At 39.0% G+C, this 1,095,949-nt stretch overlaps 4 protein-coding genes, 6 long non-coding RNA genes and 6 pseudogenes across 21 annotated transcripts, besides 29 other annotated features; 9 read left to right on the top strand and 7 right to left on the bottom strand.

Moving 5' to 3' along the window:
• Positions 1-10,284: 10,284 nt before the first annotated feature.
• LOC105376460 (uncharacterized) lies at positions 10,285-16,384 on the bottom strand. The gene is made up of 3 exons (XR_930761.2): positions 16,111-16,384; positions 14,950-15,159; positions 10,285-10,571 (listed from the first exon to the last, which is right to left on the bottom strand). It is a non-coding gene; the product is annotated as an uncharacterized LOC105376460 (long non-coding RNA).
• A 4,007-nt stretch (positions 16,385-20,391) lies between these two features.
• Positions 20,392-26,714, bottom strand: LOC124902397 (uncharacterized). Its single transcript, XR_007062092.1, has 2 exons — positions 26,642-26,714; positions 20,392-21,047 (listed from the first exon to the last, which is right to left on the bottom strand). It is a non-coding gene; the product is annotated as an uncharacterized LOC124902397 (long non-coding RNA).
• Positions 20,680-20,789: an enhancer, noted in NCBI's record as "active region_3163". NCBI's record gives its function as "activates an Ori minimal core promoter by ATAC-STARR-seq in GM12878 lymphoblastoid cells {active_cell/tissue: GM12878}" and the evidence as "EXISTENCE:reporter gene assay evidence [ECO:0000049][PMID:35858748]".
• Positions 24,954-39,613, top strand: LOC124902396 (uncharacterized). Its single transcript, XR_007062091.1, has 5 exons — positions 24,954-25,196; positions 28,898-29,047; positions 32,085-32,175; positions 38,086-38,347; positions 39,248-39,613. It is a non-coding gene; the product is annotated as an uncharacterized LOC124902396 (long non-coding RNA).
• Positions 46,473-46,652: a silencer, noted in NCBI's record as "silent region_2234". NCBI's record gives its function as "represses an Ori minimal core promoter by ATAC-STARR-seq in GM12878 lymphoblastoid cells {active_cell/tissue: GM12878}" and the evidence as "EXISTENCE:reporter gene assay evidence [ECO:0000049][PMID:35858748]".
• Positions 102,891-102,954, top strand: RNU6-632P (RNA, U6 small nuclear 632, pseudogene; annotated as a pseudogene).
• Positions 108,400-108,506, top strand: RNA5SP306 (RNA, 5S ribosomal pseudogene 306; annotated as a pseudogene).
• Positions 147,330-147,874: an enhancer, noted in NCBI's record as "OCT4-NANOG hESC enhancer chr10:26063372-26063916 (GRCh37/hg19 assembly coordinates)". NCBI's record gives its function as "activates a minimal SCP1, AML or CMV promoter by ChIP-STARR-seq in primed H9 embryonic stem cells {active_cell/tissue: H9 hESC(primed)}" and the evidence as "EXISTENCE:reporter gene assay evidence [ECO:0000049][PMID:30033119]".
• Positions 155,471-156,086: an enhancer, noted in NCBI's record as "OCT4-NANOG-H3K27ac hESC enhancer chr10:26055160-26055775 (GRCh37/hg19 assembly coordinates)". NCBI's record gives its function as "activates a minimal SCP1, AML or CMV promoter by ChIP-STARR-seq in naive H9 embryonic stem cells {active_cell/tissue: H9 hESC(naive)}" and the evidence as "EXISTENCE:reporter gene assay evidence [ECO:0000049][PMID:30033119]".
• Positions 183,556-183,727: a silencer, noted in NCBI's record as "fragment chr10:26027519-26027690 (GRCh37/hg19 assembly coordinates)". NCBI's record gives its function as "represses an EF-1alpha promoter that drives an FKBP-Casp9 reporter gene in an ReSE screen in K562 erythroleukemia cells {active_cell/tissue: K562}" and the evidence as "EXISTENCE:reporter gene assay evidence [ECO:0000049][PMID:32094911]".
• On the bottom strand, positions 189,382-270,605 carry LINC00836 (long intergenic non-protein coding RNA 836). Of its 3 annotated transcripts, NR_108067.1 has the most exons (5): positions 270,518-270,605; positions 269,275-269,448; positions 226,364-226,450; positions 205,336-205,572; positions 189,382-190,696 (listed from the first exon to the last, which is right to left on the bottom strand). It is a non-coding gene; the product is annotated as a long intergenic non-protein coding RNA 836 (long non-coding RNA). The 3 variants fall into 3 exon arrangements; NR_108069.1 differs by lacking the exons at positions 189,382-190,696; positions 205,336-205,572; positions 226,364-226,450 and adding exons at positions 238,932-239,796; positions 253,987-254,101; NR_108068.1 differs by lacking the exons at positions 226,364-226,450; positions 269,275-269,448.
• Positions 205,536-206,037: an enhancer, noted in NCBI's record as "NANOG hESC enhancer chr10:26005209-26005710 (GRCh37/hg19 assembly coordinates)". NCBI's record gives its function as "activates a minimal SCP1, AML or CMV promoter by ChIP-STARR-seq in naive H9 embryonic stem cells {active_cell/tissue: H9 hESC(naive)}" and the evidence as "EXISTENCE:reporter gene assay evidence [ECO:0000049][PMID:30033119]".
• Positions 227,726-228,226: an enhancer, noted in NCBI's record as "H3K4me1 hESC enhancer chr10:25983020-25983520 (GRCh37/hg19 assembly coordinates)". NCBI's record gives its function as "activates a minimal SCP1, AML or CMV promoter by ChIP-STARR-seq in primed H9 embryonic stem cells {active_cell/tissue: H9 hESC(primed)}" and the evidence as "EXISTENCE:reporter gene assay evidence [ECO:0000049][PMID:30033119]".
• On the bottom strand, positions 229,989-230,778 carry HIRAP1 (histone cell cycle regulator pseudogene 1; annotated as a pseudogene).
• On the top strand, positions 274,213-275,240 carry GPN3P1 (GPN-loop GTPase 3 pseudogene 1; annotated as a pseudogene).
• GPR158 (G protein-coupled receptor 158) lies at positions 320,088-747,316 on the bottom strand. Of its 3 annotated transcripts, XR_930512.4 has the most exons (12): positions 745,995-747,316; positions 701,160-701,265; positions 526,304-526,406; positions 509,844-510,067; positions 455,598-455,666; positions 371,232-371,341; positions 349,430-349,668; positions 333,172-333,310; positions 327,920-328,025; positions 325,528-325,674; positions 322,673-324,545; positions 320,088-320,334 (listed from the first exon to the last, which is right to left on the bottom strand). XR_930512.4 is itself a non-coding variant. In NM_020752.3 (11 exons), the coding sequence occupies exons 1-11, from the start codon at positions 746,894-746,896 to the stop codon at positions 323,043-323,045; spliced, it is 3,648 nt and encodes a 1,215-aa protein (NP_065803.2). In that variant the 5' UTR covers positions 746,897-747,316; the 3' UTR covers positions 320,088-323,042. The 3 variants fall into 3 exon arrangements, 2 of the variants coding, with proteins under 2 accessions (NP_065803.2, XP_016871941.1); NM_020752.3 differs by having other exon boundaries at positions 320,088-324,545; XM_017016452.3 differs by lacking the exons at positions 509,844-510,067; positions 526,304-526,406; positions 701,160-701,265; positions 745,995-747,316 and adding an exon at positions 455,959-456,132 and having other exon boundaries at positions 320,088-324,545.
• Positions 391,591-391,791: a silencer, noted in NCBI's record as "peak912 fragment used in MPRA reporter construct". NCBI's record gives its function as "represses an SCP1 promoter by STARR-seq MPRAs in K562 erythroleukemia cells {active_cell/tissue: K562}" and the evidence as "EXISTENCE:reporter gene assay evidence [ECO:0000049][PMID:32103011]".
• Positions 413,523-413,817: an enhancer, noted in NCBI's record as "tiled region #12818; K562 Activating DNase matched - State 8:EnhW". NCBI's record gives its function as "activates a minimal TATA promoter and a strong SV40 promoter by Sharpr-MPRA in K562 cells {active_cell/tissue: K562}" and the evidence as "EXISTENCE:reporter gene assay evidence [ECO:0000049][PMID:27701403]".
• Positions 528,473-528,760, top strand: RN7SKP220 (RN7SK pseudogene 220; annotated as a pseudogene).
• Positions 668,609-669,210: an enhancer, noted in NCBI's record as "H3K27ac-H3K4me1 hESC enhancer chr10:25542036-25542637 (GRCh37/hg19 assembly coordinates)". NCBI's record gives its function as "activates a minimal SCP1, AML or CMV promoter by ChIP-STARR-seq in primed H9 embryonic stem cells {active_cell/tissue: H9 hESC(primed)}" and the evidence as "EXISTENCE:reporter gene assay evidence [ECO:0000049][PMID:30033119]".
• GPR158-AS1 (GPR158 antisense RNA 1) lies at positions 746,041-764,245 on the top strand. Its single transcript, NR_027333.2, has 2 exons — positions 746,041-746,641; positions 762,414-764,245. It is a non-coding gene; the product is annotated as a GPR158 antisense RNA 1 (long non-coding RNA).
• Positions 761,084-809,259, bottom strand: LINC01516 (long intergenic non-protein coding RNA 1516). The gene is made up of 8 exons (NR_120649.1): positions 808,631-809,259; positions 805,612-805,705; positions 804,904-805,025; positions 797,926-798,016; positions 796,412-796,491; positions 795,819-796,066; positions 763,819-763,948; positions 761,084-762,666 (listed from the first exon to the last, which is right to left on the bottom strand). It is a non-coding gene; the product is annotated as a long intergenic non-protein coding RNA 1516 (long non-coding RNA).
• Positions 808,893-808,942: a silencer, noted in NCBI's record as "silent region_2233". NCBI's record gives its function as "represses an Ori minimal core promoter by ATAC-STARR-seq in GM12878 lymphoblastoid cells {active_cell/tissue: GM12878}" and the evidence as "EXISTENCE:reporter gene assay evidence [ECO:0000049][PMID:35858748]".
• Positions 815,916-816,519: an enhancer, noted in NCBI's record as "NANOG hESC enhancer chr10:25394727-25395330 (GRCh37/hg19 assembly coordinates)". NCBI's record gives its function as "activates a minimal SCP1, AML or CMV promoter by ChIP-STARR-seq in naive H9 embryonic stem cells {active_cell/tissue: H9 hESC(naive)}" and the evidence as "EXISTENCE:reporter gene assay evidence [ECO:0000049][PMID:30033119]".
• Positions 853,188-854,387: an enhancer, noted in NCBI's record as "MED14-independent group 3 enhancer chr10:25356859-25358058 (GRCh37/hg19 assembly coordinates)". NCBI's record gives its function as "activates an origin of replication core promoter dependent on BRD2, BRD4, P300/CBP and CDK7 cofactors, and independent of MED14, by STARR-seq in HCT116 cells {active_cell/tissue: HCT116}" and the evidence as "EXISTENCE:reporter gene assay evidence [ECO:0000049][PMID:35650434]".
• Positions 853,188-854,564: a biological region, named in NCBI's record as "MED14-independent group 3 enhancer GRCh37_chr10:25356859-25358058".
• Positions 853,446-854,004: an enhancer, noted in NCBI's record as "NANOG-H3K27ac hESC enhancer chr10:25357242-25357800 (GRCh37/hg19 assembly coordinates)". NCBI's record gives its function as "activates a minimal SCP1, AML or CMV promoter by ChIP-STARR-seq in naive H9 embryonic stem cells {active_cell/tissue: H9 hESC(naive)}" and the evidence as "EXISTENCE:reporter gene assay evidence [ECO:0000049][PMID:30033119]".
• Positions 854,005-854,564: an enhancer, noted in NCBI's record as "NANOG-H3K27ac hESC enhancer chr10:25356682-25357241 (GRCh37/hg19 assembly coordinates)". NCBI's record gives its function as "activates a minimal SCP1, AML or CMV promoter by ChIP-STARR-seq in naive and primed H9 embryonic stem cells {active_cell/tissue: H9 hESC(naive and primed)}" and the evidence as "EXISTENCE:reporter gene assay evidence [ECO:0000049][PMID:30033119]".
• Positions 859,401-860,600: an enhancer, noted in NCBI's record as "P300/CBP strongly-dependent group 1 enhancer chr10:25350646-25351845 (GRCh37/hg19 assembly coordinates)". NCBI's record gives its function as "activates an origin of replication core promoter dependent on BRD2, BRD4, P300/CBP, MED14 and CDK7 cofactors, with strong dependence on P300/CBP, by STARR-seq in HCT116 cells {active_cell/tissue: HCT116}" and the evidence as "EXISTENCE:reporter gene assay evidence [ECO:0000049][PMID:35650434]".
• Positions 859,990-940,332, top strand: ENKUR (enkurin, TRPC channel interacting protein). Of its 4 annotated transcripts, NR_072992.2 has the most exons (7): positions 906,159-906,457; positions 922,771-922,916; positions 926,448-926,671; positions 931,708-931,854; positions 937,412-937,581; positions 937,941-938,107; positions 939,547-940,332. NR_072992.2 is itself a non-coding variant. In NM_001270383.2 (6 exons), exons 2-6 carry the CDS (start codon positions 861,169-861,171, stop codon positions 937,945-937,947), a joined length of 585 nt encoding a protein of 194 aa, NP_001257312.1. In that variant the 5' UTR covers positions 859,990-860,135; positions 860,948-861,168; the 3' UTR covers positions 937,948-940,332. The 4 variants fall into 4 exon arrangements, 2 of the variants coding, with proteins under 2 accessions (NP_001257312.1, NP_659447.1); NM_001270383.2 differs by lacking the exons at positions 906,159-906,457; positions 922,771-922,916 and adding exons at positions 859,990-860,135; positions 860,948-861,205 and having other exon boundaries at positions 937,941-940,332; NM_145010.4 differs by having other exon boundaries at positions 937,941-940,332.
• Positions 861,192-862,391: an enhancer, noted in NCBI's record as "BRD4-independent group 4 enhancer chr10:25348855-25350054 (GRCh37/hg19 assembly coordinates)". NCBI's record gives its function as "activates an origin of replication core promoter dependent on BRD2, P300/CBP, MED14 and CDK7 cofactors, and independent of BRD4, by STARR-seq in HCT116 cells {active_cell/tissue: HCT116}" and the evidence as "EXISTENCE:reporter gene assay evidence [ECO:0000049][PMID:35650434]".
• Positions 885,760-885,909: an enhancer, noted in NCBI's record as "active region_3162". NCBI's record gives its function as "activates an Ori minimal core promoter by ATAC-STARR-seq in GM12878 lymphoblastoid cells {active_cell/tissue: GM12878}" and the evidence as "EXISTENCE:reporter gene assay evidence [ECO:0000049][PMID:35858748]".
• THNSL1 (threonine synthase like 1) lies at positions 895,653-969,953 on the bottom strand. Of its 4 annotated transcripts, none has more exons than XM_017016665.2 (4): positions 969,869-969,953; positions 960,442-960,511; positions 900,409-900,575; positions 895,653-899,141 (listed from the first exon to the last, which is right to left on the bottom strand). In XM_017016665.2, the coding sequence occupies exon 4, from the start codon at positions 899,091-899,093 to the stop codon at positions 896,862-896,864; it is 2,232 nt and encodes a 743-aa protein (XP_016872154.1). In that variant the 5' UTR covers positions 899,094-899,141; positions 900,409-900,575; positions 960,442-960,511; positions 969,869-969,953; the 3' UTR covers positions 895,653-896,861. The 4 variants fall into 4 exon arrangements, with proteins under 4 accessions (XP_016872154.1, XP_047281720.1, XP_005252654.1 ...); XM_047425764.1 differs by lacking the exon at positions 969,869-969,953 and adding an exon at positions 962,829-967,029; XM_005252597.4 differs by lacking the exons at positions 960,442-960,511; positions 969,869-969,953 and adding an exon at positions 905,528-905,705.
• Positions 904,984-905,063: an enhancer, noted in NCBI's record as "active region_3161". NCBI's record gives its function as "activates an Ori minimal core promoter by ATAC-STARR-seq in GM12878 lymphoblastoid cells {active_cell/tissue: GM12878}" and the evidence as "EXISTENCE:reporter gene assay evidence [ECO:0000049][PMID:35858748]".
• Positions 905,268-906,030: an enhancer, noted in NCBI's record as "NANOG-H3K27ac-H3K4me1 hESC enhancer chr10:25305216-25305978 (GRCh37/hg19 assembly coordinates)". NCBI's record gives its function as "activates a minimal SCP1, AML or CMV promoter by ChIP-STARR-seq in naive H9 embryonic stem cells {active_cell/tissue: H9 hESC(naive)}" and the evidence as "EXISTENCE:reporter gene assay evidence [ECO:0000049][PMID:30033119]".
• Positions 905,314-905,393: a silencer, noted in NCBI's record as "silent region_2232". NCBI's record gives its function as "represses an Ori minimal core promoter by ATAC-STARR-seq in GM12878 lymphoblastoid cells {active_cell/tissue: GM12878}" and the evidence as "EXISTENCE:reporter gene assay evidence [ECO:0000049][PMID:35858748]".
• Positions 905,574-905,773: a silencer, noted in NCBI's record as "silent region_2231". NCBI's record gives its function as "represses an Ori minimal core promoter by ATAC-STARR-seq in GM12878 lymphoblastoid cells {active_cell/tissue: GM12878}" and the evidence as "EXISTENCE:reporter gene assay evidence [ECO:0000049][PMID:35858748]".
• Positions 905,663-905,957: an enhancer, noted in NCBI's record as "tiled region #97; K562 Activating DNase unmatched - State 1:Tss, and HepG2 Activating DNase unmatched - State 1:Tss". NCBI's record gives its function as "activates a minimal TATA promoter and a strong SV40 promoter by Sharpr-MPRA in K562 cells, with weaker activation in HepG2 cells {active_cell/tissue: HepG2 | K562}" and the evidence as "EXISTENCE:reporter gene assay evidence [ECO:0000049][PMID:27701403]".
• Positions 906,104-906,153: a silencer, noted in NCBI's record as "silent region_2230". NCBI's record gives its function as "represses an Ori minimal core promoter by ATAC-STARR-seq in GM12878 lymphoblastoid cells {active_cell/tissue: GM12878}" and the evidence as "EXISTENCE:reporter gene assay evidence [ECO:0000049][PMID:35858748]".
• Positions 969,361-969,550: a silencer, noted in NCBI's record as "silent region_2229". NCBI's record gives its function as "represses an Ori minimal core promoter by ATAC-STARR-seq in GM12878 lymphoblastoid cells {active_cell/tissue: GM12878}" and the evidence as "EXISTENCE:reporter gene assay evidence [ECO:0000049][PMID:35858748]".
• PRTFDC1 (phosphoribosyl transferase domain containing 1) lies at positions 969,711-1,073,703 on the top strand. 2 transcript variants are annotated; one of them, NM_020200.7, is made up of 9 exons: positions 969,711-969,789; positions 979,881-979,987; positions 984,950-985,133; positions 1,050,254-1,050,319; positions 1,063,908-1,063,925; positions 1,065,322-1,065,404; positions 1,066,953-1,066,999; positions 1,070,853-1,070,929; positions 1,072,426-1,073,703. In NM_020200.7, exons 1-9 carry the CDS (start codon positions 969,742-969,744, stop codon positions 1,072,471-1,072,473), a joined length of 678 nt encoding a protein of 225 aa, NP_064585.1. In that variant the 5' UTR covers positions 969,711-969,741; the 3' UTR covers positions 1,072,474-1,073,703. The 2 variants fall into 2 exon arrangements, with proteins under 2 accessions (NP_064585.1, NP_001269715.1); NM_001282786.2 differs by lacking the exon at positions 1,070,853-1,070,929.
• Positions 1,000,713-1,000,857: an enhancer, noted in NCBI's record as "145 bp enhancer 245 fragment used in the MPRA reporter construct; PK_construct_3316". NCBI's record gives its function as "activates an SV40 promoter by MPRA in K562 cells {active_cell/tissue: K562}" and the evidence as "EXISTENCE:reporter gene assay evidence [ECO:0000049][PMID:23512712]".
• Positions 1,000,780-1,000,790: a transcriptional cis regulatory region, noted in NCBI's record as "NFE2L2 motif; enhancer activity is reduced when this motif is scrambled". NCBI's record gives its function as "necessary for full MPRA enhancer 245 activity {active_cell/tissue: K562}" and the evidence as "EXISTENCE:site-directed mutagenesis evidence [ECO:0005528][PMID:23512712]".
• RN7SKP241 (RN7SK pseudogene 241) lies at positions 1,013,505-1,013,795 on the top strand (annotated as a pseudogene).
• Positions 1,034,479-1,034,688: an enhancer, noted in NCBI's record as "active region_3160". NCBI's record gives its function as "activates an Ori minimal core promoter by ATAC-STARR-seq in GM12878 lymphoblastoid cells {active_cell/tissue: GM12878}" and the evidence as "EXISTENCE:reporter gene assay evidence [ECO:0000049][PMID:35858748]".
• Positions 1,073,704-1,095,949: the final 22,246 nt, after the last annotated feature.

The following is a 1,095,949-nucleotide window of genomic DNA, read 5'->3' as shown; positions in this document are numbered from 1 at the left end:
TCCGCCTCCCAGGTTCACACCATTCTCCTGCCTCAGCCTCCCGAGTAGCTGGGACTACAGGCACCCGCCACCACGCCCGGCTAATATTTGTATTTTTTTAGTAGAGACGGGGTTTCACTTTGTTAGCCAGGATGGTCTCCATCTCCTGACATCGTGATCTGCCCGCCTCGGCCTCCCAAAGTGCTGGGATTACAGGCGAGAGCCACCACACCCGGCCGAGACCTGGTCTTAAAAAAAACAAAAACGATAAAGGGTAGAAAAAAATTGGCATTTCCATTTTACAGATGACTAAAGTAAGGCTAAGAGGGCTTAAGTAACTAACTCAAGGTAGCACTGTTTATAAGAGGTGGACCCAAGCAGTGAGAAGCAATTTTTATGCAGTTATACTTTATAGAGCATGGCATGTGTAGAAGACTTGCCTTATCATAAAAGCTGCCTAAAATAATACATTCTAATCACATAACTTTGGTGTTTAGATACTTTGTTTACAGACAGGTAAGAAATGGAGTACATTGATATGCCAGCTTGGTTGATTGTCTTTTAAAGATGTGGTAAAATATGTATGACATAAAATTTACCATCTCAACTATTTGTAAGTTTACAGTTTAGTGTTATTAAGTACATTCATATTGTGCTACCATCACCGCCATACATCCACAGAACTCTTTTCATTTTTGCAAAACTGAAACTCTGTACTCATTAAACACTAACTCCCATTCCATTCTACTCTTGAGCCCCTAGCAACCCCATTCTACTTTCTGTCTGTATGAATTTTACTGCTCTAACCTTATATTAGTGGAATCACACTGTATTTGTCGTTTTTTGACTGGTTTATTTCATTTAGCATAATGTCCTCAAGGTTCATCAATGTTGTAGCATTTATCAGAACTTCCCTCCTTTTCAAGGCTGAGTAATATTCCATTGTAGGTATGCATTCAAACACAAACTCACATTTTGTGTATGTATTCATTTGTCAGTGGACACATGGGTTGCTTTTTTTACCATTTGGCTATTGCGATCAATGCTGCTGTGAGCCTGGGTGTACCAATATCTCTTCAAGTCCCTGCTTTCGGTCCTTTTTGATATATTCCCAGGAGTAGAATTGCTGGAGCAAATGGTAATTCTATTTGTAATATTTTGGGGAACCACCACAATATTTTCCATAGTGGCTGTATCACTTCACATTCCCACCAATAATGCACAAGAGTTCCAATTGCTCTACATTTTCACCAACACTTGTTATTTTTTTATTTATATTTTGTTTGCTTTTTTTTATAGTAGCCATCCTAAGGATGTGGGGTTGGTTGTCTTTTTTTTTTTTTTTTTTTTGACTGAGTCTTGCTCCGTCGTGCAGGTTGGCGTGCAGTGGCGTGATCTTGGCTCACTGAAACATCTGCCTCCTGGGTTCAAGCAATTCTCCTGCCTCAGCCTCCCGAGTAGCTGGGACTACGGGTGCATGCCACCATGCCTGGCTAATTTTTTGTGTTTTTAGTAGAGAAGGGGTTTCACCGTGTTAGCCAGGATGGCCTTGATCTCCTGACCTCGTGATCCGCCCATCTCAGCCTCCCAAAGTGCTGGGATTACAGGTGTGAGCCACTGCGCCCAGCCGGTTGTCTTTTAATGCACAGGTTTGCTTCTGCATAAAAAGGTAGGAGACTTTGTAGATATCCAAAAATATCTTCCCATTTACTTATCACTGAACCTGAAATTCTCTGCAATGTATGAGTCATTAAAGGCCCTCAAGAGAATGCAGATTAATTATTAATTATTCATAGCATTTGTATAATTCTTTTCATATATGTTTAATCCTTACAACGTCTCTTTGAGGTCAATATTATTATCCCCATGTTAGACATAAGGAAACTGATGCCTGTCTTATTCATGAACTAGAAGATTCAAACCTAGATCCCTGGCTCTAAATTCTGGATTGTTCCACACCTAGGGGATGAAGGTAGTTGGGAAGCATGTTACAAGAAGAAGCTATTGTCACTGGTAAAAATTATTGGATTGTAGGTAGTTGGGGTTTGAGGTTACAGTGAGCTGTGGTAGCTATGGTAGTGCCACTGCACTCCAGCCTGGGTGAAAGAGTGAGACCCTGTCTCTAAAAATAAAACATAAATTTATTGGATTGATAGAAGAGCGCAGACCCTGAGGGAATGGGAGGCATGATTATTGCTAATTGAAAACTTTTCCAAATACCTTGCCCTGATGACTTGCAATACAATCACGTTGGTAATTGTTGTCAGTCTCTATAAAGATTGAAAAAAAGACAAAAAAGTGAAGCCTTTAGTAATGTTTGACATTCTAGTAATGTGATTTAAAAAAATACCTTCAAAGCTAGTATTCTGAGATTCGCTAGCCAGGAAGAAATGAAATGACCAGAAATTATCACCCCCGTCATTTGCTTCTTATCTGATCAATTGACAGTAAGAGAACTTAAATATTGACAACCATTTAGTAACCCAACAATTCTGTTAATAAAATAATTTGGAAGAATAGAATAGTCACACGTTAAATAATTCAGACATGAGACTAAACTAGGAACATGAATAAATAGAAAAATATAAAAAAGAGTATGGAAATAAGCTTTAGAATGATCTAACACAACCAGACATCTCTAATAAAATTTTCTTCATGTACCTTACCCATTTCAAAACATTTCTTAGTTGACGTGGTAGAAGTGCAAGTGGTGACTGTAATTCATACATTCAACATGACTTCTAAATAAAAGTTTAAAACCAAATAAACTACCAAGATCATGCTCTATCTGTAGGGATAGCACATTAGCCGTTATAGTTTGTTATAAAAAATATTGCGAATTAGGTATTACACAATATCAAGAATGGAACCTAATTTAAAAGTCTTCAAATTAGGGCGAGGCACAGTAGCTCACGCCTGTAATCCTAGCACTTTGGGCGGCCGAGGCTTGTGGATCATCTGAGGTCAGGAGTTTGAGACCAGCCTGGCTAACATGGTGAAACCCCATCTCTACTAAAAATACAAAAAAAAAAAAAAAAAAAAGAAAATTAGCACAAAGGCTGCAGTGAGCCGAGATCACACCACTGCACTCCAGCCTGGGCGACAGCGAGACTCCGTCTCAAAATAAATAAATAAATAAATAAATAAATAAATGTCTTCAAATTAAAAAGAGATAGTATTGCTTTTGATGAGTGTGATATGGAAGATTATTTCCATGGTTCATTATACTCACCTGGAGAACTACCTAAGCAAATGTTACCTGACTCTCTGGCTCATAGAGGGAAACCCAATTCCAGGACAGTCCTGGAAATTCAGATACAAACTCTGCTCACCCCCACCAAGGGATTGACTCTGGTTAATGGTGACCCTGGAGAGTCTGACAACTCTAAAAGTGATCCTTGATCACACAGATCCTAAAAGGATCAAATTTGATTAAAGTGCTTCTGAAATGCAGGTCTTGAAAAGCCTCAGAATACAAGAACAGGAATGTTTTCTTGCTGTTCTCACGAAATATCTCCAAAATTACACATACATACATACATACATACACAGAAATATAGGCAATCCAGAAGATTTTATTTATAAAATGAATTTCATTGTGTGTATATACACATATAGAGAGAGGTATATATAGGTGTATATATATGTATATATAGGTATGTGTACCTCTATATACCTATATATACATACTGAGATGATTCCTATTTCACTCAATGTCACAGATATTTTTAGAATAAATGAATGATCAAGGAGAAAGATTAGCCAAGGAAGACTTTCAAACAGTCTGATGATAAAGGAAATAAGTGAGGCCAGGTGTGGTGGCTCATGCTTGTAATCTCAGCACTTTGGGAGGCCTAGGTGGGTGGGTCACCTGAGGCCAGGAGTTCAATACAAGCCTGCCCAAGATGGTGAAACCCCATATCTACTAAAAAATACAAAAATTAGCCGTGTGTGGTGGCACACACCTGTAATCCCAGCTACTCGAGAGGCTGAGGCAGGAAGAATGGTTTGAACCTGGGATGTGGAGGTTGCAGTGAGCCAAGATTGCGCCACTGCACTCCAGCCTGGGCAACAGAGGGAGACTCTGCCTCCAAAAAGAAAAAAAAAAAAAAAGTGAGAGGTAGCAACAAAGTGAGAGGTAGCAACATCAGAAAGGCTTTTTTTGTGGGGCTTGTAGATATCAGAGCAAGAGAAAGGCATCTAGAAGAGAAGCAACTGCAGATCAAGCACTGATCTATCTTTGAAAAAAATAGTGTCTATTAAGCACGCATATTATGCCCTGTGCTACTAGTTTTTCATGTTTTTTTAGAACAACACATGAGGCACATGAACTTTCTTACTTCCTTCACTGGTACCTTTCAAACAGCTCTAGTCCCATTGAATTAGAATTTTACTTTTATTTGTGTGTCTCCTCAAAGGCAGATCTCATCATTTATTCATTTTTGTGTCCTTGGTACTTTAATACAGGATAGAAGTTCTGATTGGTGAATGAATAAGTGACTGGATAAAGAGAAAGGGAGAAGAGGAAGAAGCAATGAAGCGAATCCAGGGGAAGGCAAACAGAGCAAGCTCATGAACACATAGGCGCTGATAGCCTGGAAAGGTAGTATTCATCTTCAGTGACACAGATGTAAGACCTAGAGAGTAAATATATGGGAAAACTTTGAAATGGGGAGATGAACATAAAGCGAAGGCAGGCCAGTGCAGCACAGTGCCATTCAGTACAGTAAGTGGGTACACACTGAGAGAGTGTGTATATATGCACAGATGTGGGCAGGGCCAGGGTCTCCTGGCAAAGAGGAGTTAGTAACAAGGGAAGAGTGAAGACAATGTGGCTGCCCGTGAAGAAAGTGTGATGGGCAGTAACCGGAGTAATCTCAATCACTGGGGCTCAAATCTTTTCTCCCACTATAATTGGCAATTCAAGAATTGGAATAGAAATGCCATAAAGAGGATATTACACGTGATTAGAAATTGGCAAAGTGAAAAGTGCAGACACCAAGGAAGGGACCAAGTGGAGGTTGGAGACGAGTGTACTGGGGAATGGCAGGCTGTGGAGACCAGTCTGGGGAGATGGGGGGCCAAAACATCAACCAACGCTAACCCAGATTTCCTTCCATCCTTTCTAATTTGGTTCTTTTGTGTGCCTGTGTGATTGGCCAGTGCTAGAAACTCTCAGGTGTGTGCTCTTTCCTAAAAGCAGCCAGATCCGCTTTCATAACCTAGCTGATTAATTTCCAGATGGTGTTTTATCCTAAGGAGTCAACATTCATTGCAGAAACTGCTATCCTTAACCCAAACCACAGGCTATGCAGAGGCAGAACAAATCTAGCAGCAGGAGGGAGGCTGACTCCCAGGATGTGTGTGTGGCCAAGCACTATCCCTTCATCAAATCACCACCATCTGGCTCTCAAGATTGATCTGTGGTCCCCAGGTTTCCTTAGCAATAGGAAAAACCAACAGCGAGGAGATTTCTGGTCTCCCTTCTGGAGTGAAGTACACAGAAAAACATAACAAATATAAAGTTCAACTAAATCCACTCAGTGAAAACTATTATAGTTCCCACTAGAGACTGTGAACCGTCCACTTACAATACTAATACATCCACAGAGAAGGCACTGCAAATCGTGACCAGCCAGCATGAGTGGCTCACATATATTGACATTAATATGCAATATATATTTGTCTTGTAAGAGTTAAAGAAAAAAGAGGGAAACACAAAAAACAGCTCAACAGTCAAAGACAGGTTTATTTTGGAGAATAAACCTGAGAGGGGCTTCTGGCCAGTTTCAGTTAGGTGTGCTGTCTCTTACAGACAAGAGTAGTTAAGGGTTTTAGGGTGAGAGAGCTCATCACAGGCTTGGAATGTTTCTGTGTGGGGGAGAAATTTATTGCGGGGTTGGAATGTCTCTGTTTGGAGGGGAGGTTATCTTGAGGCTGACATCTCTCTGGCCAGAAGGGAGGTTATCTCAGGGTGGGTATGTCTCTGGTCGGGGAGGGGTTTATTTTAGGGTTGGAATGTTTCTGGTTGGAGATGTCATTTGTGGTTTATGGTCATGCTGGCCTTAACCATTAGGCTGATGCCCTTTGGATTTAGGCGGTTTTTGATCAAGGGTAACTTTAAAATGGCCGTGCTTGTCCAAGGTGGTGATGCTCCTGTTCTGTTATGTCTGAGGTGACATATTATTTCTTCCACTTCTGCGATTGAAAACTGTCTTCCAGGTTCTTAAACACTTTGCACATTTAATATCTGACATCTGAGTCTTTCTGGAAGTAAATATAAGAAATTACTGCACTTGGCACCTTGATCCAGGATACTATAGCTTACTTTTTTCTAAACCGTTTTTCTTTTCTTTCTTTTCTCTTTTTTTTTTTCAAGACAGGGTCTGGCTCTGTTGCCTAGGCTGGAGGGCAGTAGCAGGATCATAGCTCACTGCAGGCTCAACCTCCGAGGCTCAAGCGATCCTCCCACCTCAACCTCCCTAGTAGCTGGGACTACAGGTGCATGCAAAACCATTTTTGTGCTGACAGTTGCCTGACTCAAATACATTTGATACCACTGCTAGCAATGCATGAGCAACTGAGCAAAGCAAAATGCATCTGATCAGAGGCCATTTTCCGTTAGCAATTCACCTTGCACAACTCTCAATGTCTCATTTTCTTTTCCCTTTTCTTTAGGTTTTATTCATATTTTTCTTTAAAATGTTTTGGCACCTTAGTAACCCCATAATTGTTCTCAAACAGCATATATTTATTTATCTCTTATTAATATGACTCGTGTCTTCAGCACTGTGTTAGTTTCTGTGATGAACAGAAACGAAGTAGATGAAACGGCTCTTGCCTTCAAGTAGTTAATATTTATCTGTTATATTTTGAAGAGCGTGATAGAAGAACTTAATAACTGCCATTTCAGTGATTTATAGTTAAGTGCTTTCTTGTACATTTTTTTTTTCCTTCTAACAGTCTTATGGGGAGCTCTTGATGGAACCAAGTTTCAAATGCAGTTGTTTGGATTCTAAATCCTTTAATCTTTTTAGTATACCACAGATAAATTGGGAAAAAATCATGCAATTTCCAGACTCAGGTTTCACTCTGGGTTTAGCACTTATTGTTGATCATGGGTACACAAATTCTGTTTCTTTGTTTGAAAAATGAAAAGAATAAATCCAGTCCTAACATTTTTTTTTGCTTTTTTCTTTTATTGTGAAGACCCAATAAAAGAGCATTTATAAAACCATTCTGACAGTCACAATATAAACAGGAAACATCATTATATACCATGGTTTTCTTATTTTATATAGAGGGAACACCGAATGTTTGTTTACATACCAAGAAATAAAATGGAAACTTGGCAGATACTCTCCCCAAGAGACTTCTGCATCATTTCCTTGTTTTTTGCTTCTGGAATAGAAGGGCACAACATTTTCTTCTCCAAGACCTCATACTTATACCAGAAATAGGAGACTTGCTTGGTGGCAGGTATGGTTGCTTCCTGCTAATATGCCATTAGGGCAAAAGACATTGCATAACACATACGTGCACATCCCAGACATACAGTGTCAAGGAATATTCAGGAAGAAAATACATGTAAGTGCTGCATTCTCATTATTGAGTGAAGAATAGAGTTTTAGCTCAATTCTTAGTTTTTTTGAGTGACAGGTTTGTAAGTCACACGCTTACCAAATTGAAAGGAAAGGGAGTTATTTTTAAACTACAGTAGTAAGATATTCTGAAGCCACTGTTGGGCTCTATAATTCTTGCAAAATATTTCATTTAAAACATTTTCTTTTCAAAAGGCCGATTTTCTGAAAATACAATTACCCATAAGTACAGGAATGCATCAGTTTATTGTGCTTTGCTTTTCTGTACTTTGCAGAGGTTGCATTTATTACAAATTGAAGGTTTGTGGCAACCCAGTGTCAAGCAAGTCTATTGGCACCATATTTTCAACAGCATGTGCTCACATCTTGTCTCTGTGTCACATTTTGGTAATTCTCAAGATATTTCAAGCTTTTTCATTATTATTATGCCTCTTATGGTCATGTATAATCAGTTTCCTTTGATGTTACTGTCGCAGTTGTTTTGGGGTTTGCCCACATAAGACAGCAAACTTAATCAATAAATGTTGTGTGTGTTCTGACTGCTCTACCAACCAGCTGTTCCCCCATCTTTCTCCTTCTCATTGGGTTTCCTTATTTTCTGAGACAAAACAACACTGACAGTTTGCTGCTTATGTCTGCTCCCTGTGCCCAGGGTTCAGCCACCTACAGAGAGGACTGGAGCAGGAATTTGTAAGCAATTATAATCTAAGTCCAATTAGCTATAAACTACATTTATTTGTATTATTTTACTTCATTTTATTTATATATGTATATCATTTTACTTTATATATACATATATTACATATTTACACATATATTTACATATATGTACATATAAAGTTAAATAACATACATATGCAAATATGCAAATGTATATATTTACATATAAATATGTAAATGTATGTGTGTACATGTATTTATACATATATGTGTATGTATATTTATAGCCCAGGCTGGTCTCAAACTCCTAGGCTAAAGCAATCCTTCCACCTCAACTTCCCAAAGTGCTGGGATTACAGGTGTGAGCCACTGTGTCTGAATTTTCTTTTAATATAAAGTCCCAATTACAGTTTTATTTATCAGTTAGCAGCTTGTTTTTGTCATTTACCATAAAGTTTTGCTCCTAATTTTAAGAGAAATAAACCTGAAAGTCTGTTATATACCAGTTACCCTCCATTAGGGTCTTTTATTACCATGTGCCAAGCAGCATCCTAGGAATTTTACATGAATAGACATCTTGAAATAACATTTAAAGCTCAGAGAGATTATGCAATTTGCAGAGTTGAGCGAAGATTCAAACCTAGGACTTGTTTAACCATTGTACGAGGCCACCTCTCAATGTTAAGGGTAATAGACCACTGCTCCCTTATATGCTGTCTTCTACAGCCTCTGCTGTTTAAATACATTTACATCCTACTATAACTTTCATTTTTGTTGTAAAAAGAAGATTGTGCTACCTGTTTTTGGAAACATGCTGCCACTGTTTGGAATGTTGGGAAACTTTGCCACATTGCCAGACTTAAATTCCTTTGACACCCAGGAAGATTTGCTTTTACAAAGCTTCCACTATCAGACTCTGTCATGCATCAAAGATTCATCATGACCTTTGACATCTAGCTAGTAGATTGGACATCTAGCTTGGAAATGAGCTGGCATCCACTACAAAGCCTGGTTCTGCAGCCTTCACAGAAACACGAAATGGGGGTCCCCTCTTGCACTGTCGCTAGTTCCTCTGCTGGGAAACATCTCATGAGTAGAATCACAGCAGGGAGCCTGCTCTGGAACTGCAGCATCAGCCATAGCACAGCAGCCTGTGATAGAAAGACATGGTAGTTGGAAATGATGTGATCCTTGTCCCATATAAAATGGGAGGGCAGATTATGTGGACAAGAATTTAGAACATATTCAGTTTAAATGAAACCATAATTGACATAGGCTACTGAAAAATATAATGTACTTGCACAATTTATTTTTGGAGGAATCTGTAAAAATTGCACACACACACACTCTCATGCAGCGATTTCTTTTCAAAGTGCTCTAGCGACAATAATTGCAAACGGAGGCTGGGCATGGTGGCTTATGCCTATAATCCCAGCACTTTGGGAAGCCGAGGTGGTTGGATCACTTGAGGTTAGGAGTTCAAGACCAGCCTGGCCAACATGGCAAAACCCTGTCTCTACTAAAAATACAAAAATTAGCCGAGCGTGGTGACACACTCCTGCAGTCCCAGCTACTCAGGAAGCTGAGGCAGGAGAATCGCTTGAACATGGGACGGGAAGGTTGCAGTGAGCCAAGATTGTACCACTGCACTCCAGCCTGGATGATAGAGTGAGACTCTGTCTGAAAAAAAAAAAAAAGAATTGCAAATGGAAGAATGAGAATTTAAAACTGAGGTAGGTGGCTGGGCATTGTGGCTTGCCTGTAGTCCCAGCTCAAGAGGCTGAGGAAGAAGAATCCCTTGAGCCCAGAGTTCAAGGCTGCAGTGAGCTGTGATTGCACGACTGCACTCCAGCCTTGGTGACAGAGTGAAACTCCATCTCTTAAATACATAAATACATAAAGTTATGGAGGTGAGCTTAGAATAACCACAGAGATAGAATGCAGACAGTTTGAATTAGTGAGAATTTTTTTCTTGTTCATTTTATTGTTTTCAGCCATCAGTATGTTATTTGCACTCATGTGTGAAGACTTGTACACGGTATTTCTTGGGTGCAGACATTGAAGCTGGAGGTAGAGGTTCTGCAGAGTGCATAGGCGAGCCTCTTTCCCCAGAGCTTTACTGGGTTTGCATTTCCCTATGTCCTCTAGCTCTACCTTTAGCTCTCATGTTTAACTTTGATCTCAGGAAGGGCTCAATACTCAGGGTTATTTGTATACTGCAGAGAAAAAGCCTCCAAAGAATCCCGGATTGGGATTCTGTCAAAGAATCCTTGGGCAGCAGCTCCTGGGTCTGTCCCCTGAGCATTCTCCAACACCACGTCACATGCACATCTGGATGGGATGACAGCACAGTGAAAAATCAAGGGCCATTGTTTCACATTCATGGAATCAACTCTTTTCTACCTCTCTTGCTTTCCACTTTTGCTAAATCTTTTAGAAAGCTATATTTACATATGATTTTCCATATGGAAAAATTAGCCAACAAACAAACAAAAACTTCATTACACATTAGCTCTAAACTATTGTTTTAATAGCAGCAGCATTTCACATTTACATACCAGTAAAAAATAGAAAACATCATTATCTCAAGGAATATTGTATTGAACAAAGTCATTTCTGGTCAGCAGATGATCCCAAGTTACATATTTGAAGGATTCAGTGATGACAAACACTTGAACAATCCTGTACAACATTACTGTCTGTGTTAGTCTGTTCTCACACTGCTGATAAAGACATACCCAAGACTGGGAAATTTATAAGGAAAAAGAGGTTTAATGGATTCACAGTTCCACATGGCTGGGGAGGCTTCACAGCCATGGCAGAAGGTGAAGGAGGAGCAAAGGTACATCTTACATGGCAGCAGGCAAGAAACTGTGTGCAGGGTAACTCCCATTTATAAAACCATCAGATCTCATGAGACTTATTTGCTATCACAAAAATAGCATGGGAAAAATCCATGATTCAATTACCTCCCATCAGGTCCCTTCCACGATATGTGGGGATTATAGGAGCTAAAATTTCAAGATGATATTTGGGTGGGGACACAGCCAAATCATATCATTCCAACCCTGGCCCCTCCCAAACCTCATATCTTCACATTTCAAAACCAATCATGCCTTCCCAACAGTCCCTCAAAGTCTTAACTCATTTCAGCATTAACTCAAAAGTCCACAGTCCTAAGTCACGTCTGAGACAAGGCAAGACCTTTCCATCTATGGGCCTGTAAAATGAAAACCAAGTTAGTTACTTCCTAGATACAATGAGGATACAGGAATATATCTGTTCCAAATGGGAGAATCTGACCAAAATGAGGGAGCTACAAGCCCCAAGCAAGTCCTAAATCTGGCAGGGCAGTCAAATCGTGAAGCCCCAAAATAATATCCTTTGACTTCATGTCTCACATCCAGGTCATGCTGATGTAAGAGGTGGGTTCCCATGGTCTTGGGCAGCCCTGCCCCTGTGGCCTTGCAGGGTACAGCCCCCACTCCTGGCTGCTTTCATGGGCTGGTGTTGAGTGTCTGTTGCTTTTCCATGTGCATAGTGCAAGCTGTCAGTGGATCTACCATTCTGGGGTCTGGAGGATGGTGGCTCTTTTCTCACAGCTCCACTAGGCAGTGCCCCAGTGATGACTCTGTGTGGGGGCTCCCACCCCACGTTTCCTTTCTGCACTTCCCTAGCAGAGGTTCTCTGTGAGGACTTTGCCCCGCAGCACACTTCTGCCTGGACATCCAGGCATTTCCATACATCATCTGAAATCTAGGCAGAGGTTCCCAAACCTCAATTCTTGACTTCTGTGCACCTACAGGCCCAGCACCATGTGTAAGCCGCAAAGGCTTAGGGCTCGCACCCTCTGAAGCAATGGCCTGAGCTGCATGTTGGCCCCTTTTAGCCATGGCTGCAGTGGCTGGGACACAGGGCACCAAGTCCTAAGGCTGCATACAGCAGCGAGGCCCTGGCCCAAGTAACCATTTTTTCCTCCTAGGCCTATGAACCTGTGATGAAAGGAGATGCTGTGAAGGTCTGTGACATGCCCTGAAGACATTTCTGTGATTGTCTTGGTGATTAACATTCTGCAGCTTGTTACTTATGCAAATTTCTGCAGCCTGCTTGAATTTTTCCCAGAAAATGGGGTTTTCTTTTCTATCACATCATCAGGCTGCCAATTTTCCAAACTTTTGTGCTCTGCTTTCTCTTCAATGCTTTGCTGCTTAGAAATCTCTTCTGTTGGCTACCCTAAATCATCTCTCTCAAGTTCAAAGTTCCACAGATCTCTGGGGCAAAGGCAAAATGCCACTAGTCTCTTTGCATAGCAAGAGTAACCTTTACTGCTGTTTCCAACAGGTTCCTCATCTCCATCTGAGACTTCCTCAACCTGGACTTTATTGTCCATATCACTATCAGCATTTTGGTCAAAGCCATTCAACAAGTCTCCAGGAATTCCAAACTTTCCTACATCTTCCTGTCTTCTGAACTCTCCAAGTCTCTAGGAAGTTCCAAACTTTCCCACATCTTCCTGTCTTCTTCTGAGCCCTCCAGACTGTTCCAATCTTTGCCCTTACACAGTTCCAAAGCTGCTTCCATGTTTTTGGGTATCCTTATACCAGCACACCATTCTACCAGTACCAATTTACTGCATTAGTCCATTCTCACGCTGCTAATAAAGACATAGCTGAGACTAGGTAGTTTATAAAGAAAAAGAGATTTAATGGACTCACAGTTAGTTCTACATGGCTGGGGAGGCCTCCCAATCATGGCAGAAGGTGAAGGAGGAGCAAAGGTACATCTTACATGGGAGCAAACAAGAGAGTATATGTAGCGAAACTGCCCTTTCTAAAACTATCAGATCTCATGAGACTTACTCAATATCATGAGAACAGCACAGGAAAAACTCGCTCCCATGATTCAATTACCTCCCACGGGGTCCCTCCCATGACACATGGGGATTATGGGAGCTATAATTCAAGATGAGATTTGGGTGGGAACACAGCCAAACCATATCACTGTCTCTCCAGTCCAAAATATAATGTCATCATATACATCATTTTAAAAAATCCATTTCCACATCAAATTAGACATGGGATTTTTTAAACTAAAACATCCATGAGTGTTTATCTTTCATCTGGACTCCACACAGAAAGAAACTATTATTTTTACTGAAAAAGCTCTCAAACTCCTCCCATGATCAAGGGAGGAGGTGCACTGAGTAAATTCAGGAGCCAGCCAGAACAGAGTGCTGATCTTCCAACAAAGACTAGGCTGACAGGAAATCTACAAAGACAAAGATCTTCGGTGACAGATTTTGGATGTATCGTCATCACTCTCTAGTAAACAAGCGTGAAACTAAAATAAAATTCTAGGCCTCCTCAACAGAATAAATGGGCCCCCTCTTGACCAAGAGGACCCCAAAGAAACCTGAAAAACTGGTTCAGGCCATGACAGGAAGGAGGAGCAAAACATGCCTCATTCTGGCCTCTGCCCTTTGGAGTTCAGGAACAACTGACCAACATTAGAATCAAAACAGAGATCTTAAGACTAACAAAACAGACTTTTTGTAACAATAGGACACCAAATTCCAATCTGACTCTGGTATAGCATCATATGACAGATAGCAGGCAAAATATTTACCCTCAAAATGTATTTCTTTGACATACTTTGAAAGGGCTCTGCAAAAACATCTCTTATGGGGGAAATGTCTGTTCTGTAGAGAATATCCTTCCCTTACTAGGTCTTTTCTGGGGAGTCTGAAATTTTTTAGAGTCTGATAAGAGATATTTCCCATCTATTTTCCCTGAAGCCTGCTACCTAGAGTCTTCCACAGTCACCCTTATCTAAATTACTCAAGCCTTTTTTTTTTTTTTTTCCCAAATTCAACTCTTTAGGCAGAGCTTAACTCTTTTGACCAATTGCCAATTAGGAAATCTTTGAATCTACCTATGACCTGAAAGATGTCCCCTACCTCCCTTCAAGATGTCCTGCCCTTCTGGGCTGAACCAATGTATAACTTCCGTGTATTGATTTATGTCTTTGCCTGTAACTTCTGTCTCCCTAAAATGTATGAAACCATGCTGTAACTTAACCACCTTAGACACATGCTCTCAGGACCTCCTCAGGCTGTGCCATGGGCCATGGCCCTTAACCTTGGGAAAAGAGACCTCTAAATTGATTTAGACCTGTCTCAGATACTTTTTGGTTTACACAAGTAAGGGCACTAGAACCATCTGTGATAATAAGTCAAAGGTTGAATATCCTAACTCAGACCAGACAATAGGGACAAGAGCAAAGTAGAATATCCAGAGAAAATAAAGCCAGCATTTGAACTTCTCCCTCAAGAAGCAATGGTATCTTCTCTACTTTTTGTCTATAACTCCCACCCTATAAACATATTTAAGGGAAGTCTTGGAGAGAGTTACTAGAGGCAGGAAGTCCCTGGCGTGTCCTAGAAGTGACTATTCAGCTCTCCCGGGCATATTGGAAAGCCAGCAGGACAGCTTACCAGAAGCCTCTTTGCATGAGGCACTGAGAAATATGCTAGTAGAGAGCTTCTCCTAAGGGAAAAATGAGTCGTGACAAGCTTGACCCAGAAACAAAGCCTTAGTCATCACTATGGAGCACAGAGCAGAACCTGTCACTCAAATGTGTCCCTGCACCTTGACTGAATCCAAGGACAGGAGAGGGGGCTGTATGTGAAGCAATTAAACAGCTGTTGTACCAGAAGCTGAGCATTTCCATGAGGGCAGCGCAGATCTGATGCTCTTTAACTGTACTTGCATGAGATTGAGGTGCCTGTTGTGCCACAGAACACTATACAGTCCAGGCCCCTTGAGAGCTCCTGAGTGTCTGTGGTGGTGCAGGAACAAGACGGCAGAAGCACGATGGTGCCATGAGACAATCATCAGGGATGATTTGATCGGCAGTGTGCCTGGGAAGACAGAATGTAGGCCCCAAAGAGTCACATAAAGGATTCCTGGGGGACAATGGGAATTGTCACTTACAATGATGTTCTTTTCTGAAATATATATATTTATATATTTATTTACATATTATTTATAATATCTATCTATCTATCTATCTATCTATCTATCTATCTATCTATCTATCTATCTTCCAGAGGGTCAGGAAGGGACAAGACATTTGTGCAGAATTGAAAGACACTAAGGAATAGAGAAAGGAAGCAGATGGTAGTTTCAGTTTCAAGATGGGTCAGGGGTCAGCAGGACATTGTGCCATTATCATTTCAAACCTTTCAAATCTATATATTTACTAATTTTTTTCTTTCCCTTAATTAAATTTGGTCAATACATTATAGTCAGATGCCTTAAATCTAGGAAGCACCAGGCTGTCCAATAAGATGTATTTGCTAAATTTTTAGGTAGGGGATCAGAATAAAATCAATATTATGATTCCCTAGTTAGTAACTTGGGTCTTCTAAGCTGTGTGCAGCTCTCGAAATTTCCAGTCCATTTCCTCTTTCAGGAAGAGCTAGATTAGTAGAAACTTGGTCAGGATCGCTTCCTGGAGCTTGGGGTGCAGGATACAACAGCAACAGCATAAAAGCAGAGGAAGGCGTGTACAGGAATTCAAGGTGTGACTGGAGGAAACACTCTAAAACCAAATGACCAATTCACAATACCCTCACCAAGCAGAAATAAAGGATGGGTCAGAGAAACCAGGTTAAGGTGCAAAGAAGTCAGACAGCCTAGAGACTTTCTGGAGCCCCTCTGTGGGGGCTTTTAGCTGTGCTCAGGGCATTTAAAGGACATGAAACAAAATCCATGACTCTTATGATTCCATGTTGCATTACTTCCCGGGGGCTGCCATAACAAAGTGCCACAGACTGCGTGGCTTAAACAACAGAAATTTATTTTCTCACTGTGCTGGAAGTTTGAAGCCTGAGATCAGGGTGTTTGGCAAGGTTGGTTTCTTCTAAGGCCTCTCTCTTTGGCTTCTAGATGGCTGTCTTTTCTCTTGCGTGTCTTCACATGGTCTTCCCTCTGTGTGTGGCTGTGTCCCAATCTCCTCTTTTTATAAGCACACAATTTGTATTAGATTAGGGCCCACATCTATGACCTCCTTTTAACTTTACCTCTTTAAAGATTCTATTTCCAAATACAATCCCATTCTGAAGTTAGGATGGCAACATCTGATTTTGGGGATTGGGGCCCAATTCAGCTCATAACACATGTTTTTAAAATACAGTTGTCTCACCTTATCCATGGAGGATACATTCCAAGACCCCCCAGTGAATGCCTGAAACCACAGATAGTACTGAACCCTATATATACTGTGATTTTTCCTATATATGCATACCTATGATAAAGTTTAATGTATAAATTAGGCACAGTAAGAGAAAAACAACAATAACTACTAATAAAATAGAACAATTATAGCAACATACTGTAACAAAAGTCAAGTGCATGTGATCTCTGTCTCGCTCTCAACGTATGTTACTATATGTAGTATTCTTGCACTGAAGTTGACCATGGGGAAGCTTTGGAGTGCAAAACCACAGTCAGGAGGGCAACTGTAATTATATCAAAGTATGTATCTATGATTAGTCTCTTCCTAATTAATTAGAATGAAGTGGTCCGTCTTACCTTTTTATCTGTACTGGGAAGAAGCCATGGAGTGTAGAAAGGAGATAGATGATAGTTTCGGTTTCAAGATGGGTCAGCAGGAGACTGTGCCATCCACATTTTCAAAACTGCCACCTATGGTTAGGGGAGAGCTGGACAGTAGACTCCCTTGTTCACCCTTTCCCCAAAGGACTCCTTTCAAGCCAAGGAAAAGGGGAATGGTAGAAAAAAAGTGGCACCAAATCACTTTAATCAATGTCTTAAGAAGGAGACTGTATTAGTCTGTTTTCATGCTGCTGATAAAGACATACCTGAGATTGTATAATTTATAAAGAAAAAGAGGTTTAATGGACTCACAGTTCCCCATGGCTGGGGAGGCCTCACAATCAAGAGCAAGGGACATCTTACATGGCAACAGGAAAGAGAGAAATGAGAGCCAACAGAAAGGGGAAACCCCTTATAAAACCATCAGATCTTGTGAGACGTATTCACTACCATGAGAACAGTATGGGGAAAACCACCCCCATGATTCAATTATCTCCCACTGGGTCCCTCCCATAATACTAATACATAGGAATTATGGAAACTACAATTCAAGATGAGATTTACATGGGGACACAGCCAGACCATATTAGAGACATTATCTTTTCCACCTTAAGATGGAGATCTGGCTGCAGGAATATTACTGGCAGTGATCTTGGGAACAACATCTGTAGGGAAGTAAAGAAAGTAGGATTGGATAGAGGCAGGAGCTGAACCCAATGCAGTCAATGTAAATGCAACATAGGCCTTAATTGTCCAACAGATCTCCGGAGCTGGAATGGCCCTTTGGATTTGTGCTGTCACCTTATGCAAGAGGCTGGATTTCCTCCACCCCCAACATGCCCAGGGCAGCTCTTGAATACGGACCATCCCCTGAGCTGGGACAAGACCTTAGCTCTCTTCAACAGTGCTCTAGCTGCTGGGGGTTGAGGGCCTCAGTTCCAAAGAGGGGGATCTGAGAGATACAGCATGGCATTCACTGCAGTCAACTTCTAATCTAAATTATACAGAAAAAAAGCAGCTGGGGCCCATGAGAAGTCAGGCCCTCAGATGACAATTACATACTTGAAATTAATCTTTGCCCATGATCAATAAAGAACAAGTCCTATGAAACATGCTGCTGTAATGTTGGTTTCAAACCACTGTATCCTCTAAAATAGGAGAAAGATTTTTAAAAAGTGACTCATGTGATCCATTGGCCCTGAAAGTGTCAATTAACTGCAATGAGCAAAATTCCTGCATTTACATTTGCCTCTTTCACATGACCTCTTTCTAGGCAACAGATAATTCTTCAACAATTGATCCATAAAAGATCAAATACTTCTAACCCTTTAAGCATACATATAAACATACAAAAATGTGTTGTCTTTTTTCATCTCTGACTTTTCAGTAATGAGTGAAAATAAATTATTATATATCTAGGGCATTTTAACGATGGAAATTTACAAGATTGTTTTATCCAATGACCCAATTTCTTACATCAAATATTTACTGAACATCTTCTCTATGCCCAGCACAGTGCATTGTATTGAGCACTGCAAGTGAAAAAATGGAAAAGACAGATATGGCCCCAGCCTTCAAGTTATTTACAACCTTTGGGAGAGACAGACACACGAAAAAAATGAAAAACTAATAAAATACAAGTTATTTTATGTGCTGTTAAGACACAATGTGGATCTAGAGAATGACTGAGGTGAGGAGGTCATCTGCTTCAGTTGGTGTACTGGGAAGGCCTCTCTGAGCAATTGACCTTGAAATTCTGGCTTGAAGGTCAGAAAGGAATCAGACATTTATGCCAAAATGGAAGAGTGTTCCAGGCAGAGAGAACAATTTGTGCACAGGCTGTGAGGTGGAAAGGAGCTTGGCTTGTTCAAGGGACTGAAATATAGTCAGGGAGGGTGTAGGAGGTGGTGTTAGGGAGTATTGGGAACCCAATTGTGCAGGGGTTTGGAGGCCCTGGAAAGGTGTTTGCATCTTACTTGAAGTACAATGAGAAGTCACCGAAGGGTTTCCAGTTGGGAAGAGAGATGTGATCTAATTTCTATTTTAAGAAGGAAGTTCTGGTTTTGTGTGGTTAGAGGGGACTCTGAATGAAAGCAGGGAGAAGATTTAGGAAGACGAAGCTAAATAAAAATATAAAATCCAGGGAGAGATGATGATGAGATTATAATGACTGAAATTAGATAGACAGTGGCCAGCCAGTAAGGGAAAGGGAAATATTTACATTGACTCTGAAATATTTGGCTTGAGCAACTGGGTGGATGGTATTCCATTTATGGAGATGGGGAAGACTGGGCATAGAATAAAAGGTTTGAGTAGCAGGATTGGGAGGGTGAATCAGGCGTATATTTTTCTGATTCTTTCTCTTCCTCTTTTCTCTTACCATCTCCATCTGTATGCCTATACATACTTTCACAGAAGGTAGACGTGAATTATATGTAACACAACAAATGTATTCATAATATAAAAACAATCATGACAATGATAATCTTATCAAGCGTTTTCCACATAGACCAGAGACTAGGCTAGTTGCTGTATATACACTATTTCTTTTCATTTTCACTATAATCCCAAGGGTCTATTCCCTCTTTTCTATGAGGAAACCAAAGCTCCAGAGTTTAAGTCACTTGCACAAAGTCACATTACTTATCTGCCTGGGTATTGTCAGGCCTCTGAGCCCAAGCTAAGCCATCATATCCCCTGTGACCTGCACATACACATCCAGATGGCCGGTTCCTGCCTTAACTGATGACATTCCACCACAAACGAAGTGAAAATGGCCTGTTCCTGCCTTAACTGATGACATTATCTTGTGAAATTCCTTCTCCTGGCTCATCCTGGCTCAAAAGCTCCCCTACTGAGCATCTTGTGACCCCTACTCCTGCCCGCCAGAGAACAACCCCCCCTTTGACTATAATTTTCCTTTACCTACCCAAATCTTATAAAATGGACCCACCCCTATCTCCCTTCGTTGACTCTCTTTTCGGACTCACCCCACCCACACCCAGGTGATTAAAAGCTTTATTGCTCACACAAAGCCTGTTTAGTGGTCTCTTCACATGGACGCGAGTGAAAGTTATCATCTATCTGCTGAGATTTTAATGAAAGCAGCCTGACTCCAAAGTTGACACAGTTTCTGTACATACTGAATTTAAGCCTTTTGAGCTGTTAAATGTTTTTACTGTTTTTATGACACTTTCAAGTATTTCTCTGGAGAGAAACATTTCCTTCACACCGCCATATGGCAGTTTCAGTTCATACTTCTTTACCACCTGCTGCAGGACTAGATCAGTCTACAAATACTGTATTTTGTATCAACAGAAGCCTCCTAGCTGATTTCAAATATGCTGAAGCCGAGCCTAGAATAGAGCATGATGAATTGTCAACTCCATGGTGTATGATGTTGTTCTAGAGGATTTCTATATGCAGTTTCTATTAATGAAAAACGCAGTTAGATGAATTTTTTTTTCTAATCGTGAACAGATCCTTTTGATTCAAGAATATGAATGATTCTACGTCTGCCAGGAAACTGAATATTTGGATTTGTGGATTACTGACCCTTCTTTATTGCAATCTGAGCCCTGCCAGATTGAGTAAGGAAGGGAGTGGGTAAGGAAGGGGGTTTCTTGTGGGTAAAGTACAGGTCATGGATAAGGAAAGGGTTCTTTTGTGGGTGAGTGAGGAAGGGGATAAGGAAGGGAGTCTTTTGTGGGAAAAGTACAGGTGATGGGGACCAGCTTCCAGTAGAACTGGTCTGTCCACCTCGGGTTGCCCAGGTTTCCCTGCACCAGCAGAGGTGTGGCCCAAGCAGGGCATGGGTCTCCAGGTGCCAGCTACTATCTCTGGGGGCTCCATGCACCATCTCTGAGCTTCACACCAAACTGCAGAGGAAGAAACTGAGGCCAACAGCCAAAGTCTGTGCTCTCACCTCTCCATCGCGCTGGTGCTCACCTTTAGGGTACTCCAGGGTTAAAGCTACATTTCAGCAAAGCCACAGAGATCAGGTGCAGAGTCACAGCTGAGGGTCTGTCCCTTGGGCAAAATGGTTGGTTTTCAGTCTTACTGTAATACTTTCTTTACCATGATGATTTCTATCATATATCCACCAATGTTTCACTTCCTCGGAGACGTCTTCTGCAGGGGTGAAGGGAAAGTGTCCCCTTTGCTCTTGGAAGGTTTGCTGAAAAATCAACTAACAAGAAGATTAATAAGAGAAAAGGCATGCAGATTTATTACTACCATGTACACAGGGAGAATCACAGAGTGACTGCCTAATGTCCCAGTGGGATACAGCCTCTTACATACCCTACTTCTTAGGGAAAAGTGTGGATCATTTTATGGAGATAGTAAATAATTTTTAGGGGAATTCAGTGGGCTTGAAGAACATACAATGGTTTAGGGCAAAGTCTGTTGGGCCCTCAGAGCGGATAAAGGTTGTGACAAAAATTTATCCAGGTTTGTTGTCAGACTTTAGTCTTCCTTCCTGTGATATGGGTTCAGCAAATGAAAACTTAAGAGAAAGGACCTGAGGTTATTGTTTTCTTCTCTGTTAGGTCTAGATTTTAGGTAGATAAGACAACTTTATCTGTGCTTTGGGATAGGGAGAGGATTTGGGGGTGTGGGGGTTGAGATGGATTGTTCTCCATTGTTCTTGGTGGGTCTGTCTGATCTTTAATTCAAAACACTCAGTATACCATATACCATATTTTCAGGTGAAGTTCCCTGTGCTCTTTCATTCTTTAATCAACAGTTTTTTCTTATTCCTCTTCATATCACTTTATGTTAATTGCTATTGCAATTTCAATGTTTTTTTTACAAATGAATGGTCATTATAGGAAATTGAGACATAATGCCAAAACAAAAATGAAAATGAATCACCTATATTCACACTACCAAGATATAACCTTGGTTGAAGTGCATATTTCCTTTTAGGTTGTAAAAGTATTTTCAGAATCACATTAATTTTTTAAATACTATTTTACTTTACTCTCATTTTAAAACAATAGAACACCAAGAGAATCTTCCCATGTTGTTACCTATTTGTCAAAACAAAAACACTTAAAAATATTTATAATATTCTAGGATATGGCTATGGCATAATAATTTCCCTGTTGCTTGACATTTAAATTTGTGCAAGGGAAGATTAAACTGTGGTAACAGATATACCAAAAATATATTATGATACAAACACAATATTTAGATGTACCTAACTAGCAGAAGGGAAAAGAGAATTTGGAACAGATACACTTGTTCTTTGGTTAAGGTTATTATTATTTTGAAACAATCTCAAACTTATAAAGAATTGCAAGAATGTTTTTATTCATGAAACATTTGAGACTAAGCTGCCTACAGGAGGCCTCGCCACCTCTGAATGCTTTAGTGCATCTCCTATAAACAAAGATATTCTTCTACATAATTACAATACCACCATGGAAAATTGGTGGAAGTTAACATGCTACATCATCGTTATCTAATCTTTGGACCCCATTCCAGTTTCACCAGTAGTCCCAACAATGTATTTTAGTAAAATGATTAATTGAGAATCGCATTACATATTATTGTCACGTCTCTTTGGTGTCCACAAATCTAGAGCAGTTCCTCAGTATTTCCTTGATTTTCACAGCCTTGGTACTTTTGAAGATTACACATCAATTATTTTTTGGGATGTCCTTCATGAGTTTCTTTGAGGTTTCCTCATGATTAAATTCAGGTTATGCACCTTTGTCAGGGATATCACAGAGGGCAGGCTCTAGTCTTCTCATCATCTCTTACCAGGCAGAACACTACCTAGATTTGTCCTATTACTAGTGATTGGCACATTAAACATTTGATTAAGGTGATATCTGTCAGGATCCTTCACTGTAAAGTTTATCTTTTCCCTTTTGTCTTTAGTGAGTATAGTATTGAGATGGAGGAGTGATGCCTCTCAGGGGCCCGCCAGCCCAACGCCCCATCCCCCACAAGCATGGAAAGAAAGGGAAATCTTGAGTTATTTCAAAGGAAATTCCAGGCACCTAGCTAGCCTGGAGAAGTAAATGAGCAATTTGATAAGCAAGAAGGTAATAGTAGCTTAAAACAACAGACAAGGAAGTTAGAGTCACAAGATGTTTGGTTTCCTATAGAAACAAAAGATAACAGCTTAACATATATCCCCGAGTTGTTTTTCAGAAACCCCATTTCCCATGAGATGGAAAATGCCATCCACTGGCACATAGAGGGAACCGAGGATTGAACTGTGACCACCTTTCTTTCTTCTAAATTTCTTCCTGAGGGGCCTGGAGGGGGTAAAACCCACGGGCCACAGCTAACATTATTTTCTGCTGACCTCAAATTTTTAGACAAATCTTTTTGTCCTTAACCAATCACAAGTCAGAAAATCTTTGAATCCACCCAGGACCTGTAGGCCCCCGCTTCAAAATGTCCGTTTTTCTTTTTTTTTAAGTCGAATCAATATATAACCTCCATGTATAGATTTATGAGTTTGCCTGGAACCCCTGCCTCACTGCCTTTAAAAACCCTTACATGTAACTCATTGGGGAGTTCAGGTCTTAAGCATGAGCGCCCTGCAATAAATGCCTCACTTTTCTCTTGCTGCAAATCCTGATATTAGCGTTTGGCTTTGTTTCATTGGGTGGGCAGACCTAAGTTTGGTTCAGTAACGGTGTTTTGAAGGAAAGGATTTTGAAGCTGTGTTATCCTACTGAAGCAGCATCATTCGTCTTTATCTGGGGTAAATACCCCAGGTTTGTCATCTCAGGCCAGGGAAATCGAGGACTCAGACACACAAGAAGTGAGTTTAAGAGAGGAGCCACTGCACTCCAGCCTGGGCAACAGAGCAAGATTCTGTCTCAAAAAAAAAAGAAAAAGAAAAAGAGTAGAGGTTTAATAGCTGAAAGAAAAACAGAATCGCTTGCGGGAGAGGGAAGGGTGGAGGTTTTATAGACTAGCTTGAGGAGGCTGTGTCTGATTTACACAGGGTCCAAAGATTGGTTGGACCAGATGTGCCATTTACATAGCACGTGAAGAAGCTGGCCACCCCACCCTAATCTTTTATTTTGCAGATCAGTTCTCTACCTGTCCAGGGCCATGTTGTCTGTTCCTTATTGTACACGTGGTTGACGAAAGAAAGGGAAGATGGAGCCGCCATGTTACACATGCCTGGCCCCCAGGTAGCCTTTCCCTGTTCGCACAGCTGCCAGCATTCACCTGTGCAAGCTTCGAGCTTGCTTATCTATGCTTGCAGCTCTATTTTGCAGGCTGCTTTTTTTTGATAGAAAAGAAATGATTTGGAGGCTGCTTTTTATTAAAAAGAAAGCAGTACTGTGGGCTGTCTTACCCTCACTATCTGCCTAAATAATTTCTTCTTAACTCCTATATCACTACATTATCCTACTTTCCCTCAAAATTTTAATTATTCATTATTAATTTATATCAATATAGACTCATGGATACCTAATTGATTCGATAGGGTATAATCTATTATTATCATTTATATTTATGTTCAAATAATCCCAGACTTGGCCAGTGGAAGTTCCTATATCATTTGGACGTATCTTCATATTCTTTAAGCTCTTATTTTCTGGCACAATGAGATGTTCTAGACCCATCTTGTACTTTCTTACCCCAGCCCTCGAATCTGCCATTTTTCCAAAGAGTCCTAGTTTCTTTTAGTGGATACTGGTTTATGTAAACCTGTCATCATTTAAACATTTATAGTGTCTTCCATTATGTTTATATCAGAAAGTCCTTGCCCCACTAAACTAATTATTTATTTCACATTTTCTTCTAGTTTTCTACCGGCTTCCTTTATTATGTTTAGTTCCTCATTTGGAATTTAATTGGGGCATGTTATAAGCTGAAGCTCTTGTTTATTGTTTCAAGTAATTAGCCAATTTCCCATATAATTTATGAAATAAATGCATCCCTTCCCTATGTACATTCTATTTTCAAATAAATTTCAGGGCTGTTCATTCTGTCTGCTGATTACTTTGCCACAGCCATGCAGTTTTCATTATTGTAGCATTCTATTACATCATAATGTCTGTTAGGGTAATTTCCCAACACAAAAAATCTTACATGTCAATGGACTAGTATTTTCTGCTGCCAGAACACTTGGAAGAATGGTCCAATGACCTAGGAAACTATTTGGAGTTTGAGGATTTTGTGTCATTTCCCAAATGTTGTTACGTATGAATCTGTTTCTTTTGCGTGCCCTGGATTTTTAAGAGGGAAGAATATATGTTGTACACAATATACTGGCAGGATACAGACATGCTGGTGGCTTCTTACTGATGAGACAGTTCATCAGAGCATCTGCAGGAGAGTGTAACTAACCAGGAAGGTAGATTTTGATTCTTCCATACAAAGAGAATCGCTCAGTTGTATTTCAACAACTTTCTTACCCCCTTGTTTCCTAATTATCAGGTGTCATTTGTGCAGAACAATTTGCACTTCAAAGCAAAGCTAGGGAACCACCCCAGACAGCATAGAATTAAAATCTAAATTAACCTAAGAATCAAACCACAAAAACATGAAAACAAAGCATTAGAAAATAAACAGGTTTTCATTTTCATACTATAAAATCCAGAAAATTTATTTCATTGTATCCTAATCTGGTTATCACTGTGCCTCATTTATTCCTCCTGGTGACTGAGATAACTGTGCTCATTTGGAGGAGTGATGTTTTAGTTGGGTGTATGGTAGGCAGCAATAAGGCAGCAAAGCAACTCTACACCTTTGTCTTTATTGGTATTCCACAGGCAGGGCTGCTAGTGTGTCCTTAATTTCTTGCTTCACTGATTTACAAATGGTAACTGTATAGCTGGGAATGAACACAGTGGTAGACTAAGGAGGGAAAAAAAAAGCCCCTAATCTCTTAAATGGCCAGCAGGCAAGTGTCCAGACGGCATTGTTATCTGAAACAGCAGATCGACAATGGAAACATTGATGTTGCATGATAACGAATCACAAAGCTAGATGAGGCTACTAGGTCATTGGTGCTTAAATGTTTCATATTGTTTTCAAAGGTGCAACTTTTATTACTCAATTCTGCAATGGCACGTTTGCATAGAAAATACTAAGTAGCTTTTAGATACTATTACTTTAAGCATGACCAAATAGAAAAGGCCTTAAAGAGAAACAGTGACATCAATATTTCGGATAGAAAGAGATCTTCCTAGATGTCTGCATATTCACATTACACAACTAAGTCTATTTTTTCTTTTTGTTTAAAAAATAGTCACATTTATATAGCACTTAGGGCTTATAGAAGTTTTCATATATATTACCTGTTTTTTTTAAACACACACACATTTAATGAGGCCTTGTTCAGCACCACACACCGTACGGAGAACACATAAGCATTATCTCATCAAATCCTTACAAGAGCTCCACAGGGTGACTTTCAGGGTAGCCTTTTTACATAGATGGAAGAACAGAGGTTAAAGAGCTTAGGTAATTTCCCCATGGTTACTCTCCGCTTCTAGCGAGTGCTAAGAAAAGAGACAGCTCTTCCTTCTGCATTTGGTTATCCTGGTACAACATCTGAGTATTTCCAAGGATATTTTGGGAGCGTTTCTTGATAAGCTGATTTTTCCAGTATTAGATATCCTTTTATGTCTCCTTCTGTATTTTTCCTCCCCATCTTCCAATCTCTTATGGAAGCAACCACAAAGGGAAGGTTAGTTTGAACACACAGAGGGAGTACCCATTATCTCAATCAATTGAAAGGTTGAGAAGATGAGACAAAATTCAGACTATCGGGGTCTGACAAAGTATCTAAAGTACCTTAGATTCTGAGGGATGCAGACTAATGAAGTTCTCCTCTAGTAGCATTGGGGTGTAAAGTCATACATCTTGCTTTTGCCAGGTAAAATAAGACAATTCATTCTTTTAAACAATTAATTGATTAATTAATTGTGACAGAGTCTGCTCTGTCACCCAGGCTGGAGTGTAGGGGCACGATCTCAGCTCACTGCAATCTCTGCCTCCTGGGTTCAAGAGATTCTTGTGCCTCAGCCTCCTGAGTAGCTGGGATTACAGGTATGCACCACCATGCCTAGCTAATTTTTATATTTTTAATAGAAACAGGATTTTACCATGTTGGCCAGGATGGTTTCAAACTTCTGGCCTCAGGTGATCCTCCCACCTTGGCCTCCCAAACTGCTGGGATTACAGGTGTGAGCCACTGTGCCTGGCTGGGAATTTCATTCTACCCTTTCACACCAGGAATTTAAGAAAGGAAAAGTCATTTTATTCCTCCTCCTCTTGATCTGTAGTCCTTAAAGCTCAGGCCCGAGTTTGAATCTTTAATCCTGGATACAGCCTTTATAGAGATGGGACTTAGGGAAGTTACTTACCTTTCCTGAACTTAAATTTTCTTGGTGTTACATTGGGGATCTAATAACAGTGATTTCTTTATGGTGTTGTAAAGAGAACTAAACTAGATTGTATCCAGGCACAATAGACACAGGTAATTTTAGCTATTGTTGTTATTTAAAGAGAAGAATTGTGAAATTTTTGAGTGATTCTTAGTTTCAGATACCAGATGCTGCTACCAACTTTGGTTTTTACCCTCCATGACCTCTCCTTCCCCACCACTACCACATGGGCAGCCCTAGACATGGACACAGACTGAAGATCATATCTGGGGGAGCTCTGAGACCCTTCTTGCATTGTATGCAGCTTGGCTGTGTACAAAGTGGTTCTCCAGGGCTCACAACAGCATCTCTTTCCCTTGCTTCTGGTACCTGGCCTGTATCTTTGGTTGTTTAGTGGATAATTCTTGGATGTTTCAAATTCACCTTGAATTTACCATCATAAATCCATCTCAGCACATTTTTCCCCTTCCTGCAAATTGCCCTACTCCCTGATTTTCCTATCCTCATTCTTCTAACCTTTACAATACCTTTTATTATATTTTTTTAGAGAGATGAGGTGTCGCTATATTGCCTAAGCTAGTTTTGAACTCCTGGCCTCAAGCAGACTTCCTGCCTCAGCTCTCTGAGTAGCTGAGATTACAGATGGGTGTACTTCAGAATTATTTCAATTCCTTCCTTTTGCTTAAATATGACAGTTACCAAAACAGAAGTGTTACCTCTGTTGATGGTAGCCTCACCTGGTACCTCTATTTTCAACGCTTTGTAAAGTTTATACTTACTTGTAGGTTTGTTTGTTTGTTTGTTAAATCACTATGGTTGTAGTGTAGGAATGTTCTTTCCCTGTAAGGCTATGAGCCCCATGAAGTCTGGATCACATCTGGTTTCTCAGTGACAGTATTCCTAGTACCTAGCACAATCTCTGGTAATGACTGGCACCCAACAAATACTGGTTGACTATTGATCTGTTCTGTGTGATACTTTCTTTTTGCTCCACTTCTATCTCACTGTTGCCAATGACACCTTCCCTAGTGAAAACATCAACGCCTCTCACTTGGACTTTGAAAGACCTTTTACTGTACGAATATTTGGGCCATCAGACACAGATTGAATCCTGGTTCTGCCACTTACCAGCTATGTAATCTTGGGAAATTTTTTGAGCCTCAATATTTCCATTTCTAAAGTAAAAATGATAAAATGTACCAATAGGATTGGAAGGTTACATCAATTAATCTATTTAAAGTGCTTTGGACGTGCCTAGCACATAGTAAATTCTCAAGGCATGTTGGCTTAGAAGGAAATGCACAACGAGGAACATAAAGGACAACTTTCTCCCTGATTTGTAACATGTATTAGATTACCTGCTCTGGAACTCTATTCCCTTTAAATCTCCTTTAAATCTAAATGTCTGAATTTTATTCCCTCAGGCCTTTACTTTCTCTGTTGGAAACTAATGGCTAATCTGGTAAACTAATACATGCTAATGACTGATCTCTTAGGGGCTTAGTATGTCACCTCTCTGGTAGCATATTTCACATTAACAGATCCTCTAAAAGACTCCCTAAAAGTTATTCTAAAGATAAGACATTTGAGCACATGGCAGGAAGGCTGGTGGTTTCATCTCCTGCCAGGGTTCTCATGCAGTATCGTCTTTTTCTTCCCATAGCTCTGCTTCTGGACTCCTTCTACTGGACTCAGCTTCACAAAAGCCTAAAAGGTCAAATCAACCTTTACAGGGGATGGAAGGACGAGTTCTTGCCCGACACTCTGAGACCCTGAATGGATCCTTCTGTGGCTGATTCAACTCAAATCTGAGGTTTTCTGCCTTGTCCCTGTTGTAGTACCATCGTCCTTCTAGATATATGGAATGCATTCCTCTTTCTAGTCTTGTTTCAAGAGACTGGCTCTCTTGCTCTGAATCCTAGAGTCCTTGCCGGTTTCTTGCTGTGATAGATTTTCCTGCATGCAAGCTCTCTCTGCTTACCTGATCCTAAATAGCATCCACTTTGGAATTACATGTGCTTCTTTTCTGTTAGCTGTGTAGAATCCCCCTTCCCCACCACAGGGTGCCTTATGTCTGTTTTCCTAGGCTCTGGATTCCCAGCTCTCTCTGCTTGACTGACATCCCTCCTAGAACCTGTATCTGCAGCGTTTGTCCAATCCAGGAAATTATGTCTAGAAAACAGCACCTTCCAGCCTGCCTTCTTCACCTGGTGGAATTAACTGATCTCTCTTAGGTGTGATCCCAAGATAAGAGAGATGGAGAAGAGATGTTGTGCAAGCCAGTCTTTTTGCTACTGATCGAATCATTCTGTGCACAGTTATTTCTTCTACATGAGAGCTAACATCTTCAATTCCTTGAGCTAGGCAAAACTAGAGAGCTGGTTAAAAGCACTTTGAGTGGTCAACAAAACACAAACAAAAACAAAAACAAAAGCACAACCACAAAAGAATTCTGTATGAAACATTATAATTTACCCTAAATTACCATAATTGTATTTATTATTAAAATATCTTTAATATGATTATAAAAGTTACTGCAGTTGATACAGACAGGAAGCAAGGAAATACTGGGTAGAAGAGGGTGGTTGCCTGGCAAATAACCCATCCTCAAGCCTGGAAACCTGCAGCCCTAAATGGGAACAGGCATTCCTGTTTTTGAACCCAAATTTTGCCTTTTTGGCCCACCATACCCCTGTATCCTGTACTCACATAAACCCCAAACAACAGGCTCCACCAGCAGATGAGGAGAAAAGCAGATGAGCAAAAGAGCAGAGGAACAGAAAAGTGGCATGGCAGAGCAGGAGAGAAGAGAAGGAGCATCTGAACATTGAGAGGAGTTCAGCTGAGGATGGTTGTAGAGGAGAGAAGATAAGGAGCATCTGAACATTGAGAGGAGTTCAGCTGAGGATGGTTGTAGAGGAGAGAAGATAAGGAGCATCTGAACATTGAGAGGAGTTCAGCTGAGGATGGTTATAGAGGAGTTCAGCTGTGGGATGGACAAACTCCAGGGGAAGAGCATCTGAACGTTGATAGGAGTTCAGCTGGGGATGGTTGGAGAGGAGTTCGGCTGTGGGATGGCCATACTCCAGGGGAAGAGCATCTTCCCACTCCATCCCCTTTCCAGCTCCCCATCCATCCTGCCAAAGCCACCTCCACCACTCAGTAAAATCCCTGCATTCACCATCCTTCAAGTCCATATGTGACCTGATTTTTCCTGGATGCCAGACAAGGACCCGAGTACCAAGAGGGCACTGAACTGGTTAACACTTAAAGTTTGCAGATGGCAGAGCTAAAGGAGCACAGTAACAGATCCACTGGGGCTTTGGGAGTCACAGACACCCATCCCTAGATGCTACCATGGTGCTAGAGCCCAAAAGTGTGCACCTCAGCTCCTGCATCTGCCCGTCTGCCTGCTCCCCCTCTTGTAAGGGGTTTGAGAGTGTGGTGGCCAAACAGATGAGCCACACCCTGTTGCGTGTTCTGTGATGGAGGTCAGGGAATTCTCCCATTTCACAGTCTATCTGGCATGAAGTAGTTTTACTTACAGCAGGATTTGGGAATCCTAGTCACATGGCATTCCTCTTCAGGCCTATTATAAAATTATCTGTAAAGCTCTCAAAAGTAGTAACCTATTCCTTAATGTTAAAAAGCAAATATTTAATAGCACATTTATTATGAGATGTGATATATTTACATAATCGTAACTTTAAAGTGATAAATAATAATCGTTTTCCAAAGACTGTGAACTATTGGAGTTTGTTTATGGAAGCCTGGTCTCTTTTATAGCAGAGGATTAATGACTTATAGATCATATACCACATTTAGGAGGTATCTGGAATTCTTCAGGAATTTTTCTACTAACTCAGTATGACACCTGGGACAAGGGAAATGAGTTGCATGAGGCCTCAGTTGCTTCAGATGATTGACAGGAAGGATTTCAGAACTGTATCATAAGAAGGGGAAACCCAAGCAGAATGTCACAGTGTCCCTGAGTTGAGTTGTCAGAGATTGGAGTACATGGAGGTTGAAAAGGCTAGAATTTTCCAGAAAAGGTCCTGGAGTGGAGGGAGCTACCCAGAAAAAAAGAAAAAAAAAAAGCCCTTTAGGATGAAATTTCCAGGGAGTTGTAAACTGAACATTTCCAAGCAGCTGAGTCCTGACTAGCCAAAGTGAGAATGCTCATTGTTGAACACACAGAGTACACAAAGGGCCATACCTTAGTAAGAGGACAAACTAGCTCTAGAGCAAAGGCTATTCTAGACCTGCCTCAATAATCTTTCTTTACTCTTAGATTCTGATTTTCATCAGAGTGGCAATATACTCAGTCACAGACCTATCTTTTTTTCTTTCTTTCTTTCTTTTTTTGGAGATGAGTCTCACCCTGTCACCCAGACTAGGGTGCAGTGGTGCGATCTTGTCTTACTGCAACCTCTATCTCCTGGGTTCAAGTGATTCTCCTGCCCCAGCCTCCTGAGTAGTTGGGATTACAGGTGCATGCCACCATGCCTGGCAAAGTTTTTTGTATCTTTAGTAGAGACGGGGTTTCACCATGTTGGCCAGGCTGGCCTCGAACACCTGACCTCATGATCCACCTGCCTCGGCTTCCCAAAGTGCTGGGATTACAGGCATGAGCCATTGCGCCTGGCCCTTTTTTTTTTTTTAATCAGCTTTCTTTGCTACTCAGTTTGTTCATACAAAAGTTTTAGGTAACTGCAGTGTCTAAAATCACTGTGAGGGCTTTCTGAAAAAGTTCTTTAAAGGGGAGCAACTCACCTGGCTTATATCTTTTTCTCATTTGTCTTCTTCTTCTTGCTTACTGGAATCCAAAATTGATGTTGGATCAAGTGCAGCCCTCTTGTCACCATGAAGTAATAAGCTTGATAAGGCACTCACTGAGGATGACTAAGAAGAAATTCAAGAGGAAATCATTGTCTCTTGAAGGTATTGTAGAACCACTGTACTGGTCCTTAACTGCCTACTTTTAGGTTCCTTGTTAAGTAAATTGTTGAGAAAAGCTAGTCTCACACTCCTGGCCTCAAGTGATCCTTCAGCCTCAGCCTCCCAAAGTGCTGGGATTTCAGGTGTGAGACACTGCACCTGGCCTCAAGGTGTTTTTTAATTCTGAAGAAATAATCTTATGTAAATTTTCATTGTAATCCCCTCAATTTAGAGGCTAATTTAGGCTTCGGAACCAGACTACCTGGATTTGAAACCTGATTATACCAGTACTAGTTATATAACTTTTAGCAAGTATGAATGTCTCTGTGTATTAGTTTCTCATTAGTAAAATGGAGATAATTGGTAAAATAGAGTCACTGTGAGGATTAAATGATTTAATATCTACAAAGTATTGAAAACAGAACCAGGCACATAGAAAGTGATTAGGAAGTGTTAGCTATTATTATTATTTTGAGATGGAGTCTCACTCTGTTGCCCACACTGGAGTGCAGTGGCACGATCTTGGCTCACGGCAAGCTCCACCTCCAGGGTTCACGCTATTATTATTTTAAATAGATATATTTGAAAAGTATTGACTCTCATATTGAGCCTTATTATCCACAAACAAATGTGCTTTTCCTAATATTTAAATTTTCTTTTACAAGACTGAAGATTTTAAACATTTTCTTTCTTAAAGACTTAAAGGTTTCCTTTTTTTAGATACTCTCCCATTTAAATGCAAATGATTATATTTCAATAAAAATACATTTGTTCTTTCTATCTACAAATCAAATACTTTCTGGACATAAAAAGATAGCAATGTATGTTGACAAATGGAATAATTATGTTATCCCACTTCAATACACGTTTAAAACATAATTAGATATTGAGGTAAAAGAGAACACGATAAATCAGTAATCAACCTTTTAGTTTTGACAGTTGGAGATATTTTTAGCAATCTCAGTGATTTATATTTTCAAATGATTTTGTTGCATAGCACTTTTTAAGCACAAAGTATCATTTTCTGGAAAGAAATGTAATGAAGAAAAACGGTGAATTTTATTAAACTTGGTTACATTGGCTGCTTTTGTCCAATAAACAAACATAATCCAAATGGAAACATGTATGTATGCCAAGGGAAAGATACTATTAATAAAGATTGCATCCAAATGTCAAAACCAAGTAGAATTGGTAGTTTTGTAAATGTGCTCCAAAATCCAAATGTCATAAACCTTCAAGTGACCTTTGTGTTCCAAGCCATAACCAAATGGCCAAATCTGGCTTGTGTTACCATGGAGACACACTCTGATGGAAAGACCTGTGATGAGGTTGAGCAGCGTGAATGATTAGGGGGCAGTGTTGTCATAAATAAGGATTCGCCTCAGCGTAGCACTCCCTGCACGAGATTAAGGGTGTGTGTGCTGCGTAGATAGCATTGTTTAAGAAAATACTTGATAGCAGCTAATGTCTATAAGTAATGAGCAAAGAAGAAATATTCTAATATTTTAATATTCTTCTTGGGGTTCTTCATATGAAAATGCCGGGGGGAGGGGTGACAAAGATGTCAATTCAATTTAAGGACAAAAGTTAATCACCAGCGTAATTTATTTTCTTATGCTTCACTATGCTTTTCAACAAATATTTGATGTTATAAAAAATACTACATAATACAATAAATAAACAATGATCATAGAACTGTTCAGTCCAAGCACACTATATAGAAGAATTTTCTGTTATTGATAGGAGCTGGTCATAAATTCAAATTAATTCAATTTTAGTCACAAATGTTTCGCCCGCTATAAGGATGGCATTGTTATGTGCAATGGGAATCCAAAGAGAGGAAAGATAACATACTCTGTTCTCAAGAGGTAATAAGTTCACAAATATTTAATTCTTTTTTTTTTTTTTTTTGAGATGGGGTCTCACTTTGTCACTCAGGCTGGAGTCCAGTGCTGTGATCTCGGCTCACTGCAACCTCCACCTCCCAGGCTCAAGCGATCCTCCAACCTCAACCTCCTGAGTAGCTGAGACACAGGTGCACGCCACCACAGCCAGCTTTTTTTTTTTGTACTTTAGTTAGAGATGGGGTTTTGCCATGTTTCCCGGGCTTGTCTTGAACTCCTGAGCTCAAGTGATTCTCTCACCTTGGCCTCCCAAAGTGTTGGGATTACAGGTGTGAGCCCCTGTGCCTGGCCCGCAAATATTAAATTCTTATTTATGCTACAACTTGCTCATAACAGAGATTCAAATTTAGGACCATAAGAATTGAGTGGAGGAAAATATTAACATTTAAATGTGAGGAAAAGCTAAACCTTCAAGGAACAGAAAGCGCTTAAGATAAACAAAGAATAATACAAGAAATATGTAGCAAGCGTCTCACTAGAATAAGCAAGGCTTGGAGGAAGAAAAGCAAAGCATATGTGCCCATAGGGTCATTATTAGACGAATGTGGCTGGTACAGAGTAAAAAAGAACATAGAGGGAAATAAGAATGGGTCAAAATGACAGTCTAAGTACATATGCTTCCATCACCACAATTATCCCATGATAATTATGGGATAATGTTAGAACAAAGCAAAAAAAAAAAAAATCCGTAATCGTATGGGAAAAAAAAAGTCTAATCAATGCACCAGAAATTTTGAAGAATCCTTGGTATAAAATCAATCAGGAGCAGCTCTATGGAGAAAAGTAAAAGGGGGAAATCTTAGCTCGTTAAACATGCTGTCCAGCCAGGATATGTTCCAGGGAGCTCCAGCCCCAGAGACAAAAAGCCCAAGGAACAGGAGAGAGCGTTATGGCAGTCTTCAGGATAATTATTGGACAATTGCATCTTGAACTGCAAGATGAATGCAGTTCATCTTGCACTCAACACAGACAACAGAGCCATTTGCTCACAACCTGTGGGGGCTGAGCTCCAAGTACAGGTAGGGCCTTAGAAAGGTACCAACATAGGGCAGAGACAGGCAGCCTAAGCAAGCTACACCTGGAGGGAGGCAAAAGTGTGCAAATGTTCTTGCCCTGTACGTTGAGATCACAATAATACTGTAAATTTTGAAGATAAAATATATGTTAGAAAAGTATGTATGCTAGGAAACTAAAGATTCATCTTAGCATACATCTTTTTTGGTCACAAAGGTAAGGATTTAGAAGGAACAACTTCCCAACAGAGGAAAGATAAATAGAACAAACAATGATCCATCAATGTAGCAAAAGGCAGAAAAGGAAACAAAAAGGAAACCAGAAAGTATGGAAAAAGAAAACATACAATAAAATGACATTAATATGTCTAAACGTATCAGTGATAACAGTAGCATTAATTGATTGATAAGCTTTGCTAATAAAACACAGAGGTATTCCGATATGTAAGTAGAGTCTAGCTATAGGTTTCATTCAAGAGACACACCAGAAAATGTGACCAAAAATATACAATGAAAAGGGGTGGATACAATATATCAGATAAACACTAACAGAAAGGCAAAAGTAGCAATAATAACCCTGTACCAGACATCATTCAACGTAAAATATATTATATGGGACAAACATTGATTTCTTTAATGGGGGAAAGCCAGTCAAGAATATATCCACTATAAATATGTAACTAACAACACACAAATAAGGCAAAAATTAATATAAAAAATAGACACATCCACAATTATGTTGGGAAACTTATGACATGTTTCAAGAAATGACAAAATAAAGAAAGGAAAAATGAAATAAGACTATAGAGAACTTGAGTAACGCAATTAACAAGATTTATCTTTTAGATCTAAATAGAATTTTAAACCAATATATAAGAAATATTTTTTTCAGACACATAGAACATTAAAAAACAAAGTGAAATAGGCCACACATAAAATTGCAGTAAGTTCCTAAAAATAAATTTCCTACAGACTCATAATAGACTATAATTCAATGCTATTAATAACAAAAAGATAATTAGGCAAGAAGATATGCACAAGAGGAAAAGATGAGAATTTTTAATGGCTGAAGAATAAATAAGGATGAGAAAATACATATCAACCCTTGAGATAATAAGAATAAAAGAAAATTTAGTGAACACAGAACAAATACAAATCAGTATATTTATTCAATTAAAGAATACAACATTTTGTAAAGCCTAATAAAAGCCTAATAAAATAGTCATAACTGATATACTTGATCAAGAATAAAAAAGGTAGTAAACAACCTAGTTCATTGCAGTTTTGGTAGAATGTGCCCAAGAGTTCTTATCATAAAAATATGGAAAACATCTCTATAATGGTATGGATTCCCCAGGGAAATGAAACTAACAGGATATATATAGTACTGAGATGGAATTGATTCATGAGACTGTGGAGGCTTGGGAAGACCAAAGTACGCAGTGTAGGCCGGCAGGGAAGAGTTTCTTTGGTATGAGTCCAAAAGAAGTCTGCTGACAGCCTTTCTTCTTCTTGGGGAGGTCAGTCTTTTACTATTAAATTTACTATTAAAGCTTCCAACTGATTGGATGGGGCCCACCCACATTATGGATGATAATCAGATTTACTCAGTGAACTGATTTAAATATTAGTTTCATCTTAAAAATACCTCCACAAAACATCTAGAATAACGTTTGATCAAATATCTGGTTATCTTGACCTACCTAAATTGACACATAAAATAACCCATCACAAATTTATCCTGTGTCAACTTGGCACCCATACGCAGCTCCTTAAACCATACTTACTTTCCAAATAAAGACAATAACAAGGTCATGCTTCCGCCTAAAATGATGCAACTGTGTACAACTGAAAATGCACTGACCCCTTCCCCAGAAGAGGATGCAAAATCCTTGGGTGATGTTTACTCTTCTCCTTGATAGCCTTTCTTATCTCCTTGACAACAAATACTATGATGTAAAGTTAGCATTTTAATACTATGAAATCAAGTCAATGAATCTTATATTGCGTAAGAAGAGAATAAGAAAAGGAAGAAAACAGGCCAGGCACAGTGGCTCAAGCCTGTAATCCCAGCACTTTGGGAGGCCGAGGAGGGCAGATCATGAGGTCAGGAGATCGAGACCATCCTACCTAACACGGTGAAACCCCATCTCTACTAAAAATACAAAAAATTAGCCGGGTGTGGTGGCGGGCACCTGTAGTCCCAGCTACTCAGGAGGCTGAGGCAGGAGAATGGCATGAACCTGGGAGGCAGAGCTTGCAGTGAGCCGAAATCACGCCACTGCACTCCAGACTGGGCGACAGAGCAAGACTCCATCTCAAAAAAAAAAAAAAAAAAGAAAAGGAAGAAAACAGATATTTGCAAACACACACACACAAGCACACACACAGAGTCACAAACACATTCATAACAAAATAAGGAAGAAATACTCTTGACAATTATAATGCTCATTTCTGTAACCGGTCGTGTTTATGTGGCTCGTATTTATAAATACCTTCTTCCACTACCCATTCTGTATTCCCTTTGCCTTTAGCTGTGCATTTGTTTTACCTGGTGGGGTAACCCAGGTCTTCATTCCTGAAGGATCTGGGCCATTAATAGTCCTGCCCGGATGGGGTTGCGGCTTTTCTTTAACTTTAATAACAGAGCTTGGTAATATTAAGAGATATGTTAAGCAGTCTCCTGTATTCCAGACACATTCTTCCTTACCTCTATTGTGGAGCAGCTGTCCAATTTCCCCTTGTAGTCTGGATCAATCAACCCACCCAGCACAGTAACTTCCTTGCTTGCCAGTAGATTCAGAGGCATCAGGTGGCAGTCTTAACTTGCAGTTCAGTATAATCATTGTTGTGTCTCCTGGTGGAACCATTCCTTCCTTTGGAACAAAGACTTTTAGGACAACAGAACATAAGTCTTTGGGAAAAGAAAGGAAACATTTTGCTGGTAAGTTGCTAGAGATAATTGTAAGTGATGCCCCTTTCATTTCCATCCCTAGATTCCTGGACCTGTGAATCTTGGTTATGGGAGGAAAAGCATCACATACTGGACTTTGATGAAGAGAATGCACAGCCTTCCAGAGAAGGCAATACCTTGCCCCAGCCCTGCAAGGTATTCCTACCCATCTGGAACTGTGATGGAGTCTTCAAAATGCCATTGCATTGTTCTACCAAGCCAGCGGCTTCAGGATGATGGCTAATATAGTAAGACCAGTAAAATCCACGACCAAGGGCCCATTGCTGCACTTCTTTCACTCTGAAGTGAGTTCCTTGTTCAGAATCAATCCTGTGCAGAATATCACGATGGTAGACATTCTGTGAGCTCATAGGTAGTAGTTTGGCAGAAGCACTACATACAGGAATTGCAAATTTGCATCCAGAGCAAGTGTCTATTCCATTGATAACAAAATGCTGTCCCTTCCATAATGAAAATGGTCCATTATAATCAACTTTCCACCCATCCGACTGATCACCCTGGGAATGCTGCCATATTGGGGACTTAAGTGTTAATCTCTGCCACAGGCAGACTGGGTACTCAGCAACTGTAGCCAGCTCAACCTTGGTGAGTGGAAGTCCATGCTGCTGAGTCCATGCATCCTCCTTCTCTGACCCCATCCCTGGCACCTCCATCCCTGGCACCACGGCCACTTTGTTCATGAGCCTACTGGGTGATGATAGGGGTGACTGGGGAAAGAGACTGGCTGGTATCTACAGAATAGGCCATCCTATCCAGTTGATTATTTAACTCCTCCTCTGCTGAGGTCAGCCTTTTTGAGCATTCACATGGGACACAAATACCTTATGTATTTGTCTGTTCTGAGAGGTTTATCCTCTGACCTCTTCCTATGACTTCCTTGTTACCAATTTTCTAATAATAATCCTTTCAATTCCCTAATTATCCTGCCTAACTATTGGCCACAGTCTGTGAATTGGTATGTAATCTCACATTTGGTAATTTCTCCTTCTAAGCAAATTGAACAACAGTTACACTGCTCAGAATTGTCCCCACTGGGTGGATTTCCCTTCACCCTTTCCTTCAGGAATGTCCTAGAGAGGGGCTACAGTGCTGCAGCTGTCCACTTCCTGGAAGTATCTGTATATCATGAAAAAACATTTTAAAATTAAGCCTGAAATCTTTCATGTTTTTTCAACTGATTGCAGGGAACTCTTCATGAGGCCATAGACACTGGCTGGGAGAAAGAAGGTGGGTAGCGAGAGTGAAGACGACGTTCGTGCCACTTTTTCATGTCATTTATGCACATGCCTTCAGGTCCTGATGAAGCCCAATCTTGAATATAACACCACTCCCATTCGATAATGGAATGTGGCTGTGCATGCCCAACATTATAGCATGTAAGAGACACACCTGAAAATAGGACCCCCAAAAGATAAAGAGATGGATAAAATGTATCAGTTGAGTCTGACAAAAAGAAAGGCAATTGTAGCAATAACACCAGAAAACACAAAATTCAATGTCAAATATATTATATGGGATACAAATGTAGGTTTCCCAATTCAGTGACAGCAGCTCCCACTATAAGTTCTTGCCTAGTGAGAGAGTGACCCCAGAACTCTTCAAGGTTGGTAGGGCTCTCCTCACACATTTATTTCTCACAGATATGGAAAAAAGTGTTCCAGGGTGGATGCGCAGATCTGAAATGATAAATTCACGCCAACTCTTCTTTCTCCATAAGCTTGTCAATCCCTTCCTCTAGAGTAACCAGGGTAGTTCTGGCATTTCAAGTTCGTTTACTGTGGGTAACCTTTTTGGTCCATGTTTCAGCCATCCAAGCAAACAAATGAGCTTCTTCTGACTCCCCAAACTGCAACATTAAATGAAGAATCTCTGCTTAGTGGTCCCATATCAATAAATTTGGCCTGATCCAATCTTATATTCTTCCACCATTATCCCACATCCTTAACGACCATTCCTACACGTATTTCCCAGATTTGGCTGTATAAATTGGAAAAATCAAGTAGTCCTTTTGGAGTATAGTATATCTCTTCATAGGTCACATCTTGTGCCTTACCTTCAGGGGCCTGCTAGGACTTGAGTCTAGTATAAGTCCAGAAGCAAAGAGGAACGGTGGGATTGTGGATTTGTAGGAAAAAGAAAGAGCGATCAGACTGTTACTGTGTCTATGTAGAAAGGGAAGACATAAGAGACTCCATTTTGAAAAAGACCTGTACTTTAAACAATTGCTTTGCTGAGATGTTGTTAATTTGTAGCTTTGCCCCAGCCACTTTGACCCAACCACTTTGATCCAACCTGGAGCTCACAAAAACATGTGTTGTATGAAATCAAGGTTTAAGGGATCTAGGGCTGTGCAGGACAGGCCTCGTTAACAAAATGTTTACAAGCAGTATACTTGGTAAAAGTCATCGTTATTCTCTAGTCTCAATAAACCAGGGGCACAATGCACTGTGGAAAGCCGCAAGGACCTCTGCCCTTGAAAGCTGGGTATTGTCCAAGGTTTCTCCCCATGTGATAGTCTGAAATACGGCCTCGTGGGATGAGAAAGACCTGACCGTCCCCCAGCCTGACACCCGTAAAGGGTCTGTGCTGAGGTGGATTAGTAAAAGAGGAAAGCCTCTTGCAGTTGAGATAGAGGAAGGCCACTGTCTCCTGCCTGCCTCTGGGAACTAAATGTCTTGGTATAAAACCCGATTGTACATTTGTTCAATTCTGAGATAGGAGAAAAACCGCCCTATGGTGGGAGGTGAGACATGTTTACAGCAATGCTGCCTTGTTATTCTTTACTCCACTGAGATGTTTGGGTGGAGAGAAACATAAATCTGGCCTACGTGCACATCCAGGCATAGTACCTTCCCTTAAACTTAATTATGACATAGATTCTATTGCTCACATGTTTGTTGCTGACCTTCTCATTATCACCCTGCCCTCCTACTACATTCCTTTTTGCTAAAATAATGAAAATAATAATCAATAAAAGCTGAGGGAACTCAGAGACCAGTGCTGGTGCAGGTCCTTGGTATGCTGAGCGCTGGTCCCCTGGGCCCACTGTTGTTTCTCTATACTTTGTCTCTGTGTCTTATTACTTTTCTCAGTCTCTCGTCCCACCTGACTAGAAATACCCGCAGGTGTGAAGGGGCAGGCCACCCCTTCATGTATTAGTTTGTTCTCACACTGCTATAAAGATACTACCTGAGACAGGGTAATTTTTGGAAGGAAAGAGGTTTAATTGACTCATAGTTCTGCATGGCTGGAGGGGCTTTAGGAAACTTACAATCATGGCAGAAGGTGAAAGGGAAGCAAGGTCCGTCTTCACAAGGTGACAGGAGAGAGAGAGAGCGCGGGGCAACTGCCACTTTAAAACCATCAGATCTCGTGAGAACTCCCTCACTGTCACGAGAATAGTATGGGGGAAACTGCCCCCATGAGCCAATCACCTCCCACCAGGTCCCTCCCTCGGCACATGCGGATTACAGTTCGAGGTGAGATTTGGGTGGGAACACAGAGCCAAACCATATCAGGCTGGGCCCTGAGAAGAATCAGCATGGTCTTGAAAGATTGCCTTTAGGGAGGCCATTGTAGTTTCAAAACACACGATGAAACAAACAAATAATGATTGTAGAAAGGACAGATACATCCTGCTATAGTCAATAGAATATATACAGCCATGAGAATGGATAAACCATTACTACATGCATGAGCATGGATGAATTGCCCAGGCATAATATTAAGCAAAAGGTGAGACACTAAAGAGTATATGCTTTTATGATTCCTTTTTATAAAGTTTAAAATAGGCAAAACAAATGCATAGTCACAGAATTCAAAAGAGTGCTTCCCTTTGGGATGGGGAAGTTCCTGGGAAAGCTCTGATCCCACCTACTAAAATATACCCAAACATGTTTTCAGATAAGACCTTCATGGGGTGAGATCTATCCCTCTAAACCCTGAGGGCTTCCAAGTATCTCAGAATCAGTCTCGTTGGCATTCCTATTTTCATTCTTGTCTTTCACAACAAAACCAACCGTCATCCTGAGCATACCGACACGGGCAGCAGCTCCTTCCTCTGGTTCACCCCAAATCCTAAACGCCACACGGATTTCCTGTTCTCAGCTCCATGTCTTCAGATGTGGGCAGGCTGCTGGGCTCTCCTGCCTTCTGGTTCTCACTGAACTTTGCTCTTCCTCTTCCAATTCCTCAGTGCACTCATTTCCATTTGGCTGTTGGACTCACCCTTCCTCCAGCTGATGCTGCTCTCTGGCCTGGTCAAGACTTAACTGCCAATACCTCTCCCTCTCCCAGAACTGCACCCCCCTTTCTTCAGGGATCTGCCTCTCATTCCTAGTATTGTCTGGCTTATCCTTTGTTAAAAATAACAAGGGTTTTCCAGGAGGCAGAGGTTGCAGTGAGCCGAGATCATGCCACTGTACTCCAGCCTGGGTGACGGAGACAGACCGTCTCTCCAAAACAATAAATAAATAAATAAATACTAGGGTTTTCATGCAATTTCTGCTAATTGTCAGAGTTAGGACAAAGGAATGAGATATCCAGAGGAGGTGTGGAGGAGAGGAAAGGCAGAGGGAGAAAGAATGCAGAGAGGACTGAAAGTGAGGTCCGAGAAGTCTGTCATTAGAATAAAGAGGAATTCAGTTTTCTAGTTCCTCAGTGAAATGAAGGATTATAAACTATCAAAACTGGATGAATTGGCCGGGAATGGTGGCTCATGCCTATTATCCCAGCACTTTGGGAGGCCAAGACAGGCAGATCACCTGAGGTCAGGAGTTTGAGGCCAGCCTGGCCAACATGGTGAAACCTGTCTCTACTAAAAATACAAAAAATTAGCTGGGTGTGGAGAAGCGTCCTCTTGGGAGCCTGAGGCAGGAGAATCGCTTGAAACCGGGAGGCAAAAGTTGCAGTGAGCTGTGATCTTGCCACTGCACTCCAGCCTGGGCAACAGAGACTCCATCTCAAAAACAAACAAACAAGCAAAACAACGACAACAACAACAAAAAACAGAGTGAATTACTACATGACATAGATTCCTTTAACCTTACTTAATAATATATATGTGATTCAAAATGATACAAGTTAGCATAAAAAAGCTCAAAATTTAGCTGTAAAAACTTAACTAAATTTGAAATGCATGAAATTACATGTTACCGTGGGACCCAAGGGATTACACGTTAACTATTGCATTTTGATCAGTTTTGACCACCATCCCTGGTTCAAACAAGGTATCATAATAAGGCAGTTGTGGAATTTAATCCTTTGAGCAGAGCTGCTTGTTCCTCTAAAGAGAGAGTGATAAAAAAGATTCTTCCCCTCTCAGAATGATTTTGAGACCCACGGCAGAAACCAAAGGGAGAATGTGTTCCCCACTTCCTCAATCTAATCAGTGCATGCTCCAAGAAATGAATGAAAACATAAAAGATTTATAGCAAAGAGCATCAAGCATCAAGCCAAGACTCCACAAAAATTAAGTGTAAAGAATCAAGGATTTCATGGAATTTTATATTTCCCTTTGTGTTCACTCTGGAGATAAGAGTGGTTTAGATTGTTATTAGAATTGTTGACATTTCAGTGATCATTTTCTAGGAAAATAACTTTTTCTGAAAGGCACATTCTATAGCACAGCAGTCCTCAACCTTTTTGGCACCAGGGACTGGGTTCATGGAAGACAATTTTTCCAGACAAGGGTGGGTGGTGGGGGGATGGTTTGGGGATGATCGAAGTGCATTACATTTATTGTACACTTTATTTCTATTATTATTACATTGTAGCATATAATACAATAATTATATAATTCACCGTAATGTAGAATCAGTGGGAACCCTGAACTTGTTTTCCTGCAACTAGACTATCCCATCTGGAGGTGATAGGGTCAGTGACAGATCATCAGGCATTAGATTCCCTTAAAGATTGTACAAACTAAATCCCTTGCACACATGGTTCTCAACAGGGTTCACGCTCCTATGAGACTCTAATGCTGCTGCTGATCTGACAGGAGGTAGGGCTCAGGTGGTACTGTGAGTGATGGGAAGCATCTCTAAATATAGAGGAAGTTTTGCTCACTTGCCCACCCTAACCTCCTGCTGTGCAGCCTGGTTCCTAATATGCCACAGATCAGGACGGATCTGTGCCCTGGGGGTTGGGGAGCCCTGCCACAGCAGACACTAAAAATAGAAACTTTTCTTCATATATATGTATATATCTCTATTATTGGCTCTGGCTCATATTCTTATGTATTTATTTATTTTAGACACAGGGTCTCACTGTTGTCCGGGCTGGAGTGCAGTGGTGTGATCATGGCTCACTGCAATCTTGAGCTCCTGGGCTCAAGGGACTCTTATGCTTCAGCCTCCCGAGCAGCCAAGACTATAGGCATGAGCCTCCAAGCCTGGTCTACATATTCTAACTGGTTTAAAAAAAAATGTTGCACTTAACTAGTTACTTTGAAATGACAGTTTACAATAATGGAATTTAATTTAGCATACAGTTATTTTAGCAGATACTGAGATAATAATTCATGACCTGGGAGATGTCCCTAAAACTAAACATTCCTTCAGAGCAGTTAACTATTCTATTGAAAAGACTAATTTTTAAAAAAGAACCTTGTGGCTAAGCAACACAAAGATTTAAACTCTATTGACTGTCTTAGTGTAAATTTTCACTTGCTCTTCATGTGGAATCATGAGAGTTTGTCAGATGGAGCTGAGACAGAAATAAAGGCTCATGTGGGAGGCTGAGGCTGCCAGTCAAAGGGCTCACTATTGACTCACTCCCACTGGGAGACTGGGATGCCAGGACCTTCCACAATTTGATTGTTCACTGGGTTCTAACACCAAACCCAAGTCCACTCTGTCCACCTTGGGGATCTCATTATTAGAACCATCTATCAGCTGCCTCACTTTGCCAACATTAACTAGAAATGTGATTTCAATTCTGTATATCAGAAATGCAATTAAAATACATTGATTTTATTAATGAGTTTCATATTTCACAAAAGATTTGATGGAAAACAGATTTTTTTGAGACATTTCAAGGACTTTTCATAAGATATAAGTCTTCCCCCAAATCTTTGAGATGTGTTTTTTATCCCCATTTTACAGTTGAGGAATTTAAAACTTGGGATATGATGATAGTTTGTATCTAACTCCAGATTTATTTATTTATTTATTTATTTATTTATTTATTTATTTATTTATTTATTTATTTTTGAGACGGAGTCTCGCTCTGTCGCCCAGGCTGGAGTGCAGTGGCGCGATCTCGGCTCACTGCAAGCTCCGCCTCCTGGGTTCACGCCATTCTCCTGCCTCAGCCTCTCGAGTAGCTGGGGCTACAGGCACCCGTCACCACGCCCAGCTAATTTTCTGTATTTTTATTAGAGACAGGGTTTCATCGTGTTAGCCAGGATCGTCTCGATTTCCTGACCTCGTGATCCGCCCACCTCGGCCTCCCAAAGTGCTGGCATTACAGGCGTGAGCCACCGCACCCGGCCAACTCCAGATTTATTTGACTCCAAAGTTTGTGTTCTTTCATTTATCCTTACTTTTCCTCAAAAGAAAGGAGGCTAAAGCTATTGACTAAAAGAATGTTTAGAGATTAACAAATGCATTTCAACCCTGTATCCAATTCCTGTTACTATTACCAAAGATCTGAACAACCACAGAAACAGCTTATAACCTACCAAAACTCCAGAAGCAGTAAGTAGCATTAACCTCAAACAGGGAATCCGAACAACAAAATTCCTCTATAAAATATTTAATGACATTTTAACTTAGCATATGAGTAGTAATTCTCCTGAGAATAAAGCTGTTGTCTTGGATGAATATCATACCAGATTTAACTTATTATATGAGTAGTAATTCTCCTGAGAATAAAGCTGTTGTCTTGGATGAATATCATACAGGAGGTTGCTTATGAAACTGACACCTGGAATCCACTCCCACACTTACCCATGTTGTTCCCTTTTATGTTGATGTTACAGCCAGTTAAAAACAATTCTATCTGGACAGGTAGGTATGGTTAATAGCTAAGGTATTGTTAGCCATTAACATTTTGTTTCAAATTAGATAACCAGATTAACAAACTGGCCACTTAATAAGCCCCTCCTAGGAAATAGAAGCTAGGACATGTTAATTTTGAGGGAAGAGGTCAGAAAATTAGCAGAACATTGAATAAGTTTGGGTGGAATTCTGCATTGAAAAATAATTCCTGATGTGAAGAAAGACTCCATAAACCTCCATTAAGATGCTCTTCAATTCTAACATTTTATAATAAAATAATGTTACAGACAAGTGAACATTTTTATAACCTCATTTTTCTTAGGGTCAATTTTGCATAAAAAGAAAGTAAATCAATACCAGTTTCTGAAATTTCGAATATAGGAAATCATGCAAACAAAAACTCCCGCCATAATCCCTTGACAATATCTCTTCTCAGTGTACCCAAGAAGGCCAAAGGGTACCGTGACTGTCGAGCACACCAAGCTCCACGCGCCCTCTAGTGCATCCCTCTGGAAATGCAGCTACTAGTCCTAAGCTTAGGTATTTTCTCTGTTAAGAAAACAATTTCCAGAGCAGCTGTACTTAAAATCTGTTTATCCTGCATAGCCAACTCACCCTGAGGTGTTTCTCCAGGGTTCACATAAATTCGTTAAGTTAACTTAATCATTTCCCATCTATTCTCAAAGTTGACTTACAAGAACTCATAAAATATGACAAAATTGAAAACATTAGGCTGCATTGGATGAGAAAAGATAACAAGGGTGAGGCAAAGTGATCAAGAAATTAAATCAAAATACATGTAAAATAACAACTGACCATCCTCCCATCGATGATATATTTAGCTGTGTATTAATCAGGATGCACCAGGTTCTACTATGGTAAAGACAGCTCCCAAATCTCAGGAGTTTTTGACAACAGTGCTTTAATTTCTCTTTCGTTACAGATCTCAGGCTTATTTTTGGTTTCTAAGCGAATGGAGCAGCCATTGTCACTCACACTGCCTGCCACCATGGCAGAGGGGAAGAGCTTTGAAAAATCTTGCATTAGCAATTAAATGCTCTGATCACATCATTTCTACTCACTCTCATTGGCCAGAACTTGCCTCATGTCTCTACCCACAAGAGAGGGGAAAAGTCAGGTCTTCCATGTGTAAGGAGAGGAGGCAGAAATTTGTGGACAGCTGAAAGCCCACTACAGCGTTCCCAGGCAGGGTCAAAAAGGAAACCAGAACAGATCTGACTCAGAGTGTTCATGAAATTAAAAGCAAATACAACAGCTCAGTAAAATTCCAAGTCTTTTTGATTCTAGGGTCAGACAAGAATTTCTCCAGGATTCCTCATAGGACAAGGTATAACATAAATCATGTCATCATAATGCATTTGTGGCCTTTTCTTATAAGGCTCTTGTATAGGTTTATGACATTACAATAATCTACAGTTTGTCTAAACAATACTCTCTGGAAGAGTCGAATTATAGGTATCTTCCTCTTTGCTAAACTTCTGCATCAGAGACATATGTAAGCATTCCACCTTGCACACTGTGTTTAGTTATTTGAAGGGCAGTGAACACTAGGTTGTGTTCTCGAGGAAGCTTCTGGACAAGAGCTAGTTCTTTGCTTATAGGTGAGAACCAACTCACCTTCCTTCTCCCTTCCCTTCCCATCCCTTCCCTTCCCTTCCCTTCCCTATCCTTCCCCTCCCTTCCCCCTTCCCTTCCCTTCCCTTCCCTTCCCTTCCCTTCCCTTCCCTTCCCTTCCCTTCCCTTCCCTTCCCTTCCCTTCCCTTCCCTTCCCTTCCCTTCCCTTCCCTTCCCTTCCCTTCCCTTCCCTTCCCTTCCCTTCCCTTCCCTTCCCTTCCCTTCCCTTCCCTTCCCTTCCCTTCCCTTCCCTTCCTTTCCTTTCCTTTCCTTTCCTTTCCCTCCTCTCTTCTTCTCTTCTCTTTTTCTTTTTCTTGACAGGGTCTTGGTCTGTCTGCCAGGCTGAAGTGTGCCATCATAGCTCACTGCCAGCAACGTCAAACTCCTAGGCTCAAGTGAACCTCTCACCTCAGCCTCCCAAGTAGTTAGGACTACAGGCTCATGCCTGGCTAATTTTTTAATTCTTTTTTTTTTGTAGAGACTGGGTCTCACTATGTTGCCCAGGCTGTTCTCAAGCAATCCTCCCTCCTTGGCCTTCCAAAGCACTGGGATTACAGGCATGACCCACTGCATCTGGTTCCAAATTATCTTTCTTAATCATGATCAACTAAGGGTTGGTTAAGATCCAAATATGGAAACTGAGGAGCCAAGAGGGGCTCTTTCGTAACCAGAATCCATGCTAGTGTTCTGAGGTGAGCTGAGAGAGGAACCAAAATTTGGGCCAAGATCGTTTCCAGACAGTTCTGAATTTTTCTAATTGTACAGATAAGTGGTCAATTAATAGATTTTCCATGGTTCTATTTCATTGCCAGGGGCAAAATAGTTTTAGCCTGAAATTTGTAAGACAAGGCATAACTAGACCTTCATTTCAGCCACCTTAAACTACCATCCGAATGCCCAGGTTTGAACAATTCTACTTCTAGAAGAATCCACAATAAAACAAATGTTTGAGAAGGCTTTCCATCCTGAACTTTTATAATAAAATAATGTCACAAATTTTATAATAAAATAATACTATTTTATTAATAATAATTTTGCCTAGGAATTCTATGTATTACCAATTTAAAAGCTGGAGACTTGTCTTCTAAAACAATAATAATAATAAACTTTAATTGACTGTTTGCTGTGGCCAAGCAGTGTGGTAAGTAAGCACTTCAAATGTAGTATCTCATTTAATTTTACGGGCAAAATCTGTTACTACTCCTAATCTACAGATGAGGTAGAGTGAGGTCATATAATTTGTCTAAGGTCAAACAGGCTAACAAATGATAGAGCTAAGGGTTTTGACAAGACATCTAAATCTAGAACACATGTGCTTAGCAACTACATTTTCACCTTTCATGAATAATATCTTCATTTTTAGGAAAATATAGCTATGGTTCTTATGCAGAGAGATAATTTACTAGCAGGGTCAGTACTTGTCAGCTTTAGATAGTAAAAGCATCAACTGCATATGGAGGCAAACTGGTTTTCCTACTTTTGGTACACCAGCTGCACCCAAAATTGGTAATTGATTGACTACTAGAAAACAAGTTTGGGTTTTTTTTGTTTGTTTTTTTTGTTTTTTGTTTTTTTTTAAAGGGACTCAGCAAAACTGCTGTGTTTTCCTTTGCAGGAAGATTTATTTTATTTTATTTTATTTTTCAACTTTTATTTTATGTTCCAGGGCACACGTGCAGGAGATGCAGGTCTGTTACATAGGTAAACGTGTGCCATGGTGGTTTGCATTTTTTTAGGTACAATGTCTTGCTCTGCTGCCCAGGCTGGAGTGCAGTGGTGTGCTTATGGTTCACTGTAGCCTCGACCCCCCTGGGCTTAGGTGATCCTCCTGCCTCAGCCTCCCAAGTTACTGGACTACAGGCAAGTGCTACCATGTCCAGCTATTTTTTTTAATTTTAATTTTTGTAGATATGGGCATCTTGCCATGTTGCCAAGCTTGGTCTTGAACTCCAGGCCTCAAGCAATCCTCTCGTCTCAGCCTCCCAAAGTGCTGGGATTATAGCCATAAGCCACTGTGCCCGGCCTGCAGGAAATTTTAACTACTGTCAGAAAGCCACTCCCACCGTCTCTTGTTCATATTAATATGGTTTAGTTCTCCATGAGCACCAAAACCCAAGGATCTATAACATTCTCCTACAACTTAGTCCCAAAACAACTTTTGTTCTGGAATTAAAGGCAAAAAAAAAAAAATCCTATTTAGTGTTGCAGACTTTGACCTACATCTGATGGCTTAAACAGCTGTCCACACTGCACTTTGTTCAGGAAACTAGCTTCAAGTAGCTCATTTTCAACAAACTTATCCTGGGTAAAGAGCACAACATCAAGTGGCAGTACTGCTGAGTTGTCATCGTCATCATCCACACAGGCAGCCCAAAGTCTCTTTGTCTGAAATGTTCTGGTTCTCTTGAAAGAGGTCATTCCTAATGTGTGAAGTACTTTTGAAGGATGATCTTCCATGCTAGTCATTGTGTTTTGATACTTATTGATTGAGAAAATATGTGATGACAAATACTACTGTAAATTCAGCCTCATCTTTGAGTGCATTTATGTAACTCTACTAGTAATCACATCCCTACCTATATATATTTTATTTATATTCGTACATATACAGCATTTATTCAGTCTATAAACAAAGTTTAACCCATATATGAACTCAAAGACACCTTATAGTAGCTCCAAGACATCCAGGACTTATTACAAATAAGTTGAATATACCTATTTTCTACTTTCATGAACTCTCTAAAGCTACTAACAGTTCTCTTCACACCCCAACCCCTCCATCCCCACCCCACTGGAACTCCATGAAAATTTTATAACTTTGAAGCCAAAACAAAATCTGAAGTAGATAGAACTTTCCTTAAAACTTACATGCAAGCTGGACACTGTGGTGCATGCCTGTAATCCCAGCTACTTGGGAGGCTGAGGCAGGAGGATCACTTGAGGCCAAGAGTTTGAGGCTGCAATAAACTATGGTCATAGCACTGCACTCTAGCCTGGCAGCAACATAGTAAGATCCCATCTCTAAACAACAACAATGACAACAACAAAATACTACATGTATATGGCTGAAATGCTTAGGGGTGAAATGTACTGATGTGTACTTCAGAAAATGAAATGGATAGAAAAGTGGATCGATGAAAACATAATAAAGCAATCTGGCAAAATGTTAACAATTATCGAATCTAGGTTGGTTGGATATATGTGTGTGTATTAGTCTGTTCTCATGCTGCTAATAAAGACATACCCAAAATTGGGTAATTTGTAAAGGAAAGAGGTTTAACGGACTCACAGTTCCACGTGGCTAGGGAGGCCTCACAATCATGGTGGAAAGCAAGGAGGAGCAAAACCACATCTTACATGTTGGCAGGCAAGAGAGAGCTTGTGCAGGGAAACTCCCATTTATAAAGCCATCTTGTGAGACTATCAGACCATCAGACTATCATAAGAATGGTATGGGGGAAACTGTCCCCATGATTCAATTATCTCCACCTGGCCTCATCCTTGACACATGGGGATCATTACAATTCAAGGTGAGATTTGGGTGAGGACACAGCCAAACCATATCAGTGTGCTTACTGTAAAATTCTTTCAATTTTTCTCTGTATTTGAACTTTCACATAAAAAGGGAGGAATACATGCATGATTCTTATAATTATTTCATACATAGAGACTATATGTATAATATTTGGATACAATTATCATACAAATTTACAACATAAAATTCTGTTAATTAATTAATTAATTAATTTTATTTTTAAACAGAGTCTTGCTTTGTCTCCCAGGCTGGAGGGCAATGGTGCGATCTTGGTTCACTGCAACCTCTGCCTCCCAGGTTCAAGTGATTCTCCTGCCTCAGCCTTGGAGTACCTGGGATTACAGGCACCTGCCACCACACCCAGCTAATTTTTGTATTTTTAGTAGAGGCGGGGTTTCACCATGCTGGCCAGGCCGGTCTTGAATTCCTGACCTCAGGTGATCCATCTGCCTCGGCCTCCCAAAGTGTTGGGATTACAGACATGAACCACTACACCAGGCCTAGTTAATTTTCAGTATTAAAATCAGCTCCTTTCAGACTAGGGAAATACTCTTCTCATGTCTCTTGGCCTCCTTCCCTCTCCTGACCCTAATCCCCAGTTGGAAAAACCTGCAGAACATCTGCCATAGGCTAGGACCTCAAGAATGGGAGGGAGGAGAAGAGTCGTCTCTGAGCTGGTCTCTGGGCAGAGCTGTGCTGTAGGGCTGGCCCCAAAATAGGTAGACAGAAATCCAAATTACAGGTTTTGTTTGTTTGTTTTTTGTTTTTGTTTTTGAGACGGAGTCTCACTCTGTCGCCCAGGCTGGAGTGCAGTGGCGTGATCTCGGCTCACTGCAAGCTCCGTCTCCCGAGTTCATGCCAGTCTCCTGCCTCAGCCTCCTGAGTAGCTGGGACTACAGGCGCTCGCCACCACGGCCGGCTAATTTTTTTGTATTTTTAGTAGAGACAGGGTTTCACCGTGTTAGCCAGGATGCTCTCGATTTCCTGACCTCATGATCTGCCCTCCTCGGCCTCCCAAAGTGCTGGGATTACAGGTGTGAGCCACCGCGCCCGGCCCCAAATTACAGTTTTAAAGGGAGAATGACATGTAGGTCTGATGTGGGCTGTTGCTGGCATTCCACAAGGTGCTGGGCTTAATAAGGCATCAAGAGCAAGTCCAGATCTTAAAAATTAGGGAGATTGGAACCTCGAATGCCCTATTAAACTTGCTTTCATTCGCTTAAAGACTGGGAAGGGCTGAACCCCTAGGTTGAAGGCTCTTGGTACCTGGAGCTGAGCAGGATAAAATAGAGAATATCCTGGCACCCCAGGCAGGAAACACTTCAGGGGCCACCCAAGGGCCTCTGTTGACACGGGTTCTGGGCACCCAAGGGAGTTAAGGGGAGCCACCTTAGAGATAGGGCCTCCTTAGTTCATTAGTGTGTCTCAGAACAGCCTTTTGGAGTTTGTTCCACTTTTTATTATAAAAGGAATTAGGCTTTTCTTTAAACATTTTCTTAAATATTTAATGGACTTTTTGGAGCGCCAAATTTCCATTGAGGCCTGAGGTTGGGAAGAGGATGCTACAAGTTTATTATCTTAAACTCCACTTTGATACAGTGCTGTGCAAGATCAAAACCTGAGAATTTTATTGCCTTTCTGAAAAAGGGAGGGGTAATGTCAATAAGGACACTTATGTCAAATATATTATCCTGTGACAGTTTAATAGGAATGAGTTCCCGCGCTTATGTCGTTTGGCAAGGACTTGAATGTCAACTTAATTTTTCTGCCTCCCTTCTCTCTCAACTAACCACGTGCTCACAAAATCAAATACATGTGATCCACATTCGTGTTGTTCACTTATGATCAATGACAATTTATCACGGGAATTCTGAATATATAGGTGAACAAACAGAGAACCCAGTTTTCCCCAAATGATCACTCTTGTGAATGGTTATCTATCTTTAGCTGATGTTTGTTCTCATAAATCCTCAGCATATAATCCCATCCATAGATCTGCCAGAACCAAAGTGCACTGGGAATTATAATCACATACATGAAAGATTTTCTAGCATATAAAGAAGAGTGACTTTATGGTCCTATTCACCTGTATTCTATACTCTGATGTTAGAACCACCTAGAAATATTCTATCTTTGATGTTATCAGACACCTGTATTTTGCCTCAGCATTTAGTCATCCATAAACACAATTTGTTACTGTATGTACCATTTGCTTATAAAGATCAGCACTGAATTTCATAGTGATATACTGATGACAGGACAAGTCACTTTATTGTTCAGAATGTCAGGGATTTCCAGTGGAGAGGTATGTCCATGTCCTAACTCCAGAGCCTGTGAACGTGACCACATATGGAAAAAGGGTCTCTGCAGATGCAACTAAATTAAGGATCTTGATAGGAAATCACCCTGCATTATCAGGGAGGGCTCTAAATCCTTCAATCCAATCAACTGACACCTAATATTAACCATCACATTAGATAATAGAATAGGGGAGCAAAGGAAGATCAAAAGTACAAAATACACTGGGGGAAAATATATATACCCAAATCATTTTAGTCACAAATATCAAATGCTGCTACCATGATTTTTACCATTTATGCTTCCAGCATTTTATATGGTACAAAACAAAGTAAAACAACACAACACAATACATGTAAAGTAAATCAAAACTGGTAGTGTAATGACTTCAACTCAGAGGATTACAAAACACTTTGTTAAAATATATATATTTTAGGGTCTCACTTGTCACCCAGACTGGAGTGCACATGATCTCAGCTCTCTGCAACCTTGATCTCCTGGGCTCAGGTAATCCTCCCACCTTAGCCTCCCAGGTAGCTGAGACTGCAGGTGTGTGTTAGCACACCCAGCTAATTTTTTATTTTGTTTTGTAGAGACAGGGTTTCACCGTGTTGCCCGGGTTGGCCTTGAATTTCTGGGCTTAAGCCATCTGCTAGGCTGGTCTTGAACTCCTGGGCTCAAGTGATCGGCCTGCCTTGGCCTTCCAAAGTGCTGGGATTTCAGGTGTGAGCCACTGCAACTGACCTAAAAACATATATCATTTGGTCAACAAAGAGTTCAACCTAGAATAAGGGCCCAACCAAAAATGGAAACCTTTTTATTTGGAAAAGAGAAAAATGAATTTCAACATAAGTGAATTTAGTTATATGTAAGATTAAAATATCAACGATAATTTCTTACTCCTTTTAGTGTAAGTTGCCTCAAATCCTCAGTGGAATAAAACTGATATATAGCATTCAATCAATTCATCAAGATAAAACAAAAGGTAAAATTTCAACTGTGTCATGCATGCTTCTATTTCTAAAATCTTATTTTCCATTTTTTAATTTTCTCAATACTGTTGCAGTATTTTAAAATGTTTACCAAACTTTGTCTTTAGATTTTCAAAGCTGAATTTATCCTCGCCTCCTGCCCACTAATTTACTCATTTGTTTATTTCCCACTCCCTGTCAATGGCACCTTCATTTTCTGCATTACAAAAGCTTAATTTTTTGAGTCATCGTTGACTCATTCTTCTTATCTTTTGATTTTAGTCACCATGAAATCCTATATAATTGTTTTGCAAGATATCTCTGGATTGCATCCATTTGCTTATAATTGCATAACCTCATGGCCTTGTCCTCGTGTAGCCTAAATACTCCTTGTGTACCTGAATCTCTGTGCTATGTCAGTTCAGAGAAATAAAAAATAAAATTGATTACTACTCAAGACTTTACTCAGTCTCTTAAGAACTTTGCAGTCTAAGTAGTTAAGAACCAAGGTCTGAAGCCAGATTGCCTGAGTTAAAAACGGACTCTGACAATTCCTAGTAGTGCCTCAGTTACTTCATCTGTAAAATGGGAGTAATAATGGTACTTTAAACATCGTAGGATTATAGTGACAACAAAATGACTTAACACATGTAAAGCATTTATAACGCGGCCTGGTATATGAAAAGCTATTATTATTATTAGTTTTCTTATTGTTAAAAAACCATTATTAGTCTTTGTCACTAGCAAAGGAGATAGCAGTTGTTTTCTCTAATTTATTTCTCATCTCCACTCTCTACTGCCCACCCAAATCCTCCTCCAGAAGCCAGCCTACACTGCTCCCACTGTCTCTGGCAATTTTTTCAACTTGGTGGATCCTTTTCTTGCCTTTTCCAAGGCAAAATTCGCTAGCCCATCTCTGATTCTTTCAGATTTTTCAAACTTTCTACCAAAAGGAAGATGGCGAAACGAGTCTATCAGGCACAGGTGATAAAGGATGCATCCACTACAGAGAATTTCAAAAACAACAATGGAGGCCGGGTGCAGTAGCTCACGCCTGTAATCCCAGCACTTTGGGAGGCCGAGGCAGGTGGATTATGAGGTCAGGAGATCAAGACTATCCTGGCTAACACGGTGAAACCCCATCTCTACTAAAAATACAAAAAAATTAGCCGGGCGTGGTGGTGGGCACCTGCAGTCCCAGTTACTCGGGAGGCTGAGGCAGGAGAATGGTGTGAACCTGGGAGATGGAGCTTGCAGCGCGCTGAGATCACGCCACTGCACTCCAGCCTGGGCGATAGAACAAGACTCTGTATCAAAAAAAAAAAAAATCAATGGAATTGATAAAAAGTCTGTTTGACTCTAATCTTTACCATATGCTGGCAACTACTGAAAATATCTGTAAAAGTCAAGGCACAGTGGCATGTGCCTGTAGGCTCAGCTGCTCTGGAAGCTGAGGCAGCAAGAGGATTGCACCCAGGAGTTCAAATCCATTCTGGGCAACATAGTAAGAGCTGGTCTCTTAAAAAAAAAAAAAAAAAAAGAGCAATAAGTGATAAACTGCTCTTTCCTTCTCCCTTCCAAATATGTTATTGATCTAATTTCTGTAGTTGCTGTTGAGTTTTAACAGCATAAATATATATATATATATATAAAATGTACACATATATACATTTTACATGAATATATGTATAAGCTTTATATTATTTCATTTTTATTACTTATCCTCTAGTCAACATTAGATTCTACCTGTAAATTAATTCTGAGAGCTCCCAGTTAACATAGTTGTCCCTGACACATGTGAACTAAAATTCCCATATTGTTTTGACAATACGTTTATGAGTGTTTAGAGCCATTCCAGCAGGTACAAGCACAATCTCTGTTCAACTCTTGTGGTATTGCATATTCTTGCACTTAGACAGTAGTTTTAAAATAAGCAGTGGTATCACAGTGACTGTAAAGACAAAGAAACTGAACTTAAATTTCTTCAATTTTGACATTTTATGTGACCAATCAGAGTTTTGCTTTGAGTTTGAAGTTTAAAACAGCGAAACAAAGAATGTAAAATTGAAATGTATAATTTACTGAATTCGAATAGCCTGAAAACTTCTTCTTTTTAAATTGTTGTTTCAAACCTAAGGAATACATCAAGAAAATAATGATTAATACTAGATAACTGCATGATTATTACTGAAAATAATTATTTCATCCACAGCAGGGGCTGTTAAAAGTGATTTGTCTCTGTGTATCAAATATCCTCATAGTAGCTTTCTTTCAATATCCTTGGTCTGCATGACACAAGACACAAAGCCTGATTGTTCTGACTTGGCATCCTTCTCAGAAAAGGGCTTGTGAAGGCTGGGAAAACTCATATGCATTAGTAACTCTTGTACAGTTCATGGATTACTGAATTGGCCTTTTAGATAACCTTACTGCACCAGGTTGTGACTTTCTGTTAAACTTTACTTTCAAACTCTAACTCTTTTGCTCAATCCCACACCAGCACAAAAAATCTAAACTTCTCTGCCTGGTTCTCAAAGTCTCCCACAGTGACTCTGTCCCCATCTCACCATTCATGTGTACCTCTTTCTATCTCCCGTTTCACTGAAAATGTAAGAATTACAATTTACCATCTATGCAGCCTCTTGGTTTGAACAAACAACAATGATAGTAATTATACTGAATCAATTACTGAACATTGTGATGATCTGCTATTATCCATCATTGATAGTTGTTCACAAGAAGAATGTAAGCTTCTATTGGATGAGGAGGGGATTATAGAAATGTTACATATTCATCACAATGCTTAATCTGGGGCCAAGGACAGGTTATTCCTTGAAGTTACTCTTTCAGTCCCTCATATGGTTTGGCTGTGTCCCCACCCAAATCTTGTCTTGAATTACAGCTCCCACAATTCCCATGTGTTGTGGGATGGACCTAGTGGGAGGTAATTGAATCATGGGGTCGGGTCTTTCCCATGCTGTTCTCATGATAGTGAATACGTCTCATGAGATCTGATGGTTTTATAAAGGGGAGTTCCTCTACACACGCTCTCTTGCCTGCTGCCATGTAAGACATGCCTTGGCTCCTCCTTCACCTTCCGCCATGATTGTGAGGCCTCCCCAGCCATGTAGAACTAACTGTGAGTCCATTAAACCTCTTTCCTTTATAAATTATGCAGTCTCAGGTATACCTTTATTAGAAGCATGAGAACAGACTAATACAGTCCCTAAAGTGCTGTGAAATGCCGTCTGAACTTGCCCTGTCCTCTACATTTTCACTTGAAGGCATGCTTTAGTCAGTGAGCTAAAACTACTCTCCCCATACCATGTTCCCATTGTTATATTATTCTACTGCTGAAACAAGTAATGTGATTTCACCCTTAAAGAAAAGAAGTGTGTTAAGGGAGAATGTTCCCTGTGTCATGTTCATACCAATTTTAATTTCTGACCCTACCTCAGTTGTTCAGCTCATGTTTTCCTTTCCTCTGGTTTGGATCATGTCTTTCTTGTGTAGCTATTGTTTTTCTTGCATCCTATTTTATTTTCCATTTTTCAAATCTTCTTCTTATATGCCTATACCATATCAACATGATCCATTCACTTAATCATATTTACTTCAGTAAGTCTACTTCCTCCTTGGAAACACTCCTTCCGTAGCCCTCAAACTTTCTGTTTCCATGGAATTAGTTGCTCTCTAGAACTCTGACAGCCATCTTTTTTTTTTTTTTTATTTTTTGTTGACACGAAATCTTGCTCTGTTGCCCAGGCTGGAATGCAGGGCTGTGATCTTGGCTCACTGCAACTTCTGCCTCCTAGGTTCAAGTGAGTCTCGTGCCTCAGCCTCCCGAGTAGCTGGGATTACAGGCATGTGCTAACATGCTTGGCTAATTTTTGCATTTTTAGTAGAGACAGGGTTTCACCATGTTGCCCAGGCTGGTCTTAAACTCCTGACCTCAAGTGATCTTCCCGTCTCAGGCTCTCAAAGTGCTGGGATTATAGAAGTGAGCCACTGTGGCCAGCAGCCATCATTGTATAAGTGTGCTTTTTAGTTTTAAAAATCACTGAAATAATTTTGTTAAAGTAATATTTGATATGAGGCTTAAGAAAAATAGCATAAACATTTATAATGATAATTTTAAAAAACAGTGTCCTGTACCATCTTTCCCCAACCTCATTATTATACTCCCCAGAAGCAATTCTTTTATTATTTTAGCTATCCCTTTTGATAGTTACCCTCAATATCCTAAATACTTTCTTAATTTATTCATTTGAGGCATTATTTCCTTTCATGAAGGAAATTTTGTAATGACACATCTAGGGCTGGACATCCTTTCATTACCTATAATGAATACTCCCTCTATTCTTTCAGTCTGAAAGTTTATGTCCTTCATTTGGGGAAATTTTCTTCAATTATTTCTTCGATTATTTTTCTTTGTTTTTTTGAGATGGAGTCTCACTCTTGTCGCCCAGGCTGGAGTACAATGGTGGGATCTTGGCTCACTGCAGCCTCTGCCTCCTGGGTTCAAGCAATTCTCCTGCCTCAGCCTTTGAGTAGGTGGGATTACAGGCACCTGTCCCCACATCTGGCTAATTTTTGTAGGGGAATAGAGATGAGGTTTCACCATGTTGGCCAGGCTGGTCTCGAACTCCTGATCTCAGGTGATCTGCCTGCTTTGGCCTCCCAAAGTGCTGGGATTACAGGCATGAGCCACTGTACCCAGCAGTCATCATTTTATAAATTTTTTTTTAGTTTTAAAAATCACTGAAATCATTTTGTTAAAGTAATATTTGATATGAGGCTTAAGAAAAATAGCATAAATATTTATAATGATAATTTTAAGAGACAGTGTCACCATGTTGGCCAGGCTGGTCTCGAACTCCTGACCTCAGGTAATCTGCCCACCTTTGCCTCCCAAAGTGCTGGGATTACAGGCATGAGCCACCACACCTGGCCTCTTTGATTATTTTTTTAAATTTTTGTTCTTTTCTCTCTTTTTGAAATACCTATTAGAGAGATGTTGAACTTTCTGGATTGAGTGTCTTTGCCTCTTCTTCCCCTCTTACATTATCCATTCTTTGTCTTTTTAGGATATTTTCTTAACTTTGTATCCTTTTTATTTGAAAACATATAATGTGATCTTCTCAAAAACTTCTGAGGGTTATCAAATAGAGATTTAAAAAGTTCAAATGCTTCTATCTCTTTCCTCACTGACCATTTTTTCTCTCATTCTGCAGTTTCTTTAAAATTGGTCTTTTCCTTTATGTTGAAAAGTCTCAACAAGTATCTGGTGATATTAAAGAACAAGGCATTGAAAAGCTGAATGAGAATTCTGCATGTTGGTGATGGTGAAGCCTTCTGTGGACTGACGTGTATCATTTCTAATGGCTGCTTACCTGAGTTAGGGACCCAGGTGACCTCTGACCTCCTGCATGGAGGCAGACACTTAGTCGCCTGTGTCCTCCTCACACGGACAGTTGGGGAATAAAGTCTTCTACCCACACATTTGCTGTTCCCCTGTTTCCAGCCCCATGTTTGACTCTTCTCCATTAGTCTCCTGGGATCAGACTCCCAGTCTACTTCCGTAACCTCTTCAGGGAGGGGCAGGTGCCTTGTCTTCATTGTTTGGCTTTATTGTTTCCCATGTCCCCTGGAAGGCATCCCTTGTCCTGTAATTTCTTCTGCCCTGCTACATCAGTTTTACTTTCTTCATCAATTTTCTTCTGCCAGTAATATTTTAAATCTATGGCCTATTGATAATCTCTTACCTATTCTCATCATCATTGTGAGTTTGTACATTTAAAATATCTGCACTAACTTTTTAATTGATCCTGGCAGGAAGAAGAGGTATACAATAGGCATCTTTAGCCCAAAGTCTTATAATTTATTTTCATTGTATCCCTGGGTACAGTGGAGGTGAACTTTTTCAAAGTTGACCTGTCAGAAAATGTCTGTATTTGGCCCTCTCACTTGGTTACAAGTGACTCATAGTCACTTTCACTTAGAAGACTGAAGCCATTCTCCATCATCCTCCAGCCCCATTCTTGGTAATGAGAATCATGAAGTCAGATGATGCTTGTTTCTGGCTGAGATTTCTTTATTTTATCCTGGAACTTTTAGCAATCTCTTATCCAGGATGATTCTGGGTATAGGTATTAAAAAAAAAAACAAAACTCTACTCAGCATTTGGTGAGACTTTTCAACCTGAAAATGTGTGTCTTTCTTCAAATCTAAAAATTTTTTACTATATATTTATTTTCTTTCATCCAGTTTTTAATGTTTTCTCTGAAATTTAATAAATCTACATAAAAAATTTAAGTAAAAAAATTTTAAAAATCAGTAGAATCTAGATGAAAGAAATAACTAATAGGCAAATTTATTTGGAAAAAAAAATTCCAATGGCAATAACCTATAAAATGCTTAGAAACAAACCTAACAAGAAATGAGTAGAATTATGTGAAGAAAAATATGATTTTAGGAATAATATTTTAAAGACCACTTGACTATGTCCTTAAATGGGAAGACTCATTATTGTAAAGATATTTACACTAATTTAACAATAAATGTAATACATTCCTTAAGTTTTTTCTTCTTTTGCATATTATCAGTCATCTGAAATTGTATTTACATAAGGACAGCCAAGTATAACAAAGACTATCTTGATATAACAGCTAGAAACTCTTTATAAAGCTCTAGTGTAGTAAAAATATATAAAAAGTTCCATAGAATAGAATCATGAGTCAAAAAATAGACTGAAACATACCTGTGATATAGTTCAATTTATCTATTTTTACTTTGTTGTCTGTGCTTTTGCATCATATCCAAAAAGTCTTTTCAGGCTGCTCTGTCTATAGAGTGGCCATTCTTTATTCCTTTACTTAATAAACTTGCTTTCACTTAGAAAAAAAAAAAGTCATTGCAAACCCAACTTTAAAAAAAAGTCATTGCAAACCCAACTTCATAAACTTTTATCCTGTGTTTTCTTCTAAGAGTTTATAGTTTTAGCTCTTGTATATGCTTTTGACTTATTTTGAGTAAATTTTTGTATATGGTGTAAGGTAAGGGTCCAATTTCATTCTCTTGCATGTGAATATCTGGTTTTCCCAGCACTATTTGTTTAAAACACTCCCCTTTCCCCCCATTTAATAGTATTGGTACCCTGGTCAAAAATTATTTGATCATATATGTGAAGGTTGGCTTCTGAGCTCTTTATTCTATTCTTTTGGTCTAAATGTCTTCCTTTACACTAGTATGACACTGCTTTGATTGCTGTAGCATTGTAATAAGTTTTGAAACCAGGAGATTGAGATCTCACACAACATTTTTTTCAAGGATATTTTGGCTATTTAGGATCTTCTGAGATTCCATATAAACTTTAAAATGGATTTTTTCATTTCTGCAAAAAATGCGATTAGTATTGTGATGGTGATTACATTAAATTGGTAGATTACTCTGGGTAGTATTGACAGCTTAATATTAAGCCTACAGCCCATAAGCACATAATATCTTCCCATTTATTTGTGTCTTCTTTAATTTCTTTCAGTAATGTTTGGTCTCAAACTCCCGAACTCAAGCGATTCTCTTGCTGTGGCCTCCCAAAGTACTGGGATTACAGGTATAGACCACCATGCTTGGCCTCAGCAATGTTTAGTAGTTTTCAGTGTACAAGACTTTTCTTCTCCTTGGTTAAGTTTATTCCTAGTATTTCATTATTTCTAACGCTATTGTAAATTGAATTATTTTCTTAATTTCCTTTTCAAATTTTTTCACTGTTAATGTACAGAAATGTAACCAATTTTTGCAAGTAGAGTTTGTATACTCTACTGACGTTATTTATTCTTTCAAACAGTTTCTTTTTTGGTGGAATTTTTATGGTTTCCTACATGTGAGATCATGTCAGCTTTGAACGGAGATAATTTTACTTCTTTATTTTCAATTTTTATTACTTTTATGTCCTTTTCTTGTCTAATTGCTCTGGCTAGGACTTCCAGTATCATATTAAATAGAAGTGGCAGGTAGACATCCTTGTTTTACACCTAATCTTAAAGGAAAAGCCTTGTCTTTGGCTGTTGTATATGATGTTAGATGTGGGCTTTTCATAGCTGGCCCTCTATAGCTAATTTGTTTAGTGTTTTTGTCATAGAAGAGTGTTGAATTTCATCAAATGCTTTTCTGTATCTATTGAAATAATCATGTGATTTTTATCCTTTCTTTTTTTAAAGTGCTGTATTATACTGATTGCTTTTCATATATTGAACTTGTATTTCAAGAATAAATCCCACTTGGTCATGGTGTATAACACTTTCAATATGCTGTTGATTTTGGTTTGGTAGTATTTTGTTGAGGATTTCTGTGTCAATATTTATAAAGAATATTGGTCTGTAGTTTTCTTTTCTTGCAGTGCCTTTCTCTAGCTTTGGTATCAGGGTAATGCTGGTTTCATAGAATACAATTGGAAATGTTTCCTCCTTTTTCATTTTTTTGGAAGAGATTGAAGAGGATTGTTGTTAATTCTTTATATTTTCCATAGACTTCACCAATGAAGCCATCTGGTCCTGAGCTTTTCTTTGTTGGGAGGTTTTTGATTGCTGATTCAATCTCCTAGCTAATTATACATCTGCTCAGATTTTCTGTTTGTTTATGATTCAGTCTTGGTTGGTTGTGTGTTTCTAGGAATAGCCATTTCATTTAGGTTATCCCTGTGCAACAATTTTCAACCTTACAATATTAAAACACCAAATACATTTACAATGGAATAGCAATTTTTTTTTAAATAGAGGGGTAAAGTTAAGATGTTTGGTAACATCCATTCTGGCAAGAAACTAAGAAAATAGGAAATATTTTGCACAATTGCTAGGGTGTTAGTACAATAACAGAGTATTTTGTCTATGGAATATGAAATGCTCACAATCACGGATTCACCCATTAGAACGAGCACATACCCTACAAGATATACTAAGAGAAGTGTGCATTGTTAAATGTACAAGAAAGAAAGTTGCAGCATGGTATGTAAAAGGTAAAAATTAGAAAACACCTAACATGCCATTGTCAAGAAAAAAGCTTCAATTCTGCATTGTTTTAAAAATGCTTATGTTACAGTTCTTGTTTATTTTTAATTGAATTATAATAGGAAGTTTTGAACTTATAGCTCCTATTTCATATACAAAATCGCCTCCAGTTGATATCTGTATAATATTTTGTCCTATATGTATTAGATCATCAATTCATTTATTCATATTCCCTTCCACAAACACTTATTGAGCATCTTCTAGAGGCCAAGTACTGTGTATATTAGATATAGAATAGTGTGTGAAACGAAGCCCTAGATAGCATTGATCTCTTCACTTACTTAAGTCTTCCTTAACGTCTTGAAATACAATTTTATCATTTCTTTTGTTTATTTGCTTTTTGTTTTCCTTATTTCATTTTCTTTTCTTCACACTGGTTTGAAAGAGCTATATTCTTTGAGTGACTACCCTTGGAATTTTAGCCTTCGTATTTACCAAAGACTCATGTATTCAGTATCTCTTCTCATATAACGTAAGTGCTCTTGGAATGTTATAACTTCAACCATATTCCTCCCAGTTAATATTTGTGGTTGTTCTGTATCTTATCTCTATCTTGTTTTAATTATCTGTAACCTCACAGATTAAGTTATTATTGTTGTTTTATCATTCCAGTGTTTGTTTAGATTTATCTACATACACACCTCAAAATATATCCTATTTAAATTATTTGGGGTATATGTAGTTTGGAAACTCTGTTTCCATTTATCTTTTTTTTTTTTTTTTTTTCTGAGACAGAGTCACACTCTGTCTCCCAGGCTGAAGTGCAGAGGCACGATCTCAACTCACTGCAACCTCCACCTCCCTGGTTCAAGCAATTCCTCTGCCTCAGCCTCCCAAGTAGCTGGGATTACAGACACATGCCACCATACCTGACTAATTTTTCTGCATTTTTAGTAGAGACCAGGTTTCACCATGTTGGTCAGGCTGGTCTCGAACTCCTGACCTCGTAATCCACCCACCTTGGCCTCCCAAAGTGCTGGGATTACAGGCATGACCCACCGCAGCCGGCCTGTTTCTATTTATCTTAAAAATATTTTTATTTTAACTTTGTTGTTAAAAAGATATTTTTATGGAGAATACAATTCTTGATTAATTGTTTTCTGTTTGCTTTGGTTTGGTGTGGTAAGTAATTTGAGGATAATTTTTATTTGCTGAATTCTGCCATCCAGTGTTGCTTTGGAGAAGTCAGCTATCAATCTAATTTTTGTATTACCTTGAAGTTGATATTTTTACTCCGTGATCCCTTTATGATCTTTCTCTGTCTTTGGTGTTTAGCAGTTCCATTATAATGATTCTTCCTGAATCTATATATTGATATTTTCCCTCAGTTCTGAAGCATTTATGCAGCCAAGAATATTATTAGTTTGAATCTATATCTTTGCACTACATAGATGTTATATTCTTTCTATTCATTTTCACTCTTGTCTTTTTCCTATCCCTTTTGAACAAACTGTCAAAGTTTGTACTGTATTATTGATGAAAATTCCTGTTTAAATGTTCTGTTTTCACTTTTACACTGTTGGTGAGACTGTAAACTAGTGCAAAGATTGGGCAAGACAGGGTGGCGATTCCTCAAGGATCTAGAACTAGAAATACCATTTGACCCAGCCATCCCATTACTGGGTATATACCCAAAGGATTATAAATCATGCTGCTATAAAGACATATGCACATGTATGTTTATTGCGGCACTATTCACAATAGCAAAGACTTGGAACCAACCCAAATGTCCATCAATGATAGACTGGATTAAGAAAATGTGGCACATATACACCATGGAATACTATGCAGCCATAAGAAAGGATGACATAATATCTTTTGTAGGGACATGGATGAAGCTGGAAAGCATCATTCTCAGCAAACGATCGCAAGTACAGGAAACCAAACACCGCATGTTCTCACTCATAGGTGGGAACTGAACAATGAGAACACTTGGACAGAGGGTGGGGAACATCACACACTGGGGCCTGTCATGGGGTGGGGGGAGGGGGGAGGGATAGCATTAGGAGATATACCTAATGTAAATGACGAGTTAACGGGTGCAGCACACCAACATGGCACATGTATACATATGTAACAAACCTGCACATTGTGCACATGTACCCTAGAACTTAAAGTATAATAAAAAAAAGAAAATGTAACATAAAACACTTAAAAAATAAAAATGGCAATATACCTAAAAAAAAAATAAAATAAATGTTCTGTTTTAAAATTTAAATGTGGCCAGGTGCAGTGACTCATGCCTGTAATCCCAGCCCTTTAGGAGGTGGAGGCAGGGAGGTCTCTTGGGCCCAGGAGGTTGAGGCTGCAGTGAGCCGAGATTGCACCACTGCACTCCAGCCTGGATGACAGAGCAAGACCCTGCCTCATAACAACAACAACAACAATAATAGTATTAAAATCCAAATGTAAAATTCTATTCCTTAACCTATTTTTCTTTTTCATTTATTTTTATTTTAATATTTATTTATTTACTTATTTTTGAGATGGGAACCTGCTCTGTTGCCCAGGCTGGAGTGCAGTGGTGGGATCCTGGCTCACTACAACCTCCGCCTCCCAGGTTCAAGAGATTCTGGTGCCTCAGCCTTTCCAGTTGCTGGGATTACAGGCTTGTGCCACCACAGCTGGCTAATTTTTTTTGTATTTTTAGTAGAGATGGGGTTTTGTCATGTTGTCCATGGCTGGTCTCGAACTCCTGACCTCAGGTCATCCGCCCGCCTCGGCCTCCCAAAGTGCTGGGATTACAGGCGTGACCACCATGCCTGGCCTCGTTTATTTTTTAAACTTCAGACTGCTCTCTTTTTATCTCCACTTTGGTTTTAGCCACTCTGTCTTCCAGTTTCTTGTTCATGTTTCCTCTTCTGAAAACTTTTTGAGGAGAGCAAGATCTGACTTCTAAAGTTTTCTGTAGAACTATTACAGAGAAATGCTTTGTCTCTGAGTCTTCTTCATAATCATAATTCATGATGTATATTAGCTGAGGATTTGCCAAAGGGGGACAACAGAAAGGAGGAGAGTGTTCTAAACATCTCCTTTTGTATATATGAGTGTTGACTGGTTCCTGTTTTTAGCTGGAGATCTGATACACAAGCTTATGTGATTAGCAAACATTCCTTCAATACTTGCTAAACTTCTCCAAGGAGATTCTGCTTTGCCCATTATACTCTAACACGACTAGAGTAAGATACAGGCTATATTTTTTTTATTGGCTTAGGTATGGGCTCTGAAAGCCTTTCCCCATAAGTAACCCCACTGCCAGAGCCCCTGCTGTCTCTGGCTCATCAGCAATGTTTCTTTGTTGGTTACTATGCATTTCATAGCATACTATGCTTTCCACTAAGAAGTTAATAAAAGGAATTGAAGGGGTTATAGTGAAGGAGAAAGGTGCAGCTTTAAAAACACCTAGTTAAAAACAATCCCTGTATCGTTGAGGATTGCTATGCCAACTGTACATCCTTCTATCCCTATCTTGGAGCTAACAGGGAATTAATTTAAGACTTGCCTTCTTTAATGCTGTCTGTTATATTCTGCTTCTGAAGGCAGAATGCATGATGTTAAGGAACACATTTCTCTTTTATCCTCCATAATTTGCATTTAATGGGAATATCTCCAAGTGTGTTATTAGTTTTAGTTTTAAATGATATAATTGGGTTTTGTGATTATTTGGCTGTTGACATAGTGCTTTTCATGGGAAATTGGGAGAAGTCTCTGCTGGTATTCTGAACTGAAAGCCAGTAGTCCTATATTTGCATGTTTCCCTATATTAGCTTCCTTCTTGATTTTAAGGACATTTGTATCATTTATGTAACACAGACCACCTCTTTTTAATATGCTGATTTTCTTCATTTCATAAAATTGATCTATTCAGAAAAGAAAAAAGTTCCCATGATTTCTACTTCTATTTTCCCTTAGAGGAGTCTGGTTATTTTATGAAACTATATGAGCTAGACTCTAAGAAAGTCGTCTAATTGGCTGACTAGTAAGATGATGGATCAATTGCCTATATCTCTTTTGTGGGATTGGAGAATTAGATGTTCTGAATCTACAGCAGCTACATTACTCATACTATGACTTCCTTGGTAATCTCAGCCACCTTCCATCTGGTTTTCTGACTTCATAAATGTATTAAAATAGAATATTTCCCAATGTTTTATCATGAAAATGTAAAAAAAAAAACCTCTAGAAAAGTTGAAAGGCTATTACAACAAACATCCATCTATCCCTAACCTAGATTTACCAGTTATTAACATACCCTCTGTGGGTATGTGTGTCACTGTTGTTTTGTTTTTGCTGAACCATTTCAAAGAAGCATATGAGTTGTACACTTCATGACACTACTTTTAAATGTTTTAGAATGTACCTACCCAAACCAAGCTTATTCTCAAATAGAACAATAATAACATTATTATGATAAAACATTTAGTCACATTGATACAATAATACCTGATAATTTTATTTAATACACAGTCCCAAGTCAAATTTATACAATTGTCCCAATAATATACTTTATAATTATTTTTTTTCCAATCAGGATCTAATCAAGATCAGCTATTGCAGTTAGTTGTTATTTTTCTTTTCTTTTCTTTTCTTTCTTTATTTTTTGAGACAGGATCTCACTCTGTCACCCAGGCTGGAATGCAGTGGTGCTATCTCGGCTCACTGCAACCTCTTCCTCCCAGATTCAAACAATTCTCATGCCTCAGCCATGTGCCTGACTAGTTTTTTATTTTTAGTAGAGACAGAGTTTTGCCATGTTGGCTAGACTGGTCTCGAACTCCTGGGCTCAGATGATCTGCCCCATCTTGGTTTCCCAAAATTCTGGGACTACAGGTGTGAGCCACTGGGCCTGGCCAGTTGTTATTTTTCTTTACTTTCTTTTAATCTAGAATAGTCACTCTGCTGTTATATTTCAAATCCAGACAGCAGTGCAGCTGTAGACAGAATTATGTTTTAGGTTTATATAAAACTTAATTTTATCTGACTTAGAAGATTAATAAAACGATTTATTTTTGAATCAGTTATGTTCCCGTAAAAAATTAATTATCCATTTGTTAATCTGCAAAGGATCTCTGAATGGCTAACATCATGTCTTTATTCTATTAATATAAATTGAAGAAATTATACTCATTATAAACATTTACAGCTTACAAATTGTTGTTTAAATTATAAAGACCGTAATCATAATAAGGTTCATTTTACCCGTCACTAAGATGCATAAATATAATGTCTTTCATCACTAACCATTCCATCCTTCTGTCCATATTTGACACTCACTTTACTATTTCTTCTCATCATTTTCCCTCTAATTATATCTCTTTTCTCCTCATCATTTTTAGTATCTGTTACTTTCCCTCCCTGTTTTCTCTGTTCCTTATCCCCCTCTCCTGCAATACCATTTCCCATAGCAGAAACGAGTAATTTATTCTTGTTAAAAGCGTTTTGTGTGCCAGGCATGGTGGCTCACACCTGTAATCTCAGCACTTTGTGAGGCCGAGGTGGGCAGATCATGAGGTTGGGAGATCGAGACCATCCTGGCCAACATAGTGAAACCCCGTCTCTACTAAAATAACAAAAAATTAGCCAGGCACAGTGGCAGGTGCCTATAGTCCCAGCTACTCAGGAGGCTGAGGCAGGGGACTCTCTTGAACCTGGGAGCTGGAGGGTGCAGTGAGCCGAGATTGTGCCACTGCACTCCAGCCTGGGCGACAGAGAAAGACTCCGTCTCTCAAAAAAAAAAAAAACCGTTTTGTGGTATGGAATAAACATCCAACCGTTTAGTTAAATCAGCTAACATTAATTATTGTTTCTATCAAATGTTGGGTGACTTTTAAGGTTAATCTCAGCATAAAAAGGAAGCAAATGAAATAAAAGCAACCTCAGAAAGCGAATACCGCGAAGTGAGCATGGAGAAGTCCGTGATCTTGCCCCAGTTTACACAGCTGCTCAGTGATGAATCTGGGAAGTGAATGCAAGCAGTTGCGGCCAGAGTCCCTGACCCCAATCACTCTACTGCCTCCGCAAGGCAGACACCTGACAGCATTTGAGTTTGTGATTCCTACCTTGTCTTTCAGGATGTGCTCTGTGGTCCTTGATCTCCCTTTTGGTAGAAAGCTTTCCAATAGCTTTCCTTGGGACCTTATCTCTTCACCCCTCTCTGATGGCATGTTGGCTCCTTGCATCCCCTGGCTGCCTCCTGGGATCCACCTCTCTTTGTTCTCTGCAGGGAAGGAGGTAGAGTAATTGTGGTTATGGGCTGTGGCCACTTAGTTCCATTCAGTCCAGCTTCTTCTATCTGGGGATAGGGGAAGGAGGCTTCTCATCACACAGGTTGACGATGGTGAGAGAAATAGTCCTTTACTGTGCAGGGGTGTGCATCTACTCTACCGAGGTGAACCTGTTTGTCCGCTCTGGATTCATTTCCAAAAGGCCTCTCTCAGTTGTCTTTGACTTAGTACCTGTCAGACCCAAAAGCGGATGAATGTGGGATAGAAAACACCAGCAGAAGTTACTCAATTAGCTGAGCTCCTTTACTGCTCTAGGCCTGAGACAACACCCGCCTAAAATAAGGATACTAATGCCAACCTTGCATTTTCTAGTAAGTACAGAAGTCCCCCTTAACCTGCAGTGTTGCTTTCTGGGGTTTTTGTTACCTGTAGTGAACCGAGGTCCAAAAATATTTCAGAAAATAAACAATTCATAAGTTTAAGTTGCGTGCCATTCTGAGTAGTGTGATGAAATCTCCTGCTGTCCTGCTCCATCCTGCCTGAACTGTGAAGCATCCCTTTGTCCAGAGAATCCTGTATGTGCTACTCACTCTTTAGTCACTTAGGAGCCGTCTTGGTTATCAGATTGAAAAAACAGCGTATTCAGGGTTAGATACTGTGAAAGGAAATTATCCTGGGCCCTCAAAATCACTGAGCTAAAGCGAAAATTCAAGCTGGGAGCTGCTCAGGGCAAATCTGCTTCCCATTTTATTCAAAGTCGTCCCTCTGCTCACTCAGATAGATGCATATTCTGATTGCCTCCTTTGAAAAGGCTTATCCAAAACTCAAAAGAATGCAACCACTTGTCTCTCACCTGTCTGTGACCTGAAAGCCCTCTCCCTGCTTCGCGTTGTCCTCGCCTTTCTGGAAGGAACCAATGTACTTCTTACACATATTGATTGATGTCTCATGTCTCCCTAAAATGTATAAAACCAAGCTGTGCCCGACCACCTTGGGCACATGTCATCAGGACCTCCTTAGGCTGTGACACAGGCACATGGACTTAACCTTGGCAAAAAAACCTCCTAAAATGATTGAGGCTTGTCTCATCATTTTTCTCAATTAACAGTACTATCTATAGGGGGAACTACCGTATTTGATAAAACTAATCACATGAAACACTGAGGAGATAAACTAGTAAAAAAAAAAAGCAAACTCTTCAACAGTGGTAGCTATTCTTATTTATCTTGACAAAGAGTCTTATGTGAATTGAAGCAATTTTCTCGGAGACTCTGACAGTATTTCTATGTAGTTATTAGTATTCACAGGATCCTGATAAATGTTTATTTCACTGAGACCTCATATACATAGAAGATTGTCATAAATAATCCCGGTATATGGATGTGATGATTTTGATGTGTTTTGCTGTGTTGCTTTATGTTGCCTTTCAGGGGGAGTGGTAACTTACTGCAGGATACATTATTATAATTTTGCTTAAATGTAATTGCATAGTTTCTCAGAAAATTACATGAGACAAATAGCAGTAACATGTGACTTGATTTAGAGGAGTGACTATATTTTTCATCAATTTTCAAGAAATAGACATGGCAGGTTTTGATTACCCACATGTTGAGGTTTCCATTTTGGTGTTGAAAGTCATTACAAATATGACTCACCTGGACAATTTAGAAAACAAAAGCCAGGATTTACCTTAAACCAGGATTTTTCAACCTCCCCACTACTGACATTTGGGGTTGTATAATTCTTTGTTGTGGGGACAAGGACAGTCCTGCACATTGTAGGTTGCTTAACAGCATCTTGATATCTACCCCCTAGATGCTTATAGCATCCTCTCAATGGTGACAACCAAAAATGTTTCTAGACATCGCCAGATGTCTCCTGGGAGTGATGATGGTGCAAAATCACTCTAGTTGAAAAATCATAGCCTTCAGCTCACACTATATTTAATTTTCCTGAGCAAGTCTTCAAAGAATTGAGAAAACAATTTCCAGTAGGAAAAAAGATAAAAAGAAGAAAGAGGCTTCAGAAAATCCATTCCTATGGATTTTGCATTCAGGCCATTTTTTTGGTCAAGATATTTTCCTAAAAGAGAAAAGAATCCACCCACTATTCTCACAAATGCACTTTCAGCTCCTTCTTGCTTGACAGATCATTCGCAGGCAAAGCAAAGAGCTCCTGATGGCTGTAATTTATTTCGGCGTCCAATACACCAATTTCCTCTTCACATCTTGAGCTATTGTTCTTCCTCCAGTATCATGTGATAACATTTACCTCCCACCACTTCACAGAGACTATTTCTCCCAGACACTATAAAGTGAAGGAATCAGTATTATGCAATTAAATGGTCCTTTTTAAGACTTTACAAAGCTCCATGGATTCATTTAAATAGTGACTCATCACATTATCCTTCTCAGAAGCAAAACCCACTTTCCATTCCCCCATTTATGGCCTCCCTACATCGTGTGCTTGAGGTTTAAAATCTTAAGAGTCTGCTAAGACACAAACTCAACATATCTTTAAACTAGAACAGTGTGAAATACAAGGGGTCATGAAGATACCAGAACTTGCAACTGATCTTTCCTGGTGAAAAATTTGCTTTGTTTTACAAAGCAATTTCCTGCATTTTCTCTTTTTATTATCCCAATAACCCTTAGAACCATGCATCAAACTGCCACTCCTATTTGAATAAAGCCCCTGTCAATCTGGTAAGTGACTAAAACACATAATTTTTCAGGGTGTGAGGAAACAATAGATTTGATCTCACAAGATAGTGGCTGGGATGAATGGATCAAATTCCCCCCTCTGCCTCTTCCCATCCCAGCCTTTGATGTCTACTCTCCATGAGAGACTGAGAGAGAGATGGTGAGGTTTGGGGTTTATTTGTTTGGAAGAGGTAAAATGTCAATAAAGGCTGTCTTCAGATACAATAATCTGATGATCATTTCTGGCTGTGCTGGGGAACATAGAGAAACTCTAGCAGGGGGGATTTTGGAAGCAGTTTCTTTTCCTCCCTCACTACCCCATGCCTCCAGTCCTTCACCTAGATGGGAGAAGAATGACGTCAGTCTGTCTGACAACCTAATTGTCTCTGAAAGGGCCAAGATGTGGTATCTAAACTCCACACACTGTCATCTTACCAGGCCTGGCTCAAATGGCCCCTTTTCGGACAATTGTCCGTGTTCCATCACTTAATCAATCACAGACCAGTCTTTTCCAAGAGAGCCCCTCTAAAGTCTCTTATCCCTTTATACCAGTGTTGCATTTACTTAGGTATGAGCCTTTGATCTCTTTTTAGATGGTGCAGTCCTTCAGGGCAGGGCTATGTGGTTGTGTGTCTGCAGGCATCCAGCTCTGAGCTACAGCATGTGTCTTCCCTGAATGAAAAGAGGAGAGGAAACCTGTGCCTGATGTCCACTCAGCGTGACCTTCACTTCAGAGCATCCCTAGAATTTAAGTCCTCACACCCCCAATCCGAAACAAAAACACTCTGCACAGTAGTGATAAATATCCTCTCTTCTTTGCTTCTCTTTATATACAGTGTTTGCGTCAGCAAATGTTATTCAAGCAATAGTTATAATTACACTCATCAGTGCAGGAAATCTGAATCCACCAATAGATTTCTCTTTTCCTCTCCCTGTCTTTCTTCCCCCTTTCCCTTGTGACATGGTTTGGCTGTGTCCCCACCCAAATCTCACCTCAAAGTACAATAATCCCCATATGTCAACGGTGGGAACAGGTGGAGATAACTGAATCATGGGGTGGGCCTTTCCTGTGCTATTCTCATGATAGTGACTACATCTCATGAGATCTGATGGTTTTATAAATGGGAGTTCCCCTACACAAGCTCTCTTGCCTGCTGCCATGTAAGACATGCCTTTGCTTTTCCTTTGATTTCTGTCATAATTGTGAGGCCTCCCCAGCCATGTGGAACTGTGAGTCCATTATACCTCTTTCCTTTAGAAATTACCCAGTCTAGGGTATGTATTTATTAGCAGCCTGAGAACAGACTAACACACCTTCCTTCCTTCCTTCCATCCTCCCTCCTTCCCACTCTCCCTTTCTTCCTCCCTCCCTTTTTTCCTCCCTTTTCCCTCCCTTCCTCCCTCCCCTCCTTCCTTCCTTCCTTCCTTCCTTCCTTCCTTCCTTCCTTCCTTCCTTCCTTCCTTCCTTCCCTTCCCTTCCCTTCCTTCCTTCCCTCCTTCCTTCCTCCCATCACTACGTATTTTAGCATCTACTCTGTGGCAGTTTCTCTTCCAGGCACTGGGATTCATTGGTGAATAAGATCAAGTCCTTATCCTCATTGAACTTACATCTTAGTGTAAATCTCACTCTTATCCTGAAGGTCTCAAAAGTGATTTGGCCACCTTCCTCCACCCAGGTGCGGTTGTTGGAGGCCTGACAAGCGGAGAGCAGAGCCTGCCATCACAGCAGCATGGGGTGCCTTGGGTCCCTTCCATGAAGGACCCATGAGCATCATACTCCTGGTTTCTGCCCAGGCCAGTACCCCTCATTCCTCATCACTTCAGGGAACTGGAGACCAGGAAACAGCCTCTCACAGGACGATGAAGCCTCCTGGAATAGCTTACTTTGTTTACAAAATGATTTCTTGCATTTCTTCTTTTTCATTATTCCAATAACCATAAGAAAGATGCATCAAATTGCCATCCTTATTTGGAAAAAGTTCCCTTCAATTTGATAAATGGTCAAAACACAGCATTTTTCAGGCCATAAGGAAATCACAAGGTATTAGTTTGGTGCAAAAATAACTGCAGTTTTTGCTATTACTTTAAAAAAGAAATGCACTGGGCGCGGTGGCTCATGCCTGTAATCCCAGCACTTTGGGAGGCTGAGGCAGGTGGATTACCTGAGGTCAGGTTCGAGACCAGACTGGCCAACATGGTGAAACCCTGTCTCTACTAAAAATACAAACATTAGCTGGGCATGGTGGCACACACCTGTAATCCCAGCTACTCAGGAGGCTGAGACAGGAGAATTGCTTGAACCCAGGAAGCAGAGGTTGCAATGAGCCAAGATCCCACCACTGCACTCCAGCCTGGTGACAGAGTGAGACTGGGTATCAAAAAAAAAAAAAAAGACAAAAACCACAATTATTTTCGCACTGATGTAGTACTTGCTGATTTGCTATCTGACATAAATCTTTACCGATACTATGAAAAGCTGTTGCTTTAAGAAAGGATGCCCAGGAAAACTCTTTATACCCAACATAGAAATAAGGGCTTGTAGAACCCTGACATGGAGGGATTTTTTTTTTTTAAAAGGCATTTCCTAATAAGAATTTCTAGTCTATCAATAGAAATGTCAATTGCTGCATATGTAATGTCTTACTTACATTGGGACTTTCCACTAGGAGCAAAATTATTTCTATTTTGTGAGCAGAAAAAACAACAAACATTTAAAAACTGGCTTCTTGGAAACCCAGGGAAGAGAAACGTGACAAGATAAAGGTAGAATGATTGCATGTCATTAGAAGGAAAGAGAATGAGTTTCTGCAAAGGCACATTTGATTTTCTGTTTGAGAAACAAATTCTCCCAAATAAGGGGTATTTTTTGAATTATTGAGAAATATATTTCAATTGGACATATTGTTCCTTCTCGGTGACAGCATGTCCTTTATAATGATGTTATATGATAAAACTCTGGTGAAGGAATTGGCTTTTGTGCCCCATTTAAACTAATTTTATCAAGCATGTGTAAGGAACCAATATTATAAATCAAGGCACTAAACATACTCATGTCACTCATCATATTTTCTTAACAGTTTTCCAGGCTATTGTCCTTATTTCCTTTCTGGGAAACCTATTTAGTTTCCGTTTGTGTATGTTCGTTTTTGTTGTATGTCCCAGAAGAGCATTTCTACGGTCACTACATCAAGAGAAACTTACTCCAGTGGACCAAGTGAAGTCACTGTTCACATCTGTTGTTTCAAAGCAGTGTTTAATGCTACAGTCGCCACCAGCCACTTTCTCTGTTGGCTCCACACTTCCACAAATGCTTTGTGAATATATGTTACCACGTATCCAAAATATAGAAAAGGCCAGGATTTGGGGTACAGTTTCCAACATGAAGCATTATCATTCTGTGTCAAATTTGCCAGTTTGCCGGGGCGCACTAGGACACTGCTAATGGTTGGTCAGAACTGTGCTTCTCAAACCACCTGAAGAATAACTAACAACAATATTTGATTCCATCATTGGCTAATATTTTACAAATTAGAATAAATCATGAATTACTAGAAAAAACATTTTTAAAAAATCAAAGGCATACACAATAAAATACCATTTAAAAAAATTATTAGAGTCTAGTTGGGCATGGTGATGTGTGCTTGTAATCTCAGCTACTTGGGAGGTTGAGGAAGGAGGATCTCTTGAGCCCAGAAGATTAAGGCTGCAGTGAGCCATGATTGTGCCAGTGCACTCCAGTCTGAGAGACCAAGCAAGAATATAAATATGATTCAATAGACATAAAGTTGTATAGGAGAAAGAAAAAGTAATACCTTTTCCTCAACCACTGCAAGTTTCATGGCCAAAATCCCTGTAACAAAAGACAGACTAAAGGAGAAAAGCATAACCAAATTCATTTACCACAAGTTTTACGTAATATGAGAGCCCTCAAGATGAAGACCCAAGGACCCAGGGAAAATTATTTTTATAGTTAAATTTGATGAACAGGGATCAGTCATGCAGAAGTATGATTAGATGAAAAGGAGATATGACCTAATGGCAGTAAACTGGTGGTAACTTAGCAAAGTCTGTTTTTTCAGATTTTTCTGGGCTTTTCTATGTAACATTCCTTTCATCGGGGTATAGGGCAGGACACATGTCACATGAGTGTCTTCAAGAGAGAAGGTCAGAGAGAACTTTCTGCTTCCATGGTTTTTTCAATTTCTTTCAGCTTAAAATACTCAGCATGCAAAGATGCCACATTTTAGGGCAGTGTTTCCTGCAGGCCATCAATTGCTTTAAAGTTTCTAAATGCTTATTTTCAGTTTCTAATCCTACCTTGTAGGGAGCACACATGGAGTAACACTGCCTTAGCAAGTACCTGGCTAGAGGTAAGCAGGTCAAACTGAAACAAATTAACAAGAGGTAGATGTAGCAAACCTTGAGGGTTCAGCTCTATTCAGCCAACAGAAATACTACTAATGGAACAGCCTTCACGGCCTCTGTACTAGGGTAATGTAAACCAAAATGTATCTGAGACAGGTCTCAATCAATTTTGAAGTTTATTTTGCCAAGGTTAAGGACATCTCTGGAAGAAAATAATAGGGAATCACAGAAACAGTCTGTGATCTGTGTCTTTCTCCAAAGAAGAGTTTGAGGGCATCAATATTGAAAGGGGAAAAGTGGGCTGGAGGAGAAAGAGGATGGGTATAGTCATTCACATGTAACAGGAGAAAAGAAGCAGGGAGGGGAAGAATCAATTACACTTTCATCTGTGGCTCAGAATGGACACTTTACATAATATAAGGGGAGCATAGAGTAGCTACCTGTGGAGATATTTAACCTATTTTTTTTTTGAAACAGGGTCTTGCTCTGTTGCCCGGGCTATACTGCAGTGGCATGATCATGACTCACTGCAGCCTCAACCTCCTGGACTCAACCTCCTGGTCTTCCTGAATAGCTGGAACCACAGGCATGTGCCACCACGCCCAGCTAATTTTTGTATTTTTTGTAGAGACAAGGTTTTGCCATGTTGCCCAGGCTGGTCTTGAACTCCTGAGCTCAAGTGATCCTGCCTTCTCAGCCTCCCAAAGTGCTGGGATTACAGGTGTAAGCCACTGCACCCAGCCTTTAAACTTTCATCTGCAGCTGCCTGATTAGCAACAAAAGGAAAGGCAGTGTTTTGCATGATTCAGCTTTTGACTTAATTTTTTCGTTTTGGCACAGTGAATTGGGGTCCCAAGTTTTATTTTCCTTTCACTGTAAGTAATGGCCAAGAAAGTTTACCATGGGATGGTATAAGGACCTGTAATTTTATCATTTAGCTGTTGCTCTGTGTATTTATATCCTTATTTTTCTACGTACTTATATTTTCTTTTAGCACAATGTGGTAGACGTGAAATCAGACCACTAGTTTGGTCCACTGGAGAGACTCCCCAGATTTCTGCTTAGGAGCTAGAACTGCAAAATTGTATCACTCTTAGAATATCACCCAAACTTCCCAACCACTAGCATCTCTGACACAAAGCATTTCAAGGAAATAACACGTCTATGCTTATATTTTAGTTGTATGCTACAAATAGATGATTTCCTGGCCAAAACAACTTTTCTATCATGTGCTGCATTCAATCCTGAAATATCTGCAAGAAATCCAAGATGAGCAATCATTGCCAAAGTGGGATTTGGTTGGCGAAATCAAAAGCCAGGGTGGGGACAAGGTGGGAGTGAGAGGTATTTGTTAGAAACAGAGCACAACGCATATTTGGGGGTAAACAAGAAGGCAGCTGTAAAGATAAAGAAGATTTATAGAAGGCCAGGAGATGAATAGCCAATAATTTTTCCTTGGATAAGCCTTTATTACTCAAGGCAGTGTGCATTATAAAATATGAGAAACTGAAAAAGAAGAGGAGTCAAAGACAAACTCATGCAGGTCATTAATCATTGATAAAGAAGGGAGACAAGACCCATGCGAAGGCTCGGAGTAATGGCCTTGAGGATTCTTTATCACAAATGCCTGGGTAGATTGTAAATATGAGATTGAGTAAGAACACGAAAATCACTGAAGTCTGTCTGAGAAAATCTGAGCAATGTACCTGCAATCCTGTTTTCAGTGAACACCGATCGGGCCGTGGGAAGAGAAATCCAAAAGCAGTCTCATTTGTTCCTACGTCAAGTTGAGAATGAGTTGGATTGATTTAGGAGATGAGAATGCTGAGGGTTCGACAAGCCATAATTATGGATGCTCAGGTTTTTACAGTGACTTTTTCATTTCATGGAAATATAACCTTAAAGTTGCATAACCTGCAGTTTAAAAATACTGGAACAGCTTGGTGAGTGGGAAGGGGATCTGACCTTGACTTTAGGAGACCTGGTTGCAGACTCAAGTCCTTCAGTAACTGCCCACCTGACATCGAGCAGGTCTCCAAACCTCTTCTTGTCTCAATTTCATTATCTGAGATACGGAAATAAGTATTTCTGCAGAGGCCGGCACTGTGGCTCATGCCTGTAATTCAAACACTTTGGGAGGCCTAGGTGGGAGAATCACTTGAGCTCATGAGTTTAAGACCAGCCTGGGCAACATGGCAAAACCCCATTCCTACAAAAAATATGAAAAATTAGCCAGGTGTGGTGGTGCACGCCTGTGGTCCCAGCTACTTGGGAGGCTGAGGCATGAGAATCACCTGAGCCCAGGAGGCGGAGGTTGCAGTGAGCTGAGATCGTGCCACTGCATTCCAACCTGGGTGACAAAGCAAGACTCTGTCTCAAAAAAAATAAAGCAAAATGAAATCTGCAGGGTTTGATTGATTGACCAGGTTGCTGAGTGAAAAAAAGGAAAATGACTGAGATGTATAAAATCTGGGAAATACAATTATACACTTAAAAATAGCTTCGCTTAGCTTGGTCTTGATTCTAGAGAGGAAGGAGCTTCATTCACAGTATGTAAATAAATTTAAGATATGTATTTATTTCTATATTTAACTTATTCCAGATATTTTTAGGTAACTATTTAGGCTGTATTAACTTCATGTCAATGACTTATGAGATAGACTTTTTTTTCTCACAGTGTAATGTTGAAGAACTAAAAACTAAAATATGGTGTATTTCTGTTTTTATTGTTGTTTCTGCTGTTGCTATTTTATTATTTTACTCTCTTCTTCAACATCAAATGTTTCTTAATGGAAGCGAACTAGAATCAAACAACTAATCTGGACATTCGTCATATCTCTATTGCTTATTGTGTGGTGTTTCCAAATCAATTCCTTGTGGCTTAGGGCAGAAAACTGACCCAACCCCAAGGTGATTTTACCGCTTTGCGGGTATCCAGAGCTTTTGATGGGTCAGGAGGGGAAAGGGGGTTGTCATCTGACTGTGGGGTCCAGAACTCCCGTTTGTTCTTTGCAACTGTAGGCTGATACTCAGGGGAGCTGTAAGAATAAGCTCAACCCCTCGGAGTCCATGCCCCTGAGCCCAGTCTGCTGGCCAGCAGCCAGTCTCATTTTCCCAAAACCCGCCAGTATGTAAATGTCCACAGCTAGTCAGCTACATAGGAGCAGCTGTTAACCTCGAAATGCTTTAATTGTTGGGGCCCTATTTCCATTAAACATGTGTTCCTTTGTCTTCATCTCTCCAATAATGGCATACAAATTAGCACAATTTATGTATTACTTGGGAAATCCTATAATGGTGCCCAGTGAATTTTAGGAATAAGGATCTCCCAGGATACTATTGTACACATTCTAGAAGGAGGGAACAGCCTCCAGGGAGCATTTTTCATTTCCCAAAGACATATTTTATCTGATTTAAATGAATTCATATTGCTTTTCAATATTTTTTATTATACTTTAAGTTCTAGGGTACATGTGCACAACGTGCAGGTTTGCTACATAGGTGTACATGTACCATGTTGGTTTGCTGCACCCATTAACTCGTCATTTACATGGTACAATGGTACAAAGAGGAGCTGGTACCATTCCTTGCTTTTCAATATTTAAAGGGAGGCAAGGGGAATAAAATTTGAGCGTCTGAATTCCAAGCAGTTTTTGGTGAAAAGGCCAAATTCTAAACTTTGCTACTTAATCTTTACATTATTACTATAGGAGGTCAGCAGACCTAAAGATGTCAATTGAGCTTAATCTCTCAACTTGGAAGATATAATGCTGAAAGAATGCAGCTTTTAAATATTCCTGTCTTGAAGCATACAGCTTGATGGACTAGACGAGAGGTATGAAGGGTCTTTAAAGTGCCCAAAAGAAATAGAAACAAAATACATTTCACAAATGAGTTTTTAAAACATTCATTGCGAGGCGCCTATGATCATAAAAGGCACAGATAGCTACTTATCCATTTAAAACTTGTAAAAGCGGATGTAATCTTGCTAACAGTTTTTTGTGTGTTTGTTTCTTATTTGTATAATTTTTTATTGTACTTTAAGTTCTGGGATACATGTGCAGAATGTGCAGGTTTGTTACATAGGTATACACATGCCATGGTGGTTTGCTGCACCCATCACCCATCACTACATTAGGCATTTCTCCTAATGCTATCCCTCCCCTAGCCCGCCACCCCCTGACAGGGCCTGGTGTGTGGTTGTGTGATGTTCCCCTCCCTGTGTCCATGTGTTCTCATTGTTCAATTCCCACTTATGAGTGAGAACATGCGGTGTTTGGTTTTCTGTTCCTGTGTTAGTTAGCTGAGAATGATAGTTTCCAGCTTCATCCATGTCCCTGCAAAGGACATGAACTCATCCTTTTTTATGGCTGCATAGTATTCCATGGTATATATGTGCCACATTTTCTTTATCCAGTCTATCACTGATGGGCATTTAAGTTGGTTTCAAGTCTTTGCTATTGTGAACAGTGCCGCAATAAACATATGTGTGCGTGATCTTTATAGTAGAATGATTTATAATCCTTTGGGTATATACCCAGCAATGGGATTGCTGGGTCAAATGGTATTTCTGGTTCTAGATCCTTGAGGAATCACCACACTGTCTTCCACAATGGTTGAACTAATTTACACTCCAACCAAGAGTGTAAAAGCGTTCCTATTTCTCCACACCCTCTCCAGCATGTTGTTTCCTGACTTTTTAACGATTGCCATTCTAACTGGTGTGAGATGGTATCTCATTGTGGTTTTGATTTGCATTTCTCTAATGACCAGTGATGATGAGCTTTTTTTCATCTGTTTGTTGGCCGCATAAATGTCTTCTTTGGAGAAGCTTCTGTTCCTATCCATCGCCCACTTTTTGATGGGGTTGTTTTTTCTTGTAAATTTGTTTAAGTTCTTTGTAGATTCTAGACATTAGCCCTTTGTCAGTGGATAGATTGCAAAAATTTTCTCCCACTGCTCACAGTTTTTTAAAAATTCAGTATTTCCCTCGTTTCTTCACTTTTACGGTTATGTAAAAGACTTGATCAATGTTTAGCTAGAATGTATGTAAATGACAGAGAATTTCAGAAATTTGACTATCAGAAGACATTTACATATATCACACTAAATATTAAACAAAGTATAGCAGTTCAATATAAAGTACAGAAGAGATAAAGGATGTTATAATTAAACATGAGCCGATTAATAGGAATTTCACTTCACGTAACTTAGAGAAAAAGGTGGCTGTTTCAATAAATGAAACTAAAATTTCTCCTGGATCCCAGAATTCAAATTGTATTTATAAATATATCATGTATTCATCTACTATTTGGTTTAAATGAACTTGTTGGGCTAGCCTGGGAAATGTTATCATTTTTACTATTTTGTACAGAGAAAATATTTTCTAATTTAAGTTGGAGCTATCTGTGCAGTGGTTTCTCTATAGTTGTACATAAAATAAAATAAAATAAAATGTTTTTACTATGAGCTAATATCCAAAAATAGATGAGCTGAGTAACATGAAGCATAAATAGATTACAAAAAAAAAGCATTTCACGGGGTTGCTATGAGCATCCAATGAGGTCATATATAAAGTGTTCTCAATAGTGATTGTCCATAGTGAGCTTTCAGTGGAGATTTACTATGACTACTGCTATTACTAATGCTCTCTTTATTAGTTTTCATAGACTTTTTCCAGAGAAAAATACATTCCAAACTCGTACATCTTCATCCGGAAAAATATTATTGAGACTCTCTGAAGACAGAATTTCCAGTAATTGGGCCATGGATTTAGTTGCATACTGTTAACAAAAATTGTAAAATTTGGAAAATGTCAGAGACACTTCTTAAATTTTTTAGAAGTATTCCTCCTGTGCAGTAGCTTTTGAAGAAGCATTTAAAATTTAGGGGAGCAAAATTCTAGCCCCACTTGGAGTGAGAGAGTGGGAAGAAGGGACAATGATGAAGAAATGCTGGTTACTACCCAAATGATTGTTGAATGGACTGTGAATGTTTTACCAGCCTATTTTAGAGGGAAGTGCTTTTCTTTTTCTTTCTTTCCCTTCGTTCTTCCTTCCTTTCTTCCCTTCTCTTTTTCTTTCTCTCTCTTTTTTTTTTTGAGACGGAGTTTCACCTGTCGTCAGGCTAGAGTGCAGTGGTGCAATCTCAGCTCACTGCAACCTCCGCCTGCTGGGTTCAATTGACTCTCCTGCCTCAGCCTCCCGAGTAGCTGAGACTAAAGGCGCGTGCCACCACGCCCAGCTAATTTTTGTATTTTTAGTAGAGACGGGGTTTCACCATGTTGCCCAGGATGGTCTTGATCTCCTCACCTCATGATCTGCCCGCCTCAACCTCCCAAAGTGCTGGGATTACAGGCGTGAGCCACCGCGCCAGGCCGTGGAAGTGCTTTTCTAACCAAAGATATACCCAGTATCTTGTTACCACTATTGGGGTGATTCACTTTCTGCAGCTTCCTTCATATTCTTCTTTCCTCATCTGTTGGATTTAAGAGACTTAAAGCTGCTGGAAACGTAATTAGCTCAAAAGTGATAACATATGTGTGGCCAACATTTGAGCATATTTGCTGAGCTAAGTGCATAAGCAGGGCTGGTTATTTAATTTGAGTAGCTTATCAGCTTCATTTAGAGTGACTAGAGAGTCGCTACTGCCCATTATTTAAAAAGTATATTTCTTTTACCACTTTTACATTTTCGGATGAGAGACAGGCCCATGAGGAAGACTACAGACAATTAAAAAAATTCTAATGTACACAGCATTTCATGGCTCTTTGACAGAATTAATGAGAAAAGTATAATCATGGATAAATTTATAATAAAATAAATTTACTTGTTTAGATCATAATTTGCACAGATTAAGCCAAAGGTAGTATAAAATAGGATCTTCCTCTTTGACTTTAGAACATATACACATACCAAAATCCTCAAAAAGTTAATTTAGTATTCCTGGTGATGATAGAAATATACCACCTAATTTTTAAAAATGCCTCTTCTTATACATACTATTGGAGAAACATAAGGCTACATCCATCTCCATAGAGCCATTTGCCTGAAGTCTGCAGCTTGAGGGGCCCCACATTTTGGCCATTCTTCTGTTGCCTGGTTGTGGCAAGGGGAACAAGAGAAACCTAACATGAACTTTGATCAGAATTGATATTGATCTTTCCCTGGTACTAGATCAATTTAAGAATGAGGGATAAATCCACTTGTGAAGGTTTTGGAATACCTCTGACCCCTTCTCTACACTTCAAAATTCAGTACATATACAAAAGGATGGATCGGGTGAGTTTAAAGGCAAAATTACGAATTGTGAATAGCGGTTAAGTACCCTAGCTTTTTCCTCTCCCCAGTTTATGCCACTGTATTTTGTACTATCAATGATTATTTATAAGTAGACAAAGTTCTGAATTAGTTAGAAACTGTTGTCCCAATGACTGTGATACTATTGGTACCACATTTGTTTAAATATCTATTTTAAATGGAAGGATTTTATGATATTAAGTGACTTACCACGTGATTTCTCATTTATCAGTAGAAGTTTACAAGTTCTGGGATGAGCTCTGCAAATAAATTTAATCAGATATATTCCTTGTTCTTTAGCAATTTGTAGTTGGTAACTGACATAGCCATCTACAACAAATCAAAGTGTAGTTTTTTATGAAAGGGGGGATAAAGTTTGCCTTTATGATCATATGATTTCATTCATAGGTGTATCATGAATCATGCAGGATTTGGGCATTTGAACCACACTTCCTTCTTCATTGATCTGGAATCCTAGCATCAACCATTCCCATACTTGCTATGTTCTATACTCAGTTACACTTTTAATCCCAACTTTGTTGATCAAATATTCAGTGTAATGTGCATCACTATAATCTGAGACTATATAAATTTATGTTCAAAATTCAGTCTAAAATGACTCTCTCCTTGTAGGTATAGTAGCTAATGCCTCCTCCGACTCCTGTACCTTCTGCTCTGGGCTGAGGGATGAGGGAAACAGCCTCTTTCTTTTTCACATTAGCTGGGTGACCGAAGAGCTAAGAATCTGTCACTCTTTTTATCAATCTTTACTATAATAAGCCATCATTAAAAAGTCCCTTTTCCCCTCCAACAGTATCAGATATTTCACTTGGGGGACAGTGGAGTTAAACTATTTAAAGTTCAAAGCACACACATCATACTTTCCACCCAAAGTTAAACTTGATTCTATTTAGTTCTTGTTCTGTTAATGATGTTAAATCCCCAGCCACCCATTACATATTCATTATATTATGCTTACATTCTTATTATTCCAAGGAGTCCCCAAGTCTTCCAGACTCTTCCTATAGGAATATTTCTTGCATTGATTGTGTTCTCTTCATTCCTTCTGGTTTAACCCTAGTGCGAGTCTTCATTGCATAGACAATTTACTTTTCTGGATGGTATGATCTTTGGAGGCTTAGGTTATACTTTGTACTTGTTTATATCTCCCAGCATGTAGGATGGTATCCGCTATGGAAGACCTTCAAAATGTTTCTTAGAGGGTTTTTATTTATTCTGCATCGTCACAAATGACTGCGCAAAAATGGCTTGACTCTCAAATCCAAATGTCCTTCTATGTCTTTTAAAGCATCTATTAAAATTCCTGAGTTAATATTTTCAGTTTGCTAAAAAATAGATGCATACATATTACAAATCCCTGATTTATGAGTTGTTTGGTTATACACTTACTGGTGACTGACACTGAAATGGGCATAGTACAGTACTAGAACAACTACAGTTTAGAAAAATGGGAGCTGTTAGTTTAAACTAATGAAAGAGAGTGGCATATTTTGGTCTTGGTTAATAATGTCCCCAGATTTATCCCTCAGCTGTTCATATGCCAAAAGCTAGCACCAGTCAAGCATAATAGTGCCAGATGTATGTACTTTTCCATCTGAAATGAGGGCGTAAACAATTTTCGCAAGCCCTTTGGCTAGTTGACATGGTATGTCTGTGGGGAAGTCAGAGTCCCAGATTCGTGTGTGAACAGGTTCCCTTTGTGCATTCATGGGTAAGTCACAGCCGACGAGCTACCATGAAGGGCTACTCTTTCTTTGAGGGCATTCCCTTTGGTTTCATATGATCTTTAAAAATTTCAAGCTGCTTATTGACAGAATCAGTTTTAATCTATTACTCGTTTACACTGCTCACATAAGTCAAATAATAGTTCTCACTGATATTGACACACTGGATGTTTGTTAGCCAGAAGAGCTTTGATGGAAAAAGAAAAACAGCTAAAATAGAAAATTAAAGGAAATAAAACAAAGTGATCTTTAATCATCTCTCTTCTATGAATCTTGGCATAAGTTAAGAACACTAGTGACATTATTTTCATATATGTATAGAGTTTTCATTTATAAAAGACATTATTACACACACACACACACACAGACACACACAGACACACACACACACACACACAGACACACACACACACATGCTCCAGAAGCCTTCAGGCCTAGCTTTTAATGAGATAACCAGATTCTATTGAAAGGAGTCCAAAGTTAAATAGCCACATAATGATTTCTGCTGCATGGCGAATGGTATTATATAAAAGGGAGGGTATGTTCACAAACATGGTATTATAATAATATCTAAACGTTTTCTAAGGAACTGGCTGATTTTTAACTACTTGGTATATGGTCAATCAGAAGAATAAAACCCCTCTCCTATTTTGTTTCTTGTCTCTCTTCAAATAAGAGTGATTGAGTTTACCAAATTTCATGAAAGATTTCCTGATGAAATTAAAATTGTATTCATGCTAGTCACTGTATTTGTGAAAATCAGTATATATTTCCATTTAGTCATTGCTTTCGTGCTGTATGTAAATATGTTGAACTATTATTTTTATCATTCCTATACCTCTGTTAAATGAAAAAGTGAATGAATAAATAAGTAGACAAATCAACATTAGCCCAGAAATAAATCTCAGAATATAAAAAAAGTGTGTGATAAAGGTGATACCATAAATCAATGAATAACAAAAGGAATAGTCAATAAATGCTGTTGAGTAAGCTGTTTGGTCATACTTTAGATTAGATACTCTTTGCTCATCTTACACTAAAAAGATCCAGATGTATTTAAGAGATAAATATAGAATAAATAACATAAGGCTCAAACTCTTTTAGATATTGGTGTGTGGAGAAACTTTCTAAGTATAAAACAATTAGAGAAGTCACAAAGGACAAACATATTAAAACTAATAACATGAGGTATAAAATCATGTATATAGACATTCATAAAAAGTAAAAGGCAAATGTCAAATGAGAATAAAATAATTGCAATAACTATGACCAGCCAAAGAATAATATTCTTACTAGAAAGTGCCTTAGGGTAAGGACAACACAATCAGATGGCAAAAAATGAACAGTTATGACCAGACAATTCACAAAGGGGAAAGATGTGCAAATAATAAATAATGTTACAAGGACTATTCAGCTGTGCCAATAATACAGGAAATGAATATTGAAGTGCCAGTTAGAAATCATTTTTAAAAAGTCAAACAGTAAAAATGTTAACATGATGCTATTCATTGCTAGTGAAGATGGGGTGAGGGAGCACTCATAAACTGTTGGTGGGAGTGGAAATTATCATAACATCCCCATAAATGAATAAAGCAAGATCATACACATGACTATAACAAGAGTCTCCACAATATTCTTTGTTTTGATACTTTAATACCATTTCTTATAATTTTTATTAAGGAATGAATTAGGGATGTGACCAGATATTTATTAACAAGGATGCTCACTAAAAGCATTTGTTTACAGTAAGTAAGAACCTGAGAATTAAAAATTTTTAAAAATGGATAATCATTAAATTATGGCACAACAAAACTTTGGAATATTATACAGCCATTAAAAATATCTTAGAAAAAGATTAATAACTTGAGTAAATGCTTACACTATTAAGGAGAAAAGTGGATAGCAATCATGTATATAGTAATTGTTCATTGTGTTTGTGTATGTGTGGATAAAATTTTAAAGAAAATACACCTTGTGTTAGCAGTAGTGATTTCTGAGTGATGTGATAGTAGATAATTATTTTTAGAGGTGGTGTCTTGCTCAGGCTGGTCTTGAACTCCTGAGATCAAGTCCAGGAACATCCTGAGCACTTGGAACTACAGTGTGCATCACTATGCCCAGCTCGTAGATAATTTTTAATGTTTATTTTTTACTTTTTAACCATTTTCCAAATATTCTATCATAGGTGCTTAAATAGACAAAAACAATAAAAGTAGCGAAAATGTCACATGTCCTCACTTGTATGTGGGAGCTAAGAAAGTTGATCTCATGGAGATAGAGAACAGAAGGATAGTCGCCTGATGCTGGAAATGTGATGAGCATGAAGAGAGGTTGGTTAGGTTGATTAATGGGTACAAACATACAGTTAGATAGAAGGAGTAAGTTCTAGTGTTTGATTGCACAGTAGGATGACTATAGCTAACAATGGCATATTGTGAATTTCAAAAAACCTAGAAAAGAAGATTTGAAATATCCCTGACAAAAAGGAATAATAAATGTTCTGGGTGATGGATATCATAATACCACCTAAATACCTTGATTTGATCATTACACTTTCTATGCATATATCCAAATATCACATGTGCCCCATAAATATGCACAAAAATTAGGTGTCAATAAAAATGTTTAAAAATTAATGAAAATAGTCTCAAAAACATTGCAAAAACTGTCCCAAGCAGAAGAGCAAACCATTTTCACCATCCTGTGTTTCGTTGGGAAAGGTCACTTTCAGGTGTACGCACTTGACAGGAACATGTACCAACTGGCCTTTATCACAGCAGAAAATCCTTCAATTTATATTTCACAAATAAACCTGAACTTATGGTGCATTCTATGTGATTTCATCAAAAGTGCTAAAAAGACTGCAGATCTCAAAATGAATAGGTTGTGTGTGCTGTTAAGAGACTCTACACGCTCTCAAGGGAAATCTTGATTGGAAGAGTTGTGTGATCTTAGCACTCAAAGGGCATGAGCCACTGCGATGAGAAGCACATGTTCTGCAAAGCCTGAGGAGTTCTCAGCTGGCGTGATGGGCCGAGGGGGAGGAAATCATATTTTCTTGAATAAGTCAGGGATACACACCATAATGCCAAATCTAAAAATAACAGCATGGTAGCCTTATGAATGTAATAGTAACAACTAAAGCCAAGGGCAGCCTCTATTCCTAACAGATTAACGTACTTTCCTGAAGTAACAATATCTGTCTTTTGTTAGGCCTGGAATAGATACCAGGACTGCAGGGTCTTTTATACGTGTTATCTCGCTTAGTCTCTCGTAAGACTCTACAATACAAGGTCATCTGAGGATGAAGTAATGGAGACATGGCTCTAGATCTTTAAAAAAAAATCCAATTCAGATAAAGTGTCATGGAGCCCCATTTTTTTGTAATAAAATTCATAGGAAGGAAACTAACATGTATACACATATGCCATATGCCAAGGTTAGGACTGAGTATTCTACCATGTAGATATCAATCAACTCTTTTAAATTTAATGTATGTAATTCATTTCAGAAGAGCTTTTGTTTGCCAATAGGAACTTTATAATTTATCATTAAAAAAATAACCATTTTAATGCTAATATAGGTAAGTTGGGAGACAGTTTGTGAACCATTCCCAAACTAGCATGGCTGACTAATCAGGTATATAATCACTCTCCATAACGTGTAGTCACAGGAAACATTACAAACCAAAAGTAGCAAAATTAAAAGGCAGAATTGTAAAATCCAACGAAATTTAATTCTCAGATAGTCAATGATGAAAATTACCACTCAATCAGCACAGGCATATAACTCATGTTGAACTTTTCTCCCTCATCTCCAACATGATATTCTGGTAGAGTAATATCTAGAAAATTTGAATATCAAAATTATTGTGTGCATTCATTGTACATAAAATGCATCAAGAAGTAAATAGCATAATTGGGGTCTGATAATACCAGAAATAAACAAGACAATATTATCAATAAAACATTTTGGGCATTTGTGAAAAATCTCAGTTTCTCAATTATTGATAATTTATATTAAATTAAAAGAAATTAAGGAAAAAGTAACATTTACCTTAAACCCACATTCTTTTGAAACTTATTCTCTTATATGTGTATTATATAACCATGATTGTTCTGATATATCTGATGGTGTATGCTAAGGCTCTGAATTTATCTTCTGTGGGCAGAAAACACAGCCCTTTAATAGAGAGCTGTACATAGCTGATCCTGTTTTAAAATATAAACTAAAATCATATAGAATGAATTAAACACCTGCTTTTACATCAAAACAGCTGAAAATGATGTGACTTGTCTAAGGGCCCTTGAACTCTGGCCTTCACTGCTGCTCACAAAATTTCAGAAGGAAATTGACTGAATTTTATGTTTCTATGTTACCTGAGATTTGCTAAATCACTCATAGGCTCATAATTTCTATATACAAAGGCAAAGTTCCTCAAGACACAAGACTTGCCTTTCCTCTTGGTGTCAATTCTTGCATATCGAGCTCTCTGAGTGATCTCTTGAGCTTCTTTTGTGGTCCTGCTTGTAAGGATTCTCTATGTCTTTGCTTTCCTTAATAGCATTGTTTCCCGTATTTCATTTGTGCTGGACAATATATGGAGTAGTGGCTTTTTCTCTTAATAAACCCAGTAAACAAACTTTGCAGAAACCTGAAGCAGTGATTAACTTTAGGTAAAGCAATATTAGTCCCTCATTATGATTTCTCAATGCCCAGACAACTTCCAGAGGTAATAAGAAAATTCCGAGACTCTTTGTGGGCAGGAACCATTTTTCCCTCACATCCTTCTTGGATGAATATCCTAATAAAAAAAAAAAATTCTAGGGAGATCACTTGGGTAAACAGTCTTTCTAATAGTTCTCAAAAGACTAGCCTGGATTGGAAAGCAATTTCAATTTTCTCTCAACTTTCCTTTTCTGCTCACATTTAGAATAAGAATATGTCTTTCTTTTGTAGCCAAAAAATAACTGTCAGCAGTGACATTGTGCAAGAGACTCCAGGCTTGTTCTTTTTCCTTGTGTTCTCTGAAGAGAAAATGATTACACTGTGACTTGCCATTGATTAACTAAAATCATCCAACTATAGAGAGAGGAGAAAGTGCAGCCCAGAAACCATAGCAACCTCTGCAAAAATGATTCCTGTAATGACACTCTTTCAGAATGTCCAGGCTTCCAGGTGGGCGACTGCTTGTCATTTTTGCCTGTAGTACTGGATCATCCACAGTGGAGCTGACTGGGGTTTACTTGTAAGGGCCATTCTAATTATGCAAGGAGAGCTCATGCTTGCTGCTGAGAAGGAGCAACAGAAACATTAGCTTTTGCTACACTGTACCATCAAGGAGGGATTACCTATACTCACCTCACTGCATTGGGAATCTATCTGCTCCCACTAATCTTTTCATTTCACCTGATAAACAAGAAGTTAGTCTCATTTCAGAGTCTAAAGAGGCATTTCCATTTTGTGGGACACAGCTCTCACATCAGGGACTCCTATTATTATTCAAGAGCGAGAATATTGAAATTTATCAGTGGTATTTTGACAATTTATATTATGAGGACATCTATTTGATTGCCAGCTGTAAGTTCAATAGATGAGAGAGTGGAACTCTGGACATGAAAGAGCAGTGTTATCACCTGGAAATCAGTGGGAAGGTTGGAAGTAATAACCTTTTTTCACTAGATTTTTATTTTCACCATTTGGAATAATTTTCCTTACTACATTTTCAAACATTTTTAATACCCACATTTATACACAAAAAGCCAAAAGAACACAGCAGTCTGCTATCATTGTTGCTCTGGTATTTAGCCATTTGCTTATATAGAGTGTAGCCAGCTGTCAAAGGCAAATATTGGAAATAACTTATAGATTGTTTTAAATGCAGGCTTTTGCTTATTTAGAGGAATCAGAAGATACTTTATCCAAACTAGTACTGTGCTGATTCGTCTTGTATTTTAACACTGTTAAGAAGACACATTCATTCATTCTTTTTAAAAAAAAAATCAAGCAAATAGGGAATATTGAAAGTCTAGTATGTACTATGTAAGTGAGCACTGGGCCAATCAAGATAAAAATTATCTTTCTTCAAGGGAGCTACAGTCTAGAAATCCTCAAGTTCCTACTTGTTAAGAAATCAACAGATATTTAAAGATTTTAGAGTTTTTCCAGAGGGTAATTTGCTACCAATGGAAATGGCTCCAAGACACTTTCCTTGTTTTGACTGAAGCTCTTCTTTCACACAGGCTGCTTAAGGCTTATGTGATAATCTTTTATGAAAACTACTCTCCAATTACGGGATAACGGTAATCTCCCATTTGGTAAAGAGAAAGTATTCCATCTAAGGCTTCTATGGGCTGCAGTTAGAGTGGAAAGAAGTAGGCTTCAGGCTATAACTGGAGAGCAGAGGCCAGCAAGTAACTGATAAACTGTAGGACATAGCACAGCCTTTGTAAACCACGAATCTTATATCATTTCCATACAATTCTTATTTATCTATGACTGTTTCCATGTATCTAAGTCTTTTTTCCTCAGCAAGACTTTCCTTTCTGGGTAGACAGACTGTATCTCACGCTCCTTTTCTATGCCCATAGTATATGAGATGCTTAATAAATATTTATTGACTTGACTGAATTTCTCTCTCATAATTTAAATTATAAGTGCAGAAAGCAAACTGAAACATTGAATGCCACCTATGACTATAGAAAATCTCTTAAAAGGTTTGAAGCTGAGTTTTAGTCATCATTTAAATCCACTGTGGGGTTATGTAAGGTTATTTCTTGAAGCTAAATATAACGATGAATACATAAGTTTGCATTTCACATTCTCCTTTTAAAGAACTCATTTAGCTTATCTCTCAAAAACAGGTTTGATTAATTTAAAATATGCCCTTGGATATTGACTTTTCTGAATGAAAACCTACAAGAGGCTTGGTGCATATATAAGCTGTGTACTGATCATGGAAAATACAAACAAATGGCGGATTCAGCAGAATCCATGCCACGTTTCAAGGACTTGACCTCTAACGTTGAATAGTTAATGTCTCATTCTTTATCATCAGTAATTATTGCCTTTAACGCAATTAGTAAAACTTGCAGGATGTTCATCAGGGAGTGAATTTATAGGTTGTTATGTGAAGGTTTTTTTTTTTTCTAAAAAACAAATATATCATGAGGCAAGAATTCATGTGGCAAGTCCTATGGCTAATTGCTTCCTTTGGGGCAGGCAGTTATTTGAGGGGGCTGAGGGAGAAAGTGCTTAGTTAATATTCACTTGGCTGGCCGATTATCATAGTTGAAATTATACTCGTGATAATTTTGCTTATATAAGTAAAGTGAGTATTACTGGCAAAATGTCATGAAAAATGTAAAAGTTACTGTCAATTTATACTGAAATGCAGTTAGTTAGAGAGAGAGGATTTTGAAGGAGATGATGAGTCAGAAAATATTCAAGAAGGCTTCGGTGTGCATCCATTTTCATGATGGTAAAAATACATTGTTTTTCCCTCTCCCGTCAGTAATGTGCAAATAGCTGGTTAAGTAGTTGGTATTTCCTAAACCTTGTGGTTGCTGCAGAAGTTTGAATAGCAAGTACAAAATATTTAGTTCAATTTACATAGCACGTATGTTTGTTTACTTGACTAGATATGTCATTCACTAGACATCGTGCTCTAGAGAGCAGGTGCTGGGGTCTGATTCAAAGTTTAAGGGAGGGCTGGGCACGGTGGCTCATGCCTGTAATCCCAGCACTTCGGGAGACTGAGGTGGGAGGATTGCTTGAAACCAGCCTGGGAAGCATAATAATGAGATCTCATCTCTACAAACACTAGGATCACTTGAGCTCAGGAGTTTTACTAACACTGAGTGAGACCTTGTTTCCACTAAAATTCAAACAACATAGTGAGACTTTGTTTCTACTAAAAAAAAAAAAAAAATAGCCAGGTGCTGTGGCACATCCCTGTAGTCCCAGCTACTTGGGGGGCTAAGGTGGGAGGATTGCTTGAGCCCAGGAAGTCGAGGCTTTAGTGAGCTCTGATCGTGTCTCTGCACTCTAGCCTGGGTGACAGAGCAAGACCCTATCTCAGAGTCTAAGGGAGGCTTCCAATCATTCTAGTTTAAAGTGCTGGTGAGAGTCAGCTTGATCTGGTTTTTAATCTGGGCTCGGCCATCTGCTTGCCTTGTATTGTTGTATATTTAACCTCTATAAAGTCAAGAACATGTACTTTGTAAATGGCAGTCATTGTATGTATGGTTTTATTAACATGATGAAATGTTTAATTTTTAGTATGTTCTGGAGGATAGAGAGAGAGGGTGGTGGAGAGGAGAAGGGGAAAGAGTTTAATTTGTTGGTTTGCTTCAGCTAAGAGGTATTAGTTTAGTACAATGGTTGTTAAATATCTATCTGCAGTTCCATTATATTAAAGACTCTTGGAGATTTTTTAAAATGTAGATTTCTAACTCCATTCCTTAAGTCTCTCTGGAAAATTATTTTCTCCACTGACTCATTAGCTTACAAATGGAGAAAATGACTGCTCAGTGTCAACTCCACGTGGTGTTTCAGTAACAGTTTTCAATACACTTTGACCACTTGGGATAAAACAAAACAAAATGCTCACCTACATCACTCAAGGTCAAAACACATCTAAGCATAATTGTGGAGTATTAAGAAAGTGACAAGAACTCTACAAATCAAGCCCATAGCATGAGGCTAAAGCTGTACTCAGGGACAAGTGCTTAGTATCAAATATTATACACTATTAAAGGGTAATTTTAAAAAATGAAGCATTTAAATGAAAAAGCCAACAAAAACAACAACGAAAACTATTTAAGGGAGGAAGCTTTAAAAAGTGAGATAAAAGCAGAGATTATTCAATAGGAAAACAGACAATAAAGCCCTATAAATAAGGATTTTTGTTTTGTTTTCAGTTGTGGGACATGTCAGTTTCATTAAAGAAAGAACATAAATATAGCAAATGTGAAACCAAAATAATGTCATATCAGATAGAATGCCAATTATGACACTAACACATTTTGTAGAATATTATGCTTTATAATAAATTGAAAATATCAGTGTTAAAATTTTCCTTAAAAAAATAAACTGCCATCATTAACTCAAAAAATAGGTAACCTTAATAGACCAACAGTAAGGGAGGAAATTAAAAGTATTGTAAAAATAATTATCTCGCAAAAGGCGCCGGCTCCACATAATTCTACCAGTGCGCTCTTAAGATATTTTCAAGAACAGTAACTATTTACTATACAAAATGATCCAGAACATGAAAAGAAAGAGAAGGGAATTAAAAGAAAAACTCATTTATGATTCTGCCAGAATAGTGAATTACAAATCTGATACAGCCAGTGCAAACATATTTAAAGTTCAATCAGGCCAGGCATGGTGGCTCACACCTGTAATCCCAGGATTTTGGGAGTTCAAGACCAGCCTGGCCAACAGGGTAAAACCTCGTCTCTACAAAAATATAAAAATTAGCTGGGAGTGATGATGGGTGCCTGTAATCCCAGCTACTTGGGAAGCTGAGGCCAGAGAATCACTTGAACCCGGGAGGTGGAGGTTGCAGTGAGCCAAGATTGCACCATTGCACTCCAGCCCGGGTGACAGAGCAAGACTTCATCTCAAAAAAATAAATAAATAAAAATAAAGTTCAATCATACATGTTATTACAAATGCAAAAATTTCCAAGTTAAACATTAATTAATGTTGTTTATTCTTAGATATTCTCAGAATGCCAGGATCATTTAATGTAAAAGAAAATATTATATTTCATAAATCAGTAAAAGGAGAAAATTATCAGAAAGTGAAAAGGCATTTGAAAATGTAACCTCTGTATTTGATTTAAAAATTGTATTATTAAGCTAAGTTTTAAGAAATATTTTTATCAAATAGCTTACTAAATGCATCTCAGTGCAAACCTAATACCCTTAACAGTAAAAAAACGCAGGCACATAATTGTTCAAGTCTGGAAAAAAAGCTGTTGGGGAGTTATTACTATTATTTAACATTGCTCTATAAATTCTAGCATTCACTAGTCAAGAATAAGAGGAGTATATAAGCTGGAATTCAGACAGTGGAATTTTCATTATTTATAGGTGATATGATTATCTTAAAAGCTCAATAAAGTAAATTCAAGGAGAAAAACATGCTAAAACTAAAAAAAGACAAAGCCATGTATTTAAAAAACTAACTATATAACATTAATGGACAATAGATATATATGGATAATGACCAGTTAGAACATGTATATACCAGGGAGGAAGTACCAATTTACTCTAATGATAAAACAAATCATCAATTTAACAATAAAGATAAAAGAGTCATTATAAGAACACTTAAAACCTACTGAGATAATTAAAGGAACACTTGGACCATCAACATATCATTTTCCTGGAATATAGTAAAGATATCAAATATCATTTAAATAATTTTACATTAGAAAAATAATAAAACCTGATAGGTATTTACTATTATTTAAGCTTTTTACTTCGTTACATGTAATTGGAATTGGTTTGTAGTTTCCTTTTCACATTATCAGAAGAAAAGGGCAAATTACCCAAACAATTTACAATAAGTAAGTTGCTTGTGAGGGAGATATTGTACAAGTTATTAAAACGTTTTAAAAATATGATTTAAACAGTATGTTGCTGGTTCAAGAATAGACTTTCTAATACAGGTGACAGAATAGAAAGGAAGGAGTCTGATATTTAGAATGTGGTAAAGCTCATTATTTCAAATAAGTCAGAAAATAAACCATTATTTAATAAAGTGTGCTGAAACAAATGATCATTTCATTTGAGAAAAAAAGTTAGACCCCTGACTTATACCTTATATTTCTGGAACTAGTTAATAATGGGGATAATTATGGCACCCATTAATTACGGTACCTACCTGATCGGATTGTTTGTGGATTAAATTAGTTAATGTGTATGAAGGCCCTGGGCACATGGCGACTTAGCTTTTGTTTGTTAATAAAATAAAATAATAAACAATAGGCAAAATAAAAGCTAAGTTGCCATGTGCCAGGCCCTTCATACACATTAACTAATTTCATCCACACAACCATTTGATCAGGTAGGTACTATAATTATCCTCATTTTACAGATAAGAAAATAGAGGCACAGAAAGGTTTAGTAATTTGCCCAAGATCATCCAGCTATTAAATGGCAGAGACAGCATTTACACAGGGCTCAATCTCTATGCTAAACCCTATTTGTCCTAGGATATGATTCTGTTAGCTTACGACTGATCAGTTCTATTTAGTGTTATTTCATTTAAACTTTTCCCTTTGATATTTATTCAAAAGTGAGAGGGCTTTCAGGTTTTCTTTTTGCATACCTTCATCTGATTTTTATATTACTGTTATTCTGGCTTTACCACAAAGAATTTGAGAGCTTTCCAACATCCTTATATTCTAGAACACGTTAAATGGCAGTCAAAGAATCTTTTTGTTGCATGTATCAAAGGACCCAGTCTTCTTTCTTCATCTTAATATCCTAAGAGACATTTCTATGAACACAGTTCATTTTCCAAAGGAAATGGGCACATGCGTGGGAGTGGCTATACAGAATTCTCTTTGCAGTGGCCATACTGTTGGGACACCTGATTGAACATAGCATCTGACAACGGTGCAGAGAACATAAAATCAGAGAAGTCTCTTCACTGCGCTGTTTCCTGACGCCGGGATGCAGCCGATGATCAACCCTGCAGCTCCCTGTGCTCTCTCCTGCCTAAGTCACATCTCTGAAGTCAAGGGGAGGGGTCCTGTCAGGGTGCAGGCACGACCAGACCTTTATTTAGCAGGAGGCACAGCTGACTCAACCCCTGCTCGTGACACCCAGGGTGATAATCAAAAGTCTATTGTGAGATGCTGAGGCTGAGCCATCACTCCAGCAACTCTGACTTACCTGCAAAATGATGCCTGTTTCGGGAAGTTTCTTCCTGAGAAATGATCCATAGGGTGGGCAAAAAAGTTCTCAAATGGGCCAGTGTGCTGCCCCAAAAAACGATTTTCACAGACACAGTGATCTCTCCCTGATACAGATTAGATATTTGTCCCTGCCCAAATCTCATGCTGAATTGTAGTTCCCAATGCTGGAGGTATTTGGGTCCTGGGGGCAGATTCCTCATGACTTGGTTCTGTCTTCACAGTAGGGGGAGTTCTTGCACGATCTGGTCATTTAAAAGTGGGTGACCCCGGCTCTCCATTCTCTCTCTCTTGCTCTTGCTTTCACCATGTGACATGCAAGCTCCGGGTTTGCCTTCCACCATGAGTAAAAGCTTCCTGAGCCCTAACCAGAAGCTGAGCAGATGCCAGTGCCATGCCTGTACAGCCTGCAGAACTGTGAGCCAATTAAACCTCTTTTCTTTATAAATGACCCAGTCTTAGGTATTTCTTTATAGCAGTGCGAGAATGGACTAATACACTCCCTCTACAATAGCAAAAGGTGTGGATTGGTGCAACCAGTCATATAATTTTAACTACTGAGAATGTATGACTTCATTTAAGACATCCATTTTATAGGTGAGAAAACTGAGCCCCAGAAAGTTGATATAATGTACTTAAGGTTTCTCAGCTATTAATGACTGAGTCAAGTTTTATCCTTTTCCCATCCGTTAATGTCTCCTAGTTCACCAGTGAGAATAACTTTATATCCTAGCCAGGCACAGTGGATCACACCTGTAATCCCAACACTTTGGGAGGCTGAGGCAGGAGGATAGCTTTAGGCCAGGAGTCCGAGAACAGCCTGGGTAACATAACAAAACCCCGTCTCTAAAAAAAAAACTTTTTTTTAGTATACTCCAAACAAAGACCTCTGCACCTGGCTGCACAGGTTGTGCACTGCACAACTTCAAGTGGTGGTGTTCATATAGACTGAGTAAGAAACAGAAAATGGGGTAGTGCTACCTCCTACCCATAACCTTTGGCTTATATCACTCCAGTGACACCCTGGGTTAAGGCGGGGAGACATCTATTCCCTGATTTTTGCTCCTAAGTAAATTCTTATGAGAATACAGTTGCCTCCCTCAACTCAAGAATGAATCAATAAAGATTGAATTGAAAGATGAATGCTGACTGACGAAAAATCGCCTTTCTCCTTTGAACATAAGACATTCTTATTAGCCCTATTGCGGAGCCTTAATTCACTCCTGCTTAGGATGAGTTATTTTGCAAAATTTGAGATTCTTTGTTCAAAGAAATTCTTGGCTGGCTCATGTTACCAACCCTAGGGACATGGCCAGGTTTGTGAGTCTCTCAGCAGTGAGCACAGCTCATACTCAAGCTGAGAGCCCCCAGTGCATGATGATAAAGTTGGTTCTTGGCTGGGCATGGTGGCTCACGCCTATAATCCTAGCACTTTGGGAGGCCGAGGTGGGCAGATCACCTGGGGTCAGGAGTTTGAGACCAGCCTGGCCAACATGGAGAAACCCCGTCTCTACTGAAAATACAAAAATTAGCCAGGCATGGTGGTGCATGTCTGTAGTCCCAGCTTCTCAGGAGGCTGAGGCACGAGAATCGCTCAAACTCAGGAGGTGGAGGTTTCAGTGAGCCGAGGTGTTGCCACTGCACTCCAGCCTGGGCAACAGAGCAAGACACCATCTCAAAAAAATAAATGAATAAAAAATATGTTGGTTCTCTAAAAAGATAGTACATGTTAAAGGTTCTCATGATTCATTGAAAAGAAAACAGAACAGAGGGTTCAGGGATCTGGGCTCCCACCTGACTCTAATACACAAGGCCTGAGTGGCTGGGAAAGTTATTTTGTTTTTCCAAGCCTCATTTTCTCAACTCACAATCTATAGCACTGGATTAGCCCTTCATTATTTCCTTCCTACAATAAGTGCTATATGATGTGAGTATCTTTTTATTGTTGTATCTCATTCTCCAGAGACAAAGCAGCTCTAGAAACCTTCCTCACCTGAAGTTGTGAGACCATCCAGGGACCTAATTTTCCTATCACTTTGAGTTAATAACTTTTGCAATAGTTTTGTCTGTTGTCCCAGAATCCATCATTGTGGGGTGTCAGTGCCTGGGGTTAAGGTGATTTGATTAGATACTGGGGTAGTAAATGGAAATAGAAAGCACCAATACAGATTTGAAGTATGATGGGACAGCTTGGGCAACAGAGCGAGACTCCGCCTCTACAAAAAATGTTTAAAAAATTAGCCTGGCCTGGTGGCGTTCACCTGTAGTCCCAGCTACTCAGGAGGCTGAGGTGGGAGGATCACCGGAGCCTAGGAACTTGAGGCTGCAGTGATCACCAGCCTGGGTGACAGAGCAAGACCCCTGTCTCTAAAAAATAGAAATAAAATTTAAAATGAAACGTGATGGGAAACTTTGTGTAGTAACAGACTCACTTGGAGCTTTGTTTATGGCTCCAGGGGTAGCACAAAGAAGCCACAGCCTACTGTAGTGACCCGAGAGGCATCATACAGGCCTTCTTCACCCACAACATCCTCACTATGCCCTGCAGTGGTTCAAGGAGAGATTGGGCTTTGAAAGCTGATTTTAGTCACTAAGAATACCCCGAAGAAGGCCAGGTGTGGTGGCTCACGCCTGTAATCCCAGCACTTTGGGAGGCCGAGGTAGGTGGATTGCTTGAGGTCAGGAGTTCGAGAGCAGCCTGACCAACATGGTGAAACCCCGTCTCTACTAAAAATACAAAAATTAGCTGGGTGTGGTGGCGGGCCCCTGTAATCCCAGCTACTCGGGAGGCTGAGGTAGGAGAATCGTTTGAACCCAGGAGGCTGAGGTTGCAGTGAGCCGAGATTGTGCCACTGCACTCCAGCCTGGGCAACAGAGACTCTGTCTAATACACACACACACACACACACACACACACACACACACACACACACATATACACACACATACATATACCCTGAAGAGGAACAGAGGTAGACATGTAAAACCTTTACAACCTCATTTTTAAGTAGGGTCCAGTCTCAACGCAATAAAGGTCACAGCCTGGCACAAAATGAGCAGCCCTAATGATGAGGCTGGGGGCTCCGAAAGGGGAAGTAAGATAACACCCAAACTCAGCCTCACCCCCATTGCATAACTGCCCCAGAACTGGAAAGACTTCCAGATGCCCCTTGATGCACAGGAAGAGCTGGTCCCAATTACTTCCTCCCATCTGCACGTATTAATTTACAAATTTCAGGTTCACTTGGCAATCTGAATAGTCGGTTCTCGCCTCCCCTCATGCTGAGGCAACAGCTGAAGGCACTCATTGCTCACTTCTGTGCCAGAGTTTGAGAGAAATGCCGTATGACCTCTGCCTCCTTATTATTTCTGCCCACTCGGCTGTTCTGAGTTAAGCAGGAACCAGAACCTTCCAGGGGCCATTGTTCGGATAATGCTAGCTCATCTTCCTGTTTCAGTTTCAATTCTCATCGCCTTAATAAAAAGAGTGTTTTCTTTCTCTTCATCCTTCCCTGCCATGCCCCGAATGGCCACTTCCATCAAATTACATGAAGGATGAAAGAAATGGGCAAATACAGCTATATCAAAGGGGAAAAAACCCTGCAAACTAAAAAGTCAATGCTTTGTAACTGCACATAATTTTCTTCTCTCCCCAGCTATCCACATATAAGTAGGAAGGGGCAAGATGAAAGCTTTGTAATTTCTCTAAAAGGTTATTCCATAATGTGTCAAACCTGGGGAGCAAAAAGAATGTGTGTACTCAAAGCTACATATCTTTCACTGCAATTTTCCCCTCTATTACTCAGATTGCTAAGATGGGCTGATAGGACAGCTTTTTCCTCCTAAAACCACATATTGAAATTGGAAAACCCCGCTAAGAGCCAATTCGAGTTTCTGACATCATTGTATTTCCTGAAGATGAGCTCTCATCCTGATGATGGAAAAATGAAAAAAATAAACAAAACAAAAAGCTCAAGCCTTTGTTTTCCTGAGAGGACAGATTTTGCTGCTTTGAACCAGGGGTTTCTGTGGAGCAACGTTCTCGAGACGAATGTGAGTCAGATGCAGGAGGTGAGGCAAAAGCCATTAATTCAATTATAGGAAATTAGGTTGAATACTTAGATTTCTCTACCTCCGTAACATTTTTTCATTTGGATTGAAATCAGGCTAAGAAATAAATCTTCTGATAGGAATTTTGCCCAGTAAATAATGTTGAATTGAATCTACTTCCCTACTAATGGTTCCACTCATCAGTCATTAGTTCTACTGTCCCTACTAAGAGTTAAAAGATTTCTGTTTAAGGAAAGCTTCTCTCTCCCTCAAAGAACAAGATCTAAGATATAAAACAGACTATAATTAAGCCAAGGGGATATCATGGAATACCTTCCAAAGTCATAGAGCTAAAACTTTGCTTCTGTAGGGAGTAGTTCAATTTAGATTTTCCTCAATCTGTACGTCAGCAATAAAACAGCAAAAGCAGAATTAGAGTGGCTGTGTTCGCAGCAACCTGGATGGGATTGGAGACTATTATTCTCAGTGAAGTAACTCAGGAATGGAAAACCAAATATCATATGTTTTCTTTCATAAGCAGGAGCTAAGCTGTGAGAATGCAAAGGCATAAGAATGACACACTGGACTGTGGGGACTCGGGGACAAAGAGTGGGAAGGGGGTGAGGGATAAAAGACCACAAATTGGGTTCAATGTATACTGCTTGAGAGATGTGTGCACCAAAATCTCACAAATCACCACTGAAGAATTAATTCATGTAACCAAACACCACCTGTTCCCTAAAAACCTGTGGAAGTATAAAATTTAATAAATAAATAAATAATTTCCCATTCAAAATAAAAACAATTACAGTGGCTGTGGGCTAGGATTCGTCCTTAACTTTTCCCTACCAGGCCTAGACAATAGGTAGCTACTAGGCTAGAAAGCAGAAGTCTGGAATGCTAAAATAATTACAGGGCAGGCCCTGGGCCTTATCCAGGGAATCCAGCAGGACTTGAGTATTGGAAGTCCAGACAGGCATTTCATTCATTCATGCAGCAATGATGCAGTGCTTGCCTTGGCAGCACATATACTAAAATGGGAACAATACGGAGAAGATGAGCATGACCCCTAAAAAGTAAAAAATAAACCAATAATGATGCACTAATTGGGTACATGTAGCAGGTGCTTTTCCAGACAGTTGGGATATATCGGTGGAACAGACAAAGATCCTTGTCTTTGTGGAATATACATTCTGAAGCAATTAATCATAAACATGATAATGGGGTAAATTCTACAGTGTGTTCAAAGCTGAGAAATGCTATAGGAAAAAAAAATGAAATAGAAAGATAGGCATCAAGAATGCCACGGAGGCAAGTAGAATGTGGGTTTCAAGTTTTAAATAGGCAGTCAGGTTTTATTTCAACGGTGCCACTTGAAGAAAAGACTGGAAGAGCACGAGGGCCTTAGCCAGTTAGGTGTCTAAGGCAGCGCATTCCAGGAGGAGGGGATGGTTGTAATACAAACGTCAGAGGCAGGAGCGCATCTGGCAGGCTGGCGAGAGGAGGGAGGTGGGTTGGCTGTAGCAGAGGCAAACAAGGTAGAGAGGAGAGGAGCTGACATCAGAGCGATAAAGGGAGGAGGTTGTAGTTACTGTGGGCCATTGTAGGAGTCTTGGCTTTTACCCTGTACGAGATGGGAGACATTGGGGTTTTGAGGGCTTTGTATATTGAATTAAGACTTTCATACATCAGTTGAGAGAGCAGAATTTTAGGTGATTACTGTTCAGGTCAACAGTTTCATTTCAGCAGTGCTGCTATCTGTAAGGAATGCTTTGCAATGAATTTTTTTTTTAATTGTGATATCATTTTTTTCATAAAAATTAGGTGCTGGCCCTAATGCAATTGAGACAAAGCTGGAAATCGTTATATCTGTGATTCTTAACCCTGGTCATAAATTAGAAGCCTATGGGGAGCTTTTACAGCCTATGAATGCCAGCACCCATGCCCAGTGATTTGGATTTAAATGGCCCAGGCAACAGCCTGGGAATCTACATTTAAAATAAAACCAAAACAAATAGAGCAAAGAAAAAGACTTTCTAGGTGATTTTAATGTGCCTCTGAGATTGGCCAATTCTGCATTAGATGCTTTGAAGGTAAAAATCTTTAGCTCATTGAACTAAAACTAATAGATCCTCTATTTTGATTAAAAACAATAAAATCTCAAAAATATGCATGAAATCCTCAAACACTACCATGAGATAGCATGCCTAAAAGGAATGATGTAGTCAGAGATTTTAGAATATTTTCAATGTAAATGAAGCCTCTGCTTACAACATGTCAGCCTGTAGGAATTTCCTTCACTTTATTTTGCTTAGAGTTTCGAAGAGTAGTTTTTAAGAGTGGGGATATGGGAGTCTATGAAAATGTACTTCTCTTTGATGGTGACTGAGCCCACTTGCACGGTGAACTGGATGTCCCTAAATGCATGACTGGCTCTGCAGTGTCCTCTCTGCTCAGCAACAAACTCCACTTTGGGGCACAGGCCTCCTTGCCCAATCTGTAGAAATGAGGCAGCCACTCACCTGAACAAGCATTTAAATTAGCCACATTAAAATGTGAAGGATAAAACATAAAACATAAGGATAAAACATAAAAACCCTCCTGACGCCCCAGGAACAATGCTGCATGCGCAAGGGTAAAGGAAAAAGCAAAATAGTTGATAAAGAGAAGGAGGGCTAATAACTGGAATTTCTATGTAGCACTCTGCTTTCCTGTCTTTTTGGACAACAAGTAAGAGGAAACCTGCCTGCTACCCTCAAAGATGTTGCATCGTAGTAAGTAAAATCATCTTTGATCATTTCAAAGTGGGGTATGCGTCTTTTAAATCATTGTCATCACAGCTTTATATTCTTGATCTTATGCCGTTCTCACAATCCTGACATTTAGATGTTATATTCACCCCCTTTTACATAGAGAGAAACCCAATTTTAGAAATCTGAGGAAACTTTCCTATTCTAACAACTGGTGCATGGCAATAGCTGGCTTTGAGCCCCTGCAGTCTGGCTTCAAGGCTGTGACACACAGCTACCCTGCTCTCCCCTACTCCATTGGAATAGAAATGCTGGATCCTATGCCCCAATGCAGCTCCTGTAACTGCTGAATAAATAGGATGGAGTTTGTGGCTGATTTGCTCAATACTTTCTCTAAATAAAATATTCTTAGAATGTACATATCTATTATTCATTCTGCAAATGTATATAGGCACTCCTATATTTCTCCTGGCATTAAATGACTTAGATGGCATTTACTGTGCTATGATATCAAAGATAAAATAAAATATTTTGTGAACATCACTAGGTAAATCTCATCTTCTTCCTTGAAAACTGCTGTCTGCCTACTCATTGTGACTTTATTTCATCACTGCCTTCAAAATGTGGCAGCCAAAATTCTACTCATGTTAGGGTGAGGAAAAGTCCATTCTCAAAAAGCCGGATTACCCAGATGGAACAGAGAAATCTGTTACCGGCCTCCAAATAACAACAGTGTATAATTAGCAGCTGCTAAAAGAATAGAAGTCAATTGGACAAAAATATGGTATGATCCACATTCATTTATTAAATACCTTATGTTTCCAAACACTGCTTTTCACAGTGGCTGAAAAGTCTTCTTGGGGGCATTTCAGCATGTGTCCCTGGGCACCAAACACAGGGAAGTGACAGATTTTTTTAAACTTCTAAAAGGAGCTATTACTACGTCCAACAGCCAGGCACAGACATGCCTCTTTTACATCTGCAGGATGAAAAAATACATTTGTCAAAAGCAACCTTCAAGTAGGCTGCCATTATCAAAGACGTCAGCAGCCCATCTCCCTAGGAGACAGCGAAACCCCGCATTTATCTAAATTATCTCAGTAATATGACAGAGTGATTGCTCACTAATGGTCAGTAACAGTTTTCTTTGTCATTTTCTTAGTCATTACCTCCTCGGAATGAACTCCAGAATAAACTGCTTGCAGTCCGTGACTAGAATGCTAATTTCCTCCTTACATTTGTGACAATTTCTCTTAAACATATGAACATGGCTATCATATTTCTGACATTTTCATTTTGTGAAAAAGAACACCCTGCCTTAGAAAATCTGATGAACACAGAGATACTTTGCATGCAAAAAAAAAAAAAAAAAAGCAAGAACAATACTGTTAGCATTTCCTCCCATGTGAATTCTTTCATCTGACAAAGCTTGTAGTGAGTGACTACAAGCTCAGAAAAGGCCAGAGGAGGTTATTTGCAGGTGTGGGCTCTGTTTTTGTGGCTTTACCAAACTATGCCTCACGTTTTCATTTCTCAAACCATCCTCCTTTGAAGATACCAGTGATACAGTCGAACCAAGTGCTCTTGACAGCAGATTCTGTGAATATTTTGCTGCAACAGCATGAGTCCCCAAACCCTTGGTCCTTTCTGAGAAGGAAGGAAGAGGTGGCCAACTGTTTGTTGTACATGATTTTCTGCCCAATAAAAGCTAGATTGGACTTTATAAGAACTAAAAAGCCCAAAGCCAAAAGGAAAATAGTGAGAAAGCAGAAGGTTTTCTTTCAATAAATAGAGCTGGAGAAGTTGTAAAAAAGAAAAAAGTGAAGTTTAAAAAATGTTGAAGAGCGAGCTGTACCGGGAAACTAGGTCACAGTAGTGCAAGGTGGTCACTTGGCTGGGCAGTCCAAATACAGGAGCCAAAACAATCAGCTGGGGAATCAGAATGGCAGCTACAGTGGCCATTACAGGTAGGAAAGGCTGGGTCAGCTGTGCTCCTATCCTATGCAGAACCTCCAACTTACAAAAGATGAAATGAAGTAAATGCAGACACTATGGAAATAAATGTATATCACTGTCCATTCATTCATGTGCAAAAGGAGTCATGAACAATTCAGTAGTCTCCTTTGCAACCCAGTGCAATTTCAACTGCATTGTTTCTCTAGCAATTTTGACCATTTTGTTTATTCACTTAAAAACCAACCATATGACTCATATTTTCTGGGACAGTCCTGACTTAAAGGAATTTGTTCCATTTCTACTTGGAAGTACATACACGCTTACTGGAATAAGTATACTGATTATGGGGTTGGGAAAATATGACCACTAACAAACACACATCAGACCTACACTGAGTTCCAGTACAGATGTACTCCCTGTCATCCACTGTAATCTTTCCCTATTTGACCTGATGCATGTGATCAGTCACACCTTTCTCCCCAGACTACCCATATGTCCAAGTGACAATTAGAACTGGCAGCCTACATGCCCTACAGGCATTTCAAAGGTATCTTATCAGAATACTAAGCTCCACATTTTCCCTTTCCAACTTGTGGTTTAATCTAGTAAGTTTCATAAACCAGAACACTGTGGTTATCCTAAAATTTATCTTCTCCTTCACTTCCAAGCCAAATCCAATTCTACTTTTGTTTGCTACCCGGAGTACATTTGCACCTCTGTAGGCCTAACACTACTGCGTATCAGGCCCTCCCCATCCATTGCTTGAACTAGTGCAGCAAACTTCTCTTTTTTTTTTGAGACAGTCTTACTTTGTTGCCCAGGCTGGAGTGTAGTGGTGTGATTATAACTCACTGTAGCCTTGAACTCTTAGACTCAAGAGATCCTCCTGCCTCAGCCTCCTGAGTAGCTGGGAATACAGGCATGCACCACCATGCCCAGTTAATTTTGTTAAAAGGTTTTTTGTGGAGATAAGGTCTTGCCATGTTGCTCAGGCTGATCTCAAACTCCTGGGCTCAAGCGATCCTCCCACCTTGGCCTCCCAAAGAGCTGGGATTGCAGGCATGAGCCACTGAGCTTGGCCCCAGCTAACTCTTAATTGGTCTCTCCATTTCTAGTTTCTGCATTTCCAGGCCATTTTCATACTGCTTTCACTTTTTTTCTTAATTAAAAAAAATCTTGTCTATTCTCCTAATTTAAAATATAAAATCGTCCCCCAAATTCTTCAAATCATGGCATCCGATTTAACCCTAATTCAGTCTCTGCCACTCAGTCTCTAAACCCCACTCCAAACATGTTATGAGCCCATCAAAACTGGGCTTTATGTGGCCACTTTCATCAACATCGCATTGTCCTTCTCTCCATGTTTACACATCTTTTGAGACCAACCTTAAATCCCATCTTCCTTCTTTAAATTTCATTCCATCCCTTAAGTAAATTAACCCTACTTCACACTTTCTCTATTTGATTTTTCTTTTCTCTATGCTTTCCTAGCTCAATTTCGATGTCTAATATAGGACTTAACACACTGAATTGTAGTTGCTGCTTTATATGTTTGGTCTCCTTTCCAATCTATTAGCCCCTGGAGGGCAGACGCTGTTATCCATTCACCTGTGTGTCCAAGTACCTGGCATATAACAAACCCTTAATGCATACATGCTGAATTGAATGACTATAGATGGTCATATTTGACATTCTAACATCTATATTATTAAAAAACAAGGCATAAATTTTAAAAAATACTACTTTTCTCATGCAATAGTACTTCAAATCCTAAGACTTCTTCTGTGTTAATGATAATAACCTATCTTTTGTCTGTGGCCATATGAACGTGTCTAACCTTGTCTGATCTTGGAAGCTAAGCAGGGTCTGGCCTGCTTAGTACTTGGATGGGAGACCAACTAACAGGTGCTGTAGTCTTTAATATAAAACAAAACCCCATCTTGTGTCTAGCAGCCAAATGTTGTCTGGTTTAATCACTCAAATAGCAGAAATCCCACGTTAAGGGTAAAAGTCTTTGAATAGCAGAATCATGGGTAAGGAAAGAAAAATAACACTGTGGTTTGCTGGGCTGTACACAGCAAGCCTGTGGACTGCAACTAGTGTGAGGTGGGGGTTGGGGGATTTAGAAACATAGGGACAATATTCCAGTCCATAGGCACTTCTCAGACTTCATGCTATCCTTTTAAAATATTCTTTCCCTACCAGATATTTTTCCCGGAATCCAGAGTCCCTTGATGTTAGTTTGAATGTGATATAAAATTTGGAGATGATTTGCTAAGAACTATCATATAACTCTTCTCCTTATGAAGGAGAGTTCTTGGCCATGTCAGCATCCATAAACATTGTTTTGAGAAGACGCAGAGGTATCTCATTTCAGAAGAGGGGGCTGAGAATATCGAACATTAAACTGTACTGAATCAGTAAACTTGAGGTCACAATATAAAGCCAAAAGCTGAACCCCTGAAAAGCATAAGCCCAAGTATAACACGGACAGTTACACTTACCCCAGTGGGCCTTGACAGCGTTGCTGTATTATCACTCAGTACAAAGGCTGATGTTCAGAATGTTGATATTGGGCCGGGCATGGTGGCTCATGCCTATAATCCCAGCACTTCAGGAGGCCAAGGCTGGCAGATCACTTGAGCCCAAGAGGAGAGATCAGCCTGAGCAATGTAGCAAAACTCTGTCTCTACAAAAAAAATACAAAAATTAGCCTGGCATGGTGGCCTACCCCTGTAGTCCCAGCTACTCAGGAGGCTGAGGCAGGAGGATTGCTTGAGCCCAGGGTTCGAGGCTGTGGTGAGCCATGATCATACTGCTGCACTCCAGCCTGGGTGACAAAATGAGACTCCATCTCTAAAAAATGTATGAGAATGTTGACAATGAGTCATCAACGAAAGGTTAAATTATGCTCAGTTCATCTATTTATGAAGTCAGATGAATATAGAATATGTTTGAGGAGGAATTCCTCTCAAACAGCATAATTTTAAGGATCTTGTGTTTCAGGGAGTAAAATTCCATTGCCTGGTGATTTGCTTTTTGACAATTAGCTCTTTTCCTACCCATGCAAAGTCAACTGAAGTATTTATCATACCAATAGACTAACTCCATGACAGTGATACATCTGAAATGTATTTTTAGGTGTAAATGGTTTTAAAGAGCATTTTGTACCCTTGTGAGAGATAAACAGCAGATATGGACTACAATATATACTCAAAAACAAACTCTGAAAAAAAAGTAAAACATTTAAGATAATTCCATGGTTTGCAGCTTTTGATTTTGCCTTATTACAACTATGTACTCTGTTTATTTCTTTGCCTTCCGTCTAAAATAAATGGTAAGTTATTTGAAGCACGATTGTGTCTCGCTCATCTTCCATGTTATGCAGTACCTAAAGGAAATGGCTAACACTATTAACATTCTCAACATTAGCATTGATAAGGGACCACTAGCATGAAACTATGGCCTGGTCATCATAGACAGATTCTAAGTTGAAGACCAAGAAGGTATCTCTCTACCTGGACTACCAGGTGTCACAAATAGATGAGTCCTTCATGCTTCATGAGATACAAGAGGAGGAACCGAGTTTGAGTTCAGACATGACTGAAGACCTACAGAATCTCAGTTTGATTTAATAGGGTAGTTGTAACTGATAGTCACTTTTAGTATCAATACAATTTTTGTGTTAAATCTCTAAATATCTTAAAATAACATCCATTAAATAAAGATGTCCTTCTCTCACTAGGGTGTATCTAGAGAAAACTGATTGAGATGGCAAAGTCATGAAACCAAGCTATAAAGGGAAGTATTTTAGCCAGAAGAAAATAAATCCAAATGCCATGATATTTGAAGAACTATTAAATGCAAAAAAAGAGCAAAATGTTTCTTTTTGTTATTTAAGCTGGTTAAAGTAGAAACAGTTAGTGAAACACATTACAGAGGGGCAGAGAAATGTGTGTGTGTGTGTGTGTGTGTGTGTGTGAGAGAGAGAGAGAGAGAGGGAAACTAAGCAGGAAAATAAAAAGAGAGGAGAGATTGAGAAAGATAATTATATGTTCAGATTTTCTGTGATTCTTCCAATTAGTGAGAAATAATTCTTGATGACATCGAAGTTCCTTTCCAACTCCAGATTACATGATTCCATGTCTGGAAGTTTATTTTACTTAGAAGGGAGTGAATGATTGGCAGAAATAATGACTCAGCTTCAAATGGAATCTTATTAGCAATTTTTTTGTTGTTGTTGTCATAGCTTTTCAACCTCCAGCTCCTTAAAAAAAATATTCAGTGGAAACACATAAAGTCTCCCTGAATGTCCCTCAATCAAACAGCAGCGGTAGTCTATGCTACCCCACAGACACAAACAAGTCTTGTATTTCCCTACAGACGTCACTGCGGAGAGTATGTTGGCTGACTGCTACATACACACAAATTCATTCAAACACCAGTGACACAATCTGGATCTTGCAGACAGGACAGATTCACATCACCTTCTGTGCTGCATGTCTGTGCTTCCAGATTCCATTGCACTGTTGCCTGCATCTGTTATTGAAGAAACAGCTTGGTTTAAATGTCTGCCTGTTGTACAGAGAAACATTCCCTAGGATTTGAGCTGACAGTGATTTTACCAGCTTGGAGAATGAGAATACGAATGATAGGTTACTCCTGGAATATAAATCATGGCTGGGAGATAGGAATCTATTTAGTTTAGTATGAGCTACGAGTCTCCCTTGTGAGATAGTCCTACCATTCCAGTGATATCCAACCTCTACAGGCAACAATATTGCATCTCCATCAGGAGGCACTGGCTAGAACATGGGGCAGTGTGGCATGCCTGGAATCTGCCTGCAAACTTCTTGCTCCTAGTCCCATCATTTCTGTGTAACACTGACATTATTCTTCTCTTTGTTTTAAAGATTTGGAGGTCAGAAACCATTATATGGTAAAAATAGACCCCATATATGTAGACATCCAGATCTTATTTATCTATTTACTGTTATTCTGAGCAGAACAGGCAGTTTGTAAGAAGATGGCAATTCCACTATTATAGAATTGTCTATGGCTGAGAGGGGATATAGAGTCAATAACACCAGCACTGCACTCCCATAACCATCAGAGCCAAAAGACCTGCCTGTCATTATCCAAATAACCAAGCCTCAGTCTTTCTAAAACAGGCCTGTGTCCTGCATCAATACTTTACTCATTCATCAGCCACATTAGATAGTCTCCTAGGGTCATTTTTCTCTAGTGGTTTATGTTCTAATGGGAAAGGCAAGACTCCCTCCTCAAAGGAAGGCTCAGTAGATTGCCTTGAATGGGTAAAAGACACACATCATATAGGAATAGAATAGGTAGCAAGTGTTGGACGGTTTTATGGCATGGCAAGACTGTATTGATGATTTAGAATAGCAGTATTTTCTCCTTCATAGAATAAAAAAAAAGTAGATGAACTATGTTGCAGTGACCCTTTTGGTTAATACAGAGCTTGTGGACTAGGGAATGAGAATGTTGAAATAATTACGTAAAAAGTTAGATGCTTGTATGTCACAGAAAATGATAGGCCATTGTAACTCCTAGACATTAGAAATTTTAAGGAGCTAAATCATAAGGGAAGGCCGGGCGCGGTGGCTCACGCTTGTAATCCTAGCACTTTGGGAGGCGGAGGCAGGTGGATCACCTGAGGTCAGGAGTTTGAGACCAGCCTAGCTAACATGGTGAAACCCCGTTTCTACTAAAAATACAAAAAATTAGCAAGGCGTGGTGGTGCATGCCTGTAATCCCAGCTACTTGGGAGGCTGAGGCAGAAGAATGGCTTGAACCTAGGAGGCGGAGGTTGCAATGAGCCGAGTTGGTGCCATTGTACTCCAACTTGGGCAACAAGAGCAAAACTCCCTCTCAAAACAAACAAACAAACAAACAAATTATAGAGGAAGTGATTGTAGAATTGTCTCAGATCTATAAATATACTGTACAATATGTAAACCTTCTGCTTTTAACCTGTGAGTAAATGAAATCGCATTCTAATACCTTTCTACTGCTTGTACGAGATGTTTTCTTTTATTAATTGGAGTTATGGGAGAGCCACTGAAAAAATACACACATCAATAAGATAGAGGGTAGGAAATCCTATGCCTTCCAATTTTTTTTTTTTTTTTTGAGACGGAGTCTCGCTCTTTCGCCCAGGCGGGAGTGCAGTGGCGCTATCTCAGCTCAGTGCAAGCTCCGCCTCCTGGGTTCACGCCATTCTCCTGCCTCAGCCTCCCGAGTAGCTGGGACTACAGGCGCCCGCCACCGCGCCTGGTTAATTTTTTTGTATTTTTAGTAGAGACAGGGTTTCACTTTGTTAGCCAGGATGGTCTCAATCTCCTGACCTCGTGATCTGCCTGCCTCGGCCTCCCAAAGTGCTGGGATTACAGGCGTGAGCCACCGTGCCCGGCCCAAAATTTTTAAAGTATCTCCTGCAGGAGCAAATTCTCCAGAAACCCAAATGGTAAAATACCATTGATTCAATTGGGTTTAATCAATTCCTTGCTGTATTTCAGTTTATGGAGAACCTTGCAGAATTATTTAAAGAATTGCTTATTTCAATTCAATTAAATTATTAAACTGAAGTTTCAAATCAATGTATAATACATATTTTATTTTCTATTTTAAATTGCAAAATATTAAGCACATACAGCTAATACATAGAACAGACACTTACAGACTCCCTCCACCAAGATTAAATGAATGTAAATATTTTGCCATATTTTTTTCACATCCTTCATTTAAAGCAACAATATTTATACTCAAATCCCAACAGCCTCATAGGTCTCTTCTTTTCCAGAGGATATCCTTATTCTCTAGAAGTAAATATCATTTTCATACGAATATCATTTTATGCCTTTTTGCATATGCATTTATCTTGTAAAAATAAAAGGAAAACATATAAACCTTCTGCTTTTACCCTGTGAATAAACGGTATTGCATTCTAATACGTTTCTCCTACTTGCCACTTCATTCATTCATTTTCAGATTGATTGATAAATTATTTTAGGTACCTGTGGCTCCACGTCATTCATATTCCTTGCTATTCAATGTCCCAGTTAGATGTGCCAATCCTCTAGGTCTGAACAAGCTAGTTTATCCACAGGCTGCCTGACTCCACCGTGCGTAAGAGCTGCTGGAGCGTGTCTGTGGGTGGTGCTGTCAGTTGCAGGGAAACATATCACCTCCTTCTGCAATCTTACATCTCCTAGTTTTCACAAGCCTTTCTCCAATTGCCTGGGGGATTGAGTGTGTTGATCATTCTGATTTCCTTGTTAGTCAATTGCATTTTCACACTTTTTGCTCTTTAGTTGGGGTGGGCAGAGTTGGGTAGGGTGGGGTTGCTTGTCCTTTTCTTATTGATGGGTAATTCTTTATATAGACTGGAAAACTCTCCTTTATCTTTCAAGGGTGCGGCTTATAACTTTCCCAGTTCACTGCTTGACCTTGAAACTTTCTTTAGGTGCCATTTGTCTAATACACATTTTAAATTGTAATAAAGTCTGATTTATCAAGCTTTTACTTTGTGGTTTCTCCTTTTTTCTCTCTTATTACCTAAATCTTATTATACTCCAATATTAAAATTGTTATTCTATGTTTCCCCCATAAAGTTTTAAAGTTTTTTTATCCAAATTTTGGTCCACCACTTGCTACTAATTCTATGGCCTTGGTTAAGTCACTTTGACCTCCTTATCTCAGTTTCCTCATTTGTAAAAGGAGATAGTAACAGTAGAGACCTCACAGGGTCATTGTAAGGAGTAACTGAGTCAATGTATGTGAAACACTTCAAAAGTCCCTGGAACATAATAAAGGCCACATAAGTGTTGGTTATTATTAATAACATTAGAAGCAATCGTATTACAAGAATTTAAGTAAATAGTAGTTAAAAAATTCTAAGGTCTGAGGTATGTTTAAAAGGAGTACAGGAATACTAAATAATTATAGACTGTGTTAAAAATATTGATAGTATATATGCCAAAAAAACCCACAAAATAAAATGGTAGTTATAAATTTTAAAATATCATAATTATAATACAAGTAAATTGAAAGAATAGTCTTTGGAAAAATATTATTAGCTTAGATAAAAACATAAACAGATGCTAGCCAAATCCTCCTGACAAGTGATAATAGCTTAAAGTAAATGGATGGAAAAAGCTAAGTATGAAAATGTTAGTCTAAAGAAACTTGCCTAGAAATAGTTATATCAAGCAAAGTACAATTTAACCCAAAATGTGTTAATAAGGATAAATAGAGATACTACATAAAAATAAAAGGAAAATCTACCAAGAAGATATAATAATCATGAACATGATTACCCTAACCACTTAGCTTTAAAATATATAAAATAAATCCTGACAATATTATTAGGAAAAAAATTAACAAAACTATAATTACAGTGTGAAATGTTAATATATTTCTATCAGAAGCCAACAGACAAAGCACAATAACTTTAAAAATCCTTTTTGAAGCTTTAAGAAACAGAATTAGCCAGACTGTCTAATTCTCTCTCTCTCTAAAGAAGATAGATCTATCGGTCTGCATCCTTTAAATAGAAAATATTTATAGGTTTGAGTACACAAAGAATGTTTACAAAAACTGATCATGTATATGTCACAATTTCAGTAAATTTCAGAGAATAGCTATTACATAAACACATTCTCTGACTACAATATTAGATACTTTTAAAAAATATAGGTTTAGAAACCCCAAAACACACTCCTAAGTAGTTCATGTTTAATTAAAAAAACAAAACATTTAGGAGAACTACCACAAAGCATTACATTTTTTTAAAATGTGAGATACACCTAAAGTAGTATGTAAAGGTAAATGTATAGTCTTAAATGCATTTGTTTAAAAAAAGTCTAAAGAAACTAACTAAACAGTAAACTTATAAACTAGGTAAGATCATAGTAAATCTGAATAGGTAGAAGGAAGAAAGCAATAAAGAAAGAAGCAGAAATCCATCAATTAAAAAAAGAAAACCAGAAACAACAAAATTAACTTTATTCTGCCACCACTTGTTCTAAGTTAAACCTGAACTTCCTTGTGAGGAGACTTTATTTCTCCAATTTCCTTGGCTAGTGTACTTAAATGTAGTCAGTGGAAGTGAGGTGGATAGAGGGAGAGAAACAACTAGGTTGGCTGGGCGTGGTGACTCATGCCTGTAATCCCAGCGCTTTGGGAGGCTGAGGTGGGCAGATCACTTGAGGTCTGGAGTTCGAGACCAGCCTGGCCAACATGGTGAAACCCCATCTCTACTAAAAATACAAAAATTAGCATGGCGTGGTGGCAGGCGCCTGTAATCCCAGCTACTCGGGAGGCTGAGGCAGGAGAATTGCTTGAACCCGGGAGGCGGAGGTTGCAGTGAGCAGAGATCCGCCACTGCAATACAGCCTGGGCGATGGATCCAGACTCCGTCACAAAACTTAACTACTAATAGTCTAATGGTGACTGGAAGACTTGCTGTCAGAGGCGTTCAAACCAGAGCGACTTCATCTTGAGTGAGGGCTAAGAAAATGATGCTGAGACTTGCGTGGCTGCATTCCCAGAAAGTTAGGTATTCCTAGCCTCGAGGTGTTTACAGTTAAGGGAACAGATTGATAATGTTTACTAAACAGACCTAGACTTGGGAGTGTCCTAATATCCTGATATCTTGAGAACAAAAGCATTCCTAATTTTGCTTTAAAGACAATATCAATTCTTGCAAAATAAAGTAATTAAGAAAATTAATCCTTTATCACAAACTCTTAGCAGAGCACATCTCCCCATAATCTTTTTTTATCCTATACATAGGAGCATTTTACTTAAGGTGGACGCCTTCCTCCTCTTACTTTCGGAAACCCCCTACTCTGTCTATGAAGTAGCTGTATATTAGTCCGATTTCATGCTGTTGATAAAGACATACCCAAGGCTGGGCAATTTACAAAAGAAAGATGTTTAATTGGATTTACAGTTCCATGTGGCTGGAGAAGCCTCACAATCATGGCAGAAGGCAGGAAGGAGCAAATCACATCTTATGTGGTTGGCAGCAGGCAAAGAGAGGATGAGCTTGTGCAAGGAAACTCTTCTTTTTAAAACCATCAGATCTTGTGAGTCTTATTCACTATCAGGAGAACAGCACGGCAAAGACTTGCCTCCATGATTCAGTCACCTTCCACTGGGTCCCTCCTACAACATGTGGGAATGCAAGGTGAGATTTGGGTGGGGACACAGCCAAACCATATCACCCTACTTTCACCACTTTACTTTCTTAATAAAGTTGCTTTTGCTTTGTACTGCGGACTTGCCCTGAGTTCTTTCTTGCAAGATCCAAGAACCCTCTCTTGGGATCTGGACCTGGACCCCTTTCCTGTAACATTGCCAATAAGATAAACAGTCAATTAGCACACATTTTGTATGTTATACATATTATATACTACATTCTTACAATATAGTAAGCTAGAGAAAAGAAAATGTTATTAAGAAAATCATAAGGAAGAGAAAATATATTTACTATTCATTAAGTGGAAGTGGATCATCATAAAGGTCTTCATCCTCATTCTCATCGCCTTCACGTTGAGTAGGCTGAGGAGGAGGAGGAGGAAGAGGAGGGATAGTCTTGCTGTCTCAGAGGTGGCAGAGGCAGAAGATAATCTATATATAAAAGGAACTGTGTGGTTCAAACACATGTTGTTCAAGGGTCAACTGTAGTGGTGAACAGGCAATTGGCTTTTAAAAAGAGCTTTCAAATGGCAAATGACCTTTATCACTTATGAGAATATGCTTGCTAATCTCTCTAACAGAAAGATAAAATGCAGCTCAGATGTGGGCCTCTGTAAATCCCTCTATATTTGGCCTTTCATGGGTCAGACCCCCTTCTCAGCTGAGCACAACAGTCTCATCCTAACTCACTGTTTGTGCTTCTGGGGCGTGTCCCTGTTGTGTCTCTGCCAGCTGTGAGGTGGCCCAGGTGCATTGGCAACAACCTCAATTTTCCAGAATTGGCAAAGAGGAGAGGGTGTAGCCCCTGCTGGCAGATTGGGGTCAGCAGTGCCTGTCGGCTAGGAGCTTGCTGATGTATCTGCATGGCTTGCCCTTTCCCCTGCAAGTATTTACAGCTCTAAGCAAAATCTCAGTGAACTGAAACTCTTTTCTCATTTGGCAGATGTTTGGGCAAATTATTTTTCTGCTGATAATCTGAAGAAAATTGGCAATAGCAGTTAGTGGCTACCTGACACATTGAGTTCCCTACAGGAGAAACAAATCAAATGCAATTAGGGATTTCTTTTTTAAGACCGGGATTTGTTCGGTCTTTCAAGATTATTGTTCAAGTGCATAGCATTACATGACCACTTCTATCTTTGGCTCAATCTAAATGAATGACATATTATAATAAAGCATGCAATGCATGTTCTCTTGAATAAATATGATCCCTATTTTGTTTTAAAATAACATTTTAATTAATATTTGCTATGACAAATATACCGTGATGAACTTTATCTTTGGTGGCAACTATCATAAAGAATAATCTGGCTTTTGAAAAGCTGAATTTGAATATTTTATTAAGCAATTATTAAGACTAAATCTAAAAGGTTACTAAATATAGCATATAATTACAGCTTGAGAAAACCAATATTAATTAAATACAGTTGTGCATTAAATGAGAATTTTGCGTTTAAGAGTCCAAAAGCGAACTCATACATAGTCGGTAATAGGTATTAGGTATTGGTATTGACAATATATGCCTATAGTTTCAGACTACGGATTATAAATATTAGACAACAAAATTAACACACTTAAATATTTTCAGACCACTCAGTAGAATTCAATAGTAATAATAATCAATAGAAATAAAAATTATTTTCCATAGTCGGGGTCTAGAAATCCAACAGTCTTTTCAAAAATAGAAGTTTTCTAACCCCTTAGTGCTTTCCTGGGAAATCTGTTTATTTCCCCCACTTTGCTACTACACTTGAGTTTCTTCAGTTATTTTCTCTAGAGGAAAACCTTCTGCTCTCCTGTTTCTCAGGCTTTGTACAAGAACAAAACAAAATGAAAAGAAAAATTCACAACAGACTTTCAGAATCTCCAAAAGAATTCACATGAAACTTCCCATAGCCATACACTGTTGCTTAGGAGATTATATTTATTTCCAAGTCAAAACAGTTACTCGGTGGAATTGATTATGGTGGGTTTGTTAGCCACCATGATGAGAATCGTTAATTGTGTGACCGATAGCAAATCCATGAGACAATTTGTGTTTTATTCCACTTAAGCAACAAGCTAAGCAGATTTCCATGTATCCACCAGGACTCTGACTTTCCCGTTTCATTATTTACTCTCTCCATGTATGTCAGAGGTTTTGTTATAATCATGAGACTAGTTTAACATCCTCCAGCTCATGGCCTCCAGCAACCAAACTCCTCTCCCCAGGAGTTTTTTCTCTATCTTTCCAGAAATATTATATGCATTCCCAAGTAGCTCGTGTGTATGGATATACCTAATCTTTTTTCATACAAAACAGAAAAATAAAATTAACAACAAAAATCTCCACACTATTCTCAGCCTTGCTTTGCTTGCTTAATAATACACTTTAGAGTGCTTTCCACATTAGTGCTTACAGATCTGCTCCATTCTACGTTGTATTATTTCATTCTACAGTTATACCATAATTTATTCAACATTCTTACTAAAGAATGTTTAGGTCAGTAGCTCTCAATCAGAAATTTGGCCTCCCCAGGGAATATTTGTCCATGTCTAGAGACATTTTTTTTATCATTGTTTACTTGGGAGAAGGTGTGTTTACAGTCTCTTTTATAATTGTGAATTTTTATCAATTATTTATTCTGATTGGTATTGTTTTCACACAGTGAAGCCTCTTGATTACCATATAATAATTCCCAGTCATCTTGCTTATTTCTCTTAATGTTTTAACATTTCAAAGTTGATGATTCTGGAATTTTTAGGTATATAATAATGTAATTGTCACCTACAGATACTTTTAACCCTCTTTCTAAATTTTACTCCTTTTTGTTTTCTCTTTATGTTTACATTAGCCCGTACCACCGGAATAATGATAAATAACAGTGATACTAGATACTTTGTACTGTTGCTGACTCTGATGGAGATATTTTCATCATTAAATATGATCCTGGGGTTTGTATCTGTGTGTTTATGCAGGTATGTGTGTATACCAACTCATATTAAGGACATCAATATCCATCATTGTATTGAGTTTTTATTATGAATGGATGTTGAATCATATTGAATGCCTTTTTGAAGTATATAGGAATGATCGTATTGATCCATTAATGTGTTGGATTTAATACTGAAGATTTTCTAATGTTGACTCATTCTTGGATTTCTGGAATAAACTTTACTTGCTCATATTGTGTGTTTTTTTTATAGACTGCTGAATTCTGTTTACAAATATTTTTAGGAGATTTACATAAATATTTTCATATATGAGGATGATTAGTAAATATTTTTATCATTAGTTATCTGTTTATACATAATAAATATAAAATTATATATTATATAAAATTATATATGTATTATATATATTTACTATGTATAAATATATAAAATATACATATATATGTTAATGCCTCCACAAGAAAAAAATTTGTAAATCTTTTTTCTGTGTTCCAGAAAATTATAAATAGCATCAAATTTATCTGTTTCTTACTGCTATAGAATTTCCTGAGAATCTCCCAGAGAATGATGTGCTTGTTTTGAGGATGTCATGATTGGGTAGATTTTTTACAAATTTTACATATTCTTTTATGGTATTTGTTCCTTTAAGATTTTCTATCTCTTTAGTTCTCAGTATTAATAATTTATGGTTTCCACAAAAAATCATGCATTACATCCAGTTTTTCAAATTTATTTACATGGTATTGACAGAGTAGTCCCATAATATTCTTAATTTCTCCTGTATCTATAGATGTCTTTCTATTTTCATTTAATTTGCATAATTAAATTTTGCCCACTTTTTCTTGTTATTAATTTTTGTTGCCATCACCATTAATTTTTACTTTCTGCCTTCTTTAAACATGTATTAAACTTTTTTTCAAGCATTTTGGATTGGAAACAACTGTTAATGTTTATTCTTTCTTTTAAAAAATATGACTATTTAATACCACATATTTTTCAAGTATTGAAGAGTATGTATTTTCCTCCGATATATAGAGATATATTTACTTTTATTTTTCTAAGAATGCTCAATCTTCAATACTCATTTCCTTGGTTATACAAGAGTGAAGAAAATTATTACTCCAAGTAGAAGTGAATTCGGTATGGTTGTTGCTGGTTTTCTTTTTCTTGTTGTTGTTGTTTGTTTGTTTGTTGTTTCTTTTGATTTTTTTTTGCTTTGTTTTGGGGTTTGTTTTTGCCAATTTCTATGCTGTTTTCATTGCATTACAGTCAAAGAATGTTGTCTATGTAATTTCTACATTTTGTAAATTAGTTATGGTTTGTGGACAACATGTAGTCATTTTTTGTCATCATTCAATGGAAAAATAAAAGTATATTTTGTCTTTTGAGAGTATAGTGTTTGATTTACACCAATTAAATCTACTTTACTGGATATATTTTTCATGTTAGTATATTAATTATATTATTTATGTCAATTTTCAGATTACTTTCTTAAATTTAATTTGTTCTTACTTTTCTCCATGTTATTTTTTACAGCCTAAGAAGAGTGAAGTCTCACATGTCTCTTATTTTTCTATTTTTTCCTATAGATTTCTTGTATTTTGGCTTACTGAATATTGATGCCATTTTAAGTGGTGCTTAGTCATAAATATTAAATATTTGCTATTGATAGTAACATTTGTCATTTTAAAGAGCACTTCTTTGATTCATATAATGCCTATTTGACCTGATTCAGCCCCGTTTCTTAAGATTGCAACTCTTGCTTTCCTTTTGTTTGAATTTTCCTAATATGTCTTTGGTGGACTTTATTTTCAAACATTCTGAATTCTGATTTTTATTTACTTATATTATTATACTTTAAGTTCTAAGGTACATGTGCACAATGTGCAGGTTTGTTACATATGTAACATGTGTTTGTATATGTATGTATATTATTTATGTATATGTATACATGTGCCATGTTGGTGTGCTGCACCCATTAACTTGTCATTTACATTAGGTATATCTCCTAATGCTATCCCTCCCCCCTCCCCCCACCCACAACAGGCCCCGGTGTGTGATGTTCCCTATCCTGTGTCCAAGTGTTATTACATTGTTCATCTGAATTCTGATTTTTAAAAGCTATGTTTCTTGTTTCCATCATTTTGTTAAATGTTGCTTTGGGATCCAAACTTAGAATTCTTTGTTTTCTTTTATTGAAAGTTTATTTGTATTTCTTAATATAATTGATACCTCTAGAGGCCCATCCTGACATTTGAGAGCTCTTGGGCAAGAGTACAAATGCAGGTCTGTATATAATAGGTCATGAATGTATTTTTTTTCATCTTCTAATGGGGAGGCCAGAGTCGCTCTTCGTTGTTTTTGAACCAAGATTTTTATAGGAATAATTCTTTCTTATTCTCATTGTTTTGATCAGAAATTAAATATTCATTTAATAAAGCAGATGAAGTTTCAAGGATTTGACTTGTTTGAATTCTGGATTCAATAAGATTAATTGTCTTGCTCTTTTTCATTTTTTTTTTATTTCTCCTCTCAGCTCATAACTAATTTCATTGTTTTAATCAGTAATTAAATCTTCCTAAATAAAGAATTTGTAAGGTTCTATTTTAGAATTATTTGTGAATTATACTTTAAAGACATCTGTTCACTTTTACTGTTTAGAGTTTTCAAAAATGTAAACAAATTTATTTCTCAAAATTTTGATTTTTTTCTTTCAGCTCTTCTCTATTATGATCTGAACTGTTACATGTTGTTATCAAGATTGCTCCTTGTACGCCTTCTAAAATTAAAAAAATAAAATGCAATTATCTTCAAAGTGTATGCAGTTTGAAATTTTTCATCACAAACTCATAAATGAAAGTAAAAGTTAGAAATTGAAAAAGTAAAAATTATTTGTGTACATGTTTCCCAAAAAAGTTCTTTTTTTCAAAAATACTAAAATTACTTTTTAATATTAAAAACCAAAAATACAAATTTTGCACATTAAAATAGCATAAAGGCTGGACATGGTGTCTCACCCCTGTAATCTCAGCACTTTGGGAGGGTGAGGCAAAAGGATTGCTTAAGCCTAGGAGTTTGAGATCACCCTGGGTTGACAAACGTAAGGAGACCCTGTCTCTACAAAAAAGTTTTAAAAAATTAGCCAGGTATGTTGGTGTGTGCCTGCAGATCCTGCTACTTGGAAGGCTGAGATGGGAGAATCTCTTGAGCCCCAGAGGACAAGGCTGCAGTGAGCTGTGATCATGTCACTTGCACTTCAGCCTGAGTGACAGAGTGAGACCCTGTCTTAACAACAACAATAACAAAATAAAAACCTAAAAATAAAATAAAATAAATATTAAAAAGCACATAAAATTCTCAATAAAGTTTTAAAAATAAAGTGGAATTTTAAATTTATATTTTAAATTTCACTACTTTCATTAAGAAATATTATAAACGTACAACTATTAGCAATTTTGTGTGTTTGGGGTCTATTTAGCTACCAATCATAAAGAGGTATGACTTGTTAATAATTTGCTGATATGTTTAAAGTGCTTAAAACAATGCAGAGCTCATATTAAAATCTCAATATTTCCCTCATTATTATTATTGCTAATATTATTTTCTATTCAGCTTTTTAAGTTATATCACTTTAAACTGTTAGGATTTAAAAATTTCCAATCTGTTCAGTGATTGTAATACCTTGATTAAGCACTTCTATCTTGTCTCTGAGTTAAATATTTTCATGCTCACTGCCACTGTTTCTGTCATAGTTTCCACATTCATCCTTTGATTGGCTGACGCTTTTCCGCAGGTAACCTAAGAAAGGCTGAAGACAATATGTTTTGTGAGTTCTCGAATGTTTAAAACTAATTTTTGTTGCCTTTATGCTTAAATAATAAGTTGGCTGGGTATAAATACTATCATGTTTCCTTTAGAAAACAAATTATCTATTCTCTAATTATTTTTATAGCACTGGATATTGCTAAGGAAAAAGATAAGCCCACTGTGTGTGTGTGTGTGTGTGTGTGTGTGGGTGTGTGTGTATCCTACCTGGATTCTAAGGATTCAACCCAATAATTTTATTGGATTATTCTCATTGTTGATCTTTGTGGATCAGTTTTCCCCTGGATATAGTAGGCCCTTTAATATTAGATTCAAATACAATTTTACTTATGAGAAGTTTTCTTAAATTAGATTTTGAAGTGTTTTGTAGTAGTCTTTGGAGATGTTCACAAATTTTGCCGTTCTTATCAAACAAAAGCCACGCAACACCATTTAAAAAATGGGCAAAAGACATGAACAGACACTTCTCAAAAGAAGACATATATGTGGTCAACAAGCATATGAAAAAAAATGCTCAATATTACTAATGATTAAAGAAATGCAAGTCAAAACCACAATGAGATACCATCTCACACCAGTCAGAATGCTTATTATTAAGAAGAAGAAGAAAAAAAAAACAGTTGCTGGAGAGGTTGCAGAGAAAAGGGAATGCTTGTACTGCTTGCACAATGCTGGATGGAATGTAAATTAGATCAGCCGTGTGGAAAGCAGTTTGGAGATTTCTCAAAGAACTTAAAATAGAACTACCATTTGGCCCAGCAATCCCATTACTGGGATGTACCCAAAGGAATATGAATTTTTTTACCATAAAAACACATGCATGTATTTGCTCATTGCAGCACTATTCACAATAGCAAAGACATGGAATCAACCTAGATGCCCATCAATGCTGGACTAGATAAAGAAAATATGGTAGGTACACATTGTGGAATAAAAAAGAAATGAGATCATGTCCTTTGCAGCAACATGGATGCAACTGGAGATCATTATCCTAGGTGAATTAATGCAGGAACAGAAAACCAAATACCACAGGTTCTTACTTATAAGTAGAAGCTAAACATTGAGTACACATGGACACAAAAAGGGAACAGTAGACACAGGGGCCTACTTGAGGGTGGAGGGTGGGAGGACAGTAAGTATCAAAAAACTACCTATTGGGTACTATGCTCATTACCAGAGTGATGAAATAATTTGTACACAAAACTCCCATGGCACACACTTTACCCACGTAACCAAACTGCACACATAGCCCCTGAACCTAAAATAAAAGTTGAAAGGAAAACAAAAATACAAAAAAACCCAAACAAATATTGTAGTTATTTTTCTGGGCATATGGAAGCATTGAACTTCCCTCCCTATTTGAAATGAACTGTGGCTCAATGAGCAGCTTATGGCCAGGGAAATGTTTGTGGAAGTCACATGTGTTATTTCCACTAGAAACTTTAAGAGCCAGTGCATGATATGACTTCTTCATTTCTCCAGGTCACAGAGATTTTAGGACATTGCAGATAATGGTGGCTTTTTTAGCCCAGATTCCTAAGTAGGAATGTCATGAAGCATGGCTCAGTCAACCCAAGAAAGACACATAGCCTGAGTGAAAAATAAAAATTGGCTGTTTTTAGCCACTGAGATTTAGAGGTTTTGTGTTGCTGCAGAATAACTCAGTTCAATCTGATAAATAGTTTTGTTTTGCTTCGCTTTGTTTTGCTCTGCTGTTTCTTTGACTTAGGTTTGCTTTCTTTTCCGACAACGTTTTTTCTGATCAGTGTATTTCATCTTCTATTTCTCTTTCATTCTTTTCTTCAATTCTCATTTTTTGTTAAGTAGGATCTCTGTATGGATTCTGAGCTGGTTTTTCCAGATTAGTATTCAATTCTCAACAAGGTGAGTTTTTTCTAGAGAAGGTCTTTGCTGGAGAGGGGTCAGAACCATTTTCTAGCTGTACCAAGATTATCTCTGATTCACACTGTTGTCCTTTATAATATAGGGTTCTGTGTGCAATTGAAACTTTTAGTCTTTTCTTCTCCCAAGTGAACCAAGATCAGCAACTTCAGGGCTACTCACCTTACACAGTCTCTTTTTCCCCCAAAATAATGTGAAGACAGTTTTGTAAAATATAATTATAGAAAACAATTACACAGCCTGTACATTGTGCTAGACAGTGTTCTAAGTGCTTCAAAAACATTGATTCATGTAATCATCATGAATTCTCTATGGTGTAGGTATTACATCGATTTCCACTTTATAGATAATGAAATGGAGATACTGAAGTTTATTGATTCACCAAAGTTCACACATCTGGTAAACAGCTGAGCCAGGCCTCAAACCCAGACAAGCAGCCCTTGGGGTCCTCATTGTTTGTTACCATAGCACACTCCACCTCTCTGATTTCATGGTGACAAAGAATCTCTCCTGGATCAAGCTCTAGCCAGGCTCCTCTGAGCCCTCGTCTTGAATAGGCCTCAACCTTGGCCTATAAAGACTTGAATGAACACTGACATACTTTCTTTTTCTAAATTTTAATTTAATTGAATTTCTAAAAATTTTAAGTTCCAGGGTACATGTGCAGGATGTGCAGGTTTGTTACATGGGTAAATGTGTGCCATAGTGGTGTGCTGCACTTATCAACCCATCACCTAGGTATTAAGCCTGGCATGCGTTAGCTATTTTTTCTGATGCTCTCCCCAACTCCCCACCCTCCCCCAATAGGCCCCAGTATGTGTTGTTTCCCTCCCTGTGTCCATGTGTTCTCATTGTTCAGCTCCCACTTGTAAGTGAGAACGGTGTGGCGTTTGATTATAAATATAGTGCTTGGTTCTCTGTTCCTGCATTAGTTTGCTGAGGATAATGGTTTCCAGCTTCAACCATGTCCCTGCAAAGGACACAATCTCATTCTTTTTATGTCTGCGTAGTATTCCATGGTGTATACGTACCACATTTTTTAAAAAATCCAGTCTATCATTGATGGGCATTTGGGTTGATTCCATTGCAGCACTATTCACGATAGCACTGACATACTTTCTAACTGCTCAAAGCCACATCCCTAGGATGACCCTAGCATCCCCCCACTCCTCAAGGTGCCTGCTTGAAAAAACTCAAGCCTGACAAATGAATTTACTGTTTGTTCTGGCCACACTTGAAGATAGGGCCCCTGTCTCCCAGCCTCTGTGGGAGGGCAGGAGCTTAACCTCCTTAAGTGCCCAATAGCAAACCCAGATGGGTTTCACACTGACCAACCCTCTTTCTGCTTTTTTGTAATTTTTCATTTCCCTGACTCTACTGAGCTTCTGCTAGCCCCTTTTCCTATTCCCTCATTATCCCTTTAAATTGCCAAGATATCTGTCACCTGTGTACGGTTCACACTGGACTCTTTTTCCTATTTAAATAGTTATTACTAATTAAATCTGCCCTTAACCACTTCAAATAGTGTCCAGCTTTGTGTATCTTGGACAGCGGTCAGTGGTTCTTCATTCGATGTCAATTCCTTTGCTTCTCCTTGGTGCCAAACCCAACCCAGAGAAGCCACCATCCCTTGTACTCTGTTCCTGTGTCTTGTATCTTGGTTCAGACAGTGGGCTGTGGTCTTGTCTCACCAGATATGCCAGTTCTCTGGAGCTCTATCCCCTTTGCCTGAGAGATACCCCTGTGGGCATGTTTTCCTTGGTTTCCCCATATCTGAATTTGACTTCACCTCATAAAGAAGACCATCCTTACAGATCATGGTTTGAAGTGAGGGCTGTCTCCTAATTTTGTCATAGATGAAATGTATGCTTATAGTCAATCCCCTGTGATTTTAAACATGATTTAGAAGAGGAGAGAAGGTGGGAACATTTTTAGTCTGCCATTTTAAAAATGAAATTTAGGATTTATTTTTAAGATTAAACTCACTAATGACACAGAGCCAATATCAACTCTAAATACTCAATAACCTTGGATGTAGGGAAATTAAAATGTTGGCCAGTAATGCCTAATCTTATAAGCATTCGATAGGACTAAGTCTTGTGCTTCAGTGACCTTAGGCAGATCAGGTGGTACCACACATAGTGGCCACATGTTTTCAATTTGTTCAATAGAAGATACCAATAAAGTTTGCAGTGGGGGAATCTTTCCCAGCGTGGGCTACTTGCAAGATATTACTTTTCCCACTGTAAAGGGTTTAAAATGATGCATGACAGAAAATGGAAGAAGCTAGAGAAAAAGCAGCCAACAGGTCCATGCCTCTCTCCTTGGTGTTAACAATTGAGGTGGGGGTTGGGGCAGGAAATATTGGAGCTATCACTGCCCAATAATTTAATTTTCCTAAATCTGAGGTTATTGAGTATTTGGAGTTGATATGGGCTCTATATCATTAGTGAGTTTAATCTGGGGGTTGGGGCAGGGACAGAAGTTTTTGAAACACACTGGAGGGAAGCGAGGTTTCCTTTTAATTAATTCTCTAGCATTGTTCAAGGGTATAGGGGAAAATAAAGAAGAAAAGAAGCTTTTTACCTGAAGAATGCTAGCTCCTTTAAATGATCAGGCCCAGAAAGGCACGGAATGTGACAACAGTCACGTAATCACATCACTCTCCCTTGAGCTAGATAATTACCTCCTGAAGCTACTTGCTATGAGGGGTCTAAACTAAGTGAGGAGTCATAAAATGCCATATGCTGGACATCATAACTCATACCCTAAAATCCAAAAAGGAATAGCCAATCACTAATCAATGTTATCTCTGTAAACCAAGGAGAATTGCTGTCAAACAACTTTGTGTGCACCCCCTCCTTGTTCCCTTTGCCTTTAAAACCTGGCTTGTAACAAATGCTGAGGGAGCACTCCCCAAGGCAACTTGGACGTGTGTCCAGGCAGCAGGCCTCACTTTGACTCAAGTAAGCTCTAACTTGTATTTTATGTCTCATCTTCTCCTAAAAAGGTCAACAAGGGGATGAAAGCAGTAGTCCCAATTTAGTATATGTTACTATAAAGGGTATTTTGAGCACTTAGACAAGAAACATAAGTGAGAAAAAAAATTATATTCAAGATTTTTTTTTTTTGAGACTGGGTCTCGCTCTGTCACCCAGGCTGGAGTGCAGTGGCACGATCTCAGCTCACTGCAACCTCCGCCTCCCAGGTTCAAGCAAGTCTCGTGCCTCAGCCTCCTGAGTAGCTGGGATTACAGGCATGCACCATCATGCCCAGCTAATTTTTGTATTTTTAGTAGAGACAGGGTTTTCCCATGTTGGCCATGGTGGTCTCAAACTCCTGACCTCAGGTAATCTGCCCACCTCTGCCTCCCAAAGTGCTGGGATTACAGGTGTGAGCCACTGTGCCTGGCCTATACTCAAGATTTTGATGCTCCAAGTAAGCATCAGATAAAAACAAACAAACCAACCAAAAAAAAACCACAATTATTTAGTCACACCAAGGCTAGGTGTTGCCCTGAGTGTACCAGATTTCAGGTGTGAAACTTTTCAATTTATAATCTTACCAGTTCATTACTTCATCTATTCACTCATTCACTAATTTATTCATTTGTTTTGTGCAAGGCGTGGTAGCTACCAAGATCAAAAGACCAGAGGAGAATTTTCATCCAAGTCGACTTTCTCTAACAGATTATGGATCTCCAGACGTGAAAGGAAACTTAATTCTCCAAACCAGCTTCCTTTGGAAAAAGCACAATGTGCCTATGTTTTAGAAGAACATTTTATAAAATTAATCATCAATCTGTCATTAAAAATAATATTAAGAACAGGGATGACGTCCTATGTATACTTGTCCCCAAGCAACACCTAATGCCATTATGTTCACAGTAGACACTTAGCAAATATTTGTTAAAAGAAAAAAATGTACATGTGTACATATGTCTATATGTCTGTGTATATATATGTCATAGCTAAACAATGGTTTATCATGCGGCATATTAACTACATTGATTTGAATAAGAAATTACCATGTAGGGAACATTGCTATGAAAAATCATAGTTGTATTGGCAATAAAGAAAATTGTATATCTAAAAGGCTAAGCGAGGTAATCATTCATCCATATAGGTGTCAGAGTAACAGTATCCATTTGTTGGCAAATTAGTAATTTATCATGTTCAAAGAAACCAAATATTTTCTCATTCTCCCAGAGATTGTACAATAAACTTTCTTCCATAAAGGCTTTGAACCTGTTAAAATACTCATTAGTTCAAAGTGCCAGATTCTCTGGAAACCAATTCAAATAGCCTGTCGGCAAGGTGATAAAACACATTTACTTGCTCAAATGCCCTAGATAACAATGTCAGCTAGCAATGGCACTGCTAAACCAATGGCACAAAATTCCTAATTGAGAGTCCTACTAAAAGAAAATTGATGATTATAAGGCTTTTCTTATTCAGGTTTATTAAAATTTTTCCTTTTGTAACATTGAAATATGATGTTCTAGTGAAAGTTCTTGGTTGCAAAAAATCCAGAAAAGGATGCAATAAAATATAATAAGGACAGGAAGGCAATTGGATCAATATAAGGAAGTCTCAAGGAAATGAAATAAAGTTGGGCTTCATGAAAATGCTAGTTACTTGCAGCAACATGGGTAGAACTGAAGATCATTATGTTAAGTGAAAGAAATCAAGCACAGAAAGACACTCATATGTGGGAACTTAAATAGTGGATGTCATTAAGATGGAGAGTAGATTGGTGGGTACCAGAGGCCAGGAAGGGTGGGGGCAGAGGGGAATGAAGAGAGATTGATTAGTGAGTGCAAATATACAGTTAGATAGAAGAAGAAATAAGACCTAGTGGTCAACAGATCAGTAGGCAGACTATAGGTAATAATAACCTATTGTACATTTCAAAATAACCTGAAGAGAATAATTCAAATGTTATTGGCATAAAGAAATGATAAATGTTTAAGGTGATGCATAGACCATTACTCTAATTTGATCATTTTTTGTTTGTTTAAAGAGGCAGGGTCTCTCTCCGGCACCCAGGCTGGAGTGCAGTGGCATGGCCATAGCTGACTGTAACCTGGAACTCCTGGCTCAAGTGATCCCCTCCCACCTCAGCTTTCCAAGTAGCTGGGACTACTGGTGTGTGCCACCATGCCCAGCTAATTTTTTAATTTTTTTGTAGAGACAAGATTTCACCATGTTGCTCAGGCTGGTCTCAAACTCCTGACCTCAAGCAATCCTTCCACCTCAGCCTCCCAAAGCACTGGGATTACAGGAGTGAGCCCTGATTTGACCTTTACACATTATATGAATGTATCAAAATATCATGTGTACCCAGAAAACATGCACATCTATTATATATTAATATCAATAATAAATGAATGAAACAATTAATGAATGAAAAAATTAAAAAAAAAACAAGTTCAGTGGTTTTTCTCTTTCTCTTTCCCTTTCTGCCCTCTTTTCTTTCTTCTCTCTTTTCCTCCCTTCTCTCTTCCCTCCTTCTGCTTCTCTCCCTCTGCTTCTCTGTGTGTACGTTTCTCTGGCCACATGGTTTCTCAACTTTCTTTTTCCCTGTACCGCTACTACAATTTCGTCTCTGCAACTTGACTTCTGCTGTTTTCTCTTATTTGACTCCCTTGTACTATAAGTAGTTGTGGCTTGCTTTGGTAGCTTTTAATTTCTGATTATGACTTCTGGCCTCTTAGTTCAAACTGTTGACAGGGATAATCTGATGGTCTCTGGCCATTCAAACAAATTGGCTTTTGGGAGGTCAGGTACCCACCCCTGATCCAACTGGTTAAAACTACAAATAGTATAAAATATGGGTCCTTTTGCATGGGGTGGAGTGGAGTGGGGTGTGGTTAACAGAGAAGGCAACATGAGGTGGCTACACATTTAGCTCTTTCTACTATATACAACAATGACCAGTGCGAGGCATAGTTGCTCATACCTGTAATCTCAGCACTTTGGAAGGCCAAGCCAGAAGGATTACTTGAGCCCCGGAATTCAAGACCAGCCTGGGCAACATAGTAGACTCTGCCTCTACCAAAAAAAAAAAAAAAAAAAAATTAAATTACAAGTGTGCATCTGTAATCCCAGTTACTTGGAAGGCTGTGGCAGGAGGATTGCTTGAGCTCAAGAGTTGAGGCTGCAGTGAGCTATGATCACACCACTGTACTTCAGCCTGGGCAACAGAGCAAGACCCTGTCTCAAAACAAACAAACAAACAAACAAAACAAAACAAAACAAAACAAAACAAAAAACAGAACTCTTGGAAGTAAAACTCCCTTCTAATACACAGTCCATGTGTTTCAGAAAATGGAAACTATGCATGGAATTCAGCCTTGCTCTTTTGTCCCATCATTTATTTGTTCATTTTTAGTAAATACTTTTGAGGATCAACTACTAGCCAGACACAACTGTGGGGAAAAAGATATTTTTATTTTCTTTATTCTCGGTAGGAGATCGTGTTTTGATTCTGACATATTAAGTCATCTGTAAATGTCAAAGAAAAGAAACCAAAGGAAATAATTACATTAAGAACGTCTTCTTTCAATCTATGTATGTTTATTTGCCATTAGATGTGACTACACTGTGGAAGAGAGTCTTGGCATCTCAGGAAATCAGGCCACCCACCCCCACCCCAGGCTGGCCCTTCATTGAACTAAACATAAAAATGTAGGCAAGTCAGTTCAATACACTTTCTCCGTTTTATCATCTCTAAGTTGGGAGAAACGATATCTATTGTACATGCATCACAGAGAGTTCTTGTAAAAGGGTAAAAACTTAGATGTTCTGTATGGGCAATGACACGAGATTTATTCCTAGGGCAAAATTACTTCTCAAAAAGGATCCAAGGAAAGCAGTTTTGAATTTGAGGAAAACTTAAACGATCCACCTTCATTATATTGCTTGTAAAACATAGTTAGAAATCATGGTTTTTTCGGTTTAATTTTTTTCAGGCATCTAACTTTCAGGCTTCTGATGCCTAACAGTGAATTCATAAATATTTATATTACTTGATATTTTAAAAATCATTGAAGAAGAAAAAATAAAAGGGTGTCTTAAATAGATGTAAAATTAGCTCAATTTTCCCTTTTTTCTTCAAGTGTGTAGATTCATATAAGCAGAATTGCCTTGGATAAAACCTTATAGAAACCTCCAGGATCTATGCAGCACTGCTGCATAGCTACACTGGGACCCTTTCAAAACCACAGAAGCACGTAGCTCATTGCACATGGAAACTTCATCATTTTCAAGGCCAGACAAAAGAAAATGAATTTCAATTGAGGCCAAAGACATTCAAATAAGACCTCAGGTACTTATTTATCTCTAATGGTAGAATTATTTGGAAATCAGATACTGAGAAACAGAGAATGGGTTCCAAGAATTACTCTAACACTTGGTTTTAATCAGACAAATCAGTATGTTCTATCTTTCTATCTTTCTGTTCCTATTCTGTCTAGAATGTTCTCCCCCAGCCTCTGTGCCTCTTTCCCCCTTACCATTCATTGCCTCAGGACAGGTGTCCCACCCAGTCAGAGTCAGTCTCCTCTTATGCCTTTTCATAGCATCATTTATCAATACTGCCATCATTCCTTGTTAACAGACAATCTTCCCATGGAACCGGCACCTCATGAAGATCTCAGCTGCCCAGCTGCACCCCCAAAGTCTGTTGGAATGCCCCACACATACCTGGTGCAGCGCTTGTATGGAAAACACTCAGGAGCTAATTTCAGCTTCTCAGGAGGAGAAGGAAATGCCAGCTGAGTGAGGGGGATTTCGCATGAAATATTTTTTGTGAATCTTTTCCCTTTGGGAAAAAAAATTATTAGGCCGGGCGTGGTGGCTCATGCCTGTAATCCTAGCACTTTGGGAGGCTGATGCGGGCAGATCACTTGAGGTCAGGAATTCAAGACCAGCTTGGTCAACGTGGTGAAACCCTGTCTCTTCTAAAAACACAAAAATCAGCTGGGCATGGTGATGGGCTCCTGTAATCCCAGCTACTTGGGAGGCTGGACAGGAGAATTGCTTGAACCCGAGAGGCAGAGGTTGCAGTAAGCCGAGATCACACCATTGAACTCCAGCCTGGGGGACAAGAGTGGGATTCCATCTCAAAAAAAAAAAAAAAAAAAAAAGAAAGAAAAAAAGGGAATTAAATGCATACCTACTGTATTTAAAGTATACAATGAATCAAAGACAATTGGCCAGGAAAAGTGTTTTAATTCTATAGGACTAGAGCCTGCTGATGAAGGCTGACTCTAGAGGCAAACTTCCCAAGTTTGAATCTTACTAATTCATGTACTTTGTGAACCTGGGCAAATTCCTTAACCTTCGAGTCTCAGGTCTTCATCTATAAAATGGGGAAATTATTGAATCCATCTTCCACACTTTGATCAAAGAGATCTTGCTAAAACACAGATTTGATAGTTTCTTTTCTTTTTAAATAAAAATGTAAGTTCCTCTGGAAGGCAAAAATTGCTCTTCCAGAGCTGTTCCCTGGGTTCACCCCAGCATATTCTGACCCTCCCCCAACTCTCTGCCTTACTCACAGCAAACTATTTATGGTTTCCCAAATATTCATTCATTGGCGAGAGGGCCAAGCCCATTGCCTCAAATCTCCTAGGGATAAGGTGGTATTTGATTAGAAATAAAAATCTTTTTGTGAAGCAATGAAATTGAGGCAGGTGAATATATTTCTCCCTATGTCTGTTACCTTAAACCCATGAAGTCTCTACCTGGGCATTATTTAAGTAGCTATTTCTCCTTAAAATGTAAAGTATGTTTTTAGCATGCTGCACATAGAACTTTAAGCTTTATTTGTGTTTCTCAAAGCGAGGCTCTAATTCTGCCATCATAAGCACCACCTGGTACCTCCTAAATGCAGATTCCTGCACCCCACTCTACATGAATGAATCAGTCTCTGGGGTGGAGTCTGAGAATATGCAATTTTATTAGCTATAACTTATTCATGCAGCCTGAAGGTGTTTTCAAAAAGCTGCCCTCCCCTCAATAAATTGTCTTTATTTTTAATGGTATAGGTGGGAGGCATCAGGAGATGGTCTATCTTCCTTAAAGTACCAACAAAAATGCAAGCTATTTGCTGTAGAACTCCTGGTGCTTGAGCAATGTGGTGGCCTGGTGCAGGCAGCAGTGCAGACATAGACTCAACACAATCCATATATGAAAGGAGGCTCCTCCTGCTCCTATAATTTGCTATTTAATAGCCACCAGCCTTTTCTTCCAGAGAGTGCTACTGTTTCAAAAAGAACAGAGACTCTGTGCTGCATGGCTTAGTCCCACTTTAATATCGAATAATTTGAGTTTGACTTAGGGAGACCTGTAGGTGTTCTCTGGGAGGGCTTCAGAAATCAATACAGCCAAAAAGAGAAGTAAAGTCACGTTTAAAAGGCCAACTTGATAGACAGGTGTGTAGACAACAGCCTAGTGAAGTGATTCGAGGCTGCAAAGCCATTTTCTCTTACCCAGGAATAAGTCAGAAATTGCACTGTCAAGATCTTCCTTTTACCTAGAAAATATCTGATGGTCCCATGAACTCGCCCTGCTCTGAAGAAGCCAGGCAGCAGAAGTGGTGAAAGGGTTTAGGGGTCACTGCTGACCACTCCTTCACCAAGCAGCAAGGACGTTTCTTTCTTTCTTTTCTTTTTCTTTCTTTCTTTCTTCTTCCTTCCTTTTCTTTTTTCTCTTTTCTTTCTTTCTTTCTTCTTTCTCTCTCTCTTTCCTTCCTTCCTCCCTTCTTTCTTTTTCTTCCTTCCTTTCTTTCTCTTCCTTCCTTCCTTCCCTCCCTCCCTTCCTTCTTTCCTTTCTTTCTTTTCACCAAGTTTCACTCTGTTCACCCAGGCTGGAGAGCAATGGTGTGATCTCGGCTCACTGGCTCACTGCAATCTCTGCCTGCCAGTTTCAAGCAATTCTCCTGTCTCAGCATCCCACGTAGCTGGGATTACAGGTGCCCACCACCACGCCTGCTAATTTTCATATTTTTATTAGAGACAGGGTTTCACCATGTTGGCCAGGCTGGTCTCAAACTCCTGACCTCAGGTGATCTGCCCGCCTCAGCCTCCCAAAGTGCTGGGATTACAGGTGTGAGCCAGGAACCAGACATTTCTTTAAGAACATGAATAAGAGGCATTTCTTTTCCTAGAAATGACACATGAATTCACTTAGTTTGGGTTTGTAAGACTTCAGATTGGTGAGTAGGGGTTATTAGGATAACAATGGTTTACTTAGAGTGAGTGGAGAGGACTGGGACATTGAAACACAACCCTAGTGCTGTCACCGGTCACCTTAGGCTACCTCCAGAGGCTGGGAGGACCAGTAACTCCACCAGCCGCGAAAATCACACAAAATCCCAGGAAAATTGGAAGCACAGGTGTCACATTTTAAATGTTTCAGATTGCAAGTATTGAGCAAGCACTTACTGAATACTTGCTTATCTGACTGGTGTGGCAATTGGCAATGAGACAGCTTTCCCTTCTCAGCCAGCCAGCTGCTGTCTATTTTTCACAGACTGTTTGTCAGGATCTGTTCTGTGATAGACACAACCTCACAATATCTGGTGCCAAGACTTGATTTGAAAACAAATGGAAAAGAACCAAACAGGTGGTAAACATCCAGGTGTTTCTGGAGTTACATTGATATCACGCTTGTTATCAACAGGACGAAGGAAACTTGAGATCAAACAGTAAGTTGTTGATATAAAGATCAGATGCTGGACCAGAAAACAGGAGCAGTCTGTAAAAATTAATCCAATTTGAGGAATTTAAATAGACTTCTAAAAATTACACACAGAGGCTGGGCACGGTGGCTCACGCCTGTAATCCCAGCACTTTGGGAGGCCAAGGCAGGCAGATCACAAGGTCAGGAGATCAAGACCATCCTGGCTAACATGGTGAAACCCCATCTCTACTAAAAGTACAAAAATTGCTGGGCGTGGTGGCAGGTGCCTGGAGTCCCAGCTACTCGGGAGGCTGAGGCAGGAGAATGGCGTGAACCCGGGAGGCTGAACTTGCAGTGAGCCGAGATCACGCCACTGCACTTCAGCCTGGGTGACAGAGCAAGGCTCTGTCTCAACAACAACAACAAAAAACCACACACAAAAAAATTACACACAGAAAGTCATGTGGGGATAGACTAGTGTAACTTTTATTGGTAGTTTATTGCAATTGTTTAATTTGTGTAACTCTTCCTTTAAGGTGAAATGCACTAAAGGATAAACAGATGGCTGTCATGTCAATAAACTGGCATACTACTGCTTACTGTTAGCCACATAAGCAGAATGCCTGCTTGTTTAATTAATCCTATTGTTTTTATGCCTTATATAATACATGACTGATAACTGAGAGTTGATTCTGAAAACATCCAATTCACACACTGCTGCTGGCCTGTTACGGCATTGATGTTTATTGTAAACCCATATTTTGTTACAGGTGAATGTAATTATGCTTTATTATGCTGATATCAAGTATCAAGACCCACATCATCAGAAACAGCTTTATTCAGAATACAATATTAGGAATACACACACATAAACTCAAATTGCAAACTGAAGAACAGCAATTTCAGCATGAGTCAAAGCATTTATATGAACAGCTAAGTAAAACAAAATCGCAAAAGCAAAATAAGCTCTGATCCACTCTGGCTTCTCTTTCATCAGGCCAGTTACCTGATCTCTGGTCCAATCTTTCCTATGTTGCCCAGCGAAAGGAGCAGAGAGCTGACCTTGGTAACAGGAGAAAGAAAGAAGCACCCTGGGAGAGCAAGGTGAATTTGTGATCTAAGCAGAGAATGGAGGTGTCCAAAATAAAAAAGGCAGAGACTTCTAATCATAGTAACAAGATGAATCATGGAACTTGGAAATAATGACATATAGCATGGCAAAAATATATAGACTAGAGTAAGAAGATATTTTCTTATAAAATTAATTTTCCAAACATGCGAATATGAGTTACTCTTTAAAGGAAGGTTAGGAAAGATTAAATGAGACTCAGACCAGACTTATAAAGTAGTACCCTCTCTTAAGGACAAAGACTAGTGAATAATGATGTTTTATGATCAGTTCTAGCCTCTGATTATAGCATAGGCAAAATAAGTAATAATTAAGTAATGCATAAAAGTAGAATGAAGGCCAGGTGCGGTGGCTCACACCTGTAATCCCAGCACTTTGAGAGGCCGAGGTGGGTGGATCACCTGAGGTCAAGAGTTTGAGACCAGCCTGGCCAACATGGTGAAACCTCATCTCTCTACTAAAAATACAAAAATTAGCCAGTGTGGTGGTGCACGTCTGTAATCCCAGCTACTGGGAAGGCTGAGGCAGGAGAATCACTTGAATCTGGGAGACAGAAGTTGCAAGTGAGCCGAGATCGTGCCACGGCATTCCAGCCTGGGCGACAAAGTGAGACTCCATCTAAACAAATAAAAAAGAAAAGAAAGAAAGAAAATATCTTCGAAAGCATAGTAGAAAGAAACTAGAAGGTGATTTAAGAGAAATGTCAATTTACTTCATATAAATGTAGATTATGTCTAGACAGATTAACACAGGGAAGTTATTCAAACAAAGGAAAAAATGCCAATGGCAAATCTGTGATAGATAAACTAGGGTAAAACTGAAAGAAAACATCTAGACATGGTTTAAATTAAAGAAATAAAGAACAAAAGTGATACTGACCATGGCTTGACAGTTTTAAATGAAAAATAAATCAAGAAAATCATTCTTGCCTGCTTCCTTTTTTTGTTGAACAGTTATGCTCTTTTAAGAAATTAGTTCATTAAGATCATAACATTGCAGAATTTAGTCATATACTTAAAATGAAACTTAATAAGTCAAAATGTTGGCTTTGGCAATAGATTAAAGTATAGGAAACAACCTAACAGGTGTTTTGAACGATTTTTTATTGATACCCATGTATATTTTTCCTCAGGAACGTCAGTTAGGGCTGCTGTACCAAGAAGCATGTCTTTAGTTTGTAGATGTAGGGTGAAATATGCAAGCAGTTGACAAGTGCTGGAAGTCTGATATCTTTCCAATTAGTGGATCCACTGCCATATGGAAAGTGTGTTCCATTCCCTTGGACTCACACATCTCTGGATGCCACTGATGTTTCAAGGAGGGCAGAATGTGGACCCAGGCATTCCCAGTGAACACCACCATGCCTGTCTTCCTGCTATTCACTGCAGTTGCTTTTTATCCTGAATCTCTTTCTCCTTCTACCATTTCTCTATATTATATTTACTCACATTCAAGGACTGCCTCTTCCCCCGGTAGGGAATCCATCAAGAACCAAAAGGAACAGATCAAGACCCAGGCAAAGCCATGGGGCACTATGGAACATTTCTTCGTTGACCACATAATGTAGCTGCAACATGAACTTTATCCAGCAGCGTAATCTTCTCTTTGAGTGTTTTGGTTTAATAATTAAGTAAAATAAGAAGTCCTCTTACCTCAAAATGCAATGTCCCTAAGTGATTCAGAACATTAAATTGAGGCCTGTGCTATACATATTTGAAAAAAAAAAAAAAAAAAACTTGAATCTGAAAAGCAACACAGGTGCATTTCAAAAGAATTTGATTTAAAAAAAAAAGTAGAGGTGTTATCTAGTTGAAAGGAAAGAGAGATGACCCTGTAGGATAACTTTGTGAATGAATCGAACAAAAGTTTGCTCACTAAGGTAAATGGTTGAGCCAGCTGCTTGAGCTGAAAAGGCAAACTGAATTGTTTTTTAAAATCAAACAACCCTATTACTGTGAAATTGGGAAGTTGAAAGTCCTGTGTTTGATATTGTCTGAAATACCAAAGTCTGGAGGCACCTGATCCCTGTGGTATTTTCTTGGATTTCCTCGAACGCCTGTCTCTTACTTAGTGCCTGTCATGTAGTACCTATCATTGAAATGTCAGAGTGTCTCCCACAATTTCATGCCACACTGGAAAAGGTCCTAAATACTATGCAGGCTTTGACATTCAAGAAGTTTTTTAAAGAAATTGTGTTACCAAAATAGATGACCAGGGTCAAAGAGCTCAACATTTTTTTAAAGTTGACTTTCTAGTTTTGCATTTAAATACAACACTGAAATTTTTCGATATCAAGAACAACAAACAACGTGTCTCAGCAGCTAGGAAACATATCCACTGCCTGGTTGCATATATTGTCCTTTGCGAGGCTGGTGATGTGAGTTTGCTGTAGGAATTTCTCAAGACTGGAACTTTCTCATGGAGCCAGAACTTAGCACTTACACAATGACTACTACATGTGGCAACCCATGGGTACTCTGAGGTTCTTTATTAGTTTTGCTGTGAACACAAAATGGACCCACATAGATGATTCACATATCAAAGGAACAAAAAGGCCCATGCACACATGATAAAAATTACTATGCTAGTAAAATCACATAAAAGTAAATGATCGTTTTCCTCTCATCAAATTGACAGATATTTTTTAAATGATAACTTGAAGTACTGGTGAGCATGCAATAAAACAGGTCCCTCCCAAGTAGCTGCTGGAGGGCAGGAAAATCATCCTTTGACCTGGCAACTCCATTGATATGAAATTACTCTAAGGATATCATCACAGATGTGTACAATAATTTATGCACAATGATATACACACCATGGTTTTCTTTATAAACACAAAAATAGAAATAACCTAAGTATTTAATAATGGAAGGCTAATTAAATGAATTATAATAAATTCTTATCATGGAATATTATGCCACTGTTAGTGCTCAGAAGACAGTATCCCAAAATATGACACTTTGGCATGCTGCATACTTTAACCTGAAGGACAATGGAACAGACTCAGAAGCAAAGTCTCTTTCTGATCTTTTCCCTTCTTTCTCCTGCTTCTTTTCCTCCTCCAAGGTAGGCCATAGAAACTGGAATCCTTCTTCCTCAAGGCAAGTCATGGAAACCATAACCCCTTTTCCCCAAAGTGAGCCATAAAACCTAGAAATATTTCTCTAACTTTCCCCTGCCTTACTATGTATGAGCTGGCCATAAAGAAGTTCTCTGACCTACCTTGTCTGAAAGTAGATCATAAGACCCTCATTACAGAGGGGTCCTGCTCTATACCCCAGAAGAAGGAACACTACACAGAGAGCCCAAGAAGAATGTAAACAGACAGGACTTCTTGGGTTTTCCTACTGAGTCTATTACTATTAGATCATTCTCTTTGCATCCAATCATAATTTCTACACAGCTGTTCACTCTTCATTGAATCTAAGCATACACATGGACAGTTTTCTTTTGGGTCTTTGGGTCTTCGTTTCTGAAGTCTCCCATGCCATGTAAAACTTTGATTAAATAAGCTTGTTATGCTTTTCTCCTGTTAACCTGTCTTTTGTTACAGAAGTGTCAGCCATGACCCTTATGATGTGGTGAGAAAAGGTATCATATCTGTTTGGACCCTACGCCATTAATAAAGACATCAAAAAGTGCCTTTATTAATACTTACAGCTGTTGGAAAATATAATCTGTTTATTTTTAGATAAAAAGTCAGGTCAGAAAATAGTATATCCAGCTGTCTATCGTGATCCTCATTTTGTTTTAAAAACACACGAGACCGGGCATGGTGGTTCATGCCCGTAATCCCAGAACTTTGGAAGGCCAAGGCAAGAGGATCACCTGAGGTCAGGAGTTCCAGACCAGCCTGGCCAACATGGTGAAACCCTGTCTCTACTAAAAATACAAAAATTAGCTGGACACGGTGGCATGAAACTGTAATCCCAGCTACTTGGGAGGCTGAGGCAGGAGAATCGCTTGAACCCAGGAGGCAGAGGTTGCAGTGAGCCAAGGTCGTGCCACTGCACTCCAGCCTGGGTGACAGAGCAAGACTCCGTCTCAAAAAAAAACAAAAAACAAAAAACAAAACAAAAAAAACAAACAAACCAAAAACACCCCATGAATTTGGGTGCAGTGCCTCTTGCCTGTAATCCCAATACTTTGGGAGGCCTAGACAGGAGGATTGCTTGAGCCCAGGAGTTTGAGAACAGCCTGGACAACATAGTGAGACCGTGTCTCTACAAATAATCAAAACAGTAGCCTGATGTGGTGGGTGCACACCTCTAGTCCCAGCTACTTGGGAGGCTGAGGTGGGAGGATCACTTGAGCGCAGGAGGTTAAGGTTGGGGCTGCAGTGAGCCATGATTGGGCCACTACAGGCCAGCCTGGGTGACAGAGTGAGATCTTGTCTCAAACAAAACAAAACAAACCAAAACAAAAACCACACATGTGCACACATGCATGTACAAATGAATATAGAAAAACACGGTAAACTGGGACAAAATGTACCACAATATTAATGCTAGTCATCTCTAATTGGTGGGGTTCCAAGTAATTTTGGTACTTCTTATTACTTACAAATACTTTTTAAAGTTTCTATAGTAACCAGGTATTATTTTATAATCAGAAACAAATATTATTTAAAATAGTTTTCTAACCAGAAGGAAAGTATGTACCATTTTTAAAGAGCTGAAGTAAGAAGCTATCCCTTCACAGTGTCTACATATGTGGAGGATACATAGAGGATAACAGAGAAATGTTGAAGTTGCCTAATCTGGTTTGCATCTGTGTCCCTGCCCAAATCCCATGTCGATTGTAATCCCTAATGTTGGAGGTGGGGCCTGGTGGGCGGTGACCGGATCATGGCGGTGGATTTCTCATGAATGGTTTACCACCATCCCCTTGGTGCTGTTCTTGTGTTAGTGAGTGACTTCTTGGGAGATCTGGTTGTTTAAAAGTGTGTACCGTCTTCCCCCAACCCCTTGCTCCTGCTTCTGCCATGCAAGATATACCTGCTCCCAATTTGCCTTCAGCCATGACTGTAAGTTCCCTGAGGCCTTCCCAGGAATGCTTCCTGTATAACCTGCAGAACTGTGAGCCAATTAAACCGCTTTTCTTTATAAATCATCCAGTCTTGGGTATTTCTTTATGGCAATGTGAGAGCAGACTAATACAGTGCCCTTCTTCTCCAGGGATCTCACAAAAACTACTGTTATCTACTTAAATGGGGGCAGAGCATTAAGCAATAAAAGCCAATACTTTGCTACTTACATTGAATTTGTTGAGAACTGGGCGTTTTAGTCCTTGCAACTTTATCAAATGTCAGTACCATTACCATTTACAGATGTAAATAAGTAAGTTATGAATGAAATGTTCATCTCAGAATGAGAATGCTCCGTCTTATCTCAAAAACAGAAACCTACAGCACCAGGAAACTAAACAAGGTCCGCTCAGTTGTTGTGACCTATTAATGTGCAGAGCCAGAAGACGGGCTTTAAAATAATCCATTAGAAGTAAGTAATGAAAAACATGTTCATTTGACTTAAAAATATCTCTTCTAATATATCTGATCTTGAATTCATGAGACCAATAGAAGGCACCACAGAAGGTTTTTTTTATTACATTAGATAAGTCAGTTAGAGACAGAAAGAGAAAAATAAACCCCGAACACATTATCAACTAATAAAAAATCAGGCTGGGCACAGTGGCGCATGCCTGTAATTCCAATGCTTTGGGAAGCTGAGGTGGTGGGAGGATAACTTGAGGCCAGGAGTTTGAGACCAGCCTGAGCAAAATAATGAGAACTCATCTCTACAAAAAAATTTTTTAAATTAGCTGGGCATGGTGGTATGCTCCTGTAGTCCCAGCTACTCAGGAGGCTGAGGTGGGAGGCTTTCATGAGACCAGGAGCTCAAGGCTACAGTGCACTATGATTGAATCACTGTGCTTCAGCCTGGGCAACAGAACAAAAATCTGTCTCACACACACAAAAAAAATCAGTTTGTCCTGCCTTCCTGGTTTCATTAAATCCAGGTATTTCTGAGGCTGATGATGATGTTGAATAGGATCGCATCATAAAACTAGAAAGACTTCACAAACTGTCTCATCAAATCATCATCTTTTATGGATGAAGAAGACAACCCCCCACAGAGGTGAAAAGCCTTGCACAAGATCACACAACGTTTAATAGCAGTCAAGATGAGGATTCCAGTCTGACTTCCAGGCCACTCTCATTTCACTACAACACACTTTTTCAGTGTGAAATGTCTCATTTGATCCGTTTCATTTATGTATCTACTCAGAGAATGTCCCCATCGACCATAGCAAATGAGGCTGGGTGACAGCTATAGTAAGTAACACATTCTCAAAAGATGCCATCTATCTGTGCGATGTATTTTTATCTGTCTTGATAGATCATTTGCACTTCAAGCATTATAAAACACCTTTTAGAGTTAATTCTAAAGGACGTAAAGATCTTCATTTTCAAGCATGACCTGTGCTACCAAAGTCCAGATATATTTCAAATAACATTTTACAGAAGGACAGTGACTTTTTCCAGCTAAAACCCACAAGCCTTTAACAGACATCAAACGTTGGTTAAATAGGATGTATATAGCCTAACATGGAAGATCACAAATATACACAAAAGCTAAGACACGTCCAGGTAATAAATCAATCATATCTCAAAAAATTTTAAGATGGGAGGGGAGTGGTTTTTGTTTGTTTTTTTGAGACAAGGTCTCACTTTGTAACCCAGGCTGGAGTGCAGTGGTGCAATGTAGACTTACTGTAGCCTCTACCTCCTGGGCTCGAGCAATCCTCCCACCTCAGTCCCCCAAGTAGCTGGGACTACAGGCATATGCCACCAAGCCCAACTAATTCTTATATATATATATATATTTTTTTTTTAATACAGATGGAATTTCACTATATTTCCCAGGCTGGTCTCGAACCCCTGGGCTCAAGCAATCTTCCTGCCTCAGCCTCCCAAATTTCTGAGATTACAGGCATGAGCCACTGAGCCCAGCCTGTGTTAGCACTTTGTATACATCACAACATTTAATCTTCACAATAGCCCGAGGAAGTAGATATAATTATTTCTCTCATTTTACCAATAAGAAAACAGAGACACAGAGAGGTTAAATAAGTTGACCAAGGCAGAACCAGGACTTTCACTGAGACAGTCTGGCTTTGTAGTCCCTATTCTGAACAAGGAGGAGAAATATGACTTGCGAAGTGAGAAAAAGTAGCTGAGAATTTTTAGAGTAAAGCCCAGGGTATGGCTGTTTGTAGGACCTCCCATTTTAACTATAAAGCTGTAGGACATATAAATCACAGTTAAATGCACTTATAACAATCAGATACCTAAATGTTGATGTTGTTGGCTATTTCCTAAACAGTGTGAGGCCATTTGCCTTGATGACACAGTACAGTCAATTTACTATGAGGAGATACATTTCATGAGAAAATATGTTTAATATGGGGGCTTATTGTGGGAACCACATGGAAAAAGCATATGAGAGAACACACAGATAAATCGTCACAGTTTTTTTTCCCCTAGAGCCTCATAATCCAATGGAGGAGATGGGCGCATATGCTGATGACAGTAATGAGGACAATAATAATGATTGTAAGTAATCAATAGTAGGCAGTGCTCTGGCTGCTGTCTTGGGTGTCTTATGTCATTTTTTCTAATCCTCTACATACTAAATATGAAGAGAGGGTGGTAGAGTCTCCAACCAAGATCCTTGCTAAGTTCTTTGGAACTATGCTGGCTGAGTCAATGAAATTTAAGAGTAGTAAATCAAACATTATCATTTGCAATGACTAAGCCCTAATAAATACAGCATGTTAGCTTTTTCCTGAAGGACATAAAGCATAGCTGTATTTTACTCATCCCCTCTCAGCCATATTTCCTGAGAAGATCATACACAATGGTGAGTGTTTGGGCAACAACTGTGTAAATGAGGTTGTGACGATGAGCTCCTGGAGAGGACTTGTAACTCCCTGCGTTCCTTTGCAGCTTTCCCCAGCCCCAGACTGTTAGCATCGAGAAGATACGGAGTACAATTTCCTGACCAATTACAAGATCACAATGTTGAGAAACCGAACTGAGTTCTGCTTATCTGGTGTAATAAGGCCAAACATCCACATTGAGATGGTGCAGTTTGAAAAGGAGACATTTCTTTGCAAAGCACTAAGCAAGGAGAATCAAGAATAGGGCAGCTTACACTTCAGACCCAATCTCCTCAATGGCTTGCAAACAAGCATGTTTAAAGGAAGTGGAAATTTTCAGGAAAGCAGGAAATCAGTGAGAGGCAAAAGTGTAAATCAATACATTAAGGTTACACATTGGTTTGGCCTGAAAGAGTAGGATATCTTGAAGCAGGGGGCTTACAGGTCATAGGTGGTTTTCAATTTGCAATTGGTTAAGGAAAGGAAGCTTTGTCTAAAAGATTGGAGGCATCAGAAAAGAATGTGAGCTCTGGCTTGTGGACATGACTTCCTCCAGGCCCCTCAGGAAGAAATTTAGAACAAAGAAGGACAGTTGGAGTTCAGTCCTTAGTTCCCCCTTATCTGAGGTCTATGTGCTGGCAGATCTATTTGCTGGGGGTCCAGGTTTCTGAAGAACAACTCAGGGACATATATTAATATGTTATCTTTAGTTCCTATAGGGAATCAGACATCCAGTAACTCTAACTTCCTTAACTGTTGTTTTAGTATACTATTACTGATATAGGAGATAGAAATTATTTAGTCAGATAGGGCAAAAGAGTCCTCGGCAGAACTTCCCTTCTAACAAAGAGCAGCTCCCAAAAACATTTCTTTTCTAACAAAGAGGAGCCTGAAAGATTGAGCTGCAAACATTGATAAAAAAGCTGGAAGCTTGCATGGGGGAATGCCAGCAGCTGTGCCAACAGAAAAGGGGTACCTAGGGGCCAGGCATGTCTACCCTGGGAGCTCCATCTTCCCTTTTTTGTTAGCATGTGTACAGTAAGAAAGAAATGGGCAACATGGCGCAGCTCAGGCTGAAAACCTGCCTGCATAATAAAAGCCTGGGGTGGGGGCTGCCAGAGATTCATGCCCTATGCAAATGGCACACCTGGTCCTAACCAGTTTTTCATGCCCTATGTAGATCAGACACCACCTCCTGCCAGCTCATCTATAAAATCCTCTGCCTTTCACTGCAGATTGGCAATCCATTTTTCTGGGACCCCCCAGTCTCCAGCAGAGAGCTATTCGCTTTCTTTCACCCATTAAACTTCTGTTCTTAACCTCACTCTTTGTGTGTCTGTGTCCTTGATCTCTGTAGCCATGAGACAACAAACCTTGGGTGTCACCCCAGACAATGAGGCAGCTTCATTACCTTCTCGCTTAGGAAGTTGCTCATCTACTTCTCAGGCCTAGCTAGGTGTCCAGAATTTCCCTTGAAAGAATTCAAGATTTCCCTTTATTTCCATGATTGGGATGGAGGGCCCACAGGCCCCTAAGAGGGGCCCCCGCTTCGTCTCAACAAAGGAAACATGAATTTCTAGAAACTTCAACTTGAAAAGAATAGCCATTCATTCAACAGAAATGTTGAGCATCTACCAAGTGCCAGTGCTGGAGATTTTACAGTGATAACTAACATGGTCCCTGCCAGCCCTTTGCTGCCACAGGATGCCTACTTGGCTTGCAAGAATCTATTGTTATTTGCAGGAATTTTACCAGCCTGTAGCCGGCATGTTGGTACTTTCAGGAGACAGCAAACTGAAGAGACAGCAAACCTGGACAGCTGGTTGTTAAACATTTACTAGCACATTACTGCTTCTTGCCCCCCTAGGACTTACACTCTAGTGGGGAAGGAACTTAAAACATAATTACAAGTGTGATAAGTAGTAGCAAGTGGACGACCTGGGTGCTATGGGAGGGCTTTGCCTGAGGGTACTCAGAAGTAAAAATTGACTTACATTCCTTCTTGTTTTTTGTTTGGTTTTTAGACAGTCTCACTCTGTCTCCCAGGCTGGAGTGCAGGGGTGCAATCTGGGCTCCCTGCAAGCTCCGCCTCCTGGGTTCATGCCATTCTCCTGCCTCTGCCTCCCGAGTAGCTGAGACTACAGTAGCTGAGACTACAGGTGCCCGCTGTCAGGCCTCTGAGCCCAAGCCAAGCCATCGCATCCCCTGTGACCTGCACATATACGCCAAGATGGCCTGAAGTAACTAAAGAATCACAAAATAAGTGAATATGCCCTACCCCACCTTAACTGATGACATTCCACCACAAAAGAAGTGTAAATGGCCGGTCCTTGCCTTAACTGATGATATTACCTTGTGAAAGTCCTTTTCCTGGCTCATCCTGGCTCAAAAAGCACCCCCACTGAGCACCTTGCGACCCCCACTCCTGCCCACTGAGCACCTTGCGACCCCCACTCCTACCCACCAGAGAACAAACCCCCTTTGACTGTAATTTTCGTTTACCTACCCAAATCCTATGAAACAGCCCCACCCTTATCTCCCTTCGCTGACTCTCTTTTCGGACTCAGCCCGCCTGCACCCAGGTGAAATAAACAGCCATGTTGCTCACACAAAGCCTGTTTGGTGGTCTCTTCACATGGACTCGAGTGAAATTTGGTGCCATGACTTGGATCGGGGGACCTCCCTTGGGAGATCAATCCCCTGTCCTCCTGCTCTTTGCTCCATGAGAAAGATCCACCTACGACCTCAGGTCCTCAGACCGACCAGCCCAAGAAACATCTCACCAATTTCAAATCTGGTAAGCGGCCTCTTTTTACTCTCTTCTCCAACCTCCCTCACTATCCCTCAACCTCTTTCTCCTTTCAATCTTGGCGCCACACTTCAATCTCTCCCTTCTCTTAATTTCAATTCCTTTCATTTTCTGGCAGAGACAAAAGAGACATGTTTTATCCATGAACTCAAAACTCCAGCGCAGGTCACAGACTGGGAATGCAGCCTTCCCTTGGTGTTTAATCATTGCAGGGACGCCTCTCTGATTATACACTCACCTTTCAAGGGTGTCAGACCATGCAGGGACACCTGCCTTGGTCCTTCACCCTTAGCGGCAAGTCCCGCTTTCCTGGGGCAGGGGCAAGTACCCCTCAACCCCTTCTCCTTCACCCTTAGCGGCAAGTCCCGCTTTCCTAGGGGGCAAGAACCCCCCAATTGCTTATTTCCACACCCCAACCTCTTATCTCTGTGCCCCAATCCCTTATTTCTGCACCCTGACCTCTTATCTCTGTGCCCCAATCCCTTATTTCCGTGTCCCAACCCCCTCTCTGCTTTTCTGGAGGGCAAGAACCCCACTCCCCTCCTCCATGTCTCTACGCTCTCTTTTCTCAGGGTTTGTCTCCTTCACTATGGGCAACCTTCCACCCTCCATTCCTCCTTCTTCTCCTTTAGCCTGTGTCCTTAAGAACTTAAAACCTCTTCAACTCACACCTGACCTAAAACCTAAATGCCTTATTTTCTTCTGCAACACCACTTGGCCCCAGTACAAACTCGACAATGGCTCTAAATGGCCAGAAAACGGCACTTTCGATTTCTCCATCCTACAAGACCTAAATAATTTTTGTCGAAAAATGGGCAAATGGTCTGAGGTGCCTTACGTCCAGGCATTTTTCACACTTTGTTCCCTCCCTAGCCTCTGTTCCCAATGCGATTCCTCCCAAATCCTCCTTCTTTCCCTCCCGCCTGTCCCCTCAGTCCCAACCCCAAGCGTCGCTGAGTCTTTCCAGTCTTCCTTTTCTACAGACCCATCTGACCTCTCCCCTCCTCCCCAGGCTGCTCGTCGCCAGGCCAAGCTAAGTCCCAATTCTTCCTCAGCCTCCGCTCCTCCACCTTATAATCCTTCTACCACCCCCCCTCCTCACACCCGGTCCGGCTTACAGTTTAGTTCCGCGACTAGCTCCTCCCCACCTGCCCAACAATTTCCTCTTAGAGAGGTGGCTGGAGCTGAAGGCATAGTCAGGGTACATGTACCTTTTTCTCTATCAGACCTCTCTCAGATCAGTCAACGTTAAGGCTCTTTCTCATCAGACCGCACTAAATATATACAGGAATTCCAATATCTAACTCTGTCCTACAACTTAACCTGGAGTGACTTAAGTGTCATCCTGACTTCTACCCTCTCCCCAGATGAACGGGAAAGAGTTTTTTCTCTAGCCCAATCTCATGCTGATAACTGCCGGCTTCATGAGCCAGACCTCCAGGAAGGCATTAGAGCAGTTCCCCAAAAGGATCCCCAATGGAACTACCAGGCAAATTCCCCAGGTATAGCTAGGCAAGATTACATGGTTTCCTGCCTAGTTGAAGGGCTTAAAAAAGCAGCTTACAAAGCTGTTAATTACAACAAACTTAAAGAAACCACCCAAGGTAAAGATGAAAATCCAGCCCAGTTCATGGCCTGCTTAGCAGCAACCTTTAGACGCTATACCGCCCTAGACCCAGAGGGGCCAGAAGGCCACCTTATTCTTAATATGCATTTTATCACCCAATCCACTCAGGTTCGACTCCTGGCTGGCTCGTTTGACAGCAACCCTGAGACACTTTACAGTCCTAGCCCCTAAAAGGTCAAAAGGCCGTCTTATTCTCAATATACATTTTATTACCCAGTCTGCTCCCGACATTAAATAAAACTCCAAAAACTGGAATCTGGCCCTCAAACCCCACAACAGGACTTAATTAACCTCACCTTCAAGGTGTGCAATAACAGAAAAAAGTTGCAATTCCTTACCTCCACTGTGAGACAAACCCCAGCCACATCTCCAGCACACAAGAACTTCCAAACGCCTGAACTGTAGCAGTCAGGCATTCCTCCAGAACCTCCTCCCCCAGGAACTTGCTACACATGCCGGAAATCTGGCCACTGGGCCAAGGAACGCCCGCAGCCCGGGATTCCTCCTAAGCCGCGTCCCATCTGTGTGGGACCCCACTGAAAATCGGACTGTTCAACTCACCTGGCAGCCACTCCCAGAGCTCCTGGAACTCTGGCCCTAGGCTCTCTGACTCCTTCTTGGCTTACCGGCTGAAGACTGACACTGCCCGATCACCTCGGAAGCCCCCTAGACCATCACGGATGGCAAGCTTCGGGTAACTCTCACAGAGGAAGGTAAGCCTGTCCCCTTCTTAATCAATACGGAGGCTACTCACTCCACATTACCTTCTTTTCCAGGGCCTGTTTCCCTTGCCTCCATAACTGTTGTGGGTATTGACGGCCAGGCTTCTAAACCTCTTAAAACTCCCCAACTCTGGTGCCAACTTAGACAATACTCTTTTAAGCACTCCTTTTTAGTTATCCCCACCTGCCCAGTTCCCTTATTAGGCTGAGACACTTTAACTAAATTATCTGCTTCCCTGACTATTCCTGGACTACAGCTATATCTCATTGCCGCTCTTCTTCCCAATCCAAAGCCTCCTTTGCATCATCCTCTTGTATCCCCCCACCTTAACCCACAAGTATAAGACACCTCTACTCCCTCCTTGGCGGCCAATCATGCACCCCTTACCATCTCATTAAAACCTAATCACTCTTACCCCACTCAACGCCAATATCCCATCCCACAGCACACTTTAAAAAGATTAAAGCCTGTTATCACTCGCCTGCTACAGCATGGCCTTTTAAAGCCTATAAACTCTCCTTACAATTCCCCCATTTCACCTGTCCTAAAACCAGACAAGCCTTACAAGTTAGTTCAGGATCTGCGCCTTATCAACCAAATTGTTTTGCCTATCCACCCTGTGGTGCCAAACCCATATACTCTCCTATCCTTAATACCTGCCTCTACAACCCATTATTCTGTTCTAGATCTCAAACATGCTTTCTTTACTATTCCTTTGCACCCTTAATCCCAGCCTTTCTTCGCTTTCACTTGGACTGACCCTGACACCCATCAAGCTCAGCAAATTACCTAGGCTGTACTGCCGCAAAGCTTCACAGACAGCCCCCATTACTTGAATCAAGCCCAAATTTCTTCCTCAACTGTTACCTATCTCAGCATAATTCTCATAAAAACACATGTGCTCTCCCTGCCAATCGTGTCCGACTGATCTCTCAAACCCAAGCACCTTCTACAAAACAACAACTCCTTTCCTTCCTAGGCATGGTTAGCGTGGTCAGAATTCTTACACAAGAGCCAGGACCACACCCTGTAGCCTTTCTGTCCAAACAACTTGACCTTACTGTTTTAGCCTAGCCCTCATGTCTGCATGCAGCGGCTGCCGCTGCTTCAATACTTTTAGAGGCCCTAAAAATCACAAACTATGCTCAACTCACTCTCTACAGTTCTCATAACTTCCAAAATCTATTTTCTTCCTCATACCTGACGCATATACTTTCTGCTTCCCGGCTCCTTCAGCTGTACTCACTCTTTGTTGAGTCTCCCACAATTACCATTGTTCCTGGCCCAGACTTCAATCCAGCCTCCCACATTATTCCTGATACCACAACTGACCCCCACGACTGTATCTCTCTGATCCACCTGATATTCACCCCATTTCCCCATATTTCCTTCTTTCCTGTTCCTCACCCTGATCACGCTTGATTTATTGATGGCAGTTCCACCAGGCCTAATCGCCACATACCAGCAAAGGCAGGCTGTGCTATAGTACAAGCCACTAGCCCGCCTCTCAGAACCTCTCATTTCCTTTCCATCGTGGAAATCTATCCTCAAGGAAATAACTTAGTGTTCCATCTGCTATTCTACTACTCCTCAGGGATTATTCAGGCCCCCTCCCTTCCCTACACATCAAGCTCGAGGATTTGCCCCACCCAGGACTGGCAAATTAGCTTTACTCAACATGCCCTGAAGTCAGATAACTAAAATACCTCTTAGTCTAGGTAGATACTTTCACTGGATAGGTAGAGGCCTTTCCTACAGGGTCTGAGAAGGCCACCGCAGTCATTTCTTCCGTTCTGTCAGACATAATTCCTCAGTTTAGTCTTCCCACCTCAATACAGTCTGATAACAGATGAGCCTTTATTAGTCAAATCAGCCAAGCAGTTTTTCAGGCTCTTAGTATTCAGTGAAACCTTTATATCCCTTACAGTCCTCCATCTTCAAGAAAGGTAGAATGGACTGAAGGTCTTTTAAAAACACACCTCACCAAGCTCAGCCACCAAAAAGGACTGGACAATACTTTTATCACTTTCCCTTCTCAGAATTCAGGCCTGTCCTCGGAATGCTACAAGGTACAGCCCATTTAAGCTCCTGTATAGTTGGTCCTTTTTATTAGGCCCCAGTCTCATTCCAGACACCGGACCAACTTAGACTGTGCCCACAAAAAAACTTGTCATCCCTACTATTTTCTGTCTAGTCCTACTCCTCTGTTCTCAACTACTCATACATGCCCTGTTCTTGTTTACACTGCCGGTTTACACTGTTTCTCCAAGCCGTCACAGCTGATATCTCCTCGTGCTATCCCCAAACCGCCACTCTTAACCCTTGAAGTAAATAAATAATCTTTGCTGGCAGGACTATGCTGAATCTCCTTAGGCACTCTCTAATCAGATGTCCTAGGTCCTCCCAATTCTTAGACCTTTTATACCTGTTTTTCTCCTTCTTATTCCATTTAGTTTTTCAGTTCATACACAACCATATCCAGGCCATCACCAATCATTCTATACAACAAATGTTTCTTCTAACAACCCCACAATATCATCCCTTACCACAAGATCTCCTTTCAGCTTAATTTCTCCCACTCTAGGTTCCCATGCCGCCCCTAATCCCGCTTGAAGCAGCTTATGCCCTGCGCCACCTTAACTGATGACGTTCCACCACAAAAGAAGTGTAAATGGCCGGTCCTTGCCTTAACTGATGACATTACCTTGTGAAAGTCCTTTTCCTGGCTCATCCTGGCTCAGAAAGCACCCCCACTGAGCACCTTGTGACCCCCACTCCTACCCACCAGAGAACAAACCCCCTTTGACTGTAATTTTCCTTTACCTACCCAAATCCTATAAAACGGCCCCACCCTTATCTCCCTTCGCTGACTCTCTTTTCGGACTCAGCCCGCCTGCACCCAGGTGAAATAAACAGCCATGTTGCTCACACAAAGCCTGTTTGGTGGTCTCTTCACATGGACTCGAGTGAAACCCGCCACCACGCCTGGCTCATTTTTGTGTGTGTGTGTGTATTTTTTTAGTAGGGACGGGGTTTCACCATGTTAGCCAGGATGGTCTCAATCTCCTGACCTCGAGATCCACCCGCCTCGGCCTCCGAAAGTGCTGGGATTACAGGCATGAGCCACCGCACCCGGCCGATTTACATAGCTTCTTAAAGTCAACTACATTCCTCCTTAAAATGTTTTCAGCACCGATTTATTTTTATTTATTTTTATTTTTGAGATGGAGTTTCACTTGATTGACCAGGTGATCTCAGCTCACTGCAAGCTCTGGCCTCCCAGGGTCAAGTGATTCTTGTGCCTCAGCCTCCTGAGTAGCTGGAACTACAGGCATAAACCACCACACCCCATTAATTTTTTGTAGAGATGGGGCTTCACCATGTTAGTCAGGCTGGTCTTGAACTCCTGACCTCAAGTGATCCGCCTGCCTCGGCTCCCAAGTGTTGGGATTACAGGTGTGAGCCACCACACCTGGCCAGCACTGATCTTTACCACATCTCTGAACTCCATTTTATATCTCTCCTATAAAAATAATAATGTATTACCTAGTGTTATAGATAGGGTGCAGTGTAGAGAGATCTGAACTCAAAGTGAAGCCCTGACATTGCCAGCCTGTTTGGCTTTGGACAAGCCACCTAACCTCACTGAACTCAATGTTTTCTTGTGTAAAACAGAATAATCGTGATGCTTTGCAGGGTTATTTTGAACATCAGTATATTAGATGTATAACAATTAAATGCATTTTTAAATCATTTTTAGTCATGCAATTGTTTTTATTCTAACTCCTACTAGATTTTAAATACCTTAAGGAAAGACAGAATATTTTATTTCCAGCATATGCTAGAAGTTGACATATGATAAAAGTTTGTTGAATTAATTCATTCTTAATTGAATTAAATTGCCCCTAAGTGTCTGTTTGAAAAGATAAACTGGTTATTTCAATTCAGATCTAGAATATGCACTGCTTTGCTATGCTGGAGTTGAGGATACATTTGTTTTAAAACTAAAATAAAGGAAAACATTAACAAAAATTGTATTTAATTTTAACAAGTTAGTAATGACAGCACCAACTACATCAAAATTACTAAAGCTATTGATGCCTCTCAGTACGACCTTGGTAATAATGATTTTTGTTATTCCATCAGAGAAATTTCCAAAAAAGGAGTGCTACGTTTGATAATGCAACACATAATCCTTTTAGCGATTCTGCTTTCCGTATCTCCCTTATTTCCATATTCCAGATATCTTGTCTAAGTCATTTCTAAATACCTTTGGAAACTGATTTTTAGAGTCTTGCATTTTAAGAGCTGGAAGAGATCTTGGCAATCATTTTTAGCTTCATTTTGCAGGTAACTGAAATTTTAAAAAATAAAGGAGTAAAGGTCACACTATGAGGAAAAATCATCCCTTGTTAAACTGTTTGGCTTAGACAGATTGGAATCAGAACTACTATTTTCTGTTTTTTTTTTTTTTTTTAAACAACCCTGTAAGGGAAACAAGAAAATATGAATTATAAAAATAGTCCCATACAACCATTGTGGAAAACAGAACAAAGTCTCCCTGCTGGCACCAAAAAATATGGCAAATGAAATAAATGAAGAATGAATAAAGCCATATAAATTAAATGTGAAATTGCACTAGCAAAAAATAAAAAAGAGAGAAAACAAATTTTCTGTTTTCTTCATAACACATGTGAATGACCCAATCTGAAGCAATGGGCATTATTGCTTCTTGTGAATTGCCTTTTCTTTTTCTTCCCAGACATTTCTAGTTCTAATCCTGCTGTCCTTCCTGTATTTGAAAACCAAATCAAACGCTGAGTACGTCAGACTCTTAGATAGGCCGACGTTGATAAGGTTCTCTGGCACAGCACGGCTTCTTCCCCTCGCTTAACCTTTTTTCTCCTAATCCTTTCCGATCTGAGTCCACCGATTTTATATTTCTAAGCAATTAATTTTTTGGCTGGGCTGCGCGATCCACAGGTGGGGGATGATTGACAGCGCGCAGATAGGCTCCATCTGTTGGCGGCTGATAATGGCATCCTGGGGGCTTCTGGGTAATGTCTTTGCACACATAAAAGGGAGCAGCCTAATCTATTTGCAGCTCAGGCAGAAAAAGCCCCTCAGCTCGCATTGTTATTCAACAGGAACAATTGGTTACAGGCAGCACGTTTATGGGCACAGTGGGGTGGCTTGGGGAGGGGGCAAGGTTCCCACAGTGAGCGATGATTCCTCTAAAGCCCATGGTATTTTTCCCTCTTTGGGAAGAAAAGAAAACAAACAAAAAATAGATGCGATGGGGAGAGGGGGAATTTTGTGACAATCCCAGGAGAGAGAGAACTTGGGGTTCCTGCCTATCCTTGGCTTCACACATTATCAAAGAAAGATGAGGAAAAGGGAAATAAATAATGATAATAATTAGAATTCAGTTGTGATGTAAACAAATAAATGAATACAGAAATGGTAGGGCTGGCTTCAGAGCCTCCGCGAAGGCTTGGTTAAATTCCTGGGTTCCTCATGGAATGTAAATGACAGCACTGGTGTTCTGGTAAGAGCATCCATGTGCAGGGGACTACACTTTAACAGAAAGATGATCAGGCATTCATCTAGGGTGAGTAGGGTGGGGGTAAAATTGCTTTACTTGTGAAACAGATATTTCAAAGGCTCTGGACAAGCAGGACAAAGATATTCAAAATCAGAAAGATTTTTAAACATTGTCTTAAAGTATTTATAATTAGCAAATATTTCAGATTTAGGTAAACAATTGACGTGGCAATATTTGAGAAGAATATTTAAGGCTTTTAATCTAAAGCCTTAAAAAGGATGAAGTTTTTTTGCTTGTCTGATTATCTTATTCCCTCATCAGACACCAGTTGGAGACAATTCAGCCTCATCGTCCCTTGCCAAAGGATGCAATGATTCTTAAGGTCAGTTCTTCTACTTTGATGTATCAAGTTGGATTTTTTTACAAGCAGTCTTTGATGTATTAAGTTGGATTTTTTTTCCCTCCCTTCTATTTTCTCTCTCTCATGTTCTCTCTCGCTCTCACCCCACACTCATTTCTCTTTTGGAACTCAGTAAATAAAAGTCCTTTTACACAAGACAAGCATATCCAGGTCCATTTTAAAACCATGCTTGCCATAGTAGTCGGTCCTTATGGCCCCCTAGCATCACTCAGACCCACTAAAACACATCCAGCCTCCTTGTCTCTGGGTGTTTTTATCTACTCGGAAAGACAATCTATATGGTGATTTGAGAATCCTTAATGGGTAAGGAAATTAAATGCGTATTTGCTTACAAGCATATAAAATGACTTGTTATCTCCTTTCACAGCTGATGTTTAGAAGATGAACCTATGTCAATAAGCATTTCTTTCCTCCACACTTAAACTCAGAATTATCATCTACCAGAAAGAATCAGAGGTGATATAAATGCAGTAGACAATGAAGTCGGTGTCTAAACAGCACTAACATCAATGCTCTTTAAGTGATTGAAAATAGAGTCAATATTCCATCAACCTCATTCATACTAGGGGGGCAGGAAGCTGGAGGCATTATTTTGACTAATATGACACTAAATAGTTTACAATGGATTATGTAATATTTTGGGGAATATGACACTAAATAGCTTACAATGGATTATATGTGTGAGTGACATATACATTCTCATGGTCATGATAATTGACAAGACTCAGGTTTCTGGAGATACTGCTTTCTTTATCTCTGTAACTCAAGTTGACTTTTGATTCTCAGTGGCTAATTCTACTCTTGGTGTAAAGTGTAACTTAGTCACTTCTGAGATTTTTCTTCTATCTAGTCCAACAATTTCTCAGTCAATCTGTCTCTGCATCATATTTTGTTCTCTATTTTACACTCCGATCAAGGTCTAATTCCACAATTCTCAAATTCAGTCAAGTGAAGACTGTCCCTTCTTGACTTTTTGGAAAGCATCTCCTAGGGTTCAGGGGGAATTTATCTGTTAGTGCACAGGAACTATCCACAGTCACGTGTCTTTCACAATAGATGTAGTTTCTTTGGCTAGGATTCTGCCCTAACTTTACCTCTGAGCCTTTGGGAAACCCAAGGCTGTCAGCCTCACAGCAGATACACACACATGCACACACACATGCACACGCACTGCCCTATGACCCCTCACCAACATTTCTGTGAAATGCCAACTACCAGAGAACATATCAAACAAGCACTAATCCTCACTAGTTTCCTCAACTTGTTGAGCAGTTTCCCTCCTGTCTCCTGTCTCCACCACAATTTGAGAAAGATGAGTGGAAGAAATACATTTTTTTCTTCCAAAATATCTCCCTCCCTTGTTTCAGGTTTTATTGACTCATGCCCAAGATATCTCCTTACAACCAAAGAGTATGGACCAGTCGTTACAATCGTGGGTGTTCCTTGGTTTAGCTGCCAGTGGGAAGATGTCATATACCAGGCAGGCAGGAAAGAGCACATGGACATCAGAATATGTGGGGTTGTTAATACATGCTGTTAAGGATTAAAAGTGAAGCGGCGTCACTGTCTGGGATAATACTGGAGATTTGTCATCTAACGACAAGGAAATCGAGTAAGCGTACACAAGAAGTGGGTTTAGGAGCAGAGGTGTAATAGGCAAAAGAAAGAGAAAGGAGAGTAGCTCTCTGTCTTGCAAGAGAGAGGGGTGCTCAAATGGGACTTCTGGCTTGTGGTGGAGTGCACCGGATTTTATAGACAAGCTTGAGGAGGCGGTGTCTGATTTACACAGAGCCCAAAGATAGGTTGGACCAGGTGCGATGTTTACATAACGCGCAGGGAAGCTGGCCACTCCACCCTAATCTTATTATGCAAATGGGGTATTGCCTGGTGGGGGCCATGTTGCCTGCCCCTTTCTGTACACGTGACTGGCAAAGAGAAGAGAAGATGGAGCCACCATTTTGAACAAGCCTAGTCCCAGGTAGCCTTTTCCTATTGGCATAGCTGCCGGCATTCACCTATGCAGCCTTCTAACCTGCCTTTCTGTCTTCAGCTCAATTTTACTGGCTACTCTTTGTTAGAAAAGAACATGATTTGGGACTGCTTTTCTTTAAAAGGAAAACCTCACTGAGGACTTCTTTACCCTATCTGCCTAAATAATTTCTTCTTCTATTTCAAAAGCATGAGGACACACATTACCATAAAATCCACTAATATGTATTCTAGGTAATAAAATACACTTCAGAATCTAAATTCAAAAAACAGAATTAAAAATATAAGGACAATGAAAAAATCAGGCAGCTCTGTTTAGAGATGCAATTTAAAGGTAATATAAACATTTAAATTTGTGTAGAGTTATAATGTAAAGGAAGCATAGGAGTCAGGGCATATCTTTGAACAGAGTGCATGTATGGTTTTTGGAAGACAGTCAGCCTGTTGAGGATTACTATCAGACATGGTCATGCAGAAACCCACCATGTTACAGCCACAGGAAAGGAGAGGTCCAGAAAGTGCAGCCCTGATGCAGTCTTGCGTAGAGGGCACTGTTAGACAAATACCCTGCAGCAGAGGGGACCCTGGAAAGGGCCAGGTAAGGATGTAAATGAAGGTTTCTCTGGTCTTGAGTAAACATCTAAGTCCAAGCTCAATGTTTGAGAACTTTAGGGATTGTCACTTTCGGGCTAACTCCGGTTGGGCTGGTGATGGCAATAAAGCCTGTTGCTAAAGAATCTCCCCTGGAAAAAGGCAGAGGCTCCTTCTCCTGGACATTGATAACCCAGCTGCGATTGGATCCATTAGATCAGACTGAGGTGCAGATCATTTTCCTTGCTGTTTCTGACACAGGAATAATACAGGGTGGTCACAGGAGAATAAAAAATTCCAGGCAGCAGTTTCACATGACTAGAGGCTATGGGCTGATAAGACTCTGAAACACCAGAGTGTGGACCAAGCTGGCTAAGACTGACTGGACCCAACATGGCGTTGGATTTGACCTAGGTTTCACCTAGGACCTCATTAAATGCTCATTAGCATACTAATCACACATCCACCAGCGCTGTGACAGTCCTGAGACCACCCATATTTAGTGTAAAAATGGGTGGCACCACAATTCTGAGAAATTGCCATCTTTTTTTCTGGGAATTTTCATGAATATTCCACCCCTTGGTTTAAAAAACCCATAAAGGTAGCAGCCCCAAACACTGCATGACTCTCTCTTGAGTCCACCCGCACTCACTCTTCTTGAGTGTGCACTATTTTCCGACTCATCCTTGAATTCCTTCTCTCAACAGTATCGAGAGCCTGGTCACCAGCTGGCGTCAAGGTCCCACCAGCATTTGGGGACCTCCCCTAGCCCACCAGTATCATTTTCACAGCCCCAGAGTTGGAATTGGGAAGGAGAACAGGGGATTGATATTTGCATGATGTTCTATAGAACAAATATCTTAGTGTCAATTCTTTTCCTTTCGATGTCCCTTGAGATCCTTTTCTAAAATTCCAAATTCGTAGGAACGCAGAAAAGTATTCTCAATAAATACCCATTGTCCTAGTCAACTCTGGCTGATTATAACAAATTATCAAGGAGTGGGAGGTTTAAACAACAGACATCTATTTCACACAGTGCTGGAGGCTGGAAGTCAAGATCAAGGTGCCAGCAAATTCGGCTCTGTGGAGGGCCTGCTTCCTGGTTTGCCGTTGTCCTCATGTGGAAGAGACAGAACAAGCTTTCTGGGTTCTTTTTATAAGGGCACTAATCCCATGATGAGGGCTTCAGTCCCCTGGCCTAGCCATTTCCCAAAGGTCCCACCTGTTTTCATCATGCCAGAGGTGTATGAACCACAGCAACTCCATCTTGAATAGGGGCTGGGTAAAATGAAGCTGAGACCTACTGGGTTGCATTCCCAGACAGTTAAGGCATTCTAAGTCACAGGATGAGATAGGAAGTCTGCCTAAGTCCGCATAAGACACAGGTCATAAAGACCTTGCTGATAAAACAGGTCGCAGTAAAGAGGCCAGCCAAAATCCACCAAAACCAAGACGGTGATGAGAGTGACCTCTAGTTGTCCTCACTGCTACACTCCCACCAGCGCCATGACAGTTTACAAATGCCATGATAACGTCAGGAAGTTACTGTATATGGTCTAAAAAGGGGAGGCATGAATAATCCACCCCTTGTTTAGCATATCATCAAGAAATAACCATAAAAATGGGCAATCAGCAGCCCTTGGGGCTGCTCTGTCTATGGAGTAGCCATTCTTTTCTCCTTTACTTTCCTAATAAACTTGCATTCACTTTACTCTATGGACTCACACTGACTTCTTTCTTGCACAAGATCGAAGAACCCTCTCTTGGAGTCTGTATAGGGACCACTTTCCTGTAACAATCACATTGGGAGTTAGGACTTCAGCATAGGGATTTGGAGGGTGCATAAACACCCATTGGCTGACTGGCTGAGCAAACATGTAAATAAATTTGCTGCTCAAACATTGCGTCTCTACCCTCAAGTCTTTCTCACTATCCCTTTTGCTGTTCTTCTCTTTGCCTCTTGAATTTCAACACTGTAGCCCGGTCTGATTAGCTAAAGCTGCAGATTCAAACCCTTGAGGCATCTGTTGGTTTTTAGAGTCCAGCCTCCATCTGTAATTTCAGCCAGCACTTTCTCGATTGTTTTCACACAAAGGGTATCAGCGATACCTGTATGTCAAAACAATAATAATTATCAGGTGAGTGTAGTTAGTTGCCTCCTTTCTCTTATATCTTCATTAATTTCATAAGTTAAATCTTTTCCCATAAAAAAAATGCAGCTTGCTATCAGCATTCATTTAATTTTACGTAAACGCCCTCTTTGAGGCTGAAGCAAATCTGACTCATTTTCAATGTGAAAATGAAATATAAAAACTGTTCTTGGAGTTATTTCTAAACAGAACTAACATCAGAATCATCTGAATCATTAGAATCATCTATTTTGGAAAAATCGGATTCATCAAATGAATCTTCAGCCAACTGTTAGAGAATGATGTTAACATCATGTGTAGGAATGCTACATTTTCTAGGATTTGACATTTTCAGTGGTTGAGAATTACTGTGTTTTGTAAATGGAAATACTACTACTAAAAACAGAATGCTATAAATAGAATGATGTCTTTTGCTTCTCAAGTCGATATACCAGAGTGATGCAAAAATAATAATAAAAGTGAGATATTTTGTGGCAAAGTTATCTTGGGGTAAACACTGCAGCTGAAAGCCCGCCGGCAAGTATTCCCAGAGCAAACAGGAAAAGGGTTAATTTAGTTTAATAACTGATTCTCCCCCTATATTCCTACCAAGTTCAAAATCTGTCTTACAATCAGGCCTATTGCTGATTGCACTTACCAACCCTACAAGCCGAACCTAGCAGTCTCTCATATAGCTAAGCAATGACAAGAGCGTCAGGCAGCAGAAGTGAGGACAGATCACTGCTGAGTCTTCATGTTGAGAGCAGTGGGGCAGTTGTTAGCTGGAGCTGGCTTGCACTGATTAGTGAGAGCAGATTGTGTATATTTCTTCTCTGTGCTGAGTTCAGTATGCACTGATACATTGGTAGGATGAAATTTACCATGGTGAAAGTATTTACACCATGGAAATTGGCAAATGCTATTTATCAGGCCTTTTTTTCCTCTCCTAGATCTATTATTAAATATTTTCCAGCATACTACTAGATATGCAGAAGCACAAACTACCCAACAGGCTTTTTGTGATTTGGCCTTAAATGTTAAATCCCCAGAATATAAATAGAGAGATCTTGTTGGTTGGAAGTAGGTGGAAAAGTATGAAAGGTAATGCAAGGTCGAATTCAGATGCACTCATATGTGAATGCCCATTATTAGCCTGTCCTCAATCAATTCCCAAGGCCAAGCCTTGGGAAATTGAGCATTAGTGAAAGGAAAATGTCTGCTTTGGTCAACTGAGAATAATCTCAAAGACTAAACAATTTAAAAGTTAGCTGCCTTATGAAAGCTTTCATAATGGTGAGATTTATATCTGGACAGATGACAGCAGGAGAGATATTAAAGTCAATAAATAAATGTTTATTAAAGATTTCTACTAGAGACTTCGAAAATACAAGGACATACAAGCTATAATGCCTTATCTCAACAATCTCACATGCAGGGGTATATTAGTCTGTTCTCATGCTGCTAATAAAGACATACCTGAGACTGGGTAATTTATAAAGGAATGAGTTTTAATTGACTCAGAGTTCCACATGGCTGGGGAGGCCTCACAATCATGGCGGAAAGCAAAGGAGGAGCAAAGGCACATCTTTACATGGTGGCAGGCAAAAGAACGTGTGTAGAGGAACTCTCCTTTATAAAAACATCAGATCTTGTGAGACTTATTCACTATCACGAGACTCTCCCCCATTATTCAATTACCTCCCACCAGGTCCCTCCCTCAACATGGGCATTATGGGATCTACAATTCAAGATGAGATTTGGGTAGACACAGCCAAACCATATAAAAGGGTAATAATATTATGTGGTGGAAACACATCGGTTGGGAGTCAACAAGTTCCTTTATTGGCTTTGCACTAACTGGCTGGTTGGTCATGTCCTTTACTGTCTGTGGACTTCACTTTCCTCTTCCATAAAGTAGAGATTTATGTTCTTTGAGATTACACTCTGAGATGTTATTTTGTTTAGCTATGAAAAGAATAAGAGATTCCAGGCCCAAAAGAAATCAGTGTGATTGCAATTATTTGCAGATGTGTGTATGTCTGTATGTTCATTTCTCCTAGACTGAACTTTTTAAAAACATAGATAATGTGTTATTCATCCTTATATTCCCAGTACTGGACACATATTGGATGTTCAGTGAATGTTGAATGAACAAATAAAGAATAAATACCTCTGTAACTAATCAGGGAATAGGTATAACACAAATTAGGTTGTGGACCTGTGAAGAAACTGGTGTATCCTATTGTACTTTTCCATTTGGTTTTCATAGGAACCCTGTTGGTACAAAAATATATGCAATTTCTTCAGATTCTGGTGAGAGGTAGAGACAGGGCCAAGTTGCTAAAAAAAAAAAAAAAAAAGTGTCTTCTATGAGTTTTTTTTGTACCATTACAAAAATTTTTTTTGGAAACAACCAAGTGTACTTTGTTTTATCAGATAATTGGCACACTAGTTTTATTATAACTGGTAAGAATCTTGCAGTACCTAGAGGCAAAGATTCTGAACATTGATAGATTATCTAAGCATATATTTGTAGTGATGTAATTGTGGCTATAGGAGACTGGATAACATCTGTGCAGGGCATAGGACGTTTTAAAAAGTTGCTTAACCAAATGAACCTCTGCTATCAACTTGCTGTGCTACTACATTTACCTTTCTTCTCTTTAGTGTTGTAGGGCAAAAAATCTGGCTAATGGAAAATTTTAATTCACTGTTTTGTTTAACTGACTTAATGGACTGCAATTACTGATGTAGTATTTAAACAACCAGAGCAGTAGCTGTGCTTTTTCACATCATAAATGCATGCTAAATTTATCTTCCTTTATAATGTAGCTTGTAGGTTTGCTCCATTTTGCTGTGTGAGTAAATGGTTAAACATCTTACAGTTTGTATTGCCCCCCAGGGTTAGAGAGAAAACAAGTCATTTATCCTCAAGAGCTCCCCTGAGATCTGCAGAAGGGTGTGCTGCTTTTAAATAGATTTCTGTAGCAAAGTGCACAGTCATTTTAAAGCTACTGATGTATTTGGAGACATTCATTTCCTATCTGTCAGCCCCTACCTTTGGATTTCATATTTCCTTCTAGTTCACAACAGGGGAAGTGCAGACTGACTCAATGCTGCCCCCAAGTGTTATCTCAAAACATAGGCTCAGGACAAAAGCAAGACAAAGAGCCACTAATCACAAGAAAAGAAATTCATTATCAAAATCTACAGTTTATTTTGAATTGTGCTTCTGGTTGCTATTTAAAGAGAACACATTATGAAATGAAATCAACTCAACAAATATTTTTGGAAAACCTGTGCTATGTGTAAGAGGATACAAAGGAACAAAACACGATCCAAGCTTTAAAGGCTTTCAAACAAGTCAGAGAGACAAGAGTGGCTGAAAGGCTAAATAAAAAACAACTAATAGATGTCACAAGAATGAATTAGACGAACTGTTAAAATAATGGTAATCTAACTTGTATAGCTGACATTTAAAAAATATAACCTAATACACATTTTTAAGGCATGTGCTAAATCCTTTGTATTCGTTATCTCATTCAATCTGCACAATAACCCTATGAAGAAAGAAACAGTGTAATGTCTCCTTTTTTCTTGAATGAAACAGAGGCTTTCAGTCTGGTGCAAAAGTAATTGCAGTTCTTGCCATTAAAAGTAATGGCACCAACCTAATAGCTAAGAGCTAGGTCACCTACCTATGACATGACAGAGCTGGGACTCACCTCAAGTCTTCCTGGCCAGAAAGCCTGTGCTCTTACCTGAAATGCTTTGTAACCACAAGATGCTAGAGAAGACAACCATCATGAGAGTAGAAGTGATCCCATGGGGTTTTCCAAGGATGTGTGGTTTGAGGATGTTCACACTTAAAAAAAGAAAGTTTTTAAGTTTTGTTTTGTTTTGTTTTTGAGAAAGAGTCTTGCTGTGTCACCCAGGCTGGAGTGCAGTGGCTCGATATTGGCTCACTGCAACTTCTGCCTCCCAGGCTCAAGCAATTCTCCTACCTCAGCCTCCCGAGTAACTGGGATTACAGGTGCCTGTCACCACGCCCGGCTAATTTTGTATTTTTAGTAGAGACGGGACGGGGTTTTACCATGTGGGCCAGGCTGGTCTCGAACTACCGACCTGAAGTGATCAGCCCGCCTCGGACTCCGAAAGTACTGGGATTATAGGTGTGAGCCACCGCACCCGGCTGGAAAGCTTTCAAAGTGAAGCAATCAGCATTGCTTGTGTATCCGGAATTGGTGGGTTCTTGGTCTCAGACTTCAAGAATGAAGCCGCGGACCCCGGCGGTGGGTGTTACAGCTCTTAAGGTGGCGCGTCTGGAGTTTCTTCCTTCTGGTGGGTTCGTCGTCTCGCTGGCTCAGGAGTGAAGCTGCAGATCTTCTCAGTGAGTGTTACAGCTCTTAAGGCGGTGCGTCTGGAGTTGTTCGTTCCTCCTGGTGGGTTCGTGGTCTCGCTGTCTTCAGGAGTGAAGCTGCAGACCTTTGCGGTGAGTGTTACAGCTCATAAAGGCAGTGTGGACCCAAAGAGTGAGCAGTAGCAAGATTTATTGCAAAGAGCGAAAAAACAAAGCTTCCACAGTGTGGAAGGAGACCCGAGCGGGTTGCCACTGCGGGCTCAGGCAGCCTGCTTTTATTCTCTTATCTGGCCCCACCCACATCCTGCGGATTGGTAGAGCAGGGTGGGGTGGGGGGGGGGGGGGGTGGTCTGTTTTGACAGGGCGCTGATTGGTGCGTTTACAATCCCTGAGCTAGACATAAAGGTTCTCCACTTCCCCACCAGACTCAGAAGCCCAGCTGGCTTCACCCAGTGGATCCCGTACCGGGGCTGCAGGTGGAGCTGCCTGCCAGTCCTGTGCCGTGCGCCCACACTCCTCAGCCCTTGGGTGGTCGATGGGACTGGGCGCCCTGGAGCAGGGGGTGGCGCTCGTCGGGGAGGCTCTGTCCGCACAGGAGCCCACGGAGTTGGGGGAGGCTCAGGCATGGTGGGCTGCAGGTCCTGAGCCCTGCCCGGCGGGAAGGCAGCTAAGGCCCGGCAAGAAATCCAGCGTAGCACCAGTGGGCCGGCACTGCTGGGGGACCCAGTACACCCTCCGCAGCCACTGGCCTGGGTGCTAAGCCCCTCATTGCCCGGGGTCGGCAGGGCCGGCCGGCTGCTCCGAGTGCGCGGACCGCCAAGCCCACGCCCACCTGGAACTCCAGCTGGCCCGCAAGCGCTGCGCGGCCCTGGTTCCCGCTCGCGCCTCTCCCTCCACACCTCCCCGCAAGCTGAAGGAGCTGGCTCTGGTGTTGGCCAGCCCAGAAAGGGGCTCCCACAGTGCAGTGGTGGGCCAAAGGGCTCCTCAAGTGCCGCCAAAGTGGGAGCCCAGGCAGAGGAGGTGCCGAGAGCGAGGGAGGGTTGTGAGGACTGCCAGCACGCTGTCACCTCTCACTTGGTTTGGTAAGAGCAGCAAGATTTTTTCTTTTCTTTTCTTTTTTTTTTTTGAGGCAGAGTGTCACTCTGTCACTCAGGCTGGAGTGCAGTGGTACCATCTCGGCTCACTGCAACCTCTGCCTTGTGCCTCAGCCTCCCTAGTAGCTGGGACTACAGGTGTCCACCATCATGCCCAGCTAGTTTTTTTTTTTGTATTTTTGGTGGAGAGGGGATTTCTCCATGTTGCCCAGAATGGTCTCAAACTCCTGAGCTCAGGCAATCCACCCACCTCGGCCTCCCAAAGTGCTGGGATTACAGGCATGAGTCATGGCGCCTGGCTGCAAGAGATTTTTTTAGTCAGTCAGATTTATAAGCCTGAGTTTGAATCCCAACTCAGGCACTTGGTTGATCAGTGACTTGGGCAAACATCTTACACCCAGTTTCCTGTCCTGTCAAATGAAGATAGAATAACACATACCTCTGCTGTGTATCAGACATATATGAGAAGTATCTTGTCCATGGTGGGGTGACTCATGTCACAGCTCCCTTCTTCTTCATGGAAGGGAGGAGTAGAAAGGTTGGGAGTCTTGGACCCAATGTTCACAGCCTTGAGGGACAGACGAAAGTGTGATTTCAGAACACAGAAACTTTCTAAGGAGAGAGTTTTTAAGACTCATACAGGCTACTGGCGATGGCACAATTTTATAGCTTATGCAATTTATACTTTTTTTTTTTTTTTTTGAGACGGAGTTTTGCTGTTGTTGTCCAAGCTGGAGTGCAATGGTGCAATCTCAGTTCACTGCAACCTCTGCCTCCCGGGTTCAAGCGGTGGCTCATGCCTGTGATCCCAGCACTTTGGGAGGCCAAGGCGGGTGGATCACCTGAAGTCAGGAGTTCGAGACCAGCCTGACTAACATAGTGAAACCCAGTCTTTACTAAAAATACAAAATTAGGCCAGGTGCGGTGGCTCACGCGTGTAATCCCAGCACTTTGGGAGGCCGAGGCGGGTGGATCACGAGGTCAGGAGTTCAAGACCAGCCTGGCCAATATGGTGAAACCCCATCTCTACTAAAAAAAATACAAAAATTAGTTGGGCGTGGTGGCATTCGCCTGTAGTCCCAGCTACTAGGGAGGCTGAGGCAGGAGAATCGCTTGAACCTGGGAGGCAGAGGTTGCAGTGAGCTGAGATCGCGCCACTGCACTCCAGTCTGGGCGACAGAGTGAGACTTCATCTCAAAAAAAAAAAAAAAAAAAAAATTAACTAGGTGTGGTGGCGCACGCTTGTAATCCCAGCTACTTGGGAGGCTGAGGCAGGAGAATTACAATTTAAACTTTCAAATACCAGCCTAGAATATATAAGTTTCCTTCCATAAATGTCTCTGATCTAATCCTTATGCTCCAGGGAATGTAGCTCAGAGAAGCGTAAATAAAAGAGATTTTAAAAAATTACCGAGGTCTTTCTAGATCAGATTTGTAGCTTATAGTTATGATCTCTAAGCCCCTCCTCACCATGTAAAAAATTAGGTCATCTTGGGGGAACTCAAATGATCACTTTGTTCTGCTTGGTTCAAATATTTTCTAAGATGCTGTTGACTTCATGGGGTGCCGTGAGCCACTGAGCCCTCTTCCACATCATAGCAGATTCCTTCTGGCTTGGAAAGCCTATTGTCAATGCAAGTCGATTTTAGCACTTTTAAAATCATTGTTGCTATGTGTGCAATGGTACCCTGCTGACCTGAAATGGTTAATTTGCCTTTCTAAGTACTTAACTCAGGACTGAGCTGTGACTCAGGCTGTGCCTGCATGGGGAGATGGAAATGAACTTGAGCAATGTGGTCATCTGCTCTTGACTTCATGGGGCTCTTTCTGCCTGAGTGAAACTTTCCCTGTGCTGAAAATTGCAGCAACCAATAGGATTGCATCATTGCATCATTGCATCATTCCAGTGCGATTTTCTTCAATTTACATGATTTGTAATTTCCTCTTTTAGTATAATTTTTTTGAAAGATAACCCAATTAAGAGGTCTTCATATTCTAGATGAAACAGTGGGTGTTTAGGTCCCTTTACTAGAGGCAGTCAATTCACAGGATTTATGCCTTTTCGTTAGTGAATAGTTGATTTCACTTTTTGGCATATGTGAAATTGCTAAAAGAAAAGAAGGAGGTGGAAAAAGAGGAAGAAGAGTAGGAGAAAAAGAAATTTTTCCAATGTCATGCTCTTATCTCCCCAAAATAAGCAATTTTGATCCTTTCTATTGCATTAAGAATTCCTTGAGTAATTCATGAAATTCCAATAGAAGATTTCTTTTTCTTTTTTCTTTTTCTCTCTTCTTCTTCTCCTTCTTCTTCTTCTTCTTCTTCTTCTTCTTCTTCTTCTTCTTCTTCTTCTTCTTCTTCTTCTTCTTCTTCTTCTTTTCTTCTTCTTCTTCTTCTTCTTCTTCTTCTTCTTCTTCTTCTTCTTCTTCTTCTTCTTCTTTTCTTCTTCTTCTTTTTTTGAGATGGAGTCTCACTCTGTTGTCCAGGCTGGAGTGCAGTGGCACGATCTTGGCTCACTGCAACTTCCACCTCCCAGATTCAAACAATTCTTGCACCCCAGCCTCCTGAGTAGCTGGGACTACAGGCACATGACACCATGAGCAGGTAATTCTTGAATTTCTAGTAGAGACGTGGTTTCACCATGTCGGCCAGGCTGGTCTCAAAGTCCTAACCTCAAGTGATTTGCCACCTTGGCCTCCCAAAGTGCTAGGATTACAGGCTTGAGCCACCGCGCCCGGCCCCAATAGAAGATTTCCAGCCCACTCATGCTACCCTTCCAATGTTTTTAATCTCCCTTGAGTGTTCATTTCTCTTCTTCTGCAGATTAGAGTCCATGGCCCATCATTATGATTCCCTTGCATTATGACAAAATCTCTTGTACTTCTCTCCCTCTGCCCTGGCACATGTGACAAAACCTCTGTGGATTCATCCCACTTCTATGCCCAGTCTACTTTTGTATCCAAAGAACTGAAAACAGTTGGAGAAAAACATGATCCTCCTTGCTGTATGGTTGTGAATTTATGAACTCAAAGTTCAAGGGGACCTCAGCATTGTCTGTTGACCTTGATCACGTCACTCCCAGAAGACTATTCTCTCCTCTCTCTCAAGACTCTTCCTTCCCCCTTGTATTAGTCCATTTTCCCAAATTATAAAACATATCCAGGGCTGGGTAATTTATAAAGGAAGGAGGTTTAATTGACTCACAGTTCCACGTGGCTAGGGAGACCTCACAATCATGGCAGAAGATGAAGGAAGAGCAAAGGGATGTTTTACATGGTGGTAGACAAGAGAATAACCAAGCAAAAGAGGAAACCCCTTATAAAAACATATATCTCTTGAGACTTACTCACTACCATGAGAACAGTATGGGGGAAACCGCCCCCGTGATTCAATTATCTCCCACTGGGTCCCTCCCATAACATGTGGGAATTATGGAAGCTACAATTCAAGATGAGATGTGGGTGGGGACACAGCCAAACCATATCACCCCTCCTTACTCCCAGCTGGTTCCTGTTTATCAGTTTTCTAAGATGATGGAAGTGATTAGAAAAGAACTTTCAATTCTCGCTACCTTTAAATTGGCAGATACATCTGCATCTTGGCCCATAACCCTGCCTTCCTTCCTATGACAATGGATAAATTGTCCGTAGCTTTATCTAAGGTCAGTCTCTCCACCATGTACTGAATCCCAGGTCTTCTCACCTCTTCAAAGATGACGTTCCTGCCAAGAAGTTAAACAAAGCCTTCCTTCTTCTCATCTCCTTTTAAAGCGACTGTTTCATTTCTTTCTTTACTTATATAGTGAAATTTTCTAAAAGATTTGTCTTTGTCTGCCCTTAACACTTTCTCACTTCCAATGCTCTCTTGAATACATGCCAATGGTCTTCATCCACATCTTGCCAAGTAATCACTCTTATGAAGGATACAAGGACATCCGCAGTACAAAGCCAATACTTAATTCTCTGCCCTCTCCTTCTTTGGTGTCTCAGGTCCATTTGGCAGAATCTGCCTTTCGTTCTGAAGCAGAGCACTGTCTTGTTTATCTACTACCTCCATAGTTGTTTCTTCTCCATCTTTTTAAAAATATTTTTTGCTAGATTCTCCTACTTTTCCCAAATTATAAAACACTGGAGTGCTCCAGGGCTCAGGCCTCACATTTCTTCTCATCTCTATCTACATTCATTCCACAGACGTTCTCTTCCTGTTACTATAAATCATATCTATATGTTGGTGATTCTCAAATTTAAATCCCAGCTCAGACCCTCTCCTAACCCCAGTGTCACGGATCCTCCCGTCTGATCACTCTCTTCTCTGAGGCATCTAAAAGGCATCTCCAACCAAACCTGTTCGAAACCAGAATCATGATCCTTTCCCACCCCAATCTGCTCCATTCCCTTGAGTGCCACTCGTCTATTTCACCACAGTGAATCAGATTCATTTTGGAGTTAGCTTTTGAATTCTCTTTATTTCCTCCAACTCCTACATTCACCCTATCAATAAATCCTGTTGACACCACCTTCAACATATATGGAAAAAATAGCACCTCTCAGTGTCTCTCCTGCTACTATCCTAGTCTGTGTCATTAACATCTCTCATGTGGAGTATTCCCAACAGCCTCCAAATTGGCCTCTCTTCTTCCAAACTTGCCACCCTATAGTAACAAGTCTCAATATTGCCCATACAGTGATTCTTCAAACACCAGTCAGATCATGTCACACCTTTGCTCTCAAATTCCCAGCTTCCATGCTGTCTGTCTCCTTCAGAGTGAAAGCCCAAGTCCTTACCATTGTCTAGAGGTGCTACATCTTCATATCACTGGCTGTTTTTTCTTGCTCCGGCTGTGCCACATTAGCTCTCTTGGTTGTCTTCTTTAATTGTACCCCAGTCATTTTCTCAGGGCATGTAGAACTGCTATTCCTTCTTCCAGGCACACACTCCCTCTTAAACATTCACATGGCTTGCACTGTCACTTTATTCAGATGTCAGTCAAAATGACTCCTTTAGGAGGTCTGCCCTGACCACCCTACCTGAGGTAGCACCTCTGTCACTCTCTGTCTCCTTACCCCATTTAATTTTCTTTATTATACTTCTCACCATCTGACATCATGTTATATGCTTATCAACTCATGTATTGTATTAGTCCATTTTCATGCTGCTGATAAAGACATACCTGAGACTAGGTAATTTATAAAGAAAAAGAGGTTTAATGAACTCACAGTTCCACGTGGCTGGGGAGGCCTCACAATCATGGTGGAAGGTAAAAGGCACGTCTTACATGGTGGCAGACAAGAGAGAATGAGAGCCAAATGAAAGGGGGAACCCCTTATCAAACCATCAGATCTCATGAGGCTTATTCACTTATTCCCCCACAAGAACAGTATGGGGGACACTGCCCCCATGATTCAATTTTCTCCCACCAGGTCCCTCCCATAACCTGTGGGAATTATGGGAGCTACAATTCAAGATAAGATTTGAGTGGGGACATAGCCAAATCATATCAATTGTTTTCCATAATATAGGCTTTGTGAGGGTAGGAACTTTGTCCTAGGTGCCTAAAATGGTCCTAAGCACATGGTAACTGTTCAGTAAGTATTTAATAGTTGTTCAGTCAATAAATGAATGGAAATCATGATGAATATGAATGAAAAGCAATCTCTAGGTTACAGTCTTTGCACTGGCTTTCTCTATCCTTGGAAAGTTCTTCCCGAGATATTTTCAAGGCATCTTCCCACACCTCCTTCAAGTCTTTCTTAACCCCATTACCTTCTCAAGTAAGCCTGCCTCACCCTTATTCAAAACTTCAACTTTTCCCCTAATACTGCTGACCCCTCTTTACCTACTTCACTATCTCTTTTTTATATAGCCTGTCCCCCTTGTAACATATTATATCATGTCCTTATTTTTTTAAATAGATTTTTGTTTATTGTCAGTGTGTTCCCCTCTCTCCATTCAAATGTGAATCCCATCTTTGCCCAGTTTGTTCACTGATGTATCTCAAAAAAGTTCCTTGGCTGGTCGTGGTGGCTCACGCCTGTAATCCCAGCACTTTGGGAGGCCAAGGTGGGTGGATCACCTGAGGTCAGGAGTTTGAGACCAGCCTGGCCAACATGGTGAAACCCCATCTCTACTAAAAATACAAAAAATTAGCCAGGCGTGGTGGCACACGCCTGTAGTCCCAGCTACTTGGGAGGCTGAGGCAGGAGAATTGCTTGAACCTGGGAGGTGAAGGTTGCAGTGAGCCACAATTGCACCAATGCACTCCAGCCTGGTCACCAAGAGTGAAACTCTGTTTCAAAAAATAATAATAATAATAATAAATAAAATAAAATAAAAAAGTTCCAAGAGCTGTTTGTTAAATGAGGAGATACTATGGTGGGAATGATGTTTTACCTATTATCTTTTGAATTCAGCTCAAAGGGTCTCTGTTGCTGGAGAGGACAGTAGATGGTATAGAAGACATGCTGCAATTATTGTATTTGTACTTACAAGCAGTTTTTCAGTTGCATGATCATAGCCCAGAGGTCGACCACCTGGAATACTACAGGTGCAGTGTGCTCAGTGGTGCCCCCTTGACACCTGGAGTTAATGTGCCTTCCTTAAGGACATTAATTAACAAATCATGGGCTCATGACTTCCAGACACCATTCTGGTTAAAATCAATAAGTTTATCTTATTGGTCCATTTTCAACTAATTCAAACTTTTCATAATTCTGCATGTACAAATGTTTTTTTATTTAAACAGTAACAGAAAGACTTCTTTCAATGTAGCTAACCAAAAATGTTAAATCACAGGAAGTGGTCTGATGAGCTTTGGTGACCAGGAGTAGGAACAAGCAGCCTTTGAAGTATTGAGAATCAGAACTCAGAGGTAGACTTACCACAGATATTGAAGGGATTCGATTCTGACAAGTAGAACATGGCCAATGTATAGTGACTGCGGTGGTTAATTTTTTGTGTCAAACTAACTGGGCCAGCTATTTGGTGAAACATTATTCTGGGTGTGTCTGTGAGTGTGTTTCTGGATAGGACTAACCATCCAGTCCTATCTACACTGGGGAGGGCAATTTGAATTGAGTAAGCTGAGTAAGGAAGAATTTGCTCTCTCTGTCTGACTGTCACTGAGCTGGGAAATCACTCCTCTTCTGCCTTTGGACTTGAACTCAGGCTGGAACTTACATCACCGGCTCTCCCGGTTCTCAGGACTTTGAGCTTGGACTGGAACTAGACCATCATCTCTCTAGGGTCTTCACAGTGCTGCATTGCTGACTGCAGATCTTGGGACCTCTCAGCCTCCGTAATTTCATGAGCCAATTCCTTAAACTTAATAAATAAATATTCTGATGACTATTAATGTGAGCACAATGTGCAAACATAGGGATGCAACAAATCTCTACTGATAAATGAACTGGCTACTGTTGAGGGTATATTCTCTCACCCTATCAATGCAAAGCTTCTTCTACTCATATGTATTCAATACACACTTAATTAGTAGTAATTATTTTATTTATGACATCCTTTGATGGTTTCGAAGATAGTTTTCATCTACTGACCCACATATTCAGCTGCTTGTCTGTCTATTTCAAGGTCACCTTAAACTTACAGGTTGAGGAATTGGGTTTAAGAGTATTCTAGGCCGGGTGTGGTGGTTCACTCCTGTAATCCCAGTGCTTTGGGAGGCTGAGGCGAGTGGATCACTTGAGGCCAAGAGTTTGAGACCAGCCTGGCAAATGTGGTGAAACCCTGTCTCTACTAAAAGTACAAAAATTAGCTGGACATGGTGATACATGCCTGTAATCCCAGCTACTCAGGATGCTGAGGCAGGAGAGTTGCTTGAACCTGGGAGGTGGAGGTTGCAGTGAGCTGCCAGCCTGGGTGACAGAGCAAGGCTCTGTCTCAAAAAAAAAAAAAAAAAAAAAAAAGTATTCTAGTCAATAAGCATTATTTTCTAACAGAATTAATGGTCTTATATTATGCAAGTGATCATCTTGTTTGAGGAGAAAAACTCACTTTTTCTTATTTTAGCAGACAAATGTGGGAATCTTTCTAGAGAATCTATTATTCTAAAATATTTGTCTTTATTTTTAACCTTACGAAATTATCAACTGTTTTATGGATTATTCTCCTTATTACCATTAACTTTGACTTTATTTAATTAACTAAAAATAATTTTAAATAAGAAAATTTAAATGAAGTCTCAGTACATTTGAGAGAAAACAATCAAATATCAAGATCTCTAATGTGATCTGAAACTGACAACTGAAGCAAAAATTCCATAAGAATAGACCATTTGTGAGCCGTTCTCAGATACAGAAACATCCAATTCTGGGCCTGGGAAAGAAGCAATCTCCCCTGGGGTTTGCTAATATTTCCCTTAGCTTTTGCCTCTGAAACCTGAACAGGGCATCTTCTTCCCTTGGCCTCCTCTTTCTCCTTTCCCAGAAACGGGTTCAATGAATGACAGAAATGGGCTCTTGTTATTTGAGTCAGCTGGTCATCTGTAATCACAAAATGCCAGCTCAGACAGTGGCAATCATGCAGAATAACTAACTTTCTTTGGCACCATTAGTCACTGAGAACAAAATAAACATAAAAATAGGAGAAACAATTATTTGGTTAAGGAGTTTCCTGTGAAAGATGAGTGGGCAACCCAGCCCTCACATTACTCATGAAACGTGGGCTTAAGTTTACATACAAATTGGTTGCTTGGAACTCAAACACAGTTTTTCCACCAGGTTTGTTGTTTATGGTCTCAGGTAAGGGAACAACCATTTATTTCCTCTATAAGAGTATTGGTTGAGTTGATATCAAAGAATATTGCAAAGAATATTTCATCATTTTTTCTTGAATACAGGACGAGCCTAAATTAAAATATTTGGTATTTGGTATTGGTCTTTCTCACCTTGTTTTCTGAACCCTTCCTCATGCTGTCCTTGATCCTTTTTCCAAAGGGACCCAGACTCCAAAATCATTTCCCACACTGCCTCTTATCAAAATGCTCATTCCTTTTGCACATTTTGATCTCTATTAGGTAATAGAAGCCATGCGCATTAATTCTCAACTAATTACTTTCACAGTAATAGCTCTTCAACATCCCAGAAATAGCTCAATTTTTTTAAGAGGATGAATTTTTTTTTCTGAATGCATTTCTAAAGTAGTAGAAGAATATCAGAGTCTCTTAAAGTAAAATGAAAAGGGAAATTTTAGAGGGTCTGTTTTGCCTGTGCCATTTCTGCCTGTTGTAGTTTCATTCTTTCCTTCACTTCTGAAATCTATAAAATTTTCAGTCATCTTTCCAATTCAGCAGCAGGGGGTGAAGGTGGGACAGGAGGTGGGAGCAGCCTTCATGTACGGACCAAGGATTCCAACCCGAAATGCTGATTGTTTAGGTTTCTCTTCACATCCTTCCCACAGCTTCATTAGACAGCTACTGTCAGAATGCGTGAAGGAAACGCAGGGGAAAACTAGCTTACTTAGTGATTAATTGGGACTGGCTGGTCCATACTTAATCACAGCTCTCAACTCAGACTTCACAATTTAAACTTCACTAATAGTCTTCTTCATTTGCCAGCCACTTCTACAGGCTGTCTTTGAACTAAGAGCCTAGCTTATCTTTGGAATGAAGCGTGCACATTACTTTTAGGTCTCCAATTTGGTGTGAGTCATTCAATCCCTAAATCAAACAATGTGGCAGGAAGCAAATTGGTTTCCCTGGACCTCAGTCACTGATAATAATAACCCAGAAAATTCTAACTTCTTTGGGATAATTCCCTAGTACCTGTGACAAGCTAATTTCCATAAATATCTCTAGGGCCTAAAAGTACCCAAATCACTTTGCGTATTACTATAGAAGGATATGATTGACATTTTATACTCTTTGTGGAAATAAATATGTAACTAAAAAGATAATAATTCAGGTAGGCTCCCCCAAATCACATATCTTTGGTGACTCTGCTACCAACTGTTCATTAGAGAACATATATTTATCCATGATCTTCAGCAGAGTTGGAATGGCAATTTTATATTAAAATTCAATTATAATTTGTGCCAATTACAGTTTTACTTTGAAGATATATCTTAAATTTCTAGGCTCCGAATAAAGGTCTCTCAGTTAAAAAGAAGTTGTGTTTGCTTAAACATTAATAGAAAGGCAAGTCACCAAATTTCTGATTTTGATAGATTTCTTACAGACACCTAACTAGCATTTAGCTATTCAGACTAATGAAATTTAGATGGAAAGAATGTACTCACAGTTCTGAAATAGGCTTATAGTACCACCACATCTTTTTGAAAAATCCTAATGCAAATGTTCATGGAATATAGATCCAATAAGATCTGAAGTGCCAGGAGTGATTTGAAATTATATCACTGCTTATAATTCAATATCATACTCATCCGTATCAATAACAACATGTTTGAGTTTTCATTGCTTCTTTGTCCAACTGACTTTAACACCATTGTCTCAATTCTGCATCAGAAGTTATTGAGACACAGAAAAATTCTATGCTGAAGGCTACCTATAAAATAAGAAAATATCAACCCATTGTGTATGCATGGGTGGAGGGGAGTGAAGAAATTAGACATTCATGCTTAATATGGTGCCTTGCATAATGGACAAACTTTGAATAATTATTAATCATGATGGTGAAAAAATAATTGAATCTGTTATCACTCCATTTTTTAACAGTGCCAAAGTTATTAGCATTTAAATAGAAAAGAGGAAGAATTTAAGTTATTCCTAAGGAGAAATATATTGAAAGAAAGTGTCATCTGGATTTAGCTTGAGGATTAAAGGCTGGAGAATAGCCTGTGAAAATAGTGAAATTCACAGAGACACAAACTACACAAACCAGTAGCTTTTTATGCTTTTTATACATACATATTGAAAATCTCTCATCTTTGAAAAATTTTCTCCTGCCTTTGATCTTTTCTCCTGGCAGAGCAATGAAATTTCTACTGCATGTGCTTACAACTACACTGAATAGCAAAGTTTCAACTCTAGAAATGGATGTACATTACTGTCAGGGAGGTAAAGGGAGCATTACATATCACTGCATTTTTACAGATTTCTTATTCCTCAAAATGAGGTTCATGATTTGTGAAAATTGTCCACATATTTTTATCTTTTTCTTGTTTTTCCTTCCTTCCTTCCTTCCTTCCTTCCTTCCTTCCTTCCTTCCTTCCTTCCTTCCTTCCCTCCCTCCCTCCCTCTTTCCTTCCTTCCTTTCTCTCCTTTTCTCTCTTTCTCTCTCTTTCTTTTTCTTTCTTTCTTTCTCAAGATTTTGCTCTTATCCAGGCTAGAGTGCGATGGCACAATCATGGTTCACTGCAGTCTCTACCTCCTGGGCTCAAACAATCCTCCCACCTCAGCCTCCTTGAGTAGCTAGGACTACAGGTTCACGCCACCAAGACTGGCTATTATTATTATTATTATTATTATTATTATTATTATTATTATTATTTTGTAGAGACAGGGTCTTCCTATGTTGCCCAGGCTCCCAGGCTTGTCTTGAACTCCTGGGCTTAAAGTGATCCTCCCATCTCAGCCTCCTATAGTGCTGGAATTACAGGCATGAGCTGCCATGTCCAGTTTTGTCCAAGTATTTTTCTAGAGTGAAAGGTTTGAGATGATGCTCTCTTATAAACTCTCCAACTTACCAACTCCATACGTGATGTTATATATAGTCATTTTCATCTCTTGGTAACAAGTGCGTCTCAATTGTGAAGAGTTAGCTCCATGTTATAAATTCATCTTTTATGATCTCCAGCTGAGCCATGGAATCTTGAGTAGAGCTTCCCCGCAATTTCACATTCAATCAAGTCAGTTATGTAGAAAATCAGTTAATCTGGCAACATGACTAAAGGATATGGTTGCCATGTTCCATATGCTTTTAAAAAGAAAAAAACTTTTCATTTTAGAAAGGCTTTAGATTTATGAAGATAGTGCACAGTTCCCATGTACCCCATACCTTATAATTAACATCTTATATTACTATGGAACATTTGCCACAATTAAAGAACCAATATTGATACATTATTATCATCTCAAGTCCGTACCTTATTCAGATTTCCAGTTTTTTTTTTTTTTTTTTTTTTTGAGACAGAGTCTCACTCTGTCGCTCAGGCTGGAGTGCAGTGGTGCAATCTCGGCTCACTGCAAGCTCCACCTCCCAGATTCACACCATTGTCCTGCCTCAGCCTCCCGAGTAGCTGGGACTACAGGCGCTCGCCACAACGTCCGGCTAATTTTTTGTATTTTTAGTGGAGACGAGGTTTCACCATCTTAGCCAGGATGGTCTCGATCTCCTGACCTCATGATCCACCCGCCTCGGCCTCCCAAAGTGCTGGGATTACAGGCGTGAGCCACTGCGCCCGGCCTCAGATTTCCAGTTTTTACCTAATGTCCTTTTTCTGTTCCAAGGATACCATGTTACATTTAGTCATCATATTTCCTTCAACTTCTCTGGACTGTGACCGTTTCCTGGACTTTCTTTGTTTTCAATGACCTGGACAGTTTTGAGGAGCACTTAATGGCCAGATATTTTGCTTACTGTTATTTTATTTGAGTATATCTGATGTTACTCTTATAATTAAACAGGTGATATCTTTGGATAATACTGGTCTTGTAGAATGAGTTGGGAAAATGTTCCCTGTGCTCCTATATGTACCTATATGTATACATTTTTTTGAAAAGTTTATAAAGGATTCATGTTAATTCATCTTTAAATATTTGGTGGAATTCATCAATGATGCTATCTGGGACTGGACTTTTTTGGTAAGAAGTTTTGTTATTAACAGTATAATCACTTTGCTTTTTATACATTTATTCAGAGGTTGTAATTCTTCCTGAGTCAGTTCGGGTGGTTTTTATATTTGTAGAAATCTGTCTGTTTCACCTATATTAATATGTTGAAGTACAATTGTCCATAGCAATCTCTTATAATTCTTTTTGTTTCAGTAATGTCAGTAGTAATGTCCTCTTTTCATTCCTGATTTAGTAATTTGAGTTTTCTCTCTTTTTTTCTTATTCAGTCTAGTGAAACTTTTGAGAATGTTATCAATGCTTTCAAATAAAAAAATTTTGGCTTTGTTGATTTTCTCTATTTTTCTATTCTCAGTCTCATTTATTTACACTCTGATCTTAATAATTTCCTTTTTTTCTGCTGTTTCACCTTAAATTTGCTCTTCTTTTCTAGTTTTTTAAGGTAGAAGAATAAGTTTTTAATTTGAAATCTTTCTTCATTTTAGGTAGGTGTTTATAGCTAGAAGTATTCATTTAAGCATTGGCTTAGCTGCTTCCCATATGTTTTGGTATGCTGTATTTTTGTTTCCCTTCATCTCCAATTATTTTCTAATTTCCCTTGGGGATTTCATCTTTGGCCCATTGGTCATTTATTAGCGTTGTGTTTAATTTCCACATATTTGTGAATTTTCCAAAATTCCTCTTGTCATTGATTTCTGTTTATATTCCATTTTGTTCTGAGAACATACTCTGTATAATTTTATTTCATTTAAATGTATTGAAGTTTGTTTTAGTGGCCTGACATGTAGTCTTTCCCAGAGAATGTTCCTGTGTACATTAGGAAGAATGCATATTTTGCTGTTTTCTCAAATGGTCTACAGGTATCTGTAAGGTGTAGTTGGTTTAGTGTTGTTCAAGTTTTCCATTTCTTTGTTCATCTTTGGTGTAGTTCTGTACATTTTTTAAATTAGGGTATTAAAGTCTCTGTTATTGTTAAACTTTCTATTTTTCTCCTTAATTCTGTTAGTTTCAGCTTCATGTATTTTGGGGTTCTGTTGCATGGTACATATATCTGTTTATAATTGGTATGTCTTCCTGATGGGTTTCCCCTGTTATTATAAAATGTCCTCAGTGTCTTTAGTAATAATTTTTGTCTTAATGTCTACATTTTCTGAGGTTAGTATAGCCACTTAAGGTGTCATTTGGTTGCTATGTGCATGGTATACTTTTTTTCATTCTTTTATTTTCAAGTCAATTGTGTCTTAATTTGAACTGTTTTTTTTTTTTTTTAGAGAGAGAATATAGAGTTGGATCATTTAAAAAAAATCTATTCTGCCAATCTCTCCCTTTTGATTCAAGTGCTTAGTTCATTTGCATTTGATGAATTTACTGATGAGATACTATTTCCATCTATTTTCCTATTTGTTTACTGTATATCTCATTGTGATGGTTAATACCGAGTGTCAACTTGATTGGATGGAAAGATACAAAGTGTTGATGCTGGGTGTGTCTGTGAGGGTGTTGCAAAGGAGATTAACATTTGAGTCAGTGGGCTGGGGAAGGCAGATCCACACTTAATCTAGTGGGCACAATCTAATCAGCTGCCAGCAAATATAAAGCAGGCAGAACAACTTGAAAAAGAGAGGCTGGCCTAGCATCCCAGCCTACATCTTTCTCCCGTGCTGGGTGCTTCCTGTCCTCGAACATCGAACTCCAAGTTCTTTAGTTTTGGGACTTGGACTGGCTCTCCTTGCTCCTCAGCTTGCAGACAGCCTATTGTGGGACCTTGTAATCATGTAAATTAATACTTAATAAACACCCCTTTATATATATATATTAAAAATATAACATATAAGTAATATATATTATATATATTACTAATATATATTACTTATATATACTATATTATATTATATAGTAATATATATTAGTAATATATATTATATACAATGTATATTATATAAAGTTGGATATAAAGTTCTGGCTAACAGTTTATATATAAGTAATATATATAGTTTTTTATATATATATAAAATATACGTATATATTAGTTCTGTCCCTCTAGAGAACCCTAATACACTCATGTGCTTTTTTTCTCTATTCTGCCTTAGCTGCCTTTTCTGTGTTAAATACATATTTTGTAGTATACCATTTTAATTACTTTTTACCTCCTTTTGCTAATTTTTGAGATTTCCTTAATGATTCCTTTGGTGATTATAATTTACATCTTAATTTAAAATACAACAACCTAATTCAGATTAATACCAACTTAATTTCAATAGTAAAAACTTTGCTTCAATTCAACTGAGTTTCCTCTACTCTCCTTTGCACTATTGCTGTACAAATTATAGCTTTGTGCTTTATTAGCTGATCAACATCGTTTTATAGTTATTACTTTATGCAGTTGTCTTTTACATCAGATAGAAGAATAAAAGAGTTACAAACAAAAATATATTTATATTGTCTTTTATATTAACTTATGTAGTTACTTTTACCAGTGCTTTTTATTTAGTTTTGTGGATTCAAGTTACTGCTTAATGTCCTTTCATTTAAACCCTAAGTACTTCTTTTAGTATTTCTTCTAGGGTAGGTCTCATAATAAGAAATTCTCTCAGCTTTTGATTATCTGGGAATTTTTAAATTTTTCCCTTGTTTTTGAAGAATAGTATTGTTGGATATAAAGTTCTGTTTAACAGGATTTTTTTGTTGTTGTTGTTCATCAAATTGAATATGTTATCTCACAGTCTTCTGGCCTTCATGGTTTCTGATGACAAGTAAGCTATTCATATTATTTAGGACTCCTTGTATGTAATAAACTGCTTTTCTCTTGCAACTTTCAAGATATTCTCACTTTTTTTTGGCTTTTGACATTTCAACTACAACGTGTCTAGGTGTGGATCTCTTTGAGTTTATCCTGCTTGCATGTGCAAATTAATTTTTTTTTTTTTTTTTTACCAAATTTGGGACATTTTTGCGCTATCATTTCTTCAATTTTTTCCTTTTTCTTTTTTATCTTTTTCATTGTATATTTTCTTGTGCATGAACCATTTTTTCATGTTTTTTTATGTGTGTTAATCTCTTGTTAAAAATTGGGTATTTAAAATAATATAATGTGGCAAATCTGGAAATTAGATCCCCCTCCCCTAACTCAGGGTTTATTGCTTTTGTTGCAGTAGTTGTTGCTGCTGTTTCCTGAAAGAATTCTGGAAAGTTTGTATTCTTCATCATGTGTGGCCACTGCAGTAACTGCAGTTAGATTAAGGGTCAGCTAATAATCAGACAGAAATTTCTTAAAATGCCTTGAATCGATATGTCCCTCAGCTTTTGCCAGGGACAATATTCTGTATGTGGCATATCTTCAATTCCCTGTTATGCTTTCACTTTCTTCTTGCAGAAAACCCCTCTTCTACTTGCTCAGGGCCTCAAAGTCAATCAGAGGTGAAAACTGAACCTTTCTTGAGCATCTATACAGCCCTGCAAATGCAGGTCATCTTCTAGATTCTCAGGAATATGACAAAACTTTTTGAAATTCCCTAAGGACATCTCAATTCCTTTTAATTTTTTTTTTTTTTTTTTTTTTGGTCAGCTTTTTGTTAGTCTCGAGTGCCAACACTGATTCAGGAAGCTGCAACGTTAAACAGTTACCACTATTTTTTTGAGACAGAGTCTCACTCTGTCGCCCAGGCTGGAGTGCAGTGGTGCGATCTCGGCTCACTGCAACCTCCGCCTCCTGGGGTCAAGCAATTCTCCTGCCTCAGCCTCCCGAGTAGCTGGGACTACAGGTGTGTGCACCAAGCCCAGCTAACTTTTTGTATTTTTAGTAGAGACGAGGTTTCACCACATTGGCCAGAATGGTCTTGATCTCCTGACCTCATGATTCGCCCGCCTTGGCCTCCCAAAGTGCTGGGATTACAAGCATGAGCCACCGCGCCCGGCCACCACTGATTGTTTTCGATGAATGCCCTGGAGATAAGGCTGCTCAGACAGAGCAAGCCCTAAGTCATATCAAATAGAGAAAAACTCTGATAATTGACTTTTTCATTGAGATTCCAGACAGTCTAACTATAAGCATGCCTCAGAGATATTGTGGGTTTGGTTTCAGATCATTGTAATGAAGTGAATATCACATAAATATTTTTGTTTCCCAAGGCATATAAAAGTTATGTTTACAGGCTGAGTGTAACATAACAATCATGCCTATAATTCCAGCACTTGGGAGGCCACAGATGGTTCATGCCTGTAATTCCAGCACTTTGGGAGGTCAAGGCAGAAGGATCACTTGAGCCCAGGAGTTCAAGACCAGCCTGAGCAATATTGTGAGACCTCATCACTACAAAAAATAAAAAAGTTATCCAGGTGTGGTGGCACACGCCTGTGGTCCCACCTAATCAGTGAGGTGAGGTGGGAAGATCACTTCAGCCCAGGAATTGGAGGCTGCAGTGAGCTGTAATCATGCCAGTTCACTCCAGCCTGGGTGACAGAGTGAGAGCCTATCTCAAAAAATAAAAATAAAAGTTAAGTTTCTAATACATTGAAGTCTTTTAAATGTGCAGTATCATTATGTCTAAAAAAGCAATCTGCATGCCATAATAAAAAAACTTTATTGCTGAAAAATGCTAACAATCATCTGAGCCTTCAGTGAGTTTGTAATCTTTTTGCTGGTGAAAGGTCTTGCCTCGATGTTAATGGCTGATGAAAGTGGTGGTTGCTGAAACTTGGGGTGGCTGTGGCACTTTCTTAAAATAAGACAACAGTGAAGTTTGCCACATCAATTGACTTTTCCTTTCACTAAAAATTTCTCTGTAGCGTATGATGCTGTTTACTCACAGTAGAACATCTTTCCAAATTGGAGTCAATCGTCTCAAACCCTGCTGCTGCTTTGCCAACTAGTTTATGCAATATTCTAAATCTTTTGTTGTCATTTTAACAATGTTCACAGCATCTTTATCAGAAGTAGATTCCATATTAAAAAACCATAGTCTTTGCTCATCCATGAGAAGCAACTCCTTACTCATTCAAGCTTTATCCTGAGATTGCAGCAATTCAGTGTCATCTTCAGGCTCCACTTCTAATTCTAGTTCTCTTCCTATATCTACCACATCTACAGTTTCTACACTGAAGTCCTAAGCCCTTTGAAGTCTTCCGTAAAGTTGGAACCAGCTTCTTCCAAACTCCTGTGAATGTTGATATTTTGACTTTCCACAATGAAACATAAATGTCCTTAATGGCATCTAGAATGGTGAATCCTTTTCAGAAGATTTTCAATTTATTTTGCCCAGATCCATCAGAGGAATCATTTTCTATGGCAGCTATAGCTTTAGGAAATGTATTTCTTAAATAAGACTGAAAGTTGAAATTACCTTGGTCCATGGGCTGCAGAATGGATGCTGTGTTAGCAGGCATGAAAACATTAATCTCCTTGTACATCTCCATCAGAGCTGTTGGATGACCAGGTGCACTGTCAATGAGCACTAATATTTTGAAGGAAACCTTTCCATCTGAGAAGTAGGACTCAACAGTGAGCTTAACATATTCAGTAAACCATGCCCATCCAGGCTTTGTTCTTTCATTTATAAAGCACAGGCAGTTGATTTAGCATAATTCTTAAGGGCCCTGGGATTTTCAGAATGGTAAGTGAGCACTGGCTTCAACTTAAAGTTACCAGCTGCATTAGCCCCTAACATGAGAGTCAGCCTGTCCTTTGAAGCTTTTCTGGCTTTTCTTCTCTAGCTATGAAAATCCGGTATGGCATCTTCTTCCAATGGAAGGCTGTTTCATCAACACTGAAAATCTTTTATTTAGTGTGGCCACTTTCATTAATTACCTTAGCTAGATCTTCCGGATAATTTGCTGTAGCTTCTACATCAGCACTTGCTGCTTCACCTTGCACTTTTATGTTACAGACATGGCTTCTTTTTTTAAACTTCATGAACCAACCTCTGTTAGCTTCCAACCCTTCTTCTGCAGCTTCCTCACCTCTCTCAGCCTTCACAGAATTGAAGAGAGTCAGGGTCTTGCTCTGGGTTAGGCTTTGGCTTAAGTGAATGTTGTGGCTGGTTGATCTTCTATCCAGAACACTCAAGCTTTCTCCATGTCAGTAATAAGGCTGTTTTGCTTTCTTATCATTTGTATTTTCACTGGAGTAGCACTTTAAATTTCCATCAGTAAGTTTTCCTTTGCATTCACGACTTGACTGTTTGGCACAGGGGCCTAGCTTTTGGCCTGTCTCAACTTTTGATACATCTTCCTCACTAAGGTTAATCATTTCTAGCTTTTGATTTTAAGTGAAAGACATGTGACTCTTCCTTTCACTTGAACATCTGGAGGCCATTGTAGGATTATTAATTGGCCTCATTACAATATTATGGTATACCAGGGAATAGGGAGGCCCATGGAGAGGGAAAGAGATGGAGTAATGGCTTATTGATGCAGCAGTCAGAACACACACGACATTTATTGATTAAGCTTGCCATCTAATATGGGTGCAGTTCATCGCGCCCCAAAACAATTAAAATACTAACATCAAAGATCACCGATCACAGATCACCATAACAGATATAATAATGAAAAAGTTTGAAATATCATGATAATTACCAAATGTTACGTAGAGACACTGATTGAGCACATACTGTTGGAAAGTAATGTCCATAGACTTGTTCATTGCAGGGTTACCACAAATCTTAACATTTGTAAAAAATGCAGTATTGAGGAAATGCAATAGAGTTAAGCACAATAAAATGTGGTATGTCTGTAATAATAATCTCTAAAGAAGGGATTTTTGGGAGATCCAAATCTCTTCTGTCCCTTACAGTGGCTGCTAGGCTGTCAGTGTTTTTCACAACCACTGTAGTTGTGAGGCTGTTGTTTTCCATGGCTACTGTGAAGCTGGACAGAGGAGGATGGGATTAGGGCAAGTCATAATGCCCCAAAGTTCATTCTTCTTTTCAAGATTCAGTTGGTTTTCTTGAATAAAAGCTCCTAGAGTTTTTTCAAATCTTATTCAATTTCTAGAGTTCTGAAAATGTTGATTTGGACAACTTTTGGGGTCAGGGTACTAATTATTTTTGTGGAAGAGCAGATTTCTGGAGGTTCTCAGCCATTCTGGATGTTGTCCCATTTTTAATTGGGTCATTTGTTTTCTTCTATTTGGTTTTAAGCATTCTTTGTGTATTTTAAAAACAAGTCATTTATCATAGATCTGTTTTGCAATTTTTGGTCTGCACCTGTGTCTTGTATTTTCATTCTCTTAACAGTTTTTTTCACAAAGCAAGGGACTTTATTTTGTTAAGGTGAAATTTATATAACATGCAATTAACCATTTTAAAGTGTACAATTCATGGATATTTAGTGCATTCAGAATGTTGTGCAGCCACCATCTCTCTCTAGTTTTGAAACTTTCTCCTCACATAAGAAGAAACCCCAAACCTCTTAAGTAATTACTTATTCTATTCTCTCACTATCACCTGGCAACCATTAATCTACTTTCTGTCTCTATGTATTTGCCTATTGTGGATATTTCATATAAAAATTATACAATTTATGACCTTTTGTGTACGGCTTCTTACTTAGCATACTGTTTTTGAGATTCATCCTAGTTGTAGCATGTATTGATATTTATTTCCTTTTCATGTCTGAGTAATATGCCATTGCATGTATATACCACAATTCGTTTATCCCTTCATTCATTGATGGATATTTGGGTTGTCTCCACCTTTTGGTTACTATGCTTAATGCTGCTATAAACATTCATGTACAAGTTTCTGTGATGATTTATATTTTCGTTTCTCTTGGGTATAAATCTGAATGAAATTGTGGGGTCATATGTTAATTTTATGTTTCACTTTTTGAGGATCTATCAAACTGTTTTTCAAAGTAGCTGCACCATTTTAGATTCCCAATGTAAGAGGGTTTCTATTTCTCCATATCCTTACCAACACTTGTTATGTTCAGTTTTTTTTTTTCTTAAACATTGTTGTCCTCATGCATGTAAAGTGGGATCTTGTGATCTTGATTTACATTACCTTAATGACCAACGATGTCGAACATATTTTTATGTGGTCGTTGGCTATTTTCATATCTTCTTTTGAGAAATGTTTATTCAAGTCCTTTAACCACTTTTAAATTTGTTTGTTTGTCTTTCTGTTGCTAGGTTGCGAGAGTTTTTTATATAGTCCACGTATGACACCATTATCAGATATAAGATTTGCAGATATGTTCTCTCATTCAGTAGGCAGTGTTTTTACTCTTTTGATAGTGTCATTTAATGCACAATAGTTTTTAATTTTGGTAAAGTCTAATTTATCAATTTTTTCTTTTATTACCATGTTTTTGGTGTCAGATATAGAAATCTACTGTTTTCTTCTAAGAGTTTTATTGTTTTAGTGGTTATATTTATGTAATTAATCTATTCTGTATTAATTTTTGTATATGAAGTAAAGTAGGAGTCCAAATTTATTCTTTAGCATGTGGATGTCCAGTTGTCCCAACATCATTTGTTGAAAATACTTTTCTTTCCCCATTAAATGATCTTTGCACGCTTGTTGAAAGTCAGTTGTCCATAGATATTTGGGTTTATTTCTAGACTCTCAATTTTATTCCATTGTTGTGTGTGTAGAATTTTATATTACCATAGAGTTGAAATAAGTGTTAAAATTGAGAAGTTTTAGTCTTTCAACTTTGTTTTGCTTTTTTCAATATTGTTGTAGCTATTTGAGATCCTCTTCAATTCCATAGAAGTTTGAGGACTGTCTGTCCCATTTCTGAATAAAAGGTTGTTGGAATTTTTATAGGAATTACATTTGATCTGTAGATCACTAATGCTGCTAAAACTAATGCTGCTAAAATATCTTAATATTAAGTCTTTTAATCTATAGATGAATAATGTCTTTCTTTTTATTTAGGTCTTCTTTATTTTTTTCAATGTTTTGTAGTTTTAGGTGTATGAGTCTTTCACCTCCTTGGTTACATTTACTCTTAGGTATTTTATTCTTTTGGATGCTACTGTAAATAGAATTATGTTCTTAATTTTGAAAAGTTCAACTTACCTATTTTTCTTTCTTTTTTTTTTTTTTTTTTTTTGAGATGGAGTCTTACTCTGTTGGAAAGGCTGGAGTGCAGTGATACAATCTTGGCTCACTACAACCTCTGTCTCCCGGGTTCAAGTGATTCTCCTGCCTCAGCCTCCTGAGTAGCTGGGATTACAGGCATGCACCACCACATCCAGCTAATTTTTGTATTTTTAGTAGAGACAGGGTTTCATCATGTTGGCTTGGCTGGTCTTGAACTCCTGAGCTCAGGTGATCCACCCGCCTCGGCCTCCCAAAGTGCTGGGATTATAGGCGTGAGCCACTGCGCCCAGCCCCTTACCAATTTTTCTTTCATGGATTTTCCTTTTGATATTATCTCTAAAACCTCTCTATTAGTCCATTCTCATGTTGCTAATAAAGACATACCCGAGACTGGGTAATTTATAATGGAAAGAGTTTATTTATTTGTTTATTTATTTATTTTTAGTAGAAACAGGGTCTCACCATGTTGGCCAGGCTGGTCTCGAACTCCTGGCCTCAAGTGATCTGCCCCGCCTCGGCCTCCCAAAGTGCTTGGATTACAAGCATGAGCCACCATGCCTGGCCAGGAAAGAGTTCTAATTGACTCGCAGTTCCTCAGGGCTGGAGAAGCCTCAGGAAACTTACAATCATGGCAGAAGGAAAAGCAAACGTGTCCTTCTTCACATGATGGCATGAAGGAGAGGTGCCAAGAAGAAGGGAGAAATGCCCCTTATAAAACCATCAGATCTCATGAGAACTTACTATCATGAGAACAGCAGCATAGGGTAACACTAACATTTTCCTACAGAATTGCATATGGATGTCCAGCTGTTCCAGGACTTGATCTTGAAAAGACTACCCTTTCTGCATTGAATTTCTTCAGTATCTTTATTAGAAATCCGTTGACTATCTTCATAATTGGTGCTGGGAAAAACACATATTCACATGCAAAACAATGACCTTGGATCTTTATCTTATATTGCATATAATAATTGACTCGAAATGGATCAGAAACCTAAGTAGAAATGTAGAAATTATAAAACACCTCCTAGAAGAAAACACAGAGCAAAAGCTTCATAACATTAGATCTGGCAGTGATTTATTGAAAATGCCAACAAAATCACAGGCAACAAAAGAAAAAAGTAGATACACTGGACTTCATCAAAATTAAAAGATTTTACACATTAAAGGACACTGTTGAGAAAGCAAAAAAAAAAAAAAAATCAAAACAACCCATAGAATAGGAGAGAGATTTTGAAAATCAATATATGATAAGGAACTTTTATGCAGAATATATAAAGAACTCCTGCAACTCAACAATAACAGAAGAATAATACCCAGCCCAATTAAAAAATGGACAAAGGACTTGATTAGACATATCTCAAAAGAAGATATACAAATGGTCAACAAGCACGTGAAAAGATGCTCAACATCAGTTATCATTAGGGAAATGCAAATCAAATGCACAATGAAATATTACTTTATACTATTAGTATGGCTATTATATATTTTTAAAAAGAAAAATAAATGTTGGTAAAGATTTTGAGAAACTGAAGCTCTTATGCATTGTGGTGGGAATGTAAAATTATGCAGCTGCTGTGAAAGACAGCTCGACAGTTCCTCAAAAATTAAACATAGAATTGACATATGATCCAGTAATTCCGCTCCTAAGTATATACCCCAAACAATTCAAAGCAGTGCTCAAACAGACATTATACACCATTGTTCATAACATCATCATTTACAATAGCCAAAAGATAGAAACAACCCCCAAATATCCATCAGCTGATGAATGGATAAACAATGTGGTATAGACATACCATGGACTATTATTCATGCTTGAAAAGAAATAAAATTCTGATCCATATTATAACATGGATGAACCTTGAAAACATTACAGTAAGTGAAATAAACTAGGCACAAAGGACCCATATTGTATTATTCCACTCATATTAGGCACTGAGAAGGGGCAAATTCATAGAAACAGAAAGTTCAATAGTGGTTACCAGAGACTGAGGGCAAGGGGGGAATGAAAATTTATTGTTGATAATAGGTACAGAGTTTCTGTGTGAGGTGATGAAAAATTCTGGAACTGGATAATGGTGATGGTTATACAACATTGTTTATTCTTAATGCTTCTGAACTGTGCACTTAAAAATGGTTAAAATGGTAAATATTATATACACTTTAGCACACAAAAAACCTCTTGACTATATTTGTGTGAATTTATTTCTGGAAGATGTATTCTGTTTCATTCATTGATGTGTCTATTCTTACATCAATGCCACGTCTTGATTGCTGTAGCTTTACTTGAAATCAGGAAGTGTGAGTCCTTTCACTTAGTTCTTGAGTCTTGTGCTCCACATGCTTTTTCAGTCATTCATGTCATTTTGCTTGAATAAAATGATAGAAATAGAGTATTTGTTACCTGCAGGTTATTACTGAAAAAGTACACACTACACGTTTCTATTTCCATGGCATTCTACAATAGCCCAAACCAATCTACAGTAGGAAAATATCAGAACAGTGATTGCCCGGACAGTAGGGGCAGGGCTGGACTGGCGATTGCATGGTGTAAATAAAGAGCTGATAACAGAATCTTCCTTACCCCAAATTCTGCAACCTTACTGGAAACAATGGTTCGTATAGCAAATTGAGAAACAGTGATGCAGGAGATGGAAAAAAATTATTTAGGCAGATAGTGAAGATAAAAGAGTCCTCGGCAAGGCTTCCCTGTTAACAAAAAGCAGCCCAAGAAATTATTTTTTTCCAACAAAGAGCAGCCTGAAAAATCAAGCTGCAAACATAGATAAGCAAGCTGGAAGCCTGCACGGGAGAATGCCGGCAGCTGTGCCAATAGAAGAGGGCTACCTGGTGGCCAGGCATATCCAACATGGAGGTTCCATCTTCCCTTTTTTGTTACCACATGTGCAATAAAGAGATGGGCAACATGGCGCTGGCCAGATAGAGAACCCATCTGCATAGTAAAAGATTAGGGTGAGCGCAGACAGCTTTTCATGCCCTCTGCTAATGACACACCCAGCCCTAACCAGTTTTTCTCACCCTATGCAAATGGCATACCTGGTCCAACCAATCTTTTGTGCCCTATCTAAATCAGACATCGCCTCTACAGGCTCATCTATAAAACCCTTTTCACCTTGGAACTGGCAACCCATTTTCTTGGGACCCTTCTCTGCAGCAGAGAGCTCTTCTGTTTTTTTCGCCTATTAAATTTCTACTCTGAAGCTCACTCTTTGTGTGTTCACGTGCTAGTTTTCCGTGGCCTTGAGACAACGAATCTCGGGTATCACCCCAGACAAGGAAGCCGCTTCAGCAGCACCTTAAAAGAAGTTGTAAAAAAACTAGAAGAATGTGGTCTCAAAAAAGTCAAAACAAGCTTTCTTTTTTGTTGCTTGTTTTTGTTGTTGTTTGTTTTGTTTTTCTTTTCTTTTTTTTTTAAAAGAGGTGACTCTTAGTGTCAAAATCTTTGGACACGTTGTGTATGTTCAGGAGCGTGCACTCTCCAGGAGATTTAAGAAGAAGTTGTTGCAAACCTGGGAGAGCCATTAATGAAGTCCTCAGGCTTTAGGAGCATAGCAGGACATCTTAGAGAAACTTAAGTCTGTGATTTCTGAAAGTCTGACAAGAAAGCCTTAAGCAAGGAAAGTAATTTTCAGAAATAATAAAGTGTGGCTGCCTGGAATATTAGTTCTGATTTCTGAACAGGTTTCTTACGTGATAAAAACAACCCAAACTGTCTCCCTTTCTGTGCCTGTACTCCTACATCTTACAAAAAAATCTCTCATAATAATCGGGAATGCTACTTAAGAAGCTCTATGTATAACCACAGCTGATGACAAAGTAAGGTGTCACATGGTTAAAATATTTTAAGTTTACCTTTCTTCTTGATCTGGAAGGTAACAAGGCCATGACTTCCTTTTTAAAAACATTTTATTTTATTTTAAGTTCCAGGACACATGTGCAGGATGTCCAGGTTTGTTTCATAGGTAAATGTGTGTCATGGTGGTTTGCTAAACCTATCAACCCATCCCCTAAGTATTAAGCCCAGCATGCATTAGCTGTTTATCCTGATGCTCTCCATCCTCCCACCTCACCACCAGGCCCTGGTGTGTGTTGTTCCCCTCCCTGTGTCCATGTGTTCTCATTTTTCAGCTCCCGTTTATGAGTGAGAACATGTGGTGTTGGTTTTCTGTTCCTGTGTTAGTTTGCTGAGGATAATGGCTTCCCATTTCATCCATGTCCCTGCAAAGGACATGATCTCATTCCTTTCTATGGCTGCATAGTATTCCGTGGTGTATATGTACCACATGATTTCTTTATTTGCTGTAACTCCTCCTTCCAGAAAGAAGAGCCATTTCCTCCCACCTGAGTAGGATATCTTTCCATGATGAAAAATTATTCTTATTTTCGAACAATTACATATCATCTGGGAGCAAGACGGCAGGATCTTTACTGTTTTAGATGTGACATTCTGAAATAAAACAAAGGGTAGACTACTCTGCTGGTCTCTAAACACCCTCTATGGCACAGCCCTGTTCCTCCACGGCACGGGTTTAATTTTTGGATGCCTCAATCTGTTATTTTTATGAGATTAAAGCCTCAAACTCTAAATGCATCTCTCTCTAGGTAACAATCCTGAATTTATTTACTAGTCTCTAAGAATCCTGCAAATATTTATGGTATGTATCTTTCTGGGTCCCCTTTCCTCATCCACAGCCCAAGGAAGATTGCTAGGAGTCATTAAGAATGTCTGGATGCTGCTTTCAGTCTGTGTTTTGACCTGGTAAAGGCAGGGCAACAATTGATACATAATATTTTTACGTATGTACGGAGTACATGTGATATTTGCTTCATGCATAGAATGTGAAATGATGAGGTCACGGTATTTGGGGTACCCATCACCTTGAGTATTTATCATTCATATGTGTGGGGGGACATTTCAAGTTCTCTCTTCTAGCTACTCTGAAATATACAATACACCGTTGCTAACTACAGCCATCCTACTCTGTTACCAAACATTTGGACTTTCAACCATGGAAAAGCCCTACTTCTCAGTCCAAAGAGATTTTTAAGGTAAAGCTTCGAAATAAAAAAAACAACTAGCCAGGTGCAGTGGCTCATGCCTGTGATTCCAGCACTTTGTGGGGCCAAGATGGGTGGATCCCTTGAGCTCAGGAGTTAGAGACCAGCCTGGGAAACAGAGTGAAGCCCCATCTCTACAAAAAATACAAAAATTAACAGGCATAGCAGCATGCGCTTGTAGTCCCAGCTACTCAGGAGGCTGAGCTGGGAGTATCACTTTAGCCCAGGAGGTTGAGGCTGCAGTGAGCTATGATTGTGCCACTGCACTCCAGCCTGGGCAACAGAGCAAAATTTTGTCTGAAAAACAAAACAAAACCACCACCACAACAATAAGCAACTATCAGTCATTTCATCTGCTCCTTGGTAATCTTAACTCTCTTTTAACTTTATGTTTGCTGTGTTTATAATAGTAATAATCATCAGTGTTATTAGCACTAACATTCATTGACCACATACCATGTCTCAGGTATTGTTTTAAGTACTTTATCCATTTTATATTAAAAAAATGAGGTAGGTAAAATTATTATCCTCTTTTATAGATAAAGAAACTGAGACCTAGAGTTTGTTAGGTAATGTACTTGTTGGGTGATAGAGTACCACCCAGAGGGTGGGGACGCTCAGTCCTGGATTCCCTTTGTCTTAACTACAGCTGGCCCCTGATTTTGCTCTCTTCCCATGTGCAAGTGACTGGGGGAATGATCCTTGCACCCCCGGACAACATCAAGGAGCAAGAGGTCAGGGACCAAGGAAGAAGCAGCCTCCTGTTCTGTAGGCTATGCAAAACTAAGCCAGGTGAAGGCCAGGTGCAGTGGCTCATGCCTGTAATCCCAGCACTTTAGGAGGCCGAGGTGGGCGGATCACCTGAGGACAGGAGTTCGAGACTGGCCAACATGGTGAAATCCCATCTCTATTATGGTGGCACGTGCCTGTAATCCCAGCCACTTGGGAGGCTGAGGCATGAGAATTGCTTGAATCCAGGAGGTGGAGGTTGCAGTGAGCCTAGATCACGCCACTGCACTCCAGCCTGGGTGACAGAAGGAGACTTCATCTCAAACAAAACAAAACAAAACAAAACAAAACAAAACAAAAAAACTTAGCCAGGTGAAGAAGATTACTAGAGGTGCCAGGCCAGAAACTGCATGGCAGCGTCATTTCTCCCAGAGTGCCAACCTCTGGTTTCATGTATTTGTGTATACTGTTGGGGCTCAGAAAACTTGCTAGAAATGGAACCAAAGAAGCAGTGTCAAGATCTCTCTAACCTCCCCTCCAATCCGTTCAATCTCTCTCTCCCAAACACAAGATGAGGCTGTTCTCTGAAGTCCCCTTGTTAACCTAGAAACTAGGCTTCAAAAGAGAACACAATTGGAACCCTTGCATCTGTCCCCTGAAATTTCATTAACCAGGGAAGATTAAAACTCATCACAGAGGAAGAGATGGGAAGTTAAACACCATACCTGGAATGCAAATGAACTTTGTCTCAAACTGTTATCTGTTCTCTGTTACCTCTCAGTTCTAAAGAGCATCATTTACAAGATAAATATCTGCCTCCTGGGTCCCTTCAGACCTCCCTAAAAATCATTTTCTCCTACAGACTCTCACCTCCTCTTCCCCTCTGAAGAAGAGTATATAAGAATCTGGACCTCATTGGGTTATTGGGAATTCATTCTCCTGGGATTCCCCAGTGCTATGCATGTTAAAATAAATTTGTATGCTGTTTTTTCCTATTAATTGGCCTCTTGTCAGTTCATTTTCAGTGGACCTTCAGAGGGAGAAGGGGGAAGCTTTCCCTCTTCACCTCTACAACACTCCAGAGGCTGAAACCAGCACGGAAGATGCCAGAGAAGTGAGGAAACAAAAAATAAACAAAGTGAAGGAAGGAAGGGAGGGAGGGTGAGAGGGAAGAAAGAGAGAGAGTGAAGGAGGAAGACAGAAAGGGAGGGAGGGAGAGAAGAAAGAGTGGGACAAGGTGTGTATTAGTCCATTTTCATGGTGCTAATAAAGACATACCTGAGACTGTGTAATTTATAACAAAAGAGCTTTAATGGACTCACAGATCCACATGGCTGAGGAGGCCTCATAATCATGGCAAAATGTGAAGGAGGAGCAAAGGCACGTCTTACATGGCAGCAGGCAAGAAGGCATGTGCAGAGAAACTGCCGTTTATAAAACCATCAGATTTCATAAGACTTATTCACTATCACAGGAACAGCATGGGAAGACCCACCCCCATCATTCAATTACCTCCCACTGGGTTCCTCCCACAACATGTGAGAATTATGGGAGCTATAATTCAAGATGAGACTTGGGTGGGGACACAGCCAAACCATATTAAGGAAGTGGGGAGAGAGGAAAGAAGGAAGGAAGAGAGAGAGAGAGAGAGAGGAAAGAAAGAAAGAAAGAGAAAAAGAAAGAGGGGAGGGAGTGGGAAAATAAAGGGAGGGAGGGAAGAAAGAAAAAAGAAAGAGGGAGGAAGGAAGACGGGAAGAAAGAAAGAAAGAGAGAAAGAAGGAGAGTTAAAGGGAGAGAGACAGAGGGAGAGATGTTGTACCTTTTAGTGAACTCATGGCTGGGACCCTTTCTCTGTCTAACTCCAGTGAATTCCTGTTGTGACAAATGTTTCCTTTGTTGAAAATAGCAAAAACTTTTTGTTCAGGTATTAGGTACTCAGGATAACTACTTTTGTTCTTAGCAAACTCATGAAAACTTGGGTTTGCTAGGTTTTGGAGGGAGAGAACAGGTCAAATGCTAACATAATTCCTTAGCCTTGTGGAAAGAAAAAGGAGCAAGCCGTGTTTTTGAGTAGACTGCCATCTAGTGGCCTCGAATGGATACATTTACATGTCAAAAGCTATCACGCCGGAGTGAAAGATGAAAACCAGTGGGACAAGAAGTATCCAACAGAGAGGCCTTGGCAATTCCATCTCAGTCTCTTTTGGTTCATTTTCTCGGATATATTTTTGTAACTGTAGCTGGAAATTTATCATTCAAAATGCAAAATGTTGTTTTCGTAAATGCCACGTTTAGAAATTATGATTAATGACACATTATTTTCTATCACAGATCACATATATGTTAGAAAGAAAGTAACAATTTAAATATATGTATAGAGGTCGGGCACAGTGGCTCACTCCTGTAATCCCAGCACTTTGGGAGGCCAAGGCAGGCAGATCACTTGAGGTCAGGAGTTCAAGACCTGCCTGGCTAACATGGTGAAACCCCGTCTCTATTAAAAATACAAAAATTAACTGGGTATGGTGGTACGTGCCTGTAATCCCAGCTACTTGGGAGGCTGAGGCACGAGAATTGCTTGAACCGTGAGGCGGAGGTTGTAGTGAGCCGAGATCGTGCCACTGCACTCCAGCCTGCGCGACAGAGCAAGATTCTGTCTCAAAATAAATAAATAAATAAATAAAAATAAATAAGTAAATAAAAATTAAAATATATACAGAGAGTATCATCAATGAAGTTAGGGACTTTTTTGTCCCTAACTTCAGTGGGCCACAGATTCCAACAAATTTCTGTAAGGTAGAGCACAAATAGACAGACGGTCATTCAGATAGAGAGCATTGATGCCATCACGCTCTTCATTCGATGGCATATTATTATCGCAGGGCCACGGGAAACTTCCCCTTCACTCTCTGATGGTTCACTGAAAGTCAACTGACAAAAGGCAGATTAATGAGAGAAAAGGCATACAAATTTATTAGATCATAGTTTTATGTGACATGGGAGCCTTCAGAATGAAGATCCAAAGATATAGAGGAAATTGTTCGTTTTTATGCTTAGGTCCATCACAATATGCACAGCCCTGTAGAAACAGGATTGGGCCATAGGTTCTGGTCTAATGCTGACAGACTGAGTGAGGAAACCCAGCAAGGCCAGTCTGCGTAGATTCTTCTTGGCCTCTCTGTGCCACGTTTCTTCCTTCTGGGTGTGGGGCAGGACCCTCTCTGGAATGGGGCTATTATGACCTACCATCAAACAAGGTAGGTCAGACAATTTATTTATGGTCAGTTTTTGCATAGAAAGTCATTGAGCCTGGGGAGTGGTGGCTCACACCTGTAATCCTACCACTTTGGGAGGCTGAGGCAGGAGAATCCCTTGAGCCCAGGAATTCAAGGCCAGCCTGGGCAGCATAGTGAGACCCTGTCTCTTTTTTTTTTTTTTTAAAGAAAAATTTAAAAAAAAAAGATGTGGGGGGAGGCAGAGTAATAATTTTCAGTTTTATTGTTGGTGTCAGGGAAAAGAGGTTCTGGTTTCTATAACCCACGCTGGGAAAGGGATAATCTTTCTTTCTTTCTTTCTTTTCTTTCTTTCTTTTCTTTCTTTCTCTTTGCTTCCTTTCTTTCTTTTTTCTTTCCTTCCTTCCTTCCCTCCTTCCTTCCTTCCCTCCCTCCTTCCTTCCCTCCTTTCTCTTTCTTTCCTTCCTTCCTTTCTCTCCTTCCTTCCCTCCTTCCTTCCTTCCCTCCTTCCTTCCTTCCCTCCTTCCTCTTCCTTCCTTCCTCTCTTTCTTTCCTTCCTTCCTTTCTCTTTCTTTCATTCCTTCCTTTCTTTCCTTCCATTTTTCTTTCTTTGTTTCTTTCTTTCTTCTCTCTCTCTCTCTCTCTCTCTCTGTCTCCCCTTTCCTCCCTCTCTCTCTCTCTACCACGCTGCACTAACTTTTGCATTCTTAGTAGATAGGGGGTTTCGCTATGTTAGCCAGTCTGGTCTCAAACATCTGACCTCAGGAGATCTGCCCGCCCTGGCCTCCCAAAGTGTTGGGATTGCAGGCGTGGGCCACTGCGCCTGGCCAGAGATAGTCTGGGTCCTATTAGTAGCCCCAGGGAGAATGAGAGGTCAGAGTCAGGAGGCAGCAGAAAGTCAGAGAGAAACTTTTGTTTCTGAGGCCTGGATTCTGGATTATCCTTTCCTGAGCTCCTGCGTGATCACACCCACGTAAAGCTCCTTGCTCTTTTGTTTCCTTTTATCCCCATTCCCCATGCCCTCTCCTCTCTTTCTCAAAGAGGCTTAAGGACCTCACTCTTGAAAATGAATGAATAACCAAACATCATGAGATCATCCTTATGGAGTTAGACTGTGGGATGCATTACAAGAGTCCCAGCTATTCTTGCCTCCCTCCTGTATTATACTTAAAACGAGTTTTTTTACACTTTGCCTATAATAGTGTTGCTTCTAAGATGTAGTATAATCTATATCATCTCTACTTTTCGATTTGCTTGTGCTAGACCTCTGAGCTCGACCATAATCTTCTTTTGCCCTTTATCTCTTCCTTTGCCTGAAGAATGTTGTCAGGTACTTTAATATGTTAGAAAAACATGAATCTGTTTGTATTTGTATTTTTCATATATATATCACCAAACCAAGAGTAGTCAGTGCATTTATTAATCAAAAATTAATAGAATGCATATGTGTGGGTCTATTTCTGGACTCTGAGTCACTGATCTGACTCTCTTTTTCTATGAAAATACCACCTCATCTTGATTACTTTGGCTTTAAGTCTTGAAATTTGGTGCAGAGTCTTTTTAATTTGTTGTTTTTTTAAAGGTTGCTTTAATGATTTTAGGTCCTTTGCATTGCTATATAGATTTTAGAAACAGCTTGTTAATTTCTATGTAAGGAAAAGTCTTCTAGGAACGTGTTGAGACTGCATTGAAGACACAGATTAATTAGGGAAGAATTTCACATTTTAGGAATATTTAGTTTTCTAATTCATGCACATGGCTCTCCATTTATTGATGTCTGCTTTGATTTCTCTGGGGAATCTTTGTAATTGTCTAGTATAAAGATATTTCAAGACTAAACATTTTTCTAAGTATTTTATATACTTGTCTCTATGGTAAATAGCATAATCTTAGATTTTATTTTTTGAGTTGTCTCATGCTAGCCTATAGAAAAACGATTGTTGTATTTTGACTATGTACTTTGTGATCTTGCTAAATTCACTGAATTCTGGTAAGTTATTTGTAGATTCCTTAGGATTCTTTTCATGCGCAACTGTGTGAAGAGACCACCAAACAGGCTTTGTGTGAGCAACAAGGCTGTTTATTTCACCTGGGTGCAGGCAGGCTGAGTCTGAAAAGACAGTCAGTGAAGGGAGATAGGGGTGGGGCCGTTTTATAGGATTTGGGTAGGCAAAAGAAAATTACAGTCAAAGGGGGGGTTCTCTGGCGGGCAGGGTTGGGGGTCACAAGGTGCTCAGTAGAGGAGCTTTTGAGCCAGGATGAGCCAGGAGAAGGAATTTCAAAAGATAATGTCATCAGTTAAGGCAGGAACAGGCCATTTTCATTTCTTTTGTGGTGGAATGTCATCAGTTAAGGCAGGAACCGGCCATCTGGATGTGTATGTGCAGGTCACAGGGGATATGATGGCTTAGCTTGGGCTCAGAGGCCTGACATTCCTGTCTTCTTAAATTAATAAGAAAAATAAAACGAAATAGTGGTAAAGTGTTGGTATGGCGAAAATTTGGGGGGATGGTATGGAGAGATAATGGGCGATGTTTCTCAGGGCTGCTTCGAGCGGGATTAGGGGTGGCGTGGGAACCTAGAGTGGGAGAGATTAAGATGAAGGAAGATTTTGTGGTAAGGGGTGATATTGTGGATTGTTAGAAGAAACATTTGTCATTTAGAATTATTGGTGATGGCATGGATATGGTTTTGTATGAATTGAAAAACTAAATAGAATAAGAGAAGGAGAAAAACAGGTATTAAAGGTCTAAGAATTGGGAGGACCTAGGACATCTAATTAGAGAGTGCCTAAGGAGATTCAGCATAGTCCTGCCAGCAAAGATTATTTATTTACTTCAAGAGTTAACAGTGGCAGTTTGGGGATAGCACCAGGAGATATCCGCTGTGATGGCTTGGAAGAACAGTGTAAACTGGCAGTGTAAACAAGATCAGGGCATGTATGAGTAGTTGAGAATGGTGAATAGGAGTATGACTAGACAGAAGATAGTAGGGATGACAAGTTTTTTGGGGCACAGTCCAAGTTGGTCTGGTGTCTGGAATGAGACTGGGGCTTAATAAAAAGGAGCATCTATACAGGACCTTAAATGGGCTGTACCTTGTAGCATTCCGAGGACAGGCCTGAATTCTGAGAAGGGAAAGTGGTAAAAGTATTGTCCAGTTCTTTTTAAGTTGGTGGCTGAGCTTGGTGAGGTGTGTTTTTAAAAGATTATTAGTCCGTTCTACCTTTCCTGAAGAGTGAGGACTGTAAGGGATATAAAGGTTTCACTGAATACCAAGAGCCCGTAAAAATGCTTGGCTGATTTGATAATAAAGGCTGGTCTGTTATCAGACTGTATAGAAGTGGGAAGGCCAAACCGAGGAATTATGTCTGACAGAAGGGAAGAAATGACTGCGGTGGCCTTCTCAGACCTTGTGGGAAAGGCCTCTACCTATCTAGTGAAAGTGTCCACCTAGACTAAGAGATATTTTAGGTTTCTGACTCGGGGCATGTGAGTAAAGTCAACTTGCCAGTCCTGGGCAGGGACAAATCCTTGCGCTTGATGTGTAGGAAAGGGAGGGGGCCTGAACAATCCCTGAGGGGTAGTAGAATAGCAGATGGAACACTGAGAAGTGATCTTCTTGAGGATAGATTTCCATGATGGAAAGGAAATGAGAGGTTCTAAGAGACGGGCTAACGGCTTGTAACCTACATGGAAGAGGTTATGAAATGACAACAGAATAGAATGGGCCTGTGAGGCTGGAAGGATGTATTTTCCTTGGTCTAAGAACTATTTGCCTTGTGTGGGAAGAGATTGATAGGTGGAAGTTTCAGTGGGGGAGTAGGTGGGAGTGACTGATGTGAAGGGGAAAAACTGGCCATGAGGGACAGGAGTTGGAAAGCTAGCTGCTTGTCTAGCCACCTTATCAGCATAAGCGTTGCCTAGAGCAATGGGATCTGACGCCTTTTGATGGCCTTTGCAGTGAATGACTCCAGCTTCCTTTGGAAGTAAAGCGGCCTTGAGCAGAGTTTTTATGAAAGAGGCATTGATGATGGAGGACCTTTGTGTAGTGAGGAAACTTCTTTCAGTCTATATAACAGCATGATGGTGCAGAATATGAAAGGCATATTTAGAGTCAGTATAAATATTGACGCGTATTCTTTTTGCAAGAGTGAGGGCTTGAGTTAAGGCAACTAATTCGGCTTGCTGAGAGGTAGTGGAGGGGGGCAGAGCGGTAGCCTCAATGATAGATGTGGAAGATACTATAGCATAGTCTGCCTTTGCTGGTGAGTGGCAATTAGGTCTGGTGGAACTGCCATCAATAAACTAAATGTGATCAGGGTGAGGAACAGGAAAGAAGGAAATATTGGGAAATGGGGTGAATGTCAGGTGGATCAGAGAGATACAGTCATGAGGGTCAGGTGTGGTATCCAGAATAATGTGGCAGGCCAGATTGAAGTCCGTGCCAGGAAAAATGGTAACTGTGGGAGACTTAACAAAGAGTGAGTACAGCTGAAGGAGCCCGGGAGCAGAAAGTATATGCGTCAGGTATGAGGAAGAAAACAGATTTTGGAAGTTATGAGAACTGTAGAGAGTGAGTTGAGCATAGTCTGTGATTTTTAGGGCCTCTAAAAGTATTAGGGTGGCAGCGGCTGCCGCACACAGACTTGAGGGCTCGGCAAAACAACAGTAAGGTCAAGTTGTTTGGATAAAAAGGCTATAGGGCGCGGTCCCAGTTCTTGTGTAAGAATTCTGACTGCACAGCCCTGCACTTCAGCTGTGGGTAATGAAAAGGGTTGGGATGAGTCAGGGAGAGCTAGAGTGGGGGCAGTCTCTAAAGCTGTCTTCAAGGAATGGAAAGAGGAGTGGGGAAAGGATTTAGGATTTATGGGGTCAACTAGGTTTCCTTTTGTGAGTTTATATAATGGTTTTGTTAGGATGGCAAAACCAGGTATCTGAAGTCGAAAGTATCTAACCACACCTAGGAAGGAAAAGAGTTGTCATTTTGTAGAAGGTGCTGGGGTTTGAGAGATCAGTCGAACACTATCAGCAGGGAGAGCATGTGTGTTTTCATGAGAATTATGCTGAGATAGGTAACAGATGAAGAAGAAATTTGGGCTTGGCTGAAGTAATGGGGGCTGTCTGTGAAGCCTTGCAGCAGTACAGCCCAGGTAATTTGTTGAGCCTAATGGGTGTCAGGGTCAGTCCAAGTGAAAGCGAAGGGAGGCTGGGATGAAGGGTGCAAAGGAATAGTAAAGAAAGCATGCTTGAGATCCAGAACAGAATAATGGGTTGTAGAGGGAGGTATTGAGGATAGGAGAGTATATGGGTTTGGCATCACGGGGTGGATAGGCAAAACAATTCGGTTGATAAGGCGCAGATCCTGAACGAATCTGTAAGTCTTGTCTGGTTTTAGGACAGGTAAAATGGGGGAATTGTAAGGAGAGTTTATAGGCTTTAAAAGGCCATGCTGTAACAAGGGAGTGATAAAAGGCTTTAATCCTTTTAAAGCGTGCTGCGGGATGGGATATTGGCATTGAGCAGGTTAAGAGTGATTAGGTTTTAATGGGATGGTAAGGGGTGCATGATCGGTCACTAAGGAGGGAGTAGAGGTGTCTTTTACTTGTGGGTTAAGGTGGGGAGATGCAAGGGGAGGATGTGAAGGAGGCTTTGAACTGGGGGAAAAGGTGGCAATGAGGTGTGGCTGTAGCCTAGGAATAGTCAGGGAAGCAGATAATTTAGTTAAAGTGTCTCCGCCTAATAAGGGAGCTGGGCAGGTGGGGATAACTAAAAAGGAGTGCTTAAAAGAGTATTGTCTAAGTTGGCACCAGAGTTGGGGAGTTTTAAGAGGTTTAGAAGACTGGCTGTCAATACCCACAACAGTTATGGAGGCAAGGGAAACAGGCCCTTGAAAAGAAGGTAATGTGGAGTCAGTAGCCTCTGTATTGATTAAGAAGGGGACAGACTTACTTTCCACTGTGAGAGTTACTTAAAGCTCAGCATCTGTGATGGTCTAGGGGGCTTCCGAGGCGATGGGGCAGTGTCAGTCTTCAGCCACGAAGCTGAGAAGATCTGGGAAGGAGTCAGTCAGAGAGCCTTGGGCCAGAGCTCCAGGGGCTCTGGGAGTGGCTGCCAGGTGAGTTGAACAGTCTGATTTTCAGTGGGGTCCCACACAGACGGGATATGGCTTAGGAGGAATCCTGGGCTGTGGGCATCCCTTGGCCCAGTGACCAGATTTCCGGCACTTGTAGCAAGCTCCTGGGGGAGGAGGTTCTGGAGGAACCCCTGGCAGCTGTGGTTCAGGTGTTTGGAGTTCTTGTGTGCTGGAGATGTGGCTGGGGTTTGTCTTACAGTGGAGGCAAGGAATTGCAACTCAGAAATACACTGCTATTTAGCTGCCTCTACTCTAACTCTATTATTATACACCTTGAAGGTGAGGTTAATTAATTCCTGTTGTGGGGTTTGAGGGCTGGAATTTAATTTTTGGAGTTTTATTTAATGTCAGGAGCAGATTGGGTAATAAAATGTATATTGAGAATAAGACGGCCTTTTGACTTTTTAGGGTCTAAGGGCTGTAAAGCGTCTCAGGGTTGCTGCCGAACGAGCCATGAACTGGGCTGGGTTTTTCATATTTGATGAAAGAGCCTAAATGCTCACTGATTTGGGAGAGGTCAGATAAAGAAAAACGAGCATTAACTTTGACTATGCCTTTAGCTTCAACCACCTTTTTAAGAGGAAATTGCTGGGCGGGTTGGGGAGGGCTACTCACAGAATGAAACTGTAAACTGGACCGGGTGTGAGGAGGGGAGGTGATAAAAAGATTATAGGGTGGAGGAGTGGAGGCTGAGGAAGAATTGGGACTTAGCTCAGCCTGGCGAGGAGCAGCCTGGGGAGAAGGGAAGAGGTCAGATGGGTCTGTAGAAAAGGAAGATTAGAAAGACTCAGTGATGCTTGGGGTTGGGACTGAGGGGACAGGCAGGAGGGAAAGAAGGAAGATTTGGGACGAGTTGCACTGGGCACAGAGACTAGGGAGGGACCGATGTGTAAAAGAATGCCTGGGTGTCAGGCACCTCAGACCGTTTGCCTATTTTACAACAGGAATTATTTAGATCTTGCAGGATGGAAAAATTGAAAGTGCCGTTTTCTGGCTATTTGGAACTACTGCCGAGTTTGTACTGGGGTCAAGTGGCATCGCAGAAGAAAATAAGGCATTTAGGTTTTAGGTCAGGTGTGAGTTGAAGAGGTTTTATGTTCTTGAGAGCACAGGCTAAGGGAGACAGAGGAATGGAGGGTGGAAGGTTGCTTATAGTGAAGGAAGCAAGCCTAGAGAAGAGAGAGAGTAGAGACACGGAGGGAAGGGTTTCAGGGGTTCTAACCCTCCAGAAAAGCGGGAAAGGGGTCGGGGCATGGAAATAAGGTTGGGGCGCAGAGATAAGAGGTCAGGGTGTGGAAATAAGGGATTGGGGCACGGAGATAAGAGGTCGGGGAGCGGAAATAAGGGATCGGGGCACAGAGATAAGAGGTTGGGGTGCGGAAATAAGAGATCGGGGGTTCTTGCCCCCAGAAAAGCAGAGAAGGGGTAGAGACACAGAGAGAAGGGGTTGGGGGGTTCTTGCCCTCTAGAAAAGGGGGAAGTGGTAGAGACACGGAGAGAAGGGGTTGGGGAGTTCTTGCCCCCTAGAAAAGCGGTACTTGCCGCTAAGGGTGAAGGACCAAGGCAGGCGTCCCCACGTGGTCAGACACCTCTGAAACGTGGGTGAATAATCAGAGAGGCGTCCCTGCAATGATTAAACACCAAGGGAAGGCTGCCTTCCTGAGTCTGTGACCGGCGCCAGAGTTTTGAGTCCACAGATAAAACATGTCTCCTTTGTCTCTATTGAAATTAAGAGAAGGGAGAGATTGAAGGGTGGTGCCAAGATTGAAAGGAGAAAGCAGTTGAGGGATAGTGAGAGAGGTTGGAGAAGAGAGTAAGAAGAGGCCGCTTACCTGATTTAAAATTGGTGAGATGTTCCTTGGGCTGGTGGGTCTGAGGACTTGAGGTCGTAGGTGGATCTTTTTCACGGAGCAAAGAGCAGGAGGACAGGGGATTTTATCTCCCAAGGGAGGTCTCCGGATCCGAGTCACAGCACCAAATTTCATGCGCATCCATGTGAAGAGACCACCAAACAGGCTATGTGTGAGCAAAAATGCTGTTTATTTCACCTGGGTGCAGGCAGGCTGAGTCTGAAAAGACAGTCAGTGAAGGGAGATAGGGGTGGGGCCGTTTTATAGGATTTGGGTACGTAAAGGAAAATTACAGTCAAAAGGGGGTTGTTCTCTGGCGGGCAGGGTTGGGGGTCACAAGGTGCTCAGTAGGGGAGCTTTTGAGCCAGGATGAGCCAGGAGAAGGAATTTCACAAGATAATGTCATCAGTTAAGGCAGGAACGGGCCATTTTCATTTCTTTTGTGGTGGAATGTCATCAGTTAAGGCAGGAACCGGCCATCTGGATGTGTACGTGCAGGTCACAAAGGATATGATGGCTTAGCTTAGGCTCAGAGGTCTGATAATTCTCTACATAAATATCACATCATCTGCAAACAAACACAGTTTTACTTCCTTCTTTCCAAACTTTCTTCCTGCCTCCCTTTCTTCCTTCTGTCTCTTTTAAAATTGTTTATTTGTTTAAGTTTACCTTATTTTAGTAGCTCTAACCTCTTGTATAATGTTGAATTGAAGTGGTGAGAGCAGATATTCTTGATTTTTTTCCTCCAAATTAAGAAGGAAATAGTTCAATATTTCATCATGTATGTTAACAGTAGTGGTTTTCGTACTGACCATTATGACGTTGAGGAAGTTCACTTCTATTCCTACTTTGCTATGAGTTTTTGTCATGAATGACGTTAATTTAGTCAAATGTTTTTGTTCATATATTAAGATAATCGTGTTGTTTTTCCTCCCTCATCTGTCAATGTAGTGAACTATCTGAGTGGTTTTCTATTGTTAAATCAGCTTTGCATTCCATGGATAAACTCTCCTTGGTCATGATGTAATATTATTTTTATATACTGCTGGATTTGATTTTCTAATATTGTTAAGAACTTTTGCATCTATGTTCATGAGAGACATTTTCTGAAATTTTCTTTTCTGATTTGTCAGATTTTGGTATCAGAGTGATGCTGGCCTCATAAAATGAGTTGGGAAGTGTTCCTTTTTCTATTTTGTGAGGGTTTTGGTAAGATTGATTCTTTTGTCATTTCAGTGTTTGATAGAATTCACCATCTGTAACTGCCTAGGACTGTATCCTTTATGGGAATGTTAGTTATTGTAAATTAAATTTCTTTGGTAGATACAGGGTATTCTGATTCAATATTACTTCCTGGATCAATTTTGAAATATGTCATTTAATTTAAATTGACATATTTATTAGCATATAATTGTCCATTATATTTTTTATTATCCTTTTCATGTTTGTAGGATAAGCAGTTATATTTCCTCTTTCATTCCTAATTCTAGATATTTTGTATGTGTGTGACTGGTTTTTTATGAGTTTATTAATGCAATTACTTTTTTCAAAGGAATAATTTTTGGCTTTATTATTTTTTCTTTATTTCTTATTTCATTGCTTTCTGCGTTTATCTTTATTATTTTCTTTCTACTACTTAATTTGGTTCAATTTGAATTTTTCAGCATCCTGAGAAGAAATATAACTGATATAAATTTTTTCTTTTCTAAATATTTAAAGTGATAAACTTCCCTCTAAGCATTGCACCTCAGATTTTGCTATGTTGTATTTTCTATTGTCATTCAGTTCAAAATATTTTCTAATTTCACCTGTAATTTTTTTAACATCAGTTAGCTTTTTAAAAAATGAAACGTGGACATTTTCTAGATGTTCTTTTCTTATTGGTTTCTGATTTAGGGCCATTATTGGAGAATATAGTCTGTAAAATTGTAATCTTTTAAAATGTATTAAGACTTTTAAAGTCTGATATATGGTCAATAGTGGTTCCATGTACAGCTAAAAGTATTTATATTCTGAACTTGTGTATTAGCTCAGGCTGCCATAAAAATACAATAGACTAGGTGGCTTAAATAAAAGAAATTGGCCGGGTGCAGTGGCTCATGCCTGTAATCCCCACACTTTCAGAGGCCAAGGAGGGCAGATCACCTGAGGTTGGGGGTTTGAGACCAGCCTGGACAACATGGTGAAACCCTGTCTCTACTAAAATACAAAACTTAGCCAGGTGTGGTGGTGCATGCCTGTAATCCCAGCTACTCGTGAGGCTGAGGCAGGAGAATTGCTTCAACCCAGGGAGTGAAGGTTGCAGTGAGCCAAGATTGCGCCATTGCACTCCAGCCTGGCCAACAGAGTGAGACTCCGTCAAAAAAAAAAAAAAAAAAAAAAAAAAAGGAATACATGGATTAGATAGACCTGGAGCCAAAGGAGTTGACCAGCAGTCCCACCTTAACACATGGACAGAGTGTGTGCTGGTTGGTCTCTAAAGTAAAACTGAGGCGCGGGTACTAAGGAATGCAGGCTGTATGGAAAACAGGTGAAAGCCACAGGTGTTCATGACATCTGTACTTTTAACTGTTTTTTTTTTGAAAGAAGATACCTGGATTTCTTCTGTATAAGTAAATAAAATGAGGTTTGGCCATATTAAATAGCTTAGGCTCTTTCTATTCTGATTGCTTCCTCAAAAAACAGCTTGTGTTTTATCTTTATTCTCCTTGCATATAGCACAATTATACTAACCTACTGTAAGCATTCCCTATATTTGTTCAGTCAAAATACAGTCATCCTCTGGTGTCTGTGGGGGGTTCTAGGACCTCCCACGAATACCCAAATCCACAGATGCTCAAGTCCCTTAAATGTAAATTCTACACCATTGTAAAATGTTGTCTTTTTAAGTGTTTATTTGTGGGTGTGTAGACAAAAGGGAAAATAGTAATGTTTGCAAATATGTAGTGTTGCACATAACCTACGCATATCCTCCCAAATCCTCTAAGTCATCTCTAGATTACTTATAATACCTAACACAATGTAAATGCGATGTAAGTAATGGTTATACTTATTGTTTAGGGAATAATGACAAGAAGAAAAAGTCTATATGTAAACAGTACAGGCGAATTTTTTTTTCAAATATTTTTGACCCATGTTTGGTTGAATCCACGGAGGCAGGATGCACCCACATGGAGGAGGATCAACTGTTATCTCATTAAAAAGAATCTTGGCTGGACACAGTGACTCACGCCTATAATCACAGCACTGTGGGAGGCCAAAGTGGGTGGATTACTGGAGGTCAGGAGTTCAAGAACAGCCTGGACAACATGGTGAAACCCCATCTCTACTAAAAATACAAAATCAGCCGGGCATGGTGGCATGTACCTGTAATCCCAGCTACTTGGGAGGCTGAGGCAGGAGAATCGCTTGAACCTGGGAGGCAGAGGTTGCAGTGAGCTGAGATTGTGCCACTGCACTCCAGCCTGGGCAACAAGAGTTAGACTCCGTCTCAATAAATAAATAAATAAATAAATAAATAAATAAATAAATAAATAAAATAATAAAAAAACTTTAATAAAATTGGCCACAAGATGTCCCCACAGCTTTAAAAGATACTTTTTCCATCTAGACAGGCCTTTTCATATTTCAATTGATTGTATGCCCGTAAGAAATCAGTTATTAAACATTCAGAATAGTAGACATCTTCAAACTAGACTTCAAGTAATAGTCCCAAATGCTAAATGTATATTTCTCCTTTAAAGGTTCATATTAAACTATGGTTTCCCTAAATTGCAGGGATTCTTTGAGGCCACCTTGAATTATTATTTATTTATTTATTTATTTATTTATTTTTGAGACAGAATCTCGCTCTTGTTGCACTGGCTGGCGTGCAATGCAATGGCGCGATCTGGACTTACTGCAACCTCTGCCTCCTGGGTTCAAGCGATTCTCCTGCCTCAGCCTCCCCAGTAGCTGGATTTCAGGCACGTGCCACCATGCCCAGCTAATTTTTGTATTTTTAGTGGAGACGGGGTTTCACCATGTTGTCCAGGCTGGTCTAGAACTCCTGACCTCAGGTGATCCACTCGCCTTGGCCTCCCAAAGTGCTGGGATTACAGGCGTGAGCCACCATGCCTGGCCTTGAATTCTTAAGTGAGTGGAAAATGCTACTGCTGTCACATGGTGTTTACAGCTCTATTATGGTCTGTAAAAGCTAATTAAAACTGAAGAAGGGTGAAAGAAAAGTATGTCCTGTCAATGTTTACTGCAAGATAAAAGAGGAATATAAAAATATTGTATTTGTTTTGTTATAAACATGTGCTCTGGAGACTGCTGAGTGAGTCTAGACTGCAATTTTGGAGACTTCCATCACATTTACCAAACACATTGAAATTGGGGTTACTCTGAGCTACCAACAAGGACTGGTTCTCTTCCCTGCGGGTACATTGCAGACACCCAAATCATTACAGGCAGTCTAACTTGTTGCTTCAAGGATCTCTTAAGTGGAAAACATTCTGGAAATAACCTCTAAACATCACGTATACTTGAGTTGGAGGGGCAAAAACAGATAGGCTAGAAGGACTGGAAAGGTTCTAGAGGCAAATTTTTATGATGACATATAGAAGAAGACATACAGGAGAACAAGAGTTTTTCTTTAGTTGACTTAGAAAGTTTTCTTTTTAAAAAATGCTTTTGATTTAATTACTGATTAAGAGTAACATTACAGAAAATATAGTAATCCCCCCTTATCTGACGGTGGTATGTGCCAAGCCCACTAGTGGATGCCTGAAACCATGGATAATGCTGAATGCCATATACATGACTATAGTATGCTATATATACTACTGTATGTTTTTCTCTTATACATGCATACTTATGATAAAGTTTAATTTACAAATTAGGCACAATAAGAAATTAACAACCATAGCTAATAATAAAATAGAACGATTATAACAATATACTGTGATAACATGTATATGAATGTGTTGTCTCTCTCAAAATATCATATTGTACTCTACTTATATATTTTTGGACCGCAGTTGACTGTGGGTAACAGAAACCATGAACAGTGAAACTGTGGACAGAGGAGGAGGCTACTGTGTAGGTACATGTTGACTGAGTCTCTATTTTAAAATGGACAGGATGAGTGATGTGGTTTGGATCTGTGTCCCCACAAAATCTCATGTCAAATTGTAATCCCCAGTGTCGGAGGTGGGTCCCGGTGGGAGGTGATTGGATCAGGGGGGTGAATTTCTCATGAATACTTTAGTACCGTCCCCTTGGTGCTATTCTCATGATGGTGAGTTCTCAGGATACCTTGTTGTTGAAACGTGTGCGGCACCTTCCCCCCACTCTGTCTCGCCCTGCTCCTGCCATGTAAGACGTGACTGCTTCCCTTTGACCTTCTGCTGTGATCATAAGTTTCCTGAGGCCTCCTCAGAAGCTAAGCAGATGCCAGCACCATGCTTCCTGTACAGCCTGTGGAACTGGGAGCCAATGAAACCTCTTTTCTTTATAAATTACCCAGTTTCAGGTATTTCTTTAGAGCAATGTGAGAACAGACTGATACAGTGAGAGACTTAAATGTTCTCATTATTTTTTTTAATCCACTGACAGGTGGTGTTATAGGTTTATATGTGTCCCCTGCTAAATTCATATGTTGAGGTCCTAACTTCCAGTACCTCAAATGGTGACCTTATTTGGAAATAGGGTCATTGCAGATGTAATTAGTTAGATGAGGTCATGCTGGAGTAGGGTGGGCTCTTAATCCAATGTGACTGGTGTTCTTATAAAAAGGGGAAATTTGGACACAGAAATGCACCCAGGGAGAATGACATGTTATTCAGCCGCAAGCCAGGGAACTACCAGAAGCTAGGAGAGAGGTCGAAAACAGATTCTTTCCTAACATCTTCAGAAGGAACCAACCCTGCCAATGCCTTGATCTCCAGGACTATGAGACAATGCATTTCTGCTGTTAAGCATACAGTTTGCAGTGCTTTGTTATGGCAGCCCTAGCAAAATAATGCAGGCAGTAATTGACTTAAGGAACTGGTTCATGTTCATAATAAAACATAAACAGTATGTCGATTGATTATGTTGCTAATTGCCTTTCTTTTTATTGATAGATATCCTCATTTGGTATTTAGTCATTATGTAGCCATGATTTTAATTTAATATTTCCCTGGGAAGCATATGTTAAATAATTTTCTCTAGAGTCATAAGTAGATTTGAGTTTCCAATCCTACTAATTAATACAATTTTAGAATCATCCAGGATATCCACTCTTTTTATAGATGAGGAAATTAAGGTGGAGAGGTTTTAGGACAACACTTATCTACGTCAGAGTTTTCTGTCCCTAAGGAAGTAAAGTGGGAAACTTTGCGTATCTCCTTCATTTTGACTGTTTGCCTCACAATGGAAGGTTAGAGTTTTTAGTCATGGAGGGAAACAGACATAGTCTGGGTACTATTGAAATGTGAGTGATATGGTTTTGCTCTACATCCCCACTCAAATCTCACCTTGAATTGTAGTAATCCCCACGTGTTGTGGGAGAGACCAGGTGGGAGGTAATTGAATCACCAGGACAGGTTTTTCCCATGCTGCTCTTGTAATAGTGAATAAATCTCACGAGATCTGATGATTTTATAAAGGGGAGTTCCCCCGCATAAGCGCTCTCTTTCCTGCTGCCATGCAAGACGTCCCTTGCTCTTCCACCATGATTGTGAGGCCTCCCCAGCCACATGGAACTGTGAGTCAATTAAACTTCTTTTCTTTGTAAATTACTCAGTCTTGGGTATGTCTTTATTAGCAGTGTGAGACCAGACTAATACAGTGAGTGCACTATGAGTGCTATGACAAGCAGAGTGTAGATGAAAGAAGACCTAGAAACCCTGAAACCAAGCTTTTATCAGTGACTTATCTAGAGGCAGCACAGAGCCTCCTTATTGTCATCCAGTCTGTCTGTGTTTGGTGTCTTTCCCTTACCTAAGAGTAGATTGAACTATATTTGGGCTGGGCACGGTGGCTTATGCCTATAATCTCAGCACTTCGGGAGGCTGATGTTGGTGGATCGCAAGGTCAAGAGATCAAGACCATCCTGGCCAACGTGGTGAAACCCTGTGTCTACTAAAAATAGAAAAATTAGCCAGCAGTGGTGGCTGGCGCCTGTAGTCCCAGCTACTCGGGGTACTGAGGCAGGAGAATTGCTTGAACCCAGGAGGCAGAGATTGCAGTGAGCCGAGATTGTACCACTGCACTCCAGCCTGGGTAGCAGAGCAAGACTCCGTCTCAAGGAAGAAAAAAAAAAAAAGAAAACACACACAAAAACCCAAAAACAAAATCTCTTTGCCCAAATTCCAGCCCCTTTCAAGCCTTCTCTGCCATATATCTGTGCATTCCACTCTACTCCACCTCTGCTGCCTCCTCGTCTTTGCTTTGCTCAGTCCTACATTTCTGTTACCAATTGAATTGTGCCCTCCAAAATTCATACGTTGAAGTGCTAACCCCAGTCCCTCAGAGTGTGACTGTATTTGGAAAAGTTATTCAAAGAGGTAATCAAGGTAAAAGGAGACCACCAGGGTCGGCCCTGATCCCATATGACTGGTGTCTTTATAATAAGACACAGACACTCAGAGGGAGGCCCACGTGATGACACAGGGAGAAGACGGCTGTCTGCAAGCCCCCACAAGACACTTCCGAAGGAATTTCCCCTTCCACACCTTGATTAGGCTTCTACTCTCCAGGACTGCAAGACCATTAATTTCTGTTGTTTTATGCCACTCAATTTCTGGCACTTTGTTATGACCCCCCAAATGCACTAATACAACTTCCTTGAAGACCCAGTCAGCTTTTAACAGCCACATTATTTCCCACTCACTCAGGACATAGCATATATTAGACGATTTTTATTTTTACCCTTAGACTGTATCCCCAGTTCCAAGCCTTGGACTTTTGCAGTGCACTGTTGTTGGTAGAGGTAAATCATAAGAAAAACACAAGATTTTACACATACACACACACACACACACACACACACACACACACACACACACACACATTCAATATAGCTGAGTTTGTTACTGGATTCTATCTCCAGCTAACATGTTTCATGGAAGAAGTAACCATTGTGAGTTCAATGCTTTTCATCTTTTCTGGAGTCCGGAGCTGGGCCTCCAGTCCCAAGTTCAAAGCATCATCACCTTGTCCCTTCCCAACAGGTAATTAATTATGGCACCTCTTAATCACAGGAAATGTGATAAACCCGCCTATCGTTCCCTAATGATAGGCAATAAGCGTTGTTGGAAGCATGCTATTTATCCACCCAGGTTATATATTTCCATGATAGCAGAAGTTTTCTGGAAGCCAGGTTTTAATGCAGGCAGACTACTTTAATTTTAAGAGCTGTGGCAGAACCAGCAGTGTGTGGTTGTATCCCATGAGGCCTTTCAGTGTCTCCAAGCACAGGGGTGTATTGAAGGGACCAGGCAGGCCATCTTGGTTTCTGAAAACCTGGTGATGGCCTTGGATTGTTGTAAGAAGTCGAATAACGGTCCTCCAAAGATGTCTGCATCCTGATCTGGAACCTGTGGATATGTTACTTTACGTGGCAAAAGGAACTTTGCAGGGAGGTTAAGCTAAGGTTCTTGAGATGAGAGATGATTTTGAATTATCTGGATGGACCCAGTGTGAACCAAGCATCCCTAAAAGTGAAGGAGGGAGGCAGGAGGCGGGGAGCGAGAGATGTGACTGATGGCAGAGCAAAGATCAGAGTGATGAGCCGAAGAATGCAGGTGGCCTCTGGAAGCTGGAAAAGGGAAGGAATGGGTTTTCCCCTGGAATCTCTAGAAGGAATGCAGTTCTGTCCACACCTTGATTTAAGCCCGTAAAACCCATTTTTGACTTCTGACCTCTGGAACCATGAGATAATAAATCTGTGTTGTTTTAAACCACTAAGGTTATGGTAGTTTGTTACTGAAGCCACAGGAAACTAACACAGATGTCCGGTAACTGGGTTGCTCAGCTGTGCCTCTGCAATGCGGGACTTGTAAAACCTGAGCAAAGTGGGAGCCTAGAACCCCAAGCAGCTCCTCTCCAGAGCCCAGTCCCCCAGCACACTCGGTTTAGCTCATGATGTCCTGGGAAGACCTTTTCTGTTCTGTGGATGCTCGTAAAAAGCATTTGATTAATCTGATCTAATCGTCTGATCTTTCTAGTCATCTAATAAATCAAACCAGAGCAAACTGGTCTGCTGCCTGCTTGATCTGATTATTGGACTAAATTGATTGATTAATTTGGTAAATGAATTCACAGTGATGCATGAATGGCTGTCAGTGCCTAAATGAATTACCTCATTTAGAAATTATCAGGTTCTTTTCTTTTTCTTTTCAAAACTTTAGGATAAAATGTTAGACACAAAACCAGCTGGGGAGCTGTGTGGTCATTTCGTTTTTGCTGTTGAGGAGGGGTGAGGATGTGGAGGCAGCATCAAGAGGAGAGGGGAGGATTAAGCGACCACTGGCCCCAGCTCACTTGTAAGACTACAATAGAGGAAACAGGTGGTGGAAGAAGACATAATGCTGAGACTCAGGGTGACCAGCCCTAAGGTCCTGGATTTCATTCACTTCAGTGCATTTCTAAGACTCTTGTTTGAATTCTATTCCTGGGCAGAGATGCATCATAACTCCATGTATATGATAAATACACTGTGGCCTTCAAGTGAGATTTCTACCTAGGCCCGCCCAACACATCTGAGTCTATACATTTCAATGCCAGTGGGGCCTGGCTGGTACCTACATGAGGGACGTGAGGTCAGTGGGAACTACTGTGAGGTAGTCACTGCCTGCCCTGGTATGCTTACTCCACCCTCGGGCCACCAGTGTTTGACCTCTGGGCATGTGATTAGAGATGACGCATGCAAAATGGTAGTGATGAAGGTGATGGTGATGATATTAATCTCATTGGTGCCAGTGAGACAGCCACATCCCTGAACAGATGTTAAGTGGTTCCCCTCCCATTTTTAAATTCTTTTCTTCCCCCTCTTTTTTTTTATTTTTAATTTAGAGACAGGGTCTTGCTCTGTCGCCCAGGCTAGAGTGCAGAGGCACCACCCTAGCTCACTGTAACTTAAAGTCTTGGGCTCAAAGGATTTTCCGGCCTCAGCCTCCCAAGTAGCTAGGTCTACAGGAGAGTGCCACCATGCCTGGTTAATATTATAATTTTTTTTTGTTAGAGATGGGGTCTAATATTTTTTTTTTTTTTTGGTTAGAAATGGGGTCTTGCTGTGTTGTCCAGGCTGGTCTCAAACTCCTGGGCTTAAGAGACAGTCCTTCTTTGGCCTCCCAAAGTGCTGGAATTCAGGCATGAGCCACCACACCTGACCTCTGCTCCCTCTTCTTTGGCTCATTCTTTCTTCATTTTCTTGTCTCTTTTCAAGCAAACCATTGCCTTCCCAAGCCTTTCAGGTTTAACTATCTCCAGAGTACCCAGTAACTTCAGGCTAAAATCCAAACTGACAAATCTTACAGCAAAACATCTTTGAACCACACTCAAGCCTGTATTTGTCTCACATAAAACCTTAGAGAGGGGCTTTATGGTGCAGCCCTGTTTGTTATAGGTGTGTAAATGGGAATCCAGGAAAAGACAGGGCCTCTCTCAGCATATCTGGGTTTCAAGGGTGTGGGCAGCAGCAATAAAAACACGTAGGGCTATGATCCTGGCTGCTACATGAGTGCCCCCTTGATCCCATCCAACCTCTTCCATCAGGTCAAGTGAGGATGGTGAGATAAGGTCTTGGAAGTCCTGTTCCCTGAGGTCCCCTTCCCGTGGAAAGCCGAGGATGCAGAGCTAGAGTAAACATGAGTAGATCTGTGCATAAGTGGAGTTAGGAGGAGATGGTCTTGCAGAGTCTCCCAAACACCAGCCCTTGGGGTTGACTGGTGTTTCTCAAGCACCCAAAAGATTTTGGGTGAAGTCAGGCAGGAGTGCCATCTGTAGGAACAACGTGGCAACAACTTTCATGGTTTGATGGGCTGAGGACCAGATTCCTCATCCGGATCCCAAAGCACTGTTTATATTCCCAACTAACTCAGTCATGACCCTAGGAAACATGGGTCACGCCGGACACCATGGCTTTCGACTGAGATTAAGTTTCTGCAATCTAGTGGAGTGCGGGCTTGCAATTCAATGAGATGGCATTTTAGAAAAACATCCCGGAGAACCTGTCTCCTCTAGTGAATAAGAATGCAGATTCTGTTCACAGACTACCAAATTTAGTACCTCAGCTCTGCCTCTTTACCTGTGTGTTGTTGAGCAAGTGACTTGAAATCCTTGTGCCTTCATTGTTTTAATTCAGAAAGTGAGTCTAATAGTACCTACCTTATACGGTTTTTCAGTTACTACTCTTGAAATCTTCAATAAATATTTGCAACAAGCCACTGCCAATAGCAGCAAAAACCTGAATTTGAGACCTGCAATTGACACATAATATGTTAGGATTTATTAGCTCGTGAGGGAGGTGTGTTAGGCCATTCTTGCATTGCTATAAAGAAATACCTGAGGCCGGGCACGGTGGCTCACGCCTGTAATCCCAGCACTTTGGGAGGCTGAGGCGGGTGGATCACGAGGTCAAGAGATTCAGACCATCCTGGCCAACATGGGGAAACTCTGTCTTTACTAAAAAATACAAAAATTAGCTTGGTGCGGTGGCGTGTGCCTGTGGTCCCAGCTATTCAGGAGCCTGAGGCAGGAGAATCGCTTGAACCAGGAGGCAGATGTTGCAGTGAGCCGAGATTACACCACTGTACTTCAGCCTGCTGGTGACAGAGAGAGACTCCATCTCAAAAAAAAAAAAAAAAAAAAAAAAAAGAAAAAAGAAAAAAAAAAAAGAAAAAAGAAATACCTGAGACTGAGTAATTTATAAGAAAAGGGGTTTAATTTTTAATTGGCTCACACTTCTACTGTGTGTACAGGAAGCACAGGACCAGCATCAGTTTCTGAAGAGGCCTCAGGAAGTTTACAATCAAGGTGGAAGGCAAAGGAGTAGTAGGAATGTCACATGGTGAAAGCAGGAACAAGAAAGAGAGAAGGGGGAGGTGCCAGACTTTTAAACAACCAGATCTCCCAAGAACACACTATCGTGAGGGCAGCAACAAGCCATGAGAGATCTGGCCCCGTGATCCAATCACCTCCTGCCAGGCCCCACCTCCAACACTGGGGATTACAACTCAACATGAGATTTGGAGAGCACAGCCAAACTGTATCAGGAGGGAACACACTTCATAAGTCCACGAATTTTCTCTATCATGGACGCACATTGTGGTGACACCAAGAGAGAACAGATACAGATGTCGCGTTTATTTTTAAAAGTTAATCTTGACAGTGTAAGACTGGCATCTGGGAAGAGGCCCCGTACATCTTCTCTAATGCTGTGAATTCTGTCTTAAACCTTCAGTTAGATTTGAGCCCCACAGCCTGTGTCCAGAGGAGAGCAAACCTGGATGGCAAGGAGGATGTATAGATATCAGGTAGATGTTTCATGGACAGCCCATAATTTTTAAGAATAGATAAGGCAAATATGTCTGGAATGGATATGGAGTGAAAGAAAGTGGGAGCCACAGGCTGTAAGAATTGACCAACTAGTACATCTTTGGAATGTGAGGATTGCAGTACCTCTGCAAGCCACTTAGGTTACATTTGCACAGTTTTAATTCAGACGACATCTCCCATTTCATTGCTAGTTTTTGTTGATCTGGAGGGAGAAATCAGTCACTAAAGACAAATTATAGATATAGACATAGAGAAAATAGTTGTATAGAAATATGAATTATTTGCATTCAATAATAATGAGAATAGCTAATTTACTAAGCCTTTTTCTAGGAGCTAGGTTTGTTCTAAGACTTTTACAAGTATCTACTCATCTAATCTTTTTTTGTTTTGTTTTGTTTTTTGAGACAGGGTCTCACTCTGTTGCCCAAGCTGGAGTGCAGTGGCACGATCTCAGCTGACTGCAGCCTCCGCTTCTCGGGTTCAAGCGATTCTCCCACCTTAGCCTCCCAAGTAGCTGGGACCACCAGGCCTGGCTAATTTTTGTATTTTTTGGTAGAGATGGGATTTCACCATGTTGTCCTGGCTCATCTCGAACTCCTGACCTCAAGTGATCCACCCACCTCAGCCTCCCAAAGTGCTGGGATTACAGGTGTGAGCCACTGCATGGGCCTCATCTAATCCTTAAACAATATATATATTTTCTACTGATGAGAAAACTGAGGCTCAAAGAGGCCAGGTAACTTACCTTATATCACTTACAGCTGTAAATGATGAAGCCTGGAATCAGGTATAACCAAATGGTTATGACACACTCGTAACAACAGTTTGAACTATGGAAGCAAGAGAAAAAACAAATGGCTCTATGCATTAACTACTGCTGTGTAATAAAATTCCCCCAAACACAATGGCTTAAAAAAACAAACACGGGCACGGTGGCTCATGCCTGTAATCCCAGCACTTTGGGAGGCCGAGGCAGGTGGATCACGAGGTCAAAAGATCGAGAGCATCCTGGCCAACACGGTGAAACCCCATCTCTATTAAAAGTGTAAAAATTAGCTGGGGGTGGTGGCAGGCACCTGTAGTCCCAGCTACTTGGGAGGCTGAGGCAGGAGAATCGCTTGAACCCAGGAGGTGGAGGTTGCAGTGAGCCAAGATCACGCCACTGCACTCCAGCCTGGGCGACAGAGCGAGATGCCATCTCAAAAAAACAGAACAACAAAACACTTGTTTTCTGATAGCTTCTGTGGAATGGAACTCCAGGCCCAGCCCAACTGGGTCCTCTGGCTCTGGGTCCCTCATGAGGTTACAGTGAGGCTGCCGGGTGAGGCTGTGGTCATCTCCAGCCTCTAGTGGGGCTGAAATGGCCACTTCCCGGCCCTCTCTCCTGGCTGCTGGCAGGTCTCAGTTCCTCACCACGTGGGCCTCTCCCAAGGCTGTCTGCCTGTCCTGAAATGGCAGTTTGAGATTGCAGTGACATGGGATGATACGGCATCATTTCCTGTGTATTCCAATCATTATTAGAAGCAAATCGTTAAGTCCAGGCCATACTGAAGGGGAGGGATAACAAGGGCAGGGGCAGAGGTGGTGTCCCTGGGGGTCTTTTAGAGACTGCCTGTTACAGTAGCCTTTGGAAATTGGAAAACCTAATATGAACAGTACAGCTAAATGTTAGCTCTAAATTGTCAGAAATGCTCCCCCCAGATTTTCCAATAAGAAGGCATTTTTTTTGTTTTGTTTTCCTTTTTTTACAGAATTACGATAATCTTACATTTATGTCTTTATTAAAACATAAACTCAAGAGGCTGAGACAGGATGGTTGAGGCCAGGAATTCGAGACCAGCCTGGACAACATAGTGAGACCTTGTCTCTTAAAAAAAACACACACACACAGAATTATTCTCTATTTTTGCATTTGTTTGACATTTCCCCAAGTAAGCTGTGTTGAGTAGAAAGGGGTGCATAAAGCAAGGTCTTTGCACTCTATGGAGCCCATAGTTTCCCACGTTGGAGAACTGCCCCACTAATTTGAGAGTTGAGCTCTTCTTTCTTTCTTTCTTTTTTTTTTGACAGAGTCTCACTCTGGCACAATCTCAGCTCTCTGCAGCCTCCCCCTTCTGGGTTCAAACAATTCTCATGCCTCAGCCTCCTGAGTAGCTGGGATTATAGGTGCCCACCACCACACCCGGCTAATTTTTTTATTTTTAGTAGAGACAGAGTTTCATCATGTTGGCCAGGCTGGGGATTGAGCTCTTCTTGTTGGAAGATGAGGAAATAGCAAAGGTCGAAGCCCTCCCTTGCTCTACCTCTCTTCAGCCTGGGAGACCTTCCCATTTCCTGGCAGCAGCTATCCCTTTCTATTCAGTCACACCTCAAGTCCCTGCCATTTCATGGTGCTGCATTAAAACTAGGTCAAGCTGCTCTTTCATTAAAATGTCCCCCCAAATATACCTCCGTCCATTCCAGAATGGTTTTTCCAAGCCTGGTCAGTCAGTGAGAATGCCTGAGGAGCCTTGGGGGTTGCCATGGTAACCGCCAGATCAGCCGGGAGATGAGGCTGCACGGGTTAAACAAGCTGTCTTCCTCGCAGGCCACGCAGGGCTGCTCGGGCGGGAGACCCCGGTTGGGTTCTGGAGCCTGGAGCCAGCCTGGGATGCCCCAAGCATACAGGGCAGCAGGGAGGCCCAGCCAAGGAGCTGCGGCAGGAAGCGGGTCAGAGCCGGGCATCTGGAGGGGCAGATCGTGCCACTCAGCAGCCCGGCCCTCCCTGGGGATTGCGAGGCAGGACCAGACTTCTGCACTCCAGGTCACCCCAGCTTCACCCTCCCTGTCTCAGAATTCCCCAATCTGAGTGTGCCATTAATTTAACATCTCATGCACACAATTTCTCTTGAATAAGTAAGCAGGGTTGGGTAGAAAGGGGTGCATGAAGCAAGGACTTGCTACGTATGGATCCCATAAAAAAAAGTGCACTGGGCCGGGCGCCGTGGCTCACGCCTGTAGTCCAAGCACTTTGGGAGGCCGGGGCGGGTGGATCACCTGAGGTCAGGAGTTCGAGACCAGCCTGGCCAATATTGGCGAAACCCTGTCTCTACTAAAAATACAAAAAATTAGCCTGGCGTGGTGGCGGGCGCCTGTAATCCCAGCTACTCGGGTGGCTGAGGCACGAGATTTGCTTGAACCCAGGGGTCAGAAGCTGCAGTGAGCCAAGATCTTCTACTGCACTCCAGCCTGGGCGATAGAGTGAGATGTGGCAAAGAAAGAAAGAAAAAGAAAAAAGTGTGCATTGCTCTTTCCTGCAAGAAAGGCAGTGTTTTGTAGCACGTCTGCTTCTCCACAGGTCCTGTGTTTTCTGTCTCTGGCTCTTTATTTTTAACGCAACCTAAATAATTATTTTTCTTTCTGACAAGATGTTCACTGCCATCTGCTGACCAAACTCAGTTACTGCACATACAACTGCAAACCTGAGAGAGAGAAGAGAATAGAGTGTATTGCCTGTCCTAATGCCTCTGAATTAATTGAAACTTAGATAAATGTCTCTATTTAAATATGATCATTGTGGTATTAAGATCAGAAGAAAAATGATGTTACAGTATAGCTTGATAGAATATTGGAAAAATAGAAAAGCAGAACACAAATGACACATCATTGAGTTAATACCAAAAGACATCCATCATTTTTCCTTCTCAGACGTGTGAACAAAAGGCAAATGTCACAAATACAATGCTTTTTCTGAAACATTCTGAAACATTTAAATGAAAAGATTACCATTTAATGCTTTAAGGAGGACAGGACAAATTTAGACACCATGAAATAAAATCAAGGGAAAATGAATCATTAGGATCGACCCTAACAGGGTCTTGGTTTTGGAGTCAGTGGCTGAGAAGAGAAGCCCAGATGGAGAGCATGCTGCCCTCAACATTGCACAAATGGGCCGGGCATGGTGGCTCAGGCCTGTAACCCCAGCACTTTGGGAGGCCAAAGCAGGCGGATCACGTGAGATCAGGAGTTCGAGACCAGCCTGGCCAACATGGTGAAACCCTGTCTCGACTAAAAATGCAATAATTAGCTTGGCATGATGGCGCACACCTGTAATCCCAGCTACTCGGGAGGCTAAGGCAGGAGAATCGCTTGAACCTGTGAGGTGGAGGTTGTGGTGAGCCGAGATCACACCACTGCACTCCAGCCTGGGCAACAAGAGTGAGACTTCATCTAAAAAAAAAAAAAAAAAAGCACAAATAAATGGAAGCCACATACCATATGTCCAACATATAAAGTTATAAATTGAGCTCCACACTGTTACATAGAATATGTTTTGTCCTCCTACCTTGGCAAACAGTGCTTCCTAAGGACATGGAATACAACGTTTGAATTCAGAACTTGGGTTCCTCCGTGTGAAGTACCAGAATATCACCTCACAAGGAGAACCAGCCTCCACTACCCCACTCTGTGACCTTGCCCCTTCTCTTCTCACTCCTGGCTCCCTCCTGCTTGGAGAGGTGACTAATGATGGGTGGACATCCCAGCTTCACATTCAAGTTCTACTGCAGCCCTCCAGCCCCTCAGCTTGCGGAGCACACCCCAGAAGCCCGCTTGGCCCTCCAGAAGGTGGACCCTGGAAAGAGGCAGGCAGTGATGCTGGAAGTGGGCTTGGGACTATAGGAGTAGATCATTCCAGGGTCCCAGGTACTGGAGGGTGTGGTCTAGAAGGAGGTGCATGGATTCTGGGGGACATGGCCCTTTGGCCCCTTGGAATCATCACCTAGTGGTGACCAGCCTGGCTGGAGAAGGGCAGAGAGCATCTTCTAGAACGTGGCACTAGGGCCAGGGGCTCCTCTGCCAGTGTTTACAGGAAGGACTGATGTGACAGGAGGTAGGAGGCAGGAAGGCATGACAGTAAGCTGAGATTGGGAATGTTCTCTTCCCCCACCTGCTTCCCAACCTTTCTTGATCCTCCTCAAATAACACCCGCTCTTCAGTTATTCATGCTCAGACACCTGGACTGTCTCCTGTATCACATCATCAAAACTCCTCTGCCTAGCATTTCAGGTTTGTGTCATTTGCCTTTTGTTCACCTTTCTGCAGGGGCAAGAGGATGGATGCTGTTTCAAATGAACTCGGTTAGTTTTTTTGTTCATGTTTCCTGTTTTTCCAGTAGTCTTATCAAGCCAAGACACTGCAACTTTTAAAGACGTTTCAACAGAGATATCCTTAAAATGATCTACATGATCTGGTCCCTGAGTTTAATCTTCCTGACTTCATCTCCTACTTCTGTCCCCTTTGGTTTTGAGAGTGTGACCGGATCTGCAACCTTAGTTTGTGCACACATCGCTCCCTCCAGGACACACAAGCACATTCATAACAGACACAGCCAGGCAGACATGGCTACTAGCAGAACTTCCACATCCTTCCTACATTGGTTTGCTAGGGCTCCCATTACAAGACATCACAGACTGGGTGGTTTGAACAACAGAAATGTGTTTTCTCGCAGCTCTGGAGGCTAGAAGTTGAAGATCAAGGTGTTGGCAGGTTTGATTTCTCCTGAGGCCTCTCTCCTTGGCTTGCAGATGGCTGCCTTCTCCCTGTGTCCTCACACGGCCTTTCCTCTGCACACGCACAGGCCTGGTGTCTCTCCCTCTTAAAAGGACACCAGTTGTACTGGATTAGGGCCCACTCTAAAGGCCTCATTTGAGAATAATGACCTCTTTAAACACCCTCTGTCCAAATACAGTCACATTCTGAGGTTCTGGAGATTAGGACTTCCAGATAAGCATTTTAAAGGGAGAAGAATCCAACCCATAATACTTTCCTACTTGTGTTAGGCCATTCTCGTATTGCTATAAAGAAATTCCGGAGACTGGGTAATCTATAAAGAAAAGAGTTTTAATGGTCTTGTGGTTCTGCAGGCTGTACAGGAAGCAGCATCAGCTTCTGGAGAGGTCTCAGGGAATTTATAACCATGGCAGAAGGTAAAGGAGGAGAGAAGCGTCAAAAACGGCGGGAGCAGGAGAAAGACAGAGGGGCCAGGGGGAGACGCTACACACTTTTAACAACCAGATCTCACGAGAACACATTCACTATTGCCACGACAGTACCAAGGGGGATGGTGTTAAACTATTCAGGAAAAACCGCCCCTGTGATCCAATCACCTCCCACCAGGCACCACCTCCAACATTAGGGATTATAATTCGACATGAGATTCGGTGGGGACACAGATCCAGGCTATATCACTACTTAAAGAAGATGTTTAAAATAACATCAACAAATAAGGGAAGGAATGCTCATGAAAAATGTCCCGGAATGAAGAAAGAAAAGACCGGACACATAAAAAGAAGTCATCCGCTTAACCCCTTCATTCCTGGGGCTTTGAACTGCATGGTTTCATGGAGTCACACAAAGAAGGGGGGCACAGAGGCCAATGGCTAAGAGTGACCAGAGGGGGGGATCCTGTGGCTCATCCTCAGCACCTCCAAATCCAATAAATATGTATTCATATTTCTTTCTGACTTTTGTTAAAAGTTTTATGCCTTAAGGTACTTGCTTTCCTGGGCCTCTGTACTTCCATTCTTCTATGGCACCGGCACTATTTCTTACCACCCACCTCACAAGCTCGTTTTCTGGCAATCTTCAGTCCATTCATAGCACAAGGCTCCATCCTTTACTATCTGTTCTTGTCACTCTGTGTACTTTCCCTGGGTGCCCCATGTTACATGGCTTCAACTGCAACTTTGATGCAAATGGTTCCTATTTCTGTCCCTAGCATTGCGGTACCCATGACACGTCACCCACTTGGATGAAACATGGGACCTTCACACTCAGCACTTTCAAAGTCAGATTCATCACCTTCCTCCCCTAACCCGCTCCCTGTTCTGTATTCCATGTTATCAGCATCAGTACCAGCCAGAAAGCCCAGAGCCAAAGTGCACGTCTCCTTCTCACTGAGTCCCACCCTCAGACATTCACCAACACATATTAATTCTTTTTGTTATCAGTTATATTTCATCTCTCCCTCTCCATATTCGTGCTTTTGTTTCTGATTTTGTTGTCCAGACAACTGCACTTTCTTTTTGCCTCCTTTCTGCTCACCTTCCCTCTATTCATTTGTTCCCTCTATTCATTAAATATACAAGAATTCACAATTTTGTTGGTCACATTTGGTTGAATTCTTATTAAATAAAACATAAATTAAACTTTTTGAAATGAACAACTAATTTGTCTCACCAAAGTTATTCCATTATCTTTTGAAGCAACTACTATATTGTAAACTTTAATTTTTGTAACAGTTACATGTCTGTATTTTTTGTATCCAGAACAAGCAAAACATACTATTGTTTTCAATGCATATAAATGGTATTATGTATATATTAAATGTCATTTTAAATTTTATCATTTTAAGATTTATCCTTGTCCATGTATATGTGTATACAAAGTATATGATGTGTCTGTGTGTGTATATATGTCACATATTTATATGTCTGTCTATCCATCTATCTAGAATACTGGTTCACTCTACTTCTAAATTGTAGCCCAACACATACCTATATCACAATTAATTACTGATTTCTCTGCTGAATATTTACATTTTTTCCAATGAACATCATTATACTTGTTTCCTTGTACATATATGTGAAATTTTTCTTTGGTTATATACTTGGAAGTATATTTTCTGGGTCGTTTAGACTTAGAAAAATGTGTGTGACTGTGTGTGTGTCTGTGTGTGTGTGTGTGTGTGTGTGTGAGAGAGAGAGAGAGAGAGAGAGATGACACTTGGGGACTGAAGCTGGCATTAAAAGGTGTAGTGACCACACCAGGTCCTCCTCCCTTCCATGTCTCCCCTGGGCCCAGGACCTCCCTGGTGGCATCCGTGATTCTCTCTGTATGGCCTATCCATTCCCTTCTCTCTTCCTACTGGCTCCGTCTGCTGTTGCATTTCTGTTTCATCACCATGGTAGCTCTTCAGAGTCATGGCTCACTACTGCCCAGCCTCTATCTCATAGCGCTTCCGAGCTTCTGACCCCTCCATTGACTCAATCTCTCTCTGTTGCTTTATTTAAACTCTTTGGAGCCACCATACAGTAGTCTTGTTCATTTTCTGAACCAGGCTTTAGTGATGGGTGCTCCATCTCTCTCTGCTGATTTATTTAAACTCTTTGGAACCACCATGCAGTCGGCTTGTCTGTTTTCAGAACCAGGCTTTAGTGATGGGTGCTGCCCTCCTGTGGCTGCTGCAAATTGGAGATGGGCTGGGGGCTTGGGTGCTGCAATGCAATCTTCATGCCAACAGGGCCATGGGTGAGAGGAAGCTTGCCTTAGAGGGAGGGGTGACAATGGCCAGCATTCTGAGTCTGGTCTATCCACTACACTCCTATTTTCCCCCAGAACTCAGCCAGAGCATCTCTTCAGGACACGTTCCTGACCTCCCTGTCTGATTTAGATGATCACTTTTATTTCACGACCCCACATATAACTCTATGATCATGTAAAGTACCGTGATCTGTTCTTTCTGATAGATGTTAGTCAGCCTGATAGCAGGAACCACTTCTTGTCTGGCTTTGCCCAGGCCCTAGCACAGCATCTGAAACACATTAGATGATTAATAAATGAAAGAGGTTGAGTGGATAAAAAATGCCCCAGATACTAGAATAGTCAGGGAACGCTTTATTGTTGAATTGGATCTTGCACAGGTCCCTACATTTAATCTGATTACATTGGGCTTTTTCAAGCTTATCAGATTGTTTTCTCTTAATTTCAGGTAGGCGGGCCTCAATCTCATGGCAAACTGAGCACATGTTTCTCTGACCCTTTCTGTGAGCTCTTTGCTCCATCTTCACTCTCTCCAATCACCCCCACTTCCCCACCGATCTTTCCACATACACAACTTTAAAACTTTCCCCAGGTATCTAGATCTGTCCAAATTCTACCCAAGAGTGCAGGGCCCTTGAAGCCAAGTGGAAAACAAAAAGTCAAAAGAGCATCAAAGAAGTCTTGAATCTGGGATAGTCAACTAAGAGTGTTGGAACAAAGGAAGAGATGGTGAGAGGGTAGAGAGTTTGCAATTGGGATCGTGGAGGGGTGGTGGCCCTGGACACAGGGCAGAGCATGGTGGAAGGAGAGGCTGCAGGAGGTGAAGAACTGGTTACTGGAGGAGAGGAAGGTAGGGAAGGGAGGCCAGGGGATTGGAGGGGGCATTTGTGGTCACTGACTCACCAAGGAGCCTCATGAGGATGGCACTGAACAGACTGTGTCAAGGAAGAGGTGCTAACCTTATTGAGAGATGAGAGGAGCTCAACTCAGTGATGCATAAAGGGACGTAGCAAGGAGGGGTGGTGGGTGGTAGTCTGAGAATGTGAGGACTGTAGAGGGAAGAGGAAACACGGTCTTTAGTCACTGTGAGGGGCACACCCAAAACCAATGTGGGATGTGGAGAGGAAACAGCTGCCCCTTCGAGGGGCCATAAGAGGCAGAGGCCTCAGAGCAGCAAAACAGTAAAGGGACCCATCAGAGAGGTGGCTGAGGATACAAGGATTTTACCTAAAACTGACTGTGATCCCAAAGGGTGTGGTGGCAGTGTTTCAAAAGTCGAGGGTGATGGGAGGTGGGGTCAGGGTAGCAGAGGGGCTTCACATGTTGGGGTGACATGGAGTCTAGGCCTTCCTGTGGATAGGAGTCACATGGGAGAGAGGGCACAAGGAGATGCCTCCGTGGCCTCAACAAGGTCAGTGCTTGCGAAGCTTCAGGGCTGGGGGCAGGGAATGGGGTTCTTTTCAGAGACATGCAGAGCTTTGGGGTGCCCTGTTCGTGCCTAACAGTGGCTGGGTGGAAGCCGAGAGCGTGGGATTCTGGGTCGACGTCAGCTAGGCTGAGACCGGCTGCCCGTGAGAACCGGGATCTGGCTGGAGGCACCTGCATCATTACGATGGCTGTACTCACCTTTCCCCCCTTCTCTCTCCTCTCATAACCCACCCCAGGTGTGGCTGGCCCTGCCCTCTGCTCCAACCTGGAAGTTTTCACAGGCCTCCCAGCATTGCCTGGGGACCTGGGGATGGAAAATTCCTGAGACTTCCAGGTGAGGTCGGCAAGAGGGCTGCTCCCTGTCCTCCAGCACAAGAGAATTCGCTGCATACCACTCCACTCTCCTCATGTCCTCGGGCCCTTGTGCCTTCCCCCAGGACTCCCTCATCTAGCACATCCCATCACTAGATTTTACTTTTGGTCAGTGTCAATACAGTGTCCATTTATTTCACAATTTCACTGAGAATTGCACACCAATTTTGCCTCTTTTTAGAAAAAAAAAGTCTATTTTTACAAAGACATGGAATCAACCCAGGTGCCCATCAGCAGTGGACTGGATGAAGAAAGTGTGGTTCAAATACACCATGGAATACTGCACAGCCATAAAAAAGAACAAAATCATGTCCTTTGCCACAATGTGGATGCAGTGGTGGCCATTATCCTAAGTGAATTAATGCAGGAACAGAAACCCAAATGTTCTCATTTTTAAGTGGGAGCTAACCATTGGATACACATGAACATAAAGATGGCAACAATAGACACTGGAGACTCCAAAATGGGGGAAGGAAGGACGGCGGCAAGCATTGAAAAACTATTGGCCAGGTGTGGTGTCTCATGCCTGTAATCCCAGAACTTTGGGAGGCCAAGGAGAGTGGATCACCTGAAGTTAGGACTTCGAGACCAGCCTGGCCAACATGATGAAAACCTGTCTCTACTAAAAAAATTAAAAATTAGCTGGGCATGGTGGCAGGCTCCTGTAATCCAAGCTACTCGGGAGGCTGACGCAGGAGAATAGCTTCAACCCAGGAGGCAGAGGTTGCAGTGAGCTGAGATCATGCCACTGCACTTCAGCCTGGGCGACTAGAGCAAGACTCCATCAGAAAACAAAACAAAACAAAAACAAAAAACAAAGAAAAAAAACTATTGAGTATTATGCTCACTTCCTAGGTGACAGGATCACACACACCCCAAACCTCAGCAACATGCAATATACCCAGATAACAAACCGGCACATGTACCCCCAGAATTGAAAATAACAGTTTTTTAAGGCTAATTTTGTAACCATTTAAAAATTGAAAACAAAATATAATGGATAAGTTAATGTTGCTATGCTTATTTTACAACCTAATTATCACAATTAGAATTTAAATTTCCTACAAGTGACTCCAATTCAGCTGTTACCCAGGGAAAATGCCATTTTATGAGGCAGTAAACTCTAGCAGACAGAAAAAAAGCCAGCGTTGAAACAGTTTTTCCTTTTCACACAGGTCCTGGGTCAGATTTTTAGCTGCATAAAACCTTAATAGTTTTCATCTACATGTGGTCATTCACCTAATGGTTACAGCTTTGCCTTGTTCAGGGACAGGACCATGTCTCTTCCTGAAAGCTGAGCTGTGCTGGTGAGCAAAGTGCTGAGGGGATCTGGCCTTACTCACTCCACAACCCCCTCAGCCCCCAGAACTCTGTGGAAGTAGGCTGTGATCCAATACAGAGCCACATCATCCTGGGAATATTCCCAGGATCTAGTCTAGGGTTGTAGTGGAAAGCGTCCAAGGATGTTAAGGCTGAGATCAGACAAGGATGCTCTGGGAAGCCAGATTCTGCATGTTAGCACGGAAGCCACAAATCTTGCAGCTTTCTCCCCTGAAAACCACAGTGGCCCTTTGGGTTCTCTCCTTTGAAGATAGATCCACACCTATCAGGCACAATGTGGCTCTGTTGAAGGTTAATGCTGAGAGCCTTAACCCCATCGTCCTTCAGAGACAAAGCAGAAGCTGCCTCTGATCATCTGAGCTGGCAGGTGCTTCCTCAAGGAGCCCTGTGGAAAGTCACCATTCCTACACCTGGTCCCATTGTGTCCTGTGGCTCTCAGCAGTAAATGACTTTGTCTAAGATTACATTCAAAAAAGAGTTAAATTCCTGAGTGAGGAAAATTCAAAGCCCCCTCAAGCATTGCTCTTGTCAAGAATTGGTATTGTGGGCTGAAAGGCCACATTCTGCAACAAGAGATTAAGGGACTCACAGGGACAGGCAGTGCTGGAGGCCCTGCGAGAGTCTGGGGGCCTGAGGGAGTTGGTGCCACTTCACTGCAGGATGTTAGAGCCAGTTGTGTGAGAGGAGAGCTCACAGCCTGCCAGGACTCCATGTGGCAGGAGGGGCTGGTACAGATGTGTGGAGAACTCAGAGACCATCTGGGCAGTGCAGATGGGTTTAATTCTTCCTTGATCTTCTGCCATTTGTGAGCCAACCTGTTGTTCCAAGATTCTTTGTGATGTCCTCTGTACTTGCCCGGTTGGCCATCCTTGCTACTTTGATAGAGGCATTGGATCTTCTCTCTGCCATCCTCTTAGGATCTTGTTTTTTTCCAAAGTGGTCACAGAAATTTGAACTTCAGTAGCTAACTGTGGCTGAACTGTTAATATAAGTGAACTTAAAAATGTGACTTTCTTATCACTCTGGGGGATCTTCAAGCTCATCCCTGGAGAAGTCTAAGAAAGGCTACAGAACCATCAGGAGAGAAGGCCAAAATGTCACGTCCATCAGGTTCCGGGTACTATCCATGATAGCATTACCCAAAAGCTTATGCATAACAATCAGAGGTCGTTTTAAAAGGCCAGCCAGTCAGAGAGGGAACTGTCTTTGGTGTCAATGCACACAGCCTTGGAGGCAATGGTGCCCCCAATCTACTGCTTCCTTTTGAAGAGACGTCTGCAGGCTGAATTTCACAGTTACTGTCTTTTGTGTCCCCACAAAATCCATGTTGGTTTTCTAGTAACCCCCCTGGATGACCTGCACAGTTATTATGGTGTGAGCAGATGTGAGGTGGTCTCCATCATCTATCAAGCTGGACCTGAGCTCCTAGATTGTTCCTCTGCGTTCATCAAAGTCTTGGTTTTCACCAGCATCTTTACACAGTTTTATTTATTTATTTGCTGCATTAAAAAACTACACTCAAACCCAATGGCATGAATCATTAGTGATATATCTCTTCTTACGATTTTGTAGGTCCACCGCATAGCTCTTCTGTTTCATGTGATGTTGGCTGGAGCATTGGGATGTCTGGAAGTTTCCAAGTGTCCTCACTAGCCTGGCTAAATGCTGGTTGGGAGCTCAACTGGGGCTTGGCTGATAAGGCCTTTGATTCTCTTCTAGTGGATCTTGGCATGTGGCTGATAGGACTTCCTCTCATCATGGCAGCAATGAGTGAGAAGCTTAAAGGGCAGGAGGAGTTGGCTGTTACTCAATGTTGTATATGTTTTGACTTCTTTCCATTCCCATTGGGCTAAACTTTGGAAACTCAAAAGCTAAAAGCTAAAACTAGATTAGCTTACACTTTTTTTTTTTTTTTTTTTTTTTGGTGGTGGTGGTTGGGGAGATGATGAGGCCCAGAGAAAAAGGAAGTATCTGTTTAAAGAAATTAGCTGACATTTCACGAAAGGACATCCCATTATGCTTATTTTAACACTACATAAGTTTTGCATAATATCTTGTTTCATTGCTATGCAGATTTTTCACCCTTGGTCTAAGACTCTTAGCTTTCTGTAATTACATCTGCCATTTAACACACGCAGCAGGACTGAAGGATGTCTCTGCAATAATTAATTCTGAAATCTGTTGATTTAGGTAAAACTGAGCACTTTTTTAAAATAACAGGAATAGTATATTGCATTTTTATGAAAGCATTTGGTCTATCAATCTGGTAGGCAGAATAATGACCTCCCCCAAGATGTCCATATGCTAATCCCCAGAACCTGTGCATATGTTATTTTACTTGGCAAATGGGACTTTGTGGAGGTGATTAAAGTTAAGGACCTTGGGATGGGAAGATGATCCTGGATTACCTGTGTGTGCCCAATGTAATCAAAGGTGTTCTCTTAAGTGGGGAACCTTTCCTTGGGTATGCTCAGAGAAACAGATAGATCCATGGAAGTAGGTCAGGGAGATGCTCCGTTCCTGGCATTGAGAAGAGGCTACAAGCCAAGGAATAAAGGAGGCTTCTAGAAGCTAGAAAATGCAAGGAAACCTATTTACCCCTAGAGTCTCCAGAAAGGAAGATAGCCCTGCAGACACCTAGATTTTAATCCAGTGAGACCCACAACAGACTTGTGGCCTACAGAACCACAAGGTAATGCATTTGTTTTGTTTCTAGCCACAAACTTTTTACAATCTCCTATCAGTTTGCTCAATGCTACTGATGATTGTTTCTATGAGGAAGCTTTCTAAAAAAACAAACAAACAAAAAAACTTTCTTTTTTTGTACTTTTGCATTGCTTAGATTCCTCAAAAAAGTGTGCACTTTTTTTTTCAAAACAATGATTTTCTGAGGAGAAGGAGGAGAAAGAGAGGCATAAGGAGAGGAAAAGAAGAAAGCAAGGCAAAGGCAGAGGAGAAGGAAATACAGAAGATTCTGGGACACATTTCTGCTCAGATTTTATGTCCCATTGGACACTTCTTGGCCAAAACAAAGCTAGCCTCATGCAGGAGAAGCTGAATGTCAGGCAGAACCAGCTGGTGGCTTCTCTGTCCCTTCATATGCTCATGTGTGGCTGCCACATGAATCCTGAGGAATCTGCCTCACTCAAAGGGAGTGTTGGCATGGGGGAGTGTTGATATATATTTTTTGGATTAAAAAAACTATGCTGAATTTTAAAAATTGCTTTTGATGTCATGAATTCTCAATAGCCTCTGATGTGTGTTTCTGAAGCTCATTTCACGGGGATTGCATTTTCTCTCCTTGACTTATTTCTGATGAGACCAGGATGCCTTGCAGCTTTTGCCTGGCTTTTCCTGAGCACTGGGGCCTTGCCATCAGCTTCTTGGCATTCATCTGTGTTGTCCTCACAGCAGCCTGAGTGATCCTTTCCAACACGTCTTGTCACAGTTTTCCTTGCTCAGGGCAATCTGTGGCTTCCCGCCTTGCTCTGAGTAATGCCAAAGTCCTTTCTGTCATCTGCAAGGCCCATCATGAGCTGGTCCCTGTCCCCTCTCTGACTCACCTCCATTCCTTTCCCACCTGTTTCTGCCACCACAACCAGGCTGGCCTCCTTGATTTCCATCATCACTTGAAGAAAGTGCCCCCTCAGGGCATGACACCTGCTTTACCACTGCCTGCAGGGCTCTGTTCTCATCAGCTCTGGGGTCTGTTCACTCATTCTTTTAGAAATCTGCTCAAACGCCTCTTTTCAGAAAGGTCTCCTTGTCACTCTACCTAAATGATCCCTCTATCTCCTATGACTTGCTTTTTTTCCTTTAAAGAAATTATCATCAACTGTCATACTTCATATATGGAATATATAATGTCATGCTATATTTATATAATGCCTATATATGGACTTATACATGTATATAGACACAAATATAGACATTATGTAAAGTCTAATATAATGTATTAATACAAGAATAATAACTATATATAGTATAAACAACATATATACTATACATATATACATATTGTATATGCTGTATATATACACTCTATAATATATACTATGTTATATATGCTGTATATATAGTATGCATACAACATATATACTGTATAAACTATATATAGTAGTATATAATATTATATATAGTATAGGATATATAGCATACTACATTATAATATATAGTATTTAATCTTATAGTATTCTATGTAGTATATATAGTATTCTATATATAGTATTATAGTATTCTATACTATATTATATATAATTTACTGTATTAACATACTATATATCATACTAATATAATGTACTATACTAGTACCTATAATATACTATATATAATATATAAATATACTATAAAACAGTATTATATTTGTTATGTTATAGTATTAATATAGTATCTACACTACATGTAATATAGAGTATATATAGCATATACTATATAGTATATATTATATAGCCTATATATAATATATATAGTAAATATAGTATATAGTATATGTATATATTGTCTATATAGTATATACTATATAGAATGCCATACTACACATATATAACCTTTAGTGTATATGATGTCATATTACATATATAATAAACAAACATACATGCACATGTATAAGTGGATGTGCATTTATTTGTTGATGAATTGTTTCTAACCAGTAAGAATTTAAGCTCCATGATGGGAGGGACTTTTTTTTACTCTGAATCTTTATTGCACATCCTAAGTTTTGGTAATATTTGGTGAATGAAATATGTTGTAATGAATGTATAAATGACAGTTAAACTTAATATTTTTCCAGTTAAACTGCATGTATGCCTCTGTGTATTCCTATATGTCCATAAAAAGCAATGTTTTGAAATACAAGGACCAGAAGATGCCTGCCTTAGAAAAACCTAAGGATCTTGTTTAAAATGCCTATTTCGAGGCAGAGACACTGAGTCTGAACGCCTGCGGATGGGTTCTAAAATCTGCTTTGATAGCAAAGTCCTCATGAGATGCTCTCACCAAAGCGTGAGATCCAGTGGTCTGTGAAGTCCTATGAAAGAATGGATACAAGAGAAATGCAGATTACTATATTCCCTCCAAGGCTTCACTTCCCTGTTTTGATGGAGAGATAGCATGTCACCTAGAATAATGCAGGAAAAAATCACTAGAACCAAATGATACCATGCAAACAAAACACATCAGTGGTGATGTATTGTGATTATGATCAGCCCTTCTTTACACAAATTTTAAGAGACTCCAAGTCTCCTGGGTTTACACAACCAGTGTTATAATTGGACAGCCGGGCTCTTTGTCATTTCCCAGGCTCTCAAAATTAGATAATTTAAAAAACATCCACAGCAGCAGAAACCACAGCAATAAAACTAATGGCAATTTTCTTTCCTTCTGAGAAGAGTTCCCTGTCTTTGGGTCTTCTGTTTAACCCTATGTGGGGTTTTATCTAACAAGCATGCAAGACCTGGAGATCTTGCATGAACCTAACAACAGAGACTCCCAGACTCTAGGTGAGCCCAGTGATGATGAAGCAATCCTCAGGGGAGTCTGGAACTTGGGCCTGGGTGTTCAAGTCACCCATGCTTCAAAGTAATTGATAATTATTTTTACCTATTCTTTCATTCCAAAATATTTACCAATGGTATATGGGGTTATTATAACGATATACATTATCGTCATCATTGCTAACTTCTTTGGACATTTACTATGTATCTGGTTCTGTTGCCATTTATGTTGTTAACTCATTTAAACATCACTGCAACTCACTGAGGAAGGTACTGTTGTTATCATCCCCCATTTATAGAAGAAGAACACACAGCACAGAAAGCTACTACATAGATGCTGAAGTAATAAATCAAATTGAGTCAAGGCACTTACATAATGGGAAAAAACCCCACAATTTCCATAGAAGAAAATCATTTCAAGTTATTTTGGACCAAGGACAAAAAGGGTTCAGACAGGGGAATTATGGAGAGATGAACATTTAAGCTGGATATTAAAATTTTATAGGAATTATAGACTCAGAAATGATGTGTGGAGAAAAAAATGGGCTGTGAGGAGGAGGGGGAAGGCATCCCAGGCAGAAAAATCCTCAACAGTGTATCCATGCAAAAATGAGCATCTGGACCCTTGAGTGGGACGCACCAGTGCCCACCAGGATTTGGGGTTTCAAGGGTATTACACTTTGCTGGACTTGAGGCCTTGCCTTGAACTCTTGAGTTTCTCTGTTCACCAGTGGGATCAGTTGGTTAGTCCCGATTCCCAAATTAGCCTGGACATTGACCACAAAGCATAGGAACAAGATTTTAGTAAAAGTTTTTAAATACCATATGTTATACAGTAAATTAACTCAGGAGTGGGGTCCATACCTCTGCTTCTGGGCCCTAGAACAGGATTTGAAGCTCTACCTTCTGGGCGATGTCTTCAAGTCTCCTGTTACCCAGAGAAAGAGAGCAGCAGAGCTCAGAAACCCAGCACGGCAGGGCTGCAGATCGAAATGCCTCCTCTTCCGACAGTATTTTCACGCACCCTCAAGATTAAGAATCCCTGCTTTTTTTTTTTTTTTTTTTTTTTTTTTTTTTTTTTTTTTTTTTGCTAACTGCACTGTTTCTTTTCTCTCTTGGTTTCATTTTTGATCTGAAACAAACAAACATTGGATCCTGTGAGAACCAGCTAAGTTGCTGCTCTGTCCTTTGGGTTGAGAAAGCTGGGGAGAAATTCACTGAAGACTAATTTAAATCATTTCCCACTTTAGACCCTCACTGAAGAGTATTAGAAACATCTAGGTTGAGAAAGATTTGTATCCTTTCATCATAAAGAATAGCTTCTTCACTTTATACTTGTTAGGAAAAAAATTTCTCTGGAATGCAAATAACAGAATCCTACATAGAAATAGGATTAAAGAGTGAGACAGGGTAGGGTGGGGTGGGCTACAGGGTGGAAATGTGTGTGTTAGGAGAGAGAAAGGAGGGGGATAAAATATTATCCATAAAGTTGGGCTCTCCATCTGGGGCTGATGGAAGAAGAAATTTGCCTACCTTCATTGTGTAGGATTTGAAGTCCTGGTACCCAAAGGCAAAGCATCTTTGTGGGGTGTGTTCCATATCATTAACCCTGGTCATGCATGGCATTTTTCCTGGAGATAATTTCCTCTCCTAGTCTATCAATGTCAAAAATGAAATATTTAGAGTCTGTAGCTGTTCTACAAGAAAGCTACATGAAACATTGTAGCTTCTTAAGTTAAATGACTGATCACCCTCAATCACGTAATTCAGGCCCCACATGGGGAGGGGGTGGCTAACTACACAGCCTTGTTATCTATGTAATTCCTGATTTCCTTTCTTCCTACTTTCTTCTTTCTTTATGCAATGTAAGCTATAAGTACCTGGGGTAATATTAAGGTTTTACTGGGAGTATAAAATAAGAGTATGTGGACATGCAAAAGCCAAGCTCAACCATATGTAAACAAAGTCATCCTAAGTTATATTTGATAAAAGGGTGGATATAGACTATGAATGCCAAAGTTCAGAGACCAGGACAAAGCTAAGGAAGGGAATGGCCTTTAGCGGGTGCTCAAGATGGGAGGTTGGTTGAGACAAGGCTTGTGACAGGGCATCGACAACAGTCTGGGGGAGGATGCAGGGGCCTTCCAGCAGGGAGGCAGCCAACCACATCAAGGTGCATCCCCACAGGTCAGTGCGCATCCCGCGGATTCATGCCATTGTGTGCACTTGGTTTTCCACTATGCTTTCACTTCCAACAGCCAGCACCTGTACCTCTTTGAGTCCTGTGCCTGGGCCAGTGCCGACTTGGGTGAAGGTTGCCAGAGTCTGCTTTCTGCACACATGGGTGACTCTTATCCAGTGGCTCTGTGTGCTGGAGTATAAGTACTCCAGTTCTCTTACCCCTAATGGGACAGTTTGATGTGGGAACTGCTCTACCTTCAAAGCTCTCCTGTGAGGTTGAGCCAAACTCACCTTCCTGGAGACTTCACCTGGTAATTCAGCCTTGCTTACCTCACTTCCCATTCCTGTTCCACTTCCCCACTCACCTACCAGTTTTTCCTGGTAATACATTCTGAAAAATCACTTTCACGTGAATCCTTGTCTCAGAGTCCATGTGCTTCTAGGGAACCCAACCAGAATGCTTGGCAGGCATGTTCCAGTCAAGACAGGTGAGCCAGATTACTACAGCTCAGTGATATTAGCCTTGCAGATCATTTTTTCTCCTCCACACCCACACTTTCATTCCATGATCACCAAACAGCTTCCAACTATAAACCCTCTTTTCATGTGGCTTTTATACAAAGAGAGAAGGCAGAAAGAACATTTCTAGCTCACCTTGGCAGTTTTATTTCACAGTGTACATTTGGAGCTCTGGATTATGTATTAGTCTCTCAAGTGCCATCAATGCAACTCTGGCCCCAAGAGTCAGACCACGCCTGGGAAATTGACAAGTCATATTTTAAAACCTGCAAAAGCTGAGATATTTTAGAACCACATCAGGTGTCACCTTGAGAGAACTTGTTTGGAAACCACTTAGCTTTCCTTGGTAGTTTCTCTATTAGGTTGCTCTTTAGTCACCAGAAGCTGCAGTGTTGGAATCTCCTGGCCAGGTAGAGTTGAAAACGTGAATAGTAAATGTTTCCCTCATCTCCTTGAGAGGGGTCCTCTCCCTTATTGCTGTCATTTTAATGTTTGTCCCTTCCACAACTCATGCTGAAATTTAATTCTTATTGTAGGAGTATAAAGAGGTAAGACCCTTAAGAGGTGGTTAGGCCATAGGGCTCTACCTTCATGGGTGGAACTGGTACCTTATAAAAGGGCAAGTTCCACCCCATCTTGCCTTCTTGCCTTCCACCATGTGAGGATGCAGCACAGACGCTTGCACTTGCACCAGATGCTGGCACTTTGGTCTTGAACTTTCCAGCCTCCAGAACTGTGAGCCAATACATTTCTCTTTGTAATAAATTACCCAGTCTCAGCATTCTGTTAGAGAAGCACAAAATGAGCTTGGGCACCTATCTGAAAAGTGGGCAACTTATTCAGTCAGAATTTTTAGAGATAGACCCAAACACTGGGGTCAAGTTTCTTGGCTTGTGTGTTTTGTTTGTTTGTTTCTTTGCACCCTTTGCCTTCTCAGTTCAAGTGATCCTGGTGCCTCAGCCTCATGAGTAGCTGGGATTACAGACATGTGCCACTCTACACCTGGCTAATTTTTTGTATTTTCAGTAGAGACAGGGTTTTACCTTGTTGGCCAGGCTGGCCTCGAACTTCTGGTCTGAAGTGATCCTCCCACATCAGCCTCCCAAAGCACTGGGATTACAGGCATGAGCTGCTGCACCCAGCTTTTTGTTTGCTTTTTGAGACAAGGTCCTGCTCTGTGACTCAAGCTAGAGTGACAGTGATGTGTTCTCTGCTCACTGCAATCTCCACCCACTGGGGTCAAGCAATCCTCCCACCTCAGCCTCCCGGTAGCTGGGAAAGTTCCTTGGCTTATTGTGCAATTCAAAGAATCTCTTACTTACATTCTGTGAGCTCTAACCATTGTGTATTAAGAAGAGAAACACAAGTCTATTCTTGCGGACGCATTGAAAGTATGAAGTAAAAACACAAACACAGAAATCTGGAGCACTCTTGTCTTTGTCTCTCCACAACAGGCAGAATCCCAATCTAATCTTTTGCTTCTGTGCAAAATTAGTATATGGGAAGTTTTTTTTTTTTAAAGAAGGCTTAAATTTTGATTAATAAGTTCCCTCTAAGATCTTTAAAGTGATTGATTATAATGATTAAAAAGTGCTTATAAGTAGAGTCACACACTATGAACACAAAATAACCATATTACTATATTTTCCCAGATATACTTTGCTTCACAAGAATCTTAGTTGAGTGGAAGGTACTATAAGTTTCATTTAGTTTTTCTATTTCTATACAGAAGTGCCAAATTCCTGTGCAGCATTTAATTCCCTTGCTTTCCTCTTAAACATCCGTTACAAACTGGTGCTCAGGTGAGGTCATTCGCATGACTGAGAATGTGGGATCATCAGCTGTCAACTGTCAGTATAGAGAGACCAGCATTGAAGGAGGAAGCTGTTCTCAGCTATCGTGCTGAGCAAGGTCTCACCCTTTCTGACAAAGGTTTGAAATTTTGCTTTCTCGGCCTCTGCTTTTTGAGCTACAGAATTCATGAACAGGCAGCCGGCTTCCCCTTGCACTTCTGGGCTGGAACCACTGAGGGATGCTGCTGTATCGAGTTCCACCATGGAGATACAAAACTGAAAGTTGGGAAAAATCAGTGGCGATGAGATCACTCCCCTCTGTGTGTCTTTCCATTTCAGGGGACTGTTTTTCAGTGAAAACTCCAGACACTGACAACCATCATTCACAGCCTGCCTCTTTCAGAGCCAGGGCAGAGGCCAGGGCAGGTGGGAGAAATACTTTTCATTCTGCAAGGCTGCCTGTGCTGTGGAAAGAGATGCCAGAAATAGACCTGGGAAAAAGAGGAGAATGGGGACTTAGCAGATGCTTGGAGCCGTTTCTCTTGATAAATATATCTGTCCACTTCCCACTCTTGTCCGTGTCGCTGAAGGCCATTAGCACTCTATTTCTGTCTCTGCGGAGGCTCCGGGCCTGGCCCACCCTACCTCCCCTCCTGGAAGATGACCTCAAGAGGGCAGCACTCCTGGGATGAGGGTCTGACATCATGAATTATTTTTATCCCAGTGGATTGCAATATCATAACAGCACGTATCTTGTGCCAGAAAGTGGCCCCACTGCTGATAAAGAAGATACATTATTTCAAAGGTAAACTCCTTGATCTCAAAATGCCTCCCAAGGTATGCTATTTAAAGCCGTTGCAAAACGAGTAACAAAAATAGACACATCTTGAGTGTGGCCTGGAGAACAATGTAATATCTTCTCCAGTTTCCTAATCACCACAAGAAGGCCTTATGAAAAGACAGTCGTATGTCTAGATAAGGTAGGCAGCCACTTGGCTAGATTAGAATTGAGGGCCAAGAAAGGTGTCCTATCACTCCAGATCTATGCAAAGCTATCCTCTCTGCTTTCCTTACTCTAAAAAATTCTCTTACTGTGGATTCCTTTGGGTTCCATTGTGCTCTAAGAGGGGAAGCTGAATAACGCATGAAGCTGCAGCAACACCTAAGCATGATCCCTAACTGGAGAGCTGTGGATTTTAACGCAGTAAAAGGAAGAGAGTTCAAGGACAATGTGCACTAGAGGATCCAGCAAGAGGCCACTCAACAACTGGCAATATTTGGAGAAGGTTGGTGTAAGACCAGAAAATACCTGGAGCACCAAGCGGGCACAAAAGACAAACTTCAGGCAACAGAGCTTCATTAAGCTGTACCTTGTGAAATTCCCAGTTTGGTTGGCCAGAATTGGTCAAAAACCAGCTCTGGAGTCAAGCAATCCTGAAGATAAGTTGGACCTGACAGTAGTGGTGAGTGGCCCTCCTGCAATCCAGGACTGCCAGCTCTGGAACTCTTAGAATATAGTGCCTGTATTTATCAGCCCTCTCAGGCATCTGGGTGTCATCTTACATCCTTTAAACTCAGTGGGTTTTGGTGTCAATTATTCTTAGCCTCTTTTCTCTTTAACACACCTAACAGATGACACTTCCATGCAAGGCACCTTCATCAGTAATGTGGCCACAGTGTTGGCAGTTACACAACTAAAAGAGGTGAGAGTCTAGGCACATTTCCTGAGCTGCTCTAATTCCATCTTTCTTGTCAGGTTACCCTGTGGTGTGGAGAGAGAAACCGTTTAAGAACATCTGGTGTAGAAGATCAGGAATATGAAAGAGGCTTCAGGAACAAGGTTTTATTGGGAAAATTTATCAGCCTCTCTACTACAGATCAATAAAAACTGACATTAAAATCTAACTGGGTTGGGCTTAATCTGAAGGTTTCTGTGAGACAGAATCGTGGGTCTTGTCATCTGCATGGAGATTCGCTCAAATAGATGATGGTACAAAAGAAACACCCCTGGCCAGGCGCAGTGGTTCGTGCCTATAATCCCAGCAGTTTGGAAGGCCAAGGCCGGCAGGTGGTTTGGGCCCAGGAGTTCAAGACCAGCTTGGACAACATAAGGAGACCTCATCTCTACTAAAAATTAAAAAAAAAAAAATTAGCTGGGCATGGTAGCATGTGCCTGTGGTCCCAGCTACTTGGGAATCCCAGCTACATGGGAACTTGAGCCCAAGAGATTGAGGCTGCAGTGAGCCCTGATCGCACCACTGCACTCCAGCCTGGGTGACAGGGTGAGACTCTCTGTCTCAAACAAAAATCAAACAAAAGAAACACTCCAAGAAAAGAGCCAACTCTGGTTTATGACTCTGTACCCTTAGGTTGAATGCCAAGTTCATGGGAATCATCCGAGAAGCCGGGACAAGAGCTGCTGTTGATGGGAGGCTGTGAATTGTGCTTTTAGTGACTCGCTAAGCATAGAACACTGACACTCAGGGCACACTGGGTGCTGCAATTTCCAGAAGGGAAAGGAAATAAAAAGGGTTCACCTTCTATGTCTCAATTTTATCTCTTATTAACAGGAACAGCTGGATAGAGTACACAGATATGCTGCTGTGTGAGTCCCTGTGGAAAGGTACCTCCTGGGGATCACCAGCAGGAAAAGTCCCTCAAACACAGAAAGCTTGGAGGGGACTGATCCGACAGAGTCAAAGACACTTAGGCTGTTTCATGTTCAAACATTAGAGAATTTTTATAAAATCATATAGCAGAATTTAAGAATTTCTTAGAAAATAGATGGGATAGATACCAAACACCAAAATCCGATCACATTTATTATGACTTTTTCGTGCTTATTTCTCTCCTCTTTTCACTTACCAGTGAATAGCCACATAATTATCCTACTAAACCAATCCATAAGGCTTCCTGGGATTCAGCCCAGGGTTTTTAGCTCTAGGAAGCCTTCCTTTCAATTCTGACAAAGTGGTCATACCTCTTGGTGTTTTCATCGCTATTCAAATACACAGTATTGAAAACACAGATTGATATCCTGCCAGCCTCTCATTTGATCACCCCAAGGTGAACAGATTTATGAGCTGTGACTATAAGATAATGAGGACGCTTTTTATAAACTCTCTCTTAGAGTGATACCAACAGGGGCACCAACTATACTTTGAATAATAACCTCATCTTGAGAATAAATGTACAGGCTCCCACAGAGTCTATCTTGAAGGAAAAATTCATTTGTTTGCTTAAGTTGTGGTCTGTATACTCATATGTCAATTTTATTTCTCTAAATTTACAAATTTCTGGACCTTGATGAGCATAGATATCTTTGGGGAAATGAATACTACATATTGCATTTGAAAGACTTTGTAAGTTAGAGTTCAACTTCTCTTTGCAGAAAGTTTCTCATGTAATTAAATGCAGCGCATGAGGATTTTAGCCCTCTACACTAACTACAGTAGCTAAAACTAGAGTGTTAGAAATGGTACTTTTACGAGGCTCTTAAATGCAGGTACAACATTCAGAGTTTAGGAGCTGTCTTTGGAGCCGGGCACCCCTAGACTGGAGTGGAGCCATTCACCAGCATTGGCAGGACCAACCAGAGTTTAGGATTGCTTGTCTCCAGAGTTGATGATTTTTACCATTTCTGGCTTCCAAATAATGGCATTTCATATGATTCAACTTAATTTTAAGCTTCACTGCCTTAAGCTTATGCCTGTAATTATAACCATGAACCAATATTTAATTTTTGTAGGCAGGTTACTGTAGTTAGTGTAGTACTACAGAACAGAAGACATATCCATGATTTAAAAGTTCAGGAGCACACTGTATGTTTTTGAGTCATTAGTAAATGTCATAAAGTACAAATATCAAAGCTCAGGTCCAAAGTAACTTACATGTTCTGTAAAGGTCTGAGCAATGTGGATACATGATAATTTCCCTACCATAAAAAAACCCAAGAATTTTTCTCTCTGACCCCTCCTCCACACAGTGTTAAACTGGAGGCTGATGTTCATTTGACAATGAGCATGAAAGTGAAATGATGACTCCCAGATATAATTACAGAGAGTTACACACGACATGGTAAATGCCTTTCAAAACCATTTGGTCTGCAGAAATTCTATTTGGCTTACAGTGAGACGTCAATCCCATCAATTTTTATCTGTTGTTTATTTAAGTCTTCTTTACCCCACAAATTTTGTTTTGTTGAGTCATCTCCCAAAGCTGAGTGGAAATCAACTACCACCCAGGGAAAATATACTCAGATATCTCATGAATTTGCTTTGTTATACAGGCATCTTAAGGACAAACAGAAAGGAGAAGTCAATTGCAACTGGGCTCAGATTGAGTAATTGGTTTTAATTTTATTTATGCTCCAAGGAAACAACTTCATTTAAAAAACATGAGATCTTTTAGATTGTGTGGTACACTTTAATTTACTTCTAGTGAGATGATCATTTTTTTCCCAAATTAAAAAGACAACTTTTTACTTTTGTTATTGATCTCTGTACATGTGAATTGACTGGGTAACAAAGATAATTTTGAATCTCAAAATTTACTCTAATGCTTTCCAAACTTTTATTTTATTTATTTATTTATTTATTTATTTATTTATTTGAGACAGGCTCTTGTGCAGTGACATGATCATAGCTCTCTGTAGCATTGAACTCCTGGGCTCAAGCTATCCTCCCACCTAAGCCTCCCAAGTAGCTAAGACCAAAGGCATGCACCACCATGCCTGGCTAGGTTTTTATTTTTATTTTTATTTTTAATAGAGATGGGGTCTCCCTATGTTGCCCAGGCTGGTCTTGAATTCCTGGGCTCAAGCAATTCGCCTGTCTCAGCCTCCCAAAGTGCTGGATTATAGGCGTGAACCACTGTGCCAGCCACTCACCAAACTTTCTTAATGCACTGGAGAAATTCTTTAATAGATCACAGCATAATGTATACTTGGGATGAAATAATTATCAATGAGACCATTAACATTTCAAACAGTATTCTTGATAAAAGCACTTTTGGCGGCCTCTTTTTTTGGTCAGATTGATTATATGAAGATTGCTTTTATTGAAGATGTGGTTGGCAGAGGGATCGTGCAAAAACAAAGACAAATGGTAATGTCATTTTCTTCTTCACTTTTGCTGAAATTGTTAGCATTGTCATGGATGTATACATTTTTAGCAAAAATCTTTTCAAGTCAATTGTTTCTTTTGTAATGATCTATAATTAGATAAATATAATCCATAAATTCATTTCATTCAGCATGAATGCAAATTGCAATGCATCACTGTGCACTGAAAGATCACTGGGGCAGGGACCACCATCAGCTCCTACTTGTGAGATTCCCTTTCCTACTTTATAGGAAATTCCTGGAAATCCCTAGAAGATATCTAAATCATAGACTAATGAAGGCCCCAGCATCAGCTACTATTTTAAATACTGTAAAATAAATTTTCTATTTTCTGATAAAGAAAGCTGATAGAAGTAGAATACCAACATTTCTTCCTAAACTCAAATGAATGGTCCTATTAGATGACCAGCTCTCAAATGGTGATACCATGAGCCAATGGCATCAGAATTATTAGCAATAATTATTTTAAATGTAGATTTCCAGGATCTACTCTGGATGCATTTTTTTCAAGTCTTTTAATGAGCAATCCAACGAGTAATCGTCATTTAATAATAATACATACCGATCATATATTGTTTGACAGACACTTTTCTAAAGCTTTATGTGTATTAACTAATTTTTTTTCTTTTTTGGGGACAGGGTTGCCGAGGCTGGAGTGTAATGGTGCCATCAGGGCTCACTGTAGCCTCAACCTGCAGGGCTCAGGTAATTCTCTGGCCCCAGCCTTCTGAGTAGCTGGAACTAAAGGTGCATGCCACCATACCCGGCTAATTTTTGTATTTTTGTTGTTGTTGTAGAGATGGGGTTTCACCATGTTGCCCAGGCTGATCTTGAAGTCCTGGGCTCAAGTGATTTGCTCCCCTTGGCCTCCCAAAGTGTTGGAATTACAGGTGTAGGCCACCATGCCCAGCCTTGTATTAACTAATTTAATGTTTAGATCAACATTATGAGATATATACTGTTATTATGCCAGTTTCACAAGTGGAGAAATGGAGGCACAGAGAGGTTAAGTAACTTGTCCAAGGCTACATGCTATGAACTGGCTGTGAAGTTAATTTTCGTATTAACTTAACCAGGTCATGCAGTGCCCAGATTAAGCCTTATTTCTGGGTGTGTCTGTGGGGGTGCTCCAGATGAGATTAGCAGTAGCATCAGTGGACTCAGTAAAGCAGATGGCTCTGCCCAAGGCAGGTGGGCGCCATCCAGTCCACTGAGGGCCCAAAGAGCACAAAAGGCAGAGGGAGGAATAACTTGCCCCCTTTTATTTCTGCCTCACTATCTGAGCTGAGACATCTCATTCCACCTTTCCTGCCCTTAGACTGGGCTTAGCAGCAGTGGCTCCCCTGGCGCTTTGAACTGGGACTTAATTACACCACTGACTCTCCTGGATCTCCAGCTTGCAGACGGCAGATCATGGGATTCTAGGGCTCCATAATCATGCAGGCTGATTCCTCCTCATAAATCTCTCTCTCTCTATTAAACCGAATTACAGTTTTTGCCCTTAAAAGTAAAGGCAAAAATTGCAATTACTTTTGTACCAACCTAATATACATACATGCATGCACACATAGATAAATAGATGTGTGGGTAAGTCCTGTTGGTTCTGTTCTTTTAGAAAACTCCAACTAATACACTAGCAGAATGGGTTCAAAACACTCTTAGATAAATGAGTTCTCTAGATGATTCTTATGTGCACATTAGGTTTAAAACCACTGATTTACACTGTATTCTGAACGCCTTAAAACTGATACATAGGCCAGGTGCAGTGGCTTACACCTGTAATCCTAGAACTTTGGGACGCAAAGGCAGGTGGATTGCTTGAGTTCAAGAGTTTGAGACCAGCCTGGGCAACATGGAGAGACCCCATTACTACAAAAATATAAAAATTAGCCCAGCATGGTGGTGTGCATCTGTAATCCCAGCTACTCAAGAGGCTAAGGCAGGAGAATAGCTTGAACCCAGGAAGTGGAGGTTGCAGTGAGACGAGGTTGCACCACTGCACTCCAGCCTGGGTGACAGAGAGAGATTGTCTCTCAAAAATAAATAAATAAAATAAAATAAAAATAAATAAAAATTGAAAATAAAATAAAATAAAATTGAATATATATAAAGAACATTCTTGATTTCTTGTTTCTGGGTCAAGTTATTTGTAAGACCACAATAATATATAATTATTAAACTGAATACAGATTAGTCCCTATGTTCCATGAAAGAGAAAACAAAATATGCCAAAAGTACATGCAGTGTTTGATATATTCATTTAGTTAATATATACATAATGTCAATAGGTATGATCATAATTGCAGTTTTGGGGTTTTTTCCCATATAAGTTCTTTAACATAAAAGAGGTCACACTGCTGTCTGAACCCACGTGTCATTTATTAGCAAGACGAATTGAGAACAAATGCTTCTCGAGCAATGTCCCTGGATCGCAGAAACAGAAGGAAGGAAGCAACCCCGTTTTGGGATGTTCTGTGCAGGTGGGGTCTATTTTTAGTCTCTCCAGCTATATGTGTCAGGTGGGAGTGTACAAGGCAGTAGAATCGCTTAGCAGTGCATAAAGGCAAAGTGCCCCATTAAAACCGGGGCAGCAATTAAAGCACAAAGCTGTTGTCCCAAGGCTCCCAACTCAGCCAGGCTCTCTGTTTGGGTCTCACCTGAAGGTATGTCAGGGCTGGGTGCATGGGTGAGATACAGTCACTGATGTAGCTGCTCCCATGTAACCAAACATCTCGGTTAGTAGCTCTAAAGTGCTACAGCATCAGCACCGAAGCATGTTAAGAATACAAACCCTTAGGACCCACTTTCAGAAATTCTGTTCAATGGAATCAGCATTTTAGCAAGGATTCCAGGTGATCCCAGTGCAGGTGGAATGATCACTACTCATTGAGAAACACTGGTAGAGAAAAGGGTTGTTTATCACTAGAATGGATACAATTTGAACAGAAGATATAATTTTTATTTATTTTTTTACTTTTATTTTTGAAACAGAGTCTCACTCGGTCACCCAGGCTGGAGTGCAGTGGCGTGATCTCAGCTCACTGCAACCTCTGCCTTCTGGGTTCAAGCGATTCTTGTGTCTCAGCCTTCCAAGTAGCTGGGATTACAGGTGCACACCACCACGCCCAGCTAATTTTTGTATTTTTAGTAGAGTTGGGGTTTCACATGTTGGCCAGGCTGGTCTCGAACTCCTGACCTCAAGTGATCCTCCTGCTTCGGCCTTCCAATGTGCTGGGATTACAGGTGCACACCACTACACTCGGCTAATTTTTGTATTTTTTGTAGAGATGTGGTTTCATCATGTTGGCCAGTCTGGTCTTGAACTCCTGACCTCAAGTGATCCACCTGCCTCAGCCTCCCAAAGTGCTGGGGTTACAGACGTGAGCCACTGCACCTGGCCAGATATAATTTTTAATCATGGAAAATATCGGTTACCTAGAACAGCACAGAGATGGAGTACAAAAACTGGAGGAAATAAATAACTGGGCATGGTGACAGTATAGTCCTAGGTATTTGGGAGGCTGAGGTGGGAGGATCCCTTGAGATCAGGAATTTGAGGCTACAGTGAGCTATCAGGGAACCTGCCCCAATAGTCACGTAGGTTCTTTTCTATTTTCCCTAAGCATCGGCCAGTTTGAGAAATAAAGGGACAGAGTACAGAAGAGAGAAATTTTAAAGCTGGGCGTCCGGGGGAGACATCACATGTTGGTAGGTTCCGTGATGCCCCACAAGCTGTAAAACCAGCAAGTTTTTATTAGGGAGTTTCAAAAGGGGAGGGACTATATGAATAGGGTGTGGGTCACAGACATGAAGTGCTTCACAAGGTAATAGAATATCACAGGGCAAATGGAGGCAGGTCGAGACCACAGGACCACAGGACTGAGGCGAAATTAAAATTGCTAATGAAGTTTCGGGCACCATTGTCATTGATAACATCTTATCAAGAGACAGGGTTTTGAGAGCAACCTGTCTGACCAAAATTTATTAGGCGGGAATTTCCCCTTCCTAATAAACCTGGGAGCGCTATGGGAGACTGGGGTCTATTTCACCCCAACAGTCTACAGACCATAAAAAACGACCACACCCAGGGGGGCCATTTATAGACCTATACCCCCAGGTGCGTATTGTCTTTCCCAGGGATGTTCCCAGCTGAGAAAAAGAATTCAGTGATATTTCTCCCATTTGCTTTTGAAAGAAGAGAAATATGGCTCTGTTCCGCCCGGCTCACCGGCAGTCAGAGTTTAAGGTTATCTCTCTTGTTCCCTGAACATTGCTGTTATCCTGTTCTTTTTTCAAGGTGCCCAGATTTCATATTTGTTCAAACACACATGCTGTACAATTTGTGCAGTTAACGCAATTACCCCATGGTCCTGAGGCAACATACATCTTCCTCAGCTGATAGGATTAAGAGATTAAAGTAAAGACAGGCATAGGAAATCACAAGGGTATTGATTGGGGAAGTGATAAGTGTCCATGAAATCTTTACAATTTATGTTTAGAAAGTGCAGTAAAGACAGGCATAAGAAATTATAAAAGTATTAATTTGGGGAACTAATAAATGTCCATAAAATCTTTACAATCCATGTTCTTCTGCCATGGCTTCAGCCAGTCCCTCTGTTTGGGGTCCCTGATTTCCTGCAACAGTGAGCTATGACTGTACCACTGCACTCCAGCCTGGGCAACAGAGCAAGATTCTGTCTCTGAAAAAAAAAAAAAAATAGAGGGAAAGAGAAGAAAACAAAGACTGAGGAAAACAGTAACTGCAAGGAGAGGAATAAGGTTCTTATTTTCTGCCTCTTTTCTTCAGCTGGAATCACAGAAGTGAATGAGTACAGACATTTGATATTACCCCGGTAGTGTGGATGCCTTTTGATGGCTAAAGAAATTGGCCAGGCTGTTTCAGTATCCTTGAGGGTGTCACTTTAGGGCCATGTCTTGATCACTATTCAGGGCCACATGGAGGTTGCACTTGGAAACAGCAGGAACAACCAGGGGTCTTGGGAGGCTGACTTTGTAGTAGTAAGAGGGTGGGGTGCCCTTCGTTCTTGCATGAGGATGTGATCAGCCTGCAAATAACTCCATTAACTGGCAGAGAAGGGAAACCTGCTACTCAGGGATAAGCAAGAACTTATCCCTGGTCCTGGTCTTCTCTATAAGGAGTGTTGTTTGGATGGAGGACCTTCTTTAGCGGGGCAGAGTAGGGAGAGGAACTTGCAGTTAGGCCATTAGAGGCCTTTTCACTTTCAGATGTCAGCAGAACACATCAAACTTGTTTCAGGCCTTTCACCAGAGGCCAGCTGCCTATTTGTTCATGTTCTATGAGCAAGGCTTGGGAGACAGATAGGATGCTGGTCCTTTCTGTTCAAAGTCCTGGTTAGGTGCCTCCATTTTTACACAATGTCCTATTATCAGATGTCATCACCTTTAAAGGCTATACTTTCACACATTTCTCACCCACACCTCCATTCCCAAGGAAAGTAATCTTGGCCTGTCAGCAGCTCAGATTTTCATCAAAAGTCTCCAAAGAAAGATCTGACATTTATGTAAAATTGAAAAATATGATTCAGCCAGAAATACTAGAATTTACCCCTGGATAAAACTGCAGCTAAGAGACCTGCAGAGTGAAACGACATTGTTTTGCCATCCTACACACTTGTAGTTTGGCAACAGGTCTCAGCTGACTTTCAGGGATACTAGAAGGAAAAAGCTCTCCACACTTTGTTGCTCTGCTTGTGGAAATCAATGGTTAAGAATGTCATCTACTGTGTCACTCAGTGCTCTATTTTAAATTTCATGTAAGAAATTTATTTCAAGCTTAAGTGTAAGGAAAAGATGTTCCTTTTGTTGATAAACTGGCATAACCTTTCTACAGATGCACTAAGACATCTGGAGATCTGTTCCAATCTTTCTTTATATGTATTGATTGATTATTTATTTACTTATTTTTAGAGACAGGGTCTTGCTTTGTCACCCAGAATGGAGTACAGCGTTGTGAACATAGCTCACTGCAGCCTTGAACTCCTGGGCTCAAGCTATCCGCCTACCTCAGCCTCCCTAGTAGCTGGGACTACAGGCATGTGCCACCACACTTGGATAATTTTTAATTATTTTTTGTAGAGACAGAGTCTTGCTTTGTTACCCAGGATGTCTTGAACCTCTGGGCTAAAGCTATCCTCCCACTTCAGCCTCCCAAGGTGTTGGAATTATTGGCATGAGGCTGTCCTTGTCCCAATCATTAACCTGACCCTATCTTTCTCTCTGTTGATAGTTTCCCTAACTCTGATTTTTTTAATGTATATAACTATGAATATTGTGTAATATTGCCTCAAATCTTTTGTGAAATTAGGTAGGTAGGTAGATAGGTAGATAGATGGAGACAGTAATTTTTTTTAATTAAGGAAGATGGATTACTTCCCCTTAGCATTTGTTCTGTTTATTATTTTCCTGCAAGCTGTGCATATTTAGACACCTATAATGCTACACTGTTCTTCATTGCAGTATTTCTTTGCCTGTTAACTTTATTTACATGTGTATTTTTTTACTGTTCAGCATTAAATGACTGCTACATTGTTTTAATCTTGGGTTTAGTGATGACCATGAGCAAGAGCTCCCATTCTTTGGTAAAAGATGTGAAAATATTTCACAAATGAGAAGGCACTGTGCAATTTTTTCACCAGGGGAATTTGCAGCAGTGCTCAACCTTGGTTGAACTCAAATTTCAAGCCTGGTGTTACGAGCAATAGCAGAGCTGTTCCCTGTCTGTGCATAATGTTTCATGACCTTGGTGTACATCTTCCTGAGACTCCTGAGACTCAACTTTGAACTGAAGTTTTTCTGGGGAGGATGCCCTCCAAATGATGGCTTTCATAGTGCACTAACTGCCCCTTTTCCTTAGAGTTTATCTATTGGTAATGTCACAAAGGATACATACTAAGTTTGGGGGGGGGTGTAAAGAGAGGGAGACATATTAATTTTAAGATTTTTAAAATCCTCTCCACTAACTCCTGCATGACAGCGCTCAAACAGAACATACTCGCTTGGGTATTCATCCCAACACACGCCCCATCTGTTGTCATGTCTCTAGGGCTGGATTAGATATATTGCATGATTAAATAAACAAATGAATTGCTTTAGAGCTGGAGCCCCATGTTAAACCCTCTTTATTTTATTTTATTCTTTTTTGGATTTTGACTGGATGACAACTGCAGTTTGTTGCCTTTTTTATGTTGTTTTCCTTTAGGCTGCTACTGTGAGATTTAAACTAATTGAGGTTTATACCAATACAGTTTACAATACTCTAATAAATCAGATGTTTACAGGCCAAATGAAGTTTTAAACCTTGGTAGCTTAGAAATAGGTATTTAAAAACGGCAAGTAGATCCATAATGGAGATGAAGGAGGCAAAGTACCCCAAAGATCAGATAATGTTCACAATATATAGTTTTTATGAGGATTAAATAAGATAAATAGTACAAAGCACATAGAACACTTTCTGGTACATAATAATATGAAGGTGAAATAAATGATAGCATAGTAGGCTGTCTTAGCTGAGCACAAACTGATATTCAGTTTGTTATTGGTGAAACAAGTGGATTTCGAGTGTAGGTACCACAGTTGAGTTCTACTGGAAATTTCTATAGTGAAATATTTACTAAATTAATTGCACATTAAAGAAAAGCTAAAGGCTGCAACTTGGAAATCAGTGACAATGCCAGGTAGTCAATGGACAGCAAGGATGTCTGAAGTGGACCATAGTGTGGAAGAATGCTTAAAAACACAAGCCTTCAAGGAAAATCAGCAGCTCTGGGCTTGGAGAAAATTTTTTAAAGCATAGACCTTTCTCCAAGGAGGAAGTAGTCTAATAAGAGAAGACAGATGATGGACAAACAAAAACTTGGATGCAATAAAGAATAAATGTAAGAGGTTCCACACTAGAAGGTGGGGAAGTAATTAGTGGGTAAGTTTGATTAGGGGAATTTCAAAATCATGGACCTTTCATGGAATTCTTTCTTGCTTTCAACTGTGTTGACCCATGCGTATAAGAAAAAGAGAATAGCCTTCTGAGTATGTTGTTTTAGACCTTGTATATCTTAACATGCTAACGGGCACAGCTGAGCTCCAAATGTATTTGCCTTAGTCAAAAATATATAGCTTTCACTGTGGTGTTTCCTGGGCAACTGTGTTCTGTTTTGATCTTTCCTTGACCCAAATTTATAGTCATTGAGTTTTAGAGCTTTATTGAACCTGAAGGTAAGCTTGTCTGATATCCCTATTTGGTTAAGAGAAAAACTTTTGGATAAAGTAGATTTGGATGAAAACCACTGGTTCATTGCTCAGAAACCTTAGACAAGTCAATTAAGTTCTTTTAGCCTTGACTGTACAACTAAATTAAAAAAATAAAATTACATTACTAGGTGCAGTCATTCTTATAAATGGATATTATTACTATTCTTTTTAGGGCCCAGGCAAACTAAGTGATTTTTTTCAAGGCCACACAGCTAGTTGTGGAATTCAGAGTCATATGAAGATTCTCAGACAGGCACTATTACCACTACATAATATTAGTTTTTGGATCCCCAAAAAGATTCTTTCATTTCTCAAAAAAAAAAAAAAAAAAAAAAAGGAAAAAGTAATCTCTCTTCTGGCTTTCATGCTATCTGAAATTTTTTTCTAAGCTCAATTGATGATTATTATTCTTGGATGTGTACTTCGGGAAAATCTACTTCAGAAGAAAAGCTACACTTTTGTGACAGAACAGAATAAAAAGTGTACTAGTACCTTGTAGGTGTACATTGTGAACTACTCAATATTCCAAAGAAACGAGAACAGTGAGAGAACGAGAGAGCAAGATGAGTGTGTGTGTGTGTGTGTGTGTGCATTTCCCCAATTTCTTGGGCTCCAACTCTGTGCTCAGACACTCTACTAGGTATTTACAAATGTTATCTAATTTAATCTTTACCATACTCTGAAAGATAGATACTGTATGGTTACAAAAACCTGAGGCTCAGAGAAGTTAAGTAATTCACCAAAGCCACAAAGCTTGAAAATGACAAAACCAAGACTTAAATCTGGTCTGTCTGTGCCCCAAACTTATAGTAATAATGAATGAATTACATTGCATTCCTCTATTGCGTATCTGAAATGAATACTAAACAGAAATTGGACTGGGGAAAGTCTCATTAATAGACCTATTGAACATGCAACTTTACATAAAGGAATAATGAAAACCACCAAGCAAGAATCAGATTTACTGACTATTTGTACACGTAATAACTTATTTAAACAAAGACAAATAACAATAACTTATTTATTTTTATTTAAATAATGTGTCTATTTGGACAAAAATGTATTAAATGGATCCTCCCACTTTGAGCATCCCCTCTTACTTGTCTGATTAGCAGAGCTGACTGCTGTGCTAGATCTGAACACAAAGTTGAGTACTGAGAAGGGAGAATTAAATGAGGAGAATGCTAGCTGTCCACCAAAATTCATCTCCCCTTCTTATATGTTAATGTAGCAATATCATGGCTATCCAATGAGATTATATGTTCTAGCCTACCTTGTAGTAGGTATGGCCACGTGACTACATTCTCACTAACAAAGGGTGAGCTTGGGACTTAATCCATGTGGATGTTCTCTTCTCCAATTTATTTTACCCCTTACAACTGGCTGTTCTGGAAGAGAAAGAAAAAGTGGCAGAACAACAAACATATGAAAAAAGGCTCAACTTCACTGATTAGAGAAATGCAAATCAAAATCACAATGAGATACCATCTCACACGAGTCAGAATGGCAGTTATTAAAAAGTCAAGAAACAACAGATGCTGACGAGGTTGCAGAGAAATCGGAATGCTTTTATACTGCTGGTGGGAGTATAAATTAGTTCAATCATTGTGGAAGACAGTGTGGCCATTCCCCAAAGATTTAGGACCAGAAATACCATTTGACCCAGCAATCCCATTACTGTGTGTATACACAAAGGAATATAAATCACTCTATTGTAAAGATACATGCACAGGTTTGTTCATTGCAGCACTATTCACAATAGCAAAGACATGGAATCAACCCAAATGCCCATTAATGATAGTCTGGGTAAAGAAAATGTGGTACATATATACCATGGAATTCTATGCAGTCATAAAAAAGGAATGAAATCATGTCCTTTGCAGGGACATGGATGGAGCTGGAAGCCATTACCCTCAGCTAACTAACACAAGAACAGAAAACCAAACACCACATGTTCTCACTTCTACGTGGGAAGTGAATCATGAGAACACATGGACGCAGGGAGGGGAACAACACACGGTAGGGCCTGTCAGGGATGAGGGTGAAGGAGAGCATTAGGAAAAATAGCAAATGCTTGCTGGGCTTAATACCTAGGTGATAGGTTGATAGGTGCAGCAAACCACCATGGCACACGTTTACCTATGTAACAAACCTGCACATCCTGCATTTGTACCGTGAAACTTAAAATTATAAAAAAAAGAGAAAAAGAAACTACATAACTACTACCAAAAAAAGTGGCAGCAATCCACCTTTGACCATGTAGGGATTGTATCTAAGGGGTTATGACATGATGGCTTGAGAGGAGCCTTGGAAAGAGCTGCTTTGCTTACCATGCACTGCTAACCTTCAAACTGATAGCTGAGAGAGACATTTCCATATACTTCAAGGTGCTGTGTTTTATGGTCTCTCTCTCTCTCTCTCTTTTTTTTTTTTTTGGCAACTGTTTAGCTTTATCATAACTAAAACAGGGATAAAATAGTTGGGTAAGACTCCCTAGAGAAAGAGACTTGAGTTGGACCTTGAAATATTCATTGAAGATTAATCCAATGGAAAGCAAAAAGGCAAAGACAGAGAAGAAAAACTCTTCTTTATATGTCGAGTAGGAATTAGACATTCCCCTGTCCATTATAAAGTAGAACAATAAAATCTGTCCTTGGTGGGAGTCTCGCTTTATGACAAAATAAAATTGCTTAACAAAGTATAAAAAGATACTCTAAATGCAAATATACAATAGAACTACGTATCTTTAACTCTTATTAAAGTGTCTAGACCTGGTTCCCTGTACATTACAGGGAATTTTTAGTGGAAGTAATGGAGTTCTATTGGGGATTATATAAAATTGTAGGATAAAACCTACTTTAGTTCTATTGTACAGTTGAAAAAAGCACAAGCTATTACTATTTGACTATACTTGCCATATCCTCAATTATGTTACTCTATACATTTTATCTTTTTGAAAACAAATGTTTCACTCAAGTCATGATGGAGTAACTGGTACCAGATTTAATATCCTACCATAAACAACTAGAAAGCTGTTTTCAGACATTGGACCAAAAGCAGTATAACATGGATATCCTTGAAAGAAGAGAAACAAGAAAATGAACCTGACCGTCACCCTGGCTTTCTGCCTGGAGGCTTTTTCTGGGCAGCCATCCAGGCAGGAGAAACTTAAGGAGAACACGGTCTTTTCGAGTTGAGAAAATAGGGATCAGAGTCTGCAGGGGTTGAGGTGACTGGAATTTGCAGTGTGAAGAACCAGACAGGAAAAGGGTATGCAGAGAAAGAGTTGCATATATATGTATGGAGGTCACCTTAGTATTGTGGAGTACTAAATGACACATACAAAGGGTAACATTCCATGAGACTGAGAAAAGAATGGGATGGGACATGTATGCTAAATAATTCCCACAGTTCATACAGGGTGGGAGGAGATATTCAGCTTTCAACCAGTCAGAGTGAAGTGAACAACTGGAACATTCGGTAGAGTCCCTTGAGAGGTCATGGTTTAGTAGTAGAGTGAAATGATGCCTAGGGTAAAGGCAACATTATATCTGCCCCAATATAGTTTTAAAACAAGCCTCAAAATAATTCAGCATATCCCCAAGTAATTTTAGTGCATTTGAGAAAAAGTCCAACATTCTTTAAAGACAACAAAATCTAGCACTCAACATCATACTAATCACTAAGCTTAGCTTCCAATAAAAGTTTACTAGGCACATGAAGGAGCAATAAAATGTATTCATAATTTGCAGAAAATATGTCAATGATCCAGAAAAGACAATGATGATATTAACAGATGAGGACTTTAAAATATTTGTTGTAAATACGTTAAAAGACTTAAAGGAAAATATAAACATCATGAGATAATATATGGGAAATATATTTTTAAAGAAATTAATAAAATTTATAGAGCTGAAAAATACAATATTTGAAATGAAATTTTTACTGGATGCAATAAACAGCAGATTGAGCACTAAAAAAAAGCAGGCTGGGCATGGTGGCTCACGCCTATAATCCCAGCACTTTGGGAAGCCAAGGCGGGCAGATAACAAGGTCAGGAGATTGAGGTCATCCCAGTCAATATGGTGAAACTCCGTCTCTACTAAAATACAAAAAAAAAAAAAAAAAAAATTAGCTGGGTGTGGTGGCATGCACCTGTAGTCCCAGCTACTTGGGAGACTGAGGCAGGGGAATCGTTCGAACCCAGCAGGCGGAGGTTGTAGTGAGCCGAGATTGTGCCATTGCACTCCAGCCTGGCAACCGAGTGAGACTCCATCTCAAAATAATAATAATAATTATAATAACATAAATAATAAAAAAGTGAAGTTGAATACATAGCTTTAGAAACTATTCAAATGGAAATAAGAGAGGATAAAAAGAAACATAACAACTATCTCAGTTACTCGTGGGATAGTATCAAGCAGTGAAACACGTGCAACTTCAGCCCCATAAAATCGAGGTGTACAGAAAACATCTTTTTAAGTTACAGCCAAAAAAGTATAAATTTGATTAAAACTACAAAGCCACAGATTTAAGAAGCTCAACAAATTCCCAGCAGAATAAACACCCAAAGAAAACTAAACCATGGCATGCCACAAATTGTTTAAAAACACTGAGTAAGAGAAACCTGAAGAGCAGCCAGTTGCTGGGGTACAGGCATTGTGTACAGGGGAACAAAGATAAAAAGACTGTGGATATTTCCAAGCAAGCTAGAAGACGGTGGAACATATCTTTAAATGTTAAAACAAACAAAAATCATCAACCAAGAATTTCATATGCAGCAAAAATATCCTTCAAAACTGAAGACAAAATAAAGGATTTTTCAGATAAATAAGATGCTCAGATAATTCATTAGCAGAATATCCGCCCTCTAAGAGTTTCTTCAGGCAGAGGAAAATGATACCAGATGAAAATATTGAAAAGAGAAGAGTGTAAGAAATAATAAATATGTAGTCCATTTTTATTTCTTTTTATATTTTTAAAAATATCAAATATTTAAGGCAAAAATATCAAATATTTAAGGCAAAAATATTAACACTGTATTTATTATTAGGTTTATAACATATGTAGAAATAATATGTATAACAACACAATGGCCAGGGAGAATTGAATTATCATTAAAAGTAGACTCTAATAAGTTAAAGATGCATATGAGAAACCCTAAGGCAGCCATTTAAAAAATATCAAAAGAGTAAACCTAATAAACTAATACATGGATAAAATGGAATACTAAAGAAATATAATTAATCCAAAAGAAGGCAGCACATGAGAAAAGAAGGAAGGAAATACAGATGCTACAAATAGAAAACAAATGGTAAGATGATACATTCACCATATTGAGATCCTCACTAAATATACATGGTCTAAATATTTCTGTTAAAAGCACAGATTGTCAGTCTGGATAAAAAGGCAAGACCCAACTATAAACTATCTACAAAAAATATACTTTAAATTAAAAAGACACAGACAGGCTAAAAGTAAAAGGATGGAAAATATTTACCATGCAAATATCAGTGATAAGAAAGTGGGGGTGGCTATATTAATATCAGTCAAAGTAGACTTTGGGTCAATAAATACTGCCAGACATAAAAGGGACATTTTATACTGATAAAGGAGTTCATGCTTGAATAAAATATCATATTTCTAAATGTGTATGCATCTTGCCTAAAAATAGAGCTTCAAAATACATGGAAATAACTAAACAGAACTAAAAGGAGAAATAAATACACATAGGTAATTGTAAATTGCAACAAATCTCTTTATGTTATTCATTGAGCAGGCAGATAAAGAAAATCCATAAATGCTTAAAAGTCTAGAGCAAAATTGTCAATCAACTTAGCCTAACAAAAGTAGAATGTATATTTCTCAAAGTTAATATAGAATATTGGCTAGGATAAACTCTCTGTTGAGCTGTACAATAAATCTTGGCGTATATAAAAGGATTGAAGTCTTATAGAAAATATTCTTTGATCACAATGCAATTAACTATAAATTGGAAGCGGAAACATATCTTTCAGGTCTCTTAAATTTTGATATTAAACAACACACATTTAAATAGTCCATGGGTCAAAGAAGAAATAACAAGGGAAAATCAGAAAATAAATTTTAAACTGAAAAATGATAGAAAACTTAATGCATCAAAATTTGTAGGATGCAGGTAAAGCAGTATATAGAAGGAAATTTGTAACTTTTAAATGCTAAGTTAGAAAAAAAGAGCAGTCTCATGATTTAACCTCATATCTCAGGAATATAGAATAAAAGAGTGAAGTAAACCCCAAGTATATACAAGGAAAGAAAAAATAAAAATAAGAACAGAAAAATCAATGAAACAAAACATGAATAGATAAAATAAATGAAAGAAAAAGAAAAATCTATAAAATATTAATAAATACATTTCTAGCCAGAAAATTAAAAAGTGAAATTATATGAATTAGCAATATAATAAATGACAGAGAAGACATCACTACAGATCTTCTTTATGTTACATTAATTATTAATGATTTTATGCCAATAAGTTTGACATCTTCAATTAAATAAAAAATTCCTTTAAAAATTATCAAAATTTACATAAAAAGAAATAGAAAAACTTAATAGCCCTTACATATTAAAGAAATTAAATTTGAATTGAAAATGTTCCCACAAAGAAAATGTCAGACCCGGTTGGGATCATTGGTATATTCTATCAAATATTTAAGAAAATAATAATACCAATATTTTACAAGACGTTTTGTAAAATAGAAAAAAAGAATTATCCCAGCTTGATTCACAGGTCGACATTTCCAAAAATAGGCAAACATTGTGCAAGAAAACGAAATTACAGACCAATATCCCTCATTAACATACATGTAAAATTTCTTAACAAAATATTTAGCAAATTGAATCCAGTAGTATATAGAAAAATAACATGTTATAACCAAGTGGGTTTTATTCCAGGAATGAGAGGTCAATTTAGAGCTTGGAAACCAATGTAATTACCATATTAACAAAACAAAGGAGAAAAAATTACACACAATTATCTTCATATATGCAGAAAATTATCTGACAAAATTTAACACTAATTCTCTAAGAACTTTCAGAAAACTAAGAAGAGAAGGTGACTTTCACACTATGATAAAGGATAATGATAAAATCTCATAGTCATTATCATACTTAATGGTGAAAAACCAAGATGAGGAAGAAAAACAAAGATACCATTGTCACCATTTCAACACTTTACAAAAATCATAGTCAATGCAATAGGATCAAACTAAATAAAATGTGAGAGGAAGTAGAGCAAGATGCTAAATAGAAACCTTCACTGATTGTCCTCCCTGGAGAAACACCAAATTTAACAACAATCTACACAAAAAAACACTCTCATAAGAACCAAAAATCAGGCAAGCAATCACAGTACCTGATTTTAACTTCATATTACTGAAAGAGGCACTAAACAGGGTAGGAAAGACAGTCTTGTATTGCCAACACCAACCCTCCCTCATCTCCTGGCAGCAGCCACATGGCATAGAGGCAAAACTCTGTGCTTTGGGAAGGAGAGTGTAGTGACTGTGGGAGTTGGCATTAGAACTTAGTGCTGCCAACACCAGGCAGAACTCAGCCAATTAACATGGAAGGAAAATTTAGACCAGCTGTAGCCAGAGGGGAATTGCCCATTCCAGCAGTTGTAACTTGAAATACCACAAGCCTTGCCACCCTGGGTTTAAGTGCTCTGGGGTTCTAAATAAACTTGAAAGGCAGGCTAGGCCACAAGGACTGCAAATCCTAGGCAAGTCTTAGTGCTGAGCTGGGCTTGTAGCCAGTGGACGTGGGGGGCACGTGATTTAGCAAGACACCAGCCAGGGCGGCCAGGGAGTGTTTACACTGCCCATCCTCCAACCCCAAGCAGCACAGCTGACAGCTCCAAAAGAGATCCCTTCCTTCCACTTGAAGAGAGGACAAGGAAGAGTAAAGAAGACTTTGTCTTGCATCTTAGATAACAGCTCAGCCACAGTAGGATAGGTCACTGGACAGAGTCGTAAAGCCTCCCACCCAGGTCCTACCTCCTGGACAATATCTCTAGACACACACTCAGCCAGAAGATAGACTGCTGCCTTGAAGGGAAGGATCCGGTTCTGGAAGGATTCATCCTCTGCTGACTAAAGAGCCCTTGGGCCCTGAAAAATCAGCAGTGGTAACCAGGTAGTACATGCCATGGGCCTTGAGTGAGACTCTGAGATGTGCTGATTTCAGGTGTGACTTAGCATATTCACAGTTGTGGTGGTTATGAAGAGAGACTCCTTCTGCTTGAGAAAAAGCAGAGGGAAGAATAAAGGGGACTTTGCCTTGCAGCTTAGGTACCAGCTTGGACACAGTGAAAAAGAACACCAAGTAGACTCTTCGGGTTCCCAATTCCAGGCCTTGACTCTTGGATGGCATTTGTGGACCTACTCTGGGCCAGAAGAGAGCCCACTTCCCTGAAAGGTGAGTCTCAGGCCTGGCAGCATTCACCACAAGCTGACTGAAGAGCCCTCGGACCTTAAGTGAACATTAGTGGTACCCTGGCAGAAATCCCCATGAACTTGTGGTGGTGGACATGGGGAGAGATGCCTCTGTCTGGGGAAAGGGGAGGGAAGAGTGAGAAGGACTTTATCCTGTGATTTTGGTGCCAGCCTAGTCACAGTAAAATAGAGCACCAAGTACATTTCTGAAGTTTCAGTGGCTCCTGGATGGCATCTCTGGACCTGCCTGAGGCCTGGGGGGAACTTCCTGAAGGGAAGGACACAAGACTGCCTGGCTTCACCACCAAGTAGTGGTGACGGCAGGCTTTGGGAAAGACCCAGTGCTCTGCTAGTTTTAGGTCTGACCCAGCACAGTCTCAGTGGTGGTAGCCACAAGGGTGCTTGTGTTACCTCGCCCCCAGCTCACCAGAGAGCAGCTCACCAGAGAGAGAGAGAGAGAGAGAGTTTGTTTGGGAGAAAGTAAGAGAAGAATACAAGAGACTTTGCCTGGCAATCCAGATAATTTTTCTGGATCTTATCCAAAATTACCAAGTCCGTACCTCTAGGAGTCTGTAAGAATCACAGCATTACTGAGCTTGGAGTGCTCCCTAATGCACATACAGCTTCAGTGACCAAAAACTTGGATCACAACACTCAAGTCCCTTCAAATACCTGGAAAGCCTTCCCAAGAAGGACAGGCACAAACAAGCCCAGACTGTGAAGACTACAATAAATACTTAACTTTTCAATGCCCAGACATAGAGGAACATCCACAAACATTAAGACTATCCAGGGAAACATGACCTTACCAAATGAACTAAATAAGGCACCAGGGACCAATGCCAGAGAGACAGAGATATGTGACCTTTCAGACAGAGAATTCAAAATAGCGGTTTTGAAGAAACTCAAGGAAATTCAAGATAACAGAGAAGGAATTCAGAATTCTATTAAAGTTAATATAGACATTGAAATAATTTTAAAAAATGAAGCAGAAATTCTGGAGTTGAAAATGCAATTCACATACTGAAGAATGCATCAGTCTTAACAGCAGAACTGATCAGGCAGAAGAAATAATTAGTAAACTTGAAGACAGGCTATTTAAAAATACACAGAGGAGACAAAAAATATGAAAGAATGAAGCATGCCTACAAGATCTAGAAAATAGCCTAAAAGGGGCAAACCTAAGAATTATTGGCCTTAAAGAGGAAATTAATACATATCAGCAGAGAAAAACAGCTATATTTAAAGGAATACAGGAAGAAAGAAAAGAAGGAAAAAAAGGCCACAAAACAACAGAAAACAAATAATAAAATGGCAGGAGTAAATCCTTACTTGTCAATAATAAAACGGAATGTAAACAGACAAATCTCTCCAATCAAAAGACATAAAGTGGCTGAATGGATTTAAAATATAAGACAATGGTGTGTTGCTTACAGGAAAAATATATTTCATGCCATTGGAAACCAAAAAAGAGCAGGAGTAGCTATACATGTATCAGATAAAATAGACAAAATAGGTTTAAAGACTAATATGATAAGAAGAGACAAAGAAGGTCATTATATAATGATAAAAATGTCAATTCAGCAAGGGAATATAACAATTTTAAATATATATTCACCCAACACTGTAGCACTCAGATATATAAAGCAATTATTATTAAAGAAAGAGATAGACCCCAGTACAATAATAGCTAGTAAAGTCAGCACCCCACTTTCACATTAGACAGATCATCCAGACAGAAAATCAAAAACGAAATATCAGACTTAATCTGCACTATAAACAAAACGGACCTAGAAGATTATTTACAGAACACTTAATCCAACAACTGCAGAAGCATACTTTCCAGCACATGGATCATTTTCAAGGATAGACCATATGTTAGGTCACAAAACAAGTCTTAACACATTAAAAAAATTGAAATAATATCAAGCATCTTCTCTGATCACAATGGAATAAAACTATAAATTAATAAGAGGAATTTTGGAATCTATACAAGCACATGGGAATTACACAATATGTTCCTGAATGATCACTGGGTCAATGAAGAGATTAAGAAATAAACTGAAAAATTTCTTGAAACAAAGGATAACCGAAACACAACATACTAAAACCTACGTATGCAGTGAAAGCAGTACTAAGAGGGAAGTTTGTAGCTATCAGTGCTTATGCGAAAAAATAAGAAAAACTTCAAATAAACAACCTAACGATGCATCTTAAAGAACTAGAAAAGCAACAGCAAACCAAAGTCAAAATTGGTAGAAGAGCAGAAATAATAAAGATTAGAACAGAAACAAATGAAATTGATATGAAAAATACAATAAAAATATCAATAAAACAAAAAGTTTGTTTTTTTGAAAAGATAAACAAAATTGAAAAAGCTTTAGCCAAACTAAGAAAAAAAGAGTGAAGACCCAAATAAATAAAATCAAAAATGAAAAAGACATTACAACCAGAGACACTAAACCAATACCACAGAAATTCAAAGGATCTTTCTTTCCTTGTTTGCAGAAGATATGATCTTACATTTGGAAAAACCTAAAGACTCCACCAAAAAGTATTAGAACTGATAAACAAATTCAGTATTATAGGATATAAAGTCAACATACAACAAACAGTAGCATTTCTATATACCAACAGCAAATAATCTGAAAAAAAATCAAGAAAATAGTCCCATTTACAATAGCTACAAATAAAATACCCTGGAATTAACTAACAAAAGAAGTGAAAGATCTCTACAATGAAAACTGCAAAAAATTGATGCAAAAAATTGAAGAGGACACACACACACAAAATGGAAAGATATTCCATGTTCATGGATTGGAAGAATCAAAATTGTTAAAATATCCATACTACCCAAAGCAATCTACAGATTCATTGCAATCCGTATCAAAATATCAATGACTTTCTCACAGAAATGGAAAAATCAATCTTCAAATCTATATAAAACCACAAAAGACCCAGAATAGCCAAAGCTGTCCTGCGCAAAAAGAACAAAACTGAGGAATTACATTACCTGATTCATATGATACTGTGGAGCTATAGTATCCAAAACAGCATGGCACTCACAAAAAAACAGATATAGAGGCCAGTGGAACAGAATGGAGGACTCAGAAACAAATCCAGACTTCTACAGTGAACTTATTGACAGTAAAGGTGCCAAAAATATACATGGGGGAAAAACAGTCTCTTCAATCAATGGAACTGGAAAAATTGAATATCCATATGCAGAAGAATGAAACTAGATCCCTATCTCTCACCATATACAAAAATGAAATCAAAATGGATTTAAGACTTAAATCTAAGGCCTAAAACTATGAAATGACTACAAGACAACATTGGGAAAATTCTGCGTTACATTGGAGTGGGCAAAGATTTCTAGAGTAATACCCCACAAGCACAGGCAACTAAAGCAAAAATGGACAAATGGGATCACATCAATTTAAAAAGCTTCTGCACAGCAGGGAAACAATAGACAAAATGAAGAGATAACACACAGAATGGGAGAAAATATTTGCAAACTACCCACCTGACAAGGGATTAATAAGCAGAACATATAAGGAGCTCAAACGATTCTATAGGAAAAAAAATCTAATAATCCAATTAAAAACTTGGCGAAAGATTTGAATAGACATTTCTCCAAAGAAGATATACAAATAGCAAACAAGTATATGACTAGGTGCTCAATATCATTAAGAATCAGAGAAATGCAAATCAAAACTACAATAAGATATTATCTCACTCCAGTTAAAATGACTTTTATCCAAATGATGGACAATAACAAATGCTGACAAAATTGTGGAGAAACGGAAACCCCAGTACAGTGTTTGCGGTAATGTAAATTAGAACAACCACTCTGGAGAACTGTTTGGTGGTTCCTCACAAAACTATAAATAGAGCTACCAGCATATGATCCAGCAATCTCACTGCTAGATATATATCCAAAAGAAAGAAAATCAGTATATACAAGAGATATCTGCACTCCCATGGTTATTGCAGCACTATCCACAATAGCCAAGATTTGGAAGCAACCTAAATGTTCATCAACAGAAGGATGGATAAAGAAAATGTGGTACACACATACAATATAGTACTATTCAGCCATAGAAAAGAATGAGAGCCAGTCATTTGCAACAACGTAGATAAAACTGGAGGTCATTATGTTAAGTAAAATAAGCCAGGCACAGAAAGACAAACTTTGCATGTTCTCACTTCTTTGTCGGTGTTAAAAATTAAAACAATCAAACTCATGGAGATAGAGTAAAAGGATGGTTGCCTGAGGCTGGGAAGAGTAGTTGGGGGATTGGGAGGGGGACGTGGGAATGAATAATGGATACAAAGAAATAGTGAGAAACAATGAATAAGATCTTGTATTTGCAGCACAAAAGAGTGACTATAGTCAAAATAGTTTAATTGTACATTTTAAATATCTAAAAGAGTATAATTGGATTGTTTGTAACACAAAGGATAAATGCTTGAGGTGATGGTTACCCCATTTGCCTTGATGTGATTATTACACACTGTTTGCCTGTATCAACATATCCCATATAGTCCAGAAATATGTACACCTACTATGTATCCACAAAAATTAAATGTTTAAAATTTAAAAATTAATAAAATGCATACAGTTGTAGAAAGAAATAAAAATGTATATCTTTGTATACATCATGATCATTTATATAGAAAATCATAAGAAAACTTCAAAAATCTACTAGAACGAATGACCTTGGCAAAGTCATAGGGTTCAATTTAATATAAGAACTATGTTGTGCTTCTATATACTGGTAATAATAATTGGAAAATAAAATGTGATCAACTACACTATTTAGCATATTATCTAAAAATATGAGCTATTTAAGAATAAAATATTTGCAAGATCTGTGCTTTAAAAACTTCAAAACATGTTGAAAGAAATTAAAGATAACATAAACAAGTGTAGATATATACTATGTTCATGGAACAAGAAACTCAATATGTTAAGATGTCAATTCTACTCAAATTGGTCTATAGGTTGAACGATATGCTAATCAAAATCCCAACGGTCTTCTGATGTAGAAATTGGCAAATTGACCCTAAAATTTATACAGAAATGCTAAGAACATAGAACATAGAATAGTCAAAATAATTTTGAGTTAAAAAAAGAATAAAAATTCAAGATATAACCATCTGATTTCAAGATGTCCTGTATGGTAACAGTGATACGGTTTGGACATGTGTCCCCACCAAATCTCATGTTGAATTGTAATCCCCAGTGTTGGAGATGGGGCCTAGTGGGAGATGACTGGATCTTGGGGAGAAGGTCTCATGAATGGTTTAGCACCATCCCCACTTGGTACTGTATAGTGAGTGAGTTCTCACAAGATCTGATTGTTTAAAAGTGTGTGGCACCTCCCCTCCTCCCTTCTTGCTCCTGCTCTGGCCGTGTAAGATGAGCCTGCTTCCCCTTGGCCTTCCATGATGATTTTCAGTTTCTTGAGGCCTCTCCAGTAGCAGAAGCCGCTATGCTTCCTGTACAGCCTGAAGAGTCATGAGCCAATTAAAGCTCTTTTCTTTATAAATAGCCAGTCTCAAGTATTTCTTTTGGCAGCCAACTGACTAATTAGAACTGACTAATGCAAACAGTAATCAAGATAATGCAGTATTTGCATACAGATAGACCTGTAGACCACAGGTCAACTCATTGTTTATAAAGGCAGCAAGGTAATTCAGTTAGGATGGTCTTTCCAATAAACAGTGCCCAAATAATTGAATAGACATTGATTAAATAAAAAGAACCTCAATGAGTTCCTCATGTCACATGCAAAAATTTACTCAGAATGGAGTATAGGTCTAAGTTTAAAAGCTGAAACCATAAAACTTCTAAAAGAAATTATAGACAATGATCTTCACAATTATGGGGTAGGCAAAGCTTTTCAGGCCACACAAAGGACAAACTACAAAAAATGGAGAAACTGAACTTCATCAAAATTTTAAATTCAGTTACATGAAAGAGACCAAAGAATATATTGTCCAAGCACCATGGTTCATGCCTGTAACTCTAACACTTCAGGAGGCTGAGGTGGGAGGAACCCTTGAGCTCCGGAGTTTGAGGCTGCAGTGAGCCATGATTGCACCACTGTACTCTAGCCTGGGTGAGAGAGCAAGACCCTGACTCAAAAAAAAAAAAAAAAGAAATAATATATAATATATAATATATAAAGAACTCTCACAACTCAATAATAAGACCAATTGAAACTACCTTTGTAAAAATTATAACAGTGAGAAAATTATGACGCTGAGAGAAATCTAACCTGATTCCATCTAGCTTCTAAACTCCAAGCTGCCCTTGTTCATTCCTGGTCATAGGCTGAACTAACTTTGGAAGGAACTTAGTTTATAGTTTAACTTTGAAACAAAGATAACAGCCCTTTCCCAAAATCAACTCCCATCTTGCCTGGGGACCAGACTGCCTTTATAGGAGTAATATATTAGCCACAAGATTAGAAATTATGTTCTGGAGTCATACAGCCAGAGGCCACAAGATGCTGAACCTCCCCAATTGCTCCTAGGGATAAGATCACTATTGTAAAACCTAAGACTGGTGCTCGAGATATTTTCCAGACCCTGCATTCTGATCCACCAGCTAGCACCCAGACCAGTAATCTGGCTCTACCAGTTCTGCAATCCCACCCAGGAACAGAAGACAACAAGAAAAACCCACTTCGATCCCCTGTGATTTCATCTCTGACCTAACCAATCAGCACTCTCCAGTCCCTGGCCTCCTGTCTGCCAAATTATCCTTTAAAAACCCCGGTCTCAAAATTTTCAGGGAGACTGATTTGAGTAGTAAAACTCCAGTCTCCCATTCAGGTGGCTCTGAGTGAATTAAGCCCTCTCTACTGCAATTCCTTTACCTGGGCATGCAAAGGATAAACTCCTTGATAAATCACCTTTACTTGGGCAGCAGGCAAGGAGAACCCATTGGACAGTTACAAAATGGCCCTATTTTTAAAAATGGGCATAAGATTTTGCAAACATTTCACAAAAAGAAATTCACGAATGGCCAATAAACACATGAAAAAACACTTAACATTACTAGTCATTAGGAAAATGTGATTAAAACAATGAGATACCACTTTATACCCATTTCAGTGGCTCTGGTTTGGAGCAACTAGAAATCTCAGGCATTACTGATGGAAATGTAAAGTGGTACAGTCAGTTTGGAAAACAGCTGATGGTTTCTTATAAAGTTAAAAATACACTTACTATATGACACAGCAATCCCACCCCCAGGCATTTACCCAAGAGAAATGAGAACATATGTCCACACAAATACGTGGACACTAATACCCATAGCCATCTGATTTTTAATGGGCTAAAACAGAAACAACCCAAATGCCCATGGATACACATATTGGAGTACGTTTATATAATAGAATACTACTCAGCCATGAAAAGCATGGACTAATGATGTACAGCAACACAGATTGAATCTCAAAAAACGTTCAACTGACTTTTTAAAAAGCCATCAGATAACTTCATTTATATGGAATTCTAGAAAAGGCAATACTAATCTACAATGACAGAAAGGAGACCAATGGCTGTCTATGACCAGGGCTGGGGAGAGTGGTTACTGCAAAGGAAACCAGAATTCTTTGGGGTGAGGTCAATTCTCCATGTCTTAATGTGGTTATGGTTACATAGGAGGATACATTTGTCAAATTTATTAAACTGAAAAATAAAGTTAATTTTTTTTTAAAGGGAGACTGTTTCTCCTGTTTTGTTTTCCCCTTCACTTTTCAGAATTAAGCTGCAGTTAGCAGACTTTCCTGGTTACTTTGAATCAGGAACTCCTCAAAAAGTCTGTTGATGAAGGGAGAATCAGAATTAGGCATTTAGAGCAGCTTGATTTGACAACTAAATGTAGAAATTCCTAATAAAAAAAAAAACCACTTGAAATGTTGCCACATATGGAATGGGCTGGAGAAGATATCACTGAGGCATCATTGTTGTAGGGTGTTCTTTCTAGGGAAGGGAAGGGAGGTGAAGGACCATGAGCTCATCATTATCAAGGATTCTGAAACTTCAGTTCATTTTTATTAATAAATTACCTTCATGTGGCCAATGAATTGCCGGTCTGATTGGAAACTCTTTCCTGCACCGAAGAAACTGCACCAATTAGCAATATTCATCTGCCAATTCAGCTCTGCAGGTTCAGGCTCATTTAACTTGACAAAAATAGCTTCTTTTTCTTGAGTAGGGGAAGTTTTTCTCTGCCTCCAGCCCTAGTGATGGGCAGAGATGGTGGTGGAATCTTATTACAGCCTTCCTGTCCCTGATGTTCTTTATCCAGCCGCAGCGCCACAGGCTGCCCGTTTTTTTTTTTTTTTTGGATACCCATTTCACGACCTTCTTTGGTTTCTTTATCACAAAAGTCACTGTATGTCTTTTAGCTCAAAGCCCTACTGCAGTATTCTCTGTTTGTCTTTTTCCCTTTACTCTTAATATCTTATTTGTTCCTTCCCTTTTCCCCTTCTTCCCTTACCCCCTTTCATTCTTCCCTCTTTTTTTCTTTAATTCTTCACCAGCCCCTAGCATATTCTAAACTATTTGCCCCTTTCATGATGTAATGATGAACCGACCCCCGCCATAGTAATCAGGTGGGTTTTTTTTTCTTTGCAGTTTCCTTATACTGAAGTGGTACAACCCCACCCCCATTACCATCACCTCCACTTCATTTTAAATGTTCTACTCTTGTCCAAGATTGACTGGCCAGTTCTTCCTACCATTTCAGCCCATCATAAATTCGTAAATATGGATTCATTTGCTGAGCCTAAGTTTTCTGCATGAAAGTAAATCCCTTTTGTGATACCTACAAAAGTCACAGAATCATCAAACACAGTTCAAAAGAGCAAATGATAAATATTCATTGCATCATAATGATCTTGATTCTAAAAAGCAAATTATTTGCTATATAATAGGAACAGGCAGGTTAAAAACAATAATTAGAGTGTGAAAGAGGTAAGAGAAAGTTCTGAGAGTGATATAAAGTTTCATTACATTGACTGAAGATGGTTTCATGGAAGTATATTATGTAAAAACTCATCAATAATACACTTTAAATATGGATGGTTTATTTACATCAATTATGACTCAATAAAGCTGTAAAGCAAAGGAAATAAATAGTAAAAAACAAAGACAAACAAAAACATCAATGACTTAGGAATAATTAGCCAAGATATTCTTAAATGTAGGCTAGTGTATATGTAATTTTAGACTTGCTATTTATCAGCTGTATCCTTATTCTATGAAAATCTCATTTTACCTTAAAAAAATTAAGATGCGAGGACATACCTCTGAATGTTCAGTGGTCCTGGGATGCTCTCATGCAAGCTCGTTTCACTGTGAGCTGATGAATCAGCATAAAAGCTGAATAGTATCTCATGATCACACTCTGTTCTGCCAATAAGACAGTTTATTTTAACTTGCTGTTCCCATATTTTGAAAGAGACTGACTGCTGCAGAAATATACAAATCAGAGATATTATCAATCCTGAATTCCCAGTAACTTTATTTTTATTCTACTTTGCTACACAGGCTACTGGAGTTAATGTCCTATAGGTACTTGAGGATGCTGGGCACTTGGCAGGTATGCATGTTGGTCAATTCATTTGACAACATTTGTTTGCAAGGAAAATTTTCCTTAATGCGTCTTCAAATAGAAAAGTCTATGAGTAATCAAATGTGAGTGACAGAAGGGTAACCTTATTCCAGTAATGTCCCCTTTAAAAATTTTCCCCCTGAGCAACCATAAAGAATAAAAATAGTGATAATTATCAGTTCTCTATTTTTGCTGTGGAAGCTGGGGAGTTATGAAACAAATATACAGCTCAGTTTATCAGGACATTAAAAAATGCATTATGCATGTTATTCTTACCCTAGTGACAAGTTATTTTTTTAACCATTGTTTTTTCTCTGACCTGATCTGATCCTTTTTCTCTTTCTTTCTTTCTTTTTCTTTCTTTTCTTTTCTTTCTTTCTTTCTTTTTCTTTCTTTCTTTCTCTCTCTCTTTCTTTCTTTCTTTCTTTCTTTCTTTCTTTCTTTCTTTCTTTCTTTCTTTCCTTCCCTCCTTCCTTTTTTCTTTCTTTCTCTCTCTCCCTTCCTTCCTTTTTCTTTCTCTCTCTCTCCCTCTCTCTCTTTCCCTTTCTCTTTCTTTCCTTCCTTCCTTCTCTTTCTTTCTTTCTTTCTTTCTTTCTTTCTTTCTTTCTTTCTTTCTTTCTTTCTTTCTTTCTTTCTTCCCTTCTTTCTTTCTATCTTTTGTATCACAGAAAGCTTCCTCCAATCCTTTTTCTAACAAGGTAGGGTGCAAACAAAGGAATAACAAACTTCCTTTAGATATGAGAAATGTGGATCTTTTAAAGTGTTATTTTTGAGAGTCTTAAGGCAACATTAGGATAATAACATAACATGAAAACTGTGGAGATAAATTTTGATCTCATGTGAGCCCCAGGGTGGCTTTTATTTACAAATCATGTTTACTTCTCAGAGGGGTGGGCAGACATAAGCCGGTGTTTTAGAGAGTCTGAGGTGAAAGCTTTTCTCTCCCCAACAATGGCATATTTGTAGTAGAATTTTCTCATAAGAGTCTTGGTGAACAAAAATACACAGGGATAGAAGGTGGAATGGAAGGAAGTCCATTTCAGAAGGAAATAATCCCAACATAACTTTCAAGATATAACAATAGGTTATTAACTGGTGGATTTGGCAGGGAAAATTCTGCTACATCATTTTTTCTTTTTCTTCTTCTTCCTTTCTTTTTAAATTTATTTTATTTTTTTATTTTTAGAGACAGAGCCTAGCTCTGTTGCCCAGGCTGCAGTGTAGTAGCACAATCATAGCTCACTGCAGCCTTCGACTCCTGGGTTCTAGAGATCCTCCTGCTTCACCCTCCCAAGAGCTGGGACTGTAGGTGTGCACCACCATGCTCAGCTAATTTTTTATTTTTTGTACAGACAGAGATCAGCCTCTATTGCCCAGGATGATCTTAAACACCTGGCTTCAAGTAATCGTCCCACCTCAGCCTCCCTAAGTGCTGGGATTATGGACATGAGCTACTGTGTCCAGCATGAAATCATTTATGATGTGTTGACCATTTTTCAACTGGATATGAAGGCAGTATAGACACACAACTGTGAATTTATCAAGACCTGTGCTTTGTTTACTTAGTTTCTTTATATAGGAATTTTCAAACAAATGTAAATTGGAGGCATGTACACTGCAGTAGGTAATGGCTGTATCAGTCAACACTTAGCCTTAGTTGTCACCACAATGTTTTACCCCAGTACCATGCCTATCCTCGTGGGCCAAAAACACAGATAGAGTCTAGAAGAATGCACAAAGCAGCTTTTCACCAAGGGTTAAGTTTCCATTCTACTTGCTAACCCACAGAGAACGCATAGAAGGTGGAGATTAGAGAGTGACTTCTACACTCCATTCAGCAGATTCCAGGTTTCTCGATGGCCATGAAGAGTCTTCGATCTAGAGCCTCAAGGTTACTAAATTGCCACTTTTCAAGGTTCCTATTCTTGCTTTCTCCTCCATGCTGCAGTCTTTAATTCCTTTGGTCTTCCCAGTTTTTCCCAGATTCTGCCCATTTGGTCTCTGGAAGGGGTTGTCAGTCACTCAGCTCCATGGGTTTTAATGCTAGGTGGAGTCATAGTGAAGTTTCTATAACATAATCAGACTTATTATTCCAAGGCCAAGACTGATCTACTTTTATCAGTTAGAACTCCTTAGATTGCAAGTGACAGAAAGCCCAAGCCAAGGGACTTGGGTCAAGTTTGTCCTCAAGCACTCGCTTGTCCTTTCAGCTTCTAGTATGTCCTTGCCCTCATCTACTCAGGCTTTCCTACCAATTGCTGGCTGGCTATTCTATAGTGACTTCAGGTTCAACATCAGACACAGAGACAACAGCCTTGCACAGACTTCTCCACCAGCAACATAGTTTTGTAAAAATCTAACCCCTATAACAAATCCTTTAATCTATATTACTTCTAGTGGTTCTACTTCGCTGACTAATAATATGCCTTCACATAATACATTCCAAGGTCTTGGAAAAGTCTATGCACATTGCATTCGTCTGTTCTTGCACTGCCATAAAGAAATACCTGAGACTGAGTAATTTATAAAGAAAAGATGTTTAATTGACTCACAGTTCTGTAGGTTATACAGGAAGTATGGCAGCATCTGCTTCTTGGGAGGCCTTAGGAAACTTACGATTATGGCAGAAGGTGAAGGGGAAGCAGGCACATCTTACATGGCCAGAGCAGGAGCAAGAAGAGGTGGAGTGGCAGGCTAGGCAGGTGACACAGAATTTTAAACAACCAGATCTTGTGAGAACTCTGTCATGAGAACAGCACCCAAGGGATGGTGCCAAACCATATATGAAGGATCCACCCCCATGATCCAGTCACCTTCCACCAGGCCCCACCTCCAACACTGGGGATTATAGGGACACAAGATTTGGTGGGGACACAGATACAAACCATATCACACATATACTCTGTCTGCCACTCTCTTGATTAAAAATTGCAACCTAGTTTAGACAGTCGGTCTTAGTAATAGTGAGTATTCTCTTTTTATATTTTATTGAAATCATTAGACAAATAATTATAAAGCTTGAGTCACTATTTAATATGTCATGAGCATTATTCATGCCTTTGCACAGTCTTTATAACCATAATTTTAAAAAGGCTTGACAATATTTGAGTGGATGCTCTGTAATTTCATTTTTCACTTTTCTATTGTTGGCGCTGTAGGTTTTTTCCAATACTTTACGGTTATGAATAATGATCCGAGGTGCTGCTTCATGCATATAATTTTTCCATATTTTTGGAACATTTGGTTAGTCTATAATTTCATAAATAGAGCATAAAGGTGTGTAAAAGGTATGAACCTTTGTATTGCTTTTGATTCATATTGTTTAATTGCTTTCAAAAGGACTAGGACAATTACAATCCCATTAGTAATTGGTAATACCCTTGCCAGCTTTGATTGTCCAGCTTGGACTGAGTTGTACATTCACCTGACTGTGATGAAGCAGCTGGTCCTGCAGCTCGAGCAGTGGAGTTTCCGAGTCTATGGAGTTTTTCTTGTTGATCCTCAGTTCATGGTGGAGTCATTCAAGTGTATTTCTGGCATCTTGGCAGTCCTGAGTGCCATGCTCTCTCTATAAATTCCGCAAGTTAACATCGTGATCAAAATGTAGCTGCAGAGTAAAAAAGCTAAAAAGGAAACTGTAAGTTTCTAGATCTAGACATGGATTCCTTATTTGATGATTCTACAAGTGGCTTAAGAAGCAAAGAATTCAAAAAAGTAACTAAAGTTGTATGTGGGCTGATGACTGCAGCATAGTTCTCTTCTTACCTTATGATCAGTCAGATGAAGAAAGTATGAACATTGTATTATAGCATATTGATTTAGCCATTCAATGTGGAGAAGATTCAACATTTAAATAACCAAAGGAATATGAAAATGAATCTTCTTCTATGTTTGAGGAATATTTTCAAGAACACCAGGATGAATGAAGAGTTTACTAAGGAGTAACTGTCTATACGTGAAGAGCTTGTGGCCAAACCGGCAGAATATTCTTCTCTTCGAAGAATGCAGTAGTAGAAAGCTGCATATTCTAATGAAAAAAAAGGTACATGTTTTTTTTTTTTTTTTATCAGCAGCATGCCTGAATCAAGTTTTGAATTATTCTGAAACTGCTGCTGCTTCACGTGGAAACTTGTAGTATTATTTTGATCGTATCAATTTAAATTTAAAAGTCAAAATTGAAATGAATGCACATAGAATTGTATATAAATTAGCACCTCTGCAACAGTTAATAAGGCTAATACAATCTCATTTTTACTGTTTGTATTGTTTTTGAGGTGCAGGAATTATTGTAACAAAATATACATGTCTATCCAGAGGGAAATATCTGGAAGGATATAGGTAAGACCACTGCCCATCTATATCTTACCATTTCCCTACATTGAAAATGTATTATTTATATAATTAAAAAATTTAAAAGGGAATATAATTTTAAGGTCTTTCCTGATTTAACAGAAAAAAGTACCTATTCAATTTAAAAGGCATTCTACATTGCTCATTTTATGCTAATATCTATTTTCTGCTTTACAATATCTAGAAAGTATCAATATCTTTACTGATCCAGAGTACACCTGAAATATTGGAAAGACACTTTCCCTGGACATTAATTTCTGAGTGGTGAATGCAATCTGCCAAAAATATAAGGATTTGAGCACATATTTTCTAATTAAACTAGGATACTTATTGGATCGTTTTTGTAATTGGAAAGGTTAAGAGAATCATCAGTGGAGAGAATGCGGAGGCTATAAAAACACTGCAATTAATAACTTATCTGTTTAAATTTTAGGTAATAGCACTTTTGCTCTTCATAATAGCATCTTCAGGGAAAGCATATTGAATTCAATCTGCTGTGTGAAATATTTTCAGTTAGAGAAGGTACAGTATGTATATATAAATGAATGTACAGACTGCTGATGGTTTATTTTGGATCTGTAGCAGCCTTGGAAATAGAACTGAGTTTTATATAGATCTTTCCGAGTCAGGGTAGCCCTAAGCTCTTTATAGAGCAGTAATTTTGGCTGTGTCTAAATAAGACCCATCCTTACAGCTGAAAGATAAAAAAAATTCAGATAATGAACCATTTAATTTTTTCTGTATAATGTCACATAAATGGTTTGATTTGGGGCTTCCAAAACTGCACGGCTATTTTGGCTTTATGGATGCATCTTTTGCAAGTCTCAATGCCCTGTAAAAGTGGGAAGGCTGTCAGAAATATCTTTAAGTAGGCCGGGTGTGGTGGCTCATGCTTGTAATCCCAGCACTTTGAGAGGCGAGGGTGGGAGGATCACTGGAGTCCAGGAGTTTGAGACCAGCCCGGGCAACATAGCAAGACCTCACCTCTAAAAATAAAAACAAAATTAACCATGTGTGGTGGTGCACACCTGTAGTCCCAACTATTCAGGAGACTGAGGTGGGAGGATCACTTGAGCCAAGGACTTCAAGGCTGCAGTGAGCTATCCAGCCTCGGTGACAGAGCAAGTTCTTATCTCAAAAAACAAAAAAACAAAAAGAATGTCCTAGGTAGCCTACTGGGTAGGGGATGGGAATGCTTTTCCTGGCAACTAATCATGGAATCAGCATGGCACTAGTGAGTTCAAGATGCTGCCCAGGAATACAAGGACAGCTCTGTCTCAAAAGGAGAAACTCTAGCCTGGCCATGGTGGACGAACTACAGTGAGAAGTAATTGGAGTAGTCAGTATTGCTGATGATTTCCTTGCTTGCCCTCAGACAGGACCCATCAGAGCCCCTCAGTTGCCTGGTAGGTAAATGTATATATGTGACGCTTCCTACCTTATGTTCAGGAGTAAGTTTAGCACATGTATCTACAAAGAGTAGCCTTTTATATCCTGAACCACACATTTTGCTATATTAATAGCAATGCCTCACATTTGTATATATTTTCTGAGTTTCTCAAACCCATTTATATTTCCTTGGATTATCCATACAATAACATCTCAGCCATTAGCTGCAAGTCTTCTCAGCTCCACCTCTATGTACCTCAGTCTTCATCTTCTCCCTTCTAACCTTCTAGCCGAAATCTTTATTCTTGCTTGTACAGCTTCAATTGCCACTGAACTGGTTGTCCTACTTATTATACTGCCTGATGCTATGACAACCTCTTCTCCATATAACAGCTTGAGAAAGCTTTAAAAATTATATCTCATGACATATTTCTGCTTGCTTAAATCCTTTGTTGCTTTCTAAATGGCTTGGGAAAAATCCAACCTCCTTACTGTGGCACGAAGGCTCTGCCTGATCTGGCTCCTTCTGACTTACCCAGCCCATCCTTCTCTTTGTCTCACCCATGGCCACATCGGCCTTTTCTAAGTTCCTTGAGTGTAACCCAAAACTGTCTTCCTTGAGGATCCTTGCACCTGCTGATGTGTCTGCCTGAAAACCTCTTTGTATAGCTAAATCCTTCTCATCCTTCAGGCTTTAGCTCAAGTATCTCAGCCTTCAAGAATCCTTCCTCTACAAATGGGACTTCATGAAGAATGTGGGACTCAGATAAGGATGTACAACTATGAAAGCATGGAGCCTGGACAGAACCTAGTTCTTCCAACTCCTCATCCATGACGCCTGCCATGATGTATGCCAACCTGTGATTTAGGTGCATTTCTTCTGTCATGAACTAGGGAGATGATAAATTATAGGGACAATGTCTTTTATGTTTGTTTGCTTGCATTATTTTGCAGGGAAAATGGGGAGAGTATTGCAGATGTTAAATAATTTCTGAGTGGTTGAGACTGATTCTGGCAGGAAGGATTTTGACCATCTGAGAACCCACACAGATGTGTGCTTACCAGCTTCCACAGAAACATGTGCACGTGAGTCCCTTTTTAAAGTGTAGAGAGACAGCTCTCCTTGCTCTCTATTTGTCTGAAAGGACATGGAGATTTCCATTTAAAAAAATACCAGAAAACATCTCATTATGAGTTCTTTAAAATGAAATGGAAGTATATTTTAGGCCCAGTTTCTGCCCTTCTAAGTCATATTTTCTCTAAACTATCAGAATAAACAGGTCATTTTTCCTCTGGACTATTTTCTTCATCTAAGCATTGTCATGCAAATACAATTTTGGCATCTATTTGTGACTCATTCTCACCTTTTTAACCTAGAGGCTCGCCCCCAATGTCAGCTTGTCTCCTCTGAGTTATTCATCCAGGTTTTGAGCATATTGAACACATATGGCATGTGTCACCTTGGACAGGCAAAACCAAGGAAGGATAATAAACAAACAAACATTACTTTTCTTAACCATTAATAAGTGATATGCATTTGCATTTCAGATTTTCATGGTCTTAGATTTTAGAATAATTGAATCACACAATAGAAAAAAAATTAAAAGATTGTTTTGCCCCATAATCTCATAGATACATTAAGTCTCCTTGGCTGTGTCTCCACCAGGCGCCTCATTCAGCCTCTCTTTTAAGATGTCCAGCAATGGGAACTGACTCTCTCCTGGGACTGCACCATCTTTGCAGAGCATTAACTGTTACAAATTTAAGTCAAGCCTAAATTTGGGGGTGTTAGTTTGATCAGGGAATAGCATATGTTTTCATTTAGGTCATCAGTTGAACACTAAAAAGCCAAGAACAGTGCACTGTGGTCAACTTCTAGAGAACTCTAGAGCCATTAATCAAGACATGCTATATCCTAAAAATCTGGCCACAGTGCTCATTGAGGAGACCATGGAAGCCTTTCGCAATGTCTTACAGAGGTCAAGACATGCTGTGTATTCCATGAACATTCCTTGGTCTAAGAAGCTTTGGTAACCTCATGTTGCCCTCTGGCATCCTGATAATAGGCAACGTTATTAAGTAAGCTCAACTCCAGGTAAAGATTTGAGAAAGATTTATATATTAATACATTAAAACTCCTTCTCCCATTGCATAATTTTCAAAATCTCCTTAAAGCTCATCCACCTCTCACTTCCATGATAATACATACCATGATAACCAGTGGAAGAACCTGATAATTTGATTTTATTGCCAATTGAGAGCTGTTCATCTCTGCACACACCACCTGATAATGGTATCTTCCTTTTTCCCTTGGAATCTTGGTATTTGTGGATGCACAGTACCTCTCCAATAGCACTAGAAAAATCACCAGGTGAATCTAAAACTCTCATTGTCTTCCCACTAAGGATACTATGTCTATGTGTCTTCTCAAAATCTAGTATTCACAATCAAAACAAATTCTACAATTACGTAAATTCTATATCTTCAGTTTGGAAAAACCTAAAGGATCCCAGATGTACACAGGTTATAAAAGAAGGAATGTGGATGCTCACTGGATGGCCCCAGACCTAGGTAGGGAAGTAGAGGATTGTAGAGTTCTGAAAAGAACACAGGCCAGGGAAACAAAGAGAAGAAAAATATGGACCAGGAAAGATTGGCGATGACTTTAAGCTGCTTAAATATAGCTCACCTCAATTCTGTTGGACTATCCCTCATTTTAGCATACTATAATGATGTGTACATTTGTTTGTAACTGCATCAAAAAGGAAATGAGATTAGTCTGGCATGACTTACTTGTTCTAACTGAACCCATGCTGGCTGCTAATGATTGCTTTCTTTTTAAATGCTCCCAAGCCATCTGTTTAATAATCTATTCTAGAATTTTGCCTGAGAAGAATCTCAACGCTAGTGAAGTGAAAAGATCCCCAGGCAAAGTCCAGGAGACCCAGGTTCTAGCTGTGCTCTGTCATTAACCAGCTGCTAGGCAAACACCTTAGTCGAGCTCATCCTGTTTCACCTCAAAAATGAGTGGGTCAGAATAGATGATCTTCATTACTCCTTCCAGATGTGAATCTACGATTCCTTCATTTCATTCGTCTGTAGTTTTTGGAGTCTACTATTTCCTGTGATTAGAAAATCAGGACCTTAACCATTTATAGTCTTTGAATGTTTCTGCTCTGTGTCTTCTAGATCCTGCTCTGCCACTAATTTGTTAATTAACTCTGGAGCAGGTTGTTTAAATTCCATGGGTGTCAGTTACTTCACTTCACTTTAAAAATGAAGGAGTTTAAATCAGATGATACCTAAATTTCTGAATCTGAGTCTCTAATGACCTAGCTATATTGGATATTGTTTCTGTGATCACATTCTATACATTCTTAGAATAACCAAGTGTTGTGTGTTTGATTCTTGAGCATAGAAACATAGACTTATCAGTCTAAGTTGGGCAGAAAGGTTAGCCATTATCAGTCAAACAATTTATTGAATAATATTTAGAACGGCCAGTTACTTTCCTTCTTGACTTAAATTTAAATTATCTTCTTATATTTTTTCTTTATTTTTTTTTATAGAGATGAGGTCTCACTATGTTGTCCAGGCTGGTCTCTAATTCCCAGCCTCAAATGATCCTCAAGACTCAGCCTCCCACAGTCCTGGGATTATAGGCATGAGCCACTGCACCTGAACTAAATAACCTTTTATTTCTGATTCATGCCGAATTTGTAAAGGCTCCTGCCTCTTTAACAGCTAAGTCTGCTGGTTGGCCCATTTGCACTGAGGAAGGGCACTATGCTCATCTCACAGAATGCCACCAAAGCTCCAAGGTTGCAGAAAGAGGAATCTTGCAAATTACTCTGTTTCTTATTTCACAGGTGATGAATGCTTTGGGTTGTGGAGCTATTTTATTCTGGCCTGATGGTGTTGCATGACTCAGAATAGATGATTCCCACAGGAAGGTCTGATTTTTATCCTTTGACTGAAATCTAAAAATAGAGCCTTCAATTCATCCTGGACTCTCAGCTGTCATGCCGAATAAACCTGGACACTTGGCATGATTGCTTGTAGCTTTAAAAGAATCACCATGTTCTGTAGTTTAAAATAAAGAACAAACACATATAAGGTATGAACCTGGAATGTTGTTTATGTTGTTTCATTTGCTGTTGCCTTTGTGCTGGGGGAATTATGCAGCTGAAGGCAGTTTGCCTTTCAAATTCATTTGAGTCCAATTCGTTTCAAGGTGACCATAATCAGGTTTGGCCAGGAAAAGAGATCCTCTGTCTAATGACATAGTCTTGTTAAGTCTACCTTCTTAGTAATAATAAAGGCTGATGGAACTTTATGCTTTACATAGTCTCATTTTATGTGGACGATAACCATCCGTTACCATTCTCACTTCAGGAATAACCCAGTTGGGGTTTAGTGAGTGCTTTGCTTAAAGTCTCACGACTATGGAGTAGATGAGCTAGAACTGGAATCCAGGATTTATATTATCCAGGATTTATATTATACTTCATGTCTTTCCACTGCCAGTATGTTCCTGGACCAAATTGAGGGTGGGGCTGCTTATTCTCATGGCCCAATAACAAGATGCAGATGATCTGGGAAAGAAGGGAGTTTATTTCCATACCTGTGTACAAGGAGAAGGCCCGGAAAATGTCACCAGACCAACTCAAAATTACGAAGTTTTCCAGAGCTTATATACCTTCTAAGCTATATGTCTATGTGTAAGTTTGCATTCATCTAAAGACATAAGTGATTAACTTCTTCTAATCTATAACTAATATCCGAGTTCTGAAGACCTTCCTCTGGAGCCTCAGTACATTTACTTAATCTAAATGGGTCCAGGTGCTGGGGTGATTACCCTTATCTTGTCTCCTGCTAAATCACGGAGGTCTGGGGAGTTCCTTCAGACCCCCAATAAACTTGTTTGTGGCGGTCTGAGGAGTTTCTTTAGACCCCCAATAAAACTTGTTTAATTCTAAACGATTCCTGTTAAGAATTCCCTTATTATCATTTCATACTTCAAGGCCCTGGAATGGCCTAGGCAAAACTCTTGGTGGGTTTTTATTACATTCTAGCTTTTGTATAAGGGCACTGGCTCTATCTGCTTTTAATATTTAACTTAACCACTCAGTCAGTGCTGAAACAGCTGTTATGGAGGCCTGGGTTAGTGAGACCTGGCCTGCCACAAGTACACAATGCACCATTCCCCTTAACACAAACACAGACAAACCCCACAAAATATTAGGCAAAGTCAGTGCTACCTTCTCCATGAGCCCTGCCCAGGTGTTCAAGTGCACATAGACCCACGGATGGTCCCTGTCTCTGAGTATCTCTTGTAGCTAATGTTTGTGCCACATAATTGAGGCCCCTTCCTTAGCTCTTTGTAGTGTTCTCATAATCATATGTCCAGGCCAGAATGTCTATTTATTTTATAAAAACCTTTCTCTGCTGGCTGCGGTGACTCGCACCTATAATCCCAGCACTTTGGGAGGCTGAGGCGGGTGGATCACGAGGTCAAGAGATCGAGACTATCCTGGCCAACATGGTGAAACCCTGTCTCTACTAAAAATACGAAAATTAGCTGGGTGTGGTGGTGGGAGCCTGCAGTCCAAGCTACTCGGGTGCCTGAGGCAGGAGAACAACTTGAACCCGGGAGGCGGAAGTTGTAGTGAGCTGGGATCGTGCCACTGCACTCTAGACTGGCGATAGAGTGAGACTCCGTCTCAAAAAAAGAAGAAAAAACAAAAAACAAAAAACAAAAACCTTTCTCCTCACTGTGCACAGAGCTGGGTCCATAGTAGATTCACTAGTTTAGTTCAGGAAAATAAGCTTTCAGGATAGAGAGGAAGGATAGCCCCTTTCCTGGAATTAAATGAGACACCTCTAGCACTTAGCCTACTTCAGAGCCCTCTTCTGGTCATGTGGATAGATCACTGTGTGCAACTTCAATTAGTCACACATAGATTCACCACATTTCAGCAGCAGAAAGAGAAAAAAGTTATTATACCTAAATTAAGTCCTTTGAGACCCTGGTTGATAAAATTCTTAAATATTATACTGGAAAATATTTCCCAGCGTCTCTCAACTAATTCATTACAATCATTAGGAAGTAAAATTGCAATAGCAACTAGTTTATTTTGACTGAATCAGTTGGTGAATTCAGTCATGCAATCCATAATCATGGTTAATTAAATTTTAAAATATTCAAATTGGGTTTATATGCTCCTGTGGCCAATGCTTACTTTAAGTCTCCCTTTGTTCAGTTCCAACTTCCGCTCTGGGAAGTTTCTAGTAATAGGCACAGAGCTGTAACAGAGCATGCTGCAGACATCTCATTAGGTCTTAGACGGACCTGCTGAGCCAAATAGGAACCCAGGTTATTACACTTCTTTTAAGAACTGGGGCCAGGTGTGGTGGCTCACGCTTGTAATCCCAACACTTTGGGAGGCTGAAGCGGGTGGATCACTTGAGTTTAGGAGTTGGAGACCAGCCTGACCAATATGGTGAAACCCTTTCTCTACTAAAAATACACAAATTAACTGGGCATGGTGTTGGGTGCCTGTAGTCCCAGCTACTCGGGAGGCTGAGGCAGGAGAATGGCGTGAACCCGGGAGGCGGAGCTTGCAGTGAGCCGAGATCGAGCACTCCAGCCTGGGCGAAAGAACGAGACTCCGTCTCAAAAAAAAAAAAAAAAAAAAAAAGAAAGAAAGAAAGAAAGAAAGAAATAGGCTGGATAGGGGGAGCATACAGAACCTGCAGTTTTGTTCACAGAAGCAGATTAATTGTGAGAGCCATTATGCCCATAATATGCCACTGGTTAGTCCTAATATTCCCTTGTCGGAGGTTCTGAGCATGACGTTGAAAATCGTCTTGGTGGACGCCGGCCATTTCTCCAAACCTGCACCTTCATTTTACCTACTTTGAATCTATGCCAGTTATCAGTGCCTCATCTCCAAATCCACTCTTCTTTGTCCTACTTTGTGCTACTGGAGATGGACCCTGGAATATGTCTCCTCGGCCAGTGCAACTGGTCCTTGATAGAGGTGAGAGAGTGGGAGAGATATTAAAAGAGGACAGGGCTTGTTTTTCCCTTTCTGGTACCTTATTTTTCTTGCTCTTTCGGCATAGCCATGGCTGCCAGCAGGTGGCTTCCTTGTTTAGGAATTTCACTGATTAGAAGTAAGAGACAGCTGAACCTTCGTGGGGCCATTCATACAAGTCCCTATTTAGGGAACAAAGCGGGCAGCTTTCCTGCCAGTGGGGCTAGGGATACTGCAACCCAAGGTGGTAAGCCCCAATAGCACCCACCATGGGCAGTTTCCTGCCAGCCCGTCCTGGCCTGTGGCATCTCAGCAAACTTCTCCATCCAGTGGGCCATCGATCCGTTGTCTCCAACAAAGTAAGTCTCAGCCATGGAGTGGAGCTTTTTCCAAGTTTGTTCCTTCCTCGAGCACTCTTTCAGCCCCTTCGTGGAGTGGTTGTACTCTAGAGATGCTATTTCTGTTTTTGTTTTTCATTTTTTTGTTTTTAGATGGAGTCTCATTCACTCTATAGCTAAGGCTGGAGTGCAGTAGTGTGATCTCAGCTTACTGCAACCTCCACCTCCCCAGTTCAAACGATTCTCCTGCTTCAGCCTCCTAAGTAGCTGAAGGCATGCACTACCATGCCCAGCTAATGTTTGTATTTTTTAGTAGAGATGGGGTTTCACCATGTTGGCCAGGCTGGTCTTGAACCCCTGACCTCAGATGATCCACCCACCTCGGCCTCCCGAAGTGCTGGGATTAGAGGAGTGAGCCACAGTGCCCGGCCTATTTCTGTATATTAAGAGTTATCTTTACCTCTCTTAGAAGGTAATCCTTCATTAGTAGTTAATAACTTTGATGTTAAATTGTCCCAGTAAAAATTACTTGTGTGGTGTCTGTTTTATGGCAGGACCCCAGCTTTTGTAGCTGCTGCTTCATGAGTAGATCATCCTTGCCCTTTGGTCCAGGCCGGCTTCAACTATTCTGTTTGGACCTTGTCTTAATTTGTCTTTGGACTTTGCTCCTTGGCATTGATAAAGAATTAACGCTATGCCTTAAAATTCCCCCTGAATTGGTTTAAGCAGGTTTCATAGCTACGTGAAAGACCATCATCTTGGTAGCAGCATCTACCTTCCCCATCTCTATCCCTCACCCCTGCGTGTCCAGGAAGAGTGATGAGTCAAGTTCAAAAAGTACAAATAAGATGATCTGTCTACAAAGCTGTATGAACTGCAGAAGTATAAAGTACCTGTTGACTCATCACTCCTGTTTGAAGGGATGCAATTGAAATGGTTCTTGGAAGCATCCTGTTGCTGCTTTGGTGCATAGAGGCTGTGCAGCTAAAAGACGCTTAGAACATGTGTGTGAGATTACAGAATGGTAATTACCATTGTTATCAGCATTTATTGAAGGCTTACTGTGAGCCAAGTGAAACTCAGAGATCGAGCAATATGCTCAAATGCATCCAATCAGTAAGAGGTGGAGATACCATTTTTTCTTAGGTTTGTCGTTTCCAGAGCACCCCTGCTTTTTTTTTTTTTTTTTTTTTTTTTTTTTTTTTTTTTTTTTTTTTTTTTGACAGGTCTTCTGTTACCCAGACTGGAGTGTACCACAGCCTCCCAAAGTGTAGGGATTACAGGCATACCCACCATGCCTGGCATAGAGCCCTAGATTTTAAGACCTTCCCTTGAATCTCTTCCCTGCCTAACAGGCAGCACTGCTACTTCCCTAGGAACAGACCTTAGCTGTAGGAGAGGTTTGCTTTAGGAGTCACCATTAGAACTGAGTTGAGTCCCACCTGTTCTTTTCAAACGAGTGAGAATCCATAGCATAATAAACCTTAGACGACAAGCTATAAAGCCAAAACAAGCATCTCATTATCAACTAGCCATTGAATCTGGTTAAGAGCTGTTTCAAAGCCATGGCCAGAATCTGGCCAAAAACCTTTGGTCTGAACATTTCCCTTGCTCCTTTGAGTATTTGCTTGGATTGATTTATTAAAGATCATTGGATTTCAGGTGCTGGGCATCTTTAGAGCCATATAACAAAATTTAGTTTTATACTTAGCTTTCACGAGTTTCACATGAAGACAACATAGAACAGGATCAAGGTAATAGAAAATATATAAAAACCATGGGTGTTAGGAATAAACAATTCAAATAAGGGTCTCTCCAGGGAGGAATAAGTGCAAACTGTTTATGCAACAGATATGCTTCTATAGTTTTGGGGTTTTACATTTAAGTCTTTTTTTTTTTTTGAGACGGAGTCTTGCTCTGTTGCCCAGGCTGGAGTGCAGTGGCGCGATCTCGGCTTACTGCAAGCTCTGCCTCCCGGGTTCATGCCATTCTCCTGCCTTAGCCTCCCGAGTAGCTGGGACTGTGGGTGCCCGCCACCACGCCTGGCTAATTTTTTGTATTTCTAGTAGAGACGGGGTTTCACCATGTTAGCCAGGATGGTCTGGATCTCCTGACCTTGTGATCTTCCCACCTCAGCCTCCCAAAGTGCTGGGATCACAGGCTTGAGCCACCATGCCCGGCCTACATTTAAGTCTTTAATCCATCTTGAGTTGATTTTTGTATATGGTATGAGGGAAGGGGTCCTGTTTTAAGTTTCTGTATATGGTTAGCCAGTTATCCCATTAATTGAACGGAGAGTCTTTTCCACATTGCTTGCTTTTGATGATTTTATTGACTATCAGATGATTGTAGGTATGCAGCTTTATTTCTGAGCTTAGAGAATCACGTTATTAATCACATTTTTCAAGAATATATATTTTTAAAAACATGCATTAGGAGAATGGCCCATTTTCAAGAATCACTGCCTAAATTCTTCTGCAAAGTGAATAATACCTGAATTATGTAAAGGAAATCTAGACTTTCATGTATCAAGTTTGCTTAAAGCGTGATCCCCTATAGCATTATATTTGTCCTATCTGGATCCTAAGGCCAAACTCCTCCCTCCAACCTCCCTATCAGCAACCCCTGTGACTTCTTGATAATATGGATGATCTAGAATTCTCTCCTTTTCGATTTATGATTTGGCTGGCATTCATATAAAATGTCAAACTGCTAGTTCAGATGTGAGAAAGTTGCATTTTTTTTTCCAAACTGTCTTTCATATACAGGTTAATTCCTGCAGTGACCAGAAACTAAGAGTGGGGGTTGAAAGCAAAGGAGAGAAATGAAATATACCAAGAAATCACAGAATAAGCATTTAATTATGACCCACTTATTATTTTCAACAGCATGACCCCTCTGGACAACATTCTTAACAACTTTCAAGTTTAATTTTACCTGTCACCACTCTCTCGGTGACTTCAAATCATCCCAGTAACTTTTACTTTTTCTTTGCCTCTCTTTGGTTTTTGTTTGTTTGTTTGTTTCTGGAATAAACAGTGAAAGGCCCTTTGGGCAAGTCCAGGTACTGACCTGCACAAAGTGAAGCTTGTAATAGGCAAATAAACTCCAGATAAATGAGATTCATTTCTTTTAACTGTTCATGACTTCAACTTGGCTTGCATTTCTACTTCAACAATATTTGATATACATCAGGTGTGAACATTGTTTCTTCTTTTGTTCTTGCAGCAGGTGAATAAGGTGGGATTTGAAATCAGCATGGCAGTGTCCAGTGGAAGAAGGGAGCTGAAGTTTCTTGAGGGTGAGTCATGTGCTACACTCCTTATCTTCATTAGTCCATTGGATCTCATGTTGGCTCCATAATATAAAGAAAGTTTATGAGCAAAGAAATCTGTGAGTGCATTTTTTCTTGTACTAACTGGTTTGTTACTCGCTTAGCTGTAGAGTTTGAATCTAAATAGAGTTAAAGTTATGGTTAGGATTCAGTTTAAGGCCAGGGACTCAGGGTCAGAATGAACTCTATTTTCTTTTTTAATATCAACTATTTAATCTTTTTTTTGTCTTTTTTTATTATACTTTAAGTTTTAGGGTACATGTACACAACGTGCAGGTTTGTTACATATGTATATGAACTCTATTTTCTAATGAGAAAATAGAATTGCAGAGAGATTAAGGGATGTTTCCCATGTCACCCAGTGTATTTGTCTTCTATACGTGCTGTAACAGATTATCGTGCACTGAATGGCTTCAAACAATACAAATGTATTACCCTGCAGTTCCCTAGGTCAGAGTCCAACATTGGTCTCACTAGCCTGGAACCAAAGTGTTGGCAGGGCTGTACTCCTGTCTGGAGCTCTGGCATGGAATTGTTTTCTTGCCTTCTCCAGCTTCTAGAGGAACCTGCATTCCTCAGCTCCTGGTCATCTTTGGAGCCAGCAACGGCAGGTGGAGTCCTTCTTACTTTGAGTCACTCCAACCTCCTCTTTAGCCTTCCTCTTACACTTTTCAGTGTATTTGGGATTATGCTGGCTCCACCTGGGTAATCTAGGCTACTCTCTCACTATATGATAGTCAGCTGATTGGAAACTTTAATTCTCCTTTGCCATGGAATCTAACTTATTCACAGACTTGGAGGAGGCGTACGTGGACATCTTTGGGGAAGGGGCTCATTACTCTGTCTACTCCACCCAACTGCTTTCTGAAGGGGTAAGGAACACACGAGTTTAAGCATTCACATTTTCAGATAAATAAATGAAAGCTGAGAGAGCTGAGAAAACTGTGATGGGGCGGGGGATTTGCAGACTGAGATTTCTGCAAATCTCAGAGGGGAGCACCGATGCTTAGAGAGGTCAGGACACTGTCTTTATACCATTCAGTTGTGTGTTTGGGGGTTTGGAGGTTGGGATTGGATATGTTATTGCTACTCTCCAGAAGAGTGAGAGGAGGAACAGAGATGGAACTTAGCTAAAGGCTGAGGATAATTGACTTAACCTCTCTGGGCTTCTGGTTCCTCCTCTGGGAAAGGGAGATATACATTTACCTATCTCAAGGGTTATTGAGAATTTAAGTGTGTTTAATGCACGTAAAGTGCTTAGTACAGCGCCTGACACACTAGTCAGTAACTATAAATGTTTGTCAGTTTTATTATGAGGTTAATGGAGAGGTAATGTGAGATGCCACATGTCAATTTTATAGTTCTGTGGTTTTTTTCTCTTGGGTCTAGACTCTCATATCCAAGCTTGTATGCCCTCCATTGTACTCAGCAGATTTCTAGAAGCTATTAAGAAGGTGGGGAGGAGGTCAGGCACAGTGGCTTATGCCTGTAACTCCAGCACTTAGGGAGGCCAAGAGGAGTGGATTGCTTGAGCCAAGGAGTTTGAGACCAGTCTGGGCAACATGGCAAAACCCCATGTCTACACCTAATACAAAAATTAACCGGGTGTGCTGGTGCATGCCTGTAGTCCCAACTACTTGGGAGGCTGAGGAGGGAGAATCCCTTGAGCTGGGGAGGTCAAGGCTGCAGTGAGCCGTGATTGCACAACTGCACTCCAGTCTGGGTGACAGAGAGACACCCTGTCTCAAAAATAAGGTGGGGAGGAAAAAGGATCCCTAGGGGTGTTAAATCTGACCTTGACTAACCACTGACATCTCTGCGAACAAAGCTCTTGGCCCAAAGGTTTATGATGCATTTTTTGTACTTTATTAATAAAAATGGCTACAATATCAGGGGAACTAGGACAAAATGGCTAAATACCCAACCTAACTCATAAAAGAAATTCTTTTAAGAATTATTTTATGCACAAATCATGGTTGAACTACAAGGAATTAAAATGAAACATTCTTGGGAATTGAGGTGTGTGTGTGCGCATGCGTGCGTGCACATGCTAAGATACTGAAATATGTCAAGCCATACAAGAATTCGCTTCTGTGGACATAATTCACTTATGCCAAGATACAAGGAGAAATTACTAACATTTAGAAGAGGAAAAGCCAGGTAATGGAGTGGCAGTGAGGAGACGGCAATGTCTTCTCCAGAAAAAAAAAATATGTAGGGAAAGATTAGCAGAGTCTTGAATGTGTCAGAAAGAGTCATCCTCTAGATAAAGGTTACAGGGATTATGTCAGAGAAAGGGAAGGAGGGCAGAGGCCCCGGGACAACACAGCAGTGGGAAGAGTTGGAAATCAAGGGAGCAGACAGGGTCTCCGGAGGATTCTCAAGCACTTTGATGCAAGAATTATTTCCTTTTCAGTGATACCCAAACAAGCATTGCTAATTCCTAGCTCTAAATAGTAAACCCAAAACTCACTGAGTTCTTTATAATTTTTATTTCTGTAACCTACTTTCAATATTTAGGTCATGGAGTTTTGTTTTTTCCAAATGAATATTATTTCTTTTTTGTACTTTGAAAATTACCATCCTCCCAGCAAGTCTGATACAGCTATCTGCATAAAATGGGGGGTCTGGATAAGGACTGTGCAGCTGGGATCTAAAGAGAAAAAGCTAATGCTGAATTTCTGTCATACCAAATAAGATTATGCAACACCAAAAATAAGTTGCGGCTGGGAGCAGTGGCTCACACCTGTAATCCCAGCACTTTGGGAGGCCGAGATGGGCAGATTACTTGAGGCCAGAAGTTTGAGACCAGCCTGGCCAATATGGCAAAACCTCGTCTCTACTAAAAATACAAAAATTTGCCAGGTGTGGTGGTGTGCGCCTGTAATACCAGCTCCTTGGGAGGCTGAGGCATGAGACTTGCTTGAACCCAGGAGGCAGACATTGCAGTGAGCCAAGATTGTACCACTGCACGCCAGCCTGGGTGATAGAATGAGATTCTATCTAAAAAAAGTCTATATCTTTTATATAAAAGATAAAAGTTGCATGCATGGCTTTATACAAAGGAAGAGGAGTTTCTAAATGGCTTTAGGCCTTGCAGACTTGGATAAGAGTTTATTTTTTTGGAGGTGGAGAAGATATTCTTTTCATGTAGAAGAGGGGGAAACTGCTCTTTCTAGCCTGTTAGAATTGTGGGAAAGAGATGGAGAACAAGGAGGTCAGATACAGGGGCTTTCATCCCTCTATCCATTCCAGCTTCTGTGCTTGACCATCTGGTGTGGAGGAGTGGCTTTAGAAAACTCAGAGAGGCATGAGGGAGACCAAGCATATTTAGGTTCATGGCGTAATTCTCCTGGCACGGGGAGCAGAGGAGGCTGCCAGCCATTGGGAGAAACTACATAGAGACAGTTCCAACAAGCCCGGGGTGATGGCATGAAGGTGGGAGCAGACCACAGATGGTTGATCCCTATGGCCTATATTTGGTATGCAAGAGAACCAGATGACTCTGCATGCCCTGGCTATGAGATGTGGAGGTGCTAAGAGCACCCCCGGACTGCAGAGCTCTGGGGTCAGGACCAAAAGGCTACAGAGCTAGGAATTTCTAAACAGGGGGAAAGTTCCTGGGAGTACAAGCTCTAGGGATGGCAGCAACACAGATCCCAAGAGAGGATCTCAGCAGCCGTCACCAGACCAGTGAGCAAACCAATCCCATCATTTGGAGCAGTGAATCCAAAGCCCCAGGATATACCAAATAGACCCAAGGACTCTGTTTCTTTCCACCACTATGAGAGCCCAAAACTCCTCCTACACCCCAAGCCAGAAGTGTAGGAGGGAAAGGAAAGGGTAGAATATGACATTATTTGCATAAATTTCATCATACCAAAGGTGATCCCAAAGAGAGTGAAAGGAGTGAATGTTTATAGACAGAAAGGAAACTGCTTAAATTAGAAGAAACAAAAATAGGCCAAATGCAGTGGCTCACCCCTGTAATCCTCACACTTTTGTTGGCCAAGGCAGGAGGATTGCTTGGGGACTCACCATGTTTCCCAGAATGGTCTCTAATTCCTGGGCTCTATTTAAAAAATTTTAAATTGAGGCAGGAGGATTGCTTGAGCCCAGGAGGTTGAGGCTGCAATGAGCTGTGATTGCACCACGGCACTCCTGCCTGGGTGACAGAGGGAGACCCTGCCTCAAAACAAAAAAACAAATAACTGGCATATCAAAGTTTTCCCTATCTCCCAGAGGGGTAGGAGTCTGGAAAGAAGATGAGGACAATATCAGAGAATTGGAAACTAGATTTTTTTCTGTGGGCCTAAGTATAGGGTAACTCTGCTTCAGTTTGTAAAGTTGTTAATTCTTAAAACTTGGCCTTCAAGCCCATTAAACAAACCAAACATTCTAAATGAAAAATGAAAAATGTAAAGTTATTAGGGATTGGAACTGGGTTTTTTAAATCTTATAAAGGACATTTTCTAGACAACTGCTTTAATTATTCCTTTAGAACTGTTAACAGTGGAGGGTGTCCAGGTTCTTGGCGTCTTGAACAAAGAATTGGACAAAATGCACAAAGCAAGCAAGGAAGGAATGAAGGGATTTATTGAAAATGGAAGTACACTCCCCACAGTGTGGGAGCAGGCTGAGCATAGGGGCTGAAAGGCCCCATTCCAAAATTTTGGGGAGTTTAAATACCCTCTAGAGGATCCCATTGGTTACTTGGGGTATACCCTATGTAAATGAGGAGGATGAAGTAAAGTTACAAAGTCATGGAGAGGATATTTCCTGTGATAGCTTAAGTGTGAATTAGCCTTGGGTTCCCTGCCTTCAGACCCTATTTTCCTGCCTCAGAACCCCTGGCCGTGGGATTTGACTTGGGAAAATACTAAAGCACCTTGTATCCGTCTTTTTATGAACTACATCTCTGCTGGACTTGTTTCATGCTTGCTGGATTGTAAATTCCTCAAGGGAAGTGAATACATTTTCTTTTAGTGAGTATGACACTTTTTATAGTGATCATAATGTAAATTTGGTGGTTAGAGTCCCATTTTCTTCACCAGGGAGACAACGGGCGGGTCTTAAAGCACAGCAAACTGTGCTGGGTATCTGATTATATGCACAGTTATTGTGCCATTGCATCATGACTTTCACGAGTTTGTTGAGGTTTCTGATTTCCTTTTTGTCTCTATACTTTAGGACCCCAGAGTACCCCGTGTATCGAGGCCACTTGGTGCCGCAGTCAGCGGAATGCACTTTGCTGACCCTATTTCTTCTAATCTCAGCTATGATTTGTGCAAGCCATAGTTTCAGTTGTTCCTATTAACTGTTTTTTCTTCCTCACTGCCTCTTATTTTTTCCTTTCATTGCTTCTTTAATGATACTTCTCAGTTTGTTGCTACTGGAACTAGACTTATCAACATCATCTGGTCACCTCAGGCCTTTTCTTTTTCACTGGGCCTTCTGTGCTTTCAGTGTTTTTAGTGTTTCCCAGCTGTTTTGACTGCTGGTCATTGTCAAGTCCTAATCCATTTCCAGATCTGGGGCTGTTTCTGAACTCAGACTGTTAGTGCTCCCACATGTGAAAAATACAGATATTATAATGCTGAAAAGAATCAAGAAGATGAAATAAAAGCATCTGTCAGATGAAGCTTAAAGGAGAACTTAAGAAAATCAAAGTGTGAGTTGCTAAATGGTACTAGACACTGAATAAATGGTACTAGACACTGAATAATGTACTTCGATTTAATATCCTAAAAACACTTTTAAAATGCAGTAACCATCTTTGACCTAGGGGATAAAACATATAGAAGCACAGAAACCTAGGCTTCAGAATTACTTACTTGCTGTTACTTTCCAGTGCACCATCTTCTGTACTCTCAGTTTCAAGAGAGGGTGGCCACGAGGGTACATTGGTTAAAGGGAGTCAGAAAATTTAATTCTGTCCCTCAAAGTGCAACAATCTGGGTTTCATAGTAACATAAACGTCATCATGAGTGGCAGATTTCTTCAGTTTGTAATTCTGCTCTTTCTGAAGTGCCCTTGTAAGATTAGAATGTTTTCTGTACCCGCAACCCATAATTAGGAGGTTTACGCAGAAAGATCTATGGTATCACTGATCCTCATAGAGCCTGAAACAGCTGGTACATTCCAAGAGTAGGTGCAAAATTTAAATTTAAGATGGACCGTATTATGCAGCCATAAAACAAAACAAGGCCATGTCCTTTGCAGCAACACAGATGGAGGTGGAGGCCATCATCCTCGGTGAACTAACCACAGCAACAGGAAACCAAATACTGCATGTTCTTACTTATAAGTGGGAGCTAAATACTGGGAACACGTGGACACAAAGAAGGGAACAACAGACACAAGGCTACTTGAGGGTGGAGGGAGAAGGGGGGTAAGGATCAAAATACTACTTATTTAGTACTCTGCTTATTACCTGGGTGGCAAGGTAATCCATACACCAAACGTCCATGATGCTCAATTTACCTATATAACAAAATAAAATGGGCCAGACGTGGTGGCTCATGCCTGTAATCCCAGCACTTTAGGAGGCTGAGATAGATGGATCATTTTGAGCCTAGGAATTTGAGACCAGCCTGAGCAATGTGGCAAAACTTAATCTCTACAAAAAATACAACTATTAGCCAGGCATGGTGGAGGGTGCCTGTAGTCCCAGCTACTTGGGAGGCTGAGGTGGGAGGATCTCTTGAGTCCAGGAGGTTGTGGCTGCAGTGAGCTGTGATCACACCACTGCATTCCAGGCTGGGCGACAGAGAAAGACCCTGTCTCAAAATAAATATATATATACCTATGAAAAAATAAACTGCTCAGTTATCACCCTCAAGCAGCAGGTAGAATGAAATTATAATATAGACCCTGAAAGAAAGATTCTTCATGAAAAGGATGGTTTCCAATTCTATCAAAAGCCGTTGATTTCCTCAACAATTTTCTCCCCCTCACACACCAACAGGCCCAAAGTAAGGGCTAAAGTGATGGCGTTTAGGCTATAGTTTGGCCAATCTATTGACTAGACTTTCAGTATCAGTCAGCTTTTCCCGGGTTGTGCTGTGGTAACAAACAACTCTATATTCTTACTGGCGCACAAAGTCAAGTCTTATATTTTGCTCCTGTTACATGTTGGCTGTGGAACTGCTGTGCTTTTGCTGGGCTCTGCTTGGCTGTGCTCCATGTGCCTTTTTTATTCTGAAATCTAGGCCAAAGGAGAAGTCTCAATTTAGAACATATGCTGTTCTTGTGGCAGAGAGAGAACAACTAAGCCAGGACCACATGAAGATTCTGAATGCTCTGCTTGAATGTGTCCAAGCCTGAAACCCATGGGGATGGGAATATTCTCCCCAGGAGGGCCCACAAGTCATGTGCCCCTGGGTAAGAACGGCTGCATCTCCCTCTCACAGGGAAAGCTGCATATGAGCAGGAACAAGAATGCAGTCCACAACGTTCCAGCCTCTTGCTTTCTGCCTTTACTAAGAAAAATATATTCACCTCTCCTCCAAAGAAGATGTTGTAAGAGTTTTACTCAGGTACTGAATTAAGCTCAAAGCCCATCATCTCATGACAGTCATCTTATCAGGTCCAGATAAAGCTTTTCTTGATCTGGGGTTCTCTTAACTAAAAGGCAAATTATTGTTCCCTCTGCTCCCTATGTACCCAAGAAACAGGGTGGGGTGGAAAGAGGATGGCCACAGTAAGTATGGCTGTCCTGAAGAGGAAGGAATGTCAGGTAGGTTGGGGGAGTCATAAAATCTCACTGAGCAAATTTTTTTAATGGATTTAGGGGTATAAGCATATTATATGGATATATTACATTGTAGTAGTGTTCTGGACTTTCAGGGTGCCCCATCACCCAAACAGTATACGTTGTACCCAATAGGTCATATCTCATTCCTCACCCACTCCACCTCACCTTCCCACCTTTTAGAGTCTCCAGTGTCTATGAGTCCATCTTTATGTCCAGGTGTACCCACTGCTTAGCTCTCACTTATAAGTGAGAACATGGAGTTTTTTACTTTTTGTTCCTGAATCATTTCACTTAGGATAATAAACTCCAGTTCTATCCATGTTGCTGATAAAGACATGATTCCATTCTTTTATTTTTTATGGCTGAGTAGTAGTCTGTGGTGTACATATATGAACCACATTTTTACTCCAATCATTCCTTGATGGACACTTAGGTTGATTCTACGACTTTGCTATTATGAATAGTGCTGCAACAAACATATAAGTGCAGATGCCTTTTTGATAAAATGATTTATTTCCTTTGGGTAGATGCACAGTCAGGGGATTGCTAGATCAAAGGGAAGTTTTATTTCTAGTTCTTTGAGAAATCTCCATACTGTTTTCCAGAGAGGTTGTACTAATTTACATTCCTACTAAGAGTATAAACATTCCCATTGGGCAGATATTAAGAGCACCTTCCTATCCTGGGAGGAGATGTCTCTTGAATAGAAACTAGTTCATTTCCCACAATTAGCTCCCCAGTAAAATGTGTTTTGTTGTCTTTGTCTCCATTGTCTGGGCAGTACTTCCATTTCCATAATTTTCTTAGCCACATCTGAATATGACCTTGGAGAATATATGACTCCTCGGAGGTGGGGCAGGCTTCCTACTGCCTATCAAAAGCTAGGTGCCAAAAGGCAATTTTACATCTCAAGGCAACTTATTCTTTTTGTTAGAATAATCATATATTCTAATTTGTCCAGAAGCTCTAGTTTATGGCTACTGTCTCAGTATAATGAATAATGCCCCTTTATCTCTAAAAATGCTCCAGTTTGGTTGATGAATTATACAATTATTCTGCTTTTATCCTGTAATTTTTTGAAGAAAAAGTTAACTCTTTATTCATTTTATGTCTATCATCACCATGTGCCAATAAGCATACATGCAATTCTTTTTGAGATAAGCTTTTTTCTTTTCTTTTTGTTATTATTATTTAAGTTTCTTATTATACTGTAAGTTTTGGGGTACATGTGCAGAATGTGCAGGTTTGTTACATAGTTATACCCGTGCCATGGTGCTTTGCTGCACCCATCAACCCATCATCTACATCAGTTATTTCTCCTAATGCTATCCTTCCCCTAGCCCCCCAGCCCCCTGATAGGCCCGGGTGTGTGATGTTCCCCTCCCTGTGTCCATCTGTTCTCATTGTTCAACTCCCACTTATGAGTGAGAACATGCAGTGTTTGGTTTTCTGTTCTTGTGTTTGCTGAGAATAATAGTTTCCAGCTTTATCCATGTCCCTGCAAAGGACATGAACTCATCTTTTTTTATGGCTGCATAGCATTCCATGGTGTATATGTGCCACATTTTCTTTATCCAGTCTATCACTGATGGGCATTTGGGTTGGTTCCAAGTCTTTGTTATTGTGAACAGTGCCACAATAAACATGTGTGCATGTGTCTTTATAGTAGAATGATTTATAATCCTTTGGGTATATACCCAGGAATGAGATTGCTGGGTCAAATGGTATTTCTAGTTCTAGATCCTTGAGGAATCGCCATACTGTCTTCCACAATGGTTGAACTAATTTACACTCCCACCAACAGCATAAAAGCATTCCTATTTCCCCACATCCTCTCCAGCATCTGTTGAGTGAGAACATGTGGTATTTAGTTTTCTGTTCTTGTGTTAGTTTGCTGAGAATGATGGTTTCCAGCTTTATCCATGTCCCTGCACAGGACACAAACTTGTCTTTTTTATGGCTGCATAGTATTCCATGGTGTATATGTGCCACATTTTCTTTATCCAGTCTATCATTGATGGGCATTTGGGTTGGTTCCAAGTCTTTGCTATTGTGAACAGTGCCACAGTAAACATATGTGTGTATGTGTCTTTATATTAGAATGATTTATAATCCTTTGGGTATATACCCAGTAATGGGATTGCTGGGTCAAATGGTATTTCTACTACTAGATCCTTGAGGAATCACCAGACTGTCTTCCACAATCATTGAACTAATTTACACTCCCACCAACAGTGTAAAAAATATTCCTATTTCTCCACATCCTCTCCATCATCTGTTGTTTTCTGAGTTTTTAATGAATGCCATTCTAACTGGCTTGAGATGGTATCTCATTGTGGTTTCGATTTGCATTTATCTAATGAACAGTGATGATGAGCTTTTTTTTCATGTTTGTTGGCTGCATAAATGTCTTTTGAGAAGTGTCTGTTCATATCCTTCACCCACTTTTTGATGAGGTTGTTTGTTTTCTTGTAAGTTTAAGTTCTTTGTAGATTCTGGATATTAGCTCTTTGTTAGATGGATAAATTGCAAAAATTTTCTCCCATTTCATAGGTTGCCTGTTCACTCTGATGATAGTTTCTTTCGTTGTGCAGGAGCTCTTTAATTAGATCCCATTTGTCATTTTTGGGTTGTGTTGCCATTGCTTTTGGTGTTTTAGTCATCAAGTCTTTGCCCATGCCTATGTCCTGAATGGTATTGCTTAGGTTTTCTTCTAGGGTTTTTATAATTTTAGGTCTTATGTTTAAGTCTTTAATCCATTTTTAATTTTTGTATAAGGTGTAAGAAAGGGATCCAGTTTAAGTTTCTGCATATGGCTAGCCAGTTTTCCCAACACAATTTATTAAATAGGGAATCCTTTCCCCATTTCTTGTTTTTGTCAGTTTGTCAAAGATCAGATAGTTGTAGATGTGTGGTGTTATTTCTGAGGCCTCTGTTCTGTTCCATTGGTCCATCTATCTGTTTTGGTACCAGTACCATGCTATTTTGGTTACTGTGGGCTTGTAGTATAGTTTGAAGTCAGATAGTGTGATGCCTCCAGCTTTGTTCTTTTGGCTTAGTATTGTTTTGGTTATGTGGGCTCTTTTCTGGTTCCATATGAAATTTAGAGTAGTTTTTTCCCAATTCTAGGAAGAAAGTCATTGGTAGCTTGATGGGGAGAGCATTGAATCTATAAATTACTTTGGGCAGTACAGCCATTTTCACAATATTGATTCTTCCTATCCATAAGCATGGAATGTTTTTCCATTTGTTCGTGTCCTCTCTTATTTCCTTGAGCAGTGGTTTGTAGTTCTCCTTGAAGAATTCCTTCACATCCCCTGTAAGTTGGATTCATAGGTTTATTTTCTTAGAAGCAATTGTGAATGGGAGTTCACTCATGATTTGGCTCTCTGTTTGTCTTTTATTGATATATAGGAATGCTTGTGATTTTTTGCACATTGATTTTGTATCCTGAGACTTTGCTGAAGTTGCTTATCAGCTTAAGGAGATTTTGGGCTGAGACAATGGGGTTTGCTAAATATACAGTCATGTCATCTGCAAACAGAGACCATTTAACTTCCTCTCTTCCTATTTGAATACCCTTTATTTCCTTCTTTTGCCTGATTGCCCTGGCCAGAACTCCCAATGCTATGTTGAATAGGAGTGGTGAGAGAGGGCATCCTTGTCTTGTGCCGGTTTTCAAAGGGGATGTTTCCAGTTTTTGCCCAGTCAATATGATATTGGCTGTGGGTTTGTCATAAATAGCTCTTACTATTTTGAGATACGTTCCATCAATACCTAGTTTATTGAGAGTTTTTAGCATGAAGTGCTGTTGAATTTTGTCAAAGGCCTTTTCTGCATCTATTGAGATAATTATATGGTTTTTGACATTGGTTTCTGTTTATGTGATGGGTTACATTTATTGATTTGCATATGTTGAACCAGCCTTGCATCCCAGGGATGAAGCCAACTTGATCATGGTGGATAAGCTTTTTGATGTGCTGCTGCCTTTGGTTTGCTAGTATTTTATTGAGGATTTTTGTGTCGATGTTCGTCAGGGATATTGGCCCGAAATTTTCTTTTTTTGTTGTGTCTCTGCCAGGTTTTGGTATCAGGATGATGCTGGCCTCATAAAATGAGTTAGGGAGAATTCCCTCTTTTTCTATTGTTTGGAAGAGTTTCAGAAAGAATGGTACCAGCTCCTCTTTGTACCTCTGGTAGAATTCAGGTGTGAATCCATCTGGTCCTGGACTTTTTTTGGTTGGTAGGCTATTACTGCCTCAATTTCAGAACTTGTTATTGGTCTATTCAGGGATTCGACTTCTTTCTGGTTTGGTCTTGGGAGGGTGTATATGTCCAGGAATTTATCCATTTTGTCTAGATTTTCTAGTTTATTTGCATACAGTTGTTTATAGTATTCTCTGATAGTGTGTATTTCTGTGGGATCAGTGGTGCTATCCCCTTTATCATTTTTTATTGCATCTATTTGATTCTTCTCTCTTTTCTTTATTAGTCTGGCTAGGAGTCTATTTTGTTGATCTTTTCAAAAAAAAAAAAAACAACTCCTGGATTGATTTTTTTTTTTTTTCTTTGAAAGGTTTTTTTGTGTCTCTTTCTCCTTCAGTTCTGCTCTGATCTTAGTTATTTCTTGTCTTCTGCTAGTCTTTGAATGTGTTTGCTCTTGCTTCTCTAATTAAAGAATTGTGATGTTAGGGTGTCGATTTGAGATCTTTCTTGCTTTCTCTTGTGGGCATTTAGTGCTAAAAATTTCCCTCTAAACACTGCTTTAAATGTGTCCCAGAGAGTCTGGTATGTCATGTCTTTGTTCTCATTGGTTTCAAAGAACATCTTTATTTCTGCCTTAATTTTGTTATTTACCCACTAGTCATTCAGGAGCAGGTTGTTCAGTTTCCACGTAGTGGAGCGGTTTTGAGTGAGTTTCTTAATCCTGAGTTCTAATTTGATTGCTCTGTGGTCTGAGAGACTGTTTGTTATGATATCCATTCTTTTGCATTTGATGGGGAGTGTTTTACTTCCAATTATGTGGTCAGTTTTAGAATAAGTACGATGTGCTGAGAAGAATGTATATTCTGTTTATTTATTTGGGGTGGAGAGTTCTGTAGATGTCTATTAGGTCTGCTTGGTCCAGAGCTAAGTTCAAGTCCTGAATATAATTGTTAATTTTCTGTCTCATTGATCTAATATTGACAGTGGAGTATTAAACTCTCCCACTATTATTGTGTGGGAGTCTAAGACTCCTTGTAGGTCTCTAAGAACTTGCTTTATGAATCTGGGTGCTCCTGTATTGGGTGCATATATATTTAGGATAGTTAGCTCTTCTTGTTGCATTGATCCCTTTACCATTATGTAATGGCCTTCTTTGTCTCTTTTGATCTTCATTGGTTTAAAGTCTGTTTTATCAGAGACTAGGATTGCAACCCCTGCCTTTTTTTGTTTTCCCTTTGCTTGGTAAATATTCCTCCATCCCTTTATTTTGAGCCTTTATGTGTCTTTGCATGTGAGATTGGTCTCCTGAATACAGCACACTGATGGGTCTTGACTCTTTATCTAATTTGCCAGTCTGTGTCTTTTAATTGGGACATTTATCCTGTTTATACTTAAGGTGAATATTTTTATGTGTGAATTTGATCCTGTCATTATGATGCTAGCAGGTTATTTTGCCCATTAGTTGATGCAGTTTCTTCATAGTGTCAATGGTCTTTACAATGTGGTTTTTTTTTTTTGTTTTTGTTTTTGTTTTTTTTTTTTGCAGTGGCTGGTACTGGTTTTTCTTTTCCATGTTTAGTGATTCTTTCAGGAGCTCTTGTAAGGCAGGCCTGGTGGTTACAAAATCTCTCAGCATTTGCTTGTCTGTAAAGGGTTTTATTTCTCCTTCGCTTATGAAGCTTAGTTTGGCTGGATATGAAATTCTGGGTTAAATTCTTTAAGAATGTTGAATATTGGCCCCACTCTCTTCTGGCTTCTAGGGTTTCTGCCAAGAGATCCGCTGTTAGTCTGATGGGCTTCCCTTTGTGGGTAACCCGACCTTTCTCTCTGGCTGCCCTTACTATATTTTCCTTCATTTCAACCTTGGTGAATCTGATGATTATGTGTCTTGGGATTGCTCTTCTCAAGGAGTATCTTTGTGGCGGTCTCTGCATTTCCTGAATTTGAATGTTGGCCTTTCTTGCTAGGTTGGAGATGTTCTCCTGGACAATATCCTGAAGAGTGTTTTCCAACTTGGTTCCATTCTCCCCGTCACTTTCTTGTACACCAATCAAACGTAGATTTAGTCTTTTCACATAGCCCCATATTTCTTGGAGGCTTTGTTCCTTTCTTTTCATTCTTTTTTCTCTAATCTTGTCTTCTTGCTTTATTTCACTAAGTTCATCTTCAATCTCTGATATCCTTTCTTCTGCTTGATTGATTAGGCTATTGATACTTGTGTATGCTTTGTGAAGTTCTCATTCTGTGTTTTTCAGCTCCATCAGGTCATTTTTGTTCTTCTCTAAACTGATTATTCTAGTTAGCAATTTGTCTAGCCTTGTTTTCAAGGTTCTTAGCTTCCTTGCATTGGGTTACAACATGCTCCTTTAGCTCAGAGGAGTTTGTTATTACCCACCTTCTGAAGCCTACTTCGTCAATTCGTCAAACTTACTCTCCATCCAGTTTTGTTCCCTTGCTGGTGAGGAGTTGTGATGCTTTGGAGAAGAGGCATTCTGGTTTTTGGAATTATCAGCCTTTTTGTGCTGGTTTCTCCCCACCTTTGTGGGTTTATCTACCTTTGGTCTTTGATGCTGCTGACCTTTGCATGGGGTCTCTGAGTGGACGTCCTTTTTGTTGATGTTGATGCTATTCCTTTCTGTTTGTTAGTTTTCCTTCTAACAGTCAGGCCCCTCTGCTGCAGGTCTGCTGGAGATCCACTCCAGACCCTCTTTGCCTGTGTATCACCAGCGGAGGCTGCAGAACAGCAAAGATTGCTTGCCTGTTCCTTCCTCTGGAAGCTTCGTCCCAGAGGGGCACCTGCCACATGCCAGTCAGACCTCTCCTGTATGAGGTGTCTGTCAGACCCTACTGGGAGGTGACTCCCAGTCAGGATACACGGGGGGTCAGGGACCCACTTGAGGAAGCAGTCTGACCCATATCAGAGCTTGAACGCTGTGCTGGGAGATCCACTGCTCTCTTCAAAGCTGTCAGGCAGGGATGTTTAAGTCTGCTGAAGCTGTGCCCACAGCCACCCCTTTCCCCAGGTGCTCTGTCCCACGGAGATGGGGGTTTTATCTATAAGTCCCTGACTGGGGCTGCTGCCTTTTTTTCAGAGATGCCCTGCTCAGAGGCGAGGAACCTAGAGAGGCAGTCTGGCCGCAGTGGCCTTGCTGAGCTGTGGTGGGCTCCACCCAGTTTGAACTTCCTGGAGGCTTTGTTCACACTGTGAAGGTAAAACCGCCTACTCAAACCTCAGCAATGGAGGATGCCTCTTCCCCCCACCAAGCTCCAGCATCCCAGGCTGACCTCAGACTGCTGTGCTGGCAGCGAAAATTTCAAGCCAGTGGATCTTAGCTTGCTGGGCTCTGTGGCGGTGGGACCTCCTGAGCCAGACCACTTGGCTTCCTGGCTTCAGCCTCCTTTCCAGGGGAGTGAATGGTTCTGTTTCACTGGCATTCCAGGTGCCACTAGGGTATGGGGGGTGGGGGACAAAAAAAACACAAACAACAAAAACTCCTGTAGCTAGCTTGGTGTCTGCCCAAACAGTTGCCCAGTTTTGTGCTTGAAACCCAGGGCCCTGATGATGTAGGCACTGGAGGGAATCTGCTCTGTGGCTTGTGAAGACCATGGGAAAACTGCAGTATCTGGGCCGGAGTTGCACCATTCCTCACAGCACAGTCCCTCACAGCTGCTCTTGGCTAGGGAAGGGAAATCCCCCAACCCCTTGTGCTTTCCGGGTGAGGCGATGTCCCACCCTGCGTCGGCTCACCCTCCATGGGCTGCACCCACTGTCAAACCAGTCCCAATGAGATGAACTGGGTACCTCAGTTGGAAATGCAGAAATCGCCCACCTTCTGTGTTGATCTCACTGGGAGCTGCAGACCAGAGCTGTTCCTATTGGGCCATCTCGCCAGCAAAATGAGATAGGTTTTTTTCTCTATAGTAATTGACTGGTACATTGATCTTATCAGGCTTCTGTGAGAGAGACATGCCCTTATTTACTTTTTCATGAACCATTTTGAAAGGATTTACTGGGGCCAACTCCAACTCAGTTTAGTCTTAGATCTTTACCCAAAGCTGAGGCTGAATTGGTTTTTTGGCTCAAAAGTTTTTAGGTTTTAACTTTCACCAGTTTCAGTTGAGAAGTCATTACACATCCCAGCCCTGCAATTCTTAGAATTTCTGGATAGCCTATATCCCTTTTAACTCTGCTTACAAAGCAGCCAATTCTTTTCTGAGCTTATCTCTTTTTTGGTAGTAAAACCGCCTTTGCAAAAATTATGACAGGGAGAGAAATCTAACATAATTGGCTTCATCTTGTCTCTAACCTCACAAGCCAACAGCCCTTGCCCATTCCTGGGCATAGGCCAAGCTAACTATGGGAAGAATTTAGTGTCTAGTTTAACCTTTAAGCAAAGATAGTAATAGCCCCTTCCTCAAACTACCCCTCCTTGTTTGGGGACTGAAACTACCTTTGTAGAAACCAATGAAGGGCCACAAGATTAGAATTATGAGAGAAGCCTGCATTGTGCTAAGACCTATGCATAGTTAAATGATAAATAGTCATTATCTACTAACTTTCTTCCTGCTCAGAAGTCATACAGCCAATGGTCACAAGACTTGAAACTTCCCCAACATCACTATTGTAAAATCTAAGACTGGCGTTTGAGATATTTTTCAGATTTTGCATTCTGGTAGAACAACTGATGCCATTTGGACTGGTGACCCCAACCCAGAAAATTAGCCCACAAAGACAGTTTTCAACACCCTTGTGATTTCATCCCCAACCCAGCCAATCAGCATTTCTCATTTCTTAGTCCCTCTGTCTGAAAAACAATCCTTAGAAACCCTAGCCTCCAAATTCTCAGAGAGGTGGATTTGAGAACTGTCCCCTGTCCTTCTCCTTAGCTGCCTTGTGATAATTAGAGTCTCTGCTGCAATAAGCCTGCTGTCTCAGTGCATTAGCTTTATCTGTGCAGTGAGCAAGAAAAACTCATTGGGCAATTATAGTAGTATTTAACCTAGTCAAATTCAGCCAATGACTTACTAACTCATAATTGCAACATTATGTTTACACAGTTTTTGTCTAAAGTCACAAGTTTATCAGGGAGTTTATTGCAAGCAACTGTTTTACTAAATATTTTGCCAGTAAATATGCCAAACTCTAGATATATTTTTCTTGACACCCACTGAGGCAAGGTATTGAGAGCCAAGTTCCAAAAGAAAGGATTTGTGGCTGAAGGCCCAGTAAATACTGTATATATGTACATGCAGTAGTTATGATTAAATTCTATTTCAGGAGACAAAGTAAAGGGAATGGCTTAAAAAAATAAAAGTTTATTTTTTCTCTCATGGATTCAAAATCTCCAGGATAGTTCAGGGGTGGCACAATAATAAAGTATCAAGGATTCTTCTATTTTGTTTCCTGTCATATTCAATATGCAGATTTTGCCTCAGGTTCCAAGATGGCTATTAGACATCCAGTTGTGAGGAACAAAAAAAGGCAGAATAAGAGGCATGTTTCCTCACATTTCTGGATACCTCTTGGAAGTCACATGTCTCATTTCTACTTACATCTTATTGACCAGTCATTTACTGGCCAAAATGTATCAATTGACTTAGTCATTGGCCATACCTATCAGAAAGAGAGCCTGTGAAATTTAGAGTTTATTCCAGGGCACTCTGTGTCCAGCTAAAAACCCAGGATTAAATTACCAAGAAGTTAAAAATAATAATGAGCATAACCACCAGTCCTTGCCAATGTAGTCAGATGGCAAAATAGGAAATAGAATTTAAAACCTCAAATCATTCAAAATTAAGAGGCCTTTGTTAATTTTTCATTTTATGGTTTCTCCGTGTTGATGGAGACTATATTCAAGGCTGAAATTAGAACTTTGTGTTACCAAAATTGCCTCAGCTGCTTGCAACTAGGAATGCAGGACTGTTCCTCTGGCAGAAGGCAGCAGAGCTCACATCATATTTGGTAACATCACACCACTGTCTGAGATAGACTGAATGCTTACTGGCCTCCTGGACTATGGTGCACAGTACATGGGCTCAAGTTTGGTCCATTCATATTTTTGTTAACATTAACTTTTTGCCTAGTATTTGGCCTGCCCTCCTTCCATTCCTGCCATTAGCTATACTTCCACTGTCTGCTATGCTATCTTTAGAGACCCATTTCATTTAAGAAAAAGGGAAAGCTACCTAGACATAAACCCTGCCCCTCCACAACTGCATACTGGAAGGCTCCACTGGGACCAACCTCAGATAGCTCAGAGTCTCTTTAAAATTCATGACAGAAGGCCAGGCATGATGGCTCATGCCTATAATCCCAGCACTTTGGGAGGCTGAGGCAGGCAGATCACTTGAGGTCAGGAGTTCAAGACCAGCCTGGCCAACATGGTGAAACCCCATCTCCACTAAAAATACAAAATTAGCTAGGTGTGGTGGTGGGCACCTGTAATCCTAGCTACTCGAGAGGCTGAGGGAGGAGAATTACTTGAATCTGGGAGGTGGAAGTTGCAGTGAGCCAAGATCTCACAACTGTACTCCAGCCTGGGTAACATAATTATACTCTATCTCCACAAAATAAGTAAACAAAATTCGTGCCAGAAGAGGGGTGGAGAAAGGTGGTAGAGTAGAAGGCCGTACCAATCATTCCTCTGGCAGGAACATCAAATTCAACAACTATCTAGATACAAAACACCACCTTCATAAGAATCAAAAATTGGTGAGCACTTACAATACCTGGTTTTAAATTCACATCACTGAAAAAAGCACTGAAGAGTGTAGGAACGACAGATTTGTCTTGAATTGAATTGCTGATGTCATTCCTCCCCCATCCCCTCACAGTAGCCATGTGGTGAATAGAAATCTGTGTTTGGGAGAGGGAGTGCAACAGTTGTGACACTTTGTATTGACCTCAGTGCTGCCTTAACACAGCAGAAAGCAAAACCAGGCTGAACTCAGCTGACACCCGCCCATAAAGGGAGCATTCAAACCAGCCCTAGCCGGAGAGAAGTCGCCTATCCCCGTGGTCAGAACTTGAGTTCTGGCAAGCCTTGCCATCACAGGCTGATGTGCTCTGGAGCTCTAAATAAACTTGAAAGGCAGCCTAGGCCATAAGGACCACAAGTCCAAATACTGAGCTGGGCTTGGAGATAGTGGAATTTGGGTGTACACAGACTACTGAGACACCAGGTGGGGCATGCTTATACCACCCCTCCCCCAACCCCAGGCAACACATCTTGTGCCTCCAAAGAAGACCCTTTCCTTCCTCCTGAGGAGAGGGAAGAGTAAAGAAGACTTTGGTCTTGCATCTTGATTATCATCACAACCACAATAGGATAGGGCACAGGGCAAAGTCATGAGGCCCCCATTCCCGCCTCTAGCTCCCAGACAATATTTCTGGACACACTCTGGGCCAGAACGGAGCCCGCTGCCTTTAAGACAAGGACACAGTACTGGCAGGATCCATCATCTGCCAACTGAAGAGTCCTTGAGCCCTGAATAGCAAGCAGTAATACTCAGGTAGTATACCATGGGCCTTGGGGTGAGACTCTGAGATGTGCAGGCTTCAAATGAGACCTAGCAAATTCTCAGTTGGGGTGACTACAATGAGAGACTCCATCTGCTTGAGAAAAGCAGAGGGAGAAGTAAAGACTTTGTCTTGCACCTTAGGTGCCACTTCGGGCACAGTGGGTAGAGTGCTAAACAGGCTCTTGAGGTCCCTGATTCCAGACCTTGGCTCACGGACAGCATTTCTGGACCTGTGTTAAGACAGAGGAGAGCCCATTGCCTTGAAAGATGAATCCCAGACCTAGCAGTATTCACCAGAAGCTGACTGAAGAGCCCTAAGACCTTAAGGGAACATTGGCAGGAGCCTGATAGTATTCCCCAGTGGGCCTGTAGTGGTGGTGACCATGAGGTGAGGCTCCTCTGCCTATGGAAAGGGGAGAGTGAGAAGAACCATGTCTTGTCATTTGAGGGCAAGCTTAGAGAGAGACTGAGACTTCATTTGTTTGAGAGAAAGTAAGGGAAGAGAACAAGCCTCATAAGGGCAGATCTTAAGACTTATTGGCCTTAAAGAGGAGGTAGAGAAAGAAATAGGGGCAGAAAGTTTATTCAAAGGAATAACAAAAGAGAACTTCCTGAACCCTGGTAATCCAGATAATTCTTTTGGATCTTATCCCAGACTACGAGGGTGGTACCACTATGAGTCTGCAAGAAGCACAGCATTACTAGGCTTGGGGTGGCCCCTAATGGAGATATGACTTAGATGACGACACCCAAGTCCTTTCAAATACCTAGAAAGCCTTCCCAAGAGGGATGGGTACAAACAAGCCCAGACTGGTTAGACTACTATAAATTCCCAACTCTTCAATGCCTAGACACTGAAGAACATCAACAAGCATCAAGACCATTCAGGAAAATATCACCAAATGAACTAAATAAGGCACCAGAGACAAATCCTAGAGAAACAAAAATATGTCACCTTTCAGACACAGAATTCAAAATATCTGTTTTGTGGATATGCAAAGAAATTCAAAATAACACAGAAAAAGAATTCAGACAAATAAATGTAACAAATGGATTGAAATAATTAAAAAGAATCAGGCAGAAATTCTACAGTTGAAAAATGCAAGTGACATACTGAGGAATTCATTAGAGGATCTTAATAGCACAACTGATCAAGCAGAAGACAGAATTATTGATCTTGAGGACAGGTTGTTTGAAAATACACAGAGGAGACAAAAGAAGAAAGAGTAAAAAACAATGAGGCACACCTACAAGATCTAGAAAATAGCCTCCAAAGGGCAAATCTAAGAGTTATTATTGGCCTTAAAGAGGAGGTAAAGAAAAAGATGGTGTAGCAAGTTTATTCAAAGGGATAATATCACAGAACTTCTCGAACTTAAAGATATTAATATCCAAGTACAAGGAGGTTATAGAACACCAAGCACATTTAACTCAAAGAAGACTACTTCAAGGCATTTAATAATCAAGCTCCCAAAGGTCAAGGATAAAAGATCCTAAAAGCAGCAAGGGAAAAGAAACAACATACGATGGTGATCCAACATGTCTGGCAGCAGACTTTTCAATGGAAACCTTACAGGACAGGAGAGAGTGACATAACATACTTAAAGTGCTGAAGGAAAAAAAAAAACCTTCTACCCTAGAATTGTACATCTGATAAAAATATTCTTCAAACGTGAAGGACAAATTAAGACTTTTTCAGACAAAAGCTGAGGGATTTCGTCAACACCAGACCTGTCCTACGAGAAATGCTACAGGATGTACTTCAATCACAAAGGATGTCAATGAGCTATAAGACATCATTTAAAGATACAAAACTCACTAGCAATACACAAAAACATAGAATATTATAAATATTGTAACTGTGGTGTATAAACTACTCAAGTAGACTAAAAGATTAACCAATCAAAAATAATAACTTTCAAGACATACACAATACAATAAGATATAAACAGAAACAAGAAGTTAAAGGGTAGGGAAACAAAGTTAAACTAGAGTTTTTATTAGTTTTCCTTTTTGCTTATTAGTTTGTTTATGCGAGCAGTGTTAAATTGTCATCAGCCTAAAATAATGGGTTATAAGATAGTAGTCACAAGCCTCATGGTAACCTCAACCAAAAAAATACAACAGATACACAAAAAATAAAAAGCAAGAAACTAAATTACATCAACAAAGAAAGTCACTTTCACTAAAAGGAAGACAGGAAGGAAAGAGAGAAGACCACAAAACAACCAGAAAACATACAACAAAATGGCAGGAGTAATTCCTTACTTATCAATAATAACACTGAATGTAAATGGACTAAATTCTCTAATCAGAAGACATGGAGTGGCTGAATGGATTAAAACACAAGATCCAATGATCTCTTGCCTACAAGAAACACACTTTACCTATAAAGGCACACATAGACTAAAAACGGAGGAATGAAAAAAATTTCATGTCAGTCAAAACCAAAAAGCAGGAGTAGCCATACTTATATCAGAAAAAGTAGATTTCAAGACCAAAACTGTAAGAAGAGACAAAAATGTCATTACATAATAGTAAAGGGGTCAATTCAGCAAGAGAATATATCAGTTGTAAATATATATACACCCAACACTGGAGCACCAGATATATAAACCAAATATTAGAGTTAAAGAAAGAGACTGCAATACAATAATAGGTGGAGACTTCAACACCCCATCTTTAGCATTTAACAGATCATTGAGACAGAAAATTAACAAAGGAACACTGGACTTAATGTACACTATAGACCAAATGGATCTACATGTACAGAATACTTAATATTTACAGAATATTTACAAAATATTTTATCCAACAGCTGCAAAATATACATTCTTTTCCTCAGCACATGGATCAATCTCAAGGATAGACCATATGTTAGGTCACATAACAAGTCTTAAAGCATTCATAAAAAAACCTAAAATAATATCAAGCATCTTCTCTGACCACAATGGTATAAAAACTGGAAATCAATCAGGAATTCTGGAGACTGTGCAAGCACATGGAAATTAAACAATATGCTCCTGAATGACCAGTGGGTAAATGAGAAATTAAGAAGGAAATTGAAAAATTCTTGAAATAATGATAATGGAAACACAACATACCAAAACTCACGGGATACAGCAAAAGTTGTACTAATAGGAAAGTTTTTAAGCTATAGCACCTACATCCAAAAAGAAGAAAAACTTTAATCTAATGGTGCACCTTGAATAAATAGAAAAGAGCAAACCAAACCCAAAACTAGTAGAAGAAAAGAAATAAAGATCAGAGCAGAGACAAACGAAATTAAAATGAATAAAAAAATACAAAAGATCAAAACAAAAAGTTGGTTTTTTGAAAAGATAGACATAATTGACATGCTTTTAGCCAAGCTAAGAAAAAGAGAGAAGATCCAAATAAAATTGGAGATGATAAAGGAGACATTACTACTGATACTGCAGAAATTCAAAGAATCATTAATGGCTACTATGAACAACTATATGCCAATAAATTGGGACATTCAGAAGAAATGAATGAGTTCCTAAACACATACAACCTGCCAAAATTGAACTAGGAAGAAATCGAAAACCTGAATAGACCAATAAGAAGTAATGAGATCAAAGCCATAATAAAAAGTCCTCCAGCAAAGAAAAGCCCAGAACCCAATGGCTGCACTGCTGAATTCTACCAAATATCTAAAGAATAACTCATACCAATTCTACTCATACTATTCTGAGAAATAGAGGATGAAGGAATACTTCCAAACTCATTCTACAAGGTCAGTATTACTGTGATACCAAAACCAAAGACACATCAAAAAATAAAAACTACAAGCCAATATCACTGGTGAATATTGATAGAAAAAGCCTTACCTAAACACTAGCAAACAGAATTCGACAACATATTAAAAAGATCATTCATCATGACTAAATGGGATTTATCTCAGGGATGCAAGGATGATTCAACATATGCAAATCAATTAATGTGATACATCATATCAATGGAATGAGGGACAAAAACCATATATGATCATTTCAATTGATGCTGAAAAAGCATTTGATAAAATTCTTTCATGATAAAAACCTTAACAATCCTGGATATAGAAGGAATATACCCCAAGATAATCAAAGCCATATATGACAGACCTATAGCTAGTATTATACTAAATGGAGAAAAACTGAAATCTGAAATCCTTTCCCCTAATATCTGGAACATGACAAGGATGCCCACTTTCATCACTGTTATTCAACGTAACACTGGAAGTCCTAGCTAGAGCAATCAGACAAGAGGAAAAAAGGGCACTTAAATTGGAAATAAATAAATTATTCTTGTTTATGGATAATATATTTGGAAAAACCTAAAGACTACCAAAAAAGTGTTAGAACTGATAAACAAATTGCATAAAGTTTCAAGATACAAAATCAACATAAAAAAATCAGTAGTTTTTCTATATGCCAACAGTGAATAATCTGAAAAAGAAATGAAGAAAGTGGTCCCATTTAGAATAGCTACAAATAAAATACATGGAATTAAATTAACCAAAGAAGTGAAAGACCTCTACAAGGAAAACTATAAAACACTGATGAAAGAAACTGAAGAGGAAACAAAAAAAAAGGAAAGATATTCCTTGTGCATGGATTAGAAGAATCAACATTGTTAAAATATCCATACTATCCAAAGCAATCTACAGATTCAGTGCAATCTCTATCAAAATACCAAGATAATCTTCATATAAATAAAAGAAATAGTCCTAAAGCTATGTGCCAACCACAAAAGACTCAGAATAGCCAGAGTTATCTTAAGAAAAAAGAACAAAACTGGAGGGAATCACATTACCTGATTTCAAATTATACTCTAGAGCTATAGTAACCAAAATGGCATGGTACCAGCATAAATAGAGAAGTATAGACCAGTGGAATACAATAGAGAACCCGGAAATAAATCCATACATATACAGTGATCTGATTTTTGACAAAGGTGCCAAGAACATTACACTGGGGAAAGGACAATCTAATGTCTTCAAGAAATAGCACTGGGAAAACCAGATATCCATATGCGGAAAAATGAAATTAGATCCCTATCTCTCACCATATATAAAAGTCAAATAAAATTTGATTAAAGACTTAAATCTAAGACCTAAAACTATAACACTACTGCAAGAAAACACTGGGGGAAATTCAGGATATTGGAGTGGGCAAAATATTCCTTGAGTAATACCCCACAGTGACAGACATCCAAAGCAAAAATGGACAAATGAGATCACATCAATTTAAAAAATTTTTGCACAACAAAGAAAACAATCAACAAAGTGAAGACACAACTCACAGAATGGAAGAAAATATTTGCAAACTACCCACTTGACAAGGGATTAATCACTAGAACATATAGGAAGCTCAAACAACTCTATAGGAAAAAAATCTAATATTACTATTAAAAATGGACAAAATATCTGAATATACATTTCTCAAAAGAAGACATACACAGGCAAACAGGTATATGAAATTGTGTTCAACATTATTGATCATCAGAGAAATGCAAGTCAAAACGACAATGAAATATCATCTCACTTCAGTTAAAATGACTTATATCCAAAAGACAGGTAATAACAAATGCTGGTGAGAATGTAGAGAAAAGGAAACCCTTGTAAACTATTGGTGGAAATGTAAATTAGTACAAACACTATGGAGAACAGTTTGGAGGTGCCTCAAAAAACTAAAAATAGAACTACCATATGATCCAGCAATCACACTGCTAAATATATACATAAAAGAAAGGAAATCTGTATGTTGAAGAGATACATGCACTCCCATGTTTATTGCTGTTCACAGTAGCCAAAACTTTGAAACAACCTACACATCCATCAACGATGAATGGATAAAGAAATTGTGATACATATCAACAATGAAGTATTATTCAGCCATTAAAAATAATAAAATCCTGTCATTTGCAACAACATGGATGGAGCTGGAGGTCATTATGTTAGGTGAAATAAGCCAGGCACAGAAAGAGAAACTTTGCATGTCCCCACTTATTTGTGCGAGCTAAAAGTTAAAACCATTGAACTCATGAAGATAGAGAGTAAATGAATGGATGCCAGAGGCTGGGAAGGGTAGTGGGTGGCAGGGGGGATGGGGAGGGGAGTGGGGGGATGGTTAATGGGTACAAGAAATAATTAGAATTATTAAGACCTATTTCCTAGCACAAAAGGGTGACCATAGTAAAGAAAAAAAATGTACATTTTAAAATAACTAAAAGAGCATGATTGCATTCTTTGTAACACAAAGAATAAATGCTTGAGGTGATGGATACTCCATATACTTTGATGTTTTTATTATTGCATGCCTGTATCAAAATATCTCGTGTAAACCATAAATACATACACCTACTATATACCCACAAAAAGAAAAACTAAAACACTTAAAAAAATAAAAATCTAGATCCTTGAGAAATCACCACACTGTCTTCTACAATCGTTGAACTAATTTACACTCCCACTAACAATGTAAAAGTGTTCCTCTTTCTCCACATCCTCTCCAGCATCTGTTTCCTGACTTTTTAATGATTTTCATTCTAACTGGCATGAGAATGGTATCTCATGGTGGTTTTGATTTACATTTCTCTGATGACCAGTGATGATGATCTTTTTTTCATGTGTGTTGGCCACATAAATGTCTTCTTTTGAAAAGCGTCTGTTCATATCCTTCATCCACTTTTTGATGGGGTTGTTTTTCCTTGTAAATTTGTTTAAGTTCCTTGTATATTCTGGATATTAGCCCTTTGTCAGATGAATAGATTGCAAAAATTTTCTCACATTCTGTAGGTTGCCTGTTCAGTCTGATGATAGTTTCTTTTGCTATGCAGAAACTCTTTTGTTTAATTAGATCCCATTTGTCAATTTTGGCTTTTGTTGCAATTGCTTTTGGTGTTTTAGTCATAAAGCCTTTGCCCATGCCTATGTCCTGAATGGTATTGCCTAGGTTTTCTTCTAGGGTTTTATGGTTTTACGGGGAGGGGAATATCACACACCCGGGCCTGTCATGGGGTGAGGGGCAAGGGAAGGGATAGCATTAGGAGAAATACCTAATGTAGATAACGGGTTGATGGGTGCAGCAAACCATCATGGCACATGTATACCTATGTAACAAACCTGCACGTTCTGCACATGTATCCCAGAACCTAAAGTGTAATAAAAATAAATATATAAATAAAAATAAATAAAATTCAGGCCCATGCTATGGCTGCTGCTCAGTGTGTTCTTGTCCCAGGCCAAATAGTCCAGCAGCTTGAGTTTCATGAATTTGTATTGGAAACTAAAAAGGAATTTCAAAATAATAAAAATTTCATTCTAAATTTAACCTCCTTGTTAAATTTGCTGCCTGAAATAGTATTTTCTTATCTTTATGGAGAACTAAACTCATTGCTTACATAATGCAGGCTTTTGGGGGAGGCATGTTTGCTCTGTTCCTAGTATTTTACCTATTCTTTGTGATCAAAGAATAACAATAATTTCTTAAGTTAAATACAGCTTTATGAAACAGCAGGGAATAACCGCTGTAGAAGCAGAATGCAAGGGGATCATGTTGTATGTGTGTGATTTTTGGACTTGGGGAAAGAGTTCTCCTTTAATGTATAGATAAGAAATGAAATGGAATAAATATATGTAAAATGAGCCAAATCTCAGAAAAACTACATCAATTTCATGTTTAAATCAAGTAATAAAGTTTCAAACAATTATGTGAAGAAAGCAAAATGTAGAGCATTATTTGTATTACTTATGCTATTTCTGATGAGCGATACTAGTCTATTCTCCAAATTGGCATTAAAGGGATCCCTAGGGGAGAATATGGTTTGTATTCCTGGGGTCACTTTGGAAGGATAGACATTTGTCATACAAAATTGACGCTTCCTGGATTAATCATCCAGAAACTTTACTACGTAGTTACGTTTGATTCTATTAACCTTTAGGATAGTAAAGAACTTCATTTAAAACTTAGTCTTACAAAAATGTTTTGGCCCAGCTTCTTATGCTACATGAAGGACACTAAGAGCCACTTCTGTGTGAAGAAGTAGAACTATCCATTCCCAGCAAAGACTGAATCATAGTGAGACAGAGCAAGAAAACGGGACCCAGAAAGCACACCGCTTTCCGGCCTCTTCTCATTCAGGACTTCACTCTGGCTTCATTTTGCTTTTTGAAGCAAATTTCCTATGACTTTGTTTTTCCCCAGAACTTCATATATCTTAGTATTTTATATATATATAATCAAGGGGGATTGGAGGTTATTTATCACACTTCTGCTCCCTTTCATGTGTGTGTCTTCTTTCTCTAGCTGATTCTAAAATTGCCAAATGTTTGAATAGATGTTAAGTCGCGTAGTTGTGTGGCTATATCCATTCTAGCAAAGCAATTTAATGCAAAATGAAATTTTACAGTCAGACAAACGTGTGCATGTGCGTGTACATGCACACACACACACACACACACACACACACAATCTTAGTCATAGGATGAGAAAGGTCCTGAGATGTCATCTCATTCAAAACTTCCTTTGTTCAGGCGAAGAAATGTAAATACAGAAAATTGAAGAGACTTTTCCAAACCAGACATATCTGGTAGTGGAACCAAGTTTCAAAACAAGTTCTTGTACTCCTGATTTTTTTTCCATCCTGTTATTTTTCTTTTTTCTTTTCTTTTTGAGACAGGGTCTCACTCTGTCACCCAGGCTGGAGTGCAGTGGTGCAATCGTAGCTCACCGCAGACTCAAACCTCCAGGCTCAAGTAATCCTCCAACCTCAGCCTCCTGAGTAGCTGGGGCTTCAGGGGCAAATCACCACCCCTGGCTAATTTATGAATTTTTTTGTAGAGACAAAGTTTCACCATGTTGCCCAGGCTGGTCTTGAACTCCTGAGCTCAAGCAATCCTCCTGCCTCAGCCTCCCAAAGTGCTGGCATTACAGGAGTGAGCCACTGTGCCTGACCCCTACTGTTCTTTATCAGCGGTATTTACCACTATTTGTGCGTGTTATAAAATATCTATCAAATATCTCCCAACTTACACATGGTTTTTTAAAATGTGTTTTAGGATTTTTGTTTCAATGTGTTTTTAATTCATGCTTTCTATTACACATATATATATATTTTTTGAGATGGAGTTTTGCTCTTGTTGCCCAAGCTGAAGTGCAATGGTTTGATCTCAGCTCACTGTAACCTCCACCTCTTGAGTTCAAGCAATTCTCCTGCCTCAGCCCCTGGAGTAGCTGGGATTACAGGTGCCCACCACCCACACCCGGCTAATTTTTTGTATTTTTAGTAGAGACGGGGTTTCACCATGTTGGCCAAGGTGCTCTCAAACTCCTGACCTCAGGTAATCTGCCTGCCTCTGCCTCCCAAAGTGCTGGGATTACAGGTGTGAGCCACTGCGCCTTGCCCATGTTTTTAAACTTAGTCAAAGACATAGAAATTTAATGAAAGTAAGTGGGTACACAAAGCAAGAGGAGAGGTATGCTTTGCCTTGGCTTTTCCATGCCTTCTGTGACCCTCACCACTGGAGGAGGAGGTGTATGGAGGCAGGTGACCGCACAGGTAGGATACCATCAGAGTTGAGAAAATAGATGACTCCTCTCCTTCTTTACAGGCTGCTGTAAAGAGGATGAGTGTCTATTATATATTTGAATGATAGCCTTTCTAGCTTTCCCATGGTCCAGCAAATGTTTACAGGGCAGTCAACCTGCGGACCCTTTCATTCAAGTGGTCTCGAAACTGAGTTTGTGCCTGGGTGCTCTTAAACAACTTTATATCCAGTTTTCTCATGTGTCAGAAAGTGGACCCCCTATTGGCTGCCTCTTGACTCTGGTTTAATCCCTATTTATTTACATGGTTCCATCATCAAATTTTGTCTAAGGACTACAATAATAAATCAAAGTTCCTCAACTTATTATAAGCAGCATGTAATATGAAAGGCAGGTGGACGAATTTGTAAATTATTCACCATATGTGCATATTGCTATTAGTCTTTGAGATGTAAAAAGAAAAAATATTTTTCATGATCTTTTAATATCTGTACTATGTGGCAAATTTAGATGCTTTTTATATATTTTCCCAATTTCCAACAAGTGATATGTGTGTATGTATTTACATGTAACATATATATTTCTGTTCACAAAACACTTAGGGTTATATGCAAGCATATTATGACTACTTCTATATAACATGAAACATATGGATAAGAAATTCTCAAGTCAACCAAATGTCCAAATAGTTTGTTCAAACTCTATCTCACTTCTCAGAAGCATCTGAAAGCCGAGCATCAGAATCTGTTTTTATGTGGATGTTTTATATAGACTCAGCCATGCTTTATTTTTCAGAAGGAGTTCAAATAACTAAAAGCAAGTTCAAGTTCCTACAGCCTAATGCAATATTTCTTACTTTTTATGACATATGGAAATCTCTTTTATAGCTCTAACAAACCGGGCCATGGCCGCAACCTTAGGCTTCTCTTTCCTTATGGTGGCAAATCAATACTTAACGTTACAAAGCTGGAGAGTTAGAATTAACATGATTCAATCATACTCTGTGGGTTTTCCAGGAACTGCCAGAATTTACGTGGAAGTCCAGTTAAACAACATTTTAGAAATGCTGCAGCAAGTTCTCACCAACTTCTGAATTTCTTTCTCTTCAGGTGTATTTTAAGCAGTGATTAGTAATCAAAAATTCCAGTTGGGCAAATATTTATTGAACTCGGGGCAAAGCACACTGCTTGAGATTGGGGATCTATGCGTGAATAGAGCTCCTAATTTAGTAGATGACTCAGTGGAGCATGTAACTAAATTGTAACTCAGTGCAGTAAGAGACTTAAGTAAATTCCTAAGGGGAGCTAAGAAGAAGGAATTCATTCTGACTTGAGGAATTAGGAAATGTTTCACGGAGGTAACAGGGGCCTTTGTGCTGCTCCTTGAATTAGGGAAAACAAACATCCTGGGTGACCAGGGATAGTCCCAGTTTACACTGTTATCCAGGTGTAATTTATTTTTTTAAGATAAGGTCTTGCTCTATCACCCAGGCTGGAGTGCAGAGGCATGATCATGGCTCACTGCATCCTCAACTTCCTAGGCTTGAGGGATCCTCCTGCCTCAGCCTTCTGAGTAGCTGGGATTACAGGCACATGCCACCATGCCCAGCTAATTTTTTTTTTTTTTTTTTTTGGTAGAGATGGGTCTTGCTATGTTGCTCAGTCTGGTATTGAACTCCTGGCCTCAAGCAATCCTCCTACCTTGGCCTCCCAAACTGTTGGGATTACAGACGTGAGCTGCAGTTCCCAGCCAGGTGTATAGTTTAATACTGCCCTTTTACTCTCAAAGGTTTTCTTTGGCCAATAAAATATATGATCACTCTAGCATTAAAGTGTATATTACATGTTGGCAGGGAGAAGAAGGGGAGGAAATTTGAGTTGGACCAACAAGCAAACACAAAAGGCATGGAAGAATCAAACCTCTTGGTGTATCTGGAGAAAAAACTGCATGAATCTTTCTCTTGTGTGCACAACTGAGGGCATTTTTTTCTTTTCTATTGCTGATGGAACTGAAATGGGAGTATGTTCTACAAGAACTGGCATGGACTTTCTATTTGCATATTTAAATTATTTTTCTTTCTAGGAATGTGACTGCTGTGCAGCACAGGCCTCTTCCTATATTTATCCCTTATTTTCCATGTTCATTTGATCAGACAGTTTTATTTCTGGCAATTTTCACATCACAGGGAAAGAGAGGGAAATTAAAAACCAATTCATACATTTCATTATCTGCCTTCTAGCCAGTTAACGCTGAATTAGAACACACAAGATGCTTGAACTTTGCCCTTGTACTTTCTAAGAATCAAAATGTTTAAAGAGAAAACAACCCAAATTAGAAAGACTTGATTGCTGTCTTTACAACTATTCAGGGGGAAAAGATGGAATATGCTGATATAAGAAAATCTTAACTAACTTGCATTGTTTTAGGACACCAGATTTTCATTATTAGTTTTTATGTGATAAAGCCTATTTCTGATTTCCCTTAGGTATTTTTTTAGCAGAAAGATTCTAAATTTAGAACAAAGAAACAATATATATGAAAAAATAATATAGCCAGACACAGGTCAACTAGGCAAGTCCAGCAATAACTGAAAATTCTGTAAGTGGCAATGGTATGAGCAGATGGGAAAAGGTAGTTGCTGTGCTTCATCCAAAGAAAGAGGGGTGCAGGGATAAGGTGGGGGACCAGCTCTCTCCCCTTCCCTCTTTTCAGGCCTGGTTGTCTTTCTAGAGCTCTTCTGAGCTGGTAGAAACTTCAGTCCACATTGCACATGCCCCAAGCGCCATCTTTCCCAGCCCAGTTTAGTACCAAGCTTTCCCATAGCAGGAACCTGGGATCCTGTTCATCAGCTTTTCTCGTGAACAGATGATATGAGGTCTACCAGTCTTCAGAAAGGGCTTTCGAGGCTTTTGAAATTAGCCAAAATGTCAATAAACTCAGAAAAAAATTTGTATTTGACAGTTATCTAAAGTAACCTGATTTTTCCCATTTCACATGCTTATAATAAAATAGTAAACCCAATTGGAGATGTGATTTTGATGAAATAAACACGAATCTTTCCATCTCCTCTTTAGGCTCTCATCTTCTCTCATCATGCCTCTCACACTAATCGTTTTTAGCTGCCTCTAGTCCCTTCCCGTTTCAGTTCATTTCAGGGCTGCTTCCAAAATGATCTAATTTTTGACTTCATTATGCCACTTTTAAAAGCTTCCCAATAGCTTCCAGTGCTCCAGGATGAAGCTGCAGTTAACCTGAAGCGTGGCGTGCAGTCTGTGCTCAGTTACTTCTCCAGCCTTACAACAGTTTCCCTTTGATACCTGTTTGTTGCCTTTGCAGATTTTCGGCCTGGTGACCCTGAACTCTCTAGTGAGACTTCCCTGACCTTAGTTATGCTCATCTGCATATTGTTATACCAGTGACTGGATACTCTCATGGGCCTGAGTGTTCCTGAAGGGGTTGTTTATCTTTGTATCATCACTCCTTAGCAGATTTCCTGGTACTGTGTGTGGAGTAAACAAGCAAAGAAAAAAGGTAGCTGAGTTAGTTCCCATTTGGGAAGAGACTTCTTAAATGAAAACCACAAATAGTTTTGATTGCCTCCAAATGATTACCTGTGTGTTTGAGGCCACATTTGGCTAATCACATATTCCTATAGACTGGCAATATGAGGATGTATGTGCACAAGGATACCAGAGCCAAACAAATATATGGAATTTCTTTTAAAGTTGGACAAAATAAATTCAGTTTTCTATAGATGAACACACAAATCCCCACAAATCACTTTCATATAAATATGTTTTATTGCAGAGAAGTTATAATTATTTACATGCTGCAACACGTCACAACATAAATTTACCAAATATTTCATGGTGGGATGCTGTAGGTTTCAGATAATAGTTTTAGGAGAACCACAGATTAAGTGAAGACACTTACAGCTTTATTGACTCTACGACTCTCGGTTGCTAAATGCTAGAAGTCAAAAGGCAGTGTTTTTTCAGTCCTACCTGTCATAACTTGCATGCAGAAACCTAGGAAGCAAATACAAGAGAACTGTCGAGTTTCAAATCCATATTGCCACCAAAGTTTACAATGGGTTGAGTTATACTTCATGTTGTAAAGCATTTAATTCTTGCATAAAATATACAATTCTATTAAGATTGGTATAAATCTACTTATTTATAAACCCTGGCTTAAAAACAAGGACAGGATGCAGCCTGCACATGCATTGAGAAGGACAACCTAGCAAATGTTTGCGACCTTAAAAGTGTTTATTCACTTTCTATGGTTATCAATCTGGAAAAATAACCTCCTGACTTGTAAATTTCAACTTCTCTTGTTGATAATGGCAATGAAACTCTCAGAAAGACTCTAGGCACTCTCACTGATTTATGCTGGTGGAGAATAATCTATGAACTATAGAATGTCGCTAAGATATAATTTGGCAAGTCTTTTTAACTCACATCTCTAGCAGGATCAATCCTGAAGTGCAATAGAAAGTCACTGATGCTTGACTGCATAATTCTCAAGAAAGGAATCAAGTGCTAACAGATTTCAGACATAAATGAAACAAATATGTGGGTCTAGGAACTTCCAACCCAGTTCACAAAGATTCCTTAAAGGAGGTCACCAAGCATATAGGCCTTCATTGAAAAGGAAGAGATAAAAGAAATAAATGGTGTAAAGACACAAAAATAGAATTTCTATATCTTCTCAAACCGACCCCACCAACCTGAGTAATGCATAAAGTCAGCAAATGGGTGAGGAAGATTTGCGCACAGCTTTGTGAAACAGTGAAGTGCTTGCTTACTCCTGAATAAAAAAATCACTGAGAAAAATTTGATGATGAATATGGAGAATTCTGTTTTTACCTTCCACTGAAAATACTCTCTAAGAACAGCCCTATATCCACCCTCTGATCCTGTTTCTCCATCTTTTATCACCCTAGCATGTCCTCCTTGCTGCTTGTGACATAAAAAATAGTTATTTGTGCTGGGAGTGTCCTGGCCAAATAAGCAGTTGATACTTGGGTGTTTACAGGGAGAAAAAGGGAAGTCTCGGTTCTATTTCTGAGTGATTCTTCTTTAAATGAAATGAGACTGAGCTTTGGAATCTCACTGCATGATCATGTCGGTAGGGCTTAGTCGGCAGCTTAGGATTCCCATGCCAAGAGATCAGTGTGGAATGCAATAAGCTTTATAAAATATGCTTTGGGGGCTGCTTTGCTTTGCAAATGGACCTTACATGTTACATGTCGAGCAAGTGGCTCACAATGGCAATTTGCAGGACTTAGACATTTTCCAGTGCTTGGGAGAATGAAGATTCCATACCACCTTATAGGTTTTGAATAAATAAGGTTATAAAACCTCTTTGGGATTTGAGCCCAGCAAGTTCTACCTGTAGCTGAAGCAATGAATAAGAGTTTATGAGAATAAATACTTTAAGGTATTTTAAAATACTGTATTTTCAGTACACATAATAAAAATATATCCATACAATGATCTTGATGCTACCATAATTTTTCTCTTTAAAAAAATAATCCCTTGAAAGTGCTATCAGGAGCTACCTGTGTTTTTTTTTGAAAGGCAAACTTCCTGGGTTTATAGTACTGCTATAATTCTTATGTCATCCCTAGAGTCTTCCCTTTCCAATAGTAATAATAATGCACGGTATATTTTTCTCACTCTTAGCTTCTTCCTTTGGAAATGCTGCTAAGTAGGAAATACTGAAAGAGTTAAAAGGGACAATTAATTGGAATGAAGGCGTTATCTATCTCTGACTTTGAATAAACAACGGATAAGTTGTCCTTAACTTATTGAGACATATGACTAAGTAGGACCACTTGATCTCCAATATTAATAAAGCTTCTGAGTCCTAACAAGAAGTGCAAAACAAGTAACTCAACTTGTATAAAAAACCCTGATTAAGACAGTATAACAAACCATGATGTGAAATAATAGAGTCAAATTCAAAGTCACAATATATAAACCACAGCCAAAACTAAAAGTTTTTATAGTAACAGTTATGGCTTCCCAAGCCAGAGAAAGCTTACTGTACTTCAAGAATCAACTAAAGTTGATAGATAGCAGGTATTCTGTAAGGTGCAATAACAATTGAATAGCTGCAGATTGCATAAATGTGTTGTGTCACATAATACCAAAGTTATTTGCAAAAATTATACAATCTGGAATGCTTGAATATGAGACACAACGATATACTGAAACATACATTTATAAGAAAATGAGAGCAATCATTAATATAAAAGATATTTTTGGGATGCATTAAGTTAGCAGTGCTATCAAGGTTAAATAGGTAAAGTAAGTTCTTCTCGGTCAGCTACTTAGAATTTCAGTTATATATGTCTTATACCTTTTCTTTCTTTGCAAATCTGGTACGTCTTCTGTGTCTCCTGGTTTACCTGGCTTAGGATCTTCAAAGTCCCATGGATACATATTGATCAGGGCAGACATTGTGGGCTATTTTCCTTAAACATGCTGAAATGGAAAGATTTTCCTAGTGTTACCAAGGGAAGGACTTTCTTGACCAAAGTCTGACTTCTCCATTATGACGTTGTTGCTCTTGCCCCCCTGGTCCTCTTCTACCCATGCCTTTGACTTTACCTCACCATCTGTCATGTTTTCCTTGATTGACAAATCCTCCTTGGGAATATTTGATTCTTATATCTTCTGTCTCATATCCAATCCGGGGTTCCCTCCTTTTCCTCTTCTTCCTGGAGATGCTACACTTTAAAACTATCCCAGATCTCTTCTTTCCTAGGCCCTGCTATCTTATTTGCACTTAGAGCAGAAGAGGCAGGTAAAGCTACACTTCTTCCAGCATTTGGTTGAGCTGGGGTCTCAAACTCCCAAGGACAAACCTCTGCTCGTGATGTTAAAGGTTGCTGGAAGTTATTACTTGAGTTATAGGAGCCACGCACATTCTCCTCAGAAGAAGATGTCTTTTTTTCCTGGTGTCCTATTTGGTTGAGATTTTCATTCTCTGTTTTTGATGCTACAGCTTTGGGGGGCAGTTCTTCGCTCTGCCCAGCACACACATTGGCTGCACGAGGCTGACCTCCGTTCTCCTCTTTTGCCCTCTCTGGGAGAACTGGAGTCTTGGAAATCAAAAGCTTCTCATCTTCCAAAATGGACTGGCCTTGGCTCTCCCAAAGGCATACTTCAGCCTTATCTATGCGCTTCTGATTGGATTGCTGACAAACCTCAGCTGCCTTAGGCTTGTGGTGAGATTTCTCCTTTAAGGAAAAAGTGGGGTTTTTCTCCATTTCAGAAGCCACAATAGATACGTGCTTTTGAACTTTTGATTCTGAAGGCACAGGACCAGGGGTCAGGTCATAAACCTCCCAAGGACACACCTCCCCAATGTCAAAGTTGTCCTTCATCTGGGTGGTGCCTGGGTTCAGGTCAGAATTGGCAGTGGTGGGGTTGACCCTTTGTTGTTTCATAATCCCAGATTTCTGAGGCTTTCTTGGCTCCTCCGCAGGATTTGAGTTTTGGGGGGCAGGATCTTTAGTCTCTGTGTTATCAGAATTTGAGTGATTTCTGTTTGTCTCTTTATCTTTTGGCAAAGGTTTCTGGGATTTAGTGCGTTCTTCCACACCTGCTGTTTGGGTTTTCCCAGCTAATCCAAGAGTCTTCTCCTTGGCGCTTGCTATGACACTGAGAGACTTCTGTAACATCGATGTTCGTGGGTGCCCAGTTTTCTTCTCTGAGCTGAGGTTGTGAGCGCTTGCTGACTTGCACACCAACGGCACCGACTCCGTGGACTCAGCCTCGCTGTCTTCTTTTAGTTTTTGTGTTAGTTTTTTACCCGACAGGGATTCCAGTGTGGAATTTTCTGTTGTCTCCTCCTCTTGGCTTTCTGTGGGTAGGCTACTGGACTCTTCCGTTTGGTCTCTCACGTGGTCATAAGTGCTGTGGGATTTCTTGAGTGAGAAGACTCGGTTTTTCAGGGTCTCCTCCTTGGATTTCCCTGTGTTCCCTGAAGACTCTGGGGGGTTCTTCCTGATGAGGGCAGTGCCTTTGGCTGTGCCATGGTCGGCGCCCTCCTTGTCCTCTTTAGAGCACTGCCGGCTGACTGTCTCTGGGATCTCCGTAATGCGTCTCATGATGGAACGACCTAGGCCCTTCTTCGAGCACCGCTTTTTCTGGAGGTGGGGGTTGTTTGTGATCATCTTCTTTCTTTTATATATTTCCAGTTGGGCATAGAGTTTTTTCAGCTCGTCCTGCCAGAACAAAAGCAAATTCAAAGAAGTGTAGAATTTAGTGTTCCAGTCATAGAAGATCACTACATGGTATTGGAATTCAGTAAACTTGGGCTCTAATTTGGGGCAACTGCTCTACAGCTTTCTCTGACATATGTACTTGTCGATTTTCTCACCATTTGTACTTTCTGATTCTTTTGTGTTTTGTTTCACATAAAGTGTGGACCTTAAGACATGAACTCACGTATTCTAACCTTGCTTCAAGGAGCAAGCACCTTCTGATTTGTACTTTTCTGATTTGTATTTTCTGATTCTTTTGTGTTTTGTTTCACATAAAGTGTGGACTTTAAGACACGAACTCATGTATTCTAACCTTGCATCAAGGAGCAAGCACTTTGTACATTCAAGTTGTGAGGACCAGACTGAGCCTGGACCAGAACAAAACACAGCATATTGTTTATAGGTGAACCATATCCCTGAGTAGTATTGGAAGAATCATGCAGCCATTGATAAAGTTACATGTGATGTTAGATTAGGCTTAGAGGGTAATAGTCCGTTGACTACTAAAAACATCTGCTTCCTTCAGATGCTGATATGTCGTCATAGATTATTTTAAATAATCCAGGCTCTCCTCTCTGCTCCACAGATCTATCCTACCTTTCCCTAAGCAAGATGTTATAAACATGTATTATGGAACACGTTTAATCAGTTCAACACTATGAATACCAGTAAGTCAGTTAAGACTACTGAGGTTGACCAGGTTACTATAAAAGTTGAAATGGCCTGTGCATTCTAATTTATACTATGGTTCATATATTTTAGAACTGGATTAACTCTGCATTTGACATCTTCAGTTCATACCCAAACACATTCCCTCTTTCTGAGACATACATGCACAAACATGAGTGTACATGCATGCACACACGCACCCCAACCCACACACGCCTGCCTGTATAAATAAGGCTAATCTGAAATAGGAAGAAAGATAGAGTACTGGCATTACCCGAATGTCCTCTGGATCCAAGCTGTGCTCACTCCAGGCTGAATTGATACTGCTGTTCAGGTAGGATCCAGATCGGCCCATGTCTAGCTCATCCTCATATGCTTCTGTAGCAATATCATCTCGTGGGTTATTGCTTGAATGTGAAAACTGAAACAAATTCAGTATGAGCAGTAGACATTAGCTCACTGTAACGCATTGCATATATCTATATCTATATCTATACCTATATCTATATAGGTATCTATATCTATACCTAGATCTATCTATCTATCTATATATATAGATAGATAGATAGAGAGAGAGAGACACAGACAGACAAACAGACAGGGTCTTGCTATGTTGCTCAGCCAGGAGAGCAGCAGCTATTCACAGGCATGGTCATAGCACGCAGCAGCCTCAAACTCCCGAGCTGAAGCCATCCTCCTGCTCCAGCCTCCCTGGTAAACGGAATCTTTACTTTACTCTTCCACATATGTTTGTGAGACCCACAGATGCCATGAACTAAAGGCCACAAATCGTGAATATCATAGAGTTCCTGCCCTCCAAAATATCATACGCCACTGGTTACACCACCTGGAGGTCATTTATAAAAATGAAATTGTTTTTCTTGTTTTTAAAGTCTTGGAGACAATTATGAGTTTAAGAAATAATGTCATTTGTCATATATTGTCCATTTCCTGCTTTTTTATTTTTCCTTGGCACTTACCTCTATCTAAAATACTATTTAAAATACTTACCTTATTTATTTATCTTGTCTGTTTCCCCTTCCCCAGATTATAAGTACCATGAGAATACAGGATTTTATCTGTTCATTTCTCTTATTCTAAGGATATATAACAATGCCTAGCAATGCCCCTCTATAATATTTTAACATTCTCTTTTTATTGAGATAGAATTCACACACATACTATAAAATTTATAACTTTAAAGTGTATATGTCAGTTCTTGGTACATTCATGAGGTTGTGCAACCATCATCACTATTTAATTCCAGAATAGTTTTGGAATATTCATCTCAAAAAGAAACCTTGAATCCATTAAGCAATCACTTCTATTCATCCTTCCTCCAGCCTGTGACAAACACTAATCTACTTTATGTTTCTATAGATTTGCCCATTCTGGACATTTCACATAAATGGAATCATGCAATGTGTGGCATTTTGTGTCTGGCTTTTGCACTTCTTATTGTTGTAACATGTGCCAGAACTTCATTCATTTTTACTGACAAATAATAATCCATCGTATGGATATACCACATGTTGTTTATACATTTGTCAGTTGGTAAACATTTGGGTTGTTTCTACTTTTTGGGTATTATGAATAACACTGCTATGAACATCCTTCTACAAGTTTCAATCCTCTTTGGAACTCAGTAAAAATTTATTAAATAATCTCAGTATAGCTCCATCTATCTAATAAAAGTGTAATCATATTATGCAAAGTATCAAAATAGTTAAGATAATCTATACAAATACTTGTGTCTAGTTGATGTAATTCAAGTAGGGAATAAAATAGGTATCTTGTTCTGTTTACAATGGTTTAGACTTTTCAATCAGGCTGAATCTCAATGTTCTGGTTAACTGTGAGACTTGAGGAAAAGCCTGGAGTGAAGACAAGAAATCATAATTCTGGTTTCAGCTGTGCTAACACTGTATTTTGTGGCACTGAAAAGATACACAGTGTTCTAATATTGTGTTTATGTATAAAAGAGGAAAATAATAACAATGATATAATTTGTATAATACCTTCCCCCCAGAGAAAAAAAACTCCAATATCATTTTATTTTATTTCAGGAAGCCTTACTATTATATCACACACAAAAAATCAAAAGTCCTGGCTAGTGTCATAACACACAGCCAGTTTCTGGAAGGTCCACGAGTCTAGAATCCCTGTATTCTGAGTCCTGGCTCATTTTTCCTCATTTCATGGTGCTGCCTGGACAAGTCTTTGTCAGTATCTATCATTATGGAGATTCCTCTATATGTAATAATTTATTTCTATATACATAAAAAATTATTTGAATGTTCCAAACATAAGATTTCTCTGAATATGAATCCAAACAAGAGGATTCTTAGAATAGGAGAGTTCTTTTAAAAAATGATCTTGCTGTTACAGCTAGAATGAACCCATAATAATTAAAACATACTAGACATCAATATATTTGGAAAAAGACTGAAACAGATGATGGGTTTTTGTACAAACAAAGGCATTTAAAAATTATTTAAGAAGTTTCCAAAATTCAAAGAGAAAACAGCCAGTTTCCTGAGGAGGGAGCTTTAAAACTCTTTTAAATATTAAGCAAATTTCCATACCTCCTTTTGCCTATAGGATAAACAACTCCATGTTCATTAAAAATAAGTTTTGCAAAAAAAAAAGTAATATTAGAAGAATACCTTTGGAATCAAAAGCAACCCAATGGTGACTGTCACAGTCAAATGAGTATGTGCAAAATACAGCATCAACATCCAATCAGACTGAAGTCTTGAGGCAAGAACAAATCTGAAATGAGAATTCATTGAGTTAACAATCCAAGATTAAGATTCTACTTAGAACACTAGGATTACTTGGGAACTCTTTTTTCCTCATTGTATTAAAATAAGAAAAAGGAAATTGTATTACTATTTCTATGGCATATATTTTCATCTCAAAAGAATAAAGTCTAAGCTTAATTTGATGCATAATATATGAACCCTTTATTATGATTTTAGATTAACAATAGTAAGAAAGGCAGCATAATAATTCCCAAGATTATTATTTTGTATGTAAAGTGGCCTCTAAAAATCGAAGTGGTAAATATATGTAAATTCAAGAGGAGTAGGTTACAAACTTACAATACAAATTTGTAGAGTTATCAGTTGTAATATTCTTAGTACTCATAATTTGCCTACAAAGCATCAATGTTTAAAAACAGTTATAATTAAGAAAAAGTGGACAATTATTTATCTTTGTGAATGATCCAAGCATTGAAATAAAACAATTTAATGGATAAAACAATTTAATGAAACATACTAATGGTTTATAAAATGTACTCTTTAAAATAAATTGTTCTAAATTATCAAATTGTCTAAAATAATTTAAAATGCAGTATTTAAAAATCTTATCTGATGGAGAAATTTATGAAGTTGTGTTCCAGTATGCCTCTGCAGGAAAAATGGTGAGGAGAAATTCAATACTAAGGTCTACTCTAGTAATTTGGGAATATTTTCAGAAATTAATAGGTGTATGTACACAGTTCATGTTTTAAGGATGCATCCTTACGCAGAAACCAGGGGTTGCTTTCATAAAGGTCTTATCCATTGTTTATCCGTGAAAGCAAAATATGACATTTTGCCACTTGAAATTAGAGAATTACAATTTTGTTTCACATCATCAAATGTGCAAAGTTAACATCCTAAGAAAATGCTCATGATATTATAATCACAAAACAAACATATATTAATGGCTAAAATAGGAAGAAACTAATTTTTATATCTTCATTCTACCATATTAATGACAAATTTACTAAGTAAATGATCATTAATGTTTAAAATTGTCATCAAGATGATTTCTTTCTCATTTTCACCTCCATGCTGCTCCCCTAAGGATATCAAGCTAAAATGGAAGCTCAGCAGTTACCCAAAATGGAGAATTATTTTCCCTTGTGTCTAGAGATGCAAACCAAATAGGCTTGTAACATACATAAAATACAGGGCACTCATCACAATAGCTCACGTTTCATTAAACAGGGATAGGGCTTTCTGGCTAACCATCTTCTCTAACTTCTTTGTGAGAAAAACACATACCTTGAATATGACTGCAAAACTGAACCAGTTTTGACAAAAGATTGTGAAAACAGACTTTTGACGCAGTCTGTTTTCCTGGGTCAGGCTTTTTTTTTTTTTTTTTTTGCATTGAAATAGGATCATTACACTCAGTAACAAGTAACAGTCTCTGAGGCATATAAGGGATATAACACTCTGGGAAAATAATACAAATCCAGTCTGTTGAGGGTCATTCCAGTATTGGAGCAGAAAGTTACATTAAAGGAGACATTCATAAAAGGATCCTCATGTATTGAGAATTCCACCTTAAATGCAAACCAAATAAACTTTAAAGTAGCATGGCAGTATCTAGAAGGAAAAATGCTTGCACATAATTTAAAATAGTGAAACTTTAAAAAACCACCAACTGTGAAATATACAGACATCACTCTCAATCAGTTTTAAATTACTGCCAGGTTTTTAAGGTTGCAATTCTGACTAGAAATATTTTGAGAAAAACTGGGTTTGCAGTAGTTTTAAAGCTTCGTATTTTCAAGAGTGTTTCATCTTTTAAAACATAGGTCTAAAAGCCAGGAGCATAAAATATTTGAAAATTGAGGTTAAAAATAAACACACTTAAAAGTCTTGTGCTTTCCCAAAGATTTGCTTTATGCTTAGCACTAAAAATAATAAAGGATAAGGGATTATAACAGGCTGGGAAAAACGCCTCTGTGTTATTTATCCTTCTAGACTTAATTCTTTGCTGTTAGTTTATTTTTGTGCAATTTGACAATTTGGTATGAATAAAGGTAAATCTGTATATAATGTATAGTCATAGTTTTTAATTTATATATGTATATATACATACATAGACATAATTTTTTTAAGCATATAAGAAAGAACACATGCTATATTGATAGAGAATATATTTTTCACTGTTGGAAGCCTTATTTTATATTGTTTCATTCAAGGAAAAAATTACCAAGATGGATATAGCTGATTTAAATTATTATGTTATTGCTTCTTATTCTTGGACTTTATAAATATTTGAACCATCACATGTATAAGTTCAGGCCATATGTAAATAAGACATTGTACATACTTGATTGGTTTATTATTGCCTATTGCTTTCTCCCTATCAATTCCCCCAAAATCAGTGTTATGCAGATTTACTGTATTAAACTACAATTCCATTCCTTCATCCTTTATAGCCATATAAATTATATTTCTGAGAGTAGCTAATATATGCTGTGATTCCTTAAAGTCAATATACCACAGTCTGATCCAATCTAGGCAGAAAGATATAGTGGGTCAAATTTGGAATTTAAAACATAGGGCTTCTTCAGGTTTATTTAAGCTTGCTAAAAAATCAAAGCCTACCAAGCTAGTTAGTCTTTCTGTGTCACACTTGCTACCAATGGAAGTTCTCCCTTTTCAGAAGTAATAGAGGTCCACACAGTTGTCTGGAAGAAAATTGATCTTGCAAGTACATCATGTCTATTCAACACCAAATTTACTAGGTTCAACATGGAGCATTCAATCAGAGTGTGTGTCTATAAGAACCAAGCTCATGTTCATGTGATTATTCTGGTTGGGCCAATGAGTTGCTTGGGGCTCTGTAGGAAAGATTTACAGCAAAGTAGTAAGGCTGTTTTCAATCAGTATTTAACATGTACTTCCCGTCACCTTGAATCAGTAGAAAAACAGTATTTTCTGAAGTGTGGATGCTGTTATCAAATGTCAAGTGAGGTTTGGGGGGATTCCATGGTCAATTAAGTTTGCAAAATGCTGGTTAAATAAAATTAAGTAGGTTTCCTTGCAGCAGGACTTCTCAGCATGCTAACTTGCATTGTGACACTCTGAAAAGGAGACTATAAAGTGCAATGTATCATAAATATACAAACACACATAAACACCTAAAAGTGATATACTAAGGTGTTAACAGTGCTTATCTTTGGGTAGCATGATTGGGGAGTTTATTTACTTTTTTCTTTAGGATTTTTCTGTAACAACCATCTATTGCCTTATTAAACTTTTAAAAGATTCATTTAAGAATAGTTTACCATGCCTACTCCTGAAAGAACCTAGGCCAGTTTAAAGTTTGACATATATTGAGAAATGAAATTTAATGATGAAAACTGAACAGAGTAAACTTTAAGGAATTAAAGGATATTTAGATATTTATTAAACTTCTAAACAGATTTAAGTACTTGGACAATTAATTTTTTTCTAAAAAAATCTAGCAGTTTATTATAAGGCTAAAGTGCACAACCTTCTGCACTACATAAGCACATTTTGACCATAGAAGACATTTAAACTCAACTCTGAGAAGCCTTCTTACTGGTTTACAACTCTTTAGTTGATTTGTTAACTTTAGTTGATTTGTTAGTCGATTTGTTAACATTTAACTTGTAACTGGTTGTAGAAAAGCATGTTTGTTATATCTTGGAATATGCTTGATATTCTGCAAATAAGCAAAAAAGTAGCTTTTCTTGGAAGAAAGTCTGGGGAATATGTCAAGGCTGTTTGAGCTCTGGCAACAGGAGGAGACATTCTATGGTGCTCAAGATATTGTTGACTGAGGGCATCCCCTCTTAGGTCCTGAAACTCCAGTCTGAGTAGCTGAAAAAGCATTTCTTCCTTTGCGTATTTATAATCTTATATTTCCATTCTTATCTTTCCTTCCTCTTCTAATGTCTTTCTCTCCTCTCTCAGAGAGGGCAAGACAAAGCAAAGAGCCCAGTTCTCTAGATTCCTGGCCTCTTGATGGAGTCTCCAGGGTTCTCAGACCATAGATACCTCCTCTTCTTATTTAAAAGTTTTAAAAGTGTAGGCTGTAACTGAGGCCCACTGCTGTCTGGCAACGTCTCTTTCTAAAGATGCAAGATCACATCTTCTGACTGCTGACTAAAGTCAGAGAGGATAGGCATCCTACAAAATTCCCCCAGACCCACAACTGCCTTCTCCCACCCGCTCTTCCATTCTCACTGATCTCCAGGAGAGTCTGAAGGCCAAAAAAGGAATTGAAACTAAAGAAAGGGGATCCACTCTTTCCACTGAGGCCAGAGACAAATACTCAACATCTCTAATTTTCTTAAGTGTGTCCTAACTTTCCATATCTGTCAAGCAATTGAATGACATCTTTTTGTTGCTTTTTAAATGATAGAATTCCTTCTTTTAGTTCTGCCCTGAGAGTTTCATTTCATTTTCAAATATGAATCAGGGATACATTTTCAGAAGATAAGTCATATATATTTCATTTTGTTCACTTCATGATAAGCCACTGTCTTCCTCCTGTGTTCTCATCTGCTAGAGAGAAACCTGGGATGATCACACAATAGAGGACCAAGCTATACATTCTTATCCCAGAAATTCATTACCAGAATGTGTGATAGCACCAAAGCCCATTGCACATGATAATCTAGTCATCAGATTGAAGTAGTTTTTGTGTTTTGAATTCCACAGAATTCATACATACAAGTTGTCTATATGTCTATTGAGATTTTGAAAATATAAACCAGCCCATTAAACATAAATGAAAATATAGATAAGTTAACTGTATCTGCTTTACAATGTATGCACGTATTGCATTATATCTTCATAATGAAGCTACATATTACAAACAATATTCCATTACATTTCCATAAGTGGCTTAAGATAATACAATAACATTGAATTAACCTTCAAAATAGAAGAAGGCAATAAACAACACAGCCGAAGGAACTAAGAACAACAGCTTTAAAAACAAACTATTCATTTTCCAAATCTGTAAAAGAAATTAGTCCACTTATAAAATGCTATCTTTGCTAAGTCTTTCTATTATGCATCTTATCTAATTTTGTTATTTAAACAGCAACACATCAGAAAAATAAAATAGTTATTTACTAGCTCTACAGATCACTTGCCTAATTGTATGGAATATAGCAGAGATGATGAGCTCATTGTGAACTGCAACAGCCATATAGCGGGGCTCATGGAATGCCGATGGGACTGTCCGCACTGCATAGCAGAGATAAACACCCCACAAGAGGAATAAAAATTCAGCTGTGAAAATAACAAACCATTTTCATGAGTTTTATAGGTGAAGAAATAAAATTCTTCTTTAGCATGCATTTTGTTTATTATTCAACATAAGTTTTTTATAAATAGATGGGTTAGAAAGTCTTATTCACATACAAATACAAATGCCATATATTTTTAAATTTCATTCAGTTTATGGAATATTTTTCAAAGGGTACACTTTGTTGTTATTGCATTTAATTTAAAGGTACACTTTGTTGTAATAGCATTCAGAATTTTCTAATTTTTTGATAATACCTTGCTTTTTCTGAAAACCACTGTAAACTAATTTTCCATATCCCTAACCTAAGTTTAGGATGCTCGTGGAACACTCAGGTCACAATAAAGTTACCAAGGCAACAACAACAACAAAAGTTTAGAACATGTTTATATGCAGCTTCTAGAAATTTAAGTTCTAACTGCACTAAGCCCAGTACAATAAGTAAAGATAACATTGCCAGCTATGTGAGAACACAGGTTGCTAAACATTCAGTGGCATATTTTATAAATAAAACCTTGTTTTGTCACACATGACAGAAATCATGTCTTCTGTGGGTTGAGTGTGGAAAGGTTTAGGAAAATTCACAATCACCTTGTTTGATCACTGAAGCCAGAAGAGACGAGCACAGTGTAGCAGCTAAGAACGAGGACTTCAGCACCGTGTTAGATATAATTCTGATTCTGACTCTGGCTCTATCCCTAAATAACTTTGCATAATCTTAGGCAATTTACTTAACCTCTCTGGTCAATTTCTTCATTTGGAAAATGAGGATAATAAAAGTATGTATTTCATGTGATTATGTGCTAATTAAATAAAATAATGCATAGAAAGCACTTAACATAGTTTCTGACACATAGTAATTGTTAAATAAATGGTTTTTATTATTAAACATTTCATTTGACTTTTTTCCCCAAACTAAATATTGCTATTTTATCTCATTTTGAGTGATAATCTATACAACCCATTTTATCTATCTTAGTGGCATGACCTTTCTGGAAGATAGTGTCTAATAAGAAAGTTCTAATTTGGAGAAAACATTTCATCAAATGCATTATCTAGATGGAACTTTCTTGTAAACAGAAACATTGATGTCCACTCAAAACATGGATCATCCATCCAAAAACCAAGGTGTTTTCCTTGCCAAAGTTTCAGTATATTTCAATCAGCATTTAAATGGTAGGTAGGGCCTTAATTATTTAAAATCCCTTAAAGAAACAAATGTCTCAGGAGCTACTCTAAAACCCTGATGTAGCCGGAAGACAAAAAAATTAATGTCACTCCAAACTCTCCATGAGATCTAGTGTAGGTCTGTCTTATTCAGCATGGTGGACCTTGGCCATGCTATGAATGTTTCCAGCCAAGTTGTATTGGATCGAGCAAAGGGAATCGGGTAACTCTGAGATTTTCATGTATAATTTCCTTTCCCAACTCTTGTATTTCTGTCCATGGAATTACCGTTGCCTTCTTTACCCAGGTTTGAAATCTCCAACTTTCATTTCTACATTTCTTTCTTTGAGTCATTTCTCAGATGTATTAATTCTCTCAATGCCCACAATAACAATCTTTGCCTAAGCCGCTATCAGTTTACTCCTTATTTGCTGAAATTATTTTTCAAGGGCTCATCTAAACCTGACTTGGAAACTGGTCTAATTGTCCCACAGAACTGATATTTGTGGTTTCTTTGAATAAAAATAGAAATTGATCCTCCCAGTCTTAAAATCTGAAAAGGTTACATTTGTCATATCTGAGTTCCTTTTTCAGGAAACCAACCATCAGTCCTCCAGATAGAATCAAGGAGCTGAAACTTACCAGATCACTGCATCTGGACAATGAGACACCAGATCCCTCACCCATCATGATTGCCTAACCAACCACCTGCTTCCTGTTGACCAACTTCTCTTTGTTACCCCTCCCTAATTCCTGTTTTCCACATATGGTTACATTTCTTCCCTGCTATATAAACCTCTAATTTTAGTCGGTCAGCAAGACGGAATTGAGACTGATCTCCCAGCTCCTTGGCTATAGTACCTGATTAAAGCCTTCTTCCCTGGCAATATTGTTGTCTCAGGGATTGGCCTTCTGTACAGTGATCAGTAGGACCTAGACCGAAACCCTGGCATTTCAGTAACAGTTTCATCTGTGTTAACACACTCTTCATAACAGTAACAGGTTCATTTTTCTGAAACTCCATTTTGATCATATTGGGACTTGTCCACATCTGTGCCACTGCATTTGGGTTAACCCAGTCACATCTCCATTAGAAGGTTCATGCATACCGGGCCGGGCACGGTGGCTCACACCTGTAATCCCAGCACTTTGAGAGGCTGAGGCAGGTGGATCAGGCTGGTCAGTAGTTCAAGACAAGCCTGGCTAACATTGGTGAAACCCTGTCTCTACTAAAAATTAAAAAAATTTAAAAAATTAGCCTGGTGTGGTGGCACTTGCCTGTGGTCCCAGCTACTCAGGAGGCTGAGGCAGGCGAATTGCTTGAAACAGGAGGTGGAGGCCTCAGTGAGCTGAGGTCATGCCACTGCACTCCAGCCTGGGTGACAGAGTGAGACTCTGCCTCAAAAAAAAAAAAAAAAAAAAAAAAAAAAAATTCACACATACCTACTTACAACCCTGGAAATAATTCCTGTCCCAAAGGAAGACCTTATGGCCTTACTTTCAACACTATCTTACTGCACAGCCTTCACATTAGCTGCCCATGTTGCTTGACTTTATTTATTTATTCTTGCTTGTGGTTTCTAGACCTTGACTTCTACTGTGGTCTCTGGCCTTCGGGTCAGCCTTCTGTGAGGCGTCAACGTGTCTTCATTCAGAAATGCTCAGTGGCTCACTATTATTTCACAAATCCTGTTATCCCGGCATTCCTAGCCCTCTACAATATGACTTCATAATATATATGTAACACGACGTCTCAGTACTCCCCAGCATAAACTCTTTGAGCAGACCTAGAAGGTCTCTTTGTCCTCTGAACACTCCAAATCTTTTTATATTTTTATTTTTTTTGAGACAGGGTCTTGGTCTGTCACCCAGGCTGGAGTGTTGTGGCACGATCGTGGCACACTGCAACCTCTGCCTCCAGGGTTCAACTGATTCCTGTGCCTCAGCCATCTGAGCAGCAGAGATTACAGGCATGAGCCACCATGCCTGGTTAATTTTTGTAATTTTAGTAGAGATGGGGTTTTGGCATGTTGGCTGGGCTTGTCTCAAACTTCTGGCCTCAAGCAATCCACTCACCTTGGCCTACCAAAGTGCTGGGATTACAGGCGTGAGCCACCACTCCTGGCCCGTTCCAAATCTTGGTCTTGCTTCTGAGCTATTGGTCTTGCTCACACTATTGCTCTCATTTCTAGTGGGAGCTAGAATTTCAGGTGGAAAAATCGTAATCAATGTTTCAATGTCCAGTTGAAGTCCTATTTCTATCACAAAGCCTCCTGAAATGATTATAACCTACATTGAATTTTCTTCCCTCTAGTATCTTTATAGTTTTTACGTATACAGCACAATGCAGAGAATACCACCCAACATATAATTAGAAGAAAATTGTTCATGGGGTCTTGTTAGTTGACACCCATCCCAACTAGTTATGAACTACGGGGCAGGAACTGAGTTTTTCAGTTTTTTTCTCCCTTTGCCCACATAGGTGGTAGCAACAGTACTGGGACAATGTAGATAAGATTTAGTAAATAATTGTTGAGTAAGTCTAAATGATGTCAGTTTCATGTTTAAGTCATTAGAGATGGAGACTCTGTTACCTTGCCCCTCCATCTAACATTGCAGGGCCTGTTAAAGGAAAATAAGCAAGCCATTAGCCTTTAGTTTCTATTTGCTTGCATAAGGGTTCCAGGCATACAAACAGAAACTAAAGGTAGAAGCATTCTTTGTAACTGATTAATTGTGAAGGAAGCTTCAGCCAATCATAGACAGCCAAATAGCTGATTGGTTTTGTAACCTGGGACCTCCCACTGGACAATATCCAAATAAGGCAAACACCTAGCTCTAGCCAATCAAGTAGTTTGTTTTGTTTTGTTTGTTTTTTAAATTTTGCTTCCATCTCCAGCCTATAAAAGTTGAATGCTCAGGCCGCCACAGCAAAACCCACAACCTCCCTTTGGTTTTGGTGCTTCCTGATTCATGAATTGATCTTCGCTCAGATAAACTGTTAGATTTTCATTTTGTCTCCAGTTTTTCCTTAAACAGGCTTATAAGTGATCTAAAGATCATACTGGCATCATTAACTGTGTTAATCTGAAACTGATGCACTACTGAGTTTGTGGTACTGTGCCTGGCACAAAAGAATGGTGAATGCATAAGTATTATTAAGTACCACTAGCACAAAAATATGCTGTAGTTGAAGGATTCACACGTAGCTGCATTATGAAAACAGTATCTCCTGCTACTTACCACACAGTTTTTACATAATGTTATACTGAAGATTCAAAAAAAGAAAAGTAGTTATCAGGTTAATTAGTGTGCTACAATGGAGAATTATATTTAAAAATATAAGACAAAATAAGATTTCTCATAACAGCTCGGTTGAACATTAAAATCATTTCATTAGCAATACCAAACAATATGCTGTAGCTGAAAAACAATTTATTATTCAAAGTACCAATTAAACTAAATGTGATATATAAAAGTTGTGCTTAGGAAAAAAATCAGTTTCGTATAATTAACTTCAGACTAGCACTGCAATTAGTAAAGAAAATATGCAGATGTTACCAAATTTGCGGTGTTATTACGTGGGAGTTGAAATACGTGTTGTGCTTCTTCTTTAGAAAATAATTTCTGGTGTTAAATAATTTTGATGAAAGGCATGAGTATAGTTACAAAAAGGACTGCATTTATATTTCGAGATCCTTTCAGAAACTGAAGTCTTTTTAATCTGTATGGAATAACACTCAGTTTAAAAGTTAACTACCATAGCCTTTGAAAAATTAATATACTATAAGGAGAGTATTTTCAAGTTATTTTTTCAAACGGCTGGGCCAAGCAAGGAAATGAAAATTAGTATAAGTTCTTTGACACTGAAGGTGCTCCAGTTCTGTGATCCTAGACTACCCACAAAAGCTGAGAGAAAAACAACTTCAAAGTGCAAATGCCACTCAAGCTGTGGTACTCTGATTTACCCTGTTGCAAAGGCGTTTTGTATTAATAACACTTTACCCTGCTTTGCCGCATTAAAAATTACCTTTACACAGCATAAATAAGTATATAAATGATAAAACGTTTAGGTTTTATTTCTCAAGTGTCTCTTTTAATGTCCTCTTCTATTTTTCTCTATATCCTATCCACTTAAAAAATTCATGGTTAAAGTAAAAAAAAAATATTTACAATTCTACCCAGGATAACTCATTTTGTTTTCTTTCTAATGACAGAGTTGGTGGCACAGAGGTTATCACTAAGTGTTAAATCAAACAACTTCAATAATTCTTGAATACCTTCAATTCCAGGATTCTAGGCTTCAGCTAGTATAAAGAAGCTTGAATATAAATAAGTATTTATATTATAAGCCCTAGATATTCTGGGTGGTTATCTGGTTCTTCTTTGGCTAAAATAAAGCCAATTATGAGTTACACTGATTAAAACAATGAGAATGTCTCTTCTGTTAGAATTGTTAAGTTACAAGTGACTTTATTAGACCATATAGTGAACAGGTACATTTTTGAGTGTCTGTGCTGCTGGGAAGCAGGTAGTTGGTGAGCTGCTGTTATTCTGCTGGCCTTAAAGTCAGTTGATTCAGCTCCGAGATAGAGAAGGATACAGAAGACGTTGCAAGTTACAGTGCATTTCACAACTAGGACAATGGAGGCTGGGTATGTGTTCCCTTTCCAGCTCTCTGGAAGCACAGAGCCCCGGGATGGGCTATAGGATATGTCTGCAGAGAACCTCCGTTCTCCAGCTGCACTCGCCCTGTGAGCAGCAGATTGGAGCCTAGAATCCGAGTCTCTTAGTTCCTGACCAGTGCTCCCTAAATTACATTCTTGGCTGAGATTTTCTTAACCCCTGGAAATATTTTTATCCTACTGAAGAAAACAAATATTTTTCCAGGCAGCAATTGTTTGTATTTAGAACAGCTGATACATTAATTAGAATTGAATAGCCTGTGGTAATTAAAGGAGCTCTCCTCAGAAGTAATTTTTGTCCCCTCAATTAATCTGATTTCATACCTGACATCTGTTGAATGGACCCGGGCACTGTGCTAAATGTATTTTGTAGATTATCTACCTTTGTGAAGGTTTTATTGTAGAACTTGTAACTCCTTTAAAAAGGCAGGAGTAACAATTTTGAATGCTGAGATGTCAAGCTTGGGTCAGAAATACTGTTGGGAATAATGGGGAGTAACACAGTCAATCATACCAACAGTATGAAGTCACATAGTGACTTGATTACTTTATTCTCTTACCACTCCCTAGGAGCTGGGGGCTCTCTGAGGCCAGAACTGTCGGAATGGCCACACATTTACAGGCTGGCTTTTCTTCATTGCTTCTGTTCACACTTCGCTAGAATGGGGACCAAGATATTTTTTCCTTATTTTCCATTGCATCTTAAGTAAAAAGGGTAGGGAGACTATACTGTTCTCTCTCTGGCATATACATTTAAGTTTTCAGTTTCCCATGGGGTGACAGAACTCTGGCAAAACTCAGCTACCTCAGAGCTTATGGATACACATTAAAGAGTGGGGACATGATGAGCTCACAAAGGCAGACTCAGATGGAAGTCCTCTCAGAGCACAGGGTCCAGGTCAGAGGAGCAGGCTATGTCTTCCATTTCGTCTCTCTGTCTGATATGGTTTGGCTGTGTCCCCACCCAAATCTCATCTTGAATTGTAGCTCCCATAATTCCCATGTGTTGTGGGAGAGACCCCCCACCCCACCATGGGAGATAACTGAATCATGAGGGTGGTTTCCCCCATACTATTCTTGGGGTAAGTCTCAGGAGATCTGATGGTTTTATAAAGGGAAACCCCTTTCACTTGGTTCTCATTCTCTCGTTGCCTGCCGCCATTTAAGACGTGCCTTTCACCTTCCACCATGATTGTGAGGCCTCCTCAGCCATGTGGAACTGTGAGTCCATTAAACTTTTTTTTTAAGTAAATTACCCAGTCTCAGGTATGTCTTTATCAGCAGTGTGAAAATGAACTAATACACTGTCATTTGCATGGGTATTGTTTGGGGAGGGAACTGGATATGGGATCGCTTGCTACTATTATCAAAGTGTCTGATTTTTGATCTTTTATGAAAGCCTGGTAGCTTTGACTAGTGATCTGCCTTCCCTCGGGCTGCATCACTAGAAATTCACACATGCTATTTGAAGTGCTAGCTGGCAGGCTACCACGAAGACTGCTGTGGGAGGTTATTTATTTATTATTTACATTCTGCCTTTGTGGAAACTGTTTTACTTCTTTGAGGCACAGTTATTTGAATAATGCTAAAGGGCAAAGAGAAAGTAAAGCACTTTTCAGAAGAGGTGGTATACAAATAAGAACTCCCAGTTCCATCATTCTGAAGACACTCAAGCAAGTGCTTTCAGAAGTATGTGTAGTTTTTAGTGATGTAGCCCTAAGCCAAGACAATGTGGTCAGGCTTCTATCCTTTGATTGAAAATTAAAAATACATGTTTAAGGTCACACATGGTGGCTCATGCCTGTAATCCCAGTAGCTTGGGAGGGAGGATTGTTTGAGGCCAGGAGTTTGAGACCAGCCTGGTCAACACAGCAAGTCTGTCTCTCATAAAAATAATGTTTTAAAAATTAGCGCCGGGCGCGGTGGCTCAAGCCTGTAATCCCAGCACTTTGGGAGGCCGAGGCGGGTGGATCATGAGGTCAGGAGATTGAGACCATCCTGGCTAACAAGGTGAAACCCCGTCTCTACTAAAAATACAAAAAAAAAATTAGCCGGGCGCGGTGGCGGGCGCCTGTAGTCCCAGCTACTCGGGAGGCTGAGGCAGGAGAATGGCGTGAACCCGGGAAGCGGAGCTTGCAGTGAGCCGAGATTGCGCCACTGCAGTCCGCAGTCTGGCCTGGGCAACAGAGCGAGACTCCGTCTCAAAAAAATAAAATAAAATAAAATAAAATAAAAAAATAAAAAAATTAGCTGGGCATATGGTGGTGCACCTGTAGTCACAACTACTTGGGAGGGTGAGGCAGAAGAATGGCTTGAGTCCAGGAGTTCGAAGCTGCAGCAAGCTATGGTCACACAACTGCACTCCAGCCGGGGTGACAGAGGGAGACCATGACTCAAATTTTTTTAAAAATAAAAATGTATGTTTAAAATAGTAACAAGTAATGCAGTGTGCATTAAGGCATATGACATATTGGAATAAAAGAAAATGTATGTAATGAATCTAAAGAACGTTAATCTGTCAGATACGAGAAAGTCTAATCTATTTTCTGTAACATTCATTAAATGGCACTTATATCACATTTCACCTGTCATAATAAAGCCTAATCTTCTAGGGTAATTAAGTATTTAAATCCTTAAAAACAATTGCTATTTTAGAATTTCCTTATATAACTCAGCGAGAGAGATGCTGTATTTTTCTCGGTTCTTTCTAAACATTGGCATATGACTAATTAAATTACTGAACACACTGCCTGTTTTTTGTGTGTGTGTTAAAAATATTGTACCAGGAAAGACAAGAACAAAGGAGAAAAGCATGTCAATAAAGAAGAATAAAGACTGTGTATTTTCTATAGTGGCAATATTTTATATTATGTGAAATCCATGGAAACTAATACTTTTGAACAGTGGAGTAATCAATGCTGGAATTCACTAAAAGCACAAATATTTAAAAATTTCCAAATGGAATTAGACTGAAGCCTATCATACCTGTTTAATTATTGCTTGTATCTTCATTTACGTCTTTCTTTTCAATGTGGTGAATAAAATATATAACAAGTGATGTCAAGCTCTGAGTTTCCAGAACCATGAGACTCCTCATGTATCAGTGGACTTTCACAACCATGAAGAGAGGTGGAGGGTAGGGGGAGAGAACTTAATTTATAACAGGATTCCTATCAGGGAATAGTTATTAGATCATATAAATGCTGTTAAGAAGAGTTAGGCTATATCAGTGATACAGAAAGAAAGAATTACAGGAGATGATAGAGGATGAATAGAAGCCTAGATAGGGCTTTTTGGATATATTGTGCCAGGAGGGCAGTAAAATAGATTTATTCTCAATTACATAACTTTTTATAACATTCTATCATCACCTAACTTCTGGAAGAAACTGTGGAAACAGCTCAGCGCTTGCCTGGGTCAATATTAAAGTTTGATGCACAGATTTAACCATGGAAGGGAAGTTCTAAATGTCCTCGATGCTATCATTTATTAGCTACTTTTTTGCGGTCTTGTTGTTTCTTGCAGGTAAGGTAAGAATCTGCCCACTTGTTCTAGCTTATCTTGGTCACTGGTTCCGCTTCAGTATCTTCAATGTATGTTCTAAATGTGTAAGCACAAATTGAGTGCTATCCAACTACATATGTCAACGGATGAACTCCATTACATCACTACCTCTGTTATAAAATAAATGTATTTTAAATTTGGGTCCCCCATACTGGAGGACCTGCCTGCCTGGGATATCTAAATCTAGGTGTCAAGATCTGGTCTATTTGACTCTAGGGGTGAAATTATAACAGTTAATTCAGGCATGAGAAGTCAATTCTACTTACTTGTCAGTTTGTATTATCCAATTAGAAAACTCATAGGGGAATAAAGTTTTGACTTTTTAATATGACAAGTTTAATGTGATTGCAAAAAATCCTGAACATGGACAATTGACTGCCAATTTACCAACCAGGGTAGGAGGATTTAGAAAAAAAAAAAAAATCTGACAGTCGTACAGTTGTACTACCAACAGTTTCCAAAATGAGTATGACATGATACTTTGTTTTCTTCATTAATTTAGGAGAATGTTTCCCAGTCTCAACCCCTTTAATCTTTATTTTTTTATTTTTATTTTATTTTTTTTGAGACGGAGTCTTGCTCTGTTTACCCAGGCTGGAGTGCAGTGGCGTGATCTTGGCTCACTGCAAACTCTGCCTCCCAGGTTCACGCCATTCTCCTACCTCAGCCTCCTGAGTAGCTGGGATTACAGGCGCCCGCCACCATGCCCAGCTAATTTTTTTTGTATTTTTAGTAGAGATGGGGTTTCACTGTGTTAGCCAGGATGGTCTCGATCTCCTGACCTCGTGATCTGCCAGCCTCGGCCTCCCAAAGTGCTGGGATTACAGGTGTGAGCCACCGTGCCAGGCCAACCCCTTTATTCTTTAGATAGCTCTAGGACAATAGTGAAATAATCAAAATGTTCATTAAATCTATTTTATTCTGTTTCAATATTTGTAATTACACTATGTAATCTTTTTTAAGTTATAGTTTTCCTTTGCCATGCAAATTTGTACCAATCTATTATGACTGTTGGAGAAGTCAAAGGTAGAGTTTCATAAAATGGCCAGCAATTATCCATTAGTTTCTATAACTTGCTCCAAAATACCTTCCCCCAAATTTGAACTTGTACATTTACCATGAAAATGAAGCTGGGGACAAGTGTATGACTTCCACAGTCTTTAGCTTTAACCTGTTTCCTCATACTGGTCTAAGTCTGACAACAGAAAATATCACAAGATAAAGACAGCTGACTGCTTTGTTCTTTCAACAAATATTTTTCAAGATCCTACACCTGGCAGGTTCTCTGTCGGTGTCAGGGATAAGTCTGAACAACGTAGGCCATGTTGCTGAGGAGCACGTAGCTACAAGAGGGAGGAGCAGATGGAAAGATTCTTTTGTCTTCAGTGAGCTACAGAAAATATATTTAAACGTACTCAGAAAAGTTCAGGGTACTGAGTCATATAATGATGAGTAGTGTAAGTACCATAGTATGTATTGTTATTATAGATGTAGATGATTCTCAAAAAGGTATGGCAGTTTAAATGTTTATAGGAATTATAATCTGATCTAAAAATGTCTTGGAACATCCACATTTTAAAACTCTTTCCACCAGATGAAAAAGTCATTTGTTAAGAAAAACTGACTACTCTGCCTGAAAAGCACTTCTCACATTGTCCAGTGTCCATGTAGCAATGTCTTTATCCTTATTTTTTCCATTAAATCTTACCTTATTTTTTTATACACAGGACTAACAAAATGATTGAAAATTATAAACGGACATAAATGACAATGTGATTCTGAAAACCATTTTCCCCCTTCTATGTTTTAAAATCATTTCTTCAAAGAAGAAACTGTGGCTCTTTTAGGTTCTGAGATTTTTCCAACCTATTTTCTATACGTGTTTTCTCTTTTGAAACACTTGTGTTAGGAAAATCATCTATCTGAGCAGTTTTGGAGCAGCCCTGTGCAATGAGCAAAAATAGAATGAGCCCGGTCTTTCAATGTATGACCCATATTTCTAGCCAGAGCTCTACTTCAGTGGAAAAACTAGTATTTCACTCTCTCAAATGATTTATTTTGAAAAAGGGATTGTTTTTGACGGGTAAAGCTGATCCCAGAATGCAAATGTACTAACATATTTAACCATCACTTTTTCTTTTTTTCTGAACGAACTCTTGACACTAATGTAAGTGCACACAGCTTCTTGAGAAAGTCTTCCCACCACCCTCACGGTTAAGCCTATTGCCTCCCTCTCTACAGTCCCTTCCTATATGGGAACATTACCTCTTAGGATCCAGGAAATAATTTAGTGTTCAGTACAGGTTTTCTAGCTGACTGAAGATATGTGGATTTATTTTTGATTAACAGTCTGAGTATCAAAAACATGTTACTTATAGAGCTCTATAAAGAGACTGTAAAAAGGCACACACTACACGTTAGAAACCATTAAATTAAGAGGTTAAATATTGATGCTGCATGCTGAAAGAGAAATAAATGAAAACTTTTATTAGGATAGTGTGAAAAATAATTACAACAGCCACATGTCTCAGATGTCTTAAGACAGTCCTAATTCCAAATATTATTTTTTAAAATTATGTGCCCTGACTTTTTTTTTTTTTTTTTGAGAACACTGTCACTATGGGATGAGCACACTTTGGGAATTAAGGTGTTACAGTAGTTTATAGGACAAAAGCAATGACTGTGAGATGACAAAAACACCATCAAAAATTTAACTTCCTCTTCTTGGTCCCTGCACTCTCATCACGAGTCTTGATTTTCTAAGAGACCCTAATGTTATTGCCTAACACCTTTAGGGGTATTAGTTTAATTTCTGCTTCTTAAGTTTTGATACTTCTCATTCCTGAAGCCATGACCTAGATCCTACCACTATAATCAATCTCTTCTCTTAGCTTCTCTGTACCTCTTTAACTGAGACCTGGTTATTGCCTAAGGAACCGCATGCCCTGCAGCCATCTCACGCTATGAATCTTCATTTTCTTTTGCACTATCTATCTCAGGGTCGTCATTACTCTCTATGTCCTCTTTCCCAGTATTATTCAAAATTAATGTCTTTTAAAAATGCCCATTTTCTTTTCATAGTTCCATTACTGCAAGTGGAAAAATGTGCTGCCTGGTAAGTAAGTTTTCTCTCTGGAGGAGAGCAGAATTTAGGAGGAGTAAAGTACAATGAAAACAGTCTATGTTACTAAAGAGCTATTGTAGAGGGAGTAAATGAGCTAGGAATGGGTTGTGATCAGAAAGGAGTTCTTCATAATTCAGGAATGAAAAACCGAATCCCGTACATCGTCATTTATAAGTGGGAGGTGAGCTATGGGCACACAAAGGCATACAGAGTGGTATAATGGACACTGGAGACTCAGAAGGGGTTAGGGGATAAGGGATAAAATACTACAGACTGGGTACAATGTACACTCCCTTGGGTGACAGGTGCAATAAAACTTCAGATTTCACCAGTATACAATTCATCCACGTGACCAAAACCACCTGTACCCCAAAAGCTACTGGAAAAAAAAAACAACAACAGAATTCTTCAATGTCTTCAATGAATGACTTTGGAGGTAGGGGAGTTTTAGATAACAGAAAGTTCATATAAAGTGAGAGTGGCCACTGGAGATGAGGGGCCCAAAATGTTAGATGAGTCTGGCACAGGTTGTGGTGTTACCTTAGATAATATGAAGGAGAAAAGATAAGAATAAATGTGGATATGGGAAGATTTATAGATATGAAGGCAGGAATTTGAAGACATTTCTACGTTATGGCTCCTGTTTATTTTTTTTCAAGTAGAAGTCATCTAAGAGAAAAGGGAAACATGGAGAGTTTGGAGGTATGAAAAGAGGATTTGAAATAATAATTGAAAACAATGTTCTAGTGTTTGATCGGGGAACAGTAAGAATGAATGGAATGGCCAGGGCACTATTGAGATTAGTTATTTTTATGTTCTCATAAGTTCATCTGACTCCCTCCGTGGAGTCAGCAGTTCTGTACTTTAGAGTAATATGAGAATCACCTGGAACACTTACGAAACACAGATTGCTGAGCTCCACTATCCGGGAGTGTCTGATTGAGGAAGTCAGAGTGAGCTCTGAGAATCTGCATTTCTAACAAGTCCCCAGGTGATGCCGCTGCTGCGGGTTCTGGGACCACACTTTGAGAGCCGCTCTTTCTCCCTTCTAATGATTCCAACTCCCAAACCCCTGAATTTGGTGAGTTTGGTGCATTTCACTTAAAAAAACAAAAAAACCAAAATACATCCTTATAGTCATCTTGATTGAATTTACCGATTCATTATATCACTTTTCTGCTTCTCTAAATTCCTCTAAGACTTTTTCAATAAACTTAACCATACAGTATTATTAACAGTATACTTAATAAACTCACAATATACTCAACCACCTAGCATTACTCACAATGTATTCCATCATTATCTTATTTTCTAGGTAGGCATTTCCTCCATGTTTCATACAATTTCCACCCACTTCCATCCTTCACTATTTTTTTTTTTTTTTGAGATGGAGTCTCGCTCTGTTGCCCAGACTGTAGTGTAGTGGTGTGATCTCAGCTCACTGCAATCTCCACCTTCCAGGTTCAAGCAATTCTCACACCTCAGCCTCTAGAGTAGCTGGAATTACAGGTGTGAGCCACTGCCCCTGGCCCATCCTTCACTATTTTTTTTGTTTTTTATTTCTTTGAGACAAAGTCTCACTCTGTCTCCCAGGCTGGAGTGCAGTGGCATGATCTCGGCTTACTGCGACCTCCGCCTCTTGGGTTCAAGCGATTCTTCTGCCTCAGCCTCCCAAGTAGCTGGGATTATAGGAGTGTACCACCATGTCTGGCTAATTTTTGTATTTTTAGTAGAGACGGTGTTTCACCATGTTGGTCAGGCTGGTCTCAAACTTCTGACCTTGTGATTCACCCACCTCGGCCTCCCAAAGTGCTGGGATTACAGGCGTGAGTCACCACGCCCAGACCTTCACTGTTCTTATAAAATGAATGTTCTTTACACCTCTTTACAGTAATATAAACATTACCCATGGTTAAAGAACTTGTCCTTTATAAAAGGTTCCTGAGTTCTGGTCCAAACTGCTTATCCTTTTACTAAACTACTACTGCACCAAGAATCTTCACCACCTAACTTTGCTTTTTAATAACTTTTAATAATTCTCATGCATCTATGTGAATCAATAATAAGCTATCTAATGAAAGGAATAATGACTTTATACAGGTTACTATCGATTATATAATTCTATATATTTCTACATAGAAATCACAAATATGATCCTCTTTGGAATGCAAAATAAATTTTTTAAAGGTCTCAAATGCATCTCAATTCCAATGCATAAAAACTTTCTTGGTGAATAGGCCATGCTATCTGCTTGTTTGTGTCATCATGTATTTTGAGGTTTTTTTTTTTTTTTTTTTTTTTTTTGTAAAACAGAAAAATAAAAACTAGTGGCCTTTGCTTCATAAGAATACAAGGAAATGATTTTTCCTATCTGGTTAACCTGCACTGAGAGCATAAAATAATGTCAGGGTGAGTAGAAATTTTTTATCTATACAATTTAATTTTCATATCCAGACTAAAGTCAAGATCAGAGTCGCTTCCTACCTTAGTGCTGTGATTTATCTTCTGTTATATTACCCAAAATATAATAAGCTTTATATTATAATCATTCCCTTTACATACCCATATGCTTCACTATTACAGATATCAGGTTTATAAGACTCCTGAAATATCCTGCCCAGAAAAATATTCCTCCATTTGAACTCTAAACTAAATACACATTTTATTAGCTTCCAGCAAAAGACTATTTAGCCAACAACTGCAAAATATGAGGGAGACAAAAAATGGGAATCAAACTCATGTTTCTATCTTTTATATCTGCCAAATACAATTAAGGTTTGTCCTGTGGCTTACTGAGGGGAACAATAAAATATCCCTTTTGTTGTATGTTTAGGGACGTAGTTTAAAATAGACTAATATGAGCAACAGAAAAATTCCTATGTGTTTTCCTCCTTTTTTCAAAACACTGGGCTGCCAGAAAAATAATCCGTGTTTTGGGCCCAAGCCATGATGCAGCTCTTCAAAGTTCTCCAGGTTCTCAGCCACGTAGCACTTACTACACTCATGGAGCATGGCTTAGTCTTTGTGTAATTCTAAACCTCCAGAGAATTATAAATAAGTTGTCTTTTGAGGTCAGCAAAGGAAAGATAGATTAATCAGAAATTTTGCAGAGACAATATTTTTACAAAGACTGCCCTACATATCAAGTCTGATACATTATAGGGCCAACATTTTATTTAAAAAACCAGCGTGCTTCCTTTTTTCTCCCAAGTAAGGAAATAAATCAAGAGAATAGCCAATATTAATCAAATGGGGAGCAATTGATAAGAATGAGAAAAGTAAGCTCTTTATACACAGAAGTTGCCATTGTTCGTTTCTCCTTTCTGATTTATTTGATTACATTTTATCAACAAAGCTATATACCTTTGAAAAACAATAGAAACTTCCAGAAAAAGTTTGCATCTCACATGCCATTACTGCCATTTCCATGTTATCTTACCAGAATCACATTAGGTGAGATTAGTTTAGGCTTTACTAAAGAGTCTGGCAAGACTTTTAAAGAAGTCAGTTGTAATGCTACTGAAAAATGGTAAGACCATCATACGAAACAAGTGACCACATACCAACTGCTGTCATGTAGTCCCAGCGGTCAATGAGGCACATATTGAAGATGAGGTGATCGGATGTTTTCCCCTGGCCAATAAGTGAAATCTGTTTCTCCAAATTCTGGCACACAGATGAAGTCCAGCCAATGAGAAACCAAAACACTACCAAGAGTATTACTGCCAGCATCCTCATGACCCGTCCGCCAGTCATATATGGAATTCGTTGAGCCGTTCGTGAAAGAAACACCTTCAAAACCCTAGAAAAGCAAAAGTTCAAATGTGAAAGCAAACCTAACATTCAGAAAGTATAACTCTAAAATAACTTATTTTTCTAGGTAAAATGTAAACCCACCAAAATCCAGCTAATCAGAGTTTGCTTTGTTTTGTATTTGTTTTTGTTGTAGAGACAGGGTCTCGCTATGTTGCCCATGCTGGAGTGCAGTGGCTATTCACAAGCACAATCATAGTGTACTGCATCCTTGAACTCCTGGCTCAAGCATTCCTCTCGCCTCAGCCTTCCAAGTAGCTGAGACTCCAGGCACGTGCCACTGTGCCTGGCTTATGCAGAGTTTTAACATGAGAAAATTCAGAAACAGTATTGCTCATATTTTTATTTAATTTTATCTTAGTTTATCTTCCAGTAGTAAAACACATATCTTACATTAGAGTCCATTGAGTCAATAGGTTCATATACAATGGGATGTCTTTGAGCGTGTCTTAATATTTCAAGGAAAATTCTCAGGACTTTAGAAAGATCCGTAGGCAAACATTGCTCAAACAAGGTTTCTGGGGGATCAAAAAATAGTCCTGAAAGTAAGTGGTTGTATTTTACAATATTATACTAACTCAAATAACTTCCTTGAACCAGTTGTTTTTATAGTAGAATGTTATTAAAGATATTTTCTGAAAATCATTTCATATTACCTACTTTCATGGTCATTTTATCATATTACCAAAAATAATATGAAGTAATAATAAAAATGAAAGAAATATTTAAACATTTGGTAGACTAAGGCCATTGCATTAAGGAAGAAAATTGGGATGACCTATAGGAAATGTGATTTTTAAAAACTAAGAGTTTTTTCTGTATATATCTCAGATGAATAGCCAGAGTTGAGAACTACTAGATTAGATGATATCTAAGCACTGTTCTATCTCTAAATATTTTCTGAAGACAAAATGCACCCTTACTATAGGAATTCTCTACCCATTCTTCAATTTCATTTCTAGAATATTCTCGGCTGATTTTAACTCCCTATCCCATTCTGATATTTGATGTCACAAAATTATGATTTGACATAAGCCACCATGAGTGGTTTATGATACTGTGAGAGTATCTGTAATCAATTTCCATAAAGCATAAAAATAAACACATTTTCTCAATGTTCTATTCTCTCCTTCACTTCATTCTTTGAATAATTTTAAGTCATATGAATTTTTTATAAAGATTATTCTAAATCCAGAAATGAAGCCAATACACCTGAAATAGCCTAGATGTACTATGCTATATTTTTCCTCCATATATAGACCTTTGGCAATTCTCCCTGAATTAACACAACACATCCATTAAATTAACCCCACTGTCCTTCAGGACAGAGGGAAAAGTTATTTAATTATTAACAAAATACTTCTCAATTTTTCTGTGGAACGTCAGAAATATAGTAACAGATACAAGTAAAACAGAAGATCTCTTAACCACGCTCCATCTCATCAGTTCCCCAGATTAACAGTTACTCTCCATTCTGTATATGCAATATATTAAGTGCCATCCATGTCATAGTGAACGCTAACACTGGCGAACGCTAACACTGGCAGGTAATATCTTCACTATGCCTAATCACTTCTGCTCCAACCAGTTTAATTACTATTTGTTATGAATCAGGTGTATTTGTTCCCAAATTATGCCCACTGTTATAACTAAATATTAAATAAAATAATTATACATGATTATGAAACAAAAGGAGACTACTCTATTTTATTTTTTTTAAGATGGAGTCTCACTTTGTCACCCAGGCTGGAATGCAGTGGCGTGATCTCAGCTAACTGCAACCTCCACCTCCTGGGTTCAAGCGATTATTCTCCTGCCTCAGCCTCCCAAGTAGGTGGGACTACAGGCATGTGCCACCATGCCTGGCTAATTTTTATATTTTTTTAGTAGAAACGGGGTTTCACCATGTTGGCCAGGCTGGTCTTGAACTCCTGACCTCAGGTGATCTGCCCGCCTCGGCCTCCCAAAGTGCTGGGATTATTACAGGCGAGAGCCACCGTGCCCACGCAAGGAGACTTATTTCTATGAAACCTCTCTTGAATGCTTTGGAAAGATAAAACATTAAAATAAAAAGCTAACTTAGTGGAAGTGAAGAAATTTTAAAATAGAGAGTGGTCAATAAACAAAAACCTAGAAAAATTCGACACTCAGATTACTTCAAAAACATTTAACACAATGCAGTAGATAATACATTTTGGTGATTTATGCTATAGAGAGAACAATGAACTCTAACTATCAAACCCATAGTCAAAAAGAGGCCTTATTTCAAAAAGACTGGTGAGTAATTATTTGTGTTTTAAATTACAGTATCTATATACTTTTTAAATGCTTTTCTACTTTAAAAAACTTCAACAAATTGACCAAATATAATATGAAGTCCAGTTATATTGGATAAGAAGGTTTCCATTGTAATTAGCAGATTAAAAGATTCAAGAATTCTACCTTAGAAATAAGAGAAATTTCTTGGAAAATTAATATTTTTGCCAGTTCCAATCTTATTTTCTGTAGCAGAAAGTTGTAATCATAATGTACACATATTTGTTTCTGGTTGAACCTGGATGAATTCTAAATTTTGAATGACTACATTCTCCAGAGAGAACCTGACCCACTTTTCTTCCATAGTTTGGCAAGGGCAGAAAAACATAAAATGGTTCCAAATTCTAGCTTTACTCTTAATGTAAACATTTTAAATATAACGAACAAACATTTATATAGTGACAGCCATATGTTAGGCATCATGCTAGGCAATGTGGAAGGTATAAGATATAATTTTTTTCTCTAGAAACTTACAATTTAACTAGAAGTAAGTTTGCAAATAGCTACCATATGCAGTAGCTAACATTATATATTGTATGTGGCTAGCAAATCTACTAACCCAATAGAACAGGTAGTATTTGATCTGGGCTTTGGGGGATATCAATAGGTAGAAATGAAGGAAAGTGGAAAAGATATAAGGGGATATTCTAATTGATGGGAATCAAAAGCAGGGAAATGCAAGGTGTCTTTAGGTAGGGACAGTAGGGGGAACTGGTTGGCAGGAAGCAAAGTTTGGTTCTCAATACCCAGCAACTCCTAGGGAGTTTTCAAGTTAAGGCAAGGAGTTTTCATCAGGTTGAGAAACAGTGCTTCAGAGAAAAAATAGTTATGAACTATATATTCTTTCCATGGTTAAAATGTGATAAATATTTTTTTTGATACTTGAGTTTCACAATTCCCATTGAAACTTTAAATCTCATAGAGAGCTAATAGTGGATTTGTTAACTGTCTCCTTTAAAATACTTCTTAACCAGTTAAGTTTTTTCTTTTGCAAAGGAAATCTACGATTCCAGTTACAGTAACCTTTTACTCAAGAAATCCCATTTCCAAATTATCAAAAATGTTCATGTTTTCTAGATGGCCCTTTGGGTATTTATTGTATAGCTTGAGAATTCAAGATTGTCAGATCCCTATAATCTCATTTCAAGAGAGCAAAACCAAAGCAAAATCCCTCATGAGTCTTCCATTATTGATTTTACTGGCTTTCAAATAATAGAAAACATAATAAACACAACTCTACACTTCAATCTAAGCATTTCAGGATATTGGTTTTTGTAAAATGGAATAAGATGTATTTTTCTAGGATTGTCTTAAAAGAAGCCTAGAGGTCAGACTATAAAAAAGAATATGTAGACATGCATTTGTATGAAATACAACTGTAGAAAAAAATTCAAATCATTGGACTTCCTATATGGATGACTTTTCCACTATTTTTTCATAGATAAGTCTTCAGGAGACCATGAGTTCAGAATGTTTCACTATTTCTGAAGGAAAGCCCAACATATATGGGAAGACTGCAAGAAACTTCCAAAATTTCATATGAAAAGGCATATATAAAGTGTACATTCAATTTTCATTAATAGCAGATAAATTCATGGAAATCATTCTGAAATGACAAAGAAAAAGGACAACCCAGAAATTGTCATTATATTCATCTGCCTCTGTTTTCTAATTTTCTGTACATTTCTGGTTCAAGCTATATAGCTCACCATAAGAACTTGTACTTGGGTTATCCATGACCTTCCTCCAAGAGCTAATTGATATTGTTCACTTCTTATTTTACATGGTCTCTCCCCAGCTTTTGGTGTGGCTGGAACCTTCAGCTTCCATGATGTCACATTCTCTTGGTTTTCTTCCTAGTTCTCTCTTCCTACTTCCTTCCTACTTCTCTCTTCCTACTTTCTTCCTACTTCTTGGCTAGCTCCTTTTCAGTCTCTATTGCAGACTTCTCTACCTCAGTCTGTCCCTTGAATGGCAGTGTTTACAAGGATCTCCTAAATGTGGCCATGTTATATTATCACTACATATTGCACCCAAGAAACTCCAACGGCTCCCCATCTCAGTTATCTATATGCCAGCAAGTCCCACCTCTATATCTCCAGTTCAGATCACTCTCCTGAGTTCAGTCCCTGTATACTCAGTGTCTTACTGGACATCAGCAGGGCCTGAAACAAAATCACCCCCTCTCCATTCCTTCCTTCTCCAACCCACTTTGCTGTTCTCCAACCTACCTTTGCTGTTGTGTTACAGCCCTATCTAACTGTACAAAGCAGAAGCTTAGGAATAAACTTTGATTTTTCTCCCTTATCCACATTCCAGCAATCAAATGAATCATTAAGAATTTAATGTCTACCTCTTAAATATCTTTCAAATTCTTCTATTTTTCTCCATCCTCACTGCCACTATACAGCTCCTGGCCACCAACTCATTCCTATAGTAGCTTCCTAGCTAGTCACCTTACTGGTCTTGCCCACCTTCAATCCACACCCTACGATGGACAACATGGTCTTTCACTATTGTGCATCTGATCGTATTGCTTCCCTGTTTACAATCACTGGCTCTCCACCAAAATTTAGTATGGTAAAACACTTCTAATAATTGGTTCCTCCTCACCTCTGCAGGTGCATCTCTCTGCACTCTCTACATCCTATAGTTCTGCAGGTCCCTCTGGATGACATGCAGTTATCCTCTATCTAAGCCTTTGCCCTCAGCTTTCCTCACCATCCCTCCTCCCACCTATACAAACACAGTGTTTTGCTAAATCCTACATCTCCTTCATGTCTCCGTTTAGATGTTACTTGCCATCGACACCAGCACTTACCAAACAAGTAGCATCAATTTTACCCAGAAACTTGTTATGAATGAGAACTCTTAGATCCCACCCAGACCTACTGACTCTGAAACTCTGGAGGGATGGTCCAACAATCTATTTTAACAAACTTTTCAGGTAATTTTGATGAAGGGTAAAGTTTGAGAACCGCTGCTCTAAACAGTTTTTCCTAGCAGATCTAAGATTGGTGCAGGTGCCTTTCCAATAGGCTGACCGCTTTAGCCTGCCAGGTAGATTTTTCCGTTTTTATTATGCCGATGACAGAATGCAAGGCTTCTAATAATAGCTTTCCATTTTCAGAACATTTGCATTTGTATGTGATTTTGCAGTATCTCTTCTATTTATAAAAAAAGGAATGAAAATATATATCCTCAAGCCATCCAGTCTTCTGTCCTATTACCTTAATTGGAATAATCCTAATGTCCTGAGCTTCTTCTTTAGAGTCTAATTTCTATTAATCTTACCATGTTCGTAGAAATTCCAGAGAATAAATGTTTGTGATAAAAGGTATGAGGTGACACTTCTCGTAAGAGTAAAGCCAATCAATTATTGACAAAAGAGTCCTGAGAGCTAACAATTCAAAAAGTGCTGGAGGTTTCTGTCATTCTGCTATTAATGGTGACAAATCCCATGTTCATTAAACTTTTCATCAATTTCTCAAAGTTTCATTTTCAGAAGTAAAGTAAAGTTACTTCTTGGTCAGTGGATGAATTTTAGATAAACACCTAAAAAGACTGGCATCACTGGCATAGAAATAGGTTTTAGACACTTATCAGACATGAAGTTCTACAAGTTTATTGTGAGTATATTAAGTTATTGCTATTTCAAGAAAGAAAATTCACAACTGGGTTCTAAATATATTGACTAATTTTTGTCAGTTTCTGTGAGCTGCATGAGTTCTCATATCTCACATTGTTTTTCCTTTTTTCTCACCTTCCTTTTTTCTCTAATTGAAGGTAGACGGAATAAGGAAGAATAATGAAAAAAGGAAGGAAGGAAAGAAGGGCTGCAAGACTATTAAAGTAGAATCTTAGATGGTTATGAGAGGAGGGGCCAGCTGGGCTTCCTGGGTTGAGTAGGGGCTCAGAAAGCTGTGAAACTCACTCATTTCCTGCATCAGGACTTACTTCGGTCCGGGATGAATAATATTGAAGATATATGCTTAAAATATTCCTAACACCAGGATCTGTGTATGTGGTTTTCTTCCCCAAGAAAGCTATAAACAGAGAAAATTTTGCTGTAAGCTTCCCTGTGTCCTCTCTCCCTTACCTTCCCCCAAAACTAAAAGGAATGTTAACTGCCCATTTTTCTGTGACCAGCAGAACTTATCTATGCTCCCAATTCCAATTCCTTGTAAACATACTTTATAAAGTCCTGTAAGATCCTGTCTCCTTTGCCATGCCACTGCAGGGTTATAAAGTAGATAAAACCTAAGTTGCAATTCCGGTTTTCCTCAAAATCTAAGACATGTCACAAAATAATTTACTGCCTTTGTTTCTCGCTCTAGTAACATCTTCCCGCCACACATATTTCTGGCCTTAAGGAGTTTAAAAGGCAATTGTATAATCTAACTCTGGCTACCCATTCGAGACCCCTTCCACACTGTGGAAGCTTTGTACTTTCACTTGGCTCAATAAAGCCTACAGCTTTTTCTTGCCCTCGGTCCCCTGTCTCTATCACTCACCACGGTCAGCCGCCACACCAGTTCTTTGGCGTGGCTAGGCAAGAACCTTAAGCGTTAACAGTTAGAGCTGAAATGCCTCTCGGCATGATCTGTTCTAATCCCCCTAATGTGTAAAAGACAATTCTGAGGCCCAGTGAGGGGAGTCATTTATCTAAAGCAAAACAGTCAGTAGCAAAATCATCTCAAAACTCCTATCTTCTTACTCTCATGTGAGTACTTTTTTCAGTTACAGTATTTTACTAAAATAGAACTATCTAGCAGCTGGTTCAGGGCCATATCATCTTTTAAAAGCACAACAGGAATCTGCCTTTCAAACATGCCACAATCCCTCTACTTTCCTATATGCTCTTTTCTCTCTAATCTGGATGCTCGTACCTTTGAATGCCATGCCGTCTGTCTAAACTGATTCAAATCCCATTTATCCTTGTACATTCATCTCAGGAACCTCATCCAATTTACATCTTTGTCTGATAGTCCCAGGCCACAAAATTTTCTCCAATTATCACTATTATTCAGTTGGTATTTCCTGTACCCTTATAAATCTTCCTGAAGTTGGGAGATGTTTATTTTCTAAGCCCCTACAGAATCTAGCACATGAAGGCAAGAAGATTTAATTGACCAATTAGTTAAACATGTCCTTCTGACGGTTATGACCAACAAGAAAAAGTTTTATGGTTGATACAGCATCCCAGAAACTCGAAGAAGCAGGGTAAAATGGAATTTGGAAGAATTTTGATAACAATATAGGATGTGAGAGTAAACATTAGCTCCTGTTATGTGTCAGTATTTTCCTAAATCAGAGGTTCAGTGCTGAAAATGGCAGTTATCTACCTGTTTTCATGTTCATTATAACTCAGTAAATACAAATGAATAGGCAATTTAAATACAATCTCAAAAATGATGGAATAGGGAACTTCAAAAGTCTATCAGTCCATAAAAGCAATCAACACACTAGCAAGAACTGTTAGAGTCAACTTTTTTGGAATTCTAGAAACTACTTAGGAGCTTATAGAAATGAAGGGGATACTTAAGAGAGAAAAAACAAAAACAGCTGAATCTGAGTAAAAAAGCTATGCAGCATTTCAACTTTCTTTGATTCCGTCTCATGCTCCTGAGCTCAATGGCGGCCTTCAAGACATCTGCATGCTCAGGACACGTACCTAGTACTAGAGGAGCACAATGGACCTTATTTTCAAAGAACTGCTGTTTATTTTGGCCTGGTTGGTGGATCCCTGAAAGACTGACTCAAAGGGCTTGCTTTTGTTTTACCCAACTGCTAATTTTCCTAGGGCTGACAAAGCTAACGGGTGTCATTTATCTAAAAGTTTAAAGGCAAGTGGATTAGTCAATGCTACCCGGGACAATGAATAATGGTTAAGACAAACAATCGACTAAACAAAAAGATTGGGAAGAAAGAATGGGAAATGAGATGATCTGGGGAATAAGAGCATTGAAAAGTACCAATATATTTCTGGGAATCTAGAAGCCTGGAACATTCTCACAAAAGGCCTGAGAAGGGCCCAAAGCTCTCATCTCCTGCCGACCTCAGGCTCTGCACATGCAGGAAATAGAGGCTCATGTGTGTTGATGACATACCCAACACACAAACATGCAGTTCATCTGCAAAGAATTCAGATTTTAAAAAGTATTTTTTGGTCCAAGCTTTATGAAAATCTCTGTTGAATTACCAGCTGACTACTAACCCAACAGAAAAGAGACTTCAATGGCCACACAAAACAAAGAATACAGACTATAAAAGTCACTTAACAAACCAGCCTGGAAAGGATGGAGAATCTGATTTTTGGATTTACCATAATATAATATTCAAAATGTTCAGCCTCTAAAAAAAAAATGAGGCACGCAAAGAAACAAGATTATAGGGTCCATAAGCACGAAAAAAGAAAAGACACTAATAGAAACGATACCTGAAGACATCCAGACATTAACCTTATTAGATAAAGTTTATTAAAAATTTTTTTGCAACTTCTGATAAAATACAGATGCATAAAACAATAAGTATAAATCTGTGTTAATGAGTTCATAATGCTTAAAGATATAATTTGCAACAATAAAAACATAAAAGAGGAGCATAAAAGTTAATAGGAGCAAAGTTTTTGTATACGTCTGAAACAAAGTTGGTATTAATTTGAACTAAACTGTTATAAATTTAGGGCATTAACTGTAATCTCCAGGGCAACAACTCAGAAAATAACCAAACCGTGTAGTAAAATAAACAAGAAGGGAATCAAAATGATATATTAGAAACTATCGATTTACCAAGCAGGCAGTAATGGTGGAACTGAGAAACAAAATGGATGTAAAATATATAAAAACAAATCACAAAATGGAACAAGTCCTTCCTTATGAGTAATTATATTAAATGGAAACTAAAAGGTAGAAATGGTAGAAGAGATTTTTTAAAAGATGATCCAACTATATGTTTTCTATAAGAGAGTTACCGTAGATCTAATGAAATAATAGTTTGTAAATAAAAAGGTAGCAAATGATATTCTATGTAAATAATAACCAAAATGGAACAAGTCCTTCCTTAAGAGTAATAACATTAAATGTAAACTAAAAGGTAGAAATGGTAGAAGAGATTTTTAAAAAGATGATCCAACTATATGTTTTCTATAAGAGTTACCTTAGATCTAATGAAATAATAGGTTGTAAATAAAAAGGCAGCAAATGATATTTTACGTAAATAATAACCAAAGTAGCTATATTAATATCAGATAAGATATACTATAAGGTAACATTTGTTGGAGACAAAAAATGACATTATATAATTATAAAAGGGTCAATCCCTCAAGAAGATGAACAGTTATGAACATATCTGTACTAAACATCAGATCCCCATAATATATGAAGCAAACAGGAACAGAACTGATGAGAGAAAAAGATAGTTCAATAATAATCTAAGTTGGAGACTTCAAGGTCCTGCTCTCAGTAATGGATTGGATATCTGCACATACAAACAATAAGGAGACAAAGGACTCGAACAGCATCATAAGCCAACTAGACCTTACAGACAAACACGGGGTATTCATCTCCACAGCAGCAGAGTACACGTTCTTGTCAAGTGCACGTGGAACATTCCCCAGGACAGACCATATGTTAGACCACAAAACCAGTCTCAATAAATTTCAGAAAATTGAAATCATACAAAGTATCTTCTCTGACCACAGTGAACTGAATTAGAAATCAATAACAGAAGGAACACTGGGAAATTCACAGATAAGTAAACATTAAACAAAATACTCTTAACGAATGGGTTAAGGAAGTACCAAAGAGAAAACAGAAGATAAGCTGACATAAATGGAAATAAAAACATATCAGAATTTATGGATTGCAGTAAATGCAGTGATTGAGGTAAATTTATAACTGCAAATGTTTATATGAAAAAAGTCAATAACCTTATCTTTTACTTTAAGGAACTAAAAATCGAAGAGAAAATTTAATCCAAAACAAGCTGAAGGGAGAAAATAATAAATATTAGAGTGAAAATAATTGAAATATAGAGTCGAAAAACAGCAGACACAATTAAAAACAATCTAAGTTGGTTCTTCCAGAAGATAAACAAAATTAACAAACCTTTAGTTAGACTGAGCAAGAAAAAAGACTCATTAGAGTCAGGAATGAAAGTGGGGATATTTCTACTGACTTTATGTAAATAAAAAGAATTATAAGAGAATACTATGAATGGTGAATTTTGTTATGTAAATTTTACCTCAATACAAAATATACAATGGTTCTCTTTCTTGCAAAAAAAAAAAAAAAAAATTCTTCTGCATCCTCCTGAACATTGCAGACCCAGTCTCTTATAGCCCCAGGGTATCTTCAGCCATCTGGTGGTTGTTCTCCTCCCATATGTGAGATTCAGCAGGCTTAAAACCTGGGTTCTGCACTAATTTCTTACCTGCGGTATGACTATTTTAAACTTATATGCACCCTTCCTTATTCATCAGAGTTCATTGTGTAATCGTAGATCTGTAAGAAAAGACTGAGGAAATGTGATAACATATCATGGTTGATTCCCTCAAATATAGGCCAACAATGCTGAATGAACTCAAATCAGACCTTAATATTAACTAAGCATAAACACCTGTTCCCTAAACCACTCCTTTGAAGCCTTTTCAGTTGTAATAATATTGCAAATAAAGGACATTTGATGGCCATTGGGTGTTTGTGCTCCAAAAATGTTTAGTTTTGAAAAGTTTGGCATAAAAGCTTACAGAGAAACAGATTTAAATATAGATACTATTGGTCCCTCCCCACTGCTTCCCCTACTCCCAGCTTACTACAGAAAGATATTTCAAACAATAAGCAGATGGTCAATTATTCTGAAGATCAAGAAGAAGCCAGATTATTCAGTTTGGGAATTACATGCTTGTTTATTTCCTTATATCCAGAGTAAATATGAATTCTAGGACCATGGTCTGCCAAGTACCTATTAGAATAAATTCTGTCCTTAAATCTCAATTATCTAGCACTGATTAATCAGCAGAAATAATTTTAAATTTTATTCCAGGATTATTTTTTTAAATGTAATGTTTTACTATTTAATATAACATTTTGGTATTCAAGAACATGAATTCAGATAGACTATAAAAACAAATTTATTACAGATGGTTGCATAATAGCATCATTACTTAAATGAGCAATTTTACTACAGTCTCAAAAGGGAAACATCACTAATTGCATCACAAAATTGCATGGTTTTGTAGATAGAAAATACCTAAAATGACACCATCTTAATGTTAATATTTAAATAATCTTGATCTGCTCTTACTCTTAATTCAAGATTTAGTTTTTGTGGTCTAAAAAAGCCTTTTCTCTTAAAAAAAAACACACATTAAGTATTTCCTAGAGATATCACAAGGGAAAGCTTTTTGAATCTGTTTTCTCTGTAATCAAGATTGTCCAGATTGAAATGTGGTAGAAATGACTAATAGCGAAAATGTTTCCATTTCCAAGGAAAGTTTCCATCTAATTTTATAAGACCTAATTGCTCTACTTTTGCAGCCTCTTTAGCATACTATTATAGATTAAGAATGGTATTAGACCACAGGGAACCACAAAAAGATGACAAAATTCTTTGTAAATATGAACTTCCCATTTAACTGGTGTGATCATTTACAAAAAGACAAATATTTAATTCTCAAAGCGTAGTTGCACATTAATATCTTTATGTACTTTAGGTGTTAGTCCAATATAAAAGAAGTTTTAAAAACAATATTTTAGGATGGGCGCAATGGCTCACACCTGTAATCCCAGCACTTTGGGAGGCCAAGGCAGGCGGATCACAAGGTCAGGAGATTGAGACCATCCTGGCTAACATGGTGAAACCCCGTCTCTACTAAAAATACAAAAAATTAGGTGGGCATGGTGGCGGGCACCTGTAGTCCCAGCTACTCAGGAGGCTGAGGCAGGAGAATGGTGTGAACCCGGGAGGCGGAGCTTGCAGTGAGCCGAGATCACGCCACTACACTCCAGCCTGGGTGACAGAGCGAGACTCCGTCTCAAAAAAATAAAAATAAAATGAAAAATAAAAATATTTTAAAAAATCCTACTTACCATTGCATTTACCTTAACCTTAACCCACAGTAAAATACACAAATACGTGATGCAACCACAAAAGTAATTTAGGAGGTTCACTGTGTGAGTACGTAACAGTTGCTGAGTTTGACTGCTCATATTTATAGCTGGTTAGATAGTATTATTAATATTGAAGTAGAATAACTTACAGTCACACTGTCAATGAAACTTTTGGAAACTAATTATAAAGTGCTATTGTGATTACTCTTTGGTGGTTGTGCTGTTTGTTTTCCCTTCGCACACCACTATATTAAAAACTCTTGACTTAAATTTCCTTGCAGGTCCCAAAGTGTCTTCCACACCACCTTACCTGTTACAGATCAGAAGAGTTACATATTGTGACAAAAGGCCTCATCTACTTTTTAGTGCAGACTGATTCCTCCATTAAAACTGTAATACATGGTCAAAGTATAAAACTATAAACAAATGTAAAGAAATTAAAACCATCTAAATAGCACTAGTTATAAACACTATTAGCTCTTGGATGGTTTTTACTCTCTAGTATTTTTTCTGTACATAAAATATTTTATAACATTAGGATTATAATATATCATTTATGTAATGCTTTTCTCATAATATGGCTTTCTGAGCATTCTCATAACATTCTATCTTTGTAAACAACATGATCTTTGATAGCACATACCATTTACTTAAATCATTATTTCTTTATTATAAGCCACACTCTAATGAATATTCTTGCAGGTAAATCTCTGTTCACACCTAATATTTTTTTCTTTAGATTTCAAAAAGTAAAATAACCCAGCTTTTAAAAAGCTCTTGATACACATTGCTACATATTTCAGATGAGCTGTATCAATTTACTCTCTCTCCAGCATAATATGAGAGTGTCTTACCCCACTGAATACTTACTATAAAGACAAAAATAGGCCAAAAGTAAAATAATGGAAAAAAATACCATGCTAACACCAATCAAAAGGAAACTGGAGTGGCTATATTAGCACCAGACAAAATAGATTTCAGAGCAGAGAATATGGCAAGGGATGATGAAGGTCATTTCATAATAATAAAAGGTTTGATTCATGAAAAGGACATAACAACTCTAAATGTTTATGCATCTCAGAATGAAACTTCAAAATACCTGAGGCAAAAACTGAAAGAACAGTGAAGAAAATAGACAAATCAGAAATTTCCAACCCCTCTCTCAATAACTGATGGAACAAATAGAGAGCTAATGAGTAGGGATATCGAAGATTTGAACAGCATTACCAAACAACTCCCAAATAGAAGAAAACACGTTCTTCTCAAGTGCCCATGGAACATTTACCAAGATAGACCATATTCTGGGCTTCAAACAAGTCTCAATAAATGTAAGCGGATTGAAGTCACACAAGGTACGTGCTCTCACGACAATGGAATGAAATTGTAAATCAATAACAAAAAGTTCATGGAAATCCCCCTAATATTTGGAAAATAAAAAATCACACTTCTAACTACCTTATGGGTCAAAGATAAATCAAGTTTGAAATTATTTTGAACTGAATGGAAATAAAAACACAACTCAGTTGTTTTGGACTGAGCATGTACAAATGCTGGGTGAGGGGCACCAGAGTAAGCGGCAGCCAGGTGGGCCTCTGGCACATCACAGAAATCATGGGTGCAGCCGTCCAAAAACAAGCCAAGACCCTGACTCTGGGCCCAGGCGACAGCAGGGAGGTGCAACAGCAGGCAGGTGATGCCAGTGAACAGCTTGCAGGAGCAGAGCCTCACCTTGACCTTTAAAGAAACCTGCCCCTCCCCGTTTTGCTGCCTGAAGTAATCTCATTTCACACTCATTCTCTTACCGACTTCACATAAAGAAAAGAAATATTTCCACTTGAGGGTATACAAGATTTGAACAGAGAGTTGCTAACGAAGAATATTAGGATAATAAAGTGTTTATCAGCTATAGTCTGCTAAGTACTAATTCTGCATTACCAGATGGGTTTTTATAAGTTTAAAGTTGGTTGGAACACACACTCACGTGCGCACGCACATATAACAAGTTGAAACCAAAACAACTCAGGCAACAAAAAATCTTGGGTTTCAGATATGGCACATAGCTCTTAAACTACATATTTTAACCAAGCCTCTTTTCAGAAATCTAGACATAAAATAGTAATGCTGTAATTAGAAATTAGAACATGTATATAAATATTTTTTAAAAAGAGAAGCTCCAGATTGAAAAGCTTTGAACGTAGATGTTAAATAAAGTGTATTTCAAAGTCATGTGTCATACAACAAAGCAAGTAGGACATCTGCAGATGGGACAAAATAAGTAAAGCTTTAAGTCTCCTTAGTTCTGAGTGAACTACATTCTGATTTTATTCATATCCAATAGTTAATGTGTTCTGAAAGGAAGGACCATTAAAATGATTTTGCTTTTATTTCTATTTTTATTCAAAAGGTACTCATTGATGTTACAGATTTTATATGAATACAGACCTCTAGTTAATAAAACATGTCTTGTCAGTATGCTTATATTTCCCAAATCTCTTACTTCTATGAGTAGACTAAACATACTAATCTATAAATGGAGCTACTCATGGCAGAAATCCCTGATTCGTTTCTGAAAGTTAAATGTATATACCAACCCAGTTAAAAAGCATTAGGCCATTTAGCTGGGGGCCTCTGCATGCCGGACAGGACAGTAGGATCAGAAGTCACTGGAGGCGGCAGGGTGGGGAGGAATGAGCAGAGGGAACTATCTCATCTTCTAGCCAGTTAGAGATTTTACAATTAAAGAGTGACTCTTTGGAGCTTAGAAAGTTTCATGCTTGTTTTCATGGTTTCTGGGGGAGCCATTCCTAATGATAAGCTGTGTGCAAGATTCCGAGGGAGCTCCAGGAAGCTCCAGACAGACTGCAAGTATGCCAAGGAAGAGAAGACGAATGCAGGAAGTGAGAGGTCACAGCCTACTTATTCCTCAGGTTTCAAGGGCCTCCCTTCTGTGCTTCCAAGCATATGAATGATGAAAATGACAAATAGGTAGGGTTTGTAAAACTAAGACCCATAACTACACAGAGTTTCTGAGATTTAGCTAGAGTAGAGATAGCACACAAAACGGTCTGGGCACCAGCATGGGTCTTTGTGGTGCATTCCACACTAGTGCTTCCTCGATTAATAAAATCATGAAGAAAATTTATATTTGTTAAGAGCCAAAGGACTTTTGATCTTTCCTGTTAAGTACAATTTAAAATGATAAAAATGTCCTTAGGGAAACCTTAAATCTTCATCTCAAAAAGCCTAGGGTGGCACTTTAATAAACAGGAAAAGAGAAAGTCAAGTCAAGCCACTTACAAAACTTTTTTTCAACGTTTTTAAATGCTAGTATGAGAGTTAGTTCTGAAAGGTCACTTCAATCCTTAATCCTCTAAGCATTCATCTGGAGCATGTTAATTTTCTTTAAGATGTTTGGCTGTTCTACTGGTATATCTGAAGCGTGGGTGTATGAGGTAAGGCTTGGATATTTTCCAAATCACCTCTGCGGCTAGCAGACTTTCCTTGGCTTTCGAACTTGCTCAGCTTCCTGTCCAAATAGTACACTCATTGACTGGGAAAGAGACCTTCCTCAGAAGCTTAAGAATGAGTCCTGTTTTTCTGGTGAATCCCGTGGTTCTTAAGAAATGTCGCTATGAGTAATTCTCCACTTAAAGATACTCTGCACCCCAGAGTAGGCAGCCAGTAAAGACAGAAACCTCCATGAGTTCAGCAGAAAGGAGGGCCTGAAATCCATATCATTACCAGGATTCACATGGCAAGGTCTTTCCATTTTCTAGTCAGAATGCAATGTTCACAGCTACATGTTCAAAAGATGCTTTATTGGTGTATTATTTTGGCTGAGGTGGGAAACTGGCTAAAACCGTTTTGAAACTGCTTCACGTTAAAACCCTTGGGGTCATGACTTAGGATCTTAAACAGCATCCACCTGTGTGCTGGGTGGGGTCAATGGAAGAACACTTTTATTAGAGGAATCTTCTGGATTCCAGAGGCATTTATATTTTGGCCTTCATAAACGAGGGCTAAGCAACACTGTTCTGTGGTCTGTTGAGGCAGATGAGTCTACACGCAATCAACCAAGTCGAATAACTGCACTTCAGGCACTTCAGTTTAAGACGCCATCTTAAACTCTCTGTTGTCACCTAGTGGTTGTCACAAGCTAAGCTGCATTTACGTATCCTTATAAGAATACATAAAATAAATAAATGTAAATGTCTTCCAGTCACTTTTCAAACTTTACTAGGAAACAAACTAAAACATTTAAAATAGAAACCTTCCCCCAAACTGTAAATATTTGGTGCTAATGAGGACAGTGAAGAAAACAGCTAAGGGTTGTACCCAGAGCAAAGAGTACTGAATAATGCATGAAATGACAAATCCCAGGCCAGAGCCAGAAGATAGCTTTTCACAGGCTTGCTTAAAAATTCATTTGAAACATAGTACAAAAAAAAAGTATTTTGTTTTTTTTTTCTTGATTAGCCTTAGAAAAAGGAAAAGCCCAAGAGTCTTCAGAAACCATATTATAGGAAATAGGAAAATGTTCTTTCAGCATTAAGTTTTTAAATCTTTTTTCACCCCCTTTCATTTCAAACATTTGCTCACTCTGCCTCCTGAAAATATATCTGGCTATTCTGAGCGTAGAGATACTGCCTTCTCAAGTTTCTGTAAAAGAAAATTGCTTAGCAGGGGGGTTCTGTGAACCCACATATCATGGGAATGCTAGGTGTTCTTTTAGATCTGCCCCACATCAGTATATACTAAGTCAAACACATCCAAGGTTCCTGAAGGAAGTTCCTTTTTGTAAATAAACATCGTTTGTGCCTACTTCAGCTCCTTTTCCTTTATGATCCACACTGACCTAGCTAAAAGCTGTACTCTTTCCTTTCTTTCCTTTCCCATTCTTCCTCTTAACTTATAGATTCAATGCCATCCCCATCAAGCTACCAATGACTTTCTTCACAGAATTGAGAAAAACTGCTTTAAAGTTCATATGGAACCAAAAAAGAGCCCACATCGCCAAGTCAATCCTAAGCCAAAAGAACAAAGCTGGAGGCATCACACTACCTGACTTCAAACTATACTACAAGGCTACAATAACCTCTTTCTTTTTCTTTCTTTCTCCTTCCTTCTTTCCTTCCTTCCTCCCTCCCTCCCCTTCTTTCCTTTTCCTTCCTTCTTTTCTCTTCTTTTCTTTTCTTTCTTTCCTCTCTCTCAAATAGTTTCAGCTTTGAATAAATTACACCACATCAGTGGCTTGCCAGTGAGGTGGGGCTATGTGAGTGGTCTGCCTGGGGTGTAGGCAAAAAGAGGACATTCTTCCAAATGTCTGTGAGAATTTAAGGCAATAATAAAGCCAACTAAAAGCTGGTCTTTTTATAATCACCATATACTGGTGATTCTAAACAATGGCAGTGACAAAAAACAGAATACACCTTTCTAAAGGGACAGGCCACTTCACCCCGAACCCCAACTTGGTGCAACTGTATTTGTTAATAAACAAGGGACCCTTTTATAATTTTCCTTCAGATTATTATAGTAGTCTTTGGCCATATGACTCTGAAATGTGGGGAGAGACCATCATAGAAAAAAGTGGGAGATTTGGTAAAAGTGAACAAAACCTTTACGTTCTCATCCCAGACTAATAGTATTTATCAAATGAAAATAGCATTTATTTTCATCTCTGGTGACAGAATGTGATCTTGTTCCTCTTTCATGTTTGTTTCAAGTTTTCAGTGCTACAGGAATTCTATAAATACTACAATCAATTAGTGAGAGACCCAGGTGATAAGAGAAAGAAGTATCTAATAATTCCACTAAGCCAGAAGGGAAATGGCTGAAATAAAACAAAAACTCAGATCTTTATTGCGTGTCCTATCCTCAAGGGACTATAACAGTCATTTCATAAATCAGTATTCATAATTTCCTGAGAATTTTCTGCCTAGAGAGGTATGGTTTACTTTTAATTTTTTAAAACCTTGAAATGAAAAGTGGAATTCCTATAAAAATGAAGACATGGTATTCAAAAGGCATTATCCCTTAGCTTGGGTTACTTTGATCCCTCAAGCTATCCTGGATCAGCTCCTTCCAAAGTCTTGTTCTTTAGCTTTCCCTTCAATGGGTGACATTCCCCCTATCCTTCCAATGAATCCTGTTTTTGCTTAATTTAGCCATAATCCATTTCTGTTCAGCGAAATCCATTGGTTCTGTGCAGCCATAACCCATTTTGTTTGCAACCAAAAAACCCTACTTGACATATTTACCTACATTCAAATTATACTTAGTCCCTACAACTTTACCATCTTAAAGTTATTAAACTTTAAACCATCTTACGGATGAGAAAACTAATTCTCAGATGTTAATTTATTCTTTGTTGTATAAATAAGTAATGGCAGAATTGAAGTTCCAATTTGGATTTGTCAGGATTTACATCTTTCCTCTCTATCATGTCATCACAAAAGCTTAGACGTCCCTCCTTCAGGGCCATATGTTTCTTGACTCTAGGAGACACCAGCCAAACCCACCCTTTGCAGCTCCATTCACTAGGACCGTCCACCCATTCGTTCATTCAACAAGTATCTCAATACATAATATGGGAAAAATATAGCACTAAATCTGGGGAGCACAAAGCTGGTTCAGCTGGTCCTTCCTTCAGGTTGTTCACATTTCTATGGGATGCTGATTGTTCAGTTTATAGATGTAAACAATGTTGGGATCAGTTAAATTTAAGCAATATAGAGAAAAAAACAGAATATAATAGTAAAGCCATATGGTTCACAGAGGATAAGAATGATTCAGCTCATTACATTAGCAATAGTTTCAATTTAAGCCTTTGGTGGAGAAACTCTTCACTGCAATGACTTCTAGAGATACAAAGTCAGAGGGAAAATAGTTTTAATTTCGAATAGTTTTAATTTCATTTTTTAAAATAAAAGAGATAATGTTATAACACAGTTTCCCAAATTGCAATCATTTGCATACTAGTGTCAAGATTTCTGCTGTATCTGTGCATCAGCTAATAATTTCTTTAAGTCAATTTATATTTATTGTTTTAAAATATTTAAAGGAAGCTTTATATCACTACCTTATCACTATCTAGTGATAGTCACACTTTCCATAAATAGAAAATAACTAAAAAAATAAATGCAATGAAAGAAAGATGATGAATCTTATGGAGACAGCATTGCAGTGAAAAGCTCTGAAACTGAAGCCTGATCTGCTCTTCATTGCAAAGGAAGATTGGCAACTATTCAGCAAGTGTTAAAGACCTACTAGTTCCCAACTAATCTTTCTGCTGAAAATAATCAGAAGGATTGAAGGAGAACCTGCATGGAAGTAATTTTCTCATTAAATGATTCAGTGCTACTGAACATCGGGTTTCACATCCCCCTAAACATACTCTCGCAGACCACAGTGTTAGGTGTTCCAGACACTTGGAGACAGGCTGAGGTACAGCACAGTGAGTCAGGGGAATATGAATGGGTTATGTGTGGAGAGAATGACGGGAAGCAGCTTCCAGGGCTTCATCTGACATTTTTCATTCATTCACTCATCTACTCATATGTATTAAACATGTCCCATGGGTCAGTCATTTGTGCTGAGTGCTGGGGATTCAATAATGGTATAATTCTCACTACAAGGAGAAAGTAAATGAAAGTGAAGACAAATAAGAAAACTATAAGGCACCATAAGTATTATAATAGAGGACCCACTAGACACTAAATGCTAGACTAACAGGGACAGAGTTTATCTTCAAGTCTCAACGGGGTGTCTACTCTTTCAGGGTTTCTAGAAGGCTTATTGTCCACATGGGCTGTCATTGATTTCTCCTTTTCTTTGGTGAGCACCAGCTGGAAAACAGCTATCATATAAGAAATGGAAACCTGGAAGGTAGTTGAAGAAGGATGCCGGAGGGAAGTGTGCTGTGATGTGGATAGAATACAGTGAGAGTCAGGGAGAACATTAGAGACTGGTCTAATCTCTCCTTTTGTAGGAAACAGAAGCCTATGATTTATTAGAGTTAGAGGCTAAATTGGGATTTAAATAGGATCTCCTGAAACCTAATCCAATATCCTTTGTACTTTACCGCATATATAAGAAGGGAATCTTGAGAGTCAAACACATTCACTTTTTTTTCCCAAAAAGATAAAAGGATAATCTAGAGCATTCTCAGCAATTAAGTACCAAAAGAGAAAAAATGAAAATAAAGTTTCTTACGTGGTAGACAGTGTAATTAAACCACTGCATGACCCATATTAGGAGATTTTTATTCAGAAACATGTATGGCCAGACTAGCATGAACATATGAATGGCTTACCATGGTTGTCGAAACAGCTTTAAAGCTGATCAGTACAAAGGGTTTTCTTTATAGGGATACAGTTCTACCCTGCAGGGAAAGTTTATTGTTTATCTCCTATGCTCTTTGGCACCACTTAATTCCACTTAATTGAGACTTTCTTTAAACCTGGAAAAAGGAGGCAAGAGAGCGCCCCGGAATAATTTCCAGCCATTCCTAGCCTTTGTAGATAGGTAGTTCATTTTGTTGCTTCCCCTGCCCCACCCCAATATTTAGGTGGTTTAGAACTAAGTATTAGGGAACTTAGAGCATTCTCCATTTTCCAAGGCTGATAATCACTGAAGCACACTGGTTTAGGAGAAAAGCCAAAAGCACTATTTTCTGAACTTTACCCATCGAATATCAGCAGGATTACCTTGGGGTATGGAACTTGGGAATGGCGGATGGTAGTTTTTGTCAAATAAGTGTGTTTCTGTATGGGATTCTATGGTCACTCTGGATATGTATCCTTATTTCAGCTGTATTACCTTTGTATTCCTTCCTGCTCTGAACTAGTAAATACTGTTTCATATTTTAAACTTTATTAGGAACTAACCCTTTCCATAACCAATGACACATTTTATTGAAGCATCTTGTTCAAACAATTCAGTTGTATTAAATATTTCCCTGAAGAATCCAAAAGATGTCACACCTTGAAAGTGAAAAATATATAGTATCTTGCTATGTAAATTCTTGAAACTGAGCCATTTAAGTGGTCAGCCCAGCTAACAATTATGTGCCAAGCTGATTAGTTTGATCTTTCCATGAGAATGACGATGAATAAAATGTATATACCTGTGAAGTTTGAGAGTGACAGTTCCGTAAACAGTAGCAAAACCGAGAAGACGAGCCCATCTTAGGAGAATACAGCGAAATGTGCTTGGCTCAAAGTACAAAATAACAACCTGTGGGATGAAAACAGAAAGAGACCTTCAGGATCAACTGATGACCCACAGACCCAAGTCAATATCTCATAACCTGATGTTTCATACATATGAATTTTGATATACACTCATCTGAATACTTCTTTAAAATACTATTTTGACCATTTATTGTCCAGACCAAAGAAATACACAGTCTCCCTACTGCTTATTAAATAAAATCTAAATTCTTAAAATTTTCTAACTTTGGGGGGAGGGATAGCATTAGCAGATATACCTAATGTTAAATGACGAGTTAATGGGTGCAGCACACCAACATGGCACATGTATACATATGTAACAAACCTGCATGTTATACACATGTACCCTAAAACTTAAAGTATAATTTTAAAAAATCTAACTTTTAGAAGTTTCTATAAACTGTCTCTAAGTCTTTGGTGTATGTCCAAACTTACCTCTCCTTATTGTCCAAAACGAACAAGTGAGGATAGTCCCACTGCCATTCTCCCCCCAGAGCCGATTGTTCCCACCTCCACACTTCTGGCAATCCCTTTCCCCCGTCTGAAACAGCCCTGAGATTGCCGTATACTGCATCTTGCAAACAGTCTACCACTCCATATTTACTACTTGGCTCAATTACCTCACTAATTCCAAACTTTCTCACTCCAGAGTTTTCATTCAACAAATATTAAGCATTTACCCTGAGCCAGGCACTGTGCTAGGTGCTGCTGATACAAGATACAAAGGCCAGGAAGAGGGGGAAAAGAGACATGGAAATAGGAAATTGCATTCAAGTAACATAGGTACTGTGATAAATATTTCTACAATTTCAGTGGGACCACAAAGAAACGAGCGGCCAATTCCAGGGGAGAGTGAACAGATAACGTGCAAGACACTCCACTACTCTTCATATGCTACTGTGCAGTTTTGAGTGAGTCCTTGTAGAATAAGAATTGGTTTGACCCTGCCTAAGAACCTTGCAGTGCTAAAGGATTAATACTAGTGAAGAGCACAGACTCTCAATCTTTGCTGGAGCAGCTGGCCTGAACTGTTTCTGCTAAAAGCAAGGTCGTAACAGAAAATATGCCCACTGCCAAAACCCTGAGTATGATTTTGTTTTTCCCTGCCAGAGTTGTGCATATTGCTGGGGGCCATGGGGTAGGTACTGACATTTTCTTGCTGATATTTTACAAATATAGCCCCTCTCTCTAGCAGTGCCAAGAATGAATTACCTAAACTCCCCTGGCATTTCTCAAGTATTTCTACTACACAAAGACATTAAGTTCTCAAGGAATGGAGAAAATACGGACAAAAGTGTTAAGGAGAAATTAAAGAAAGGTAAAAATAGGTGTGAACAGGAGACAATGTTGTTTTGCGTGCTCCTGAAGTCAAGCAAAAATATTCAACTTTATTACTTCACATACACAGAATTTGTCCTTAGTCTTCCAATTTACTAGGTCTGCGTGAAGATACAGATAAATATTTTCCTTCAGGATTTAATCTACCAGAAAAATGTCTAGATTCAGGAAAAAAAAAAGTAAAAACCTGTTTTTACTGTTTTCACAAAACAAGTTAAAATTGTACAAATTTGTATTCCAAGTTTGAGCTCGGGTATTTCAGACATATTTCTTTGCATAGTAGTTCAATAGGAATAAAGAGTTCTGCAAAGCAAGTTTTATTGTTTACTAAGGACTTGAAGCTAAAAGGGGGAGGAAAAACTTAGGAGGGGGAAGACAAATGGAGAAACCTTGACAGAAGATTGAGGTATGTGGGGAGCATATGTGCTCCTTCTCATGGAAGAGAGAATAATAGATGAGAGACTACACATACGGGGGTCTGAAGTCTGGAATATGTAAAATCTCAAATATTTCCACTAGAAATGGCCATAGAAATTCTTCTGAAACAGTGGATTCTTGGGAGCTGCAAAATCCTATCAGTAAAGCTTTTCATTATCCACCACGCTTTCTCTAGGTAATGAATGAGCAAAGGTGAACAACTGTAATATAGAAGTCTGCATAATTTTTACTTAAAAATACTCATTTTTGAGCTGTCCGGGAACTACTGATATACCTTCAAACTTTTTATTTCACAGATAAAGAAGTTCAGGACTTGTTAATATAAGTGAAAGATTGGGTTGGCCAGAAATACATGAAATAACAATATTTTTCAGCATCCATGGTGGAGGTATAAGTTTTAAAATAATAAGAAATGAAATTCTAGTAAACTAAATAAAATGTGTTATTAAAAATAGTTCAGCAAATAGTGGACTGTAACTCTTAGTCTGCATGTGCCTCAGGCAAAGCTGGTGGTAGGAGAGAGTACAGGCTTTGAATCCAGTCTCCCTCGGTTCCAATTCTGGGTCTACTCTTTCTTAGTTGTGGGGCTTCCACAGTTTATTTAATATTGCGTTGCCATACTTCAGTTGTCCCATTTGTAAAATGGGCACAGCAACAAAATACTTCATCTTGGAAATATATTGAAGCTTAAATGTAATAGTGTGTGGTAAGCAGTCAAACACAGTGCCTGGTACAATGAGTATTCAATAAGTATTGGCTAATATTATTAGGAGAGTTGATTTATTTATGCTTTGTTCTAAAAGTTACCATTCTCACTGCAGCACAATTATATCTCATCATCTCAACAAATTCTTTTCTGATCAACCCAGCCACCCCTTCTTTTGAATTCCTACTATGACTTTTAGACTATATGCTTCTTCTACTGCATCTTGCATTGTAGTTATCTGTATGGTTGCCTCTCTAAATTAAATGTAAAATTGAAGAAGGGCCTGTTCCTCAGTATATTCTGTGTGCTTACAAACTAAAAGTTTATACATATTAAATATTTGCTCAATGATCTATTTTAGCCAATTTTAAAAGGAAAATGTTACCTTCAAAATAAATGATTTGAAAACTGATTAGGGCTTCCTAATCATTAGTATCCTAATTGACATATTCAATATTTATTTACTCTTTGTGAGGCAGTAAGGGATTTGGAAGCCATAAAAAACATCAGATGTGGATTAGGTCTTCAAAAAAGTTATACTTTCATAGAGTGAATGTTACAGGTAAGTGATAAATATGATTCACTAAATATTTAGGCAACACTTACTATATGCTAGACACTAAATTAAGCATCTTTGCATACATTTACTCATTTAATCCTCACAATACCTTAGAAAGACGAGACTTTGATTTTACTGAAGGGAAATAGGGCAAAGATAATTTAAGTGATGTGCTCAGGGCTACACAGCTAGAACTGTCAGAGCCAGGATCTGAATCCAGGAAGTTTGGTTCCAGAGTTCATGCTCATAAGAACAATGATGTCATCCTGCCTCCTAACTGGCTCTGCTGTGTGGGGGAGGTGATGAATGCCATCACCCTGTGAAATGCATTATAATGAGGATTTCAGAGGAAAGGGAAATTACTGGCAGTGGAAACAAGTGAAATTATCCTGGAAGGGCTGACAAGTGAGCGAGAACGAAAGGAGGAACAGGCTTAAGTGTTCATTCAGGCAAAGATGAAAGAGGGAGGGAGCCCAGGACAAAAGCATATTGTGGGAAAGTTCCGGAGTGTGGAGCGTATAGTTACAGCCAGTAAGACAAGAGGAATCATGTAAAGAAAGCTTTAAAACAGATGGAGCCAGATCATTGTAAGCTTTGAATAATAGGGTGGAGAATTCAGATTTTATTCCAGGAGCAGTATACATGGCATTAAAGCTCTCTGAGTTGAGGTCAGCAGTGTGTGCACCAGGGAATCCATCCGGCTACAGCACGGAAGAGCATAGGTTGGGCTATGGAAAGGGGAGAGACTGAAGGCGAGAGGACCAGTTGGAAGGAAAAAAGAAAAACCAAGTTCATCTTCCCCACCAAACATTTTCCTATTTCTTATTCCACTGTCTGTCATTGCAGTTCCCAAATGGCAACTGATGGGATCTTTCTCATCACCTCACTTCCCTGCTTAGAACCTTTCAGTGGCTCTCAATACTCTTAGGAAAAAGTCAAAATTATTTAAGATGGTTAGCAAGAGTCTTCACACTTGGAGCTAGCTGATCTCTACAACATCACTACTTCCACTAATCTGATCCCTGCGGTCCTTGCATTTGCTGAATCTTCTGACTAGATATTCCTTGCACAACCCCCGGCTCACTTGTACCTGGCTTTCTCCTGTTCACCCCTTCAAGCCTCAGCCCAAATATCCCTTCCTCTAGAAAGAACATGCCTCCCCTGTGGCTTAGCACACTGGCCCTACTTGTTAATCATGTCTTCCCTCCAGTAGGCTGCAGGCTCCGTGACAACCATGGGTTTTCTCATTCACTTCTGTGACATTGGCACTAGCAGCGTCCTGGCACACAGAAAGTGCTCAGTAAATATTTCTTGGATGAAAGGAAAAATAAAGCTATAGGGCAAAGGCAAAGAAGGATGTAACTAATATGGTGAGAGGGAGAATTCATTCATTCATGGAGATACAGGAAAGAAGATGCCAAATGAAGAAAACTGGGCAACCTGTTATTTGTTGAGGCAAAAGGGAATATAGTGTCAAACATAATGTAATATTTTAAGCCTGGGTGACCTGGAGGATGATTGTACTTGAAATGAAACAGCAAAAAGAAAAGGATGCATAAGTCTGCAGAAGACATCTAGAAGTCTGCTTGATTGCCTTGACTCTTTGGATACTGAACACAGCTAATGGGGGTGAACAAGAGAACCACAAAGGAGAAGACTATTAGGCTTCTCAAATATGCACAAAATAAAAGAATGCTTTACAATAGAATAACTTTTTTGCAAGTATAGACACACCACTAGAGACTCATAAAATTAATCTCCACTGTGTCTGCTGAGCAGACACAATGCCTACTGCTTTTAAAAGAGAAATGCTAACAAGACACAGTGGTCATTCCCTGCCTCATCCTGCATGTCTCAGCTCAGGGCGGGCATTCATGACTCTCTCCAGCATCCCTCAGACTGAGTTAGGTTTCCATCTTATTTGCACGTTATTTACTCTCAATGAATGCTGAGCTTTCCTTTGTTGCACTCATCAGCTCTCCTTGGAAATAATTCTTTCTGTAATTCATTTGTTTAATGTAGCTACCTAGTTTATAAAGGCGCACGAGGGCAACGATTGTAACTAATTCTTGATTGCACGTCCATTCCCTAAGATAGTACCTGGCAATAGGAGATAATCAGTACATGATGTGGAAGGGATGAGATTAAAAAAGGAAGGAAGGATGGGAAGAAGAGAGGAAGTGAGCAAGGAAGGAGAATAATATGTTCATTTTTGGAAATGCTGAGTAAAAGTGCCTATGGGACATCGAATTCGGATCTAGGTTTGTAACAGTTAATATAATCTGTAACAAGCTGAAAACCAAAATCAAAAATGAGATTAGAAAGTTCAATATTTTCAAATCCCCCAAATTTAACTTTTTATCATTAAAAATATTATCTATAAACAACCCCATCAAAAAGTGGGCAAAGGATACGAACAGACACTTTTCCAAAGAAAACATTTATGTGGCCAACAAACACATGAAACAACGCTCATCATCACTGGTCATTAGATAAATGCAAATCAAAACCACAATGAGATACCATCTCATGCCAGTTAGAATGACAATCATTAGAAAGTCAGGAAACAACAGATCCTGGAGAGGATGTGGAGAAACAGGGATGCTTTTACACTGTTGGTTGGAGTGTAAATTAGTTCAGCCATTGTGGAAGACAGTGTGGCGATTCCTCAAGGATCTAGAACCAGAAATAACATTTGACCCAGCAATCCCATTACTGGGTATATACTCAAAGGATTATAAAACATTCTACTATAAAGACACATGCACACATATGTTTACTGCAGCACTGTTCACAACAGCAGAGACTTGCAACCAACCCAAATGCTCATCAATGATAGACTGGATAAAGAAAATGTGGCACATATACGCCACGGAATACTATGCAGCCATAAAAAGGATGAGTTCATGTCCTTTGCAGGGAGATGGATGAAGCTGGAAACCATCATTCTCAGCAAACTAACACAGGAACAGAAAACCAAACACTGCATGTTCTCACATATAAGTGAGAGTTGAACAGTGAGAACACATGGACACAGAGAGGGGAGTATCATACACCAGGGCCTGTCAGGGGTTGGGGGGTAGCAGAGGGATAGCATTAGGAGAAATACATAATGTAGATGATGAGTTGATGGGTGCAGCAAACCACCATGGCACGTGTATACCTATGTAACAAACCTGCACGTTCTTCACATGTATCCCAAAACTTAAAGTATAACAAAAAATATTATATATAAACATATATTTTAACAAATTATAAAACATTCCTTTTGAAATCTCAGTGACAAATTTCATAACAGACTAACAGTGAAGAAATTGAGAAAATCAAGCCACTAAGCTGAAGAATTTATGAATTATGATAATAGTGATATACTGATAGCTATCATTTTTATGTACCAATAACAATAATAGCTACACATGCCTCCCAACACATACGCACTGATAACCATGCTAGACATATTACCTATATTTAGGGTCCAAAATATACTTTATTATCTCTATTTTAAAGAAAAACAGACTGAGTTGTAATGGGATTAACTAATTTGCCCATGGTTATCAAAATAATTTTTAAACAAGAACCCATAAGAAGTTCCTTTACTGGAAGAACTGCCTAAGGCATAATTCCAAAATATGTATCACAAAAAAAAAATAAAACACTATGCTGATTCTCTTTCTGATACTAGGGGCCAGTGATAGTTATAAAGACGTTGCATTGAATTTGTTGGCCACAGGAGTAAAGCATACCACTCTATTTATTAAGTAACCTAGGGACTGAAGAGCTTGCATAATTGCTGGATGAATGATCACAGCATATAAAGTATAGGCGTTGTAAAATGAGACATCCTAGGTTAAAGAGGATGAGCTGAGTGGAAAAGACATCCAGGATCAGCAGCAGCAGATGTCACACCCAAACTACCAACTTCCCTTTACCTTTAAGAATGCCTCTTGGGAACTCACTATAATTTGCCTAGAGGTTTGTTTCTCCCACAGTCTTTGAGAGCAAGGCTTCAGTGTGAAGACCTAAGGTAGATGTACCTCGGTGTGTGTTTGAAGGACTTGGTTCATAACCATGGGAAGTTTTTTCAAATGCTCTCACAATTCATATACCATGGAATACCATTGAGCCATAAAAAATAAAATTTTATCTTTTGTAGCAAGGTAGATGGAACTGCAGGCCATTATCTTAAGTGAAACAACTCAGAAGCAGAAAGAAAATTCCTGCATGTTCTCACTAATAAGTGGAAACTAATAATCAGTACCCAGGGACATAGAGTATGGAATGATAGACAAAGGGGATTTGGAAAAGTGGAGAAGTGAAAGGAGGTGGCTGATGTGAAATTACTCAGTGCATGTAACAAACGTTATTTAAGTGATGGATACATTAAAAGCCCAGTCATCATTACACACTACAGCCATGTAACAAAATTGCACTTGTACCCCTTAAATTTATACAAAAAATTCAATCAAATGATCTTAGTGGTAGGATACTCAAGGCATCGAGTTTTTAAAAAGTATTGCTGGCTGGGTGCAGTGGCTCACGCCTGTAATCCCAGCACTTTGGGAGGCTGAGGTGGGTGGATCACTTGAGGTCAGGGGTTTGAGACTAGCCTGGCCAACATGGTGAAACCCTACCTCTACTAAAAATACAAAAATTAGCTGGGCAGGGTGGTGAACACTTGTAATCCCAGCTACTTGGGGGACTGAGGCATGAGAATTTCTCGAACCTGGGAGGCAGAGGTTGCAGTGAGCAGAGATTGCGCCACTGCACTCCAGCCTGGGTGACAGAGTGAGATTCCATCTCAAAAAATAAAAATAAAAATAAAAAATAAAAAGTATTGCTGTGGTAGAAACAGCCCTCCAGGCTTTCCTCTCAGGTACAAAGAAATCTTTGAAATTATTCTCCCATTTCAAAGATTTCAATTTCAATAACAAAGAAGTTATTCTCCCATTTAATTGAATGTGATTTTGTTAGCATGTTTTGAAGTCTGCTTGATTGCCTGGACTCTTAGGCTACTGAACACAGCTAAGAGGGGAGAAATAGAGAAATATAAAGGAGACTATTAGACTTCTCAAATATGCTCAACTTAGAAATAGAACTTTTTTTTTTTTTTTTTTTGAGATGGAGTTTCACTCTTGTTGCCAGGCTGGAGTGCAATGGTGTGATCTCGGCTCACTGTAACCTCCACCTCCAGGGTTCAAGCGATTCTCCTGCCTCAGCCTCCCAAGTAGCCAGGATTATAGGTGCCCACCACCACGCCCAGCTAATTTGTTGTATTTTTAGTAGAGACGGGGTTTCACCATGTTGGCCAGGCTGGTCTCCAACTCCTGACCTCAGGTGATCCACCCTCCTTGACCTCTCAAAGTGTTGGGATTACAGGCATGAGCCACTGCGCCTGGCCCATAGAAGAACATTTTTAACAGAATAACTTATTTGCAAGTATAGACACATTGATAGAGACAGAAAATTAATCTCCACCATTTCTGCTCAGTAGATACAATGCCCAGTGCTTTTAAAAGAGGGATGCTGACAAGGTACAATGATGAGAAGAAGCCAGCATGGTCCAAAGCTGTTCCCAAAGCTCTGAGAGTCAAAGGTGTGAAGCTCTTGGTTTAGGCCTGATCTCTTTAGAATCTGAGCAATAGTGTTGAACACAGCAGTTCCCCTTTCCTAGTTGACTCTCCAAGTGTTATTTGCTTCAGTTCAGTGAAACTGGTTGTGAATTTAACCACTTTGACAGGTAAGTGAGGTGTTATGTGCTTTGGGGTTTCTGTTAGTAGAGAGTGTGAGAACAGTTTTACTTACAAAAAGAAATAAAAGAAAAAAGATTACTGTGTACTAGGAGGCATGGTAACAGACTCAAGTGGCAAGATTTTTGTTGATGAAGTTGTCCTTTGATAAGGATTTGAAGAACATCTGAGGCTTTAACGACTTTATAATTTATAATTTATAATATATAATTTATAATTATAATATATAATATATAATTTATATAATTATATAAAATATAATATATAATATAATTTATAATTTCCCCCTGCTTCCTAGTCAAATATTTTCCAGAGTTGCTCATCCCCAGGTTTGCTATGCTGCCAACAATCCTAACAACATGGGAAGAATTAAGCCGATAATTTTCCTTGATGGAGGACACTCCACAAAGGTCATACTAGTACTAAACTAAACCTTGTGTGTAACCTCTCCAGGTTTGCTTTGTTTGAAGTAGGAGGCTGGAAATGAGTCATTAGCCAGAGCCACGTTCATTGAAGCACATTTATTCAGGATCATCTTTTATGGGCCTTTATTCAATGTCCTGTGGTGTGTTCTAAAATTTTTTTTTTTTTTGAAACTGAATTTCTACTTTACACCATACATAAAAATCAGTTACAGGTGCACAAAAGACATAAATGTGAAAGGCACAACATTAAGACTTATAAAATAGAACACAATCTCTTCATGATTTTGGTGTAGGAGATAATTTCTTAAACATAACTAAAAATTTTTAACCACACAAAAAGTAAAAGATCAAGAAATTTGATTTCATTAAAATCAAGAACATGGAAAGAAAATGAAAAAAAATCATATGCTGGGAGAAGATATTCACAAGACACAGAATTGGTACAGTGCTGTTATCCAGAATATGTAAAGAATTTTTATAATTCCATAAGAACAAATAAGCAATTTGCAAAAATACACAGTGAGCATTTTAGTGGAATTATGATTGGCAAGTCCTCACTAGTAATAGATGATTTATTATAATAAGATATTATTTTACACTCATTAGTTTGGTAAAATTAAGTCTGGCAATCAAAAATCTTGATATGTATATGGAGGAACAGGAACTTTTATATATAGCTAGTGGGAAAGTAAAGTGGTACATTCCTTGTGGAAAAAACTTTTAAATTCAAATTGTACACATGGTCTATACCTAGCTATTTCATGTAGGTGTAGGTTTTAGATAAACTTTATATATATATATATATATATATATATATATATTTTTATTATACTTTAAGTTCTAGGGTACATGTACACAATGTGCAGGTTTGTTACATATGTATACATGTGCCATGTTGGTGTGCTGCACCCATTAACTCGTCATTTATATTAGGTATATCTCTTAATGCTATCCCTCCCCACTCCCCCCACCCCACGACAGGCCCCGGTGTGTGATGTTCCCCTTCCTGTGTCCAAGTGTTCTCATTGTTCAATTCCCACCTATGAGTGAGAACATGTGGTGTTTGGTTTTTTGTCCTTGTGATAGTTTGCTGAGAATGATGGTTTCCAGCTTCATCCATGTCCCTACAAAGGACATGAACTCATCCTTTTTTATGGCTGCATAGTATTCCATGGTGTATATGTGCCACATTTTCTTAATCCAGTCTATCATTGTTGGACATTTGGGTTGGTTCCAAGTCTTTGCTATTGTGAATAGTGCCACAATAAACATACGTATGCATGTGTCTTTACAGCAGCGTGATTTATAATCCTTTGGGTGTATACCCAGTAATGGGATGGCTGGGTCAAATGGTATTTCTAGTTTAGATCCCTGAGGAATCACCACACTGTCTTCCACAATGGTTGAACTAGTTTATAGTCCCACCAACAGTGTAAAAGTGTTCCTATTTCTCCATGTCCTCTCCAGCACCTGTTGTTTCCTGACTTTTTAATGATCACCATTCTAACTGGTATGAGATGGTATCTCATTGTGGTTTTGATTTGCATTTCTCTGATGGCCAGTGATGATGAGCATTTTTTCATGTGTCTTTTGGCTGCATAAATGTCTTCTTTTGAGAAGTGTCTGTTCATATCCTTCGCCCACTTATTGATGGGGTTGTTTCTTTCTTGTAAATTTGTTTGAGTTCTTTGTAGATTCTGGATATTAGCCCTTTGTCAGATGAGTAGGTTGCGAAAATTTTCTCCCATTCTGTAGGTTGCCTGTTCACTCTGATGGTAGTTTCTTTTGCTGTGCAGAGGATCTAATTAAACTAAAATTCTTATATTTTTCTATATTTGGCAAGAGATGTGCTTCCATACGTGGGACTTATTTAGTGATAAAAATGCATGTCCTTCAAATCTTACTATAGGTTCATTTTTGATTCCATAGTAATTTTGGATTCAAAATAACAAAAGTACCTAATGCAGCTTTACATTTATACAATTACCACATACATGAGAATGGCTATAATTGTGATTATGTGTCTTTATACAACCATGGTCTAGAACTTAATATTTGGCTCCTATTACCCCAAAACAACAAAAATTGAATAGCTTCCATAGTAATACAGAAGTAACATTTTAAAAATTATAAAATATACAAGATTTGGGGGTTAATGTGGCAGCAGATGCTATGCTGTACCCCAATACATCCTCTCCAAAATTCCCATAGAATACACCTGAAAATGTCCAAAAAAAAAAAAAAATTAAAAGGGGTTACAGGTCTAAAAACCAAGGGCAAAGAGGACAAGTTCCCAAAGTCTTAGTGGTGATTCTACTCACAGCTTGGTAGATCTTATCCAATAAAGAAGTACCTTTTAAATAAAACACCACAGGCCTCATTCTCTGAACCAGAATAAGATCTAAACCCCCCACACATAACAAGGAAAGATTTTCATTCATACTCCTCCTCATTGGGGTCTTCTAACTCTGAGACCCATAGCTTTTTGCTAAACAGAAGATCAAATTTAAAAAATCCTTGGTCATGCCCCAACTAGGCAGCAGCTTTATTACACATAAGCCAGTCTTGGAGCCTCCCAGTCCAATACTGCTCCTCCCCTAGCAGCACCTCTCATCTCCATCCATGCATAGGTTAGAACACCCAGGATGCAGCACTACATTCATAAATGTGACATTTAGCGGCTCAAGGAAAAGCACAGCAAGATGCAGAAAACCAGCGTGCTGGGAGGGCACACAATGGAAAGTCCAGGTGCCCTCCCTGGTCTCGGTTTTCCCATCTCTCTATGAGAAGAGGCGCTTCATGGAAACAGCCCATTCTAATACACATAATAAACAAAGAAACATATGACTATTTTTGCTCTAAACTTTCACAACTTCTCCGTGTATGTGTTCAAAATAGATACCGTTTTGGCCAAGAATAAATTACGATGCGTGACTTAAGACAGAAGTTTATACCATCCTTAATAATCATGTCCTCAAAAATAAAAAATATGGGAAAGCTCTCAGGATTTATGTTTAGTGAAAAAATAAGCAGCACCTAAAATGTATATAAAATATACAGTGTGATAGCAGTTATGCTCAACATTTATGTGTAGCCAGGCACCGTGACACATGCCTGCAGTCCCAGCTGCTTGGGAAGCTGGGCAGGAAGATCACATGAGGCAGAAGGATCACTTACGGCCAGGAGTTCGAGGCTATAATGTGTGATAATCACACCTATGAATAACCATCGCACTCCAGTCTGGGCAGTATAGTGAAAACCCATCTCTTAACAACAACAACAAAACATTTGTGTGTATATATATGTACATACATAGAAACATACACAGAGAAATGAAAGCACACTTGTCCCCTGTTTATTACCCTGAATTGAACATCCTTAATTTATTCTATAAAACAAGGCATAAGGAGCTATGCATAAAAGCTAATGGGGAAAATATCCTGGAATGTCTGTTCCCTAGAACTTAAAGTATAATTTAAAAAAAAGATATTCATCTAAAATATCTGTTCTCTATAATTGCCAAAAAAGCAAAACAACAACAACAACAACAACGGCAAATCTGAAGCTTTGGCTCTGATTTGGCTTCTTGTTTTCTCTCCTGATATCCTTATGAGCAAACTGCATGTGCCTCTGAGAGAAAAACACACACTAGTGAGCAGAATGTTGAGTACTGTGATCAAAGTATTATGGTAAAAATTTTTTTCATTTTGTATTGTTTTGAAAAGATTGATCTTTTCTAAAATGGACAGTGTATTAGTCTGTTCTTGCACCACTATAAAGAAATACCTGAAATTGGGTAATTTAAAAAGAAGAGAGGTTTAATTGGCTCACAGTTCCGCAGGCTCTACAGGAAGCATGGCTGGGGAGGCTTCAGGAAACTTACAATCACCATAGAAGGTGAAGGGGAAGCAGGCACATCTTACATGGCAGAGGAGGAAGGGAGTGAAAGAGGAGGTGCTACACACTTTTAAACAACCTGATCTTATGAGAACTCACTATCATGAGAATGGCAAGGGGGAAATCCACCCCCATATCCAGTCACCTCCCACCAGGCCCCTCCTCCAACACTGGGGATTACAATTCCACATGAGATTTGGGCGGGGACACAAATCCAGGCCATATCAGGCAGTTAAGCTCCAGTTCAAATCCTTACTGTAAATGTGTATTGAGAAAAGGTTAATTTTCAATAATATAAATATATATAAAATTGTATGTGTGTATATACATAACACACAAAGTAAACAATGTTGACAGAGATTCTCTGGTTTTAGTATTAGACATGCTTTCAAGTCTCAGTATCTTACACATGTTCTGTAATCAGAAAAAAGTTAATTTAAAATAAGAAACTACTCCAATATCTGTTACAGGTGCTTAGTAAATGGTAAATAACATATTTATGTCATGATACAGTCAAAGAAGTATATGGTCTTATGCTTTAGAAATAAGATAATCTTATTAGGTATCATATTACTATATTAAGGCTGAAAGAGCTAAATGAATTAAGAGTCCTCAGAAATAATGGAAAAATGGATAGTTCAATAGAATAATTCCTGGGAATTACTTTGTTTTGGTTGGAAAGACTATACAGTAAGGGAGGGCCTCTGCATGAGTATGCAGTCTGTGCATTACACAACTAGCAAGAACATCTTGAATGCATTGTCTACTTTAGATTGATTACAATCATTTTCTGGCAGATGACAATAAAGTGACTTGAGACACAGGTGGAGTTTAGCCTGGAAGTGGTGCCACTGGGTGAGCTGGACCACTTAGGACTCTGCCATAAAAGGGGCTTAGAACAGTGTTTCTCACATCTTCACGTGCATACGATCATCTGGAGAGCTTGCCAAAATGCAAAGTGTGCTTCAGTAGGTTTGTGGTGAGGCCCAAGATGATGCATTTCTGACAAGCCCCTCGGGATGCTAATCCTGCTGCTCCTAGGACCACAGTTAGAGTAGCATGGGTTGGCTGAACTGGGCAAAACCCAGAAAGTGAAGCCTGCCAGCCCAAGATAACTGAATCTTTCAGTTTAATCTGTGCATATAATGGAAAGATAAAGTTAAATCTTTTGAATCATCTCCTAAAATATGACTAAAAAAAAGATGCAGTTTATCAGCTAAGATATTTGGCAGAGAGGTTAAAAATATATTTCTCAAGAAATGGACAAATGCAGAAACAAATGAACTCTGAATATGATCAATGATTTACTGATTCAGGAATTTTCTTTTATAAAGGACAAAAACAGTACAAGAGTTGGTAAATGGGATGTTAACGAAGGCCATTAGAAACTGGAGACTTTACACTTCTTCATTCAGAATACAAAATACTTGTAGCACACATCTCAGAAAGATTTGTTTTCATTACTGGCCAAATAATATGCCTGGTTTAGAGCAAAATAAAATACACACACTTGGAAATACTTAATTAGCTTCAGTAAAACCACTATATGTAAAGGAGGCTGGAGATTTAATATAACAAATAATGTAAAATATATTTGCATTATTTTACAAATGAATTTTCTTTAATAAAGAAATTAATATCTTTAATATTAAAGAATTAAATATTCTTCAATAAAAATTGAAGACTTTTATTTGTAAAATAATACAAATATATGAGCTACCTACTAGTCAGGTGGAAAGGAGCTGCAGCCTAATGCAGTGGGTAAAACAAGGAATTTGGTGTTAATTGCCCTAAATGCCAGGCTAGGCTTTACCACCAATGAGAAATATAACCTGGGACAAATTCCTTAATTTCTCTGGGCCTCACTTTCCTCAACAGTTTAGTGGGGACACAGTGTGGATGCACTTAAAACAGTACAAAACAATGGAGAAATGCCAGTTTTATTACTAACATATGAGGATTACTTTTGATATTTGTCACATTTGAATCAACAATCTATTTAGTCTTATTCTAAATGTATCTTCAAATAAGGACAGAAAAGAAGCTTCTGAATAGTGTGGAGTTGAGAATGGGGTATAGAGAGAAGAGGAAAGAAGCAGACTAGGCAAACTGAGCTTTGTCGAAGCAGAGTCAGAACTATTAATATGATGGATAAAACCAGGACAATCAAGGTGCATTCATTATCTACTTGTATATAACAAATACCACAAACTTAGTGGCTGGCTTAAAACAATACTCATTTCTTATCTCACAGTTTCAGTGGGTCATTCATCCAGGCACTGCCAGCCTTAGGGTTACTCACACATCTGTAATCAAGCCATTACTCAGGTCTGGGGTTCCATCTGAAGGCTAAACTGGAGAAGGATACACTTCCAAGCCCATGCTGCTGTTGTCAGCATTTGCCTCCCTGAGGGCTAGAGGAACTGAGGCCCTTTGTCCTTGCTGGCTGTGGGTTGGAGGCCATTCTCAGTTCCTTGCCATGTGGGCCACTCCAATATGGCGCATGCTTCATCAAAGCCAGCAAGAGAGAGTCTTCTAGCAAGATGAAAGTTGTAATTTTTTTAACCTCATTGTGGAAGTCACATTCTTTCAATGTTAATCTGTTTGATTGATTAGAAACTAATTAGTCAAGGGGTGAGAATTACATAGGCCATGATTACCAGGAGGTAGGGAACATTGGAGCTATTAGTTATTTACCACAAAAAGAGACTACTTTTATATCATCAGAAATGCTGTTATCTACCTGGGTTCAAAGCAAATGATGTAAGAGGAATATAGACTACAAAGCTATGAGATCCCCAGAGTATGCATTTAGAGAAAGAATAATGTGAAAAACTACTTTAAAGGAGAAATTTTTGAAAGCAAGAAAAGAAATCCAGTAAGGCTGCCTTCTCCAACAGAGTCTAACCCATCTTCAGGATCATGATTCTTGACTAAGAACTGCTGAGAAATGACTACACATAGCTCATGACTAAGAACTGCTGAGAAGTGACTTTTTTATTGTAATGTTTTAAACAGTAAGAAAAATGGTATGGTCATGTTGAGGTGGGAGATGTAATTCGGATCCCTGTCTGTCTGTCTATCTGTCTATCTAACTTTTTGAGATGGAGTCTTGCTCTGTCACTTCTTGCTCTGTCACGCAGGCTGAAGTGCAGTGGCACAATGTTGGCTCGCTGCAACCTCCACCTCTTGGGTTCAAGCGATTCTCCTGTGTTAGCTTCCCAAATAGTTGAGATTACAGATACGTGCCACCACACCCAGCTAATTTTTTTTTTTTTTTTTTGCATTTTTAGTAGAGACGGGGTTGTACCATGTTAGCCAGGATGGTCTCAAACTCCTGATCTCAAGTAATCTGTTTTTGTTTTGTTTTGTTTTGTTTTGTTTTTTGCATTTTTAGTACAGACGGGGTTTTATCACGTTAGCCAGGGTGGTCTCGAACTGACCTCAAGTAATCTGCCTGCCTCAGCCTCCCAAAGTGCTGGGATTACAGGCATGAGATACCGCGCCTGGCCTAATTCAGATCTTTAAAAGTACATATGTCTATGTTTAAATTGTAACTAAGGAAGAATGAAGATGTCAGGTAAAACCTGGCAGATTGAACATGTTTATGTCTGCTACTTTTGGAAACCCTAAATGACTGTAAAAACACTCAAGGCCAAAAAAGAATCTCAGTAAGAATGACAACAGATGATAGATATCAACATAATTATAGAGAAGAAAAGCATGTGCCAAAGCATAACCAGATGAAGATGTCAAAGAAAGCTGAAAGCTGGCCCAGGAGAGAAGGAAGCAACTCAGAGTCTATCTCATTATCTTTTTGGTGAGGGGTAATAACAACATCTAATGAATTCATGTTATATTCCAGTTACTTTTTAAGTGCCCTACATAAAATAACTTGTTTATTTCTTACAACAATACTGTGATGTAGGCATTATTATTACTCCCACTTTACATATGGGGAAGCTGAGGCAAAGTTAAGGAATTTGCCCCAGGTCACATAGCTGGTAAGTGGCAGAGCTGGGTTTAAACTCAGCTGGGGTCTGGAGTCTGAGCTCATTATTGCTATGCAATACACCTTACCTTTACAAAGGAAGGACAGAGTAGAAAGATTAAAATTAGTGATCTTTGATGGAGGCTGGATGTTTTAGAATGCCTGGTGCTATAAAATGTTGACCAATTTGTTCAATGAAGTGAACAAGGCAGGGTTGAACTGAACACTGCCGACAAGGTAAAAATAACTTCCAAGGAAAATAAATGAAATATATAAAGAATGAAGTTAACAAATGGTAAAATGAATGTTTTAAACCGAATAATTCATGTAGAAAAATTGTGAAAGCAGAGGGACATCACAGAGATTAAACTACTGAGAGAGAAGATACAGCCATAGTCATGAGAAAGAGTGGAAGCCAGGAACCAGTGTATTGGTCTTCCACCCTGATTGAACACCAGAACCAACTATAATGGTTTAAAATATATATAAGTCCAGGTTTTTCTTGTAGAAACTGATTCAGTAAATTGAGGGCAGAGACTGAATGATTTTTTTCTTAAGGTTAACAGGTGGTTTTAATTTGACAAGGACTAAGGGCTGCTAATACTAGTCCACAGCCCAGAAGCAAGCCACGTGTGGAATTGGGATAGCTAAAGCTCAGATTAAGGCTGGGGATGGAAAATGTCTAAGAACTACTACAGTGCAGCGAGAATTCTATTTCTAGAAAACTGCCCTACATAAACATCCATAAGAAATAGCAGAAATATATATGCAAGAATATTCACTAAAGCATTTTTTGCAAGACAAAAAACACTGAAAACATTCTCCACTAGTAGGGGACAGGTTCACTATGGTAATTAAAGTTACAGCCATTCAGTGGAAAACCATGCATTAAGGGAATTAAGCGGATCTGATTCTGTTGCTATGAAAACACCTTTAAGATAAATTGTTAAATAAAAAGAAAGCTGCAGAACAGTAATAGCATATGCTTCTGTTTGTATCTACATCAAAAGGAATATGTAGATGCACATTCAATAGACCATGAAGACTATCTCTGAATAGGTTGGCTGGGAATGAGAACGCAAGGGGCAAAAGGAGATTTTACTCTTTAAGTTATATGCTTTGGTATTTTTTTTTTTTTACAACAAATGTGTCACTTTTGTAATAAAGGAACGAAACAATGCATAAAAGGATTTCTGGTTAGGTCATTGCATAAATGCCTGGCTCTTAAAATGGGGAATGGAGGGTGTTTTCTACACACTGGGGATCAGAGAGCAAAGTGGAGAAAGTATCATATGTAATATCTATATGGTGACTTTATGTGGAGGTGGAAAGATACAGAAAACGACCCAAGGAGAAGCAAGAGAATCTTAAGAACTCCAGACCTCAACAAAGAAACAAAAATGCAGAAGAATTCACAGGAAAAGAGTTGAGGTATGGTATTTTGAGAAGAAACATGAAAAAATGATGATGAGACACAATATAGAATTAAATGATAGAGGCAAAAGCTTTTTTACAGCCAAGAACAGAATACACATAAAAAATGCATCACTCTTAGGCATACCCTGTCCCTGGGAGTGGCCCACCTCTTTAGCTTAGTATGGTGCCTCATCCGTTTAACAGATAGTCTTGCATAGACCATTCTCTGGTGAAAAACAAACAACGAAACCCACCTCTTTCTCTTTAGGGTCCAAAGATTCATGTCAGTAGTCCTCCTTCTCAACTTGGTTAAAGAAAATGTGCAAAACATATAGTACAACAGGTTCCAAAAACCACAAATTACACTAGAAATCTAAAGTCATAATTATGCAAATTGCAGTTACAACCTAGAATCAGAATTGTCCTGATAGTCCTATGTCTCCCTCTGTGAAGAAGTCACCATTTCCGGTATGATCTCCCCATGCTCCAGGCAGAAATAAGCATCTATTTCTAGAGGAGCAGAGTGGTATCATGGAAAGATGATAAGCTCTGGAGGCCCAAGGGACTGCTCTGCCACTTCCTAACGGCATGACCTTGAGCAGCCCACTCTGACCATCTCCTCCCTCATGTGGAAAGCTGAGTAATAATCCTCCCTCCCTCACAAGATAGGAAGAATTATGTGAAAGCACTGACAACTAAAGTGGTATAATTATTTCTCCTATATTTATTCCTTAAAGATTGATGCAAAACCTTTTTTATTCCTGTCTAAAGCGAGCATGAGGTGATCCTACCAGATCCTTATAAATTCCCTCAATGGCAAATTAACATAAATAATACCAAATCCTATGACGAGGGAGCCACTTTGCCAGCCTGTTTCAGTCTGACTCACTGCCTCATCTCTTTCGAGAGGACACTTTCTTATTACTCAGCCCCAAATAAAAAGGGCTGAAAATAAATATCTAGGTGTAACTATAGGTTGCCATAAAACTTTTTCAGATTTGTCAGTAAACAGTAACAAATGGATGTTCTCCACATATTTTTAGTCTTCCTCCTATTCACTTTTCTAGAAGGCTCTGCTTAACACATGGTCATTATCAATAATCAAAACCAGCATGGACGCGGGGTTTTTACTTTTTGTTACCTACTTGATGTTTCTCTTTTCCTGACTTGAGATACTTAGGACGATAAGTAACTTGCCCAGGACAACATAACTGAATGTGTCAAAGGTGGAATTACCCTAAATTGTCAACATTTTCAATCTCCACACAAGGTGCCGTTCTCTATAAAAAATTTGTTTTCATATAAAAATATATGTTATCTTAAAGGTTCCAAAAAAAGAATTGTTCAAGAATATTTTTCTTACTAATCATTGGAATGTCTAAAATACCTACCATTAGCATTATTTTTTAATCTTCAAAAGATCCCTAGACATGTATCTGAAAGGATTAGAGTGATGACTCTGAAAGCCACTTAGGACAGAATAAGCTCCTGAAGGAAGAGGCACAGAATGGGTAAGTTTTGATGCAAAGTAGAAGGGAAGAAAATATTCAGGACATGGTCTACTGCTCGGATGGAGAGATCCCAGTGAGGCCATCTCCAGCAGACCAGAGAGCTGACACAAGGCTGGAAAAGGGCTTAGTACTGATGAAGAAAGAATTGTTCAAGGAGAGGCAGAGAGTGACTGAGAAGGAGTTAAACGATCCTTGACCTGTTTCCTGTCACTTCCTCTAAAGATGTCTTATTGCATCAAAATTGGTTAAGTGTTATCACATCAAGATTGCTTAATGTAAGCAAGACCTGAAGCAGAATTTGTCTCTGCATACGTGCTTATTTTTCTGGATAATGGATCAGCTTTGTTTGTTTTACATGTCTTTAAACTCTCCTGCCTGTTGCGGACTCACTAGCAACAGAGCACTCCTGCTGCAGCACACCTTCTGCGGGGAGGTGGGGCAAGGACGCTTAGCTGCAGATACTTCAAAAGGCTGTCAGATGGGCCTCCTGCCTTTCCAGTGTCCAGTCAGGTGTGAGGTCCTGTGGATTCTACATCCGTAATAATATTTTATCGCTACAGGTCATTTTGAGCTGCTCTTACACTTCACAGAAACAGAATCAAAGAGTGTGTGTTCCTTTGTGAGACTGAGTGACTACCGCCTTCTTGGTGCCGTAACCAGATTCACGCTGGCATTAAAATATGCCCACATATTGGGAAAGCCCTTGGAGTTCTGTGTTTGTTTTTTTAATAACACTTTTCACTTTTCTCATGTATTATCTTATTGAAGAAGCCACACAGTTACTGTTCCACTTCAGCTCATGAGGAGACCATCTCAGAAGTATAAGGACGACAAAGATCTTCAGCTGCCACCCATCTCCCGCCTCCCCACCTACAACCTATAAGAAGCAGAAGGGCTGAGGAGGCAAAAGGGGGAGAGGATGAGTCTAGACATTTTCAGTGGTGACAAACTAAAGCAGTAAGATACGAAAGGCCAGTAGGTTTTAATTTTCCTAATCAAACGGATGGAAAAGTGAGACAAAAATATATGAAAACAATTGTTGGTTGCTTGGCAGTTGTTAGGGGAGCAAGAGAAAAATATGGGCAGAACGGGGCAGGTCTAGGCACTGGAACCAAGGCCTGCTACTCAAAACAGAGGGAAACTTGAAAGTGAAAGATCAGGCCATGGTCCCAGTGGCCAGGAATGAAAAAGGCTGTCGTGAGAGTGACTTTTCTCAGGCCAAGGCATAGTATTCCTGTTTCCTTTAACCCCATCTCAATCTTCACATCTAAGTGATTTGGGTGTTCATGTGTCTCACCACAATTTCTTGGCATTGTTTTTTATTAGTAACCTTTATATTGCGCTTTTATCTTGTACTTGTATCTGAGAGTAAAATAATGAAGCACAAGTAAAGGCAATATCTGAGTAACGGGGGCAACCTCCAATCCAACTTGCCACTCCCCGATCCCTGCAATGAGAGGCTTCCAAAAGATGCTTTTTGATAAGAAGTCTTTCTATGAATTCCAAATTATTCACTTTATCTTTTATGTCCATTGATTTGTATATACTCTCAAATTGATTTTTTTTTTGAGGAGTCTCGCTCTGTCACCGAGGCTGGAGTGCAATGGTGCAATCTCGGCTTACTGCTACCTCCGCCTCCCGAGTTCAAGTGATTCTCCTGCCTCAGCCTCCTGAGTAGCTGGGATTACAGGTGCCCGCCACCACGCCCGGCTAATTTTTTGTATTTTTAGTACAGACAGGGTTTCACCGTGTTAGCAGGACGGTCTGGATCTCCTGACCTCGTGATCCGCCTGCCTCAGCCTCCTAAAGTGCTGGGATTACACGCGTGAGCCACCATGCCTGGCCGTATGCTCTCAAATTGTTGCCTAACCTGGTTGTTACTTCCTCCCATATATTTATCCAGTTGTTTCAGCACCGTTCGTTGAAAAGACTTTACTTTCCCTGTTGAATTACCTTGAAACTTCCATAACAAGTCAATTGACAGTATATGTGTAGATATATTTCTGGTTGCTTTATTTTGTCCCATTGATCTATTTCTCTCTCCTTAGGCCAATTAACACTGTATTAAGTCCTGTAACTTTAGAGTAATTTTTGAAATTCCATAGTATAAATCCTCTAGCTTTGTTCTTTTAAAACACTGACTTAGCTAGTTTGCATCATTTATTTTCTATATAAATTTTAGACTAAACTTGTAAATTACTAAAAGAAAAGCCCGCTGGGGTTTTGATTACAATTACAATGATTCTACAGAACAATTTGAAGAGAACTGACACCACTTAATTCATGAACATCATGTGTTTCTCTATTTAGGTTTCCTTTATATTCTCTTAACACTATATTCTAGTTGTCAGTGTAGATTTCTTGCACATTTTTTAATAAATCTACTTGTATGTATTTAGTGCTTTTAGGTACTATTGTAAATGTAATTTTAAAATATTCATTCTCCAGTTGTTTGCTACTGTATATAGGAATATCCTAGAACCCTGACAAATTCACTTATTAATTCTAACACTGAAGATTTCTTCAGGTTTTTTAATGTACCCAATTATGTTGTATGTATATTTTAAAAATATTTTAGTGCTTCCCATCTAATGCTTGGATCTCTCTCTATATATCTATATATATATAGATCCAATTTTCTAATACTTTGTTAAGGAATTTTGATAATTTTAATTCTATGTTCATAAGGGGTATTGTTTGTCATGTTCTTTTCTAATTATATCTTGGTCAGGTTTTAGGGTCAGTATGGTAGTATGAGCTGATATCAGGATATTGGAACAATATGAATTGGGGCGTATTTCCTTTTCCTCTATTTTCTGAAAGAGTTAAGATTGACACTATTCCATTCTTAAATGTGTAATAGAAATAGCTAAAGATATCTTTGTCTATAGCTTTATTTCTGAGAAGTCTTTTCATTATAAATTTATTTATATGAAAATGTGTATTCAAATTTCCTATCTCTTCTGTCAATTTTAGTAAGTTGTATTTTTCAAAAAGATTGTCCATTTCATCCAAGTTGTGGACTTTGTTGGCATCAAGTTTTATTGTAATACCAGCTTATTATCCTTTTAATCTCTGCAGGATCTCTAGCAATATTTTCTTTTTCATTCCTGATACTGGTAATTTGTGTATTCCATTTTTTTCTTGATCAGTCTTGCCAGAGGTTTATCAACTTTATAACTTAAAAAATAACAGCTTTTGGGTTTCTCTATTATATGTCTGATTTCAAGTAGATTCTTACTTTATTTTTTCCCTTATTCTACTTGTTTGGGGTTTGATTTGTTCTTTCTCTAGATGCATAGGGTAGAATCATAGTTCATATTTTTTCTAATGTTAGCATTTAATTCTGTAAAGTTCCCTATAAACACTGCTTTGGCTGCATCCTACTAATTTTGATATCTCACATTTTCACTATCATTCCATTTGAAATATTTCTAATTTCCATTTTCTTGTTTTACACGCTAATTGTTTAAAAATTGTTTAATTTCCAAATATTTGGGGCTTTTAAGTTAACATATCATTGATTACTAATTTAATTCAAATTGAAGTCATAGGATATTCTTTTTTTATCTCCATTTTAAAAAGTTTATAGGGATTCATTTTATGGTATACCATATGGTTATCTTGGTGAACATTTCATACGTACTTTAAAAAAATGTGTAGTTTTGTGTATATCAATTAGTTCATCTTTTTAAGTCTATACCACTTGTACAGTTTTGTTATTTATCATCATTATTTTGCACAAAGGTGTAAAAATCTCTGACTTGACTGTGAATTCATCTATCCTTTTAGCTCTGTCTTATCTTTTCCTTTATGCATTTTGAAGCTCTATTATTATGTGCATATATGTTTAGAATTGTCATGGCTTCCTGATGAATTGAGTTTTATCATCATGATAACATGTCCCTCTTTTTTTCTGTGAATATCTCCTTTCTTGAAGTCTATTTTGTCTGATATTAATATAACCATTCCAATTTTCTTATGACTGTATCTTTTGCAATCATGTTACTTTTATCTTATCTATACATTGTACAGCATATAGCTGGGGCTTGCTTTTTTGCCAGTCTGGTAATCTTTGCCCAATTGCTTCCCAGCCTGTGAGTGGGCTTCCAAAGCCCTGAGTCTCTCTGCAAGCCAGTCCATCAATCTTACTTCACTGGGGTTGTTTCTTGATTGTCTGGCATCTGTGGACCAGCTCTGCCTATGTAACTCAGCAAATTCCTCTGCCATCCAGTGGGCTGCAAACATACCTTCTGCAACAAGGTCTGAACCCCAGCTTTACAGAGGAAGCCTCTTTCCAAGTTTATCCTTTCTTGAGCATGCTCCTTCAGCCTTATATTATTGAGTTCTCTTTATATCTTTACAGTTATTGCCCTATCATAGTTTAACAACTCCTTACATAAACCCACTATCCAAATTACTGTACAGTTTCTGTCTCTTGATTGGATCCAGATGAGTACATCCGCCTCCTGTGGCCCCCTCCTTTTCATAATTTACCCCCTCAATTTCCAGCTTCTCTAGCAGGATCAAACTCTATCCTCTGACATCTTAAGACAAACAGATTGCAGCTTTTTGCTTAAGTGCTAGTCTTCACACACTACATAAACTGGGAGCGCCCTCTGCAAAAGAGTAGGTAATGTAGCCCCCTACCTAGTGCAGTTCCTTTATTAAAGGATTAAATCCCTTCTAGTTTCTGCCTGCTTTTGATAGTTTTTCAGTTTTTTCAAATAATTGTGTTTTTATATATTTTCCAGAGTTGTATCTGCTGGAAGGTCAATTCAACATAACTGCTCAGTTATTAGAACCAGAATTGCTATGACTTTTTTTTTTTTTTTTTTTTTTTTTTTTAGACAAAATTGGACTGTCGCCCAGGCTGGAGTGCAGTGGCAACGATCTTGGCTCACTACAACCTCTGCCTCCCAGGTTCAAGCAACTCTCCTGCCTCAGCCTCCCAAGTAGCTAGGTTTACAAGCACATGCCACCACATCTGGCTAATTTTTGTATTTTAGTAGAGATGGGGTTTCATCATGTTGGCCAGGCTGGTCTCGAACTCCTGACCTCAGGTGATCCACCCACTTCAGCCTCCCAAAGTGCTGGGATTACAGAAGAGAGCCACCGTGCCTGGCCCTACTATGACTTTTATAAATAGCTTTATTGCAGTGTAATTCATATATCATTCATTCATTTGAAGTATAGTCACAGAGTTGTACAATTACCACAATCAATTTTTGAACATTTCCCCACCTCAAAAATGAACCCCATAATGATTAGCAGTCATTCCCCCATTCTTCCCCTGCCACAGGCAGCCACTGACTAGTCTACTTTCTGTCTTTATAAATGTGCTAATTCTGGACAATTCAAGTAATGGAATCATGCAATCCATGGTCTTTTTTGATTGCTTTTTTTGATTTAGCACAATGTTTTCAAAGTTCATCCATACAATGTAGAGTACCATACAATGTATGCTACTGATATACTGTAGCATGTATCACTACTTCTTTCCTTTTTATTAATAATATTCCACTGTATAGATATAATACATTGTGTTTATCCATTCATCAGTTAATGAACATGCGAATTGCTTCCACTTTTGAGCTATTATGAATTATGTAGCTACGAAGATTCATGTGTAAGTGTTTTTGTGGACATATGCTTTCATTTCCCTTGGTTATATACTTAGGAATGGCATTGCTGAGTCATATGGTAACTCTGCTTAACATTTTGAGAAAATTTTCAACTGTTTTAGAGAGTGACTGCACCATTTTACATTCCTACCAGCAATGGATGATGTTTCCAATTTCTCTACCTCCTCGCCAACACTCATTGCCTATCTTTTTTATCTATCTTTTTTATTACAGCCATCCTTGTGGGTGTGAAGTGTTATCACATTGTGGTTTTGATTTGCATTTCCCTAATGAGAAATGATGCTGATCATCTTTTCATATGCTTATTGGCTATCTGTATATATTCTCCAGAGAACTGTCTATTCAGATCCTTTGTCTATTTAGTTGGGTGAATTGTCTTTTTATTATTGAGTTGTAATATTCTGGATATAAGTCCCTTATCAGACATATGACATACAAATATTGTCTCTTATTCTGTGTGCTTTCTTTTAACTTTCTTGGTAGTATAACTTGCAACATAGTTTTTGACTTTGATAAAGATCAACTATGTATTTCATCTTTTGTCACTTGTGATTTTGGTGTCATATCTAAGAAACCATTGCTTACCCCAAGGTCATAAAAATTTATATCTATGTTTCCTTCTAAAAGTTCTACAGTTTTGGCTCTTCCATTTAGGACTCTGAGCTGTTTTGAGTTAAATTTTATATGTGGTATGAACTAGGGATCCAACTCATTATTCTGCTTATGGATATCCAGTTCTTCTAGCATCATTTATTCAAAAGACTATTCTTTCCCCATTGAACATTCTTCACATGCTTATCAATTGACCACAAATGGAAAGATGTATTTTGGAACTCTCTAAATTTTATTCCATTGATCTTCATGTCTGTCTTATCTCAGTACCACATTATCTTGATCAGCACAGCTTTGTAGTAAGTTTGGTGGAAGTAAGGGAGTATGAGTCTTCCAATTTTGTTCTGCTTTTTGAAATTATTTTAGATATTCTGGGCCCCTTGCGTGTCCATATACATTTTAGAACGAGCTTGGAAATTTTAACAAAAAGATAGCTGGGTTTTCATAGGCTTGCACTGGATCTGTGGATCAATCTGGGGAGTACTGCTAACCTATTCAGTTTTCTAATCCATGAGTTCCATTTATGTAGTTCTTGAACGCCTTTTAATGATGTTTTGTAGTTTTCATTGTATAGTCTTGCACTTCTTTTATTAGATTTGTAAATATTTTATTCTTTTTCTAATGGAATTGTTTCATTAATTTCATTTTAGGATTGTTCATTGCTGGTATAAGAAAATTAAATTGCTTTTATATTCTGATCTCGTATTCTGCAACTTTGCTGAACTTATTAGTTCTAAAGATCTTTTTTTTGTGCATTCCTTAGAGTTTTCTCTCTATAAGATCGTTTCATCTGCAAATAGAGACAGTTTTACTTCTTCCTTTCTAAAGTAAAAGCCTTTTTTTTCTTCTTCTTCATTTTCTTGCCTAATTGCTGTGGCTAGAATCTCCAGCACAATGTTGAATAGAAGTTGTAACAGTATAAATCATTGTGTGATTCCTGATCTTAGAGGAGTATTCTACAGATGTCTGCTAGGTCTAGTTGGTTTATACTGTTTCCTTGTTGATCTTCTGTTTAGGTGTTCTATTCATTACAAAAAGTAGGGTACCGAAGTCTCCAAATATTTTGATTAAATTGTCTATTTCTCAGCTACACAGCTTTCTGTAGCAGAAAAACATTAGAATTCGAGGAGTCCAGCTACTGACCAAAACCTATGTCTGATTTTTCAGGCCCAACCACAGGCAATTATAAAAACTTTACCTGGCAAACCTTTTACGGGAACTCTGTCCTCCCCACCTGGTGCACAGTCTTGATGTACTGCAGTTGCTAGAGGGGGCTGCAGTCAAGGACTCAGGCTCCCTGGCTAGCCATGCTCTTACTCATGTCGCATTCCTAGCAGAGCTGTCTCCATCCAAGCCATCCAAGAGTTCTTCCACACAGAGGACCTTAAAGATGTTTTCTTCACTCTGACTCAGTACTCTTCCATTTCTAGCCCTTCTCCCAACCCCTGGATCCACAGGACTTCAGGAGCCTTTTGTTCAGGGCTCCCACTGCAGTGAGACATTCCCCATGCCTGTGTTGACCCATCTGACCCTTGTGCATGGTGCCATCCCATGGGGAAAAATGGAACAGCAGGGAAGACAGCACTTTCTTCAGTTCAGCCTCTTGCTTATACTAAGTGATGAAGGGCTTGACTGTTTCTTCCATTTCGGCTTGTTGCCTTAACCAGTTACTCTGACATCTAGCAGCTCAGCTTCTCCAGTTCAGCTCAGCTCTTGAAAGTACTTTTAAATACAATTTTACTTTTTTTAAGTTTAAAAAAAATAGAAATTGAGATTAATATAACCTTGACATCTGCACACCACACAAATTAATACGTGTATAAATTTTGTTACAATCACTATGGGTCTTTAAAAAACTGAAAACTTTACCCATATTAAGGAGAAGCTTCCTAATTCCCCTTCACAGTCCCATGTCTTCTACTTTCTCTAGAGGCAAGCACTAAAAAGTCTGACATAAAGCCATCCAGTACATGTTTTCTATGTTTGTTCCATTTATATGTATCCATAAATAATATATAAGCGTATTTTGTGAGTTTTCAAACTTGTATGTAAGTAGTCAATTGTGTTTCAGCCTTCTGCAACTCACAGGTCTGTCTTTATAGTGAATTCAATTACATAAATGCAATTTCCTCCAAGGCAAAGTCAAATCCAGATCCCTTTTCTCATTAGTCATTTCCCCCCAACATCTATATCTCATTACCAAAGCCAAAGAGAATTTGATGGAAGTTGGCATTGCCATCAACAGGGTTACAAGGGAAAAGGAGGCCATGACTCTGCTGGAATATCTCTCTTTATAAAAAAGTAAGCCTACAATTTCCTTGAAAACAGGACTCAGATGGATGTCCAGAGCTTTTTAAAAGCAGGCGATTTATTACATTCCCTGACCATGCCAAGCACTGGGAGGGTAACGGGGTTAACAGGAACTAGCTGAAAACGTGGATCTAAATATTTTGGGGAATTTCTCTAAAACTGCCAAGAAATGACAGAAGTGAGAAGTGCTGTTGAGAATACCTATGTCAATACTCTTAACTTACATAGTAAGAAGCTGAGACCCCAAAAGACTAAGTGACTTGTGCTAGGTCACACAACTGGCTACACCAGAATTATAACTCAGTTCTGATCCCTTGTTCTCTGCTTTTTACCCTAATTACTGGTTATTAAACTGGCCTCTGTGGAGACATCTCAGAGGTTATTTATGACAGTCAAAAGAGAAGATCAAGCAAGTGAGTTTCTGGGCCCTTATCTCCTTTCACCCACAGTGCCTCAACTCTGAAAAATTATCATCTTCTTATTGTCTATGTAGGATTCAATGACTACTCCTTCAATACCTTTTGGCAGCAGTTTTCATATAAACTAATATCTGTAGGATTTTTTTCTGCCATTGCTTTCATACCATCAGCAAGATAACAGTCTACTAAAGTCATTTGATGTGTGCTGCATTAGCATGGCCCATGTGCAAGGATGACACACAAATTCATGAAGCGTTCCATGTTTTACTGACCAGCAGCTCTTTCACCCCAGATCTTCCCTCTGACATAGTCTACCAAATGAGAAGAAACTAGAAAAACAATTCTGGTAATATGACAATACAAGGTTCTTTAATGCCCCCAAAAGATCACACTGGCTCACCAGCAATGGATCCAAACCAAGAAGAAATCTCTAAGTTGCCAGAAAAAGAATTCAGGAGGTCAACTATTAAGCTAATCAAGGAGGCACCAGACAAAGGTGAAGTCAAACTTAAATCAATAATATGATGCAAGTTAGGAAGGAAAAAAATCTTCAGTGAAATAGATAACAATAGAGGAGGGAGGAGCCAAGATGGCCGAATAGGAACAGCTCCGGCCTACAGCTCCCAGCGTGAGCGACGCAGAAGACGGGTGATTTCTGCATTTCCATCTGAGGTACCGGGTTCATCTCACTAGGGAGTGCCAGACAGTGGGCGCAGGCCAGTGGGTGCGTGCACCGTGCGCGAGCCGAAGCAGGGCGAGGCATTGCCTCACCTGGGAAGCGCAAGGGGTCAGGGAGTTTCCTTTCCGAGTCAAAGAAAGGGGTGACGGATGCACCTGGAAAATCGGGTCACTCCCGCCCGAATACTGCGCTTTTCCGACGGGCTTAGGAAATGGCGCACCACGAGACTATATCCCACACCTGGCTCGGAGGGTCCTACGCCCACAGAGTCTCGCTGATTGCTAGCACAGCAGTCTGAGATCAAACTGCAAGGCGCCAGCGAGGCTGGGGGAGGGGCGCCCGCCATTGCCCAGGCTTGCTTAGGTAAACAAAGAAGCCGGGAAGCTCCAACTGGGCGGAGCCCACCACAGCTCAAGGAGGCCTGCCTGCCTCTGTAGGCTCCACCTCTGGGGGCAGGGCACAGACAAACAAAAAGACAGCAGTAACCTCTGCTGTCCCTGTCTGACAGCTTTGAAGAGAGCAGTGGTTCTCCCAGCACGCAGCTGCAGATCTGAGAACGGGCAGACTGCCTCCTCAAGCGGGTCCCTGACCCCTGACCCCCGAGCAGCCTAACTGGGAGGCACCCCCCAGCAGGGGCACACTGACACCTCACACGGCAGGGTATTCCAACAGACCTGCAGCTGAGGGTCCTGTCTGTTAGAAGGAAAACTAACAAACAGAAAGGACATCCACACTGAAAACCCATCTGTACATCACCATCATCAAAGACCAAAAGTAGATAAAACCACAAAGATGGGGAAAAAACAGAACAGAAAAACTGGAAACTCTAAAACGCAGAACGCCTCTCCTCCTCCAAAGGAACGCAGTTCCTCACCAGCAACAGAACAAAGCTGGATGGAGAATGACTTTGACGAGCTGAGAGAAGAAGGCTTCAGATGATCAAATTACTCTGAGCTACGGGAGGACATTCAAACCAAAGGCAAAGAAGTTGAAAACTTTGAAAAAAATTTAGAAGAATGTATAACTAGAATAACCAATACAGAGAAGTGCTTAAAGGAGCTGATGGAGCTGAAAACCAAGGCTCGAGAACTACGTGAAGAATGCAGAAGCCTCAGGAGCCGATGCGATCAACTGGAAGAAAGGGTATCAGCAATGGAAGATGAAATGAATGAAATGAAGCGAGAAGGGAAGTTTAGAGAAAAAAGAATAAAAAGAAATGAGCAAAGCCTCCAAGAAATATGGGACTATGTGAAAAGACCAAATCTACGTCTGATTGGTGTACCTGAAAGTGATGCGGAGAATGGAACCAAGTTGGAAAACACTCTGCAGGATATTATCCAGGAGAACTTCCCCAATCTAGCAAGGCAGGCCAACGTTCAGATTCAGGAAATACAGAGAACGCCACAAAGATACTCCTCGAGAGGAGCAACTCCAAGACACATAATTGTCAGATTCACCAAAGTTGAAATGAAGGAAAAAATGTTAAGGGCAGCCAGAGAGAAAGGTCGGGTTACCCTCAAAGGGAAGCCCATCAGACTAACAGCGGATCTCTCAGCAGAAACCCTACAAGCCAGAAGAGAGTGGGGGCCAATATTCAACATTCTTAAAGAAAAGAATTTTCAACCCAGAATTTCATATCCAGCCAAGCTAAGCTTCGTAAGTGAAGGAGAAATAAAATACTTTACAGACAAGCAAATGCTGAGAGATTTTGTCACCACCAGGCCTGCCCTAAAAGAGCTCCTGAAGGAAGCGCTAAACATGGAAAGGAACAACCGGTACCAGCTGCTGCAAAATCATGCCAAAATGTAAAGACCATCGAGACTAGGAAGAAACTGCATCAACTAACGAGCAAAATCACCAGCTAACATCATAATGACAGGATCAAATTCACACATAACAATATTAACTTTAAATGTAAATGGACTAAATTCTCCAATTAAAAGACACAGACTGGCAAATTGGATAAAGAGTCAAGACCCACCAGTGTGCTGTATTCAGGAAACCCATCTCACGTGCAGAGACACACATAGGCTCAAAATAAAAGGATGGAGGAAGATCTACCAAGCAAATGGAAAACAAAAAAAGGCAGGGGTTGCAATCCTACTCTCTGATAAAACAGACTTTAAACCAACAAAGATCAAAAGAGACAAAGAAGGCCATTACATAATGGTAAAGGGATCAATTCAACAAGAGGAGCTAACTATCCTAAATATTTATGCACCCAATACAGGAGCACCCAGATTCATAAAGCAAGTCCTGAGTGACCTACAAAGAGACTTAGACTCCCACACATTAATAATGGGAGACTTTAACACCCCACTGTCAACATTAGACAGATCAACGAGACAGAAAGTCAACAAGGATACCCAGGAATTGAACTCAGCTCTGCACCAAGCGGACCTAATAGACATCTACAGAACTCTCCACCCCAAATCAACAGAATATACATTTTTTTCAGCACCACACCACACCTATTCCAAAATTGACCACATACTTGGAAGTAAAGCTCTCCTCAGCAAATGTAAAAGAACAGAAATTATAACAAACTATCTCTCAGACCACAGTGCAATCAAACTAGAACTCAGGATTAAGAATCTCACTCAAAGCCACTCAACTACATGGAAACTGAACAACCTGCTCCTGAATGACTACTGGGTACATAACGAAATGAAGGCAGAAATAAAGATGTTCTTTGAAACCAATGAGAACAAAGACACCACATACCAGAATCTCTGGGACGCATTCAAAGCAGTGTGTAGAGGGAAATTTATAGCACTAAATGCCCACAAGAGAAAGCAGGAAAGATCTAAAATTGACACCCGAACAACACAATTAAAAGAACTAGAAAAGCAAGAGCAAACACATTCAAAAGCTAGCAGAAGGCAAGAAATAACTAAAATCAGAGCAGAACTGAAGGAAATAGAGACACAAAAAACCCTTCAAAAAATCAATGAATCCAGGAGCTGGTTTTTTGAAAGGATCAACAAAATTGATAGGCCGCTAGCAAGACTAATAAAGAAAAAAAGAGAGAAGAATCAAATAGACACAATAAAAAATGATAAAGGGGATATCACCACCAATCCCACAGAAATACAAACTACCATCAGAGAATACTACAAACACCTCTACACAAATAAACTAGAATATCTAGAAGAAATGGATACATTCCTCGACACATACACTCTCCCAAGACTAAACCAGGAAGAAGTTGAATCTCTGAATAGACCAATAACAGGAGCTGAAATTGTGGCAATAATCAATAGTTTACCAACCAAAAAGAGTCCAGGACCAGATGGATTCACAGCCGAATTCTACCAGAGGTACAAGGAGGAACTGGTACCATTCCTTCTGAAACTATTCCAATCAATAGAAAAAGAGGGAATCCTCCCTAACTCATTTTATGAGGCCAGCATCATTCTGATACCAAAGCCAGGCAGAGACACAACCAAAAAAGAGAATTTTAGACCAATATCCTTGATGAACATTGATGCAAAAATCCTCAACAAAATACTGGCAAACTGAATCCAGCAGCACATCAAAAAGCTTATCCACCATGATCAAGTGGGCTTCATCCCTGGGATGCAAGGCTGGTTCAATATACGCAAATCAATAAATGTAATCCAGCATATAAACAGAACTAAAGACAAAAACCACATGATTATCTCAATAGATGCAGAAAAGGCCTTTGACAAAATTCAACAACCCTTCATGCTAAAAACTCTCAATAAATTAGGTATTGATGGGACGTATTTCAAAATAATAAGAGCTGTCTATGACAAACCCACAGCCTATATCATACTGAATGGGCAAAAACTGGAAGCATTCCCTTTGAAAACTGGCACAAGACAGGGATGCCCTCTCTCACCACTCCTATTCAACATAGTGTTGGAAGTTCTGGCCAGGGCAATCAGGCAGAAGAAGGAAATAAAGGGTATTCAGTTAGGAAAAGAGGAAGTCAAATTGTCCCTGTTTGCAGACGACATGATTGTTTATCTAGAAAACCCCATTGTCTCAGCCCAAAATCTCCTTAAGCTGATAAGCAACTTCAGCAAAGTCTCAGGATACAAAATCAATGTACAAAAATCACAAGCATTCTTATACACCAACAACAGACAAACAGAGAGCCAAATCATGAGTGAACTCCCATTCACAATTGCTTCAAAGAGAATAAAATACCTAGGAATCCAACTTACAAGGGATGTGAAGGACCTCTTCAAGGAGAACTACAAGCCACTGCTCAATGAAACAAAAGAGGATACAAACAAATGGAAGAGCATTCCATGCTCATGGGTAGGAAGAATCAATATCGTGAAAATGGCCATACTGCCCAAGGTAATTTGCAGATTCAATGCCATCCCCATCAAGCTACCAATGACTTTCTTCACAGAATTGGAAAAAACTACTTTAAAGTTCATATGGAACCAAAAAAGAGCCCACATCGCCAAGTCAATCCTAAGCCAAAAGAACAAAGCTGGAGGCATCACACTACCTGACTTCAAACTATACTACAAGGCTACAGTAACCAAAACAGCATGGTACTGGTACCAAAACAGAGATATAGATCAATGGAACAGAACAGAGCCCTCAGAAATAACGCCGCATACCTACAACTATCTGATCTTTGACAAACCTGAGAAAAACAAGCAATGGGGAAAGGATTCCCTATTTAATAAATGGTGCTGGGAAAACTGGCTAGCCATATGGAGAAAGCTGAAACTGGATCCCTTCCTTACACCTTATACAAAAATCAATTCAAGATGGATTAAAGATTTAAACGTTAGACCTAAAACCATAAAAACCCTAGAAGAAAACCTAGGCATTACCATTCAGGACATAGGCATGGGCAAGGACTTCACGTCCAAAACACCAAAAGCAATGGCAGCAAAAGCCAAAATTGACAAATGGGATCTAATTAAACTAAAGAGCTTCTGCACAGCCAAAGAAACTACCATCAGAGTGAACAGGCAACCTACAACATGGGAGAAAATTTTCGCAACCTACTCATCTGACAAAGGGCTAATATCCAGAATCTACAATGAACTCAAACAAATTTACAAGAAAAAAACAAACAACCCCATCAAAAAGTGGGCAAAGGACATGAGCAGACACTTCTCAAAAGAAGACATTTATGCAGCCAAAAAACACATGAAAAAATGCTCATCATCACTGGCCATCAGAGAAATGCAAATCAAAACCACTATGAGATATCATCTCACACCAGTTAGAATGGTGATCATTAAAAAGTCAGGAAACAACAGGTGCTGGAGAGGATGTGGAGAAATAGGAACACTTTTACACTGTTGGTGGGACTGTAAACTAGTTCAACCATTGTGGAAGTCAGTGTGGTGATTCCTCAGGGATCTAGAACTAGAAATACCATTTAACCCAGCCATCCCATTACTGGGTATATACCCAAATGACTATAAATCATGCTGCTATAAAGACACATGCACACGTATGTTTATTGTGGCATTATTCACAATAGCAAAGACTTGGAACCAACCCAAATGTCCAACAATGATAGACTGGATTAAGAAAATGTGGCACATATACACCATGGAATACTATGCAGCCATAAAAAAGGATGAGTTCATGTCCTTTGTAGGGACATGGATGAAATTGGAAATCATCATTCTCAGTAAACTATCACAAGAACAAAAAACCAAACACCGCATATTCTCACTCATAGGTGGGAATTGAACAATGAGATCACATGGACACAGGAAGGGGAATATCACACTCTGGGGACTGTGGTGGGGTGGGGGGAGGGGGGAGGGATAGCACTGGGAGATATACCTAATGCTAGATGACGAGTTAGTGGGTGCAGCGCACCAGCATGGCACATGTATACATATGTAACTAACCTGCACAATGTGCACATGTACCCTAAAACTTAAAGTATAAAAAAAAAAAGAAATAGATAACATAAATTAAAAACAATCACAATTTCTAAAAATGAAGGACATACTTAGCGAAATGCAAAATGCACTGGAAAGTCTCAGCTATAGAATCAAACAAGTAGAAGAAAGAACTTGAGAGCTCAAAGACAAGGCTTTTGTATTAATCAACAAAGACAAAAAATTTTTTAAAAAATGAACAAAGCCTCCAAGAAGTTTGGGATTATGTTAAATGACCAAAGCTAAGAATAATTGGTGTTCCTAAGGAAGAAAAGTTTGGAAAACATTTGAGGGAATAATTGAGGAAAACTTCCCCAGCCTTGTTAGAGATCTAGACATCCAAATATAAGAAGCTCAAAGAACACCTGGGAAATTTATCACAAAAAGATCATCACCTAGGCACATAGTCATTAGGTTATTTAAAGTCAAGATGAAGGAAAAAATCTTAAGAGCTATGAAGCAAAAGCACCAGGTAACCTATAAAGGAAAATCTATCAAGTTAACAGCAGAATTATCAGCAGAAACCCTACAAGCTAGAAAAGATTGGGGTCCCATTTTTAGCCTCCTTAAACAAAAACAGTTATCAGCCAAGAATTTTGTATCCAGCAAAACAAAGCTTCATAAATGAAGGAAAGAAACAGTGTTTTACAGACAAACAAATGCTAAGAGAATTCACAACCAAGCCAGCACTACAAGAACTGCTAAAAGGAGCTCTAAATCTTGAAATAAATCCTTGAAATACACCAAAATAAAACCTCCTTAAAGCATAAATCTCACAGGGCCTATATAACAATAACACAATGAAAAAGAAGGTATTCGGGCAACAAACAGCATGAGGAATAGAATAGTACTTCACATCTCAATATCTCAATACTAACATTGAATGTAAATGGCATAAATGCTCCACTAAGAAGAATGGCAGAATGGAAAAGAATTCACCAACCAAGTAACTGCTGTCTTCAAGAGACTCACGAGACTCACCTAACATATAAGGACTCACATAAACTTAAGGTAAAGGGCAAGGATAAAAGATACTCCATGCAAAGGGACACCAAAAGTGAGCAGGAGTAACTACTCTTATTTCTGACAAAACAAACTTTAAAACAACAGCAGTTAAAAAAAGACAGAGGGACATTATATAATGATTTAAAAAGTGTCCAACGGGAAAATATCACAATCTTAAATATGTATGCACCTAATGCTGGAGCTCCCAAATTTATAAAACAATACTAGACCTAAGAAATGAGACAGACTGCAACACAATAGTGGGAGACTTGAATACTCCACTGACAGCTCTTAGATCATCGAGATAGTCAACAAAGAAACAATGGATTTAAACGTACCTTAGAACAAATGGACTTAACAGATATGTTTAGAACATTGTACCTGACAACTGCAGAATGTACATTCTATTCATCAGCACATGGAACATTCTCCAAGACAGACCATATGATAGGACACAAGACAAGTCCCAATAAATTTAAAACAATTGATATTATATCAAGTACTCTCTCTGACCACAGTGGAATAATATTGGAAATCAACTCCAAAATGAACCCCCAAAGCCATGCAAATACATAGAAATTAAATAACCTGCTACTGAATGATCATTGGGTCAAAAATGAAATCAAAATGAAAATTTTAAAATTCTTTGAACTGAAGGATAATAGTGACACAACATATCAAATCCTCTGGGATACAGCAAAAGCAATGTTAAGAGAAAAGTTCATAGCATTAAATGCCTACATCAAAAGTCTGAAGGAGCACAAATAGGCAATTTTAGGTCACACCTCACAGAACTGAAGAAAAAGGAACAATCCAAACCCAAACTCAGCAGAAGAAAAGAAACAACGAATATCAGAGCAGTGCTAAATAAAATTGAACCAAAAAAAAAAAGATAAATGAAACAAAAAACTAGTTCTTTGAAAAGATAATAAAATTGACAGACTGTTAGTGAGATTAACCAAGAAAACAAGAGAGAAGATCCAAATAAGCTCAATTAGAAATGAAAGATATTACAACTGATAACACAGAAATACAAAAGATCATTCAAGGCTACTATGAATGCACAAAAACTAGAAAACCTAGAGGAGATGGACAAATTCCTGGAAATATATAATTCTCCTACATTAATCCAGGAAGAAATAGAAACTCTGAACAGACCAATGGCAAACAGCGAGACTGAAATTATAATTAAAAAATTGCCAACAAAAAAAAAAAATCCAGGACCAGATGAATTCACAGCTGAATTCTATCAGACATTCAAAGAAGAATTGGTACCAATTGATCCTATTGACACTATCCCAAAAGATAGAGAAAGAGGGAATCCTCCCTGAATCATTCTATGAAGCCAATATCAACCTAATTCCAAAACCAGGAAATAGCATAACAAAAAAAGAAAACTACAGACAAATATCCCTGATGAACACAGATGCAAAAATTCTTAATAAAATACTAGCTAACTGAATCCAACAGTATATCAAAAAGACAATCCACCATGATCAAGTGGATTTCATACCAGGGATGCAGAAATGGTTTAATATCCACAAGTCAATAAATGTGATATAGCACATAAACGTTATTAAAAGCAAAAATCACATGATCATGTCAATAGACATAGAAAAAGCATTTGACAAAATCCAGCATTCTTTTATGATTAAAACTCTCAGCAAAGTCAGTACAGGACGGACATACCTTAAGGTAATAAAAGCTATCTATGACAAATCCACAGCCAACATTATACCGAACAGGGAAAAGTTGAGAGCATTCCCCCTGAGAACTGGAACACAAGACAAGGCTGACCACTTTTACCACTTCAATTCAACATAGTACTGGAAGTCCTAGCCAGAGCAGAGAAGAGAAAGAAATAAAGGGCATCAAAATTGGTAAAGAGGAAGTCAAATTGTTGCTGTTTGCTGATGATATGACAGTATACAAAGAAAACCCTTAAGACTCATCCAAAAAGCTCCTCGAACTGTTAAATTAATTCAGCAAAGTTTCAGGTTATAAAATTAATGTACACAAAGCAGTGGCTCTGCTATATTCCAACAGTGACCAAGCAGATAATTAAATCAAGAATTCGACTGCCTTTATGATAGCTGCAAAAAAGTAAAATACCTAGGAATATACCTAACCAAGAAGGTAAAAGACCTCTACAAGGAAAACCACAAAACACTGATGAAAAAAATTATACTCAACACAAACAAATGGAAACACATTCATGCTCATGGATTGGTGGAATCAATATTGTGAAAATGACCATCCTGCCAAAAGTGATCTACAAATTCAATACAATTCTCATCAAAATACCACCATCATTCTTCACAGAACTAGGAAAAACAATCCTAAAATTCATATGGAACCAAAAAAAGAGCCCGCATAACCAAAGCAAGACTAAGCAAAGAGAACAAATATGGAGGCATCACATTACCCGACTTCAACCTATACTGTAAGGCCATAATCCCCAAAACAACATGGTACTGGCATAAAAATAGGCACATAGACCAATGAAACAGAATAGAGAACCCAGAAATAAAGCCAAATACTTACAGCCAACTGATCTTCGACAAATCAAACAAAAACATAAAGTGGGGAAAGGACACCCTTTTCAACAAAGGGTGCTGGGATAATTGGCAAGCCACGTGTAGAAAAATGAAACTGGATCCTCATCTCTCACCTTATACAAAACTCAAGATGGATCAAAGACTTAAGTCTAAGACCTGAAACCATAAAAATTCTAGAATATAACACTGGAAAAGCCCTTCTAGACATTGGCTCAGACAAAGACTTAATGACCAAGAACCCGAAAGCAAATGCAACAAAAACAAAGATAAATAGAGGGGACTTAAACTAAAGTGCTTCTGCATAGCAAAAGAAACAATCAGCAGAGTAAACAGACAACCCAGAGAGTGGAAGAAAATTTTTGCAATCTATACATCTGACAAAGGACTAATATCCGGAATCTACAACAAACTCAAATCAGCAAGAGTAAAACAAATAATCCCATCAAAATGTGGGCTAAGGACATGAGTAGACAATTCTCAGAAGAAGATATACAAATGGCCAACAAACATATGAAAAATGTTCAACATCACTAATGATCAGGGAAATAAAAATCAAAACCACAATGCGATACCACTTTACTTCTGCAAGAATGGCCATAACCAAAAATTCAAAAAATAATAGATGTTGGCAGGGATGTGGCAAAAAGGGAACACTTCTACACTGCTGGTGGGAATATAAACTAGTACAACCACTATTGTAAACAGCGTGGAAAGTCCTTAAAGAACAAAAGTAGAACTACCATTTGATCTAGCAATCCCACTACCAGGTATCTACCCAGAAAAAAAGAAGTCATTCTATGAGAAAGATACTTGCACATGCATGGTTATAGCAGCATAATTTGCAATTGCAAAAATATGGAACCTGCCCATATGCCCATCAAGCAATGAGCGGATAAAGAAATTGTGGTTTATACATACTGTGAATACTACTGAGCCATAACAAGGAACAAAATAATAGCATTCACAGCAACCCGGATGGAATTGGAGACCATTATTCTAAGTGAAGTAACTCAGTAATGGGAAACCAACCATTGTATGTTCTTACACATAAGTGGGAGCTCAGCTAGGAGGATGCAAAGGCGTAAGAATGATATAATGGGAGATTCCCAGAAAGGGTGGCAGCAGGGTTGAGGGATAAAAGACTACACATTGGGTACAGTGTACACTGCTCAGGTGATGGGTGCACCAAAATCTCAGAAATCACCACTAAAAAACTTATTCATGTAAACAAACACCACCTGTTCCCCAAAAAACTATTGAAATAAAACATAATAAATAAATAAATAAATAAAACAAAGTCCTTTGATGAATTCTCCACAATTCATCTAAACAATTAGATTGTACTGGGCTAAGCTGCCAAATAATATTACTATCACCTTTGTACTCATTTACGTATCATGCTAAAATAAGTAAAACTAAGGGGTTTACAACATGGCTATTCTATTAAAATGTGAAGCTCCTATACAATATCATCTTTGGAATTAATTTATTAGCTATATAGTATATACTTTTTTATTTTTCTTTGAACTATTTTATCAAATAAAGGTACATTCGGAAACACTCTTGGTTGTCTATCTGAACAAAATTATTCTTCTTCATTACCAACAGAATTCAGATGTTATTCAAGCGTCCAACTCTGTGGAAGACTCTATTTTCCAAAGATGAGCACACTGATCTATGTCTCATCCCACATGCTCTTCTTACTATGTGATGCTTACTTACCTCCTTGCACCTTGTAACTGCCTCGTCCAGTAGAGTATACTGGAAGTGATGTTATTGGGACTTTGGAAGTTAAGCCATAAAAGGCAATATAGGCTGGGCACGGTGGCTCATGCCTGTAATCCCAGCACTTTGGGAGGCCAGGGCAGGTGGATCACCTGAGGTCAGGAGTTCAAGACCAGCCTGGCCAACATGGTGAAACCCCGTCTCAACTAAAAATACAAAAATTAGCCAGGTGCAGTGGCACACACTTATAGTCCCAGCTACTCAGGAGGCTGAGGCAGGAGAATTTTTTGAACCCAGGTAGAGGTTGTGGTGAGCGGAGATCGCACCACTGCACTCCAGCCTGGGTGACAGAGCGAGATTCTGCGTCGAAAAATAAAAAAATAAAAATCATAAAATAAAAGGCAATACAGCTTACACCTGGTTGTGTTCTCCTTGGATTGCCTGCCCTTTGAACATGGGCATGTTTTGTAAGGAAGTCAAACATCCACACAGAAAATACACATAGGTGTATATGTTTCAGTTACAGCTGTAGCTATTATAGTCATCCCAGCCAAGAACAAGCACCAACAGTAAATGTCTTAGTGAGAAACCTTCAGAAAAATGTCATCCTAAGCCTTTAAGTCTTCCAGAAGAGGCTCAGACATCCGGGAGCAGAGAGAAGCCATTTCTGCAGTAGCTTGTCAGAATTATTGACCCACAGATTCCACGGGCATAATAAGTAGCTGTTTTATGCCTAAGCTTTGAGGTAATTTGTTATGCAGCCATAGTAACTGAAACAACCCTGCGCACGAAGTCCATGATATTCAGGGGACACTTACTCTATATATTGCCCCAGAGGTGGATTCTGATTAAATTAAGCATGTAGTTCTCAATCAATCAGAAGCGATTGTGCTCCCAGGTGACATGTGAAAATGTCCAGAGACATTTTTGATCATCACAGTGAGGGAGGCGGTGCTTCTGGTGTTTAGTGGGTGGTTGCCAGAGATGCTGCTAAACATCCTACCATGCACAGGACAGCCTACCCCCTCCACCAACAAAGAATTATCTAGGCCAAAATGGCAATAGTGCCAAAGCTAAGAATCCTTGAACGAGGCCAATAGCTTTGAGCACATAGACTTTACCAACTAGTAGCTACTTGTGAAGGAAATTCTTAACAGGTAAGTGGGAGAAAAAAAGATGCTAAGGCGTGTTAAAACATACCTGCAGCTGACAGACTAAATGGACTCCCTGTGGCTAAAATAAAGCATACCAGAAACAGAACCAAGCAGCCATAGCAGGGAGAGGGGCTGGTCAAATACCCTTATATTACTAATTGCAATAAGGTCTTCTTTCCTGTAAGTAAGCAGAAACTAGTACTTAAAAAACATTATCAAAACAGCTTGAACCAGGAGTTTCCCAATTGACCCTGGTGACCTGCCAGATGCCAGCTGACCTGACTTCCCCTACCCCCGACTTGTGGTCCCATCAGCAACTCTGATTGGACAGGAGACTGACCTTGCAAACATTCTTTCCTGATAAACAGCTACAGGCCTCAAGCTAGCGTCCGCCAGCATACAGAGACTGTGCACAAAATGCCTTTATACCCTCTAGTTCACCTTTTGTTGTAAAAAGCCAAATTCCGCTTCATTTTAATGTTAAAACTCCACCCTAAAATGAACATAGAATATATGTGACATATAGGTTTGCCTACTGCATATGTGCTTGACTTCCCTTATAAGTACCCGTAATTTTCCCCAAACCTGCTAAAAATGCATGGAAGGCAGACCTGAAAGACAGGAATGCCAGCTTTCCCTCTCCCTCTCCCTCTTCTGAGCATGTGGTTTCAGTTTTCCTGGAGGTGACTTTCCCTGATTTGCAGATTGCCTCTCTGAAGATAAAAGTGTTCTCCTTTTCCTTCCTCCACAGATCTCATGGTCACTTGTTAACAGCAGTTACAAAAAAAATAAATAAATAAATAAAAAGATTAAATTCTAGCATCTAATTCTAAAAATTATGATGAAGTTGGAAACCAAACACACACAAAAACACCAACTACCGTCCCTTGACTGATATGGGAATTCAGGTGGAAATTTCCATTCGTAATCATCCCGCCTTTTTTGTTACCTTAAAAAACCGTCCTTATAAAATTTCTGTCATGAAAATGACTAACTTAAAAAAAACCTGCACATCAGAAATTATGGCTACATTTTATGGAATATAACTTTAGTATTGTAGGTTCTTCCTTAGTAAGCATTCAAATTGATTGCCTTGGGTAACAGTCAAGCTGGAATCCTAGATTTCCGGAAGTATAAATCTTTGACTTCTTTTGTGTGTCAAAGGAGCTTTGAATTTTCCTTTTCCCCTTTGCCATAAAGAGAAATTAACTGATGACTCTGATAATTTTATTTTAAAATAACATACCAGAGTGATTGTCATGTCAGATCATTGTTGCAATGTCATTAAATTTTTTAAAAGATTTTCCCTGATACAGTATTATCTTTTCTTCCTTTGTGATATATAGCTTGGCTTTTAAGAATGCTATAAACATATTTCTATAGTCAGATTTATGTTTCCTTTTGCTGGTAGAATCTGTGCAGCATGGCATAGATTTCTCGAATTGTACAAACACAACATGAAAATTACTGCTTTGTTGCATATACATTTGGGCTCCCAATCACCTATGTTTTATAGATAGTGTTTTCTATCTACCCCCAAACTGTTTACAGACAGAAACATCTCTGAATGTGTGTGCTTCCTGGTTCTATCTTCTTTCTGAAGGGTGGTGACTTTTTAACGAGGCTCCTCAGCTCTGTGTAGTCATCTTTAGTGCTGTTCAAAAATATTCTTCTCTTTCCATGCAGGCAATAAATGATTAGACTGCCATTCCACTTCTTCCTCTTAAAATTAGGAACAGCCATATGATTTTTCTTGGGAGCTGCATGAGCCAGTGTGTACTTTGCCACATTCTCCTTTCCATCTGTCCTATGGCTAGCAATGCTCCATGTAGCTGTCTGGATCCTGGAATGAGGACAACCAGCATGCTGACCAGAGGCCCTGGCTGATGCATGATAGATTTATGTCATGAACCCGAAGCAAACCTTCTTGTTCTAAACTATTAAGAGTTTGAGATTGTTCATTATCACAGCATAGCCTAGTGGTATGTGTCATAGACTTTGATGAATAGGACATTACAGTCAAAACTCCTTTGTGAGGTTGACCCTCAAATAATAACACATAATGTCTGTACTTTGCATATCAGATACATAATTCTATGTTAAGCAATATGTAGCAAAAGCTAAGTTGCAAGAAATAAGAAAAATATACTCTCCCAGCTACTCTTCATTATCTGAATTAAGGCATACTATCATCAGAGTACTGCATACTCATGCTACATTGGCTGGGCCTGTATGGATTTTCCTGAATTGTATTTTTGTATCATGCTATCAGCCCTCACTGATGATTAGTTCAAGATGTATCCCTAAGAAACTCATTACTGCACTTGTCAGAGGAACGTGAACACACAGCAGAGTTGTCTCTTTATGTGAGTCTTTGAACTTTGGTATGAAGAACGCCTGTGATAAAAGGGGTTTGTGGTTAACAGTGCCTATTGTTTCAACAAAATATAATAGAATGCTTCAAAGATGACTTTCTTCTTTACTTATATTTTCATATGCTTATTTAGCTATCCTGCTGTTGGGTTAGATTAGGACTATACCAATGGATACCTATCCCTTTAAGCCTGAGAGATCTGCCTAAGTTGGGGTCCACTTTCTGGAGGATAGTTTTTCAATAATCTCTTCATGACTATAACTTTATGAGACTTAACAGAATGTCATCCTTTGAGTAATATGTATGGACAGCATATCTTATTATCTTAATGCTACTATCACCATAAACATTTCCTGAAATTCCTCCTTGATGGTTACTTTTAGAAGCATAGAAGTCATGTAACAAAAATGATCCATAACTGGCTATGGTGGGATTATAGCACTTAAAGGCAAATCACACTTGTGTGCTACAGCCAGAACCTAGTGTCGAGTTGTTCAAGAGATCCAAAATAGCTCAACATTGATTGATTGCTTAAAATGTGTCAGATACCGTGTTGGACCACAAAGAAAGCTAAGACCTGCATTTGCTATGGAGGAATTCAGAGTCTACAGATGGAGACAAAGCTGTGCCTACATCATTTCAACTCAATGACAAACGTGTACTGGTAGAAGGACATGCACAGGGAGGAAAGCTTGGGTCAGAAAACTTTCTTGATGACAAAAAGCCTGAGTTGAGCCTTACAGGACAAGTAGGAACTACCCAGTTGAAAAAAAACGAAGGAGTGTTTGCATGAGGCACATACAAGAGCATGAAGGCGTGGGGTAGTTTTGTGATTGTGAAGAAGCACAAGCACTATCAGATTTCCTGGAGTAGAGGGTGCTAACAGGGAGGCTGGATCTGAGGACAGCATTGTCTCTGAGTGCCTTGCATACTATACCATACCAAGGAGCTGAGATTTCATCATACGGTTGATAAGATGCCACTGAGAGGTTGTAAGCAGTAGAGTAACCTAGTCAAACTCATGTTTTTGAAAATTTATCCTGTCAATTATGTGGAAGATAGATGGAACTGAAGTAAAAGGTGCAAAAGAAATCCAGAGATGAGAGAAACCATAGGGACTTGGAGATCTAGAAGATGCAGACACCGAGGTGGACCCAGAGGAATCATCTTAAAGCATGAGGCAAGAGTAAAAAGGATTTGTTTACCAGAATGAGGTTGTTCTGAATTTGTCTGCCTTTATGTTAAGGAGTTATTCTACAGTCTTAGAATTCTGTGCTCAGAAACAGAGCAGCATAGACTCTTGGATTTATTTGAATCCAGAAGGGACATGAGAACATACCTCACACATCTCCTTTACTTTCAAAATCAACAGAGAACAGAAAATACACAAAAAGGCTTTCATTGTCAACATCATTATCAAAATAAGAGCTAATGTTTATACAATGTCTATTATGTGTTAGGCACAGTTCTAAGTTTTACACGTATCATCTAATTTAATCCTCATAACAATTCTATGAGGCAGGCACTATTACTGCCCCCATTTTACAGATGAGAAAAGTGAGGAATATAAAGATTACATAATTTTCCTAAGACTGCACAGCTAGTAGGTGCTGCAGTTGAATTCCAGGCAGTATTACTTTAGAGCTCATGCTCTCAACTCCGCACTGAACTGCAACTGCTCTCAATTCAATACTTACTGCATCTAAGCCACACAGGTAATAGCTGACCCAGAACGAATACTCAAGTTCCTAATCCAGTGCACATGATAACATGATAGAATGAAAACTTTCCCATGAAAGGATAAAAAAAATTTATATAAACTTAAGAGTATTCAGCTGTGATAAAACGGTTAGGTCAGTAGGAAAAAGCCACACTCCTGCAGGTAGGAGGTGAGATGTCACCTAAAGAACAAGATTCTCAATGAAGTCAGGCACTCGGGGAAGAAAACTTCTCTCCGGGAAAGTAGACCCAGTGGGAGGGCTCCAGCGGGCAGCAGAGTTGAGATGTGCCTTTGTTGGTCCTGACTGTGAAGGTGACTGTTTAACATACCTTCAGATGATGGATGTGAAGATGCTATCCACCATGTTGGAAGCTAGCCAAAGGCTAGGAAGTAAAGAACCAAACAAGGCTAAGAGATTAGAGTCAATTCTTGTGAGACAGGGCTCAGGCAGTCAACCCCTTGGAGCAAATAAAGATAAAAGCAAGTTAAGGAATGGGGGGCTCAATATATTTAGAAAAAGGCAGGGGTACTTGGGCAGCCCCACTAATTCACTTATTCTGCCATTCACTCACTCATTTATTCAACAAATATTTGAATTCATATAACAGGCACTATGCTAGGCAAAGGAGAATAAATCAGTAAATTAAAAATGTAGTAAAATAGGGCCAGGTGTGGTGGCTCATGCCTGTAATCCCAGTACTTTGGGAGGCTGAGGCAAGTGGATCACTTGAGATCAGGAGTTTGAGACTAGCCTGGCTGATATGGCGAAACCCTATGTCTATTAATAATACAAAAATTAGCTGGGCATGGTGGCAGGCACCTGTAATCCCAGCTACTTGGGAGGCTGAGGCACGAGAATCGCTTGAACCTGGGAGGTAGAGATTGCAGTGAGCCAAGGTCACCCCATCGCACTCCAGCTGGGGTGACAGAGCGAGGCTCTGTCTCAAAAAAAAAAAAAAAGTGAAAATAGAGTTGAAACCAAATGAAGGGGGGACACTATAAATAAGTAAACAAATTGATATTATGAAATATTATGTGACTAAAGAAAGAAATAGCATGCAAAGAGAGAACACAACAGTGAGAGTGGGAGCTGTGGGTAGACCAGAAGGCTTTCTGAGGAAGCAACATCATAGCCAGGACAAGAACTTGGTTTTCAATCATGTGACATGCAGTAAACAAAAACTGCAACCTGAGATCACAGCATGCCTATTTGTGCAGAGTTTAATACATTCCAGGGAACTGGTAAGGAATAATATACCCAGAGATTCTCCCTGTAATACTGACACAGTAGAGATTTTGAATTCTGCTTTAGTAAGAGAGCTAAATTCCTTGCCTATGCTGACTGCACTTTCCTCCCATTTCTATTTTTCTCCACTCTTAATAATGCAGAATCTGTTACAAGGCAAAGGGCAATATGTCCACAGATACTTAGATATCCATGACAAAGGTTGGGATTTTTTTTTAAACTAAACTGGAACTGAATTAAATTATTTTTTTGTCCCAGATAGGAGTGCAGTGGCATGATCATAGCTCACTACGACCTCAAATTCCTGGACTCAAGCAATCTTCCCAGCTCAGCCTCCTAAGTAGCTAGGACTAGAGGCATGTGCAACCATGTCCGGTTGATTATAATTTTTTTTTTTTTTTTGCAATGAGGTCTTGCTATGTTGCCCCTTCTGGTCACGAGCTCCTGAATTCCTGGTCCCCTTAGATCCTCCCATAGTGCTGGGATTACAGGCATGAGCCACTGCACGTGGACCTCAATTAAATTTTAATTTCATATATATTCCTAGATTTTCCTACAACTATAAAGTTACACTCATGATTTCAGAGCAAGGATTTTAAAATGATCTTCCCTAAAACATGTTACCAAAAGAGAAGCTTTGCCTTTTTGATAGCACTATATAACAATTTTAAAAAGGTGGCTTGGGAACTTTCTATGGAATTGCTGAGTAATCCTGTGTTTGGTGCCCTTTTTTTGTAAAGGAACCAGCCAATTTACTACCCACCTTTATCATTTTTGCCATTCCAGTGCCTATAGAAAGGAATGTGATAAATTCCCAGCACCTTTATATGTGAAAGGTACACATGCAGGGAAGAGAAGCTGCAAATGTACCTCAGAGCCTTTCCTTGCTTGAAATTTATTCACAGTCTGTTTGACAGCAGACATGGTCCTGCCTATAGATGGTGTCCTTGGGAATTAGCAACTCACTGCCTCTTAGTTTGCTCATTGTACTTTTTGCAAGTTAGTCCCCCATACTGAAAAACCTACCGACTGTTTGGTGCTTCATTACCCAGCAGGAACATGGAAACTAAGCCAGATTATTTTCAGTGTTTGGAGGACTACTGGGCTGCAAAGTGGTCCCACCTTGCCCCTTACTCACATTGCTGTTTCCAGGGCAGCTCTGTGAATGTGGTTCTAAATGACAGCCTCACGCAGGGTTTTGGTTGTACCCCACAGTTACCTCAGTTCACCGTGTACAGGATGATAAATGTAAAATGCTTGACACATGGGAGATGCTCAGTACATGAAAGTTTTCTCCCCTGTCACGGGTCCTAGGGAGGGTGGTTGATGGTGGAAATACCCTGGCTATATCTACTTTAATCAGCTCTGCAGTGAGCTGTGGAAATCATGACTGGTCTGAGGTTATATAAGCCCATCTCTGTCTCAGGGGAAGCTTAAAATAGTCTCAGACTCAGGCATTCCTGCTTTGGAACTAGCCCTGGGCTGAATTGTTTCATCTCAAGAAGCAGGAATTAGAGCCTGTAATCTTCCAGGGCACTGGGCGTGTTTTCTAGCAGCACCCAGGAGGAGAGTAGCAGATTTGCTTTGGAGGCAGAAGCGTTATAGAGCTCAGAAACAGTTCCCTGGTATGGTGTATGTAGGGAGAGACAAACAGTTTGCAAGTGCTGGGGGTACCAAGCATACGGACAGCAGTGTGAGGAGATGAGAAAGGGAGACGAGGGACTGGTGTTGAAGTTCAAATTAGCCACGTAAGTTGGGTAGTTTCTTTTCTGGTGTTTGTTCTGTCTTCTAAACACTAGAATGGAAACTATGATTTCCCTCAGTCTATTTCACAGGTTATTAGGATAATTTATGAGATATTGTCCAGCACCCTCATCAACCCAGTTTGCAGGTACAAGTCTGCTCCGGCTACTTGAGTCGGGAATATACACACGTCTCTCTGAGCGCACACTGGCCAGAGCCGCATTCCCAAGTCTGTTTCATGTGGGGTGCAGCCCCAGTCCACAGCAGTTTTCAGACTGTTTTCCTGCAGGTTCTATGTTCATTCAGCAAGTATTTCATACGTGCCTACTATCTGCCAGGCAGAGCTAAATGCTGAAGAGACACAAAGAAAACATGAGCCTGCCTTAGTGCAAATTGTAAGTTAGTAAGAGAAAGACAATACATGAGTAAACATATAAAGATATAATTTCAATTTATCATGAAGGAAAAGTAGATTCAATCATAGAAAATCATGGGAGGAGAGACCTTTGATAAAGACGGTCAGGAAAGGTTCCTCTGAAGAAAGTGGCATTTAAGCTGAGACTTGAAGGATGAGCGAGTAGAAGGACGCCATGCCCCGAGTGAGACTGCGCAGTGCAGCATCTCTGTGAGGGGTCCCCACGCTGTCTGGTGCTAACCTATCCCACTCCCGGCAACTCTCTTCTCAAAGCCGCCTTTGACTTTTTCTATTCTGTGCCATGACCCGGGGGATTTCTCCTACCCAGCTTGCTCAACAGGTCGGAGTCCCTGATCTTCCCTGTGCCTCTTCCTGGCTTCTATCTCCTACCAGAAATTATCTCCATAAAGCAACCTCCATTTACGCGTACGATAGGCTGATACCAATGCATGTTGTATAACTTTGACTCTTAAAGCACATTTTCCTTCAGTATGAATGTGACTTGATGCCAAACATAGCTGGAGACCTCCAAGCAAACTTTTCAGAGAAATAAAATGTTGAAATGATTCTCAAATTAATTTGATCTAACACAGCAACCTATTTTTGCTTCCATTCTTCTACCTTGCAGCAGTTTAATTTATATGCCAATAAGCTGCCATGTGCAATAACTTTGTGACTGTAAATGCTGTTCATTTATCAGTTACTTCACGCTGTCTATACCTCTCCAAGATTTAAATGCATGCATGTGCCTAAATGTTAAGCCCAGCCAGTTCCACAGGTCAGCAAAGAAAACAGAGAAAAATCTAACAGCATTTATGGTTTAATTCCAAGCGAACAAACACTTGATCATTTAGTGAAGATTGATCATCTCAAATAAATTACTGTGTAAAGGTTATATATGTCACATTCTAGAGTAACTTAATAAGGGTCCTGTCTGACTTCTTTCAGGATTTAGAAGTGATAGCAATTCAATCTGTGCTTTCATTTCTTCCTTTTTGTTCTGCCAAAAGGCACGTAGTAATCCCCAGGAATTTTGAAAAAATCCAAGTAGACCGTCAATTTAAAAGCAAGTATCATTCTAAAATCCAATGAAGGCCTCACACAGGCACCTTTTTCCATATTTATCTGCAGTACATGAATTCTTTTGTATAAAATCCAGGTTTTTAAAGAAGTCTCCAGCTCCCAACAAACCAAATTCAATTAAAGTAATGACTGCCAGAAACTACAAGCTCAAATTACTACCAGGTTAAAGGATAGGAATTCAAACACACATCTGTCGTATCTTCCTCTGTTACCATCAAAGTTCACATGTAAGTGAAAAGTTCACATGTAAGTGAAAAGTTCATATGTAAGTGAAAAGAAAATTCACAAATGTCTGATCTTACGAGACAAATGGATTTAGTCTCTTTTAAAAATCTGGTTAATCATATGCTAAAATCACATCAAGTGAAGGCAATCAACCTGTTGGGCTCAAAGGCTTCTCATTGAACTTGGAATAAAATCCAGCTCCCTATGGTCACCAAGGCCCTAGGTAAGTTAGCCCGTCTGCCTCTCTGAGCTCACCTCCTACTGTTCTTCTCCCTTCCCACAGTGACGCAGGCACACTGGGCCCCTTTTCCATCCTCCATGTCAAAGCCTATCCTGCCTCGAGGCTTTCCACTTGCTATGCATGTTGCCTGGAGTGCTGTTGTTGTGGGTGTGTGCACAAGAGTGGTCCCTTGTCTTCATTTATTTCTTTTGTCACATGTCACTTCTGCAGAGTGGCCTTCTAATGCCTCAACCCAACACCCCTCTCCCATTTTGTATTCTTTATAGCATCTATCATTATCTGAAATGTTTATTAGTTAATGTCATTTTCTGTCTTCTCTGCTAGAATATCAGCTTCATGAGAGCAAGAGTCTTGTCTCTTGTTAACTGCTATATCCTCCAAAAGCAAACAGGTGATTAGTTCAAAGGAAATACACAAAGGCAAGGAACAAACATGTGATCTTCACAGAGCAGGAAGAAGCCTCCTAGGCTCTTGGCTGAGATTCCACATACCACCTTGGTACCAAGGCATCCCAGCACCCGCTCTTCTGAATGGTGGGTTAACCACTCATCAGGAGACTTTGCAAAAGGGTTTGGAGCCCTGGGTATGGAGCTTGTGAGCGCACTGTATTTCAGGAAAGGTAAATTGTCCTCTCACTGAATCATAATGAAATTCTTCCAGACTCTGGAAATTGCGATGTTATTGGTTTTTTGTGAATTATAATTCTGTTACAGTTTTACTGAAATCAGAAAACTTTTAGAAAAATATAAAGAAAATAAATGAAATATATCGACTTTTATCAGCTTGCTGCTATGACAATCTTCTGGCTAAAATATAAATAATTTCACAGAACTGAGATGTTTCTGCCCTTCCCACTTAACCAGATTCCTGAGAATTCAATTCTGTATTCTTCCAAGTCTGAAATATCTTAGTCACACCTGAAGGCATCCTTAGGCCACGAGAAGAGGCCCTGCAGGCTTGTAGGGTTCCGAAAGTCCTCAAGCAAATGAGTCATTGCGCTCCAGTCTCAATGCAGGGGATATATTGCCTTTTGACACAAATCCGACAGCTGTGCCATCCAGCACCTACTGATGGCATTCCAACATCTTCTAGGCAAAGGCTGTTCTAATGCGAGCAACCCTATTCACCTCCCACACAGCCCTACATTCAAAAATGGTTTGCTGCCCAGGTGACAGACAGTGGGAGGATTATTAGTCATATGTAATATCTACTTCTCTTGCCAAGCTACAACCCAAAATCTAGACACAGAAAGCCCAGGTTTACAAATATTAGACAGCTGGGCACAAAACTAGCTCCGATATTGTGCAAACATCTATGGCTTTACCTTCAACACATTACAGAAGTGATTCTCAAACTTGGGTGCGCATTAGAATCATCTGGAGAGCCTTGAGAATGCTGGTTCCCGGGCCCTGCCTCAGACCAATCACAGTAAGTATCCCTTGATGTAGGACTCAAATGTCAGTAATTTGTAAAGGTCTTAGATGCTTCCAATGTGTGACCAAATTTGAGAACCACTACATTACAAAGAGGTCTGTATTTAGAGCTAAGTGTGCCTTCTGGGCTTCCCTTAAAATTCTCAACATAATGAATGACTGCATTTTTACACAACACGCACACACATAGGCAAACTGCATCTATTCCGAAAGAAGTCGGGATAGTGGTTACTCTGGCAGACTGTAACTGAAAGGGAACTGAGTAAGGCATGTGTTTGGAAGCCTGGTAATACTGTAGTTTGGTTACACAAGTGTGTTCATTTGTGGAAAATTAAGCTGCACACTTCTCATATGTGCACTTTTCTGCGTACAATATACATTAAGCAAAGGTCAAAACAAAACCTTCCTCTTTCTCTTTCTGCTCCTCATACTTTCTTTCCTTTCACCAAATTAACATTTTAAAATTTATTTCCAAAATGCTAAACTGGTCCAAGATCAAGTGAAGCCACATTTAAACATTAAAACCCAGCAACGTTAAATTATTTTTACAAGGTTTAGTGATACTGATAATATTAAAATGGATGTGTCTTGATGACATATTTAAGAGGAAATAAAAAGGTCTCCATAATACTGTTCAACAAAAAAGTAGAAGGGTACTCTTCTTTGTTCCCTTTTTACAGTACACATAAAAATTTAATTCTACATTTGTCATCTCCCTTTAGATCTTAAACTCCATGAAGGCAGAGATTATTTATCCCTTCTTCACCATTTTATTCACCTTGCTAAGCACACAGCATATAGTATTTGCTTAATAGCTCATGAATGGATAAATGAAAAAAAATCCAACAAACTAAATACCGAGAATAGAGACTCTCTCCTGAAGAGTCCTATCTTTTGAATATTTTACACATACTTGTTCCAATCTGTCTACACGCTAGTACTAGACTAAAATATCTCTTTAATTACATCACCTCCTGCTTTACAAAAATGGTTAATGCTTCCCTATTGTCAAATTCAACTTCTAAGTTGTTCCACTGACTGTTAATAGGCGCTTTATGTTCTTATTTCTCATAACTCTCCCTCACATCCACCTCATGGGAAATACATTGGGAAGTGCTGTATTAAGCAAAGTTAAGCCTTTAAATACCAGTATACATGTTAAGTCCACAGGAGGGCATGTATCACTTCTCAAGTTTACTTAACCCTAGGACACTTTATTCAAAGAGCATCTCCTGGGATTATTGTTTCATGGAGTCCAATTTGGGAAACATTAGCTTCCGTTATACAATCAAAATTCCTCAGCCTGCTATTCAAGGACCTCAAGATCTGACTCCCCTTCTGGCTTTCTCACTCAGTTCTTACACACCAAATATGCTTGGAGCTCCTATCTCAGCCTCTTAATGCACACCATTTTACTTCACTGGGATACTTTTCCTCACCTCCTTGGCCCGTCACCTGTCCAAGCTCAGATCCCAGCTCTTGCAAGCCCACTTCTTTGACCTCTGCAGTCCACAGGATTCTCTCTTTCTCCTAAGTTCCCACTGCTACTGTCTGTACTATCCATTTGGCAACTGAGATACTTCCTCGTTGATCAAACAACTGTTCCTCACTGCTAGTAATGTTACCCAACTGCAACAAGGTTTGTGTATAATTTCCCGTAGACTGTAAGCTCATGATGCACAGGACTCTGCTCTTTTCTGTTTCTCCCTCAAATGGCCTGGCTCGGTGTTTTTGGCACAGTGATTACTGAATACGAGTTAACAGTGGTTCTAAGGTGTACCCACATGCTGCTCTTGTAGGATAATCCTTATCTAATGCAAAATGAGAATTAGACAGCTATTTCAGCAGTTAAAGTTCCTTCTTTCCTCTCAAATGCCTCCTAATTCTTCCAAGCATCCTTTACCAGCTAATTGGAAAAGCACCAAGGATTTCTACTAACTTTAAAACTCCCCAGAGTCTTTTACTTTTCACCTTGTTAAACACCTGCTTATCTACAGAAAAAGTAAAATTAAGTCTGCTTCATTTGTTTAGAATGAGATCCAAAAGACAGGCATGTGGAGTTAAATGCCTGGCGTAAAGCTGTAAGGTGAGCCATGGTCATATCTGCACAGTGTCTCTCCATTTCTCATGTTAAAAGACAGCAGCATTCCAAAGGATCCCGTAGTATAGTCGACGTGCAGAAGTAACTGGGGCATATATGGACATGTCACAGCCAAGGCCTCTCATGTCTACCTTCACTAATCTGAAATCACAGCAGGATAGAAAGGTCAGAGCCCAGTAATCAAAAGGATGTTCACATGGTTGGGGGAGCGGGGACAAGTGTAATAGAGGACATTAATAAAGTAATAAAGTACTGAATTAGCCTTAAATCCTTGCTTCTTAACCAGGAGTAATTTTTGCCCCCTAACCCCAGGACACATTTGGCAATATCTGAAGATATTTTTGGTTGTCATAACTGGAGCTGGGGTGCTGTCTGCATTTAGGGGGTTGAGAACAGGGATGTTAGGAGACATCCCTGTTCTCAGGCATGAACAGCCCCCTACAACAAACAGTTGTTCAGCCCAGAATGTGCTGAGGTTGAAAAATCCTGCTCTAAAGGAAATGATATAAGCTAAGGTGGAGGCAAAATTTCTTATTTTACAGCTGAAGGAAAGAAGAAAAGAGGTTATTGTTTAATTTAAATGGGTACTAGTAATTTTATGATGCAGGTTGCTAATAATTTTAGGGAATCTCCACTAATCTCTGTAATAGATGGAGATAAAACCCATAGAAACACTTAAGAGGAAATGCGCCGACAACATACCACTCATCATCATTTGGTCATTTCTCTTTACTGTTGAATGACATGGTAGCATACAACATTAAAAAAAAGTCAGGCCTGGGCACAGTGGCTCACACCTGTAATCCCAGCACTTTGGGAGGCTGAAGTGGGTGGATCACGAGGTCAGGAGATCAAGATTTTCCTGGCTAACATGGTGAAACCCTGTCTCTACTAAAAATACAAAAAATTGGCCGGGCGTGATGGCAGGCACCTGTAGTCCCAGCTACTCAGGAGGCTGAGGCAGGAGAATGGTGTGAACCTGGGAGGCGGAGCTTGCAGTGAGCCAAGATCGTGCCACTCCAGCCTGATGGACATGGCAAGACTCCGTCTCAAAAAAAAAAAAAAAAAAAAGCAGAAAAGAATGATAGCTTAAAATAATTTCAAAAATAGCAAAAGTATGGAGTTATCCACGAATTTTTACCTGTTAAGTCAATAAATAAACTTCGGTAAACTGAATTTGTTCCTCATGTACTTATATATCTAAAAAAAAAAAAAAAGTTAGTGGATTATACCTATCTCTAAATGGTGAGATAACTTCCTCCTCTCTGCTTATCTATGCTTTCTAAATTTTCTACGGTGAATCAATCCCCACCATTGACCTGCAGCTTCAGAAAACTACTGCTTTCCATTACTACATATTAAATTTGTCTTTCCCAGGGTTTCATATAAATGGAATATGGGACGTGTGCTCTGGAGAGGCAACATGCTCCTCTGTTGGTGAACATTTGGGTTGTTTCCAGTTTGAGGCTATGATGAATAAATGACAAATAAAACTTACTCTTAAAAAATAAAATGTATTTTAAAATAGCAAACTAGTTTGAAAATATTTAGAGTTTAAACTTAAAAGAGTCCATGTATTTAAACCCCCTAATACAGCAATGCACTTTATAGGCACAATTAGAAATTCAGATAGTCACATCCAAAGAACTTTGCTGTGGAGTGGTTTAAAATCGCCTGAAACATTAAAAAAAAATAAAGTCCAGGAATAGTTAAACAAAAAGTCTGAGCACACTTAAATAAATTTTGGTACTATGGTACATCCAGATAGTTGACTACTACACGATTGTTATAAGCTGTAATGTTGCTGAATACTTACGCCTACAGGTAAATGATAAAGGAATAATATTATCTACAGTAGCAATCCAATTTTTATACATAGAAAAAAGCAGTACCAAACAAAATACATGATTATACTAATGACAGTTATCTCTGAGTGATGGAATATGGGAGGGCTTTACTTTTTTCTTCATATAGCTTTACACTGAATAAACTTCTTAATAAAACATAATAAAATTTTATGATAAAAACATGAAAAATTAATATCCATTAAGATACTAGTGAACAAGTGTTTAACTCATAATATAGATTGGTAAATTCTCTTTGCATATTGATTTATGCTATCCAAAACAATATTATTTAGCAATACTATTACACATACCAAAGATTCTTTCCCCCCAACCTCAGGTATCATGTTAGATTTTATTCTTGGCTTTCCTCTCCCTCTCTTTTTTCCTCAAATTAGTACCAGGACTATTGAGAAATGCAGAAGTCAACCCTCCTCTCTAGTATGCAACACTTTTGTGACTTTATTATGGATGAAATTGTTTCAGCTCTAATATACTGTAGAAATCAGATGATACTTGCTTTTGTGTTACATTTTTGAAATGACTTAAATCTTACAGGGAGTCATTTATTATTGATTTAAACACCCTAAGCAGCCATAAGGAAAAGCTTTAGCGCAATAAGCAAATAACTACAAAATCACCTCAACTACTTTTTGTAAATAAAGCAGAAAGGTCATCTGTTTTGTTAAGTCTAATTAAACAATCTGGATCTGACTAAGCTGTCACAAAATATACACTTTCACAGCCTTGAGATTCAAATGATATTTTACTATAGACACTTAATTTACTAATCTATATGGTTAACTTTGTTTGCTTAATTTCTCAACACAGATACTAAAAATTTGTAACAGATGAGTCACTAAGAAACTTGACTGCCTGAATCAGATAGTGTAAGAACATAATTTAGACATATTTTATTTCTGCTCTGTTTATCCATCTAAAAAGTCTAGGGAGTTTCCTGAGTAATGGGGTACCTGTCTCCAGATGCTCTCCTAAAAGGCTAAAAAATGAAACATTTTTTTTTAGAAAGCCCTCTACCCAAACTATCCTTCAGAATGGATTCAGTCAGTGAACGCTTTAAAAAAGAACTCTTTCAGAAAACATCCTATCTTCTTCTAAGAGTGACATTTACAAAGAGCAGCATGGGGCTTATCTGAGTGGTGCAGAGATAAACTTGGCTGGAATAGAATGACACTGGGTTATGCGAAAGGGAGAGGAATTGCGTGAGTAATGCTGAAGTCAGACCAGAGAGGACAAAGGCAGAACACAGGGCATTTGCTGCAATTGTGTTGAAGCAGGCCCCATGCTAGGGAACCTCTCAAAGTCTAGCTCTTCAGTGCTGCCTGAACAAAGGCACTCATGACTCAACTATAAACACACCCCCAAAACTCTCTTCTCGTGAAAGGCCTATATGTCAGTAACTTTTAAAAAACCTACTAGAAAATGTGGTTTTCTCTTAAATTGCAATTCTGTATGTGAGGGTTTTTGCAGTCATTGTTGGTTTTACTCTTTGTAAATGCTAATTTTTATTCAAACTTGATAAATCATTTTCAAATATTGAAAAGGGAAATTTAGGCAGTCTCTTATCCAAAAATTGGATATTGAAATATATTATATATTAATATATTAATATTTGTTTATATATCAATTATATATTAATATTAAAATATTAAAATACATATAATTAGTATCAAAATAGAAAAAGATCATTTTTTATTGATTGGATAGCTTGAATTGTTTATCACTTGTTGTAAGACCAGTGAAATGAGTTCACTATGTGTTTTCATTTTTATCCCTTCATGCAAATTGTCTTGGTTTATTCATTGCTCTAGTCTTTTTTTGTGCATGGACCACGTTCACATTAAATGTTCCATAAGCCTTCTCCACATGCAGATATAACAGTCAAAAATTCTGTAATGTTTTGATCCAGAGCATAAAGAGCTTAGAGTACAAACATGAAAACATTTTTCTTTTCAAGGTAGTGTTGAAGACTAAGGGATGAAAATGAATGCAGTAGGAAGAACAGCTCTTTCACTAATTGGAACATACAGTGGACAATCAGTGCATCTTAACATGGAAAAGTCCCAAGCAGCTTGTGACAAAAAAAAAGAAAAAGAAAAAAAAAGTGCCACTGAAGAAGCTAGAGATGGTGGGGGAAAGTCTGTAAGCAAGGGATTGTTTCTCATGGAAGAAATTCACCAGCCTGTTTTCTATTTGAATAGTGTTTCTGACTCAAGGGTTGGCAGAGGCAGGGCCTGGTGGGAGGTGTTTGGGTTATGCAGGTGGATCCTTAATGAATTGCTTGATCCTATTCTTGCAGGAGTGAGTTCTCACTCTTAGTTCCCCAAGAGCTGGTTGTTGAAAAGAATCTGGCATCTTCTTGCTCTCTCTTTCTTCCTCTCTCACCATGTGATCTACACAAGCTGGCTCCCCTTCGCCTTCCACCATGAGTGGAAGCAGCCTGAAACCTCCACCAGAAACAGATGATGGCACCAAGCTCCTTGTACAGCCTGCAGAACCATGAGCCAAATACACCTCTTTTCTTTATAAATTACCCAGCCTCAGGTATTCCTTTATGGCAACACAAACAGACCAAGACAAGGATGTTCTTCATAGCAATAACTATAATGACAAATATAGGAAACCACATGTCTATCAATTGAGAATGTGACAAATGCATTTTTGACCTATCCATATAATGATAAGCTAAATAGCTAAGTAAAATGTTCTTCAGTGATATAAAGAACAGATATACATTTAAGTAAACAAGATAATTGCTAAATTGTTAACAATTATAAGAAATAGAACTATGGGTATTTTTTACCATGCTCATAATTAATTTCAATTCCTAATTTTTCTAAAATAAGTATTTTTATAATACAAAACCCATCAAGAATTACATGTTTAAAATTAGAGAATAAATTTTAGGACTTTTAGGGTGATAAATGATAATTTATCTCAATAATTTTAAGAAATGTATATTTGAAGATAGTTATTAGTCAACATTCAACTAAGCTAAGCTGCAGAAACAAATGAACTCTGAAATCCTAGTGACTTAAACAAAGGCTTATACTTCATTCTTTTTTAAGTCCATTGTGGCTCAGGCAGTCCTTCTCTATCTTGCAGCCATTCATGTAGAAAATATGTCCTCCAAAATTACCATAGCAGAGGAGGAGAAATATAAAGGAGACACACTAGGGTGTAATTGCTTTTTACAAATCATTGTTCATATTTCATTGCCAGACCTAGACATATGGCTCTTTAACTGCTGGGAAGGTTGTGAGGCTGGGAAATGTAAAGAAACAGAGTAATACTGGGTGAGCAATAATTGACTCTTTTACAAAGATCTATAGAAAAGCTTTGATGTGATAATTTTTGATACACACACACATACACGCCATATATGGCCATATTAAAAATCTACCTTGAACATCACAAAGCTCAATTCTTCATGCTTTTATTTGGTTTCCAAGGTTTCTAAAATGAATGTATTTATTTTATTTTCCTTATTAATGAATATTAGGACCCCCCCAACACAAATTTTCACTATAAACATCCTTAAACATATCTACTTACAAACTAGTATGAGTCTTTCTCTAAAGTATATGTTTAGAAGTAGTACTGTTGGGTTGCGTATTATTTTGTGTATACACACTGTATATAAAAATGTGTATCTAGAACTGGAAATACCATTTGACCCAGCCATCCCATTACTGGGTATATACCCAAAGGACTATAAATCATGCTGCTATAAAGACACATGCACACATATGTTTATTGCGGCATTATTCACAATAGCAAAGACTTGGAAGCAACCCAAATGTCCAACAATGATAGACTGGATTAAGAAAATGTGGCACATATACACCACGGAATACTATGCAGCCATAAAAAAGGATGAGTTCATGTCCTTTGTAGGGACATGGATGAAATTGGAAATCATCATTCTCAGTAACCTATCGCAAGAACAAAAAACCAAACACCGCATATTCTCACTCATAGGTGGGAATTGAACAATGAGATCACATGGACACAGGAAGGGGAATATCACACTCTGGGGACTGTGGTGGGGTGGGGGGAGGGGGGAGGGATAGCATTGGGAGATATACCTCATACTAGATGACGAGTTAGTGGGTGCAGCGCACCAGCATGGCACATGTATACATATGTAACTAACCTGCACAATGTGCACATGTACCCTAAAACTTAAAGTATAATTAAAAAAAAGACAAATCCAAAAAAAAAGTGTATGTATCTTTAATTTGTATAAATATTGATAATTTGCATTCCAAAGTGTCTCTGCATACAAACACAAGGAAGAGTTCCAGTTTAGGTTTATGTTTCCAAATATCTCCACAACCAATGGATGTGAAATGGAATCGCAGTTTAACTTTGCATTTCCTTAACTGCTCTTGAGGTTGTACAGTTCTTTATGTGAATATTGCCCAGCTGGGTTTCCTCTTCTGTAAATTTTCTTCTGATATATTTTAGCTAGTATATATGCATTTCATCATACAAAAAGTTTTGAATGTTGAAAATATAAATCTGCTTTTTTTCTTGCTGTCTGTGTACTAGTCAGTAAATCTTTCAAGGTCACAAAGATAGTCTTCTATATTTTCTAACAGTTCAACTTTTTAATTTTCACATTTATATTTCTAATTTGTATGACTTCTCTGTGTGTATGGTATGAGGTAAGAATCTGATTTTAGTTTTTCCATAGAGAAGTCCTTGTCTCAGTAGCACTCATTCCCCCACTGTATTTATATCACTTTGTGCATATATCAATATCCCATACAGATTTGCAGTGGGAACACATGAAGGAGGCGACTGAAGGGAAGGCAGCAGTCTAAGGAAATCTCCTCTGGTAGACCTGGAGGACATTGAGAAGCTAAATACCTGAAGAAGGGAGAGTACAGCTAGGGGTAGAGAGTTGAGGAGACCAAAAATGAATAATTATTTGAAGAGGCATTCTAGTGTGAAACCTTTGTATTCTTTGAAAACTTAGTGCCTCATTCACTGTTCTACAGTATCTATTAACATGATTTACAAATGGTTTCTCAGAATACATGTTTTCTTAACACTTTTCAAATTCACATCAGCCATTCATACAATATGAAACCTCATCACTGCTTCGTGGATTGAAGAAAACTTAGAAGTATGGGATGGAAATAAAAATAGAGGTAAAAACTGAATATATATAAGAAATACCACTTGCCAAGAGTCCTAGCCCAGTCCCAATAAAATTTATACAGTTTTAAATGTGAAGTTTCCTTAAACTTCTTTAGCAACTCTTGCTGTTTGAGATGTCTCTAATTTATAGATAGGCAGAAATTTCAGTAGGTGTTTATCTTGTTCCACTTTGGAAAAATCATTTGGAGGAAAATGTTTTATTTCATTATTTTCCCTTTTAACTAGGATTTCAGGCCAACAAGTTTTTGTCTACTTTTCTCCCCTGACTTCAAAGAAATTCTAGGCATTTTGTTATACATTAAAATTAGCAATTTGTATAAATATTATCTTCCTTTTACAAAAAGCCCATGGCAAGGGTAATGCATCCTAGAGTAAAATCATAGTTTTTTTCCCTTTTTTTCATGAACTTTAGCACACTATACTTAGTGTGCCTACACTATAGCTTAAAATAACTTTCAAAGGTTTTTGAGCCACTGAAATTAGTGCACCCTAAAAAAGAATAGAGCTGTTATCAGAAAAAAACAATATATGAAAATCTATCTTAGGTGAATCCCTCTTTAGTAGTCATCTAATAGCCTCATAGATTAAATAAGCACTTTCTTTCATGTCTGAATCACATCTATTACATAATTACTTTCCTTCCAAGCAAGTGAAAGAAAGAACAAGAAGGAAGAGCTATATAAAGATTATAATTAATAACTGATAGGCAGTTTTCCACAAAACGAAGCCTGTATTGTGAGTTACATAATCAGTACCTCAGCAACCTCAGTTTTCTTCTCAAAAGTAAGGGCTAGGAAGAATCAGAGATGAGACTTCTTTATCTTTTTTTTGTTTCACAAAGATAACATATATGCATTGTGAAAATGTAGAAATACAAATAAGCAACTTGAAGAAAACAAAAGCCACATGTATAGCAGAGATAGAGTTTTCACAATACACGTAATTCTCTTCTCCCTTATGAAAAGAATCCCAGTTTTTCAGTTGGGCACAGGGCTCCCCTATGTAAATGACTATTTCCTGGCCTCCCTTGAAGCTAAGCATGACCTTGTGATTAAATTCTGACAAATGAGGTTAAATGGCAGAGAAGTGTAATATTCCTTCCCCATGTCCCCTTTCCTGCTGCCTCTTCAATGGATAAAGATGCAATGGTTGGACACGGTAGAGGGAATGGTAGTCACCCAGGATCCCTAGCACTTTGAAATACCATTAGCTTTGGACTATCCACTTCCATACTTCTCTTATGGGAGAAAGAAAGAAAAAAATTTAGCCTTTTAAAGCTTCTCTTCCTATGTTCCTTGGTACTCGCAGCCAATCCTAATGCTAAGGTATTCTAATACTTCCATTTAATAATTATTTTTATTACCTAGCTTTTGAGCTTTTAAATGCTCACAATTATGTGCTATCTCTTTAATTTTTATTTTTAGGTTAATTGGTTAGTTTATTTAATTTACACTGAAAACTCATGGAGTATACAGCTTCCTTAATCTAAACGCAATTTTATTCATCTGAACTGCAGTACATAGGTGTCAGAAGAAAAATGCTTTTCCTTTTTCTTGTCAAAACTTTCAATTTCTGGGGAAGCAAAATCAAACAATATACTGAAAGCCCAGGCCTTAACTTACCCTATATGAATAAAATGGGTCTGCATGCATAAAGTCATTTACTCTCCCAGGATACTTTCATTATTTTCAACTTACAGATAAGGAAGTGGAGGTCCAAAGAGGTGAAATGAGTAACCCAAGGTCACAAAGCTCGTAAGAGGCAGTTACAGTCTGGCTCCACTATCCACATCCTTAACCTCTATACTGTGACTGTGAACACTAGAATACAAAGGCACATTCCTAGCTGGGACAGCCACTATGCCACTGCAACAGATGGCTGGCATCGTGGGAATGAGGGCCTGGTATTTACGGCCAAGGAGGAAAATGGCCTTTTTATGTGAATTTTCCTAATTTTTAAATGATATTGCCAACAATTTACAGAAAAATAAATTAGTCCTCGTATAGAAGTGCAAATTTCTCCAAAGCACAGATTCCCGGTATAAGCTATAAAACAGGAGGGTTTTTTTGTCTTGTAGGCTGCTTATATTGAAAATATGGCTTTGGATATTAGAATGTCTCAGAGACTTGTGGTGGCTCTGATTAAATCAAGATCACCTGATGAGCATGTTGAATTTGAATGTTATGACTGGTGTGGCAAGCAGAATAACAGCACCCACAGATATCCACCTCTTAATCCCAGGAACCTGTGAATCTGTTATATCGTGATTCCCATTTAAAAGGGGGATAAAAGAAAGGGTTGCTAACATACCAAGAGGGACTAGCCTAACATGAAAGTGCAGACATTCACTTTATTTGCTATATGAATTCTCCCCCTTTTCCAAGGTATTAACAGAAAATTCCCATTTATCTAGAAATAAAACAACTGGAAAGCTCAAAGAATAGAAAATTCCCATTTATCTATTTTTTTTATTTCACTTTCCTGGTAATTCATATTTACTGTATTTTACCAAAAAAAAATGGTCTATCATAGTTAGAACAAACAAAGCAAACAGGTAGAGAGCAACCATTCCTTTACCACATATAGTTTGAAAAGCTACGGCAAATGGTTTGCAGAGAGTGGTTCAAGGACCATGGACCAACAGCATCAGCATCCTTCCGGAATTTTGTAAGAATGCAAATTCTCCAACTTTGTCTTAGACTGACTGGATCAGAAACTTGAGGGTGAGGTCCAAAAAACCACGTTTTAGCAATCCTGGGTGATGCTTACACCTGCTGAGGATATGCACTTCATCGACTAACGTATTCGGGGTTGGATAAGGGTTAGTTGATAAAGGGGCATATCCTTAAGCATTCTGCATTCATAAAATCATGTAGTCTCCCATGATGACGTTATTACTTTCATTTTACAGATGAAGAAATAGAGGTCTAAAGAGGCTAACTAACCCAACGACACAGCTAGTGAGGGCCAGTTATAATCTGGCTCCACAGTCTATGCTCCTAACTGCTATACTGTAAAGCTCAAGATTGTTCAGATAAGTAAGCATGACTTAAAGTAGATACTGGGTACAGACAAAAGAATGAAGAAGGTCAAAGTTGAAAGTAGGGTTTGAATTAGGATGTCATCTGAATATGTCTATTTTTGAATTAATCATGTTTATATGATCCCTGCCTTAGCCCATTTGGACTGCTCTAACAAAATGCCACAAATTGGGTAGCTTAAAAACAACAGAAATTTATTTCTCCGAGTCCTGGAGGCTGGGAAGATCAAGGGATCCATAGATTTGGTGTCTGACAAGGGCTCACTTCCTCAGAGATAGCTTTCTTCTCACTCTAACCATGGTGGAAAAAGTGAAGAGTCTCTTTCAGGCCTCTTTTAAAAGGGCACTAATCCCATTCATAAGGGCCCCACCATCATGCCTTAATCACCTCCAAAGGCTTACCTTGTAGTAGCATGATCTTGGGGGTTAGGTTTTCAACATGAATTTTGGGAGGACAGAAATATTCAGACCATAACAAACCCCAAAGCCTAGTGATAGCACTGAAAATAAATCTCAGTTGGGAATACTCAAGGATAGACAAATCATACAGACTATACATATCTAATCACAAATAACATTTACTTTAGATAATTTATATAAAGTATTTTTAAAGATTTGTCAATAGTGATATTTTCACAAAATACCATGTATTTTCTTCATATTTCAGCAACTGTAACATGAAGCTATTCATATAAAATAATGACAGTTTTAGATAAATGTATAACAAACTAAACACATAAATTGAGACACTTTTCTGATAAATTCTGGAAAAGCATCTTGTTTTTTCTCCTAAAAGTTCACATTGCCCCTTCTGATTTTAGCTATAGATCCAAATGCTCCATTCAATCTCACGTTTACATGGCTCTGGATCTTTTTAGGGTGGGCTTTTATTTATATGATTCTATTTAAATATGATGTCTTTATATTTCTCTTCTTTTGCTATTTTCTTTAAATATCTACTTTATTGAACTGTGACTCTTTAGAGACATTATGTAGCCCTTGACACTTAAAGTATGATTTACACCTTGTCAAAATGTCATCTACTTCTCATTAAAAAAAAATACTTGCAACCATTTTCAGTGTACTTTTAAGCCTTTTACAATTTTTTCCAATATCTTTGAAGATAAATTATTTCTCAGGACACATTGCTGAACTCTAACAACTATTTTTTTTCTGTCTATAGCTATTTTCTTAATTATATTTCAAACATCTCTAGGTATTTCGCATATTCTTAGGTCAGATTGTTCACCTATAAGACCACAGAGATAAACGTAGACATCACAGTATTAGTCGTCTGCTAATAGAGATGTCTGACAATTCTGAGCACGTTTCCCAGAGACTGTTAAAATTCTTTAAAATTGCATTTACATATAATACATAATATCTAAAGTATAGATTGTTAGCCTTTTAATTAACTGAAAAATTGCTAATCAGGCTCTAGAAATGAATAATTACTTATGTGTCCTGGACCTGCATGGGAAAATTTGAGAAGCATTTTTGTATTCAAGGAAGAAACAGTAACTACTGGAAGAGACAGAAAGAGCCCCTGCCATGTTTTGCCCATGAGCAAAGACATTAACTATAGAAAGAGAATTAGAAATGAACTGATACTTCACCCTTTTCAGAATTTTCTTTCTACATAGCAAAAACACTCCAGCTATGACATTGCTGCAGAGACAACATTTCTTATCTTTCGACTCAAACTGTCTCACTGTCAAGTTTTCTATCATGCTAGAGCCAGCATCTTCTCATTTATTCCCATGAAGGTAATCTCAGGATCACTGATGATGTTCTTAGTCTACTGCCAAATTGTGTCATTTCTGCCTTCACATCACCACTGAATCTGTTTCCATTTGATCTGACTGGAAATTCTCTGCAATGATGGTGGTTTATTCTCATTTTAATGTTACAATTTTTGAGTTAACCTTTCCTTGCTTATTCTAAAATAATGAGTTCCTTAACTTCCTTTCACTGAGAAGTGACATTTGAGCAAAGATTTAAAGAAGATGAGAATGTGAGCCATGGAGATACGTGGGCTAAGAGTGCTCTAGGAAGAGGAAGCAGACAATGCCAAGGCTGCAGGGTGTGTGTGCCAGGCATGTTCAAGGAAGAGCAAACAGAACAGAATTGCCGTGGCAGAGGGAACAGATAACAGTGGGGTAGGGCTTTAGGTGGGAGAAGTTAAGAACAGCCAGATTACATAGAATGTTATAGGTTAGAATTCCGGTCTCTTTATTATCGGTCTTTTCTATAAGCCCATAGGGAAATTAGAGATAAAGATTTAGAGAGACACAAAGATAAAAACAGAGATGCCAAGCTATACATTTATATTCTGTGTGCTGCATGTGTATAATTGCTTTAGTTAAAATTATATTGAAATTCAACAAACTTTTTAAGTGCTGTGATGGAAATAGATGCAGCAGACGTGGTCTTGGTCTTGAAAGATTTACAATTAAAAAAATCTGATTATAACTTAAAACATCAAAAAGAAATTTTAAAAGGTACAAGAATTTGTTATTAATAATACAAGGGAAGAAGAGCCATACTCCACATGTTAATCTATGAAGAAATTTCTGAAAAATGTTCATTATTTAACAAATATTTTTTAAGCATCCAGTATGTATTAGGCACTGTTCCAGGTGCCGAAAAACAGCAGCGGATTCAAATTTTTGTCTTGAGAATTTAAATTCTCGGGTGAGGTGAGGAGAACAGCAAATAAATAAATAAATAAGTACGTGTAAGAAATAAAGATAATAAAGTAACACAGCATGTAAAAAACGATCAATTCTATGCAAAAAGAGCAGGATGAGAGAGATCAGAAGTACTGTGAGGAGTGGGGCAGGCTGCAATTTAAAGTCGGGTAGTCGGGGTGAGCTTCATCAAGAAGAATATATTTTAGCAAAGACATGAAAGGGGGGAGGAAAAAGCAATAGTCAGTGCAAGCGCTTTGAGGTGGGATTGTGCCTGGTCGGTTTGAGAACAATGAAGAGCCCAGTGTTACTGGAAAAGATGAGCAGGGTGAAGAGATAGTGTTACAGGAGCAGATCATGAAGGTCTTTTCGGTCTCTAGGTTTCATTCTGAATGAAATAGGGAGCTAATGCAGGGTTTTGAGCAGGGGTAGCACTACCTGACTTAAGTTTAGAAAAGGATTTCTTGCTACTGTGTTGAAAATAGACTATAATAGGCCAAGAGTGGAGAACAGGCATACTAGTTAACGGGTTGTTTTAATAACCTAATACTCAATGGTGGTGACTCAGGCAGGAGTGATAACAGTGAAAGTAATATGAAATGGTTAGGTTATTGATATGTTTTGAAGGTTGAACTAAGAGGACTTCTTGATGAGTTGGATATGTGACATGAGAGACAGAAGGAAGTCAAGATGACTCCAAGATTTTGTCCTGAGAAACAGAAAAAAATTGAATTGTTAGAAGCTGGAATTGGGGAACTTGCTGGAAGAGCAGGTTTGGTGGTGGTGGTGGGATTAGAAGTTAAGTTTCAGACGAATTAACTGCAATGTCTATCAGACTCCATGTAGAGATTTTGAATAGATACACGCACATACAAGTCTGGAATTCAAAACAGAGATTTGAGCTGGAGATATAAATTTGGGTGGTGTTGGCACGCAGAGTATATTAAGCTATGAGAATGGATGAGATCATAAGGGAAAAGAGAAAAGACCCAAGAACTGAGTTATAGCTGTACCAAAAGGAAGGGAGACAGAGAATTCTTACATGCCTACTTCAGAGTTCAGCAGGAAGCCTTGTTCCAGTCCTGAAACCGCAATCTGTTCATTAGATAATTGAATTTTAAGCCAAGCACAGTGGTTCATGCCTGTAATCTCAGTTTTTTGGGAGGATGAGGTGAGAGGATTACATAAGGCCAGGGGTTCAAGACCAGCCTGGCCAATACAGCAAGACTTCATCTCTAAGAAAATTTAAAAAGTAGCCAGGTGTGGTGGCATACACCTATTGTTCCAGCTACTTAATAGTCTGAGGTGGGAGGATCGCATAAGCCCAGAAGTCTGAGGGTGCAGGGAGCTATGATCATGCCACTGCCCTCCAGCCTGGGCAATAGAGTGAGACCCTGTCTCTTAAAAAAAAGAATAGAATTTTAGGGCATGGAAGGCCAAAGCAGAACTAGGGAATTTTCTGGTAGAAACAGCATCATCCCAGATTGGTGGGAGATTTAGAGACATGTCATCTTTGTTGATGTACCTGTGTGGCACACTAGCTAAAAAAGATAGCCAGAGCTAAGGTATGGTCAAGCAGGAAGGCAAAGCACCAGATTATAACACAGCCTGAAAATCTGAGGCTCCATGTGATTTCAAAATGATGGCGTAGCCTCAGTCTGTTCCCCTCCGCCCAGTCCTCTACATGACTATGTATAAAACAGACACCCTAAAAACCTGCCTCATTCAAAAATCAAAAATAGAAAATCAAAACCACAATAAGCTACCAATTCACACTCATATGGATGGCTACTATAAAAATATAAAATGGAAAATAACAAGTCTTGGTGTGGATATGGAGAAGTTGAAACACTCTGCATTGCTGGTGGGAAGGAAAATGGTGCAGCCACTTTGGAAAAGAGTTTGGCGATTTCTCAAAAAGTTAAACATAGATTTACCATATGATGCAGCAATTCCACTTCTAGGCATAGACCCAAAAAATCGAAATCAGGGATTCAAACAGATACTTGTACACTAATGTTCACAGCAGCATGCAGTAAATTCCTATAATTTGATGTTGCCTCAGCATGCATTTTGAATATAGGTTTAACTTTCTCATACACCGAACAGGTCCCAGTTATCCTTGACAGAATTTCTAGCTCCCTGACCTCTCCTAGTTCCTTAAGGTGGTCAATCCAGATATCTGGTTTATACATCACCTCCTGATGATCATCTTCTTGGGACATATACTCGACTCTATTTGACTCATCTCACTGACCCCCATAATCTGCATAAATGCAGAAACTGCAGCTTGGCGTGCAGCGGCCACACCATGACACTGCGGAATGCATGCCTGCTTGCTTTAAACCCACCAACTGGAACTCCCAGCAGGAAATCTGCTTGGGTGACACTCTGTGCCCCAGTAAAGGTCTCAGTCCATAGGTCTGTCTCTGTCTGGCTCCCCACCTGCTGGTTGAGCTCATCATCCCTGTGACCTTTCCCTCAGCTCTTCTTGTACCCCTAATCACTCATGAACCTGTAAGTAATAAACCGCTTCTGTGTTATTTATTTTGCTGTGTTGCCTCCTATGTGTCTGACTGACTGACACACATAAGCCCAATTTTTCTCCCGATTGAGGTTCTTCTGGAGAGTGGCTATCTTGGCAGAAATAAACTCAGACAAGAGCCACGAAGGTGTCTTCCAGTACTAATACCTGATGAAAGGGATACCCGGTCACAGGCTGGACACTCAGGCAGCAGGCTGTCCACCAGGATAAAAGAGTATCTCCTGAAAGGCACACGGTAAACATCCATGACAATCCCAATACAGAGAAATACAACAAGCATTATTCACAACAGCCCAAAGGTGAAAACAACCTAAGTGTCCAGTGACGGATGAATCAACAAAATGTGGTATATATCTACAATAAAATATTATTAAGCCATATAAAGGAATGAACTTCAGATACATGCTACAAGATAGATAAAGCTTGAAAACACTATGGCAAATGAAATAAGCCATGGACAAAAGAATAAATGTTGTGTGATTCTGCTCATGTGAAGGCCCTGGAAAAGGCAATATCATAGAAACAAAGTATAACAGATGTTCAAAGGCTGGGGGAAGAGGGAATGGGAAGTTATCGTTTAATGAATACAGAGTTTTAGCTTGGGATGATGAAAAAGTTTTGGAAATCGATAATAGCCATGGCTGCACAACACTGTGAATGTGTTTAAAGCCACTGAATTTTGCATTTAAAATAGTTACACTGGTAAGTTTTATGTTATGTATATTTTACCATAATGAAAAAGAATGGTTATAATAAAGATGAATAAAAATCAGAGAACCACCATGGCAGACTCTTTGTTTAAATATTGGTGGGAAGGGGGCAGATAAGGAATGTTAACAAAAGGGACATTATCAAATAAAACAGATAAAGATTCAAGTAGGTAATTCTCATGGCCTCAAAGAAATTATACAAAACATGTTCCTTCTGACAAATAAACTCAAAGAAAAAGATACTAGAGAGTAAAGAAGAGATAAGAAAAACAAAGAAAGAGATAAAATGGCTCCAAGAAAGCAGGGATGTAGAGGAGAAAAATGAAAATAAAACAAAAACATTGGAGAGGTCACAGAAATATCAGAATTGACTCATGCAGGATAAACATAACTGAAATTGCTGTAAAGGTCATAGAATAAAGACTTGAGGAAACCACACAAAATAAAATGGGAAAGGACAAAGATATATAAATGTGATGTATCCATAACTTATGTATCACGAAGAAGAGGAGAAATATAACAGAAAAAAATAAAGATAATTTTTTTAAAATCTAGAAATAAAAGGGGTCTTAAATCTATATATTGAAAGGGAATATCATAATTGAAATAAAATGATAAAGAACAATAAATTCAGGCCGGGCGTGGTGGCTCATACCTGTAATCCCAGCACTATGAGAGGCCAAGGTGGGTGGATCAATTGAGGTCAGGTGTTCGAGACCAGCCTGGCCAACATGGTGAAACCTCATCTCTATTAAAAATACAAAAACTAGCCAGGTGAGGTGACAGGTGCCTGTAATCCCAGCTACTTGGGAGGCTGAGGCAGGAGAATTGTTGGAACCCGGGAGGCACAGGTTGCAGTGAGCAAGATCGCACCACTGCACTCCAGCCTGACTAAAAAATGACTTTTACTGGCATCTGGAAAGAAGTATCAGGTCACCTACAGGAGACAGAAATCAAGCTATCTTCAAGATCCAATAATATTCAGCCACTAGATACAAAGAAAGGATGAAAGGAACTGTATTTGAGTTCAATTTCTTAGCTGTCATAGCTGGAGTCAAGTGATACTATCTAAAGTTGAAACATATAGCTAAATAAAAAATAATTAGCCCAATCTTTTAAATGTATTACAATTTTTTTTAACTTTAGAAAGATCTTTTAGAACCAATAATGCTTATCGTAAAATACATTAATCTAAAAATCATCGATTATAAATCATGCTGCTATAAAGACACATGCACATGTATGTTTATTGCAGCACTACTCACAATAGCAAAGACTTGGAACCAACCCAAATGTCCATCAATGATAGATTGGATTAAGAAAAGTGGCACATATACACCATGGAAAACTATGCAGCCATAAAAAATGATGAATTCATGTCCTTTGTAGGGACATGGATGAAGCTGGAAATCATCATTCTCAGCAAACTATCGCAATGACAAAAAAACCAAACACTGCATGTTCTCACTCATAGGTGGGAACTGGACAATGAGAACACTTGGACACAGGAAGGGGAACATCACACACCGGGGGCCTGTCGTGGGGTGGGGGGAGGGAGGAGGGATAGCATTAGGAGATATACCTAATGTAAATGACGAGTTAATGGGTGCAGCACACCAACATGGCACATGTATATATACGTAACAAACCTGCACACTGTGCACATGTACCCTAGAACTTAAAGTATAATAAAAAAAAATTAAAAAGTGACAAAATTAGTAATATCTGGGTTTTGTTAAACTGATAAAGATCACAGTTAGTATCTTTTATAAAATCTCATAGCTTAATCCACCATCCATCCATTTCTTTCTCTTCTCTCTACACACACACACACACACACACACACACACACACGCATTATATATTTCATCTATTTCTATTTCTATATGTATCTACACATCTGTCTCATATAATTAAATGTACACAATGACTATTTCTGGATGATAATGACTTTGATCTTTTACCTTTTTCATTGTGTTCTTTAATTTTGTTCTACTTTGTAAATAACGAGAGATTATTATATTTCACTAAAGCAATAAGGTATTTTCAAGAGGCATTTTCTAATAGGTGTTTACTGTAGCAAAGATGATAACCTGTTGCTTTTCACTGACAAACTAAAGCCAAGATTCCAACTCTCAATTTTTTAAGGCTCTCTAAGTTTATTAAAACTCTTTCAACTAAAGGAAGATTATTGGTTAGTTCCTCATACATCACTGATTGGAGTAAGGCTCTTAACCATACATCCTAGAATATGCACACTGGGCAGCTTCCATGCCTTTACATGATGACAGCCACTCCCACCAATGATCAGACTTCTCTCTGATGGGTTGAGTACAGAAGAGGAGACAAGCCAAGTGGATAAATGGAACTACACAGAACTTCTGGGCATCTATGGCTATTTCTTTTATTTCTCTAACCTACACTATAGAAGAGAAAAAAGTGTCTTGGCATCCCATTCTTCAAGCTTCCTGAAAAGTCCAGATCTCTGATGTCTTTTGCTCTCTATATGAGCCAGTATTTCTGAAATCCTCCAACAGTTTGGGGATTAAAAGTCTAATATTCCCATACCTTCTGAGCTATGTTAACATAAAACGGCTATCCCCATACTATTGTGTTCCCAATAGTAATGTTATGTTCATAAGTATTTAACTTTATTTCCAATTTCGTTTTTTTTTCTCTTGTATCAATCCAAATGGCTCTAAAGGGCACCAAGTGAGATGGATTCTACGGATCAGCTTAAAAATCATAGTCTACTTGTAAAGTTGGGGGAACTTTCTGTTGTCTGTCATGGAAGTCAATCTGTCACAGAAGTGAACTGCTACCATTCTGCCCTAAAAAGAACCAGGGCTCTTTGGAGAAAACGCAGATTGCAGGGTTGAGGGAATGAAGTATAAAATGAGTTTGGAACATTCTGTTGCATTAGAACATAGGAAAGTGCTCAAAGAATGATGGGGTCATATCAAAAGGATACAGGAGCCAGCCTAAAGGGGTTCTTGCTGTCAAATCTAAAGTAATTTTAGCAATGAAAATAAACAATAATAGTAATGGATTAAAACTTGGCTGCTTTCGCTATATTCTCATTGTCTCATTCTCCCTCTCCACTTTCAACTCCCTCCTTTATATCCCTTCCTTTAAGCTGTAATCATGGGATCAAATTCTCTTGTTTTTCTTCTGCTTCAGGGCAATACCTATGCTCTGGATGGGTTTTTTCTACATCGCAAAAAAATGGAGTTAAAAAAAAGTCTTAAGTTTTAGTTTAAGGTTTTGGGGTGATCATTGAAGAAAACAATCTCTTAACTGACATAGGTTCTACACCACTAAAACCAACCTGATGTTAGGTTGGAACATAAAATTGCCTTTTTTATAGTTAAGATGATTGAATATCAGAAACTTCAGATGGCTCAATAACATGGTCCATCCAAGCTCCTCGGGAACTTACACATTTAGTCTTAGAACCAAACCCTGAGCCATTATGAATTGATTCCTGGTTTCAGTCATCCTCTGTGCCTTTTGTTTCCTAATGAAGAAGGATGACTGGTGAAGGGGTACAACATGGGCCTTCCCAGCCTCCCGTTTGATGTCATTTGAGTATCACATTCATATCCTCTGTGAGAAGTACTGCCATGCAAGGAAAAGAACAGCAGACCAGAAGATAAGAGAATGGATTTAATTCTTGGCTTTCTCATTATCCAGCTGAAAAAAAAGGTGGATGAATCTGAATCATAATCGCTCTCAGCCTCTCTTCTTGCATTTACAAAATAAAGAGGCTGGAGAAAGACTGAGTTGTATATGGTGTCCCTTCTAGTTCTAATACTTTTGCAATTCTTCTTATAAGACCGGGGTAGGGAGGAACAACCTGAACGTAAGTATTACTTACATATGCATTGGAGTCCTTTACAGGAAGACATATCTACCAACCAAATAAAGTAACTAAGGTTAGAGGGGAAAGAAAAAAAAAAAAAACCCTTATTAAATGAAACTGACGGTTTAGTCAAGGCAGAACAAACTTCTAGATTTTAAATTACAAAGAATGTGCTTTACTAATCCATAAAATGTCTTTTTAAATGTAATTTAGCAAAAAAATACACTTTAGTTTTTTCTTAAAATTCTCTTTTCTTTCTTTTATAAATTATACAAAGTTGCTAGGTGATTATGAATAGTGATCACTCGTTCACAAATGTACAGACTTCAAATCATGCGTCTCTTTTGAGAATCTGTAAGAAAACGTTTGAATGCTTCAGCTCTCTGCTACCCAATATAACAATGCTAAATTTAGTCAGATTTTGGTTTGTCCTCATCTGCACAATGATGATAATCTCTAATTTGGACTTTCCAATATAAGCATTGTTATGAAATCGTCTGTAGTCTAAGATTGCTTAGAAAAGGCAAAAATAACCTTAATTCTTGCAAATCTGAACAACAATATGCAGCATATAAAGAAGAAAAGGCTCATTGCATAACTCAGAAGAACAGTGAATATCCACAAAGCCTACTTCCATGGAGTTAGCTAGCCCTAAAAACAATTCTATTTTATTCAAGTATGCTTTTAAAAAAATTGTAACCTCCCAGTAGAACTTTCATGAACAATTCTAGTATAGCCCACACCAGGAACACAGAAAGTAGGTAAGGTATTTAACAAACAAGAAAGATATTAGTCACATTTATACCAACAAATTATTAGATTTTTTGGCTATATGTGGATACTAAGTCACCTTAATCACTTAATACAGGTCTTCCTTATAGCAAAATTCTAGGCAAAACTTATAAACTTGTTTCCATAAAACCAAATGAAGCCAGTGAGTCCAGTCCAACAACCAGGTTATTCTTCGCCTTTAATCTCCTTTTCCCCTGGTATTTTATGCTGCATCCAAATCTTTATTAAATAACATGGTCCTTTCTATCTTCAAAGCATAAGCCCTAAATTAAAAACCAAGGTACAGAGTTATTATCTCGAGCCATTACAAAAAGAATTTACGTTCTGAAAGATAAAATAGCTAGTTAAGCATGAAGTCAATAGGATGAGGTATCCTAATGTTTCTGTTGGGTGGAATTTTTTTGGTAAGCCTCCGTTTTTGTTTTTTTCCTTACAAGCATATTAGAATTATCATGAAGTACACAGTCTTTTTCTTTTAATGCGTCAGTTCTCTGTATCTGTTATCACCATAAGTACAGGTCAATCAGATATCTTTTAAAATTGAATCTCAGTCAAGGAAAGATTCCCTTGTAACTGCTTTTAACATTTAGTAACCTGACACTTGCAATTCTTTCAAATGTCATACTTTTCTAGAGTACTTCTATTTCAGAAGCTTTACAATTCTTCTACAGATTATAGGACTATGCTCATTAATACAACCATTTGTTTTGAATAAGTATGAATATTAGAAGTCAAAATGAACTGAACTTCTGCTAAGTCCCAAAAATAACATGAGAAAGTGTTTTTATTGCCTAACTGCAGATGCTAAATAAATATAAATAAGGGCCCTCATTCTTAGTCTTCCACAATCAAGCAGAGTCTTTGGAGGGTGCTTCAACAGGACAGTAGGCACTAGTTTAGGGTACATTTCTAAGTTCATCTAAGTATAACTTGTTCACTCATTCCGTGCCTATTTACTGTGCTTCTACTACGGTGACAGGCACTGGGCTAATTGCTGCAGATGCAGTGCCGAGCAAGACAGAAACATGCCCTACTCTCACAGAATTTAATATCTGTGCAAGAGAATGACATTATCAAATAATCAGACTTTTGAATGCGTAATTACAAATTGAAACAAGTGTTGTCAAGAAAGAGCAGGATTCCATGAGAAGTTATTGCAAGGAATCTGACTCAGATTAGGGGTCGAGGAAAGCATTTCTAAAAAACTGATACTTATCTAGAAATCTAGAAGATGACTATATGCTAATTAGCCTAAAGGATGGTAGGGTAGGGGTGAGGAAAAGGAAAAGAGGAAGAATCTTCAAAACCAAAATAATGTAGGTGAAGAGGTCCTATCACAAGGGGTATCTTAGTTTCCTATAGCCACTATAAATAGTGTCGTAAACTTAGTGGCTTTAAACAACATTGACTTATTATTTTACAGTTCCGGAGATCCTATGCCCAAAATGAGTCTTAAGGAACTAAAATCAAGGTGTTGCAGAGCTGCCTTCCTTGTAGAGGGTCAAGGGAAGAACTTATTTACTAGACTTTTCCAGCCTCTAGAGGCTGCCTGCATTCTTGGGCTTGCAACCTCCCTCATTTATCTTCAAAGTTGGCAATGCCAGCCAATCTTTTTCATCATGCCATCTATTTGGTTGTCTCTCTTCTGCTTCCCTCTTTTCACTTAGGATCCATGGTCACACCCAGATAATCCAGGATAATCTCCCCATCTCAAAGTTTTTAACATAATCATATCAGCAAAGTCCATTTTTCCATGTAAGGTAACATATTCAAACAGGTTCCAGAGATTAGGATTGTGGACATTGTTGGAGACCATTATTATGTCTATCATGAAAGAGATCATGTTTTATCTGAGAACTGAAATAAGGTCAGGGTGGTTGGAGAGTAGAAAGTGAGAAGAAAGGTAATATAAGATGAGGCTGGGGAGATGGGCAAAGACTATAAACACCTCTATGCAAATAAACTAGAAAACCTAGAAGAAATGGATAAATTCCTCGACACATACACTCTACTGAGACTAAACCAGAAAGAAGTTGAATCCCAGAATAGACTAATAACAGGCTCTGAAATTGAGGCAATATTAATAGCCTACCAACCAAAAAAAGTCCAGCACCAGATGGATTCACAGCCGAATTCTACCAGAGGTACAAGGAGGAGCTGGGACCATTCCTTCTGACACTATTCCAATCAACAGAAAAAGAGGGAATCCTCCCTAACTCATTTTATGAGGCCAGCATCATCCTGATACCAAAGCTGGGCAGAGACACAACAAAAAAAGAGAATTTTAGACCAATATCCCTGATGAACATCAATGCAAAAATCCTCAATAAAATACTGGCGAACCGAATCCAGCAGCACATCAAAAAGCTTATCCACCATGATCAAGTGGGCTTCATCCCTGGGATGCAAGGCTGGTTCAATATACGCAAATCAATAAATGTAATCCAGCATATAAACAGAACTAAAGACAAAAACCACATGATTATCTCAATAGATGCAGAAAAGGCCTTTGACAAAATTCAACAACCGTTCATGCTAAAAACTCTCAATAAATTAGGTATTGATGGGACGTATCTCAAAATAATAAGAGCTATCTATGACAAACCCACAGCCAATGTCATACTGAATGGGCAAAAACTGGAAGCATTCCCTTTGAAAATTGGCACAAGACAGGGATGCCCTCTCTCACCACTCCTATTCAACATAGTGTTGGAAGTTCTGGCCAGGGCAATCAGGCAGGAGAAGGAAATAAAGGGTATTCAATTAGGAAAAGAGGAAGTCAAATTGTCCCTGTTTCCAGATGACATGATTGTATATTTAGAAAACTCCAGTGTCTCAGCCCAAAATCTCCGTAAGCTGATAAGCAACTTCAGCAAAGTCTCAGGATACAAAATCAATGTGCAAAAATCACAAGCATTCTTGTACACCAATAACAAACAGCCAAATCATGAGTGAACTCCCATTCACAATGCTTCAAATAGAATAAAATACCTAGGAATCCAACTTACAAGGGATGTGAAGGACCTCTTCAAGGAGAACTACAAACCGCTGCTCAAGGAAATAAAAGAGGACACAAACAAATGGAAGAACATTCCATGCTCATGGGTAGGAAGAGTCAATATCGTGAAAATGGCCATACTGCCCAAGGCAAATTATAGATTCAATGCCATCCCCATCCAGCTACCAATGACTTTCTTCACAGAAATGGAAAAAACTATTTTAAAGTTCATATGGAACCAAAAAAGAGCCCACATTGCCAAGTCCATCCTAAGCTGAAAGAACAAAGCTGGAGGCATCACACTACCTGACTTCAAACTATACTACAAGGCTACAGTAACCAAAACAGCATGGTACTGGTACCAAAACAGAGATATAGACCAATGGAACAGAACAGAGCCCTCAGAAATAATACCACACATCTACAACCATCTGATCTTTGACAAACCTGACAAAAACAAGAAATGGGGAAAGGATTCCCTATTTAATAAATGGTGCTGGGAAAACTGGCTAGCCATATGTAGAAAGCTGAAACTGGATCCCTTCCTTACACCTTATACAAAAATTAATTCAAAATGGATTAAAGACTTAAATGTTAGACCTAAAACCATAAAAACCCTAGAAGAAAACCTAGGCAATACCATTCAGGACATAGGCATGGGCAAGGACTTCATGTCTACAACACCAAAAGCAATGGCAACAAAAGCCAAAATTGACAAATGGGATCTAATTAAACTAAAGGGCTTCTGCACAGCAAAAGAAACTACCATCAGAGTGAACAGGCAACCTACAAAATGGGAGAAAATTTTCGCAACCTACTCATCTGACAAAGGGCTAATATCCAGAATCTACAAAGAATACGAACAAATGTACAAGAAAAAAACAAACAACCCCATCAAAAAGTGGGCGAAGGATATGAACAGACACTTCTCAAAAGAAGATATTTATGCAGCCAACAGACACATGAAAAAATGCTCACCATCACTGGCCATCAGAGAAATGCAAATCAAAACCACAATGAGATACCATCTCACACCAGTTAGAATGGTGATCATTAAAAAGTCAGGAAACAACAGGTGCTGGAAAGGATATGGAGAAATAGGAACACTTTTATACTATTGGTGGGACTGTAAACTAGTTCAACCATTGTGGAAGACAGTGTGGCGATTCCTCAAGGATCTAGAACTAGAAATACCATTTGACCCAGCAATCCCATATTACTGGGTATATACCCAAAGGAATATAAATCATGCAGCTATAAAGACACATGCACACGTATATTTATTGTGGCACTATTCACAATAGCAAAGACTTGGAACCGACCCAAATATCTATCAATGATAGACTGGGATTAAGAAAATGTGGCACATATACACCATGGAATACTATGCAGCCATAAAAAAGGATGAGTTCATGTCCTTCACAGGGGCATGGATGAAGCTGGAAACCATCATTCTCAGCAAACTATCACAAGGACAAAAAACCAAACACCACATGTTCTCACTCACAGGTGGGAATTGAACAATGAGAACAGTTGGACACAGGGGAGGGAACATCACACACCGGGGCCTGTCATGGGGTGGGGGGAGGGGCAAGGGATAGCATTAGGAGATATACCTAATATAAATGACAAGTTAATGGGTGCAGCACACCAACATGGCACATGTATACATATGTAACAATCCTGCACATTGTGCATATGTACCCTAGAACTTAAAGTATAATAATAATTAAAAAAAAGAAGACATCAAAGAGGTGACAGCCTAGATTTGACATTTTTAAATCCCTCTGGCTACTGGGTGGAAAATTGATTTTAAAATAGCAGAGGTTCAAAAAAAAGATTATAGTAGCAACAGATATTCAGATAATTAAAAATTTTCATCAGGTTACTGAGGTCATTTCAGATATTTCATTCTTTATTAGGTGATCTGATGACTTTGGTTAAATATCTGCCCTAGGGTTCTGTGGGAAAGATTAAATGTTAAGATGCATGACACTCCATTTATACAGGAAGTGTACCAACAATAAACACTCAGTCTTTATACTGCTGCATTGCTTCTGTTACTAATTATTATGCATAACTCTATGCTAGAAAATTAGAAAACTTAATATGGATGACTTTATGAAAAAATTAATACTGATTGTCTTAGTCTGTTTGTGCTGCTATAACAACAAAATACCTGAGACTGGGTAATTTACAAAGAATACAAATTTATTTCTCACAGTGTTGGAGGCTGAAAAATGCAAGATCAAAGTGTCAGCATCCGGTTTCTGGTGAAGGCCTTCTTGCTGGGTGGAAGGGAGAAGAACAAAAAGGGCCAAACTCCCTCCACCGAGCTCTTTTACATGTTAAGGGCATTCACCCATACATGAGGGCTCTAAACACCTCCGAAAATACCCCACTTCTCAACAACATTGCATTGGAGATTAAGTTTCTAACACATACATTTTGGAGTACATGGTCAGATCACAGCACTGATTATATGTAAATATATCTCTATTTTAAGAATAAATAGAAAAATTAATTCGAGACCTGAATAAAGAACACTCGATCTACATATTGAGTGCAGGAAAAGGATTAGAAAATGATGTTATACAGGGGCAGTGTCCAAATTACATTAAGCCTTAGTGGCCACAGGAAGGATGTTGGCTTTTACTCTAAGTAAATTGGGGAATCTTTGGGGAGTTTTGGGAAGAGGAGTGACATAGTCAGTCTAATTTTCATGTTAAAACTGGCTGACATTTTCAAAATAGATTCTAGGCGGCTAGCATGGAAGAAGAAAGGCTAGTAAGAGAACATGGCAACAATCCAGGAGGGGTGGATCACAGTTTAGACCAGGTGGTAGCAGTGAATGTTGGGGGGGGCTCATTAGATTCTTGCTGCATCTTTTTTTTTTTTTTTTTTTTTTTTTTGAGATGGAGTCTCGCTCTGTTGCCCAGGCTGGAATGCAGTGGCACAATCTCGGCTCACTGCAACCTCCACCTCCCAGGTTCACACCATTCTCCTACCTCAGCCTCCCAAGTAGCTGGGACTACAGGTGCCTGCCACTGCGCCTGGCTAATTTTTTGTATTTTCAGTAGAGATGGGGTTTCACCGTGTTAGACAGGATGGTCTCGATCTCCTGACCTCATGATCCACCCACTTGGCCTCCCAAAGTGCTGGGATTACAGGTGTGAGCCACCAGGCCCGGCCGATTCTTGCTGTATTTTAAAAGGTTTTCTAATATGAGAGAAAGAGTGGTATCAATAATGAGTCCTAGGCTTTTGGCCTGAGTAACTAGAAGGATAGAGCTGCCATCAGTGGACACTGGAAGGCTGAATCTGAGGGAGAGATCAGTGCCTCTGTTGAAAATATGATAGGGAATTTTGCTGGACATGCAAATGGAGTGGTTGCCTAAGCAGCTGAATATGAGTTGGGAGCTCAGGAGAAAGGTTTGGGCTGGAGATATAAATTCAGCAGTCATTGGCATATAAATAGTACTTAAACTTTGAGGCTAGATGAGATCACCAAGAGAGAGTGTACATTAAGAAAAGCTACAAGAACTCAGTCCTGAGGCATTCAAGTATGAAGAAGTGGGAGTTAAAATGAAGAATCAACAAAGCAGGCTGAGATGGAGCAGGGAGTGAAGTAAGACAAAAACCAAAAAGAATCTGATGTCCCGGCAGCCGTACCTTTCCTTCTCTTACACCTACTCACCTTTCAGGTCTCTGCCAAGGGATATTTTATTCCCTAAACTTGATTAGGTATCTCTCCTAAGTGCCTCCACAGCATCCTGTCTTTACTGCTTTCTTAGTGTTTGTCACATTGTATTATCATTGTTTGCATTAACTCATCTCTTCCTCTACACTGTAAGCTTCTTGAAAGGAGAAATCAAGTTTGTCTTGCTGATAGAGTATTCCCAGAAATTAGCACAGTGCTTGGCACACAATAACCACTGAACGTAAGTTGGCTGAGTTGAACTTGTAAAGTCAGTACTTATCTTCTGGTTTCAGACATGTTACTGGTATGCTAGCGTCCACTATGATTACCTAAGCCACTAGCACCATACATACATTTATTTCATCATGCTTATTTTACTATGTAACAATTTCAATTTTTCCAACATTAATTGGTGTGTCTCATGGTTCTGATTCAGGTAGAGGAGAAGGAAGAAGGAAAGCGATACTTACTTGTATATATTACGCATACATACCAACTTTGCCTTTCATATGCAGTCACACTTAAGCATTTAACCTTCCTCACAAATTTGGGAAGAAAAGTATAATTAGCTCCATTTTATAAGAAAAAACAAGGTTTAGGAATGTTAGGTAACTTGTCTAAGGTCATTCAAATGGTAAAAACCAGGATTTAAATACCTGTAAAGAATTTGCGTTAGAGTAGGCAGATAGCCAGACATGAGCAGGAGTGGGGAGCCCCTGAAAAAGGGAAGTCCAAAAAATTTCGCACCCCAGAAGTTGCATGATAGATATGAGCAGAGAGAGGGGAAATACCTATGCAGAAAGGAACGCCCCCAAACACTCCTTAAGATGCCCAATGATCACTCATTCTGCAGTTAACCTGTCAGAATGTAGCTAGCTACATGCTGAGAAGAGGGAAAGAGGGCAAAGGAGAAATTCCTAAGAGATACGCAGGTGCAATAAGTACAGATTTAACCACGATACGACCTTCCTGGGATGGTGGTACGGAGCAATGCTGCCATTAGGCAGAATTCATATCTAATGCTAGGCAGCACATGTACATCAACAGACAGCAAGGGAGAATTCTACAAACCTGGGGCGGGAACTGGGTGGGGACTTGAGGCAGAAGCGGGAAACTAGTCAGAGACAAAGGCAGAGACTTGAGACACAGACAGGAACTTAAAGGGTCTGACATAATAAAATCAGCAATGCAGAACTGTTAGAGCTGCTGGCTCATCCTCTTTCAAGCAGCCCGCTTTGCCCCATCTTTCCAAGTGTACTGTTCTCTGCTACTACTTTCCACCCAGACCAGCCCACTCTTCTCTTGACGTGTACTTTGAGGACCAAGCTCCGATTTTTATCTTGCCCAAATTCCTATCTAAGGGGTCTGGGGAGTCATGCCCTACAAACCATAAATTCTCATTAGATAGGTTTTATTTAACCCTCTATCTCATGAGTTACTTTCCAATCTGACTCTGGCGTAACAGTATGTGACAAAGAAGAAAATCATAATATTTTTACCCTAGAACATGTTTCTGTGCCATATTTTGAAATGGTCCTGCAAAGTCGTCCTTTGTGGGGGCAAATTTTCATCTGTAAGAGTCTCTATTAACATAGCTAGATGTTTTTCTTCCAGGCCCTCCCAATCCTGAAGATACTGAGTGGCTAGCACCTTTTAATAGTCCGAATAGGAGACATCTGTCATCTATTGTCTCTAAGGGCAGCCACTATGAGACTTCAAAAGAACCTTGGTCTCCACAGTCTTTTATCTTAACTTGAACATTTCCTTTCTATTGATCCCAGGTCTTTAGACAGATTCAACCAATTGTCAACCAGAAAATGTTTAAATTTACCTATAGTCTGGAAGTCCCCCACACTTCAAATTGTCCTGCCTTTCTGGACCAAACCAACGTATTGCTCGAATCTGATTGAAGTCTCATGCCTCCCTAAAATGTATAAAACCACGCTGCACCCCAACCACCCTGGGCACATGCTCTCAGGACCTCCTGAGGGCTGTGTCAGGGGCCATGGTCACTCATATTTGGCTCAGATTAAATCTCTTCAAATATTTTAGAGTTTGACTCTTTTAATCAACAACTTCCTTCAATAAACCTTTGCTTACTTTACTAATTGTCTCTTGGCCAAAGTCTTTCTTTCAAGTAAGACAAGAGCCAAAACCTCCACACTTCCTAGTAACACCAGGGTGTGTGTATGTGTGTGTGTGTGTGTGTAAACAGTAACTTTATAGTATGCAACATAAAATAAATTTCTACTTTAAAAACAAAATTCTGTTACTTACTGGAAAGTATAGGAGCAGAGATCCAAAAAGGATCGTTTCCAACAGGATAAGGCCCGATGCCCGGATGCTCTGAAAAAACAAAATAAAAACGTCATTACTAACTTACATTTCTAAGCCTGGAGAATTCACGCTATTGTGAAAATGCCACAATGCAGTAGGACAGCATTCTTTGGGGGAAATTAAATAAATTAATGAAAATTGGTTAGTATTCAGGTGGGTAAAAAACTAGAACATGCAAAAAGACTGATTATAAAGGTGTTGATAGGCTTAATAATATCGCCAGTGGCTGCATGAGATTTTGTTCTCTAAAATTTGTATCATTAAAAAGCCTGAGCAGCTAAGAACACTATCTTGAAGATACTTTTGAGACGAGAAGTCTTCTCCCGATTGAAGGTCTTTTCTCGATCGAAGGGTTCGTGGTCTCACGGGCTTCAGGGAATGAAACCGTGGACCACAGCGGCGAGGGTTACAGCTTGATTAGACAAATACACAGACCCAAAGAGTGTGCGGTGGCAAGATTTATTAAAATGAAAGTGAAAGTGAAGCTTCCGCACGGCGAAAAGGGACCCGGAAGGGTTGCTGTTTCCGGCTTGGGTGTCTTATGCTTATATCCCCTTATGACCCCTCCCCTTTTCCTTTTTCTGTCCTGTAGAATTAGCTTATTTTCTATCCGCCTGTGAGTTGGTGGGCCTGATGGGTTAAAAACATCAGGCTGCAGCTAGAGCTTAAACTCCCCTTTGATTGGTTGAAGTTTCAAGCCCTCAGCTTGCAGCTATTTTGGCTTAGGGGAAAGTCCCTTTAAGGAAGTCCCTATTGACCCAGGAAGAACAGCCAACTTAGCCACTTAGTCCCTCACTTTCAATCCACGAAATTTACAAACGAGATCTTGCCTGTATTTCTAAAATATGAGCCACCAGTGCATACTGAATGCCATTCCTAAACTATTTCACAAATACCTGTGGGATAGTGTTGGTGGGTAAAAAAAGCACATGCACAAGGTCTTGAAGTCTGCGTATCTCCCACCATGCTAAAATATAACCCCTAAAACTCACAAACACAGCTTCGCTATGTGCACAATATAAATCACATTAAATAACAAGGGTATCTCACCTTGTGAACATGCATACATGTTATTCTTTACTCAAAATTCAAAAGAATTAGTTGATTTGATTTTCAAATAAATTTCTGAATAGTTTGCTAAGCATGAATATATCTAATAACCTTAAGATATTTTGTTAGACTTAAAATAGCATTATCTTCTCCAAGCAAAATTCTTAGAATTGAAGCAAGAAATAAAAGACCAGTAAAATCAATCTTATTTTCTACAATAAATTTTGCTTTAATGAATTCAAGTATCAATATAGAGCAAATATATCAATTAATACTGCAAACACAAAAACAGGTCATTTTAGGCATGCTGTGTTTTCACTAAATATAATACAAAATGTATACAGAAATTACACGTGGTGTAAATATCTTAACAGGAAAATAATTTGCAGTAGTAACAATTAATTTTGTAACAATAAAAAAATTCTGAAAGGCCAAACCACAATACTGCATTATATAAAAGCACTATCAGACAACTGGATAGCCAGGGAGAAAAAATTCTAATTCCCCTTCCAAAAATCCCTGTGGGGTATTGTTAAAGATATAGAAATACTTTGTGTAACCCTCAAAAAAAAACTCAGGGCTTGCATTAATTTAAGAATTTGGGAATAGAGAAACAAGTTTAGTCAGTGAACAGCCTTGATTATTTGAGTGGCTTCTTGCTATTGGTCATTATGTTAGATAGAAGACGCTTTTGGTGAAAAGAAAATTTCTATCAGCAAGCATTTAAATGGGTTTTGGCTGGCAGAATTTCCAAAGTGGCAAGGTACATTTGCATAGTATGCCTAATTATGAAGCTTATTTTTTAAACATTCCAAAAAAGACACAAAAAATGAAAATCCAAAATATTATACATGACTGTCTGTAAAATAATTTGTATGCTATTGGTTGGCTGAACAAGAGGACATGAAAAGCTGCTGCAAGGTACGATGAAGAAGACAGACTTTGGAGTTAACTCCATCTCAATTTGAATTATGAAATAACCACTTTGTGTTGGGCCACCTGGAACTTCAATGGTCTCACCCATAAAACGGGTATTTTAATCTTTACCTTATTAAATCTGACAGATTTATTAAATATGAAGTATGCAAAATGGCTGGCATTGTACCTGGTGCTTAATAAGTAGATACGTATTCTTCAAGGTAGAGAACAGCACCAGGATGATGAATTTGAAAACTAGAAAGAATATATCGCTAACAGTCAAATTTTGTTTAATGCTTGGGATCCAAAATGACCCAAGAGGAGATGAATGCCTCGAGTGGGGGACCTTCCCAGGGCTGTGGTCATGCTGTGGTTTGATGGCCTCTTCCATCCTGCAATATCTTCTAAGATTTTATGTCCAGTAGGCTCAGTAGCAGTGTCACAACCATCACCACCACATAACAGTAGCAGGAGTACGTGCTTTTATATATTCTCAGAGCAGATAATCTGTCTCCTTTTCATTTGTAATTGTTGAATAATCTTCTTAGGAGTTCACTGCCTTGCTCCTGGCTAAGCAGAGGAGCCCATAATTTCAGATTATAAATTGGAACTCTGACAAGTGGTTCCATAATAAAATGTAAGTCCTGTTCAAAATGCGCACTTTTTTTCTTTCAAAATATTATTTGGAAGAGCTGCCTTTGTGGCCTCACAGAATGAGAAGGAACCTAATAGGTGAGATTTTAGGACAGAGAAGAGATCCATGCTCCCCAACATATTTCCTCCACTGTCTTATTGGTACTAGAAAATCTTTTAACTGGCACAGAGCCTTTTATTTTATGCTTGGTACCAAGGATTAATATACAATTTTGTAAGTAATACATTGACAAGTTCAAAGCAAAATATAGGAATCTTGTTTAGAGTCTCACTGGTAGGGTGAGGAAGGACAGAAAAGACACTAAGTGTGTATGGGGGTGGGGGCGGTGGTTGAAAATTGAAGATGGATGAGAGAGACAATGAGCAAAATAACAGAGACCAAGAAAAAAAGTCATCTCCTTCCTAGTTATGCCTGAGATAGAAAGAAATGGTGATATGAAACTATAACCAGAGTTGTTAACTGGGAAACTTATAAAAAATCTTAATTGAAAGATGATCAGTAATACGCAGTATGACACTATTTATACAAAACACATATACATAAAACAACACTACACATTTTCTCTATGTATCCAGGCATACCTCATCTATATATCTGTCCATCCATCCATCCATCCATCCATCCATCCATCCATCCATCCAGACAAACCTCAGAAATATTTTGGGTTTGGTTTCAGACCACAGCAATAAATCAAGTATCAAAATAAAGTGAATCACACAAATTTTGTGGTTTCCCAGTGCATATAAAAGTTAAATTTACACTATAGGCTATTAAGAATGCAATAGCATTATGTCTAAAAAATAATGTACTTGCCTTAAGGAAAAAAATACTTTATGGCTAAAAAATGCTAATAATCATCTGAGGCTTCATCAAGTTCTAATCTTTTTGCTGGTGGAGGGTCTTGCCTCCATGTTGATGGCTGCTGACTGATAAGGGTGGTGGCTACTGAAGCTTCAGATGGTTGTGGCAATTTCTTAAAATAAGAAAACAATGAAGTTTGCTGTACCAGTCGACTCTTCCTTTCATGAGAGATTTCTTTGTAGCATGTGATGCTGTTTGATAGCATGTTACCTACAGTTGAAGTTCTTTCAAAATTGGAGTCAATCCTCTTAACTATAATAATGTAATATTCTAAATCCTTTGTTGTCATTTCAACAATGTCCATAGCATCTTCACCAGGAGTGGATTCCGTCTGAAAAAACTACTTGTTTGCTCATCCATAAGAAGCAACTCCTCATTCATTCAAGTTTTATCATGAGATTATGGTAACTCAGACACATGTTCAGGCTACACTGCTAATTCTAATTCTCTTGCTATTTTCACCATATCTGCAGTTAGTTTCTTCACTGAAGTCTTGAACGCCTCAAAGTCATCCATGAGGGTTAGAATCAATGTTTTCCAAACTCTTGTTAATGTTGATATTTTGATCTCCCATGAATCATAAATGTTCTCAATGGCATCTAGAATGGTGAATCCTTTCCAGAGGTTTTCAGTTTACTTTGCCCAGATCTATCAGAAGAATCACTATGGCAACGATCGCCTTACAAAATGTGTTTCTTAAATAAGAAGATGTGAAAGTCTAACTCCTTAATCCATGGGCAGCAGAATGAATGCTGTGTTAGTGGGCATGAAAACAACATTAATCTCCTTGCATATCTCCATCAGACCTCTTGGGTGACTATGTGCATTGTCAATGAGCAGTAATATTTTGAAAGGAATCTTTTTCTGAGAAGTCTCATCAGTGGGCTTAAAATATCCAGTAAATCATGCTATAAATAGATGTGCTATCACATCCAAGCTTTGTTGTTACATTTCTACAGCACAGGCAGAGTTGGTTTAGCATGATTCTTAAGGCCCGCAGGATTTTCAGAACAGTCAATGAGCATTGGCTTTAACTTAAAGTCACTAGTTGCATTTGCCCCTAACAAAAAGGTCAATCTTTCCTTTGAAGTTTTGAAGCCAGGCATTGACTTCTCCTCGCTAGCTATGAAAGTCCTGGCCTGGCGTGGTGGCTCATGTCTGTAATCCCAGCACGTTGGGAGGCCAACGTGGGTGGATCACAAGGTCAGGAGATCGAGACCATCCTGGCTAACATGGTGAAACCCCGTCTCTATTAAAAATACACACATACAAAAAAATCAGCCGGGCGTGGTGGCAGGCACCTGTAGTCCTAGCTACTCGGGAGGCTGAGGCAGGAGAATGGCGTGAACCCGGGAGATGGAGGTTGCAAGAGCCAAGATCACACCACTGCACTCCAGCCTGGGCAACAGAGCAAGACTCCATCTCAAAAAAAAAAAAAAAAAGAAAGTCCTAGATGGCATCTTCTTCCAGTAGAGGGCTATTTCATCAATATTGAAAATCTGTTGTTTCATGTAGCTACCTTCATTGATGATCTTAGCTAGATCTTCTGAGTGACGTGCTGCAGCTTCTCCATCAGCACTTGCTGCTTCACTTTACACTTTTATGTTATAGAGATGGCTGCTTTCCTTGTACCTCACGAACCAACCACTGCTAGCTTCTAACTTTTCTTCTGTAGTTTCCTCAACTCTCTCAGCCTTCACAGAATTGAAGAGAGTTAGGCCCTTGCTTTGGATTAGGCTTTGGCTTAAGGCAGTGTTGTGACTGGTTTAATCTTCTATCTAGAGTACTCAAACTTTCTCCATATCAGCAATAAGCCTGTTTTGCTTTCTTATCATACATGTGTTCACTGGAGTAGCATTTTTAATTCCCATCAATTTTTCCTTTGCATTTACAAATCGGCTAGTTAGTGCAAGAGGCCTAGTTTTCAGCCTATCCCAGCCTCCACTATGTCTTTCTTATTAAGCTTAATCAATTCTAGCTTTTGATTTAAAGTGAGTGATATGTGACTCTTCCTTTCACTTGAACACTAAAGGCCATTGTAGGATTATTAATTGGCCTAATTTCAACATTGTTATGTCTCAGGGAATAAGGAGGGCTGAGGAGAGGGAGAAAGATGGAGGAATTGCTAGTTGGTGGAGCAGACAGAACACATTCAACATTGATCACTTAAGTTCACCGTCTTATGTGGGTGCGGTTCATGGCATTCCAAAACAATTACAATAGTAACATCAAAGATCAGTGATCACAGATATGATAATACTAAAAGCATTTGCTGAAATATTGCAAGAATTACCAAAATGTGACACAGAGATACAAAGTGAGCACATGCTGTTGGAAAAATGGCTATGATAGATTTTCTCAATGTAGAGTTGCCACAAACCTTTAATTTGTAAGACACATGGTATCTGTCAAGCACAATAGAGCAAAGCACAATAAAACAAGGTATGTCTGTGTACATATACATACTAAATAGATGTCTGGAGGATACATACTAAGTTGATAACAATGTTTGTTTGTTTGTTTCCAGAGAAAAGGGTAGATTTGGGGATAGATCAACTTATCTGGAAATATGTTAATATCTTTGAAGGAGAGGTAGTCATTTATTACTATGTAATATACTTTAATAAATAAATTTTAAAAACCTTCGTGTCAACTCAACTATTAGAAAATCTATGATTTTAGGCTGGGCATGGTGGCTCAAGCCTGTAATCCCAGCACTTAGGGAGGCCGAGGTGGGCGGATCAATTGAGGTCAGGAGTTCACCTGGCCAATATGGCGAAACCCCATCTCTACTAAAAATACAAAAATTTGCTGGGCATAGTAGCAGGTGCCTGTAGTCCCAGCTACTTGGGAGGCTGAGGCAGGAGAATTGCTTGAACTTGGGAGGCAGAGGTTGCAGTGAGCCCAGATCGAGCTACTATACTCCAGCCTTGGCAACAGAGCAAGACTCCATCTCAAAAGAAGAGGGAAAAAAAAAAAAAGAAAATCTCTGATTTGGTATTATAATATGCAAATATTATGCAATAAGTCTAAACAAAGCCCTTCCTTTAACTAATATTCTTTAATGAGTTTTTATTTGGCACCAGCTGATGCATATAATCATCAAAAACTGTATCTTATAATTTTTGCAGATGAATATAAAGCTGGGGGAGTTATCATTGAGCCTAACTCTCTGGTTTGGAACCCATAAACCCTAATCAATATACCTCCCAAGTTTACAATAGAGGTGAGTATATTCTACCTTACTCCATTTCCATCCCAACTTCCCCACTTTGTAAACTTTCAGAACTGACTTATGGAGGTTTATAACAGCCAGATATCAAACCCATAGACAAAAAAATATGTCAAATTATATTATACTCATTTCTATCAAATTACATCAAAGTCAATTTCTAAATTCCATGTTTGGATGCCAAGTATAGAAGCATAAGATGAAGCACAGTTGTAATTGCCATAGAAGATTTGCCTGGGATATAAGCACCCAGAGGAAGCTAAGTCACTGGATGTAATAAGAAGAGAAGAATGCTCAAGGCTGCATTTTTAGAAGTAATTAAAATGGCTTATTATTATTTTCCTGATTCTATGGGGACTAAGTACTTCATTTATATTTTTTAAGCATTTTTAGCCTCTGGGGAAATTAATGTACATCTTGCTAAAACAAGGCAGCTATTTTTTTGGTCACTGCTGATTTCTTCAGACTTACAACATTTAGACCTTCTATTACAAAAGAAACCTCTGAAGATAAATATACTTTTATATAGTTGGACCCAGCATCTATGAGGAAAATATGAGAGAGCAATAGAACTATATTTTGAAAGAGATGAACTAGCATAAGTTTGAATGACAAACCAAGACTGTATAAATCTATATCCTTTTAAAAAAGATATACCAATGCAAGCAGGATAACAAACTTATGAGCTGTACTTTTTTATTTTTAATTATGCTATTTCAATGAGAAATTCATGGACAGAGGGACTTCATATGAAACCTGACAAACACCTGATAAAATAATTACACAATATGGATTGGAAAAAAAGATGTAAAAGGTGATCCTAAAGAGAATCTTAACATTGAGAGGTATGAGGACACTATCTTTCAATAATTTTATTAACAATTACATAAATGGAAAAGAATAGACTATATCCAGTTTGAAAGACTGCATGTAGTTAGCTTATGTTAAGAAGATCTGTGATAAAATATTTAAAAATCAATCAAATTTAGTAAAATTTGTCAAGGCACAATTATATAAAATGTGGTTAGTTAAAATCAATTTTAGGTTTTTAGGAGAATTCTCAGCAATAAAAAAGCTATTTTCATAAAAATGAAGAGATAAGGTCATGGCAGAGACTCCCAAAGTAAAATGTATGTAAGTTAGAGAATTACAAACTGATGGATTAAACCACATAGATTTGATCACTACATGGTCTGGAACTTTGGTATTAACCATTTATTAGCTGTGAGATCTTGGGCAAGTTGTTCAACCTTTGAGCCTCAGTTTCTTCATTTATAAGATGGGAGTCATAATGCCCAGGTGTATATTGTTGCAGAGATTGGCAATAATGCTGCCTGGCACAGAGCAGGGGCTCAGTCAACAGTAGTTCTTCATGAATCTTTCAAGTACAGATAGAGGAAATGAAGTCAGCAGAGAAGTGAAGCTCACTCGGCTGATCAGTGCCAGAACAGTCCTGTCTTCCATAGCTGCTGGTTCCCAAATCAGTGAGATTTCCTCTGTGCATCCAATCTGACCCTCAGTGATTTTCTTACCCAAAGTAACAAGAACAGAATATGTAATAATGTAATAACAAAAACATGTAACACTACCAAACTACTTAAAAATAAATCTCAAGTAAGGGTTTGGTACAGGTATTATAAAAAATTTACTAATCAATTTTAAATTCTTGACGGTCTTAACTAAAACACTAAAAGAAATTTCATATTGCCTTAAGTAGGTATTCTTTCTAACTTCTAAGACTTCATAAGAAAGCCCATTTTTTCATACAGCATAATTTATAGGTGAACAGTTTAATAAGACCTTTTTGAAGAGTAAGTTTATCAAAAAATAAAGTTCACATTGATTTATACATAATTTGATGTTATTTAAAACAGTATGACACACTAAATAAAAAATTAATGATTTTATATACATGTGAAATTAGAAATAACAAGTCATTCATTATTAATTATGATTTATCATATATTGCTGGGCAGAAACTTTACATGGCTATGGTGATTTTTTGTTGTTGTTTTGTTTTCAAAATTTACATGAGATGCTTGTCAATTCATTTTGCTTTGTTTCAAATAATGTGCACACTTAAATGTATTCCCCTCTAGTCTCATCTGATTTTCTATCACAAAATTGCTGACTCACTGCAGTTGCAGAGATGCAGAATAACTTAGATGCATGAGAGGGAATGTTTTGGATACCCTTCACTTAGCTTATCCCTCATGCTCATGATCAAAAGCAACTTAGCACCCAAACACTTGTTATCAGCCTTCTCCTCATCTTTCAGACCCCTTTTCTGGCTAAGAAGCCTTTCAAATACATTCCTAACATATGGATGGCTTTGCCCTTACTTGGCCTCATTTTTCCGATGGCTTCACCGTAAAAATATGCAAAATTAGCTGCTACTTCTCTGTAATCTATTTGTGACCTTCAAATTCCTTTTTCTTCCAATACTACTACATAGAGTAACTCATATTTCACTTAAGTAAATTCTCTAAATGAAAAAAAAAGCATACAGAAGTCATACAGTCAAAAATATCACATAAAGAGATCTTGTCTTGAGGGGTTATTGTACATTCTTAAATAAAGTAACATAAAATTATGGAAACAAGCAATGGCATTTGCTTAGACTTCTACTACTCATTAAAAGCTATTAACAGGCCAGACGCAGTGGCTCACATCTGTAATCCCGCACTTTGGGAGGCCAAGGCCGGTGGATCACCTGAGGTCAGGAGTTCAAGACCAGCCTGGCAAACATGGTGAAATCCCATCTCTACTAAAAATACAAAAAAAAAAAAAAAAAAAAAAAAAAGGTGGGCATGGTGGCTGGCAGGCACCTGTAATCCCAGCTACAAGGGAGGCTGAGGCAGGAGAATTGCTTGAACCCGGGAAGCTGAGGTTGCAGTGAGCTGAGGTCATGCCACTGCACTCCAGCCTAGGTGACAGGGCGAGACTCCAACACACACACACAAAGCTATTAACATTATTTTTCAAACAAAAATTAGACTATTAAAGGAACAAAGACCCCCCATGAAAAATCTTAATAATTAAACTCTAAAGATTATTAGATATTTAAAAATGTGACACTATTGAGAGAAAATACTTGATTACCCTTTCAAAGCATCACTCTTTGTTACACTGAGATAAACTCAAATATTAGTGAGTTTGACATCATTTTTTTAAAAACATAAAATGTACTTTATATTTAGAGAAGTTCAATAGACTTCACAAGTCATTCCTCAGTTTCACCTGACTGCTAAGTAAAAACAGATGTAAATAATTTTTCTTTAACATTTGAACCTTTTTAATCTTAGAAGTTTCTGGTTTTTTAAAAATTTGAAATGTCAAGAACTGTGTTCTGCAAGGTAACTACTTTAAAATTCTACTGCTCACACCTAGGCAAAACAGCCCATCAACTGGTTGCTAGAACTCATCAGTAATGCCTCAGTCTTCTAAAAAAAGGAGAAAAATGTCGTAATAGGAAGAGAATTTCTCAGAACTGTTAAGTTTATCTTTAACACACTGTCTATCCTCTGTAGTATGCTTGGAAGTGTATGAAATGCCCAGAAAAAGTGTAAAACAAAGAAACATTTCCTGTTTTGTTTGACATTTGGAGATAGCCTAAACATTCCAGGACTTGTTATGTTCCTTATGCTACACTCTACATGTAACACAACAATTTTTGATTCTGACAAGACATTTACAAGGATACAAAAGAGTGTGATAAGCGTTTCAGCAAGAAAACGAACAAAAACATGATTTAATAAGGTGTAACAGATGCCCCCTATTTGCAAGAAGAGGAAGCAGTTCAGAAATTTAAAATAGCAGTATTGTATTTGACAGGCAAGCAACAAAGGTAGACTATAAAGGGTTGTAGGGTAGCGATTGTTATTTAGATGCAAAGATGATGAAAACAGGAATTTAAAATTCAGTCTCTAAAATGGTATAAACATTTATAGATCAAGTTGGATTCCGATTTGCCTCAAACTTGGGGGCATTAAGAACTGCCAAATGGGTATCATAAAATTTAGTCCACATTGAATGTATCATTCTTAAAGTTGTCTGCCAAAGGACAAAGTGTAAAAAAAGAGGGGAAAATATTAATTAGCTAACATCCTGTTTACATTTTTGTTGTCAGTTTTAGTCATTTGCTTCACTAAATTCTGCTGTTTCATTGGTCTTTATGCTTATCAGCGAATTATTAATATGTTGCAATTACATATCTTGATATTTTAGAGTCTCATATATTCTATCATGAACATGAGTAAGTAACGATTTTCAAATAATAAATTCACAAGTCTTAACTAGATAATAAATACTAACCCGTACAGAATTCATAAAGGTCACATTAACTGATGGATGTTTTAATTAGTCTTCTTTCTTATCTGTGATGAATCCTTTGCTCTAACATAGATTATTTTACACATTAGGATCAGACTATCAACTCAGAAAGACACGAAAGACAGAAGAGAAATAATTAAATACATACAGAAATCTGACAGTAGAGAATTACTGAAAAATTAAGGCAATGTTATAAAACCAAACGTTAGAAAAAAAAGTTTTATAATATAACAGATTTTTTTAAAAGCAATTCTGTTTAACCTTATCAAAAGCTGAACTATTACTAAATCAGTCTCCTGGAAGTAACAAGCTTTTTGAAACTTTCTAAACTAATAACTCCAAACAGATGTCTTCAGACTAAACCTCTTTCTAACCTTTAGACTCATTTTTCATTTGCTTATTAGATATTTCCACCTGAATGACCTATACAGAGGCACCTCAAACTCAAGATGTCAAAAACTAAATTTTTCCAACCTGCTTTTCTATTTAAGTTCCCCATCCTGGTGAAATATAATAAATAATTTACCAATGTCATAGTCAAACTATATCTGAAAAATACATATACAGGCTAGAAATAAAGAAGTGGGTTTTATGAAATATTCATGTTTAACTTTTGGTATTTTTCAGAACTCCCAAAATTTTGTTGACCAACTGCCTTACTAAATAAATGAATGAGTGACTGACTGACTAAATAAATGATGAAATGGAAAAATCCAATACTGTTGATGCATATTCAAGGGGAGAAGAAATTCTTCATTTTTAATACATGGTCTCTTCTATGATTTAGAGAATAAGTTAAACAGTCCAAATCTTATAAGGAGAAGGAGGAGGATAAAAAAGTAAGAGAAGGAAAATGGGAGAAGTAGAAAAAACTATCTGTTTATATTTGGTTTAACATACTACTAATCTTGGTTTCATAGGGATTAAAAATGGGCGAGGCAGACAGGGTGGGTGGAGGCAGAACAGGACCCAGGTGTAAATGAAATCACTGTTCTTTTACCTTTCTCACAGATGCCTTCATCTGTTTTTACTGTTACTCTCCTGCCATTAGCCCTCCCATTTCAGACAACTAATAGCTTCGTGTCACCTTTTCTGTCCTCTCATCCAGGCTTGCCTTCTTCAAGTAAGGCACATATTTCAAAGTAATTCCCTTATCCCTCCTAATCCATAACTTTCAATTTCTTCCACGCCTTAATCTGTCTTATAAAGAAAAAGAATATAATACATTTCAATTAGGCTGTTAGTAATTGAGAGTAATTTAATCATTTCTCCTCCGGGTCGGACTTGGAAGACAAAATAGCCAAATAGCCAACATGTATATGAAATCAACATACAAAATGTATACAAAATCAACATACAAAAATCAGTTGTGCCTCTATACATCAACAACAAACTATCTAAAAAAGAAATTAATAAAACAATCTCATTTTCAATAGCCTAAAAAGAAAATATGGAAATAAATTTAACCAAGGAGGTGAAAGAGCTGTATATTAAAAACTATAAGATATTGATGAAAGAAATTAAAACACAAATTAATGTGATATCCCATGTTAATGAATTGAAAAATTTAATACTGTTAAAATATCCATACTACCCAAAGTAATCTACAGATTCAATGCAATCTCTATCAAAATTCCAATGACATTGTTCACAGAAATAGAAACAAAATCCAAAAATGCATGTAAACCACAAAAGACCCCAAAACAGCTAAAGCAATTACAAGTCAAAAGAACAAAGTTGGAGGCATCACAATACTTGACTTCAAAATATACTACAAAGCTATAGTAATCAAAACAGCATGGCACTGGCATAAAAACCAGACACGCAAACCTATGGAACAGAATTGAGAGCCCAGAAATAAATCTATATGTTTATGGTCAATTGATTTTTGATAAAGATGCCAAGAACACAAAATAGAAAATGAACAGTCTCTTCAGTAAATTGTATTGGGATAATGAGATATGCACAAACAGAAGAATGAAATCAGATCCTTATCTCACATCACATAATACACATACACAGAAATCCACTCATTAATTGGAATTAATAAGAATATTAATTTTTTAAAAGAAAACATACAAATAGCCAACTGGTATATGAAAATGTGCTCAACATCACTAATCATCAGAGAAATGAAGAAAAACAAAGATACAAGAAATAAAACTACCATAAGATGTCACCTCACACCTGTTAGAATGGCTATTATCAAAAAGACAAGAAATAACAAGTATTAGAAAAGATATGGAGGAAGGGGAATCCCTGCATACTGGTGGGATGAATGTAAATTAGTATAGCCATTATGGAAAACAGTATGATGTTTCCTCAAAAAATTAAAAATAGAATAATCGTATGATCCAGTAATCCCACTAACAGATATATATTCAAAGGAAATGAAATCAGTATGTCGAAGCGGTATCTGCACTCCCATGTTCACTGTGCATTATTTACTACAGCCAAGATATGAAATCAGCCTTAGAGTCTATCCACGGATACATGGATATAGAAAATGTGGTGTATGTACACAATGGAATACTATTCAGCCTTTAAAAAGCAGGAAATCCTGTCATTTGTGACAACATGGATAAAACTGGAGGACATGCTAAGTGAAATAAGCCAGACAGAGAAAGACAAATACTGCATGATCTCACTCAGATGTGAAATCTAAGAAAGTTGAACTCATGGCAACAGAGAGTAGAATGGTGGCTGCAGGGGCTAGAGGGCAGGGGAAGTGGGGAGATACTGATCAAAGAGTAAAAACTTTCAGTTATAAGATGAATAAGTTCTGAGGATCTAATATACAGAATGGGTGGCGATGGATGTGTTAATTAATTTGGTTTTGATAATTAATAAGCAATGTATATCATATCCTTATGTTGTACACTTTGAATATATACCATCTTTGTCAATTAAATATTTCAAAATTTAAAATAGTAAGTCCATCCAACCACAATTACCACACGTCTGTGCCTCAGTAAGACCCCTAAGGCCTTGTTGAAGACAAGATATATGAGTAGATTTGCTTCCCTTTATCTATTTCTTTGATTGAAGCAAAAGTTTGTATAATAAGGAAGTCCAGCTTTTCTGATGTGACAAGTGCCATGACATGCTGGGTGGGTGCCACTTCAAGGTCCAGAACAGCAACTCTCTTCCACTGCCACAAATATACTCCATTTACTGTAGTTTTTTCTGTTTCTTTTTTGGCTACATTTTTAAGACTATAAAAGAGATATAAATGAATGAATTGCAAAAATACAAAAGCCAATTTTGGCCAGGTATCGTGGCTCATGCCTATAATCCTAGCATTTTGCGAGGCAGGGGCGAGAGGATTATTTAAGCCCAGGAGTTTGAGACCAGCCTGGGCAATGCAATGGGACCTCATTGCTACCATATATATATATATTTAAAAGGTTTCTGGGCATGGTGGCACGCATCTGTTGTCCCAGCTACCAGGAAGGCTGAGGTGGGAGGATCGCTTGAGCCCAGGAGGTTGAGTCTGCAGTGAGCTATGTCCACACCACTGCACTTCAACCTGGGTGACAGAGCAAGGTCATGTCTCAAAAAACAAAAACAAAAACCAAACCAAACCAAACCAAAACAAAACAAAAAGCCAATTTTGGAGAATGTGGGGAAATACATCCATCTAGAACAACTCTACTGGGTAAAACGGGGACCTAGAAGTATATCCAGCATTGCTAGTTCATCCATTCAAGGGAATTTTTCTCCATGAAAGAGACCTCCTCACTCTAACAAAATGTTAGTAATAAATGTGGTAATGAGTAACAACAATGATAACAATAATGACAACAGCTGCATTTTTGTACCAGCTATCATTCTAGCACTTCACACTTATTAACCCCACAAAACACATTTAACCCTCACAACAAATAGTAGGTACGCGCTTTATAATTGAAAAAGCCTGAGGATTAGAGAGGTTAAAAAAAATATATGGCCAAAGAAACGGATGGAACTGACATTACACACTGGTATTACTCAACTTTGCCCTAGCACTTTCAACATCCCATTTTGTAAAGCTGTCATTTTAAAATAGTATCTGGATAGTGGCTCCTGAAGCAGCTTTTACTAACCTTCTACTGAAATATAAAAATGTGTGTGAAATAGGAAACCACGCCCTGCTGTGAACAGGGAATTCAAAGCAGAAATACAAATAGAAGTAAAAAGTGTGAAAAACTTGTCTTCCTCACAAGTAATTGGGAAATGCAAATTAAAATTATTCTATTTGATTTTAAACCCATTTGATTAAAAAAGTTAAAAAGACTGATACTGTCAATCACTGATTAAAATGCTAAGAAGTGGGCAATTTCATGCTAATGGAAATACACACTGATGAATCCTTTGGGTAGGCAACTTTGAAGGGTCTATGAAAATTTTAAGTGTATACTTAATTGTACCAGCAACTTCACATTTAGGGGGCTTATCTTAAAGCACTATTTAAGCATGATTTGTGTGCATATCTGCACAAAAATATATGCACAAGAATGTTTACCAAAGCACCACTGGTACAGTACCTGTTGAAAAAGTTGAAACAGTTGGAATATCCATTAATAGGAAACAGTATAACATATGGTTCATCCATATGATGTGATATTTAGCTATTTGAAAAATTAAAAAAAAAACACATATATAGACAGGCAAAAAGTTCCAAGGATTTTTTAGAAATAATTCTTAAAAATCTTTATTAGATGAAGGCATGATATGAGTATGCATGCATGTATCTAACTCTTGATGGCAGATTTGGAAAAGATAAATAGAAATGGGAGGAAACAGAGGAGCTTTTACTTTCTGCTTCATATTTGTCTTTATGTGCTAATTTTGTACAACAGTAATTAACTAAAAGTCCCTATTACCAGTCAAAGAAGGGGAAGAAGGAAGGAAGAGAGGAATTAATGAAATGAGTGCAAGGAGACAGACAATCTCAGTTTAGGTCAAAACCAACAAAATGTAATCAAAGTAGAGTCTATTTACAGATGATTTAACTACCAGAATCAAGAGTAGAGATCTCTAAATTGTCTCTAGGGTCTGGCATACTGTAAGCATTTAAAAATTTTTACGGAATAAGGAAGCAAGATAAGTGAAGGTAAAAAGAAAGGGAAGATGGAAAAAGTAAAGTCTACAGAAAAGGGAATTAAAGATTTATCATGTAAAAGAAAAAAACTCACAATGCCAATATCTGTCAAAGTGAAATTTAAGGTTTAAAAAAAAAAAAAAAAAAACGTGAAAAAGGAAAAAAGAAGGCATGAATCCCTGAAGATGGAGAGCATCTTCAGCACAGAACAGCCCCGGCTTGCCCCTCAGCTCTTCCAGCCTTGGGTCCCCCATGGCTCACTAGGCTTCTGTCAACCTGGTCATGTTTTATGCATGCAGCTGCTCCCCACCATAGGGCTGCAGAGATCCTCTTGTTCCTCACCCTGGCCTATTTCCACCTCCCTGCTCTCTCTGGCCTGGCTAACTTCAGCTTAGTCCTCAGGTCTAAGTTTCATTGACTTTTCACACAATGAAGGTGGTTTTAGTTTTTTGTTTTTCTGAATGTCTCCCATGTATTAGCCAAGGTGGTGGACATGGCAGTGTCAGGGAGGAGGTTTTTTTTTTCTGATCATTTTTATTAAATTTTGTTTTGCTTCTCAGTTTACTTAGCTCTATTTCATTTAGTAAGTCACATTTTACCGTTATTTTATAAAAACATACAATATATAAGAAATTCACGTTCTATAACTGGGTGTATTGGGATAAATTTTTTAAAAATTTTAATTGGAAAATTCATGATGTACAACAAGTTTTGATATCTGTATACATTGAGGAAGGGCTAAATCAAGCTAATTAGCATATCCATTACCTCACATACATTTTTTGTGGTGAGAACACTTAAAATCTCCTCTCAGGGATGTTCAAGTATACAATACATTGTTATTAACTATAGTCACTATTTGGTACAACAGCTTTCCTGAACTTTTTCCTCCTATTTTATTTCCTTTGACCAACATCTTCCAGTACCCACCTCCTACCCCTGGTAACCACTGTTCTACTCTCTCCTAGGAAAGTCTTTTCTGAACTAACCACATTGGGTGATGTTCCCCATGTTTTGTGCTCACTGCACACGGTACTTCATGAGTGTCACACTTATCACAACTAGAATTAATGTTGAAAGCAACATTGATAAGAATCACTTCCTTAGCAGAAAGAACTTCTACCATAAACAAACACCCAAGTCTTACTTAGTAGTGAGGCAGGCATAAGACAAGGATAATAAATCCCAATATTAACATTGCAATTTTACATTATTCTGGAATTTCCATAAAATCCAATGATGTAAGAAAAAAATAAGAGCTATCAAGACTGAAAATGAGACATCATTATCATGATCTGGCAGGAAGTTGTTGAAAGGAAATAATCAGAATCATACATAAGATTTGATTATAGGAAAGCTTCATGCGCAGCATTATTCATATTGGAGGGAAATTACAAACAATCCAAATCCCAAAAAGTAGACAAATAGTAAAATGAATTATCATACAATCTGGTGTAATAATATGATGTCATAAAATTCAAGGTTTTTGGATGCATTTAATGACTAAACAGTGTCTGATTATAACTTACATACTATAAAATATTTTCATATTAAATATTTTAAACACCAAAATTCAGAATTGTAGGTGTTTTTTACATTATTACTTAAAATTTTCAATATTTTCCAAACTCTATAAAATACATTTGTATTGCCTTACAATATAGAATAATTTAATTTCACAAAAGTATTTGACAGAATAAAGCCACAAAGAAAAATCTTCTGGAATTGTTAAAATTAAAAAGATTGACAATACCAAAATGAGAGAGGATTTACAGCAAATGGAATTTCCATACATTGATAATGGGAATTTAAAATGGTACAACCACTTTGGAAAATGGTCTTGTGGCTTTTTATAAAATTAAACACACATCTGCCCTGTGGCCAGGAAACTCTACTCCTAGGTATTCACCTAAAAGAAAGAAAAACATTTGAACACAGACTAGCACAAGACTGTTTATAGCAACTTTATTTTTAATAGCCAAAAATGGAAACAACACAAATATCTATCCAACAGGCAAAGAGAGGCACAAATTACATAACATTCATAAAGTAAATACTCCTTGGAAATAGAAAGGAAAAAGTGATGCACACAACAGACAGAGATTAATCTCAAAACTATCTACTAAAGAAGTCAGATACGGCCAGCCGTGGTGGCTCACGCCTGTAATCCCAGCACTTTGGGAGGCCAAGGTGGGCAGATCATGAGGTCAGAAGATCGAGACCATCCTGGCTAACACGGTGAAACCCCGTCTCTACTAAAAAAAAAAATACAAAAAATTAGCCAGGCGTGGTGGCGGGCACCTGTAGTCCCAGCTACTCAGGAGGCTGAGGCAGGAGAATGGCGTGAACCTGGGAGGCAGAGCTTGCAGTGAGCCTAGATCACACCACTGCACTCCAGCCTGGGTGACAGAACGAGACTCCGTCTCAAAAAAAAAAAAAAAAAAAGAAGTCAGACACAAAAGACAACATCCCCTGCATGATGTCATTTATCTGAAGTTCTAGGACAAGCAGAGCTAATCTATGCTGCTAGAAATCTGAACAGCGGTTATCTCTGGTTAGGGGTGGAGAGAGGTGTGGGACTGACTGCCAAGGGGCATATAGGAAACTTCTGAGGCTAATGGAGACTTCCACATCTTCATAGACATGTGGGTTATGTAGGTGTGTGCATTTATTAAACTGACTGCATTGTACACTTCAAAGCATTTCACTCTGTGTAAATTATACTTCCATAAAAAATAAAGGATTTGAAAATCCACATTAAAGTGATTAAAGATAAAAAGTCAATAGATCTTTATTACCTTCACATATATGAAGTCAGTGCCACCAATTTGCAAGACTTATCATGAAAGAGGGATAAACTAGCAAATAATCCCACATTACACAACTTTCTGCTATTTCTACCATTTGTTCCTTCAGTTGCATATTTTATTAGCTCACATTTAAGCCAATGACATTTTCATGCTTCCTATTCATTTACACCTATCTGATCACTTTGCAAAGATGAAAGAAAGCCCTGCAAGGAAAGGAACGAGAAACTAACAGAAACGAGCTCAGCATTCTCCACCCACATGCCATGAAAGACTCAGACAGAGCACCACACATAAGGTGGTAACTAAATGTATAAGCTTTGCAGTCTTTATGACCTGAGTTTCCATATTGGCTCTGCCACTTACTGGTTCTGGGTCTTTGGGAAAATATATTAATATTCATTTAGTTTATTTTAAAAGCTATCAAAAATTCAATTTAAACCTGATTCTTTCAAGAACATGCTATATCCAGTAAAATGTACCATAACTAATAAAATATATATGTGTACTCATTTCTCACTGCACATAAAAATTATTTTTAAAATATTATCTATAAATCTATTGTTAAATTCTGTCCTCCTTAGGTATAAACAATTTTGCCATTCAGTGAATTCTTCAATTCAATTGATATGAGTGAATTATTGCCAATATATTTTAATTGTGTTTAAATTCAAAGTATCATGTTTTATAACCTTTTAACTTGTAAGTCACTTTTTCCTGGCCTCAGATAACGCCTTTATCTGAAAGGGAACCATAAAAAACAAATAAAGCAACAAAATTCCATTTGCTGTATTAAAACTGACAGGAGATCTTGTTGGATTAATCTTCCCTATCTTATCTGCCGATTTAAAATATTACTACAGATACAAAAAAGTTGTCCTACGGCTGATGTAGAAACACTGTTGTATCATTTGCTGTTAAACATTCAGATCAATTCATATCAGAATCTATTCATATTACCTAGTTACTTACAACTGGTTTTGGCAGACACATTTTTATAGTAACCCAACACAATAAGCAAATAGGTTAGAACTTGATTTGAGCATGAAATAATTAAATAGAATGTTTCTGGTTTACTCAATTACAATGACTATAATGGCACTTCTAGCCGTTAACACAAATGGACCATATGCCAGATAAAATACAAGAAGTTCTGAAATGAATACACATGGAAAGCCATGGACAAAGTATACTCTCAAGAGAATAAAATAAAGATAATCATTAAAATAGAATGGATTCGTTAATGTTAAATCAGTACAAAAACCTATCTAACCCATTTTCAAACCCTCCTATTTTTCAATCACTGCTTTTGGAAGGCAAGAACTCTCTCACCATATGCCTGTGGTCTGAAAGCACATATCATGAAGGCTGTTCTCAAAGACTTGCAAAATTTACAAAGATGTTGTGACTTCCTGACTCACAGAGAGCTGTAAATAGAACTGAGTACTTATTTTAAGGCATCTCTGCACTAGTTCTCTGATACCAATAGAATAAATAAATCAATGCAAGTGGACATGAAAGTAATTCCATTACTTTCTCTTTCTGAATCTTAAAATACAAATCCTTCAGGTGATTAAAGTTTCGGATAAAAGACTTAGAACAAGACACCCCTTAGCTGAAATTTTCCCTGGTGATACATGATAGGAGTCTGCCTCTCTTCTTCATATCCTTCCTCTGAGGTACCTCTTCCATTCCCGTAACATCAGTTACCACTCCCTCATAGTAACTCAAATCTATCTCTGGTTCTGATCTCTCTTCTGAGTTCCAGTTCTGACTTCTCCAACTAGAGGTTCTTGAATACCTTAACCTCAGGATGTCCAAAATCAAACTCATCTTTGTCCATTCAAACCTGTTCCTTCTAAATCCTCTCTTTGTTAATGGCTTTGCAATTCATGTGGAAAATCAAATTAGAACTCTGAGAGTCCTCCTAGTCTGTCTGTCTGTGTCTGTCTCCCTCTCTCTCTCTCCCCCTCTCTCCTCTCTCTCTCTCGCCGCCACTACCAATATCATGGCATTTCTACTTCCTATGGTCTTTGGAAATTACCCCCTTTCTTCCACCCCTAGTGTTGCTGCCGTGAATCATGCTTTTCATCATTTCTCCTGGAAACTATTATAACAGATCCCTAATTAATCTTCATATTTCCAGTCTCACACATTCTAGGCTACCTTCCACATTCAACCAGAGAGATTTCTATGAAATACAAATGTAACCATGTCATTTTCTTTGTAAATCTTTATAATGGTCTGCTATACATAAGTCCAAATTTTATAAGCTCAACATTTAAAGCTGTTCATATTCTAGCCCCTACCAATCTTTCCACCTCATCTGAAACATTCCAGAGCCTACATGCTGTGCTCCTTCCAGCCAGTGACTTTCTTTGAATATACTGTACCCCTTTTAATTCCAAGACTTTTGCAGATGCTGCTCTTTCTTATCTAGGAAAGTCTTATGCATCTTTTAAAGCAGTTCAAATATCATATTTTCTAGGAAGACGTTCCTAATTTTTCCATTTAGAATCAAGCGTTACTTCCTCTGTATACCTGTTCCTTTTTTCTCATTTATTACTTTCTTTATGTCTACCATTTTTACTGGTTACTTGAAGCTGCTAGAAAATACCTTATCAAATCATACAGTACATTTCTGTTACATCTAAGAAAGACTTTATATTCCATCTCCATTTCAAGTTTAAATATTAGTTATAGTGTAGGTATAGTTTACCCCCAACTAATTAATACTAAGTCCTCATATAACTACATGAAGTATATTAATGGATTTTAGGCCACCTGTATAGATCAGAGAAGTTGAGTCCCCTCCTTAAGAAGTCTCATGATCTGGAGCTTTTCAGTCATGGATCAGAAGCATACATCACATGACTACTGTTCTCTAAGGAACTGTACATCAAAATTATGATGCTTTAAAACTCAATGATATTATAAATGGGATTCTTAAATTTCCTTCTTGATGGAAACAAAATAGTGAACTTAAGATTAGAAGCAAGTAGTGACATTATTCCCCACTGGTGGGTATTTTTTTACCATTCTCTCATTCAGCATACACACACACACACCCCTCCAAACAAATACACACATCTTCACATATACCACACCCACACACCCCACACATACCCGCACACTCCCACACACTCCTCCACACAAATGCACATACCTCCACACACACCACACACACACTTCCACACACATACCCACACGCATACATGCGCCCACATTTCCCCCACACATACATGCACCTCCACACACACCCACATACACTCACACTCAAACACCACATACACACACATACACTCACACTCACCCACATACACGACACCCCCATACACACCTACCACACACAACTACCGCACGCATACACTTCCACACATACAACCCAACACACACCACACCCACACATACAGTCATGCACATACCCTCACCCCCACTCACATATATACACATGCCCCTCCCCCACAAACACACACTCACACACACCCCCCATTATTCCTGCTCTCTGAAGTATTCAGGTTTTTGAGAAAAACACACGTCACAGACTGCAGTAGAGGAAGCTGCCTACCTGTGGTTTTCAACCACCAGGAGTAATTTTTCCCCCCAGGGGATATCTGGCAATGTTTGGAGACATTTTTGATTGTCACAACTTGCAACTAGTGGGCAGAGGCCAGGGATGCCATTTACAAAGCACAGGAGCCCTCTCCACACCAACGAATCATCTAGTCCAGCAAGCTCACAGCATACATGCTGAGAAGCCCCACGCTACAGGGAACATACCCAAAACTGCAATAGGACATAGAAAATAAATGTGGCCATGACTGACAGCATAGAAGGGGCTTCATTGAGAGCGATGGAGGAGTTGAGGTCTGAAAGATCTGTAGAAGAAACAGGAGCTGACTACATGGGGTGATGGCAGAGGGAGAAAAGTACACCAGCAGGTGTTCAGTCCCTGGGGTGCATGTCTCACCAAAAAAAAGAAGGGCATTGCTAGAGTACCAAAGAAAAGAAGAGGGGCTGGGAGCAGTGTCTCAAAACTGTAATCCCAGAGCTTTGGGAGGACGAAGTGGAATGATCGCTTGAGGTCAGGAGTTTGAGACCAACCTTAGTAATATAGGGAGATGACACCTCTACAAAAAAAAAAAAAATTTTTTTTTTTTTTTTTTTGAAACAGTCTCTCGCTCTGTCGCCCAGGCTGGAGTGCAGTGGTCCGAACTTGGCTCACTGTAACTTCTGCCTCCCAGGTTCAAGATATTCTCCTGCCTCTGCCTCCCAAGTAACTGGGATTACAGGCTGGTGCTACCATGCCTGGCTAATTTTTATATTTTTAATAGAGGTGGGGTTTCACCAAATTGGCCAGGCTGGTCTTGAAATCCTGACCTCAGGTGATCCGTCCGCCTCGGCCTCCCAAAGTGCTGGGATTACAGACATGAGCCACTACAACCAGCCTCACAAAAAAATTTTTTTTAATAGCCAAGCATGGCAGTACCTGCCTATAGTCTCAGCTACTCAGGAGGCTGAAGCATGGGGGATCACTTGAACCCAGGAATTTGAAGCTGCAGTGAACTATGATCACATCACTGAACTTCAGCCTCTGTAACCTAGTAATACCCTGTCTCTTAAAAAAAAAATAGTGGGGTGGGGAGAGAAGTCGGTGTGGAAGTTATAGAAAGGGTCCATGTCAACCATGACCATACTGGAAGTTTTAAGTGTGGTTTAGGATTTTGGTCTGTATCCTATAGCAGTGAAAAGTCATCAAAGGCTTTCGAAGAGAAGGCACTGGTATTAAAATGATAAAATCTGAATTTAGAAAACATGTTTCTGGCTGTGGGGTGAAGAATAAATTGAAGGAGGATGTTGGGTGCAGGAAGGTACTATAACAATCAGTGGAAGAAATGACAGTATCTTGGACTGGAATGGTAGCAGTGGGGATGGAGAAAAGAGAATCGATTCGACGCTGTAAAACTGATGGAACTTTGAAATGGACTTAGCTATGGAGAAAGGAATAGAGCTATGTCAAGGATGAGAAAGATGTGGTTCTTACTGGCTCTCTGATATATGGTGGTGGCATTCCCTGAGACAGGGAAGAGTGAAAGCGGTTTAGGTTTGGTAGGGAAAGATCCGGAAGTTTTAAACATACTGACGTATTAATATACTGGAGTATTAATATACAAGCAGAGATGTCAATTAGGCAGTTGAGACTCCAGGTCTGGAGAGAGAGAAAATGTCTGAGATTGCCCAGACAGAGATAATGGGAGAAGAGAGGGTTCTGGGTTCAACTGAACTGCAGCTGCTCCTGTTATTTATATGTGATTCTCATCTGCTGTCTTTGTTACATCTGTCTTATGTAGTTATATCTTTTAGCTTATTTCCCATATTTATCTCACTGGTGAGCCACTCGTGTTTGCTTTCTGCGATGTTGGTTTATTTGTTGCTGTGTTTAACTGCTCATTTAGTTTCAGGCAAGCATGTCTCAGTTTGCTTATTTGTGTCAATGAAAAAAAATAAAAAAACCTTAAAACTCCTTTCTGTTCTTGTAGCTTTTATCATCTCTCAGTCACTTCACGCTGCTAAACACCCAGAGTAGTTTAATCAAGGGCTTTCCTTCACATTTGATTTCTTTTAGAATCAGCTTTCACAGTTGTGCCCTCTCTACATTCACAGACATTTTAAAATAAAATGTCCTTCTAGCTCCTTCATGGTCTGAGACAAACAGCTCAAGGAATTTAATTTCACTGGGAGAATCCTGAATAGTTTCAAACGCCCTTAAACTCTCCATTCACGTTCCATTGTCTCTGAAATTCACTGCCCTCAAGGAACACATCTTCACTTGGTTTCATTTCTCCCTGACTAAGGAAAGCCAAAAAGAGAGATTAACCATGATATTTTAAAGTTGTAGTGTCTATGTGATTGTGACAAACACAAGATTAACAAAGAAAAGTCTCATTTCTGGTACTCAGTTGAGCAAAAATGATATTAGGTTTCAGGATATAAAAAATAATTTTCAAGGTTATAAGTCAATGATTCCCAATCTTGGAGGTATACCACAAACAGCTATGATGATTTTTTAAAGTTACATTCTTGGAGACCCTATTGCAAGAAACTCTTCTTCTTAAGGTCTGAGAAGGAGTCTGCTCAGCCTAATTTCAAAAGGCTGCACAAGAGATTTTGAAATTGATTGCATAATAGATTTAAATGACAGCCACCCAACCCAAGCACATGAGACTTCATTGGAAAGAGCAGTCACCTGCCAACAGTGAGTGTCTAATAATAGTGACTAAATAGGACAGCCAGAGTCTAGCAGTTGAAGGGTGAAGAACATGGAATGAATTACAAAGCAGAAAGGGCAAACTCCAAAAGACAAGAGCCAGGAAAAGGAAAACTGGTTATCTTGGCATGGCCAGTACACGTTTTGCTAATTGCTAACTGAATTTGGGTATAGAGCTACCTTTAAATAGAAGCAGGTAGCCAGACAGAGCACCAGAACCATGACTTCTGTGATTCTGAGTTAATAAGAAGAGTTAATAGGAAGAGAAAATTCTATGGATAAAGAGAGTCCTGAAGCTCAAAAACAGAAGGTAAATAAACAATAAATATGGATGCTCATAACCCCCATAGTAATTATGTATGAAATTTCTACTGCCATAGGCCCACAAGGGTTATAGCCTTTTTTATGTTTTAAACTTCTCTGCTATTATTATGCACGTTGCTTCCCTATCCTTTTTATTTTTCATAAGGAATACAAGGCCAAATATTTTAGAAATGAGACTATGAGTCCTACCTCTAATCTATTTTAAATTTGGGTCCTAGAGCTAAAAATTGACTGTATTACTGAAATGTCAAAGATGATCCTATCTGAATATTATATTCTGAAAGAGAAAATAACATATACCCCTTAAGAGCCCTCAGCAGTATTATAAAACAGTACTATACTTACATTTAGGAATGCTTTATGGAGAAATAAAATAAACTGGAAAGTTAAATGAATCAGCAGACAAACTTTAAATACATTTTAATTTCTCAAAAATCCTGCACTTATCTAGTACCTTTATAAATAAGAGATTTCACTTTGCGATTAATAATTAGCATTAAAGAGATTATTTAGTCTCAGAGACTTTGCAAAGCAAGATTTTAAAAGTCAGTAAGAACGTTATTTCTGTTGAACTTAAACTTTCTCATGTTAACTCCGCCTTTTTCCAAATGCAACAAGTATCTCCCTGTCAGATGTATTTCTTAGGCACCATTAGAAGGGTGCTATTATGGAAAATTGAAGGGGAAAATGGAAACCAATGTTTTGTTTCTACAAACATTAAGCAGCAATCAATGGGGGTGTTGAGTGGCCTTTTTTCTCTTTTACTGGCTACCCTAAAGGATCCCAGCTCAAGGCATGATCAACAGTGTCTTTTCAAAACAGCCCTATCCACCCCTCAAGGCTAAGTAGAGCTCGGCTCAGTCTGAAGTCAGTGGCCCAGGCCCCTGTACTGAGCCACTATTCATTCCATTCCTTTTCTAAGATCTGTGTATGGTAAGAGAGACGAGAGAGGTAATCTGGAGGAAGAGTTCAGATCTAAAATTAAAGTGAAATCCCAGGGGAAATCTATCACTTCTAAACATTACTAACAATAAAACCTACCAACAGGTTCACCTTTACCTTCAGGAAGCCAGGTTATATAATTACAGGTGTGTGGAGGAGAACATGATTTTTTTATGGACATGAAAGGGGAAGATAAGATGGAGCTCTGATTTCATGAAAGCTCATTTCTAAAAATATTCAACGGAAAGAGAAAACGTGCAGCTCCTCGCTGTGGTTGCCTTCCTGTAGCCTTAGAGACCCGTGATTTTAACTGGGTGAAGAGAGAATGCCAAAGAACAAAAAATTTTGTAGACACAATTGTAGACAATTGTTCTTTGCACTATTAAATGCAATACCAATCAAAATTCCAATAGGATTTTGCACTGAGTTTGACAAGCTTTCCACATGTTTCAAGGTAAAGACTAAAAATATCCAAGGAGTGGAGGGTATAAATTAGCTCTGCATCCTCAAGGATGGCTCCTAACCTCTCGTTTGAGGAACACTGCTACAAAAAATTATAGGAATATTAGGAAAATAATAGGAAGCTTCAAAATGCATAGAGGACATACACTATATAACACCAGCCAATGGATAGAACCAATGGGTAAGGTAGTGAGAGATGGGGGGATAGGGGCAGAAACCAGACCAGACAACTGCTATATTTTCAGAGACAGGAGACTTGATGTGGTTTGGCTCTGTGTCCTCTCCCAAATCTCATCTTGAATTGTATTCCTATAATTCCCACGTATTGTGGGAGGGACCCAGTGGGAGATAATTGAATCATGGGGGCGGCTTCCCCCACACTGTTCTCATGGTAGTGAATACGTCTCATGAGATCTGACAATTTTATAAGGTGTTTCCACTTTCGCTTCTTTCTCATTCCTTCTCTTGTCTGCCACCATGTGAGACGTGGCTTTCACCTTCCACCATGATTGTGAGGCCTCCCCAACCATGTGGAACTGTGAGTCTATTAAATCTCTTTCTTTTGTAAATTGCCTAGTCTCAGGTATGTCTTTATCAGCAGCATGAAAATGGACTAATACAAGACTTTTTCTGTAATGTGCCAGAGAGCAAATATTTCAGGCCTTCCAGGTCATACCTTCTCTGTTTTAACTATTCAATTCTGCCACTGTAGCATGAAATCAGCCAGAGGCAACATGTAGACAAACAAATGTGGCTGTATCCCAATAAAACTGTATTTGTGGACACTGAAATCTGAATTTCATATAATTTTCATAGGTCATAAAATATTTTTCTCATTTGATTTTTTTTCTAAATGGCAGCAAGCCATAGTTTGCTAATCTCTGCTATATTAGGAAATAAGACTCAAGAAATAAACCCCTGACTTCAGTTTTAACTAGGATTGGCCTAGTTATAACAATATCCTGAGTTCCTACGACAGGACTGGCTCAAGATGCCTTGAAACCATATTATTCCCACTAAAGTCATAAAATACGCTCCTTTCATTAAATTTGGAGGAAGTTCATTTAATTATGAGTAAACAGTGGTTTGCAGTATGACCTCAGGAGTATCTTTAGCCATCAATTTTTCCATTTGTAACTGAAGATGCTAATTACTGTTATATCTCTCCCTCCTGGGGATTTCTCTAAAATTAATTAATGGTCACACATATCAATGCTGTAAATGCGCTGAAGAATGGAGAATGAATTCATAAATCCACTTTAAGAACAAACAAATGGACATAAAACAAAGTGCCATTTGCAAAACATTTGCAGTTCATCAGATGATAACCATTCAGTTAACATAACTACCGATGCCAATATTTTCTACCTTTCAGTTTTTTGCCTCTTCTTCCTTTGATTAGAACTTCAGAGAAACCAACCCGATCTGGGCTTTCAGTAATCCTTCTAAGTGCACTTGAACTTCATCCTCCTTTCCCCACAGTGACAATACCAAACTTTCAATAGTCTTCTCAAATCTCTACCTAACTCTAGCCAAGAACACTTAGTAAGTGACGTTATTCCAAATCCCAGCCAGAAAATTCAAGGTAGAATTTTTTAGTTTTGTCTTAACCCCAAGCCATTGGCATCTGCCTCATCAGCATCACTGTTGCTGTAGTCACAGATAAAATTCAGATCTTCTGCTGTCCAAAGTGAATAGCTCCACCTGCACTCAGGACCCTATTCCCGTCTGTTACACATGGTTCCCTGCTGCATTGATTATTCCATGTTTCTCTGTATTTTCAACCTGTTATTCTCTCCTTTTGCTAACAATTTATAAATAAGCTCCCATCATTAAAGATGAAATGTCCTTCAATCCTCGGGCTCCTCTATGGCCATTTGGTCCAACCCTATTTTTGCTTACCTCAGAGACACACTTCTGGAAAGAATGTTGTATATTTACACTCTCTACTTTTCCATCTCCAATCCTTCTTGAGCCCACTGCAATTAAACTTATGTACCTCTGAGAAGACACTGCTCAGAAACTGCTCAGACAAAAGTTCTCAACGACTTCATAATCATCAAATCAATCTAATAGGCTCATTTCCATCTGGAATTTACTGCAAATGGTGTTAGGGCATGATCTAATATTGTATTTTTCCATATGAATAGACAGTTGTTCCTGCACTATTAAATGCAATCTCAATCAAAATCCCAATAGGGACTGGGCCCAGTGGCTCATGCCTGTAATCCCAGCAATTTGGGAGGTCTAGGAGGGTAGAATGCTTGAGCCCAGGAGTTCGAGACCAGCCTGGGCAACATGGTGAAACCCTGTCTCTACAAAAAATACAAAAATGAGCCAGGCTTGGCGATGTGCACCTGTAGTCCTAGCTACTCAGGAGGTTGGGGTGGGAGGATCTCTTGAACCCAGGAGGTGGAGGTTGCAGTGAGCTGAGACTGTACCACTGTACTCCAGCCTGGGCAAGAGAGCAAGACCCTGCCTCAAAAAAGAAAAAATCCCAATAGGATTTCACACTAAGTTTGAGACAAGTTTTCCTAAATGTAATAAAGAAAAGACTAAAAATATCCAAGAGATTTTGAAGATTAATACTATCAGCTACCAACAGTTTGTCCCAGTAAAACAATAATTAAAACAGTGGCAAAGTTACCGTGATAAGCTTATATTAGGCCTCCTCCTTCTTAATTGTTCTGCATCTCCTGCTACTGTCAACAACTCCCTCTGTTTTGAATCCCTCTCTCTCTTTTTGTCTCTGTGAAACTCCTCCTTTAGGGGTAGCTCAGACCTCATCCCTCCATTGCTTTTGCCTCTTTCTTTTCTTCTATCTATTCCAAAGATTGTTTCAAATGTCTTCTTTCCTTACTCTAAACACTTCCCTGAAAGAGCTCAGAATTTTTTGTGTTTTTAACTGTCACTGTCTAGTCAACATGCTATTTTTTTCTGCTCCTTCTCAAATAAGATTCTTGGAAGTTTTGGTACAAGTGCTTTCTCTACTTCCTCAACCATCATATAAATGTGTACTGCTAAGTTTCCCAATAATGTTGCCAAATCCACCGCATCCTTCTCACTCCACATTTTATTCCATCACGCAGTAGTATCCCTGATAGTTGGCTGGATTTTCCTTTTTAAAAATTCTGTAGCATGACAATGATCTGGCTTCCTTCCACCCTCTCTGGCCACTCTTGAATTATTCAAAGGACTTGCATTCTACTTTAATTCAAAATGTTAAAGAGTTCAGCTCTGGGCATTTTCCTTGTTTTCTTCTTTCTATACTTCCTACCTAGATGGTCTCATTCATTCTTGCAGCTTAAATTCTCATGTTTTAATGCTCATGACCCTCATTTATAGCTCTTGCCCCAATTTCTCTACTAAGTTTCCAGCTCAAATATCTACCTGCCCACTTGGCATTTCAACTTGGATTTCTCATAGACAGGTTAACCATTAGGATTGTCAGATAAAATACAAGATGCTCAGGTAAGTTTGAATTTCAGATAAACAACAAATAATGCTTTAGTATACACATGTCTCATGTAACACCGGGCACACACTTATGCTATAACATTATTCATTGTTTATCTGAAAATCAAGTTTAACTAGGGATTCTGTATTTTTATTTGCTGAGTTTTTAAATCTAGTTTCAAGATGGAACTTTTGATTTTTCCTTCCCTCATCCTGGAAACTATCCTCTACTCAGTGTTTTCCATTTTTTTAATTTAGTAAGTAGTCCCACTCTTCACCCAGTTCCCCAAGCTTCAGGAATCAATATGGATTTCTATTTTTTCCCATTCCCCTCACATCAAATTTATTAGCAAGTCCTGCCAATTCTATCTCCAAAAATGTATCTTCCAGTTAGCCACTCTTCTCCATCTGCACTACCACGACTATCTCTTACCCAGACTAATTCAAGAGACTTCTTGTCATTTCCCCCACTTTTACACTTGTCCCTTACTAATCTATTCTCTACAGTGCAGCTAGAAAAGTTGGTTTAATAATCAATCAACAGGACCACCTATAAATGAGATCCCGATAAACAGATCCTCTATTCCCTTGCTTCAAATCCTTGAGTGGCTTCTGACTGCACTTCAAATAAAATAAAACTTGACCATGTCCTGTAGGCCTCTGGATGACTGAGTCCTGACGACCTCTCCAAACTCACCTCTCCACTCTGCCACTGTTGTCCATCTGTGATGGCATCCTTCAGTTTCTAGGACACTTCAAGCTGCTTCACACTTGGGTGCCTTCATAGACATAATTTTCTTTTTCTGGGATACCCGTTTTCTACCCCTATTCTTCCCCCCATCCCCACCTCCTGGTTATCCTTGAGGGCACAGGTTAAATGCCAGGACCTCAGAGAAATCTTCAGAAACAACCTCATTTAAATAGATTCTCCCCAACCCATTATCTCTCCAACCTTATTATCCTTTCTCACTTTGTTACTTTCCTTCATGTCACTTAGCATTATTTATATTAATTTATATACTCACTTGTCTTTACACCCCTACAAGATTATGAACTCTACCCATAGGATCACAGAGGATGCCTGTTTTGTTCATCATTTATAAACAATGCCTGAGAACTTAGTGCACCCTCAAAACACACTGAATGAATGAATGACTTACAAACCTATTTGTGTACTGCCAGACCACATGTCTAACATCCTTAGATAGCTCAACAATTTATCTCAGCTGCCCACAGGATAAAGTGCAAATGCTTAGCCAGGTTTTCCAGGGTTCATATTGAAGTATTTAAATTTCTCAGAATGTATGTGTGCTCTCTAACATCTAATGCATATATATCTTTCTGCCTAGACTGTCCCTCTTATCTTCTATTAGTCTGATGAATGAAATTCCTTTTTCAAGACACTTCCACACATTTAAGCTTCACCACAACCCTAGGAGACTAGGTTTATTATTATCTCCCTTATACAGAGGAGAACACTGACATAAAAGAAGGTTTAAAAGCTATCACATGAGAGGCCAGGAAAAAAGCCCTAGATAGATGGACTTTAACGTCTGTGACCTTAATCACTATTCTCAACACACTGTGCTACATATATTTATATATATTTCCTTATATTCCTTTCTCCATTAGATTGTGAGCTTCTCGTGGGCAAACAAGTATCAACATCATTTTCATAAACCTAGCTAAACATTCCTAAACAAATGATTAATGAAGGCATTAATTTATAACTGTGCAAAGTCCTTTGCTTATGTAACATTTGATGGGATTTAGTGAAAATTCTAGAAATTTGGAAAAACCACCAACGATTTATGTCTCATAATATTTTTCAAATAGCAAGCAATTTGGTATATTTATAAAGCTCTTTTTTAGCATATTTGATAAGTAACTGGCTTTACTACTCAAATAGACATAAGTAAATATAAGTACCTCAAGAGAATGTGGTAATAGAGCTTGGTAATCATTAAGCATTTTATATGTCTTAAGACATATACAAATATGTTATAATCACTTTACTCATTCTTCATAACTCATAATTAGTATTGCTACCACCAGATGGAGTAGCAGGTTATTTAAATGATTTCTTTTTGTTTGTTTGTTTGTTTTTTTGAGACAGAGTCTTGCTGTGTCGCCCAGGCTGGAGTGCAGTGGCGCATCTCGGCTCACTGCAAGCTCCACCTCCAGGGTTCACGCCGCCATTCTCCTGCCTCAGTCTCCTGAGTAACTGGGACTACAGGTGCCCTTCACCATGCACGGCTAATTTTTTTTATTTTTAGTAGAGATGGGGTTTCACCATGTTAGCCAGGACGGTCTCAATCTCCTGACCTCGTGATCCACCCACCTCGGCCTCCCAAAGTGCTGGGATTACAGGCGTGAGCCACCGCGCCTGACCAATTTAAATGATATTCTTAAGGAGAACACAGAGAAAGAGATCCCAGTCAGGTTCAGTGGCTCAGGTCTGTAATAACCAGCATATTAGGAGCCCAAGGCAAGAGGATCACTTGAGGCCAGGAGTTTGAGACCAGACTGGGCAACATGGCAAGAACCCCACCTGTACCAAAAAAAAAAAAAAAAAGAAAGAAAGAAAGAAAGAAAGGAAAATGCCCTTCAGATAAACTAATTTTCTCCCCTGCTTCTCTCCTTATTTACCCTTACCACCACCTTGACATTCATATATGCGCACGCGCACGCGCGCGCGCACACACACACACACACACACACAACACACACACACACACCCCTAACTAAACCATTTCCTTTTTGCTCCTTGAGTTCAGGCATTAAATGATACTGCTAAATTCAAAAGCGTGTAGTAACACCAAAGAGCAGGGCCAAGGAACATATAAAACCATTAAACTGGTGCTATGGAAGAACTTAATTTATTCAGTTTGCTATAGGCATCCAGCAAGAATGAGGCATCTGGCACGTTAAGTTTCAATGAGGCAGAGAAAATAACAAAAAAAGAATTTACGCAGGCCTAGAACTTAGATTACTACAATGGGGCCAGAGTTGACTGGGTCTATTCTTTCAAAGTTTAAGAGCGAATTACATTGTAAACGTGTGAGAGATAGGACAGCACAGTAGTTAACAGGTATGATGGGCTGTAAAGTCAAACAGACCTGAGTATAAATCCCAGCTTCCCCAAGTAACATTAGGCTGGTTTCTTAAATTCTTTAGGCTTTGGGTTTATTCAAATGTAAAATGAGGATAATATCCAACTAAAATGGTGACTGTAAGAATTCTATAGCCCCAAAGTCATTCACTATACGTGATACTGTTTGATGATACTATACATGATACATTATACTGTTTCATTGTGATCACAGTCTGATACATTCTTTATTTCTTTATTATCTATCACTACCAACCCCACACTGGAACAGAAACTCCTTAAGGGTACAGTTCTTGTTTGTCCTGTTCATTATCAGACACTCAGTATGGATAATAATTCCAAGCAATGAGGAGATGTTCAGCAGATGAATGATGAATCAAAAGAATGAATGGAGGAAGGCAAGCAGAGAGTGAGGGAGAAGAATAAGAGAAAGGAAAAAGAAAAAATTGGGAAGTGCTCAAGCCTGGTGCTTAGGACATAATAAAATTTCAATAAATGGTGGAAATGTAATAGGGAATGTGATGGTTAAATACTACATTAAAAACATTTCACCCATCATTTAGTATTTTACAAGTATTTTATAGGTTACATATGTCAATGCATGATGACCTAACCCAATTTTGAACATATAATTTTTCCCAGCTTGCACTACATATAGTGCTATAAGTATATGTACATATATGCAGGTATTTGTAAATCTTTGTGCACATATATGTTTAGTACAGACTTCTAGAATTGAAACGACCATGCACTTTTAATTCTATTACATCTATACCAAACTTCACCCAAACATTCTATCAGTTTATAGTCATCAGCAATAGATGGGAGTAGGTAGTTCCTAACACCTTCACCAACAGAGAGAATTATTATTTTTATGGACGTACATGCCATTGCTTTAATTTGCATTTATTAATACTCGTGGAAATAGAGAATATATTTTTATTAAGTTCTGATTAATACTCTTAGCCCGTTTTTCTATTGAGTGTTTTTCTGCGTGATTCCTAAGAGGTTTGTTTGATTGGTTTTTAGGTTAAGGATGCTAATTCCTTGCTACTATATAAAGATATACTAGTATTTTTCATTTACCTTTTAATTGTTTAAATGTTACATTTAGTTCTAAAACCCACCCTTTGCATTTTTTTTTATTTTATTATTATTATACTTTAAGTTTTAGGGTACATGTGCACAATGTGCAGGTTAGTTACATATGTATACATGTGCCATGCTGGTGTGCTGCACCCATTAACTCGTCATTTAGCATTAGGTATATCTCCTAAAGCTATCCCTCCCCCAACCCCACAACAGTCCCCAGAGTGTGATGTTCCCCTTCCTGTGTCCATGTGTTCTCATCATTCAATTCCCACATATGAGTGAGAATATGCGGTGTTTGGTTTTTTGTTCTTGCGATAGTTTACTGAGAATGATGATTGCCAATTTCATCCATGTTCCTACAAAGGACATGAACTCATCATTTTTTATGGCTGCATAGTATTCCATGGTGTATATGTGCCACATTTTCTTAATCCAGTCTATCATTATTGGACATTTGGGTTGGTTCCAAGTCTTTGCTATTGTGAATAGTGCCACAATAAACATACGTGTGCATGTGTCTTTATAGCAGCATGATTTATAGCCATTTGGGTATATACCCAGTAATGGGATGGCTGGGTCAAATGGTATTTCTAGCTCTAGATCCCTGAGGAATCGCCACACTGACTTCCACAATGGGTGAACTAGTTTACAGTCCCACCAACAGTGTAAAAGTGTTCCTATTTCTCCACATCCTCTCCAGCACCTGCTGTTTCCTGACTTTTTAATGACTGCCATTCTAACTGGTGTGAGATGGTATCTCATTGTGGTTTTGATTTGCATTTCTCTGATGGCCAGTGATGATGAGCATTTTTTCATGTGTTTTTTGGCTGCATAAATGTCTTCTTTTGAGAACTGTCTGTTCATGTCCTTCGCCCAATTTTTGATGGGGTTGTTTTTTTCTTGTAAATTTGTTTGAGTTCATTGTAGATTCTGGATATTAGCCCTTTGTCAGATGAGTAGGTTGCGAAAATTTTCTCCCATTTAGTAGGTTGCCTGTTCACTCTGATGGTAGTTTCTTTTGCTGTGCAGAAGCTCTTTAATTTAATTAGATCCCATTTGTCAATTTTGGCTTTTGTTGCCATTGCTTTTGGTGTTTTAGACGTGAAGTCCTTGCCCATGCCTATGTCCTGAATGGTATTGCCTAGGTTTTCTTCTAGGGTTTTTATGGTTTTAGGTCTAACGGTTAAGTCTTTAATCGATGTTGAATTAATTTTTGTATAAGGTGTAAGGAAGGGATCCAGTTTCAGCTTTCTACATATGGCTAGCCAGTTTTCCCAGCACCATTTATTAAATAGGGAATCCTTTCCCCATTGCTTGTTTTTCTCAGGTTTGTCAAAGATCAGATAGTTGTAGGTATGCGGCATTATTTCTGAGGGCTCTGTTCTGTTCCATTGATCTATATCTCTGTTTTGGTACCAGTACCATGCTGTTTTGGTTACTGTAGCCTTGTAGTATAGTTTGAAGTTAGGTAGCATGATGCCTCCAGCTTTGTTCTTTTGGCTTAGGATTGACTTGGCGATGCAGGCTCTTTTTTGGTTCCATATGAACTTTAAAGTAGTTTTTTCCAATTCTCTCAAGAAAGTCATTGGTAGCTCGATGGGGATGGCATTGAATCTGTAAATTACCTTGGGAAGTATGGCCATTTTCACGATATTGATTCTTCCTACCCATGAGCATGGAATGTTCTTCCATTTGTTTGTATCCTCTTTTATTTCATTGAGCAGTGGTTTGTAGTTCTCCTTGAAGAGGTCCTTCACATCCCTTGTAAGTTGGATTCCTAAGTATTTTATTCTCTTTGAAGCAATTGTGAATGGGAGTTCACTCATGATTTGGCTCTCTGTTTGTCTGTTATTGGTGTATAAGAATGCTTGTGATTTTTGCATGTTGATTTTGTATCCTGAGACTTTGCTGAAGTTGCTTATCAGCTTAAGGAGATTTTGGGCTGAGACAGTGGGGTTTTCTAGATATACAATCATGTCATCTGCAAACAGGGACAATTTGACTTCCTCTTTTCCTAATTGAATACCCTTTATTTCCTTCTCCTGCCTGATTGCCCTGGCCAGAACTTCCAACACTATGTTGAATAGGAGTGGTGAGAGAGGGCATCCCTGTCTTGTGCCAGTTTTCAAAGGGAATGCTTCCAGTTTTTGCCCATTCAGTATGATATTGGCTGTGGGTTTGTCATAGATAGCTCTTATTATTTTGAGATACGTCCCATCAATACCTAATTTATTGAGAGTTTTTAGCATGAACGGTTGTTGAATTTTGTCAAAGGCCTTTTCTTCATCTATTGAGATAGTCATGTGGTTTTTGTCTTTGGTTCTGTTTATATGCTGGATTACATTTATTGATTTGCATATATTGAACCAGCCTTGCATCCCAGGGATGAAGCCCACTTGATCATGGTGGATAAGCTTTTTGATGTGCTGCTGGATTCAGTTTGCCAGTATTTTATTGAGGATTTTTGCATCAATGTTCTTGCATTTCAAAAGCCCAGTGACCAGAGAACGTAGGCATTCCTGATCCCTAACAAAAGAAGTTTTAAGGAAAGGTAATCTACAAATGAGCTAAATAATTTTCACAATAACAAGAAAAAATAAACATTTGAAACTCTGAATTTGAGCTGTGGGACTAAGCTTCATTTGGAACTCATAAAATATTTGCTTTTTGACAAAATACATGGAGGTATGTGTTGTGTGCTTGCATGGAGGCCATATATTTTTCAGATAAAACTTCTTCTAGCATTTTAGTGACATATACCATGCATATTTGTTCGAAGAAAAGTAAAAATTGGTAAGAATTGAAAGTGCTACATTTTATTTGAAATTCACTTATGTTTAAATAATTAGGGAAAGGCACCTGTGACAATACTTTTCAAACTATCTCAAGTTCAAAATTCCTGAGAATTGGCTAGTAGGCTATGCAATGAGATAACTCCCAGTAAATTCAATATATCTTGGACAGATATAGTATTTCATCCTCTGTAGAAACCCTGAATGTTAATATAATTCTTCAGGTGGGCTATCCCTAAACAGAACAGTTCCATTGGCCATGCTGATTTTTCTGCTTATACCCAACTGTAACGCTAAAGATGGCCCTACGCATATTTCACAGGCTCCGAAGAAGATAATTTGGAAATTAATTCAAAAAGCATGATTATACTGCTCTAAACTTCAAGCCTAGCACTTCAGGTTTCTTCATATATACATCTGAATTTACTGCATGAAAATAAACTGTTATGCAAATAAAATCAAGCGTCGCGTTACATAATCAAATATTTCATTGTAAATGACATAAATTTTAATTATTAATTATTACTTGTCTTCTTACCCCCATAAGGACAAAGGTACGGAACTGAAAGCAGTGATACATTCTCCTTTGGTAACTCTTGAAATGGTCCGGAAATCCCTTCAATCTGTCTTCAAATACACATAGGATATTAAAAATTCATCTCACATTAGCTAGTATAATATGATTCCTATTTGTGGATTCCATATTCCCCTGAACTGCTTACGACATTAATCAAGCTTGACTTTGGAGTACATATGCTTTTTAATCTCAAACTCTTGGACCCCTTAGAAGAGTTCTCTGGATCCGATTACACTTATGTCCAAAATATGTTAGCCACTGAAATGACAGTCTCATCAGTGCCAGCTAATCTTTTTATATAATTAACGAAGAGTTTGGATCTACTAGATTCAAAGAGTCAAAGAATATTAATGCTTGAATTTTTAAAGAAGTTACCTAGTCAAATGTGTCATTTTAAAGAAAATGAATATCAGCAGAATTTTAGTCTCTTAACTCTCAAGTGACAAGAAAATAGATATTAAACAAAATGATTTTTAATATAAGCAATAGTAGTACTGTTCAATAGAAAAACAAGTAAATATTTTACAAAAATGAAGTTTCTTTTATAATATTACCTTAACATTGTTTTGCTATATTATCTACAAATCCATTTCTTCATCAAATACATCCTGTCAGTGAAACAAATGTATAAAGCAATCCAACATAATTTATATATTCCAACTCATTCATCTTTTAGTAAGAGGTATGACTATAAAAGAATGATGTTAATTTTGTTATTTTATATATAAAGAGGAAGATTGAGTAATTATTGTACGGACATAGTCAGACAGGTTTAAATTCATTAAAACCATGAATACAAGGTTACCTAATCAGCCCTACACTGGTTATTATATTAAATGGAAACACATATATAAAAGTAAATGTTAACTTAAGAAAAACAGTAATGATGAAATCTGTTGTGGGGTGGAACAAATATGTAAATTCAATCCAAAGTCCGCAAAGCTCATATGTAAGAACTTGATGTGAAAGGAAGAATCCATATCAAGTATAAGATTTTCTGACTGATATAAAATACTAAAGAATGCAAGTACTTCTAGGTGGTATGGTGATGTGAGCAAAGCATGCAAGTGCCAGTCCACTCTCATTCCAAAATTGAAATTATGTAAATTATACAAATTTAAAAAACCTATATTAGCAATAACAACCAGCCATCAGTGGTGTTTCTATATCAGTAAATGGGAAATTTTATAGGTAGATACAATACTGACTGAAAGAAACTATTATGGTCCAACCAGTGACCAGTTCCTGAAAAAAACATATTCTCTGCATTTCCCTCATCACTGAGTAGGCTTAAGGTTAGCAACAGTATAAATAAGCACACACAGCAGAGGTCAAACTTGAAAATGGTGTAGCAAGAGGTAGGAGTAAAAGAGGGTGGCAGGAAGTATATGAGTCTCCCTCCATAATGATTGTTCCTTATCAGAAGCCCAAAGAGTAAGTGCCTCCCATGTCACTAATACAGTGGTTCGACCTTCTCCCAACACCCTTCACACCCACTGCTATATCGTTAATTGATAATCATCTATTTCTCTTTAACCTTCTCTCTGAGCTTTGGAGTTACTCTTGACAGAATTCTGCTTATCCACCATTTGACTATAGATTAATATAGGAAAAGATAAGGACAAAAAGACAAAGTTAGTGCAATTGAAAAAATTCCATAATTTTTGAAGAACTGTTTCTCAAAGAGATGTATAGCAAAAAAATATTAAAACTATCTAATTTGAATTATTGGCAATAATCTAGAGGACTTTGCATCATTGAAACTGTGGTAAGTAAAACTCATACTAGCATACATCATTTTATCGAGCTTCACTTTATTGCACTCCACAGATACTGCATTGTTTATAAATTAAAGGTTTGTGAAAACCTTGCATCAAGCAAATCTCTCACTGACGTTCTTCCAACAGCATGTGCTCACTTCTCGTCTCTGTGTCACATTTTGGTAATTCTCACAACATTTTCATTATTATTATATCTGTTATGGTGATTGGTGATCACACATCTTTCATGTTACTCTTGTAATTGTTCTGGGGCACCATGAACCTCACCCATGTAAGACAGCAGACTTCATAAATCTTGTGTATTCTGACTGCTCCACTGACTGGCAGTTCTCCTGTACCTCTCCCCATCCTTGGGCCCTATTCCCTGAGACATAACAATCTTCAAATTAGGTCAATTAATAACCATACAATGGTCTCTAAGTATTCAAAAAAAGGAAAAGTCACATGTTTCTTACTTCAAATCAAAAGCTAGAAATGATTACACTTAGGGAGGCATATCGAAAGCTGAGATGAGCTAAAAACTAGGCCTCTTGTGCCAAATAGTAAATTAAGTAGTATATGCAAAGGAAAAGTTACTGATGGAAAGTAAAAGTGCTACTCCAGTGAACATACGAATGTTAAGAAAGCAAAATAGCCTTATTGCTAACATGGAGAAAGTTTGAGTGGTCTGGATAGCAGATTAATGCAGCCACAACATTCCTTTAAGGCAAAGCTTAATCCAGAGCAAGACCATAACTCCCTTCAATTCGATGAAGGCTGAGAGAGGTCCATATTTTACATATGATGAAACTCATCTAGAGAGATTCCATGACTTGCTAAACTATGCAACCTTAGCGTCATACAACTAGAAAATTAAAGAACCAGAATTTTAACTTAGTTTGTTTAACCCCCATACCTTCACAGATAAAGAGAGAAAACATAAAGAACAATTGCACACAGATTAAAAACAGTTGCTCAATATTAAAATAACATGTAGATAGGAAACAGCAGCTTGGAAACTGCTGAAAGCTGAAGGAGTGAAATAGAGCACAATCTTGATCTGCTTCTCAAAGCACAAAGGAAACCATACAAATATAACACAATAAAAATATAGAAAAAGGAAGCTGGATAGCCAACCTATATGCAATAGGAGGTCCTAAGAGAGAAGCCCAGGAGTGCTAAAGCAGAAGAGGCAATATAAGAAATAACCCATAAAATGGGATTGTTTGTTTTGTTCTTGCTGATTTGTTTAAATTCCTTGTAGATTCTGGGTATTAGTCTTTCGTCAGAAGCACAGGTCGTGAAGATTTTCTCCCACTCCATGGGCCGTTTACTCTGCTAATTATTTCTTTTGCTCTACAGGAGCTTTTTTGTTTAAGTACCATATATTTACCTTCATTTTTGTTGCTTTTGCTTTTGGGTTCTTGGTGGGCTAAGGACATGAATAGACAACTCTCAAAAGAAGATATACAAATGGCCGATGAACATATGAAAAAATGTTCAACATCACTAATTATCAGGGAAATGCAAATTAAAACTGCAGTGTGATACCACTTTCACTCCTGCAAGAATGGCCATAATAAAAAAATAATAGACATTGGCATGGATGTGCTGAAAAGAGAACACTTTTACACTATTGGTGGAAATGTAAATTTGTAAAACTACTATGGAAAACAGTGTGGAGAATCCTTCAAGAACTCAGGATACAAAATCAATGTTCAAAAATCACAAGCATTCCTATACACCAATAACAGACAAACAGACAGCCAAATCAAGAGTGAACTCCCATTCACAATTGAAGAGAATAAAATACCTACGAATCTAGCTTACAAGGGATGTGAAGGACCACTTCAAGGAGAACTACAAACCACTGCTCAATGAAATAAAAGAGGAGACAAACAAATGGAAGAACATTCCATGCTCATGGGTAGGAAGAATCAATGTCGTGAAAATGGCCATACTGCCCAAGGTAAATTATAGATTCAATGCCATCCCCATCAAGCTACCAAAGACTTTCTTCACAGAATTGGAAAAAACTACTTTAAATTTCATGTGGAACCAAAAAAGAGCCCGCATTGCCAAGATAATCCTAAGCAAAAAGAACAAAGCTGGAGGCATCATGCTACCTGACATCAAAGTATTCTACAAGGCTACAGTAACCAAAACAGCATGGTACTGGTACCAAAACAGAGATATAGATCAATGGAACAGAACAGAGGCCTCAGAAATAACACCACATATCTACAACCATCTGATCTTTGACAAACCTGACAAAAACAAGAAATGGGGAAAGGATTCCCTATTTAATAAAAGGTGCTGGGAAAACTGGCTAGCCATATGTAGAAAGCTGAAACTGGATCCCTTCCTTACACCTTATACAAAAATTAATTCAAAATGGATTAAAGACTTAAATGTTAGACCTAAAACCATAAAAACCCTAGAAGAAAACCTAGGCAATACCATTCAGGACATAGGCATGGGCAAGGACTTCATGTCTAAAACACCAAAAGCAATGGCAACAAAAGCCAAAATTGACAAATGGGATCTAATTAAACTAAAGAGCTTCTGCACAGCAAAAGAAACTGCCATGCCATCAGAGTGAACAGGCAACCTACAGAATGGGAGAAAAATTTTGCAGTCTACCCATCTGACAAAGGGCTAATATCCTGAATCTACAAAGAACTTAAATTTACAAGAAAAAATCAAACAACCCCATCAAAAAGTGGGCAAAGGATATGAACAGACACTTCTCAAAAGAAGACATTTATGCAGCCAACAGACACATGAAAAAATGCTCATCATCACCGGCCATCAGAGAAATGCAAATCAAAATCACAATGAGATACCATCTCACACCAGTTAGAATGGCAATCATCAAAAAGTCAGGAAACAACAAGTGCTGGAGAGGATGTGGAGAAATAGGAACGCTTTTACACTGTTGGGAGTGTAAATTAGTTCAACCACTGTGGAAGACAGTGTGACAATTCCTCAAGGATCTAGAACTAGAAATACCATTTGACCCAGCAATCCCATTACTGGGTATATACCCAAAGGATTATAAATCATGTTACTATAAAGACACATGCACACGTATGTTTATTGTGGCACTGTTCACAATAGCAAAGACTTGGAACCAACCCAAATTTCCATCAATGATAGACTGGATTAAGAAAATGTGGCACATATACACCATGGAATACTATGCAGCCATAAAAATGGATGAGTTCATGTCCTTTGTAGGGACATGGATGAAGCTGGAAACCATCATTCTTGGCAAACTATCTCAGGACAGAGAACCAAATACTGCATGTTCTTACTCATAGGTGGGAATTGAACAATGAGAACACCTGGACACAGGGCAGCAAACATCACACACTGGGGCCTGTCATAGGTTGGGGCATGGGGGACGGATAGCATTAAGAGAAATACCTAATGTAATGATGAATTAATGGGTGCAGCAATCCAACATGGCACATGTATACAGATGTAACAAACCTGCACATTGTGCACATGTACCCTAGGACTTAAAGTATAAAAAAAAAAAAGAACTAAAAGTAGATTTACCATTTGATCCAGCAATCCCACTATCAGGTATCTACCCAGAAGAAAAGAAGTCATTATACTAAAAAGATATCTGCATATGCATGTTTATAGCAGCACAATTCACAATTGCAAAAATATGGAATCAGCCCAAATGTCCATCAATCAACTAGTGGATAAAGAAAATGTGGTGTGTGTGTGTATATATGTGTGTATATACATATATACACACATATATACATATACATATATATGTATATGTATATACATATATATGTATATATGTGTAGACATATACACACACACACATACATATATATACACACAGACATACCGTGGAATACTACTGAGCCATAAAATGTAAAACAATGGCATTCGCAGCAACCTGGATGGAACTGGAAACTATTATTGTAAGTGAAGTAACTCAGGAATGGAAAACCAAACATTGTATGTTCTCACTCATAACTGGGAGCTGAGCTATGAGGACGCAAAGGCATAAGAATGATACAATGAACTTTGGGGACTTGGGGGAAAGTGTGGGGGGGGTAAGGGAATAAAAGACTGTACATTAGGTACAGTGTACACTGCTCAGGTGATGGGTGCACCAAAATCTCAGAAATCACCACTAAAGAACTTATTCGTGTAACCCAACACCACGTGTTTCCCAAAAACCTACTGAAATAAAAAATAATAACACAAGAAATTCTCCAATCTCAGGAAAAAATTCAAGCTGAAATTGGAGAGTATATGTCACATTTTTTTTTTTTTGCAAATACAATGAAAAGAGAACAATAGATGATAGTAAGAGAAAGTCAAAAAGCATTCAGATGAGGAATTTTGTTATATAAAGCAGCAGTTTCCAACCATTTTGGCACCAGGAACTGGGTTCGTGGAAGATAATTTTTCCATGGACAGAGGTGTGGAGGGTGTGTGTGGGGGTGATGGTTTCAGGAGGAAACTTTTCCACCTCAGATCATCAGGCATTAGATTCTCATAAGGAGTGCACATGTGCAGTTCACAATAGGGTTTGTGCCCCTATGAGAATCTAATACCAAGGCTAATCTGACAGCAGGTGGAGCGTAGGTGGTAATGCTGGCTCACCCATCGCCACTCACTTCCTGCTGTGCAGCCCCAGGGGTTTCGGACCCCTGCTATAAAGGACAAAAAGTGGGCCATGTTCAATTCTAGATGATAAATAAAGTGGTAATAACAGGGCTTTTGGACAAAAAGACAGTAACCCCAAATGCTGCCCAGAGCCACGTTGTTGCCATATAGAAGCAACAGTCGGTGGTGGGTGAATGGTCAGGTGTGACAGGCATCTAAAACTACCATTTACTGAACAAACGACTTGAGGATACAGACAATTCATAATGAGAAAATATTGGCCAAAAGTCAGAACTCAAAAGCAAGAAATTACAGTTAGAAAGGTCCAATAGTGAGCAATTATACAAAATAAACATATAGAAAGTCCCCACAATTTCCTTAAATGTGGTGAGAATCAAAAAACATTAGAGAATTGTTTTGCCTTTGAAATTGGTTGCTCTTATTGAAAATTGATGGCAAGTAACTCTTGATTAAATTTTAATAAACTGGGAAGGGGGAGAAAAGGAAAAAATAAAAGCACCAAATTTTTTATTCATATTCCATTAAAGGGAGCAAAAATAATATTGTTTTAATAATGTGATATTTTATTAGTTCAATAGAATTAAAGTAATGTTATATTTATTAGTTCAATAGAATAAGATTTAAGATTAATTTTGTAGACCTTAGAAAAACAAAAATTGAAGGAAGTATCATCCATTATAAACCTCTAGAAGTAAATAACATCATCCTATATTGGGTACAGCAGCTGGCCACTACTAGAATTAGGTTTAAGAAAAAAAATTTATAAATCAGTAAGGAACTTCTACAGTACCTCTATAGGTGGACTAAAGGTACAAGAAATGCTACAGGTCTTGGCTTCTAACCATTAGACCAGCTTTTATGTATTATGTATTTTCACATATTATACCATACTTCCCTCCCATAAATCACAGGAAATAGAAAGCACGAAGGAGGAACATCAATTGCTAAGTACAAAAGAAAAATCATAGACTTGATATTCATTGGGACTATGGAAGATAATATGTGAGATAATCCATTTAACTAAAGGACAATACAAATCATAAAACCTATTTATAAAAAGTGATATATCGTAATACTTAGGAATAAATTTAACCAAGGAGGCAAAAGGCTCATATACTGAAAACTAAAAACATTACTAAGCAAAATGAAAGACACATATAAGTAGAAAGATATTTTGTGTTTATTGATTAGAACACTTAATACTGTTAAGATGTCAATACTACCCAAAGCAATCTACAGATTAAATGCAAACTTGATCAAAATCCCAGCAATAGTTTTGTAGAAACAGAAAAACACATCCTAAAATCTACATAAAATTTCAAGGCAGCTCAAATAGCCAAAACAATTTTAAAAAGAATAAAGTTGGAGGCCTCACTCTTTCTGATTTCAAAATTTACTACAAAGATATAGTAATCAAAACAATGTAGTACTGGCATAAAGAGGGGCACACAGACCAACGGAATAGAGTAAAAAGCCCAGAAATACACCTTAACATATATGATAAAATGATCTTTGGCAAGGCTGACAGGACAACTCTACAGGGAAAGGACTATGTCTTCAACAAATGGTGTTGGGAAAACTGGAAATTCATATGCAAAAAAGAATGAAGTTGGATTCTGATCTTATACTATACATAAAAATTAACTCAAAATGGATTAAAGACCTAATGTGAATCCTAAAACTATAAAACTCCCAGAAGAAAACATAGAGGAAAAGCATTATGACTTCAGATTGGGCTATCATTTCTTGCATATGACACCAAAAGCACAAGTGACAAAAGAAAAAATAGATACACTTCATCAAAATTAAAGACACTGGGGGCCAAGTAAGGTGGCTCATGCTGGTAATCCCAGCATTTTGGGAGGCTGGGGCAGGAGGATTGCTTGAGGACAGGAGTTCGAGGCCAGTCTCGGCAACATAGCAAGACTCCATCTCTACAAAAAAATGTTTCAAAAATAGCTGGAGTTGGTGGCATGCAGCTGTAGTCCTAGCTCCTCAGAAAGCTGAGGTGGGAGGGTTGCTTGAGCCCCGGAGTTTGAGGCTGCAGTGAGCTATGATCATACCACTGCATTATAGCCTGAGTAACTGAGCAAAACCTAGTCTCAAGTAAATAAATAAATAACTTTGGGGCTTCAAAAGACCCTATTAAGAAAGTAAAAAGAAAAATCACAGAATGGGAGAAAATATTTGCAAACCATATATCTAGTAAGAGATTAATATACAGCATATATAAGGAACTCCTACAACTCAACAATGAAAAACCAAATAACCTGATTAAGAAATGGGCAAAGGCAGAACATAGAGGATTTTTAGAGTAGTAAAACTAGTCTGCATGATAATATAATCATGGATAAATGCATTATACATTTGTCCAAAGTCACAGAATGTACAACATCAAGAGTGAACCATAACATAGACTTGTGAAAATAAAATGGGCAAAAGACTTGAATAGACATTACTTCAAAGAAGATATATAAATGGCTCATGGCACATGAAAAGATGTTCAACTGTCACTAATCATTAGGAAAATGGAAGTCAAACCCACAATGAGATACCACTTCACACTCATTAAGATGGCTAATACTAAAACAACAACAACAACAACAACAAAACAACAGAAAATGACAAATGTAGGTTAGGGTATGGAGGAACTGTAAACCTTCCAAACTGGTGGAAAATGGTGGGGCCTCTGTGAAAAACGGTTTGGTGGTTCCTCAAATCACTAAACATAGAATTATATGATCCAGCAATTCCATTACTAGGTATATAGCAAAAGAATTTAAAACAAATATTCATATAGACACTTGTACATGAATGTTCACAGCAGCATCATTCACAATAGCCAAAAAGTAGAAACAACTCAAATGGCCATCAACAGATGAACGGAAAAACAAAATGTGGTATATAGATATGATAAAATGTTATTCATCATCAAGAAGAAATCAGGTTATAATATATGGTACCATATCAATGAATCTTGAAAACATTATGCTAAATAAAATAAGTCAGATACAAATGAATAAATATTATACGATTCCACTTATAGAAGGCATAAACATAGGCAAATTTGTAGCAACAGAAAGTAGAAGAGAGGTTACCAAGGGATAGAAAAATGGGATGTTATTGTATAATGGGTAGAGAGTTTGGTTTGTGATGATAAAAAAAAGTTCTGAAAATGAACAATAAAAATTTTACTAAAATAAAAATATGACATACCTAACTTTATTTTACCAAAATAGTCATTAGAACATCATAATTAACATATTAGAATTTCACTTAAAAAATCACTTCACATACTATATTAAAACATCTCATTTTTCAAACAAAAAATTAGCATTGTTATTAAATCTCTTGTCAACTTCTAATTTTTTTAAAAGAAAGATTATAGCAATAGAGGAGAAAATACCAACTACAGTGTGTCCATGTTTTTTAAAAATCAGTCTTTTCTTCTAAATTACTAAACTCAAAACATGCTAAAATTTACTAAAAATAAGTCAAACAAAAGATTATTTTCAGAAATGGTATATGCTGCTGTTCCTTCCAGTGTACCTTGTTTCTCTGAAATTTCCATCTGAAAATAAATTATACTAACACTTGACATTATTAAGCTGTAAGGAACCATACTCTCTCTTTGAGATCACGAATAGAAAAATGTTACTTGTCATAATATTTAGTAAAAAATGTAGAATAAATTAAAAAATATTTAATATTCAGGCTCTTTAAAATACTGTTTTAAAATTCTTGTTGTTTTAGAAGAACACACTGGGCTCAAAATTATTCACAGTTTACTGACAGATTTCATCTTTAACCAAAGGCATAGGGACAAATGTGTGTAATTAGTTTCCTAAATGTTTCTGCAGAGTGAATTTTAATTTGCTCTTGGAGGTGTCATCCAACAACTCCCACCCTGGAGTATAATGGAATCTCATTTGTGTCATTTAAAATGATAAAATGTTAAACCAATATTTCATCAATGATGGCTAGTAGTTAATTACTATTGAGTTGATATTTTGGGCCTGGACAAATCTCTTTCAATTAAATGTACTAAAAATTAGACTTTCCTGGAAGAACCATGCAACTGAAAGACATACGTATCTATACTATGTTATGTCTCTTCAACATGATCACCTAATATTTCATTTGAGAACAGAGAACTCTCTATTACCCCTACACATATTTGCTTCCTGCCCAAAAGGACTGGTTCAGCTGCTAGGTTTGACATTGTTATTGGTTTTCCTATCTTGGATTTGTCAATTCACAGAGCTACTCTAATATAAATAAAAGGGGCCTCAGTTCCAAAATGGTCCATTTCTAGCAGGCCCTCAATGACATACGGTGCACATATGAAAGTCAACTAAGATTTTATGAATTCTGGTGAAACTGGATTAAAGAACATGGTTCACATGTCAGCAAAAGAGGAAGCAGAGAAAAAGTCTCAGATTCTAGCTTAGGTGCCATCCCTAACCAGGTGTTTCCTGGCCCTCCCTCAGGGTGTCTTCTGGCATCTGAGAGCATGTACTTCTCTTCAGGAGTGTCTAGGTAGATGCCTCAGCCATCATTAGCACATGGCATTCTATCCCCAGGTTCACCTACTATAATAGCACATAGCTTCACAATCAACTGTCTTCTTGTTCTTGATAGGTAATAGAACCTCGAATTTGGTTTCACTCAGTGAATACCTTTTGAAAACTCAGTAAAGACCAGCAGTATTTATAAAAGTTTATATGAAGGATTTGCAGCCCTCCTATTTTTCAAGATCCAGGAGAAAAAATAGATTTCATGCATAGAACCTGCTTAGAGTCCTAAGAATGGTTCTGAGGATGATTCTGAATGAAATGGGAAAGAGAACCATGTGTGTCTACCACAGTCATGTAGCAGTAACATGTGGGCTGCACACTGGCCAACCGTGATCTAGACACTCTAAAAGTACCTGCATTAACATCAGCCAAGAACAGTGTATCAGGACCAAATTATGACACCCCCACAGAATTGATTTGCCTGTGCTGTATTTAAGTATTCAAACATCAGCACACATTTGGGGAAATTAACAGAAATAGAGCCATGAAAATAATTATTGTATTCCATGTAAGAATGCTCATCATTCACTACATTTTACACTATTGTCTACATAAAGATCCACAGGAGAAATTTCTTCCAAGACTTGGTGCCAGGAATATTTGAATTTCATCTCACTGACTGGTTGGTTTTTATCTTATGGCTACTATGACTTATTTTTTTTTTCCTCCCATTTGCACTGCTACTAGAAAACTCCAGGAAAGCCCTTCCTGCTGGCACTGGGTGAGAACAGTATCCCTGCCCTCATGGAATCCATTTGATATCTTAACCTCACCCTTGATTTCAACTAATTTTTCTATACTTATTTTCACTTAGCCTTAATTTATTAACTTACAGTTTTAATCTTCTAGAAGTGTTTTTATTTCATATGCTGGAATAAGGCTAAATATACATGCATAAACTTTTCAACCTGGCTGTGTTACCTTTGGAAACTTAATCTCTCAGGGGCTGGATTTTCTTATCGATAAAATGAGAGGTTTCTCCATTCTAGTTCTGAACTGTTTTTCAACTTGCTAAATTAAAACCAGGAAAGTATTATAGTAACAAACTTATTCCTATATTACAACTTTTTATTTTGTTACTTTTTTTTCTAACTATTATAACAACACAAGAAGGAGTATGTGTCCTAATTCTCAACATCCCTAATGACTTCATGATCAATACCCAGGAGAGGTTTCCATAACTTTCTCATTTTGAGGATGGGGATGGAAGCTTAAACTTCCTAGAAAAGCCAGTAATATCAATAAGTAGGTAAATAAACTGAGTTTTGTTTGCACACTAAGTAATCACTCCTGAAAAGGACAAAAAGCCACATATAAATAAATGCACAGTAAATGGTTTTTGAAGATTATCAGCACAGAAATATCTGCGATTGCATGTGTACCTATGAATGAATACTTAATGGAGCTTGGGTACCTACTTCAAAGAGGCACAGCTATGTTTCCCAACCTCTCATTCTTTCAAACTACTTTAAATGTCATACTTGGCCCCCAATGTGGGAAGCATACATGAATTGTGAATTTTATAAAGCGGTCCAAAATTATGTTACAAAAGACAAACACCTAGTGAAGACTAAGTGTAAGGTATTTTACATGGATTATTTCATTAACTCTTTTAAATAATCCCAGAAGGTAAGTATTAATAATATGTAAACTCCTTTAAAAATTTGTAATAGATTTATTGAGATATAATACACATACTTTAATATTCACCTTTTTAAAGTATATAATCCAGTAGTTTTTAGCATATTGTCAGAGTAGTGCAACTATTACCATAATCTAATTTTGTAACATTTTTGTCTTTCCAAAAAGAAACCCTGAACTCATTAGTGGTAACTCCCCATTCTTCCTTCCTGGTAGTACCTGGTAACCACTAATCTACTTGTCTGTATGAATTTGCCTATTCTGAGCATTTCATTTAAATGAAATGATACAATATGTGGTCTTTTGTAACTGTTTTACTTAGCAGTTTTCAAGGTCCATCCATGTCCTATGAACATTTGTATGCATATTTCTTTGTAGACATATGTTTTCAGTTCTTCTGGATATATACTGGGAGTGGAATTGCTGGATCATATCATACTTCAATTTTTAACTTTTTGAGGGACTGCCAAACTGTTTTCCAAAAGGGCTGTACCATTTACATTTCCAACAGGAATGAATGAGAGTGTCCAATTCTCCACATCCGCAACACTTGCTACCATCTTTTCTATTTTTAGCTATGGTAGTGGGTACTGTCGGTTTGAGTTGCGTTTTCCTAATGACTATGTGTTGGTAATCTTTTCATAAACATTTTGGCTTATATATATATATTTTCTTTGGAGAAATGTCTATTTAGATCCTTGGCTCACTTTTTAAATTGGTTTTACTTATCTTTTTATTGATTAGTTATGTGTCCTTTATATATTCTGGATACTATTCCTTATCACAGGTTGGATTTACAAATATCTTCTGCCATTCTGTGTGTTTTCTTTTTACTTTCTTGATGCTGTCTTTGATACAAAAAAGTTTTCATGAAGTCCAATTTATCTACTTTTGTCATGTATGCTTCTGTTGTCATATCTAAGAACCCACTGCTTAACTGAAGGTCATGAAGATTTATGTCAATGTTTTCTCCTAATAAAAGTTTCTTGGGTTTTTACTCTCTCATTTCGATCTATGATCCATTTTAATTTAATTTTTGTATATGGTGTGTGAATGCCATTTTACAGAGGAGAAAGCTAGACAATAAAAGGCTAAGCAATTCTCACAAAGTCTCACAGTATGCAAGGAGCTGAGACAGTATTCAAATCTAAACAATCTGGCTCATGAGTCTGCACACTTACCCACAACTGTAATGCTACCTCTGTATTACAATTGGATTTTTTGGTCAAAATACATGTAAATTGATAAATTATGTGAGCTTTGTTCTCTTAATTATCAATAAGTAGAGAATGTAATAGGAAACTCCGAAAGAAATGTCAATATTGCTACAAAAGAGATCATCAAGTTTCTTCTTTATCCAAAGAAATGTTGCAAAGACACAGGAAATCTTTAAAAAGCAAATCTAAATTCTACATTCTATAAATCTCTAATCTCTACACTGGAATGTTCTATCATTTTTACAGTTGCTTTTAGCAATTGAAATCACAGCAGAAAATTGCACTGAACATTTCTTTTCATTAGCATACAAGGTCTATGTTCATTCACTTTATTAGCTTATATCCCCCTTATATTATGTCACATTCTGTAAAAACTGATTCTTCGAAAGGTGACCATCTTAAAACTAGATAATGTTTAATTTAGCAATTACTACTATTAATAGTTTTTAATCTATAGAAATTTCACTAAAGTGACATGTAAAGCTATGTATTCTCATTATAGTCCTGTACAGTAGGATTCTGGTCATTAAAATGACATTTCACATGAAGGTCCAGGGAAATTAGCAAGGTTTAATAACCGGCAATGCTAAGTAACATTAACATTAAGACACTGGTCTTGTCAGAACTATCTCAGGTTTCTAAATATCCAATGTAATATTTTACCTACCATGTATTACCAACTCATTTAGCAGAGCAATCATTAATTATCAAAATCAATTAAAATTCATAGGGAACTGTGTGTTATCTACCATATAAATTAATTACATTATATCAGAGAGATTTCAGAGAAGTTTGTTAGACAGACCTTTCAATTCTACCTGCTATGCCACTGACAGGCTTTTTACAAAACCTATAATTTTATCTAGGTAACAGTGGTTATATATTTCTCAACTCTACTTGGCTACTATTTTTATTATATAACACACAGTTTGTTGCAAAAGAAAGATAAGTATTGGTTAAATGAGGAGCTATCTGCCTGTCTGCACTTACTTGCTGACTTAAAGCTTGATTTTAATTTGTGCTGGATTCTTCTGCTAATGAAACTGTCCATTTTAAATGACTATCAAAGTCTATAACATTAACATAATGAATACAATCTCCTAGAATCTCAACAGAGGCTTTATAATAATAAAACTGTTTACCTTGAGGCTTCATAATAGATGCCATTCACAGAGGGTATTTTTTTTAATTTCTAATGGGAACACTTTATACCTTCAATGAGCTCTGTAATCTAAACCAATCTGTACAACTCTGCCAGTATAAAGAGATCATTTGAATTTGGAAAAGGTTGGAAACTTTAGGTTTTGTTTTCTTTCCAAATGGCACAGATAAATTTCTGCAAGCATCAGAATCACAAATTCGAATACAACACTGGCTACATATAACTAATTGGGTGGCCAACTGGAGAAAGCTCCCCCAAAAGCTTTGTCCTGCATATTTTAACACTTCATCTACCCCTGACTGAAAGGCATACAAATGCTTCTACGCACCTCTTTTTATTGAGACAGGGCAGGGTCTCACTCTGTCAGCCAGGCAGAAATACAGTGGTGTGATCATAGCTCACTGTAGTCTTGAACTCTAGACTCAAGAGATACTCCTTTCTCAGCCTCCTAAATAGTTGGGACTATAGGCATGCACCACCACATTGGCTAGCTTTTTAAAAATTTGTGTTTTTTTTTGTAGAGACAGGGTCTTGCTATGTTGGTCAGGCTGGTCTCAAACTCCTGGCCTCAAGCAATTCTCCAGCCTTGGCCTCCCAATGTGCTGAGATTACAGGCATGAGCCACTGCTCCTGGATTGTACTACTCTTGATTACTTAGACTAGAACCAAAGGACATGTTCTCTCCAAAACTGTGTAAGTTCTTCCCGGGATTGTTATTATTCTGGGACACTAATGTAAGACAAAATATAAGGTCATAAATAAATTCATTCTTCAAAGTATAATGCGCTAAAAATAGTTGAGTCATTTACCATATTTAAACACAACTAAGAAAAGAAAAATATAATAAACATAACAAAGCTTCTTGGATACAAAAAAATTAATAATACATTGGATGCTGGTAGAATAAGTTTCTCTAGAGGCCAAAGACATGATGTAAAGGAGAGTCATTTAAGTCAATGAAGCACTGGAGATCCAGGCTAAACAAGGGGAAACAGTCTGTAAATGTTAAAATAAAGTATCATGTTTTAATCTCTATTTTTCTGGTCAGCTAAAGAATATAACTTTCATGTTCTAGTCCAATCATATTGTAGAAAGACTGCTGCTTAGGAGGGAAGCAACTTGAATTGGAAAATTCTGTTTGCTTAAAAAGATAAGAGGTTGCTCTGTAATACAGGATCATAACCAGGGTTCCTGGGTTTACCTTTGCTTTGCGAAAGTGGTAGACCACCAGCATGCTAACGAAGTCGAGCAGCATACACAGGGCTTGGAAGGAGATGATGGCAAGTCGTAAATACTTATCTTCCTGGACGAAGCATGGGCTGTCATCAGCACAGAAGGGGCAGCCCTCCCTGCAAGGTAGGCAGACATAGGCTTCTTCTGACACATCTTTTGTACTTCCTGAAATATGCTGATCCGGACCCCTTCCTGAAAGTTCCAAATAAAACCACAGTGTCATTTGCACCTCTTAGGTAGGTAAGATTGAGTATAGAGTCAAAAGACATCCGTGACTCCTCATTCCTTTTCTCACTTATTAAAGACCTTTTGTCAACCCTCTTGCTAGGGGAAGGAGTTACTTTTCCTTTAGACTCTTAACAAAATTCTTTTTATCTTTTTGATTTTAAAAATCATCATTGAAAGTGGTTGAGGAAAATTAGCAAAAATGGAAATAAAGCTTCATGAGGGCAGGGAACAGTTTTCTAAGTCTTTTTTTTTTTTTTTTTTTTTTTTTTTTTTTTTTTTTGTGATAGAGTCTCGCTCTGTCGCCCAGGCTGGAGTGCAGTGGCGCGATCTCTGCTCACTGCAAGCTCCGCCTCCTGGGTTCACACCATTCTCCTGCCTCAGCCTCCCGAGTAGCTGGACTACAGGTGCCCACCACCACGCCCGGCTAATTTTTTGTATTTTTAGTAGAGATGGGGTTTCACTGTGTTAGCCAGAATGGTCTCGATCTCCGGACCTTGTGATCCGCCCATCTCTGCCTCCCAAAGTGCTGGGATTATAGGTGTGAGCCACCGCACCTGGCCTTCTAAGTCTTTTATATCATTATCTACCACTCACCAACTGAAAAGCAAAAATCACATTCCACAAATATTTGTTAGAGAATTAACCAGAAGTAGGAATAAGAAAGTTGATGCTTTTATGTGCCGAGTAAATACATGCATACCTTTGGGAACTTCTTGACCTAGATAGCCCAGAATCCAAAATGAGACTTTGACTGCTCCTTAATTCATTCATCAGGGATCTCATCTACCAAGTTCATTAGGTCTAAATTAGGTAAAATGGTATTTAATTGACAGTTGTTCAGTGTGCAATTGCCTAATGATGGTGCATCCTTTGCCCAGAGTACAGTCTATACTTACAAGCTATCATGTAATTTCCCACTTTGCAAGCTCTTAGGACATTTTCACACTATTCACTTACTGCTATCGATCCTCCTTTTAATTTTAGGTTCTTCTGTCTCAGTTATCAAACTTAAGTTACTTCTGAAGCCCTACAGGTAAAGATTATCTTTAATAGTTAAGATGAGTTTAGCACCAACATCTATCCAATTAATGCCAAATACTAAGGAAAAAAAAAACAAAACAGAAACAACTATTTCCAACTCTGAATTCAACATAAAAGACATTAATGAATATGAACTCACTTCAGTATATAACACAACTTTGATTAACTGAGGAATTTGGGAAAGAGGTTCTTCTAGGTAACAGCATTTTAATAATACTCAGTTTAACAGAAAGTCTTAGTTTCTTTCAACTCTTATTAAGAATTCACAATCTTTCTATAATGTATTTGTCTGCTTTGTTTCCTCAGTAAAGACAATAGCAAAAGCATAATTGAATATTTCTCTGATAATTGTGGATATAATGCTGTTTAAGAGTCATCATTCTGTTACATGATGAAAAGCAAATGGATTTTATTGTCAAGCAGACATGGTTCCCTACTCCAGATAACTCTGTGACATGAGACAACTCACTAGAACACTTGGGGTCTTAGTTTACTTATTTATGAAACATGAATTGCTGTGGGACTAAATGAGGTTATTTATTTATTTATTTATTTTTGTGATGGAGTCTCACTGTGTCACCCAAGCTGGAGTGCAGTGGCATCATCTCGGCTCACTGCAATCTCTGCCTCCTAGGTTCAAGTGATTCTCCTGCCTCGGCTTCCTGAGTAGCTGGGACTACAGACACGCGCCACCACGCCTGGCTAATTTTTGTGTTTTTAGTAGAGACAGGGTTTCACCATGTTGGTCAGGCTGGTCTCGAACTTATCACCTTGTTATCCACCTGCCTCAGCCTCCCAAAGTGCTGGGATTACAGGTGTGAGCCACCGCACCTGGTTGAGATTGTTAATATTTATAGAAATCATAGTGACTGGCTCTTTCTCCTCTTCTCCAAATATAGGAGATGCAAGGATTAATTAGGAATCCATGGTGCCTTAAAGATATTCCTCCAAAACAGAGAAGTTAGAAGACAGAACTGAGATATAGAGTGGGTGTTACAGAGAGAACCTGCAGAGATCTCTCGGAGTGGATAATTACTGGGAAATGTACAGAGGGAGATGCTATACAGGGAGGAGTATTTACAGTGTCATAAAAGAAATGCAATTTACTAAAAAATGCTATAATGTGATCAATATGATGACTGAGAAAAGGCTACAAGATTTAATAATTATTTTATCCTTCACTGACCTATAAGGTAATAATTTCCAAAGAGTAGGAGTTTTAGTCCCTAAGTTGTCAAGGCTTAAGTACTAAATAAGTAATAAGATAGAATAGTATTTAAATAAATGCTCTATTGAATGAAAAAAGCAAGAAAAACTCATGGTTGATAGGAATAATTATGATATTTTTAAAAAGCGATTTTGTTTTTTGTTTTCTTTGAAACAGGTGAGATCATAACACAATTGCATCCAGGAAAAATGAGCCATTGGAAATTGAGGAATTATATGAGAAAACTGGTAAAGAAAGTATTTGAGAAGTCATGATTGGATGTAATCAAGAGCATAGTTGGAGAAATTAACTCTAAGAATATTTGATATCTCTTTTTCTAACACTGGAAAAAAGTAGAGGTAAATCAAAGATTTTTTAAAAGGTGTTTTGTTTTTTAGCAGAAAGAAGGAATCAGTTGAAAAGAAAAATACATTTTGAAGTAGAAAAAATGTGGCAGCCAATCTTGTAGTCTTATCCTTCTCAACAAAGCAGATAAGAATACATATTGAGAGTGAAGAAGGCCTTTTTTGAGACTAAAGACCTGAAGGTTGAGGCAGAAATATAATACAAGATGATTTGTCAGATCACTTGGCAGAAAAATAATCCAGTTAGAGTACGACAGTATGCATTACTAAGAAACATAGTCAAGATAGTTTGTGATTTTGTACAATTATTGGTAGCATACAAACAAATGCAGAGGATAGAACAGTCACAGACAGAGAATAAAGAAAGGATTGTGCTAATGACAGTTTTAGGCTTCTTTTCATGTGATTACAAAATGTGCTCCCAGACAGCAAGTGTGAGAGGAGGGGTAAAAAGGCGAAAGAGGAAAGCCAACACAAGGCTGTATAATGGAGCTGCAGCCTTCACTCCCTGGCAGCAGTTTGTGCTCTATCCTCCAGGGACTTCTTGAATCTGAGTCAATCATGGAGATAAAGGGGAAAACGTGTCTCCATTGTCAACCTTACTCATTAATAAAGGGTTTCCAGAATCATCAACCGCCTCCACGTGCCTGCATTATGCACACTTGAGTCCAAAGCAGGTTCTCACATCTTGTGCCATGAACACAGAGGTACCTCATAGCAGAACAGGAAGTGCGAAGCATGATATGAAGAAAGGCACACCTCAACGGCACTTAAACAAAGCCATTCAAAACCTTCAGGACATGGTGATCGCAATGGGTAGAGAAAGAGATAAGGCCAAGAGCAATTTGAGATGATGAAAAAAAGGTATCCATTGCAGAGGAAAACTTGAAGAATCATAGGGCACACAAGTCAAAAACTAAGAAGTATGAGAAGCTAGGATACTGAGAAAACAATGAGTTCACTCGAGTATGAACTGGATAATTACATAAGTGAAGTCAGAGTCATTTCACTGAGTAAGATAAAGGTGTCAAGGATTCAGAAGGTCTGAGGATGGTGACTACAGTGTCAAAAGTCATAGAGCACTGTAGAATAGGAGACGATAAAGTATGGGCTGTAAGATTCAGATTTGAGACACAGAGGTTAGGATTTCCCCCTTCTGGACAAGATGGAAGAACAGGGATTAAATTTACCTTCCCATCAGAAACAACCAAAAACAATGGACAAATTGAAACATGATGGCTTTACCAGGCACTGGACATTAGCAACAAAGGACAGTGAATCCTAACAGGTGCAAGCACTCCCCACACAAACCAAAATACCATAAGAAGAACTACAATAGAAGTTAAATTAATCAAAAAAGTATCTGTGAAGGTATTGTTTGTTTTAGAAAATAGTCCTTCTCACACAAATCTTTGCTTTCTTGCTTCAACTAAATAGGCTGACCTTTTTTCACTGGCTTAGGAAGACATTGGCAACATTTAACCTAAACAGTATACATTATTTACTTTCAATACAAATGAAACTTGAAACTTCACCCACATCAGCTAAGGTTTAATTCTCTGAGATGGGATAAGCAGAGACTATTTAGCACCTCGAATCACTCAAACTTGAAAAATATTGCAGTATGTTAACTGCTCATATATTTAAGCTTAGTTTTTGCAGGATTAGGGTTAGGGTTAGGGTTTTGGGTAGAGGAGTAACATGATATGCTTTATGTAATTAAAGGATTGCTTTGGTTGTATAGAGAACATACTATAGAGGACAAGGGAAAGAGCAGGGATAGTGGTGAGAAGCTACTGTAATAATCCAGGTGAGACTTGATAGTGGCTGGGACCACAGTATAGCAGTAAAAATGGCTGCACGCAGAGTTTGAAGGTGGAGTCGACATAATTTTAGATGACTTGGTTATCATGTGAGACAGAAAGAAAAGCATCAAGACTGTCTCCAAGGTGTTTAGTATGAATGAGTGGAAGAAAAAAGTTACCATTAACCAAGAAGGGAAAGAACATATGTGGAGAAGGCTTTGGAAGAGATCATAAGTCCAATCTTGACATGTCAGGTTAAGGAAGTCTACTTGAGATCCAAGTGGTGACATCTAAAAGGCATCTTGACACATGTGAAAAAGGCCTGCACCGAAAATAAATATTTGAAAATAATGGGCACTTAGGTAGTATTTAGAGCCACAAGACTAGATAATATTACCTAAAGAATGAATAAAAATAGCAAAGATACCTAGGGCCCCCCAATATTAATGCCAAACAAAATTCTTAATTATCCCCAAACTCTGCCTTCTATTTTACAAGAGGCAATGCATTATTTCTTTCTGTAACTGCACATGCAGAAAACTTTAACAGAAAATAAAATAACATTTTTTTTCTGAATTTATATGCAAGTTGCCACTACGAAACAGCTAAAGCTGGTATTTTCATCTTGGTCCCCAGGAAGCAGAACTTAAGATAAGAACTTGGACATAGATATCTGATTTGGGAGACGACTCCTAAAAGAAGGTGTAAAATATAAAAATAAGTTATTCAAAATCTAAGCTGTTGGAACTCTAAATTATTTTGAACCTTAAAGGAATGTGATTATGGGGTCCAAGTCACATAACTGGCAGCTATAACCTTTGTATCTTTGATTATAGATTAGTCTTATTCCTTACCTACATTGTTTTGTAAAATGTTGCAAGTGACTAAAAGGCACCAGAAAAGATCACCTTCCTCTTCATTGTTGATCTTAATGATCTTTATGATAGATTAACTTCCCTCCTACTAATATCTTTCTCACACAAAGACTTCATGACTATCACATTGTCATAAGATGGAATGTTAAATACAGTTTTGTAAACTGGAAAGAAAATGAAAACCAGCTGTAAAGAAAGGAAATTAAGCCAGATGGAAAAGAAAACAAATTATAACTAATTAAATTGTTGTAACTCATAAATCAACTTTTTATAGAAAATACTGCAATCCTATTAAATTTATTTGTTTTCTTCCAATAAGAAAGACATTTAACTTTTAACTTCATAGCACTGACCACAGTTCTCTGGCGTCCGTGTTTCCCAGCTGGCTATTCCCAGCTTTTTGCTTGAATAAACTCTTTTAAACTGAAATCTGATCCTTTCAACTATTTCAGGTTGACCAAAGGTAGAGTGATAGAAGGAGATCAGATATAGTAAGACAAGGAAGAAAGAAAAGGTAATAAAAGGTAGATTACTGAGTTGGATATTACTGTGGGCAAATGGGGGATCAATCCTGCTGGGATCCCTCTAAAAACTGTATACAATGCCCTTCAGATCTGACTTTCCAGAAGATGGAAGGCTGGAATATTTATGCAGCAACTACCAATCCTTTTGTTTGACAGTTATCCCAGGAAACTTCCATTTCACCACACTTCTGGGCAAGGGCTGAGCAAGCTTAGAGGGCTTCAGAGACAGCCCTGAGGCAGAAAAGAAAATAAATTCTGTGGGCACTTGAAGTTGGCTACTGGCAGCATGTTCAGTAATAGTAACTGTCTACTGTAGCTATAATCTAAGGTGAGTCAACAGTATGTGATGCAGGGCATGAAAAGCTTGTATCATAGCTTCCACGTTCCAAAGTGAGCTGTCTCTGGCAGCATTCATATAGAATAGAATTTGAATGGTGCACCCAGATTTGAACAACATGGTAATCATGTGATGGACATGGAAAAGTGAACTAACTTGGGATCTTGTAGGTCACTAAGATAACTCTAATCATGATGTTAAAGGCTTTCCTTTACATTCACAAAACAATTTACTTCCTAGAAGTAGTTTATTCTTGCCTGTGGTCATTTTTGCTCCTTTATAATACTACATCTAAATCAATTTGTTAAATATAGTAGAGAATGAAATAAATTTCTTCCAGTTAAACCACTGCACTTAAAGAGTAGAACCCTCTCTATGTCACTCTTTGTTTTGTTGATCATAACTCAACTGCTGTATGGTGGGATACTCTAAGATCTGGGCTAATCAAACTACCCAAGCAGGGCTTTTAACATCTGGAGGCCCAATAAGCTGACATCATCACCAAAAGAACAACCTTAATGTCATGCTAGCAAAAAAAAAAAAAAAAAAAAAAAAAAAAAAGGAAATTGTTTCTCTTGTCAGATTTTGCCAAATTCAACTAATAATTACAGAATATTGTCAAACTAAGCCATTATGAAACATTCTAAACAGTTGGGCTTAGGATCAGCCATTTATTTCTTTTTCATAACATATATCCTACAGTTAAAAAAAAGTATCTTTTGCAATTAAAAATGCAGTACATTCTTTTAGAAATGTCTTTGTGTGGGTTAAATTTATATAATTAATGAAAAATTAGTCTCCCTTCTCTTACTAGAAAATGTTATTTCTAAATTGGACTTAGATATCATTTCTGCATTATAATAGAAATATATATATCTTTTTACTAATCCAATGTTATCGTTCATCTATCTTTCCTAATAATGGTCTCTTCTACATTGATGTAATTTATTATTCACATAAATTAAGGTTCTTTCATAGCGATTGCAATGTTCTCCAATTTTGATTCACTGGGAAGACTGAGTTACTTGTCTAGATTCAACCTTTCGAAATAGAGAATCGGGGGTAGAATTTTGGAACATATGAATTGCAGACAGTATGCTGAATAGTCCACATGTGCTGTCCAAAGGTGGACTTCAGTGTACTTCCTTTGTGCCATCATGGTCTGGAGATCCACATCAACATGGAGAGCTTTCCATGACTGATATACTCTGTCTCTGCTCAGTTCTCTCCTAAAGCCACATGCCATTGTGATTTTCTTTACTTGCCTGTTTTATTCTATTCTGCTTACTGCTAGAGTTCCACAAATCTATATGGTATGTGAAAAGAAACTGTGAGCCCTCTAAGAATAGGACAATGGTTTTATATCTTTATTTTCCCACCTATATTAAAATTACAAAAGACTCAAAATACTGGGCCATAAAATACAATCATGAATGCAGGACATAGAAAAAGCCTATACACTTTATTATCTTCCTCAAGTAGGAGAGATATCATAGTTAACAGGTATTCTATCTACTGAATTAGTAGCAACTAGACATAAGGTTGAAAACTGAATGTAACTCAAAACGATTCTATGGGAAATAAATCGTTGGTTAAATATTTCAATATTCATGTATAAAAGGCAACTTGTTGGAAAATAAATTATGAGCACATTTTATTCTTTGTGCTCAGAAATACCATGAGATCAATTCACAAATGGCAAACAGTAACATGCTATCATGAAAAACTGCCTCTTTAACAATGTATTTAACTTCATTTGACTATCAAAATTCATGAGGTTCTAAAAGGAACACAAAGTTGTAAAAGAGAGAGAAAGCAAAACCAAAAGTCAAGAGACCTGATTTCTAAAGCTCAAAAAGCAACTAAAGTTAAACACAGAGCTTTTGATATTGAGTGTTCCCTTTAGTACTCAAAGCACAATTTAATAATCTTCTAGTTCTAAAAATAGTTTGCTGATTTATGCTGAAGTTCTCTATCTAGGAAAAGAGAACATATGCAGCTAGTAGAAATCATACTACTACTACATAATAAGAAGCTCTATTTAATGGTATCTTAAGCTTATGATTGTTTAAAAGTTTACATTCTTTGAGATAGGGGCCATGATTTATAGATGTATCTCTTTATACACTTAGCACCTCAGCAGTTTATACATATTGGATACTCAATAAACAATTGTTACTGATGAAAGTGCTCTCTCAAAAGAATAAATTAACTGATCTATAATACAGATGCTTAGTTGAAAATAATATTCAACTCACCACTTCATTGTTCATGCTCTCAAACCATGTATGCTTAAGAAATTTAATTAAAGTAGTATTTTTCAAGGTGCTGGAAACAAACTAGAAAAACACATTAAGAATATGAGTTAGCACAGCTGACTTTGGCACCTATGGGCAAATCTGTTTGATGAAACCATGTTGCATCAAAATTTGATTTGGAAATCTCAGTTCTGAGCAACTAGAAACACATCCTCCATGCACAGAATGCCAATCTGCCTTGCTGAAATCTAAAAACCCTTGAAGATGAGACTTAGAACTTTCAGATAAAACAAATACTTCCTGAAGACAAATGGAAAATGTATAAAGCTATATAGCTTTGGCAGTAGCAGCTGTTTAGTTTCCTATATGAGTGTTGCCTTGAGAAAAAACATAAAGAAGGACATTGGGAGAAGGTTACAGTAGCATTTACAGGCCATCTGAGGAATCTAAAACGTTCACCTGTAATTGTAAGCCTGCCAAAATAAATTGTGACAATTTGTGAACAGTATGTTAACTTATTTGCTTGCCTTAATTTTATTTCATTGACAAGAAAAAAACATAAAACTTCTAGATATTTTTGTATAAATATAGTCTTATATTTATAGAAACTAGTAAAAGTATAAACCTTAGAATGGTTAAGCAAACCACAGTGCATTTATTCAATGGAATTCTATGTAACTATTAAAATTATGTTCAAGAAAACTATGTATATTTTAAATAAATATAATTCCAAATTTTTAGAAAGATGATATATACAGACATTTGCCTACAAACTATAAACTGAAGAGAATTAAATGAAAAATAGACTTTGAATGGTCTTTAAAATTCTACTTTGTATACATTCCAAAGTTTATTGAATGAGTATATAATATTTTTATATTAAAATAATTTAAAGCCATGTCTCTTTTGATAGCAATAAATTCACTTTGGTAAGTGAATTTTAGCTCCAAATCACAAATATCTAATTAACCCACCAAAGCTACAATTATTGAAATATTTAAGTCCTTTGAATTTAAACAGATATTCTGAAAGTTAGATTTTGTAATTTATAACTGTGATATCATTTAAATTTTACAGAAAATCTACAAGAATAGTAGAAATAAATCCAATATATTCTTTACCCAGATTCATCAATTATTTACATTCTGCTGTATTTACTTTACCATTCATATTGTCTTGATAGATGTTTATAAATTTAAACATATACTATTCTTCCTGAACCATGTGAGTATAGGATGGAGATTCTATATCCCTTTACCCATAGACACTTCAGCTAGCATGTCCTATGAAAAGGGCATCCTTGCACAAAACCACATTACAGTTATCAAAGTTGGAAATTTAATACTGATACAATATTATCATCTAATACATAGCCCATATTCAAATTTCATCAATTGCCAGAATAATGTCCTTTGCGGCTACTTTTCTCCATCTAGGGTGAAATCTAGGATCATGCATTGAATTTACTTGCCATGTTTCTTAGCCTCTGATTTGAAACAGTTTCTCAGCATTTCTTTGTTCTTTTCGACTTTGAGATTTTTGGAAAGCACAGACCTGTTATTTTGTAGAATGTCCCTCAGTTTTGATGTGCCTGATATTTCCTCATGATTAGATTCAGATTATTAACTTTTGGCAGGAACACGATAAAAATAATGCTGTGTCCTCAGTGTAACATACCAGGAGGCACAAAGAGTCAGTTTGTCCCAATAATTGATGATGCTACTTTGATTAATTACTTGGGAAGGTGGTGTGCCACCAGTCTGTTCACTGCAGGTTACTTTTTTCTTTGTAAATAGTAATTTGTGGAGAGATACTTAGAGGCAATGTAAACACCTTGTATCTTATCAAAGTTTCTAAATTTGCTAAAAGCCAGGTAGGAATATGTTCTGAATGTTATATTTTATTTTTAAAACATTATGATTTTGTGTAAGAAATGTATTTTTACTTAGGGAAAAAAGAAAACACGGAAGCAAAAAGAAAACAAAAATTACAAATAATTCTACCATGCAAAGAAAATTGTCACTATTATGTTGGTAAGTGAAGTTTCAGACATTCTTCCTACCACACTGAGCTAATTAATAGTCAAATTTCCCTGCCAGAGGTCTTTAATATTTGGGGAAAGATGATTGTTAATATAAATAAGTCTCTAATTAGCAGTCTAGTAAAGTAAAATAATGCAAATATATAAAATTATGTTAAATAAGAGGAAAAGTCTAATAAATTAGTATTTCAGCTAGTGGAGGAAAAGGAAGATTTTTGGAGGACTGAAGTGTTATATCTCAGTCCACAGCCCATTTTTAGGACAAGTGAAATGAAAGAATCTGAGATCTGGAAATATGTTCAATTCGCATTTTTCATTAGTCCCTACAAATAAGACTAATGAAAAATATATGAAAATTGAGCAAATTACTGAGGCAAAAACATAAGACCGGCAATTGGATGGAGAATCTTTCTTCTACAACTAGAGTAAAACCGATTAGGACTAGGTTCCTATAATACAGTAAAAGCCTAGCTTCAGAATGAGACTACAAGGTTGAAGTCAGACCAGTGGTGAAAGTGACGATGCTATTTATGAGACTGTGGTGTTCAAGCTCTTTTAATCTATTCCGTCTAAGTTTGGAATAGATACTAGAGACTGATACTGAGCTTAGTCTACAGAAAGCAAATGTCCCGACTCCCCAGCCATGAAACAGAGTAGGAAGAGAGTGTGAGACTCAAGCAAAGCAAGAAAACTAAGACTCATCCCAGAGACAAGTCAGCCTTGCTTAACATTTGCTGTAGAGCTCAGCCAGAATCCCTAAACTGTACTGCTTTCAATGAGCTTCCCTTCTTTTTCTTCCAGAACTGCATACTCTTTATGTCTCTAATTACTTTGTTGTCTTTTTTCCTCCCGTCGCATCTTCTCATATCAATAGCACTAGAGTTAGGTAAGTAGAGATTGTCATTTCTGGATATGGGTCACTTGTAAATTTGGATTTGGAAATGTACACAGGCTGAAGTCAATCCAAAAGGCCAAAGAAATAAGAATGAAAGACTGGTACTATATCCACACAAAAGATAAAAGCAGTTTCACTGAAGACAGAATCCATACTAAGATAGATGAACGTGAGGAAGATGAGCTAGTCACAAGCTTGTGTTTCATCAACCTGGAAGGGAACAACCTGGATTTGAAGAGACAGTGAAACATCAGTACTTGGTTATTCTGAAATCCTGCTACTATCCAGATGTCAGATCCTGCTAACTCACATGTGATTACCAATTTCAAGAGCAATGCCAGGAACAAGGTCTCTGGGCTGCCAGCACAATTTCAAATCATGTTATTTGAATACATTCTGTTGGTCTTCACGAGTCATTTGTTTACTGTGGGCCTCGGTCTAAATAAAGATTTTTAAATCACTTCATATTTTAACAGAATTTTTAAGTCATATTTATATTTTCTCTAAGAGATCAGCACCACGTCTTAGCTCCTCTCTCCAAAGGGGCCACAAGACTACAAGAGATTTAGGAATTTGGGGTCTTTTGCTATATTTACAATTATAAATTAAGTAAATTTTATCTTTGCTCTATATCCTTTCTGTTTCTCCCTATTAGGCAACTAATTTCCTCCTATTGTAGAATTCATTCTCCAAAGGTCCTAGCTAAAGTCACTGGTTAACCTAATATAATGAAATATTTGAGATAAGGTGCTAAAGACCAGTGGTGCTTAGGAGCTATCTCTTTACATGCATGATTAATGTTATGTTTTTATATGTGTGTGTATGTGTATTCAATTATTTAACTGTGTATTGACCACTTATTATATGCCATGTACTGTGCTAGCAGTTTTCCATGTTAGCTCATATGTTGGGTCCCTAATGCCTTTCTTACCTTTGGTTCAAGGGCTACATGTGGTCATTCCTTATCTCACAGATACCTCATCAAGAAAGTATAAAAATAACATTCCCTATAACTTGCCTGGATACTATGATGAAGAGGCCTAATAAATTAAAACACAGAAACATGCAATATATTCTCTTATAAGCCTCAAATTAAAAAAATATTGAGTAGTTCTTCGATGATGACCCCGGTGAGTTACAGAGCTCATATTCCTAGTCAGGTTGTTGAACTCTTTCTTTAGGACAAGAAGTGATTAATGTTGGATTTTCATGAAACTTGACAAGGCCATCAGGAAAGATATTTTTGGTCAAAGAGTACTTTACTGCAGTGGTCCCCAACCTTTTTGGCACCAGAGACTGGTTTCACGGAAGACAATTTTTCTATGGACTGAGGTGGAGGGCATGCAGGATGACAGTTTGGGGATGAAACTGCTCCACCTCAGACCATCAGGCATTAGATTCTCATAAGGAGCATGCAACCTAGATCCCTCACAAATGCAGTTCACATTAGGGTTTGCACTTCTATGAGAATCTAATGCCACCACTGATCTGATAGGAGGCAGAGTTTGGGCGTTAATACTGTCTCACTGATATGGTTTGGCTCTGGGTCCCCACCCAAATCTCACCTTGAATTATAATCCCCCAAGTGTTAAGGGCAGGAACAGGTGGAGATAATTAAATCATGAGAGCAGTTTCCCCTATGCCATTCTCATGATAGTGAGTGAGTTCTCATGACATCTGATGGTTTTATAAGGGCCTTCCCCCTTCGCTCGACACTCATTCTTTCTCCTGCCACCCTGTGAAGAGGTGCCTTCCACCACAGTTGTAAGTTTCCTGAAGCCTCTCTAGCCATGTGAAACTGTGAGTCAATTAAATCTCTTTTCTTTATAAATTATTCAGTCTTGACTATTTCTTCATAACAGCATGAAAATGGGCTAATACACTCACCCACTGCTCATCTTCTGCTGTGCGGCCTGGTTCCTAACAGGCCATGAACTGGCACCAGTCTGCAGCTCGAGGGTTGGGGACCCCTGCTTTACTGGCTTCAAATTACAACATGCAGCGACTGTTCTGCTCTGTCAGTGAGGAAGGTTGGTCTTGGCTAAGTATGTGCTGAGGTCAAAGCTGAATCAAAGCTAAACTCAATTATACATCATCTTCCTGAAAAGAGTGGCCTCTCTTTCATGGCTGCAATGGGTATAACATGGGAGTTAGACTTACACAGAGAAGCAGCCTTTTCTTAGAGTGTAGGTCCAGTAAGAAAACACTGGCTTTTAAAATAAGGAAGAAAGTAGGAGTGTGCAAATTAAATAAAGATAAGTTGTTAAAGGTTAACCAGTTTCTCCTGGTAGTGTTATAAGCAAATGGCATAGTCATTCTCTGATTCTACAATATTTAGATGTTTTATTTCAGTCACATAGTGGGAGCTGAGAACAAATGTGGGTAAACCAGATACAAAATACCTTCACAGAACATAAGCTAAAACCTTTTCCCTTAATCTTTCAGTGTTGAATCATATGTTATGTCTGGACCATAAACGTGAAAAATGCCAGAGTAGCTCCGGTGTCGCCATGGTCTGGCACACACACACCAAAAAGCATAATCATCCTTAAAATATATTACCAGGATTGCTATTGTATATTTGCAATTGCTGCATTACAAATGATCAAAAGTTTAGGGGCTTAAGATGTCTGTTTATTATTTCCCTGTTTCTATTGAATAGAAGTCTTGGCACAGTGTAACTGGGTTCTCTGTTTAGGGCCTCACCAGGCTGAAATCAAGGTTTTGGCTAGGCTGCATTCTCATCTGGAGCTCACGGTCCTCTTCTGAGAGTATTCAGGCTGTTGGAAGAATTTACTTCCCTGCAATTGTAGTAGTCGAAGTCCCTGTTTTCTCATGGGCTATTAGTGGGGTTTGCTCTCAGTTCTTAGAGGCTGCTCTCAAGCCCCAACCACGTGGCTCTCTCCCAACAAAGTAGCTTACTTCTTCAAAGCCAGTAGAAGATTCTCTCTCTCCTTCCAGTCTGCTATGATGGAGTCTTAGATAAAATAATATAATCACAAAAGTGACTATATCCTCACTCTCTTATGTTGCTAAATAACAGAACCTAAGCAAGGGAGTGACTATCCCAGCAAATTCATAGATGACACCCACACTTAAGAGGATGTGGAAGCAGAACCTGGGAGGCCACCTTAGAATTCTGCCTACAACAACTCACTCAGAACAAGGACTAAACTCTGAAATATGCGGCGGAGGAGACGGCAAAATGTTTCTCACCTCCAGAACCTACAAGTTAAATGTAAACAGTCTCAAGACCAAGAATAGTGCCTTCTAAGAGAGAGAAAAAGAACTGTATAAAAATCTATAAATGTCTACCAAAATTCCCAGAGGAAGACATTCAGGTCTCAATCTCAATGAACCCTTTGAACTATGCCTCAGTGAAATCCAAATTCCTACACAGATAATAGGGCTGGCAAAGATTTATGGGTAACTATTTAAAAGAGACCTGTACTCTAGTTTTAGCAACTCCCAAACCCTAACTTTCCATGAAACCACCCCTGTTACCACTACAGTCTTTCTTCTTGGGTATTATATCCAATAGCTATAAGGTGATGTGGCAAGAGTTTATTCTCCGGAGAGAGAATAATACTCAATACTTGAATTGTAACACTGACATTTTCTGGAGTAGGAATAAAATAACCAGATGACCAAGTTTCAATTCTGGAATAGAAGCCCTGTATAATCACTTCTGTTTGAATGTGGGTGGATCCGTAAATATGATGGGACATTCTCTCTTTTGGTTGGGCTATGTTATATGCTGAAGTGATAGGAGAGGCACTCCCATGATTATACTCTGTCATTTAAGACTCTGTCTTAGCAGGTGAGGGAGATTCTCCTGGTAGCCTTGAAAAAGGAATCAGCCATGTTGTGAAAGGGTAACGTAGCTAGGTCTTGAGGGAACTTTTAGGAACTAAGAGTGACCCCAGGCTGACATCCAGCCAGAAAATAAGGGCCTCAGGCCTACAAATGCAAGGAACTGAATTCTTCCAACAATCCTAAGGAGCTTTGAAGAGGACCCTGAGCCTCTGAGAAGATCACACCCAAGTGAGACCTTTATTTGCTTTTATTTTTATTTTTTGAAACTATAAATTTCTACATGTAATATTTTATTATTAACTTTATGAAGACATGGCTCTGGTCATGATTGTTTATAGAGGTCAGATAATGCAAATAACAGCAAGTAGACTTGTATTTTTTTGAAGATGATCTCTGCATTGTATTATTATTATTATTGAGACAAGGTCTCACTATGTTGTCCAGGCTGGTTTTGAACTCCTGAGCTCAAGCGATCCTCCCACCTCAGCCACCCAAATTGCTAGGATTACAAGCGTGAGCCACTATACCCAGCCAACATCTTGATTTTAGAGTGGTGAAACCTTGAGTTTAGGACCCAGCTAACCCAGACCTAGGAACCTAACCAATGGGAACCGTATGATAACGAATCTGTGCTGCTTTAAGCTGCTCACTTTATGGTAACTTTTTATGCAGCATTAAAAACATATAAACACCTTGATAAATAAAATAAACTGACAAAATTAGTTTTAGGAACTTTCTGTAGCAGCATCTTTCAATAACTAAATCCCCATTGGTCTTACCAGATAGCTACAATATTTTCAGACTTTTAAAATGTATTAAAAACTAATATATACCTAAGAATATTTTAGGTATATTTTAGTGGTTCTCCAGAGCATTGTAGATGACAAACTAAAACTAAAACTCCTTAAGTGATGAAAGAATGCCAAACCAATGATTATTCAACCATATAACTCCAACAAGGATAAAAGAAAATCTTCGTAATAATAGTATATATGATGTATATACATATATATACATAGAAACAAAGGGCACTTACTCCGAAAGTTGTTCACTGGTAAGACTCCAGGATGATAGAATCCTGCTTTGCAAATGCACTCATAGGCTCCAAGAACGAATCCTAGGCCTTTAATTGGCATACACTATGAAGAAGAAAAGACAGCAACATAGTTGATCATGGCTTATCTCATGGTATAAAGGCTCGCAGATATCCATCATTGCAAATGGTAACAGAAAACTAACACATTTTCCAGAAATAAAATAGCTCTTTTTTGAACTTTTCAGTTTTGTTGTGCCAACAATTTTTTTTAGAAGCAGTAAATTAAGTTTCCTTTCTAAATTTATGCCATTACAGCTGCAGTTGCACACATCTTTACTTCCTGTGGCAATGGAATGAGTTAATTACTAGACATAGTTTTTCTTTTTAATGCCTCACATATCATCTTATTGCTTTAAGAAATTGTTCCAAAGCCTATAAGAGTATTTCAAAAGTGATTCCATACTGAATGTTTCTATCAAAGCAAAGGTAGGTAGGTGGGTAGATAGGCAGGTAGGTAGGTAAACAGATAGTAAAATTTAAGATGTGAAAATTGCTTTTATGAATTAAATAGTCATCAAATTTTATCCTGGAATCAATCAAAATAACACAAATTGATAAAATAATAAAACAAGTAAATTTAAAAATGCAAATTTAGAAGATAAAAATAAAGATGAATTAATTATTCCAGGGCTGTTTACCTAAAATCTGTTTAATAGATAAATGTTTTACATATACATATAAGGAAGAAAAACAGCTTTCAAAATATTTCACTATCATAAACAATAGACATCTCCCCAAAATTTAATCTTGACTTCTTTCAAGGGTCAAGGATATAACCTAGCAAGCAAAAGATATAATTTTAACCAAGTAAAATTTAGCTTAACCTACTTCATTTTTGCTACATTTAATTACATAGCAAGGAATAACTTCTACTAAACTACAAAAACTACATCAGTAAAACTGGAGCATTTAAATAATCTAACCAACACTGAAATTTCTTTCATGATATTGTTCTACCATGATTCCAACACATTGCCTTTTTACCACTATAATCTATTAAAGGAACTTAGAATCTAGTGAATTTAAGAATTATAAGATGTCCCTCTTTTCAGAAGCCCTTGAGATAAAATTTTAAATAATTTAAATAATTCCATAATCTAAGCTTAAATGATTAGCATTAGGATCAATATTACATATCACAAAAACTCCAGCAATTAGATAAGTATTTGTATGTAAGATAAAAAAGCTAATACTTATTCTAAAGTCAGAGATGCAGCAAGAAATCTCTGAAAAAGAGCTCTCTAAAGGACCTTCTTGAATATTTTAATTTCATTAATACCCTCTTCTTTTCCATCTAACACACACATATCCAATTTATATGCTGCAATTGAAAACACATTTCCTAACCCAGAGCAAAATAAAATAGCAAGAGTACCAGTCAATTCAACTGAGTTAGCAAGTATTTAGGAAATAACCGCAGCATGCATAAAGAATGCGTACAGAACCTAATAAAAATAACATGTACTGTTTATAAAGCTCCAGTTATACAATAGGTCAAATCATATTTCTAAACTATGTAAATAAAAGAAGTAACTATAACATGTATTTAGGAGAAGCACTAGTATTATGGAAAGAGCATATTAGTTGTGGTCAGTCAGAAAAGACAAATTTGAAATCTGACTTCATCACTTCCCAACCGTGTGGATTTGGGCTGTTCTCTTAACATCTCTGAGCCTTACTGTCTTTAATTAATGAGAATAACTATTCCACCAGACACAGACATAGTCTGAAAAAGGTAGTGCCACCATGATGGCCTAATGGGTTAAATACAGGGTATAAGAGGAAAAGAAAAATAAAGGATGACTCCAGCGTTTTTGGCCTGAGCAAACTTAAGTATGGAGTTGTCATTTAACTGATCTGAGAAAGTCTTTAGATTTAGGGAAAAGATCAGAAGTTCAGTTTTGGAAATGCTCACGGTGAAGTGATTATTCAAAAATTTAGATCTACATCTCAAATAGGTAGTTTGATAAACTAGTATGAAGTTTAGAAGAGATGTCTGGGCTGTATAATTTGTGAATCATTTGCATAAAGATCATAGATAAATCCGTGAGATTAGATAAGACTAAATCACTAAGCAGTGCCTTCAGTCAGTGAAGGAAACAGATCCAAAAATATGAGAGTAATCCGGCTGCAACATCTGCCACCTCATTGATTGCCAGGATTGATTCAGCTAATCTGGCTGACTTGGCAAGTGTCTTTTTCCTTCCTCACTACTCCATGTGTGTCCTTCCTGAAGCTACTTGCTAGGTCAAAGAGGATGACCTTCCCAAATAGAGGAGAACCATTCTTCACTCAAGGGTACACAAGCTGCTGTGTTCCCCTGCTAGAACCTCTAAACATACTATCAGGAAATAGATCCAAGTGGTGAGACTCGGGACACTTCAGAGCTAAAATGTTAGGCAGAAAGAAAGAATCAAAGGATCCTGAGAGGAGCAATTCAATGGGGTATCATTACTTCCGTTACGACGTCGCGACACTACGAATATAGCATGTGGAGTTTGTTGTAAGTTAGATTTACTAAATATTCATCCAGCAAGGATTTGTAAACTAAGGTAAACCAGGTAAACTAAGTCTTAGATACTAAGACTACATTAGAATTCTTGAAATATTTTACCTTGCTGAAATTCAGAGGTTAATGCTATTCATTAGAACATAGAACATCACTGATTTCATGATGATATGACTCAGCACTGCAACAGTGACTCAGTTGAGAATTTTAAATTCTTATGGAAGATCTGAAAGTTTATTGTAATTAAAGTATCTCTCTGCTATAAACTAACTCTACAGCCAACATAAAAAAATGAATGTTTAAAAAATTGAATTGATTAGATCTGGTACATATTGCCAAATAAAATATTCCTTAAACTTGAAAGAAATGCCTCCTGATTTTATTACATAAAACACAGAAACATGAATTATTAGCTACCTCAAACTTGTTATTCTATTAATAAATAATTTTATGATCTCAAAGGAAAGAAAAAAAACTTTGTCAATTAAAATCAATAAAAGCAGATCATCCTGCTGTACTGACTCCACCTCCAAGACAGCAGGGCCTGTACGGAACCAAATGTGCTACTGTTTTCATGCTTTTGCCTTGAAGTATACAAGTGGTCTTGGCTTATTTTTTTTTATGAAGAATTGTAAATTTTCAATAAACTTGCAAGGCATATTTTCTTGCTGTACCCACCACCATGATTCCCTCGCTACTTCATCTCTGTTACCTCCTAAACAAAATTATACATTTTTAAGATTAGGAAATTAGTTCAGTTAACCTAGTTTAAAAAAAAAACTGTAAATATAGTGATGCTCAACTAATGTTTAGTTTGGGTTTAGGCTGAGGGGCTGCTTGTTAAGTAGCACTTGTTTCTCCTCCATGAGGGTAGCTGCTCCATGAGTAGCCTTTGATAAAAATTGATAAAAATATAAAAATTAAGAGTTATTGCTACGGGATCCTTGGAGTGTCATTTTGCCAGCCAGAAACCTCTGTGGCCAGTGGCTCCTCGGCCTGACTTTTGCTCTGGCCTGCTAGGCACATTATGCCCACTCAGCCTGGAAGGCTGCCCTTGGCTCCTGCTACCAGCCTGGATCCCACACCTGCCAAGGGCAAGCCAAGTGTGGAGCAGTGGGGGTGTGTGAGTGAGTGTGGGGTCCACACACTGTGTGCAGCAAGGCACACCAGCTGCAGAAGGGAGGACAGCTCTAGGCACTGGCAAGGGCACTGGCTCCCTGTGAGACTGCAGCTGAACCAGGTGTACCATAAGCAGCTTCGATGGCTGTATTAGTCCACTCTCATGCTGTTATAAGAACATACCCAAGACTGGGTAATTTACAAAGGAAAGAGTCTTAATTGACTCACAGTTCCACATGGCTGGGGAGGCCTCACAATCATGGCGGAAGGCAAAAGAGAAGCAAAGGCACATCTCACATAGCAGCAAGCAGGAGAACGTGTGCAGGAGAACTGCCCTTTATAAAACCATCAGATCTCGTGAGACTTATTCACTTTCAAGATAACAGCATGGGAAAAACTCACCCCCATGATTCAATTACTTCCTACCAGTTCCCTCCCATGATATATGGGGATTAGGATAGGAACAATTCAAGATGAGATTTGGGTGGGGACATAGCCAAACCATATCATTCCACCCCAGCCCCTCCCAAATCTCATGTCCTCACATTTCAAAACAAATCATGCCTTCCCAACTGTTCCCCAAAGTCTCAATTCATTTCAGCATTAACTCAAAAGTCCACAGTCCAATGTCTAATCTGGGACAAGGTAAGCCCCCTCCACCTATGAACCTATAAGATCAAAAACAAGTCAGTTACTTCCTGGATACAATGGGGTTACAGGCATTGGGTAAATACACCCATTCCAAATGGGATAAATTGGCCAACATAAAGGGGCTACAGGCCTCATGAAAGTCTAAAATCCAGCAGGACAGTCAAATCTTAAAGCTCAAAATGATCTCCTTTAACTGCATGTCTCACAACCAGGTCATGCTGATGCAAGAAGGGGTTCCCATGGTCTTGGGCAGCTCTGCCTCTATGGCTTTGCAGGGTAAAGTCCACCTCCTGGCTGCTTTCATGGGCTAGTGTTGAGTGTCTGTGGCTTTTCCAGGCACACAGTGCTAGCTGTTGGTGGATCTACCATTCTGAGATCTGGAGGATGGTGGTCCTCTTCTCACAGCTCCACTAGGCAGTGCCCCAGTGGGGACGCTGTGTTGGGGTTCCCACCCACATTTTCCTTCTGCACTGCCCTAGAAGAGGTTCTTCATGAGGGACCCACCCCTGCAGCACACCTCTGACTGGACATCCAGGTGTTTCTATGCATCCTCTGAAATCTAGGCAGAGGTTCCCAAACCTCAATTCTTGACTTCTGTGCACCCACAGGCCCAACAACACGTGGAAGCCACCAAGGTTTGGGGCTTGACCCTCTGAAGCAATGGTCTGAGCTGTACCTTGGCCCCTTTTAGCCACAGCTGACACACGGGGCACCAAGTCCTAAGACTGCACAAAGCAGGGGAGCCCTGGAGCCAGCCCACGAAACCATTTTCTCCCCCTGGGCCTCCAGGCCTGTGATGGGAGGGACTGCCATGAAGACCTCTGACATGCCCTACAGACATTTTTCACCATTGTCTTGGTGATTAAGCAAATTTCTGCATTTCCTTGTTACTTATGTAAATTTCTGCAGCCAGCTAGAATTTCTTCTCAGAAAATGGGTTTTTCTTTTTTACTGCATTGCCAGGCTGCAAATTTTCCAAAATTGTATGCTCTGCTTCTCTTTTAAACATAAGTTCCAATTATAAATCATATCTTTGTGAATGAATAAAACTAAATGCTTTTAAAAGCACCCAAGTCATCTCTTGATCACCTTGCTGCTTAGAAATTTCTTTGGCTAGATACCCTAAATCCTCTCTTTCAAGTAAAACGTTCCACAGATCTCTAGGGCAGGGGCAGAATGCCACCAGTCTCTTTGCTAAAACATAGTAAGAATCACCTTTGCTCCAGTTCCCAAAAAGTTCCTTATCTCTATCTGGAACAGCTCAGCCTGGACTTCATCATCTATATCACTATCAGCATTTTGGTCAAAACCATTCAACAAGTCTCTAGGAAGCTCCACACTTTCCCACAGCCTTCTGTCTTCTTCTAAGCCCTCCAAACTGTTCCAACCTCTATCTGTTACCCAGTTCTAAAGTAAATTACACATTTTAGGGTATCTTAATAGCAGTACCCCCCTCTACCGGTACCAATTTACTGTATTAGTCTGTTCTCAAGCTGCTATAAGGATATACCCAAGACTTATAGAGGAAAGAGATTTAAAAGACTCACAGTTCCACATGGATGGGGAAGCCTCATAAATATGATGGAGGGCAAAAGAGGAGCCAAAGCATGTCTTACATGGTGGCAGACAAGAGAGCATGCGAAGAGGAACTGCCCTTTATAAAACCATCAAATCTCATGACACTTATTCACTATCATGAGAACAGCATGGAAAAAACCTGCTCCCATGATTCAATTACCTCCCACCAGGTCCCTCCAACAACACATGGGGATTATGGGAGCTAAAGCTCAAGATGAGACTTGGGTGGGAATAAAGCCAAACCATATCAACAGCTAACACCAAGAAACGTGGTGTGGTGCCCAGAAGCTTGGGGATGCCAGGAACCACAGAGACCTAAAAAGGATGTCACAGCCTTGGCTCAGGGAGCTTCCAGGTCTGGGATCCCCAAAGGGCCACAGCCCTTCTTTCCTTCTCTATTCTTTCCTTCTTGTCACCCACAATATGGCATGCAAGGGGCGTGTTTCAGCCCTGTTTGTGTTACAGCTTTTTTAGCCCCACCATTCAGCGGGTCCCAAGTTCTTGTACTCCATCCAGGAAGAATGTACACAGACAACTGGAGGGTCAACAAGATAAAGAGGAGTTTTATTGAGCAATAGAACAGCTCAGAGGAGATCTGCAGTGGGGAACTCCTCTCTGTAGCCAGAGTGTTCCAACGAGTGTTCAGCTCTCAGCAGAGAGTCTCCTCTCTGTGAGGCAGGTCATCCTGATGACTGTCGAGCTCTCAGCAGAGAGGTTAATTTCTTTCTGCAAATGGATGTCCCATCATCTCCTCAGCCCTCAGCAAAGAGGAGACCCTGGGGTGGGCAGCTCCTCTCTGCAGTTGGTTGTCCCATCATCTCCTTGAGTCTGGCTGAGTGCAGGGCTTTTATGGGCCTCAGCAGGGAGGAAGTACATGTCCATTGGTCCATGGGTGGCCATGGACAGGTCTGGAAAAGGCACCACCTCCCCTGTCTGAAGGTGGGGCTTCACTGGGGACCCTCCCCTCTTCTTCCCAGGATCTTGTCTGATGCCTGCCACCATTCATGGCACCCAGGCTGTTTGTGCCAAGGGATGCCTGCAGGCCACTGCCAAGCTTCCCTCAGCACCCACTGGGCCTCCCTCCCATGCTCATTGGTGCCCAAAGTCTAGAGGGGGCCAAGGTGGCAGGGGCTGGCCTGTCAGCACTGTCCCAAGCAAGCACACACCCTGTCAGGTTGCAACAGCACCTGGGCTCAGCCTCAACTTTGCTCCATGATTGGAGTGGGCACTGAAAGCAAGGAGAGGCCAGGCAATGGGAGCAGACACCTCCAAGCCTGTGTGGGCAAGGGAGGGGGCCTTCCCAGGCCCCCCAAGAGTGCAAAATGCCTGGGTCTGCAGCCACAACTTGGGCAGCTGCAGCCACACATGGGAGTGCAGGAATCTTGCCTGCTCCCAGCTCCCACTGGCTCCATGGAGCACAGCACTGCCCCAGACCCAGCTCCACTTCTGCCCGCCCTTCATGCCTGACCATGCTGCTCCTCCACCAGCAGGTGACCTGGCCTGGCCTCATTGCGATAGCTCCCAGGGCAATGGGTGAGATGAAGGTGGTACAGTGGACCTGGCCAACCCCACAAAAATGACTCCAATGTTCCTGGGGCCAGCCCCATGAGTCCTGGCTGCACATTTGGCCTGGTGCTTATGGGCCCGTGGGACATGGCAGGGAGCAAGGTTAAGGCCACAGCAGAGGCTCTGGGCCTGGGAACAGGTTCTGCCTGGCCATGCAAGGGTGGGGGTGGTGTGGTTGACTGCCTCAGGGACTCAGGCCACAGAGGACCCACTGCCGCCACTGCTGCTCCCACAACCACTCCTGCTGCCACCGCTCTCACCTCACCAATGCAGCTGGCATAATGACAGCAGCTGCTCTGGATGGCCCACGATTGCCGTCATTATTGTACCCCTGAATAAGGAAGCTGCTTACAATATTGGAAGCCTACTTTGATGAACCTTAACAAGCCACCAGCAGAGATTTACAAAAGACAGCTCTTAAGAACTCACAATCAAATCCAGGTTCCTAGGAGCAGACCAGATCCAATTGCATAAGATATGGTGGTCAAGAGTTTAGAGTGAAGTGGATAAATTTCTAGAAACATACACGCTATCAAGATTGAATCATAATAAAAAAGAACAGATATATAACTAGTAAGGAGATTAAATTCAGTAATCAAAAAACTTCCCAATAAAAAAGTGCCCATAACCAGATGTCTTCAATGGAGAATTCTACTAAACATGTATAAAAGAATAAACAACAATCTTCCTTAAACTCTTGCAAAAAATTGAGGAGAAGCCCAGGCACGGTGGCTCACACCTGTAATCACAGCACTTTGGGAGGCTGAGGCAGGTGGATCATGAGGTCAGGAGATCGAGACCATCCTAGCCAACATGGTGAAACCCTGTCTCTGCTAAAAATACAAAAATTAGCCAGGCATGGTGGCGTGTGCCTGTAGTCCCAGCTACTCAGGAGGCTGAGGCACAAGAATCACTTGAACCCAGGAGGCGGAGGTTGCAGTGAGCCAAGATCATGCCACTGCACTCCAGCCTGGGTGACAGAGCAACACCCTGTCTCAAAAAAAAAAAAAAAAATTTGAAGAGAAAGGAACATTCCCAAACTCATTTTATGATGTCAGCACTACACTATACCAAAGCCAGATAAGTATACTCTTGGAAAAGAAAACAATAGACAAGTATTCCTGATGAATATTGATGCAAAAATCTCAAACCAAATTCACCAGAAATTCAACAGACATTAAAAAGGATTATACACCACAAACAAGTGGGATTCATTTCTAGAATTCAAGGATAGTTAAACACACAAAAAGCAATCAGTGTAGTTACACACATCAACAGAATGAAGGACAAAACCAAACGATCATCTCAAGTGATGCAGAGAAAGCATCTGACACAATGCAACACCCTTTTATGATAAAAACACCCAACATACTAAAAATAGGAGGAAATTACCTCAACATATTAAAGATCATACATGAAAAACCACAGATAACATCATACTCAATGGTAAAAAACTGAAAACTTTTCCTCTAAGCTCAAGTACAAGGTGTGAAAGCCTTCTCTCTCCACTTTCACGAAACATAGTACTGTAAGTCCTTGCCAGAACAATTAGTCAAGAAAAAAAACTAAAGGGCATCCAAAAAGGAAATTAAAAAGTAAAATTATCTTTGTTCACAGATGACAAGATCTTATATAATTTGAGGGTAGAAAACCCTGAAATTCCACACACACAAAAACTACTAGAACTAATAAATGTATCCAGCAAACATGTAGGATACAAAAATCAACATGCCAAAATTGGTTGTTTCTATATAAAAACAATGAATAATCCAAAAGTAAGTTTAGAAACAGTCTCATTTACAATAATATCAAAAAGAATAAAATGAAAATATCAAAAAGAATAAAATGATTAGGAGTAACCAAGAAGGTGAAAGAAGTATACTCTGAAAACTGTAAAATATTGCTGAAAGAAATGTTAAAAGACATAAATAAGTGACAGTGACATCCAGTGTTCATTGCAACACTGAATTGAAAGACTTAATATTGTTAAAATATCCATACTATTCAAAGCAAAGCAAAACTACAGATTGAATGTAATCCATATCAAAATCCTAATGACATTTTTTGCAGAAATCGAAAAAATGTCCTAAACTTATATGGAATCCCAAGCACCCGAAATCATCAAAACAATCTTGAAAAAGAACTAAGTTGGAGGCATCACACTTTCTGATTTCAAAACACACTACAAAGCTATAGTAATCAAAACAGTGTGGTACTGGCATAAAGACAGACATATAGACAAATGGAATAGACAGCCCAGAAATAAACCCTTACATATAATGTTCAAATTGTCTTCAACAATTCAGTGAGGACAGGACATTCTCTTCAACAGGTGGTATTTGGAAAATGGAATATGCACATGCAAAAGAATAAAGTCAGACCTTTACCTAACACCAAATACAAAACTTAATCAATATGATTTAAGACTTAAACATAACACCTAAAACTATAAAACTCTGGAAGAAAAATGGGAAAAGCCTTATGACATTAGATTTGGGAATGGTTTCTTGGATATGACATCAAATCCACAACCAACAAAACCAAAAATAGACAAATGGGACTACATCAAATTTAAAAACTTATTTGCATCAAAGAATGCAATACAATCAACAGAATGAAAAGTCAGCCTACAGAATGGGAGAAAACATTTGCAAACCATGTATCTGATAAAGGGCTAATATCCAGAGCACATAAAGAACTCCTGCAACACAATGACACAGAAAAACAAATAACCTGATTTTAAGTGGGCAAATTTCTGCAAGGAAAATATACCAATGGCCAATAAGCCAATGAAAAGATGTTAAACATCACTAAATACTTAGAGAAATGCAAATCAAAACCACAACGAGATATTATCCCACCTCCATTAGTATGGCCACTATCAAAAAATTATAATAATAATAAATGTTTCTGAGGATGTGGAAAAAATTGGAACCCTTGTGCACTGTTGGTGAAAACATGAAATGGTGTAGCCACTATGGAAAACAGTATGAAGGTTCTCAAAAAAATTAAAAACAGAATTACTATATGGTCTTGCAATCCCTTTTTGGTATGTATCCAAAATAATTCAAAGCAGGAATTTGAAGAGCTATTTGCATACCCATATTCATAGTGGCACTATTTAAAATAGCCAAGAGTTGTAAGTAACCCAAATACCCATCAACAAATAAATGGATAAACAAACTGTGATATATAAAAATAATGGAATATTATCCAGAATTGAAAAGAGAAGGAAACTCTATCATCTGCTTCAACATGGTTGAACATAGAGGACATTATGCTAGGTGAAATAAACCTAGCACAAAAAGCCAAATACTCTATGATACCACCTATATGTGGTACCTGAAGTAGATAAACTCATAGAAATAGAAAGTGGAACGGTGTTTTCCAAGGGTTAGGGGCAAGGGAATATGAGGAGTTGTTCAATGGGTGTAGAGTTTCCATTTTGCAACATGAAAAATTTTTAGAGCTCTGTCACACAACAATGAATATAAATAACATTACCAAATTGTACAGTTAAATAGGTTAAGATAGTTAGATTTTTATATTATGTATTTTTACCACAATTAAATTTTTAAAAAAATATTTTAGAGCAAAATGATCTTTCTAGTTCAAAGATGTGTATGTAAACATTAAAGGTCGTATTGCAATCGGCATGATGTATATCTCATCTCACATACCTCAGACTGCCAACTCCTGGTAAACATAATTGCAGAGCAAAACCTGGTCAGCCTGACAGTCAAGAAGATTTGTATGGAGATATTACTGAGAAATGGAATGGCTAAAATGAAAGCTAAGATGAGGTGCATACAGGGAAGACTTGTTTTAACAGAAATAATACTTGTGCCGAAAAACCACATTTATAAATAATTCTGAAAAAAACTAACTTGGACTGAAAAGAGGTGTCAGAAAAAAAAATCAAATAAATAAAGTTTATGTAATTCCAAATCTTCTAGAAATGGATCTTTAAATGCCTTTTTAAAATTTTTGTTTTGGAATTTTCCTAAAATGTAAAATTCTTTCTGATTTCTCTAAACTGAACACCATGAACAGAATTTAACATCTTCTTCTGAACACTGTGAACAGAATTTAACATCTTCTTCATGAGTCAGAATCATTACGCTGAACAATAGGTACTGAATTGTGTTGAAATTCACTAATGCCCTCTGGAGCCATTGAAAGTTTATGGCTATTTTCTCACACATTAAATAGCCCAGAGTGCTGTACTTTTTGAGTTCTTATGCTTAGTTTTCATGGTTTTTTATTCTTTATTTTGAGCTGGCAGCTCAAAATTTTATCCTAAACTATAGGCTATTTTAATCCTAAAATATAGACTTAACTCTACAAATGTCTTTTCTCCCTTTCAAATCATAGTTACAACTGCCTGCATATCTGGAAACTAGATCGCAAAGCATGCAGGGTATATGAGATAATAAATAATAAAGTAAGGGTAAATAAGATAATAAATAGTTAATATTTACTGTTTACCACATACCAGGCACTGCTGCACAAGTATTAACTCAATTCTATAGCAACTCTGTTATTATTTCCATTTTAGAGATGAGAACTTTGAGGAACAAACTGCTAAAGTAACTTGCCCAAAACCACACAGCTAGCAACTGGCTGAGCCAGGATTCAACCCCAAGGGTGTGGCTCCAAAGAGTATCAATCACTGCCTAGGAAGTATAGGCTCACAGAAGTATTCCATAAATGAGGAACAGATGCTAGTGCATGGTCACTTTAGAGTCTCTTTTGATTGTTTCAACTTTTTTTTTTCTATTCTTCTTGGTTTCAGGCAGTATTCCAGATGGACCAGTTTGCTGGATCATTAAGCTTCAAATAAGGGAAGATTATTAATTTGAAAATGTACATATGAAATATACTTTAAGAAATGCAATTAAGTCCCACACCTGTTACAATTTTTACAAATGAATCTCTCCCTTCCCGATGCAGAGTTCCTCAACTCAAATCTTAGGAAACAAGCCTTCATTTCAGGGCATCCAGGTAAAGTGCCTTTTCTCCGCCTAAATTTCCTGAAAACGAAACCCCCCTTGTGCCTCAGGTAAGTCTCTGCAGTGGAAACAAAGGTGTTTCTATGGCAGTCTGGTCTGTCACTTCTTTTTTGCTTTAGTGGCAAATGCATAGCTCTCCTTTGTTTTGACCGGAGACTTATCTAATTCCAGCAAGTTTCCTGCTGTATTGATTACTGAGCCTTATTCAAAAAGCAGATGGCAACACCACAGAGGCATAAAGAAAGATTAAAAGCTTGACACTAGCAAGATGAAGTAGAAATGGAGGCTTCTAGATTTTTAAAAAGGCAGCAGCTTTTAATATTTTTTTACTCCTTCTTTGTAACTTATGAAGAAATACTTTAAAACGTTGAATCTTCTCATCTGGGCCGGGAGCGGCGGCTCATGCCTGTAATCCCAGCACTTTGGGAGACGGAGGCAGGTGGATCGTCAGGTCAGGTGTTCCAGACCAGCCTGGCCAACATAGTGAAAGCCCATCTCTACTAAAAATACCAAAAATAAGCCGGGTGTGGTGGCAGGCACCTGTAATCCCAGCTACTCAGGGGGCTGAGGCAGGAGAATCGCTTGAACCTGGGAGAAGGAAGGAGGTTGCAATGAGCCGAGATCATGCCACTACACTCCAGCCTGGGCGACAGTGTGAGACTCCATCTCAAAAAAATAAATAAATAAAAATAAAATAAAATAAATAAATGAATGAATCTGCTCATCTGGGAGTGGGTTTGGGGAGACTTTGTACTAAAACAGGTCAATTATATTAACATTCAGTAGCCTCTTTCCCACAACTATTTGCAAGTTTATTAAAGCCAAAGGAAAACACTCAAACAGGAAATCTAAAAGGCCTCCTGGTAATCATAGGGTACACATCACTCACATATTTTACCAAACCACCTTCCAGGAAAACAAGAACCCATGAATAACAAATAATGCAGTATTTCACAAGGGAGAAAAAGAACATCTTATCTCTATTATTCAGCAGCTGTCAGAACCCAGTTTTAAAAGTATGATAAACTGGGGTAGGGTTGGGGGCAGAAGAGAGGATGTTTTATTTTATGACATCGTTAAAATTAAAAAAGAAACTTTTCTATTATTAATTTTTGAAATGTTCTTATGTTCGATGGAGCCAGCTCTCACAAAACAGGGCTAAGGGATAGCAACACAGCATCTGGTTCAGACACATTACAAGTCTGCAGACTTCACACTGACACACAGCAAGATGCCTTGTGGGGGCTGAGACTGACTCAGGAAAATGTCAGAATTACATCTCGCCGAGTGAGCAAGCCCAATTTTCTAGGCCTTCCTACAGAAATAGCCCAAAGGCTTGACAAACGTAAATTCTTTGTATGTTCGACACTTTCAGATAATGAAACACTCCCCTCCACTAAATCACAAACTCACTATGATGCATCTATGCTCTAACTTTGACACCCCATGCTCCCCGCAGTCACAGTTCACATCACTGGGGACTTTGTTTTCACTCTTGACAGAATTTAACTCTTGCTTACCGAACCCTGTTGTGCATTATTTGCTGAGGCAACAAAGAACAAAATCATGGTCTGGTTCTCAGGCAGCTTAAAACCCGCAAGCAAAAACAAAAATTGGACCTGTTATAAATGTGCTTTACCCTGTTTACAATAAAAAACTTCATGTGTGCTTGATTTGTTTGTTTTTGAGTAGTCCTTCTTTAAATATTTTGCTAAAATAAATTGTTGTTTAAAATAAAAAATGCTAAACAAAATAAGTTAATATGAATAATATCTTTGAATTCAAGATGAATTAAAAATACTTTTAAATGTAAATAAAAGCCATGAGAAGAAACTCCTTCAACTGCCTTTGAGCAAACCAACAAGTCTACTAAACCTACACCCATATGCTCCTAGTAAAATGGAAACCATGTCCCTCCTATTTAAAGCTGATTAATTTCAATATTTGTCCACTCTCGCCATACATGTTCCCAGTGACTTCCTCTAGCAAGAATGTTCCCTTTCTTGTTCAACCTTTTCCTCTTTACTAGCAACGTTCCTCATTATTAACTGTGCACAAATCTCAGCCATATTAAAAACCATAATAATAAAATTAAACTGTCTCTCAACCCTAAATTCACTTCTAGTTACTACCCAAACATCTTGAAGGATTTATCTATGCTCATTATCTCCATTTACTTACCTCCCTCATCAAACCAGAGCAATTTGGCTCTCACCACCCTTGCTCCATTGATCTGATGTTGCCAAATACACAAGTGATGTTCACATCATTGAATCTATTAGCTATTTTCAGGTTATAATTTTTTAACTTTTCTGCAGAATGAGACACTTCTGACCATTCCCTCTTTCATGAAACACTTCTTTCCTTGACTTCCCATTCTCAAATATTCAATTCTCCTCCTACTTCTTTTGCCACTCCCTTTCAGCCCCGAGCTGACATTCTTCCTCTTCCTGGACTTACCAACTGGGGTTTCCAGGGCTCTGTCCTATACTTATTCTTACTATAAATTTGATCTCTGTGTCATTTTATAACTTTTGTGCAAATGTTAAGGTTATCTGCATACTTGCTAACTGCAGAAGCCCAGATTAGAAACTTACTTTTCCTTACTCTCCAAGTTCCATCACTTCTACCTTTTAGCTATATGTAAAATCAATGCCTTTCTCATCCCTATTGTCATAATACTAATCCAAGCCTCTATAATCACTCAATAGAATTAGTATAACTGCTTCATATATGGTTTCTCAAATTTGCATTCCTTGAATCCGTTTCTTATATATTACACAGAGTGATCTTACCATTATTTTTAATTATTACTCCTAATTCCATACAGATTACATGAATAAGTTCTTAAAAGTTAAAATAATAAAAATTAAAGTATCTAATATACACACATTGGAAAATGATTTGGCATTGTTTACACAGTTGAAGATGAATGTAACTTACAACTAAGTAATTGTACTCCAAAACATTCAAAATGTGTGTTTATTGAAAAAACACATAAAATGTAATACATTACTAATTGTAATACTAAAAAAAGAAAAATGAATGAACTGCATTATATACATAAATATAGATAGATCTAATTAAAACATCAAGAAGCAAATGCAAATTGTGTGAGAGTACATATAATATGATTTCAGTTTTATAAAACGCAGAAACATGTAGAACTTTATAAAGTACACTTTAGGATATATACACATTTGAAACTACAAAGAACAACAGTGATCAACGTAAAATTCAGGATAATGATTACTGTTTGGTGAGGGAGACAGGTATAGGATGAGGGAGGAGCACTTGGGATTTCTAAGAGACTTGTGACAATCTATTTCTTAAGCTGGATAGTGGGTTGTCTTCTTCACTGCAATGTTCCCAAATCCTAGCACAAGCATGACACATAGTAGGTGCTCAATAAATATTAGTGAAATGAGGGAAAAAAAGAACAAAACTGAACTCAGTTTTTTTCTATGAAACAATAGTTTGTTAGCAAGCTGTAGCACCTACCAAAACAATTAGAACATCTGGATAAAATACAAAAGAAAAAAGAAAAAAAAAACCCTATGGAGAGGCATAAGAAAGCTTATGTGAAGCCAAAATGGAGGGACCAAGATCCAAGGTAAAAAAAAAAAGGAGGTAAATAAAAGTCCTGTGTTCTGCATTTCTGTATTAAACCGAGTATTTCATGATATGAAGCACTGGGGGAAGACTGAGAATGCAGACAGATGTAAGCTGATAAGAAGAAGAGATGCCACCTAAGTTTTGGCACTCTCACAGGCATGAGAAGAAAAGAAAAAATCAAGTTTGGGGCTAGAAAAATAATCAGGAAGACAAAATCTCAGAGAGAAGGGAAGTACAGAAAAAAAAAAAAAAAAAAGCTAATCCTCAAAAAAATTTGTTGAATTCTTAATCTGCCCAGAGTGAAACTCTAAGAAACTAAGCAGAAGCTGAAGAGAAAAAGAAGTCTTTTGCCGTATCACAATGTTAAGGAGACTACTTCGGAATTTAGGACCCTGTATGGATAAAGGTCCTAGTAAACAATCCTGGCTTTCTCAATGACAGCCTCTGTAAGTTAAGAGTGAATAAAAACTAGTTTGAGCCTTTCATGGACTACTATCCATCACTGGGACAGCTCAAGCTTTGGTTGGGTTAAGGTGATATGTCTATATCAAGTTACTTATCAGAGATAGGTTAAAGCCTCTCTGGAAAAAGATAATGCATCCAGAACCACTGTAACAACACGATGCCTGACATTCAATCTCAAATTACACCACACAGAAGCCCAAAGATACAGGAGGGAATGAATAGCAATAGAAAGTAAATATGCGAGTAAATCTAAATTAATATTGATGATAGAAGATGGTAATAGTAATAATAATGTCTCATGGATTTAAGACGTATATTGAAATTAAATGCAATATAAAAGGCAGGTGGGGTTGGGCACAGTGGCTCATGCCTGTAATCCCAGCATTTTGATAGTCCAAGGCTAGAGGATCACTTGAGCTCTGGACTTTGAGACCAGCCTGGGCAACACGGTGAGACCCCATCTCAGAAAAATTTATTTTAAATCAGCAAGGTGTAGTAGTACATGTCTGTCGTTCCAGCTACTCGGGGCTGAAGTAGGAGGATCATTTGAACCTGGAAGTTTGAGGCTGCAGTGAGCTATGATTGTGCCACTGCACCCCAGCCTGGGTGACAAAGCAAAACCCTGTCTCAAAACAAAAATAAAAATAAAAATAAAGGCAGGTGGGAAGTAAATCCAGTTAAATGGTGCTGATATCTTACTTTTTATAAGAAAGGTAAAAGGAATAACTTACATCAGTCTTTAGTGAGCTAAGGATGCATGCTGAAATCCATAGAATAACTACTAAAAGTATTAAAAAATATTAATATAAGCAATATATATATATGCCTAACTGGCAAAGAGAAGGAAAAGTTAAATAATAAAAAAAGAAATACTGTATTAAAACCAAATAACATAAGAAAAGAGGAAAAAAGAGCATAGTGGGACAAATGGAAAAATATAAACTAAGATGGTATATACGAATAAAATAAGAAAGAAGGAAAGTAGGAAGGCAAGCAGTCTGTCAGGTTTCTAACAATGATTTAAAAAAAAAAACTTGCCTATCATTGTTATGTAGTTTTTCCAGTGTTGATTAGAAAGCAATTTCATTTGCATTTTAAGCCATTCAGTTTATATGAAATATGGTTACATTTATACAAAGGACAAAACAAGCACAATTAATAGATGCTCTTAGAAATCAGAATAGTTGTTACCTTTCTAAAGGGATAAGTTGGTGATTGAAAGAGCAAAATTGAATTTTGCTCGTATCATTCTCTGTTCCCATCTGAATGCTGGTTAGACAAGTTAAGTTTGTGCACTATTCTGCATTTATTTTGGACATCAATAAGAGTTTTAAAAAAATAACCAGGAACCACTATGAGATACTACTTCACACCTACTAGGATGGTTAAACAATAAAAGGCAAACAAGTGTTGGCAAGGATACAGAGAAACTGGAATGCTTATACATTGTGGTGGGATTGAAAATGGTGCAGTTATTTTGGAACAGTTTAGTAGTCACTGTAAATGTTAAACACAGAGTTACTATGTGATCCAGATTCCCCTCCTACATATATACCCAAGACAATTGAAAACATATGTCTACATAAAAATATGCACAAAAATTTTCATAGTAGCATTATTCATAATAGCCCCAAATGAAAGTAAGCCATATGTCCATCAGCTGACGAATGGATAAATAAAATGTTGTTTATCCATATAATGGAATATTATTCAGCAATAAAAAGGAATGTAGTACTAATACATGCTAAACATAAATAAATCTCAAAAAAGTACGCTAGGTGAAAGCAGTCAGTCACAAAAGACAACATATTATATGATTTCACTTATATAAAATGTCCAGAATAGGCAAATCCATCAAGACAGAAAGCAGAATAGTGATTGCCAAGTGTTGGCTGCTGGTGAGAATGAACCTAATGAGTACAGGGTTTCTGTCTGAAGTGACAAAAATGTTCTAAAATTAGTTAGTGATGATGGTTGCATGACTCTGTGAATATACTAAAATCACTGAATTCTACACTTTAGAAAGGTAAATTTTATAGTATGTGAATTACATTTTAATAGAGCTGTTTTCAAAAAAATAAGTAAATAAAAGAAGACATTTCCTTGAAAACTAAAAATATAATACAGACTGCAGAAACAAACATACATGATGGCATGCAGGTAACAGAGTTATTACATTTAAAAGTCTGGAATTAAACACAGAGAAACAAAAAAGTGGACAATACAGAAAAGAACATGGGAACAATAGAAAACATAGTAAAAATATCTAACATACCTATAATTGGAGAGCCAGAGGGGAGGTGAGAGAACTAATGAGGCAAAAAGAACCATTTTAAAAGATAGTGGCTAAAAATGCTCAAAGATACATTAAGCTTGTATTGAAGAGGCACTACAAACCCTAAACTGGATTAATACAAAGAAAATAACACCTACACATATCATAATAAAACTTCTTAAAATCAAAAACAAAGAAAAACTTTAGAGCTGGTAGTTTAAAAAATATACACATATAATTTTACATATATAATCATATGTATATATATGTTATATACATAAATCAAAGGAGCAACATAAAAATATATAGCTGACTCCTTAACACAAATAACAAAAATAAGGTGACAATAAATTAGGGACTGAAAGTGCAGAAAGAAAATAACTGCTAATTCAGGATGTATACACTATAAAAATATCCATCAACAGTAAAAGTTAAATAAAGATATTTTCAGAAATCTAGAATCTGAAATAACTTTTTAGCAGCAGACCAATACTGTCAGAAGTACTAAGAAGTGTTTATTAGGCAGAGAGAAAATGATCCCAGATAAAAGTTTGAAGCTGCAAAAGGGAATAAAAAGCAATGGAATGGATAAATATGTGGAGTAATCTAAATCAATATGTATGGTTTAAATCACTGACAATTACGTATAGTAAGGATACCCCTCAGAGAAGACTTGTGTAAAACACAAAATTGACAGTGGTGAGAAGAAATTACAGAAAGAATCAAAGAGGAAAGATAATTAGAAATCAATTTGTAAAACTGTATATACAAAGCCAAATACATCATTAACTGTATCAAACAAAAAAACCCTATAATTTAAAATGTTTTAAGATTGTTTAAGTATAAACTACTAAAAAGAAACACGCCTAAAAGCTATATATGTGTCTTTAATTGGAAAAAAATACACAAGAGACTTATGAAAATCAACTATATCTATAAACACTAACAATAAACAAGTGGAAACTAAAATGAAAATCACAATACCATTTATAATCATCCAAAATTAAAATCACAATATCAATTATAATCACCCAAAAGAAAATGAAATACTTAGGTATAAATCTAATAGTGTATGGCATCTGTATGCTGAAAATTACAAAATGCTGCTAAAGAAATCAAAGACCTATATAAATGAGGAGACATACTATGTTCATGGATTGGAAGATTCACTATAATAAAGATGTCAATTCTTCCCAAAGTAATGTATAGATTTAGTGCAATTCCTATCAAATCCCACTATATATTTTGTATACATAAGGAACCTTATTAACTTACATTAAAAATTGTAGCTCCTAGAATAACTAAAACAATTGCGACAAGGAAGAATTAAATGAGAGAAATCAATCTATTCAATATTATAACTCATTACAAAGCTACAGTAATTAAGACACTACGATATTAGCAAAGGAATAGGCAAAAGATTCAATTTTTAAAAATAGAAAACTTAGACTCATGAAAATATGCCCAACTAATTTTTGACAGATGCGCAAATACAATTAAGCGGAAAAAGGATCACTTTTTCAACAAATGGTACTGGAGCTATTTGATATTGATAGGCAAAAACAAAAAACAAAACAAAAGAAAACAAAAAACTGACCTAAAATTCACATCTTATGTGATACTATGTAAATACTAACTCAAAATGGATCATGGGCTAAAATTTAAAAGGTAAAACTATAAGAATTGTAGAAAAAAAAGAGAAAAACATTAGAAGTCAGACCTAGGTGGAACATTTTTAGACTTGACATCAGAAACACAATTCATAAAGAAAAAAATTAAAAATTGGACTTCATCAAAATTAAAATCTTTTGTTCTTCAAAATCCTGTGATGAAAACGAGAGGTATGGGTTGGGAGAAATGATGGCAAGCAACCTATCCAAAAAGAATCTAGAATATTTCCAAAACTCTTAAAATTGAAGGGTAAAAATACAAGCACTGCAATTAGAATATACGCAAAGGACATAAACATTCACAAAGAGGATATACTTATGAAAAATAAGTACATGAAAAGATGTTCATCATCATTCACAAGTAGGGAAATGTAAATTAAAACCACAAAGAGATATTATCACACATTTATGAAAAGGGCTAAAATAAAAGTGATCACACCAACTACTGGCAAGAATACAGAGAAACTAAATCTCTCAGATATTGATCATAGGGATGTAAAATGGTACAACCACTCTGAAAATGCTTTGGAAATTGCTTATAAAATCAAACTTGCACTTTCCATGTGACATAACAATTGCATTCTTAGGCATTTAAACCAGAAAAAAAGTTAACTTTGTTCACATAAAAACCTGTACATAAGTGTTTGGCTTTATTTTTAAGAGCCAAAACTGCAAAAAATCAAGCATGCTTCACTTGAATAAAGGTTAAACCAACATAGTACATCCATATTATGGAATACTACATAGTAATAAAAAAGGAACACACGATTGATACACACAACAACTTGGACAGATCTCATATGAATTATGCGGAGAAAACAGTCTCAAAAGGTTGCATATTACATGATTCCATTTAGACAACACTCTAAATTTAAAAATTTTAGAAGCAGAGAAGAAATTAATGGTTGTTAGGGATTCATAATGGAGGAAAGGAGGTGGGTATGGCAATTATGAATAGAAAGCTTCATAATGAAGTTCTGTATTGTAATTGTGGTAATGGTTATACAAACCTACATTTGTGATAAAATTGCATAGAAGTGCACACATGTACATAAATGCATATAACATTGATGAAATCTGAATAAGCTCTGTGGACTGTTACCAATGACAGTTTCCTAGTTTTGATATTATACCACAGTTACATATGATGTTACCATTGGGGAATACAGAGTGATGAATATAGAAAACCTCCCTCTATATCTTCTGCAACTTTCCATGAATTGATAATTATTATAAAAAAAACTACATATTATATATAAAATAACAAAAAGAAAGCCTGTATATTCATTTACAAAGAAGGATTTAAAGCAAATAAATCTAAGAAATAGAGTGGCATTTCACGACGACACATTTATGAGTAACAAAAATTCTAAATATATATGCACCAATAATATACATTTAAACTTAATAAGGAAAATTCTAACAGAAACCTAAAAAGAGTGAACCAATCCACAATTATAGTATGGGATTTAATACATTTTTTTGCAGTAATGGTAGAAAAATTACACAAAAAATCATTAAGTATGAAGATTTGAACAACCTAATCAAAAAATTTGACCTAAATGACATATCCATTACATTAAAAAGCACTGCATAAATGTCATTCTTTTCAAGTGTATAAATTGGATTTATAAAATTTGAATATACAGTGGACTAAAAGGGACTCTCCACAGATTTCAAAGTACTAAAACAATAGAGAGTATGTTCCCTGGCCACATTAGAAGTCATACAGAAATAAGTCACAAAAATATAACTAAAGAATCCTAGTATACTTGGAAACTAAGTAACATATTTACTTCTATATTACCTTGGGTCAAAAAACTCAAAAATCAAAAAGGAAATTGAAAACATTTTGAACCAAATGATAATGTAAATATGACACATAAAAAGCTGTTGAGTGCACCTAAATCTGTGCTTATAAGAAATTTATCGCCCTAAATTCATATACTACAAAGGAAGACTGAAAACAATATTGTATAAACCCAAAGAAGATACATAAATAAGAAAAAGAAATGTAAAGCAGACGGTAGATTTAAATCTCATCTATAGCAATAATTATTACAGACACATATTTGAAATACTTAAAACATTATTATTATCTTGTCATGGGGGTTTGTTGTACAAATTATTTGGCCACCCAGGTACTAAGCCTAGTACCGAACAGTTTTTTTTTCTCTGATCCTCTCCATCTTCCCGCTCTCCACCTTCCAGTGGGCCCCAGTGTCTGTTGCTTCCCAATTTGTGTCCATGTGTTATCATTCAGCTCCCACTTATAAACGACAATATGCAGTATTTTGTTCCTGTGTTATTTTGCTAGGGATAATGGCCTCCAGCTCCATCCATGCTGCTACAGAGGACAGGATCTCCTATTTTATGGCTGCACAGTATTCCACAGCACATATGCACCACATTTTCTTTATCCAATCTGCCGTTGATGGGCATTTAGGTTGATTCCATGCCTTTGCTATCATGAATAGTGCTGCAATGAACATAGGCATGCATGTGTTTTTATGACAGACAATTTATATTCCTTTGGGTATATACCGAGTAATAAGATTGCTGAGTCAAATGACAGTTCTGTTTTTAGGTCTTTTTTTCTTTGTATTAATTTCCATTTTATTTATTTATTTATTTTATTATTATTAAAGTTTTAGGGTACATGTGCACAATGTGCAGGTTAGTTACATATGTATACCTGTTCCATGCTTGTTTGCTGCACCCACTAACTCGTCATCTAGCATTAGGTATATCTCCCAGTGCTATCCCTCCCCCCTCCCCCCACCCCACAACAGTCCCCAGAGTGTGATGTTCTCCTTCCTGTGTCCATGTGTTCTCATTGTTCAATTCCCACCTATGACTGAGAATATGCGGTGTTTGGTTTTTTGTTCTTGCGATAGTTTACTGAGAATGGTGATTTCCAATTTCGTCCATGTCCCTACAAAGGACATGAACTCATCATTTTTTATGGCTGCATAGTATTCCATGGTGTATATGTGCCACATTTTCTTAATCCAGTCTATCATTGTTGGACATTTGGGTTGGTTCCAAGTCTTTGTTATTGTGAATAATGCCGCAATAAACATATGTGTGCATGTGTCTTTATAGCAGCATGATTTACAGCCCTTTGGGTATATACCCAGTAATGGGATGGCTGGGTCAAATGGTATTTCTAGTTCTAGATCCCTGAGGAATCACCACACTGACTTCCACAATGGTTGAACCAGTTTATAGTCCCACCAACAGTGTAAAAGTGTTCCTATTTCTCCACATCCTCTCCAGCACCTGTTGTTTCCTGACTTTTTAATGATTGCCATTCTAACCAGTATGAGATGGTATCTCATTGTGGTTTTGATTTGCATTTCTCTGATGGCCAGTGATGATGAGCATTTTTTTCATGTGTTTTTTGGCTGCATAAATGTCTTCTTTTGAGAAGTGTCTGTTCATGTCCTTCGCCCACTTTTTGACGGGGTTGTTTGTTTTTGTCTTGTAAATTTATTTGAGTTCATTGCAGATTCTGGATATTAGCCCTTTGTCAGATGAGTAGGTTGCGAAAATTTTCTCCCATTTAGTAGGTTGCCTGTTCACTCTGATGGTAGTTTCTTTTGCTGTGCAGAAGCTCTTTAGTTTAATTAGATCCCATTTGTCAATTTTGGCTTTTGTTGCCATTGCTTTTGGTGTTTTAGACATGAAGTCTTTGCCCTTGCCTATGTCCTGAATGGTAATGCCTAGGTTTTCTTCTAGGGTTTTTATGGTTTTAGGTCTAACGTTTAAGTCTTTAATCCATCTTGAATTGATTTTTGTATAAGGTGTAAGGAAGGGATCCAGTTTCAGCTTTCTCCATATGGCTAGCCAGTTTTCCCAGCGCCATTTATTAAATAGGGAATCCTTTCCCCATTGCTTGTTTTTCTCAGGTTTGTCAAAGATCAGATAGTTGTAGATATGTGGCATTATTTCTGAGGGCTCTGTTCTGTTCCATTGATTTATATCTCTGTTTTGGTACCAGTACCATGCTGTTTTGGTTACTGTAGCCTTATAGTATAGTTTGAAGTCAGGTAGCATGATGCCTCCAGCTTTGTTCTTTTGGCTTAGGATTGACATGGCGATGCGGGCTCTTTAGATTTTGTCACCACCAGGCCTGCCCTAAAAGACCTCCTGAAGGAAGCGCTAAACATGGAAAGGAACAACTGGTACCAGCCACTGCAAAATCATTCCAACATGTAAAGACCATCGAGACTAGGAAGAAACTGCATCAACTAATGAGCAAAATAACCAGCTAACATCATAATGACAGGATCAAATTCACACATAACAATATTAACTTTAAATGTAAATGGACTAAGTGCTCCAATTAAAAGACACAGACTGGCAAATTGGATAAAGAGTCAAGACCCATCAGTGTGCTATATTCAGGAAACCCATCTCACATGCAGAGACACACATAGGCTCAAAATAAAAGGATGGAGGAAGATCTACCAAGCCAATGGAAAACAAAAAAAGGCAGGGGTTGCAATCCTAGTCTCTGATAAAACAGACTTTAAACCAGCAAAGATCAAAAGAGACAAAGAAGACCATTACTTAATGGTAAAGGGATCAATTCAACAAGAAGAGCTAACTATCCTTAATATATATGTACCCAATACAGGAGCATCCAGATTCATAAAGCAAGTCCTGAGTGACCTACAAAGAGACTTAGACTCCCACACAATAACAATGGGAGACTTTAACACCCCACTGTCAAAATTAGACAGATCAACGAGACAGAAAGTTAACAAGGATACCCAGGAACTGAACTCAGCTCTGCATCAAGCGGACCTAATAGACATCTACAGAACTCTCCACCCCAAATCAACAGAATATACATTTTTTTCAGCACCACACCACACCTATTCCAAAATTGACCACATACTTGGAAGTAAAGCTCTCCTCAGCAAATGTAAAAGAACAGAAATTATAACAAACTGTCTCTCAGACCACAGTGCAATCAAACTAGAACTCAAGATTAAGAAACTCACTCAAAACCACTCAACTACATGGAAACTGAACAACCTGATCCTGAATGACTACTGGGTACATAAAGAAATGAAGGCAGAAATAAAGATGTTCTTTGAAACCAACGAGAACAAAGACACAACATACCAGGATCTCTGGGACGCATTCAAAGCAGTGTGTAGAGGGAAATTTATAGCACTAAATGCCCACAAGAGAAAGCAGGAAAGATCCATAATTGACACCCTAACATCACAATTAAAAGAACTAGAAAAGCAAGAGCAAACACATTCAAAAGCTAGCAGAAGGCAAGAAATAACTAAAATCAGAGCAGAACTGAAGGAAATAGAGACACAAAAAACCCTTCAAAAAATTAACGAATCCAGGAGCTGGTTTTTTGAAAAGATCAACAAAATTGATAGACCGCTAGCAAGACTAATAAAGAAAAAAAGAGAGAAGAATCAAATAGATGCAATAAAAAATGATAAAGGGGATATCACCACCGATCCCACAGAAATACAAACTACCATCAGAGAATACTACAAACACCTCTACGCAAATAAACTAGAAAAGCTAGAAGAAATGGATAAATTCCTTGACACATACACTCTCCCAAGACTAAACCAGGAAGAAGTTGAATCCTGAATAGACCAATAACAGGAGCTGAAATTGTAGCAATAATCAATAGCTTACCAACCAAAAAGAGTCCAGGACCAGATGGATTCACAGCCGAATTCTACCAGAGGTATAAGGAGGAACTGGTACCATTCCTTCTGAAACTATTCCAATCAACAGAAAAAGAGGGAATCCTCCCTAACTCATTTTATGAGGCCAGCATCATCCTGACAGCAAAGCTGGGCAGAGACACAACCAAAAAAGAGAATTTTAGACCAATATCCTTGATGAACATCGATGCAAAAATCCTCAATAAAATACTGGCAAACCGAATCCAGCAGCACATCAAAAAGCTTATCCACCATGATCAAGTGGGCTTCATCCCTGGGATGCAAGGCTGGTTCAATATACGCAAATCAATAAATGTAATCCAGCATATAAACAGAGCCAAAGACAAAAACCACATGATTATCTCAATAGATGCAGAAAAAGCCTTTGACAAAATTCAACAACCCTTCATGCTAAAAACTCTCAATAAATTAGCTATTGATGGGATGTATCTCAAAATAATAAGAGCTATCTATGACAAACCCACAGCCAATATCATACTGAATGGGCAAAAACTGGAAGCATTCCCTTTGAAAACTGGCACAAGACAGGGATGCCCTCTCTCACCACTCCTAGTCAACATAGTGTTGGAAGTTCTGGCCAGGGCAATTAGGCAGGAGAAGGAAATAAAGGGTATTCAATTAGGAAAAGAGGAAGACAAATTGTCCCTGTTTGCAGATGACATGATTGTATATCTAGAAAACCCCATTGTCTCAGCCCAAAATCTCAAGCTGATAAGCAACTTCAGCAAAGTCTCAGGATACAAAATCAATGTACGAAAATCACAAGCATTCCTATACACCAATAACAGACAAACAGAGAGCCAAATCATGAGTGAACTCCCATTCCCAATTGCTTCAAAGAGAATAAAATACCTAGGAATCCAACTTACAAGGGATGTGAAGGACCTCTTCAAGGAGAACTACAAACCACTGCTCAAGGAAATAAAAGAGGATACAAACAAATGGAAGAACATTCCATGCTCATGGGTAGGAAGAATCAATATGAAAATGGCCATACTGCCCAAGGTAATTTACAGATTCAATGCCATCCCCATCAAGCTACCAATGACTTTCTTCACAGAATTGTTTTTAGGTCTTTAAAGAATCACCACACTGCTTTCCACAATGGCCGAACAAATTTACACTCCCACCAACAGAGTATAAGCAGTCCTTTTTCTCTGCAACCTCACCAGTATCTGTTATTTTTTGACTTTTAATAATAGCCATTCTTACTGGTTCAGATGGTATCTCACTGTGGTTTTGATTTGCATTTCTGCAATTATCAGTGATATTGAGATTTTTTCCATATGATCATTGGCCATATGTATGTCTTCTTTTGAAAAGTGTTTATTCATGTCTTTGGCCCACTTTTTAATGAGGTTATTTGCTTTTTTCTTACAAATTTCTCATAGATGCTAGATATAAGATCTTTGTCAAATGCATAATTTGCAAATATTTTCTCCCATTCTGTAGGTTGTCTGTTTACTCTAAAAAAAAATACTGTCTTACTGGGGATACATCAGAAGTAGATCCTGAAACAAGGATTAAAATACCAGTAGTTTATTTAGGAGGTAACTCCACAAAACTGGAGAAGGGAAGTAAGGCAGAAAGGAAAAGGAAGGCAGGATCAAATAGACAGTACTTCATCCAGAGAGCTGCCATTCTGGCAGGTGGGGCTAATTCCTCTAGGGAATTCTAAAAGTCAGCTTAAAAGATGAACTTCAGAGACACCACATCTGAGTAAGGTTGAAAGCTATTCTCAAAAATATTAATTCTCTGGCACTTGAAGTTTCCATGATCCAGGCAACAGGGGCAGCCCTCAGGCAATTGGAAATCCAGCCTGTTTATTACAATCACTGAAAAATCTGACAGTATATGTATGGGGCATTGGCATATATCCAAAGAGCATTCCCTGCAAACATATACAGAAGAGAGTTTGTGCAACTATATTAATATCAAACAAAGTAGATCTTAAGGCAAAAACCATTACCAGAGTTTAAAAGGGACATCTGAAGAAATGAAAATGCCAATCCAGCAGGAAGGTGTCACAACCCAAATTGTTCTGTATCTAAATATGTGACTTTGAAATATATAAGGTGATAAATGAAGAGGTCAGAGACAAACAAAAACCCCACCTTACTGAGATAAATTAAAGAAAATATGAATGGAAGGATATTCTCATGTTTATGGGTTGAAAGACTATTATCAAGATTTCCATTTGTCAGAATTCATCTATGGCTATAATAACTTCCAAATTGACAAACTAAGCCCAAATTTTGTATAGAAATGTGTATATAAATGCAAATGGCCAAGAAGAGCCAAAACGAAATCTTGAAAAAGAACAAAGGAAAACTGGGGGGCTTATTGTATAAGTTATCGAAACTTTTTGTAAGGCAACAGTAATTATAATAATGTAGTATTGACATAAGTCAAGAAAAATTGCACAATGATTCAGAATAGAGTCTAGAGAAAAAAAAATCCATGTACCCAAGGAGTGATGATGTATGACACAGGTAGTAGGAAAAAAACATAGTCTTTTCAGTATATGATGCTAGGTCCCTTGGGTAGCCCTATGTAGAAATATAAAATTTTCCCCTACTTCCCAGCACATATAAAAATAAATTCTGGTTTTGATTATAGATGAAATATGGAGTAGAAAGCAATTAAGTTTCTAACATATAACAAAGAAGAAAAACTTCATGATTTGGGGTATTATTAAATATAAAGAAATACATTAAAATTAAAAACTTTTGATCAATAGACAATTTATAAAGTAAAATGTCAAGCTATAGAACAGGAAAAAGTATCTCAAATTAAACAAGGTCTATAGCTACAATATAAAAGAACTCTTCCGTCTGAATAAGAAAAAGATAGACATGCCAATGTGAAATGGAGCAAAAGTCTTAAACAGAACATTACAATGGTTAATAAACATATAGAAAGGTTTCAACCTCATAATCATCAAAAAAAATTTAATCAATACACAATCTAAAAGTGTCAAATTCACAGAAGCAGAGAGTAGAATGGTGATTACCAGTGGCCAGGGGCAAGGACAGGGTGAATTGGAGAGATTCTGGTCAAAGAATACAAAATTTCAGCTAGACAGGAGGAATAAGTTCAGGAGATCCATTGTACTACATGGTGTTAACACACATCATTAATTAACTAAGTATTGTATATTTGAAAATTGCTGAGAGTAGATTTTATATGTTCTCATCACAAAAATGATATATACGTGAGGTAATTAATATTTTAGTTAGCTTGATTCAGTCATTCCACAATGTGTGCACAGATCAAAATACCATGTTGTAAACCATAAATACATATAATTTTTATTTGTTAAAGTTTAAAAACTAAAAGAACCAGTGCTCAGTCATCAAAATGGACAAAACTCAAACTGACAAAGTTTTAGTGAGAATAGAAACCTCACAAAGAGCTGGTGAATGTATAAATTGATGTAATCTGGATATAGGTTTGGAATTATCTATTAAATTTGAAAATAACACATCCTATTATCCAACTATTTGAATCCTAGGTATGTACCCAACTGAAAGATAGGTGGATATGCCCCAATATAAATGCAAAAATAAATGGACTATTTGTAACAGTCCCAAATTACCAAAAAAACAAAAACAAAAACAAAAACAAAAGTTTGTCTACAGTAGAATGAAGAAATAAATTGTGCTATATTAAAATAATAACATACTATACAACAATAAAAGTAAATATATTAGTGTTATATACAAGATGGATGTATCTTTTAATCACTCAATGTTGAACAAAATAAGTCATATATGCTAAATTATATAATACTATTTATGTAAGGTTTTTAAAAAGAAAACTGTAATATACAGTGTTAAAAACCAGAATGTCTGTTAATTTGGGGAAACAGTGAGGAGGATGTGATTGGGTAGGGGACATAAGGAGGCCTTCTGGAGTTTTGGAATGTTTTCTCTCGAAGTACGTTCTCTTTGTGACAATTCATTGTGCTGTATACTTATTATGTGCTTTTATGAAACATTTATATGTCAATAAAAACATAAAATTTACACTAAGCCATACTATCCCTCCAAAGGATCTTTTAGTTCCTTTCTCCTTCACCTGTCAAAGAAATTGTATTTTTTATTATGACTTATTTGATAGAATCAGAATATTTTGTCTACTCCATTCTTCCTGATAGATATAGGATCTATGTAATGATACTGAAGGAAGAAGCCTCTGGATATTAAAAGTGATTATATAAGAATTATGCAAAACTCAGAATGTGTTTGCATGCACCAAATACTTGGCTGCTTCTCAAGTATTGAGAATCCGAATATACATATGCATTTCCCCAGTGAAATTTTGCAGGGTTTTTCAATACTAATTAGCAAATCAAGTACAGAATAAAGGGCATAGGGCTAAATCAAAAGGCAGGAACTAGACTGCCTACTAAACGCTAAATCAAAACTAAATGCTGTATTCCCAAATGACACTGAGCTTTTATTATGGGGAGAAAATTAAATATTGTTTAAATGGGGAGAAAATTAAATATTGTTTATCACTCACAAAGAAAATTATTTTAATTGATGTAATTGCTATCTTTTCATCTGCAAACATGAAAAATTTTTAACAATTTATCTTGTTATTCCAGAAAGATTTACAGGATGTATATATGTCCTTAGTTAACTATTAAACTACCAAAATAATGTTTTCCAAAATAGGAAAAAATTTTAAATAAATATTTAACATACAAAAATGTTTTCAAGTACTTTAGGAAAACATAGTTTTACATAGACAGTTGAAATGTTGATTATTTCTGTATTTATTCTTTATTATTAAAGCAAGCCCTTCTAAATGCTCTCTATGGCATAACTCATTCAAAGTGTGCGGACACACTCTTTCAAGTAATCGAAATTTAGTATGCTTTGCCTTGTCTGCTACTCTAAATCTAATTCTAACCACCAAAACAAACACATTTGACCGGAAATATAAATTTTAAAGAAAGTAGCTATATCTTCTTAGCATTCCTAATATCTGTCAATGGGAAGGCCAACTATAATTGACAGCTCTCCTAGACTTTAATAAGACAGATTTTTAAATGCAGAAGAGAAAAATTATTCAATAAAATATACATAAAATTCAGACAGGAAAGGTATTCAGGAACACTGAGAAACTCTTAAAAGTACCATTCTGAATACAGAATCAGAAATAATATCCTTTGAAGGAACATCAGGAGTAATCAGCATTAGCATTAAAGAGTCAAAAATGTTTAAGTACCCTCATTTCCTTTGTGAGATCGTCTGTTGCAATGGCGAATCAGGGATATACATAGAAGGCATATGTGTGTACTTCAAATCATTATTCACGGATTGTTTAAAATTTTTCAAATTTATGGAGAAATGGAAAAAAGATTTGAGGATACTGTTGAATGATTAACAAACGGTTCTGATTAATAGGGGGAGATTTCTGGCAGTGTATTCTAAGGCCCCTGGTCATGACATTCTTTAATGTGTTTAACAAGGATTTGGATGAATCATTGAGAAGACGATGCTGGTGAATTTGTGGTTAAGAACATGGACTTTGGAGTAAGATATGCTTTAATTAAAGTCCCAGCTATATTAATAGCAATGGAACCCTGGGCAAATTACTTATATATCTTTAAATATTATTTTCCTTACTGATAAAATGTGAAGAATAATACTTCTTATTCCATAGAACTGATTATTTCATTATACAACTACATATATGGTGCTTATTATACGCTAGGCATTATTTTAAGCACTTTACAAATATTAATTCATGTAATTCTCAAGCAACTCAGTGAGTAGATGCGATTAATTATAATTATCCTCATTTTGTAGAAGAGAAGACAAGGGTAGAGTGCTTAAGTAACTTTGTCACCATACCAGACCAATCTAGTTCAACTTTTATGTAATAAAGTTGTCAGTCATTTTTCAGTTGCCATGGACCCTGAGGGTCATGTAACCTGAGCATGCTTAGATGAACCAAGCATGCAACCACAGGGGGAACCTAAGTGCTTGAACTGAGGATCAGGGACAGCATTAAGAAGCAGGCACCACATAGCAGGATCCAGGATTCAACCAGATTGAGCTCTGGCATCACCCCATGAAAGGATCCAGTCAGATCATGTCCCCAGGGATCACCTCATTGTAAGATCTAATCAGATCACATCTCATTACTCTATGATTATAAAATCTTTCCCAGCCACCAGCTCAAGGAGAGAGATTTGAGCATTTCCTCCTGCCTCCTTGCCAAATGACTTGCAACAAAGCTTTTCTTTTCTCAAAAGCCAGTGCCATGGTATTGGCCTCTGTGCACACTGGGTAGTGAGGCCATGGATGGGTCAGTAACAATTCATCTTAGGTCACACATCTAACAAGTGGCAGAGTGTGGTTTAATCAACAGAATGCTTAGTCATATGAATTAAATATTAACATTCATCATTATCATCATCATTGGAATGATAATGAATATACTCCATGATAAAAACAGAATCTGAAAAGACATCAATCAGCTAGTGATAACAAAATACAATTTGACATAAAAATATGGGATGCTGTGATTGGATCTATAAAAACCAGCCACATCACTGCAAAGTTATGGTATGGCTGCCAAACAAATGCTAAAACAACCTTTGGTTGCATTAATTATAATAAAGTAATCTAGAATAAATAATCAATCACAGATTGATTCTTGATATCAATTTTCAGAACCTGCTTAAAGAGACTACAATCAAATGGAAGAGGTAGCAGAAAAAAATGATGTAAAAAAACATGATTCAACCATATATTGTGAACAAGAGACACCTTAGGTGAAAGCAAAAGGACAGAAAGAGATATACCATAAAATCAGTAAACAAAAGAGAATTTGTGTGGTTATATTAATATTAAAAAATATATAAAAAGCAGTTATTAGAGACAAGGAAAGTCAATTAACAAGGATGAGGTCGATCTGTTAGAACTAATAAATGAATTCAGTAAAGTTACAAAATATAAATCAACACACAGAAATCAGTTACATTTCTATACACTAACACTGAGCATTTTAAAAGTTAAGAAAATTCTATATACTAGCATGAAAAAGAGTTGAGATAGTTAGGAATAAACCTAATCAAGGAAGTTAAAGATTTGTACACTGAAAACTACAAAACTTTGCTGAAAGAAATTAAAGAAGATACAGATAAATGAAAACCATCCCATGTTCATGGATTGAAAAATTAACATTATGAAGATGTACATACTACACAAAACAATCTTGTATTCAACACAATTCCTATCTAAAGCTCAACATTTTTTGCAGACATAGGGAAGTTCATCTTAAAATTCATATAGAATATCAAGGGAGCCCAAATAGCCAAGAAAATATTGAAGAAAAAAAAATTTAGAGAATTCATACTTCCTGATTTCAAAACAAATTATAAAACCACCATAATAAAACCAGTGTAGTACTGACATAAAGACAGACATGTAAGCCAATGGAATAGGATGAGAGCCCAGAAATAAACCCTCATGTAATGATGAAATGATCTTCCACAAGAATGCCAAGACCACAACATGGAGGAAGGACACCTTTTACAACAAATAATGCTGAAATAATCTGGATATCCAAATGCAAAATAGTGAAGCTGGATCCTTATGCCATATATATTAACTCAAAATAATTAAAGATCTAAAGCCACGAAACTTCTAAAAGAAAACATACAGGAAATATTTCAGGATATTCTCAGGACTTGAGAATAATTTCTTTAACAGGAAACCAAAAGCTCAGACAACACAACCAAAAATAAACAAATGAGACTAAATCAAGCTTAAAAAGTTTTGTGCACTGAAGGACACAACAGAGTGACAAGGCAACCTGTGTAATGGGACAAAATATTTGCAAATCATATATATGAAAAAGGGTTAATATCCAAAATTATATAATACATAAAGAAGTCCTACAATTATACAATATATAAAGAAGTCCTATAACTCAACAACGAAGTATCAAATAATCAAAGTTAAAAAATATGCAAAGGATTTGAATAGCCATTTCTCCAAAGATGACATACAATTGGCTAAGAAGTATCCAAAGAGATGCTTGCTTAATGGAACTAATCATCAGGGAAATGCAAATCAAAACCACAATGAGATGTAACCTCACATCCATTAGTATAGCTACTATCAAAAGAACAGAAAATAACAAATGTTTGTGAGAATGTGGAAAAATTGGTACCCTTGTGCATTGTTGGTAGGAATTTTAAATGGTGCCGGCACTATGGGAAACAGTAAGAAGGTTCCTCAAAAACTCAAAAATATAATTACCATATGATCCTGCAATTCTACTTCTGAGTATGTATCCAAAATAATTGAAAGCAGGATCTCTGAGAGATATTTGCAAACCCATGTTCATAGTGGCACTATATACAATACCAAGGGGTGTTAAGTAACCCAAACACCCATCAACAAATGAAACAATAAGCAAAATGTGGTATATAGAAACAATAAAATATTATTCAGACTTAAAAAAGAAGGAAATCCCATCATATGCCACAACATAGTTGAACATTGAGGACATTATGCTATGTGAAATAAGACACTCACAAAAAGCCAAATACCATATGATTCTATTTATTTGTGGTACCTAAAGTAGATAAATTAATGGAAACAGAAAGTAGTAGAATGGTTATTACCAGCGGCAAGGAGAAAGGGGAAAAAGAGAGTTGTTGTTGAATGGGTATAGAGTTTCAAATCTGCAAGATGAAAATGTTCTGAAGATCTGTTTCACAACAATGTGAATATAATTAACGCACTTACAAGGGATGTGAAGGATCTCTTCAAGGAGACCTACAAACTACTGCTCAACGAAATAAGAGAGGACACAAACAAATGAAAAAAGCTTCCATGCTCATGGATAGGAAGAATCAATATCATGAAAATGGCCACACTGCCCAAAGTAATTTATAGATACAATGCTATCCCTATCAAGCTACCAATGACTTTCTTTGCAGAATTAGAAAAAAACTACTTTAAATTTCATATGGCAACAAAAAAAGAGCCCATATAGCCAAGACAATCCTGAGCAAAAAGAACAAAGCTGGAAGCATCACGCTACCTGACTTCAAACAATACTACAAGGCTACAATAATGAAAACTGCGTGGTACTGGTACCAAAACAGCCAAAACAGATATATAGACCAATGGAACAGAACAGAGGCTTCAGAAATAATGCCACACATCTACAACCACCTGATCTTTGACAAACCCGACAAAAACAAGCAATGGGGAAAGGATTCCCTATTTAATAAATGGTGTTGGGAAAACTGGCTAGCCATATGCAGAAAACTGAAACTGGACACCTTCCTTACACCTTATACAAAAAATAACTCAAGATGGATTAAAGACTTAAACATAAGACCTAAAGCCATAAAAACCCTAGAAGAAAACCTAGGCAATACCATTCAGGACATAGGCATGGGCAAAGGCTTCATGACTAAAACACCAAAAGCAATGGCAACAAAAGCCAAAATTGACAAATGGGATCTAATTAAACTAAAGAACTGCACAGCAAAAGAAACTATCATCAGAGTAAACAGGCAACCTACAGAATGGGAGAAAATTTTTACAATCTATCCATCTGACAAAGGGCTAATATCCAGAATCTACAAAGAACTTAAACAAACTTATAAGAAAACAACCTCATCAAAAAGTAGGTGAAGGATATGAACAGACACTTCTTAAAAGAAGACATTTATGCAGCCAACAAACATGAAAAAAATCTCCTCATTGCTGGTCATTAGAGAAATGCAAATCAAAACCACCATGAGATACCATCTCATGCCAGTTAGAATGGCAATCATTAAAAAGTCAGGAAACAACAGATGCTGGAAAGGATGTGGAGAAATAGGAATTCTTTTACACTGTTGGTGGGAGTGTAAATTAGTTAAACCATTGTGAAAGACAGTGTGGTGATTCCTCAAGAATTTAGAACCAGAAATACCATTTGACCCAGCCATCCCATTACTGGGTATATACCCAAAGGATTATAATAAATCATTTTACTATAAAGACACATGTACACATATGTTTATTGCAGCACTATTCACAATAGCAAAGACTTGGAACCAACCAAAATGCCCATCAATGATAGACTGGATAAAGAAAACGTGGCACGTATATACCACGAAATACTGTGCGGCCATAAAAAAGGATGAGTTTATGCCCTTTGCAGGGAAATGAATGAAGCTGGAAACCATCATTCTCAGCAAACTGACACAGGAAGAGAAAAACCACCACCACATATTCTCACTCGTAAGTGGGAGTTGAACAATGAGAACACATGGACACAGGGAGGGGAACATCATATACTCAGGCCTGTCAGGGGTTGGGGGGCTAAGGGAGGGATAGCATTAGGAGAAATACCTAATGTAGAAGATGGGTGGAGGGGTGCAGAAAACTACCATGGCATGTGTATACCTATGTAACAAACCTGCACATTCTGCACATGTATCTCAGAACTTAAAGTATAAAAAATATTGTTAAGAAGGTAACTTTCATGTAATGTATTTTTACTATAAATATATATGTGTGTGTATGTGTCACAAAATGGTCAATCAATCCCTCAAGAAGGCGTAACAATATTAACATGTATGTACTTAAAAACAAAGCCCCAGAAGTCGTAAAATAAAAATGACAAAATTGCAGAGAAATAAAAATTTATCAATGATAACAAGAGGCTTCAAGACTCCCCTCTCAATAATGGATAGAATAAGTAGACAGAAGATCAACAAAAAAAAACAGAATACTTGACCATTACAAACCAACCAGATTTAGCAGATACCTAGAAAAAACTTAATTCAACAATAGCAGAACACATATTCTTCTTAAGTACACATGGAACATTCTTCAGTATAGCCATAATTTATGCCATAAAACAAGTCTCAAACAATTAAAAAGAATTAAAGTTATGTAAGTATATTCTCTGACTAAAATGGAATGAAATTAGAAATAAATTTCTAATTCCAGAAAAATCTGGGAGTTCACAAACGTGGAAATAAACAACATACTTGTATTAGTCTGTTTTCATGCTGCTGATAAAGACATACCTGAGACTGGGCAATTTACAACAGAAAGATGTTTACTGGACTTACAGTTCCACATGGCTAGGGAGACCTCACAATCATGGTGGAAGGCAAGGAGGAGCAAGTCACATCTTACATGGATGGCTGCAGGTAAAAAGAGCTTGTGCAGAGAAACTCCCATTTTTAAAAAGCATCAGATCTCATGAGACATATTCACCTACACATGAACAGCACAGGAAAGACCTGCCCCCATGATTCAATCATCTCCCACTGGGTCCCTTCCACAACACATGGGAATTATGGGAGCTACAAAATGAGACTTGGGTGGGGACACATAGCCAAACCATATCATTTCACCCCAGCCTCTCCCAAATCTCATATATTCACATTTCAAAACCAATCATTCCTTCCCAACAGTCCCCCAAAGTCTCAAATCATTTTCAGCATTAACTCCAAAGTCCACAGTCCAAAGTCTCATCCAAAACAAGGCAAGTCCCTTCCACCTATGAGCCTGTGAAATCACAAGCAAGTTAGTTACTTGCTTGATACAATGGGGGTACAGGCATTGGGTAAATAAAGCTATAGTAAATGGGAGACATTGGGAAAAACAAAGGGGCTACAGGCCCCATGCCAGTCTGAAATGCAGCAGGACAGTCAAATCTTAAAGTTCCATAATGATCTCCTTTGACTCCATGTCTCACATGCAGGTCATGTTGATGCAAGAGCTGGTTTCCCATGGTCTTCAGAAGCTCCACCCCTATGGTTTTGCAGGGTATAGCCTCCCTCCCAGCTGCTTTCACAGGCTGCTGTTGAGTGTCTGCAGCTTTTCCAGGCACATAGTACAAGCTCTCAGTGAATCTACCATTCTGGTATCTGGACTATGGTGGCCCTCTTCTCAAAGCTCCTCTAGGCAGTGCCCCAGTAGGGACTGTGGGAGCTCTGACCCCACATTTCCCTTTCACACTGTCCTAGCAGAGGTTCTCCTTGAAGTCCCCGCCCCTGTAGCAAACTTCTGCCTGGACATCCAGGCATTTCCATACATCCTCTGAAATCTAGGCAGAGGTTCCCAAACCTCAATTCTTGAATTCTGTGCAACCACAGTCTCAACACCACGTAGAAACTGCCAAGGCTTGGGGCTTGCACTCTCTGAAGCCACAGCCTGAGCTGTACCTTGGCCCATTTTGGTCATGACTGGAGCAGCTGGGATAAAGGGCACCAAGTCCCTAGACTGTACAAAGCATTGGGGACCTTGGGCCTGGCCCATGGAACCATTTATTCCTCCTAGGCCTCCGGGCCTGTAATGGGAAAGGCTGCCATGAAGACCTCTGACATGCCCTGGAGATATTGTGCCCATCGTCTTGGGGATTAACATTTGGCTCCTCATTACTTATGCAAATTTCTACAGCCAGCTGGAATTTCTCCTCAGAAAATGGATTTTCTTTTGTATTACTTTGTCAGGCTGCAAATTTTCAAAACTTTTATGATCTTCTCCCCTTATAAAAGTGAATGCTTTTAACAGACTCAAGTCACCTGTTGAATGCCTGGCTGCTTAGAAATTTCTTCTGCCAGATACCCTAAATCATCTCTCTCAGGTTCAAAGTTCCACAAATCTCTAGGGCAGGGGCAAAATGCCACCAGCCTCTTTGCTAAAACATAACAAGCATCACCTTTGCTCCAGTTCCCAACAAGTTCCTCATCTCCATTTGAGACCACTTCAGCCCGGACCTTATTGTTCATATCATTATTAGCATTTTGGTCAAAGCCAATCAACAAGTCTCTAGGGAATTCCAAACTCTCCCACATTTTCCTGTCTTCTTCTGAGCTCTCCAAACTGATCCAAACTCTGCCTGTTACCCAATTCCAAAGTCATTTCCACATTTTCAGGTATTTTAATAGTAGCACCCCATTCCTGGTACCAATTTACCATATAATTCCATGTTCATGCTGCTGATTAAGATGTACCAGAGACTGGACAGTTTACAAAAGAAAGAGGTTTATTGGACTTACAGTTTCACATGGCTGCGGAGGCCTCACAATCATGGCAGAAGGCAAGGATGAGCAAGTCACATCTTATGTGCACAGCAGCATGCAAAAGGAGCTTGTGTAGGGAAACTCCCATTTTTAAAAACTATCAAATCTTGTAAGACCCATTTACTATCACATGAACAGCATGGGAAAAGCTCTCCCCCATGATTCAATCATCTCCCACCTGGTCCCTCCCACAACAAGTGGAAATTATGGGAGCTACAAGATGAGATTTGGGTGGGGACACAGAGCAAAACCATATCAATACTCTTAAACAACCAATAAGTCAACAAAAAAAAGTCGCAAAGGGAGGACTTCAGATTCCAAAATGGCAGTGTAGAAACAAGCTAGCTTCACTCCCCAATGCCCCCCAACAATCAAAAACAAATATACAGCACTGAGGTTATTATCAGCAATACCCCAGAACTCAAATATGTGGATAGGCAGGTTCCTGGGCCACATAGAAGTGAAAAAACTCTGAGTACATGGTAAGAAAATCATTTCCATATCCATGATGCCCCTCTCCCCACTCTGCCTGGCACCAAATGTCAAGAAAATTTTCCCCTGATTTGTAGTTTCTACACTGGAAAAAAATAGATTGAGGTAGACAATCAGCTTTCCCACTATCTTCTGTTCCTTAGCAGGAGACCTGTCTCTGCCTCAACTCATGAGAAGCATTGGGAGTTCCTGAGGAAGAGACATCACTGAAGACAGCTGGAGAGAAAGTGGGGAGGTGAAACCACCATACCCAGCCCTGGATATTCTGCTCTGTAACTTGGCCAAAGGAGATACTAAATCAGAGTGGCTGTTCTGCATTTCCACACTATTGGAGGTTTGTTCTTTAGGTTCCCTGGGCACAAACCCATAGCCAGCCTTTCCACACTACTAGGATATCACCTTTGAAACCCACCCCATTCAGAATAAACAGCACTCTGTTTACCAGAAGCAAAGCAATGTGCCAAAAGATTACAGTAACCTGGCAGAAAATGAAAATACAAAAGAAAATCAAGAGGTAAATTACAAAGAATCTTTAAGCAAACAGATCCAATAAAAACCAAAATATGCTAGACACAGAAAACTGGAATGAATAATCCTCCAGTGCAAAGTCACAGACGTACATCCACAAGAAACAAATAGCCAACAGGGAACCATGACCTCCTCAAACAGATAAAGGAGCCAGTAACAAGATGGTGATATATGAATTCTCTGACTACGAATTCAAAATAGCACTTTTAAAGAAACTCTGTGATCTCCAGTAAAACATAGAAAAGCAATTCAAAAATTTATCAGATAAATTTAACAATGAGATTTAAATAATTTTTAAAAATCAAACAGATACCTTAAAACTGACAAATACATTTGCTGAACTGAAAAATTTATTAAAGGCTCTCAGCAGCAGAATAGTTCATGCAGATGAAAGCAGCAGCAAGCTCAAAGACAGGCTGTTTGAAAATAAAGAGGAGAAAAAGGAAAAAAAAGTTAAAAAAGATTACCTAAAGACCAATGCTAGAATTACCAGTGTTCAAGAGGGAGTTAAGCAAGATCTAGAAGTAGAAAGCTTATTTAAAAAAATAATATAAAACTTTCCAAAACTTGGGAAAGGGATTAATATCCAGGTACAGGACAGTAAGAGAACACCAAACAGATTTAATCCAAATAAGACTACCCCAAGGCATCTAATAATCAAGCTCATAGGTCAAGACAAAGAAAGGATCCTAAAGCATCTAGAGAAAAGAAGCAAATAGCATATAAAGGAGTTCCAATATGTCTGGCAACAGACTTCTCAATAGAAACCATAAAGACCAGGAGGGAGTGGGGCAACATTTTCAAAGTGATGAAAGAAAACAACTGCCATCCAAGAATACTGTATTTTGCAAAGCTATCCTTCAAATATCCTTCAGATAAAGTCTTTCCCAGACAAACAAAAGCTGAGAAAATTCACCACCATGAGAACTGTCTTTCAGAAAATGCTAAAGGGAGCTCTTCAGTCTGAAAGAAAAGATGCTAATGTGCAAAAAGAAAAAAATTGAAGGTATAAAACCCACTGGCAAAATTAAGTACATGCATAAGCCAAGAATACTCTAACACTGGAATTGTAGTATGCAATCTACTCATAACCCAAATATATAAAGCCTAAAAGGCAAATCTATTAAAAACAATAATACCTACAGCAACCTATTAAGAGGCAAAATAAAAATATGTAAATTGAGACAAAGTCTAAATGTAGCGGGGAATGGAGCTAAAGTGTAGAGAGTTTTTTTCATTTTTTTCTTAGTTTGCTTCTTTTCTTTGTGGTCTAAGGTAAGTTGTCCTCTCCTTAATAACTTTTTTTTTTTTTTTGAGACTGAGTTTCACTCTTGTTGACCAGGCTGGAGTACAATGGCACAATCTCGGCTCACTGCAACCTCCACCTCTCCAGTTCAAGTGATTCTCCTGCCTCAGCCTCCTAGGAGGCTGGGATTACAGGCATGAGCCACCACGCCTGGCTAATTTTTTGTATTTTTAGTAGAGAGTGTGTTTCACCATGTTGGTCAGGCTGGTGTTGAACTCCTGACCTTAGGTGATCCACCCACCTTGGCCTCCTAAAGTGCTGGGTTTACAGGCATAAGCCACTGCACCCAGGCTTTAATAACTTTTTAAATCTATAAGATGATTTTTGTAAGCATCATGGTAACCACAGTGCAAAACCCTATAATAGATTCACTAAATGCAATTCACTAAAAAGAAATGAAGACATACTACCTGAGAAAATCACTTAACCACAAAAGAAGACAATAAAAAGGAAGAGACAACTTACAAAACAAGAAACAAAATGGCAGAGCTAAGTTCTTACTTAATAATACAACGTGAATGGTCTCAATTCTCCAATTACAAGGTTTACAGTGGCTGAATGGATAAAGAAACAAGAGCCAATTATATGCTGCCTTCAGAAAACCCAATTCTATAAAGACACATAGACTAAAAAGTAAAGGGGTAGAAAAAGATATTCCATAAAATTTGAAACCTAAAAAGTGAACACTGGTAAATCACTGTTTTAACATTTTTTAGCCGCTCTGCAGAGGAAAATTCTGTGATTTAGTAGCAGGGGAGAAGATCCTCCTCTAATCCCACAATAAAATATAACAAACATACATGTGAACAAGAGGTAGACGTTCAGAGCTCTGAATTTTACATTTCACTTTTAGGCTTTGATCCCAATTTTTTTTTTCTTTTATTATTATTATACTTTAAGTTTTAGGGTACATGTGCACAATGTGCAGGTTAGTTACATTATTTTTATTATGTAAAAAAATCAGTTATGGAAATCTTTGCAATTTAAAGCAGAAAACTTGGCCTCCATTTTATGTGAGATTCAACAATTCTAATTAGGCCAAATTTACCTTATGAAACCAAGGTGTAGGAAATAATTAATCATTGTAAAGGACTTTTTAAATACCAAGTGCTACAGAAATGTTAAATAATAAGCTTAAGTGCTACAAAAATTAACTATTAAATAAAAAATTGGATTTTCAAGGAGAACAAAGTACTCAAAAGCAGAAATCTATTTCCCCTAATTTGTAGATAGTTAAAGTCATTACTGCCCTTGCAGAATTTTAATAAGGTTTATAACTATAGTAGTAACAGCCATTATCACGGCAATACTGTAATATTAAGGATACCAAGGAATATAAGCAAAGCTCTAGAATATAATCTTAGAAATAACTACTTCAGATTGTCTTTTATCTCCTTTCTAGCACTGCATATGTCATTTATTTTATATTTTTATGTATTTTTCTGAGCATATATTTAATTGTGTTATATGGTTAAAATGACCATGCTGAATACTAAGAAATTCAGGAAGAATTAGGAAAATAACATACAGAGTAACAGTTCAAGGCCTATCCTAATTCCATAAATATCTAAAACATGAGTCAGATGTAGATACCAACAAACAAAATTAAATGGTTTGTAAACAAACTGTGAAATTATATCATTAGTCACCTTTATCCTCTTAGAACTAGAAGGTATCTCTAGAATCTGTGTCTTTAATCTGGCACAAGCATCTCTAATGCCAGGGTAGGCTTATAAAACATGCATAATTTGAGCCTTGATATTCATATAGACTCTGATGGTTAAAAAGGCAAAAGTAACCAATCAGCAAAAGTAACCAATCAGCAAAAGTCATCTCTGCCTTTATTCTTAACATTATAAACTTATTAATATTAATATAAGCATGTGAAAACCTTATGTGGAAGGTTCTAAAAACTAAGATATTATTTTAATGCAAGGATGAATGCCAAGAAATATCTTAGAATTTTGCATAAATTTATTTCTCTGCTTATTTTTCATTGCTCCCTCAAAGATTCCCATTTTTATCTGAATTTGAGGAGTGCCTTACTCAGTAGTAGTAATTGCTGAGCTTGCTGTGAAGCTCACAGGGTTAGTTTTTAATTAACTAAAGTAATGGGCTTACCTTTATCACTACGGGTTTCACTAGAGTGATATTCACAGTATTTAATGACTAGTATGGCATGGATATCAAACAATCACAAATGCTGGCCATAGGGCTACAGCATGGTCCTGGAGGCCTTCTGCAGATCCAGAGGCCATCTTTTAGTTTGGGAGGTTGCAGGGGTTTCTGATGCAAGGGCCAGAACTGGGAGGGGATAAAGTATGTATTTGAGTGGTTCTGGGTAGTGGCTATGCATTATTAAAGAAAAACAGTACTCACTGATAAGTGGGAGCTGAATGGTGAGAACACATGGACACACAGGAGGGAACAACACACACTGGGGCCTGTCTGAGGGTTGGAGTGGGAGGAGCAAGAGCATCAGGAAGAATAGCTAATGGATGATGGGCTTGATACCTAGGTGATGGGATGATCTGTGCAGCAAACCACCATGGCACACATTTACCTATGAAACAAACCTGCACATCGTGCACACGGACCCCTGAACTTCAAATAGAAGTTGGAGAAAAGAAAAAACATTAAAAAAAAAAAAAAAGAAAGAAAAACACTATTGCTATGGCAGCACTTGTACACCAGACCAGGGTGTCACCCTTAAAAGCAGGTAACTGATTCAAATGAAAAATGAAAAATTCAATTTCCATTTCAAAGCTACTGCAGGAGAGAGTTACTCCTTTATCTGTTGCCCTTGGTTTATATGATATCATGTGGTCCAACTAGGAAGCCTCAGAACCTCTCACATTTACATTTTATCCTACGTTGCCTGGTTTTGATGTGTTACCATATATCCCAGGATAGGCATTTCCAGCACCCCCCCACCCCCAACTCCAGTTCCCCAGGATAGTTTAACGTGAAAATAAAGTTGTTTACTTGCTACCATTACCACCACCCACTGCCTTCTGCTGAAGCTGTCACACAGCCTGGCTTAACCCGCACTCCCTAAGTCTGTCTTACTTGGAGACTTCTTAAAGGGGTCACATTTTTATTTCAAATGTTAGATATCCTATTTGAAACAAAGAAAACTAAGTTCGAAACAGAATCTGAAGAATCCCCCACCTTCTCAGGTATATCTAGGTATATTAGGAAAGGTTGAGAGTTTATATGTTTATAGAGAAGGGGGTGCCTGCCCTTCTCTATAAATAGCCACGCGTTCAGGCTCACAGGCTGTATAGGTGTCACCTCTTCTGCGAAGGAATCTCCATTTCACCTAGAGAGAGTGGACTATTTTCTCCTAGCATTTTGGTTGCATTTTTATTATAACCCCTCATAAAACTTGTTTTAAATCATTTATCTATAGTCAAGTGGACTGGGAATAACTGGTAACCAAATATTTGTTGAATGAATTAGAGAATGAATGAATGATAAATTCAAGTCCACGAAATAAAAATGCCGTGATGAGCATATGTATATAAAACAAATCTCCTTGATATATAGGAGGTCGAGGAAAGAAAGGCAGATGAATCCTAGCAAAAGGAGGAGGGGTCACCAACTGATGCTCTCCAGCATTCAGGTCTAATCCTGAAACAACTGTCCTGTCTCCAAGGCAACCAAAACTCAGAAAAGCATTTAGAAAATAAGAAAGTATAGCTTCCCTGCCAATACACCCCTCCCTGGAGAATGATTATGGAGAAAATTTCAATACCCTTATCTTGCTTACCATCTCAACTTCTTATCCTGACAATCCTTTTAAAATTAGGAAAAAACTGACCAACGGGGCTAAGTCAAGAAAGTAGTGTTGTAGCTCCACAAATATGACCTTCGATACTATGTTCACATGTAAGGGGCAGGTTAGAAAGAAGTGAAAGAAAGATAGCAATTCAGAAGAATTTTGATTTACATAAAGAATATTGACAATGTATATTAGAGAAAGAAGCCTATGGGTCAGTTTAATCCATTTCTGCAATAGTCCTCTTCTGAGCATAACCCTGCCAACAAAATTTTATGACCATTAGTCTATTTCATTTAAAAATATTGAATTTTATTTAAAAGTATAAATTTCTGAATATTCACAATACATAGTCACTAATGAATGGGGTTGCCCCTCCCATCCCATGCCTTACTGATATTTGTAAGTTACGGTCAACCCAATTAAGATGATCTATTCTAATTCATCTTTTTTTTTTTAATCAGCCAGGCCTGGATGCACTTCACAAGCTAAAGGTGAAAATTCAGCCCCTATCCCCCTAGCACTCCATAGTTTAACTTTATTCAACTTTTATTACCACCAAGGTCATCTTTACAAGAAGAATCAAACTACTTCCAGAAAGCACACCAGATACATTTCCATAACATTATTCCACTAGCAGAATTTCCAGATGAAGCTGTCAAGTACGGCTTTCCTTTAGTCTCACCAGAAAAGATCACCAGTGTGATTTCATGGGATGCTGTGGTAGCTCTACCTTCTGTAGGCTGAATCATGCCCCTATCCAAAGACATCTGCATCCTAACCCCTGAAACTTGTGAATATGTTCCCTTACATGGTGAATTAATCCATTGTCATACTGCTCTTAAGAACTACCTGAAATTGCGTAATATATGAAGAAAGGAGGTTTAACTGACTCGTAGTTCCACAGGCTGTACAGAAAGCATGGTTGGGAGGCCTCAGGAAACTTACAATCATGGAAGAAGGTGAAGGGGAAGCAAACATGTCTTGCCATGATGGAGCAGGAAAGAGAGAGCTAAAGGAAGTACTACACACTTTTAAACAATCAGATCTTGTGAGAACTCACTCACTATTATGAGAACAGCAAGGGGGAAATCTGCCTCATGATCCAACCACCTCCCACCAGGTCCTTCCTCCAACACTGGGAACTCAAAATGAGATTTTGGTGGGGACACAGAGCCGAACCATATCATATGGGAAAAGAAACTTTGCAAATGTGTTTAAGTTAAGGATCTTGAGATGAGGAGTTGAGCCTACATTGTCTACCTGGGCCCAATGTGATCACAGGTGTCCTCATGAAGGGAAGGTAGGAGGGTCAGAGTCAGGAAAGGAGGTGAGACAACAGAAGCAGAGGTCACAGTGATGCCAGGAAGAGTCCATGAGCCAAGGAATACAGGAAGCCTCTAGAAGCTGCAAACAACCAAGAAACAGATTCTGCCCCAGAGTCTCCAGAAGTAACCAGCCCTGCTGACGACCTGACTTTAGTTCAGTGAGACTCATTTCAGAATTCTGGCCTCCAGAACTCTAAGATACATTTATATTGTTTTAAGACACTAAGTTTGGGTAATTTGTAAAACAGCAATAGGAAATAAACTCACCTCTTCACAGACCATCAGAATTGGTTATGAATGGTGAAATAATAATGAACATCAGAGTTCAGGTGGTTTGCTTTTCTTTAGGCTCCAAAGTAGAACTGAACACTTCGTGAATTAAACAGCTGCATGACTAGAGTGAATCTTCAAAGCAAGTTTCAGGTGGCCTGAAGAGGGCTGTTATTGAAGCCTCCTCTTTTTCACATGCCACATACTAGTTTCCCAATTCTATAACTTGAAATGTAGGATAATCCTGCTGATAGGGAAAAATTTATCTTGGATTAAGAAAGAGGAATCTTTTGGAGGATACTACAAACTCATTACTTGTGTGTTTCATTAACAATCTGCTTTTGGCTTCACTAGGGGAGATAAGTGTTCAGTTTCTATTTCCTGATGTTGTAGAATGCCAGGTAGGGCTGATAGTATTACCCCTCCCCATCCTGTTAACTTTTGACACCAGTGTACTATTTGTAGCTTCTTAGTGCTATTAATATTATAACTTATTTATGCAAAATTATGATACTTATTGATGGGGATATAAATTTGTGGGTTTTTCCGTGTGTGTGTGTGTGTGTGTGTGTGTGTGTGTGTGTGTGTCTTTCTTCCTAAAATTTCATTTCTGGGTAATATTTTGTACTAACAGTATGAATAGCCTTTAATGTTTTCTATTGTCTGTATGCATTTGTGTCTTAGACATTAAAAAGAATTTAGAAAAGCAACAGATCTATCCCTAAAGGCCTCCTACCCAAAATTTTCAGGAGTTGGCTTAAAATCCCTGTCTAAAATCACTGAAACATGAAAACCTATATAACCTACCGATCATACATCACAATTCTGAAGAATAAAGCAGTCATAGAATAGGATGATTCGGAGAGCTGCATTAACTCTTTGGCAGGTTTCAGGTAGACACAGGCCCAGATCCCTATGTGATAGCTCAGAAATGTGGAGGAAGAGGCCGTGCACATGCTACAGTAGGAACCAAGGTCTTCCAACAGACATTTGCCGCAAAGACTTTAGGCTATTAGGGGTCACAGAAAGGCTGGGCATTAATATTGGTGATGGTGGAGGCAACATGATGGAGTAAAATAATGAACTGAGCTTCTTACACTGGCATGATCTCTAACAGATTGTATGGCTGTGATCAGGTAATTCAACTTGCTTATTCTGTAGCTTCTCCGACTATAAAATGATAACTGGATCAACTTATTTTAAATTTCAAAATGCTGTAATTCTTCTGAAAAGTTCAAAATGCTATGTAAAGATACATTAAAATATTGGGAAAATACCATAGGAATGAATGAATTATTAAAATATGTGGCCTATGCCATTATCTATATACCCTACAAAGAGTATCTTCCAATTTTCTAGATAGTCATTTATTTAAAAAATACACACCAAGTATTTTTGAGCTCCTAACATATGTCAAATAGAATGGTAATGATGAAAATAGCTTGTATAATGATGATGTTAGACTTACCATAAAGTATTAGGCATGGTAGTAGGCCCCCAAAGATGGCCACATCCTAATCTGTGCAGCCTGTGAATACGCTGCCTTACATGGTAAAAAACAGTTGACAGATAGAACTGAATTAAGGGCCTTGAGATGTAGAGATTATCCTGGATTCTGAGCTAATCACATGTGTCCTTAGAAGTAGAGAACCTCTTGTGACTGTGGTCAGAAAGAGATGTGAGTACAAAAGATAGGTCAGAGAGATGACACTTGCTGGCTTTGAAGAAAGAGAAAGGGGACATGAGCCAGAGAATACAGGAGGTCTCCAGAAGCTAGAACAGACAAGGAAACCACTTCTCCCCTAGAGTCTCCAAACTAGGAATGCAGCCCAGCTGAACTCTAGCTCAGTGAGACCTGTATCCAACTTCTAACCTACAGAACCATAACATCATAAGAGAACAAATACAGGCACTATGCTTGGTACTTTGCAAACACCTCAGTTAATCCTCAATGCAATCCCATGAGGCGGAAATTATAAAAATTACTATTTTAAAGATGAGGCCACTAGTACTCATGGAGGTAAAGTAACATTTCCAAGGTAACACTACTGGTTAAAAAAAATCAAGCCAGGTTTTGAACTTGGATACATCTGACTCCACTTTTGTTCTCTTAATCCGATGCTTCAGGGCTTTTCATGTCTGTGTCAGGTATACTGGAGGATAGCAGAAAACAAAATTTAGATCTTTCATCAATTGTTGAAGTAACTAGGTTCAGGTTCTAAACTCAAAATTTTGACATATTTCCTTCATTTTTGCAAAAGTTTTCTCAATGAGAACTCTTTGTAGGAAACAAAAGAAAAATGAACTCAATCTTGCCTTCATAAACACAATAACTTATATCAGAAATGGCACTTCAATTTAATCTCTTACCTAAATGTCCTATGGGAATAATACCTTAGAAAAAGACCCAGAAAATCTATAAGGAACATATGCACCTGAAAAGAGTTGGTGAAGTTTAATGTGCACCTAAGGATGCTCAATGTGTTGTCTTCTCTGCTTGCTTCCATCTTTTTAAAAATATTTTTTAAATTATGAATTCATTCAGGTATAAGAGAAAAATGTTTGTTTATAATGGACACCTGTACTTTTGAGGCACTAGGAATAATTCCTAAGTATGTTATAGGGTTTCTCCTTTTGCAAGGGTAAAGGAGGTGAGTTTTATTGTCAGATGACTTAATGCACATTAAAACTAGAATTGAATGAAGTACTACCCAGTTGTTTTGTCTTCCCAGCAAAATACTTCTTTGTTCAAAATAATTGAGAGCACCCAGAAACATGAGAACTTCAGTAAGAACCTAACATATGGCTATTTGATACTCTTTTATTACAGGTAATTTAATAGAAAGGAAATTCTCATTATATATGAGATATATAAGAGCAGCCTTGCTAAGTCCACTGAGGAGTGACTTAGATCAGTGGCTCAGCTCCAGGCTTGAGGTCTAGATATGATATTATATATTTAAATTAGTTTCCTATTATCTTTGGTGCCTTCTGCTCCTCATGCTCAAGAAGCAGGACATACTGCTCACAGAGATTGTAATCCAACATTTTTCTAGAGCTCTTATCACTTGCTCTTCCCCACCCCCAATACAGATGTCTTCTGCCTAATGCCATAGCATCACTAAAATGGATTATGATCCTAGACCTCGTCTGGGGGCTTTCTGGGACAGGATCAGTTATATCAGTTATTTGGGCAATTTCTTCCTTGGTTTCCCTACCTATAAAATAAGGAAAGCCCTTATTAAGACATCGTCCATAGCTGATGTGAAAACTGCGATGAAAGTCAATATTAGCCAGCAGATTACAATTTTTGCCAGAGAACTATAGCTAATAAAAACCTCAAAAAACAAGTTGATTTATAGCATCAACAGTACATTTGCATCATAAATGATAACAAATTACTAGGATATGAGAATAGGGCTGGTATCTCTCCATGTTTAGTCGGCAAATCCTTTACTTCTTTCCTTGCAATATTTTAATATTAATCTGGATTATGTTTAAATTTATAAAAATACAAATGACTACATTATAACATTAATAGAAATATGGATATCTTTCAGACTTAGGTTTAGAATCCCCATGGAGTACTCTTATTGACCGATTTTACGAGATCAAAGTACTGCAAAGACTGTTAACTTTTGTTCTATGATAGAAGTCAGATATCTTGTCAAGAGCCTTGCCAAGTGGTAAGATGGGCAACAGAAGAGCCTCCGTCAGAGAGAGGCTTAGTAGAGCTCCCACTGGTGAACCAGCAAGAGGGTCCCTTTGTCTCTGTTTGCCGAATGTTGCCGGACAAGACCATTGAGGGAACGGATTAGATGTTCTGCTAGGCAATATAGAGCAGATGGAATCTGTCCTTAGTTACTTGGCAAATGAACTGCTGTGGTCCGAATGCCTGTGGCCCTTCAAATTCATATGTTGAGATTCTGGCCCCCAAGGTGATAGTATTAGGAGGTGAGATCTTTGGAAGGTGATTAAGTCATAAAGGCAGAGCCCTCATTAATAGTATTAGTGCCCATATAAAAGAGATCCCAGAGAGTTGCCTTGCTTCCTCCACCATTTGAAGATAGAGTGAGAAGTCACTTTTTATGAAAAGCAGGCCCTCACCAGAAAATCTGCTGGCACCTTGATATTGGACTTCCAGGCTCTAGAACTGTAAGAAATAAATTTCTGTTGTTTATAAGCTACCCAGTCTGTGGTATTTTATCACAGCAGCCCAAACTAACATATGAACACTAGCTTCCATCTCAAATCAGGGCCAAGTACAGCAAATAGCATTCATTTCAGAAAATACAGCTGCATTACTTGAATATAATAACTATGAATAACACTGGAGTTTCTGGGCTTCATCATGGTGCAAATGCATCATGTTTAGACTTCAGTATTTTTAATATCAAACATTTAGAATGTTTTATCCATGAATGAATTAGCTATAATGCAGATAGGGCCTTAGATTCTATAACCTCTTTTTTTTAAACTCAAGATAAATAAATTCAAGAGATCTATTGTGTATCATGGTGACTATAATTAATAGCATACCATATACTTGAACATTGCTAAGAGAGTAGATTTTAAGTGTTAAGTGTTCTCACCACAAAAAATGGCTGAGGTAATATATATGCTAATTAGCTAGATTTAGCCATTTCACAATGTATACATATATCAAAACATCATATTGTACACCATAAATATATATTTTATAAATTAAAAAATTAAATTTTAAAATCAAGATAATTTGTTAATATAATCTTTAGCCCCAACGCGAAATAAAACACCATCAAAATACTGCCAGTGAATTCTTTCAAACTTTATATTTTCAGATCCATTTTGAATTTAATGCTGTACAATTTGAAAAATGTTTTCAGCTGGTTGAACCTTTAAAGCAGTGAGTCCTGAGGAATGTCTCTTCCGAGAAGAATGCTAAGCACAGAGCAATAATGGAAATTCAGACACTAATGAAAGCAAAGGTGACCCAGTGGCTTCCAGTTAGTGTAGGAGATCTGAGTTATACCCTAGCCTCTATGACCGATTTTTCTCTAATATGCCTAATGATCTTAAATAAAACACCTGATTCAACAGTGCCTTCCTCTTTTGTGAAATATTAATGAGATGTTTTTCCTATTTCTTGAGTATATGTTGACAATTCTAAGTGATCCAAAGTATACAGTGTGTGTGCATTTTCTAGCAGGCATATAACCACCTGCTAGGAGTTATATAGGCCAAGCAATGGTTTTCAAAAAGTAGTCCATTGAACCTGTCTCAGAATTGTCAGGGGTGCTTGTCACATGTTCTGAGATTCATTTAGATGTATTAATTGAAAACATTTTGGGGATTAAGTCCAAGAACAGTTTTCAAAAGCACTTTAGATTATCTTTATGTGCCCTAAAGTTTAAAAACTACTGAACAAAATTTTGATAAATCAGGGATAAACTATGAGATCACCAACTCTAGGATTTTATGAACAAACTGGAAAGAACAATGAGTAAATAAGTCATGTGGTATAAAATTAGTAACTTATTATCTCTGTAAACATAATAATTGGATTATGCTAGCAGAGTTACACAATTTCACATCTTCCTAAGGACACACAATAGTAAGAGATATAGTGACACAGATCTTTTACATTCTGTTTTAAATGGGTTGAACAAAATTAAGTGAATCAGGAAACTTATCCGATTTTAGTCATCTGCTTACTTTCTTCCTCCTCCTATTAAAGTCAAAACTTAGAAGAAAGAGAGTCCTAGATTCCTTTACCTCTGAAAATCCCTGAACATTAAATTTTGGAAATTCTAGACATTTAGCAATTGCTTAAAGTGGCAAACAACATTCATTTCTAATACTTGAGCAGATTAAAAGGGGCTATAAGACATCTTAAGCTCATCTCCATTTGACCAAGATGTAAACCTCACTAGGAAGTTTGCTCATAATCTAATCAGTCTCTGTTTACTCAAATCAGAGACTTTCATTGATATTTTACTTGATCAGTGTCTTATCTTTCAGAAACCCTAAGAAGATGCAACTCTTTCCTTAGGTGAAAAAAAGCTGGAGCCCCACTTATCCCCAGTACACTCCCCATCTGCTGACAGTGACAATAGAAACATCTCCTAACCAGAAACGTTAAGCTTCTGTGACAGGATTAAAACCAAGAAGTATGCAAAATCATGAGCCTGGGACAGAGAATTGAGTTATTTGAGAAAAAAAAAAAAAAAGAACTTAGTCCTCATTTTTGCATTATAATTGATATGTATCAAAGCCTGAGGAAAAGAGGTACTAATCTCTGTTCCTATATACCATCAGTAAATAAAGGCAGATTCCAGAGACAATGAAAATAATTGTCTGAAACAACAGGAAGGATTACATTTTTTTCCCAAGCATATACACCAATATTTTAAGTGATTCTCTCAGGGTGGTAAGCTTCATGTGCTTTTTATTTTCTTTGTTGTGATGTTCTGTGCCTTCCAAAAATTGTACAATAAGGCTAAATTGCTTTTCTTATAAAAACAATAATAGAGTTGTTAAAAATAAGAGTTGAAAAGATGCTCAGTCAGAAAAGCACATTTCTGTGGCTTATTAAAGAATAAGAAAAACAGGTATTAGGATCCAAGGTAAGAAGACAAGAACCTCCAGAGCTGCAGAAACAAGAAGGTGGAACAAGGCTTGGAAGGGGAATGATGTAAGGCAGCAGGGATTATCAGCAGACATGGAAAGTCAGTGCTAGCATCTAGGCCTAAAAAAAAAATAAAACAGTTCCCTTCAGTATTTAAAGAGCCAGATATAGCACACATACTTCAGGGCTTAATGATTAAAGTGAAGTGGAAGAAATAAGAACTTGGTGATTAATTCAGCATGCTCTTTTAGAGGGTTAAATAACCAAGGAACAAAATAAATAATTATCAGGCAAGCGTGTATGTTAGATTTTAAGAAGATATGAAGGTATAGTATATTTGTACCACCAAAGATGCTAGAACTGAAAATAAGAGCAATAAGTATCAGGAACTCTGTCAATTAATCCCAGCCAGTTATAGAGAGAGAAAAATGGAGGGATTTGCTGGGGAAGTGGCAAGGTGGTGAGGTGGGACCAGAAAGTGAGTCCTTCATATTCTTAGATTTTCATTTGCTCTGTTTTTTTTTGTTTTTGTTTTTGTTTTTTTTCAGAATACATATAAAGGATGGACTTAACTTTAAATAAATGCTACAAAAGATTGGCACAGACCTTTTAAGAGTGACATCAGGCTAAAATCCAGAATAAATAAGAGTGTAAAAAATACTAAAAAATAATAGTTTATGAAAGTGAAGGAGAGACGAATGATTTGCTTATGCCAAAAAGATAATAAAGGATTTTCCACTGCTGGCAATAAGGTGGCCCAGATACTGTAATGGGCACTCCCACTGCAATACAAGTAGATCTTTTAAAACATATATATTTGTTCTTTTTCTCTCCTGGATTCCTTTTTTGGATCCATTATTTATTATTTCATTTTTCTTATCTATTAGATTCATAGTTATTTATCCTTTTACTATTATTTTAGATGTATCCCAAGAGAGTACAATATACATCCTTGGCTTATCAAAATCTAATATAAATTCTCTTCCCAGATAATGCATAGATATTAAATACATAATTAACTTCCCTTCCAATTTATGTTCTAGCATATTTTAAAGTACTACTATTACTGAGTTGTACAGTGTTCATTTACATTTACCCACATTCAATATTTGTATTCCCCTTCATTCTTTCCTGTATCTCCAGACTGTCATTTAGAAACATTTTCCTCTGCCTGAAGAATACCCATTAATATTTTCTTTAGTGCTGCTCTGATGCTGATAAATTTGTCTTCACTTGTCTGAAAATGAGTTTATTTCAAATTCATTTATGAAAGATATAACATTCAAAGCTAGCACTTATTTTCTTTTGGCATTTTGAAGATGTCATTACACTGACTTCTGCCTTCCATCCTATCTAACAGAAAGTCAACTTTCACTCTTACTATAGCTCCTAAAACATTTCTTTGTCTATTTAAAAAAAAATTGTATTTGGTTTTCACCCATTATACTATTCTATGTATAGTTTTGGTTTTCATTTTTATCCTCCTTGGAGTTAATAGTACTTCTTTGGAGTTAATAGTACTTCCTGTGGCTTGATTTCTCTCACCAGTATTCTCAGCCATCATTTCTTCAAATATTGGTTTTGTTTCATTCTCTGCTCTTCCTGTAGGACCTCGGTAACACATAGATTGTAATTTCTCACTCTATTCTGTTTTTTAAGCTCTTTTCTACATAGTCTACCTTTTTATTTCTCTAAACTTCCTAGTAAATAGTTTCTTCTGACCCAAATTCTAATTCACTAATTTTCTTCCTCCAGCTATCTCATCCGCTCTTACATCTAAACATGGGGTTCTCACTACTTGAGTTATTGTGTTTTTCTCTTCTAGACTATCCATTTGATTCTTTTACTAGTTTCTAGTTCTCTGTTGAAATTTTAAGCTGTATTTAACTTCATGAACATACTAGACATAGTTATTTAAAGTCTTCCTCTGACTGGAATGTTTCTGTTTAACATATACATTTGATAGAGTACAGGAATATTTATTTCCTGAGTATCCTCCCAAAATACATGCACCTGCTCATGAGCCTTTTTACATATTTTGGAACCCCCACTTCTGGTCATTAATGGCCTTTAACGGGTATATCTTGTTTCAAATCAACCCTCTTGCTGAAACTAACTCAAAGATCTGTATAAAATAAAACAAACAAACAAAGCCTCTAATTGTTTAAAGGCTTTGGAGAGCAACCAAAGCAACCAGGACTTGAGGATCCAAGATCCTGAGGGAAGAATACCTCACTGAGGTGAGCACTCTACTCACTGCAGATTTTTTTTTCCCTTGAAGACACAGGGCTGGCCTAGAGCTTAATCAGTATGGCTGACCTGGGAAGACAAAATCTGGAGTTTGGTGACACTAAGGCAGGCAAAACTTGAGAGACTAATATCTAAAAGCACAAAAACTAAAAAGAAGTAAGCTAACATTATGCAAGAACTTTTCCCAAAGGCATTTCTGATTCCTAAGCTGCACATATGCGAAGCAAAATGAACCCAGCTGTACACAAAATAACCTATTATAATAAACTTGGGTTCATTCCAGAAATACAAGGTCAGTTTAACATTAAGAAACCATTCAGTATAGTTCAGCACATTAACAGAATATACTAGAAAAAGTATATGATCATCCTAGCAGTGCATCAAATATAGAAAACGCATTTGATAAAATTCAACCACTTCATGACAAAAGCTTAGCAAATGAGGAAGAGAAGGGACCTTCCTTAATATAATAAGGATTATCTACAAAAACCTTCAGCAAGCATCATAATCAATGTTGAAATATTTAAAGCTTTCCCACTGAAATAGGAACAAAAATGTCTGTTATCTTTGTATCAACACTTCTATTCATATTGTACTGAAATTCCTAACCAATGCAATCAGAAAGAAAAACAAACTGAAGGTGTGAGAATTGGAAAGGAAGAAATAAACATGTTATTATTCAGTGATGACAAACATGTGCAAATAGAAACCCTAAGAGAATCACAAAGAAACTATTAGAACTACTAATCAATTTTATTTTTGTATACTAACAACAAGCAGGTAGAAAATTAAAATTTTAAAGATATTACAATAGCATTAAAACATTAAAAAATTTAGAAATAGCTAGGCCTGGTGGCTGATGCCTGTAATTCTAGCACTTTGGGAGGCCAAGGTGGGAGGATTGCTTGAGGCTAGGAGTTTGAGACCAGCCTGGGCAACATAGCAAGACCCCATCTGTATAAAATAAATTTTAAAGCTGGCCAGGCATGGTGGTGCAAGCCTGTAGTCCCAGGTACTTGGAAGACTGAGGCAGGAGAATCACTTGAGCTGCACTCCAGGCTTTCTGGGCAACAGAGCGAGACCCTGTCTTTAAAAAAAAAAAAAAAAGAAAGAAAGAAAGAAAGAAACCTAACTTAGAAATAAATTTAACAGGGTAAAATATGTGTAGGACCTTTAACAGAAAATCTTAGGACATCACTGAGAGAAAATAAAGGAAATCAAAATAAATGTTGATGGCTTAGGAGACTTCATGTTGTAAAGATGTAAATTCTCTCCACATTATTGTATAGATTAAATGCAATCCAATCAAAATTCCAGCAGGCTTATTTCTGGCACAAATTAACAAACTCATTTAAAAGTGTATATAGAAATGCAAAGTTCAAAGAATAATACAAACAATTTTGAAGAAAGAACAAAGTTTCAGAATTTACAGAATTACAGACTACTACTGTGATGTATTGATACAAGGATGAAAAGGAGACAAATGAAACAGCAGAGCTTATATATTTATATGATTTTTTATATATAATAATATATATAATATGTATTATATATAATAATATACAATACGTATTATATATTACGTATATATAATATACGTAATATACGTATATTATACGTAATATATATACGTATATTATACGTATATTATACGTATAATATACGTAATATATATATTACGTATATATAATACGTATATATAATAATATATAATACGTTATATATAATAATATATATAGAGAGAGATATATAGATATAGTCATCAGATTTATGGGAAAGCTGCTTGGCAAAACACTGGAATCAACAGAATTTATACAGAAATAAATGTGTTTTTACCCCTACCTCACACCTAAATAATAATCAATTCCAAATGAATGAAAGAAATAATAAATCTTCTAAAGATAATAGAGAAGACTATATTTATAATCTTAGGGTAGGCAAAGATTTCTTAGTCATAACACAGAAACTACAATTATAAAGGAAAAGGCCAATAAATTGGACTTCACTAAACCAAAACCTTTTTTTCTACAAAGATATCATTAACAGAGTGAAAAGGCAAGCTGCATAGAGGAAAAGATATTTCAATACCTACATTTGATAAAGAACTTACATCCCCAATATATAATGAATTCTTATAGGTCAATAAGAAAAAAGGCATTTTAAAAAACAGTCGAAATACTTAAATATTAATTTCAAAAAAGGATGTCCAAATGACCAGTAAACATATAAAATGGTGTTCACCCTCATTAGTTATCAGAGAAATGAAAATAGAAACTAAAATGAGATAGTGCTGCACATCAGATAGGCTAAAATTAAAACTGACAATATCATGGTTGGCAAGTGTGTGGAGCAAATTTTTCATTCATATATGGCTGTTAGAAGTTTATATCAAATACAATCATTTTAGAAAATTCTGACAATATCTACTAAAAAGTAGTATTTGCCCACCCTATGACTCATCAATCCCACACCTAAGCATTTACTCAACAGAAATGTATAAATATGTATACAATCAAAGACATGTATCAAACTGTTCATACCTGCATCATTTATAGTAGCCAAAAATCTAAATGTCCATCATAATAAAATGGATAAACTGTGGAATATTCATACAAAACAATACTATAGAGAAATGAAATAAACTACTATTGCTACGCAAGATATACATGAATCTCATATTTCAAACTGTTACGCAAAAAAAGCCAGACACAAAAGGGTGCATGTTACATGATCTAAACATAACATTCAAAGACAGAAATATTTATCTATGGTGTTAGAAATGTGTTTACCCTTGAGGAAATGGTGTTGACTGCACAAAGCACAAGGAAGACATCTGGGAAGCTAGTAATGTTCTCTATGTTGATCTGGATGGTGGTTTACATGGGTGTGTTCTCTTTATAAAAACTCATTGAGTGTCAATTAAGATTGATGCAGGTTTACTATATGTATGTCTTTCTTAAATTTTGAAAGTTAAAAAATATTTTCAAAGTATTGCTAACACTGTATGAAGTGGTTCTATTTCTCTTTGAGAAAGAGATGTGAAATGCTGCTATATTTTGAAAAATATTCTGTATAAAATGTTAAGTATCTACAGAATCCTACAGTTATAAATTACTTATTTTTCCATTTGCATAATTCTCTGAAGAATATAAGAAAACAAAAATATACAATGAGTAATATAATTGAAGGTGTCTATTTTAGCTGCATCAGAAAAGGCTGACTGACACAACTGAATTACACCAGTAAGGAATTTATTGTCTTATAAAAGAATCCAAGAGGTTGACAGTTCCAAGGTTGGTTAATTAATTGCCTGAGCACCATCTTCCAGGACACAGCTTTCCTTCATCTCACTCTTTTACCATCTTCATGTGTCAATTTTGTCTCAAAGCTTGAGACTTAGTGATCACAAGATGTCTGCAACAGTTCCCAGCATTACATCCCTGCAAGTGTCCAGAAGCAGAAAAGGAGGCCTTTTCCATTTTGAACCAATCAAACATTTCTCCCAATCCCTTCAGCAGACTTTCCCTCAGGTCTCATTAGTTAGAGCTGTATAACATGCCCTTGGTTAAACCAATTATGGATCCAGGGAATAGGAGATTGCACCAAACAGGATAAGATCTATCAGAGTCTAACCCTGAGGCACTGGGGGGAAAGTAGATACCTGAATAGAATTAGAATTCTGTTAACAAGTAACAGCAGCAGAAAGATGGTTGTCAGAGAGGCAACCAAAAACACCTGCTATAACAGCCAACTGAATCACAATAAAGGGAGAAGAATGTAAATGATTCTTTGGTATTATTCATAATATTTGTCATGCTATTAATTTTTCAAGTCTTTTTTTCTATTATGTATCTTGCAAGAATTATACAGACTTCAAATAACATAAACATTCAAATAAAGAATTGATTTATCCATATTTTGTGTCTTTTTTATGATATGTACACAGGTTAAATACAAGGATTCGCTTTATAAAATACTCACCAGTTTAAGTATTTAACTAAATACACATACAGCTCCATCATCCACATTTTTTTACAATAATAGTATGACAATGATCTATCTTCACATTTGATAATAACAATGACAGCTAATTTTTACCAGGTGCTTACACACACAGGCACTATTTTCAGCATGTACAATATAAAGAACTTCTTGAATTTTCATAACAAATCTTTGAGGTACTACTGTTATCCCCCTTTTACCAATAATGGAACAGAATGACAGAAAGGATTGTTTTATTTCCCAAGGACACACAACTAGTACACCCTGGAGTCACTTAGTCATATTTCTGATTGGCAATTTTGAAAGATTATTAGGAACACACCTAATATAATATGGTGCATATCAAGGATTTGTTTTTTACTATAAAATGGCATCTCAGAGAAACAAATACGAAACAACTAAGGTACTTTATTTGCCATAAACTATAAACAAAATGCTAAAATTGTTTTACAAATTTCAAGAAGAGTTTATTACAATAGCCATTCCTTCAGACTTTGCAAATCTCTGGGTAGGGAGAGGAAGGAATGATCTAGAGAGAAGGTCTTCGTTACTGGACAAAACACAAAAGTAAACTCCTGCATTTAGGAAAATTCTACGGAACAATAAAGCAATAGCAGAAGAACATTTTTCATACACTAAAGCCATGGACTATTGGAATTAGCATGTTGAGCTATTTTAGTACAGATTCAACATATAAAAGTCAACAAGTTATTAATAAAAACAATATTCCATCCTTTATAACATCAACAAAAGGAGCTGTTATCGCATCACTTCATAAGCCTAGATATTTCTATCCCTATGCAAAAAGCTATTAGTGAGTAATGAAATATTAATAGCAAGAATGCAGTTGCATCTTTGGCATCTGACAAAATTTAAGCCATTAGTAAATCCATTTGTATTTATGCCAAAAGAAAATCCAAGGATAGCACTCATTTGCTCTCTCTCTGTTAAGTACTAACTCAAAAGTTTGTTGGATTATTCTAGAAACATAACATCACAAGAATCTGTTGACCATACTTATATCCTGAATAAGTATCTGTAGCACATGGGGTCTCCCAGTAGCCCAGAGATCTGTGCAATGTTCTCTCTAAAAATAAATGCAAGGGAAAAATATTTTTTTAAAAAATCAAAGATTTGCATTCACTATGAGATCCTTTTGTCCTGACCTTTCTTTAGCATCACATTGATTCCCGTCCATTCCCTCACCTGCATATTAGCAATGAAGACACATTTGAAAGGACTTTGATTTAAAAAGACATGGAAACAAGTAGGATGGAAATATCAAATAGACTAAAGCATTGAGTTGAGCAAAAATCTCATTTCATATTTGTCTTGTACTTCCCTTTTCACATCTAGTATCACATTTTATTCTCACAAGAATTTTATGAGGTAGTAAAGGAGGTAATACTGATACCATCTTACAAGGAGAACTGGGTCACATAGACATTAAATGCCTGAAGTGAGCCAGCAATTCTGTAACAATCATAACTAGAATCTAGTTCTCAAGTTTTACCCATTCAGACCTTGGTTCCTTCAGATATCGTACATTCTAGCTCTGCTTGCATAGTGTGAAAGAAATTGGATTGCTTACTGAAAAATGAACCTGACCTGTCACAGCAATTCTGGACTTACTTGGACTCCTGATGTCAATTCTGTTGTCATATGCATTGAAGCTTCGCAATGACAGGAGATTAAACAAATGGGAGGTAGGTTTCCAGCAGGACAAAAATGATAATTATAGATTTTGAGAAAATAGCAATAACAGAATAAGCTCTCAATGCATTCCATTTGGAGTTATTTTAATAATTGTTCCAAATTTTATTCTTCATTTAAATCCAAAATGTTTTGTTAGCTACAAAGTGAATAGTTTAATGCCTAACTTTTGGGGTTTTATTGTTATTACGTATGCCAAAACTTAAAATACATCTACTTTAACTTCTAATTGTCATTTTATAAAAGTTGCCTGTTGTCTTTTTAAAAATTCCATTTTAACTTTTTATACATAAAATATTCTCTTTGATTTCTAGTAGGATATCACTCTCCTTTCAGCGTTTTTATAAATAGAACTAATGCATTTTCTCTAAAAGAACCACAGTATATTTGAACTATAATGTATAGGTTTACAAAATAAAGCAATATCTGGTTTACAAAATAAAGCAATATCTGAGGAACACTGTCAAGAGTACACGGAGGAGTCTGTCTGTGGGTTGTCTATACTTGGGCCAGGACACTTGAAATTAAACCCAAATGATGTCAAATAAGAAGCTCTGCCCAGTCATTTTCTTTTTTTCAAAGCTCCAGGAAATCGTCTACATTTAAATAGTTTGTACTATCTTCTCTTAGGAAAAAGAACCACTATGTCCTTTGAGAATAAATAATATTGGTAGACAACTGCTGATATACTTAGTTAATATGTCTTTAGCCTCTTCTCATTTTGAAGGATATTTAGAAACTAGGAAATAATGATTCTTTTCCTCTTGAATAAAAATCTATTTTCAATCATTCATTCTCCCTTTTCCATTGTAACATATCCAGCTACTTAGTTACAGTGGGACAAGTGCGTCATTACAGTACTAACGTCTTACATTGGGGATGGGTTGTAACATCACCTGTAGCCAAATGCTACAGAATTAACATTAAGAAAATCCTTTTAAACTCTTCTAAAGTTCACATACAGATATGTATATACAACCTTGCACTACAGTAATCCCTTTACATATTATATTTAAGAACCACTGGGATACCTAAAAAATGAACCAAGAGAAAGACCACATGCAGAAGTGTGGGCATTCAAACTATCGTGCCATTTAAGATGACTACTAAATCCCTATCTAATAAAGAATAGGTAAAAATTTCTAATGTGCTCCTGCTTGCCTGCAGTGTTTACTCCATTCCTTTTGGATACTAAGCCTCTTGTTTTGTTGTTAGGAGAATTCCAGGAAATGAAAAAGTCATACGAAGAAGAGTTATGTTCTACAGCCAAGCCCAAGTTAAAAAATAATCAACTGAACCTTCACATTCTTTGAGTGCCTCTCTCGTTGGTAAGACTCTATGATCCTGTGAATCCCAAGAAAGTGAAATTTCTTTCTGTCAGATTTCTCTAAACTTGATCCCAAATGCCCAGCTCATCCTCTACAGGCCAGTTCATGTCAGGCAAGAATGAACAGCTCATGTATCCCATACTTCTCCTGCTGCTCTAAGACATCTTTCTTTTTCAGATGCCAATGCTGGGGGAAACCCAGAACCCTAAAGTATATTGAAGCCATTTATAACATGGAGAATAACTATCTTTCCTTAGTGGTAAACAGCAGTTATTTCTAAGATTAGTGTCGAATTTTTTTAAGTTATAACGAGAGATCCTAAATACTAGGAATTAAAATTGAAATGTTCTCTTTGAAGTTAAATCAGCTTATTATTTAAAGTTAGAGGGAAGAGGAGAAGGGAGGCAGCACGGTATGATGGAAAGAACAATGAAATGAAAGTCAGAAAGTATGGCTAAGTTTCTCCAGGTCGGGAACTACAGCTCTGTGTCCCAAATGCCTCTGCAAATACAGTACCAGGCTCCTTACAGGTTTCCAGTAAACATTTGCTAAACCTAGATGTTGAGTTGTGTGCCATGTTCTATGTCTCAATTTCTTTATCAGAAAATAAAGAGCTAGGACAGGGATGTCTAAGTAAAATTTTAGCTTCAATATTCTATGAATTCTTACTAGATTTTATTCCAAGTAAACCAACATCATAGGCTACAAACCAAAAAGGAAAAGAAAGTCCTAGCTTAAGAAACATTGTCAATATCACCAAATTGGTGAATTCCATCAATTTTACTATTTTCTATCTTCATCAAAGTCTTTTGCCAAAATTAGTTTCATAGCACTATCTAGCCAACTAACAATGGCAGGGGCCTCCAAGCTTGTCAGCACATCAGAATCACTGGGAAACTGCTGCCCTCCTCCCATCTACTGAATCAGAATCTCTAGGTATGGGAAACCAGAAATGTATTCGCCCCCCCCCAGGTGATTTCTGATCAATGCATTCTAGGAATCTCCAAGTTTAACATCACAGAGCCATACAGCATGTACTTTATTGGATGTCACATATAAACAAAGGACTTTTAACTTTTTTTTTCACTTTTTGGACTCAATTTTTTGTTTATATATTCTTTTAACTTTTTATTGCAGACTTTTTCAAACATACACCAATAGAGCAAATAGTAATTCCCCATTTAAAATTATCAATTCATTACCAGTCTTACTTTATCTACACTGCCATTGTCACTCTCACATATTATTTTGAATCAAATCCCAGAGAAAGCAAAGGATCTTTTTTGAACCATTATAAAATGGGTTCTTCTCAAATAATGTCATGCCCTGATGTAGAGAACAAAGCATGCGGGACTCAAGCCTCTAACCTTGGAGTGCAGTGACTGGGGTGAGAGAGGCCAGATATACCGATGAAAGCCATAGGCAGCGGTGACCAGATATTTACAGAGTCATTGATGTTAGCCTTTCTTAAGGTTAAGTTATTCCTTACACACTGTAATGTGCTATCACACCTCCTGGAGTAATGTTTAAGTCAGTCTCTTTTTCTGCTACGGGTTCATGGATAGAATTCCCTTGTTCATCTTCACCTCTAATCATAATAAATGCTAGACAGATCAAAACCAGCTGATCACACCAAAACAACATTAAGTTATAGAAAAGAGTGATATTCATCTAATTCAAGTACTAAAATTATGTCAGCAAAGAGCAAAAATACTGCTAAATGTGGTATACTATCCCCTAAGGAAGAATTGTCATCCCTTTCCCTTACCAGTGGCAGATATGAAAGCAGTATTCTACTCAGTAGATAGAAAGTATTGTCTTAAAAATAAAAATAGGCATTTATTAGACTGAGCACAGTGGTTCACACCTGTAATCCCAGCACTTTGGGAGGCTGAGGCTGGAGGATTAGTTGAGGCCAGGAGTTTGACACCTGCCTGGGCAACATAGTGAGACTCTGTCTCTACAAAAATATATATATATAAAAGCTAGGCACAGTGGCATTCACCTGTAATCCCAGCTACTTAGGAGGCAGAGCCATGAGCATTGCTTGAGCCCAGGAGTAGGCTGCCATAAGCTCTGATGGCACTGCTTGCACTCCAGCCTGGGAGAAAGCCACACCCTTTCTCCAAAGTAAATAAACAAAATATTTTAAAAAATAAAAATGGGCATTTACTATTCGATTACTATTTATTATAATTTGGGCATTCAATATATAGGAACAAACATTGTATTATGCAGTTGTGAAGTCCTTCTACTAAGGAAAAACATTCCATTCCTCTCTACTGGATTCTCTTAGGTAGTTAAAAGAATGGTGTTTTTTTCTAAAATCCTCAAGGCCTTAACCATTCAAATGTCAATGAGTCAAATTTCAACAACTTAACATTGCTTTAACTTGTTTTCATTCATGAAGGAAAAAAAAGGTTTACTTGATGAAGGGTAGAAGAAAGTATAATTCAATCCCAGTATCACAGACCATAAACTGTTTCCTAAACATTCCCAAGATATAACCTCTAAACATAATCAAATCAGAGTGATAACAGGATCAATCTACTAAGCTGCAAATCCTATATAGTATCCTGAGGGTAGCCTGGTTTTCTTTGATTTTGGTGTCTATTATAACACTACTTAATAAACTATCCAAAGAGCAGAAATGCTCCTTGGAGGTACTCAAATGCCTCGCCAAACTTGAGTTCCCTTATACTAAATTTTAGTATATGTGACTTTGCTTCTGTGCTCCTGCAGCAACCATAAAAAATTCTAGTTTCAATAAATGTGAGTCATTGCCACTGGGGACAATTATAAAAAGAGGGGCCGTGTTAGGAATAGAAAAGAGAAATAAAAGGATATCTTAGCTAGAAGAGGAAGGTTTTAAAAAGTTAAAGGAAATAAACACAGATGTTACACAATCCTACATCTGTCAGGAAAGAGGGAGTGAGATAATATGTAAGAGGTAAGCTAGATGACGAGTTAGTGGGTGTAGCGCACCAGCATGGCACATGTATACATATGTAACTAACCTGCACAATGTGCACATGTACCCTAAAACTTAAAGTATAACAAAAAAAAAAAAGAATTATCTCAAGTTCTCATTTAAATTCTGAGTAGAAATCTCCAGAGACCTTTACTAACAACTTCTAGTGTTTTTAACATCCAAAGTGTTACAATTTTTATCATCACTAATACTATTAACATTATTATTTGCAGTAGCTGAGAGAAACACGGTCTTGACTCACTGCAAGTATAGACGCTTACGATAAAAATATTTGATGACGCCATCGTAACCTAGTGACAAAACATGTAATAAAACAAGTGTTTGGAAGTACTGGTTTGACTAGTTGTGAGATCTGCTAGATGTCTAATTACTGTAGGTTAAATTAGCCCCCAAGCATTGTAGAGAATGGATTTGTCTTTATTTCCTTTAATATCCACATTTACTCTTGTTTTTCTGGAATAATAAATTATTCAATCAAACTTTAAAAAAAAAAAAGAGGTAAGAGTTTGTCCTTTGGGAATGTGTCTCAGGAAAGTCACAGTGAGATCCAAGGGCAGGCTTAACAAATCCAAATCATAAAAGCTTAAAACCATTGAATATTTGTATGGCAGGCCAAGCAACGAAAATAAAATGCATCTTCTTTTTTTTTTTTTGAAACGGAGTCTCACTCTGTTGCCCAGGCTGGAGTGCAGTGGCGCGATCTCCGCTCACTGCAAGCTCCGCCCCCGGGGTTCGTGCCATTCTCCTGCCTCAGCCTCCTGAGTAGCTGGGACTACAGGTGCCCGCCACCACGCCCGGCTAATTTTTTTTTTGTATTTTTAGTAGAGACAGGGTTTCACCGTGTTAGCCAGGATGGTCTCAATCTCCTGACCTCGTGATCTGCCCGCCTCGGCCTCCCAAAGTGCTGGGATTACAGGCGTGAGCCACCGCGCCTGGCCTAAAATGCATCTTAGTATGCATATTATCTACAACAGAGCAAAACAAATTTATAAGCATTTCAATCAAACTACCAAACTACCAGGAAGAATGATACTGGAACATTTCCAGTTAGCTAGGAATAGTAAATGGAAAGTAATCATATACAGAAACATTACTAAACTGAGATGTATAAAATGTCTTTTATATTATTTTTCTTTAGTAATTCTTTTTTTTTTTTTTTTTTTTTGTGATGAAGTTTCGCTCTTGTTGCCCAGGCTGGAGCACAATGGCGCAATCTCATCTCACTGCAACCTCCGCCTCCCGAGTTCAATCAATTCTCCTGCCTCAGCTGCCCAATCATCTGGGATTACAGGTGTCCGCCATGATGCCTGGCTAATTTTTGTATTTTTAGTACAGACGGGGTTTCATCATGTTGACCAGGTTGGTCTTGAACCCCTGACCTCAGGTGATCCACCTGCCTTGGCCTTCCAAAGTGCTGGGATTACAGGCATGAGGTACCACGCCCGGCCAATTGATTCATTTCTATAGACAAAAATAAATATTTATAATAGCTTTCATTTGTTTACTGGACACATTGACTTTTAAGTCATTAAAGATTAAAATATGCTATGAATATGTTCTTTAGGAATTCTAGTGACTAAGGAAACATTCCAACAAAACAAACATTAGGTACCAAATATTTACATAATGGAGTACATATTTATGTTAGTACATATATATTATATTGGAACTAACATAAATATTAGTACATATATTTATGTACTATTATTATTGACACTTAACAATTTCCTACAAGTATGAAATGTGTTTTTAGATACTAAATAAAGTTTATCAATAGGCTTCAGTCTTTCTGATCTCTCTGAGACCTTCACTTCAATCACAGTTCTATTGTTGCCACAGATGGGTTCTAGGATAGAAAATTGTGAGGATTCCTTGGCATCTATGTATTTCTATGTATATCTATATATATCTATGTATTTCTCTTTCTCCATTAGGAAGACAGGAATTAGTCCTTTCTTATTCAGGTACATTCCAAGTAAATTAACTCACAAACCCAATGCACTAACCAAATTATACAGACGAACTGTATATGCTTTAGCATTATCTATAGTTATACTGTTAACACTGTCATTCTTTAAATCTTTTTCTTCAGTTTTGGAAAATGGCTTCCCTAGCTACCAAACCATTAAGTTAAGCTAGAGGAATAGGGTCAATAACGAATGTCTACAAATAGATTTTCTATAATAACTTAATGTATACAAACTTTCAAAAAATATAAATTTTAAAAATATTCCAATCATTTTACCAAACAAGTTTGATATTTCAAACCAAATCATTCTGAATTTCAGTATCTTCTTCATTCTTTCCTTTTGCTCTCTTTTAACCTTTTTATAATTTTGTCAACTTTTCAGTTTCCACTTATGCCCAATAGTTAAAAATGAAGCACACAGGCAATTAACTGTCCTATCAATAGTAGCAGTTATAAAAGCTAGGGTGGCTATTTAAATTTGGTAGTGTTTCATTGCTCCTGTCTTCCCTAAGAGTCATAAATCCCAAAAACCTCTTCAGAAGTCTAGCCACAGATGAAGAGTCTTTATCTCACGTGAGAGCTGAGAAAGTGAAGTCATTCCAAAATGGGAGAGAACACAGCCAGCCCAGTGTGCACCATTTAATTCAACGGTTCCCTTGTGAGGTGTTTCGTTTGCTGCTGTACTGCTGACAGCAGAAATGCAGCTTAGCACAGCAATAAATTTGCCATTTGTGAGGTATTATGTTAGCAAATTGTTAAGGCCACAGAAAACCTGGAGAAGTCAATGGAATTAGGTTGTCCAGGTGACTGAATCAAGGCTTCAGGTTACTGTGTGTGTGTGTTTGTGTTTCTGTGTGTGTGTGTGTGTGTGTTTGTAAGTGTCCTGTGTATAAGGCAGCAAGATATCGCAGGTATTTAGGGTGGTTTTTCTTCATTTCACACTTCTTGCGCGTGTGTGTGTGCTTTCTTTCACTTATTTTTCTTAGCAGAAATTCTCTCCAGCTTTATTAAGGTGCAATTGACAATTAAGAATTGTAGATACAGACATTCCTTGGCTTACAATGAGGTTACATGCTGATCAACCCACTGTAAATTAGAAATACAGTAAGTCAAATGTGTATTTTTGGCTTACACGGCATTTTTAACTTAAAATGGCTTTATCTAGACATAGCACAATCATAAGATGAAGAGTTTACTGAATGTGAATCACTTTTGCACCATCATAAAGTGAAAAAGCCATAAGTCAAATAATCGTCAGTGACCATCTGTATTTACAGTGCACAATGTGATGTTTTGATATATGTATATGTTGTGAAATTAGTCAAGGTAATTAACATATCCATCACCTTATATACTTATTTATAGTAAAAACACTGAAGATCTACTCTCTTAATAATATTCAAGTATACAACACGTTATTATTAACTATAGTCACCATGCTGTATGATAGATCTCCAGAATTTATTTATCCTGTCTAACTGAAACTTTTTACTTTTTGGCCAACATTTCTCCCCAGCCCCTATCTCCTGGCAACCTCTGTTCTATTCTCTGCTTCTATGAGTTCAAGTATTTAAAGACTCAACATATAAATGAGATCGTGCACAGCAAAGGAAACTACCAATCGAGTAAAGAGAAAATCTACAGAATGGGAGAAAACATTTGCAAACCTTATATCTGACAAGGAAATAACATCCAAAATATATTTAAAAACTCAAAAAAACTCAATAGCAAGAAAATAAATACTCAATTAAAAATGGGTAAAGCAACAATGATAGACTACATAAAGAAAATGTGGTACATATACACCATGGAATACTATGCAGCCATAAAAAGGAATAATATCATGTCCTTTGCAGGGACATGGATGGAGCTGGAAGCCATTATCCTCAGCAAACTAACGCAGGAACAGAAAACCACACACTACATGTTCTCACTTATTCACTTATAAATGGTCGCTGAACAATGAGAGCACATGGACATGTGGGCAGGAACAACTCACACTGAAGCCTGTTAGGGGGAGGGAGAGCATCAGGAAAAATAGCTAATGGATGCTGGCCTTAACTATGTAGGTGATGGGATCACCTGTGCAGCAAACCATCATGGCACATATTTACTTATGTAACAAATGTGTACATCCTGCACGTGTTCCCCTGAACTTAAAAGTTGAAGAAAAGAAAATGGGCAAAGAACCTGAATAGACATTTCTCAAAAAAAAAAAAAATACAAATGGCCAATAGGTGTATTAAAAAAATGTTCAACATCACTAACCATCAGGGAAATGCAAATAAAAACCACAATGAGATATCACCTCACACTTGTTAGAATGGTTATCAAAAAGACAAAAGATAACAAGGGCTGGTGAGGATGTGGAGAAAAGGGAACACTTATACACTGTTGGTGGGAATGTAAATTAGTATAGCCACTATAAAAAATGGTATGAAAGCTCCTCAAAAAATTAAAAATATAACTAGCATATGATCCAGTAATCTCACTTCTGGGATATAGCCAAAGAAAATTAAATCAGTATGCTGAAGAGATATCTGCACTTCCATGTTCAGAATTATTCACAGTAGCCAATAAATGGAATCAACCTAAGTATCCATGGATAGATGAATGGATAAAGCAAACGTAGTGTGTGTGTGTGTGTGTGTGTGTAATTATATATATACTTAGACATACATATATATATTTAGAAACACACACACATATACATGAATACTATTCAGCTTGGTCTTAAAAAAGAAGGAAACCTTGTCATTTACAAGAATATGAATGGACCTGGAGGACATTATGCTAAGTGAAATAAGCCAGGCCCAGAAAGACAAACACTGTATTCCACACTTTCTGAATGAATAAAACAAATATTAAATGTCAATCACAGTTTTTATGCTCGAATCCTCTCCCTTTCTCCTCATCTCTTCCATATTCACCTTTTCTTCTGATGTGGAGATTTAATCTGTGAAAATGACAGGGAAGAATGGGCCAGGTGCAGTGGTTCATGCCTGTAATCCTAACACTTTGGGAGATCAAGGTGGGAGGATCACTTGAGCCCAGGAGTTTGAGACCAGCTTGGGTAATATAGCAAGACCCCATCTCCACAGAAATAAAAATTTAAAAAGTAGTCAGATATTGTGATGGGCACCTATAGTCCCAGCTACTCGGGAAGTTGAGGCAGGAGGATTGCTTGAGCCCAGGAGTACAAGGCTGGAGTGAGCTATGATCATGCCACTACACTCCAGCCTGTGCAACAGAGCAACACCTTGTCTCAATGTCTCAAAAAAAAAAAAAAAAAGAAAGAAAAAAGAAAATACAATTACCTAATATATATTTTACTTATTATTTATTGTCCATCTTCCTCTAGAAGAAGACACACAGGCAGAGGCATACCTCATTTTATTGCACTTTGCTTTATTGTGCTTCACAGATACTGCATGTTTTACAAATTTGAAGATTTGTGGCAACTATGCATTGAGCGAGTCTATGGGCACCATTTTTCCAACAGCAGGTGATCACTTTGCGTCTGTGTGTCACATTTTGGTAATTCTTGAAACATTTCAAATGCTCTTATTATTATTATATCTGTTATGGTGATCTGTGATCTTTGAAGTTTTTATAATTGTTTGGGATACCATGAACCATGCCCATATAATACAGCAAACTTAATCAATAAATGTTGTATATGTTCTGACTGCTCCACAAACCAGCTGTTCTCCCATATCTCTTCCACTCCTCACTCCTGGGGCCTCTCTATTCCCTGACACACAACAATATTGAAATCAGGCCAATTAATAAGCCTACAATGGCCTCTAAGTGTTCAAGTGAAAGGAATAGTTGCATGTCTCTCATTTTAAATCAAAAGCAAGAAATGATTACTTAGTGACGAAAGCAGGTCAAAAGCCAAGATAGGCTGAAAGCCAGGCCTCTCGTGCGAAACAGTTAGCCAAGTTGTAAATGCAAAACAAAAGTTACTGAAGGAAATTAAAAGTGTTACACCAGTAAACACACAAATAAGAAGGCAAAACAATCTTATCACTGATATGGAGAAAGTTTTAGTGGTCTAAATAGAAAATCCAGACATGACATTCCCTTGATCTGTAACCTAATCCAAAGAAAGGCCCTAACTCTCTTCAATTCTATGAAGTCTGAGAGAAGTGAGGTAGCTGAAGAAGAAAAGTTGGAGGATAGCAGAAGTTGGTTCACGAGGTTTAAGGAAAGCAACTATGTCTATAACATAAAAGTGCAAGGTGAAGCAGCAAGTGCTGATGTAGAAGCTGCAGCAAGTTATCGAAAACATCTAGCTAAGATAGGCCAGGTACAGTGGCTGAAGCCTATAATCCAAGTGCATCTGGAGGCTGGGTCAGGAGGATCACTTGAGGCCAAGAGTTTGAGACCAGCATGGGCAACATAGAAAGAACCTGTCTCTATAAAAAAAAAAAAAAAGTAATAGCTGGGCACAGTGGTGCACACCTACAGTACTAGCTGCTTGGGAGGACCACTTGAGCCCAGGAGATCAAGGCTGCAGTGACCTATGATTGCACCACTGTACTCCAGCCTGGGTAATAGAGCAAGACCATGTTTCTCAAAAAAAAAAAAAATCTACCTAAGATAATTGATAAAAGTAGCTACACTAAAGAACAGATCTTCAATGTAAACAAAACAGTCTTCCTTTGGAAGAAGATGTCATCTGGGCCTTTCATAGCTAGAGAGGAGAAGTCAATGCCTAGCTTCAAAGTTTCCAAGGGCAGGCTGAGTGAGTCTCTTGCTAGGATCTAATGCAGCTGGTGACTTTGAGTTGAAGCAAATGCTCATTTACCATTCTGAAAACCCTAAGGCCATTAAGAATTATAATAAATTGACTCTGCCTGTTCTATAAATGTAACAACAAAGCCCAAATGACAGCATTGTGTATAGCATGGCTTACTGTGTATAGCATGGCTTACTGAATATTTTAAGCTCACTGTTAAGACTTGCCAATCAGAGGCCAGGCGCGGTGGCTCACAACTGTAATCCCAGCACTTTGGGAGGACGAGGCAGGCAGATCACAAGGTCAGGAGATCGAGACCATCCTGGCTAACATAGTGAAACCCCATGTCACTAAAAATACAAAAAATTAGCCGGGCATGGTGGCGGGCATCTGTAGTCCCAGCTACTCGGGAGGCTGAGGCAGGAGAATGGCGTGAACCTGGGAGGCGGAGCTTGCAGTGAGCCAAGATAGCACCACTGCACTCTAGCCTGGGTGACAGAGCGAGACTCCATCTCAAAACAAACAAACAAAAAAAAAGACTTGCCAATTTCAAAATACTACTGCTCATTGACAATGGACACAGTCACCCAAGACCCCTGATGGAGATATACAGGAAGATTAATGTTGTTTTCATGCCTGCTAACACAACATCCATTCTGCAGCCCAGGGATCAAGGAGTGATTTTGACTTTCAAGTCTTATTATTTAAGGAATACATTTCATATGGCTATAGCTGCCATAGATAATGATTCCTCTTATGAATCTAGGCAAAGTAAATTATAAACCTTCTGGAAAGGATTCACCATTCTAAATGCCATTACAAACATTCATGATTCATGCTAGAAAGTCAAAATATCATCAGTAACAGGAGTTACGAGCAAAATTTTGTAAAGATACAAAGACTTTTCTAGCTAAAGAGGAATCTTTGGATATAAAACAATTCATCTAAGGATGGGTCCACAAGTATCTGTGATTTTTCTTTTTTTTTCTTTTTTTTTTTGAGACGGAGTCTCGCTCTGTCACCCAGGCTGGAGTGCAGTGGCGCCATCTCGGCTCACTGCAAGCTCCGCCTCCCGGGTTCACGCCATTCTCCTGCCTCAGTCTCCCGAGTAGCTGGGACTACAGGTGCCTGCCACTATGCCTGGCTAATTTTTTGTATTTTTAGTAGAGATGGGGTTTCACCATGTCAGCCAGGATGGTCTCGATCTCCTGACCTTGCGATCTGCCCGCCTCAGCCTCCCAAAGTGCTGGATTACAGGCGTGAGCCACCGCGCCTGGCCGTATCTGTGATTTTCTAAGAAATCTCCAGTAATATATAACTACAACGTGGTCTGAATATACTCAAATTTGAACAATCTATTAAAAGACCTATTAAAAAGATTTCAGTTATTTTAGTCCTTGTTTTTCAGAATAAAAGAGAGAAAAATATGATTTAAACATTTTCACTCTCTTTTCCATATTCTCTAAATATCCTCACTACAAGTAAAATAAAAATATGAAATGCTAGAATAAAAAATATATAAGATAATGAACAAGTTTGATACACATAAGTTATATCCTCCTTATTGTAAAGTTTCAGAGGTTTACAGCCCTGTCTTGCTTTAAGGACACCTATATACAACTCAATTCTAGGCAGGCTCAATGAAAAAAAAATGGATGGCCAAAGGGTATATAAGCATCTCTTTGCCTGCTGGTCTATTCAGTTTGTTTGTTTGTTTGTTTGTTTGTTTGTTTATTTTAAAGGAGGGTTATATAAGCATTCTTTATTAAAATAGTTCTTTGTGACAGGTCCAGGATGGTTCTAATCAACCCTATCTCCTCTAAATCACCAAAATTATACCAAAAACATCTAAGTAAAAGCTGTGTGCTTTCTGTATAAACACAGCTTACAGATGAATTTCCTAAATATCATTCCAAAGAGCTTCCCTTCTTTAATTCCTTTCATATAGATGTACTGGATCTAAAATTAGTAGAGGTCTTCGTGTTTACTCAAAGAGACATTAATTTGTTACTTAAGATTCTCAGGTACAAATGTTTATTAATCATTACAATTCTCTGGAAATATAAATCCCAATATATCTAGAGATGCTTTCATATTGTAATGTTCAGTTGAATGACAAAAACATTTAACTCAGTACTGTCCAGTTTCACACCAATAAAAATACATATTTAGCATTAAATTGCATATCTCACTGCAGAACAGGAGAATATATATTGTCCAGAGATTGTCTGTTATGACTTTCTAATTTTGCAATTGAGGAAACTGAGTCCTAGAGAGGTTAAGTACTCTGACCAAATTCAAACAGTTCATTAGTGCCAAGAACAGATTAAAAATAAGTCCACTTAGACCATCCAGAAACATTTATATTACTTTGTGCTATGCAAACTTTCAAGGAATCCAGTATGTGTATGTTACATATGAATGCCATTGCATAAATTACACATGCAAATTCATGATTTTCTCCTGAGTTAGATACATTAAGGGAAAATTAGATAAAATTCACTTACCTCCACCTGAGATCTATAAAACAGTATTTACATTTCCTACAGTTCAGATTAGTTGATTAGAATAAAAACTCCTGCTAGGGTGACAGCATTATTTTTCAGAATGATATTTTAATTTCACCTCAAAATGCTGATCCATTCTAGGAATAATACAAAAATGACAGTTCAATAATAGAAATCAGCAGGAAAAGAGAATATTCATATGTAGAGACAAATAGCAACAATTTTGTGACTCACATTTTAGATTAAGGCCATACTCACACACCAGGTATCCCATAGTAGGCCACCAACTTATAAACATAAAGATCATTAAAGGTATCTCTGTATTAGGCACTGCAATTGCCAAAACTATTATACCACTGGAAAGGCCATCTCAATGTGATTTCAGGTGCCATTTTTAACAAGCGAACAGCCCAGCTGGCTAAAACACCATGGCAAGTGTGAAGAGCAGACCCACAGATGGTCCAGGCAGCTTCTCTCTCTTCCATGATCACAGACTGTATGTGCCTGGCTCCTTAATGAATAAGATGCAACTTAAAGATTTCTAACACCATTTTGTCCTCTGAGTCACAAGAAGCACCGAACATAAATAGACCATTAAAAGTCCACTATTAAGGACTACAGAAGTAGAAAAAGGAGGACAATCACAAGTGTAGTGTGTGAAGGGTGAGATATACTATGTGGAGCAGCTACAAGAAAAGAAGGCCTCTGGGACATATAAAGATATCTCAGGAAACTATGCTTAAAGGCAGATGTGCTGTACCATGATTAACTGTAATGAAGAAATATGTTTATAAAACAGTGTGACTCGACGGGGCTGGATTAGGGTGGATCATAAAGCAGTGTGACTTGAGGGGGTTGGATGTCGAGGAGAGATATAATAGAGGAAAAAGAATAAGGTATTTGGATGAACAATCCCAAAGTTCAAGTTAGGCCCACCTTTTTGCTATCTCCATCACAATGAGGCAAGGGGCCCTGGTTGGATTTTGAACCCTTATTTTTCATTTGCCACAGTACACAGAAAATCAGGTCAGGGTTTTTTTTTGGGGGGGGTGGGGTGTTCAGCAATATCACCTGTCACCATCCATGAGTATAAACAGACTAACAAATACAGGACTTGAGCTAAAAGTAAAAACTCTCAGTGTTTTACATAAAGAACGATGTCGCCGATGTGATTAGCTTAGAAGAAAAAATTTCTCAACCAGCAACTATTTATCTTAATTATAATGTTCTTTTATGTTTTAGATAAAATTGACCCAGCTGGCAGCAAATAAGGTTCCTCATTAACTAGAAAAGTATGTTATAGCTTTTAATTTATTCTCAGAATTTTACCCGTTCACATTAGGTTTCATTCTAGAAACCAGGGTATCAAATATGAGAGATTCTCTTAGAAATTCTGCAACTTTACTTTTAGTACCCTGTTCAACAAATCCTATGGAATACCCATTATGTAGAAGACATTGTGTTAGATTAACACAATGGGAATTTACAAAAAAAATAAGACATGGCTGTGCTCTCAGAACGGTCAGTCTAGTGGGTCAGGCCTCTGTGTACACAGTAAATGTCAATATACTGTGACAAGTGTGATGACAGAAGTGTCTACAGGCTCCTAAGGATGGACACTGGGAGGTAACTACTCTAGATTAGAGGTCAGAAAAGAATTCTGGTGGATATGACACCTCAGAAGAGTCTTGAAAAATGAGTAAGGAAACAAGGAAAGCAAAGGCTATTCCATTAAAGAAACAGACCCAGAGACCCTGGTGCACAAAGAGAACTATATACAGCTTAGTTCCCTTGGAGCAAGAAGTCTGGACCAGTCAAGTAGGAGAAAAGTCTTCCACATTATACCAAACAATTTAGTCCTACACCTTTAATCCAGGGATTGCAAATTGTATAGCAAACTTAACGTACCTAAAGACCCAGAAGAACTGTTTCATTTCACCAGCTGAGACTTTTTAGAACATTTCAAAGGCAGGACACACAATCTCCTGTGTTCCACAGGGAATAACATTCTTTATTGTATTAAATATAGCCATTTTTACAGTAACTGCACCTGATTGAAGTATATAAGCAACTGATGGATTTAAAGCGGAGACATAACATGTCAGACTTTCATTTTAATAAAATACAGTGAGTATAGCTAAAATAATGGTGATCATACGAACAAAAATTGCAAAATATCCTTCAAAAACTATATAAACAGTAAGAATAAATGAAGCCATACAAAACACACTTGCAGTATAACTAGAAGAGAGAACACTACAAACATCAAATTAGCTCTATACAGAACAAATAAGTGACATTTTCCAGTAGATTTGTTTCTAACACCCTGCCCTAAGCCTTGAAAGACAAGAAGCCAGGATCCACAAAAACTGTACGGAAGAAAGAAGAACGGAATGAAGGGTTTATGATTAAACTCAGCCACCCTCAGAAACACAACGTCTATCCTAGGTGTGAAAGTACTAGAGAAAGAAGTCCTAATAGATCAAAGTGTAATTACACGGAAATGACCTAAAATTGCACAAGGGACTCCAAAAAGCATTCTAGAAAAGGCAGTGCTCACCGAGAAAGATGAGTGAGAGAGAGGCAACTGTTGGAAATTGCACAGTAAAGGGGAAAATGAGCCAAAAGGGTAAATTGAGGATACTGTAAGACACATAATTTTTTAAAAAACTGGAAGACACATACTCCCTCCCCTCCTATCACTATGCTCCAAAGGAGCCATCCATTAAATAAACTATATTTCACTTCACTGACAAGAGTGGGTAGCTCTTGAACTAGAAATCTCACAACTCACATCAAAACTGCCAGCCCTATACAAGGAAGTACAAGAACAATCAAAAGTACTTTATGGGCCAGGCACGGTGACTCACGCTTGTAATCCTAGCACTTTGGGAGGCGGGCAGATCACCCGAGGTCAGGAGGTTGAGACCATCCTGGCCAAAATGGTGAAACCCTGTCCCTACTAAAAATACAAAAATTAGCCAGGCTTGGTGGCACATGCCTGTAATCCCAGCTACTGGGGAGGCTGAGGCAGAAGAATCGCTTGAACCTAGGAGGCGGACACTGCAGTGAGCTGAGATTGCGCCATTGCACTCCAGCCTGGGTGAAGAAGCGAGACTCTGTCTCAAAAACAAAACAAAACAAAACAAAAAAAAACACTTTACGAAGAAAACAGAATTTAAGAATCAAAACAATTCAGCTGATTTAAACCTAAACACAAAGCAAAAGAAGACTATACCACAATAATCCAACTGAATTAAATATTCTCAAACAAGTATATGGGGAATATTAAAACAAATATTGCAACGGAAATCCCAAAACTAAGAAGAAAACTAATCAGGAAGGAGTAAGAAATGAACTCAGAAATTTTTTTTTTGAACTCAGAAAAGAAATAGAAGAAAAAAATAAACATCATATCAGAAATAAATTACAAAATGCCCAAGGAAGAATGGATATGAATTAAAACTTAACAAGGAGAATTGAAGAAAATGAAAGTGAGCTTTAAAAGACATTTAAAAAACCACAGGCCAGGTGTAGTGGCTCACACCTGTAATCCCAGCACTTTAGGAGGCTGAGGTGGGTGGATAACCTGAGGTCAGGAGTTCGAGACCAGCCTGACCAACATGGTGAAACCCCATCTCTACTAAAAATACAAAAAAAATTAGCCTGGTGTGGTGATGCCTGCCTGTAATCCCAATTACTCAGGAGACTGAGGCAGGAGAATCGCTTGAACCCAGGAGGTGGAGGTTGCAGTGAGCCAAGATCACGCCAACTGCACTCCACCCTGGGTGAGTGAGACCTTGTCTCAAAAAAAAAAAAAATTACTTTAAAAATTTAAAAATCTCAAAGAAAGTAGTTAAAATAGGCAAAGAATGGATATGTATAATTGAAGTCCTTAAAGAAAATGAAACAGTGGAAGAGTGTATATATATATATATACACACACATACACACACACATAAACACACACACACACACACACACAAATACATACATACATATATAAATATATACCAAAAGAATGTTATAGAATTAAATGACCTTAATCCAATGATTCCCAAACTGTGTGCTGAGACATACCAGTATGCTGAGTGAACTCACAAGCATGGTATGTGATTTTCTTTGATATTTTAAATTTTAGAGAAAAACACACCAATATATAACATCTGTTGAAAATCGCACAACTTGTTCAAAATATTTCACAGAACATTAGATAGCACTATATCTCATGACATCAAATATTTCTGAAGTTAAATTGTCAATAGTTGTGATTTTAAAAAAGCAAACACGACATGAAAATCAATGTAGAACAGACACTGTCCAATTTGATTCTAAGGTGTGAGAAATTGTACAGTGCTCAATAAGCTCACACAATGCAATAGTAGGTGACCTGGGTTACAAACAAACAAAAACACTATCGTTTTTCTTGCAACCATTTGCAAATGGTCACCAAGTTGTTAGAACATAAATATTTATTAAGTTCTTTGGACTGAACTACTTAATAAATAGAACTGTTATATGTATTTATTGGCCTAGGAACTCCATGAAAATATTTCTGAGATTTTATAGGCACTATGAACTGAGAAAGTTTAGAATCTCTGCTTTAATCTACATATAGGGAGAGCCTACCAGATACCTGGGTAAATTGATCTTCAATGATCAACTGTGAAACATATCCTATTGGAATTATTAGGGTTTAAAGATAAAGAAAAATCTTTGAGGCCTCAAGGAAAAAGACCAAATAAGTTACTAGCGTAAGAGAATTAGACTGACATCACACTTCTGAAAAGCAACACATAAAGCAAGACTGCAATGGAACAATATTTTCAAGAACTCAAGCAAAGAAAATATAAAATACAGTATTTATATTCAGCTAAACTGTTCTTCAAGTATCAAGTATGTAGAAAAACAGTTTTAAACATGAAAGAACTCACGGAATACAGTCCACCATGAGCCCTTCTTTAGCAATCTACAAACAATACATCAAAGGAAACAATTAAAATCTGACAGATGAGATGGCAAAGGGTGACATTTTAACAACAGGGTCTAAAGGCATTTCAAAAGGTGTTTTAACAACAGGGTCTAAAGGTATTTCAAAAGGCAACTGCTGGAACAAAAATTAAGCCTTCCTAACTTTAAAACTTTAAAGTTTTAAGGAAACTTTAAAAATTAAAGAGCAAAGGAAACAAATCACAGAGTGAAAAAACCCCAGCAAATAAAACATATTATAAAACACATAGAATTATAACAATATAAATTACAGAGTTGAGATCAAATACAATAGTCATATCAATGTGAATAGGCTTAACAAACTCATTACATGACCAAATTTTTCAATTTAGTTCAAGAATAAGACTCAACTACATGCTAAATAATCAAAAAACACACCTAAAACAAAGTGATTAAGAAAGGCTGAAGCATCCAAAGTGAGTGAAACCAGTAAGAAAGCAGGGGTTGTGATCTTGCTATCAAAGTAGACTCTAACAAAAAAGACATTAAACATAGCAAAGATTTTTTTAAGACTAAAAGCCACAACTGACAATAAAATATCACATTCATGAATACTCATGCACCAATTAACACAGCAACCACCTTTATTAAGCAGAAATGACAAGATATGCAAGAAGAGATAAAAGCATAATAAAAATATATTTTAACACATCACTTTCAGTAAGAGTAAAACAAAGTAAAGAAATAGCAGACCAAAACTCTGTAATCAATTAAGCTTCAAATTATGGATATATATCAAACTTTTCATCCTCATGAGCTATATAACTCACTTTCATCTCGAGTGCACATGAAACATTCACAAAATTTTATCATATTTAGGTCACAATAAAAGCATAAGTTTTATAAAATAGAGGTATTAAAAACAGTACTGACAAAAAAATTCAGAAAAACTAAAAATTAATAAAATATACAAAATGTCCTTCCTCCTGAACTGTGTGTGTGTGTGTGTGTGTGTGTATGTGTAAACTCATTAGTCATATATATATATATATATATATATGACAGTGTGTGTATGTATATACGTGTATATGTATGACTAAAGGCTTTTTCCCCTTTACTGTGCACTGTGTGTGTGCATATATATTTATATATATACAATTTATAGTCGTAAACTTGATAGTTTTAGGAAAATTTATAGTCTTAAACACGTTTGTTGACAAAACAGAAGAATAAAATAAATGTGCTGGTAAAGCTAATCAAAAGCTAAAAAAAAAACAACAGTCAGTCACAAGAAACAAAGTGAAGGAAATAACAAAAGTAAGCATAAAAATCAATGAGGTAAAGAAAAACATTGATCTAATTAATAAATCAAACTCCTCATTTCTTGAAAAAATAAAAAATATACTTGTTTTTTAAGAGGAGGGAAAGAGAAAGCAAATATCAAACACAAAATGATAAGGAAGAAAAACCATTGAAATTAAAAAGGCATAGATGCAAATCTTTATGTCAATAAATTTGAAAACCAACCGGGTGTGGTGGCTCATGCCTGTAATCCCAGCATTTTGGGAGGCCGAGGTGGGCAGATCATGAGGTCAAGAGATTGAGACCATCCTGGCCAACATGGTGAAACCCCGTCTCTATTAAAAATACAAAAATTAGCTGGGCACAGTGGTGCACGCATGTAGTCCCAGCTACTCGGGAGGCTGAGGGAGGAGAATTGCTTGAACCCAGGAGGTGGAGGCTGCAGTGAGCCGAGATTGTGCCACTGCACTCCAGCCTGGTGACAGAGTGAGACTCCGTCTCTAAATAAATAAATAAATAAATAAATTCAAAAACCTAGATAAAATAATTTCCAAGACAAATACAGCTCATAAAATTTACTCAATAATAAAACGTTTTAAAATACTGATTTATATACTAAATAGAGAAAGTTTTAAAGAAATTGCCAAACCAAAAAGTGCCAGGCCCTGATGGTTTCATCGGATAATTACACCAAACCTTTAAAGACCGGATCATCCCAATGCTACCTAAATTATTCCAGAGTACAGAAAATGAAGGAAGTCTTCCAAATTGTTTATAAAGCAAGTATAACAATAAAGTGCAAAACAGTAAAGAGAGCACAAGAAAAGAAAATTACCAATCAATATAATTTATCAATATCAGCAAAAACTACAAAGTAAAATATTAACAAACTGAATCTAATTCTATATAAAGATATGTATACATCATGACCAAATAAGATTTATTCCAAGAACTATAGTAATGGGTTAAGGAGTCCATTAGTATAATAAAATATAGCAAAACATCTAAGGAGAAAAATGACATCATTATGGCCATAAACGATCAAAAATCTTTGGGAAAATATAACATCCATTTCTGACTTAAAAGCCCTCATGAAAGCAAGAATTAAAATATATTTTTTTTTTTTACCCATTGATTCTAGTTTATTTCTCAACAACAATATTTCAACATATCTCTCTGTTAAGTACTCCCAAGTGTTTTTCTTTTTTTAAACAATTTTATTATTATACTTTAAGTTTTAGGGTACATGTGCAAAACGTGCAGGTTTGTTACATATGTATACATGTGCCATGTTGGTGTGCTGCACCCATTAACTCGTCATTTAGCATTAGGTATATCTCCTAATGTTATCCCTCCCCCCTCCCCCCACCCCACAACAGTCCCCAGTGCTTTTTAAACATGATAAAGTTTATACTTAGTCTTAGAGACAGCATCCTATTTAGTGGGCAAATACATACTTCACTTAATATTAGAAAAAAGGTAAGGTCACCCATTTCCTCCACTATTGTTTAAGAATGTACTGGAGGCAACAGTAAATGCAAATAGAGAAGAAAAATATATTAATAATCTGTGTTTCTTAAAGTAAGGTATGCAAACCCCAAAGGATCCCCAAGACTCTTTCAAGAGGTCCTCAATGCCAAAACTTTTCCTCCAATAATACTATGATATTATTGCTTTTTCTACTGTACTGATACTTTTACTGATAATGCAAAAATATGGGGGTTAAAATTTTGCTGGCGTCTTAGCATTAATCAAGGCAATGGCATCAAATTTGATTAATAACGATTGTATTCTTCACTGTAACCACTAGAAGAAAATGATTCAATTTCACTTAAGAAAGCCTTTGATCAAAAAGTAAAAATTATGAATATTACTAAATCTAAGGCTTTGCATACATTTCTTTTTAATATTCAGTTCAACAAATAGGAAAGTATGCGCAAAGCACTTACTCTGCATACCAAATTATAGTGTTTTTCTCAAGAAAAATCACTTGTACAATTGTTTTAGTTGTGTGCTGAATTAGCATTTATTTCATGGAACACCATTTTCCTTCCAAGAAAAATTGACAGATAAATTATGGTTATTCAGATTAAAGATATCTGGCAGACATTTTCTAGAAAATGCACAAAATGAACTCTACTTCACGGAAAACAACTGGCAGAATTTTCTGACAATAACAAAATTCAAGTTTAAGAAAACTTGTATCTACTACCATGGCTTGACAGCTTCCCAATATTAACATCTTCTGATGAGATCAGTGGTAATTTTAATGTGATGTTTTACATTTTGGGTTAAACGTATCAACATTTGAAATATCTACATAACTCGGTGAAACAATTTCTCTGATATATATATAACAAAGTCATGTATGGGTAAAAGATCCATTCAAATTGTAATATATACTAATGGCTTTTAAGTAACATGGTCCAACAAGTCCTCTGAAATGGTTTCAGATCGGAAATAACATTTAAGAAATTTCCACATGTCAAGTTTGGGAGTATAAAGGAAAATATCCACAACTTTCTGAAAAACATTACAAAAAAATCCTCATTTTCCAACTACAAATTTGTATAAGGCCAGATAATTTTCATATAGTTTGACCAAAATAAATATTGCAAAAGACTAAATGCATAAATGGATATAAGTATCCATCTGTCTTCTATTAGGCCAGATGTCAAAAACATTTATACAAAATGTACAACCATATCAATCTTCTCACTAGCTTTGCATGTTTCATAAAACATAGGGTTTTCTTAGCTGTACAGATCCGTGCAAACATACAGTTAAAAAAATTCTTAACTGTAAAAAATGGATTACCACTGTCCTTTTAAAAAAATTAATGAACATTTGGAATATTCTGAGTTTAATTTCTAATAAGCTAAAGATTAATAGGTATACCTCACATAATCAAAAAGTCTTGGGGCACTCAAAAATATTTAAGCATATAAAGGAAGTCTTGAGACCAAAAAGTATGAGAAATGCTGAATTCGAGCATTAGAATAGAAAAACAAGTAAAACTATCTCAATTCGCAATTTCTGAAAAATCACAGAACGTCTGTGATGAAGCAAATTAAAGTAATGAAGTCAGTAAACTATCAAAACCCAGACTCAACATACAGAAATCAATAGCTTTCATATACACAATAAATAACATGGTAGACTGAATATAATGTTATAATAAAGGCATTTACAATAAAAAATAGAAAATAGAATATTTCATATAAACACAACAAAAATGCAAAGCCTAGGTGAGAAAAACTTTAAAACATATCTGAGGGATATAGAATAATGTTGAATAAATAGGAAGATGTCCTTTGTTCTTCTATAGAAAAGCTCAATGTCATAAAGGTGTCATTTTCCCTGAGTCAATTTATAAATTTGATACTATTCCAAAAAAAATCAAAAAGTTTTTATAGCGTTATGAAAGTTCATATGGAAAAATGAACATGCAAACTAAATTAAGAAAAACTGAGAAAGAAAAGAAACTAGTAGGGAATTAGCCCAAACAAATATTAAAATAAAAAATTCTCTGTATTTCAAATAGTGTGATGCTAATGTATGAATAAGAGACTGAGGAACAAAAGAGAAGTAAACCCAAAATAGAATTTCAGTAAATGATAAAGGCGAGCTCTCAGATTACTGGGGCTAAAAGAAGAGACATAATAATAAATGGTGCTAGGACTCCTGGATAGATATTTGAGGAAAGATAAAATCAGATCCATAACTCAAACATACACAATTCCAAGTGTATCAAAAATCCAGACATAAATACAACTCTTACAAGTTATAGAAAAAATATTAATAAATTCTAGCATAAACTGGTTGTAGAAAAAGATCTCTAACTATGACTCAAAATCCAAAAGAAAAATAATAAATTTCACTTCAAAAACTAAAGTTATAAATGTCCAAAAAATGCAATAAACAAAGTTGAAAGATATATATTTAACTGTGAGAAAAGATTTGCAACTTTCTCACAGATAAAATACAAACACCCCTAATAAATAAAGTGCTCTTAAAAATTAAAAGTGATATAATAAAAACCACAACACATTGCTGAAAGAAATTAAAGAAAGCATAAATAAATGGAAAAACATCCCACATTCATGAATTGGAAGACTTAATACTATAATGTCAATATTTCCCAAAGTGATCTACAGATGCAACACAATCCCTATCAAAATCACAATATTTTTTCGAAAACACAAAAATCCACCCTAAAATTCATATGTAATCTCAAGGGAATATAAATATCAAAAGCAATCCCGAAAAAGAACAAACTTGGAGGACTAACACTCTCTGATCCAAAAACGTACTGCAAACGTATGGGAATCCAACGGTTTTGTAATGGCACAAAGACAAACATATAGATTGATGGAACTGAACAGAGAGCGCAGATATGAACCTTTACGTATATGGTCAAATGATTTTCAACAAGTTGCCAATGCTACTCAACAGGGAAAGGACAGTCTTTTCAACAAATGCTGTTGGGAAAACTGAATATCCACAGGCAAAAGAATGAAACTGGACACTTACCTAACACCTTATATTAAAATAACTCAAAATGAATCAAAGACTTAAACGTAAGTGTGAAAACTATAAAACAGAGGGCAATAGCTTCATGACATTTGATTCAGTAATGATTTCATGAATATGACATCAAAGGTATTATTAGTCTGTTCTCACACTGTGAATAAAGACATACTCAAGATGGGGTAATTTATACAGAAAAGAAGTGTAATAGACTCACAGTTCCACATGGCTGAGGAGGCCTCATAATCATGGCAGAAGGCAAAGGAGAAGCAAAGGCACATCTTACATGGTGGCAGGAAAGAAAGAGTGTGTGCACAGGAACTCCCCTTTATAAAACCATCAGATCTCATGAGACTTATTCACTATCCTGAGAAGCACAGGAAAGACCCACCCCCATGATTCAATTATCTCCAACCAGGTCATGCCCATGACACATGGGGATTATGGGTGCTACAATTCAAGATTAGATTTGGGTGGGGACACAGCCAAATCATATCAAAAGCTGTAAAGGTAACAATAGAAAAAATAGAAAAACTGAACTTTATAAAAATTAAAAGCTTTCTGCAGCAAAGGACACTATCAACAGAATGTAAAGGAATAACAGAAAAATTTGCAAATCATATATCAAATAATGCATTATATCCAGAATATACAGAAAACTCTTAAAACTCAATAACAATGGAAAAAAAACTGAATTCAAAAGTGGGCAAAGGACTTGAATAGATATTTTGCTAAAGAAGATATACAAATGGCCAATAAGTGCATGAAAAGATGTTCAGTATCACTAACCATTAGGAAAGTGCAAATAAAAACCACAATGAGATACCACCTTACACCATTAGGATAGCTATTGAAAACACACACACACACACACAGAAAATAACAAGGCTATGGCAAAGTTGAAACTCTTATGCACCATTGGTGAGAATGTAAAATGGTAGAGCCAGTATAGAAAACAGGATAGCAGCTCCTCAAAAGCCTAAAAATAGGCTTACCATATGACACAGATACTTCATTTCTGAGTATACACCCACCAAAAAATAAAAGCAGGCTCATAAAGAAATATCTGTACAGCTATATTTATACCAGCATTATTTACAATAGCTAAAACATGGAAACAACCCAAGTGTCCATCAACAGATAACAAATGAGCAAAAATGTGGCATATACATATAATGGAATATTATCCAGCCTTTAAAAGGAAGAAAATTCTGACAAATGCTACGACACAGATGAATCTCGAGGACATTGTGCTAACTGAAATAAGCCAGTCATAAAATATACTATATGATTCACTTACGTGAGGTATGTAAAGCAGTCAAAATCATAGAGACAAAAAGTAGAATGGTGGTTTTAGGGGATGGGGGAGGGGAAGAAAAAGGAGTTATTGTTTAACAGGTGCAGAGTTTCAGTTACGCAAGATGAAAAGAGTTCTGGAAATGGAGAGTGGTGATTGTTGCATGAAAGATGAATGTGCTTAGTGCCACTGAACTGTGTACTTGAAAACTGTTAAGATGGCAAATTTTATGTTATGTGTATTTTACAATGTAAAGAAAAACTTAAAGGGGAAAATGATGAAAAAAAATCTGGTACTAAAATGGGCAAAAAACCTGAACAGGCAATAGAGTAATGGCTCATAACCACATAAAAAGACAGTCACCTTAGCAAACTAACACAGGAACAGAAAACAAAATACCACATGTTCTCACAAGTGGGAGGGAAACAATGAGAACACATGGACACAGGGAGGGGAACAAGACACACTGGGGCCTGTCGGGTGGTAGGTTTGAGTCGGGAGAGCATTAGGAAAAATAGCTAATGCATCCTGGGCTTAATACATAGGTGATGGGTTGATAGGTGCAGCAAACCACCATGGCACACATTTACCTATGTAACAAACCTACACATGTACCCCAGAACTTAAAATAAAATAAAATAATAAAATAAAAAAGATAGCACCCTTTACCAATATTAAAAAATACATGTAAATACTGGACTGAGACTTTTGTACCTAACATATTGGCTAAATTAAAATGCTTGACAACACATGTTGTTGAGGCTAAGGGAAAACAGGAATTCATATCTTGCTGGTATGAATGTAAAATCACACAACAATCTAGTGAGGAATCTGACAATATGTAAGAAAAAATATGTGTTTTGATAAGTAATCTCACTTTTGGGAATTTTTCCTGAAGATGCACTTTCAAAATATAAATACACATAAGCACAAGGTTATTTAGAACAATGCAAGAAACTATAAAATATTTTAAAAAGCCAAAACATAGAAGAATAATTAAATAAACTACAGAACAGCTACACAATGCAGCACTACAGCTGTAGACAAGTATAAAGAAGAACTCTAAGAACTGATAGAGAATTATTTTCAGAATATATTATTGAGTAGAATATTCAAATGGGACAGGTATGGTGGCTCATGCCTGTAATCCCAGCACTTTTGGAGGCCAAGGCAGGAAGATTGCTTGAGCCCAGAAGCTCGAGACAAGCCTGGGCAACACAGGAAAATAAAAAAAATTAAAAAATTAGCCAGGCATTGTGGCACATGCCTGTAGTCCCAGCTACTTGGGAGACTGAGGCAGGAGGATCACTTGACCCCAGGAGGGCAACACTGCAGTGAGCTATGATGGTCCCACTGCATTCCAACCTGAGATACAGAGTAAGACCTTGTCTTAAAAAAAAAAAAAAAAAAAAAAAAGCAATTAAAATACACGAGAGTATGGCATTTTGGGGGACTTGAAAGAAAAAGGAGTGTGTGTATATCTGTGTGTGTGTGTCAGCATTTCATGAAAAACCACGTGATGAAGTAGCTTAGTTGCATTTTGGAGTCTTGCAATGCAAAAAAAAAACACTATCTTTAAATAGAATTATGCTTATATTGGCTAATGCTCAAACTATAAGACTACCTGAAAGAAGCAGATCAACTTTCATTATCTTAAACTTATTTCAGGGCACACATTTAATGAATGGTAGGTGAGATCATCAGAAATATTTAAATTGTTCTTACTTATTCTCTTTCTTTCCTCTCTCTTTCCCTCTCTCTCTCTCTCTCTCTCTCTGTATGTGTGTGTGCGTATGTGTGTGTGTGTGTGACTCTCTCCCCCAACCCTTTCCCTAAAAAATAATTGTTGAAATGGTAAATTTAACAAGTATGTTATGTGATTTTGCTGTATAATGGAAAACTTTTGGAGCACTAACTGTGAAGAGTGTAAGCAAGAAGACACACTAGAAGTCATTAGACCAGGTGAAAAATGAAGATCTACAGAAATAAATATTTTTAAAAGGAGGAGGATTATATGCTTGATTATATCTGAGGGATAAAGAAGAAAAAGTACATGATGTCTCCCACTATTCTGGCATGCATGACACATTAGTAATAGATAAAGGTAGTTCAGGAGAAGCTCTACTTATAAGGTAGTAAAAGAAGGAAGTAATCCCTTGTAACAGATTTAGCATATGGAAAGATATGAAAACAACAGAAGTATGTGTGTATGTCTGCATGTGCATATACATACATGCATGCATACATATATTGTGAAAAGGTAGTAAAAGACTAATTTATGTCCCTGTACTTTTTCTTAATGTGTTATTCTATTAACACTTGTATTCTCCAATCGACTCTGTGTACCATGATGAGAGGTCTCATGTCTCTTTGGGTCACAGTTTTATACACAATATTTTAGCAAGTATTTATGGAATAATGCACGAAGGCAGGGAGACTAGTTTGACTATAGTTGAAACTTAGTAAGAGATATTTAGTACTAAGTAAAAACTAAGGCTGGAGAAGCCCAGTATAGGCAAATTATGGATGATCTAAAAGCCAATCAAGAGATAAATAAAAGTGATTAATAAATTGGATAGTAGGGAGCCACTGTACATCCTCGATAAGGGAAATGATCTTGTAAAAATGGAATTTTAGGGAAATGGTAGAGAGATAACAGATTAGCAAGAGAAGAGAAAAACAGGGAACAAAGAAAGTAAGTTGGGAGCCAACAACTGTACACTAAATGTCAAGTGATAAGAGCCTAATTTAGTGTGATAATAACGGGAGTAGAGAGGGAGGAAAAATCCTAAGAGGCATTTCAAATAAAAAAATGAAAATACATGAATCATTAACGCCATGTTTTTAATTGCTTGTAATAACTTAGATTCACTTTTTGGAGACTGAGCCACAAACTTAAACCAAAAATAAGGATACAATTCCTAAAATACCTCTTCTACTTCATGGTTAATTTGCCTCTACTTCTACCTCTAGCACATTAACATGTGAGGAGATCTGAGCCACCCCAAGCCATATTTATGATTTAATCCCATGATGTCATAGGGCACCTATTGTTGCTGTTTTTTCTGCCTCTTAATCTCGTGGAAAAACACTCAGCCAAGGGAAAGTTAAAAACCATGGTTAAGGGAAGCTTGCAGAGGCACACAGTCCTCGACTGCCAGAGGACCCCTCTCTCTCCTTCTTTTTTTACCTCCGAATCATCCTTAGCACAACACAGGCATCTCCTTCACTGAGACACATTTGCTGACACTTCCAAACTGGGATGAAATCTTTGTATCCATCCCCATAGGATCCTGGACTCACATATAATATAGAATTATTGCACCATCTTATAACTATTGTAATTATCTGTTGGCCTATGTATGGTCCCCATCCACACTTTGAGTTTTCCTGGAAACTGTGATGTAATCTTACTCTTGTCAGTATCTCTAGCACTTAACACACCCTGGCACATAGTAAAGGCTTAAAATATGACTGATGAATGAACTACTGAATATACAAAAACTAAACATGTAATGCTAAGTGTCTGGGAAGGAATCCTTTGGGAAAAGAGCACATCCCGCCAAACTGGAACAGATTTGCCATCACGCTACTTCTGACATATAACAATGTGATTTCTGTTAACTAGTTCTCTCCATCTTAGGTGACCTTGCCAAGTTCTACAGGGAGATAGGGTCATAGAGGCAAACAAACTATAGGATGATTATTTTCAAACTGTGCTTCATTCAATGTTTTCAGAAGCCACCACCAAGGGTGTGGGAGTATCTGAACAGGTAGAGCCCTAGAAGATCTTTGAAGAGCTAAGAGTCAGGGGCTATAGAAAGGCAGAATGTCTCACCTCCAAAAGAATGTACTCTTCAAATACAGGTTAGATAACTATTTGTTGAATTGCTAAAGAGGCTATGCAAGAATCAGAAAATAACTGGATTGTATTACCAGTATCATCCCTTATAGGCTTGAGGCTTATGAGGTTATATATAGTCCTGTGACTCATATTCTCAGACGCAATGCCAAAGAGAGGTGCCTCTACAATTCACTGTGATACTTATTAGCCTACTAGCCAGTATGACTTTGGACAAACTGCTTAAGTTCGTCGATCCTCATATGTAAAATGTGGAAAATCGTTTGCAGAATTGTTCTGAAGGTTTGTAGAAATATATGAGATAAAAACCAGCATAAATCTCTCTCTATATATAGAGTTATATATGTTACATATATATATTATATATAAAAACCTCACAGCAACTCTATGAAGTAAGTTCTATTATCATCTTTCTTTTACAAATAAGAAAACAGGCACTGAGAGATTAGGTGGCATCCTCAAGATGAAAGTGGGAGAGTGGGGAGTTGAACCTGGGCTCTCTTCTTCTGGAGCCAGAATTGTGAAACACTGTGTTATAAAAGGGGTAACATATCTTACCTCTCTTCAACTTTCCCATCCTAGCTACCTCAGTTTTATATAAGAAACATTTATATCTCACAAAACCCTGTCAGCAATCTTGAGTTTAGATATCCATGCAAATAATACTATCAGACAGTTGCTAAGGTGATATAACTTTAGCAAACTGTGAATTTTAGGTTCAAAGCCAGGTATTTCCAAACCCAAGCTCTGTCTGCCACACAGTAGCTTTTGGGCGAAAAAAAAACAAAAAACAAAAACAAACAAGTAAACGAAAAAACAACCATACCCTTTCTTTTGAGGAAAACTTACAAACTTTATAAAGAATAAACATGAATCTGCTTAGAAAGTTCCAAGATAACATACACAACTGAATCACCTCTTCATATATAGGCACCACACACATAAAGATGTAGCCTAAATCACAATCACTTCTCACCAGGGATGGAGATAGGAATTTACATTCTTGACTTCATTAAGTCTCTAATTTGGCAAAAACCTCCAAGCCTTTTATACACATGCTGCGTGTAGGCCAGATCTCACTCATTCTTATAATTGTGCAAATAATATGGAGACCAAAAGGCAGGGTTTTCATTTTATTTTTGTTACATTTTACTTTGTTAGATCTAATCCATGTCTCTAGGTTAATAAACAAAATAAAACATATTGCCTTTCTCCAGGATTTCTCAGAAGCTTTAATATGCTGAGATTCATTTTGACTTACAAAGAAGGGGTTATCATCGAATTTATTTTGATAAAGGCGGAGTTTGACTGCCAAGAAAGACAATGTTCATATAACACATATTAACTTATTAACGGTTTGCGCCACTATTATTCCTAAGATGCTCTCAAGGTATTTCGGGAAGATGAGTCATTTTAGTGTATTTATTTTCCTTCCCAGCTTTGTTTTATCTACAAATTCGATAATCACATTCTCTTGATCTGTATCATCTTCCTCTAAATTACAGTAAAAATGCTGGATAATACAAAGTTAAGGACAGAGTTCTTTGTCATGCCTCTAGAAACCTCCCTCTGGCAGTGACGTCCAATAGAGCTTTCTAATGGAAATGTCCTAAACCTGGGCTGTCCAATACAGTAGCCAAAAGCCACTGCAGCTATTGAGCATTTGAAATGTGGCTAGTGCAGCTAAAGAACAGAATTGTAAACTTAATTTTAATTAATTAAAATGTAAATTTATATAGCTACACGTGGCTAGCAGTTACTTATTAACTAGCAGAGCAATTAACACGCCAAGAGTTAATATTCACAGTAGCCAGCTTTGACCTAAATTACTATCAGCATTTACCAAGTAAGAATCCTTAACTGTCTTCATATCTAATTTCTCCATCTTGACATGGGGCACCATGAGAGTCTTTGCCTAATGCCACGTATTATGATTACTGCATTCTATTCATCTACCAGACGAAGAATTGAGTCAAAGAAATAAATCACAGTAAATCATGTGATTTGCTCAGAACCTACGTTGGTATCATCTGATTGCTGTTTCTTCTTCACGTTATTCATAAGTTGTTTTTAAAAATCCATTCTAGATTCCTTGCTCAATAACCACATTTGGCTAGCAGCTACCATAAGAGACAGCTCAGATATGCACTCATCACAGAAAGTTCTATTAGATAGCACTGACTTAGAACAGGGGCTGCCAAACTGTTTTTGATCTGCAGTCTGTTTTTGTATGGCTCGCAAGCTAAAATTGTTTTTACATATTGTACAAGTTATCTTAAAAAAGTAAGAAGAATATGTGACAGAGACCATATGTGGCTCGCAAGTCCCAAAATATTTACTACCTGGATATTTATAGAAAAAGTGTGTTGTCCCCTGTCCAAAGGGAGGATGTATTCTAGACCCTACCTAGAAAAGCCTCAAAACAAGCCCCCAAAAAGATCCGCAGGGAAGACAGAGTTTCAAGGCTGAGTCCTGCCAAACTAGAAAGGCTTAGGAAACATCTTGGGCTTTTCAATAGATTACTATTCAGCAATAAAAAGGAACAAATGGCCGGGCGCGGTGGCTCACGCCTGTAATCCCAGCGCTTTGGGAAGCCAAGGCCGGCGGATTGTGAAGTCAGGAGATCGAGACCATCCTGGCTAACACGGTGAAACTCCGTCTCCACTAAAAATACAAAAAAAAAAAAAAAAAAATTAGCCAGGCATGGTGGCAGGCACCTGCAGTCCCAGCTACTCGGGAGGCTGAGGCAGGAGAACGGCGTGAACCTGGGAGGCGGAGCTTGCAGTGAGCCGAGATCGCACCACTGCACTCCAGCCTGGGCGACAGAGCGAGACTCCATCTCAAGAAAAAAAAAAAAAAAAAAAGGAACAAATTACTGATAGATGCGATAAACAGATAGATCTCACAAACATTACACTGAACAAAGCAAGCCAGACACAGAAAAATACATACTGTATGATTCTACTTACATGAAATTCTAAAACAGCCAAATCCATAGTGATAGAAATCAGACCAGCAGTTGCCTGGCAGAGGAGGTAGGAGGACACTGATTGCAAAGCAACACCAGAAAACTTTCTTAAGGGAAGAAAACCCCACACATCTTATTGGCAAGTGGTAACACAGGCATATATCTTTGTCCAAAGTAGTTGACCTTAATATGTATTTCATTATACGTAAACTATCCCTCGACAAAGTTGATTTTAAGTCTATTCTAGAATCTCAAAAAAAAATCTGTGTCAAAGGTATCAATTTGCAGTACATGTTACTCAACTATTTTCTTTTTTTTTGAAAATCAGAACTTTATCCCCCCCTCCAGTTTTTCAATACCTTTCTACTTTTTCACAAATTCCTCACAATCCCAACACACACAATATAATTTATCTAGGCCACGAAGTAATTCAAAGCTAATAAGTGCCCACTTATTAGCTTATAATATTCACTTTAACTTACTCTATCCCTTTTCTCCTGAAAATCTCTATTTTGGAAGAGAACATTGAACTGTAATAAGGAATTCAGCCAGTATCTCTGAGGGTAGGGACCGGGCAATGACATTCTCTATTTCATTTCTAACTAATAGCCAGAGTTGAGAACTGGACTATCCTTTGGGACTATTAATGCTAGAAGCTAGGATCTTAAAAGGTATTCTAGTCAGAACATCTTATTTTAGAGAGGGAGAAACTAAGCTGTGGCAGTCTATTCGTTGAAAAACCTTACAGAATAACACTATTTCTGAACAATTCTTCCCCTTGCCAACTCTCCCTTTCATAGATATATAAACATTTTGACAAATTATCTCAATATATTTTGAAGGGATTAAGAATGGCAAGTATAACCATATATAGTTATCACATAAAGCTTATGTTGATATTACACAAAATGGTTAAAACTTGAGGAAAGAATAGCTGAATGAGATAAACTCAGGAGCAATAAGACACCACATTAGTCTCAGCCTCCACATGAAAAAACATCAATCAATGAAGTAGTGATGTTTCCACTGTGTCCTATCTGATAGTGCCTCATTTAGACAAAGCCAAATGAATTCAATCAATTTTACTTCTGCTTGTCTAATAAGGTTTCTCTCTCCCTCTCTTTCCCACTCCCTCCTTCTCCCTTTATTTCCATGTTTCTATTTCTTTGCATCACAGGGGGTCACCTGGTGATTTAAACAATTGAGGACAATAAACTGGTTTCTTATACCCTCACTCATTATAAAAAGATAAATTTGCATCTAAACATTAATGGAATACTTAAAATTATTCTTATCTCTTCAGCAAAGCAAGTTTCGTGACGACCTCTAGCAGGCAATATTTTCTCAGTTTATTCATACTCAACTGGAAGAAAAAGAGTACTTAAGAATATGTGGTAGGCAGAATAATGTCCCAACCTTCCAATCCCAAAGATGCCCACACCCTAATACCCAGAATCTGTAAATGTTACTTTACATGGCAAAGAATTAGGCTGCAGATGGAATTCAGTTAAGGTCACTTACCTTAAAATAGAGAGAGTAACCTGATTATCCAGGTGGGCACAATATAATCACAAGTGTTCTTGAAAGTGAAAGAGGAAGGCAGAAGAGAGTCAACTGGAGATGACTATGGAAGAATGCTCAGAGATGCAAATTTCTGCCTTTGAAGCTGGAAGAAGGGAGCCAGAAGCCATGGAACGTAAGTGGCCACAGAAAGCTGGGAAAGACAGGGGAAACATTCTTCCGACAGCCTCCAAAAAGGAATGCAGCCCTGCTGACACCTTGATTCTAGCACAATGAGAGCTGTGTCAGACTTGTAATCTACAGAAGTGTAAGATATACATTTGCATTGTTTTAAGCCACTAAAATGTGGGTAATTTGTTGCAGCAGCAATAGAAAACTGATATAGGGCTGGGCATGGTGGCTCACACCTGTAATCCCAGCACTTTGGTAGACCGAGGTGGGTGGATCACCTAGCTGGGCGTGGCGGCATGCACCTGTAATCCCAGCTACTCCAGAGGCTGAAGCATGAGAATCACTTGAACCCTGGAGGTAGAGGTTGCAGTGAGCTGAGATCATGATACCGCACTCCAGCCTGGATGACATAATGAGATTCTGACTCAAAAAAAATAAAAATAAAAAGGAAAACTGATATAGAATGCTTCTAATATGTAATAAGGTAAGTTAAACTTTTCATGCAAAATTTGTGCTAAAAAGTGAAAAATCAGTAGGATTTGAAGAAAGACACGAGTATAAACATATCTGCACTCCCGTGTTCATTGAGCATTATTCACAATAGCTAAGATACAAAAATTATCTAAGTGTCAGAAGATGAATGGATGAAGAAAATGTGGTATATACACAAAATGGATTACTATCCAGCCTTTAAAAAGGAAAGTCTGTCATTTGCGAGAAAATGGAGGAACCTAAAGGATATTATACTAAGTGAAATAAGCCAGACAGAGAAAAAAAAGAATCGTATGATTTCACTTATATGTGGAATCTAAAACAAGATCAAATATGTATAAATATAGGGTGGAAATGTAGTTAATGAGATGGGAGAACAGGAAAAATAGGACAATATTGGTCAAAGTGTACAAACATACAGTTTTTCTCCAATGAATAAGTCTAGGGATCCAAGATACATTACAATGACTATAGCTAATAATATTGTACTGTATACCAAAAATTTGCTAAGTGAGTACATTTTAGGTGCCCTTACCACACACACACACACCCACTTAAGTGTGAGATGGTGAACATGTTAATTTACCTGACTGTAGTAATCATTTTACTATCTATGTCAAAACATGTTATACACCTTAAACATATACAAAAATAAACAAAATGTATACTGATAACTTATTCAAACTATTCTAAGTGCAGAATATAGCTCCTTAAAATTTAAAATAAATTTAAAAGAAATGTTCAATTATGCTAAATGTTCAATCTTTGCTCACCAAAATCTACAAAATTAACAAGCACTGTGTGTACATTGTTATATTCAGCTTCAGGTAAAGAAATTAAGTACAAGAACGAAACTTAAAGGTAAAGTGAAAAAGCTCCTTCTGATTGTGGTAAATAAATAAACATGGAGATTTTTATCTTTTTAGCAACTTTATTGAGGGCTCTAGTAGAAGAGAAATAAAAACAAACTAAAGCATTCTTTTTAAGCTCAACTGCCTAGGCAGGGAAATGTAGAAGACTTGAAACTGAGACAGTAAAAAATAATTTTTAAATAAGATAACATAAAAAAGAGTCAAACTGCTGAGAAGTACACAGGCCATGATGTTTATGATTATGATTCATGCAAAAATTTGAACAACCCACCTTTTAATTCAAAGCCAGATTCTGGCTGAGCTGATAAAGGAAAAAATAAAAATTAATGAGAAAGATAAAAATGTGCCTTAAGCTGCTTAAGAGAACAAACTTGTATTCCACCCTTAAAGAGAATCAAAAGCACCATTTTTTGATTTAAAATATGCATTAATATTTTAATTTGCAATAGTTCTCTTTTAATAAGGCAAATTTTCTAAAAGGTACTTTGTTAGTTCAAAGGCAAAACCCATTGGTTATAAAACAATAAGACAACTTTACATTTTTTAAAGAAAAGACCTGTTTTAAAAGATTGCCTTGAAAATTATTTTGTTGGGTAACACTATTTAAAGTCAAAAGTTTGCTAAGTTAACCAAACAAACACAATATTTAGTAATAAAATACGAAAACAAGAATTAAAGTGGCAAAATTCAAGCAGAGATTCTAACATGTAGAACTCTAGAATTAAGCCTTACAACACAGCTTAGTAATTATAGGAACATCTCAAAGTGGAAGTAACCTATTAGTATATAGAATATAATCTAAATTATTATTATTAGCTAGCACTTATTGTTTAAATATTTCAAAAGGCACTCTGTGAAACACAATCCCCACAATATGCCACATTTACTCATTTTATACAGATGGGACCTGAGGTTCAGAGATGCTAAGTTCCTTGCCCAAGCACTCAGCTATTAAGGGGCAAAGATGTGATTTGAACCCAGATGTGACTGGCTCCCAAGTCCATGCATGCTCTTTCCAATGTATAGCACAGCAAACATTATATATAAACTTCTGAGATGTCACTGTTCTTGTAGGGGGTGTCCTTGCTCATCTAAAGTGATTTCAAAACACAAGTACACAGCTACTGACACATGTAGAAATTCAACTCTGTGTCTGTTGGCCCCAAATCTAGTTTTCTTTCTATAGGTCATGGTTCACAAGCCACTGATAAGTATGTTGCCTAGTAACTAAACTGATTCACCTGCGTCTTTAATCTCCATCTGAACTTTGATAAATTCAACGTACGTGGGAGATGGGGGTTAAGAGATAAAACAGAACATACTTCCTGGTTTCTGAAATGAAGACCCCCAGGTGATAGGCCTTCTGCCATGTACTGAGGACAATGTAAAAAAAACGTTTATGCTTCTGGTTAGATCCCTATCTTATGCTTCTGGGTTCTTGGTCCAAACAGTTAAAGCAACACAAAACAATTCTTTGGAATCTGAAATGATACTTACACACCTGATTCACTCATTTGCTTATGTATTGATTCATTCATAAAATACTCATTTAAGACCAATGTCAAACCTTGTATGACTGATGTCATACAATGCTTCAGGCTACAAGTTTATTCTCCTGGACCAAACTTCTCACTTTACAAATCAAGACACTGAGGCTCAGAGAGACTGAGAAAGTTGTCCCAGTCTGTAAAGATAGCAATGTTACACCTAGGGGCAGAATTTATATCTTTGAACTCTTGGTAAAGAGTTCTTCTGATATGGAATACATCATACAATAAACAAACGCCTGAGTTATGGAGAGCTAATTAAAATACAGCCAAGGTCACAAGTGATGGCTAGAGTGGCAGAGTGCCAGCCTTTTGCTACCTAAGCCCCTGTTGCAGGACACAGACACAAAAATATGCCAAAGGAAGAATTTTACTGAACTCCCATTTCATTACTGTGCTGAAACAGAATGACAAAGATGATTAAACTACCTAGAAAATGCTTTATGAATCTAACTCAATGGACTTATTCCTTCAACACTCAACGAGTATTTATAGAGAGGCAGTGGATTCAGCCTGGAATAAAATCCTAGACTCACCACTCCCTAAATGTGTAACTGTGGGTAAGTTACTTGGCCCCTCTGTGTCACTTTCCTCAACTGTAAAATGAAGATAATAATAGTATCTCTTTTTTAATATCATTATGAGAGGTAAATGAATTAATACTTGTAAAGCACTTAGAATCACATCTGGCATGTTGTAAACACTTAATACATGTTAGTTATGATTATTTTTGATACTTTTAACATACTGGGTACTCATTTTGGTACTAGGAATATACCAATAAGCAAGGCAAAACCCCTAACCTCTTCATTTTAATCTTGGACAAGGAAAGATCAATCAATAATCAATCAATCAATCAATAGATAGATTAGATATAGATAGAAAGACAGACAGATGATAGACCAACAAGTAGATAATATATAATGTTATAATGAAAAGTGAAACGGTATCTAATAGGGTTGGCTACTTGTAGCAGATGCTGTTGATACCCCTACCAGATCCCCCTTCTCTAGGTGATGCACCTGCACCTGTGACTGTTGGCTGTTACAGGCTCACAGCTACCCCTTTCTCAGGAAAACTGCCCTCAACTGAAGGAGAGTTGCCTCACCCAGGAGACTGTGTCCCATTATCACTATCCCAGGGGCAGCCAACAATTGGCTGATATAGTGTACAAATAGCCAGTTTCCTTGCCTCGAGGTGAGAGTAAGTCTCTGACGTTATTTGTGTTCCAGGGTATCCCCTGCAACCAGGCTGAAGCACGTCCCCAGCTCAGCTGACATCCTTGCTTAGGTTTTTTTTTTTTTTTTCCTCCCTGCCCCTGCTATGCTTTTCTCATTTCCCTTTTACTAAAAGCACTGCCTCAATAAATGACTTTCACAAGAATACCTATGGAAATCTCAGCTTCTGAGGTCTCTGATCTAAGGCGTTACTTCTTAACGGGGGATTCAGGGAAGGCCTCCTTGAAGAATTGATATTTGACAGGAATCTAAATAATAGAGCTTTGTAAAGGTATGGGGAAAAGTATTTTAGGCAAACAGAATGTTCTCCGTCTGGAGATAATTTGGCACATTTAAGGAAGAAAAAGATCCCAGTAGACCACGAAAAGTTTTTTCAGGTTTTATTTGAAGTATAAAAGAAAGGGAAGTCAGGCCGGGCGCGGTGGCTCACACCTGTAATCCCAGCACTTTGGGAGGCCGAGGCGGGTGGATCACGAGGTCAGAAGATTGAGACCATCCTGGCTAACATGGTGAAACCCTGTCTCTACTAAAAATACAAAAAATTAGCCGGGCGTAGTGGCGGGCGCCTGTAGTCCCAGCTACTCGGGAGGCTGAGGCAGGAGAATGGCGTGAACCCGGGAGGTGGAGCTTGCAGTGAGCCGAGATCCCACCACTGCACTCCAGCCTGGGTGACAGAGTGAGACTTCGTCTCAAAAAAAAAGAAAGAGAAGTCATTTTTTCCCTGTTTTGAGCAGGAGAGAGACATGATCTCATTTGTTGTTGAAGTCAGTTACTCTGGCTGATGGGTGAACAGACTTTACAGAGTGCAAGCATACATGTAGAGCTGCCAGCTAGGAGACCACATAAGACAACATGATGGTTTGGACTATGGATATAACAGTGAAATTGATTAGAAGTGCATGGATGTTGGATGTACTTTGAAGAAAGAGATAGACTCAATAATAGAATTGATGTCAGTAATCAGAAACAAGAGTTATGAATCACTGCTAGGATTTGGGTTACATGTGGGTAAGACAGGGAGGTCCGCATATGGGGCAGACTAGGGAAAGGGACAGATTGAGAAAGGGCTAGGTAAAGAAAATCTCCTAATGAAACGCTGGCAAAGCGTCAACTTCCATGTCCTCTTCTTTTCAAGTATTGAATTAGAGGTTAAACTTATTATCAGGTGTTAATGATTCTTCTCATTTTTATTTTTAGTTTCTATGCATTCCATACACCTAGATGATTTATCTGAGAAGCAGACATTCTGACCAGCAATTTGACATCACATGAAATCACAGACAGGATCAGTGTCTTGCCCCAGTCTAACCTTATGTTTTAAAAGGCAAACAGAGTATCAATGCCTAAGAGCTTCCATGCTCTTAGGAGGCAAAGAAGGAGGTTCTTGACAATATTAGAACACTTGCTAGAGCAGTATCTCTTTAACTGCACAAATCATTGACACTTTACCAGACAGAAATGATTACATCCAAATCATAGAGGTTGCCATTTTTTTTTTCCACATTCCTCTTGCTATCCATACTATCACCTGTAATGGTGTATTTCCTCTGTTCATTGCAAACCAAAGACAAAGCAGTGATAGTCAGGTAGCCTTTTTCAAGAAAATCTGAAATGACTCATCATCAGCAAAGCCAGCTCAGTGAGTCACAAGCACGACTCAGAAAATTCAGCAAAAGGATGCCTTTATGAACTGAAATTATCTTGCTGAGCAAACTAAGTTGATTTAAAGAGGGATTTCTACTCCTTTTATTTTTAATTACAATAAAGTATTAAAATTAAGACACGATTTTAATATTCGTTAGAAATTCTGTTACATGGTTATGACTCACAAAGTTTCTCCCACTATCATCCTACTAAAGATGTTTTATTTGAAAGAAAAAAAAAGATGTTTTATTTGCTTACTCTTAGTCAGCAGTCCCTCTCTTAGTTCAGATAACTGGAATCTCACTCATCTTTTATTAGTTGATTGATTATACAATAACAATATAAATGTAGTTGATGCAACAATGGCAAGATGAAAGAAAGTTAATTTATTTGTAAGTAAACCTGCATCATTTAAAATATAAGATTACAGGTTTCGGTTGGGCGCAGTGGCTCAGGCCTGTAATCCCGCACTTTGGGAGGCTGAGGCAGGTGAATCACGAGGTCAGGAGTTCAAGACCAGCCTGGCCAACATGGTGAAACCCTGTCTCTGCTAAAAATACAAAAAATTAGCTGGGTATGGTGGTGGGTGCCTATAATCCCAACTACTCAGGAGGCTGAGGCAGGAGAATCACTTGAACCCAGGAGGCGGAGGTTTCAGTAAGCCAAGATCGTGCCACTGCACTCCAGCTCAGGCAACAGTGTGAAACTCCATCTCAGAAAAAAAAAAAAAAAATTACAGGTTTAAAGAACTTTATTAAAATACCCAAACCAGAATCAAGGAGACAAGATGATCCATATGATCAAGGAAATAATTTGCTATGGAGAAAAACATCCTGCATCTGATTATCTGGTATTTCCTCTCTCCAATCCTAAACACTTACCCAGAAAAATATTGGGTCTACAAAAACCTGGAAGAAAATTTGGTCGTTATTTTTGCCAATTTGCCTCCAAAAATACCACCACCAGCAATAACAATAGAATGGCTAACCCTTTTTGAGAGACAAATATTTGATAGCCATGCGTTAGGTATATAATATCTCATTTAATCTTCTAAACAAGGATTCACCTTATTGTGAAGATGATCCCCATTTATTTAAAACATGCTTAGCCTAGGCAGACCATACCTACTATGTAAGTGGGAGAGTCAGAAACCAGGTTCAGTTTCATGGTCAGCTACCTTCCCCTGACTCCATATAGTAAGTAACCATGTTACAACAAAGGTTTTTCCACCTACAGATAAAAGTAGAGAATAAGTAACAATGCAAATTCCTCTATTCTCTACTAGAAAAGGAATTCTCAACTCAAGGCAGCAGCATATAAAGGAGGTAACTTTTGCAATTAATCCACAAAGAAAAAGCTGCAAAATCTCAAAGCTTCATTTAGAGATCAATGTACTTGGTCAGGGACAGTAGAAGACAATTTTCTACTAACAGCAAGAGATAACTTTTGTGTGCTGTCTTTAACTGATCAGATCTCTCATCCATTTATTTCATGGTGGGAAAAATCACATCCAACTCCCTGTGACTGATCTCTCCTTCCATTGTCTTATAACTCTTGTTACTTTTATCATTGTCCAGCATTGTTTGCTTTCTTAATGAACCATATAGATTTAGACAAATGAGTGTCTTTGGTAGCAAATAATAAATTATTCTTGTAGAAAATACATGTCTAACCAGGAAAATATTATTTTTCTAAGAAATAAATTTCTCTCTTTCTAAATGTGTGTGTGTATGTGGGGAGAGGAAGTTAAAAGCAACTTTCTGTGCATGAAATTTGGCTCAACTTTGTACAATTTAGGCTTATATCTTTAAAATCTTTAATCTTTAAAGACCTCATTTATTTTTGCTCTTCTCATAGGTCATTATACTAAATTTAGCTCTATCTACTTCCCATTCTCCAACTGTTTACTCCCTCATTCAATGATTCTGCTATATAGAGCGAATAATCTAATGATAAAAAGAGAGTGCTGGAAGGTTGCATTGAACAGCATAACTACATCAATGAAATGCTTTGAATTGTCTACTCATCGTGGGAAAGTCATCAAAAAGGAAAGAAAAAAAAGTATCCATTCAAAGTAACCCTGAAAGGTTATTTTTAAGAGAAAAGGAGCAACCAGCTCATTCCAAAGAGACTGTCTAAAGTAAACAGAAATATTAATCTAAATGTTTCTTTAAAATGCATTATAGAAAACTGATTCATTAAAAATGTTTCGTAAGAATTCAAAGGACACGGAATTTTGAGAAATGTAGTATTTTTACTTAAGTGCCTTTTTTCTACTTCTACCCCCCACCCCCACCACTGTCTATTATTTTATAAACCAATTGATACATAAGTAGTTTCTTGGGGGATGATATATTACTTACACATTTCCTATGTAGTAAACATGTATGTATATGTGTGTGGGTGTGTATCTAACTACTTTGTTGGAGTGATTCCTATGGTTTGGAACTGCCGGGGCCAAGTTTATGCAAAAATCTACATTTTTTGAGTAAACTCCCCGTGACTACAGTAAGTTTCCCCAGTATTTGAGAATTCTTCATTTCCTAAAGCTGCACAAACATCAGATATCAATATTTGTAAGGATCGATAATGGAATTTATAATGAAATTGCTTTCTCAGCTATTAATATTAACTATATCATCTTCATATAGCCTTATAACTCATTTGTGCTATTCCATTTCCCTCTGTTCCTTTTTTTCACTTCCCTTGTAATTTTAGTCTCTTTGTACTGATTTCTGAAGAGTTCATTTATGATTAAAGATGTTAACACTTTGTCTAGAATTGCAAATATGTTTTTTCTCATTCATTTTACTGTGATGTTTTGTTTTTTGGTTATACAGAAGTTGTATATTGAAATATAATCTTGTTCTGATTTTTTATAAATGCATTAAGGTATGCTAACTTTAGTTCTATAGTATTTGCCAACACTGAGAATATTAAAATATGTGTTACAAGAAGCAGCCTCGTGAAACTCATGGCTATATTTGACATTAGAGTGATGTTGAAGCCATTGTATCCTCTTTATGATGAAAAACAAAAGAAATTTATCTATGGTTTCAGGATTAAAAATATTTGTTACTTCTCCTAAACAACTGATATGTTTTAATCTACTAGACACGATAAATCAGAAATTGATCCCATTTCCCTCTTTAAGCGCTTGCTCAAAGATAAATCTATGGCCCGTGTCTAATAGCTAATGACATATTTTTTATATTACCTCACATATTTCTTATTTTATCCTGCCCTTCCCTTTCTTTCTCCTGAATTCTTTCTTTTCCTATTGGTTTTAATTAATGTTACTTTGTTTTATTGTGGATTTCTTTGTAAGCTATTTAAATCTTTTTTTCAACAAGATGGGGAAAGATGGCAATTCACAATACAAAAATTATAATATAGAAATGCGTATTATGACTGCAAGTATGTTAAAAATATGGCTGCATGCAGAAGGCAATGTGCAAATATTAAGATAATTGCATGAGATTGTATTATTTTTTACTTTTGTCTATGACATTATTTTCATTAAATTTTTAAATAATTTGGTTAAATTTTTATTACAATAGAATTTTATTTTTAATGTACAGTACTTTAGGGCCCCTTGTGCAATCAAAGGCATAGAGTACATTTGATTTGGTTAAGCTTAGGTTTTAATTAAATATTTGAAAAGGTAATGTAACAGTTAGTTATCTAAAAGAACTGAAATAAACAAATTATTCTACTTAGGTTCAAAGAAGGAAGATACATAGTAATATACATAAATATAAGAAACTACTCCATGAAATCATTTGCCTGATACATACGACCACCTCCCTCCCACAAAGTCATTTATCACCTGATTATCTAACATTTTTCCATTGCTAATGACAAAGGCCTACATTTTCTGATCATTACCTTGAATATTGATCTATTTCTTCCTCAGACATTTTCTACTGCCCTTGCCTTTCCTTTCAAAATCACAGTTTCTTTTTTCTTCACTGATAAACTATTTTAAGGTTTAACCATCATATGAATTGTCCTCTTCTGCTCTTAAGCTTTTTCAATGGATTCTGTAGACTGTCAATACATCCTTAAGCATTATATTACATATGTCATTAACAGATTTTCGGGATACTTTTCTTCTTAAATACTAACCTCTGAAAGCAAATTTTGCTTAGTTTATTACAAACGGCATTATACAAGAGGCTAGCAGTAACAGGAATTTATATCATGTGAAAAAAATCAGAGATAGTATACGGAATTCTTTTCAAAAAGCCAATGTTATGAAATGTCTTTGATATATCCGATAAAAAGAGCCACATTTAATCTGAGTAAGTTTTCCTATCTCTTGGCCTGCCTGTGTTGCATGGGTTTTAACTATAATGCTAGTCAATCCTACCATCAATTATTTAACCCTGACATTGTAAGCAATGTTACTTTGTGTTTGTGACCTCATAGGGTCACTAACTGTGTGATAATTTTATTGTCAAGCTAATTAGTGAAAATGTTAACTAACATGGCTCATGATAATGAAGACTTGCAGGACCCAGTTTCTTACAATTAATTACAGTCTTGATTTGTCATTGTATCTCCGTATCTTATTAGTGAATTTACAATAGGATTTCTCTAAGGTTATTATCTATAACTGTAACATGATGGTTTTCAAAATTCAAATCATATTTTTCATAATCCCTTGATACATTGTTTCTTAAAAGCAATGACAATCCCTCACGTTTGTGGACTTCAACCAGTTTTTGATGTGCAATTAGAAAACATTTAAATGTTCGGCTGGGCGCGGTGGCTCACACCTGTAATTTCAGCACTTTGGGAGGCAGAGGAGGGCGGATCAAGAGGTCAGGAGATTGAGACCACAGTGAAACTCCATCTCTACTAAAAATACAAAAAATTAGCCGGGGGTGGTGGTGGGCGCCTGTAGTCCCAGCTACTCGGGAGGCTGAGGCAGGAGAATGGGGTGAACCCAGGAGGCAGAGCTTGTAGTGAGCCGAGATGGCGCCACTGCACTCCAGCCTGGGTGACAGAGCAAGACTCCGCCTCAAAAAAATAAAAATAAAAATTTAAATGCTCTTCCTTTGCCTGGAAGGCTTTTTCCTCACCTGCTTGCTGAACTCTTACTTTTAAACACGCCCTCTGTGAATATCCTGAGTCTGTCAGGTCTGCCTCTCCTATATTAAACTTTAATACATTTTATTGCATGTCATAATTATTTACACATCAATACCTATACTAGACCCACCACAAATTCATTGGAAAGTAGTAGCTATCTCCTATTCAACTTTGTGTCCCCAGTGTCCACCACTGGGCCAGGCTTATAACAGAAGTTCAATAAATGTTTTTGGGTAAATGAATGATCTTCATACACCATGCAGTACAGGTGAGAAAACAAAGGCTAAAAGATATTAAAACATTTGCCAGAGGCCAAGTTGCTTGTAAGTCACAAAACATGATAAACAATTCAAGTTTTCTGACTTCTGTCCCTCTACATGCTACTATGTGTATGTAACCATCATGGAAAGGTGAAGAGAAAGGAAGCCGATGGAAAGTCTGCCCTTAAGGGGTATATAAATTTCCACAGGCATTGTATTAAATAAAAGAGAAGAGTTAGAAAACAGAGCTATGATAATGAATGAACTATATATTTAAGATACAGTCTTTGAGAGGACTAGCAAGAGTTATTATTTTTAAAGCTTAGCAGAACAAATGGCTTCTACAATCAAATGTACTCATTAATAAACACTGGAGGGAAAAAGCCTTTTGATAGAAAATTCCCAACTACAGATATTTACTTTGTTCCCTGCCTGAATGAAGATGGATATTTTAACTTTGGATATGTTCTGTTCTTGGACATATATAAGTTAATGTGATACAATTACATGGCAATCTGAAAATTACGTTCCTCTCCATCATTTGAGCTGAACCTATAAATAAATAAACCTTAGCCCAAATAAGAAATTTTTTAAAAATGAATCTCTAGATTTAGAGCACTGGAACTGAACTCCCATTTGTAATCGAATGCTGTGATTAAACAAAAATAGCATGGGAAATGGAAACCTTGGTTCTATATGGAATCAGCCCCAAACTATGTGGTTGGTCCTGATGAGTCACTTAACTCACATGTTTAAAATTTCTCACTTGTAAAATAAAAGAGCAGGACTAGATGCTCTTCAGAATTCTGAAGTACCCTGATTAATCACCCTTTTATACTTTTATTTGGGAAGTGATAAAGCTGATTAAAAACACTTGTGTTCAAACCCCCAAATCTACTATTTAGGAGGTAGGATGACTTGAGCAAGTGGTTGACCTCACAGTGCCTGAGTTTCTTTATTAGTAACATAAAAGTTGTGAGAATTAAATGGGTTAATATGTGAAGCATGGTTAAAACAGTGTTTCACACATAGTATGCATTATGCATGTTTTAGCTATTATTATTTTACCCCCCTAACTTTCAGTAATGGAAATGTGGATATAAGAATGTAAAAGTTATGTTACAATGGGAGTTCCACATGAGCTAATTCAAACCCAAGGACTTGGTGATTTGCAGATGTATTCCATGCATATATATTCTACATTTTCATATTCTCCCACTAAAACATAATTGATTGGTACTGCCAGCTTCTACTTGGGACGCAGAAGGTTGCAAAGGGCATTGCTTCCAACCTCAATACAATAAAAATAGCCAATAAAATGGCAGACAATATGAAAACCTTTAACTTTTCTTGAAATCCTCAGAGAGCTGAGGTGGTAGAGCAACAACCTCTAACCCCAAATCTAAGGAAAGGCAGGTACTTGCAAGGACAGACAAGATATATGCATTTGCTTACAGACACTGTCAGATGCCAGTAACAATTCAGCTAAAATTTTAAGTAAATTGGTAAAGGTTAAACGTGGGCTAGTCAAGAATATAAAATGTTAGAGAACCACATACAACGAGCCACATATAAAAGGGAGATTCACACCACCTGCATGCTCTTCTTCACTTCCTCACAGTCCTGACTTGCTGCTCACCAATACAAACAAACAGAAAAAGATTAGTGAGGGTCCTAAGATAGCATCCTTCAAGGCTTTGGACATGAAATGAAGGGGGATAATAAAAAAAGACTCAAAAAAAGACATGAAAACCCACCTAAACCCACCTTTCTTTTCTCCCCTACAAAACAAATGCCTTCAAGTACTGGTGGAGGGTCAAGAAAGATGTGCACCCTTAGGGCACTAGTGAAAATCAACTGAAGCTAGGAGAAAAGAAAAGGAAAGAAAACTCCCTATATCTCGGGGAAGAGCAGTGGAAAATCAACAGAAGCTAGGGAAAAAGAAAAGGAAAAAAATCTCTCTACATCTTGGAGAAAAGCAGGAATACAACTAGGAGTGGCGTAGGAGCACTGAGAAACTCATAACCCTAAGAAATGAGTCTTAGGGCACAGTATCTGCCTAAAACAGATGCTTAATTAGAACTATAATAAAAATCACCCCAACCCTCACCACGAGGATAGCAGGCATCAAGTAACAATGGTATACTGCAGGGAGATTAAGCAAAAAAGGGGAGAGAAATTCTCTCTAAGGCACAGCACAAAGGGAAGACCTGAAGCTTAGTGCACAGCAGACACTTAGAAAAAATTGGTGCAAACTACCATCACCCTAAACATAAGGTAACAACTACTGAAATGGCAAGCTGGTGGTACAATGAGGGTAACCATAGCAACAATCCCAAAACCAGACCAATTCCTGTCCATATTGAATGAAATGCCACCCTGAAAGCTTAACATAAGGAAAGGCATACCCATTTACAGGCAAACAAAAAAAAGCTATCTACTTCTGTGGCTACTGTCCTACACCAAATGCATAAACTTCTACAAAAAAGTTATGAGCCATCAAAAAATAAAAAAAAACAACAACACTGTCAAGACACAAAGTGATCTAAGGAGCTAAATACAAATATCACACACATAATAACTATTAGAGAGACTGTTTTTGATATGTTAAAGGTGCTAATGAAAAAGGTAGACAGCATGTAAGAACAGATGAGTAATTTCAGTAAAAAGATAAAAACTATAAGAAAAAAATCTAATGCAAATGTTATAGTGAAAAGCACAGTAACAAAGATGAAGAATGCCTTTGATAGTCTAATCAGTAGACTTGACAGAGCCAAATAAGGAAACAGTGAACTTAGAGACAGGCCAATAGAAAGTACCCAAACTAATACAAGAGAAAAACAGAGTGGGAGGCAAGGGGAAGGATCAAAACAGAGCATCCAAGATACCAAGATATATGAGGGAACATTTGATTTAATAAAAAACACAAAACCACAAATCCAAGAGGCTCAGATAACCCCAAGTAAAATATATACTAAAATACAAGAAAAAGGGAAAAAATGCATGCACACACACATATAGGCATATCATATTCAAACAGTTGTTAACTAAAAATAAAGAAAAAATATTGAACGTCACCAGAGAAAAAGGAAATATTACATAGACAGAAACAATGATAAGAATTACAGTAGACTTCCAATAAGAAGCACTGCAAGTCAGAAGACAATGGAATGCCACCTTTAAAGTGCTGAAAGAAAAGGAAAACGTCAACCCAGAATTTTATAGCCAGTGAAATTACCTTTCAAGATTAAAGGAGAATCTAAGACTTTTCTCAGGGCAACCAAAGGAGAATTTTTTGCCAGCATACCTGTAAATGTTTGATTTTAGGTGTCAACTTGACTGGATTAAGGAATACCTAGAAACCTCATAAAGCATTACTTCTGAGGTGTCTGTGAAGGTTTTATTCAAAGAAGATTGGCATGTGAGTCCAATGGGGTTAGAGAAGATCCACCCTCAAAGTGGGTGAGTACCATCCAATCCACCAGGGATCCAGAGGGAAAAAAACAAACAAAGGAAGGGCAAATGTGTTGATCTATCTGCAGAAACTGGAATACACTTTTCTCATCCTGTCCTTGGATAACTCCAAGTTCCCCAGGCTTTTGACTCCAGGACTTACACTAGTGCCTCCTGAGGTTCTCAGGCCATTGGCTTCCCTGGTTCTGAGGCCTTCAAATTTAGACTGAACCATGCTACCAACATCCCAGGGTCTCCAGCTTAGAGAACAGCCTGTCATGAGGCTGAGGCCTCCATAATCACATGAGCCAATCCCCCCACTAAATCTCCTCTCAGATGCTAGATGACAGACAGACACATACATACATACATACATATCAATGCATACGTGTGTGTGTGTAGAGAGAGAGAAGGAGAAAGAAAGAGGGGGAAAGAGATATGTATCTATATCTCATTGATTCTATTTGTCTGGAAAACTCTGGCTAATACAATACCTACACTAAAAACAATATTAAAAGAGTTCTTCAGGCAGAAATAATATCATGCTAGATAGTAATGTAGATTTATGCACATGCATACACACACACACACACACACACACAATGAATAGAACTGGAAATGCAGTAAGGGAAAAATATACAGAATTGCCTTTTATTTGTATATTATCTAAAAGATAACTAACAGCCTAAATAAAAAATAATAGCAATGTATTGTGTGTATAGTATATAGGAAAGTAAAATAACATAAAATAGCAAAAAGAATAAGAAGTAATTAGGAAAAAAATGCTATAAAGTATTTATACTATATTGAAACAGTATATTATTTTAAGGTAGACTTTGAGTAAATAAGATACGTATTGTAAACCATACAGTAACCACTAAAATATTTGAAAGAATGGAGTATAAATAAAAAGACAATATTGGAGGTAAAATGGAATAATAACACCCAACTTTTTAAAAAGAAGACAGAAAAAGAGAAAAAATAAAGAACAAGAATAAAAAATGCATAGCAAGACATTATATTTTAATCCAAGCATATCATTAATTACATTAAATGTAAATGATTTAAATATATGAATTAAAAGACAGATTGTCAGACTGAATAAAACTCTAAATCTAAATATATGCTATATAAAAGAAAATTTATCCTAAACATAAAAACATAGATATGTTAAAGATAAAGACACAGAAAAAAAATATTATTCCAACATGAATTAAAACAAAACTAGAATAGGCATATTAATATCAGAAAAAGTAGACTTCAGAACAGGAACAATACCATACATAAAGAGAGACATTACATAATTAATGGTAAAAATGACATTCCCCAAAAAGACATAAAAATTCTGTATATACATGCAACTAACACCAGAGCTTCAAAATATCAATATTTGAAGCAAAAACTAATCAAATTAAAAGAAAAATAGACAAACCCACACTTGTAGCTGGAGACTTCAAGACTCCTCACACAGAAACTGACAGAATAAGTACACAGAAAATCAGTAAGACTATAAAAGCCCTGAACAACACTATCAACCAATTTGATCCACTTGTCATTCATAGAACACTCTACCCAGCAAAAGCAGAATATATCTTATTTTCAAGTATTCATGGAATACTAACCAGGACAGACAATACTCTGGGTCACAAATGTCCTTAACAAATTAAGAAGAATACATACCACACAAAGTATGTTTTTTGACCACACAGTAGTTCAACTAGCGATCAATAACAGAAAAATAGCATGGAAATCCCCAAATACTTAAAATTAACATAATTATAAATGAACTATGGGACTATAAATGAACTAAGTGGGAAGTTTCAAGAGGAATTTAAATATATTTTGAACTAAATTAAAATAAAAATACAATATATCAAAATTGATTGAATTCAGCAAAAGTAGTGCTTATGAGTAAAATTAATTGTTTTAGATTATTTATATTAGAAAAGAAAAACGGTCTCCACTCAGTAATCTAAGCTTCTGACTAAAAAATAGAAAAAGAAGAAATTAAGTCCCAAGTAAGGAGAAAGAGTAAAAATATGAGCAAAAATCAATGAAATTGGAAAAACAAAATAATACAGAAAATCAACAAAACCAAAAGCGAGTTATTTTAAAAGATTAACAACATTAACCCATTTATGCCTAGTGTTCCATTATTTGAACACTAAGCTTCCGGGAGTTATTTATATCCTACTGCTCAAGGTCATCACCAATGTCTGATTTTTCACAAAAAAGAATTTGCAATCTTCAGCATAAATGGTTTAATAAATTTCTAGTGTGACTAAAAGAGAGAAGACATGAATTATCAACATTATGAATTAAAGAGAGAAAATTACTAAAAACCCTACAAACATTAAAAGAATAAGAAAATACTATGAAAAATTCTATGCCCATAAATGTGACAACTTAAATAAAATTACCAGTTCCTTGAAAGGCACAAACTATTCCAGAAGAAATAGATAATCTTAAGAGTGCTATACCTGGTGAGGAAATTGAATTTGTAGTTTAAAATCTTCCAACAAAGAAGACCTCAGCTCTAAATGATTTCACTCTGGAATTCTGCTAAATATTTAAGGAATATATACTCTGAACTCTACAAAATCTCTTCCACAGAATAAAAGGGATAAAACACTTCCCCAGTCATTTTATGAGGTCAGCATTATTGTGATGTCAAAACCAGAAAGACATTACAAAAAAAGAAAACTAGAGACTGATACCTCTCATTATCATAGACACAAAAGTCTGTAACAAAATATTAGAAAACATTGAGCAATATATAATCAGATATCACAAATAAGAATATTTAGCATATACAAAGAACTCAGATAATTCATAAGAAAGCAAACAATACAATTGAAAAATGAGCACACACACTCAAAAATTAAGCAGAAACTTCACCAATAAGATGTATGAATGGCAAAGAAGCACAAGAAAATATGCTCAACATTATTAGTCATAAGGGAAATACAAATTAAAACCAGAAGTACACACGTATCTATGAGACGGACTAACATTATTTTAAAACTGAAAATTGAAAGTGATGGCAAGGATGCAAAACGAACGGAACTCTCAGAAACTGCTAGTGAGGATACAGAATGATAGAGCTACTTTGGAAAACAGTGTGTCTCTTTCTTAGAAGGTTTAGCACTCATTTACTATATGCCAGTCCCACACCTAGGTATATACCAAGAGAAATAAAAACTTATGTTGACACAAAAACCTGTACATGAATATTTATAAATTGTAAGCATAATTGTTAAGAAACTGTAAATTTGATACATGGAATGTACTTCAACTGGTGAATGGATATTATGTTACAATCCCTACAATGGAATACTACTTAGCAATAACAAGAAACAAACTATTAACACATACAACAATATGAATGAATATCTCATGGATTATGATAAATAAAAGAAGCCAGGCTGAAAGGGCCAAATACTGTATAATTTATTTATATGATTTTCTGGAAAATGCAACACTTTATGGGAGGAGAACAAAATTAGTGGTTACCAGGGGTCTAGGGTGAGGGCTAGTGGATGATTTTAAAGGGGCATCACAAAGAAGTTTGGGGAATGATTGACCTGTTTTGTTGCTTGATTATGATGATGGATAAATACTCAAATCTTTGAATTCATCAAAACTAATAGGTATGTGTACCAAAAAGTTAATTTTAGTTTATGCAAATTTAAAACGTAAATGTAAAATTGGTAAAAGAAAAAATTCAAATCATTCTTTCTATTGAGATTATATTTCTATGTCTACACTGGTATCCTTGTAATGGATCTTCACATTTTATACTCAGTGAAAAAATGTCATTGGAAATTATGATTTTTAAATCTAACTTGAGATTTTATTGATCCTCTATATTGCATGTCTTCTATTTCACTAATTCTGCTCTTTACTATTTCCTTCCTTTTACTTTCTCTTGGCTTATTCTACTCTTTTCTAAGCTTCTTATGTTAGTTACATACTTCATTGATTTTCAGCCTTTTTTTCCTCCTTAAGTGATTATGGAGTAATTTTAATTACATCCCAAATTTTTGATATTTATTATTTTCATTATTTTTAGTTGTTTTTGTTGTTGTTTTGAGACAGAGTCTCAATCTGTCACGCAGGCTGGAGTGCAGTGGTGCAATCTTGGCTCACTGCAGCCTTGACCTCCTGGGTTCAAGCAGTCCTCTCACTTAAGCCTCCCAAGTAGCTGGGACTACAGTCATGTGCCACCATGCCCAGCTATTTTTTTTTTTTTTTTTTTTGTATTTTTGGTAGAGGTGAGGTTTTACCATGTTGCCCAGGCTGGTCTCAAACTCCCGGGCTCAAGTGATCCACCTGCCTTGGCCTCCCAAGGTGCTGCGATTACAGGTGTGAGCCACCCCATCCAGCCTAACTGTATTTTTTCATTTGAATTTTGATTTCTTTTTTTTTCTTTAACCAGTGAGTTACTTACAGGTCATTTAATTTAACCTACGAAAAGATGGAGAAGAGATTCTTTTTTGTATTAACTGATGAGTAATTTTTTTTTTTTTTTTTGAGATAGAGTTTCACTCTTGTTGCCCAGGCTGGAGTATAGTGGTGTAATCTTGGCTCACTGCAACCTCCACCTCCAAGGTTCAAGCGATTCTTGTGCCTCGGCCTCTCCAGTATCTGAGATTACAGGCGCATACCACCATGCCCGGCTAATTTTTGCATTTTTAGTAGAGAGGGGATTTTGCCATGTTGGCCAGGCTGGTCTCCAACTCCTGGCCTCAAGTGATCCACCCCTTCAGCCTCCCAAAGTGCTGGGATTATAGGCACGAGCCACCACGTCCAACCTGATGAGTAATTTAACTGCAGAGGCACAGCATGTGGTCAGTATACTAGCTCTTTAAAATGTGTTGATTCAGATTCGTTTCTTGGTAAAAGAATATGTACGTATGTACGTACGTACATACATACATACATACATACATACATACATAAAATGTGTTGATATGTGATTTATGGCTTCATGGTCAACTTTTATGAATGTTTTGAGAAAAAAATGCAGTCTGTAATTTGAGACTGCAGAGTCCAATGTATGTACATTAAGTCAACGTTCTTAACTATGTGGTTAATCTTCTGTTTCCTTATTGTCTGTTTGACCCAACAATTTTTCATAGCTTCTGCTTTTGTGGTAAGTTTGTCAATTTCTCCAAGAAATTCTATCAATTTTTGCTTTACATAACTTAAAGCTATCTTATTAGGTGCATACAAGTTTAGAATTGTTATCTATTCCTTAGTGTAAAAAACCTTTGCTTATATAGTGACTCTTTATAACCAACAGTTCTTTTTGCCTTCAAGTCTATTTTTATTGACATAAGATAGGTATCTCAGCTTTCTTTTAATTAGTATTCTCCTGGCATATCTTTTTTCATCCTTATTCTTTCAAACTGTCTATGTCCTTATGCTTTGAGTGTGTTTTATCTAAACAGAATATAGCTGGATCTTGTATTTTTAATGCAATCTGTCAACCTCTGTCTTTTAACAAGCAACTTCATTTTTACCGTTGTTTATTAGTGAATTCTTTTGTTCCATTTCTACCATCTCATCTTGTGCTTTTTATTTGACCTGATTTTTCTATGCTTTTTTGGAATTTTTTTATTGCTAACAAGATCCCTCCCTTATTCCATTTTTCTCCTCTAATTCATAAGTAGTTATAATATTTTCTTTTTTTTTTTTTCATTTTAATGGTTACCTTTTAAACTTTGCCAGGCACAAAAGTCTAAAATTAATCGCTAGTGGTACAGCCCAGTGGTTAGGATCATGGATCCAAACCAGATTATCTGGACTCAAATCCTGTGTTGGAACAGGAATTAAAAGAAATTAAAGACTGTGTAAGCAAAAACTCAGTTGTATGTAAGAAAACCCAATTCCCCTGAGGAAGAGAAAGAGCTGAAGTCCTTTAAAAATTGACTGCCTGTTTTTCTGTGGCTAGTGAGCCTTATCTCTCCTTTCCCCAGGCATTGTGAAGACTGTTTCTCTAGCTGTGTAGCTGCGAGGTCACTAAACAGATAAACTCAAGTCATAAAACATGCTGTTCCTTGAAAAGTAAGAAATAATGTAATGCATGTCTTAATTTAAATAACTGTCTTTATTTCTCACTTCTGTAATACACTTCCCCCTGCACAAATCTCCCCCCACCCCACAAAATGCTTAAAAGGTAGCTTGATTCTTTGTTCAGGGCTCAGTCCTTTGGATGTTCATTGGACTCGGTCTGTGCACCTAAATAATTAAATAATTCCTCCTCAACCCCTCGGTCTCTCTGGTTCCTTAATTATCCCGCTGCAGTGTCACTTCTGTGGATTCTCATTGTCAGGTTTCTTATCTGAAAAATGGAGATAATATCACTAACCTCATAAGGTTATTATGGCCGTCAATTTCCATTAATATACATACAGCAATCAGAACATGGCTGGCATATCACTAGCGTGAAATTTATGTAAACTAGTAGTAGTAGTAGCAGCAGCATCAGCAGCATCAGCAGTAGCAGCAGCAGTAGTAGTAGTGTTGTCATTTACCTTTTGAGCTCAGGCCTAATCAACTCCCTCCTGTCTCATGTGTTATTTTTGTACAATATTTTTTTTATATCTTAGGATCTTAGAACTTCTTCTAATATCACATATTATGCATTATTAATACTTCATATTTAAAGCTCATAATTTCACACATACATACTATTTTCTTTGCACATCTTTTGAAAAAATTATCAGAACATCTTTCTGGGATTATTTTATCTATTTCTTATATATTCTATTATCTTTATGAAGTACTTTTAATGAAGGTCTGGTAACAGTAAGTGCCCTAAGCTTTTTATTTAGTTATTCCTCATTCTTGATATATAAATTTTCTAGGCACTTGACTTCAGATAAACTTAATTTTATTAATTATTTAAATACTTTAATTATTTAATTAATTTTAATTATTTTGTCAGCACTTTGAAGATAGTAAGTCTCTGTTACTCCTTTGTACATATTTTTCACTCAGTCTACTTTTAATATTTTCTCTTCGTTTTTATTATTTTACAATTTTTTACAATACATCTCAGTATGAGTTTCTATTTATTGTTAGTGAAATACACTCAGCACTTTATCTAAGAATTTTCATCTTTCATCCATTCTGGAAAATACTAAGGCATTACTTCTTCAAATATTGCTTCTTCCTCATTCTATTTTTTCAGTCTACTAATCTGGGTAGCTATATGTTAGTACTTATTATTTAATCCTCCAAATATCTTAATCGCTCATATTTTTCATCTATTCCTCTATATTTTGCATTCTGGATAACTTCCTTGGATTAATCTTCCAGTTTATTAATTCTCTCTTCACCTGACTCTAATATATTTATGAGTTAATTTTATCAATTTTATTTTTATTTCTACACATTCATTTTTAAATCTGCATGGCATATTTGACAATGTCTCACTTACTGCTCATTTTTTTCTTGCCATCTCTATTTTTTGTGTGTGCTATTTTGTTAATAATCTTAATATCTGAAGTGTTTTAAAATCTAAACCTGTTGTCATTTTCATTAACTTGCTCATGATTTACCAACATGGTCATTATTTTTCATCACATATTATTTGGCTAAACTCAGTCCCTAGGAATTTTGAGGTCTTGAGCTGCAGGTGGTTTTTTTAAGGAAGTTTTATACTTGCCTCAATTAGACACTATAGGGAAGTCTCCAAGCAAGGATTACTTTAAAATAATGTCTGGGCTTGAATTTCAATAAGCAGGCCATTTAAATTCAAACTCCACATCTGGATGAGGGGAGGCCTGAGGTCTGTAGTTGCAAATTCTCAAGAAAGTTCCTGTCTCTTCCCTAAAACCAGAGCCACCAAGGTGTCGGAGAGGTTTCTTTGTTCAGTTTGCCAGCCAAGTGAAGTTTTTTCTGGGCTATTTTCCTCTGAAGAGTGCTACCCCTTTGAGGGTCCAGGTTTAGCCCCTTTCTGACAAGCCTTAGGTATAATCTCCACAGGATTCTCCACCAGGAAGCCATTAATTCACATGACAAACTCTCATACCAGCATTCGCTCCCATAGCAGCCTGAGTTCCCACACTTGGTTATGTCCTTCGTTTCAACTTCTTATTTCCTTCAAGTTTGGATTTTGTTTTGGTTTTGTTTCTTGTTCGTTTGTTTGTTTGGGGATGGGCTCTGTCTCTCTCTCTCTCTCTCTCTCTTTTGCTTTTTTCCCCCAAAGTCAGCTACTCAACTGAAATTGTGTTTATTCTATTTTATTCAGCTTTTCAGAATATCGTATTTATCATTTTGCTAGTAGTTTTTGTATTCATTTTTTTCCTATAGGAGCTCATAGTGCTATCCTACTCATTATAACTTTATCTGAAAACTATGTTACTGTTTTAGTTTTCTTTACAAAGAATAAAATAAATGAATAGGTGAGCTGAGCACTGTGGAACACGCCTGTGGTCCCAGCTACTTGGAAAGGCTGAGGTGGGAGGATCCCTTTAAGAAAGGAGTTTAAGACCAGCCTGGGCAACATGGTAAGGCTCTAATTTCTTTTAAAAATTTTTAAATTGGATAGGCATGGTGGCATGTGTCTGTAGTTGCAGCTACTCAGGAGGTTGAGGCAGGAGGATTCCTTGAGCCCAGGAGTTCAAGGCTGCAATAAGCTATGATCATGCCACTGCACTCCAGCCTGGGCGACAGAGTGAGACCCTGTCTATTATAAAAAAAAAAAAAAAATAGTTGGATGCTTTTGTAATACTCTGGATGTGGGAAAAAAATGTCTCTAGGATCTAACTTTCACTGTTCTTTTATGTCCTTACTGCTTCTGTGACAAATCTATTCCCAAATCATTCTACTTGCCTTCACTTTTCTTGACTTAAAATCTCTGGAATTGGTTCAGGTGAGTTTCTTGCTTAGGTTTCCTTCAGAAAAAGCATTTTTCTTGATTAAAAATGGTCTCTGTGCTCAGCAGATTCTGTTCTCCAGGAGCACCATTTTTCAGGCACAGAATGTGACACTCCTCTCATTCCAGTTACAATGTTCCTCTTGTCTTATCTCTTTCCAGATGAGGTCCAATTACAAGGATCTTTACTAATGTAATGTACTGCACTTCTTAGCTCTCTGTCTAGATTTTGTTTTAGAGCATTATGACTTTATCACCATAGTATGTTATACAAAGTGGCCTACATTCAAAATTTAATTAACTCCTCAAGTGAGCTATCACATAATTGGGAGGGCAAAGAACCTTATTCTTATACCCATTCCACTGGATACTTTGAGCATATCCAACAACCATTAATTAAACACTACAAAGGAAGAAGGAGAAAGCAGTTTTTGTTTTTTTGGTTTTTCTAAATCAAAATTGAGCAAGAGAGAGAAAGAGAGTCCAGTGAACCTAACAGCATGTGGGTGGATTCTGCTTAGGGTACAGTAATACTACCATCCACATTTTAATCAACAGAATTCACACTGATCAGTGTTATTACAGTAAATGCTAATTAAATGTACCACGTCTTGACACCTAAAATAAAGTGTTACCAAATTCAACCTCAAGCCGCAGGGATCAAATTCCTCTGAAAGCTACAATTTGCACAAAAGCTCACTCAATAAGAAATGTGTTTTTCAGCTGTTTTCCCACAACTTAACAATAAATAGAAACAGACCTGGGAAGCAGCAAGACCATTAAGAATAACAAGTCAAAGATGATGTACAAGCTACAAAACAATTTTCTCCTCACATAAATAAGTGCAATATACAAGATTTTTTTAATAACATGCCAGAAGACATCAGTGCTCTGGGAGTCAAGATACCTGGATCCCTGTTCTAGCACCTTCAATAATTAGGAGTATGATCTTGAACAAACCAAAAAACCTATCTAAGCATCATTTTCTCCACATGTAAAATGACAGAATTGGGCAAAATGACCTAAATTTCTTTCTAGGAGCAAGTTATATGAATTTTTAAAAATAATATGTAAATGCTTTATCATGGCAGAGGGCTATATAAATGAAAGTCCTTAACATGATCATTCTTTGATACTGTGTCAGAGTTGGAGCAATAAAAGATGAATAAGGAAGAGTGGAAATAAATAAATATCAAGCACCCACTTCTCAATTTTTTCCTTTGAAAACCACCCCAAATCTCTCTTCCTGGCACCATGTGAAAGAAGGGTGTTGGAAAAGGTTGTTACCGATAGGAAAGTAATTTATTTCTTCTGCTATTGTAGTAGTTAACGAGGGGCTAACGGAGAGAACAAGAGTTTAAAGAGTTCCATGGGAAGACAATTATAAAAGGAAAAGGATTACTACTTAATAAACCAGTGGTTCCCAATGTTTAGGGTGTATCAGAGTCAACTGGGGCCTTCATTAAGTCAGAAATTCAGAAGGTTTGGGGTGGACTTCAAAAACCTTGCTCCTGACAGGTTCCCCAGATGATTGTGATAAAGGTAGTCCTGGACCACACTTTTAAAAACACATCACTAAACAGAGTTCAAATTATAAAATTTCCTATGAAACTGTGGAACAGTGCCTGCAGAACTGAACTTTCTGGAAACTTTTTAAGGAGATTTAACCAAAATCCCAGCACATGATCTTTTAATAGCAACAGGCTATATAATCAGAATTCTAGAACTGAAAATATCATGAAAAGTAGCATAATTTAACATATTTCTCCTAAATAAATGGCCCCCAACTAATTTTCAAATAAGGAAACATTTCTATTAATTCCAGCAGTATCGTTTTCTGGAGAGTAATTCGTCTTTGTCACCGTAACTCAGCATTTATAGAGCTTCACTTCTTAGCACACACAAAAGTCAGAATTTAGAATACTGATGATGAAGAGAAATTTATATTTACAACTGGGACTTAATTCACTACAATACACCAAAGAACACAACAAAAATAGTTCAGTTAACTTTTTTTAACGCTTGTTAGAATTAATACTTCATAATATCTCTTCAGTGCCTACCTAATAGTTATATGGCTTTGGCTGTTACATGGCATCAGGTAAAATTAATTTTTAAACCATCTGCACTAGTGGGCTTTTAGATATATCGTAAGTGTGGATCACATTCTGACCTCAAAAGAATATACCTTGGAAGTGGATCATTTGTTTTTCAGCTGTCACCCATTTCCTCATGATAGTCTATATGTATTTAGCACTGAGGATTAAGTTGTTTTACAAGTCACATTAAATCACCTATGTTGCAAACTAATGAATACCAAGTGACGGATAGGGGAGTACATATAAATTAATCTTCATATAAAACTATCTCTTCAATAGAACACTTTTATGTTCTTTTTATATTATTTCTATTTGAAGACATTCTAACTAGCTTACTTTAGAATCAAACCTATTTTATTATTCATGTGTTATATAGGATGTGATAAGACCACCTAAAGTAATAGACTATTTTAATAAATTGTGTGCATGTCCATGTTTTCTGTAGATAGGAGGAAAATGAATATCACCTAAAGACAAATGTTTAGAAAGAGCTGAGCAACAAAATCAGAACAATCTTTGGTGTTGTGTAAATAAATTTAATAAAAATAATGACTTCAAAGGCAGAATAAATAACTGTAGGCAGAAAGAAAAATATCCCAATTGCAAAAGGACAATCACAAAGGAAGCTGTGCACTGCCAACTTGTCTCTTTCTAAACCACACGGAGCAGAGAAAAACCATGTCTCGCAAAAAACATTTTCTTTGAGGCTAGGCACGGTGGCTCATGCCTGTAATCCTAGTACTTTGGGAGGCTGAGGCAGGCAGATCACTAGTCCAGGAGTTTGAGACCAGCCTGGGCAACATGACAAAACCCTATCTCTAAGAAAATACAAAAAATTAGCCGGGTGTGGTGGCGCGCATCTATAGTCCCAGCTACTCAGGAGGCTGAGGTGGGAAGATTGCTTGAGCCTGGGAGGTCGAGGCTTCAGTGAGCAGAGATCACACCACTGCACTCCAGCCTGGGCAACAGAGGGAAAACCTGTCTCAAAAAAATAAAACAAAGAAAAAAAACCCATTTTCTTCAATGCATAAAGAAGTTATAGAAAAGGTAGAGTGATTTGGGAAGCAAACAAAGGCTTTCTCCCTAAGAAGTTAAAGTCATAGTAGACTGCCTACCCAGACTTCTGGCAGTACATTAGTTGTAGTAGGTGCAAATTACCTCATAAGTCTTTGTATCTGAAAAATACGTTTAAAGTATGCCAACTGCTATTTTCTACACATAATGGGAAAACAACCAAAAATCTTTACTTCATGTTATATGTGCAAAAAAAAAAAAAAAAAAAGATGCCAATGTGTTAAGAAAAATCCTTGAATATTCTTAGGATGGATTTTCAACTATAGACCATTTGTTAAACTTCTTCTCCTTGGGTAAAAGTAAGCATACCCTGTTAGACTGCATAATCTAACATGTCACTCTTCTTTAAGTTAAGAGGTAGTGATATTGACAATGAGGTTGCCAGTTTGGGAGATATCACTGGCATTATACCTGATGATCACATCCCATAGAACAAACTAGAGAGGATATGGAAGGACATAGCTGATGTGGAAGGTGCATTTTCAGGAACCAGAAATCAATTACAGTCCTTGTAAAGCAGTGACATAAAAATTGACTTGGGTATTAGAGTATCTGGATTATAGTCCCAGGTGCCACGAACTAATTGTGTGACTTTTGGTAAGATACAGCCTTTGTTTCTTTAGGGTGTCCTCCAGCTTTTATGATCTAGAATCCCATGAAATTATGATGTTGACATATGCATGGGGTTCACTTATAATTCTAGGAGCTCAGCCTTGGTTCAAAGGAGTTCTGAATAAAATTTTAGAAGTCTAGTACATCCCTGGATAACCTTCCTTTCTTGCTGCAATTTGAAGGAACATTTGCTGTTCTATTTCTTTGCCTCACAAAAGCAGCCAACGTTTTTCCTCCAAATTAGGCTTCCCCTCCCCACCCAATCTCTGATTGCTGTGTTTATCCTAGTGTATCTTGACTGTTTCTATTTCCATTCCATTTTGTACAGGAGGACCAACTTCTGTCTTGATGAATGAATCTCCTGGGAGAAGCAATCCATTTTTATAAACATTCTCAGAAGGTAATTTCCTGCTCAAAATAGAAAGCTGACATTTCTCTGTCTTTCTGTCTATATTTATGGATTGACTTAAGCATAAAGGCACGTAAACAAGAGGTGGGGTCTTGTGAAAAGGTAAAGAAAAAAGAGCTACGGAAAGGAAGGTGAAGAAGGAGAGGGAAGCAGAGGAGATAGAAAATAAAGGAAGTATAAAATAAATCATCTACCAGAGAAGTGAGCACATTATACTATTTCTATTATCTGAAAAAGCACCATATCAAAATTTTCTTTCATTAAGAAAATGTGAGACAAGAGAATCAAAAAGCAAATAAGAAAACAATACATTCCTAAAAATAATATTTTTTGAAAAAGCTTAGCAAGAACTTGGAAAACTCAAGTCAAATTATTTTAACTGTTTGGGAACATTACTGAATTACATTAATACCATTGGACTAAGTGGCTACATTATACTATTAATCAGAAATGTTCCCTTAACCTCTGAGGATCAGAGGCTCTCACTACTGTTGATCTAGATTTCAGACAGCAACCCTTTGAGTCCTCTGATGGCAAGGATATGAGATGGTTTAAGATGACAGGAAGAATTCATTATTACCAAAGAACCAATCAAAGGCACTTCTGGGCATTTTTGCCCACAAAGAAATCATAATAATATGATATTGTGGCCAGAGGCAGTGGCTTATGCCTGTAATCCCAGCACTTTTGGAAGCCGAGGTGGGCAGATCACCTGAGGTCAAGAGTTCAAGACCAGACTGGCTAACATGGTGAAACCCCATTTCTACTAAAGAAAAAAAAAATTAGCCAAGCGTGATACACGGGAGACTGAGGCAGGAGAATTGCTTGAACCCAGGAAGTGGAGGTTGCAGTGAGCCGAGATCGCACCATAGCATTCCACCTTGGCCAACAAGAAGGAAACTCCATCTCAAAAATGTTTCTAAGTTATATGCGCTGGCATAGAACTGTATATAGGTAGCATTCAAAAGTCCTTGGTATCTGTTGCCACATTCTAAACCCTTAACTTCGAACTGCCATATGACATGTGTGGTCAGAGTGAATGGAAGAGAGTATGTCCATCACCACTTCCAGGAGCACAATTGGAAACAGACAACTCTGAAAATCAGACGGTATGTCAATAAGATGGCTTCCTGTAATGTCAATTCTTGGACTCATTTAATACTTGAGTTGCTGTTAATGTTTAGAATTATGCTAAAAATTAAAGATAAAATTGGGGGTAGAACAGACACATGTAGCTTAAAGTTTAGTGAGAGAGACAGACATAAGTAAAAATCATTGCATAAATAAATACATAATTAAAAATTTTTGTAAACACTATGAAGAAACAGGATAGGATGCCATTAAAGCAAGTAACAGGGATAACAAACCTAGTCTGAAGTTAGAAGCAGCTTCTCTAAGAAAATGCTATTTGAGCAGATTACTGAAGGAGAGAATGAACTAACTAGATTAAAACAGGAGAAAGAGAGATCCAAGCACAGTGACCTGGGCACATAGGTGTCCTGAGGTGGGAGGCAGCTCGGAACACTGGAGGAGCTAAAAGAAAGCCAAGCCATTGTCACTAGGGCAAGAATATCTACAAAGTATGAGATGAAGATTTTTAAAAAGTGGCCAGGCCAGCGTATGCAGGACTTTATAGGTCTTGATAAGGATTTAGACTTTATCCTAAAATCAGTGATAAGCATCAAAAACTAAGCATTTCAGTCTCTTAAGTCTCTAACTGCAATAAAAATGACAGCAGAGAGGACAATAATGGATGTAAAGAGATCCATTAGAAAGACCGAGTTTTCAATAGCTGGAACTGAGGTGTTGCTGGATAGATATCAAGACAAGTAGACAAAAATAGTATGAGATAAAATCAATGGGACTTCGATAAGGTGATGAGGAAGAAGGAGATGTAAAAGAAGACTTGTAGATATCTGGCCTGTAGATTTCTGGTTGGTACATTTCTGGTTGGTAGATAGCGTCACTGACTGGGGTGGGGAGCATGGAGGAGGACTCGGTTGGAGCAGAGTGGCATTAGTGAGATCAGTTTGGGGTGCGCTGGGTCTGAAGTGCCTTTGGGACAGCCAAAAGTAGACAGTTTGTAGCTGCAAACCATTTGCTTTGTTGCCTGGCTTTTCTTATATCTCCTCCTTCTCTTATACTTCAAGCATGCCTTCCAGGAATTCCAAATCCATCTCACTCTATTTTACAGACAATTTCAACTATACCAGCTCTACTTCCATATTCAGTTCCCCTGCACATCGGAGGAAAAAAAAATCAAACTGTTCAGGTGAAACAGAAGACCATCTATTCTTCAGTAACCAAAGAATCTATACAATTCTAGCAGAATCATCTTTCTTGAAAGGCTCATATGGTTTTAAATAGCAATTTTTCCCCTTGATACTAAATGTGTAATAATGGGAAAAAGAATTAACCTTTCTGAAGCTACAATGGAGTACACCTGAAGTATCTTACTTTATACTTTGTTGAAGATTCTGTGTGTCCTCAAGGTCTACAGCAACCATCAACCCGTAGATCTCCCCAAAAATCTTTGTCCTTGAACCAGTAGAACTTCTTTCTGCATTATAGGTGGTAAAAGAGCTTGAATTCCCAATATAAAAGGCCAAAAGTCCAGGCTTTAAGATTATAGAATCTGAGACTCTAGCTTAGATTTAGGATATTTAATAAGATAATTGACAGCTTCAATAAGCATACTAAAATGAAACAAACTGCGTGGTACCATGGGTATAATACAAACGTTAAAGGATGAACACTTTTGGATATCAGGATCTCACTGCATTGCTGACAATATATGCAACAACTTGTGACAGAGCCTGGCAACATCAGCTCAGTTTCTCCGTTTTCTCATTCATGAAATGGGGAAAACAGCTGCAATTTCATTACATGGTTGCAGTGAGAGCTAAATGGTTTAACTCATATAAAGTTTACGTGAGTGTCTGGTCTATACTGTGTTCAATAATGTTAGCGAAAGTTGCTATTGCTTTAAGGAAAATGAGTCAAAATGATTGATTTGCTAAAGGTCCCACATCTAGTGAAAGTAAAACTAGAATTTAATCCCTGCTCTTTCCTTCTGTGCTAAAATATAAAACTAAAATGTGGTCAGGGATTGGGGGAGGGATATAACTGAAAAATCACAGGTTCTTCAGCCACAGAGGCAACTAACATAGGATTAACAAACACTTTTCAAATTCATTTTACCATTCTGTTTCCATTATGATAAAAACATAGACAAAGGATATAAAGTAGAACTTCTTCACATACTCTGCTCACTAGCATATTGCTGTGTTATCATATGCAACTTACTCTTGGGTATTTTGAAAATAAGTTTAAAATCTAAAATATTCAGAATCCAACTTCATGTTCTCCCATTTTCCTACATAAACCATCTGCTCTATTCAAGCTAAAATTAGTCAATTAATTAATACGATTTATTGTCAGAAATTCTTTGGTTCATTTTTTTAACTGAATGAAGTGTTAACCATGTGCCAGCTTCTTTGCCAGAGTATTGAGATATAAATGTATATAAAGTAACATTATGTCCATTGTATAGGTGAAAACAAAATGAGACAAGAAGAATTTGTAATTTGCTTTAAAGGCACAAGTAATTGCTTAAAGAGGTTATTGACAAAAGAGGTGTTTTACTCACACCTTAAAGAACATAAAAAACTAAATAACAAAAGGATATAAGCAACACCATGAAATACTTAGGATGCTCCTAACACAGCTTTTATATAGTATTGGTTCATTTGAAAAGAATTTGCTGGATAGCAATGACATTTCGTTGACCTTATGTGGTGCTCATTGTGAAGGCGAAGGTTGGCAGCTTGGTTACTGCATGATTACTCTACTCTTCTATATTCTATCCCAATCTCTGACTCCACTTCCATGTGGACTATAGAAGTGTGCACACAAAAATAGAAACTATTTTCGTGGTATTCTAGAAGGAAAGGCAGACCTGAAAAAAGTTCCTCATAGAAGATACCTCCCAAGTCTCTCACTGTCTGCTACTAGTATTTTTTAAAGCTGTTCATTGAGAATACCGATTCAGAGTTTTTGGGGGAGGTCCAGCTGCACTGAGGTACAATTTATATACAATAAAATTCCACATATATAACTCAATGAGTCTTAGGGTCACAGATCTCATTTATGAATTTGATCGAATCCAGGAAGACTCTCCCTTTTAAAAATGCACATATGGCCAATATTTTATTTAAAATCACAAAGACTTCACAGATATACTAAAGTTTATCCAGGCACGCTCACAGATAGATCCTAAGAACCTCGATCAAGAAATAGCAAAGCACCTAAGGGAGTCATATTCAAGTAAAAATTATTTTCAGGTTAAACAGTTTACCCCTCATCCTATCAATAGGATAACGAGTATTCTTTAAGCTCACTTTATTGAGTATTCATTTGATTTTATATAGAGAGTATTCAAAAAATTGGCATATGTAATACCAAAATGTATATTCAGAGTACACATACAGGACACACTTTGCATGCATTCCACTTAAGGTTACTGCTTGCAAAAAAAAGACTTGTGTGGTCAGTGCTTTTCACAATTCAAATGTATTAATTTTAACTTTTTCTAGTAAATATATTTATAGTGGACGATATGTGATAATAAAATTAAGAGTAACAACTGAAAGAAAACTAATTTTTGTAAAATATCCATCCATCTATTTGGGTAATTCTTCTGCAATTCCATTAACTTAAATAACATTTAATAAACAATATTATTAAAAAATAATTTCCTACTCACATGTTTTTGAAAAGTTATAACCAAGAGTCTGGGCCCTATCATTAAATATGTAAAAAATAAGATTTTACTTTCATTTAAAACAACATTGGGTTCAACCACAGATCCAAAATAAATGATAGGTTTTGCCACAAAGAATCTTGTCAAATTAGAAGGCACATTTGTAGTGAGATTATGGTGAAGCTTTGAACTTCTTTTTTTACATAAGATTCCAAAATAATTCCATAAAAATAACATACTACCCTATAAACATTTCAGATATCCTGTGCTCAAAAATGTTTAAACCCTGTGATATGGTTTCACTGTGTCCCCACCCAAATCTCATCTTGAATTGTAGTTCCCATAATTCCCACATGTCGTGGGAGGGATCAGGTAGAGATCACTGAATCATGGGGGCAGTTTCCCCCATCCTTTTCTTGTGATAATGAATTAGTTCTCACAAGATCTGATGAGCCTCCCCTTCACTGGACACTGATTCTTCTCTCTCCTGCCACTATGTCAATAAGGTGAATAAGGGCATGTTTGCTTCCCCTTCCACCATGATTGTAAGTTTCCTGAGGCCTCCCCAGCCAAGCTGAACTCGGACTCAATTAAACCTCTCTGCTTTAAAAATTACCCACTCTTGGGTATGTCTTTATTAGCAGCATGAGAATGGACTAATACACCCTGATTGTTATGTCATTTAATCATTTTTGTGTTCATGCTATAATGCTAATAATATGATCTGGAAAAGAGGTTCTAGCTATATTTGATTGAAATTTAAAGAGGAATAGAGGGCAGAAAGACAAAACTCAGCAGAGAATAACACAATTTCTTTCAAGAATATTTACTTAAATAATCAAATGAAAGGAATTGCCAATTACAATTTAATCCAAGTAAATAAATTAGCTTTGCAGCAAAATTAAGATAAAACAATCAATGTGAATTAAATACTTTGAAGCAGATAACAGATTAAAATTTTCACTAGTATTTTCATGGACAAAAAAGGTTATCTCACATGTTGTTTCTAGGATCATTCTAACACTCATCATAAAAAAATATTTATGAGGTTATAAAACTGCTCACAGCATTTTATAGAATATTATCATTCACTTATTCAAAATATATTTATTGGAAGCAGCTACTATTTATAGAATTTATTTGCCTGGCTATGCACTAACCTTGTCTTTTACTTCTACAGCACAAAAAAAAAGGAAACAGCTTCCTTTTTTAAGCTTTCCTTCTTATGCTTAAGAAGCTTAGAATGTAAAAAAAGACAATAGAAATTACACTCTATTCATGTGAAATAGTCATTCCCAATTTGTTTAATTCCATTAAATGGAACCGAATCCCATTAGAAAGAAAATCCAGTGATCTGATTATGGGATGGCCAAAAATATACTACATTACTTCTTCACTCCAGCTCTTCAGGTCCATCTGGACTTCTCTGATCTTTGACAGTAAAGGGCCCACAAAGGCATCCATTCCACCTTCTATGTACTGGTTATGTCCTGAACACTAGGCATAAAGTGATGAGGAAACACAAAGGACTACCCTCATGAAGTGAATGACAAACAATCAAACAATTGCACTTAAACATGTAAATTTCAGACAGAGATAACTTCTCTGAAAGAAAGAAACCCAGTTCTATGAAAACCTCTAACAAAGAAACTTAAGGTCAGAGCAAGATTCCTGAACATGAAGACTGAGCTGAGATCTGAAGGCTACAGGGATTAACTAGGAGAAGAGTGGAGGTTGGAAGGATGGTAAAGGAAGAAAAGTTTTCAGATAAAGAAGGAACCTGCCCCCAGAAATCCAGTAAGACTGAAGCAAACAAACTGAAGAGGAACACAGCAGTCACAGCAATCCAAGAATGTGGATCTGAACCCAGTCGGCAATGTAAAGCCATTGGAATGTTTTAAGCAGGCGGGTGGTAACATCAGAGTTTCATTTTGAAAATAACACTCAAGCATCCATATGGAGACTGGATTGTTCAAGAAAAAAACAAAAGATCAGGAGCAGTTCTGAACAAAACCAAGGAAGAAAGTTTTGTTTTCAGAGCCTGACATGCCTGGTTCTTCTGGCAAAATATTCCATCTAGGATCACCCTCTTGGCAGAATCCCAGTTTTCGTACCTGTTCCCTCTGCCTTGTAGCCAACTGAAAGGTCTTTCATTCTTTCAATAACCTGCTTTGTGCTTCCTACCTTCACTAATCAGAGCTAGGTGCTAATAGATCAATGAAGAATGCCATGTCTCCCATTCTTGCTCTTACTTTAAGAGTAGAAGTACCTTAACTAGTATCTTACCATATTAAGGTAGGTTGGCATAGGCTGCATTATTAAAATTCATCATGAAATCCCAGTGGAGTACACAAGAAAAAAAGTCTCCTTTCTATTACATGCCCAACTCAAGTCTATAGGGAACTCTGCTGTACATGGCCACTTAGGGACTCAAGATGCCAGATGTTCCTCCATCTTGAAACTGCACAATCTGGAACATATGACTTTCTTGCTTATTGCAGCAAGAGAAGAGAGAGAATGTGATGTTTTATGCTAGTAATAAATGCTTCAGTTCAGAAATGGCACCTAGCATTTCTGTTCACAGCCCGTTGTCTGTTGTTCAGAACCAACCACAGAGCCCAACCCAAAAGTAAAGGAGTTAAAATGTGTAGACCTCTGTGGACTTAGAAGGGAAAGAGTACTAAATATTGGGAAACATAAATAAAGTCTAACACATTAAGAAAGCCATTTTGTTCTTCTCACTAGGATCCCATATTTAAAAAAATTCTGTCCACAAAAAGAAAAATCAAAATCTCCATATTTCAGTATAATTCATTTTAATGAGATACAATGAGAGGGTGATATATACATAGCCCAAAGCAAGGAAATGTGTTAACTGTACAGTCTTACCTTGGGTAAATGAACCATTTTAGTTAGGCTTCTAGAAATATTAAAAATAGTTCGCAGAGTATCAATTCTACTTTCAAGAAAGCATGAACCCCACATATAGCACTGGAAACTGGAAAAGGTACTCTTTTAGGTACCACTGTGACAAGTTTCAATAACATCATATTGGCATATGAAGGATCTGCAAGATACTATCGACAAAAGTAATCAAAGTAAAGAATTACTATGGTAATAGCTTAGCAATCAGTGTCCAAGTCTTCTTTGGCCTTTATTCTGGTTCTCCCTGCTGTGTAACAAACCACCTCAAAGGTTAGTGGCTTTGAATGACAATTTCTTATTATCTCTCACAGTTCTGTGTATAGATTAGGTTTAGCTGGGCAGCTTTTGCTTGGGTTCTTTTATGCTGTTGCATTTAGATGACATTTGGGTTGGGAGTAATATTATGGCTTGACTGATCCAGACACCCAAAATGTTTCTTCACTCAAATATTTTGCATTTCAGCTGGGATAGCTGGAATAGCTGTGGACTGATCAAGTCTCCCTCTCTCCACCTGACTTCTCCAAATGCCTTGAGCATCCCTGCAGCTTGGAAATGTCAGGTTAACTGTACTTCTTATATGGCAACTGGCTTCCCCAAGAGCAAGCATTCCAAGAAATCATAATGGAAACTGCAGACCTGCTTACCACCTTGCCTTGGGAGATGTGCAGCATCAATCTGGTCTTATTCTATTGGTTACAAAGAGCCAGTGCAGATTCAACGTACAAAGGACTGGATATTGGCATAAAAAGCAGAAGGTGTGACTCATTAAAAGGAAGGAATCTTTGGAAACCAGTTACCACAATGCTGGTTTGGGTTATGAGAGCCATACTCAAAAATGCCTGATATTCATCAGTTAGGAATGATTTTCTTGAAGACAAGCCCCTAAAGATCCAATAAAAAAAGTCTCCAAAGGATAATACCAAAAGATGGCATTAACCAAAAGGTGAAATTTATTTCATTTTTTTAAAGACAGTCTCACTCTGTCGCTGAGGCTGGAGTGCAGTGGCACTGTATCAGCTCACTGCAATCTCTATCTCCTGGGTTCAAGCAATTCTCCTGCCTCAGCCTCCTGAGTAGATGGGATTACAGGCACCCATCACCACACCCAACTGGTTTCTATATTTTTAGTAGAGACGGGGTTTCACCATGTTGGCCAGGCTGGTCTCGAACTCTTGACCTCAGGTGATCCACCTGCTTCAGCCTCCCAAAGTGCTGGGATTACAGGTGTGAGCCACAGCACCCGGCCTTAAAATTTATTGTAGCATATAATGGCCCCTACAGCCAATTCTAGGCATACATATGACCACACAGCAGATTTTTTTTAAATAGTGAGAAGCAGCATCTTTAAGCACGAAATAAAATATAATAGCATTTTGAAAAGAAACTAAACATATTAACAAAATAAAATGTCAAAAAATTAGATCAGAAGGAGAACAAAGTTGGAGGACTGATATTACTTGACTTCAAGACTTACTATAAAGCTATAGTAATCAAGGCAGTGTGGTATTAGGAAAAGAACAGACATATATAAATGTCATGGAATAGACAGCCCACCTAAATACAGTCAACTGAACTTTGAGAAAGAAGCGAAAGCAATACAACAAAGAAAAGCAGGCTTTTCAAAAAACGGTGCTGGGAACAACTGGACATCCTCATGCAAAAATAATTTAGGCACAGACTTCACACTTTTCATAAAAATTAACTGAAAGTGGATCAGAGATCTCAATGTAAAACAAATTATAAAACTCCTTGAGGATAACATAAGCAACCTTGGGTATGGCAAGTACTTTTTAGATACAATATCAAAGACACAATCCATGGAAGAAATAGTTGATAAGCTGGTCTTCATTAAAATTAAAAACTTTTGCTCTCCAAAAGACAACATCAAGAAAATAAAAAGAGAAGCCACACACTGGGAAAAAATATTTGCAATACATACCTACTAAAGGACTGCCATGCAAAGTGTGCAAAGAACTGTTAACATTCAACAACAGGAAAGCAAACAACCCAATTTCAAAATAGGCAAAGAATACACAGAGGACTTTTAAGGACATTGAAACTTTTCTGTATGATACTATAATGGTAGATACATATCACTGTACTTTTGCCAACATCTATAGTAGAATGTACAATGCCAAGTGTGAACCTATATGTAAGCTATGAACTCCAGATGATAAGGATGTATCAACATAGGTTTGATTGTAGCAAGTGAACCACTGTGGTGCAGAATGTAGACAGTGGGGGAGGTTCCACATGTGAGGGATAGAGGGTATATAGGAACTCCATACTTTCCACTCATTTTGGTTTGAACCTGGAATTGCTCTTAAAAATGTTTATTAATTTTGCAAAATTGTAAAACAAAAAATGCCTAGAAATTTGTGGGTATTTATTAAAATAATTTTTAAAGAAAAATAATATATCACAAAATTTGGAAATAAAACCTTTCTCCTGGGTTTCCTTTATCCATATTCATTCTTTCCTAGATACTAAGAAGTTACAGAATGTCTTCCAAAGTGTATTGCAATCATTAATTTGTTATTCCACACAATGTTCCCCTGAGGAAAATAATGATAATTATCCATTATTATGAAAAGCAATAGCAGACTTCTAAAGACCAACTTGCCCAAGTGTATACCCAAAGAATGTGAGTTTTCTCTAAAGCATTCCAGACCTCCACTCTCCCCACTAAGTCAAGAGAAGTCTATCATTCCTGGTTAAGCCATCTGTTCACTGTGGGAAATACCTTTTATCTTGTAGACACTAAAATCAATGTGTTAAGCAGATCATTTGCTAATATTGCAGCTAGATCTCTGCTTATTCTACTTGGTCCCAAACCCTAGGCTTCAGAACATGTAACAACTTGTTTTACTTGCAAGAGATAAGTCATTATTACTTCCCCAGGATAAATAATTATAAATTTATAATTATGTCATGTATTTTCAGATGCTCTGAACACTACATTAAAGAGGGTCATAAAACAGCGTTTTAGTAACATGTTATGGTCAATTAACATACTGTGACCTCAAACAAAGTATGATGGCAAAACTCTACCAAAATTATTTGCTACACCTGGCCTAGCTGCTCTTGTCATTTATCTTCTCCCTTTCTATTAGCTCCAAAGGGAAAAGGGCCATGGCAGTCATAATGGTTAAAAGCGTAGATCATTTTACAAATAAAACAGAGTGCTTCTCTGAGCAAATATGCATTACTCAAAAAGACAACTGACTCCGCCGTGTTAATTGGCTCTAATTTATTCCATTGAAATTACATCATTTTCTGTGCTAAGCCATTCATAATCCAAGTGTATCACACGCTGATTTGCTGAGACTATGAAACTAGTCTATCAGAATTAATTAGCAAATTAAGAGACTTTGCACTAAAAATTTCTCAGTGGAGGAAAACAAAATTGTATCAGCATAGTGCAAAAGACATAAAAAAAGAGAATGATGTAAAAAAAATAAAAACAAGCTGAACATTTTGCTATTAGTTGACCATAGGTATAGTAGACCTAGTTTCACAGAAAGTATATTGGTTTGAAGAAGTAGGTCAGGAGTACTATAAACCTGGTGTTTTATGGGAATGTGAACATCTGGCCTCAGAAGTAAACTATTTGGCTGAGGAAAGTGAGAAGGCAGGTGAACTCGAATAGACATGAATCAAATGGGCAGCTAGAATTTAAGCAGTTGTTCTTAACCTTAGCTGCAAAATGGAATCCTGTGGGGAGCTTTAAAAATTACTGATCCCTCAGATAATCTAATTTATTAAATTCTGGACTGTGGCCCGAGCATCAGGATTTTTAAAAGCTTCCCAGATGGTTTTAATGTGCAGGAAGGTTTAGTCATGATCAGGTAGGACAGCTCAGGACAAGAGTCTGTGATCTTGGGTAAAGTCAAATGGGAAATACTGGTTTTAGCAATATAGCAGAATAGATGTTCACACAATCTCCTTCTGGTATAGCACAACTAAAAATGCCAATTGAAAACTTTTAAAACATTTTTTTCTTATGCCTTCCTCATCTAACAAGAAACTAAGAGGTCAGAAATCATTCTCAGAGGCCATAGACGAATAGAAAGCAAAAATCCAGAGAAATAAGTAGCATGGGAGCTGGCAGTTGCTTTGTCATATACAGCAATTCTTGCTAACCTAGAGCCTGAGTGTTAATCAGCTACATATGGAAAACAAGACAAAACCTAAGCCCCTTTTAGGGTAGGAGGTGAGATTAGAGATGCTCCCTTAAACCCAGCGCTTTCAAAGGGTGACATCCTAAGAACATAAAATGAGGGAGGAATAAAAACAAAACAAAACAATAGTAACTGTCCCACCAAAAGAATAATACAAGTCAGTCTTAGCCCTGAACTCTGGATTCTTTGGAAGAAAAGTTAAAAAAAAAAAGCCTAACATATGTAAAAATTCATATTAACTGTGTGTCCTAAAAAGTCTCAGGACAAAAATTTAATTGAAGTGATCCTGAATTGGTAGTGACCATGCTAACAAAAGCAAACACAATTTTTCTCTGGAAGAACATGCTCACTTTGATCCAGGCCTAAAAGATTTCCGGAGATGAAATTCTAAGAAACATGGCCTCATAATATATGCAAAATTAGCCTCCTTGAAGGAGAGTTATAAGGGGAAAAAGACAAGGAATCACACCAAGCACTGTAATTGTCAGGTACAAAATAGAAAACAAAGCAAATTCCTTGGCCTAATAAAGTATGCCTGACAAACAAACAAAAAAATCTATCGCAAATGTTATGTGCCGTAGTCAAACAGTTACCTCGTTCTTTAAAAAGCAGGGAAAATATAGAAATTCCTATTCTTATTACTTGTATTCAACATTGTACTAGAGGTTGTAGTCAGTGGAATAAAATAAATTTTAAATAATAGCAGTGGAAATGAAAAAACAAAACTGTCATTATACACAGACAATAGAATAAACTCCAAAGAAAAGTTTACTAGATTTATAGAGTTTAGCCATAAGCAGCATATAAAATTTGATCAAAATTATACACATCAGCAAAAGTCAAAAAAAAGCAATTTTTAAGAACATACTATTTATCATAGCAACACAAAAATAAAGTAGATAGGAATAAATCTAAAAAGTGATGTGCAAGGCATTAAAGAATATTACAAACTTTAGTTAAGATATTAAAGATGACCCAAATAAAAGCAGAGATACAATATGTTCAGAAACAGGAATGCAGTATTTTAATGTTAGTTCTCCCTATATGGATATAACACAATTCAATCAAATTCGAAGTGGAGTTTTTATGGAACTTGACAATATGATTTTTAAGATTTATTTAAAAGAGGGATGATCAACAAAGGCCAAGACACATCTAAGGAAGAATCACAAGGAACTTTTTTTCTCTGCCAGATAGCAAATCTTATAATAAAGCTATAGTACTTAGAAAAGTGAGATACCACAACAACTGAAACAATTTAAAAACACACACACAAAGAACTGAGAAACACATATATGGAAACATTATACAAAAGAGCAGGCACTGAACATCAGTGGGAAAAGAAAGACCAAAAAAGTTGTCTGAGACAATTAATTATCTACACAAGGCACTGGCAAACTATAGTCCACAGGCTAAATCTAGAGAGATTCCTGATTTTGTAAATAAAGTCTTGTTGGAACTAGCAATGCCCATTCATTTATAGTTTGTCCTTGGCTGCTTTTATGCCACAATGGCAGAGTAAAGTACAGTTGACCCTTGAACAACACATGTTTGAACTGCTTATATGTGGATTTTCCTCTGCCTCTGCAACTTTTGAGACAAGGCCAACCCCTCCTCTTCCTCCTCCTCCTCAGCCTATTCAACATGAAGATGACAGGTGGAAGTGGATCGTCATAAAGGTAATGGATCATCAAAAAGAATTTCATGATGATCTACTCCCACTTAATGAATAAAAAATGTATTTTCTCTCTTATGATTTGCCTAGTAACATTTTCTTTTCTCTAGCTTACTTTATTATATGCATACGGTATATAATACATAGAACATACAAACTATGTTAATTGACTGTTTATGTTACAGACAAGGCTTCCAGCCAATAGTAGGCTATTAGTAGTTAACTTTTTGGGAATCGAAAGTTACATGTAAATTTTCCACTGTACAGGCGGTTGGTGCCCCTTATCCCTGCATTGTTCAATAGTTAACTATAGTTGCAACAGAGACCATATGACCTAAAAAGCCTAAAATATTTATTATCTTGTTCTTCACAGAAAGCTTGCTGACCCTTGGTTCGTATGGAAAAAAAAATTACAATGAATTCCTACCTCCTACCATAACAAAAATCAATTCTAAATAGATACATAATTTAAATGTGAAAGCCAAAATTTTAAAACTCATAGAAGAAATTATAGAAAATATTTCTATGATTCAGAAGGGAAGGGTTTGTTACATCAGAAAAAAAGCACAATTGTAAAGGAAAAGGTTTGTGAAAATTGAATAAGTTAAAATTAAGAACTTTAGTTCCTCAAAGAAGCTACAAAAATAATTAAAACAAGGTAAGCCGCAATCAGGGGTAAGATATTTACGTCAGATTAAGGCAGAATATGTCAGATTATTTATGATAGTGCCTACAATGTAGTTAAGTTCTACATTCAGTGTATGAGAAATGCATAAACAAATGAATAAGTGAATGAGAGAAGGTATGCATGCATGCTTTATGTAGTGGTGATTAAGTGCCCTAAATAAGCAGTTGCTTACACTTAGTTTAAGATTGTGCTTGATGCCTTTCATGTTGAATGGCTTACATGTTTCCCTTTGACTCTGGGCACAAAGTGAAGTTATCTGGTAGTTAAAAATATCTCATAAAATTAGTTCCCTAGAGACTAGGGGATTATTTTTATTTCTTCAGTGTATAGCCTTGGAATCAACTGGTAAAGCCACATTTTACTTCTATTTTGTAGAAGAAAAGCATTCCCATCTCGAAGAGTCAGGATGCACATAAGAAAGGAAGGATGAGCAAGAATGTGGAGGATTTTTCATCTCTTCATTTTTCCTAACCCGCATGGACAGAAGAGAGAAGACTGTTGCAAGGCCAAGAAACTTGCAAAACAAGCCTACTTGCGTAAGTGATATATTCATATGAGAACGGACCCATGTAACTCGCAAAGTATAGCCAAAACTTAAGGGCCATTCAAAATAAATGTTGACACAAGTTAATGATATAATATGAATACAAAGTGACTTATATTTAGTAAGCAGAATGGACAAAATGAGAATACATAAATAGGGAAGAAAAATGTTTGCAAGCTTTGAGAAATTATTTTGAATAAATTAGAAAAGGAAAAGACAGCACATATACTTTATTTCTTCTGATGATTAGAAAATAGAGCAGATTGCTTCTCAGTCTTTTGGCTAAGATCAAGTGTAGAAAATAGAGCAGAATTATTACTTTCCTTCTCTAAATAGCCGATCAGCTTTTTCTGGCAGCCCATACCACTGTTCGTTCACATGAAACTCAATGCTAATCAGAATTTCTAAGTCTTTTCCAAATGTATTAAGAGGCATTCCTATGGTTTGAGTATGTCCCCCAAAGTTCATGTGTTGGAAATGTAACTGCTATTGTAATAGTATTAAAAGACAGGGCCTTTAAAAGATTATATCATGAGGGCTTAGCCTGCAGGAATGGATTAATGCTCCTATTACAGGAGTAAGTTCTAGGGTGGGCTCTTGATAAAAAGGGTGAGTTCAGCCCATTTCTCTGTCTCACGTACTTGCTTCCATCTTCTCCCTTTCTGCTGTGGGATGATCCTCACCAGATGCCAATTCTATGCTCTTGGACTTCCCAGTCTCCAAAACTATGAGCCAAATAAACTTGTTTTCCTTATAAATTACTCAGTCTGTGGTATTCTGTTACAGCAGCAGAAAATGAACTAAGACATATATGCTAAGAAATCTATCCACTAATCTGTACCTGAGACAATGTTTTTCTTTTAGGGAAAACATCAATACAGGGCTTTTAGGTTTATCTCTATCTAAACGTATCCTGTTAATTTCAGCCTATTATGTTTATTCTGCTAGAATACTTTTTGGATCTCCATTTTATAACTGTAATATATTTACTAATGTTATCGGCTTTGTTTCATCTGCAGATTTGCTGAGCATATCTATATGTTTAATTAGGGAAGGAACAGGACAACAAAGGAGGACAACTAAAGCATACTATTGTTTTTATTTTATTTTATTTTATTTTTATTGTTGTGAATAGAGTCTCACTCTGTCACCTAGACTGAAGTGCAGTGGAGCCATCATGGCTCACTGCAGTCTCAACCTCCTGGGCTCAAGCACTCCTACCGCCTCAGCCTCCTGCCTCAGCCTCCTGAGTTCCTAGGACCACAGGACATGTGCATACACATGTGCCACCATACTCAGCTAATTAAAAAAAAAATTGTAGATTGTAGAGACAGGGCCTTACTATGTTACCCAGGTTGGTCTTGAACTCCTGGCCTCGCGTGATCTTCCTACCTCAGCCTCCCAAAGTGTTGAGTTTATAGGCGTTAGCCACTGCACCCAGCCAAGCACACTATTTTTAAAGATCAGTTTCTACCATGTGGAATGCATGATAAGGTATATTGAATTGCACGTTCTTGGAAATTATCTCTAAACACACAGCTTCTTTTTATAAATATTTTTATATTTTTGGATTATAATAGTAATTTTAAACGCTGTTTGGTGTTTACTCTTCTGCTAAGCATAAAGGTTTTTTTTTTTTCAGTCGAAAGTACTAATTAATAGTATGGCAAGTGCCACCAGATAATGATGGCAGATGGCAGTCACAGGCTATGGTAGCTATGGACCCATAAGGTCTTTAGTCACATCACTCACTGATACACCTGTAACTCAACACTTCAATTCTAAACCAATGTTGAAAATAGAAACTCATTCTGAAAAGATATGGCATATGCAGAAGGTAGAATTCTAAGATGGTCCCCAAGATTCCTTCCTCTTGCACACACCATTTATCATCCCCTCCCATTGAGTATGGACAGGTATATAATATGATGGATTTTACTGCCATGATTAAGTGATATTACCCGACAAAGATGAAGGAATGTTGTGGATGTAATCTCAAATCAGTTGATTTTGAGTCAAAATGAAAATTATCCTGGATGGCCTAACTTAATCAGGTGAGTTATTCAAAAGAGAAAGATATTTGAAATGAAAAAAATTCTCCTGGTTGTTCTGAAGAAGACAGCCATCCAGGCTGTGAGAGAAATACATGGCCATCTCCTGAGGGCAGCCTCTAGAAGCTGAGGCCAGCACAAAACAAAACAAAACAAACAGACAAACAAATAAAACAGGGATCTCCATCCTATAACCACAAGGGAGTTAATTCTGCCAAGGACCAGAATGAACTTGGAAGGGGACTCCAAGCTCCTGATAAGACCACAGCCCCAGCTGAAGCCTAGAGACCTAGAGAGACCCTGAGCAGAGGACACAGTCAGGTCATCCAGCCTAGGCTTCTGACCTACAAAAACTGTGATATAATAAATGTTTGTTGTTTGAATGATGAACTTTGTTGTAGTTTATGTAGCAATACAAAACTAACACAGCACACAAGAAATAAGACTCAACCCTTCTAACCCTGCCATCCACCAAAATACTTAGTGATTTGATGGACAAAGCTGAACTGAGCTACACTGAAAGCTGTAAGGGAACCTAACAGAATAACAAAATTCAGCTATAATTGTCAAGGTTTTCTATTTGGGGCAGTATTGTGTTTGTGTTGCTCTCAGTAAAAGAGCTATTTGCAAAGAGAAAAACAGAGAAAGACTGAGAGGGAATCAATATAAATCATTTACATAACTGGAGAGACTGATGAAAATAGCATCCAGGAATAGCAGGGAGTCCAGACCCATGGAATACTTGATGTCATTACAAAACCTGCAGCAAGAATTTCCAGGAAGTAATAGACCCAGAAGGACTACTCGAAGACTTTCTATGTTGATTTCAAGGTCTGAGTATTGAAATTAACTGAGCTGAGCCTCCAAATCAACTAACTCTCTTGAAAAAGTAGTTTTAGAATGTGTCTAGTCATTAGATACTTCCAAGGTGAGAAAGTTAATTTGCTAAAAGTTTTAGAAATAAAGAGTAATCAAGAAATACATTACACTAATATGCTTTCAAAAAGAAGTTTCAGTCTCCAATCACATACTCAACTGTTTTCTAACAAAAATAACAAGATATTCTGGATGTAGATATTTAAAAATTCCCTATTTATCTTCCTGAACTTTGTTTTACTGTATATAATTAAATGCAGTTATATAAATGCTATATTATTAGAAATAGAATTTATTTTTTCACTACTACTTATTTCATAACTTAGTGATCCCCATCTCATTTATTTATGAGCCTTTTAGAATTTTCTAGATCAGTGACTACACGGAAATTATTAAAGAAAATTTTTGTCTACTCCTTTTAAAAATAATCAAACCAGAATTCTTCAGAGAAATTAATATTTAAACTAAAGCAGTTATGTTTTTTCAGGTGATAAGCTTTGTTCTTCAGGATCTGCTACAGCGTACAGTATTTTTATAAACTCTCCCTTAAAGTATATCAGTTCATGTGGTTTTGCAAATCTATTTGTCCTGTTTTGCCATGAAGAAAAAACACTTTTATCAAGGTATCTCCATGGATGTTTCAATGAAAATAAGAAAAGAAAAAGAAATAATTAATTTGTAAAGACAGCCTTGATTTTCTTGGACAGTATTTTATAAACCACAAACAAAGAGCCAAAGCCCCAAGTACAAGCAGTAGAATAAACCTTAAAAACCGATAACATTTCTTAGGTGTTAGCCACAGAAGTTATCTTTAATGATCCATAAGGGAATTGTATACAATAGTCAAAGCTCTTGAATTCATACACACATATCCTTCCATTTGAAAGAGCAAACTAAACAATGCTAATTATGTTAGACTGAGACAGTTGTTTTGAAATACCAAGAATAGAACCTTTTCTATGGTTCCTACAATTTTATTACTCTGATGTATTAGTTTTTTAATTACAAAATTGGCAAAGAGCAGTGGACAATATTTGGTTTGCTGGTTTTGTCCCAAGGCAAATTTTATAATTTTCTTCGAAAAGGAAAGCTTCTCTTTCAAAGAATTATCCCATCAACAAGTCATGAACCATTTTATACATCATTAATTGCAACACAGCTCAGAAACTATCAAAGTGTGATATATATATATATAAATAACGGTTTCAGCATGGCTCATATGTTTATAGAGCATCATTCATTGGAAAATGTTCTTACATCTTACCAATATCTTCTACACAGCAAGCTTGTAAAAATTAGATAATTATATTCTGCCTGTGTCAAAGAAGATTCTGAATGACATTACCAATAATAATCAACTATTCCTTCCAATCTCAAAGTCAAAGGTGGACTCTCAGTTAGGATTCCCCTTATTTAAGCTTTTCATGTATCTGAGGTTGACATTTCATAGCTCTTTTAAGCACAAATATAGTATCCCCTAGTATTAGCTCCAACAAGTAATTAGCTCAGAGGGACACCTCCCCCATTATTCTAAAGAATAAATTGGGGGGAGGTGCCAAGATGGCCGAATAGGAACTGCTCCGGTCTACAGCTCCCAGCGTGACCGACGCAGAAGACCGGTGATTTCTGCATTTCCATCTGAGGTACCGGGTTCATCTCACTAGGGAGTGCCAGACAGTGGGCGCAGGCCAGTGGGTGCGCGCACGGTGCGCGAGCCGAAGCAGGGCGAGGCATTGCCTCACCTGGGAAGCGCAAGGGGTCAGGGAGTTCCCTTTCCGAGTCAAAGAAAGGGGTGACGGACGCACCTGGAAAATCGGGTCACTCCCACCCGAATATTGCGCTTTTCAGACCGGCTTAAGAAACGGCACACCACGAGACTATATCCCACACCTGGCTCTGAGGGTCCTACGCCCACGGAATCTCGCTGATTGCTAGCACAGCAGTCTGTGATCAAACTGCAAGGCGGCAGCGAGGCTGGGGGAGGGGCGCCCGCCATTGCCCAGGCTTGCTTAGGTAAACAAAGCAGCCAGGAAGCTCGAACTGGGTGGAGCCCACCACAGCTCAAGGAGGCCTGCCTGCCTCTGTAGCCTCCACCTCTGGGGGCAGGGCACAGACAAACAAAAAGACAGCAGTAACCTCTGCAGACTTAAATGTCCCTGTCTGACAGCTTTGAAGGGAGCAGTGGTTCTCCCAGCACGCAGCTGGAGATCTGAGAACCGGCAGACTGCCTCTTCAAGTGGGTCCCTGACCCCTGACCCCTGAGCAGCCTAACTGGGAGGCACCCCCCAGCAGGGGCACACTGACACCTCACACGGCAGGGTATTCCAACAGACCTGCAGCTGAGGGTCCTGTCTGTTAGAAGGAAAACTAACAAACAGAAAGGACATCCACACCAAAAACCCCTCTGTACATCACCATCATCAAAGACCAAAAGTAGATAAAACCACAAAGATGGGGAAAAAACAGAACAGAAAAACTGGAAGCTCTAAAAATCAGAGTGCCTCTCCTCCTCCAAAGGAACGCAGCTCCTCACCAGCAACAGAACAAAGCTGGATGGAGAATGACTTTGACGAGCTGAGAGAAGAAGGCTTCAGACGATCAAATTACTCTGAGCTACAGGAGGACATTCAAACCAAAGGCAAAGAAGTTGAAAACTTTGAAAAAAATTTAGAAGAATGTATAACTAGAATAACCAATACAGAGAAGTGCTTAAAGGAGCTGATGGAGCTGAAAACCAAGGCTCGAGAACTATGTGAAGAATGCAGAAGCCTCAGGAGCTGATGCGATCAACTGGAAGAAAGGGTGTCAGCAATGGAAGATGAAATGAATGAAATGAAGCGAGAAGGGAAGTTTAGAGAAAAAAGAATAAAAAGAAATGAGCAAAGCCTCCAAGAAATATGGGACTATGTGAAAAGACCAAATCTACGTCTGATTGGTGTATCTGAAAGTGACAGGGAGAATGGAACCAAGTTGGAAAACACTCTGCAGGATATTATCCAGGAGAACTTCCCCAATCTAGCAAGGCAGGCCAATGTTCAGATTCAGGAAATACAGAGAACGCCACAAAGATACTCCTCGAGAAGAGCAACTCCAAGACACATAATTGTCAGATTCACCAAAGTTGAAATGAAGGAAAAAATGCTAAGGGCAGCCAGAGAGAAAGGTCGGGTTACCCTCAAAGGGAAGCCCATCAGACTAACAGCAGATCTCTCGGCAGAAACCCTACAAGCCAGAAGAGAGTGGGGGCCAATATTCAACATTCTTAAAGAAAAGAATTTTCAACCCAGAATTTCATATCCAGCCAAGCTAAGCTTCATAAGTGAAGGAGAAATAAAATACTTTACAGACAAGCAAATGCTGAGAGATTTTGTCACCACCAGACCTGCCCTAAAAGAGCTCCTGAAGGAAGCGCTAAACATGGAAAGGAACAACCAGTACCAGCCGCTGCAAATTCATGCCAAAATGTAAAGACCATCGAGACTAGGAAGAAACTGCATCAACTAACGAGCAAAATCACCAGCTAACATCATAATGACAGGATCACATTCACACATAACAATATTAACTTTAAATTTAAATGGACTAAATTCTCCAATTAAAAGACACAGACTGGCAAATTGGATAAAGAGTCAAGACCCATCAGTGTGCTGTATTCAGGAGACCCATCTCATGTGCAGAGACACACATAGGCTCAAAATAAAAGGATGGAGGAACATCTACCAAGCAAATGGAAAACAAAAAAAGGCAGGGGTTGCATTCCTAGTCTCTGATAAAACAGACTTTAAACCAACAAAGATCAAAAGAGACAAAGAAGGCCATTAGATAATGGTAAAGGGATCAATTCAACAAGAAGAGCTAACTATCCTAAATATATATGCACCCAATACAGGAGCACCCAGATTCATAAAGCAAGTCCTGAGTGACCTACAAAGAGACTTAGACGCCCACACAATAATAATGGGAGACTTTAACACCCCACTGTCAACATTAGACAGATCAACGAGACAGAAAGTCAACAAGGATACCCAGGAACTGAACTCAGCTCTGCACCAAGCGGACCTAATAGACATCTACAGAACTCTCCACCCCAAATCAACAGAATATACATTTTTTTCAGCACCACACCACACCTATTCCAAAACTGACCACATACTTGGAAGTAAAGCTCTCCTCAGTAAATGTAAAAGAACAGAAATTATAACAAACTATCTCTCAGACCACAGTGCAATCAAACTAGAACTCAGGATTAAGAATCTCACTCAAAGCCGCTCAACTACATGGAAATTGAACAACCTGCTCCTGAATGACTACTGGGTACATAACGAAATGAAGGCAGAAATAAAGATGTTCTTTGAAACCAACGAGAACAAAGACACCACATACCAGAATCTCTGGGACACATTCAAAGCAGTGTGTAGAGGGAAATTTATAGCACTAAATGCCCACAAGAGAAAGCAGGAAAGATCCAAAATTGACACCCGAACATCACAATTAAAAGAACTAGAAAAGCAAGAGCAAACACATTCAAAAGCTAGCAGAAGGCAAGAAATAACTAAAATCAGAGCAGAACTGAAGGAAATAGAGACACAAAAAACCCTTCAAAAAATCAATGAATCCAGGAGCTGGTTTTTTGAAAGGATCAACAAAATTGATAGACCACTAGCAAGACTAATAAAGAAAAAAAGAGAGAAGAATCAAATAGATGCAATAAAAAATGATAAAGGGGATATCACCACCGATCCCACAGAAATACAAACTACCATCAGAGAATACTACAAACACCTCTATGCAAATAAACTAGAAAATCTAGAAGAAACGGATAAATTCCTTGACACATACACTCTCCCAAGACTAAACCAGGAAGAAGTTGAATCTCTGAATAGACCAATAACAGGAGCTGAAATTGTGGCAATAATCAATAGCTTACCAACCAAAAAGAGTCCAGGACCAGATGGATTCACAGCCGAATTCTACCAGAGGTACAAGGAGGAACTGGTACCATTCCTTCTGAAACTATTCCAATCAATAGAAAAAGAGGGAATCCTCCCTAACTCATTTTATGAGGCCAGCATCATTCTGATACCAAAGCCGGGCAGAGACAGAACAAAAAAAGAGAATTTTAGGCCAATATCCTTGATGAACATTGATGCAAAAATCATCAATAAAATACTGGCAAACCGAATCCAGCAGCACATCAAAAAGCTTATCCACCATGATCAAGTGGGCTTCATCCCTGGGATGCAAGGCTGGTTCAATATACGCAAATCAATAAATGTAATCCAGCATATAAACAGAACCAAAGACAAAATCCACATGATTATCTCAATAGATGCAGAAAAAGCCTTTGACAAAATTCAACAACCCTTCATGCTAAAAACTCTCAATAAATTAGGTATTGATGGGACGTATTTCAAAATAATAAGAGCTATCTATGACAAACCCACAGCCTATATCATACTGAATGGGCAAAAACTGGAAGCATTCCCTTTGAAAACTGGCACAAGACAGGGATGCCCTCCCTCACCACTCCTATTCAACATAGTGTTGGAAGTTCTGGCCAGGGCGATTAGGCAGGAGAAGGAAATAAAGGGTATTCAATTAGGAAAAGGGGAAGTCAAATTGTCCCTGTTTGCAGATGACATGATTGTATATCTAGAAAACCCCATTGTCTCAGCCCAAAATCTCCTTAAGCTGATAAGCAACTTCAGCAAAGTCTCAGGAGACAAAATCAATGTACAAAAATCACAAGCATTCTTATACACCAACAACAGACAGAGAGCCAAATCATGAGTGAACTCCCATTCACAATTGCTTCAAAGAGAATAAAATACCAAGGAATCCAACTTACAAGGGATGTGAAGGACCTCTTCAAGGAGAACTACAAACCACTGCTCATGGAAATAAAAGAGGATACAAACAAATGGAAGAACATTCCATGCTCATGGGTAGGAAGAATCAATATCATGAAAATGGCCATACTGCCCAAGGTAATTTACAGATTCAATGCCATCCCCATCATGCTACCAATGACTTTCTTCACAGAATTGGAAAAAACTACTTTAAAGTTCATATGGAACCAAAAAAGAGCCCACATCGCCAAGTCAATCCTAAGCCAAAAGAACAAAGCTGGAGGCATCACACTACCTGACTTCAAACTTTACTACAAGGCTACAGTAACCAAAACAGCATGGTACTGGTACCAAAACAGAGATATAGATCAATGGAACAGAACAGAGCCCTCAGAAATAACGCCGCATACCTACAACTGTCTGATCTTTGACAAACCTGAGAAAAACAAGAAATGGGGAAAGGATTCCCTATTTAATAAATGGTGCTGGGAAAACTGGCTAGCCATATGTAGAAAGCTGAAACTGGATCCCTTCCTTACACCTTATACAAAAATCAATTCAAGATGGATTAAAGATTTAAATGTTAGACCTAAAACCATAAAAACCCTAGAAGAAAACCTAGGCATTACCATTCAGGACATAGGCATGGGCAAGGACCATGTCCAAAACACCAAAAGCAATGGCAACAAAAGACAAAATTGACAAATGGGATCTAATTAAACTAAAGAGCTTCTGCACAGCAAAAGAAACTACCATCAGAGTGAATAGGCAACCTACAAAATGGGAGAAAATTTTCACAACCTACTCATCTGACAAAGGGCTAATATCCAGAATCTACAATGAACTCAACCAAATTTACAAGAAAAAAACAAACAACCCCATCAAAAAGTGGGCGAAGGATATGAACAGACACTTCTCAAAAGAAGACATTTATGCAGCCAAAAAACACATGAAAAAATGCTCATCATCACTGGCCATCAGATAAATGCAAATCAAAACCACAATGAGATACCATCTCACACCAGTTAGAATGGCAATCATTAAAAAGTCAGGAAACAACAGGTGCTGGAGAGGATGTGGAGAAATAGGAACACTTTTACATTGTTGGTGGGACTGTAAACTAGTTCAACCATTGTGGAAGTCAGTGTGGCGATTCCTCAGGGATCTAGAACTAGAAATACCATTTGACCCAGCCATCCCATTACTGGGTATATACCCAAAGGACTATAAATCATGCTGCTATAAAGACACATGCACACGTATGTTTATTGCAGCATTATTCACAATAGCAAAGACTTGGAAGCAACCCAAATGTCCAACAATAATAGACTGGATTAAGAAAATGTGGCACATATACACCATGGAATACTATGCAGCCATAAAAAATGATGAGTTCATGTCCTTTGTAGGGACATGGATGAAATTGGAAATCATCATTCTCAGTAAACTATCGCAAGAACAAAAAACCAAACACCGCATATTCTCACTCATAGGTGGGAATTGAACAATGAGATCACATGGACACAGGAAGGGGAATATCACACTCTGGGGACTGTGGTGGGGTGGGGGGAGGGGGGAGGGATAGCATTGGGCGATATACCTAATGCTAGATGACGAGTTAGTGGGTGCAGCGCACCAGCATGGCACATGTATACATATGTAACTAACCTGCACAATGTGCACATGTACCCTAAAACTTAAAGTATAATAAAAAAAAAAGAAAAAAAAAAAGAATAAATTGAATTTTAAAACCATGATAGGTTGTTGAAGAAGTTATTGTGCACAAGACTCAGTTCAGGGTTTGAAGGTATTTGATAAGATAGTTGACACAACATCAATTTTAAAATCATAAAAAATAGACTGTCATCTCAATGGGATGTCAGAGTACAAATGACCTTCTCAGGAAAAGAAGCATGGCTCCAGCTAGTGCTGAAATGAATGGTGGAAAAAACAGATTGGATCTTTCTGGTACAACTGTTGTTACACATTCCTCAAAACCTCCAAGTTGGCTAAAAAGGCACCGTTGACTTTCACCAAAGCATCTGAGGCTTCCAATGGAATGATTTCAGAAAAATCTGTTAATTTAGATTAATACCTATTAATCTCTTCAATACCTGTTAATAAGCATACACAATTCCCTCATTAACTGACTGGAGTGCCCATCCTGAACATATTAAACCATAATAAAGGTACTATGAAAAGGATCTCATGCTTGTTAGTGCCACATCCAAAAATCCTTCTTATCAATCAGCTGCATAAAGCAGTGACTCTTTAACTTACAAGAATAATCTTGTTTCTGAAGGAGTCATTATTAATTGCTTTAAAAGCCAGGTCTAGTATTTAGAAGTTTCTTTACTGATCATTCATTGCTTAAGCATTGTTTGCTCCATATATGCTTCCTATCCCCACCACCAATGAAACGTCAAGCTCTTTGCAGGCAGGTGCCATGTCACTCATCATTCTATTCCCCCGATAATGCTCAGCTCATCAGCTTTTACATATTTAATTGAACTAACAGTAAATATTAAAGCTTTAACATTTAATTTCTCATTTAGTGGTGCCTCCGTCTCAGAAGTTCTGATTGGAGATTTGAAAAATCATTTTCAAAATTAAAACTTGAGTCCAGTTTTTAGGGGGGAAAAGCATGTAACACAAACCAAGAAACAGTGATGATTTATTATTTGCAGATACACACAGAAAATGCAGAAATCACTTTATATAGTTAAGTCTCTCTCTTTGCAAAGATGTCATGGCTTTCCAGGATAATATTTATATTTCTGTGGCTTGTATTCTACAGTGACTATCAAATTTGGCATTACTACTTGCTCAGAAAGAACAAGCCCTCACAGCTATTTTAAAAATCACTGTAAATGAGCTTTTCCCAAGGACAGAGTAGGTTAAAAACTTTATATGGGTCTAGGGAAACTCATTCACCATCTTTATAAAAGGACTGATCCTCAAAACTTATATCAATTTAGAATAGATTTGTCATAAGGGGTGACATGGCTATGTGCCAATAGCAGCCCTTCCTGCTTCTAATGGGATAAACTGAAGCAAACAGAAACAAAATTCTATTTTATAGCAAAGATTCAAATTAGTTTTGGAGTATCTTTCAATAATAACAAATAATGCCTAATTTAATAACAAAATAACTATTATAAAAGATTTCATAATTTTTATCTGTATCTGAAATAGTTCCTCAGTGTTTTCAAGATTAAGTATTGATTGCACAATTAGCATTATTTCCCATCCTTTTCAGTATTTTTAATAAAAGATTATGTTGGAAACACAATTTCCAAAATCTCAGGAGAGAAGTTACTCTATGTTGAGATTAATTAAACTGCACCTTTGTCTTCTCTTTAAAAAGTTCCATGGCAGGAGTTTAATAAGGAAAATTTTTAAACTTTTATGATTTTTTAAAAAGGAACTTTACCACAATCTTGGAGATTGTCAATGATGTCACAAATCAAGGTTGAGAATCACAGTCTTACACCCACCCCCCAACACACACTCATACACAACAGAACTAGAATTCAGTTTCATGTGAAGAATAGGTCATATTCCAAAAATAGACAAACAGTTTCTAGGTTACTATTCAGGAGTTAGTTTTTTTTTTAATCCTTTCTTCCTCTTCTCTGAACCCTCTATCATATGTGTTAATAAAAAGAAATAATCATATCCCATGATCCTATGACTCACCATAGGATTTACTGACAGAAGACATGGCCTGGGCCAGGCTCACCCTTAAAGACCTGATCTATCACGGGCCTCTTCTCCATAGAAGAACAGGTTGTTTGTTAACAAATGCACACTAATCCCCTGTTGGGCTCCTCCTTTACTTCTCCTTCCAGTGAACTGGCATTCCTTTGAGCATCGTGATAGATAAAGATGCTTTCAAAGACATTTCAATATTCTCTAGGAGCAATGGACGAAATTAGTAGTTGAGAGAAAGTCCAACTCGGGAATAAGAAGAATTCTGAAGCAATGACTGGGATAGGTAATGCCCAAGGAGCCATTCAACATAGCATGTTATTGGAAGCTTTGCTGAGAACTGTAGCATTAATCCAACCAAGTGACCAGTGTCATCTGTGCCTGCCAAAAGAAACATGCACCTCTGGTTAAATAAACCAGAAATCCAGGAGAAAAGAGGTTAAGTACCAAGCCATTGGCGTCAAGAATTAAAAAAAAAAAAAGTCTAGGATACAAAGAGGTAAGAACCCCAAGATAATTACTATTTCCATTGTGAGGAGTATCAAAACTTCTTCATTGATCATTGTTGTCATAACCCTCCAATATGTATCAGGATGGTGTTTAGGGTCAAGAGTAGCCCAAGTCCTCTAGCTCTCACTATTTCAGAGCTGGGAACTGGACTGTCTGGCATACCTGAGGCTAAACCTGAGGTACAGAGTAAGGACTCAGACCTGCTTTGAGGTCTGCACTTTGGCCACTATAAAGAGCTGAAGACAGAAAATGAGAAAGCAAGTGACAGTGGATACTTCTAGATTCCTCTAGATTTCCATACTCCTTCCCTGATCTTGTTTGATGTCACCTTCTGCATTCTAAGATGTTAAGTATATCCACATAGGTAGCACTATAGAGTTGTTAACTTCTAGCATTAAGTATGATACTCCTACCTTAAAATCTGATGGAGAGAAAAGGATCCTATAAAGAAAAGGCAGTGGCTCCTGTCCTAAGGTGGCTCCTGCCTTAGGCTATCTCTGGTATTACTTGAGAATTGGAGCACAGAGTCCCAGGAAATAATTGAGAAACATATGAAGAGATAAAATAGCTACTGAATACATGAAGGATGAGAGAGTAGTGGTAACAGCAAAGTGGGGTAATTTACTAGTCTTTTGATTATTAACCAAGAAAGGGGGTTTATTTATTTTTGCAAGCCTAGACAATTAAATAATGAGATGCCTATAAACATGTGTATAGAAAAGATGACTCTTGTTCTAAGTGGATGAGGCAAGGCTAAAATTGCTAGGACCCAGAAAAAAAAATAGGCCCCTAAAAGCCTGGAAATATTTACTGTCCATTAAATCTCCTCTAATATTATATAGCATTTCCTGTCACTTTTCCTACTTAGCTAGAGTCTCTTAGAAACAGGAAATACATAATTGTTATGTCTTCTGTATATAAGCCTCTATGATAAACACAAAGGACACATAAAGGAAACTCTAGTAGCCTAATCTTACTGGAGATGGAGGACTCACAGTTTCAAACATCCAATAAACATGCAATTCTATTGATTACTCATTTTAGTTCAGGCATCATATCTCTGGCTGGTACTAGGGACACAATAATGAACAAGTAACATAGTGCAGCTAAAAGAGCACAATATAAAAGATTGGAGACACAATTAAATAAAATTGTATGTGCTGTGAAAACATACTGCATGCTATGAGAACTTATATTAAGGGAATGTTCCTTTGGGATAAAAACATGTCTTTCCAGGGAAGGTGATATCTAATCTAGTTTGGAAAAATGCTTGAAAGTCAAGTACAGAATGACAGATCACAGGCATTCAACTAACTTTAATAGACTCTTTTGCTAAAGAACTTCATATGAAGGATAGCATTGTGGGAAAGGCCTTCCAAAAAGATCCACTTGTGATGGGATTTGAAACATATGCAGTAATTTATAAGCAGAATGCATGATTAAAGACCAAGCTGAATAACGTAATCCAGATAACTCCTTCCATTTTATAGCCAATTACAGCTTGCTTCTATTGATGACCAGTGAGGTGTTAGGTCTTGAATTGGGCTTTGAAAAACAGGTAAATTTAACAAGGGTAAAGAAACATTCTAGGCCAGATGAACACAACAAGTAAAGAGCTGGCAAAAGGGATTGATATGATGTATGTGAATGACAGAATAGCTTGTAAGGAGGGGGAGATTTGTTGGTTAAATTAGCTAGAATCCGTGCAGATGGCCTTAAGGGCCGTGGTGGCAAGATTGCACTTGATGTAGTAGCAGCAGCAACCATTGTCTGGTGCTGTATGCTTGTCTCTATTTCAGTTTTGTGAACTATGCCTGGGACCTGCCATGTTACCAGGCCTGCAAATTCCAAATCTGGCATGGAAAGGGATATGGTCAGGAACTGAGTATTTTAGTGGAGCAATAGGTTAGGTAATAGACCCATGTCTGAAAGAGGCAATGAGGAAAATGTGCAGACCTAAAACATTTATTTCTATTTGGATGAACCTTAAAACTGACCACATGATATATATTCTCTGAGATTCCCTGAATGTAACAGAAAGACTCCACATATTCTGATAAAATTGGAAAAAAAAGTACACTCAAGTTACTGAGCTAAAATAAATAATTTTCATTCCATACATTATTCTGATATTAATCTTAAATAAAGGAAAATCCAGTCTAAACATAAAATGTTTCAAATCAAGTAAAGGAAAGCATTATCTGAAGAGAGAGAATGGCCAAGGGCTTATCCAAAAGTCACCCACAAAGCTTCTGTTAACACTTAGTTCTAATAAATAAATTTCCTAACATTAACCCTTTCCACATCACTTTCCTATTAGCATAGACAAATGAGATCAAAAATCATATGGACAAATCTGACTTTCAATCTAGTTTTCTCTAAGGAATTCAATCACTCAGAAAATATTGAGATTTGTTTTTCTGTATAATTTCACTTCTAAAGTTTTTAAAGTCTATTATTCTAATTCATAGCACATATTTTCTATGAAATTAATAACCAGCTTTTACACCATCTAGATTTTGAAATTTTATTTCAGCATCTGGTGCCTTCCATTTAGCTTCTGATACTGTTTAATGAAATGAAGATTCACCAGGTCTACTGCCAATGTTTGTCTACATCTGTGAATTAATTACCCTAAGCGTGGCCTAGGTCATTTTATGCTATTAAAAGCTGCTGCCTCCCCTTTGGGTTTTCCTGCAGATTTCACGAAACCACGTGGCTACTGAGAGGTCCTTTGAATTGGTAATTTTCTTATTAAATTGCCATGTTTAGTTTATAGAAACATTTCACTCATTTAAGCCATTCATTTACTCACTTAGCCAACATTTGTTAAGTAGATACGGGGAATAGGTGCTCAACTATTTATGAAGTACAAGAGACTTTTTAAAATGCCTCCATTGGAGTGTCTCAACTAATGGGTCTAGATACAGAAAAGTGTGTTTAAAGTGTCCAGCAACTATCCTAGTGCTGTGAGAATTCAGCTGTACCAAATTCAGAAGTTAGTTGTATACCTTAAGTTTACTGAGGTCCAGCAAACCACCTAACAATATAAGGAAGTAGAATAGAGTTATCTTATTCAGTATCAAAGTAAAAGGGCCAGGCACGGTGGCTCACACCTGTAATCCCAGCACTTTGGGAGGCCAAGGTGGGGGGATCACCTGAGGTCAGGAGTTCGAGATCAGCCTGGCCAACATGGTGAAACCCCATCTCTACTAAAAATACGAAAAATTAGCCAGGCATGGTGGTGCGCACCTGTAACCCCATCTACTCAGGAGGCTGAGGCAGGAAAATCGCTTGAACCCAGGAGGCAGAGGTTGCAGTGAGCCGAGATCACACCACTGTGCTCCAGCCTGGGAGATGGAGCAAGACTCTGTCGAAAGAAAAGAAAAGAAAAGAAAAGAAAAGAGAAGAGAAGAGAAGAGAAGAGAAGAGAAGAGAAGAGAGAAAAGAAAAGAGAAAAGAAAAGAGAAAAGAGAAAAGAGAAGAGAAGAGAAGAGAAGAGAAAAGAAAAGAAAAGAAAAGAAAAGAAAAGAAAGAAAGAAAGGAAAGAAAGAAAGGAAAGAAAGGAAAGAAAGGAAAGAAAGGAAAGAAAAAGGAAAGAAAGGAAAGAAAGGAAAGAAAGAAAGGAAAGAAAGAAAGAAAGAAAGAAAGAAAGAAAGAAAGAAAGAAAGAAAGAAAGAAAGAAAGAAAATCAAAGTAAAAATTCAATATTTGGTCATAATTGAGTTAAAAAATACATAGAAAAACAAAACCTCTTTAGGAAATTTCCTTAGAACCAAAAGTAGTCATAACCCAATTATGTTCAGAAATCACCACTTTCCTCAACCTCTTAATAGAAAACAAGAGGAATCCATCTTAAGGAAGGTATCCACTTAGTCAACATCTTAGCAGCCAATGATAGGTAAATAAACTATTAAGAAAGTTGGTCCAAATCAGTTGGGCATCTTCATGAAGGTACATATTGATTCAAGAGTAAAGAATTTTAAGGAATTTCTTCCAAAAGGTAGCTCTACTCCCAATTGATAGATATTTACTGATTGATCAATTATTGATACTAAATTCTGATATGCATATTTGAAATAAAAATTTATATATCTTATTACATAAGAATCCAACACAAAGTACATGATATAAAGTTCTGCTTATTCCATTTCCCTACATTTAGTACCATCTATTCGTTCTATCAGCAGACAATGTACTTAGGAGATACTGCAATGAAGCTCACCTTTCCTTATCATTTCTAATCAAAATTCTTCCTATTCTTAAAGGCGTGCATCCTGATGCCTGTCCTGACCATTTAGTCAAAGTGACCTCTTTGAGATGGAGTCTCTGTCTCCCAGGCTGGATGGCACGATCTAGGCTCACTACAACTTCTGCCTCCTGGGTTCAAGCGATTCTCCTGCCTCAGCCTCCCAAGTAGCTGGGATTACAGGCGTGCACCACCATGCCTAGCTAATTTTTGTATTTTCAGTAGAGACAGGGTTTTGCCATGTTGGCCAGGCTGGTCTCAAATTCATGACCTCTGGTGATCTGCTCACCTCAGCCTCCCAAAGTGCTGTGATTACAGGCATGAGCCACTGTGCCTGGCCAAAAGTGATCTCTTTCTGAACTTTCAGAGCACTTATTTGATACGTATGGTGCCAAATTCATTTGAACAGAATAATTTTGTCCCCATTACAATATAGGATGACCTATCATGACTTTAAGACTGAAATGACTAGATTAATCAATGCCTTTGGAAATATGTAGTAGAGTAATTGACTTGTTTTGCTGTTTTATCTTATAATATTAAGACAGATGTTCTATCTTCCCACAAAGATTGTAAACCTTAGAGGACATGAACTGCATACTATACTACTTTATAAAATCTCCACAGTTCCTGGTACAGTATGCTACTTAGAGTTGGTATTCAATAGATGATGATAACTAAAAATAAGATATATTAAATACTCATTATTAGTGTTTTCAGTGCCTGGTATATTATTGGCTTTGTTTTGTTTACTACAATATCTTCAATAGCTAAAACCAGACAAACCAAATAGTAGATACCAATAGACTAGCCTATCCAACAGAACTTTCTGCACTGAAGGAAAGAGACAAAGAAAGGGGCTTTAAATTTTACTGGCAGGCATATATTCTCTAATAGAGAAAATACAGGGTAGTGTGCACCAACCAGGAAAACTTGGTGATAACTTTTTTTTTTTTTTTGAGACAGAGTCTCGCTCTGTCACCCAAGCTGAAGTTCTGTGGTGTGACCTTGATTCACTGCAACCTCTGCCTCCCAGGTTTAAGTGACTCTCCTGCCTCAGCCTCCCAAGTATCTGGGATTACAGGTGCCTGCCACCATGCCCGGCTCATTTTTTGTATTTTTAGCAGAGACGGGGTTTCACCATGTTGGCCAGGTTGGTCTCAAACTCTCAGGAGATCTCTCAGGAGATCTGCCTGCCTCGGGTTCTCAAAGTGCTGGGATTACAGGCATCAGCCACCATGCCTGGCCCCTATTGTTTTAATCACAGCTGGTCAATCTTGAGTTTGGTTGCGGCTGGGCGTCCTCTCACCCATATCTCTCACTCCATACCTCCTGAATTTCATAAAAGAAGCTTCCCCAGCAGCTCATCCAATTTAAAGACAAGTCAAAATTAGCTCTTCATTAGCAAGAGTTAGACAAAGTAAAAATAAGTCCACTTCAGAGACAGGCTTACCCTTCTGGTTTCTTCACTCCATGTACTCTCCACATCCTCCCTCCCAACTCACTCCTACCTCCCCCAACAAGTAGATGAAGCTCTTTTCTCAGAAGATAATCTTTCCAGTTCTGAATTATAATGTATGATTTAAAGGTATCATTAGACCACACAATACCACCCTTGAGATCTTTTTCAGTTACAAAGTTGAGGAAGGATCACATGTCCTCAGTATTCATGGCTATACCTGTATAAAGTGTGAAGCTAAATATGTGCAGCAATTGAACAGAACATATTCTAATCATAGGGTCCTGAACAAGAAACCTAAATGTGATCATGTTCTGCAGGTATATTACAAGACTTATGGAAGATCCGCTGGATTGGCATTTGATACGGCTTGCATGGAAACAAATCCCATTTTCTAACCCATTCTTGATTTTGTTTGATGGTTTAAGTCCTACATACCATTTTAAAAGCAGAACTAGGCGAGCTAGAAAGTAAATCCCCAAACTCTCTGAAAGTAGTGTATAACCTGCAGCTCATAAATCTCTGTGGAGTCACAGAGTTATCATAAGCAGTTAAAAATGCTCAATAAACCACACTAAGCAATCATTCTAGTTTAAATTAAAAACACACCTTGACCATTTATGTCTTGTTTTTCAAATGTATATAAAAGATGTTGTGATTCCAGATACATTAAATTATGAATTTATTGTTATTTTATTAACAGATATTAACATTACAATCATACTGTAAAAGATATGCAACCAATACTTCAGGACTCCCAGGTATTATGCGGTCTAATGATGCCTGTCAATCACACATTATAATCGGAACTGGAAAGATTACCTTCTGAGAAAACACAGTTTCATCTACTTCGGGAGGTGGGAGTGAGTGTGGAGGGAGGATATGGAGTGAAGAAACTGGAAGGGAAAGCCTGCCTGTGAAGTGGACTCCCACAGCCTTGGCCCAAATTGTGCCACTTCTTTTTGGAAATGAGAGCATCTAGCTTTCACCTTTCCTTCTGCGAAGTAGCGATTACTAAAAAAGAAAAAGAAGGAAGAAGAAGGAGAGAAAAGAAAAGAAAGACAAGAATTTTTTTAAAAAAGGAAGAGAGCAGAGAAGAGAGAAAAGAAGAAAACAGAAGAGACAGTGAAGTAAGTGAAGGACGGGCAAAGAAAGGGGAGGGAGTGAGAAAGGGAGGGAAAGAGGGAGGTGGAAAAGGAGGGGATAGAGAGGACAGGAAGAAATGGAAAGGTGAAAATTGATTATGATAAGTTTTTCAATTACATTTACATGTAGATATACTGTAAAATTTGATGTTGAGAACATAATCTAATTTTTAATTTAGTGGTTTGGTTGTGGAGAAGGATTTATATGGATTTAGCTGAGTAGTAGTGAGTAAAACTCACTGTTTGTCAGAGAGAGAGATGCAGCTTTAAAAGGTATCATGTGCCTGTTCATTCTTTCAAATCTAGATAAATGACAAAAATACATGACAATGGTGAATGAGAATAATCACTAGTCAATTTGAAGAGCCACCTACTCTAAATTCTGTACACCCTTTTTATAAAATTCATCTATCACAAATGAAAAACAAAAGAAACTAAAGCACATAACTGAGTCATTATGGCATATGCAGTTTTTATTTGATTCTAAAAATAATAGTTGATTATAGTATGTATGATGATAGACATTCCCTAATAGGAATTAAAAGTATTCATTTTAATTCAACCTCTATTCATTTTTAATTAGGACTGCTTGCAATGAAATGAGTTAATGAAGTAAAACATAAAACAAATTAAAGTTAGACTTAGAATCTAAACATCCAAGAAGGTTTTCAGATACCAGGAAGAGTTCCATGAATAACCAGGTTCTATCTGGAATTTTCCATTCCTGAAGGAAGATGAGATTACCTGGTAAACTATAGAATTCATCTAAATCTTTCTTATGGGTCTTAAGATAAATTAGTGATGAAACTAGCAACCATGAACTTAAACCACCAAAACAGCCTTACCAATGAGATGTGCAAGTAGGTCACAGCCCTTGCCTCAAGCTACTCTTGCATTAGCAATCGATCACTCCGGATTATTAATTGATAGGTAATCTATATTAATTTCTTAAAATTTCTGAGTCTCAGTTTCCTCAGCTGTAAAATTAGAATAATACATATTTTCTAGGATGTCTTTGAAGATTAAATACAACTTCATATACATTTATATACATTTGTATGAATACTCATGCATACACATTTGACAAAGTGAAAGGAAAGGCATCCAATAAATGTAGTTATTGTAATTAATAGCAACCAAATAATTTTAGTACAGCATTCTAGGTGTTACAGTAGAAACATGTACAATGTACTACAGTGGCACATAGGAGAAAACAATCTTCTGCCTGAAGTGGAGAATAGGCTGCTAAAGGCTCACCGAGAGCAACTCTAGGACTCAAAGGATAAGCATGACTCGATCAGGTGGCCAAAGTGGGAAATAGTATGTTATTCCAAAGGAACAGCATGTGCAAAGAAAACCATGGAGACATGAAAAAGCATGGTAGAATCATGGAAGGCAAGTGGTTGGGTATTGCAGAATGAGAAGAAATTTATTTTTTTATTTTTTTTATTTTTTGAGACGGAGTCTCGCTCTGTCGCCCAGGCTGGAGTGCAGTGGTGCAATCTCGGCTCACTGCAAGCTCCACCTCCCGGGTTCATGCCATTCTCCCGCCTCAGCCTCCCGAGTAGCTGGGACTACAGGCACCCACCACCACGCCCAGCTAATTTCTTTTTGTATTTTTAGTAGAGACGGGGTTTCACCATGTTAGCCAGGAGGGTTTTGATCTCCTGAGCTCATGATCAGCCCATCTTGGCCTCCCAAAGTGCTGGCATTACAGGTGTGAGCCACCACGCCCGGCCAAAATTTAGATTTTTGAAAGCAAACTACAAATACTTTTTAAATGCCTTTATTATAAACATGGTTATGGCACTTGAGACAGTGGTGAATGACACTAATTTGGTTTCTGCCCTCATGGAGCTTACAGTCTAGCATAGAAGATCGATACAAACAAACAATTATAAATAATAACTGCAAGCATACAAAGTGCTATGGAGGTTGGCTAACATTTATGAAGAATGTACTGTGCAGGCCAGGCGCAGTGGCTCACGCCTGTAATCCCAGGACTTTGGGGGGCTGAGGCGGGCAGATCACAAGGTCAGATGATTGACACCATCCTGGCTAACATGATGAAACCCCGTCTCTACTAAAAATACAAAAAATTAGCCGGGCATGGTGGCAGGCACCTGTAGTCCCAGCTACTTGGGAGGCTGAGGCAGGAGAATGGCGTGAACCCGGGAGGTAGAACTTGCAGTTAACTGAGATCTTGCCACTGCACTCCAGCCTGGATGACAGAGAGATACTCCGTCTCAAAAAAAAAAAAAAAAAAAAATTACTGTGCAAAACACTTTACATAGGCTAAAAAAAACTGTCCTCATTTTACAGAAATTTGAGACATGAAAAGGTTAAGAAATATGGGTGGTTTGAATCAAAAACAAGCACTTTTAACTACTATGCAATACTATCTCTAGAAAAATACACTGCCCGATGAATGACGAACTGAAGAGGAAGAAAACTGAAAACAGATAGTATTGCAAAAGTACAAGCAAGCTAAGAGCAGATAGATTTCAGGTGCTCTTGCCATTAAAAAAAAAAAAAAGGAAGAAGAGAAATAACCATGTGAGAAGATAGATATGTTACTTTACTAGATTATTGTAATCACTTTCCTAAGCATATCAAAGCATCATGGAATAGAACTAAGATGTAGTAAGAATAAGAGAAGAAAATAGATTCATGAGATATTGAAGTAAAATTTATATCACAAGTGGCTAATGTAGAAGGAAAGAGAACACCTAACACATTGCCACCAAAAAGACCAGACTACCAAGCACTTTTGTAATTTAAGATCTATTCAATTCTCACCAAAGAGAAAAGATGTAGGATTTCATTTCTACTCATTGCCACTCCCTAACTCAAGCTCAGCTTCAACACATACCTTCTTGTGGCAAGGGTAACAAAATATCATTACACAGGGGGCAATAAATTATTTTACCTATTTAAAGAGAACCCTGTGAAAAACTTGGATAAAAAAAGAATTCTGGAATCTCTGAACTATTTCAACAAAGGAACAAAAAGCCCAAATTCACTTTTCATTTTGCATATATATGGTACTCATTTGGTCCTAAGAATATCTTGATGCTATATACAAAAAAATGATGCTTACTGAATTCACAATCTGCTACTTACAAATTAAAATTAATTAGCAGATGGCCAGCTTACCAAATGATCAGTGTACAATTTCAGACCAATCTTCAGAAAAAAACTTTTGAGGTATTACTTGAATAAGCCATCTAACTGGTAACCAAATACTAAAATTATTAACAATCAGCACTACTCAGACAAACAAATTGGTCTTTATATACACTTAGGGCTGCAGAATTCTATATAGTTCTAATACCTTGGCATGTAAATGATTTTCAATTTAGATTTAAAATCCCAATATGAAAAATTTGAAGAGTAAAATACAGAATATTCCATCCTTTGGCATTTTGGTCAAGATTGTTTAAGAAAACGAAGTCAAAATAAAAATCCTAAAAGTGTGGTTTTCACTTAAGCTATATAAGTGAAATAATAAATGAACATTCTTACCCATAATGCACTCACTATAGTTAGAAATACGTATCAAACTAATATGTGAAATGTTAATTTGGATAGATTGCTCTTTTAATTAATGTGATTACTGTGCTTGTGTCATCACCAATTCTAATGACACTGGGCTGAGAATTCAGCGGGGTCTAAGGCTGAAATGATCAGGAGGGAAGGCAGAGGGGAACAACTGAGTTATAAAAGTCTGCCAGTCGAATCACAGAAGTAAGGAAGAGAGAGAGAGTCCAGAAACCAGGAAGTGGAATTAAGGTCAGAAATCATGCAGTAGCTGATGAGTGCACCTCTCACACATTTCAGTCTTGGGACCCCTTTACACTCTTGAAAATTCCTGAGTATCCCAAAGAGCTTTGATTTATGGGGGTTATGTCCATTGATATTTACCATCTAATATATTAAAACTGATAAAATTCCAAAATATGTATTAATTCATTTAAAATCAATAAAACAAATATATTAACATAAGTAACATATTTATGAAAAAAACTATATTTTCCAAAATAAAAAATATTTAGCAAGAAGAGGGTCATTGTTTTACATTTCTGCAAATCTCTTTAATGTTAGACTTACTACAAGACAACTGGATTCTCCTCTCTCTCTTTCTGCATTTAATCTGTTTCTATATCACATCTTGTATAACCTCGGGATACTCATAAGAGAATGGAGAGTTCCAAAGGCAAATAATGGCTCTGAATTACTATGAAAATACTTTTAACTTCATAGACTCCCTTGAAAGGGTCTTGAGGACCCCCAGGGGTCCCAGGACCACACTTTGAAAATGACTGCATTATACAGACATATTTTAAAAAGTGGCAGACAAAGATGATTTGCAGACAAGCATAAAAGCATAGCCCATAAGCAGGGTTGCTCAGTTTGTACACCTATAAATTCTGGTATTCAACAGATCTAGAATTGCAATGGGGCCAAGCCTACAGAGACAGTTGTCCATTATCCTATTTCCAAATGTAAATATAGAATCAACTCAATAGAATCTCCTCCAGGTGATCATGAAATTGTAACCACCAGCAGGGAAAAAAAAAGAAACTGCTTTTGCATGCATAAAACAAAGACTGTACTGACAAGCCAATAATAAAATCTATGGAAATAATTACACAATCAAGATTAGGTCATGGCTTCACTTCATTACAGATAATTATGGTAAGATAATAGAAAGCACTGCTGAGGGACAGCCCTCTTTCCTGAAGAGCTATAAAAATAAAGTGGATACCCACATATTTAGAATAAAGATATTCCTTTCTGGAGACAGCGCATGGACCAAAATCCTCCTCCAGACTTATAAGTCCCTCTGAGCATGTTTATCCCACTAAATGGGCTCTGATCATCTAACGATTCCCCCTTTACACACTTTTCTACTTCATGCACAATAACTGCTCTAAATATTCTCCATTTGCAGTTTGTTTTTTCTCCTTAATCCTTCTGTTTTCAATGGTCTTTTGTTCCATTTCCAGCCTTACTCTTATTTGTTTCATCAATTACATTCACTCTTCCCTACCACTTTCCATACACCTACGTGTGAGCTTATATTTTAAAATACAAAAATCTTGTGCATTTTAGAGACAATAGTAACCCAAACTATGAATAAGCTAAAAGAAGAGGGGGGCAAAAAACAATGGCTTCAAATGACAAAAATAATTTGAAATAGACACTTGTACACTACTTTGAGGACAAAAGCGTTTTCAAGTGATCTCAATACTTCATGTTCTGCTTGTATCATCAACACCCACTTGTTCTCTCTCAATCTATAGGCCCTTGGGGAGGGAAAAACAATGATGAATCGAAACCTGTCCTGGATGAATACACATAAACGTCTTGGTGAAGATACCAACAAAATAAGAAGGTGGGAAATAAGGCCTTTCATCTTAGAAAAAGAAGATATCAGGGAACAGAGTTTAATTCTTGTATAATACAGTCAGTTAAAGCTCTCTAAATCAGCCAAGGGCTGTAGCTAAGCAACATGATTCTTCACTTGCTCAAAAAGGGGGCTGCCAAGCATCCGTAGCCTCATTTCTCACTGAAAGCTTTGACAACTTTCCACCATATTTTATATAATTGTAGCAGAGGGAGTGCCAGATTAGATCTGATTTGCTGTCATAATGGGATTTTTTTCCCACATAAGTTAATGATGCAAAGCTATATTTAACCCCCAAAAAGTCACCCTCAGGCACTCACTGTATATTCTGATTGCCTCTCATATCTAGAATTGGACAAGTAGCAATTTTTCTGCTACTGAATATGACAAAAGCAAAGGTTTAATAGGTAGGTTTTTTCCCCCTGATTGGCTCCATTATAAATTTAGCTACATATTCCAAATCTGTTCACTAACTTCATATTTCATCAGATGTTCTCCCACTGAGTTGAAAAGATCAAGAAAGTCTGGTACTTTGAGTTCACATCCTTTGGTGTATGCAAGTCAATTCTCTCGCCCCAGCCTACTCTTGCCCTGCCCTGCATATGCTGCAGATCACCCACCTTCAAACTCAGCCTCACCCTGATCCCGAGGTCACAGAGAAGCTTCAAAGCATTTTGCATGTTTGTATTTAGCAAGGGTTAGAGTCCATAACATATATTTTCATATTACAATTTAGAATAATATATTATCATAAATGTAGTGAATCCTCTGAATCCTCTTGTCATCCCTGTGCATGGTAAGCTGCCATCCTCCATATTCACCTCTGTTATATTCCCACATTCCGATTTGTGTTCTAATTCTCTACTAGGAGTAGGTCCCTTCCATTAACACCAGCCTTTTAATTGATGCCCAGATAACGTGTACAGACAGAGAGGCAGTCTATTCACCTTGGATGGTCAGGTAGCTCTCTCCTTTGTACATTCTAATTCAAATATTTCAAAGGTCCTAACATTAGAGCAACAGATTCAAGAAAGTTGGGGACACAATCCAGTGACATAGATTGTATAAAAGCAGTGTCATTCAGGAGCAGACTCCAAACACCATGACCCCATTCTAGCTGGAAAATTGATTTATCTCCTACTCTAAAGTATCTGATTCCTTGATAAGCAGAAGAGGCAAATTAGATTATTTTTAAAAATCAATGGTGCTTCCTATAATATTGCCTCCTTTCTGGCTCAGATTATCCCAGATTTGCAATCGAAGGTCAGCTAAACATTTTTTGGCTTTTTCATCTCACTTTCATCAAAATGTATCAGTCTTGCATTAACAACCTAAAAGTGCTTAAGGGGTAACTGGACATCAACTCCTATAAGCTAGCTTGAATGAACGTGGCAATGCTGAATAATAGTTTGCTTTATCATTATCACAGAGAAAAATCAGAAAATCTCACCTTTGGCAAGCACAAGCACATATAAAGTGAGAATTTAAAGTATTACCAGTACAAGGACAATGAGAGTATTCTTTCGGATGGAAACATCTTTTAGTGGTTCCCTTTAGAGTATACTAGGTATAAAATCTTAACACTACAGAAAAATTTAGAGGTATCTAGTCCAAACATATAGCCAATATCGCATGCAGTTTTAACGAGCTCCACAAAATTGTCATGTGGTACCTTTCACTGTTGAAAATACCAAAGTCTACAACATCCTCTCCAGGTGGTCATCCCTGCAAGGTGTGACTGAATAACCGTGACATTCAAATTTATAATCTACTATTTTAAAATGTGCCTTTTTCATTTTTAAAAAAATCTGATTATTAAAAAGTTCCAGTTACATTGAGGTAAACAGAGCCTTCTGCAGTTCCTGTTGTTTTACCAGTAAGTCACAGACTAGCCCCTGTATTCCTTGAGAAAAAGTAAAAATATCCATATAATAGCTATTTTGATATTTGAAGACAGTTATCACATCACCCACGAGTCTTCTATTTCCTGGAAAAACATTCTCAATTTCTTTGATTCTTCAAAAAGTAAGGTTTCAAAGTCCTTCGTAATACAAATTTTCTCTTCTGGAGTGTTTCCACTTTATCTACACACATTTTAATGTATGAGAACTGAAAACTGTCATACCATTTTAGGTATTTTCTGCTAAGTTCTGAATACAGTTGAAATATAAGCCTCTCCAGATATAGAGAACAACCTCAGACTATGTTGGCTTTTGCTATGGTTCTGCAGCCACACCATACTGTTGACTTATTTTCAACTTTCAATTATCCTCCCAAATATCATTCACATGTGATCAAACCAAACCACATCATTCTTCCTATGATCAGAAAGATAGGAATTTTGATTCACATTCAGGATCTTATCTTTGTTCTGATTAACTTTCATTGTGATGCAGTTGTCCATTTCTCTACCCCGCAATATCTTTTTAGTCACTGATTTTAACTTTGAATGAATTTGTTATTCTTAACTATGTGTCTTCTATATCATTATTCAAAGAATAGATGAACATTCTGGCAAGCACAAAGCCCCACATAAAGCCCTATAACAAACGACCATAACCTTCACTGAAAGTTCATATCAGTCCATTCAATCACTTCCTAATATATAGCCTTAGACTTAAACAAATCCAGGGCCTATGGGAACTTCAATTCCTCTCCTACTGAGAAGGATGCTGGATTTTCACAGCAATTACTTTATGAAATGCCAAAGCACCATGTCTAAAGTGACACCTGGTACAGGATAATATCCCATCATCTCTCCTACCCAATTTCCAAGGTTAAATGTAGTTTGTAATCTAAAATACCCCATACATCCTCATGTCTAATCCTAAATGAATTCATCTGGTTACATGTTTCCTAGAAAATAAGAAGGATATGATTGTAGTAAAACAAAAATAGGCCTAGAATCAGATAAATCTGGATTCTAATCCCAGTTTTACCAAATACTATTTGTATGATTATAAATAAGTTATTTAACCTGTCTTGGCCTAGCTTTCTCATCAGTAAAATAGAGGCTTTAAAGATTAAAGAAATGCATATAAAGCACAAAGACCAATTCTTGACCCAAACCAAGCACTACCAAGTAGTTGCAGCCATCGTTAGTGTTAAAATTAATAAGAAGATTTTTAGATTTTGATAAAAATCTATTGAGTGGAAACAACAGAAAAAGTAAAATTTATCCAGTCTTTACTGTGAATCCATCCACTTCCTACTGTAACCTTCAATTTTGGGGTTATTTGCGTTAGTAATCCTCCCTATGATCCACAAAGGAAAAGGGAGTCCCTAAATATAGCGATGAATCTGCCACCTCCTCACAGGTATGCTCAAGGTTCTTCAAATTGTCTTTCTCCATCGTCTTCTTCCCAGCTCCATACAAGTTCTAGATAGAGACACCACCAACATTTATAAGATAGACAGATTTTTCTTTTGAGGTTGCATATGCCCTCTTGCCTTTAATCTACCCTCCTCTTACAAACTGCGAGCTAGCTTATACAAATCATCTTTTTTTTTTTTTTTTTGACATTGAGTCTCGCTCTGTCACCCAGGCTGGAGTGCAGTGGCACGATCTCAGCTCACTGTAAACCCCGCCTCCGGGGTTCATACCATTCTGCTACCTCAGCCTCCCGAGTAGCTGGGATTTTAGGCACCTGCCACCACAACCGAATAATTTTTTGTATTTTTTTTTAGTAGAGACGGGGTTTCACCGTGTTAGCCAGGATGGTTTCCATCTCCTGACCTCGTGATCCGTCTGCCTTGGCCTCCCAAAGTGCTGGGATTACAGGCGTGAGCCACCACGCCCGGCCTACAAATCATCTTGTACACATTTCCACAGTAATAAATTTCACTTCTCAAAACTAAAGGGGCTCACATTCAGGGGGAAAAAAACATTGGCTGCTTCTTACCAAGCCTCTACTCATCTACTCCATACATGCCAGAAAGCCTTTCTTACAATCATCACTTTTCTCTATATCCCCAAGTGCTTACTAATCCTTAAACCATACTGGAGAACCTGTTTATTTTCTTTAAAATATATAATGAACATCATTCTACATCAAGGAATGAACAGTATTCATTTTAAGGAGCACAATGGTATAATATTATTTGGATACATTGTAAGTCACTTACCCAATTCTTTATTATGCATTTGTTTCTAAATTTTTGCTACTATATGTAATACTGTGATAAGTAGTCTAGTACATATATATTTATGAATTATATTTTAGAATTATATTTATATATTTTAGAATTTTCTAATGTTTTCTTAAATTATTTTTTTTAGAAATGAGGTCTCACTCTATTGCCCAGGCTGAAGTGCAGGGGCACAATCATAACTCACTGCAGCCTCGAACTTCTGGGCTCAAAAGATCTTCCTGCCTCAGCCTCCTGAGTAGCTGGAACTACAGGCATGTGCCACTAAGCCTTGCTAATTTTTTAAAATTTTTTGTAGCGACAGGGTCTCGCTATGTTCCCCAGGCTTAAATTATTTAAAGTAGAAGTAGAGAAAAAACAGGTAGAACAAAGAAGTATGCATTTTTAATGATGACACATTTTTACCATATTGTCAAAAAATTTATAAACATTTGCATTCCTACCAATATCACATTAGAATATCCTCACCAACATTGAGCACAATTCTTTTTTACTGCTTGCCAATCCAATAAATAAATTCCTGCACTTCTTAAATATGTGTGAAGACTTCTCTTTTATGACTAGTCTTGTGTCTCAGAAATTAATATACGATATTTTAGTACATATCACCTAGAAAATTTAGTACATAAAAAAGTTAAAGTCAATTGGTATATTTCTAAGTTCTCTGGTTCCCTCTAGAATGCAATGATATCTTTTAAATTATAAATTTCCTCTGTCTTATTCACCACTGTATCCCTAGGACCTAAAATAATGAATTTGAAATAATGTTATAAAAGGTATCCCATGGAAAAAATAGCCTATACCTTATTAACCATAATAATAAGAAGAAAAATTACTAAGAATAATAGTTTAGCAAACTTGTAAACTGTCCTCAAAGAGAGAGGCCTAGTACACCTAATTATATGTGAATAGACTAAAGTCAGAACTGGGTTGCATGAGACAGTGATGGAAACAGTGGTTTAGTATTTAACCAGAATACAACACACAAATAGCTTGAAACTGTACGCAGGGAAAGATGTATTGTATTTTAATAGTAAAAGAGATGTCTAGACAACAAAGAAATAGTTTAATGTCACTTAATTTCCTACTACAGATTTTCTCTCTCTCTTTCCCCCAACCACAAGATGGCGATAGCCACTGGTGAACGCTTGGCTCAGTTGCTGGGAACATCTAAAACAGCCAGCTTGTCCTTAACTGACTTATTAGGCTCCCCAGCTCAGTGGTTTTAGCACAGTGATTTCTAACCCTAGCTTTGAAACAATTCGAGAATCTCTATTCCAAATAACCCTCGAGAGCATAGTGGAAAACTCAAAAAAATACCATCGGTTTCTATTAATTTTAAAAAGAAAGACTGTAACAAAATCAAATGAGATAGGCTTTAGAACTCCAAAAACAAATAAGCATCCATACAGTGGTGATATGGCCTCCTTTGGCTAAGCCTGGTAAAGCAGGGATGGGTGACTGAAACAGAGGAAAGAAGACTTAGAAGGTAGCTAACAGCAGTCTTCAAATACCTGAAAGGCAACTACTACAAAAAACATTTTGTTTAATTTTATTTTAGGCAATTGGTCAAAAGCGATGGCCATGCATTAGAGGGAGGCCATCTAACAACAGCAAATTATCTCCATTAATTCAACAGTGTCAGGTACTGTTTCTAGGTACAAATGAACACCTGATCATTGTCCTACATTCCAAAAGAAGAGTGTGACTTTATATTAAATAACCACATTTCACACTAGTAATAGGAGAAAAGAAAAGTTGTGCTACAAATACAACTAAAATGTAAATATCCACAGTGATTACCAGTGTTTACTCCTCACTTACTGTGAGACTATTACAGTTTCCAGTGTGAAATAATGGCATTAAAAATAGTTTGCAACATTCTCATTACTTAGTTTCAATTGCACTAATACAAATCATAAGAAGATTGCATAAGCCAAAACTCATTTTAAGTTTGTTCTTAAATGTCCCTCAGTGAATTTTAAGGCAATGTTACTGACAAGTGTACAAGGAAACTCAGGGATTTGAAAGTTTTAAAAAGCCTGTGTGGCTTGACTACACTATAAGCTAGACTATATCCTACGGCAGAGCAGTCCACTGCACTTTTCAACATGGTAGCCACTAGTTACATGGGCTATTAAATGCTTGAAATCAGGTTAGTGAGGACAGAAACTTCCTTTCTTGATTTTGTTTAATTGGTTTAAACTTCAGAAGCAACATGTGGCTAGTGGCTATCATACTAGACAGCATGGCTCTAGAGATAGGTGAACAATAGTATTTGTTAAACAGAAACTTTCTGGAGAAAAGAAGAGCAATGGTGAGATAGCAGCCACAAGATGGAACTGACACATAGCTATTTCTAAGTGATTCAGTAAATGAAAAGTTAAACTAAATGAAAGATCTCTAGAAAAGTACTCTAAACCCACTGTAGTCAAATGAGTAAGTTACATTTGGTATGTAAGAGGGTTTTTCTGCTTTCTTTGAATCTTTGCATTCTATTCCTCTTCTCATATACCAAATGATATGTTTTCTTACCTTTTTAGCCTTCTTTAAAATTTATCTTTAGAGATTCATTAAACTACATCTAATGTAGTAGTAAAGAATTACAAATAGATTTTCACCCAATACATTCCATAGAAAAGAGGAGATATGGGAAACTGTCTTAGAGCAATATAAGACCAATGACTGGAGTGATAACACAACCACTCCAGTGAATCTGGTATCTTCAAAAAGTGGTCTCCAAAGCAGAATAAACACGACTTTAATTGGCATGCAAAAAGAAAATACTAGAACTTCTGTTTACATTTAACTTTTTAATAAAAGAAACATAAGCTGTTAAGCCTTGTTTTATGTAGGACTTGGATTAATGTTAATGCCCTCACTCAATCTATACTTTACATGATCACACATCTGAGAATGCACTTGAGACATCCTGAAGGAAAACTGGGAGTTTCAAGACAGAAAAACATTAACATTGACACTGGTCACTGGGTTCCTTCATTTGCTTCAATTTTCCATTTATTGCCTTTATATTTGGCCATTTAGATGCATTTTCAGAGTGTATTGTTTTAAAGTATAAAGTATTTATGATTCTTCATGAGATGCTGTGTGACCCAGAAAATCTTCCCCCATAAAGATTCTCTGATTATTTCAAAATGAACTGCTCACTTCTGAGCTTAAAGATGGGTTATACATTGCTTTATACAAAAAAAAAAAAAAAGGCAAATGTTCCAAATCTGCTGATCTGTTCTGGGATGGCAAGTGGTTGGTTATCAATAGTGTCTATGAAACAGGTATTTAAAAAACAACAACAACAAAAACCATTCCTTCAAAGCCATTTTAACAATCCATGAGAAAGTCTTTTCAAGTGAGCATTTTGAAAATGGATATTTGAAAATGTTTTCAGTGTTAAGTGGTTTTTGTTGCCAAAATCTATAAGTATTCACACACCTCTACAGTTTAAACTTGGAAATAAAATGTCCTAGTCTGCTTTAATATATTTAACATGAAGAGATTCAGTGGGTTTTTAACCGATTCCTTTAAAATATTAAAATGACCAGGTTTCGAATTAGTTTGCGAGGACCAATTGACATCAAGTAAGATGCAGAATTGCCAGCTGTATCTCTGTAAAGAAAACCTCTGCAAAAATTGGTAGCAAACATAGTTGACAATTTATTACTTCAATTTGGACTGATTTCTCCTTGTGAGGAATCTTTTTCAACCATGACAGATATTAAAACTAAGCATAAAAATAAAGTGAACTTAGAGACCTCTGAATCACTGCATTACTAAGTATTAAACTAAGATTTTCAAAAATTGTGACATAATCATAACAGTCTCACTAAAAATTTTATAGAATTATGAATCAATTATATTGCTATAAATATATAATTCTTTTAACAAAGTAATATAATTTATATTAAAATATTATTTCATCTTCATCTCAATCTTGTAAAATTTTCTGATTTATAATATACTTAACATAAAAATATAACAAAAGATGTATATACACTCTAAATTTAAAATATATATATACCTTGGACTGATGTTTAAAAGGTATTTACTAATGGAATATAACCAAAAAGTTTCCAGGATACTCTCCTAATATTTCCTACTTCAAACAATGGTTTTTTTACACTTCAAACAAGCAAAAGAAAATATTTAAAACAAAAATTAATATGAATTAATTTTATGTTTAAACCATTCTGTAGGAGAGGATGTGAAAACTGACCAAATCTATTTTACAGTAATCTAGATTAGTTACTAAGACATGTCCTTCAAAAAATGCTTAGTGGCCTCCTAGACCTTGTGAAGACCTAAACTCACTGAGAGATTATTTTCTTCACAAACCATTCCATGCCTTTCTAAAATGCTCCTGAGGCTTTTGTCATTGGTTCCATATCACTTATCTGTTTCCAACATCAGACCTGATATTTTGGTTGTACATACCCTAGAGGCTGGAAAGTTTTCCAACATCGCTAGAAAAATTTTTACAGTGAAAAGTTTGCCTCATTTATAACTTTGAAATTTGTAACTTTCTCTATTGTTTACTGGAGAAGAATGTTAAATATTAGCAAGATAAAACCCACTGTAAACCAAGATGAGTGTCTTTATTTCTAATGATGTGGACATTCATAAAGACAGGACCCTACATCCTACAAATGTGGATGTTAAGTGCTTCCCAAAATAAGCCAGTTTACACAGCGATCCTTGGGATGGTAACAGAGGGGTTGTTACAAAGAATAAAGTAGAGCCAGAACACATGAAAAATGCCACAAGTGAGACATGTTTCTTTCTGTTTTCCCAAGCAGTAAAAACCTCCAGAGAAGCCAGCTTCTAATCTCTAACTCACATCCCTATGGGAAAGGAATTGAAAGACTATTCCCAGTAACTACACTGAGGATGTGGTCCAAAACTGTTGCAGGTACCTAGAGTGACCAGCACAAACTATACGACCTTAGAGAAGCCCAATACAATGTGTGAAGAGTTCCAGGACAGACCTGTGCAGGGAAGACTACCCCATGAGGGCCTCCTGAGCATAGCCCACGACACAAAGATTCTTTCTTCCCAACTCCAGTACCTGGGCAATGAAAGGGGGCGAGAATGACAGAGTGCAAGTTGAACATACACTCTGTAGATCCATTGTTTTGATATTACTTTTTGATCACTCAGCCTCTTTCTACAATATTTTCAAATGAAATTGTAGAATATTTTTTCCACTTTTTTCAGTAGGAATGTAATAAATATAATGTTCCCATATATAATCCCAAAAGTTATAAATTTCAACCTAAACTTTGTTAATCAGAATAGAGGATATTTTATCTTGAAATAACCTAGTTTATTTCAAAGCTTTAAAAAGACACAAAACCCAGAAAATTAATCATCCTGATGCAATGAAAATAAATCAATCTTCCAAAAGGAGAAAGAGGTTCTTTCAGTATGACCATCTAGTCAAATAAACAGATGCGCTGTAAGGACACAAAACCACACCATGATTATTAGAAGCAAGCAGCAACTGTAACAAACTGAAAAGTAAGTATCTCCTTGTTTCTAGGCAGACTGCTTATTGAACCACCCAGGAGCACCACTAACACAAGGCTATATAGAAATGAACACACACAGATCAATATCCACAATATGACACCCATGCAGAAAAAAGTCCATTCTGGCTAAAAGACAACGCTAAGTGGCTATCTGCTCCTAACAGAACAATATTGCTCTAGACATTTGGCACAGAGATGATAATCAGGCTAAAGATATTCACCAAGCCAAGCGATTGAAATTCACATCTTAGAAATGCCAGAATCATCCGAAGTGGAGGCTCAGAAATGTTCAAAACCCTAAGAACAATTAAAGGAGACAAAAAGAAGAGCTTAATTTTGTGAGTTAGCAAGGCAGAAACATTAACTGTGGATGGCAGTCTCTGTGGAGGTGTATGGAGATGTGGGAGGAAGTGTGTGGATGTGAGGGAATGGGGGGGCTGTGGGAATGTATTGATGAAGTGGGGGATCATCAGGATATGGTGGAGAGATGTGATAGATTTAGAGGGATATGGGAGCATTACGGGGGCTTCTTACAGGTTGGGGGCAAGAGGATTGAGGGATGCTGTGGAGAGTGTGGTGGCGGGGTGGAAGTGTGTGTGGAATGTATGGCGGATGTGAGAAACAGTGAAAAGATAGTTGGGAGTGTGGGAGTACAGGGGTATGTGGGTTGTGTGTGGCAGGAGTATGCGTGGTGGGTGTATACATGGTAAACACTCAATGGGCGTATATACATGTATATGCATGCATGTATACCTGTGCAACTGTCTGTGCATTTGTGTAATGGCACAAATAAGTGCTTATTGCTAAATTTCCTTCTGATTTAAAATTCCTTCCTTAAAAATTACACTATATACAATCACCTTTCACAAATGGCAAAAATTCAAATTAAAGTTGTAGATTACTACATTTGTGGAAATATCCCCTCTATTTTAAATAAAGCAAGCTGACTTTCCTCACAAACTCATGGAATCAATGTTGGACTAGCCCAAGTATTTAAGATCAAGAACTTTATTGTATGTTTGTTCCATAGTTTGAGGACCTTGGAAATGGACTACTAAAAATGAAATCACTAGTATGTCATCATATTCCTTCTCTGAAACTACAAAAGACAAGTGATAGTCTTATTTCCAGAAGCATGATCTCCATGCCTGTTTCCTATTAACCAGAGTATCGTCAAATCAAGCATGAATAGGGACTAAAAACTGAACAAATACACACACATATACACAATTCCTTTCCAGGACCCTGTACAGTGTTTTCTCCTTGTTTTCAAAATTGCCCCACCATGCCTTCTCTAGTGCTCTTCTAGCAGATAGCAGTGTGTCTGAATGAATACCACCAATATTTCAATAAGCATCATATTCCATAAAAACAGTCATAATTTCTTTGACCATTCCTGGGACTGGTTTCTCATCTCAGGACTATTTTAAATTTCCAGCCCATTTTGAAGAATAGGGCCAGGCTTTGACTAAAGTCAAACTTCAGATGTAATTGTAGTTTTGGCCTTCTTTCAGTCCCCAAGCGAACAGTTATTCTATACAAATTTTATTTTCTACTCCTATTTTAGTTCATTTGGCAGCACTGAGACCTACATAGATTTTCTTCCCAGTAAGATGCCTCTTGTTCATTTACCCACACAAATATAACATATTCAAAATAATGTATTCCTGAGCTTAAAGAGGATTTTATTTTCATCTTCTTACCTCTGAATTGTTGAGGTGGCATTTATGAGTTCCTGAAAACCAGCCATCACTTGAGCATTGGTCAATGTCCACTTTCTGAAGATTTATGTCAACTTTCATGACACCCCTAGAAATAGAAAAGGATAAAAAGAACAAATTAATCTGGACATTTATGATTTCTCTGTATTTTAAGCTTGAAATTAGAAAATTATCATAAAGAACATGCCAAAAATTGTCAAATTGCCTACTCATATTCAACCAAAGTGCACCAAGAGAAGACACACAGTATAGGAAAATCATTAAGTATTGGCTTTATGTAAGTCCAAAGGCAGGGAGCTGTCTTCACTTCCTTATATAATGCCTGGTACATAATAGGTGCTCAATAAATATGTGTTGATTGCCTGAACTCCAGGACAATATTGCTCTAGACATGGCAGAAAATGTGACTCTAAAATAACACTTGCTCTCAGAACCCCTTCTAGTAAAGTAAATTAAAATAAAGCCTTCAGTTCATTTCTTTCTACTTCTATTTCCCATTGCAGGGCTAGGAAGATTGAGTAGGGAGGACAGTATCAGAAAATAAGCATCTCTTTCCTCTGATCTCTCATTTTAATAACTCTAAACAGCTCTTTAGGTCTCCCAGTGTTCCACATTAAACAGAGATTTGCCTCACTACAGAAATGATGACTACATTCTTTTTTCTTTTAAATCTGGAAACGAAGAGACTGCATTTCACTTAGCCATTTGAGAAGTGTCACTAAGAAAGACAACTCACAAATTCAGAGCCAGTCAAAAGCTAAATTGCAAAGAAAGCTCCAAGTTGGGCTAAAATTCCTCCACTTCCTCCAGCCAACTTTCTCTCTCTGTTTTCCTAAGATTCCCTCCTTTCTATTTTTCACCACCAGCAGCACCACTAGCAGCAGTTGCTGCAGAAATATCTGTCCAACACTGCACTATCACACATGGACTTTATTGAAATAAGTATTCTGCATCCTGGGCCCTGAAGCTTTATAATGTAGTTTTTCATAAACTTAAGTAAAGTATATATACCCCACTACAAACTACTCAAAGTAAAAACACATTTTTGAGGCCCCACACCCCTAATTTAAACAATTTTTCATTATGATATCACTCATATACATAAAATATAAAAGTAGCCTCAAATTCCTGATTTTATAGCTCCTGTAGCTACAAAGAATCCCACACAATTACAAAATAAATGCAAACAAAAGTATAAAACCGACAAAAACCAAATTTAAAATATTAATTTAAGAAAACCAAACATTATGCTTTGCCAAAACAAAATCACCTCTCAAAACAGGAATATAGTACTGACTGCTAGTTCAACAATCCTATTTTGCCACACATCTTATGACTCATTTCTCTCATCTCTTTTCTCCTTTTAAACTACTGTGAAGCATTCTAACAGCATGGCTTAATGCCACTTGGGCTTCCTTTGGGGTGAATAAATCATTTATTTTTTCAGTCTGCCTCTGTTCTTTAACCTGTGAGAAAAGTACTACATTACCTAGTGCCTACATGCTCAAAACATACACAGAAATATATAGGGACACTAAAACCTCCTGCCAGTGTTTGGTTTATCCAGATAATCCAGAATATGTTTGAGTTGATTTTCCAGATGATCAGTGAAATGAAAACACAAAAATTACAGAAAACACGCTGATCATTCAGATATATAGACCCCATTCTGCAAAATATTACTGTTGTGGGCCATAACGCAATAAAACAAATGTTTATGTGATAAATAAATGGATTTCCAAGTAACCTAATGCCTTAATCCAGTTCATGCCTTTCCTCTTTCAACAAATTTTTATCGTCTGGTATGTGCATATCACTGTAAGATAACACTATGCACGACAGAAAGGCAAACCTACCCCCAAGGAACAGTAAAAGGCATAAGACATTTTGAAAATGACCAAAGTGTTTAATGGACAGTAGATGCTAAATTCTAGAGGATTTGGAAAGCTATCACTTGGAGTAACGTAGGGCTTCAATAACCATTCGTTGACTTACTGACTGCTTTCACTATCAGAACTTTCAATCGAAGTAGGTTCCACCAAAGTTAATCCAATCATGTAAGCCCACTTCTGGTTCTACTTTATGCTCCTTGGAAATAACTTTCTTTCACTGATTCAGTAGATACTCAGTGAGTGCTTACTATGTGCCAGAATTGTTCTTGGTTTTTGAAAGGCATCAGTAAGCAGGAACACAAAATCCTGCCTTCATAGAGTTTAATTCTAGTGTGGGATAGAGAAATAGGTAAAATAAATGATTAAATTATACTATACAAAAAAAAAAATAAGTTCCATGGGGAAAACAACTTCCAGCAGATAAAGGGGATGAAATAGAAAAATTTTAAAATTTTTTTAAAGGGTGGTCAGGATAAATCTCACTGAGGTGAAATTTCTGACTCAACACAGTTCAAGGCATAATTAGAGCTGGTTTATAAGCACACTCTAAATCACCAGTATCATAAAGCTTCTCACCGGACTACTGTTGTCCACTACATTTTGGTTATCTTTCTTGAATATCTTATTTAGAAAGTATTTGTAATTGGCAAACTAATCAATAGGCATTTCTACTCGTTCCACAATGGTTGGTTATAATGAGGTCAAGTTTTTCTCAACAATCCTACCATAGCAGTCCAGTTCCCAGACAGTGGAAATCTCAAATCTTCCAGCTTACTCAGACATCGGCTAACTTGGAAAATAAAAAGCTGCAATTACTGTGATCGTTTCCTTCCCTGGAGAAAACTGACTTCAGAAAAAGGCAGCTCAACTGACTGAAAGCTTTCGCCCTTCATTCCAAGTTCGTACATGGAAACTAAAAAGTCACCGCAGACCTCAAGCCCGGCCCGTGAAGCATTCCAGGCTTGTGCAAAACCGTGGAATATAATGAGCTACGTTTCCCAGCTGGGAAATCAACGAGGCTTCTTCATTACAGCCTAAGCCTGGGCGCCCAGAGACTTACAAAACCCTGGGGAAGGCGCTGTAGACTTCCTGTCGGGGGGAAGCGGAGGTTTGGGGGATATAACAGAAAGAAAACCCTCTCTTTGTGGGGAAGAGCATCCTGCCGCTGAAAGGGACGCAAAGATCCAACACCTAAGGACCCACGTGTCCCATCGCAGACCAGGCAAGGTGAGAGCCCCATCGCGCCTGTGCCCTCTGTCCCGAGTGGGCATCTCAGGGGTTGAAGGGCTCCTGGGAAATTCTGAGACTGAAAAGCTGGCTGCTGTTTCATGGCCTCAGGACAGGAAAGTGAGGGTCAAAAAAAAAGCGTGTAAGTGGCCTCCAGAGAATGGAAAATATAGCAAATCGGATCCCCTAAACACCTGGGTGCTTAGCTACACTACAGACCAGCATTTTCCTCTATTTGTCCATTAATAGAACAACAAGCCCGAAGCAGGATTCAGTCCATCAAACACGATTTCCCTACTGGTCTTTCTCTGTGAATGGACCTCCAAGTCAAAGCAATGGCCAAGTGCCATAGGTTGGACTCCCTTTGTGCTTCTTGTATCTTGACTCTTCTCTTCCATATGCATGGCCACTGCCTTGCTTCAGGCCCTCATCTTTCACGGGTTAAACAAATTTAATACTAGCATACTCTTGGGTCCTGTTTGGCATTGCTCCAAGTAAAGATCCTGGTTTGTAGCTCTTGAAGTTTATATGGTTTAGGGACCTTCTTTAAGAAAAACAAAATCATGAATACACATGTATGTGACGAGATGACCTTTGGCCCTAGGTCTTTCGGTGGTAACTGTTGGATGGGTAGGCACCATGGGCATTAAGAGTATTACCAGAAGCCATTTCTATACCAGAATGACCAGTAACTTCGCTATACACAGAAGTGACCACAGACAACTTTAACATATATTGCTTAACCCAGACTAAAAAAATCCTAAAGTTCCTCCAGTTTGCAAAACTACCCAAAGCCTAGGAAAAGTGTAATGGAGGCACATTATACCAGAAAGAGACCATTGCATTCAAAATATCTTATTTTTGCAAGTTTTATGAGAACAGTTGACCACAAAACTCATTTCTAGTACCCATTCCAGGATTTTAGAAAGTTCCCATGCAAGTAAGGGTTGCTGAAGCCCAAGAATCATACACTGCTTTCTATGTAATATTTGAAACATATAAACCCAATCCCGACAATTCCCTACTTGAAATCAATATTACTCACTTTCCTAAATAATAAAATCCACGTTCCTTGGAATGACATAATCAGGGCCCTCCTACTTCTAACTTCTCCAACCACTGTCATGCATATATTCCTTATTCCAGACAATTCAGAACTACATTTAGGGCCCTAAAAAATTCATGCTATCTCAAACCATTCTTTCACAGACGTCTTTATACCTGAAATCCCTTTGCCTAAACCATGCCTTACATTATAACTCCTACCTGGCCACTTTCTAAAGCCTCCCATGAACTCCAAGTCTGATATGGAAGAGAGTCCCTTATTCTCCCATAATGCAGTGTGCTTACCTTCTTCATATCAATTAGCACACTATATTATAATATTTGATTTTCAATGATATGTTTTCCCCACTAAAATTTCCATGGTCTATATCTTTTTTAATATTTTTCCTTAGCTCCTAAATCAGCCCACACCCAAAATTAACTTTGGAGGAACTACAGACATGAGAGAAGCAAGGAGTAGCTAAACTGACATTCCCCCCACCCCCAAAAAATACCCAAGCAAATTGAAAGTATCATAAACTGCTATGGAGGAATGGATAGAGAGACTGGATAGATTGATGGAAAGACTTGAAATTCTGCTTTTCCTCCCTCCTCATGTTACCTTGGACAATAATTTTTCTGCTCCATCACTACAAAACAATGGACAGTAACAGCATATGTAGTCAACATTGATGGGATATCAAGGTAGAAGCTGTGCTGAAATTGATTGATGAAAACAGGTGCCTGTAGATCAGCTGCCATCAGTCATTCACTTCTAACAATAGACAACCAGAACAGAATCCAGTGCCTGGAAACGGACTGCTGCCATAATAAAAACTCTAAATCTATGCTAGTGGCTTTGGGAACAAGCAAAAGCTAAAAGGGCCTCAGTGATGGTTAATGAAAGGGGAATTTGTTGGTCAGTTTTGAAGGACAATGAAGAAAATGTTATTGGAGGCAGGAACAAAAGGGACTTTTGTTATATAGTAGGTAGAAAGTTTGACAGCACCGTCACCTGTGAACAAGTGAATTTGTAGATTCAGCTGAGAAAGTTTCTAGACAAATGCTAGCTGCCACTGATAAATATAAAAAGAAAGACATGGACTAAAGAAGGAGCTGGTTTGTGGTTTTATGTTTTGGCTTTTTGAGACAGAGTCTCTCTCACCCAGGCTGGAGTACAGTGGCACGATCTCAGCCCACTGCAACCTCCACCTCCCCAGCTGAAGTGATTCTCCTGCCTCAGCCTCCTGAGTAGCTGGGACTACAGGTGCGCACCACCACGCCCTGCTAATTTTTGTATTTTTAGTAGAGACTGGGTTTCACTATGTTGGCCAGGCTGGTCTTGAACTCCTGACCTCAGGTGATCCACCTGCCTCAGCCTCCCAAAGTGCTAGGATTGCAGGCATGAGCCACTGTGCCCAGCCATGTTTTCGCTTTTTAATTGTGGTAAAATATACATAACACAATTTACCATCTTAACCATTTTTAATGTACGCTTTTGTAGTATTGAGTTCATACATATTATTGTGCAACCAATCTTGAGAACTCTTTTCGTCTTGCAAAACTGAAACTCTGTTCCCTTTAAATGACAAATCCCTATTCCTCAACTCTGCCAAGCACTTGGATTAGAACTACTTTTCTACTTTCTGTCTCTATGAGTTTAACTACTCTAGGTTCCTCATGTATGTGGAATCATACAGTATTTGTCTTTTCATGACTGGCTTATTTCACTTAGTATAATGTCCCCGAGGTTCATCCATGTTGTAGCATGTATTAGAATTTCCTTCCTTTTTAAAGCTTAACAAGATTCCATTTTATATACACATCACATTTTGTTTAGCCATTCATCTGTGGTGGGCCCACTGAGTTCCTTCCCCCTTTTGGCTATTGTAAATAATCTTGCTATGGAGCCGCTTAGATTTTTAACAAAATTTAGAAGAAATATAAAAAGCCAGGACTGCTGAATTTGAAATAAAACTTTCTATGGGAACACAACAAGCAAATAAAATATGGTGTATTAGTTTGTTAAGGCTGCCATAACCAAGTATCTCAGACCGGGTGATTTAAACAACAGAACTTTTATTTTCTCACAATTCTTTAAGCTAGAAGTTTAACATAAAGGAGTCAGCAGAGTTGCTTTCTTCTGAGCTTCTCTCCCTGACTTGTAAATGGCCATCTTCTCCTTGTGTCTTCACATGGTCTTCCCTCTATGCATGTCTGTCTCCTCATTTCTTATAAGGACATCAGTCAAGTTGGATTAGGACCCACCCTAAATGACCTCATTTTAACTTACTTCTTTAAAGATCCTATCACCAAATACAATCACATTCTGAGATATTGGAGGTTAGGAGTGCAACATATCAATTTTGGAGAACACAATTCATACCATAATATATGGTATCCTGATTTATATCCTGGAGCAAAAAAGGGACATTAGTGGAAAAACAGGAAACCTGAATGAAGCCTGTAGTTGAGTTAATATTAGCTCCTTACTTTTGATAATTTTGCCATGGTTATGTAAGATGTATTACTACAGGAAGCTGTGTAAAGAGTCTATAGAAACTTTCTTTTCTAGCTTTACTAATCTTCTGAAAGTCTAAAAGTATTTTAAAATAGCTTTAAAAACTTTCTAGTTATAGAAAACTAGTTTTTTTAAAAATAAGTAAATAAATAAGGGAGACTCGGCCAGGCGTGGTGGCTCACGCCTGTAATCCCAGCACTTTGGGAGGCCGAAGCAGGTGGATCACGAGGTCAGGAGATCAACACTGTCCTGGCTAACACAGTGAAACCCCGTCTCTACTAAAAATACAAAAAATTAGCGGGGCGTGGTGTCGGGCGCCTGTAGTCCCAGCTACTCGGGAAGCTGAGGCAGGAGAATGGCGTGAACCCAGGAGGCAGAGCTTGCAGTGAGCCGAGATCTCACCACTGCACTCCAGCCTGGGCGATAGAGCGAGACTCCATCTCAAAAGAAAAACATGGTAATAATAAGGGAGACTCAAGAATTAAAGAGACAATATGCAAATAAACAGAAAATATGCAAATAATATGCAGAATGAAGAGACAAAAAGGAATGTTTAAAAAGCAGTATTAGGATAAATTGCTCTCTAACAAACTTTGAAAAACTAAAAGAGAAGGATTAAAAAGATAAGATGATAGACAATATAAAATGCCAGTTTGCCCCAAATGGAAGAAAAAACTTTAATAGCACAATAAGCATAAAAAATTTAAATCATTCCCTTCCCTGAAAACTTCAGGCCTAGATGGCTTTATATACGAATTCTACCAAACTTTTAATGAACAGTTCTGTTTTCATGTTTTCACACACAAAAAAAGAAAAGAACAACCCACCCAGCTCACTTTACATGATTTTTATTCCAAACCACATGAGGGCAATAAAAAAAAAATGCAGCCACCTTTTAACTATGCATGTAGATTTAAGAGTCTTAAAGGAAATATGGGCTAAACAAATGTTTACATATATTAAAATAATTATGTCATGATATAGTGGAATATATATCAGAATGAAAAGTTGTTTTAGCACTGGAAAAATATATCAAAAAATTCAAAATAAATGAGAAAAAATTATTTTAATCAAACTAAAGAGGCATTTTACAAAGTTCAACAACTAAATTATTTTTAATGGCAAACTACAAATAGAAGGAAACTTTCTTAAATTCCAAAGCTTGCCTCTACCAACATTACTCTTACGGGAGAAGTTTTTTTTAAGATGTTCCCTTTAAGGCAAGAATGCTTACTGTATCACTGATGCTATGTAACATAGTACTGAATTCTTGACTAATTCTGTAAAAACCAAAAAAACTGAAAAAGAAAAATGAGATATAAAGATCAGAAGTGAAGATATTTGTCATTATTTGTACATGATATGATCATTTAAAATCAGCAGATAAATATGAGAATAAGAAAGTTCAGTAAGGTTGCTGGATACCAGATCAAAGAACAAAAAGCACTGGCATTTCTCTACAACAATCTCCAGTAAAAAAAATTATAACTAAAAAGACAACATTTAAAATAGTAACAAAACCTACAGGACAGGCACCATGGCTCATACCAGTAATCCCAGCACTTTGGGAGGCCAAGGCGGGTGGATCACAAGGTCAGGAGTTCGAGACCAGCCTGGCTAATATGGTGAAACCCCGTCTTTAATAAAAATACAAAAATTAGCTGGACATGGTGGCGGGCGCCTGTACTCCCAGCTACTTGGGAGGCTGAGGCAAGAGAATCGCTTGAACCCAGGAGGCAGAAGTTGCAGTGAGCCAAGATGGCGCCACTGCACTCTAGCCTGGGCAACAAAAGCAAGACTCATCTCAAAAAAAAAAAAAAAAAAAAAAGCTATAAATTCTCTAGTAGTTAAGTAAGAATACACAAAACCTCTATGGAAAAATTTTGAAAACTCTTAATGAAGAACAATAAATGATCTGAATTAACGGAGAAACATACTGATATGGTTTGGATCTGTGTTCCCGCCTAAATCTCATGTCGAATTGTAATCCCCAATGTTGGAGGTGGGGCCTGGTGGGGGGTGATCGGATCATGAATGGCTTGGCACCATCCCCTCAGTGCTGTTCTTGTGATGGTGAGTATGTTCTCGTAAGTTCCGGTTGTCCAAAAGTGTGTAGCACACCCCGCTTCGCTCCTCCCATGTAAGACGCCTGCTCACACTTTGCCTTTCATCATGAGTAAAAGCTCCCTGAAGCTTCCCCAGAAGCAGATGCTGCCATGCTTCCTGTACAGCCTGCAGAACTGTGAGCCAGTTAAACCTCTTTTCGTTATAAATTACCCAGTCTCAGGTATTTCTTTATAGCAGTGCAAAATAGACTGACACACATGCCATTCTCTGAAAGGGGATAATTCATTGAAATAAAAATGTCAATTCTCATCAAATGAAAGTATAAAATTAATGCAAAACCTACCAAAATTCTGTATGAATTTTTGAGAAATAGCTTAAGTTTAAGTAGAATAATAAAAGTTGTGAAAAAGAAAAAGAGGACTTGCCCAACCAAATATTAGGACATACTACCCAATTGTGGCAGACATGGGAAGCCATGGAACAAAATAGAGAGCTCAGAGACAGACATATGAATATGAGGCACTTATACTTATGATAAAGGAAGGTAGTATTAGGAACTTGGGCCACTAATGGATAAATATAATAAGTGGATCACTACCCAATACCATGTACACAGGTATATTCCAAATGTTAACAACTTGACTGCGAAAGGTAAAATTATATAGTAGTTGATAACATAAGAGAATATTTGTGACAGGGTATCAGAAGGCTTCCTAAATGCTATGGCTTAAATGTGTCCCCCAGAGTTCGTGTGTTAGGAACTTCATCCCCAGTGCAACGGTGATAAGAGATGGGACCTGTAAGAGGTGACTGGTCATAAGGGCTCCGCCCTCATGAATGGATTAATGTGGTTATTAAGGGAGTGGGTTTGCTATAAAAGCAAATTTGGCCTCCTCTTGTGCATGCGCTCCCCCCATCCCTTTTTCCTGTGCACGAGTAGGCTCTTTTGTCCTTTCACCTCCTGCCACAAGATGACACAGCAACAAGACCCTCACCACGTGTGGCCTCCCAACAATGGACTTCCTGGCCTCCGGAATTGTGAGTCAAATAAACTTCTAATCATTTATTGTGAGCCAAATAAATGTCTAATGATTTTAATCTCTATAAATTACCTAGTCTCAGGTATCGTTATAGTGGCACAAAACACACTGAGACAACAAACAAAACCCAAAAGCATAAAACACAAGGCAAAATTTTGATTAAGTGAAAAACATCAGAAATTTTTTAAAATTCTGTTTTTTTTTTTTTCTTTTTTCTTGAGACAGTCTCTCCCTCTGTCACCAGACTGGAGTGCAGTGGCACAATCCCAGTTCACTGCAACCTCCGACTCCCTGGTTTAAGCGATTCTCCTGCCTCAGTCTCCCGAGTAGCTGGGACTACAGGCGCCTGCCACCACACCCCGCTATTTTTTGTATTTTTAGTAGAGATGGGGTTTCACCATGTTGGCCAGGATGGTCTCAATCTCCTGACCTCGTGATCCACCCACCTCGGCCTCCCAAAGTGCTGGGATTACAGGTGTGAGCCACCGCACCCAGCCAAAATTCTGGTTTTCCAGGGAGGACATTATGGACAAAGTTAACTGAAAGATGACATATTGGATGATTTTGTAATGTCTAAAATTTACAAGGATATAATGTCATGAATACACCAAGATTTCTTGCAAGTCAACAAAATATAGCAATTATAATAGGAAGTGGGCAAAGGATATAAACAGTTTACAAAAAAAGTAAACCCAATAGGCCCACAAGCATATGAAGAAATGCTTGAGCACATTGGTAATCAGGAATGCAAATTAAAACAATAATGAGATATCACTACACATTTGTTAGACTGGCAAAAAAAAATATTTAGAAAGCTGTATAATGCCAAGTATTGGCAGGAATGTGAGGCTATAGGAACCCTGCTGGTGGGTCTGGAAACTGATGCACGCTGTCTAGAAAGTAATCTTACAATATTTAGTGAAATTGAGTTTACCCCTCCCTATGACTCAGAAATCCTGCTTTTGGATTTCTCATTTGAAGAAATCCTCACTCATTCACAAAGGGGCATAGAACACACAGTATTCAGCAGTAGAGAAACGGATTGGTTGTATATGTAGCAACATTAAGAGATTTTTAAAGCAGATTTGTGTGGATAAAATGCAAAATAATGAGGTATCTAACAACTATTTAATCAAAATTATTTACAAACAAAATAGCACGTGAATAGAAGAATACACTGCACAGGCTAGTTGTAAATGGGGTGGGTTCAAGGGAAACAAGATACTTTTTTGAAAATGGAAGAAGAGTGATTTCCTTTCTGTCACTGTGTAACTGAAGATTCTAGATTCATAATTTCACGACTTTTAAGTTTTAGCTGAAGTCATCTATGGGTGTCTTCCTTATCTGTGTGCATCTCATACTAAGAAAACATTGCTCACAAAAACACCCTGCATCTCTATCATTTAGCTCAAGCCCAGAACTACAAAAAGTACAAGAGCACCAAGAACACAGTTCTCCCAGGGCTTTAACGACAGAGAAAATATTTGGCAAATCTACCACAATTAGGCATGACCTTAGTACCAAAGTACTTGGTGGCTGCTTACTTAGCAAATATAAGCAGACAATCTAGGTTATTTGAGGATAAGGCTAACTTTTCCTCTAACACAATTAAAACTTAAGTCACAAGCCACTGAGTAAACAAAGCCGGGGTCAAGACACCAGAAACCAGATAGGATTTTGGAGCCAAAGATTAAAATAAAAATATAATATCAACAGTTAACTAACATTTCTTTTTATCTGTAACACTTTTCAGTTATAAAATAGATTTTAAAATAAATTGTGTGTGTGTGTCCCTACTACATGTAAGGCTCTTTGCTAGGTGGTAGTGCAGATGCAAAGCACAGGATATCACTCTTTAAAAGATTCTGGTTTAGTGGGAAGAAAAAAAAAAACAGAAGTAAAGATACAATTTACTCATTCATTTACTCAAAATGCATTGAGCACTGAATTACCACTGTTACTCTATATTCTGTTCAGCCCTCTAATGTGGCATTGTGCCATGATGAGGGTATTCAAGAATAGGCAATCCAGTAAGCAGACACAGATCATTTAAAGGTTTGTCTTATAAGAGGAAGAGATAGAGTGGTACATAGATCTAACAGTAGTCAAAAAGAAGAATAAAGGAGGTAGAAAACCATATTCCATACAATTTACATATTACACATAAAAGAGAACTGCCTAAAGAAAACAGGAAGTGGCTGGGCGCAGTGGCTCACACCTGTAATCCCAGCACTTTGGGAGGCTGAGGTGGGCGGATCAGAGGTCAGGAGTTCAAGACTAGCCTGGCCAATATGGTGAAACCCCATCTCTAATAAAAATACAAAACAAAAAAATTAGCCGGGTGTGGTGGCACGCACCTGTAGTCCCAGCTTCTTGGGAGGCTGAGGCAGAAGAATTGCTTGAACCCAGGAGGTGGAGGTTGCAGTGAGCTGAGATCATGCCACTGCACTCCAGCCTGGGCAACAGAGTGAGACTCCATCTCAAAAAAAAAAAAAAAAGAAGGAAAGAAAGAAAGAAAAAAACAGGAAGTGACCTGCTCTCCTGTACAGTCTCCAAGTAATCCCAAACCTGTGCTCTAGTGGGTTTGCAGGTTAATTCAGGTGAAAGCAGGTTTGGGACCTACCTAATTTGACAGTTTGTAGAGGCCACCATGTGGTCGGGAAATGTCGAGATGTTCTTGCTGCCAGCACAATGTGACACAGTTCCAGTGCTTCTCTCTGGTCTTTTACTTCTCAATTCTAATACACACACACACACACACACACACACACACACACACACACACACACAAATTCACATAGGACCAAAGAATCTCATACTGAGAACCGTGGTTCTGGTGATGAGATGGTTGATAGAAGAATATCATATATACCAATATAAGATGTACAGGATGCAAATTTTGTTTATTCTTTTACAAAAGCCTCTTGAATACCATCATTTATTTAGTTGTCAATCAACTTTTAAAAAGTGTTTTCCTCCTTCTCTTTCAATTATAACGCTGTAGGTAATTGAGACAAAGTTTTCTTTTTTCAAAACTTTGCATTTCTAAATGCAACATTTGCTAAAATTAAAGTAAAATCAGGAAAAAACAATCTCTGTATGTTTGCTAGAGATGCAAAATTATCATTATTGGCATATTAAAATGTGAAAAATCAATTGAAATAACAATGGTTACCAACCCTGACCAATAATAAGCCATGTGACTAATGAACAAAGCAAACACATTCTATAAACCCTGCTCTGCACAATTGAATATACCATGTGGTAAACATTATATTTTAAACTCCTACAAGTGTTTAGGTCGTTCCAGTTTTCAAAGAACTTTGGACATATATTACCTCATTTTATCTTTACCAAACTACTAGGCATAAAATACATAATTGTGTTAATGATAGCATAAGAGTAAAATAATATCAAAAGCAGCTAACCAATATACCAGAGAATATTAATTAGGAAAGGCAGCACTTACATTGTTATCTGAGTCCTTAAAGATCTTATAAATGAAAACATGAAGCCCACTAATCAACCCCAAAACCTGCTTGTTCTGCCAGCTATACCTTTATGATTCTTTAAGTAGAATCATATAAAGTCAACCTAGTAGTAAATATAACTTTATGCTCTATCCCAGGAGTCCCTCAACCCCTTGGTCATGGACTGGTACCAGTCCATGTCCTGTGAGGAACCAGGCCGCACAGCAGGAGGTGAGCAGCAGGTGAGTGAGCATTACCACCTGAGCTTCACTTCCTGTCAGATCAGCGGTGGCATTCGATTCTCACAGGAGCACAAACACTATTGTGAACTGCATATGCGAGGGATCTAGGTTGCATGCTCTTTATGAGACCCTAATTCCTGATGATCTGAAGTGGAACAGTTTCATCCTGAAACCATCCCCCTTCCCCACCATCGATGGAAAAATTGTCTTCCTCAAAAACTAGTCCCTTGTGCCAAAAACGTTGGGGACCACTATTCTATCTTATGATTCAGTTTAAAAAGGGGGGAAACAGATTAATAGAGTCACAGCAAGAGAAGAAATCTGTCCAGAAGCACCAATGAATGAGTCATAGCAAAGGCACCTGTTGGGAGAAGCAATCTGCCATGGGCCCTGAGCTTCCCATCATGGTCTTGCTGGATATGCCAAGAATGTCAAGTCCTGATTTAGCCACTTGGACCATTTCTAGGGTTGTGTTTTGCAGCGATCAGCCTCAAGGGATGAGGTAATGTCTCCCCCCAGACAAAGAGCAGATTTCCTTCTGCTTAATGTAAAGGCAGTGAATCTCTGAGTTCATAATTCTCCTCCTATAATGCAACCCATTCATGTGCAAGTATCCATTATGGGCTCTTTGCATTTCCCCCGTGGGACTTGGGCAAAAGTGGGAACTGACACAGACAGACTTGAAACTCTGGAATAATTAAGTCCTTTCTCTCTGATCTAGGAGCCTTACGTCTTCTGGCAGCATCCATAAAATAGTCAAGAATAAGCTTGTTAGCTCACAAGTAAAATCTAGGTAGGATCTACACAGCACCTTTAAAAATCACCTGTCAATCACCCTACCTTCTGGCAAGTAAATTATTTAACCATCAGAAATCAAAGCTGCATGTCTAGTAAACCTTGAATACATGTACATAATAGGCAGCCAGTAAGAATAGTGCTACAGAAGTATATTTAAAGAATTGTGAAATATAAGTCAAAACACAGTGTAAGATATTTGGTGTACATTTATTAGAAAACAGGAAAAATATTTAACATATATGTTTTACAACAAAGATATATATCAAAATGTTATCAATTATTAACTCTGAGCATTAAGATTGTGGGTGATTAGAATTGTTTTTCTTTTGGTTGATCATTATTTTTTATAATTTCCAAGTGAATAAATATTTTTATAATAGAAAAAAGTTAAACTTTAAAACTAGAAAAATAATTATTTCACTGCTTGAAAGTCCTTTAGAGTAACAGATTTCATAGTCTTCCAGACTTTTTCTCTTCTACCAATTAAATGGGTTGTTCTTATATTTAATCAACTATTTCTTAAAACTCTGGATATTTAAGAACCCATATCTGGGCCGGGCGCGGTGGCTCACGCCTGTAATCCCAGCACTTTGGGAGGCCGAGACAGGCGGATCACGAGGTCAGGAGATCGAGACCATCCTGGCTAACACGGTGAAACCCCGTTTCTACTAAAAAAATACAAAAAATTAGCCAGGTGTGGTGGTGGGCGCCTGTAGTCCCAGCTACTCGGGAGGCTGAGGCAGGAGAATGGCATGAACCTGGGAGGCAGAGTTTGCAGTGAGCCGAGATGTGCCACTGCACTCCAGCCTGGGTGACAGAGTGAGACTCCATCTCAAAAAAAAAAAAAAAAGAGGGACCCACATTTGGATGTGAACTCAACACTTGACCAAATGGACTGAACAAATATCTATAGAACTCTCCACCTAAAAACAGAATATATATTCTTCTCATATGCACAAGGCACATAATCTAAAATCATCTAAAGAATCAGCCATAAAACAACCCTCAGCAAATTAAAAAAAAAACTAAAATGATACCAAACACACTCTCAGACCACAGTGCAATAGAAAAAGAGAAATTAATACCAAGAAAATTGCTCAAGCCTACACAATTACATGGAAAGCAAACAACCTGCTTCTGAACTTCTGAATAGCTTTTGGTAAAACAATGACATTAGGGCAGACATCAAGAAATTCTTTAAAATTAATGAAAACAAAGATGCAACATAACAGGATCTCTGGGATACAGCTAAAGCAGTGTTAAGAGGAACCTTTATAGTGCTAACTGCCCACACCAAAAAAGAAGGATCTCAAATTAACAGCCGAACATCACACATAAAGGAACTAGAGATTGCATAAAAAGAAAAAAGAAAAATAAAAAGGGACTACAGAAACAAGAGCAAACAAACCCCAAAGTTAAAAGACAAGGAATAACCAAAATCAGAACTGAACTGAAGGAAATTAAGACATGAAAAACTATTCAAAAGATCAATGAATCCAGGAGTAGGTTTTTTGGGAAAAAAAAAAAAATAGAACACTATTTAGACTAATAAAAAAAAAAAAAAGAGAAGATCCAAATAAACACAATTAGAAATGACAAAGGGGACTGTATTAGTCCATTTTCATGCTGCTGATAAAGACATACCTGAAACTTGGTAATTTATAAAGAAAAAGAGGTTTAATAGACTCACAGTTCCACATGGCTGGGGAGGCCTCACAATCATAGTGGAAGATGAAATGCAAGTTTTATATTGGTGGCAGGCAAGAGAGAGAATGAGAACTAAGTGAAAGGGGTTTCCCCTTATAAAATCATCAGGTCTCATGAGACTTATTCACTAGCATAAGAACAGTATGGGGGAAGCCACCCCCATGATTCAATTATCTCCCACTGGGTCCCTCCCACAACATGTGGGAATTATGGGAGCTACAATTCAAGATGAGATTTGGTTGGGGACACAGCCAAACCATATCAGGGACATTACCACCGACCCCACCGAAATGACAAAAAAAAAAAAAAAAAACCCTCAGAGACTACTTTGAACACCTCTGTGCACACAAACTAGGAAACTTATTTTTTAAAAAATGGATTCTGATACCAAAGCCTGACAGAGACACAACAAAAAAAGAGAATTTTAGACCAATATCCCTGAAGAACATCGATGCAAAAATCCTCAATAAAATACTGGCAAACCGAATCCAACAGGACATCAAAAAGCTTATCCACCATGATCAAGTGGGCTTCAACCCTGGGATGCAAGCCTGGCTCAACATACACAAATCAATAAATGCAATCCAGCATATAAACAGAACCAAAACAGAAACCACATAATTATCTCAATAGATGCAGAAAAGGCCTTTGACAAAATTCAACAGCTCTTCATGCTAAAAACTCTCAATAAACTAGGTATTGATAGAACATCTCTCAAAATAATAAGAGCTATTTATGACAAACCCACAGCCAATATCATACTGAATGGGCAAAAACTGGAAGCTTTCCCTTTGAAAACTGGCACAAGACAGGGATGCTTTCTCTCAACACTCCTATTCAACGTAGTGTTAGAAGTTCTGGCCAGGGCAATCAGGCAGGAGAAAGAAATAAAGGGTATTCAATTAGGAAAAGCAGAAGTCAAATTGTCTTTGTTTGCAGATGACATGATTGTATATTTAGAAAACCCCATTGTCTCAGCCCAAAATCTCCTTAAACTGATAAGCAACTTCAGCAAAGTCTCAGGATACAAAATCAATGTGCAAAAATCACAAGCATTCCTATATACCAATAAGAGACAAACAGCCAAATCATGAGTGAACTCCCATTCACAATTGCTAAAAAGAATAAAATACCTAGGAATCCCACTTACAAGGGACGTGAAGGCCCTCTTCAAGGAGAAGTACAAACCACTGCTCAATGAAATAAAAGAGGATACAAACAAATGGAAGAACATTCCATGCTCATGGATAGGAAGAATCAATATTGTGAAAATGGCCAAACTGCCCAAGGTAATTTATAGATTCAGTGCCATCCCCATCAAGCTACCAATGACTTTCTTCACAGAATTTGAAAAAAAACTACTTTAAAGTTCATATGGAACCAAAAAAAAGAGCCTGCATTACCAAGACAATCCTAAGCCAAAAGAACAAAGCTGGAGGCATCACACTACCTGACTTCAAACTATACTACAAGGCTACAGTAACCAAAAACAGCATGGTACTGGTACCAAAACACAGATATACACCAATGGAACAGAACAGAGCCCTCAGAAATAATACCACACATCTACAACCATCTGATCTTTGACAAACCTGACAAAAACAAGCAATGGGGAAAGGAGTCCCTATTTAATAAATGGTGCTGGGAAAACTGGCTAGCCATATGTAGAAAGCTGAAACTGGATCCCTTCCTTACACCTTATACAAAAATTAATTCGAGATGGATTAAAGACTTAAATGTTAGACCTAAAACCATAAAAACCCTTGAAGAAAACCTAGGCAATGCCATTCAGGAAATAGGCATGGGCAAGGACTTCACGACTAAAACACCAAAAGCAATAGCAACAAAAGCCAGAATTGACAAATGGGATCTAATTAAACTAAAGAGCTTCTGCACAGCAAAAGAAACTACCATCAGAGTGAACAGGCAACCTACAGAATGGGAGTAAATGTTTGCAATCTACCCATCTGACAAAGGGCTAATATCCAGAATCTACAAAGAACCTAAACAAATTTGCAAGAAAAAAATCAAACCCCATCAAAAAGTGGGCAAAGGATATGAACAGACACTTCTCAAAAGAAGACATTTATGCAGTCAACAGACACATGAAAAAATGCTCACCATCACTGGCCATCAGAGAAATGCAGATCAAAACCACAATGAGATACCATCTCACACCAGTTAGAATGGCAATCATTAAAAAGTCAGGAAACAACAGGTGCTGGAGAGGACACGGAGAAATAGGGACACTTTTACACTGTTGGTGGGAGTGTAAATTAGTTCAACCATTGTGGAAGACAGTGTGGTGATTCCTCAAGGATCTAGAACTAGAAATACCATTTGACCCAGCAATCCCATTACTGGGTATATGCCCAAAGGATTATACATCATGCTGCTATAAAGGCACATGCACACGTATGTTTATTGCAGCACTATTCACAATAGCAAAGACTTGGAACCAATCCAAATGTCCAACAATGATAGACTGGATTAAGAATACGTGGCACATATACACCAGGAAATACTATGCAGCCATAAAAAAGGATGAATTCATGTCCTTTGTAGGGACATGGATGAAGCTGGAAACCATCGTTCTGAGCAAACTGTCACAAGGACAGAAAAACCAAACACTGCATGTTCTCACTCATAGGTGGGAATTGAACAATGAGAACACTTGGACACAGGAAGGGGAACATCACACACCAGGGCCTGTTGTGGGGTGGCGGGAGTGGGTAGAGATAGCATTAGGGGAAATACCTAATGTAAATGACGAGTTAATGGGTGTAGCACACCAACATGGCACATATATATATATGTGTAACAAACCTGCATGTTGTGCACATGTACCCTAGAACTTAAAGTATAAAAAAAAATGGATAAATTCCTAGAGACATACAGCCTCCCAGTATTTAACCAGGAAGAAACTGAATCCCTGAACAGACCAATAACAAATTCTGAAATTAAATCAGTATAAAAAGTATAGAAGTAAAAAGTATAAAAAGCCTACCAAACAGAAAAAGCCCAGGACCAGAAAAATTCACAGCCAAATTCTATCAGATGTATAAAATGAAGAGCTAATATAATACCATTCCTACTGAAACTATTCCAGAAAATTGAGAGGGAAGGACTCCTCCATAAGTCATTCTATAAGGCCAGCATCATTCTGATTCCAAAACCTGGCAGAGGCACACACAAAAAAATCTTCAGGCCAGTATATTTGATGAACATATATGCAACAATCCTCAACAAAATACTAGCAAACCAAATCCAGCAGCATATCAAGAAGCTCATCTATCATGATCAAGGAGGCTTTCTCCCTGGGTTGCAAGGTTAGTTCAGCATACACAAATTAATAAATGTGATTCACCATATAAACAGAATTAAAAAAAAACAGGATCATCTCAATAGAGGCAGAAAAAGCTTTCAGTAAAATTCAACATTCCTTTGTTAAAAACCCTCAACAAACTAGGCATTGAAGGAACATACCTCAAAATAAGTGCCATGTATGACACAGCCGACATACTGAATAGGCAAAAACTGGCAGAATTCCCCTTGAGAACAAGACAAAGATGCCCACTCACAACACTGCTATTCAACATAGTACTAGAATTGCTGGCCAGAGCAGTCAGGCAAGAGAAAGAAATAAAAGACATCCAAATAGGAAGAGAGGAAGTGAAACTATCTCTGTTTACAGATGGTATGATATTATACCCAGAAAACTCTGTAATCTCTGCCCAAAAGCTCCTAGAACTGAGAAACAACTTCAAAGTTTCAAGATACAAAATCAATGCACAAAAACCTAATATTCCTATACACTAATAACATCTAAGTCAAGACCCAAATCAGAAACACTATCCCATTCACAATTCCCACAAAAAGAATAAAATACCTAGGAATACACCTAACCAGGGAGGTAAATGGTCTCTACAATGAGAATTACAAAACATGGCTCAAATAAATCAGAGATGACACAAAAAATGGAAAAATATTCCATGCTCATGGATAGGAAGAATCAATATTGTTAAAATGGTCATACTTCCCAAAGCAATTTACGGATTCAGTGCTAGTTCTATCAAACTACCAATGACATTATTCATAGAATTAGAAGGTTTTAAAATTCATATGGAACCACAAAAGAGCCCAAATATCCAAGGCAATCCTAAGAAAAAGAACAAAGCTGGATGTATCACATTACCTGACTTCAAACAATACTTGGCTACAGTAACCAAAACAGCATGGTACTGAAAAAAAAAAAAAAAAAAACAAAACAAAAAACAGATACATAGATCTATGGAACAGAATAGGGAGTCCAGAAATAATGCCACATACCTACAACCATCTGATCTTTGACAAAAGCAAGCAATGGGGAAAGGACTTCCTATTTAATAAATGGTGCTGAGATAACTGGCTAGCAATATGCAGAAGATTTTTAACACTGGACACCTTTCTTACACCATATACAAAAATCAATTCAAGATCAGTAAAGACTTGTAAAACCTAAGACTATAAAAACCCTGGAAGATGACCCAGGAAATATCATTCTGGATATAGGCAAGGATTTCATGATGAAGACAAGAGTAATTGCAACAAAAACAAAAATTGACAAATGGAACCTAATTAAAGAGCTTCTGCACAGCAAAAGAAACTATCCACAGAGCAAACAGACACCCCACAGAATGGGAGAAAATATTTGCAAACTATGTATCTGACAAAGGTCTAATATCCAGAATCTATAAGGAACTTAAGCACATTTACAAGCAAAAAACAGACAACCTTATTAAAAAGTGGCCAAAGGACACGAACAGACACTTTTCAAAAGAAGATAAATACATGGCTAATGAGCACATGAAAAAAATGCTCAACATCGCTAATCATTAGAGAAATACAAATCAAAACCACAATGATACCATCTCACACCAGTCAGAATGGCTGTTATTAAAAAGTCAAAATACAACAGATACTGGCAAGATTGCTGAGAAAAAAGAACACTTATACACTATTGGTGGGAATGTAAATTAGTCCAGTCATTGTGGAAAGCAGCATGGCGATTTCTCAAAACACTTAAAACAAAAATGCCATTTGACCAAGCAGTCCCATTATTGGGAATATACCTAAAGAAATGTAAATCATTGTACCATAAAGACACATGCATACATATGTTCACTGCAGCACTATTCACAATAGCAAAGACATAGAATCAACCTAAGTGCCCATCAACAGTAGATTGGATAAAGAAAATGTCATACATATACACCATGGAATACTGTGCAGCTATATTAGTCTGTTTTCACACTGTTATAAAGAAATACCCAAGACTGGGCAATTTTAAGAGGCTTAATTGACTCACTGTTCTGCATGGCTGAGGCGGCCTCAGGAAACTTACAATCATGGTAGAAGGCCATGCAGAAGGGGAAACAAGGCAGGTCTTCCATGGGGGCAAGAGAGAGAGAGTGGAGAAACTGCCAAACACTGTTAAACCATCAGATCTCATGAGAACTTACTCACTATCATGAGAACAGCATGGGGGAATTGCCCCCATGATCCAATCATCTCCCACTAGGTCCCTCCCTGGACGCTGGAGATTACAATTCAAGATGAGATTTGGGTGCAAAAACAGAGCCCAACCATATCAGCAGCCATAAAAAAGAATGAGGCTATGTTCTTTGCAGCAACATGGATGGAGCTGGAGGCCATTAACTAATGCAGGAACAGAAGACCAAATAATGCATATTCTCACTTATAAGTAGAACTAAACATTGAGAACACATGGATGCAAATAAGGGAACAACAGATACCAGGGCTACTTGAGAGTGATGAGTAGAAGGGAGAGGAATGAAAAACTACCTATCAGGTACTATGCTTATTACTTGGGTAACAAAATAATCTGCTTATTACTTGGGTAAGAAAATAATCTTTACACCAAACCCCTGTGGCATGCAATTTACTTACATAACAGACCTGTACATGTAACCATGAACCTATAATAAAAGCAAAAAAAAAACAAAAACTTTATTTGAGCCCAAAGTGGATCTCTACCATCTATTCAACCAAGCATGTTTGATACAGTCAGGGCAGGAAAGCAAATGATTATTTCTAAAACTTAAAGCGAATTCTCTAAATATTGGCAACCTGATTAGAAATATTTTAACATGCTCTCTTATAGCAAATAACAAGGATGAAAATGTCAGTTGCATAATAGTAGAAGCTGCCTTGTCATCATGATGTCAGACTTCAACCAAACCCTCAATAGAACCTATCTAAACCCCACTTATAGCCAGAGCACTAAGTTGTTAGTTATATTAATACTAATCATAGACCATCCGACAACCAAACATACTTGGCCCATTGATGACTGAACGCAACGTCACAGCATTTTTCCTTCATTGCTGTATGGTAACCCATTGCGCAGCCTTAAGATAATAAATTTATTTTTGCCTCTTAAATTCTACAAAACAATTAGCATTAGTTATACAAGAATACTATTATCAAATAGCTTTCTGCTTATTTAGAAGGCCAAATTTAAGAGGCATTTGTAGCTGTCTTTTTTCTCTAGCATCATTAATAATAGTTATCTTCCCAAAATATTGCCAGAAAACAATTTAAATCTATTTTCCAAGAATGTAACTATCCATAATTTCAATCATGACCTGATAGTCCTGTGATAATGTAAATTGTAAGACCTGATCCCCTCTAAAACATATAAGAGAATTTTACAGCAAGTCTGAAAGCAAGGAAATGTTCTCCTCCCCCACACCACTTTGCAGCAGACATGTCCAGAGAAGCTTGCCAAAACTTTACATAGTATTCACGTCTTCCATCTGTCTGGCTTCTTGTTCTTGGAAGTCTTTCTGGCAATCAGGTCAAGGCTTCCTTGGGAAGGTCTGTATGTTTTATGTTGCAAAATATAAGTTTGATAAAGTCAATAAATATATAATGAAGTAAGCTCAATCAGCATGGAATATCTATCCTCTACCCACAAATACAATTCTTGTGTTTTGGGGCTTCTGCAGGTTAAATGCAGCACATCTCTTAAAATTGCTAAGGTTCAAAATCTGATAATAGGTGACTGTTCCCCTGAAAAATATATCTTGAGTCTGCTGTTTTTTGCAAAGGTAGCAGACCAACATCTCATTTTTGTGGTTTTCCTTCACTATAATCATGTTTAGCTGCAATTTTATCAAACACATCCACAGGGTTCTTTAAAGAACCTCTTTGGATATGACCATTTCTGAATAGGATGAGACAATTTCTTGTCAGGGAACCCAGTGCAAGGAGGTCACTTCTATTATTGACTTGTTTAATTCAAAGAGTCCTAGGAGAGAGAGAGGAGGAAACACTTTTCTCACTTTATAGATGAAGAAAATTAGATTCATTAAAGTTTCATAACATGTCCAAAGTTATATTTTTTTGCATTGCCAGGGAAGAAGAAATAAGAACAAAGCATGTTCTGTCAGAGAAAGAAAATGTATGTGAACACTGTAATCTGCCTTAAAATATACAATGGCTGTCTCATACCTTGAGATCTAGTGATTTAATTAAACATGCCAATTGTGTTAAGATTTTACTTTAATTTTCAAGCAAAGATATATCTTCTTTGTTAATAACTTCTTAAATTTAAATACTCTTTTTTATGCTGGATCTTATTCATACGGATCTTAAAGTCAAATTACAAAGCTGATAATTTACACAGACTTTTAAATTTTAGATTTTTTTCTAGATCCTAATAGACATTATGCTAGACACCCTTAAAACATCCTCATTGAAACTGTATATGACTGATACTATTCTCCTCAATTTATATTACAACTACATATGGTCAGTATTATTCTCCCTAAATAATAGTAAGAAATTTGGGACACAAAGAGGTGAGATGGCTTCTACCTAAAGACACAGGTAATAAGTAAAAGGGCGAATGTGATATTCATATCCTAAGTATAAGGGTAAGAAGACTGGTCAGAGGGCCTAGGTTCACGTTCTTGTTTAAAATAGTGAACAGATCATATGTTTCTCTACCTCCTCCCTCCACATCCAACTGTAATGACAGGAAGTACGTACAAGAGGGAGCAAGTACAGTGAGGAGAAGTACCTGACCAGAGATTTGAAAGAATTCTCCAGGATCGTGATGATAAGCCAGGGAGGGGTGGCAGCTAAGGCTATGCTTAGCAGAAGCCTGGAGCACAGGTCGAAAATGCTCATGCAGGACAGCTTGTGTTAAGACCATAGTTGGCAGGCATCAGGAGTGTGAGTGGAAACTAAAGCAGGCATCAAGGTGATTAAATGAAGGACTTACTTCTAAACAGATACATGAGTTGCCACATCCCCTCCCTACAGCACAGTGATGGCATTTTTTCCCAAGCAAAAAATCAAGAACTCTTCTGCAGAGATTGAAAGACATTTCTGGGAAGAGTGAAAGTTTCTAGAATGGTTATTAGTTCTCCTAGAGTAAAGGTCCAGGGTGGGGCAGAGACTGCCAGCTTCTTTGTCTAGCTTCCTAAGGGGAAAGAAGCCCAATAGTCAAGGCAGAGATCTGTTGAGGAACAAGGCCTGCACATGTGTCACAAGATACGTCCCACCTAACTTTACAATTTAACCTAGTCCTTCAATCATAAAAATAATGACCAACTAAGGATCATATTTAGCAGAACTGGTGGCATAAAGGAGAACAGACATAAACAAGCAAAACAACTGAAGTTGGAACAACAATAATTCAGGGAACAAAAGAGACTTTATAGATATTTAAATTAAGATCCTCAAAGAGATTTAAGAAAATGAACAGACAACTATGAAAAATAATCCGAGAGCAAAAAAAGGGTTCATGAACATTAAGAGAAATTGCCAAAGGAAAACTATTTCAAAATAACAAAAAAAGAAAAGAATAAAATCTCTCAGAAGTTTTTTTTTTAAAGGAGAAAATGAAAGAAAAGTTAAGAAATATAGAAATCTATCCAGAAAGTCAAATATTCAACTGTAGGAGTTACAGAAAGAGAAACTGGATAGCAGAAAATAATTTATGTAATCATAAAAGAAAGTTTCTGAGTGAAAAAGTCTAAAAGGGCCCACTAAATGGCAAGTGTAATCAATAAAATGAATCACATCTAAGCACATCATCATGAATATTCAGAACCCCAAGGAAAAAGAAAAGATATTAAAAGTTTCCATAAGGAGAAAATATTACCTACAAAGGTATAATAAATCAGGTTACATCAAAGTTTTCATAAGCAACAATGAATGCTAAAAACAATATAACAATGTGTTTAAAATTCTGAGGGCAAAATGACTTTGAACCTATACTTCTGTATTCTGACTAACAGTTAGAAGACATTTTCTGGCACGGGAAGACTTAGAAATTATAAATTCTACATATCCTGTCTGAAAAATGTGTTTGAGTGTTCCATAGGGTGAAAAAAAGAAAAAGAAGAGGAAGAATTTTAGAAATAAGAAGGCTTGCATCCAACACACAGTTGTTGAACTAATCCAAAAGGTCAATAATTTGAAAAGATGTCCATGATAGTTGTTCTGCAAAAGACCTAAAGCGACTTATACAAATCACAGGACTCCAGGAATGTCTTCAATAAAAATATGAATTTTCTTTAACAAATGGAATGATTGATTTAAGAAGTTGGGCTGGCGGGGTGTGGTGGCTTATGGCTGTAATCCCAGCACTTTGGGAAGCCAAGGTGGGTGGATCACCTGAGGTCAGGAGTTCAAGGCCAGCCTGGCCAATATGATGAAACCCCGACTCTACAAAAATACAAAAATTTAGCCCAGTGTGGTGGTGCATGCCTGTAGTCCCATCTACTTGGGAGGCTGAGGCATGAGACTTGCTTGAACCCAGGAGGAGGAGGTTGCAGTGAGCCAAGATCATGCCACTGCACTCCAGCCTGGGTGACAGAGTGAGATTCCGTCTCAAAAAAAAAAGAAAGAAAGAAAGAAAAAGTTGATCTTAGAAATAAAATGACTCCTTGGGTTTTTTTTTTTAACATAATAAAAAGGCAATTAGCAACTCCAATGGGTGGGGAAAAATCTTGATGGAGATATGCACAAATAAAACGTAGCATGGTTTTAAGCAAGTGATCTAGAAAAAGATCTGGACTTTGAAATTTGGAAGATTCTTAAAATGGCAGGATCCGATTATTTATCTGTCAATTCTTAGAGGAAATTAATGGACAAAGCAGAGAATTCTTTTACTCTAGTAACAGAATACAAATGTTATTATCTTTAATTATCCAAAAATATTAGAATAGTCAACAGAGGTAGGAGGGCAAAAGAAGAAAAGAATAAAAGGTATCTAAAATTTATAGATGCAAAAATCAAAATAACCAACAGAAAAATTATAACTATAATAAAACAATGGAGAGGGTAAAGAAAGAAAGGAATATAACGAAACCAAATTCCACATTTTTCATATTGGAGAAGCTAATGATGATTTTATTTCCTAAAACTCATACTGCCAGTTTTCGATTGTGACTACTCTTCACTAGGGATAAGTCTGCCTATACTTCCTTCTCCTGTCATGCAGAATTGGCCTCCTCTAACTCCTCCAAGTCGTCTCACTTCTGGCTCTTCCATTCTTTATTTATTTATATATTTTTTGAGATGAAGTCTTGCTCTGTCACCCAGGCTAGAGTGCTGTGGTGCGATCTTGGCTCACTGCAACCTCCGCTTCCTGGGCTGAAGCAATCGTCCAGCCTCAGCCTCCTGAGCAGCTAGGACTACAGGCATGCACCACCACGCTTGGCTAATTTTTGTATTTTTAGTAGAGATGGGGTTTCACCATGTTGGCCAGGCTGGTCTTGAACTCTTGACCTCAGGTTATCCACCTGCCTCGGCCTCCCAAAGTGCTGTGATTACAGGCATGAGCCACTGGGCCCAGCCTGGCTCTTCCAATCTTACTCCTGTGCCTTGAGTCTCTTACTGGCAGTTCTTTCAGCAGCCCTGACCTCACTCAACATTTTAGACCCCACCATAAAAAAGCAGCAACGTGTGTGTCAAGAAATGCCAGATAACCAGACTTGCCAGCCTCCAGCTTGAAAGAAGTCAGGGACCTGCCAGATGTCATCTCAGGTGGGCTCGTGAGGAAAAGAAATGTTGAGCCATGAATTGACCCAATGTGCCTCTTCCCTTATCCTGCTACTGCTATGTGTGTCTTGAAAACATTTCATTTTACAGGCTTAAGCCTAAGAGCAAGAAAAACACCAAAGTGATTTTTGCAAGGAATTCTGAATTTTCTTTTTTTTTTTTTTTTTACCCCTTTACCTTTCAAATATTTCAGTTTATTCATTTAAACTTGAGAATGGAGCAATTAGGAATAGCTTATTCTTTGACTGAAGTCTCATCAGAGAAGCTGGAAAACCCAAGCTTCCAGAGCTAAGGAGGCAGTGGGCAGGAAGGCCAAGACTGAAAGGAGGAGGAAAAAGAAAGAGACAAAGTAAAACTAAAACGCTACAATAAAGACACCCAAAGGGGGAAAAGATGAAAATGCATTCACAATGTACATATTCCTAGAGGGGAAATCTGTAAAGCACTTCACATGTTTCTATGTTACCACAACATTTTAACCATTTATTGAGCACCTTCTGCACGCCTTCCTCTCATCTTCTACCACATTACCCATCTCTCACTACATTCCAGCAACACTGGCTTTCTTTCTGTTCTTAGATTACTTGAACAGAGTTCATTCCATCTCGAGGTCTTTGTTCTTGTGGCTTCCTCTCTGGAATGTGATGACCTCAGCTTGCTCCATGAACATCTTCTCATCCTTCCTTCCTCAGCTCAGAGTCACCTCTTCAAATAGGTCTTTCCTGACCATCCTATTGAATGCATTCTACCCTACCCCTCAGCCATTCTCTGCCACGTTCCCCTATTTTTTTCCTTATAGCACTTGGTTCTATCAATAATTACTTATTATTTTTATTTTGCCTGTTTATTATGCATTTCCCCCATCCCCACAAGAGTCCATGAGGACAGGGATTTTGTCTGTTGTCTTCACTATTCTATCCCTAGCACCTGTAGCCATAGCCAGGTGCATGTAATATACAGGTGCTCCTCAACTTATGTTCTGATAAACCCATCCCAGTAAACCCATCTTAAGTTGAAAATACGTAAATTGAAAATGTATTTAATACATCTAACCTACTAAACATCATTGCTTTAACCTAGCCTACCATAAACATGCTCAGAACACTTACATTAGCCCACAGTTGGGCAAAATCATCTAAAATAAAGCCTATTTTTTACTAAAGTGTTGAATATCTTATGTGATTGATTGAATGCTGTACCAAAGTATAGTTTTTACTGAATGTGTATCACTTTTTTTTTTGATGAATTCGATTTTTATTTTTTTTTATCATTTTTCTACCTTTTTTTTATTATACTTCAAGTTTTAGGGTACATGTGCGCCCTCAAAAATTTGAATAATTGTAGGTAGAACCATCATAAATCGGAGACAATACATTATAACTTTTAAAAAAAGTTTAGTACATTTCAGAAATTATGTTAGCCTCTTTACATATATAAGATTGTTTACTCTTTACAACAGTAAGAGGCATTCTATACCTTTTGCAATGAGGGAATTGAGCCACAGAGTTACATAACTTTCTAGTGTCACACAGTAAGTGAAAGTGGAAATTCTTGGATTCAAACCTAGGTTTATGATCCCAAAACCCCTCCTCCTAGACACTATTCCCATGCTGTTTTTCTGAAATAGGCAAGGTATTTTCAAGAGACACTGTATTAGTCCGTTCTCACACTGCTACAAAGAACTGCCCGAGACTGGGTAACTTATAAAGGAAAGACATTTAATTGACTCACAGTTCCATTTGGCTGGGGAGGCCTCAGGAAACTTAAAACCGTGGCGGAAGGTGAAGGAGAAGCAAGGCACCTTCTTCATAAGGTGGCAGTGGGGAAAATGAACCCAGGAGGGACTACTACACACTTATAAAACCATCAGATCTCGTGAGATCTCCCTCACTATCATGAGAACAGCTCAGGGGAAGCTGCCCCCACGATCCAATTACCTCCACCTGGTCTCTCCCTTGACACGTGGGAATTATGGAGATTACAATTCAAGATGAGATTTTGGGTGCAGACACAGCCAAACCGTATCAGGCACTGAATACAGGAAGTCACAAAATATGGTCCTGGTACTTAAAAAACCTGTAGAACTCTTTGGGAAACAGGATGTTTACATAAAGAGACAGATAATAACAGGAGGCAGGTTGCTCTTATGATAGCCCCTATGTTACAGTTGAGAAAACAAAAAACCCCAAAAAAAGTGAGGGAGAAACAGGAGTATACAGCCAAGTGATTTCTCATTCCAAGGCTCAGAACCTGTGAGCCCCCTGCCTTCATAAAGCACCTTCCAGACATTTTAAATTTGCAGTACTGATAGGCTCCTTCACAATACTGGAATGTTTCAAGTACCCAGAATGGCCTGTAACCAAATTTTTTCAGTGACTAAAGCTGCAGTTATTTATATCAGCTGTTTATATGAAGCTGTTTATATGAAGCTGTTTCTATGACATGTTTATATGTGTTTCAATTTTATCAAATACTGTTTACTTCTCTCAAGTTTGTGTTTAAGGACTAACTACTTCCGAATTACAAAGACTTTGTGTTTAATATAGACTTCAGATCCTATTGCAGATTGTCTTGTTCACAAGGTCTAGGCAGGGCCTGGGAACATATTATCAGGCTCTTCAGGTGATCTTTATGCCCAGCCAGGTTTGGGATCAGCGAATAATGAACATAAATTAACCTTTATTTGATGACTCAGCATCTTTTTCTTCGTGTCTGTTATTAAACTGCAAGTTCGCTGCAGCCATAGCTAATGCAAGTGATGGTCACCAACTCCCTTGGTCTCATTTTCCTCACCCATAAAAATAAATTGGATTACGTGATCTCTAAAATCCCCTTTACTTCTAAAATTCTAATTCAGAAAGGAGCTTTTCACAAGATGTTTACTAAAAACATTGGTTCTTTAACGAATGCCTCAATATCATTTGTTATTTGCCTCTTTTTCATAAACATGGAAAGACAGATACATTGCTAAATAACTTTCAGGGGACTGTATTGTGAGAGGCTTTCCAAAGAACTAATTATTGTCAATACCCAAAACAACCATCCTAAAAGTTTACCTTATCCAGAAAAATCATAGTCTTCATCTTTCTTTTCAGAAGCCTTGGATTCATCTCTAATATTCACAACATTGTCTCTTATTTCTCCATAATGAACATAGTGTACAACAACAAGCTCCTCCCTTCTCACAGTAGGTTGTGTATGTTTCATGTTTATGGATAGGGAGTAAAGAATTGGTCACTCTTCAGTTTGTGCTAAGGTAATTTGCACCATGAAGCTTAAACATTCTTTTTTATCATGTGGTCACTGTTTGTTTTTGTTTTCTTAAGCTTTCTTCTGACTTAACAGAATTCTAAGCATTCTTAATATTTAAAACTGTATCTTTAAACATATGCTTATTAAAGCTTTAAATAATGTATATGTAGGGCCAGCAGCGGTGGCTCATGCCTGTAATCCCAACACTTTGGGAGGCTGATGCGGGTGGATTGCTTGAGCCCGGGAGTTCAACCAGCCTAGGGAACATGATAAAATCCCATCTCTACAAAAAATAGAAAAATTAGCCGGGCATGGTGGTGCACACCTGTAGTCTCAGCTACTTGGGGGACTGAGGTGGGAGGATCACTTGAACCTGGGAGGTTGAGGCTGCAGTGTGTTGTATTTACGCCATTGCACTCCAGCCTGGGTGACAAAGTAAGACCCTGTCTCAATAATAATAATAATAATAACAATGTCTATGTAATATAACATTTCAATCATTTCTTCTAGGAAATTCATTTGTGATAAGTTCAAATTCTGAACAACTTCTAGTTGAATCAATAAGTTAAAATGGCAAACGGAATATTTAAAAAATACATTGTAAGGTACTAATATTCCTTTAATGGGATAAGCTGAAATAAAGTTCTGAAATGCAAGCACAGTCAACTTATCTTTATAATGATTAAATCATCAAGAACTTAACTCCTCAACTACTTACTAGGGAAAAATAGTTCAGTTTCATCAGAACTATAAAACTGCTCAATGGTAAATGGAGCTTCATGTAAAAATAAGGCAATATTCCGCAGGATGACAGATTGCTAATTGTTTTCCATCAGTTCATTCATCTTCATTTGTTCCCTTTCCCCACTCCTCTACACCAAACTGTACCCCCCTTCCCTCTTTCTGTTCTTCCAGGTACATACACATACACACACACACACACACACACACACACACACACACACATGCTTTCCTTTCTTTTCTCTTTTTTTTTTTTTAAAGGTTTTTTTTTTAAATTATACTTTAAGTTCTAGGGTACATGTGAACAACATGCAGGTTTGCTACATATGTATACATGTGCCATGTTGGTGTGCTGCACCCATTAACTCATCATTTACATTAGGTATATCTCCTAATGCTATCCCTCCCTCCTCCCCCAACCCCACGACAGGCCCCTGTGTGTGATGTTCCCCTTCCTGTGTCCAAGTGTTCTCATTGTTCAACTCCCACCTATGAGTGAGAATGTGTGGTGTTTGGTTTTCTATCCTTGTGATAGTTTGCTGAGAATGACGGTTTCCAGCTTTATCCATGTCCCTACAAAGGACATGAACTCATCCTTTTTTATGGCTGCATAGTATTCCATGGTGTATATGTGCCACATTTTCTTAATCCAGTCTATCATCGATGGACATTTTTGGGTTGGTTCCAAGTCTTTGCTATTGTGAATAGTGCTGCAATAAATACAAGTGTGCATGTGCCTTTATAGCAGCATGATTTATAATCCTTTGGGCGTATACCCAGTAATGGGATGGCTGGGTCAAATGGCATTTCTAGTTCTAGATCCTTGAGGAATTGCCACACTATCTTCCACAATGGTTGAACTAGTTTACTGTCCCACCAACAGTGTAAAAGTGTTCCTATTTCTCCACATCCTCTCCAGCACCTGTTATTTCCTGACTTTTGAATGATCGCCATTCTAACTGGTGTGAGATGGTATCTCACTGTGGTTTTGATTTGCATTTCTCTGGTGGCCAGTGATGATGAACATTTTTTCATGTGTCTGTTGGCTGCATAGATGTCTTCTTTTGAGAAGGGTCCATTCATGTCCTTTGCCCACTTTTTGGTGGGGTTGTTTGTTTTTTTCTTGTAAATTTGTTTGAGTTCTTTGTAGATTCTGGATATTAGCCCTTTGTCAGATGGGTAGATTGTAAAAATTTTCTCCCATTCTGTAGGTTGCCTGTTCACTCTGATGGTAGTTTCTTTTGCTGTGAAGAAGCTCTTTAGTTTAATTAGATCCCATTTGTCAATTTTGGCTTCTGTTGCCATTGCTTTTGGTGTTTTAGTCATGAAGTCCTTGCCCATGCCTATGTCCTGAATGGTATTGCCTAGGTTTTCTTCAAGGGTTTTTATGGTTTTAGGTCTAACGTTTAAGTCTTCAATCCATCTTGAATTAATTTTTGTATAAGGTGTAAGGAAGGGATCCAGTTTCAGCTTTCTATGTATGGCTAGCCAGTTTTCCCAGCACCATTTAATAAATAGGGAATCCTTTACCCATTTGTTGTTTTTGTCAGGTTTGTCAAAGATCAGATGGTTGTAGATGTGTGGTATTATTTCTGAGGGCTCTGTTCTGTTCCATTGGTCTATATCTGTGTTTGATACCAGTACCATGCTGTTTTGGATACTGTAGCCTTGTAGTATAGTTTGAAGTCAGCTGGCATGATGCCTCCAGCTTTGCTATTTTGGCTTAGGATTGTCTTGGCAATGTGGGCTCTTTTTTGGCTCCACATGAACTTTAAAGTAGTGTTTTCCAATTCTGTGAAGAAAGTCATTGGGAGCTTGATGGGGATGGCACTGAATTTATAATTTACCTGGGGCAGTATGGCCATTTTCATGATATTGATTCTTCCTATCCATGAGCATGGAATGTTCTTCCATTTGTTTGTGTCCTCTGTTATTTCATTGAGCAGTGGTTTGTAGTTCTCTTTGAAGAGGTCCTTCACATCCCTTGTAAGTTGGATTCCTAGGTATTTTATTCTCTTTGAAGCAATTGTGAATGGGAGTTCACTCATAATTTGGCTCTCTGTTTGTCTGTTATTGGTGTATAGGAATGCTTGTGATTTTTGCACATTGATTTTGTATCCTGAGACTTTGCTGAAGTTGCTTATCAGCTTACGGAGATTTTGGGCTGAGACGATGGGGTTTTCTGGATATACAATCATGTCATCTGCAAACAGGGACAATTTGACTTCCTCTTTTCCTAATTGAATACCCTTTATTTCTTTCTCCTGCCTGATTGCCCTGGCCAGAACTTCCAACAGTATGTTGAATAGGAGTGGTGAGAGAGGGCATCCCTGTCTTGTGCCAGTTTTCAAAGGGAATGCTTCCAGTTTTTGCCCATTCAGTATGATATTGGCTGTGGGTTTGTCATAAATAGCTCTTATTATTTTGAGATACATCCCATCAATACCTAGTTTATTGAGAGTTTTTAGCATGAAGGGCTGTTGAATTTTGTCGAAGGCCTTTTCTGCATCTATTGAGATAATCATGTGGTTTTTGTCTTTGGTTCTGTTTATATGCTGGATTACGTTTATTGATTTGTGTATGTTGAACTAGCCTTGCATCCCAGGGATGAAGCCCACTTGATCATGGTGGATAAGCTTTTTGATGTGCTGCTGGATTTGGTCTGCCAGTATTTTATTGAGGATTTTTGCATCGATGTTCATCAGGGATATTGGCCTAAAATTCTCTTTTTTTATTGTGTCTCTGCCAGGCTTTGGTATCAGGATGATGCTGGCCTCATAAAATGAGTTAGGGAGGGCCGGACGCGGTGGCTAACGCCTGTAATCCCAGCACTTTGGGAGGCCAAGACAGGCGGATCACGAGGTCAGGAGATTGAGACCATCCTGGCTAACACAGTGAAACCCTGTCTCTATTAAAAATACAAAAAAAATAGCCGGGCGTGATGGCGGGCGCCTGTAGTCCTAGATACTCGGGAGGCTGAGGCAGGAAAATGGCATGAACTCGGGAGGTGGAGTTTGCAGTGAGCCGAGATCGCCCCACTGCACTCCAGCCTGGGCGACAGAGTGAGACTCCACCTCAAAAAAAAAAAAAAAAAAAAAATGAGTTAGGGAGGATTCCCTCTTTCTAAAATTCTCTTTTTTTTGTTGTGTCTCTGCCAGGCTTTGGTATCAGGATGATACTGGCCTCATCAAATGAGTTAGGGAGGATTCCCTCTTTTTCTACTGATTGGAATAGTTTCAGAAGGAATGGTGCCAGCTCCTCCTTGTACCTCTGGTAGAATTCGGCTGTGAATCCATCTGGTCCTGGACTTTTTTTGGTTGATAGGCTATTAATTATTGCCTCAATTTCAGAGCCTGTTATTGGTCTATTCAGGGATTCAACTTCTTCCTGGTTTAATCTTGGGAGGGTGTATGTGTGCAGGAATTTATCCATTTCTTCTAGATTTTCTAGTTTATTTGCGTAGAGGTGTTTATAATATTCTCTGATGGTAGTTCGTATTTCTGTGAGGTCGGTGGTGATAACCCCTTTATCATTTTTTATTGTGTCTATTTGATTCTTCTCTCTTTTCTTCTTTATTAGTCTTGCTAGTGGTCTATCAATTTTGTTGATCTTTTCAAAAAAACAGCTCCTGGATTCACTGATTTTTTGAAGGGTTTTTTGTGTCTCTATCTCCTTCAGTTCTGCTCTGATCTTAGTTATTTCTTGCCTTTAGCTAGCTTTTGAATGTGTTTGCTCTTGCTTCTCTAGTTCTTTTAATTGTGATGTTAGGGTGTCAATTTTAGATCTTTCCTGCTTTCTCTTGTGGGCATTTAGTGCTATAAATTTCCCTCTACACACCGCTTTAAATGTGTCCCAGAGATTCTGATATGTTGTGTCTTTGTTCTCAATTGTTTCAAAGAACATCTTTATTTCTGCCTTCATTTCGTTATGTACCCAGTAGTCATTCAGGAGCAGGTTGTTCAGTTTCCATGTAGTTGAGTGGTTTTGAGTGAGTTTCTTAATCCTGAGTTCTAGTTTGATTGCACTGTGGTCTGAGAGACACTTTGTTATAATTTCTGGTCTTTTATATTTGCTGAGGAGTGCTTTACTTCCAACTATGTGGTCAATTTTGGAATAAGTGTGATGTGCTGAGAAGAATGTATATTCTGTTGTTTTGGGGTAGAGAGTTCTGTAGATGTCTATTAAGTCCGCTTGGTGCAGAGCTGACGAGACAGAAAGTTAACAAGGATATCCAGGAATTTTTTTTTTTTTCTCTGTCGCCCAGGCTGAAGTGCAGTGGTGCCATCTCGGCTCACTGCAAGCTCTGCCTCCCGGGTTCACGCCATTCTCCTGCCTCAGCCTCTCGAGTAGCTGGGACTACAGGCGCCTGCCACCACGCCTGGCTAATTTTTTGTATTTTTAGTACAGACGGGGTTTCACCCTGTTAGCCAGGATAGTCTCGATCTCCTGACCTCGTGATCCATCTGCCTTGGCATCCCAAAGTGCTGGGATTACAGGCGTGAGCCACCACATCCGGCCTAGTGCTTTCCCTTCAAAATTCATCTTTTTATGGGAAACCTTAAATATTAAACATTTAACCATGTAGGTAGTAAAACCATGCTTAGCAACAGATTCTACATATTTAGTCAGATGTTCTTTTTGAGCCCTGATGACATACCAATGTAAATTAATTCATATTTCATTGATCTATCAAAATGTTTCAGTTCTCACTTGTGTCAGGTTCTATATATACAATGATCTTATATTTTAAATAAATAAATAGACATGTAATCTGACAAATGCCTATATGAGCATAAATATATGCACACACAGATATATGTACACACATATGTGTACACATACATACAGAACCCTTGAAATAGGGATAGTCCCAGAGTAGCATTTTATACGTTATGTATCATATGTGCTCCCCTACACCAGTGGCTTTCAACCAGAGGCAGTTTTGCCCCACAGGGGATATTTGGCAATGTCTGCAGACACATTCGGTTTTCACACTGGCAGGGTGTGTTGCCACTGGCATCTAATGGATAGAAGCCAGAGGTGCTGCTGAACATCTTACAGTGAATAAGACAGCCCCCACAGCAAAGGCCTATCTGGTCCCAAATGTCTGTAGTTCCAAGGTTGAGAAACCTTGTTCAGCATAGCGGTCTGAGGCATCAAATAAGAGGAAAATCATACTCTTCATTTTATTCCAAGCAATTGACGGGAAAAAAAGAAAAAATGCTTATCTTCACAATTGCATTTAAATCTCATCGGTCTAAACTGGTTACATTGCTACATAAGAAGTAACTTCCATTGTGAAACCTTTACACACTTTAGAAAGGAGAGACATATCTATTCCCTTCTATTATTAGTCCTCAGTGGTCTTTTATTTTCACTATCCTAGGCATTTTCCCACAGTATCAGAGAAAAACTGCCAGATAACGTGAGAAAAATTAGGATAATTCTGACTTTACCTATTCGGAAAATAAAAGTTGCTGTAGTTTCTAGCACAATATTTTGTGTATTTCACATACATCAAAAAGAAAATGTGGTTACATGTTTTAGTATAGCTTGTCTATTTTAAACAAAACTATTACGAAGACAAATAACAATCTAATTTATATACAGCAGGAGCTGAGTGTGCTGGCTCAGGCCTGTAATCCCAGCACTTTGGGAAGCCAAGGTAAGACCGTGTCTCTACAAAAATTAAAATTAAAAAATTAGCCAGGCATGGTGGCATGTGCCTGTACTCCCAGCTACTTAGGAGGCTAAGGTGGGAGGATCACCTGAGCCTAGGAATGCCATGAACTATAATCTCAACACTATACTCCTGCCTGAGAAACAGAGTGGGACCCTGTCTCTTTTTAAGAAAATAAAAAATAAAAAAATTTACATACAGCAGTAAGGTTTACATTTTGCTTCCATATATGAATATTTTGCTGCAAGTTGGTAATTTATAGATGATAATAGAACTTTGTCGTTGAAGAGACCCTGGAATTTATTTTCCCATTTCCTAATATCACATTTCATCAAATATAAAATGGCATTAATTGTAAGATGCCTTGTTATATTGTGTACCACTGAAAGAAAAGAAATGCCGACTGAATATGACATGCCCTCAATTGTAAGACACATCTCAATTTGAAAGACATCCAAATGTAAAAATGGTGCATATTAGAATTGATACAATATAATTCTTTACTATCATACCATTCCTTCTTTCTCAGATAAAAGCCATGTGTCAAATTCTTCTCTGATAATGTAACAAGGCATACACATTGGACAAAAGACATAAATGGTGAGAAAGCTAAATAAATAAACCAAAACCTTACATAACTCTAAGATTCCTTTTAAGCTATAGGTGCAGTGGGTACTTTGCCAATCGGACAGGTTTTTAAAAATCCTACATTGTCTTGTTTTAGTCATATTTATTAAATGAGGAAGATTATAACAGATATTAAAATGAATAAAAATTAATTGGATCTCAATTAAATAGAAGTATTAGCAACTTTGTGTGGGGGAAGAGAATAGAGACAGAAGCTGCCACCTTGTACAAAAAGATAGGTAACAGGATTTTTGTTTGGAAAAATAAACTTTACTACCTTGGGATCAGATTATATTTAAGCTAATTTGTGTTTCCTCTGAGCTCTACCTATAATGAAAGTAATAAAACTAGATTTATCCTATGATTGCTTTGAGGCACTCAATAATATCCTTGGGTATAAAAAAGAAATTCACTCATGGTTTCTATACTAGATTTGGCACTGTAGGAAAGAGGAGGGTGTGGAGGGGCAAAGCTGTGAAAGACTTAGCCAAGAGGACTAATCCTCTCCTAAACTGAAGTATTTCATGGGACAGTCATCTACCCAAATATTTGTATAGGTCAAGTTTTTCTTCCTGTAGGAAGAAAGACTCAGGAGAGTAATTGCACAGCCAAAGTGGAAATTACGCTATGTGTAATTTTAGTTTGTTACTAAACAAATTTTAGTTTATTACCAAAAGCTGAAAAGCAGATAAAGCAAGCAAAACAAGCCCCACTGATGCGTATGACATTGCTGTGCTGGGAAAAGCTTCACAACGCTGCTGGCTGCAGACTCTCCCAAGCATAGCCCCAGTACTAGTGAACTGCCTATTTGCACATAACAGCCATGAAGCTGCCAAAGTTATCAAAATCCAAATGTGCTATCTTAGTAATTCTGCATAAATAACTCTTTGAACACCAAATCAGCACTGAACAGAGAAAACAGCCAGGGCCTAATGCTTCTGTACCAACCAAGTGCAAAATAGCATCAACAACATACGCCTTGGCATCACAGTATATTACAATGTAATCATAAAATGCAGTGTATGTTGAATCCAACAGCACTCTTAAGACTGAAAAAGGGTAGCCTTAAAATCTGAACCATGTGCAACAAACTGCTGCCTTTCTGGAGTTGAAAGTAACATTTGGCTTATCCAGAAGTTGAGGCTGGAAAATCAGTCTGGTGAGAGCCTCAGTTATCTCTCCAGACAGTAAGCATAACTCTTGTAATTTATTTTGCAGTTTGGGAAATCCCCTTTCTACTTCCAAATGCATATTCTAGAAAATGGGAGGATAATCCTGTACCATTGCTACACCACAACATGTAACCCTTTTTTGAAATTTTAAAGCCAACTACAGAGGCAAATTGAAAACAGGTTGTTTTTAAAAAGTAAGTAGGGAGCTTCCAAATGTCGAAACATGTATTCTCTCGAGAGAAATTATAGAGGTATACTGAGGCCCTTGGTCTAGAAATCTACGACGAAACTTCATGTTGACTCCAAGTAAATCAGGAAGTCTTAAGTCCTGTAAACTCAGATTATGCTTATTCTTATTTTGAAATGGAGTTCTCATTTCCATTATTAGTTTATGTACTTAACTCATTGTACATTGATAGGACTTTCTGTAAATATTCTGTGAGTAAATGATCATTATAAAGTCAAACATGGAACATATGAACATGTTCTGCATTTATATAGCATTCATTAACTGATTTCAGCAGTGAATCAAATAAAACTTTACAAGTTAAAGCAACGCATTGGGCTAGGTGTGATGGCTCACACCTGTAATCTCAACACTTTGGGAAGCTGAGGCAGGTGGATCACCTGAGCCCAGGAGTTCAAGACCAGCCTGGGCAACATGGCAAAACCCCATCTCTACTAAAACTGAAAAAAAGAGCCAAGCATGGTGGCTCGGGCCTGTAGTCCTGGCTACCCAAGAAGCTGAGCTGGGAGGATCACTTGAGCCTGGGAGGTTGAGGATGCAGTGACCTGAGATCGTGCCACTGCACTCCAGCCTGGGCAACAGAGTGAGATCCTGTCTCAAAAAAAGAAATAAATAAAATAAAGTGACATATTGAATGATGTGCATAATCATGGACCTTTAGGTTTATAAGGAGTCATCTTGTCCAACCTTCTCAATTTACAGTTGAAGAAACTGAAAATTAAAGAGGCAACTCCTGCCTCTGGTAACACCCTAAGTCAAAGATATAGTCCAGGCTGGTATCAACTTCTTCTGTCTCTAAGGCCAGTATTTCTACCATGACCCATCGCCATCACAAGCCTTCATAATGATTAGAAACAAAACTAAACCTCTATATAAGTTACAAATTACTATAAGTCAAATGACTTTAATACTAGTAAATGAAGACAGTTATGGCCAGCTGAGGATGGTATTTGGGAAGACAGAAGCTACAATACAAAAATATTTACTAAACTTCCTATGTGATGACAGTTCTTCATTTAGTTTTTACAGAATTTCAAAGGAGATTCACATTACTCTTCATAGCTTAAAGATGATGTAACTGAGACTTAAAAGCCTCCACAGCAGAAGTTCATCTGAAAACCTTTTAATCTGTAACCCAGGCAAACACCTCTCGGCTATTCCTGTAGGTAAGCCTACTCATCATTTTCAGCTCCTATAAGAAAGACATAGGGTATGTTTGGCCTAGAGCAAGACGGTCATTTTTCTTACACTGTGTGAATTGCCCTCTTTTGTTGAAAGCAGAAATCTGTAATAGAATCACTGAAGGAGGTGTGTGGGTGTCTTGTGTGAGGGAGAGAAAGTGAAGTGAGCACTCAGGCAGTCAGTGAATCAGTGACACTAATGTTCATTAGTTTCTAAAAAGAGATTTCCATACTATTGTGATCTTTCCTTTATCTCCCTATTGATTTTTCTTTCTTTTTTTTTTTTCTTAACCAAATACCAGGTCTAACATTCACTTGGTTTCCTCTTCCTCTGCATGAGACTCTCCCATATCACTTCCACAAGGTACTGGATTTATGTATATCAACCCTGTTTCCAAAACATATTTGTTGACCATGTGGATAGGCCAATTAAGAAGTATATGGAAATCATCAAGTCTATTTCCACATTTGTATTATGCAGAAACTGATTTCCAGACAGGTATTACAGCCAGTCAGAGACAAAACTGGGACTTGAGGCAAAGTTCCACCTCAAATTGAATACTCTTCTCACTGTACAACATACTTGGTTGCATTGTTGGCCCAAAAAGAGTAAGTGTATATCACTGGTTTGGGCAAAGTATATTACTTAATTCAAGCCAATATCATCTTATACATTTTTAATGACAAAATTGGGGAATCAAGAGATAGAAATCAGCACAGGATGGTGGAAAGACTATACAGGCTTCATAGCTGGACAGATCTAAATTTTATTTTAGCTCCTTCATTTACTAGCTACATTAGCTTGGGCAAGTTGCACAACTTTTCTGAACTGGTTGCTACCTGAGAGTTCTAAGAATTAAATGTACTGAAATATATAAAGTATCTAATGCATATAGATGCTCAATAAGTATTGGTTTCCCTTAATTCCCACCCACCACAAAAGAGTTATTCCACTTCTAGCAAATTCCTTTAGCTATTTGGGTCTCAGCTTCCTCAACTATAAAATGAGGAGAAACCAAAGGAATTCCAAATTCCCTCTCAGGCTCATCGAGAATTAATTCTTTAAAGGAATTTTAAAGAAACTCACCTTCTTTTAAATTCAACAAACCCTTAAGTACCTGCTAACCATCCTAGGCACTGAACAATTCCAACCACCACCAGAGAGCTATCTATGCATTCAACGGAATGGGATCCAACTCCATAGTACTTTAAGTCCCACGAAGAAAAATCATTATGCAAACAAAAGAACCCTAGTTTTAAGGAAAATGCTTCAAGGATATTACAAAGCTAATGTTAAAAGTAAAAATATTTTCAGGGTATATCTTAAATTATTACTCTCTCTTTTTTGCTAGGATGAAAAATGAGAACCAAGTGTTCATACCATAGATATGTAACAAAAGACTCAAGAAATTCTTAGTTAAGAGAAATGAGTGCCATTTTTTCAAAGACAAAAAATGAGCAATAAACTTCTCTTCCCATATGTGTATTATGCTGGGTCTTAAATTTTAAGATACTTGTGTCATTCTGAAACATAAGGGAATAGAATTTATTCTGAGAGATTGTTTTACAGTGATAAACAGCAATATAAGAAGATATTTTTATGTTGAACTTCTTATAAGAAGTTCTACATATTACTTTTAAAGTTCATGCTTTCGATTTATATTATCTAAAAATGAAATGTAATTTAATTTACATTAATTTAAATGTCTGAATCTTGTAAGTAAGACCTGGGAAAATATTAACTAATCTTAACTAAAAGTTTTTTTCTCCTTTTCTCCTTCACAAGTAAACCATTATCAATGGATTTTCTGTTATACATAAAACTTTTTGCAAATAACACTTCACATGTTTAAAAGACTATTTCAAATCATGATCAGGGCTCCTAATCTGGTTTACCAAAAATTCATTTGAGGTTTACCTTGTTACCATACCTGTCAAATACTATTCACCTATATTGTAGAATTTTAGAATGCATATCTTAGATGATAAAATATCATCAACAAAAAACCTTTTCCTTTATGAGTATGAAGATATACAGAAAGGGCCCATTTTAATATTATCTCAATATATGAAATTAACAATGTAATCTCTTTTTTAAGTGACAGCTGTTTTCTATGGGCTAATTTTTTTGGTTGTCATAAGTAATGATAGAGAATAAAGTATGTCCCTAACACAGGTTGTGTACAGAGGTCCAGAGAGCCACAGACACTTGCATTAGGTATATATTTATCAAGTATAGGATAAACCAGAGGCAGAAGGCCTGGATCCCATTTCTGTTGTTGCTACAAACTTGATACATGATTTTTGGACAAGCCACTTTATAGTTCTGTTTCTTCATCTATGAGACAACAAGTGGAACTATCTGATGCCTGTAAGATTTTCTTCTGGTTTCTACTGTGTGGACCCTCAATACAGCATTTGAAGGGCACAGGATATGGGGCCAAAGCACTCACAGGGGAGCACTTACCTTGTGATTCTACTGAGACAAGCCAGCTTCTATAGAGAGCCAGACACTAAATGGCTGGCTGTGTGCCTTGGCTGAAGAATACCATCTTTGTCTATAAAGGCACTTAAAGAAACAAACTATTTTCTAAACAGAGTGAAAAAACAGGGAGTGTCTGAGCCCTCTCAACCTGAGACTCTTTGTGTCCTCAGCCTCTCAACTTGGCTGCCAGAAGGCACTGAGTTCATTTAGGCAACCTATGCTTTCTGATCCATATGATTAAGAGAGATAATTCTGAAAATGAATGGTTTTCATCCTCAGTTCCACAGCGGCCCTTGAAAATACATATATTTTACACAGTACCTACATTGTTTATAGCAACCCCTAGGACACCTTCATAGAACAGAGTTTGGAATGGTGGTACATATGATATGAAGTATGAAGTGGGCTTAAATCCTGGATCTGCTATTTTACTGCTGTGCAATCTTAGGCAAGAAGCTGAACCCCTCTGGGCTTCAGATTCCTTTTCTGTAAAATAGAGAAAATAATAAAACCTAACTCATAAGGTTGTTGTAAGGGCTAATCAAGACAACGCATGCAAAGCAGTTAGCACAGAGCCTGACATAAAGCGAATGTTAGATGAAAAAGACAGATAAATCCTGGGACTTGGGGCTCCCTAAAAAGACTCATTTAAAGGCTACAGTTTGCTGGCAGTGAATAGCATCTGCTGGTCTTTCCTCTTCTGAGCAAACAGTATGGCAAAGATTCAAAGCTGGGCTCAGCTCTTACTAATAGGATCCTGCAGGAATTAGGAGGAAATGAGATTATCTTGAAAGTAGAAAAGAGTTAGTCTGGTTTAAGACAAGACCTTTAAAAGAGATAGAAACACAGGCAAAGACACACACACATGCACTTAATATGGTCATACAGAATCAGACAAAGGGGTTTATTATCCTTTATGCCTTTGCAAGTGTTGCCAACATTAAAAGCTACAAAACTTGATAACTGGATGGCTCCCTAGAGACTGTCTAGTTCAACTCCCTCACTGGACAGATAAGTAGCTGAGGCCCAGAGAGGTTAAGCAACTTGGTTGAGGTCATTCAGCAGTAAATGGCAGTACCAAGACAAACAAGCCTTCTGACCTTTCCCACTTGCCCACCCAGTACTTGATCTGGCATCTTTCAGCAGGTCAGCATCCTGACCTTGCTGTGACAGGGTATTTAAAAAATAATAAATAATCCACACACAAAGGTTTCTCAGTCCTGCCCAGGTTCCCAAAAAGTACAAAAGCAACCTCAGCCCCCAAGACCCTCTTTCCAGAGCCTTCCCTCATGGGACTAAGGGAAGATCTCAGTTCATCTTGGGCCCTCTCCTAAGCCCTCTTTGGTGTAACTACTCTTTCAGTTCCTTCCTCACATCTACTCTTAAAGGTTGCTTCTAGAAATTCCCCGCCTCAAAGGTCAGGCACTTCCCAGGCAGAAGTTAAAACCTGTTAATTTGCAAATTCTCTGCTTCCCTCAAATGCTATAGTTTGAGACAGGAAGTACAGACTCCCTTAAGTTTCCTCCAGCCTCCTTGAGTGAATTCAGTCACAACTGATGCCTCCCTCCCGAATATAACTAGGTCCTTTTATAAATCATGTGAGTGTGTGAAGGGCTGGAGAACCCTTAAGTATGCCTAAGACAGGGAAGAGGAGGAAAAGGCCACCGAGGAAGGAAAGATCAATTGCGGGGAGAGGGGAGACCGGTAGAAGGAGCACCCTGACCAAGCTGCAAAGTCTGGATCCCAGAGACAGCTAGCTGCTGGGACTGACTCACTGCTGAGGGGCCGGAACTGCGAGGAGATGGCACAGTTTTAATTATAAGCTCTGACTAACAACAGACCGGTGCCCCCAACTGCACACGTAGGAAGCAGGCAGAGGCTACCCCAAAGTGGCAGAAACAAGGAACTCTCTGTTCCTCCTGCTCCCTTTTCGCCTCTCATCTGAGGCTTGCCACTCCGCGGACACACCCGGCGCTCGCCAAGTTGTCGCATCGCCCCCCGGTGGGGAACGCCCCTCCCTGCTCTCCGGACAATTGGAGGGAAGCACAGAGCAGCGGGGGTGTCTCCGTCCTGCCAAGGGCTGCCTGTCCCTCGCCCAGTGCGGGGAAACTGGTCCGAGAGAATGAATGGCTTTCGCCGAGCGCCGGAAGCTGACGGGCGTGGGGCGCTTCTTGCCCCCAAGCACCCGCGCCCGCGTGGGGTGTCCCTCAGCCCGGGTCTCTACTCTGAGGGTGAGAAGCGTTCGCGTCACAGCCAAGGGTTCCTTCCTCACACGTGCACCCACCCACAAGACCGGAAGGAAAGCTTCGCTTTTGCCTTCCCCCCTGCCCCCCGGCCCTCCCTACCTGAATTCCGGGACCAGGTTAGGCTGCAACCCGTAGATGGCAGAGGAAAGAGTAACCAGCCACCCGGGCTTGTAACTCCCGTTCTCGCACTCCAGATAAGGCGGAGACCACTTGAAGTGGCTCTTGTCCCCGCCGAGCCCGTCCTTGCGCCGCCAGCTGTGGCCCAGGCCCCGGGGCCCCTGATTGGGGCCGCGGCGGTGTAAGTGGGGCCTCCACTTGCGCCGGAGGCCGTGGAACCACTCGGTCTCCAGAGTGGCGTTGGCCAGGTGGGGTGCGGAGGAGGACAGGTCTTGGAGCAGGATGCGGCTCTCCTCGCGCGTGGCCTGGAGGAAGACCTGTGGGGCCGGTGCGGACAGCGAATCGGTGCTGAAGGTGATGGCCGCCCGGGAGATGCTGGGCTCGCCCTCCAGAAGGCTCCACACCAGCGCCTGGTACCAATCCAGGTCGTCCTGCAAGTTCTGCTCCCGCGACTTATTGCTCTGCAGCATCACGTTGAGGAAGTTGGTGGCGTGTGTCAGTGTGTCCAGCGCCCGGTGCAAGGAGGGGTGCGCGCTGGCCAGGGCTGGCCACTTCCCCGGCAGGCCCGCCAACTCGTAGCGGCCGGAGCAGTTGGCTCGCTTCAGCTGGTGGGAGTCCCCGGTGTAGAGGTAAGAGGCCACGTCCATGGGCACCTCCTCGGCGAGTTTCTGCGCCAAGATGGTGCCATCGGTGGAGCGGCTCCAGGGAGCCGAGGAGTCCGAGGCAGAGGCTCGACCCGGCTGCTGGGCGTGCGGCTTCCCCTTCGGGGTCCTCTCTCGAGGGGAATCCGGCCGTCCTTGGGGGTCGCGGCTGGCGCCAACAGCTCCCAATCCCAGCTGAGCAAGCAGGAGGCAGAGGAGTAAGGGGTAAGCCATGGCTCCCATCTGCCTCCCAGAGAGAAGAGGAGGGAACGGGAGGGGGGGGAATCACTTTTTAAATTTGGATCGTCAGTTTCTCAACAGTCAGACTTTTTCGAGGAGTCTTCCCCCTTCTCCAGATGGCACCCAGTCCAAAGGACTTGAAAATAAGAATGTTTCGAGATTGGCCCCGGGTGGCTAAGCTACCGTCGCAGAAATCAAGTCACCTGTGGCAGCGCTGGCCGTGCCCGCTGCGCGAGGGGCCGGCTGGGGATTACGCACCTCGCAGCCTGGAGCCGAGCGGGTTACATGGCCTCGCGCTCCCAGCGGCTGGAGTCAGCCCGAGTCCGTCTCTCGGCCCGGCTGCCGCCACCGCCGCTCTCATTGAGGCGCGTTCAGAAGCTGCTGCTGCTGCTGCCGCCGCGGCCGCCGAAGACGCTGCTCCATAGTCTCACCCGCCGCAGGTCGTTCCCGCCTCCCGGCACTGGCTCCTCCTCGACCGCTTCGCCCGGAGGCGCGGGGCGCGCGCCCAGACCCGCACCGCGAGCGCAGCCGCGACTCCCGAGGAGCGAAGACGTCCTTTAAGACGTTCGTCTGTCCGGAGTAGCGAAGGCCGGGCGGCTGGTTAATTGCAGCCTTTAGGTTTGGCCGCAAACCACACTCCACCCTCTCTCCCTGCTCCCTCCTCGGGGGAGGAAAGCCAGTTTAAAGAGGCAGCTTGGCCGCAACCAAACCCTTGTAGGGCGGCTGCAAGTCGTCTTGTTCCCTGTTTGGTCGGCTCCTCTGTCAATCAGCCGACTGCCATTTGTGGGGCCGGGGAGGGAGCTGTCCAGTGCTGAACCCGAGGCGGCCCGCGGGCGGCGGGGGCGCGGGAGGCAGCCTGCCGAGTCCTCGCACCCACTCGCGTTCCGGATGACTCGGAAACCTGCGTGGGTGGCGTAGGGTGGGCGGCAGAGGGGGGAGAAGCAGAGATTCGGTGGCTCAGAGCGAAGGAAACTTGGACGTACTGAGGGGGAGGGTGTTGGCGTCTTGCATGCTTAGTTAAATCAGCCTTTTGCCTGGAAAAGAGGGAGAAGGGAGTAGTTTTCATTTCTAGGTGAAATTAGACAGAAGGGACATAGGATGGAGACGTGTCCTCCTGAGCATCTGCTCATTTTAGGCAAATTATCAAATCATCTTTCTTGTTGTCAGTTAAAGAAATGATTAAAACATACTTGTCTAGGCTCATCTTAGCTGAGGGAGTAATGGAGAAATCTACCAGCTGTGCTTTAAGGAGAGAAAAAAAAGTCATATTTAAGGAATCTCTGCTTGGGGGCCAGAATGGAGGGGAACGTGTAAAAATGTATGCAAGTAAAGATGTGTAAGGGAGAGAGCAAGGGGGAGGACTCATGAGCTCTGGGAGAATGAGAAGGAGCCTGTGTTGAGTGAGAAGGGAAATCATCCTGACTGGGAGTTCCTGGAATTGAGAGATAAGAACTAAGACTTCTATTTAGCTAAAGGTTGGGATATCCCAGCAGAAGAAAGAAGAACTGAGCAAGTATGCCAAGTCCCCCAAATTATTGGTAAATTTCTTAACACAATCTAATTGATGTTTTGACGCTTATTAGAGAATTTAAGTGTCTTCTGACACTCCAAAAGTAGACTGGTACCAGAAAAGTAGTGTTTTGCACAGCTAGCTCCACTTTCCATATGCACCTCTATTTTCAAATTCCCCAAGAAAGACACAAATAGAAAATATCCAACTTACTTTAATTCCCAACTAACAAAAATGTCCCTCATGGCATTCTAAGCAGGCACTGCTTAGATTCACTGTACTATTTCATGTCATCCTTCCTATTGAGAAAATACTTAAGGACTGGAATGTAAGCTCCAAAAGAGCAAAAATCTTTGTCTGCATTGGTCACTGAGGTACCTTGAGCACCCAGAACACTACCTGGCACATAGTAGGCTCTGGCTAAATAGTTGCTAAATTAGTGAATGAATGGGAAGATCATGATGATGAAGCTAACTTAAAAATCAATCTCCTCACCCAAGAAGAGAAGTCTGCCTGACACACCAGTGATGAGGGTTTTTGGAAGAAGACACAGCAACCAGTTTTTCAAACCGCAGTGGTTGGTCTCCAAATGAGTTTTTATAGTTATGCAAAGAGTGGTTATTAGATTTATATTTACTTACAAGTAGATTTCATGTTCATTTCCGACTTTTTGTTTAAATTTTTCTTTGCAATGTATGCTCCTATGCTAAGTAAAGGTCATCCCGGTTTAGTGCTCTGCCACAGTATGGGTGGCAATAATAACAGAAAGAGTTTCTGCTTATTTAATGTATCAAAGTATAAACTATGGTATTCCATTTACTTAACCATCTAAAGTCCGAAGTATAATTTCCTCATTCATTGATCCTTTTAGAAAACCTATATAACTTATTAACAATTCTTTAAAATCCTCTAGTATCTAACTTAAAAGAAGACATAATTGTATTCGTAGATCCTTCTGTAAGTAATCAAATGAACTAAGCACAATCAAAAGACCTGGATTCTGGTTCTAGCTTTATTTTAAAGGAAGATATATGACCACTGGCAAGACATTTAAAATTTCTGTGTCTTGGGACACAAACTGTGTGTGGGCCTCGGGATTTCACATTGAGGTTGTACGGGGGAGGCACCTGAGCTAGTCTCCCAGGGCACCAATCCTTTCCCAAGTGCATATCTAATGAGAAAGATGCAGAATATGAGAGACTCTTGCAATTATAGTATTCCCTTCAATGGATCCCCTTCAACCTACATTGCCAAACAGCTGGGATGAGCTAGTTGGATCTAGAACAGCACTGCCCAATAGAAATACAATGTGAACCAGAAGTAGGATCCTTATAAATAATTTCAAATGTTCAAATAGCATATTAAGATAGTAAAAAGAAAAAGACTGAAATTAATTTTAATAGTAAATTTTATGTAACCCAATATATCCAAATTTTTATCATTTCAATAAGTAAACAATGTAAAAGTATTAATGATATATTTTACACTTTTTACACTAAGTCTTCAAAATCTGATTTGTATTTTACACTCACAGCACAAGGCACTTCACACTAGCCACATTTCAAGTGCTGACTAGCCACCCGTGGCCAGAGGCTACCCTAGAGTACAAGCTCTAGAAGACAGTCCATTGCGGTCCAGAGTGCTAAGAAATCTAGGTCCATGCAAGATAAGGCACAAAGTTCCAAATGCTCTAGGAGTTCTGGTCCATTTAATAGGTCTGGAATCAAGGTAACTGAGTAGGTAGATAATCCTATGTCTATGTTAGTGTCTATCAGTAAAGAGAATAATCCAAAAGAGATTCTTTTAAGGGATCAAGGTTTGACACACACACTCACAGACACACACACACTCCTCAAAGCAGACAACAAAATTCTACACCATCTTGCATAAGACATATTCATTCATTCAACCAATGTTCATTGAGCCTCTACTATGTATCAGGCATTGTGCTTGGTACTGGGACGAAATAGGCACATCTTCTGTCTACGTGGCTCTTACAGCCAAGTGGGTAGAGAGAGAGAGCTAGAGATAAAAATGCAAACAAATAAATAAGACAATAGCATGTTGTGATAAGTACCACGAAGAAATAAACACTGTGAAGTGATAAAGGGTGCAAGGTACAGGAGCAGAGAACATATATAAAGAGATAAAGGAAAGAAAGACTATGAGGAGGTGACAATTGAGCTGAAACCCCAAGAATGAGGAGTAACTGCCTAGGTAGTAAGTAGTAGTGAACCAGGTAAGTGTAAGATGGGAAGAAACTTACCTTAAGTAGAGGGAGTAGTGAATGGAAGCACTAAGAATACAAATATTCTCTCCTTAGCAGGAAAGGCAAGTGGAAAAAAATAAATGCAATATGCTAACGGTCATATGTAATAAGAATAGAACAAACAATCGACACAAAGGAAAATCATTTTATAAGATAAGACAGGAAGTGGGGCGGGGATGATTATCTCCCTCCCCCAATTATATAAGCATGCTTTGTAGATAGAGATAAATATCCCTATGCATGCCTCAAAATTAAGAGCTAAGTTGTCTAAATGAACATATATACTGTGTAGGAGCTTTATTGTATTTTAATAGAACTATGGGTACATGACCTATGACCATGGGTGGAAAAGCCCAAGGAGTTTTTCAACACAGCCTGAAAAGTCAATCTAATTGCTTTAGAACAACCAAATTTGCACTGATGAAAAAGCAGTATGTAATGGGCATATGGGTTATTAGTTGTCTTTATATGATTGATTTATCACTATTATAAAGAGGAAGATGTGACATTAACATATCTTTAAATAAAATAAAGGTCACAAACTACTGAAATCATATTTTATGTGAGCAGTATAGGTTGAGTTTTAAAAAATATTTAAATACAGCTTTAAATCATTTAAATAAGCAAGGATTAAGACTACAGGATGTGGTGAAAGGGCACTGGATTGGCCATTGAGAGACTCAGCTCTAACTGGTTCTACCATTTTCTAATCATGTGACTCTTGACAATTTTTTTCAACCTCCCTGAGCCCTTTCTCTAAATCTAGAAAATAGGAGTTCTGTTCAGATACGTAGTCCACAACTGGAATAATTACAGCTAAGTGTGAATCATAGTCTATGCATATTTACCAGGAACTCATTGTTCTTGTCCTCCCAGATTTATAAGGTAAAGGTTATTTTTAGATTAAATAATAATGGATCTCAGTAAACAAAGTAGCACAACTCTGGTCAAATTTCTGATAATGTAAATAAAACTACAGACAATATAGTTTTTTAATATAACACAAAATCAGAAATCCAGTTCTTATTCCTGAGTCGACTGAGACTGGCTTTCTCTAAGTATATGTTATCCCTGTGTCTCATGTGCTCATTTGCAAAATGAAGATTATAGTCTTTGTTATCCAAGAGTAATGGTTTTGAAATTTCAGGATGCAGAAGTATCGCCAAAGAATTCAAATTTTTGATCTGGGTGAGACTTTAGCATCTGCATTCTCAGGTGATTCTGATACAAATGATCCGTGGAACACATGCTGAGAAATACTGCCTTGAGCCAAGGAAAATAACTCTAAGATATTAGGAGAAAAGTCGTTTCGTCGTTTTTGTTTTTTGTTTTGTTTTGTTTTGGTAAACACAAAGGCTTACTAGCAATTGTGAAACATAGCCTGTGAAAAAATAAAACCAGTAAAAAGTATTATTAATATTATATTTATATAGCACTTATAGTGGCCAGGCATTATGCTAAGGATTTTACATACTTTAGCTCACTTAATCTTTATTATAACACTGTAAGTTTGGTACTGTTTCCACTTTACAGATGGGAATCAAACAGCCCAAAAAATAAATTGCCCTAATTCACCCATCTGGCTCCAGATGTCATGCTCACAATAATTAGACCAGTGACTCGCAAATGTTTATATATTGGATTCACCTGGAGACGTTTAGTCAGCACACAGATTAGTGCCCCTGCTCCCAAAATTGCTGATTCAGTAGTCTGGAATAGGGCCTGAGAATCCACATTCTTAACACATTTCCAGTGATGCTAATACTGCTGGCCCAGGGATCACACTTTGAGAACCACTGCCCTGTACCATGCTTTTTACCATTATAATCTGTTGCCTCTATATGCTTACACGTTTCCACGTATTTTACATGGAAAAAGGAGAAAGTCAACATGAATGAATGAAAAGATGCCTAAAATCTGCTAAGAAAAAAAATGTCTCTAGTTTGTCTATTTCCAACTGAGAAAGCTTACCCAAGATATTTATGTTTTTCACTTAGCAATTTATTCTCATCTGCCTCCAGTTTACCCTTAAACTCTTACTCCCTGTCGGCATCACTTCTAACAACACTCCAACTCTTTCTACAGTTATCTCCTCTGCTTTTCGCTATGAAGGCATGACTTGGGCTGTCCCTGAATTCTCAATGAAATGTTTTGTTTTTGTTGTTTTTTTAAGTACTACTAAAAACAGTATCATCTCCATAGTCACTGGGGCTTTGACCCAAATTGCTAGTTTCCTCCATCTTCTCCCCATCACACAAAATTGATTGGTAAACCCAAAGACATCTCAAGAACTTTCCAACCACAAGGGAAGAAAACACTAGGAGATGGTATTTATGTAGGAAAATCCTGAATGTGCTAAGGCAAAACATTTACCTAAATGACTTTCCATGTCATTGACCTGACATGCAGTGCAGTTAAGGGCCAATATACCATTTACTAAAAATTATAGCAAATTATGGACAGCCCAACTCCATTCAATCCAAAGACTGCCTCCCTTTCCCATCAAGAAATAAAAGCAACCAAAACTTTGAAACAAAATCTACTGAAAAAGATTGATCTTGTGGATAAGAAGAGATGAGAAATGGATTACTTTTTTTTTGCTCAATTTTGCCTGCTTCCCTCACTGGAGGGAAACACATCACACCTTAAGTATATGTATGTTGTCAGAGCCCACAACATCGTTTCCATCAGCACATTACCTTGTTACCTTGGGTGTCACGGGTGTTTATTTCATAATCAATGTAGGACTTGGCTTTCCGTCTTAACACAGGAGATGAGGAAAGTTGGGAACTTCAAGTATTTGGGACTGTTACTGGAAGGATGGGCCATGAGGTCCTTGGTTTTTGGAACAAAGAATTGAACAAAACACGCAAACAAGTATTAATAACAAAGGAATGAACCACAGGAATGAAACAGCAAAAGGAGGGATTTATTAAAGCAAGGAAGCACTCCACAGGGTGGGAATGGGCCCCAGCAAGTGGTTCAAGGGCCCAGTTACAAAGTTTTCTGGGTTTTAAGTACTCCTTTTGAGGTCCCTATCGGCTCCCCCTTATCTGGATGGTGGATTTGGTCTGTGGCTAAAGGCTGAGGTGAATTGGCACCCTATGCAGATGACGGGATGGTCCATACTTGGCCCACGCCAATCCTGGGCATTTTCCTTTCCACCTGAGCCTGGTGGACTAGGGAGGATTGCTGGGAGGGTAGCCTTTGATCCTTTGCTACTCTGGTGTGGGGAGATGGGGTTTTTCCTTTTGGTTTAGCTTTAGGAAGTTTGTGTTAATTGCTCTTAGGTTCCCTGCCCGCAGATTCAGGTGTTTTCCCTTTGAGTTAACATTAGGACATTATCACGAATTGGCCTTAGATTCCTTGCCCCAGACTTTGGTGTTTTCCCTTGGTTCAGCTTTAGGAAGTCAGCACCAACTTGCCTTAAGTTCCCTGCCTCCAGACCCTATTCTCCTGCCTCAGGACCACGCCTATATGATGTGTGCACATCTCACACACACACAGGACACACTAATTAATGACAATTCTTCATTGATAAAGAGCAGAAACGTGTGTGACAACATGGATAAACCTGGAGAACATTATGCTGACGTGAAATTCACCAGGCACAGAAAGACAAACACCACATGATCTCACTTATATGTGGAATCTAAAAAAGTCTCACAGAAGCAGAAAGTAGAATGATTGTTACCAGGGCCTGGGGTGGGGGCAGGGAACTGGGGAGATAGTGAAAAGACACAAAATGTCAGTTAGACAGGAGGAATAAGGTCAAGAGATCTATTACACAACGTGGTGACCATAGCTAACAATAATGTATACTTCAAAATTGCCAAGAGAGTAGATTTTAAGTGTTATTACTACAAATAAATACTAAATATGTAAGGTAATGCAAATACTGAATAATTAAGGTGGTGGCTCACACCTGTAATCCTAGCACTTTGGGAGGCTGAGGCGGGCAGATCACTTTATTCCAGGAGTTTGAGACCATCCTGGCCAACATGGCGAAATCCTGTCTCTACTAAAATTATAAAAATTAACCAGGCATTGTGACGGGTGCCTGTAATCCCAGACTGCTTAGGAGGCTGAGGCAAGAAAATCACTTGAGTCTGGGAGGTAGAAGTTACAGTGAGCCAGGATCACACCACTGCACTCCGGCCTGGGCAACAGATAGAGACTCCGTCTCAAAAAAAAAACAAAGTTGAATAATTCAATTTAGCCATTCTACAATGTATACATATCTCAACACATCATGTGGCATACCATAAATATATACAATTTTTGTCAATTTAAAAAAGTAATAAAAAGCAGAAATTATAAATCCAAACTTACAAAGATCAGGTTAAAATAATAGGAAGCTGCTTGTAAAATGTTTACTATTTTTAAAAATTGAGGGAAAATAATCCAGTAGTGTTGATTTTGTTCACATTTCAGATATTATCTTGATTTTATTTTATCTTATTACTTTTTTTTATAGAGACAAGATCTCACTATGTTGCCCAGACTGATCTCGAACTCCTGGCCTCAAGCAAATCTCCCACTTCGGCCCCCCAAAGTGCCGTGGCTACAGGCATGAGCCCCTGCCCCTAGCCCAGGTATCATCTTAAAGTTAGGATTGTATGAAATAACAAAACAAAGAAACAAACATATCACAGAAATATGTTCTAACAAAATATTGTGAAAAGAGAAAATTACTGCATATGTCCTGATGGAAATATCTTCAGGCTAAGAAAATGGACTATTACCGAGGTATGAGTCAAAACAGAAAACTGTTTTGTAGATCTATAGTTGTATTTTAACTGCAATATTATGTATGCCTAAAAATGTTTCCTCCAGACCTCTGCTGTCCCTAAAGAAAAAATAATGGTGACAAATTTACTTTCAGGCTTTTTTAATCTAACCTCTAGTCAATTGGTCTCTCCTCCTTCTCCTTCCTCTCCTCCTCCTCCTCCTTCTCCTCTTCCTTTTCCTCCTCCTTCTCCTTCTATTCTTTTTCTTCCTTTTTCTCTGACAAGCATCAAGTGCTCAATGAGAAATTAGCTGTAAGTGTGAATTGTCCCCAAGGGAAGGGAAGAGAGGGAACTTCCATATCTGTGAGGTACTTATTAAAATGTACTAAAAAGTGGCTTGTTTTGATTGCTTTGGGTGCTATCATTAAAGTAGGTCTGATGCAGAAGCCTCACTGCTGTGGCCTATATAAATCATTTCTACTTGTCACTTTGATGTACGCTTTGGAATGAACAGTTTCGGGCAAGATTTTGCCTGCTGTTTACCAACAGCTCTCTAGTCAGACACACAAGAATTTTAGAGTTTTGGTATAACAAGCTTTCAGCTCCCTTTGTTCTCTGTGTCAAAGAAGGTTCTTCAATAATAGGACTGACTTCAAGCATACATGACAATCACTCATCACAATATCTGGGGAGGCATGAGTTCTTTTAGAGCACTATACAGAAATAACAAGTTCTTATATATTGCATCGAAAAACACAAGCTAGAGGACAGAGGGCAAAAAAGAGAAACAATTTTCAAGAATCCACAGTGTCATGAGTACCAAATGTGATTAAAACGTAACCATTTCAACTGGTTGTTTTTATATCCCAAATCAGATTTTTTTTAAGTAAAGAATTACAACTTGCCAGGCACAATGGTATGTTCCTGTATTCCCAGCAACTAAAGAGGCTGAGACGGGAGGATCACTTGAGCCCAAGTGTTTGAGGCTGGCCTATGCAACATAGTGAGACTCTGTTTCTTAAAAAATAAAATAAAATTTAAGGAAGACAAAAAAAGTGATAAGAAAGCTCTCTGAATATCAAGGTTGTTTTCATTGAAATGGATTAACCAAGAAATGAAGAGAATCTCATTTCTTGAAGAATCAGTTGTGGTCTCCAGTAAAACAATATCCATGTATCAGAAATGAGCTGTATTTAATTCTGACTAGATTGACAGGTGAACCAAATAACCATGGGACTCCATCCCTTTCCTGCTGTTCTATGATAGACTAAGGAATGCATCCTATTATGTCTACACAAACAGGAAAACTAGTAAATATATATTCAACCGTAATACTAATACTTGTTTTAAGCATCAGAATCCAATCTATTTTTGCCACCACTTCTCTCATGCCACATTTTCAACCTGACATTTAAGACTGTTTACTGATTTTTTTTTTTTTTTTTTTTTTTTTTGCTTATCCCACCAGTTCTTCACGACCTTTTGGAGATTCTCCATTCCAATGAAGTTAACCTGTTTACACTCTCCCATTATAAGTTATTTGCACACTCCAGTCCTATGTTTGCCTTTGTGGAAACTAATTCTATTGAGAAAACTTTCACAAATACATGTTTCCTCTTCTTAAAACCTTTAACAACTACCAACTCTCTGAATAGACATATATCCAAAGACAATATATAAATGGTTAATAAGTGTATGAAAAGATATTCGGCCTCATTAGTGATTAGAAAAGTGAAAATCAAAACATCGGGTTCAAGTTGTTGTTTGAAAAAAACAACCAAAAAAGAAAATCAAAACAATAATGAGATACCATTACATATTTTCTAGAAGGACTATAATAAATAAGATCAACAATAACAAATGTTGGTAGGGATGTGGAGAAACAGGAAACTTCGTGGAGCAGATGGGAATGTAAAGTGCATATCCACTTTAGAAAACAATTTAGCTGTTTCTCAAAAGTTAAACAAAAACTGACAAATGACCCAGCAATTCCACTTTTAGGCACTTACCCGAGAGAAATGAAAACATATGTCCACACAAAGGTGTGGATGTGAATGTTCACAGCAGCATTGTTCATGACAGCCAAAAACTGGAAACAGCCTAAAGGTCCGTCAACCAGTGAATGGATAAAGAAAATGTGGTGCAGCCATGTAACAAAATACTATTCTGCAGTAAAAATGAACAAACCACTAACCCATGCAGCATCATGGGCACAGCTCAAAAACATTATGCTAAGTGAAAGAAGCTAGACACAAGAGACCATGCACCTATAAAAAATATCCAGAACAGGCCGGGCGCAGTGGCTCACGCCTGTAATCCCAGCACTTTGGGAGGCCGAGGCGGGCGGATCACGAGGTCAGGAAATCGAGACCATCCTGGCTAACACGTGAAACCCCGTCTCTACTAAAACTACAAAAAAAAATTAGACGAACATGGTGGCGGGTGTCTGTAGTCCCAGCTACTCAGGAGGCTGAGGCAGGAGAATGGCTTGAACCCGGGAGGCGGAGCTTGCAATGAGTCGAGATCACGCCACTGCACTCCAGCCTGGGTGACAGAGCAAGACTCTGTCTCAAAAAAATAATAATAAAAATAAAATTAAAAAAATATATATCCAGAACAGGCCTGGCATGGTGGCTCATGCCTGTAATTCCAGCACTTTGGGAGGCCAAGGCAGGCAGATCACGAGGTCAGGAGTTCGAGACCAGCCTGGCCAATATGGTGAAACCCTGTCTCTACTAAAAATACAAAAATTAGCCAGGCGAGGTGGTGCACGCCTGTAGTCCCAGCTACTCGGGAGGCTGAGGCAGAAGAATCACTTGAACCCAGCAGATGGAGGTTGCAGTGAGCCAAGATCATACCACTGCACTGCAGCCTGGGTGACAGAGCGAAACTCCATATCAAAAAAAAAAAAAAAAAAAAAAAAAAAAATCCAGAACAAGCAAATTTGTAGAGACAGAAGGTAGATTAGTAACAACTCAGCCTAGAAATGAGGACAAGAATCAACTGTAAAAAGGATCTTATTGACGGGATAAAAGATTTTCTAATACTAATTAATGGTGACAGAGGTGAAGCCGGCTGAGCTTCTGGGTCAGGTGGGGACTTGGAGAACTTTTCTGTCTAGCTAAAAGATTGTAAACACACCAATCAGCACTCTGTGTCTAGCTAAAGATTGCACCGATCAGCACTCTGTAAAAACGGACCAATTAGCACTCTGTAAAATGGACCAATCAGCGCTCTGTAAAATGGACCAATCAGCAGGATGTGGTCGGGGCCAAATAAGGGAATAAAACCTGGCCACCCAGCCAGCAGCGGCAACCTGCTCCGGTCCCCTTCCATGCTGTGGAAGCTTTGTTCTTTCTCCCCTCACAATAAATCTTTCTGCTGCTCACTCTTTGGGTCCACACTACCTTTATGAGCTGTAACACTCACTGTGAAGGTCTGCAGCCTCACTCCTGAAGTCATCGAGACCACGAACCCACCTGAAGGAAGAAACTCCGGACACATCTGAACATCTGAAGGAACGAACTCCTTGACACACCATCTTTGAGAACTGTAACACTCACCGCCACAGTCTGTGGCTTCATTCTTGAAATCAGCGAGACCAAGAACCCACCGGAAGGAATAAATTCCGGACGCAATAGCTCAGTGAAATTACTAAAAATCATTTCATTTGAAAGTAGTGATATGTAAAATGTACCTCAATAATTTTATTTTCTTTTATTTACTTTTTTTTTTTTTTTTTTTTTTTTTGAGGCAGAGTCACACTCTGTCGCCCAGGCTGGAGTGCAGTGGCATAATCTTGTCTCACTGCAACCTCCACCTTCTGTGCTCAGGTCATTCTCCTGCTTCAGCCTCCTGAGTAGATGGAATTACAGGCACACGCCACCACGCCCTGCTAATTTTGTATTTTTAATAGAGACAGGGTTTTGCCATGTTGGCCAGGCTGGTCTTGAACTCATGACCTCAGGAGATATGCCCACCTCAGCCTCCGAAAGTGCTGGGATTACAGGCATGAGCCACCACATCTGGCCCATAATTTTATTTTAAAATCAGAACTACCAACTCTAAGTAGTCCCCCAACAATTCACAATTCAATCAACAATTCACTTGATTTTCTAGAATCATCTCAGTTCTTATGAACTCATTTTGTATAATGTGTTTTATATTTCCTGATTTGATGTTATCTGTGAACATTTATGTAAACAAGAAACTTCTGGTTGCCTCGTCATCTATATAATCTATTATTTTATTTTATTTAGCAAATAAATATCTACTGGGCATCAACTATGTGCCAGACATAGTCCTAGCCTAGATAACATCTTTGATGTTCTAGACAAAAGATACCTAATTGTTCTAGATGAAAGTGATATAGCAGTGAACAGTCACGTTTCTGCCATCATGGTGCTTGCAGTCCACAGAGGAGAGCAACAATAAACAAATAAAAAATAATATGACATAATTTTAAGATATAATAAATGCTTTGAAAAAAATACAGTAAAATAAGAATATATATAGGGATTGGTGGTCAGGGAAGGCACCTCTGATTAGGAAGCACTGAGCAGACAAGTGAATGATGTGGAAGAGTGATGGACAGGAACACCCAGGAGAACAAATTTCCTGGCAAAAAAATAACGATCATAAAGGCGCTGATCAAACTCGGTCTATCAACAGGATCAAGCTCAGTCTATCCCAGGAATAGCATCAACAACTGCATGGATGAAGGCCAGAGAATTAGGGATAGAAAGAGGAGGCAAGGATCAAATCATGTAGGACTTTATGGGAAGTCATGGGGGGATTTTGCCAGGAGTGACAAAATCATAGGGGCTGCCATACAGACTTAAGAGGGAGGGTAGGAGAAGAAAAGAACCAGTTAGGAAGCTGTTGAAGTAGCCAAAGAAAGAGGTGATGGTGGTTTGCACTAAAGATGAGTGGGGATGGTCATAGTGGTTGAAAATTGTTGAATTTAAGATTGTAATTTTCAATGGATAAAGAAAGCATGGTAAACATACATAGTGGAATATTATTCAGCCATAAAAAAGAAGGAAATCTTGTCATTTGCAACAACATGGATAGAACTGGAGGTCATGATGTTATGTGAAATAAGCCAGGCACAGAAAGACAAATATTGCATGTTCTCACTCATATGTGGGAGCTAAAATTTAAAATTTGAACTCATAGAGATAGAGTAGAATGATGGTTACCAGAGGCCGGGAAGGATAGCGGGGAGTGGGGGATAAAGTGGAGATGGTTAATGGCTGCAAAAACTCAATTAGATAGAATGAGTAAGATTTAACATTTGATAGCACAATAGAATGACTACAGTAAATAATAATTTATTATATATTTTTAAATAACTGAAAGAGTAGAATTGGAATGTTCCTAACACAAAAAAAAGATAAATACTTTTGATTATGGATACTCCAATTACCCTAATGTGATCATTATACATTGTATGTCTGTTTCAAAACATCATATTTTGATAAATATAAGCAACCATTTTGTACTCACAATTAAAATTTTTTTAATTAATGTTTAAAAAGATTGCAATTTTCAGAAGATCATGAATGTTTCCCATTAGTACTCCCTATATATTAGATGCAAATAGGATTTTCCTAGTGTAGAAATAATAATAATATGAAAATCATTTCTATAAATCCATCTGGGAGTAGAATACTAAATTTAAATTTTGAAAGATTTTTATTATTTAGAAAAATCACTGTTCCTGCATATCAGCATAAAAGTACTTTTATCCCAATTGAAAAATGACCAGAAGACATGAACAGAAATTTCAAAACAAAAGAAACATATGTGACCAGTAAACATGAAAGGGATGTTCAACCATATTACTAAGTGTGGAAATGCAAATCAAAACACAGTGAGATACAAGTGAAACTGACATGCCTGACAAAAATTTAAAAGTCCAATAATGCCAAGTTACTGGCATTGGACATGGAGAAAAATGGAGGGGATGTGGATCTACAAATTGTACTCTGCTGGTAGAAATGTAAAATTAGTATGTTTTGGAAGATAATTTGCATTATCTTGTGATGTCAAGTATTCACCTACTCTATGAGCAATTTCCATCTCGATATATACGCAAAAGAAACTCTCACACAGGTATACCCTGTGATATGTACAATAATATTGCTACATCACTATTTAAATATGAAAAACCTAAAAACAACATAAGGGCTCATCAACAGGAGAACAGTTACATAAACTGTGGGATACTCACACTTTTAAAAACAAAAGCAAGGAAATTGTGAATACAGGATTCCGGGAGGTGGCTGAGCTCCTTGGGTGGAGTGAGGTATGAGGATGAGAAAGGGAAGGACTATAGAGTTAGATGTAAAATATTGTCGATGTCCTAGTTTTTGTACTAGGTGGTGGACTCATGGTTGTCTAATTAAAATAATTAAATAAATGAGATCATAAATGGACCAATGATGAAAGTGTATGGAACCAAGGATTATGGTTAATCAGAGGTCCTGAGGTCAATTAAAGAAATGAAAGAAAGGAACAGAAAGGGAAGGGAAAGGAAGGAAATAAATCATTATCAATTACCATTTCTTCTGTGGTCTTGACCCCAAATGAATGAGTCTCATGGGCTACATGACCACCCCTCACCCTTTGCAAGTCACTGGGCTGACACATCTGATAAGCCAATGGTACAAACGTCTCCATAGGTGCCAACACACTTTGCCTCCTGAATAACATGGCCAGCCCTTCTTACTGTCCTTAGCCAGTGGTCCAGCAATTTGCCTGTGGAAAGTTCTGTGCTCTGGCAGGCCTCTGGGGGTAGCATTTGAGATCAGGACGGGTTTTTCTTCAGGATATTTCTTCACCTGGATCTTTGCATTAACGGTTGTGAATCATTTACAGTACATTTTGCAGAGCCTTTATCTTGAGCAGTGTTCCACTTCAGGCTGAAGTTGAATTTCACTTTCTGAGGGTCAAGTCCTTTCTTCACTCTCCTATCTGTCTCTAAACTTATGTCATCTGTATCCACAGCACTATTCCTAGGCCTCCAAGGTGTCTCCTCAAAGACTGGCTGACCCACTTTCCAGATGGAGCCAACATCATCCTCTGTCTCATCCATAAATCATGAACAGAAGGCCCAGGAAATGAGAAGCGGAGTCCCCACTGGGAGAGTAGCAGAGCTTCCAGCATGAGGCCCACAACGAGATCACAGAAGCACAGCAGAATTCTCCAGAAAGCCAGTTGTGATCAATGGCAGCACAGCCTGGTCCCACAGGAAATGTTCCTGGATTTTAAAACACAAATAAACAGTAATGCAGAAATTAGAGAAGATGTATCATTTACCAAATTTAATCTGGCACATTTAATAATACATTATGATAATTATGGCACCTGAAAGCTAGATATAAATACTCATTCATTTGCAATTCATTGGCAATAATAGTTATTTCTGAGATTCCCTCAGACCAATGATGGTAAAGAGAAAAGATAAAGTTAATGAGCTTCTCCTCTGAGAGAAGGAGGTCACAGGCCACTCTTCCGGTCGTCATTCCCTATAAAGGATTAAAGGTATGAGCTCAGGGAAGGATGACTTCCCCCAGTACTTTCTTGAAGTTCTTTTGGAAGAAGAAATAGTTAGATACCCTAGAGAGTCTGATTTTGGTGTTCATTTAGAAGTCAAAGGCATGAGGTCAGACCTTGGTCTCATAATAGATTAGCAGCAAGAGAAATTATTACTGTGGGTTTTGTTTTTGTATTTATTTATTTATTTAGACATCAAGAAACTGTGAAACTGAGCAGCCCTTCAGTAGGAGCTGGTAGGAAAGGCAGCTTGATATGTAAGCAATCTAGAAAAACAGCTGTACTTTCAGTAATTAATAAAATTTAGTCCAAGTATTTGCCTAAGACTTTTGCTTTTTAGTACTCATACTTTTTACTACTCATTCCAAGTAAATTAAGAATTGAAGTCGGAAGGGCCAGATCACAGAATGTCTCTTAAATATAGGCAAATGATTCTAGATTTTATACAGTAATTCCTTGATCACTAATAAGTTTGTCTCTAATATTGACCCAAAGGTGAGGAAAAGAGTAGTTCTCAGACAAAAAAATGCCCAGGAATAGGTGTCAACATAGCCGAATGACTTGTGAATTAGTGAATTCCTACAAGCCAGGACAGAGCTTTTGAAAATTATAATAAAGTTATTTTCCTCTCCAGTTTTTTGGCATTGTATTACAATGTCTAGGAAGGAAGCTAGGTTTCCCCACCCTCACATATACTCCCTTCTATGAAGAAGGCAGATATAGGACAAGGACCAGGACAGTACTGGACCATAGCACTAAGGGGTAGGCTTTTAGGCATTAAGAGTGCGGAAGATAAAATTTAAAAATCAATCCATCTTAATCAATAAAACATCTTACCTCTGCATAGTATACCTACCTGAATTCCTTTTTTGGAATCTTTTTCCTTATTTAAACTTGTCATTTGAGCAGCTGAAGTAAAAATATGGGCCAGGACCCTCTTCTTAGTGAGAAAATCACTTCCTACCTTCACCCCAACAACATCGTCACTAAAACAAATCAATAAAAACAGCCTCCAATCAAAGGTCAAAGGAAACCAGAGGGAGCTAAGGGAAAATGCACCATTAAGTGGGCAGTTCAGCCTGGTCATTCTAGCTCTTCCTTCTAAGAGCTTTAGTTTTAATTCATAAATTATCTCTTCCTGGTTTGGTTTGGCTTTTGTGTTTTTTTTCTTGCCATAAAAGTGATAAGGCATGAAATTCCAAGTTTAGGGTGTGAGCCTGGGGGAAAAATTGCCAAGAAAACTATTTGGTTGCCTTCAGGCTAGGCTTCTAAGTCTTAGGGGCAAAAAAAAAAAAAAGAAAAAAAAATTCGTTGCTACTGCTCCTAGCTGAACGCACTAGACAGAGGGGCCATGTCCAAGTTGGAGTCGAAATTCTAACAATTAACAATATGTGTGACTTGGGGGTGGTTTTCACCTCCTACACACAAAGCTGAATGAGGACCCCATTCAGTCTGGCTGGCCACATTCTTTATGACCAAGACTGATTCATACCTCCCACTGCCATTGGATGGCTGTGAGGTGGCATGCAGGAGTCTTGCCTGTTACTGGGCAGGTTAGGCTAGGCACATGCCCTCTGAGCCTGGGCTGGGCAGATCTCTCATACCAGGTACTCTGCAACTCAGAAGGACCACAGGGAACACAGGGGAACCATGTGAGGACACAGTCAAACACAGGAGTAGGGGACCAAGACCATGCATCCATCCTGAATGGTTTTTTTGTTTTTTTTTTTGAGATGGAGTCTCACTCTGTTGCCCAGGCTGGAGTGCAGTGGCGCAATCTCGCTTCACCGCAACCTCCACTTCCGGAAGGGTTCAAGCAATTCTCCTCCCTCAGCCTCCTAAGTAGCTGGGACTACAGGCACCTGCCACTATGCTCAGCTAATTTTTGTATTTTTAGTAGAGATAGGGTTTTATCATGTTGGCCAAGCTGGTCTTGAACTCCTGACCTCAGGTGATCCACCCATCTCAGTTTCCCAAAGTGCTGGGATTACAGGCATGAGCCACTGTGCCCGTTCTGTTCCTGTTCAATGCAAACAGTGCTTTTTCTTGAGGTCTGACCACTGGACAACAAGAGTCAAGTGCCAGTCACCAAGATTTTGAAACTCCAAATTTGTTTTTGTTTTTGTTTTTGCTTTTTGTTTTCGAATCATTGTAAGCAAAAATCTCAGTTAACAAACTCGGATATATATGGAGTATGGTTTTAAATACTCTAGAAGCTAAATTTTTACTTTAATACTTCATCTGAATGAGCAAATCAGAAATTCAGCCTCAACCACTCTGGAAAGATCTGCCTGCCCTATACCAGACTGGACTAGGGTTCTTGGGCCTCACATGGTGGCAAGGCATGGGGTCATAGTCATCAGGATCTAGCCATGCTGTTTACCACTAAGATATAAACTGCCCTTGATTGTATAGACCGAGACCCAGTGGTTCTTCGATGCATGCCAGGCCATTCATGGGCCACAGGAATCTCTGTCCCGTGCAAAGCTGAACTCTGAGGTGCCTGTAACCTAGGATTGCCAGATTTAGCAAAAACCAAACAAACAAACACCCAGGATGTCCAGTTAAATTTGGATTTCAGATAAATAAATAATACTTTAGCATAAATATGTTGCATGAAATATTTGGGACATACTAAACAATTATTCATTATTGGCCAGGTATGGTGGTTCATGCCTATAATCCCAGCACTTTGGAGAGGTAGGAGGATCACTTGAGGCCAGGAGTTTGAGACTAGCCTCGACAACATAGTGAGATACCATCTCTACAAACAATTTTAACAATTGGAAAAAATTCTTTTTAAATAAAGTATTTTCCAGAAACTTGACAGAGTTAAAAATAAATACATGAATTTAAAAAATTAAACAAATGGCCGGGCATGGTGGCTCACTCCTGTAATCCCAGCACTTTGGGAGGCTGAGGCGGGTGGATCACAAGGTCAGGAGATCAAGATCATCCTGGCCAACGTGGTGAAACCCCGTCTCCACTAAAAATACAAAAATTAGCTAGGCGTAGTGGCACGTGCCTATAATCCCAGCTACTCGGGAGGCTGAGGCAGGAGAATTGCTTGAACCAGGGAGACGGATGTGAGCCGAGATCTCGCCACTGTGCTCCAGCCTAGTGACAGAAAGAGACTCCATCCCCGCCAAAAAAAATTAAATTAAATTATTCAGCATTTATATAAATCTTAATTTTAACTAGACAGCCTGCACTTTATCTGACAGCCCTACTATGATCCCACCTGCCAATATTCTTCTCTAGATCTTGCTGCCTCCCTGAGACACTGTCAGTAAACAAGGCCTGGGTCACTGTTGCTCTGAGATTACAAAACTCTTTTTTTTTTGAGACAGGTTCTCATTCTATTGTTCAGGCTGGAATGCAAAGGTATGATTATAGCTCACTGCAGCCTCAACCTCCTGGGCTCAAGGGACCCTTCCACCTCAACCTCCCGAGTAGTTGGGACCACAGGTACACACCACCATGCCTAGCTAATTTTTAAAAAAAATGTTGGCAGACAGGATCTCCCTGTGTTGCTCAGGCTGGTCTTAAACTCCTGAGCTCAAATGATCCTCCCACCTGGGTCTTTCAAAGTGCTGGGATTATAGGTGTGAGCCACTGCACCTGACTGATTGTGAACCACTTCTAATATGAGACCAGGGGAACTTTCTTGGGGAATTTGTTCTCATTAGGATTAGACTTTTTGAAACAAGGCCAGGAACATCTTGCAGATGATTCTGCTTACTACCTGCCACGTGCCTGCCCTGAGACAATGAATTACCATCCACAAACTTGAAATGAAAGAGTAGAGAAATTAAAGTCTCAAAGTCTCAAAAGATTTGTCTATACTTTATTCTTTCCCTTTAGTTCTCTGTCTGTCTGTCTCTCTCTCTCTCTCTCTCTCTCTCTCCCCCTCCTCCCACTTCTTTCTGCTTTCTTTTTGCAATATCAAAAGAAAATGTTGGAAAAAAGCATTTTTCTTCCAATCAAGAGATTAGGCAGTTCTGAAATTATGAAAGAGATTGTTTTAAAAAATACAATAAGATGTTAGAATCCCAGGAAGCAATGGGTACCTTAGAGCAGAAATATGAAGGGGCAAATATACTCACATCTCCCAAAATCTTTTTTTCTAGATTTATATTTCAAGATAGAAGACTTCTTTCTATACAAGTGTGATCCCATTATAACTGACAATAGAAGTACTAAGAAAATAACGTTGTTGTCTGACAGCTACATATGCTTGTTTTTAAGATGTCTTTTATTTACTTTACATGTGTTTAATTGACTAGATTATTCCAACAAACCCAGGAATTCATTCTAAGGAATGAATGACACAACTACATAAGATATATGTGAAAAGGATGCTCACTACAGCATTGTTTATGACAAAAGTGTGGACCAATTTAAATGTCCTTCAACCTAACATTGGCTAAATAAATTTTGTTATAATTACCTACTACAGCTATTAAGCTGGATATTTTATTCATCATTGTTTCAGAGTTTCTAAAGTAAGAAAATGAAATTAAAAGATCGAAAGAGTTGAAAAGAAGATATAAAATTGCACTTATCCAATGGCAACATAACTGTGTTTGCATAAAATCCAAAACAATCTACATATTAATTATTTGAATTAATAAATGAGTTTAACAAGGTTGCTAGATGCATGTGCAATATACAAAAATTAGTTATATCAATATGCATATTAGATCATATATATCAATATATATTATACCAATATAGTTTAAAGTTGAAATATTTGTTTAAAAAAGTTAGGCTGGGCGCAGTGGCTCACGTCTGTAATCCCAGCACTTTGGGAGGCCGAAGAGGGCGGATCACTTGAGGCCAGGAGTTCAAGACCAGCCTGGCCAATATGGTGAGACCCCATCTCTATAAAAACACACAAAAAAATTGCTGGGCATGGTGGTGCACGCCTGTAGTCCCAGCTACTTGGGGGGCTGAGACAGAAGCATCACTTGGACCCAGGAGGCAGAGGTTGCAATGAGCAAAGAATGCACCACTATACTCCAGCCTGGGTGAATACAGCAAGACTCCATCTCAAAAAAAAAAAAAAAAGAAAGAAAAAGAAAAAAAAGTTTACAGCGGTGTCAAAAAAGATTTGCAAAGACTGCACAGAAAACTATAAAATATTATTTAGTGAAATTAAAAGAGACCAAATAAGGGAAGAATAGATGATGTTGATAAAATACAAGACTCAATACTGCAAAAGTGTCTACTTTCTTCTGATTGAATCTATACTTTTAATGTAAGCCCATCTAAAAACCCAGCAGATGTTTTTATGCCTGATGATTTTGGGACTTAAATGGAAATGCAAAGAGCCTCACATAGCCAAGACAATCTGGAAAAAAAAAAATGTCCTTAAACTCCCAGATATTGACACCTTTGGTAAAGCTGCAGTAATTAAGACATGTGGTATTGGCTCAACGATTGTCAAAGAAACCAAGAAAACAGAATAGAGTTCAAAATCAGACCCAGGTATATGGTCACTTGATCTGCGACAAAGGCGGCTCTGCAGAACAGTGGGAATAGGATAATCTTTTCAATACGTGATTCTTAGTCCACTGAATTACATAGATCCACCTTCAGCAGTGAGGCACTCATTTTCCCAGTTGCTGGAAAAGTGGGCTGCAGATGGCTTGGAGCTGCATCCCTTTCTGGAACTTCTCTTAGCTGAAGAAAACTGCTTCATCCAGCATGATACTCTCTCCCTGAGGGTAGCCCGTATCCAAGAACTGTCTGATGCATAGGTTCAAAGTCCTGGCCTCTTGCCTAGATTGGTCTCTGAAGGACACTTCTGGCTCAAGATCTCCCCTTGGGACTAGTTTAGGTCACTGTTGCAATGGTATCACTACAGCTTAACTTCTCCCTCCATCCTTCTGGGGTAAGTGCCAATTCTGTTTCCTTCACTCCCTGTTAGGTTCTGCCTGAGAGTTTTACCCCAGTAAAACTGCACACAAATCTCAATGTTCCAGATTCTGTTTCCCGGGAATCTTGACCTGAAACACTTAGAGAAAAGATTAGCCTTGACCCCAGCTCATACCTTACATACAACCACTTCTAGTCCAGAGGTTATCTAAAAGTAAATGATAAAACCATAAAGTTTCTAAGAGAGCTTCTGACATGGCAGAATCTTTATGACTTTGGAGTAGAAAATAAAACGTTCTTAAACAGGACACAGAAGCACTAACCATGAAAGAAGAGACTGATAAATGCAACTACATTAAAACTTAACAAATTTTATGAAAGGATACCACTAAGAGTGAAAAAGACTAGCCATGGAATAGGGGAAGATATGCGCAATATCTATAATCTACAAAGGACCTGTATCCCAAATATAAAAAGAAAGACCAAAAAAAAAAAAAAGGTAGACAACCCAATAGAGAAAACAGCAAGAGATTTGAACAGGCATTTCTCCCAAAAGGATATCATAATGGCCATGTGAAAGGGAATCTAAACATATTAGTACTCAGAGAAAAGCAAATTAAAACCACAGTAAAATACTCAAACCCACCAGAATCACAAGACTGACAGTACCAAGTGTTGATGAGAATGTTGAGCAACTGGAATGCTCTGACACAGTTTGTGGAGACTTGTTTGACATAATCTATTAAAATTGAGTGTGTGCATTGCTATAGATTGAATGTTTGTGTTGCTATAAAATCCTTATGTTGAAATCCTAACCCCCAATATGATGGTATTAGGAGATGAGGACTTTGGGAGGTGATTGGTCATGAGTGCACAGCCCTCATGAATGGGATTAATGCCCTTATAAAAGACACCCCAGAGAGTTCTCTTGCCCCTTCCAGCAAGTGAAGTTACTGTCAAAAGACCCTGTCTATGAACAAAGAAGTGGGCTCTCAGTAGACGCTAAATCTGTTCATGCCTTGAACTTGGACTTCACAGCCTTCAGAACAGTGAGAAAGAAATTTCTGTTGTTGTGTTGATAAACCACCTCATCTATGGTATTCTGTTGTAGCAGCCTGAATGAACTAAGGCATGCATGTATGCCAGTTTTAGGAATGTTCTCAACAGAAATGAGTATATGCATACACCAAAACACTTGCATAAAAATGTTCATCTCCCATGCAAAGCTGAGCTCTATGACTGAGTACTTTCATTCTTGATATATACCTGAAAGAAACTCTTTTTTTTTTTTTTTTTTTTTGAGATGGAGTCTTGCTCTGTCACCCAGGCTGGAGTGCAGTGGTGCTATCTTGGCTCACTGCAAGTTCTGCCACCTGGGTTCACGCCATTCTCCTGCCTCAGCCTCCCAAGTAGCTGGGACTACAGGCACCTGCCACTGCGCCCAGCTAATTTTTTGTATTTTTAGTAGAGACAGGGTTTCACCGTGTTAGCCAGGATGGTCTCGATCTCTTGACCTCGTGATCCACCCACCTCAGCCTCGAAAGAAACTCTTGCACATGTATACCCTGTGATATGTACAAGAATGTTAATAACATTACTATTTAAATAGCAAAAACCTGAAAACAACCTAAGACTCATCAACAGGAGAACAGTTAAATAAACTGTGGGATACTCACACTTATAAAAACAAAAGCAAGGAAATTATAAACACAGGATTCAGGGAGGTGGCTGAGCTCCTTGGGTGGGGTAAGGTATGAGGATGGGATAGCAAAGTATCATAAAGCCAGATATAAAATATTGTCAATGTCCTAGTTTTGTAATGTTGTCCTAGTATTATTCATAATAGCAAAAAATGGAATAGTCTAAATTCCTGTTACTTTTTATAGTAAATAGATGACCAGGCACAGTGGCTCATGCCTGTAATTTTAGCACTTTGAGAGGCTGAGGCAAGTGGATCAGTTGAGGTCAGGAGTTCGAAACCAGCCTGGCCAACATGGAAAACCCCATCTCTACTAAAAATACAAAAATTAGCTGGGTGTGTTGGCAGGTGCCTATAATTCCAGCTACTCAGGAGGCTGAGGCAGGAGAATTGCCTGAACCTGGGAGGCAGGGTTTGCAGTGAGCCAACCAAGATCATGCCCCTGCACTTCAGCCTGGGCGACAGGGCGAGACTCTGTCTCAAAAAAAAAAATTAGAGTCAAAATATATAAAGAGGAATGAAGAAACACCTGAGAAGCAATCAGATTATGCTGAAGCAGAGGGCCTAGAAATTGGAACAGCCTTGAGTGACAGAATGGTGGTGGGAATTAAATTAAAATTGTAGCTATGGTGTCTCAAACAAGAAGTTGGTTAATGGGTACAAAAATATAATTAGATAAAAGGAATGAATTATAGTATTCAATAGCACAGTAAGGAAATTATAGTTAACAATAATTTATTGTATATTTCAAAATAGCTAGAAGTGTAATGTTCCCACTGCAAAGAAAAGATAAATGTTTAAAATAATAGATATCCCAATTACCCTGATTTGATCATTCCACATTGTATACATGTATGAAAATATTACATGTAGCCCAAAAATATGTACAAGTATATATCTTTCTTGTTGTATTTTGTTTTTATATTTATACTTTTCCCTCAGGATCTAATATTGACTTTTAGAAATACAAAAATAATAAATACGCATTTTAAAAGAAATAATTAGGCCAGGCATGGCAGCTCATGCTTGTAATTCCAGTGCTTTGGGAGGCCAAGGCAGGAGGATTGCTTGAGGCCAGGAGTTTGAGACCAGCCTGGGCAACATGGCAAGAGCCCATCTCTACAAAATAAAAAAAAAAAGTTAGCCAGGCATGGCGATGTATGTCTGTGGTCCCAGCTACCCAGGAGGATGAATCAGGAGGATTGCTTGAGCCCAGGAGGTCAAGACTGAAGTAAGCCATGTTGGCACCACTGCACTCCCACCTGGGAAACAAAGCAAGACCCTGTCTCAACAAAAAAAAAAAAAAGAGAGAGAGAGAGATAGAGAGAGATAAGTAATTATTACTTTGTTTATAGTCAAAATTCATATAATTCATCCCTTTCCTCTAACAAGGATATTAGTTTATGAGTTAAAATAAGCTGAAAGTGAATGAAGTAGTATATCCTTTAGGGAGCAGCTCCCCATCAGATCTCTACTCCCCTTATTCAGTGCAGTAGCAGCACACCACCTCACTGGCACCACTTTCCCCAGCCTGGTAGCAGGCAGCTTTCCTGTGTACAAGCCTGTGATGATTAATTTTATGTGTCAGCTTGGCTGGACCATGGTGCCCAGATATTTGGTCAAGCATTATTCTTGAGGAGGTGATTTTTTGGATGAGACTAATATTAAAATTGGTAGACTTTGAGTAAAGCAGATTGCTCTTCAAAATGTGGGTGGGCCACATCCAACCAGTTGACGGCCTGAATAGAACAAAGACTGACTTTCCCCAAGCAAGAAGGAATTCTCCAACTGCCCTGGAGCTCAAACTGCAACTACTCCCTGAGTCTCCAGCCTGCTAACATACCTGCAGATTTTGGACTCACTAAGCTTCCACAAATGCATCAGCCAATTCCTTAAAACAAATTTCAATCTCTCTCTGTCATCTCTCTCTCTCTCTCTCTCTCTCTCTCTCTCACACACACACACACACACACACACACACACACACACATCTACACATATCCTCTTAATTCTGTTTTTCTGGAAAACTCTAGCTAATACAAGGCTTACTACCTGGGAAAAGTCAATTTCCCCACCTGAATAAGCCTGGCATGAATTTTCCTGACTTCATTGTATTCCTAGTTCTACGTGAAGACTGCCATGCAAATTTCTCTATTCTCTCTGATGCTCATAATCTTAAACATGACCGCTCTCTCAGTCTCTAAAACACCACGATTTTTTCTGTGTGTTTACAGGGAATAAACTGAAGACAATCTACATTTTTTTTTTTGCAAGAAATGGGTACCTGTGTCAAGTTCTGGTCCTTTGCTGTGCTTTTGTGTCTGCTCTGACATTTGGATCTCCTCTGGGCAGGCTTGCCCCAGCTCAAGTGTCCTCTGACATGCTTCAGTTCCTTCAGGATCTATTTAATTCTATTAATTTTTATTCAACAGATTGAAATCTCCACAAACTAAACCCTTCTCTTTAATGTGAAAGCATTTCAAATTTCAATTTTTTTTTTAATAGAACCACATTCCCCAAGGTCAGTCTTGCTCAGCTCTGCTACTGAACAAGACTGATAGCCTAAGGTTACAGTTTCTTCCCTCTGGCTAACTCCAAGAAATCCTTTCCAACCCTAAGGTTGATTCACTACCTTATCATTCTCTAGCTCAGAATTACCCGAAGGGCTTGTACAAACATAAATTGCGGGCCCCACTCCCAGAATTTGAGTCAGTAGGTCTCAGGTGAGGCCTGGGAGGCCCTCCAAGAGGAAGATGATGCAGTGGATCCAGGGGCCACACTTTGAGAACCACTGCTCTAGCTCTGATTTCTGAATTGCTATCCCTGCACCTGTTCCTGCATTGACTCTCTTTCATCTTCAAATAATTTTTTTAAGAGACAGGGCCTCACTTTGTTACCCAGGCTGAAGGGCAGTGGTGTGATCATAACTCACTGCAGCCTCCATCTCCGGGGCTCAAGCAATCTTCCTGCCTCAGCCTCCCAAGTAGCTGGGACTACAGAAGCAGGTCATCACGCCTGGCTAATTTTTGTATTTTTTCGTAGGGGCAGGGTCTTCTGTGTTGCCTAGGCTGGTCTCAAACTCCTGGCCTCAAGTGATCCTCCCATCTTGGCTTCCAAAACACTGGGAGTGCAGGCATGAGCCACCACATCTGGTCCTTCCAAATCTTTTAGAGATATTATTTCTGCTGGTTTAGGATGAAACTCGGAATGGGGAAATGGACTGGAAGCTTTCCACTACAGAGATAGGCCAACGATAGAGGGAATTCAACATCATAACCATTTCTTTTGAGTGACTAAGCACTTGGAGAGGAAAGATTAGAAAGAGAATAAGTTTCTGCTCTCAAGAAACTTAAGATTTATTAAGGGGAAAGGCCTGCACAGAGATAACTATAATATGAAGCAGAATATATTGTAATAAGTGTTAAAAAGGCCATGGGACAATGAGGAACACTGTTGGTGCCCCAAGCTTATCCCCAAGGCCTGTCCCAGACGTCAAGGTCAAAACTTGTTCTCAGATTTGTGCAAGTGCAGCTCAGCAAGTCCACAATCCTTAAATTGTGCCTAGGGTGACTTGTTTCCCACAAGCCCTGGTCCTGACAGAGGTCACGACAGAGAGTTCCAGTATGCCCTAATGGGTTCCAGCATTTCTCTGCATAGGGACATTCTCAGCCACGGGAGCCTGCTGAGGAACAACCCGTCGGATTAGGGGCCCACTCTCTTTTACTCTATAGGTTAAAAGTTCTTTAAAGGCCCTATCTTCAAATATAGTTACATTGGAACTTAAGGCTTCCATATACAAATTTGAAGGGGCCACATTTCAGTCCATAACAATAATGTTACATGCTACTGTGAGATACAGGGAGAACAAAATTTGAGTGAATGGGGACCGGGCACGGTGGCTCACGCCTGTAATCCCAGCACTTTGGGAGGCTGAGGCAGGCGGATCACTGGAGGTCAGGAGTTCGAGACCAGCCTGGCCAACATGATGAAACCCCATCTCTACTAAAAATATGAAAATTAGCCAGGCGTGGTGGTGGGTGCCTATAAACCCACCTACTCGGGAGGCTAAGGCAGGAGAATCGCTTGAACCTGGGAGGAAGAAGATCAGTGAGCCGAGACATTGCACCACTTCACTGCAGGCTGGGTGGCAGAGCAAGACTTCATCTCAAAAAAAAAAAAAAAAAAAAATTGGGTGAATGGGGAGACTTTGGATACGATAGCTGTAGACATTTTGGCTTTAGACCTTCTGATGGTTAATATTGAGTGTCAACTTGATTGGATTGAAGGATGCAAAGTAATGTTCCTGGGTGTGTCTGTGAGGATGTTGCCAAAGGAGATTAACATTTGAGTCAATGGACTGGGAGAGGCAGACCCACCCTCAATCTGGGTGGGCACCATCTAATCAGCTGCCAGCGTGGCTAGGAGAAAAGCAGGCAGAGGAACCTGGAAGGATGAGACTTGCTGGGTCTTCTGGCCTCTATCTTTCTCCCATGCTGGATGCTTCCTGTCCTCAAACATTGGACTCCAAATTCTTCAGCTTTTGGACTCTTGAACTTATACCAGTGGTTTGCCAGGGGTTCTGAGGCCATCTGCCACAGACTGAAGGCTGCACTGTTGGCATCCCTACTTTTGAGGTTTTGGGACTCGGACTGGTTTCCTTGCTTCTCAGCTTACAGACAGCCTATTGTGGGACTTCACCTTGTGATCATGTGGGTCAATTCTCCTTAACAAACTCCCCTTCATATATACAACTATCCTATTAGTCCTGTCACTGTAGAGAACCCTGACCAATACAGACCTGATAGTTGCTTAAATTACAAAAATATCCAATAAAACATTCTGCAATAATGAATATGTTCTCCATCAGCATTGTCCGTTGTGGTAGCCACCGGTCACATGCGGCCATTGAGCATTTCAAAGTGGCTAGTGAGACTGAGGGAGGGAATTTTTAATCATATATACTTTTAATTAAATTTAAATTAAATTGTATTGGGCAGCACAAGTTACAGCTATAGGAACTTTAGGCAAAGGAAGGAGGTTCCGCCAACAGTTAGTCCTTCCAGGCCTTAGACTGGAGACTAAAGTCTTAGACTGTAGATCTACTTTAAACCACCTTTTCTGACAGATAGAAAAGCAAAGCTCTGAAGAGGTGTCTTTTCTAGATTAACACAGCTGGCTACTACAGATCCTTCATAAGGGCTTGAGTATTTTAATGGCAGTGGCCTTGCAACCGGGACTGTTTCGCAGGCAGCTGAAGATGTGTCACACGCATTTAGAGAAATTGTCAAGGACAGAGATAAATGCTCTGGAGTCATCCCGTGGATGGAGTGATGGTTGCAGCCGTGAATGTAGATACAACCTAGGAAGAGAAGAGCGTGGGGCTCTGTATCAAGCCTTAAGAGATACTCGCACCTACATAGAAGGAAAATAAAACAAATCAGACCAGGCGCGGTGGCTCACGTCTGTAATCCCAACACTTTGGGAGGCCAAGGTGGGTGGATTGCTTGAGGTCAGGAGTTCAAGACCAGCCTGGCCAACATGGTGAAACCCTGTCTCTACTAAAAATACAAAAATTAGCTGGGCGTGGTGGGCGCCTGTAATCCCAGCTACCTGGGAAGCTGAGGCAGGAGAATTGCTTGAACCTGGGAGGCAGAGGTTGCAGGGAGCTGAGATCATGCCTGCACTCCAGCCTGGGTGACAGAGCAAGACTCCGTCTCAAAAAACAAAAAAGAATAAAATAAATAAAATAGAGAAAATTATTTTTAAAAATCAGAAAAGGAACAAGCTTTGCCTCTGTCAAATGTATACCAATAATCAGATAGCTCCAGAGTTGCCGCCACCTCACACTTTTAAAATTCATCTCTGAGTGAAAGGCACAATGATAAAAAGTGGGAGCCCTTGCTGGCTTCATGTTCCATCTTTACCATCTATTAGCTGGGTGGCCAGAGTGAAGCACACAACCTCTCTATGCTTTCCTTATGTCAACAAGACATCTACACCCCCATGTTTATTGCAGTAGTAGTCACAACAGCCAAGATATAGAATCAACTCAGGTGTCCAACAACAAATGATACAATAAAGGAAATGTGGTGTATACACAATGGAATACTACTCGGCCATAAAAAAGAATGAGGTCCTGTCAGTTGCTACAGTTTGGATAAAACTGGAGGACATTATGTTAAGTGAAATAAGGCAGGAGCAGAAAGTTAAATACTGCATGTACTCACTCATAGTGGAAGCTAAAAAAAGTTGATCTCATAGAAGTAAGAAAAGAATACCAGAGGCGTGGAAGGGTAGGGGAAAGAAAGGGATAGGGAGAGATTTATCAAAGGATACAAGATTACCACTAGAAAGGAGGAATAAGTTCTAGTGTTCTATTCCATTGTAGGATGACTATGGTTAACAGTAAAATATTATGCAGTTTCAAATAGCTAGAAGGAGGCTGTTGAATGCTCCCAACACAAAGAATTACTATGTACCCCATCAATATGTACAATTATTATTTGTCAATTTAAAATGTTTTAAGATTTTTTTTAAATGGAGGTAATGACAAGGCCTACTTCAGAAAACTGTTAAGATTGAGGTAACAAATAAAATGCCAGCAAAACCCTGGCGTATCATATACATTCTTTATTTTTTCTTTTCATTTCTTTTTCTTTCTTTCTTTCTTTTCGTTTTTGTTTTTGTTTTCTGTCATTGTTAAAATAGAGACGAGGTCTCCCTATATTGTCCAGGCTGGTCTTGAACTCCTGAATTCAAGCAAGCTTTCTGTCTCAATCTCCCAAAGTGCTGAGATTACAGGCATGAGCCGCCACACCCAGCTACAGTCTTTAAACTTTATTTAAAACATAGAAGTTACCATGTCCTTAATCTCATTCGTCTACCCGTGTCCCTGATCGGGAATAATAGCATTGCCCTTCACCTAGTCAATATTTTGAGAACCCTGAGTCCATCTTTGATTCCTTCTTCTTCTTCATTCTCCATATACAGTAATTCACTGAGTGTTATTGATTCTAGCTCCACACTGTGTTTTAAATACGGTGACTTCTCCCCGTGACCTCTGCTGCTGCTCTCACTCAACTTCCCAGCACTGTCACCTGGACCACGGTCACGATGGACTTTCCACCAAAAGCGTCACCACTACCAATGTGTTTGTTACATTCACCCATTCTCAACACCATCTCCAGGGTGGTATGCATAAGCCACAGGTCATTTTGCATCCATCCCCCTCTGGCAGTTTCTTTTTACAGACAGGATTAAGTGGAGACCCCTCAATATGGCATTCAAAGCCCTTCACAACCTGGCCCTAACCTATCTCTCCATTTGGAGTCTGTTTTTATATTTCACCTTTTACTTTGAACCAATAATACCTAAATAGGAATCAAGACATTTAAAAATTTCATATGAACAATTGTCTTATGACTGCATGTGGACCTGATAGATGGAAGCAGACTTTCTATTTGCCTCTATAGGGGAAAATGCTCAATTCTTTATTAAACCTTCCAGAGAGAGGCCGGTGCAGTGGCTCACGCCTGTAATCCCAGCACGTTGGGAGAGCAAGGAGGGTGGATCACCTAAGGTCAGGAGTTCGAGACCAGCCTGGCCAACATGGTGAAACCCCGTCTCTACTAAAAATACAAAAATTAGCTGGGCATGGTGGCACATGCCTGTAATCCCAGCTACTCGGGAGGCTGAGGCAGGAGAATCTCTTTAACCCAGGAGGCGGAGGTTGCAGTGAGCCAGGATCACACCACTACACTCCAGCCTGGGTGACAAAACAAGATTTTGTCTCAAAAAAAAAAAAATTCAGAGAGATTCCTCATGAGTACTTCCTGTAAGTAGGGGGATCCCAAGACAGGTGTAAATCCCTTATTTACACCTGTTGATCCTGTATAATTTTTAAGAGTTCCTCCATGTGGAGATAAAAGTGATTCCATCTTTTTTTTTTTTTTGAGGCAGAGTTTTACTCTGTTGCCACGTTGAGTTCGGTGGCACTATCTCAGCTCATTGCAACCTCCTCCTCCTGGTTTCAAGCTATTCTCCTGCCTTAGCCTCCCAAGTAGCTGGGATTACAGGTGCACACCACCATGCCCAGCTAATTTTTGTATTTTTAGTAGAAACAGGGTTTCACCATGTTGGTCAGGCTGGTCTCAAACTCCCAACCTCAGGTGATCCACCCACCTCGGCCTCCCAAAGTGCTGGGATTACAGGCATGAGCCACCGCACCCAGCCGTTGACTCCATCTTAGAGGCTAATCTCCCATGTTGACTTCTGATTATTTCCCGGCTGCATGAACGCCTCCTGATTCATCCTTTATTTACTATCCCTATTGTAAGAACAAATCTACCTTAATGTTATCACACAAATTATAAGTTATGGCACACAGTATAGCATTCTTGCCTGTACTGAAGAGTTGCTTTGCCTTGTCTTGCTGGAGCACAGATACCCTTTCCCTAGAGATATAAGCCCTGGATCTGGGGAATAACAGTGCAGAGGGCCACCTGTCCTGTGGTCACCCAAGACCACACTTGTGTCTGTCAGTTCCCCAATAAAACACCTTTAAGAACACACTGGACTGATGTGCCTCCTTCTTTGGTTTCTCAGCTCCTTTGGCATTTAGGAGTTGCTTTGTATATATGGTCTTTTCATGGAACACCCCATTTTTCATTCTCAAAAGTGTTCTGCTTTGGGCAATATGTTACATAGTTGCCTAGAACTCCCCCTTGCCAAAATAAGTCAATCTGAAGACGTGAAGGACAGTCCCAGAATGAGCGTTCCTATTCTTCCCACCCAGTTGGTTCTGGAAGTCACTCTCCTTTTCTGTCAGCATCTCCTACTTCCTTTTGGAACCCCTTCAGGGCTGCTTAGTCCTTGCTGAAACATCTTTTAAGGTATTGCCTCATATTTTCTCAACTCCTTTATTAAAAAATGCTTCACAGCCCTGTTCACTGAACCTAGCTGATTAGACAAACATAATAGCTGAGAATTGGCTAGATATGCCACTTCCCACAGAGCATGCGTGAATTTTAAAAGGACCTTAAGAGCCCTGACCAAAGGAATGACTAATGGAGGGATTTTAGGAGAGCTGTGTAGGTGTCAGCAGTCGTTGAAGTGATGCATCAGAGGCCAGGGATGGCGTGAGGAACCAGGGATGACGTGAGCCATTGCTCACACTCTGACCGACAGGAGCAGAATGAGGGAGAGAGAGAGATGGAGGTGGGGGACGCTAGGGGAAGCACATAATTAATGGATGACCCTGGAGACTACGAGCAATGTGAAAATTAAAGAAAAGAAAGATTCAGAAAAATTGCAGCTAGGAACTCTCTGGGTATGTATTTGGAAAGTAAACATGAGAAGAAAATTGTCAAGAGAGGTAGAGAATATGCAGGCTACTACAAAGAACCAGCAGTATTCCAGCCAAGCCAAGCCAGGCAGGCACAGTGTAGGGTGCATGGGATGGGACAGCAAGGGGCCTGGCTGTGTGGGGCTCCCACGCTCCCCATCTCTGCTCGGGACCGAGAGATGTTTCAGAGTCTGGGTTGAACAGGAGAACCTTAGGGGGGCAATGGAACGACATCCAGGAAACAATTACATAAGGATGGGATCACTTCCTTCAAAGGGGCAGGAGAATCTCGTGTATCATTAAGAGAGCAAAACAAAGCATTTTTGCGTTTTGTATTAGTGAAGACTTAAAATCATAAAGAAAAAATACAAGGTTTGTGGGGAAGGAGTAAAATAGGTAATCATATACAAATGTAAGATTACAAATAGGGACAAGATTAGGCAATATCTATCAAAAGCTTACAAAAGTTTATATAAAGAAAGCAATCAAAAATATGCAAAAATCAGCAGGATGTGGTGGATCATGCCTATAATCTCAGCACTTTGGGAGGTCGAGGCATATCACTTGAGGTAAGGAGTTTGAGACCAGCCTGTCCAACATGGCGTAACCCTGTCTCTACTAAATATACAAAAAAAAAAAAAAAAAATTAGTCAGGCATAGTTGTGCATGTCTGTAGTCCCAGTTACTCGGGAGGCTGAAGCAAGAGTCCCAGTTACTTGGGAGGCTGAACCCAGGAGGCAGAGGGTGCAATGAGCCGAAATTGCACCACTGCACTCCAGCCTGAGCAACAGAATGAGACTCTGTCTCAAAAAAAAAACATGCAAAATAGTTTTATATAAAGATATTTATTGAGGTGTTACTTATAATCGTGAAAAAATTAGAAAAAAAATAAATATGCAATATTAAAGGATTTATTAAATAAATTATGAGGCATATAATAAAATACGGTATTAAAGATTATAAGAAATATAAGCATGAAGAATATTCATATTATATTTAAATCTAAAAAAATTTATAGAACAGTATTACACATAGATTTCAATTTTTGTCATATTACACATGCATAATAAAAAGTGAGAAAGGTCTGGGCAAGGTGGCTCATGCCTGTAATCCCAGCACTTTGGGAGGCTGAAATGGGAGGATCACTTGAAGCCAGGAGCTCAAGAGCAGCCTGGGCAACAAAGCAAGACCTCCATCTCTACGAAAATAAAATAAAATAAAAAATTAGCCATGGTGGCATGTGCCTGTAGTCCTGGCTACTTGGGAGACTGAGGTGGCAGGATTGCTTGAGCCCAAGATTTCAAGGCTTCAGTGAGCTATGATCACACCACTACACTCCAGGCTGGGTGACAAAGCCAGACCCTGTCTCAAAAACAAACAAACAAGCAACAACAACAACAAACAGTGAGATGGCTTTATATATAGTGTGTGTGTGTGTGTGTGTGTGTATATAAAATACACAATGTGCAATTACACATACCTATATGTACATAGACAGCTATATATATAAAAGATATATATGTTATATATATATCTTTTATATATATAATATATATATTATATACTATATATAATATATATATTATATACTATATATAATATATATTATATACAATATGTATTATAGATATTATATACTATATATTATATATGTTATATATATTATATATTATATATGTTATATATATTATATATTATATATATATAATATATATATGATCTTTGTTTTGCTTTAAACTGAGCTCACCACTATGGCCAAGGTTCTGATATAGATCTTGATTTGCCAAAGTCCCTGTTGGTCCAGGACTTGGCACATGCTATTCCTCTGCCTAGCTACCTAGACTGCTCTCCCACCCATCTCATCCTCCACCCCTAGTGTATTCATCTGTTCTCTTGCTGCTAATAAAGATATTCCTGAGACTGGGTAATTTATAAAGGAAAGAAGTTTAATGGACTCACAGTTCCACATGGCTGGGGAGGCCTCACAATCATGGCAAAAGGTGAAAGAGGAGCAAAGTCACATCTTACATGGTGGCAGGCAAGAGAGCATGTGCAGGAGAGCTCCCCTTTATAAAATCATCAAATTTTTTAAGACTTATTCACTATCATGAGAACAGCACAGGAAAACCTGCACCCATGAGTCAATTACCTCCCACCGGGTCCCTCCCATGACACATGGGGATTATGGGAGCTACAATTCAAGATGAGATTTGAATGGGGACACAGCCAAACCATATCACCTGGTAAAGCTCTAATCATTTTTCAGAAGACAGTTGAAGGATACCTTCTTCATGGAAGTCTTCCCTGATATCTGGCCCTGACCTGATTCCTCCACTATGTGCTGTCTCAGACTAGCTTCCTGTTTCTTCAGAACCCCTCAGTTTGCAGTAATTCACATGTTCATTAGCATAATTATTTTTTCAATGTCTGTCATTCCCACTTGAAAGTAAACTATACCAGAGCCCAGACCATAGTTGTTTTGTTCACTATTGTATCCTCGTGCCTAGCCAGTGCCTGGCACATATTTTTTTGTTCAATAAATATTTGTTGAAAGGATCCATTAATATTTGAATATTCATATTTGAATGAATGAATGAACATCAAGGTTCATCCTAATTTGATAATCTGGAAATTTTCCATATAAAATAGTGCTTAAAACTGGTAGAAACCAATATGAATCCTCCAGGCTTGTTGTGGTTTGGAGTCAAATAACCTTCATCACCCAAGAGTATAGATACCAAACATGCTGCATACATTTATCCACCATCTGTGAATATAGTGTAGAGGTTAAGATCACAGTTTCTAGAGTCAGTGGCCTGGTCAAATATTTACTGTGTGACCATTGACCAGTTAATGAGCAGCTCTGTTTCCCCATCAGATAATAGGACTTTTAATAGTACATATCTCAAGAGGTTGTTGGGAGAATCAAGTTAATACAAATAAATCACAAAGCTTGGCACATGGCCACAGTGTATGGGATCAATAAATGTTAATTATTGTTATTATTACTATTAATTTTTGTGTATAGAATCCTTGGTACTGTAGGATATGTAGGATGCAATGATAAATCAGGCAAGATATTGCCCTTCAAGAGCTTGTTAAGTAGGTGAATGCGTAAGTGTGATGGTTAATTTTATATATCAACTTGACTGGGCCACAAATTAAACATTCCTTCTGGATGTGTCTGTGAAAGTGTTTCCAGATGAGATCCACGTTAATCCCAGCACTTTGAGAGGTCAAGGTGAAAGGATAACTTGAGCCCAAGAGTTCAAGACCAGCCTAGACAAGATATTAAGATCTCCATCTCAGAAATAGGAACACTTTTACACTGCTGGTGGGACTGTAAACTAGTTCAACCATTGTGGAAGACAGTGTGGCGATTCCTCAGGGACCTAGAACTAGAAATACCATTTGACCCAGTCATCCCATTACTGGGTATATACCCAAAGGATTATAAATCATGCTGCTATAAAGACACATGCACACGTATGTTTATTGCGGCACTACTCACAACAGCAAAGACTTGGAACCAACCCAAATGTCCAATGATGATAGACTGGATTAAGAAAATGTGGCACATATACACCATGGAATACTCTGCAGCCACAAAAAAGGATGAGTTCATGTCCTTTGTAGGGACATGGATGAAGTTGGGAACCATCATTCTCAGCAAACTATCGCAAGGACAAAAAGCTAAACACTGCATGTTCTCACTCATAGGTGGGAATTGAACAATGAGAACACGTGGACACAGGAAGGGGAACATCACACACCGGGGCCTGTTGTGGGGTGCGGGGAGGGATAGCATTAGGAGATATCCCATCCCTAATGTAATGATGAGTTAATGGGTGCAGCACACCAACATGGCACATATATACATATGTAACGAACCTGCACGTTGTGCACATGTACCCTAGAACTTAAAGTATAATTAAAAAAAAAAAAATATATATATATATATATGTATGTATATATAAAGATCTCCATCTCAACAAAAAATGATTTTAAAAAAATCAGCTGGATGTGGTGGCTCACAACTGTAGTCTCAGCTACTTGGGAGGCTGAAGAGGGAGGATCACCGGAGCCTGAGAGGTTGAGGTTGCAGTGAGCCATGGTCATGTCACTGCACTGCAGCCTCGACGATAGAGCAAGACCTTGTCTAAAAAAAGCAAAATAAAACATTTAAATCCATGGGCTTAATAATGTACATCACCCTCCCTAATATGGGTGGGCACTATCCAATCTTTGAGGGCTTGAATGGAAGAAAAAGTGGAAGAAGGAGGAATTTGCCTCCTTTCCCCTGCTTTTTTTTCTGTCTCACTGTTGGAGCTGAAATGTTTCATCCCATCTTCTATTGCCCTTAGACTGAAATACCCACCATCAGTTCTCCTGGTTCTCAGGCCTTTTGACTTGAACTGATTGCACAATTGGCTTTCCTGGGTCTACAGCTTGTGGATGGTAGATCATGGGACTTCTCGGCCTCCATAATTATATAAGCCAGTTCCTCATAAGAAATATATATGTGTGTGTGTCTATATATATATAGATAGATACACACACAGATTAAATATATATATATATATATATATATATATATATATATATATATATATATATACAGTAGAGATGAAACAAGAGTGCTAGGAGAATTCAGAGGAGGGAGTAAAGTCCATCCAAGGTTGAATCTTCTGTGGGCATCAGATCAAAGACAAGCTCCCTCAAGGCTGCAGTGAACCATGATCACGCCACTGCACTCTAGCCTGGGCAACAGAGTAAGACTTTGTCTCATTAAATAAATAAATAAATAACTCCAGTATGGTTTAAACAGCAAGATATATCTTGTTTACATTTCAATCACCTCAAACAGATGCTCTTAAAAAAATTAGACAAATTCCCCACCAACCCGGTTAACCACTCTAGCTCATTTGTGCTGTAGCCACAGCAAGAGGAAGCCACAGCTCTGTGCGCATTTTGGAAGGATTCCCACAAAGTAGAGACAATCTCTATGCAGGTTCTCCTGAAAGCTGGCCAAGGAACGTAAACATCAGACTCTGGACAATCCTATTCCCTATACCCGTAGTATTCTGCTGTTCAGCCTGATAGAAATGAAGGACCACTCTTTATCTCATTTGGGAGCAGCAATTATCTGCCAGAATAAGATCACACCAGAGAACATGATTATTACCTAATAAAACATCTTTCCCAATGCAACATTTATCATGACTGAGTAATTTTATGAACCGCTTAGAGAAGTATCACTTCCTTCACCCCAGTAGGAGTCTGTGTATACATTTTCTCTTTCAGTATAGTAATTATCAACAATCATCAAAAGGCCATTGTCATAGAATATTGTTTATAGACAGATTAGCCCCATCAGGCCTTTCTCTGAAATATCCACCATCACCGTCATCATCCTCACCTCCACCTCCCCCCAACATCTTTCTTCCCCCATTGTAGAAAGGCCTGTTAATTCAGGCCTTCAAAAAGTTTACCACACTTCAGTTCTCAGAGTAGATCAACAAAGCAGCATGTGTCAAATGGCGGACAGAAAGGAAAGTCGATCAAATCCAAACACAGCACCATTTAGACTTTAATACACTTATCCACAGTATCTCAAACAAGCATAAAGGAAAATAAGCAGTCTTTGCGATCCATAACTTTCCTGGCTGATAGACTTAAACCACCTTAAATGGAAGACTTGGGATGCTTTTCTACAGTTCTGAGATTAAATAGAATGCATGTATTTAAACAAATAAAATAAAATTGAGAATTCTTGCCTAAGGCCTTTCATGAACTAACTTCCATGCATTAAATGAACTCATTCTTGTATGCAGTCATTCATTTATCAAAATTGTATTGAGGACTTGCTTGTGCTGGTTAGTGTCTAGAGGCAGGGGATACAGCAGAGATCCAGGCAGACACATTTCCTCACTTATAGAAAGGGAGATGGACCAGAAACAAGCAAACAAATACACATGGCACTTGCAGACTTTCTAAGTGTTATCAAGAAATAAGTGGGATGGAATAAGAAGAATAACCTGAAAAGGGAGGGAAGGGGAATAGAAGGGGAAGCTAGAAAAGAGAGAGTAGCCAGTTAAGGCCTCTGTAAGAACATGATGTTTCAGCATGAACCATGCAGAGTGACCTACACAGAGGGAACAAATACAGAAGTTCAGATACGGACAAAAGCTTAACGTGTTAATAATACAGAAAGGGGACTCTAACAATGTCATGCGGTAGTGTGAGGAGGTTGGAGTACTGAGATAAAGTTGTAAGATATGCTAGATTGTGTTTGGATTTTATTTTTAAAATTATTGAAACACCACATACAAAAGTTATCTCAAAATGGGTCAAAGACCTAAATGTAGCAACCAAAACTATAAAACTCTTAGAAGAAAACAATGGGGTAAAGCTTCATGACATTAGATTTGGCAGTGGTTTCTTGGCTATGACACCAAAAGCACTGGCACCAGAAGAAAAAGTAGATAAATTGAACTTCATCAAAATTTGAAGGTTTTATGCATCAACCATACACTATCAACAGAGTAAAAACACAACCCACAGAATAGGAGAAAATATTTGTGAATCATATATCTGATAAGCAGCTTATATCCACAATATGGAAAGAACTCCTAAAACTCAACAAGAAAAAAAGTCCAATTCGTAAATAGGCAAAGGACTTGAATAAATATTTCCCCAAAGAAGACATACAAATGGCCAATAAGCACAAGAAAAGGTCCTCAACATCACTAATCACTACGGAAATGCAAATGAAGACCACAATGAGATATCACTTCATCCATTAGCATGGCTACTATTTCAAAACAAACAGAAAATAACAAGTGTTGGTGAGGATGTGGAGAAATCGGAGCCCTTGTGCCATTGATGGGCAGGAATAAAAAAGTGGTACGGCCACTGTGGACAAATGTATGGTGGTTCTTCAAAAAATTAAACATGGGCTTGATCTAGCATTTCACTTCCTGGTAGGCACCAAAAAGAACTGAAAGCAAGGGCTCAAACAGATACTTGTACACCAGTGTTCCAGCAGCGTTACTCACCAGAGCCAAGGGGTGGAAACAACCCAAATGTCCATCAGCAGATAAATGGATAAACAAAATGCGGTATACATGTACAATGGAAAATTACTCAACCTTAAAAAGAATGAAATTTTGACACATGCTACCACATGGATGAACCTAGAAACATTATGCTAAGTGTAACAAAGCAAATACAAAAGGACAACAGTATATATCTACTTATTTTAGTTACCTAGAATAGGCAAATTTATAGAGACAGAAAGTAGAATGGTGGCTGCCAGGGGCTATGGAAAGGGGAAAATTAGAAGTTGTTTATTGGGTATAGAGTTTCAGTTTGGTAGGACAAGAAAGTTCTGGAGATGGATGGTGTTAATGGTTGCACAAAAACGTGAATGTCCTTAATGCCACTGAATTACACACTTAAAAATTCGATATTTTAAGCAAGGCATGGTGGCACAAGTCTGTAGTCCCAGCTATTTAGGAGGCTGAGGTAGGAGGATTGCTTGAGTGCATGAGTTCAAATCCAGCCTTGGGCAACATAGCAAGACCCTGTCTCAAAAAAATGTGTTATTAAAAATGGTAAATGTTATCTTATATATATTTTGGTACAATAAAAAAGTTATTGGAAGGTATTGAAAAGTTTTAAGCAGGGAATTTTCATAAGTTGTCTTACCTTTTTAAAGATCATTTATGAAGATCATTTATTTGTTTTATGAAGAATAGATATTTTTCACAGGTGGGGAAACAAGATAGAAACAGAAGAACAAGCTGTTCCATGTTAGAAACAAAGGGTTAGTGACAGTGCAGAGTGCATATGGAGTCAAGTGGCCAGATTTGAGATTTTGGATGTAGAGCTACAAAGCTAGAGGATGGACCTGATGTGGGGTGTAAGTAAAAGAATGAAACAAGAATGACACTCAGGTTCTTTGCTGGAGCAATTGAGTGGCACCATTAAAAAGACAGGAGAGGACTGGGCGTGGTGGCTCACACCTGTAACCCCAGCACTTTGGGAGGCCAGGCAGGTGGATCACGAGGTCAGGAGACCGAGACCATCCTGACTAACACAGTGAAACCCTGTCTCTACTAAAAATATAAAAATTAGCCAGGCATGGTTGCGGGTGCCTGTAATCCCAGCTACTCGGGAGGCTGAGGCAGGAGAATCACTTGAATCTGGGAGGCACAGGTTGCAGTGAGGCAAGATCACACCACTGCACTCCAGCCTGGGTGACAGAGCAAGACTCTGTCTCAAAAAAAAATAAAAAGAAAAGAAAGAAAAAATAAAAAGACAGGAGACTCCAGCCAGGGGTGTTTGCTATTCCTTCTGCCTGGATGTTCTTCTCACAAATCTTGGACTCTTTTTTTTAAGATAGGGTCTTGCTCTGTCGCCAAGGCTGGAGTGCAGTGGCGTGATCTCGGCTCACTGCAACCTCCGTCTCTCTGTTTCAGCAGTTCTCCTGCTTCAGCCTCCCGAGTAGCTGGGACGACAAGCACACGCCACCACAACCAGCTAATTTTTGTATTTTTGTAGAGATGGAATTTCGCCATGTTGGCCAGGCTGGTCTTGAACTCCTGGGCTCAAGTGATCCACCCCCCCTTGGCCTTCCAAAGTGCTGGGATTACAGGTGTGAGCCATGGTGCCGGGTCCTTCTCACAAATCTTAATATGTATTTCTCTCTATTATTTAAGTCCTTGCTTAAACACTGCTGCTTCAAAACAGCCTTCCTTGACTACCCTAATCACTCCCCACTATACTCCCAATCCCTCTCTAGTCCCCAAACCCCACACATTCTCCCCATAGCACATCATCAAAAGGATACCATGGTTGTTTGTTTTACATGATTATTTGTGTTTACTCTCCCCACTAGAATATACAAAGGAAGGGACTTTGTCTTCTTCACCTATGCACCCACAGGGCAATAAACATCTGTTTCTTGAATGAATAAATGAGTGCAGTTGGAGGGAGGTCTAAGAATTTGCTGGTAGAAATACAAAGGAGGCCCACTCTTTCCTTGGTCATTTTTCACCCCAAGTTATTGGCTGAGAATTTGTTTGTTTGGGGGTTTTTCTAATTGTAAATTAACAATTTATAACTGTACATATTTATGGAGAACAAAATGATGTTATGATTCACGAATGCCATACGGAAGAATTAAATCAAGCTAATTAACATTTCTATCACCTCAAATACTTATCGCGTTTTGTGGTGAGAACATTTGAAATTTACTGTCTTAACAATTTTGAAATGTACAATACACTATTGTTAACTATATTTACCACTCAGTGCAATAGATCTCAGAAAACACCCTTATTCCTCCTGTCTAGCTGAGATTTTGTACCCATCACCTTCCCACTCCCCCCACAGCCTCCGAAATCACCATTCTACAGCACAGAATTAGTTTGTAAGAGAGGTACATTAAGAGAGAGGAAAGTGAAAGTATAAAAAAGGATTTTGAAGAATGGAAAACTAGAATTGTGTGAAATTAAGTCACCACTTGAGTTTTGTGGTTCCAAATTCAAAGCGAATTTATTCAACAAATATTTGAGTGCCTGCTCTGGGTCAGACCCTGTGCTCTGCTGGTGATTTAACAAGAGAGAAGTCTACCCAAGGGATTTGACTTTATATCACCAAACTTGACCGTGTCATGGGGAGTGTCCTTTCTCCCCAACACCTAGAAAATATGCCAACAGCAGCAACAGGAGTCGAGTTTACATGAGTTCAACTCTCATTTTCAAATTACCTATAAGATGCAAAACATGTATTCAGGACTCTAGGATTACAGAATTATATAATTATACCATATAATACATGCCACTTTCCTCATGGATATTATACTGCAAACTACTTAGGGAAGCCCAATATCTAGATAAGCCAATCTGCATGACCTCCAACTTGAGTCCTTGAACACCAGGGTAAGTTGAGCTAAGACTATTGGGTAAACTCCATCTGTGGATATTCATTGAACTAGTCTTTTGACTTCCTTTTAGCAAGAGTTTTATTTTCTATTTGAAATTGCCCTTCCCCAGGCTCTGATTAGGACTGCACAGGAGAGGAGCCCATGCAGAGGATATGGCCTCTATAGGAAGCACGTTGTAAGAAATAGAAAACTCAACATAAACTGCAGGCACAATTAAAAAGTCCAGAGATGGCCAGGTGCGGTGGCTCACGCCTGTAATCCCAACACTTCAGGAGGCTGAGGTGGGTGGATCACGAGGTCAGGAGATGGAGACCATCCTGGCTAACACGGTGAAATCCCGTCTCTACTAAAAATACAAAAAAATTAGCTGGGTATGGTGGCAGGCGCCTGTAGTCCCAGCTACTCGGGAGGCTGAGGCTGGAGAATGGCGTGAACCCGGGAGGCAGAGCTTGCAGTGAGCAGAGATCGCTCCACTGCACTCCAGCCTGAGCGACAGAGCGAGACTCTGTCTCAAAATAAAAAAAGAAAAAAGAAAAAAAACAGTCCAGAGATGCCATACTTTCTAAAGGCTGTTAAAAAGAAAAACAATAATTTAAAAAATCCAGAGATAGAGTAAAAATCAAATGCTATTTGATCAGGACTCAGGACTCCAGCACAATCTTGGCAGTTATCTCCATTCCTCTGTGACATTTCTTACCTATGTCACCCTCAAGGGTGTGTTACCTTCATCCTCAAGCTAGACATCTTTGAGACAAGACGGATATACATGGAGGCATCAGTCCCAGGCCTCCTATCTCCACCTCGTTCCATTTAGGAGGACAAGAAACTCCACATGGTTCCATTTAGGAGGACAAGAAACTTATTTCTCTCACCATCAATTCTTACACTTTAATTGGCCAAAGTTAGCTCTCATATCCTCTTGGAACTAACCGGTGAGACCAGGACACTGTAAGGGGCTGACTCTCATCGGTTTAGAACTAGGAAGGGATTCTCTAAGACAGTCACCATGGAAACATGGATGGGATTCTGCTGATTGGTTTAAGACATTGAGGACCCACCCCTCCCCACTTTTGGCAGAGGGTGGAGGTGTCAGGAGTCAATCTTACCCATAAATATTGGGGTTAGGAAGCAGGAAGGGGAAGATTTTGCCAGAAAGGAAAGTAACAACATACACCACAGAAAAGCTCTGAAAGGGGCTGTGAAATAGGCAATTTTATAGACCTCTCTTCAGACTTTTCAGTTTCCTCTGACACTGGAAAGCTTCAGACTCATTCACTAAAGTAAGGCAATAATGTGGTGAGAGACTTCTGGGGAAATGAATCAGTGCCTGTAAAGCATTTTGTAAGAATGACCTACTAAACAGTAAGAGTGTAATCACTGGAATGCTTCATACCCGCACTAACTCTGCAGCCTGCCTGAGCTCAGGATGACTCTGCTACTGTTACTCTGGCAGCCGTCCTCCTCGCCAAGATTTGTTATGATGGGACCAGCTGAGCCTAGAGGGTTCTTCAGCTCCTCATTCTTCTCTACGACACTTATTACCTATTTCATAGCCCCCTCAACATCAAAAGAAAGGAAATGGGAGGAAGCTGAGCAGTCATGGAATCTGGCCACCTCCTTGCGGCCCCGTCTTAGCACAAATCTAAACACCTTTGCAGGAATGGGGTAGACCCCCTTCCATTGGTTCAGTATCTCTCATCACTCCTTTCTCGGAAGGGAGCAAGTTCATACCTACCTGCCTATCAGCTGCCTGCTTCTTATCATGGAGATGTCAGGGAGGACACTTGATATGGATCAGACCACTGGTTTGGATGTCAACCCAACTGAGTTCTACATGGGGCCATTCTGCAGTGTCTACTGTGTGACCTTAGTCCTCATCTTTCTGAGTGTCAGTTCCTTCTCTGCAAAATTGGTTAATGTTGCCCTGTCATGTCTTAAGGTTTTAGGTTTCTATGAGCCAAGAGAAACTTCCCCAGTAGAAAAGTCTCAATCTTAGTTCAAAATTTAAAAGACATTCTGTCTTAGTTGAGTGCCCTCCAGGAAACAGACCCTGAGATGAAGATTTGTATGAGGAAGTTTGTGGGAAGTGCTCTTAGAATCAACACTCATGCAGAAGGGAAAGAAACAGGATTGGGAAAGGGAGGAGTTAAATTGCAGTGCAATCTTAATGAAGGCCTCAGTCATCATCACACAGAGGGCAGGAGAGCTGGGATGGCCGTTCAGAGTCCCACTTGAGGCAAGGAGCCTGTGTTTTATTCCCATCCCCCATCATCAAGTCCCCAGTTACAGCTTCCTCCAGTGGCAGAGACCTGACCCTGGGTGAAGAGGTTTTCTTCAACTATTGACAATTGCTCCGGAAGGACTCAGTGGTGAACTTTCAATAGCCAACACCCCCATAAATCAGGGCATTTGAATGTCTCCATCCTGAGGGGGGATTTTGGGATCTGGGTGTTGGACCACAGCACCCACTGCATGTTCTACCCCTAAATCCTCTGGGTAGGGGGACCGAGGCAACCAGAGCCATGTCTCTTCCCTTCCCAGTTTCTGTCCCCATATCATGACACAAGGTATCCATTTTTTCCTCTGGGGACTTACTGAAGGAAAAACTATCCCTGGAGTCCTCCTCACTTAGCTTTCCTCTGATGGTGTGAGTGAGCGTAAGTCAATTCTGCAAACAGTCCTCAGAGGAAAGCCAGGCTCCTTGGCGTTGCAGAGGATGTTACTTTGACCCCGGTGAGCTAATGCACTCCCTTTTAAAGGGCATTTTAATTTATCTGCCAGAAAAAGGAATTTGATGCATTGAATGTTATCTTTATGAACAGCTCTATCCTGAAATATCTTCATAACAGTTAATAACACCTAGTGAGATATTATTAGCATTTCCTTAATTTATACCCATGGGAGCTAGAGACCAGCAACCTTTTTCTGATGGGGTCCTATGTTTGAAAAACTCTAGTGAGAAAGAAACAGTCTTTACAAATGGAAATAACCTGGCTGGCTTAGACATTTATTTTCTTTTACCTACCGTTTTCCTCTGACTTAATTAATTATCTTAGAGTATGCTTTTCTTGTATTCCTGTCCTTTGGTTTTGAGCAAAAGGTACATCTTAAAAATATCTAATCAATAAGGAAGATGCAACCCCATTACGCTTCACTACCTTTAATAGAATCTATTTTAAACTTGGACTTCCTGGAACTAAGATATCCAATGGCTTATCAGAAACAATCAGACATTTCGAATAAAGTATATTTACAGGTCCACAGCTGCCTCTTTGGATGCAAATTTATACACAGCCATCCTAGGAACTCTGTTAAAGCTAGCCCACCTGAGATGACATCCTCACTGAAATAGAATCATCCTATCGTGGTTATTCAGGAAGAAGCAAATAGAGACAGAGCCTCAAAAATAATTGTGGCTAGAATCCATCAGGGGTTTAGGAGAATCCAACTTTCCAAATATAACTCCATGATAGAAGACATTTTCCTGGTTGAAAAAATGCTCACTCTTACTAATCAATTGTAAAAATTTTACTGAAAGTTCATTTTATGCCCAATAATGCTGGCATAAAAATATTTTCTGAAATTTACAGTCTCACTGGGGAGAACAGACTAGCACATGAAATAATTAAAGCACAATTAAATCTGAAGTCCTGGAAGTTTAGTGGTAGTTCAGGGAGGGGAGGGCTCCACCACTGCAGGCTGATGTAGATATGAAAGCTTTCACAAGGGGTTAGGAGCAAAGCCTTTGAAAGTCCCAGTTGAACTGCAGAAATATTTTCTGGGAGGGGCAGTGTTTTATGTGCTCATTACTTTTTAATGTCTTATCTATAAATTATTGATTAGACTGCTGAACACTGAGCTGTACTTGAAAGCAATAGTCAGGTGAGTTCGAAGAAGGAGGACTCGGGGAAGGTCTGAGAGCTGGTGGCACCACTTGCGGGAGGGTAGGCCTGGGTAAGAGTCCCAGTGTCTGCAAGAGGGTATTGACAGTCAAGGTGGATAAAGAGACATAAGGAAGAAAAGAGGCAACCAGGAGAGGAAGTTTCCCCAAAACAATTTGTCCCTGCTCTAAATTTCAGGGCCACGCTTGCTGACCCACTGCGTTAGTCTGTTTTGTGTTGCTAAAGTAATACCTGAAGCTGGGCAATTTATAAAGAAAAAAAGGTTTATGTGGCTCATGGTTCTGACGGTTGGAAAGTTCAAGATTGGGCATCTGCATCTAGTGAGGGTGGGCCTTAGGCTGCTTCCACTCATGGTAGAAGGTGGAGGGGAGCTGCAAAGTGGTACAGAGATCAGATAGCAAGGGGGAAGGTTCCAGGCTCTTTTAAACAATCAGCTCCGGCAAGAAGTAATAGAGTGAGAACTCACTCACCCCCACAGGAAAGGCATTAACCTATCCGTGACCAGCTCCATCATCCAAACACCTCCCACCAGGTTCCACCTCCAACCTTGGGGACTGAATTTCAAGATGAGGTGTGCAGGAGACAAACATTGAAACCATTGCACCGACCATTGAGAATTAAAAGAGGGGGAAGTATTTTGGCCCCTCTGGTCATTTCAAATAACCCCTTGTCCTGGGGCACAGTTACTATCTGCAGGGGTTCTTTTATGTTCCCATCCCTTTTTGCTTATTCTCAGCCTTTAAAGGGAGGGGTAGGGAGAGATTTAAAGGATACCAAATTATCGCTAGATAGAAGGAATAAATGCTAGTACTTTATAGCACTGCAGGATGACTACAGTTAACAATAATATATTACTTAGTTTCTGGCCAGGCACAGTGGTTCACGCCTGTCATTCCAGCACTTCGGGAGACCGAGGCAGGCAGATCACCTGAGGTCAGGAGTTTGAGACTGGCCTGGCCAACATGGTGAAAGCCTATCTCTACTAAAAATACAAAAATTAGCTGGGTGTGGTAGCACATGCCTGTAATCCCAGCTACTTGCGAGGCTGAGGCAGGAGAATTGTTGAACCCAGGAGACAGAGGTTGCAGTGAGCTGAGATTGCACCACTGCACTCCAGCCTGGGTGACAGAGGGAGACTCCATCTCAAAAAATCACAATAATAATAATAATTATTATTATTATATATAACATAGTTTCAAATAGCTAAAAAGAGTATACACAATGTTCGCAATACAAAGAAACAATAAATGTTTCCGATGATGGATATGTTAATTATCCTGATCACTGTACATTCTCTATAATTGAAACAACACTATGTACCCCATGAATATGTACAATTATTATTTGTCAATTGAAAAATAGGACCAGGCATGGTGGCTTACTCCTGTAATCCCAGCACTTTGGGAGGCCAAGGCAGGCAAATCATTTGAGGTCAGGAATTGAAGACGAGCCTGGACAACATGATGAAACCTCATCTCTACTAAAAATACAAAAACTAGCCAGGTGTGGTGGTGCATACCTGTAATCCCAGCTATTCGGGAGGCTGAGGCAGGAGAATTGCTTGAACCTGGGAGGTGGAGGTTACGGTAAGCTGAGATTGTGCCACTGCACTCCAGCCTGGGCAACAGAGGGAGACTCCATCTCTAAATAAATAAATAAAGCACTAGAGTACACGTGGGAAAGGCCTGAGCCACAGCAGCAGCAAACTCACTGAAGAATTCAGAGGGGAATCCTGTTAAGAGCACATAGTAGGCAATCGATAATAATAATAACCATTAATTGGGCAGGAACTGTCTGCCTGGGCCTGCTGTATGCATTTCTGTTCAGTACCTCATTTAATCTTCAAAATCCTCCACTGAGACTGGTACTGTCCCATTGTACAGATGAGAAAAGTGATGCTCCTGGAAGGTTATAGAGCCTGCCTTAGGGAAGTATCTGAATGAGCCGCATAATTCATCCACTGAAGGACTACCTCAATGAATACATCAATTACAAATGTCCCATAGGAATAAAAATTACCAAAATTATCAAGGTCTGTTAAGTGCCTAGAGTATTGACAAAGAACTTTCATATACATTACCTCTCTCTTACCACAATTTGGCAAGGAAGACATTTACTTCCTCCTTCTAATTCTCCTTCCCAGAAAGATGTGACTCTCCCATGATCTTTCAGTTTGTAAAAGCAGATTGAGGCTGGGCACACTGGCAGGGAATAGTCCTAGCTACACAGGAGGCTGAGGTGAGAGGACCGTTTGAGCCCAGGAGTTTGAGGATGCAGTGAGCCTGCGGTGAGTTGCACCAGCCCAAGTGATATAGCAGGGCTTCCTCTCTAAGAAATAAAAAAAAAATGATAAAAGAAAATAAATGACTGAAACAAGATTCAAACCCAGATGTTCCAACACCAAAGCCCCCTGTTTCCACCAAAGGCTCCAAGTCCAGGAATAGGAAGACACTGTGAGGGTTGAAGGGAAAAGACACCCTCACATGGATGAACACAGTATGACTTACAGGATTGTTGGACATTCCCGTGATGATTACTCTTTTGATTTCCTTGTATCCCATTATCTTGCATACAAAACCCTCCTTTTTCCAAAATGGATTTTTTTTTTTTTTGGTTGGGGGGAACTTTGATGGACGGAAGGGAAGGTGAACACAGTCAAAGACAGCATCTTACCCTAAAACTAGTCTTGGGCAGGAAGAAAGACTTGATCACAGTGATCTCAAGGATTAAGAGAGGTGACACCAGCAGAACGTCTGGGGTTTGGGAAAAAGAAGAAAAGGGGTCTAGGGAAACAAGAACAGACTTGAAAGGCGGCATTGGGGCTTGGCTGGTGAGAAACCTGCCTGGTCCGTGCCACTGGGGATGTTACCATGGCAGTGGGAACAAGGGCCCAGCCTCCAGCAGGAACCCAACAAAGCCAACCCTCTCTTGGAAAGACAGTGTGGAAATCATTATGATAATGCAGTTCCTTGCCAGCTTTGCCATTGGGAACACCAGGCAGATTCCCTGAGCCAGACTTTCTCTGAATGGAAGAGCTAGAGGAGTTGCTGCCATGACAACGCAGTTCCCCTGCCCATTTATACCATCGGTGAGCTGGGGGAGATCCCTGGAGGAAGTGGATCCCCACCTCCTTCACCAGGGCAGGGAAATCGCCAAGGACACACAGATGGAGAGGAGCCTTAGGGAATGTTCCCTCCAGCCTGAATGGCTGCTGGAGTTGCCATGGCAACCGGATTCCTTGCCCACCAAACCATGAAGGAGGGAGATCAGCTTCAGCTGCAGGAGCCCGCCTCTGCCGGCACAGCTCCCGGGGGCCCCCAATCTGGCAAGTTCTAGCAAGGGTGCACCTTAGGTGAGAGGCATCCCTGGGAGTGCAGCTGTTTCCTGTGGTGCCTGGAGGGACTGACTCTTAGATCCTTCCGTGAAAGGACATGCCAAGGCCGTCCAGGAGAACAAAAGACACGCCTAAGGAAGATGCATGGATGGTTGCTGTCAATCTCAACAGTGGTTTTGTCATTGGGAAGCCTTTGAATTGTATGTGTCATCCTGAGCTTTATTTTTGTCTCTGTTTTTTGTTTGTTTTGTTTGTCTTTTTGAGACAGGGTCTCACTCTGGCACCCAGGTTAGAGTGCAGTGCTGCGATCATAGATCACTGCAGCGTTGAACTCCTGGCCTCAAGCAATCCTCCTGCCTCAGCCTCCCAAGTAGCTGGGACTACAGGCACGCACCACAAAGCCTAGCTAATTATTTGTTTGTTTATTTATTTATTTATTTATTTATACAGATGAGGTTTTGCTATGTTGCCAAGGCTGATCTCAAACTCCTGGGTTCAAGCCATCCTCCCGCCTTGGCCTCCCAAAGTGCTGGGATTACAGGCATGAGCCACCAAGCAGGCCCTGTCTCTGTTCTTGGGTTCTCTTGGGTAAATCCTTTAACTAATACTAATGTATCTAATATTCAAATAGGTGGGTTTTGTCTCTTGAGGGCAAAAGAAATAGAAAGGGGAGGTGGGAGTCTCTGTGGGAGAAAACTTCTAGTAAGTTAATTTAAAAAAAAATTACATTCAGGAGGTACAGGTGCAAGTTTGTTATATGGATATATTGCATAATGGTGAAGTTGGGGCTTCTAGTGTACCCATCACCCAAATAGTAAACATTGTACCCAGTAGGTCACTTTTCAACACTTACCCTTTTCCTACTGTTACAGAAAAGTGGTCCTGATCCAGACACCGGGAGAGGGTTCTTAGATCTCACACAAGAAAGAATTCAGGGCGAGTCACTAAAGTGAAAGCAAGTTTATTAAGAAAGTAGAGAAATAAAAGAATGGCTACTCCATAGACAGAGCAGCCCCAAGGGTTGCTGGTTGCCCATTTTTATGGTTATTTCTTAATGATGTGCTAAATAAAGGGCAGATTATTCGTGCCTCCCCTTTTTAGACCATATAGGGTAACTTCCTGACATTGCCATAACGTTCATAAACTGTTATGGCATATAGCAGTGAGGACGACCAGAGGTCACTCTTGTCACCATCTTGGTTTTGGTGGGTCTTGGCCAGCTTCTTTACTGCAAACTGTTTTATTAGCAAGGTCTTTGTGTCCTATATTTTGTGCCAACTTCCTATCTCATCCTGTGACTTAGAATGCCTTCCATCTGGGAATGCAGCCCAGTAGGTCTCAGCCTCATTTTACCCAGCTCCCATTCAAGATGGAGTTGCACTGGTTCACACACCTCTTACATTTCCCCCCTCCCTTTTATAAAAGAACCCTTAATCCTAAGGGTTGCAGAGGGACAAAGATTCATCTTCTGTAACTTCTTCAGGCTGAATAGGGGTGATGATCTATTCCTGGCTGACTATTAGAGTCTCTTGTGTTAGGGGTAGAGAGGAGCTCAGTCAGAAAGCATCAGTATGGTAAGGGCCATTCATAACTCTTAAGTTCTGACAAAAGGTGCTATCTGAAAAAATAATAAGAGTTCAGTTTAAGACAATGTTGAGTAAGCTTATCCTGCATTCCTATACAAAGAGTACAATAGCAATATATTCCACAACAGTAAAGCAAAATACGTAAAATTATTCCAAGTAAACTAAATTAGAAGGCTTTCCATGAACTGGGCAACTGTTGGAACCAAGCTGATATGGGGTTGCTAGTTGATTGCAATGTGCCCAGAATTAGAATATTGATTTAGATTGTTATATTACCTATCCCTCTTGTTTTTTCTGAGCAGCAGTCAGAGATCACTGGTTGGTTCACAGGAATAAGCAGGGTTAGCCTAAATTGCAGAAACAAACTTAAAAACAACTGATGAGACTAAAATTTAATACAAGTGTACCATAATTTCTGAAACATAACTTCTCTCTCCAGTTTCCCATTTTTATTAAAGACAAATCATGGTAAGACTGATTTGCTTTATTATACTTGGCCTGATTATTTGTATAAACTGTAGCAAGAATAATTGTTTTTCACATAAGCTCTTTTTAAATTGGCTTTGATGGAACTCGGTTGCATAGAAGGAATCTTAGATAACACTTTTTTAGAGCCCAACCCTGCCATGGGTTTGTACTCTCAAATACCTATGAGTTGAGTAAATTCTTCTTTTCTTGGGGTACGAAGATAACTTGGGGTTCCTGGACCTGTTAGAAAGTGACATTCTTTACTTACCACAGGTCAGAAACCCTGCATAGGGACTCTGTAGGCAAAGTATAGGCCAGTTCCCCAAGCGGCTTTCATTGGCTTTACAAGTCAAGTTTGATTGCTTAAAGGAAAGCATCCATTCCAGTCAAAGCCTTGGTAAAATAACCAATTTCTCCAATTTTGTTCTGTGGCAAAAGAAAACAGGTTCTTATTGCACTTATGAAAATAATTATATTGCCATAAATTAAGATCTTACAAATAGTTTCCAAATTCTAGAGAAATCAGGTAGAGAGAAACAAATATGCTCCAGATTTTGTTCACAGGAGTACACTTTGCTCAATTGTTAAAAGCTGTAAATAACTAAAAAGAAAAGTTTTCTGGACTCTGGAAAACAAAGGATCAGCAATGTTTTAAGCAAAAAGTGAAAAAGATCATTTTAGACTGCTGTTAGTTCAGTCAATTCATTTAACTCCTGTTCTGCTTGATATGTATGAACATTCCAGTTCTCCGTGTGTCCTGAAACTTTTTTCCTCTATTCTAACGTCACAATCTCCAAAGTTATCAGAAACTTGCATTTAAGAACATCTGTCAAAGTCCTGGCCAGGCATGGTGGCTTATGCCTATAATCCCGGCAGTTTGGGAGGCCTAGGCAGGTGGACCACCTGAGGCCAGGAGTTTGAGACCAGCCTGGCCAACACGGTGAAACCTTATCTTCACTAAAAATACAAAAATAAGCCAGGCATGGTGGCACATGCTTGTAATCCCAGCTACTAGAAGGATGAGGCAGGAGAATCACTTGAACCTAGGAGGCAGAGGTTGCAGTGAGCCGAGATCACACCACTGCACTTCAGCCTGGGCGACAGAGTAAGACTCCATCTCAAAAAAAAGAAAAAAAGTCCTATAGCTGATTATAAACCATCTTCTAAAGAGGATTAAAACAAGACAATAATTATCTGTGGATGACAAAACATCTTAGGACAGCTACAGTCAAAAACTTGATTGACAAAGAAATTTGGTTACCTCTGTGGCATAGAATGATTTTAACATAATAATTACTAATAACATACACTAAGTCATACCAGATTTATAGGAGTTTCCCACAATTTTGGATCATGTACCAATAACACATTTATACAAATACAGCCCCCCAAAAAAAAACACTATTTCACATTTGATAATGCTTCCTGTATGACTTTTATACCAAATAGGCCAAATGTTACTGTTGCATTAGTGCATTATTGATGTCAAACCAAATTCTTAATAAGACCATATAGACAAGTGTATTTAATCTTAATCAATTTGACCATAAGGTAAGAGTCTCATAAACCTTTTATAACCTTTTACAATTTTTGTTAAAGAGCAGATCATAAGCAGGTTTTTGCTTGAAGAAAAACTTGTTGTGCATTTATTATATGCCTCTGACACTTCCTTTCCCCCTTTTGGAATCCCCAGTGCCTACTGTTTCCATCTCTATGTCCATGTGTGGCCATTGTTTAACTCCTACTTATAAGTGAAAACACACAGTATTTGATTTTCTGTTTCTGAGTTATTTCACCTAAGATAATGGCCTCCAGCTCCACCCACGTTGCTGCAAAAGACATGATTGCATTCTTTTTTACGGCTGAGAGAGAAAATCATCATTTTCTTCATCCAATCATCCATTGAAGGACATTTAGGTTGATTTTATGACTTTGCTATTATGAACAATGCTGTGATAAACATGAGTGCAGGTGCCTTTTTTATGCAATGATTTCTTTTCTGGGAAGGTAGATACCCAGTAATGGGAGTGCTAGGCCAAATGATAGTTCCATTTTTAGTTCTTTGAGGAACCTCCATGCTGTTTTCCATAGAAATTGTACTAATTTACATTCCCACCAACAGTGTATAAGCACTTCCTTTTCTCCACATCTGTTGTTTTTTTGACTGCTTAGTAATAGCTATTCTGACTCGTACAAGGTGATATCTCACTGAGGCTTTACTCTGCATTTCACTGATGGTTAGTGATGTTGAGCACTTTTATATGTATATTGGCTGCTTGTATGAGGTTCAAATTTTAATATCCAAATTATTTATGTGTATATGATTAATGTGATTAAAATTTAAAAGAAATGGAAAATAAATAGAAACAGAGCCATTCAAGGAGCCAAAAGGCATGACTTCAATAGTCCTAAGACTGTTGATATCAAGAAGCATGTTACTCGATTAAAGCACAGAGACCTCAGGGTCTGCATTCCTGTCCACCACCATATTCTACTTGTCAAATCCAGAGACTAACAGGAGTGGAGGATAAATAAAACACACTGATATATATTTGATTGGTCTTTTTATTGCATTTCCTCTAGTTGGGTCATTTGCACTTCCATTTGGGTTCAGAAAATCAACATCCCTTGAAACATGATGGGGGTGGGTAGTAAATTAAACCAGCTAACAGGCCACATGGCTAAACTTGCATTAGTAAGAAGAATGAATTGAATTGATTTTACCATCATTTTACCGTCCAAGAACTACACAGAGGCATTGCACAGTGACCTCGGCACAAGATGCTGGCTGCAGGTGACATGTCATACTGCTATGCGATCACAATGACAGTGACCATATATCAGGTTCCTATTCTGTGTCACACACTGTGCTCCAGGCTTACATAAATTCTTTCTTTTCATCCTCACAACAACACAGGGGAGGAGGTATTATTATTCCCATATCACAGTTGATGGAACTGAGGCTAAGAGAGGTTAAGCAATTTTTGCCTAAGGGTAGTTGAAAAGTAAATATAAAATGCCCAGGCAATGCCCAAACACAGCTCTGGTACAAAGCAGGTGCCCTTGACTCCTATATCCTAAGCTTTCTGGGTGGTTCTGTACATAGAAGCCGCCTACCTCACCAGTGGCATCTGGATTCATTGGAATAGGACAATAAAAATAAAATCAAGGGAATGATTAATAATTTCCTCCTCACAGTTTTCATTTAAACTCAAATCCTTCAACAATACCACTGTTTGCTCTACCAACTTCAGGCTGTCTCTCCTATGCCTTCCCTTCCGCCGCTATGTGCTTTGCTTGTGTGATCTGATTAGCTCTCAAATGCCACAATAATTCTATGATTTATATTTCATTTCAATACATACAGAGTCCCAACTCCTAAATGTGCAGAGCTAGTTTTATTTCAGATGCTATAATAAGAAGGAACATGAATAAAAAAAAAAGAAAAAGAAACATACAAATCTCGTAACAACCTTACAAATCCACTGGAAAAATGAATATATTTCAAGTCAATAGCTGATCAGCACGTTATCTATCCAAGTATCTATGTAAAATTACTCAATCTCACTAATTGTAAAATATGCAAGCTAAAATCCGACACCATCTCTTCTTATCTATCCCATTTGATCTATTTGCAGAGGCGGGTTTAAATGCGTGCAAACACACACGCACACACAAACAGTGCTAATAAAATTGCAGTGGGATTGGGCCTCTCATCCATTGCTGATAGGATTTTAGTTTGCATCTGTCTTTCTCAAAGACCACTGGGCAAGACACACACAAACACACACACACACACGCACACACACATATGCGCGCACACACACACACACACACACATATACGTGCTCCAGAAGTGCTTCTACCACTTGGCCCAGTGATTCACCTTCTAGATATCTACCCTAAGGAATGAAACTGAGAATACAAGATTTACCTAAAGGCTATTTATCATTGCTTTAGAATAGTCAAAACTATAAAAACAACTGAGATGTTGGCAAGTGGGAGACCAGTTAAATAAATCCTGGTACAGTCATATCAGGTGGACAGTTGTGAAGCTATTAAAATTAGGTTTTTGAGAAGTATTTAAAGACCTCAGGAAATGGCCACCTGATACGGCTAAGTGCAAACAGGATAGAAAACTTATGTAGAATATGATTCCAATCTTGTAATAGAAATTGTATATATATATATGTGTGTGTGTGTGTGTATATATATACATATATATGTCATTATACTGAAACTTTATCAAATACTTCTATTTTTCTTTTTAGAAAATATGGATGGAAAGGACACTAAAATTTAATAGCACTAGTATTTTGTGGGCTATTAATTATATTCTTCATATTTTTCTGTACTTTTTAAATGGTCAGAAGAACTACTTCTATAGCCAGAAAAAAATAATGATGCCACTTTTTAAAAAAACAAGCCAGGCAGAGCGGTACATGCCTGTAGTCCCAGCTACTCAAGAGGCTGAAGCAGGAGAATCCCTTAAACCCAGCAGTTTGAGACTACAGTGAGCTATGATCACACCACTCCACTCTAGCCTGGATGTCAGAGCAAGACGTTTTTTTTTTTTCTTCTTAAAGACCAGTTTGATAGTAGGGACTCCATTTTAACAACAACAATAACAAAAAAGCAAAATAGTAAATGAGTCTGGCTACAACCATTTATTGTCAGCATTTCCTGCCTCTCCTCATTCCCATAAAAGGGGCTAACCAAGGCATGGAAGAACAACCCAAACTGGGATTGCCACCATTAATCCTGTGAAATGCGATGAATTTTCTACCTGGGCTTGGTGACATAGATTTTTGCCTTTAGCATCTGTAAAAGGAAGACCATTGGTAACTTGCATAGAAACATTAAGACGTAGTAATATTGTATACAGATATCAAACTAGCACAGGTACTCCCCAAATATGTACAACTCATATATCAATTAAATGTATATATATATATATAATAATTTTTAAAAATACCTAGTAGAAGCTGTGTTGAATAAGGTCATGGCCCTTTCAGAGGAGAAGGAAAGCTGTGTCATCCTTTGAGTACCTATTTCTAGCACTTTCCTTTGTATAAGGACAGCATGACTAGATTACAACAAAAGAATCTTAGGAAAAGTCACTACCAAGAGGGAGTCAGTCATGTGAAAGGGTCAGGGGAAGAAAAAAGCAAGGCAAGTGTGTGGGAGGGACATCGCAGACACACTGCCCAACAGACAGAAAATAGACATCCATATATCAACAGCGGTCCCTACGGTCATGGGACGTTACTCATATCCCATGACTTTGCTTTCTGTACTTGGTTATCTCAAATACATGAAAACATTATCAATCAGCCTTCCAGAAAAATATCAACTAATGAGCCGCCTTTTCGTTTCTTTCATTTGTCTAAGTTACAAGGCTCAATGTAAACCTTCCTGAAATAGACAGCAAATTTCTTAAAACATGTTTTAATGAGCGGCCCTCCACATTTCCCCTTTCCTGTTACTCTCTATGTCTCTCAGGAGAAAAATAAGAAAATTTATTCAAATTCTTTTCCAATTGATTTTGTTTTGATTAGTGGTTCTGGGTTTTTTGTTGTTGTTTTTGGTTTGTTTGTTTGTTTACCTTTTTAAAAAAGCTGGCTTGGCACAGTGGCTCACGCCTCTTATCCCAGCACTTTGGGATGCCAAGGCAAGCAGATCACTTTAGGTCAGGAGTTCGAGGCCAGCCCGGCCAACATGGTGAAACCCTGTCTCTACGCAAAATACAACAATTAGCCGAGCATGGTGGTGCATACCTGTACTCCCAGCTACTCAGGAGGCTGAGGCAGGAGAATCGCTTGAACCCGGGAGGCGGAGGTTGCAGTGAGCCGAGATCATGCCACAGCACTCCAGCCTGGGCAACAGAACCTGACTCTGTCTAAAAAAACCAAAATATTAATTAAAATATGCTTAATTCATTTGGATAATATCTTTATAGGCATAAAGAAATAGCCAAGGAGGTTCATTATTGCCATGAGAAGATCAGCAATCTATCAGCTTCAAATGTAGTGTTTATTAAATGCTTCTATGCAGGTAATCATCCCTCCAGTATTCCCGTTGGCCAGATTCAATTTAGCTTGGTGAAGCATGTGTGGAAAACCACAAGCAAAGCCTGTGAGATACAGAGAGGGAAGGGGCTGAAGAAGGTAGACTTGTATGCCAGGCAGGCCCAGGTCTGCTCATGAAAAGGCAGGACTTAATGGAATATTCCTAGATCCTGAAATCCCAGAACAGGGGAAGGGAGGTTGCTGGGCTGTGGTGCAGGTGCACAACAAGAAAGGTTACATAAGTATGGCACAGAGAGAATTTCAGGACCCACACCCCCAAACCCAGGCCTGGAAAATGTGCCTTTGCTGAGTAGCAGAACTCATACCTTACGTGGTAGGGTATATTGTTTCTGGATGCTGATGGAACTTTTTAAGATGTAGATAAATTCCCAGGGGCCCTTTTAAGCAGACTCTCACCCTGGGAAGACTGCTGATTATCACAGCTGCAGAAGGGGGACCCCAGGAAGCCCAGGTCTGTGTCTTTGGTAAGTAAAAACATCACGCAGAGAGCCTGGAGGATTTTTATTAAGCAAAAGATTCACAGGTTACCAAAATAATATAAAAGCCAAATTTCATTTAAAACACACAACTGTAGGAAACCTTCCATATAACCTCAAGATCCTCACCAATTCATTTATTGCAGAAAAGATGCTAAAAATATTCCAGGTCTATAGAAGAAGTCTGGAAAAAAATCCATAATTAAATTTTGGAATTTAGATGATGACAGGATGTAGAATAAAGAAAGACTCAGAGATCTTTAGGGTTGATCAGGCGTGGCCATATGGAGGAAGCGATTTGGGGAATTTTATTTCCAATGTGTTGGGAACATAATGGCAGGGGAAGATGAAAGATCTCAGGAATGTCTACAGCAAGGCGTGGACTGGAATAACCACACATGCCAAGTGAGGCTGCTTCACCCTCACACCTCGAAAGGAGCAATTCTGGCTTACAGTCAGTCTTGGTCTTTATACCCTTGTTTCTTCTGGGTCAGATTAAGGGTTCCAGAATGTTCTGCATACTCCCAAATTTTCTTTCTAAAGCAAAGTCTGCCCTACTCTAGGAATCTAGGGTCTCCCAGAGATCCTGTTACTCAGGAAAGATACTTGCATCCTGGGGATTCCTGGGATTCAAGCCTTTGGTCAACGGGCTTCAGTCTCTAAATTCATATTTTGATGAGTTCAGTTAGTCAAAAAGCTGGGGATCAGAAGTTGAAGCCCAGGAGTTCGAGGCTGCAGTGAACTACAGTCATGCCACTACAATACAGCCTGGGCAACAGAACGAGAGACCTGTTTCTAAAAAAAAAAAGAGGATGAAGAACAAAATAATTTGCAATGCTCATAAAACACACAGGGGGAAAGGAAGCATGTGGCAGAGAAAAGCACAGGAAATAGTAGATACAAGACAGGTTGAGATAAGATAATAGAGCTTAGTTTACTCTTTATACTGAAGGTAAGTAATTAGAAACAACAGGTAGATTTTTCTAGCCCTTTCTACTCATATACAACTAAAAAAAAAAACATGTTGAGCAGTCAGAAACACAGGACAGTTTCTTTCTCATAGTTACAGAGAGAACCGCCCCCCTCATGTTAAATCTGAATCGAGAAAAAAAAAATGCTGCCCCTTTGCAGAGATGAGGAACAGGGAGGGAGGCAGAGAGGGAGGGAAGGATGGAGGGAAGGAAGGAGGGAGGGAGGAAGGGAAGGGGGGAGGGAGGAAGGAAGGGAAGGAGGGAGGGAGGGTGGAAGGGAAGGAGGGAGGGAGGGTGGAAGGGAAGGAGGGAGGTAGAGAAGGGAGGGAGGGATGGAGGGAGAGAGGGAGGGAGGGAGGGAAGGAGGGAGGGAGGGTGGAAGGGAAGGAGGGAGGTAGAGAAGGGAGGGAGGGATGGAGGGAGAGAGGGAGGGAGGGAGGGAAGGAGGGAGGGAGGGTGGAAGGGAAGGAGGGAGGTAGAGAAGGGAGGGAGGGATGGAGGGAGAGAGGGAGGGAGGGAGGAAGGGAGGAAGGAAGGGAGGGAGGGAAGGATCAACGGCCACAGGACATGACACTTGCCTGTCCCAGAAGGGCAGCTTTGCCATGGCCCATAATTCAAAGTGGCTGATACAGACTAAATAAGCCAACGTGCTGTGAGCACCTACTAAGCCCAAGATGTGGAAGCTGTGGGAAATACAAAGATGGATAGGGTATGGCTTCTTGATCCCGGGCTCACGATCATCTGGAGGGAGCCAGATCAGATTAAGAATAAGAAGGAAATCCAGGCTGGGCACCGTGGCTCACGCCTGTATTCTCAGCACTTTGGGAGGCTGAGGTAGGCAGATCACCTGAGGTCAGGAGTTTGAGACCAGCTGGCCAACATGGCAAAACCTCATCTCTACTAAAAATACAAAAATTAGCTGGGTGTGGTGCCGGGCGCCTGTCATCCCAGCTACTTGGGAGGCTGAGGCAGCAGAATCACTGGAACCCAGGAGGCGGAGGTTGCAGTGAGCCAAGATTGTGCTGCTGCACTCCAGCCTGGGTGACAAAGTGAGACTCCACCTCAAAAAAAACAAAAAGAAAACAAAGTAAATCCAGTCTTTAGGGTCATAATAAACCAACCCTAAGGATGCCAAACCAGGTATTCAGGAGAAGAACAGCAATCTGCTCAAATGTAACCCAAAGGCAGTAGCTCTCAGCCCCAGCCAGCCTGCCACATAGACATCGTTTGTGATTGTGGGGGTTGCCAACTAAGAACACCAAATCACAATCCCTTTCTGCCCCCTGGTAGCCCACAGTCCAGTGTTTCACATGTCTGAATGTTCTCTGGTATCTCAAGCAACGTGTGAGCCTAAGAGTAAGAACTCCCTAGATTCAAATTGTGACTCCCCCATCTACTGTGTGACCTTGGGCAAGTTACATAACCTCTCTGTGCCTCAGTTACCTTATCTGTAAAATAAATACCTTCTTTGCCACATTGTTGAGAGAATTAAGTGAGCCAATACTGCAAAGCATTGAGGAGAGTGTCTGACACATAGTAAGCGCTTAATAAATGTTAGCTACTTTTATACCAAAGTCCTCTATTTAGGAAGTCCTTATTGTTTCTTATCAGCCAATACCTTCACAGGAATGAGCAAGAAGTTGTATAGGCTGAAGAGGGTGGAGGTGGAGACAAGTGGAGTGAGGAGTTAAAAGCATGGCAGAAAACAAAAAGCTCTCTGTTTCTCAATGCTGCTGGGTATCTGTCACCATGGTGATTTGGGGCTGGGACTAGGGGAAGGTGCACAATGAAAGCAGCTGCCTGGGCGCCTCTCAGCCCCACCCTGGTTCTGGCTCATCTTGGCACTCATACTGGTTTCCTCCTAGGGCCTTTCTTTGGGTTTTCCTGGCATCCTCTTTGATGACATAGGAAAGAACATGGACAAATATATGAGAGAAATAAAGAAAAGTTAGAAAACTAGTTACTCACCAAACATTCCGTAAAACTACAGTCAATGTGGGAGCCCAAGAGTGATGCCCACTTTCAAACACCGCTGCCCCCACCAGTGACTCAGTCTAGAACAAGTAGAGTCTGAATAGAGAGCACCCCCCATCAGCTCCCACTCCCGCCCCACACCGCGCTGAGAGAGCTGCCCAGGGTGGGTAAGAGTTAGGAGGGACTGTCTGGTCAGCCGCGGGGAGCGTGTCAACCTCATTTAACCCTGCAGAAGCATTTCCCCCTTGTTTGTACTTAGAACAAACCAGGAATCCATTCTTTCACAGAGCACTGCTCCTGTCCTGAGCTGGCCGCTTGCCTGGTAGCCAATCGAAATGTCTAGCCGCCCCCTAGTGGTAAAGGTTTGTGCCATGGCTGTAGAGAAGGCACCTAAGATCCTGAAAGGTGATGGGAAGGGTGTTTGAGAATGCGCCTTCTTCCCCCTCCTGTGCAAATGGATGTGCCAAACATTTGCTGCGCCAGGGGCCACCTTGGCTCACTTCTCTGCCAGACGCTATGGTGGGAGGTGAGATGCTTGCTGGGCAGAGACCAGATTTAATTTTCTGCTTGTTTCCATAAGTAAACTGTCTATCCCTTGTCAGAGCTTCTCCTTAAGCTCTTTCTGCATCAGGGTGGTAGACACAACATCTGTGGATGCTTTTGATTTCTTGTTTGCCTAGGAACTAACTGGAACCTCTGTGAAGATGGAATGTGGTTTTCTTTCCCTTTCTTTTGGTCCACCTGTCAGTAAGGGGACAGGAGGGAAACCCTCAGGGCTGGCTCATATCTTTAAGGCAGCCCCTGAGTGGTATTCCATGTGGATTGGCTCATTGGTCTTTAATTTCCAGGCTTAGCTTGATCGTAGATTTTAGACAATTTATACTTAATGGTAATTAACAAACACCGATCATTTGAAGGAGTGTTGCTTGGTGACTAAGAGCATAGGCTCTGGCGCCCAGACTACTCAGAATCAACCCTCATCTTTATCACTTACAAGCTGTGTGACCTTGGGAAAACTCCTTAACTTCTCTGTGCCTCAGGTTTCTAATCTGTAAACAGGGGTAATAAGAGAAATTACCTGATAGGCTTACCCAGAGGACTAAATGAGTTAAATTTGTAAAACCCCTGGAGTAGAACCTGATACATTGTGAATGTTGTGTTAGTTATTAGGAAAGTTGTTGTTATATGTCATGGATATCAGTAATTATTATGTTTATTATTATTATGCATTATTAGACATATCACTTCCTTTATCTCCTCCACAATCCTTTTGTTATCCCCATTTCACAGATGAAGAAACTAAGGCAGGAAGTTGTTAAGTGTCTTTCCAAAAGACTGTGTCAAACGGGCCCAGCACTGAGGAGTTCACGCAATCCATCATAGGAGTTCAGAGAGTCACAGGGTAAGCTCATGATCTAAACAAATATCTGTGAGGAAGTGTTATCAGTCCTCAGACAGAAATCTGAAGAGGGTATTGTGTGGTGGATAAAATAGGGAGGCCAAGAGGGGAAGGAAGAGTCAGGAAATCCATGGATAGAAAGGGGAAGAGAAGGGTGAACAGAAGAAATATTGTGAACAAAGGCAAAGATGTGGGAGGCAGCAAGGGATGCTCTGCAAGCACGGTGAGTGTTGGTTGCAGTGAGAAACAGGATGAGCTGTGTACAGTGACTCACGCCTAGAATCCCAGCACTTTGGGAGGCTAAGGCAGGAGGATCGCTGAAGCCCAGGAGTTCAAGACTAACCTGGCCAATGTAGCGAGATCCCCGTCTCCAAAATATTTTTTTTTAATTAGCTGGTCATGTTGGCTCACATTTGTAGTCCCAGCTGCTTGGAGGGTGAGGTGGGAGGATTGCTTGAGGCTGGGAGTTCGAGGCTACAGTAAGCTATGATTGTGCCACTGTACTCCAGCCTGAGGGACAGAGAAAGTCCTTGTTTCAAAAAAAAAAAAAAAAAGAAAAAAGAGAGAAAGAGAGAGAGAAGCAGGATGAGATGGGATTGAGAGGAGAGGAGGAGTCAGATCAGCCCTTTCAGGCTGGGCTGCACTGTTGGACTAGAAGCCCATGAGCAAAGGCTCTCAAATAGGGAAGTGACATGAGAGAGCCAGAAAATCCACTCGTCTGCCCTCTTTTACAATAACTGATAAAATTCCTGATGTGGAGTAATAGTTTTGAATTTTATTTTAATTTTATTGAGACGGAGTCTCGCTCTATCACCTAGGCTGAAGAGCAGTGGGGCAATCTGGGCTCACTGCAACCTCTGCCTCCTGGGTTCAAGCCATTCTCTTGCCTCTGCCTCCCGAGTAGCCAGGATTACAGGTGCCCACCACCACACCTGGCTAATATTTGTATTTTAGTAGAGACAGGGTTTCACCATGTTGGTCAGGCTAGTCTTCAACTCCTGACCTGAAATGATCCAAATACCTTGGCCTCCGAAAGTGCTGGGATTAGAGGTGTGAGCCACCACACCCAGCCTGAATTTTTTTAGAACACACTGGCCCTTAGATTTAGAAGTATTGGTGGTCAGCATCTCTCCTCCACTGGCCATTTTTCTAGTTGGTTCTTACCAATTCTAACCTGACTGTAGATGAAAATGGAAACAAAATTAAAAAAGAACAACCAGGCTGGGCGCAGTGGCTCACACCAGTAATCCCAGGACTTCGAGAGGCCAAAGCAGGAGGGTCACTTGAGGTCAGGAGTTTGAGAACAGCCTGGCCAACATGGCAAAAACCCATCTCTACTAAAAATATGAAAATTAGCCAGGTGTGGTGGCACACGCCTATAGTCCCAGCTGTGTGGGAGGCTGAGGAAGGAGCATCGCTAGACCCCCAGGAGGCAGAGGTTGCAATGAGCTGAGATCACATCACTGCACTCCAGCCTGGGCTACAGAGTGGGACTCTGCTTAAAAAAACAAAAACAAAAACAGAAAAAAACCCACCAAATTATTGCCTCCTCTCTACACCTTCTCCTGTCAGCCTGAATGACAGCTGCATAATGCAAATGTCCCATTAAAGTTACTAATGGTTCCAAACTAATAATGGCTTCTGGCATTTCTTTTCTTTTTTTTCTTTTTTTTTTTTTTTTTTTTTGAGACAGGCTCTTGCTCTGTCACCCAGGCTGGAGTGCAGTGGCACAATCTCAGCTCACTGCAGCCTTGACCTCTTGGGCTCAAGCAATCCTCCCACCTCAGCCCCCCAGCTTCCTGTAGCTGGCACTACAGGTGCATGCCACCATAGATGGATAATTTTATTTTATTTATTTATTTTTTTGAGACAGAGTATCTCTCTGTCTCCAGGCTGGAGTGCAATGGCGCGATCTTGGCTCACTTCAACCTCTGCCTCCCAGATTCAAGCGATTCTCCTGCCTCAGCCTCCCAAGTAGCTGGGATTACAGGCGCCCACCACCATGCCTGGCTAATTTTTTGTATCTTTTAGTAGAGACGGTGTATCACCACGTTGGCCAGGCTGGTCTCGATCTCCTGACCTCGTGATTCACCCACCTCGGCATCCCAAAATGCTGGGATTACAGGCATAAGCCACCATGCTCAGCCCATGGATGGCTAATTTTTTAAATTTTTGGTAAGGACAGGGTCTCACTGTCAGACATTTGAACGAGAGCAACTCCATCTTGAATAGGGGCTGGGGAAAATAAGGCTGAGACCTGCTGGGCTGCATTCCCAAGAGGTTAGGCATTCTAAGTCACAGGATGAGATAGGAGGTCAGCACAAGATACAGGTCATAAAGACCTTGATGATAAAACAGTTTGCAGGAAAGAAGCCAGCCAAAATCCACCAAAATCAAGATGGCGATGAGCGTGACCTCTGGTCATCCTCACGGCACATTATATGCTAATTTTAATATATTAGCATGCCACAAGACACTCCCACCAGCGCCAAGACAGTTTACAGATGGCATGGCAATGTCAGGAAGTTACCAGAAAAAGGGGAGGAACCCTCAGTTCCAGCAATTGCCCACCCCTTCCCTGGAAAACTCATGAATAACCCACCCCTTGTTTAGCATGTAATCAGGAAGTAACAATAAGTATCTTTAGGCCAACAGCTCAAGCCGCTGCTCTGCCTATGGAGTAGCCATTCTTTTCTTCCTTTACTTTCCTAATAAACTTGCTTTCACTTTACTCTATGGACTCACCCCAAATTCTTTCATGCATGAGATCCAAGAACCTTCTTTTGGGGTCTGGATTGGGACTTTTTCCCAGTAACATCACCATGTTGCCCAGGCTGGTTTTGAACTCCAGGGCTCAAGCCGTCTTCCCACCTCGGCCTCCCAAAATACTGGGATTGCAGCTGTGAGCCACCTCGCCAGGCTGTGGCCTCTTATGTTTTCTGCTTAACACTATTGCAACCTAACCCACTCATTGCTACAATTAGAGATCTAGGGTCAAGGAATCTGTCCTTAAGGAGTTTAGATGCTAAACAGTCAAAGTCATAATTGGGAATAGAAGAGACTGAGCTATCTATCGCTCCACTGAAACTCAGCATGCTATCATCCTAAGGAAGAGCACTTCCCCTAGAAATTGTTAATGGAAAAATCAAACTCTGTAAAGTATTCAGAGTTTTATCCTGAGCCAACAAGAGTACCCATGGCCCAGGGAACAGTCACAGCAGGTCATGAGAAAGCGTGCCCAAGGTGGTTGAGTTATGGTTTGGTTTTATATATTTTAGGGAGACAGAAATTACAAAGACATAACTCAATACATGTAAGATATACATTGGTTCAGCCTAAAAAGGTAGGACTTCTCAAAGTGGGTCATAAATGGAGTCAAAGGTTTTCTAACTGGCAATTAGTTGAAAGAGTTACATTGTATCTAAAGACTTGAAGCCAGTGAAAAGAAATGCTTGAATTAATATGAGGTGGGTTATGGAAACCAAGGTTCTTGTTATGTAGATGAAGCCTCCAGAGAATAGATGGTAAATATCTTTTTTGGGACCTTAAAAAGGTGTCAGACTCTTAGTTGCTCTCTTTTAGATCTTGGAACGGCCTGGCTGCATTAATGGAGATTCTCTGCAGATGCAAATTTCTCCCACAAAAGACAGCATTGCAGGGTTATTCCAAAATACATCAAAGAAATATATTTTGGGTCAGATAAAAACTATATTTGATTTCCTTCCGGGTCTGCTATCTTTCATGTGATGCCATACCGAAGTCAGGTTGGAATTTGGTATGTTATTGCCACAAAGAGTCTGTCTGGTCAGCCTTACGATCTCTATTTTAATGTTAAAGCTTGTCAGCTGTGCCTAAACTCCTAAGGGTATAATGAGGTGTGTTCAACTTCCCTTCCTGTTATGGCCAGGAATTCAGCTTTCAGATTTCTCTGTGATCCCCTTAGCCAAGGGGGTGTCTGTTCCGTTGGTTGGGGGGCTTAGGAGTTTATTTTTGTTTTACACAACCTTCAAAAGAGACCCGAGCACCAGTTAGACTTTCCTCAACTGAGCCCACTGGTCACCAGCAAAATAATAGAGGTACAAACAGCAGAGGACACTTACGATATCCAGACTGAACCCTGCACACCACATCAAATGGCAAGGCTTTATGACTAGCCAGGGAGGTTAACAGGTACAGGCATCATTGCATTTCTCCACAAAGTGAACATCCATAGCAAGGTAAGTATAAATAGGAACTAAATCATGGCTACAGTGTGAAGTACCAGAATAGGGCTAACCCTTTCCTTGACCTGATTCTAATGCATTGTATGAGCATGATTGACAGCAATGGTGATTATAGTAATGATGAAAACACATTCTGGGAATCCAAGTTCATCTGGGATTCTAGGATAGTCATTGGTAATGAGATTTCTCCTGTCTCTGACATCCTACGATACCTCTAAATCCTAGTTGAAGGTTAGAATTACCTGGCGAGCTTTAAAAACTTTCCCTGGGTGCCAACCCAGAATGTCTGCAGGAGAGGCCTGGGCTGCAGTATTTTTATAAAAAATCATTATTACAAAATATTCCTTTATAAATTAATGGCAAATATGTGATACCATTTCTGGGCCATCCTGATCATAAGCAACAGTATCATTCCCTTCAGAAAAGCGGTGAAATGGGAAGAACAAGCAGGAAGGCTGTGGCTTTTAAGCCAGCTCTTTAAACTCGAGCCACTTGTCTTTCACTTAGCAGTTGTGTGGACAAATTACTCAACTGTATAGACTTCCGGCTTCTCCATTTGCAAAACGAGGATAAGGTAACCCATTTGGAAGATGTAGTGCTTGACTCAGTAGAAGCTTAACTAAAACTAGCTGTAATAGTAACCATCACTAAAAAATAAAGAATAATGAAAAGTCAAGGCATGTATAGTGAACCAGGCACCGCTACTAACTAGAGATGAAAGTTGCAACTTCACCAGGGAAACTGTTTAAACACTCTGGGTCTATTCCCTCATAAAATGTCCACAAATTGAAAAGCTTGAGATAGGCCAGGTGTGGTGGCTCGTGCCTGCAATCCTAACACTTTTGGAGGCTAAGGCGGGTGGACCACCTGAGGTCAGGAGTTCGAGACCAGCCTGGCCAATTTGGTGAAACTACTTCTCTACTAAAAATACAAAAATTAGCCGGGTGTGGTGGTGCACACCTATAATCCCAGCTACTCGAGACGCTGAAGCATGAGAATAGCTTGAACCCAGGAAGCAGAGGCTGCAGTGAGCCAAGATCGCGCCACTGCACTCCAGTCTGGGCAAAAAAGAAAGACTCTGTCTCAGGAAAAAAAAAAAAAAAAAAAAGGAAAGAAAGAAAAAAGAAAGAAAGAAAGAAAGAAAGGTTTGAGATAGATGTTCTCTGCAGTAACTTTTATCTTTAACATCCTGTTGTATTTAAAAAGTAGCAACAGGCTGAAAATAAGTCTTAGGAGGTACATAGTGAATACTGTTGTCTGTGACTGACAGGAAGAACTGAGGAGACAGAGTAGGAGTCAGCTCTGGGAGGCTTGGTTCATAAGCTGCACTCAGCCCTCTCCTGACCACATCTGAAATAGAAGTGCACATCTCTCTTCCAGCTCCAGTAGATCTGTACACCTAGCATTTTTCTGGTCCAATTATCAGGCACCCCTCACTAGTGACCTAGTTAGGAGGATATAAAAAATACATTAACTAGAAATCAGAGGAGCAGATTCTACCTGTTACTCCAATACCAACTGAGTGGAGGCCACAACTTCTCTGCATCTCAATTTCCCCTCTACAAAATAAAAATGACAATATCTACCTTCAACATATTTTCAGCGATGTAGGGAAGGTAAATGATTTCGACCTAATAAAATGAACTTTGGGAACTTCAGAATATCCACAGAAAAGAAAAATAGAGATGCTCTAAGTCAACTCCAGTCAGGCTTTTGAAGACCAGAAAGGTTATCTCCCCTTTCAATGAGATCTTCAGTTTTCAAAAAAATCACCATTGCAATCTAGAGGTGGCCTCAGAAGGTTGATAGTGGTGATGCCAATTAATAGAAGTGAAAGCACAACGTGAATCATTTACCCCTCTTTAAAAAAAAAACAAATCATGGGTAAGCATCATGTACAAACAAACATCAGATTGCATCCCGGGGTTCCTTGTATTCAGATGGTCAGCATCACAGCTAGTGTCCACAGTAGTCTAATGGAATGTATTATCCATGAATGTGCATACATTAGCATTATCAAGAATACAAAATGGTACTATTATTATGTAAGCAGCCTCAGTTTAAACGAGCTGTCAGTCAACTGCCTCCAGGCTTGCCAGCATCTAGTTTGTTGGCAGATAGAACATCTCAACCTGCTTTTTCCTGTCATGTATTTGACAAACATTATCATAAACCAGGTGCCTTTTTGAGCTGTCACCTCTTCGTGGGCATCTGCCTTATCCATCGAGTGGAGCACCCATTAAAAAATGGGGACATTATTTCAGCAGCTAATTAACCAAGCTAAATGAATATATAAATTCATTTTTTCAATTCAACTTTCCATTTCTCCTTCCAGCTGCTAATAGAGGGAGTAGAGTCAGTAATGTGTTATGAATGGATGATGTGTGAGGTTATGTCTTAATAAAAAACCCGCATGTCCATGCAGATTTTTATAACCAACAATTAGGAAAACTTTGACAATTTTAAGACACTCACAACACATCCAGAAGAAGACTATTGTGTTTCATAATTTCCAGAGACTCATTGTAAACATGAAAAGCTTTGTTTTTCTTTAAGGAGACTTTTAAAATGCATTTGCAATCAGAGCCAAATAAAGAGTCACAGGATGAGTCCCTAAGTTACCCAGTGTGAATTTCAGCACCTGACAATGACCTCATCTTCCTTAAGTGCCCAAACCAGGACATTCTTCAGGAGGATAAATAGATATTGTCCCATATAAACACTTTGCTTCATTTTTAAATGACTGGCAATGAGAACGATGTCTATAAATTTTGATTTATTGGGTTTTTAAAAGAATAATAATTTGGGGATTGTAAACTACCCAGTCACTCCCCTCCTTTAAAATAATGTTTTGTAAAAAAAAAAAAAGATGCAAAGATGTTATCCAAACCTCAGTAACGTGAACCATAGCATTACGCTTCAGGCAATGAGCTAAAAAGTAGTTTTCAGGGAACAGAAATGAGTTTTCACTTACAGCAGAAAGAACTCTGTGAAACTGGGGAGAACAAAGCCCAGAAAGGATGGGAGACAGGAATCAAGGTGCTCAACCTTAGCCTGTTGCCAAGCGTGAATGTCTGTTTCATTATGAGGACAAGACAGCTTTCTGTAAATGGAGGCTCCAATAAACTTGCAGAGATGGGTGTTGAATGGTTAATGCTTAACACCTCTGAATGTGACAGGACCTTCCTTCGAAAAGATAACTCCTCCCAGATATGACAAGCTGATTCGTGAGCGCAAACTGGTCCTGAAACTGAAATTTGGGAAGGGTCAAGAAAGTAAAATCCATGATGTGGAAAGAAAAGCAAAAGTGGAGATCTTCCTGTTAATGCAGAAGCCCAGTGTCATTTCTCAGGTGGCAAGGCCAGATCTAGCCAGCACTCACACACAGAGCATTATGCAAAGCAGGCACAAGATGGACAGGCTGGCAGATATCCCACTGGCTCCGATTCTGCAGGTCCCAGCCAATTCATCTGCTAAGGAAAAATTGTGTTAATTAATAGAAAATGAGTGTGAAGAAAACGAATATCACACGGCAATTGCAACACTCTGCTCCCATACCAGGAGATTTGGGTCTTCTGTTGGGCTGCAGACACAGAGCATCTTGAATGAAGTCCTTATCCTGTGCATTCCTCTCAATGCCAACTTCCTTGCCCTCTGCCATTCTTTCATTGGCCAGTTGACCCTGAAGTGACCCATTCACTCACTGCCTCTGTCTACAGAGTTTATTGAGTATCTAGAATCTTTCATGGTTCATGTTTCAGGCCTGGTCCTAGGCTCTGGGGATGTGGAAATGACTCTAGAACCCGGTTCTTTTATTTTTATTTATTTGTTTATTTTTGAGACTGAGTCTCGCTCTGTCACCCAGGCTGGAGTACAATGGTACAATCTTGGCTCACTGCAACCTCCACCTCCCAGGTTCAAGCAATTCTCCCGCCTCAACCTCCTGAGTAGCTGGGATTACAGGCACCCGCCATCATGCCCGGCTAATTTTTGTATTTTTTGTAGAGACAGGGTTTCACTGCATTGCCCAGGCTGGTCTTGAACTCCTGACCTCAGGTGATCTGCCGCTCCCGTGGCCTCCCAAAGTGCTGGGATTATAGGAGTGAGTCACTGGGCCCAGCCAAAACCCAGTTCTTATCTCAGAAATTCACCATCCATTGCAGTTTAGCAGGAGGAGGACTACTCTGCATGTGGGTAATTAAGGAAATGAGACACGCTCTGATGGCAGTAGGAATGCATAGAGACTTCTTGGAGAAAAGGCTGGCCTATCCCTTGAATACAGGCTGTACAGGGAACTGAGGCCCTTTGTTTTAGGTTAAATGGAGGTTGCTAGGTGGAGGGCGCTAAGTGAAAATGCTATACAAACTGCATGCTTTTCACAAATAGCAGCAGTCTTCCCATCCAGCTCATTGCCAGTGGACCATCCCTGTATGTAAGTCCCCTGAATAAACCCTAGGTCTTGTTGGCTGGCTTTGGGTCTTTTCTTCAGCCTCTTGACCATGGTGCCATCCCTATTGAAGTCAATAGGCATCCAGCATGACAATACCTGACTCAAGATGGGCTAAGAGATTCTTTGTCTTGAGAAGTAGAATTGTAACCCAAAGAAGATTGTCTTTGGGTTACACTGGAGCTGAGAGATCCAAAACAGCCAGGGCTGCAGCAGCTAATGGATCTTGACAGGCAGGCAGAGAAAGGCTGGCTGTGGAGACAGGGCAGAAGGAAGCAGCTACCCAGAGGTATGAGATTACCTCAGTGTCCCTGCAAGGATGGGGGAGCAACTTCAGGCTCTGACTGGCTGGCACCTGTTCAGCCCCAGTGGGACCCAGCTATACCTCCTGTTGACCTGAGTCCCCTTACTAAGCCAATGCCAACAATGCTGGGGGGGTTGGGAGAGAAGAGGGCTGGCAGGGCTGATCCTGCCAGTGGATTTGCAGGAACAGGGGTTGGGGAGCGCTGATCTGACAACCCCTGCAGTTTAATTCCCTTCACTGAGACAGTCCTGGAGGGGCTGCTACATGAACCTGCGGGAATTCCCCACCTTGGGCACTGAGGTCCCCTTTGCTGCCTGGCAGAGAAGGCACAATGTATGGCTAAGGAACATTTATTTTTATTTTTGAAGTTCTGGGGTACGTGTGCAGGATGTGCAGGTTTGTTACATAGGTAAACGTGTGGCATGGTGGTTTGCTGCACCTATCAACCACTCACCTATGTATTAAGCCTAACATACATTAGCTATGTTTCCTAATGCTCTCCCTTCCCCCACCCCACCCAGAACAATTTTTTTAACCCTTAGTATAAGACGTAGCCCCTGTGACCTTGGCCTCATTCGTTCCAGCTTTCAAATGACTGCCACTTCTATTTTCCCCAAAAGAACTCTGCAAACGTTACCGGGCAGATGCTTCCCGAGCCATGAATCAGCAGGCTATAATCAGTCCCTCTGCGAATTCTAAGAACCTGTTCTTTCCAACACTCAGCTGACACCCCTTCCCATGATGCTTTCAGGGGAGGCCTCTAAAGCAGCTTTTTCATCTTGAGTTGTTTTTCATTTATTGCCTGTTTGTCTATGTCTTGTTTTTACAGAAACTCCTTAAGAACAAGGGCCATGAAAGTGTTCTTTTTAAACACTTAATATGTGATCACTTTAATGCAAGAATATGAGAATACACCCTTCATTAGCAATGACATCTGAGTGCCCTCTGGGCTCATCACCTCATCAGCACGCCACCCCAGCGATGAAAGGGATCTCCACACATCAGCTGGGCCGTTCTTTTGCCCATGAGCCCCTCCTAACCTCTACCCCAGGGCAGGACTGAACTTCAAGGCCAGATTCTCAGCACAGGGAGAGAGACCTTACAGAACAAAAAGACCAATCTATATTTCAGAAGAGAAAACCAAGGCCCATAAAAGTTAACTTTCTCTACATCATATAGCTAGTGAGTGGCATTATCCAGTTCTACTGCATTTATCAAATAGATGGTTCCCTGGGCTTTATAAAGAGGAGGAGGAGGTGGAGGTGGAAGCAAAGCCTGCTCTTTACCCTCCCTCTACTTTTGCAACTCCTGGGGCTACAGGGAGCCTGCCTTCAGCTCCATCTCCTGTTCCTGCCTACAGATGCTAATTAGCCATGCTCCTGGGCAGAGTCCAGTTCAGCCCTGACCTGAAATGACTGGACACAGGGCTTCCCAAGACTTTTCTCATTTAAGCCCTTTTCCTCTGCATCTCCCTTCCTCTCCTACCCCTAAAGAAAACAGTTCCAGGATGCATAAAACAAGGCAAGTTGGCTGTATCCAGCTTCCAGGCTTCCCCTATTGGAGTTCATTCTGGCTCCCTGATAGCAACCACTCACCTACCACAGCTTACAAACTCAGCTCCTGTGGGGAGGGTGTCCCAGAACCAGTTGCTCTACTCCAAGTCCAACCTCAGACAAGCTGTGTTATGCAAAGCAGGCACAAGATAGACAGTTTGGCAGGAGTTCAGTTACCTCGTATCATGGAAACTCTTACCAATGTCTAGGCAGAGAGGAAGCAGTGTATTAATTAATAGGAAATTCATGCAAAGGAGGTTCATGCTGCATTTCATATCAAAGCCCCTCTCAGGAAGTGGAACTCTAAAGGGAGTCACTGCATCAGGCAGGTTGGGGTGTTTGTTAAGGAAGAAGCGGTCCTGCCTTTCCTCTAGGGAATCACTCAATCTTCCCATTCCTCCTGTCCCCACTGGTGAGCCACTTTCCTCTTTCTTGTCTCCAACAGCAGCAGAAATTAGTCTTTGCAGAGTATTTGGCACCAGCAGAACCTACCTCTGCAGTGGTGCACAGCCAACAGATGCAGGTGCCTTTGGCTGGAAACATGCAGGCTCTAAGATGGTAATCAGTGGCCTCGGCTTCCCCCTGGGTGTTTCTCCCCATTAGCTCCCCTCCCCCAGGCTCGTACAGAGCAGTGGGGTCTCTGGACATCCAACCAGGCACCCGTCCTTACCATGCCAGAGGTCAATTGCTGTCAATTGCTGCTCCATGTGCCTGTTTCTCCCACAAGAGTATACATTCCCTTAGGACACAACCCTGCCACATTCATTGGCCTATATTATGGGATTGTTAAACATGTTTGATAAATCAATGGAAGAACGAATGGCTAAACTCTCAAGATAAACTATTATGAACTCTTTCAGATTAAAGTGAAAATTATCACTAGGGCCAAGCGATATGACTCCAGGGTATGTGCATTCTAAAAGCCTTTCACCTAAATGGTGAAAACAGGAGAATTTTAGGCACCAGGTAGTTGGGAAGGAGAGTTTAGGGGAAATCCAGTAGCCTCTCAAGGGCAGAAGAGCAACTGAAGCCCTCAGACCCAGATGATAAAAGGGAACATTGTCTGCAGAGAATTTCAAAGCAATAACATCTGACCAAAACCAGTTTGCATTTTATTATCATCTTTGTAAGTAATTTTAAACAATGTCAATGATAAAGTATCCCTCCCCACTAAAAAAATCTTTAGCTGGTTTAAATTCTGAGCAATTGCTGCGCTTTATTGTTCAATATTAATAATATATGCAAATGTCAAATGACCTCATGTTAATAACTTATTCTTGAATACACATTGTATTCTATATGGAATTTAATTTGGAGAAATCCCAGTTACACAGTTGGCCTCCAACACAGACACAGCTATACATGTTCCTTTGAAGAGTAAGTTTTTCCCCATTCAGAATCTTTCGAGCTTGTTTTGGATGAAGTTCATGTCTGCAATCCCTATGGTACCATATGTCCTTGCATTTAAACAGCAGATTCTAAATAAACAACAATAGCTCAATGATTATAAAGATGGATTTGAGTCTCAATTTTGGCGTTCAGTGTGACCACTAATAGTGTTTTTTTGTGTTTTTTTTTTGTTTGTTTGTTTGTTTTTAGGGACAGGGTCTCGCTCTGTCTCCCTGGCTAGAGTAAAGTCGAGCCATAATAGCTCACTGCAGCTTCCGATTCTGGGGCTCAAGCAATTCTTCTGCCTCGGCCTCCTGGGTAGCTGGGACTACAGGGGTGTGCCACCACACCTGGGTAATTTTTTAAATTTTCTATGGAGACGGGGATCTTGCTTTGGTGCCCAGGCTGGTCTCAGACTCCTTGCTTCAAGTGATCCTCCCACCTCAGCCTCCCAAAAGTGCTGAGATTATGGGCATGACTACCAATTTTTTGTTATTTAATATTTAAATGTTAAAACACAAAGGACTAATATCCAGAATCTACAAGGAACTCAAATAAATCAGCAAGATAAAGCAAACAAACAAATAATCCCATTAAAAAGTGGGCAAATGACATGAAAAGGTATTTCTCAAAAGAAGATAAACAAATGGCCAAAAAACATGCTCCTCATCACTAATCATCAGGGAAATGCATATTAAAACCACCATGAGATACCGCCTTACCCCAGCCGGAACGGCCATTACTAAAAAGTCAAAAAACAACAGATGCTGGTGCCAGTGCAGTGAAAAGGGAACACTTATACGCTGTTGCTAGGAATGTAAATTAGTGCAACTTTTATGGGGAACGGTATGAGATTTCTCAGAGAACTAAAAGTAGATCTACCCTTTGATCCAGCAATCCCACCACTGGGTATCTACCCAAAGGAAAAGAAGTCATCATACAAAAAAGACAGCTGCATGTGTGTGTGTATCACAGCACAATTCACAATTGCAAAGCTATGGAATCGACCTACTTGCCCATCAGCCAATGAGCGAATAAAGAGAATGTGGTATTATATATACCATGAAATACTACTCAGCCATAAAAAAGAATAAAATCACATCTTTTGCAGCAACTGGACAGGAGGCCATTATCCAATGTGAAATAACTCAGGAATGGAAACCCAAATACCACATGTTCTCACTTATGAGAGAGCTAAGCTATGAGTATGCAGGGGCATACAGAGCAGTGTAATGGACATTGGAGACTCAGAAGAGGGGAGAAAAGGAGGGGGGTGAGGGAGGGATGAAAAAGTACCTATTGGGTACAACATACACTGCTCAGGTGAGGGATACACTAAAAGCCCTGACTTCACCACTATATAGTTCATCTATGTAAACAGAAACCATTTGTATCCCTAAAGCTATTGAAATAAATTTTTAAAAATAAAATGAAAATAAATTTTAAAACAGTGAAGTACTGAGAACTGTGAGGTGAGTTGTAGTTTATTTATTTTTTGGGGGGGTTAGGTACAAACTTTATTTCATATATTATTTTACGGAATTTTCATAATATCTTTAACTTGAAATGTATTTATTTTATTTTATTTTATTTATTTATTTTTTTCGAGAGGGAGTCTCTGTCACCAGGCTGGAGTGAAGTGGTGTGATCTCGGCTCACTGCAACCTCCACCTCCCAGGTTCAAGCGATTCTCCTGCCTCAGCCTCCCGAGTAGCTGGCACTACAGATAATTGTTTTAAAAGTAGAGAATGAGTTGAGAAAAAAATATTTGTGGTATGATTTCATAGTTACCTAAATTATAATTTTTGTAGATCTTTCTACTTTATTAATATTTATCTAATAATTACTAAAAATTATTCATGAGATATTATATCAGACTAATTATATATTAGTTCAAATTGCTGTGTAGATATAAGATCTGTTGAAGTGCTGTACAGTTTCTCTTTTATGTGTTGTAATGTTTATCTTAGGCTTTATTTTTAAAAACAATTTTTATTGGCCTAAATGTGTAAACAAAGTTCAAGAAAAGAAAAATCTTACTGCTTCTTTTCTGGTCTTTCTTTCTCTTTTTTTTTTTTTTTTTGACAAGGTCTCACTCTATTGCGCAGGCTGGAGTGCAGTGGCACAATCATGACTCACTACAGCCTCAACCTCCTGGGTTTCATTGATCCTCCTGCCTTGGCCTCCCAAGTAGCTGGGACTACAGGCATGCACTACCATGCCCAGCTAATTTTTTAAACATATTTTTGTAGAAGCAGAATCTCCCTATATTGCCCAGACTGGTCGCAAACTTCTGGGCTCAAGCTATCCTCCTGCCTCAGCCTCCCAAAGTGCTGGGATTACAGGAATGAGCCACCACGCCCAGCCGTTTCCTGGTCATTCTTCTTTTACTATTATAATTCTTATTGAAAATACTTTGCTGTGTACAAGAGGTGGTTGTTAAACTATGATTCATTCACTTCAGGTGTCAAATATGGCAGTAATGACAATGGAAGATCTGGGGCACTCATATCTTACTGTATGACCTATGCCCCTACTCCAGGCCACCGCTGCCCCTATTGGTCGCTGTCTACTTCTTTACTCTGTTTTACTTTCTACATAGCATATCTTAACTGTCTGAAATTCTCTCTCCTCCCGCTCCTCCTTTTCCTCCTTCTCTCTCTCTCTCTTCTCCAGAAGACAGTGTGTTTGTCTTTGTACTGTCCACAGAAGGTGCTTAAAGAACATTCATTGAATAAATTAAACCACCCATACCGAAAACAAATTTTGATTCCAATCTGGAGATGTTGGCCCCCTGTATGGTACTTGGAGCCAGGGTGGGTTGACTTTCCCCTGTAGGCTGGCAAAGTTCCACAGAGCCATATCCTTTAATTAAGTTGCTATTTTTGCTTAGTGGTGCTCTGATAGCTCAAGTCAAGTTGCTAAGGGCAACATACCTTTGCTTTTTCCATTTGTTCCACTCCCTTCAGAAAAAAAGTACAAAAAGATTTTTTAAAGGCTCAGGTGAGAAAAGTCTCCAGAGGAAGAAAAATGCCCCCAAACTATACACTTACATAATCCAGTCATAACCATGAACATCTTAGCTCAACAGTTTAAACAATTCTTTCAGCTAACACCTTCACAGATTTTAAAGGTATTTGCTTCTTAGTAACTTTTACATTTTATGATAGTGTTTGGGGGGAAAAAAGAGGAAGAATCTTCAGGACATGAAGAAATTAAAAAGACAGAATTCCAAGGATGTGGAGAAGGAGGCAGAGCAAGATGGCAGAATAGAAGGCTCCACTGAACTGTTCCCCTGGCAAGGACATCGATATAACAGCTATCCACACACAGAAAGAACCCAAAATCAGGTAAGCACTCACAGTACCTGGTTTTAACTTCATATAACCTAAAGAGGAACTGAAGTGGTAGGAAAAACAGTCTTGAATTGCTGACATCACCCCTCCCCTAACTCCTGGCAGGGGCAGAATGGTACAGAGAATCTTTCTGTGCACTGGGGAGAGGGAGAGCACAGCAATTGTGAGGCACTGAACTCTGTGTTGCCCTATTATAACAGAGAACAAAACAGGACCAAACTCAGCTGACACCAGTGCACGGAGGGAGCATTTAAATCAGCCCTGGCCAGAGGGGAGTTGCGGAGCCTTGTGATCAAAACTTGAGTTCCCACAATCCTCGCCACCATAGGCTAAAGTGCTCTGGGGCCATAAATACACTTGAAAGACAGTCTAGGCTACAAGGACTACAACTCCTAGGCTAGTCCTAGTGCTGAACTAGGCCCAAATACAGTAGACTGGGGCTGGCGGTGAGTTAGTGGGGTGGCAGGCAAATGACTAACTGGGACATCAGCTGGCATGGCTTTGGGAGTGGTGGTATCACCCCTCCCCTAAACCCAGACTGCACAACTTGTGACTCCAAAAAAGACCCTTTCCTTCCACTTGAAGAGAGGACAGGGAAGAGTGGGAAGGACTTTGTCTTGTACCCTGAATACCAATTGGTAGGATAAGGCACTGGTTAAAGGCATGAGGCCCCCTTTCTAGACCCCAGCTCCTGAAGGACATTTCTAGACACACCCTGAGCCAAAAGAGATCCTGCTGCCTTGAAGGGAAGACCTGGTCCTGGCAGGATTTATTACTTGCTAACTGAAGACCCACTCTTGGGCCCTGAATAACCAGTAGCAATACTCAGATACTACATCAAAGGCCTTGGATGAGCCTCTGAGACTTGCTGGCTTTAGGTGACACTAGCACATTCCCAGCTATGGTGGCTATAGGGTGAGACTCTTTCAACTTGAGAAAAGCAGAGGGTAAAGTCTTTACTTTTCCTGGCACTTTAGGTACCAGCTTGGCCACAGAGGGGTAGAGCACCAAGCAGGCACTTGGAGTCCCTAGTTCCAAGACTTGGCTCCTAGATGGCATTCCTGTACCTGCCCTGGGCCAGAGGGGAACCCACTGCCCCAAAGGGTGAGTCCCAGGCCAGGGAGCATTCACCACAATTTGACTGAAGAGACCTTGGGTTTTAAGAGAACATCAGTGGTAGTCTGGCAGCACACCCATGGGCCTGTGGTGGTGGTGGCCATCAGGTGAGGCTCTTCTTCCTTTGGAAAGGGGAGGGAAGAGTGGAATGGACTGCATCTTGTGGTTTGAGCACCAGCCTAGCCACGGTATGATAGAACACCAGGTGGATTTCTAAGGTTTTTGACTCTAGTCCCTGGCTCCTCGACGGCACCTCTGGAATCACTGGGGGCCTGGGGGAATGCATCACCTGTGTCCTGGGGAACACAGGCCTAGCTGGCTTTTCCATCTGTTGATTGTAGAGCCCCAGGGCCTTGAGCAAACACAAGCCATAGCCAGGGAGTAGTTACAGCATGCCTGGAGTGAAATCCAATGCTGTGCTAGCTTCAGGTCTGACCCAGCACAGTCCTAGTGGTGGTGGCCACAGAGGTGCTTGTGTCACTCCACCCCAAGTTCCAGGAGGCTCAGAACAGAGAAAGAGACTCCAAATTTCAGGGATAAAGTAAGGGAAGAGGCAAGAGTCTCTGCCTAGTCATTCAGAGAATTCTCCTGGATCTTGTCCAAGACCATCAAGGTGATACCTCTATGAGTCTGCAAGAACCACAGCATTACTGGGCTTGGGGTGCCCCCTAAAGCAGACACAGCTTAGATCACAACACCCTAGTCCTTTCAAATATATGGAAAGTCTTCCCAAGAAGAATGGCTAGAAACAAGTCCAGGCTTCAAATACTATGATAAATAGCTGACTCTTTAATGCTCAGATACAGATGAGCATCTACAAGTATCAAGATGATCCAGGAAAACATGACCTAAATAAGGTGCCAGGGACCAATGTTGGAGAAACTGAGATATGTGACCTTTCAGAGAGAGAATTCAAAATAGTTGCTTTAAGGAAACCCAAAGAAATTCAAGATAACACAGAGAAGGAATTCAGAATTCTATCAGATAAACTTAACAAAGAGATTAAAATAGTAAAAAAGAGTCAAGCAGAAATTCTGGAGTTGAAAAATGCAATTGGCATACTGAAAAATGCATCAGAGACTTTTAACAGCAGAAATGATCAAGCAGAAGAATTAGGGAGCTTGATTACAGACCATTTGAGAATACACAGTCAGAGGAGACAAAAGAAAAAGAATAAAAAATGACAAAGCACACCTATGGGATCTAGAAAATAGTCTCAAAAGGGAAAATCTAAAAGTTATTGACCTTAAAGAGAATGTATAGAAAGAGATAGGAGTAGAAAATTTATTCACAGAGATAATAACAATGAACAGCCCCAACCTAGAGAAAGGTATCAATATTTGAGTACAAGAAGGTTATAGAACACCAAGCAGATTTAATCCAAAGAAGACTACCTCAAGGCATTCAATAATTAAACTTCCAAATGTCAAGGATAAAGAAAGGATTCTAAAAGCAGCAAGAGACAAAAAACAAATAACATGCAATGGAGCTTCAATACATCTGACAGCAGACCTTTCAGTGGAAACCTTACAGGTCAAGAGAGTAGCATGACATATTTAGAGTGCTGGAGAAAAAAAAATTTACCCTAGAATAGCATATCTAGAAAAAATATCCTTTAAACATGAAGGAGAAATAAAGACTTTCCAGACAAACAAAAGCTGAGGGATTTCATCAACACCAGATCTGTCCTGCAAGAAATGCTAAAGGGAGTTAAGTTATTCAATCTGAAAGAAGACAAGGATGCTAATGAGCAATAAGAAATTACCTGAAGATACAAAACTCACTAGTAATAGTAAGTACACAGAAAACCACAGGATATTATAACACTGTAATTGTGGTGTGTAAACTACTCTTATCTTAGGTAGAAAGACTAAACAATAAAGCAATAAAAAATAATAACTAAAACTTTTTAAGACAGCAGTACAATAAGATATCAATAGAAACAACAAAAAGTTTAAAAGCAGGGAACAAAGTTAAGTCAGAAAATCTTTATTAGTTTTCTTTTTTTGCTTGTTTGTTTGTTTATGCAAATAGTGTTAACTTGTTATCAGCTTAAAATAATGGGCTATAAGATAGTATTTGCAAGCCTCATGGATACAATGGACACACAGAAAATCAAAAGCAAGAAACTAAATCATATCACCAGAGAAAATCACCTTCACTAAAAGGAAAACAGGAAGAAAAGAAAGAAATAAGAGAAGATCACAAAATAACCAAAAAACAAATAACAAAATGGCAGGAGTAAGTTCTTACTTATCAATAATAACACTCAATATAAATGGACTAAACTTTCCAATCAAAAGACATAGAGTGGCCAACTGGATAAAACAAGAGCCGTTGATCTATTGCCTACAAGAAACACACTTCACCTATGAGGACACATATAGATTGAAAATAAATGGATAGAAAAAGATATTCCATGCCAAATGAAGCCAAAAAAAAGAGCATGAATAGCTATAAGAAGAGACAATGGGCTGGGTGCAGTAGCTTATGCATGTAATCTCAGCACTTTAGGAGGCTGAGACAGGTGGATTTCTTGAGCCCAGGGGTTTGAGACTAGCCTAAGCAACACGGTAAAACCTCATTTCTACACAAAATACAAACATTAGCCAAGCACAGTGGTGCATGTCTGTAGTTCCAGCTACTCAGGAGGCTGAGGAGGAAGGATACCTTGAGCCCAGGAGGTTGATGTTGCAGTGAGCCGAGATCATGTCACTGCCCTCCAGCCTGGGTGACAGAGAAAGATCCTGGCTTGAAAAAAAAAAAAAAAAGAGAGACAAAGAAGGTCACTATATAATGATAAAGGGGTCAATTCAGCAAGAGGATATAACAATTCTAAATATATATGCACCCAACACCGTAGCACCCCAACATATAAAGCAAATATTATTAGAGGTAAATAGAGAAATAGGCCCCAATACAATAACACCTGGAGACTTCAACACCCCATTTTCAGCATTGGACATATTTTCCAGACAGAAAGTCAACAAAGAAACATCAAACTTCATTTATATTATAGGCCAAATGGACTTAATAGATATTTACAGAACATTTCATCCAATGGCTGCAGAATACACATTCCTTTCCTCAGTACATGGACCATTTCCAAAGATAGACCATATGTTAGGTCACAAAACAAGTCTCAAAATATTCAGAAAAGTTAAAATAATATCAAGCATCTTCTCTGATCATAATGGAATAAAACTAGAAATCAATAAAAAAGAAATTTGGAAACTATACAAATACATGGAAATTAAACAATATGTTCCTGAATGACCAGTGGGTTAACAAAAAAATCAAGAAGAAAATTGAAAAATTTCTTGAAACAAATGGTAATAGAAACACAACATAATAAAACCTATGGGATACAGCAAATGCACTACTAAGAGGGAATTTTATAGCTATAAACGCCTACATCAAAAAAGTAGAAAAACTTCAAATAAACAACCTGATGATACATCTTAAAGAACTAAAAAAGCAAGAGCAAAGCAAAACTAAAATTAATAGAAGAAAATAAATAATAAAGATCAGAGCAGAGATAAATGAAATTGAAATAAACAATACAAAGGATCAATGGAACAAAAAGCTGGTTTTATGAAAAGTTAAACAAAATTGATAAAACATTAGACAGACTAAGAAAAAAGAGAAAATATCCAAATAAATAAAATCAGAGATGAAAATGGAGACATATCTGATACTACAGAAATTCAAAGTACCATTAGTGGCTACTATGAGCAACTATATGTCAATAAACTGGAAAATCTAGAAGAAATGGAAAAATCCATAGACACAACCTACCAAGATTGAACCATGAAGAAATCCAAAATCTGTACAGACCAATAACAAATAATGAGAGCAAAGCTGTAATAAAAAGTCTCCCAGGAAAGAACACCTGGGGCCCTACAGTTTCACTGCTGAATCCTACATTTAAAGAACTCATACCAATCCTCTTCAAACTATTCCAAAAAATAGAGGAGGAGGGAATACCTCCAGCTCATTCTATGAGGCCAGTATTACCCTGATATCAAAACCAGAAAAAAAGACACATTGAAAAAAGAAAACTACAGACCAATATCTCTGATAAATATTAATGCAAAAATCCTCAAAAAATACCATTATAGTAAGCCAAATCCAACAGTATATTAAAAAGACCATCAGCTGGGTGCAGTAGTTCACACTTGTAATCCCAGCACTTTGGAAGGTTCATGTGGGAGGATCACTTGAGCTTAAGAGTTTGAGACCAGCCTGGGCAATATGAGGAAATCCCATCTCTACAAAAAATACAAAAATTAGCTGGGCACAGTGGCCCGCTCCTGTAGTCCCAGCTACTCAGGAGACTGAGGTGGCAGGGTCGCTTGAGCCCGGGAGGTTGAGGCTGCAGTGAGCTGTGATCACACCACTGCACTCCAGCCTGGGTGACAGAGCAAGACCTTGTGTCTCTCTCTCCATATAAATACATATATGTATATAAATATTATATATTTAAGTATTTATTATATATTGTATAATATAATCATAATATATATATATATATTTCATCATGATCAAGTGGGATTTATCCCAGGGATTAGGGATGCAAGGATGGTTCAACATATGCAAATCAATCAACGTGATACATCATATCAATAAAATGAAGGACAAAAAACATATGATCATTTTAATTGGTGCTGAAAAATTATTTGATAAAATTTAACATCCCTTCACAACAAAAACCTTCAAAACACTGGGTTAGAAGGAACATACTTCAACATAAAAAAGCCACATATGGCAGACCCACAGCTCATATCATACTGAATGGGGAAACACAGTATGATTTGGAACACAACAAGGATGTTCACTTTCACCACTGTTATTCACCATAGTACTGGAAGTCCTAGTTAGAACAATCAAACAAGATAAAGAAAGAAAGGGCATCCAAATTGGAAAGGAAGAATTCAAATTATCCTTATTTGTAGATGACATGATCTTATATTTGATAAAACCTAAAGGCTCCACAATAAAACTATGAGAACTGATAAACAAATTCAGTAAAGTTTCAGGATACAAAATCCCATCTACAATAGCTACAAATAAAATACCTAGGAATTAAACAAAGAAGTGAAAGATCTCTGTAATGAAAACTATAAAACACCGATGAAGGAAATGGAATAAGATCCCCCAAAATGGAAAAATAGTCCATCTTCATGGATTGGAAAAATCAATGTTGTTAAGATGTCCATACTACTACAGATTCAATGCAATTGCATCAAAATGCCAATGACATTCTTCACAGAAATACAAAAAACAATTCTAAAATGTATTTGGAACCACAAAATACAAATAGAACAAAACTGGAGGAATCACATTACCTTACTTACAATTATACTGCAGAGCTATAGTACCTAAAACAGCATGGTACTTGCATAAAAACAGACACATAGACCAATGGAACTCTATAGGGAACCCAGAAACAATCCACACACCTACAGTGAACTCATTTTCAATAAAGGTGCCAAGAAGATACATTGAGGAACAGATAGTTTCTTCAATAAATGATGCTGGAAAAACTGAATATCTATATGCAAAAAAAATGAAACTAGACCCCTCTCCCCCACCATATACCAAAATCAAACTAAAATGGATCAAAGAGTGAAATCTATGACCTCAATCTATATATCTACTATAAGAAAGCATCAAAGAAACTCTCCAGAACATTGGTCTAGGCAAAAATTTTTTCAGTAATACCCCACAAGCACAGGAAACCAAAGCAAAAATGGATAAATGAGATCACATCAAGCTAAAATGCTTCTGCACTGCAAAGGAAACAATCAACAAAATTAAGACACAACCCACAGAATGGGAGAAAATATTTTCAAACTACTCATCCATCAAGGGGTTAGTAACCAGAATACATAAATAGCTCAAACAACTCTACAGGAAAAAATTTAATAACCTGATTAAAAATGGGCAAAATATTTGAACACTCTTTTCTCAAAAGAAGACATACAAATGACAAACAGGCATTTGAAAAGATGTTCAACATCATTGATCATCAGAGAAATGCAAATCAAAACTACAATGAAATATCCTCTCACTTCAATCAAAATGGCTTATATCCAAAGACAGGCAATAACAAATGCTAGCAAGAATGTGAAGCAAAGGAAATTCTCATACACTGTTGGTGGGAATGTAAATTAGTACAACCACCATGGAGAACAGTTGGAGGTTCCTCAATAAGCTAAAAATAGAGCTACTATATGATCCAGCAATTCCCCTGCTGGTATATACCCAAAAGAAAGTAAATCAGTATATCGAGAAGATATATGCACTCCCATGTTTATTGCAGCACTGTTCACAATAGCCAAAATTTCGAAACAACCTAAGTGTCCATTAATAGATGAATGGATAAAGAAAATGTGGTACTTGGCTGGGCGCGGTGGCTCACGCCTGTAATCCCTGCACTTTGGGAGGCCGAGGTGGACGGATCACGAGGTCAAGGGGTTCGAGACCAGCCTGGCCAACACGGTGAAACCCCATCTGTACTAAAAATACAAAAATTAGCTGGGCATGGTCGTGGGTGCCTGTAATCCCAGCTGCTCGGGAGGCTGAGGCAGAGAACTGCTTGAAGCCGGGAGGTGGAGGTTGCAGTGAGCTGAGATCACGCCACTGCCCTCCAGCCTGGGCGACAGAGCAAGACCCTGTCTCAAAAAAAAAAAAGAAAAGAAAAGAAAATGTGGCACTTATACACAATGAGGTACTATTCAGCCATAAAAAAAGAATGAGATCATGTCACTCACAACAACATGGATGAAACTGGAGGTCATTATGCTAAGTGAAACAAGCCAGGCACAGAAAGACAAACATTGCATGTTCTCACTTATTTGTGGGATCTAAAAATCAAAACAATTGAAATGCGGATAAAGAGTTGAAGAATGGTTACTGGAGGCTGGAAAGGGTAGTGGGGCAGCGGGAGATGGAGATGGTTAATGGGTACAAAAAAACTGTTAGAAAGAATGAATAAGTCCTAGTATTTGATAGTACAACAAGATGACTTAAGTCAATAATAATTTATTTGTACATTTTAAAATAACAAAAAGAGTATAATTGGATTGTTTATAACACAAAGGATAAATGCTTGAAGGGATGGATATCACATTTTACATTATGTGATTATTACTCATTGCATGCCTATATCAAAACACCTCATGAACTCCATAGATGTATATATATACATAGTAGATGTATATATATACATCTACTATGTAACCACAAAAATTAAAAATGAAAAAAAAAGAATTCTGAGCATGTGATTTGCAATCCAAAGTACTTGGGGTGAAATGGGGTTTTGTTCTGTTGCCCAGGCTGGAGTGCAGTGGCACAATCATAGCTCACTGCAGCCTGGAACTCCCGGGCTCTAGCAATGCTCCCGCCTCAGCTTTCTGAGTAGCTGGGATTACAGGTGTGCACCACCACAACCAGCCGGTTTGTTCTTAAGGTGAGGTTGGCTGTGGTATGCGGGGTTTGACAATCATCCAGTACTCCCTCTGCGTTATCCCTACATTCAATCAACCTCCAGTCGTTCCAGATAATAACTCTCAACTATTTCTCAAATCTAACCCTCCCTTTCCATGTATCAATCAACAGCCTTCTGGTTTCCCTGCCTCCAGTATTATCCCCAATCCACTTTACCCAATTCCAACAGCCTAACCATGCCTCCTCACTGTATAACACATTTTAATAACTGCTCTTTGCCTAGAAAGGAAAGTCCAAGCTCCTTAATGAGCCACAAAAGACTCTCTAGAAGAGTACCACCATTTCTCACTCCTCACCTTCCAGTGAATGATTTACCGAACGAAGCTCTTGCACTCTTCCAAACATGCCCATGAGGTTTCTCAGTTTCTCACCTCGGTGTCTGTGTATAGGCTCATGTTATGCCCAGATTCTTATGGCCATCCCTCTAGGCTCTGGCTGATTCCTACTCATCTTTGAAGACTCAGTGTAAGTGTCCTTTCCTCCCAGAAGCCTCCTCTGAAACACCCGTCCACCCAATCAGAATTAGGTTCTTCTCTTTTATATTCCCAAAGAGCCCTCTATCACTCTGTGAATGTTGCCAAATTATAATTATGTGCCTACAGATCCATTAACCCTATTGGACTGTGGACTTCCTGAGGTCAATGACTGTATCTTATATCTACATTTACATCTTTTTTTTTTTTTTAGATGGAGTCTCTCTCTGTCGCCCAGGCTGGAGTGCAGTGGTGCAATCTTGGCTCACTGCAAGTTCCGCCCCCACCAAGTTCAAGCGATTCTCCTGCCTCAGCCTCCCAAGTAGCTGGGACCACAGGCACATGCCACCACACTCGGCTAATTTTTGTATTTTTAGTAGAGATGGGGTTTCACCATGTTGGCCAAGCTTGTCTTGAACTCTTCACCTCAAGAGATCCACCTGCCTCGGCCTCCCAAAGTGCCTGGATGACAGGCGTGAGCCACCACACCCAGCTGTATCTTACATCTTTATCTTAGTGCCTGGAACAGTGTCTGGCATATAATTAGCACATAAGTGCTGGCTGTATGGATGAAGTAAATGAATGAACATATGAATGATAAGGGTTTATCTTAAGCATATGAAAATTCTTAGGAAATCCTAAAAGTAAAATACATTTAATTATATATTTGAAGAACTGCTTTTATGTAAAAAAAAAAAAAAAAAAATCCCCACCTTGCAATCCAGAGAAGTTTACCAACCAGCCAGTCCAATTCCTTCTTGCCTGGCTTTCTTAAGTTCCAGGAAGAGGACTGTTGCTTCATTTTGTGCATGGAGGGTGCTATTCTCCAGGGTTGCTAATTTAGCACTTCTCCTGGCTATTAAAATAACATGTTTATCACTGGGTCTAGATGTACCTTAGTTCAGGGCACAAACAGACATAATGAGCTGGAGGCAGGACATGTTTATTTGGAGATTTACTGAAACTATAGTCTTGATCTGCAAGCTTCCGGGGGTACCCAATTAGTTATCCAAAATTAAATCTGTATTTTGGGGGAGAGATTTTTCAACCTACATCCATCTTGTTTACTCCTTGAATCCCTTAAGTACCCAACCCCACTGCTACACTCACTTCAGACTCTGACAAGCTTTTATGGGTAGGAACATATCTCTTCTTTTTGTTGTTATTGTTATTGTTGAGAGTCTCGCTCTGTCACCCAGGCTGGAGTGCAGTGGCATGATCTCGGCTCGTTGCAACCTCCACCTCCCGGGTTCAAGCGAAGCTCGTGATCCTCCTGCCTCAGCCTCCCGAGTAGCTGGGATTACAGATGTGCATGACATGCCAGGCTAATTTTTGTATTTTTATTAGAGACCCAGTTTCGCCATATTGGCTGGGCTGGTCTCGAACTCCTGGCCTCATGTGATTCACCCACCTTGGCCTCCCAAAGTGCTGGGATTACAGGCATCAGCCACCATACCCAGCCAGAATATATCTATTCTGATAAACCTTTCCAGTTACTCTAATATGTCCTCAGACCCATCTGGCCAAATACAACCCACCTGCACAACTGTTCCAACTTTTCCTTCACCAATGAAGTGCTAGGGTCAGAGCAAGAGCAGCAAGGTTTTTCTGGGACTAGATACCTCATTTTTCCTCTTATCAGAGTTCAGCTCCAGCATTTCTGTAGTGCCTTCCTAAAAGAACAATAAGAATCAGGAAGAAATCACATTCTAGGTCATTGGAAAGGACATATCAGATTCTAGATGAAAATGTAAATTAGAGAACTCCAGGGAGATGAGTACAAACAGATCTTCTGAAATTGCACAACCCAAAATAAGGTTTTTCTGGCCAAGACCACGCCAAGAGTGTGTTCTAGCAGTCACCAAACCTGCAGCCTTGTGATAAGAGCACACTTTTAACCCTTAATGAAGGTCCCCAAAGGCAGAAAGAAAAAATTAATAGGAAATAATGATAGTAACTGCCACCTGTACTCTTTTGAAACAGTTGGGATTAGAAGAAGATTGTGCAAATATCGTGATAGAACAAGATTATTGTAAGAAGATATTGTCCTCATAGCACTCCTAGTGCCTCTAGATATCTGGAAACTCAGCTATCAAGATATTCTAGGAATTTCTCAGACCTCTTGTGAAACAAAATGTAAACACTTATTTATTAGTCATTTATTTATTTGATATTTATTGAGTTCCCCACATATGCCAAACACATGGCTAGGTCACAAACTAAAAGACTGTGTTCCTTTTGTTCACCACTGTACTCCCAACACTTAGTATAGCACCTGATATATAGTAGATGCTCAATATAATGTTTGTTTGTTTGTTAGTTGGTTTGTTTGCTTTGAGACAGTCTAGCTCTGTCGCCCAGACTGGAGCACAGTGGTGCAATCTTGGCTCACTGCAACCTCTGCTTCCCGGGTTCAAACAAATCTCCTGCCTCAGTCTCCCAAGTAGCTGGGAGTACAGGTGTCCACCACCATGCCCAGCTGATTTTTGTATTTTTAGTAGAGACGAGGTTTCACCATGTTGGCCAGGCTGGTCTTGAACTCCTAACCTCAGGTGATCCACCCGCCTCAGCTTCCCAAAATGCTGAGATTACAGACATGAGCCACCGTGCCCAGCCAGAATGTTTAAATATAATAAATTAATACAAAGATCAACGTCTGGCAGCACAATATGGGGAGCTCTGCAGGCCTGCTTCCCAGTGAAATTGGTGAAAATTATTTTTAAAACAACCACATAAAGCCTAAAGACATACAGCAAAAGAAGATACACCTATTCAAGAAAATCTATGAAAATTCAGTAAGAAAAAGAAGAGTATGGTATTTGAGCCAAGACTATTCTCTTTCTGCCCCTTCCTAGCTCAGTGAGGCAGATGATACCAGTGGGCTGGGGACAGGGGAACACTTAACTAATATAGGCAGTCACTAAACAAATAAACAAGCAAAGAACAATAACAAGTTCTGGGGCAGGGCAGAGGAGAATCAGTACTCAGAGTTTACTACAATACGTCCAGTTTCTAACAAAAATATTACAAGACATGCAAAGAAACAGATAAGTATGACCCATACACCAGACCGGTGATACAAACTGCCTGAGAGAACAAATCGATTATGGGATTAACAGAAAATGGCTTCAAAAAGGCCATTATAAATCTATTCAGAGAACTAAAGGAAGCCAAGATTAAAGAAGTAAAGAAAGGTGTGATGATGATGTCACCTTAAATAGACACTATCAATGAAGAGATAGACATCAAATAAATGAATAAATGAATGAGTGGGTGAATGAATGAATGAATATAGACTTTTAGCAGCATGCTCATCTCTAATATTTGCAAAGGCCAGGACAAGAGTAAAAATGGAGGCCTGTATTCCATATGTCTAAACAGATGTGAAATCAAGCGAACAAACTTAAATAAATCATGTTCTGTCCTCATACTTTAAAAATGTACTTTAATAATGACTTAGATATAGAAGGTATAATTGTGAACAACCTACCTACCAGTTCAAGCACTGTCTAGCTCTCAACTTTCCTGGGAGAGCTGCTTTTGGCCACTGGAAGCACATCTCTTCCAAGACCCAGGAAGGAGGCTGGTGCCAGCCCTCAAGGTGGGCAGAGCCCTTTGAATAGAGAATTCCTGGGTCTCGGGCATCCCAGAGCGTGGTTTAGCTCAGAACAGTTCTGAAACTTGAGCAAGCATCGAAATCACCAACAGTGGTGTTAAAAAACTGACTACAGGAGCCATCCTTCAGAATTTTTGATTCAGGAGTTCTGAGTTGGGAGAAAAGAATGTGCATTTCTAGCAAATTCCTAGGTGATGTGATGCTACTGTTTGGAGGACCACATTCTGAGAACTACTGATCTAGAAAGAAGGGCTGCAGGCTCTGAGTGGGCATAGTTTCATTGCCCTCTGGGGAGGGGATCAGCTGAAGGAGAGTCAGGGCAGCGTCTTCTAAAACACGGGGCCCAGCGCAGGGTTCTCACGTCCAGCCTGACTTGGCCGTGGCAGAATATATACCAGGTGGCCTGGGAGACAGCAGGGTCTGATGTACAGTGAGGTGTCTGCGCCTTTCAGTGTAGCCATTCTTCAACACTGGAGTCCAGTCATTTGATCAGGAGACACATACTCCCTAGCAACAGACCAGCAAATTTCCTCCGACCAAGTCCAAGTGCCAGGGGGCACAAGGATGCTCTCATTTCTTCTATCGCCAGGCATGGGATGACACAGCGGCAGGGTCAGCTGAGGTTCCAGAGAGAACAGGGATTACTTTGTTCCCTTTGAGAAATACTAAATTCATTAGAGCACAGAACCTTTTTTTCTGGGGTGTCGTTTATTAACTTGCATCACATGCAAATATTTTGGGAACCGTATTACTGCCCTACTCTAACGGGGGTTCAGCCACCTCCCTCATCAAATTTTTAAAAAGGTAACCAGTGGTCAAATAAAGGATTTATTTTCTTACTTTCTCTAATTCAAGCTCAAAGATGTTAAATAAGTACACTGAAAACAGAACAGACTAAAACCAAAATGACATGGTTACATCACAGTGTTTATTGTCTGCACCTAAGCAGGCAGAAAGGTGATTCTGCAGGCGTTCCAATAAACTGAGCCTGGACTAATTGCAGTTTTGTCCAACAAACAAATTGTTTTTATTTTAAAATCTACTATAGTTATATTTTACAATGGGCATGCCAATGCAGTAGTAGTCTACTTTATTTCAAAAAAAATTCATGCATTCTTCCACTATGACTAAATGAAAATATCAAGATTTTAAAAAAATACCAAGTCTTGAATGATGTGCAAATAAACTAGTCAGTGTCAATGCACCCTCATCCCTACTCAAAAAGACTTCCTCTTCTTCAACTGCTTTTTCTTCCCAATTCCACAGGTCCCCATCAGCCAGAGCAAGAGCCGTCACACTGAGGAAGTGACTTTCTCAAGACCATGCAAGTGAATCCTGCCCTCCCCACCCGCTACCTAATCACCCATTTCTCCCAGACCTCTGGAAGAGCAGCGTGTAGGTGGTATGTGCCAGGAAGTGAAGGGTTAATGCACAGTTTGGCCTTTTGAAATAAAACCCCCTGAATTCGCTCAAGGACGTCCTTTAAATTCCTTTCCTCCAGCACTTTGCAAGCCCATAAATAGCTCCTCTTCAAATACATACTGAAAGCCCAACCTAATACAAGAGGTAAAACTGTTTCTGGGCTGAAGTGCTTATTGTATTTGCACAGGTCAGAGCTATAGTGTTCACTGTTGTCTCAGTTTAAATCAAAGACAAAGGATTCACATACAGCCATCCCATTCTTGAGATTCCCATAAAATGGGGGCATTTTTCTTCACCCATTGCAGCTGCACGTTAAGTACTAGAGGCTGTCTGTTCTTCAACAAGTACAGATTTGAAATGCTCAAATGCCCTGGTCAGAACAGCAATGGCACATTTAGAGGACACTTGAGCCAGGAATGAGAAAAAGGAAATGTTTCCCGCTCTGTTGACGGAACTTGCCTTAGATCACAGGCAAACAGTGATGGTGGCAGACAACAGTGGAAAGAAATCTTCCCTTAGGTGTCCTCTAAGAAGAGACTACATGTTATTTTTCATATGGACTTAGAACTAGAAGAGCTGTTTACATCTCATCTAATTCAACCCTGTAATTTTACAAATAAGAACATCTAGACCCAGCGTTTCCAAGCAGTTTGCCCTAGGTAGGTAGATACGTAGGAGGTATAGGTCCACTGCCAGGAACCAGGTTGTATTATCTGGATTACCAAGACTTCGTTATAAGCACATGTAGAGACCAATAAACGATTTAGACAATTCATACATAGAAGCTTCTGAATTCCTTCTTAAAATGTCAGGATGGTTATCTGAGGTGATTGGATGAACTGTGAGAAAAACATATTATAGACCCTTCGGACATAGTATATGGTTTTCCAGTAATCCTTGTGCTGTGGCTTGAATGTGTCCCCCAAAAAAACATGTGTTGGAAACATAATCCCCAATGCAATAGTGTTGGGATGTGGGCCCTAATAGGAGATATTTAGGTCATGGTGCCAACTATAGAAGGACTTCGGGCTTCAAGTCTTCAAGTTGTCTCTTTTTCTCTGTCTCTCTCTCTCTCGTGCTCTTTTGTTCTTCCACCATGGGATGACAGAGCAAGAACAGCAAGAAGGCCCTCACCAGGTGCTGTCACCTTGATAGGGGACTTCCCAGCCTCCAGAACTGTAAGAAGTTAACCTCTGTTCTTTATAAATTACCCAGTCTATGGTACTCTATTATAGCAGCACAAAACAGATTAAGACAGCTTGTAACAGTCTCTTCTGTTTTTCTCTACATTCCTAATGAATTTTTTTTAAAGCAAAAGAATGATTTTATGACTTTTTTCCAGTCCTTTATATGAGCATTCTCAGATTCATAGCTTGTTTCTTTTGGGTTCTGTTCACATTAGTAATGCCTCTTGCCTGTGGCATAAAGTAAATCTGGACATAACAAGTCTCCAACGCTAGTGAAAAAGAAACACAACTCTGTAGATTATTGAATTAATTGCTGCCCTGAAGGAAAAAAAAAATCCCCTGATGTCTTGTGGCAGCAGTCGACACAGATGGCCCGCTAAAGACAAAAACTTCTGTGGACTGGGAAGAGTCTCCTTCAGAAACACAGCTTCCATTATTTCAAGAGGGCATTTAAGGACACTTACTCCTGGCTTCTGGACTTTGCCGGGCGGAATTATTGTTTGCCTAGTGGCGCTGTCCACTAGAGGGAGTCAGGGTCCTTCCACGGAACTCTACAGGGAAGAACTTCAAACGAATGCAGCCATCTGAAATACAATGACGGGAGCAAGGAGGGGATAAGGGTGTCACTTCTACCTGGGACACATCTCACTTTGGAGAGCACTTTATTCATGGATGTGTTTCTTCCTTTGACAGATCATCACTGAGGGGAGATACAGTGTATTAGACAATAGGGAACACTACATCAACACTCACAGAAGGGCCAGCCTTACTCTCATTCTGGAATAATGCATGGAAGATAGAAACTAGGAAGCCTGCAAACTCGGTTTACTAGTTGAAAATTGGTCAACTTTCATCTGACTTACCTAAGTGATAACCTAAGCAGGTGTCAACAGCAGTTGCTTGATATCTCTGGCTTCAAACATCCTCAAAAATAGCTAACATTTCAACAAGCAAGCAAAGCAAGAGCCCCTTATCTCTTCAAAAGTATAACTGCTGCCTGTAGCCAATTCCTGCAGTTCAGTGTCAAAGAGACCCTTCTTTTTTCTCTTTTTCTTTAAGAAGAAAAGGATCTCACTATGTTGCCCAGACTGGACTCTGGACTTGAGCTCCTGGACTCACACAATCCTTGAGGCCTAATCTCATTCCCAAGTAGCTGGGACTATAGGCTCAAGCCACTGTACCTAGCCACAAAGAGACATTTCTTGTGGTCTTCAAGAATCCCCTATTATGATAAAATGCCCTAGAGGTCCAGCATGGTGGCTTACACCTGTAGTTCCAGCAATTTGTGAGCCCGAGGTGGGTGGATCACTTGAGCCCAGGAGCTCAAGACAAGCCTGAGCAACATGAAAAAACCCTATCTGTAGAAAAAATACAAAAATTAGCTGGGTGTGTTGGCATGTGCTTGTAGTCACAGCTACTCAGGAGGCTGAGGTGGGAGGACTGCATGAGCCTGGGACGTAGAGGTTGTAGTGAGCTAAGATCACACCACTGTACTCCAGCCTGGGCAACAGAGCAAAACTCTATCTCAATAAAATAAAATAAAATGCCCCAGACATATGGGGGAAAGTATTTGTTATAGTATTATTTACAATAGCAAAATTGGAAAGGTCTATATCAAAGGAATGGTAGAGTAAATTATGATGAAGCCACATAATACAATATGATGAATCCTTTAAAATCATGCTTCAATAATAACTTCAGTGACTTGGGAAATAATTATAAATTAGTGTCAAGTGAAAAATAGCATATTAAAGAACTGATGTACAAAATGATCTCAATTATTGTAATTTTTTTAAAGCAAAGGTACCAAAAGTCTAAGACAAATATCTCTGAAAGGTAGGATTACAGATGAATTTACATCATGCCTCCAATGTTTTTGTATTTAAAAACACTATTAAAATAAATGTTTTTAAAATTTATAACTGGAAAGAAGTAATTTTGGATTTATATACCAATACTCCTGAAAAAATGGCAACAGACTTTTTTTGGTTCTCTATAAATTTTGCTAGTGAGCTACAGGATTATACCAACTGCATTGTTAACAGTCATTCTGGAACTCACCTAGAGATAGGCTGTACAGAAAGGGAAAAACTGCAGGTTACCAGGATCTGGAATAAGTTGAATCAGAAAGGAAAGGTTATAAAAATTTGGGGAAGGGAGATGGGATTCATCAATAGGCAGATGTGTGTAAAGAAATTAAGTAAATCAAGATTACAACAAATGGGCATAAAACCACTTGGACATAGGGAAAGTTGTAGAGGTGAAGACAGAGTGCTCTGTCTTAAGTAAATGTCAGGAGGGCCCACAGCTGAGTAAGAGCTTAGTGCCGTGGAGAAATCCTGAAACCATTCCCGCTGTCATCCTCACATTGCCCTGAAGACACAACCCACACTGTGCACCGTGGGGGGAAATGGAAACCATGAAATTGACCACATCAGCCACGTAGACTAATCGCTAGACTTTGAACTTGTAAATGTTCCTATGATGCTCTCCAACTTTCTTATCTTTTTGTCATGGACCTTGTTTGCCTGCCTAGACTTAAAAATTGTAAATGATTAACTGGTGGAAATGAAATTCCTAGTCCTTTTGGTGGTTTCCCCAAACAGATACTTTCCCTTAACAGCCAATAGTGGGTTTTTGTGTGTGGTTTTTTTGTTTGTTTGTTTGTTTGTTTGTTTGAGAAACTTATCTTCCAAATTGCTAAAATTGGTCCTTTTGGAAAAAGTATATATATTTATTTAGCTCAAGGAATTGTTGTTATTGCTTCAGGGCAACACAGAACGGCATAGTCACAGTTCCTCAGTGCAATTACCACAGTCTTATTTGGAGCCTGATTTAGCAACCAGCGTGGGAGCCAAGGCAAACAGAAAACCATGAGAAGATGCTTCCCCTTGGGGAAGAAAAAAAGGACACATTTTAGACATTATGAGAGGGAAAGAGACACTGTCCTTCATATGCCTGGAAACCCTGGAGAACTGGAGCTATCACAATCATAGTGCACCAAGTGGGAACTGTCTGTATGACAGATTCTCCGAGGAGATAGCACAATGTTTTTGTAAATGTATGACAAGAAGCAGCAGCCCAAATAGAAGGGACATGTTGAACATCCCTAATCTGAAAGTCCAAAATCTGAACTGCTCTAAAATTTGAAACTTTTTGAGCACCAATGTGACTCTACAAGTGGAAAATTATGCACCTGACATCATGTGATGAATTCTAGTCAAAACTCAGTCAGTACTTTGTTTCATGCACAAATTGTTTAAAATATTGTATAAAACTACCTCCAGGTTATGATATAAGGTGAATATAAAACATAAATAAATGTTGTGTTTAGATTTGGGTCCCACCCTATTCCAAAATTTAAAAAAATCCAAAATCTGAAACACTTCAGCATTTCAAATAAGGGATTCTCAACCTGTGTTAAGCCATTTACTATGTCTCAATTAGATTAGCCAAAACAGCCTCTTTGAAGCCACTGTTTAGAATATTACACCTTCCATAACTTGGAATTATTTGAATTCCAAGCCTTTAAATGTTGGGTTTTTTAAAATTAAGTACTTAATTAAGTACTTTGAATTAAGTACTGTAAGTACTTAATTTTTTACTTAAGTACTATACTATAATATACTTAATTCAAAAAAATTAAGTACTATAAGTACTTTGAATTAAGTATTAGAGCATAGAAAAACTTTCAACCATGCCCACTGTCTTAGCTCAGATTTCCTAGAAGCAGATCCTAAAATGAGGATCTTATTCAGTGACTTATTGGCTTGTACCCTCAGAAAAGGCCGGGCACAGTGGCTCACGCCTATAATCCCAATGGTTTGGGAGGCCAAGGTGGGCAGATCACTTGAAATCAGGACCTGAGACCAGCCTGGCCAACATGGTGAGACCCCATCTCTACTAAAAATACAAAAATTAGCCAGGCGTGCTGGCACACGCCTGTAATCCCAGCTACTCGTGAGGCTGAAGTAGGAGATTCACTTGAACCCAGGAAGCAGAGGTTTTAGTGAACCGAGATCGCACCACTGCACTCCAGTCTGTGCGACAGAGCAAGACTACATCTCAAAAAAGAAAGAAAGAAAGGAGAATAAGAGAAAAGGGGAGGTTTGGGGTTGGGGAAGCTAAGCGAGAATGTAGTCTCCGATGGAGACCGCATGGGGACACCCTGGAGTACATTGCACCAGAGCTGCATCCTACCTTGAGGTGAAGGGGCTGGTTTGAGCTTGTCCAACGTCCGCCAAGGCCTGTTAGGGTGGGTGGGTGGGTTATGCAAGGCTCCTAGGTCTGACAGGGGGAATGGGGGATTCTTTAGAATGGAGGCAGCTGTGAGTTGTTAGAAGATACAGGCTGATGAGCTGGCACGTGGAGAGAATGTAATTGGGGCAGCAACGGCCTCTACTCTATCAAGCAGCCATAACTACAAAAGCATCAGGCTGTAAACCAAAAAGTGTCTGAGACAGGTCTCAATCAGTTTACAAGTTTATTTTGCCAAAGTTAAGGATGCACTGGGGAGACAGGTCTGTCCCTTTCTCCAAAGATGATGTTGAGGGTTTTAGTTTTAAAGGGGAAAAGCAGGCTAGAGGAAAAGCGGGAGGCCGTGGTAATCTACAGGTTGCAAGAGAAAAGGAGCAGGTAGGGGAAGAGGCAGTGACACATGCTCCTGAGCTCAGTAAATCGGCACTTCTCACAAGATAAAATGAACATAGAGTTGCTCCCTGTGGAGATAGTTAACCTTTTATCTGTAGCTGTCTACTTAGGAACAAAAGGGAAAGTATCTTCTTGCATGATTCAGCTTTCAGCTTACTTTTTTTTCTTTTGGGAGCATGAATTGGGGTCCTGGGTTTTTATTTTTCTTTTATAAGGCTGTGCCCTGATAGTAGCTTGGCAGAGCAGCGGCTGAAGACGATAGGAAGCTACTGTAGACATTCGCTAAAACCCATTCCTATCTTACCAGAAAGTCCTTCCTGTCCTGGCAGTTTAGAAAATGAAGTTAAAGCCACAGTAAGATTCTCAGGGAGCGTGAGTCAGACAGCGGTAGAGAGGTGCTTGCTAGGCTCTTCCAAGCTTGGTAACATCAAACAAGTTACTCACTTTCTCTTAACCTCGATTTCTCATTTATAAATTAATAAATATAAATACCTGTATTAGTAGAGATAATAACACTACCTTAGTATGTGGTAAGTATTAAGCAAGACCTTATATGTTAACGAGCTTAGCCCAGTACCTAGCACATAGTAAAGGCTCTATAATTAGGAGTTATTATTAATTTGGAAAGCAACATTTCCAATAATATTGGAATTATTGATTGATAATTGACCCAGGCCGGGTGTGGTAGCATGCGCCTGTAATCCCAGCTACTCAGGAGGCTGAGGCAGGAGAATTGCTTGAACCTGGGAGGTGGAGGCTGCAGTGAGCGGAGGTTTGAGGCACCACTGCACTCCAGCCTGGACAACAGAGTGAGACTCTGTCTCAAAATAAATAAATAAAAAAGATAATTGATCCAAATTGAAAAGTGATGTCACATCAACAGGAACTCTAACAATGATACCAATACCTCCCATAGGTATCTCTGGTATGATTCAGATTAGCATGCGTTTTCGCATGCATAGTCCCATTGTCCCCATTTTACAGCTGAGAAAACAAAGACTCAACTGAGAAAGCCCATCAGGAAAAGCCTCTGGCACCACAACCACGTGGTAGAAGTCTCTTGAAGATCTCTCTTTCTTGCTGCTCACAAAGTTCCATCAACTCCAAGGTGACAGATTTACCAGTTTTTCCAAAAGGTTGAGTGACGTCTAAATTTCTTGTTGGAAAGTACTACCCATACTTGGTATTTTATCCATCCTGAAATGAATGAATCACTGAATCACAAGGGAATGGCAATGTGTGATCATCACACATTGAATGGCTTCCCCGAGGTTGAAATATTGATTTATCTGTGTAGCGAGGGAGCCCAAGCTCATCTCCCATCCTTACTCACGTAAGCTTTGCACACGGACTGGAGAGAATTGTATCTGTTAGTCTGAAAACCAGAACCCAAAAGCAGCAAGAAGCAGGAGGAGATTCAACCCAAATAACCTCTGCCTACTCTTTCAGCTCAGAAATTGGCCAACAAGTGCAAAAAAAAAAAAAAAAAAAAACCTAAAAATGTGAGCACGCATTGCTTTGCAATGTGCCATCGAAGTCACAGCACAACCATTTGGAAAAAGTGAAATGGGTCCTCATTTTCTCTTTGTATGGCTAGTTCAAAAGCAAAAAAGTTTTTTTTAAAATTTTTTTCTTTCTAAGACTACGTGAGAGTAAACAACAAATTTAGCTAACTTTTTTCCCCTACTGAAGTTTTGTGAGTGTCACATAATCATTTGTGTAGTCAAAGCACCCATTAGTCCACATAGGTGGGTAATTTTCTGCAAGTCACAACTTTCCTTTGCAATGTGTTCCTAAGCTCTACAGTTTTCTCTTCCAGGAATTTGTTCCTCATATTGGACCTAGACTGTTTCTCTCAAAATACTCTCTTATTTTGTTCTTAATAAAAGAAAGAACACTACATTACTAGATACAATAAAATAATATACCTTCATCTGTGTGGAACATGCTGGTCTACTTCCTCAAACTTCTCCCATGTCATTCAAATAACCTCCAGTTCTGAACTTTCTCATCTCTTCCCTATACATTACATGTAGGTCACCCTCCCTTTGCTTCCAAAGTTCCATATAGTTCTGAAATTGTGTGCTCCAGGACTGGTGTGGTCTTTCCAGGTTCTTTGTCAAAGATCCCCCACAGAGAGCCGGATTCAAGGCCACCTGGATAGGGCCATTCAAGATATTTGGGAGACACCAATCTCCTCTGAGTACAGTGGTTAAGATTGTGGTGAGGTGGGGGAACAGATCTGGGTTTAAATCTCATTGCCATTTACTAGTTGTTCCTACTTGGAACGTCTCCATGCTCATGAAATTGGGCTAATAGTTGTGTCTATTTTATAAAATTGTTATGAAGGTGGAATGGGACAAAACTGTGAAATAATAGGCATTCAAGGCCGGGTGCGGTGGCTCACGTCTGTAATCTCAGCACTTAGGGATGTCGAGGCAGGCAGATCACCTGAGGTCAGGAGATCGAGACCAGCCTGGCCAACATGGTGAAATCCCATCTCTACTAAAAATGCAAAAATTAACCAGGCATGGTGGCAGGCACCCGTAGTCCCAGTTACTCAGGAGGCTGAGGCAGGAGAATCACTTGAACCCAGGAGACAGAGGTTGCAGTGAACCGAGATTGTGCCACTGCACTCCAACCTGGGTGAAAGAGCGAGACTGTTTCCAAAAAAAAAAAAAAAAAAAAAGGCATTCAAACACTAATATTACTGATAAAGTAGTAAAGGTTAGTTATTGCTATTGCTATGATGTCATCTGCTGTTTGCCTGACTTCTATTGATGAATGAAATATTATAATATTTTGAGTTCATATATATTCCTTCCTAATCTTTCGATTTTCCCTTTTGAATGTGTTAATGTAATGAATGTCATTGACATTCTTGGGCTGAAAATATATTCTGTCTCCCCTGAGTCATTCAAAGAACCTTCTGGCTAGATCACACCCAGTCCGGCGCATCTGAGCAGCACACTGAGGCTTTAGGACAGGTAGGAGACAAAGTCAGTCTTTTGAGGAAGCCACTCTTCTAATAGCTTTATAATTGATCCCTGGCTCATGCTCTGAAAGAAATCAAGAGTTCAGAGGGAAATTCAGCACAGAGCAGGTATTATTTCGATTTAGAATAATAGAGTTCCCCAACATTACTGGTAGAAGAAGTCTTAGAGTCCGTCTTTCAACCCAATGCACAAATTGACTTCACAGTGCCCTTGAAAAGTGATCATTCAGTTCAGTCAATTTTAGGTAGAATTTAGAAAGTTCTTCCATATTTTGAGCAAAAGCATTCTTTACCATGACTTCTACTCATCAGTTCTCACTCCGCCTTTAACATCGTACATCTGCCTCACATCATCTCTCAGGGTTAAATCCCTCTGCTATGAGATAAATCTTTCACACTGAAAGTATCCATCAGGTCCATTCTACACCCTCCTCATCACTCTCCAGGTGACCATTTTTTCAAAGTAAATATCCCCAATTCTTGTGTTAAAATTAAAAAAAAAACGCTTGCACTTAAAGTAATTGCTGTGAGTACATTGTCAGCAGAAAAGGGTTATTAAAAATCTAATTCTCTATACATAATACACACAAATACTTATTTATACATGATCATATATATGTACACACACAATTACACACACACACATGATTACACACACACACTTTTGGACCTGACCCCAACTACCATTTTGCAGCAAAGAGCCTATGGTGGTTTCCTTCCATAGTCCTTTTGCTTTCTTGCTTTCTTACCCAGAAATTTACTTATTGAAAGAGAACTCAGATATTTGAGGATGAGAAATATAACAGAATGCACCAAATATTGCCATTCTGTAGGTAACTTCCCATGAGTTGTGTCTCACATGGACAATAGCTTGTTTGGATATGCCCAAAATTTCCAGGGTCAATGGAAGTCACCATGCCATTGTCAAAGATCTCACCTTCCCCACTCCAACCCCCTCCCCCAAACCCTGTTTAAAGCAAATAATCAAACAGGTAATTTAGGAGGCTAGTATGGTTTTCTACAATTACAGGAAGACATTTGGCTGTGTGCCTTCCTTAGCTTGACACATATTACTGGTTTCAGGGAGGAAATTATTCCATGGAAAGAAATGACTAACGTATCTACTTTAGATATTAGGATATCACATTAATATAGATAAGTATACGTTAGCAAAAAATAAAGAAAAAAGAATCTATTATAGCCATAGTGGGCATTAGTAACAGGACACAGACAGCAACAACAGAATGAAGTGTTTCTCAGTTGCAGTGCAGAGTTTTTTATGTAGCATTTACCTTAAAATATCTTTAAGGAAGAATAAATTAACTGGAAGGAACTAGGTGGCATGTATGGTCATTATCCTAGTATCTTGAATGGGCAGAGCATGTAATTCATACCCTGTAGAATAGAATGGTGACCAAACAGACCTAATTCGTTTTGGATATTTACACTGATCCATTTGGATCAGTGTAAAGATACACTGATGTATTTCCCCCTAAAAGGTTGCACCATGTAGAATACCTACTTAAAGCTCAAGGCTAATTTGATTTCAGGGTTTAGGATAAGTGGTAAGTAATTCACATATTTGACTTTCTCATAGCTGCCGCTATTTTATTCTCCTAAGTGTGCTTAATTTAAGAAAATTCTAGACTCTTGAGCATTACCTCCAGGGAAGTTGTTATAAATTCAAAACTCTAACCTCAAAAAGAATTATAGGATCTTAAGGCAAATTTTCAGCCAGACCTTGACTATTAGGGTTTTCCTTCTTCTTCCTCCTTTTTTTTAATTTTAATTTTTATTTTTTATTTGACGGAGTCTTGCTGTGTCACCCAGGCTGGAGGGCAGGGGTGCTGTCTCAGCTCACTACTACAGCCTCTGCCTCCCAGGTTCAAGCAATTCTATCTTAGCCTCCCGAGTAGCTGGGATTACAGGTGTGCTCCACCACACACGGCTAATTTTTGTATTTTTAGTAGAGACAAGGTTTCACCATGTTGGTTGGCCAGGCTGGCCTCAAACTCCTAACCTCAAGTGATCTGCCCACCTTGGCCTCCCAAAGTGCTGGGATGACCGACGTGAGCCACTGCGCCCGACCTCCTCCTTCTTTATAAATAAGGAATTTTTTAAACAAGTCTATCCAATGCCAAAAAGGCAAGAATTGATACAATACAGTTTTTTTTTTTTAAGCACATGCTGTTTCTCTGGTTAAAAACATTGTAAGCCTGACATCCCCCTAGGATTTCTTAAAATTATTTCATTAAAAAATCACAGTGACATAGAGTTGTGAGTGAGGCACCCTTATAAGATTAATTTCAGTATCCAGCTGCTCAGATGCTTGATGTCGTTTTATTCACTCTGTTGTTGACACCACATATTAGAAAGGAAAAGAAAAATAGAATTTCAGTGTAATGAGTTTGAGAATATTATTACCTTATCAACACTATACAACATGAAATATTTTAAGGAACCTAATGGAGTTTATTGTGAGCTTGTCCTAAGCACCATGCGGTGCATATTTTTCAAATAATAAAAGACCTGCAGAAACCCCATAATGGCTTGTTTTTGTCAGTGGGCCATGAAGCCACTTAGTTATACATAGGCTTTTGCCAGGAATTTTAATCTCCTTAATGTGATCCACAAGATGTGACCAGTTGTCACATTCATCATGAAGAACAATAGTATACTTATAGTTTGTTAAAGCCAAGGAAAATTCTTAGGGTTAAATGTCAATAAACCCTGTCTCTAAATGGCCTCAAGTGAAGTCAAGATATAGCCAATGTTCTGTTCTTATGTCCAAGACAGAGAGGCAAATCAGATCATTATCAAATCAATTCAAATCTATCTTGCTTGGAAGTATCACATTTTAGCTGCCTATCTTGGTCTTCGTTCTACCTGGTGCTGAAAAGAGGCATCCATATTCTTAAAGCATAGCTTCCATTCTATCTCAGATCCTTACTCAACTGATACAGAGAAAAATCCATAAAGGAATGAAGAAAAAGTGTGTATAGGATATAAATACTTGGAGTTACCTGGTTATTTCCTAAGGTAATAGAAGCCTCTCTGTATTTCCAAAAAAGCCTCAGAAAAAAAATATATATTGCTAAATGTTTATTACAGTGCTGCCATTCTCTGATTTTTATAATAAAAATGGCAAGATCATTCTAGATGAGTAGATTAGATCTATTTTTTACCTACTCACAAAATAAAAAGTCTGTCTGCTTAGTGGAAAGGCCCCCTCTGTGTCCTGCACTGAGTGGAAAGGCTTGTTCCAGAGATAACATGGTTAGTTTCCTGGTTACATGGTCTGAAGACAGTTATGGCTTGCAAATATTCCCATTCAATCATCAATTGGCTACTGCAATTGGAAAAAGTAGTGTGGGCCTTGGATTTATTGGGGGTTTGACTATTCTCTGGAGGCTTTATAAAATTTTTTTAGCATTCAATGAATAACACTGTGAAGTTAGAGGTTTAGTTCAGCACAAGATTTACCTGACTTTTGGTCTTAAAGCCATTTTTTGTTTAAAGCCATTCTGGTTTTAAAACCAAAATGACCTCCTTGGCCATCCCTGTGTTTTCAGCAAGTAGACCTAAAATCCAACAATTTGATATGAATAATTTACAATTATCTCCATTTCCCAACAGCCAAGCAAAAGCCTCACAGATTATGTCATCTTATCAAAAAAACTGCCTATAAGTACATATATAAGTAAGGGAGCTGATCAAAAAGAGATACAGATCATTTGAAAACTAAAAAGCACATTTAGGAGAAGAGATAAGGATATTAAGACATAGAATCAACATGCAATAAAGCCCAAATGTTTATGGGAGACTGTTTCATAGCCCTTTATTTCTCGTATGGAATTGTCACGCAATGTTAGAGATAGACAATAACTCCTAGGCAAATCTCTTATGGAGTGAGTGAATAAAATTCACCACGCTACTAACCTCTGCTGAAATAACTTTGGAGAAATACCACTGAAGTATTCCTTTCCATTTTTTGATAATCACAGAAGTGCTTCTATATATTAAGCAAAATTCTATCTGTAATTTCCAAATCGAACTCAGTTTTCTCCTCTTCCCCCCAACTACCATTCAACCATTGGGTAGGATGGTAACTCTCAAAGACCCCTCCCAGGGGGTCTCTGCATAAAGCTGTATATCCCCATCTAATTTATGCATTTGTTCATTCATTCAATATTTCTTGAATATCTATTATATAGTAGGTACCGGGGACATAAAACAAACAAGGCATAATTCCTGCCCTCAAGGAGCTAACAGTGGAGATTAACACATAAAAAGAAATTAGCCATAGAGTATGGTACATGCTTCCATAGAGGTTGGTCAGGCTTTGTGACAACACAGAGTAGGGACTTAAGGAGGTGACTAGAGAAACCTCTAAGAAAGGAAGACACTTGAGATGAATTTTAATGATCAAGTGGAAGTTAACTAGGTGATTAATAATAAAAGCAAAAATGATCACATTTTTCCTGTGCAGGCACTGAGCTCCTTATAGACATAATCTCACCGCAGCCTCCACCTCCCAGGCTCAAGTGATCCTCCCACCTCAGCCTCCTGGGTAGCTGGGACCACAGGTGTGTGCCACCACAGCCAGGTAATTTTTCATTTTTTTGTAAAGACGGGATCTCCCTATGTTGCCTAGGCTGGTCTCAAACTCCTGGGCTCAAGCAATCCTCCTGCCTCGGCCTCTCAAAGTGCCGGGATTACAGGCCACTGTGCCTGGCCTTCTTGAAAGATCTTAAATTGTACAGGAGAAACTTGAGGATATTTATATGCTAAGGCTCTAGTTTATTTATCTTTGATTTTCTTTGAGACCTGGTGTTGCCAGTTTAACCATTCCATTGAACAGGGGACTAAACAGCAGTTAGTGACAGGTAGTCACTACTCACTAGGTTTCAGCATTTATTAGCTGGTGAAAGCAAGACTTAGTGAGCAGGCACAGAAACTCTCATTCACCTGTTGATGTCTAGTCCTGCTCTCTGATCCTGGACACTCTGGTAAGCACCTTGCACTGAAAATGCACATAAAAATGTACACTGCAATGGAATGCCACCATATTTTAAAGACAGGACAACAGAGTCCTACATACAGTATGAAAGGGGGGATGTAGGGGCCTCAGGAAGCATGGGGCTCTGTACCTGTAGTTTGTCTATGGGAGTATTGTCTTTGGCTTGCTGCATTCTTAAACCTTGTTCCAGCTGGGGTGGTGGGAAGCACACTCTTTCCAGTCAAAATCATCCCTTGAAAGCTACCATTCCACCAGGGAAATTTTTACTTCCACCATCTCTTATGCTAATGAACACACCGTTTGTGGGGTAGATTTCAATAACAATATTTGAAGTGCTAAGTAACCCCCTCCTAAGTGTGGATCCCTAATTAGGATGTTTCAAATGCTAACTAACAACTCTTGGAACGTGGATGTCTGATTAGGGTACTTCAAATACCTCCTCCTTCCTCCCTCCTCCTAGGGTGTCGATTGCACGAAAGTATTTTAAAGTAAATCAGCACAGAGATGATGTCATCCCTACATAGGACTTGCTAGTGAAAACAAGAGAAAAAAGTGTCCCTTTGTGTGCGTGAGATACTCGTCACAAGGACAAGTAGAGACAAGCTTGGAGTGATGTGGCCCCAGTCATTTCCTCTTCCCGAATGGGTATGCAGATGATGAGTTAGTAAAGCATGAGTCTCTGTATCCCTTTGTCTGAAAACCCACATGACACATGCTGGCTCTACAAACACCACCATTATCCCTCATGACTTTTCCATAGCTGAGCAGTGCTGACGTAGAGGAGTCAAGGCGCAGACAGGCTGCCACCCTGAAAAATAAGAGCACTACCCGAAACAAAGGCCCCGGGTAGCATCATGATTTTATGTGGCTGGGCTTGAGACAGATGGCACATTCACTGGGCTCTGATTGGGAAAGGGTACTTATTCTGGGCTAAAGAGAAGACCCTGCCACCCTGGGCAAGCTGATGGAGCCAGGATGCCTCCCCCTGAGTGAGATGTGGCCTGTCTGTATTTTGTTTAAGTGTGACACCTTCAACTCAACATCACACTTCTGGGATAGCACAGAATCACTGAGGACCCTTAGGTGTCCCATGAAAGCTCTGGACCCAATATGCAGAAAAAAGAAAAAACGAAGAGCACATACGCATATACATACTTTTGTACATAATTACATAATTTCAGGAGGATTATGAACTCCCTCATCCCTTTCTAAAATATATTTTTTTGGAAATAGAGTCTCGCTCTCTTGTCCAGGCTGGAGTGCAATGACACAATCTTGGCTCACTGCAACCTCCGCCTATGGGTTCAAGTGATTCTCCTGCCTTAACCTCCAGAATAGCTGGAACTACAGGCGCTCGCCACCATGCCCAGCTAATTTTTGTATTTTTGTTAGTAGAGACAGGGTTTTACCATGTTGGCCAGGGTGGTCTTGAACTCCCGACCTCAAGTGATCTGCTTGCTTCAGCCTCCCAAAGTGCTGGGATTACAGGCATGAGCCACCATGCCTGGAGCTTTCTAAAATATTATGTGCCTTTCAGTGCAATCTAAAATTATTTTTTTTTAGGGCAAAATATTGCAATAAAATAAATAAATTTTTCATAATGTCAATTCATTTCAAATTGGATTTTAGCTTAAAATAAAGAATTTTCTGGTCTTGGGAATGTCCAACAGTGGCCTAAATGGTCCTGATTTCCTTTGTTACTGAACCAACCTTGGGTCCACGCACTGGGCTCTGCAAAGCCAATACTCACATCAGGATTGCAGCAAGAGAAAGTGGGAGATTTATTGCAGGATGCCCAGGAAGGAGAATTGACAGCATGTGGTTAAGATGTGAATTCCCTGACAGTTTACAGGTAAGGGACTTCAAAGGTGGGGAGCCAGAGGTGACAAGCAAAGCCATAAATCAATACATGAAGGCGACATATTGGTTTGACCTAAAAAGGGGGAACATCTCAAAGCAGGTATGCTGGGGTAGATTAGAAGATATTTTATTTTACTTTGAGACGAGTTTCACTCTTTTTGCCCAGACTGGAGTACAATGATGCGATCTTGGCTCACTGCAACCTCTGCCTCCTGGGTTCAAGTGAGTCTCCTACCTCAGCCTCCCAAGTAGCTGGGATAACAGAAGCACACCACCATGCCTGGCCACTTTTGTATTTTTAGTAGAAACGGGGTTTCACCATGTTGGCCAGGCTGGTCTCGAACTCCTGACCTCAGGTGATCCACCACCTCGGTCTCCCAAAGTGCTGGGATTACAGGCATGAGCCACCACGCCCGGCCAGATTAGAAGATTTTCTGATTTGAGATTGGTTAAGGAGCTGAAGCTTTCTCTAAAAATTTGGGGCCAGCAGAAAAGAATGTTAGCTCTGGCTCGTGGGTGTGACCTCCTCCAGGACCCCAGGAAGAAATTTAGATAAAGAATGGCGGTCAGAGTTCAGTCCTCAGCTTCCCCTTCTCTGAGGTCTACATTCTAGCAGATGGTATTTTCCATTCGGTGGCGTCTGGGTTTCTGAAAAACAGCTCAGGGACGCATGTTAAGATGTCGTCTTTAGTTTCTATAGTTTCTATAGTCACAAAACATTTTGTGACTCTAACTTCCTTGGTGATTGTTTTAAGCTATTACCTTTTTAAATGTTTTGTATTTTTTTTCATGATGTCTTCTGACAGAGGGTTGATATAATCTTTTTTTAAAAATTTTGAGTTCCCAGGTACATGTGCAGGATGTTCAGGTTTACATACTCAGCAAATCTTCTCGATTATAAAGTTCCTCATCTACTTCTCAAGGCTAGCTAGGTTCCTGGAACTTCCCTTGAATGAACTCTAAATTTTTCTTTCTTTCCATGCTTGGGAAGATTGTTGGGGTGACTGGCAGGCCCCTATGGGGGGTCCCTGCTCTGTCTAACCTTGTTCCTGGTAATGTTTGGCTGAGGTTGTTGCTGCCTGGCAAGGATGTTAAGGAAGAGATTCCTATACAGGGTGGGGACTGAAGAAGATGCCCTGCACATGGGCCTTTCAACTCTAAGAATCTATGAGCTTCCACTTTCAGGCACCCTTACAACCCCAGGGAAGGAGCGTGCTGGAGAATCTTCTGGAGTCATGACTCCATCTCCCCACGGGTGGGTCAAACTTTCTCTGAGGGTTAGGTCTGTACATTAGGATCAATTCCAACATCAAGTTCAGTAGCCTCTTCCTGTGGAGAGTAGAGTAGGGACTTGTGGATGGAACTCAAGGGCAGAGAGCAGAACAAGGGCCTAGGGATCAAATTTCTTCCAGGACTAAGAAGACACAGATGCAAAACTAGGGGCAGTTGAGATTTCAAGCAGAAGTACAGTTTTCCTGTGGAATTTGTTTCCTCCTTACTACCTGTATTAGTCTGTTTCTGTGTTACTATGAAGAAATATCTGAGATGGGGTAATTTATAAAGAAAAGAGGTTTAATTGGCTCACGGTCCTGCAGGCTGCACAGGAAGCATAACAGCTTCTGCTTCTGGGAAGGCCTCAGGAAGCTTCCAATAATGGTGGAAGGCAAAGGAGGAGTAAGTGTCCTACATGGAGGGAGCAGGAGTGAGAGAGGTGGGAGGGGCCACACACTTTAAGATCACCAAATCTCACGAGAACTCACTCACTGTTGCAAGGACAGTACCAAGGAGGATGGTGCTAAAGCATTCATGACAAATTCACCCCATGAGCCAGTCACCTCCCACCAGGCCCAAACTTCAACACTGGGGATTACAATTCAACATGAGATTTGGGTGGGGACACAGATGCAAACCACATCACCGCCTCCTATACAAATCCCCAGCCCCAGACAGAGAGGAAGTCAGTGTAAAACGATTCTTACTTGAAGAATGAAAGGGCCAGGCACGGTGGCTAATGGCTGTAATCCCAGCACTTTCGGAGGCCGAGGCGGATGGATCACCTGAGGTCAGGAGTTCAAGGCCAAATGGTAAAACCCCATCTCTACTAAAAATACAAAAATTAGCCAGGTGTGGTGACAGCTGCCAGTAATCCCAGCTACTTGGGAGGCTGAGTCATGAGAATTGCTTGAACTCGGGAGGCAGAGGTTGCAGTGAGCCATGATTGCACCACTGCACACCAGCCTGGGTGACAGAGTGAGACACTGTCTCAAAAAGTAAAATAAAATAAAAATAAATCAAATATAATGGTAGCCTTCAGTGATTTTTTAAAAAAAAAAAAGTCCCTTCTTTGGAGCTCTGTTTCTTTGGTCATCCTCTCTTTATCCTGGCAAAATTTTACCCTTCCCTCCTTCTTTGGGAGTTAGGAGAGGTTGCAACCAGTTATCTGGGCCACTCCTTCTATTTCTCTCCCTATGACAGCCTAGTCTAGTCCCTGTAGCCTAGTCTAGTCCCTGTAGCCTCCTGGCTGAACTACAACAAGAATCTCTTAACCATTCTCTGCCTCTGTTTCATCCTTCCCACTGAGTTTCCTTCATGCCATTCCATCTTGCCCCGTGAATCAACACCTCAATCTGAATTAAGAGCAATGATGGGTGCAGTGGCTCATACCTGTCATCCCAGCACTTTGGGAGGCTGTGCTGGGAGGATCTCTTGAGCCCAGGAGTTCGAGACCAGCCTAGCAACACAGGGAGACCCCTTATCTCTACAAAAATAAAAAATAAAGTTCAAAAAAACTTAAAAATAAAGTGTTCTTAACTGCAAGTACTGATTTTCAGTCAAGCTGTTTCGAACATGAACAAGTTCATATAGAAAGAGCCAGGGAAATGACAAGCAGGAATTTCTTTATTTGAAAACATTGAGTGATTCTCCCCTTGCCACCACAGGTCTACCATTGGTGATTCACATGTTCTCATTTCAGCCATGTTCTCTTTTGGACGAGGCTTTGTGGTCTACAGGAGTGGAGTCTATGTCTTCTACCCCTTTTGAATCCTCCACTTCATTTCTTATAAAGCTGAGCACTGAGACAGGTACTTTATAAAATCTTATTGACACACGCACGGTGGCTGAGGAAATCAGCTACTCTTTCAATGGCGGTGTACCCTTCAAACAATAATCAGTGTTCTTGAAGGCCGGTGACAAGACCACTCCAACCACCAAATATATGGCAAGAATCTTTCTGGGAAGAGCAAATAGATTTTGAGGGGGCTTGAAGATGGAAAACACTCCAGAGTTACAGACTTTGCTCTCAAACCATCTGCGCACGTCCGACCTATTGAGCCGGTGTCACTTGTCCCTTGCAGAGTGTGCCTGCCTCATTCCACAATCTGCCCATGAACATTTAGTGAGTGTCTGTTATTGGCAGCTCCTGGTTAGGTAAAGTGGGAACAAAGATGGACACGGGAGAGCCCCGGTCCTCAAGTAGTCCAAATCTGCTGGCAACTGGGACACATCAGAGCAACTATGACTCAATTTAGTAATTGTCTACAGAGTGTGGTTTTGCACAAAGGGCTTCTCAATTGCAAGGGGGAACAGGAGAAAGTCTCAAAGGGGAGAAAATATTTGAATGGGGCTTTGATGCACAAGGAAGACTAAACCAATACAGATTTGAGGGAGGAGCATTATAAGCACAGGGAATGACAAGTAAAAACACAGGAGCCAGGCATGCTGGCTCACACCTGTGATCCCATTGCTGTGGGAGGCTGAGATGGGAGGATGGCTTGAAGTCAGGAGTTTGAGACCAGCCTAGGCAACATAGTGAGACCGCATCTCTACAAAAAATTTTTTAAGTACTTAGTCAGGCATGGTGAACACACCTGTAGTTCCAGCTATTCAGGAGGCTGAGGCAAGAGGATTTCTTGAGTCCAGGAGTTTGAGACTGCAGTGAGCTATGATGATGCCACTACACTCCAGCCTGGGCAGCAGAGTGAGACTCTTAAAAAAAAAAAAGACCAGACACAGTGGCTCATGCCTGTAATCCCAGCACTTTGGGAGGCTGAGGCAGGAAGATCACAAGGTCAGGAGATCGAGACCATTCTGGCCAACGTGGTGAAACCCATCTCTACTAAAATACAAAAAAAATAGCCAGGTGTGGTGGCGCACATCTGTAGTCCCAGCTCCTTGGGAGGCTGAGCCAGGAGAATAGCTTGAACCCGGGAGGCGGAGGTTGCAGTGAGCCAAGATTGCGCCACTGCACTCCAGCCTGGGCAACAGAGCAAGACTCCATCTGAAAAAAAAAAAAAACAAAAAAAAAAACCACAAAAAAACACAGAGGAGTGAGAAGCAAGTGCCTGTGGTGCAGGGGTGGAGCATGCAGTGGGAAGGGGAGGGAGGTGATGTGCAGGGGGATTTCCTTTCCTGGCCCTGCCTTTCCTGTCATTTTCGGGCAGCCCAGGTGACCAGGCCCTCTTCCACCACTGTGTGAGTCACCACCTATCTCCTCCACCCAGGCCTGAGTGTGGCTGATCAAGGTACGTGCTGTTACTAACACGTTCCTCCGAACACAGCGTCAACAATTAGTAATGAATGAGGCCAGACCCGCTGTGTCACCAGCTGCCGGAAAGCCAGCTCCAGAGGTGCCATCAGCCCAGCTCATGGCCAGGGCTTCCTTCCCAGCCATGCCTGCAGACAGGCTCCTGCTCCAGGAAATAGGACCACATTCTTAGGAGGGACACACAGAGGGGAAAAACAGAAAGAAAAACTGCAGGAGGAGGCTGACCCGAGGCTGCCCAGACAGGGAGTGGCTGTGAAAAAGTCCAAGGTTTTCCTCAAACATTCCACAATCGTCTATAGACACTGAAAAGCAGGCATGTTTAACTTTTTCTCTCCCTTAAGAGAGGAACACTGGTGGAAAAGTGACAAGAGAGCAACAAGTCCTACTTGCTCAAGAAGAGAATGACTCAATACGCAGGATTAGGCTTATAGGTAAGCAAGGAAGGAGTCGCTCCAAACAATGTCATGTGTGGGGTTCCAGGGAAATTTCTGTACAAAACCACATTAAATATGAGGTCATCAAGCTGTTAGAAATGTCGAGATCCTGCTTTTAGACTGTGTAAAGTGACTAGTAAATGGCAGTTAGCTAGTAGTCGTTATCGTTACGTTATTTCTCTGTGCAAATACCCCCAAGAGTCTCAGCCAGTTGCACACTTTTGCAGTCTGACTCAGCAAATACATATTGGGTGCCTTCCATGTGCCAGTAACTATCCTACATATAAAGAACATAGCAGTGAATCGCTGGGGTTTCTAACGCAGTCATTGATGATGCAGCAGTCACGCCTCAGACTAACTTCTCAGACTGAAGAGACAGAGATGAAGGGAGAGAAGAATGTGCAGGCCTAGGTCTGGGGAAGGTGGGAAGTGCCTCCAGCTGCTGGAAGTCACCCACTACTGGGATGTCAGGTGGAGAAGGGCAGCTTGTAGGTTGGAGAGAGATGAAGAAAGGGGTTGTTGGAAAATCTGAAGAGAAACATGTTGATTTTCCGATTTTGTTTGAGACTGGGTTTAGCCATAGCCAGCATTTGGAAAATCACCTAGCTGCTCTGGTTATCCTGCTCAAAGGAAAAGTCACCCAAAGCTTGTAGATCACCAAAGTTTTTTCCTTTTTTTCCTGAAAATAGAAATGGTGGTGGCGGGGGAGAACAGTAGGCTCAGGCAATGAGGAGCAGAAGGAGGAAGAGATTCAGTTTGTGTTGGGAGGTTCCACCTTGCCATCTGTGCACTGTTACTCCTCCTTCCAGAGCCCATGAAGCAAAATGGAACAGAAGGAGCTGCACCCAACAGAGCAGGCGGCTGGAGGAGCGGCACAAGAAAGCCTGGGATAAAGTTGATTTTCCATATCTGGATGTGTCTGGCAGCATCAACCATATAGCTGCAAACCAGGGTCGATTTCAAAGCCCAGGGCCTGGCCACACGTGTCCAACACCTATGAACTTCTTATGGAGATTGTTCACCACGGAGCATGAAGACAGAGCGGGTGACTGGAGGTGGCTCCCCAGGTAATACTGACATTCTTGTGTTCACAGGTTTTGCATCTGGGCAGCCAGCCTAATAGGGGGCCTTAGAGATATCCTTGTCTCATCTAAAGAAACATAAGGGCCAGGCCCAGTGGCTCTTGCCTGTAGTCCCAACACTTTGGGAGGCTGAGGTGGGAGGATCACTTAAGATCAGAAGTTCAAGACCAGCCTGGGAAACATGGTGAGATCTTGTCTCTAAAAAAAAAAAAACTTTTTAAATTAGCTGAACATAGTGGCACACACCTGTAGTCCTAGCTACTCAGGAGGCTGAGGCAGGAGGATCACTTGAGCCTAGGAGTTTGAGGCTGCAGTGAGCTATGATTGTGCCACTGCAGTCAAGCCTGGGCAACAGAGTAAGACCCTGTCTCTAAAAAAACAAAAACACGTGGGTTTTACATCATCTTTCCCTAGCACTGCTTGGGTGGGGTCTACCCTGCCAACAGAGTGAAGTCTCTAGCATTCAATTTAGGTTCAAGCCCCATTCAAACTTTATAATTGAAGATGACAGAAACTGGAAAAGTTCCCTCTTGGAAAACGGCATCGTATTTTCGGTGTATTTATGCTTATGTGGAGAGTATGTGGGGAGAGGATAATGTACTTCTTCAGTTTATTTGTAACTAAGGGACTTTCAAGTATTATTTTTCTTCAATAGACTTTACCTGTTGAGGATGAGAACTGTGTTTTCTGCTGCGGATCTATTTGAGAAATTAGAGCAGTGTGGACCAATTTCTGGTCATGGTATTCTTTGGCTCCCTGTTGGAGTGTGTGTTATGAGAATGGAGACCAGCATTCCTCCTCCGGAGCCTGTTCCAGCCCAGCCAAATTACCCAGGAGCCTGGCGCCCGGTCTGCTTGCACAACACATTTTTAGAGTCTGAGTCACCCTCGGGTTTTCTTCTTGTTATCACATTGAATTAGACTCCACAGCATCCTATTACCTTGGCCTCTCCTTGTACAGACGTACAGACAGGTCGGCTTCACAGGCTTCCTAAGCACCCCGCCTTCAGGAAGCAGAGAAGCCCAGGCAGATAAAAGGGTTGCATATATTAGACAACCACTCACCTGGGACAGCCAGGGATTAGGAACAGGGATTATCACTCATTATCACTCCCAACCCCACAGAACGCACACAAGGCTGCCCGAGGCAAAATGGTGAACCAACTCCAATTCATCCAGGGTTTTTTAGCCTCTCCTTATGTCAATACCAGCTGGCATAGCCTCCTTCCATCCCCACTAAAATGTAATTTCTTTCCTTCTTTTTTTTTTTGTTAAGAGACTGGTCTTGCACTGTCACCCAGGCTGGAATGCAGTGGCACTATCATAGCTCATTGCAGTTTCAAACTCCTGGGTTGTTCAAGCAATTTTCTCACCTTGGCCTCCCAAAGTTCCAGGCTTACAGGCGTGAGCCACCATGCCTGGCCCTAAAATGTAATTTCATGCAACAAGTGCTTGTTAGCATTTTTTGGGGGGTGCCCAGTGGGGGTACCAGGCACTGGTCTGTGTGCTGGAGCTATGGTAATGAATGAAATAGATGGGTGGGTCTGCTCCCTCATGGAGGTGTTGAAAGCTGCCTTGATGTTTGTTACTTTACCATATGAATTTTTTTATGTTATATACAGATCTCCATACATAGTATAATACTATACTAAGAAAATTAGGACAAGGCTGGGTGCAGTGGCTCACGCCTGTAATCCCAGCACTTTGGGAGGCTGAGGCGGGTGGATCACCTGAGGTCAGGAGTTGGAGACTAGCATGGAAGATATGGTGAAACCCTGTCTCTACTAAAAATGCAAAAATTAGATGGGTGTGGTGGCGGGCACCTGTAATCCCAGCTACTTGGAGGCTGAGGCAAGAGAATCGCTTGAACCTGGGAGGCAGAGGTTGCAGTGACCAGAGATTGCGCCATTGCACTCCAGCCTGGATGACTAAGCGAGACTCCTTCTCAAAAAAAAAAAAAAAAAAGAAAGAAAAAGAATATTAGGGCAAAACAAACATCAATGAAGTGCCCTCTTAGATAGAAAATTAGACTACAAAGGGGAAAACTACAATCTGAAGGTTGGGTGGGTGGGGAGGGAAGTGAGCACCTGCTTCTTGGAGGAATGGGTTTGTATCTGAGTTTCAGGTGGGCCCTGGGTCTCCCCCTCCTTACTTTTTTTTTTTTTTTAAGATGGAGTCTCACTCCGTCACCTAGGTTGGAGTGCAGTGGCACAATTTCAGCTCACTGCAACCTCTACCTCCTGTGTTCAAGCGATTCTCCTGCCTCAGCCTCCCGAGTAGCTGGGACTACAGGCATGAGCCACTACACCTGGCTAATTTTTGTATTGTTAGTAGAGACAGGGTTTCACCATGTTGGCCAGGCTGGTCTCGAACTCCTGACCTCAGGTGATCAGCTCGCCTACGCCTCCCAAAGTGCTGGGATTACAGGCATGAGCCACTGCACCTGGCCTCCCCCTCCTTACTAATTGGCCAGCTATAGGTCTCTCTCTTGTTGGCTATCTCTGTGTCATGAATAAGCGCTCTCATTTCTAATCAGTATGGGATAGATCAAGGGTGAGAACCAATTTTTGCTCTATTTAAAATTGAATGAGTCTGGTCCCAACGACTCATGCCTGTAATTCCAGTGCTTTGACAGTCCAAGGCAGAAGGATCGCTTGAGGCCAGGAATTTGACACCAGTTTGAAAATCATAGTGAGACCCCCATATCTACAGAAAATTGAAAATTTAGTGAGCATAGTGGTGCATGCCTGTAGTCCCAGCTACTCGGGTGGCTGAGGCAGGAGGATCACTTGAACCCAGGAGTTCAAAGCTGCAGTGAGCTGTGATCATACCACTGTACTCCAGCATGGGTGACAGAGTGAGACTCTGTCTCAAACCAAGCCAAAACAACAACAACAAAAACACCAAAAATTGAGTGATAGAGGACAAGTAGAGGGAGGAAGGTGACAATAGCCATAAGACCTTCCTGAACCAGGAAGGAAACAGATTACTCGTGGACTCTGGGCACGAAGCGTTTCAGCTGACAGGGGCTTTCTTCCTATCAACCTCACTCACCTCCGTCCACTCTTGGGGTTTGGCATTACTGAGGCTAACAGAAGAGAGGCTTTTGTGATGTAACCTAAGACACTGTTTTATCATGATGTTATTTTATATATATATAAAATTACTTTTGCACCACCATGCCTACATATTTATATATGTAAACACTAGGTAAAGTTTGCATTCTGAGATTTCCAGTGACCTGAAATAAATACCTAACTGCCCTTTCTCCAAGATTCCCTGGGCAGGGTCACTCAAACACAGGTGCAGGCTGCCTCTTAAACAAAAAATGCTGGTCAAAAGGGCAAGAGGAAGGGGAAACTAAAATTCAGCTACCAACACTATTGGGAGGCAATGCCCTTTTCTGTATGTGCTTGATTGTTGAGTAAGACCATTTCCTTATCCCACAGAGGTAGTGGTACAAGGGTGATAATTTTGATATGGCAGACTTAGCAGCAGCAGCCTGATACTGACTTTTCCAGAACCTAGGAGTCTGGAAACATTATGGAGCCAATTAATTCATTGAATAAAATGTTATCACTTTTCAATAATGGGTCACCAAGCTAATACTAGTGTCCTTAATCTTCCCAGCATTCATAGACAAGAACTGAAGAGCGATTTAAGGGCATTGTGTGTGTGTGTGTGTGTGTGTGTGTGTGTGTGTGTGTGTGTGTGTGTACCAAAGTGCAGAGGGTTAAGCTGATTACATATCTTAGTCCCTCACAGAGTGTTAGCTGTAAACTATACAAGGCATCACTGTTTTTTTATTTCTTCTATCTCATTACTTCACTCCCATTCCCCTTCCCTTTCCAGGCAGCCATTCTGATGACTTTAGTTTGTATCTTTGTGGATGCATACCATCTTGCAAAAATATGTATTACTTTGGACAAATCGATTCTAAATGTACATACATTTTGTATTATATAGCTCATTTTCTTTTTACTTTTTCTCACCAACTATTATTACTTGAGTCTTTAGAGGAGGAGGGATTTATTTCCAAGTAAAATGTGTCTTTCTGATCTTGGAGAAGAATGCTTTGACAGCGACTTTGATCTGGAGAGCGATGAGACCAGTCCTGCTCTAGCTATGACATCTGTCTGCAGACATGTGCTCAGTAGGTATTGATTCCAGAACCTACCTGGATCACTTCCATAATGGCCACTCTTGGCAACGTCCTAGCTGCAGGTGCCTGTCTCATTTAGACCAGGTCCTAGTGTTAAGTTTTGAGTTTTCAGCACTTTGCCATTAATAAACAGAACAAATAGCCTCTCTATATTGACACCCCAATGATATGACACAGGCCACTAGTCTCTGGTGATGCCAGTTACTTCCTAAAAGTACATTAGGCACTAACGTTTCAGTATGTCTTGCAGTCTTTTACTCTTGTTTTTATTAGAAGTCTAGCCCTTCCAAAAATTGACTGCTGGCTTTCCAGGTATATTTCCCTTGAAATAACACCCATCAATCACCTTATCTTCATACCTACTTACAATTTCTAAACGCTAAGTACGTTCTCCCAACTCGAGACTTAACAACTGTATGTTCTCTTTACCAAATGATTCCATAGTGATACCTGATGAAGTTCTACCTTTTTAAAGCCTTCTCAAATCCCTAATTTTCCCAAAATATGAATGCGTCTTCCCCCATTCTCATAAGAGATGTTCCTAGTCCCTCTATAGAAATTTGCATGACTGACCTGCATTGGAATTGATTCTGCGTGTGCTGTTACCTTCCCATTGAGCTGAGAACTTCTGGGGTATGAGGCAGGTATTGTCATCTCTGTATACAGCCTATAGTTCATGGCATATGAGTGACATAAGTGCTTCACAAAGGCACTGCTCATTGCAGAGCATGGGCTTTGATTTCCAACAGACCTGGATTCAAATTCCGACTCTATCACTAACAGGGTGAACTCAGGCTAGCTGATTAACCTTCCTGAGCCTCAGTTTTCTCATTTGTAAAGTGGAGATAACAATATCTTGAAGGAGATAAAGACAGTCAGGAATACAGTAGATACTCCAAATGGCCCTTATAATGACAATGATGGTGATGATCATGACAATGATAATGGTGCAACATTCTTACCAACTTCTAAGTTATAAGCAATACAGTGCAACCCATGCCAGCAGAAAACAACGACTGCAGAAGAATTTCATAGCCTTCTTCATACCTGGCAGGCTGGAGTTGCATCAGTTGCTGGCTTGAATTCCTCTAATGGAAAAGTAGATATTTGGTTGATGCTGCAGGGATAAACAGATGCATCATACCGTTTTGAGGGTCTTCAGTAAAAGTGTAAAGAGCAGCTGAAAAGATACACAACGGAGCTTCACCATGTCCTTCAGCCATCACTCATAAAGGAATAGAAGGTATCCCAAATTTTAAAAATCGAAGATAATTTTTTGATCATTGCCATTTCTGTAGAATCTTCTGACTGTTGAAGTTATCATTCCAACGTAGACCAAATTTAGAGAGTCATCTGATGGGCAGTCCCTTTTTTTTTTTTTTTTTTTTTTGCCAATTTGTTTCATCCCTGAATGATGTATGAGAATTTCATGTCTGTGGAGAGAGATTATACTACAGGGAAGCAACTTGGCATGTTTGGGAAGTGTAGGCCTTTCACAGAGCATTGGGTTAAGGCTATGCCTATGCCCAGAATGCAGGCCTTTAGCCAGGAGGGAAGGTGCATAATACCAGTGAAGGCTGAAAACTAGGACCTTTTTTTTTTTTTAGAAGTGGCCTGTATGGTAAATCACCCCTTATTTCTTCTCCCTGCTCAACTTTTGCATGCAAGCAAAATCAATGTAAAATAAACTTGACACTTCGCATTTAAATTGAAATGAAGTCACAAGAGGGCAAGGAGAGAGGAGTGAGAAGGAAGGGCCATCCCTGATTCTTGGTGATTTTAGTGGGGGGAAATGGTGGCATAATTGTAGGATATTTTAACAGAATGACCACAGAAGTTGGAATTAAAAGATTTAGATGTGAGTTCTGGCTCCTTCACTTAATAGCCAAGGATCTTGAGATATTTACTTATCAATCAGAACCTCTCTTCCTCACCTCAAAAATGGAGAAAAAGAATAACCCAGCCAGGTGCAGTGGCTCACGCCTGTAATCTCAACACTTGGGGAAACCAAGGCAGGCAGATCTCTTGAGCTCAGGAGTTCGAGATCTGTTTGGCAATATGGCAAGACCCTGTCTCTACAAAAACACAAAAACTAGCCAGGCTTTGTGGCATGCACCTATGGTCCCAGCTATGAGGGGGGCTGAGGTGGGACCTGAGTCTAGTAGGTCGAGGCTGCAGTGAGCCATGATTGCACCACTGCACTCCAGCCTGGGTGACAGAGTGAGACCCTGTCTCAGAAAAAAAAAAAAAAATTAATCGCCCACATCATAGAAATGCTATGGAATTAAATGAGGTGAGAAATAAGAGAGCACCTTCTGTATGAAAAAGCACAAAAAGAAGAAAGAAAGGAAGAAAGAAAAGAAAGAAGGAAGAAAGAAAGAAAGAAAGGAAAGAAAGAAAGAAAGGAAAGAAAGAAAGAAAGGAAAGAAAGAAAGAAAGAAAGAAAGAAAGAAAGAAAGAAAGAAAGAAAGAAAGAAAAGAGAAAAAACACCATTCTATTTATTTGTTTATTTGAGACGGAGTTTCACTCTTGTTGCCCAAGCTGTAATGCAATGGCGTGATCTCCGCTCACTGCAACCTCCGCCTCATGGGTTCAAGTGATTCTCCTGCCTCAGCCTCCTAAATAGCTGAGATTACAGGCATCCACCACCACGCCCAGCTAATTTTTTGTATTTTTAGTAGAGATGGGGTTTTACCATGTTGGCCAGGCTGGTCTCAAACTCCTGACCTCAAGTGATCCGCCCACCTCAGCCTCCCAAAGTGTTGGGATTATAGGCGTGCGCCACCATGCCCGGCCAGCACCATTCAATTTAAAGCAAGTTTTTATCCCCAACCTTTCTACAATGAGCATGCATTACGTTTGCAGTCAGGAAAAGTTATATTCAGAAATTAATATATGTGTGGCTTGGAGTTACCCAACCAGTAGTGACAATATAAAGGAATGCAGAATGATAAACACCGATGTCAGGAGATGACCACTGGTGTAAGAAAGCGGCTGAGATTGAGAAGGATGCTTGGGGGCTCCAACCATATTAGTGAAGTTTACTTTCTTAAGCTGGGTGGTAGGTGCATGAGTATTTTTTAAAAAATATTTTTATGCCTTTTCATGTGTCTTAAATATTTTATCATAAATTTAAAAAAAATCAGTGCTGGGTAAAAAGATGTATGTATAAGAATGCTCATTGCAGGGTTATTTACAGCATTCGAAATATTTCAAACTACCTGAGTGACCAAGAACAGAAAATTAATTGAATAAATTATGGTGCAGTAAAAAACCCGAAGGTAATATTGTTAATATTACTATTATTGTCCTATGAACCTGAAGTCACCTACTTTCATTGAGCTAGCTGCTGCATCTAACTATTTATAATAGAAAATTAGTGCCCACAGAAAGACAAATAGGGCAGGGCCTGACTTATATGCAGAATCTAAAACAGTGAACTCCTAGGAGCAGAGTAGAATAATGATTACCGGAGGCTGGGAAGTGGGGGAAATGGGGAGATATTAGTCAAAGGGTGCAGTTTCAGTTAGACAGGAGGAATACGTTTTTTGAGATCGATTGCATAGCTTGGAGACTATAGTTAATAACAATGTATTATATACTTCATTTGCTAAGAGAGTAAATTTCAAATGTTCTCACCACAAAAAGGGATAAGTATTTGGAGTGATGGATATGTTAATTCGCTTGATTTTACCATTCCACCTTGTATACACATATTGTAATGTCACTTTGTGCTGCATAAATATATACAATTATAATGTCGGTTTACAATAAAATTTAAAAAATGAAAAAAGGTGCCTAACTGAAAATTAGTTTCCTCCCATTTTATTTCCTCCAGTCCTTTTTTTTTTTTTTTTAAAGAGACAAGATGGGTGTGGTGGCTCATGCCTGTAATCCCAGCACTTTGGGAGGCCGAGGTGGATGGATCACCTGAGGTCAGGAGTTCAAGACCAGCCCAACCAACATGGTGAAACCCTGTCTCTAGTAAAAATACAAAATTAGCCAGGCATGGTGGCGCATGCCTGTAATCCTAGCTACTCGGGAGGCTGAGGCAGGAAAATCAGTTGAACCCAGGAGGCGGAGCTTGCAGTGAACTGAGATTGCATTCCAGCTTGGGTAACAAGAATGAAATTCCGTCTCAAAAAAAAGAAAAAAGAAAAAAAAGAGAGAGTCTCACTCTGTAACTCAGGCTGGAGTGCAGTGGTGTGATCATAGCTCACTGCAGCCTCGAACTCCTGAGCTCAAAGCAATCCTCCTGCCTCAGCCTCCTGAGTAGCTGAGACTACAGGTTCTCAGAACCACACCCAGCTAAATTTTTTTTAAAAAAATCTGTAGAGATGATGTCTCACTGTGTTTCCCAGGCTGGTCTCAAACTGCTGGCTTCAAGCGATTCTCCCACCTTGGCCTGCGATTACAGGCATGAGCCACTGAGCCCCGCCTCTAGTACTTTCTTAAATCCATGATTAGTGTAAATGTACTTACTAGGTGACTATTCCTGAGGATTTAGAAATGTCAGTCAACATTATATATCTTACCATAATATATAATAATATTTAATACTTAAACAAGAATATGTTAATGAAGGAAAAATTTGAAAGGCCCGAATAAGGCCACCTCTTATCATGATCCATAAAATGCAGCCTTTAGCATACTGACCTCTTTACTTGCCAGACAGCCAGGGCTAGATTTAGGTTTATTTTTGTTTGCTTTGTCTTATCAAATTGCTCAACTAAGGTAATCATTTCTCACTTATTAGACTCTCCCACAGATATTATACAGTGAGAGACCCAGCCTGTCCCTCCTGTTGGTACATTCTACCCAAGAATTCTAAGGAACATAACTTTCTAGTTAATGATAAATGACAATGGACTTTCTGCTCTATTCTTTGGTGCTTAAATTGTTATTTTTGCTGCCTAATGTGAATTTTTTTCTATTAAAACAATTGAAAATAACATTATTTTATAAATGTATATGTTGCTGATGCAGATATGGCTACAAGCCACTAGGTATCCTAGCTGTGAATTGCAGAATCATTTCAGAGGAACAGGGGACAGGCTCTAAGCAGAATGACGACCTAGTAGGGACAATGGATTTGTGGTCATTAGCCTCTGTACTCCTCGTTCTGCCTTGATTGCTTCCATGGCTTGGTGACTTCTCTCTCGAACCTTCAGAGAAAGGACCTGATATAGTTTGGATATTTGTCCCTGCCCAAATCTCCTCTTGAATTGTAATCCCCAGTACCGGAGGCGGAGCCTTGTGAGAGGTAATTGGGTCATGGGGGTGGATTGCTCATAAATGGTTTAGCACCATCTGCTTGGTGCTGTCCTTGTGATAGGGAGGTCTTGTAAGATCTGGTAGTTTAAAAGTGCGTGGCACCTCTCCTGTCCCTTGCTCCTGCCTTCACAGTGACATGCCTGCTCCGCCTTCACCCTCTGCTATGATTATAAGCTTCCAGAGGCCTTCCCACAAGCTGAGCAGATGCCAGCATCATGCTTCCTGTACAGCCTGCAGAACCATGAGCCAATTAAACCTCTCTTCTTATAAATTACCCAGTCTCAGGTATTTCTTTATAACAATGCAAGAACAGCCTAATAGGGACCCAACACAGCTTTGCAGGAATAGGAACATATGTACTGCTTCTCCAAGGAGGGTTTGCATTTCAAATGTTATCTCAAACTGTAGAAATGCTTATTCTCTATTAATAAACTGGAAGCAAGAAGAGGAGCTATATTTCAGGAGTGGGAAGAACTATAAAACCCTTAAATCATTCATCCTTTGGACAAGACTTGCAACTGCATTCAGTTTTATACGGTCGTTTATGTAGCTTTTGTGTACTGTTTTAAGTGCAGAAACTTGTAAGTTCCAAGGATACATAAAATACATAATTTTCAAAGTCTGTACCTATAAGGCATGCACGGGAAAATAAATCATCAGTAAAAAGTAAGTATGAAGTTTGGAATGAATTAGAAACAAATTTTTTATACCACATTTCATCAGCACAAAGGTGACCCATGTTAATTTTAATAAGACAGTCCTCCTTTACCATAAAATGCCCTTCACCTTTTTTGAAACTTAAGTAGGGTACATATATATTGTTTGATAATCTGACTTAACTCCACTTATTAGTAGGTCTCATAGACATTCCCTTGTTCTTTTTGACAGCATTACCTCCTTTTAAGAAATTCTCCACAAACCGCAGCATCTAATCCTGGGTTTCACTGTCTCCTCTGCACATTCTTATCACCCCAGCTCCTTGTCATTACAATAACATGTTTCTCAGGATGAAACATGATATGGTTTGCCTGAATCCCCACCCAAATCTCAAATGGTAGCTCCCATAGTTCCCACGAGTCGTAGAAGGGACCAGTGGGAGGTAATTGAATCATGGAGCCAGGTCTTTCTCATGCTGTTCTCGTGGTAGTGAATACGTCTCACGAAATCTAACGGTTTTATAAAGGGCAGTTCCCCTGCACATGCTCTCTTGCCTGCCACCATGCAAGACGTGACTTTGCTCCTCCTTTGGCTTCTGCACGATTGTGAGGCCTCCCTAGCCATGTGGAACTGTGAGTCAATTAAATTTCTTTCCTTTACAAATTACCCAGTCTTACGTATGTCTTTATTAGCAGCGTGAGAACAGACTAATACAAAATGGTTTCTCTTACTACTTGATATGGTTTGGATGCTTGTCCCCTCCAAATTTCATGTTGAAATTTGAAATATGATCCCCAGTGGTGGGAGGTGACTGGATCATAAGGGCAGATCCCTTCTGAGTGGTTTGGCACCATCCCCTTGGTGATGAGTGAGTTCTTGCTCAGTTAGTTCACACCAGATCTGGTTGTCTAAAAGCCTGGGACATCCCCCTGCCCTCTTGCTCCTGCTCTCATCATGTGACATGCCTCCTCCCCCTTCACCTTCCACCTTGATTGGAAGCTTCCTGAGGCCCTCACCCCATGCAGATGCTGACACCATGCTGCTTGTACAGCCTGCAGAACCATGAGCCAATTAAACCTCTTTTCCTTATAAATTACCCAGCCTCAGGTATTCCTATATAACAATGCAAAAATGGTCTAATACACTACTGTCTCCCAGAAACTCTTAACTCTTTTTTTTTTTAAATTTTAATTCTTGAAGTCTTTTTTTTTTTTTTTTTTGAGACGGAGTCTCACTCTGTCAGGCTGGAGTGCAGTGGCATGATCTCGACTCACTGCAACATCCGCTTCCCAGGTTCAAGTGATTCTCCTGCCTTGGCCTCCCAAGTAGCTGAGATTACAGGCATGTGCCACCACATCTGGCTAATTTTTGTATTTTTAGTAGAGATGAGGGTTCACCATGTTGGCCAGGCTGGTCTCGAACCCCTGACCTCAGGTGATCTGCCTGCTTCAGCCTCCCAAAGTGCTGGGATTATAGGCATGAGCCACCATGCCTGGCCAAAGTCTTGTTTTGATACAAACATTACTTTTTCTATTTCCCCAACTTAACTAGTAGAATGATGATCTCCTGACATCTGTAACTCAAGTTGACTTTTTTTTACCTTCCATAAGTTTTTATTTACATACCCTTATTGAGATTTCCAAATTCTGTTCACTTATTACCTCCTGAAATTGGCCATTTTGTTTATCACAGTTTCCCCAGTACCTAGCAAAGTGCCTAGCACGTTGTAGGAGAGCAATACTTATCTGAGAGAATGTACCCCTAGAGAACGAAGTAGCACCTAAAATATATTGAGCACCTACTTTGTGCAAAGTACTCTAAGTAATTTACAGTTAACCCTCCCAACAACTTTAGAAGGAAGGATATGTTATCATCTTCAGTTTACAGATGAAAAGTGAAGAGGTTCAATAACATGCTGCCCTGGTCACTCAGCTAGCAAATAGTAGTGATGTGGTTAAAATAAAGGCATCACGACTTCAAAGCCAGCCTTCTTAATCGCTATTCTTTATATACAGCCTCCTAGAAGGCACTGAATGCCTTCTCCTTCCTCTTTCTTTCTGATTTCCATGTCCATTTCCTCCCTTTTCCCCATAACATTGGACATTTCCAAGTTGATCTGTATCTATCTTCAAGAAAAAAAAAATGAAGTTTTATTCTTACCCCAAATCGCTGGGGTAAAGATATAAAAAGACCTCAACTGCAAGAGATTCCAACATCTGAGAATGACTTTGGAAGAATCCCTTGCCTCTCTGGACTCCCAGCACGCCCTGAAACCCCAGCCTGAGCACACCCTTTGCAAAGTCATAAAAGCAGGGCTGAGAACAGCTATCTGAGACCTTGGCTCATGGACTGCATCTCATTTGCTTTGGCTGTTGATTTGGGCCATTGCCTGTGTGGGACTTTGTTTCTCATCAGCAGCTTCTGCTTGGTGTGAACTCCACGACTGGGGCTTGGTTTTCTTTCTGCTGGACTGTGCTTCCCCATGGAGACCTTGATGCGCTAACCCATTACCCGTCCCTTTATAACTCAGAATGCTCAGATTCAGAACTTGGCTTTGCTTTCTACACCTAATGAGACTTACCTGCCCCTTTTATGTTTGTGAACATCTTGGACTTGAACCCATATATCGCCTCCACGCTTCACGGATATAGACCCCTAGTTCTGATCATCTATCATTCCTCTTTTGGCTGCCCCTATAACCCAAGGCTAACATTTTTACCCTAGGTTTTCTTGTTTTCCCACTTATCAATTAGAAGTCCTCAGTGTATTCTCTCGGCTCCTCCCTTGCTTCCACTTCTTACTAATACTCCTTGGCTTACTTCCACCCCATGACCTGCGGTTTTGTGAGAGAACCACATGCAGACTTGGGATTTTCCAAATTTTTCCCACAGACACTCTCCAGAGGAGCCTGGTGAAGCCCTTTTTGATAACAGTATGATCCACTTTTCTCTGTGGTGTAGAGATTAGGGTAAGGAAGGAACAGGACTTGACCTTGAAGAATGCTTCAGAAACTGTATGTGAGGAACGAGGAACCACAAAGATAAAAGGCAGAAACAATGACAATAAAAAAATTGTGACCAAGTGACCATTCTGTGGGAAAGAAGACAAATTAAAATAGATCTAACCAACTCCATTTATGCTTTCTTTTTATGCTATGTATGTATTTTAGGAAAACTGCCAAGACCATCTGTTAAATGTTTATTTCCTTTGTTACTTCTGAGGTGCTAAAAAAGACTATAAAAAGCCTATAATGAGAAGAAAGGGGAAAAGTCGCCTTTAAAATTGTTGGAAAGTGATCAACAAAAGGAAAAGCCAAACTCAAGCTCAAGATCTGGCTTGCTTTTTATAACCAGAATGTTCTAGAACAGGCAAGTCTACCTTATTCATAAAACTATTACCTAGACTTGTGCTTTGTTTCTAATTGTTGATACTGCTTTGTTAAGGCAGAAGAAATGGGGCACTTGGGAGGGAGATGTATTTGTCAATACTTTTCTGAAAGGACAGAGGAAATTGAGCAAAGCCAGGAAACACTATTCCACTTTACTTGTTAGCTCTTCTGAAAAAAAGAAAAAGTTTGAGAAGCACGGTGAAGGAAGTCTTCAGCCAAAATAAGGTACAAGAGCTTGTCTGTACAATTCAATTATTCATGCTTTCCCTGCCCACAATTAGTCTGGATAATCAAATACTGAGTGACCTAGAAAGAAAGAGAGACAGTGGAACATTTTCCAGTGGCCTCACACGCTCCTGATGTTGAATCCTGCTTGCTGACATTCAGTAATAGCCTCATCATGGAAAAATTGAAGGGAGTAATTAGCATCCCTGAACAAACCTTGAGAGTTTGAATTACATTTATGAGAGGAAAAATTGGGTTTTTCTGTTCTCTGGACTATAAGAATTTGGATAGACAATGCCCAAATGGCCAGCAGCCTCAGAGTCAATTACTCTGAAGTTTGTTGCCAAACACTAATTTTATTCGGTGAAAAGCAAAGTAAGAGTCCACAGGTTTGGCCCAGACCACAAATTAGCTTGCAAATGACAAATTCTCACTTTTTCCACCTAAATAAAATAAAATAGCTTCTACTGAAACATCCTGAATTTCTAGAGGATGGAAATTAACACAGAGGGCTTACTTTCAAGTACAGCCACCATTCAACAAAGCCCTTGTGGTGCTTTAGTAAATAAACTCTTTGGCTGGGATACAACAGCAGAGGTTGGTGAAAAAAAGTCAATCTGTTCATGAAAAGTTATAGTGAGATTTTAATATTTTATGAAACAAGATTATTTTAGGCTCATTCTATGAAAGGGCCATGATTTTGTAGAAAGTGAAAAATTATAGAGCTTTATATGCACTATCTCCTGTCATCCTCACAAACCAGCAAAGCAGGTATTTTTATCCTTATGTTCTAGATGAAGAAACAAAGGCACAGAGAGATTAAATCACTTGCCCATGGTCTTGACGCTGGTGATAAAGCCAGGACGCAGATGCACACAGGTGATCTGGCTGTAGAGCTGCTTCTTTAAAGCGTATGGAAAGTTTTTCATCTCTAGGGTATTGTAGAGATTATCAGATGCAAGAAAAAAATTAAACTATGGAATTAGGGCTTACTACCCCCAGGAGAAAATGAAGGCAATAGTTCTGATGATTGACATAATGCGTTCATCAAAAGGCTGAAGGTACTACTGGTTGTGAACTTTTTTTAATCCATGAGATTAATTCTGAACTTGATAGAACGTAGCATTTAATAGCTCATTTTGGCCTTGCAAAGACAGAATTTCTAGTATCATTCTGATTGTTCCACCAGGAGATATTCCATCTCCTCAGTGAAGAAAACAGCCAGATTGAGTTATAATAATTAATAAACCTCTCATAGCATTTGCTAAGCTTTGCTCTATATATCCTCTTGCAGTTTGGTTTTTCTTTCAATCCTGTTACCATTGACAAAAAGGATAATGAGAACATTTTGATTTTAATCAATGTTAAACCAAAGAATGACTTAAATAATTTCTGGAAATTATATTTGAACTATGAAATCAGGTTCATTGATCAGAATTCTATCAGTCATATTTATGTCTGTATTTATATCTCTCTATATATCCTTTTATTTTTGCTCTGAAGACACCTTTGGTAGAATTGCTGCATACAGTTACTTCAACTTGATAGGACAACTGGTTCTGCCCTTAAGTGTCACCATAAGCTTGCATTTCAGGATGCTTGAACAGTTTTTTGTTTTATAAACAAGTTTATAATCTTGTTTCATAAAATATTAAAATCTCACTATAACTTTTCATGGCTTTTAACTTTTTTTGTATTGCCTTATTATAAGCAGAAGAGAAGTGGGATTCTTTTGTCTCTTATTTATTAGTCAACAATGTCTCAGTTTCAAATTTAAAAGTCAGAAAATAGCTTCTGAAATACAGAGAACTACTTTTCAAGGGATGGTTAGCCTGCAGATCTTATGTGACTAAAACTTAGATGTTTATATTTTTATGCTAATATATTTCATGTATATTTGGAGCTGTTTCATTTCTTGGAGAATTCCTCTTTTTTTATAGAAAGAAACTCATTATTTTTCTCACTACTACAGCTTGTATTTTTAAAATCATTTGTTAATATCATATTATCCTCTTACTTTTTCATAACTTGGCAAGGAATAGAAATCTGACCCTCAAAAGAAAAGCATAGGGCAGTATGGGTCATATAATAAGAATACACTGGAAGAAATTAACTGGTTCTGGTCTCATCTTGCCCATTCTACCAGCTTCAGATAAGGTAAAGCAACTTTTATCAGACTAACCCACTTAAAAATATAAATTATGAACTCTAGACAAAATAAAAATAAATCAAACAGCCTCTTAAAGGTAATGGACCATGAATAAAAGTCGGCAAAAATGAAAAGGATTTCAACCCTTGAAATAGGGCAACTACATTGCATGAGGTCCATATGTATTCATCTTTTCCCTGAGAGCATTCCTCAGATGGTAAGGCATAAATGGATAAAGTGTAAGTGAAAAGCAGCTACTTTGCTGAGCTGAGGCATCAGAGAGGGAGTCAGGAGCTGCCAAAGTGGTCAGAAATTGAGGAGAGAAATTCCATAAAGGGAGAAATCCACAGTAGGGATAAGCCCCAAAAGTCTGGGCATAAATTACCTTTAAATACTTGGCTGATTCTTGAATGGAGCATGTACAAGGCAAGACTCCAAGGATACTCAAGGGAAAACAATAACTAGAAACTGGAAAGAACGAACTGAGCAGAGCTTTTAGCATCTGCATATTGCAGGAAAGACAAAGGGAGTTTAAGACCTGACCCAACAGAGCATGGTGGCTCATGCCTGTAATCCCAGCACTTTGGGAGGCCAAGGCAGAAGGATTGCTTGAGGCCAGGAATTCAAGACCAGCCTGGGCAACATAGCGAGACTATGTCTCTACAAAATATGAAAAAATTAGCCAGGCATGGTGACACGTGCCTGTAGTACCAGCTGCTTGGGAGGCTGAGGCAGGAGGATCACTTGAACTCAGGAGGTTGAGGTTGCAGTGAGCTGAGACTGTGCCATTGCACTCCAGCCTGGGTGACCGAGTGAAACGCTATCTCTAAGAAAAAACAAACAAACAAACAAACACCTACCCTAAGAAGGGTCATGCTTTAGGACTAAAATCTACATCCCAGTTCTAAAGTATTTGCCTTAGAACTCAGAGAAAAACTGAAATATACCTACCCTAATAAAGCCTAAAACCAAACATTCACAAATTCAAAGTTATATGCAAGAAATTTAACAGCCTGCTAGAATGGAACTTAACATTCTTTTAGAGAAGATAATAGAATTCAGAACCTTTACAATGATTTAGCCATGATGTGAGCTATACAATAAAAACTTAGTAGGTCTGAAAAGAAACAGAAGAATGTGACCCACAGTTAAGAGAATAATCAATCAATAGAAACAGTCTTACAGATGATCCAGACATTGAATAGTAGACCAAGACTTTAAAATAACTCTAATAAATATGTTTTTAAATCTATAGGGAAATGGGACTGCAATGGGTATGGATATTCAAGGAATGTGGGAAGTATAAAAAAGAATCAAACAGAAATCCTAGAACTAAAAAAAAAAAAAAGAATATCTGAAATTAAAATTTCGTCAGATGTGATTAATAACAACAGAAGAAAGAATCAGTTAACTAAAGACTAGTCAAAGAAAGTAATCTAAATTGGAGCTCAAAGGAAAAAGACTGGAGAAAAAGAACAGAGCCTTGAGAACCTTAGAACAATGCCAAATGGTCTGATGCACATGTAACTGAAGTCCCAGTAGAACAGAAGAGAATCGAAAAGAAAAATTATTTGAAAAAATAGTGTCTGAAAAACCTCCAAATTTGATCCAAAACATTAGCCTGTAGATCCAGGAAGCTCAGCTAACCCAAATCAGGATACACTTTAAAAAAAAATTCATAGGCATATTATGGCCACACTTCTAAAAAGTAAAGACAAAGAGAGACTCTTGAAAGTAGCCAATATAAAAAGATATTATATACTGGGGGAAAGATGTTATATACACAGGAACAAGGATGGGAAAAGGTATAAATGATGACTAATTTTTAATTAGAGATTCAACAATTAAAAATTAATTATAATTAGAACATAAAAAGCTTTCACACAATTCTATTGATATAAAAACATGCATAACTAACAATATTTTAAATTTATTCCATTACATCTTCTTATAATTTTATTTCAGTGGCTTTGAGAAATCCCAGAGTAGAAAACTTTCAGAGTGGTTTTATTGTTAACTAAAACTAAAAGCACTTCCTTTTATTCTGTGTAGAAAGGGGAGAAAAGATGGTAATGGCAATTACATTAATGTGGTGGAATTATATTCCTTTTCTCCATATTTCATCTCAAATTTTCAAACCTAATTTTGGTGCCTTGTTCTCCCTTAATACTTCAATGTTTATTTCTGAAACATAATGCCGCTCTCACATATAACAGTAACATAATCTTTAAAATCAGTAAATTAACAGTGATCTATTATTACCACCTAATCCAAATATTTCTCTCAAATTTTGCTGATTGTCCTAATATTGTCCCAAATAGGTTTAGGATTAAGTTCAGATCATGCACTGCATTTACATTTCTTCCACCTTTTAATTTTTAATTTTTTTTTTTTGAGACAGTCTCACTCTGTCACCCACACTAGAGTAGTGTGCTCATAAGTCACTGCAGCCTTGAACTCCTGGGCTTAAGCAATCCTCCCACCCCCAACTTCCCAAAACGCTGGGATTATGGGCATAAGCCACCACACCTGGCCCAGGTGCTCTTCCATTTTGTATAGTTTTCAGGTCATTTCTTAATTTTCATGATCTTGAGGATTTTTTTAACTTTATATTTTGAACTAATTTCTGACTTAAAAATTTTTTCAGGGCCAGGCATGGTGGCTCACATCTGTAATCTCAGCAATTTGGGAGGCCAAGGCGGGTGGATCACCTGAGGTCAGAAGTTTGAGACCAGCCTAGCCGACATGGTGAAACCCCGTCTCTCCTAAAAATACAAAATTTAGCCGGGTGTGGTGGTGGGTGCCTGTAATCCCAGCTACTCGGGAGGCTGAGGCAGGAGAATTGCTTGAACCCGGGAGGCGGAGGTTGCAGTGAGCTGATGCTGAGATCATGCCATTGTACTCCAGCCTGGGTGACATACTATCTTTCAAAAGATTTTTTTTTTTTTGAGACTCTGACTCAAAAAAAAAAAATCTTTCCAAAGATAGTACAGAAAATTTCTATATGCTGTTCATCTAGCTTTAATCTTTCTCTCTTTCTCCCTATAAATGTACATAAAATAATTTTTTTCAGAAACATTTCAGAGTAAGTTGCAGATACAATGCCTCTTTACTTTCAAAAATTTCAGTGTGAGTTTCCTAATAACCAGGGCTTTCTCTTACATAACTGTATCACAGTTATCAAACTTAGAAAAATTAACCTTGATATAATACTCCTATCTAAACTACAGACATTCAATTTTGTCAATCAACTTACTAATTTTCTTTTTATCAAAAGAAAACTAATGTCTGGTCCAGGGTTCAATTCGGGATCACAAGTTTCATTTAGTTTGTCATGCATTTTTTGTTTCCTTTAATCTGAAATAGTTCCATAGTCTTTTGTGTCTTTCATGACCCTGGCATTTTTTAATAATACAAGCCAGTTATCTTATAGACTGTCTCTCAAAAAATGGAAAATCTCAGCAGACAAATAAAAACAATGAAAAGAACCAAATGGGAGATTTAGAACTGAAAAAGGTAATAACTGACATAAGAAAATCACTGGGTGAGCTCATAAGAATGGGGATGACAGAGGAATAAGTCAGTAAACTTGACAATAGATCCATCAAAATTATCTAATGTGAAGAACACAGAGAAAAAGACTGTAAAACAAAATAACAGAGAAAAAATTAACAAAGCCTCAGGACCTGTTTGACAACATGAAAACATCTAGTATATATGTAACTAGAATTCTAGAAAGATAAGAGAAAGAGATTGAGACACAAAAAATATTTGAAGACATATTGGCCAAAAGCTTTCCAATATTTGGTGAAAGACATAAATGTGTAGATTCAAGAAGCTTAGCAAACTCCAAACAGGATAAATTCAAAGAAGGGCATGGCTAGACATATGAAAATTTAACTGCTGAAAAGAAGGCACAGAAAACAGCCCTTGAAAACAGCTAGGAAAAAAAGACACAGGACATACAAGGAAACAATGATCTGAATCACTGCAGTTTCTCATCCAAATCATAGAAACCAGAAGACAGTGGAAGAAATTACTTTCAGAAGGGCAGCATGAAAAATTTTAAACATTCACGCCCTTTATCTTAGAATTCCACTGCTAGGAATTGGTCGTGAATAAATGAAAAAAAAGTGACTAAAATGTACACATAGGATGCTATTTACAGTGTTGTCTAAAACAGCAAAAACTGTAAATAATAAACATTTTTTGGAGGAAGGGTTCAATATATTATTGTGTACCTATATAAATACTAGGCAGCCATTACACATCTTACTCATATATTTATTGACATATAAAGATGTCCACAATCTTGTTAAGTGTTAACAGCAGACTATTAAAAGGATGCACTTATGTATGTTTCTGAATTTACACAGCAAGTTCTCATTAAGGTAAGAAAGACAATAAACCAACTTGGTCTAAGTAGGAAAACCAAATGGTCAAACTACTTTTAGGTTCAGAAATTAGTATTCTTTTCAACATTATTTCATCTTAGTGTTAAAATTCTCAAATCGTGACCAAAAAGCCATGTCTTCTTGATTGAAGTGAGTTCCTCTTGAAAAGCCCATTTAGGGCCAGGCGCTGTGGCTCACGCCTGTAATCCCAGCACTTTGGGAGGCCGAGGTGGGTGGATCACGCGGTCAGGAGATCGAGACCATCCTGGCTAACACGGTGAAACCGTTTCTACTGATAATACAAAAAAAGTTAGCCGGGCGTGGTGGCAGGCGCCTGTAGTCCCAGCTACTAGGGAGGCTGAGGCAGGAGAATGGCGTGAACCTGGGAGGCGGAGCTTGCAGTAAGCCAAGATCACGCCACTGGCACTCCAGCCTGGGAGAGAGCGAGACTCGGTCTCAAAAAAAAAAAAAAAAAATCCCATTTAATATACCTGTGGTAGAGTGTTTAAAGTGGCATCAATGAATCATACCTCCCTAGTCCACACACCTTTGTCATGTGACTTCACCACTCCTTCTATCAAGGAGTGAAATCTGTTTCCCCACACCTTGAATCTAGCTGGCCTTGCAGCTTGCTTTGACCGCTAGAATGCAGCAGAAATGATGTTCTGGGATTTTTGAGCCTATACCTTAAGCAGCCTTGTAGCTTCTGCTTCTGCTTTTGGGACCCAGCAATTATGTAAAAGCTACTCTACTGGAAAGAGAAGCCAAGTGAGGAGAGAGGCCCCTGAGGATGGGAGACCATAAAAGAGAGAGGACAGACACACAGAGAAGAACAGAGTACGTACCACGGCCAGCAGCCAGCACCAAGGCCCAGACTCCAGAGTGAAGCTACTTTTTTTTTTTTTTTTTTAATACTTTAAGTTCTAGGGTACATGTGCAGGTTTGTTACATATGTATACATGTGCCATGTTGGTGTGCTGCACCCATGCTATTTTGGATCCTCCAGCTCCAGTTGAGCTTTCCTGGCTGAAACCATGTGGAACAAAAAGATAAGCCTTCTACACTGAGTTCTGCATAGATTCCTGATCCACAGGGTCATCAACAAATGGTGGTTGCTTTAAGCCACTGTTTTGTGATAGTCATGCAGCAGTAGATGACTGAAATAATACTTTCAGTTGAAAATCTTAACAAGGTATGCACTGCACATAGCTAGATAATAAGCAATGTCAGAATAAGCAATGACCACTTAGTGACCTTTGCTTTTTTTGAAACAAGGGTCTCACTCTGTCCCCCAGGTTGGAATGCAGTGGCACAATCTCTGCTCACTGCAACCTCCACCTCTCGGGCTCAAGTGATTCTCTCTGCTCAGTCTCCAGAGTAGCTAGGAGTACAGGCATGCACCACCACACCCTGCTAATTTTTGTATTTTTTGTAGAGATGGGGTACTGCCATGTTGCCCAGGCTGCTCTCAAACTCCTGGGCTCAAGCGATCCTCCTGCCTCAGTCTCCCAAGCTGCTGTGATTACAGGTGTGAGCCACTGTGCCTGGCCCAGCAATCATTTTGAATGACAGTACAACAGCAAAACTGTCCCTACTGAAAAGACTGAATTGAGGTATTCAAATAAAGCTTAATGAATTTGATTTCCAAGTGGATATCAGTCACCAAGATCCTATTATAAGAAAAAAAATGTTTAAAGCTTTGTCATTCTGACACTTAAAATTGTAATGTAGACTTAAATTCATTTTACAAAGGTATATTTGAAAATCCACAGTAACAGGGCAAATAATTTAAAACAATGTTCTGCTAAAATGACTCTAATAATTCATGGCAGTAAAAATTTTGAGTTCAATATAGAGACATCTACCATACAACAAATTATCAAGGTGATCTCAGTAATTCTCACTGTACACATTTTTATTTAAATAACTCACACAACCTTTGACAACTATTGAATCTTTCTCATTCCAAGTCCTAAATAAGCAACTTCAGGTCATTTCACATAGTTAACATTATGAGAAACAGATACCTTTTACCATTCATTTAAAAACATAGTATGCATTTAAAATCATATTCTCCCATTCGGTTCAGGTGCTGATAACCAGCGTTCATTTCAGACATCAACCTAAAACAGGGTTGTAGGGATTCTTCCTGGTTACATTAAAATCATTGCCAGAAAAGGAAGCTGCCATTATTAAAGAGATAACAGATTTCCTAAGATGAGTTCTCTCCAAATTTGACAGTAATAGCAACAGCACTCATAAGAATAATATGATGTATCCTTTAAAACCCTCCTTACACACGTTATTTTATTAGATCCTCATAAAGGGCATATATCAATTTTATAGAGTTATAAACAGATGTCTGTATAGACAAGAAGGATGCTTGCTGTCACTATAATGAAGTTAAATTGTAAGCCTATGCCTCCTAAAAGTAAAACAAATGTCTAATGCTTAGTTCATGTATTATCATAAGTGGAGATACGACAGACAGGCACACTCAGCCCTGTAACACAGGTAGGAAAGTGAGGACATAACACAGTTCCATGTCTACTTAAAGTGTAAATTTCACGGAAATCTTTCAGACAGTTATCAGACTTTGGTCACTTTTCTTGATTACCAAAAGAGTCAAACAACAGTTCCTTTTAAAAGGAAACCATCATTTCCTATGATACCCTATCCTATAATAAACAAAACAATTCACAAGACAATTGAGAATAGATATTGAAGAAAAATGGTACCTAGAGAGAACTGGAAGTATCGTATTATAGTATGTAATTTAGAAAGTGACTGCAAATTAAAATGTTCCATTAAGGCTGCCCAATAAGCTTAAAATTCAGTGGTTTATTGTGGGATCTATTTTACTGCTAGTTATCAGAATGAAGCATAACAAGAAGTCAATTAACTGAGAATTTACCCTTTTAAAGAAATTTATGATTAAATTGTGAAAATGATAACGATGAGAAAGAAATTCAGGATCTTAGCAAGTTAACCAGAGAGGAGTCATAAACGGCATATAAATGCTAAAGCTGAAATGAACAGGGATGGCAGCTGCTCAGGGAACAATGAAGTGAAGTCAATCCTGAATTCCAACTTGAAAATGTTTAAAGTAAACAAGCAGGATCTAGGAGGTCATCTAGGAGGTCATTTTAAGGAAATGATAAGGAAAGACAAAAGGAAAGAAGAGCAAAACAGCTTTAGAAGTTAGTTAGGGGCAGAAATAGAAATTCATGTTTGGAGGTAAAAGTTCTCCAAATTTCCAGATGCTTTCATTAGTAATTGAGTCATTTTACTTTCTCTTCCTGGAAGAGGGTTTGGAAATCATTTATTTTAAGATGCAATGGGAAATAAAAGTGAAAATTAAATGTTTGATGAGCTAGACATGCAGAACAGTCAATATCTTCTCCCTACTCTGTTCTTCATTTTCCAAGCCAGAATTTCTCTGCATGCCTTTCTCATCTAATTTGTCACCAAATCCTATAAAGCTACTTTTTAAATATTTCTTGAACCTGCCAACTGCTTTCTGGTTCCACCTCTTAAGTCCGTGCTATGTCCTCCTAATTGGTCTCAGGCCCATGAGTCTTAATTTCTCCATCACTACTAAGTTGCAAAAATGATCTTTCTAAAATAAAGAGGATTATGGCATTCTACTTAAAATCCTTCAGTGACACCTCATAGCTTTCAGAAAAGTGTACACTCATGGATCCTGCTTGATTTTCTAGCTTCATCTTCACAACTCCATACAGGCACTCTTTGTTCCAGGCAAAGTGAACAGCACATGCCCCATGCCATGCTCTCTCCTCCAGCCACCAATTTGCCGGTGTAACTGTCACTTGGCTTTAAATTTTGGCTTGCACGGGATTGTTTCCTCAGAATGCCTGCCTTCTTTAATCTCACAGTGTGATTTTGATGTTTCTTTTCTTGGCTCCCCTCCCATAGCCTCAGGTGTAAAACACCATCATAGCCTGAAGGGGATTAGGAAAGGACCAGCAGGCAATTGTCCAGGGCTCCAATCCTCAAGAAAATGTAAACGTCATTAGGAATGTTGCAGATCAATACTCTATGTGGTAGGGAGATTACTGTGACAAGCTTCTAGGAATGAGAAGGCTAAAATGACCCAGGAATATGCTTGAATAGTAATAAATCACTTTTAAAATACCTTTCAAAGAGGGTAAGTTTGGTTAGTTTCTGTTTTTGTTCTGCTAGTTAGGTGTGCAAGCTTGAAGTCAGAGCTGAGCTGCTTAGAACAATACTCTGCTAGCAGACATCCTTCCTCATCCTTCACTGCACCGTGCTTGTGGTGCAGTAGTCTGTGCAAAACTGTGATCTTTCCCCAAAGAAAAGTGGAACAAATACTTTAAAAACATCTGTTTGAAAGGGAACTGTATTAGTCCATTTTCACGCTGCTGATAAAGACATACCCAAGATCGGGTAATTTTTAAAGAAAATGAGGTTTAATGGACTCACAGTTCCACGTGGCTTGGGAAGCCTCATAATTCTGGCAGAAGGTGAAAGGCATGTCTTACATGACAGCAGATGAGAGAATGAGGACCAAGCAAAATGGGTTTCCCCTTATAAAACCATCAGATCTCGTGAGACTTATTACTACCATGAGAACAGTATGCAGAAAAGCACCCCCATGATTCAATTATCTCCCACCAGGTCCCTCCTACAACATGTGGGAACTATGTGAGCTAAAATTCAAGATGAGATTTGGGTGGGGACACAGCCAAACCATATCAGAAACCAAATACCTAATTAGCTTTCTCAGGCCATGCTATGTTTCTGTCTGGTCCTGATTATAGTATTTATCACACAATATTCTAATAAGTTGAATTACTTATCTAAGGTCTCCATAAGCTTCATAACGACCAAGGCTATAACTTTTTTGTTTTGTAACAAATATGAAAAAGAAACTTGTTCACCCAAAGTGTGTGATCTTTAAGTGCAGTGAACTGACGCCCAAAGATCAAGATTTAGCAGTGTATGTTCAACGCTGTCCAGAGAAGAATGACCTTGAGTCAAACAGATAAGAATATTCTGTTCATTAAAGAGGCATTCTTTATTGTGAGGCAGATACCAATCATTGTGAGTGAAATGTCCCTTAAAATTATTTTTATCTTTTTGGTTTATCTTTGTATTCATCAGATAAATTACTGACTGTTCATTCCATTTCCTAAATACCATCATAGAAAAAATGAAGAATACTGGAGGGAGAAGACCAAATCTCTGGTCACTGGAAAAATAGAGCAACCATTATAAATCAATAAATTTACACTTTTTTTTTTTTTCCTTGAGACAGAGTTTAGCTCTTGTTGCCCAGGCTGGAGTGCAATGGTGCAATCTCAGCTCACTGCAACCTCCACCTCCTGGATTCAAGCGATTCTCCTGCCTCAGCCTCCCAAGTAGCTGGGACTACAGGTGTGCACCACCACGCCCAGCTAATTTTTGTAGTTTTAGTAGAGACAGGGTTTTTCCATGTTGGCCATGCTGGTCTTGAACTCCTGACCTCAGGTGATCCACTCGCCTCAGTCTCCCCACGTACTGGAATTACAGGCATGAGCCACTGTGCCCGCTTGATAAACTTACATCTTATCTTGTGCATTATTCTCTTACAAGCATGATTAGCAGGTGAGGAGGTCTTAAGTTTGACCAACTGAGTTCATGGACAAAAAGTTACTTCTAGACCATTCACTTGGCACTGTCACCTTTCTGAGGTCTTGGGAAAATAAAATCCAATAATATATGTGTAACCGTTTTCAAAGTTATAAAGCTCCTATATTTTTTTTCTTTGACAAGAATGACCTTTATATTTCAAAGGATATTTTAGCTTTGATTGTTTTCTCCCTAAAATAAAATTTTATCTTGGTACTGCTTTTGGCCAGCCAAATAAATTTTATGCTCTTGACCTGATTTAAACTAATATTTTTCTTCTTTCTGATGCCAGTAAAATATTGTTATACTCAACTTTTCTCAAGAGAAAGATGTTCTGTGTTTCTTCATAGTAGGCAACAGCATTTAAGGGAAAAGGGGGTATCTCTTGAACTGATGACTCTTTTTCTGGAAAATATACAGAATACTGTGAAAAAATAAGCTGTAATGATCTGTTAGGATTACATTACATTACTTTAATAGAGAAGAATCCTACACATATGTGGAATTTACAAGAAATGGTGTTATTTTCTGGTAATGACCCATGTTGACTTGGCAGTTGTTTAACTATAATGTCAACCAATTACGTTTAAAATCTCAAGCAAATTGGAAAGATGGTTCCAGAAAAAAGGTAATATCGAGGGCAAGTAAAATTATTTCCTGAAAACTTCTGCTACTTGAGCTTTATAACATTTAAAACAAATATAGATAATCTTAAATTTTGTCAAATTGGGAAACGGAATCATTCAGATTAGGCCACTCAACCCAGTAGAAATACTATTTTTTTCACATCTTTTTTGTTAGACTAGAAAACTATGTTATGCTAAAATGAATAGGTTCACAATTGCTTTTCTAAAACCCATAGGGTAATTGGGTTGTGGAATTCAAATATTTTCAGATTTTAGAAAGGTAATACCATGTGTTTGCCACATAGTGCAGTGGTAGGAAGTGGCTCTCTGAAAAAGTTTGTATGTGTACATATAAGTTTATTATAAATTTTACTGATATAAACAATCTGTAACACAAAATTACAAATAAAAATAAATAATACGTTTTACTGTAAATTTTTGATTTCACAGAATGCTTTCATTTTTTTTTGCATAATTTTCACATTCATAGTTAACCTATGGTTGTGACTGATGTAGAAATGTACTTTAGTCATGAATGTTTGTTGGTATTTTCCTTTTTTCCTAAATCTGTATTTGGGTTTACTAGTTCTCTTTTTAGTTTCTTTAACTGAACACTTGCTCATTTATTTTAATACATATATATAGAGAGAGAGATAGATGTACGTCCACATCCAGATAGAGACAGACAGACAATAGATGATTGATAGATAGATAGATAGATAGATAGATAGATAGATAGATAGACACACACACACACATACATACATACATACTAAACACAGTTCAGGCCATACATTTCTAAATTCCACTATGGCTGCATCTCTACAAATTTTATGTTGCACTTTCACTGTTTTTTCTTGATTTTTCAAAAACCAAACATACATGGTTTAGAAGCACTATTTTAGGACCCATTAAACTGCTCTAAATTCTCCAGCTTATATTCACCTATTCCAATATTTTTGAACTGTTTCCTGCAAAATATTTACAAGTTTTCCTTTCCTTGATAAAGAAGTTTGGGAAGAAAGGGTTACGCAAAGTTGAAATGAGTTTCCCTAATGTAGGATTAATTGGCTAATATGCATTATAAATCTATAAAAAGGAAATATGGAAGGCACATTTACTATAAGTATTGGACCACAGATTTTTTTTTTTTTTTTTTTTTTTTTTTGACGAGGTCTTCCTCTGTCACCCAGACTGGAGACCTGTGGCACAATCATAGCTCACGGCAACCTCAAATTCCTGAGCCCAAGCAATATTCCTGCCTCAGCCTCACAAATAGCTGGGACTACTGACATGCACCACCATGCCTTGCTAATATTTTAAATTTTTGTAGAGAGGTCTCCCTATGTTAACCAGGCTGGTCTTGAACTCTTGGCCTCAAGCTCTCCTCCCAAAGTGCTGGGATTACAAGCATGAGCCACTGTGCCCTGCTGAACAAAGATTTTTGTTTGTTTTTGCTAAAACTATTTAAGTTTAATGAACCAACTTAGAAATATTTACCTACTCTATAGTAGTTGACGTCAGTATCACTACTTTTACCTGTAATCATCATTTAGTAATATATTAATCAGGATTGTTAATTGCAAATAATAAAAGTAACTCTCAACAAGTTTAAGCATAAAATAAATTTATTAAGAGATAATAAATGGACAAAATATTCTCCAGGAAAGCCAGGGATCGACTTTAGAGGCTAGCACCAGAAACGATTCCCAGGTCACACCACTGGATTGCTGTTTTGGCACCACTAAAATGGCAGTAAATCCATGAAAAAGGAAAGTCATAAGCTGACAAATACAGCAGGGGAAGAGACCAGCAGTAGCAGTTTGGAGGCCAGAAAACACATAAATTACTACTTTAATAGACTAGGGAAAGTTGAGATCTATGTCTCTGGCATGAAAACTTCAAAATTTGGCTGATTAGGACGTCAAGACCCTAAAATAGTTCAAGAATTAGAGATAACATTTACTTCTGAACCAGGAGGTGGGTTTGGGGGAAAGGAGTATAGAACTAAGAACAAGAGAATTCATCGAAAATCTGTATAAAAAGCAGTTACAGCCTTGGAAACTGTTCCCCACCCCATGTAGCAGGGTGACTGCTGATTAGGATTAAGCGCTTATTCTACGGAGAGACTTCAAATTCTGGGATATTAGGCATAGGTGAGAGCAGAAATAGTACATGCCAACACCACAAAACAGTGAGAGGTTCCATACTGAAAAATCTACATGTTGAATGGTAACGATCATAGCCCCCCCCCCTTCTTTACTCTGATTCTAATTCCCTGGAGGATTTCTTTCCAGGAAGCCTAAAGAGGCTAAAAGAAAAGTCCTACAGATAGAATTGACGGTACCCACTGAAATAGCCCAGTTTCATAATCATACAGTGAAGTCCAGCAATTGATAAGGCCCATCCAGGATATGGTTTCCAATCAATTTCTTGCTACTTGAAAATTAAATGGGAATAAGAGAGGAAGATCACTAAACACTTGAGGAATGTCTCAATAGGAAAGACAGAGACCAAAACAAGCAAACAAAAAGTGGACTTCAGAAGAAACAGAAACAAATTTCAAATGAATTTTCTAACTATAATTAAATTCCTTAGCTGGCCACAGTGGCTTAAGCCTTTAATCCCAATACTTTGGGAGGCTGAGGTGGGAGGATCACTTGAGGCCATGAGCTCAAGCCCAGTCTAGGCAACATAGCAAAATCCCATCTCTACAGGAAAAGAAAAAGGCTTTAAAAATTCCTTAAAGAGTTTAAAAAAAAAAAAAAAGACTTTTGTATCCATGAAACAAGAACAGAAAGCAATTTAAAAATTTAAAAGAAAAAAAAAAAGAACTAAAAACGTGACAATGGTAACCTATAACAGAAAAGTTAACAAGGAGAAATAAACCCAGAAAGTGGAATCCCTCCCAGAAAGGATAAATGGATGAATTCAAAGAAAGAAAAAGAAATGGGACATGGGAAAGAAAAATTCTAGAGAATTAGAGGGTGTTTCAGTTATTTAATATTTTATAACAAACTACCCCAAAACTTAGTGAATTAAAACAATTTATTATTTCTCAATGTTCTGTGGGTTGACTGGGTTCAGTTTAGCATGTCTTCTGCTCTTTTGCTACACTCACCTGGTAACTTGGCCAGGGCTCAATATTCCAAGATGTCCTTTCACCCTCTAAGGCCTCTTTCCACATGACCTTTCATTATGAGGTAATCCGCGCCAAGTATCTTTACATAAAAAAAATGTAGGAAGTAGAAGTGTCTAGCACCCTTATGGCCTGGTCTTGAAATCCCATATACCTTCTGCCACTTTCTATTGATTAAAGCAAGTCACAAGATCAGCCCAGATTCAAGGAAAGGGAACATGGATTTCATTTGTTGATGTGAGGAATAGCATGCACATAAGGTTTGGGAGGTATCACTGAGCATTGTCTTTAATTATTTATTATTTTTTACTTTTGAGACGGAGTCTCACTCTATCACTCAGGCTGGAGTGCAATGGTGTGATCTTGGCTACTGCAATCTCTGCCTCCCGGATTCAAGCAATTCTCTTGCCTCAGCCTCCTGAGTAGCTGGGATTACAGGTGCCCACCAACATGCCCAGCTAATTTTTGTATTATTAGTAGAGACGGGGTTTCACCATGTTGGTCAGACTGGTCTCAATCTCCTGACCTCAGGTGATCCACCTGCCTCCACCTCAAAAATGCTGGGATTACAGGCATGAGTCACCTCACCTGGCCAAGCACTATCTTTAGAATCAATCTTCCACACCACACAAGATCACTTTAAGGTGTCCAAAATCCCTAAAATAGGAGTTTGAGAAAGAAAGAACAGACAATATAAGATAGGAAAAAGAAATTCAAAAATAAGTTTTATCATAATTATCAGAACTGAAGGACATAAATTTCCATATTGAGAAAGCCCATCAAAGTGCTCCAGCAGCAAAACAAACAAGCACAAAGACTTGTACCAATAAATACTGCCATGAAATTTTAGAACCCTGACCATAAAGAGAAGATCCTAAAAGCTTCTACAGGAAAGGAAAAAAACAGATTACATTTTAAAAATCAAGAATCAGAATAACATTATACTTATCAAAAACAATAAGAGAACCTAGAAGTTGGTGGTGGAGCAATACCTTCAAATTTCTGAGGAAAAAAATTACTTCCAACCTAGGATTCTATATACAGCAAAATATTAATCTAGTCTATACACAGCAAAATATTAATCTAGTCTGCAATGGAATAAAGACATTGTTAGACAAGCAATTTCTCAAATAATTAAAAGCACACGCTAAAATCACAACATTATCAGAGGAAGCTACTGGAGAGTGAGTTCTATCAAAATTATGGAATAAACGAAGTAAAAGGAAGAAACTGGATCCACTCAGGAGAAAGATGGAAGGACAATGTGAATAGAAAGGAAAGGTGACTAGAGAGACCCTATAGGGTAGTCTCCCTATAAATCAACCAGCCTGCCTTAAAACAGGAAAGGCACTCAAGAGGGGAAATCTTCAAGAAAAAGATAAAATCGTTGGATTACCTAATGAACAGTTGTTAGTACCAATTAAATGAGAACCCTAACTCAGATCTAAGAAACAAAGAGTTCTGATTTTAAAAAGAAAAGCAGCTAATGTGACTACAGCATCCTTCTACAAGGCAATCCCAACTTCTGATGTAGGACTATGATCAAAATATTGCCAGCTGATCAAAGTATTGCCAGATATCAGTTATGGTGATTTAGTTGCTTGCACTTGACATGTCCCTTTTCCATGACATTGGCAACTTTCTTGGCTTGGCTTTTTTGAGTCAGAAAAGCATATTTGTTTTTGAAGGAGACTGTTTGTTTTGAAAGCAAAAGTTTCAAAATGATAAAAAGTTGAAGATTTGAGTGGCTGGAGTGCACAGATGAGGCCTACACAAACTACTTTTTCATACGTAGATTGTATTCATTTTCCTGGATAGGGACAAAAACAGTATTATGTTTCCATGGATTTGAAAACAGTTACTTCATGATTTTTTTTTTAACTAACATTACGTAGTCTGAATTACAAAAGGTTTATAAACGATTTAATGGATTGAAACAATATTTGCCATCCATGATTATTTTTGAAAGTGAATTGCTATTAAAATCTAACTAAAACTTCATACAAAACAATTTATTGTCTTCTAAACTCTATTTTGATGAAAACATTTTATAATTTCCATAAATATGTAACTTAAAAATCTCATTTTTCTCAAATATCTTACAAATTCCCTACATTTAGGCTATTTAAATTAATTTCAGTGAAAGCTAGAAATTATAACCATAGCCTGAAAATTAATCAATTTTCATTTCATAAACTCATAGATTTTTAATGTTGACATAAAAAATGGTTTTACATGCTATTAAGAAGAGTCACAAATGTTAAGAAGTTTACAGTCACTAACCTTCAACATAAATTTTAAAAAACAGTATATCTATTGGATACAAGAAGAGATAAAAATTAGACAAATGTCCAGTAGTGGGTAAGTGGATGGTGGTGTTCATACAATAGAATACTATTTAGTAATACAATTCAATGAATTGTGGCTTCATTCATCTGAATGGATGAATTTGGAAGTCTCTGAGCAAAAGAAATAGGTCATGGGATAACACATAAAGTATGACTCCATTTATATAAAATTCAAAGAGTCAGAACTAAACAATGCAGAACTATGAGAAAGGGAATGAATAACAGAAAATGTATGATGTAGTTACAGCTGGAGGAAGAAAGCGAATCTAATCAATCAAAGAAGAACCAAAGGTGAGTTGTGTTCCATTGGGTGAGGTGGTGAATACTTAGGTATTTAATGCTTATCCTTAAACTGTACATATATTTTACACTCTGGAGAAAAAGACAGGCAGGAAAGTGGAGACCATGTATGTAGATAACTCTGTGAAGAGCTTTATCTTGATTGGAGAATAAAGAAGCACAGATGGGAAAAAGGTGGATGTTCACAGAGATTTTGTTCTTATGCTAAAGTACAGAAAGACTCTAAATACCATAAGAAGAAAGGTTACACAGAAGGGGAGAAGTTGAAGAAACAAGAGGAAGGTACCTGATGACACACACCATTTAAGTAGGTTGAAGGGAATAGGATCCAAGGCACATCTAAAGAGACTGGCCTTTAAAAAGAGAAGGAATGCCACCCAATTCAATCAAAGGGGCGGGGAAAGGGACAGAAATGGATGCAGCAAACATATACACTTGATGATGGGAAGCCTGAGGTGTGTTATGTATGGTCACTTGTTCCTCTAGAATGAAGCAAAGTTATTAGCTGAGAGTGAAGGGCCAGAGTTGGTTTTGAGAAAAAGTGAAGACATGAAATAACTATTTTGGCCAGTAAGAAAATGTGCTGTCCACAAATAAATACACATGAACCCTTGGGCATTTCATCTTCCCTGTTTCTCCTGCCTCTGCTAGAATGTTTTCCCCCTTCCTTTTCACCTAGAAAATCTTCCCATCCTTCAAGATTCATCTTAGATTCTATGTCCTTTGTGAGACCTTTTCTGACTATCCCATAGTAATCCTTTCCTCTTAAATCTTACAGCACTTTAGCTACTTAGCTGTTATCACTCATTTTTCACTTATTGACACACCATCTTGCAATAACTCTTTTGCTTGTACGACTGAATTTTTGCGTTGTCTCGTTAACTACAGTTCTTGAAGGCAGAAATCATGTCTTTTTTATTTTTATTTATTTTTTTGAGACAGAGTCTTGCTCTGTTCCCTAGGCTGGAGTGCATGGTGTGATCTCAGCTCACTGCAACCTCTGCCTCATGGGTAGCTGGGACTACAGGTGTGCACCACCATATCCAGCTAATTTTTTGTATTTTTTGTAGAGATGGGGTTTCACCAGGCTGATCTTGAACTCCTGGCCTCAGGTGATCCACCCTCCTCGGCCTCCCAAAGTGCTGGGATTACAGGCATGAGCCACTGCGCCCAGCCAGAAATCATGTCTTTTAAAACACTGTTCCTCTCACTTTCAGAAAAATAATGCTTTTTTTTTTTTTTTGGAGACGGAGTTTTGCTCTTGTTGCCCAGGCTGGAGTGCAACGGCGCAATCTCTGCTCAACCGCAACCTGCATCTCCCAGGTTCAAGTGATTCTCCAGCCTCAGCCTCCCAAGTAGCTGGGACTACAGGCATGCGCCACCATGCCTGGCTAGTTTTTTTTTTTTTTTTTTTTTTTTTTTTTTGAGACGGGAGTCTTGCTCTGTCACCCAGGCTGGAGTGGCAGTGGCGCGATTTCGGCTCACTGCAAACTCCGCCTCCCGGGTTCATGCCATTCTCCTGCCTCAGCCTCCCGACTAGCTGGGACTACAGGTGCCTGCCACCACGCCCGGCTATTTTTTTGCATTTTTAGTAGAGACAGGGTTTCTCCATGTTGGTCAGGCTGGTCTCGAACTCCTGACTTCAGGTGATCCGCCTGCCTCAGCCTCCCAAAGTGCTGGGATTACAGGTGTGAGCCACCATGCCAAGCAAAATAATGCATTCTTATGTATAGTGAATATTTAGAGGCAGTTTCTAAATATATCATCTACTGAAATATCCTTAAAAGTAAATGATAAAATAATAAAGACATACATGAACAAACGTAACTTTGAATCTTCCATTTTTTTCCTATAACTGCTCCTGATTTTCAATTTTTGGTTTTAGAACCTCCTTTTTAGAAGCTAAGCCAGAGATCTGGTGTTAATATATAATTGGTTTAATTTTAAAAAAATTAAAACAAATTTCTCTTGCTTATTAAACTATTAAAATGTTTTCATTACAACTTTCAATATATTTCTTTATGGAGGTTGTTCTCCCAGAAAATGAAACTGAATGTTATCAAAGACAAATTATGTTAGGAATGCCATCTTGTGGTTGACAGTAGTCCATTACACTAATTGGTCTTGACAATCTTTAATTCAGAAAGAAAACATCCAGTAAATTCACAAACATAAATCATGGTTAAAATGTATTACTACAAAGGAATACAAATTAAATATGTGTATCAGTTGTGTGCAGTTTCAGCTGCCAGAAAAAGACAATGTTCACTGAAGAAATAAACAACAAATTACGTAAGAATTGACTCCAAATAATATAGGGAAACTGCTGTCTACAAATACACTCCTATTGAGACTACTCAAGTACTCTTAATTTTGGAAAACCTTCCTCTTGAAATAGATCATTTCTGTATTCACTTCTAAGTAGTTCTGCTTACTGTTTCATCCTGGATTTCAGTTATGTGTTGATTTTCAAACATCGTCACCCTAACCGTACACATCCAAAGGAGAGTGAAGGACAGAGTACATCTTTAATTTGGACAGTGTGAGATACACATTAGTTGTAGTCCAAAATGGAATTTGAGGAGGGTTAAAAACACTGGCCCTAGCCAGGTGCAGAGGCTCACGCCTGTAATCCTAGCACTTTGGGAGGCCGAGGTGGATGGATCACCTGAGGTCAGAGGTTCAAGATCAGCCTGGAAAACATGGCGAAACCTCATCTCTATTAAAAATAAAAAAATTAGCCATGTGTGGTGTTGCATGCCTGTAATCCCAGCTACCTGGGAGGCTGAGGCAGGAGAATCACTTGAACCTGGGAGGCGGAGGTTGCAGTGAGCTGAAACTGCACCAAAAAACAAACAAAAAACACTGGCCCAAATCCTAATAGAAGAGTTTACTACTTCCTCCATTCAAGTTAGCCATTTTGAGTGGTAAATTAACTTTCTAATCAACAGAGTATTCACTAGTTACAGATGTAGTACCTGAAAACTGGGCTTAAATATTTTAATCGCCAAATAGTATACCAGACATTTTGGTCCACATAACAGTGAGGGTGTGGGAGTGGAAATTGATACACCCCTCATGAGCAGAAGGCAAAAGTATGATAGCTCAAAGGTCCGTGCACTGTGTTACCTTTTGTCACTTCCAGATTAAAGATCTGAGGAGGTGACATGGAGTTCTCATGTCAGCCCTAGAGATCAGACTTTTGAAATTCCAAACAGATATAGAGATATTTACATAAAAGACAAAATGCTACTGTACTCCAAATCAGTGTTTGAGATTTATTATTGCATGCTTATAGCTAGAAAAAAAAATTTACTCTGAAAGCTTTCATATGAATTGATTTTGGACAAGTTGTTCCACATGACTCTTCAAGACATTCATATCAGCTGCACAGACCTGGTACTCCATCTTCTCTTGCTGTTTTGTTCTCTCTAATAAAGCCTCATGCAGTGGAGGTAATGCATTGTATGAACCCAGCAAATAGAGCTGACTTGATGAAGTCTCATTGATTTCTTTAATCTTTAAAGCCTGCATGATAGCAGGTGCAAACTTTGAGTAATGGGCTGTAGATGAGATAATCACAGGGCAAGTTTTGTCTTGCACCCTATCTGCAACCACTTTTGCAACAGCAGTGTGTGGATCCAAAATATACCCTGAAGTATTATAGGTGGAGTTAATAGCTGCTAGGCACTCTCCCTCAGAGCACCAGTCAGCTACAAAATCCTGCTGAAGTTTCTCAACTAGAGCCTTTTCTATCTGGAAATGATGCTGACTTTCTAATCGATTAAATAATTCTGTCATTAGCTGTCCATCTTTATTAGCCATCAAGTGTAAATGTCGTTCTAGGTTTGAAGATTTGAGAATATCTATTGACGGTGAAAAGGTTTGTGCTAGTTTTCTTTCCCTTAGATCATAATGTCCTGTTTTTATAAAATCAGTCAAAACATGGTTCTGATTAGAGGCACAGATAAATTTTCGAATCGGGATTCCCATCATTTTGGCATACACTGCTGCTAAAATGTTACCAAAGTTTCCTGTGGGAATACAGACATCGACTGGGCTTCCAAAAGAAATAAATCCTTGACTAACAAGATCAAGATATGCGGAAGCATGATAAACTACCTGCGGAAGTAGTCGGCCCCAGTTTATGGAGTTAGCCGAACTTAAGATTGTTCCATATTCCACAGTAAGAAAGCCAGTAAAATCAGAATCATTAAAAATTCTTTTTATAGCTGTCTGGCAAAAATCAAAATCTGACTCAACACCCACTGCCCATCCATTTTCTCTCTGACTGCCAATTATTTGTGCTTTTTGAAAATCACTTACTCCATTCTCAGGAAAAAATGCAACCACAGCTATCCTTTGCTTATCATTCTTATTTAGACGACTAAAACCATTTAAGACTGCACTCCCTGTGTCTCCTGAAGTAGCTACAAGTATCATATAATTGCAACTTGGTGGGATACAGTGTGCAAAAATATGAGGCATAAGCTGTAAAGACAAATCTTTAAATGATCCTGTTGGTCCATGAAACAACTCCAGGATGAACTGGTTGCCTGAAAGGTGCCTGACAGGAGCAATTTTTGAGCAGGCAAAGTTTTCCCCATAAGCAGTTTCAATCATTTCTCCCAACCTGGCAGCAGGTATGTCTGCAGGATGGATACATCTTTCCAACAGTATCTGTGCTCTTTCTACGTAGGTTGCTCCTACTAGGCTTTTCCACTCCCCGCAGCTTAATTTTGGAAACTCCTTTGCAGGAACAAAGAGGCCACCATCAGAAGCCAACCCCTCAATTACAGCTTCACTAAAGAATTTTGCTGAAACCTTCTGTTCACAGTCTTCAGGCCAAACGTGTCTTGTTGAAATGAATGTTTCCGAGTCCACATCTTGGTATCTTTTAATTGCATTCAGCACTTTGTCAGCTACCTCCTCTGGGGAAGCCCCACTTTCACAGAAAACACGAGCATCATACCACTTCTTATAATACTGTCTTCTAAATTTAAGTAAGTCTTTCATAGATGTTCCAGAATTCTGACCTACAATCCTATCTGTCTTCATTAATTTTAGACGACAAATTAGATCTAGTAGAGGTACATCCAGGTATACAATTATTCCATTTTTCTTCAGATGCCACATGCTAGCATCATGCATTGGATTGGACCCAGTAAGGGAAATCACACTTCCAGATGCAGAGAAGTTTAACACAGCTTTTCCTTCCTCTTCTAAAAATTGCTCATTACCAACATCCTGTAATTTTTCAGACACACTCATATTCCAGGTTTTTTCAAGGATATCATCATCCACATCTATGACACAACAACCTAGTTTCTGACCTATTATTCTGCCTACTGTTGTTTTCCCAGCACCAGGAGGTCCCATCAGGATAATATTTTTGTCTCCAACAAGAGAGTGGGTTGAATACCATGACTTCCTCAATTCCGCAAGTGCAAAGGTTCTTGAAAGAAATCGCTGTGCATGTTTATCCGTTTTAACATGTATACTAGAAAAACATTTCTGTGTTATCTTTTTCAGATGATGACATCGGTTAAAGTGGAGCATTCTCTTTTCACTTTTCTGCCCAAGCCAACCTAAAAATTGGCTTTAGCCCTTTTCAAAACACAAAACAAACAAAAAACAACAAAAGATAATTTGGTTACTAATTACAGTAGATTGTTAAAATCCCAATAGGACTGAATATAACCATGCCCATGGTACATAAACTGTTTAAAAATCTTCCAAACTTATGGAATTAAAAAAAGTATTCCAACCCAAATTCTTATATATTGCATATTATCCTTTTAATGATATCTTTTAAAATCTCAAGACACTGAAAAATCAAAACTTTGACAAAATTTGTAACTATAAAAAACAGAAACTTGTATTCACAAAGTGCCAGATTGTAGATGCTTTTAAAAGTATATATACACTAAATCAAATTACTATTTCTTTTCATATTGAGATCTTTTAATGAAAATTATTTCATGGTTTATCAGTTTATATCACATATAAAGATGATTTGGAGTTGGAGTGCTATCTACTTGCAATTCACAAAAGTTGAACAATATTCTTTATATTTAATTTCTCTTCAGTTATATGAACATTGTGACAGACTATATTACTCATAAATTTCTTATAGAAGTCATAACAGGAAACCAGAATAAAAGAACATATTTGCTTATAAAATGCTTAGTTTTCCAAACTACAGGACAAAGGTATGACATTTTCTTTCTTATGTGCCTTTTACACGCATATTAAGAATCATTGTTACATATTATTCATATTGAAGGCTTTAAAAAGAGCCAAGGTGAAAGGTATATTATACAAATAGTTAAGAAAAATTAATAATCAGCAATGAGGTCAAAGGCTACATATAACCTTATCTGCACAGAACCATCACTTTTGTTTCTAACCCTATAATCATCAGTGGAGAGATTTAACTCAATTTCCAGACCCCAGGGCCACAGCCAAGAACCTCAGGAATGTTTCCAATGATGAGAGACAACAATTATTCTGGCATCCAAAGAAGCTCTATAATTTCCCATATTGACCAAGTCCTTGTCTTTGGAAATATACTCACCATTAAAACAAAAATGTATGCCAGACAAGTCAAGTTTTTAGTTACGTAAAATGCAGTATAATACCTGTGCAATGTTCATGTAAATTGCCTGAAGTAATGTCACAGACACATAGTGGGGCTTATCACGTGTTCTCTGGTAGAAGCAATATGCAACTAAACCATATTAAATACTAGATCATATGTTAAAATATGTTCTGAAAACTTTTAATCATGTAATACTGACTTTCTATGCTACTTAAACTCTGTTCTGTAATTAAACATTTAAATGATTTTAAGCTAACTCTGAATTTAACTTACAAGTAAAATTAGAGCCGTCAAGGGAGGTAATTCATTTCCTTATTTGACTTTTCAATTTATATGTGTTGTGCTTAATTTCCACTGACTTGTAAACATAGGACACACCGGAACCAATCTGAAGAGTTTGTTGACTCTGAGGCAAAACCGATCTTTGCAAAACGTGGAGTCTATAATGGAAAAAAATTTAAGTTAATCATAACTGTATAGAGTATCATAAAATTCTACACATAGACTAGTCTATTATTTGAAAAGCTCATCTGAAATTTTAAAAATACAGAAAAATTGACCCTTTTCATATGTTTCCCCAAATCTGTTATTAGAAGATTAAAATACTGTTTTTAAACATGTGTGTCTCATTATAAAAAGAATTTCACTAAACAGTACTGAAGGAATTTCTACCATCAAGCAATAAAAAACCAAATAATAACAAATATAAAACTTTTCAGAAGGATATCTGGAATTTTAATGATTTGGCTGTATAATGATCAGAGGGGAAAAAGTCAGCAGACTAAAGCTATGAAATTAGTGTCTGAGTTGTTTTTTAGGCTATATTATCTATCAAAATCACTATATATTCATATGTAATAATATCCACTATAAAAAGCCCAAATAAAACTCTTGCCACAAAAAGATACCTCTTAGCTATATAAGTGTCTATAATAAAATCAAAGCACATATCATAGTGGTTAGCACAAAATATTTACAGTAAGATTAATCATTGTCACTCACTGACAGTGGGCTAGGAATATATAAATTGAACCCAAATATGTAGGTACAAGGCAGGGTGCATTTTTTTTATGGTTTGGTTTATAAACCTTCAGAGAATACCGTGGTGTTCACCCACGAATCAAGAACTGTTTTGCCATGCACAGTCTAATCCTTTCCCTGAAGTAAACCAGGGACCAGAAAGAATTATATACTTGAACCATAACATCAATTTATTTTATTAAACCATATTCTGGTACTGGACTTTAAAAGCACAAACTGCTTTTAGGGCACTTACATAAAACAGTCTGATTAACCTCCTATTCAGGAAGCTTTTGCTTGTAACATTACAGTTTCTTCTTTTTGAGTTTGCAATACATAACTTTCTGATACCTGTATTAGTAATAATTGTATATAATCTGAGTAGATGGTTTTCATGAGCAGTAATTTTTTTTTTTTTTTTGAGAAAGGGTCTTCCACTGTCACCCAGGCTGGAGTGCAGTGGCATGATCTCAGCTCACTGCAGCCTCAACCTCCTGGGCTCAGGTGATCCTCCCACCAGGTGTGCATCACCACACCCAGCTAATTTTTGTAGGTTTTCTAGAGACAGGGTTTCACCATGTTGCCCAGACTGATCTCGAACTCCTGAACTCAAGCAATCCTCCCACTTTGGCCTCCCAAAGTGCTGGGATTAGAGGCATGAACCACCATACTGGCCCAGTAAATCTTTCATCTTTTCTTCCGCTTTATATTGCTTGCTACCATGCTTAACATCAACTTCATTAAAAGTAGATTGTAAGGAAACATTATGTTACCTTCACCTTATGTTTTGCAATCTTACTTTTCCTATATGTTAGTTCCCCTCTACCCTCTTGTTTTTAAATTTTACTTCACTTCCCTTTTTCAAGACTTTGGGGTAGATATATATAGATATAGATATAGATATAGATATAGATATAGATATATTTTAAAGAAAATTATGACAGTTCAATTTGTAAATTCTGTATCAATATTATTTCCCACAAACATGTTCCTTAGACTAGCAGAAGGCAGTTAAGTGCTATAATATATATTATTTCTAAAGAACAATAAAGATATATTCTATTTTAAGCTACATACTAAATTTTATTTTGTAACATTTAACCACAAATTGATTTTAGGGGCTCAACATTTTTTAACCAACCAAATGAGGAAAAGACATCCTCATTTCTTTTTTGAGAACGTCTGCTGCAATGGCCACTCGGGAATATACATAGAAGGCATATATATGGACTTCACCAAAGCATTACACATGGTTCATTTAAAATTTTTTTAATTCACGGAGAAATGGAAAAAAAAGATTTGAGGATATTGTTGAATGATCATAAAAATGGTTCTGTTGAATAGAGGGAAATTTCTGGTAGTGCACTCCAAGGCTTTTGGTCTTGACACTCTTCTCTTTCATGTGTTTAACAATTATTTGGATTAAGCATTGAGAGGGATATTGGATAATTAGCAGTTAATAGGACTGACTTTAGAGTGAGAAAAATCTGCAGATGTGCAAGTCCTTTATATAAAATGGTGTAGTATTTGCATATAACCTGTGCACATCCTCCTGTATACCTTAATCTCTGAATAACTTATAATACATAATACAATGCAAATGCTAGGTACAGAGCTGTTGTACTAATTTGCTTTTTTGTTTGTGGTATTTTTACTGTTCCATTATTTTCGTGTTTTTGTTTGTTTTTCAGACAGGCTCCCACTCTGTTGCCCAGGCAGGAGTGCAGTGGCACAATCTTGGCTCACTACAGCCTTGACTTCCTAGGCTCAAGCAATCCTCCCACCTCAGCCTCCCAAGTAGCTGGGACTAAAGGCACGCACCACCACACCCAGCTAATTTTAGTATTTTTAGTAGAGAGGGGGTTTCGCCATGTTGCCCAGGCTGGTCTCCAACTCCTGGGCTCAAGCAGTCTTCCTGCCTTGGCCTTCAAAAAGTGCTTGGATTGCAGGTATGAGCCACTGTGCCCAACTAAAATTTTAAAATATTTTCAATCTGTAATTAGTTGAATCTGAGAATGGGAAATTCACAGATATGGAGAACTAACTGTGTATCAGGACACAAACTAGCCAAAAGGAGGTTAAGCTCTACTGCTTCTGACTTCTGACCAAAAATTCTCTCAAACTTTTCATTCAGAGGGCCTCCCACTTGCCATGAAACAGAGGTGAGGGTGGAAGGACCACACAATCCAGTATAGTTCTGTAATCACAAGGATCTCACAACTAAAACAATTTTGCAAGTTCATCACTTAGTCTTTATATTACTATCAAAGCTGACTAAGCTTTTTCTGCCGTTAGACTTCTGCTGTTAGACATATTCTTAACGATCTCGAATATTTAATTGAAAACTTTAGTATCCACAATTCTATAACTTTGAGAATTATAAAGAACCTGTCTTTATAAAGGGTTTATTTACCTTCCAATTGTCTTATATACTCATCTACACCCATTTTATTCATTTAAATAGATTAAAATAATCCTTCGCAAAAAAAAAAAAAAAAAAAACAACTCTCATTTGTTTATGTACATCACAGGCATACCATTATATACGGGGATCTAGGATCTGTGCAAACTACAATCCACAGGCTAAATCTGGCCCACCATCATTTTCATAAATCAAGTTTCTTTGAAGCACAACTTCAGTCATTCATGTGCTCACATATTTGTTCAGTACCGTCTTTGGCTGCTTTTGAGCTACAATGGCAAAACTGAGTAGTTGCAACATAACCACTTGGCCTAAAAAGGCCTGAAATATTTACTGTCTACCCCTTTATAGACAGTTTGTTCATCCCTGTAGGTATATACCAGTTAATTCCCTGTGGACATGCGGTGGACACAGGCATTTTTTTGAAGTGTCATTTCAAGAGCATTATAAAAACTAGAAATAATTTTGCTTAAACACACTTTCAAAAGGCAAGGAGAATTGCAGATCAAATGTCTAAGAAAAAAGAAAAGTTTTTTTCCAAATGATTTAACAACCTGCTCATGGCTGTAAACTAACTATACCACAGTGAGGTCTTGCACAAATTGTTTAGCATTTTTTAAAGCATAATAAATATACAGACATCAGTGAAATTATTTTATTTCAGTAACCCCAGAACATCAAGGCTACCAAAGGCCAGTTGGTGCTAACTGCAGAAATCATGTTTTGCCCTTACTTGCTATTTCAGGAACTGATTAACACAAATAGTCTCAAGGTGTTCCTTCTAATTAGAAAATTCATAAGCTTTAGCCAGTGACTATCCACTTGGCTAATGGCGTTATCATTCCATGAGTCCTTGGTTCGAATCTTCGTACATACAGGAGGTTTCCCGCCAAATTTTTTCTCTATACTTGCTAAACAGAAATCCCAAACATAAAATACTCAAGGGCGAAAAGAAAGGGGCAAAGTGATATAGATTTGGATCTAGATCTAAATATAGATCTACAGATCCATCTATCTAAAATGTTTTGGAAGACAATCTGATGTGAAGAAATCTGGAGAATTTTCCCTAAGCGTCTGGGACAAAAATTAAAATCAACTGTATACAAAAAAAAAAAAAAGAAAAACTTAACGTATTCTTATGTAGTGAAATTCAGTAAGAGCCCAAAGTAAGGACCTACACATTCAGTAAAGCCTTTTTATACAGGAACTAAAAGGTTCACCAGGCCATTGTGTTGTTTTAATCACTCCGCCAGCCAACCAGGCAGTGAGAAACCCAGACTCAAGTGTGTTTTCTCTCCTCTCCGGGAAGCTTTATTTCCTTCGGGCAGAGTGGCCTCTGTACCGGTGGTTCAGAGGCATCCATCTTCCTCCCCAAATCCTATTACCAAAATGTCTTTTAAACACTCGGGTAAAAGCGTCTAAATGACTTTCCTACGGCAGGCCCATGTGCATAGATTTACGGGTGACCAGGTGGAACAAAAAGGAATAAAACCGCTTCTCAGAAGACAATTTTCCAACAAGGGACACCAAAAACTGGACAAAAACGTAAAGGCCCACTTAAAAGGCTTCTCCTCTTAGTTTAGGCTGCTCATTTACAAAGAGCAGGTCCACTGGTTCCTGGAGAACGACCTAGAGGAAGAGTCCCGACCCGGGGAAGAGCAGGCGCAGAGCCGACCCGGAGGACCGCCCAAGGGGCGGTCCCGGGAGCAGGGGCGGGAGGGCGAGCGCAGCAGGCGGAGGAGGCCGCGGGCCCCGTGCGCGCACTCACACACGTGGCGGGCAGGGCTGCGCGGCGTTCCGAGGAGCCTCGACCAGAAGCAGCAGGAAAAATGCGCGCAGAGTTGAGATGACCAGCGAGTAGCGGAAAGGGGAAGGGACGGTACGGGGAAAGGCATGCGATGGGAGCGGGCTGGCTTCTAGTTTTCCTTCCTTTCTCCTCCAATAACTCACCAAGGAAATCTCACTGAGAAGACGGGGGAAATGAAAGGAAATGGGGGAGCAGTGTCCACGAGCCGCTAAAGCCTCCACAGGAGACGGAGCACCGTACCTGCAGCTAGCTCCCCGGTCCCGCCCCCGCGCAGTGGACTCTGCGCCTGTGCCTGCGGCGGCCAGCGTGCCTCCGCTCCACGCCCTTCCCCGAGCGGCCTCGCGCAGGGCACGTGACTCTCCTTTCTCACTGTAGCCTATCCGAGCACTCCGATCTCCTCAGGCTCCTCCCCTCCCTCGTCTCCCTGGCGGCGCTGGCCTTGCGTCCTCGTGGTCTCAGCCGCTCGCTCCGCCCACACCGCGATTGGGGCCTGCTCACAAAAACCTTATTGGGTGACGCCTGCGCACCAGCTGCGCTTTGCCGTCTCTACTAGGATTTTTCTTTTTTCCCCAGATACACAGAAATAGAAAAGAGCACAGTTTTTAAGGGGACATCATTTTCACCCCGTTAACTTTCAAAGGCACGTAAAAACAGTGGCTTCCAAATGAGCTTCTCTAGCAGAAGGCGCTGCAGAAAGAGGGAAGAGGGGAGACCTAGTTTGCGGTGCTGCCTGCCACTTCCTCGTTGCCTAGTAACGGTTTCCACGGCAACCGCACAGTCAACGACGCTTAGCAATCCGGAGAGAAATAGGGTGTTTTCTTCCCGAGAGAGGACTGCTAAGAGGGGGTTAAAGGGGGACGATGTGAAGGAGAGAACCTGTGGTCCTTCAGAAGGCGAAGAAGAAAGAAAGGGGAAGCAGTGAAGAAAGGGACGGAGATACTGGGACAGGGAGAAAAAAGTTGTGGAGAGTAGCTTTTAAGGAGTCATTTGGTGGCCATGGATCCAACGTGCTCTTCTGAGTGCATTTATAACCTCATACCCAGTGACTTGAAGGAGCCTCCCCAGCCTCCTAGGTATGTGGATAAGCAAAGACTATCACTTGAAACAAGAATGGGGAATACTCAGTATTAATTAAGCATACATATACTGGAATTTTTAATAATAAATAAAATGTATTTTTGCCTCGATGAAGTAGCCTTGGAGGATAACTTGTTAGAGAAAAGGTCGAAATATCTAGGTATTCAGCATCTCACAGTTTTACAGAGAGGGCAGTCTGGCGCTGTGAGATGACCATTTTATTATATTACACTTAACCTCTTATTAATACGGTATGTGATTATTGTGTAATTTAATTATATGTGATATACAGCATAGTATGAAGTTTCATGTTGAAAAGAAAAAAATCACAATTCTATTATCTTGTTTAAGGATACTTGATGTTTGGTTTCAGGAGTTCGGTGTTGTATTTCTAACTGCACTACTCCCTCTCTAATGGGATAGGATAGGACTTTTCCCCCAAGATTTTTATGAAATATAAATTTACATTTGCTTTTGAGCCTCAGGTTTTTGATCAGTGAAACGAAATATCTACCACTATTAGGCAGTTTCTAAGGACTTTTTCAGATCTAATGGTTTAAATGGAAGGAAGAATTGGTGGATAGATAATGAACCAAAAAATATGTAATTGAGTTGAAATTTTACATAGGTCTTAGAACCTCTTAAATTCTCCAAATCTCAAAAACGTGCAAAGGAAGCACTTCAGTTACTCCCATCTGTAGGGACTTCTTAGAACTTACTTAAATCTGTGGGGAGCAAAGAAAGTAGTGGAGAAAATCTCATTTCTCCTAGGACTTGAAATGTTTCCTGTCTTTTACCATCATCCTTGTCCGTATGCAAGTCAAAACCACATTTGAAAAGGACTGGACTAAAAATCGGGCCTAGCAATTAATTGTCTTTGTGAACTTTAGAATAAAGTTTCATTTGTTTACTGATCTGTGAGATAAATGTACCAGATAATATCCAAGGCCCCTTTTAGATCTAATGGTCAATTATTTTTACTAGTATTAGGGTAATAGCTTCAACAAGTAGGCAGCTTCTTCAATTTTAAGTATCTGGTTTAAATTAGAGCAGTAACTGTATTACATCTCCATTAGCATATCAACATCTAGAGACTGGAAAGAGGAATGTAAAGTAAGTTATGGCACAGTTGCAGAATTTATTTTCAAATTTTCTATTGTTGCACCAACTTTTGGTTTCAAATTCCTGCATATTACATGAGATAAAACTCCTCTATAACAGATTGGTAGATTGTATTTCTATAGAATATTGAATTTGAGAGTTATTTTATTAGGTAGGTATTCTGTTCTTTGGCAAATTAAAAAGCTTTACTGCATCTAGACGATTTTTTTTTTCAAAAAAAATTTATAGGAACAGTCTTTATTCATTTGGCAAGCATTAATGGAGCCCCTATTATGTGTATAATATTGCACTAGTATATCTGTTCTTGGTGCTGTTGGAGTGATAGCACAGACTTCTTGGTTTTACTATGAAGAAATGAGTAGAAGAAAGATTTATGATTAGAGGAAATAGAGGCACCCAAATGTGATGCCAAAAGAATCATTTCTGTTAGGTTAAAGTCAATTTACACTGGCAAGATTCTGACAACTGCCTGGCTTTTGATCTCCCACGCCTCAGAGTTTACCGTCTTTTTGGGGAACTGAAATATGAACACTAAAATTTATCATTGAAAACCATAATGAGAGATGAAGATACTAAATGAGAACTTAGAAGATGAATGTATGTGACCAAAATCGGATGAAAGGCACTTTTCTGCAGTTGAACTATTGGCTGAGACTTAAGTTATGAAAGCCTCAGAGTCAATGGGAAGTCATGATTCAGTTTTCAAAATTTGAGTTACTCATGATGCATAAGATGGTTTCCAAGATTTTCACCAAATCTGTCACCCTTTTTTTTTTAATTACTTTTTTTTCAAGACGGAGTTTCACTCTTTTTGCCCAGGCTGGAGTGCAATGGCGCCATCTTGGCTCACTGCAGCTTCTGCCTCCTGGGTTCAAGCGATTCTCCTGCCTCAGCCTCCCGAGTAGCTGGGATTACAGGTCCCTGCTACCATGCCTGGCTAATTTTGTATTTTTAGTAGGGATGGGGTTTCACCATGGTGGCCAGGCTGGTCTTGACCTCCTGACCTCCAGTAATCCACCCACCTCTGCCTCCCAAAGTGCTATGATTATAGGCGTGAGCCACCACGCCTGGCCTATCACCCTTTATTGATGTCTGCAGTTATTGAATATCTCCAGTCATCCCCTCTTTCCATTTTGTTTAAAGCAATATTCCAGTTATGGTCTGAACAGTCCATGAAACCATTATCTCCTTTCCATAATTCTTGGCACAATATTTTCATCCATTCAGCCTAAGCTTCCATAAGCATTTTGACAGTCATGTCCAACTATTGGCTCACACTAAAATACCCTGTATGGATTTTGACTAAGGTTGGTCTCTCCCATCCTCTAATTATGTAGCTGATTCTTTTTTATCTCAACTCATTAATCTATGGAGATAGTTTTGCATTTGAATCTTTTATACATTCTGTTAACCATTCTTTTTGTGTCATTTGCAAATTTAATAAATATGTCTTTTATATCTCTTATCTATCATAGAACATAGTATATTAGTCTGTTCTCACGCTGCTAATAAAGACATACTCGAGACTGGGTAATTTATATTTCAAAAGAAGTTTAATTGACTCACAGTTTCACATGGCTGAGGAAGCCTTACAATCATGGCAGAAGGCAAAGGCGGAGCAAAGTCACATCTTACATGGTGGCAGGAAAGAGAGTGTGTGCAGGGGAACTCCCCTTTATAAAACCATCAGATCTCATGAGACTTATTCACTATCATGAGAGCAGCACAGGAAAGACCCACTCCCATGATTCAATTACCTATCACCAGATCCCTCCCATGACATATGGGAATTATGGGATCTCATCAATTTAATGTGAGATTTGCGTGGGGATGCAGCCAAACCATATCATTCTACCCCAGCCCCTCCCAGATCTCATGTCCTCACATTTCAAAACCAATCATACCTTCCCAACAGTCCCCCAAAGTCTTAACTCATTTCAGCATTAACTCAGAAGTCCACAGTTCAAAGTCTCATTTGAGACCAGGCAAGTCCCTTCTGCCTACAAGCATATAAAATCAAAAGCAAGTTAGGTACTTCCCAGATACAATGGGGGTCCAGGCATTGGGTAAATATAACCATTCGAAATAGCAGAAATTGGCCAAAACAAAGGGGCTATAGGCCCCTTGCAAGTCCAGATTCTAATAGGGCAGTCATTAAACCTTAAAGTTCCAAAATGATCTCCTTTGACTCCATGTCTCACATCCAGGTCACGCTGATGCAAGAGGTGGGATCCTATGGTCTTGGGCAGCTCTGTCCCTGTGACCTGGCACAGTACAGCCCCCATTCCGGCTGCTTTCATGGGTGGGCATTGAGTGTCTGCAGCTTTTCTGGGTGCATGGTGCATGCTCTCAGTGGATTTACCATTCTGAGGTCTGGAGAACAGTGGCCCTCTTCTCACAGCTCCACTAGGCAGTGCCCCAGTGGGAATTCTGTGTGGGGGGCTCCCACCCCATATTTCCCTTCCACACTGCCCTAGCAGAGGTTCTCCATGAGGGCTCTGCCCCGAAGCACATCTTTGCCTAGACATCCAGACATTTTGATACAACCTTTGAAATCTAGGTGGAGGTTCCCAAACCTCAATTCTTGACTTCTGTGCACCCGTAGTCCCAACACCATGTGGAAGCCACCAAGGCTTGGGGCTCGCACCCTCTGAAGCAATGGCCTGAGCTCTACGTTGTCCCCTTTTAGCCATGGCTGTGACTCAGGGCACCAAGTCCCAAGATTGCACAAAGCAGCAAGGCCCTGGGCCCAGCCCATGAAACCATTTTTTCTCCTAGGTCTCTGGGCCTGTGATGGGAGGGGCTGCTGTGGAGACCTCTGACAGGCTCTGGAGACATTTTCCCCATTGTTTTGGCTATTAACATTTGGCTTCTCCTTATGCAAATTTCTGCAGCTGGCTTGAATTTCTCCTCAGAAAATTGGTTTTTCTTTTCTATTGCATCATCGGGCTGCAAATTTTCTGAACTTTTATGCTCTGCTTCCTTTTAAACATAAGTTGCCATTTGTCAATTTTGGCTTTTGTTGCCATTGCTTTTGGTGTTTTAGACATGAAAACCTTGCCCATGCCTATATCCTGAATGGTAATGCCTAGGTTTTCTTCTAGGGTCTTTATGGTTGCAGGTCTAACGTTTAAGTCTTTAATCCATCTTGAATTAATTTTTGTATAAGGTGTAAGGAAGGGTTCCACTTTCAGCTTTCTACATATGGCTAGCCAGTTTTCCCAGCACCATTTATTAAATAGGGAATCCTTTCCCTATTGCTTGTTTTTCTCAGGTTTGTATCTAATTAAACTAGAGCTTCTGCACAGCAAAAGAAACTACCATCAGAGTGAATAGGCAACCTACAGAATGGGAGAAAATTTTTGCAACCTACTCATCTGACAAAGGGCTAATATCCAGAATCTACAATGAACTCAAACAAATGTACAAGAAAAAAACAAACAACCCCATCAAAAAGTGGGCAAAGGACATGAACAGACACTTCTCAAAAGAAGACATTTATGCAGCCAAAAGACAGATGAAAAAATGGTCATCATCACTGGCCATCAGAGAAATGCAAATCAAAACCACAGTGAGATACCATCTCACACCAGTTAGAATGGCAATCATTAAAAAGTCAGGAAACAACAGGTGCTGGAGAGGATGTGGAGAAATAGGAACACTTTTACACTGTTGGTGGGACTGTAAACTAGTTCAACCATTGTGGAAGTCAGTGTGGCGATTCCTCAGGGATCTAGAACTAGAAATACCATTTGACCCAGCCATCCCATTACTGGGTATATACCCAAAGGACCATAAATCATGCTGCTATAAAGACACATGCACACGTATGTTTATTGTGGCACTATTCACAATAGCAAAGACTTGGAACCAACCCAAATGTCCAACAATGATAGACTGGACTAAGAAAATGTGGCACATATACACCATGGAATACTATGCAGCCATAAAAAATGATGAGTTCATGTCCTTTGTAGGGACATGGATGAAATTGGAAATCGTCATTCTCAGTAAACTATCACAAGGACAAAAAACCAAACACCGCATGTTCTCACTCATAGATGGGAATTGAACAATGAGAACACATGGACACAGGAAGGGGAACATCACACTCTGGGGACTGTTGTGGGGTGGGGGTAGGGGGGAGGGATAGCATTAGGAGATATACCTAATGCTAAATGACGAGTTAATGGGTGCAGCACACCAGCATGGCACATGTATACATATGTAACTAACCTGCACATTGTGCACATGTACCCTAAAACTTAAAGTATAATAATAATAATAAAAAAAATGAGTTCCAATTCCAAACCATATCTTTGTGAATACATAAAACTGAATGCTTTTAACACTACTCAAGTCACCTCTTGAATGTTTTGCCGCTTAGAAATTTCTTCCATCAGATGCCCGGAATCATCTCTCTCAAATTCGAAGTTCCACAAATCTTTAGGGCAGGGGCAAAATGCCACCAGTCTCTTTGCTAAAACATAGCAAGAGTCACCTTTATTCCAGTTCTCAACAAGTTCCTCATCTCCGTCTGAAACCACCTCAACCTGGACTTTATTGTCTTTATTGCTATCAACATTCTGGTCAAACCCATTCAACAAGTCTCTAGGAAGCTCCAAACTTTCCCACATCTTTCTGTCCCCTTCTGAGCCCTCCAAACTGTTCCAACCTCTGCCTGTTACCCAGTTCCAAAGTCGCTTTCACATTTTTGGGTATCTTTATAGCAGCATCCCACTCTACTGGTACCAATTTACTCTATTAGTCTGTTCTCATACTACTGATAAGTACATACCCAAGAGTAGGTAATTTATAAAGGAAAGAGGTTTGACTCGCAGTTCCACATGGCTGGGGAGGCCTCACAATCATGGGAGAAGGTGAAGGAGGAACAAAGTCACATCTTACATAGTGGGAAACGAGAGTGTGTGCAGGGGAACGCCTCTTTATAAAACCATCAGATCTTATGTGACTTATTCACTATCCCAAGAACAGCATGGGAAAGACCTACCCCCATGATTCACTTACCTCCCACTGGGTCCCTCCCACAATATATAGGAATTATGGGAGCTACAATTCAAGATGAGATTTGGATGGGGACACAGCAAAACCATATCACATGGCAAGTACTTTGCTAGGCTACTAGACACCTCTCTCTAGGCTGATAGCAATACTTTTGAGTGTTCAGTCACCAAAGTAAACCTATTAACTCATATTTCTCTACCTTATCAACAAGGATTTAACAAGATTCTCTGCTAACATCAACATGCAAATTATTATGTCTAAAATATTTCCCTAATCTATTAATCACATAATCTTATTTTTTAATTGATTTTCATTTGTGGTGACTGAAACTCCAAATGGCCTTATGCAATCATTGCTTCTCTATGAATGTAATAAAAATTCTCTCTACAACTCTTACAGAAATTGTCCTCAGGCTCACCAGTGTAGAATTTCTGCATGCATACTTTTTTTTTTATTATACTCTAAGGTTTAGGGTACATATGCACAATGTGCAGGTTTGTTACATATGTATACATGTGCCATGTTGGTGTGTTGCACCCATTAACTCATCATTTACGTTAGGTATATCTCCTAATGCTATCCCTCCCCTCTCCTCCCACCCCACAACAGTCCCCGGTGTGTGATGTTCCCCTTCCTGTGTCCATGTGTTCTCACTGTTCAATTCCCACCTATGAGTGAGAACATGCGGTGTTTGGTTTTTTGTCCTTGTGATAGTTTGCTGAGAATGATGGTTTCTAGCTTCATCCATGTCCCTACAAAGGACATGAACTCATCATTTTTTATGGCTGCATAGTATTCCATGGTATATATGTGCCACATTTTCTTAATCCAGTCTATCGTTGTTGGACATTTGGGTTGGTTCCAAGTCTTTGCTATTGTGAATAGTGCCACAATAAACATACGTGTGCATGTGTCTTTATAGCAGCATGATTTATGGTCCTTTGGGTATATACCCAGTAATGGGATGGCTGGGTCAAATGGTATTTCTAGTTCTAGATCCCTGAGGAATCGCCACACTTCCACAACGGTTGAACTAGTTGACAGTCCCACCAACAGTGTATTTAATGCAGTGAACAGCATTAGTTTTTGTTTAATGTGGTTCTGTTTTTCATTGTGATTAATTGTAACACATAATCAGTGTTTCATTTTTGGAGCTTCCCATCCTTCTTGGACTACTTTCTGCTTTATTCAGTGTCAATACTGTTAACACTTACATGTTCTGAAGTCTTTATAACATCTCTTTGTTTAAAGTATGGTTATGTATCTGACTTTGCTGAGAAATCTGTTCCTTGACTATTAGGAACTCTTAGGTGACATGGTCATTTTCTCCTGATCCAGAGTTTCTTGTCTTACCCACTTTGCTAACTAATTACAGCCAAGAATTTAATCAAGGAAAACAGTAACCCTTTTTAATTAACTTATATTCAAAGAAAGTCTAGACTATTCCAAAGTCTCTTTTTGTTTGTCATGATGACATTTTATGCTAAAATTCCCATTGCTGCAATATATGGTCTCTTAGTATTATGAGTAGTGTTAGAAGCTATTTTAGTGTTTTAAGTGTTTAGTGTTAGAATTTAAGTGTTAGAATGTATTTTTCATCTGGCTAGGCAGTCTCTACAGACCCACAAGACTACTTCTCTTCATCTCTTACATTTTGTCCAACTGCCCTTCTCATGCTTATATATCTCATATATTTATATTTATTCATATTATATATTATATATACATATATATAATATATCACAGGCACACAAATGAAGATGTGTTATAATTAGTAGAATTACAATTGAAGGCCTGGAAAACTATGTGGTTGACAGGATAATTCAAAAGGCACCTTTCCCTTCAGGCATATGGGTGAGGGGAGAGACAACCAGATACAGGATTTTTTTCAGCAAGGAACATTGTGGCTTCCATATGCATTTACTGGCTTAATGTTTATTTTGAGTTACTGCCTATAATTCAGAAATCTATACGTGGCTGGGCGCAGTCGCTCAAGCCTGTAATCCCAGCACTTTGGGAGGCCGAGGCAGGCGGGTCATGAGGTCAGGAGATCGAGAACATCCTGGCTAACATGGTGAAACCCCGTCTCTACTAAAAATACAAAAAATTACCCGGGTGTGGTGGCGGGCGCCTGTAGTCCCAGCTACTCTGGAGGCTGAGGCAGGAGAATGGTGTGAACCCGGGAGGCGGAGCTTGCAGTGAGCCGAGATGGCGCCTCTGCACTCCAGCCTGGGTGAAAGTGCGAGACTCCATCTCAATAAATAAACAAACAAACAAATAAATAAATAAATAAGAAACCTATACATAATATAACGTGGTAAAAGGCATTAGCACACCTCTCTGGCATTTCATATATACATAAAAATGTTGAGAGAAGAAAATATGACAACAATACTCCTTAAAATCAGTTGCCAGGGAAATGTATAAGTGAGCTTTTGTGAACGTTAGACTCATTTTTTAGATTATTCGGTTACAGAACAAGGTTTAATATCTTAAGCAATACTAACAATATATTGTATATGAGAATTCATTTTTACAGATCAGGGAAATATGTCAGTCTGTTATAATCACTGTCTAGACATGATGACTCAAATTTTTACAGAATAAGACTGTGTCTGCCAGGACACAGGTAAAATCAAGTAAAGGGTTAAACAGTTTCAATTTTTAAACGTTTTATCAGGATGGATATCCAATATTCATAACCACAAGAATACTATTAATAGCAATATGTTCAATGTATTAGAATTTAAAACGTGCCAGTTATTGATCTTTTTCACAAGAATCCTATGGGATAAGTAGTATTATCCCATTGTTACAGAAGAAAAATCTCAGGCCCAGAAGTTGAGGCAATGAGGAAAAACAAGGGCTGAGATCGAGACACAAATCTAATACCAAAGCTCGTAAGTTTAATTGGTTTGCACAGTTCTTTTAGCCTGAGACAGTAAAACAAACTGAGTCCTTTTTGCTTCAGTAACATCTATAATTGTTTAGTTTTTGATAATTTATTATATATCAGATACTATTTCGTGTTTATACACAACCTTGTTCTAATGCAGTGAGGTTTTTTTTGATGAGGCTATCAAAGCAAATGGGAAATTATGATAGAAAAGTAAGGTAGAGCTACAAATGAGGACCTACATGAAATGTATGCTTCACAATCATGCACGTTTGCTTAAAGTCTGAAACAAATTTGACTCTATTAGTTAAGCAGCCAGCCCATCAAGGAAGAAAGATCCTTCCCATGCTTCTTTAAAAATCAATTACACTCTAAGTCATATTGTCCAAAGACAAAAGCAAAGCAGTAGTCACAGAGGAGCACAAATGTTCTCGGTGTGCTGCCACAAATACACTTCCTCCAGGATTCACGGAGAGAGGAGACCATGTGTGTAATACAATAAAGATTTCAGCCGCACTTCTACATTAAATCTGCTGAGTTTCATAAGTCTACTGTTGCCCTCATTATAGACCAGTGTTCCAGTACGATAACATAACTAAACAAAAGCAGTTTTGGAGACAGCAATGTGTTGTGCTCTGGGTGTGCAGCTATCTGACTGCATAGTTTAATTCAAGGATAGATTTTCCTGCTATCTAGATCAGCACAGTCTAATAGAAATGTAATGAGAGTCATGTATGTAATTTAAATTTTTCTAATCACTTTTAAAAAGTAGAAATAACGAAAAATTTACTTTATGTAGTTTATTTAATGCAATTTATCTAAAATACTATGATTTCCGCATGTGGCACCAGCCACATTTCAAGTGCTCAATATCCACATGTGGCTATATTACACAGCACAGATGTAGATGAATACATTAACTACATACTCTTTTGATATTCCACATATTATTTCACTCAACAGCTTGTGAGAGGTACTGAGCAGCACTAAGATCATCATTATACTCAATGACATATGCCTGTGTTGTCAAGTAAGTGCAGATCAGAGCTATGACAGACAACCAGGCTGGGGGAAGAATTGGCATCCATTTTTGAAAATTTAGTTACTTGATATAGACATGAGCCTGAATTGAACACTCTCATTTCAAGTCTGTAGGTGGACTTAAGGGATATCTGTGTACGTGTAAAAATTCTCCTCAAGAAATAATTTGGATAGCTTTCTAACACAGCCTAGGCTCCAGAGTTCAGAGTTCCACACGATAGTGTAATGCTGCAGTAATACTGGGAAAAATTGAAAAAGAAAAGTTGTTAATCCTTGATGCCTATTTTGCCCATTAGAGGAAAAAAAAATCTCAATTAAGCACTTTCAAACTATCCCAGCTTTTTGAGTAATATCATTTCCTTGTGTGCCCTTTGAAATAAATGGTTTTTAAAATGTAAATTTACTGTCTTAATGATGGGACTTACTATATGGTGATTAGTAAGTCTAATCTTAACTGTATGGTAAAATATAGTTTTGGTATGTTTTCTGAAGATGACAATTTTAGTTTGAGAATAACTTATCTTTAGCCCATATCTCATAATTCTAATAATAAATAGAAAATAGAGCCAATTATCCATGACACTGCCTGACTTCAAACTATACTACAGGGCTGCAGTAACCAAAACAGCATGGTACTGGTACAAGAACAGACACAGAGATCAATAGAACAGAATAGAGAACCCAGAAATAAGACTGCCCACTTACAAGTATCTGATCCTTGACAAACCCGACAAACACAAGCAATGGGAAGGACTTCATATTCAATAAATGGTGCTGGGAGAACTGGCTAGCCATATGCAGAAGAATGAAACTGGACCCATTCCTCTCACCATATACAAAAATTAACTCAAGATGGATTAAAGACTTAAACGTAAAACCCAAAACTATAAAAATCCTGGAAGACAACCTAGGCAATACCATTCAGGACATAGGCACGGGCAAAGATTTAATGATGAAGATGCCAAAAGCAGTGGCAACAAAAGCAAAAATTGACATATGGGATCTAATTAAAGTAAAGAGCTTCTGCACAGGAAAAGAAACCATCAACAGAGTAAACAACCTACAGAATGGGAGAAAATTTTTGCAAACTATGCATCTGACAAAGGTCTAATATCCAGCATCTATAAGAAACTTAAACAAATTTACAAGAACAAAACAAATAATGCTATTAAAAAGTTGGCAAAGGAAATGAACAGACACTTCTCAAAAGAAGACATACATGTGACCAACAAGCATATGAAGAAAAGCTTAACATCACTGATCATTAGAGAAATGCAAATCAAAACTACAATGAGATACCATCTCACACCAATCAGAATGGCCATTATTCAAAAGATACTGGTGAGGTTGTGGAGAAAAAGGAACACTTACTCACTGCTGATGGGAGTGTAAATTAGTTCAACCATTGTGGAAGACAGTGTGGCAATTCCTCAAAGACCTAAAGATGGGAATACCATTCAACCCAGCAATCCCATAACTGGATATATACCCAAAGGAATAGAAATTGTTCTATTATAAAGACACATGCATGCCTAGGTTCATTGCAGCACTATTCACAGTAGCAAAGACATGGAATCAACCTAAATGCCCATCAGTGATAGACTGGATAAAGAAAAGGTGATACATATACACCATGGGATACTATTCAGCCATAAAACAAGAATGAGATCGTATTCTTTGCAGGGACATGGATGTGTACATGTAAAAATTATCCAATAAATAATTTGGATAACTTTCTAACACAGCCTAGTCTCCAGAGTTCAGAGTCCCACACAATAGTGCTGCAGTAATACTGGCTGGAGGCCATTATCCTTAGCAAACTAACACAGGAACATGAAACCAAAATACTGCTAAATTCTCACTTAAAGTGAGAGCTAAATGGTGATAACACATGAACACATGGAGGGGAACAACACACCCTGGGGCCTATCGGAGGCTGGGGGTGGAAGGAGGGAGAGGATCAGGAAAAACAAGTAATGAGTACTAGGTTTAATACCTGGGTGATGAAATAATCTGTACAACAAACCCCCGTAATGCATGTTTACCTATATAACAAATCTGCACATGTATCCCTGAACTTAAAAGAAAATAGAGCCAATTATCTAATAAAGTCACCACTAGATCTTTGTAATAAAACCACACCATTCAGAAAATGGAGTAAAATGCAGCTATTTAACAGAAAGAATAAGATTTATGTGTATTAAGATATCACACTATATTAAGTTTTAAAAATCTAGTTGCAATTCTTACAGAAATAGAAACACAGGCTTGGCGCAGTGGCTCACATCTGTTATCCCAGCACTTTGGAAGGCCAAGGCAGGTGGATCACTTGAGGCCAGGATTTCCAGACCAGCCTGGCCAACGTGGTAAAACCCTGTCTCTACTAAAAATACAAAAATTAGCCAGGCATGGCGGTGCATGCCTGTAGTCCCAGCTACTCAGGAGGCAGAGGCATGAGAATCATTTGAACCCAGGAGACAGAGGTTACAGTGAGCTAAGATCACACCACTGCACTCCAGCCTGGGCAACACCACTGCACTCCAGCCTGGGCAACAGAGCGGGCAAAAAATAAATGAATAAATAAATAAATTAATTAATTAATTAATTAATTAAAGAAACACTGAAATTGAATTTATTCTGGAAAATTTATTGGAGAGATGGAGGAGACATAGATTTTAATTTACTTAATGTTATTTTTGTAATTTGGAAAATATCATTTATATAAAATAGAGTATCTTATTTTCTATAATAGATGGACAGGCTTTCAGTTCATATACCTACACAAAAATATATTGAATCATGGGTTTACAAATTTAAAAGAGGTGGAAGTAAAGACACCTTTTTTTTTTACCCCAAATGAAATTATCTTATTAATCACGAGACCATATCTGCCAGCCCCAACTTCTGTGGGCATTTTAAGGCACAGATTTGGTTTGAACATTATTTCTTGAAACTATCTAATGAGCTCATTCAGTTTGGACTATAATTGATTCCCAGCCTTTAAGTTCAGGATTGAGGCAAGGCTCCTAAAAGGAAAAAAACAATAATGTTTCTTCAAACAAATTTATCTACATAAGGAAGAAGATAATACAAGTTGTTACAAAAGCGGTATAGCTGAACTGCTTTCAACCAAAAATGGGATTTATCTTCTTGACTTAAACAACTAGAACACCAGAAAAAAAATATATGAAACAACAGTTATCAGACTCTGAACAATAAACAACATAGAGTGGTCATCTATAAAAGAAGAGAAACAAATGAGGCAAGCCCTACGACTGCCCCAGCATACTCTCTGGAGAGAAATTCCAGGCCAAGATCCAGAAGAAAAAATTAAAACAAAGCCTAGGAGTCTCCCTGAGTTAAGGAGACAGAATTCAGAGTTTGCAAAGGCCAAAGCTGCTAGAATTCACAGCACAGAGTACCAGAGAGGAGAGTTGCATAGAGAGAGGACTGTGGAAATATGAACAAGGAGTTCCCTAAAGTCTTTGGTTGATAGCACATGTATGTAATGAAACAACCAAGGCCAAGTAAATAACCAACAGAAAGCAGTAGTGCCAGGTAAAGTTCGTGTTCCCACCAGCCCAGGTGGAGACACCTCCTAATACACAGGGCATTGAGTAGTGCACTCAGAAGTATATTGCCTCAGTAGTGGGGCCAAATTAGAAATAGACTAAAAGCACTTGTGGAATTACCCTAACACTTAAAGCAAGCCTTAAAATGATCACACTGTTTCCAACTATCATAACTGAATCCCAGAAAAAAGCTAAGGAAGAAATTTAAAGAACACCAGAAAGAGAAAAAGAAGAGAAAAATTCAGCAACAAACAATGTAAAATTCACAATGTTTGGCATCCAATCAAAAATTACCAGGCATGCAAAGAAGCAGGAAAATATAATGCATAACCAAGAGAAAACATAGTAAAGACAGACACAGAAATGACACAGATTAGAGAATCAGTAGACAAGACCTTAAAACAGTTATTTTAAATATTCATCATGTATTCAAAAGGTAGAAGAAAGCATGAACCAAGATGGGGAAAGAAATGGAAGGAGAGATCCAAATCTAACTTCTAACCATAAAGAATACCATATACAAAATGTAGCTACATGTAATAGATTGGATTAACGCAGCTAAGACACTGAAAAAGAAAATTTAGATGAATTTGAAGACACAGTAATAGAACAATGCAAAATGAAATACAGAGAAAAAATAGACTGAAAAAGAAAGCAGAGAATCAATGAGGCTTGAACAATATCAAGCAGTCAAAGAATCATGGAAGAGGAGAAAACGGATGAGGAAACAGAAGAAATATTTGAATAAAGGTAAAAAAATTGTCAAATTTGATGAAATCTCAAAATCCAAAAATCCAAGAATCACAGTTAACCCCAAGTAGAAAAAAGAATACCAAGAGACATTACCATCAAATTTATTAAAACTATTAATAAAGAGAAAAAAAGTTTAAAACAGCCAGAGGAAAAAAAAGAAAAATTATATAGAAGAAGAAGAAAAAAGGACAGTAAATTTATCTTTAGAAACGATGGAAGCCAGAAGTTTAAAAATGTCCTTTATGGAGAAGGAATGGTACCAGTTAGAAATTTGGACTTATACAGCAGAATGAAGAACACTGGAAATGGCAAATATATGGGTAAATATTCAAGATTTTTTCAAATGTATTTAAAATACAATTATATAAAGGGAACATAATCACAATTATTTATGGATTTTATACCACACAGAAAAGTAAAATATATTACAACACTAAGACAAGAGTGGGGTTGGATGCAAGTATTCTTTTGAAAGGTTCTCATACCACATGTTAAATGCTATAATATTGCTTGAAAGTAGGCTCTGATAAGTTAAACCTGTATACTGTAAAGCTACAGTTTCCATAAAACCAAACCAAACAAAACAAAATGAAAAGCAAGATAGAATGAGCAAGGGGATATGTAAAAAAACAGCAAGCTGGAAACTTTAAGCAGAAACAAATTTTTATAATCACATTAAAAGTGAAAGGTATAAACATACCAAACAAAAGTGATTGGTGGCTGGATAAAATTTCTATGCAGTCTATAGGAAAACTCCAACAAGTAGAAAGTCCAAGAATGGAAAAACATATACTATTACAAATCAAAGGGATGCTTGATTAGCTACCATAATGTCAGACAGAGTAGATTCTAGAGCACAGAATTTTAAAAGGAATAGAGTGTTATTTTATAGTGATGAAGTGATCTGTTTTTCAAGAAGATATAACAATCCTAAATGCTATGCACCTACAAACAGAGTTTCAAAATACATAAAGCAAAAACTATTTTAATTGAAAGAAGAAATAGCCAAATCCACAATTACAGTCAGAGACCTTAACATCTCTCTTTCAATAATTAGTAGAATAGACAAAATCAGGAAGGATACAGAACATTTGAAGATACTTTCAGTTTGACCTAGTTGTCATTTATAGAACACTCCAGCCAACAGCGGCACAACATACTTTCTTTTCAAGTGTATACAGAACATTTACTAAAATAGAACATACTTTGTGCCATAAAACAAATGTCAGAAAATTCAAAGGAATTGAAATCATACAAAGTATATTCTCTAACCACAATAGAAATATATCTGAAATCAATTAGATATCTGGAAAATCCCAAATCTATGAAAACTAAGCATGTCTAAACAAACTTCTAAATCAAAGAAGACATCAAAAGTATTAAAGTTCAAAATAAAAAACCTAAACTTGTATCTTAAGAAAGTAAAAAAAGAAAAACAAATTAAAACCAAAGTAAGAAGAAATAATAAAGATAAGCACAGATATCATTGAAATGGAAAACATGAACATTGGAGAAAATCAATGAAATTCTGGTTCTATAAGAAGATTCATAAAATTAATAGACCCCTAGCCAGACTGATCAGCAGAGAAAGACAGAGAACACAAATTACTAACATCAAGAATGAGAGGGGTGACATCACTATCGATGCTACAGATGTTCAAAGGATAATAAGGAAATACTATGAACACTTTTGCCCTAGCACCTCTTTCTTAGGGCAGAGCTTCCATCTAGTTTATCTAAGTCTGATGGACAGGGCTCAGGTAAGTATGTTTTATGATTATGCTTTTCCATACGAATATAGACTTAAATAAATTAAAAATGTAAGATTTAAACTTTAAGTAAACTTTAGGTAATTTTTACTAGAAGTATAAATGCTACAACTTTTAAAATTCAATTTTAGGTACATATCCATTTTTAAGGCAACTGTAAAAGATGACATGCAAAAAGCTAAAACTGCAATGAAAACTATGGGACCAGCAAAAGTTGAAGTACCTTCTCCAAAGGATTTCCTAAAGAAACATTCAAAGGAAAAAACTCTACCACCCAGTAGGTTTTATCATGCTTTATTTTTAATATTAAAAGCATTAGCAGGTGATTTAACTATTATTTTATTGTTGATGAATATTAAACATGCACAGGTGATAGCAGCTTTACCTCATATTAAACAGAATTTGACTAGGAGAAAGTGGAAGTAGAGAATTGGGTAGAAAAATAGAATGGAGTGTGATAAATTGCCCCCAGAATAGACTTTAGATTGGGTTTGGACTATCCAATGAAGCCCACATGCATCACCATCTTAGTCCCTAGCTGTGGGGCTTCAATTATAAACAACAATTATAGGAAAAGTCAAGACCCCAGGGACAGTATCTGACTAATGGGCAAGATTGCCCAGCATCTAAACCCTGTCTGGCCTTTTCTCCAAGAGATGAAAATTACAACCATTACTACCAGTTGTTGAAGCAACTACTGGGCTCATTTTGAGTACGGGCTTTTACTCTCCCAGACCTTTAAGACTAACTGGACTGCAATGAGTTAGATGTAATGGAGGAGACTTCATGAATAAGTGGTAGAACCAGCTTAGGGCCCCATGCTTATTTTAATGCTGTGCTCTTGCTGTACTAAAATTTTTAATTTTTGATCAAGTAGCCTTGTGTTTTTATTTTTTACTGGGCCTCAAAAATTATATACTTGATCCCAGTTATGGAGTCTTTTGAATGATTTCAGGAAAGAAAGCTATCAGGGAAAGGGAGAGTAGATGAAAAGTGATGTGTGACAGGTATGTATGGAAGCAATTTCTTCATAGCCCAAGTATGTCTTCCCAGATGTCTTAGGGCAATAAAGAAAAGAGAGCACCTGGGCAACAAAGCAAGACCCCGTCCGTACAAAAAAATTAAAATAAAAAAAATTAGCTAGGTGTGATGGCATGCACCTGTAGTCTTCACTACTCTGGAGGCTGATGTGGAAGGATCGCTTGAGCCCAAGAGTTCGAAACTGCAGTGAGCTATGATCAAGCCACAGCCTTCTAGCCTGGACAACAAAGTGAGACCCCATCTCAAAAAAAGAAAGAGAGAGAGAGAGAGAGAGAGAGGAAGGAAGGAAGGGAGGGAGAGAGGGAAGGGAGGGGAGGGGAGGGGAGAGGAGAAGAGAAGAGAAGAAAAGAAAAGAAAAGAAAAAAGAAACGAGTCTGTCTCTTCAAAATGTTGGCTTTTTATGTCTGCTGGCATTGAGGAAATAATGCAACATCTCAAGCCCGGCTAGCGATGTACATTTTAACAAAAGTGAAACTACTTCTCTTTATGGCAGTATTTAATGTCCCCAAATCCTCTCTCAACCCATATCTCATGAAAAAAGGTGAGGGCACTATCAGGCAAGATGGCAAGATGGAAGAAGCAAGTGTGGAAATACAACATTCATGCTTAATTCGTGACTTCAGAAGTCTCTTTTGTATCTTCCTCTAGTCTTGGCCTGTTGTGACCCAGCATTCTATGACCAACAATACCATTTGAGAATATAGGAAAATGTTAAAATGGAATTTGATGCTTTCAATGCCTTAGGACCACTGGTATCCCTTGGGTCCTCATATAGCCTCTCTAGGGTTAAACATATGATATAACACAAACATATATATATATATATATAAATCCTTTGTGTCAAATAAGAAAAAAGGAAGAAGCCTATCATTTTGTAAACATTGTAAGGCAAAAGCAAACCCAAAATTTCATTGGCCTTTAGAATAATTCATCAATTCAGGGTATTAGGGCTGGGCACAGTGGCTCATGACTGCAATCCCAGCACTTTGGGAGGCCAAGACAGGAGGACTGCTTTAGCCCAGGAGTACGAGACCAGCCTGAGCAACAAAGTGAGACCCTATCTCTATAAAAAATTTTTTTTAATTAGCTAGGTGTGCTGATGCACATCTGTGGTCCCAGCTATATGGGAGGCTCAGGTGGGAGGATCACCTGAGCCCAGGAAGTTGAGGCTGCAGTGAGCTATGATTGCATCACTGCACTCCAGCCTGGGTGGCAGAGGGAGACCCTGTCTCAAAAAAAGAGGAAAAAAAAAAAAAAAAGGAATGCAGGGTTTTGCAAAAGCTTTAAAAACTCGGTCCAATGAGAGTTCTGGAGGACAGTTCTGGAGAACTAGGAGTCCAACATCAAGATGTCAGAGGATTAGTTGATTTTTGCTTTTCTTTTTTAGGAGTATTTTTGTTTGTTTTTATTTTTGGAGATAGGGTCTATGTTGCACAGGCTGGAGTGTGTGGTGGCTATTCACAGGCATGATGAAAGCACACTGCAGCCTCACACTCCTGGCTTCAAGCAATCCTCCTGCCTCAGCCTCCCAAGTAGCTGGGACTGCAGGCATGCAACACCACACGCAGCAGGGTTGGTTTCTTCTAAAGCATCTCTCATTGGCTTGTAGATGGTTATCTTTTCTCTGTATCTTTACGTGTTCTTCCTTATATGTATGTCTGTGTTCAAATTTCCTCTTCTAAGGACACCAGTCATATTGGATCAGCGCCTTCTCTAATGACCTCATCTTGACTTAATTACCTCTTTAAAGACCTTTCTACAAATACAGTTATATTCTGAGATACTGGGGGTTAGGGCTTCAACATATGAATTCTAGGAGGACATAACTCAGCCCCTAACAAGAGGCTAATCCAGTTCATAGACTTTTAACTGTAAGTATTGGCTTTGCTGATAATAAAAGTTATATAAACTAATAAAAAAGGTCAAATGATGCAGAAATGAATAAAGTCAGTCCTTAGTAATTGTGATGGGGTTAAAATTGGAAAAGGCATTTTCAAGACAGTTGTTGCTTTCAGTTCTTAAAAATAAATTATTTCACATTTTTGCATTGTGGCAAACCATTTGGCTATATTAAAATAGATCAATGGGAATGATCAAACTGAAGAGGCTGTGTAAAAACGGCCAATAAGCAAGAAATACTTCTTCCTTGTATTTATATACTGTTCATATATATATATATACACACACACACACACACACATATATGATCTTTTTTGAGACAGAGTCTCACTCCGTCACCCAGGCTGGAGTACAATGGCATGATCTCGGTTCACTGCAACCTCCGCCTCCCAGGCTGAAGCAATCCTCCCACCTCAGCCTCCTGAGTAGCTGGGACTAAGGGTGCACACTATCATGCTTGGCTAACTTTGCATTTTTTGCAGAGATGGGGTTTCACTGTGTTGCCGAGACTGGTCTCAGACTCCTGAGCTCAAGCGATCTGCCCACGTCACCGTGGGCCACCGTGCCCGGCCTCCTCAACATATTAATTGATTATGTTGCCCTTAATTTATTTCCATTTTAATTACTGACTTTTTTTCTTTTTAAAAAATTATTTTATTGAGGCCTGATTGACAGGTAAAAAGCTGTGCATATTTAATGTCTACAAGTCAATGAGTTTGGGGGTAAGCATAAACTTCTATCTTAAATATTTAAATATATTATGACTGCAACTTCAATATACAAGTGGTGAAATATCTGGATATTATAAATAGCACTGAGTAGCAGTGTTTGTAGTTTAATATTAACAAAGAAATGTTATATTTAACAGAAAAAAACTTTGATCGGAACGTGCCCAAAAAGCCTGCTGTGCCATTGAAGACTGATCATCCTGTCATGGGAATACAGAGTGGAAAAAATTTTATAAATACAAATGCAGCTGATATCATCATGGGAGTGGCTAAAAAGCCTAAACCAATTTATGTTGATAAAAGAACTGGAGACAAGCATGATCTTGAGCCTTCAGGACTAGTTCCAAAGTACATCAATAAAAAGGTAGCCTTGTGGTATATTAATAAGAGGGCTGAAATTCAAATAATTTAAATATGGTGTTCATGATGATCATCTATGTTATCATTATTAGTGCTCTCATTGGACACATTGTCTACTTTGCTGATTCTCATTCTTCTGCAATCTGTGTTTGGTCCAAATGTAATGGGATGAAGTTACAAAGAACCCATAGTAAACAATTCCATATAGTTCAGTAGATAAAAGTTATTGTTTTCCTTAATTTTGATTATTAACATATTTAACAATTTTAATAAACATTCTCTGAAAGATATTTTTGGTTAGTTGGAAATGTCACTAAAAGCAGTCATTACTGTAAATCTAGAAGGAATAAGCTGTCAGATGGTCTTAAGATTTAGTCATTAATTGCAGTAACTTGGCAGCTGAATAAGAAAAATGAAGCAGAATGCAGCTTTAGAGCCATCCATCTCATCAGTGTAGTATAAATAATTCACATTCCTATTTTAACATGAATATATTTATTTGGTTTTGGTTTTGGGTAAAGACTTGAAAGTACTGTACAATAATCTAGTCCTTTTGGGTCCTTCATTTGTATCTGAAAAGGTGTGTAATTTCATTGGTGAACATTATAGTTTAAATATAGATTTTTTTTGAGACATATTCTCATGCTGTTTCCCAGGCTGGAGTACAATGGTGCAATCTCAGCTCACTGCAACTTCCAACTTCCGGCTCGAGTGATTCTCCTCACTCAGCCTCCCAAGTAGCTGGAATTACAGGCATGCATCACCAGGCCTGGTTATTTTTTTGTATATTTAGTAGACAGGGGGTTTCACCATGTTGGCCAGGCTGGTCTTGACTCCTGACCTCAAGTGATCCACCCACCTCAGCCTCCCAAAGTGCTGGGATTGCAGACATAAGCCACTGCACCCAGCCAAATACAGATCTTTAAAATAAAAAAGCTTACAAAAAATCTTATTTAATGCTACTTTATTTTGCGCACTTATAAAGCTTAAAAGTGCTTGAAACACACAAAATATGAATGCAGGCTGGGCACAGTGGCTCACAACTGTAATCCCAGCACTTTAGAAGGCCAGGAGGATTGCTTGAGGTCAGGAGTTCAAGTCCATCTTGGCCAACATGGTGACACCCCATCTCTACTAAAAATACAAAAATTAGCCAGGCGTGGTGGTGTGTGCCTGTAATCCCAGCTACTCGGGTGGCTAAGGCACGAGAATCGCTTGATCCCAGGAGGCGGGGGTTGCAGTGAGCCAAGGTCGCGTCACTGCACTCCAGCCTGGGTGACAGAGCGAGACTCGGTGTCAAAAAAAAAAAAAAAGAGTGCAGAATTCTAAAGAATAATAAGTTGCATCAAGAAGAAATGAAGGAAGGGAGGGAGAAAGGAAAGGAAGGAAGGAAAAAGGAAGAGAGAGATAAAGAAAAAGGAAGAGAGATAAAGAAAAAAAGAAAAGAAATTGCAATAGTGATGTACAGGGACCTAAAATTGAAGAGTCCAGTGATCTACCATGATAAATCCAATGCCAGTGGAAAATCAAAACAGGACCCTCAAGGCTGTTTTCAGAGGACACTGTCTTCTCAGGAATCTAGGAGTTCCCAGGATAAGCCAATAAAGTTACTTCAGGCTTCTCCAGGTACTTCCTCCTTCTGTGGCCCCTGGAAACTGTTTTATAGTCGTTGTCCCACAGGATAGGGAAAAGTGGAAAACTCACTCTCATGGCTCTTAAAGCCACTTCCAGTCCATTATTTCTCCATGATCATATGAAAAGTCTTTACTGGTCATGCCACCACCTGTCACACACTCTGCCCCTCCCTTCTGGCTGCTCTCTAAGCTGTCCACTTGAATGCATTTTCTACCTTCAACAGGAAATTTGGAGTATCCATCATGGAAACAGAAAAATACCAGAGTTTACCAAACCATGAAAGCACTGTGCACCTAATGCCCTTTTGGTGTTGCTGACTAAGCAATCAGTGCTCATGAAAGACTTACTCAATTTACTTTTCCCTTATCAGAGTTAAGTTTTAAAGATCTATCATTGGTAGGTGAGATAGTAAATAAATTCTTTTAAAGTCAATGTCATATTTTTATAAAATGAGTGAACTCCCATTTCAGCTCCAAGTGAATTATATGCCATTCATACCATGAGAAACAATTTCTGAAAACAAGCAAGGATAGATGATCACATGAGGTATTTAGCAATACCAGTAAAGACATTCTTTCAAAGTCTAACTCTGCCACTTAGTAACTGTGATTTCCAACAATCCATTGGATTTATCACAGGGTTGTAGTGAGGATTAAATTATATAAAGTATATTGAGCACTTGACACAAAATGTGACACCTAATAAAAGAACAAAGAGTGAATAGTATAATATATGCAATTTTATTAACAGTATGCATTAGCCTCCGGTGATTCAGCCCATAGGAATATTTCAGATCATTGAAGCTTTTGCTCATTTGTGAGTTTTTTTTCTGAACTGTATCACACCATTCCCTTTCTTTTTAAAAACACTTAATTTAATTTTTTTTAGAGATGGAGTCTCACTATGTTGCCCAGGCTGGTCTTGAACTTTTGGGCTCAAGCAGTTCTCCTGCCTAGCTGTCCCAAAGTGCTGGGGTTACAGGCTTGAGCCACTGCGCCCAGTCATTCTCTTTCTTAAACAGAGTATGCCAAATATAATTTAATCTTTCTGTGATCCTGCAGAATCATCATGATGAAGCTCCATTATTGTACTAAGCTGTAATGAGGTGTTTCCTTCAGTGTTTCCTGAAGTGGATTGGCCTGTCTCACTCACTGCACCAGCTGACCAGAATACTGGCCTCCCAGAGTCTATTTGTATTGTCCTCTGCAGCTTCCAGAACACATTTATATCTAGGATTTCTATCCCTTGTTCAGTCAGGATGGGTTAAGTTACACTGTGATGACAAACAATCCCCAAATTTCAGTAACTTAAAGCAACAAAGTGTTATTGTTTGCTTTTGCCACGTGCCCTTTGAGGGTTGTTACAGGCTCTGCTTCTTGTCCTTCTTCCAGGACCCAGAAAAATCTAAACATTGCTTGTCACTAGACCAGACAGGAAAAGACACAGCAAGTCATCCACTAATTCTTAAGACTCCTATCGAGAAGTGGCAGAGGTCACCTCCACTGACACTGAGCAATTCAGGGCATATGGCTACATCTTACTTTATGAGGACAACACAGGAAAGTGTTGTCCTACCAAGTGTCTAGAAGGAGAACAGAATATTTGTCAGAATTTTAATGACTACCATACCTCCCAACTGCTGCTTCTTCGGAGAGTTCCTCCCCGACCTCCTTATTTATCTAAAATAGCCCCTATTATTTTCTTTTCCCCCACTATCCTTCTTTATTTTACTTCAGAACACATACATATTATTTCATTCTCTATTTTTGGTGAGTCTCTGTCACCATAGAATGCAAATTCCCTGAAGACGGAAACTTTGCCTTTTTTATTCACTAGTATTCCTAGCACCAAGTACATTCTCAAACATCTTTTGAAGAAGGAATACATAGTAATTCTGTTTCTATAGATGGTGAAATCAAACGCATTTACTAAGCTGAAAGAATCACAGCTGATGGCTTCACTGTCAGTCGTTGTGACATGGGAAAATTCCCTTATTCCCCTCGCAGAGTGTACCATAGGGCTGTGGCTCACTTCTTCAGTGCCCCACTGCTCACACTTCTAGGGGGAGCATGCCGAAGGGCAGGTTGTGAGGCTCTGACTCCAAAGCAGGGTCTATGGGTCGATGTTTACAGCTCCTGAAGCCGCAGTGGGCGTGTGTTACAGGGTGCTCTTTTGGTTTAGCTGTCCATAGGTGGCTTGTGTTTGCTCAATTAGACTCCCTGCCTTATGACAAGGACAGAGGGCTTCCAAAGGACTTTCTGTATCCCAGGAGTCTTGCCTTGGTATACTTGAAGAATTGGATCACACGTGGGCTTGGAGAATGAGTGCAAGGTTTTATTGAGTGGAAGTAGCTTCAGCAGATGGGAGAGCCAGAAGGGAGATGGTTTTTCCCTGGAGCCGGGCAGCTCTGTGGCCCGGGCTCTCCTCCCACCACCCCGGCCAAACTCTGCGTTGTTCCACTGATCGATGGCCTGCCGGCATGCTGGTGCCCATTGGTGTGCTCTTTTGTTGGCACGCCCCTGTCAACAGCCTCCACTTATACGTTCTTCCATTGATGTGTTCCTCTCGACGTCCAGCCATTTGTGTGCCTGCCTGCTAGGGTCTCGGGGGGTTTTATAGGCACAGGATGGAGGCATAAGTTTTCAAAGACTTTGTCTTTTCTTTAACGAGACCACGAAAAAGAGACTTCAAAATATTCAAGATATTTCAGGTAAAAACTGAAGCATGTAGAAGGTAGAAGGTAGAAAAGCCAACTCTTGAATATCTTATTCAAGATATTTCAGGTAAAAACTGAAGAACGTAGAAGGTAGAAAAGCCAACTCTTAGGAGTAAAGTATCAGCCAGGAGCAGGCGTGGGAAACATTCAGAAAAGGGAAAACAAGCAACTGCAATAACAACTCCATTTATTTATGTATTTAGAGATGGAGTCACACTCTGACACCCAGGCTGGAGTGCAGTGGCACCTTGGCTCACTGTAACCTCTGCCTCCCAGATTCAAGAGATTTTTGTGCCTCAGCCACCCGAATAGCTGGGACTACTGGCACATGCCACGATGCCTGGCTAATTTCTGTATTTTTAGTAGAGACGGGGTTTCACCATGTTGGCCAGGCTGGTCTCGAACTCCTGACCTCAAGTGATCCACCCCCCCACCCCTCAGCCTCCCAAAGTGCTGGGATTACAGGTGTGAGCCACTATGCCTGGGCAATAACAACTCCATTTTAAAAGGCAGGAATCTACTAGCTCTCAATGGAGGGAAAAAAGTCACTGAATTTTGTCAATTTACAGGGTTTTGAACAAAGGATTTAGTCTGTACCATTTCTTTTTCTTCCATCATCAGTTGATACGTACCCATATGTAAGATTGCATACAAAATATTGATTACTTTTTTCTGCAAAATCTTTTTAGGATTATGGTGTCACACCTGAATACATATGTAAGCGAAACGAGGAAATAAAGAAAGCCCAAGAAGACTATGATCGTTATATCCAGGAAAACCTTAAGAAAGCAGCTATGAAAAGGCTCTCCGATGAAGAAAGGGAGGCAGTTTTGCAGGTGTGTGTTCTGCCATTTACATTCATCTGTAACTCTTTGGATCATCTCTGAAAGAAAGGTGTACCATCACTTTGATGATTAAAGTCAGCACTTGGATTTTGAAATCAGAACAATCTCTTTGGGTTACAGTTAAAAACTACATACAGCAAAGCTGACTCTTTGGAGAGAGCAAAAAGTTGTGATATAGGGATTCATTTAATAATATTTTATTTCCAATTTGGTGAACTGTTTTTTTCCTGAACTAGTGTTGTAAGGAAGCCTACCTTCCTCTACAACGAACATGCATGAAATGAAGCAAATAAAGCATTTTTATTTTCATTTTTATGCCCCTGAGTTTGTGAAAAATAATATTCATAAATTAGATATTTTTCACTAGATGGAGCTCTAGAATAATTGAAACTGTCCTTAAAACAACTTTTTTTCCTTTCCTATAAGGCAAATGTCCAAAATTTTAAATAAACAGGTGCTAGGTTTCACATATGTTTTTCTTGTTTTTAATTACATAGACTTAAAGATATATTTATATTGGATTTTTTAATGCAGGGCTTTTATCTGAAGCATTTAAAATATTAGGGGGTGTAAGAGTTTCTGCTTCATCATTTGTATGAGCGTTTAATTAAACACCTCTTTGTACTTTTTATAGTCATACTGTCTCTTATAGAGGCAGAAATAATACTTAATTCTTTGTTTATTTTTCATTTTGAAAGCATCCCACGAAGCCATTTCTAGTTTATTATTAATCTCTGTTGAAAAATGGATTCATATGCTGTTACAACTTCTGAACATTTTATCAATGTCATCATAATCATCAATAAACATTTCTTAAATGCTAAACCCTGAGGATATTTTAAAAGGCATAAGATTTTTTAAAATATCTGCAGTGGAGTATTGTGCAATTTAATTAGTGAGAGGTACTATGGATCTATGTACATGTATAGATGTGAATATGTGTATGTGTGCAGCTCTTAAGTTTCATAAGGTTCCAAGGCACTAGTCACCCCTGGAGGATTGTAGATCGTTAGCTGGGCCTGAAAATGTAGAGTGACGGCATGTCCCAGACAGTAGGAGTGGCTCAAAGGCAAGGACGGTGTCTCTTTGCTGACAGCAGCATCCCCAGTGCCTAGCACAGTGCCCAGTGAAAACGCAGATGTTCAGAAATGGTCTGCTGCAAAGGAGGAAGGCAGACAGGCAGGAAGGAAGGCTGGCAGACATGGAAGTGAGAATTGGCATGTCATTTTCAGGGAGAGTTCTCGTCTGTGGCCCATTCTGTCTCTCTCATTTGGATTTTCCCATTTTCAGAAAGTACGTGCCTTTGTGAAAGCCAGGTTTTTACACCTAAATGATGCTGAAAAATAAGAATATGACAAAGAACTTAGAAGTGACAGGTCCTTCCCTTCTGTGTCTTTTTGGCTGTAGGAGATAAGCAGCCCTCAGCTTCCCATTACGGTCGCTACAGAGTTACCCTTTGATGTGATGATAGCAAATCATCCACTGGACGCCTTATGAGCCAGGGAGCAGAGCTGCCATAGTAACAAAGCCACCGGCTGGCCTCCTGACGAGCCCTGAGCCACACTTCCTTCCCTAGGCAAGAGTTGCATGTAGTTCGATGACAATCTGGTTGTATGTCCCTGAGTAAGCCACATTCTGCTCATTCTTCATAAAATAACAGTCTCATTATACCTGGACAGGATCATCTGGTCTAGTGATTCCAAACTTCTCATTTTTAAAATGAGGAATATATATATATATATATATATATATATATATATATATATATATATATATATATATATATATACATATGCTGTGTCACTCTACATTTTCAGGCCAGCTAAAGATCTATAATCCTCCAGTGGTGACTAGTGCATTGGAACCTTATGAAACTGAGGAGCTGCACACAGACACACATTCATATCTCTACATGTACATAGATCCGTAGTTCCTCTCACCAATTAAATTGCAAAATTCTCTATTTATACGTATTTTATATATAAATAAATTATATATAACATATGTACAATATAAAAAATAAATTTTACTTATATATAAATATATATACACATATATAAATATATACACATATATACATATATAAATATATATACACATATATAAATATATATATACACATATATAAATATATATACACACATATAAATATATATACATATATAAATATATATACACATATATATAAATATATATATACACATATATATATATATATACATTTTTTTTTGAGATGAAGTCTTGCTCTGTCACCCAGGCTGAAGTGCAGTGGCATGATCTTGGCTCATTGCAACCTCCACCTCTCAAGTTCAAATGATTCTCATGCCTCAGCCTCCCGAGTAGCTGAAACTACAGGCATGCACCACCACGCCCACCTAATTTTTTTGTATTTTTTAGTAAAGATGGGGTTTCGCTGTGTTGCCCAGGCTGGTCTTAAACTCCTGGCCTCAGGTGATCCACCCGCCTTGGCTTCCCAAAGTGCTAGGATTACAGGCGTGAGCCAATCTGCCCAGCCGTTAATACAAATACATTGTGGGCCCCTTTGTTCATTCATTTATTTATTGAATATCTAGTGTGTTCCAGCCAGAGGGATACTGTACAGAGCAAAATAAACACAGTCCTCAGTGTCAGTGAACTTAGAGTTTGATTTTCATTTCTCTTTGGTCACAAAACTATCAAGTACATCAATAGGGACTAAAACTCATTTACCAATTGCCAGGCTGGTGTTTCCCCCACTACAGAACACATACTTGCAGAGGAGGTAACAAAGGGAGGCTACTTCAGTCAGGGCTCCAGCAGGAAATCGAAGGCACACTCAGCTAGGACTTGGAAGAGAATTTATGTTTGTTTATTTTATGTATTTATTTGAGACAGTCTTGCTCTGTTGCCTAGGCTGGAGTGCAGTGGCACAATCACGGCTCACTGCTAGCTGGGATACCACCATGCCTGGCTGATTTTTTTTTATTTCATTTTTTTATTTTTAGAGAGGGAGTCTGACTATGTTGCCCAGGCTGGTCTCAAATTCCTGGCCTCAAGCAATCCTCCTCCCTCAGCCTCTCAAAGTGTTGGGATTGCAGGCATGAGCAGTGGCCACTGAAGAGAATTTATGAAGGAATTATTGACAGAAGTGAAGTAGGGTTAAGGGAACCAACAAGAAGCACTGAGGCACCCCAGGAGCAGGGACAGTAGGAATTTACCACCACCTACGCTTGAAAGGCAGCAGGCACAAGAAGCAGTGTTGTCAGAATCCAGTGAGAGCTGGAGCTGGGCTGAGGGTCATAGTCACAGATGAATGCAGCTAGAACCCATGTCTAGACTGTCCTAGGAGAGGAGGAGAAATGCCCCAACCTCACTCTCCACCCTCCAGGGCCTTCTGTGGCTGAACTCAGGCCAGAGGGCGAAAGAGCTGGGAGCACCCCACAAGGTGGAGAATGTTTGGGGGTGGGCGAGGGTGCAAAAGGAGCATGAAACTGAAAACTTCTTATTATAAGATCACTTCTCCCTGTCTGAATTTTTTCCAAAATGAACGATATTATTTCAGCTTTAAAATAGAAGAGAGGAAAATTAAGAATTAACAATAAGGGAAAATCACTATTGCTGCAACACATGAAGTATCTTTTTAGATGAAATAATGAAAAAACCTCTTAAAGTCAGCACGTAGCGTATTTCAATATAATATGAAATATTAGCTACATTTAGTTTCCATCCCTGGCTGTTGACTTTGATCCAAACGTTATTGTACACACTGGAAGATAAAAGCAAACTATCCTTTAAAAGAAAATACAGAGAAAAACTGTAGCTGCTGTGACTGCAAGTAATATGGAAACATCACCCAACTAGCTATGAAAAACCTTTGATATCCGCAAATGTACAAATACATAGACTTCCTCTCTGCAATAGCCACTCCTGTGGAGCACTGTGGGAACCTCTTTCACATTTCATAATGAAAGGCTGTGGAGAAATAGAATTCTTTTGAGGGCTTCTTTTTGGAATACATCGCATACACTGTCAAGAACTGTGTAGCCTCCTCTTTTTAAAATTTAACCTGGATACTTTTTCTTCTATCCTTTCCCTTTCCCAGATCCTTAGCTCACTCAAGAAGGCCTCATAATTTGTTGCCCTTTTCCCCAACCAACCTCTTCTATACAGTGTGCCCTGACCTGTCATCATCCCTTTTATCTAAGCATGGAAATAAATCAGTGAAATTGTATTGTCCCTGAAAGTTTCTACAAGATTAAATTTGTACAAGAGCTTACTATGACAGCATAATTATATAAGACACTTGTAATCCTCTTTTACACCTAAATGTATGGCCATAGTTTTCAAAGACCATGTTTTCAAGGCAGTATTTTAAGTTTTGGAGTTTTGGTTTTGTTTTTGTTTTCAGGCAGGGTCTCTGCTCTGTTGTTTCAGGCTGGAGTGCAGTGGCGCAATCATCGCTCACTGCAGCCTCAACCTCCTGAGCTCAGGTGATCCTCCCACCTCAGCCTCTCAGGTAGCTGGGACTACAGGCCCATGCTACCACACCTGGCTATTTTTTGTATTTTTTGTAGCGACAGGGTTTTGCCATGTTGCCCACACTGGTCTCGAACTCCTGGGCTCAAGCAATTCACCTGTCAAGGCAGTATCTTAAATTGCACTTTCTGTTTTGCTTTTGTGTAAATAAAATAATCTATGTGCCCATAATGAATAATTAAAAAGTGTTGACTTATAAAATTTCATTGAATTAATTTAATTACTAGTTTAAGACCATTTTGTCTGTGGAGCCCATAGGGCACTGTGATAAAAAAATGATAATTATGCAGAAACAGAAATAACTTTTATTGCTCCTAAGAGATCCCTAATTTTGAATTTGTTGATTTCTGAGAATAGAAACTGTTAGCTACATTATTGAATTAGCATGTGTGTTACATTTAATGACCTTTCAATCATTTATAGAATACATTAATGGGAACTGTAGATCCCTTGACTATATGGAGGGCAATTGGTTCTTTCTAATATATTGAAAGGACACTTAGAAGATCATCTTTTGTACAAGTGAATTTTGGCAATTTTACAATCCCATTTGTTAGATATAAGAAAATATAGCCATCCACATCAGAATTAGGTCTTTTATGTGATTTGTCTGTTGAAGAATGAGGATAAAAAATAAAATTTTACAAAACAATTTTCTGTTCAAAAATGTTTTTGACTCGAGGATATCATTCTAAGTTGTTTTTTACCCATGCATTTGCTGTGAGCTTTAGCTTCACACTACTCATAACTCTGCGTGTACATTTTTGATGGTAAAAACAAGTACAGTAACAACAAAAGCAGAGCAAACAAATACTCCCAGTGGGAACTGAGCACACAGTCAAGGATGGGATTTGGCCTCTGTACAGTATTTTTGGTTACCGTGGCCAAGTACTTGATAAATACATTTCATTTTAGAAGTTATTTTTGTCAGTTTCTTTTACTTATTGACATTTTTCATTACCAATTAGCTTTTCCCATTTCCTTTACTTTTGCAGTTTGCTTTGGTATTTACAAGTTTCTTGACCATTTGCAGGGGCTGAAAAAGAACTGGGAAGAGGTGCATAAAGAATTCCAGTCCCTCTCGGTCTTTATAGATTCTATACCAAAGAAGATCCGCAAGCAGAGGCTGGAAGAAGAAATGAAACAACTAGAACACGACATTGGCATAATTGAAAAGCACAAGATTATTTATATTGCCAATAAGTAAGAATGGATCTTTAAAGTATAACAATTTCAATGTAGGGGAAAAAAACATGGAAAATATAAAAAACTCCAAGTTTTTCAAAAAGGAAAATACTATGAAGAGAATAAAAATAGTCTTAATCAGAATGCTTAGGCAATATGCAAAGAATAATTGAGTTATTCACTTACACAAGAAGAAATTTTGTTTTTACTAGTGTCACGTTTTCCACATATAAACTATTAAATTTGAGAATATGTGTTCCAGTTCCACAATGTAATTCATTATTATTATGTACTTGTTTCACATAAACATTAATTTCTAGGTCCTGAAAAATAAAGTCAGCACTCAGAACTTCACTTTTTTTTTTTTTTTTCTGCAGCGCATGATACCAACAGCACAACTTTGAAAACTGTTAAGTATTTTGAACTGGAAATAGTAACACGTGCCTTCTTGCTACTCTAAACTGTCTCCAACACATTGTTTCTGAGCTCCACAAATGCAAAAGATGTATTTTCCTGTGGCCCATGACATTTGCAGTTATTCCCAGTGAGAAATATTTTCAGTATTCGTAACACTGTATATGATGAAAGGCTTCTATTTGGAGGAAGAAAAATTAAGAAGACAACTTACAAAATCAAGATGACAACTTATAAAGGCATCATTGAGGATGATTAAGGAGAATAGCCTCCTTTCTAGCATACCAACCTCGATACTCTTATTTTATTCCACAACTCACTATGCATATCTTATTTAAATGTTTTTTTCCTTTTGGTCCTTTCTACTTATCTATTTTGTGAATTCTAAAGTTACATTTGTAAGATTACATAATCTATTAAGCAATAAGTTTATGTTAGTAGAGCTGTTTTCAACCCAAAAATAAGAAAAAATAGCTCTAAATATCTAAAAGGAAAAGGTTATTTTATGAAATTTTAAATTAGAAAAATTTGGTAAAATATATGCAACTATAAAATATCAGAGAAATAACAATTTCTACTGCTTACACTGGTTTTTATCCTCTGGACAACATAAAAAACAAAATATGGGAGTCTTTCAGGCTTTTTTCACAAACACAGAATTTGGAAGCCTTATAGAAAAGCTTATTTTGGTTACTTAAAGAAAAGTAGTTTATATACAATTATTTTTTGAAAATTCACTTGAAACTTGTCCATATGAGTATCTTTATTCCTTTATTAACTTAGGGCAGATATAAAATAAAGGATAATATATGACAAATTCTCACTTACCAAGAATGGTTGGTTGCTATTTAGGGTAGGCTAACAGCTGTGACAGTACACTCCAAAATGTATAATTACGTAAACACATATTCAATTCTTGCTAACATAGCAGTACTTTGCTGTGAGCAGGTCAGCAGGAACCCTTTTCTGCAGTCACTCAGGGACCCAGACTTACAGAGTGGGTAGGATGCATCTGATCCAGAGTTAGGGAGAGGCACGTACAGGCCAGGCCTAGAAATGATGCATATCATTCCCGTTTGCATCGCTAAGTAAGCAACTTAAGTTGCTTTAACAAACTAACTCCAAATCTCAGTTTCCTGATAAAGATACATTTTTCATTTACATCACTGTGCAATGTGACTAAGGGTAGGGGTATAAGTCTGTTCCATGCAGTCACTCAGGGACCCAGTCTCCTTTTGTCTGGTGACTCTGTTGATCCAGGCAGTCTTTCTCTGCCAATTCAGGATGAGATGTTTAGGTAAGTATTTTATTTGTGAAATGATTGCTATACATACTCATTTTTAAATAATTCAAAATCAGTAGCAATGCAAAAATATTCTGATTACTTTAGCCTTATGGATATTATGCTTTGAAGTCATGAGTGGGAGTTGCCTTAAATGTTAAAATGAAAACTTTGTGGTTTTAACAGCTAATTCTTTTGCTTTCTGTAAATGTCTACTAAAGAATCTAGACTTTTCTCTATGGTCTACAGTGTTGTCCTAGATGAACATTGTTGCCTTTCTTTCACAGAGCCTTCAGAGGGAAACATTCCCATCCATTGTTCCTGGAAAGGTGATCCCTACCACGGGATCCCAAACTTGGATAGAGCCAGTTCAACCTCCCCCAATCCATACACATACATACCTAGGTCATCCTATCACCCAAAAGAGGGACAAACATCTGACTTGGACAGCTGACCAGTGACTGATCAGATTCTCTCTCTCTTGAGAGCATGAATTAAGAGACATGGAGACTGCAGTCACTTGGGAGTAGACACCTGAAACTAAAAAGTCAAACTTCATTATGCAGCTAGTTTGACTTGGTTTCTCTTCCTGTTCAAAGGAAGAATGGGTAGAATAAAGATTTGATGTGGTCTGGCCCCTTGTCTATGATCTTTTTAGCTTGATTTCTTGAAATGCTGCTTCTTCCCTACCCACTGTAACTGGCATTCCCATAGTACTGAGGTACTAGAGACCTCTGAGATCTGCACACATGGTTCCCTCCACCCAGAAAACTGCCCTTTTCTTTCTCTCATCCTACATAGCTGCCTGGCAAATCCCTAGTCTTCATCAGCTCACATCACATTTCCATGACAATCCCCTTTGATTCCTCAGAATCTGGCCTTCCTTTATAGCACTGGTCATATTGTATTGTGCATATCTGGTTATTTGCCTGTTTTCCATGAACATTTCAAGCTTATGGGGGAGAAGACACTGTATACATTTTCATCTGCATTCCTTAGAATCTGCATAACAGCTGGTATAGAGAAGGTACTCAAAAAATCCTTAATGAATAAAGTAATGGATCGTACCCAAACATGTATTTTAATGATCTCTTGATATTATTATCATGACATAAGTCAGACTTGGAGGATAGAGAATTTGACTGCTAAACAAACCAGTTGATTCCATACCAATCAGTTAGTACAAAATCAAGGTAGAAGGAGGCAATTTCACGTGGTGCTTAAGATCTCAAGTACTAAAGTCAGGTAGGCTCTGGTTTGCATTCCAGCTCAGCTGCTTACTAAGTATGCTACATAACCTTTCTAAGCCATGTTTTCCTTTTCTGTAAATGGGATTGCTAAACCATTCCATGATCTGTAGAGTTATGAGAATGAATGGAACAATACGTGCGTAACAGCATAGTTCCTGGCGCGTAGAAAGACAACTTAATACTATGACTTATTATTAAGAGCTCTCAATTCCATAGTCCTTTTGTCCAGTTGGTGCTAGGCCCATTAACATACCATCAATAGAATTTCCCACACCCATAAAATCTGGTTGCAGGAGAGGACTTGTTTGAACCACTTAGAAGTTCCAGCCTGAGATTAGCCTAGCCTGGTTAATCTCTTCAGTGGCCCACAAAAATGATAACTATATTTGGTAACTTTTATCTCTAGTAACTGGCAAAAATTTGGCAATACTTCCTAAGTTACTCAGCACAGGCATTCAAAAAGAAAGATAAGCTTAAATCAGTAATGATGCCAGAGAGTCACTGAGGAGAAAGGTCTGCAAGGTTGTGTCCAACAAAGCCTCATGGGTGATATTTATTAGTGAATTAATGTGGCCCAGGACCTGACCTGAGGGCCCATGCGTCACTGTTCTCAGGAACTCAGAGTCAGATGCACATGAATTAAAGTCTATGTGAGCCTGAGTTATTGCCTGGACATCGATTTTTAAATTAAGAAATACCTCTCAGCTAAATAAATCCCCATAATCAGTGCATTCTGTCCCAGTTGTCAAACTATGTGGGAAGATAAATCATAATCAAAAGGTACTTTGGGCCAGGTGCGGTGGCTCACGCCTGTAATCCCAGACTTTGGGAGGCTGAGGTGGGTGGATCACTTGAGGTCAGGAGTTCGAGACCAGCCTGGCCAACGTGGTGAAACACTGTTTCACTGTACTAAAAATACAAAACTTAGCTGGGTATGGTGGCATGCATCTATAGTCCCAGCTACTCAGGAGGCTGAGGCAGGAGAATTGCTTGAACTTGGGAGGCAAAGGTTGCAGTGAACCAAGATGGCGCCACTGCACTCCAGCCTGGGTGACAGAGGGAGACTCTATCTTGAACAAACAAACAAACAAACAAAAAACACCCAACAGGTACTTTGGCTAAAACAGAGTCAAGAGAAAAAAAATTTATTTTATCAAAAGCCTGTCAGCTGACATAGCTCTCTCATTGTCATTCAACCCATATTGACTATCTGCCATGTGCCAAGAACTGTTCTAGTTGCTGGGCATATAATAGTGAACAAAACAGCTATGTTGGGAAGACAGAAATAATCACACAAATATAATGCATTTATAATTAGAAATTGAAATTAGTGTTTTGGAAGAAAAAAAACAGGATGCTATGCAAGAGAATACCAAGGGAATCCTAAATCAGATTTTGTAGGATCTGACATTTTAAATGAGACTGAAGAATTAGTGGAAGTTGGAAAAAGTTGAGAAGAAGAAAAGGGTTGCAGAGGGGAAAGAACTCCAAGCAGAGAGAGAAGAATGTGTGAAGGATCTGGGGCAGGAAACCCTTGACGGATAGGCAAGGCATCCATGGGGCTGGGGTGAACTTAGAAAAGGGCAGAAAGGTGCAAGCTGAAGATGAGGAGGAAATCAGGCACCACTGATGCGTTTTAAGCAGAGAGGTGGCACGAGGCAATCAGTATTTGTAAATTATCATTCGCTACGTGGACTGAAGTGGAAGATCAGATGAGCATGGGGAGATTAGTTAGTGGACTAGTTGGTAAAGAAGATAGTGGCACAGATCAAGGTTGTAGCAGTGCAGACAAAGAGTAGCTGTTGGCTTCAAGAAATATTTAAGAGGTAAAAATATAACTTGGTGATGGATTGAACGGGGGAAGAGGGAGGTTTCAAAATTTACAACCAAATTCTGATTTGAGCAGCCAGGCAGTGGGGAGGCGGGGGCGGGGCCGCCATTTTCTGAACTGGGGAAACCTAGGGCAGGAGCAGTTTAAGAGAAGATATGGTGAAGAGATCAAGAATATGATTTTAAACATGTTAGGCTTATGAAAATTGTGGCATCTAGTTGGAAATTTAGATCAAGAGATGGAAAGATAGATTGAAAGAGTGAGAGATTTGGATCAAAGGAGATGTGGGGTAGACCTTTATGTTTGGAGATTCATCAGTGTGAATGAGATCACCTTGGGACAAAGTGAGAAGGCAATGAATAAGCTCTCAGCAACTGCCATTTAGAGGTAAGGTGGGAGAGAAGGAGTCAGTAAATGAAAGGCCAAAACAATGAAAGTTTAGTGTCCAGAGAGGTCAAAAGAAAACCAGGAAGCCAAGAAAATTCAAGAAAGGAGCACCTTTTCCCTAAAGTAGATCCTTGACAATGGGAATGACATTCTCAACACCCTGGCCAAGACTTTCTCCTGACTCTGAGTAGGACACAGGTCAACATCTACACTGGCACCTGGCCTCTGTTGCATTGTTTGTAGTCTAAACTCTTCCATTGAATCCTTTTCTCTTTCTAGATATGTTAATGCCATTAATACCAGCCACAACATTAGCATTGGACCCACTATGCTTATTAACACAGTCCACAGTAATACAGTTTGAATACCAAATTGAAGGAAACTTTTCAAAAGGTCAAGGAAATTTTTCGGCAGTTAAGGAAGCCAATGCTGGTGAACATCATATGTAACTCTCAAGAGAACAACCTAATTTCGCTCCTTTCCAAGTTCTTAGTAAACCTCAGGTGATTTATTCGTAAACACTGGTTACTCCAAGTAAGAGACAAACACAGATCGGGGGAAGAAAAGAGCAAAATAATTTTTCTGGAGGATTAGTTTCTTTCTGCTGAAATGTGCTATGGTTTAAAAAATCAGCAGGTCTGACTGACAGCAAGTTATGTAACTTTTGGAAAATCACTTAGTGAGCCTCAGCCTTATTTTCCTTATCTGTAATACAAAGAAACAGAACCAGATTTTGTCCAACCCTCCTTCCAGTCCTAATGGTCTATAACTATAAAACTCTAAGACTATTTCAAGTTACTGCAAACAAGAGTTTGGTCTCCAAACTGATCGGAATGCAGGAAAGCGCTGGCGGATACAGAACCAATGATTTGCACCAACACATATCAACCCAAGAACATCATTTGACAAGCTAGAAAGAATGATAAGTAAAACAAAAATTGTCACTAATTTTTCAATCTTTTCAAATGAAAGCTTCCTTAACAACAGTCCTTTGAGGTTTTCAACCACAGAGTGTTCGTCTTCTAAGGACTTTAAATACATGGTCTCTCTAGGAAGCCAGTGCTATTATTTATAAAGAGAGAGAGAGAGAGAAGGAGAAGAAAAGAAGACAGAGAAAGAGAGGGAAAGAGAGAGAGAGGAGAGAGAGAGAGAGAGGACAGGAGAGAGAGGAGAGAGGGAGAAGGATGGGAGAAGAAAAGTAAAAAAAAAGGAATGACATGTGTTCTTTTATCTAGAATGAGAGTTTCCAATGATAGAAGAACATTCTATGCTCTTAGGACAATGTCTGAGGCCACCAACAAAAAAAAAACTATGTGTTCATAATTTTAAAAATTGTGGAGCGAAGCCAAAGGGAATAGCATTTTTTTGTCTTTCTACATAATGTGCTTGATGAAAAAGAACTGAAGTTAGCAACAGAGTAAGTGAATACCAATTATACCTGCAAACTGAAAGATAGTGTTTCACAGGACTGGTGTAAAAAGGCCATGCACATACTAATTTTTAAAACTGCACACGCAGATATAGCCTTTAGATGTAGATTTTTTATTCTAAACGAGGTGCCTATATAGGAAACAAGAATAGATGGGTAGTATATTTTTTTGTTAAAACTGCTTTACCTTAGGCACTCAAGTCAGTGATGTCTGTGAAGCAAGAACATAAACTTATCTAAATGATATTGCTGATGTGAAAAACATCTGTGGAATTCTTTTGGAATACAAAATATCCATCCCATTCCTGAACTTCTGCTACCAAGTTCTCCTTTCCTGAGACAACTAATGTTATCAATTTTTAATGTAACTTTTCTATAAATATTGTATAAAAACAAATGCATATATATACACACATACATAATAATTACATACACACATATGTATATTCCTCTCACTTTTTAAAATTTAAATGAGAACATGCAATAACATTTGCCTTTTTCAGTTAGTAATGCTGTAAAGCTCATTTTTTTATTAATACATATTCTTCATTCCTTTTTGTGGATACATGGTGTTGAACTGTGTAGGCGTATATAATAAACTTCACCAGTACCCTATTGATGGACATCTAAATTGTTTTCATATTTCCTATTAAAAGCAATGTTGCAGTGAATGAGCTTGAAAATTGCACTTGTTGATTGTATTAGGAACTATTTTTTACTTTGCTGTTTTTGCCTGTGTGTGATTAGGTAATGTATATACCTGACCTAAAATGTATAATTTACTCAAAGGTAAGTAGGAAGAAGACATCTTTCTCGTGTCCCTTTCACATAAGCAACCACTATGACCAACTTCTTATTGTTCTAAATGTATACATTCTATTCATATAAGTATCCATAGTATGAAAATAATTATACATATATCTATAGAAGAATTACACCTATTTGACAGATACTTGGTTTTCTTCTGTCACAGCCTACAGAGATCAGAAGACTTGTCATAAAAGGCATCATGTATGAATGTAAGCCTTTATGTTAGGAATAGCTTTTTTATTATTTCACTCTTTATCAACCACACACCATCAATATTGTGGATCTCATTAAGAAAGCAATGCTTTCATTGATTTTTAATGCCTATGTTTTTATTCTGGATGGAAGAGGGGCTATGGATATGGGACACTCCCTTCCCTGTCCTTGGCCTCACTGTGTTGAATTTTCCAATTTGGATTCATTGGTAAATTCATTGGTTTAATCTGGATAAATGCTTTAAAACAAATTCCCTGGCTTTTTTGCAGAATTATTGAGATGACAGGCAGCTGGCACCCACTTAGTAAGATGATGTTCAGTACTAACTAGTAAGAATGCTTTATAGCCAGGTGTGGTGGCTCACACCTGTAACCCCAGCACTTTGGGAGGCCGAGGCAGGTGGATCATCTGAGGTCAGGAGTTCAAGACCAGCCTGGCCAACATGGTGAAAACCCTGTCTCTACTAAAAACACACAAAAAATTAGCTGGGTGTGGTGGCAGGCACCTGTAATCCCAGCTACTTGGGAGGCTGAGGCAGGAGAATCACTTGAACCCAGGAGGCGGAGGTTGCAGTGAGCCAAGACCATGCCATTGCACTCCAGCCTGGACAACAAGAATGAAACTCAGTCTCAAAAAAAAACAAAAGAAAAAGAAAAAAGAATGCTTTATAGGTATAGATGATATAAACAGTGAGATAGACGAGTTAGGCTGCAAATTTTAACATTGCAACCATGTGAGTCCTGCTTTCATTATCCCAGTGGTGAGGTCTGCATTGGGTTTGCTGCTTCCTATGTTTTGTGTTTTTCTCTTTCTTGATTGTATTTTTCCAGTGCTGAGAGTCTACTTGTTTATTAACTCTAGATTGCAGGCTGCATGCAGAGAGACCCTCCCTTCACACACAATAAAATCTCCACTATGCAGTTACGTCTCTCCATGCAAACTGTACACTTCTCGCCTGAGTCCTTCTCTTCCATATGATCTTGCTAAAGGTACTTAGGAGCAGTCGTTCTAACCCACCACAATATTCTGAGTTTTTCCAATCAGTCTCCCAGGAAGGGGTAGAAAGGCATGTGGCTTCCCTTCTGTGACAGTGCATGTGACAATTTTACCAAATGGTTTGCCATGGAATAACAAGGTCAACAGCTTTACAGCCTGCCTAACAATCTTTCCCATCACTTAGATGTCACTTTATTCAATGACTATCATGAAGAATCAAATTATGATCCTTTCTAAGATGTGGAAATTCTATCAAGTCTTATCTTTCATAGGATTCTGTGCCAAACATTCAATGTAGCTATTGTATTACCTAAGTAGACATCTGTATTAGTTCGTTTTCACACTGCCATAAAGATACTACCCAAGATTGGCTAATTTATAAAGTGAAGAGGTTTAATTGACTCACAGTTCCACATGGCTGGGGAGGCCTCAGGAAACTTACAATCATGGTGGAAGGGAAAGCAGGAACATCTTACATGGTGGCAGGTGAGAGAGCGTGTGTAGGAAACAAAAGGGGAAGAGCCCCTTATAAAACCATGAGATCTCACGAGAACTCACTATCATGAGAACAGGATAACAGCATGGGGGAAAGCATTCCCATGATTTAATCACCTCCCTCCCGTCAGTCTCTCCCTCAACACCTGGAGATTACAATTCAAGATGAGATTTGGGTGGGGACACAAAGCCTAACCATATCAACAACATAACCACAGTTTGCTATCGTGTGCTCAGGGCCACTATTCACCACTAGAGTTAATCAAGACAAAGTTAACTGTCCAATTCAAGTTTCTTTCAAGCAAGCAAAACAAAAAACAGAAGGACCCAGCAGCTGTCTACTTTCCTTTCTATCCCCTGACTTTTCTGAGGCCAATACTGAGGACAAACCTTAATCTTGTGCAATTCCCACCCTTGAGCTGTGCTGTTTTGGACTAACGTAGGTTTCTTTTATCTTTATTGGCTTTGAGAATGCAGTTCATTTTTTTTTTCTGAATAAGCTCGATGGCTCAACACAGCCAGCAGGCTTAGGCTTTAGGCCCAGAGCACCCTGGAGGCCACATGTGGTTTAATCTGGACAAATGCTTTAAAACAAATTCCCTGGCTTTTTTTCAGAATTATTGAGATGACAGGCAGCTGCCACCCACTTAGTAAGATGATGTCCAGCACTAACTAGCAAGAATGCTTTATAGGTATAGATGGTATAAACAGTGGGATGGATGAGTTAGGCTGCAAATTTTAACATTATCTTAGAATTTGGATCACCACCTCACTGTACCATTAAATTGCTGTAATTCTTTTGTAATGTACCCAAAACGTTATTAAAGATAGCTTTGGCACACCCTTTATGGAATAAAATGCAGTTGTAAATCCTGAAAGTCTGTTTTTTCTAAGAATATTTTATAACATAAAAATAAAATAATGTGCCAAGATTCTAAATCTTCAAAATTTCTAGTTATTTCGGTATTAACCAAGCAAGCTGATGACAACTGACCATTATATTTTTTATAAAGTGAGAAAAAAAGTTTTCAAAAAGCAAAAATATAAGCCAAATGCCTTAATCAGAATAATCCACTTTGTAAAATCTGCATTGTTATATTGTCATTTAGTCTTATGTTCCCAGCATTATCTCATAAGATGTATTTAAATAGTATCTGGCATTGATTCTTCATAAGACGTCTACTTTCTTTAAGAACTGTTGTGTTTTTCATGTAAATACAATTAAAGTATAGTGAGTGAATTTTCAGACTGGTATTTTATTATTCCCGACTGATATTTTATTATTACAATCCCCTTAATACACATATTGGGGCTAATTTTCTTACAATAGATTTTTAAACTATATAGAAATTGTTAGATTTTTTTTTAAAAATCACATCAGAATTCAAGCGTTCTAGACAATTTATTCAAATGTTTAAAAGAAAACAAATTCTAAAATTATTAAATTTACTAATATTTTTCTGAGGATCTTATGGTGTTTGATTTCTGCCCCATTCTCATCTCATTGAACTTCTGCTCTCCTATAATATGTTCTAATATCATACTGTGCTTATTCAATTTTTTTTACATGTCTGTATATCATTAAACCTAAAATGTCATGGTAAAAGATTACAGCCTGTAATCCTAGCACCTTGGGAGGCCGAGGTGGGTGGATCACCTGAGGTCAGGAGTTTGAGTCCAGCCTGGCGAAAATGGTGAAACTCTGTCTCTACTAAAAATACAAAAATTAGCCGGGCGTGGTGGCGAACGCCTGTAATCCCAGCTACTCAGGGGGCTGAGGCAGGAGAATCACATGAACCCAGGGAGCGGAGGTTGCAGTGAGCTGAGATCATGCCACTTCACTCCAGCCTGGGCGAAAGAGGGAGACTCTGTCTCAAAAGAAAAAAATGAGTTATCATTATCTTAAATCAAAGGAAAAAAAAACCTCTAACAATTAATTGTCATAATGTTTCCTTCTCTCTTCGAATTTTATACTTGCTGAAACAGCCCTTTTCAACTTAAGATACAATTTTTTTCATGTATTCTTATAATTTTTTTCATGTATTCTCATAAAAAGATTAAGGATAAGGTACAGTGGTACAGTAGTCCTCCTGTATCTGTGGTTTCAGTTTCTGCAGTTTTAGTTACCTGTGGTCAACATGGTTAGAAAATATTAAATGGAAAATTCCAGAAATAGCAATCCATATGTTTTAAACTGCATGCTGTTTTGAGTACTGTGATGAAATCTTGCACCGTCCTGCTCCATCCCACCTGGACCTGAATTGTCCCTTTGTTCAGCAGATCCACACTGTCTACACTCCCTGCCCATCTAGTAGCACTTAGCGGTCTCACTTAGTCGACGAGGCTGTCAGATTGACTGTTATGGTATCACAGTGCTTGGGTTCAACTCTCAATTCACCCTCATTTTACTTCATAATGTCTCCAAAGTGCAGGAGTAGTGCTGCTGGCAAGTCGGATATGCCAAAGCAAAGCCATAAAGTGCTTCCTTTAAGTGAAATGGTGAAAGTTATGGACTTAATAAGGAAAGAAAAAGAAATTGTATGCAGAGGTTGCTAAGATCTATGCTAAGAATGAATGTTCTATCTGTGAAATTGTGAACACCTTGTTGTTTTAATTGTTCTATTTTATTATTAGTGGCTGCTCATTTCTTATGTGCCTAATTTATAATTTAAAGCTTAATTTAGATATGTACAGAAAAAAATATGTAGTATATAAAGGGTTGAGTACTATCTGCAGTTTCAGGCATTCACTGGGGGTCTTAGAATGTATTCCCTGCTGATAAGGGGGACTGCTGTAATCCTAAAATATCCTTATATTCATAGCTGGACTTATCTTGATCACTTTCCTCTCACAATTGTCAGTGTCCATATTTTACCATATTTTCTGCACTGTCAGGAATGTTGCAACTTTTCACACAAGAGGACTCCAGCATTGTCTCTGGGATTTTATTCCAAGCTACCAACTCCTCATCTGCATTTTGATATTGGTCTTTCCTCCTAAGACAATCACTTCCTTCAACTAATATCAAATTCTGCCACTCTGCTCAGTTTTGGCATCTTTCTGTACACATAAAAATGTTTCCTTTCCCAGGACAAATAGTAGTGCAATTATTATTATTATTATTTATTTTTTTTTTTTTGAGACAGAGTCTTGCTCTCTCACCCAGACTGGAGTGCAGTGGCAGGGTCTTGGCTCACCACAACCTCCACCTTCCGGGTTCAAATGATTCTCCTGCCTCAGCCTCCCAAGTAGCTGGGATTACAGGCACCCGCCACCACACCTGGCTAATTTTTGTATTTTTAGTAGAGATGGTGTTTCACCATGTTGGCCAGGCTGGTCTCAAACTCCTGACCTCAGGTGATCCGCCTGCCTCAACCTCCCAAAGTGCTGGGATTACAGGCGCGAGCCACCACTCCCGGCCTAGTGTAATCTTTTGTAAAGCTTTTTTTTTTTTTAAGATAGAGTCTTGCTCTGTCACCCAGGCTGGAGTGCAATGGCGCCATCTTGGCTCACTGCAACCTCCACCTCCTGGGTTTAAGTGATTCTCATGCCTCAGCCTCCTGAGTAGCTGGGATTACAGGTGCCCGCTACCACGCCCAGCTAATTTTTTGTATTTTTAGTAGAGACAGGGTTTCACCATGTTGGCCAGGCTGGTCTTGAACTCGTGACCTCAGGTGATCCGCCCGCCTAGGCCTCCCAAAGTACTGAGATTACAGGTGTGAGCCACTGCACCTGGCCAAGACATTTTAAATGTCAGTTAAACCTAACATGCACAGAGCCAACAATAGACAAAACTCAGTTGAAATGACAATAACCAAGTTTGTTCCTCTGTGCATGATGTTGCATACATCACAACTGCCCCCTGGTTGATAGTGACTGTGAAACACCATTGATTTTAGAGATGTTCAAACATGAAAACAGCACATTGTAAGATAAATGGAATATGCTCTTCCACCAAAACATCCCACTGTTTCCTAGATGTTACCTTTTTTAAAATCTGGCTCAAATCCAGCTTATTGTGCAAGCCTTCATAATTAAAACCCCACTTGACACTTGGTATTGCTTACAGAACTCTATGTATCCACTACACAGTGGTATGTCACATTTGTTCCCTTCTTCACAATAAATACTTATGAGCCAGGCTATAAGAATCCTCTTTGATATTGCTTGGGAGGGCTTTCCAGAGAGGAGCTGGGATGATGCCCTCCTAGGAAGTCAGAGCTGAATTAAAAAGCAATGGGTGACCAGGTGCTGTGGTTCACACCTGTAATCACAACACTTTGGGAAGCCTAGATGGAAGGATTGCTTAAGCCCAGGAGTTCAAGACCAGCCTGTGTAACATAGTGGCAACCTGTCTCTACAAAAAATAATTTTAAAAAAATTAGCCAAGTGTAATGGCTTGCACCTGTAGTCCCATCTATTCAGGTGGCTGAGGTGAGAGAATTGCTTGAGCCCAGGGTTTGAGGCTGCAGTGAGCTATGATTGTGCCACTGCACTTTAGCCTTGGTGACAAAGCAAGACCCTGTCTCAAAAAAAAAAAAGCAGTGAGTGTCAAAGTGCCCTCTTTGATGGTTTGTTTAGTAAACACGTAGTTTGGCTGTTGGATGTGCAAACTATTTTTTTGAGACAGAGCCTCACTCTGTCACCCAAGCTGGAGTGCAGTGGCATGTTCTCAGCTCACTGCAGCCTCTGCCTCCTGGGTTCAAGTGATTCTTCTGCCTCAGCCTCCTGAGTAGCTGAGATTACAGGTGGGTGCCACCATGCCTGGCTAATTTTTGTATTTCTAGTAGAGATGGGGTTTCACCGTGTTGGCCAGGCTGGTCTCAAACTCCTGACCTCAGGGGATCCTCCTGCCTAAGCCTCCCAAAGTGCTGGGATTACGGGCGTGAGCCATCGTGCCCGGCCCCAAACTATTTTTTTTTTTTTTATTAATAGAGACAGGATCTCATGCTGTCACCCAGGCTGGAGTGCAGTGGCACAAATATGGTTCACTGCAGCCTTGAACTCCTGGGCTCAAGTGATCCTCCTGCCGCAGCCTCCCAAGTAGCTGGAACTACAGGTGTACACTACCACACCTAGCTAATTTTTAATTTTTTTTTTTTAGAGACAGGTTCTTGCTATGTTGCCCAGGCTAGTCTCCAACTCCTGGCCTCAAGTGATCTTCCTGCCTCTGCCTCCCAAAGTGCTGAGATTACAGGTGTGGGTCACCACACCCTTCCTGGATATGCAAATATCTTAAAGGAAGGATTCTGTCTACAGTTCCTCTCTATCTATCATCTGCCTATTTAAAAGAGTGTGTAAATATGCAGTCAGTTGGATTTGACTCCCAACCAATGCTTAATTTGTGTAGCTTAGACATTTGTGTGGAAATTTATGACAGTGATTACCCTTCCATTTAATGGGGAAAAAAAATTGTTCCTATGGTAACTGTTTCAGAAGAGTGCATACTTACCATACTTCTAAAATATGCAGCCCATCCTATGGGAGTACAGATCATCTTGAAAGGATTTTCCCTCCTTCAATAAACATTGATTTTTCCTCCTCTTCACGTGATTTCAGAATAAAATAAAACTTTGTAAGAATTGCTAAAGAAGAGCTTCAGGAAATGAGAACCATGAATGGGGCTGGCCCCTTGCAGCTCTCATGGGGGAGCAACAACACTGTCCTCAAGTGGTTTCTGGAAACACAAGCTGGTCCCTTCATAGCTGTATTTCTCCCAGACTCTTTTTCTTTTCCGTGTATCATCATGTTTGCTGTGTTTGGGATGTTGCTATGCAAAAGGATATAAAAGAGTGGGTTTTTTCTAAGGCAATCAAGCTTAGCAGATGCAAGTTCAAGATGATGCAAAAGTTTCTTAGAAAAGTTTTAGACTTCCTTAGGGAATGTTATAAGAAATATTCATGATAAGAGAGGATAAATATTGATGAAGGCCTAAAATGTCGTTCCACGTGATAAAATTCATCAGCTACAGGGGCTTTGTAACTATGGACAGCACTTAAGTAGCCGTTTTGAAACTGCTCTTATTTGTATTTTTGCAAACAAAGGGCACCCTCCAACTTTTTTCTTCAAATTCACTGCTCTCTGTGAATTTTTTCCTTTAAAAACTATATCTTACAATCTTATTAAAGCAGAGAAATAAGTACACCAAACTACAGCTTGTAGTATTTGTTAGAAAAGTCAGCATCATGGTCTCCTTTTTCATTTTTTCCATGTTATATGATTTTTTCTTCAGAGCTCACTTATAAAAACAGACCTATTGATTCTGTAGTTCTGTGATGGACATACAGAAAAAGAGTTATGAAACGTTCATAATATCTTAAGTACGTAACACTCATCCTGAGCAAACATGACTTACAGACTCTAAAATTGTGAGTCTTCACAGCCAAAGGAGTAGCATGGGCTTACTTAAGGACTGAAAACATTCATCTTGCTACTTATAAAGTAGTCAAATGTGGCCGGGCGCGGTGGCTCATTCCTGTAATCCCAGCACTTCGACAGGCCGCGGCGGGTGGATCACTTGAGGTCAGGAGTTCCAGACCAGCCTGACCAACATGGTGAAACCTTGTCTTTACTAAAAATACAAGACTTAGCCGGGCATAGTGGCACATACTTGTAATCCCAGCTACTCTGGAGGCTGAGACAGAAGAATCACTTGAACCCGGGAGGCAGAGGTTGCAGTGAGCAGAGGTCACACCAGTGGACTCCAGCCTGGGTGACAGAGCGAGACTCCGTCTCAAGAAAACAACAACAACAACAAAGAAGTCAAATGCAATAGTTGGGAAAATAGAGGCGGAGTGAGTGATCATATGTGATTCGACTTCTGTCTCTCCAAAGGTAGCAAGCTCTGTGTACAACAGAGCCTTGAGTAACATACAGAATACCTAGGTGAAATTATGGGTTTTCGAACAATTGGTCTGCTTTTTTCAACTCACTACAGTGTCTGAAATCCCACCATCAAATCTTTTCAGGCAGTACTGAATTCACTTATCCAAATACGCTAAGGATAGAAAGGCCGCAGCTGAAGGAGTCAGAGGCATACAAAGGAGGAGAAGAGGCAGTGTAGGGGCTGAGAAAAGTCGTGGGTGTGCAGCGGTACTGTGCAAGGCAGGTCTAAGTACGGCACCACTGGAAGGATCTTAGACAACGAAGGATGCTGTCTAACACCCAAGGAGGATGTTAGCTCCTGGATGAGCAAGGGGATGTTGGCACCTGTGAGGTAGAGATGGGTTGAAGATTGGTAGATTCCTATTTTTTAAGGCTGCCTTGTTGGCTAGGCAAGACATTGAATTTGTGCCTTCTTAGGCTTCACGGGCAGGAGCACCTCACAATGGGTAGGCTTACGCTTCGTCTTCCTTGTGCATCAGCCCTGGAGAAGGACTGATGTCAGAGACAAAGGAAAAAGGCAACAGAGAGAGAGTTCTTTCCTCTGGGCCTGGGAAAACCTTGCTCCCTATATTAGAATCAAAAGTAAGAAGGAATGATAGCCCAAGCTCTTACTTGCAGATAGGTTTTCAAAAATCTATCAGGTAATGACATTTCCCACTAATATTTTGCACTCTTTGCAGCATCCCAGTGATGATGTAACTGGTGGCCAGGACTACCAGCAGCCTGTACACACACACACACACACACACACACACACACACACACATCATACACATATATACACACACATCATACATACACACACATCATACACATACACACATATACACACACATCATACACACGTATACACATACATCATACACACATACACACACAAAATACACACACATCATATACATCATACGCACACATCATACAGACATACACACATCATATACATGCACATATACACACATCATACACACATCATACGCACATACATATACACACATCGTGCATATACATACATCATACATACACACATCATACACACATATCACACACGTATACACACATCATACACACATATGGACACATCATACACACACATCATACACACATGTACACACACACGCACATAGGAGTCATTACTATCCAATCAAGGTCATCAAAGGCATAAAGGAGGGTCAGGATTACAGCGAGACTGATGAAAAGTCTCTTGTAAAATTTGTTTGAGGACCTAAACATTGAATTAAGCAAAGAGTAACACAATGAGAACTATAAAGCTTCACTGAAAGAAAGAGAAGAGCTAAAATTCCCCATCCTTCCCCCACTACCTCCATGGTGAGCATTCAGCTCATTTGGGGGTTTATTCTCAGTTGTAAGAGCCAAAGCCTTTCATCATTTCTGGGCAGAACATCCATTAAAGGCAGACCAGGTGGTACCAGCTGCACCTGATGAAAGAAATCACACGGTTTCACTATGTAGAGTAATGACAGAAGAACGGGCAGTCTGGACCAGCTGGATCTGTCTCTGCCACTCTTCAGTGCATGCACGCACACACATGCACACACATGTACATGCACACACACACGCACACACACATACACACATACCAGAAAAAGAAGACTCAGGAGCTCTGAATTCGTGGAGCCCAGAAATTGAACCTGGTACCCATGGAATCTGGAATCTTTCTGGCCTGTTATGATGTGCAAAGCAGCAGACCTTGTTCATAACTGGCAGTAAATCTGCTTATTTAGTTAGGTAAAAAAAAAAATAAATTGTTATGACTTTTCAAAGCCATGAATAGCCAATAAAGTGAAAAACAGACACTACCACATTTTCTTCTCTGTTGTAGTAACAATAGCAAACATATATAGTTCTTACTAGGGTCTGCGTTATTCTAAGTGCTTAATCTAAATTAACTCAGTCCTCATAATAGCCTTATGATGTAGATATGATTATCATCCTCTTTTACTGATAGGGAAATTGAAGCATGGAGAGGTTAGGTAATTGTCCAAGATCTCACCATCAATAATTCATAATAGAGGTGTTGATGGGTGAGAGTGTGGATGCCCATAAATAAAGGAATATACTCAGATGCCTAAAAAGGTACAGGAAGTACTCTTCACTAAGATTTCACTTAATCTCCAGCATCCTTCTTGTACCATATTCCATCCGTTTTAATCCTTACACATGTGGAGTGACACATTCTAACAGAGTGTGATTCCATTAAGAGAATAATGAAAACGGTGTTGGGGCACCAGGCTTGCAGCCCAGGCTGCTCAGTTAATGCTGGAAATTGTCTCAGAGAAAAGGTGTTTCTGATGTCCAAAAAAAGGCCCACAGCACTGGGAGAAAGGACTGAAGAAAGCAAGAGGGTGTTGTGGTCTCAGCAAAAGTTGGTGCTGCTTTCAAAGTTAATGAGAAGGTTGCATGTACAACACATTGGGGTCTCTCCTTTATTAGCCACTTTATTATTAGGGCCTTTCTTTGCACACATTTCATTTTTTCTTCTTTAAATATAAAGGTGGCATTGATGCCAAAATGGCAAATTGTGTAAGTGACATATTTGATTTTCTGTTTTCTGGATGCAGCAGAGAGGTTCCAGTTTCTACTCTCCTTGCACTGTGCTTCACACTTATTCTTCAGGAGGGAGGTGATGAATCTGGATGTGTTCTTGGCAAAGTATTCTTAAGGGCATCCTCTATTGAGTCAATATCCAAATACTATTGCAGGCAAAGCCAAATATAACTTATTTTCTCTGCCAGTTATATCTCTTATTCTGAAATTTTAATGTTCATACTTCAGAAATCATTTAACTAAAGAATCAGGTCAACCTCCCAAGTTACACAACCTCTACTAAATGCAAGAAACAAGACCAGGTTTCAGGTGGTTGTGTGGCTGTGGAATTCGTTTCATTATTTTGTATTTGATGTATTCTCATATAAAATCTTTAAATGCAGCAAGTTTATAGGCCCACGACTTGCTGATTTCTGTAGCTTATTAGTGAACAAGGAAAGAGATTCAACCAGTGTTGTTCCAGAAGAAAAATCAAGAGGAAAGTATACACTTTTCAATAACTAGAGCTGCTCAAAAATGAAATGCAGGGCCCTGCAAAGGACTGAGTATCCATCCATAGAGGAATCCTCGCCAATATTCCTTCCACTCAACCCAAAGGCATTTCTGATTATATTTCACAGAGAACTTAATTTTCCATATTCATAGACATCTAAGCACTTGGAAATTTGAAGAAATCATTTCAAGTAGTAAGAAATTGACAGAGATAATTTGATGAAGCATGTAAGCTTTTTCTGAAAACTCTGCAGAGGTTTGCATAATCTCTCTTTAGGGCTGGGGCTCAGAATCAGGGCTGGGCAAGTCAATGAGGGCTGTGGCCTCTGGAGGCCAGTGGACCAGACACAAGTGGAGAGGAAAGAAGGAAAAGGAGGAAACGCGGAAGAATAAAGTGGGTGGCGGTGATAGTGATACTAAGATAATCATCACAACAGTCACATCAATCAATTGCAGTTGTTCTCATTTTTCACACAAAGGAAGTGAACCTTAGGGTTGTGAGTCCCAAGATCACACAGTAAGTGACAGAGGCAGGACATGGTAGATTTCAGGGTTGGGATTCCTGATTCCAGGTTTTCCCACAATAGCAGGACAATGGCTTGTTCATCTTAGACTGGATGGTTCTAATTTTTTTTTTTTTTTTTGAGATAGGATTTCGCTCTGTCGTCCAGGCTGGAGTGCAGTGACACAATCATGGCTCACTGTAGCCTCAACCTCCTAGTCAAGTGATCCTCCCACCAAAGCCTCCTGAGTTACTGGAACTGCAGGTGTGCACCACCATGACCAGCTAAGATATTGATTTTTAGTAGAGAAGGGGTTCCTCCATATTGCCCAGGCTGGTCTTGAACTCCTAGGCTCAAACCATCTGCCCACCTGGGACTTCAAAAGTGCTAGGATTACAGGCGTGAGCCACGCTGCTCAGCCTGGACAGTTTTATGTCAAAGGCAGGTCTAAGAAGGGAAGCTCACTTCTGGATCCTGCTGTAAGCCTCATGAATTTAAAATATCATTACTGTGGATAGTCATAAGTACATTGCTTAGTCTCCCAAGAGTCATTTTCCTTTATATGAAATGGAAGTAATATCAATGAATCTTGGACGTCTATTAATATTATAAACTGCAAATTCCAATTTTGAAAGACTAAGAGAAAATGGAAATGATTGATTTTATATTAAAAAGAAAGTGCAGGTCTCTAATTTTGGCTTTGCATTTTGACCTGAGCTTCATTTAACTTATGTTTCTCTATGTTTGAAACAATTTATATTTTCTTTGTGTTTATGTTTTTTATTCCAGGAAGCATGAAAGAAAGAACCCACACACACAAACTTTTCTCTCGTTATTCCCATATTCATGAGAGCTACAGACCTACTGTCTACGGGTCTATCAGCTATGAGCCTAACATTTTCATTTACCTCCTAAAAACAGAGTAGGAAACAGCTGAGGTCAGTATAAAGGCTGTTACTCTAGGGCAGTGATGTTAAAGAATAGCAGGGGATGAGTTTGGGCTATCACCCTCTACCCCCAGCCACCATGGACATTTGGCACTTTCTGAAGACATTGTTGATGGTTACAATTGGGGGTGCTACTGGGTTCTAAGGAGCAAAAGAAGCCAGGAATGTTGTTAAACAGTTTACAATACACAGGACAGTTTCACACAAAGAATCATGGAGCTCCAAGTGTCTATATTGCTAATATTGGGAAACCCTGATCTTTATAAAACCAGGTAAAATTCATGGCGTTTTACAAACCTGGGTACTTCTGTTGGCAAAATCTTCTAAGCTCCCAAACCTAGAGAATGACAGCATGACAGAGCTGTCCACAGCTTTTCACAATGGATAGAGAAGCCTTTCCTGCATGCTCCATTAATCTTCAGACGTTCCTAGAATGTGCTGTGTGAAATGGGGAATGTTTCTTAGATCATTATTTCTACCGTTTTTATTTTTCTCTAGGAAAAAGCAAACGGGCTTTTGGGAATTTTTGGTTGCCTGATGTTTTACATCATTTTTCATGGTTTGCTTTTAATGTCAAAATTTTTCTTTTTATTTGTCTTTTGCAAGAAGAAAAAGAAAATATGGAAAGAGATTTGGAAAAAACTTTTAGAACATGTGTAATGTCTCTAAGAATAAGAAAAATCATCAGAACTGTACGTTCCAGGTTTCCCAAACCAACTGAAAGAGGTTCCTGAATAATAACAACCTCAATAACCATTCTTCATATTTGCCATTTTAAAAAGTCTGCTACTTTTAAAAATCAACCCAGTTGATTAGGCAATTGGTCTGAACCTGAGAACTACGCCTAAAGCAAGAGCTCAGAAACACAGACTAGTTTTAAAACTTAGAAAATAAATGTCGAAAAAGAATACAGAAAGGTCACAGGTAACACTGCACACAGAAAAACAGAATACAAAAGGTAATATGACTTGACTAACACGGTGAAAGGTAATGAGTACAGAGTCCAGGTATGACTTTCACAATTGCTAAGGCATTCTGTCTATATCGCTTAAGCTTTGGCAAAATACCCAGACCCACAGAAAAGTCTGAGTCACCCATCTCTCATCCCTTTATTCTCTGGAAAAGGTGACCTAGGTGTCAGCTGTACTCTGTGGCTGATTGTAATGAACATGCTGAGAAATCTGAGAATGGAAAGCCAGTGACATCAATCTTGGAATTAGAAAGAAATTATTATTTCTGGGTTCAGCATCTGGCCTTACCATGCAAACTAGATTTTTCTAGTCTCCTATTCTTTGAATTGCCTTAATTTAAAGTGTGTTGAAAAGTTCTCACCTGTGTGTGTGACTTTTAGGGTTGTTTGCTTTGTGTGTTTGATATGAACTGAAGAGAATCTGAAAGTTCTTTCTCAAGCCAAGAGACAAATTGAGATAATGACAATGTTGGCCTGAGCTTTAGGTTCAGAAGGATCATGATCATTTTGCTGAGCTAAGACGCAGAAGAGAATCTAAGGTAAAGTGAGTTCTAAGGCAAGAAAACCACTGACCACAGTAACCGAATGGCATATACAATGGCTATGGAAAGAGAAAACTGCTTCAAACCAAGTGCCAAATTCAATGCCCACTTCTGCATTGAGGGACAATCTTTCAACATGTATGTTACACTTCTTCTAATCCTTTTTACAGACACTTAGAAAAATGTTTAAATGATTTTTAAAATTCGATCCATTTACATTTGTTCCTTAGAAATAAACTATAAATATTGAGATTTAGTGATGTAGTTATGTTTGCTATAGAGCTTATTTTAAGTATATTCATTGATTTTGAAGTTAATGTGTGTTGTTGTCCTTTATATTCCAAACATTAAGGGCATCAAATCAGACTAATATTTTCTTCCTAATGTAAGATAAAAATAGTAAAGCAATAATTTAAAAAATGGGGCTCTTAATTCAGAACCCATCACTATTTATACTAACTAGACAGAGATATTCTTGTAATTTACTTTTGTTTTACATACTCACATATAAATATATGATATAACATGTATAGAACGAGTTGATAACGCAAGACATAAATATAATTTCATGGGAGCGTGTTAGCTCATCTACATGATGAAGCTTTTACAGATTGTAGGTTTATTTTTTAAAACTGCTAACTGACCTGTTCATCATTAATAACACAGAACTTCTGACTGACCAGGAATTCCACTACAATAATTCTATTTTAATATTGGGTAAAAGGTTTTGAGCACTCCTTAGGTACTCAGCACTCTGTATACATTATTTTCTTTAATCCTCACAGTAACCCTAAGAAGCAGGAACTGGCATGATCTCCATTGAACAGATACGAAAAATAAAGCAAAGAAAGTAAGAAACTTGCTCACGGTCAAAATCAGGTGGTAGGTGGTGGAGTCTGGTTTTAAAGCTGAGTCTGCCTGAGTTGGAGCCAAAACCCTGAAACACAGCACCATAAACTTTTCATTAGTCTAGGTATTACTTTATGGAGTACAATGATAAAACCACATTGTTTTAAAATAGTGTATAGTAAAGAATGAATCACAAATTCAAACTGACTTTTTTTATTAGTTCCAATTACTACGCTTTTAACATATGTTAGCTAATATTCTTTTCCCTCGAACCTCAAAGTGTTTTCACAGTAAAATTTAATTCACTTTCAGTGAAAAATCTTGTAAGATTTACTGTATTCTTCCATTGAAAAAAAAAGACACTAATATTGTAAGCTAAATTTAGCAAGATATATATCAAGAACCTTAAAATATTTATACTCTCTAACTTAGAAATTCCATTTCTGGAGAGTTTATCCTCTAGAAATAGTTAAAATGCATATAAATGGTTTATTACAAACACATTTATTTATATATTTATACAATCAAAATTTGGAAGTAGTATACTTATACTGGGGAATGGTTAAATAAGTGATGGCATTGCTATTTCAAATGATGTTTATAAGGAGTTTATTATACTATGGAAAAACACTTGTGTTATATGTTTATTTTACTTAGAATGTGAAGCAGAGAAGAAGGGAACAGAACTACAGCCTGTGCATTTAGTCACAACTAGGTAAGATAAACTTTCCAGAATCACAAAACTGGAAGAAGGCACCAAAATATAACACGGTTTTCTATTTTACTTCTGTTTTTCTATATTTTCCAGTTTAAAACAACTTGTACATACTAATTTAAAATGGAAAAATACCTTTGCACTGTCTTTTAAAAAGTTATAAACAGAATGGCTGAAACATAGCAGATTTGACCCTCTATGAGTCAGGTTCAACTTGCCATGGATCCTACAGTCCCAACTGAGGAAGGGAGTGTAGGTAAGAGATGCCTAGTTAGAAAACACAAGGAATGGCAAGGTGTGGTGGCTCATGTCTATAATCCTAGCACTTTGGGAGGCCAAGGCGGGAGGATGGCTTGAGCCCAGGAGTTCGAAACCAGCCTGGGCAACAGAGTGAGACCCTGTCTCCATTAAAAAAAAACAAAAAATAGGCTGGGTGCAGTGCCTCATGCCTGTAATCCTTTGGGAGGATTAGGCGTGGTGAGGGTGCACTTTGGGAGGCTGAGGCAGGTGGATCACTTGAGGTCAGGAGTTCATGACCAGCCTGGCCAACATGGTAAAACCCTGTCTCTATTAAAAATACAAAAATTAGCAGGGTGTAGTGGTGCACGCCTGTAATCCCAGCTTCTCGGGTGGCTGAGGCAGGAGAATCGCTTGAACTCAGGAGGTGGAGGTTGCAGTGAGCTGAGATTGCTCCATGCACTCCAGCCTGAGAAACAGAGCAAGGCTCCATCTCCAAAAAATAAAAATAAAAATAAAATAATAATAATAAAACAAATAAAACACAAGGAACCCAGTTCCTTCAAGTGCAACCCATAGGACTCTTAATGTGAGAGCTGCAATAGATTCCCACTGGGAGAGTTCCTTGAAAGGAACCATGAGCCCAGTATGCCCATACCTTTGTATGACTTTTAATACCACATCCCAGCTCTGCTTCTTGGTTCGCTGGGATATTCCACATGCTGGCAATGTCTAAAAACAAACAATTACCTTTGCAAGCTACCACATGGTCACTGAGAGAGACAAAAGGGAATTGCCGCAATGAGATGGCTTTCATCTCTCTTGCTATTCAGAAGGCTGATTTTGTTCACACATGAGAGAGAGAAAAATGGCAAAAATGGGAAAGGGGGTGGGGGATGGAGGTGGGGGTAGGGAGATGGAAATAAGTTCCTTGTCTTCTAGGAAAACACCAAGTTGCATGTCAATCTGAAGGATAACCCAAATTGCAAATCCAGGATATTTCACAAGATGAGAAAGGCCTTAGCCATTTTCATTTAAATTCCTATTATATATTTTTACGAAGAGAAAATATCTATGCACAATTTGAAAACAGTGTTATATATAAAATATTTAGTCCTTTTAGTGTATCTTTAAGAATATATAAAACCTCTTACTTGGAGAAAACATTAAAAGCATAAATTTAAACATTTCATAATACTGCAATATTTTTAAAACACTTATAAAACACCTTCCAGAAAGGTTTGCATAGACAAAAAAAAAAAGTTTGGGAAACGTTGCATTACATTGCATTTTGCAACAGTCTTCCTGAATATTGGCAGTGCATATTGGCGTACTAAAGACTCCTAGAAGACCTACAACATAGAAGTTGGCTTAACTTTGCTTACTTAATTGTTTCTCAAACCTAATGAATCAAAACGCCATTTTCTTCAAATATAAAGTGGATCAAACTCACAATTAGGGAAGTGTTGCTCTATGTAGATCAGTGTCCAATTTCTTTTACTTTCTCCATCTCTCCCACTCTCAAGCCACATCTCTCAACCTCTTTCCCAAGCTCCTCTCACCTTAACTCTAAGATGCAACCCATAACCTGGCAATCACTGGATCATGTCTTGGGATATTGCCAGTGGCTGTTATACATCAGCTCTGATCTGAAGAGAATCCATGTACAGCTAAGAGAATAAACAGCTCCATTCCCATTCTAGCTGATCGTCTCCCCAGGACACCAGGCAAAGTTGCTGCTGACTAAGGAGGCCCCCCTTTTTTTGTTTTTGTTTTTGAAGTGGACATCTTTCCTTTAGAAACTCAGCACTGGCTGAGGCACCAATTAATTTTGCATAAGCTGCTACAGGACCCTCAGATGCTAATCAGTTTGTTCATAACCACAGAGTATTGTTTTAGGGTCATGTACGTAACTTCTGCCTCCAGCCCTGTGGATTTATTTACTGCTTAGTCCCTAGTTCCTGCAGCTGTGTCCTTTCAATGACTGCTTTATGGTGGCCAAGAGAGTTGAGGTCGACTGCCAGGACTCAGAGATCTGGAGGAACACATGGACACATTATTCTTTTGCTCTGAAGCTATCCAATTCCTGTTCCGGTCAGAAGGGGAGATAGTGGGAGGATATCTCTGAAACTGCCCAGCGCTTACTGCTGATATTCCTCAGGTCTGACATTATTGCAAGAGAACAAACTTAGATCTACCCTCTGTGTGTTCTTCAGTGGAAGGTGAATTACTAACGAAAGTGTAATAATACAAAACACAATTGAGTGTAGCCTTGGCTTTATTTGTAAGACCTACTCTGGAGATATTATTTTCTTTACTCCAAGACTACACATTGGATCCAGTCTGCTTCAAACAAGAGACCGGGAAAGACGGGTTACTATGCTAATTGAATACTAATGAGGCCTTTGCTTAAGTTGGGTTTTGTTGCAATTATTTGCCACTACATTTCTTTTGTATTTATGTAGAGGGAAAAATAAACTACTTCAAAGTTAGCAAGAGTCTTACTTAGCCTGAGCACTTGCAGAAAAAATGTCTTGCTACTCTTTCTTTTGTACTTGTAACATTTGTAAAGAGTTTTGTTCGGCACTATGGAAAAGCAAAATATCATCATCATTATTACTGGCCTTTGTCCACAGTGGATTTCATCCAGATTCTAACCAGTGACTCTGTGACTAACAATCTGAGTCACTAAGTTTCAGATGTTTATGGATTTCAACACAATTCCCAGACTGAAAGGTTTTTTTTTTTAATTTACTTTCATGTTTCAAGACTCAGAAAGAATTAACTGCCTTTCTGTATTTCCAGTCTAGTGCAGAAAGAATTAAATGCCTTTCTGTATTTCCAATCTAGTGTCACTGAGTGACGGGCTAGGAACAATTCAGTGGATAGACTGAACTGTTCCTTCAATTACAGATTTGTATTGACAAAAGTCAATTACCAAAATGTCAAAAAAAAATTAGTATATACTTCCAGGACAAAAGCCTCCAGGCTGGCAGAGAATTCAGTGAATTATAAATATTTGTGTTTTCACCATGGTAGTGGCACAGGATGATTACAGAATTTAAAATGCAGAGAATCACGGTGATGGGAAAACTGAATATCCACATGTGGAAGAATGAAACTAGACCCCTCTTTCTCACCATATACAAAAATCAACTCAAGGCCGGATGCAGTGGCTCATGCCTGTAATCCCAGAACTTTGGCAGGCCGAGGCAGGCAGATCACTTGAGGTCAGGAGTTTGAGACCAGCCTGGCCAATGTGGTGAAACCCCATCTCTACTAAAAGCACAAAAATTAGCCGGGCGTGGTGGTGGGCGCCTGTAATCCCAGCTACTTGGGAGGCTGAGGCAGGACAATCACCTGAATCTGAGATGCGGAGGTTGCAGTGAGCCGAGATAAAACCACTGCACTCCAGCCTGGGCAACAGAGCAAGACTCCGTCTCAAAACAAACAAACAAACAAACAAACAAACAAACATCAACTCAAAATAAAGACTGCCATGTAAAACCTGAGATGATGAAACTGCTAGAAAAAAAACATAGTGGAAACACTTCATGACATTGGTCCAGGCAAGGATTTTTTGGATAAGACCTCAACAAAAAGAATGAAATCCTGTCATTTGCAACAACATGGATGAACCTGGAGGACATTATGTTAAGCAAGAAAAGCCAGAAACAAAAGGCAAATACGACATGATCTCACTTATATGTGGAATTTTAAAAAGTTGATCACATAGAAGTAGAGACTAGAATACTGGTTAGCAGAGTCAGGTGAAAGGTGGGGAGGAGTGGCAGGAGTAGGAGAAGTTGGTTAGTAGGTACTAGGTTATAGTTAGATGAGAGGAATAAGTTCTGGTACACTAACGCAGTAGTCTCAACCTTTTTGGCACCAAAGACCTGTTTTGTGCAAGACAATTTTTCCACGGATTTTGAGGGGGGATGGTTTCAGGATGAAACTGTTCCATCTCAGATCATCCGGCATTAGTTAGGTTCACAGAAGGAGCATGCAACCTAGATCCCTCCCATGTGCGGTTCACCATAGGGTTTGTGCTCCTGTGAGAATCGAATGCGGCTGCTGATCTGACAGGGGCAGAGCTCAGGTGGGAATGCTCGCTGACACTCACCTCCTACAGTGCAGCTCAGTTCCTAACAGGCCACAGGCTGGTACCAGTTTGCAGCCCGGTAGTTGGGGACACCTGCTGTATGGCACAGCAGAATGATATATTTAACAATAATGTGTTGTATATTTCAAATCAGCTAGAAGAGACAATTTTGAATGTTCTCACCACAAAGAAAAGAAAAATGCTTGAGATGATGAGTATGCTAATTACCCTGAGTTGATCATTATGCAATGTATACATGTAGTGGAATATCACACTGTACCCCATAGATAATATGTATAACTATTATGTGTCAGTTAAAAATAAAACTAAAAAAAAAAGTAAGTAAACACAATATAAACACCAAAAAAAAAAAATAAATAAAATGCAGAGAAACTACTGCTAAAATGTAATAAAGAGAATGATAGAAAAATACAAGTATATTGACTGGTTATTAACTTTGCAAAGATGCACATCTTTATTCTTATAGCTCTTTCAAAGGTATATTAGAAAATGGACAGTCTGACCAGGGCCTACTTGAGGGTGGAGGGCGGGAGGAGGGTAAGGATCAAAAAACTATGTATCAGGTGCTATGGTTATTACCTGGGTGATGAAATAATCTGTACACCTAACCCCTGCGACATGCAATTTTCCCAAACAAACCTGCGTGTGTACCCCCAAACCTCAAATAAAAGTTGGAAAGGAAAAAAAAAGAAAAGGAAATGGACAGTCTGAGCTAAAATATCCCTTTTTATGAAAAATCTCATTATTTTAATAATTTTATCATTTTTCTGTATTCATTCTCATACCAGCTCTAGACTATCCCTGGACTATAACTATCCCTGATTGGTCACCTTACGTCAATCTTTTATTATTATTATTATTATTTGTTTGTAGGGACAGGGTCTTGCTCTGTCACCCAGGCTGGAGTGCAGTGGTGCAATTATGACTCAATGCAGCCTCAAACTTCTGGCCTCAAGCAATCTTTCCAGCTCAGCCTCCCCAGTAGCTAGGTCTACAGGTGCCACGCTACCACACCTGGCTAAGTTTTTAATTTTTTATAGTGATGTGGTCTTACAATGTTACCCAGGTTTGGTCTTGAATTCCTGGCCTCAAGTGAGCCTCCTGCTTTGGCCTCCCGAAGTGCTGGTATTACAGGTGTGAGCCATGGTGCCTAGCCCCATCAACCTTAAAAGACAATTCCTTGTCATTTTCACATGGAATAATTTTACAAACATTTGGTCATACATTTTTACAGCATGTCAGGTTAATAATATCTTACAGTTTTATAGCATTTTGCAAAGAATTCTCTTGCATGTTATCTCACATTCATCTCATCATCATATGCAGTAGAGAATAAATGGGTGGCTCCATTTTATGGATGAGAAAATTGATGTATATTACACTGATATAATTGGCTTAGACTCATTGGCTAAAGTAACATGGATTGTTACAGAAAAATAGAGGTCCTAGTCCAAAGCTATTCCACTAGACATGTGATATGGTTTGGCTCTGTGTCCCCACCCAAATCTCATGTTGAATTGTAATTCCCAGTGTTGGGGGAGGGATCTGGTGGGAGGTGATTGGCTCATGGGGGTGGATTTCTCCCATATTGTTCTCGTTATAGTGAGTGAGTTCTCACAAGATCTGATGGTTTAAAAGTATGTGGCACTACACCCTTGCTCTCTCTCTCTCCTGCTCTGCCATGGTAAGACGTGCTTGCTTCCCCTTTGCCTTCTGCCATGATTGTAAATTTCCTGAGGCCTCCCAGCCTTGCTTTCTGTACAGCCTGCAGAACTGTGAGTCAATTAAACCTCTTTTCTTCATAAATTATCCAGGTCTAAGGTAGTTCTTTATACCAATATGAGAACAGACTAATACAACATGTAACAGAAATTTGAGGTTTAAAAAGAATTTTTGCCTCTAAATCCTCATAATGCAAGATTAAGAATAAAGCCTTGGACAGATGAGCTGTTATTTCTGGATACCGGTCTTTGCAAATACTATTTGGGTTATCAAGTATTATTTTGTATTATGTTAATGCTCTCCAAAGTATCGAAGTGTAATCAGACCGCACAAAGTATTATCAAAATATACAAAGATAATAAAATGAATTAGATTTTTAAAAACTATTTACTCATCATTCTGTGCCCTTTATAGGATGACCTATATAAGTCTATGTAGGATGTTCTTGAGCACACATTCATAAGATTCCTGTTGTCTTTCAAGCAAGTTACATTTTTCACTGTGAACTTGTTGGATTTTACGTTTAAACTAATAGCCTTTCTAAGGGAAGAAGATTTATCTACCATTTCCCTTACATCTTCCGCAGTGTCTAGGCTGGAACCAAAGTTGATGCTTTTTGACTTCTGTATGGCAACTACTCCTGTGACATATTTTGAAGTTCCTGGTACCCCCCAATCTGGCCCTGCACCCACACTGAGCCTCATGGCTAAGTTTTGATATCCAAGCAGTAAGATGGTCTAGTGGAATCCCCTAAAGCATGGGTCATGAGCCACCCACATCACACCCATCTGGTGTCTCTCAGCAGGTACAGGATTCTAGGTGCTTCCACAGATCTTCCCCACCCAGTGAAGCTGCATTAACCAGCTCCCCAGGAGAGTCTTGTGAACTCTAAAGTTTGATCATCATCCTAATGATAGCACTTTTCTGCTCCTGGAAATTTTAATGATGTTGCTTGTGAATATGGTTCCTGGGCCTGGTCTTTGAAAATGAAAATAAAAGATGGTGCTTGACTTTGGGGAAAAGAAGTGAGATGCAGACTACAAAAATGGCTCAAAACAACGCCCTCTCACAATTACTAGGAGAAAATGTTTACCCGTGTGCTGAGAAACAACACCCCCCATTTCTGTAAGGCAGTTGCCAAGCAGATGCCTGATTTCAGGGATCTCTGGAGCTGCACCCTCCAAGGCGCTGGCGCTTAGAAACGACATGAAGAGCCAGCCCTGCTGAGCAGGACCAGGGCGCCAAGTCTGAATGACTAATATTTTTCCAACCTAGAACGTCATTAACCGATTGATAACTATTTCCCCTTTAAACTAGGCAAAATCAGCATTCCTCTCCCCTCTGTGTGCCAGAATTCGAAGATGAACAAAAGACGCCTGCATCAGGAAAACTGTGTTAAGTTCTCTTGGATTCAGGGCTTCGACCCGAATTGGGCTGAGTGAATGAAGACGCTGGTGAGATGTCAGGGACCTGGGGAATGAAGACACACCCAGAAAAAGCAGGAACCTACAGGAGTGGACAAAGAACCGGAGCATAGGCATGTGAGAGGGGTTGAAATGAACAACAGACTCATACAAGAAGGATTTCTAATCAGAAAAGAGCGATTGCTTTAGTAAAGCTGCAACCTGGAACAATTACAATCTGACCAGATGTTCTTGCAAAACTGGTAAAGCAGAGAATGTGTAAAAATCTCTCCCCCTCCTCCCCTGAATGCAGTTGACGAAAGGCCGAAAGGCTGGATCCTCAAAGCCCAGATCTGATCACTGCAGATCCGGGCCACCCTAAAAGCAATCGGGTGTAATCTTTCCAGCTCCAGGCCCTGGGATGAGGGAGGTGGGGGAAGGTGGAGAAAGGTGGAGGAAGATGGAGGGAGGTGAGGGGAGGTGGAGGGAGGTGAGGGGAGGTGGAGGGAGATGAGCGGAGGTGGAGAGAGGTGGGTGGCGGCTCCAAGGTTTGAAAACACATCCAGGACACTTCCCATCCTCCAAGAGCACGCTGGCTCACAGGCTCTTTCACGCTTCTGCTTGGGACAATCGCGTGCATGAAATCTGGCAGGGAGGAGTCAAGGAGATTGTTAGCCCGAGGGCTGGGACGGTGGATCTGGGAATCAGGGGCCTGGGGGACACGTTCTCTTCCTGCCGCGGGCTTCCTGCTCCAGAGTCCCCGCGGGGCTTGGCGGCGGGGCCGGGGGCTGCACGCGACCATCCGGCAGGGGGCGGCGGCGACAGCGGCGGCCGCAAGGGACGCGTCCGGGGCCCGCGCTCAGGGGGAGCGGTAGCGGCTTGGCAGCTGCTCCCCGCGCCCCCGCGGCCTAGCCAGGGGAGGGGGCGCAGCGCCGGGGCCATGGATCCGCGTCAGGCCGCTGCTTCCCGCCGGCGGGCCCGGGGCGGGGCGGACCCGTCCCCGTCCCCGTCCCCGTCCCCGTCCCCGTCCCCATCCCCACGTCCCATCCCCCACGCAGCCTTCGCCCTCCCTGCTCCTTCCCGCGCCGTCTTCCCTTCCCGCGTTCCCCGGGAGAAACATGGCCGGGAGCAGCGAGGAGGCGCCAGACTACGGGCGAGGCGTCGTGGTAAATGCAAACTCCCTATTTTGGGGCTCGGCCCGCTCCCCTCCCTCCCTGGCACCCTGCTTGTAGATTAAATGCTTGCCGTGCGTCGGGGGAGAGAGAGGGCCACCGCTTTGTTCTCCCTCCCGGCGGGGATCGCTTCCATCCTCGGACCCGGGCCTCCTCTCCCCGCCCCCAATCTGACGAAACTCTGAGTCCCGTCCCTTCACCCCGAGTTCCCAGCGTCCCCCCGTGTCCTCCGGCCGGTAGCTCGCTCCTGCAGCGTCCCGCCGGCGCCCAGCCGTCCCCATCCCCGCGAGCCACGGGGAGTCGCTTCTGCGAGCCCGGCAGGGCCCCAGAGACCCCCGCGTGCTGCTCTGGAGGCCTCCTTCTTCCTGGGTCTCCTCTTGACTCCTCCAGGGCGGGCTTCAAGTTTTGTTTTTAAAAAGCACACTGAGGGGTTTTGAAGGCAGCTAGGAAATAAAGTAGCTCAAGTGGACAGAGCTTGAGATTTGAAGCCTTTGGTACCCAGGTTGGGGGCTCTCTGGCAGTGGAGGCCTCTGCAGGAGCTCTAGGACACGCTGGCGGCTCCTGAGTGACCTATGGCTTGTCTGTAAAAGGGAGCAACAGCAAGCTGGGCTCTGGAGCCAATTGGGAGGATGCATGTAAAATATCTAGCAGTGTGTCCGGATGGGAGGGTGTGGGGTGCTGGTTTCCCAGAACTGAGCCTCATTAACCCTGAGAATCCTGACGGTGTCAGCCAGAGGGTACCCATCTCTCAGTGTGCTAGGATCCAACCCGTTCTTGACCTTGTGGCCACGTCCTCCCTGCTCCCTGAGAAGTGGTTTTCCTAGAAGGTGGTGGTTATAACTTGTGTCAGGTTCAGTGTGAAACTCAATGGTGGTGAGGATGGTGGGTGGGGCTAACTTGCCATCTCTTTCCAGGGATCAGCTTGTCATTCACAGATAATCTGTTTATGAATATGAATGGCCTGAACTAAAGTAAGTGGGCTGGGGAGGGAAACGTGTCACATTCAGACAGAAGGGTCAGGTTGAAATGTGGGGCTCAGTGCTTAATTTAACAGCAGGACCTTTCCTTCTGAAAGGATGAGGAGTTGATTTATTCATTCCACACGTTTATTGTCCTGCTGGGTTGTAGGAGGTGCTGTAGGCTCTGGGGTGCAAAAGACAAAGGCCTTGTCTTCATGAGCTTGCGTTCTAGAGAAGACATAGGCAAGCAGTGTGTAAACAAATAGAGAAAATTTCAAATAGAGATATGTGCAATAGGAGGAGGGTAACAGGATAGAGGGTAATTGGAGGAGAAGGGGGGAGTGATGCTTTTGCTCAGGTGGTCAGGGCAGCCTCTCTGCGGTGACCTTTGAGCCAAGATCTGAAGGGTACACAGGAGTAGCCATGTGGACTGCAGGCAGAGACCCGCATACCAAATGCAAAAGAATCATTGTATCCGATTTATGCTTTTACAAAAACCATTCCAGTTGCCCCAGGAGGAGGGGCAAGCCTAGCGGTGTGATGGATGGGAGGGGGACTAAAACGCAAAAAGGGCAATCATTAAGTTCATTCTGGACAAATTGAGTTTGTAGTGCCTGTAAGGCCCACAGGTTGGCCTGCACTGTAGGCAATTTGAAATTCACATTTGGAATTCTGGAGAGTGATTGGAGAGATTTGGAAGTCATCAGCAAAAAGAATAATATGTAATGTTCGGGAGTGCTCAGTGAATATGGAAAAAACAATTAAAGCAACTGTTAAGGATGGAAGCCTGGAAAGTCCCAAATATAAGAGGCTGCCTGTGGGGGAGAAGCTGGTTGAAGGAACCGAGAAAGAACTTTGAAGGGTGGGAGGGCAGGCAGCATGGTGGGTGCCTTGGGAATAGAGCATTGTTGAGCAGGAGGGGCGGGGTCAAGAGGTCATCAGAAGTGTCAGATGTTACAGGGACAGCAAGTCGGATACCAAGATGGAAAACAGCCACTGTATTTAACAATTACAAAGCCATTAGTAGGGAGAATCTTTTAAACAACCACTGCATTGGTAGAATGGTTAAAATATAGTACAAGTTGAGCATCCCTAATCCAAAAATCCAAAATCCGAAATGCTCCAAAATCTGAAACTTTCTGAGCACCAACATGATGCTGAAAGGAGATGCTTACTGGAGCATTTTGGATTTCGGATTTTCAGATTAGGGATGCTCAACCAGGAAGTATAATGCAAATATTCCAAAATCCAAAGGAAAAAAAATCTGAAATTGGAAACGCATCTGATCCCAAGCATTTTGGATAAGGGGTACTCAACTTGTACTACCGTAACATACTACATACTTTTAGAAAAGAATAAGGTGAATCTAGATGCACGGATAGAGTAGGTAAATTGTTGAAGTCTAAAAAACAAGTGAGAGAACACTGTAAATAGCCCAGTCTATTGGTGTCAACAGAGGTCCTCTTGGAAGCAAGGTAATTTTTTGAAAGATGCAAAGAGGTAGTGAGAGGGGTATCAAGAGAGTAGAGGGCCAGGTGAGGTGGCTCATACCTGTAATCCCACCACTTTGGGAGGCCGAGGTGGGTGGATCTCCTGAGGTCAGGAGTTCAATAGAATCCTGACCAACATCGTAAAACCTTGCTGCTACTAAAAATACAAAATTAGCTTGGCATGGTAGTGCATGCCTGTAATCACAGCTACTTGGGAGGCAGAAGCAGGAGAATTGCTTGAATCCGGAAGGTGGAGGTTGCAGCAATCCAAGATTGCACCATTGCACTCCAGGCAACAAGAGTGAAACTCCTTCTTAAAAAAAAAAAAAAAAATAAATAAATAAATAAATAAATAAACAAAAAAAATGAGTATAAACTGGACCAGCTGCCAAGGGGCTTGGTGCTTGCATGAGAGCCCACAAAGGTGGGAAATAATCCACATATAATGGAGATAGTCCCTACATTTACATCCTTTTCTCCAGTAGAACTTGGAATAATTAGATTAACCTCAAGTTGGATATAAGCAGGCAACTTCAGAGCGAATCGAAGCTGCTGGTAGAAGGCAGCTCATGGCATGTAAGGCAGGAGGGAAGGGAGAGCTGGAGAGGATGAGTTTACTGGGAGAATAGAAAGCTCTCAAGGATGGGATACAAAAAATCAAATTAGTACCAGTTTTAAAAAGGGGCAGGTGGCTGGGAGTGGTGGCTCACACCTGTAATCCCAGCACTTTGGGAGGCTGAGAGAGCAAATCACTTGAGCCCAGGAGTTCGAGACCAGCCTGGGCAGCCAACCCTCTCTCTACAAAAAATACAAAACTTAGCCAGGCATGGTGGTGCATGCCTGTAGTCCCAGCTACCGGGGAGGCTGAGGTGGGAGAAGCACCTGAGCCCAGGAAGTCAAGGCTGCAGTGAGCCATGATCGTGCCACTGCATTCCAGCCTGGGTGTCAGAGTGAGACCCCATCTGAAAAAAGGGGCAGAGGGCAGGTAATAATAGCAAGCATTTCTTGAGCACAAATCTGTAAGGGAGGTCTAGTGTGCTCCCCATTTTACAGAAGAGGAAACTGAGGCACTGAGAGATTAAGTAAATCACCCAGGTCGCATAAGTAGCAAATGGCAGAAGCGGGATTTGAACCAGCTTTCAATCACTATACTACATAGCAAGCTGTGATTCCAGGATGGAATTTCAGGGTTGGGGCCATCTGTAGGACTGGTCTGGCTATGTGAATGTATTGCTAAATGGGGAATAAAGATGTGATTTGAGTTAAGAATGTAGTTTGAGCTAAGGCTGGTGAAGGAGCTACAAGATGAAGTCGTTGGAAAGATCGTTGAGGTAGGCATTGGAGTAAATCAGCCAAGGAATTGTCCAGGAATGAGGTAGAGAAGAAAATTCCGAGTTGGTAGAAATCTGTTGATAAAGATGGCAAGGGATGTAGAGTCAGATGATATAAATATAAAACGAGAAGTAAAGTTTGTGCAAGAGAAGGGAATATTAAGAGATTTAAGATGGCTCTTGCCTATAAATTGGCTTTTGGTTGAACTGGGGAGGTAGGACATTTATACCATTAACAATAAATGGTAGCAAATGCTAATTGCCACATAAGAGAGGTAGATCCTAAGGTCAGAAATTTTGCTCAGAGTTGGCTTGTCACTTGATCTGGAGCTAATACAGTCACCAGATTCCTGGTTGATACCTCTTTGTTACTTCTCAGGGAGAGATAAAGATCTTCTCTATCCACCTGGCTTTTGGGGATCGGGTTATTAGACATGTTTTTGTTTGTTTGTTTTTGTCTGGTTTGGTTTTGCCAAATGATTATCAACTGAGCTATTATTAGTACTTACCTAAGTGAGTTTGGTAGGAATCAGGAGAAGAGAGAAATCAGAAATGATTGTTGTGTTTCTGTTATGGCTGGCTTCCTGTCACCCCCCATGAAAATACGGCAGTATCAGAGATAAGTAATCAGGTAATATCAGAGATAAGTAATCCATCGAAAGCACAGCTCTACTAGGTGGTAATGAGTTTTCCTTCTGTGGGGCAAACCCACCACAGAAGAGGAAGGCATGTGGATAGGAGGTGGTTGGCCTGTCGAGCTTCCTTCATTCCTCTGTGAGCAGAACCTGGGAATCTTTTAGCAAACCACTTGTCCCCACTTTTCAAGATGTATGGTTGTGAGGTGGGGCCCTTCCCAGGGTACCTCCTTCCCTGGCTCTAGGGCTAGGACAGGAATCCCAGAATTCCTGTCTGGGATTCTTTGAATTAGAGTGAAGGGATGAGACCCCCTTTCTCTTGCTGGTGGAGGACAGATGAGAGCTATGGCCTGAAGGAGAGAACAGGGCCAATCTGTGGAGCTCAGCAGGGGAGAGGAGCAGAGATTAGCTTCTTGTATGTGTTTTCTCCCTTAGGGAGAAAAATGATGCAAAAAATAGTCTAAGCACAAAAAAAATTATTTTTAATGACTTACAAAGTTTTCAGTGCATCTTCAGTGCGAAAAAGAGAATCAGAATTACTTCTGGGATTTGGATGTTGCATAAAATGACTCACTTAATGGGTTTGTCACTTCCCCCAGCTTGGCTATGTTTTGCTGTTTTGAACAGAGAAAGCATTGTACTGAATACACTTAGAGCATATTATCTGTGATACTGAAACTATCTACAGACTCTGGTTTTGATTTTTTAAAAAGCAAGTGAATAACAGTTATCTACAGTTCATAGCAACCTCCATTCCTGCAGGTTTTGATTTATTTACAACACGATTTGCATGCACCATTGAAGTTAGCAAAGCATAAACCAGTATTTCCATCGTCTTGAATCGACTTTCATCTCAACAATGAAAACTCACTATTTAAGATTAATTGAAAATAATGGCCAATTTGGATTATAGAACAGTTTTAGAGAAATATATTTCTTCTACTTTTATACTTTTTGTTTTGTTTTCTTGAGACAATCTCACTTTGCTACCCAGGCTGGAGGGCAGTGATGCGATCATGGCTTACTACAGCCTTGACCTCCTAGACTCAAGCCATCCTCCTGCCTCAGCTTCCCAAGTAGCTGAAACTACAGGCACACGCCATCACACCAGAACAATTTTTTTTTTTATTTTTTGTAGAGATGGGTTCTCATTATATTACCCAGGCTGGTCTCACACTCTTGGGCTCAAGTGATCCTCCCACTTCAGCCTCCCAAAGTGTTGGGATTACAGGCATGAGCCAATGTGCCAGGCCTCAAATGTATAGTTTTAACTAAGATAATAACACTGGCATATAGGTTTGAGGCACTTCTTTAGATGAATTAAAACATATAATTTGTTGTTAAATGATTGATGTTTCAGTTCATCTAAATGATTAGCATTTATTGCATAAGTACTGTAGACCAGAAACTGATATGAGTCTTACATTCATTATCTTATTTAATGCTCACCATAGCCATATGAGGCAGGCACTAACTCCATTTCATAGATGAATACACTAAGAGAATTTAATATGCCCAAGGTCTCATGGCTGGCAGGCTTGTCCCAGGTGTGTGAGATTTCCATGTCCATGCTCTTAACACACTACTCTGTGTGGCCTCTGGGCTATGGATCCATATTACAGTTTATAGGTTTGTTTCATTTGTGATTTTCTTATCATTTTTTTCCTATTTTTGGCATTCATTTTTGGCACTTTTAGTCTGTTTCCTTTTTTTGGCATTATGCGTCAAACATCATGTATTATACACCATGCAGTGTTCCAGGTATTCTAAGTACATTATCCTTATAATAACCCTATCCATAGGTTTTACTGTGTCTTATTTAAAGCAAGGGGAAACTGGATCTCAGAGACAGTAAGTCATCTCCCTAACATCACAGTAGTAAGTGTCAGAGCCAAACTCTTGAACATGGAGTGGAGAGTATGCTCCAAGATTCAACCAGAACGGGGGCAGTAAAGGATTGATGTGGTTGGAGGAATGGATTCAGAAGACCACTAGTTAATGGTGCCACTGGTGGAGGAGCTCCAGAAAGTGGGGTAGATAGTACATGTGGTCTGGAAGGTGATCCAGAAAGTGCTGTACACCTGGATGATCCCCCTGGGGCCTGGGGCCAGTCAGGGTTCTCCTGGTCTGGTCTTTACTGTGGCCTGCCAGAGGCTCTCCTAGAATCTCCTCATGTACAGCTGGTAGTCTAGACTCTGGCCAGCTGCTGTAGTGTTAGAGGTTATAGCAGGTACAAGGAGTTCTCAGGGTGGCAGCCAGAGGAGCTTGGTGCAAATCCAGCAGTCCCACCGGCCAGTTTGATGGTAGAGGGAGAGCAAACGAGACACTTTTCAAATCAAATATGCAGATTGACCAGGCATGATGGCTCACACTTATAATCCCAGTGTTTTGGGAGGCCAAGGTGGGAGGATCCCTTCAGGCCAGGAGTTTGAGACCAGCCTGGGCAACATAGCCAGACCTCGTCTCTACAAAAGAAATTAAGAAAATAAGCTGAGCGTGGTTGTCCACTCCTTATCTCCAGCTACTTGGGAGGCTGAGGTGGGAGGATCGCTTGAGCCTAAAAGTTCGAGGCTGCAGTGAGCTATGATTGTGGTACTCCACTCAAGCCTAGGCAACAGAGGGAGATTCTGTCTCTTAAAAAATAACATAGATGATATACACCATGTGGCCATCAGTCAGCCAATGGATATGACACATTGGAATCTCCAGAACCTTGAACAGTGGTGCTCTTTATCACAAGGAGACAAACTGAGAATTCAGGTTGGAGTTCAGGTTTTCAGGTAGCCGGAAGATGGAGACTGTGTCATCCATTCATTCATTTAACATTTTTGAGCACTATACCATATTCCAGATCAGCATTCTGGGCACTGAGGGATTCAACAATGAATCAGAAAAAGTCTCCGCCAGAAGGAGCTCATGTTCTGACAGAACACACCCATGCACACACACATCATCCAGTGGTAAAACAGGCTATGAAGGTCAGGGAAGGCGTCTTTGCAGAGGTGACATTGAATGGAGACTTGAAAGAAGTAGAGGACAGCCATGTGGAAATCTGGAGGAAGAGTGTTGCAGGCAAGAGGAGGCGCCAGTGCAAAGCTCAGGAGGCAGGGGTGTGATTGGCAGATCGGAGGACTTGAAAGAGAGCAGCTGCTGAAGCAGAGGGAAGAGGAAGAGTGCCAGGAATGAGTCAGACAAGGTAATCCCTGGTGAGCCACAGTGAGGACTCTGGTCTTTACTTGGAGTAAAGTGATAAGCCCTTGAAAAAAATCTAAGCAGAAGGCTGCCATGATAGGATGTCCTTTGTTTTTTATTTTTATTTTTCGAGAGACAAGGTCTTGCTCTGTCACCCAGGCCGAAGTGCAGTGGCACAGTCATAGCTCACTGCAGCCTCGAACTCCCGGGCTCAAGTGATCCTCCTACCTTGGCCTACTGAGTAGCTCGGACTACAGGCAGACACCACCTTGCCTGGCTAATTTTTTAATTTTTTGCAGAAACAGGATCTTGCTGTGTTGCTCAGGCTGATCTCTAACTCCTCGCCTCAAGAGGTCTTCCCGCCTCAGCCTCTCAAGTGCTGGGATTACAGGCATGAGCCACTGTACCTGGCTGTGATGTGCATTTTTAAAGGAGCATGCCCGCTTCCATGTGGAGGGGCTGCAAAGTGGAAGCAGGGAGGCAAGTGTAGTGGCTCCTGGGACAGTCCTGGGAGAAATCATGGTGGCAATGGACTGGCCTGGGGGTGGGGGAATAGCAGTGGAGGTGCCGAGAGGTAGTCCTGGATAAATTTCGAGGGAGTTGAAGATAGTTTTCTGCTGTGTTGCCTGAGGGCGATGAAAGAAAGGAGTCAGTGACAATTCCAAGGGACAGGAGCCTTCTCAAGGATCCTGCATGGGAGCCTTGGGTAAGACAGAGAGCTACAAGGGGCACCAGGAATTTGGGAAAGAAGATCAGAGGCCGGGGGCAGTCAGCAAGGCCTCCAGGAAGAAGTGGGGTGTGACCTGGGCTTCTGAGTTCGGAATACAGAGGTAGAGGAGGAAAGGGGGAGAGAGGATGAAGGGGTGCACGGCAAATGAATGAATGAAACCCAGAGCTGGGAAGGATCCTGACTTGACTGCAAACCATTCTGAAGGCAGGAAGCAAAGGTGTAGGGAGTTGTGCTGGAAAATTAGGGTGGGTCTGCATTGTGAAAGGCCTCAGAAGCTCAAAGCTGGACAGAGGAGTCAAAGTGTGCAGGAGTGAGTAAAGAATGGGAAACTGAGGCCAGTTGTGCTGGCTAATGCGTGTAATCCCAGCACTTTGGGAGGCTAAGGCAGGCGGATGGCTTGAGTCCATGAGCTCAAGACCAGCCTGGGCAACGTGGCAAAACCCCATCTCTACAAAAAACACATAAAAATTAGCTGGGCATGGTGGCACACACCTGTGGTCCCAGCTACTCAGGGGACTGAGGCTGGACAATCAGTTGAACCTGGGAGGCAGGGTTGCAGTGAGCAGAGATCGCACCACTGCACTCCAGACTGGGTGACAGTGCGGGACCCTGTCTCAGAGAGAGAAAAAAAAAAAAAAAAGAATGGGAAACTGGAATACAGCTAGAGTATGATCTGAGTGTGTAACACTTCATTGTTACATCTTTTCTTGATGTTCCAAAAGTAAAAGTAACTCCACCTTCACCTTCCATTTCTCCCCCACCTCTTTACTATTCTAACCGTAAAACTAGCACATCAAGTCCTAAGCGAGAGGGAGACTTACTATCAGTCCATCCACTATGTGAATAGGCCAATTTTCTGGATCATCAGTTTCTAATAGGACGGTTTAAGTGTCTAACATAGTACATCCTTTTAAAGTCTTTACTATAGTGACTAGACATTCAAAAGTTTGGGTCTACTCTGATCCCAGGAGATACGTACTTTTAATAAGAAATCTTTTCCAGGCAGATGAGGCACTTACAATGAATAGAAATGTAATAGTATGTATAATATAATAATGATACTGCATGTATTTTAGAATTACAAATATGTTGTTTATTATGATATATTTATATTTAAATATATTATATATTATAAATATATAATTTGGAGAAAAATTATATATTACACATATGCCCTCACAAATAATGCTATCGGGTTAGCTATAAAACACTGACTTTATATTTTTATTGTATGATAGGCCAGGTGTGGTGGCTCATGCCTGTAAACCTAGCACTTTAGGAAGCTGAGGCAGGTGGATCACTTGAGGTCAGGAGTTCAAGACCAGCCTGGCCAACATGGCAAAACCTCATCTCCACTGAAAATACAGAAATTATCTGGGCGTAGTGGCACATGCCTGTAGTCCCAGCTCCTCGGGAGGCTGAGGCAGAAGAACTGATTGAACCTGGGAAGCAGAGGTTGCAGTGAGCTGAGATCACCCCACTGCACTCCAGCCTGGGTGACAGAGAAAGACTCTGTCTCAAAGTCTCAAACAAAACAAAACAAATATTTTATGATGCCAATAGTTGGGAATGGAGTGCTCTGTTCACTTTAGTACTGCGCCTTGTATCAGGTTGTGGAAACAAATAACCTTGTTCCACTAAACTTTTCATAAGTTGAGGGAATTCTCCTCTCAAGTGATACTCTTTTGTTATGTTTTAAACAAATTTCTGATGAAAAAATACCATAACCAAAATAATTTGATTTGCAGATTATGGATGATTGGCCAGGGTATGACTTGAATTTATTCACGTACCCACAGCACTATTATGGAGACTTGGAGTATGTCCTCATCCCTCATGGTATCATTGTGGACAGGTGAGTGTGATTTCCTGTGTCAATCTTGGTCCTGCACTGGGCCGGCCCACACTTGTGTGAATCCCACAATATACTTTAGGACCCTATTCCTGAGCTGCGTTTTATAGTGGTAGAGAGAACTTTTATATAGGGCAGTGAATTTGGAATAAAATGAATGTATGCTTAAATTGAATGGTTTACCTGGACATTTGTTCAGGCGGTATGGTAATATGGTAAGAAGGATATACATACATAAGCTATTATAAGTAACAGCCTCAAAATAACAATGTCCTAAGATGGCTTTTCCGTGGCAAAGAAGTCCCACCCTCACAGAGGGGGGACGTTCCGTGATCAAATAAACTTTGGAAATTTTGTGTCTTCCATATTTTTGTCTCTCAGTTGACAAATCAAAACAAACATTAGCATATTGAAAATATGGAAATTCCAGCCAAAAGAAAAGAAGAACACAGAAAAGAAACCTGCTTGACTTTAACAATTAAAGCAACCTTTTTTTGTGCAAAGGGAGACTTTGTACTCAGTTTACCTATTTACAACTCTCAGAAGAGATTTCCCTTAATACCAGTTTGGGAAGCTCCTAATTTAAACAAATTCTTGCATTTCTTACCTGAATTTTCTAATTTAAAATTAATTTAAAATCAGTCAGAACATGATTGACTCCTGGGTAGGGGGTAGGGTTACCCTAAGCCTTTTCTTTGTACAAGAGAATCATCCAGTAAACTTGTTAAAATGCATATTCTTAAGCTTTATGTCTAGAAATTTCAAATCGATATTCTAGGGTGGGGCCCAAGAATGTCCGTTTTCACCTTTGAAATAAATTTATAAGCCAGGGGCTATGGCATGCACCTGTAATCCAGGCTACTCCAGAGGCTGAAGTGTGGGGATCACTTGAACCCAAAAATTTGAGACTAACCTGGGCTAATCTCAAATACTGAGATCTTGTCTCAAAAAAAAAAAAAATTAAGATGTAATTTACAGGGCTGGGTACAGTGGCTCGTTCCTGTAATCCCAGCACTTTGGGAGGCTGAGGCAAGAGGACTGTTTGAGCCAGGAGTTTGAGACCAGCCTGGGCAATGTAGTGAGAACCCGTCTCTACAAAAAAATAAAAAACATTAGTCAGGCATAGTAGCACAGGCCTGTAGTCCCAGCTACTAGGGAGGCTAAGGCGAGAGGATCACTTGAGTCTGGGAGGTCAAGGCTGCAGTGAGCCATGATCACACCACTGCACTGTAGCCTGGGGAACAGAGCGAGACCTTGTCTCAAACACACAAACACACACACACACACACACACACAAGATTAATTTATATACTACTGCACAAAATTCACCCATTGCAGGTGAACAACTAAATGATTTTTAGTAAATTTTTATGGTCAGGCAACCATCAGCACCATCCAGTTTTACATTTCCATCATCCCCAAAAGTTTGTTTGCAGCCAATCCCTGCTCCCACTTCCAGCATCTTTTTCTATAAATTTGTCTTTTCTGGCCATTTTGCGTAAGAAAATCGTACAATAGCTAATTATTGATTGACCAGTTGATGTACATTTGGATGTCCCATTTTTGGCTATTGTGGAAATGCTTCTATAAACATTCACATATAAGTTTTGTGTGGACATATCTTTTCATTTCTCTTGGATGGATTTCTCATTGTGGAATTCTGGGTTTTCTGGTAAGTGTAAGAAACTGCCAATTATTTTCCAAAGTGGCTGCACCTTGTTACATTGCCACCAGCAGCATATGAAGGTTTCAGTTTTTCCACATACTTGCCAACATTGAATATTGTCTGTCCTTTTGATTATAGCCATTCTTGTGGCTGTCTAATGGTATCTCACCGTGGTTTTAATTTGTATTTTCCTAATCATTAGTATACTTGTTAGCTATTCATAAGCCTTCTTTGGAGAGAGGTCTTTTCAAGTCTTTTGCCAATTTTTAAATTCAATTGTTCATCTTCTTATTGAACTATAAGAGTTCTTTATATATTTTGGATAATAGTCCTTTATCAGATATATGATTTGCAAATATTTACTCCCAGCCTATGGTTTGTCTTACTATTTTCTTACTGGTATCTTTTAAGAAGAATGTGTATCCTGCTGTTGTGGGGTGAAGTATTGTATATGTGTTAATTAGATCCAGTCAGTTGATGGTGCTTCTCAGTTCAACTATATGCTTACTGATTCTCTGACTGTTGGACCTGTCAATTACTGATAGAGGGGATGTTAAAGTCTCCAAATAGTGCATTTGCCTGTTTCTCCTTGCAGTTCTATTAGGTTTTTGACACTTTGTTTTTAGGAGCATATATATTAGGAATTGTTATGTCTCTTTGGATAATCGACCTCCTTATTATTGTGTAATGATGCTCTTTATCCCTGCATATTCCTCACTCAGAAGTCTGCTCTGTCTGAAATTAAAATAGCTACTCCAACTTTCTTTTGATTAATGTTAGCATGGCATGTCTTACTCCATCCATTTAATCTATCTGTTTTTATATTTATATTTAAAGTGAGTTTCTTTTTCTTTTTTTTTTTTTTTTTTTTTTGAGATAGAGTCTCACTCTGTCACCCTGGCTGGAGTGCAGTGGCACAATCTCGGCTCACTGCAACCTCCAACTCCCGGGTTCAAGTGAACCTCCTGCCTCAGCCTCCCAAGTAGCTGGGATTATAAGCATGCACCACCACACCTGGCTAATTTTTTGTATTTTTAGTAGAGATGGGGTTTCACCATGTTGGCCAGGATGGTCTTGATCTCCTGACCTGAAGGGATCTGCCTGCCTTGGCCTCCCAAAGTGCTGGGATTATAGGTGTAAGCCATAAAGTGAGCTTCTTGTGGGCAATATACAGTTAGATCTTTTTTTAATCCACCCTGACAGTCTGTCTTTTAATTGCTATATTTAGACCATTCATATTTAAAATGAGTATTGATATAATGTTTAGTATCTATCGTATTTATAACTATTTTCTATTCATTGCTGTTGTTGTTTCCTTTTTTGTCTTCCACTCTGTGAAATTCTACTTTTTTTTTTTTTTTTTTTGAGTCAGAGTTTCACTCTTATCACCCAGACTGGAGTGCAATAGCACAGTCTGGGCTTACTGCAACCTCCGCCTCCTGGGTTCAAGTGATTCTCCTGCCTCAGCTTCCTGAGTAGCTGGGATTACAGGCGCAGACCACCAAGCCCGGCTAATTTTTGTATTTTTAGTAGAGATTGGGTTTCACCGTGTTGGCCAGGCTGATCTTGAACTCCTGACCTCAAGAGATCTGCCCACCTCACTGTGTGACTTCTGATGTCTGTGAGGTTTATTTTTCTCTTGTTTTTATTTTTAAGCCTCACTTACTAGGGATCACCCTGTGTTTGAATAGCTTAGTGTTTGGCCTACAATTGGTTAGAAGTTGTGCTCAAATACGTCAAGCCAGTAAGTCTTCCACTCTCTGCTGATGGGGGTGTGTGGGGACTTGAAAGTAGATTCAAATTTCCAACCATTTTCAAATCTTTCGATGTTTACTTTCCCCTGAGCTTTCTTGTGCCTTCTCTGCACATGTACACAGCCTTCACTGTCCAGGGATGTGTGGGTGGCTTGAACTCACTCTGCTGTGCATATGTACAGCCTCTGGTCAATTGAGATGCATGAAGAACTTATTGTGTGCCCCTGTTCTATGACTGTCTAACCTCCTCCCTGGAACTTCCTATCAAATCCCCAGCCAGCCTGCCAGTGCACTGCTCAGCGGTGACTGCACCTCAGGATAGTGGAGCCCTGCCACCAAGGTGACCATTTTAGCTTACAGTGTTCCCTATCAGGTGAGCTCCCTCTGGCAGTGCACCACCTTGGTGGAACTGCCTGTTTGAACAACAGAGCTGGGGATAGGGGCTGGGGGGTAATAAGAGCATCCCCACACAAGAATGCCCCAGACTCATGCTGTTTCCACCCAGTGTTCAGGGTTTTCAGAATTAAATGCTTCTCAGTTTGTTGTATGCCTTTGGTTGATTTCCAACATGATGAGATGGTTGTTTTTGGCAGTTTTGCCCAGTTTTATAGTTGCTTTTCTGGAGAGGATGTGTTCACCTCCTTACTTCATCATGTTGGAAACAAATGTTCTTTTTTTTTTTTTGAGAAGGAGCCTTGCTCTGTCGCGCAGGCTGGAGTAGTACAGTGGTGCAATCTCAGATCATTGCAACCTCTGCCTCCTTGGTTCAAGGGATTCTCCTGCCTCAGCTTCCCGAGTAGCTGGGATTACAGGCACCCGCCACCATGCCCGGCTAATTTTTGTATTTTTAGTAGAGACGGGGTTTCACCACGTTGGCCAGGCTGGTCTCAAACTCCTGACCTTAAGTGATCTGCCCATCTTGGATTTCTTAAAGTGCTGGGATTACAGGTGTGAGACACCACTCTTGGCCCAAATGTTCCTTTTTAAGGAGCATGCCAGATATTCTGATGTACATTTTTTATGATCGTGTGTCTTCTTTAGAATTCAGTAAATACTGCCAGGCATGGTGGCTCATGCCTGTAATCCCAGCACTTTGGGAAGCCAAGGTGGCCAGGTCACCTGAAGTCAGGAGTTCGAGACCAGCCTGGCCAACATGGCAAAACCTCGTCTCTACTAAAAATACAAAAATTAGCTGAGCATAGTGGCAGGCGCCTGTATTCCCAGCTACTTGGGAGGCTGAGGCAGGAGAATCACTTGAACCCAGGAGGTGGAGGTTGCAGTGAGCCAAGATCGTGCCACTGCACTGCAGCCTGGGCAACAGAGTGAGACTCCATCTTAAAAAAAAAAAAAAAAAAAAGCAGTATGTTTTGAACACCTTATGTTCAACCTTAACAAAGCTTTTCTATCGGTGGGTTTCTGTTTCCCAAGGTTTTCCCCACATTCCTCTGAGTAATCGAATACGTACAATACATCTTGCATTTCATTAAAGCAACATAAATACTCAGAAGTAGTTGTGCCTTAATATATCTTTTATCCTTCTTTCAGAATTGAGCGGCTGGCCAAGGATATTATGAAAGACATAGGATATAGTGACATCATGGTCCTGTGTGTGCTTAAAGGAGGTTACAAATTCTGTGCTGATCTCGTAGAACACCTTAAGAACATCAGCCGAAATTCAGATCGATTTGTCTCAATGAAGGTTGATTTCATCAGACTAAAAAGTTACAGGGTAAGTTATTACAAGTTCCGCTTTATGACATTTCATTTAACAATGCTTTAGGATAAAAGAATCAATAATGTTATGAAAATGAAGAGTGCAATTTTTAAAAATGGAGATGAAAATGAAGGGTAATTTTAATTTGCAAGAATACGGCAACCTAACATAAGAATTCAAATGATACTATTTAGGGCGTGGGGTGGGGACCTTCTCTCTATTTTCACATATATGGGAAGACTCAGCAGTAATGATTTGTGCTTTCTTTTATGGTGATAAAGTGAGTGGTTATATCCTGGTGCCCAGCCCCACAACTGTGTGTGGTCAGAGTGTGAACACTGATTTGTTTTTTCTACTCTGGATGTCACTATGGGTCCTGGGGACCTATGGGAGGGTGTCCAGCCCAGAGAGGAGTCTTAGTACTTGGGTGGCTGCAGTTGTGGCCTGGAAGTAAAGAAGGGAAGGCTATAGGGACAGCACATTGCCAAGTGTGAGGAAACAAGGCCAGGGAGCTCCAGCAGAAGGCCCCTCCACCAGTTTACTCCATTAATTCTGTCTTTCTGTGGGCACCACTGGGCAGAATTAATGGAATTATTCTCCAAAGATGTTTCCTAACCAGATGCAGTGGCTCATGCATATAATCCCAACACTTTGGGAGGCCAAGACAGAAGGATCCCCTGAAGCCAGGAGTTCGAGACCAGCCTGGGCAACATAGTGAGTCCCTGTCTATATACAAAAAGAAAATTTTTAAAATTAGCTGAGTGTGGTGGCATGTGCCTATGGTCCCAGGTACTCAAGAGGCTGAAGTGGGAGGATTGTTTGAGCCCAGGAGACAGAGGCTGCAGTGAGCTGTATGGCACCACTGCACTCCAGCCTGGATGACAATGAAACTCTTGCCAAAAAAAAAAAGCTGTTGTTTCCTTAGTCTCCCTCCTCCTCCCTCTATGATGTTAACTTCTTTGATGCTTTTTGATTTAATGCATAGTAAAACATTAAAAATAACTTACTATTGGGTGAGGAGCTCTTGGAGTCAAACCATGAAAATATTCTCGTTGACTAAACTAACTTGACACATTTTAATTCATGAATCACTCTTTGAATTGGCCTTCTATTGCTGTGTGGCAAACTCACCACAAACGTAGTGGCTTAAACCAACATACACGTGTATTATCTTAAAGTTTCTGTAGGTCAGAAATCTGAGCATGGTGTAGCTGAGTTTTCAGCTCAGAACCTTACAGGGATGAAATCAGTGTGTTAGTTGGGATTTTGATATCATCTGAGGTTTTCAAGATCACTGACTGTTGGCAAGCTCAGTTCCCATTTCCTTGTTGACTGTAGGCTGGAGTTGGTAGACTCTCCACTCCTAGGGGTTGTCCCCAGGTGTTTGCATCAATTACCCCACAGGTCGTTCACAACACCATTAGCTGTTTGCTTCTTCAAGTCTGACGGAATAATCTTAGCCCTTCTTTTATAGCTCACCTGATTAGATCATGTTCACCCAGGTAACCTGCCTTTTGATGAACTCAAAGTCATCTGACTAGTCACCTAATCTTTGGTGCGAATTCCCACCACGTTTACAAGTCTTACCCACACTCAAGTGGAGAGGATTATGCAGGGTGTGTACACCAGGGGACAGCGGTCTTCAGGGCCACCAATCTGTCTTCCACATTCCTCATGTGACTCTCAGTTGCCTCAGTTCTAGAGCAGCTGGAAATTAGTTCTGATTTCTTAAGATACTCTGTGTTTTCCTGATCACCTCTCAGGCCAGAGTGAAGCTGGTTTTTGAAGACATCTTAGCTCTGATTTCTTGGTTTTATCTTCTCCTGAGAATTTTTTCTCTCTTTAGATTATCTTCCTTCTGGGTTAAATCCCTGTGCTTCCTTCATACCAGATTTCTCTCATTCACTTGGCCCTGACCCTTATTATATTTGTCCCTGGTTAACAGCATTTTAAAAACCTGTTAACATTTTTTTTAATTAAAGTCAGGTTTATTGAGCCACCGTTTACATGCAGTAACATCCATCCTCTTTAGAGTTCAGTGAATTTCAACAAATGCATACAATCATGTAAATCACCACAGTCAAGATATAGAACAGTTTCCTTAACAATGCAAAGAATGTCCTTGTGTCCTTCACAGTCAACCTCCTGAACCCCTAAGCCCTGGAAACCACAGATACGTTTTCTTTTCCTAAAGTTTTGCCCTTTCCAGAATGTCTTACAGATATAATCATATATCATGTAGCTTTAGTAAATCCCTAAATCATAACATAATGCATTCATCCATATTGTGTGTATTGTTGATGAAAAGAGTCAAACTCCGTAAAATATTTCAACAGATTTATTCTGAGCCAAATATGAGTGACAAGTAACCTGTGACACAGCCCTCAGGAGATCCTGAGAACATGCGTCCAAGGTGATCAGGACACAACTTGGTTTTATACATTTTAGGGAGACAGAAGTCATCAATGAATACATGTACAGTGTACGTTGGTTCGGTCTGGAAATGTGGGACAACTAGAAGCGGCAGCTTCCAGATCATGGGTAGATTAAAAGAAGTTCTGATTGGCAATTGGTTGCAAGGGTTATTATCAATAGAAAGGAATGTCTGGGTTATGATAAGGAGTTGTGGAGGAAGCCAAGGTTTAATCATGCAGATGAAGCCTTCAGGTAGCAGGCTTCAGAGAGAATAGATTGTAAATGTTTCTTATCAGACCTAAGGGGTCTATTCTATCAGCAATTCCTAAAGGGAGGAGGGGATCACGAGGCATGTCTGGCTTCTTCTTCCCATCGTGGCCTGAACGAGTTTTTCAGGTTAACTTTGGAATGCCCTTGGCTGAGAGGAGGGGTTCATTCCCCACAGCTGGGGGGCTTAGAATTTTATTTTTGGTTTACAGTATCAGTTCTTCTTCTTCTTCGTATCAGTTCTTCTTCTTCTTCTTCTTCTTCTTCTCCTTCTTCTTCTTCTTCTTCTTCTTCTTCTTCTTTGTGTCCAGTAGAATTTGATTATATAGATAGAGTGCAGTTTGTTACTCCATTCATCAGCTGAAGGATATTTGGGTTGTTTCTATTTTGAAGCAATTAGAAGTAAAGCAGCTATAAATATTCACATGCAGGTATTTGTGTGTACTTATGACTTCACTTCCCTTGACTAAATATTTAGGGGCAAGATGGGAGGTCATATGATGAGTGTATATAATAAATTGCCTGGCCAGGTGCAGTGGCTCATGCCTGTCATCCTAGCACTTTGGCAGGCCGAGTCGGGCAGATCATCTGAGGTCAGGAGCTCAAGACCAGCTTGGTCAACATGGTGAAACCTCATCTCTACTAAAATACAAAAATTAGCCAGGCATGGTGGCAGATACCTGTAATCCCAGCTACTCAAGAGGCTGAGGCAGGAGAATCACTCGAACCTGGGAGGCAGAGGTTGCAGTGAGCTGAGATTGTGCCACTGCACTCCAGTCTGGGCAACAGAATGAGACTCCATCTCAAAAAAAAAAAAAAAAAATTGCCAAACTCTTTTCCCAAAGGATTGAATCATTTTGAATTCCCACCAGCATATGTGACAGTTCCTGTTACTCCATGTTTTCAATAACACTTAGTATTATCAGTTTTTCCTTATTTTTTTCTTGATTTTACCTGTTCTAATAGGTGATGATATCACATTGTGGTTTAATTTGCATTTCCCTAATAAATGATGATTTGAACATAGTTACATTTGCTGGTTTGCTATTCATATAGCTTTTTTGATGAAGTGTTTGTTCAACTATCTTACCCATTTAAAAAATTGGGTTGTTTTCTTATTATTGTATTTGAGAGTTTTAAAAAATATATTGGCCATGAATTTTTTATTAGATATGTGTTTTGATATATTTTTTAGTCAGTGAGGTTTTTTCATTTTGTTTTTCAAAGAGCATTATTAAAAAATTTTTTAAGTTCAGTTAATCTAGTGTGTCCTTTTGTGGATCATGCTTTTGGTGTACCTAAGAAATCTGCCTAACCCAAGATCACAAAGATTTTCTCCTTTTTTTAAAAAGAGAAGTTTCATAGTTTTAGATTTAAATTTAGGTCTGTGAGACATGTCATGTTAATTTTTTACTACGATATAAGGTATGGATTGCGATTCCTTTTCTTTTCATTTTTGCATGAAGTGTTCGATTATTCCAGGATTATTTGCCAAAAAGATGATCCTTTTCCATGGAGTTGCTTTTGATCTTTCACTGAAAATCAGCTTACTTTATATATGTATGTTGGTCTATTTCTGGACACTATCAGATCTGTTCATCTACATTGTCACTGCTTTGATTACTGTAACTTTATAATAACTCTGTAAATTAAGTAGTATGTGTCCTCCAACTTTGTTCTTTTTCACACTGCCTTGGCTATTCTTGTTCTTTGTCTTTCCATATAAATTTAATATCATGTAGCTGATTTCTACAAAATAACACATTAGAATTTTATCAAGATTGCCTTGAATCTATAGATCAATTTGGGGGGAATTGACATTGTAACACTATTTAGTCTTCCATTCCATGAACACGGTATATCTCCTAATTTATTTAGATCTTATTTCAGTGTTTTCTGGTTTTCAAGTGTCAGATCTTAGGCATATTTGGTTAGATATATACTTATATATTTAATGATTTTGATCCTATTATATTCAGTAAGTTTTTCTTTGAATTTCAAATTCCAATTATTTATGGGTAGTATTTAGAAATACTATTAATTTTGTATATTGAATCCTATGACTTATGAAACTCACTTATGAGTTCTAATAGCTTTTTCATAGATTCTTTTGGGTTTTCTATGAAGATAATAATTTCTTCCTTAAATAGAGATGATTTTGCTTCTTCCTTTATACTTACAGACCTTTTATTTCTTTTTATTGCATGATCATGCCAGTTAGGACCTCCTATACACTCCTGAATATGAATGGTGGGAGAAAACATCCTTGCCTTGTTTTCAGTCAGTATAATACTGACTGTTGGTTTTTTGAAGATGTTCTTTATCAGGTTAAGGAAGCTCCTTCTATTCCTAGTTTTGCAAGAGGTTTTTTCATATTTTCTTAAAAAATTATGAATGAATATCATCAGTGCTTTTTCTAGAGATGTTGATATGGTAAAATACATTGATTGGTTTGCTAATGTTGGACTATCTTTCCATTAATGTAATATAATGACATATTATCCTTTTCATGTATTGGTGGATTCAACTTGCTAATTTTTTGAGGAATTTTGCATTTAAGTGCTTGGAGGATATTAAACCATAGTTTTTTGTTTTTTTTTTTTCTTATAGTGCCTTTTTCTGATTCTGGTATCAGGCTTATATTGGTCTTTTAAAATAAACTGGGAAGTATTTTCTCCTCATCTTTTTTTCAGAAGAGTTTGTGTAGAATTAGTACTAATTCGTCTTTGGTATTTGGTAGAATTCACCAGTAAAACCATCTTGACATGGAGCTTTCTTTGTCAGAAGATTTTTTTAATTGGAATTAAGTTTATTTAGTAGATATGGGAGTATTCAGGCTAATAGTTTTCTCACTCTTTAATAGTTTGTGTCTTTCAAGGCATTTGTCCATTTTATCTAGTTTTTACATTTCTGGACATAAAGTTGTTTATAATATTCCCTTATTATCTTTAATCTCTGTAGTGATATTCTCTCTTTCAGTCCTGATAGTATTAAATTGTATCTTCTGTCTCTTTCCTTTTCTTCACCAGTATGCCTAAAGGTTTTTCAATTTTTTTATTCTTTCAAAGAACCAATTTGTTGCTTTCTCGATTTTCTCTTTTGTGTTTATGTTTTCAGTTTCATTGATTTATGCTTTTATGTTATTTCCTTCCTTCTGTTTGTTTTGGGGTTAATTTTCTTTTATTTTCCTAGTTTCATAAAATGAAAGTTGAGTTCATAGATTTGAGATTTTCTTATTTTCTAATACAAACATATAATGCTGTAAGTTTTCCTTTAAGTACTTCTTTAGCTGCCTCTATACATTTTGATATATTGTGTTCATTTTCATTCAATTCAAACTATTTTCTAATTTCCTCTTTCACTCATTGGTTGTCTCGTGTTGTTTAATTTTCAAGTATTTGGGGGATTTTCCATACATAATTCCTGTATTGTTTCTAGTTGAATTCTGTTGCAGAAACTGTATTTTGTATGATTCCAATTCTTTTAAATTTTTTGAGGCTTGTTCTATGGCCCAGGATATATTTTATATTGCGGAAACTATCACCATTGTAATCCATGTCAAACTAAATACTACTATTTCTTTCTAATTTCTCATACCTTTTCCTTGCGTATTTCTCTAAACAGCACCTCTTAAGGGTGACCACTGAAAAAATAGGAATGTTATTTATAATTTTTCAGCTAGTAAAGAGGATGAAAAGGAATAAAGGAAACTCCAAACTTGATTAATTCAATAGTAGACACAAAATAAGAAACAGGCAGCCTTATTATATTTGTACTACACATAATGAAACAGACACCTGAGATGTTCAGTAACATGCCCAAGGTCAAGCAGCATGTAAGTGGTGGATCTAGTATTTAAATCAAAGTTCCACGCCAGAGCTCAAGACTGTGACCACTGGAGTGTACAGTCTCCCTAGAGATGTGTTGAGATAAATTAGGCTAAAAGGAAGAACATTTGACCAAATGAATCAGCATTATTTTTTCTTGAGCTTTATTTTGACATTCACCTAACCCGGCTAAGCCAGCTTCTATTATTGCTGGAAGAATGACAATATCCATAAATAGACAATTACCTGCTTTTTTTTCTGAAATGTTTTATATGTTGAATTAATAAGCTATCAAGTAGTACCTTCTAAGAAAATGAATATTAACACTGGGTTTTTCTGTAAATTATGGAAAACTATGCTTTGCTTTTCCTCTTTCTGCCCTGCACCATGGAGATACTCCACAAGACATGAACTTTCACTCTACCTGCTTGTTCTCTGGATTCACTTAAAGCTTGCTTGCTGCTTTTAGGAGGCCAAATCCAGAAAAATTCGGAAAGAACCTTGAGCTTCAGGCTTCATACTAACTCCTGAGCATATAGAGACTCGAATCAAAGAGAAACAGGCATAATTCAGCAGTCCCTTGAGCTACCCGATTGTGTGTGTGTGTGTGTGTTTGTGTGTGTGTACATGTGTTTAGAGGCAGGGTCTCGCTCCATCACCCAGGCTGCAGTACAGTTGTGTGATCATAGCTCACTGCAACTTCAACCTCCCTGGGATCAAATGATCCTCCTGCCTCAACTTCCCAAACAGCTAGGACTGCAATCAGATTTAGTGTGTTTTGAGAAAGCTCTATCAGGGTGGAAGTGGGAGGCCTTTTGGGATATCTATTCTAAGGGACTTTGAGTGGAAAAACAGGAGGATTTGAGGGAAGTATTGTTAGGTGCCAGCAAGTGACTTTTTAGACAGCTTTTTTGTATGTGGATGCATTATTTGCCAAGTTTTTTCCCTTTATTCTCTCTCAAATGTTGCCCTGGTTTAAAAGCTCATTAATTTATATGCAATCCAATGTGAGGATAAAGTGTAATTCAGAGGTGCAACATTCTGATCTCATTGTTTCCCACCAATTTGGTTAGCTAACCTCTGTACAAAATACAATCTTCAAACTACAACTTCAAGGCTTTAAAAATTGAGGATGAATGTTATTTTAGGCAAGCCACAGTTGCCCTAGATCCTGCCCCATGTTGTTTGAATGTGCCCTGCTTTGTATGAATAATTCCTGCATGTTGGCAACACCAAGAGATTTTTTGGAGCTAAAATACAACTCACAGTGTAACCACAGTAGGGCCGAGAGATTTGCCACACAGGGGATGTGGGCCCCTGGGGAAGCTGGCGTTCGTATTAAAGAAGCTCATTAGAGCTAAGGGTTAGCCACAAACCTGCTCCCTTGAGGGAAGAGAAACGCTAAATACATTTTTTCTCTCTCATTCCCACAGTTCAGAACAAAGGGTTTAAATCAGTCAGCTCTTGTTATCTGTGCTTGTGAGGAATGGGAACAGAATGGATAAGCCAGGTTCAGTGTCTTTAGTTTTAGTGAGTAGTCTTTACCCTACACCAGGGTGAACTTTTGCTGAACTGTTTCCAAGTAGCAAGGGTGCCTGGAATTGAAAGCCTCCCTTTCTTTCTTTCTTTCTTTCTTTTTTTTTTTTTTTGAGACGGAGTCTGCCTCTGTCGCCTAGGCTGGAGTGCAGTGGCTGCGATCTCGACTCACTGCAAGCTCCGCCTCCTGGGTTCACCCCATTCTCCTGCCTCAGCCTCCCGAATAGCTGGGACTACAGGCGCCCGCCACCACGCCCGGCTAATTTTTTTGTAGTTTTTTAGTAGAGACAGGGTTTCACCGTGTTAGTCAGGATGGTCTCTATCTCCTGACCTCGTGATCTGCCTGTCTCGGCCTCCCAAAGTGCTGAGATTACAGGCGTGAGCCACTGCGCTCAGCCGAAAGCTTCTTTTTCTTGGCACGGTGGCTCACACCTGTAATCCCAGCACTTTGGGAGGCCGAGATGGGCCAATTACCTGAGGTCAGGAGTTCCAGGCCAGCCTGGCCAACATGGTGAAACCCCATCTCTACTAAAAATACAAAAATTAGCTGGGCGTGGTGGTGGGCACGTGTAATCCCAGCTACTTGGGAGGCTGAGGCAATAGAATCACTTGAACCCGGGAGGTGGAGGTTGCAGTGAGTTGAGATTGTGCCACTGCACTCCGGCCTGGGCAACAGAGCGAGACTCTGTCTTAAGAGAAAAAAAGAAAAAGAAAGCCTCCTTTTCTTTCTGAGACAGGAAATCTGTGTTTAGCAGAGTCTCACCTTGGGCTTTGGGTGAAGAAAAAAGACTCCAATTCTTTGAAGATAGTAGAAGAGTTCCTCAGTTGTGGGGGGGTGCCAGATGGGTCCAAAGTAGGTTTATAGGTAAGCACATGCACACACACATACATATTTTTAAGTAAAAATGGAGAGGAAAAATAAAGAAATAGGAAAATAGAAGAAAATAAAGGACTAGAAGAGGGAAGATGAGAGACCACAAAAATTCTAAAACTTACCATATTTCACTAAATCTAAAGGCATCATAGATTGTTACTTTATGTACCACTATGAAAGAAAAAATGCTCTAAATTAAGCCATGATTTGACATGGATTGTATGTAAGATGCATCTTGATTTGGGAGATATTATAACAAAAAATGTGTAACTTGGAGTTAGTGAAAATTGGTAGCGCCTCATCTTTTTCAGCAATTTTATTTGCAAGTGTTCAAATAGCTGAAATATAACAGAAAACATTGTCTTTACTCTTTGGTCATTTAAAAATCTTGGGTCCTGTGCCGGGTGCAATAGCTCACGCCTGTAGGATCCCAGCACTTTGGGAGGCTGAGGCAGGCAGATCACAGGGTCAAGAGATAGAGTCCATTCTGGCCAACATGGTGAAACCTCACCTCTACTAAAAGCACAAAAATTAGCTGGACGTGGTGGTGTACACCTGTAGTCCCAGCTACTCGGGAGGCTGAGGCAGGAGAATCTCTTGAACCCAGGAGGTGGAGGTTGCAGTGAGCCAAGACTGCGCCACTGCACTCCAGCCTGGTGACAGAGCAAGACTCTGTCTCAAAAAAAAAAAAAAAAAAATTGGGTCCCGCAATATCACTTCAATACTCTTTTGCAAACAGTTGGGTATTTCCTTTGAAGCTACAGATTTTTTCCATGTTAGTGTCTAAAATATTTTTTAACATCCTCAAAACATTTTTGCAGACTTCAAAGGGAGAGTTATTAACTAAAGAGTACATCAGGAATAGGCCTGGGTGGTTTGAATCAGTTCATATAAATCATTAAAAATTAATCAGAAGTATTTATGAAAACCAGAACATAATTTCTCTGTGACCTCTGGATAGAAACGCTGAAACATCTGTCTTATTCCTATGTGTACTGAAACAAAGAGTATTGACAGTCCTGTTTTCTCTTTGACTTTTGGTTTTTAAGAGGTATTTATGATGGGCTTTCAGCAGGGCATGGATGAAGAAACTTGGCATGAAACAAATATCTAGTTTGGCCTAAAAAGAGATCATCTAGCATTGCTCTAGGCAAGTTTACTCTGAGATAGTTAATTCTATGAAGTGAAATTTTTTTTTAAAGTGAAACCAAAGCCCATTTATGTAATAAGGTTAATCTCAGTATTTTTTGTTATCACTCCTTACAGCCTTTTTATTTTATAAATATCCATGCATTTTCTTGACATACATTCTTCATATTCAAATTTATTCCTCTAGAGAGATTCTCATTAGAGTTTGTTTTTCCTTGTGAAAAGCAAACACTGAGAGGGAAAATAAGAGAATGATGCAGAAGGAATTATTAAATTATAGTATCAATCCAGTGTTGAGAGATCACTCTGGGGACAGAGCTGTGCTCAACTTAGCTGACTGCAACAGGCTGGGGTTGAATCCAGGACCAGGAACAGGACCCGGCCCTGGAGCAGACATCTCGGGGAATGGACTCACTCTGCTACAGATGTGAGTTGAAGTCCAGTGCAGCAGGGGTCATAAGTAGTTGAAAGATGGATGAAATGGCCGGACGCAGTGGCTCATGCCTGTAATCCCGGCACTTTGGGAGGCCGAGACAGGCAGATCACTTCAGCTCCGGAGTTCGAGACCAGCCTGGGCAACATGGTGAAATGCCAGCTCTACTGAAAATACAAAAATTAGCCAGGTATGGTGGCGGGCGCCTGTAGTCCCAGCTACTCAGGAGGCTGGGAAGGTTGCAGTGAGCTGAGATTGTGCCACTGCACTCCAACCAGGGTAACAGAATGAGACTCCGTCTCAAAAAAAGATGGATGAAAGATCACAGCCTTCAGAACTCCAAGTATTAGGTAGCCAGTATCAGCCCACTTGTGTATGTTGGTACCACTGCTAATAAAACATAATATTCACTGAGTACTTAGGGCCAACTATTGTCCTAAGTGCTTTATATCTATTAGCTTATTAAGCCCTTGCAAGATCCTTATAAAGTTTCACAGGTAAGAGCATGGAGGCCAGAGGGGTTAGCTGGGTTCCCAAGAACACACAGCTAGAAGTGACATCCAAACTAGGTCCTTTAACACCATGTCTGTCTCCTGGATCTGTGGAAGAGGAAAAGGACTCCAGTCCCTAGGAGGTGGACTGGCAGGAGAAGAAAGCCCTCTAGTTCTGCAGGAGTACTGGGCAAGTTCCCAGGAAGAGACGTGGGCACAGGACAAGGGACAAATCCAGAGCACACAGTGGATACTGGAACTTGGGAACAGAGCAGAAAGACCAAAACCATTGTGAGAGGCATAACATTCAGTTGCTGGGCATCAGACTCCAGTTGGCTGCCTAGCAGTTCCACAGAGTTCCAACCCCACCTAAGGTCGGATTTCTTCCTAGCGATTTGATGAGGTCGAGCCAGTAGATGAAGTGGGGATAGGATAGGGAGCAAGTGACTTAACAGTTAGGAGGGAGGAAGCTGGAAACTAGGAAGGGTCAGACCCACAAGAAAGTGTATGTGTTATTAGTATTAATCACAACAGATGCCTGAAGATTTCAGTTGTATTTCACGTTGTCTGCATTTCCTCCGTTTATCATTTGAAAGCTTGCTGGTCCCATGAAACTTAAGCATGCTATGTATATATACAAAAAATATGCTTGTATTAATCTGTTCTCATGCTGCTAATAAATACATAACTGAAACTGGGTAATTTATAAAGGAAAGAGGTTTATTTATTTTTTTAATTATATTTTAAGTTCTAGGGTACATGTGCACAATGTGCAGGTTTGTTACATAGGTATACATGTGCCATGTTGGTTTGCTGCACCCATTGACTCGACATTTACATTAGTTATTTCTCCTAATGCTATCCCTCCGCCAGCCCCCGACACCCCCTCCACAGGCCTCAATGTGTGATGTTCCCCGCCCTGTGTCCATGTGTTCTCATTGTTCAACTCCCACCTATGAGTGAGAACATGCAGTGTTTGGTTTTCTGTCCTTGTGATAGTTTGCTAAAAATGATGGTTTCCAGCCTCATCCATGTCCCTGCAAAGGACATGAACTCATCCTTTTTTATGGCTGCATAGTATTCCATAGTGTATATGTGCCACATTTTCTTAATCCAGTCTATCATTGATGGACATTTGAGTTGGTTCCAAGTCTTTGCTATTGTGAAGAGTGCCACAATAAACATATGTGTGCATGTGTCTTTATAGTAGCATGATTTATAATCCTTTGGGTATATACCCAGTAATGGGATCCCTGGGTCAAAGGTATTTCTAGTTCTAGATCCTTGAGGAATCACCACACTGTCTTCCACAATAGTTGAACTAATTTACACTCCCACCAACAATGTAAAAGTGTTCCTATTTCTCCATATCCTCTCCAGCATCTGTTGTTTCCTGACTTTTTAATGATAGCCATTCTAACTGGAGTGAGATGTTATCTCATTGTGGTTTTGATTTGCATTTCTCTGATGACCAGTGATGATGAGCATTTTTTTTTCATGTGTCTGTTGGCTGCATAAATGTCTTCTTTTGAGAAGTGTCTGTTCATGTCTTTTGCCCACTTTTTGATGGGGTTGTTTTTTCTTGTAAATTTGTTTAAGTTCTTTGTAGATTCTGGATATTAGCCCTTTGTCAGATGGGTAGATTGCAAAATTTTTCTCCCATTCTGTAGGTTGTCTGTTCACTCTGATGATAGTTTCTTTTGCTGTGCAGAAGCTCTTTAGTTTAATTAGATCCCATTTGTCTATTTTGGCTTTTGTTGCTGTTAGTCTGATGGGCTTCCCTTTGTGGGTAACCCAACCTTTCTCTCTGGCTGCCCTTAACATTTTTTCCTTCATTTCAACCTTGATGAATCTGACAATTATGTGTCTTGGGGTTGCTCTTCTCGAGGAGTATCTTTGTGGTGTTCTCTGTATTTCCTGAATTTGAATGTTGGCCTGCCTTGCTAGGTTGGGGAAGTTCTCCTGGGTAATATCCTGAAGAGTGTTTTCTAACTTGGTTTCATTCTCCCCATCACTTTCAGGTACACCAATCAAACATAGATTTGGTCTTTTCACATAGTCCTATATTTCTTGGAGACTGTGTTCGTTTCTTTTCACTCTTTTTTCTCTAATCTTGTCTTCTCACTTTATTTCATTAATTTGATCTTCAATCACTGATATCGTTTCTTCTACTTGATCGAATCAGCTATTGAAGCTTGTGCATGCGTCACGAAGTTCTCGTACTGTGGTTTTCAGCTCCATCAGGTCATTTAAGTTCTTCTCTACACTGTTTATTCTAGTTAGCCATTTATCTAACCTTTTTTCAAGGTTTTTAGCTTCCTTGCGATGAGTTAGAACATGTTCCTTTAGCTCAGAGAAGTTTGTTATTACCGACCTTCTGAAACCTACTTCTGTCAACTCCTCAAACTCATTCTCTGTCCAGTTTTGTTCCATTGCTGGTGAGGAGCTGCGATCCTTTGGAGGAGAAGAAGAACTCTGGTTTTTGGAATTTTCAGCTTTTCTGCTCTGGTTTCTCCCCGTCTTTGTGGTTTTATCTACCTTTGGTCTTTGATGTTGGTGACCTACAGATGGGGTTTTGGTGTGGATGTCCTTTTTGTTGATGTTGTTGCTATTCCTTTCTGTTTGCTAGTTTTCCTTCTAACAGGCCCCTCAGCTGCGGGTCTGTTTAGTTTGCTGGAGGTCCACTCCAGACCCCGTTTACCTGGGTATCACCAGCGGAGGCTGCAGAACAGCAAATATTGCTGCCTGATCCTTCCTCTGGAAGCTTCATTCCAGAAGGGCACCCACCTGTATGAGGTGTCTGTCGGCCCCTTTTGGGAGTGTCTCCCAGTCAGGCTAAATGGGGGTCAGGGACCCAATTGAGGAGGCAGTCTGTCCGTTCTCAGAGCTCGAATGCTGTGCTGGGAGAACCACTGCTCTCTTCAGAGCTATCAGACGGGGATGTTTAAGTCTGCAGAAGTTGACTGCTGCCTTTTGTTCAGCTATACCCTGCCCACAGAGGTGGAGTCTAGAGAGGCGGTAGGCCTTGCTGAGCTGTGGTGGGCTCTGCCCAGTTTGAGCTTCCCAGCCACTTTGTTTACATACTGAAGCCTCAGCAATGGTGGACGACCCTCCCACTGCCCAGCTACAGCATCACAGGTTGATTTCCGACTGCTGTGCTAGCAGTGAGCAAGGCTCCATGGGCATGGGACTGCTGAGCCAGGCACAGACAGGATGGAATCTCTTTGTCTGCCAGTTGCTAAGACTGTGGGAAAAGTGCAGTATTTGGACAGAAGTGTACGGTTCCTCCAGGTACAGTCTGTCACAGCTTCCCTTGGCTAGGAAAGGGAAATCACCCAACTCCTTGTGCTTCCAGGTGAGGCAATGCCCCACCCCACTTCGGCTTGCCCCCTATGGGCCGCACCCACTGTCCAACCCGTCCCAATAAGATGAACCAGCTACCTCAGTTGGAAATGCAGAAATCACCCATCTTCTGCATCAATCATGCTGGGAGCTGCAGACTGGAGCTGTTCCTATTCAGCCATCTTGGAAGCGACCCAGGAAAGAGGTTTAATGGACTCACAGTTCCATATGGCTGGGGAGGCCTCACAATCATGGCAGAAGGCAAATTAGGGGCAAAATCATATCTTACATGGTGGCAGGCAAGAGGGCATATGCAGGGGAACTCTCCTTTATAAAACCATCAGATCTCATGAGACTTATTCACTATCATGAGAACAGCATGGGAAAACCCCACCCCTGTGATTCAATTACTTCCCACAGGGTCCCTCCCATGACACATGGAGATTATTACAATTCAAGGTGAGACTTGTGTAAGCGCACAGAGCCAAACCATATCAATGCGGTAATCAGTTTAACTGATATATACCTGATCTTTTCCAAAAAGGATCTAATGATGTATTTTATTAATTATGCCCAGATAATTTCTCATTTTCTGCAGGAAAATAATTGCAGGCAGCAAAATATTAACAATTATCCTTATTTTATGTTAGGTTATTTTTATCAACATTTTGTAACTGATATAGAATGTAAAATTTAGCATCAAGACCAGGAAAATCTTTTTGAGATTACATATTCCATTTGTATTTTATAAAACACATGAACTTTAAAGTCTAGGAAAGTTACCAGGAAATAATTTGGATTTGGTGGGAAAAAGCAACACAGTTGGATATATAATAAAATGGTTTGGGGAAAATATTTATGGAAAAATAATGCCTTTGACAATTGTTTATGATGCTCATTGTACTATAATAAAGTTTGAGTTTAATGGTTTTATTGTCGTTTTAACCCATAGTGTATATTCCTTTCTTGCATGAGTTTGCCATTATTAAACACAGCATTATTGTTAATCACTCAGGTAATTCAACATGCTTACAATCTGTAGCTTTCAAGGACAAGAATTATTTAATTTTCTACTTATTAATTTGGGATTCATTTGGAGGAGGACAGTTTTGACATTTTTTTGTTTGCCTAGCTTTTTTTTTTTTTTTTTCCTAGAGAACAGAAATGAACTCAAACAGACATTGACAAATAGGAGAATAATGTCATTAAAAACAGGATGACTCTTGGTGAGGAAAAGGGCACAACAGTACGTCAAGGGCCCCCACAGCCCACGCCACAGAGAGGAATGACTAGGCAGGAGTGGAAAGGAAAAGGCCAGCAGTTGGTGATGAGTCAGCAGTACTTTTGCTAAAAATGCTAATCTAATACAGCAGTGGGAAGTGTTGGTTAGCATGTGATCATCGAGGCCTGGAATGACTCCTTCCTCTCTGCAGCTCTCAGGAGTCCCTGTTGAAGGACCGGGATGGGGGCTTTGGTGCCCTATAGACCTCTGTGTGTTGTTTTGGGGTGTGGATCCTCCTCTAATTAGGAAAGATAGCTAGAAGGCAGGCTCAGAAGTCTGCCCCAACTCACACTTCCAAAATTCACATTGGCGTGTGTAAGAGATCTGAGAAATGAAAATGTGTGATATTCTCCCTCATCTTCATATTAAGATAATTTCTTAGGACAAAAATGATTTTTAAACATACCCCTTACTCCAGCGATATCTGAGCCCTGATCACTCAGGAAGTGATAATGACACCTTTGTTTTTTGTTTTTTTGTTTTTTTTTTAATCACTTGTAACCGCTGTGTTGTAGGCAGGGAAATACTTAACCATGAAAGTGACATATTCTTGTTTTATTCCTATACTTAAAGCAAAAGCTACTTACTTTCAGTGTAGGTCAATTTAGATCTGCAAAACAGAATACCATTTTAGATGCTTTGAGGCAGTGTTCCTGTAACAGAATTGTTAGTAATTTTAGAAGATTAGTGAAATATTTTATTTTGAAAACCATTATGGAATTCCATGTTTGTTTCTTTTAATGGATAAATTTAAATATATATCAAATGGATAGATTATTGTAGACTTTTTCAGGGATAGTTATTTTTCCATCAGCAGTACTGTTAGACTACTCTATGCAGAATACATCTACTAGAATGACTTATTTCCTTTTTTGAAAAAAAAATTGAATTTTATTTTAAGTTCCAGGATACATGTGCAGGACGTGCAGGTTTGTTACATAGGTAAATGTGTGCCATGGTGATTTGCTGCATCTATCAACCCATCACCTAGGTATTAAGCCCCACATGTGTTAGCTATTTATCCTGATGCTGTCGCCGCATCTTCCATCCCCAACAGGACCTAGTGTGTGTTGTTCCCCTCCTTGTGTCCATGTGTTCTCATTGTTCAGCTCCCACTTGTAAATGAGAACATGTGGTGCTTGGTTTTCTGTTCCTGCATTAGTTTGCTGACTATAATGGCTTCAAGCTCCACCTATGTTCCTGCAAAGGACATGATCTCCTTCCTTTTGATGGCTGCATAGTATTCCATGGTATATATATATATACACACACATATATATATACACACACACTCATATATATATACACATATATATATAACATTTTATTTATCCAGTCTATCATTGATGGGCATTTGGGTTGATTCCATGTCTTTGCTATTGTGAATAGTGCTTCAGTGAACATAAGTGTGCATGTATCTTTATAATAGAATGATTTATTATATTCCTTTGAGTATATACCCAGCCATGGGATTACTGGGTCAAATGGTATTTCTGATTCTAAGTCTCTGAGGGATTGCCGCACTGTCTTCCATAATGGTTGAACTAATTTACATTCCCACCAACAGGGTAAAAGCTTTCCTATTTCTCCATAGCCTCACCAGCATCTATCGTTTCTTGACTTTTTGATAATCACCATTCTGACTGGCATGAGATGGTATCTCATTGTGGTCTTGATTTGCATTTCTCTAATGATTTGTGATGTTGAGTTTTTTTTCATGTTTGTTGGCCACTTAAATGTCTTCTTTTGAGAAGTGTCTGTTCATGTCCTTTGCCCATTTTTAATGGTTTTTTTTTAATGTAAATTTGTTTAAGTCCCTTGTAGATTCTGGATATTAGCCCTTTGTCAGATGCATAGATTGCAAAAATTTTCTCCCATCTATAAGTTGTCTGTTCACTCTGACAATAGTTTCTTTTGCTGTGTGGAAGCTCTTCAGTTTAATTAGATCCCATTTGTCAATTTGTGCTTTTGTTGCAATTGCTTTTGATGTTTTTGTCATGAAATCTTGGCCCATGCCTATGTCCTGACTGGTATTGCCTAGATTTTCTCCTAGAGTTTTTATAGTTTTGGGTTTTCCATTTAAGTCTTTAATCCATCTGGAGTTAATTTTTGTATAAGATATAAGGAAGGGGTGCAGTTTCAATTTTCTGCACATGGCTAACCAGTTCTCCCAGCACCATTTATTAAACAGGGAGTCCTTTCCCTATTGCTTGTTTTTGTCTGGTTTGTCAAAGATCAGATGGTTGTAGATGTGTGGTCTTATTTCTGAAATCTCTATTCTGTTCCATTGGTCTATGTGTCTGTTTTTGTACTTGTACCATGCTGTTTTGGTTACTATAGCCTTATAGTATATTTTTAAGAGAAAGACTTATTTCTAATATATCCTAAGATATCTTTCTAGTTTATTAGTACCAGGTATAGGATTTTAAAAGTTGAATTTGATTTACTTAAACTAATAATAATATATTGATTGATTACTATTGAAAGTACTATTTTAAGTGCCTTATAAATATTATTTCATTAGTGCCCACCACAACCTGATAAGTAAAGTAATTTATTATCCCCATTTTACATGTAAGGAAAGTGATCCACAGACAGTTTAAGATAGAGCTGGCCGAGAATGGGGCTAAGATGTAAAACTACACAGGCTGATTCAAGAGCATGGAGGCCACAGTCTTTCCACACTGCTTCCCAGAAGGAGGGCCCCATTACCACCGTTCACTTTGGCAAGGAACTCATTTTTATGGGTTTTCCTTTGTTCATTTGTAAAATGATGAGGTTGGATTTCAAGATCTGTAAGGTCCCTGACAGATTTGAAGTTATATTATCTTTAATGTCTTGGAACGTCTATTGAAAAAGGACAGATTGGACCAGGCATAGTGGCTCACACCTGTAACCCTAGAGCTTTGGGAGGCTGAGTGGGGAGGATTGCTTGAGCCCAGGAATTCAAGACCAGCCTGGGCAACATAGTGAGACCTAGTCTCTACAAAAATCTAAAAATTAGCCAGGCATGGTGGTATGCATCTGTAGTCACAGCCCTTGGGAGGCTGAGGCAGGAGGATCCCATGAGCCCAGGAATTCAAGACTGCGGTGAGCTATAATCCTTACTGTACTGTAGCCTGAGCAACAATGTGAAACCCCATTTCTTAAAATAAAAATAAAATAAAATAAAAAAGATATTAACCACACATATTTGATTTGCATTCTCCACTAAAATGACATGGATATATATAATATGATATGATATGATATGATATAGTTAAAAGTGACCTCATATGACAAACTGGACAAGAGAGAAGACAGCAGGTCCAGAGAACATGAATGTAATGGCATGGAGATAAGTTGGACCCAAGTGCCTGCAATGAATGACACCAAAGAAGAACCCAGTTAAATGAGGCCTTGAGAGACTTAGTGCTCCAGCAATGTCAGGGACAGCAGGCAATGAGATGATGTCATTGTGAAGATCATTGGGACTCCCTGGTCCTCCACCCCACTTCCATTGTTGGAAGTCAGGTGACAGCTCTCCTCCCCTCCCACCCAGCCTCATCCCCTTCTACCACTATTGCAGGAAACTGAAGATTAATTTTTCAGAAAAAAATGAACCAAAAAAGTACCAAAAACACGGACACCAGGTAAAACAGAGGCCTGGGGAGATCCAGCTAAACTTTTTATATGAGATTCTGAGACCATCAGCTCTCTTCCTTAGCAGCCGGGCATGTGACCACTCGTAGCCCCCACCAATGAGGCACTGAGGTTTGACAGTGAATGTTCTTTGAGGAAACTGAATGGTTGTAAAGAAAAGACCTCCATCTATTGCATTTGGGACTCCCCCACTGAAAAGGACATCTGTCTCCATGGGAATCCACTAGTAAATCCATCTGTCATCAATCTCTGCCCCCTGATGGACACATAACTCTTTCCCATCAGCTCTTTTGGTGTCTCACTTAGAAGCAAGGAGCACAGTGTCTAGCATGAAACACCAGATGAAACAGAACAAAATAAAACTAAAAAACCCTAAAAAAGGAACCCCAAGAAAATAGAGCGAGAACAGAGAACAGAAGAAAACATCAAAATATTATGTTTAACATTCCCATGGAGAAAGAATAAAATCTTGGTATCTCTAAAGTAAGAACAAGAGTCTGTAACAGAATAAGAGAAGACAAATAAGAGGAGAAGAAAAATTTCTCGGAAGTTAAAAAAATGTGTACTGCAACAGACACACTTGCTTTTTCTATCCAACAACCATCCCTACCCCCACCACACTTTCTGCATCCCATTGCAGAGGCTGCTCACACCAGCGGCTTGCTTTCCCAGCCTCCCTTGCAGTTAAAAAATGGGGCATTTGACACAGTAAAGGGAAGACTGCTGAGAGTCCTCCCAGAGGGAATGGTTTACTTCCCTGATGAAAAGTAGATTATGGGAGGAAATCTCGCTCTCTTTAGCAAAATGTTATTTTGTCTTTAAGTGACTCCTGGAACTATGGCAATCTCCTTGGGTCATTGAAAAGACAAGCATATGAATGCAGCTAATTACTGAGGATGGCAAAGGGGAAGGGGACAGAGCCTGGATCCTCGAATACACCATTGAGCTGAGGATCTACATACAGGGTAATGAGAAGATACACATATATGGTAATTGGACTGTAAGGGAAAATCTAAAGTTTAGGTGGAAGAGATAGCCTTGTTGGGAAAGAGGTGATGTTATTGAGGGTTCCAACAAGCCCTAAATTGCATAGCCCATTCACTCGCCAAATAGTTACACTCGTATGTCAGGATTTTACATTCTAGGTAAAACAGACAGGAAATTGAAAATAAAACAAAACGAGAAAAGAAGAAATATGCCAAAAAGTGGAAAATGCTGTGGAGAAAAAGAGACAGAGTAGGCTGGAGGGGTTGTGGGGAGTGGTCAGAGAAGGTGTAAGTAGCGCCATTGAAGCAGAGACTTGAAAGAAACAAAGGCTCCCCATGCAGACAGGGGAAGTCAGTCCCAGGAAGAGGAAGCAGCAAGTGCAATGGCCCTTAGGTGGCAATGTGCTTGACACATTTGAAGAAAAGCAAAGGAGGCCAGAGAAGAGTGAGAAGAAATTAGTCAGAGGTGACTTGGAGAAATAATGAGAGGTGAAATCTTGTAGATTCTGTCAGGCCACTGTATGGAGTTAGCCTTTTTCTCTGAGTAAGTAGGAAGATTTCACTGGGTTTTGAGCAGAATGTCATTATCTGACTTATATTTTAAAGAATAAGTCTGTGTGTGGTGCTGAGAATAGAATGAAAGGGGTAAAGGTTGAGCAGGGAGATGGCTGAAAAGATATTGCAGTAATTGCAGTGAGAGATAACGATAGCTGGAACCTGGATGGTCACAGAGGAGCTGGTGAGCAGTATTTGGATTTCTGTATATATCTTATAGGTAAAGACAAAGCCATCACCCATACGTGCTGATGAATTTTACATTAGTGGACATTGACATGGCTGTAAGGTTTCTGGCCTGAGCAAGTGTATAAACTGAGTTGCCATTTACTAAAATGGGGAAGATTGTGAAAAGAGGAGCTTTGGAAAGGAAACCAGGGGTGTGGTTTTGGAATATTTTTCCTCCTAAACATCCAAGATAAGCAGGCAGTTGGATATACCAGTCTGGAGTTCAGGGAAGAGAGGCAGAGGATTAAGATGTTTGTTTAAACGTGGTCAATGTATAGAAGGGATTTAAAGCCGTGCTGAAGAATGGGTCATCCAGGGAGTGAAGGTGGATAGAGAAGAGCTCTAAGGACTGATACCTGGAGCTTCCCACTATTTGGAAGCTGGGAGGACAAGAAGAAACTAGTAAAGCAGTCTGAGGAGGAGCAACCAGGGAATCATGTCCTGGAAGCTGAGTGAAGCAAGGGCTAATCAGCCACTGAATGCAGTTAATAGAACAAGTAAGAAGACTGAATGTTGACCACCATAGTTAGCAAGATGGATACTGTTGTTGACCTTGATAAGGGCTCAAGTGTCTTTAAGAACAAAGAACCAGTCAGGTTCAGCCAAGGATGATGTGTCAGCAGTAGCAGCCTCTCTGGACACCCAGTTATGGGAAGTGGAGTGAAACAGTGAAATGACCCCTTGCCTAGGGAGTGGGCACAATTCCAACATTGCCTATAGGGATATGGAAGCCAAATGTGAGAAATGGTCATGAAAAGGAACATAAGAAGCTCTGATTTTACCATTTAAGTCAAGCAGTTATGCCTTTTGGAGCTGTTATTTATTTGGAAGCACATTAAAGGAAGCTAGAGGACCCATTTCCCTGTCCAAATGTCAGGAGTCTTTGAAAAGGCAAGCATAATGAAGAGAATATGGAAACCATAAACACAAACTTTAGAATAAAGACGCATCTGGTGCAAATTCCAATATCACATGCTAATTTTTGATACCAAGTTACTGAACCTTTCTGAATCTTAGTGTTCTCTTCTATAAAATAAGGCTAGCCATGTGTGTCTCATGAGATTGTTTTTTTCAACTTTCATATTAAATGCAAGGGGTGCATGTGTAGGTTTGTTACATGGGTATATTGCATGAGGCTGAGGTTTAGGGTTCGATTGCACCCATCACCCAGGTAGTTAGCATAGTACCCAGTAGGTAGTTTTTCAACCCTTGACCCCTATGAGAAGATTTTTTTATGAGTAATAATTGGATGGCATATGGAAGGCCCCTAGAACTGTATCATCCAAACAGGTGACCAGCAAGTGACAACTTTGATTATTCTTACATCTTAGCTAGGCCTGAGGTAGAAGCTACTTGTTTTAATGTGAGAAAGATGAAGCATTTGTTGACATGAACCTAGTCAGAGAAGGAGTTGGCTAGAGCTGTAGTTTTAATAAAGTTCTTTAAAAGGCATTTATTATGGCCTAGACCTTGGAAGAAACAGAGCAGAGGTCTCAAGGCCTTATTTTCTTGATATATTCCAAAATAAATCTCACTGACTTCTCTTAAACTCTGCCCTTCAAACCAGATCGTAGCATGTATAAGGTTAAGATAATATCACACCCATGGGATGCTGAGGGCAAAAAAGTTCACCTTGCTGCCTGAGAGTGTGCCAGATGCCAAGAAGTACATCTTTGTGAGGCACAAAATGGCCTTAAGCTCACCTTTCTTCTGTGTTTTTCTTCTCAACCTTACGTATTTTTACATTAGAGCTCTCAGTACACATGGGTGTTGGCTTTATTCTCCCTAGTTCACAAAATAGAAAGCAGATAGCAAATGCCTAAGAAATAATTTTTTGAGAGTACACTATGACTCTCTTTTTATTTTCATAGTAACTCAGACCAAATTGGAATACTTCTAGTAGAAATAGTCACATTCCTCACTCTTGAATAAAATATTTAGATATTTAGCAAATGGATTCTGTGTCCTAAAACAATGTTTACTTGTGGCTATGATTAACTACATTTTCTTATTTAAATATATGATTTTGAGTCTTGGTTCTATGATTTATTATTTATTTTCTATCTGATTTGACTGTGAAACTTGATGGCATGAAAGCACTTTGGCCAAGAAATTCATAGGGCAGTGTTAGTTTTGGATTTCACTTTTCCTACTAGAGTTCATGGTCATTCAGTTTATCAATGTACAAAAAATTAGACAAAGTGGATATTTCCCAGAAGTCAAGCAATTTCCCCAGAGGGAAAATAAAATTTCATCAGTCCCTGAATTTAAAAATCTCCAAACCCCATTTAAAAATAACCATACAAATCCTGTTTCTCCACATAAGACTCAAAGATTTGTTTGTGCATCTTGAATCTACAACTGCTTTGTGTGTTTCCTGACCTTTACTTATATAAGTTCTAGTCCCCATTAGAGGTAAATGGATTCTAAAGTTTGCTTTAAAATCATTGCCAAAGTGGCCTTATCTTTATTAGTTTCTGACTATATAATCTGAGTGAGAATACATTGTAATAGGGGCATTGAAAAATCACTGAGATTAACTTGAAAGGATTATTTCTGGCAGAGATGACAATTTCTAAATACTGAGATAAGAGATATTAAGCTTAACTTGATTCTAACCTCTTTGTTGTCATGATCATGGTGGAAATTTACTTAACCAATTCTCTGGGACAAAGAAATTGTCAGTTTGGGCCTGAAATAGGTTACAGTGTTAGGAATTACAGTAAGAAGCATGTCACTAATACCCAATAGAGAACTTTCTTGCAATTTAAAACTGTGCAATGAATCATCTTATAAACCTAATAAATACAGATGCAGTTACCCAAAGGGTCAGCTAAAAGAACAGTAAGAACCTCAAGACTGCCTGACGTTATTCCTTGACAATATTACACCTTCCAAAATGATAGCTAACCTAAGTGAACCAACATGGGGAAGCTAATTACAAGGTTATCTCAGCTTTGGCATTGAATTATTCTGCTCAGTGACTTTGCTGTGAAAGCTGGGCAGCCCTAGTGAAGTTCGTGTTTTCTCCATAAAGTGGCTGCCATTTCAATGGCTGATGGGCTTAAAACTTTTAGTTGCCATACTTGAAATCCATTGTATTTTATTTGGTGAAAAGATTTCATTAAACTGGATTGTCAAATCTGATTTCGAAAAATTGTAAGTGGAATTTTCTCTATTTCTGTAAGTGTCTGTAGTTTTTGACTTAGTAAAGGGACGGCTTTGGAAGTTTTTGAGTGGAAAGGCGACATGATATGATTTAAGGGTTAAAAGGCTCACTCAGGATGCCATGTTTAGGATGGGAGGTAGAAGCAAGGCCAGTTCAGAGGTGACTGCAGTAATCCAGGTGAGAGCTGATGGATCACGGTGGGTGAGTGGAGATGGTGAGAAATGTCAGATTCTGGATACATTTTAAGCTACAGCCACGAGGATTGGATATGAGGTAAAAGAGAATGAGTGGTGTTAAGGATGACTTCAAAGTTTGGGAGACTGATTGGGAGAAAATATTTGCAAAACGTATGTCTGATAAAGATCTTATATCCAGATATATAAAGAGTTCTTACAGTACATCTGTAAGAACACAGCCCAATATTTTCAAAACAGGCAAAGGATTTGAATGACACTCTACCAAAAATGACATATAAATGGCCTGTGAGAACATGGGAAGATTTTCAATATCATTAGTCATCAGGGAAATACAAATCAAACCACAAAGAGATACCGCCTCACACCCAGAGGATGCCTATAACCAGGAAGTCAGATAGGAACAGTTGTTGGTTGAGGAAGTAAAGTTGGAACTCCCCTACACTGCTGATGGGAATGGAAGACGCTGCAGCCTCTCTGAAAAAAAAAAAAAACTCTTCAGCAATTTCTTTCTTTTTTTTTTTTTTTTTTTTTTTTTTTGAGATGAAGTCTTGCTCTGTTGCCCAGGCTGAAATGCAATGGCCTGATCTCTGCTCACTGCAACCTCTGCCTCCTGGGTTCAAGCAATTCTCCTGCCTCAGCCTCCTCAGTAGCTGGGATTGCAAGCATGCACCACCGTATCTGGCCAATTTTTGTATTTTTAGCAGAGACAGGGTTTCGCCTTGTTGGCCAAGCTGGTCTTGAACTCCTGACCTCAAGTGATCCACCCGCCTCAGCCTCCCAAAGTGCTGGGATTACAGGCATGAGCCACAGCACCCAGCAGGCAATTTCTTATAAAGTAAACCCACACTTATCAATGTGATCTACAATCATACTCTCCTATGTATTTATCCAAATGAAATGAAAACAGGTTTTTGTTTGTTTGTTTGTTTTGTTTTTTTTGAGATGGAGTCTTGCTCTGTCACCCAGGCTGGAGTGCGGTGACGTGATCTTGGCTCACTGCAAACTCCGCCTCCTGGGTTCAAGTGATTCTCCTGCCTCAGCCTCCTGAATAGCTGGGACCACAAGCATGTGCCACCATACCCGGCTAATTTTTTGTATTTTTAGTAGAGACAGGGTTTCACCATGTTAGCCAGGATGGTCTCAGTCTCCTGACCTCGTGATCCACCTGCCTGGGCCTCCCAAAGTGCTGGGATTACAGGTATGAGCCACCATGCCTGGCCCATGAAAACACTTTTTATACAAAGGCTGGTATGCAAATATTCATAGCAACTTTATTTGTAATAACTCAAACTAAAAACAATTCAAATGTCCACAAACTGATGAAGGAATGAAAAAACTGTGGTACGTCCATGAATGGTGTACTACTCAGCAATACAAAGCAACGGACTGCATGCAAGGAATGCCAGCAGCAACACAGGAGAATCTCAAGTGCACTGTGTTCAGTAAAAGAGCCACACTTGAAAGGATATATGCTGTATGATTCCATTTAAATGAACTTCATAACAGTTCAAAAACTTTCATAACAGAAAGCAGAACTGTGTTTGCCAGAGGCTATAAGTGGAGAGGAAGAAAGCAATTAAAAAGGGGCTCAAGGGAGCTTTTGGGGGTGATGGAATTATTCTACATCATGACTGTAATGATAGATGACTGTGCATTCATCATAACTCATTGAATTATATTCTCAAAAATGGCATATGTAAATTATACCTCGAAAGAGCTGATTTTTTTAAACAAGTAATTCTAACTATCACTGTTTTTATTTTTGAGGTCAGCACATTTTAATTGGAATTCGATAAAGAAATAGGTGTACAGTCCTTAAGCAGTCTTGAAAAAAAGTACTTAGCTGCTGGGGATGCTAAGGTGGGAAGATCACTTGAGCCTGGGAGGTGGAGGTTGCAAAAAAAAAAAAAAAATTACCTAACTCTCTAGGCATCTGTCTCCTTAGCAGGAAGATGGAGATCAGGGTGCCTGATTTGGTAATTTTTTTTAAATTTTCTTTTTGATTTGTTTTAATCTGAAAAGTCATGAGTAATCACTATTTTTGTAAATTGTATTGAGTTTTAATTGCCTCAAGTTCAGCTTTTATTTAATGAAATCCAGTGGTGGTCCATTTTATTAAGTATCTTTTTATAGTGAAATAAGTGGGCTTGCATTATTTTGTAGGCTTGTATTTTTGTATGCTGGGTTTTATTAAAGCTAGATGGATCTATAATTACATATTCCTGAAGGGAGAAGAATGCTTGCTCTTATAGTGACAGCCTAAAATTCTGGGTTTTTAGTGATTCACTCACACTCAACATTGATTATGATGTTTACTAAGATCATACACTGTATTTTCATGTGCATTATCTTAATTGTCCAGCAGCAGTTTGAAGTAAGTCTCCTTACCTCCATTATACATGAAATGAGACAAAAATCTATCAGTTGTTAGATGACTTACTTGTGGTTGGCCAGCTTTTAAAACGAGAATTCAATCTTAGGTTTCCTGGTTTTCAATGCAATGTTCTTTCCTCAACCAAAGCTGTCTTCTTCCCCTAGTTCTTAAAATATGTGTGAGCTGTCAAGATTCTGATTGTTCTTAATTTGCTGAATCTTCAGCTTCCACCATTGTTCAGGTTATTGGAAAAATTTATTTATTTATTTTTGAGATAGAGTCTCACTCTGTCACCTAGGCTGGAGTGCAGTGGCACGATTTCGGCTCGCAGCAACCTCTGCCTCCTGGGTTCAAGCGATTCTCCTGCCTCAGCCTCCCGAGAAGCTGGGGTTACAGGCATGTACCACCATGCCTGGCTATTTTTTTTTTTTTTTTGTATTTTTAATAGAGACAGGGTTTCCTCACGTTGGCCAGGCTTGTCTCAAACTCCCGACCTCAAGCGATCCACCCGCCTTGGCCTCCCAAAGTGCTGGGATTATAGGCATGAGCCAACACGCCTGGCCAAAATTTATGTATTTCGTTGGAATGTTTCAGTAAGGTCAGGTTATGGGCATTGAGAAAGGCTCTACACTGCTAGATTAGACCCCCACCTAATTACTGAGGTGCTAAGGGCATCATGAAATTTCAGTAGGAGGTGAGATAAAGCTAAATGGCCTTTCTCAATGTAGAGGGTAAAATCTGGAATGAGAACATTTGAAATCTAAACTTATTGCCAGGTATAGCATATTTGTCTTTAACTATTCGAACAAGGGGATTTTTTTCCTATACAAAGCTATACAAATTAAAAATATATATGCAATATTTTAAAATTCATCCATTCAGCTAGCATTTGCTGATACTCTCTGCATCAGTGATTCTGCTAGATCCTGTGAATTAGGGGGACAAAAAAGGCTATATACAATTCTCATCCTTAAAAGGATCCATAGCCTAGTAAAGGAAGCTGACTTGCAAACAACTAAATGAAAGCTGGACCATGAGATAAGGGGTAATGGATATTTTTTAAATAAAAAGATAGCTTATAGCCACATATGTATTAAAAGTTCTACAATATCTCTTTCTTACCTTTGAGTTAGATAGTCCCCTTTTTTTTGAGATGAAAGTCTCACTGTGTTGCTCAGGCTGGAGTGCAATGACACAATCATGACTCACTGCAGCCTTGAATTGCTGTACTCAGGCAATCCTCCTATCTCAGTCTCCCAAGTAACTGGGAATATAGACACACACCACCACGCCTGGGTGTTTTTTGGCTTTTTGTTGAGATGGGAGTCTTACTGTGTTGCCCAGGAAGGTTTTGAGCTCCTGGCCTCAATCAATCTCCCAAAATGCTAGGATTGCTGGCATGAGCCACTGCACCTGGCCTGAGGTAATTATTCTTATCTCCACTTAACACAGAAGGTAACGGAGGCTCAGAAAGGTTGGATGCCTTGTTTAGAGCTGATCTTCCTAGGATGAGACTTTACATTTAGAACAACTGACCTCCATCCTGCATTCTCACCCCAGCCAGAGGTCTTCTGGTTTTCTTGAGGTGGCTGGAATCAAATGGGCTATTTGGAAAAGGGGGATGTGAGGGCTATCTGGCTGTGGCATCAGTCACCCCATTGATCGCTAGGGTTGATCAGGCTGATCGGGCTGGCTAGGTAGGTGTCTCCTTCCTCCCTCACTGCTCCATGTGTGTCTCTCCCAAAGCTGCGTGCTCGGTTGAAGAGGACAACCATCTGTGATAGAGGAGGACTGGCCTTCAGTCAAGGGTATATGAGTAGCTGTGCTCCCCTGCAAGAATCTCCAAATACCCTCTGGAGAGGTTACCTCCAAGTGCTCATTCCCTGTTTCCACATCCGGTTTCAGTTACCAAGATCAGAGCAGAATTAGGTCTGAGATCCAGTGAGGTGTACAGTAGCACCTGGACCATTCTAGGGCTCACTGTCTTCAAGCCCTGGCTGTGCCCACAGTCTTCATGAAGAAACTGGACACTGTGTCTGCTGGATGATGTATTTCTTCTTGCTTGAGGTTATGAAAAATATCAAAATATGTAAAGAAACATGCTGGATAAAAATATTGCCTTGAAATACAATGTGGTAGTCTTCTAGTTCTTTATTCCGTAAAAGACAGAGGGCATGACATGTTCAATTCAACGCAACGCAACGCAACAAAAATGTATCTGCTGCAGTGGTGGGGATACGAGAGTATGATGTAGCCCCAGGCCCTGGGGGACTTTGGTGTGGATCTCGCAGTACTCAGTGAAACTTACTATAAAAGGCCTTATTCAACATTCATTTTAAATGTCTTGGACCATATCCTAGAAAGCAGTGTTGCCCTCAAGTAAAATTTTCCCACATTTTAATGTTCCAAACACTTGGTTGCTAGAAAACTTTATAAAGAAATTTTACTGAAAATCAAACTCTTAGGACAAAGGTCATGCCATTTTGTTGCCTAGCCCTAGAATGAAATAGTCTTTTATTCTGTGTTCTCTATTTATATGAGTTAGAATACTTCACTTTGAAATGAACTTGTAGTTTTAAAATAAAAAAGGACAGAAAGTAAAAGAAAGAAAACAATTATTCCAATTTTTTTATTCTAACAATAAATGTATAACACATTACATTTAAAAGAATGTAACTTCTTTAATAGTGTTAGTGAAGCTACCCAGGATATTCAGAACTCAAATGAAGTGTACAAATGCCAAAAACGATTATGTTGCTATTTCCACAGATGTTTTCTGAGGAATTTGCCTTGAAGTGATTTAAGATGAATACTTGATTTTGATTTTTATTTTTTTGAGACAGAGTCTCACTCTGTTGCCCAGGCCAGAATGCAGTGGCGTGATCTCAGCTTACTGCAACCTCCATCTCCCGGGTTCAAGTGATTCTCCCACCTCAGCCTCCCGAGTAATGGGGACTACAGGCGTGCGCCACCACACCCAGCTAATTTTTATATTTTTTAGTAGAGATGGGGTTTCACCATGTTGACCATGCTGGTCTCGAACTCCTGACCTCAAGTGATCCACCCGCCTCAGCCTCCGAAAGTGCTGGGATTACAGGCATGAGCCACCACACCCAGCCTAAGGTGAATACTTTTATTCTACAGAAATTCTAATTCATACAAGTCACTGTTAGTCCTCATTTCCTGAGTAATTTTCCATTTTTACTTCATTTTTTTTTTAGAGACAGGGTCTAGCTCCCTTGCCCAAGTTGGAGTGCAGAGGTGCGATCATAGCTCAGTGCAGTGTCTGACTCCTGGGCTCAAGCGAATCTCTAGCCACAGCTTCCTAAATTGCTAGGATTACAGGTGTGAGCCACCGCACCTGGCCCCATTTTTATACTTATCTATACTATCTCATTTTTCTGTAACGTGTTCATATGACTTTTATATTCAGGAAAGTAAAACATAAGTTGCTTTATATGCTAAATGTATATAATGATATGCCTATATTCCAAACATATAAAGAAAGACGAACTAACAGTAAAGCCAATAACAGTGCCACAGCCTCCTGACAGCTTGTCCATTTCTCCCCTCTTTGGCCCTGTGCCTTTTAGAACCAAAGATTGTGATGCTCACACGGGAGCAGGTAGCTCAGAGCCCTCAAGCCAGCTCTCGAGAGCAGGTGAGGAAAACCTACACATGGGCTTCGTGGCCACAGTTGCTCCTGTGAAATGAGGTCTTATAGCAATCTCCTTTTTATTTCCTTGATAAGTAAAAACGTTCCAGTTAACTGGTCCCTTAGCAGAAATGCCACAGATATCAAGCAATTAAAGACAGCTTTTGTGTGATCTACATTCTGTCCATTTTTCAAGGGAGTGCTCTTTGTTCCACATGGTAAGGCACATCCATTCATTCATTCATACAAGTCATTTGTTCATATATCAGCATACTCCCTCTGTGTCTGGGACTGTGTGTGTGTGGGTGTGTGTGATGTAAGCATTCAAATGACACCATGTTTTTGTAATTCTTACTATTTCTTCATATTCCATATATCAGAGTCCTCGTAAGCTGGGGGTCCAGGGGTATCTTGACCTCAGAGAGTAGCTGGCGCTTGCAGTGTGATCAGAACCATAGTGAAGCACAAGCACAAAGCATGGAGACAGAGGCAGAGGCTTTTTCAGCTGAGTTAGGAACGTGGAGTGGGGCTCTCTACACAGCCAAGAGGAGATGGGGAGTCAGAGAAAGCAATGAGAAAGCATTGAGAAAGCAATGTCTATAGTTGCCCAAGATTACAGGAGGAAGCCTGATCTGGGATGGAAGGAGCACGCCATGCATGGGAGGTGACAGGACCAGATCTACAAAGAACAGCCTGGACATCCTATCATTTGCAACATGGATGGCACTGGAGGACACTCTGTGAAGTGAAACAAGCCAGGCACAGAAAGACAAACTTTGCATGTTCTCACTTATTGGTGGGAGCTAAAAATTAAAACAATTGAACTCATGGAGATAGAGAGTAGAAGGATGGTTACCAGAGGCTGGGAAGGGGAGTGGTGAGAGGAGGGAGCGGGGATTGCAAATGGGTACAAAAAATAATTAGAAAGAATGAATGAGACCTCAAAATATTATTAAATAAGTAATCAATAACTACTAGTTCCTCTAGGTGATTAAATTAATAGATAACTGATGGAATACAGTTGATAAAAGGAAGAGACTTGTGGTTTCCAGCTTGGGCATATGATGGATAATGTGCCATCACTGAGATAAGGAAGAGAAGAGAAAGAAACCATCCAGCAGGAAAGATAAAGATGGCAGACAAGACACTTTTAAAAAATTTCTTGGCTTGGCAAGGTGGCTCACCCTTGTAATCCCAACACTTTGGGAGGCCGAGGCAGGTGGATCAAAAGGTCAGGAGACCTTTTGGCCAACATGGCAAAACCCTGTCTCTACTAAAAATACAAAAATTAGCTGGAAGTGGTGGCACGTGCCTGCAATCCCAGCTACTCGGGAGACTGAGGCAGAAGAATTGCTTGAACCAGGGAGTCGGAGGTTGCAGTGAGCCGAGATCGTGTCACTGCACTCCATCCTGGCGACAGAGTGAGACTGTCTAAAAAAAAAAAAAAAAAAAAAAAAAATTCTTGAGACAGGGTTTCACTATGTTGCCCAGGCTAAAGGGCAGTGGCATGGTCTCGACTCACTGTAGTCTCAATCTCCCAGGCTCAAGCAATCCGCCCACCTCTGACTCCTAAGTAGCTGGGACTACAGGTGCACACCACTGTGCCTGGCTAATTTTTTTTTTTTTTGTACTTCTAGACACAAAGGGTCTTCATGTTGTCCAGGCTGGTTTAAAACTCCTGCGCTCAAGTGATCCACCCACCTCGGCCTTCCAAAGTGCTGGGATTACAGGCATGTGACACCACACCTGGCTAGCATAGACTTTTGTACATAATGACTTGAAGGACCCATGGCACACCCATGTGGAGACTTCCAGCAGGACATTAGGAAGATGAACCTTGGTACTGTAGAGATATCTTGATAAGAGATAAAAGTGAAAGGAGGAGTCGTTGGCATAAGGTGGAAATTGACACTATGGAAGGGATTGACTAGGGAATATGAAATGGGGTTGAAGGTGGAGGATAGAATTTGGGATGAAATCCACAGAAGGTGTCAGGCTGGTGAAGAGGGGCACATGGACAGGATCAGTAGCATAGGTAAAGGAACAAATAAGAGTGGTCTCTCTAAACCATGGCTTAGTCTCTTTTCCAGGATTCTTAGAGATCCCTAGAAGTTCAGATGTATTCTTAAGGTGTTTCTAGAAGAGAAGGCTCTGGAACCTTAAGTCAGGGAGCCAGGTGATCCAAGAGGTGGCATTGAAGGTGACAAGTTCACGGGGCTGAAGTGTCCCCAGGCTTCCATGTAGCAGACTTGCCTGCCTCCCTGACATGCTGTCCCAAAGACTAGCACACCTACTCGAAGACTTGCAGGAGCCCTTTCGTACTTTACACCTGATGGAAATGCATGATTGTGCAGATGTCTTTGAGGGGGGACATCTCAATAAAGATATACATTAATGTGACCTGCTCCTCACAAGTGGGTCATTCCCACAGACTAGCTTTTGTCAGCTTCATAATAAGAATATTTGCAAGTCTGAGATTCCTTGTGTGTGTGTGTGTGTGTGTGTGTGTGTGTGTATTACATTTTAGATGAAAGAGAATCTTAGTGGTATAAATGTGCAGCCCACTCAGGGCCGGTACTGAAACAACTCCCTTTGTTCCCATCAGATAAATTTCATCCACACAAGCTACCTCTGTTAAATTTTAGTGCTTTACAGTTTAGTTAGCCCAAAGAAAGACTAAAATTTTCAGTTTACAGTTTAGAAAGAATAGAACAAGGCCAAGAAGGAATAAAGTGATACTTTTTTTCTCAGTGACCCTCTTCAAATACAGTTCTTAGAATAGAACTCCAGCTCGGTGCAGTAGCTCACAGCTGTAATCCCAGCCCTTTGCGAGGCTGAGGCAGGAGAATCACTTGAGCCCAGAAGTTTGAGACCAGCCTGGGGAGGTTAGCAAGACCCAGCCCTATAAATTAATAATAATAATAATAATAATAAATTAGCTGGGTGTGTGGTTGTGTTCGCTTGTAGTCCCAGCTACTTGGGAGGCTGAAGAGAAGATCACTGGAGCCCAGGAGCACTGCACTACAGCCTAGATGACAGAGCAAGACCCTGTCTCAAAAAAAAAAAAAAGAATACAACTTCATCCTGAGAAGGAGTGGATACACAAAATGAAGAGAATATCAAACCAGAAGACCAGCTCCTACTCCTGGCTCTGCCCAAGCCAGCTGTGAGACCTCTCTAGACTTCAGTACTCTCTGGGACTTCGTTTTCCATAAATAGTGTAGGATGATTGTATTAAAATAGAAGCTTCTTAGGAACTAGGGCTGTGCCTATTAATTTCTTCCTATACTTGGCACCTTTTAAAAACTTTGAATTGAAGTGCAATATACATTCAGAAAAGTGTCCACATCATGAATGTTCAGCTTAATGAATTTTCCACCAAGCGAACAACCTTGTGTATAATCATTACCAGTTAACAAATAGAACATTACCAATCGTTGGCTTTATTAGTCTTCACTTTATAGGGGATGCCTAATAAATAATTTACTTAGTAAATGCACCTTAGTAAAAGGTGCAAACATGTTTTCTCACAACAATCCCTATATTTTCTTTTTTCTTACTTTTTTTCTTGAGATGCAGTTTCACTCCTGTCACCCAGGCTGGAGCGCTCACGATCTCAGGCACGATCTCAGCTCACTGCAACCTCTGCCTCCCAGGTTCAAGTGATTCTCCTGTCTCAGCCTCCTGAATAGCTGGGATTACAGGTGCCTGCCACCACACCCAGCTAATTTTTTGTATCTTTAGTAGAGATGGGGTTTCACTATGTTGGCCAGGCTAGTCTCGAACTCGTGACCTCAGGTGATCCACCCGCCTTGGCCTCCCAAAGTGCTGGGATTACAGGCATGAGCCACTGCATCTGGCCCCTATATTTTCTTATTAAATTCACAGGAGAAAACTTGAGCCAAATAATCTAACTCAGTCTTTCACGACCTTCTTAAAATCAGCAGATATTTGACAAAAGAATAAATGAATAAATATCCAAACCAATAATTATGTCAGAGTATCAAGGCAATGAGGAAGAAGGAAATCTAACTGTAATCTTGTTAGAGTCCATTTTACTTTCCTTCTTGTTACCTTGTCACTGGGTGATGAGAAAAGACAGTTCTCTGAATTTGTCATTCTCTTTGCTCTAAGTTTGAAGAAAAATATAAAAGTCAACTTTCTCTGGAGCACCTAGAAAAATCGCCTTTCCTAAGACAGTTTGCACTGCAATGGAATTTATGAGGAGGAGATTCTAGTCTTGGTTCTGATGTACTCCACCAAACCACCAGATCTTGGACAGAAGTTGACTGGGTCTTTCCTTTGCAAAAGGCCTGAACTACACATTTCCTAGAATTCATTCCTGCTCAAGGTTCCAATGACATGCACCTTTTCAAGATGATCAACTGTACTGAAGGTTACAGTCTGTGGCCCTGGAGCAGATAAAAATAAAGTGGGGCCCTGTAATAGTGAGTCATTGGCATCCGTCCACAGCTCTATGAGTTGGCCAAACTAACCAGGCAGAGATTAATGCCTAACTAGAATGTGGATTGCTGCTTTGCAAAAGAGCAGTTGGAAGATTAAGGAGAAAAAAAAAAAATCCTGGATAATCACCTCCCTCCTCCATCCAGCAATGAGGCAGCTTTGATGAGTAATCCATTGATTGCTATGAGCCATCAGTTTCCTTCTTTCCCTCCCTTTGCTGCAGCAGTTTTCACTGCCAGTAACCACTGCAGCTGTGCAGGGATCGTCACCAGGACACACCCCTTCACTCTGTTCTCCACCACCTCCTAACAACCAACCACGCCTTAGATAAAGGGTGCAGGAATTGCAGCAAGGGGCTTTGGCCCTTGTGGGTGGATACCTGTGGCAGTCACCGTGCATTTAGACCATCTGTGGTTGGGGAGTTGGCTGTTCATGCATGTTCTGGAAGAGAAATTCACTGCAAATGCAGAGTGAGCCAACACAACAGTAAGAGATTCTCTGCATGACTAGTATAAAATCATGTGAAAGATTAGAAATGAAGTCGCTTTGTTTCAGCCTCTATTTATCTATTTACTTACTTATTTGAGACTGGGTCTTTCTTTGTCACCCAGGATGGAGTGCAGTGGCGAAATCACAGCTCACTGCAGCCTCCTCCTACCAGGCTCAAGCGATCCTTTCGCCTCAGCCTCCTGAGTAGCTGGGACTACAGACATGTACCACTATGCCTGGCCAATTTTTTTTTTAACTTTCTGTAGAGACAGAGTCTTGCTATGTTGCCCAGGCTGGTTTCACACTGCTGGACTCAAGCAATTCTCTCGCTTTGGCCTCCCAAAGTGCTGGGATTACATTCCTGTTTCAGCCTTTAAAATAAAAAACATTTTAGGGTATGTTAGTAAGTGAGGTGGTGGTGGTCATTTCTCTTTAAATGAGACTTTCCATCTATAATTTCTATTTTTATTACACTCTCTCAGGCCTGCTGGGTTCCTTCACCCTTAATTGCTGACATTCTGCCAACAAAGAAACACCCACTTAGTTTCTTTCTTACATAGTTGCAAGTTCCTTTTTTCTTATTGACTTGATGTTACCCTGCTCTGCCATTCAAAAAACAAGAAACAAGAGCATGATCTGGCCATGTGAGAAACAGAGGAATTATAATTGTGGCTTGTGATACACATACATATAGGAACCAAGACACAATTTTCTGTTAGATTTGTAATGATGTCTGAAGCATATGATTCTGAAAAATTCGAGAAAACTAGACACATTTCCGATGCTATAATATGATTCTGAGTTGTACTTGCTTTGTACTTTGACAGTTTCAGGTTCCATATTCAGACCCACAAATTTCAAAATCTAATTGCAAACACCTGTTAGCGACAAGTTACCACAAAATAGTCTCCTTTCGTAGGGTCATGCCTGGGAAACAGAGCTCTTCCTTTTTAGGTACAAGCTTTATGCATAGATTTTTATTTATATAAAATGTTCGGCCCAAGTCTTTGTAAACAGTACTTACCCAGGTTATTTATTTTTTAATTCTAAATATAAACATGTACAAAATGTAGGAACTAAAATTTCCAAACTAACTGGCTTGCAAACAATATTATATAGATTTGTTGATTTGGTTTGTAGAATGTTTTTTATTCAATGAATTTTTTTCATTCAGTGAATCACTTTGATGAGAATATTTAAAAGAATAAAGAGCTGTATATCAAAAAGATCATATTTTTCAGCAAGTTATCCTTTCACAAAATTATTCCACACATTCCTTCTCCCTCTGTTTCCACTCAAGATTCTAGAAGGATCTGAGGTGTTGCCTTTCTGTTAATAAGAGGATAACTTTATGGAGCTGCAAAAGTTGATAGGAAAAATTCAGATGCAAAAGTTCTAAGTTACCTAAGGGTAAAATATCACCCACAGAGCTTCCGAGTTCCTGGCTTGTTAGTTTCTCTGCCTCTTTGAGCCTAGACATGGAACAGTGCGTAAGCTACACACCCAGAGCTAAGACACTGGGAATCAAGACCAGGGCAATGTTCCGTTTCTCACATCTGCTCAGTATTGGCTTAGGTTTTCTCAAGAATTTACATTTGGGAGGAAATTCTGTAGGGGCAAAGTTACTTAAGTTCTCCCAATCCAACAGTGTGGGAAATGGTATCAAATAAGTAGGCCACTTTTCAAAAGGGAGAGGCTGCATCAGTAAATTAGGAGAACTGTGGAATTCTGCCCATTGATGGAATAGCTTAAGTTTTTTTAAATTGATTTTTAAACTGTCACCAGCTAGCAGTCTCCACATATCTACCACTTTCTTCATAAATAAAATGTGTGAGTTCTATAAAATTTCTGAGTTCTTTTCCAATCCATTTTCCACCAATGCCCTAAATCCCCCAATACCAGTAGATGAGAGTCCACAGATACCCATATCTGTAAAATAAAGAAATCCACAAAAGCAGCATTATTGTTCAACTCGGAATACTTCCCGCAACATTGTTGGCTGTTCTCTAACTGAATTAGAGCATTTTATTGTTGTGGGAACATGTTTAAAATGACCATCATTCATCATTGTCATCTGTCTCTATTATCTTGAAAACTTGGATTTTTAAAGAGCCATGTTGTATTTTTTCTTTGTCTCTAAAGTATATGGTTCAGATGTCAGATGTGGCATCTCTGATGATAGCATGGTAGAGTCCACTTTCTGGTTAGTTAAAAATCAGTATGCTCTAGAAATGCTCTGCTTGATTTCCATATAATGGGTAAATTGTTATTTCCCAAAATCAATTCCCACCCCCTAAGTTTTGTGGAGGATGCGGTCGTTGGTCAGAGGTGGCAGGTCATTCTGTTTGGTCCCACTCAAACAGTATAGCCGGGAATAGTTATACAGAGCTCCAAGCGTATAACCCCAATCCAGTTGATCTCAGAGCATTTCCCAACCACACAGTCACAAAGGAATGCCTTCACTTGCAATAAAATAAGACAAAGTTGTGCTTTAACCTCACAAGAAGAAGAGGTCCAACTACTGTGGAAAGAAAGCATTGACCAATAATATTATCAACTGATGTTGTGGGAGACACAAATTGGGGGGTGGCTCCCTGGTTCCAGCAATTTCCTCAGTTGCCCCAACGGTGGTATTCCATTCACTCCACTGCTCTCATAGGAGATCCACATGGCCCCTTGGTCACAGCACTTGATGGAAGGGTAGGTATTTTAGTCCGTTTGGGCTGCTGTAACAAAGTGCCATAGACTGGTTGACTTATAAACAATAAAAATTTATTTCTCACAGTTCTGGAGGCTGGAAGTCCAAGATTAAGGTGCTGGCATGGCTGGGTTCTGGTGAGGGCTTCCGGGTTGCATGTGGCCAGCTTCTTGTATCCAGAAAGACAAGCATTCTGGGGACTCTTTTATAAGGGAAAGAATCCCATGACTTAATTACCTCTCTGAGGCTCCCCCTCCTTATAGCATCATATTGGGGGTGAGGATTTTAATGTGTGAATTTGGGGGAGACATAAACATTCAGTTCTTAGCAATTTCTCATACACCTAGGCTGATCCTTGTGGTACACGTATACTTGGCCACAATGACTGGTCCAAGGGTAGATGTGTCATCCAAGCCAGACCAATCAAGTCTTTCTTGGAATTTTTCACACTGGAGTTTGGAGGGGGAAATCCTTTCTTCTTGGGTAATGAGGCAAGAATGTGAGCCTAAAGATGGAGGAGAAGCAGAGACAAGAAGGAGAAAAGGAGAGGGAGACCCGAAGCCATCTGTGTTCCTGGTTCTATTATAGAGTGCCACTGTCACTTGAACTGCCTTCCTAAGCCTGCTGGTCCAACTCTTCATTCCTTTTTTTTTTTTTTTTTTGAGACAGGGTCTCATTCTGTCACCCGGGCCGGAGTACAGTGGCACAATCATGGCTCACTGCAGCCTCGACCTCCCAGGCTCAATTGATTCTCCCATCTCAGCCTCCCGAGTAGCTGACACTCCAGGTGTGCGCCACCAGGCCCAGCTAATTTTTGTGTTTTTTTTTTTTTTTTTTTTGTAGAGACGGGATTTCCCCATGTTTCCCAGGCTGGTCTCAAACTCTGGTTTTAAGAGAACTGCCCACCTCAGCCTCCCAGAGTGCTGAGATTACAGGTGTGAGCCACTGCGCACAGCCTCAGCTCTTCTTTTCCATCAGTCACCTTTCTGTTTAAATTAGTTCAAATGGAGTTCTTGTCACTTGCAGCTGAGAAAATCCTGAATTGGACACTTATCAAAAAAAAGTACTTTACAAGATCACTGTTAATGGCTGGTAAGCATCCCGTGATATGCACACCTTTACATACTTTTCAAGTCTTCCTCTATTATAGGACACTTAGATTCTTTAAAGACGCCCTGCACCATAAATAATGCTGTGATAAACATCCTTATTCATAAAATATTGTGCACCTCTCTGACTGTCCCATTAGACTTGCTGCTAAGACCACATGCACTTTGAAAGCTTTTGAGACCTTATGATCAAATTTCCCTGCCAAACAGTTGCATTTCATGTATATATCTGACAGTCATTCATGAAAGAAAGCGTCTATTTTTTCACGTTGTTGCCACATATTAGATATTATCACTATATTTCTTTAACATGTTTCTCGATGTTATAGGCCAAAAGGGCCACCTCATTGTGTTTTTAGTTTGCACTTCTTGGGAAAAACAGTTATGCTTACAAAGAAGCCCCGGATTTCCATCAAGTTGTGGAGTGTCATGCTGGGGACACTCTTATCACTCCCCTGAAGGCCTCAATGGCTGACTCACTCTATCAAAATGCTAACAGGGTTTCCTGCCATCAAAGGGTTTTGCCAAAACATCACATTGCCTCATTTTTTATCCTAAATACCACAACCTTCTTAATTCTGAGAGGAGGGGAAGAGAAGCCATCAGTGAACATCCTAAAAGAGGACAGCAGGTAGTAGGAGTACCTTTTTATTTTGTTTGGTTTTTGTTAAATTTAGACTTAGGGATAGGGATAGACTTAGAGATAGACTTAGGAATAGGAATGCCTTTTAACTGACTCCAAGGAGGGGACTTCTACTGGTTCAGAATGCTCTCCATCTGGGGGATGGTTCATTTATTTATTTATTTTTTTGAAACAGATTCTTGCTCTGTCAGGCTGGAGTATAGTGGCTTCATAATTGCTCACTGCAGCCTCAAACTCCTGGGCTCAAGCGATCCTCCCACCTCAGCCTCCTGAGTGGCAGGGACTACAGGCACATGCCACCATGCCCAGCAAATTTTTGTATTTTTTGTAGAGATGGGTTTTTGCCATGTTTCCCAGGCTAGTCTTGAACTCCTGGACTTAAGCAATTCTCCCACCTCAGTCTTCTGAGTAACTGGGACCACGGACTCGCACCACCACACCTGATTAATTTTTAAATTGTTTGTAGAAACAGGGTCTTGCTATGTTGTCCAGGCTGGTCTTAAACTCCTGGCCTTAAGGGATCCTCCCTCCTTGGCCTCCCAAAGTTCTAGGATTACAGGCGAAAGGTACACACGGCCTTTTCAACTTTTTAGAAGAACACGCTAAGTGGTATGCACTTTTGTTTGGTATTGGAAAGACCTTGAATTTCACAGAGGACATTTCAGGATTTTTCCAGAGTGTTTAGTGCTTGACCACCCAGTGCTCCTCACAACAGACCGAGTGACATACTTTCTGACTTTCCTCTGAAGTGCCTCCAAATAAGATGCATTTGCTTTCATCTTTTTCTCCCTTTCCATTAAGAAAAGACTAAAACTAGCATGGCACTGTCAGCAGTTGAGCTAGTGAACTCTGGGATTCTCATGAGGAGGCCCAGTGAAGAAATGGCCTTTCTTCCTAATTAAAGACTTGGGGAAGCACCCTCTAGAAGAGCAGTCCCCGACCTTTTTGTCACCGGGGACCAGTTTTGTGGAAGACAGCTTTTCCATGGACTAGGGAAGGGTTGGGGGATGGTTTCCAGATGAAACTCTTCCACCTCAGATCATCAGGCATTAGTTAGATTCTCGTAAGGAACATGCAACCTAGATCCCTCGCATGCACAGTTCGCCATAGGGTTGTGATCCTATGAGAATCTCATGCCCCCGCTGATCTGACAGGAGGCAGAGCTCAGGCAGTAATGCTGCCTCTCCTGCCACTCACCTCCTGCTGTGTGGCCCTGTTCCCAACGACCACAGACCAGTACCAATCCACAGCCTGGGGTTTGGGGACCCCTGTTCTAGAACACCTACTGTTGACTTCTGTGCCCTAGTTTCCCAGGACCAAAAGCCCTTCTCTGTACATGTGTGGTGGGAGCACCATGTGGCCAAAGAGTTAGCTGAGGCCAGAGATGTTTCACTGTGTCAGTGCAGTGAAAGAAAGAAGGGGGGGAACTAGTTTTATTTTGTTTTTAGATTAAATATGCGTTGACATAACTTCCAGGTGTCTGAAAATTATGTGAAAACATTTTTATATGGAAGGTCTGTACTCATATTATTGTTGTAATGGGTTAAAAATTGCATCAAGGGATATTGATTTCCATTTTTTAATCAGTCTCCCTCTCTAGATATATGGATAGAGAATGTGTGTATGCATGTGTATGTATTTACAGATATATATATATATATATATATATATATATATATATATATCCACCCCAGCTCTTGCCCTCCTAGGTTTTTAGGTTTTCTTTCTCTTCTGTTCCAGTGCTGTTCCTTTTCCCTAAGCAAGGCCGTTCATGCACCACCCCCCACATTCTCTAAGGCGTAGAAAACTACTAATAAAGTGAAGACTGGGCGTGGTGGCTCACACCTGTAATCTCAGCACTTTGGGAGGCCAAGGCAGGTGGATCACCTGAGGTCAGGAGTTCAAGACCAGCCTGAGCAACATGGAGAAACCCCATCTCTACTAAAAACACAAAACTAGCCAGGTGTGGTGGTGCATGCCTGTAACCTCAGCTACTCAGGAGGCTGAGGCAGGAGAATGTCTTGAACCCAGGGGGCAGAGGTTGCAGTGAGCCAAGATCATGCCATTGCACTCCAGCCTGGGCAACAAGAGCGACTCCATCTCAAAAAAAAAAAAAAAAAGAAAGTGGAGATTTCCAGAAGAAGGACAAATCCTACTCGGATATAAAAATAGAATGTTTTGCAGGATATAGCTTTCTAATTTAAATCTGGTACAAAGCACAACTTCCTCAGGCCTCAGTTTTCAGTTTATAACAAGACAAGGATTGCCTTTTCTCTAAGGTGGCATCCAGTTTTGTGATCTTAGGAGACATTGACTGGTACGACGTAGGCAAACCCCTCTCTGCTTCAAACCTGTCTGGGAAGCCAAGCCCAGGGTTTTCTTTCATGAACCACTCGGCTTCTCTGTCTCTCTTTGAGTTTAACCTGGTTTCCTTCTATCTCACCACCCACGGGTGGGGCCAGACAGTGGTGTGTGTCGCCACTACTTCCTGATGCCCACTCTGAGCCAGGCTGCATTTGGGGCTCAAAAGGGTTCATTTGCCCAAGGCATACACAATCCACAGGAGCGGAGCCTCGATTTGAACCCATGTTGTCAAACTCCAAAGCCACGATCTTAACCACTATCCTATGCTGTCTCCCAGGAGGAGGGTGGTTTTCAAACTTTTTTTCAGCACTGAAACATTTTAAGTGATGTCTTCCATAAAACCTCAAAAATGGAGCTGCCCTGGGGATCGCAGAGCAGGAACCTGGTTGTGAGCCACTTTGCCTCATCCACAAACCGAGATTGGCTCCCGGGTGCCTTCACAGAACTCTGAGCTGCATGAAGTGGAAAAAGAAACCACTCTTCTCCACTGACTACACATGACTGTGACAGACAAAACCCACCTTGCCTGTCCAGAGCCTGCTGGTGATGGTCAGTGGTCAGCATCCACAGAGGCCGAAGCCTAAGAGCATGACTCACAGCTCATGCAGCACTTCCCACGGCCAAAGGGCCAGCAGTGCCCTCCTATTTTCTTTTCTCTCTCTTTTTTTTTTTTTTTTTTTGAGATTGAGTCTAGCTCTGTCGCCAGTCTGGAGTTCAGCAGCATGATCTTGGCTCACTGCAACCTCTGGTTCCCAGGTTCAAGCGAGTCTCCTGCCTCAGTCTCCCGAGTAGCTGGGATTACAGGCACATGCTGCCACGCCCAGCTAATTTTTGTATTTTTTAGTAGAGACAGGGTTTCACCTTGTTGGCCAGGCTGGTCTCCATCTCCTGACCTCGTGGTCCCCCACCTCGGCCTCCCAAAGTGCTGGGATTACAGGCGTGAGCCACCGCGCCCGGCCAATGAAGTCCTATTTTCACACTTCCTTTGAGGACTACAGTAATGTTATCAGGAGACAAGCAGTTTCTGCACCTCCTCTGCCTTGACCCAAGTACATTCCAATAGACGTCATGAGGTGACAAACTGTGGGTGCCCATGTTGAGCACTGCTACCGCCAGCATTGCCAAGTTGATTTGTATGGATTTGTGTCATTTCCCTGAAGTTCAACATAATGCTCAAACAGGAGGGCTCTGCTGTGGGGCAGGCCTGGGTTCACATTCAGGCTCTGCCAATTACTGAGTGAGCTTGGACCAACGATTTAATTAAGATTCCATTTTCTCATCTAGAAAATGAGATCAAGTAAGTACGACCCTGCACAGTATCCATCACTATAAAGGTTAGACTAGCTATTATTATTACTATTATAAGCTAATGAAACATATTCTTCTAGTTACAAGAAAATGAAGCTGGGCACAGTGGCCCTCCTGTTGTTGCAGCACTGTAGGAGGCTAAGGCAGGAGGATCACTTGAGGCCAGGAGTTTGAGACCAGCCTGGGCAACCTATTGAGACCTGTCTCTACAAAACAAACCAACAAACAAAACAAAACAAAAAAACACTAACTGGTTGTGGTGGCACTCGCCTGTAGTCCCAGCTACTTGGGAGGCCTAAACAGAAGGATTGCTTGAGTGCAGGAGCTCAAGGCTGCAATGTGCTATGATTGCGTCACTGCACTCCTGCCCAGGCAACAGAACAAGACCCTGCCAAGAGAAAGAAAGAGAGAAAGAGAGAGAGAGAGAGAAAGAGAGAGAGAGAGAACAAAAGAATCAGTGTTTTCAGAAACTTTCTGACTATACATGCCTATCTAATTATTAAGAGATGGACTCATGAAAATTTTTTCAAGTTTGGATACCTTCCTCTTAAATTGTGTTTGAATTTCAAGTGAGTTTTCATTCTCAAATATATAACATTATGTAACATAGGATGTGCTACTTCTATTTTTCTTTCAGTCAGGTGTGCTATTACAAAGACTGATACTGTATGAGCAAAATTTGGGTGGATTGTCTTATCTACGGATAGCTAGATCCCAGGGTTTTAAGAGATCTTAGAAACTCTTTCTCCCCATACTCCTCAGCCAAATATAAACTGGAGTGATAAAAATCAAACATTTTATGTGGCGGGTTTAAAAATCACTCGTGTATCCTTAATATGTACCCATGCTTGCCAGTGGTACCAACACTGGCTTTTAGGTCTTTAATGCCCCAGAAATAAGAATCTAAAATGCCAGTTTTCTACTGAAGAATACTGACTTCATTGCCACTTGCCTTGTGAAATACCCCAGTCTCTTTCTGCTTGTGGACCAGTGGATTTATCATACGCACAATTTGTTACTAAATTTGAATTGTTGAGTTAGGAGTGCTTGAGAAATATGTGACTGCAGACCAGGACTGTGTCACCTACTTGGCCTCGGTGTCATTTTCCCGTAAGAATCAGGAAAAGATTATTTTTTCTGTTTCTATGAAGAATGTCACTCGTATACGAATGGTCAATAGGTACATGAAAAAATGCCCAATGTCATCAATCTTCAGGGAAATGCAAATCAAAACCAGATGGGATACCACTTCACACCCGCTAGAAGGGCTATTATGAAAAAGACAAAAAAAAAATCACAAATGCTGATGAGGATGGAGAGAAGGGAGACCCTTATACACTGTTTTTGGGAATGTAGCATAGCTACTATGGCGAACAGTATGGGGGTTCCTCAAAAAATTAAAAATACAACTACTAGGTCAGTTGCAATGGCTCATGCCTATAATCCCAGGACTTTGGGAGGCCAAAGTGGGTGGATTGCTTGAGCCCAGGAGTTCAAGATCAGCCTGGGCAACATAATGAGATCCTGTTTCTTAAAAAAAAAATAGAACTACCATATGATCCAGCAATCCCACTGCTGGGCATTTATCCAAAGGAAACAAAATCAGTATGTCAAAGGGATACCTGCTCTCCCATGTTTATTGCAGCATGACTCACTATAATAGCCAAACTAAGTGTGCATCAACAGATGAATGAAGATGATGTGGTAGATACACACTCAGCCATTAAAAATAATGAAATCTTGTCATTTGTGACAACACAGACAAACCTGGGGGAGGTTATGTTAAGTGGCCTGAGAACTCTAGCAGGACAGTAAGCTGAGGCAATCGTAGGGCCCACCTTATTTATCTCTGTCTTGCAAGGATTTCTGTCCTTTATTGCTTGATGTCTAGTATCTTGAAACTGTTGTTTCATATATTTTGTCTTTTTTGTTGTTGTTAATGAGACAAGTTCTCACTCTGTTGCCCATGCTGGAATGCAGTGGCACGATTACAGCTCACTGCAGCCTCCTGGGCTCAAGCAATCCTCACACCTCAGCCTCCCGAGTAGCTGGGACAACAGCTAATTTTTTTTTTTTAAGAGACTGGGTTTCATGTTGCCTTGGCTGGTCTTGAAGTCCTGAGCTCAAGCCATCATCCTGCCTCAGCTCCCCAAAGTGTTGGGATTATGGACAGGAGCCACTGCACCCAGCCTGAGCCTGTCTTTTTTATTTTTAAGGAAAGAGGATAAATCTGGTCTTTGTTACTCCATCTAGGCAAGAAGCAGAAGTCACAGGGGCTTATCCAAAGTATAATGACATTTTTAAACTACAGCAATAAAAGTCATTCCCTTCAAATCATTTAAAATTAAAAAGCAAGGTTTTGTTATATTAGGAAACAGTTTTATAAACTGCATTATGTTAAGGGTATATATCCTGTATATGTAAGGATATATACCCATACTCAGTGGAGTTTCATGATATATCATGAATTTTACAGCAAATTAAATTTACATGATCACAAGAAGAATAAATCGATTCTGAATAAGTTACTGAAATTTCTAACACCAATTGTCATTTTCTATGTAGCTTCAACCCTTGGCATAACTGGTCAGTAAATACAAAATTGGGTCCTTTTATGACTATGCCCAAAGTACATTGGATTTGGGTTTAACTCTTCCCACCTTCCTGAGAATTTCTCAGGGTTCCCAAATGGGTCCTCCCTTGCATCCACAAATGAGCCTGTCAGCTGCAGTTACCACAGAGCATCTGCCACCTCCTCCGCCAATCCCTGCTGCAGTTCCTGCTTTTCCTGGTTCTCCCTGAGAAGCCTCTTCTAGGATCCTTAGTGAAGCCTTTGCTGATGGTGCCTTTTGAGGGAGTGCCCATATAAGTGCCAAGGGCTGCCCAAAGCTGCCAGGCAGGGCTAGGTTTCTCACAGAGGCAGGCGACCCTGAACAGTTCTGAATATAACCTGCTTCTGGCCTTTAACTCCTCCCAGGATCTTACAGTCTCTGATGAAAGCAGTTCAATCAATTTATGGGCAAAGGAGCCAGACAGGGAACAGAGTTCATATAGCCCTCCCTCCTGTTCCCTCTTCCCTGCCACCCTGACTCAGTCAAACTTCTTCTCCTCCCTCCCTTACAAAACAGAAGCTCTCATGCTCATCAGCCAATGACCAGAAATATTTGATGGGGACAGAGGGAGAGAAGAGTAGATGTTTTATGTACTAGCAATATCTGAATGCAAAAACTGGACAACCCACGTGCCTTGTTCCATAGCCACTGGCCCTTGCTAGGCCATGTAGTGTGGATGTGCCTGACATTTGGAGCTCAGCAGTTGCCCAGTATGCAGCCTCAGTGGAATGTCTCATTGAAGAGCTGTTCCTAGATCCTCCCACAAAAACCTAAGAGCAGAGGTCACCTTCCCCAGGTGATTTTGCATTGCTCATCGGCAGCCTAGACTATGGTACTCAATAGTAGCTTCTGATATCGAACCTCACATTTCTCATGCTCAAAGAAGGCACAACCTAAGTCAGACACAGCTGTGGTCGGCTTCCTTCTCCCACTCCTCTTCCAGGCTTCCGCCAACAAATTGGTACAGCAGAGTCTCATTTCCTTAGGGGTCCTGGAACTTCCTTTTCACTGTGATTTCAAAAACATTTATTAGAGGATACATTTATTCCTCAGCACATTAATGGAGTCCAGATTCTGCTTGGATAATATGGACAGACAGATGTGCAGTGTTTTGTGCTACTTTTAGATGAGCAACGCTGTTTACACAGAATTTGCCCAAGACCACCCAACTCATTTCACATGTAGCCTCCAGCTTTCCAAGCCCTTAGCCTCCAGAGGAAAAGAAAAAATTTAATAACTCAGCACCCCACCCAGTTTTGAAGACATGACTTAATACTGAAGGAATTTGCAAGCCTGCACTGCCAATCAACATGCCTACATCAAATAAGCCATCTTTTCTTATTCTGAAAAATGGAAGGTGGTTCTAGAAACATTCTGCTCTCTGACTTTCTTCCACAGTGTTCATGTCTCATTTGAGACCTGGAGAAGTCTGAACAAAGACCTTAAGCCTAAAAAGTAATAACAATGCATAAAACACTTGATATTTGCCCTTCAAGTCTTCCACTTTCTATTTCACATCAATTGCCTTTTCCCCTTAGCTCTATATTATGCCTAATGATATTGTTAATAATTTTTTGCTTAAAGTTTCTTACATTTTTCCTAGCATTTGCATATATCAGTAATTTGTTGGCTCCTTATGTAACTTTGAGAAGTGGGTAAGGTGCTGTCTTAGTCCGTATGGGCTGCTGTAACAAAATACCATAGACTGGGTGGCTTATAAACAACAGAAATTTCTTTCTCATGGTTCTAGAGTCTGGGAATTCCCAGATCAAGGCGCTGGCAGATTCAGTGTGTGGTGAGGGCCCACTTGCAGACGAGATCGGGCGTGTTCTAGGTGGTATGGCCATAGACGAGGTCCCACTTTCATGTCCATAGATGGTGCCTTCTTGCTGTGTCCTCACTTGGTGGAAGGGGCAAGCAAGCTCTTTGGGGTCTCTTTTCTAAAGGCACTAATCCTAATTCACAAGGGCTCAGCCTTCATGACCTAATCACCCCCCAAAGTCCCCACCTCCTAGTATCATGGTGATTCGATTTCAACATCTGAATTTGGGGCAGGGTCGGGGAGGGGGGTAACAAACATTCAGACCATAACAGGCAGGTGGTAGCAGCATTTCCATTTTCCAGATGAAGTAAATGAGAAATCAAATGAGTTTGCCACAGTTTCCCAGAAAGTAACTGGTTAAGTCAATTATTCCAGCTGATCATAATAATTTCTTTTTCCACATTGCATCTGGAAACCATTGCCTGCTTTTAAGTTTTGCTGTGTTGAGTTATGTAGAGATACCACCACATTATTGATGTATATTATATATTATGTTACTTTATGGCTTACCAAGACCTAAGGGTACATTGATACCTTTTCTTTCTAAGCCCTATCTGACTTTGGTCAGTGATTTGTATAGAAAATGTGAACCCAGTAAATAACATTCTAGTGTTTTTCTGTAAACACTAACAAATTTTAGCTACATGAATGACAGCTACTCATAGAATTAAAAGGCAGCAAAGCTTGGGAGAGTGGAAAACGTATTGGAATAAAAGCTAAGACACTCGGTGCCAGGTCTGGTTTTGTCCTTAATTCACTCCCATGTCCGCTCCCTTCCCTTTTACAGATAATACAAGAGGCAAATTCAATCCAATAGACATTTTATCAAGGGCCTATTGGGTAAAGCACTTTACATATGACATTTAAATTAAACCTCACAACAACCCAAACGGGTAGGTGTCACTGAACTCATTTTCTAGAAGAGAAGACTAGCATCAGGGAGCTTAAGACAGGGGCAGGGCAGGGTCTGAGCCACTCTTTGAGTCCTACACCATGTTCCTTTCTATGTCCAAGGCCCTGTTCAGTACTAAGGAATCTTTAAGGAGATAGGTGTAAAGTCCCTATCCTCGAGCTGCTTTCAAAACAGCAGAAGTGGGCCTGGTGCAGAGGCTCATGCCTGTAATCCCAGCATTTTGGGAGGCCAAGGCATGAGGACCACTTGAGCCCAGAAGTTTGTGACCAACCTGGATGACACAGCAAGACCCTGTCTCTATAGAGATACAAAAATTAGTCATTCCCAGTAACTCAGGAGGCTGAAGCAGGAGGATTGCTTGAGCCCGAGAGTTTGAGACCAGCCTAAGCAATATAGTGAGACCCTGTCTCTACAAAAACTACAAAAATTTAAAATTTAAAAACACAGAAGTGAACAGATGCATATGCAGTGAACAAGGGGTAGCTAATATAACAAGGAAGTAACCAGTGCTGCCTGAACGGGTGCTACATGCAAAGGAAGTGGGTTGGCTGGAGAGATCACTTCTGGCCTACAGTTGTGGTGGGGTGAGGTTCAGGTGATAGTTTATAATGAAAGTGGAACTTAATTTGGATATCTAAGCATGATTATGATTTTGACAGGCAGAGATGTGACAGAGAGCCATGCTGGATAGAGGGTATATTAGTCCGTTCTCATTCTGCTATAAGGACACACCGAGACTGGGTAATTCATAAAGGAAAGAGGTTTGACTCACAGTTCTGCAGGGCTGGGGAGGCCTCAGGAAACTTGCAGTCATGGCAGAAGGGGAAGCGAACACATCCTTCTTCACATGGTGGCAGCAAGGAGAAGTGCAGAGCGAAGGGAGAGGGGGGAAGCCCTTATAAAACCATCAGATCTCGTGAGAACTCACTATGATGAGAACAACATGGAGGTTGTTCTCCATGATAATTGAATCACCATGATTCTCCACCAGGTCCCTCCCATGACACGTGGGGATTATGAGAACTACAGTTTAAGATGAGATTTGAGTGGGGACATGGCCAAACCCTATTAGAAGGAGTATTAACGGCCGGGCGCGGTGGCTCACGCCTGTAATCCCAGCACTTTGGGAGGCCGAGGCGGGTGGATCATGAGGTCAGGAGATCGAGACCATCCTGGCTAACAAGGTGAAACCCCGTCTCTACTAAAAATACAAAAAATTAGCCGGGCGCGGTGGCGGGCGCCTGTAGTCCCAGCTACTCGGGAGGCTGAGGCAGGAGAATGGCGTGAACCCGGGAAGCGGAGCTTGCAGTGAGCCGAGATTGCGCCACTGCAGTCCGCAGTCCGACCTGGGCGACAGAGCGAGACTCCGTCTCAAAAAAAAAAAAAAAAAAAAAAAAAGAAGGAGTATTAACAAGATACAAAGATGTAAAATACAAAGATGGTAAAATGCAGGATACGCACTAGATTTAGCCCACAAGTTGATGTGTGTGGAACATAGACCCTGGCTACTCAAAGGGTGGCCTGTGGACCTGCAGCACCCCCATCACCTGGGAGCTGGTTAGAAATGTGTAAAAAATTAGCTGGGCATGGTGGCACGCACCTGCAATCCCAGTTACTCTGGAGACTGAGGCAGGAGGATCTCTTGAGCCCAGGAATTCGAAGCTGCAGTGAGCTATGATAGCACCGTTGCACTCCAGCTTGGGCAACATAATGAGACCCCGAATGTAAGGGGGTAAAAAAAGAAAGAAACACAGACTCTTAGGCCCCACCCCACACATACAGAATCACAATCTGCACAAGTGATCCATGCACAGTGGAACACACTAGAGTGCAGGTCACACTGAAAGGCAGATTGTGATCAGGCCAATACGGAAGCTGCCGAACCTGTTGGTCAGGTGGAGGCTTTGGAGCAAGATGGGGTCGTATGTGAAATCTCCAGCCTGGCTCCAGCAACATCACTTCCCAGCTGTGGGAACTTGGGCAAAGTTACTTAACCAGGTTACTTAAATTGGGGTGATAACAGTACCTGTTCCTTGTCTCATAATATTTAAAATAGACTTCATTTTTTCAGAGTAGTTTTAGCTTCACAGCAAAGCTGTCTGGGAGGTACAGGATTTCTCATATAGCCCCACATAGACTCCCCGCTTATCAACATCCCCTGCCAGAGTTGAACATTTGTTACAATAAAACCTACATTAACACATCATTATCACCCAAAGTTCGTAGTTTGCATTAGGGTTCACTCTTGGTGATGTATATTCTATGAGTTTAGATCTGTATGATGATATCAATCCACTGGAGTAGTATCATACAAGATAGTTTCACTGCCCTGAAAATCCTGTGTTTTTCCTCTTTCTCCCTGCCTCCCACCTAACCCCTGTTGACCACTGATCTTTTTACTGTCTCCACAGTTTTGCCTTTTCTAGAACGTCATTTAGTTGGAATCTTACAGTGTGTGGCCTTTCAGAATGGCTTCTTTCACTTAGTAATATGCATTTAAGTTTTCTTCATGTCTTTTTATGGCTTGATAGCTCTTATTTGCACTGAATAGTAATACGTTGCATAGATGCATCATAGCTCATTCATCCATTCACCTACTGAAGGACCTCTGGGTTGTTTCCATAGTTTAGCAATTACAAATAAAGCTGCTGGCCAGGTGCGGTGGCTCATGCCTGTAATCCCAGCACTTGGGAAGCCGAGGCAGGCAGATCACTTGAGGTCAGGAGTTTGAGACCAGCTTGGCCAATGTGGTGAAACCTCATCTCTACCAAAAGTAAAAAAATTAGCCTGGCATGATGGCGCACATCTGTAATCCCAGCTATTCAGGAGGCTGAGGCAGGAGAATCACTTGAACCTGGGAGGCGGAGGTTGCTGTGAGCCAAGGTCATGCCACTGCACTCCATCCTGGGCAACAGAGCAAGACTCTGCCTCAAAATAAATCAAGCTGCTAGAAACATCTAGGTAACTTTTTGCAGACATAAGTTTTCAACTCATTTGGATAAATATTAAGGAGTGTGATTGCTGGATCCTGCCTCATAGGACTGTGTTAGGATTCATGTAAGTAATGTGCTTACTAATGTGCCAGGCACTTGGTAAATTTAAATGCTCAGTAAATGATTCTGAGAGTCAGGCTTGCCCCTAACATTTATGGGTCCCAGGACGAGAATACAAAGGCAGATCCACATACCCTTTGCTGAAATAGTTAAGGTTTTGAAACTTGATAGCTTTGTTCATGGCCAAGCTCAGGTTTTCACTTGACCTGGAGATTGACTAAAGGAGCCAGGCTCATCCCTCCAGGCTGCAAGCCCAGGCAGACATGGTATCTGCTGGGCAAGGCTGGGCATGAGTTGAAGACAGGGCCCCCAGGTGGGGACAGGACCCTCCTGCACCCTGGATGGGACTGATCCAGGAAGCTCTTAATAGCACTGAGAGTCCTGGGTCCTTCTCCTCCATGTCCCTCTTTTCCAACTCAGATGCCTCCAAGACTATACCTTCTGAGCCAGGGGCTGAAGGGAGCATCATTATCTGGGGAGGCCGTCCTGCTGAGACCCCTACCCTGGTTGATTTAGGATGGCCAATATCCCTTTCTCTTTGCCTGTTTCCCCAGGTAGGCTGTTCTTTTCTCCACCACTGCCCCTAACTCTACCCTGCAAAGAGGAGGGCAGGCCTACTTCAGCATACATGTCCTCTTGAATAATTCCATTAGCTCAATCTGTTACAGAACTTTCTAAAGAAAATCTTCTTCATAAGACCAAAAAGAAAAACAGCAACAATAAATGTCTTAGTGTTTTGGTATTTGTGATATGCAGGGCTCCTCTTGCCTGGCTCTGCGGGTGGCTCTGCCCATTGTTATGACAAAACCAGACTTTTGCAGGCATGGGAATCTTCAGAAATATTTTGAGCTGAGAAGTGACACACAGAGCTCAACTTTTTGGGCCCAAATACGGTAGCATGGACATGAAGATAGATTCAGTCAAATGCTGGAAGGTGGGTGAGTATTCTAGAAGTTTCCATGGCTCCATGGCACAGAATCTGCTGCCACTTCTCTCCCTGGGCCCTTCCTCAACACCATGTCATCCTCCTGGCAATCTTAAAACAGTTTCATGAGAGCTGGTTTAAGATGTTGTTACTTTTGAAAAATCATTTTCATTTAATTATTTAAGTGATAATTCTAAATCTTCCTTTTTTTTTTTTAAACAATTGTGTGGAGAAAATCGTCTCTTGGCCGGGCACTGTGGCTCACACCTGAAATCCCAGCACTTTGGGAGGCCGAGGCAGGTGGATCACCTGAGGTCAGGAGTTCTAAAGTAGCCTGGCCAATATGGCAAACCCTGTCTCTACTAAAATATAAAAATATACAAAAATTATCCAGGCATGATGGTGCATGACTGTAGTCCCAGCTACTCAGGAGGCTGAGGCTGAGAATCGCTTGAACCCAGATGACAAAGGTTGCAGTGAGCCAAGATCACGCCACTGCACTCCAGCCTGGGTAACACAGTGAGATTCTGTCTTATAAAAAAAAAAAAAAAAAAAAAAGGTCTCTTAAGAAATGATCACCGCTAGGATATCATCAACTACATTTTAAAACATAAACTTTGCTGGAGTCTTTGGGGAGTCTTTGGGGTCATTCAGATGTGTCAAGAGGCTCCATGTGTTTGTCCCTCTGCCTCATGATTTAAAAACATAATTTAAATCAAAACAAGAAGTCCATACCAAGGTTCAAAACAGAAGGATATCCTGCTTCAAGGTTTCAAACAAAGTTCATGTAAAGCAATGCGGCTGAATCTGTTTTTAAACTGAGTTTCCTCTTTTCCTGGGGTCATCTATAACTAAACTGAAATAAAGATCCATTCCCTTCTCCCCTCCCCTTTTTCCTTTTTCGTGGTGGCCTTTCTTTCTTCCCACTAGCCTGTAGCTTCTTCCCATTATTGTGTCCCTCCTTCTGACCCACCCTCCCTTTATTTCTCATAAAGAAAAGCGCCTTTCTCTGTGCAGTGGGGATTAGCTAACCAGGACCCCTTTTGGAAACTGGGTGGAGTAGAATACCAATCACAATACAGTGATTAATCATTGTCATTAAACAGAAAGCCATTTTGTCTTAGAAGAAAGTCACATCATGTTTGGAGAGTTAAGCACACCAAAGTCAGGAAATGCAAGATGGATGTGTACTTTCAAATGAGCTAAATTGTATAGATGAACATATATATATAATATTTATGTTATATTATATTATTTATAATTATAATACATTTATATTTATATTCTATGTGTTTATATATAAATATTGGTATATATAAATTATGTATATATGTTTATATATAAACATATTTGTATATATGTAATTACATATATATAGATACAATTTTTTTCCTGGCTAAAATTGCTAGTTTCACTTGAAAACTGTATCCTTTACTCATTATCCAATGAACTACTGGTATTAAAATATCAAGAATTCATATTTTTATATTTTCGGTGTTCAGAATTCACATGGCCTTTTGCATTTAGATTTTTTTTTACTTTTTTTATTTGTTTTTTTAACATTTTGAGGATGTGGGGCATGGTGGCACACACCTGTAGTCCCAGCTACTTGGGAGGCTGAGGTGGGAGGATCACTTGAGCCCAGGAGTCCAAGACCAGCCTGGAAAACATAATGAGACCCCATCTCTAAAAAAATAAATAAAAATAAAAAGTATATATTAAGGAGGCTTTTCAGGAACTGAGATAATAAAATAATAGTAATAAGAATAAAGAAATGTAGTTTGGGTGGGAATCACTCAGACATAACAGGAAGTGTTGCTTGCCAACATTTTGTGGCTAAAGTGGGTGGGGAAGAAGCATTAAAAATGCAGCTAACATGCGCGCTTACAAGTTTCAGTCTGGCTCAACAAACGCTGAATGCTACAACGTGCCAGCCACTGGGGGTACAATTAGGATGAAAGTCGGCTGCTGTGCTGAAAGAGTTTTCATTCCATCGGCAATTGCTACATTCACAGAAAATTTCAGTTGGATGTGCTTTGTTGACATCCAGATATGCATACTGTCATTGGGGCACCCATGCAGAGGAAGCCAGGGGGAGTCCAGGAAAATCTCCTAGAAGAGATGATGCCTGAGTCTTTCTCTTTTTCTTTTCTTTTCTTTTTTTTTTTTTTTGAGGCAGATCCGCTCTGTCACCCAGGCTGGAGTGAAGTGGCAAGATCTCGACTCACTGCAACCTCTGCCTCCCGGATTCAAGCGATTCTCCTGCCTCACCCTCCCTAATAGCTGGGATTACAAGTGCGTGCCACCACACCTGGCTAATTTTTGTATTTTTAGTAGAGACAGGGTTTTACCGTGTTGGCCAGGCTGGTCTCGAACTCCTGACCTCTGGTGATCCGCCTGACTCAGCCTCCCAAAGTTCTGGGATTACAGATATGAGCCACCGTGCCCCGCAAACTGAGCCTTGAAGAAAGAATAAGAATTATCCACTCGAAGAGAGATGGAAAGGTGTGGTATGAGCTATGCCCAGCCAAGACCAAGAACCAAATTGCATTTCCTGTACCCAGAACTCCAGGGCCCTCAGTGCAAAACGGTGGTCGGTGTTCATTGGCCATGGTGAGAGGGGTTGCAAGGAATTGGTAATTAACAATGTTTATCAAAATTTGTGGAATATTGACTTTTCCTGTAAACTAGAGTGATTGTTGAGGTTCTTTTGTTTACAAGTAGTGAATTCTTTATTAAATTCCCACAAGCTAAAATGGTGGTTTTATAGAAAGGAGTTGACCTGATCCCCAAGATAAAAATGCAGCCAGACCTGGAAAAATATCAGGAACTCCATGCTCATGTTCTACCACAGATCTTCTACCTCCATCCTGCAAAGCAGTTTCAGGATCACTCCATGCCCTGCTGACTGTAAATAGCTCTCTAGAAAAACCAACATGGGTCCAGGGAGAGCCAATAAGTACAAACGTGGGTCAGAGCATGATCTCCAGGTGACTGCTGTCCATTGAGAGAAAGGATGAAAACAGCAAAGTGGGGCCAGGTGCTTTGGGAGGCCAAGGCAGGAGGATCACTTGAGGCCAGGAATTCAAGACCAGCCTGGTCAACATAGTAAGACCCCATCTCTAAAAATAAAAATAAAAAAATCAGCTGGGTGTAGTGGTGCACATCTGTAGTCCCAGCTACTTGGGGGGCTGAAGTGGGAGATCGCTTGAGGCCAGGAGTTTGAGGCTGCAGTAAGCTATGATTGCACCACTGCTTTCCCATGTGGATGACAGAGTCAGGCTCTGAGAAAGAAAGAAAGAAAGAAGGAAGGAAGGAAAGAAAAGAAAGAAAGAAAGAAAGAGATAGAGAGAGAGAAAGAAAGAGAGAAAGGAAGGAAGGAGGGAGGGAGGAAGGGAGGAAGAAAGGAAAGAAAGAAAGAAGAAGGAAGGAAAGAAAGAAAGGGGAAAGAAAGAGGGAAGAAAGAAAGATGGAAAGAAAGAAAGGAAGGAAAGAGGGAAAGAAAGAAAGAAAGAAAGAAAGAAAGAAAGAAAGAAAGAAAGAAAGAAAGAAAGAAAGAAAGAGAAAGACAGTAAAGTGGAATGATGGAAATTTTGCCCACGCAATGGCTCAGTGTAAACATCAGACACTGCAGCATGGGAACTGGGGGTTCACTGAGAAACCCCAAAGGAACACACAGATGAGTGCATTTCCAAGGTGATAGCCAATCAATAGATTGGCACCAGAGGGACAGCAGTCCTTCTTAACCATATGCCTCATGGGGTCAGTCCACCTCAGTAAACCCTAACCACAGAGCACATGGCTTACATGTATGTGTTATCTGCTGTGTGAATGAACAAAGAATAAATCACAAAACCAATGTCAGGAGACTCACACAGATGTGTATGTTTCTTAAGATTAAAGGCAAGACTAAAGACATGGTGAAACCCCATCTCTACTAAAAATACAACAACAACAAAAAATTTAGCTGGGCCTGGTAGCCTGTAATCCCAGCTACCTGGGAGGCTAAGGCAGGAGAATCACTTGAGCCCAGGAGGCAGAGGTTGCAGTGAGCTGAGTTCACGCTACTGCACTCCAGCCTGGGCAATAGTGCAAGACTCTGTCTCAACAAAAAAAAAAAGAAAAAAAAGAAAAAAAAATACTAAAGACAGATGTCAAGAAGACAGAACAAACTTTATGTACTATTTATTATAAAATACCAGGCACTTTTCTAAGTGCTTAATGCGTACTAATTCATTTAGTCCTCCCTATGCTCCTATGAAGTAGGAACCCTGAATGTACTCTTTTTATTCATAAGGAAACTGAAGCGCTGAAAGGTTAGGTAACTTCCTCAAGGTCAGTGCACAAAAAGTGGAGCTGTGGCCGGAACCCAGGCAGCCTGGTCCCTGAATTCGTGAGATGCCAGCTGCCTGTTCGCTTGGTCTCCACATTCTCCCTTCTCCCCACTCACCCCACAGAGATTGCAAGCATGAGTTTCTCCACAAAAACAATCTAAGCACCAAATGGGTATTTAAATGAACCGGAAACTGAAAAGAAGGTAAGTTGATTTCAAGGGATAAAAGCATTAACATGATATTAGGTTGGTGCAAAAGTAATTGCAGTCCTTGCCATTTGATAAAAGGCAAAAACGACAGTTACTTTTGCACCCACTTAATAGTTTTCAAACTTTTGGGTTTTTTGGTAGCAGAACATTTCCTCCCCAGTGTCTTCTTTAGAATTCAGTAAATACAGCTGGGCATGGTGGCTCATTCCTGTAATCCCAACACTTTGGGAGGCCGAGGCGGGCAGATCATCTGAGGTCAGGAGTTCCAGACCAGCCTAGCCGACATGGTGAAACCCTATCTCTCTACTAAAAATACAAAAAAATCAGCCGGGCATGGTGGCACGCACCTGTAATCCCAGTTACTTGGGAGGCTGAGGCAGGAGAATCGCTTGATCCCGGGAGGCGGAGGTTGCAGTGAGCCAAGGTCGCACCACTGCACTGCAGCCTGGGTAACAAGAGCGAAACCCCATCTCAAAAAAAAAAAAAATCAGCAAATACAACAGAGACAGGTAGAACAGCTCTGGTGGAAGCAAGGGACAGTGCGAGAGCTTCACTGACCCTGGCTCTGCATCAACTTCCACTTTGGCTCCATGCAGCTTAAAAGACTGAGGGACTCAATTACAAGTCACATCTCACATCAACGAGTGATTGGAAAACGAGGAATACTGGAATCAATTCACCTGTCCTTATTATCTGAGCTGGTATCAAATGCTCAGAGTTTTGAAAAAAATCAATTCGAGCCAGTTGCAACATTTTAATTAGGAGCTCTCCAGCTTGATCATTAAATATTCTTATAATGAAATGTTTCTGACTCTGTTTTGCATCTCTGTCCATTTGATAGAGTATCAGCGACCTCTTTGAGAACAGGAGAATAGCTGAGAGGAAGGATTAGGATGAAAAAAGGGGAAAAGCAAAGTTAAGGCCTCTGTGGGGGCGGAGAATATTGAGACAGCCTTTGTGTAGAGATTTTGAAGCAAGTTGCGCTCTGACTCTTGAAATGAATGGCTTAGAGGGTGGTTCTCTTGTTTATTTGTTTTCTTTACTTTTCCTCTTCTGGTTCCTCAAAAGGACAGGATATTTAGGATATGTATTCTTCCTCGGTTTGTTTTTTTCCTGAATGTTCTCAAAGCAGTCCAAATTGTCTGTTTGGTGAGGAATCGTCTCCCCTGCTGCGCTATCTGGCGTGCTCTATGTAGTACCTAGAGCCCAGGTCACCTAATATTTCCAAAATGGTTTTTCCAAAGATGCATGACTAAAGGTCAGAGGTTTCCTTTTGTATTTAAGTAAATCCACACATCCTCTGCCACCAGCATTCCTACGGAGATGTTGATTTCTCCTGTCCATTTCAACTTATGCCTCTGACTTCACTGATGCAGCCAGATCCTGCACCCCTTGGTGTTCCTCTCCAGGGAGGACCCACTATGTGCTTCTTCCCTCCAGGAATACTGGTGAGGGTCAGGTGCTACACAAGAATGTTGTGCAGTCAGGCGAATCTAGGATTGAACTGGGCTCATTCGCTTACCAGCAGCACCTCTTTGGGAAAGTTTCTTTCTTTTTTTTTTTAATACAGTCTTGCTCTGTTGCCCAGGCTGGAGTGCAGTGGTGCAATCTTGGCTCACCACAACCTCCACCTCCCAGGTTCAAGCGATTCTCCCACCTCAGCCTCCTGAGTAGCTGGAATTGCAGGCACTCGCCACCACGCCAGGCTACTTTTTGTATTTTTAGTAGAGATGGGGTTTCACCAGGTTGGCCAGGCTGGTCTTAACCTCAAGTAATCCACCTGCCTCGGCCTCCCAAAGTGCTGGGATTACAGGCGTGAGCCACCACACCCAGCTCTCTTTGGGAAAGTTTCTTAAACTCTTATTGTCTCTGTTTCTTCATTTGCAAATTGGAGATCAAATAATACCTATTCTGGCCAGGCACAGTGGCTCATGCATGTAATCCCAGCACTTTGGGAGGCTGAGGCAGGCAGACTGCTTGAGGCCAGGAGTTCAAGACCAGCCTGACCAACATGGCGAAACGCCATCTCTACTAAAAATACAAAAATTAGCCCGTCATGGTGGCACATACCTGTAATCCCAGCTACTCAGGAGGGTGAAGTGGGAGAATCGCTTGAACTGGGGAGGTGGAGGTTGCAGTGAGCTGAAATTGTACCACTGCACTCCAGCCTGTGCAACAGAGCAAGACTCTGTCTCAAAAATAAAATAAAATGAAACTATTTCTGAGCTCTACTGAACATTAGTGAAACAGCTAAATCCATTTATATACAGAATCTTCTAGTGCATAGAAAAACCAACTTATTACATGAAGCTAGCATAACTTTGCTTTAAAAATACACAAAGGTAGCAAAAGAAAATAAAACAATGGACCAATCTGACTTATAATATTTTATTTGGGATTGTTCATCTATCTTCAAACCAGCGACGTTCATTAAAAACACACAAACATCAATCCAAGAAATATAGGATGATTTTGAACCATTAGAAAAATATCATGGTTAGGCCTGGTGGGATGGCTCACGGCCATAATCCCAACGATTGGGAGGCTGAGGCAGGAGGATCACTGTAGCCCAGTTGTTTGAGACCAGCTTGACCAAAATAGTGAGACCCAATCTCTACTGGAAAAAAAAAATTAGTCGGGCATGGTGGTATGTGCCTGATTAAGGAAGAGCACTGACTCAGCCTAATAGAGAAAGTGAACATCAAAATGCCTGTGGAGGGGACTATCACTGAGAAGTAGGGGGGTCGTGCCACAAATTCCTGAAAGGTTCAGGAGTAGGTTTTTAGAAGGTGGAGTAAGGAAGGAATGGAATAAAAACAACAAGGTTGGTTGAAAGCCTTTGAATGGAGAAGCTGAACCTCTAAGTTTCCTTCACCATCCCAGTGGGAAATAAAAGGCTTATTTTTCTGGAGTGTTTAAACCAGGGGAGCCCTAGACTCCAGTGTACCAGTGGAGGACTGAGTAGCCATTTCCTCAGGGGCTGAGTCGGGGGGCGGGGGGTTGGGGGAAAGAAGAAAAAGAAATTGGGAGACTGAGGTGGGAGGTTTGCTTGGGGCCAGGAGTTCGAGACCAGCCTGGGCAATACAGTGAGACTTCATCTCTATAAAAAAGTAAAATAAATAATAATAAATTTTTTTTTTGAGATGGAGTCTCGCTCTGTCACACAGGCTGGAGTACAGTGACATGACCTCGGCTCACTGCAACCTCCACCTTCCAGGTTCAAGCGATTCTCCTGCCTCAGCCTCCCGAGTAGCTGGGACTATAGGTGTGCACCAACATACCTGGCTAATTTTTGTATTTTTAGTAGACATGGGGTTTCACCATATTGGTCAGGCTGGGCTTGAACTCCTGACCTCGTGATCCGCCTGCCTCGGCCTCCCAAAGTGCTGGGATTACAGTTGTGAGCCACCGCCCTTGGCCATAAAATTTTTTAAAAAGAAATTAATCCTGTCTAGCATTTACTGAATGCTAAACATGTGCCAGGTTCTGTTCTAAATGTTCCACATGCATTAATTCAGTTAATCTTTGTACAATCTACCAGACAGGAAAAAAAAAATGTACAAAAGTAACCAAGACAGTTTTGGGTTTGTTGGGTTTTTTGTTTTGTTTTGTTTTGGTAGAAACGTTGGTCTCACTATGTTGCTCAGGCTGGTCTCAAACTCCTGGGCTCAAGCAATCCTCCTGCCTCAGCCTCCCAAAGTGCCTGCCTCTGCAGGCATGAGCCACCACCCTCAGCCTCAAGGCAATTTTTAAAAAGAACAAAAAGTAGACTTGCCCTATCAAGTATTAAAACATACTAAAAAGCTCTGATAAGTCCAGGCGTGGTGGCTTACACCTATAATCCTAGCACTTTGGGAAGCCAAGGCAGGAGGATTGCTGGCAGCCAGGAGTTCGAGGGTGCAATGAGCTATGATTACATCACTGCGCTCCAGCCTGGATGACAGAACAAGACCCTGTCTCTTAAAAAAAAAAAAAAAAAAAAAAAAACTATGAGAATTATAACAATATGATTTGGGTGTTGGAAATAGACAAGTTAGATTAATTAATTGGACATGTTAGATTAATTAATGTTGAAGTAGACATGTTAGATTAGAAAAATATAGAAACTGACCCTTACATATGAGAATGAAAGACAAGATCAAAATGATGTTTCAAACCAGTAGGGAAAAATAATAATTCCATAAATTATATTGGAACAATTGACAATATACCCACTTGGAAGATATAAATTCCAGATGAATTAAGGGCAAATCTAGTATTAAAAACATGTATATACATGAAAGGACTGAGAACATTATGCTGAGTGAAATAAGCCAGGCACAGAGTGATACATACCATATAATTGCATTTATATGTGTAATATAAAAAAGCTGAACTCATAGAAGTAGAGAATAGAATGGTGCTTACCAGAGGCTGGGGGCAGCAGGGGAGAATGGGGAGAGGTTGGTCAGTGGGTGCAAAGTTACAGGCAGATAGGAGGAATAAGTTCTGGTGTTCTATTGCACAGCACAAAGACTACAATTAATAATAATGTATATTTCAAAACAGCTAAAAGAGGATTTAAATGTTCTCAACACAAGAAATGATAAATATCTGAAGTGTTGGATATGCTAATTAGCCTTATCTGATCATTCCATAATGTAGAAACGTATCATAACATCGCATTGTACCTCATAAATATTGTATTAGTCCATTCTCATGTTGCTAATACCAACACATACCTGAGACTGGGTAATTTATAGAGGAAAGAGGCTTAATTGATTCACAGTTCCACAGGGCTAGGAAAGCCTCCGGAAACCTACAATCATGGTGGAAGGAGAAACAAACATGCCCTTCTTCACATGATGGCAGGAAGGAGAAGTGCAGAATGAAGCAGGGGGAAAAGACCCTTAATAAAACCATCATATTTCGTGAGAACTCACTCATCATCATGAGAACAGCATGAAGGTAACTGCCTCCATGATTCATTTACCTCCCACTGGGTCCCTCCCCATGACACATGGGAATTATGAGAACTACAGTTCAAGATGAGATTTGGTGGGGACACAGCCTAACCATATCAAATATATATAGTAATTGTTGGTCAATTAAAAATTTTAAAAAAACACGTTTGTACACTTGGAAGAAGTAGGACTTTCTTAAGTAACACTTGCTTGGTAACATAATCTATGACTTTTAGCACATTATTTAGTTATCTGATTTTTGTGGTTTTTGGTTTTAATCAATAGAATGAAGATGAAAATAGTAGAATTATTGTGAAATTTACTCTGATCTGACAGACTATAAATCTCACTGGTTACATTAAACTTTGTAGTTTAGTAGTTGTATTCAATTCTGTATAACCCAGTCCCTGGAAGTACTGAAATTTTATTTTTCCTGCTGCTATTAACAACATATTTAAGTCTAATGTGCAGAAATTCTTCCTGTGTTAATTCCTCTATTTCAGCATCTCTAGCAGTGACAAGAAAATTTTCTCCTTTGACATTTTTGACAAGTCCTTAACCACTGTCATGACTACTTGTGAATATCTGGTGATATATGAACAAAAACAGCAAAACATCTGTAAATTCAGAATATCCTTTGATTTTTCTCCTTTTGACATCAATTCCCATAAGAAGAAAATCACTGGTTTTATCTAACTTAGTGGACCACTTTCAGGATGAGCTAGTGTGTGAAGCCTCTCTCCTTGTCTGCCTGTGCCCCCTCCAACCATCCATGGTAAGGAGTGAATGCTTTACCAAGCAGAAGTAAAAATATATTTGGCCAGGCATAGTGGTGAGCACCTGCAGTCCCAGCTACTTGAGAGGTTGAGGCAGGAGGATCGCTTGAGCCCAGGAGTTTGAGGCAGCAGTGAACTATGATTGCACCACTGCTCTCCAGGCTAGGTGACAGAGTGAGACCATGTCTCTTAAAAAAAAAAAAAAAGGTAAAAAATTATAAGGTCTTTTTTTTTTTTCGTTTGAGCAGCAAGGTAAAAAGACAAAAGGTGTTTCATTGGCAAAACTGTCCTACTGGTGGTTTGGCTGTTTTTTCCCTTCCCAGATGACCAACTCCATAACAAAGTAACTGTACTTCTAGATAGAGACACAGTTACAAGTGAGAGAATCCAATTCAAACCAGCCCAAGAAAATTCCTAAGGGAATTGGCTTGAGTAGCTGGGAAGTCTGAGACTGGGTATAGCTTCAGGCCCAGCTGGTTGGCCTGCACTGCAAAGGCCTGGCCCTACCTGAACCATGTGGAATGGACTCCCCCCAGGAAGAGGGAGGGCCTCTTTAGGAGGAAAGGTGCTGAGCTAGCAAAAGTGACAGCTGTCCACAGCAGTAACTAAAGACGTTTCCTGGTTCAGCATGTAGCACATATGGTGCGTATATTGTTTTTTTCTCCCCAAGGTTATTGTTAGAATCAAGGGATTGCAACATCACAGCATTCTTGCTTGGTCATGAAGCAGACTGCCGGAATGTATCGGCTTTGGTTCCTTTAATGTGGGTCTGTAATGAGGCTGGGAGACAAGTGGCTGGTTCTGTTTCTTGTTTTGCCTCTGTGTCATTCTATCATGATGGTCACTATGTAACAATCCATTTTGTTTGTTTGTTTGTTTTGTGAGGTTTCATTAGGACAGGATAATATACCATACATAAACATGATGAAAGTAAATGATCATAAACTCTAACAGGATTTGAATGAAAAGTCTTCTAAATATGGCTCTGAGGCCAGGCATGGTGGCGCCTATCTGTAATCCCAGCACTTTGGGAGGCCAAGACAGGAGAATCACTTGGGCTCGGGAGTTCAAGACCAGTCTGGACAACATAGCAAGACTTTTTCTGTACTAAAAATAAAAATAAATTAAGAAAAAAATTAGCCAGGCACTGTGGTATGTGCCTGTCTGTAGTCTCAGCTACTTGGGAAGCCGAGACAGAAGGATTGCTTGAGCCTGGGAGATTGAGGCTGCAATGAGCTAGGATCACCCCACTGCACTTCAGCCTGGCCAAAAGTGAGACCCTGTCTCAAAAAAAAAAAAAAAAAAAAATATATATATATATATATACACACACACACATATATATATACACACACACGTGTGCACATATATTTGTATATATATATATATTTTGTGTATTATATATATTTTGTGTATATATATATATACACACACACACGTATAGTTCTGAGTGTCATATTCTTAGGACTGCAGAAATTGGCTGAGACCTCATCATTCATGTCAGAAGGTCTAAGTGCAATACTTCTTGATTCATGGCCTGTTAGAATTGCCCTGGATGTCAGATGAGGGGCTGGATCTCCAATGGCGGGGAGTAGAGGAGGCCTCCGGTCTCTCAGGGAATCAGAATCTGACTGTTCTCCACTGCAGATCTTTAATCAGAGCTTGGTGGCAAAGCTGACACATACTCAGTCCACCCCCAGCTAGGCAAAACACAGAAGCATGACTGTCTTCTCCAATTTTCTCTGCTCCAGGATAGGCTCAGACACCTTCCAGAGTGTTTTGTTTCATGTTAGATTTGTCTGTCCTCTCTCCTCTCTCCCACTCCCCCTGCACACCCAGCCTCTCCCTGCCAGCCATTAGAAAGCTTTGTCTCAAGGGCAGTAGCAGGAGCATGGCTCTTGGTAACCATAGGCAACCATGAATCCCTATTAGCTATTTGTGCTATATTTGTAAGGCACATTCCGGCCACTAACTGGGTAGACAGGAAAATGTGCTTTAAAGGTTTTCTTGTGCGGTAAAATTGTCTCCCTTTTTTTTCTTCTTTTTTGCAGAATGACCAGTCCATGGGTGAGATGCAGATAATCGGAGGCGATGATCTTTCAACGCTGGCTGGAAAGGTTTGTTCATGTAACTGTGCTCAGACCGCATTGAGGTCTGGGGGCATCGGTGACCTGCATTTCAGGTCAGCACTCACAGGACATTTCAGACATGCTCCCGGGTTTTCCAATTCATACAAATGGCTGCGTGAATCCTTTTAATGATCTCCCCTTTCTAAAACATTCTTTTTAGAATGCTTCCAAGACACCATGCAGACCAAATCTTTCTTCTCCGAGCTTCCTTCCAATCTTGTTTCAGACAGCAAAACCCCTTTGCCCACCTTGTTCTAATCCTTTTCTACTCATCTTTCCAGGCACCTTCTGAAAAGGAAGCTTTCCCTTTATTTATTCGTCTGCCTTTTTTTTTTTTTTCATCCATCCTCTGCACCCAGGCACGTCAGTAAGACATTTACACAGGTTCATTGACAAGTACAAAATCTGGGGAGGGAAGAGAAAAGGAACTCTTAAGAGTGCGTTTTCAGCACTTTGCCTTTTTTTCTATTAAAAACAATGTAAACTATTAGATAATAGGAAGAACACCTCCAGTTTTAACTTGGAGTTCCAAATCTGCCAGTGCTTAATAATTAAGTGAAAAGACTGTTTAGATCTGACAGAAATACATAAACTGGAAAGAAGAGTTGTTTCCTAACGAAGATGATGTTCGTGGAATGTTACTTGAAATGCACATTTGCTGTGAATAAAAGCAATCCGGAATTTGTTTTTGTTCAGCCGTACTGACCTAGCTTGTATTCCTTATCCCTGAACTGCTTGGCTTTCTAAGTTAAATGGATTAGTCTATTACACAAGCTTAATCTCTCATACTTGTGCTTGTTATCGTTATGCAATGCCCGGGTAGGGAAAAAAATAGCAGCCACATTTCATAAAAATATGTGTAATAATCATAGGATGGCTATAGAGCCACAAGGACTTTTTTTTTTTTTTTTTTTTTAGACAGAGTCTTGCTCTGTCCCCAGGTTGGAGTGCACTGGCGTGATCTCAGCTCACTGCAACCTCCACCTCCTGGTTTCAAATGATTCCCCTGCCTCAGCCTCCCAAGTAGCTGGGATTACAGGCACCTGCCACCATGCCCGGGTAATTTTTGTATTTTTAGTAGAGACGGGGTTTCACCATGTTGGCCAGGCGGGTCTCAAACTCCTGACCTCAAGTGATCCACCTGTTTCGGCTGCCCAAAGTGGAGCCACAAGGACTCTGACTACAAAACAGTGCACTTCCCTCTACTCTGAAGACAGCATAGTAGATCTATGTGTTAAATGGCTATCTAGCAGTAAATTGTGTTCCATAAAAATCAGAATTAACTTGTTGCTGTTAATGCATCACTAAGCCACCATTTGATGTTACTGTTACATTGGTGCATAAAACAACATCCTAGAAAGCTAAAATACTCAAAGTAATTTCCAGAAATTCATAAGTTTTAACGACCCTGGAGTGGTCTTTAGCTAATACGTCATTTTAGCATTTTATTGTAGGACACTGCCTTACAGGTTTATTACACAAAAGAAATAGTTTACCTTGTGCTTTTGCTATGGAGTCTGTCAAAGTGACAACTCTAAAATTCCCAAATGAATGCCAAGAAGAAATTTGCACATAGACGGCTGGGCATGGTGGCTCATGCCTGCAATCCCAGCACTTTCAGAGGCCGAGATGGGCAGATCATTTGAGGTCGGAAGTTGGAGACCTGCCAGGCCAACATAGCAAAACCCTGTCTCTACTAAAAATACGAAAATTAGCCAGGCATGGTGGTGCACACCTGTAATCCCAGCTACTTGGGAGGCTGAGGAAGAGGATCACTTAAGCTCAAGAGTTAAGGCTGCAGTGAGCTATGATGGCACCAGTGCACTCCAGCCTGGGCGACAGAACAAGACTCTGTCCCTTAAAAAAATAATAATAATAATCTGTATATCCATACCTTGTTTCCACTAGAGCCCTTTCCACAAGTTGCAATGTTTACCTTAGGGCTTATTTTTTATTTGCCTGTCTCCCCAACCAGGAAGTCAGCATGAAGTGGGCAGAGACCATACCTGGTCCATAACAAATTGGAATAAATATTTGGTGACTGAACAAGTGGATGGTCCTCTTATATAGAAATTAGAAAGAAGTCTTTGATTAGTTTGGGGTAAGAGAGGACAGGGCAGAGGGAAATGGTAAATAAGCCCACATGGTCACACCCAAGGACACACCCACCAGCTGGTTAGTTGAGAGGTGGAGAGAAAGGTGCTGAGTGAGGGAGGAGCACCCTCTTTGTTGAGGCAGAAAGGCTTCCTCATAGGAGATTCAACGGGGACTGAGGAAGTGAATGCAACACAGCTGAGGTGGAACAGTGAAAAAAATTTCACTTAGCTTTTAAAATTTCCTTTTCCTTAAAAAAGATAAAGGCCTTCCAATATGCCTTGGCATAACACCAAATAACCACCAGAAGTAGCCAGAGCCCAGTTTGAGCATCACAGTTGTAAATGTTTTAGAAGCTATTTCTGGCATGAGTCAACGGATCATGTAGGTAGAGGCAATGTATTGTTTGTGGAGTTTTTCAGCTGTAGGGGAACTATTAAAATCCATTTGTTTCCATTTGATAGGTAATAAAAATCATTAGTTGTCACTGGGTTTGGGAAACTTAAATGCCCATTACAGCCCTGGGGAAGGGTTTTTGGTCTTATGGAGTGAGTTTGTTAGCATTTACATTATAGTTGCTGCCTTAGGATAGTAGGCTGCTACAATGACTTCTTTGGGTAGCCATTTTCATAAGAAATAAAATACAAGATATGAGTAAGGTTAAAAAAAAAAAAGATAAAGGCCTTCATATGACCCACGCTGTTCACTCATTCTTCATTCAGCCTCTCCGTGAAAGGTTATCAATTAAGTTAGATAGAACAAATAAGCCCCACTATTCAATGGCAATGTAGAGCGACGATGGTTAACAGCAATGTGTTGTATATTTCAAAGTAGCTAGAAGACTTGAAATGTTCCCAACACATAGCAATAATAGACAGTCAAGGCAATGGCTACCCCAAATACCCTGACCTGCTCATTACGCATTCCATGCATGTAACAAACACTCATGTACTCCGTAAATACATAAAACATTGTGTATCAACGAAAAAATAAAATTTAAAAAATAAGGATTGGCAAGATTTTAGAAATAAGTTTTAGAGGCTCTCCAAAATCTTCCCATCATGCAGAATATACACTAGCTGGAAAAAAAAAAAAATGTAAAAGGAAAAGGCACCCAACAGTTAGTGGGTACTTGTTTTAATGGGTGTAGAAGAAAGTCTGAAACTGCAATAAATATCTGCAGTGGATGAAAGGATTGTTGAGGCCAGGAGTTTGAGACCAGCCTGGGCAACATAGTGAGACTGTGTCTCTACAAAAGAAATTTAAAATTTAATTTATTTAATAATTTAAAATGGTGGTGCACACCTGTAGACTCAGCTACTCAGGAGGCTAAGGTGGGTGATCACTTGGGCTCAGGAGGTTGAGACTGCAGTGACTTCTCCTTTCTCCTGTAGTGATAATACAATTTGTCAGTCATTCAGTAAACTTACATTTAAAGTACATTTATCATCATGTTATTACTCTGCCAGGAATTTGTTCCCAGGAAACACACCTTCTCTTATTTCATGCTTGGCACTCTAAGAAGAGCCCCATAGGTCTTTCCATGCAAGACTCTTTCCTTGGATTTAAAGAAATCCAAAGAATGAAGGATTCCTTAGGATTCAGATAGTCTTAGAGAGGGGAGGGTGAGCTTTTACCTGGAATAGAAGGGTTTGTGACTAACACAGAAAAGAGAGCAAGGGCCCCCCAAGGGCAACAGTTGACCCCCAAGCCTCAAGGTACTCCTCCATAGCTATCACTGTCATGTACCCAAAACCAACGATCATTCCCTCCAAATAAATTTAAAAAACCATTAAGCCAGCCAGCCACGGTAGCTCATGCCTGTAATCCCAGCGCTTTGGGAGACTGAGGCGAGTGGATCACTTGAGGTCAGGAGTTTGAGACCAGCCTGGCCAACATGGCAAGATCCCGGTCTCTACTAAAAATACAAAAATTAGCCAGACGTGATGGCACACACCTCTAATCCAAGCTGAGGCAAGAGAATTGCTTGAGCCCTGGAGGCAGAGGTTGCAGTGAGCCAAGATCATGCCACTGCACTCTAGCCTGGGTGACAGAGCAAGACCCTGTCTAAAAAAAAAAAAAAAAAAATTAAACCTACAAAAACCCCACCAAAATTTAATACAATACCGCAACCTATCCCCCACTAATAATTAGCCCTAATCCTTCATAAATAGGTGACGGCTTTGAAGAAAATTCCACAAAGCCTACAACAAGAATAAAACTTAATAAAAATAAAAATATGGAATGGGGTAATCGAGAAAAGAGTAGGATCACTGGACATAAGTGGACCAGCATGACTGAAGGAAATTAATCAAAAACAGGGAAGTAGTAGGAAAAAAAAAATGAAAACACGGGGTTTGATGTGTAGAATACATTGAAAGTCTCAATGAAGAGCTGAACTTGCTCAGCAAAGCAAACAGGAGACACAAAAGTATTTGAGCAGAGATGACATCATGGAGCTGTGTTTTAGGAAAATGAAACTGACAAGAGGGAAGAATGGCTGAAAGAGAGGAGAGAGCAGTTTGGAGGCGGGGTAGGCGGAGCCTGCAGGAGCACTTGAACTACAGGAGCCAAGTTAGGGTGGAAGAGAAGGAATCGTGGTATCAAAAGGAGCCGTGACAGAGTTAAATGAAGGAGGGAGGGCTAGAAAGGATTTTTTAAAATTAAATTTGTGTATGAAAGAACTCTATAAAACATGGGGAAATAGCTCACCTACATAATCTTGTCATGCTGTGAGTTAGAGGCATTATGAACCCATAACTGTATAATACTTCTGGAGCCCTTGAAGACATGGGATTAAAATATTTAGAAAAAAAGGAGACTCTACACAGCCCTCTCTCTCTCTCTCTCCCTCCCTCCATCTCTCTTTTTCTTTCTTTCTTCCATTTCTTTCTCCCTTTCTTTTTTTTAAATAAAACATTTTTTACTTTGAACCCCGAGAAACTACCTTTCTTTCTCATCTCTTCCTTGCTTTTTTTGTTCTCTTTCTTTCTCTCTTCCTTTCTCTCTTTTTCTTTCTTTTTGTATTTTTTTGCTTTTTTTAAAATTCCTTTCTCTCTCTTCCTTTCTCTCTCTTCTTTTCTCTCTCTCTCTCTCTCTTTCTTTCTTTTCTTCCAAGGAAAGGAAGCTCACAAGGGAAGCTGTCTGAGTCATGGTTCTAAATAGGTCATTGCTGTTGAATAAAGTGAGCCCTCAATGATTAAGTTAAATGGCCTCTTCAGTTCATGATGTTAAAAGCATTTTATTCGGTGTGTTTAAGCTGTCTACACAATGTACTCTCTGGCTGATTTTTTTTCCAAAGTTGATTTAATATTGGCACTTCATAAAATGTGTGTATCTATTAAAGTAAGATTTTATTCATATTCACGAGGAACCTCTGAAAGGGTGGAATAAAACAAAATGCATGGAAACAGGCTCAAATCTGGCACCATGAAAACACAGATGTGCAGGTTAAGCCCAAGATTTTGGGAGACATGCCCCCCAAACCTGCCCTCAAATAAGTTTTTTTTTCTTTTTTTTTTTTTTTTTTTTGAGGCAGAATCTCGCTCTATCGCCCAGGCTGGAGTGCAGTGGTACGATCTCAGCTCACTGCAACCTGCACCTCCCACGTTCAAGCGATTCTCCTGCCTCAGCCTCCTGAGTGGCTGGGATTAGAGGAGCCCACCACCATACCCAGCTAATTTTTGTAGTTTTAGAAGAGATGGGGTTTCACCAAGTTGGTCAAGCTGGTCTCAAACTTCTGACCTCAAGTGATCCACCCTCCTCAGCCTCCCAAAGTGCTGAGATTACAGGAATGAACCACTGTGCCCAGCCTAAGATTCTAATTAAATGCCAGAGTGAAGCATCGGAAACTGCCAAAAGTTCCCCCTTGGCTGCCTTAACTGTTTAAATCATTCTTTTTTTATTTCATCTGACTAAGCTGAGAACAATAATGGAAAGACCCACTGACTGATGATTCTGGAAATTTTGTGAATTATCACATAAAACGAAATGCTAAACTACATTCCCTTTTCCATGGGGTTTATATTCACATTCCTACTCATTCTCCATATCCCCAATACAGCTCATTGTCACTGCTGCCATTGCTCTTGATTAGTGTGATCACGGCCACCAAACTACACTGCTGCAGATGAGACGGTGTGGTGTGCAAATCACTGTGTGCTCTAAAATACTAGAAGTAGGAATAACCTATTTAAGAATATCATGTAGGTTTGTGCAATTCTTTCCTCCCTTCTTTTCTTCTTTCTTCCTTTCTTTTTCTTTTTTGTTAGGAAACCCCTTGTGATTAGTTTTGATCAGAATCATGCAACAGCAAAGAAAGCACACCCCAGAGATTCCTCATAGAGTTTTTGCCTGCAGCTCCTAGGCTGCAGATTTTACTGGCTTTCTGGGAGGAAATGAGCTAGGTGTGATGAGATGACTAAGACAGTAACTGGCAAACATCTCAGATGCAGTGATCAGAGTTATCAGATTGGAAGTGTTTAGGAGGCATGGTGTGTACTGAAAAGAGAAGTTGCCCACTCAAAAAACCTGAATTTTAGGAAATTGCTTAGTGCAAAATTAAAAGCAATAGACATTGATAATAGCTTGGTTAAGGAGGAATTGCAGATTGTTAAGGAAAAATGGAGGGGATGAATCAGAAATACAATGAACCAGAGAAAGTGAAAGAAATGAGGTCAAAATTGTTGATTCACTACACAGGTATTTCTTGAGTACCTACTAGATGCCAGTCTCCATGTTATGTATTTTTGTTCGTTTGTTTTGTTTTGTTTTGTTGAGACAGAGTCTCACTCTGTCACCCAGGCTGGAGTGCAGTGGCACGATCTCAGCTCACTGCAACCTCTGCCTCTCCGGTTTAAGCAATTCTTGTGCCTCAGCCTCTCGAGTAGCTGGGACTACAGGCGTGCACCACCATGCCTGGCTAATTTTTATATTTTTAGTAGAGACAGAGGTTCACCATGTTGGCTAGGATGTTCTCAAACTCCTGGCCTCAAGCAATCTGCCTGTCTTGGCTTCCCAAAGTGCTGGGATTACAGGTGTGAGCCATCGCACCCAGCCTCCATGTTATATATTGATTATATAAAGATAAATAGTTTTGGCTCCTTAGCTCTTTGAGCTAATCTTAGGCACAGCCATATCTCAGAGTTATTGTGGATTTGGTTTCAGATCACCACGATAAAGAGAGCCACACAAATTTTTTGATTTTTCAGTGCATATAAAACTTATGTTTATACTGTATGGTAGTCTACTAAGTGTGTGATAACATTATGTCTAAAAAATAAGGCACATAACTTAATGAAAAACTACTTCATTGCTAAAAAACAATGCTAATGATCATCTGAGCCTTCAGTGAGTCATCATCTTTTTGCTGGTGGAGGGTCTTGCCACGATGTTGATGGCTGCTGACTGATCAGGCTGGTGGGTGCTTCAGAAGGTTGGGGTGGCTGTAGCAATTTCTTAAAACAAGACAACAGTGAAGTTCACTGCTTAGATTGACTCTTCCTTTCATGAAAGATTTCTCTGTAGATTGTGATGCTGTTTGATAGCATTTTACCCACAGTAGAACTTCTTTCAAAATTGAAGTTAATCCTCTCCAGCCATGCTACTGCTTTATCAACTAAGTATATATAATATTTTAAACCCTTTGTTGTCATTTCAACAATGTTCACAGCATCTTCACCAGGAGTAAATTCCATCTCAAGAAATCACTTCCTTTGCTCATCCATAAGAAGCAACTCCTTATCTGTTCAAGTTTGATCATCAGGTTACAGCAATTCAGTCACATCTTCAGGCTCCACTTCTAATTCAGTTTCTCTTGCTATTGCCACCACATCTGCAGGTACTTCCTCCACTAAAGTCTTTTTTTTTTTTTTTTTTTGAGACGAGTTGTTGCTCTGTCGCTGGTGTGCAGTGGCATAGTCATGGCTCACCACAGCCTCTACCTCCCCAGGCTCAGGTGATCCTCCCACCTCATTTTTTGTAGAGACAGGGTTTTGCCACGTTGCCCAGGCTGGTCTCAAACTACTGGGCTCAAGCAATCCGCCCACCTCAGCCTCCCAAAGTGCTAGGATTACCTGTAGCAGCCACCGCCCTTGGCCTCTCCACTGAAACCTTGGGCCCCTCAAAGTTATGCATGAGGGTCGGAATCAACTTCTTCCAAACTCCTACTCATGTTAATATTTTGATCTCCACTCATGGACGATGAATGCTCTGAATGGCATCTAGAATGGTGGATCTTCAGGTTTTCAATTTACTTTACCCAGATCCATCAGAGGAATCACTATCTATGGGCAGCTATCACCTTACAAAATCTATTTCTTAAATAATAAGACTTGAAAGTTTAAATGACTCTATGGGCTGCAAAATGGATGTTGTGTTAGCAGGCATGAAAATAATCTCCTTGTAAACATCTCCATCAGAGCTCTTAGGTGACCAGGTAGATTGTTAATGAGCATAATATTTTGAAAGGAATCTTGTTTTCTGCGCAGTAGGTCTCAAGAATGGCCATAAAATATTCATTTCAATAAACCATGCTGTAAGCATGTTGTAAGCAGATGTGCCTATATAAACAGGCTTTGCTGCTCCATTTATAGAACACAGGCAAAGTTGATTTAGCATCATTTTAAGCACCCTAGCATTTTTGGAATGGTAAGTGAGCATTGACTTCAACTTAAAGTCACCAGCTGCATTAGTCCCTAAAAGGAGTCAGTCTAGGGGGCGTCACAGTGACTCACACCTCTAATCCCAGCACTTTGGGAGGCCAAGCCAGCGGATCACCTGAGGTCAGGAGTTCAAGACCAGCCTGGCCAACAGGGTGAAACCCCTTCTCTACTAAAAATACAAAAAAATTAGCTGGGCATCCGGCGTGCACCTGTAATCCCAGCTACTTGGGAGGCTGAGGCAGGAGAATTGCTTGAACCCAGGAGGCAGAGGTTGCTGTGAGCCGAGATTGTGCCACTGCACTCCAGCCTGGGCAACAGAGCAAGACTCTGTCTCAAAAGAAATAAAATAAAAACAAATAGTACATTAAAGATCGCTGATCCCAGATCACCATAACCACAATGACAATGAAAGTATTTGAAATATTGCAAGAATTTCCAGAATATGACACAGAGACACAAAGTGAGTACACACTGTCAGAAAAATGACACCAATACACGTGCTCAACACAGGGTTGCCATAAACCTTCAATTTGTAAAACAGAAACAAAAACAAAAAAAAACCACAGTCTCTGTAAGGTGCAATAAAGAGAAATTTGGGAGGCCAAGAGGGGCAGATCACCTGAGGTCAGAAATTCAAGACCAGCCTGGCCAACATGGTGAAACCCCATCTCTACTAAAAATACAAAAATTATGCATGCGTGATGGTGCACACTTGTAATCCCAGCTACTCGGGAGGCTGAGGCAGTAGAATCACTTGAACCCAAGAGGCAGAGGTTGCAGTGAGCCAAGATCGCGCCATTGCACTCCAGCCTGGGCAATAGAGTGAGACTTCATCACAAAAAAAAAGAGAAATGTAAAAAACAAGGTATGCCTATACTGCAAAAGAGACTGTTCTAAATTAAAAGAGAAGGGAAGATCCAATCCATGGTATAGGTTGGATAAACCAGCTACAAAGGCCATTTTAAGGACAACTGGGGAAATTTGAATATATAGTAGGCTTTATATGATGTTAAGAAATTATCATCATTTTTGTTGGATGTTATAATAGTTTGGCTATACATAATAAAGAATTCATGATACCTTTAATCTATTTTAAAGCACATAAAAATTTTATATACTTTAAACAGTTAAGCATGTATCAAAAATTTAGAAAGTCTTTAGACTTTTCTGGTTTTCAAGCATTTTATAATGTTTTATATTTATATATTATAGAAAGTACAAACTTTCTTTGACAGGTATATATTTATATGTAAGGAAATATGTGCACTTTCTATAATAAGAATGAATACACGGCTGGGCGCAGTGGCTCATGCCTGTAATCCTAGCACTCTGGGAGGCTGAGGAGGGAGGATCACTTGAGGCCAGAAGTTCAAGGTTACAGGGAGCTATGATCGAGATCCTGTCTCTAAAAAATAAAAATAAAATTTAAAAATACGCATTTGTACTTAAACCCTTTTTAAGAAACAAGCAACCTAAAAGTCAATAAATGATTTAAATATGTTTTTAAGTACAGAAATAGCTATGTGAAACATGACTAAGTCTATTTTTTAGAAATAAAAAAGTAACAAGCAGAAAAACAGCTAAAAGAGTTAAAAGTGACTGTCTCTGGGAAGCAAAATTGGGAGCAAACAGAGGTGAAGTGATGGAGGGGTGTTTTTCTTTTAAAAACCTTTCAATCTATTTGATTTGGTTTTTTGTTTGTTTGTTTGTTTGTTTTTGTTTTTTGTTTTGAGATAGAGTCTTACTCTGTTGCCCAGGCTGGAGTGCAGTGGCACCATCTCAGCTCACTGCAACCTCCACTTCCCAGGTGCAGGCACTTCTCCTGCCTCAATCTCCCAAGTGGCTAGGACTGCAGGCTGGCCACCAAGCCCAGCTAATTTTTATATTTTTTGGTACAGAAGGGGTTTCAATATACTGGCCAGGCTGCTCTCGAACTCCTGACCTCAGGTGATTTGCCCGCCTCAGCCTCCCAGAGTGCTGGGATTACAGGTGTGAGCCACGGCGCCTGGCCTCAATCTATTTTAAACATGTGTATGCATTACCTTGATTTGAAGATGTATTTGAATAATTTTGACAGTGTCTTTCAATATCTCTCAATATCAGTATACATCCAAATCCTACTTCCCACTTACCACTATATCTTAGAATTGAAGCTAATCTTTTCAAAGATGACTCTATTGTTTTGCAAGGTTCTGTACTGTCAAAAAAATATTTAATTACATTCAACACATACACTCTACTTAATTAGGCAGGAATGCAGACTAACACATTTTAGAAAGGTTTTTCTTTTTAAAGTTGAAACAAAAAGAGATTGTGAGCCAGAAAATTAAATTAACCACAACATTCTCCAAGTATTCTGGTTGGTTTATAGGTCTGATTGGTAAGCGTCAATCAAACTAAAAATGCACATATCAAGTAACTACTGCAAATTGGTTGTTAGGATCATAGAAATTCTTGTTGAAAATACCAAGAGGACTCCCCTGGCAGTATGACTCTTGTATTTTTTGTTAGAGAAGGGGTTTCAATACACTGAAATATACTGAAAGAGTGGAGGGTAACGTGGCATGCCCTGCTTCAAAAATGGACAAAATAATCTTATACATTTCCATGATAAAATTAAGATTTTCAATGGATTTAATGAATAAAAATGTCATAACTGACAGAAAAACACTTCCAAGAAGTTATTTTAACATAAGAATGTGTTTGATATACGGTGCAAAGTTAACAGAGTTGTTGGTCGGCTGGTTTGGTGGTTGGGTGGTTAACATTTTTATTAATTAAATCTTGCATTAAACATAAGTAAGTTATCGAATGTGTAGTATTTGATCTGATTTTTCTTTTTTTCTTTTGAGATGGAGTCTCACCCTGTCATCCAGGCTGGAGTGCAGTGGTGCAATCTTGGTTCACTGCAACCTCCGCCTCCCGGTTTCAAGTGATTCTCCCGCCTCAGCCTCCTGAGTAGCTGGGATTACAGTCACCTACCACCACACCCAGCTAATTTTTGTATATTTTAGTAGAGACGGGGTTTCACCAAATTGGCCAGGCTGGTCTTGAACTCCTGACCTCAGGTGATCCACCCACCTCGGCCTCCTAAAGTGCTGGGATTACAGACGTGAGCCACTGTGCCAGGCCATGATTCTTAAAGTATTGTATAAATCATAGAGATAAATGAAACATCATCTGAAGAAAGAGAAACACCATTACGTTGAAAGGATAGTCTCACCATTTAGTAAACTGGGATGGCATATTAACAGTCATATTTTAATTTGGTGGGGCAGCATTAACATGTCACTGCTAATCCAATTAATCAGTCAGTTTTAACTCAGTAATAAGTTTAATCAGTTATTATTGCTTTATTCAACAAATAATTATTGAGCATTTATATGCAGGCATTATGCTAGTTTCTGGCAATGCGGTAGGAATCAAGACAAACATGATCCCAACCTCATGGAGATTAGAATATAGTGGGGAAGACAGATATCAAACAAGAAATTAAAATGCAGTACAATCATCGTGTATTAGTCCTTCCTCACACTGACATAAAGAAATACCTGAGACTGGGTAATTTATAAAGAGAAAAGGTGTAATTGGCTCACAGTTCCGCAGGCTGTATAGGAAGCATGGTGCTGGCATCTGTTCTGCTTCTAGGGAGGCTTCAGGAAACTTAAAACTGTGACAGAAGGTGGCTGGGTGTGGCGGCTCGTGCCTGTAATTCCAGCACTTTGGAAGGCCAAGGAGGGCAGATCACTTGAGCTCAGCCTGGCCAACATGGTAAAACTCCATCTCTACTAAAAATACAAAAATTAGCCAGGCGTGGTGGTGCATACCTATAATCCCAGCCACGTGGGAAGGTGAGGTGGGAGAATCGATTGAACCCGGGAAGCGGAGGTTACAGTGAACGGAGATAGCACTACTGCACTCCAGCCTGGGTGACAGAGTGGGACCCTGTCTCAAAAAAAAATTATGGCAGAGGCAAAGGGAGAGCAGCACTTCAGATGTCTGGAGACAGATATGGAGCAAGAGAAAGAGGGGGAGGTGTCATACACCTTTAAACAACCAGATACAACACCACCAAGGGGCATGATGATGCTAAACCATTCATGAGACCCACCCCCGTGATCCAGTCACCTCCCACCAGGCCCCGCCTCGAGCACTGAGAATTACACTTCAACATGAGATTTGTGCAGGGACACAGATCCAAACCATATCACAGTGTTCTTAGGGGAGAGGTAGAGGAATGCCTTGAGAGCTTGTTGCAAAGAATCTAACCAGCTCGCTAAAAATACAGACCAGGCACCTCCCAGCCCTTTCTCTAGCCTACCCTCTTCATCTAGGTTGACAATCCAAGAGGAAATCCTGAGTCCCCAGGGATTTTCGTGGCTGTGCAAGAGTAAGGCTGTCACAGCTGAACCCATGATGCATTTACCGAGCACGGTCTCCATTAGCAATGCAGTTCATGTTGCATTGTTTTCCTGGTAAACTCTCAACAGGCTTTGCCTCCCAAGGGAATGCTGGGGGTGGGAGGCCCTTGGCAGAATTACTGAAATGGGATGACTTTATGGAGAGCTCGTCAGACAGGTCTAAGATAAGCTTGCTTCTAACCTAAATATAGATACTAATATTGCACCACCAACTAATTCCAGAGGACCTGTTAAAATGAATCTGGAAAACCTAGATCACCTCTAGTCCTTTGAATTAGATGGATGGGGAAGGACCGTCTAAGTAAATTGTGAAATTCTAACTATAAGCAAAAAAATGTGTATGTATCCTGTGAGTCAGATTGGCATCACATTCTAAAATATGGGTTTTGTTTATTTCAGAATGTTCTCATTGTTGAGGTAAGCTGGCATTTCCTTTTCCATACTTGGAGGTTGAAAGAATCTAATGGTGAGTTTTAAACGGTAAACCTTGTTATCAAATTGACCAAGGATTTCTTGAGCTCCCACTGGGTGCATGCTCTCCAAATTTAATGAATAGGGGCCAGATAGCGTCCCTGATTTCAAATAATGTAGAATAAAAGCTTTGCAACAGTATTTGTGGGCGACTTTATCCTTTTTGTGTATCCAGTTCCACATATCTCTGTGTTGATTCTTATACTTCTTTGTGAATCAGACAACTTTAAAGAAGAGGAAACTAGCTCACTGAACCAAATTCATTTCACAGTAAAACCAAGGTTAGAACTCTGTTTACCCTGAATTCAGTGTCTTTGCTAAGGACCTCTGATGATTTCAAGAATTCTCAAATACTTTCAGCATCAAAATCATAAACACAATCAATTAAAAATGACGAGCTATGGGGAAAGCTATGTTTTTTTGTTTTTCGTTTTTCGTTTTTTTTAACTTTTGTTTTTCTGTTAAAAAAAAGAGAGAAAAGAGAACGTGGGATCCCTATGGCAGTAGTGGACTAATACAGCAAATGGCCACGTTTCCTTCAGGAGCACGCTTGTCTCATCAAACAGCAAAAAATTCAGGGGAGCTGTTTTCAACCTTTTGTTACACAATTGCCTGTGTGCGCCATGTGCATCTGGAGTTCTTGCTCAGTATAACCCATGGAGTAGACCCTCTAACCAAATGAATTGCCCAACCCTGGCTACATTCAGACCTGTTGTTTTGATAATCAGCTCATGACAGCTGATTCCTGTCCTTAGGACAATAAATCGCCGCTGCCCATTCTCCTCTAATTGTGCAGCAGCTCATCAGCAGAGATGAGCCCGAGCTCACTGCAGCCGTGGACCCTCAGAATTCACAGGCTGTCACCAGCTGCTGTCCAGACACCTCTCACTTCCCAGCCATAGAATCCCCCATTGAGTGGGGGAGGACAAGGGGGAGGTTTTTATCCATTCAGTGTATTCAGATGTACATATCCATGAAAATTCATGTGCCTTGTATTGTGTTACATAAACTCAGGGCCAAATTTAGTCCTTGAATGTGCAGACACAAGTCCAAGTGTACTCAACGAGGAGTCCTACATGCTGTCCAAAGACTAAATTTGGCCCTTCAACACAGCTAAAGGATTCAAGGAGGAAAGAGTCTCCAGTAGATTCCCCAAAACTCAGCTTCCAGAAAGAAGCGCCTGTCTAAATAAAACATAACCAACTCTTCCTCCTACTGTGGCTCCAAATTGGATGGCATTTTTAATTACGATGCATTATTAATCAGGAGTATCTCCCTGGGTGAAAAGTCTATTGTGCTGCTCAAATGCATTTTGTTGAATTTATCTGTCCTTTTTGCAAAGGATGTTGTCGGAACTGGGAGGACCATGAAAGCACTACTCAGCAATATAGAGAAATACAAGCCCAACATGATTAAGGTAGCCAGGTGAGTTGGACATTCATAGCATGGTGATTTCTAGTTTTCCAAGCAAGCCCAAAAGGGATGCTAACACAGGATGCTCTTTCCAAAGAGTGTAATATATTCCAAACTAGTGACCTTTTCCCCTGGGGTATTACAGCTTGACCACACTGAAAAACAGCCCTTGACTGCTAGCCTGAGAGAAGTAAGGGAAGAAGACGTGCTTTGCCGTGTTTCTGAGTTCCTCTTTACTGTGCCTCCATTAGCTGTTTCCAGGAGCAGCTGGATGAGCCCCCGTGCAATTGCTCCGCTCCCTTCATTTTTTTTGTTCTTTGTTTGTTTGTTTTGAGACAGAGTCTTGCTCTGTTGCCCAGGCTGGGCTGGAGTGCAGTAGCACAATCTCGGCTCACTGCAACCTCCACCCCCTGGGTTCAAACAATTCTGATGCCTCAGCTTCCCGAGTAGCTGGGACTACAGGCGCCTGCCACTGCACCCAGCTAATTTTTTGTATTTTTAGCAGAGATGGGGTTTCACCATGTTGGCCAGGCTGGTCTGGAACTCCTGACCTCAAGTGATCTGCCTGCCTCAGCCTCCCAAAGTGCTAGGATTACAGGCACGAGCCACTGCACCCGGCCCTTTTTTTTTTTCTTTTTTATTCTTTAATATGAGACAGGGTCTTGCTCTGTCGCCCAGCCCAAGCTGGAGGGCAGTAGTGTGATCATAACTCACTGCAGCCTCAAACTTCTGGGCTCAAGTGATCCTCCCACCTCAGCCTCCTGAGTAGCTAGGACAGCTACCTTTTTTTTTTTTTTTTTTTTTTTTTTTTGAGACGGAGTCTTGCTCTGTCACCCAGGCTGGAGTGCAGTGGTACAATCTCAGCTCACTGCAACTTCACCCTCCCGGGTTCGAGCAATTCTCTTGCTTCAGACTCCCATGTAGCTGAGACTGCAGACACGTACCACCATGCCCAGCCAATTTTTGTATTTTTAGTAAAGATGGGTTTTCACCATGTTGGCCAGGCTGGTCTCAAACTTATGAGCTCAAGTGATTTGGCCTCCCAAAGTGCTGGAATTACAAGCATGAGCTACTGTGCCTGGCTGACAGCTACCTTTTTAAAAAGTTTTTTTATATTTTATCTGCTTTTTGAGACAGGGTCTCTTTCTGTCACCTAGGCTGGAGTGCAATAGTGCAATCAAGGCTCACTGCAGCCTTCAACTCCTGGGCTACAACAATCCTCCCACCTCAGCCTCCCAAGTAGCTGGGACTACAGGCAGGTGCCACCACACCCAGCTAAATTTTTTAATTTTTTGTAGAGACAGGGGTCTCGCTATGTTGCCCAGACTGGTCTTGAACTCTGGGCTCAAGTGATCCTCCCACCTTGTCCTCCCAAAGCACTGGGATTACAGATGTAAGCACTGTGCCTGACCTGCTGTCTTCTTTTTATCCAGAACCATCTATATAGTGCCACAGTAGCAAAATATGTATTTCAAGTACATCTTTTAATGATGCTTGATTCTATTTACAATTCATAGAGATTTGATTGGGTTCACTAAAGCATGTCTTTTTTAATGGTAGTTTGTTGGTGAAGAGAACATCCAGAAGTGACGGCTTTAGACCTGACTGTAAGTGTTTTTCAGTTTTTTGTTTGTTTGTTTGTTTGTTTTGTGCTTATGGTGTTTCATTTTATGTTTAAGAATCTTTGGTTTCCTATTTGACAGCATTGCATGTGGATTTGAAACTGTGTAGGGCTGATAGTCCCACGGATTCCTCATGATCTCCCCCACCTTGATAGGGAAAACAGAACCCTTCAAAATGAGGGTCTTCAATGTTCTAATTTGCATCTTTCACAGGAACTCTGTTCCGTGCATTGGGTATTTTTATTTGTATGTTTCACACAGCACCTTAACTACAGAGAAGTCAGCTGAAAAGTTTCAGGGAGTAGAGGAAGACCTGATCCCGCTGGACTGACTCAGACACATAGGATCCCCGCCTTGGCCTCTATTCTCACCAGTCAGACAAGGAGAGGTGCTATGGAGGTTTAGAGGGATTCTTATGCCATCATCCGGAACTATTACCAGACAACGCACAATGGTGACCTTTAGCAAGCCTGAATTGTAACGCACAGAAGGGGAAATCTAAGACAGCTCCCCTTCACCTCCAAACCAAAGCTCCGTAACACAGAGAATTAGCAGAGCAGGTATCTCTAGATACCATCTTCACACTTGACTTCAGATGTGTGTTCTCTAGGGCTTCCTCATCTAGGACACTCTCCTCCCTTCTCCCCATAATAAGCCTAGTTCTAACACCAAGAAGGATAAACACGCAGCCTAATTATTTATTATTCTAACACTAGAGGCGATTTTTTTTCACTTGCATAGGCAGACTTCAGCTTGATTTTTATAACTTACATTTGCTCCAAAGCTCCTGGGATAATTTGGCTACAGTTCTCTTCAGCAAGCTGAACAAACATTAGCGAAAGAGAAGTGCAGTATGGATGGGTGACATGCCAGCGACATTTAGCCAGTGACTCTACATTCTGAAAACAAGTTTCATGCCTGTGCTGGATGTGTTAACTCTGGACCATGTCAGTTCTGGGCAGAGAGACCCAATCGCATGTTCTCATCTATTACTATTATCAAAGGTATAATCTGGATGTAGTCAAGGTTGCATGCGGTTACTAAGCAGAAATTGTCTAAGGAAATAGTACAGGATACTCAGTGTATAAATAAGATTTTAACTGAAGTTGAAAAACATTCACTTCAATGACAAATTTCTTATATCACTTATAATAACAGCAATAAAATAATAGCAGCTAACACTAGGAAGAGGTCGTGATGTGCCATGCACTATTCTAAGAGCTATACAGAGATTAGCTCATTTCATCCACACAATAGCTCTCTAAAGGTAGGAGCTGTTGTTGTACCTATTTTACAGATGAGGAAATTGAGCACAGCAAGCTTAAATAGCTTGCCAAAGTCATGTAGCCATGAGTGTCAGGCCAATATTAAGCCCAGGCAATCTGGTTTCAGTCACTGCCCTGACTCTTCCACTACATCTGCAAGTAACATCTGCTATTGCAAATGTAAGTGTAGGAGCTGCCTGCATTTACCAGCTAAGGATAGGTCACTCTGATTCATGATTGTCCTGCTGATCCATCATCCTTTTATTCTATGACATCTCAAGTTTTGGCCTTCTAAATAGGCTTTGGGCTCTCATTTTCCCAGTGTGAGTTGCCCTGCCTAATGGAAGGATTGCATTGCTCCCTATAAAGTCATTATTATAACCCTGGTTACAAACAGGGTTTCTTGGGATTTGCTCATATTATTATTATTATTATTTGAGACGGAATCTGACTCTGTCGCCCAGTGCAGTGGCGTGATCTTGGCTCACTGCAACTTCTGCCTCCCAGGTTCAAGTGATTCTCCTGCCTCAGCCTCCCAAGTAGCTGGGACTACAGGTACCACCACACCTGGCTAATTTTTGTATTTTTAGTAGAGATGGGGTTTCACCATGTTGGCCAGGCTGGTCTTGGACTCCTGACCTCAGGTGATCCACCCACCTAAGCCTCTCAAAGTGCTGGGATTACAGGCGTGAGCCACTGCACCTTACCTTTTTTTTTTCTTTTTGAGATGGGATCTCACTTTGTTGCCTAGGCTGGTCTCAAACTCCTGGCCTCGAATGATCTTCCTGCCTCAGCCTCTTGAATAGCTGGGACTGCAGGTGCGCACCCGGCTTCATATTCTTTTAGCTAGCTCAGAATCTCTGTTCCTTCTTTCTCTCTGGATTTATGAGGCTTTGTACTTTGCGTTCCTTTCTCCTGATTGATTCTTTCTTTTCTCCTCAATGTAACTTCTGACCTCTTCTGCTCTTGCTTCTCCTCTCTTACTCTTTTTTTCAAGAAACTCTGCAGTTTGGAGGAATCAAGCAGGCTTCCTAGCAAGGGACTCCATAATGCAACCCCCTAGAAAATAAGTCCCTCACCTCTAGTACTTATTTTCCTAGCAAGGGACTCCATAATGTAACCCCCTAGAAAATAAGTACCTCCAGTACTTTCTATGAGCATGAACCAGTCGTTTTCTTCTTGTGAAAGCATCGTTGGTCATAGTCACTGTGGAGATGACTTTGCCCAGGCTATAAGCCCACTGGCTGTACCCAAGTACACTTCCATTAAAAGTAAGCAAATAAATCTCTCATCTATAATACTGTAATAAACAAACCTGTAAGATTCCAAAACACTGAAACAAGTTTGAAAATCACTGGACCAGTGCACCTTTATTCTGTTTCAAGACTTCTGAAGAAGGAGAGCTATTGTCTGTTCCTTAAGAATTCTCTCCAATAAGTATTAGCCAGGCGTAGTTTTGCATGCCTGTAGTCCCAGCTACTCAGGAGGCTGAGGTGAGAGGATCTCCTGAGCCTGTGGAGGTAGAGGCTGCCGTGAGCCATGATCACACGCCTGGACAACAGAGTGAGATCCTTTCTCAAAAAATAGCCAGGTTCAGTGGCCCATGCCTGTAATCCCAGCACTTTGGGAGACTGAGGCGGATGGATCACTTGAGGTCAAGAGTTCGAGACTGGCCTGGCCAACATGGTGAAACCCCATCTCTACTAAAACTACAAAAATTAGCCTGGCATGGTGGCACACGTCTGTCTTCCCAGCTACTCGGGAAACTGAGGCAGGAGAATGGCTTGAACCCTGGTGGTGGAGGCTGCAGTAAGCCAAGATCGCGAGACTCGGTCTCAGAAAAAAAAAAAGAATCCTTTCTGACAAAAAATCATCATCTTTTCAATGAATCTTCTTTTGCTTTTCATAAGTACCTTGCACTGTGCTTAAATCCATTTCCTCTCATTCTGCCCTCAGTAGGGAGCTCATTAATATCCTCTGCATCATGAACCCAAAGACCAGCATTAATGCAACCTCCACATTCTCTTCCTCAAGTTGAACAATCCCGTTGCCTTTCATCTTGTGTCCTGGCTTTTGCTTTCCAGCCCTTTAAACAGCCAAGACACTGAGTACAGCGGGAGAATTGCTTTCTAGTTGCTGTGGCCCGCGCACCTGTTCACATAATGCAGCGTCGTAACGCCTTCTGCTTGAACTTTCCTTTGTGTTGTTGAGAGTGTTTCCTTTGGCATCGTATCACTGCATACTGCTTGCTTTAGAACACCAGGGCCACGTGACTCAATTATGCATATTTCTTGTTATGCACCAGGCTTCCTGAGCCCTTTCTCAACTCTGTATGCTAGATCAGTCATTCTTCATTGTAGGTTGGCTTGTTTGCCTTGCCTCCTTCCTCCCGAGTAGTCCTTCGGGTCCAGGTCCCTCTTGGGCTCATCGTGTGCATTTCTCACCATTTCTCACTCCCTCCTGCCTCAATGAAAGGTCCTCAAGTTTGAGTGGCGACAGCAGCATATGGTGACTTGCATTTATATAATCTAAATTTTGTTCCTTTTTTTTTTTCTCTTTCTCTGTCTGCTAAGATGCTGGATTTGAGATTCCAAACTTATTTGTGGTGGGATATGCCTTAGATTACAATGAATACTTCAGAGATCTGAATGTAAGTCTTGCATGCAAATCCCTAACCGCCCTTTTTATAAGAACTTAACAATTTAAAAAAGTATTGAATGCGTGTTAGTGATGTCTGCTATTGATTGAGTATCTTCTATGTCAGGAGTATGGTGAGCACATTGCATCCATACTCCCAATTAACTCCCACTACTATTCTGCAGGGTAGGTATCAGGATGATAGAGGCAAATTATGATTATCTCTATTTTGTACTAAAGAAATAGGAAGCTAAAAGCAGAACTATGGTTTGACACTGATTCTTCTCCATAGTCATTGACTGTGCCCAACCAACCATAACAATAGCCAATATTCTATACACTGGTTTGTGTCAGTGCTTGAACTCTAGCAGGTTTCAATTACAGTGGCATGCAGCTCATAACTCTTCCCTCTTTGGGGGAAATGATCTCACCACACAGACGTGGACCCCCAGTGTGGACCCCAGCTGTGTGACCCTGACCAACACTGCATGATCTAGAGGTAGACAACTTACCCATAGTGGACCAATCAGTCTCTCTGTCCTGGGAATTAGAAATTTAAACCAAAAGTCACAGAGACTGAGTGTGTTCAGACTTCAACCACTAGGATAGCAGTGCCCCCAGAGAGTATCCATAGCACCATGGGTGAAAGTCTCTGGAGCTGCCCTTGTTCCTGCCTTCTAGTTGCTTCATTGCCCAGCTCATCCTTGGATTCTGAGAGCTACCCCAGTATTCCACCAATAAATTCCCCCTCCCCCCTCTTTAAAGACACAGGGTCTCACTCCACAGTCTCACCTAGGCTAGAGTGCAGTGACGCAATCATAGCTCACTGCAGCCTTGAACTCCCAGGCTCAAGCGATCCTCCCGCCTCAGCCTCCTGAGTAGCTGGGACTACAGGCACACGCCACTATGCCTAGCTAATATTTTTACTTGCTGTAGAGATGGGGTCTTCGTATGCTGTCCAGGCTGGTCTTGAACTCCTGGCTTCAAATCATGCTCCCACCTCAGCCTCCCAAAGTACTGGGATTACAGACAGGGGCCACTGAGCCCATCCAAATCCTCCTTTTTTGCTTACATTAGCCTGGCCCCATTTCTGTTGCTTTCAATCAAAATATTCCTAACCCTTTGCTTGTTGCCCAAAAAGGGTTGAATAAGAGCCCATGTTGTGCTTGCCACTGTTATTTCTCCATTCACCCAAGCAGTTGTCATCTTACCAGTAGGAGACTTCTGTTTCTAGCAGGGCTAAACATACAGCTCCCTCAGCATTTCTGGGTTTTAGGGACCTGGGGAGCCGGATTCAGAATAGGAATCTCCAAACTAAACCACAAAGGACCTTTTGTCAAGCACTTGAATGGGTCTCTTTAGATTTTACCCACACATATAAATACACACATTTCTATTTAAATGATCAATAGCCAATTACAGGATGGCATTCGGTTATTACTGCATCACCTTTTCTGTGTCTCATATTTTGTTAAGAAACTGATGCGTTTAAATCCTTTATTGTTTCAGCACATATGCGTCATCAATGAGCACGGTAAAGAAAAATATCGAGTCTAAAGACATGAATTCTCACCACTAAAGTCCCAGATAGCATCATATTTACGCCTGTACTTGGGAAGCCAGCTGTCAAGTTTGTCCCCCCAGGCATCTTCACTCAGCAGGATATAAAAGAAAAAAATGTTCAAATGAGAGAGCTTTCTTTTCTGAGGTTAATATAAAGAGTATCAAAGGTTCCTAAGGAAAAGAAAGCAGTGCTTTTATTTGACTTGTTCCAAATTAAACACTCCGCCTTGTGACTCAGCAATGCTATCTACCTTCACACTCCTGAGCTCCGCCTTCCTTTGTTTTGATACAGTCATTATATTTGATTAGTATTCCCAGGAATACCCCCACCTAGTTACTCAAATATTTTTCACTTAACTTTTTATACTCTTATTTTGGTAATAAGCTTACAATATTAAGAAGCTGGGGACTTTTTTTTAACTGAAGACTTGAGTCCCCTATACCGGGAATGCAGCTATTAATAGATTCCCATATTTTAAAAGGAGGGAAAGGACAATTTAATATAAATTTCTGTTTGTGCATTTCTGACAGGCCATTATTATCTGCTTTGACAAAGCCTTTCTGAAACGCAGTGTACAATGAATCTTAATGATGTTATGAAACGAGCTTTGCTCGGGGCTCTTGATTGGAGCTTCCGGTATGTGATGACGGTATGTCATGTATGCATGGATGTACTCAACTGTGTTTAATACTCTGAATTTTAATTAGAAAAAAATACAATAGCAGCAAGGCCCTGGTTTCTAAGCTGTATCCTTTTATTCATGTGGGACATGAGCAAATGGCAGAATTAGGGGCGAGTGCTTTCAATGCTCGAAACTAAGCAAGTATAAATTTTTCCTCTTATTTGCATGAAAGGACAAGACACTGTTATGCCCTGTCCTAAATGTGAAGACAGAGGTTGAATTTTTTAAAAAATATCTTTAAAAGACTGATCACAAAATCCAAGGTGCTACAGGAAACAAGCACACTCAAGAAAGTTTTTTTCTGAATAACATTTTTTTCCAATTTCTCCGTTTTATAAGACATTTCCTAATTTATGGGGATTTTAATTGAAAATAAACTTGAGTCCCAATAGAGCTGTTTTTTTCTCACTTCCTACAAAATGCAAATGCAAAATAAATAACTAAGCAGCTTTTGTTTGGTTCTGAACCGTATGTGGCGTATTGTTATTAGGTTCTAGCTTCCTTTAAACTAATAAAGAATAAGAAAACTTGTTATGTTTTATCACTTCTTACTGTTTTTCTTCCGCCTCCATATTTTTTAAATACTTTCAGACATTAACATGTATGTGAGTCAGTAGCTTAAATATACGACTGCATGTATCTATCCTGCGGCTTTATTTTTGTTAACTTGGATTAAATCCAATATATGCACTAGTAGAAGCAAATGATTAAGCTGGGCTAGATCTGCTGCTTTTTTTTTTCCTCAAGCTCGTTTGTGAGAACAAGGAATTTTAGTTGTAAAAGAAGATTTTCCTGCATATCTTTGTTTCGGTCAGAGAAGAAAACAAGCCACACCCAAATATCCCAAGGGATAAGTCTGCAAAAGGAATCTCTTCTAGCTTTGTTTCACAGAAGCATTGGTACCCAAGCTTAGATTTATAATTGTGTCTGACTGACGAATTTCTTGAAATACCAAAATTAACACTCTGAATATAGCTTTTTTTTCACAATGCCATGTTTATGTCAGAGGACCTAGAAAAATCCAGGCACACATTTGGTTTTAAGTGTAAAATTATCCATAAGTATGCAATATGAAAATGTTTTCTTAAAAACGTTGAATTTTAGTAAGCATCAGTATCCTTTCTGAGGACAGTCTGTTTATTCAAATTAGAAAGGAGATTGATCTACCTCACAAGATTGTGAGGACTTGTATAGTTAATGCTGAAAATTCACTAAATATGCAAGAAGTTTAATCATGCTTGCAGTTTTTTCCTACCAGACAATATTTTGACAGTGATAGCCAAGAAAGTCATCTTGGGAAAAATAGTATTTCCTTTTCTCTTGCAAAACTCATGTCTAGTTAATATCACTGAGTTTATTCACTCTAAACCAAAAATGCAAAACTTATTACTTGATTAATAACAAATCCATTATTAATTTAGTGTTCCAAAGCTGATTTGTAAGGGGGAAAATGTGTATGTGTGTGTGTGTGTATGTGTGTGTGCGTGTGCGTGTGTGTATGTGTGTGTGTGTGCGTGTGCGCGCGTGTGTGTGTATTTCACTGGGAAGTTTGGAATCAGTTATAATCAACATAATTAGTAATATTTTGGGATTTTCCAAACAAATTAGAACCCCTCATTATAAATTGGTCCTTTCTTACAGGGACTGGAATGTACTCATTTTTGACCCACGGACCCCCTAGATGTAAATGGCAAATAGTCAAATCCCGACATACCTTGTTTAATCTTTGCGTATAAGATGGCTTGCCATGTTTCAGGCCTTCTGAGACTGTGAAAACAGCCTTTCAGAGCACAGTCAGGCATTTGCTCAGCCTTCTGTGAAATCAACTTGTGTCTTCCCAATGGAGAGAAAAAGCAGGCTATTCCACATCCAGAGACCGGGTGTCATGGAAATATGCCCTCCCTTTTGTCATAGAGGTAGTGTGTTCTAGGAAGTTGAAACCCCAAACCACGCTCTCCACCCAGTTATCTGACTAATTTGGGCAAACTTAGCATTTGGGAGTTTTACTGACTTTGCAATCGTGAAGCTCCTTTGGATCCCAAGATGACAATTGAGAGCTAACAACAAGCCAGTTTCAGGAAGGGAAGAAGGGGATCTCAAGAGGGGCCTTTGCACGCTGCTGAGGGGAGGTGTGCAGAAATAGGAAGAGGGTGTGCATGGAGAGGGCTGCATTATTTCTTGGCCAGTCATACACCCATGATGGCTTCTGAGCCCGGTGCAAAGAGGAAGACTAAGACACCAGCCTAAAGAGCTGCATTCATGGTTATCTTTGTGCTGCATAGTGGAGCTGACAGGCCAGCTGTTCTTCACATTTCATTGAGGAGCACGGGGAAGCTTTGGGGTGGGAAGAAGCAGGAAAGTAGCTCCGTGCTAGCACCCCAAGGGCTCTGCAATTTGGGAAGCACTGTGGACTGGAATGGGCGCTTCCCAAGATGCCACCCTCCAGAAGCGTCATGAGCCACAGACATCCGCAAGGAGACCAGAGCCCACATGAGAGGAATGTTGATGGACAAGTTCCAGAAAGCTCAGAGCACCCCAGGAACCCAGCTACAGCATCAGGTTGTGCAGCCCGCACTGCTGGTGCCCTCACAAAGACATCAAACCAAGGAGAGCCCACACTTCACTTGCCAACCCGTGGACCCTGGCTCACGACTGCATCAGCCCTGAGGAAGAGGTGCCTTTTCCTAAAAAGAGAGTCTCTTTCTAGTCCTCTCAGAAGAGATAGGTTTTTGCAATTTCTCAGCCAGGAGGGAGTGGCTTTTTAAGATAGGGTGGGGCACTGAAGCCCTACACTGCCCAAGAGGGAGAAAGAAGCCTGAACTAATGTTACTGTGACCTTCTTTGTGTCCAGAGCCTAGTGAGGGTTGAGTAGAAAGTAAGCTGTGAGTGAGGAAGGTGTGAAGGTCACTCAAGAAGCCTGGCTGTGAAGAGAAGAAGACATATACAATCATAGCCAGAAGGCTTTTTAAAGATGGGAGATTCCTGTGAACTCACCTCGGGGGTGTGGGGGGAAAGATGCAAGAGACTTGCGAGTTTTTATTTGCTGTAGAGAACAGCCACATAAACCAGAGAAAGTGTATTCCTTGTTGATGGGGGTGGGGGTTGGGGTGGCTCACGCCTGTCTTTGGGAAGCTGAGGTGGGATAATCACTTGAGGCCAGGAGTTTAAGACCAACCTGGGCAACATAGCAAGACCCTATATCTACAAAAATATAAAAATATATATATATAGTTATCCAGGGGTGGTGGCACGTACCTGTAGTCTCAGCTTCAGGGGGCTGAGGTGGGAGGATTGCTTGACCCCAGGAGTTTGAGGCTGCAGTGAGCTATGATCACACCATTGCACTACAGCCTGGGCAACAGAGCAAGACCTTGTCTCTAAAAAATAGTAAATAAATAAATAAATTTTGTTGATTGTTTTGTTAACAGATCATTCCAAAACTGAGTAGTTTAAATCAACAATAATTAGTTACTCTCTTTAATGGTTTACAAGAGTTAGGAGGCTAGATGTGGTGGCTCACGCCTGTAATCCCAACACTTTGGGAGGCCAAGGCGGGTGGATCACGAGGTCAGGAGATCGAGACCATCCTGGCCAACGTGGTGAAACCCCATCTCTACTAAAAATACAAGAATGAGCTGGGCATGGTGGCCCATGCCTGTATTCCCAGCTACTCAGGAGGCTGAGGCAGGAGAACCACTTGAACCAGGAGGCAGAGGCTGCAGGGAGCTGAGATTGTGCCACTGCACTCCAGCCTGGGTGACAGAGCAAGACTCCGTCTCAAAAAAAAAAAAAAAAAAAAAAGAGGAATACAGAGAAGACATACTGGAGGTAGTTTGTTTTTGCTCAGTGATGTCTGGTACTTCAGATGGAAGACTCCAAGGCTGATGGCTGCAACCAAGAGAAGCTGAACTGCACAATGTGGCAGCAATTATGTGGTTATTTAAATTAATTAAAGTCAAATAAAATTTAAAATTTACTTCCTCGTTCACACTAGCTATGTTGGAACTGCTCGATGGCCTCATGTGGTAGTAAGTTACCAACCATATTGGACAGTGAAGACATAGAACGTTTCCATTATGGAAAGCTTTTATGGAAAGCTCTAGTCTGAAGGCTTGTTTTTGTCTAGTGGTTAATGTTAGCTGTTAGCTGGAACCTTAGCTGAGGCTGTCAGTTGGAACCCTAACATGTGGCCTCTCCATGTGGTCTGGGCTTCCCCACAACGTGGTGGTTGGGTTCTAAAGTGGAGGGAGACAGAGAGAAGAAGGAGATGGAAGCCATATTGCCTTTTACATAGCAGGCTCACTTCTGCCATATTCTGTTAGTCAAAGCAGTTACAAAGATTTGCCTGGGTTCAAAGGGAGAGAACACAGACTGTCATCATTTGATGGAAGAACAGCAGCATCATATTGTAAGAAGATCAAGTGGGATAAGATGTATATTGGTGGTGATCTATAGAAAATACAATCTGCCACGGAAAAGTTATGTGCCCTGCACATTTTCTTTTTTAAAAAATTATTATTATTTTTATTTTGCATAGAGATGGGGTCTCACTAAGTTGCCAAGGCTGGTCTCCAACTTCTGGCCTGAAGTGATCCTCCCACCCTGGCCTCCCAAAGCCCTGCACATTTTCTATTAATAAGATTACTAAATGAGTTGATTATTCAGTGGTCATAAAACAAGTCTGCTTTTATAGATGTTAAAGAATTCCAGAATACTATCTAGAAGATGACAAAAAGAACACCAGACAGTGTGTGCACATACATATTTGCTTACTGATAGCGTTTGGAATAGATTATGAAGACATTGAAAGAGCAGATTTAGGCCAGGCGTGGTGGCTCATGCCTGTAATCCCAGCACTTTGGAAGGCCAAGAAGGACAGATCACCTGAGGTCAGGAGTTCGAGACCAGCCTGGCCAACATGTCAAAACCCCCATCTCTACTAAAAATTAGCCATGTGAGGTGGCATGTGCCTGTAATCCCAGCCACTCAGGAGGCTGAGGCAGGAGAATTGCTTGAACCTAGGAGGTGGAGGTTGCAGTGAGCCAAGATCGTGCCACTGCACTCCAGCCTGGGTGACAGAGTAGAACTTTGTCTCAAAGAAAAGAAAGAGCAGATTTATTTCTAAATGGCTTAAGTTTGCAGTATAAAAAAGTTTAGAAAAATAGATTTTGCTCATCAAGGATTCTATTAGTGTGAACTCATACTAAAATTTTAGTAAGAGTTCTATATTTATAGAAAGAAATTACATAATAATTTGGCCAAGAAACTAATCCAGGGTGGAGATTCCTTAAATACAATAAATATAACTGGGTGAACTGAACCCTATATAATATATATATAAAATATATATATAATATATTATATATGTTATGTATATAAATAATGTTATACCTGGAAACAGTAATCCAGTAATCCTCAAATCAATTAATAAATATTTTTAAAACAAAAGATTGACAACTAACAGCATGGTTTTACAATGAAAATTGCTCTGATTTATCTAATCTTCTAATATTGAGTGGTAGAATTGGTTGACTGAAAAAAGAAATGTATGTAATCTGTCTTATCTTTATTTTAACAAGGTTGTGCCCTGTGAAGAATATTCATCATTGCCTGATAAAGTAACTGACACTACATAGCTACTGGGTGACTGCACAAATCTTCATAGTTGTACTCAAAAGAGATCTGTCCTGAGCATAGCAAAGCATATTGTGAAAGATTCAAGCCTAGGCCCTCAAGCTTGTTGACATTTCGTGAGCAATTTGGTTGCAACTTCTGTGGATCATGCACTGTACAAAAACTTAACAATAACCCTTTTTTTTCTTTTGAGACAGGGTCTCACTCTGTCACCCAGGCTGGAGGGCAGTGGCGTGATCATAGCTCACTGCATTCTCAACCTCCTAGCCATTCTCAAGCCATCCTCCCACCTTAGCCTCTCGAGTAGCCAGGACCACAGGTGTACACCACCACCCTGGCTAATTTTTAGAAAAAAAATTAGTGGAGATGAGATCTCCCTATGTTGCCCAATCTGGTCTCAAACCCCTGAGCTCAGGAAATCCTCCCGCCTCAGCCTCCAAAAATGCTGGGATTACAGGCATGAGCCACCATGCCCAGCCTGAAAACTTAATAACTCTTAATCTAATACTTAGCACAAAATGTTGAGATAGGAATTGGCATCTCCATTTTAGAGATAAGTAAGTGTCAGAGAGATTGAATCACTTACTCAGGGTCACACAGCTTTTTTCAAAGCCAGAAATTGAACTAATGCTATTGGGCTGCTGAGTTAGTACTCACTTCACCACACAGGACTAAGCGTCATGTGCAGCTGGTTTTGCTCTGTGTCCCCACCCAAATCTCATGTTGAGTTGTAATTCCTAATGTTGGAGGTGGGGCTCAGTGGGAGGTGATTGGATCATGGGGGTGATTTCTAATGGTTTAGCACTATCCCCCTCGTGCTGTCTCGCAATAGGGTTCTCACGAGATCTGGTTGCTTGAAAATGCATAGCACCTCTCCCCTCTCCTTCTCTCTCGGCCACCTGAAGACGTGCTTGTTTCTCCTTTGCCTTCTGCCATGAATGTAAGTTTCCTGAGGCCTCCCAGCTATGCCCCCTGTACAGCATGTGGAGCTGTCAGTCAATTAAGCCTCTTGTCTTCATAAATTACCCAGTCTCAGGCAGGTAGTTCTTTATAGCAGTGTGAAAACAGACTAATAAACCCATAGAAAGTGTATAGACAGATGTATAGATGACATTCAGATGAGGATAAGAAAGAATGGTATGGTATAATAGGAAATATATTTGGTCTTTGTCCACAGTCCCTGGCACAGGGCTCCTGAAACACTTGAAATGTCCTGAGTGATAAGAGCATCTTTTGTTACTTGTAAGAAACCCCTTATGAGTTTAGGATGGAGTTGGTCACCAGAAGGACCAAGTGATTCAAGGGTTGGAAGTTTCAGACCCTCCCACTGAGCTCCAGAGAGGAGGCTGGGGGCGAGAGATTGACCTTTATAAAAACTCTGGGACAAGAAAATTCAGAGAGCTTCTAGGTTGGTGAACACAGTGCCATGAAGGGAAGGTGGCGTGCCTTGATTCATATCTTTAATAATCTATCTTTCTTTTTCTTTAATAAAAAAAAACATTTTCCTGAGTTCTGTGAGATGTTCTAGCAAATTATGGAAACTCAGGGCAGGTGGGAACCCACAGATTTGTAGCCAAGTTGAACAGAAGTGTGGGTTACCTGGGGACCTGATACTTGCAACTGGTCTCTGGAGTGGAAGCAGTCTTAGGGAATCGAGCTTTTAAACCTCTGGAGTCTGATGCTAACTCCAGGTAGTTAGTGTTAGAACTGAATTAAATTCTTGGACATCCACTTGGTATCCAGAGAACTGGAGAACTGGTTGATGGAATGAGAAAACATTCCAGAAAGACGGCACTTAGAACAGAATTCTCAAGCTTCTAATGTTTACCAATCACCTGGGAGACAAATAAATATAAATTACTTGAACCTATCCCTAGAGGTGTAGATTCAGCAGGTCTAGGTGAAAACCTGCATTTTTAACAATCCCTTAATCTTCTCCAAATGATTTTAATACAGATAATCCTGTAGTCATTCAGCAATCTAAAGGAACAGGATCAGAATTCTAAAAGACCCTTATAAGAGTGGAATCAGGAAGGAAAAAAGGGATGACATTCATTAAGGACAAATGTAAAACCATTTACTATTGAAAGAACAATACAATACAGATTGTCACTGCATAAGTGTACAAGAAAAATACTAGAAAGCCCTAATTAATAAAATATGGATCCGGCAAAATGGGGATAAATATTAGAAACCATTAAAACAGTGATCTCCCAACTTTTTTTATCACATAGCAATAAAAATGATAAGTATTTATAAGCAGTGGTTCAATGCTTAACAACAGGAATACATTCTGAGAAATGCGTTGTTGTGATGATTTCCTCATTGTCTGAACATCATAGAGTGAACTTACACAAACCTAAATGGTATAGCCTATCACATACCTAGGCCATATAATAGCCTACTGCTCTTAAACTACAAACCTGTACAGTAGTTTTACTGTACTGAGTGCTGTAGGCAATTGTAATGTAGTGGTGTTTATGTATGTAAAGATAGAAAGGGAACAGAAAAAATAATGATAATATAATCTTATGGGACCTCATTACACATGTGGTTTATTGACTGAATTTTCATTATGTGGTGCATGACTGCATATATGAATACTTCCTTCAAGCATATTTCCAATGTGGTCTTCCTATGATGAATCTTCTAAGACTTTTGTATGCCTGAGAATATTTTTATTGTATTCTCATATTTGAATGAAATCTTTACTGGATATATGTATTAGCCTTTTATCACATTGCCATAAAGAACTCCCTGAGACTGGGTAATTTATAAAGAAAACAGGTCTCATTGACTCACAGTTCTGTAGGCTGTTCAGGAAACATGGCTGGGGAGGCCTCAGGAAACTTACAATCATGGCAGAAGGTGAAGAGGAAGCAGGCACGTCTCACATGGCCCGAGCAGGAGAAAGAGAGAGAAGGGGGATGTGCTACACACTTTCAAACAACCAGATTTCATGAGAACTCTCCTACTATCACAAGTACAGCAAGAAGGAAATCGGCCTCCATGATCCAATCAGCTCCCACCAGGCACCTCCTCCAACATTGGGGATTATAATTCGACATGAGATTTGGGAGGGAACACAAATCTAAACCATATCAATATAAAATTCTAAGCTCCATGTCCTTTCTCTTCAATAAGTGAACGCATTACTTGTTCATTGTCTTGCATCCAGTATTGTATCTCAGAGGACTCAAATCTGAGATTTTATTTTTATTGCCTTGTGAAGTGCAAGAAATGGAGAGAAAGTCTAGGATCTATGCACTGTGGGAGTCTGATAGAAACACCTATGGCAGGGCCGGGCACAGCACTTCACACCTGTAATCAAAGCAATATGGGAGGCGGAAGCAGGTGGATCACTTGAGGCCAGGAGTTTGAGACCAGTCTGGCCAACATGGCAAAACCCCATCTCTACTAAAATTACAAAAATTAGCCAGGTGTGGTGACCCATACCTGTAGTCTCAGCTACTCGGGAGGCTGAGGCAGGAGAATTGCTTGAACCAGGAGGTGGAGGCTGCAGTGAGCCAAGATGTGCCACTGCACTTCAGCCTGGGAGACAGCGGGACTCAGTCTCAAAAAAAAAAAAAAAAAAAAAAAGATTTAGCAAACATGGTTATTAAAACTATTAAAACATCTGCTAAAAGTGTTCCAGATATTTAAAATTTTTAAAGTTAAGTGGAGATATAAAATATACATTTTTAAGGACCCAAATCATACTTCCAGAGTAAAACAGTGTTTGATTTGAAAAATACACCAGATGGGATGACTGCTAGATTAGACTTTGTAGAAGAAAAGATTCATGAACTTTAAAACATAACAAAAGAAGGCAATCTAAAATGAAACATACAGAGAAAAATATTTTTTTAATTAACAGAGCATCATGAGCTCTAAGTGGCTTAATATCTGTACAGTTGAAATTCCCAAGAACAGGAAAAAGATGATGGCTCAGAAAATATATTTGAATAAATTATGGCCAAAAATTTTTCATATTTGATGAAAACTATAAACCCAAGTTCAATGAATCCAAGTATAAAAAAATTTTTTTAAAAACCCACAGAAGAGAATGAGTACATCTTTAAGTACTGAAAACAAAATCCGTCAACCTACAATTCTATATGGAGGTGAAATAAAGATGTTTCCAGAAACACAAAAGCTGAAATACTTCATCAGCAGCAGACTTGCATTACAAAATGTTAAAGTTCTTTAAGCAGAAGGAAAAATGGTACCAGATTAAAGTATAAAGTCAAACTTCAGTATCTGCAGGGGACTGATTCCAGGACCCTCGAGGACACCAAAATCTGGAGATGCTCAAGTCCCTTATATAAAATGCTAACATCAGTAAGGACACAGTAGACTCGAATAACACTATAGATCAATGTGACCTGATAAATATTTTTAGCACACACTATTCAACAATAACAGAATACACATTCTTTTCAAGGGCACGTGGAACATTTACCAAGATATACCATATTCTATGAAGTCAAACAAGTCTCAAAAATTGTTAAGGAATTTATACCAAATATATTCTCTGACCACAGGGAATAAAATTAGATAATTCATAACAGAAAGAATTATCTCTGAAAAAATTTAAAAAAAGAAACTAAATAATAGAGTTCCAAATAAGCTATGGGTGAAACAAGAGATGAAAGGGGAAATAAAGTATTTTTAATTAAATGAAAATGAAATAAAACATGTCAAAATTTGTAGATGCAGCTAAAGTAATACTTAAAGAAGCTGTATAGCATTAAACACCTATATTAGGAAAAAAAAAAAAGAAAGGTTTTAAACAAGTAACTACAGATTTCACTTTAAGAAAGTAGAGGCCAGGCACAGTGGCTCATGCCTGTCATCCTAGCACTTTAGGAGGTTGAGGCAAGAGGATCACTTAAGCCCAGGAGTTCAAAACCAGCTTGGACAGCATAGTGAGACCTCATCTCTACTAAAAAAAAAAAAAAAAAAAAAAAAATGTAATTAGCTAGTGCCAGGTATGGTGGCTCATGACTGTAAACCCAGCACTTTTGGAGGCTGAGGCAGGTGGATCACTTGAGCTCAGGAGTTTGAAACCAGCCAGGGCAACATGGTGAAACCCCATCTCTACCCAAAATACACAAAATTAGCTGGTGTGGTGGTGCATACCTGTGGTCCCAGCTACTTGGGAGGCTAAGGTGGGAGGATTGCTTGAGCTCAGGAGGCAAGGGTTGCAGTGAGCCAAGATGATGCCACTGCACTCCAGCCTGGGCAATAGAGTGAGACTCTGTCTCAAAAAAAAAAGTGTTCCCTTTTCACCACATCCATGACAACATCTATTGTTTTTTGACTTTTTAAATAATGGGCATTCTTGCAAAAGTAAGGTTAGTTCTTAATTTGATTCTCAGGTTGGTCATTGTTGGTGTATAGTAGTGCTACTGATTTGTGTACGTTGATTTTGTAACTTGAGACTTTACTGAATTTGTTTATCAAATCTAGGAGTCTTTTGGAGGAGTCCTTACTGTTTTCTAAGTATGTGATTATATCATTGTTGAACAGCAAGAGTTTGACTTCCTCTTTTCCAGATTGGGCTCCCCTTATTTCTTTCTTTTGCCTGATTGCTCTGGCTAAGACTTCCAGTACAACGTTGAATAGAAGTGGTGAATGTGGGCATCCTTGTCTTGTTCCAGTTCTTGGGGAATGCTTTCAACTTTTTCCTATACAGTATGATGTTAGCTGTGGGTTTGTCATATATGATATTTATCATTTTGAGGTAAGTCTCTTCTATGCCTAGTTTTCTGAGTGTTTTTATCATAAAGGGAGGCTGGGTTTTATCATATGCTTTTTCTGCATCTATTGAAATGATTATATGGCTTTTTGTTTTTAATTCTATTTATATGATGTATCACATTTATTGACTTCTGTATGTTAAACCATCCATGCATTCCTGGGATAAAAGCCACTTGATCATGGCGTATTATCTTTTTGATGTGCTGTTGGATTCTGTTAGCTAGTATTTTGTTAAGGATATTTGCATCTGTATTTATCAGGAATATTGGTCTGTAGTTTTCTTTTTTTTGTTGTTATGTTCTTTCCTGGATTTGGTATCAGGGTGATACTGGCTTCACAGAATGAATTAGGAAGGATTCCCTCTTTCTCAATCTTTTGGAATAGTTTCAGTAGGACTGGCATCAATTCTTCTTTGAATGTCTGGTAGAATTCAGCTGGGCTTTTTTTTCTGATTCAATTTTGCTGCTTGTTATTGGTCTGCTCAGGGTTTCTATTTCTTCTTGATTAATTTAGAAGGGTTATGTTTTTAGGAATTTTTTCATTTCCTCTAGACTTTCTACTTTGTGTGCATAGAGGTATTTTTAGTAGTCCCAAATTACCTTTTGTATTTCTGTGGTGTCAGGTGTAATGTCTCCAGTTTCATTTCTAATTGACTTTATTTGAATCTACTTCTTTTCTTAGTTAATCTAGCTAATAGCCTATCAATTTTGTTTATCTTTTCAAAGAACCAGCTTTTTGTTTCATTGGTATTTGGTATTTTTTGTTGTTATTGTTTCAATTTCATTTAGTTCTGCTCTGATCTTTGTTATCTCTTTTCTTCTGCTAGCTTTGGATTTAGTTTGTTCTTTTTTCTCTAGTCCCTTGAGGCATGACATTAGGTTATCAATGTGTGATCTTTAAGACTTTTTGATGTAGGCATTTAGTGCTTAACTTTCCTCTTAGCACTGCTTTCGCTGTATCCCAGAGGTTTTGATAACTTGTGTCACTATTTTCATTCATTTCAAGGGATTTTTAAATGTCCACCTGGATTTCATTATTAACCCCCAAAACATTCAGGAGCAGATCATTTAATTTCCATGTATTTGTATGCTTTTGAGAGATCCTTTGGTAGTTGGTTTCTAGTTTATTCCACTGTGGTCTGAAAAGATACTTGATATGATTTCGACATTTTTAAATTTACTGAGACTTGTTTTGTGGCCTGTCACGTGGTCTGTCTTGGAGAATGTCCTATGTGCTGATGAGAAGAATATATGCTCTGTAGTTCTTGGGTAGAATGTTTTGTAAGTATCTGTTAGGTCCATTTGTTCCAGAGTGTAGTTTAAGTCTATTGTTTCTTTGCTGAATTTCTGTCTCAATGATCTGTCTAGTGCTGTCAGTGGAGTGTTGAAATCCCCCACTATTGTGTTGCCGTCTATCTCATTTCTTAGGTCTAGTAGTAAATGTTTTATGAATCTGGGAGCTCTAGTGGTAGGTGCATATAAATTCAGGATTGTAATATCGTCTTGCTGGATTCAACCTTTTATCATTATATAGCGACTTTCTCTGTCTTTTTTTAATTGTTGTTGTTTTAAAGTCTGTTTTATCTGATATAAGAATAGCTTTTCCTGCTTACTTTTAGTTTCCACTTGCATAGAATATCTTTTTCCACCCCTTTATCTTAAGTTTATATGATTCCTTACATGTTAGATGAGTTTATTGAAGAAGCTAGTTTTTGTATTTTAGTAGAGACAGGGTTTCACCGTGCTAGCCAGGCTGGTCTCAAACTCCTGACCTCAAGTGACCTGCCCATCTTGGCCTCCCAAAGTGCTGTGATTACAGGCATGAGCCACCGTGTCCGGCCAGAATGTGACTTTAATGTTTGTAGTTTATTATAGCCTAATTTGGGTCTTGATGCTTTCAGGGTTGAAGACTCTGTATAAGTCCCTTCGTTATAGAGAGTCTTCGTATGATGGCTTTCTCAGATACTGGTTGTAGTAGCAATGCACTCAGTGTGTGAGCAAGTTCACTATCTGCTATGGGGTTGGAATGGCAGAGGTCTCTTGAAACTTACCTTCTTCACCCATGGTGTACTCTTATTTATTTATCTATTTCCCCAGTATTCTATTTACTAGGTTGAATAATTCAGGCTTTAGGCCAGTAGGGTAGGTGTCCCTGGGTAGAAACTGGTTGTGGCTAAAGCAGGTGGGTAAATGCAACACCAAATGATGGGCAGACGTCCCAGTCTTGACAGGGGTGTCTGGGGGAACTCTCAGTGAAATGCACTGAGATCTTATCATGGGAAAGGGTGGAAGCCACTTCAGCTCCCTGGCCAGGCCAGCAGGAAAGCAATCTACCACCCAGACATACTTCTGACCCAGTGTTCTCGCTATTCAGAGCAGACAGGAGCATCTTTCCACCTGCAGGAACGTTGATGTTCCTAGAGGTAGAGGAATTGCGACTGTACCTCTTGTGCAAGCCTACACCTGGCAGGTGTTCCACCTGCGGGGATGCAGTCAAGCTGAAGTGTTCCAGAAAGGCTGTCTATAGAGTCACCCATGTCAAGCTCCCAGGGGAGAAGCCAGAGTTGTTTCTGCAGTGGTGGATGAGGAGGAAAAGAAGTCCCCTTCAAGACCCTTCACAAGCACCAGGGCTGCCTGCTGGTGAGACAGAGCCGCAGATGTTCCCCACTGAGCCCAGCATTGCAACTGTGCCTCTGCTGAAAGAAACTTACCACCAGGGGAAAGATCTGAGATTCAAGGCCTGCTGTTCAGATTCTTTTGTCCCATGCGGTGTTGCTTTGATGTGGTGTATTCTCCCTTCCCCTAGGAATAGGAGTCCCTGAGAGTCAGACTACAGTGAGTGCTGTTCCTCCTCTGGATCTAGCCCCACCTGGGGCTGCCATACTCCAGGCTGGTACTGGGGAATATCTGCAATGGATCCAATAATGTAATCTGTCCTCAAATCTCCTAGCAGCAGGTACCAGCCCTGATGAGGGTGGTAGGGGAATGACGTGGGCTCTGAGATTCCTTGCTTATATTATAACTAGCCTTAGTGCATTGGCTTTCTCAAATGCCAGTCTTAAGAGTAATGAACTGGTTACATGGATAGGCTCAGGAACCACTGGTTAGCCAGGATGGTACAGGCAATGGTGATAGCGAGGTCACACACAAGTTTTCTCCTTCTTGGGTGCAGTGTTCTTCTACCTGGAGATGCTGTAATGGACTGTGTTGGTAGGCCTCCAGCCAGGAGGTGGCACTTGCAAAAAGAGCACCATCTGTGGTAGCAGTGGTAGGATTTGTGCTTGCCATATGTTACCTAAGGGAGGTACTCTGGTATCTCAAGTGATGGGCAGGGCCATGGGGCTCCCAAAAGTTTCTGTCCTTTGTGTTAAACTACCAGGGTGGGTGGAGGGGTAAAGTCAGGTGGGGGCTGGGTCAAGCAGGTCTGAGCTCTGGCTCTCCATAGGCAGGGCAAGCAGAGGCCCCTGTGTGGTCAGGAGGGCAGTTCTCTGGACACTAGGGTAATGATCCGGGAAGGAACATAACTGCCTCTGCTGCACAGAAGAGTTTATGCAGGGAGTGGGGAGTACAGGGGGCAATAGGCCTCATCCAGCTCCCACACACTTGGCAAGGCAGGGCAAGACCTGTTTTTTAAAAACAAACAAATAAAAAAATCTAATAAAAGAGGAACAAATTAATTGCAAAGTATATAGAAGAAAGGAAAGGAAATAATAAATGTTAGAAAGAAAATCAGTGATAGAGAAAAACAAAAACCACTGGAAAAAAAGGATGAATGCAAAAACTGGTTCACTGAGAAGATTAATGAAATTGATAAAATACAGCCACACTGATCAGAAAAAAAAGACACAAATTATTAATATCAGCAATGAAAGAGGTGACATTACTACAGATTGTACAGATAATAAGAAAATATTGACCAGGCACAATGGCTCATGCCTGTAATCCCAACACTTTGGGAGGCCTAGGATCCTTGAGCCCAGAAGTTTGAGACCAGCCTGGGCAACATAGTGAGACCCTATCTTTATTTTTTAAAACAAGAAAATATTAGCAATATTATATGCCTATAAATTTGATGACTTGGATAAAATAATAAAATGCCAACTTGATCGTGGTGGATAAGCTTTTTGATGTGCTGCTGGATTTGGTTTGCCAGTATTTTATTGAGGATTTTCACATCGATGTTCATCAGAGATATTGGTCTAAAATTCTCTTTTTTTGTTCTGTCTCTGCCAGGCTTTGGTATCAAGATGATGCTGGCCTCATAAAATGAGTTAGGGAGGATTCTCTCTTTTTCTATTTATTGGAATAGTTTCAGAAGGAATGGTACCAGCTTCTCTTTGTACCTCTGGTAGAGTTCAGCTGTGAATCCACCTGGTCCTGGACTTTTTTTGGTTGGGAGGCTATTAATTATTGCCTCAATTTCAGAGCCTGTTATTGGTCTATTCAGGGATTCAATTTCTTCCTGGTTTAGTCTTGGGAGGGTGTTTGTGTCCAGGAATTTATCCATTTCTTCTAGATTTTCTAGTTTATTTGCATAGAGGTGTTTATAGTATTCTCTGATGGTAGTTTGTATTTCTGTGGGATCAGTGGTGATATCCCCTTTATCATTTTTTATTGTGTCTATTTGATTCTTCTCTCTTTTCTTTTTTATTAGTCTTGCTAGTGGTCTATCAATTTTTGTTGATCTTTTGAAAAAACCAGCTCCTGGATTCATTGATATTTTGAAGGGTTTTTTGTGTCTCTATCTCCTTCAGTTCTGCTCTGATCTTAGTTATTTCTTGCCTTCTGCTAGCTTTTGAATGTGTTTGCTCTTGCTTTTCTAGTTCTTTCAGTTGTGATGTTAGGGTGTCAATTACACTATTGGTGGGACTGTAAACTAGTTCAACCATTGTGGAAGACAGTGTGGTGATTCCTCAAGGATCTAGAACTAGAAATACCAATTGATCCAGCCATCCCATTACTGGGTATACACCCAAAGGATTATAAATCATGCTGCTATAAAGACACATGCACATGTATGTTTATTGCGGCACTATTCACAATAGTAAAGACTTAGAACCAACCCAAAAGTCCATCAGTGATAGACTGGATTAAGAAAACATGGCACATGTACACCATGGAATACTATGCAACCATAAAAAAGGATGAGTTCATGTCCTTTGTAAGAACATGGATGAAGCTGGAAACCGTCATTCTGAGCAAACTATCGCAAGGACAGAAAACCAAACACTGCATGTTCTCACTCATAGGTGGGAACTGAACAATGAGAACACTTGGACATAGGGTGGGGAGCATCATAAACTGGGGCCTGTCAAGGGGTCGGGAGAGTGGGGAGGGATAGCATTGGGAGATATAACTAATGTAGGTGACAAGTTGATGGGTGCAGCACACCAACATGGCACATGTATACATATGTAACAAACCTGCACGTTGTGCACATGTACCCTAGAACTTAAAGTATAATAAAAAAAATTTTTTTAAATAAAATTAAATTAAATTCTAAAATGCATAGTTTTTTTTGTTTGTTTGTATTGTTTTTTGTTTTTGTTGGGGTAGAGACGGGGTCTCACCATCAAGTGATCCTCCTGCCTGGCCTCCCAAAGTGCTAGGATTACAGTCATGAGCCACCATGCCTGGCCATGCAAGTTTCTTGAAACACTCAAACTCCCAAAGCTCAATGAAGAGGAAATAAATAAAATGAATAGCTCTGTAGCTATTAGAGAAATTACATTTATTGCTAAAACTTTCCTATAAGCTGGGCACGATGGCTAATGCCTATAATCTCAGCACTTTGGGAGGCTGAGGCAGCTGGATCACTTTGAACTCAGGAGTTCAAGACCAGCCTGGGCAACACGGCAAAACCGCATCTCTACAAAATATACAAAAATTAGCCAGGCATTGGTGAGGCTGAGCCCAGGAAGCAGAGGTTACAGTGAGCCGAGATCGCGCCACTGCACTCCAGCCTGGGTGACAGAGTGGGACTCTGTCTCCAAAAACAAAAAACAAACAAACAACAAAAACTTTCCCATGAAGAAAACATGTCTGCAGGACCTTCCTAGTAAATTCTACCAAACATCTTAAGGACAAAATCATAGCAATTACACATTAACTCTTTCGGAAAACTGAAAAGGAGGGAATACTTTTAAACTCATTCTATGAGACCAACATTAACTTGCTACCACAATCAGACAAAAATATTGTAAGAAAAAGAAACTACAGACCAATATTCTTCACGAACACAGATGCAAAAAATTCTAAACAAAACTTCAGTAAATTAAATTCAACATATATAAAAATATAATATGTCATGACCAAGTGGGGTTTACCTCAAGATTACAAGGCTGGTTTAATGTTCAAAAATCAATATAATTCATCATATTAACAAACAAACAAAAACAGACACCACAGGATCACCTTAACAAATATTTTTAAAGGTCTTTGCCTAAATCTAACATCCATTCTTGATTAAATCTCTTGGTAAACTAGAAAAGGAAGGGAATTTCCTCAGTCTGATAAATGGCATCTATAAAAAACAAAAAACCTGCCATTAACATCATACTTAACGGTGAAAGATTAAATACTTTTCCCTTGAGATCTGAAAAAGACAAGGATTCTGCTCTCACCATTTTTATTCAACATTGTGGTAGAAGATCTATTCAGTGTAACCAGGTAATAAAAAGAAATAAAAGGCATCCGGATTGGAAAGGAAAAAGTAAAACTGTCTTTATTCACAGATTAAATGATCACCGATGTAGAAAATCTAATGAGATCTATCAAAAAGCTAATAGAACTAAGTGAGTTTAATAAGGCTGTAGAACACAAGCTCAATATATAAAAACAAATGTATGTAGTAGGAACAATCAGAAATTTGAAAGTTAAAATACACAACTTATAGAATAGCATCCACAAATATGAAATACCGGAAGGATACATTTAAGGAATCTGAGGAATGGTGTGGAAGGCTTGTATGCTAAAAACTACAGAAAGTGCTAACAGAAATTTTTAAAAAGCTAAACAAATGAGGAGATATGCTGCGTTCTAGAGTCAAAAGAGGCAATATTGCTAAAATGTTAATACTCCCCAAACTAATTGTGCTCAAGTAATTGGATATGCATATGCTGAAACATGGATTTTGATCCATATTGCAAAGCACAGACATAAATTAACTCAAAACTTGATCATATTAGCTGGCTTGGTATTGGCGCCTGTAATCCCAGCTATTCAGGAGGCTGAGGTAGGAGAATAGCTTGAACCCGGGAGGTGGAGGTTGTAGTGAGCTGAGATTGCACCACTGTACTCCAGCCTGGGCGACAGAGCGAGACTCCATCTTAAAAATAAAAAAATTGATTATAGACCCATATGTAACGCCTTATGTAGAAAATAATATGTAGAAACTATAAAACTTCTAGATAAAACTTTTCTGACCTTGACTAGTCAAAGATTTCTTAGCTAAATCACCCAAAACAGGATACATGAAGGAACAAATTAATAAACTGGATTTTGTTAAAATTATAAACTTCTGATTTTCAAAAGACACCACCAGAAGAAAGAAAAGACAAGTCAGAGACTGGCAGAAAATATTTGCAAAGGATGTATCTGATAAAGAATTTGTATTGAAAATATATAAGGAACTCTCAAAACCCAATAACCAGCAAACAAAATGACCCAATTGTTAAAATGGGCTAAGTATCTGAATTGTCACTTCATCAGAGAAGACATAGACATGGCAAATAATCACATGAAAAATGCTCAACCTCATTAGTCATTAGGGAAATGCAAATTAAAACCAAAATGAGATAACACTGCAGACCTATTAGCCTAGCTAAAATTAAAAAGACTGACCATACCAAGGGCTGTTATGGATTTGGAGGAACTGGAATTCCCATACACTGCTGGTGGGAATGATACAACTTTTCTACATCATGTTTAGAGAAAAAATAAATAAATAAAATAAAGTAAAATAATACAACCATTTTGGAAAACAGTTTGGTTGTTTTTCTTACAAAGTTAAATATACACTTAGCATATGATCCAGCTATTCCATTCCACTCCTAAATATTTACCCAAGAGAAATAAAAGCATATATCTAGAAAAACATACCTGAGGCTAGGCCCACTGGCTCATGCCTGTAATCCCAGCACTTTGGGAGGCGAAGGCAGGTGCATCACTTAAGGCCAGGAATTTGAGACCAGCCTAGCCCACATGGCCAAACCCCATTTCTAAAATACAAAAATTAGCTTGGTGTGGTGGCACACACCTGTAATCTCAGCTACTCAGGAGGCTGATGTATGAGAATCACTTTAGCCTGGGAGGGAGAGGTTGCAGTGAGCAGGGATCGTACCACTGCATTCCAGCCTGGGCTGGAAAAGAAAGAAAGAAAGAAGAAAAAAAGAAAGAAAGAAGGAAAGAAAGAGAAAGAAAGAAAGAAAGAAAGAAAGAAAGAAAGAAAGAAAGAAAGAAAGAAAGAAGGAAGGAAAGAAAGAAAGAAAGAGAATGTTTATAGAAGCTTTATTTGTAATAGTAAAGCTGGAAACATTTCAAATATTTATCAATATGTGAATAGACAAAGGAATTGGTGTATCTCCATACCACCGAATACACTAAACATAAAACTATTGATACATGTTAAAACATAGATGGATCTCAAAAATGATTACATGGAGTGAAAGAAGCCGACTGGAAAAGGAGCATACTGTGTGATTCTATTTACATAAAATTCTAGGAAATGCAAATTAATGTAGAGTGACAGAAAGTAGACCAGTGGTGCTTGGGGATAGGCAATGGAAGAGCAAAGACAGGGAGGGATGAAAGGAGGTGGTGGCCAAGGGGCACCAGGAAACTTTTGTCGGTATTATCTTTATTTCAGTGATGGTTTCATGGGTATATTACATATGTTATAACTGATCAAATCGTATACTTTAAATATAGGCAGTTTATTGCGTATCCGTTATACCTCAATAAGCCTATTTGAGAAAATAAAACTAGATAGTACAATCCCATATCATTTGATCAGAAAGTCCGAGTGCGGTGGCTCACGCCTGTAATCCCAGCACTTTGGGAAGCTGAGGCGGGTGGATCACTTGAGGTCAGGAGTTTGAGACCAGCCTGGCCAACATGGAGAAAGCCAGTCTCTACCAAAACTACAAAAAAAAAAAAAAAAAAAAAAAAAAAAATTAGCCAGGCAAGGTGACCAGCACCCATAATCCCAGCTACTCGGGAGGCTGAGGCAGAATCGCTTGAACCCAGAAGGCAGAGGCTGCAGTGAGCCGAGATCGCACCACTGCACTCCAGCCTGGTTGACAGAGCAAGACTCTCTCTCAAAAAATAAGAGAATAAAGAAATATATTATGTATAACATGCATATGGACTGTCACCCCTTTGACATTATAGGATCTCTTCTCTTCCCTTAGGCTATTTTAAATACTGTACCTGACACGTGGCATCTGACATATGCGCCAAGGGAGGGCTTCATTGCAGTCCACATGTTAAATGGTAATAAGGCTTAGTTTCTTGTTTTTAGACTTAAAAGAAGAAACATAAAAAGAAGTTTTCATACTTCCTGCTCACTCTCATGAATCGTGTGAACCCATCTAGAGATATGAACATCCACCTTTGGAGACAACTGCAAAAATGATAGAAAGAGTGGGAACTGTCTTGTTTCCTCTTTGTCCCCAGTGTCTGCACAAGGGTAGGACACAATAGGCATTTGCTAAATGTTGATTGAATGAAGCAGAGCTAACAAAGCTATTTTGTCGGTCGGGCGTCGTGACAGCACTTTGGGAGACGGAGGTGGATGGATCAACTAAGGTCAAGAGTTTGAGACCAGCCTGACCAACATGGTAAAACCCAGTCTCCACTAAAAATACAAAATTAGCTGGGCATGGTGGCAGGGGCCTGTAATCCCAGCTACTCGGGAGGCTGAGGCAGGAGAATTGCTTAAATCCGGGAGGCGGAGGTTGCACTGAGCCAAGATTGTGCCATTGCACTCCAGCACTCCAGCCTGGGCAACAAGAGTGAAACTCTGTCAAAAAAAAAAAAAAAAAAAAAAAAAGCTATTTTGTCCCATTGATCTCAGGACTAATTTGACTTTCTAGAGTACCAGCATTAGTTCTGGGAATAACACATTAAAAAAAAAAAAAGTAGTGGATAAGGAAAGAGCAAAAAATTGTAAAGAAGTAAAATTCAAAAGAAAGAATGAAAGAACCTAGAGAAAAATCTAGGGATGGGGTAGAGTTCAGGGTGTTAGAGTTGAATTCCAGTGTTAGGAGATGAAAGGCCGAACCCCATTCTTGAAAATCAAGTCCAAGTGTTCCTGCTCCCCATTAGAAAGAAACAGAAGCCACGACCTGGATTTATTCTGATGTAAGAACGCTTTTCTTGGCCGGGCATGGTGGCTCATGCCTGAAATCCCAGCACTTTGGGAGGCCAAGGTGGGTGGATCACTTGAGGTCAGGGGTTCGAGACCAGCCTGGCCAACATGGTGAAACCCTGTCTCTAATAAAAATACAAAAAAATTAGCCTGGTGTGGTGGCATATGCCTGTAATCCCAGCTACTTGGGAGGCTGAGGCAGCCTTGAACCCAGGACGTGGAGGTTGCAGTGAGCCAAGACCTCACCATAGTACTCCAGCCTGGGCGACAAGAACCAAATCCTGTCAAAAAAAAAAAAAAAAAAGAACATTTTTCTCAATTCTCTGTCTGGTCTACACTTCAACATTTAAAAAATAATAGATTTCTCTGAAATGTGTCTTGGGGTGCAGAGGGGAAGTAGGAGGGATGATAGAAGTGATGGTCTAGACTTCCCAAAATCTTTTCCGCTGTATTAAGCTATTAAGATTTTCTGCCGGGCGCGGTGCCTCACACCTGTAATTCCAGCACTTTGGGAGGCCGAGGCGGGCGGATCACGAGGTCAAGAGATCGAGACCATCCTGGCTATCACAGTGAAACCCCGTCTCTACTAAAAATGCAAAAAAAATTAGCCGGGCGCGGTGGCGGGCGCCTGTAGTCCCAGCAACTCAGGAGGCTGAGGCAGGAGAATGGCGTGAACCCTGGAGGTGGAGCTTGCAGTGAGCCGAGATCGCGCCACTGCACTCCAGCCTGGGCGACAGAGCGAGACTTCGTCTCAAAAACAAAAGATTTTCTAAATGGGCAAGCATTGAAAGTATTTTTCTCCAGTGTTTAAAATACACATACTGATGAACTTCTCCATGTTCATATGCACACTTGATAAACAAAGTTATCTTTAGTATTATCAAAAGTAAAATGTCTCCCAAGACATGTCATATTTATTGGCCCTAATATAGTTTCGTTTTTTATCATACACTATGTATGTGACCACTGTTCACTTAAATGTCATCTATTTTCAATATCATTCTGATCTATGGCTCAAATCA

Source organism: Homo sapiens, chromosome 10 (genome assembly GCF_000001405.40).
Source record: "Homo sapiens chromosome 10, GRCh38.p14 Primary Assembly".
Lineage (NCBI taxonomy): Eukaryota > Metazoa > Chordata > Mammalia > Primates > Hominidae > Homo > Homo sapiens.
The sequence above is the reverse complement of the archived record's forward strand: the minus strand, read 5'-3'. Positions and strand labels throughout refer to the sequence as shown.

Excerpts from the sequence above, each read along its gene's own strand:
- PRTFDC1 (NM_020200.7), top strand. The coding sequence starts at position 969,742 with ATGGCCGGGAGCAGCGAGGAGGCGCCAGACTACGGGCGAGGCGTCGTG. Across the intron at positions 985,134-1,050,253 it reads TCAGACTAAAAAGTTACAGG|AATGACCAGTCCATGGGTGA; the intron begins GTAAGTTATTAC and ends TCTTTTTTGCAG. Across the intron at positions 1,065,405-1,066,952 it reads AACATGATTAAGGTAGCCAG|TTTGTTGGTGAAGAGAACAT; the intron begins GTGAGTTGGACA and ends TTTTAATGGTAG.
- THNSL1 (XM_017016665.2), bottom strand. The coding sequence starts at position 899,093 with ATGCTCCACTTTAACCGATGTCATCATCTGAAAAAGATAACACAGAAA.
- GPR158 (NM_020752.3), bottom strand. The coding sequence starts at position 746,896 with ATGGGAGCCATGGCTTACCCCTTACTCCTCTGCCTCCTGCTTGCTCAG. Across the intron at positions 455,667-509,843 it reads ACCACTTTCGCAAAGCAAAG|AGCATCCGGGCATCGGGCCT; the intron begins GTAAACCCAGGA and ends TTGTTTTTTCAG. Across the intron at positions 349,669-371,231 it reads GTCACTCTCAAACTTCACAG|GGTTTTGAAGGTGTTTCTTT; the intron begins GTATATACATTT and ends TTGCTTTTCTAG.
- ENKUR (NM_145010.4), top strand. The coding sequence starts at position 906,381 with ATGGATCCAACGTGCTCTTCTGAGTGCATTTATAACCTCATACCCAGT. Across the intron at positions 926,672-931,707 it reads CAAAGTACATCAATAAAAAG|GATTATGGTGTCACACCTGA; the intron begins GTAGCCTTGTGG and ends AAATCTTTTTAG. Across the intron at positions 931,855-937,411 it reads AAAGGGAGGCAGTTTTGCAG|GGGCTGAAAAAGAACTGGGA; the intron begins GTGTGTGTTCTG and ends GACCATTTGCAG.